The sequence below is a fragment of the Ischnura elegans genome, chromosome 9, assembly GCF_921293095.1.
Source record: "Ischnura elegans chromosome 9, ioIscEleg1.1, whole genome shotgun sequence".
NCBI lineage: Eukaryota > Metazoa > Arthropoda > Insecta > Odonata > Coenagrionidae > Ischnura > Ischnura elegans.
The window spans coordinates 43,943,309-45,096,741 of NC_060254.1; the positions used below are offsets into that span (position 1 = coordinate 43,943,309).

General features: G+C 37.6%; 9 protein-coding genes and 1 non-coding gene across 22 annotated transcripts; 3 read left to right on the plus strand and 7 right to left on the minus strand.

Annotated features, from left to right (window-relative positions):
- Window positions 1–32,197: 32,197 nt before the first annotated feature.
- On the plus strand, window positions 32,198–428,421 carry LOC124165654 (metabotropic glutamate receptor 1-like). Its single transcript, XM_046543129.1, has 15 exons — window positions 32,198–34,930; window positions 36,081–36,485; window positions 38,968–39,157; window positions 316,665–316,914; window positions 363,898–364,289; window positions 370,929–371,098; window positions 402,209–402,297; window positions 402,867–403,038; window positions 403,456–403,588; window positions 406,078–406,390; window positions 409,463–409,577; window positions 410,232–410,546; window positions 411,052–411,338; window positions 423,904–423,986; window positions 426,709–428,421. The coding sequence occupies exons 1-15, from the start codon at window positions 34,505–34,507 to the stop codon at window positions 427,146–427,148; spliced, it is 3,780 nt and encodes a 1,259-aa protein (XP_046399085.1). The 5' UTR covers window positions 32,198–34,504; the 3' UTR covers window positions 427,149–428,421.
- Window positions 428,422–435,522: 7,101 nt separating this feature from the next.
- On the minus strand, window positions 435,523–454,763 carry LOC124165453 (malonyl-CoA decarboxylase, mitochondrial-like). Its single transcript, XM_046542881.1, has 10 exons — window positions 454,313–454,763; window positions 454,085–454,225; window positions 453,844–453,984; window positions 453,593–453,748; window positions 446,915–447,116; window positions 442,734–442,837; window positions 442,488–442,632; window positions 441,655–441,879; window positions 439,800–439,905; window positions 435,523–439,191 (listed from the first exon to the last, which is right to left on the minus strand). The coding sequence occupies exons 1-10, from the start codon at window positions 454,571–454,573 to the stop codon at window positions 439,056–439,058; spliced, it is 1,617 nt and encodes a 538-aa protein (XP_046398837.1). The 5' UTR covers window positions 454,574–454,763; the 3' UTR covers window positions 435,523–439,055.
- Window positions 454,764–454,802: 39 nt separating this feature from the next.
- On the plus strand, window positions 454,803–570,480 carry LOC124165454. 6 transcript variants are annotated; one of them, XM_046542883.1, is made up of 23 exons: window positions 454,803–454,832; window positions 454,962–455,498; window positions 455,620–455,793; window positions 462,761–462,959; window positions 469,112–469,302; window positions 480,575–480,673; window positions 483,198–483,485; window positions 490,698–491,585; window positions 495,024–497,392; window positions 513,109–513,170; window positions 515,014–515,099; window positions 515,335–515,490; window positions 524,935–525,159; window positions 527,284–527,439; window positions 529,292–529,503; window positions 534,973–535,213; window positions 537,780–538,121; window positions 544,900–545,022; window positions 546,674–546,862; window positions 547,605–547,728; window positions 548,554–548,692; window positions 561,312–561,601; window positions 566,659–570,480. In XM_046542883.1, the coding sequence occupies exons 2-23, from the start codon at window positions 455,109–455,111 to the stop codon at window positions 566,754–566,756; spliced, it is 7,041 nt and encodes a 2,346-aa protein (XP_046398839.1). In that variant the 5' UTR covers window positions 454,803–454,832; window positions 454,962–455,108; the 3' UTR covers window positions 566,757–570,480. The 6 variants fall into 6 exon arrangements, with proteins under 6 accessions (XP_046398839.1, XP_046398838.1, XP_046398841.1 ...); XM_046542882.1 differs by having other exon boundaries at window positions 454,816–455,498; XM_046542885.1 differs by having other exon boundaries at window positions 454,816–455,498; window positions 561,312–561,589.
- Window positions 501,891–512,942, minus strand: LOC124165457 (E3 SUMO-protein ligase RanBP2-like). The gene is made up of 8 exons (XM_046542890.1): window positions 512,820–512,942; window positions 512,541–512,685; window positions 509,935–510,096; window positions 509,684–509,806; window positions 507,557–507,759; window positions 506,236–506,573; window positions 505,512–505,648; window positions 501,891–502,350 (listed from the first exon to the last, which is right to left on the minus strand). The coding sequence occupies exons 1-8, from the start codon at window positions 512,861–512,863 to the stop codon at window positions 502,192–502,194; spliced, it is 1,311 nt and encodes a 436-aa protein (XP_046398846.1). The 5' UTR covers window positions 512,864–512,942; the 3' UTR covers window positions 501,891–502,191.
- Window positions 556,831–558,912, minus strand: LOC124165456. Its single transcript, XM_046542889.1, has one exon. It carries the CDS (start codon window positions 558,538–558,540, stop codon window positions 557,002–557,004), a length of 1,539 nt encoding a protein of 512 aa, XP_046398845.1. The 5' UTR covers window positions 558,541–558,912; the 3' UTR covers window positions 556,831–557,001.
- A 2,681-nt stretch (window positions 570,481–573,161) lies between the features above and the next one.
- Window positions 573,162–586,154, minus strand: LOC124165764 (zinc finger protein 765-like). Of its 3 annotated transcripts, none has more exons than XM_046543256.1 (3): window positions 585,921–586,154; window positions 582,887–583,063; window positions 573,162–575,339 (listed from the first exon to the last, which is right to left on the minus strand). In XM_046543256.1, exons 1-3 carry the CDS (start codon window positions 586,044–586,046, stop codon window positions 573,528–573,530), a joined length of 2,115 nt encoding a protein of 704 aa, XP_046399212.1. In that variant the 5' UTR covers window positions 586,047–586,154; the 3' UTR covers window positions 573,162–573,527. The 3 variants fall into 3 exon arrangements, with proteins under 3 accessions (XP_046399212.1, XP_046399211.1, XP_046399210.1); XM_046543255.1 differs by lacking the exon at window positions 573,162–575,339 and adding an exon at window positions 578,813–580,844; XM_046543254.1 differs by lacking the exon at window positions 573,162–575,339 and adding an exon at window positions 578,813–580,847.
- A 965-nt stretch (window positions 586,155–587,119) lies between these two features.
- Window positions 587,120–617,170, plus strand: LOC124165262 (oocyte zinc finger protein XlCOF7.1-like). 6 transcript variants are annotated; one of them, XM_046542590.1, is made up of 6 exons: window positions 587,120–587,166; window positions 587,862–588,022; window positions 597,791–597,967; window positions 601,269–601,583; window positions 607,065–607,670; window positions 615,190–617,170. In XM_046542590.1, the coding sequence occupies exons 2-6, from the start codon at window positions 587,888–587,890 to the stop codon at window positions 617,098–617,100; spliced, it is 3,144 nt and encodes a 1,047-aa protein (XP_046398546.1). In that variant the 5' UTR covers window positions 587,120–587,166; window positions 587,862–587,887; the 3' UTR covers window positions 617,101–617,170. The 6 variants fall into 6 exon arrangements, with proteins under 6 accessions (XP_046398546.1, XP_046398543.1, XP_046398544.1 ...); XM_046542587.1 differs by lacking the exon at window positions 587,120–587,166 and adding an exon at window positions 587,173–587,779; XM_046542588.1 differs by lacking the exon at window positions 587,120–587,166 and adding an exon at window positions 587,173–587,759.
- A 26,506-nt stretch (window positions 617,171–643,676) lies between these two features.
- On the minus strand, window positions 643,677–689,031 carry LOC124165515. The gene is made up of 8 exons (XM_046542957.1): window positions 688,875–689,031; window positions 683,051–683,376; window positions 674,782–675,286; window positions 667,496–667,775; window positions 656,103–656,589; window positions 654,500–654,821; window positions 652,784–653,125; window positions 643,677–650,193 (listed from the first exon to the last, which is right to left on the minus strand). Exons 1-8 carry the CDS (start codon window positions 688,889–688,891, stop codon window positions 649,698–649,700), a joined length of 2,775 nt encoding a protein of 924 aa, XP_046398913.1. The 5' UTR covers window positions 688,892–689,031; the 3' UTR covers window positions 643,677–649,697.
- Window positions 675,520–675,592, minus strand: Trnad-guc. The gene has a single exon. It is a non-coding gene; the product is annotated as a tRNA-Asp (tRNA).
- A 147,059-nt stretch (window positions 689,032–836,090) lies between the features above and the next one.
- On the minus strand, window positions 836,091–960,314 carry LOC124164924. Its single transcript, XM_046542155.1, has 4 exons — window positions 960,291–960,314; window positions 952,092–952,371; window positions 944,742–944,884; window positions 836,091–836,246 (listed from the first exon to the last, which is right to left on the minus strand). Exons 1-4 carry the CDS (start codon window positions 960,312–960,314, stop codon window positions 836,091–836,093), a joined length of 603 nt encoding a protein of 200 aa, XP_046398111.1.
- Between the last annotated feature and the right edge of the window lie 193,119 nt (window positions 960,315–1,153,433).

Here is a 1,153,433-nt window from a genome sequence, read left to right on the forward strand (position 1 = left end):
TTTTTGTTCACACAGACACAAAGATTTGATTACATTGTGTTTGCGTCAATCATGAGTTAGTATTTCATTTGAACCATTGAAAATGTGTAATGAAGTTTCCAGGTGAATCTCTTTTCGTGCCAATGAATGTCGGAATTCGAATCTTCTTCAGAGCGTTCATTCGTTCTAAAGGTGTGTCTTGCAATACGAGCCATCCTCCTTTGTGTAGAATCCTTTGACCCGTTAAAGCCCGAAGATATAGTCTTCCACTTCAATTACTGTCCCACTTGATATTATTTGAGAACGAGACTTCATTTGTGAACAAAGTAGGCACTAAAATCTCGTTTCCTCTGAGGCCTTAACCACTAAAATCTTTGATGAATTACCGCTTTGCGTAATTTTCCTTTTCGTATTTACTCATGTTAGAACGCTAGAGTTCCGTCGTTATATTGTTACTCGTTCAGTTCAATTAATTTTAAAAGCTCAGTTTCCTCTTAGAATTAGAAAAGGCATTGTTCTATTTTTATTTTTTGATAGGGATTAAAGGCATAAAAAGTCCAAAAGTTAAATTGGGTCGATAATTTTGGGAAAGAAAGTGCACAAGTGTGCAGCAGTTATATTAAGGTTGAATTCGTATACGTAGTTGAATTTCTAGTGAATATTGGTGTAAAAATTTTAATTGGTATCAATTGAGTAGAATGGTAGAATGAATTGGTTTGTGTGTTTCACGGCCAATTTATTCCTGAAAATCCATGTTTTTAATGCCTAAATGATTGTAGTGTCTTGCTTTCCTCCTGGAAGATGTTCAAGAGTAGTTTTGGGAAGGTCGAAAGCGGAAGCGAGCTTCCTGTGAGCGAGAATCAAAAATATTATTTGTTTATGACCGTGTTAATGTCGTGATTTGATTTCGCTTCCTGAAAAGCAAAATTTTAAAGACAAGGTACGGGTATCAAGGGCTATGTTTTATCGTGTCTCCATCGAGCATTGAAAGGCATTACATAAAGTTTATGGTTAAGCTTGGATTTGCAAGTTCTGCTCTCTAGATGCAGGGAAGGTGTCGTTATGCTTATAATTCATTTCCAGAGACATTTATTTTTGAAGTTTTATTTCTTTCGTCGGGTTTGAATGAGAAATAATTTTTATTTAAGAAATTTACGGAGAGAGTTCACTTTTAATTTAAATATATCACTCTAATTTTATGCCTCTTGGTGGGAATAGACTTACTAGTAAGATGTTGGACTGTACAAACTATATTTTTCCATGGATACCTCAGACAATTTTCAAAATGTAAGGCATGCTTTCTCTGTACTCCGTATAAAAAGAACAAATGAGGCATTGACTTTAGTTTGTTGAGTCTAAATTCTCTATATCATGGCGAAAAATTAAAGGACAATCTATAAATCCATTCCGAAAACGCTTATTCTCTTTTTTATTCTATCAGTTATCAAAATAATGAATCCCATCATAACATGGGTATCGCTACCCTCTCCTTCTTTAAACTATTTAAGACTACCACGCTAAATCATCTCATGACTACAATCTTTTAGCGTGTGAAAAGATATTAAAAGTCAGGTCATAGGGCATGTTAAATCTCTTTTGCGCATAGGGGTGTGCAGATTCGCGAGCCAATTTTTTTCTCTTTCAGGAGCATGTGGTTCTCTTGCGAGTAAGCGATGATTGGACGATGCACAGGCCTCCGTTGAACCTCGCCAAATATTTTACGGCGACATATTTTACGAGAAGCGTAGGAAAGTGGAAGTGGTGGGTTTCTACTGGAATTTTAGGAAGAATTAAAACTCGTCTGATCAAGGTTTACGATTTTTCTGCTTTTAAATTTTTCGAACGTAAAGTAACCCTTACGGCATCAATTTCTGTGTGAAATTATTGCGGAGTAGTTTTACAAATGATTTCAGTTAGTAGACATCCATTGTATCCGCGGGCGGTCTGGCATCATTGGTGGGCCCTCGACTGGGGTCATGATGGGGCTCTCCTTGCCGGAGGATTCTGAGGACCTCCACAGGAAAATTATAGGAAAATGCATGCCCGAAATGGATTTTATTGGCTATATGCTACTCTGGCTCTTAAAAACTAGGTAAAAGTTTATTAAAAAAATAGAAATACCGTAAGAAAATATACAATGAAAAGTGAAAATTTCACAGCTTAAAAATTTAATAATTCACTATTGTTCCATTATCTATTTAGTTAATTTGTGCACTGAAATCTAAAAAACATAAAAAAAAAACCTTTTCGTATAACCCTTTTAAAAAAGCATCAGTTTCTCTTTTATCCAATGACACCTTAGTTATTTATTTTTCATATGATCTTTTTACACTGAGTATGTTGTAAATAAATCAACCAATGAAAACTTAGTATTTAATAATAGTAGAAAAACTTGTTCAAGTAATCTGAATCTCTTTTTAAATTGCCTTTCATAAACGCTTCTCGATTGACGCGAGCGTTGCAGGGGCCTCCGCCCTGCCGACCTGGCCAGACCACCCCTGATTGTACCCTTATTGAAGGAAAAAATTTTTATAACTTAAAATATTTTACTTTAGATTGGGCTCTGATCCTTTTCTCACTCATTCTCACCTACATGGGAGTTTTTTTGTGGATGCTGTCCCAACAGCCGCGAGTATGAATAACTATTATCATTCTTACCGTGTGTTCACTCGCATATTGAGCTGAAGATACAAAACCTCATTATTGACGCTTCAATGCATTTTGTATCAAATGTGATACATTACCCTAATTTCCGGTTATTCTTGAAGGGTACAATTCTGAAGGGCACTCGAACGCATGGTGTATCAGATATGATGCACCCCATCGTTTTACTACGTGGTTCTCGAAGCAGGCAGTAAGTGCCAAAGGTAATTAGCCTCTAATTATGCTGAAGGAAGTAAGGTCCACGCATGGGAAACGAGTAAGAGGAGTTATCCGAGAGATATCTACATTGTAATTAGTAAAGGTGCGGGCGCCAATGAGAAGTTTTCTATGAGTATGTGAAATGAAAACATTTTGTGGAAAATTTCCAAATCTGTGAAAAACATTCATTTAACGTAAAAGTTCTCTATAACTATAATGTGTAATCTGTGATTCGCGTGAAAATATTTCCTTAAAAATTAAAAGAATAGCAGAAAAAGTTATTAAAATGTAGTGATTGAAGTGTTTCTGGATATATAATATTTGATAATGATAGAAAACATTTTTGGCACGTTTTTGAAATTCATGGAGTTTAGGGTTAACATCGGAACAATTATGATTCTTACATTATTTATGGCGTTCTTTTTTTATAAGCTATCTTAGCACGAGTGATTCATGAGGATTTAACGCCATTTAGAATAATCATTGAGTGTCTTCCAGACATTTAAAATTTTATAACTAATTTTACTGCTCGTATCATAAATCAGACAAGAACTGTAGTTTAAAATAACAGTTTTTAATTTGATTAAGTACCGTTTAAAATTGCTTTGTTTTCAGAAACCCCATAGTCGACAATATTTTCCATTTTGGCTTTTTATTAGATTATGAATGTACAATTTTAAATACTTCGTTTGGTGCAGAAAATGGACAACTGCGATTATTACAAAGGCTAATAGAGCAGTGGCGTAACTAGGCATCTGCTTTGGGGGGGGGGGGGTGGAAGGGATAGCCCTCCACCCAGCCCCGGGAAAATTTTTGAAAAATGACATGCCTGGATATACATTTTACATGTTTTGGCACTAAAAATTTAACTTTAAGTAGACGCGGCTATTAAATTTCAAAACAAGACAATCGTTTAAAATAACTTTTTTATTTCTCTGAGGCTTTGGGGGGGATCTATCTCCATATCCCACCCCAAAGTTACGCCACTGGGACTGAGTATCAAATCACTCGTTTTGTGTCCAAACCCAGAAATTTTGGAATAAGTAAAAGTTTTCTTGATTTCCCTAAAATTTGCATATTGTTTGTGGTGAAATATTTGTAATAAACGATTCAATTATAAGTAAAGGTCACTTTAAAATATAGACAATAATATCTTCATTTCCGTCAGCTGTGCGAGTAAAGCATCACGTGTAGAATTAAACCGTAAGGAAAATGATAACATAACGCGGAGAAAAATGCCATAAATAACACCAATCAACTACATGCGCAGCAAATTGAACATGTATATGTCTCAAGATGATGCAAAATTTATTTATTAGGCCGCGAGTTATTCAGCCACACGCTGGTATTTGCGTGCCCATAGCAATGGAATCGTGGGTAACTCCGCTTACGGGAAGGGTTACTGTGCTTGCGCTCTTCATTCGTTACACAATATAATTGGGGTTGCTCTGACTAAATCGCCACTTCCGCTGGGATTTGAGTTCGAGCCCTGGGGAAGCCAATTCTCAAGCTAACACTCCCGCTCGATTCCGGACGTATCAGGGCTTAATATATTCATGAAAATCTTATAAATCAGAAGTGAATCATATTATCTTTGGGGTGATTATTCACTCACATTAGCCTTTAACTTAATCTTTGACGGATCGCTCAACTTTTGAAAGACTGGTCTAGGCTTATGCTGGCTCGAGCAATTGCAATTTAAGCAGTAATTAGTTTATCGTTAACTCTCTCCTTATCACTACCTTATCCCTGTTCTTTTTCTTTCCTGCCGCGGTGGTGATGGAGAAATATCTACGCTAGTCAAACCAGAGGTCGCGGGTTCTTATCCCGCCTGGGTTAGTTTACACCTCACTGGGCGCCCTATCTTTGTAACTGTTCTCTGATACGTTTACTTCATTGATCTCGTAAACAGTGAATACTTCTTTAGGACAAAATATTGGTCCCAACATCAAATCTTCTCGGGTGCTCCACCGGGTAATCTCCATGGCTGCCGACGTTTTGGGATACGAGTCTTACTCCATCCTAAGGGCTCATTCATCTCCCGATTAGAGGAAGGCAGCCATGGAGGATTTATCCGGCGGAGCACCCGAAAAGCCTTCACTAACGGCATCCGCCGGGAAAGCATCAGCCCTTTCATCTGCTCATAGCCAAGTCATGAATGGGCTCCTCGTGTGAAATTATAAACAGCTTGAAGTCAGTAGTGTAGGTTAATGTTGAGGCGAACTGGCTTAGAGGTAAATTAATGTATTAATAAGCGTATCTATTTACGTATATGAACGAATGGTTGCTTAGCCGTGAGGAGACAGTGACTATATATAAAATAGTCGACGACCATGTTCATACCAGTGTAATAAGCCGTCGTCTTATTTGACAGCCTGGTCGGGATTTTAGGATTTGTGCTGTCGAAATAAACCAGAAGTGGCCTTGTCTCTCATTTTTTTGAAATATTTATTTCTGTTTTCACTCTCTAGTGGCGAAAACGGAGAGAGAAAAAAGAAGTGGGTTTATAATGTATGTATTTTTTTTGAACGCCGTGAGTGTAGGGCCTTTCGCTCGACGTCCTGGAAGTTCAAAGACCGTCGAGTCGTGTTCTGCCTTCCTGCAACAACCACTGTCGTTGTCAGGAGCAGGGCCCTCTCACATTAAAAAGGTTTGAGAGCTTTACATGGCGAGCATTTGTACGTGACTGCTTCGGAGTTGGCGAGGAATAAGCATTGCTGGTCGGGCATATGTATATATATTTTTATTTACGAGATGCGAGATTTTCCACGAGGCATCGTACCTTTACCGTTTTTTATCACGGTGCAGGGGAAAACAAGGGATTCTGCGGCAAATACTGCGATGAGTGGTACGCCCGGAAATTTACAGTGAGTTTATATTATGTGTGTTCTACAAGCTAAAGTAGGCTTACATCGAGCATTTCACGTATCGTCCCGGCCTTTTCCCGCTTCTCCTATAATTTTACCGTTTAATTCAAAGCATAGCCTATTCGATTTCATGTATGTTCATTATCTACCTTCTTCCTCCGCCCTTCCCCGCTTACCTAGAATATCTTCCTCTGCTTTGGTTTTCAGCATCCCCTTCCCGCTTAGTACTCGCTCCATCCACACCTGTCCCCTCGGAGGTGAGGCGCACTGGCTAAGAGGTAAAGTGATGTATGAAGAGGGTTATGTGTTCACGTTTATCGTTGATGGGTCGCTCAGCCGTGACACAACCTGTACTATAAAATAATGCTGTGGAAAAGGGCCACCATCTTTTATTTAAATATAAAATAATCGATAACCATGTTCAGGCCAGTATTAGCCGTCGTATTATCTGATAACCTTGACGGGATTTTGGGATTTGTGCTTTTGAAATAAACCAGAAGTGGTTTGATGAGAAACAAGAAATGAAATGTCTCTCATTCTGAAAATTTTAAGGGATGTTTGCGCTGCCATGGTTCAGTAACAAAGGAGTTGTGACCCCATGTTTATGGACAAAAAATTCTTAAAATTGTCTCTCCTACCACCTGCTGAAGTATTGACGATTCTTCCTGAAACACCTGATAGATCAAGCTAGATCGCCGATCCCGAGTGCTTTTAAGTATTTTATCAGATTGTTTTTCAAATTTGGGTAACACTCAAGCGTTGAATATAAGGTACTCTGATGCACGGAAGTGTTGAGGCCTTATCCTTGCGGAGTTCCACTTTAAGTTAGGAAAAATAAAAACTTTGCTTTCTACAACTTGAATCTTTAATCGTCAACTAGTTTCAATACAGTATCATTTTCAATACTAGAGGTCTAGACCTGGACTATAGCTAGTCTTGAAAATTATACTTATAGTAGTATAGTGTTAGCAGCGTTTGAATTCGCGCTAGTATCACGGCGGAGGGATACGTCGGGCTGACGACGGATGTGGCGGAAGGAGCGCCGCTAGCGTGCGCGAGGAGAAGGTGAACTGACGACGAGCTAGCCTGTCCGGAGGAGGCATATTGTATGCGAGCCCTGGCCTGAGCACACGCATGGTCGTGTAGTACTTGCGCAAATAAATGTGTAAAGCCGAGAGTCTCGTGTCATTTTTAAAAGTTCTAACAATAGAGTAACCTATAACTTACGAAAAAATTATGTATATAATTACTTTTCCTAAGTTATAGTCTACTCTACTTATACTGTAATTTTCAAGGTGATAACTAATTTTTTCCGACAGCAATCCGTCACAAGAAAACATCGTTCGAGAGGGAGTCATGCGTTGTCTTTAAGTACCTACCTAGCATGCGTGATTAGCAGTAATGTTACAAGTAATCTTAGGAGTTATTCTCTAGTGAGGGAAAGAAAGAGGGGATTGTCAAACTCGACCTGGAGATTTCACTTGTGTCTCACGCCTCTCATCTCATCGCTTCCTCGGTCTGCATTCGCATTCCGAAAAGGACAATTTTCGTCAAAGGTACGTGCGGATGTGCCGGTGAGTGGCACTCCGATTTTTTCCGTCGCTTACACCACGTCTCCCCTTTTCACGGACAAACAGACTGGATGAATTGTGTGAAAAATGGCTCTTTTTGATCCTTCCCCAAGAGCTTAAATACTCCGTGAGCGCACGACATTAAAGGAGCGGACTGAGATCGGGGATTTTTATTCTGCCATCTCTCATGAAAATCGTACCGATGATATTTATCCTGTGTCTCGTAGTTTTGATGAGCTCAACGAGAAAAATCTCATATTGGCAAGTGATATTAAAACTGGGTGAAGAGCCCTCGGTATTTCGCTCCGCGGTACTCGTAATTTTCCCTCTCAGACTTTCGGTGCCTGCTCTTAAATCCTGCGAACATGAAAGTAAATAAAATGAAAGCTTAGTTAAATATTAATTAGCTCCATCAGCTCTTTCTCTCTCGCTGTGCGATGTAATAATGTGGATGCTTCGGAATAGTTGACGGAGACGTTTTGCTCGTGTATGAAAAATGTACATTTCATTTAAAAAACAGAGTACTTAAGAATTTTCCTGGTTAAGTCTTTTCTTTGTGATTTTACGTGTTATGTCACAGACAAGATGCGTTATTAACCTTGATGATAGAAGAATGCGAAACTTTTTTTCCCTCACTTTAATGTTCCGTTTGAATCTCACTTTAAAGAAAGTGTAGGAAATTACAGAAGTGTATGTTCTTCTGTCATAATTATTGCAAAATTCCACCAAATTGTACCTGACTGTATTTATTACGTTATTTATCTCCTGAAGTAATACATTAGTTGACACCGATGTCATTGCTCACAATCGAATTTTTGGATTCAATTTATTGTACTGTGATTATTTCGTTATGATATTGACATTATTGCTCCCTTGAAAAATTCCAATTTGATTTGTTCTGAGAAATGAGGTTATGCATAATTTTCAAACCTTGTCACTTTGCGTGTTTACTTATTTAAAAATGAAGTCACTGATGCCACTTTGTTCCATTTTTGGCCGAGCCTTACGTCATTGCGCAGTCTATTTGATCATCCACTTTCTCGGTACCATTATGTTGCTTCAGGATATCTTCCATGATAGCAAAATAAAAAAAGTGTACGACGGATTAAACATGCAAACAGTATTTCTTTTGAATCGAGTAGTCTCGTGGTTTAAACGTTTGCCCAATCTTTCGTCTAGGTGAGCGTTATGGGAATGGAAATTTGAGGAGGCGACCGTCAACTAATATCATTCGCCCAATAATAATAATAATAAATTCATTATTTGTTCTATGACTGAACTCCTTTGAAACATAGTATCAATTTACAAGGTGTGCATAACGGGAATAAGCCAACAAGAAAATCAGGAAACAAATAAGGGAAATTTTCAAAGGAATTTTTAATAGTTAACAATGGACATTAAGGTATTAACGTTATCATTCAGCAATATGAAAAAAATACTGAACGTACTGAAAAAGTACTGCTTCATCTAACTCAAAAATGATAATGAAACTTATAAATAAACAAATAAATGGATAATTCAGCCTATACCAACGTATAAAAACTCAGTAACTCAGTCAATTTATCAAAAATCAGTATCAGAGAGAGAAAGATGGAGAGAAGCCCGGCTCCGGGAATAGCTTGCTCTTAACGTAAGGTGCCAAGGGGACAATGGCTTAACGTTCCATCCGACGACCAGAGAGCTGAAGTGCCATCCACAAAGTATTCAGTCAGGGATCGAACTGTCATTGAAAAATCTTAGCCACTGCCTGTATTTGAACCCGGTTGTACTGGATGGGAAGCCAACATTCTAGCCGCCACATCAATCCGATCCTCTTCAGCTTTATTGTGGGCTTATGTACACGGAGGGTGGAAGGACCATGATCATTACACCGAAACTGTTTTACCCCTCGGCAATGCAATGCGTTTCATCTCCGTCCCACTCCAGCTTTCTTTCAAGGTTTCTTTTTGGAATATCAAGGCTCTCGTCTCCTTCAGGATTTAAAAGCAAAAAACTCATATACGAATTTTTATTCTTACGTTGGGCGGAAAAGCTCATTTTGAACAAGGTTTTGGATGTACTGTGTCCTTGGAAGTATTTTCTGTGAAAGAAATGCTAAAGAACCTGGATATAGGGAGAGAGTCGTTTCTGCAGTTTAAAAAGCTTTTTCTGAAATGGCGTCGTTCTGGATTTTCAGTGTAGTAAATGTGGATATGTTATGCTAAGTCATCACTTTCCTTCATCCCTTTCCAAATAGGATCGCTATTACATGGCAGTTTAAGCAGTAATTAAGTTTGTTGAGGCAATAATCGTTGGTTTCCGACAGCCCTAGTTGATAACTGCGTCTGCAGCATACTTAACAGTTAATCGATTCAGTTTCGTAAGTTTCCCATTATTCTAAGGAGATTATCGATACTGTTTTTCATATTTTTTTGAATTAAATGCACATTATACAATTTTGATGAGAAACATTTTCGTTAGGCCGTTTTTTTGTTGATGTGTTATAAAAAATTTATTTCTTATAATAGTAATCGACCAATTATTAATTAATTTTTAACCTACGTTGACTGTATTAGAAGTTTGCCCTTGAGACATGAGTTGTTTTGGAACCGTAATAACACATGTCCTATCACTTTATAATTATTCAAATTGGTCGAATTCTGGTTTACGTTCATATTAAAATGCTCTCTCATAGTTTTCTCGAGTATAACTTTTGCATTATTTACCCTCACCCCATTTTGCTGTTTTCCCCTAATTTTAGTTAATTTTTAAAGCACTTCGCTATTGCTATTCGAAATGTGACACACATGTCTTCATTTCAAAGTGAGACTTTCTTAATAGAATTCCAAATATTTTAATTTAAAGGATATCGTGATGTTTTTTTTAACTGATGGCAGTAGCAGTTACAGAGGAAGGAACGAGAGCTAATTACGTCCGACTTATTTAGTGCTTTAGTCTCTCCGCGACAGTTTACCTTTCTAAGCCGTAATCTTAATTTCTTGAGACGTTTGACACAAACCACAAAACCGTCGAAGTCGTTTCATGGGCTTAAGTCAGCGCCAAAGTTCGCCTCGCTCAATGAGAAAGTCAATTAAAATGCTGTTATTCTCTCATCAACTGATCGAATTCGTCGCGTCCTTGCGTCTCTTCTGGCGAACCCGTATCTATTCCCTGGTGTTATCTTTTCCATTGAGCTTTCCCTTAAATCGGATGTGTTGGATCTTGATTAAACTTTGATCCTTGTCGCACACCATCAGTATTCGTCTCTTTCCGGTTTTTGTTTTTTTTTTTCGTCGCGTTTGAGGGTAGAGAACCGCCAATATTTGAGTCGCATTGGAAAATATCGCCCTCAGGATGCTCTTCTAGTTTTCTACTGCACCCAGACTGTAAACATGAAAGCTCCTGTCTGCAACCCAGGCTTTTCTTCCAAAATTTCCTTCTTCTCCGCATCACGGTTTCATGTTTCATTGGTCGGAAAAATTACGTGTTTATTATAACATTTTTGTTTTTTTTATGCCCGAAGCGAATGTGGGTGATTTTACGGCACGGATTTTGAAAAATGAAGTCTCATTTCCGAAAATTCAGCATTAATGTTACTCGCTTGGGAACCAATATTATTACAATGCCTTTTAAATACAATAAGCAGCAATCTAAGAAGTATTGTTAAAAACTTAAATGCGCTGCTGTAATGATCACTTGTTATGACTAAGATTCCACATTTTAATAAACATTAAATTGTGTAAATATGACTGTAAATATGAAAGTGCTGCGTGAAACCCAGGATTTTCTTCCAAATATTACTTATATTCTGATATATTGTAGGTATTATATGTTCTTGCGTTTCGGTCGAGGTTTGTAAAGTTATGTGTTAATTGTGGCATTTTTTAGTGTTCCCCCCCCCCAAAAATTTCTGGTACCCCTCCCCCCCCAGAAATTCCTCGAACTTCCTCGAACTTCCTCCGAACTTATCCGCAGAACTTCTCCCGCCAAGAACTTTTCGCGCTAAGGTTTTTTCGCGCAAAGGATTTTTCGCGCAAAGGATTTTTCGCGCAAAAGGCCTGTAGCAAAATCCTGTCTCTGCAAAATCCCGTCTCTGGAAAATCCTGTCTCTGGAAAATCCTGTCTCTGAAAACCCTGCCTCTGGAAACTCAGCCTCTGGAATCAGCCTCTGAAACAGCCCCGAAACAACCCCGAACCAACCTACCTGCAATGCAAGACTTATATAGGACTACTGCGGAGAAATACTTACTCCTTGGCAAGCAAGGGGAAATCGGTGCTAAGGCTTTAGTATTGCACTTGGAGTGAGAAGTTTTACCATTGTCCTATCACAACTCTCTCTCCCTCCAATACCTCACCCCAGTATCTCCTTCCCCTCCATGTGTTCCAATGAATATCCCTCTGATTCAACTGATGTCTCCAACCCAGAAGTTGAGGGGAAAATTCTGGCTGGTATGCTGTTGTCTCAAAACCAGGGAATGGTGTTTTGCGGAGCGGCCGTTTCTGCAGGGGCAGTGACGCATCAGTGGGGCAGTAGTTGAATTCGCCTGGCTACCCCTCCACTCCCTGGAAGAATCCCTCCCCTCACATCCTGTCTTGTCCTGCATAGGCAAGCTCTCTTGTGCTCGTGGAGTCGTCGTTGACACATGTCTAGTGAGACATGGCAAATTTAGTGCAATTATTCTGCTGATTTTTAGCTGGTAATGTTTCCTTTGGCATCATGAATTACTATCATTGTTTTCTGTAATACTTCTGATTTTTTGAATACTCTACTTTGAATAGATATCGAACGGTAATAACTCGTAAATTATTTTTCGCTACCTTTTTCTTGTGAGCTGTTTTTCTTGTTTGTGGAGTCTTTCCCTGATCCAGCTTGAGACCGACGGTTGGAGTATTTCCCTTGTCTGGGCCTACGTGATAAATCGACCAGATTTTACGACGTAACGTCACATAATGATGAACTTTTTATTTATTATTTCCGAAGCGAATTTCGGTCGTTTTACTGCAGATCTGTTTAAATGAAGTGCGATTACCAGAAAAAAATCAATATACATGTGTATATAAATGTATATTGAGTTTTATAGAATGTAAAAATATGTATTAATATAAATAAAATACACTCTTGTAAATGTATCGTTGAATTGTTTCATTTAACTTTTTTTTCTGTTTCAAATGAGACTACAGGCTGAAACAATGAGCGTGTCACACATATATCCGTTGAAATTTCGTCAAGTGTAGATTAAAAAAATTTGAGACCAGGTAGCTTAAGTTTTCTTTCCTCCAAAAAATACGTTTAAACTCATATTCATTTATATTCATTTGATAAAAAATAATGTAACAATCTGTATAATGTTTCATCTGTTTCTTTTAGCCAAATACTATAGGTAATGACTTGGAGTCAAATTATTAGAGGAATCTTTCATCAAAATTTGAAGCGTTCATAACAATAAACTCGCTCGAACGGATTACAAGGCCTCGGAATTTTCGTTTATAGCTTTTTTCGAGTCTCGAATTGATTCCCAAATATAAGATTCACGACGGCTAACTTTTTTTTTGGGCTTCGCTGTTTCAATGTGGTTTCATCTTTACGGTCAGAAGGTCTTTAAAAGTATATCTTCTTTAAAAGTCATTCTGTTGGAAAGATCATCAACATTTCACTGCTATAACTGTGGTTTATTGGTTTTCAGAATCCGAATTTTTATGGGCAACGGCATACGCATTCTGATGGTGGTCGTGATTTACGCATCGGAAACATTAGGTCGATCTTAATGCTCTCGAAAGTGCTCTCGATGAAGCTATTTCCAAAAAAAATCGATAGTATTCTTGACGTTACGATTCATTGAAAGCGTTTTCCAACGGAGACGCAATCTCATATCGGAGTCTTCGGATTGAATTTTCAAGAGCGACATCTCTCAGTCATTTCAGATTCGGTTCTCATCCTTGATCTAGATTTTTAAAAATGTGTATTTCTGTCGCTGTCTTTGAAATTAAAATCCTTCGAGTTGATATCTCTAGGAGCTCAGTGATCAAAATTCTTCACGATTTCACCGACTGCATTCGATAAAATGTGTATTGCGTACTTCTCTTGGTTTAAAATGCTGTTCCATCTTTCCCGATCTTATCGTTTTGTGAGTGAATGTTTCTCCGTGACTCTAGTTTGGTATGGGTGGTTTGTGAACTAGTCAATAGGTATTTGTTGGCTCGAGAAGGGGACTGGAAGGGTCAGTATGTGACCGGTGGAGGTCAATTGCTAGAATTGTATATCTTAAAATTTTTTTCGAATGTTCTCAAATAGACCTGATGATGTTGCTACATAGGGAATAGAAGTGTTATTTTACCGTGCCATTGCATTTTTCTCTATGAATTCTCTCTACGCTGCATAATGATGGAGAAATTCTGGTATCAACTAGTGCAGTTCATCTCCGCCAAAATATGTGCTTTTCCTTTTCCAGCTGTTGACAATAATGTTCTTCTGAGGCTAACTTATCTCGGTAGCTCTATCGAACTTCAATTAATTGATTGGAGGGGTATTTATTCGTCTGAGTATTACGATGAAGTAGCTGGTGAAAAAACAGCATAGTCATAGCCGGCCGTCATCCCAATGAAGCCTGTTTCATGTTATTTTGAGTACTTCAACATGGGGACGATATGTGGACACCGAGGAGGAATGATCGAGGAGGATGGAGGAGGTTATAAATAGTCTGCTGGCGTTCAAGACCTGGCAGTGGGCGAGAATAGGGTTGGTGAAATGGAAAGAATAGAAATAGTGCTGGAGGGTGGGGAGATTCAGTATAATTTATTTAATCTTTTCGTGTTCATTATGTATTTGGGTGACATATCTACTCCTTACTTTATTTTTTTCAATACTAATGCGTTTGTAATTGTTTTTTGCTAACGTTACCATTTTTAATGGATTTAATATTGCTTTCAAATCTCAGTATTTACGTGTAATTTAGGCTTCGTACTACGTGTTTTTACGTCGTGTAATTTACGTCTGCTCGATTCTCTTTAAGATAGACCAAATTTTGTTCCACTATTTTAAAATAAGTGGGTTAATTGTGTGTTAATATTGTGTTTGTTATGTACCTTTACGTTATTGACGAGGTGAATATTAGGTATATTGCGTTAAAAGGTTTTTGGTGTATTGTCAAGAACTTGAATTAATTTTAAGTAATAACTATTCTAATTGATTCCGTGCTGAGTTTTCAAAATATTTTAACACTTTTGCATACATGCGTATAGAAATGTGTACTCCTCCCTCATAGTCCTTCAATGAATTCAGCGTATCTTCCTGTATGCACTTGCAGCAACCTAAATCGTCACGTTTGAATTATCTGGGACATTAAGCAGCTGAATGAAGGCGAATCGCTCGTGAGGTGGTAGAGTCATGCGTATAATTGCATTGCTTCGCAGCGTCCATGCTTTGTCCATTGAACATCGCTCAGAGTTCACGAAGTGGTTCGCTGGCCCGTTGGAATTGTTAATTATCCCCACCGGTCCCGTTTAAGTGTTAGGGTTCCCATGAAATGAGGATTCCTTGCAATCAAAGCGCTTTGTGTTGTGTGTCATGCTAAGTATCTGAATAGGGGAATTTCCTTCATCAAAGAAAACGAAAGGCATTGATCGCGATTCGTTACCCACCATTAGTGTATTCATAATGTTCAAATTATTTGGATTTAGAAATACCGGTTTTGACGAATGGCAAGGGTCAATTTTATCCTCATTTGAAAAAGGCCAGATTGGCGCCCATGCGATGCCCCTCCACGTGACGTCACAGGGACCTAGTTTCTATACGAGTAGATAGGAGTTTTACATCGTCCAAGGTTACCAATGCATGCATGAGGCACAGAGCTCAGGGAAACATGTCTTAATAATCACCTATTAAAACTGGCTAAGGTCGGAAAATTTTCCTCATTTGATAAGGTATTAATAATCCTTATTTAAGCCAAGCGCTACCAGCTAGCATGGTACTCTGGTACCTGCTAGCATCCTGCGTCGTATCAGCGCTCAGAGCCTCGCCCCAAGGTCACCTCACTTGCGGCAGCGGGAACCAGAACGACGTCACACGGGAGTTTTCCCGGCATTCATACTTACCCGTTGCGTTTTCGCGCGCTTGAAAATTTTTACTTTTTATTTAATCGCGATAATTAGATATCGTCATTTAAAAATCTAAATGCGTGAAATGCGTACTCCAGGAGTAATAATCTTTCGATTTAGGCAATAAAAAATAATAGGAAAACACCCTATTCTCCCCTTCCAATAGCTCGTGAGGCAATTTTATTCATCTAAAGTTACATACCAACCTGCAAGCCGCCTAAATAGGCGTGTGGCGGGGGGTGTTAGGACCCCAGCCGTTTACATACAAAAAGGAAATGTTCTAACGGAGTGCGCTTAGTATTTATTAACGTCTTTCATTGTCCAGGGGAAAAACTAATTTCTCTACACATCCTTTCAGTGAAATATTTCTCTTAATTTATTCTTCTAATAAGATGTTCTCCGTGCCCAGCGCGCAGCCTCAGAGTCCTTAGCGGCTCCCAGCCTAATTCGTTTTACATCTGTGTAACGCTTTCTGTACGCTCGTAGCAGTTCTTGACGAATCTCGCAGCCTTCCTTTGTATTCAATTAAGTCCACTTATGATATATTTCCGAATCAGATCCCATATGCTCGCTGCATATTCATGGTGTGGCCGGACAAGTGTGAAAAAGCACCTCTTTTTTATTCGAAAAATTTCCACACTACGCTTCACGTAAGTTATCCCCTCGCTGCGTCACTGCTTGATTCGAAATGTAGAGATGAAAGTTGTAATTTTTTTGTGAATTATTATTTTTGCTAGATGAAGGATAATAATTTCAGTTAGCTTTGCGGCATGTGCATCTAAGATGTTCTGTAGACTTACCAGTATAATGATTTAAATATTCCAAATTCATTGACTTTTTCAAATCGAAGAAAGTGACTTTTCCAGGTACTTTTGAACAGTTGACACTCGTTAAGGAGTGCAGTGTCAAATGTCAAATTGTGTCAAATTCGCGTCGAAACACGCTTTTTTTTCAAATTATCTCGAAAGAGCATGAAGAGATATTCACCCATCATCGGATAGCAATCCGGAGATGCGATATGACGCAACTCTCCTGCTGATTCTCTTATCAGTTAACAGGGTTTTTCAACACTAATGCCTCTGTGTATTCTATTTTCATCAATGACCAATAATAATGCTATACACAAGGTAAGTTAAAGTGAAAACTTGTGTACATACTGAACCGCGGTGAAAATTTCATTGCTTCCAACGTCAACAATCCTAAGATTGGTTTGACGCAGCTCTCCATTTCTCTCTCCTATCCGCTAATCTCTTCATAGCTACATATTTATTCTCTTTTACATCCTTTATAACCTGTCCGATATAACTCATTCGGGGCCATCCCTTGCCCTTTTTCCCTTCCACTTGTCCTTCAACGATTGTCTTCATCAGACCATCGTGCCTCAAAATGTGGCCAACTAAGTTGTCCCTTCTTCTGCTTAATGTTTTTAGGAGGCTTCTCTTTTCTCTTACTCTCCTTAGCACTTCATGGTTACTCACACGGTCAATCCATTTTATCTTCATCATTCTTCGGTAGCACCACATTTCGAATGCTTCCACCTAATTTCAAAAATCATTGTAGAATAACATGAATGAATGCATAAAAAATAGACTCCATTACATTTTTTGATGAGGCACGCATGGCTGGGTGACAGGCTGAATAAACCGGAGTGCATTAGTACTATATGATACCGGATTGAACTAGTACCTACTATATGACCTTCAAAACAATTAAATGCGTGATCATGCCCTTGTACGTATTTTTTTCATGGATAATTAATAGATTATGCAGCATTCTAAAAGGTACATTTTAATTAATGAAATTATTTCTTGGATAAGAAGTTATCGTGGTGCAATTCGGTGATAATTCTCACCATAATAAGTTGTGATAAAAAGAATACTTAAGTTTTGGGTCATCAAAATATGCATACAGGAATGAAACCAACATATCAAACTTTAAAGTATAATTGCATTATCAATGGACAACCAAAACGAAAAGGGTTTGAAATCGGTTGTTGTAGAGAAAAGATAGGTAGGTACGCATTTGCTGAGCGTTCGGCTCTTACAGCTTGGTACTCGCACAGGACACTAGTTTTCGACATTCTTTCAAGTGCTGCGCCTCCGCATAAATGTAGAGATTTCGTCGTCGTTCGTATGCGCTCAAGAGCACTGACGTGTTCTAATTTACGGTGACCTCAATGCTTTCGAATTCGGACCTCGTTAAGACAGAGATGTTGCAATGCAATGGAGATATGGAGGAGTAAACATTTCCGCATGACCTCTCCCGTACCATAGCAACGGGAGAAGGCCTACCCAACGAATAGTAACGTCAACTCAGGTGGTATAGCTACAAAAAGCGCTCGTCAACTGACTTACGCAACACATCTACAAAAGCCATACAGTAAGCATAGTGAAGATTCTCGAAACCGTAAAGTCTGTGTGTGCCACGAGATTATTTGACTCATATAAATGGGTTAAAAGAGATTAAAAAAATAAACTTTTTCCAAAAACTGCTTACTATATTTATAAGAAATGAGTGTAGAATAGCCTGATATGCCAGTAAGTAATGCACCCACGCTTTTTTTCCTAGTGATGAAAAGCTTATTTTGTTTTACTATACAGTATATTTTTTCCTGTTTTTTTTTTTGAAAAAGCGTGTACAATTTTAAAAATTTTTATTTTATACTTTGTAGTTAGAATATGAATGTGAATTTTAAATTGATTTTTTGATTCACTACCTGATGATGCCGCTGCGTCGCAACTAGCCGTACCTTCAAATAAATTGGTGGGATATAACTAAGTTTTTCATTTCATGAACGTTAAAATGAACTTACACAAAGCTCAGCCTGAGACAATTGAGATAAAATATTTTATTTAAAAATATTATAATTATATTTAATGAAAGTGAGGAAGGCTACCAAAAACTTCCTCATATACAGTGCGAAATAGATAGAAGCCTTAAATCGTGCAAGGCGCGTAACGTTAATTTGTAAACAGTATTTAAAAATGTAAGGACAACTCTCGAATTCGAAGGATTCGAAATGCAACCTTCTCCTTGATAGGCAGATGCGTTTATGTTATTTCTAGTTACACCTGCTTATTTGACGAGGAATTACCTATATAATTAATATTTATCCAGAAGCTGAGCGATAATTTCAACTGTAAATTTTAAAATCTCCACTCTTACTGCCCATGAAGACCAAGGAATAGTTTGAGATCGCATAGTCATTTGGTTCTAATCTTTACTTAAAATTTCAAGCCGATCCGATAGTGGGAAGTGGGTTACGAATAAATCGCAAGATTCCATCGATGAAACAAACAAAGGGACGAAGCAAGTTAAGAAAATGCATGCAGATGTTTTTGCCGCACTATCGGTTAGTTTCACAATTATTAGGAATCATGCTGACATCGGCTGTTGGATGACTGTAAACCTTGTACCATCAATTTACTCAGCTCAACTTTATTTTGTAAGAATTTACATGCTTTGTGGCATTTAATACAAAGCATGTAGTAAAGAAGGTGTATGCGAAATAATGCGGAACGCATGGCTAATGCTCCTCATTGTACAATAAACAAAGATTAACCCATTTAATTAAGATGTAAAATTGATCAGGAAAATTTTTGATGGAGGAAATCGAATATTATCTTCGGAATCAGCACTGAAAAGAACATGGGAATCATTTATGAAAACTTAACAACACACCTTTCGTGGGCTAGTTTAATTAATTTTCGGATCAAGTAAGGTTTTGCGAAGGCAGGCCCCAAAATACGGAAATTTTCTATATTTTATTCGCTACCTTTCCCTTTAAAGTACTGTGCGGTCGTCTGGCTACTCTGAGGGTTCAAATCTCCTTTCATATTTTTTTCCGTCCAATTGGTCACCCACGCGACTTTTGTCAAGGGTTGCGCTTCGTTTCACTCACTTAGCCGATGTTGTTTTATTGATTGTGGTTCGGATTTGATGGTTTGAACAGACGTCCTCTTCGTTAATCCCATAAATTTTCTGCTTCCCTTCCTTTTGTGCTTGCAATTGTGGAACGCTGCGCGAATCTATTCCTTTCTTTCAACTCGCAGGTGGTCTCTTTGTTGGTTTCCGAAGGTCAGTTGTTTTGAAAGCTAGCGAATTTCTCTTCGGGTCATGCGCTTGTGCAATCATTTAGTGCGCAGTTGGGGTTTGACGCTATCGTACGCTGGTATCATGAATCAAGTTAACATCCTCATATGCTGTACCCAATCAAATTAGAGTTTTCCTCATCGCCGTGCTCTTGCAAGCACAATTAACTTAGGCTCCTCTTTGGCCATTCCTATGAATTTTTTGGGGAAAAAAATAGGAAGGTGTTACTCTATTTTGTAAATGAAACTTGATGCATGAAATATATGGGGTAATAAATTTGTCATACTAACTTTATACGAAATAAAGCTGATTCTTATTCTACGTCAGTCAGCGGAAATAATCCTAGCTCTCTGCATACTATAATTAATAATAATTAAATAAAACTTATTATTTTAATATTTCTGTATTCCGTGCTCTAGTTTGTTCACTATTCTTCTGCAAGTAGCAGGGGTTCTATGTGTTCTAAGCTAGCGTGTTTTTCTTATCACTAAGGTTTTCAAAACACTAATTCACTTATCTCTCATATCTGTACTGCTTACAGATCATGAAATTGAATCGGAATGTGTAGGCTCTGCACCCATAATATGATCAAAGCATGGAAGTAGAATAGTAGAATTCCTTAGAATTAAAATAAAATCCATGTTAATGTAAGCAAGGTTGCAAGGCACAAGAAAAATTCATTAAGTGTGCTATGAAATTTTATTCGACTACTGTTTTGAATCTTGTCAGTACCACTTATTGCTTTATTTATTGAATTAATTGGTACCTTAAGTAAAGGTAATGAAATTTAGCTTTAGTCTTTGCAAAAATAAAGCTATATCCCTGGTTGTGAATATTCTCTTTTTGGCTTAAAAACTTTTTTTTCTACCATATTTAATTTTTCCGTCCTGGCCATTCATTCTACTATCCTTGGGAAAAGTAGAGATACCTTAGTTTGAAATATTTTATCTCGGTAACTATGAAATCAGTTGTACTGCAATAATTGGAAATGAAAGGGAATTTATTTACGCGTTTCCCCAATATCATCGTGTATTTCATATTTTTGTTAGCCTTGAAATTACTAAAATAGTGGAGTTTTCTTTGGCCAAAGTTTTTGTCGCTAATACAGATATCGTAAATTTCTTCTCGGGGAATCCATTTGTAAGAGTCCATTCCTTCGTTTTAAGAATTTTCATGTCAATACTTGTAATAATTCTTGATAAAATTGCATTCAAAATGGAGCCACTGTTTAACGAAATTCAACAATCGTACCTTTTGTAACACAAAGCGGGATAAAAATTTTTACTGTAAGGATGAATTCCTAATGATATTAGGAAAGCAATTACAATAAAAAAATTACCTTTCCCTTCCAGTTTATTTCAGAGCAACCGATTGAACAGTTACCATGATACAGCCCTAAATACTCGGGCACGTCGACTTTTTGAAAGGACAGTTATCACTTGCTCATAAAGTGTGTTAATTTGGAAGGACAAATAGATTTGTTTTTGAAAGTAACCATGAGTGCACAGCGGGATCTTGAAACAGTGGTGGATCTTGAAATTGCTACCAGTGCGATGCAGTGTAATAATTCAACAAAGAATGTGTTTCTACATGAGTTTCTCCCTCCGGGTAACATAAATACTAGTTTCCTGGAGGGGAGGTGGATTGGTGTGTTAGTAAATTGTCAGTGGGTAGCAATCAGCGGAAAACTCTGCCCCCTCTTCCATGATGAACGTAATTTGGAACATCCAATCATTTTGCCCGGATATAATAGTTTTCACACTCCATTTTTTCTGAGGGTCACATCAGCAACAGAAGATGGTTGAGAATAGGGTGGAAGGTGGAGATTTTTCCTTGTTTATTGTCTTAAGGTGCAATGGGTATTTATTGTTAAAAAAGTTATTTTACTCTTTTTTTCCAATTAGGTCATTGCACCATTTACATCTTTGCTGTTGACGTGTTTCAGTAAGATGTCTACAACAGCTTTTAATAAATGGCTGTTTTCGAACAAAGTTATTGTTTATCGTTGTTCGAGAAACCTAATTTATCCAAGAGCCTTAAGAGCTAAATTCTTAATATTTATCCATTTATAGATTTCCAGTCATGAGACCGTAACGTTCTCGTTTCAAGCAGTAATGTAACTAACTCAATGTGTAGTATTCTACCATTTATTTTAGAAATATATGGAGCATTTTGCGAATATCTCCTTACTTTCCATATTGAACTACCCTCTTAAGATCATTTTGAGGCGTTCTTTCTTTTATTCTGTGCATAAATCCTATTCTCTTCCTTTTTCTTCCCCGATCACCCCCATTAGAGCTCACTGTACTTTAACCCTCTGTCTCCTCTAGAATTTTCCTCTCCTATCTCACCATGTCCAACACTTCGTTGTCCCTCATCCCCTTCGTTCAATTTACCCTCAACATTATCCTCCTAATCTAAATCCTGAAACCCTTAAGACTCTTTTCTTCCTATATCCTATTATTCCTAGTTGCCATTAAACCCTCTTCTTCTGGAATTATTCATTTATCAACTTAAAACCAAGTTGGACAATTTCGGTTGTGGGCAATATAATGAGTGCCGTTTCACCAAAATTAGACATACGTGAAAATCGCACTTTCATTTTTTTTATCGTACTTTCAGTAACAGTTTATCGCATTTTGTATCGTCTATTTTTTTATTTTCATAATGAGGTAGATGACGATAAAATGTAGTGAAACACAGTGATATGACAAAATCTATATATATAAAAGAAAGTCGAAAATCGTGTTAGTTAGAACACTTATAACTCGAGAACGGCTGCACCGATTTCAATGAGATTTGGTTCTTTAGATTCGCCTCAGGCGGGGTTAACATATAGGCTATTAAAAAAAGGATAATTTCACAAAAAAATTCATCTCTTTCCTATGGACATGCTTTTAGGAGTTATAGTAACCCAACAATTGATAAGTCGGTCAAAACTACAAATTAAATAATTTGTTTTGTTTTTACCACTTTAATAACTGAATTTAGTAACAATATAACATTTTAATTACTTAATATATTCAAAATATTAATTAAATTGAAATTACATTTAAAAAATTTAATTCGAGCTAATTGTAAGCCCAGCCGTGGCCCAGCTCGAGTTGACACTTCACTACCGTGTTTGTAAACAAATCTCCAAGCAATTGTTTACAAACGTAATGTCCGTGTTCCTGTCGAGGAATCGAGTAGTTTTAACTCATTTCCTTGGAATGAATACAAATTGGTTTCAGCGAAAGGTGAGCTCATTAACAAAGAGTTCCAGAATATGATTGATCACCAAAAGAATCAAAGATGGTTGATTTAGCGAGCAAGAACGAAGATGTGGATGACTAAAACGAGGTAAATTCAAATAGTTCGTATTCTGCATGAATTCGAATCTTTTAAATGTGTAACAAACGAAGACGAAATCACCAACTATCTATCTGAATATTTTAAGTCCTTGGACGTACCTGGCTTACCAAGGCACGATTTACAGCAAAGTGTAATTTCTGTGTTCATGATCTTTCGAAGCCTAAACCAACCATAACTATCCAACGGAACGTGTTTGGTGATTAAAATAATTGCTAATGAATGTGATTCACGCAACTTTACTCAAAGGAAAATTCAAAGGTGAGGAAGTCCTTATTCCGTAGATTCCATGATCTCAACTCATATGCCCTTTTGAGCTTAAAAGTATTAAATTTCCAATTCGTGTTGCATTTGTGATAACGATTAAAAAATCGCATGGTCAGTCTTTCAGTTTTTGTGTTGTTTGTGCTCATGTACGAATGAAAACCCATGATTTTCTCATGGTCAATTTAACGTGCATGTTCACGAGTCGATAAACCATCCTCTGTATTTCTTCCTTCGCTTCAAGTGCGTAGCTAGGATAGGGGGTTTTGGGCGCAGCTAATACCACGGGTCTGTAGGGTATAGAAAACTCGCTAAGGTAAGCGGGAAGTGTGGGGGCACTTCCCTCAGACATTTTTTAAGATAAATGGTTCAAAATAGTGGGTTTTGCGACTGTGTGAATATTTAAATATGTTTTATTTGTTAGTCATCCGTCCCCCTAATATTAATGACAAAATCTTTCATAAAAAAATTCTCTAAGCTCTTGGGGGGGGGGGGGGAGTTTATCTCCCAAAACCTCCCCTCGCTGCGCCACTGCTTTGCTTCGCTATTTTTATCTAGATTCATTCGCTTCATCTTGCGCCTGATAACAAAACAAAAACTGTTGTTTATCAGAAGGTGCTTGACGCAAGATATTAAACCCGAATGTGTAGGGCTCACCGTGGTGCGTTTACGCATGCAGTACGTTTAAGCAGAGCATTTTTTCCAAACAGAGATACTGAAACTGGCGCGCCTTAGGTCATTTAATGCGAATGCTGCCTCATACGGGCTTTTTTTGCACGATATTGAGCATCGGTCAAGCGTCGGTCTGGGGTTGTGTCAACCTCCCCCCTGAATGGGCCAAGTGTATGCAACAGACTTGGACCTAAAAACATTTTTTTTACAGCTAATAACCAACCACAGCTAATAATAGCCAACAACTGAATGCGTATAATTTTTATTTCATGAACTGCTTTATTAAACCACAATGCCCAAAATTTCTTAACCTAAAATGTAAGAAAATTTGTTGAAAAAAATCCGCGTAAACGTGCTCCGATCCACCCTATGTAGATTCAATAAAGAAAATGTCTTTCTGACAAGCAATTTTGGTACTCATTTACGTAGTTTTATTGAATTTGTATCCTTATTTTATTATAATAAACATGATTAAAAACGATACAGCCGCTCTTGATTTATTAATGGTGTAAGTAAACTGTAAGTTCATTGATTGTTAGGCGGTACGAAGTTCGCCGGGTCAGCTAGTACAGTATATATTATAAATAAATATGTTGTAGAAAAATAATAAATTAAGGAATAAGACATATAGTGGTGGAAGTGTAGCTTGCCCGCGCCCACTCGTAGTTCGCGGCCACGTAGAGTCCCAGCCAACTAGCAGCTGGCCAGTCGCTCACATGCTTTAAGCGGCGAGTGTCGGCGGAGCATTTAAACTGCGCTCGGCACAAAATGTACGATTTTGCCGTAGGAAAGGCAAATTTGCGAAAAAAATATCATAAAAGTCCAGTCATCGCATCTATGTCGCATTTGTTTGCGCACATCGCATTTGCGATTCTCACACATCTCTAACCATAATCTATAATTTACCCTCTTTCCTTACAACTAAACGTTCTTGACCACATTGGTATAAATCATTGCGATATTTTCTACGGCATTAACTACTCTTGTTAAAAAACATTGATTACGGCAGAAACTCGTTAATTTATCCACGCTGCCAGATAAAGAGGATAATATAAGTAACAGAAGCAGGCGTTATGTAGTGGAACGACATTCTAAGTATTTTAAAAAATAACACTAAGATGGCAATATTCCACAGGTTTATTTTCCGTACGACGCGTTTCGACCGTTAGGTCATTATCAAGTACAATAATGAATGGTTGGTTTTGGGGTTGTATTTATATAGAACGGAAGGGTGACAGGTTAAGGGGAAGTTGGGGAAGGGTATGTGTCATTGGGTGGAGCGCTTCGGGAATGGTATGGCCAGGAGTGGGGAATGTCCAAAAAATAGTTGCTCATTCATTAGTGAAATGCCTCCTTCTTGCACAATTTCCAATTTCTCCAAAGTGTCCAATCTTCGTCGTACGGAAAATAAACCTGTGGAATATTGCCATCTTCGTGTTATTTTTTAAAATACAAAGAGGATAATGTCTCAATTAATGATTACGCTCTCTGCGGTGAATCGTTATCCATCACAGCGGAAGATTTGGTGAACTAAAAATATACCATGGCTATTTTTTATCAACTTCCTATCGGTCGCCAAATAAAAACCACAGTGAAAATCCAATTAAGCTACATTTGAACTTTATGCGCAGTATCTCTTGTGCAGCCAATGACCGCGTCATGTCACAATTGTTATTTCTGACCACACGGCGGGAACTTAAAAATGCCTATAACAACAGCGCACGCGATTTGTTTTGATTTATTAATGCTGAGGTTCGCAATGCTGCCGAAATTAGTGAACAAATGAGTAATGCTTACGGTGAGACGGCTTACGGCTTTCATGAATGTCAGAAACGTGGGGAAAACGGTTCAGAAACTTTGAAGCAGGATGCGCAGACGTTTAAGATGCAGGTGGTTAGGAAAAACTGCGAGAGTCGACTAATGATCTTGTTCAGCGTGTGGATCAGGTTATTCGAGGAGATTGTCGGCTCAAAATTTCTGCATTCATGATTCGGCTCCCTCTTATTTTCATTTCGCTACTCTTAGGAAACGCTGACTTAGAGGACAGCAATGAGCTGCATGTAAGCTGGTAACTGAGGGAAAAGTTGGCTACCTTCTATGAGTTAGGTATCGGAAAATTATTATCACGCTACGGCAAATGTCTAAGCCGGAACGGCGATTATGCAGAATAGGTGCTGGATGGTGTAGCTAAATGTAAAATAATTATTCACCGTGGTTTGAATTTTATGACCGAATGGACCTTGAAAAAAGAATAACCCTCCAAGGTTGGTTTTATTCGGGCCCTTTTTAGTGCTGGATTTTTCAAATCTCGTTCGATCGACTGAAAGACCAAAGATCAGATGCCTAGATCCGTTTTCATTCTTTTAAGAATCATACGCCAAGAGTGTCAAAAAGTATTATTTTATCTTTGAAAAATTTTCCTTTAATTACATGGTATAGTTTAATTCAATTTCGCATGCTTTTGAAAATTTATCAGGGCTTACTTAATAATTTTTGCGAACAATCTTTTTTCATCTTGCAATAATTGTGTCCAAAGATTTATTTTATGAACCATTTGGTATTAGGTTTGTAGTATTATTTTTGTTATATAACTTTATTTCTGAACCAAAAATTCATGAAGATGGGATATTAATTATAAATGCAAGTGGTTCGTGAGACAATTAAATAGAACTTATTTTTCCATTGGTACCTCGAAGTCATCAATGGGAAAAAAATCTTAAAATTGGTTCGACGCATCTACCTATATAATTCATTAGAAGCCGTTCACTTTATTTCCTTCTATCTGTCTATCGACGATTGTCTTCGTGTGGGCATCATTTCTCATGACGTGATCGAATAAGTTGTCTCTGTGTTTTTAATAGACTTTTCTTCTCTCCCACTCTTCTTAGTCCTTCTTCATTACTAACTCGGTCGATCCATTTTTTCTTCATCATTCTTCGGTACCCCCACATTTCGAATGCCTCCACTCTTTACTTCTTTGCTACTGTTAGCGTCGAAGCCTCGCTCTTGTACAGAAGCATGCTCCATTTGTAGCATATGATGAATTGATTCTTCTATGCTGGTATTCTCGGCTGTAATTATATTCTTCTTTTTGTTTAATGCCCTCACCACATGTGTATTTTGACTGACTATTACTTTCTTTCATCTTTCTCTCGTGCATCGCTGTTTAATCGGCTTCCTAGGAGATATTAAACCTTCATCTCTCGATGCTTTTGTTTTCTTTAATTTTGGCACCCTCTTTTTCTGGATATCATAAACTTATTTTTCTTTTTGTTTATTTTCATCTGATACCAGGCCATTTTCGTTTACTTATTTATCAGTCTTCTTCATATCATTCTACGCCTCGGTTATGATTGCTATGTCGTCAGCGAATCGCAGCATACTCGGTGGATAATTGATTAATTATATCACGAGTGAAAGATCTCTCTTATTTTTTGAGTAGGTGACCAATTCAAATTCTAATGTATTTACTTCACGTAACCAATCATTGCGTCTCGTATTCTATAGGGTTGTCAATCACACCAGGTTAGGCGCTATAAAAGAATTTTTTCCCTTAGGACTCCACCTTACCGCTTCCGCAAACAAACTGGATCAGTCAGAATTAGGAAAAGGCGACGTTATGTCTGCCGAGCGAACCAATTGCCAAAGTCGTATCCATGGGTTTTGAGTGAGCACTCTTTGAAGCATTTAATCTTCCTAATGGTCGCGCTAAAAAGCAAGTCAGTCGTTCCAATACTTTTCCCTCACGCGCTTGAATTTTGTAACGCTGTTGAGGGGAATATTAAGTTAAGAGAGACTCACGGGTAAGAGCGGAGAGATGGGCGTGGTGAATCTTTTTGTTGCAGTGACTGCAGTGACGCTAATCCCATCTGGGGCTTCTGGCATGTTTTGCATGGATGAATTGGTGGATGAAGGTGTTTTTTGAAAATCCGTCTGTGCCGTCAACCCAGGAATTCTGATCTACGTGAGTCGCTATATCGATTCCGTATGTACCTTTAAATTCGTCCAAGCATCATAATTCGCGTTTTGATCGATGTTGTTTTGTTTTTGAGTGGTATTCGAAGGGAAAATTATGTACCGGTGAACTTGATGTACGAAAAGACACTTGCATATATATCGCTATATCTGGAGGAATATATGAAGACCGAAGAATTATTTTTAGTGGACTAAATTATTAACTATTATAACCACTAAATATTAGCCATGGTTTGACTTCCATTATTATGTATTTTCTTCTTTCTACAAACTCATTTATAATTTTATGTCGTCTAGCAAAATTCTCTAAGATGAAAATTATTTGTGTTACTACGTTCATCAAACGGTAGGGTTATTATTTCCTTATTTAAAATTTTTGAAGAAATGCCTGAAACAATCTATGTAATGAGCTTTAAAAATTCCACCGCAGTTGCAAAAATAAAAGTTAAATAAACGTTTTCACTGCGCAGAAAAGAAACATGAACGAGATATTGAAGCATGTTTTAATGTCTTTTTGTCTCATTCATTTTTGCATTAGTGACCATGTACTATATTTAGCTATACTTACTACTATATTTAGCTGCGTTAGGTTTTTGAGAAGTGATTTTTATGATCCGAAAATTGGAGTATTTCTTGTGCCAAGTTGGTATAAAAATTAATTAGAGTAACAATGTAGTGATTATGATCTTGGAGTATAGGTCATGATAAATAAAATACACATTTCGCCAACGTTTCGGAGATTTATTCTCCTTCCTCAGGGCTCTTAATTATAATGAATGTTTACAAAGAAAATAAAGAAAATAAATTAATGAAGTGGTTACAAAAATTTTTGAATACAATTGTGCAGTACAAATTCATTGGTAAATTAAAAATTGTGAACAGAATTAAACAACATACCTGTGATAGAAAAGTTTCGTTACTAGGCTAATCATGGTTACTTATAAATATTGATTCATTTGTTAACAAATGGTATCTAAATTATACTATACTATACTGGTTTAGTATAATTTAGATACCATTTGTTAACAAATGAATCAATATTTATAAGTAACCATGATTAGCCTAGTAACGAAACTTTTCTATCACAGGTATGTTGTTTAATTCTGTTCACAATTTTTAATTTACCAATGAATTTGTACTGCACAATTGTATTCAAAATTTTTTGTAACCACTTCATTAATTTATTTTCTTTATTTTCTTTGTAAACATTCATTATAATTAAGAGCCCTGAGGAAGGAGAATAAATCTCCGAAACGTTGGCGAAATGTGTATTTTATTTATCATGACCTATACTCCAAGATCATAAACACTACATTGTTGTAATAATAAGGAAGGTCAGGAGAAGAAACTTTATTCATTAATTAGAGTACTAATCATACTGGTAGTTTAGCTTATTAACTTGTGTATTCCTTAATGCATGTTTCTGAAATTTCCCAGTGTTTTTGACAGCATGTTTAACAAGTCCTACCTTCACAGGAAAAATGCCTTCATAATTAGGATATTGATTAATCCCCTAGCTTTTGTGTCATGTGTAGTGTACATTTTGCGCAGTGCATGTCCGTGGAAGTAAATTTTAATCCTCTGGTGCATGTTGGTGATGGTTCACCCTCTGCAAACACCTCTGCAGGTGAATAAAAGGGTGTAGAACCAGAAAAACGTCGAATGAGAATTACTATACTTCGAGCCATCACGTTACTTATTATGTAGGGTTGATGGAGCAATAATGATTGATGTTAGGGTTTAATATAGCATGCTGCGCATGTCGGTGGTCGGGCTTGGCTTCTCATCGAAGGATCACGGGTTGAAATACTTCGGTTTTTCCCACGAATTTACTTACATTTTCACTCTATATATTGCTACATTGCACTTTTTTTTGTAGAATGTCATCTTTTCTATGTACTTTATTCCTTATAACTCCATGTACTGTGATGCGAGTATTGTTTTTATCCTTTACTCTTATTTAATTTTTTTAAAAGTATAATTATAATAGTCAATGCAAATCCTTGTAAGTATTAGTATCTATTAGTTTAATGACTAGTTTTTAGATGGATGAAGGGACTTCATAGTCTCAATCTCACCGTCATGTAGGCATTTAACTATTTTCCTCGATTTTCGCATAGCGAATATCGAGTGCTGCCTTGATTTCACTTATATTTTACAAATTTTGCTTGGGTTTTCGTAACAACAAACAACTTTCGTGTTTGAATGTTTGCTTGGGTTACATAAATCGGCAGAGCTTGTCGATTCTCGCGTAGTCTTGAAACTCAACCCTACTTTTGACTAACTCTAGATACTAATTATCTCTCCTCTTAAGTAATTGCACCGCAATGTGTAACGGGACGAATTGATCACTGCGGAGTAACACGTTACCATGTTTGACTTTCTTCGGCTTCCGGTTGACCACGGGAAGCGGGTTGACATGGTAAAAAAAAGAGAATGTGAAAAGTAAACAAATGGGCATCGATTGGAAGCTATGTCCACCTCTCGAAATGGACTTTTTTTCTAGAGATTAGATAAGCTCTCTGATGGAAGCGTGTTTTTTTTCGGGTGCCCGTTGGTTTTGGACGATCGGTCGAACACTTGCCAGAAGGAGGAAAGGCGACGATGGAACGAATATGATAAGGTCCCGCGTATAAATGAGTCTGCGAGGAAAATTCGGTTTGCATATGTCACCAGGGGTGTGAGTGTGTGTGGAGAAGCTGTTGGACGACTGGTTGGTTTTATGACTTTATTCCTCCCTTTGTATTTCGATATTCCAGGGCCCCATGCATGCTTGTACATAAGTCTCCCTCATATAACCCCTCTCACGAAATATGGAAAAGTACCGTTGTTTGAATGATTCAGGCGCAACTGTATGACCGCGGTATACAGCGACAAGCCGTCATATGTATAATTATTTCCATGCATAGTTAATGAGAGAATATAATGGTGTTTATCTCGTGAAGTTTTCTCGGAATACATCATTATATTACACCAACGTCTCTACGAACGATTCGCCCTTCGTCGTAAGGGAAAGTGAATTACTTTGAGTTAATAATAGGAGTTGAGATGTATCTATGGACGGTCACAACAATCAGGTTATTCCTTTTGCTATTGATTGGCCGGAAAGATTTTGGGTATTTGGATAACAAGGAGGATTTATGTTATAATTATTCTATTTAAAATGAGATTCCACGCCAGATTAATAACTCTTGTTTCGATTGAATTTAATTTTACTGAGACGAATCTCAATGGCCTCCTTATTAAGTTTTAACTTCTCCTTAACTCCTCCTTAACTATTTTATTTATGGTTTGAACTAAAATTTGTACATAATTGAAATGAGTTATGTTAATTTCATCAGTCATGATTCTTTTTTACAAATAAGCAGATGAATAGTTGCCATTTAACTAAAAATACTTTCTATTGTTGCCATTAAGATAATTAGAGAAAGTATTGTCAGCCATTTTTTTCAGTTAAAAAACTAATTAAATACGTCGAATTTGTGAGATAAATTTGAATTGGGATCTTCTATGTAATGTTGCAAGCAATTTTCCATAACAATTAATGATACAAAATCAGTATTGGTTTACATCAGCCTTATATTTTTCTCTGGACTGGATATACACTGATCTTGAAAAATCTGGAACTTTGATGGAAAAGTTGGAGGATTTTTTAAGCTTGATTTTTACTCAATATTTTAAATTTTATGCATTATGCTGCTTATTTGCATTATGTGGTGTTATATTCATTGGAAAAACTTTCGCCTGAGACAAATTGAAATATAAAAATTCTTAAATGGTCCATTTCGTAAAGAAGAGCAAAAGAAATTAAGTACCAATGAACTTCTTGTTTGGGTGAATTCCGTGTACATTATATCACTTTGAGTGACGTTTACCCTCTCGTTCTGGAGGCTTCTTCAGGGTGTAACGATTATCGAATTTTCGTGGTTATAGGGTTCTATTTTGTTTGGGGTCTAAATTTTGGAATGATTAACGGTCCCCATGTTTCGCTAAGCATCATTCCCTTGTTTTCAGCTCAAATTGTACCGTTGGTTTCGGACTTCAGCTGTCTTTTAGACCATATTTATTCTCACCACAAACATATGTTATTTTAATTAAATGGTCCGCGTAAGCTTAAGTCATAAATTACGTAATTAACACATAACTTAATAGAGTGGCGGATCCAGGATAGGGACAAAGGGGGGGCTACGTGGGGTTAAAAATTCCAACAGTTGTGGGGGTCGGAAAAAATTACCATTCTATCTGGTGTAAATTGGATATCCATGGGGGGCTATAGCCTCTTTAGCCCCCCCCCCCATAGATCCGCCACTGACTTAATAGCATGGTATGAAACATAGATAAATATGACCATATAATTAGTTGAGGGTAAAAAGAAGTATTCATTTTCTAAGATAGCTACATGTCCATTAATATTCATTGCTGTTCTCGAGGTAGCGTCAACAAGGGACGCATTACGGACTTAAGTGGCTCATCAGTGTCGTCTATTTCTTCGCAGGTGGTGAAATATCTTGGGGATATGGTTTCCTTGAGTCCGCAGGCGCTGTAGAATACACATTCTCCCTCTGGACTGGTGGAGGAAGCGGCCAGCGTTGGCACCGCACGGAGGGGTGCCGCGATGGAGGTTGCCACCTCTCCGCGCAACATCCCAAGAGACTCCACGTGACTTCCTTCCCCATGATTAGATGCAGGGTTACACTCCTTAACTCCAGAGAATCCTCAATGATTTAATCGCCCTCCACGCTGGGAGAGGGAAGAGGCTCCCGAGGTCCCTAGACAAAATACAGGTCTTCCTCCATGCTCAAATGTGTTTAGATGTGATGAATATTCATTTTGGCTCAAATAAGCTTTTTTTGGTGAAGGTCCAGTTTTCAATTTTATCTTAATCCCTTCCTGTGAAACATAAAAATCTTCTTTATAGTGAACGGAACACCACACTATACTGAATTTGTGTGTGATTATTTTTCTCCTATTTTAATGGTGATCTCCGTGGCCAAATACTTTTAAATGGAATATCTGATTTCAAGAAAAGCATTTAGTTCAAGCTCCGTCTGCGCTAGTTTTGTGTGAGGAGTTTCTTACTTATTAATGGTGGCTTAGCATTAATTGGATTTTTTTACGCGTCCCTATGACCTTATGAATGAGATCTTGAACAATTTTAAGTGTACATACAGGGAGATATGTTGTAGGTAATGATATGCTCTTAACGCAGAATTTTGGTGTGTTAAAATCAGTAGTCAATACTTTCGCCTTGGAGCCTTTCGATTCCGTGGTCATTTGACATTTATATTGCTCAATATGAAACCAGAATAACAAAACATAATTTCGTTGATATTGAGATTATAGTTTGGAGGTAGGAAGATGTTTACAGCCCAATAATTTCTACTCCATTGGAATTAGTTATTTTCGAGAGACCACGGGTTTTAAGTCACATGGTTAAGTTTTAAGTTGTATTTCTCTTATTCCCTATAGCGATTTGCTAGTGAAAGGAGAGAAAATTATTTTTTCATGGTATAAATAATGTGGAACAATTTTTGTGTAGCTGTATTCCAAACAATCTTCCAATCCCAGTGCAGGTTTTTAAATCTCTTAAAATGTCTCTTTTAGTAAAATCGCAAATTATTTCTATAAATTTCCCATTGTGAAAAATAGTAGGTGGCTATTGGCCCATTAGACCATGCTTTGAAGACATTTGGCATACTTCTAGTATGTACATAATCAGTCGGAAATTCGCCTTACATTCGTGGTGTCAGTAGATGTGGACCAATCAGAGCGAAAGCAAGTCTTCCTTCCTTTGTCCTGTCTCAGGGCAGGGTTTTCAGCAAATGCCATTAACACACTCTGAATAGTATCGTTGTGAATGAGTTGCTACTAAACCTCTCCTGGACTTGCGTGTGTGGGCACAATTATTTTATTCACATCTTCCGCTCTGTACCTGACCTGATGGTCTAGAATTTGTATCTGCGTTCCTCTTAGCCTATGAAGTGAACGAAAGTGCCTATTCTGTAAACACATACTACTGGATTGTCTTGAAATTGGTCTACCGTAGTCAATACATATGTGGAGTGATATTTTTGCCTGTTGTGTGCCATGAACTATTCACAACTTGGAATGAAGAGGCTGTTATTCCTTGTACCTTTCCTGGGGAGATAGGTGGACGAGAGAATAGGGCTTGCTTTATGTATTACTACAGTGACACGGGATATTCTTAGCGTTGCTCAACCAGGTGAAGGCAGACAGTTCGGTACAGATACAGTGGGTGGTGATGTATATGTTTCAATCGTGTGCTCCGAACTCTATTACGTGGAGCGAAGATGCAAGCGTTTCCTTTGCTGTTCCTCGCACCTAATATGTTGAAAAAAGTTAAATCTTACTTTGGGTGCAGCTGCTACTGAAATTCCGTGGCATCGCTCCGCCGGTTTCAGTACAATTATGCTGGCCAGAGAGAAGAAACAATTGCTGCTGTAGTGAACTTTTAACTCCATTTCAACCGTGAAATAAGGAGGCAGGGTTTTCTTGTGATATTATTTGTGCAATTAGTGGGCGAAAGGCTATTTCTCACTCTAGGTACAATTGGTACGGCATTTCCTTGGCATCGCACCACTGGGATCGGTGAAATTTTGTTGCCTACCTTTTGTAACCCGTATGCTGAGATTTCTTGACATCCCTCTGCCAGAACAGTACATCTCCGGTAGTTAGTGACGTTTTTTCTACACATAAGTACCGTGTTGTGTGAACTTCATTATACCGTGGAATGAAGAGACCTGTGATAGTTGTGGTTTTTATGCGGCGCCCAGAGCAATGACGCCGGATCGGCGAGGCGCCGGCGCCCTCACGCCCCTCATACGGGCGACCTTCTGGTTGCTGGCCCTCGCGAGCGTCGCCCGGGGGTACTTTTACGCGGACGGCGAGGCTTTCGGCGGAGGGGACTTCGGACTCCAGGAGGAAGTGGGGAAGGGTCGTCCCGGGGAGCCGGGAGCGGAACAAGGGCCTTCCGGAGTCCCCACCGTGATGCGGCCGCAGAGCTCGAGAAAGATCAGGCAGAACGTGCCGGCTGTCCTGCCCGGGGACTTCACAATCGGGGCGCTCTTCTCGGTTCACCATCAGCCGAACCAGAAGCAGGCGCCCAAGGGAGGACGGAGTCTGGCGGCTGGTGCGGGCGGCAGGCTCCAGTGCGGCGAGGTGAGGGAGCTGTACGGCATTCAGAGGGTGGAGGCGACTTTCATGGTGGGTATTCAATTTTATAACATTTGCAAAAACTTGCTTCGCCGTTTGTCATCTTGTCCGGGTCAAATCTTACAACTCAAATTCAACCAACTTTTCGAGTAGCTACTTAGCTGAAATTTTCAGGATAACTCATAACCAGATGGCAATGAAATATTCTAACACTTTAATTGTGATTTTAACTATATATCGATTATTATTCAGAATTCAAATTAAATTTGGATAATTTTACAAAAAAATGGCTACCAAAACCAATAGCGATGCTGCGATAATTTAAGGAAACGAGAATGATGTTGTCATAACAACAGATTTGTTGACATTGAAGTTCATTGAAAATTGATTGAACAAAAATTAACTTATAATCTTTTTAGTTCGCGATACAAACGTTACTTTTGTAAAACTTTATTTTTATTTTGTATTATTAATCTCATTTTTAGAATTATCCTTGTACTGTAATTGTAAGGATTGGTAAAAAGTGGGTGACGTCTCTACATTGAGCCACACATATCTATAGCGTCTCAATGGTGGCATGGTATTGTGTCACGTGGCTTGCGTGCTATTACCGGATTTCTTTATTATTGCTGTACATTTAGGAGCCACGAAAAATCATTAAAGTGAGGCTAAGTGACTTTTTATCGATGAGAATAAATATTGTAATATATCATAGGAGGACTCTGAAGCCAAGTGGTTCAGAAGTAATTTTTTTAATATCGGAGATTAGTGGAGATAATGTTTGGTGGGGTACGCAATATTGCTGTGTCAGTCTTACATATGAATAGGCTACAAGAATACTTCTTAAATACTCAATTAAAACCTCCCTCAATCGGTAAAATATATAAATAATAATTATGAAGATGAAAATTGCAACAATAATAACCTAAAAATGGTAATATTGCTCTATTTTATTTAAGAGAGAATTGGATTCTGGTTAAATTATAAAGGAGGAAAATTAAGGATCATGAAATGTGGATATTGCGGATTTTTTAATTGGAGGAAATGGAATGGGCCTCATTGTGAAATGAAGAGGGAATTCCATGCAGGGAGGGGAGACGGGCCGGGGTGATAGGGAAGATACTACAGGTTAACCTACCTTCACACATAAAAAAAACTGTAGAATCAAATCTTTCGTGTTGTTCTTTGCTCCGTTCCTCAGGCCCTGGAGGCCATCAATGCCGACCCCAACCTCCTACCCAACATCACCCTCGGCGTGGAGATCCGTGACTCGTGCTGGTACGCGCCCATCGCCTTGAGGCAGAGCATCGAATTCATCCGTGATGCCATCGCTGTTCAGGACTCGGATTCGGCCGCGCTGGTGGACGCCAAGGCGGCGATCGCAGCCGCAGCGGCCGCCACGCCACCGCCGCCTCCCCCGCGACACGACAAGGGAGGCAAGTCGAAGAGCAGCAGCGGCAGCAAGTGGTGGAAGCCGTGGGAGCGCGGTGGAAACGAGAAGAAAGACAAGGACGCAGCGGCTGCCGCCACTTGCAAGTCGGCGCGGTCGCAGAGGAAGCCGCTGATCGGAGTCGTGGGCCCCGGATCCAGTTCCGTCGCTCTCCAGGTTAGCTCTCAAACTTATAGCAGTCCTCTTTTTTAATTGATAAAGTTTTCTTGGGCTCCCAACTGGATGAGGACGCTCATTTCTCTAATAAGTCGAACCTCGAAACAATAGAGAAAATGGACGCTATCCCCGGACGGAAACCCAAGAATACCCTATTCAATGATCTCTGCATTCTATTCGGGTTTTAACCGCGTCCGTTGTGTTTTGGCGACCACAGTTTCGCTGGCATTGCAGTCAGCGTCTTCAGGTAGGAAAGACCTCAACCTTATCCTTCGACCTGAAGACGCTGACTGCAATGTCAGCCAAACTGTTGTCGCCAAAACACAACGGACGCGGTGAAAACCCGAATAGAATGCAGAGATCATCTAATAAACGCCGCGAAAATCTTCGAACATACAATACCCTATTCAGTCTATTCTCTGGGAAAGCGACACATCTTTCTCCATTCCCCTTTTTGTAATTCTCGTGGGCCGGCTACTATGGGTATGTTATGGAATTTGGATGCGGCGATCGACAGCTTAAATGATTTGCGCTATTAACGAAAAGTACCGAGGGGACCACGTCTCGGCTCGTTCGGACTACATAGATTTCACCTTCTCAGACGAATAAAATAGTCCGATCTTCACTAGTTTTCCATAACTTCTCTGGCCGCGATTGTCCGAAATAATCCCAGAAACCATTCGATCATAATCGTCAAGAGATACGCCCACAGTTATACACCATGGGTAAAAAAAAATCCCTACAAATGAAGTGGGGCGCCGTATCCGAGTGGTAGATTTCAGATTTACTCTTTTGATATGGGATTTTCCGAGGCCAGCCCCTTGAATACCAAAATTAGAGCACCGTAATGCCATTAACTCTTGAAAAACTGCTCCCATGCATCCACCGCTAAATGGAAAGCGTAAAGCATAAAAAATAAAATGTGAAGAACTGCCCCTTCAGTCTCCTATACTTATGTAGTGAGACATTATCTATTGTGATTATAGCGTATTATGTGTAGTGAAAAGTAAAGAAATACTCTTACGAGCATGCCCCGTAAACAAACGTCGAAAACTCGTTCTGGATTGGCTATAGTTGAGCAGGAGGGAGTGCTTAGGTTGATTCACCTTTTATACGTTTTGGTAAGTGGATTACATGAATTCAATAGGCCTACAGTTAAAATTCACGCAAGTTATCTACTCTTAAATTTTTATCGTCGCAGCAAGACGTAGGAATGACACATCATGAGAGAAGAAGTTGAAGTTTCAGTCACAGCGATTGCGGTGTCACTTCATTCCTTGAAAGCTTGACTTTGACTCTCTCGCATTTGTTATAAATGTCACCTACAATCTCCTATGGGGAATGAATGTTTATTGAAATCGCTAAAAAATGAGCATGAATTGATCCTTCATTTGAAAAGTTGTTTGCTTTGCAATTAGCGTAACACACCATGAACGAGCTGGGAGCGTCCCTGAGATAGGTAATGCGTTCAGAGTAGGAACTGTATGTTACGTAGAAAATAAATAAATAGTGCACGCAGCTTCAGGTGTAAGAACCTATGCAGGGAGATTATTCTGTATTTCAGAATCTTAGTTGAAATTTTATTTAATTCTCAGAATTAGCTAAATACGGCATATTGCTCAGAAGTTCAATAATTGGCCGTAATAAGTTAGTAACCGCTCACGTAAATGGCTCACTTCCTTGAGAACTGTCCATTTCCATCGTATCAATGCTGTTGTTAATTGTTGAATGATTTATTTAACGATTCATTTAAGACTCAACAGTTCTCTAAATCCGTTCATATCCATTCGGAAATGCAGAATAAGCAACGTGTAGGGATCTTCGCGATTCGCGTATATCCGCTTGTTACCCGCAGAATGGAGAACGAGCTTAATTTTTATTCGTATTCGTGGGATCTTCCATGCATTGGCGCCTTTTGACTCTAGTGTTGCGTGAGCAAAATGTCGCTTCCAGCTCAATAATCCTTTCATTACGAGACCAGCCTGACTCCGTGTCACGCAACGCTACGCAGTGGTTTTACTACGGCCTTATCGGAGAACGTCAATCGATAAGATTATCCCCTTTAACCCCATAGACATTTTTATGAAACTAATAGCATTAAAAAGTAGAATTAAACTGTTATATTTGACTTCTAAATCTTTTCTGGAAATTTCCTCTTTGCGATCAAAGGGAATGCCGATTTTCCAACTAATATACTTTCAAGCCTTTGTTATTCACACCATGATATGATAAAAGAATATTGTGGCGTAATTTGGTAACACTCATATCGGTCACATCAGTTACGATTGACATCAGTCGTGATTGACATGTTGGTGCCCAATGACCGACCATTCATAATGGTGAATTGTGATCAAGATTATTGAAACAACCGGCTTTGTCCATCGCTACGTATATTGAACGTCGCCTGCTGTGAAAGCCAAACATTGGCCACTTTACGCAACAATTTGACCCTTATGCGCGACGTATTGTTCGCTCTTTGCAGGTTCAAAACCTTCTGCAGCTCTTCCACATACCTCAAATCGGCTACAGCACTACCAGCCGGGACCTCAGCGACAAGTCGAGATTCGAATATTTTCTCCGTGTCGTTCCGTCGGACTACTTCCAGGCGCAACTTCTGGTGGACATCGTCAAATCCTTCAACTGGACCTACGTGTCGACTATCAACACCGATGGTGAGTCATTCTTTTTAAAAAATTTTCTCGCTCCGAACGTTGATTGATGTACTTAATTACTGTGATATCCCATATGAAAAATTGTAGCGCATAGTTGAATAGGATCCTCTACTTTTCCTACTGTACATCTATATTAACCTGCTACACCGCAAGCCGCCTCTAGAGATGTGAGTGGATGGTATCAAGACATCAGCCGTTTATAAATAATAATAATAATTTCGATTTTATTCAGCACACCACCATCGAAGTCGCCTCCATAAAGAAAGTGACAGAAAAGAGAACTCCTGGATATCAGTTTCTGCATCGCAAAGGACGAACTGTTGTGCCAACTGCTTTATTACCAATACTGATCCACACTGCTGCATTACAATCACTAACAATAGCAACTTGGCCTCGATCGACTAATAAATATAACATTATTACAATACACAACACGAACTACGATACTGTTGTTGTTAGGGAGTTGTAGGTGGGAGAATAGGGGGGATTGTTGAGGAGAGAGAGAGAGAGAAAAAAAGTGAAAGTTGCTAGAAATAAGGAGGCAAAAAGTTTGAGGGATTTGGAACAATTACAAAGATCTGACATTACACTACGAACCTATTAACTTACATTATGGAACCGAATATAGGGCTATACTACAACCCTATTCTACAATTAAGTTATACACACGCACACACATCTGTGCCCTGGATGGGAGAAAATCCACTCAGGCGGGATTCAAACCCGCGACCACTGGAATAGTAGGCAAGAAATTTGCCTAAGAAAAGAATTACAATATTTGCTTCCGGAGTTTCACCTAGAATTTATCATATTCCTTATTACTCGGGGGAAAAACGAATTCCTCTACCTATCCGTTCGACAAGTAACTCTCTTAACTCTTGGTTTCTGTCGACTTCGAAATATAATGACGTCCTTAGATAATGTTAACTGCTTTGCTCTGGAAGATATCTGTTCTTAATTGTTCAAGCAATCTAAGCCTAGCACGTATACTCCAGGCCTCTAGCGGAAGCCAGCCTAGTTTGTCAAAATCTGTGTAATGCCCTGTGCTCTCTCGCAGCAGTTTTTGACGAATCGTGCTGATTTCCGTTGCACCTACGAGGGCGTTTTTTTCAACCTCCGATCGCTCAGCAAAGGCAGGCGGGTGCAGTAGATACGGCTACTGCGGGTCCTCCGCAGTACTCGCTCAAGTAATTTCTAACCGTAAGTTGTTAGTCTAAGGTTATTAGCAATCTCATTACCTACACTGTCTCATTTGATTCTCCCGCCAAATGTGCACTGCGGAGCGACAGCCAGAAAACTCGCCGAATGGCTGCAGCATTGACAGATCTTGACCTTTATGTCAGGAGAATTTTTTCAACGCACTGAGGCTAGGGTGTGGAACAGAGTGAATAATTACGTCCATTCCCATTCAAAACAATAGAAGGGACATGCTGACTTCTGGAAGTGTTCTGATCCATGACAACGCCCGCCATCTCAGCATTGATGCAGCTCAACTGCTCCTTGAACAATTTCAATGGGACATTTTCGATCATTCGCCGTGCAATGCCGACTTAGTAACGTGTGGCTTCCATGTTTACGCTGAAATGAAGATGTGGTCCAGAGGGAAGCGTTTTCAAAAGGGCGATGAACTTCAGTACAAAGGCAGCATTCATTGGAAGTCATTGACGGCAGCATTCTATGAAGAGGGTGTAAATAAACGATACCTCCACTGCAAAGACGCTCTGCAATCGCCCACCGAATCAATCAAGAATAGCGTTTATGCTCCGGACACTGCCAGCTGAGCGGATTCGTATTGTTGGGCTACTAGATTTCGTATTCGTATCGTTGGACTACGGATTTTATTCGGTGGGCGATTGGTTGGCTGATTGGTGAGCGTTTTTGCATTGCAGGTATCATAAAGTTTGTCCACAGGCTCGACCAATTCATCAATCGCCGAGGTGATTATGTCGAAAGGACACCAAAAATGTGCTCAATATTTAACAAAAATAATTGTTAATTAATCACTTCGTCTTCTGTTCACGTCTGGGGGATGAAAAAAATAGCCCTCGAATTTTGTAAAGATGACGGATTGTTTTATTATAATTTTTGGGATAAATTCAATCGTTGCCTGCCCAATTTAGTGGAATTACGTCATGATAATGAAAAAATCAACGATAAGGGGCAAGTGAACGGCATGGGGGTTAACATGAGGGTTTTACCCTCCAGAATGACGCAATATGTATTTACCGATTGGGTTATATGATCGTAGTATGGAAAAAGTTTAAGTCAAATTTTCCTCCCGTTTTAATAATACTGGGACCAAAGTTGGCTATGAATCAGGTTCATGAAACATTATCATCATTTTTAAATGGGGGCATTCTATAAGTGGTCGGATGAAAACTTTGAAAAGAGTGATCATTTATTTTTGAAAGAGTGACCACGCATTTCCCGCTGCTGTGAGAATGACCCGGTGTTTTGAAGTGAAAATATTATTTTTGCTAGGGACTGAAAAGATTCGATTAGTAATTCACAGTTCAGATGCACTAAAACTTGAAATCAATTAACTAAATGATGAAAAGAGTATGGTTTGAAAATGCTTCTATGAGATACCCTAAAAATATAATTATTACTAAACAGCCAGAATTTCACATCCTGTAGGCTGGTATATATGCTGTTACTCCCTTTGATTATTTTTGGCTAACAGCTGTGAATTTTGGGTCCAGAGTAAAAGAAAGCTTCGCTTAATGAAATTGACGTTCAGTACGAGTAATACATATGAAGTTGTTTGCTCGTGTAGACTTTCTGTGGAAAATTTTAAAGTCAATATTGCTCACTTTATAATCATCATCAGTAGTCAACAATCCTAGGATTTGTTTGACGCAGCTCTCCATTTCTCTCTCCTAACCTCTAACCTTTTTATAGCGTCGTGTTTCTTCTCTTTTACATCCTTCATAACCTGTCCTATGTAACTCATTCGGGGCGGTCCATTACCCTTCTTTCCTTCCACCTGTCCTTCTACGATTGTCTTCACCAGGCCGTCGTGGCTCAAAATGTGGCCAACTAAGTTGTCCCGTCTTCTGCTTAAGGTTTTTAGGAGGCTTTTCTTTTCTCCCACTCTTCTTAGCACTTTCTCGTTACTTACACGGTCAATCCATTTTATCCTCATCATTCTTCGGTGGAACCACATGCTTCCACTCTTGATTCCTCTGCTGCTGTCAACGTCCAAGCCTCGCTTCCATAGAGAAACATACTCCATGTGTAGCATCTGATGAATTGTTTCCTTGCTTCTATGCTTGTATTCTCAGCTGTAAGAATATTCTTCTTTTTGTAGAAAGCCCTCTTCGCCTGCGCTATTCTTCTGACTATTTCTTTCTTGCTTCGTCCATCGTTGGTAATTCGGCTTCCCGTAAGTCAGAAAACTCTTTCATCTCTTCAAGCTTATGCTTTCCTAGTTTAATCTTCGTCTTAGCCTCCTCTCTTTTGCTTCAAACTAATGTCTTAGTCTTTTTTTGTTGATTTCCCTTTATTATAATAACAATCCTACGATAACTAACTTTACTTCTTTGCTCCACATTCCTACACCCAGGCTATCTGTAATTAAGCGCTCTCTTTTCCATAGGCTTTCCCTTTTAATAAATACTCTGCCCAGTGATATTGATCCGTTTGGTCTGACACTAAAAAATTTTACTCATCGGGCATTAGCATATTTATCGCATAAATGACTAGATAGCCGGATAAATGTTTGTTTTTCTTTTTTATTCTATTTAAATTTGTAATCAAATCATTATTATTTAATTATTTAATATTTGTTGTTATAAGTGCACTTTAAATTGGCAGTATTGCTGTATGTGTATCTCTTTATTAAAAAAAAAATTGGCTATGCATCAGGTTTACAAAGTAGGTATTAGTTAGAATTTTTAAGTTAGAGCATTCTACAAGTGGTCCTACGAAAACTTTGAAAAGACTGATTTATTTTAGAAAGGGTGACAACATATTTGTCGCTTCTGTGAGAGAGTTGCCCCGTGTTTTGAAAGGGCAAACTTTATTTTTCGCTGGGGACTGAAAAGATTCGATTAAAGCAAAGAGGACGCGTGCGAGAAGTTATTCCGCAGGTGGGTGTTAACGAGGAAGAGAAAGAGAGAGAAAGAGGCGTGAGTTTAATGGAATTTTAATTCAGGAATATATGCGCACCTCCCTTTTTTTCTCTTCTATCAGCAAAAAGGTCTTTAGTCCCTAATTGCTTTTTTTTCGCCCGCAAATTAGGTTCCGGGGAAGAAGCTTAATTGGAGTTTACGGAATTTTTCGCCGTATTAATTGAGTGCAATTTGTACCGAAGTCACGGGGACTGTACGGTTGCATGGAAGGGTGATAAAATTCAATTCCCTTAATTCATTTAAATGTTATAAAATTTACAATTCTTAACTTGGATTTTGCGAAAGTGGCATTGTTTTAGACTATTGATAAACTCAAACAAGTTAGCTTATTATGCAGCATAGTGAAAAATTGAAAACGGAAGAGTAAATAATAGTAAGGAAAAACCTTGGTCCTTTTCTGCCTTCAGCCATCTTCTTTATTTCGTTGTGTGGGCATGCACGATGGTTTACCATTTCTATTTGCCATCTTGGACCAAGCGAAAAAACAGTAAGTACTCAAATTTGGAACATAACGTTCTTGGTCTCCCCTAGTTAGCTAGAAATATGGAAAAAGCTTATGAATAGAAATGCTTATATTCATTATTTCTTAGGATAATTATTAAAATGAATTACTGATATCCCATGTGGGAAATTATTGGAAAATATTTTTTTAAACTGAAACCAAAATAATTTGGTTGCATAAAAATGATCCCACCTGTGCTCAAAACTGCAGGTAAACGTTCAAATTGAAAAATTTCAAGAGTCTGGGTACTGATAGCTAAGTAAAATGGGCTGCAATGTCATAAAGCCACAATTTACAAACATCTTTCCTTACACAAAACACCGGTCTAATGTATATGAAGAACTTAGTTATGAAAATGGTTAAGATCAACCCTCGGAATAAAGCAATTACAGCCTCAACCACCTGAGGTAATTTTACTTCTGAGTCTCCCAAAATAAAATCCGGTCCATTACCCCCACCACATCAACGTTTCCCATCCGCATTCGAAAGTTTATGGCAACTTTCCAGAGATTTCCGTTCCGCGCCAGGCATCTCATACGAAGGAGCCACCTTTTCGATCTGATACGCACGGGGGTATAACGACCCTTTTCGGCATTTCCTCACGTTTTCGTGGTCTCCGCAGCGGAGTGAAGGGAGGGAGAGGAAGAGCGTGCGAAACTGCGTGCGGTTATGGAAGGTGAAAGTAGGTAGGGGTGTGTATATATTAGGAATGAGTCGATTCCACTTTTTTTCGATTCCGATTCGATTCTTTCAAATCGATCGCCTATTCCATTGATTCTTATTCATACTAACAGGTGGGATGTTGCTTTGTAGCGGTAGCATTGCTGTCATTAAAATTAAACAATTGATTGGAATAAAATAACAAAGTGAATCTCCAAAAATTAAGTGGTCCAAAAAGTATATTTTTTAAACGAAAAATCATAGAAAAATCATTTTCACACAATTTGTGCATTGCGGGTGACTCCGTAAAAGTTATCACCGTGGCTAGTCCCGTTATACTTAAAAAAACATATTTTTTAAATAGCGAATCAGTATTTTAGTTATATAACCTCAGTTTCGATAAAATGATAAAAACTTTAACGGTTTCAGGCATTAATTGTTAACACAGTAATGCACAGTGCACAATGGATAAGAGGTGTAGCAGCCTTTATTTCCTAAGCTTATGGTCTATTTTCAAAATATTTATTTTCCAGGAATTGGAATCGACTTTAGGTGATCGATTCTCGATTCCGATTCCGCGCCCGAGAATCGGTGGAATCGAGAATTGACATTTGTAATCGTCTCATCCCTAGTATATATGTATAGGTAGGCAGGTTTGGGCGGTGGCAAGGGTTCCAGGGCGTGTTAGCGGTGACCGCAGGGTGCGTGTGGGGGGATTTATGGAGTGCCTGCGGGGATTCTCCCTTGTATCCTGGGCGGAAGACGTATCACGCCGAACGAAGGAGAAGTGTTCCTTCAGGAGAGGGAAGGAAGGAAGGAAGGATGAGATAGAACAAACCACTCCTTAAAGGGTTTCGTGTGTGCCTCAAGGGAAACGCAATCTCTCCCTAAAATTGTGGCGGCGGCGCTCTCTTTTACCTGCTGTTAACACAACTTGATACGCACTTTCCATCTCGTGCGGCTATGCGGTATCTGTAATCATCTCTTCAAAGGCGTCTCTACCCACGCGGAAGAAGAGTTGGTGATCGTGCAAGGTGGTATTGGGAAAAATGATGTTCGGCATATTGGCATGGATGCCTGCAGTGGCTTTTTGGAGTACAATCGCGTAAAAGTTTTGGGTCCAATGTAAATCTATATGCATTCGTTTTTTTTAACTCTCAATGATGTAAAAAACGAAGTATGTGAAATTTATTAATTTATAGGTTTTGGAATCGATTTATGTGAGTTGAAGTTAGAGAATAACATATTGCTCCCAAAGGACTTCTATGGTAAAACTAATTGATACATTCGATTTTTCACATGTAATCGATGGGTAAGCATTCGATTTTTTGAACATGCAATCGATGGGTAAAATTGCTATTTACCATTTTTATGTCTATTAACGATAGGATTCTTCAAGCGGGTTTCGATTTGATGGCAGAGACATTGTAGTATTTGTGGAATATTTCTAGTAGCTTTCAGTTTTCTAATATGTCAGAATGCCTCCTGATAAGCCCTGAAACAAATCTCTATCTAGAACACTACTCTATTCAGCAAGTTTGTTAAAAAAAAACTACAATTACTTCACGCTAATAATTGAACATAATAATTTACGGTACAAGATAAATCTATTGCCCAAAAATTTGTGATTTTCGGGTCCTGAAGTACCTCGTACCGCCACGGAAGGGTTAAAATCAATTAAGGGAATCGAAACTTAACGAAAGTCAGAACGAGTAAAATTTCAATGGTTTCGTTCTCAGGGGCGAAATGTAGAAACGAAACGAAATAGATTTAAACCCGGGGAGATAAATTTAGGGTTGAAACGAGATCGGAGTCAAAACTACTTTGGGTCCAAACTCAACTAAAAGTCTGGGACGAAAAGAAACGCAGATAATGTTTCGCACCGCAGAGATTACGTGCTTCACCTTCAGTTTAGTTTCGACCCACACATCGAGTACGAAGTATGTTTGAATGAAGTTGAGGGTCGTCCTACCGCCACTATATGTATGGGGCACTCATATTTTTACCACATACGGGAGAACGGTGAACGCAAACTGGCAATTCGATTTTTAAGCTCAATGTTTTTACCTCTGTACACGTATGTCAAACGTAACTATTCCCTCTTATACCCCTCCACTCAACTTTTAACTCGAAAGTTAACTATTAGCAGTTAATTTACGATTTAAATGCTAATTTACATGTTGTATTGAATAACTGGAACCTTCTGACAAGCCATATGGCTTAGAAGGACCAAGTTTGTATATGCAAATAAAGGCAATAAATTTAAAAAAAAATGAATTAATGTCGTTTCGTTCCCGGGAGTAAAGTTTCGCCTCGGGACGAAACTAAACCACTTGACTAAACTCCTTGGTGATTTTAATTTCGTGCGAGAACGAATCTAAACCTAGTCTTCGTATTTTTGTTTCCCTCCGGGTCGACACGAAACATTTTCGTTTCGTTTCACTTATCATCCCTGGTTAAAATAATGAAGGATTCAAATATTTTGACTAGAAGTTTGGAAGATTAACTGAATAAGCTTGGTCACATTGATTACTTTACGTTCAAGAAGGTGAAACGGGGATTGGTCATGGAAGAGAAGACAGTTTTCTTGAGTTTGGTAGTGGTGAGGCGAAGAAGCTCGGGTCAAGTCGGAATAGACGCGTCGTGCATGCTTATGATGCGGTCAGCCGCGAGAACCGTTTAGACTACGAGAGAATAGCGGTCGATGGTGAAAGTGCGCCGGGCTTGTCCATTCATGTGGCTCATTCATTCATTATCCCGTCTGCGGTTCCTCTGAATCGTCTAGCGAATATCCCTCTCAATTACGTGTGCTGCTTGTTGCTTGAACTCATCTGTTCACATTACTGAAGGGTCAGATGCGTTGAGTTTTTCTTTCTTCAGGGTAGCGTAAAATCTACGCCACGATTTCGTCACGAGACTGCTACTGTCCCTTCGTAAAATCAAGGTAAACTTTGCAAAACGAATGTGGAAACTTGAGACACACTTCGGAAAAAAGTGAAAATGATATGGAGTACCCGTGGTGAAACAATTTGGAACCAGCTCAGCAAGGAGGCAATTTGAAATCAGACTCCACAATAACTGCATGGTTTTCAAAATGACTACATTTACATGATCAAACCCCACACAGTCTCGCTAGAATCGCCGTATTTTATAGTTCAATAAAGATTCGGTCGATTCTTTAATGTAATACATCTTCGACAGTAAATGACGTAACATCATAGAAATCATGAAAATAATTTGATAAATTTTGTTTAAGTTTCTAAAAAGTTATTGCTGAAAACTTATGATTGAATATTTTGTCCTTGTAGGGATGTATTGAAACTACCTTTAGTCCCAGTTTTGCATTACTTCACAATTTTTGACGTTATGCCTCGAGAGAGTAGCTATCTCTTCATAATATCAACGTGAATTTTATTACCATTTTAGACTGTCCTGACTCTTAGGATAACTCTCCGGAAAAAATTATGCAGCAATGATGTTTAAAAAGTTTATGCAGTTTTTAAAGTCTCAATTTAAAAATTATTATTGACAAATTTTCCTCTAAAATTGTGTGATTAATATTGTTCTATTAATGATGCGACTTATTTGTTATTATTACCAACAACAACCTATCCGAAAATTATGTTTATTTTGCAGACTCGGCAGAACCTCGGGAGGTTATCCGCTTTTTTCCAGTACGTAGTCAAGAACGGCTATAGTGGCTGACAATCTGACATGCGCGACTCCAGAAATAACCCCTTAACCGTGCTGACTCCACGTAGCAGCGTTGCTACGAGAATATTTGTCTCGTTGCTATGGTCCATTTAGGCGTGTCTGATGCCTTTGTGGAGTCAACGCTCTGTGTACGTCACTTAATCCGTTTACAAACATGGCATTGTGAGGTTCTATGCTATACTCACACGTGTCTTGTTTCTCCTTTTGTGGCGCCATAATAAGGTCGTACGTAGTTCGAAGCAGGCGGTATTGTGTTAGCCATAAATGTTCCTTAGTGGTGCTTAATGGAATGGCATGTGAAACTGAGAATTGGGGTATATTCGGCGCCTATGGAATCTCGACGGAATTTGACTAGTACTCAATAATCGTAGCATAATTTGGAGTAAGTATTGTCAATTATTATGCTTAATGTAATGCTATTTGTTTAAAAAATATTTTTTGTTTTGAACTTACATTGCCCACCTCATTACCTTCCTACGACGACGTTAATACCTCGCGGTTTATATATTCTTTGAATTTAACGCATAAAATCTAGTAAAGATGCGTAATGCCAAAATGAAATCTCTTTTTTCAAAAATCACATCAGTAATGTCCCTGATAGGTTGTAAAATTAAAGTCGCGGATGCATGCTATGCTTTACTCAGCAGTTGGAATAATAATTACATTATTAGCGGCGTCGTCAAGGGAAAAGGGGTATTTATATTTTCACCCCGTCTCCGTAACCATAAAAATCATAAAAAATAAGATATTATGAATCCTGATAGTATGATGATATTATACAGTATAAAGTAGATAATACTATGTATTAAACTTTATAAATGCGTCGCGCGTTGGAGTAATGGACGAAAATGCTGCAGCGAAACAGCAATCGAATTATATGCATTTTTACTCCTACAAGATTCCCAAATATTATTGGGAGATGTGGGTATGGAGGAGTTTGGAGAAGGTGAAATGGAATTGAAATGAATATGGGAAGACAAATCCTAGGCCGATCCCTAAATACTCAATAAACAGGTAAGGAGCAGATAGAGAATACAGTAAATGGATAGAATGACGACTAGGGGATAAAAATCAATGTTTCATCATTTTTTAAGTATTCATTTTTAATGAAGCAATACGTTTTGCCGTTAACGTAACTGAAAACATGGAGAATTGTTATATTGCTTTATCAGTAGGATAATAGACCTTCGAGTCAAGGAGTAAACGAGCTGAACGGTGAATTTAAAGAGGAGTTTAAATACGGTAGGCGAACACTAAAGATAGGTCAAAGTGATTAGCCAAATGTTACATGTGTGACTATTGTAACTGGTTGATCACGAGCGAAGTTGGTGCTTCCAAATGAAAGCTTGTAGGCTCGTGGTGAAACTTAAAGACCTTAGTAATTGTTCCAAATCCTCTTTCTTTTTGTCTACTTATTTATAGCAACTTTCACTTTTTTCTCTCTCCTCAACAATTTTCTCCTACCTCAACAATTCTCTCCTCATATTCTCCCACCTACCACTCCCTTACAAAAACAGTATCAGTAATTAAATATCAAACGTTACTGTAGCTGTTTACGTAGTTCGTGTTGTGTATTGTTGTAATATTATTGTTATTAGTTGATGGTTGCGAAGTTGCTATTGTAAGTGATTGTAATACAGCAGAGTGGAGTAGTATTGGTAATAAAGCAGTTGACATAACAGTTCGTATTTTGCGATGCAGAAACTGATATCCAGGAGTTACTTGGCACTGCCAACTCGTTTATGTCACTTTCTTGATGGAGGCGACTTCGGTGGTGGTGTGCTGAATTACTGGAGTGGATGAGGAGGAGGCAGTGATGGGGTTGGGGAATGGAGGGCGTTCAGCCTCCCATGGGGACACTCATCTCATACCGCGCCAGGGTTTTGGGAATTGAGGGTCGCAGACGGAGAGTTGAGTTAGCTGGGATCAAGTTCGAGCGCCATCATCGCATGAGGCGTCTGGGGGATTCTCCGTGCCGGAAGCGTGGAAAATGTGATTTTTTTCCCGGAGAAAATTGAGGTATTTTCCATCTTCCCTCACAGCTCCTGTCTTTCCAATCTCTTGAACTCAGGCTGAGAAGTAAGAGACAGCGGTCCGTTACTGTGGTCCGGTCGCTTTTCCAAAAAATAATATTTTAGTTTATCGCATAGTTTTCATATGTTCATTTTTGTTACTGTACCGTGATTTTTTTAATGAAGTCTTTCTTTTCATGGCCAATGGTCAAAAGAGTTGAGCGCGTATTATTAGGGTGATTATACAATCAAAACGTTCCGTAATGCTATCCGGCTTTTAGTGATTTTGACTCCAATTCGGTCCAAAGTGAAGCGAAAATAATTTGGTTTCAATTGAACTGCATTTAGAGGTCATGTAACGGGTTCCAAATATGAAAAGTTTTGTTTATTCTGGAAATGAACGCACGTTTATTTTGATTTCAGGGGTATAATGCTTAGTTAGGTGGAAGATCCACTCTGAAGATGATTCAACAGTGTTTCAGCTTTCATAATATTAAAGGGATTAGCTGATTTGAGATAGTGTTTAAGACAGGATATTTTATGCTCTAAACTTCCATTTATTCGGCAATCATTACAGCATTTCAAGAAAATCCCCGAAATTTGGACCGCGGGTTATACGTTTTGTGTTGAAGCACAATGGTGTTAATTCGACGAATATCGAGAATTTATATCCTTCAGTTAATTAAAAAAAAATTAAACTAATTCAGTCCTTTATACCCTACAATTACTGTAAGTGGTTACTGTAGGCGCTGTGTTTTCATCGCAAAGATTCACCAAGTAACCGAATTTATTTATTTCCGACAACATATATTTTTTCACCTCTGACTTGGTGTTATCGAACCTTAAAAGTTTCTCGCAAGGGTCATTTCATCTCTTGAGCCAACATAATCAAGATTTAGGGTCATCATCCCTCCCACGATGAAATGGAGTGGTTCTCTCACACATGAAATTGAAATTCATTCACAGATTACGAACAGTGAAAGGGAAATTAGAGCTACGGCGAAAGAAAAAAACATCCTCATTCAGCCATTAGCTAATAATTTTGAAATAAAAATATGCGGAAATTACCGCCCACTTTAAATGGAATGAAAGGATAATGGCGGCTAATAAATGTCATGTAGCCCATGCCAAGACGACATTCAAGATGATAAGGCCGTTATTCTGATCCAAGAGCGTTAGAATGAATACTAAGTTGCCGGCTTATATGAGAACCGAGGTGTGTCGAAGTTTTAGGGAAGAGAGGAAGCTATGGAGAACCATCCGCCGGATAAGGGCCCGGTGGATTGTCATAAAACACAGTGGTCACGTGAGAAATGTAAATTGAAGGATTGGAAAAAAATTGAAAGAACAGTCCCTCAACTAAGACCAAGAGATGAAACGCGGGGCAGATAAAGAAGGGCACCAAGAAAAAAACCTTAGGGAACAATTTACCTAAGAGATAAATTGTTGGAAGTAGTACACAAGTCTTAGAATTGCAATACTGAGTATGAAGGTTTGAAGGAAAAAAAATGTCAGGGACTTCATGGAGCTAGCGAGGGAATGAGAGGAGTCAGGACCGCGAAATACAAATCTTAGAATTGTTATTATATGGATAAAGTATATTCTTTGAAAAGATAATTTCTTTAGTTATAAAACGCTTCTTCATTTTTTAGTGGACTTAGTGAAAGGAATCTCGTGTTGAAATGTACCAACTATTGCTACAATTTTTCAGCAATATTTTTTTGGGATAACTGGAGTTGCGGTGTAACCAGATCCTTCTTCAGTCCCCCACTGCTGTTACAAAGGAACATATGTTCAGCTTTTCTTACGTCATTCTTTGGCGACTTCAACACCGTGCTTAAACTGGACAAAGATTGAACTTGGTTTTCCCTTCCTCCTCACTTCTGTCTCTGCCGCCGTTCACGCTGCATTAGTAGTGGGTTGGCCGCGGCTGCTGCTTCCAGCCCACACGACTCTCCGATGCGCCGCGCTCCCGTCGCATGCGATGGATAGATTGCTTCAGAGGGCGTAGGAGACGGATTCATCAATCGGAGTGAATGGGGCTCGGCGGGGGTGGGGAGAGGGATTGGCGCATTCGATTGATGCGGTTTCGAAGCGCGCGATGGGACGAGCTGCCTGATTCATAGACGTCGATGCCGATAGAGGGCAGGGAAGTCGACACCAAGGAGGAGAAGGAGCAGTCCTGTAATGTTTGCCCTCACGATGGGTTCAAGAGACATCCATTCCTCCGATTTGGCCGATTTCTTCCTCGTCTCAGTGGAAATAAATTGCGCCGCCACGAAATCATGTTGTCGCATTCCGTCTGGGACTTCAGGCCGCTCGTTTTCGTTTGAAGATGATCGCTGGTGTTGAGAATTTTTTCCTCTGGCAGTCGCTATCACAGACGCAAAAGATCAAGAGTATGAGATGTGGGAACCATTAACTAATTAACGTTCTCTCAATACGTCTATTGTCTCATCGATATAATAGCTGTTAACCCTTTCAGGGAAGCGTGAAGAACTTGAAGAGTGACTATTTATTTTCACTCTGCAACGTAAATCTGTCACCACCAAATGTTGCCGATGATAAATTGGTGTCAAGGTTTCTTTTACAATAAAGACTCACAGTATTATGTGGCCAAAATACCATACACTTCTTCGAAAACGACATATTTAAAGACCGCACTCAAAAATTTTCTTATTTCTAACTAAAATTTTTTCACTTCAAATATCTGACTCACGGCACATCCTAATTAAAACTGAAAAAATTGTCGATTTAAAAGCCTGATTCGCAACACATCGGAAGACAATCAATTATAACTGCAAGCTTACTAAGTTACATTTCCAGGAGTTTTGGCTGTGATAATTATCACCTTATAACGTCCCAGTTGATCGATACATGTATGCTTACATTAATAATAATATCCTACGATTGGTATATTATAGCCTCCGATTTCTCCCTTTCTCATGATTGTTACCTTTTCCTTTGCCCTTCTTTAATTGCTCTTTGTGCTTACGTCTGGGTATTCCTCAGGTGACTTTTCCGTCCGAATTTTCCCTACATTTTATACCTCACGTAATCGCTATGTCTCTTGTTTGCGGCTTGTTGGCTCTCTGGCGCTATGTTATGCCACTTTTCCTTTCCTTCTCCTATTGTTCGATACACCACCATGTTTCTCATGCTATCCGCCCATTTTACTTTCAGAATTCAGCACCATTAATAATATTGTGATTTAAACAAATGCATAGGTATCCAAAACCCAAGCATAAATAATTTTTCCATCAACACAGGGCCTTTCCGTAGTCCTCATAGAGTATAAAGGAAAAGTTTGTTGTCTAGCCGTATCCATCGGATGGCGTCATAATTTCATCAGAAAAAGCGCCGAGTCCCTACGAGATGATTCGCAAACTGAAAAGGGAATTATTCACGGTGGGCACGGGAAGTGTCGTCAGTATACGACTATGATATGCAGTAAAGAAAGATTGACTGAAAAAAAGACAATTGACGTAAAGAGTCCGGCCCAAATTCCTGGTAACAATGTTGTAAACTTCGTAACTTAACTTCGCAACCTCGAACTTTGGTGGCCGTAGGAAAGTTACTGGGCTTCCACGTAAAATATTTGTAAAATATTTCATCACAAATTTTGATATTTCATAATTTGGTCAACTGTACGAAAGAGTTTGGTAAAAATTACTGAATAATTCAATACGATTCTGTGTTTGATAACTTTCATCGAAGTTATAGTTAATTTTATGAAGGTGATTGTTTGTTTGGTAAAAATTATCAAGCTAAACATTGTTATGCAAAGGTTTGATAGAATTTACTAAGTGTTTCGTAATCTATTCGAATCTGTCTTTCCTCTTTTATTTATGCCTATACACATTTGCAGTTGAAAGATTCTTAAACAGGTCTTACATGAGAGATAGATTGGCTTTTTTCCGTGTTAATTTCACAAATTTTATCGCTCTTTATCGTTCGCGGGACCATTTCGTTTGCATTTTCACGATATTTTGGGTGCGTAACCAATCAAGCAGTCTGGTGCGCTGCCTGTATTTCTTCTTCGCTATAATGATGGAATGTATCAGTTTTTGTTATAATTAGTCTTAAGTTACGGATATAGTCTGAATTATTTTCTGCAAATTTGCAATAAAGAGCAGGAGAGCTTGCATTTAGACCCGGATTGTTTAATGCAATTTTTAGTAGATATAGAATATAAGGAATACATTGAAATATTCATAAAAACTAAAATCAGTGAGCGCTTCGGTTGGAATTCCTCAGCCTCCCACAACTTAATCACTTCTTTTTTGATCCATGTCACAACTCTATTTCCTCCACTGATCACCGCAGGCCGCCCCCAAAATCTTATTAATGCGTTTCTTATCTCATCGCGAGATGGAAAGAAATCCCTCCATCCTATGTTTTTTTATTCAATATTTTTTTATGCCATTAAATTTTTTTCTTTCTTTTCCCTTCTCGTCCCCGAAAGACCCACGCGGCCGTGAAACGTGAGATAGCTAACGTCCGGTCGTAAACTTGGTGTTTCGTAAACGTATGCGTGCTTTTTATGGGGTCTTCAAAATCCCCTTGCATTACTCCCTCGCTCCAGAAAACGGGTCACCATGATACCGCGAGATTAAAGTTTCGCTGTTCGTGGGGACATAACAGATCAGTAGGAGTCACGACCTATTTAATGAATGCCGGTCCCAAAAGCTCCGAACTCAGCCGTTGCTTTTCGTAGTAACTTTGTATAAAAATAGGTATGCCTTAGAAAATTTCATAATGTTTAGAATTTAACTTACTCTTTCGCGTTGCAAAAAATTTAAGTATTAAAATGACATAGAATTTATCTCGATGAAATCCTTGTAGCATGTTTAAATTTTTTTAAAAAGAGTATAAAATTATGTAATAAATAAGGAATGGTAATTATTATAGCGTTGTCGTTTTTTGTTTTGATAAAATTGAACGATTGCTTACTTATTGGAACTTTTCCACGGCACGGGTATGAAATGAGTTATTGCTAAAATTGTTCTATACGGCAAAACGTGGTTGAATGAAAATAATAACTTATCTAGTTCTAACAGGATCGCCCAATTATTAGCATTTAATAATATAGACGAAAAGCATTTTAAACTACCCACGCCGCGGCCGTGGATACTCTGGCGGGACTTGAACCCACGAACTTCGGTTAGGATGGCGAGGATACCTTTACCGCCAACGAGGTCGGATTATGTTTCGACATATTGTAGGATCACGTTGCCATTATCAAAAGGATACAAAATTTTTAACAGCAATGTTTATTAATTGCATGTTATTTTTGTGTTCTTCTATTCGCTGTGGCAACCAAATGTAACTTTCTTATAAAATTATAACTTAAATAATAAAATGCACTAAAAAGTTAAATAAATAGCTTTTCCTTCCTCAGAGAATAATACGAAGTAGGTGAGTAGGTTTAGATATTAACATTGCATGACAATCCTTGCCTGTCGGGCTCTTTTACACTCATTACTAGTGAAATTAATGAGCACCCTTCTTTATTCTCCAAATAGTGAAAGGCTAATTTTTTACGTTTTTATGAAATTTATATTTTTTTCGGAAGAGCGTGTTTTAAAAATGTTGATTGTTTTATTTTCAAATCCATTTGTGGTTTCTTTCAGTCAACCACTGGATATTACAGTTTGTAGTTTTTGTCGACGAAGATAAATAGATCCCGGTTTTTGTTCCCCTTCATGGCCTTTCGCTTTTCTTGCCATATAGTCGTTCTTTCGATCGAAGAGACAAGAGGTTCCCTAAGCTACTTAGATGCGTTTATATATAATTATGGCTATATTATCAATGGGAGATACCGATCAATCAAAGTTTGCTTTTTGCCGTGCTTTCAATTTGATCGTCTGTTTTTTGCATCATCCCTTTTTGTATTCTCCGAAGTCAAATTAAGTTTCGCATTGGAAGATGCGAGGAAACTTTGAATAAGTTCAAACATCCTTTAATAGTTTATATGACTACATTTTTGCAGGATGAATTATGCGCGATATATTCCTGATTTTGAATTTGGCGACCTCGTGAGGTCAAAATTCCTTTTTACCAAGTTTTCCCGTAAGTTTGTCTCACAGCACCTTTGGCTCTGTGTATAGCGTAGGTTTAGATAAAAGGAACTGGAAGTGGAATTAGCACTGCGTGTAACATTTATTATATTTTACCCAACCTCTTGCATATGTATATGCCTGTCATGCATCCTTCATGAACCTTGACCAAGCCTCAAGGAAGAATTTATTTAAAAATCTAGCACAAATTTCACGTAATGCTTGCTAAAAAAGCTCGCATCTCATTAATAATTATCATAAAATCGCCGAAACTCCCAAAATTAACTCCGAATCGTGTCTTTCCAACAATCGTAATTTTAACTCCATCGGTAAAATAGGTACGGTACTTAGACATAACATATCGCTTAAGTACATAGCAGGCACTAAGCCAAGTAACTTACTTCGTGGATGATTAGGAGGTAGGTGGGTTGACTATACTGATATTTTGTTGTCAGTTCGCACGTATCGGAAAACCATAAATTTCAATAATGCAGCTATAGAGTTCATTTGAAGAATTCTATAAGTTAAATTTATGGTTCGTTACCATTAGGAATTATGAGAGGTAACTTATTTCGTCGAGGGTCAAGTAAATTGCAAGAACGGAAAAGGAATACCGTATGTGTAAGAGACGAAATACGTAGATGTGAAAAGATTAGCTTATAGGAGAATTGAGTGGAGAGCTGCGTCAAACCAACCTTAGCATTACACTGGACGACAAAAAATAATTTTTGCTCGAGCCCTGATACCATTCCTACTGATTCTTATGTAAAATGACCTCCTGAATCCGAATATGATATCCGTTTTCCTCCATCGCCCACCATTATCGGGGGGAAGCCCCCCCTCTAATTTTAATCACTTTTGCAATAATTTGGAGGAATGAAAAGGATTATATTAATATTTATTTTTCTTATTAGGTTTTTGAGAGGAGTAAAGTTCTAAAAAATGATAATTAATTGTAAGGATGTAAATTAAGGGGGATTAGTTTCCATTACTGATTTAAAAAACACATAAAAAATTATCAACCTTTTCTTTTTTCGCTAGTTTTTCACTTATTTTCTTCATATTTCAGCTCCCATTCCATCTTTCCCTACCCGAAATATCCCGGAATAATGGAAAAATATATCAACAGCTTATATAGGCAATAATAAAAATATTTAAGAACACGGCATAGAAAAAATAATGAAAATGTGTGCCAACAGTTCAGAAGGTACGCTACCACGCTGGCGCTCTCAATACCACCCGTGCATCAAGAAAGAGAACAATAACTATTGTGAAGAACGATGAATAACATAAATAATTTGGTATTTGAATTCCCTTAATACACTGAAGTAGAAGTTTCTCATAAAAAAGCAGCAGTAGGCCTAATATACACACCACATAAATTAATCATTTTAAAAGCGATTTTACACAATTTACGGAGACTGATTCCCTCCAAAACTACCTCTTTACCATTAATATTTTTTTTAAGAATTTCGCACCCCTCAAAACCCCTAGAAAATATTTAGAATGTAAGATAATCCTTTTAATTCCTCCAAATGACCGAAAATTCATAAAAATTGGAGGGGGGGGGGAGCTCCCCAGAAAATGGCGGGTGATGGGGAAAAACAGAGTTCATATTCGGATTTAAGAGGTCATTTTACATAGGAATCAGCAGGAATGGTGTCAGGGCCGATTTTCATGCCGATTTTCATCGTGTTATTGACGAGTAATGATAAAGAACTAAGATTTAGTTGTATATAGAAAAATGTAGTGCCCTAGGTGTAGTGGTCTTCTCAGAAGATGTATCGCGAGTATTTGGAACAATGGAAAAATTTCAGGAGGACTGGAGGCCCCAAATTCTGCTGCGTGATTGATGCGTAGCATGGAAAGCTCAATATTTCGAACCTTATTTGGCTAACTATTCGCGAAATTTGAAATGATATCGTATTTTTTCTGTCGACTTTAATTAAATGATTGAATAAATTACCTCCTTTATTCCGCATTTTAAGTAAATTTTTCTTATCGAATTGAGTAAAGTGCCTTATATTATGGTAATTACATGGCAGGTGGATACGGTAGTGAAGGATGTTTAAAAAGACTGGGAAGGAGGAAGAGAATTGCATTGAGAGGAGCAGAGGTAGGGTTTTAGAAAGGAATTCCTTTCAGCTTCTTCACTTTGCAGTGAATCAAAGAAGGAGCGAAAGGGGTAAGAAGAAAAGGAAGTGAATGTGTAGGTACTTCCGTGTTAGTAATCGGAGTTAAACTCCTTCCCTCTACTCTACGTACCTAAGAGGGGTCGAATGGAATGAAGCTTATAAAGGCCTGCCTTCATTAAGGAAATTACTTCTTGGGGCTCAAATTATTATTTCGAGATCGCAAAGGCGTCGCAAATCATGTCTTGGACGTGTTTTGTGCGCGGAATGAATAAGCCAAAATTCGAACTGGCATTAAGGTATTCGCTTTTCTAAGTGGCTTTCGCTCTTCCCTCTTACCCTAGGGTATTTAAGGGAATGGCAGGCATAACCATTTGAATTTGGAGCTGGTTCAGTGCGATATGAAGACGGCCAAATTTATTTCTTTTTCCATGATGAAAAATCCTATTTCGTTTGAAGAGCCCGTCAAATTTGAATTCATGGATCAGGCTGGTTGAATATTTTTCAATACATTTTATATCTTTTCTCAACTTTTCATTAAAAATTATCCGAAAATGAAAAAATGCTATCATAGGCTGGGTTCTATATACATTTTTCTACATTTTCAAACAAACCATGCCATGCCATCCAGTCTTGAAAATTTAAGTTGTGTTCATCTCATGCGCATTTACCATTAATGGCTAATGATTATGGAAGGAAATTAATTGTTGAAACTTCAATGGATGCGTAAGTTGCGCCCCTAAATCGAAGGCAATCGTTTCTATTCATAACAAGTTGGCCATACTGTACTGAAATCTTTTGTCGGCAGGGATATTTTACCAGCTTGAAAATCAGATACTTGACCACTTATTAATGCATTGATAGTAATCCGTTCAGAACACAGGGCTGGAAACTCTTAAGACTCTTGTTTACTTTCAAGGAAGTTGTTTAAGAATTGAACCCTACAACCATTTAAGAAATACCTTTTGCTGCTTCCAACTATGGAATCTGGTTTCAAAACAACAACAGGCTTTCCGCCTATACCAAGTCCGCCCATAACCATAAAACTTAATTCAAGCCTGTAAAATATTTACGTTGTGCTTCAAGTGAGCTCTAATTCTACATGAAATTTCATCCCTCCTCTGACTCACTGACGTGTTATGTGCTCTTAGCTTTCCTAAAATTTTAATTTTTACCTATCGAAAGCAACATAACTTCTCTTCGCATTATTAAAAAGTGTTAATAGTGGTATTACCGAGTGGAAATGCCCACATTTATTTGGAAACTTCCTTTAGTCTTAGGAATTAGTATATCCCGAGGAACGAGAGGAGGAGGAAGCAAATATAGTCCATCCCTTAAATGAATTTTTGATGAAACTATCTTTAAGGCATTTTAACCAGTGGCGCATAAAATGAGAGCAAGTCAACCCTCCCTTCCCCGAAATTTCAGTTTCAAAAACTCGGAATCAATTAGTTAACTCTCCAGTGAAATTTTTTATTTTATGAGCTTAAAAACACAATTTGAAAATAAAAAATTAACACCTGAAAGAAACGTGCTAGGCATATAGGACCTTGGAAAAATTTTCGCTTAGAGGCATTGTATACAATCAAGGCGCTGCGCAAAGTGATAAGCCGACCTCCCCAAAAAAAGAAAAAAACAATCTTAATCTATCCCTAGTCATAGAATATGATATTCCTAAGATGCGTTGTATTTTTTGGATATGAAAAACGTAAATGATTTATTTTAATCCCGCAATGTGCTATGTGTAGCTATTTTTACTGGTACTGACTAATTTACGATGCAATATCCTGTCTCAAGTTATATCCCTTTCACATCGAGTCTTTTGAAGCCTAGCTGTGTGGGATATTTTCAACTCGTCGAATTTAAATCGCTATTTCATTTTTGATGATGTTGAGCTATCATGAGTTGAGACTAAAGTCCTTTTTAAGTCAGTGAAACACTCGAGGCACCAGGAAGAGAGTGAATACGTTTTATGACTGCAATGTTCCTTTTTAGGATTGATTTCGAATTACGCAGCAAATTCGCAATAATTGTCATGAGAAAAAATACCTATACCGGGGATCGAACCACGGAATTTTGGATTTCTCTCTTTTTTCTCATGGCGATTAATGTGAATTTCACCGCCTTTCACGTGGTTGGTATGTAATATTCCAAATATATAGTACGTATGTAACAGATCGTATTTTATCACGTTCCACTCACACTTGTTTTTCCTTTCATACTCGTTCAAAACGGGATGAGCATCGTTCAAAAGGATGCGCGGGTCACCCGAATATTTCCATATTCGATGATAACCACAGGAGGGGCACATAACGTCGACGCAATCAAAAAGCGACGGCCGAACAATTGCTTTGTTTCTTTAATCCTTTCGTGTCCGTTGCGGCGCCCACTGGTTAGCCCACTTACCATTATGGCAAGTGTAGTTCATTGTTCAATTAACTATTGTGAGCGACTCTTTCCCTCAACTAGGTAATGAAAGAGAATTCTTATGACGTCATCAACTTATGAAAAGTAGGCGGCAACTTTCTTGTTGTCAAATTTTAGACATTAATGGCAATATTACTTTCGTAGGCTTCACGTCTACATACTACCCCGCAAACCGCCTCAATAGTCGCGTGGCGGGGGGTTTAAGGACGCCAGCTGTTGGCACATAAAAAGGAAATGCTCTAACGAAGTGACGCCTTGCATTAATAAAGTATTTTATTGTGTGAGGGAAAAACGAGTTCCCATGCCTATCCTTCGGGCATAATACCTCTCTTAATGTATCGTTTATGTCGGACCTGACAATGTTGTGGGGTTTCTCCATGATATTCTCCGTGTCGCTTTTAAAGGTATCCATTCTCAATTCCTCATGCACTTCCATTTGAAATTGACACCTGTGATCAGCATTTCGGAACCATTGGAGGTTAGGGATACCGGTGCCGGTAAGGGACCTGCCGACCTTTATAAAGGACATCTGTCTCAATGGTTTCTCAATCTAACTCATTGGTGGCTGACACAGTGTGCCATTAACCTTTGAGCTCTGGCCAATATATTTCTTCGCATAAATCTCGTATGCATGGCATGTTAGAGAGTTGCAGGTGTTGGTGGCCACCAATTTTAAAGTATATTCATTGTTCATTCGGAAACAATATCATACTGATTCACAATCATAATTTTTATTATGTCGTATCTCGGTTTATTAATATAAGTTTACTTGTGTCAATTTTTTTTTCGAAATTATTATTTCCCAAATTGATCCCCCAAAAAATAACGTCGCGTGGTGCATGAGAAATACTTACTTTTTTTTATTTTCTTTATGGCCACCACATTACAAGAATGCGTTTGTTATGCACTGCAGTTTCCTAAGCATCCCTGTCAATTGTAAGGATGCCGCAGCCGTCACAGGCGTCAATCGTCTATTCATAGCCGTATACTTTCTTTTTCTTCAGTTTTAAATATTCCTGATGCCTTTTTTATTCCAATTTCAAGCTTACCGTGCCCTTTTTCTGTTTGAGTTCATAATGGCAATCCAGCTTCCAATTGAGACTCTGGGTCGCTAGGGTAATCAGCGAATCACATCATGCCCTTCGCGAATATTCGAGAAGGGATGGATACCCCTTGGAAGTTTCAAAAACCCTTTTTCATTCGTTAAAAAGTCTTCTATTCCACGTTGGAAGATCCACTTTGGTGTCTTGAAACGAGTGATTCATCGATTTTGGATGCGATTTTCCCGTATGCCCGAACATTTTGGGTCTTCCTTCGCTTTGTATGTTCCTATTTTCCTCCATAATGTACACAAGAGCAAACTTATTCTAACAAGTGGTTTTCGTATGATGGGCTTAATTTTTGGTATTGATCCCTTCCATTTATTTTAAATAGGAATATTTGTCCAATTTAAAAATGAATTAAATAAATTGCATATATTAGATTGTTGATTCTAGCATACTTTTCTGCAGAATTACATGCCGATAATTTTGGAAGACATTTTTTGTCGTACGAAAATACGCTCAGTATCATGGTTTTATTTCTGAAGGTGATCCCTCCAACAGGAAATAGCCTCAAGGGTGACCTTATTCTTCAAAATTAGTTTTGTATTTTTGATATTTAAATGTTTAAATTGTTTCGGGAACAATAAATTCATTATTATAATTATTTTTTGGAGGAAGGAATCTATATTATTATTTTGAGAATTTGGCTTAGAAAAATTAACGCACAGGTTTTGACTTTCAATAAGTAGGTAGAATTTTAATATGCTATAAAGGAGGTGTTATAGCCAAGTGAGGAAGGCATTGTGCTACAAATTTAAGAGTGGGTTTGTATCTTATGTGGATCCTCCAGACTCCCCGAACAAGAATGTTTTTCTCCAAAAACGGAGAATATGAAAATATTTATTTTTCGATCCCTGGGTATCTTTCGCTATTTTTCATTTCGGCCTTCAATTACCGTTTCGATACACTTAGGACACTCCTATTTTAATGGGAGTGGCAAAACATCTTTCGTGGGATACACTTGTAGCTGTCAAATTGAACGAGTAATCCCAGATTATCACGCAGGAATGGACTCGCAGCCATTCAAGTCACATACAATAAGTACTTATCCCAACTGATGACTGGAAACTCCAATCTGCGGCATTGCTGTTAAAGAGGGTATTGGGATTTTGATTGAGATTTTTCGTTAAAGGCACGGGTAATATGTATTAATACATTTTAGGTAACGGATAATATTACGTTTAGACCTTTAACGCTAGAAGAACCGAGGTCGTATGGCTACCTAAAAGGAGCTCTACCCGTAAATTTGACGGGTTGTAATTATTTTAAGTATTTCTTGGTTTAAAAAAAATCAATTGATAACTTCATTAAATATAAATTTTTCATTTATTTGTCGATACAACTTTAACAATAATAATAAATTTAAAATGAACATCGGGCATGTGCGTTGCTCTTGCTTCCTCTGCCCTGACTAACGCACGCCTCTCGGTATGGCAGATATCCTGCTTATTCCCAACCAAATGTAATAAGGAATGTTGAATGCATAATTGTGCTAACTGAAACATCATAATGCCCACACTTAATTTTTTGTTTCAATTTCCTGAAAAAATCACGCGTTACCGTTGCAAATAAAATAAAACCGCTAAACTCGTAATTTTGACGGGTGTTGGTTTTTTTTAAGGCAGTCAGGTGGTGTAACTCAATTTCTTTCCCAACAAATAAGATTAAATTTTGACAGAATACGCACCATATAAAATAAATAAAAGTCGGTAAAAATGAGCACGACAAAAATAATTCTGGGCAACACGGTTAAGAAAGTAGAGGTTTCCCATAAAAATTACTGGTTAGGTCCTTCTAGTCTTAAGGTACGGTGATATGTCCTCAAAACCACATATCCGACTCTAAAATCTCTGCATTTCGAATCCTTTCCCCATAACCGCCATCTATCGTACCTTTCTCCGTCCCATCCCTTTCCCTTAGCTTTAAAGGGTTTAGAAAGGGAAAGCGTTTTGGGGGTGCAGTAGGGGCCTGGAGGGGAATGGAGAAGTCAGTTCCCGAGTTCGGTGTGACCGGAGAAGGAAGGAACTGAATGCTGGAATATTAAGGAAGCAGCGTGTGACGATAGGCTTCCGACCGCAGGACTTAATGCTGCGAGAGACTTTTGAAGGTTTTAGAATAGTTTCAGAGATGTGATTTCGCTCTCTCTTAACCGTAACTATTTTCAGTTTGAACTCAAGTTTCTGACTCCCCGATGAAGCCGCATGACCGCCAATACCACAGAAATTTTGGGATTAATTTTACTTGGAGCGATTGAAAATGTATTTTTGTTCGTCACGGCTCATTTATGTTCAAGTTTTTTTTATAAGTATTCTATTTGTACTTTTTTTGTAGATAGACTGTTTGTTTTTTTAATTTAATGAATGAAAAATCGTATCCGGATGGAGAGACTGCCTGACCGGCAATTCCACGATAATTTTGGGCTTAATTGTTCTTGGAGCAATTGGAAATTTATTTACATTCTTTACAGCTCCTTTGTATTCACCTTTATTTAATAGGTTTTCTATTTATATCACTTTGGTGTTAGACTGCTTGATATATGTTCTAATAAAAGAAAATATATTGCCGTTAGTATGGATAACACCTAATTTTTCTGTATTATCGGCGATACGCGCGCAGGCGAGGATTATTGCAGTGCAATGGTAGTTGACCAAGATTACAGGATTGATTATGTAAAACTATCATTCTAAAGAGTGACTTATAGGTGCTCAAATTTTCCCAATCTTAATTTCGGTGATTTTTGACAATAACCGCTGACAAGGCATTGTATTAAAACAAAAAAAAACTGATTCTAAATCGGTTCTTTGTCCTCTTATCCGCATTGAAAGGTATATCGATAGTTAAGTTCTAACAAAACTTATCTCAAATTCAGCCGTTTTTAGACAGGTATCTTAAACAAAGTGTAATAGCGTTAAAAAAATAAAATACAAGCAAAAAACAACTTTTGTTTGCAAATGAATGCTTCTTTTTTCCGTTTTATAAACTTTTGGTTTTTAATTTCACGGTACAAGCACAAAATATGAATCCTATTTTTGCTCCTCTGAAAATTGCTATTTTTGAGATACGTGTTGTTAGAACTTAGCCATCGATATATTCAAAATATCTTATGCAATATCTCCAGCACATATCCTCCGAGGCTTCATCGGGTATTTCGCGTAAAGGTTTTGTAACGCTTTCTATTCACTCATATATTTTGACGAAGAGCACATAGTTGTGGAACTTTACGGCTTTTATTGTTTATCGCAACCAATCAAGCAAGTAGAAAATATTTTATCTTTGCCGTAACGCCCGCAATCAACTTATAATGACAGGCATCCTCTATTGAGGAAGGTGTAGCCTGTGTGGTGACCCCATTTAAAAAATTTCGGCTGCACCGCCGATCCCAGGTGGCACCTTTGGGTCGCTTGCGCTGAAGCGTAATTTCGAATTTTGAATATTGAATAAGTATTCCAAAAATGTCCTCATTAAGCACGGTGGACGTTGACTTTTACATTAGGACTCTCATGGATCTGTCGACGAAGAATTAACTATTTTATAGCTCCGCCTCTCAACGAAAGCAATTTTGGTGTGGTGTTTTAAGTGCTTATCCAAATTGCTTTGTAGGCACAGTAGTAATGAACGTCATATATTCTAGTTTGTCTTTGAATATTTATCAAGCACGCTATATGATGGAAATAATAATTAGGTTTAACGGCAACAATAATCGTTGTTTTTACACAAAAATGGATATTACGCATTAGACTTCCTGTTTCATTCTTTCAAATCGGAACAATTTTCCGACTGCTTTTTTGTAATGAGCTCGAGCCGAAGGAGTAATCAACATTATTATTTCAAATTTACTTGCGTACCAGGAGAATTTGCTTCGTTGACCTTAAATATAACCAAGGTAATGCATATCTCTTGAATAACAGTTTCATGTACCCTCGATCAGTTAAAATTGTGTAGTAAATATTTTCTCTTCGTTTAAGTTTTCTGAAAAAAAATTCATGAAGGCTTTTGCAGTTCAGCACATTGGTTATAGAAGGCACAATAGTATCAGCCCCATTTGTGTTGTAGAAAATGTTATGAAATACAGAAAAGCGTATGCTATCTAGATATTTCCGTGCCATTTAAAAAAGGAGTTCACATATAATATTCAAACGCATGTTTTCGATATCAAGTCCAGTAAAATTATTATCGGATTTTAATAAATAGAATAATTTTAACATAAGATGGTTTTGTTATTTGCATTAATAGTTAATTTCTTGATTTCATGTCCTGCCTTACTGCGTTTCTCTTGGAGTTCCTTCATCGATTTTTTCTGTACGCTTGAATGGCATCAAGGTTAGCTGTCAATTTGTTATCCAGATATTTGTTCCATCAATACTGAGAATATTGAAGAATGATGGTGAACATCAGCGAATAAATGCCAGCGTGCGTCTTGACCCATTGATGTACGCCCTATAAGACGTGTCTTTCAGTGGTTTATTTTTAATCCAAAAATATTAGTGATGCTTTTTGGAAGATAACCAACTCGGAATGTCCCGCTATGTAATTTCCCTGTCACTATTCGTCACTGCTCCTTGATACTCCCGTTTATTTGCTAAGTATTCTTTATAGGCTGTCTTTGTGAATAGGCCGTTCAAAATTTATTTTAATAAATGAAAAATTGTATTCGAATGGAGAGACCGCATGACCGATAATGCCACAGAAATTTTGTGCTTAATTCCCCAAATGATTTATTTTACTTATATGGAGCGCTTTTCTGTACTGGAGTGATGTTGGACACTGGCAGCAGCTGTGGTTACAACAGTGGAAGCATTGAAAATGTGTTGCTATCGAAGCATGGTGGAGATAAAATGGACTGGCAGAGTAAATAATGGCGAAGTGCTAAGAAGAATAGGGGAAAAGAAAAACCTCCTAAAAACACTAAAAAGAATACATTATAACTTATTTGGCCACATGATGCAGCTTGATGGCCTGATGAAGACAATCGTCAAAAGTGGACAGGAAGGAGGGCAAGGGATGGCCCTAAAGGAGTAGTATAGAACAGGTTAATAAGGGTGTAAAAAAAGAAATACGTCACTGTGAAAATGTTAGCTAATAGGAGAGTGGAATGAGAAGTGCGTCAAACCATTTTTCGAAGTTATTACTTCTAATAATGATGGTAGAGGATCAGAGGTATGCTTATTATTTCGGGAGAATCTGAGACCATCGTCCCAAGAGATTGATGGGCATATTTGGTTCGGGGGTATCCAATCATAGTTGGTTATTTCAGTGTATAAAAGATTCGTCATGATTTTAAGAGCCGAGGCAGGATAAATGAGCCTTAGAAATAGTAACCGTCATTGTAAGTATTTAGAAGGTCAAAAACGAACTGACTTTCAATGGGTTAGACATTGATAACACATAGAAATAAACTGGATCGATAATACCGATAATCGATACTGGATGGATGGATATAATTTGCTGTCATCGGTAAAAATTATTCTTTGAGTTCTTGTTCATCCATTTGAATGATGCATATGCTTTCTATACAAACTGCAAACCTGTGGAGTCGTCTGAAAAGCATGTTCATCTGTATATTTGTAGTAAATTTCAAAATGTGTTATTTTTTTATACGTTAAATTCAACATGAAGTCGTTTTATTAGACCCGATGTCACAACTATGAAAAGAATTGGGTTGATGGAGGAATGGAAAATAAGATACGATGTATAAATGTGGTCGCAATCAAGCATTCTCTCATAATTATATAACATAAAATAGTTATGATCATATTATAGCTAGTTGGTGACGTCATTTTATTTTCGGATAATAAACTTCTTCAGAGACAACTGTTCATGGATGTCAGGGAATCTTTGAGAACAATGAAAAAATCACAAGAGGAATATGCACAAGGACCAGGAATAGCTGAGACGCGGGAACCCGCTCAGCAGGAGACGATTACGTCATGAGCTTATCTGCGAAAGGGCTATCTCCGCTGATATTTCGCAGTGAATAGCACGAGAAGTAGGCGTCGAATAGAAAAACGGAAAATACGGTCCTTCGAACTCGATCAAAATCGACAATAAAATAAAATTGGCGAACGTGACCATTTAGTGTGAAAATTTCTCCGAGAAGAAATATCTCCCCTGCCGTGAACATGTGACTTTCTTCCAACGTCAGTGGCTTACAATTAGTGACTCTAACATTGTTTTTAACATAAGATTTGGAAGGTACGGCGGTGAGCGTAAGTTTCTGCTAGCGACGACAATGTGTCTAGCATCTTTTTTCGTGCAGCTTTTCACGACCTGTCGTCTTAGTACCGGAGTCTTTAATGAAGCTGTCAAGGACAGTTAATCGTTTTTTGTTTCCCTGATTGCAAAACTGAACAGCATGATGGATGTTTTTGTTCGAATTACACGGTTGGTTGGAACGTTTATGATTATGGGAATTGGTCTGTTGCGGACACTCATGTTGGCTGAAAATGATAAGTGGGGTAGTAATCGTTTTGTAAGCTAAAGGGGGGTTTAAGGAATAATTTTCCCTGTGCCACCATTCAGTTGAATCTCGAATTATCATAAAAATTACACGAATCTTAATCGACAATCCGAATGCATGTATGATTGCGTTATTTTCCAAAGACAGGAAACAAAATTTTTCCAAAAGGGATATAAAAAGGAAGATAGTTAGATACCCTCTTATTGATGTGAGATAGTACAGGTTATTTCTTTAAATCAATCCCTAAGACAGATTATGGTATTTCTCCGGTAAGTGGCTGGCAAGTCCTTGCACATTAACTTAGTGGTTCAAATATTAGGGTTAAATGTTTCAACAATACCTGCCTAATGTCTTTTACCTACTCTTCTTTGGTTCTACGTCTTCAATCTCATTCGTAAAAATGAGATATATCGCAAGTGTTAGCTCATTGAATTTATTTTGTGTAGCATTGCGCCTTAAATGGTGAAACATTAATATTTTCGAGTGCATTTCAATTGCTATAGACGAATCAATTTATCGATGTTCTAATATTCATATCTTTTATTTAATTATTCGTGTATATATTTTTAGCCGTGAATACTACAAGAATGTGTCATGTATTATATTCATTATATTTCCTCCTTTTGTCAGCTAAGAACGGGTAAGTGTGGTGGCTAGAGTGCTATCTTCCCACCCCGTGGGCCCGGGTTTAAATCCAGGAGGAGGTTGAGTGCTCGCAGCACATCAACCGTGATAAGAGACATTTGGCCTTGGCCTTGGATATTTTGTGAAAAGGTCCAAAACATAAAGTCCTAACCGAAAAATTCAAGCGATGAAATCCAAATTCTGAAGAATCCAAAGTAACGAAATCCAAAGCTGGAAAAGTACAAAATTTATTTCCAAACCGAAAAAAACAAGCATCAAGTAAAGGTTCTGAAAAATCCAAATTAACGAAATCCAAAGCCGAAAAGGAAAAAAAAATATTTCCAACAACAATGAATAGGCACCATATTTTTTATTATTTATTTACCAAGCCCGTACTACTTCGGGTTTAGGGCAATGAGTTGGATGAGACACAGCAGTTCCTCCTCTGAGGACAAGAGCACTTCGACCTGTATTTACGGTAGTTAAACGTGCACCGCACTTATGACGGCATTTCCAGTACTTAAGTAGTACTCCCTTTGAGCACGATTCAGTGCACAAATAACCGTGTGGATTTGCAAATACTTTAGTACACTTTTCGTAATAATTTCTAGAGTTGACATTTTCATGCCACTTTTAAATAAACCAATATAATTTCCATTGAACTGACAAAGGTCAGTAATAAATTTTAAATTTAAATATTAAATAAACGGTTTCTAGGGTAATCATTGAATTTTGAGTGAAATTGGTTGCAAAATTCATATTATATGTATATGAGTGGGTTGGAAGCCAAGGGGTAAAAGTGATTTCTTTTTCCTACAGAACCTACAGTGTTAGGTACAGAAATTAGGTATAGAAAACAAACGAGATCGACTAGATATTTAGTAGTGCATTTGATTTTCCGATCGATGTCAGCACAGAACTGAGACAAACTCGTACCCTTTGGCAACCAATGTTTGTGCATTTCTTCTAACAATTACTTTCACCTAACACTGTTGAGAAAAAAATCACTGGTACCCCTTGGCTTCTCAACCCCTCATATAATTAAATTATTCCTAATATTTTTTGATTTATTAGACTTTGCACTATTTTGTTTTGGAACTTTTCGAACCCAACCGTTTGTAGCTATCGGTCTCATCGAAGTACCACACCATGCCCTTGTCTGGCAGGCTTTGTTATTTTTGTACCTCATCACCGGGCTCTGTGAGAGTAAGCTTAATCCATGTGCGTATAACGACGAAGCCATCTACAATCACACTGGATGATCAAATCCTAAATCACTCACATGTAATAGTGGTCGTCTTTTATTGGATCTCCGGATTCCTCTTTCTCAACTCTTCCCTCGTAAACCTTTCTCCTCGTTTTTTTATCACCACCTGGAGGTCGTATATTTTGTTCCCGCTTAGAGTGAAACCTTTTCTGAAGGGGTATTGCCTGGCGTCCACTCGCCTCTGTTCCATCCGGGTTACCTGCTTGGACAACGACGGTTTACTGTCGAGCTAGCTCTCGCTACTGCCAAAGAGAGTTGTGGATTCCATGGTTATATTTATGTTTTATTTTTAAGTTTGATCCCTCTAATCCCGCAAACTTCAATTACACAGGCCAACAAAAAAATTTTCTTTGAAAACTTTTTTATTTTAATAGCTGATCTTTATAGATTTTTTTGTGCCGAATCCAAACCTGGCATTAGTTTTTTTTTGTATTACCCATAGTTTCCAAGCAACATGTATTTAATATTTAGTCTAATACCCTTATACGGTATACAGGGAAAGCAATGAAACACTGTGTTACATCATAAAATTGTATGTATTTACTGTTTACTGCATCGTGATAAAATTGTTTGTATTTGTTACAGCGTGATAATACAGGGCTCACTTGTCAACTGGAATTGGTCTATATTTTCTTTCCCTTTGTTTCTTGAGGCTTCTTGTGTAGCTTTTTCTGCGATGAATCGCTTGCTGAACTTCTCGGTGAAGTACCAACAGTAATCCCCCATTATCTTCGTTCATTAGACCTACTTTTTCAATTTTATTAAACTATAAAAAAGCTGTTAAATTCTAAAAATATTGCTTGATTTCATAAATTTAACTGTAAAGTATGAATAAATGGTGGGTGATACAACTTTAAAACCATTATATTTGGATTTAGCAACTTTAAAAACATAAGAATAAGGTATTTTCAGTAAAAAAGTTTTTTCATTGTTTCCCTTTGTTCTTTGTAGCCCTGAACGTAAAGACCGCTGTCGTATCTGAGGTTTTCGGTTGTCTTTGTATATACAGGGTGTTTCAGGAGGAATCTGCAAGACGTCAGGAGTTAGTAGGAGTGATAATTTCAAGGAATTTTTGTTTTCAAATTCAATATTTGTTCACAAACATTGGGTGGCAACTCCCTAGTTACTCAGGTATGGCAACGCAAACATTTTTTTCGCAGTTAGCATGAAAATAGTTATTATTGGGTATCCAGCATTTTCGACATTTTATTTACATGTGAGGCATTCTGAGTGATTTAGGATTTTCAATTTCAAGGGAATTCAATGGGTGAGATTGCGAGATCGTATTGTTTTTGCTCGCTAAAACTTCTCATTTAATTTAGCTCAAAGATAATCTAATCGTACATTTTTCTCCAAATTTTACTATTTAATACCCTTAAAAATCCAGAGTATTAATTAAAATGCGGAAAAGGATGGATACCCAAGAAAAACCGTTTTCATGGTAACTCTTTATCTAACTCTTTATCTTCATGGTAAAATCTTTGCGTTGCCATTGGTCAGTAACTATGGAGTTGCGTATGGACAAATAAATCTTAAAATTGTCTCCCGTACCAACTTCTGAAGTGTTGAAGATTCCTCCTAAAATACCCAGTATTTGGCGTTCGTGATTAACTTCAACGCTAGCAAAATCCGCCGTTATTTCCCACGTTGAGTGATGGTACCTGATAGGTTATCCAAAATTTTCTGTTTGAATTCTCTCTATTTAGCATTCGGACCTGCCGTTGGCAAAAAATAAATTCCTCTGAAAAATCTGATGATTTTTCGGTTAATAGATTGGACGAAATATGCACTGGATAGTCGAATGAATGCACATATTCCCTCCCTCCATATAACTCGCTTAAATTTTTTATCAATAACTAGGGTGTTAGATTATGGACATCATTTATTAAAACACGCGGAGACAGTTTTATTAAAAATATGCAATTCTCACGCTTGCATTATTTTCAACGTTTTCCCAAGCCATGCCATGAGCAACGACATTTTTTATAAATTCTTTTCCCCTTAAATTTCTTACTGGGCATGATTTTTTCGCATTTTTCTGGCTTTCTCTTGCTTTAGATATCAATTTAACGTGAAATCGATGCTTATCTACTGTAGTAGGTATGTTGAACTGCAGAATTAATAAATAATTTTTTTCGAATGCATTGTATGAGAATCAGCTGTAATGTTTTTTTTTCACTATCTATTGGTAATGATAGCCACTAATGCTTAAAAGTTTAGGTGCATAAAAATATTTTCATGCTTTCATTTTTCTATCGCATTGCGTGTTAGCTGTTTCTGACAGTGGGCCTAAAATATCTAATCAATTAGTCAATCAACCAATTCATATATCCAGAATTTTCTGCGTGAGCTAAATATTTTAGGATTAACTACCACTGTCCCTAATATTTGTTACCTATAGCATGAGCTGCGATATTCCCTAGAAACTATAGGGGGATTTTCTCAGCTAAGCGGAATATGCGCTGAGAGAGCAACTTTTCAGATGTTATTTTTATAACAATTTGTCCAGATTAAGTCAGTGGTTGTTTTGTGATTCCTATGATTAATTGGATTTATTCCATGCAATTCTGTGCATTTAATTTCCCCCGGTGGGAAATTAAAACCTAGGTAGAGTGCTGCGTTCCACTTGCGGTGCTAAAGCTATCTTCACTGCAGGTAGCACGCTTACAAATAAATATCGAAAAGGGACACAGATAGATTAGTTACATTTTAATTTTTATTATTTATTCCCGCATTTTGAGCAGTAGCTTCAAAATGTGTATGCAATCTAACTGTTTACGTACTTAATGCAGAACACCATATTCGTGTTTTCTTACATTAATTTTCATGTGGAATGTCTGACCAGGAAATATTTTTCGTCGTCACTTATATTTCCTTTGCATCTTCCGAATTCTTTTAATGGATTGACATTTTAGGTATGAGTCAACAATTTCATTTCACCCAAATGAGTAAAATTTTCTCGAGGCTGAGGTGAGGCAGAATTCGGTATTTGGACGAGGCTGCAGACGGCTAAGGTTATTTGAGCCATGAAGGAAGGGTATGGAAGAATGGATGAAGAGAATCCGGCGTCGGCAATAGCTTGCTCTTAATGAAAGGCGCCAAGGGGACCACGGCTTAACGACCCATCCGACGGACGGAGTGTTGCGCTTGAAATGTCCTCTACACAACATTCTAGCAAGGATCGGGCAGTCTATGAAATATCTTTGCTACCGCAGAAATTTAAGCATTTTTTAAGCGAGACAATTTTAATAATTTTTGGTACTGTAAACATAGGGTGCAACTCCTTTGTTACTGATGCATAGTAACCCAAAAATTTGTGTCGGGTGCAATTTTCAGTTACCATTATTACGGTTTATCTAGGGTATTCAGCCATTTTGACATTTTATTCAATACTCTGGATTTTTAAAAACATTAAATAATTAAGGTTGGACGAAAATGTGCGATTATATTTGTCTGAAGCAATTCATATTCGAGATTAATTAAACGCGAGCTTTGAGCGACTATCAACAATATGATTACTCAGTATCACCCATTTAATATTTCACTTAACACTCAAATTTGTTATTCTGGATAACCTGAACGGTCAGACGAGTATGCGGTCGGGTGTTGTCATGCTTCGGACAAAAAATGCTATTTTAATTACCTGAAACAGTCAATCATTGAGCTTAATCAAACGAATTTTTTGAGCGAGTGTCTGCAGTACGAGTGCGCAATCTCACCCATTTTGAGATTAATTGTTTCAGAAAATTATAATAGCATATTTTCATCAAAACTTAATTATTTAATGTCCTTAAAAATTCAGTGTGCTAAATAAAATGCCGAAGAGGCTGGGTAGCCAAGAAAGCCGTTTCAATGGTAACTCAAAAGTGCATCCAAAAAATGTAATGCTCAGTAATTAAGGAGTTTCAACCCCTTTTTTATGACAAAACATTACTTAAAATATTCTTCCCTACCAACTCCTGACAGTGGCGTAGCCAGGATTTTGAAATGGAAGGTTTTACCGGAGATATCGGGGCCCATCAGGGGTGTACGGAAAACACCCCAGGGCAACGTGATTTTTAGGACTCAAAAACAGTAATTTTTTATACGAGTATACATTATTAGTTATTCGCTGAGGCCATCTTACGAATATTTTAAAGGCTCAGGTGTGGGGGAGGAATTGTAACCCGGAAACCCCACCCTCCGCGGCTACGCCACTGTCTCCTGAAGACGGTCGTAGTATTTAGTTTGAAATTTCCTCCACATAACATTCAGCGTAACATTCAAGCTGGGGTCGGGCAGTCTCTAAAAATTCTTTGCCATAGACGGGATTTGAACCCGAGCCCACGGGGTGGGAAGCCAATAATATAGCCACCACACCAACCCGATCCTCTGGTAGGAAGTTACCCACTAGATATTCGCATAGCCATGCTTACCAACCTGCCACGCGCATTCCGTAATTGCAACGTGACGAGCGAAGAGTTTCAGATGTGTTCCTGGTCTCGCATAATGGCTCTCGATCAATCAATATCCGTCCATATCGAGCGTGCTCCAAGCGGAAGAGAAATTCCCACAGGCCTTCCCCGGGCAGAAAAAAGCATTCGACTTAATGCAGACGTTTTTATGCGATGCCCATCACTCTCTCCATCACCCCCTCCCTCGCGTCCATTTCCAAATAACCCCCGCAGCTACACCAGATTTTTTTTGCCTTGCGTCTGGACCTGACAGTGCTCATCTTGAGGTGCCTCGAGCATTCGGGACTTGGCGCAGCAACACGTGTGCCGTGGACCGAGAGGCTTTTTGCAACGGTTAAAACGCTGGAACGTGAATTGCGCGAGTACTATCTACGTTTGAAATGGGCGCTGATCGTGGACTGGGCACTAAAAATGTTGCGTTCCACTCTTTCCAAAATTTTATCTTCAGGGAAGGGTAATGCTTTTGCAAAATTTGAGAGTATTTTATATTTTCAAAGATATCAGCTCCAACAGTCAAGTTTGTTTTTCTTATGTTTTACTACATATTAAGAAGCCTTTCGAAGTTTTCGATTTCTTTTTAAATCATTTTCAGGGGTAAATTGATGGGAAACATGGGGTACGGTATGTAAATATTATCCATATTCCTCATTAATAAACCCCTGACTATGATCTAAAAATATATTGAAACCTTGGAAACACTAATTTTATGTTATTTGACCTAACCCTCAAGAGAGAATAAAAATGGGTATTTATAACGCTGTGTTAAACTTGATTAAATTTTTGAAATAATTACATGGGGAAGATCATGTCTTAACTCAGTTACACTTGCTGATATCCAAAATATATATTTTAAAAACTGCTGCATGCGTACAGAAAGGGTTACACAAATGATAAGTGAATTAGGCTGGGAGCCGCTAGAAACTCGGAGGCTGCGCGGTAAGCTAATAGCTTGAGCAATTGAGAAAGAGATATCATTCAGAGTGACACAAAGCACATGAAAATAGTTCCCCTCTATATTCACAGGTCCGACAGCAGCGATAAATTAAGAGAGAGATATAGTGCCGATCGGAGGGGTACGGGAATTGAAAAATGTTTTATGTAAGCCTAAATTAACCGATGGATTAATGTTAATAATAAAAGGAAGACTATGGAACCATAATCTCTAAAATCTCCAGCTCAACTTTGTGGAAGTTCATTCTTTAAAATGAAAAGAAAACTATGTATTTATCCATCAATTTATTCTGATTAAGTACCACGAGAATGATTTTGTGGATAAATGCATAGTTTTATTTTTATTTGTTACTATGGAATCATTTAAACCCCACTTGCGGTGGAAAAACAGGCTCATTGATCGACAGTAGATGTATCATAACACACTGTTCGCGCCCATAACACTGATCGGATATAATCTCGAATTAAATCGCAGGAGAATGATAAACCACATCATTACCGAACAGAGAAAATTTAGAAGTCGAAAACAAAAAAAATGCAGAAATATGCGTTTTTATCAGAAGAAATAAGACAAGTATGCAACCAAAGTTTCGTTAAAATTGTGCTAATAGTTATTAAATCAGCCACCGGAGTAATTTCCGAGACCAATCTGAAATTGAAAGGGACGTAAGGCATCATAGCTCATAGCCATATTATATCGTTTTCATGCCGTATCATATTAAAATGCGAATTTAAAAATGATCCGTCCTATTATTCGCGTCACCACCTTCAAGAGTTTAAAGACGTTTCTAAAGAACGTTACGGCGCGGCGGGTGGATCGAAAGTCGAGGAGTCAGTATCGGATGAAAAGATTCAGGTAGAGGTTCTCCGGCTGCAGGGGGTGTTCGGGAAGGTAAAAAAAAAATTTCGGTGTGGCGGAAATAAGGCGTGGGCATAGGGACGACCTCTCATCCCATTTGGACCGCTCTCGCTGGCCGGCCACTCGAAGCGAGGGTAAAGAGGGGTTTTGACGGAGAGAAATTGGCCGAGAAGTAGGGGGAAAAGGATGGTAGCAGACGGAAAGGCAGTCTACGGATTGGGAAATTGCACGCAGAAAGGTGCATGGAGAATTCTCTTTCTGGTACCTCAGGCATGGGTTTCATTTCTAACCAGTAGAGGATAGAACAGAATACATTTAAATATATATTCTTTTCTTTCTCCAACTGGTATGAAGTTCTGCCCTGTGAGCGGGGAGTGTGGTAGTTGCTCGGTGGAGTGCTTTGCTGGTGATCGAAGGGTTCAAATCTTGGGTGGAGCCTTCTGACACCCATCGAAAGAAATATAAAAAATAACCCTTTCGCTGATAAGTTCATTTCGTCACTTGCTCTTCCCGAGCGGCTCACTGCTTCTCCTCTGCTAGTCGATCCCGCGCATCCGTCTCACGCGGTTCGTCGTCATTATCACTCTAATGATCGATTATTTTCGTCGAAGATCTGTCTAAACGAATTAATTAACCAGAACTTTGATGACATAACAAACTCATGAAAAATGGGCGGTAACTTTTGTATTTTTTTATTTGAAAGTTATGAGAAAATCGTTGAATGAATTTGAATCGTTGAGTTGAAAGTTATGAGAGAATCGTTGAACTCTTATCGGCCTTAACTTGAGAATACTTTTAACTTTTATCTTTCCCATTCATCCACCGGAACCTTCTCATTCAGTTCTAATTTCAGATCGGAGTGAACTCACCCATTTGACATGATTAGGTTGCCTTTTACATTAATATAGCCAAGGTGAAGGAAAAATTTGATTTTTATTGATAGTCCTAAAGAATTTCGAGATTTATGGAATAATTCACTTTTAGTCAAATATTGGGTCATTGTGAACCAAGTCACGCCAAGATAACATGTTGTGAACGGGAATTTAGCCTGAAATTTTTAGAAAGAAGATCTTTGTATTCTTAAGAGTGCTGGAGAATGAAGAATTAGCGTCAAATCGCGTCGTATCGAATGAAATATCTATGAAAATATACAAAGGTTTCATACCAGAATGTATTCAGCATGAATTTTCACCAATTAAAAGACGAATCGATCAATTTCATCGGGAATTTAGCCACTGGCAAATGGCTTCCTGAGTTCTCGCCCGGATCTTTTGAGGGCTTCATCCATTAAATCATGCGGTCTTGGGTCTCATATTCTTGCGACGCGTTTGAGAAAATGCTTCCAGACGCTCTGTGAAAAAAAATTCCCTGTGCGGCAATAGAAAGAGGACGTTGGGACACGGTTGGCTGAGGGGTCCCGAAAAAAATTCTGCATCCAAATCTTTATTAACATACCACCCGTGGAGCTGCTGTGTACCCACGTGGCGTGGGTTGTTTGGACACCGGACAGGGAAAAGGAGGAGCTCGGAAAAGAAAAAACAAAAGAATGTAGGCGAAAAGGGCCACGGAGTGACATTACGTTTTGCATTATAAAACGTACCTCTCCTTTGTTTGTCGTTGCCAAGGTTAGACAAATTGTATTTATTCTAACAAGCGCCGAAAACAGCGGGGTAAGGAAGGAGAGTAGAGATATAACAGGTCAAATATAATTAGTAAATAGGAGTTGAGTGAAATAATTCCCCCCAAGGAAGTACTCTTTAGTTTCATCATCATCACTGGTCATCAATCGCGAGATTTGTTTTGCGCTCAATTCTCCTATCTGCTAATCTTTTCACACATTCTTCTATTCCTACATATTAATTCTCTTTCACATTATTCTTTACCTTCTTCTGTTCCAAATATTATTTCAATCGAGGTCTTCCTTTTCCGTTCTTTCCATGTACTTGTTCCTCGAAGATATTCATTAATCCATCATGTCTCTCAAGTAGTGTATAACCTATGAGGTTGTTCCGCCTTCTTATCAAGGTTTTCACGAGGCTTCTTTTATCATTGGTCGATTCATTTGATCGTCATCATTTTTCTTTTGTACCGTATTTCTAAGGCCTTCTCCCTTGATTTCTTTTGATATCACGCATACTGTAATACACACGATAATCGCTCACATGTACGCACAGTGCATGCGATTACAAAATTGAGCGGACGCCAATTTTTCATGAAATTTACAGTTATTGAAAAGGCATTACATACTTTTAAAAACAATTAAAGGTGTGCGAAATATCATCATGCGCGAAATTACAAGGAAAAAAATAAGGCCAGCCTTTTTTATACAATGAACTTTATTTTACGTATGCGGTTTTATGCAACATTAAATTTCAACATAAAAAACATTATATCTAGATACAAGGCTGTACAATGTATAGTATGCGTATGTGATAGCATCTCTTTGTTTATGCCATGAATAAATGGAGTCTTTCCGTGGGTGTTCGGGTGCTTTTGGATTTCCGTATTTCACGAGATAAAATATTTCAAAACACGTACTGAAGATGCAAGTCCGATGGTTGGCCATTTGCAGTTTATCATTTCGCTTTCCGGAGACTTGGTCTCAAAAGTTCTCCATAAAAAGGCATCGAAAGTTAAAATTAAGTCGTTCCCAACTATTTATAATAACATAAAATTGGCCTCGTAGAAAATATTTTCTTTTATTTTTTACTGATAGTCATTGTCGTTTACTTGTACAAGGTGGGATGTGATCGTAATTATGCGAGTAACAAATTATTTAATTCAGGAATTATATGCTCTTTTTAATTTTTTTAAAGATTTCTGTTCAGTTCTTTTCCTAAATCAGCTATATTTGCAAGGAATGATCGATCTGAAATTAAATTAGACGGGTCACTTACGTTTTACGTATTCAAGTTGGTAGTAACTTATTGAAAAAAAACACCTTTTTTCTTAACGCACTGTGTAATGCTTTGATTATTAAATGGACTTTACATTTTCTATCAAGGGTTGTTTTAATCAGGTTCTCATAATTAATTTTGGCCCATGAATATATTTTATTCTTGTTTAGTGATACATTATGACCTGCTTATCATCGCTTATTCAATGAACTTTTGTTAAGCCTGATATTTGGTTTAGCTATATATCAACTTTGGAAAAAAGGGGATTTTTGCCTCTGACAGGGTGAATGCTGTGATATACAGTGAGGTCCGCATAATGTATGGCTAAGCCCATGGTGTCCCTTTCAGGCATGGAAAAGGTAGCGCTGTCAATTTTTTGTTGCACCGATCAGTTTCTCTAAGGTTACGAGAACGTGTATGATGTATGTGCGCCTAATATACGGCCGACTTAACTCGTATATGGGGACGTGAGAGTCAAATGGAGTGTAAAGTTCCGCGTATTTATTCAGTCTTCATTATACCTATATCTATAAGTATACGCGTATAATATTTTTCCCGAAGATAAGACCCCGTAATAAGTTGAACCGTCGCAGCTGCGTAATAAAGTAGAGGTTAACTCGTCAATATTTGCATTGTTACATTTATCTTGATTGTCGCACCGCAGCCTCATCTCAGTGCTGGATGATACCGTTATCTGTTATTAGTTTGAAATAAAAGTCAGGAGCACTATTTCAATATTATTTTAATGCGTTCGACGCGTTTGGGCTCATATAGTCATTATCAGGTACAAGGTAAAGCGACTGAGTGAGCCGAAACCCGTCGTTTGCATTAAAATAACAGCGTAAAAGTGCCTGAATTGGTTGAATTTGTTATGAGTTTACTGTGTGCCTGGCTTCCAAAGTTTTTCCAGGCCAAATACTCTGGCCAGTTCGATGTTAAGTCAATGGGTTTAATACACCACAGTACAATAGTGTCAATAAATGCTACTCCTCTTTCCTAATGTCACTCATTGTAGAATAACACTAAAACTGGAATATTTCATCATCAACCACGCCTGATTTTCAAAAGGAAGATAGAAAACAGCTCAGTATGTTCAAGCGCAGAATGTATAGAATATGATACAAGCGGCACTCAGCACTTGGAGACACTCTTAGATCAGGAAATGATAAAAAAACTAGATTTATCATATATGATACACTAGGATTGAAGAGGCAACGAATTAAATTCATTACATTTAGTTTTAACATCCCATTTTTGGAGCTAAATTTCTGTAATTATTACGGTGTAATGTCAAAAAATAGAAATACATAGAAAATAATTTACAAATAAAAATGTACGACAAAGGAACAGACACAACCACAATGTAGAACATACATAATGAATGTTCACAGTTGAAAAGGTCAATTAGTTTCGACCAGTAAGGAAATATTACGCACATTGTTTCAAGGAAATCATTCAACTCACTGTTATTTTTGTCCTACGATTGTGGCTTGGGTACAACTGTTTGAAGCATCCCTATGAGGTGAGTTTTATTTGTCTTAGTGTACATCCACTTCGGAGTGCATGTGCTTGTATTTTGGGAATAACGTGGGCGAAGAAGGATTGGGAGGGGGGAGCTCTGACCGAAAAAAAAGGTTTTCCTACAAACCCCCTACGGCGGGGCTCGAATTCATCGCGTAGGATTGAGTTCGGAATCTGAATCTTGAGAGAGGGTCAATTCGATATCTTGCTGCTTCATCCTTTCAATGCTCCCATCTCTTCAAATCTTATCTTCTCTGCTTGTCCGTGCCTCACTTCACTGTGCGCAGTTCGGTTCGACGAGTAAGGGTTATCGGATGGAGCCTAAGGAATCCCGTTGAAGTTGAAGCCGAGTAATGCGTGCCTTAAATTCTAAGAAAAGTACCCTTTGCCGTGAATGAATTTAAAGAAGGTTGCCGCGCTTTGTATGATTTTTTTGTATATAACTTCTCAAGTCCTGATAATGCACTGACTATGATTGTATATTATCTCCACGCTATTAAAAACTGACACTTTCCGATTGCACACCCGAATACAATTTTTTCGGAAAACTGTATAACATACCTACGCATTCACATGCACGAACAAAATAATTATAATATTATATTACGCTATTAGATTTGTAGGTTTTATATCATAAGTACTTGTTGCTTTAATCTTGGACGCTTTACGTGAGTACTTAGTAGGTTCAGTGATGGTTTTTCTGTCAGACGAAAAATATTTTTGTACCCAATTTATTATCCTGCAATGCTTCTATGCATAATATATAATTTTATAATTGAATATTTAACTACTGCGTACTCACCGTGGGTCGCACTATTTTAGTTTTTAAATGCGTGTATTGATAAGTTTTTTCATCGGCGTGATGAAAAACAAACCAACCTTCATAGCATTTGTCGATTAAGAGAAGGCCATTGATAACGTGGAATGGAATTCAATGCTTAGAATTTTGAAAGAAATCGGCGTACTCTACAATGATCGTAGAATTATTCATAGTTTGTATAAAAACCAAGTAGCTGTGATTAAATGTGGACCAAACGGTGCAGAAGCGAGAATAAGAAAAGGGGTGAGACAAGGTTGTGCGCTTTCCCCCTTAATTTTTAATGTTTACATAGAGAAAGCCATCAACGAAATCAAGCAGAAAGCTTCGGGTGTCAATATCCACGGAGAAAAAATTAATATGCTGCGATTTGCTGACGACATAGCAGTCATAGCCGAGACAGAGAAGGATTTGAAGAAGACGTTGACAAACATGGAAAGGATAATGGCCAGATATCAGCTGAAAATCAACAAAAAGAAGACTAAGATATTAGTTTGCAGCAAAAGAGAGGAGGCTAAAACAAACATCAACCTAGGACAGCATAAGCTTGAAGAGGTGAACGAGTTCTCTTGCCTGGGAAGCCGAATTACCAGCGATGGTCGGAGCAAGAAAGAAATACACAGTAGAATAGCGCACGCGAAGAGGTCTTTCTACAAAGAGAAGAATCTTCTTACAGCTGAAAATAACAGCATAGAAGTAAGGAAACAATTCATCAGATGCTACATATGGAGTATGTTTCTCTATGGAAGCGAGGCTTGGACGTTGACAGCAGCAGAGAAGTCAAGAGTGGAAGCATTCGAAATGTGGTGCTACCGAAGAATGATGAAGATAAAATGGATTGACCGTGTGAGTAACCATGAAGTGCTAAGGAGAGTAGGAGAAAAGAGAAGCCTCCTAAAAACATTAAGCAGAAGAAGGGACAACTTAGTTGGCCACATTTTGAGGCACGATGGTCTGATGAAGACAATCGTTGACGAACAAGTGGAAGGGAAAAAGGGCAAGGGACGGCCCCGAATGAGTTATATCGGACAGGTTATAAAGGATGTAAAAGAGAATAAATATGTGGCTATGAAGAGATTAGCGGATAGGAGAGAGAAATGGAGAGCTGCGTCAAACCAATCTTAGGATTGTTGACTAATGATGATGTGATGCAAAAGAGGAAAAAGGTACAATATGTTCTCCGGGAAGTAGGTTTTACCATCATATTGCACTTCAGTGTTATCCGAAACCCTATTTTATATATCCATATGTTTAAAAGCTTTCGTAATATAATTTTCGGCCTCCGAGATTATGAATATTTGCTGAATTCGGTTGGTCGATTGGCATCCTGTTGATTCTGTTAGTTCACAATCCCTGTATATCTGAGTTTAGATGAAATTTTTGAGTGGAAATGTGATAGGCACTGGTATATTTTGAATGCAGCTGAATTCATTAATTCCCGTAAGCCCTACTAATAACTAATTCTTGACTATATCTAGGGTAAATATAATCTTTTCCTAATGCAATTTTATCCCTCCTTGAAGTCATTTTTGCTGAGTTCTCAGGGCATGAAATATAAAGTGTAATTTTTGAATTGTCAACTAACCTGCGAGAATAGAGGACGAGTCGCTATGGCCTAATGGCGTGGTTGCCAAAATTACAATAGGGTAGTATCCGTCATCAAAGAAAACGAAAGGCATTGATTGCGATTCGTTACCCACCATTAGTGTATTCATAATATAAAAATTATTTCGTTTTAGAAATGCCGGTTTAGACTAATGGCAATGGTCCATTTTGATCCTCATTTGAAAAGAGCCAGATTGGCGCCCACGCGATGCCACTCCACGTGACGTCACAGGGACCTAGTTTCTATACAAGTAGATAGGAGTTTTACATCGTCTGAGGTTACCAATGTATGCCTGAGGCGCAGAGCTCAGGGAAACATGTCTTAATAATCACCTATTAAAACTGGCTAAGGTCGGAAAGTTTCCTTCGTTTTATAGGGGAATAATAATCCTTATTTAAGCCAAGCGCTACCAGCCAGCAGGGTACTCAGCTACCCGCTAGATGCCTGCGTCGTATCAGCGCTAAGCCTCGCCTCAAGGTCACCTCACAGGGCGGCAGCGGGAACCAGAAATACGTCACACGGAGAGATTTCCCGGCATTCATACTTACGCGTCGCGTTTTCGCGCGCTTGAAAATTTTCACTTTTCATTTAATCGCGAAAAATAGATATCGTCATTTAAAATTCTAAAAGCGTGAAATACGTACTCCAGGAGTAGTAATCTTTCCATTTAGGCAATAAAAAATAATAGGAAACCACCCTATTAGATGAGATCCGAGGATCCCGTGGTCAGCAGTTTCAATGCGGTAGGCCTTTATTGGTAATAATGCTTCGTATCCTATTTCTTTCGTTTTCAGTAATTTGATGGTGAGGATAATGGTTAAAGTTAAAAATTAGTCATCTTTCAATCATTTGACTTTGACCTTTCCATTTCAGTTCATAAAGTCCGAGTTATTTATACATATCGCGAGTATTTTTTATAAAACATGCGATGTATTACTAATTAAGAGCTTTCAATTTCTGCGTTACAATATTTTAATTTTTAAATAATTTTAATTTTTCATGATTTAATCATGATTTTTATTATGCTTCCTATTCCACTTGCGTCTTATATTCCATTATTTATTGCACATTCAATCCTTTAAACAATCCTTTAATTATTTAGTGCCAAAAATATTTTGCTCACTATCGCCGGATCTGACCGAATTAAGCTGTAAAATGAAGGTCATGAAATCAGTAAGAAATCGGTTTCCTAAAATTGCAGTAGCTGAATTTTTCCTCACTTCTTTAGAATATGAGGTGCCGCCAACGCATGAGGAGTAGAGTGTTCAGTGATGCAGGGATGTTGTTAAGTGCTGTAATATTTTTTATTTTCCATTTTTGTAAAATACATTTTCTCTATTTGTCATATGTGTCTTTTTGTATATATTGTTTTTTGAACCCAGCAATTGGGCAAAAGTTTCAATAAGAGAAAAAAAGTAGTAGGAATCGAATTAAAATTTGGAATTTGGGGTTTATTTTTTAATAAGTGATCGCCAGCCCTAAAGGATGTCGAAGGATGTCAAAATCTAAATCATTGTTCATACACATTTTTTGTATTACTGGTATTATGAGGAATTAAAATTATAATTATTGCTATTATTTTTAAATGCTGATAAATACCTTAAAGAGTTATATATTATCACTTTAAACTCTGTTATAGCCCAAATTATAAGCCCTTAAAAGTTGATTATTCTCACCATCCTCCATATTTCATGATTTCCCATCGTATCCCGTATTGCGGCCGATTTGGCAATTTGGGAGAATTAATTCATACGCCTTGACGACGTGTTCGATTCGCCCAAGAGTAGTTTCCTGATCTTGATTAATGATCGAGTTGTACTCAACGTGCGGTAGTCGTGTGTCTTGGCCACCCCTGGTCCTCTCGTAGTTTTGACAGCAGCGAGGAAGCGGTTCGCGCGGCGACCGCTGCTGTTACGTGATCCGCATTTTTCCATCCAAGACAACACGAATCCGTGATACGTGATTCGGGCGCTCCTTGGTTTTTGGCCACCGCGTGATCCGCCTTTGCTGTTAGAACATTAAGCCCCCAGGAGAAATGGGGTATTTCGGATTTCGTGAGGGAGGCGGGGTGATGACAAGTGGTCCGACAGCAAGTCGCGGATTCCCGTACTTCTAGCCTGCCAGGAGCCTGCGGCGCTGAGCTTTTACTACTCTCAAAGTAACTAAATATGAGTTCAACACTAGTCGTATCAAGTAAAAATTATATCTCGGTTGAAGCTGATAAAATTTGCTATAACATTTAAAAAAATATTATCCTAATTTTTGCCTATTTGAAATGATGAATTTTATTTACTTATTCCAGTACCACCGAAAACAACATCATAGGTATGTTACGTCGGGGCTTTTAACTTAACAATCAAACGTACACGAGCCTACCCAGACGGGACTCGAACCACCGAGGCCGGAAAAAAATGTTCCTATGCCAGGAATCGAACCCGGACCTCCAGAGTGAATACCAGACATCTTTTAGTCACATATGTTCCATAAATATTTCTAAAAATATGTAATAAATTCTATTAAATTGTAATTTATTACAAAATATTCAGGATGATGACTCCAATAGCCACAAGAGAAGACGTTTAAACCAGCAATTACCTCCAATATTGAAGAGAAAACGGCATATCGTAACTTGAACTTTGCCGCCATCTTGGATACCACCTTAAATATTTTACCTTTGCACAGTGATTTCATTGAAGTCCTTTCTCTTTAGCTTTGCCATTCTTGATAGACTGCGATGGACTAGCATCTATTATCATGAGCCTCTGTACAATAGCCATGGGATTAACTTGCATAGCGTAGTGCTCTGCAAAGTGGTCAGAAAATCCATAGGACCATAGTTTGATTTCTGGTCCAGGAAAAATTTTTCCCACGGCAATTCTTGTAAACTTCACCGCTGTTCACGCGGAAGGAAATAATACCTATTTCACATCTGGTCAAGAACTCGCGCAGGTAACAGAGACAATCGTATTCAGCGACTTAAGTAAGTTCAGAAATCATCTTCTCCATACTTGTTAAATGCTTCTTGCACGCAGTTTTTCCTGAACTACTCCCCTTTCACGACGCTTATCCAGTTGTGATATTTTCAACTTACAAATGACTATTAATCATCGTATATTGTCGTCGACTACATATGCCTTCCGCTTGCCGCGCCGTTCCGAAGTCATGGAAATTTTGAAAAGCCTTTGACGCAGTTCGGACGGTCAATAATGGAGCGCCGTGAGGATCAACAGGCGTCGTGCGGAAGTTCGATAATGGCGATCCTTTGTCGTCGCATCCTGGTGAAGGAAGAGTGCTGCTATAGAATGGAACGAGAGGGTGTGAAGGGCCAGTTGACTTCCGAGGGGGTATGTTGGGAGATGAGAGGACGATAGTAGGTGTCCCGCCGGAGTAGATGCGATCAAGAGAGATTCCTCACTCGTGCGCATGCGACCGAGATTAGAATATAAATTTCAAGATCGCGTGATGGACTTGAGTGGTCGACTGCGACGACGGCGTTTGTTTATATCCTATTTCTTTCGATATGAACTTTTGATTTTCAATATATTTTTAGTACTCACTAGATAGTATAGGTATCAGGTTATCGTTGAATCCTTATACCTTCTTCTACTTCTTTCCGTATGTAAATTAATGAAACACGTAAAAATTGTGTATTTTTAAATTCAGTATTCGAGAAAAATGAGAATTTGGCTTTGGGCTTTAAAAAAAGTTTTTATTGCATGAAAATTTGTTTGATAAAACTTTTTTATCGGAGTTTATTTAACAAAAACTATTTAATTAAATCCTGATTTATCTAATTCGTCAGAATGGAATCAAAAAAGAGATAATTTTTAAGTTTATCATTCGCTAAATTTGTCTCTTTCTAATAATTACACCTTAGTAGGGTGTTTCATAGTTGGCCTCGGCTCATGGTTGTAGCATAGGCAGCCATCTTGTTCGCTTTTGTATAATATTTATTATTCTAGGACTGATGTCCACTAAGAACAAAACAATTTACAAAGCATATATACATACTTCAATATATTTGCTCAATTACTCAGTGTGAGCAGTAATAGAGAAAAAGAAAAAAAAATATTATACAATATCCAATCAATGATACAAGTTTTATACAATGTATACAACGGTAAGACATACAATTTACAATCAAAATTACAGCGTGGCGGTAAGCAATAAGCTATAGACCTTTGACTTAAATAATTTCAGAGACCGAATTTCTTTCACATTTTTAGGCAACTCGTTCCAGAAATTTGACCCAACAACCTGGAAAGATTTCTGGAAAGAAGTTGTGCGATGGGCGGGATAATATATGAAATTTATATCTGATCTCGTGGTAATCGAAGTAGTTTGTTGCTTAATTTTAAATAGCGTATATAAGTAATCGGGCTGTTCGTGACGAAACAGTGAGTAGAGAAAAGCTGCTAGGAAACATTTCCGGCGTTTTTTAGTTTGAAGCCAACCAATATTTTTAAGGTAGGGTGAAATATGGGTATCTCTTCGGATGTTGAACACAAACCTTACGCAGGAGTTAAGAAGGCGTTGGAGTTTTAAATCTAGATCATCTGAGATATTGTTGTAAACCAAACAGCAGTAATCGCAATGCGGGAAAACAATGGAGGATATTAATAGTTTCCTCGTTTCGATAGGTAAGACCTCTTTATTTAATTTTAATAGATATAAAATTTGGTTTAATTTCTTAGAGATATCTTGAACATGATTTAACCAAGAGAGATTATTCGACATAGCTACTCCGAGATTTTTGACAGCGTTAGAGAAGGGAACTTTAACATTACTCACTTTGACATTTGGGATTAAATCAAGGTCTATTTTATTTATAAGTTTTGTGGAGCCTAAGATAATGGCTTTGGTTTTGGAACAGTTTAAAACTAGATAATTATTTACAACCCAGTTTGATATTGAGGCAATATCCTCATTCACTTTTTCAATAGTATTTTCAAGGTCATGAGGAAGACAATGTCGATAAATTTGCAAATCATCAGCATAAAGCATATATTTACAATACTTTAGGTTGTGAGGAAGATCAAGAAGATAAATGGAAAAAAGCAAAGGTCCCAATACAGAGCCTTGAGGAACACCGCAAGTTACATCATTCCATTTGGATATATTCCCACTAGAGTCTTTGACTGCTTGGCGGCGCCCAATGAGGTAATCGTGGAACCAATTTAGTACTGAGCAGGAAAAATTCAGGCACTTCATTTTTTGTAGAAGCTTAGGGTGGTTGACCCGGTCAAAAGCTTTGCTAAGATCAAATAGCACTAAAACAGTGACCATTTTATTATCGATTGCACCTCGTACATCATCAGTGACTTTTAAAAGAGCGGATTGATTACTGAAATCTTGACGAAAACCAGATTGAAATGGGTCAAATCTTTTATTCGCAGTCAGGTAATTTGTAGTTTGTTGATGCACAATTCGCTCGAGAACCTTAGATATTGCACATAAAATGGACATTGGACGGAAATCCGAAGGAGAAGTTGGTTTCTTAACTTTGTTGATCAGTCGAACTAAAGCAGTTTTCCAGCATGAGGGATATTTAGAGGAAGAGAGTGAGTAATTAAAAATATCAAGAATGACAGGTATGGTTAATGGTAATGATTTTTTAATAACATCAATGGGAATACCATCAGTACCTGTAGCATTGGATTTAGAAAAAGCAAGGAATTTCTGCAGAACTTCTTGGGTAGTGTTCAAAGAAAAAGTTGGAGTCACTGAATGGAACATGTGGGTCAGTTACTGAGGCATTACCCGACAATAATGAAGAAGCAGAGGTAAAATAATCGTTTAGTTGGTCTAGTGAGAGGTTTAATGGCAATGAATGCTGCTTATTGGAGATAAGTCCAAGCTGGCGTAGCTGCTTCCATACTTGATTTGGCTCATTAACATGGGATAAACGAGAAGAATAATAGCAACGCTTTGCCTTTACTATCAAAGTTTTAACTTTGTTCCTCATAGTTTTAAATTTATTTTGATAGTCAACATTCCCGGTGCGGAGAAAGGCTATCCTAAGACGATTTCTTTCCTTGATATTATTCCGAATATCGTTAGTAAACCATGGTGTTGGACGGGATTTGGGGTAGACGGTCTTTACAGTGGTTTGTGAATTTATGCTTGCCAGAAGGTTTGCGTTAAATCCAATTACGAGTCTGAAGATCAACAAGAAATTTTTCGGCGTCGAAGTTTTTAAAGTCACGAAAAGTGTACGGTTCAGGGGAAGGACGAAGGGTTTTGATTTTATAATGTATAAGAATGAGGTCATGAGAGGAAAGAAAAGGAACAGGGGACTGAGAGCTAAAGATAATTTTTTCGGAGTTATCTACGAAGCAAAGATCCAATAAAGTATGACTACTTGCAGTGTGATGGGTGGGATCGTAAGGAACCATGTAGAGATTATTACAGTAGGCTAGATTCATAAGGTAGCGACTATCATAGCTGTCAACACACATGTCAGAATTAAAGTCTCCCATAATAACAACTTTTTGAAAGTAGGGAGAAATCTTAGGAGATCGTTTTCAAAATTAGAAATGAACCCGATCTTGGGTGGTCGGTAAACAACACATAATAGTAAATTGGCAGAGTTGACGTCAGAAACACTAGCGATGAGGTATTCAGGCCTTGAGCAGTAGGCAGGAGGGGAGTGGGAAAGGAGAGTCACGGACAGATTTGAACGAACATATATTCCAACGCCACCACCTTTTTTCCCAATTCTATCATGCCTGATTAAGTGAAAACCAGATAGATTTACCATATCATCCGAAACATCAGGGTGAAGCCAAGTATCAGAGGGAGTCAGGCACAAATCCAATATTGGCGTTCCTTGGTCGTTGCGTCCCAGTAGGAAAAAGTCCTGAATGGAGGGACCAGTTGACCTCCGGGGTGAGAATACATGCGTAGAGCAGTGCAGCTGACTATCCCACAACTGTGGATTCCGCAGTGTGGAATGGTTCTGGGCATGCGGACAAGATCGAAGAATCTGTTAAAGGGATTAAACGCGGTATGAATTTCCATTTGTACTCGTTTTTTTTAATGTGGGAGATCCACCGCTAGTATCGCCTCTTTCGGGAATGGTGGTAAGATGAGGATCTGGAGGAGAAATATTTGTATGTGGTCGTGCATACTCGTAAAGGGTAATAGATTGAATTTGTCAAACGAATCATCCTTATTGGCTCGCGCGTCCAATATATGAGTTAATAAACTCTTGTATCAGTCAACTTAAACGTGTTATTAATTTAATTGCGAGCCTTATAAAACAATTTGTCAACCCGATGCAAAAATTTACTTCGAGATGTATTTCTTAAATGATCGAGGATTACGGCTACCATGCAAAGTAAATTTTTTGGAAGTAAATTTTTGTCTTTTTTTATCGATAAGAGATAAGTTAACTCCCACCACGTTCGGACTTATATTATTTTACAATTAAGAACATGGATTATATTCATGCTAATTTCGATAAAATTAATCTTCCTGTCTCTACCGAGAAATAGTATTTCCTCTTTAATTTCCTTTAAATAAAAATAAAACATTGTAAATACACGTATTTTCTTCCTCTAGCACCATTTTATTTAGATTAAGGAGCGAAAATTTAACAGTTTTTAAGTTAAAAAAATAAGCGCGTAACTCATTTGCCTAGTTCTACCCTTAAAAAATTGAATTAGGGAGAAAATTTACTACAGCAGTGAAGAGAACGACCCATTTTCATCGTGTTATACTGACCAATTGCAACAGGTTGTATGCGAATCAATAATATGTATCGCATACCACTCCTTTGCACGTAAACGTGTCATTCCGCAACCCATAGTCAAAGCGTATTTTTCTGGTTCACATTACTCTTGATCAATTTCATCTCACTTTTATTTTAAATTTGGTCGAGTGTGTCAAGTTGAAATAGGATTGCGGTATATGATAATCATAGAAAACATATGTTCAGAATATTTTGTACAATGTGTAGCCTTAATTTATGACATTCTTTCGCCCGTGGGTTACCGTGGGATTAGCTCGACCCTCACCTGCAAACTTACAGTTTGAATTAGTGTGTGAGTGAAATTATGATTTTCCTTTCGCAGTAATTCAGCGATTAAGGAGTATTTCGAAAAATTCACTCGCCTGTGGCTTAGCCTGGGGTGCTCCACTTGCTCCTTGTAACATTTTACATTTATGTTTAATTAATTCTGTCATTGATTTGAGTTTTATGTTGAATTTGATGTTTTTGTGTAATGAAGAAGGATCGAAGGTTGCCAACAAGTTATTGTAGGATGAGAGGGGATTGTTGAGAGGGAAGTCATTAGACAACGATATTGAAGGAAGGAGACGAGAAAGGAAATTGTATTTTTAAAGTAACAAAAAGGTTTTGGAAGAAACAATTGTGTAATGTTACAGCGTATAGCAAAAATTCACCGTATGGGGTTAACTGTGCTCGTTCATATATAAAAAAAAAGCCTTTGGGTTTAATCACTTGAGTGAGTGAAAATATGATTTTCCTTTCGCATGCAGCCGTCCGGGAGTCTGGTCCTCGTCCTCCCGCCTGCATAAATTCCTCTGGTTTCGGAAACTCTGTTTGGTCGGCAGACGTGCGGTGCGAGGGAGAAAAAATGTGACCCATATTCGAGGTTCCTCATGTATTCCCCATCTCCCAAAAGCATACGTCGGAACAAAGCAAGACATCAAGGCCCTTAGCGCCCTTGGGCGCGCTCCCAAACTCAAGTCATGCCCTTTCCCTTCACTGGTCTCGGAAGTATTCAAACGGCCAACGTTAGGTCTCAACATTCACGGTGGCGTCTCCCTAAGGGATTGTACTGCGACCTCTCCAACCCCTAGATAATTCATTTGATCCTCCATTCATGCCACGTCGCTATTGATTGTTCCTTCATCTTTCGGGCGCCGGTACAGCAAAATATTGCATCGACTTTATTTTATGCATTGATAATTGATATCCTCCTGAATTTTTCTCCTGATTTTTATCTGATGATTGCCGGCCTCGGTGCCGGGGTGAAGTCCTTGCCTGCTAATTCAGGGTTTGAGGGTTCGAACTTAGAATCCCGCGTGAGTGGACCTTCTCCTATCCAGGACATGAATGGATATGGTTGGTCCATTAACGTTGATTGAAAGTAAGGACTGAATAGTTCTAAATAAGGTTGATTCTGTTGAATGTTCGGAAGGATGTGCATTCATCTCATGTTGCGAGCAAATCTCATAAAACAGGAAATATGGTCGCCTGGTGGGTACTCTTAATGTATGACTGCGTTATTAATTATCAACCGAATTTAGGTTCAAATTATTGTAATCATATTTATTATTATTATATTTTTGGATTACATTTAAATGACTTATACGCATTATTCATCATCATCATTAACTAAAAATTCTGCAATTGGTTTGACGGTGCTCTAAAGTATGCTTGCCTTTTCATAGTGGCGTTACTTATTCTGTGTCGTCCCTTTCCCCTCTCTCCGTCTACCTTCGACGATTGTTTTCATCATGCCATTATGCCTCATGATGTGACTCACTAAGTTGTCCCGTATTCTGCATGATGTTGATTGGAGTAGCTGCAATCAACTTTATATAGGCAGACTTATCATTGAAGTTTTACGTTATAATCTTCTATATGTGTTTCATCGACTGACTACCACAAGAAATAGGCCTTCGGTGCTTAAATTCTTGAGATATTATTCGAATATTTTGTGAGCATGCTGTAGTTAATCCAAATACTTGTATCCTCAGCATGTGAAAATGTTTATGAGCAGAAGGATGATTTAGGTGTTTAGAGATTAGTCAATAGGAAACTTGAGTGGAGAGCTTCGTAAAATTAATCTTGGGATTAATGGCTATTGATGATGAGTTAATGAACCTGTAACTGGAGTCAAATGTCGTTATGGAGTTGGAAATGCCACTACGGTTGGCTAATATATGTGGAGAAAATATTAACGTAAAAATAAAAGGATTAGTTATTCATATTCTTGGTACCCCGATTCTGGTTTTCAGTCTCGATGAATACCGCCTATGATGGCAAACATATTCTCGATAACATACGCTACAAATACTTGTCTTGGATCGCGAAATCACAAATTTATCACTGAAGGTCAAAGGTCAATAGTTTGAAGGTCACGTTTGGTTGTTATGAGGCGTTGAGGATTATCACCAATAATATCTACTGGCAACAAATTCTTGACATAGATGGTCGTAAAGACCACGTGGAAACTAACGATAAGCTATCTCCGTAGAGTGCAAGACCACGTGGAAACAGATGAAAATTTAACTACGTACTGTGCAAAGCGACCATGCGGCACTCGCTAGGAGGAATGAAACCTTGAAATTAAAATCCTACTCCCTTGCGAGATAAATGGGATGAGGCAGGAGCTTTGACTTGCCAAAATCCGTCGGTGAAGAAAATGAATATTCACGGTTTTGAGAAACTCGGTGAATCGGCATTGCTCCCGGCTAACGGCAACACTGCTTGAGATTTTTCTTTTAGCATCTAACCTAAGATTAGTTTGACGCAGTGTTGCATTTAACTTCTTTCTCAGCTAAACTTTTCATATTCATGTATGTCCTTTGTTTTCTTATCTTTATTTACTTATTCAAGTTGACTGTATCATACAAAAACTTGCTCTATCTTTCCTCCCGTCCACTCGTACACAAATTACTACCATAATGCACAATCTGGTCTCAAAATGTAGTTTTTAAGTTGTGCCTTCCTCGACATAGATTTACCAGTAGGTTTCTTTTTTCATGTTTCTTAAATAAATAATCTCTATAGTCTCCACTTCATGTCTCTCAAATATCTATAGTAACTCTCTCCACCAGTGAAAACTATAATGAGGAAGGAAGGAAATAACTTGAATGTATGTACTCAATTTTAGTGTAACTCAATGGAGAGGAGAAGACCAACCCACTCTTAGTCTACTTAAATTTTCACCAAACCTTGGATTTATTGTTTAAAACAATGAAATGAACGAAATGAAAGCCACGAAAACAACCTTCTTTAGTTTGAGTGTTAACGTAGCTCTATCTTCTTAAATTATCATTTGAATTGGCTCTGGCCATTGCGAAATGGCTAATTTTAGACCTCACAAACGCTATGAGTGAAATGGTAGGCTATTACGTTATCTATTGTTTTACTGGTGTATTTTTAAGAGTTTATGGTCTAACTAGTGGTACTCTATTTACAGTGGTAATGGGAGTTTTATGTGGTTTTCGTTTCCATCCGCCTTACATATAGAAAACAAATCAAAAACAAAAGCAATATTTTTTAAATATGTCATTCTATGTTTTATTGTAGCTTATTTTGCATTAATTATTAATTAGATTAACGAGGTCATACCGAAAAGGAAGTAGATGCCTTTTTCAGGAAAATTTTGAAATATATCTCTATTTTTTTGGTACTTTTTCGGACGACAGGAAAATTCTGCAATGTCATGAAATTACATGTGATAACGGTAATTTTTCTTCAGTTATTCAGGGTACTTGTTTAGGCAGAGATAAAAATAGTAGAAATTCAAAAATATAACGTTATTTTGACAAACAAAACAATATAATTTCCGTTATAACATAGTAATCGCGGTTACATCTCATACTAGGGCCATTACAACACTGTTGTTTAAGTTATTACAAATGAAAAGCTGTAATCAAAGCCGAATCACGAGAACTGTATGAAACCTCTTAAAACATCTTACTTGAGGCAAATTAAGAATACGGTTATAGATAAAATGCAAAATTGAACTAAGTAATCGTGCATTCTACAGCGTGCAAGTGCAAAAATTACTTTTTCGAAAAATTCTTCACTGTCAGAAAATAGGGTTTGAACATTCTCATTTTTACGATAGCTGGTAATCCTTTGCCAATTTGTTTTTTAACTGCTTCGATAAGGTATTGTGTACTAGGGTCTTAAGGTGTTTGGGCTTTTATTTGAAACAATTTCGTTTGTTCCATTGTTAACACATTTATTTTGGAGAAAACGGTCTTCATACCCTTGATTGTCGAGGAAAAAAAGATTTGAGTGTTTATTTATACGAAGGTAACAGTCGCCGCCATCAATTTTGGTTTTTAACTTTGACGGAAGTCGGTAAGGATGGCGAAACAATTTTTTTAAATGATGTGCGAGAAAATTATGTATTTAAATTTGAGCAGTCACAACCGTTACCTCCGAAAATTTGAACTGCGTAATCTGTGACGTTGATAAACGAAGCGATGACGGTTTCGCTTGATTTTCATCGTCCTTGCACTTTCAAAGATGGTCCCCGAATACCACCTTAAATATTCGGTGCGATTGGGGTGTTATGCTAAGGTTTGACTTAAAATTCGGGATGCAAATGTACCTCACACTTTATCGCCTTATCCGTGTTGATACATACGAATATGCATGACGGACTTGGAACGAAGCGTCAAGACACGAGTGAGCGCCTGGCTAATATTCCCTCATTTTTTACTATTTTGTTTTGTTTTCTTTTTTTTCTGTTCCCATCCATCGATGGTGTATTTGAAGGATGAGTCAAGCGGAATTCGTGAAAGGGTTCCTGCCTCAGCCATCGTCGGCGATTGATTTTTCTCTTCGCTCTTCGATGTTGTTTTATTTTTTGCTTTTTTTTTGTATCCCTCCCTTCGGGGGGGGATATTCCTGGTCGGATTTCTCTTGTGTTGACGTCTCCCTTCTAGCCAGAGGGTCGGTCGGTCGCTCTCTCTCTCTTCGCCCGAATATAATGTGAGACGTTGGGAGTCGTAAGAGAGAGGAAATGAGCAAAAGGAATTGTCCCTTCAACCCTTTGCCTCCCTCGCATCTTTTTTCTCTCCCGCAGGCCAAAAATCATTCTGCGCCGCGAACGGCTCAATATATTGAATCACTCGGTTGTTCTTGCGGGGGCGCCAGTGGTGACCGTATCAAACTTTTTTACCGCCTTCAACGAAATTGTTGCGTTCAAACAACAATCTTTTGACAGATCGAAGGATTTCAGGGGTAATTTTCCTTGGTGGAAATAAAAAAACTTGCTTATTTCATTCAAAAATATTATTTATGATGCGTAGTTAAATTAGCGTTCTAATATTGTAAAACAGTCGAAATAATTGAATTCCCCAAAGAGATTTTTCCTCGCGGTTATTTGTTCCTTTGAGTAAATCCGCGAGGAGCGTTAGTGACGGTGTGCCTATTTTAATTTTTTAAATTAATTAGCCTTTTTAATAGTGTGAGTGGATCACTGGCGAAAGCGTTAACTTCATACACCTGAGTGATTGTGCGCTTGAAACCTATGTGGAAATTTGTCCCCTTGGCAAATCTGCAAGGTGAGTAAGTGGGCCTGCACATTTGTGTGTGTGCTCCTGTGTTATTAGTTTGAATTTGCTGTAATTCACCCCATTGACGTCGTTACTTACTCCCCAACGCTCTATCCTTCCCCTTCCTTTCCCCCTTCTTTTTTAGCTCAGTAAATAATACAGCCTTTGGGAATCCATTTCTTTATTTTAACCCTGCACAGGTTCTCATACTCAGTATAATTTTTTAATAGTAATTTCGATAGAAATATTTCACCAGACTGTTGTAGATAGATTCTCGGAGAGTTATTTTGTATTTTTGGGCCTATTTGGTAAGAAGGTTGCTACAACTCAGCATACACTTTTCAACTTTTTGCTCTTTTTGTTGGAGGGACCACTCAAAATGGAACATTGTTTGAAATAGATAAATTAGTGAATTTGTTTAGATTATTGTTGCTTGTGTATTTCCTGTGTATTGGGTGAAGAGCCGTGGATATTGATGAAAAAGTACATGGAATAAATTTAAGTGCAAGTGGTATGAAAAATGATATGCTCGGTAACCTCTCAAGGAGGGATTGATACTAAACATGGGTTATCCATTTAATCATCTCGTACAAAACGTAGATTGATAGAAGTTTGACATACTGGTTGTGCTCGAACAAACGAAGAATATCATAGGTATTTTAAGATTCGTCTTGTTTAATTTTATACATGAAGGAGGAACACAGTATTTAAGCCCTAATAAACATGCTTCAAAGGATATTACTAAATGTGTTGTGAACGCTGTAATTTTTTATGCGGCGACATAATTCATGAAATATCTCATTCAGAGCCAGAAATATCATTTGGTGTTCTTCAGTTACGTGTTTTTTTTTGTAGAAAGTTATATTCCTCTCTCCGAGTTACATGAACATGAGTTGAGTTCGGATATTGGATGAGTGATCTGGTTTACTGGTTATCAGCCTTTTGTTTTTATCGATTATAATCCTGCTTTGTTCTCAAGCGCGAAGGATATCGGATAAGCTCTGAATATTTCGTGCCTGTATCGAGGCATCAACTGCTTACGGGGATCGGTTTTCGATTACTTTATTTTGTGATTGAAAATTGTAATTTCAATGTTATTTTTCATCCCAATAATTTCCATGAAAGCAGCGTAATGCATGTTATATTATTCATGAACGCCAGCCTTTAAACCTGATTACCCTTTGTAGCGTGAAATAATCAATGTTTTTTAATCGTTATGCCTGATGATATTAGATGAGAAGATTCGTTTGTCGTCATCCTTAAATTTTATGTTGGTAATGAATGTGCTTATTATTCAGATTCAATTTCAATAATCGCATCTAGACAGCAACCAACATACTAGCCCCTCATCAAAAATTTGCCCTTTCATTAGGAGAGGGTATTGTTTGCCGTTATGTCAGTCATTGCCCTGAAAGTGCCTCGTAAATTATTGTGAGGGTATCATCGTCTTTGATATAACATATATACGAGATTGGATTGGATGATATGCAAAATCGTGTTCATATACTTTTAGATTGTTAAGAAATGGCTCTCTCCTTATGCTTTTCCATTTGAAAAAATGGCAAAAAATATATATTGAATTTATCTGCTGCAGTAGTGAAGATAGTAATGTTATTGTTTAAAACATATAATTTGTTTATTAAAGTTTTAAAGCAGCCTATCATAGTTAATTCTATCATTATTTTGATAAAGTAGATGGCTAAGAGTTCATATTGATTTCTCGTTGGTTTCCGCCGTTTATTAATGTAATTCGTGCACGTAAGTCAATTTGAAAAGTTCATTAAAAATATCTACTTTAGTAGCTGTAGAGTCGTATGGCATGTTCTCATCTAAATAATTTCCATCCCATTAGTAATCTATTACCTTCTCGTACGGCGTCGTATAGTGCGAAAAAAGTCGCAATCCACAACAGAATTTTCTCCTAAAAGCTAGGTTATAAGAAAATAGCAAATACCTTTGGTAATGAAGTCTCCATGTCTAAATCCGCATATTAATCTGACGGTATCGGAAGTGCTTGGTTAGGAACATTGAATTCAAAATTAATAACGACCTATTTGTAAGGTGCCGAGTCACCACCAAGATTGTTTCTGAAAAATCATATTTCATATACTTTTATAAATTATTTAAAAGCTGACTACTTTGAATTTTATTAGTAATTTTTAAAGACGTCAAAATCACAAAAATACCAAAAATAACTATTCTGACGACCTGGAGGAAAAAAATCAATTTTAAATGGTACATATATTGGTCTATAATACGGGTCTAACGATGATAATTTCTTTATTTTGGATTTAGTTTTTAATTGTTTTAAACAATTAGTAAAAAGGAGGTGTAAAATGATTTCACTAGACTTTTGAATAAATCACAAAATTGTTTCAACTTTCGAATTTTTGATACAACCATGACAAGGGCAATAAGACCAAAAATCTGCTATTTATGTTGTAATTACGACTGTGGCAAAATTTCTTAACCTCCAAATTGTTATGTTTCTATTGCATGTTCTTTGATGCATAAAAAATAATTTCATGAAGAAAGAGGCATTGTCTAAAATTTAAACAATCTTAAATTTACTAAAAACAGCATCATTGAAACATAGGCAATGGAAGAAGAGTTGCTCAATATCTACATTTAAAAATTGCCGAAGTTGAGTTTATTTTATGATTTTTTAAAGTTATAAGCTTTATAGTACGCTTATTATTAAATCAAAAGCTTTTTTCTTGATAATTTTTAAAATAATATCAGATCACTTCTCAATGAAGAATATTCATCAATCATACCCTATTATTATCCGAGCTATGGAAAATTTAAAATTGAATTTTTATCCCCATCCTGGTTTTTTCTGGCGATTTTTAGCAATGGCTTTGACTTCATGAAAAGTTAAATTAAATGACTGAAAGTGGCCAATTCGTAAATAAATTTTATCGGTCTAAAACATATTATTTTTTTAGAAGTGTTAACGATTTTACCACCCACTTCCTGCATGAATTTAAATGAATGGACCGTAGTTACTTTCGGAAGGTACAGATTTACCTTTATCTATCGGCTTTCTAGTTTATTTCCATGCCACTCATGTTTTTGCAATTTCACTCGGAGATACGGCTTTGAGGTTCAATTGCACGTTTGAGCACATTATTTGAAAGTTGATTCTCTTGATCACCAATGGTATTGGCTTCCGAAAACCAGTGTCTATTTTTGGGCGGTATAGGTCATGCTCTTGCGTCACGGCCGCATATCTGACTTCATTCTCAATTTCACCCACCTAATAATGCATTCCGTCCTCTTTTTCTCCATCCCTCTTCCCGCCTCCCTGGCCCTACTTCCTCTCCAGATACCAACGGATTCATACGACCGTGGAAGAATATGGGGGTTGCCAGACTCCTAAAATGTTCATCTTACGTCAGGGAACTTCTTCATTTTCCTGTTCGTGAACTGTAGTCCGCACGATACCTCTCTAGGTCCTACGGAAGTAGTAAATTAAGAGAAATATTTGGCCGAAAGGATACTAGCCCTGTCAAAATAGACATTGATCCTTGCGTAAATTCCCAACAAGCTGAAAATTTATAGGAACGCAAGGAATACCGCTCTTAAGAAATCCTGAAAAATCCCCATCGATCCCGTGCGTGCAAAAAACTATAGTCAAAGTCGAAGGCCACAAAAAGTGGGTTTTTTGCATTTTTTGGCTAAAGGGTTAGTTTTACGATAAAAATTGCTCCGGCCAAAATTGTAGATCAGGAAATTATGCACAAAATTGTCACCATACTTTTTTATCTAAGATTTACGATTTCTGAGGAGAAAACCATTCGAAAGTTAGCTGGAGTTCTCCAATAATGCTCGGAGAGCGCAGCAATATAGAATTACGGGGAATAAAGCTCCAACTAACTTTCGAATGACTTTTATTCAGAAATGGTAAAGCTTGGGGAAAAAGTATGGTGACAATTTTGCGTATAATTTCATGTTCTACAATTTTAGTCTGAACACTTTTTATCGTAAAACTAACCGCTTGGCCAAAAGATGCAAAAAAACCTATTTTTGTGACCTTTGACCTTGAATAAAATTTTTGGTTGATGGGGGCTTTTCAGGATTTCATTAGAGTGGTATCCCTTACGTTTTTGTTCATTTTCAGTTTGTTGGGAATTTATGTAAGGGTACACCTATTATTTTGGCTAATTTGACTGAGCCATACGTTTAGAAATCCTTTGTCCCCAACAATGAAGGACTTTAATAAATGTTTGGCGGAACTTCGTACGGCATTTCCTTTTTTATTTGTTAACGGCTGATATCCCAGCATCCTCCGCCACAATTCTATTAAGGCGGCTTGCGGGGTTGTAGGTAGAGGGTGTTCCAAAAAGAATATGCGTATTACAAATTATTGTTTTGTCCAAACTATCGATCGTTGCGCCTCGGTTGTTTCCACTCATGTTTTTTGTCATTTCACTAGGAGATACGGGTTTGAGGTTCAATCGCACGTTTGAGCACATTATTTGAATATGGATTCTCGTGATCACCAATGGTAATGGTCTCACGAAATAAACAAAACATGGCATTATATATTTTAGGAATATGATTTGAACTTACCAACGTGCTTCGCGCTCTTTAATTATTACGGACGGCAGTGTGTTGATCGCTAAAATTATCTTGTGCCCATTGTCTTATGGGTAATTTGTCATTGCTTACGTCACAGTATTTCGCCAAGAGAACGAAGTTACCCGAACTGAAGCGATAGGTGGGGCGAAAAGAACGATAATAATCGCGGAGAAAAGTTTCGCTTCGCTTCGAGTTGCCGTGGCGAAGCGAAGACCCTGGAGAAAGGAGAACGAGAATCACCGCCCTGGGCTCCACGGTCATCGGATTTGACACCCTGTGACGTCTTCCTGTGTTGTTTCGTTAAAGACACCACTTGTTATACACCACACTCACACTTTTCCGTAACACCACTCCCACAGAACCTGGAAGAGGTAAAAACCGGACCCATACTGCCATAACATCAGTCCCTAAAGGCCGTTTCACACGGGGCAAGGAATAGCGCAGGTTAGAGCTGCATTAATTTCTAAAACGGCGTGGAATTGCGCGAATGCATGAACGAAATTAGAACAGGGGCTATTTTGCCGTCTCGCATGTGTTCTAGCAATTCACCGCTTTACACGACGCAATTTTGATTGCGCCTTCGCACGTACCTCAGATTGCGCAATTCCGTGTACCGTGTAAAACGGCCTTAAGAACATGCTTGCCGCAGTATGGGAGGAATATGAGTATCTATGTGATGTTGCTCATGTCGTTGATTGAGGAAATATATTGAACATCTGTTACCTAAACTTTAGAGGTTCGTTAATATGTGTGTAAGGTTTCATATTCCTATGTCTTGAAGTTTAATAAATATATGCATTCGAAGTACGTATATTCTTTCTGAAACACCCTATTTCCAAATGAAAATGAACACATTCGAAAAGCTGTTGAATCTTCCAATAAATCAAATTCAACTAGTACAAGAACACATCAATTATTCGAATGAACAACGATATCGAGATGGATATTGGCAATGAAATGACATATTTGACGGAGACGAACGCCTTTGACGGTCTCTTATTGTACTTCCAAGCGGCGCTCGAATTTTGCTAAGTACAGTGTATATGATGTCATCCGAATTACAACGTTACTTGGGTGATACCGAATAACTTTCCTGGGCGTTTATTCCGGTTCTTTCGTCGCTAAGGGTTTGATAAAGCTTCAATTGGGTATCCCTTGGAACATAATACAGCATTCGTTCCCAATTTCACTTATTTATTCAATAACTTGAACTAGAAACCACAAATAAATACCGATAATATCACGCCGAATAGGGTGCTTCAGTCAGACTCGACACCATACTTCATATAAAGAAATCAATTGATGGAGTAAAATAATAAGCTACGACGAAACAATATTGTTCTTCATTCAGCCATTTTTTTATAATAATATAACCTTATTCCACTCACACGCAATTAAATTACAAGAGAAAACCCTTTAAGAATGTTGGAATATAAATGTACCCCTTGTGAAATCGTTTAGAGGCTACCATACACTGTTTATACAGGACTGGTGTTATCAATTCATGACAAAATAATTTATTTCGTTGAATACAGTGATTTTTTCTTATCGTTTGCATTCAGTTGTGATATTCCAGTAATTTACATGCACACAATACTAATAGACATGATAACTAACTTGCTTTTAGATTTCCTGATAAAAAATTAGGAACCGCGCAAGATAGCCCTCCACTTTCCATGAGTTGGTGACGTAATTTAGAGCTCAGGTTCATTAACTTGTTCAGGAGAACCGCTAATCCGAAGAAGGAATCGCACACATGGTTGTTACAACGGTAAACTACGTGAAACCTATTCGGAAACGGGTATCCATTGCGAGCCCGCGGAAATGCGCTCTAGAGGGCTGAGAACCGAGTCATGAACTTTTACGCCCGCGCCTCTCAAGAGGGTGAGGACAGAGGTAGTAAAAATGGAAAAGAGACGCCGCCGCGATGTGAGAGCGACGGTGCCTGTGGACAGGGTAAGGATAGGGAAGGAAGGTTGGGAATAGGAGAAAATCGACGCCGTCACGAAGGCGACGCGAGTTACCATTAGCGAAACCGAATTTACCGTTCCTTGAGAAATGGAAGAGAATTCTATAAAGAAGAACAATCCAGAGAATTTTCTCTAGATAAATGATATCTATGCGCGAAAGTGAAGGGTAGGTGGATAAGGACAGACATGTTTATCAGGAGTTTGTGACATCATCACCTTATATACGAAAGGGTTAATGACGTCATATATTTCGATTTGCTCGAGAAATAGGATCAAGAAACTGAAAAATACGGGTCTTTTTGTTTCTGAAAACTCAATCACAATTAAAAATATTCTAAAAATTGGTGAAATAGGCCATTCACTGTTATTTGTCCTTCATCATCATCACCGTTGAATTCTCCTATTAGCTATTCTTTTCGCACCTACACATTAATTCTCTTTTGCATCCTTCTTTACCTGTTCCATACATTTTTTGCGAGGTCTTCCTTTTCAGTTCTTGTCATCCATATGTCCCTGAACGATTATCTTTAGAAGAAAATTAAGTCTCAAGATATGGCCTATGAGGTTGTTCCGTCTTCATATGAAGGTTTTCATGAGACTTATCTTCTTTCCTACTCTTCTTAGGCCTTCCTCATCGCTAACTCTGTCGATTCGTTTGATCCTAATCATTCTTCTGTAGCACCACCTTTGGAAAGCCTCTACCCTTGATTTTTGCATTGCTGTCATAGTCCATTCCTCACTTCTTTAGAATCATATGAAAAAATCACCAAAGTCAACGTACTAACAAAGACACTTTCCGCTTTAGGTTTCTACCCTTGATTTCTCTGCTGCTGTTATATTCCATGCCTCACGTCCGTAGAAAAGCATGCTACAAATTTTTGAGTATGAAGTATTTGTCCTTACTCTAATTTTAATGCGTGGTCAATGTAGTATTCCAAGCGAGGAGGAGGCCATTTTATTTCCTTGAGCCTCCCGTCCATCTGCGCCATCAGTTTGTTCCCTTCGTGTGAACGAGAGCATGCTTGAAGGTGCCGTGCGCGATAGGCGGCGATGATGTCAGGAGAGATTTTGATTAATGGCCGCGGGTACGATGTGCGCTTTTGGTGATGTAAATGCTCGGAGATGCTGGTGCAGTCAGGGTCGTCATTTTGGGCTGTGAGAGGCTTTATAGACAAAATTTTAAGGGGTCTTTGGCTTTACACTTTCCTCTGTAGATAAATGGGCTTCCAATAAATAGTTCATACTTCTTTTCTCCCCGGATATGGAGATGTATCTTAATTAATGAATATTTATTGCGTGAGCGCATATTGCAACACTTACTGTGAGCTATTTTTTTATGAATGCTCCAGTGTAAAAGAAGGAGTTGATGAGTAGCCATTTTACTTAAACATTCAGTGCATATAACATTCTCTTTGTTTTTATTTAGATAATGTTATTTTAAGTTTCAGTTCGCCTTCCTTCAAAATAATCCTCTGACGCTTTCCTTTTTAGTATATTACATTTCATTTTAATTAGTTTTGATGCTTGAGAAATTGACAGATTTTCATTTTACTGTCTTTTTTTTACAAATTTTCGACTTTTAGTTCGATTCATGATTTGTTCAATAGATCACCACAATGTTCCACATGATTATCAGTCCTGGTGTATTTGCACGGAAAACAAATAAATATTTACGAGAAAAATTATTGTTATAATAACTTAGAGACAAAAGGTTACCTGCTGAGGTAGGCATCATAAAATATTTAACTAATTTTTCCTCCCTTAGTTATGAAGCATTTATGATGACAGATTTTCGATCGTGCTTTTTAAACTGAATTTACAATGTTTCATATTTTCAAAAAATTTCTCATCCCATGTAATGCATGCTCTTTCCGTGTTACTTCAGTTCTTCATCTCGATTTCTTGCTCAGGGAGTACTCGATATATCCAGGTGCATGTGGAGCGTAGCCCGTGGAAATATTCATGGACAGTACGAGTGCCCATCTGCTCGTAGGGCTGCACTAACATTATCATTTCTGCGGGAGAATATTGCTCGGCTTCTATTTCTTCCACTCTATCTTTCTATTTTTAGTGCATAGTGGCTTTTTTCTGAAATATAACTTGCGTCGCTTCAATTTCGTATATCTATCCTTTGGAAAAATGTAACTTTTTTATGTTTCGTTGCATGGTAATACTGAGTTTAGTCATGTAATGCGCCTTATGTCCTGCACTAGTGGTAATTTGGACTCCAGTTGCATCGAAGGCTCTTGTCATTTCGTACCTCTCAATTATTTGAATTGAATAAGGTAATTGAAAATAAACATGATGAAGGCCATTTTGTTTCATTCGCTACTCATATGAAAAATGAAATACACCCATCCCCAGATTTTTTTTGAAAGCCTTTAAGTCCTGCTATGATGAGATAGGTACAAATTATCGTTTTTCCTACACGATTACCATCCGCAGTTACGTATATGCCTTATAAGTCTTGATTGCATTAGTTAAAGGATAATATTTCCCATCTTCCCCTCCCCTGCCTGTACAGCATCCTTCCCTTAGTTTGCAATGTACGGTATTAAATTTTCTCCTCAATAACTACTCCTGTGTTGCCTTCTTCTCAATTTGAAGTATCTTGTCATATTCGGTTATTTTGAGTTCCTTCTCATTATTGCAGTTTTTGTCCTTTTTTTTTAGCTCTTTACTCAGATCTAGTGTTATTATTAAATATGAAATAATACATTTTAGCATGTTATTTGAATGCTTCAATTGCCCATGATACCTTCACCTCATCCTTGAAACTGAGGGAAGACGAAAGCGCATAAAATATCTGCAAAAGAAATCTACAAACTATTTCCGCGTTTCCTTGAAATTCGGTGTCTGATTATTCAAACCTCGAGAAAAAATAACTTTCTCATCGTTTTTTCGCTCTTGTCTGGGACATGAATATCCCTTTCTCATTCCTTGACCCTTCAGGTTATTGGCGGAGAGATGCGGAGGATACGAAATGGAACATCTTGCGAAAAGAAGCATATCGCTTGGAAAGTATGAATAAGCAGTGAAAAGGACCCTTCTTCCACTCCCTCTCTCTGACTCCGTGTTTTCTTTATTTCGCTTTTTTTCTTCTTTATGATCTCTATTTTCACCGGCGGTATGCATTTCGGAGATGGGATATGGAAAGAACACCCCGGAAAACACACAGTCGATAGCATATATATATTTCATTTATTTATATATATTTATTCCATCTGCCACCGAGAGTATTAATAATATCAAGAAACACAAAGACCTCGAAAAATATCCATCAGTGAAGGCAAAGATTTTTTTGGAAAACAAGTGAAAAACTTGATGTGACAGTAGAATCGTACGCTACGTTGACGAACAGATTTACTATCGTATATAAAGTTTCACCTGCATGGACACAATTTTAAGGGTTTCGATATTATCTTTTACTGGTTATGTATTAATAAACTCCATGACGTACATTTCACGTTGAATAGATTTTAATCCAAGACTAAATCTCCATATCCCAAGTTGGTACCTTTATTTCCTCATTGTTCTTCTATCGCGGACTTTTAGACCTTATGTCTTTTCTACATTGAAAGGTACTTAAGGCTAAACTTGGGGAATAAACATGCCCAGGGCTTATTTTATGTTAAATTAACGAAATAGTTGCCAAAATTATTCTCTCAAATACTCTTGGATTTCGCTTTTATAATTTGATGGAGAAAAAATTATAGCTTGATGATGTTATAAGATTACTCGATGTTATGTAAAGTATTCAATTCCCAGACAAGTCCATAAACGGAACAAATATTTTCTCCGAGAGTTACTTAATTAAGAATTGAAGGGTTTATAAATGACAAACAGTTGTTAACTCAAAATCTGATGTCAAAATGAGTACAAAGTCTATGCCTAAAAGTTATACCAATTAGTAGTAACGGGTATATTGGATTTAGCGATAGGATATGTTCCGTAATTTGTAGATTTTTAAAATGCAAATTGCATGAAGTGCTCCCTTCTTTGCCTGAATTGCCTTCTTACGAAATGCTTCTTATGAAATTCCTTATCTCAGATTTTTTCAAGGTAAGTTGTTGTTGCTCCTCTGATCTTCCTCAACTCAACGCGCACGCGACGCCGCAAATAATATTGAAACAAGTGGCCATCAGCTGTAATACGTACAAACCGTTGAAAATAAAGCGAATACTAGGTTTTTTAAACCATGTTCTTTTCCGTTTATTGAATGCAGTAATTTAATTTAGATACTCGGTAGCTACTTTGATTTTGCTTGTCTCAAGTGTTGTTTAAACGTCTGAGAAACGCGTACGTAAGTTCCATTGAAAGCGTATCTCTCTGGAGTAACAAACACCGTCCGAATAAAATAACGGGGTAAAGAAAACATCTCGGTTTTCTCAGAGAGGAAGCCTCATCTTTTTGGGCTCGCATAGGTATTCCACCCGGGTTGATTTCAAGTCGAAAGAAAAGAGAGAGAAAAGGACCACCGGTCGTCGGCAGTGGAGAACCTAAAACCCCAATACCTTTTGACCTCTTACCCTTCCGAGAATATTGCTGGGGAGTTTCGAGTGAAAAGAAAGGGATGGAAAAAAGGCAAGATTTTCAGAATTGGTCGGGGGAGGAGAAGAAAGATGAGATATGCACCTTTCAGGTTGGGTCAGGGGCAGCGTCCGAGTTGGAAAGATAGCCGTGGGAGTGCGTGCAAATCTAATTTGGCCGTCGAGAGTGAGAGGCAGTGGATGGATAGGAAGGAACGTTGGAAGGTCGAACAACAAAACCTAGTGAAGGTTAAGCCTGAATCTCACCATGATTTTTTTCCGTTCCTCAGAATGATAGCTGAAGTGACAGGTTTTCAAGGACCCAATGAATAAATCACTCAACCTATCATCGCTGCTATAAGCATTTGAAGCAAAAATTCAACAGTCAAATTATGCATCGCCGTCATGCGGATATATTTTCACTTAAATCCTATCACAAAACAGATAATTATATTCGTGTTCTAAAATAAGAGTCCTTAAAGTAGGTAACGGAAACACTTAAAAATTGAAGCAGTTCATGCACTGCAAGCTAAATTTGGGCTTCACCTTTACAACAACATTGAAAGACAATATTGAAGAATACTTACAATACATTCTGTAAACCAAGTTATCAACTGACGGAAATGGAACATTTACCTGGAAATTAAAGATAAATATATAAAAAAGGCGTCTTAAACCTGATTAACGCTATCATTTTTTCCGTCCCTCAGAATGATAGCTCCAGCTATAGATTTTCAAGGACCAAAAGTGTGATTGCTGAACCTATCATTTTCTGAGTCCCGCTTTTATTCCCACCGTCCCTTTTTCCATCGATTGTTCCTTCTAATTGCGTATTTACACCTGCCATTCAAATTCCGGAAAGTGGCGGATATAATCGATAGAAAAAGGGGCGGTTGTATTCAGTGGCGCAGCGAGGAGGGGCGGTTTGGGGCTAAGCACCCCCTCCCCCAGAGCACAGAGAAATTTTTAAGTTAAATCCAGTTTACTTAATTGGATTAATATTACTTATTTAACAGTGTAAGAGTTGATAGAATTAAAAAGGCGTAAAACTAGCCATTATGAATTACTTAAAATTTATCTGGGGGAGGGCCCCCGCACCTCGCGTTTACCCTGGCGGTTATTCCATACCCCTCAGGTTTAGTAGTATTAGTTGCGTCTAAAACCCCACAAGACTTAATTCCTAGCTGCGTCCGTGGTTAGAATGACCGTGTGATTCAGAAAATGATGGGTCTAACGATTACTCCTTTGGTCCCTGTCCAACTATCACTCGAGCTCTCGTTCTGAGGGACGGAAAAAATGATAGCGTGATTCAGCCTTATGCTTTTTTCAGATTGATGACGCCATGCGCTCCTGAATAGTAGGTCACCGCTTCTCAGCTATTCGCTTATATCTCATGTGGTTGTAAGCTATGGTTTACATTCTTGTGAGCGATTGCTTACCTCAATGAGCTTTTCTCCCTGAACGAATTAACCTGGAACGAACGAACGCTGAGACACGGTATTCCTCATAGCAATTTAATCCTCCGGGGAGGTCGGAATTTCCTATTTCCAATTCCGTAAAATCCGTGTTTGAAATACGGCGCGGGGACGCAGCCTCGCGATGAGGAATCCTTCCGTGAAGAAGTGACAACCGTTAGTGGGTTGGCATTACTTAACGGAGTCGTTGATTGGAAAATAATGTCTATGCCCTTAGGTTTGGGGAAATGCGTTATTCATGGCTAGGTCAAACAATAGAATGATTTTTCAAAGTCCTGCGACAATGTTTAAAGACGTTTGAGATCACGACCCAAGTATCCTAACAATATATGCTCTCTCTCTCATCAAGTTAGAGAATAGTCTTATGAAATTCTATGAGTCTTTCGTATTTCAAAATCTCCTTCCAATCATTGGTTACCAATTATTAACTTTATTGTTCAAGTTTTCAAATACAAAAGATAAGTGCAGTGAAATATGAGTCAAAAGCCTTATGACATTCACAGTAGCGTATTTATATTTAGAGAATCGAAAAGAGAATCAAAATAAAATACCAGTTTGGTATAAAACAATATTAAAAATCCAAATAAATAAAAATAATCATAGCATAAATCTGCATTCTGCTATTGTATTCAAATAAATCTAGCTTTATGTTAAATTAATAGTCTTAAGTTTCCTCTTCACGCAACCAGCACTTTACTTCGACAGCGCAAACAAATGCCAATCTAATTCATGCTGTCTGTGAACTGGCTCGTTAGGGTGAGTCTTGTACTCACCGATGCAGCATTTGGAAACTCGCCTTTGGCGCGAACAATGTACGTGAACGGGACAGATGCGATGATATCTCGATACGTATGTACGAACAAACATGAGAACAAATTAATATAATGGAGGAGGAGGGTGACTTTATTCGATTTCGTCTGTATTTCTTTCCGAACTGCATATAGCAGTACGATTTCGCTTAGATGGTGTAAGATGGATGATATCATTGCGACGGGTGGCAGTGTAGGAGAAGAGTAGGGTGCTGGGGGAAATTGGTTTTTTCCAGATGAAGATTGGAGTTCCCCTTCCCAGAAAGAATTGTGAAGGGCGCCTCTGATGTTGTGTTTCCTCGAGGAAAGAATGAGGAAGGGGATCTGTTTTGGGGTCCACTCCGGAGTAAATTGCGTTAAAGGGTGATAAGGATCCAGAGGCGAAGGACAGAACTGTTATTCTTCCTTCATTTCATTCGGGACGAGGACAATTTTTAAAAATGCGTATAACAAATGCTCGAGGGACTGGTTCTTGCTCATTTTCACTACCGGATTTCTTGTCACATGGTTGGATACGAGCAAGCCTAGCTCTTTAAAGCAAGAAGTCATTTTTTTACTCTTCTCGAGGAATAATTAGACTCATCCAAATGATAGAACAGGTTAAGCCATTACATAGAACCTGCTGCGGGTAGATTTTAGGATGAGAGAGTAAAAGAGAGGTGCTATATCGCGCTCGTCCAGCCATACCTTGAATATGCAGCAAGTGCATGTGATCCGGAGCAGAACGACTTAATCAGTGAACTTAATCAAGTACAAATACTGCGCGATTCATCAAAATATGCTACAGGCGTACAGAAAGCATTGCCCAGATGTTAAACTAATTATGCTGGCAGCCGCTAGAGACTCGGAGGCTGCGCGCTAGGCTAAGATCGTTTGAGCAATTGAGAAGATATATCTTTAAGAGCGACACGGAGAACATCATATTAGAACCAACCCCGAACCATAAAGTTTTTTTTTTATAAATGCCGGGTATGATGTCTTTAAAGTGTTTCCTTCTTATTTAGTGTCCTTATACCCCCATCACACACTTATTCAGGCAGCTTGCGGGGTTTGATGTTGTTGTTGCATTATTGTGTTCCACTAAGGTTTAACTACAATTTTGAGTTCGCACTCTACCTCAGTGGTTCAAATCTTAGGAACTAACTTCAGCTCAGCTAACTAGAGCTAGAGTAATTGTGGTTACATTGAGTGGTAAAATTTACAAAATTATGTATCTTACTTCAGAGAGCATATACAATTATATCCATTAATATGTCGGATAATTCTCTTAAATACGCTAACTCCAACTTTAGGCTGCTTTCTTTAATAACCGTCACCTAGACCTTATTTATTCATCTTAAGGATTGATGTATTACTAATTCTCTGATTCACACTTCAAATTTTTAAATTCTGTGTTAAAAGTCGTTTTACCTAGCTGGAATCCGATCCCAGGTCCTCCATGCCTTGTTATGCATCAATCGTCCAGTGAGATTGGTTTGTAAAGGTCTTAGAGCTTGCCCCGAACTTAGCCACAGGCGTGTCATAATCATAAATTCAGGGTAGAGAGGTCAGGTCCTTTCCCTGGGTCACCTCGCCCTTTCTTTGAAATTAATTTTTGAAAGTCCGTGGGTGTCATCCGGGTTTTGAACCGGGAATATTTAGATCAGTAGCCAATTTTACTGTCTGTTAATATACCGTGTCAATACCTGAGTGTCTATTTGTTAGGGAATGGGAAGATTCGGATTTTTATTCCTGCTTGAAAATGTTATCGAAGGTCACTGTTGTCATATTGTTATCTAGTCACTACTCATTTTCCATTTACGGCTTGGATATACAATTATGCATAATTACATGGATGCAATGTTCACATATACGGCTTGGTGACTTGAAATGAGGTTACTGCGTCCTTTATTTCTCCCACTTCTTTGACAGTTTTTATGTACTAATTGGTTTTCTCTTTTATTTCCAGGTAAGTGTTCCGTTTCCGTCAGTTGATAATTTGGTTTACGGAGTGTATTGTAAGTGTTAATTTTTTTTCAAACACGGTTTTAAATTGAAGCCCTCATAAGGGCTTCAGTGCATGAACTGCTATAGTTATTGAATGTTACTGAAACATAAAGTTACTAATTTGAGACCTCGAAAATAATGTTTTTATCTATGGCAGAATTTATGCTATTCAATACGCATGACGGCGATCAATAAATTTACGGTTGAATGTTTTCTGCAGAAGCGTAAAACATCAGAAATAAGCTATGAGAAGTTGAAATATATCATGGATTGTTATTACCTTCGTATGCAAGTTTGAAGGACTTATAAATATTAATTCCATATAATAAATAGCATAAAAAATATTTAATTTACCACTAAAATGAAATAAATAAATCTTAACACTAAATGTTAATTTTAATGTTTTACCACTAAATAAATGTTGAAAAAATACCACTTTGAAATATTTTTGGTGGCTATCAATTGCAAATTGCTATTTTTAGTCAGCTGCTTTTTTCAGACTAGGCGATAATGAACGCAATGTAAAACTCCTTTTTTTTAATGCGAAATTGTTACGATTTGATACCGATCTGAAATAATACGTTGTAATAAATGATATATTGTATTCGTTTTTAACGTTATAATGAATATTGATAATTTATGAATTTAGTGTGACGCATTTGATTGAATAATTTTTATATTATTTTTGACACCGAATTATTTGTTAACTTATTCCCCCAATATGTTTCATCTAATTTCCATAGCTATATGCAATATAATAACAAGGTCAGACAGTGTAACATGAAATATCTCTCTTAATTCACGTCATTCAATCTGAATATTCTGTGGTTTGATATCGAAATTAAATAATTGCCTTCACTACTAATGTTGCTAATAGAGATTACTTATGAATTTGCTGAGGAACCTATGATTTAATAATAACAGCCATATTTTATTATCTCCATAAAATGTCATTCCTTTGAACGAGAGCGTAAGAGGTAATTTACGGACCACGTAGCGGCGATCATAGCCAGAAAACTTTCTGAGTTAAATTCGTTCCATGCAAACGGTAACATTTGGCCCTCTGCTTTTTGATATTGATTTAAAATTTATATTCAGCAGATATTTACTATGCAAATTCGTCATTCGCCTTTCGTACGTAAGTAATGGATAAATTCAATTCAGCTGCATCGATGTACAATCCTCTTGGCTAATATCATTTCACGGGCGTTCTGGAAAGGACGACTTAATTATGTGGACACATATTGCTATTAGCATTTCATTATCGGTAAGTTTGTTACCCTCGCAGTTTCAATAGGCAGTTATAAGCTTATATTTTTTCAAACGTGAAATAAATGGATCTTAATTATGCTTCATCGCCGATTTAAATTTCGATGCCCTTAAAAAATTGTAAATGAGGTGCTTTATAGTCAATATTGTTTCATTGATAGGAGTTTTATAATTATTGAACAAATTTTTACTAGTGGCGTGGTAGCATACCTCAAAAAATGTATAAATTCCAAAGTATAAAATATAAAACGCTAAATAGAAAAATAGGAAGTAGTCCTCATGATTCAATTTTTTGATCTCGTCGTAAAATCTGAGAATTGATTGGGAATGGCTCCAATATTTCCTCGGTTTAAGTATTCCCGTCTTCTATTCCCCAGTGTAGGATAGAAAATTTTCTAGTATTTGGAAGCGGTATTAGATGCTCAATCTTCTTAGTCTATGGTACTTCTCTCCTTGAATTTAATGGTCCACAGCTCAGAATTTTAAAAATCTCTGTCACACTTGCCTTCCTTTTAAAATTTTCCCATTGGAAACCTTAAACCATCTGAGCGCTGAACTTACATCAGAAGTTTATCCGCCGAGCAAAAGTTTTATAATAGAATCCTTTAGTTTTGCCGCAGTTCTTCCCCATTATTCTCATTAAGAAATATGATACTCTTAAAGGTATGGTCCGATATATGGTCCCTAATCCTTGCTTAACATCACAATTGGATATTTGCATTCAATTTTTTCCGTATGCAACTTATCAGTATCCAGCGTGCATTTAATAATGTAGTGTACATTCGAGCTTAATATCTAGTTTTTAAATCGAAACATGTGTTTCCAATATCCTCGTGTTAGAATTTATTCCTTATATTGAAACAATTATACATATGGAATGTTTGGGAGCACAAATTCAATTATTTAAAAAAACATGAAAAAGTTTCTCTTTATTTTATAGTTTTACGGGTGCATTAATACTTCAGAATATCCATTTTTGCATGAATGCAATTTACTTGACAGGCAACCTTTATATGCCAGCCCGGTTACTTTTACAATAACGTTGACTCGATGCGGCTTAAAAATATTTATCTTGTCGTACTATCTGGGGAAATTTATATGCTGATATTATTACGATTTAGATGAAAACAAATAGCTTTTAGGCTTCCCATATTTTGCATTCCTACGGAGTTTTTACGTAATATCTGTAATGTCTAATTTGAGTGGAAAAAAAGAATAGGGAGCAAATTGTTGATGATTGTGTAATTTTGTTCTTAGGCGTTAGCACCTGTACTCTATAACTAATTGTTTCCCGGAATAATACTTTTTGTGAACTCTTGTTATTCATAGGTATATTTTAGAGAAATGGTACCGCCAGAGCTAATTCAAATTTTGATCTCTTATACTTCTTACGTATATATATTCATTCCATCGCATAACAGAACGTCCTTTTAATCGGATTAGACATTTAATGCATTTATATGATTCTAAAAATGGAATTGTTCGCTAATCGTCTTGTATCATCGTTCATTGCCCTGAATACCTCTTTTGAGACAGCATGTTTAGCGTATTAATTATTGTTATCCAGGCAATATGCATGGTTATCCAAAAGTGTCATCGCTCATCCTTTTAAGTGAACAGCAATTTGTTTTTATAGATCACAAAGCGAGCAATGGAAATTTCGGCTATGCAATTATAGGCATGTTATCTTCATCACGTCAATGTAATATTAGATTAAGTTTGTGCGTCGTCTCACTTGATTGCGTTTCAAAATTAAACCCTCGCTCAATATGTACACCGGTTTCACAGAGGTAATGCACTTAAAGTAGCAAAATTCTAAACTGCGATATCCATCGACCATAACTCTCCACAAAAAACGAAACCCAAAAATGAAATTCCTACATCACTAACGATTTGTAAATTCAAAACTTTTTTCATATATATCCTATGAATTTCTTTATATAACTCACCAAGGATGGGGTATCGTACTTAATATGTGAAAAAATCTCATCGGAATAGAAATGAGTGCTTTTGAACTCAATGGAAAACAATTATATACAATGGTAGAATATTAAAGTATACCGGGACTAGCCACGGTGATAAATTTTTACGGAGTCACCCGCAATGCACAAATAGTGCGAGAAATCCACAGAGGAAAAATCATTCGCCATGACCGGTATTCGAACCCGGATCCCTCGATTTCCGGCCGAGTGCTTTAGCCAGTTAAGCTACCGAGGTATCATATGCTCAGCAGTCCATACCACCTTGTCCGGTATAGTCCACAAATTTCCACAGGGGAGAATGACGCCTCGGTAGCTCGGACGGAGTAGACGTGTTTCGGAGCTATCTGTGAGTCAGCGACCGAGGTTTTTTTTTCCCGGCGATCGAGCCCTTGATCGCCGGGAACGTGGTTTTTGCGTTCCCGGTGGAGTGCTTTGCCTTTCGGTTGAAGGCAAAAGCTTTGTTTTTTGTGGGTTCGCACCCCTGTACCAGGGGTGTGCGGACAGTGTTTCGTGTCGGTGTACGCAGAGCGAGCCGTCACAATGCCAGTTGAGAAGAAGAACACTCTCCGTGTCAACATAGAGAGTGTGAGTGAGGCGCCATCAGTCCTTGAGGTCCACCAACTGCTCGGTGGAGACCTCGGGCTGAAGACAGAGGAAATATACGGAATCAGGCTGGGTCCGGCAAGGAAGTCGATCTTCGTTAAAGTGAAGCAAGAGGCTACCTTCGAAAGGATTATGGTGAAAGCGGGTGAAAAATTCCAGTTCCCGACCAAGGGCCCCCAAAGGTTCTCTTGGTGGTGCGAGTCTATATCCGAGAGATATACATACGTTAAAGTGTGTCAACTACCCTTCGAGGTGTCACGTGAGCAAGTGGAAGCTGCATTGTCCAAATATGGAAAAATATTCGCGTATGTGGAAAATAGGTGGGCCGGCGATGGGTTACACCAGGGCACTTTGACGGGCACTAGGACCGTTAAGATGTCCCTCACTGAAAATATACCAAGTGTCATTAGTATTGAAGGTGAACGCGCTGTCATTCATTACGACGGGCAAAAGTTAACGTGCTCAAGATGCGGGAGTGAAGATCATTTGAGGCTACAGTGCCCCAAAACGAAGGCGGGACCGTCATACGCTAATGCACTTAAAAATTCTGGGGGGGGGGGGAGAAGATGAGAACGACGAGGAGAGGATGGACATCCCAGTAGAAGACGGGGGGGTAGTACAAGTGGCGGAGGAGACGCCCAAATCGGTTGAAAGTGGGGGCAATGTTTCGCAAAATAACGGCGAAAGTGCTGTGAGTGCAACAGAGGGGGTGGAAGTGAAGAAAAAGGAGAAAAAGAGAAATAGGCAACGTAAGAAAAATATATCCAACGGCATAAACAACGACAGCAATGTGCTTGTTTCCTCAACCGAGACGGACACGGAAGAAGCAGTAGTGTTGGAGAGAAATGTTGTAGTGAAGGGGGGAAAACCCGATAGTAAAATTGTGGAAATCATAAGTGAAGGGGAGGGAGGAAATGTTTTAATGAATGCCTCAGGCACTGTGGTTTCGACCGAAATCATGGTTTTGAGGGAGGGAGGTTGTGATGACAATATGAAAGTGCTGGAAGAAGAAAAAACGTCCTCGGCCGTTGGGGGGGTGGGAGGGGAGGGAGTGTTTTCTTCCTTTCTTACACAACCAGGTCCAAGCAGGCTGTGGTCGCAGCGAGACGACGAGGAGATGGGCTCTAGTGATAACGCGGCCCTCACCCCCTCAGAGGATGACGAAACGAATAGAACTGCAGCCGCAGTCGCGAAAAAACTATTTGGGAAGGACCTCACACAGAAAAAGAAAAAGAAGTGGAATGACAGGCTTAGAAAACGAGGCATCAGAATCCAGGGTGGTGAGCACAAAAAGGAATAAAAAAATCGTCCAATTAAAAAAAATAAAAAATTATGGATAATAATTCCTCCAAAGTCTTTGTAAATCTAACGTTAATTAATTTAAATAGCTCTTGCTTTGCTTTGACTATAACTATGAATGTAAATTGTCAAATAACCCTTGCTTTGATAATCAGAGTTGTTTTATATGAACCATGCCGAGGGCCAGACTTTACTTTCATTCCTTACTTTATAAATTTGAACATTTTTTCTCTTGAATATTTTTCTTTAAATACCGAAGCTGTCATGCAAACGGTTTCTATTTGTTTCCCCAACATTAGAAAGAATTTTTTTCAAATACAACAATGAGTACCTCTCCAAGTAAACGAGAGATAACGGTGGCGTCACTGAATGTGGCCGGTATTACGAATAACTTAAAAATCAATGTTATTAAGAATTTTATGTACAATGATCTAAAAGCAGACGTCATCTTCATCCAAGAATACAAAGAATCGACTGCTTGGCAGAGCAAACATTACTGTATATTTGGCAATACTGATGGCTCCTCTCTAGGTACAGCAATTTTAACTAAAAAGTCTTTAGAGGTAACGAATGTGCGTCGTCATGCCTCCGGGAGGATAACTGCACTGCAAATCGGGGACACGCACTTTATTAACGTATATGCCCCTGCAGGAGGTGGGATGTGGAAGGACATGCGAGAGTTCCTGGCAAGCGAAATTCTGCCTTACGCATGCCTTTTCAAGGACAAGGCTATAATGGGGGGAGATTTCAACGCTATATATAGGAGGGAGGACAGCTCGGCAAACAATACGCAAATACGATACCCAATAAACAAGACATTTAAAATTCTAGTCAGCAATATGGACGCAATAGACACCGGTAAAAATACAGCTCAAAACAGATTACAATTTACCAGAATAGGTACACACTCGAAAACTAGAATCGACTACATATTTATATCAAAGAAACTAAAAAATGATTTAATTCAATATAGTACGACCCCTATTGCCATTTCAGATCACCACGCAATTCACATTAAAATTAAACTGGACCTTGTTACACAGAGGACATACAATAAGAAGGAACAAATTTGGCGCGTAAATACCAACTTACTAAAAGATGTAACATTCTGTAAAAAGGTTGAATATGAAATATTAAGGCTCTCAAACCACGCTCTTAGCGAAAAAGACATTTTAACCTGGTGGGAACAGATATTTAAAGCAGGTATTATAAAAAAACTTATAAAACTAACTAGTGATTATTATAGAGAGAAAAATGAAGGAATAGCATTTTATAGAGAGGTGCTTCAACAGCTGATAGATTCAAATTGCAGGACACCCAGTGTAAATTTCGAAATTAAAGAACTAAAAAAAGAAATTTACAGACGGGAGGTGGAAAAGCTTGCCCCGAGGGAATGGGAGAGAGGGTACGATACGAGTGAATCAGAAGCTCTGACTTTGGAACAAATACGGATATTAATCAAAAATGCGAGTGGAGGTGAAGTGGGAGGGCTAGTTGACTCCGAAAAGCGGCTCGAGGAGGCGACGAGCTTTTACAGTCGACTTTATAATCAGTACGGGGTATGGGAAGACGGAGATGGGCCGTCTATCCCCCCCCTCCCCAAGCTCAACCCCGAAAACACGAAGAGCTTCGAGGCAACGATCACAGTAAACGAAATAGACGATGTGAAGCTAAAGCTGAAAAAGGGAAAGGCTCCAGGGGAGGACGGTCTGCCTAATGAGTTCTATCTCACATTTTGGGAACAAATGAAACCTATTCTATGTGCAGTCTTTAACGCCATCTTAAAAAATGGGGAAATGTGTGAGCGGATGAAAAATGCATTAATCACACTGGTTCCCAAAAAGAGAAACGCGAAGCACCTTACTGAATTTCGGCCAATCTCTCTGTTAAATACAGACTATAAGATATTAGCCCATATTGTCGTCCAAAAAATGACCATGATAATGAATGGCGCAGGCCTAGAGAATCAGTTTGGAGTGGGAGAAGGGAAATCCTCAATTGACGCTTGTATTTTAATCCGGGACATTGTTCTAAGTAGCATGCCAGAAGAGGAAAACTCACTGTATATTTTAACTATTGACCTAGAAAAGGCTTTTGACAACATCAGAACAGAATGGATTTTTAAGATTATGAGAGAAAAACATTTTCCAGAAGGAATTATAAGCATGATTAAAACGCTTTATCATGAGATTACATCTCAAATTAAAATAGGAAACAAATTATCCGATCATTTTATGATTAAAAACTCAGTCCGGCAGGGGTGTCCGTTGTCTATGTTGCTGTTTTCTTTGGCAATGGAGCCACTTATAATAGACTTGAAACACAGCATCGGAATCAGGAGGTGTGGAAAAAGTTACGCATCCTGTATATATGCCGATGATATCACTGTCTTTGTAAAAAATAATTTAGAACTAGACAGAATAAGTGGAATAATGGGAAAATACACCTCAATAGGCATGAGAATTAACATGTCCAAATCCGCTCTCATCCATGTTAAAGGGATAGAGTTTTCTGATACAAAAGGTTGGAACAAAGTCGATGGCCAAAATATATTAGGGCTATGGTGGGAGAAAGACCTTGCCGCCACCATTAATAAAAATTGGGACATGGCAACCGCAAAAATTCGGAAAACCATATTTGGCTATGCGGAATACAACACGCAGATTACATCAAAAATAAAACTACTCAACGAAGTTCTATTCCCAAACCTATGGTATGTGGCTCACGTCTGGCCAATGCCTGAAAGAGTAAACGCTAGCGTTATAAAGATGACGAACAAATTTATTTGGAGCGGCTTCCTTCAAAAAGTTGCAAGGAAAAGGCTATACGCGCCCCCAAAACTGGGTGGTCTAAACCTAATCAACACAGCAATAAAGGCACGGATAATAGCTATTAAAAATATCGCTAAGATCTTACACGCAGATGATAACGAAAGAAAACGTTTATTGGTTAACTCCATGGAAAAAACAAGGGGGCTGAGGTACTTTAAGAAAATCGTGCACGAAGCAAATAATTTCGGGAACAAATATGCATTTAACAATACTCTGCAGTCCACTAAACAAATATACGAGCGCGTGCTAAAGGAGGAGCTGGAAGCGACTCCTTACACAAGGTCAAGCAGAACCTGGGAAAATTACTCCAGGCTGGGAAGTGGTGCGAGGGAGGCGGGCATAATGTTCAGCATATGTTCGGACTGCCTGGTGACTAATGCCATGAGAAAGAGACTAGGTCTACGAGCAGAGGACGAGTGTCCGGATTGTGGGAGGCATGACGACATACCGCACACTGTTCTTGGTTGTCAAGAAAAGCACGATGTATTTTGGCAAACGTTGAAAAACATATATAAAGAATTCGATGCTTTCGGCACGGGAAGAATTAACGATGAGGATCTATTAAAATTGAATTTCCAACTCTTCCCATGCACGAAGAAAAAGATTTTAACTGAACTTGTGGCTGCTTATGTTTTTAGCAAACACTATAGAGGAGACATCAGGTATAGTTTAATTGAAAAAGTGAGATTTCTAAACAAAACTGTAAATATTACAAAGGAACAGAAGGAGTGGTTGCAAAATGTTTTTTAATTAAAAAAAAAAGTAAGTGATCTCTGCTTTGGCTCATTTCTCTCTTTCTTTTTCTTATTATATAGTGCTGCCTATGTATATCTTCACTCTCTTTTTTATATAAATATTTATAAAAATGCATGTATAAAGGTGTGCCATATAACTATTCTAAATATTTGTATAACTGTAAGTGATTTTAAAGCATATTTAAAAAATATGTAAATATGTAAATTTTTATATATTGTACTGTGCCAAAGTAAGCAATAAATGCTTTTTAAACGTAGCTTAACTGGCTAAAGCACTCGGCCGGAAATCGAGGGATCCGGGTTCGAATCCCGGTCAAGGCGAATGATTTTTCCTCTGTGGATTTTTCGCACAATGGTAGAAGTTCTTAACTGCTAATCCGATGCAGCTTAACACTTTTCTCACTGCACTGTGGAAAGTGCAAGCTTCATACCATAAATCCCGTGAATATGTCACTGAGAAAGCTGTATATTTGAATTTAATCTCTACGCATTCAATCTCACTCAGTGGTTAAACCGAAAGGTTGAATTGAATAGGTGAGGTCAGAATTAACCTCAGTGATTCATGGTTTGGGTAGTTGAGGATGTAGCTCATCACAGACTAAGCTACATACGTGCTAATGTGACACAATCAGGGCAATTGTGTGGGGAAGTTCTTTTCGCAGGGCCTCCTCATTTCTATTTATGTTTCCATCTTAATTTTATGGTTGTCGGAAAGTTTCACTCGGAATTCGAACCCGGGATCCGAGGTTCAAATTCCGTATTAAATGATCGTAGTCCAAGCGCTTTACCCATAAGGCTAACGTGGCCCCCTCATTTGAAGCATCGGAGCTTAAATTAAGATGAAATTTATCTAAGCGCCGTAGTTTTTATGCATTTGAGAGCATACATATCTTTTGCTCACTCTGTCTTTTACGGTGGCGTATTACTCGCTTGCAGCTTATATTATTATTACAAAATAGGGTCCAACGGAATATCGTAGGTCCCATTCATGAGTCTATATTTAAATGTCCATGTTGTATAATCAGAAGTTGGCTAAATTTTGCCTGTATCTCAATTTTTTAAATTTTACCTGTATCTCCATTTTTAAAAAATCTTATCTCGTAATTTTCTCGGATCCAATTCCTTTTTGTTATACGAAGAGGAATATTTTAACAACGCTGTAAATTTCAGGATGGTATATTAAGGTTTAACGGTGTCAATACCACCAAAAAAGGCAAAATGGACCAATCGAGAAGGAAATGTGTGCTCTTTAAAAAAAAGTAATCCTATAGCAATCGCTAGGGAAAGGAAAACCACAGTAAGGTAGGCCTCAGATCACTAGCTTTGAAGAAAAGATGACGGTTTTTCAAGAAGAGATCTGCGTGAATTTCGAAAGGCTATCGGAAGGATGAGTGTACGGAGGCATCAAATCAATTTCGTTAATGTAGACTAATGATGCTGACCAAAGTTTATTCCCACTGCTATTTGCTTTGAATTTGAATCGTATCGTTATTGATTTCGTGAGAATAATTTTTATATTTAGTCTTCGTTAGCGAGGTTAAAGCAAACAGTAGAATAAATTGCTAATATATTTATGTCACAATGGAAAATGTTCTCCGAATTCATCGCATGCATGTAACTCAATGGAAGCATCATAACCAAAAGCCAAAAGCTCGTATTTTTCTAATTATTTCGGTGATATCCTATCTTCTATACAACTCTTAAAAACCAAATATCATTTTGAAAATTAATTAAGGACTTTATTTATATGTATGCCTACATCATTACTGTTATCATTTCCACTTCATTATAAAGTTGAATCCTGAAGGAGAATAACCGTAGGCTGCCTTTTATATATTTTTTATTATATTTGTGGGCCTGAGACTTTTATTTCTACTTCTTATTTAATATGAGAAGAAGGCAGTTTACAGATTTTTTAGGATGGAATTTTGGTCAAGTGGGGAAACGGATATTAAATATCCCTTCAATGAAATTCCTTTATTCATAAAATTTTAATATGCTAAGAGAGTTGATATTGAGAAATATATTTGGAGCTCCATTGTAAAATTTTGATTTAAAGAAATAATTGAGTTTTACTTTCGGGAAATACCACTTTCTTTCTTTATTAGTCATTAACACAATGGTGACTCTGCTTTGTTGTTTGACACCAATATTTCATGAGGAACTCACGAGTGTACCAAGGGATTGGATATTATCATGCGTAAACTTTGTTTCAATATCTTGATGATGAATAATTGAATTGCCGGAGTCAGGAAAACGCTAATGACAATGCATATTAGAAAAAAATGAATATATCCGAAAAAAGTTTTTCGATAGACTTAGGAATAATCTACTAACAATCTGTTAATGTTGGAATACTGGTTTAATCAGGAATATCATTATAAATAAAATAATGAAACAATACTGATGAGTGTTGTTGTGGAAGTCACGTTTGTAGACTAGATACTGAAATAATTACAACTTAAGGATAAATAGCTGTAGTTACTGCCAATACATGCTATATCTCAAACAACCCAAATAAGAGTCTTGAGTTGAGTTATTAAGTTATAAAATTAACTCAATAGTTAACCTAGCATGGGCGATGCATGGTGGGAATTTTTTAAACTTATACCTAAGTTTAAAAACTTCCTCTTTACCGTAAAAATTGAGCAAGTTGTTTATGTTTTGATTAATATGTGGTAATTTCCCCATGTTTTACTGTAATTTTTTAGTAAATATTGCCCTGTGAGATTAAAAATGATGATTGTTTTTTAAACTATTTTCGATGATAAGCGAATTTGGGCGATACAATGCAGAAATATTCCAAACCTCTATATCTACATTCGAAGTAAAATTTTTTTATAAATTTAAATCGTAGGAGAGAGGCGAGATATTTATTCATTTTCAGGTGTTAGGATCAGGTATAATGTGTCATTTTAATAATTAAGTGTTTACGTTCGCTACTTAAAATTCTTTCTCAAATGTTGATTGCACATCGCAGTGGACGGAGGATCGCGGCTAAGCCGTGTGTAGGGGTTTACTCTTTAGGGGGCGTAAAAAGTTTTTGTGGTTGTATCAAATGTGAGTGGAGGGTGTTAAAGTAGGATTAGGAACGAGTGGATTTAAAATCAGTAATGGCTTGAGAAAATGAGGGAAGGCGTCATTTCATTGCTCCGGTCTATGGAAGTAATCGTCTTTAAGCTTTAGATTTTTTATAGCCTCCTGCAGAGCTCGTCTCATTTACCTCAAGAAAACTTAATTGGCTCGCTTGAGTACTTATCACCACGATGCCGGTAATTTCGCAATAGCATGTGGTATCCACTGTAAGTTTATTGGTTGACTGTAGTCGTGAAACATCTTTTCGAAAAGTAGGCAAGCTATGAAGAGCGGTAGAAAATCCCAGCCTACGAATGAATGTTCTTATAATTTGTCTGTGTTCAGACGAAATTTTGACGCTGGCAAGGACACAACGCGAGAGTGATGTTTGGAATCTGAATGCTGAGGTCGTTTTCAGAAACTACACAGATAGCGTAGAAAAAGTGTCGCGGCTTTCTTCCCTACAGTCATCGGTTCAAGAGATAATCGCAAGTAAAGACTTGACTCATCCTCGAACTACCAATTATTTTCAGGAAGTGACGTAGCCGAGTGCGGTGAGGCGCGGGTCCCGTCAGCTTCGACACGGTCGCCTTGGGTTAGATTGCCCATGAAGCCAATTTTTATATTTGTTATAATTGAAAGAATCACTGTAACAACTCAACCCCATAGTTCTTACAATTCTTTAATACCGGAATTCTTATAATTCTATAATTGAGGCTTGAAGCCCGCACCTCAATTCTAACCTTGTGAAACATCGCATGTAGTGTATGTGTCTTTGATGGATAAGGTATCATTTAATTTCTTTATTATTTATACTGTCATACTTTTTCATTGAGTTCATGAGTTTTTGGTTGTTAAAAGCTTTGAAGCTATGATATAATGCGATAATTGCAGTAAAAAAATTTCAGAAAAGACCAAGACGAGAAGTATGATCGGAAATTATTGCTAGGAAGTGAATTTTCAGGAAAGCTAACTGGAACATAAGCTTGAACAATAAAATAGTAAAATACGAATTGTGTTGGTACCTAGGTAGATTGCTAGGAAATTGGGAGAACCAGGTTCGAATCCCTGTCAAGGAAGGTGTTTTCTAAAGTAGATTTTTTCCTTTGGCGTTTCAGGGTGTCCATTCTTATGTAATTCCTTGAAATACAGGGAATTTAATTGCACCCTTGAAAATGTATGTAATTTCCGGAAAAATGGCCAATTTATACAGAAAATTCAGCTATCATATTTAAGGAGTGAGCAGTTTTCTTTCCCTCTTTCTCTTGCATTTAAGTTATTATTCATTATTTGAGCATCCCATTCCGAGCACGTTAGCTATTCATTTCAGCGGTTCTCTCCAATGTTTCCGGGCAGGCTGAGTCGAAGTGGACTTCCGATGGCGTTTCGTAGCCTATGCTGGCTACACCTTCAGTTCAGTTCTGAGAGCCGATGGATGGGAATGGCACTATATATTTATCATCCTCACGGTATCCTACCAGTGGTGCGACCCGTCACCGTCAAGGACGTCGAGTTGACGTGCTTTTGCGAATAGGGTAGTTTCCTTCATCAAAGAAAACGAAAGGCATTGATTGCGATTAGTTACCCACCATTAGTGTATTCATAATATATTAATTATTTGGCTTTACAAATTCCAGTTTAGACGAATGGCAACGGTCATTTTAACCGCATTTGAAAAAGGCCAGATTGGCGCCCATGTGATTCCACTCCACGTGACGTCACAGGGACCTAGTTTCTACACGAGAGGATAGGAGTTTTACATCGCCTGAGATTACCAATGCATGCATGAGGCACAGAGCTCAGGGAAATATGTCTTGATAATCACCCATTAAAACTGCCTATGGTCGGAAAGTTTCCTTCGTTTGATAAGGTATTAGTAATCCAAGACAATTTAAGCCAAGCGCTGCCTGCTAGTAGGGTACTCTGCTACCTCCTAGCAGCCTGCATCTTAGCGGCGCACTCATCCTCGCCCCAAGGTCACCTCACTTTGCGGCAGCGGGAACCGGAATGACGTCACACGGGCTTTTCCCGGCATTCATACTTAGCCGTTACGTTTTCGCGCGCTTGAAAATTTTCACTTTTCATTTAATCGCGAAAAATAGATATCGTCGGATGAAAAGTTCTCGGGCTTTCCACCGGGTAGTAAAATCCTTCTTTGGCGGAGAAGGATTTTATTACCCGGTGGAAAGCCCGAGAACTTTTCATCCAACACCTACGCCGGGAAAACACCAGATTATAATAGATATCGCCATTTAAAAATCTAAAAGCGTGAAAAGCGTACTCAAGGAGTAATAATCTTTCGATTTTGGCAATAAAAAAATAATAGGAAACCACCCTATTAGTCTTTTCCAGCTAATGTTAAGCCTATGCCAATCATCTCTATTGAAATTTTCTGTTAGTTTTTCAATTTCAATAAAAATTGCAATTTAGATGATGGGCGTAGGCTTAACACAACGTAGACCATCGACAGTCGGACCTGAACTGAAGATGTGGTCTAGACTAGTTTCCTGTTTAGCTGTGTATGAATTATTGTTTTCACCTGTATATACGATTGTCTGTAATTTATGGATCGTAAAAAAATCTGTAAAAAGGGGAAAATGAGTGATCATTTGAACTTCAGGGAATTTCAGCTTGGTACCTGATTGTGAGTGACTGGGGAGCGTCGTAGTCTAACCCACGGAGTGCTTGGCATCTGGAAGAAGGTTCCAGGGAGAGGGGCAACCCCGAACCGTTTGAGTTTCTCATTCAGACGCCTGTAACTTAGTGTGGGGTGAGGTCTACCCGCACCTATCCAAACCAACCTTTAGGTCCTCACGCTGAATGAGTGATTTGAGCGATTGTCCACTGTTTGTATGTATTCTCACGTGCGCATGACCGTGTGCTTCAAAGCTATATTTGTCCATGAAGTGGTTTGGTAAGCTTCGTTGAAACGGTCAGTGGAAAAATTATCGTGCCGGCGGCGCTCTGAATTCAAGAGTAGATACTTTCGTTATTTCCGGGTTTAAATTTCGGGTGAAACTGTCCCAAATAAAAACCTACAAGTGCGAGGTAACTCAAGGAAAGGGACTGCCCTCCAAACCCTGTGTGTTTTTCATTCATACTCCCGTGGCTTAGTGTGAGGTGAACTCTACCCTCACCCGTCCGAACCAATCTTCAATTTCTAACCATGGGTGAGTGATCTGAGCGATTACCCACTGTTTGTATGTATGCTCACGTGCTTCAAAACTGTACTTGTTCATGCAGTGGTTCGGTAAGCGTTGTCATAACGGTCAGTGGAAAAGTTATTGTGCCGGCGACGCTCTGAATTCAAGAGTAGATACCCCCGTAGCACCGGCTTCTTCGCCTTTGATACGGCCTCGATCGGGACCCCGCCTCTTCATACCAAGCGGCTCTCGAACCCTTATGCCTCGCATGAATATATTTCTCCTTACCTTTCTCGATCTCACATCAACACCCGGTGCAAGAAAAGGGTTGGGGTTTCACGATGCTCTGTTTCCGTGTGCCCATACCCTTTCTTTTCGCAATCTTTTTCACTTATTCCGTCTGCCCTCTCCTCTCTTTTTTCATCCACATCCCTTTCAGAGGAGATGCGCATTTGACCTTTCATTTATTCCACCCTTTTCCCCTTCACCTTGCTCCTATTCACCCTTTGTTCTCCTCGCCACTTGTTTATTTATTTGATTTTCTTTCCTTCCTCTGTGGTGAAAGGTGGTGTCCTCCCCCTTCTTTCCTTCGCATCTTGCCCTTATGCTTCGATCCCAATCTTCAGCTTGTTTTTATTTCTTTTTATGTCTTGAACCTCTCTCTTGTGGGATTTCTTCATTCTGGATGGCCATTTTCTCATCTTTTCGGCTTTCTTTATGCGTTAAACAAAAGGTGTTTGTGTTTCTCCCCTCTTATCCTCCTTTTTACGTTCACACTCATATACACAGGAATGTTTCATTTTTTCTCCCTCTTTTAAAATCCGGTACATTGGGAAGGGAATTGCGTTAGCAAAGAAGGCCTTCATGAGCAGAAAGAAGCTTATGAGAGGATCGTTATGTAAGATTTTAAAGAAAATATCAGTGAAGAGTCTGACCTGGAGTGTAGCGCTTTACGGTGCGGAAACGTGAACACTCGGGAAGGAGGACGAGAGAAAAATTTAGGCGTTAGAGATGTGGGTGTGGAGAAGAATGGAGGGGGTGGACGGAGAGGAGGAGGAACGACGAAGTGCTGGACATGGTGGGTGAGGAGAGTTAGCTTCTTGGCGAGATATGGAGAAGGCAGGAGTTATAGAGGGACCGATAACTTATCTTGGAGAGGATGTTGAAAACAGTTTCAGTGGGAAGAATGTTCGGTGAACGAGGGAGGGGAAGGAAGAGATTAGGATTTTGAGACAGAATGAAAGGGAGTAGTCCTTATTATGAATTGAAGACGGAAGTACATGAAGGAAGGGAAGGCTGCCAGAATGCTTCCTAATTACTCCATCAAAACCTGCCTTCATCGGTTGAATACTTAAAAGAGAATACATAAAATCTTAATTTTTCTGAGATTTATTTTATTTTACTGTTAAGAAGCTTTATAAGTTTCGTTTTCGACTCTAGACAGGCACTTAGCCAATAAAATTTCTTCGGGGGGATCTTGGGTGGTATGCAAGCTGCCTGTACTGATATTTTGTTTTCAATTCGCAAGTTGGAAGATCATATATGGGTTACGCAAGCCAGGCCAGGTAGAAGCTTCAACACCATAATGAAAAAACACAAAAGATGCTGGAAAAATGGGGATTAAAAAAGAAATTCTCGCTAAACACTAGTTGAAAAATTATCATTCTTTCAAATTCCATCCAGAAATTCTCCACGTTTAAAATAAAGGCACGAGGCTAGATATTTTAAGAACAATTTAAAACTGTTCAACCAAATATGAAAATGCTCAACAATGAAGAAGTTTTTTTTTCATCCAATGGCATGTCTTCTAGATTCCGATACCGAAAACAAATGGTCAACGTCTTTCTCCGCCTTCTCTCCGACTCCAACTTTCACGAGATTTTTCGGCCAATCCCTCCATTTTGTGTTGATCATTTTTCCGCCTGCAATCCCTTCATAAACTCCTGATGATTCTATCCTCACTCGTTTTTCAGTTACTATTTCGGGTACTTCTCTCCCCTACCTCCTCCTTATTTCGCTACCTACTCTCAGCTCTCCAATGCTAATGAAATGCGTGCCTTTCTTTCTGCCTGCCCATTCTATTCTTCTCCGACCTTGGCCTTCCTGTTTCTCTGTTTTTTTTGTTGGGGTTTCTGCATCTACATCTACATAATACCCTGCGAGCCAACCGCAAGGTGTTTGAAAGAGTGACCAATCACCAGCATGCAGCATGCAAGAGGTCTCCCACATACTGTCATAAAAATTTGATCCATAATAACAAAAATTACGTGCTTTTTCATGCGAAGGGTAAACTTGCCCTTGTATGAACGTGCAATGAAGTTAGCAATTTCTATACTTAATATATGCAAAGTTAGGATGATGGAAAAATAGAAACATGCAAAAAACGCCTCAGCGAGTGAAGTCTAAGGTTTTTTTTTTTTGGATTTGATCCAATCAATGTTCATACATTGTTCCCTAATTCTTGCTAAGAAATGATTTATAGCTTGTATTTTTGGTGAAAAAAAATGTGTTAGCTTTAAAGACACCATATAGATTCAAATATCGGATTGATTTAACTGCTTAGGGTAGGCGATGTGTGTTGTATGAGGTAATAAAATAAATACCCACTTTTTTCCTGCTGATTACAAGAAGGCTACATAATACCCAGATGAGCTTGCTGAAGCCATTCCAGGTTTTAAAAAATCCGACTTAATTCCACAGATGAATTTAGAAAATGATGAGGAGCTCTGTCATTGTCTAACAAATTAATAAATTAGCGGTGGATATTCCTCTCGGTGTAAAAGTAAAATTGTCACTTTTCTGACTTTATTTGCGCAAATTAATGTCATCGCTGAAGAGGATAAATGCGCTGCATAATTATGTGACCATTTTTATTCAATAAATTGGATAACTTCCCGGATGTGTGGAGGAGAATTTTTTTTGGCATGAAGAGTTTTACCAATGAGCTCTCAGTAAAAGTATTTAGAAAAATGTTCTCACTAGAATACAAATTGTAAAACAGAAGAGTCCCGTCTTGGAGCTTGAAATAATACCACTCGCGGTGTTCAAAATGTGGTCACATCGTGACGATAATGCATTCAAAATGTCCGTATTTCTCGTCAATTTTCCCTCCTGAACTTAATTATTTAGAACCTACGCAATATTCAGCTCCCCTAGATTTTTTAAAATATAAAATAACTTTATTCCTTTTACATTCAAATATATTACATTAGAAAACACTTAAATAATTATGGAATATACAGGCATCCGAGTTGCCACATTACCTGGCAACATACTAAATAATATAGGCCCTAAGTATTTATATGACTGTCGATAAATTTCAGTCGTCGGCCTAGGTATATCAAAGTTTCTCCAAGATCTTATGTCATAAGTTATTGGTCTGGCCTTTTCACCACTACGGCTATAGAAAACTCTGAGGAATTTATAAATGAATAGATGCCTTAGTGGGAGGATATCTAATTTTTTGAAAAGAGGTAAAGGATTTTAGTTTGGCATCATTTCATTCAGGTTGATTTTATTAAACCTTGCCCGTTTTTTTTAATCCAAGGATACGAAATTGCAAGCTTTTTATACTGGAGTTATTGCCTGAAGTACCTCATGAGATGCGTAATCTTGTCGAAAGTGAGATGAATCTTTTAGTCGCTCTCTTTGTCGCCTGAGTGACCGTCATTAAAATTTCTTCGCCGGAGTCCTCTTTTTTTCGGTGTGAAAAATATTTATTGTCGTGCTATTGAATAAGGTTTCCACTTTTAAAATTATTTGTAGGAATATGGAAAAAAGAATTGCACATAAAATCACCGATCGTAGCTTGGGGGCTAATTTTTGATGCGGCACTTAAAATGCTATTCCAGAATTAAAGTAAAACTACGCATTAAACTTATGCAAATGATGCATGACGGATATTATATTTGAGTGTTGCATTTTTAATTTATTTTGTAAAGGTGTTATTGTATTTCAATTAGATTTCAACGGTCAGAAATGCAATAGAAATTTTCTATTCATTGGAATACTTTTCAGTGGCTTTTGAAGATTCACGTAGAAAAAATAGTACAGATTTTTTGAATAAGGAAACTTTTCTTCTTTTATAGAAACGTCTTCTCTGAATTTGAAATGCCCTGCAATCTATCTGACACCTTCAAAATGATTTTACTTTGAATAGCTTTATATTTTAACTTGTTATAAATGAATAAATTATGAGTTAAAAACGAAAGTAAACCGTCATGGTGTTTTACTGTTAATGAGTCATTCGCTTTAGTAATAATCATATTGTACTTAATAATATCTATAATACATACGACGTATGTTACTCTAGTTATTGCATACCAATAGTTCTGTAATAACTGGCGTTTGTACTAAGAGTTAAAACCCGGGTCAGATTAGTGATATTTAAATAAGGCAATAAGTTTTGAATTCCATACGTGAAATAAGAATATGCCAAAAATCAATGCCAAATAGTTTATGTGTTTTAGCGGGTGTTAAATCATAGAGAGAGGCTATAAATGTATTCATCGGCCTGTGCGATATTAGAAGTTCAATATTGGAATAATATAGTTTTACATATCGATAACTAGTAATTAGGATTACTAATTTGGACGATGGCTATCGTGATATCAGGCTTGGAAAAACTATTATGATAAAAAGCTCCTCCTGATAAAATACGCTTGTATCACATTATATTGGGTAATGCATTGTCATATTGGATATATATGATTTTTTATCGGATAATATGTCAATATATTTTATCGTGATATTTATAATGGTATTTACAGTGGGTATGCAATTTGTTTTTTTGTTCCCGGGCGATGTATCACGATTTTTATCGGGCAACCATATTCCGCCATTAGTCAGGACTCTTTATCAAATTCCCGATGTAGGTTATCGACTCTCGTGATATTTTCCGATATTTCTAGCGATAGCCTAGGCCTAAAGATAGAAATTGACGCACGTTTACAGTGAGAGATTTCGTGACATGAGCAGCGATTCCCTTATGCACACATTTATGCCCTCGCACTTCATCCTAACGGAATCCAGAATGAAGTCCACTGTGGTTATCTGGCTGGAAGGTCGAAAGGCCTGGGGGTCACTCGTGTCATTTTCGAGTGAATCTTTCCATTCAGTCACTCACGGCGCGTGACTGTTCTGATTAAAGGGTTACCCCGTTCGGTCAAAAGTATCCCCGCACTGCGGCTCTCATTGGGTACTCTACGCTTTCATTGTTTAGCGCACGTTTTACTTGGCAAAATTTGGAGGGATTCTTAGTTCTCTGAGCCGTTGATACAGAGGGATTAAGGTTGAGATAAAAATCTGTGGCCATGCAAGTGCTTGGCAAATAACGTTTATGAACTCAGCCCTTGTCATTAATATGCATAGACCTCGGCAACCCAAGAGAAATTGTTATTTTCGTTCCTGCTTATAGTCGGGTATCTATTATTGCTTTATTGGGTAGCTGTATATTGCTTGCTTTATCTATCATTATGTAGTATTATTTATTTAAATAACGGTGACCCCAAAGCTGATAATCTAAATCAATACTTCACACCGCCCTTATTTCCTTGTCTGATCTTAGCTTAAAATCCTGCAACAATCCTCCAAATAATTTATGAACTATCGATTACTAGCTAAACGCTGTGATTGTTTAAAAATTGATTTTTTTTCAATTACGGTGGATACAAATGTTTCATTTTCAGATAAAAATACTAAATACTTTTAGAAAAATAATTTCCGATATGATTAACGGTAAATTCTCTGCCTTGCGAATAGATGGAGACGCAAATAATCGTCATCGGTCCAAAATACTGTTTTATGTTAGAAACATTCCGCTCTATTTTCTTACCTGCTAGCCTTTTCATATTTTCATATCTCTTCTCCTTTCCACTCATTAATCGCTTGTTTGCATAAGACCGTGGGGATCAAAATTCCCCTGCACGACTAATTACCATCAGGTGTATGTAAGCCTCTGTTAAGAGGTCAGGAGGATTATAATATGTTTAGCTGCTTGATGTGTGATTATCCTTTGAATAATTGGCGGTAATATCGTCCTTTTAGGAATACATTGGCAAAAAATTTGTGAATATATTTTGTTTGTGTATTATTTCAATAGGTGGATGAGGAGCAACGAGAAAGCTTTGCGGTGATGAATTAGAGGAAACGGGCAATGCAAGAGCGTGCTAATAAAAAAAGGCCGACGGAAATATCAAAGAAGTATAAAGAAACGATTCCAAAAGTTTCAAGATTTTGAGATACCGTTTTTAATTTCGACCGTTCATTGCCGATGGTAGAAGGGGAGCCACTGTTCCTAAAGTCCGTTGAAGCGTTTACGAACTTTTTGAATCTCGCGTTTGCCATCTCTTTCTCCGACTTTCAAGCGATCCAGAAGTATCCTTGCCCCTCCAATTTCATCTCAAGCATCTGTTCATTTCGCTCTGGTAATTGTAATTGCGGTCATGTTTTATTTCCCGGCTATTCCATTAGTACCGGAGATGAGTGCGTTTAATTCTAACTTTCGTCGTAATTTTCACAGGATTCCCAGATTTGCCGGTGGCATTTTGACTCTTGGAAATCATGAAAAGATTGGCATTGCTAATTTCTCGAGTAAAAAGTTATGCTTACGACCGGTTTCCAAATTTTTCTCATCCATTTTGTATGAGAAATTGAATGAAATGACCATCAAGCTTCGCAATAAGAGTGGGTAATTAGGTTGCAACCTGAATATTGTGAGCATTTTGTAACCATGAATAATATCAATCATTAATTTAAGCATAAAAATTGAGGACCGTGGAAGCGAAGTCGTCCAAGTACAATTTTTATGATTTTGAAGATGAGTAGAGAATATGGTTGGTGGGGTAACAATATTGCTGTGGCAAAGGGAAACCAGTGAATTACTGGTAAGAAAAAATACAGAAATTCGGCGATTTACTTGTTACCCTTAGCCAGAACGGTATTATGAAACTTTCGAGCCATTACCTGCCCTTATATGCAAAAATTGTGAAAATTGTTCTTGTATCCTTGGCTTTTAGGTTCCTCAATTCTTTTTTGTAATTCAAAGGTTGATGTAAAATAAATTGAAATCGTACCATTTAAACATGTCAATAACTGATAATTTCCTATCCACAAATATTGTTACATAAAAAAGACTGCTACAGATCTGAAAACCCGGAATAACCTGAAAAAAATCGGGGAAGTTTCTGGTAAGAAATGGCAATAGGGTGGTTTCCTATTATTTTTTTATTGCCTAAATCGAAAGATTATTACTCCTGGAGTACGTATTTCACGCTTTTAGATTTTTAAATGACGATATCTATTTTTCGCGATTATATGAAAAGTGAAAATTTTCAAGCGCGCGAAAACGCGACGCTTAAGTATGAATGTCGGGAAGTCTCTCCGCGTGACGTATTTCTGGTTCCCCCTCCCGCCCTGCGAGGTGACCTTGAGGCGAGGCTTAGCGCTGATACGACGCAGGCTGCTAGCGGCTAGCCTAGTACCCTGCTGGCTGGTAGCGCTTGGCTTAAATAAGGATTATTAATAACTTATCAAACGAGGAAAACTTTCCGACCTTAGCCAGTTTTAATAAGTGATTGTTACTACATGTTTCCCTGCGCTCTGCGCCTCATGCATGCAACGGTAACCTCAGACGACGTATAACTCCTATCTTCTCGTATAGAAACTAGGTCCCTGTGACGTCACGTGGAGTGGCATCGCATGGGCGCCAATCTGGCCCTTTTCAAATGAGGATAAAAATGGACCATTGCCATTCGTCTAACCCGGTATTTCTAAAACAAAATAATTTGTATATTATGACTACACTAATGGTGGGTAACAATAATAGGTGGGTAACAATAATAATAATAAACAATAATAAGTGGGTAACAGTAATAGCAATCAATGCCTTTCGTTTTCTTTGATGAAGGAAACCACCCTATTTGTTCATTTTTCAGCAATATATCCTCCATTCTTAAAATTCCCTGATTTAAATTTAGTTTTTCCAATGATCGAAACGCGGGGTTAAACGATTTACTCGGTATTTACCATTTATCAGGGGAATTTCCAAACTGTGTACTTGGGCCTAAAAATCCTTGTCAAGATTTCCGACCACCTTATGAGTGTATATTTTATTTTGTTTTTTTCAGTCCTAATAAATCCAATTCGGGGTCCTTAATGCTTAGGGCCCTTGGGAATTCCCGGAAAATACTCCGAAGTGCCTTTACCATATCACCCGCAAACGCTCTAGATGCACGAAAAGTCGGCGTATTATTTCTAGAATCATCTTATTCTCCTAAGCCAACAAAAATTCACGAGGAGATAACTTTGATATCTTCATGAGTTCAAGCTCAGCGCGGATTCCGCGAATTCTCGATCTGGTGAAGAAGGAAAATGAGGCAATATTACTTCTTAAGAGTTATGCACTCAGTAGTATAATGTGTTATTTGGAGGAGATAATCGGCAGCTAAAATCGTTTGCGCCATGAGGGCAGGTTAGGGATAGAAGGGATATGAATGCTCTAAATAAAAGGCACCAAGGAGACCATGGCTTAACGTCCATTCCGACGGACTGAATGATGTGCTCGCAGTGTCATTCACACGAAAGTCGAGCAGGGATCGGGTGACATCTGAAAATTCTGTTTCACCGCCATAATTTGAACCTGGCCCCACTAGTTGTGAAGATGACAATACCAGGAGTTTGGACCGATGACGATTATATATCTCCTTCTACTCGTAAGAAAGATAATATACGTTTAGCGTTAAATTTATATGGAATTGTTGATTCTATTACTATTCGTTATTTATATTTTAAAATGAACAGTTTATTGTCCTCAAATTTGTAAAATAATCAATTTTTAAATTATTAGAGCGTTTGGCCAGTAGTAAATAATTCACAAATGATTTGGAGGATGATTAGAGGGTTTTAATCAAAGATCAGCGTTCTGAGAAGCAAGTAAGAGCGGTATGAAGTATTGATTTAAGTGACCAGATATAGGGAGACTTATTTTTAAAAAATACCATAACTGCAAAAATGGAATTAATTTTATACAACAACTGAATATAAATAAGTGATTATTAACCGCCATGTTAACCTAATCTCCTCACTCATGGCGCCGTATGTCCTCTTTTAGACCTTTTAGTCTGGCACGTATGGAGGGTTTATTTTCTGAGAGGGTTGCGCGAAAGACCTTTTACTCAGTGCTATTCTTCCAACGTCTCCAAAACGGCTTGGTTAAAATTTTGATGCTTTTGGGATGATACCCATCCCTATTTGAACCTCTCACCCTTCCGGAATTAATCATCAAATATTGCTCGCCAAAATCCATGGAAGGGTTCAGGGTCCTATTGGAAGTTCATCGTGTTGACTGGAAGCAAAAAAGTTTTCCCCTTTACCTACTTCAGTACGGGTTCCAATTATTTTTTAATTTCTTACCTCTGGTGAATTAAAAAAATGAAGAATCAAAGTTTTGTTTTTCGTTCTATTTTGGATCCTTTGAAAATGAAGTGAACCTCAGTCGATTTGTTACGTCAATCCTCGGTTGTACGCCGCGTTTATTATACGATCCAAGCTTTCGTGCTTTTTTTACCTTATTATTTTCCTCTGAGCTGCCAGTCTTTAAAAGGTTGAACTGAAGTTAGTTTCCCCCCCCCCCCCATGAACTTCTGTCCCTCTGTTTCCTGCATCATCAATTAATACATTAGACCAGAGATTATAATTTCTTCCATTCCCCCGACCTGCATGGAATTAATTTTAATTGGCGGCACTGAATTATAAGAAAATTATGAGTATTTCACGCCTTAGTTGGGAAGATTTTTATTTTTAAACTCAAGATAAACTATGAAAAATGATTGATTGAATATAATATCAACATTTTTAGCATCTGGGGGGCTCTCAAAACTTCAATGCATTGATAAATCACATATTCATATTCATGTTTCTCTCTCTCCCTCACTAAAGGAGAATCTACTCAGTCTTAAAATAAAATTCTGGCCGTCTACGTATTTTTCTTAGAATGACAACATAAATATAAATATGTGCTTTTTGCGTATTATAATTTTTTCAAATGTTTAAAAATAAGTACCTTGAATGGATGTGATCCCTTTTGTCTGAATCAGAATTAAATTTTTTTATAACGAAATAAATACCGCTTCTGTTAATTTTGATTAAAATCAAGACATAAATAACAGTATAACATTACAGTTTCCAATGAGTATCGTTAATGCTTAAATAATTTTAAGCTTCCATAAAGCTTTTCGTTTTTGTTACACCTATTTTATTATGATTTCGATTATGGTTTCAATGATTTTCGACTGTGTGATTCAGAGGCCCACTTGCCAGGGCGGGCAGGCGATTATTTTCCTTCCGGGCCTTTACCATATTCTCTGACCGTAGCGTGGAGCCTCTCCTGTTACCGAGTTTTCTAAGATTGGGTGTTTCAGCTCTTTGCCTCGAAAAAACCTTGAGCCCTTGGATTGTAATTGTGTGGAAAGAAGGCTGACTTTTTAGGTGATTAAAAATAAAATGATGTACATTTTTATGCAGAAATCTGGATAACCGAAAAAATTTCAGTTGTTAATTTTGAAAAAATTTTCAAAATTAACAACTGAAATCTTTTATTTAAGCAATTCAAACATGCTCATTTAAATGTTTTCGTCGTTATCATCAATAAATAAAATATCAACTTATCACAAAAATTTATTCTACTCCACCAACATGTTTTAGCAAAACAGATTCCCTGCGACCCATGAGTTGTGTGATTTTAAGTGCCATAATAGCATAAAATGTGATTTATAGAGATAAGTATATTAACTTTTCAACCAGAGGGGAGTTTCATCCGCCAGGCCCCCTGGGTTGGCTACCCCCACACGTCGTTCTGGCTACGCCCCTTGACCACGTTACCACTGGGGCCCTAGGGTAACTTCGCCCCTGATGTTATCACCATTTTTGTCCGTGAAGTTGCTACCAAAGAGGAAAACGGGCAAGTGGCATCGGAAATTTAGCATGCGCGAGCTGATACTTCACAAAATGCCCCTACGCCATTTGGTGTGAGTTTGTGAGGGCCATGATCCTCTGCCCCGGCGTGAGCCTGTAGATTAATCAAAGTCCTTTGGTGCCTCTTTTGGCCGGATGAGTGGAATAGCCAATGCGGGGATGGGATCACCCGCTGTTCTAACTAATTCCACTCGACGGTCTTAAGGCTCGGTGTCGGGAAAGAAGGCGTTGAAGAGCGGAAGGGAGGTATTTTCCGTTAAGGAGAGAAAGTGGGTATCTGATTGAGATACAAGCAATGGAATCTGGAATCTCTTTTCTTAATAAAAATCATAACTCTCTCTCGACCGGTCATTTTTGGTGACAAATTAATCGGTTAGCAATTTATTGGTGACAAAAATACATCTTATTACTAAGTTTTTCAAAATGAATATCGGGGTTTTAACGTATTCCAATATTTATGACACTAAGCCTACTCCTATAAGATCATGCATCAAATGAGTGACCCTAATAGTTTCACGTGAAAGCCTACAAGTGTTCAATGTGAGCACCATTTTTCATGCGGCACATTTAAAGGTGATATGCGAGTTCTTCCCAAACGTTGATTAACGTCTTTCGAATAATTGCTGCAAGCTCTTTTTAACTGTCTCTACAGTCCTGATAATGGTTGAGTGTAGTGATACATGTTGACTCCTTTGAATACATAATTATGCAGATAAGTGTAATAAATACTTCATATCCTGGCAAGAGCGAATCCAGGTTTTTTCTGGAGGGGGGGGGGGGGGCACAAGGGTCTGGCAGGTCTTGGAATAAATAATTATTACTTTATCGGGTATTACTTATTTATCTATTTTTAATCTCAAATATGAGGTCTTCTCATATTTTAGATTAAAAATAGCATAAAACAATTACTGTACGAAATATACTCATTATTTTAAATTGCAATTTATGAATATGAAATTAAATTATTGAGCCTCCGTTATACACAAGTCAAAATAAACATAATGATAACCGTATTAAGAAACTTTTATATTTTTGAAGCATATGGGGGGCACGTGCCCCTCCCCTAGATCCGTCTATGTATCCTGGATATAATGTATTTCCACATTGCATCAGCCTCCATCGTTTCTTTAATCAAAAAACTTAGATCAGAGAATAGAATGTGGTGAAAGTCTTGCTTTGAGTCGCTTAATAATATATCCAAGGTGCCTTTTCCATGTAGTTGAAGAATATATCGTAAGTTTTGAACCAGTAATTCTTCTAGAAAAATACTCCGTTAGATAGAGAATGGTCCTTCACATTGACTGCGTTCACCACTCATTTCTCTTCTTCGCCTGGTGCAACCGTTTGCTACTAGTAGTCGCCTAGCAACGTTTATCTTCATTCAAGATGCAAGGCAAAATATTTGTCCAAAACCCGCGGATAGGATCTCAACTGTTTCGTGTTGAGATTCAAACTTCATGAAGAGTTTAAACCCAGTCATGGGCTGCAGAAGTCTACACCTGCAAGCATAATTGACTGTTAGAACATGAAAATTTTCATAAGAGGAAGTTAATAAAGTCACAAATTACTTCATGCACTTTTTAAATAAATATTCAATAATGTTGAATTAGGAGTTAAAGATGTTTCTTGAGAAAGTAACCATCTTCTAGTAAAAAGCTTACATTTAGGTTCTCACTTTCAATAAGATGCGTATTCACGATAATAAACCACAGGAGAAAGGTAATTTTACTGTGGTATAATTATCTTGGATATTTGTATTGTTGAAAGTGAGAACTTAAATCCACTGTTGAAATAGCTATTTTTTAAACATTTGCCCTGACAAAATAAGAATTATTTATTCCAAGAGACAGCTAATCTCATTCATAATGTGTCCCTTATACGATCACCTAATTTGTCGCGACAAATATTCGTGCCGATAAGGGGAATAAACCCGCATATGTGGAAGTATATGTAACGAAATTATCGTTGGATACATGATCGAGGTGGTTTCCTGAGAAATAAAGCGAGTTTCCTGGAAGTAGAAAGAAGAATACGTGTTATGATTTAGCTGATTTTATCACTGGCTGAAAAAGGATTTTTTAATCAGGATTTTAATTGCCTTAAAATTGATTTTGAATGGAAAGTGAACAAAATCTGAGAAAACTTTTATTTTGATGCATATGATATCGTCTTCATTTCGTTAGCAGGTCAATATACCCAGAATATGACTTATTCCACGTCTACATGCTATTTCGCTAACCCATCAGTAATGCACCGGTCGTATCCTTGTAAACGAGTACAAAATATTTAATCACATGCGTATTCGCAGTTTTTGGTTGTGGCTTACATTTAATTATTAAATCATATTTTTGTGAGCAATGAGAAACCTGTTGTGATATATAATTTTATTTTTATTTTCAATATTTGTGAAATATTGGATTATAATGAATGAATATCTTTTTAAGCCACAGACATTTTCATTTTCCGTTAAAAATTTCTCTTTATGATGGTAAAAATTTGTTATACCATTAAGGTTGGTAAATATTTCTCCTTTTTTTTAGCCTTATTATTGTGTGAATGAATTGCTTTATTTCGTTTGTTCAGAGAATATGTGAACACCTTTTATAAATATGTATTAGTAAAAACAATTTCTCATAATGATTTCAGTCGCACTGATTTATGATTTAAAATTTTACCTTGACGTGATCTAGAACTTTGCTATTAATTTTTGGAATCCTTTAGTGTAGTTTTGGTGAAATATAACATTTTTCCTACGATTCTTAATTTGCCAACAGCGAAAAATCAATGCAAAAGTTTTTAAGCGTATTTGTTCACCCATGTAATATAGAGTACTGCTTCGAAAAAAGAACATGAACCTCATTGGTTTGACGGTGAGGACTCTTATACACGTTGCATGAATATCTGTGAATGAGTATAATAACTATTGAGAGTTCCCTAGTGGTCTCTTCAATTGGCCAGCGAATGTGACTGGTGCCATGGACTATGGTACTTGCAATTTAACACGCAATAATTTGGAAGGCGGAATATGTTTTAATGACAAGGTCCTTTCTGCTTGCTTTCCAACTGCAATTCAGCGCTGTAGTTTCTCTCCATAGTTTCCGGGTTTGCTGTGTCAAGTTGGTTTCAAGATGACTTTTTGTGGCCTATGCTGGCCGCATCTTCAGATCAGGTCTGAGAGCCGACAAATGGAAATGGTTCTCTATATTTATACCATCCTCAGGGTGAGCTATACCAGTGGTGCAACCAATCAACGGCGAGGACCCTGGTTTCAGCGTGCTGAGTGTTTTCCTATCGTATTTGGTCTATGACCATCATTTCTATTTCGCCATGGATGGATATTTGTCGGCACTCAGACCTGATCTGAAGATGTGGCCTGCATAGGTCACGAAATGTCATCTTGAAAACAACTTGACCCAGCTAACACGGTAACCATGGAAAGAACGACCGGGTCCTTGTGTAACAAATGGAAAAACGAATTTATTACGAATTTGCGGACAGCATAGCGGGGTTGCACGTTCCCGAAGAGGCAACTGTTGTAGAGAGTGTGCCCCAAATTTTCCTGAAATCCATTTTTCCCAGACAATTTTCAAAATCGTTGAGTGAACACAAATCTGCAGTTGATGTATCGCTTTGAGAACTTTCCGGATTCGGTTCTGAATCTCGGTTATTCGGTATTGCTCTCTCCCCGAATGCTCGAATAAGCATTTTTATTGAGTGCAATCCAATTTTATCCTTTAAATTCAATACTTATATGCGAAATATCGCCCTTTACCTTGCGCTTACGTTTATTTCATGAGATATGGCGGGGAACTCTGCGCTAAGCACTATATTCAACAAACACTGCCCTCAAGTGTCTGTGAATTGTAGCATTCTTTGGCAAAGGGCCCTCACCACTATTTTCCTGAGCTCTGCAGTGCTAACGTGGATGACCGCCGAAATTCATTTCTGGAACTTGTGGGACGGACTTTATATGGTATTTTATTCAATTGCTCACATCCAAAACTTCCCTTGAATCATCCACTGATGGATGAGCAACCATAAAAATAAGTTTTCTTGGCGATCAACCCTCATTTTGATGCCACGTTTTGTTACATGTCCAGTGTAAAATATTTATTATGTCACCAGTTAAGTAATTTAGATAAGTTCACGCAAACATTTTGCATGCCGTGGCTGGAAAACAAAGATTTAATTGGAGTGTCGTGACTTTCCTTCGTTTAACTGTTTTAAATAATGATTTTCCACAATTATGTTATCATTAAACTAATAGAATTTGAGCTTAATATTAAGGTATGCAGTATATTACCCAATATAGTGAAATGTGTATTTATAAGAATTAATGTACTTGTAAAAACCTGCAACATAAGGTTTTCTTCCAAATGAGGGGATGGCGTATATAAAGCTTGATCGTCGTAGGCATTTGGCTAATCCAGACCTTGAGGTTAATGCAATCGGAAAAATACATATGGCGTTAACTTAAGTACTAAGTATAAATATATTGAATAATATTTCACGCTAAACTAATCCCTTATTTTGTAATATTATGCCGAATATTTAATTCCGTAATTGTTTGCTAGCATCAGTTTGAGGGAAAGACCCCGTTCATACTTCCCGAGCCCATCCATCGATACAAACCCACCCTTTGCCCACCCTACAGTCCACGTGTTCTCCTCTGTTCCTCCTAACCGCAATCTCCCTTCGAATCCCTCAGCCTCCTTTTATATTTTTCGCCTCTCTTCCTTCAGAGAGCGTATCACTGGGGCGGCATCGTCACCCTGTCGTCCCCTTGGCGTTCGGCCAGTCCCGACGAATCGCCTTTCGTCACTCCGCTCCGCTGAGTGGGAGGCGAAGGGACGGTTTATGGCCAAAGCAATCAACGAGGCTACTGCAGGGGATTGAAAATGAGGGGGAAGGAAAGTTGTCGGATGGGAGATGTGGGAAAACGGGAAGATTCACGGCAAAAAAGACCGATCCCGAATTTGTGGTGTCATCTGTGTTCAAACTCTAAGTTTGGGATTTGATTTTGTTCCCTAAGGAATAGCGTCAAAATTCGTGCTCATGTCTCGGAATGGAGTGATAGTAACCATATTGCTCAGAATTTTTTCGTAAATATCTAATTAAATTTGAACTTAAGGCTCCCGTAGTGTAGGGATCATCTCCCTATTCCAATGTGGGATCTGAGTCAACTACTTTGTGTTAAAGGGGGATCTTATGATTCGAATCACCCATCCACCGAACATTTTGAACGATCCCTGATGATTTCTATAGGAACTCCGTATCCCAATATTTAATCCCCCTTCCGAGACGTGCCTAGTAATTTTTCTGTCGGATATTTTTGCCTTGGATCTGATTGTGGGCGATTTATAAGGAGGCTGGAATTTGAAGTTATAGATTTGCGTTAAACTTGTTCACCTAGGACAAAATCGAAACAATTTTATTTCCCCTACTGGACTTTTAGTTAACAAATACAATTTTAATTTTTACTCCTACGGAGCACGATGAAATATGCCTTATAATTGAATTATATACGAAAAAATCCATTAGTATGACAAAGGGCGTATAGTAAAATCACCGAGGTTCCCGAATTAATATGTTTGGTAGGTTGGAAATTACGAAAGAAATGTTGAATTCATCATTTGAAATGCGCCATGGGCAAGGAGTGAGTCAAATATGCATTTAAAAGGTCAAAAATGCACTGTTTTTACTTTTTAACTTTCATATCGACGAAACTAGATAGTCAAAACTTACATTTATATTCCACAATATTTAAATCTACCAATTATTTCACAACTTGAGAGAAAAAATTATTTGTGTGGGTTTAGTTATTTTTCCACTATAGATCATAATGGTAAACAGTACAATTACATTATCCCATCCGACCCAGGTTTCAGCAGCTCAGTGCGATTGTCTAGGTCTATCTTTCAAAGTTTTATTATGAAGATTAATAAATTTACAAAGTATCGCCTGAGGGAATTTATTATATGCTTAATGCTAGTTATTTTATTTTGTGTCACATAGCCGCGTTTGGGCTTCCTTAATGTTCTTCGCATCAGCCCAAGATCACTCTCAACGACTGTCTTCGGCCCTTCCCTTTCACTTCCCGCTGTCACCCTGTAACATCTCTCTTAACTACCGAGAGACCCAATCTCATCTTCCATCTATTTTCTCATTAGTGGATTCCCCAAAGTATTTGTTCTCACCCCAGCCTCGTCTCCGTTTGAAATCGATGTGAACCAGCGCTATGGGAACGCAGATGGGTCAATCAATTTAATCACTATTGCCTCGTTAAGATTCAATCATTATAACGATAAGTAACCCGTGTTATTACATGTCTAGCATATGGCAATTTTTTTATTTTACAACCTTTTTTTCTGTTTGTATTATTGCAAAATATCAGCTTGATTTTGGGTAACTACATATTGTTATAATTTGTAAAAACTCGTAAGTCCTCATCCTTACGAATTCTATTATCTTGAGAAACGTACCTACTTATGAATGTCTTTAACAACAGCAGCGATGGAATCTAGCTGGGAAAATATTATTAGTTCATGTTAATACGCGTTTACTGTAGAACACGCGTGAATTTCAACTTTTCCGACTATTATCTTTCGTTTCATTCTGCCGATTGTGTGTTGAGAATAAATCTTCATTTGCCTTATGTCTTCACGTAGATTTGTCAGTTGCTCCATAAAAAAATACTTAAACTTGATGTAATCCGTTGTACCACCATCCCTAATTTTCTACTTCTTAATATTTAAATTAATCTTAATGTGAGCGTTATCAGTGGTAGTTATAAATTACAGAATTCAAATTTTAGTTTCTTTATTTCGACTCTTACTGTTTAGAAATTTGATTAATTTGTGTATTCATTGTTCGTTATATATGAACGCTACTTTATATTAATCTCCTTTCCTAATTCTTTATATATTGGAATTTATCTCTGTTTAGTAATAAAAAAAGCCGTTCTCACTCGTTTTAATTCTAATTAATAGTAAATATTATTAGAACTCTATCTACTGGCTAAGATTAACTTTGTTTCTTAATGTCTCTCAAGTTATAATATTTTGCATTGAATATTCTTTAAGCACTCGAATATAGCTAGCCACCTTAGACTCTCCTCAGACCTTAATAAAAATTATGAATCAATGTAGTCTCTTCTAAGAATATTTTAGGATTTAAATATCATTCCATGAATATGGGAAGACTTTAATATTCTCTAGGATGACGACAGTTATCTGGTCTCAATTTAATCTGCATATTAAATCAAAAGTCGTTTTTATCTCTTTGCCATTCATTAGCGTTGGGCTTAAATCCTGTTGGAATTCACCCTTTGTATTTACATTCTCTCTCTAATCTCGCGGACGTCTCACATCTTTGTGACTAAAAATGGGTGTTATCCATGGAAGAATTTAAAAAGGGTATCTTTAAGGGGTATTAGGAATGATGAATTAAGAAAATATTTAATGAAGGGAATTTGTTATGCAAAGGTTCCTCGGCTAAGCTTCTTTTAGGGGTTTATTTTATCCCTCGAATCTCTCACATGAATTGTGAGAATTTTCATGTTTACAATTTTGAAATTATTCAGAATGACTAAAAAATTAAGAAAAACGGATATTTGCATCCGAATAACTTTTCACGGTCCCAAATGTTAATGAAGGGCTTGTATTCCGAGTCGGCTGAGCGGACGCTGTTATGGATTCAATTTTTTTTATTCTTGCCATTTATTTTATTTCCATTCCTGAAGAAATTAATCATTCATCTAACCCCTCAGTGATTCCTTGAGCCTAATTAATTGAATTATAAATTTATGCTGAATTTATTCCATTGCAACCCTGAGTCCATTGAAATAGTGTATTCTACTTTATATAAAAAAAAACGCTCTTATGCTGTTAATATCTCCCTTATTCAAAGATATTGTCATTAAACGATACCGTACGGTATTCAGGTAGCTCATGGGTATTTATTTACGCAGGAAAGATTCCAGTGTGTACCTATTAGTGAATCAAATGAGCTCATAGTTGGCTGGTATCGAAATGAGTTGCACAAAACCTCATGAAGGCTTATTTTTCATTCTAGGAAGCATTTATTTATTTATCCCTCCTCGCATGCTAATGGGGTCAAACATGTTATATGATGTAAAATTTGAACACATTCAGTGGCAAAATTTAAAATTACTGTCAATGTAGGAAACCAAATGTTTACATCATATAAAATACTTTCACTGTGGATATGCCCTACCATGTGTACTGTATCTGTTAGTTGTACGCTACTGACATAAGATTTCACGCTATCGGAAACGGTTTTATTCTTTTATAAAAATAATTAAGCATGAGTCATGTGATTATTTTTATCCATCCCTTTCGATGGAAAGCTTTAGCGATCGCTTGATGGATGATGGAAAAAATGACCGTTTCACGTGATTAATTTCTGGAATGGCTCGAGGGATGGAATTACAGGCCCGTGCTGTGCCTTCGGGACACCGGGACGTATTCCGGAGTCCCCTCCAGCTTGAAAATCTCTGGCGTCCTCTTGTTCCGAAACTGACAAATTTTACACTCAGAATATCAACATTGGGCAGTTAATTTGATTTCAAAGATGTCTCATTTCACTGCATAATAAAAACCGTCGAGAGTAAACAAAATAATAATTTAAATTAGTACAATTCAATCTAGTAAGATTCAATTCTATCTCAAGAGGGTAGGGATTAAAATGTCAAGGGGGATAGGGTTGGTGTGGTGACTAGAGTGTTGGCTTTCCACTCTGTGTACTCGGGTTCATATCTCGGCGGTGGCAGAGATTTTTCAGAGTTTTCCCGGTAGAATGTTGGATATTGAAATGGAGGATATTTGAAGTGCAACACTCCGTCCGTCGGATGGGACGTGAAGCCGTCTCCTTAGCGCCTTTCGTTAAAGGCCGTTTTACACGGTATACGGAATTGCGCAATCTGACGTACGTGCGAAGGCGCAATCAAAATTGCGTCGTGTAAAGCGGTGAATTGCTAGAACACATGCGAGAATGCGTGGATGCGAGACTGCAAAATAGCCCATGTTCTAATTTCGTTCATACATTCCGGCAATTCCACGCCATTTTAGAAATTAATGCAGCTCTAACCTGCGCAATTCCGTGCCCCGTGTAAAACAGCCTTAAGAGTAGGCTAATGCCGACGCCAGGATTCTCTCCACCCCTCCTCACCAACCCCTATTTCATGGCGCAAATGACCTATCGGTCGCCTCCTCAAAATACCATACCACCTTTAGCACCAACAAAAACAAATTAAAATTTCAAAATCTATTCATCATATTCCACACCCCAGGTGCTCTTTCGCCTGCATAGTGCTGGCGCCCTCTGGCCATGGCCGTCCACCGCCGTAGGAAAGGGTCCAGCTCGGGTCTGGATGGAAATCCCGTCCCTTATTCCATTATTCGGCATATCCCTTTCCCCGTCGCTGGCACAGTCCTTCAGCCAATCACAACGCACGGCCGCTAACAGCGACGTGTAACGTCACGATTTGGCCCTTAAGTGAATTACAGTTGTAAATACGGAAAGTGAAGGAATAATAGTAAATGAAAACCTATCGCTGGAGCTATCATTCTGAGGGACGGAAAAATGATCGTGTGATACAGGCTTTAGCTTGTTAATGCAGTACTGTTTATATTACTATCTATTTTTTAAGCTATTAATGGTAATTTAATAGCTAAATAATTTTGATCATCAAGTATTCGTTAATTTGGATATAAAAATATAAATTAATTAATTAGTTAGGCGAACTACCAGTGAAACATTGATTACTATCTTTCAAATCCGCAGCCAATGAGTTAAAAAAATTAGCTACAACTTTGTTGATGGGGAATAGAACGTTTACTAATAGCATGTAAGAATTCCCATATTAACTGACTCCATCATGCATAGTAACTTCTCCGTACTTCTCTCTGGTAAATATCTCAATCCTTCAGAACTCTATTTGGGCCTACTAGTCCACGATCCCAAACGCTTTCCTAAACCGAAGGACCTATATACGTGTGTTGGTCATCCCACAAAGAGCACTTTATCAGGTTCTGATAGATGGAATGTTTTGTCTTACATTATAAAAGTCGTGAAGAAATTGGACTCATGACCTCTGACATTTTCAATTTTCGTAAGTCCGTAATTTCAAAGTCCGTATTCCTAACTAATATCTCACGTTACCTCTAACGTAGTAGTTTACCGATGGTTTCATTTGACTCGCAGATTACATTGATGCCCTTTTTATGGTATTATTTTGAAAGAATTTAATTGCATTTTATGATTATCTTAGAGCATACTTTTTTACTTATATTTTTTAGTCATTGCCCTCTTTAATTTCGTTTTTTGATCAATTTTTAAATGCAAATTTAAGCCATGAGCAACTTGAATAAATTATATTCTTGATCCTATCATCAATATCTAACTTTAGAGACCGTAGTTTCGTAGTATTTAACGTAATGGCTCTTTAAGAAATAGCTTTAGAAATGTGATAAAATGTAATGATGGAAAGGATCCGATGCTGCGGATTCAAGCGCAGCAGATTATTCAAACAAGAGGTCACATGGGTGTATCCAATGCGCACTCAAAAGGTGTTTAGGTGGTGGAGGAATTGCCTTTAATCATGTAGTGACCATTCATCAAAGATAAAAGCATGAGGTTCTCGGTAGTTTTTGCCCTCAGTTAGACATCACAGACGTCCTAAGCTCCGTAATTCACGGTACACAACAAGGGTGCATTTTGCATTCCTGTACTGCCTGGGATGACCCTTGTGGAAACAAGGACACGGAAGGCCTCTAACCCTGTGCTTCGCTCTCTGAACCCTATGCGGTGTCCTCTCTGGCTTGACCAGCACTCACTTGAAGGCCCTTCCGGTTTGAAAGGCACGTGGGACTCTGTAATGTAGGTCGTGTTACAGCTGTCATGGAATGATTGAATTTTGGCACCTAAACATGTTAGTGTCAGTCAGCAAAAATTAGCTAATGCTTTTTTAACTGCTCGGCGGTGGATTTGAGCTAGTATGGATTTCATCGATGCCTCATATAAAAATTTTATTTTATAAATGAATGTATTCGCTATCTTGTTATCTGCTGTGTATATTTAATTATTACTAATGATTTTTTATCATTTAGGATCGACTTTAGTAGATTCAGATTTAGTTGATAATATCATTAGTAATGAACATTCTGTTTAGTTTTATAAAAATAGGAAGTACATTTAATTGAATGAAAATCAAATTTCTGTAGCGTACTCTGTGCACTTGAGAAATTGTACATACAAAAACTCTGGAATGGACAAAGTGGCTACACTGCAGAGCAAAGTGCAAAGTTAAAAATCTCAGAGATGGACAAATCCGTAAATATTTGGTGGATTAAACGCAAGGTTTAGTACAGGCTGATCAATTTTAACTGTTTTGTGTACAATATTTTTTGTGCACTTATTCTTACCGGAAAGAGTATCACTTGTTATTATGGTGGTATTGAAGCAAAGATGCAAGCAAACTATAGAGTTCTTACCGGAAAGAGTATCACTTAATCATTCTTATCATTTATTACTAATTTATTGTCATGGCACCAGCACTGTATCGCATAGAAATCCTGTTGCATTTTTTCCTTAGCCATTTCAAAAGATTTGCTGATTGAAACTAGCGCTATATCATCAGCATACATATATATTTTAGAATGATTAATATATTCTGGTATGTCGTTTACATATATACAGAAGAGTATTGGCCCTAATATAGAGCCTTGTGGCACACCAGAGGTGACAGATTTAATCGTGCTCTTATGTTCAAATAATTTTACAAGTAATTTCCTATTGGTGAGATAGCTTTCTAACCATGTAAGCGGTATTCCTCGTATTCCACATCGTTCCAGTTTTTTTAAAAGGATGTTGATATCGATAGTATCGAAAGCTTTAGTGAAGTCGATATATACAGCGAGAACGGACCAGTTCTTATTTAGGCTTTTCCGTACATCTTCACTGAAGTACTCCAGAAGCGATCGTGCACTTTTATTTCTTTGGTACCCATATTGATGTTTAGTGATAATGTTGAATTTTTCTATGAAGTTAATTAATTGTACCGCAAAATATCTTTCTATGACTTTATCCAAGGAGGGTAGAATAGAAATGGGACGATAATTGTTTGTGTCGTTTTTCTTTCCTTGTTTATATATCGGTCTGATTACCGCTAACTTTAAATCGTTATGTAATTTACCTTCAGTTATGCTTTTGTTTATCCAGTGGGTTGTTGCAGCAATGATGTCATGTTTACAACTGAGATCGATCATTCTTATATTATCGTGCCCTGGGCATTTATTTTTTGATTGCTGTAATATACTTTGGATATCAGCTGGAGTTGCTGGCAACAATAAAAAGGTAGATGGAATTATTTTTTTAGCACCAGGGTTGAGAATGTGTTGTGAGCATTGGGGCAGTATTTTTTGTATGTCATTAGTGAATTGAGATGCAAAGGATTCGCAGACATAGTTTAAATTAATATTCTTAAAATTTGATTTTATTTGCATATCAATGCTTTTCTTACTGGTGACACCCCTAAGGCTATTGATCAGTAGCCAAGTCTTCCTAATGTCGTCTTTGTTCCTTTCGAGATTAGAGCGAACATAAGAGATTTTAGATCGCCTTATCAAGGAAGTTACCTTATTTCTTTGGGTTCTGTAATTATTTCTGTGCACTTTGTTTGTTGTATTGGATTTGTATTTTTTGAATAGTGTGTCCCTTATCTGTATTTCTGAATAAATAGCATTATTCATCCACGGAAGTTTAAATGTATTATTACCGATATTTTCCCGTTGCCTGATTTTAGATAATGAATAAACATGATTTAACTTTTCGCACAGTTGCTGATAAATGCTGTCAGAATCATTGAGTGTAAGTAGTGTCGACCAGTTTATTCTGTTTATTAATTGTGTTACCCTCCGGTCGCAAAGATGAGTAGATTGTCCCATAACCTTATCTTCAGGTAAGCTCTTATCTGTGTGTATGAAAACACCAACAGGAAAGTGATCAGATATTTTTGTTTTGATAATGAAACCATCAAGTTTTGAGTGGAAACCTTTAACGTTAATGTGATCCAAGCATGAAGCTGTCACTTTACGTTTTTTTATTTCTATTCTAGTGCTTTTTGTGATACAAGCAGTGAGCCCATTGGATGCAAGTAAATTTTTGTATGCGTCCACATTAGTATCTTTTTTCGATTTTAGATTCAAATTAAAGTCACCAATCAATATTATCTGGTTTTCTGATCTACTTTCGAGGAAGGATTCCAGACTAATGAGGAAATCCTTCTTCTTACAATGTGGTGGTCTGTAAACACATACTAATAACACTGTGTTAGAATCATAAACCATTTTCAAGATCAATGACTCGCATTCGTCCAACTCGAAATCAACTACCGTTGCAGGCAAGACCTCCCTCAGAAAGACAATCATACCTCCACCCTTTCGTTCTTCCCTCAGTTTATGGAAAGAGTTGAAACCTAGTAGGTTGTAAGGACCCATTTCTGATGATTTTATATTGACCTCAGTCAACAAACATGCCAATACCTGACCCCTATTATTCAGCATATTGAGCAATACTTTTACTTCATCCCAACCTTTCTTCAATGACCTCACATTCAACGAACAAAAAATACAACCTTTAAACAAATTTACATTATTCAAGAAACCACCAGTGCTCTCATAGGATTTGCATTCAACATCACTAGCTATTGATGACAATGGGTCCATGATGCCAAAAGATCTTTCAATTTCAACAGCAAACAGATAGAACACTTAATGTGTCTTATAGTGTTAAATACTTAATGACAATAACAAAATCAGTAATAAGAAACGGGAATATAATCAATTGAAATATATATTATATCAATTTACATAGGTCATTTTCATTTTCCACTTTAATTATTCGGCTGGTTTCGTTTTTTTTGACAAGTATTCCACCATTTCTATACCAGACAAATTTGAAATCAAGTTCTTTAGCCCTAGTCCTAACTTGCCACATCAAGTTTTTGAGATAAGGAGTTAGACTTTCATTGATGTATATTTTTGCATTAGGGTACTTTTTCCTGTTCTCAGGGCTGTTCAAGGAGGTTCTGTTGATTAAAAGAGATTTCCTCACAACTTTGCTGTTAAACTCAACAACGATTTTTTGTAGCTTTGTTTTAGCCTTAGGAAGGACGAAAACCTCAGATATAGTTCTGCTATCAATTACAACGCCAACATCCTTGGCAACATCGATAACTTTAGCAGTCAGGAGCTCACTGCTATCACTATCACCCAAGGGAATACCCACAATTTCTAAGCGGTTTTCTAGCTGTTTTTGCTCCAACCGGTTAACCTTCTTTTGGAGATCACAAATAAGAGTGTCTTTCTGTTTAAGTTGTTCTTTTAGGTCACTGATAGTGTTATTCAGCTCACCCACAGTGTTCTTAAAAGCATTTATGGTACTCACAAACTCATCATAGCCGTGGCTGAGGAAGGTAAGACTCTTCTTAATTTGTAGTACATCCTCCCTCGTGAGAACAGCATCAGTGGAACAGCTCTCTCGTTGTTCCTCAGCTGGCTGAGCCTCTACGGATGCAGCTGGTGGATTTCTGCTTTGCTCATTTTGCTTTGAATTCTCAGCACAACGACAGGTAACACATCTCCAAGCCTCTTTTTTCTTCGAGGACATAGACCTATATGTCGACTCTCTGATGCCGGCACAGTTGAAGTGAATTCTTGACGAGCAGCCGTAACAATTGACGAACTCCTCGTCAACAATATCTTCTTCACACTTGTTGCACTTCATGAAGATTTCAAATTACTTTGTGAGTTCGTAAATAGTTAGTGTTTGTTGATTAGTGCTACGTGATACGTATTAATCACAATATGCAGACAACTTAAGGCACATGTATAGACGCTTTAGGCTACAGAGCTACACACGTCCGACCACCATGAATGCCGGATGATGAATGCAATCACGTTATATATAAAAAAAAAAATATTTGATACATATATTCCTGTAATGTTAATGTGTATTTATGTATGTACTCTTGCTTCCTAATAATTTTATAATATGTTTTTGGTAATAGTGGAAACATTATGAGATACACAATTTTAAAAGACAATGTACGACCACGAATAAAAAAAAACTAATAGGCACCTGCTGACAAGCCTTGAAAGGCTTAGCGGGACCTAGACTTTTTTTTCACATTGTATTTTCTTGTAAATGACATTTCATCTTTGATTAATGTTATAAGTTTTTGTAAAATTTCTAATCTCTGCAATAAATATTATTATTATTAAAAAAAAAAAAAAAAAAAAAAAAAAAAAAAAAAAAAACTTGTTATTATGGTGGTATTGAAGCAAAGATGCAAGCAAACTATAGAGTAATAATTTCTAGGGCACATGTAAGTCAGTTGGTCAAGTCGTGACCGAGATAGCGCTCTACTGCGTAGCTAACCCACTCGCTCACTCCGATGTATTTCATTTGAATGCGCGGGACACATTTCATGCTGGGCTGACGTCACAGGAAGTCACTAAGAGGTCCGAACGGTCTGCTTCGAGAGCTTTGCCTTGAAGATTGCTTTACTGCCCGTAATCTGGTGTGTTACAGTCACTGGGATTGTCCGCCCCGCAAATTGTCCCACATTTCCGCGTTACTTCCGGATGGGGGCAAGGGGGATAGGAAGAGAAGAGATGGGGCAATAAACCCCCTTGTCGCACGGCTGAGAGGGTGTCTAGTGGCACTCGATACGCGGCTACCCTTGAGGAAGGTCGGGGGCTTCGTTTCGACCAAGAGGAGATATGGTCACCCTATAAAAAAAACTCGGCTCGTCTCTTTCGTCGTGAAGAGGGTTTCTGTCCACTGTCCGTGTCATTGATCGTATCCTGGAGGCAATAATGGCCCCTTGGACTCCCGGAATAACCTTTCCTTTACGCCCATATACCCTCGTCTAATCTGCGCCTCTTCATTCGGGTGATTTTTCAGAATCTCGACATCTTAACGTTCCAAGTCTGGTCTTAGTCTTTCATTTTATACAGGTAAACATGGATTTATGTTAGGTGAAAAGTCATCTGTATGATTTGGTGCGGGATATAAAGAAATATACAAAAAAAATCATAGTAATTGCGAAAAAAGCCACATTGAAGGTTTTAAAATGTATCGAATATGCGGCCGAAATGTTTCATTTTATTCTAGAAGACCTAAACTACATATTTGTTTAATAATGGAAAAAATAGAGTTCAAGAGAAGGAAAATAAATACTCATTGGTATAATTGATGAAACGATAATGAGGTAGCGCTATAATTTTGCAATACCTTATATTAACATGCTGTGTATTCAGCGTGGAATAGATGGAAAGCATTTGAAGTAATTGTCAAAATGTTTAAAGAATGGGAAGAGATTAAAAAATAGAATTTAAAATAAGAATGTTTATATCGAGCCATGTATGCGTCGCGTTGTGATGATTAACGCACAGTACCCATGTATTCGTTACATATGGTTTAAACTCCGAAACCGTAAAACGGGAAAATAATTTTGAACAATTTTTTCCATTAATCGTAAGTTAAAGGAGAAAGAATTATATTATAAGTAATTTTTAAAAATTGGATACAAAAGGGTACCAGGATGATAGGCTACTCAATTTCTTTTCGTGTGACACTTGAGTTATTCTTCTAAATTTGTATTGGTTGTAAAATTCACGGCTAGGATGTACAATATAGCTTTGATCTGGAGTTCTACTGGGTTTCTAATCGTTGACACTTCGATCCGTAACCCACCCTACACACAAAGCCACCTAGCATTTCAAAGACCCTGACGGTTTGTAATCGTTGCTATGTGATTTATTTGCTATGTTTAAAAGTACTTTGCACCGATTTATACTTTATAATGAGGAAAGGTTGGGTTTGAATTTTGAATTGAAGAGAAGGTTACTGTGTGAAATACCTTATAAGGAAACTCATTATTATGATCTAGAGGAGGATAAATCTTATCGAAATCAATTCAAATACTGATTAAAGTCATCTATAATTACATAAAAAGATCGCATTAACCAATCGAAAGTAAAGAGCCGTGCGGATTTGTCGATTATTTTGGCCATCTAACTGTGATTTATTCTCTTTGCCGCACACATTTAAAATCCTTTAAGAATGATTAATTTGACGTTGTGAAGCAACAATAAACTCAACTCTCTGGAAGATTTCGAATGTTCTGGCAAGCGGTCAAATTAAAACTGAAATAATGTCCCCCCAGCCTTTGACGTCACAAGGTAATAATAAAAAGGCGGGAGAAAAATATTTTCATGGCGTGGAGACACGGCTCGCGTGTCCATTTAGGTGAAACGTGCGTGATGCGTGACCACTTTTTCTCGATGTGCTGGCGACACCGAGCCCATCGTGCCGGGAATCTCTCACCCCTTCCATTCTTTTTTACTCTCTCCTACTCTTCACCTTCACCCCTTCGGAGTCTCCACCCCTCTCTTTCATCATTAATGATGCCTGATATAAATTTTACCCATGATATAAATATTCACCCATGAAATAAATATTAATAAAGTAAATTGGTTGAAGAGTGAAAAAAAGAAGTACTCTTTTCTATTCTATTTTATACTTTCGAAGAATTACATGGGTGAATATTCGATTAATTAGTGCGTTCGCGAAGTTGTATTTCCAAACATTACATAGTCGGTACCCAACAGCAATATGCTTGTCTCGTGTTACATTCATTTACCTGTAGACCTTATTCTAGACTTTTAATATCAATTAAATTGATTATTAAATATATAATGCGCTAGATAATGAACTTCTATTTAAATAAGTATTTTCTACAAGTTGAAAACGATGTGTATTTTTCGAAATAAACGTAAAACAATTTGAAGTAGTATTCTGCAGAACAGATAAACTATCGCAAGTCTCAATAAATTCTACCATTTTCGCTTTTGAAGCGATACGCCTACAATTTCAAGGGATGTATTATATTCCGGTCATGATTATTCGCATGTTTCATAAAATTTAGGCGCTTATAGGAATTACTTTAACAACCAGCACTGATAAATTACATATTTCGGTGTATAGCACGTTTCGAGATGAACTAAATATTCGTTCAATGAATTCGTAGAAAAATGACTCCGAAAAATTCAATTCACTGGAATTTCGCAGCAGTCGACAAGTGCAATATCGCTCTTCATATTTAACCTCCGTATACTTTGCAATGTTGTCACTATCTCCGCAGCATAATGGCTGCTCGCTCTGTAGAAAACCGGATGTATGTTCTTTAAACTTAAATACTGGCGCTAACATATCGGTAACTACTTCTAAAAATATATATATATATTGGGCATCGATGTCTATTCTATGCTGTGCTAATTTTTCAACGATATATTTCGGTCCAAATTTGAGATAAAAAATGTTTTACAAGGGAAGGCCATCATTCTCCTATTAACACAATGTATTTCAAGGTGGAAATCCGTCATTTTCAAATCCATAAATCTTTTTTAAATGGCCGATGACATAGTAATATTTTTTCACTATTCGATAGAAAAAATAATGAGCAACAACATGTGTCAAAGTAAGGGGAGGTTTTCGGGCATGTTTGAAATGATGGTTCCTCCTTAAGTATAAGTCAGTGGGCTATGCCGTGATAGCACGCCTAGAGAGAGACTGGGTACTCGTGCCAGAGACCACCAATTTCCAATTCAACCGCCTCAGTGCCGCCTTAGTTGGCGCTTATGCACCCGAAGGCGTCCAATATGGCCAAGGCATAAAACGGAGGCAGTACGGTCCTGGACGGACGGTCGGCAGTGTGGCGGCCCTTGACTTGAATCTTTAGGACGCGGAATTCGTCGAATCTTGTATTATCTTAAAATACATTGTGGGCGTCCAACGTGAGGTGATTTAGGCGATTTTTGGAGCCCCTCTCCCCTCCTAGTGATCTTGAGATTTGGCTCGACATCCTCCACATTTCCATCTGATCTCACATGTAGTTTTTTAAAATGCGTATTTTCCGTGTAAGGGTCCCCGCGCACTGGCAACTTTAATCACCGGCAACTAAACAATTTACTCACCCAAGAGTTGCTCGCTACCGCGCACTGGCGATTAAATAGTTGCCCCTCAGCTCAGTTTACAATGGATCTCGTGAAAGCAAGTTGTGTTGTTGCGCTCATTTTGAGACAGCGAAAAAATAAGCAAAGGAACAAAAGGTTTTGGGTACAGTATTTGTCCTTGAGGACTATCCTCTTTTTAGAGGAATTTACATAAACTATACTGTACGTAAAATTGGTAGGAGAAGTTCATAGAACTTTCGTTTAATCTAAAATGTTGTTGCCTTTAATTCCAATTCATTTATCAAGTTTTTTAAAAATGATCACAAATTCAATCACCTAAATATAATAGATATCTCAATCAAATTAAATAAATCTGGTTTATATAGGTACCAGGAATGATCTTCAATAGCTTTAATCGTAAATTGGGCACTAGAGAAGCTGTGAAAATGGTGGAGTGGCTATTTAATATGGGACCAGATATCAGGGAAGAGATACATCCATCTAGTTATACATGGAAAGAAGACTAAACTATTGAAAAGAAACTATGTTGGATCGAGAAACACATGAGGAGGAAACTCAAGAAAATAAAATATGACGCGAGCTAGGAAGGATTGGGATGCAGTCAGTAGCGTAAATATGGGGGGTGAGGGGATAATTCCCCCCCAAACCATCAGAGAAAAAAAAGATATTTACAAAATAACCTAGTATTGAAATAAAATAACTTTATCTGCTTAAATATAAATTTTTAGCGCCAAAATGATGTGAAATGTATATCGAGGCATGCCATTTTTAAAAAATTTTCCCACCCCATGCCATCTCATCCCTCCCGCCCCCAAAGCATATTCCTAGTTATGTGTCTGGCTGCAGTACAGCATTCTTTGGATTGCCATCACGATTTCAATACTGTGGAATCTTTGGGTATACATATTGTTTTCTTAGTTTTGCTAATCCTCTGTTCAGAATCTCTAACTTATCTTTGACATGTAAGTACGATTCTTCTATTATATCCATGATAAATTTGAATGAATTTTACATTATTTCCGCCTTATATTAATTGTAATTTGCTTCGTTCAAACAACTTTCATTTTATAATGCTCACTAGTTTTAAAAAATGTGAAATTTATAAGAACCTGAAAAGAACCTGAACCAGAAAATAAAGAAGAACGTTAGGATTATATTTCAGCATTAAATTTTAAACGAAAAAAAGTGGTTCTATGGAGTAACCCACACCTGTGCAGATTAGCTCCAAATTCGCTGCAGGAACGATTGGCGCCGCCTCAGTCGAACTTAAGACTCGATTTTTAACATGGATTGCCGAATCTTTCCGTAAGGGTATATGACCGTTGGTTGTGAATTTGTGGCTTCCAAATACAATCCAGAGCTTGTTCAATAAATTTAAGTACCGCAAATAATCCCAAAAAGGTAATAGGGCCAGAGCAACATTTGCAGTAAAATTGAGAATTAGGAAGAAAGAACGGGAGGAAAAAAGTAAAAGAAATGGTGGCGTCGAGTGAAGGTGTAATGCACATACCGAAGCGGGAGGATACATCAACCTACCCAATGTGGTTTTTTTTAATAGGAATCCTATTTCAAACAGCAGAAATTATTGAAATAATTGAAGGTGACGACTTCAACGAAGAAAAAGAAATGAATCAAGATCAGAAACGTAGATGGAATGCAAGAAATTCCAAGGCCCAACATTATATAGTCTCTACAATAGAGATCCGTGGTCCACCATGTAATATGCTGTGAAGAAGTGGTAGCTGGATAACCAGAAAGAAGAAGTATAGGAAAGTGAAGAAAAGAATTTCGAAGAATCTCAAGAGTATGAAGAAAATGTAATGAAAGGAATCAAATGAAGGGAAGGTGTAACTATGTAAGTAAAACATTCTGAGGTAGTTGTTTATTTACATAATGCAAGTAAGTGAATTTGTAAATATATGGCTTCCAAATACAATCCAGAGCATGTTCAGTAATTAATATTACCGTAAGTAACCCCAAAACTTAAAAACTATGAGATCTTTGCAAAACGCGTCCAGCAAAACACTTTCCAAGATGCACTCCGAACAAGGGCCGTCAAGCAACTGAAAAGTTGCCAGTGCGCGGGGTTGGGTAAGCATCCACGCGATCTATTCCTGCCGGCAACAATTTAATCACCCTCAGAATAGGTCCGGACGCAATTATTTAGTTGCGGCAACTAAAAAATCGCCCGTGCGCGGGGCCGCAGTCAATTTCGTGTGTTTCATTTGAACTTCCACAAAGCAACTAAATAGTTGCTTTGAAAAAGTTGCCAGTGCGCGGGGGCCCTAAATACTTTAAAGTATGCTTCATTTCGTTGGAATTATAAAGAAAACAATATTTTCAATTATTTATATTTAAGATTGGTTAAAATAAGTATATATGATTACTAATTACGTGATCAATTCAACCCAGTTTTCTCAATTTTACACTGTTTCTTGCGGAAAAAAATTACGTGATACTTGCATGACCCCTCACGTAATTAATTGGATCCCCCAAATCACAATACAAGTTACCTGAGGATATTAAACCGTTTCCCTTCGTGATGGCAGCAGGTATAGCCCAATTGTCCGTAAACATTGTAAAATTAATAAAATCCTTAAGGAATAAAGACTACCCTTCGAGGACGCTGTGGCTTCTACGTAATATGTAGGCATTTTATTATCAAAACGCTGTGCAAATGGCAATTGTAAAGACGGGCAAACGACAGATCACGGCCACGGGGTAGCATCATTGTATTTCCAACTCATCCTCTCCCTCTCCCCTCCCTCGAAGGCGTCCGTTGTGAACTATTTATTTCCCGTCGTCTCCACCCCAAATATCGTCGTTTGCACGCACGGTCCAATGCGCCGCGTCAGTCCACGCCCTCTTGCGTGTCTTCCCTGAACCTACTTTCCCCCGCTTCCCCACCCCCTCTCTCTTTCTCCGGTGCGAATCCGAAGGAAGGTGACGGATCAACACGCGGAACGTCACTCTCTTTTGTTTTCGTTTTTATCGCATCGTGTCAGCACGAAATGAAAATGAGTATATTTACTTATTTTTCTTTTGATGATTCTGATGTGTTTCTTTGGGTACTCTGATGGTTTTTGCGGATAGAAGCGCTACTTTTTATTTCTTTATTATCACAATGCAATGGTGCGAATTGACTTAAGTCACGTGGTAGGATAACTTTTCATCAAAAGATGGCGCATGAATCGTATTGTAAATAAAATCGTAGGCAATGAAAATCATTGTGAAACGTGAAAAAAAATATCTCGCAAACATAAAAATTGCAGAAATGGTGTTCGCATGCGTCTAAGCATGCAAGCAAGCATCTCTTTTTGAATGCCTGAATGTTTGAAGGTTAGGGTTTGAACAACTCTACGAGTAACTCGTTGTACAATATAAACTGAAATCACAGATATAATAACTTATCTCTCTCACTGTTTGAGTATATGTTTTAACCTTTCGGTGTCATAATATTGATAGTGTGTTGGTTGAAAATGCTTGTATAACATTTGCAAATTTTAATTTTTCAAGGGTTCTAAACGATTGCCGTTTTATTGTAAGATTGTGTTAAAGGTCACGTTACTCCCGAAAATTTACCTCGGTATGTTTCGCATTTGAGAACTCCTCTTATATTTGAAGAATAGGGAAATGCTGATGAAATTCTATGCTATGCCCATTGAAAATATTAAGGTGATAACATTAGTAAAAGAAAGAGAAATTCTTCCCAAAATGGAAAAAATATATTTTTGATGGTAAGTTCTTAAACTGTGCATGACTAGACGGAGACGGAGGGAAAATAACAATTTGTTACAGGATTGGCGGGAAATTCTTTCAGAACTTTGAAAACAACACCGTCTCATTGCAATGGTATGCTACCTCCTCAACACGAATAAAATGCTTTCGGGGCTCCTACCGGGTGAGTTGTGCCATAACTGTCGAAGTTTCGATCAGCGACTCATTTATTGAAGAGTCGACGTAGAAACTCACCCGGTCGAAATTGCGAGAGAATTTCACTTGTTAACTTATTTTTATATTGTATTCTTTGTTACATAAAATCAGCAAAAATTAAATTAACTGTAGTTCTTTGTACTGTGTACTTTCATTATGTTATGATGTTAAGAATAAATTGAGTGTTATTGTTGAACGTGCGCCCCATATTTTTTTATTTTATATGAAGCAATTTATTTAGACACTCTGTCAGGCTCGTAGAAAATTTATTTTATTATTTTTAGTTCTCGATAAAAACGTTGTTTTTTATAAAAACATTATGCTGTAATATTATCATTTTTGAATTTTACTACACCTTACAATAAAGAAATTGTCGAAGGAGCCCATTCCTCCCTTACGTTGAGACTTCCTCACGTACCGTTCCGTCTGCGTTCAATTTCTGTTTCGCGGGTAGTCATATATACACAGACCTTTCCTCCTTGCAATCCATATCGATATCTTTTGGTCACTCAAATTGCCTTCGTCCGCCTCTCCTGCGACCTCTTCGGCCGTTTTCCCTAACTGGGTTATTTTCTAACAGATTGAGGTCATTATCCGCGCACTTTGACCCCCATTAGTTTGCGGAATCCCAGATGTTTCCTTTCAGGGTTTACGAGCCGACCGTTCGTCGTATCGGCCTACTTTCCTTTTGCTTCTTATCCTCCATTTCAATCTTTCGTTCTCCTTTTTGCATTCAAATTACTGAGAACTTATTTCCCTTAGAATAGGTTCTTAACTTTGATTCTAGGAGATGAATATTTCCTTAAAACATTTTCGTTACTACTCGTATTCGTTCTATACTATCGTTATCTATTCTTATATCGTTTAAATGAACCTGCGGTCACAGCAGTCTACCATTACGATGGAAAATATACATTTGTTGAATGTATACCGCGGTAAAAAATTGATCTTGGAATGGATTATTGTTCTCTTGGGTTCTATTTCAATCCTTGCATTCGAGTGTTAATGGTTATTGGAGTTTTCAGAAAGTGAAACAATCTTTTCTACTTAGGTGAAATGATCAATTCCTCTTTATTTCCCCGGGATAGATGTTTTAATTCTATAGTTGAGAAATATAAGTTTTTCGACGCCAGCGATGTATATATTTACTATTTTATGGGTCTATTTTTTATTTTTGGTTTATTTATGGGTATCATTTATTCTTGTTTTGGTTTTTATCTTTGTTGGGATGTAATGATTTTTGAATCCGCCATCAAAATTGTGATTGAAGAACTTATCCAGATATATTGCATCATATTAGGGTTTTGTAAGGGAGTTTGCTATTGGTGGCGATTTATATTTTTTTATATGTTTTTAATTTCATTGCATATTTGAAATACACTTTTTAAGTACAATTCGTTATTTGAAAAATATAATATAAAAATATCTGCTTAGCTAATATCTTAAATTGTAATTTATTTATGCATTTTACCATGTTATATTTTAAAATTTATATTGCGTTGCAATTCGGGGAATGAATACCTACCTAGTGACAAGATTTATAACTATAATGCCATTTTTATAGGTTACATGTGAGTGTTTTAACATTGATGAATAATGTATCATGTATTTAGAATGTAAAATTATATTTTTACCAGTAAGTAACTTCATTATTAATGACACTTTCGTAGCTTTCGGTTTATGTGTTCATTACTAGGGTATTTTTAGCATGATGGCTTGAAAATAAAAATATCGGCATCAACCATCTTTAAAAAAATGAGTCAGATATGAAATCGGAATGCGAGGACGTGTTCTTTCTCGCAGTCGTCTGCGGCTTCGTAACCTCATTATGAGAATCATTCCTTCAGCTCCGTGTATTCTCTTACTCTTGAGTGCATTACTCGCTGTGCATTGTCGTGATGGCGTCATTTCACGCTTCATATTTTTCCTTCTGCTCCCATCTTCCTCAAATGGCGCCACATTCTTTCTTTATTGTTGCTCTCCCAAGTTTCCTTTTTTTTCTGTACAGCTTGCGTCCGTTTCAGCCTCGTGCGAGGCCGTGTACTTAGCGGAGGGATCCGTCTTGAAACTACCGGAGAAACAGTTCTTCCCCACCCATCGCATTGACCGAGATGAGATGGTAGGGGTGCAAATTGGAGAATCACCATCAGTGCTTGCTCGGGGAAGTTTACGCACCGTGAACCCTTTTTAAAAAAAAGTGGTGGGAAAAAATCTTTCCCTGGTCCAAGGAAAACTTTTTTTTGTTGTCTACTGGTAGTTGGTTGTTTTTCCCGATTTGGCAGAGTAGTTTACACTCACGGCAGTAAATCGTTACTGCTGGTTAATAGGCCGCCATCAAGCGATCTCCATCTCATTGCTATTTTCTTTTCTCCCCACCGTAATGTGCTTCCAGCTTTTCTTCCCTCGTAAGGGACTGCATGAAAGGGGGAAAAGTTTTTTTCTCTTGGAATCCAGGGAGAAATATCGCTATCCTGGTGGTAATGGCGTTCTGCGCTGCCACTAGCAGGGATCTGCCTTTTATCCTTCATCGAGAGCATTCATACTAGACTGAGTAGGGAATGGGAATGGAATTGAATTTCCTCTTTTCGTTTTTGTTTATTATTAATTTTTACCTCTAATCTTATGTTCATTTCTAAGAACCTACTTCATGTAGCGCGAAAAATATTGAAATGAAAAGCCATAATTTATAGTTTTATTGTATTTTCTTGATCTCTATTTACCTAAACGATGGAAAAATTTGGATTTAAGATTTTTAAAGGCCTATACTCCAAGACACTGAATCAGTATAATTTTTTGTGGCATATTTACAGCAGTAGTGGCGCAGCAAGGAGGGGTTTTTGGGGATAACCCCCCCCCCCTCAGGGCTCAGCGAAATTTTTTAAGTTTAATCCATTTTACTTGAATGAATTGATATTACTAATAGATTAGTGTAAGGATTAATAAAATATCCCTCAGAAGGCCGTAAAACTCACCATTTTGAACCATTTATCTTAAACTTCCGCAACTTATTTATCTCGCACCTACCTCTTATCCTGGTGGGTATACCATATTGGTACCGTATTATACCATATTAGTATATATACCGATATTAGTTGCACCTGAACCCCCCCCCCCAGCCTTAATTCCTAGCGGCGCCCCTGTACAGCAGTGCATGGCCATGTATGTGTATGCATGATTTCGTTCGTGAAAGGGATAAAAACTAATGAAAACTGTATTTAAAACTTGTCATCACTGTTATCAGTTCGCAAGCTTCCCGATGGGATAGAAATGGATAGAGTTCTCAACACCCCAAAAACTCCTTGGAAACCGCTCCAAATATTGTGTAATACCATCTGTAAAAATAATATAGTGTTATATTTTTATATGAAATTATTTTACATTTCCCTGGTTTTGGGCGTATCAACAATAGATTGTTGCAAAATGAAACTGCTCGAATACGTGCAATATATTATTATCCGAATATTTGATGCCTATAATCGTTCCTGAATTTCAAAAGACATTTTTTATTTAACTGCAGATTTATATTGCCATGAAATTTGTGTTATATTTCACATCTTCAACCGTCCGAATTTTGTGTGCTTATTTTCCATAATTATAAAAAGCAATTTTAATTTCCACGCAGATATACTACTTTAAATAAGCTAGTGTTTTATTTCACATCTTAAACCGTAACTCTGAGCAAAAGTTTGTATCCTAATTTTTTAAATTGTTTTGCATAGACATCCGTAGGCTCGGTTAAAAAAAACTATTTCTGTTTCCCTTGTTTCTCCTTAATATATCAGCTTCTTTCTAACTTGAAATAACATTGCGTTTCCAAATTCGTACCTTTCAAATGTAGCACACTGAAACATGTGAGTTCGTATGTCCTCAAGGAGTAATATATCACCTTTTGGTGACGTACCAGTCTAACGTAGATAATTGGTGAATTCAGAGAAAGTTCTGAGAATATCAAAATTAGATATCATTGGTTGACCCGATAATCTTCCCACTCCATTGTAGTAACACATCTCTAGGGAGATATCCCTTCCCCTTTTCGAAAATCCCTTCCGCTACGAGACGAGAGATTTTAAAGAGAAAGGGAGACTCGATACGATGCCTCTTTCGGAAACTTTCCGATTGGAAGTCTTTGCCGCTTGAAAAAGAAAAAAGAATGAAGAAATAATTTAGAAGAAATGAGAGTAGGAGGGATTGTGGAGTTAGGGTTGGGCGGAAATGGAAGTATTTAGTCATTGGCTTATGTGTGGGAGTGAGTGGATTGGTCTCAACCCCGAATTTGGCGGGAAAGGTCGAGACAGAACTTAGGAGACAGTATGTACGAGGAGACATAGCAGGAAGAGATTTTTGAGGATTTTGGAAAATTGGGGAATCTTACCCCTTGAAGCGATCGTAAGCTTTTTTTTTTCTTTTTTAAAGGGGGAAGAAGGCTTATTTTCGTTGATGGCGAGGAAATTGCCGGAATTTCTTCAAGAATATTATCCTTCCCCGCACAGAGGCAGCCTCCTGGGAATGTGTTCATCTTCCCCTCTCAATTCTATAAGCGTAACTTCCTCTCAATCGGTCTTCTTTGGTGACGGGCTACTCGCGTGAAACTTTGGGTATCATCTTGAAATTTTGAGGGTAAGCTGAGGAGCCCATGTTAAGCAGCAAGCAGCCTGTATCTCAAATATTTAAAGAAAATTCTCTGGAAAATTTTTAGAGCTAAAAGTTAACATTTTTAAAATAATAGTACAAACAAACTTTTATAAGTCTTCTATATATGCCCAGAAAATTTCAAGATGATGCTGTCAAAATTAAACGTTGCCAAAACAGATCGGTTGCGCAGAGCGTATGCGTCCTATTAACGAAGGTCAGCTGTGACTCAAAATATATCTGCAATTCCAGACACTTATCTCTGTGTAGATTATGTGTTTTCGTATATGTCATGATTCACTACGTCGGTAAAAAGTAGGGGTAGTCGGTAGGTTGGTGCCGCACCAGCCAGATTGAATACTCTTGACTAGATTGCTTTGTCTCCATGGTAGGCAATGTTTGTCTATGTCCGTGAGAATTATGACTCAATTCCTGCTTATTACTTCATTTTGGCTTTAGTAGAGTTTGTTGAGGGTGACCCAAGGCTTCTTATCTCAGCTTTCGGGTTTTCCTCCGCGTTGAGATGTCCTTAGGTGACGACAGTTTCTCCAGCCATCCTGCTGGCGTCTTCAGGTCAGAAGTATGACTTCTGAGCTGAAGACATCTGACCTCAAGATCAGCCGCGATGAAGGAGAAATGCCGCGGAAACCTTAGATTTGACCTAAGGCTTCATTTGGTTTTCGAAGCCTGGACCTTGCGATCAATAGCTAACAGCCCTGACCGATAGGCCACACCACGCTGGTGTTGTGAAGCTGAAAGAGTAAGAAATGAGAAATTCTAAGACGAGGAAATGGGGAATGCTGGCGGGTCAAATCATCCAATTTGAGCATTATCGGCGAATAACTCGCCTTGAAGAATAGGGCGCAGGCCGGTGAACTTCCCAACCCGCCAACACTCTGAAGCGAACCTTCGCCTCAAATGGAGACTTCCTAGATGATGAACGCAGAACTTGGATCAGCTTTTCTCGTAAAAAGACACCCGAATGCTCAATCTCGCTCCTTCGAAAGATATGGAATCTTCGCACTTAATCTCCTCGTACGCTGAGGCATGCACGGATCGCGGTATGTGGTAGCATATGCCCAAAACTTTGGCTTGGTAAAGCTGGCTTGGTTTGCTTCTCTCGTGAAATCTGTGCGAAAGTTTTCCTCGAGGCTGGAAGCTACATTGTGGAAAAATTATGTTCTGATTTAAAGGGAAATTTGGACATTTGAGTTACTTTAATGGATAAAATGGATTTTCATTGCCCCAATATTAATCCTATTGGAATTGATCAGAATAGTCGTTGATTTTTTAAAAGATAATGTGATAAAAACATTTATGATTACATATTTAAAGACCTAGTTGCGTTATTGTTTTTTTATTTGAATCTGCTGTTCTTTCTCACCTCAATCGTTATATATTTCAGTATTTCCTGCTGTGTTGGCAATTTTTGCGCTATATTTATCGAGAAATCCTTCCTTCCTTCCATCCTTTCTTTAGTGTCCACTATTTAATAATAGAAGACTTTAACGTTGTAATTTGAATGTAAGTTGTAAAGTTGTAATTTGTTGTAATTTATTTAAGGTATCATTTCATTCGTAAACATTCATTGAACTTCATTGGATACGAATGTAAATTTGTTTTAGTGATCGACCGCTCCAAAATCTAACGAATGGATCGTGAAAACGCCCTCAAAGCCAGTAAAGCTAACTCATTTCATTTTATAATTAAAAAGTTACTTTTCTGATCTAAACCTTGTTATTCCGGCATCCATTTGACGATAATTTAGATGACGGAACCGAACTCAATAAATGAAGGACGGAACTCTATAAAGACGGCTACGGCTACGATCCGAAATTCCTTTGAATTGTAAAATAGTCTAATCTCTTCCTTCAGGCATTGTTTGCCAACCCCTGATACATTCATTCCTTTTGTTTGCATGGCAACGCGGTCCGGGAATATAATCAATCCAAGGTTTACGAGTCTTGCCTTTGTAAGGAGTGTCTTTTAGAAAGGTTTTTCTACCCTAGAAATGGGTTCTCTAATATTGGCGTTCAGTCTTCTGATGAAATTACTCCAAACGAGGGTTTTTTTCCTCCTTCCTCTCTCCAGCAATATTCTTCTTTGACACGTATCAGAGCGTGGCTAATAGGAGAGCAATGGTAATGTTTTCAATGGTGATGGGGCCCAACCTAACGATCCTAGGATGGAGGCCCCAGGAATTTATTACCTTCCTTCCGACGTGAAGGAAGTTATTTAGTGGAAACTAGATAAGTGTGCACGAGAGAGAGTAGAACGCAAGGATCCGACGTGAGTCTCCAGCAACTACTCGTGCGAGGCTAGTTGTTCCAGAGGAGAAGAAAGGAGAATATTCCTTTAGCAAGAGAGGTTTTTGAAAAGCGTTGAGTAGGAGGGAATTGCTCTGAATTTCTCCATTCTTTGGAAATAGCAAATATGAATCTCTTACCACGGATTAAATTCAGATATAAATTTGATATTATAACTCTTTGCGGTGGCTATGTGACATTTTCCTAAATATTTCTTACATTTTAGCATACATTTTTTGGTCTTTAGTAATTCATTAGAATTATTTTATTACGAAGATACTTGTTGAGTTTTGTGAGACAACATGGCTAAAGATTATAAGTAATATTCTTTTTGTCTGTAAATAAAAAGATGAAAGAAGATATTTTCTCGTTGCTAACAAATTTATGATGTCGAAGATCCAAAGACCAGACGCTCTGCTAATAGAAATCCACACTTTATTTTTTATTTAGAATTATCCTGAAAATTCCTTCATAAGGATTGGAAACGTTCTTGGAAATAATTGAAGGGAAGGAAAATTCTCAAAATTGTTCATCCTCAAAGGATAATAATTATGCATTTCTCACTATGGGTTACATTGAGCAAATGATTTCATATTTTGATCCTACACCAGAAATATACAAGTGATATTTTCCTAACTCTTGTCTTTTATTTCAGCACACATTTGTAATTGTATGATAATAAGTAATTAGTATTTATTCAATTGTTAGCATTGTTTTTTGTGGGAACTCATGGTAGGTTTATTAAGAACAAAGTTAGCAAAGATAAAAAAAATCTTCCTTTTGTTTGGAAGTGTAAACGTGGCATGTAAGTCATTTTATTTTTTTATAGTATTTTACCATTTCATTGTATTATTATTTGTGAGGGAGTATCTTGTCGTATGATAAGCAATTTATGAATGGTGGTAGCTCATGGCTAGTTGATATTTGTTTGTCACATTTTCATGGTTGTTGTCATTTTTTTATAAATTAATAATAATAGTGTTGGTAAAACTTCATAACCCTGATAGACATCCTTCAGCTAGCTCGCAAATTTTAATTATGTATATATAGGCCGCCATTACCCAAACAATTATTCATTGCAAAGTCGTTGAAATAGTAAAGAATAGAGATAGCGGCCTGGAAATAACTGTAGCCTCAACTTTCCAGAATTGTATTATGTAGGTATGCGTGTGGTATATATATCTTACGTATGCGATGCGTGAGAATAACCAGCAACTTTAGCTCATGAAACCACCTTTATGCGTAAGGTATTAATTTAATTTCCATTTCGGAAGTCAAATTTCAGGAAAATTAATTTTTTCTCAAATGATATCACATTATGAATCTCTAAATGATCTTTTGCAAGGAACTAATTCCCGTTAAAATCATACGCAGCCAAACATAGCAATCCATTTTACTCCTCCCCTTGAGAAATTGGTAGGTATATATAGAATATTCTCAGGCTTGACTTGATAGAAATACGATATACGAGCGTGCTGCGCCCGCTCCCAGCGGGATTCCCCCGCTCTTTTCAATGCAGGTCCACTGAGGGATAGGCGCGTTTCTAATTTTAAAATGTAGAAAAAAAAGGCAGGGTCTTATGTACAAATTTAATTGCAATGTTCATGTACAAATTGAGGTCAGAGGACCTCTTTAAACACAACATTGGAAGTAATTAAACGCACATGATGAGTCATACTTACGTATCAACCGGAGACTTGAATGTGGAATCAGCCGCATTTTGATAAAAGTTATTTAAAGAATGCGAGATAAGGTTGCAAATGAACAAATGTATCAGTTTGTGCGCCGTTAACGTCAGGAATATTTACCGGTTTTTGTTTTTTTTTTTGCTTTTTTTAATTATTTAAAAACCAATTTTAGGAAACAATAGCAATATTTAGGGAGTAAGATATGCCGTCGGACGTTCTCTGATAAATTCTGTGCATTTTGGTACCTCATTTGTAGAGTTTGGTTGCGTATAAGTTGAGAAAAAGGTATCTGTACAGTAGAAATAATATAGAAGATTCATGATAAACTATATGCCACAAATGGCAATTTTCACACTTTAATATGTTACTTTACTACCCACCATGGTCAACACTATGTCATTTTCAAGGTCAAAAAAACTTTGAAAAAGACATTGAATGTCGATACCACTGTGGGGATATGTGTTAAAGTTTTGAATTACCATTATTTATTTATAAATTATCTTGGTTGGTATTCTTTGATTTTGAAAACAGTGTTCTTATACCATCCATTTCATTCTCATGCGTCACGTCGCCGGCAATTCGATGCTCGCGACCTCCTAGGACTCTTTAAATATTTCCGAGGACGATTAAAGAATTTCGCTGAAATTGGGAGCGGCAGGAAAGAAGAGAAGGATATGTGGATAAAGCGAGGGTGGCGCGGTCGGATAATGGGACATTTAGTTTGCTCTGTGGGTTAGCCGAAGGAAAGAAGGGGTTGGGCGGGATCACACGCGAAGGAAGAGGAGCGGGGAGAAAAAAAGGTAACATGTCTGGGTGGGATTGAATTAGGGTAACGTGAGTAATAGGGGAAAGGAAAATGGGAAAGGGACTGCTCACGTGAGGGGATGGGAAGAAGATACGTCTTAAGGTGGAATGCTATTTCCACACGTGGCGGCACTCTACGTCGAGTGGGTCGGAATGAGAAATACGTACGCCGCGGGTGAATAAAATGCGTGCGGTGAAGATGCGATTACGAGGCTAAGAGGACACATGCCTCCCTCTGGACCGGTCCTGTTTTTTTCAGAAAGTTTGCTCTCACAAACCGCATTAGGCATGAGATTAAAATTGCATGAAAGCACGCAGACAGCTTGCATTTTTGTGTAATTGTTTCAATTTTTGAGGCTTTGGATTATAATTAGTCAATGTAAAACAATTTTAAGTTTGAAAAGTTACAGTTTTTTAAAACAAGCGAGCGCGAGGGTTACTGTATTATAATAATTACTGTAGAATATGGTGTAAAAATTCATTTAATGAATTGCTGCTCACCTGAGCGATTGAAAGCTTATTTTCATCTATCTTTAATTTAATTTAGTGTAAATAGTGTCATGTTATCGATTATTACCTTTAGTTGATATAATTTTTTATATTTTAAGCATGTGGAGGATTAGTTGATTTTTTCTACGGAAAGTTTTGATAAGTGTTCAGTTATATAATTGGTTGCAATGTTATCATGAGTTTGACCACAGCCGATCATCAACCTTGCATTTGGTCTCGCTATTCATTTCAACCAACTTCAAGGAAGTATCGAAAAGCAAGTATCCAAAGCATAGTCACTATTTGAGGAACAGCCAGCCATTATAACAGTATACATCCCGAAAATATTGCAACAAAGAAAAAATAATGAGTCAAAATTAAAACTGAATAAACCAAAATAAGAAAGGTATAATTATTCAACAAAATAATAGAAGAAACAATTAAAATAAAATTGGAATTTGTACGAGTACATAACTACGAATTTGTATATGCATAATGGGGCATCTATTAATTACATGAGGCGTTTAGGGGGTACTTATTTTTCCGCAAGAAACAGTGTAAAATGTGATTCTAGACAAAGGTCTTAGTAATCTTAAATACTAGTCTTAATTAATCTTAAATACATAAAATATAAAAAAATGTATTTTTTTAATAAATCCATAGCAATGAAGCATAAATTAACGTACCACACTGAAAATACGCATTTAAACAATCTCACTTGAAATTAGAGTGAGGTTCTCGCTAAATCTCACTGAAGGGAGAGGGGTCTTCAAAAATCATCATAATCACCTCGCGTAAATAATGGACGCCCCCAAATGTAATAATGGTGAATTGACGTTTTAATATGCATATATATCAAAACAACACATCACTGACTTTTGGTTAAAAGAATAGAGTGCATGCAGGGACTTGAGTGTGGTGCCAAAAATCTTTCCACGTCCAATTCATGGCAATGGTACGACACTCGCGTTGGCCACTGAGAGAATTGATAAAAACGAATGCTCCGGGCGCCCTGTTCTTTGTTCCTTTTACGTGAATTCTTCCGTATCTTGCGCAAACGATGGAGAGAGGTAGAGAAGGATCGGACCGTGAAACTTAAGTAAGGGTCTCCCGCATGAGTTTGCGTTCTTTCTCGGGGGAGGGATTAGCCAGAAGGGTATGGGCCAGCTCTGAAGGGGTAGGGTTAAATCGAATGCTTGTTTGTTTTTTACCTCAGGAAAAGCCAGTCTAAGTTTTCTATGCTTGGATGATTCACGTAATTGAACGTGCTTGAGCCCGCGCCGATCCGGAGTTTCATAGCGTCTTGAGTGGATAGCCACGGGCCATAGAAATTAGCTGTAACAATTCGCATTTATGTTTAGTATTACTATTAATAGCAGGGGTAAGTAGTATGTGGGGAAAAGAATTCAAAGCTGTTAAAAGGGAAGAGAACGAGGAGAAAACCAAAGAAAATGTTGAGTGATGAATTGTGTCGAGAATAATTGGAGAGAGAAGGGTTTGACCGATAGGTATTCCCAAGATCGAATAATAGCCCGGTCAAAATAGACATTTACCCTTGCATAATACCGTATGTGCAAAATATTTTATTCAAGGTGAAAGGTCACAGAAATGTTTTTTTTTGCATTTTTTGGGCAAACGGTTAGTTTTACGATAAAAAGTTTTGACCAAAATTGTAGATCAGGAAATTACCTACAAAACTGTCATGGCACTTGTTTCTCTTAGATTTACCATCTCTGAGAAAATGCCATTCGAAAGATAGCTGGGGCTGTCCAATAATGTTCGGAGAGCGCAACAATATAGTCATGCATATTACGGAGAATACGGCTCCAGCTAACTTTCGAATGGCTTTATCTCAGAAATTGTAAATCTTAGAGAAAAAAGTACCATGACAATTTTGTAGATAATTTCCTGATATACAATTTTAGTCACACAGTTTTTATCGTGTAACTAACCGTTTGGCCAAAAAATGCAAAATACCCATTTATTTGACCTTGAATAAAATTTTTTGCACACACGGGATCGAAGGGGACTTTTCAGGATTTCATTAGAGAGGTATTCCTAACGTTACTATACATTTTCAGCTTGTTTGGAATTTATGTGAGGGTAGCCCTATTTATTGAGCTAATTTGAGCGGGCTTTAACTAGTAGGCGACCATTTTGGAACAGCGACCCCGAAACGGAATTAGGCTGCAGAGAAAGTAGAAAAATTCAAATTCGGAACCGAAAATTTTAGCATAGAACTCGTTCACCAATTTTGTTTACCCCTGTGATAGTGACAGGCGTTAAAAAATAAAGATACACTTGCTTTTTTGTTATTCGATCCGATTCCCACTTCTCGATCTATTCGGGGAGAAGAATTGTTGGTCTTAACCCCGTCATAGATATGATGACGTACTCCATTGCAGCGTGTCATCGCTTCTTAGTTTCTCTTCCCTTCTTCACATCGGTCACTCTCACGTGGTTCTTTGATGGTGTTCACTCGCTTGTGAGGGATTCTTTCCTGCTCCTTCCTGTAAGAATTAATGAACCGCATCTTTAATGACGTCAACAACTAATGAAAAGTTGGCGACAACTTTCGCTTTTTTTAAATCATCAGCTAATAGCTGACCGAAGTAGATCATTTTCATCGTGAAAAGCAAATCTGCTATATCTGCATGTTAGCTGACTTTTGAATATTTTTTTTTAAGATTTACTTTTCTAGTACCAGTTTCCTCACTACTGTAGGACAAATCCTGTCAAGCTCCAAGAAATCCTTTTGGCACATGCGCGACAATTAGCTCATGTAAGGAAATGTACATACATGCTGAGTATATATGCGAGGGCGTGTGTGTGTGTTTTTTCTCTTATTTATTCCATGCCTTCATTTTTTGGAACTATGCGCATCGATTTTCTGCCTTCCTTTTATCCAGTCTCTTAACTAGCCCGCTACAGACTGCGGCCTTTGGGAATTTGTTTTATTCACTGAAAAAGATCTCGCTTTTTCGAATGCCTTTCCTTCGAACGCTTTATTGACTTCGCCATCTTCCCGACCCATTAGGGTTATCATGTAGACATGGAAACGAGACTTTAAACCCATTCAGTTGCACGATCCAAGCAAAAGTTTGGCCTTTCCTATTCTCCACTTGCCTTCTTTCCGTACTCTCCCTGGTCTAATCCGTTGCGCACAATTAACCCCAGAAAATATTGAATGGCGCGGAATGGAGCCTGAAAACAGAGAGCATGCTGGAGATTTGGTTGGGAAACGAAGGGCAGATGGGAAAAAAACCTCGAATGCGGCGAGATTTCAGCTAATTTCTCCAATCTTCCGCTCGGTGCTCATGGAGAGAAGGGAAAATAAAAATGGCGGTGAAGGTCATCGTGGGTTGGAAAGGGAAATTAAGTAGCGAAAGGAATGCGTTTTTACCGTGGAAATATGTTTCTGTCCAGCCTCTGAAATAGAATGTTGATATTAGTGATAATTCACGCTGACGAAAAGTTTAGCCTAATCCCGTTTTTAGAATAGGATAGAACGTAATTTTAAGCCGTGTTCCGACTCGTTAGGCATTAGGGAGCATGGATTTGTACGGCCAAATGTTTGGGTAGCCAACCCAAAAGTTAGCATGAGTAGGAACATCCTAACTCAGGTGTTGCCATCTGCTAGGCACGAAGTCAATGAAAAACATGAGAAATATTGAATTATTTGAACAAATTATGAACGAAACCCTTCACATTACGCATTCTATACAATATTTATGATGTTGACGTCCTCGTGCAATCGTGTGTCTCTTGCAGGTGATATAGAGTTTTGGATGCCGGAAAAGAGAATTTTTCTCATACTTCTAGTATTTTTAGTATTCTTCGATTTCCCTCCTCGTATGTTGGAGAGGGAATATTCTCAGGGATGAGAAGTTAAGTGTAAGCAACGTCATCTACGGTAGGAGAAAGGTATCCGCGACGGTTAATTCATACGAAATTATGATCCATATCTAACGAGATGGCGTAAGAAAATTTAGTTGATTATTTGTTTGCATTGAATATTTTTTGTTTCTTTCATTGATGAAGTAATTTTTAATTATTGTCATGGCCAATAATTCAGCGAAAAACTCATAATTGTTGACATCGTATATAATAATTTCTTTTTCCATTTTTGACCGGCTACGAGATCAATTTTTAATAGTTTTACTCTAGGTAATATAATCCGTCCAGTTATGTATTAATCGTTCATTTTTCTAGCATAGCTACGGAGAAAAAATCTATCAAAGTTTCTTTAAATATGCGAAGTTTATGTTCATTGCCTATTTCAAAAGATCATGGTAGCCAAAATAATGGCTACGTTAAATATAATATCATTTTTTGCATGCTCGAATTTACTGTATTTATTATTAGAAGAATATTTTATAGCCGGAGATTGCCACCGCCATAGCCAATAAAATAGAACACTTTGTTTTCAAATCGCGATGCTGCACTTAATGCTTACTACTATTACGGAAATAGCCTGTAATTTGAACGAAGATGACGGTAAAAATTTTCTGGGAAAAAATTCGGAATTTCGCATGACATTTTAAATGACGTGTCACCTTGATTTAATCAAGTGCACACATTTCGATGGATTTAGCATTGTCTTCTTTTTAGAGCCGATCGAGTAATGACTGATGGTATTCGTGACACTGATGCGAACTTTCCTCTCTTTCACCGTATTCCAGCTGCGATGACTGATGTGTACGTATAATGCTATCTCTTTACTGCATATTTTAGCGACGCATTTTTTTAACGGAGACGTATGATATCCGTTCTCGGGATTAATGTGGATTTCCCCACGCACCGTTAAAAAAAGTTACCTCTATGCACTCTGGAATAAAATAAAAAGGAATGCCACCATTTCCTGTAGCTTGCATCCAGAGTTCCCCGGTAGCAGTTTGTTGACATAAAATTTCATTTCCGCTACCTCGCTTGCGGATTTCTGTGCCTGCGGCTTGAAAGAATCGTAAAATAAATGTCACCCATTTATTCCCCTTTGCCTGCGACCATAAAAGTACTCGGAAATTGTGTATAATGCTGCTAGTGAATATTTTTACCTCACCGTGGATTGTTTTAGGCTGCATGATTGCACGTACTTCGACGTTTAAGTACTTTGCGGTAGATCTTGTACGTACTCAGAGGTACGTAAGAGAGTGATAGGTCGTTATTTCGCCGGTTCTCTAGGATAAATGGATTATTTGCTCGCGTTATTCTATCATTTAGAATGCGGTAAGCTGGTTTTTCGTACGGGAATACTTAGTCCTAAATGTTGTGGGAATAGTGGCAGAAATTTTATATTACTTAAGAATTTTTGTATTTGGAATTTAGTATTTAACTGTAAAATTTTGAGTATTTTGGGGGAAAAATGAGCGTGAGCAATTTTTTTGTGGAGGAAAAATGGCATTTTTTAAATTTATTACACCCGCATACTAATAAGTGTATTTGGCTCAATATATTTTATTTCATGTCATATTAAATATGGCGTTATCGGTCGTGAAAATTGTAAACGTGATAAAATAGTTTGTTTATAGTCCATAATGGAACATTTTGCTTTCTCGATGTAATTTAATAGTGATAATAATTCAACTAGGTAATCTTATAGTAGTCCTATTTTGACTGAATACGCATGTATTTCTATCATAGCTATCTTGTTTGATGATTATCTAATGAACTCTCATTTTTTCTTTTAACAGGTAAGTGTCCAGTTTTCTCCTTCCCGCTAAGGTAAAATATTTTCTCTCCATGTGGGTATGTAGACATTATTATAGAAAGTTAGCGTTCAAGGTCAACAACTTTTCTTATATCAGCTCTTCGTTGCTTTAAGTGCAAAGAATCTTACACCTTCTCACTAAGTATATTTTTATCGTCAAGAGAATTTTTACTTGCTTGTATTATATTATAACCGAATATTATGCCATCCTATGCACTTGAAGTTAAATATACCGTCTCAATTTCAACATTCAGTAGTGTTGTTCTCGTCTCATACGAAAGGAACGCGTATTGAAGAAGGTGCAGCCAATGTTTAGAAGTTGCCTTATTTTTGTTTTTCAAAATGAGAGCCAAAGAATGGAATTGCGAGTAAACGGGAATAATTATTATACTTTTTATCCCCCTATCACTACAGAAGCTGGTTGTAATGGAGTCTTTGAAGCCTTGAAGTGTTATACTAACGTGACCATTGCCTTTTTTCGCTTGGATTCCTTGCTAACAAATAATCTTTACATGCCTGATTTTCTATTTATCTACCTTCCAAAATGATTAATCTTCTCAGGTTACGGCAGGCAGATCATAAAAATCTTCCCCGTTCATAGTGATAATCCTTTCTAGTGAATCAGAGTGAATAACATCTGTATTTTTACCAGATTGTCCTGATATAATTCTGTGCCCTTTTAATATACGTGCACATTAGTCCTACTGTTATCAAGACACGTAAAAAAAAGTGCCGGAAAACTTTCGTGGGGGGAATTCGAGTGACTCACGTTTTTATCTGCACGCACTACCCCAGCCTGTAATGCATCTTTGTTCTAAATGGATGCGTGGACGCACTAATCCTGTTGATACAGAGACATTAAATATTACCGAGATTGCCGAAGGAACGGGAGGCATAAAAGAGCGTGCAGCTTGCCGGCTTTTACGCACTTCGACGCGAGATTTCCTGGAAGTTACTCCCCATTCTCTCTCCTCCGCGTTCTGGGAAAAAGTGAGATTCTCCCTGGGCCTAAAACCGCTTTCGCAGTCGTGTGAGCAAACACACTCCCTGGTTTTCATTCATACATTCATTCATCTACGACACACAACGTTTAAAGCGAAATGAGATGGGATCCCCTCACAGAATGTTTTATGGGAAGGGAGAAGGGCAGGTATATTCCCCCTTGGGGCGTTGAAGGCGGCGCGCGGGAGTCACAAGGGAGAGTTTCCCTGGAAATAGTTTGGTATCGCCAAACAGTGACCTACCTCTCGTGGCGCCAGACTCCTTTCACTTCATACTGGCATGCTTGCTCTCATTCCGCAATCTAAGGCCATGCAGATGGAAAGATCAAACGGGTGATGAGACAATAGATATCATATTTAATATTCATGCTTCTTGGAATGCACGTGATCGGTGATCCGCATACTAAAGTATATATATTTCTTTGGAGTTAAGTATATGGCATACCCACATGCCAATTCTCTTTCCTGATTATCAGAGAATTCTTTTGTTTAGAAAATAATTATATTATTGAGACAGTTGGTTATTTTAATGCATTCTGTTACTACTCCTCATAATTATTTTTTCACGTGTGTTTTCTTGTAACTGACTCTATTAAACGCGGCACTACTGTCATATTTAATATTCATGCTAACTGGTATGCTGGTAGTCAACATTTTTAGTATGTTCATACATGTGTTATTGAGCTAATTAGTATGACATTCTATAGGACCCCGGAAGTGTTGCTAGTGGAGCTTTTTTGCCGTTTAATTTAGGTAGCAGTTCAAAACACGGTTGAAGCATTCGGTGGCAGGGACGAATCCAGGATTTCTTTCTGGGGGGTCACAAAGCAAGGCCGTATCCAGGATTTTGTTCTGGAGGGGGGCACAAGGATACCTTGTAATACAAAACGAACGCAATGATAATGGGACCGTATTAAAAATCTTGCGTATTTTTTAAGGGTCTGGGGGGGACACGTGCCCCCGTGCACCCCCGCCCCCGAATCCGCCATGTTCGAACACCCATAAAAAACTCTCTGTATTTCACGTGACCATGGCAAATAACTAATCTTATGATTCTGATGTTGGCAAAAATCAAACGTCTGGGCCTTATTCCGGGCCAAAGATGAGCTCTGCGCTCGGCAACTTAAACCAAACTTCGGGTTGAATTATTGGGTGAGTGACGTGGTATGCTGCGAGCTATCTCTAAGAAGTCTGGCAAATAAGTTGGTGCTCTTTTCAGACCAAATTATGTGTAATGAGTTTAAAAAATTATTTATGGAGCTATGTGAATGAAGCAACTTTGGGACAACTCTGATTACAAGAACATAATCACATATGTTTGGCCATGATACTGACTGTACTATAAGCTGCGTTACTTCCAAAGCAACGAATTTAGCTCCTAAACTCCGAATATTTCTTCAAGCATACTCCCCTACTGGAGGGATCTGTGTAGATCGTTCACGTTTACAAAACAAACAAAAAACGACTGACTATTGAAGTGTGCGAAATTTTCAGAAAACGGTTTGACAGCTCCGAACAATGACTTGCTGCTCTCTCTTTTTTGCGAGTCCATTCTCCTCATATTCGACTGCTTATTTTCATCCCCCCCTTTGAAGTCATCCCGAGGGAAAGATTAAACGCGTGATGAGATAAAATATATGACATTCAAAATTCACTCTATTTGGTGTGCTTCTAATCCTCATAGGGGTAATATATCAACTCGTTAAAGGTTACCTTTCAATACTCGGAGTACAGGGAATTTATTAAAATTTTCCTTATAAAGTAATGTCTACTCTAAGAAGTGGTATTACTTATGCTGATAAATATTTTAGCTAAGGAGAAAGATGCCTTTAAAGTGTCTATGATTGGATAGAAATTATGATTAAATAACCAACTTCAGACTCTCTGCCTCTAAATTCGTTTTATATATATGTTACGCAATTAGGAGATATTATTTCTCATTTTGTCTGAGTACTTCTGTTTAGAGGCCGTCAGTGCGGAATCAGGTCCAAGAGCCTTTACCTATTGAAATATTAAATTTCAGCGTAATTATTTGTTTAAACTACAAGACAAATTTTCCTTCTCTTTATTTATGGAACAATTTTCTCTGCAGTGTTGTATTACGGTAATGTCGCTTTCGGCGCTAGTTTGTGCAGACTCAAATGCAATACCTTAAGCTGTATGGTTAATCAAATAAACCCAGAGACAAATTAAAGATTACGAATGTCGATATTAATCGTCGTAAACTTGTAAATTTTGTGACCATGGTGATGAATCAGTCAATATTCTCAAAGTGCTTTTCGTGATCTTTAAACTGTAAATTCTTTGACTCCTGATTTTAATTGAGGGAATGTATATCTGCGGAAAAAATGGAATGTAATAATTCAGTCAAGATGTTGAGATTTCAAGAGGCTTATATAAAAGAAATAAGACCTGCCGCCAACACACGAAGAATGATACACGAATATTATGAAGAGACGTAATGTTTTTTCTCTTTTCGTTCTTTGCATAAATTCCATTTCTGGACCATGTATTTTATGTGTCTCTTTTATATACTTTGTCCTTGTACTCCTGTAGTTAAGTGAAAAAAATGCATGCAGCACTGACTAATTTAAAATTTATTTGTGAATGAGAGAGTCGGAAAACCTTAAGCGAGGCGAATGACTCAAAGAGTGTCTTATCCCAAATCTTCGCGTATGCATATTTCATGTATTATTTGTATAGTGAAGAATTAAAATTATTATAAAAAATTCTTATTACGTCAATAATCGAAAATCAGGTCATGCAATCTATCGTCACCATTCAAGTTATCGACCGTAGTGATTCACAATAATCCTACCTTCCATGGCTCTGCAGTATTCTTCCGAACGTTTGCTGAGCCGAAAATCCTATTGTTATTGAATGGAAAGAAATTATCAAATTTAAATAAACACAATGAAAACAATGGTAACCGCCGTAGTCAACCAATAATATTCATAGTGTGGCCATTTTAATCCTCGTCTCACTCGCATACGCCAATGAGCGCTCCTTTATAAAATTCATCAGGGGATAAATGATCCGCTATTAGTATCATTAATGAATCTAGATATCATTCTCTATTTCAACGCGTCACAGCTAATTATTCAGAAAGTGCCTGCTTAAGACCCAGGATTTAAGGATTTATTATCGCTACGCTGCGCTGGTGCTTAATTTATCCACGGAGACTAGGAGCGATGCATTTCCGGGAAACGATCTCAGTTGGCACGTAATGAGTGATGAGGTGCTCCATTGCAAATAAATCATCCGACCTGGCACGGTGGACCAAGGTTTAGTATCCGAATATCCCCAGTATCCGTTGGGTCATAAATAAAATTGAGCGTCCACGTTGAATTATTTGGTGACCCTAGAGAATGTGATGAAATGGTTTCGATACTGAATTGTAGTATCTTCCTTCGGGTGAGTCAAAATTATAGTCTACATTGGCACATTTTGACGCAATTCTGGAATCTTTTTCTGTATTTTTTTCTGTCCTATAAATATTCTTGCTAACCCTTGAACTATTACACTTAAAGGGGTATAATCATTGAAAACGTTTTTATTTATTTTTAATTTAATAAGTGTCGAAAGATAAGTTTTCGTAAATAATTTAAAACTTAAACCCTACGCCACCCTGTGCTGAATGATGGAAAACTTAATTTAATTTTGGAAAAAAGTCTTAAATGAAAAGTGTTGGCGATATTTCACTAAAGACTTACTCTCTATCATTCATTCATTTATTTTTCGCTCATGTAATGTTTCATCCCTATCTTCCTGAATGCGAACGTGGCCCGTCGATAAATCATTGGAAATGCAGAGAATCGCAGTCCATTGGCCATGAGGCTCGTTGGCGGCCAGAAGTTTTTACGAAGATATTCTGATTTTGAAATATTCTTCCAATCACCGTATCCTAAAGTGCATCGTTGAAATCTGAAGCTCAAATTATACTCAAACCTCAAGTAAATGAAAATGTTCTACCCTGCTTCACTGTATACCTACCTTTCATGGTTCTTGTGCATTCTTCCGAACAGTTTGAGAGCTATCTCGAAGAGATAGTATTTACGGGTGGGTTTCGGAGATTAGTTCCATATTCCGTTGAAGAATCGTTCAATATGATGGTTCAATTATCGAGTTGTATGGAGAGTTGGAGTTACATCTCGTTTTTACGGAGCACAAATAAGAGAGTAGGCTTCACTTATTATAATTATTATCTATTTGAATCATGCAATATCTTTCGTCGGGGGACAAAAAGATACTTTCACTGAATATTTTTTAGTATCTATATTTATCCCTCATTTAACGTTTTCATTCCTATTGTTAATATAATCGATACGTATTTCATTTCCTAATAGCACGTAGAGTTATATTGCTGGTGACACGTTGCGTTGTGTAGGTGAAAACAAAATAGGCGAAATTTGGATTTTTAAAAAGCTCGCGCAAGATCAGCTCACGTTTTATGCCGAATCCATCGCAAAGATACGTTGAAGTATTGGGTAACAACATAATTCGCCATTTTTGACCCCTTCTCCCTCCCCCTCCCCACCCCCCAATGTAAGCAGAAATACGCATTAGCGGATCCCCAAAAATAGGAAAACTCCTTCCCCCTTCCTTCCCCCGGATACATAGATTCATTCGCTGCACGATTCATAAAAAGCTGATACGGGGGTGCTGTCAGCGTTGCCTAGATGCCAAGAGAATTAAGCTTTGAGCCGCTAGAGACTCGGAGGCTGCGCGCTAGGTTTTCATTGCTTGAGAAAAGATATTTTCAAGAGCGACACGGAGAACATTATATTAGAACCCCACTATATTTGCACGTCCAACAGAAGTAATCAATTAAGAGAGATATTTGCTGGGCGGATAGGTATGGGAAATCGTTTTTACCCGAAGCATGAAGTACTTTAATAAATACTAGTCGTAATTTAGTTTGAGCATTTGCATTATATGTAAACGGCTGGTGTCCTAACATGCCCCGTCACACTTCCATTGAGGCGGCTTATGAATATATATGTATATGTAGTTGATATCTTGCGCAATACTTGAACGCCCCCTATGTCGAACACTTTGCACAGCGATGGTCTTGCGTATTTCGAATATAATTATTACTTGCTGCAGGTCTACAAGGATTGCATGGAATAGAGAATTCCAGTAAGAGGACAATGAGTGAGGGCCCATTTGTTTGACCCTTTTCATCCCTCTTAATGACTTAACGCTAATGACTGAAACGATTGTTGACCCACCTTCAAACCATATGGAGCGTGGGATGGTGAGCAAACATGTTGTCTCAAGCCGAAAAGTAACCCTGCCTCATAAATTCGGTGTGGAAATAGCATCCTTTTATAATCTGATCCACGCACGGAACATTAGCCGAGAGAATTCAAATTCTGAGTATTTACTGTGGGAGTATGAATACTATCTTACTAACGTGTATGACACCCGAGGTTGAATACCTACATTAAAATGTATTTACAATAGAATATAGGTTCCAATGGGTTGATATCGATCAATACACCAGTAATATGTATGGGTCACTTTGTAGAAAATATATACGTGCCTTAGTTTTCTGTGGAGTATTTCCGTAAAAATTTTAAGTAATCATGGTTATCTGATTCTATTATTTTCATTTCATATGACGTCGTTTATAAATCTTTGGTTGATATCATTTTCTTGCGCCGCATCATGGGCCTAGAAAAATTCCAGTGATATATTTTTAATTTATCTGTCTTTAGTGTGATCCTTCAATATTTTTAGCTCTTTATGTCAGCAGGTAAATTTTATTTTCATCAAATTTTCACGCGCGTAGTTAAAAAATATTATTGATCCATAGAATACTGCTCTCCTTAGAGGAATAGAACTTTTTGTTATGAAATTTCGTCTTTTTATTATAAAGTGAGTATATTTACCACTATCGAAGCAAGTAGATGATTTACTATGATGTCCAGCCGTTCAAAATATATATCGGAAACATATTCAGCTCGTAGGCCGTGGGTAAAAAGACTATTAGAATAAATGAAGAAGAAAATTGAGTTGGAAAATGGTTTTCATCAGCTCTTTCTCGAGCTGAACTTCACTGCATTGTCATTCCCAAGGGTTTCCCACTTACCGTATCATTCCACTTCAGACTAACCCCGCTATTTTCCGTCGCCAAGCTCCTCGCCTTTCTTAAGTGGAGCCGTTGATCGTTTTCGCGGGGAATAAGGGGAGAGTCGGTGATGCCCTGCCAAACATACCCCGCCACTTTGAGCCAGATACCTTTTCCATTCTTCCCTCTCCCACTTCCCACCTAAGTTCATTATCTCATTAATCCCTTCCTTCTTCTCCCCCTTCCTCTTAATCCCTTAAGTTTTTGCAGTTTTTATTTTCTTTCTTCTTTTAATCATTAATCGACCCGCAAGAAGTCTTTCTCGAATGGAGACTACCACATCTCCACTTTACCTCTCCTTTCTCACCCAACGGTGGTACCTCTTTTGCCTTAAATAGGCCTCGCTAAGAGCCGATAAAGTGGCCACTTTCGTAATTTGTTTTACGTGTAACTATGGTGATCTCTCTCCCTACGTTATCATAAGAGGGTAAACGTGATATCGTTTCTTTCGAGTAGAAGTTCACGAACCTTTTGGGACTCTATCCTCTTTAACCATTCATTATAACCTCTTTATGTGGGAAGAGGTTTTCTTGATTAGCATCCACTCAATTTTTCATACCTAGTTCCATCATCGTTACCTTTCTACCGTGAATCCTTATAATATTCTTCTTTGGGCGTTTGCATCTGACTTTCAAGTCAGCTTTGGTAATGTCTCAGGATACTTGTATTATCTTCATTTGAAAATGCTTGCACCAGCCTAACTTTATATGCATTACATAGGTCTTCATCAAAGGATAGATTTTTTCCATGGACAGCCTTTAAAAAGAATCATTAAAGATTTTAACTTCCCGTTTTTATTCGTTAGTTGGGCTGGAAATTCATAGCTATGATCTCATTACGCTGCAGGTAACCGAAAACCATTTACGTTTTTCCAATACAGTATGAATAAGGAAAATAATTCCGTTCCCAATACGGCCGTTTTTATGCGCTTACTGAAACATTTCAATTATATAATCGAAAAAGTTCTTAACCCCCTATTTTTGATCCCAAATCTAATATTTATGTCTTATTAACTGGCAAATTTTTGATAAGAATTTCATCCCTTTTTTCAGCTTTGCTTTCAGTTAACACGTATATTTCGTATGTTTTGGTGTTTGATTGCGAACTCATGTTTTTTAGATATGATAAAAAATGTAATTTCTCCTTTATTTCACTACGCGGCTTAAAGACTAATGTTTTTCACGCGAGCAATGTACTTGCAAAAGAATAAACATTACCATGTCCTGGCTGTTGTAAATTCAACCCAAGTGGGTCTCGCAACCGCGATCGTTGGATTTACAAGTAGGGATTTCATTCCCACCACCATTGAGGCTCTCCGGTGAACTGCAGAGGAGTATAGTTTTTTCGATTCGAAGAAAAAGATATTTCTCTGCAGTAACTCAAAAGTGTTTCATTTGGAGGGGGTCCTCTATTTTGGGGACGTTCATGTTTTAGAGTGGAAGAGGTGCCACATAACCAAGGTAACAGTAACGCTATAGATTTCATAGGAAATATATTACTGAAAACGAATGAAGAAACGCTTCGGTGTTATTTTTTCTAGCTAACGCCAATTCATCAAATATGAGAGTTTATTCTTCCTAGTCTTTCAGTAACATGAACAGTGGATAATAGGAAGGTTTATTTGGTAGAAATTTGCGATTTTACCAATGATTTTTACATTTAAAATGATGAAAAGGGATTGAGTCATCATATTTTGGGGGTAAGGTTGAGGGAGAGGGCCTTACGAGGCTCCTTATCTTTTCGACCTCCGTCTCTACTCCGAAAATGGCCGGAACATCAGGTGTCGCGGCGGATCAAGTGTGGTCTTCTGCTGGCTTCCCAGAGTTTGTGGCGTACGTTGGCCGTCTAATGAACCTTGCGGTTTTCGCTGCGTCTTCCCCGTCTGCCGCTCGCGAACGAATCTAGGTCCCTCGGAAGAGGTGACGGTGGTCATGAAGTTTGCGCGGTGCTTGCCTCGACCCATCAGCGCTCGCCGCATTACCTCCTCGCAAGGTTTCCAGAATGGCGATCCACGTTCTATGAGAAAGGAATCACCTCTAGGACGTGATCTATGAGAGGTCCAATGTCGATGAGGTCAAATGTTAGCCGAAATTTTTTTGGAGCAAGAATGCCATTTGGAAAAAATGGAGATGTCTCCATTTATTATGCATGTGTTACCTACGTGCTCAGTGGGGCGAATCTGAAAAATCTATCATTTTTAGGGAAATATGGGTTATTGAACCAAATCTGGGCTAGGGGGGCTTAAGCCCCTTTTTGGGTAGCCAATTTACACAAGATAAAATGATAATGTAGTTAATTTGTCGAATATATACAGAAGAGAGAGAGAGAGAGAGAGAGAGAAAATTACAAAATATAAATTTCAGTGTTTATTTTAAAAACTTTATTCTTTGGAATTTAACAATGAGACAATAGTTGTTACAAGCCTAGAAATGCTCAACATTTTCGTAACCTCCCGGAACCCCACTACTGCTGGCAGTTTACCCCCAAGGGTCTCCAATTGGCCTACCTTCCCCTTTGGACTTTGTCCTGGATCCGCCATTGCATTACACTAAGCCGTGGAACTAAATCAAAATAAATATTACTACGACATAATCGATAAAATTTGCGTCCGTAAGAGCTCTAATTCGGCAAGATCTGTTGCGATGATAGTAAAATCAAGTTACCCGTGCATAATTAATTGTCTAAAAGTGTACCCTGAATGCTTTAGCCTTTTTCAATCTCACCAGCTCAATCCACCTATCTAATATTCTATCTAATATTGATCGAGGTAGAAGGCAAAATGCGATTTATTCGATGAATTGATCACGGTCGTCTGGTAATACCATACTCATAACGATACCACCGCTAAAATCTGTAATATATGACGATGAATCATATCACTTCTGTGTTAAATGTAAAGAGAATGCGCACCTTGTTTTTTGGTTTGGATACGTAGTCTTATATTTGTAAAATTTAAATGTTGGCTCTTGAACCATGGCTGAGTGGTTTTTAAAATTCTTTTTAGTTCGGATAGAAACAGAAGTTTCTAAATCAATATTTTAAATCGTTGTAATATTCAGTCAGTTTACGTAGTCGAAAATGCGGCGACCTCTCAAAATGCGGCGAAAAGTGGATATCTATATTCCGTGCGAACGATAAATAGTATAATGTTTGTACAATTATGTTTCAGGGTAGTACGAACTTTAGTGGTGAAAGGTGTGAAATATAAGATGGACTCAATTACTGAAAAATCGATTGAAATATTGGCTAGTTGATATTAATAACGAGGAGGTCTCTGCTTGTAATTAAAAATTGAATAAAGCTTCTCCAGTGACTAATTATTTTTTTTAATTACTGGGGGCACCTCGGGAAAGTTCGTTATAACTTATTGGCTACCTCCTACTTTTTTCTCGTATTTTCTTTTATAAAACTTTGCCTTTACGGCATGCTTCGTTTCAAAACCCCTTGGGCTGAAAAAGAATTGAAATTGTTTCGTGCAATTAAGATTTTCATTAATCAATCAACGTACCACCTTAGCAGATGCCCCACGTCCCTATTGTATTTCCCAGCCTCTGTTCAAAGGTCCTTTTCTCCAGAGCCTCACCCTCATTATTAACTTTCATTTTTTATCAAGATTTTTCTTTTTCTAATGGAGATTATTCCATCCCGTTTTTCTCAGGCTTCATCACAACTCACATTCCATACCACGCACTGCTGGGATCTACCTCTTCCCATGCTTGGAATCAGACAATCCCCAACTTTGTCATTCTCTTGTCTGCATTTTATATCTGAAACGATGGTTATTTTCAGAATATTTCACTGTACTCGAATTGCGCCCTTGTCTTCGGGAATAATTATATCTGCAGAAATGATATTTTCAAAACTCCCAAGCACCATCAAATGGGACAGATATATTTTCTGATTCACCATTTGTTTCTGTTTCTTTGTATTATGTACTTCCTGATTCTATGTTACCACCCGACATTATGGTCGACTTGTAACAATTTATGTAATAAAAATAATAATAATTTGATATTTACGATTTTTTAAAGAGCTATTTTTGATAGAAAATATAGATAGCTTTCGTGATCATAATTTTTTTACCTTTTCAAGTAAAAATGTGATGTGATTTTACGCAACGTGAATTTGTCGTAATTTGGTTATAAAAATCATTATAAATGTTTAAATGTACTATACTTTTCTCATTTAAGCAAGAGACTTGGGCCGCTAATGAAAGATAAAATTTTTAGATGAACCTATCAAGGCATGAATTCTTTCAAATAAAGGCGTGGTGTGTTATTTTTTCGAATGATATTCAGAAAATTAACCCTTTTATTTACTGAAATCGTGAAGGAAGGTTTGAAATATTTCGTTTGCATATCAAGTACAATGGCGGAAATATTTATTACTGCTTAATCACCCGGGTTGGCGCACCTCTGTCATTAAATCCTCGATCATAGCAATTATTTATACTATTAATTAATTAAGCTGTATTGTATACTATTAACTAAATGTAGCCCAAAGAAATTGGAGAATTCTTGAAAAGTTCTTCAAATTGGATAACCATTCAAGATTTAACGTAATGTGGTAGCAACCGCATCCAAGTTACCCTGTTCTTTCTGTGAACATTTCTTTGGTGACGTAATTTTAGCGATAGACTTCCGGAGTAAATTAATTTCTACTGTAAAAGGATATCAACTTCGGCCTCAGTATCCTGGGAACTTGACTCTTGGGAAATTTTATTTGCTCGAAATTGGATTCGCTCTAACTTTTTTCCTGTTCCGAATTCAACGTAGTAAAGCGGCCCATGAGAAGTGAAATTACCTTTCTCATCAGCAACCATTGCCTGAACAAACTGGGCCCTGCTACATAGGTAGGTAGGTACTTATCTCCTCTGAGATTTTAATTTCTCTGTCACCGATTTCGTTTGTGTGACTTGAAATGAAATGAAAGGCAGGAGGAATCCACAAATTCGTCACCCGCATTACCTTGAGTCCTTTCTTCAGAAGGGATTACGTATTCTCAAAAGATGTCTGATTGTTGAGAGGGCCCTTCTAGTTTTACGCATAAAAACTTATTTTTTTACGTTTGACTCTACTTATTAAGAAATCGGAGCTTCTCATTTTGAGACTGCGAGAAGACCGAAGAGAATATCCCGAGGCTGGGCGGATGGGCGAAATTCAAAGAGTCAGATTCACTTTAATTTGAATCCTTGAAGATGAGGAGTTCCAGAAACACGATTTAATGGAGGCTCTATTACGGAAATTAAATTGCCTCTTTAAATTATTTTTATGCGCCATTTGCCGTTTAATTATTTGCTGCGTTGAGGGAGGATGTGAATTAAAAATCTAAATTTTCTCTTGAAAAAGCTGTTGACAATTGTTTACGTCGAAGACGCTGGAGATGGTTCTGACCGACAATGAAAAACAATACAGAAATATTATTTTCAGCTGTCGAGAATTATCGACTGAATGAATAACTATGGGATGTAATCTATCCTATTATCCGGCCAAATGTAAAAAACGGGTGATATAAAGACATATCACCAAGAGAGATCTCGATATGGCACACGATTTAAATAGCCTTGTGAAAAAAAATTCACGTTGTAGTGTTTTATTTCGGATGATTTATCGATTAATTTTAGCGGGTGATAATTTTTATTTGATAATTTTTCACGACATTGTATTACCGAGATATTTTTTGTGATTTTTTAGTGGGTTTAGCATTTTGATTCTTGATATCAGGCGACAAATCATGAGTTCTATCGGGCAGTCATGTAGAACCAATGGTCAAGACTTAGAATTGGGTTTCAATTATATTTAAATGGAATGATTTGAATATTTTGATTATTATATCGCTGAGTCCAATTTTATGCGGTTTACAATGAACTGTAAGTAGGAAAGCAGGTACTGAAAAAATAATTTATTATTTCGAAGGGAAGCAGCGGATGAGGCCCCAAGCACTTTTATACTGGCTATATATAATAATCTCAAAATGGGTGAGATTATGCAATCGTATTATTGATACTCTCTAAAAGTTCTTGTTTCATCATCATCACTGGTCAACAATCCTAGGATTGGTTTGACGCAGCTCTCCACTCAGTTCTCCAATCAGCTAATCTTTTCACACCTACGTATTTCTTCTCTTTCACATCTCTCTTCACTTGTTCCATATATTTTGTTCGAGGTCTTCCTTTTCCATTCTTGCCTTCCACTTGTCCTTCAACGATTGTCTTCATCAGGCCATCATGTCTCAAGATGTGGCCTATAAGGTTGTTCCGTCTTCTTATTAAGGTTTTCATGATGCTTCTCTTCTCTCCTACTCTTCTTAGGACTTCCTCGTTACTAACTCGGTGGATCCATTTGATTTTCATCATTATTCTGTAGCACCACATTTCAAAGGCCTCTATCCTTGCTTTCCCCGCTGCGGTCATTGTCCATGCCTCACTTCCGTATAGGAGCATACTCCAGATGTAGGTTCTTATAAATTGTTTCTTTAGTTCTTGTTTATTTTGTTCAAATATTAAGTTAAACTGCAAAATGAATCAAAAAAATTTGTTCGCGTTGCCCTAGCTCATTAACCAAGGAGTTGCGACCCATGTAAATAGACACAAATGCTTAAAAAAAATTTTCCCTGTATAAAATCCTGGAGTATTGCCGATTCCACCTGAAATTACCTGTATACACGAAGAGTATGATTGAGCCCATTACCAATAGTGACTTATCTGGGTAAACTTCTCTCGGTATTTCCACCGCGTTAGCTAATACATTTATGCCGACGTTTCGAGCTCCGACTTGGGGCTCATCCTCAGGGCTACTGAATGTCGTTTCGAGGAAATCGGCCTTATAGTGGAGGTACTTGTTTTGTGTCGCTATGTCACAATGATTTTGGCGTATCAAACTAGATAAAGAATATGAAGTAAAGATACTTTGCACTTTTCCGAATAAATATTTATTTAAAAATGAGTCAACAGTTTCACTGCACTGCAGCACTATCACTGTGTACGTGTAGTTCTGGTGGTGCTGCAGTCCAGTGAAACATGTTGACTCATTTTTAAATAAATATTTATGTAGAAAGATGCAAAGTATCTTTACTTCATATCCTTCAGTGGTCTTGCACAAAGCATCAGCCTCCTTCATTCATTTCTTTGAACTACCTATAGTAAATTTACTAAATATATAATGTCACTTCCTTCAATGAAGCTATTTGTGTTTTTTGAAGTATATTCTATTTCTTTACATGACATTTTTATAGAATAATTTATATGGAATGTCTAAAAGTAATTAAAGCAATATCTATAAGTAATTAACCTATTTGTAGAAAACTGAAATCCAAGTTTGCCGTTTCTAAATTGCTCAACCTTAGCTGTAATAATCAACCCAATATGCTTTAAAAATTTATACTTTTGCGTTTTAAACTTCCTACTGGAAGATATTCCGCTCTAGTTTTTGTCAAAGTCATTGCGATTTTTCATAAAAATTCCTGAAAGCACTCCTTCTTTAGAATTGTTGGAATGTTCAATTTCTCTAGCATTCTTACTTTTGTTTTTTCTATTAAAATAAATTTGGCGTGTTTCGCATTTTCTTATATAATCTTTTTGTAAAAGTATGCGTGTAGAATCTCTTAGAGTAATTAAAGAAATACATAGAAATAATTTATCTATTTATACATAAATGAAATCCAAATGTGTCGTTGCTAAATTGGACAACCTTTTGACTCCCGCAGTCAGACTCTGTTTTGTTACTTTTTCTCTCTCCCTCTCTCGCGGTGCATACGATGCTCCTCTTTAATTACCAGGTCTCGTGATTACGCCGAGTCCCATTCTTCTCGAAGTGTTGACATTTGGGCTTGCTTTCTGAACGTGTGAGGGCTGTTAGAGGAGTTATTGCCGAAATTCCCGCGCCGAAATCTCTTCCCGGAGTCTCATTACGTCGGCTGCTATACCGGCGACTCATTTGCTGCCGAAACCATTCATTCATCATTTCGCTTATTAGCGTGTAGCACGGGAATCTCTCCGTCTTATCGTCTCCTGATTAACCGTGCGTTCTCTACTTCGATCTCCTTTCTCTCCGTTGCTTAATGAATGCCGCTTTGCACGCGCTTTTGTGAAGGGAAAACCGACGCGATCAGCCCGTCATCTGACGGCCATTATTCTGCCGCTTTGCCTTGTAGTAACAGGATCCTAGAAGCGTCTCCGAGCTATTATGCATCGTCGTTTTCGTGCTGTTTCGTTGGTGTTTATGTTTCTTGTATTCGCTTCTTTGTAATTAATCAAATTCCTAAACCAATCATTGAACTTGAGAAATGTGCAGTTCAAGTTTTGCTGTCGTAAACTTTTCCATTCCATCTTCGAAAAAGACTCAAGTTTGTATGATATAAGCACTAATAGCGCATGCGGTATGAATCGATATTTATCTCCGTCCTAGTGCAAAATTTATTGCCTAAATCTGAGATAATTTTGTAATTATCAGGTGTCCACCCAATCCTACAGTAATACAGAGGCTGCGCATAAGGTTTCCAAGGTAACCTTTTCAGTCTCATCAAGTATTTGGAAATTATCCATCTATATTTCCGTGCATAATTTGTAAACCATTGAACGTAAAGTGTGTTTTAAAATTTTGCGCCTTAGCACTTGTTCTTGGAAGCATTTCATACACTGGGATTTCTTGCTCTCGTTTTTGTCAAAGTCATCGTGTTCGTTCATAAAAACCACAAAAAATCCTTCTGGTGACTTATTTGGATCTAAAACGTCTATTTTGTTATAACTTGCGCCTTTTCCTGCAAAAAAAGCAAATGCTGTTGTTACAGGGGTCAACCGATCAAGTTTTGCCTAAAGAATTGAGGATAAATGCTATTAACTGTGAATATTCAGGCCTCACATAATTTGATTAAATCTTATGCATTATCTGACGTTTGAACTGGCGCTATTTTCACCCGAGGCTAACATAACTAGCTGATGGTTTACTAATCCAATAAGTGTTGTTTTGGAATTGGGCGTCATGGGGTAAAATCGTAAAAGGCTTGCCGAAACCTCAAAAAGGTATTTTTATCCACGAAATTGAGAATTCGCATGATCAATATAAAATATTTTTTGCATGCAGTACCCCTTGAAATTTTCCCCGTATTTTCACATTAACTTTAAGTTGGTTAAAATAAATATTATGATAAACACCCTCCTTAGATATTTTCAAAAATAGCTACTTTTAGATAGCTAATTAGCTGTCCAACTAATGCCCTAATTAGCTGATATTGTTTACATAATATTACTCGCTCGACCTCCTCGGCTCCTCTGAGTAAAACATTTCTTCTCTTTAACAATAACGTAGCCTCGCCAGATTATATATATAAGTACCCAAAACTTGCATTTAGAACTCTAACAAAATGAGAAAAACATATAAAGATACCCTAAGCTATAGCGTATCAAATAAAATACTCTAATGGGAAAGGTTGCCCTCTAAGGATGATTGTGCCGTTTACAATTTATATCACTCATTAAATGTTGTGAAATATTATTCTTCTTAGCGGTTGATGGTCGCTCTTCAAATTGGGTCCAGTGACTTAACAGTTTTTCTCGTTTATATAACGTTGTGAGGTGGTTATGGTTTTTTTAATGAGCATCCAACAGTTGTATTTATTAGAACTTAAAACAATAACTGATTTTTATGCCTTTTCAAAATTTCGGAACGCGAAGGTCATACACATACATTTTACGCCCGTTGCCTCTTTGTTTTATGCATGCGACTGAATTTCTTCATCTCCATTATTCATTGCCTTGGGCTCTTTATATTTATCATTTCTCATCATTAGCCACTTCTTCCGCCGCCGTCAATATTGATTCTCTACGTATCTTCTTTATTTTTTTACGTCCTGTTTTTGAAAGTATCCCATCCTTTCTCTCGCTAGATTGGCATGATGGAGCACTCTCTTTCAATCTTGTCAATTAACTGGAACATCTAGTCCGCATACCTTGGAGGGCCATTGATTTTTTTTTCAGTGTATCAGTTCTATTATCGCAGCGAGCATTTTCCAGAGCTCCCAATTTTTAACCCCTACATTTGCCTCTTATTGTTGTTGATTTTGTTTGTTACTCTCAAACAATAACATGAGAATATGATTCATGAATTATCCTACGGTTCGCCTTGTTATTTTTAACTTTTGAGTTAATTATCACACACGTATCGATGTAAATTACGAAAAATGGTATTGCTATTTTTTTATTCTATTCCCGACTCATTGTAAAAATCTTCTCCTTTTTCATTCTCTTTTCATGCCAAATTGCCATAGTTTCCATTTTCCTTTGCTGTAATTTTCCATTTCTCCTTCTACCCTAGATATCTTCGCCCTTATTTTTCAGTGCTAAAGCACCAGGCATATTAATTGCTTGAAAAATATTTCGTAGATGAGTGAAACGCTTAATTCGACCAAAATCGGGCTTCTGCTTATTCTATCAGGGTTCCAACTTAACCGTGAATACCTTAAAACCGTGAATAAGCCGTGAATTTCGTCTACCGTGAAAAAAACCTGGAAATAGTCGTGAATTTCGTCATAAAACCTTAAAAATCTCTCAAACTTATAGAAAAAGAACTACAATTGACACATCAAAAGAAAAAAAATATTTCAATATTGTTTCAAGGCCGAGCCGCATACAGAAACTGTCCACACATTTATCTCCTCACGTATATTCGAAGTGCAATTATTGGTGTCTTGTGCCATGACGACACATTGATCTTGAGCCTGTGATTGGAGGACCGGCAAACAGAGTGTTCATTGACCCTGGCGAAAAATCAAACACTTCTTTACTTCCCTACCTCACTCCTCCCTCCATTTTGCCACCCACAACCTTAAGCTTCACCTAAATTTTGATATCGATAGGTGACGTCATGAGAAATATCACCTTAATTGCTACGTTTGAATTCACGGCGCCTGTCCGTAGCCACCGAGAGACAAGGCCTGAGCAACCAGCCGTGACGTCACGACGAGAAGGGTTAGATTATTGCCACTCGTCGTTCGCTTGAACGATCGCAACTGGAGTGAGCGTAATTCTTTCTAATTAGATAGTCGAATTCCTTCGCATTTACCTTGCTACGTTAAAATATTTACCACAAATATTTCAGGTTTACTTTATTCAGCTCTTAACGTCCTTATATATTTACGATTGCAAACTAAACCACCGAAAGTAAGCAAACGCAATGCTCGAACTTCTTGTTCAATAACACATTTTTGCTGCGGGGAATTCTTTGAAAAGCAACAGTTTACTCCAAATATATGATAAATTATTCCACGAGACGTTAATTAATACGTTTTAAAATCCGATCGGAATTAAGTAGCTGGCAAAGGCTTTAACCAAAATTCTCAGTGTATCACTCCGGTAGCTTTAGACATCTCACTTACTTGGCGAGCTCCTCTCCGAAATTGATTATCTGGATACCATGGACCTGTTTAAAAATAAAGGTCATAGGGGAGTGGAGGTGATGCATAAATAAGGATGTCAACAGTTGCGTATTAACATGTTTATTATTATCATCAAAACTCGAGCGTAATTGTACACATCACAGAGGACATTCTCAAATGCGGCTGCACACATTTCCCTGGTACTTTTACTTTTAAGCAGAAGTTGAGAGATAGAGAGAGAGAGAGAAGAATTGCACTAAATATCTACATATCTGTGGAATAGTCAGGCTTGTTAACAGATTTCAAGGACAGTTGTTCGCCAATAAAGTAATAAAAGGGGTACTGTCTGGCATGACAGATTTTCAGTAATCAGAGGCAATGACTAAGGAGTCACTGCTATATCTACCAGAAGAGGCAGATCAAAACATTTGGGAGAAAGTCTCACCTAAGATTCCAACATTATAAACATTCTTGCGTAAGCTAAACTTCCCAAGTTTTTAAAAATTGGAACTTTTTCAAAATTAACACTAACATTGCGTGCCTAGTTTACCACAACAGAGAGCTAAATTCAAGGTATGGGGTTGAGGATAATGTGTTCGGAACAAGTATGCAGTCATGCTTATGAACCACTGTCCAAATATTTCACAAATCAAGAAACTGAACTTTTCTCCAAGATTCACTAAGCTTGAAATAACATTCTGTCGGTCGTATGTCTCCTTCACCGTAATGCTCTCCTCCACCGCCTCTTCCAATGCAGAAAATTCCTTCACCTTTCTTCATTTGCCTGGGCTCTCCCGTATGCTTGCCTGGGAAGACAGGTAGATGGGGTAATAGGGAAGTTAGGATGTCACAGCGTCTCAATCGTGACCATTTCAATGGTGCGGAAAGTAATCTCGCTGTCCTCTCATCATACTTCCCTAATTCACGAATTATGCCATGAGAAGCAAAATTCTCTTCACACACACCTGTAAAAGTAATGCAATTCACTATTTAGGTCTCAGTACAACAATCAAATTAAATATTTTACATATTTACGCTCATATAAAAAGTAATCCTTTACTTCCCATTACATGATATTTTGAATGACTATTAATTTATTTTAAAGCATTTTCAATTCTTTAGACTACTCTATTTTTCCATTCTACCCCTCATGCCTTTAATTTTTAACCTTGAGAAAACTGAGGCGTGTATAGGGACACCAATGACTACAATATTTATTACGGAGGCTTCCGCGGTGAGTTATTTGGTGATTGGTTTTCGGGTTCATCCAGCATTGACTCATATTTTGCGGACGACAGTTTCGGGCGCGTTCCAGCTCCCGTCTTCGGGTACAAATGATAATCAATGATAATGTCCAATCATTTGGAACCGAAGACTGGGGGTCTATTCTCTAACTCGAAGCGCGGTAGCTTTCTGGTGGAGAGATGCTTAATTAAGCTACTTGCTCCCACTTGTATTCTCTAACGCTGAAGCTCCGGCGAAGGGAGCTTGCAGAAGCTACCGGTAGCTTATTAGGCTCCTACCCTTATTCTCTATGGGCTGTGAAGCTACTTCCGTAGCTTCAAACTAGCAACCACGGTAGCTTCGCGAAGCGCGCCCTCGGGACCCCGCGCTTCAGCTAGCTACCATCAAAATACATAGGGAATTCATACGAACCGCCGTAAACCAAGTAGCGCATGTCGCTTATTTTTTGTTCTATCCCATCAGTATCTTTCTTGGCACGGCTAGCGATAGAGTGGTAAACAAATAAAGTGTTGACTAATTTTGTTGTTTTGCGTAATTATTTTCTTTAATGAGGTCGGGAATGCTGCGTAAATTATTTGAAGCCTTCAATTATTGTATTCTTAACTAAGTAGTGGGCATGAGTGACAAATTTCGTGACTAAACATATATGTTTCGGAGTGAACTATCGATCACGTTAACTAGTTGATTTCATTATTTGGAGAAGAAAAATGTTGCTTTCAATCATTATATTTCACGTGAAATCGTATTTTGCATGAAGTCATTACTAGTGAGAAGAAAAACCCCGAAAACAGTGATTATTATTGATGTTGCGAGAGAGTTGTAGTGACGGTACAAATTGATGCGTTGAAATCAATGCCAATGTATCCACTGCACAGAGATGGATGTCTTATTTTTGCAAGTGTTTATACATTTATGATTAACTTTACCGTGCAATATCAGTAACGAACTTTGTTGTGAAGTGATTGTGTGAAGAGAGTTTAGTGTTACATAGATGCAGATCGTAGAGAGGTGGATATTATTGTGTTATAATGCAATGTAAGGTGTTTCATGATAGTTATTAATAAATTTTTTGCTCTTCCCATGAATAAATGTGTTCATGATATCATTCTGATTTCATTTGTGTCTTTGGCCGTATATACGCGTTTAATTTCAGTGCCGGTAGTTAAGTTGGTGTATTATTAATTTAGCCGTCGTGAGAACGGCACGACAGTAGAGTTTTGTGTAAATATCGTTTGAAGCATATTGTGAGCCTAAAATGATTGCTTAGGCCAATCTGAGTGAAATGACGTAACTTTCAAACATAATTTTCTCCACCTTCCCATTAACTTTGTTGAAGATATTCCCGAAATAATATACACTTATCGTATGCATATCTTATTGCGATATTCTCTCGCAGTGCAAGAAGGAACAATCTCAGCAAAGAAACAGTTGGTCATCAAAATTTTTGTATCAAACATGCAAAAGCATGAGCGATGAGTGTAAAGTTCTCGGGAATTAGAACGACAATGTGATAGCATTGGTTTAATTTGTTGGTAGTTTACTAACATTTTCTCTTCATTATATTTACATGGCCTACATGATTATCAATCGTGACATAAACTGCTGCATCGATCGAAACTATTGAATTGATATAAAAGCCGCTTAGCCAAATATAATTATTTCTACGGATTTCTATTATTATTCGTATTTCTATTATTATGAAAGCTAAAGGCACTCAGCATTTCGTAATTTACAAAGCACATTAATTTCAACTAGAAGAAAAAGTCAGCCGAGAACGACTACATTATGATTTTCCCGCAGGTTACGAAATGAAACGAGTGATTTCATTGGTTCTAAAAGTATAAACTGAGTTCGCACGAAATATTTCTCATACCCCATATCCGGTCTGAGAAAGCTACCAGAAATTCTCGGTATGAATTAGCTACTCCCAGTTAGGGAATAGGGTTGGTAGCCAATTCTGGTAGCTAGTTCGAAGCTACCACGACGGGAGCTTCGAGTTAGAGAATAGACCCCCTGGAACGCGCCCGAAACTGCCGTCCTCAAAATATGAGACCACGCGGAATGAACCCGAAAAACAATCACCGACAAACATATTTGTTTAACTATGAATAATCGAGAATTATGGCTTACAGGAATTAATAAGAATTGATTCACCAAATAGGAGTCATGAATAAATAAAATTTGACGAATTGCCCAAATTGTTTTCTAGAAAGCAATAACTTTTCTCTCGCTGCGATCAATACAATAAGCCTTCCAATAAGAAAAGCTATTAATAAATGCTACACTAGCCGATTGGAGTTTTTATATTTTTTTAAATGATACCACGGCCGTGCTTCTTTTATTTATAATTAATTAAGTAAGTACTTGAATATTTGGCCAGCAAGACTAAATTTACACTCTTTGACTCCACCAAACAATAAAATTAAAATAATTTACACACTTCCAAGTACAGGAAATCTTGGACTGCTGTCAATTAAATTAAAAGAAATTCTAATTTTTTAAAGTAGTAAGTGAATGCCGCTATTCAACTCCTCATCTCTTTAATTATAACCCACAAGATTAATTGTAAATATTTATATTAAATCATGAAAATATTTCATTCACATCAAACGGTGGCATAAAAACAAAGATCTTGTATGCACTGGAGTAATTTCACTGTGCTACCTTTACTTATTACTATATTAAGAACCTTTCAGTAATAGCTTAAAGCAATATCAATCTGAATTAAATGATATACTTCGATCCACCGAATGGGATTCATGACTAAATTAAACATGCCGAATTACCTATTTAACAATGAATAACTTTTCCACCACTGCAATCATTACCAAAAGACTTCCAATAACTAAGGCAGGAACGTTTAATAAATGTTTAATCACTCAGGAGACTTTAAAAGTATCCATCGATTCATGCCCTTCAAATTTAAACTCGGCAATTTCATCGAAATAATAAGTAGGCATCTTTAACAAAACCAAAAATTCTTTTGGACACACTTTCATCAATACCTCTATAATTATACGATACGTACCTTATTGTTCTTTGTTGGCTCAAGTTCTTCTCTCATAATGGCACGAATGGATTTTTCTCAAACTTCTGGATCGCTCGGGAAATTGAAAACAGACACCTAGGGCCCCGTCTTGTAATTTCCTCGGCAGTCAGAAACACTGCGGTAGCTGGGCTAATTGCACAACTTTTTACACTTCAGTAGAACTTCAGTAACATCCACTGCTACCGTAGAACGAACCACTGCTAAAAACCTCTTTAATTTCTTCAAATTATAGTTTTATTTTCACGTCTCACTCATTCAAACGACTTCTGTTTATCTCTTCGACAATGCTACTATCCTTCCATCAACAACTCCCTAACAACATTTGTAACCCCACTCGTCCTGACGTCACCGACCTTCTCTGCTCGCTTGCGTAGGCCTTGTCTCTCGGTGGCTACGGCCTGTCGCGGTTGATAAATGTTTAGTCAACGTGCGGGCGGTGATTGTTGCGTCATCAATATTTCTGCCTAAAATGGCTTATCAACAGACCGTGAATTTGACGATATTTAGACCGTGAAAACCTGGAAAAAAACGTGAATTTTATAATTTAGTTAGTGTGGGAACCCTGTTTATGTACAGTCAAAGTTTTTAGAAGATTGATAAATATGGGAAGGACATCATATTCGCGTGCAGCAAAAGGTTAAAGAGAAGTAACTTACTCAAATTGAATCCTAGGATTACCAAACAGTTCTTGGGTTCGAGGCTTCCGGCCGATCACAAAATGTGGACTAGTGGCTGTCACAATGACCTCGGTGCCAGTAATAAACTTCTCCGCGATGTTCACATTCGTCCTTAGCATCGATTTCTTTTTTCTCCTAATGCCCCCAAAATGAAGAGGCTAAGAGTCATACTGTAATAGATGGAAAATTTAGTATTTCTAAAAGTTTTCCTAGAGTTTTAGACAGTTTTAGAGGGGGGTGATTCTAAGAATTTTTGTCGTATCGCGTCTCGTTCTCACCAAACATTTGTATGAATCAGTCAGTCTGTCATTCAGTGGTCGGAAGTGGCTTTTTTTTATGTACATAGCCGCTTGGATAATTAAGTGGTTGGCTGCGTCAACCAATCTTCTGATTGGTGGCTGTTGATGATGATGTGTATTTAGAGGAGCTGACCGGTATATTAAACTGCTTGCGCTAAGAGAGAAGGTTTTAAGAGATAGAATAGAGAGAAACCTAGTGTAAGCGTAAGCTTTCGTACTCATAACGAGTGGCGCCATGGGCTCCAAGGCTGGACCCCCCAATCGGCGGACGGTATGCTGAACTTGCCCTGCTCTCGGGAAACCGCTGAAAATCATTGTCACCTCGGGGACTAGAACCGGGCATACGTAAAACGAATCGGGCATAAGACTTAACACAAGCCTAGAAAGAACACCTTGGCTAAATATCAACGTGATTGAAGAGATCAACTCTCAAGTGACGCCAAGTTACGTTCAGTAAAGTTCTCTGTTCGGATCAGGTTTTATTTGGTGCCATAATGTAGTTTATAGTACTCATTCCAAACTACTGCACTGAACAATAAACGCGCAAGGATACAGAGTCAGGTATGTTACTAGTCACACCACCAAGCCATCTTCTTCTTGCGGAAATCTGGGAGATCTGGTTCCGAATCCTAATCAAATCCTAAGCCAAATGATTTTTTTCGCGGCGAATTTCATCCTTGGTTTTTATAGAATTAATCCCGTTGGACGGGCTCATTTGATCTCATATTACTTGTTTACAGCTGACGCTATTATATAGAAATTGTCCCCGCACGGTATGTTATTGAGGAGGTGGCCGACGGTGGAGAAAGACCACGTGTCGGCAATCTAAATCAAAGTTGTCAAGGGGACTACAGTTTAACGTCCCGTACGACGGACCGACTGTTGAGCACGAAATGTCCCCCAAATAAAATTCAAGTAGGGATCGGGCAGCCTTTTAAAAATTCTCTGCCACCGCCTGGATTTGAATCCGTGCCTAAGGGGTGTGAAGCCTGCACTCCAGCCACCTTATCAACCATATTCCCAAATTTTATATTCGTGCACAGAGTAGTCCCTTACTAAAATTTATCTGCATTTTTAAATTCATCGATTCTGAGACGCTCTTGTTGCACGTAATTACCGCTTGGGTGCTTGTGCTCTCCTATTATCTCCGTCCAAAATGTCTGAACTGAAGTAAATTTCCACGGTAATAGGTAACGGGATTTGAATCCGGTGCAATGAGTGTGAAGTCAGAACACTAACTACCACATCAACCCGATTCCGAATTTTTATTCGTGCTCAGATTATACCCTCATTGGCATTTCCCTGTACTTTAAAATTCATCGATTCTGATACGCTTTTATTGCACATCATTAACGCTTGGTTGCTTGTGCTCCCCTAATATATCCGTCCAAAATGACTGAACTGAAGGAAATACGTATCCACTCCGTTTCGTAGCGCTCACGGCTTCCTCCATTTCTGACCCAGTGAACCGTCTTTCTCTCCGGACAATGGACACCATTGTCCCTTGGCTACACTCCTCGACCCCTCATCTTAGAGCCACTGTCATCCGTCCTGTATTCTCGCTTCGTGCCTTCCTCACGTTTCCGATTTCATGAGGCGTGTCTCGTCCAACTCGTACTTAAGGGGTCTGTTCCCGGAAGATACATCTAGTTCCTACAGAGTGCCTACCCTATCACGCGTCAACCTGTTCTTAAACCTTACCGCACGCCTCGAAATCTCGAGGAGATTTCAAGTGGAAAGAAATCAAGCCCCTTTGACTTGAAAAATTGAAGAAATGGTAGTTAAAGACGAGTTGGAAACTTAGAAAATATCCACAAAACAATATTTAAATATTAAAAAAACAATTTGTGCCAATGGTTTCATGAGAGGGGGATCGGGTTGGTGTGGTGGCGAGAGTGTTGGCTTCCCACCCAGCGGGCTCGGGTTCAAATCCCGGCAGTGGCAGAGAATTTTCAGAGACTGCCCGATCCCTGCTTGAGTGTTGTGTGGAGAACATTTCAAGCGCAATACTCCGTCCGTCGGATGGGACGTTAAACCGTGGTCCCCTTGGCGCCTTTCGTTAAGAGCAGGCTAATGCCGACGCCGGGTCTCTCTCCACCCTTCCTTCCATACCCTACCCTCATGACGCAAATGACCTAAGCGGTCGGTCGCCTCCTCCAAATGCCATACCAAGGTTTCATGAGGGCATCTTCGGGTTTCTGGAAATGTCCTAGAGCGTTTTTGATGACACATTATTCGCACTGAACTTCTTTTATCGTCTTGAAATATTCAGAATACGTTTAAGGTGTAGACCCAATTCAACAATTTTGTTAATGTTTCTTATGAAAATTTTGATTTAAAAAAAATTAATGTGAAAATTAGCCTATACCTCGGCTATAGCCCCCTCTGTCCCTCCGCCTCCGAATTTCGGCGCACTATGTAGTTGTTGTTTTAGTGGATGCTTGTCTGAGTATCCCAACTCTTCGGAACGCCAAGTTTCATTCAATAATGCTGTCTTCATGTATCAGGTTTCATTCGTGGTCTCTACGTTGGCGATTACACATTATCTTGCCTCCCATTCACTTTTGTATATTTTTGGTATCTCTTGGAAGACAAATCTGGTAAGGAAAATTGAATCCGAGATTTGTATGGCGCATTTTTTGTTCTGTGCAGAAGGTAAATAAAAATAGTTATTTAGTATTTATTTTGTCTAAGTATGCCTTGTTTCCTCACACTCTATCATTTAAAATCATACAACTCTGACAAGCCATTGACATTATTCCTGCGCCACCTAAGCAGAAAAATCGGCATTAAAGAAAAAAATATGATTAAAAATATGGCATTAAAATCGCATGATCAACTTTCGTCGGCACTCCTTGTAAATGCCTCTATGTTTCCACCTAAAGGCTGTTTCGCCACCCTCACTTCCAAATGCCCTCCATAAGTCAACGAAGCACACCGTTTTAAAAGCCCAGCCCCTTTTAAAAGGTGAATATGGAGTGATGAACCAGCAAATGCTTTCGTAAAGGTTTCAATTTATGCCGATTTATCTTCTTTAAAGGTTTTATTATATCTTATCTTTCCCGTCTTGCATATATTTTTTGCACGATATTGAAATTTGAGCATCGTACCTGCAGAAAAATCTAAATGTTCCTTCTCTTCGCACCGAAATGGCTGTTTCCACCCACGCCTGCCACATAACCTCAAATTTTCCGCGAGTTGCTCCGCTTTAAGAGGGGTCGGCACTCCTGCTCCACCTCTAATGCATTTCATGTAAATTGCTTAAAACTCACGCAATCATCTTCAAATTTCAAGGTTATATGGCTCAGATCCTTCTACATTTATCATCTACCGTCTACCTGTATTTTAAATAAAAAAAATTTTCGTCATAATTTCCTTGGAGGCATTATGTTTGCATCTGAAGTAAAATGAATATTCAGAAGGAATTTATCTATTTAACCTAATAAAACCAAAATGATATTGAAAGCTTCACGTCACGTCAGAAGGAAACATCACGAAAAAGACTAAATACGATTGGTGGAGCGGTATTGATTAACCGCTCGATGCTATCTTGAAGATGTCAATTTATGCAAAGTTATCATCTGTAAAGTTTTGTGAACGGTCTTACTCTTCGTCATTAGATGGGTGACATCACATTTTCCCCGCCTTACGTATATTTTTTTAAACATGATATTGAAATTTGAGCCTTATACCGGAAGAAAAATGTCAATGCTGTTGCGAATAAGATTTAAATCGTTGTCATTACTTGGTCCTTATCGTATGTTTCTCGTCTTTAATTTTTTTTGCACGATATTGAATTCTGAGCATCGTACCAGAAGAAAAATCTAAGTGTCTCTTTTGTTCGTACCTAAATGGCAGTTTCGCCATCCAACGCCTTCCAAAATACCCTCACTCTGGTCCTTCACCAACTTTCTCCCTCTCCACCAAGCGGAGCACCCTTTATGTGGCCGTTTATTCCTCCGTTCCGAAGGGCGCCTTATTGCCTGCCTCTCTCTCCCACGCCTTCTCTCTTCGAGATGGGCTTCGCTTTTATATTCACTCTCGCAACAATGAATAAGCAAGCGACACCCTTCGTCCTCCCCCACCCCAACCTCTTCCGATACCACCTCTACTCCTTTGCCTTTATCTTTCCCCTCTTGCACCTGCTGCCCGTACACTAAACGTTTTTACCCTCACGGGTCATCCTTCCTTCGTCATTCCTCTCTTTCCATACCGTTTTTTCGCCATTAAAGTATTTTTTTGCGAACCATAATTTTGGTTTTTAAATAATTAAAAAAAAACAAAAACCGGTAAATAATATTGACGTTAACGGCGCACAAACTGATACATTTGTTCATTTGCAACAGTATCTCGCATTCTTTAAATAACTTTTATCAAAATGCGGCTGATTCCACATTCAAGTCTCATGTTGATATGTAAGTATGAGTCATCATGTGCGTTTAACAGACGATAGTGTAATTACTTCCAATGTTGTGTTTAAAGAGGTCCTCTGACCTCAATTTGTACTTGAACATTCCAATTAAATTTGTACATAAGACTCTGCCTTTTTTTCTACATTTTAAAATTAGAAACGCGTCTATCCCTCTATGGACCTGCATTGAAAAGAGCGGGGGAACCCCGCTGGGAGCGGGCGCATCACGCTCGTATTGGTTTTAAATACGTATTAAATGTACAGGATGTTTATGAAGGAATCTGCAGTACTTCAGTATGTAGTAGAGGAGACAGTTTTAAGCATTTTTCTCCGTGAACATGGGGTTGGAACTCCTTTGAGCTGTGGCAACGCCAGCATTATTTGGATGCACTTTGCAGTTACCATGAAAACGGTTTGTTTTGGGCATTCAGCCTTTTCGGCATTTAATTTTATTTTTGATTTTTAAGGATGTCAAATAACTAAGGTATGAAGAAAATGGGTGATTATAATTGTGTGGAACTATTAATTTCAAAATGGGTGAGATTGCGGAATCGTATTGTTGATACTCACTCAAAGCTGTCGATTAATTTAGTTCGTAGATTCTCTCAATCGCCTTTTAAAATTCAATGATGTATTCCACGTTAGCAGTGCTATCGCAATCAAAATGTGCTAAATTTAGGAATAATTATTTGTTTTGAACCACGTAGTCGCAGTGAAACCTTCTCAGCCGTTACACTACGTTTCAAGCGAGGTCCTTCAAAGCTCTTTCTCTTTTATTTTATATCCCATTTTTCTCAACTGGATCCACATTATAGCATAAGTGAATTTGGCTAAAAAACATCTAACAATAACTAATAACAGCTTCTTGAGCTCTGGAGAAAATACATTTTAATCAAGAGGGTGACCACGATTAAATGCATGTATGCATGGTATTTGCTGACAAAAATGTAAATTTGAGTTTGATTTGGTAACACTATCAAGGTAAAAAAATTAAATACCCTTTTACTCTGGTATTATCTCATTGCACACAAACTCCACTGCACAAACGCTAAACAATCGCCCACCGAATCAAATCCGCTTATCTAGGACCCCAACAATACGCAATCGCTTAGCTGGCAGTGGCGGAACTATTGCGGATTTGATTCGGTGGGCGATTGCTGAGCGCTTATGCAGTGGAGTTATCGATTAATTCCGTAATTTAACTTATCATGCGTTTAAAATATAAAAAAATGTAATATTTTTGATACAATGACCTGGATAAGCTTATATTTGAAAATATATTTATATATTTATCTGCGTTAAATTAAATGGATTATATCATTTTATAATGGCTCCCAAGTTTTCGCTGTCGTTCTGGATTCGTGGATCTCTCCATCTTCCGAGTTTTTGCCGCGTTGATTGTAAGAGGTTGACGACCGTTTTGATGGAATCCCACTAGGCGTTCTTAGGTTGAAGTTCCAATATCGGCATTTTGGCTGCCTTTTAAATTTTGACCTTTTAAAATTCAATGACGTAATTTAAGTTATAATGCTTAAGTTATAAAAAATAATTATCTGTAATATTGAAACGAAAATCTATAATAGATGTTAATGTAAAATATATTTGTGTACTTATTCTATTCAATTTACATTTTTTACTTTTAAAATTCAATGGTGTGCTCCACGTTAGTGGTGCTTTTACAATCAAAATACACAAAATGTAGAGATAATTATTTTTTTTGAATCACGTAGTCGCAGTTAAACTTTCTCAATAGCTGCATTGTTTCTTAAGCGAAGTCCTCCCAAGTACTTTCATTATTTTATAGCCCTTTTTCTCAACTGTGTCATTATTTTTTCCCCTCTCTTTTCTTCCATTCTCAGCTCCATCTTCCCTTTCCGCCACAGCCACACCGGTCTGCTCCCAAGGGGTCTCCCTTTATACTAAGCCATCTTTTATCCCTCCTCCCCAAAAGAGACACCCTTTCCTCTCTTTACTTTCTGCTTTCCTGCTCCATCTTACCCTTTTTTATGCACGTTCCCCTCGCCCTTTTCCATGCCCAGGTCATGGATTATATCACGAGGGGAATACTTGCGGTTCGTGGTATAGGGTGCGAGGGGTCACTTTCTCTAGTTTCCCTTTTTTTCCTTTTTTTCTATATGTGTCGTGCCGAGGGAAAGTGGTGTAAGACGAAAGGATCGTGGACCTTACGTGAGATCTCCCGTAATTCTTCTTCCCTTTTGAGAAGTGAGCAACAGGGAAAGAATTAGTCTGTGACTAAGGCGGCGGACTAATAAAAGCCATAAAAAGTTAAATTGCTCGCATCTTGAGGCCTAATTTCCACCCTCCAGAAACTTTTTCCCTTTCTTTATTTCGTCTAAGTGGACCTTTGGGAATTAAGTTTTTCACCCTAAGTATCCGTTAAAAAGTATATTAAATATTGTCTCTCTTTCTCTTTCCGAGTACCCATTATTGTGAGGCGAAGGCGAGGAAATTACTAAGAGCCTTCACCGCCATTAATCTTGTGGATGCAAAAGTCTATAAAAGTACACATATTGTGAGTGTTATTTCTCTAAGCCAAAGGAAAATTAATGAAGCGACCAGTGTGGTATGCCTCAAGAAATTGATGATTTCGTTGCTCTCAAAAATTTCCCTTTGAAGTATTTATACCCTAAAAAGCTTTCTTTACTCAATGGCGTACCTGTTAATACGATACGACCTCTAGAGTTGGCTGTGGTTGAAGATAACTCATGTCTCCTCAAAGCCCGTGTGAACCAATTGACTTAAGGTTACTAAGCAACTCTTTAAGGTTTGCCTTTTGTAGAAATCTTTGATAATTTCGTGTGAAATCTGGATTCTTATAGAGTTTTCGAGCACCCTAAAAACACTTAGAAATTAATATTCACCAAAACATACATTTTCTTATCCTATCTGAAATCCTTAAATGAATCTTAAACATATTATAAACTCGTTTTAGGTATAAGGGAAAGAGGGCGGAGAACACAACCCGTCACAGTAGTTAAGAAATTCATGCACCCAGCCTATTTTTTTCCGAAATCATAAAAGAATTCCTGCAAATAAGGAATTATGCTCTTAATGCACGATTAAGCTTAAAGTGAAGATGCCTGTGAATGAAATTATTTTTACCTGCTTGCAGGTATTATTTATTCATTTTATTCGGTGTATTGTAGAGGCTTTGGGCTGCATTTAAAAGCAATGAGGTATATAAAAGAGAATATTCTCGGGATAATTCTGCTCAGAGCTATTAGGTCACGTTCAAAGCGATGCCCTGTTTGTAAACTTTGAATGTCATGGCATACCACTTCACCTTGTATGCTGTACTCTCTGTTGAACAACCGAATGTTAATCCCTATATTTCAAGCTTTCTCTGAAATGTTAGTTCCCTCTAGTACACGAGAATAAAAACTCTCCTATTACTTTACGCAAGTCATATAGGTCTTTCATTTTCCGTATTAACAGAAGCACAAGTTAAAATTACAAAAAAACATCCCCATCTGCTTTTATATAATTCCTGAATATGAGTACAACAAGGCAAATAAATAGTGTTGTTGAAATCAAAATCCATTACACGAAAATGACGCTCTTGAAACAGGGAGGAGAGGCGTACATGAATAAGACGGTGTAGACGAAGTAGATAGTCGTTATTTATAGTCTTAATGAAAATTAAAAAATATTTTTTTTAAATACCAAAGATCTTATCTGGAATGTGGCGCTGTACGGTACAGGAACGTGTACGGTGAGGAAAATCGACGGGAAAAGACGCAGAGCGTTCTAGATGTGGGTTTGAAGGAAAATTGGGAAGTTAAAATGGACGCAGATGAAGGGGAACGAAGAATCCTAAGCATTATGAGCGACAGAGAAAACTTCTGAGGGAGGTACGGAGGCGACAAAAGATTTGGATGAAGAGAGTACTTAGCGGGGTGAGGATTCTTGAAGCCATATCATGAGGAAGAATGTTGGGTAAGCGAGCGAGAAAGTAGGGAAAGGAATTTATATGTTCAGCAAATGGAATAGGCCTTACTTGTAACTAAAGAAGGAATGTAGCGAGTGGAATCATAAACGGGGTGATTCGAAAAAAATCTCTCTGTTAACCTTCCTCAAGAGGTAGAATACTCAAATAATCATCAGCAAAATTTGTATTTTACTGTTCCTTTGGTATCGTACCATCATCGATATCTCGAAATGGTACTTCCGTACATGAAGATTCCATTGTGAGTCGAAGTCAGATCATATGCTCTGCGAGGCATGCGGGAATATAGACAGTGGAATAACTCGTCCGAATGAAAACAGTCGCCAGTCCTCTTGGGCTGAATATATCAATGTCATCTCTTCCTTTTCACTTTATTTTGAATAGCTCGGCGCTGATGTCCTCATATGTTTCGTCCAAAGGGCCTTTCTCCCCAGGGGCAGGGCATGATGTTTTCGGAGACAGAAGAAGGGAGCAGCTAGATTGATGGTTTCAGGGAATATATGCGATGTAGCCTCTTGGCATTGTACTTTGACAATAACTCATTTCACACAAGAACCCCCACACATCTGCCCACCCATTTAGCCTCAAAACGGTCATTATGACCACTAGTCCAGCTCGTTTAGTTAATTAGAACTGTAATTCAAAATCAATAAGTCGGTAGGAATAAGTAGGAATCTTATTTTCACATAAGTAATTAATAGTTTTGTAATTTACCTCGGCACCATATGGTTTAAATAAGCTTTGACGATTGAATCTGGAAGTAAATGTAGGCATATATAGGACGAGGAAAAGTGTTGAAGTATATCTTTTTTCCCGTGAGGAAAAGTATTAAATTCTGTAAGTTATTATCGTTTTAGGCAAGCTTTGGGACTTATCCTATCCCTTCTAAAAACTTGTGTGGTATATTTACGGAAAAGATGAGCGGATGGATAAGAACTAATGACATTAATCATTGAAATCCCTCCCTGCCAAAAAATTATGGCTTCTAAATTTTTTCAAATCGTGTTTTGTGATTGTGTACTTGTAAGGAACCATTGCTTTAAAAAAATGAGGATAATTAAATATGGCGAGCAACATTGCCTGGGTGATTTCAAATGGATTGACCCTTAGGTTAGACAAGTACCGCTGCTGCTAAGTAACAACTCGACGTAAACAAATGTAATACCTCTCGCTTTAGTCGTCAGATATGTCGCAAGATAGTGCATTTTGTTTCCTTTCGATCCGTTGAACGGTTTGCGTAGATTAAAATCAGTCCGGTCTTTTTCTTGATCACACCTTGTTTGCAACCGCCTTCTTCAAATTTAATGTCGTACCATGGTGACATCTCTCTTAATATTAAAGCAGGACGCTATTGGTACAAGTCTTCCGCACCAATCACAACGACACCTTTCTTATACCGTCCAGTTTCACTAACAATAAGTGACCAATTGTATTCTCATTACTTACCCAACGTCAATATTATTCAAGGCCTCTCCGTTCATGTAATTATGTCTATTTGTTCTATATCATTCGCATATACATTTTTATCTGTCATCTTCTATCAAAAGCAACTTTTTTCCCGTGTATTGCTATTCTTTGACTGTTTTTTATTTTAAGTAAAATTACTAGAATAAGTCACTTGCCACACATTGTGTCTGTGTTTGTAGCTTATGGTATGGCCATTTTGATTTCGCTATTGACTTCTTACGCATACTGCCTCCTAATTTTTCTCCTGCTTCTATATAAAATGAATTTCTCATGCTCATCCTTCAGTATATTATTAATTCGGCTACATTATCTTTACTAATTTTATTGCATAGCCTTCTTTCTTATTCCCGTTTAAATAGAGCATCTTTGTGAGATATGAGTAATGCACACTAAAATTCCTTTTACACTCAGAAATACACATTTCTCAAAATAACCACTAAAGACCCTGGTAGGTACATGAATAGGAATCATAAGTGTACTTTTGCAGAATGCATTCAATAAAGCTGCAACATGATGACATAATAACGACGTATTTCGTAAGTTAGTAGCAGCAACATAGCATAACTTCGCGAGCTATATAATTTTATGTGATGATATGAACACGCTATATTCGTTGATGAACCGCAATAAACTCCTGATTGGCTCATGAAGAGATATTGAGTTGTGGACCGTTTTACTATCGCACAGAACGTGGATGAGCCCAAGTATCATTACGTCTTCCATGTCGTACCACTTAATGCTGACTTGCCTTGCTCCATACGTACGATCCAAGTATATTCCCCTCAAAGCACCCTTACCTTGCGCTTTCTATCCTTTAAGGTATATGGATTTTATTTCTGCGCAGGTACTGACCTTTTTGACTCTTCGATTAGAAGCAATATTGCGCTGCGATTCGATGCACTCTCCTAGGATTTGCTTCTGGTGTCCTAATAAGGTATGGCGCCTTCCTCAGATGGTTATGATTATCATGATGTACGCTCCTAGAGTATGGTTCTGGAGTCTTGATAAGTTATGGAGAATCCCTTAGATGGTTATTAAAATCATTGGGTCCCACCTAGGCAAATACTCAAGTAATTACATACATTTAATGCGACTATGATAGATTTTATTTTCGATTGCTATTGTTATCATCCTCGTAACCTACAATAAAAAAATTATAATGACGTGTTAAAGGTATTCAAGCTGTGTAGTACAGCGTAATAATTTCCTGTTTACTAAATGGTAGGTTAATATTGGTTTAAATTTCATGAAATTGGCCTTTTTTTAGAAATAAAATTATCAGCATTTTGAAGGCTGGCAGTCGTCACATCTCCGAAGTTACTTTAATTAGAGTTTTTTTTACTTTAATGTTGTTTTCTTTGTTAGTTGATTCAATCGTTTCATTTGCTGCGTTGCCAGCACTTTAGGTTATAAGGTAAGAAAAGTCTCTTTCGAAATTATTTGGCGCTTTTTGATTGACCGCTCGAAATTATGGAACAAGTTTTCTTTATTTTGTTAGTTATTGTTGTCAATTGATTACATTTGTATCCTATCGCAGTTCTATGTTAGGTATTAAGCTTCAATGATTGAAAACGATTGAAATATTCTGCTAAAATCTTCAATTTATTTTTTCAATCTGGCATTCCTACCGAATAGTTAAACCAATTCTATACAGTGGTCAAGAGATTTCAGATGTGTTTAGTACATTTCATTGATCACTACTATTCAGCACACTTGTAAAAATTATTAATATTTACAGTAAATGACCAAAAATTTCTATACTATTAGCCACCTTTAAAGCGTTTTCATTTCTCCTGGATGAATGTCATTGATTGGACTCGCCGGATGATGCAGTCTCGTTACAGCCCGCGAGTGCGTGCCTCGCTGGACCATAACGACGGCCCCAGAGCACTGCAAATATCACTCCTGGGGTTCATGCGCCTTTCACGTCACGTAGTCGGCCAGTCCGACGTCGGTGGTTTCAATTGCTCCCGCCGGGAAGCGAGCCTGGGACACCCACAAAGGAAGCTCCCGCCACGTCACTAACGGGACCGAGGGAGGGGGTGTTCTCCAGTGAATGGAACAGCCCCAGCTGCGCGCAGCGATGCTCATTTTTTTTCCTTTGGCTATTTACCCTCGCGGGTAATAACAGGATATCACCCGTCTCTCTCCACCCTCGCTGGGCCCTCGAAAATTTTGCATTAAGGGGAGACTGGAGGACGCTATAAAAGATAAAATAAAATTATTTTCATCTCTCCTTGCCTCTTCTGCGCCTGCCTATCTCGTATCTCGCGAAACATAAACTCGTTATGAAAATAAATTTCGAGTGTCTCGTAAATTACTTTCCCTTCGGCCCAATTGTCCCGACTATATTCTCTTAGTTTTTTCCTTTCTTTTCCTCGCAGTTCTTACTTCATTTTCTTCATTCAGTCCATCATAAGCTCTTTAAGTTTTTGGCGTGCTTATCAACTTATTTTAAGGAGTAAAGTTACATCAAAGGAGGTAACAACGCAATTAAAAACAATACAATCTTTGCCCTTCTAATAAAAAATTGTTTTGCCATCATTTCATGGCTAGCGGTGTATAAAACGGCTTCATTGCCATTCCAGACACTCAAAAGCACGGCATGAAACAAGTAACTTAATCCATCAGCTCCCGGTGGTCTCATCTGAGATCACTTAAAAATTAACAGATTAATTGTCTGTCTGTATATTTCCATATCTAACCTCCGCGATATATCTTTGACGTATAGACTCTGATACCCATATGAGATTTTAAAGATTTTCGATATAAGTAAATAGATGTACAGAAATTCGTCTGAAATTGCTAATTTTAAAGTGATGCCATATGACATCATAGGGAGGTAATGGGTTGAAATGCATCAACGCACATGGGTGTTAATAATTGGTGAAAGTTGCACTAAAAATCACCATGGTGAAAGTTGCACTAAAAATCAATTTTTTCGTCATGTATGCTGATCTCACCACTTATTGGAAGATCTGGGTTATCCTTCCAGATGAAACAAATGATAATGGCATGATTTATCATTGGCGTGAAAAATTACATTGAGATTAAATGTGTTTTCGTGATTTTCTTCATCAACCTAGCTCCAAAATCTTTGAAAATGGTCGGAATTCAAGGCAAATACTCTGTCATTGTGCATTTTAAATGGTCGCTCTGAGAACAAAATGACCTTTAAGGTAGAGAGCTTGACTTGTTACCTTGGGTTCGGGTTCAGATCTCTTCTGGAACCATTAAATGAAATACAAGTGAGAGGTGGTACAGGCAAAACAATTGTCCCCCTTACCTTGATTTTAATTTACGAGGGTGATGCGCCCGCTCCCAGCGGGCTTCCCCCGCTCTTTTCAATGAAGGTCCACAGAGGGATAGGCGCGTTTCTTATTTTAAAATGTAGAAAAAAAGGCAGGGTCTTATGTACAAATTTAACTGGAATTTTCATGTACAAATTGAGGTCAGAGGACCTCTTCAAACACAACATTGGAAGTAATTACACAATCCTCTGTTAAACGCACATGATGACTCATACTTACGTATCAACAGGAGACTAGAATGTGGAATCAGCCGAATTTTGATAAAAGTTATTTAAAGAATGCGAGATATTGTTGCAAATGTATCAGTTTGTGCGCCGTTAACGTCAGGAATATTTACCGTTTTTTTATATTATTTAAAAACCCATTTTAGGAAACAATAGCAATATTTAGGAAGTAAGATATGCCGTCGCATGTTTTCTGATAAATTCTGTGCATTTTGGTACCTCATTTGTAGAGTTTGTTTGCGTATAAGTTGATAAAAAGGTATCTATACAGTAGAAATAATATAGAAAATACTCAACGTATACGTGCCTTACTCTGATGTGACCTTTACTGGGTCTCTGCGTGAGGGTAGAGTCTAGCCAAGATGAACAACCTTTTGATTGAAACCATGAGTGAGTGAGAGGATTAAATAATAATAATTGTTATTGCAATCTTTCATTCTCTTTTTATTCTTTTGAAACAGTAATCGTGATACTTAAAATATGCTCCTATCTATTTCGTTTTCTCTAGCACTCACATCTTTTCAAATTTTCCGTGGTCACCTGTGCGTTCCGATTTCGTCATTGTTTCCGCTTTCTTTCTTATCGTCCCAATATGAAAAGGTCATTTGACATTGTATTTGGCGACTTAACCGTTGACCCACTGTATTTACGGTTGTTATTGTGTTTTTCTGTCGCAAAGTTAACGGTGGTATATAAACTTTTATATCTAAGGCCAACTCAGCTCATAAAACATCATAAAGGCAATCGTAAATGTGGCGTAAAATTGTCTCAATTGGGTGGCTAAGGAATAGAATCGCCCTTTCCTTAGATGAATCAGCTTTATTGTCCATAGTTATTTTATGCTTTTTGACGGAAAGTAGTCAATGATTTGTGAACTGCTTTTCGCGTCACTTTAAACACGTACTATTAGTTAATTTTTTCTGTTTTAAAATTCTTGACCCATTTTCTTCGCTTTCATTTTACCTAATATGAAGTAAATATGAACATCTGTTCATGAAAAAAGTTGGTAATCACAATGGTATATTTATCGTTTTTTGGAGTAGTGCAGATGATCTCCAAGGGTTGTTATCTTTTGTGCTTGTCTTCTGGGTTTTCAACCGAGCTGTTTCGTTTTTGATAACATGCTCCGCGGGCATTTGTCCAGTTATTTTCAAGGATATCCCTTCCGTGAATGTGCCTAGAAAATTTCCGCGAATGTGTGGGGTATCCCAGGTACCTACCCCATTTATAATATGGTGGTTTCCGATTATTTTTTCATTGCCTGAATCGAAAGATTATTACTCTTGGATTACGCATTTCACGCTTTTAGCTTTTTAAATGACGACATCTATTTTTCGCGATTAAATGCAAAGTGAAAATTTTCAAGCGCGCGAAAACGCGACGGCTAAATATGAATTCTAGGAAAAGCCCGTGTGACGTCATTCTGGTTCCCTCTTCCATTGTGTGAGGTGACCTTGGGGCGAGGATATTGTGCGCCGCTGCGATGCTGGCTGCTAGAAGGTAGCAGAGTACCCTGCTAGCAGGTAGCGCTTGTCTTAAATAAGGATTATTAATACCTTATCAAACGAAGGAAACTTTCCGACCTTAGGCAGTTTTAATAGGTGATTATTAAGAGATGTTTCCCTGAGCCCTGTGCCTCATGCATGCATTGGTAATCTCAGACGATGTAAAACTCCTATCCTCTCCTGTAGAAACTAGGTCCCTGTGACGTCACATGGAGTGGAATCGCTTGGGCGCCAATCTGGCCTTTTTCAAATTAGGCTAAAATTGACCATTGCAATTCGTATAAACCGGTATTTCTAAAACCAAATAATTTGTATATTATGAATACACTAATGGTGGGTAACGAATCGCAATCAATGCCTTTCGTTTTCTTTGATGAAGGAAACTGCCCTATTCATAAATTATGTTTTGTATTTTAGTCCTTCCTGTGATTCAACGCCGAGGCTCCTTATAAATGGTATAATATCTTGTTTTGAATAACTTATGAATGCATTGTAGGCTTCATTTAGGTTTATGCATATATTTTGTGCGAAATGGCAAGAATCTTTCATATTTTGTTGCTGTAACTGCACATGGAGTAACTTGCTATGAAAAATCAAGTACAAAAGGTGCCATCATGTAGAATATTGGCGTTATTTAAGGTAAAATATAATAAAATATATTGAATTCAACTTTTATCCCTGCACTCATGTAAAAAACAAGTTTTTTTTTCCCTCCCGCCAACGTAGTACTCAGTAACCTCACCAGTAAAAATGGAAGTTTTCAAAAGCAACTTAAATGCAAATAAAATCATTCGCCGTCTAAATAACGAAAAGCTCAAATACAGAAAATATCAAAGTGACAAAATAAATAAACATTCAACATTAACATAATTTGGGGTAACTGAGTTATCCCGCTCTGTCACGGAAGGGATATTAAATGTGTACTCTGGTGCTTACAGTCATTCGTGAATTTTTCATGAAAAGAATTAGAACCTGGACTATTTCCAGGCTCGCAGTAATGCATTTGTTTATTATTTGTTGCTAATCATCACAACACACGATTCGACTTTTTCTGTGGCCCTGCCCGTGATTCGGAATGAACACAGAAACACAGAATTGCTCGTGTAAAATAGTCTTGACAGTCTCCGTTTACGTTTAACTATAAATCGAGTCATTACAGTCGGAAACTCCAACATTTTTTGAGAAGGTTTGAAAAAAATGAAGTACCTAACTTAAATTGTCTGCAGGAATCCATTAGCTATTTTTTCTGTACTTTAACCATTTATATCATTTTGGCTTGAAGTTGACACACAAATATTGTTTTATTTGAAATTTTCAGTTCTCTGACCCTATATTTATTAGGCATATCTAATGTGGATTCAGTTTAATTATCTCCTTTCCGCCTTTTTAGTTGACCATCCATAGGTAGCAACGTCACCGCATTGTTTCCTTCAGTCCTTGTTTCAATATCCAATTGTTTAAGTTTGAGTAACATCTCTGTCAGGAGCGGAGAATAAAGCATTTAGTAATCTGAGGTTTTTCAGAAGAGCTATCTTAAAACGCAGTCTAGAGAATTGCAGCATAAATATGACTTCGATATACTTAATATTTCCCTTGATCGTGAGAACCGTAACATTTCTTAACGAAATATTTTGGGTAAGAAGTGTTTTACCTCGGAAGACTTTATTACGTCGTAAGTTGTGACAATAACTTAAATGTGGATTTCTCTTGCTATTAAACTGGTTCGGCCATAGTTTCTCTTTAAATAAATAACGGAATACCATGGATAGGGGTGGTGCTTTTTAAAGGACGAATCATAATGTTTAAGGAAATATCTTATCTTTTGACAAACGAAGGCTGAGCCAAGCTATGTAATCTTCTGTGGATTTTTTGTGTGTAATAGCCTCCCGTAAGGCTTTTCGCTGGTACCCCTCCAGCCAGATGTCCTTGGAAGTTAATGGTATATTATTCTGAGTAATTCGATGTCGTTTGGATGGAAGCCAAAGGCCATCATAATTTGATGGCTCAACGAAGCGTAAAATGCTAGCTACTCTGCACTTCTGTTTTTAAGTCATCAAATCTTGACGAGATGTGCATTTTATCAATCATTATTTCGTATCATAGCCTCATAGCAACGTAATAGGCTAATTTTTTCTACTAAGGGACCTGCCTACAATTACTAAGATTAAGAATGAAAATGCATGTTGATACTTGGAAAATGTTATTTCATTCGGTTCTCATACGCATTTATTATTATGGAAGTGGTAACCGGCAACATAGAATTTTTATCTTCTTCCAAAGAAAAAACAGAAATAAGCATTATATATTTACTATGTGAATGGGATGAATAATGAATATTACTAAATGTAATAGATTTCTGAAAACTGTTTGGTGTATTGTACTATCTTCTTGCCGTATTTAAGTATTTTCTTTGAAGGTGAGGGATTTTTGAACGTATGAGTTACTTTTTAAGTGGGTAGGATAGGCTTCTCCGATATCGCAACGCGTAAACCGTAAAAGCTTCGACCCTTCCACTTACTCTTGAGGTAACTATCATTATCCAAAGATTACCTTTTTTAGATGCTGTGACCTATGGTTTTAAATGGCTCGGCCTAACTGTTGACCCTAGGATCTTTTCAGTTTTGTCTTTGTGTGGTTTTGCGGGCATTCTCCGGTCCCGTAATGAAAGTGGGTGACTGAGAATCCAAATTTTTAATTTTATCCTTTCTAAGCTTCCGAGGGCATTTCTCAAGGGACCTGTGGTTCGGTCTTGGATATTAAGGAATTATTTTCCCGTTTTTTGTTCTGACTTCAGACTTCTCGTCTTCGGACTTAGTTACTCTTCGAAAGCCCCGGAGTGGCAGTAGGCGGCATAGGATAGAAGTATTTTTTAGTTATTTCAAAGGACCGTCGTGAGTGCGGCTTCTCATATGATCAATTTCTTGCGAAAAAGTGTCCGACTTGAGATAAAAAAAACGCCGGGAAACTTCTAGCAATAGCCAAAGGAATAAAATTCTTAATGGCTTAGGTTTTTTTAAATTTATCTTATTACCCCGTGTCATTTGCAACTAAGGTTCATGCAATTGAAACTGAGAAGGAATTTCATAGTCACTGGTAAGCATCCCCAAGTTTGGTTTGACGCAGTTCTCCACTGAATTCTCCAAGTAGCTAATCGTTTCATACCTACGTATTTCTTCTCTTTCACATCCTTCTTTAACTGCTCTATGTATTTCAATCGAGGTCTTCCTTCTTTTCATCTACTTGTCTCTCGCCAGGCCATCATGCCTCAAGGTATATAGGTATAGGATACATAGGTATTTTTAAAATTCATCGTATAGGCCGTTTTACACGGGGCACGGAATTGCGCAGGTTAGAGCTGCATTATTTTCTAAAATGGCGAGAATGCATGAACAAAATTAGAACAGGGACTATTTTGCCATCCCACGTCCACGTATTCTCGCATGTGTTCTAGCAATTTACCGCTTTACACGACGCAATTTTGACCCCGCCTTCGTACACACGTCCGATTGTGCAAGCACGTGCCCCTTGTAAAACGGCCTTATCACTTATTGCTATTAGACCCTCTGGTTTTTATTTAACTTTTTAAAGTCACGCTCCTTCCCACAAAATATTTTTTGTATACCTGAATTCTTCCGAAACGTAACAGTTTCGCATAATATGTTTTTCGTTGAATTAATTACAAATGACGTCGTAATTTTATTTATCATTTACTTATAAGGCTTTGGTTCCTATTTTTAGACGCACTAACCCCATTCCGACCCAACCCGATGAAGCGTAAATTCTTCATGCAGCCCTCTTTTCCGTGATCACATTACAGCTTTTCGCTCATTCCTGCGCAGACGTAGGGTAACAAGTAAATCGGATTGTACCTCAGTTTTTCAGCCTTTTGATGTAGAGCTAGTTTTTGCTGTGGTGGAAGCTTTTTGAGTTTGTCTGAAAGTCGATGTGGAAGACGATTCAAGGGGATATGCCGAGAACGTATCTTTCCATTCAAGCTGAATGCGATGCCGACGGGAATTTCCGAGGGAAAAGATTTGGAACTTTTTTAAAGATCTCTCGGTACCATTCTTCCTGGGAGAGTAGTTTACCGCACCTCACGGGGTAAAACGACCTCATGACACGAACTTTTGATCTCGTTCCAAACCTTAGATCTTCTCGTAAAATTCTGTGCGAGGCCTAAGTAGTTACTTGATTCCACCGAGCTATGTTCCGGTCTTAGCAATCTATTCCGTGGGAATGTGCCCGGTATTTATTATTCATCGTTTCCCCGCAGGATTCAAGAGGGATCAAGAAGTAACTTCCAGAAGTCTTTAATCCTATTGGCTCAAAGCTTTGCGGAGGTAACCCCCAATGGTCCTATGGGAAATTTGAGATTGGGTTAGATGTTCGTATATATTTTTCCTTTAATCATCTTGTAGTAAATTGAAACCCGATGGAGATGTAGTCCAAATTACTTGCCAGTTATAACGTCATTTCTAATTTACTTTGATGAAATTAGTTTTTAGATGATACTTAGGACTCTTCAATGTAACCGTCAAACGGAACCTTCTGACAAGCCATAAGGCTTAGAAGGACCAAGTTTGTATCTGCTGATAAGGCAATCTATAATAATATAAAACAATGACAACAACTCATTGAGACTCTCTTGAATCACTATTACTGCAACTGCTTGATTATTTTAAATATCGTAACATTTTAAAATTTTGCATTATTTTATTGTTTAATTGTATACAGATATATGTTGTGTGTGTGTGTCATTGTATCCATTTCAAATTTCAAATATTATTATTAATCTTGTATTATTTTATTGTTTAATTGTATACAGATATATATATATTGTGTGTGTGTGTCATTGAAACAATTTCAAATAAATATATTTCATTATTATTTATAAAATGACAATATGATATTTTTCAGAAATTATTTTATAAATTGTGACAACTTAAAATTTTGTAATATTTTATATACTGTGACTATTTATTTGGTTGTATGTTAACGAATGACTTATATTTTATACGTATGGTAAACTATTATTTGAAAATGTTAACTATCAAATGTATTATTTTAAAAATTTATCCTTGTAATAAACCATTATCTCATTATGAATTCATTTAGGTTCATAGAATATCCGTGGTTGTTGAATACAAGAGTGGTGAGAATGGAATGTGAATATTTTAATAATATTCACCTATGTATTTATAATTAATTTGTTCTTTCCATATTCACGAATCATTTCTCATCCATATCCAATGATTTAATACATTTAAACAGATATGGTAGTAGAAGTGTTTGTTGCAACAGTGAATGTATCGGTTGGTCTCTCTCAATTACCAAACGAGGCTTGATATCTTTACCGATCTGGATATAAGCCCAAGGCTTTCGAATCTCTGCAAAAAAATTCGCCCGTGAATTCAGCTGCGCGTATGTCACCGAAAATTCCACTTGTGATGAAATACGCTATGTTGGGGAATAAGAGCAGAATCCATAACGAGATGATTGACGATGCCGGAAATGGAAGTCCAGATTTAGCAAAAAAATAAAATGCCAGCTGCGCGACGAACTCGCTTAGCTATGCACCCAATAAGGCCTGAATTCAGTCAATTATACATAGGCAGGAAGACTTGAATTTAGGGCAGGCGCACTTCACATACTTGTTTCTGAGCCAGCCGCGCGTATCAGTCGATTGGTATTCCCTTCGGTAATAAAATCCTCGAGCGTTGGTGTGACCAGCAGTGCCCTCTATTACCCATATTTGGGAGCAATGCCAGATTTTCAATTTAAATGGCGTTCAGCAAATTTGTGCTGTATCCTGTATTTTCGCTCACCTACTGTTACAACCCGGAGTTTATTTTTATTTTTAGTAGAGATCGACGTATGTCAGGCACACTTAGTGATTCAATCCGCTGGTTGGATTGCATAGGTGATGGTGGAGCCCAAACCCGACTACTCAGGCGTGTGCATTTTACACATTCAAGATGGATTGGGGTCAGTTCTTTTCCTTGAGTTACCTCGCACCTCAAGGATCTATTTCTGGGAGTTTCCCAAGGAATCCTCTGGATTTCAAACCTTGCTCTGGCTCATGGTGTGTTGAAAATACGGTAGACTAACTTAAGACACTGTTATGTAAATTTCATTCATTCCGCGGGTATTAATATTTTTTATCACCTTTTGTAATAATATTTCCCTCCAAGCAATTATAGTAGTGTATCCTCATGCTGGAACCGGGATTAAATCCGTGACTCATTGGCTATTCTCAGCTAATTTCCTCCATGTTATTTATTCAGGGTCTCTCCTTTCAGCAGATTTATACTGTAGAATTGTTTATAGCCTATCGAGCATCCACTTCACGAATATAACTGGTACATTCATTTATACCCTATTTTTATGAAAAATAATTCTCCTGTAATTTTAATTTACTCTGAGTGAAGCTGTTAGTATCATCGTTTTAGTTTTAACAACGGAGTCAGACGCGTAGAATATGACTTTCGCCCCTTCGCTGGCAAGAAAGCATGAGACGCAAGCATCCACAGTGACTGACAGCATTTGCATAATAGGAAATAATAACAATTCATAAAATCCTTTTTATTGCTATTTAATATACCGACCCACGTGTCGCCTAATCAGGTAGGACCAATTTTCAATTTTAACACTAGTAATAGCAGTAGAAAAATCTGAAGTTTTCCCGGCGTGCGGCGTTGTAAAATTGTTGTCGGCTTTTCAACCTTGTCAGGCTCTCCATTATTACTAACTTTTCAATGGCAGAATATTCCATCGTCCTCAGTGCAGGTTCAATGGCAATAGTTTTCGCATAGGTTTTTCCCGTTTTTTGCTATATTTTTTGCTTCGTGTTTCTTTCCTTCGGGTGGTGCTGTGAACATTACATCGATGAGTGTGATTAGAATTGCTTTCAACTGCTTCTCGCCAAATATATTCTGCATCATCGTCCAACCCTTAGGACGACAGGTAACTAGGTCTTCGAAACTTCGGCATTAATCGGCGGTCGGCGGAGAGCCTTATCTGATATCAAACCAGAAAACTATTTATCAGCTGATAGCCCTTATATAACCCTTATATACGGAAATTATGTAAGGGGAGTACAGTTGTGAAAGAAGGGGAGGGAATGGCTGGGTAGGAGGGTCCACCTTTGCCTTAAAAGTGACTACAAAGTAGGTGAAACTTGGGACGGTATATTAAATTGCATTATGTGTAACATACCTTATTTTAATTTATTTTACGTAAGTTCCACCCAGTTATGCCTGAAATCAATCAGTTTATGATATAGACTGTTAATTTAAAAAAAAGTTTTGAAACAGTACAATCGTGGATTTTCCTGTTTTTGGATTATTGAAATCTAATAATTTAGTAGAAAAATATTATTTCTTATTTCAACGGTACAAGTGACAATCTTTACACAGTGTAGTATCGCGGATACTTTCGAGAAAAAAGAACCAAAGTTTCCGCAAAGTCCGTAGAATGCGCCAATTTATTGAGTTTAATGTTTGAGTTATGTATTAGATGGTATTCGATTTGAATTATTTGTTTTTAATGTGTCTAAAAATAAAAAAATGAAGCGTGAATAGCCTGGAGAGTTAATCTGCGCCTTGAAAATGCCTATGGAGTGAATGAAAATGAGGTTGGTATATTATATTGCATTATGTGGAATGTACGGTTTTTTATTTTGTTTTAGTTAAGAATGAAGTAGGTACCACCATGTAACTCCAGAAAACAATCAGTTATGATAGAAACTGTTTTTTTTTTATTTACAAAAAAATATGAATATTAGTTTTAATCGTAGGTTTTCAGGTTTTTGAGCCAGTGAAATTTGATGAAAAATCACAGAAGTATTATTTATCATATTTACCGTTACAATTGGCAAACTGTTCACAGTATTACATCGTGGATACTTTCCGGAGAATCAAAAAACCGAAGAATTTTTCGATAAATCCGTCGAATTCGCAAAATTTTCCGGATTGTGTGTTTTATGTTATTTGATTTGGATTTATTTGTTTTTTTTTATTCGTGTGACCTTTAAAATAATTTTTTTGCGATAGTGATTTAGAAATAAGACCTTTAAGCATCGCCCTAACTCAGGCTTATGAAACGGGTCATATAATATGACCGAGAACTTGTTTTTCGTGCATAGGTTTCCGCGGCGTTGTTCATGGTGACTGCCAAGTTCCGGGTTCTCCAGCCGCGTCCTTCGTTTATTGTTGACTACAGTTTCGAAAGCCATCCTACTTTCGTCTTCAGGTCGAAGGTGAGAAGTGTTGATTTTTCGCCGCCTTATCCCTTTAAGGTTGAAGGGATATAGTTGTCCCATTTTTTTAAATTCTCTCAAAGTTAAGTGAGAAGGTGTATGATAGTAAGAAGTGGTTATATTGAAGAATAGGCCACTGGCCTATTCTTATTAATGTGTTTAATTATTAAATCTTTCATAATATCTTAATTGCATGTGTAGTATTGTGTATACTTTGTACCTCATTGACTATGTTGTATTTTACAAATAGCACGACTTTAGCTTTCACTCAGTAGGTTTTCACAGGTTTTTCACGCCCCCCTACTTGTGTGGGTGTTTTCCTGCAGTGGGTTTTTTCGCTGAAGGATACTACACCCTTATCCTCATTTTTTCCCACAAACAGAAATTTTTTTTTCCACAAAAATTTCACAAACAGTTGTTCATATTTTTTAACATTTCACAAATATTGTATATTGTATATCCTTTGCATTGCAAACGTTTGTCTACTATTTTTTAATATGTTTGCATTGACGCTATGGAGGGGTTAGGTGGAAGAGGGGACTTCTTAGTCTCAACCTCGCCCGAATAAAGTCACTTTATTATTATTATTGGCTTCATGTTTTAAATTCTTTTTGGAATATCCTTTAGATATTTTAGTTTCTACATTGTTAAAAACTTTCACTTAAAATGCTGTTTATGAAGTGGAAATTTGATAGTTTATAACAAAAATGAGAAGTTCAATTATAACAGGACCTTCGGTTTATCCTTCATGTGTACCAATCCTGTGGAGTTAATACGAAAAAAATCCGCATTTGTGCTTTAAATTTGACAAAATTAGTTTTTTTTATGTCATGGGACACATGTGTTAACCATAAGGGAGCGAGAAATGGTATTATTTCACGACCCAGACTGTATCTCAGAAACTATTAGAGATATCGCTTTCTTATATATTTTTGTAATATACGCATTAGTATTAGCCTAACAACGTATTTTGTTACATGCAATCTAAAGGCGGCAATCTTAATGGACCTTAAAGGGTTATACAGCACTGCCTGCCCTCCTCCTGTGCGCCGATTGGTCAGCACTCTCTTCAACTCGTTGCTGATTGGGTAGCCATTGTCCCTGTTAATATTTGGTGTTTTATGGAACTATGAACGGCAGTCAACTATAAACGACAGACGCGGCAGGAGAACCCGGAACTTGGCAGTTATCGAGAACTTGTTTTTGTAATGATTTTAGCCGTAGATGATGATTTGGTATTATTGACATTCTTTCGCGGATTTTGGTCTCAAATTATAATTAAATAAAAATTAATGAAAATCGAGTTCACAAAACGAAAATTGAATTATTGGTGTTCCGACGTACAACTTTACGGACGATATTTCAGGTACGATTTTATGGTCTTGGAATACTACTCTGCGGCTAGGAGCAGTTGATATCTGTTTGCTTCGCAATTCTTCCTTCGGTTGGTGGCGTGAATGTTGTATCATTTTGTGTGATCAGCATCACGTGCACGCCGCTTTTGTTCCAACATATCCTGTCCCCCCCTGAGCACTCTCCACTCGTCCTTCATTCTTCATATCTCTCTTCCAACTGACAGCGAAAACCGTTTTCGGTGGTTTCCCATGGTGCCGTTTCGAAGAGTCCTCTTTGGAGCGAGAAAAATAGCGTTCGTTTCCCTCAGCGATTGCTCGAATGATGGAGAACCCGCTTATTTATTGCATTCCCCTTTTTTTGTCACGCTCGTTTTCCGTGGAATGCCGGGGCGCTGTGAGGAATCCCTGTCGTACCTTTATTTCACTACCCCGCCCCCCCCCCTCTTGGAGATTCTTCTGGGCGAATGATGAATATTTCACCCTTGTGCGATATTGTCCCCTGGTTATTGAAAGTTTTCGGATGGGATGGATATGTTTTCTTCCGACTGAGTGATTTGTTTTCATATCGTTGGCGTTAGAGACTGCTTGGATGTAAATATATCATGCGTGCCGAGCTGGTGCAATTTGTTGAACGTGAACGGAAATGTAATAAATTGATTTTACCTATAAGATTATTATGAATTATGCAGTTACCTACTTTTAAAATGAGCCAACTATCATTGTTGTACAGGAGTTGAATATAGGTAAAGATATGGATTAAGAAAAAATTGCGAAACAAATGAGATATTTTTTATATTTACTGTTGCAATTGACTTGCAACTTGCAATTGAACTTTTCTCATGAGGAAAATAATTGATTTTACGTATGATTTTATGTATTATATAATTTTCTGCATTTAAAATTAGCCAAATATCATTAATTTACAAGAGTTGAATATATTTGGTAGGTGTGAGGGATAGCTTAAGAAATAATATAGCTAATGGTAATTATTTAGAAATAATTGTAAAAATAAGAATGTTTATAAACTGTAATTGTTTCTAAAAACCGTCCTTGAATAATTAGTTTGAAGTCATTATATATCCAAACGCACATGGTTTAATCAAAAGAAGACCTTAAGGACCAAAGTTGAATTAAGGTGGAAGTAAAATTTTCTTCCAAACAGTGATTGTTTTTTAATCTCCAGTGTCAGCGACTGCTTATTAGCTTTATCATTTGAAAATTTCCTTGGAGCTAAGACTGAGTTAGTAACTTCCTTGAGGAGTGGTGGAATCCTTGAACTAAGGCTAAGTAATGAACATAATTAAAACTCTGTCATACCGCTTGAAGAGTTTCGCACAAAATTAGACTCCACTATTCCCAGTTTTCCAACCAGAGATATTTTCTCAAGTAACGCTTGTAACCGCTTGTTATTCTATGAAGTTGCATAGAGCTGGAAGTACTGTGGTGCCAAATATACGTGACCTCTTTGTTGATGAGTTACTTGGTTCCAAACTTCAGCTACCTCGAATTGGATGGAGTTTAAACAATGAAAGAAACCCTAATTTTCTTTTTGTGGAGAGGAAAATAAACATTGTTTCAATTCGTAACACTAAAAAATAAGAAGCTTGACAGTGGCCTCAATTGAAAAAAGAAATGAAGCAATATATTTCACTTAAATTAGCTTATTAGCTTAAAAAATGAGGTATAACAACTGGATATAGCCACCAAGATGCCCTCCTTATATTTTTACAGAAATTGAACTTGAATCATTGAACTTGAATTATTATAATTGGCTATTAACACATCCATGAACAAGTATGCTCAAAATGCATTATTTCTTTTAGTTCATTTATATTTATGAATGCCCTAAGGACTCATAAAGTCGCACAACCTATAAAATTTGTTCATTTTAATAAGAGGAAGCGATGCTTTTTAAATGTTACGAGAATGACGCCTGTTTCACCCAACTATGTTTAAATAACCGCTTAGAGAAAAACTCAGTTTGCTAAGAGTTAGAGCATTTTAATAAGCGAAAGCGATGTTTTTTTAAATGGGACAAGAAATACGGCTGTTTCACCCATCCGTGAGTGCATATCCTCAAAATGGAAAAATATCAGAAACTTTACATGTTCATCTTTCTACATCAACGGAATACCTCGGAAGTCGCTTCAAAAGGTGTATTGTGGGAAGTGTTCCGACAACAGCAATATGTCTCTACTTGCGTTAAAAAGTAAGTAAGGCGTACATTCGTCGGATGATTTTACTACGGCATAGCATTTATTGATATCCTTTTCGTTCGAGGGAATTAAGAATCCCTATTCCTGTCTATTAGGCGTAATAACCTTCATCGTCTCTGTTAAACATACGTAATGTTCTAAGATAATGTAATCCGTACCGCTCTGACAGATATCTATTCTTAATTGCTCTAGCAGTCTGAGCGTAGCGCGTAGCTTCTTAGTGCTGTGCGGCTTCCGAACGGACTCGAGTCAATGTTGTGAACGGCTCCCTATTTCCTAATGAGGGGTATTTTTCCAGCCTTTGTATCAACTCACCAACCTGTCTGTTTGTCTGTTTGTTTGTCTGTTTGTCTGGTACAAATCTTGTAACTCAAATTTGACTCACTTCCTGTGAAGCAAAAACGCTGACATTTTGCACACTTCTTCATTTCCGATGACAATACATGAAAATATAACTTTTTCTCTCCAACCCCCCTTTAACCACCCCCCAGTCAACCTATAGCCCCCCAAAACATGTTTTTGATCTAAGAAGTTCCAAATGGTCGATTTTCGTGTTTTGCGACCACAGTAAAAGTTATCCACCATAAAATTTCCCATCTTTTGACACCCATAAAATCTCACCATATTCACCACAACTCAACATAACTTAACAAACATTGTAAATGTTTGAATATTGTTTTACCGTTACATAAAACGTACGGGGTGGCATTTTTAACATAGGGGGGTGGCATTTTTAACATAGGGGTAGGCATTTAAAAGCATAGGGGTGGCATTTTGAAACATAGGGGGCTTACCATTCACTGAAAATTTAATAAATATAGTGACTTTTTTAATACGTCACTTTTGGTTTTTCGGGGTCACTGAGTTTTTTTGCTTTGTGTCATATATAAACGTTGCTCATCCCCTGTAATCTAAATATAAAGGCTGGTTTTAAAAAAAATTTTTATAAGAGCTTATTTTTACTTTATTCAGTATTTTATATCTCCACCCTCGATTATGAAATATTTTCTGTTTGAAAATTAACTGATTCGGGGACAGGTTGAAGAATGAGCTCGTTCATTTATTTTATTTTACTGTCCATCGACTAAAGTTTGGAAAATAACTCACACAGTCAGTGATTCAACCCGTAGGCTACCTTGGATAGATGAGGGTAAAACTCATCAAAGACTTAGCTACAGGCTTGCGAATGACACTCGTGTAGGATAGGCGCGGGCAGTTCCTTTCTCTGTGCACTTCGAGGATTTCATTTGGTTGTGTCCGAACCTGCGCCTCTTCGTAGTTTTGAGCCGGAAACCCATCGATGAGCAGCTAAGTGCTCTACCTATTAGGCTACCATTCTCCCCCTTGGAAAGTTAAGAAACTCGTATTTTCCGTTTTTCGATCCGTCTCTAACTGTTAGAGGTATGCGCGAAGTGAAATTACCCTTTCGTGAATAAATTGATTGCCTCAGGAATTCATGACGTGCGGGTCGCCACTTATCAGATAGGTACAATTCGGCCTGGTGGAGATATTGTTAGTTGTTGACTACACTCTCATGAGCGACTTTTTCCCTTAATTTAGGGTTATCCATGCCCGAATTTACAGTTCAAAACTCTAATGAAGTTACCTACTGACGAAAAGTATGTGGCTGACTTTAGCGTATTTCTTTGGCGTGTTTCTTTATTTTCAAAATATTCAAGGATAGGAGATTGGAGAAGATGTTTTATTTATCTTATATTTTCCTTCCAATCAAACTTATATTTTCCTTCCACCAACCGATTACTACGAATGAGTTAAAAGAAGTGTATTAAATGAATGACCACATTAAATCAACACCTAAAGTTATCCGTCAATGAATTCCTGATTATATCTTCTTGTACGTACCATCCCGCAAGCAACCTCAATAGACGTGTGGCTAGGGATGCTAGGACACCAGCCGTTTACAAAAGGAAAAGAAGAGAGAAAAAAAATATAAGAAGATCTACGCACTGAGTCTCACCAAGAACCTACCAGAAAAAAGTATGTTCTAGGTGAGACTCAAGTGCCACCAAACTATAAGAGACTCCTAGCAAGATTGACATTGTGCAGGCATTACCGTTGTTGACTGTGATTATGGGCTATAGATGCGAAGTTTGCTTGAGCTACTAAGAACAGATATCTATCAGATCGAAACCTAGAACATGGAGTATCATCTTGAAACCTCGCTATGGTTCTAGGTCCTTTAAAAACTAGAAATTAAGACAGATATTTGGGCAAATGGATAGATTTAGGAATTCGTTTTTCCACCGTACTATAAGAGACTCCTAGTAAGGAGTGAAAAACGAATTCCTGCATCTATCCATTTTCCCAAATATCTGTCTTAATTTCTAGTTTTTATAGGACCTAGAACCATAGCGAGGTTTCAAGATGATATTCCATGTTCCAGGTTTTGCTCTGATAGATATCTGTTCTTAGTAGCTCAAGCAAACTTCGCGTAGCACTTATCCTCTGGGTGTCTTACAGGCTCTAAACCCAATAATTGTTACAGCTGTGAAGCACAAGCGCTGTGCAATACAACGATTACCTACCGTTGTTGACTGCGATTGCAGTCCATAATCACTATATTGCTATGAGACTCACATATCTCTCTCCCTTACTTCTCATCAAAGCTTTCCTTGAAATAATGTTACTGGTGTTCTAGCCCTTTGTAAACACCGATGCGAACCGTATGCCAGCGTTGTGTTGTGACAGCTATGGAGACAGTGGTATGAGGAGTAAGTCTTATTGGAGAAAGCACGTCATGCCAGCTGTATGCCTTCCAGTCTAGTATGATATACCTATCACTCAAGGTGCTGTGACGGAGAGGTTAATCATTGGATTGCTTTATGATTGTCGGTGTAGGCATAGGGTAAATCACAGATATGCATATGCAATCGCATAGTGTTTTGCTCAGTGACCCTGAAATAATTAAATATCCATTTCCGGATTTAGGAAATTACTTCACCATGTACTAATTTGATAGATGTATAAGAAAAGCTGTATAAATCAATTACTACATTACTATAGTTTTTGTCAGCGAGTTACATTACCGCTGATTACCCTTTGCCTATTAGTGTCTTGTTATGATGGGATATAGTTAACTTTGGTTTTGCTGTCATAGCATCTATTGATTGGATCATTGTGTCTCTCGACCTTGGTACACAAAAGAATGTGAATCGTGGTAAAGAAAAGCTGTGTAAAGGCATCTAAAACAATGACTTTTTCGTTAATTTTTTCCCAGATAACTGCATTATTGCCTTTGGGTTTTATTGTGTAGATTAGTTGAATATTCTTGAACTGGGGTATTACTATAGTAGTATCTGATAATTAGATTGTTGGTATTTTTAAACTGTGTTGCATAAAAGCGAATATTCCTTTGAAATCGCTATACTAATTTCAATACGTGGTAAAAAAAAACCGTGCACAGCGGACCTGCGTCAGAAGATTCCTGAATATATATTTCCTAATGCACTCTATGCTTTTCACTCACCTGCCTTCGCATTTCCTATGCCCACGCGCATTCTGCTGCTTTCCGTCGTGCGTCAGATCTTCTTTTCGTGGGACGGCTCTGGGTCCCTTGAGCCCTCGACAGCGAGAGCGCTAGTAAACTCTTTCGCGTTGCCCCTAGGGGAGGAGAAGGGACTCAAAAGCTGAGTGGGAGGGTTTATATATGTTTTTTTCCTCACATTTGCGGATATCACGTCTTGTTTCTGGAGCAAGGGGGGAAATGCTATCGCCGATTGAAAATCGTTGGAATGAAATCCGCAAATTACACCGCGTGGAAAAAAAGGAGAAAAAAACAAAAAAATATATATGGTTCATGCTCCTCTTTCGAATGGCGTGGTAATGATCTCGTTTGAACGTAAGTCCTCGTTTCTTTTTATACCATCATCATCATCGTGCTCACTTCAATTTTCCGTGCTTCGATAAAATTCAATGCGGAATCATATCATCCGTGGGAGCCTCTCCTGAAACTTTGATGGAATATGTGCCACGACTTTTTACCCCTGAGAGTAACCTTTGAATCGGAATCCCGATCATCATTTATTGACGATGATATAAGGACTTAGAAGTTTTTGCGCGTCGTTCACTGGAAATAAAGTTCCCGTGATAATTTTGAATTTTATTGATACTGTAAGTCATGCTACCATAATTCTCGGAGGTGAATAAAGTTATCTATTCTCTTCTCTAAAACATATTGGTGAATATACCTCGATTCAGTCATTTTTAGTAGCATAGAAACCTATACTTTTTTATTGAAGCTATTTCTCTCTCTTTCTTTTTTGAGTGTAGAACGGCCTCTGCAAAGCCATAGTGATTAATTTTTTTTCTAATTATATGCTTAAATACTAGCCAACCGATCGGCTGCGCCCACTTTAAGTAATTAATTTCTTTTTTCGTAAAAGAAAACTGGCTCTCCACTTTTCAGTACATGAGTGGTCTACAAAATCCTAGGAATAATCTTATATAATTAAGTAAGATAAATTCAAATAACTATTTTTGGAGTGTAAGTACTATCCAGAATAAGTTTTTTTTCAACATTTTGCTCTCTCTCCCTCCTAATTAAAACATGAATTTATTTTTCACCGAAATGTCTGTAGATAGGCCATGTAATGGTGACAGTTGTGATTGATATAATGCCTAAATGACATTTAGATACTTTAAAACTTTAGTGATTTTTTTCTAATTATATAAGCTATATTAATTATATTATACTAAGCTAGCCAACCGATCGGCTGCATCCACTTTACATAACGACCCCTGTTATAAGAATCTCAACTGATGGTATGGTATGGTATTTTGAGGAGGCGACCGACAGCTGAGGTCATTTGCGCCATGAGGGAAGGGTATGGAAGGAAGGGTGGAGAAAAACCCGGCGTCGGCATTAGCCTGCTCTTAACGATAGGCGCCAAAGGGACCGCGGCTTAACGTCCCATCCGACGGACGAAGTGCTGCGCTTGAAATGTCCTCCACACAACATTCAAGCAGGGATCGGGCAGTCTATGAAAATTCTCTGCCGCTGCCGGGATTGGAACCCGAGCCCACCGGGTGGGAAGCCAACACTCTAGCCACCACACCAACCCGATCCCCCAATCTCAACTGATTATGGCTGCTTTTGAAATCTATTCCTTTTGCGTCGGCATCCTAAACGGATAATAAGGTCCCATCATCTAGCGCTATGAATCTCGTTAAAATTATCATCGGAATCATGTTACCTAGATAGGCAAGTGACAATTTTTGCGGCTAAAGGCCAAACCTAAGTCCTCGACCAGCAGCCATGACAGCCCTTCTTGTTGCTGGGTACGCGAATATACACCCACCCCGACTACGGCGCCGGGGACATATAGGTTTGGCAGAATAAAACTAACAGCAGATGAAAAAATACAATTAAAATTAACGTGATGCCAGCGCAAAAAAAAATGCGCCGAGCAAAAGTTACCTCTCAAACTCTTCAGAATCTCGGCAATTGACGTCGAGATGGCTATACGGGGCAGCGAAATAATTAGTGGTCAATTACAAACCTATAAAAAAAGTATCGCTGACCGTGAACCAATTAATCAGCATTTTGAATACTAATTTTATTACTTGGTAACTAAATTTCGCCTATTGTACGGAATTTATTTGGAAAAAAAACTAAGGTGTTAAAATAATTCCACACTTAAAATTAGCAGTGCCGGTACCCACTTTCCTTAGCTTTTTTTGGAAGTTAATATTACTCTGTGTGTTTTTTTATTACAAGTCATGATTTATATTTAATCAAAAATTATTTTTTTGTTGCCAATGTATATATTAGAAATTTTGAGGTGCCAAAATTGATAAAAGTGTTATTTGATTATTTATGTCTTTCTTTGACCAGTGCCGGAACGCCGTTTGTACCGTATTTTTTTTGGTCCCACTTGATTGATAACAAACATCCTCTGATAGATACCTCTTCGAGAATGCTTACCGGTGAATATTTCCTGCGCGTTCCTGGGAAACCACTTGCTTTTTCTTTCCCTTTGAGATCTCATACGTATAAACGTTAAAGGCACGTCACCTCCGTACTTTTTCTGCGGTTGCTTAAAGTCTTATTACGTGTGCACTCCCGGGTTCCGTTTCCACCAGACAGAGAAACCGGGTGATGGCTAAGGCTGTGGTGAAAATATTTATAGCCCCCCCCTTTTAAAGAGAATGTCTTGCAAGCTCGAGTTTTCTCTTTGGAGCAAGTGAGGAGGGAGGTTGAGGGGGATTTTATTTTTTAAATCCCTGGAATCCTCCAGTGTGGAGAAGAGTCTTGAGTACTCCAGCGGAGAGGAGAGACTGTGGCGTATGCTCATGAAATGTGCGCGATTCTCTTCTCTCTATCTCTATCAGTCTCTCTCTCCCGAATTCTCGCCTTGCTTTTGTGCCCCGCACTGCTCTCGTGTAGTGTGTGTTGCGGGAAGAGCGACGCGACGGGAAAAAATGGTCGTATGCGTGGCGCACTTCTACTTTGTGAACCTACTTCCTGAGGCATTTGATGTGATTTTATTCGCCGCTTTGCTCATAGAGGGAGATACCGGTCCAAACCCTTTATTTCGCGTAAAGGGATAATAATAAAATAATAATTTCTATATTGCTTGCGAGTGCCCCCAATTACAAGCATAAGAAATTTACAGACAAGTAAACTAAGCACACTTACATCCACCCATGCCCTGGATATCCAGGTGGGAATCGTACCAGTGACCTTCGGTTTTTCAGGCGAAAACTTATCCCCGCTGCCTCCGATGCCGGATCATAGACTAACAAGAAAAATCCCTCAATTTGTCACCACTAGATCTCGTTTAAATGTAAAATCTCGTAAAACTAGGTGATGAGAAATGGATAACCATGAGGTGTAGTTTTTCTTTCAGCCACCAACTCTCAATACTTTTCGAGATAGTAATTCGTAATTAATAATTCATACTGCCAATAATAATTAATAATGATTAGTAATAATAACTTTATGAGTAATGCTACTCGCAGCACAACAATAGATCCTTTTACTCCGTTCCTATGACGAAGAGCACGGGCAGTTTTCCGGATTGCATATCTTTCGGAGTTTTTCTGGCGTTTTCCATCGCAAATATCTCGGACATTAATGCGCGTTGGTTGCTGAAACAAAAAATACACTTGATGGGTATCCATTCCTTCCTTATCACTTGGCAATATTTTAACGAGATCTGGTGGTGACATTTGATGGACTTCCTTTGTGAGACCCAAAATCACAGACGCAGGTATAATTCCGGTTTATCCTCCGCGACCTATTTCTCCGTGAAGACAGTTTCGCCGGCGTAGCAGCAGGCGTCTTCAGGTTTGAAGGTTTTTTTTCCGTAGTACATATGCCTTGATTTTGGCCACGTTCGTCGTGATTGGTCGATTTGAGGAAGTCTCTTTCAGGTGTTGGAAGAAGGGCGTAGGTACCCAGGATCAAAACTAGAGGGGGTCAAGCAGCGGTCGTTCAAGTTGTAGCACAGAAAATATCAAACTTTCAAGAAAATTATATCAGCGCTTTATTAGTTTTTAAATTATTTTCTCAAAAAATTATTTTAATTACGTGTTTTACACTAATATCAATTTTCTTTGATTTAAATAAATTTGTTGAAACCTTTCGTTTTGAACAAAATTTAATTTTACTTCTATGGGGGGGGGGGCTGCCCCCGCTGGTTGCGCCCATGCGTTGGAGAGCGAGCAGCTGTTGTCTCCGATGAAAGTAGCTGTTTTAGCTGTTTCGATAGCTTCTCCCATGAGTCGGGGATGATAATGCTTCTCTATAGCATTCAGTCTTAAATTTTCCAAGTTCAGATCGTGTGCTGGTGCTTCCCATACTTGCTCGAAACTGAGTAAAATCGTTTTTAGTTGAAGGAAGGGATCGGGTTGGTGTTGTGTATTAAGTAATGACGTTGTATAGAGTCACATTTTACACTGTTTCTCGCGGACAAAATTACGTGATACTCGCCAAGACCTCCTCTCTCCCCCACGTGAGAATGGGTGAGAATCTGCTTGAATCCCTAACCCCCTAAACATCTCACGAAATCAATGGATGCCCAGGGGTAGGGAAGGATGAACATAGAGAAACCCGACGTCAGACTGCTCTTAACGAAACACTCCAAAGGGGCCAATGCTTGACGTCCCGTTCGACAGACGGAATGCTCTCCTAGAAACGCAAAGCATTCAAGCAGGGATCGAATAGTCACCCCCGAGATTTCAACCCGGACACACTAGGTGGAAAGCCATTACTCAATCCACATCACCAATCCGATCCCCTTTCTTCAATTAAAAAACGATTTTACTCAGTTTCGAGCAAGTAAAGTCAAATTTCATTACTTTCGGGCATCATTTCATCCTTATACAGGCTTTCAAAAACTTCGTACATTTTCCGAACAAATCATTTGAATTACGAACTTTTATGAAGATATTTAGAAGTAAAAGTTGATTGGAAGGGGAACTTTGAAGATAAACTGCGTTCGTTGATTAGCCTAACCGTAGATGCCATTGATTCCATCACTTTTAGTGGATGTGTGATTCATGTTTCCCAGAATTACACATCCATGGCTGCGTGATGCCTGGAAGCGTGACCACGGATATGGGAAACGAGGTTTCCTGGGATTCATCAAACCTTGCGTCCAAATTCTACTAAGTTTTGCTTCGTAGAAAATATATAATGTTCTCAACGCTGAAAAGCGACGTTTAGCTCTTTACTTATTGGAACAGTTCCTTCGTACCACCCTCCAACCATACTCTATGAACATGGTTATCATGAAAGAATGGTACGGTTTCAGTAATTCATTGGAAGATAGTTGGGAAATTTCAATATTCACCTTGCGATTTTTTCTTGATGGGGTACATATAAAAAACTTGCGACCTAAACGACTTAATGGACAGGATTTGAGAAGCAATTAAAACCATTAACGAAGAAATGTTAACTAACGTTTGAGCAGAGGTTGAGTGTCCTTCGGGCATATGAAGTGTGCAACTGAGGGTGCACATATATTGAAACTTATTACGTAAAAAAACCGTCTGAGGCGGAGTACTGGAAAAAAACTGTAAGTCATTCTGTTTGTGTATAAACCGTGTTCAAAACCGCACCATTTTTTTATGATAACCTTGCGTGTTGAATACTTGCATATGCATCCGAGGTAAGGTACCTTTCGAGATTCTCCAGACCTTTAAAAGTGATGAGGAGCATTCCCGTTGGATGCGATAAAAATTAAGCGCTGGCTGAGTTGTTTCAGTGTCTATTAAGGTAGTTCTTTGGGCGGATGCTTAGTTTGGTATTCATATTATCACCATATTAAGTTAAGTTGATGGCGTTAAGAACTCCTTCACCACTCCTTTACAACTCCTCTACCTCGCGCATCGACCTAGCTTGGTTTGTTTTCGTTTACAATCTGTCTGTTACAATATATTAAAATTTCATGCGTGTGAGGCAAAAGGCAAACGTGTAAAAAATCAAAATAAGATAAAGAGCTTGGTAAAAAAGACGTGGTAATAATGAGCCCATCATTGCTGTCGCCATAAAATTTGCCAAAATAATCACACAATACCCACTGTACCTCCAGTATTAATATCTTCGACGCACAAGGCAAAATAATGAATGTTTTGGAGCAACTTGAGAAAGTGCAACGCTAGAGAAGCGAAGCAAAACTTAGTACCATGTCTCTCCTCATCCATTTTGCCTTACCAGCTCTAACATTTCAATCCTCCCCTTACCTCAAGCTACCTTTCTCCTCCTGGTATTATTTCCTTTGCTCAGTCTATACATTGTATATCTGTACGTAAATACAGAAGTGAGTGCGTTCTGAGGCGACTTATCTCTTTACAGTTGCGTCTGGCGTAAAATATCAGTAATGTGGTTCCTCCCCAGTCATCACTCACTTCCTCCAAAGTAGTTTATTTGAATGGCAGCATTTTTGTGTCCTTAGCACTCCCATAGTTTCTAGTCTGCCGTGTATGCTTATTCTGTGTGCTTGGCCTATGTCCGGAAAGCGAGCGCGTTTCTGATTAAGGGTAGGATGAATGCCGCTTACCTGGTGTGAGAATCACCCCTTGCCACACACCCTGGCGGTAGCTTGCATGTGACCTCGTAGATATGGATATGGATCACTCCCTTCAATCCCCTCCCCACTCTCACCCACAATGAAATATGTGGGAATGTTAAATTTACTCTTAGGCGAAAAATGAAACTATAGCTCTATTTTGTTTTCTTCTTAGTTTTGGTATGAAATGAACAACACCTACTTTTTTCAACGGATTTATCCACGATGAACTGGTACTAAATGTTTCGAGCCTCAATCTTCATGCATTAAATTTAATCCACCATGCAAAAACATAAGTCAACTGCCGCACGTTAGTTCTACTCGTTAGCAGCCTCCACTGGTATTCGACCGTACCTTATGATGATTAATTGGCATTAAAACACATCATGGGTTCAATGAAAACTGTGAATTAGTACAAATTAAAACTCCTCGCCCTTTACTTCATGAAGTTGCTCATATTTCAGATCAATTTATACAGTGTATCAGTTCCAGCAGTCCTCTTACTCGCTTTCCATACTCTGGATAGTACTTCAAACTTAAATGCATACGAGTGATACTAATTACCTGATCCCTTATACACGGTGCGCATGCGTCTGGCATGCCTTTTTATGCGACCTACATTAGTTATTAAGCAGCGAACCACCCTCTTCCATATCCCAGGAAACCAATTTCAGACGTGCACCGACAGCAATTGGTGGGAAGCAGTAGGCACTACATTTTTTTTCGCTGAAATCCAAGAGGCAAAATGGAAACCACCGCGTCAAAACAATAAGCGGTGGAGTAAAAGGCAGCGAGGCAGTTCCTTCCCTAGAGAGAGAGAAAGAATAGCTTCTCTCGCCCACGTGTGAAAAACAAAAGGAAATCATGGTGAAGTAAAAAAAAAAAACAACAAACAGTCGGAAAAGAGGGGAAATGAGGACTCGCATTTTTTTCACATGTACCGCATGTGAAAAACCTCTGAGGTAAAACACAAGAGAGAGAAAATGCCAGCACACACGTTCACTCTCCTAGGGCTCGCATTCAAAAAGCAAAGCGAATTATTGAGAGCTTTGTATGAGGGCGCCTTAAACGCTAAGCTCTCGCAGCATTGGCTCGGCGTCAGCGGAAATTCTCCTGTTTCAGGAGCGTAAAGATGTCCAGTGATGGCACTGGTGAGAATATTACTCGCAGTCCCGTAGCTTTTGAAAGCCACCACCGCTTGAAAATACCCAGCTCTGACGTCTAGCTTGGCATACATGATCGTGAATGCATTCTCTGCAGAAGTAAGTTTTTCATTCGCGTACGTTTGGATATGTCAAATACATCTGTATTACCTAGGGCAGTTAGAATAAAGGCAAATCCTACTTCGGCACTGAAGACAATACATCCCTTACGTTTGGGAGAGAGGGAGAGAGAGAGATGGGAAACATTTTATTTCGTAATTCTATCACGGAACATTGAACAAATATTTGTCACATATTGGGAGGCTACTCAGCCTCATATGAGCAATCTATAAATTTACAAGTGAATAATCTTCTGTATCTTGTACATATGCCGGTATTTAGCGGACTATTTTCCTAGTAATACAATATAGACAAGAAATGATAAAGTGATGAAAGTAAATCAACTAGAAGATTTATAAACTATTACAGAAATAAAACAATTGTAGCAATATGCCATTTGTACACTGCATTAAATTACATTGATTCCATGCAAATATATAAACCAATACAAATACATCATTTTGTGCGAATATATCGAACATTGCATTAAATTACATTTATTAAGGTAAGGCCACATCGTAGCGTGAACTTTGCTTGAGAAAAGGGTAGTTAAGTTGCTTTTGCCTAAATATTCGACTACTTTTGGGGCGCATTTCTCTGGATAAGGCATTCCATAATTTGCCGCCATTTACTACGGAGGAGCTATTGTAGGTACAAGTCCGGTGGATGGGTATTTGTTAGTTATCCTTTCGCCCTCTTGTAGCCCGTTCTTGAAAGCTCTCCTTGAAAAGAAATCGAGAGTATAGGTGAACTGGACGTGACGGCGATTTAATTGCGATAGAATTCATAGTATAATGGGTAGTCAGTAGATAAAGTAAAAATTGTTACTATATTTAATATTATTGATAATAAGAACAGGAAAAACTCGAGAATGTAGGAACCTCAGGTACTTATGAAAGGATTATGATCTAAAGTTCAATATTATTCAACTGTGTGCTGTGGAGTAAATAATTTACTCCGTGTTCCGATTTAAAGATTATCTATTGGCCAACATTTTACCATGTTGACCAATATTGTATTTCTTTTACTCTCTTGGCTTTCCGTTTTGATTGCACCAAAAACAGTATGAAATTATTAAAAAGAAAAAAAGTTAGCTTTTCATCTCTTAAGTAAAGCGTGGGTACTGATTGAGTCCATTAGAAATGAGTATAGAGCCTGATACGTGAGTAAGGATTGCCGCTCAATATTAATATCTAAGCCTAATCAACACCCACATTTTATACTCCTAGAGTTGAAAAGCTTTCCTTTTTAGTGCATTTAATGCTGTATTTGGTTAAAGCGTGTTATTTTAGTTTTTATTATATTTTTATTTTCTCCTTCTTAGTGGTGAGTCGTGTAATCCATTAAATCAGAGCGTTTAAAGAAATTTCCATCAAAAAATTTATACCTAACGCCATTTATTGGAAAATTTAAAACTATTTTCTGTATGGAAAATTAGTTTATAAATCAGAGCAGAATGTAACAAAATTTCAAATGTCTGATTATTGATTGTTTTATTGTCATCAGAAGCAGGATACTGTGCATAATTTCAAGCCGATCCGACAATAGAAAGTAACCTAAAAATAAATTGGAGAGCTAAGAAACAAATCAGCGTTAAGTAGTGACTTTAGTTGATTTTTAGATCCGTGGCATCTAACTCCAAAATTGTCTATCTGACTGAAAAGACAATGGTGCAAGTCTTAGTTAGCTATAGGACCGCCAGGTAGCAGCACATACTAGTAGTCTTCGGCGCAGTTCCAACGTCTTTGCGATTTATTATTTAATTGTTGAATAACATTGATTTTTTTACCTACACCAACATTTCTCCAATCCCAGTGGCGTAGCCAAGGGGGGGGGAGGGGTGGTGGGTTCCTTTTCCATTTGAGCCTTTAAAACAGAATCTTTCATCCAATTTTTGTACTTTATTTTCAGAAATACTGGTACAAAATTCCTGTTTTTGATTCCTAGAAATCATATTTTCACCATCAAAAATCCCAATATTTACCCCCAGGTTCCCTTTCCCCTGGGGTGTTTTCATACACCCCGGAAGGGCCCTGAAATCTCCGGTAACCCCCTCCCCCATTTCAAAATCCTAGATACGCTACTGTCTAAAACCTTCAATTATAAGATTTCATTGATAAAACATACGAAGAAAGTTAAGAATAAGCGGGTAAAAATTCCAGCGTTTCGGCTTCTTTGTGTGGAATTTTTGGCGGTCGCAGTGCGCGCGCACTTTGTTTGCTCCTGCCTTATTTATCTCCTTTCTCTCGCAATCACCGTTAACGTTAGCCACGTCAAGGCCGTGAGTGGAAGATGTGCTCTCTCTCGACTTCGCCCACTTGCATCCAAAAAGCTCTTTCCCGCATGGAATGGAGAAAAAAAAGGGTTGGAATGTACTACTTATTTTGCGGTTCTGATTACCGTCGGACTCCATGGAAAGGAAACAAGAATGTAAGAATGTCCTCTCGTGCGGATGCCTAACCTTCTTTTAACTAAGGGAAGCAATTAACTAAAGCGAAGGGAAATGTACCGGAAATGTATGCGCTCAGAATTAAGTAAGGCTTTTTTTTTAATTTCCCGACGGTGTGTTGGAAATGTTAGGACGATTCTCTTTCCAATGAAGATGTTGATTCGTCAAAACTGAAACTTTAATCCTGGCTGGGAAAAAAATTTCCACCCGTAGAATCCGGTGGCAGTGAAGCTCTATTTTACTACATTGAACTAAATGTTTTAAAAAAATTGTTGGACCCAGAAAAAGATAGAGGAAAATATTTTTCTGCGTAGGAAATATAAATAATTTTCAAGTATCATAAGTATATGTTGCCATAGTTTAAACGCTTTCAGATTCTGCATGGCAATACTGCAATTAAAGAGCACTCAAATTAGTTTTTTTGTGTTTCTCATCCGGTTGGTTTTGTGTTTAAATAAAACAGTTTTGTAATCTATTCTTTTGTTTTGAGTGCTTAATTGTTTTGCAACCTCTCCGCCGAAAACTTCTTTAGGGAGTTAATTACGTGTTCTCTTTGGTCAATCCCAAGTTCAAAATTAACCGTTGACTCTGGGGTAGGAGATTTACTAAGGGAAGCAGACTCTTTCGTCCGACCCTGTCGTGGGGAAGTAACTGGAGCATAGTATTGGCTAGTCCCTATATCTTGGCCACACTTTCGTGGATCTAAACCTTCACTTTATCCTTTCTCTCTTTTATATTTTTGCGGAAGAAATCGATACTGTCTCATGACTCTACGTCTGCATACCTACTAACCCTTAGGCCGCATCAATTATCAATCGTCTTAAATACGTATATTAAAATTGAGCGTGGATTAGCATGATACGTTTATTATTAATCTCGTTTTTTTAATAATACAATAACTTTTGTGCACATTTGTTTGTGTTGTACAGTTAGCCTTTGGTCTGTATTGAGCATGCATTGCTTATATCTAAACCTTAGAAACCAAACTTTATTCTCCGAGTGACGAAAAGCTCATTATTTTTCTTTTCAGTCAATCTTATATTATTTTTAGAAACAGAGTTTTTAAATTTTTTCATTATATTTTCTACATTTTAGTGGTGAATTATGCAATCCATTAAACCAGAGCAGTTGGAGAAATTTCTGCCGAGGAGGTGATTTATAGCTATCGTATCCATTGAGACAATTAAAAACAATTTTTGAACATGGAAATTTTGTTAACCAATTTGAAATAACTGCAGGAAAATTTAAAATTTCTGATTATTGAATATTGTATTGTCATCAGAAGCAAGCAGTTGTGCAAAATTTCAAGCCATCTAACTACATCTACGTGTCTTCTAGGTACCTTCTACCCCACAAGCCGCCACAATAGACGTTCGGCGCGGGTGCTAGGACACTAGCCGTTAAAAAATGCTGTGGATGGAACTAACATGAGAGCAACAGGCAAAGTGAAGTATTTGGGAGTTACCATAACTTCTAACCTGTCGTAGGGAACATACATAAGGAATATTTGCGGTAAAGCCCAAAAGGATTCGTCAAGCGTGTTGTGAGAAGATTTTCGGATGAGAAAGCAAAAGAACGATTCTATTTCGCACTCGTCCGACCACACCTTGAATATGCAGCAATCATATGGCATCCAGAGCAGAAAGACCCAATCCGTGAAACAAATTAAACTCAAAGTAAGGCTGCCCGGTTCGTCGAAAGCTGCTACGGGTGTACAGATAGCGTTACCGGATTTTAAGCGAATTAGGCTTGGAGCCGCTAGAGACTCGGAGGCTGGGCGCTAGGTTTATATATCATGAGCGATTGAGAATAGATATACATATTTAGGAGCGACATGGAGAACGTCATCTTAGAGCTCCATTGTATTTTCAGCTTCAACAAATACGTTAAATTAAGAGAGATATTTAACCGAACGATTAGATACGGGAATTCGTTTTTCCCCTGAACCATAAAGGACTTTAATAAATGCTGGCCGCAATCTTGTTTGAGCGTGTGCTTTTTATATGTAGACGGCTGGTGTCCTGTCACACTCCTTTTTAGGCTTCTTGCGGGTTAGTATGTAGGTGTAGAAATGAAAGAGCAGATGAGCGTGCTGGGTCCCATATAGTATACATTAAATTACTTTATTGTTTGCGGGGAAAATTAATTCCTTTACCGATCTGTTCGGCAAAATATCTTTCTTAATTTATCTTTTCTTCGGACCTATAAATATGGCGCGGTTCTGTGATAACGTTATCCGTGTCGCTATGAAAGATATTTGTTCTTAATTTCTCAAGCAATCTAAGCCTATCACGTAGATTCCGAATCTGTAACGGCTACCCGCCTTATTCGCGTAAAAGCTGTCTCTCGCTTTGTCGCTCGCCTACTCATCTTTTCTCATTCAATAAATTCTATTTTCCTCCGAAAATTCTTTCGACCAATTAGTCATGTGTTCGTCAAACCTATTTCATGTCTGCGTATACACCGTGCTGAATGAGAAGGAAAAATTAAAGCCGTGGATTCCCAAATAGCGCGAGTCCATTCAGCAAAGTTTCCACACTTTGTTTTGAATCCTCATTCTGTGCATCTTCAAAGATGCTAATGTCTTACTTCCACTTTTTTCCTTTCCGTGATTATCTTTTTATATTCTTTATACCAGGAAGGATAATGATGTTTACTGACGCACTGTAAATTCATAAATTTTTAAATAATTAAGTCACTAAAGCTTCGGCACTTATTGTATTGAGACCATTAACAATTGATGGACAAACCATGTTTCCTTCACGTTTTTGAACTCAACATTGCTGTTCATATGTCCATTCTCCATCATCACAAGCAACGTATTTTGTTCGTAGGCCTCGGACTACATACAACAGCGCCTATATTTCATTAAGTTGAGAATTGATTTTTTTTAGGTCTTCCTAATTAAGTCACCGAATTTTCAATAATGATTGCATTGTGATCATTGACTAGTGGAGGACAAGCAAAGATCCATTTACCCTTATGAATTCCACATCGATGACCAGGTATAAGAGCGTTTCTACGTAACTGTCATACTAGGGTTCAAAAATTCAATTTGAGGTAAATGGACCGTTCAAAGTCCTGACATGGTGTAAATATTCCAAATTTTAATAATCCGTACCTGTCTCTCCCCATACTCCAACCATTTTTTACTAAAACGCCGCGGAATTGAGCTCTCGTATCACAGGAGCAAATGATTCCGTTTACAGAGCCATTATATTACTGAAGATTTCGCAACTAAGATAAGATTTTTCTATGAAAATTTACAGTTAACCATTCTCCCCAATCATGACTGTGTCTTACCAATCCATTTCATCAATACTTGAAAGCCACATGGTCATGCAGAGGAATGTAACGCAACAGTGCGTCGTTTTGGTGTCAGTCAGTGACGCGTAGAAACGCTCATAACCTCTACATTATCGCTAGCAACGCATTTTATACGTAGGCCTCAGACTGCATATTATAGCGATAGCTCGATGGCTTTGATTGAGCTGGGCAAGGAACTAGTTCTTTGTGTCACGTCAATCGAATTTAAGGGCTTCGGCTTCTTGAGCCACGTGTGAGATTCGGAGGGCTCTGGAAGAAATGGTGGGTTCCAGGGAGAATAGGCGGTAGTCCGATGCCTGGGAAGGGGAAAGCAATCCTGGTGAAGGCGTGTCAAGAGAATAGGGTCCGTCCGGTTTCCGAGGTCAACTCTGCCCCTCCCTTAGCTTGTCTCGATTGACCCCTCCCTCTCGACCTGGACATCCTGACACGCCGACGGCACTGACCTTCGCTTGAGTTCCCCCGGAATTGTGTTTGCCTCGTGAGGAATGCAGGCGGCAGCACCAGGGACCGCTGTCATGTCCTTCTGATCGCTTTAGTCTTCATACTACCTCGTGTCACTTTTAGACTGATGCCAGGCACTTGTCGCGACCAAGAATGGGTATTTATCGTAAAAAAGGACATTTTACCATCTCCTTAATAATTTAATGAAAAAATTGCCCTAGGAACCATTGCTCTTGCTGTGCAAAAATTTGTACTCAAATATTTTTATAAAGGAAAATCATAGTGTTCAACTTGCTGATTCTACAAAATAGACTAATAAAATAATTTGCATCAAAGGCTCCATACATTTCAAAGATAACCTTACAAATACTGGTAATTATCAGTAGTAATCGCCGAACATTTTTCAAATCATCAAAACCATTCAAAAATCAGAGCAACTAATTCATTTATCAAACTCAAAGATTCTTAACTGTTGGCCACATCTTGACAATCATTTCCAACAACAAATTGAATGGAGCGCCACCTTTTCTATCTCTTGCGCACCACAAACTCCGCTGAGTAAGTGTCCAAGATCTCGCGCTTCGTTCCGCGCTGCTTCTTGCTGCGCCATTTTGCCTAGCCTTTGATTCACAAATGTAGGAAGGCACTCTTTTTACAGCGTTTGAATTCGACTGTGCGTCCGTAGTAGATCTTCATGTCGTTCGTTCAACTGATCAGGTGTTATAAGCAGGCCCGTGCTGGACCCAGCGGTGGACATTCTTACAGCGGTGGACAGCCATGGCCAGAGGGTGCCAGTGCTATGAAGGGGGAGAACTACCTTTGGGGTGTAGAATATAATACATTATTATTATTATAGTATTCTACCGATTAAGGTAGGTTTCCATGGAGTGTTCAAGAAGTGATCTGGAAGCCTCCCTTTCCTTCCAGCACTGCCTTCTTTAATTCACTGTAAGGCCTAATCCCTCTCAATCTATCTAAAATCCTATTCTTTTCCTTCCCCTCCCTCGTTTCCCCAACATTCTACCCTCCAACACCATTTTCAACATCCCCTCACCGCTAAGCACTAACTCCATCCATACCTTGTGTCTCCTCCGTATCTCATGTAAAGGCTGCCTCTCCTCACCCACCATGTCCAGCACTTCGTCGTTCCTTTTCCTCTCCGTCCATTTCACCCTCTCCATTCTTCTCCATACCCACATCTCGAATGCCTCCAATCTTCTCTCGTCTTCTTTCCTTTCGTGTCCACGTTTCCGCACCGTAGAGAGCTACACTCCAAATCAAACTCTTTTAACCTTTTCTTTTAACTCTTACATACGCGTAAGCCTTCCACCGCGACAAGGTTGTTGCCCAAGGGAAAGGATATAATAAATATATATTGAAATTTCTATCCTTACCCTCTGGAATTTGAATTGAATCTTGCTAGATTGAATTATATCAATTTAAATTATTATTTTGTTTACGCTAGACGGTGTTTATTATGCTGTTAAATGAGTCATCTTTGAATCAAATTACCTGTTCAACGTTGGTATTTTGACTGTAAAATTTGTCAGTTTCGGAGGGCGCCAAAGATTTTCAGGCTGGAGGTCGCACCGGGATACGTCCAGGTGTCCCGGCGGCTCAGCACGGACCTAGTTATAAGTTTGACGCATTGAAATGAAAGGTAGTCGCACGTTTCCACAATAATTCACATAAAATAATGAATTATCGTGGAAAAGTGCAAATACCTATCATTTCTAAAATCTTCATCTCTTGACCATTCTTATAGATTCGTTTCTCTGGTAGTAGTCCTTTTACCTACTGCAATTTCGTTGCCTCCTCTTCGTTTCTCAGCAAGTCAAAGATACTTCACCGTCGAATTTTACTACTAGCGTTATTTGTTTTTTGATCAAAAAACAATGAATTCCCAGGGACCCCGAATAGTTATGCTTAATAATTTTTACTTCAAAACTCTCTTCTTAAGAATCTTTTAAAACATGTGCGGCGACTACTGATAAGTACCCAAATGCATCAAACTGATTATACCTTGCTGTCAGGCATTTGCTGCTTTGACGTTGCTATCTTTTCGTTTTCCTTCCTGGTAGCGTACACACGTATATCGCATGCCCCTTTAAAATCTTCCCTCGGACCAAACGACCGAAGGAGAGCCTTGATCCTTATAATAGAATCACTCAATCCCTCACACCCTCCGCTAATGGATTTAGTCTCTCTCTCTCTCCGCGAGGAGCGGAGTTTTGTGATGTGGTGGATTGGTCGCGAGGTGGGATGTGGGAGATTGGACGCCGGGATGGATGTGCGGTCCGCGAATGACGGGGTACGGTGGTGCGCGGTTAAGGGGAATCCACTACTCATCGGTCCAAACATACGGAAGCTATTTTCAGAAGGGACGGTTGGTTTTGGTATGAGCGGTAGCCGTGAACGAATGAATGAATCGAGGGGACGCTTCACTCCCACTCGTATGTTTTTTTTTTGTTTTCGTGCCGTAAAACTTGTTGAAAACTTATCGGGCTATCATCTTGAAATTTTCAGGGTGAACGAGGCTGGTCCTGGTCAATATATTCCTGTATCTCAAATTTGAAAAGTTTCCGTGGCACGGAAAGTGTTCATTAATGAGGTAGGTTAAGGGTGATTCTTTCTGTGTTTATTATCAGGCAATAATTGTGAATGTTGATGAGTGTCTTGGAGTGTACGTCATTAACACTTCGTCAGTCGCGTCACATTTTGGTACGCTATTTGTCGCGTGGTGTATCACAGTCACCGTTTTGGAATGGTTAAACAAAATGGACAACAAATTTATGCGTAATAATGATGAACATAAGTTTAATTCTACTTATTTAGACTTTCATTACATTTTTCCATCGTTTCAGTGACTTGATCTCCCCCTAAAACGATGTTTTAACCTTCAAATTCTTCTTCTTGGCCACTTGCATGCTCTCAATAGTTGTTAATTTAAATTATGAACATATAATTAATCGTTGCGATATATATCACGAAGATATTAGCATGAAACATACTGTAGCTCAAGTTGTCGCCTGGCGTCTACCAGAATCAAAGAACTACAAAATATCAAAATCTATTCCATAAATGGAACAAAACATATAATCCTGTTAGTGCCTATTTCAGAATCATAAGATAATAAGGTACAAGGAAGGTGAGTTTTCTAACAATGGAAACACAATGTGAGCAAAGGAAATCAAATGGCTGGTAGACACCACGCGACAACTTGGAGGGTTAAGAATTGAATACAAAATTTTGGCCGACGTTTCGGTATATATTTATAACTTCATCAGAGCTTTCTTTGCTATGAATAAAGCCTATATCCAATGCCTACACTTCTAGACACTTATAAGCGTAGAAAATAATGGTCAAGTGAAAGAAAAAATATTGTGAACTAATATTTATCAAGGTCAACTTTTAACTAGATTATCTGTGTCCATTCATTTAGAGTTACAGTAACTTCTTAAATATATTTCGAACTCGCATTGTCAATAGTCATTACTTATGCTCGAGCTTGTCTGATATATTTAGCAATTCAATCATAAAACAGCAGTAGCAAAAATATTGCCCATTGGATCATATAATAACTTAATCCTCTTTGAGGTAGCCCAATGATATTTTTCAATTCGAATTTCACCTTTTCGCGGTCACTATATGATGGATCTTCAACAAAGAAGTTCCTAGCAGCCTCGATGCCGGATGTATCATGGCGAAAAAATCTCCTGAAAAGTTGACCTATGTTCACAGAACTTGGTGTTGCAAAATTGCAACGCTTGGAGCGATTGGATTTCAAATTCGAGAACCTCAAACCTGCACTAAATCCGTACACGGTAGTAAATGTGGTATTTGTTTAACAATCCGCATGAAAGACGGTGAACTTTACATTGACAGATACGATTCCCGGCCCAGGGGCATTTTTTTGCGTGGCATTCAATGTGGATCTAAAAGGCTAAGATCCCAATCAATTCGGATCTTAAAGGGCATATCTCTTATCTTAATACTAATAGTATTTTTAGCAGTAGATTTACGTAAAAAGCAACAAAAAAATTCACTCGATAATGGTATGCCGTTTGTTGGTGCTTACTGAAAACAATAGTGCAAGAACAATCCTTTTGTTCATTTCCTATTTTTGGCAACTCTATTTCCAATGAGCGCCAGTATGGGGTTGTTTACTTGGACCAAAATTCACGCCTTAGTTAGTCAGTTGGGATGGCAAATTTTGGATAAACGTTCATTTTTATTATTCTCAGAACATCAATTGTGAATTAATAAGGAAAAAGTACCCCAAGTTGCGAAGCAAATTTCATGACCCTGTTGTTGAAGCGGGTCAATGCACAATTCGCCTCCCTACCCCCGACGACAATAGGGCTTTATTGGTACCTACTGAAAACTATGTAAAAATTACTATCCTTATTTTCGTATGTCTCCCATCTTTGTTGTCCCGAGTCGCCAGGGTATTCTATTCCCTCCCATTTAGGCTCAATAACAGATCTTCGGGCTAGTCAGTATTTAATTATAAGAGGGTAATCCCAAAGTAAGGCCTCCAATTTTATTTAGAAATAGAAAAAATATTTATTTTCTATGATCTATACATCATTTTAAAGATTGATCATTTATCTATATTTCTAATAATCGCCATTTCGGTCAATGCGCTTTTATAAAAGCGGTGACAGTTTTTGTATGTCCATATCGTACCATCTTGCCGCCATGTTGAACGTCTTCTTTCACCTCTTCGTCGGAGCTGATTCGCCTTCCGGCCAAATTTTCTTCCAACTTAGGGAGCTGGTGAAAGTCGCTGGGGCCCAAGTCCGTACTAATGATTCATTTAATGCTCCATGTAAGCCCTGCTCATTTTACCTTAACCGGTAAAAATCTATCGTAACAATCAGCATTCCAAAATACGCCACAAATATGCAAATTGTTAGGAAAAGATTACTTTGCTCCCAAAGTTTAACCTGCGAGAATTCAAGTCGCTGCAGTGAAACGCTTCGAACCCATCAATAAATCTCATAACGAAAAGTCAATCCTTAGCACATCCCTTTAAGAATTAGGCAGTCATTTCTCCACCCTTGCGCACCACTGTCAAACTCCCCAATTAGTCCCCCCTCCCTCGGCCCTCCCTACTCCCACCGGCCTGCTGTTGCTTTGCCCTTAATTAAATGTCTCCTTCCTCTCCCTGCCGCTCGAACAGCGCGCGATTTGAAAGGGAAATCGATAAAAGAGCAGGGTGGTGAAAATTTGAGATAATAAGTGCGACATAGAAAATGAGCAAGTTTTTTTTTTAATTTTACCACCGAAAAACGAAGTTAATGTCATTTTCATGTAAATATTGAGGTACTCCTTCGTTTGAACAGCATCGAATATGAGTAAAAGTTGGCCCTTTAAACATGTTTTTCAGGAAATTGCATTCAAAGATAAAAATATTTAAACATACCCTTATGGCATTGTCTGTCTAAGCAGGAGATACATTTATTACCAACGGAGAAAAATGTCGTATTCACGAAAAGCTGATAAGGTAAGCTTCGATCACATACGAAGACAGATATGCCCCTTTTTAAGGGTATAATTATGAAAGTGTGTCTCTACCTTTAGATCAATAAGGTCACACTATTTACTGTTACACCTGAGAAGCCCATTTAAAAGGTGGCTAGAAAAACATTTATTGCTCAGGAAAGAAATCATAATGATAATATTCTAGTTTGCATATACATCGCTAATATCATTATGATACGATTCATCACAAGGTTTTCTGTCATTTGCTCTTAATACTACAAGCGCAACGATGCTCATGAAGCATCCACAGTCTACTGACCTTGGTTTTTTTTTCTTTACCTTTGAATCGGTAGTGTCGAAGTATCTTCGATAAGCCAGTCAGTCAGAACATCTTCGCTCATTTGTACTTAGTTAGAAATGTAATGGACTTAGAGATATGTTTGATTTCTTCGCTAATATCGACTTCGCTTCAGTTTATCTCGTTAAAAATGTTCCACGGATAGATTTAATGAATTTTCCAGTTTAAATATTAGCACTCGTGTAAAATTTTCTTCCTCCCCTCCTCAGCTCGGCATTCTTTTTCTAATGATCGCCAATTATATTTTTAATGTCTCGGTCCTCTATCAATGCGCTTTCCATGATTATGCCACCCTGGCGGGCTTCCTGACTTCCACGTGCCCACACTACGCTTGATGAGCTCCGAATTGGCTGCAAGGTAGCCCATCAATTTAATGGTGTGCTATGGATGTTTTTTTTACAAAATCCACTTTCCACAGATTTTAATTAGTTTTGGCTCCGGACAAGATTCCTTCCCAACTGATGTTGTGACGAATTTTATTTTGGAAATAATAATAAGAATAGGTATGTTAGATTCATGTTTCGCAATAATTTGGCGGCAGAGCCCATTATAATGACGCATCGCTTCTGCGAGACCAATATTATATTGCCAGGTCCTATTTGTTTAATACTAACTCTATCATGTTGACGTTTTCATCATACGTTCGTACAGAGTAGAGGATTTTCAGCATTTTCCTGAATCTTACATATGAAAATTTTGCCTCAGAATATTCTAGGAGGCATAATTTAAAAATTGTTGATATATGTAAATATTAAAAAAAATGTTGAACCATATACACCATGAAAATTTCAAAATGATAGAGTAAGTATCAAGCGAGTAATTGCCCAATGAAAAGGACAAACTACCACCTTTAGAGCTTGGGTGATGCGTCCTACAAGCTTACACTTAGGCCTTAAGTAAAAAAGTATGCTTCATCTTACTTTCTATCAACCAATACCTTGTGCCTTAACTGATTGGGTGACATTTTTACAACCTAATAATCAATTATAATTGTCAGGTAATAACACACCGAGTCACAATATATGACTTATGTGGGATTATATGGATTTTTCTCCGAAGGAACCGACTATTAAAGATCGGTCAGCACCGCACTAAGCCGTGACTAGCCTAAAAAATGACAGAGCGTTCGGGTCATATTTTCACATGCCTCCACAACTGATAAGGGCGTTCGAGAATACCAACCAGTTGCGCCTCACGAATCAGGATTTTCGATCCCACTAATCAATGACCGGGGGCAGGCGAGTCATCTGTTGCACACATACGGCACGAATAAATCGCCAGAAATCGTTACGGGAGCTGGATCAGTGCAGATTAATATCCACAGAAAAATAATAAAATGGATGGCGATTTTCAATGCTCAAGCATAGGCCGCTGGTGAAGTCGGCATCGTAACGTGCGCTGTGAGGAAATAAATAGAGAGGAGGGTGCGCATTGGAGTAGTATTTATATAAAAAACCGGTCAAACTTTTTTCATGATATGTTTCAATTGCACGCGAGTGGACAACCTTTGAGACCATCATTTGGTGGCTTTTTTCGAATAAAATATGTGAAAATATTTTTTCATATTAAGTGCAGCTTTATTCATATTCATAATTTTATTCACGCTCCTTTTTGTGTTTTTCTGTTCCAGAAGATGATGTACCGCAGCGAAGCCGGTTGCATAAAATTATAGTCGTGATATTAAAAAGTCTTCTTTTCTACTGGTGGAAATTTCACGAAGTCACACCGCAAACTTGACCCTTATCAATAATACTTATGTGCTAATATATTAACTTCTGGTGAAAACGGTCGTATTGGTCCGGAAAATTCTGAACTGATCAATGATTACTGAATTAGAAGTGTTGTCGATTCATCTTCCCGGGGAAAATGTCTTAGAATTTACTACGTACGTTCTGTATTGAAAATAAAGGCTTAAGGTTGAATTCACTGCGTCGTCATTTCACTTACTTTCCGTAAAAAATCACTTTTTTTGTTGACTAAGCTGGCTTCATTTTTATCCCTGCAAGAGAAATTATGGCTATTACAAGGTCCCGAATCACGTGAACCCATGAGCCCCTTGACTGGCTTGGCATATGTCTCTATTCTATTTACCCAAAGCATTTTGGGGGGAACATAGTGGCTTAGAAAGTGAAGCTGCCCCAAGCCCACCTTAGAGTTGAGTATTTAATTCTGTTTCGTAAGGATATTTCCCTTATTGCAATCAACAGGTTGCAGTAAATGTTATAATAAATATTTATTGCCATTTGTAAATTGCATGGACGAGGTTCAATTTGATTTTTGAAATATTTCTTTTCTATTTTCAGGTACGTGTCATCCATTTATCTTTCATTTGCTTCCTGAGGATATCTCCTGCTGTGGGCATGTGGTAAAAATCTGAGTGAGTAAATGAAAACTTTTGATTGCAGAGATACTTTTAGAGTGAAATGATTCGCCGATAGAATTGCTTTAATTTGTTTATTCTCATCCTAACGGTGTACTCAACTCTTTGGAATGTATTAAATTTTTTTCCTTTTGCACAATATATGTTTTTCCTACTCATAAATAAATTTTAAGTATTCCTTGAATGCAAACTGAAGGATCTCTTTTAATATTTATGTTTCTATATAATTCCCTTTACATATGCCCACGGAAAAGAAGCCTTGCTTTGATATTCCTACTGCCTCTGTTTGTCGCAAGATATAATCTTATAATTACACTTTTCCTAGTTAGATGAATAGTTGAGAAGCTGGTTGATGGCATATCGTGCAGAAACCGTGCTAGAAAAAAGTGACAGTGTAAAATAATTAAATCAAAGTTTTTTCCTCTTATGGTATTTCCCTACATTACTTCATTATACTTATTCATACACCCGTGCTCCTGACAAGTCAGAGAAGAATTCACCGATCCCACCATTGAAGTTGGCTCTATAATTATCTGGTTTTAGAAGTATGATGGCGCGGGGAAAGTTGACGGAGCGAGGTTTTAAGCTTTTGAAAAACCATCGAATTTTGTTTTGCATGATAAGGACCTTTTTAGTCGGAACAACTTGTCAGAATTGATTGATGTTTATCATACGCTCTGTGACGTGTTTGTTTGTTCAAGATTGTTGTGAAAAGCATCACTTTTTCTGTCTCCTGTTTGATTCGCGTTTCTCTGCGGGTGTTATTTTAGAGAATGCTAACACATGGCTGAGGGTTTAGGTGAAGAGAAAATGACAGTTCTTTGATGTGGTTGAGGTCAACGATGAGTTGAGTTTTAGCATCTGGGACTAATAGGGTTAGTTGGTTAGGTTTGTAGGCGCGAATGAAAAGTGTGTCTGGCTGGTTAAATAGTGTGATTAAGGGTGATTTCAGTGATAGTCATAAATATCGTTATCGATTTACCGCTATCGATTGCAAGTTGGAAAACTTTTATTTTCAGCCATATCCTTTTTTAAATGTTTCGTGAATATACATAGCTTTCAATTCGAAATACAGTGAAAAAGGTGTAATTTCGCACCCAAGAAATCCATGTTTCAGATCATAACGCATACGCGAATATTGCCGAAGCTCATATAATAATTTTTGTTCGCGAATAATAATTTGATAAACTCAAGGGTAAAAAGTTTTCCTTGTTCAAGAGAATCTGGAAATTAATGATTGCTATACGACCATATATTTTCTTCATATTTTACGTGAATTTAATATACGTCAAGGAGTTTATTTAAGTATTACCTTAAATAATATTTGTGATGGATTAAAACTTCAAGTACCTTACTGAAATCGAGCTCAAACTGTTCATCTCGTCGTTGAAAAGAGCATTATTATATATAAATGTTTCTTCTTTTCTCTGTAACTTCATGCCAAAAATATCGACTTAGGGACAGCCTAAGGTAAACAGGTAAAGCATATTATCAGCCTATTATCCCGAGGTACTGATAATAAATCAGTGCTCAAAAATGTGAAGGTGTCATCTGTTCAAATGTGAAAAACGAATTATGAACTAAGCCATCCAAGTTACAAATGTTATTCTTATTAATGGCTGTGCTTTGTGTGCAATTCTTTACGTCCGCATTAGTGTAGTTAAGAACGGATATCTGGATGGTTAATTATAAAGTATCTGCGTTTCTTCGCTCTTTTTGTCTAATTCAAATCTTTAAATAATATTAATTAATCTAATTACAAACTGAATGGTAAGTGCGATCAATCGAATCATAATATAGTCCCGGCAAACTTTTTTGCGATCAGGTACAAAGGTTATTGTACTGTTATAGGTAATGATATTACAGGTAGGTCAAAATCGCAGCGTGAGGAATAATAACGCATTAATAACTCCAATATTGAAAAATCTGTCTTTTTTTACATTTTGATCATATTTTAATTCTACTTGAAATCGCCTGAGACTAGGAAGCTCATTTTTGATTGGTTCATCAGTGGTTAGTATGACAAGTAATTTAAAATTCGTAACGTGAGTAATAATAGTATTTTAAAATCTCAATAGTAAAATACCGGTATTTTTCTTCATTATTGTTATATTAAAATTCTACTTTTATTTTCCGGAGAACTGGAATCTCATATTCAATGCTTCGTCAATGGGTAGTATTTCAGCGAATTTAAAAGTCATGACGTGAGTAATAATAGTGTATATAAAACTTCAATTGTGAAAAATCAGTCTTTTTTCTTCACGTGAATTATGTTCAAATTCTACTTAAAATCGTCTGAGACTTGGAAGCTAAACTTTAATTGCCTCGTCAATGGAGAGAAATGTTGTGCCTGATTTTTTCTCTCTTATTTAGTCTATTGAAAATTTAAGGGTAGGATTAGGGTGGGCAGAAAAAGGAACCAAAGTACGCGCGTATGAATATTATGAGCGCAGGACACTTGTTGCCTCTCTCATTAATCCAATTCCACTTTCCGTCTTGGCGGAACTCTCAAAGAAAAGGGTACCCTCACGAAACCCGCTACCAAACTCTCTCCTCAATTGAATATGTTCCGTTGGCAAAGCTCCTTCCAAACCACCAATTATTTCCCGCAGCTCTTACGAATAATAAACCAACCCTTCGCAAACCAAAGAAATTTTTGACTTTTCTCCAGTTTTTTTTTATTTTATGGCGAATATTTCCTAACAAGGTTTTTTCTTTTCAAAAGGTTTGGTCTTTTTTATAATATTCATTGTACATTATCCTTAGTATTGCAAGAAGGCAGAAGACGTTTGTTTTTTTTGTGCTGTGACTGACTCCTCAATTGAATCCTATATTGCACAAACCTCATAATCAACATTTGTTTTCTATTTTGACGTTTTAGAACATTATGAATCTACAATTTAAAATACAGAGTTTGGTGCAGAAACTACACCACTGCGGCAATTCTGAAGGCTTAAGACAGAGCATTAAATTATTCTTTTAGTGCATAAATCCTTAAATTACAGGAGTGGATAAAAATTCCTTAATTTCCTTAACATTTACAAGAAGTTTTTTATGCGGTTTCTGTATAAAGCTATTCAGTATTTAGCTTAGTAGGTAGGTAATTGTTTGCGCAGTTTGAAGCATTCTTAGTTCACTATAGCTACTGACGATGTTTGCCTGGGTTTGTTTCAAGGCTTCAGTTGGGGTTTGAACCCAAGACCAACGCTCCATTATCCCTTGCATCCTTTAGGAAAATCTAAGGTCCTTTTTCACATTATTAAAATCGTTGTAGAAATAATGCCTAATATACTCACTTTTTTAACGTGACTATTCGCATATAGCTAATTTTTTTCGGGGGGATACCGTAGAACAGCATATTAAATGATTCACAAAGATATCGTTGAGTCCACTTAATTTTACTTTCACCAGCTCTTCTTCACAGCAATTGCAATGAGAAAAAATTACCCTAACCGGGAATCGAATCACAGACCTCTGGCTTTCCGGGCCACTATAATATCCAGGTTCTTGAAACAATTTTTCTCAAGCATTTATTGTAAATGTCACCGCCGTTCACGCGGCAGGTTGTTAAACCACAATTTACCACCAAGCGTGGTGTTAAACGCTGGAATGGGGTTCACTTTTTGGCACTGGTTTCTTTGAAGCCCATATTCCCTCGCGTTGCCATTCTTGATGGACCGCAAGACTCAACACCTTGCACCTTTGAAACTCGGTAAAGTTGCCATGGGAATTAAAGTACCTGGATAGCGTAGTGGTCTGCGCTGTGGCCCGAAAAGGTCCGTGGTTCGATTCCCGGTCCAGGGGTATTTTTTCTCGTGACAATTGATGTGAATTTCAACGCCGCTCACGCGGCAGGTTTGAAATAAACCACATCTACTACATGTGTTTCAATTGGCTTGTTATCTCCAGGGGTTCCTGATGATGACTGCAAGCCAATCGAAACGCGTGTAGTAGATTTCGTGAAACTAAAATTATGTGCGATATCTTTCTGTACCATTCACGTAACTATTCTAGATGTTCATAAACTTCTCCTGGAAAAAAACGAAAATCCTCCGCGTCGCGTAAAATACAACAAAAGGCACTCTTAATGAGATAAGCGCGTCAAGGAAGCACCATTTTCTCACGTGGGTCGAAGGAAAGGGGAAATAGGTATGCTAATTCGCACGAGGGGAAGTCTTACTTCTGACGGGGGATGGATGGTGAAACACAAGCACTGACTCACACGCGGCTTTTGTTTCCCTTCGTTCTTTTCTGCCTCGGCGCCACGAGAGGGAATTATGGGCGAGGAAAAAAGATGTGAAAAAAATACACAAATGCGAGCAAGGAAGGAAGGAGGAGAAGGACATCTCAACAGCGTCCAAATATGAACAGGCAGCACCTCTGAGAGGCGGAGAGGTGAAGCAGTCAAGTAGAAAGAGTGGAGAAGACCTTCCTCCCTGCTGCCTTGGTGGAGAAATGAGTTTTTTTGGGGGTCCATTTATTCGTGAAGAACTGGGATGGGTTTGTCCACGGGAGATGGGAATTAAAATGGAACGATACACGAGGTGGAAGTGCCAATGGGTTGCCAGGGAAACAAAGGAGACGAGGTTTTTTTTTTACTACCGAAACTTTCTGGTCGTGAAATCAACACCAATCTCCATAGAATAAAAAAAACCTGTTTGAATGCTCATACATGGTAACCTAATGTAAACAGGAGGATACTCATTTGAATACATTCCGCCTGCATAGATTATATGGCATATTCTGGTGTTATTTTCCTGAAACCACAGTCTTCATTAAAAGTTTTTTGCAGAGTTACGTTATTGTTGTATCCATAGTTGGTGTAGGTGTGATTTTATACTACCACTATATCATGAAGGAAATACGGTAAATTTTAATCCCTACCGTCTAATTTCGGGTGAATCCCGTTAAATTATTAGAAAGCATTACTTCGATTTTGTATTGAAAAGTTTCGTAAAAATATTTTTCCCAGCGATTATTATTTACTATTAGTTTCTTTTCTTATGCACAATGTATTTGCAAGGAGAAGAGTCATTAGACCTTATTCATCAGTAGAACTGCAAACCTTTGACCACTATACAGCAGCAGCTTCTCCATTTGTCTCTTTCTCAAGCTACATATTTCAGCTCCTTTTCTCAATCCTGGTCTTTTTATATACATGCATCAAGTGCTTATATATTTATCTTCCTCGGTGGACTTTTCCTTCGATATTTCTCATATAACTTGTGTGCCTCATAGCAAGGTCTATCCTCCTAGTTCCTGAATGGCGCAAAGTTCTCCATAGTTATATTATTTCTCCTATTCTGCGTTGCTCATCTTCCTTTCTCACCTTATACGTCTAGTTAATATTTATCGCCTGCCATCAGTACCAGGTCTCGAAGGTTTTTTATGTCATCTTTTTTCCACTGGTCCATTGCCAATTCTCACGCGAATGTTCTCACATACTGTTTCCATGTTTTTAATACTCTGAGAGCAGAGTTGCTACTTTGACGTTGTGAATTCCGTCTTACCTCATGACTATGTGAAGACTCTGCGACTCTTAATGCTTGAAGTGCTTTTTTCATCCCGTATTATGCTACGCTGGGTTGCGGCTAATTTATGTAAAATTTCTGGGATTTTTTACTTCAACCTCTTATAATATGAAACGGGGAGTGAAAGAAGTGGCTGTCAAAAATAAAAATGCATTACCGACGGAGTTAAATAATTACTTCAAAATAACTAATAGCAACATTTAGGGGTGAAGAGGCGATGAAACGCTTGTCTGTGATTTTCATTTGAAAACGAATTTTCCATGAAATGCTGTCATTCGTTGAAAAAAAAAACTTATGCATGTTGGAACGCATAAAAATAGCCGTATCTTTTTCGCCTTATTTGTCTGTAGAGCGAATTTAGTTTCTTTCAAATATTCGCAAAAAAAAATCTGCGTTAGAGACTTTTCCCCCATTTTTTTCAGTTTCAGACCAGTGCTTGTCGGGTGCTCGCGGGGCGCAGTCACAGTCAGCTGATTGGCCCTTTATTCCTCAATGTCCCACATCCTCCTTGCGTCATCCTTAGCAAGAGTCGAAGGAATACTTTTCCAGAGCAGAGTGTCAGTTATTCCCTCAGCAAAGAGCCAAAACTTCTCTACTGTACTCATCTGCGTATTTGTATCATACGCTTTCATAAATTTACATCTTAGTAAATTCTCGTGATGATGGTCTTTTAGCTTGGATCACAAGCATAATTTATTTAAAAAAACTTTAAAATATTTCATTGCTTTGTATAGTTATAACAAATGAATTTTTATCTGGTAGCCGCTATTATATATGGATTAGTTTGCAAGGTATCATTGGTGAGTTGACAGAGGGTGGAACTTGTTCTGAGAGGGAAAATATTGCAGTGTCTTTCCTGGGCGGTGATTCTCGTTCTCCTTTCGCTCGAGTCTTCGCTTCGCCACGGAAACTCGAAGCGAAGCGAAAATTTTCTCCACGATTATTCTCGTTCTTTTCGCCCCGCCTATCGCTTCAGTTCGGGTAACTTCGTTCTTTTGGCGAAATACTGTAACGTAGGCAATGACGAATACTCATAAGTCAATGAGCACGAGATAATTTCAGCGGACTATCAAATTGCTACATTAAGTATTGTTATGCAATATTGCTTATTCATTAGTCTTTTTCCATAGTTGATCATAAAACCGATCTCATTGCTTTCATCTTTTTCGTGGATGTAAACGATGAGTCCAAAAGTCACTCCGGTGAAACTTATGGGTTAATATTTTCAATTTTAATCTAACCCAGGTGGCACAATTTTGCACAAGAGAGATATCTGTAACTTATGGTTTGTTTATGGTAGAAAACGATAAGCACCTTTTCGTAAGCTAATGAACTTACGTAAGGCAAGGATAAGATTTTAGGGAAGAATAATTAAGGAATACAGTCAAATATTCTCATATAAACATAATTTGCTGATTTTGGATGAACACCAAAGACGGCATAACAGCGTACTACACATGGACATAAATGTAAAGCCTAATAGTGAAATTGAGTGAGTCTTTATAAGAGCTGAACAACTGATGATAGATTTTCCTGTGCATAGAAAATATTTTGACAACTTCAAGTGACTTGCCTCTTGAGATGAAAACCATAATATGCGGATTGTTTTCTTGTGGTGGAGCGAAAAAGGAGCTACTATGGCAGGAATCGACCTCATAACATTGAGATTAGTAGATATCTGTGCTATCCACTACACCACTACTTCATTTACTAAAGATCATGCTCTTATATGAGATTACTTCGGTCAGCCTCTTTTTATTATTTCCGATGAAGTGTTCACGAGCATAACAACATGTTTTCTCAGGCAATCCAACAAATTTATGTGCTCAGAATAACAGCACTCCCAGATAACACAATACGCTTGCCAGACAAATGCTTCACGGTTCATTCAAATGCAAACCCACTTTTAAACCCATCTATTGAATTACGTAGAACGACAATAGGAGTAAAACAACACACAGGTTGTATTCCAAGCATTTGCATAACAATTAAACTAATTGGAATAAAAAAATATAACATAATAATGGTGTATATCTGCAATTAAATCACGGGGTCGTTCTTTCATCAATTCTTTCGCCAAGTCGCTAGAGCGACTTCACAGTCGTCGCTAGCGAAATTCGCTCTTGGCTAATGTTTACATTCGCTATAAGTTCGCCAGGAAGAACGAGAGTAACTTTTTCGTCACCAGAGAGACGAAGCGAAGTTTTTCTGGCGAAATAGCTAGCGAATAAAAATGAGAATACGAATCCAGTCACCGTTCGCCAATCTTTTTGACAAATCGCGTTGGCTATAGCTAGAAAGAACCAGAATCAGGCCCCTGGTTCCAAAAACTTTAATTAGCTATAAATTTCTCCGACATTAAATAAACGAGGGGATTTTGGAGAAATTCCGCAAATATATAATTAGTCAGGCTATAGATCAACCTGGATCCGTACAAACTGCTACCTATATTGATGGAAACTCTGAAATTACACTTCCTGCTGTACACAACCTTAGACACGCTGGAATTATACTTCCCACCTACCTATTTAAAATTATCAATTTTTTTACCCTATATGTCTCATTAAGTATTCCATAAATTGTTACAGCTTATAAAAGCTGTTAGTGAAAATTAGGGAAATCCACGGAAATAAAAGGCTCGAAAATATAATTGAGAAATACAGCAACAAACACAATTGTGGTATAAGGTAAAATTGCAGCCGTTTTATAATGCCTGATATAAGTCAGTTGCAATAAAACCGTAACCTTTAGCGGGACATTACTTTGATGATGACTGCAATAAAGTGGCAGTGTACTCATTAAACGCTGGTGGTCTGACACGTGGTGATTATGAGGTGGATGTCTTACAGTGGAAAGTGAATTTTCATCGCCTTTGTGGGGGTCCGCGCGTCGTTATTGTGTGCCGTGAGATTTCTGTGGGGAGAGGGCGACTGGGGAGCAGGCTGACCACACGGAACACAGAAATAATATCAACGGCGTTATCCCTGTACTCCTGTGTAGAATTAAAGTTTTTTCCCATTTAACTCGCTTCGAGTTTTCTTCTGTATTCAGTACGCCATTTACGTTGTATTTACCATCGTGTGCTCAAAATACAATTAATATCACAAAATGGATTCATTATAGGCATATATTAAAGGTGTTTTGTGTCTTAGTAAAACGTAAGGATTGAACTATCCATATTTCCTGTTGCGTTTTATCACTCTTTAGCCTCAATCGCGATTGTGTATTAACCATTGTATATATACCATTTCCAAACTATAAATTTGTTTTCACTTCTAAATAAAGTATTTCCACAAGTGTGTTATCCCCGTTTACAGTAGGTAGTTTAAAGGGACGTAAATTGACCTAGGATAGTAAGTACTTGTCATACTCGGTGATAGTAACCAGTGGTAAGGAAAATAGTTGTGTATATCGTGAATAATTACATGTATCGTAAAATTTATTTCACAACCGTCCAGCGGTTTATTTTATGCTTGAACAGATTTATAATTGATTTGTCCGCTTCCTAATATGTGAAGTTACGCAACGATAAGTTGCTGTATTGGGGGGTTTAGTTGGAGGTGTCTTTAGAAAATAAGGTAATGGGTTTAGTTGGAGGTGTCTTCAGAAAATAACGGTAATTTTAGTAAAGTGAAAGTAATATTTGTTTTTTCGTCTGCATAGGTACATTTTATAACCTTCAAAATAGTCTCCATTAGATTTTAATTGGATTAGATGTGAATAACTGTTTCTTTCGTCTTGTTCTCGTTTTCATCGCTTGTTTATATGCTGAGGCGTCCAGGGCGTTCGTCATTTTCAACGCTTTCAGGGCCAATCGGTCGCTCGCAGTCGAGACGGACGGTCGTGTCTACCGCTCTCCTCAGGCATAGAGTGTATAATGCCGAGCAACTGCTCTAAGTGTGGTCTCTCTGTTAAGCGCGGCGTAGGTATTTCCTGTGGTACATGCTCCGACTTATATCATCCGGCCTGCCAATCAGTCTACCAAGAAGATCTGAGGACTCTGGAGGACCTCCAGAAGGTTTGGAGTTGTCGGAAGTGCCAGGATATGATCCGGTCAACACGTGGTGATGATACTCCAATTAGGACCCTATCAACTGTAACACCTAACACACCAGAGATGTCAGCTCCGGAGCTCCGATCCCTGTTCGCAGTGATCAATGAGAAGCTGGATACTCTGATTGCAGACCAAACTGCACTCTCTCATAAAGTAAGTGAAAACAGTGACATGCTAAGTGGTCTTACAGTGAAGCTACATGCCATCGAGAAAGAATTATCAAATGTCACTGGTTTAGTAAACGAACTTCAAGAAAAAGTGTTTGACCTTGAGGTTAAGTTGAACAGAAACGAACAAGAGAGACTCAAAAATTCGGTAGAGATAAGAGGGGTGCCGCTGACCACTGACGAAGACCTCCAAAGTATTGTCCTAAAAATAAGTACTGCCCTTAATGTGAATATGTCAGCTGAGGATATAGATGGCGTGTTTCGGCCAAGGCCAAGACAAGCTAGCTCAATTAACTCTCGTCCACCTCCAATCATTGTTCGGTTTCTCAGACTGAATAAAAGGGACGAACTGATAACCAAACGTCGGGTTCGGAAAGAACTTAATGTTGATGATATTGGCCTAGCGTCTAATCTTCCTCTTCCCCAACAAACAATCTATATCGACGAGGCCCTCACCCCATTCAATAGAAAACTCTTCGCCATAGCTAGAGACCTCAAAAAGAAGGGAAAAGTGAAATTTGTGTGGGTGAGAAATGGAAATATCCTGGTTAGACAGTCGGAGGGAGCTCCCGTAGTAGTCATATCCACACAAAAAGACCTTGATCGTTTTTTATAGAGAACAGATTATTCCCTCTCACGGATCCTCCTGCAAGTGAAATCCACATGATCAGTCGTGAGCACAGGAGACTTGTGTTTGATCGCAATTCCCCTGTTATATTACCTAAAAATTCACACCCTCAGGTAGCAAAAACAACTTCCTCAGGTTTATTAAAATTGTCGCACGTTAACGCGCAGTCACTGCTCGCTCATTTCGAAGAATTTAAACTGTACTATCATACTAATGTTGTTCATGTAATCGGAGTGAGTGAGACGTGGCTAAAACCTTCGGTTACATCAAATGTGGTTTCACTTCCTGACTTTACGTTATACAGGAATGATAGAGAAACGAAACGTGGGGGAGGAGTTGGACTGTATATACATTCATCATTGAAATCAAAACGGGTTGGTCGCTCTACCAACTCCTGTGAGGTTATGCTAGAATATATCCTTGTTGAAATAATCAACAACCACAGTAAAATGCTGATTGGAGTGGTTTATAATCCACCAAAGTCCAATAACTTGTCTGACTTTGAAATTATGTTGGCCAGCAAGATCCCTATGTATGACAATGTGGTAATAATGGGAGACTTTAACATCGACATGTCGACCAGAAATGTACGCAGTGACATCCTTTTGAATATTATCGAGAGCAGCAATCTTAGTATTATCCCCCTGACGCCCACCTGTCACACAAAAACAACAAGTACCACCCTGGATCTAGTTCTTGTCGACGATCTCAAAAAAGTGTCGTCCTACGGACAATCACCTGACCCACCTCTCTCTTGTCACGATCAGGTATACATTAACTATAATATGAAAACCCCTATATTTGAGCCAAAATTAGTCACCTTCAGAGACTATAAATCATTTAATCAGGAAAATTTTTTTGAAGAACTGTCTAACATTAACTGGTGTATTATTGAGGAACTTGAAACAATCGACGAAAAAGTTGAGGCGCTTAACTCACTACTTCTAACTGCTTTCAATGCATATGTTCCTCTGAGGACAGTTCGTGTCACCCACCCTCCTACACCATGGTTTACTCTCGACATAAAGGCTAAAATAAAGAAAAGGAATGAATTAAGGGCTTTATACAGACGTTCCAAGAGTCCAACTATTTTTGTTGAATATAAAGAAATTCGAAATAGAGTCAAGGACATGGTTCGTAAAGCCAAAAGGGACTACTGTGAAAACGCCATAAGAAAACGTGCAGATTCAAGAACAATGTGGAAAACTGTTCGCAATCTCGGTGTGATATCATCAAAAAATAGAGCTCCTATAAATATAAACTTAGACATCCTCAACAATTATTACTCATCGGGAGACATTCGTCACGAAAACGTTACTTATGTTACTCCACCCATAGAGAATAACGCCCCGAATGGCCCTAAGAGAAACCAGTTCTATTTCTCTCACGTATCTATCTCCTCAGTTATGAAAGCATGTACAGCTATCACAACTAATGCTACAGGCTACGATGAACTAAATATTGTAATAATAAAGAATGCCCTCCCGGCTATTCTTCCTGCTCTTTTAAACATCTTTGATTCATCCCTCCAAACCGCACAATATCCCTGCATTTGGAAGCATTCTCTAATTCATCCAATCCCGAAGTGCTCTGAACCCTCTAATCCATCAGATTATAGACCAATAGGTATCCTATGTACTTTTGCCAAGATATATGAGCGTGTGGTCTACGAACAACTGAATAAATATATTATTGAAAATGATATACTAATTAATTACCAATCTGGCTTTCGAACTGGATTCAGCACTCTAACTGCCTTGTTAAATATCACCGAGGATATCAGAGGAGCAATGGACAGGCGCGAGGTCACAATACTGGTACTATTTGACCTATCTAAAGCCTTCGACATGGTAAACCACGAAATACTACTCTGTAAGCTTATTAAGTACAATCTCTCTTCGAGTACTGTAAAATGGTTTCGGTCTTACCTAAGCAACCGTACTCAATCAGTCATCGGAACAAACAACACCAGATCCAACTGGACGTATAACCGCAGAGGGGTAATTCAAGGTTCAGTCTTAAGCCCCCTGCTATTTTCCTTGTTTATAAATGACCTTCCTGAGGTTCTAATGCATTGTAAATACCATCTCTACGCGGATGACTTCCAGATTTATTGTCATACGGCAGTATCAGATCTATCTTCCACCATAACATTAATCAATAATGATATCCAAAGAATAGCTTCCTGGATGAGGAAAAACCAACTGCAACTCAATGAAAAAAAAACTAAAGCTATTATATTTGGTCCTAGACATCTTATTACTCAAATTGATGAATCCGCTCTTGGAAAAATTCAATTAGAAAATCGTGTAATACCGTACGAAGAAACAGTTAAAAACCTTGGTATAATATTTGATAAGGAACTCAAGTGGAAAAAACAAGTCCATGTCACAAAACAGAAATGTCTGAGCATACTACATCAATTGTATAGAACCAAGAACATAGTTCCGCCCAAAATTCGAACCACCTTGGTTCAGTCACTAATTTTTCCTCACCTTGACTACTGCTCCTCTCTGTTTACTAATCTCTGCGAAGAAAGTAACAACAAATTGCAAATAACAATGAACTCTTCAATGCGCTACATTTATGACCTAAAAAAATGGGATAGGATATCTGATACTTACGTTCGATTACGTTGGCTGAAACTAAAACAGCGTCGTTTATACCATGTGATCCTGCTTGCCTATAAAATTTTATCCACTCGTAATCCCGTTTACCTAGCTGCTAGATTTACCTGGAAAAAAGATCTACATGCAGTATCCACTAGGAATCACTCCGTAGATCTTCACATCCCTCAACATAGCACACTTCACGTAACTAAATCCTTCACAATAATCGCCTCTAGAGTATGGAACTCCCTACCATCCAAAATTAGAAATACTAAATCCATACATGCCTTCAAAACCCAGGTGTACGATATCTTAATAAATAACCCTAAAATGCTGTCTGTCTAAAACTGATTGAAGTAAAATTAGAACGGTGTTAAATCGAATGGCTCTAACATATGGTTGCAGAAAATTGAGTGTAAAATTATGTTAAATTTGAGTGTCATACTAAGTTGTTATTTACTTTTTTTGTTTTTTTTAATACTGTTTGTCTGACACTATTGTTATATTAAATTATCGCCTTGATTTCTTGCGATGGTTGGTCAGTTACTCCGCAGTATGATGTTTTCCCTTGTGTTGCTGTTGTTTTGCCGTATTGTCTGTGTGCTGTCGGCGGTTTACAACGATTAAATGTTTTGTATTTCTTTTCATTTTTTGTTTTTCCTTATGAATATGATGTCACCAAGGAGGGGAAACTAAAGTATCTCCATTTTGGAAACTGTTTCTCCTTTCGTTGGTATTGTTTTTGCCTAATTGTTTGTAAGTTGGCGGCTGTCCGCAACAAGTGTATCTTATGTTTTTCTTTTTATTTTTTTTATTTTCTTTTGGGAATGTAATATCATGCTTAACATGTGAAAGTTGTGCAATGGTTTTCTCATGGGCCACAGGCCCACGAAATAAACGAATTTATTATTATTATTATTATATTGGAAACGCTCTTACCACTCGCAAATTCTTTTGTTACTCATATCAGATTCACCATAGGCCCAAGTTAAAATTTCATGTACTTTGTTACAATTTATTTGCTGACCATTCTTTGCTTTTAAACCATTCTTGGATTCATTTCTTCTAATAAATGAAAATCGCCGACCTCATAAAAACACGTCTAACCTTGGCGGCCGCCGTAGGCAAAGTAATCATTGAACATAGAGGAAAAAATTCCCGAAAATATTTTCTGAACAAGCTTCGTTTTCCGTTTTCCTCTTATCATTGCCTGTGAGGCTTATAAGCGAATAAAGTTTACAAGCAATGTGAATAATTCTTTCATTATGTTTTCAAAGTCTCATTTTCAGTCGTGCTATTAGAGTGGACCGCAGCTCATTTTCATGTAACTGACATAATTGGACACGAAGGATTGCATTCATTTGGTGATGCTTCAATAGTCCGATGATGTTATATATATGCATATAAAGTTAGTCAAACCTTAAGAATCACGATGAAGTTAAAACATTGGCTATGTTTTAACTTCATCGTGATTCTTAAGGTTTGACTAACTTTATATGAGTTATTATTTAAGAAAAATGTATGCATTCTTTAAGTAATCTCCATTTTTTGGTAGTTTACACTAGTATCGCCGTCAGAACCTGTGCATAATACGGATTTTCAAATGCACTTCCGAGAAAATGTTGCTTGAAACGCCTTGTTTTTGGTTACGGCCAAGGAGATGCCACAATAGGAGAATATGTATATCGGTGTATATTGGTGTAATCATACCAATTTAAGCTTAGATAGTATATGCAGTTTAGCAAGAATAGGGCGGATATCCTGATTATAATTAGCCGTCGCTATCTCAAGTTCGCGAAGGAATTAGTGACTCTCGCTACGACTGTTGTATAATCCCGTAATATATAGTTATAGTAGTTAAAATATAGCCCTTATCATTGTTTCCGGCTCTTTCGTCGTCAGGTCTATCTCACGTTAGCTGTAGCTAACATACCTACTTACCTGTAGCTAAAGTCAGCTGGCCGTAGCAACTTACCTGTAGCTAAAGTCAGCTGGTAGTAAGCAACTATGCAAGATTAGTTGGCCATGTGAAGATTATTCAACTACCGTTGTCGCTGAATTCATTGTCAAAATCAGTTACTAGTGACCGCGAGTATCAATCGGAATAAATTCCCACAGTCACGACATAGCTCTGTACAAATTCGCATCGAATCGCATGGCTCGCTTTCGGTGCTAGATTGCGGCGGAAGATGTCGTTTTGGAGGTATTTCGGGACACGTGGCGAGAGAATAGTTTTCGCGCATAGCTTATTATTCAGGCGTCTATGGTGGCCTTTATTATTCCCTTCGAGCTGTCCTTCCGCGAAACTCCACCGTGCGGAAGCAAACAATGCCTTATAACGACCCGCCGGCTGTGGCTCATGCACGGAATTGCCTGCCATTCCTATTGTCACTCGTTGAGCGGAGAAGAATACGAAATTAGGTCCCTCTGGCATCGTTTCTGCCTTTGCAAGGCATCCTTAGTGCTCACTCATTAAATAGGCTTTTGCAGAAAATAAAACAATGCAAAAAATAATCACGAGTGAGTATTTTCTAAACACTTGAAAAGTTTTCCTCTGGGGAACATTCTTTCGCTCCCTAACTATCCTCATTAAAGTCGAAAGACTGCGAGTACAAATGCAAAGGAATTGCTTGCAAATTGATCCCATATTCTGTGCAGCGCTTGAGTTTCGTTTTGCGTATCCGAGAATGGAAGGGTTTTAATTGTTTTCCGCCTTAATTACGGATGATGTGGTAGTCTTGCGTTACTTTCCGTTGCTTGTGTTTGCTTTTGAAGTGAAAACTTATTTAGACGTAGTCAGGACCTTTCGAATAAGACCAAAAAAAATATGTTCGCGATAAGGGGAGAAGCCGTTACGTGATGCAAAAGAAACATCTAATAGATAAGCTGGAAACACGAACGCCTGTGCGTTTATGTACGAATAATTATTATCAGACCCTAATGATGATAATGGATCCGTGAAAGCTAGAGAAAATTCCTGAACAGTGGTTAATTTTTTCACGAAACAAATTTGAAAATAAATAAATTTTGGGGCGTTATCACACCATGATTATAACTTTTTACTCTCATGATAAAAGCACTGACCTCGATGAAGATTTTTTTCTTCTGTGGATTTTTTGAAATAATTTTTCCCCAAAATATTTTATTGTTTTTAGATCAGGAGGATTGCAATGCTCTTCTCGTTTTCGGAGATTTTTATTACTATAAACATTGATTTTTAACCACCATTCCCAATTTTTTACTTTTTTTCAACAGTTTATATTTTCTTAGCAATGGGCATCTATTTTCTGCTTAATTCATCTTATAATCATATTTAATTTTTTTAGTCAAAAGTACTGATATCTTTCTCATGTTTCAAATACATTTGAAAATATGTTATATAAAATTTTGAAATCAATGTAGGGAATGAACTGCTGGCCCATTTAAAATTTAATTTTGGAATAGGTAACCAGTACTCATTTGAGCTGAGTACATGTTTGAGCTGACCGACCCACCTTTATAAGCGAAGTTAACTATTAACTTCGTCCACAGGTTTTTCTTTCAATTTTTCTATTGCTCTTCTCTAATTTAATTTGGTATTCGTACGTTCGTAGGTTTCGGCTGTTTTGAAAGCACGTGAGATAATGGGGTCTCCGTGCCCTGGTCTGATTCTTTTCTGTTGCTTCAGTTACATAATTTTTAAATTGATAAAATGTTTGAATAGTAGACGAATGCAGAAAGAGCAGCTAAATAATTCGTTCGATTGTGTCAGTACATGAAAAGTTTCTTTTGGTATGTCCAGGGGCAAAGAGATACAATGGCTCGAGATATCTATCGCTCGCTGTTTTTCTAATGTTCATCGGTGTATGAAAACTTTTTTAACTGTGGCCAACATGCCTTATTCTAGCTTAATTTCGGACTCACATTTTTGAAAACGTTTACATCTTCATACTTGTACGTTTATTTGCCTGTTTAGATATGGAAATATTTTTTGTACTTAATACGATTAGGTATAGAAAGATTCTAGTCCAACAGCTACTCCGACATAATATTAAAAAGCGTAATTCTTCGAGGCAATAAACGTATTCCTCCAAATAATTCAGCAACATATTCAACGCCTTCCTCTGAAGACTTGTTTCAACGGTTAAAAAAATGATATTTCCTCGATTGTACTCAATTCTATATCCTCTTTATATAATTTGTTATTCGATAGGAAAAACTAAGTATAAAGGCATTTTTTTACTCGCAAGAATAACGGAAATGTTCTAAATTTTGAAATCAGAAGAATAATTTGATACCTAATTCCTTGCGTGAAGGTATCAACGAAATTATTTTCAGTGGCGTGAATGTGGAGATGCCGCTACTGTTTTTTACAGGTGTTGGCAGGAACTATAGTGTACTTCGTGTGTCTATGATGGGATAGTGAAACGGCCAAGGTTGTAAATCTAGGTCTTGGTATACTGGTCTCTGCAGATAAATATCCCGTTATGATTTATAGGTTGCCCCGAAAATGGTCGATTGGTAAATTGACGTGATCCTGGAACTCGGCCAGGGATGAAAAGCGATGTTCAGCTTTTACAATCGGTACCACCAGGGGTCAGGCGAAATGGCTCATACACCAGGTCAACAGGGTGTTTACCGTGATGGAAGAGAAATCTAAAAACTAGGCAAATTTGGAAGTGAAAAATTTGTGTCGGAACATCAAGTGGCATTGTTACGATGCGGTAAAAGCAATAAGAACGAATTTCCGTTCCGCAGTAAAGTCTTTACGCTTGCGCAATTAATGAGTGTACATCTTAAATAAATAGGAAAAGGTATAAAATATAATGATGTGCTCATTAAAGGTGCTGTTGTGGACTACATTAATTGGACGAAATTAATAAACATCTGCCCATGCAAACTGTATTTTTGTACATTATAGTTCCTATATCATTATCCTTAGAGTAATTATCTCTTATAGTAATATTTATTGAAAATCAGTAGCTTATAAACATATAAAAGCGAATTTATACTCTTATATTAGGTTGCCATTCCTGTTTGTTATTTATTTTTCCTAATGTATTGCATAATTGCATTGTGCGACTATTTTCGTTTTTCGTCGTATTTACCAAATTAATGGTGCTAGTCTCCTTTGTTCCCAATCCCGTTTGAATTTAATGCGTTCTTTGCTAAAGGTGAAACTTAATTAATATCAAACGGTCGAATTCTGGTATTATTTCATGGTTTTTCGTCATTTCAGGCTATTTACAAATTTAAAATGAAATAATAGAACGTATCCTACCCTCATTGTACCGCCAAACTTGTATTGGGAAAGAAAAAAATTTGTTTTTATGGTATCTCTCATAGTGGTGAGATACCAATAGGAATGCCATACCGTGGTAAATTTTGTCGCTTCACGCTATATAGCGTTATATAACAGGTTTATTTGTTATTTTTCCAACTTGTCGTTATCGGACCCAAATGTATGTGTTTTCTGCTAATTCTACTAAACCCCTTATAAATGTTAGGAAAGATTTTCGCTAGAGAAGAGTTTTCCTCATTTCAGGAGCAATAAAGCGTAACAATAGTTCTTCCTGATATCTTTGAACTTACTATTTCATATGTTGCACTTGGCCTTCTATACATCCTTAACTACTTCTCGTCATTTCTACTCATAAATTTCTGCTAGAATAAATTTTTATCCCAGTGTATATTAGGTATTTCTTTGAATCCTTCATTGATTCCCTTGCTAATTTATTTTTTTGACCTGATTCAAAGTTGCCAATGATCCCGTCGTCGCTACGTCCATGCCAAAATATTTCCGGGTGGAACTTTATCCCAGTTTTGGTCACAGTTGCCGATGAAAATATGGGGTGTCAATGATAGACTTCGTTTCTAGGACCAAAATTCCGTTGAGATGCGAAAAAATTGCAATGCTTCGCTACGTGTCTCACGTACCGAATCCGCCACCCATTTCTCCCGGAGGAGTTAGCTGCGAAATAAATATTTTTTGCTCACCGTAAGCCTAGGTTTCATTGTCGCTGGAAACGCGATAGTGAGCAAAAACTTCGGCTCTCCTGAGCACGTGACACGCAAGGCGGTTTCGCGTATACATGTATCAAAGGCAGAATCTTCCTGGTCATATTTTTTTTTCTCCTGCGTGTCATCCTGGAATTCTTCAGTTTTGTAGGAAGAATAAAAAAAATGATGCTGCTTAGAGTTACGAAGTCTTGAATAATCTAATATTGCATAAGATATAGTGCGCATGTGAGAAAATAGCGACTTACGGGCCAGGTGCAACCCGCTGCTGTTATTCGTGACCTGGAAAAGCCTCCAGAAAGGAAAACTTAACAGAAAAATTCAATATGTACGTGTATTTGAGTAAAACTATTCCATCGCTACCTTACTGGGTTTTTAGGAGTCTCCCTTCACCGAAATGAGTCATTTATAGTTGCAAATAGACCCAAGTTAACTGTATATAAACGCTGTTTTATTTACATCGGGCCAAAATTATTTCATCTACTGCCCGCCAGAATTAAAAAAATTAAAACCACAAATGTCATATTGAGACTTGCTAAAGACTGGCTCTTCTCGCAAGAAAAAGTTGAACATTTATTTTGATGTTATTTAGATAAAACTTAATGTATCATGTACTGCATTATTATGTTATTGGCATACATTTTGTTAATTGATGGTGGCTCATTTCTGGTCCTATGACCTTCGAGAACACCTAAAGCTCCTTCTCTTTTTGCATTGTATTAATATGTAAAAAACAAATGTAGGAGTAATAAATTATTATTATTATAAATCCATATAATAGCAATTTTGATAATTTGTGTATACGAGTATTACAAATAGGTTGTCGGATATCAAAACCAGTGAACAAATGAAAGTTGTAATGACGCGTGTTGCAGTCCCATCACAGTCGCTACTTTAGAGCGCTCGTCACTGATATCGATTTAAATTTTACAGTGAATTATTACTGCTGTTGTATTAAATGCATTTTTCTTTCTCGATGCAGTTTATCTCAGGTGGTCTCAACAGATTAGAATTCATAAAAAAGGCTATCGTCTATTGTCGGATTGGGTGTTTAATCGTCGTGGCACCTTTCGGGCTAAGGACGACGCCAGGTTTCTCATCTTCTTTCATTCCCTTCCCTAAAGTGCAAATGTCTTCAGTTGATGGTCGCCTCCTCTAAATACCAGACCATATCTAAACAAGATATTCTAAATATGTATACATTTTCGGATATGAACGGGGTCAGTGAAAGGTTTAGGTCTATGTAGTGAGGAAGAGTGTATGGACAGGAAGGGCAGACGGAAAATGGTCGGGATGAAATGGGATGAAACAATGACAAAGGGTTCGTATGGGAAAAAGGAGGGGCTGGGACGCCTCGCACGGAGCGAATTCTAATTCGGCGCCGCCGGAGTGAAGGGCTTTGGAGGGAAGGCCAGAGACGGGCTGGGGCAAACGAGCCAGAGGATGAAGTGGGGAGGAAAAGGAAAAAGGGGGGTGTGAAATAGAAAGGTCAGGGCAGTATTTCAAGTACAAGTATTTTAAATACTTATAAGATTTATATTCAGTAATTCAAGTACACGACCTGTAAGTATCTTGTATTTGGTATTTTAAATACAGATTTTTGGTATTTTTCCATACGAAAATAAAAAATACGCATGTAAAATACTTTTGAAGTAGCTCTGATAACACTTCCGTGACATCATGCTTAAGAGATTACTTCGAATTCGTTAAAATCGTTTTCTTCATGTTTGCAACCATCCATAACGTTGCAAGGCAATCAACATTTTTTAAAAGAGGTCTTTGTTTATATTTAAATGTATTTTGAAGTATAAAAGGTATTTAAAATACTATTTTGCCGTTTGTTTTTCAAATTCCCAGTCGAAGGCATTTTGTATTTTCCATTTGAAATACATTTACAGCGGAATTTTGTATTAAAAAATACATTTGGAGAGGAATTCTGTATTTAAAATAATCCTCGACCTGTATTTTGCCCAGCACTGGAAATAGAGAAGGAGGAGGACGGTGTAGTTTAACAAAATTGTGCGTTCTAAACGTAAACATCATCAGTAATTTTGGTTCCTACTTGCTACCCGGGGCTAAAAAATCTTAGCACAATTTTTCTCCCCCCCCCCCCCCCCCCCAGAGGAGGAGAGGAAGGGCAGATGGAAAATGGTCGGGATGAAATGGAATGAAACAATGACGAAGGCAAGAATATTACAAAAGAGGATCCTCAAGTCGGCCTCGAATAATGTTTTGTCACCCACCGCGCATTTAAATGGGTTTACGAAAGTAACTGCACACGTCGCTGGCGAACAAATTGATCCGAGTTTCACGGGGAAATAAGGCATAATTAGGGATATTATCCGAAATGTATACGCATTGATGATGTAATGTATCAAATTCGTTACTTTTCAATGCTATTCCTTACAATGACAAACATTATACTGCAAAATATTGGACGCCGCGGACATTTTTGAAAACCGATTAAAATACGACCGAAGTGGCAACAGAAATCAGACCTCTACGGGGTGGGATTGGACCTCCTCTATGCAGTCCCCTTGCACGAAGAGTTCGTGTGGGAAAAAAGAGGGGCGGGGTCGCCTCGCGCGGAGCGAATTCTAATTCGGCGCCGCCGGTGTGAAGGGCTTTGGAGGGGAGGGCGGGGACGGACTGAGGCAGGTAGATTGAGAGAGAGTGAAGTGGAGAGGTGAAGAATAAATAGGGGGATATGTAATAGATAGATAAGGGGCAGTAGAAGGAGGTAAGTATGAGGCCTGGGAACGAGGAAGACTGGCTTCAAATGAAGAATTTAAAGATTGCCCGAGGGTGTGTGTGAAAATGTGGGGGAGAAATTGGGGGCGTTGGGGTATTTCGACACTGAGTGCGGACTTTTCCTTGAAGGGGAGAGGAAGGATGAGTGAGGAGGCTACGTGGGGGGGGATCCCAGTGTATATATGTATGGAAAAAAGAGAGATGGGTGCGAGAGAATGGAATAGAAAAAAGCGCGGCCGGGAGCTGAAGAAGAGAATTAATATTTCAAGGCGTGGGGGTTGAGACTCCGGGCTATCGGAATACACCCCGGAGGTTGGGGGCGTCGAGAGATAAAGAGATACTGTGAGGTGGTACCTGTGTGTCACATTGGAAAGGGTTGAATGTGGAAAGGTGATGAGGTAGGGGTAGGGTTATGTAGGGGAGTTTTTTGGTTGCACGTGAAAGGGAAGGGAACTGCTTAGGTGGGGTCACACTGGAGTGATTCTCATGAGTATTTTTTCTTTCTCTGCCCCAAACAACCTCGCCTTGAGACATGCTGCGGGTATCGTCGTAAAGCTGAAGCAGTTTTTCCATCGCGGAAACGTTGAGACTTCTCCAAAATGACTGGGGTTTAAATAGTTAAGATAAAATAATAATTCACATCTTGAATTAATTGTAGGTTGTTCTACATCAATATTTTATTGACCAATTCTCTCGCCAAAATCGCTCTCACAATACAAAACTGAATGTTTCCATCATTAGGAGCAGAGATTTTTTTAAAACTAATATAGGCGAGAAAGTTCCACTTAGTTCTGAATTTATACCCTACTAAAACTAGAGGCTCAAATTTGGTTGAATTGTGTATTGTTTTCGGCCATGTATTAGTTTATAAAAAAATTCAAGCCCTGATAATTAAAAAATAAGTGGCAAATCGTTTGGAAAATCGTTATTTAATTTAAAAAAAAATATAGATTCCGACCCACTTTCAACTAAATTCCGATTCCAACCACTCGGTATTTCGAGATATTTTTTATTAAAAATGTCAAGAAAAACAAAAAAATGATGTTATTGATTATTACTATGGCTAATATTATTATAAAAGAAATGTTGGTGGTAATTAAAAGGTTTTAGGTTATCAGAGCAGGAGGTTAACGTAGTTCCTGTTTCCGTCGTAGCATATACTTATCACCGAGCATCATAATAGACGTAATGTGATCCTTGGCCTATTTCCTCAATCTTTTAATATTTTAATACCTTTATAATTTTTTTTCAATTTTGTTGAGCTGTCATGATTTGGTAGAGATATATCTCTTAGCTATGTTTTGTTTAGATTTTTTTCCTTTTAGCACTATGTCTGATCTATCGTTTTGAATTTTGTTTAGTCAGTAGTATATTTGTATGTATTATTGTTATTATTGATTTTTTTTACAAAACACGTACGATAGGACTATTTAGAGTTAATTTTGACTGTCTATGTAATTAATACAATCATTCGGTTGAGGAAAGTCAGTATATCATGAGGGGCAAAATACTTTTTTAAATGAGTGGGGTGGTACGTGTGTGGATCCTTCAAACTTTATACAATCTCAATTCCAACCGAATATCAATCAATGTATTATCATAATATTTCGAGATGTGTGAAGTTTGATGCAACGACCATGGTTCAGGTTGTAATGCCAATCGTTGGGCCAAGCAACTCAGTCCTGCAAACATCCTCATGAAAACCGATAATTAGTTTTGCGGGCACATCTTACTGAATTATCAAGAACGGACACAAGCGTATCCCATCTAAATGAACACCACTCCCCAAAATGTATGCCTTCTCTATTTGAATCGACACCCCACACCTTCGATTTTTTTTTCAGCCTCCGGCCTTGAGCGAAAGGCATCCGTAAACAATGTCATCGGCATGTGAGACAGAAAGCAGCGAATGGCCACTTGGCAAAAGAAAGTGCTCGCATACAGTCGCGGGGGTCATTGGCGGTTGAGGACGATGGGATAGCATGAGTACTACCGTGCGATGGTGGGAAGGTCTAGTGGGGATATCTGACGGTTGAATGTGACGCGAATTCATTGTGTGCTCGCCCGCCAGACGTGGTCACCCATGCGTGACTCGGCTTGATGATGTGAAAGGTCGAAAATTTCGCGCGAAAAGAGAAAGACTGAGTGAACGAGCGAAAGGGAGACTATTTTTGCGCGAAAAACCGGGTCATGAGATCATTAATTCAGAATGAATAACGATCCGGTGCGCTCAAGCGGTAAATTGGTGTAACTCTGTTGCATTTTTGAATGGGCCTTTTTGTCTTTTGGCTCTCAGGCCCTGGTCTTATAGCATAGCTCTCCTTCGACCCACTGAGGCAATACGCAAGGTATTAAAAAAAACATTTTATATGGTATAAGAGATGTTAATTAGGTGTTTTAAAATAAACTTCTTAAAGCTATAATTAATAGCCTGGCTACCAAGAAAAAAAATTTTGGTTTTCCTTTAATTTTACATTAGGTTGGATCAATGGGATGAAACCTCTTACCAGGTATTTTTAGGAGAGACGGATTATATTTTACTATTTCTAGACCCGTTTTTGAATGCGCATGTGACCATGTTAGCTTAATTTAGAGTTCACTTGATGACGGAGGACAACGCTCCTTCATGGCCATTCACGAACCAAGAGGACATCTAGCGGCCATCGATGCGGTAATGACTTCGACGTTGTGAGCACGATTATTACACAAGAGGATCCTCAAGTCGGCCTCTAAATGTGTTATCACCCACCGCGTATTTAAATGGGTTTACAGAAGTCGCTGCTCGCGTCGCTGACTGATAAAGTGATCCAAATTTCATTGGGGAATAAGGTATACAAGGGTGTAAACCGAAATTTACATTCGTTATGATGTGATTTGTCAAATTCATAACTCTTTAATGCTATTCCTCTTCTTTGCAAAGACCATACTGCCAAGTATGGGAAAAAGTGGATCGCATTGTACTCAACACCGCGCCACAGACATTTTTTAAACTGATCAAAATGCTACCGAAGTAGCAACAGAAATCATCCATCTATGGGATGGAATCGAACCCTCTCTATGCAGTCTCCTTGACTATGAGTACTAATTGAAATTCGATTCTCTTTATTTAACTCAGCAATGACCGCTAGATGTCTCTTCTGTTGGAATTAGTTCTTAAATTCTCATGTGGGATCGTTGCCAATCCTCATCAAGTGAACTTGAAATGAAGTCTATTTCATTACTGGTTCTTTCATAAAAAGCGCCCAGTACTTAACTCTATTAGACCTGTCGGGCATTTTTTTCTCACTAGTGATATAATATTTCGAAAGGTGCAGTGGCGTGTCGATTTCGATGTAATCGGATATGTATTTACATGTTTTTGTAATTTTCTGCATCATTTTAACCGTAGGAGGATGATGAATAGATTGCTTGAAATCTCAGATTCAATCATAGAAATACTGATTTGATATTAAAATTAATGCTCCTGTAGATGCATTCATTCTAATAAACCACCCTTAAATATAGTTTTTGTACTTTGTTAATGATATGGAGATAATTTTTCTTATTTATAAACATATTAATGGTTTATCTTATTGCTGTCTATTTCCTTTCATATTTTTGGCTGAACCTTACATTGAAATATTCTTTACTATCATGAAGTATTTATAACTTTAATAAAGATAGACTCTGTACTTTGACTTTGTAAAGAGCATCATTAAATATCAAAATCGATTTCTGTGGTAGTGTTATGATAATTAGGTAATATAAACCTCATTTTTGAAAGTCATACCACACAAGCCCAAGTAAATATTTTATAAATAAAATTAAAAGTTCTTATATTGTGAATGTTGTGATATTTTGAATAGGGAAATTCCAAAATGTCGACCCAATTCAAATTATATTGTTCCGGGTGACTCGGCAACCAGTACTCCGTGGAATAGTCTCAAGTCGTTTCCCGTGCCTGTGAAGTAAAATTACTGCCATTTGAAGTGACTTCTTCTCGTTAGTGACTCTCAAGAGCTGAAATTATTTGATCCTGTGAGGAGAATATTATAATCACTGAAGAGAAACAAGCGAGGAAAAAATGAGTGTTTTAAACTTTTCCTTATGAAACTTTGCTATAACCGTTAAACCTACGCTCCCATCTGGGAAGTTTAATTAAAATTTATTTTGAAACATTTGTATCTTTCAGTTTTCAAAGGTACTTCAAAATTTATCAAGGTAATGAGATGGCGAGGGGTATTTTTAAATTAGTTAGGAAAGTAAAATTTCCTTCTTAAATAAATAAAAATAGACGTCAACTACGTTGCATAGAAATTATAGTGGATGACGTTTCTATGAACAGGATGCAAAGAGATAGTGTTCCTCTCCTGAGGTAGTTAATTGGGTGGTGAAAGTACCATTCTAGCTGGTTAATTATGAAATTTTAGTGATTAAATACTCATGATATAACTAACCTATTGATGACGTTTGGGTTAATGCCCAGTGTAGGATATGTATTAATTAGCCTAACCGAATTCCTATTGTGGCTATCCTTCTCTGATTTTAGGCAGAATTCAATAAATAAATATTTTTAGTAGCCAAAAATTAAAGCTAATATAATTTCCTTACGAGTTTATAACAAAAATTACTCTCTTGAGTACCTATCACCAAATTCATTTTTTTGTTAAAAGACCTGGAAAATATTTTTCTAACGAAAATAGGGCGATATTGGAATCAAATAGCTAATTTAAAGATTCATAACTTAAATTATTGGTTTAAAATTCTGCCATTACACGTGAAATCTTTCTCTGGTGGAAAATTAAGACCTTTAACGGGAATTAAGCGTCTTTCTTAAAGTTAATTAGAACATTTTCAACAACCCTGTCGAAAAATAATGGCACATAATGTTTTTACGATAGTTTTTTTAAAATATTCTAAAATAGTATCAATAAAAATTTTGAAAATACTTACAGATAATTTAATTCCGAAAGTAAAACAATTTATTTATTTATCTGTATAAGATCAACACCCTGTGGTTTCATGTTAAAACAATTGATTATGCCAAATAAATCTGCCATTTTTTTACTTCGTTCCGAAAGAACCACCATATTAAGGCTATACAGGGCAGAAACACAAGGAATTTTCATTCATTATTAGACATCATTTACTTATCTGTATATTTATCATGCCGTGCAAGGAGTAAATTAAACACGCAAGAGGTTACGACCTGTTGGACCGAAAGTGGCTCTATGAGTGCAAATCCTTGCGCGAATAAAAATTGCAGCCCATACAGCGGGGAGAAGTGAGAATATAAAGCTGCGAAAGAGTGTGGAGTTCAGCATGATATTCACCGTCTGTATCATAAAGATGTGGCATTTTTGGTCCACGAGAGTGTTCCAATGTTTTACCTTCCCCTATCTAGAGTTAAAGACTCTGGTCATATTTGTTGCGATCTATTTCTGCTGAATCCTTTGCGAACCTTTAACTCACGTGTCCATGATGAAGTTCATTCTCCCCTCCCCTAACAAGTGCATGAACCTTCCCCTCCATCTTCATCCCCCTGCATGAAAAGGATGCTTCCTTCTTCTCGCCCCTACACCCTTTCATTTGCTCTTATTTTCATCCCTCTTTTGCTTTTCCCCTCCCAAGTTTGCCTGCCACCCACCCAAACTCACCTCACGTTTCATATCACTCCCACCCTCATGTACATGAGAGTTTAAAAAAAACAACACCCTCGCGTAATAGCCCCACCCGACGTTTCTTCTTCCGAGTGTTCTCCAGCTCCTCTGAGATTCTAGGGGACGTGGTTAAGGGGGATGAAAGAGGGAGAGCTGGCCGAGAGTAAACATGAGCTCTGGGAGAAGGAAAACGTTTTCGAATTTAAGAAGTGTCATTTCACAGTGCTTATACCGGTCAGGAAAGTCATAGAATTGACAGGAAAACTAAAACTGAATGCATGATTTCCAGCTTTCACTTCACTCATGTTAGTCTTGGTAATTTAGAAAAAAAGCATGGAAACTTTTAATTCGTTTATCCCAGACAGAATTCAGCCATAATTCTTATTGCTCTTCTGGCCATATTCCTCTCGTTTGGCACCACGCCTTATGCAACATGCTGTAAAATGAAAATAAAGGTACTAATACTTCATGAAATCATCTTACACACAATGCCTCCCCTGGGTGACCGGATTTTTAACAGTAACTATCACAGGCATGTGCAATATTATGCTTTCGGAAGAAATTGTGCTCAGCAGTGTCTATAATGGTGAGGAAAGTCATTTAAATGTGCTTATGGACAGAGAAAAAATTAGACTGATGCCTGTCGTCCTCTTGAAAATAATAACGGTTTAATATCCTATTTAATTTGAGTCTATTTCGAGCCTACGTCATGCTGGGCTTTTTCTAAAGTATATGGTAACGTTCGTCGCGAGGTTACTAAACCAATAGATTTCTGAGGCTCTTTAAGTATGTTCAGTGCCTCCTTGTAGTAGCCAACCTTACTATCTAATCATTCTTGTACTTTTTACTTTGGAATGATATTATTTTAATACTATCTTCAATACTTTCCATAACAAAATGTGCTATTTAATAACGTAATAACTCTCCTCCCAATAACTCTCCCCTCAGGATTTTGGTATATTTCAGTTCTATATGAGGTTTCTTTCTACGTTGATTTTCTCTCATGAAATATTTATAACGATGCGTTATTGATATAGAAGGATGAGGTATTGGGATTCTATGAGCTGAGTTTACATGAAGCAGTTTACTGTTCTCTTTTCCCTCGTCTTCTTCCATTGTATTTCTTTCTTTCCTCGTTGCTCCCTCTGCATTATTTTCCAAGTAATTGTCTCCTTCCGCTCTCCCTACGAGTGATTTGATTAAGGCCCTCCTCGAGTGCTCGGAAATTTCGAAATGGCGCGACGCTTTTTTCTCCTAAGGTCGTTCACTGGCGCCTGGTACGATTTGAAGTTATAAATAAGCACAGTGGTTGAAATGATGTCAACTTAATCCTGGAAATAAGTTTCTCCCTGGGTATTATTAGGCAAACTAAACTTTGTGGTTAGGCCATCTCCGGTTGTTATTATTTTTATTTGGAAGGTGTGATCTAAATTTTCACCAAGGCGCTCTCCGATCCGCTATCCTGTCTGCAAATCTTTTCATAATTACGTTAATCTTCTCTTTTATATCCATCCTATTTAACTCATTCGGGGCCGTCCTTGACCTATCCTCGCGTCTACTGGTCCTCCGGCGATTGTTTTCATGAGGCCAATATGCCGATCGATTTAGTTGTCCCGATTCCTACGAAGGTATTTTACAAGACTTCTCCTTTCTCCCACTCTTCTAAGGAATTCTTTAAAATTTAATGCAAATTAAATATATTAGCAATGGATTCCATTTTTAACAAATACAACTATTCACCGATCATTCGGACTGTCCACTGAAGACATGAGATCGCGGATTCTGCTAACATCTGTTCTTGAAGAAAAGATGCTCGCCTTCCACCGCGAGGCTTGTCTTCAATTGCTCCCCTCTGTATGGTAATGTCTTTAACCACATAAAAAACTGGGCTCTCATCAAAACACTATCTCCGTAGGCCTAGCGCAGTTTTTCAAATGCTTCCGTTGCACTAGTCTCATATCTGTAACATGCATCTACTTCTCTTTTTGTAACTACTGTTTCGCGAGCCGTTCCGTCATCTTTCAAGAAATACGAAATTATAATATGTATTTTTTAAATTTTAATTGTTGCAAGACTTTTAATGTACTTATTCGCAATTTTTTTGCAATCAGTGGTGGCAGAGATTGGTATACTCAGCTACACCCCTATTAAGGCGGCTTACGGCTTGCGTATGGAGGTATATACGATAGATATAGATCTGGGGCTTGATTTAACGATTCCATTCCAAAAAAGCAATACGAGCAGGAACCTCATTATGAAACTAGTTATTAATGTGGGCTCTTATTCAATGCTTACTGATTCAATCACTTAACGTCAAATGCTAAAACGGTTAATGGCTGCTTCACCCTCCATTATCATCGTGCCAGTCTGAGCAGCCATGAGCCCCGTTTCAATTCCCAAGAAATATCAACGTAGCAGTTGATAGAGTAATGCTGCCCCGGGCAAAATTGATGCTCCAACTCTAACCACACCCTTCCCGTATGAAACATAACCGGCAGGGCACTTAAGGGACTCCTGGTGCCAAAATATCAAAGCATACCCGTCGTGGTGACTGATTTGCATGGTAACCACAGCAAATTCGCCTGTTAGGGAAATTCAGATCTCGGCGTGCATTTCATCCTATGAGATTCGTAATTGCTTCCGCGAAGGATATTTAATCAACGACTGCTTACGCTTCATCACTTTGACGCTTCATTGGAAACCCGAGGATTAATACTTTTAGTCCCTAGGTTGATAGCTTCCGAAGCACAGGGTTATCATGAAAGAATGGTGCGGTTTATAGCATGGTTTAAATGAAAACAGAATTTCTTGCAGGCTAGGTTTTTTTATTTTTCGAATTTTTCGTCACGAGCATTTTTTACATAATTAATAACGTTCAATATGTGCGCCTAGTCGCTCGACAAGAGAAAACCCGGCGTCGACATTTTTATATAAATTGAAATTTATGCATGAGGTAGATTGAGAGCAGCGCTAAGCACAGTATCCTTTCGTCGAATAGTGCGTTGAACCTCAGCTCCATTAACCTCTTTCGTTGAGAGTTGGCTAATTCTGGAAGCGAACTTCAATTCTCTCTTCCCGTTTTCAAGCCTACCCATTTGACGTGCCTCCTGGCGTGAAGAGTCGATTTGTACGGCGTAGGCTTGGAATATGATGATAGAGTCAAGTCCAATGCCAATACTGGAATATGCCAAGGAGTAAGCCAATGAAGCGAAAGTGAACAGATTGCTCTCAATCCGAATTTCAGTTTATTTGTTTTAAAGTGCGGTTAGTCATAAAATAAATTGCAGTATTTAAGATAATACATTTAAACTGTCCAAATCATTAGTTTTTTTTATTAATGCTCTCGTCAAACTTGACATTATCTAGGTAAACGTTAGTTTTCCGTAACCACTCATGCAAAATGGAGCATATTACGATGTGCCTAAGAATAATGTGCTGAAAATGTAATATTTGACTGATTTATGAAATCAATTTTGCGCATGATAAATTTCCCAAAGAAAACTAGTAAAATTTAATTCGTAAATTATTGACTAGCACACATAACTAGCGGAGCGTGCATTTGATTATTAAATTCCCTGTGGGATAGCACTTGTGTGCGTGTCAAATCTAGGATGCAAATGCAAAAGTTGCCGTCCTCATTAAACTTCTAGGACATTTCCTAATTTATTGACGCACAACTCATTTTTATGATGTATTAGATATTTCTAGGTTGTCTTCACATGACCTTTCCGTAATTATGTCGATAAATGAATATAATGCTTCAATACTCAGGTTTACCGTACACCCCCTCATGCCATCTCTACATTTATAAGTCTTTATTTTGTTCACATCTCCATACCGACTCCATAGGTTATGCCTACTTCTCCACTTTTATGTTATAATTTATAGATAAATAGATTTTTTAATTGTTGAACTCTTGGTTGTTTAGTAATTCCCTTTTGATACACATCATGGAAATATTGAAAAGTTTTTAGGACGAAATTCGACTAAAAGGCAGAACATCTTCGGAATTTGTTTGATCCCTCTTTTATGATGGGCAGACGAATCCTTGGCTCGTATGGTATGGTATTTGGAGGAGGTGACCGACAGTTGAGGTCATTTCAGCCACAAGGGAAGGGTAAGTAAGTAAGTGTGGAGAGAAACCCGGCGTCGGCATTAGCCTGCTCTTAACGAAAGGCGCCAAGGGGACCACGGCTCAACGTCCCATCCGACGGACTGAGTGTTGCGCTTGAAATGTCCACCACACATCATTCAAAATAAAAATTCTCTCTATAAATTCTCTCTATAAAAATTATCTCTATAAATTCTATGGCACCACTGAGATTTGAACTCGAGCCCAGGGGTTGGAAAGTCAACACTATAGCTACCACACCAACCCATTCATGTCCTCGGTTCGTTCAGGTGGTATTTTCATCTCCGAGGCATAAATATGCTCTCGAATATTTCCACTCTGGGTTCTTCCTTTTCAACTTTTCTATCAATACTGTCTGTGCATTAAATTATCCTCAAAACTCTTGAAAAGTTGAGCACTTTTTTTAGGGATTAATTATTTTCCCATTTTTCCCATTTTTCCCAATTTTAAGGTGGCTCGTAGAATAATGTTTCCCCGAGATTAACGAATGAAGGTTGAAGTAGTCCCACATTTGAATTTTTATTTTAAGTTTTTGCTCAATATTTTGCAATTTTTCACCATAGAAAACATTTTGCTAACGCAAAATATAACTTGAGGATGTCTTCAATCCGTCAGTTGTAATAGAGAACCGAAAACGATTAGAGCTTTCGATCATTACTGCACTGGATTCCACCGTTGGAACTACCAATACTGTGCAATAAATCACCCACAAAACCTTTTTTTTAAGTTCATCGTTGTTTAAGAGAGTAATGTAACCCAATTTTTTTCGATTCCAGACCTTTCTCCTTGAATAATTTCGTCCCAGATATGGTTTAATGAAATTTTTATTAATTCCACATCTAAATCTTGTGTTATTTGATTTATTTTTTGCATTTATTCGATCTCGGAAAATGTTTTGAAATGCAAAACCCAACTTGAGGATTTTTCAAATCTGTCATTTGTGATAGAAACACGAAAAAGATTTCAGCTCTCAAATATTACTGCAATGGACTCCATATTTAGAACATGATTTGTGTGTGTTTTTTGTGCTTTTTTGGCACTGTTTTATCCCACCTTTTACGATTTCTCAGATGTCTCGAGAAGTATTTATGTTCCCGATACAAATCAATGACGTTTTTTGATCATTCTAAATATGAATCTGAATTAAATTGTTATTTTTTCTATTTTTTGCAATTATTCATTCTTGAAACATCTTTTAAAACGCAAAACACAACTTTAATTTGCAACACTATATTTAATCCGTCCGTTGTGATCGAAAACCGTAGGTAATTGATCTACGTCAGTGGAGAGGTATTGTGTCCATTTGATGCTGCATACAGTCACTTAAGCGAAGGTAATTCCCCTTGTCGAAGCAAGGGTCGATTTCCCCATGTGCCGCTGGGGCGTAACACTCATCCTCTCGACAACAGCCGACCGCTGCAACGCGCCCAGTGTTAATGGTTAGGGCTGGCCGATCCCCATTCTCTTGTCCCACGAGACATCTGTCGGTCAAGTGTAATCTCCTTGAAGCAGAAGCCAGCGGCATCCGTACGGTGTCAGAGGGTAAGGGTGCGTTGGACCCTAGGAATCTCAAACATGTGTATCTGGAATTGGGACTACAATAGTTCAGAACGTCTCACATTAACATCATCGCCACGGCAGGGTTGAGATTATTCTCTATGAAGACATTTTATGCATTCTGTGAGCCTTTTGAAATTTTGGAATCTAAGTGGAATGCGTTGCGGTACCATGGTAGCATCATTAGATTAGCTTTATTTTACAATGGTAACAAAGTAAACTTTTCGATTTGTAAAAAAAGACAGACTGTCCACACTTTTTGTGAATTTTTTGCATTCCCATTAATACTAGTATTTAAAATGAAAACTATATTTTTGAAACGGCACCGTTATATTCAGTACTAATTAGGAATAATCAGTTTTTCGATTAATCTTCGGAGCTCGTAGGGTCTACGCATTTGTTGATCAGAATGGATATTATTAAGCTCCTATAAATATTTTTTATTTTACGTAGGTATGAATACCTTGGTGCGGGTTCGTCAAATTTCCTTTAGATTCATACAAACGAAATGCCGCACAAAAGAGATACATACATGGGTGACATTAAATGAAGAGCATTTTACATTTATTTACGATGTAGAGGAAATTTGTTTGTATATTTTTAACACTTTGTTTGAATTTTCGTATTTCTAGATATTTAATGTTAGGTGGTAGTCAATTGTATTTATTGAGTCCTTGGTGTGCTATAATGTTCATTCTTTTAGCAGTGCAATGGCTGTGAAGAAGCAGGACCTGGTTCTAGCGTCGTGGCATTGCTTATCTAAAATTTCCTCGCATTAAATCATGTTTTATTAATGAGGGACGCTGATTTCATCTTATAAATCCACGGTACAGGCGGAATGTTTAGTAATGCATAATTTGGCTCAGTGGAAGGGCGTAGAAAGGAATGTTCCGTGATTTTTTAAATTATTTTTTGTATCAGAAATATTTGTTAATGTGATGCAAAGATCCCCGTTCAATAATTCTCGTGTTTATACCCAAATTATGTAGCAATATCTACACGTAAGTGAAACCTGAAGTGTTGGCTTTGGTTGCTTTGATGATGTGCAGAGAAAGTTGCTTGTTTCCAACTCCTCCGAATCGACTGACGGATTTCGTGGCTTCAGATGAATTTCGGCTGTGGCTGAAACCTGATTGTTTCCCAAAATTAAATTGCGTTGTGTGGCAGGAAATCAGCCAATAGTTAAAGCAAAATTCATATCCTTACCGTGTAATGTGATGAACGGATGAAGGCCTCGCTAATTGTGTGGCTTCATAAGAAGATGTCCACTAATTTCTTCATTTTTTCTAGCCCAACAATGTAGGTGTGTTATCTTTCGGCTTTGTACATTTCTGGCGTTATCTTCGCCCTCTGAAAGGCTATGCGATGATGACTTTTATCAAGCCAATTAAAGTATTATTCTGGATGAAAAGTATCTAATAGTGCCCAACTTCATTAACTGTGTGATTGTCCTGTAATTTCAAAAACGTATGATCCGATAATGCAATCAGGTGCATTTTAAACCCAGAGCTCCAAACGACAAATTGGATTTCATGAAGAATTGAGTTAGCCTGAGACGAAATATTGCAATGATTCCACGAAGGAAATATCGATTTTCTTTACTGGTATCCCTACAATTTTTACTCCACGGAATTTTATTGAAAGAACAAAGTATCTTCATGATGGTGCCTTTGCTGTTCAAGTGGTAGAATTTCTGGAGTAACTTCAGGAGATTTGGGTTTGAATCCTGGTCAAGGCAAATGGTTTTTCCTCTGTGGAATTTTCGCACTCAAAGTGCACTAATAAATGTGAATCCGTAAAGGTAAAACGTTGACTTACCTGTGGTTATTTTTCTTTCATAAAGACGAACTAGTATCAATAAGCTTCGTTACCGTTGGAGGTACCTCACTTCTTACGTTTTGTTTTACTGCTACGATTAGAGTAGCTGTAATCCTCACGCACGGGGTCGAGAAAATCTTTGATGTCGTAGTTAATTTCATGGTCTGCTTAATTGGCCCTAGGTAATCTTTTGGTACTCTGAAGTAGACAGAAAAAATTCAGCCAACTTAATGCTATTCGGAATTGTGGAGCTGAGGTGAAATAGAAACAAAAATTTGTTCCAAATTATATCGAATCAGGACCATCGCGATTCGTTTCCCCGAAGATTGCAATTATTCGAATTTCCCGAATTATTCCAACTATTCGGATAAATTTGACCAGCTTTCGAAATGCCAAGCTCGGAATTCATACCTGTATGCATGAAATCGATTTTTTTTGATCGATTCCAATTTTTCAAATGAGAATTTAAAAAATTCAAATGTTACTCGAAAATTACGCGAAAGGGTAATTTTCGGGAGCTATTGATTATATTTTATAGGCGCGATTAAAAGGGCTGACCGATTCCGCGATACTTGAAGATCCTGCTAAAATATTGACGCGACTTGACCGTAGACTCGCATATCCTCTCCCGCCGCCGTGTGTTATAGCGGGCGTGGAGCGGTCGGGAAACTGCGGACCCTATTTGCCAGGGTATCTCGTGAATCATGCACCGATCAGTCCTCTCCTCTCCACTCTGACTTTTAATCTTCTCTCGGGATACGCCCTTCGCCCTCATAAATGCTCAGCTCCGAACCGGAACCCTATTCCTCAAATGCTCCTCAGCCTAGCCGTCCCGTCACTTTTTTTCTCGTGGAAAATCCTTGGAAATTGGCTTTTTGGATGGAGAAAGGGAAAGTAAATTAGGAATTTTATCCTTAAATTTGTATTTTCTTGAAGCTAAATCCAAAGTGAGCTGTAGTCTCATCTATTCAAACCAACCTACGAATTGAATTACTCCATTACTTTGTATAAATACCTAAAGAAATAAGGAAGTAAAAGTAAAAGCTTGGGAGAATTGAGGCTACTGGATGTACTGCATAAAAAAGGAAACTTAGCCCGACATTTTCAAAAAAAGGAAGGAGGATTCTCAATGCAAAGGGTGTATGGAAGTGACGTACGTTAAGATTCGGATACTTCCTACCATACACAGGAGTGAGACAAAAGTTAGGGAGTTTGTTACCACGAAAAAACGAATCAAATTTGTTTAAAACAAAGAGCATGAAGGGAGAAAAACTCACTCTTGAAATTTTCTTCCCTCGGAATTAATTCTACACTGAATATCAGGAAAAACATCGCCAGCTATTTTCCTAGCCTCTTCTAACCTAGGGGACGACAAGAAGGGAAGCTAAAGGAATAGTTTGAAAAGGTTCAAGTACGTAGGACCTGTCAGTAGGCATGATACCATATGGTGAGTGTGAGGGTCTGTATTTGGATTTCATTCGCAAATTCTTTCAATTGGTTTATGAATGCAGAAAAATATTATCTAAAGTCCCCTGAAGCAATGTGCAGCCCAATCGATGAATCTCCACGAAATATGTTCGGTGTGCCGCTAAAGTATTTTTTCCCGTTTCCGAGATTCTCACTAAAAAAAAGAACGCGCTAACAAAGGCGTGTGCGATTTTGTGCATAGAAGTAAAATCGCTCGAGTTTCATTTGATTCATGCAATAAACCAGCTGCAATATGCCGCGGGGTTATATTCTGTTGTTCTATATCATTTTTTGTTGCTTAAAAATCCATAGTTGAAAAAATATACTTTATGAACTGAAAGCCGAAAAATACCGGCCGCAATGCACTAATGAAATATTATTTGGAAGTTAATAGCCAAGTAAAACTAAAATTTGCGGCAGTTACCTGAACAATTCTAGGCATAGTTTTGTGGTATGCCCTCCTGAAATAGTCAGTTAAGAGAAGAAAAGAAATTTTTCCTGAAACCCTCAGTATGTAGGATGAAGATGAAGTATATTTAAGTGTGTGTTCCTTTCCTCCACTCGTGCAATTTGTTTTAAACCATTTATATGCTGGTTTTCGCGGTAAGAAACTCTCTACATTCCGTTTTACTCCGTCCCATTTCTGTTTATGGTTGGATGTCCCAAAAACATTTCGCCCCCTATCCCGGGGGTACATTTTCAGGTCTTATCTTAAAGTTCTTCTTCATTTTTTCCTGATGAGAGCACCACACTCGGTAGACCTTCGCATTCCGTGGGTTTGCTTGTGAAGCGATGTGAGAATGTTTCTGGGTGTATGTTATTATACAATTCAAGTCCTTGGTAATATTGTCATCAATCTCATCATCAGGTATTAGAGATGTTTTGTAATTACGTGACACACTCTCGTTCATTAAAATCTGTAACAAATTATTGAATTATGAACTTGATTAGTCGAGACTCAGATGGTTTTTAAAAGCAGGAAAGAGTTCAATTTCAATTTTTTCACTTTTTCCTCAGAACGATTTACGCCTTTTCGGGGTCTACATAGTACATGTGAAATTATTATTCGAAAGTTTTCCGCTGCTCGGTAACGAAGGAGTTTCCTTCCCGTATGTATAGGGCGTATTTATCATAAATAGATTCCTCTTAACGCTCCTGAAAGCAAACGAGGACAGTTCAGTCATATTTGATTTTCATTTGCTATTTCCAGAAAATATAGCATTGAATTGGTGAATATGGTAGCACGAATACCAATTTCCTTCCTGACGCTTCAAGAGACCCCTTTGCAGAGGTTTGTCTTATTGTTCCCCGTAACCCTGAACGCAAAACACCTTTGCATCCTGTGGAATTGATTTGCCTTTTTTATTTGGAGATGCGAGAATTTTATCGGATGTAGTATGCTTATGTTGCTGCTACTCAACGTCAGCTCAGACTCACAACTTATGCCCAAGAATGGCGGACCTTTTGGCACCAACCGATGCAGTGGCGGATTCAGCATCAAATTTGGGGGAAGGTTATGACCTCGGACCGGGGAGTATGGAGTACCCCCTGTTCTCCTGAGTCAAAGTTAAAAAGAAAAATATTTTTAACAACATATGATATAGAAAATTTTTAGACATTTAAGGATACAAAATTTAATAAAATAATGGAAATTTTGATAAAATATGGGAGGCTCATGATCTCTGTGATCCACTCCCTTAATCAGCCTCTGAAAGGATGCACTGTATCCTGTTGCGCAAACTACCCGCCTTAGCCCTACCCGCTTGTATGGCGTTTGTGGTGAGCAATCGGAAGTTAACAAAAAGTTCCCTAGTAGTTCCTCAGATAACAGGTCATATATAGCCTAATATTATATCCCCAGTCTGTGAAGAATTAAGAGAATGACATGTTTTATAATTATTTTGAAAATTTCCTTCGTTCCTTATTGCAGTCACTTTAAGTCAACAAATTTCCTTTCTGAGAATCTGCTCGCCTGCCGTCCCATTCAAATGGGTACTCTTCTGGCAATGATGGTAGCAAGGTTCTACGAATTTCCTCATCCCCCACTCCTAGCGACACCCTAGCAGGATTTTTTTTTCCGCTGCCCCTTACACTCTTTCCCTCAACCAAAAACACATTCGCATCATGCGGATTTCTATTTGCTTTAGAAATGTGAAAAATGCTACTCTTGTTAGCTCAGGCACACAATTTATGCCCAAAATATGGCGTAGCATTTGGTATTGACGTAGGATGCGCAGTATCCTTCTGCATACACAACCTACCTGTCTTCTGTGTGGCCTTTTTGCTGAACGACCGGAGGTTGAAAAATTGCTACCATAGTATTTCCAGATAACATGCCATGAAGAGCCTTATTTTATATCCCCAGCCTATTAAGTACTGAGAGAAGGGAATATTTTATCACTATTAAAAAAAATAAAATTTTCACCTAACCTCTGTGCAGCCGCTTCAAGTCACCAGATTTCTGTCCTGAGAATATCCTCGCTTGCCATTGCAATTCGAATGGGTATTCTCTCCTGGCGATGATGGTAGGAAGGCCCTAACAAATTTCTCTCACCCCACTCCAAGAGACACCCTTGCAGAGGTTTTTTCCGCTCCTACTTACACTCTTTCCCCGAGAAAAATCCCCCATTTCTTCCTCTCCCCCCCCCCCCCACCCATCCCCCGCATGCTGCGGGATTCCGTGATTAAATAAAAGTCAAGGGCTTGAATGGCAGACGGAAGGAGAGAAAGAGAGGCGAAAAGGCTCGCCAAGTTCTTTTGTTCCCTCCACTCCTGGCCTTATGCCTTCCTCTTCCACTCCATCTCTTAATCCATTATTCACTTCGCTGGTTAACTGTGTAGCAGTGGAAGGAAACAAGAAACAAACTGCTCAAGAGGTGTGCTGAACTTCTTCTCCCGACATCTTATATATATACATTTTTTCTTTCCCTGGCCAGTCTCTCCTCCTCTCATTGGGAACTCTCAGAACTAATAATTAGGGCACTGCGCGAGTCAGGTTTTTTTTGTATTCACCTAGCACTTCTTCGGGTACTTTTTTTCTACTTCTTTTTACCTAAGCATCCTTCTTTTCTCGGGCTCGAGTTTGAGTCTCACGTTTTTCAGTTAATTTCTAGATGAGGAAAGCAGTTCCTGGGTTGGTGGATATGTACTGCCAAACCATGTAATTTTATTTTGTCCTCTTTTATTTTATATAGCCAGTGATATTTAAGCGTTGAGAAAAATCTCCACATTTTTGTACCCTTTTTGTTTGGGGACAATTGATGTGTGATAAGATTTTCTGCATGGGAGTAATTGAAGTCTGCAGGCTATTACAGATATAGTTTCAACCTCTTTTAAACCCCCTACCTCGCTGTCTATGGCCTTGATATAGGATTGCTTGTAGAAATCCCAACAGCAATGTACCAGCTTTACCGGATATTTTTCCCGCACATAAAATGTGTAAAAGGAAAAGATGTCACTGGTCAATCGATGAGTATTGGTAGGAGGTATGTTTTTATCATCTTTGCCTATTTTTCCAGCGAGTAATAAATAATCGTAGCATAAAACTCCTTATTTTGATAGTTTCTTAGGTATCGATCGTTATTTTTGGAAGGTATTAATAAAGTAATACAAACAAATATTTTGGGAAAGTTTTCATGTCCTTGATTCTCCTCCCTCGCTGGCTGCGGAATAAGTAAAAATGCCATCAGAAATTGCAACAAAATTGTTCGTACTCAAGCACTTTTACCAAAAGTGCGTAGATGCTTATGTTTTTCTTTACCTGGTGGGAAGAGGGAAATTTAGGATTTTTATCAGAAGAGGTGATTAGGGTCATTTTATTCCAAAGGATTCATTTCATTCTTGTCAAAATCCCAAAGATATTAATTCACAACTGTTCTCCCGGGAAAAATGTGTGTAATATACGATCAATGTTCGAAATTTACCTCGGCCTTGTTCCAAGCGCGTCTTCTATGCATGTTATCCAACGCTTTCATCGCTCACTTATGCGTGGGATGCTAAAAAAATACGATACTATGGAGGATTTATATCCTTCCTAGAAGAATTCTATCTCCGCGCGTATTTTTATCGTGGCCTTTTGCCTACTTTGGCTCCACATCTTTTTGTTGCCCCGGTAAAAGGCAAACATGGAAATAATACATTAGGCATTATCCTATCATTGGTTCGCTTCTATTACCGCATTTTTAACTGGACTGATTCATTAATTAATTCGCACTGGAAATCGGAGATAAGACTGCGAAATTGGAAATGAAAATTGTGTATTTATTCCATATTGGTTATTGATATCTTAGCAACATTTCTCTTTTTCAAGACTACGTATGAAATTTGTATCTTATGAAAATTTTTCTCAGCTTTAAAATTTTCATTCATGCAGGCATTTGTCATAAAGTTTTGCTCTATACACTCTATATGCTTGCTCTATGTATCATTTCAAAATTATGAAAATTTTTGAGCGGCCAACAATCCACGAAAAATTACAAAATTCCACGGTTGTAAAGGAATAGATTCGTCCTCATAACATCGTAGGTATGCTGGTGACGATAAGTAGGCAAAAACGTCAATTTTTTTCTCGGCGACTGGTCCATCCTCAACAGTTCCATTTCGTCTGCGTATCCCATTGTCGTGGAATCTCTTTCTCCCTCCTCCCTTTTCCCCTGTGATCCCATTTTCCCCATTTCCTTGGTTAAAATTGTTCACTTTTGGCTTGTCGCACATCATTCTCTTTGCCCTATCTCTCAAGGTAAGTATTTGAAGAGATTTCCTGTGGAGCAGAGCTTTTCTCTTGTGAGATTTCTCTCTACGACACGGCGCATCGCAACTGAAGCATTTTATTACCCATTCATTGCTACCACTGGTTCCTCCGTTGCGATGTATTGTCCTGTTAAGCCAGGGGATATTTTATTTCCCTTGTATTATCACGCAGTATTTATTTCTTTACCAAACAAAGAAAAGTACAGGTATGATTTTAAATGGCATACACGTGTGCGAAATTACTCAGAGAAAAAATGATTCGCTTTGGCATTTGAACCCAGATTCCACGATTTCCGGCGGAGAGCTTTAGCTAGTTCAGCTATAGAGTCGTCAATCCCCTCTGTGAAATAAAGTGTGGAAGAGTTTCGGGTTCGAATGCCGGTCAAGGCAAATGATTTTTCCTTACTGAAATTTCGCACATTTGTACATTGCGGGTGGCTCCGTAAAGTTATCACTGTGGATTTTCCTGGTTCTAGAATCTGGTATACAATAGGTTGAGTTTTCAATAAACGCTGGCATAAGCGCGGGATTGCCGGAAACGAACTATAATTTTTTTTGCATTAGAAAGCCCTAACAGGCACACTACCAAGTCGAAAATGCCGAAAAAAATATTATAATATTTCTCTTTCTAATTCAGTGCTGACTATTGAGTAGGTACTTTCATTCATTGTCAATATTTTCTTAGGAAATAACGAACTTATGCTCTCAAAACGAGACATATCCCATGTCAGTGATAATTCTGAGGAAAAACTGACCTCCAAGAAGTTATGTTTCGATATACCATCTTAGTTTCTGACCTCAAAAACAATTGCTAAACGTAATTGAGGAAAATGTCGGTTAGTTATAATTGCGTGAAAGCCGACTTATCATACATTGAGGAATATAAAGCTTCATTTTTGAATTCACGAAAGCACGTTTTCAGTTTTTGTGCTTACGTACCCACGAATTCAGTGAGAAAAGGTAGAAATACTGTGGTACAAAATTCATTTTTATAAAATATTATGTTTCTCGCGACCATTTTTGTAATCAAGTTTGATGTAATCAAATTTGTTTCTAACATTTTCTCTCATTCTCCTCCCTTTTAATGATAGCAGCGCTGCCGTCGGAGTTAGGTGGGTATTTAAAAAAAAACTAATCTCCATATTTATTTTTAAATCCTGGATAAAATGCTAGATACATTTCCAATCTTAATGAAAGTGTTATAATATTTCATTTCCATTTGCTTTTGAGCTGTGATGAAAATTTTAGCTTGATAGCTAATCGGATTGTGGGTTAAAGTTGAGTTGCATGATTTGACCTGGACTAGACGACAAACGACAAAGCGAGTCCATAAAAACGTTACAAAAACGTTGTAAAATGCATTCACACTGACTCTTCGCCGCGTAGCTAGCTTATTATGATTTGTCGAGGCGTTATCGCTTCCCCCCCTCACGATTTGGGAGGATTGTTGCGCCCCTTCCTGCCTTCCCCTACCTCCATCCACTCCCACTCCTTCCCCGCGACTACTCCCGCCATCTGTTCGTCGAGAACTCGAACGTCAACATCCTCACCACATGGTCTCCCGTTATCTCCCGTTGAGTGGTTCCAAGTGCTTATCACACAATCCGCAGATCGGAAAACTGACACCTAAATTGCTCCGGGGGTATCTTCGTGATACATCGCAGCCACCAGGCGTAATAACCAACCACCTCCATTGTTCCGCTGTGTTGACCGCATTTTGGGCTCCCTATGTAACAGCAGAAGCTATCAATTCGTACGAATCCTCTAGGGTATTTGCTTAACTTCCTGTGCGTTTGCATTTCTCGGGAGAAAGTTATTTTTAAGTGCGTAACGTATGTTTTTCCTTTTATTTCTTTTCTTTTATCCCTTGCGTCACAATAAAGAAATCAAGGGATATTGAAAACAGTACATAATTAAGGAAGGCTGGAGATGTTCATTGCGTTATACTACGGAATGGGATCACCTTACGTCGTCGAATGTTGTAATTGATGCAAACCTTATTTAATTAATTGAAATTTTGATCATAATTTATCAACCCCGACAATGTTTGTAATTCATATATTAGTAAATTACTTCTGATAAAATTTATGCGAGAACAAAATATAAGATTTGGGTTAGAAGCTGTAAGGACTTCATTATTTAGTAGACAAATGCCATAAAGGTAAAATAAAATAAAAATTATTGCCATTCAAAGATGAACAATCATTTGACCTTATCTGCATATTCTGCATATTCAATGCAGATATTCCCATGAGTCCAAAAAGACATTGCAATTCAAACTTTTGAGGTGTGTTATAACAAACTGAATCAAACCCTTTGGAGTGATAAAAGGATGGTAATTTACTATAACTTCATGTTATGAATGTTCTTTGTTATTAATTCTGTTTTTATGCTGTTCTCGAGGAGTTTCTAAAAACTTCGACTATGATCCTTTTTGTAAATCAAAGCATTTCAATGATTATCTGCATTTTAAATGACTTGATCAATAATTGTATGCATAAAACTAATTAGTTAGACAATATTGATTATGCATTTATATGCATTAAATAAACGGATTGTCATAGCAAGAAACATTATATCAAAGGTTGTTGTCGTCCTATTTGGGAATTAATAATTTGGAATAAGGGACTCATAATTAGGTTTCTACTATGAAGTCTTCATTAATAATTTTATTTTAACAAACAACATATAGGATAGTCATTTTTTCCTTATTCTCGCAATGGCTTCTCCAGGCTTTATCCTTAGATGTTAAATAGAATGACTTCGACTTTATTGCAATCATTGTCATTGTGATTAGATCATTCCATTTTTACAAGGTTCCTCCTGCATTTAGTATAGCAATCGTTTGTTATTCATGAACTCCGTTCGCAACAGCTTACTTAGTGTGACTTCACTTATTATAAACCGGACCTGTCAATACCAGATAAATCAAGGCCAATGAACAAGCAGCATGGCAATAATTAAGTCGCCTTTGGAGGACTGAGGATAGTTTTTCTGCCTCGCGACAAACAAAAATTCCTTGCTTGACATCTATTTCAAAATAAGTTCTAGGTTTTTTTTTAACTTCTATCTAAGACTATCTTCAGCCAAGTTACGGCATTTTAAGATGCTCTGAACCAATACCTGGTATTTTAGCTTTCATCTATGCACAGTCAAACCACGCTAAGCAAGATCTATGTAAAGGAGCTTTAATAAATCGCACTGAAAAAGGCTGGAAATTTTTTTAAATGACTGCAATAAAGGGCTTTAGAGTAATGCACAGTCTGTTATCCTGCGGGGAAATGCATCAAAAAAGGTAGCTAACTTATTCTCATTGGCCAAATATTTCGTGCATTGCATGGATTTCGAAAAAAAGGATAATTTTACTAGCTAACTCGACCAGACAAAAGAGATCGTGCCTTGAGCAAACCGAGTTTTTGAAAAAGAAACTAAAAATCAATACCTGGACTCAGTAACGATGTCGACTGTGGTTTCAAAATTACTGGCCAAAAGAGAAACAGATGGACCTATGAAAAGTTTGCCCTGCTTTTATACAGTCTCTAATTAAAAGCGCGTATTTTTCAACGAAAAAGACTTAAAATTTCAGTATCATTAACTTATTCGACAGTTTATCGCTAACTCCATAGATTTGTAGTTATTAGACAGAGTCTCAAACAAAGTTGATTATGTTGATGGCTTAGCAAATATAAAGCTATGCGTTGCAAAATTCTCATATCTCTTGGTTTAGGTCCGTAGTAGAAGAAATATTGTTCGTTTCTGCTAACTTGCTTTGAAAACTATATTTTTTACGCAACAAACGTTGTAATTATGGCCATCTCTTAATCAGTAGTTCAACCTGAAAGTATTTGTTGTTTGGGATTGGTAATGGTAAACCTTACCCAAGATTAGGCCACAGTCGTACGGTATCACACATACACGGTAGAAGGGGGCCAATTTCTTTACCTGGGACACCTTGCATGCCGAGGGGTTTCGTTCGAGGGTGTAATGTTAATATCTGCCAAAATAGAATTCTAAATTCTCAGTTACTCATTCGTTTTTACTTGTGGCTGAGAAAAAACTGTCGGAATTAGTAACTCAGAATTGAACTAAAGCAGAGGGTACACAACAAATATTAAAAGAAGAGATCATGCATGGATCTAATACGTGGTTGAAAATTGTTGGTCTCAATTATTTTACGTTCACGTGGTTCTGTTGTTCGAGCACGTTACCGTTAATTAATTTTTTCTGTATTTATGTGTATCCATTCGTTCAAGAATGTATAGGTTTACAACTAATTTTTGATGTAGATGTATATGGCATACATTTTTGCGCTACTTAATATTGATTATGTGCAACTTGTCTTCATGCACTTTAAAATGGTAAGTTAATGCAAAGGAACCAGGCAGATACAGCCAAGCAGTCGATCATAAAAATTCGCATACTCCATGCACCACTGTAAACATTTTTTAACATCTGTGTTGTGCTATATAGACTAGAAGTAAGAGGTCTAAAATGGGTCTGAGTGAAAAACTCTCTCTCATTAAGTTAATAGAAAGTCACTCTGGATGAAGTGTATAACCATTTCATTCGTTAGCTGAGTCCATTTATAACCGTTTGCAAGAAGCATTTTTCAAATCAACATGGGTTTCTTTTACTATACCTCTCATGAATCGTACTGAAAAAAATGCCATAAATTGATGGATAGATTATACGCGGGAACGTGAAGAAATATTGGCGGCATGAAATCTTCTACCCATCTACCTTCATATGAGTATAAAGGAAGATTTTTTCATATTCCTGTGTACATATTTTTTTCCTTTGATGTTACAATCAAGATTAATTAGATTAGCGACAGGAAATTATACTTTATTTCATTATTTGATGAGAGCTGCACGTTCATTTCATTTCAAGTGTGTATGGTTAGCATTGGAGAGAATTCTAATGCTTCATATGCGAGTAATTCATTGGCAAGGTAGACTTGAACGTAGAATCAATCACGATATCCATTTTTATAGCCTTTCATATACATCACTTTTGTGTTTGCTTTAAATTATTCATCGGTATTGAATTACCACAATTCATAACTCCAATCGTACATTGGCTTTTTAGAGTGCTTTTTATTATGCTAATCTCGTCTTACTTCGAATTTTCAACTTCCAATTCCACTAACACATCATACTCATTTATTGAAAAATCATCACGTTTGAATGTATTGTCCAGGTATGTATTCACTTCTGTTACATGCTACCATTTGACCTTGCGTTGGGAGGAATGCTTGAGCGATCGAGATAGAACTTAGAATTCATGGAGGACACACTCGAAACCAAATGATATATGCCAACCCTTTCCCTTGGTTGACATTTTTATAAGGGCCTTATGTAATTCTGTGACAAGACAGCAGCGACTGACGTAAATTTCGGTGACTGAATTTCGAGAAGCTCAGAAATAGTTCTAAGTAGACTTTTTGGTCCTTTTAGACGCTCGTGGTGGTAGGTGTTGGGTCTATACGGTCCATCAAGAATGGCATGATAACGGAATATGGACTTCAAAGAAGCCACTTCCAGAAGTGACCTCCAAATCCGAGTTAATAATGATCAAAGCGAAGTTTCTGACACTAGAGGGCCAAAATCTAAGGTTTGGAAAGGAGATTGAATGAATGAAAGTGTATTAATGCTCTGATTTTCCCGATGTAGAAAAATACAAACACACATAACAGCAATAATAATGCTAATAAAAATACACCTAAATAGCAATAAAATACACCTGGTACAATATTATTGGCAACAGAAAGAAAAAAGTGATGTTTAAGCATATGGGGTGAAAAAAGCTTTATAACCATATGGGGTTTTCGTTTTTTTTATGGTGTCCGTGAAGATTGCGATCAATATCATCAATAATTTATGTAATACCTTACTGGAAATATGCTCTCTCCAATTAATTTTGACGGAAATAAATTTTTAGAATATTGTTGTCTACGTCACATTTAGCATTCGGGAACCGTCCGGGTATATCATCAGAACCTTCCCTAACCAATTTCGCACGCAGTGTTGATTAAATATTGCATTGCTGCTGAAATTTGGCTCGTAATTTTTCATTAAATTCACCTGTCTGGACCGTATACTCATCGTTATATACTCCTCCAGACGAGCTATCAATTGCACGTCATGTAATTAAACTTGATCGGAATTTAGCGATTGTGGGTCTTCAATCCAATGCAGCTGGCCAACATCAATGTATTTTATAATCTAAAAGGCTCAATTTTCGACGCCATAGGTAAATTTTAATTAAAATAACGCCAGTGGCCAGCAGTTAATAATGGGTGTTTCAAAATTAATAGCGGGGTAATAACGCTTTATAATATTTATTACGTAGCTACAAATGATACATTAAGAGAAAAAGCTACTCCAACAGGTTTGTATGTTGACAACATGCGCCTGTACACAAATGTTTCCGCTTCCATCCGTCAGAAAGTGCTAATAGCAAAGATGGTGACAAATAAACAGAAAGCTTTTAGTGTTTTAGTATTTTAAAAACGGAATCTGTAGTTACAGTGGAACGTGCCTTCCGCGTTAATTTTGGTCATGATCCTGGAGGTGACAATAAAATTCGTGCCTCCACTACCAACTGACCTTTCCGTATTAAAATGAGGAAATAAACAGCTGTCTCAACTCAAGATACCCTAGTTAACGATTGGGATGTACTCATATATCGTCTTGACGGGTGCCATGTGATGAATGGTGCTCACATTGAACACTTGATGGATTTTATGTTAGATTGTTTGAGTTGATCTTTCATTTTATGTATGATTCGTGTATGTGAGTTTAGTTTAATGAATATTAGAAAGCGATAAAACCCGGCTATAAATTTTTAAACGCCCGGTACATATGGTCGTCTGAACACGATCACCTCTCCGCCCAAGGTGACACCATTATAGGAGGCCCAAGAACATGGTGGATAAGCGGTATATCCGTTGCTGTTTCGCACGAATTTTATTCGGCGGCGTCACTAGGCGGCAGTATTTCGTTCAGTGTGACCTTCGCCAATAATCTTTATGGAGGTGGTAGTTGTAGTGTTGTGGTTTTTTAGTTGACAATCGTCTCGCATGCGTTAAATGTGTGGTTTATATGATTTATTAGCTCAGTTTTGTATTATTTCCGTATAGTTCCTCGTTAAAAGAGGAAATCGATGGCCGGTAGCACCGCGAGTTGTGATTTTGAAACATGATATTAAGCGCGGAGTTACAACAATTCTAGCGGCGGTCTTGAGAATACTCTAATGTAATAATCGTGGCTCCGCCTATAATAGGGTAGTTTCCTTCATCAAAGAAAACGAAAGGCATTGATTGCGATTCGTTACCCACCATTAGTGTATTCATAATATACAAATTATTTGGTTTTAGAAATACCGGTTTAGACGAATGGCAAGTGTAAATTTTATCCTCATTTGAAAATGGCCAGATTGGCGCCCATGCGATGCCACTCCACGCGACGTCACAGGGACCTAGTTTCTATACGAATAGATAGGAGTTTTACATCGTCTGCGATTACCAATGCATGCATGAGGCACAGAGCTCAGGGAAATATGTATTAATAATCACACACTAAAAATACTTAAGTTCGGAAAATTTCCTTCGTTTGATAGGGGAATTATAATCCTTATTTAAGCCAAGCTCTACCTGCTGCCAGAGTTCTCAGCTTCCTGCTAGCTGCCTGCGTCGCATCAGCGCTCAAAGCCTCGCTTCAAGGTCACCTCACTTGTGGCAGCGGGGACAAGAACAACGTCACACGGATTTTTCCCGGCATTCATACTTAGCCGTCGCGTTTTCGCGTGCTTGAAAATTTTCACTTTCCATTTAATCGCGAAAAATAGATATCGTCATTTAAAAATCTAAAAAGCGTGAAATACGTACTCCAGGAGTAATAATCTTTCGATTTAGGCAATAATAAAATAATAGGAAACCACCCTATGGTGCTGCCACCATCGGCCAGTCGATGAATTTCGGACATTTCAGTTCTGTTGTGCAAACGTAGGTGAAAATATAATTAATTGATAGGGGATTAGAAATCGATCCATGAACATTCGGCCAAAGAAGAAATATTTTCAATGGCAAAGAATTGCATTCCACCGCGATAGACGTGACAGTAAAGAAATATACCTAATTCTCTCCATGCTTGATTTAAGTTTAATAAGTCATATAATATAGCCCTTAGTGTTTTTAGGGCGGGTCATGAATATTTTGTTTATTCGTATGAGGTAAATCCTTATATCATGAAATGTAAAAGCATTTATATCAAAGACAGAGAAGAGGCATGATTTCTGATGATGCAAGGGTGTCCTCCTAATCATACATGTTCTTTAGTGTTTTATATTAATCAAGTATGAAGTCAAAAAGTGTTTCTATTCATTTCTCTATATTCATTATATATGTTCATTCCCTGTCTTCGATGCAAATGTACAATGTGGTTACGTGCCGTCGAAACCTAGATGATAAATTATTGAATTTACGTGGAATTACAAAGGTTTTTAATGTCATTATGCTAAGTCGATTCCATGAATTCTCGCCCGAGACAACGATGGTAAATCCTTGATGTTTTCTCATATTAGAGTGTCTTTCTAACTACGCGTTCTGTAGTGTTCAACATGTCAATATGAATCCAAAAAAATTATTAATTTCTTTGTTTTTGGTTTTCATAATAATTTATTTTTACGTTATTTTTTTCGAGCTCATTCGATATATATATACATTCTTTGAATGAGACTTCTCCAGTGTGTAACAAATTTCGCTATTTTATCCGTCGAGGGAGTTAATCCTACCCTTGAGGCCTTTATATAAGAAAGTTTTTAATCCCGGTCTCGATTCCATGCTGCTGTAAATAAAGCCAAGGAAGCTTACAAGTTACAAACACGCCTAATCTTGATAAAGAGTTATTTGGGATTAAAGTTAGAATGTTGTTTTACGAAGTTTTCGGGTATAATTCGCTCTTGGCTACCCAATGTTATTCTCGTTGAATTAAGAAGAGACGCCATCGCTTCTTTTTTATTTTTTTTTATTAAAAACAATAATTTTTATTGACAAGAACGGCGCGGAGCGTTGGGTGGAGCGCCTGGTATTTCAGCTAAGGGCCATGTGTTTAAATATTGGGTGAAGTCTTCGTGAGCCCCTAATTATAAGAACTCCTCGAAAAATCTTCGGGTTGAATTGCTATGCAAGTGAGGGATAGAAAAGATTTTCACTACACATTGGTATGTTTTGGTATTTAGAGAAGGCGACCGAAAGCTGAGGTCATTTGCGCCATGAGAGTGGGGTAGGAAGGGAAGGGTGGAGAGACGCTGGCGTGCCGGGGCGTGTCGGTGTTAGCCTGCTCTTCACATACGGTCACAAATTAACGTCCCATCCGACGGATTGAGTGCTTTGCTGAAAGGACCTTCCACAATTTAGGAATTGGTTATTATGTAAATATCTCCTCCGCCATCGGGATTCGAATCCCAACCCACAGAATGGTAAGAAAATACTTTAATCACCATACTAACTTGATCCCCTTTTGTACTTTGCTTTAGACCATTTAATTCTTCCTTATTATACTGATCTCATTTGCAAGTGCAACCAATTTCATCCGTGACATGGGGATTAAATATCCAATCCGTCATTGGTTCAGCTTCAAGTATTTTTCCCTTGTTATTTCTTGTGGAATGTTGCGGAAAATTTTCATGCGTTGAAACTCCGTATGATGCGGGAGATATCCTCGGTGTGTATCCATTTGGTTTACTATAGTTAGAATGAATTAATACTACATATGATCTGAACACGGGTATATTTATTTATTGAATATTGCAATAAGATTTTTTGAAAAGCATTCCACTAGAGCGATAATTCTTAAAAAATTTCAAATAATCAGTTGGATTCGATATCAAATGCCTTTGGGGATGAACGATGAAGCCATTTTGACTACAGCTATGTCAGGAGTGAAAGAATGATAAAATAACCTTAAAGCTTAATATGACATGAAATTTATCTTTTATTTAATCGAATTTATTTCAAATTCCTTGGGCAATCGGAATTACACAAGCTCTACCGAAAGAAATTTTCTAGCTACGTGCATGTAGTGACCGATACGCGCCGTGGAGGCCATCATGTCGAACGCTAGCGTGCACCGCACGAAGAAAAGAATTCACTCGGACACCACCTACCGCCCTCGAACGTGAACTCGGGGCGCATATGCCTATCGTGGAATAATATTTCGACTGCCTTATTTTATTATCCAACAAAATGATCGTTGGATTTTTCTCCTCATAGACAAATCTGCCAATTTCGTTGGTAAATCAGGTAATGGTTTCGCTAGTGGTGGGCTCCGCTGTCCCCATGGCAACGCGGCTTTGTCCCTATCTTCTACCTTCCACCTATTCTCTCCCCGGATGCGTCGACGGGCTCCTAACGCGGCGGCGCGGCGCTTCCTATCTTTCTTCCTTCCCTTCCATTCCCCACCCCGTGTGAGAAGGCGAGTCAGTTTTTGGTACTATATCCCGGCCCTGGAGTATATGTTTTATCCTTCAAAAGGCTCCCCTTAGGCCCTCATGCATTCTCTTGCTGTAATCTTTATCCTCTCAACTTCCATTCCTTATTATCTCAGTATCATCTCTATTTCTTATATTCACCTTTTCTCCATATCTCTTTCTCTTATATCATTTGTTTATCCTTTTCCTTCAAGGGCTCACCTTTTTTCTCCACCCAGGGGTAATGCGTAGTGGGTTGGGCAAGAGGATTTCTTTGTCCATTGGAGAGATACGGTTAAAGGATTGGCTGCGAAGTTTTTCTCTTCCCTCGTTTGTAATCTCGATTGCCTAATCGCTGGCGGAGGTGCATTTCTCTAATTGCCTCATTTATCTTATTCACCTTTAGCTACTGTTTTATCTTGAATCGAGGAAGTTTTTAGCAGTACTTGTGCAGAGTACTATTTTGCGAGTTTTTACCTTCAGTGTTAATGCACGATAATGAGTTTACCTATTTATACCAATACGAGAATAATATAGTTCGTACGCTTTATCCGAATCTATGTGGTTCATTAAAGAGGATTTTAAATTATATCGTAAATATCCAAAACCAGAATAGAATAAATGTATGATTAGCCTTTGCAATGTAAAAAAATCTATCATGGCCTCGCCGAGCTTCCGCCTTTTACTTATGTTTTTGTGGTATAGACGCAGATTACATGTATGATGTGATAGCGTTCAAATAGGCTGCGCAGCAGCCAAATACGAAGGTCAACACTGACACCCCAATTTCAATATTAATGTGGGAAACTGAAAAAAAAACAGTAAATTAAATTGTTACTAATATCTTCTATTAAAATCATGTTATTTCTCCTTAGACGTTTAATGTGTGCGAAATTTCCAAATGAAATATTTGCGTTTCATCATCTCGGATTTAGCTTTTTATATCTTCCTCTCATTCACACAAGCCGGTGATAGTTCTTGCGTGCGTTTGCCCTGAGTGCATAATTTATTTTTAAGAGAAATTTCCTGTGATCATAAGAGTTATATTGCTCTATTATTTACCGTTTTTAATTCTTTGGCTAAGATAAAAGTATACCTTTGTTTAACGTGTAGTGTTCGGCCAAAATATTGCGTTTATTATCTTGCAATTTCTTTTTTTTTTTCAAGTGTTACTTCTCGTGTGTCGATGTAAGGAAATTACGGTCATTACTCAATCGAACTGTCGTAATTAAAAACAAGAGAACGGATATGAGGAGTGGAGAATTTCGGAAAATATTCTCCTAAATCGATGGCGAAATGTATCAAACAACTCGGTTTGTGCAAGACCAAACGTTAATTTTTCCTCAGAAAACGGCTCCGTGCAAGGGACAAAAATCCCAATTAATCAGGTCGCCATTTTTCAAGCTTTAAAGAACGCCTGGGTATGGTTTTTTCACCTTATCCTTCGAAAACGTGGAAGAAAAGGGCGATGTAAAAAAAATAAATGTTAACCGCTGGGAAGAGAATGGAAGTTAATGAAGGGGCAGGAGAAAAAGACACAGTTGGTAACATAATAAGACTGAGGTTGGAGGGGAGGGAACATTCATAAATTTGTCGCGTAATTGGAGAAATGGTAATGCGGGTTGAAAAATACGGAGAAAAGTTCGAGGAAGTGGTTGCGGTGAGCATGGTAAGAAGCTCAGTTTTGGAATACGGTTGAAAATTATTTTTTTGAGTGAGCTGTGCTTTCCTTCTTCGCTGACAATTCTTGCTTTGAAATTGATTTCAACAAGTGTAGCGTTTCTATAATCAGAGGTACCGGAACGCATGCCTACATATTTGATCCGTGCGATTATCATATTTAAGCCCCCATCCTTAAAACTTTTGATTTTTTTATCTTATATTTAAAGCTACAATGAAGAATCATATTTTACCACATATTTAAAAAAACGCTGAAATTGTTTACCCGACCCAATTTTCATTGAGCTGATTCTAGTATTGATTTTTATCGAGAGCCGCTCAGGCAACTTCGAATTTGAGCGAGATGTGTGAGAAGTTTGATGGTCGGATGATGTTAGCTTGGGAGCGATTATGAGAGGCGCGTAGTGTACACGATTTTTTTTTCAAATTCCCGGAGATATATACGGGGTTATGAAGGATGGGAAAAGGAAAGACTTGCCGTCAGGGGTGGGAGCGAATGGAAGATAGGTTATGGATGTTCACGGGGTTGCTGTCGAGAAGGAAGTTCCGCTGTTGAGATAAAGAGAGATTGGGGAGAAGATTGATTTATTCAATAAAGAACATGCTAGGCAGGTTGGAGTGTGGAGGGGGAATGTGGCTTGAAAATGTGAGCTTTTTTGTCGACTTTCGATATGTTCAAATGAAATAATGCAATCATATAAATAAATCCGTTATGATTGCGTGAATAAAATGTGTTTGTTGGTGACGTAAACAGTTCTCGGGTTTCCATCCGGGTTAGATCCTCCATCTCTGTCTTTGCCGACGTTTCGATAATGACTTATTCATCGTCATCAGGGTTGTTGATACCGGTTCTCGAGTGGCCAGGTTATGTAGTGCGTCTCTCAGGTGAGATCTGATCTTATTGGTGGATGCATTTTTGCTTTTTTTCTCCGCCTCAGAGTGGGTCACTAGCGTAAGTGAAAGGTACGTAAACATGAGTGGTGGTGTGATTGGGACCTTCGCGGAAGTTTGTTCCCTTGGCAAATCAGCTTAATGAGTGACTGATCTAGCACGTTTGTGTGCATTATTGTGTTTTCAGTTTACATTATTGTATTTCACCCCATTGGCATCCTTACTAACTTACCAAACCCCCCTTATCCTTCCACCTTCTTTCCCCCCTTTTGCGTCTAGTAAATATTACGGCCTTGAGGAATATATTTCTTTCAACTAATGTAATCGTGTATGTGCTAGAGAAATTACTGTAACATCGACTTTGGGAATACATTTTGAAGCCTACATGCTGTGATGAAGATTTTTTACGCATTATAATTTCTCTTCATGTTTACCATGTGTTCAATGCGGTATTGATCTCTTCCTTGTTCAATTTGTTTTATGTATATTGTGCTCTTTTTATTATTATTATTTTTGAGGTTCATTAATGATGGAATGGTAGGTAATGAAGTGATATATTTTTAGTTTATGGTAAACGTAGAACAGTGAGATAAAAAGTTATTATTATTTCGTATTTTTCACGAAGCCTCTTCCCGTCAGAAAATCCAGAAGCTATCGGTTTTGAATAAAATCATTTTTTCTTCCAATGCATAATATTTCATGAAATATGAGTTATTTATGTACATTACGGGTGTTTTAATATTGTTAAACTTTCAATTTATATTTATGTTTTCCCTGAATAATGCTAAAATTATGCAAAATATATGAAGAACTACACTCATCATTGCGCCATTAGGCATCGGAAGTTCATTAGGAGCTAGACACGTCAGTTCAGCACAAGGGGTTAATATTTTTAAGCCACCTGGGAGCCCACGGAGACTCGGACGCTACTTGCTAGGCTTAAATTGGTATTATCTTTTGCGCGACTCGGAGAAAATTGATTAAAAGCGCACTTTATTTTCAGGTCCAACAAAAACGATAAAATTAGAGAGATTGATATTTTTTCCGAACAGATAAGTATAGGATCTCCTCATTTACCCCGAACAATATTAACTTTAGTAACTTACTTTGATAAATCCCTGGCCTAACTTAAGACAGTCAAATCTCTCAAAACGCTGACCCAAATATTTTAGTACACTTAATTGGGTTAACAGCTGATGCTCCAGTACCTCTCTCAATGCTCATTAAGGCGGCTTGAGGTCCAATATCCGGTGAAGGCGGCAGTTTAGCCAGCAATCGGGCATAACCTTGAGGTATAAACTTCGTCTGATCCTGGCTGACGACATTAACTTTATCAGCCGTAACAGTTGTCTTTTCCTCACAGCCAACTCGGGAACACCCTAAAAACATGAAAATGTCAAACTTGTGTACTCAGTGGCAATAATTTACATTAGACTCTAGGGAAGACAGGTGAAGAATTTTTGGTTGTCCTAACTACGCAATCTGGAGCTAACTTATCGTAAAAAAATTTTATGTGAGCCAAAATTGCAGCCTTATCTTAATAAAAGTTAGCTGCAATATTCCGTTTGTTATATTGTTATATTGTTCCGTATATTAGTCCGTTTGCTTAGGCGTTAGTGAAAAGGCCACGTTGGTTTTTTTCTCTAAAAATGCAAGCTAGAGGCTGCGTATATCCTACACGGCTATGTAACGCACAGTACCAAAGTGCATTGTGTTGTGCATAGTAACACAGGCGACTGCCATGGGGCGTCAATGATGCTGGATCCGCCATAATTCTCTTTTTGATCGGGGAAATATAAATTTTGAAACTTCGATTTATCATCAATTTTTCTTATAGACTAGAAAAATATTTCTTAGTGATAAATCGTCGGTACACTATTGCCATTAATAGTAAATAATTTTTATTGATTTTTTATATTCAAATTGAATACAGGGTAACTTTTTTCTTTCCATTTTTCATGCTAAAATCTGTACGAAAAGCTTATAAAAATTGATCATGAAATTTAAAAATATATTATATAACATCTATGTGGTATTTTATATAAATGATGCCTATAAATGCCAATCCATTATGGCCTCGGCCGTATCAGATGTATGAAACAATGAATTTAACTTTCTGAAAAGTATGAAGGTAAAAAGTATTTTATTTATTTACTGTACCTGCGAATTGAAAGCCAATTACCATCTTAAGCAATCTGTATACCTTACAAGACTCCCAAATTGAAATTTCTTGCGATGTGCCTGTAGTGATAATTTCACGCCGCCATACGCCGCCGATTACGGAAATAGTTCGCAGTAATAAAGCGTCAGTATACTCTTTGCCATTCACAATAATATTTTTTCTTTTTTGTTCTTCAAATCTCCATATTGGTAACAGGGCAGCTTTCTTTCTTCCCATTCTTCGTGCCTATAAAACAAACTTTTAAATATTTATCACGGCAAATATATTTTATTCCATCTATATTGTGTTATGAAAATGAAATTCAATTTCAAACATAACAATCGGTATGATTATAAATAAGTTGGGTATACAAACCGTACCACATCTGCAAGCATCGTTTGCTTGAAAGACGATGGGCGATAGTATGAACAGTCTGTGGCGAGAAATGTGGTCCTTTTGGTGTGGGGTTGGCGTCGACGCCGCCGCTGCGGCGATGAAGTCCTTCCGTCTCCTCCGAAGAAATTCGATTAAAATCCGGCGTCTTCCCCTCTCCTCGCCTCAGCCTCCCTTGTAATCAAAAGCTTGACATCCTTTTTCCCTCAAGAACCGCGTCTCTTGTATAAACTCCGCACCCTCACCCGCTCTACACCACGGAGAAAAAAGTCCCTCCCGCAATCACCTCTTTACGCCCTCGTTCAAAAAGCTCCCCGCCAACACTTTACTCCCCCATTTCCCGCCCTTTATATAGCCGAAAAAAAACATTCACGTCGCTAATTCCTTCCGTTTTCTTTTCCTCGCTCACGCTGTTCTCTTGTCTCGTCTTCTTGAATTCTCTCTCCGCGAGTACACCCCACGAAAAGGTGCACCCATAAAAGCTGCTGTTTAACAGTGGTTTTTTGTCCTTTTTTACTTTTTTTGTTTCATTGGGGCAAATATTTTAGCAAATCCATTCACCGAAATTTTTGTGTGTGCCGATTGCGCTATCCGTCTCAAAAAAAAACAATATTTTCTTGGAATAGAACTCTTAAAATAATTATTATTGCCAGAGCTAAGTCTACGCTGGTCCACGGTCCTCCGCGAAAACAAACGGGACTCGGCCAATTCCGCCCCTCCTGATGCTGAGCTTCAACGGTCACTTCAAATATTCATTCAGTGGCCGTGAGAGTGGGTAACGAGTCGGGACCCGAAACGTCGGCACTCTTAGAAAATCTTACCCACGCGGAATCCCGAGAAAAATTTAAATATTCTTTTCGCCGGGAAAGCGTAAAAGCTATCATAATATTTTCTGCGTATTTTGAGTATTGTCAAAGCGGAAACGGAAAGGGTACTATTATTTATTGAAAGGACTGAAGAATGTCTAATTTTTTTTCGAGTTATATCGATACCCGCTCACTCCACCAGTACGCCCTGGATGAAGATGCATCCTTAACAGCCACAGTTAAACAGTGATTTTTTGTCGTAATTAAAAAAAAAACAGACGATATTTTTTTGACGGTAATATTATCCAAATACGCTCAAGGTAATTGTTATCGAACCATGGTTCATTTTTTCTTTTAAAATAGTAAATATATCTAGATGCTGTAGCAAGCGATATGCTTATCGCAGTGTCAACAAGCTAAACACGCGATCCTCCGTTAAAAAATTTTAATCAGTAGATATATGAAGGAATAAATTAAAGGAAGACTCCACAGATGTTTTTCTCTATTGCTGATATATTGCCTCTGTGTGTCACGACATGTGTTATCTATTTATGGTACATTTTTTCCGATAAAATATAAACTCCATCTAAATATGAAAGCATTCGTAGTTTATAGCAGCAATCATTGGCTAAAAGCGCTGTATACACCAAGAAATATTATCCTCTACATATTTTGAACATTCTCTACTCCGAAACAAAAAGAAAAATAACTTAGGAAAGTACAAAAGAAACATGCAATAGACTTTTATTTACCTTGCTCTAATGTTTTTCTCCTGAGGGACTAATTTAGAAAGTTTGTTAACTACTTATCTAATTTATTTATGGCTCATTTTTCCTGTGAAATGAGCTCTCAATCCAGCTCACGTAGTTAGAAGCAATAAAAACAAAATAGACATGTATTTTTCACCAGCGAAAATTTATTTCCTGGAAGTTTTACATATCTTCAATCTGCAAAATGAAAGGCAGCAGTGGCTAAAGATTGTTCCCTAAGTGACTCATTAAAGTAAGGAGTAAATATTAGACTCGACTAAAAACTATACATATCCTAGTTTCTGTTTACTTTTGGAAGCAGTTAAGCAACACCAACCAAATTACTATAGACCAATGATACATTCTTATCGGCAAAGGATGGGCTATTTGCTGTATTATTGAATTACACTAATGCAAAATAAATGGCTATAATTGTGTGCTGCTTGATTTTTGAATCAGAAAGAACTTTGTCAGTGTCTACCAGCTGTTTTTAGAGAAATTTTTACTTTCCGTTAATGTGCTTAGTCCCGTATTTGGCTATTATTTCATCTTCATTTTGTTTTTTAAATTGCTGAATGCTTTTATAATCACCTCTTTCATAAAATACCCGCCAAACCACTACCCATGTCCCCCGAAGTTGTACAAAATTGTATTGCTTTCGACTTTCTCGGTTAACAAGTTTCAACTTTTATATCCTTCCCACTGGAATGGATCTCAACGATTACTTTTTAGTGAGAAGTTTTTATGAGCATTACATCTATGTAGCCAAAGCCTGAATGACGTACCTTTTTGGAGACAAGCTTAGGGATGACGCCAATTACTGCCAGATTTATTTCACGTGTGAGTAAGTGTGAAGTTTTGTGAAAGTATATGATCTCCATTAATCGTGGAATGTCGCCCTTGGACGTAGAGATTACGTGTTAAATTATTGCAACGAAGGCCATTGTGTTGAGTATTTTTGTTTACTGTTACGTCTAATTCCTGCTTTGCTTTTGATATTTCTATATCTTTCAATCAAATATTGTATAAAACAAATTAAGCCTCGCTACCTCTCGGAGAAATCGTGTGCAAGTTACTCCGCATCTTTGGGAAATGGCATTAAGAGAAACTATTCCCATTTATATCTCTTAATATAACAGATGAGGAGGAAAGTCAGAGGTGAAAGAATCCACTCGTGGTAATTTGTATAGATCATCGAGTTGCAGTCATTTCGAATGGGTTCGCGCTGGAGAAATAAGTCTTGAGCAGTGACTAATCGCCGTGCAAAATTCAGGGAGAAGACAAAGAGGGAATTGCTGAGGAAATGAGCTTGGGAATTGAATTCTTCCTGAAGCAAAATGGTTTGGAAGGAAATTGGAAATAAAAAGTCCACCCCAATCATCTTTTATCTTCGATACTGGAAAGGAAGCGCTTAATAAATCGTCGTGAAAAATGTTTCTTGGCAGATATAATCGTTGCTCAGTTGGGTTTCACGGATATTTAGCGACGCTAAATAAGATATACATCTTACGTTGTAACTGAAGTATTTTCTGAGAAACTGTCAGAGTTTTTTGGCGCAAATAATCATTTATGGAGCTGATGTCGCATACCACCCAACTAAAAAAGTAAGTCAAGAGTCATTTTGGTGTTCCTTTAATGCTAAAAATCACCACCCGACATTTTGTTCAATTATTTAATTTTTTTTCGCTAATGCTGCAAAAAAGCTCAGATAATTCCATGGGCTTCTTTTAATCTGTATTTTCTAATTTACCGTTGTATTTTATTATTTTAACTCCTTACCTAATTCATAACTATCACGTTTTACTCTTAGGGATGTTTATTTGTCCTAATTTTTGTTATATTCCTGTAGAAATTGCATCTAGTTTATATCCTGTTTGAATTATATGGCATCTCTTTTATTGTTACCCACCTCATCACCTTAGTATTTAGATACCTCTATACATTCCTACGTTTAATCCATTACTTTTAAGCGCGATTCTTTTTTTCTGGGCTCCTCGGTATATTGTCAATCATTGTGATTTATCTTCATGGACGTTGAGCCCTGCTATACTGGCTTATGAAGCATTTCTCTCGCAAATGATCTCTAATAACCTTTATTTACTGCAGTGAGATACGCAGAGTATCATCGCAAAAAAACTGGGGCAAATCTATAGCGATTGATTACTGACGTAATGAAATGACAAGGGGAGAAGATGGGGTGAACTCATACGAGAGAGTTGACTGTGATCCCACTTGAGAGGCACACTTAACAGGAGTGGGGGAAAGATCATTAGCGTGGTATGTCCAGGAAACCAGTTACCCTGGGGGAGCACATCATTGATCATCCCCATAGTATGATGTGGGAGGAAGGAGAAAGCCCATTGTGCCCTGTAAACTTGGAACTTGGCGGAGACTGGGTATCACCTTAGGCCATATTGATCGAGTTTCAACCCGTCATCCTCGTAAGGAGATTTGACTTGCCCTTCTAGCTTCTCAACAATGGTGAAGTTGGGAGGGCTACCTTGGAATAGATAGTTTTCCCTACAAGCGATAAAATAACCTCCTTGGTGTTACATTACTTGGTGTTAGTAAAACTAATATGAAATAATTGTTTAAATGAATCATAAAACGATATCTACAGGTAAATACATTGAGAGTAATAATCTCTGCACACAGAGGTTACTAGCATTTAAATTGGTTGAGTTATTTATCCAAAATTTTATATCATCCGCTAAGATTATTCCCCTGTTTAGTAGTTCCTTTGTTGCTTTTCTTCCAATCTCTGATTACTCCTCGTACCCGAGTAGCCTGTCTCTGATTCTTAATAATCCATCATTTTCTTTCTCGTACTTCCTCGTGGACTTTTTCTTTCCCCATTCATTTATATAGCTCCCTCATCAAGTAGTATCCTTTGTCTCGTTTGCTTAATCTAAAACATATAATAATACTTCCCTAACAAAATACATTATAAACCTTTTCATGGTAAATCTCCATTTTTCTGTAGAATATTTTTTCTTTTTGATTAAAGAAAAAATTGCAATGTAGCTTCTGACCTCCTTTTCCAGTCCTGAATAATATCCGTCCCAAGATACTCACATCTTAAATAAATCTCCCCAGCCTTTTCTGTATTAATAAACCACATGCTAATTTTTATTAACTTTATTGAAGACCCAAGAAAAAGGAACGTTATGGAACCTAAGGAACTATCTGGGGAAAGTCAGAAATGGGAGGCTGCAGTATAAAAATCTAAGGACTATGAATGAATGGGAGATAAAGTGAAAGTTTCCACTGGTTTCCACTGTGTATTTTAAAAGTGGGTGACTTGCGTGTATCCAAATTATATCCAAAGCGGCGTATAAGTATGCTTTAGTGAACAAAAAATGTAAAGTGAACAAAGTTAGATATGTCAAGTGTAAAAAGATTTAAACAAACGAGAGAAAAACCTAATGATATTGAGTAAAGAGAACGACCTTGGTGAGTTCCGTTCTTTAAAACATACGCGGCTTATGTTTTTAACTGCAACTAATTTAATGCATCTTGTTTTGATTTTTTTACGTGTAGCTGCATTGAAACTTGCTTGGTGGAGACTGAATTCCACCTCAAGCCATATTGATCAAGTCTCTCCCTTCATCCCCGAGTGAGGAGATTTCGCCAAGATGCCGGGCCAACTTGCCCTTTACCTCTCCTCAACAATAACAAAGTTGAGACGACTACTATCCCTTAAAGCGAAAAAAGAAGCCAGGGGGTCTCGTGTGAAAGGGGTGACTCAAAGATGAATTGTCTTCAATTTCGGATGCCGCAGTACCGCGCCTACGGCGTTGCAAACGTTGCCTCCGGAGGAAGAGCGATGTAGAATGATTAATTACTCCTTTCTCGCGGCACCGACTTTGTTCTTATCTCCTCCCTCGCACCCCACTCCCAGCACCTTGAGCTTCCTACCCACTTCAACCTGGTGGGAGTCGCGAGAACTGACGCGAAGGAGAGTGTCGTGGAAGGAAGTCAACTCAACGACAAACAATGACACTGAGTGGCTCATATTCCTCTCTTCACTCCGGGTTCATGGCTTTTTTTGTCGGTGTTGTATCCAGCGCCCCGGAAGTTAAACAATGTGGGTCTCGCGTAGTCAAAAGGCATGGATGGCTTCGTGAATAATCTAGATACCTCAACTAAGTACTTCATGTATTTCGAAACCCAAGCTTCTTTGTCGTCAGTTGAGTGGAAATTGACGATAATCCTCCGTAAAACATCTCATTTTTTTCTTTATAATATAAAATTGTCAAGGTGAATAAAATTCCGCCTCGTTGAAGTTGATATTTGCTATGTGTTATTTGGAACAATAACTGTTGTTTCAGCAATGCCCCTCATTATGCATGGTGATAATCAGTCAGCGAGGTTTAAAAATCATATTTTTTTGATAAAGGAGTTATGCAATTTGAATGAAAAAAATGAAGGTTATGGTTACCAATAAAGTTCTGACAATTACTATTGTTAATTAACTTTTCTCCAAGATAAAATAAACATTCTTCTAATTTTTATCCTAATGCTTAATGTTTATAAAATATTTGTCATCGAAGCGCATAGATCATGGCTCCAGTATTTATTAACCTCTAATAGTTTTGCTCTGGATAACGTTTAGCATCGTGGAAAAATGCTCCTTGTCAATAGCACAAGCATGCATATAAATGCAATTGGGATGATCTCCATTCAGCATCGTTTATTTTATCACCTTATATTTTCTATCTATCCATGAAAAAACACTTTATCAAGTGTGTATCTACAGCCTCGATCCGAACTCTGCTGAGCTCCCGTAATTTAAAATAGCCAAGTTTTAGCGATTGGAAACTTTATTTGGTTCTTTTGAGACGAGGGAAAACATAAATGATCTCAATTCTTAAAAATAAGGTCGGACCTATCGACCACCAATTTAAAATTAAACTATAACTAAAAGAGATAGACTGGCGAATGGATTTTTAAATGGCATCGTTTTCCCCCGACCGATTATGGACTTAATTAAATGCTAGGTGCTACTTTGATCAATAATTTCCTCTTTTTATCCTTCCTCTTTTTTGATAATGTATTATTCCCTAGAAACCGCCGCTATATGGCTAAAGAAGCAAGTTGTTGGGGTTATCTGTAGATATAGTCCGGGCCCGGTATTGCTTAAACTTAGTGGCCTTAAGGGTAGTAAGTGTGTCAAAGCGGCTTGGCCCTTGCGCTGAAGAGTCCCTAAGTTATCTCATTTCTTTAGGGAATGCTCAATGTCCAGCTCTTTATTCTAGTTCAGTTTACTTATAATTAAAAATAGATTTTAGTAAAAAATATTTTACTTTCCTTCAACTAGTAAACTTTTGACTGATAGAATGAGGGCTCAAGGGGAGCCCTTCAGGGATACAACACACCGGGGCCGGGAACCAAGCCAGTGGCTTATACTCCCGATCACCCGGGGAGGGGGAGGAGAGGAAGATAAAAGGAAAGAGACGCCGCCGCGATAGGAGCCCGACGATGCGTCTGGGAGAGGAAAGGTGCGGAAGGAACGGGACGAGGGAAAAACACCCCAACGCTATAGAAGCGAAGAGGGCCCTACTAATTGGCGAAACCAGGCAAAGCCATTATTGTGCCAGCGATTTTAGAATAAAATTTTGACTATGCAAAGTTTACTCATAATTACTTTAATATTCATTCTTTTCAGAGAACTACGGTCAGAGCGGTATGCAGGCGTTCCGCGAGCTGGCGGAGCAGGCGGGCGTGATCTGCGTGGCTCGGGAGGCGTCCATTCTGAGCCACGCCGAGGACGCGGCCTTCGACGGCGTGCTTCGCAACCTCGCCGAGGACCCCGCCGCTAACGTGGTCGTTTGCTTCTGCGAAGGATTCACCGTTCGCGGACTCCTGGCCGCCTCACGCAGACTCAAGCTCACTCACAGATTCCTCTTCGTCGGAAGGTGGGTGTCATATCTTCAGAATGTTTGAGAATTGTATATTGTCGATTTTCATCCACAAAATCTATATTTAGCCTAAAATTAAAGTAAAATGCTAAATATTCTCTCAAGAACGCGCGTCCATATCCCAAACAGATACTTTCTAAGGAAAATGTTGGCTCGTGGTTTTCCGTGGCGTTCTGAATTTGTGGATTTCTTCCAAGTTTTCGCCGATTTAGTTTACAGAGGTTGAGGAATATTTCACGGGGATTTCACCAAGTGGAACGCCTTGTAAACCCCTGGCGAATTTGTCGTGAACCGTTGACAACCAACGCGGCAAAAACCCAGATGATGGAGATTACTTTTTAATAAAATCATAGTTTTCTAGAGTTCCTTGGAATGTCCAGCACATTGTGTACCTTTGAACAGTGGACTGGGATCGAAATAGGACAAAAATATTAAATGAGCTTTTTAGGGTTGGAACTTTGCAACAGAATTAAAACATAATTTATGTAAGTCAATTTGCATGTAAATTTGCCTTTACATATGACCTTACACATGCCTTAGATACAGGCATACAAACTTTGAAAAATATTCTACGGAAAGGCATTTTTGTTTTCTTGAAAAAATATTTTAATTATTAAGTACCTGCATACGCTATTGGAATAATTCAGTTGAATAAAAAAGTATATTCTAATTATTTTTCTTCGTAGATTATAGTGTAGGCATTTTAATCTGAGTTTGGATTCCCCTCTAGTTACATTATGGAGGACACTATACTCATGGGATTATTGACGCAAAATGGAACAAAATTAGCGTTTAAAAATTGAGTTGGATTAGTTTCATACTTAAAGATATAAAAATAAGTCATTCATGAACCTTTTTCGCCGAATCGAAATAACATTCGTTCACCGAATTTTCAATTGTCTGTTTAAGGATTCGCATACCTTGCCTATCTTGGTTAATTTTAGAATAACAGTACATATGAGTTGCAATTATCACTTACATTGTAAATTAAAGACTGTATATTGATTTGAGTAATGGCTCAAAAATTCGCTGTAGATACTACATAATGTTGTGTAGCCAATCATCAATCTTATCAGGTGTGAAGCCAATTTTACATTAGACTTTTAAGCAGGGATGGCAAGTGAAACGAAACGGAAATGTTTCGTTTCGACATGGAGGAAGACGAAAATACGAGGACTACGTTTAGTTTAGTTTCCGCACGAAATTAAAATCACGTAGGAGTTTAGTTTCGACCCGGGACGAAACTTTACTCCTGGGAGCGAAACTTAATTAATCGAAACTCCACTGCTCTTAGCTAAGTTTCGATCCCAGAAGTTGAGTGGAGGGGGATAAGAAGGACTAGTTTCGACCCATTATGTTTGACTAACGTTTGGAGAGTTTAAAGCATTTAGCTTAAAAATCGAATGGCCAGTTTGTGATCACCGTTCACTTGTGAGTGGTACAAATATGAATGCCCCATACATATAGTGGCGGTAGGCAGAACCTCTACTTCATTCAACCATACTTACAGTCCATCCGGCGAGAGTTGTCCGATGACGGTTCAAAAGGAAGGGCAGAAAACCCTGCGCCAGGACGATTTGCAGCCAATCGCTGTCCCCTAAACGCACCTTACACCCTCGTCTAGTCATACAACATTGTCACATGAGCATGAAGCACTGAGAACAGGCCCAAACCACCAAAAAAAAGCCCTTTCTGTGAATCGCGAAAACAAAGGATTCTTCCTTTGGATCCTTCACGCTCGTCGTCCCTTCTTGCTGCTTTCTTCACGGAACACATTTTTTTACATGTGGTGTGGGCGTTTCCCTTTCTTACCTGGCAACCTTGCCCCCTTACCCTTCTAGCTGTCAACGGACAACTCTCGGCGGCCGGACTGTAGTACTCGGTGTGTTGGTCGAAACTAAACTGTTCAAAGGTGAAGCACGTGGTCCATTATCTGCGTTTCGTTTTGAACCTGAGTTTACCTTCCCGGGTTTAAATACATTTCGTTTTGTTTCTACATTTCGCTCCCGGGTACGAAGCTATTGGAATTTTACTGGTTTTGACTTTCGTTTAGTTTCTAATGCCATCCCTGTTTATAAGTGCAGTCTCTGATTTACTATCTGAGGTCGTGTGAAAACTGAGTGAATGAACGAACAATTTATTAATGCTCTGAGAAACCCATAAGAGTAAAATATCCTATGTACAGAATACATTCTGCCCCAAAATGCAATAATTATGAAATAAGCATAACATAAATAAAAGTAATGATACGCAAAGGTTCGAACAAAAATCAAATCAAACCAGAGAAAGATGCTTACAGCTGAAAACAACATTGCCTCAGTTTTAAATTATCATACAATTTCCTCTTAAAATATTCAGGGGCGGAGGAGCATTTTTTTAAACTGAGCCCATAGATTTATTATGAATCGAAATTTTAAATTACTCTGCAAAGTGTTGGCATCGCCTGCCGCTGAAACCAGATCGCCAAATTCAATTATCTCCCTCCTCGGACGCTCCCACGTTAACTGATCACGAAACCGAATTGAAAGTGCTGTGTAAACCATCCTTAATGCTACTGGGAAGAGATTACTCATGCATGATTTATTTATAGGTCGGCAATCACTCGACTCCAAAACCACCCCCCTGTTGGAACCATTAATATTTCCGTTTCGGATATTGGCCCCTCGAGGCTGTTGGATGGGAGCAGTTGGTAGTTTGCAACTGATACGTGTGGGAGACGAGGGAGAAAGGGGAGGTCTACCAATGGTTGTCGACGTATCGGAATCGAATTGACCCTTTCGGTTAACTCGCCAGATTCGCTAACCTCGCGTTTTAATTTTTCTTTTTTTTTTTTCTTTTTGTTTATAATGGAACCTCGTTCGGATGCCTCGTTCAGTCAGACAGACCGACATTTATTTCTTTTGACGCGAACGCATCAATTTCTGCCGATGATGATGATGACGCCGATTGAGGTGCATCGAGAACGCAAACGAAGCGTGTTTCAATTTAGAGGAAAGAAAATTAGCGGCCGCGGAATCGCAAAATTTTCCGTGTACCGCCGACGCGCGCTCTGGTCTTTGTTCAAGTAATTGACGGTTTCGTTTGCCTTTGCCCCCCACTCGCCGTGTAAAGTGCCCAGCAATTTACAGTTAGACTCGCCACTCGGGACTAGCGTAGTTTTCGCACTCTATTTTTTTACGTTAAGTACTCTCCTACTAGTTCCTATGTAATTATTCGTTTTGATTGTGAGCTAACCTTTTGATATCTACCTAACTGAAAATTAGGTTGATTTTCAGCGGAAATGGAACATGATAACGAAACAACGGTTAGTTAGTAGCAATAGATTATTCTATGCAAAATTACGTCCGATACTTTGTGCGGTTATACTACATATGCATGCTACTCATTATTTATCCATCGTATAATATGCATAGGTAGGCTGGCCTTTGCCATAAAGCCACCGTTAATGTGTCCATCACTAAAAATAAATCGTTGGCTTTTGGCTATTATCACATGTGTCTTTTATACACTTTTGGTAGTTTTTTCATGAAAAAAAGTCTTTTTAACTTTGTCGGAAATGAGAGTGCGTTTATAATATTAAATGACGGCAATGTTTTTGTAGAAATAGATGCATTTAATGCAATACTTTATGGTATGGTAAGAGTAGCAGGTTCTTCGCTGTGATAGAAGTTTCTTTGGATATTCATGTCGGATTCGTTTGCCATTTATCTTTCCTTACTATGCTGCTTTTTATTCTCCACTGGATATCATATGTTAAACTTGGGTTGGTTCGTTTTGTCTGAAAATCACCTCCAATCAATCCATCAGTCACTACAAATGGAATATTTTATTTAATTATATGCACATCAATTACAGGCACAATGTCGGTGTCTAATGAAAAATGAGATTACTCTTCCAAGTTTGATTTTAGACAGTTTTTTTATAAATAGATCCAATTCGTAATTCAGCATTCAAAAACACCGATGATGTCATTCCTAGTCATTATATATTGCATCGGTACAATGGCTCAAAATTATCTGTCTCATCTTAAATGCTGCGTTAACTAGCGTCGCTAGAGAAGAAAAACAACGCAAGCCCTTTTATTGAGATTTCCCTTCCACAGAACTTTAGCAAATGGAAACACAGAAAGTTACAGGTTCTTTTCGGAATAACTTTAAACGTCTCTCTAAATTCCGAAGTTTATGCAGCGTTACTGCGACTCCGATTTTGACATTTAGCGACCACTTTAACTACGAAAATGCGATTACAATTTTAATGGAGCTCATTAATTTCTATTTTATATATTTTCTACCTTAGCTCTTGCTCTAGTCATAATGCAACTTTTTTTGTAGTTCAACACATCACTAAATATAGCCCGTTGTACCAACCGAAAGGGAATTAAAATGTTTTCGTAATAAAATGACACCCTAGGATTGCTTCGAGGGCATCTTTATAAAGACTATATCCTCCATAGAACACCAAGGCTTTTCTCTCTACTTCTATAGCATATGATGCCATTAAGGATTTTTTTCCAGTCAAAATAACAACTGCTACGCTTTCCATCGTCTCAGGAAGACAATTAATTGAGGATACCTATTGGTTAGCTCACAAAAGTCGGGGAATTTTTTAATGAAACGATTTCAACCGACGGTATTCACATTTGAGTGTGCTCACTAGTCCGGTCGTTGTCAATTCAAAAACTATGTTTTTCTCTATGAATTTTGTGTTTATTCCCAACTTATCGATGCAAAAAACTCCAAATATTCTAATAGACACAGTATTTCAACATCCTTTTTTCTAAATAAGCTTGTAAGTATCATAATAATAAAATATGATTACTAAGTAAATTTCAAATTTCTATAAAGACCTCTCCATGGGGCCGACTTGGCCCTCAACTTGTATTATTTTTCTCCTACAGGAATGATACAAATGTGCCTGTTAAAATATAATTACCTGACGTAATGTTGAATGTTCACATCGTTGTTTAGCAGCATATCACTTTTCTCTTTTATTATTGGTTCGCAAGAAGTTTTTTTTTTACTCGTTGATTTTGGAATATGCTCTATATTTTTTGTGAATTCAAGTAATTCTTGTCTTAACAGCCGACAAATCTGGTCTTAATTTGAGTGGATTCGTTCATCGTAACCTTCGGGGGAATTTTGTCGCATAGAGAAAGGACACGCCTATGATAATTTTATGACAATTATGGTGCTCCGATCGGACTAGCTTTCCACGGTCATATGCTGGCCGAAAGAGTTAGGGCGATGTGATTTTTTTCGTCACAATGTGTAATAATATTATTATTTGCTTATCATATCTACGCATATTTCAATATTATAAATATTTACTGATAAATATCTATTAACTAAGATACAAGTATGCATAAAAAATAAGAAGTCAAGACTAACATTGAAATCGGGTAACAAAAACTGGAAGACGTGAATGAATTCTGTTATTTAGGAAGCAGAAAAACAATTAATGGAAAAAGGTAAGAAATAAATTATCAATAGCATATCCCCGGCGGCGATATCATTCCTAAGAAAGAAATATCTTCTTACTACGACAACTTTAAACGTAGGAGTGAGGAAAAAAATTTATCAGAACTTACCTTCGGAGAATACTCATTTAAGGAAGTGAGGCATGGACAATCGTAGCTGTTGAGAAATCAATGGTAGAACTTTTGAAATGTGGTACTTTGGAAGAATGATGAGAATTAAATAGGCCCGCAGAATTAATAATAAAGACGTCCTGAGCAGGATAGATAAGAAGCCTCGTGAAAACGTTGATAAGAAACAACCTCATTAGACATATTTCGAAAAGTTATTCCCTGATGAAGATAATCGTCGAGAGACAAGTGGATGGCTAGAAAGGAAAAGAAAGACTTCGAATAAAATATATGGAGGAGGTAAAGAAGAATTTCAAAGAGACAAAATACAAAGAAATGAAGAGATTAGCTGGTAGTGAAATTGAGCGTAGTGTTCCGCCAAAATAATTTTAGAGTTGTTGATCAGTGAGAATGATGGTTAAATTTCTGCATTATATGAATAACAGAGTTTAAAAAAAACATATTAAATTGATCTTCTTAAAAATCAATTGAATACGAATATTATCCATTTAAACTCGTAGAATTGATGATTAAACACTGTTTATGTACTTTATCATCCATAAAGTAAAGTATCTGATGGAATTTGGGAGAGTTGTAAGCTTATCATTTGATTTAAATTATCTGCTAAGGAAATCCTTCAATATATCCTGATATAGAGCTCATTCTCTCGTTCTCTCCAAAATTCTCGAGGCGCAAACTCTACGGACGACATGAGCACAAATCTCACGCCATGCTGATGCATAATTCCTTCCTCAGCCATTTTCATCCATCCGTATATAGACCCATGCGCTGGCAAGCATTTTACTCACTTTCTGCCAATATTTAGAGCCAGTCCCATTGTGCAGCGGGGATGAAAACGCTGGTCCCTTAAGTCAATGTGCTCATGCATCCTTAAAAGTGGTGAATAAGACATTTGTGATGGAATTGGAAAACGCACAGGCTGAAGACGAGCTGCCGGGCGCGCAAGAATAAAACACTCGGAAAGGAAAGCACTTAGCAACGGGAGGATGGATCTTGAAGCGGCGACGAATAGCTTGGGATCCTTTCTCTTCCTCGCCTTCCTACTCGGGACTTATTAATAATCCGAGGCTTAAATTTTGCAACATGATTCCACTCAATACCACCCAAGCCTTCGTCTCCATACAGCTGTGTTCTTTCCTTGAACGAAGGGAAACTAGAGAATGTTGGCATAGGTTTTTATGCTCCAGGTTCCAAATGTACGATTTCATCTTTCCCAACCATTTCCAATTGTCTTTTCCTAGCAACTATCCTAAAACAGACGAGGAATGTTGAGAAATAACGTAAGGCTCTTAAGGGGTATGTGCTGGATTTAAATCTGCGATATAACTTTTCCCCTTAAGCTCCCGTCTTTGCTAAACAACTTCCTGCAAACGGAGTGTTATTTTTCTCTCTCTAACTGTCGTATTTTTTTAATTGTGTAGCTCGTCACTTCACTAATACGGAGGATATTTTTGAAATAATGGCTCGGGTATAGGTTTTTATGTGCCAGATTCCAAACCCACGATGTATCTTTCCCCTCCAAAATCTCCCATCTTTTCTTAGCATCTACCTTAACAGAGTACGACTTTTCCCTATAAGGAGTCAATATTTTTAATTGAGCAGCTCCTGCAGAGGTTTTTGTGCAAGGGATTTCGCGTCATATGAAAATACCATCGCCTCCTTTCACTTTAAGGCCTTTTTACCAATCTCCTCATTATGATAGTAAGAATTTCTAGTCTAGTTGCTGGAATTCCTCTCGGGTTTTCCTCCCAGGCAGTTTTGCCATAGCCGATGTTTCGATTCCTGAGTTGATCATCCTGAGGAAAATTCTTGCAAATATCCATATTGTCTTCCTAAAGTGATTCCCTAGGAACGGCGATATGTTTTCAGTGCATGGCTACCCAAATGTAATTTCTTTATTCAGCGTGCACGTGTAAGTTGACACACAAGCAAACAAACAAGCACGTACGATTTTCTTTTATGCTATATTATTCAAGTAAGAAAGTATTTATGAAGCGTTTCACTTCATTTTAAAGTCAAGTCATCGAAATATGAGCATATAAAGTACTGTGTAATGGAATATCGATTTTGCATTTCAATCAGCGAATATGATCGACGACGGAAAGAAAGGGGGAAAATTAACGTGATTAATCTGATAATAATTGGCCTGCAGGGCCTCAAGGAGGAGTTAGTTTGTACTTAAATCACTATTGTTTTCAAACTGAAGTTCATAATATCAATTTCTCATGGGAACGCTCCAAACGACTTAAAAGTTCTTGTGCGCGAAATATTGTTTAAAAAAATACGGAAATTGGCTCTCTGGAACAAATTCCAGGAACCTACGCATGGGTTTAAATGGCATGAAATATATTTCACGTAATATCTAGATCAATCATTGCCAAAATGTTTCTGCCACTTATTGAAGTTAGCACTAAAGTGGTTTGAAGATCCATTGAATTTTGGAGGATTTGAGCTATTCAACGTGAGCATTTATTCGCGTGTTAAAAGCCGAAAGACAATGATCAGTTAAATTTATCCTTTATATTTAATGCAGAGTTTGTTTTCACTACATCCTAATAGCCACGATATTTTCTTACATTCAAGTAAACAGTAATCGAAAAAAATACATTCCTATTAATGTTAGTATCGCTGAAGAGGGGTTATGTATTGGTCTAGAGCCGTCGCCTTAACTGTCAGAAATAGGAGTTATCATCATTTTTTATTTCTTTAGTTCCAGTGATAATGTAAGGAATTAAGTAATAGACGCAAGTGGACTCTTCACTCTTGAATCTTCACTCAACCTTCTCCTCACGATAGCACTCGCTTCCCACAATCTTCATCCGTAGCTGCAACCACCAGTTTTCCATCCGCCTACACACGCAAAGAGAAGCAGAGGTACCGTCATGCGAGATACGTCTGGAGCAGCCTGCACCCTAGTTTCTCACTAGGGCGCCATCGGGTAATCGCCGCTTTAAGTACTCCGGAGAGTGCGTTGTTTCAGCGTGGAGAGAAATAAATTCCGAAATAGTAGAAAAAGGAGAAATAACAATTTTACTCGGTTTGAACTCTTCGAGGTGAAATGGGTGGAGGAGTTGGCATTGATGGAAAAATTCGATTCGAAGATCGAAGACGATAGTGCATGCAATATGTTTAGGGGTATAGTTTAAAAAATATCGATTTATCGAATTATCGATATTTTCCAGGAACTTAAAGCAGCGAATACGGGAGCAGTTGTTGGCAAAACGAACCCCTACCGGGCACCACAAACGTGGCCACCCCTATGTATATTAAATGTGAGAATGCGAAAATTTTGATTTTTTGTAATAATAATATATTTATTTTTTATTTATTTAATGTGGCAAATCAATGATATAACGAAGTATGTAACATGGAAATAAATTGCACAGTATAACAACATTTTTGTAATGTGGCAGTTTAACATTTAATACGCTCTATTTAAATAATTTTACATTATGGTCCCGCTAACCTACTAAGATTGAAAGAACAGTGCATGTTGCGGGGAAAAAACGTGTCGTCTGGGCAGGCGCTTAGCCAGGAATTTAGGCCAGGAGGGTTTTAAGAGCAACTAATACTGGGGAGCATAGAATACGGGAGGCTCGGGTGCCCTCCGAAAAGTTTTAAGATAAATAGCTCAAAATGGGGAATTCTACTGTTTTTGTGGGATATATTAAGAATCCTTACACTTTTATATAATTAATATTTATCCAATTAAGTATAATGGATTGAATTTTAAAATTACCCTGAGAGGGGGGGTTTTATCCCCCTAACCCCCGCCTCGCTGGGCCACAGCGTCTGGGGTCCAAGTAATTTATCTTCCGAGTCAAAATCTCATCCTAATTATATAGGTGGAGAAAAAATGCACGCCGCTTGGAAAAATTCAAAGCCCCACGATTTTCCATTGTTTAAATTCGAGTTGTCCTTCTAAAGGTGACCTCATGCTCAATTTCTTGCCTACACTTGGTGAGGAGATTGGGAGGGTATTGGGATTTCATTTTTGCCATCAGTGGATATTATCGGCAAATAATCTAAAAAGAAGTGTTGGACCATGTAATCAATGGTTTGGACACACCAGCTGTCAATGAATACACAACTCTACATAATAATTTTTATAGATTTTTTTCCGTGTAGCTATGCAAAACTATGATCTTGTCTCAGATAATCAGCGGATGTGGTCCAGATAACTACTAGATAACATTGCAGAAAATCGTTGCGTCAAAACATAATGGGACGGAGCCATGATATGTATATGACAAAGTTGAGAGATAGCACTCAGTCGTCCAAATGTAGTTGTAAAAAATAGAGCAATTGGATTGATTTACTTAATATAAACCCTCATTCCAAGTTCCAGAAATTTGGTAAAAATATAATAGGAAAATAGAAAATTACATATGTCTATAGAGTGAAATAACAAAACCTTGGCATCAAGAAACATATATAATAGTTATGAAAATAACTTCATTCACAAGATTGGTGCTCAATAATCTATTACGCAGTTTAAAAGCATAAATATTGAAGAAAAACATTTATAAGTATGCAGAAAGCAATACTAATTCACACAAGGACAACAATACAAATATTTATCGGTGAAAAATTGTAGCAATGTACTTGCTACAATTTTTCACCGATAAATTTTTCACCTTGGTACAATTTGAGAATTAGTTCCACTGCATTAAAAGAAATTGTGATATTTTTGTACCGAAAGAAAGGTGAATTGCTTCAATATACGCACTTATATATCGTATTTATCACTGCATCGTGGAAAAATACTATCCCTGTATCTTTTCACAACTGACGAAAAGATATTAAAGAAGTATGATAAAAATTATGCTTGAAATGAAATTAAAAATATAATTGTTGTTTGAAGGGACAAATATAGAGATTTTGTGCCATATTTACCTGATTTTTTGCTGATGCATCTTCCGGCCCGGCATTTATTAGAGCTAAATACTGCTTATATTAACCCTTTCTAACCCACAGCTGCTTCTTGGAAAAAATAAATTACAAGACTTCTTATTTTAAATAAGCGAAAATATTCTACTCAATGATAATTATGTTGCAGCTACGTATTTTACCATTAAACTCTACAGCACAAAAGAACACGCAATTTAAATCTTCCCTGAACAGATCTGAAAATGAATACATTTTTGATGTTACTTAGACGCAACATTGGGTTAGAGTGGGTTAAGGATTTTTTACGCTATTCGCATATATTTTTCCCGGTTATGTATGCGTTTAAAAATACCGATGCATTCGCCATTCGATATTTTTGCCCGATGTGTGCAACACTATCGCAGATGATTCGTGGCGGAGAGCTCACCATACTCGCGGGAACGCCGCATTGCATTATGGGAAATGAAGTTTACGAGGCGTCTCGAACGATCCCGTGCGGCAGTGGATTCCTTGAGGATGACGAGGCGTAAACGCACCAGGCACGTCAGCGCTCTCGAGCCTCGCGGTGACACGGGAAATTAATCCTCGTTCCTCTGACGTAAAATAAAAATCAACCAGACCAGATGCCGAGGCGTCCAGATCGCGTAGAAATCGGATGTTTTTGGTGACGCAGGCAGTATTTATCGCTGTTGCAGCCTCGTTCGCAGAAAGAAAACTTTCCATATGTACCATAAGATGTTTACCACAGTATAAAACGCAATGCTATTGAGTAAGGCCAATGTAGCGCTATGTACTGATATTGAAGTACTTCTCCTTGTTTCAAACACATCCCGTTTTCTTTTGCATTCATGATTCTGGAATCTCAAGAAGCATCAAGTAGTGCATTGACATAAAATCTTCCTTGTAAATAAAAATGTTCGTATTGCTAAAGTTGATATGTAAATGAAGTAATTACGCTATGCCTATTTATATATATCCGTGTATGAATATTTTTTTATTTAAGTATCACTAGAAGTTTTTGGGCACGTATCTTGTTGGTGAAGTGATTTCTGGTTCTACTGTATCGTTTTTGATTCTTAAGTCTTCAATTTCAATTGATAGCGTTTTTACCTCTTTGTTTTCTCATTATAGTTTCACTAAAAAATAAGCTTTCACTGACAGCTTCTTTTTACCAACACCTATATCAGGTGAAATATTCCACCAATAACAGCTCAGAGCGCACCTGAAACCGATTTTATCGTTAACTGAAATTTATTTTTTAATAGTTTAGTTTCTATACGCATCGCTATTTTCTTCATCGTGGCCAATTAAGCCAATTAATTTTGCAAGGCCACATTAAGTCTTTTGATACTCAATCGTCGTGCTATGCAGTAGCCCGACAAAATAAATTTCCCCTCCTGTAACAAGTTAGGTCGTGACTTGGTCTTCAATAAGCCCTACTTGTACGTATCCTAATCAACCTTAGGTTTCATAATTGAGTGAAAGTGATCGTTTATTACGTATTCTACTTTTCTTTATCGATTTTATTACTTTTTCCTTGTTTTGCTATGGAAAAATACTTTCTTTCCCCCTGTTCATTTGTCCAGTACTATATTTTCCAACTGATTTTTACCTACAGTGTCTGAGCAGTTATCCTTTTTCTATATTTTTTATGATAGTGGTAAAAACTTATTCCAATTCATTATGTACAAATCTAAATTAATTATCCATAACTTCTCTCTAAAGCCGTAGGTTTAGTTTTCTGGCCTTATTCATTTAAATTTTAAATTACAGATTATGTTTCAAGCCTTTCTATCGTGAAGCTTCGTTATTTCATGCCTGTTTTCGGTAATATGAAGGACATTTTAGTTCATATCTACCATGAAAGATTGGTTGAATTTCTCTCTAATGCCTACTCAACGTCATAACGAGGTTCTCACAGTAGGTAGCATAGTTTTTCTAGGGTTTTCCGAATGACGAGAGGTAGTTGTGGCATCAAATTAATCAAGAACAAGAGCGCTTAATGCAGCTGCGCAATCATCAAAAGCTGAGGCAAACTTGGTGACGTTAACTTCAGAATGTTGTATGGAAATGGAAAATTAGCGAATGGAATACTTACCAAGAGATTTTTTAATGTGGCCCTAACTCAGACCCAAGATTGCAGTTTATTAAAGAAATCGGTAGATAGAAGGGAAGACAAGCGGCGAAGGCATAATTCTTCCTCTTTCTTTCATTTTCTCATAGCTTTATTGCGATATAATGCTTAAGTTGCCGCCCACTTTTCATGAGTTGATGACGTCATTAGAGTTTTCGCTCTTTATCTCCTTCAGAAAGGCTCTATCCATGTCAGAGAGAATCGTTCACAAGAATTTTAATAAAGTGAGCCATTTCATGCGGATGCGATTTGCCAGGGAGTAGCGGAGAAGCGGTGAGCGACTTGGGAAGAGTCAGTGACGTCATTAAATTTTCTGCGAAAGGGTTTAGCCCGTATCGGCAGTAAATCCTCCCAATTATATTTACTTAATAAGCTGTGGTACGAGGAGCGGTGCGCGAGGCACTTACTGTTTGTCAAATGTTTTCAGCGCGTCCGTCGTCAAATGGCGCCTCGGACTGCTCGGTGGAATTTAACCGAGGAAATGGAGCGAAAGCGGAGCAAACGCTGGAGCCCCCTCTGCACAAGTGTTGCTTATCTCCGGTGCCGTGGTGTTGTGACCTCCTCTTTTTTATTTTTTCTACCCTCAACCGCTGGAATCGACGGGTGCGCGGGTGTAGACAATTGAAGCGCGTTAGTTGAGGAGCGGGAGGTTACAATAGATTTTAAAGGGTATGTTCTTGTTTGCTGGCGAATTAATGGTTAATGTGTCGAGTGTGATGGAGATGGTCTGATACCGTGTGAGTGCTTTAATTGCGTGTAAACTGACTTTTTAAAAGGTTATTTGAACGTTTTTTTGGTGGTTACTTATTACCATCTAGTACAGAGGTTGCCAAAATGTGGCTGCATCAGGCCTCCTAGACAATTCCATGCAGGTTGCTTAGCCACTTTTACACTTTAATGCCCGGTTTATTGTACGAATGTCCTCAGGCCCTAACCTAGTTAACTCGCAGTTCCTGGCATTGCCGATTTACTACGGCTGGCGCTGGCGCGTCTAGAAAAATATAATAAGAAAGCAATCAACTGACGAATGGTCAGCGGTTCTCACTCAAAAACTTTTGAATTGAATCTAACCATTGTACAAAACCTTCTAGGGCAAGAAGGGGTCGTATGTATGGTATTATTCTTCAGTATTATCGCGTAGGTCCTTATTATTGAGGCTAAACGGGATATATGACCATAATTAATTTTCTGTGCTCGGAATTATATTCTTTGAATTTCAATGCTTATTGTGTCGTGGGTCACGAAAATATCTACTGTCACATTTTTGCTTAGTGGGCTTCGTATGCTTCGAAATATGCCACCGTTATGTTGGCAATTTAGCTGCAGTGCATAACTCGCATTACTTCAACATTTCAAAATGATTGGAATGTGAAAATAAGGAACAAGACAATTAAAACACTGAAATTCGTGGGAAATGGGCTAGAGGAAGCCGTGGTATAACTAAATGGCGTAAATCATTTGAAAATCGACATTCTTTTGTTCGTATAATGAGGACCCATGGTTCAGAAACTTTGACTGAAGCTGTAAATGTTAAAGATACCTTTTTAATGTTATGCTGGAAGACATTAAAAATATCATGGACAGAATATTTTACCATCGGAAGGGCTAAGAAGATTTGAGTAGGGACAAATGGTGCTAAATTCATTATTGGAAGATTTTACGCATTGATTAGCCACCCGAAAATTGATCATCCAGTGCCATAAGTTTAACCTTTTTTATCTTTCTGGTATTCCATGTCGTAAGATTTGTTTTCCATCTGGTGAACAGTGTGGAGATTTTTCTTGTACTTTGCACTCTAGATCTTGCATTGACATTCTATTATAGTTCTATAATAGTATATAGGTGAAGTACAAAATTGGGAACCTGAAAATAATGGTCGTCAAAAACTTCCTTTCCAATGCAGAAGTCAAATTGGTTGTGCAAAGTTAACTTTACGAGAAACATTTGACTTTCAATACAAGAGTATTGAATTAAGATCAGTTGCTGCTTGCAAAAATGTGTTTGGATACCTAGCCGTTAAGTCAAAGAAATTTTTATTTTATTTAATGCCTAAAAACTGACAGTTTTTAAATTTTATGCTAAATCACTTGTTGAACTTCGCCATTTAATACGCCTTTGTGTCCTTGATCTCTCACCATTTAATTCCTTGAGAAATCTCTTATCTGTAATCCATGTATAAATTACATATACTGCATAGAACATATTCATTGTGCAGGTATCATGTAGAAGTGAAATACTAGCTATTGTTATATCTCGACTTCATTTTCTCAATTGATTAAGTTCTCACTCTCTTTTTTTATGCGTGTCTATTATTTTGGTCGATTGCATTTCCGGTCTATGCGTCCTCTGTGTCCGTCTTATTCACCTTTTTTGCGTGAGTCTGGAACTTTCCTTTATCCCTGCGCGGTGCTGATTGTGCTGATAGAGGGGAATGCATTTTTGATAGACGGTGCGTGTGCGCTTTTATGAAAGGAAAGCCACGACACCCGTACTATGCTGATTTTGCTGAGAGTGGGAATTGCATTTTTGATTTGCCGGTGCGTTTGCACTCTTCAGAAAAGAATAGCGCACCAGTGGAAAGTTCTAGAACGCTAATCTAGGGGGGGGGGGGTGGTCGGATGCCGCGATGCCTTTAAAACTGCACGCATCATTCACTCGAGATCTTTTTCGTCAACAGTTGTAGTGCGCGTAGCGGGCGCCCGAAGGTCCGTGGAAGGGAAGCTCTACAATTGACCCGGAGAAGCCGAGGGAGGAGATCACTCTCGCGCAAGAATCAACAGAATCAAATACACTCCTTGCGGCAAACTCCGTATCTTTCATTTCTCACCGTTACTGTCCCTCCGAGAGGACCACCTCCGCACTCCGGAATCTCTCAGCGTCAGTCAAGATCCCTAGTCTAAGTCGCCCCTTGTCGAGCCGTCCACGAGAGGACATGACACTATTTATGTGATCTTTTCCTATTAAAAATTTCACCTAGCCATCGGAGTCCGCGTTTAATATTCGGTTTATGGTAAAATTTTCTATTAACTTATTTTCTGTGTTTAAAACTAGTAAGCATATTATTATATTTTGAAAGTTTTCGCCAAATTTTACCTGAGATGGTAGAGATCATTTTATCACCTTCATTTTAGAGTTGATTTAAAGTAAGCCCTGAGTAAGACAAGTTAAATTTTCTCTGTCTGTAAAGCTTATCTTTGTCTTTAAAACCAGTTTCTTTAGAAAATGATCTGCATTAAGATACAAGTTATGCAGTAAATTATTTAAATTAGAGCTTTTTTAATCCGCTGGTGTATTATTTTGATGAATATATTAATAGAACTGTCTTGAAGTGATATAAATTGATCCTTATCTCTCTTTGTTTTCTATTTTTTTACGGTTGGGTCAATTTGTATCCCTAGCAATTGTGAAAAAAATCGAAAGAACAATGTGCCCCATTTTGATCTCCAAGTGCAAGTTGCGATTGCATCGGTAATTAATTGAAGAAAATTTTTTTACCCTTTTTAAAAGGGTAAGAAATATGGATGGATGTGCCATTTGAAATTGCTCCTTCCCGCAAGCAGCTACAGGCCTAAGAATTAATTACCGCAAACTCACATCGCCTGCCCTGACATTTGCACATGTTAAGAAGCCCCGAACATCAATGAACGTCAAATGGCTTTGACCTCGTTCCTTCCTTCACGTCTAACGTTATGTCGGACGCCCTAATTACCTCGCTGATGGAATAAAATTAAGCGAAAAATGGAACTGCAGCGAAAGCTGCATTTATACTGTGTGTAGCACATCCATTGAGACACCTTTTTGAGTGCTATCATGAGTTTCTTCATTAAATAACCTACTTTTTTCAAACATATATTACGTTAATTAATCTCAAAGATCTATGAAAAACAGTGTTTTTGACTTCTTTGAAAACTATTGCATGACAAAAGTACTATCCTCGGATACTTCATCATTTTTATCTTTGCCAAAAATAATGCCGCACGTTAATTACCGTTGCTGTTATAGCTTAGCATTTCAGCATTTCCAATTTTTCCTAGCATTTTATGCAAATCTCTCAATTAATCTCTCAATCAAATTCTCAAATAACCATGCCTCTTATTCGAGTGACTCTGTCCTGAATAGCATTAAATGACCTATCCTATATGTTTCGCGCTGAGGAAGGCAAAACTAAGAGAATAAAAAGCCGGATTCAAAAATATATATAAAGTGGACTGTATTATAATTGGACTGTACATGTATACGTTACAAGAGGAACTGACGTTCAACAATGTGCACCAGCACCAGCTGACTGACAAAAGACCAATGAAAGAAAATACAAAACAATAACGAAAGGTAGTGAGCGCAATTTAAATGTCTTGGCGCCAACACTATATAATATTTCTCTGTGAAGCATATGATAGTCTTCAGTTGGAACGGATGAGATCATGCTTATCCCCTGATGTCTCTTGCTGGTAAATTATTTGGAGCGCTCTTTAAATGTCACTTTTTTAGCTTCACTACAAGTATTTAAAAGAAATCGATGGAAATATGACCTCCATAGTGTTGAGCTTGAATTTTCTCTTTAACTCTCATCAAATAAAGTAATTACTTTTATACATCCTCCAAAAATGTATGCACAACTTTTTGAGGTTTTAAAATTGCGTTTTTTCCGCTTTTAGTTTCCAGTGTCCATTAGCGTAAGTATTCATAATGTTCCAAAAAAATAAATATTTAGTCACATGTTCCATAATTTGAGCACTTCAAAATGTTCAAAATATATTATGCGAAATAACTCACTTTGTAATTTTACAAAAAGCTTTATTATTCCGACCCCGGGTTTCAGCTACTAGATATTCATTATTAAGGTCATACTAGTTAGTCATAATCCTTGATAATGACTACCAAGTAGTTAAAACTTAGGGTGGGAATAATAAAGTTTTGTGTACCATTACGAAGTGAGCTATTTCGCACTATGGATGTGCGGTTCTGACTAGTGAAGCCTGAACACTTGATATATGTTTAAAATATGTTTGCGGAAAAGTAAAAACTATCAATTATATATGTATGAGAGTGTTAACAAAGTCAAGCTAACGTGGTTGAAGGATATGATCAAAAGATGAACCTCATGGAATTTCAATTAGGTGTTGGAAAAAAAATTCTTTTATTGTTCAACCTATTGAATTCCACTCTCAGTTAGATGTGGACTCGTATCAATTACATTCTGTATTAGCTTGAGGACGATTAGCTGATAAATACATATTATGCAGTGAAATACCTTCCTATGTGCTTAACAGAAATATTCGTATTAAGGTTATATATTTTTAACACTATGCCTGCACGTTGCCCGATCGACCAATTTTCCCGCGTTCTTGAAGCGTGAGGGCCACTGAAGATCGTGTTCACGGCTTCTCCATCACTTATGTTGCCGTTTTTTCTCAACCTTCTAAGTTTTTTGATAGATTTCAGTCTTATTAAGCTCAAAAAGTCTCTTTTTTTGGTATATCCATGCATTTTTAACGGTTCGTAACATTACAATAATATTTACTGTTTTCTCGCTTCCTCAAACCGGTGAAAGCTAAGCAGGAAGGAGCAAAGGTGTAAGGTGTGTGTAAGACCCGCGGTGCGGGAGATGGAAAAATTGGGCTTAAAGCTCCATTTCTTGCACGGATTTCATTATTTCAAAAGAATAGTGTCAGAAACTCCGTTTCCTGAACATTTATTAATTAAATTTTTGCTTGAGTCGGATATAATCCGGCTGTGGCTGAGTTTGATGAAATCAATAACCTAATTAAAATTGTAATCTAGAATACTCCTCCAGCTCTGCTAGAATCTGAGCCTGGAACGTACGGAGTGGAAACCTAGTAATGTCTAATTTTTTCGTGGAAAACTTGTAAATGTCCTTCAGAGCCTTGAACAGTAGCAAGAACCTTGACTCTGAGCAAGGCCTTCGGTGGTGAACCCTCAAGCCGTCTGATTGGTTGACGGAGTATGCTACTATCGAACGGATGGAGACCGTAATTGGTCGGATCGTCCAACCCTCGTGCGCGGAGTGGAGAACATGCGGTCGGTGTGGTGAATTTGAATGATTAGGTCTAACGTACAGAGTGATAGCCTCTGTATTGATGAGAGCCCTGACGCGCATCGTTTTCTGAGAGCCCGCGGTTTGACCCACTCGCATTTTAAATTAGGTGCAATGACTTCCTCCTTTGACCGAACCGGATAGCATCACTTGCATTGGTCCACTCTGCTGGTACTTTTAACTTTAAAAATATACCCGGACGGGAATTTCTTACCAACATTACTTCCCTCGGACGCATGTCGCACTTAGAGGTCGTCATAAAACGGATTATGTGGAGATTCAAAATTCACATTACCATATGAGGACCATATATGACAAGGAAAACGAGGCAAGCTTTTATAATTTCGGAGGTAAGTGCAAATAATTGTTGGTTGGGTACACAATATTTTGTGGCAAAGGGATACAAGTTAATCACTGATAATTATGTATGTATAGATTAAATGATTCACTTTTATCCCTTTGCCTATAATATAATCCCACGCCCTTCTTGGTTTTATTTTTTGACCTTGGGGTAAGCGTGTACCTACCTTCCCGCCCCCATCCCTTTCCTCCCCCCTTGAGAGTTCGATGGATAGAGTCCACGAGGCTAGGTGCCATCCCTCAAAGGTTTCCTGCGGCAAAGCATTTTCTCTCTCTGCCTGCAATAAATGCAATATTGTGTACCATAAAATACAATATGTTTTACCTCAACAACCATTATATGAACTTATATCCAAAATTATAAGATTGAACTTGTACCTCTTGGCTCTTAGGGTCATAATGTAAAGTTTCCCTTAATACGAAGTGAACAGAAAACCATTTTTCCCGATTAAATGAAAACCTGCGGTAGCAAGGAGACCATATTTAAAGAGATTGTGCAACCCGCAACGCAATACCGCCGTTTTACGTTATTTCTCTTTATTATACTACTCTGAAAGTATTAATTTAAGCTTAACACGCAGTTATTACATTTAAAATTGTGAAAGTATTCAGAGAGATGAGTAGGTAACATGATTAGACCACAATTGCTCCCAAAATTTAAAAAAATTGGCAATATAGTGAATGCTACTTCTGAATAGGCTAAAACAGAAGTTTTCATATTCGGTTGGACTAAGAGCAGCCGTTAAACCCTTTCTTTCCTCTGATAGCCTTTGAGTAAGCCTTACAAATCCGTGCCTCTCCTCACAGCCATTTATAGCTTTTTATGTAATCCTGCCCTCGCTCGCTGATAAAATGTACGGGAGAATCGTTAGAGGTTTTGCCTATGAGCTGAAGAGTTACTTCGAATCGTCTGGTTATTTTATCACATGAATGCAATTGATACGTATGAAAGGGCAAATGAAATGTGCGTTTTTTGGCCCAGCTGGTAGCACAATCAAATATATCTGTGGACTAAGGCTGTATACTCCCCGAAATGAAGTCCTTTCAATATGTCGTTTCTATTCCCATAAGGGTGGTCATCAGTTTTTCAAAAAAATTCTTAGTTTTATTTTGTTAAAAATCCAGGACAAAACCCATGTGGACTATTCCCGCTTATTTTTTTCTTCTTATAAGGCCGTTTTTCCCATAGTATTTTAAGTTTTTATCCTTGTTTGTTTGTGTATGTTTTCTCAGCGAAAATATTGAATTTGTTCTGCCAGATTGGGAGATAGTTCTATCATATTCACAGTTTTAATTCCAAAATAAGCGTACCTACAACGTAAGTGATGGCAAAATTGGAGAGATCGGATTGAGAAGAATAAAATAAATGTGTTATAATGAGATCATGACCCTCAAGTATTCGAGAATTAATTTTGTAGGTTTAAAAAACTAATTTTGACCCATGAAGTTCCAAATTTACTTCGGTTCATATTCGTTTGTAAAGTGTCCCTCCTCAAGCGTTGATCCAGAATAACCATCAAAGCTAACGCTATGTCAGGGTCACGTTGCAGTCATTTTATATATTTAAGATAATGATGCCTGTACTGTGTTGATCAGCTCATCCCCTTTACCCCGGGAAAACTCATCTCCATGCTCTGGTCTGCTGGCCTCGCACCTCTTCAGTCGAATGGTGTTGGGAAAGCCTTCGCTCTGTGGAGCAGCGGGAAGGGGTCCGGCCAGAAGAAGGCCACCGTGGACAAGTGCTCTCGCCCGTCTGCGGACATCCAGTAGAGTACGTAGGAGGGTGGACCTTTGCACGTTTAAGAGTTTACGCCCCGACGCCCGGCTTTCTGTTTTCCAAGGGAACTGGAAATGGAGAGGTATGGGAGAGGGGAGTAGGTAAGATGGGTCGTCCGCGAGAAGCCCGGCTGGCAGTGTGAGGGTAATGTAATGGCGAGGGGACAGCGTGAACTAAAAAGATGAGAACCATGTTCTTTTCGTGGGAGAAGCTCACTCATTGTTTATTCTTCAGGTGGCATTTGGTTCAGGGGTCAATTATTATTGCCGGGGCAACTGCCAAGGACCTGCATCTATATATATGTAGGCGACAGTTGTACCACGGAACATTTTTTCAGTCTTTTTATATAAAGCGCAATATATTCACTGAATATTCAGTCTAATAGAAACAATTCAATCCATCAGGATTACTGAACATAAGTTTTAGGTTTTAGACTTGTACCTTTAGTACTGTACCTGTACTGTTTGTACCTGTAATGGGTCTAATTAAAACTTCTAAAACTGTTTTTTATTGTTCCTAGGTACATCATGTTCATGTACCTATCTTACATAGGAACACAAGTTATATTGGTGGGAACATTAATTAAAAACGTGTAAAATGGAAATTATATGATTTGTTAATTGAATTTGAAAGATATTAAAGTGTTACAAAAAGAAAATTAATGTAGCTTAGGGAAAAACTGAAGTTTAATATATAACTCCTTTCGACTGAAAGTAAACTTAGATTACACCCTTCAAAATTAATATCATTCCCTAAAGCCCAAATAAGTAATGAATGTAACTCAAAAAAGTAAATTTTACAATATTAGACCATAAATTACGGCTGACTATGAAAATCACAAGCATAGGAACATCTTCGTAGGTACATAATGGGCTTGTGTTCCTTGGTACAACAGGTATGCATTATTAATTTCGGCTGATTTTTCGCGTGATGCGTCGAGAAACCAATTTTCAAACCAATCGGTGCACTTTTATTTTGGCCAAATCGTGCAATTTCACTATTTTGTGAATTATTAACTCAGCAACGGAAAAAGGTTCGGTGTTGCGTAATAGTGTGTGACGAGAAGAGGCCGCAGGCGTTTTATGGAGGAGCCTGGGGGGGAGACCCCCCTTCGAGTGGAAACGAGTATATATAATATAATTCGTAGACTCCTATTTATATCTTATTGCTTGAAAGAGAATTTTTGGATATGTACAATAATTTCAGCCCCTTTTGTTAATGAAATTTATATTTGATCATCTAAGAAATCGAATGTATTTTAATTATCTGTATATGAAAGTGACCCAGCTAGTTTCATTGCTAAGGTCTCGAATGATGATTACAGTACCGCTGTTTATTAACAGTGCGGTAGTTATAATATTTTATTTTGCATTATTTGAAGACTTGGGAGTGGGAAATACGTCGTCCGCGAAGTGACGCGGAGGCAGCGAAACCGTGAACAAAAAGAAAGTGATAAATTTTCATTTATTGGGACGCTCTCTGATGGCATTTGGTTCAAGGGTAAATCAAGATTTCCGAGGAAACTAATATTTATATAATATTTTATTTTGCATTATTTGAAGACTAGGGAGTGGGAAATACGTCGTCCGCGAAATGACGCGGAGGCAGCGACACCATGAACAGAAAGAAAGTGGTACATTTTCATTTATTGGGACGCTCTCTGATGGCATTTGGTTCAAGGGTCAATCATGATTGCCGAGGAAAGGAAGTTTTGGATACGTTCCATCATTTCAGACGCAAAATTAGTAAAATTAACAAAGGAATTCCCTGCATTTTAATCCACTACATATCATAGTGACCATGTTAGTCTCTAAGCTAAGGCATCACTAGATGATAATGATAGAGCTGTTCATTATGACCCGCATTACTTGAAGGCTTGGGTGTAGGAATCGAAAGTGAAGAAGGGAGCGAGAGGCAAGGCGACATCGTGAGCAGAAAAGAAAAAAAGAAATGTTATTTTGTTGTGTGGATCCCAGTGTGAATTCATCAATTCTCAGCTGACATTTGGTTCAATGTGCACCCTAGAATCCCAGGACTACAAGAGCAATTTTATAATTTTGGAGGTGATTGTAGATAAAGGTTGATAGGGTTCACAATATTGCTGTTGCAAATGGATATAAGTGAATCACTGAAGCTATACATGTACGAGGTCCGCTTTTTCTCGACCTCGGATTGCTCAGCAAAAGCATCATACGAGCGACAGGCGGGTACTGCGCGCATAGGGCAACTGCGTTCTTCGCACTACAAGCTCTAGTAATTTCTGACCATAAGTTGTTATTTAAAGGTTGGTAGCAATGTCATTTATTACACTGCCTCAATCGATTCTTCCGCCAACTGTGCACTGCGGATCGACAGCTAGAAAACTCGCCGAATGCCTTCGGCATTGACATGTCTTGGCCTTCATGCCGAAAGAAGAGAATTTTTTAATGCACTGGCTAGAGTGTGAAATAGTGTGAAACATTACGTCCATTCCCATTCAAAACAAAAGAAGAGACATGCTGACTTCTGAAAATTGCTCTGATCCATGACAACGACCGTCATCTCAGAGCTGAGGTAGGTCAACTACTCCTTGAGAAATTTCAATAGGACATTTTCGATCCACCGTAAAATGCCTACCTAGTGCCCTGTGACTTCCATCTTTACGCTGAAATGAAGATGTGGCTTGGTAGGAAGCGTTTTAAAACGGGCGATGAGTTTCAGGACAAAGGAAAAATTCATTGGAAGTCATTGGCGGCAACATCCTATGAAGAAGGTATAGTAAAGATTGTCCACAGGCACCACCAATACCGGGAATCGCCGAGGCGATTATGTCCAAAGGACACCATAAGTGTGCTCAATATTTATAAATGAAATAAGTTTTAATCAATCATGTCATCTTCTATTTATGGCCTATCGGAGCTTGAAAAAAAAACGTCCCTCGTATATATTTACTTCTCAAGGGAAATATTTGGAAATGTTAAATCATTTCAGACGCGACTTGACAAAATGTACAATGAAGTCGACTGTATTTTAATCTTCTATCACTTGTTGTGACACAGCTAGTTTCCAAGCTTAGGCATCACCTGATGATAATAGTGTGATACTTTAAAAATTTTATTCTGTATTATTGGAAGAGTTGGAGAATTGCAAAGTTATATCGCCCGCGGCAAGTCCAGCAGGTCGTGAGAGTAGCGTTATGGGGATGTGACTAGGTGAGCTGAAAAGAAAAGTGTTATTGGTTCTTTTATTGGGAGGAGCTCACTCATTTTGTGTTACTATATTCAGGTGGAATTAGCATTATTTTATCCTCCTATCCATGTGGAATTTGAGTCAGAGGTAAATTATTATTATCATTGCCGTAGCAACTACCAAGGACCTTGTGAAGTATACTAAAATGCTTAGACTCGTTTTTGTAGACATTTTTTAATCTTATTGCGAGGGACAAGGAGGCTTTAAGTGTTTGAACGGGAAATTCAATCATTTTGGGCGCAACCTTGATGAAGTAATTAATACCAGGTACTTGGAGCATAAGACCCTCTTTCATCAGCTGCCTGTTAAAATTGTTGCGTTTCTCTACTCATGGAGTAAAAGATATAACTAAAGCTGTACGAATTTACGATCCACCGGTGTATAAGATTCAATTTCCAACTCTTTCGTGGAAAAAATCTGCAACTTAAATTAAATATGAAGGGGTCATATCACTAGTTCCATCATATCAACTTTAACATAGCGCGGAATAGTGCGAAATTCCGTTCTCTCTTTCATCAGAATTTATTCTGCTACCCAAAATTATGGATTTCATAAGTTCATGGTTGGACTTGCATATCTAAATTTTGGCTTGAAATTTGCAGTGTATCAGCGTTTTCAACTCTCCTAATGTTATTAATTAAAGGAAGCCCGTTCTAGTCGGTGATAATGTTTTTTGTATGGATAGGAACAATGGCTTTGCCTTCCTCTTTTAAGCATGTGCTAATTTCACATAAGAATAGCAACCTAAAGTTCTTTCTAATCCTAGTTCCTGGTATCTGTATATCCTAAGACTTCTGCAGAAACGTTATTGATCAAACGATAGCTTGTCCATCAAAGTCTGTGATGCGGTTGAGTTATTTATCTACCTCTTCTGGTCAGAATCGGGAGGTGAAAACTTAAAATTCTCTTTAATAGGCTCTTTCATTCACGAGTGGAGTTCCTCAAAGATAACTGGACTTATTTCCGCAAAGCAATGTAATTTTCCGTCCTCGGTTTCACCAGCACACAACTCTCCTATTCGAAAATGATGGATTCTTTTGGCTAACGTCCCAAGTGCGTACATTTTTGCTGTATTTACCTCTTCCGGTCAGAATCGGGTAGTGAAAACTGTTCATCGGCAGTCCCTCAATGTACCTAGAGATAGTTCCGCGAAGCAATGCAATTTTCCGTGCTCGGTTTCTCCAGCACAAACCTCTCCTATTCAAAAATACCTTATGGATTCATCTTTCTAGCGTCCCAAGTACGTGCATTTATGCCTTCTCGCCTGCAGCGAGTCAGCTCTCTTTGAACTCGCCTACTGTCCGTAATTTTAGGAAGGCAGGTTGGGTCAGTGTTGCTGTTGGAAGCGTGGAAAGGGGCAATGACGTTTCCTTACTCTTATAAAAATGTACACATGCCACCTAAAAGTGGGAACCTGAAGTTGTTTCTAATCCTCGTGCCAGATATGTTTACCCTAGGACTTTTTCAGAAACGTTATGAGTCATACGAGAGCATGTCCATCGTAATCGGTGATGCAGTTGAGTTATTTTTCAACCTCTTATGGTCAGAATCGGGTTGTAAAAACTTAAAACTCTGTTCTATTGGCAGTCTAGTAAAAGTGTTTAATGATACGTGGACATAGTTCCGCGTAGCAATGCAATTTTCCGTCCTCGTTTTCCACAGCACACAGCTCTCCTATTCGGATATAATGTATTCATCGTGCTAGCGTCCCAAGTACGTGCATTATGCCTTCTTGCCTGCTGCAAGTCAGCGTTTTGAACTCGCCTTCTGTCAGTAATTTTAGGAGGGCAGGTTGCTATTGTATGCGTGGGATAGGGAACAATGCCATTGCGGCACAACGCGGTAGGATGCGGGAAGTGTGGTAAGCGAATGGTCGGTTGCCTCGTTATATGTGCAAGGGTGGGAAGAGAGCCCTGCCCCAAAGTAAGTGAGAGGGCTTGCAAATGGGGTTGCGTGCGCATAATTGGAAAGGACGTGGAAACAGGTCCCTTGCGGCCGTGAAGAGTGAGTCAGAGATAAAGGAAGAGGGGAGGGGAGGAAAGTTTGTGCAACTTTAATTTAATTCCCACCACCATTCATTCTTGACGGCTTGAAAAATTATGATTTCCTTTTCACGGAATCCAAAGCGTTGATGATTGCATGAATATTGCATTTTTATTCTCTAATTAGAGCTAAAGTCTTTCTTTTTTTCAATCTGCGAAAATATTTATGGTGTAGGCAGATGGAAGTTTGACAGTATGTTTAAGAAAATCAAGCAGTTGTATTTTTTTATTACAAAAGGATTTTTTACGTTATCTAGTGATCTATCTACCTAATATTTTATAAAAACATTTATAGTAATATCTTTTTCAAATGTGATTTACTTCTAACGCTGGCGGTGTTTTTTATATTACAAAGATTCTTTTATTTTATCTAGTTTCAATTATCTACCTAGTATTTTTATGCAATATTTTCATAGTAATTTCATATTGGACTACGATTCGTTTATATTGCTAGCGGTGTGGCCCAGTGCGTTGAGGCGCGTATCCCGTTACTTTTGCCGCGGGAGTTCCGGGACCGCGTCCCGGTGGTGTTCATTTTTTGCCGGTTTCGGTGGTGGGGAGTAAATTTCTCGCCTGCCAAACTGAAGATCGCGGGTTCAAATCCCGCCTGGGTAGGTTTCCTATATTCAGGGCTGTGGTGCTTGTGTTGGTCCCAAGTTGATGTCTTTTATAATCCCTTTGATAAGGCCTAAAAATACGCTGTTTCGAGGCAGCGAAGATAAATAGAATAAATAAATATGATTAGTTCTATTATACTTAATTTGAGTACACTACAAATTTAAGTGGAGATTTGTAAGTGATTTCTATGCAATTGGATAGAAGTCTTGAAGTCTACCACCCGAGCACAGCGTTCGACTTGCTGAGCGTTGTCAGTTGTAGACGGACTAATGAAAATAATTAGAGGAAAGAATAATCAAAACTCAAGGTGTTGTGTTATTCCCGCGCATGCTATCTTAAAGCCAATGATAAAATAATCAAGATGATCTAATTTTCCCTACGCTCACATTTACCTAATTTCTATTTTCAGCTCTTTGTAATGAATTAGATATTGGTGGTCATTGATTTTTAAATTAATTAATTTTTCTCAACTCCATGGGAAATTTCCTCTCTATCGCTGCCAGATTTATTTTTTTACGTTTATTTCAGTCGATAGGGGTAATTTATATGGTCCTTTTTGAATTTGGAGCCATTTTTTTGTTTCTTGTGCTGACGAACATTTCAGTTATTTTGTATAAAGTAATTTTTAATTGGTAAGGTGATTGAAAAACTTATTGAAGTTCTTACTAGTCATCTCACAACTTTTACTTAGCACAGGATGTATTAAGTTGCCTTATGTTACCTCCTCACATTGAGATTTTAAAATCGTTTTCCTTTGTATTGGAAGGACAACAATCGAATATTATATTAATTTTAATGGATGGCATATAAACTTGCATGATCGCATTCGGACGAGGATATAGAAAGCTAAAATAATGGTTCTTAATTTTTCATTACGTGGTAGAAAAGTAAGACCATCTACCTAGGATTTTTTATGTTTTTTCTTGGCAAGCCGTCACTTTTTAAGTCAATGCCATGTTCCTTCTGAATTATAAAATTTCCCCCTGCAAGTATTTTGGGGCTTTCTCTCTCCCTTGGATTTTATTTTACGGAACAAGCAATTATCGATGCAAGGTTTTAACTTGCAATGATAAGTTAATTTTTTATTTCGATAGGGATAGTTAACTCCAACACATCTAATATGAAGTAATGCCGCAATACTTTAATTTAATTTTAGTTTATGGCTATTTTTCAGATATAAAGGTGATTAAATAATACTTTTTCAATTACGAAATTACTCAAATATTATTTTTTAATATTTGTTGGAGTCACCTATTTTTACGGAAATTATACTTTGTTTCTTTAGTCCTGACAACATAATTTTTGTCACCGATTTTTTCATACTGAAGCAGTTTTTCCTGATGTAACCTTCGTATTTCCACTTTTTCCTCCCATTATTTTAGTAACCTTATTTTTGCCATCATAATAGGATTGCGTAGACATGCATTTTTATTTTCTAGATTCAGGCATGCATTTCTGAATTTTTTTAAATTTACGTTGATTGTTCCGAGCCTTATACTAGGTTAACCCTGAAGGTTTGCATAATTTCTCAGGAGAGATGCAATGTCATTCCATTTATGCTGCATAAGGAGTAAGTCTCGTGCCTTTTGGCCTGAGCGTAGGAGCATGCAATGAGGGGACCGGCATTAAAAACTAAGGAGAGGCTACGTTGCCCTTTATACTCAGACAGGCGGACAGAGAGTATAATCCTTACTGAGTTGGTAGTCCACAGGGATTATGTCCTCCCTACGTATATTGTAAAGAAGATATGACGGAAAATATTGTGCATGCCTTAATGCCTTCTCTCTCGGAAGAACTTTGCGTCGCTAATCATTAATCGTTCTCTATCATTGTTGACGTTGTCTTTGTGCCTCTAGGAAAGCCCAAATACATTTTACTATTTTTTTATCTGTTGCGAAAAATGATTAGTTTTCGACGTCTGTGGTGACCCAAGTGGGAATTAGACTTTCTCAGAGAAACTCCGCCACTTCAGGATTCTAAATCTTAGATCTATGGACACTATCTACCTCAACAATCCAATACCTTCTACGAGGGCGGTTTTCTTTCAACCTCCGATCGCTCAGCAAAAACATCATACAAGCGACAGGTGAATACTGTATTGATAGGGCAACTGTACAATGTACAGTGTACATCCTTCGCACCACACGCTCAAGTCATTTCTGATCGTACGTTGTTATTTTAAGGTTAGTAGCAATCTCATTCACGTCACTGCCTCAATTAGTTTTCCCGCCAAGAGTACACTAATGAGCAAGGCCAGTAAACTCGCCGAAGCTGGCTTCAGCATTGGTATGTCTTGAGCTTTATGCCGAGATTTTTTTAAAGCCCTGTGGCAAGTGTGTGAAACATAACGTCCATTCACATTCAAAATAAAAAAGGAGACTTTCTGACTTCTGAAGAAGTATTCTTATCCATGACAACGCCCGTCATCTCAGCGCTGATGCAGCTGAACTGCTCCTTGAGCAATTTCAGTTGGACATTTTCGATCCACCGTACAATGCCGACTTAGTGCCGTGTGACTTCCATCTTTAATATGAAATGAAGATGTTGCTTGGAGGGAAGCGTTTTCAAACGGACGATGATCTTCAGGACAAAGGCGAAGTCATTGGTAGTATGAAGACGGTGTAGTAAAATTCGTCCACAGGCATGACCAATTCCTCAATCGCTAAGGTCATTATGACCAAAGGACACCACAAGTGTTCTAAATATTTAACAATGAAATATTTTGTATTCTATCACTTCATCATCTCTTTATGACCTATCTGAGGTTGAAAAAAATCCTCCCTCGTACTATAGTTACGTGTTTCATTTGGATCAGGCTTGCAGAACAATGAAATCAGGTGTCATGTCAATCATCTCGAATAAAAGATACAATGTCCGGCGTGATACGGTGTAAATCTTTGATATTCAGCTTAGTACAACATTATCAAGGATAATGGCACGAGTTACCGAAACCATGGTCGGTTTAAATAAAAGTGTGTGGAAACAGACAAGTGATTTTACTAAGCTCAGTCATCTCTCCTCAGAATCCTTTCCGGGCCCTCCCATGCCCAATTTAAGTAGTAATCAGTACTGTTATATAGTGTTTTTAGTGCTCTCATATCACGGGTTGTCTTCTGCTTTCGTTCACTTTATTTGTATTTTGAGTTTTTCCCATATTTTTTCTCAATGCAAGCTCCAATTTGCACATTAAGTGCTTAATTTAAGCGTAACATTTGTATTTCTCAACCGATTTGACAAGATAATGTACAAATTTTTTTATGAAAAATAATTTGACGAAGTACGTAATCATGCTCGTAAAAAATCATGAAAAGTTTAATCAATCTTTTGTTTTTCATTATTATTTTTATGTTAAAAAATACATCATGTTTTCGTCATTTAACAGTGGAACGATTTAGTTAAGAACTAATGAATTATTCTTACATGCAATTTACTCATATTTAGCAATAGAGTATTTTTCAATGCTGAGCCTTCTTTCTGCTTTGTTAATTTGGCCTAATATGAAATTTTCAGCCTCCTGATTTTCGTTACCTCTTGGCAGTGGTGAAACGCCAAAATTTCTTTTTAGACCGACGCAAGATACCTTTAAATCTCATGCAGCTTTGTAAAATTCCTTCATCATCCTCCTCAGCACTGTTGCCCCAACTTTTAGTCACAAATTTAAGACATAGGCAGAGGGCAAAACGTAATTTACCGCCGATCACCTGATGCAGTAGATACGTTACTCAGGGAAACAGGTGGTCCAACAATGTATCTCTAAGTATATGTACAGGGACGATTTTCGGATACTTTTCATAGTACAGAGATTGAATTTGCACAATCGGAGATCGCGTTGGAACAGATTCAGGCTTATGATATGCACAGGTTTAAGGTGAGTCTTATTGGCTGAATAAATAATATATGCGTTTGCTTTCATGCTATTTATTTCCATTGAAAATCAAATTCGCATAAAATTTTAATTTTACTCACAAAGAAGGAGAAGAATCAGATTGGAAGAAATTTTTTAAATAAGAATTGTATTTGCTCACTATATCATTTTTCCCATTATAATACTGAATATTGGGTTTCAATTTTGGCGAAAATTTTGATATTGCCCTGCCTCTTTGAAACCAGTTTTGAATATTTACTATGAAAAATTCACCTCTTGCTCGAGAACTACTTCTTGTGCAGAAAAAAACACGCTTTTACGAGTAAGTAAATGTATGAATGTTTTCTGTAGTGAAATGAGCATCAGATAAAAGAGTATGGTTTGAGCTGTGTTTACTGTCAAGCATTGAATTAATTAGTAATTAGCTGCACGCTTAGTTTAGCGGGGTCATCAGAAATGGAGAAATGCACTTATCATCTCGTTATTTAACTAGCTAAGGGTAGCCAGAGACGATGATATTTAAAACATTATTGTCATGTCAAAATAGGTTTGACTAGTTGATTAAATAAATTCACAATTTAATCTTGTAATGCAGCAGCCGTATTGATATAAGTAGTTAGTTAAAACTTGATGAGACATAAAGGTGTACCCTGGTTCATATGTTTCAATTTCACATTATGACTTTACGGTTTTTTCAGCTAAATCTTAGTTTTTCATTATAACTACTTAAGTTTCACTAGTATTAAAGAGTCGATTTTGTATTTTATGTGGTTAGCATAAATTTTGCACCCAGTATTTCTTTGCTCATTGGAATTTGTTTCTATGTTTACACTTTTAATTAATTTATGGCCTGCAATATTTAATCCTTTGCTTAAATATTTGTTTTCTACTCATTTATTCTTTTCTTGCACTTAACTATTCATCCATATTTTATATTACCTACTCTGCAATTGGTATTTTTACTTTAAAATATCTTCACAACGGTGCCATCGTGTACTTTTCAATGAATCCGTTGTTTCAGATGACTACTGGCTTAATGTGTGTTACTTTGAAATTTGAAGTGTGAAGCCATTGCTACCATTGAAAATTTTATTTCTCCTTTTGAATCCATTTTTGAAAGTTTTGGGGTACATGTGGATGTTTTAAGGAATTTCAACATACTTCTCTTTGAAAATTTGCTGTTAGTCAACTACGAGTTTAAATGACGTTGAATATTTGCTTGAAAAATGTAAAAAATATTCATAGTTAAGTATTCCGGAGCCCGGCTTCATTTCAATCGCTTGAATCCCCGAGTTTACGCCAGAAAATCCACTGCGGTATTCGATATTTGTTCGTGTTTTATTGAAATGCTCAGTGGATGAATCATTGATCAAAGAGGGATGTACTGCCTGATGGAGTTCAATCAGAGGCCTCAAAGAAGAATTTATTGATGCATCCTATTATTGTTCATTTTTATTTTCTCAAGAATATTGTATATTCTGCTTGGAGCAAATTACAAACTTTTTTATTTAATCCACGAATTGATTTGATGCCTATATTTTGTGGCGTTAGCCTCGGGTCTTCATCAAGAATGCATCAAACGTATGTGCATGAAAGGGTGCTTCTTCTCTTGTAAATCTATTTACGCAATATCCTCTCCAAATATATTGGGAAACGCAAACTGTTTAAGACTAAACCCGCCTATTTAAATGGATATACATGTATTTTTTTTTTAATGAAAACGTAAAATATAAATGGTGTTTCAGAAGGAATCTGCTATACTTCTGGAGGTGGTAGGAGAGGCAATTTGAAGCATTTTTAGTCCATAAACATGGAGTGGCAACTCTTTAGCTACTGAGCTATAGCAACGAAAACATTTTTCTTTGGTGCACTTTGCAATTACCATAAATGCGGTTTTTCTTGACTATCCAGCCTTTTCGGCATTTTATTTAATTCTCTGAATTTTTAGGGCATTACATAAATGAGGTTACATAAAGATTGCATTATTCTCTCCAAAACAAGCTTAATTTTACTAGAGCTTTGAGAAAGTATCAAACATACGATAACGCAATCTCACCCATTTTGAGATGAATCGTTTTAGATAATCATAATAATAAGCACCCAGATAAGTACACCTAAAAAATTGCTATAGCTCAGTATCTAAGGAGTTGCGACCCCCATGTACATGGGAGAAAATGTTTATCATTGTCTCCCCTACCACCTACTGAAGTATATCAGATTCCTCCTGCAAAACTTTGTAATTGTATGAATACATTTTTGACCTTGTCTCTCGTGATACATAGGGATTCCCTAGAGGTTTTATACTTGATTAGTTATTCTTGGAACCACATTCTCCGTGTGATAATAGGCGTTTTAATAATATTTAATTGCTACGTTAATATTTTGTGCATCTACTTTTGAGGCCATGTCTAGACAAAAATACTTCATCTATTGACTATATGGAAAAATGCCTCCTAAACCATGAAAACTATCGTGGTTAACTTAGTTCATTGGTTAATGCGCATAGGTGTTTTATAAAAGCATATTTTTTTTCGAAACAGAAGTTTTAACTCTTGAAACTTTCTAGATAAGAAATATCATCATTTAAAATTTGAGTTAGAGTTTTTCATGTGTAACAGTTATAACTTCTCCATCTCATTTTACACACTTAATTAAAACGATCCAAAGTGATGTGGTAGAGGTAAGGGTCAATATGTTCGAGTGCTTTCGTGAAATTTATAGTTCCTCTTGTGAGTGAATTTGGAACTATGTAAGTATATATAATGGGAAACATTGAATAAAATCGGATTGGCTGAGATAAATCCGATGTCTCTTTATGCTTTTCGACTTTCCATGGAGCAATAAAAACCGTGTTGAACAAATTGAAAAAAATATCTAATTGAAATTTTTGTAATTAACGTGGAAAATATAACCAAATATCCGGCACTCATGAGTGCTACTAGAAGAATAAATTATTACCCTTTTTATGTTGAGTATTTAATTGAAGAGACTTACTTTGAATTCCATTGTAATTAGTGAGCTTGAATTATTCATGTTTATTCATGAAGTTGGAGTAAGAGCTGTTTGCTCTTTTAAAGAAATGGTAAAAATGAATGGAGGAGTTTGGAAACGTAGATTTGGTATTTTACGCTAAAAAGCCATACTTAGGCTCATGTCAAGGTTCAATTATCTCCCTTGTAACAACGAAAGAACACTGGCAGCTTTCATCAGATTTCAAAGGTTAGTTGAATTTAACAGGGCCTCATCTTCCTCCATGTTATGCAAAACGTGTTTTCAGCGCTTTCAGTTACCAGGTCGTGTTTTACCCTTTGTCATTTCATGATCGTACTTTGAGAAAGGCCTGTCGCGGGTGATTATAATGAGTTACTGCGATTAATGTTTAACGGAATTTTTTTTTCGCCACTGAAAGAAGACACAGTGGAGTGTTAAGAAATTAGAGGACTTGGTTTTTTAAATGGTTTTGGCCTGGGTCACTGCTAATACACCGTATTTTGAGGTGGCTTGTGTTCATTCAGAGGGAGCTCTAACACCAGGGCTACCTCTCTTTCATCCCGCTCTCAATTTTTATCTGATTATTTGTTTTTTATCATATGCAAAAAACGGTTGATGGCTAAATTCGTAAAGGTTAACTTTTTGAAATACTTAGTCTCTACTGGAAATATCATGAATCAAAACCAGGCACAAATTGTGCGAAAAATCCACAGAGGAGAAGAAAACCATTCACCTTGTCCGCGAATAATTTTTTTCTCTGTGGATTTTTCGCACAATTTTTGCTCTGCGGGTGTCTCCGTAAAGTTATCATCGTGACTAGTCCCGATATACTTAAATCAGATGTAAATTGTTTATTCGATTCTCAAAAAACATTATTTCTAGTACTGAATTTTACTAAAGAATTCCAAGTTTAATCAAACAAAAATAGGCTAGGTCCAATCAGTCATCCTCATTTATTCAAATAACAGACATTGTAGCTTGCATTTACATTTATATTGTTACCTAGTTACCGGAATTGTTCTTAGTAAATGTTGTACCAACAGCTGGGACGTAACGAGACCAGTTTCACGTATTCTTCAAAAAATGTTTTAGTATTTTGTTCTTATATTAAAGATTTAACTTATTTACAAATTTAATAAATAAAGTCAATATAGTATGGGATATAATTGCATTCATATTTTATTTTCGAATTTGGTGACCTGTAAAAACTCATTTGACTTTGGTATTAATTGATATTAATTCGTTTTTAATCCGAGTTTTTTTTTTCATTTTACGTTTCTCATGAATAAGAATTCACTTCATTTTTCACTGAGTGACAAGTAATCCGACTGCTACCTAGTTTATCTCTAGTACGTCTGGTAACAACGTTCTACTGACTTCTAGTTATTCTTCCTCATGAATCAGGTAATATTTTCAACTATTCCTGATCTTCTGTATCGCAGGTTTTCTCCTTTTAGTGGTTTTTAAAGATTACCAATATTGTTGATGTACCACTAAATCAAAAAAAATCGAAAGGATGGCCACGTGAAACTATCAGTTAGTGTCTAGCAAATATAGCTAGTTTGTTTGCTGGAAGTTCTTTCCCTGAAATCGTTCAAATATACTTAAAAATCACTATACTTTTAGCGGCCTTATTTCAAAACAATACTTGATTGAAGAAACTCCGTTCCATAAACCGGACGAAACTCAACAATAGGAATTCATTTCTAGCACGAAAAATTATTTTCTCCTTGTGTACTTTTTACAATACTCATTCCTTAAAGATGCTACACAGCAATGTCGTGGTTATTAGATTATCAGTTTGCATGGTGTATGAGGAAGGATATCGCGTGAGTGAAGGACCTATAAAATATCTGTTGCTTCTCGCTGGCAGTGCATGTATGAGTAATATTTTCTACATTTTAGGGTCATAATTGTTTCAAGTCAATACGGCGGTTATCAAATATTTTTTTCATCTATATAAATTGGCTAAACGTATGATTTTTGTCCGAAATATTCATAAAATATCTGTATGCAGACAAAAACTAAGAATCAGCTTCTTTATTTTCTGGATGTAGTCAAATATAACAATCCAAGTAGACATTGTTTAAATTAACATTATCTAACCTTTAATAAAATAAAACGCCATTTCCGTAAAAATTAATTTTATGTTCATTTAATTTTATTTGGTGCTTAAGCTAGAAATTATATGGCAATTGTACAGTACGGAATAATTGTAACTCATTGTCAGTGAACAATGAGGTGAATTCTAATCCATGAGAAACGGTGTTTTTAAGAGAGAATGTATATCAATAAAGCAAGGATTACAATTTAGTAGCGAGTGATTAAAGACTTTTTAAGGCCATCGCGATAAAGAATGACCTTCATTCTTTTGTATCAAAGTGTGAATACAAGTGACCTGCTGCTATGACTGAATTTCTCTATTTATCTTATGTTCATAACACTCATTACTCTGTGTTTACTCCTACTCTTCCGCTCACGCGTAGGTCACTGAATCTGACGCTAATCATTCGCAAATATTTACAAATCGAACTGTTCGTTGGTACTATTTCAAAGCGCCATTCCCTGTCTCCCCGCAATTCAGAGCATTCTCATGATTTTTGGAACAAATATCCCGAGGGGATCCTTATTAATGTACGTCATCGCAGTACCATACTCATTGAAAATACCGTATCCTCTTCAATTATTATTGAAGCGGGTTGCGACTGCATAATGCGAAGCAAACACTTTGTTCGTAAATGTTATATTTTTAAGTTTTGATAATTTAATCTATATATATATTTGATTGAAATCTGTATCCTGCTATATGAGCCGACCTTGCCGCCATTTTCAATTAACTATAGTACTTTGACTTCAGATAAAGCACTAATCTGTGAATAACCTCAAAAAATAGTTTTGTAAGGGCGTTTAGTTTTATATTTTTCCTGAGAAAGCTAATCAATTTTATAAGTCTTATTATGAACTTCATTTTCTAATGCTCCATAATGTTAATGGTTGAATCTCAATTTTATTACTGCCTCATTGCCTTAATTTTAGAAATAAAATGAGTAAAACATTTTCACATAAGATTCCAAATTCTTTAAAAAAATTACTTGTTATCTTTATGAAATTATGAAATCATTTCAGGGTGGATGTGGTGGAAACGCGATATATATTCATGATAAAATGCAAATAACAAGTGGTAATTTCCACACTATATCCATGATAATATGTATATTTATCCAAGTTTGGATATTTCACGGATATACGTATGTAATTAATTACTCATTTGGAATATTAACCGTAACCAAGCCCAATTAATTCTTTTTGGTACTTTTCCCATCATTGCTGATGTATCCCATGCACTCCGGTTTTTCATGCAACCACTCAACTCCACGGCTGAACCCACTGCTTACTTGCACCTTGCTGGGCGAAAATTAGAACTCATCGCTTCCCTTTGCCATCCGGAAAAACCTGAATCTTCCCAGAATTAGCATTCGCCCAGAATTTTGCTCGCTTCGCCCTGTGCATAGGAATCCGGTTGGCTTCATCGTGGTGTACTACGACTCGCAATTACGTGAAAATTTAATTGGAAGCCTTGAGTTTAAGATTTCGAATTGGTTCGGGCGGAGAGAACTCGGAGGTATATTGGATAAATGCAAATGTCGCCCAGTTTCTGGGTTTCAAGTGTCTTATTAATGGAGGCGAGGTTCAAGAGTTTGAAAAATATACATAATAATATTCATTTAGTCATTATTCTCCGAATTTCACGGTTTCCGATCCCTTTCAACGTGAGATTAAAATGAATTCTTTGGTTTAACTCCGACCATATTTCGAGTGAAGGAGTGTTTTGCCCAAAAAACCGCTTTTGAAGTTTTTCGGTTCAAAATTTCATTTTTAATACTCGGCCTACTTCCAATTTGCATAATTAAAATTAAGTTCCCTCGTGCCTCCGTTTGGTTTTTAGTTAGAATTCTGGCAGTGTTTCGCGCCAAAAATATTCCCTACCGTACGGAGTTTGTAACGCCTCGCCTCTTACTGGTGCCCTTTCATATGTTAGAAATCCTAAACTTTTCGTTTATTTTGAACTTTCGTAATTCCCCGTTGGGCTTTCATTGTAGTTCAAGCATGGTTTTATGCTTTTAAAAAAATTCAAAGTGAGAATTTACTCATAAAAAGCCGAGTTATATATACTTAGTACACTTTACGTACGCTGTGAATGCTTTTTTCTCCAACTTTAAGTGAAATATCAGGAAAATATTTATGCCATAATTAAATAATAACTTTCTTTCTTGAGTAAGTGAAGAGTTCTCGGGATCGCCACCGGATCAGGAACTGCATAACTGCCGACGTTTCGATGCCCATCGTCCTAAGTCTCTTCACTAAGTCTATTCGCCGGCAAAGCACGAAATCTTTATTTTCTTTCTTGAGATTAGGAGCTTCATTCCCGCCGTCTGGAGCAGAATTTCTTCGGACGTTTTCAATTCCCATTCAACTTATTTGTAAAAAGTCGAGGTAATATGTCCTCCTTTCAATACCTCTCTTATCCTCACACCAACGTAAATGGGAAAAAATCGATTTCGATTAAAATCGAAAATCGAATTATAACAGTTTAAGATCGAGGAAATCGAGAGCGAGCCATGATCCTTAAGTGTCGATCCAAACTCGTGATATTTCAATTTCGATCTCGACCATTTTGTTTGATCTCAGCTGCCAACCACCGGCCTGTGATAGCGTCATCCGTCCAACATGAAATACTTTTCTCCAAGGCCGATAGTGGAAAGCTATGCCCTCAATTGTCAAGAAAGTATCTCAATAGTTGATCTTTCCTAAAACTTTATTAAAACCAAATGGTTCCAATCGGTGAATCCACAACTTGAATGCGCGTGCATTTCTAAATTTTTACGGCTAGTAATTCAAGAATATATTCTGAATAGAATTTTTCCACTGCTCAAATTTATATTTTGAGTGTTTTTCGAATGAATAATAAACAACTTTTATACAAAATGTTTTTAAGAACAGTCAATTTTATTCAATAAATAGATCTTTTGGTTCAAATTTCGATTTTTGTTCGAAAGTTGACCATTTAATTTCGATTAAACATTATCGATTGCTCGAAAAATCTATTTCGACCGACATTCTCCCATCAATTTACTAGCGTGACTTCAATAAAGAGAAAAATCGAAGGCAATCACGTAAAAAGAACGGTTTAAAAGCTTCCTATTTTCTCTCATTCACGGAATTTTCATACCAATAAATCATGTAATTCTCATTTCACCCCGAGAGCGAGCATATTGCTAATATCTGTGAAAATAGTGTGAACTTTAATTTTTATTTATGTGGTTTGCTAATTCTCTATTTTTGTCTCGCGATGAAATTGCAACGTGACCAACTCTACTGATATGTATTTAATAATATAATATTAATATAATAATACCTACTTAAGTACTATTAATACACTATTAAAATAATTTACTCTTTTGGAAAGTGTTGTGGAGTCGTATTCGGTCATATTTTTAAGTGTTTACAAGATCGCATCATTGGTTAGCTTTGGTGGAGCACATACCTTTCAACATCGTCCACACCCGTTTAGAGATCCGCTGTCCTCAGTCAGCGCCGAAACGAGCGTGTACAGAACCTTCTACATTTCCATCATTCACTTTTTTTACTGCTGCTCGGCGAGCGTGTTTGCTAGACTGCCAGTAAACAATGATGTTGATCAATAGGCATCGTCACCGCAGCACTCGTGTGTTAAAAACACGAATGAGCACGTTCAGAACTCTGTTGTAGCGACCACGCTGTTTTTCAAGGAGTTTAAATATCTGTCACTGAGGCAGCTGTGCTTCGTGCTTCATAATTTCCGTAGCCTCTCGGCTGAAGGTATTTTTTTCGACTGACAACCGGAATGCTGAACATATGGTTGTAGTTTTTTTTTATTTAGCACGCGTACTGAGCTACCCGCAGCGGGCATTGATGTTTTAATAATAAAAAATCTCACGCTTAGTTTAAATTGCATTGTATCTATGCCAGGAAAACTCTTTTCCGCTTAGATTTACGGTTGATAGTAGCTATTTTCTTCATTTTTCCTACGTTAATATTTCAATTCATCAAAAGTTTCTCGAAAAAATAAATTGAGAAGGTACGATACGCACAAGTTGATGAGTGAGAAGTAGAGTATAAACTTTATAGTGTAGAAAAAAAGCGTGATCTGTATCTAGGTAAAGTATTCATACACCATTCCATATTTCTTTCTTTTTTCCGCAGAGATTCAAATCCGTATTTTATTTGCCTGAGGGAGGGTGAAAATGAAACTTTGGGTGTTCTTAATTGTGCGTTCCAGTTTTGCCATTTTAACGAAACCTACCTATTGATTGTGAGCTGTATTTATACACTTTGGAATGTTTCCATACCCTTTTAGCCGACGCTATGGATACATGTCACGGGATGTTGGTTCCATAAATTTCGTAATGAATTTAAATGTCAAACGGCACTGCTTGGAAATGATGCAATCGGTTCCAAAGCTTTGCTTGGGCAGTTCTCCGATTCTGTTCAAAAAGGGATATCTTCAAGAGTTAGATAGTATTTTAATGATAAACGCAATCATTGATGTCGATGTTTCATATTATGTATAATTATTAATATTTATTTATTTATTTATTTATTTATCATGTTTGCTTGAAGCTACTCAAATTCAAGGAGTAATGTACTCTACCAGCAGTTTTTCAGTAAAAACCTTTAAGTTTTAACGTTAACGTTTCCCTAATGTAGTAGCCTAGAGTTTATTACCTTTTTTAAATGACTCGAGGCGACGCACAGTGGTCTGAAATCGGAAAAAGCTGGACAAAAGTCCAAAATTGCGTTTTTTGAGGTAGAGACTAAAAACTTGGCGTATATACTCACAAATAGTTGGTGATCACGGTATAATAAGTTATTTCTCCTATATCTAATCCGTTACTGAGATACAGGGGATCAAACATGACCAAATTTCCAAAAACACGCCCGATCTCGTTTTTCTCCGAAAAACTTCGGAGTTAAACTGCTGGTAGAGTTTTTGAAGGATTTTAATGCAGTAAAAAACGTTATATTCCAAAAATATGGTACTTTATCTACATTTTCCATTATTTTTTAACTTTTTGGTTAGTATTGGTGCAGTATAATGTCGCAAAATGGCGGACCCTTTTTTCTGGCCAAATTTGACATAAAGTAGACAATATCTTTAGTTTAAGAAAAAACATATCTCCAATTTTTCCTCAGAGTATTTAATAGACATCATTTAAGAGAATGGAGCAAAAATCTTTGAAAAAAGTTTGCCCCTTCATTAATGAACGCGATTTTTCGATCGCGCTGCACGTCCCGGCTCCGCGACACGGGGGCCTAGAGACTCGGGGACACCGTTGGATATTTCACTTTGTTTGGAACTTAATTATTTAAAATCGTAATTTTAAGCACACTATACAGTCTCTATTGACCCAAAATACTTAACTGAAGACATTACTAGAATATTGGATCGATATACTTGGTTACTGAACGCCGTAACTCTGGTAAACATGCTTTGGTTTCGAAACCTAACTGAATCATTACACTTTTTCTTTCACTACGGAAGCACATTAGGAACACCCTTTGGGTAGGATTTAAGTTTTCTCGCGAGGCTTGCCATGCACAGTAACCAGGAAAGGCTGCAGCCCGGATTCTTTCACTAATTCTTTCCCTTTTCACCCACGCCGAGGAGGAGCGTGCGAAAAGGGACATTTTATGATACCGCGCGGCCGTTGAGGGAATTTCCGAAGGGGTTTTTCCAAAGGGTTTTTTCCGCTCCCTTTCCTTTTTAACCATGCAATATTACCACGAGGAAGTTTTAGTAATGATGGGATTGAAATGGTTAAATAGATTTTTTTACCTTATTTTTTAATAAAATGGCGTATTATATATAAAGATGGAAATTATGAAATAGCATTTTTATTCTTCCATTGCATGTTTAACTATTGAACATCCCATCCAATGTAAATTATTTAGAGAATATACCTCAATTAATACTAAATCAAAAGACAGACCAATAAAAATATTTTTCAAATTTGATGAAGAAAAAGCAGGATATACACTCCTGAAGGGAATAATTTGAAATCATAATAAACATGTGTACAATGAAATAAGGAAAACATGCTAACTATAAATCTTACGAATGAAATAAAATTAATTTTAAACACCTAGGAATAAGAAAATGTACAATATTGATGTTGCCTAATACCACCCTGGGTGTTAGTAATTATGATTATTGTTTGAAACTTCAATCAATTCAATACTTCAGTCCTCCGAAGAATCTTGGTCATCACCACTATCTGACTCTTCTCCTTCACTTTCATCTAAATCTAGTAGTTCCCTCAATTCTTTATGCATTTTCCTTGATATTTTCTGTTTTACTGTTAGGGTTGATGAAATAAATGGATCCGACGTAATCAACAGTCTTTGAATGAGATCCTGATTAGTGGCCACTCTTGAGTGCTTTCTAGTGAACCTTTGACGAAATTTTCGGGAGTCCTTATTTCTAGCTTCCAATGCCTCTTCGGATAGTTGCCCTAGTGGGAGAATTGCCTCCTTCGCAATTTCTCCTCCATGCATCAGCACTTTATGGACCGTGGTTGGCATATAATACCATGGGTACAGGTCCACGTACAGTTCCGCTGTTCTCCGGCAGTAATCCGAGAATACTGCATGATTGAGACTAATTCCACTAGATATTGCCCTTAGAATTATTGAAAATTTTTTTATAAGGTCAATATTAACTCCTGTAATGAAAATATGAATAAATTCGCATTAACCACAATAGAATATTCGAAAAACATAAGAAATTGATATTTTTATCACAGTTCGTGCGTATAAACAAACGTAACTTCTCCTATGCGTGGCTATTACTCTGAAGTGATGTTCACTTAATACAATTACCTGTTATATCAGCGGCCAGCTCTGGAGAATCGAAAAAACGTCTTGCCGTATTGCCATCGTTGGTGTTTCCTGAGCCAGGCCTTGGCACATCCACAATTAGCCCCATCCTTTCTCTGAACGCCTTCTGAAGACTATTTTGTAAGATGCATTTCTGAAGGGGAAAGAAAAATACCCCTTTGGAAAAACCCCTTCGGAAATTCCCTCAACGGCCGCGCGGTATCATAAAATGTCCCTTTTCGCACGCTCCTCCTCGGCGTGGGTGAAAAGGGAAAGAATTAGTGAAAGAATCCGGGCTGCAGCCTTTCCTGGTTACTGTGCATGGCAAGCCTCGCGAGAAAACTTAAATCCTACCCAAAGGGTGTTCCTAATGTGCTTCCGTAGTGAAAGAAAAAGTGTAATGATTCAGTTAGGTTTCGAAACCAAAGCATGTTTACCAGAGTTACGGCGTTCAGTAACCAAGTATATCGATCCAATATTCTAGTAATGTCTTCAGTTAAGTATTTTGGGTCAATAGAGACTGTATAGTGTGCTTAAAATTACGATTTTAAATAATTAAGTTCCAAACAAAGTGAAATATCCAACGGTGTCCCCGAGTCTCTAGGCCCCCGTGTCGCGGAGCCGGGACGTGCAGCGCGATCGAAAAATCGCGTTCATTAATGAAGGGGCAAACTTTTTTCAAAGATTTTTGCTCCATTCTCTTAAATGATGTCTATTAAATACTCTGAGGAAAAATTGGAGATATGTTTTTTCTTAAACTAAAGATATTGTCTACTTTATGTCAAATTTGGCCAGAAAAAAGGGTCCGCCATTTTGCAACATTATACAGCACCAATACTAACCAAAAAGTTAAAAAATAATGGAAAATGTAGATAAAGTACCATATTTTTGGAATATAACGTTTTTTACTGCATTAAAATCCTTCAAAAACTCTACCAGCAGTTTAACTCCGAAGTTTTTCGGAGAAAAACGAGATCGGGCGTGTTTTTGGAAATTTGGTCATGTTTGATCCCCTGTATCTCAGTAACGGATTAGATATAGGAGAAATAACTTATTATACCGTGATCACCAACTATTTGTGAGTATATACGCCAAGTTTTTAGTCTCTACCTCAAAAAACGCAATTTTGGACTTTTGTCCAGCTTTTTCCGATTTCAGACCACTGTGCGACGTGAGAAAACCAGTAGAGTTTTACTATTCAAACTGTCGAAATTAAGGTAGTTTTTTTCTGTAGCCATGATTCCTTAATTCCACTGCATAATCCTTATTAACCTTTGAGAAGATATTGGCCGATTTGGAAAAATAATATCCGCATAATAAAAGCAGGTTGGCTAATTATCTTGAGTGTTAATACATTTTGCTCCGAGAACGATGTAGATATGCAAGAGAACCGTAGCGCCAAACAGTTCGCTCTTAAGGGGATATTTCGGCAACGTCAACGGGTTCTCTAAAACTCATGCGCACTATAAACGGATTTTTACCAGGATATTATTAGCAGTTCAGGTGTGTGTATGTAATTAATCATAAATCTCACAACAGAAACGTTAATCAATTTTTATATGGATCAGAGTGAACGATCCCATTGATATTAATTCCTTTTTACAATATTTGTTTTAAAATATCCATAATCGCGTGAAATGGGTAGATAGTTTTGAAGCATAAAGCTTTTGGAGTATATTCTCCAGACGCTGGAGGTTATCTCTGATTGTTAGTGATGAGAATATATACTTTACACAACGGCATTAATTAATGTCATATGAGCCACATAAATAGTACATCGTGGTACTTCTGGTTTTCGGAATGTTCTACTAACGAATAATGTATGGTTAAAATAATTTCCTGCCCTCTATACTAAAATCATACGAATTCAAGTGCTATCTAAAATATTTACTGAATGAATCCATTCCCGTCAAAGGTTTTTTTCCTAAAGAGTCAGAGACGAAATTATAACTTACCAGAAAATAGCTGTAATATTTAAGTATACCTTTTGTGGCTTCAAAAAGTATTTTATAGAACATTGACCACTTTTTCTTGCAATTTATAGGACACAAAATATTGGACACTGGGTAAAAAAAATATGTCATTAAATTTTGCGTCATGAGATCCCGAATGCCTCAATGCCCCTAAGTAATAATGCCGATAACAGCTATAAAAAAGTTTAGCATTTTAATTTGTATGACCTCAAAAATCATATTTAGGTATGAGTGCGTGCACAAAAAACAACTTAGATACAAATCAGTATTCTACGTCACTGCGCTAAATCATAGTCAAATTAATCGGCCTTGCGTTGATGAAATATCCTCTTGAGTAGCAAAGAGTAGAGGTCACACTGTTCACACCCTCTCCTCTCCTCGTCTAACAATAGAATCTCTCAGATCGTGTTAAACGACGTGCAGTGGCAAAGACTCTTTTCTGTTGCCGGGAGAGGAGTCACAGATGTGTCGCACCTCACGGCCCCGACCTCTCAGTCTCAGCAAACGGAATGAAAAGGTCGCATTAAAAGAAAACTTTGGAGATGAAAAAAAGGTTTTTTTATCCCACTGCCTGCTAGCTTCTCGTACTTGTGTGACACCTCGGCGCGGTGATGTATTTAAGTCGTGAATGATAAAAATAAACGTCGTCACACCAGGGTTGAGGGCAAAAAAGTTACATTTTTTCAGCGTTTAAGTCTCTCCCGTGGTCGCTGGTAATCCGCTTGCTAAACGTTGGGTGTTTCTGTAATCGCTAATTAATGGTTTTCCTCGTGTCTACCTGAATTTATGCCCCAGTGGATTCCGTAATTTATCCTGCTCCTCTACTCTTGTTATTTATATTTCCTCCCGACACTTTTTTTCGCTCATTTTTGCTGATGTAATGGCAAATTATTTCTCTACGCGAACGTCATCAACGCTCTGTGAAGACAACGTCCTTCATTAAATCGTATTATTCACGTATTTTCTCATGAATGTACGTATAAATGAATTGAACCTTCAACAACCCATGTGGTTAGGTATTCGCGTTTTTCAGACGAAAACCTGCCGTCTTTGTTGGTTCGCGAAGATGCGTTGGTGGGGTGGCTCAGTTTGCGTTATTAAGCGTTACCAGGTAGTAGTTTCTTCTCTTTCTCGAGAAATATGCACACTATTGACTTATAGTAATAGACTTATGATTTTCTCGGCTATTTTGCTGTATATTTGTGAAGAAAATTTGAAACGCCAATAAGGGATGAATTTTTTATTTAAATACGAAAACAAATACAGTCTCTTCCTTACGTAAATGCATTCACATACGGCAAGAAGTTAATTTTGGGAATTTTTGGGAAAATATATTCTTGACTTGTAATATGAAATTCGTCTACGACCCTTTTTTCTTGTCAATATAGAGTCTTAATTAAAAAAGAAGAACTTTGTGCTTTCACATTAATATTTATTCACAACCATGGTTTCAACGTTAGACGTCATCATCAGGTGAACTCTACAGAGGTCCATCACATCCTTTTATGGTAGGGAGGATGGTAATTAGGTTGAACGGATTGGTCAACAGAGAAGAGGGAGGGGAAAAAAACTTGGTCATATGGTATGAAAGAAGTTAGGGGGAATATGGTATGACCAAGTTTTTTTCCCCCTCCCTCTTCTCTGTTGACCAATCCGTTCAACCTAATTACCTTCCTCCCTATCCCTTCTAGCCTGGTATAAATGGATGTGATGGACCTCTGTAGAGTTTACCTAATGATGACGTCTAACGTTGAAACCATGGTCGTGAATAAATATTAATGTGAAAGCACAAAGTTCTTCTTTTTTAATTATGAATCGCTTTCACCAAGTTACGCCTCAGACAATCAATATAGAGTCTAGTGCGCAGAATGAAATTAATGCGGCATATCGTACAAAAACTCTTAAAAATGCCAATTCGAAGTTTAGAAGAAGAAACTAAGGTTTCAGTGTTTTTGGCTTGGGTTTTACGGTTTTGGCGTACTTAGTTCGCTACACTTCCCTTATCTTCTATATGACCCTCAGACTAATTCTTCCAATTTCCTAGATTTCATTCATGTGTTTTCTTTGTTTCAATAGACGAACCCATATTTTTTTATCCTTCCACATTTGTGCTTTTAAAAAATGTATGAGTTTTAATTTAACTCAATTTTCTCCCAGTTTCTCTCTCTCTCTCAAGCTTTTTTTCCGAGTATTTCATTTTCACCGAAAATTTCTATCTTGTTCCCATCAGAATTGTTTTCAGCGGCTGCAGAGAGTTCATTTTTTAGTCGTATGGCCTAGGTTTTTGATACTGGAAGCGATGTTCACAATTTATTTTGCATTCGGCATGAGTTCCGAAAGATAATCCAATTAATAACTGAGTGATTATTTGCCTCTGGTCCACGATTACCTTGGAACGAAGATGAAATAGTTAAATTTTCATGGGAAAATTTTCCCAATTTTCTCACCTCCAGGATTTTTTCTCCTTGGCGATTTATCAGAGCGCCTCTACTGTTTACATGATCGAAGTTTTTTATCTCCTTGCAGCGATGGCTGGGCCGATCGCAGCGACGTGGTGGAAGGCCTGGAGAGCGAGGCAGTGGGAAGCCTGTCCATTCGCATTCACTCTCCCTACGTGAAGAGGTTCGACGAGGTCTACTTCCAACTCAACCCGTTCACCAACGACCGCAACCCTTGGTTCAGGGAGTTCTGGGAGGAGCGCTTCAACTGCACCATGCCGCCGGGGCCGGAGAGGATTAGGAGATCGGCGGCCAGCCCGGCATTCGGCGACGAGAACGCCACCACCTCCGAGGGGACGGGCGAGGAACCATTCTTGTTCTTCGAGGAAGTGGCGTCACCGCTCGTGGGCAATGCGACGATGAGCCCTTCGATAGGGATCCCACCGCCCACGCAACCGCCGCGGAAAGCCAATTGCACCGGTATGTTCACATTTTATCCCGACTTACAGTAAGTCCTCAACTTCCATTCGCTTTAAATGATTCATTCTCCAACATCCGTTGAGTACAGTTATCCCCATCCAGCTCCGGGCTGTGCCGCACGTTCGAAAAATCGATCTTAATTTTGACGGTCACCATTCATTTCTACGTAACACGCTTGACAGGCTGTGTTTTACATGCGGTGTAAGTATCTCGTGGTAACTCGGTGTTCCTTTTTTATAATCCTACATAAACACAAAAATTCGACGAAAAACAGGGCTCGCCATTTTGTATCGTGTCGGTCCCAAATATAATAAATTACTCTTGAAAGTTCACGCGAATTCACATCTATAAACTGCTTAATAATATTGAAAAATTTCGTCACTAATGAACTAATATAATAGGTGTGCCATTAGTTTTAACATGCTGAATTTCGATAAAAAATTAATGCGGGCAAGTTTTGCGAAATTTGCTTAACTTTGAGGCTGTACGTATTTAGTTTAAAAACATAACCTATGAAAAACAGTGTGCGTCAAAACAGGCACTAATATATAGACAAATATTGCGCAAAATTTGAATTTCCATACTTAAAAAAACCATTTTGGAGGTTTTGTCCAGCTTTTTTTTAATTTGAGCCCAATGAGCGGCGTAGAGTACACACTAAGGGCCGAACGCGCGTGACAAATTCCATGCTGTGACGAATGTTTCCCATATTATCGCATTAATTGCATATTTTTCTCCGGATGCACGCGTTTGAAAACGTTTCTTAATTGAAAGCGTGACAAAATATGACTTCAAGAGTATCGTGAAGCTGATTACATTCTTCTTCGTCCACATTTTGTTCGTATATTGGTTATTTATCGATAATAGAAAGGATAATTGTCAGATGATGCTTACAAATTTTTAAGGTGGATACCCCCTGATATTTTTAAGTACATACTAATTTTAATAAATATGACTATGTATCAGGAGCATTCCGGGGTCATGTCCCCATACACCTTTGGATACACCCCTGGCGAAAATTAATGAGGAAAACATTTTTGGTTGTTATCTTTGCCTTTTCCTTGTCTTGACCTCTGTTTTTATCTTTAAAATACCTACTAAGCCGGTGAAACTCGGGCTTCTATGTCAAATTTCATATGTGGAACATACTATGTGTTTTTGTTCTATTTTTACGTAGTTTTCTCTCCTTTTTCGTCCTATCTTTTAAGTTCTTTAGATATGCCTTCCCATTCAGGGCGACATTGGTGGTAAAACCTTCCATGAAAATTAGAAGTCTTACTCCGGGATGAAATGATAATGGAAATTTGGTAATTGGAATGTTACGCCAAGTTATTGGACTGTGGAAGGGGAAGACAGGGTAAGTTGGCAGGAGTTCGATTACGATCGGAAGTCTTGGCTTGCCTGATTTTATGGGGCCTAGGTTGTAACTTGCCATCCTTTGTCTAAATGGATTTCGAATGTATCCGCTTTTGACTTCCACGTGTGAAATGTTTGCATAGGCGAGCTGTGGTAATCATTTGGACTGGGAGGGCTCTAATACTAATTGTCACTTGCTGAGTGCCGAGTTTAATTCATGAATTCCACGTGCAAATGCTGGTGGCAGTGCAATGAGAGATGCTGAGCACGTGAAATTAGCCTGTTAAGCATTGGTTGCATTGTAATGAGAGTAATATGTCCAAAACAAATTGGTAGAAGAGGAATATCGTTTCAAACAACTATTATGTTCCATTGTTAAAATCAATTCACCATAAAATGATTCGATATTGTTGTTTTATTAAAGAGGCCGTCCGAAATAACATTAGTTGGGATAGAGCCTGGGAAACCGGTAAAATTCATCAACATAGTGGCTAAAATACTCAAAATATCTTTATGAAATTGATTTTGGCATTATCTAGGATCCTTAGTCGGTTAAGTCAGTGTTAAAGAATGTGCTAACCACATGTTATCGTAACAGGATTTAAAAAAATCGCTAAATGATTTATTCCCCCACCAGTCTCTTTGTAATTTTTGCGCTAATGTTATGATAGTTATTTGATTTTTTCCGCTCCATTCGAATTGAAAACCTCTTAGTAAATTTTATTTGTCCTTGGGGAAAAAACTGGCTCCTAATTCTAAATGCGTAATAGCATATCCCCTCACATACAGAGCGTATTACGAAATAAACTCTACCATCAGCTATCAAATCGGTCTTCGGGGTAAAAACTGTCTGACTGTTTTTGTTATAGAGCAGTTCCTGATGTGTGAAGCTCTTACAATTTTGTCAATTTATCAAGAACGTCGTCTTATCGTCTTAGGTATCAGTTTCCATCTTAGAAGTTTAAAATAAAAATAGTAAGAAAGAAGTATTTTCCAGCGAATTTTCAGCATTTAGGACATGTTAAAATAGTTCTTGGAGTGTAAGTTAAAGTTGACCTACACTCCAAGAACTATTTTAACATGAATTAAACGAGGTCAAGATAAGGAAAAAAAAATAATTAGCATTTAGGACGTCATTATAGTTCCAGTACGTAACCGCGCATAGAGTCAATGGATCGCTCGCGGGAGTATAAACAGCAACGAACCAAGTGAGGCCAATACTCGAGGATCTAGTGACCCGCTTGAAAGAAATTCGTGACGTCATCTAGCTATCTGGGAAAGGGTTAAGGCCATCGATTTTCTCGACAAGTAGGTTACAGATCGAGAAATGAAAAATACAGTCCTCCTTATTTTTCAAATTACTACAATTGGCTAAATTTCTCAATTTGTGTGGTCGATAATATACGAGTCCATTACTTGCCTTAAATGGCAACCCATTTCAATTTTATCCTGAAGTTTTCTATCAAAATATTCAGACCGACACTCAAGTCTACCCCAAGTGTCGCTGGATACTAAAATTTCCAGCTGTATAACGTCTTCTTAGACGAGAAGCTTTTTTTTTTGTTTCCGAACTTCCTTAACCTACTCCCGGCGGTGGAAAATGCAAATAACTTCATTTACATTTCTTCTGAAAGCCATTCCTCTTCTCTAACCTCAAAGGTTCTTGCATTTTCATCGAAATGTTTCTTTGCTCCGCTTTAGGTCGGAGCACGTAATTTAAATCGAACTTTACCACTTTTTTGTGCGAGAGTCATGCATGCTATATTTAAGGGAGAAGTCATTTTGGACCGAATTTAGCTTTGCAAATGTCTATCACTAACAATTTTTAAATTCGGAAACTTCAATGTTCGTTTATTCTTCTTTGATCTTATCTGTATCAAGAGTCGCTCTCTATACGGTTGTATATCCCTGTATTTTCATGGTGAATGCAATCTTTAAGGTCAATTGGCATTAAATTTAAATCGGTTTCTTTAAATAGGTTTACGAAACGATAGCCTAAGTTTTAAAAAAAACTTTACAGATTGGTAATATTTAGAAAGACTCGTAATATGAAGAATTTTTAATGTGATTAAATGTTTTGCCTATTTCAGTGGTGGCCTTTATCGTGAATACGAGGTTATTGCGCTCCACTGCCGATGATGTATTCGATTAAAGCTTTATAAACTTGACGTATGATTTTAATAACTACAAGTTTCGTCCCTGTGTGACTAGTTGTTATTAAAATCATATGTGAAATTTGCAAACAATATTTAATATGAAGCAATTTCACCAAGTCACGCCTCAAACTGTCAATTTCTACAAAAGCTTTTATTAATTTTTCGATCTTATATTATAAATATATCTGAAAATGTATGCCTTTTTGTTGAAGTCGCTGTACGCTATGACACTAAAAATTATGTATCATGGCGTGGCTATAATACCTCTTCCCGTATTATCATATTTTTCAGCAACTAATTGACAAACAATTAGTATTTCCTGAGCACTGCCTTTACGTTTTCGCGAGTGGTAGCTCAATTGCGTAGATGCAAAATAAAAAGAGGCGTCTAGATCCAAGTTGTGTTTTTCGATTATATTTTTCCATGCCGCAGCTTCATATTTATTCCTAGTCATAATAGTTTTGCTTTAGTCTCTCTGACTTTGCCTAAATTTTTCTTTCTGTGAATTATTTTTGCTGATTCTGAAATATTTTAGATTTCTTATTAATGGAATATCTCGCAGTAAGGTTGAATTATTTTTAACTCGTTTTGTTCTGGCTTTAATTGACATCTTTGGCTTAGATCTATAGAGCATACATTTGGAAATAGAGTACACACAAAGGCTTGCATGATTCAATGTTTCAGTCACTTCAATTTTCCCTCGATACCCTATGGTCACGGGTGTTCGTCTAATGCCTCTCCATTATTCATGAGTTCGCAGATTTCCCGTCCTCAGCAACTTAGTGTGTAATCAGTTACATGCAAATGAGTCCCTTTGCGCCACTTACACGTGGTTACTGCATTCCCACTTTGGCTCTGGAGTGCGCAGTCCATATCATTCTGGTCATATTTTTGAGCTTATTTTAGCTTATTCGCTGTCTAAAGTTTAGCTCATTACGGATGATGCCTCTGGGTACTATAAATTTTGGCCTCAATGAAAAGTCAACAATGAATTTTCTCAGAAAAAATAATGACTTATATTCAGATATCAAGTTGATTAATAATAATGCATTAGCATAAATTAAGAGTGCGTCGATCCAAGTTTTGTTTGTATTACATTTTTCATGTCCGAATTTCATGTTTATGCAACCTTATAATACGTTTTACTTTATTGACTTGACTACCAATGAAGCCTCTCATGAATAGGATGAAATAATTGATGATTTTTTTATCTTTGTAGTTCCACAGTTGGTGTCTGTAGTTTAAATTTATGGAGACTAAATTTGGAAACGAAATGCATATACTTTTGATTGAGAAATCAAATATTAGCGGGAAAAATCATTTTTATGCGTTGAAATTGGAGTGGTTAAATATTTACATATTATTAGCAATAAATTTTTTATCAAAGTAGCTTAAATTCTCCAGACAAGGGCATGATATAAATTGTTTCCCAGGAATAGAGCTTGAAAATTATTTAATATCACCGTAAAACCGTAGCGATGGTATATTTTTTAAATGTCTCCGCAATAAATATCATTTAGATCATGCTTTTATATTACATTTTACTTTGGTGCATACATAGCTCTCAATTTGTCCGTACATTAGAATATTAGTTTTTGTGAATTTTTCATTTAGCTCGCAATTCCAGTAGGTGTTGCTCCATAGCCAGTGCAACCCCCGTTCTTTCTCGATTCTATATATACATTTCTTCTAATATTTGGAAATATATATTAAGCTTTGCACGAATTGTAACTTGCGTAATTTGTGAGTAAATACCTCTCTTTCGTTTTTATTGATTTTTGGAGATATATATGTCCCATTTTATATTACTTGATCTCATTTTCGATCCAAGTTTCATGTATCATACTATAATATCCGCTCCTCCATAAAAGCAGCATGATGTTGCAGTTTTGTACTGACGCATTTGGGATTGCGCTTCGAGTTTGCCATTTTCTTCTCTTTTAAGGGATTTCATAGCGAGGGGTCTCTATTTTTTCAATTTATCTTCTTTGAGAAAAAAGATGGCATCATTGTGAGTAGTTATGATGCGAAATGGAGATTTTTTTTCGTCTATCTATATTTCACCCGGCTAGGGTTGGTTCTCGTTTGAGTCACATTACGTATTGGAGCGTTGCCATGCCTCCGCTGTCATCTCCATGGGCGCCTTCATAATCAGGAAAAGGACGCATCATCTGTTGCGCCCATACAAAGCGCTAGCAGCCTGGCATCGCTCACTCCGCACTTGTTGATTGCTTCAATTCCTTACAACGGATAGATATTGGCGACGGAATGCTGAAGGACTTAGTGAGGAATTGGAAAATATGATGTCTGCTAATAAGGCTTCTTATCTCCACTATTTGCATTACATGTTATAGAAACGGTATTTGTGCTACAAAATCTTGTGAAAAAAGTCTTGCAAACAAACGTCTTTTGGAGTTTAGTGATCGTAGGAGACGATTTTCACCCTTACCTCTTTGAGTCGTTATCTGGTTAAATTAGCTGCTTACAATGTAAAGCATATGAGTAATAAAATGAGCCCCGAGGACAAATATAAATTAAGTGCAGAATCAATGAAATCTGCATAAATTATTTACCGGAGAAAATTCTTTCTATACTTTCGGCTCATTTCGTCTTCTCTTGTATATAATGAACAAATTTTGAATTATTTGGTCAGAGCATCTTTATATGCGTCAGTGAATGCTGTTCTTCTTTTGAATGCGGACGTTATGGAAAAATATCTGTTCATTACTTGTTATTGCCAATATTTGAGGGCAAAACGCGCTAATCTTTGAATCTCAACGAAGAATACTGTTATTTATAGTTATTTAATAGTTATCTATAAATTTGTTCTCTGATAGTATTTTACGCTTTAAGTCCTTTCCAATAACACTCAGTGGACGGTTTCTTTTTATATTTTCAACATCCATTCGCCATACCACTGATCACTATTTTTTAACAGCCTTATCAGCATGACATTCTTGAAAATCTAATTATTGGATATTAGAGAAGGGAAAAAAGCTTCTCTAAGTAGCTTAAAGTCACACCATCGATATTTGCGTGCATCTCAACGTCTGAGTGCAATTCTCTTCCGTCTCTTTCTGGTTTCACTCCTGCATCGCGGATCTTCACCCTTCAAACCGGCGGCCAGGGCAGGAACGGCTGAGCGACAAGTATCGCCAGGACCCGAAGCTGTCGTTCGTCATCAAGGCCATCTACGCGCTGGCGCACGGCCTCCACGGACTGCAGCAGGACGTCTGCGGACGCGGCTCTCGTGGCCTCTGCCCGCAGCTCTTCCCTTTCAACGGCTCCCTATTCAAGGTGAGGTGTAGGATAAAGTCAACTTTTTCTGGAGAGATATCGTGGTACAGCATATCAAATGATGATAATAATTATTTTAATACTGCAAAACATGCACAATCATTAGATCAACCCATTAATATTTCCCTCTGGGTTACCCCTATGAACGAAACCTGTAGGGGGGTAATCGAATACCGTGCAAATATTTATTGGAAAAAGAATGAAATATTACAGTGATATACATGGTGCAGATTTTTACAGCAGTAAGCATGCAGCAGACTTATTTTACACAATCATTTTACGAATTAACTCTACACGTTCATGTTGTAGAACAATTTCCTGTGCATTTTAAAATAAAATTTCAATACCATCATATTCAAATAACCATTTTTAATTTTTATTTGATAATAACATAATCGTTTTTCTTTTTATATTCATCCGGTGGTAGGTGAGAGATAAATGCATGAAACATCTCTGTAATGTGAAGCCTTGGGGTAAAATAACTAATGTTATGTCGAGGCTCCACTTATACTGCCTAAGCAGTGTATTACATAAGTTACCGCTCCGCAAGTCATTTTTAAAAAACACTCTGTAAACATATAAATACCTTAAGGGTAGAACATTTAATTTTCGAAAAAGTGGCAATGAACTAAGATATCGTACTTCCCATTTTAATTTATTTCACAGCTCCACTACACTTGTTTCGATAGGGTAGCTATCATCATATGGTACCAGTTACTAGGCACAGGTATTCGAACCGGTCAGTACCTGATTGCTTAAGTATATTTCACAGCTCTACTACACTTGTTTCGATAGGGTAGCTATCATCATATGGTACCAGTTACTAGGCACAGGTATTCGAACCGGTCAGTACCTGATTGCTTAAGTATATTTCACAGCTCTACTACACTTGTTTCGATAGGGTAGCTATCATCATATGGCACTATTTACTAGGCACAGGTACTCGAACCGGGCAGTACCTGATAGCTTTCCTATCGAAGCACGTGTTGTCGAGCTATGAAATAAAATGAATTGGGCAGTTCGATATCTTCGTTTATCATGTTATCATGTGAGAACCAGGGATGTGCGGTGCATAAAAATGCTCCGATTTTCCAATTTACCGATAATTTCTAAATACACCGATTTGCAGATATTTTCCGTTGTCCTCGGCCGCTGGTATTTTTTTCGGCAAACGATTGGAAGGTTTAGCATATGGTGGCACTTTTTTAAATTTGCATTCTACTTTTCCATTTACTTCTATATATCGATTATTCCTTTTTCTAACTGCTGCTCGGCGTGCGTGTTTTTACTAGACTGCCAATAAACAATGATGCTGATCAATAGGCATCGTCACCGGAGCACTCGTGTGTTGAAAACACGAATGATCACGTTCATAACTCTTGTTGTAGCGACCACGCTGTTTTTCAAGGAGTTTAAATATCTGTCACAAAGGCAGCTGTGCTTCGTGCTTCATAATTTCCGTAGTCCCTCGGCAGCAGGTTTTTTTATTGAAAACTGTAAGGCTGAACATATTTTGTACTTCTTTTATTTATCACGTGTCCTACCCGCAGCGGGCATTGATGTTGAAATAAAAAAATTCCACACTCCGTTTCAGCCGTATCGTATTAATGACGGCGAAACTCATTTCCGCTTGGATTCTCGGTTGGTAGTAGCTATCCTCACTTTTTTCATGTTAATATTTCAAATCATTACAATTTTGTAAAACAAATTCATGATTTATATTCTCAAATTGGCGAGTGAGAAGGTTATAAAGTTTTTGGCATCGAAAAATTGTGATTTGTAGCTAGTTAAGGTATATTCCATTTCCCTTTCTCTTCCCCGCTAAGGTTCAAATTCGTATTTCGTTTGATTGAGGAAGGGGAAAACCCCTGTGTGATCCTATTTTTGCATTGCTGTGTTTATTTCCATTTAAGCGAGTTCTAATTATTTTTTGCGGGCAATTATATCGAAAGGGGATCGGGTTGGTGTGATGGCTGGAATATTTGCTTCCCACCCTGAGGATCCGAGCTCGAATCCCGGCTGTGGTAGACACTTTTTCAGGTATTCGACGAAACGCTGGTAGATGAGGAGTTTCCATGTTGTACTTAAACGCACTCCACGTTTAACTTAAACCCTGAATTGGAAGGACAATGTAAAGGAGGGTGAAGCCTCTGTATTATCTAAAACTCCCTCTGTGGTTTACTCGTACCCTGAGGAAAAATTACTAGTTTTTCCGTTGCTTAGAAGAAAATAAAAAAAACCTTTACTATGTGAAAGGGCTGGAGTGATAGAGAATTGGCTTTTCACTCAGTGGGTCCGAGTTCAAACCTCATCAGTGGCAGAGAATTTTCAGTGACTTAGGTGTTTCCAGTTATTTTCTACAGATGTTTTCAACTGTGTGTTAAAATACGTCAGAAACTACTTAAAAAGACATAGTTTCGGCCGAAAAGTCTTGGACACGCCAATGAGCGGATGCACGTATCTGGTTTTTCACGGCTCAGAAAAGGTTTAGACGAGTTTTTGTGATGATACTAGGTATAAGATCTAACAAATGGCCTATGCGAAAAAGGCACTACAAGAATGATGTGTGAGTCTCCAGGGTTAGGGTAATCAAAAGATAATCGGATATAATTTTCCAACTGCATCATTCTATCCTAGAAGTACAGCCGTAATGTTACTAGAAGGAAAAATTAAAATCCTTCTTTTATTATTTAGAGCTAACAAATTGCCTAAGCGAAAATGCCATCGCAAGAATGATATGCGAGTATCCAGGGGTTGATATATCAAAAGATAATCGGGACTAGTTTCCCAATTGCGTCATTCTTCTCTATAAATACAGTCTTAATATTACGGGAAGGAAACTTAACAAAAGGAAATTATCATCCTTATTTTATTTTGTTCAAATGTTTTCAAATCTGTATATAAAATGTAAAAACAAGCTATTTCCCAGCCGAAAAGCCTTAGACATGCCCATTGGTGAATGTACCTCGTTTCGTTCGGCCGAGGAAATGATGGAACTTGCTTGGATGAGAAGACGGGGATTTGGTATAACATCCAGAGAATGACCTACATGAAAAAGACATCACTAGAAAGGCGCACCAGTCCATACAAGGGGTTAGAGGGACGAAATGAAGGCAGGGATTGTACAATATACACGGGCGATGCATCTACAGAAACGAGCGCAAGGGGTTTTTTTATGTTGGAGGCGCTGGACGCAGAGTCCCTCTGCCTCTATTGAGACATCGAGGTTTTGCGAAGGTACGGCAGCGACTGGACGAATCATCGTGAAAAAGATAGTACGGTAACGGTGATAGATAAACGTGTCTGGCGTCGTGACGTTCCCCATCGTACCCCTAGATGGAGCGCGCAACAGCCAACCCTTTTTCTGAGATGGGTCCTCCTGGAATGGCAGGGAGCTCAGCTCTTTCTCTCTGGAGCATTGATTGTCAATCTCAGAGCTCCCTCGCCTCTTTTATTTTCCTCGCGAAGTGTTCCCTCGTGTCAAGCACGTCACTGCAATGAATACCCACGGAGCCCATCTTGTCTTACCCGATGATATTCTACGATGTTTGTCGGATTGGGAAGGTACGCATGTTACCAGTTTCGGGTTACCATTCGCATACACCCCCATTCTATATTATGTATGTTTGGAAGTAAAAAAAAGAATTGACCTGTAAAAGAATGCTAAATATTTTAAATTGAAAATGTAATTCTTAGTTACGTAGGTAATTATCGTTTTTTTGATAACTTAAGTAATGTCAAATTTACATTAATTTTTTAAATGTATATTATAAGACACATTTTACGGATTTGGTTTGTAAAATTCATTAACTACACTACATGACGTGTATCGGTCATACTTCATCACCATCACACTTGAAAATGATGTTAAACCGTATAAACGCATTTTATGGTGTAGTAAGTAAGTTTTTAAGTGAAATCTGCGAAATCTCGTCCATATACGATCGAACGTGGCCTCACCACCCGCCCTGTAATTTCTCGTAAAATTGAAAAGATGGTAGTATTTAAGTTCGCTCTCCAATGAAAGTTTCTATTTCATCAGCTTAAAAAAATGATGAATATACCGCTAAGGCGCCGTATAGATTCGTGAGCCTCCCCAAAAAACAATGATCTTAATCAGCCTCTGTGCTCGTATAATTAAAAAAGAAAGCTTTCAGTCATTCAAACGTTGCGATCATCTGATCGCAACGTTTTTGATTGAATGGTTTTAAAGCCTATAATTCTTAGCGTCGAGGATGGAAATTGGTCGATGTCAGTCGATTATATCGTTTAGTATCCTTTTCATTGTTCTTGTACCAACGACTAAAAAACCACAACATGTTGACTGACCTGAGAGGAATTGTAGAGGGTTCCTTAGAGAATTAGGAACATTTTGTATCGGATATATGCGACCATTGATTATAATTCATCAACACTTTTTGCACGTACATGCGCAATGTTGCATAAATGTAACTCAAGGACTATAAATTAGCGGTAAAATTATCATAGCAACTGATTTTTTCTGGCTTTTAATTTCAGTCAAATGAAATAATTTATTTTTTAACTTGTTTATTACCTTGGTGTTTATATATGTATAATTAATCTTTGATACACGATAGTGGAGAACATTCTGGATAAAATTATGTTATTCTGAAGACAATCAGTCAGAAAGAGTTGCTTTAAAATAACTGTTAAAGAATTATATTGATTGAGTTCCTAGCTAGGGGCCTTTGACGAGAGGGATCCGCGATAGTTTGCAAGAACTTAATGTGTAAAAATGGGAGTTAACTAAGGTTAGATGAAAGTTTTCATCTTATTATGAGTTAAATACTAAAGAAGGTAAATGAGAGTGTAGTGTGGAGATATCCACGGAAACTTATGTCCTAAAATGTAAACATGCATTTTATGTGGAAATTGGATTGTAAAGTTTCTAGTAGGCCGAGAATATTACGCAGATTTAGGGAAAAGCAGTTTGAATACGACCGCAGAGGATAAAATACCCCGTGGTAATCAACTGTTCTTTGTGAGAAAAGCGCTCCTAATAAATATGATAGCATGGAGAATTACCAAAGTTGTTCGTCCGTGAAGTCCTCCTCCCAGCTTCTGCGTGGTCTGCTGAAATGCCTTTAACTGGCTCTAACGTTTGCAATTCTCTTGGTGCCCCATGTTGCGTCTCTGGAGTGGATGCGGTCAAAATGTTCGCTTGGATTAGCCACTGGGAAGAGACGGGCGAAGAGATCCCTGGTTCAGGGAGGGATATGAGGTTAGAGTGGGGGATTTGAGGATATGTCCGGCAGTGGGCTGAGAGATGTGTATGAGGCCATTCTTTGTTTAAAGAATGGGTATGAGAAGAGAGGCCTTAAGGAATGGTTGAGTGTTTTAGAAAGTTCCGCCATGGCTGTGCGATTTAAAATCAAGTTGTTATTCAATAAAAATTTAGCCTGTGATATCCTTCGATGCAAATATTTCAGGATAGGCTACAAAGTATGTAAATCAGTCCGAAAAATTTATCCTTCAAGTGTCACTTTTTCAAGTATTTGGGTCAACAGTGGCGTTAAATCTAACGTGAACTGACTTGAGATAATTATTATGTTTATAAGACGGAAATCAGTCGTTGCGGTTTGACTATATTTTATTTTTATCACGATTGTTGGGTTTTAAGGTACCCTATATCAGTATTTTTTCCAAACCTGCAGTTAATATCATTCATTAAGATGTAATATGCACTTTCCTTGCCATTAGAAAATAGTAGCCTAGAGATCGTATGAAGAATTTTGTAGTTTTGTATATTATATCCGGAAACGGTAGCGTGGAAAGCTCAACTATCGGAATGACACTCGGCACACGAGTATATGGAGGGTATTTAAAGTTTCGCAAAGGAGAAATTTCCTTCTTTTTGCTATAGAAACTCCTCCTAAAGACTAGGGATTAGAGTAACCAAATAATATTAACCCAGAATCAACCTTGATGTACTGCCAATGGTAAGTACTCCTCGCGAAATCTATGCCACGTAAAATAAGTGTCGAAGCCCCTAGCATGGTTAGGATATAAGATCTTTTAAAAGAAGAAATTGCATCTTCCATTCTCGCATCCTGAGGGCGGAAAACCTGTCAAATCAACTCAGGCTTTGGCCAATTCAATCTTAGGGCTCAATATGTTATGAGAATGACAGGAAAACGAAACAGTCAGTGTTGTGTCGCTTACATATCTGAGAAAATATTGAGCTAAAATTATCATCTTTAAGGTACTTAAAAGTGTTGACGTTTGGCTAATCTACATACCCTGAGAACCTTATGGAGAGCCAGGGCCGGATATAGATGAAAAGAGGTCCTAGACTTATGAGTCCCTTTCACCTCCCATTTTAAGTTTGTAGATTTCATAATAGATAATTAAATACATAATTACTGCGATATATATCAATATGTTAGGTGAAAAACGTTGTGAATGATTCTAACCGTCTAAAAATAATGGCACGGGTTAAGTGTAATCTAGATAGGTGTAATCTAGTATTTACATGCCAACAGACTTAATGAACCAAACGCATTGATGCTGACCGATATATTTTTTTATGTTTATTCAATTTTCATATGCGTGGAATTCGTTTTCGGGTCAGTGTTTTAGTGTTTACTGTTTTTGGAATAGTGTAATTTTAATTTTGCCTATAATTTGAACGTAGGCCCCATTTAATCTAAAGACCCTAGGCTGACACCTACTTAGTCTACAGGAAAATCTGGCCCTATTCATAGTACACTATTCGTGATGGAAAACGAAGTGTATAGCACTAATTGTAAGCGTACAAAACTTGAAGTTTTTGAGAGGTGATCGCGTGAATAAAACTATTTGAGCGTATAAGGTTTCCGTGATTTTTACGGTGGCCGTGAAGACTGCGATAGAAGCAATAAATATTATAAGGTATAGATTCCAATAAATATTCTCTCATAAATAAATTTTAACGACTAAAATTACGACTAAACAGTATTCGGTACGCGTGTACTTTTAATTTTGCTAAAAATTCAGATGTAGGCCCCTCTTTACCTTGAGACCCTAGGCTGAAACCTGATACATGTACTTTGAATGACTGACTTCACTTTAATATACTTTATGTACGTTTCCATTTTTTTCCTGAGTTTCATTTTCTAAAGTTGATTTGCTTTTTGATTTTTCAGTGTTGTGTGTTGAGTTGGCGCCTTGGTAACAGAAATAAAAATAAGGGATTGTTATGGAAGAAGCCATATCGGTGTCTAAGGGATAAAGGAAGATGAACTAGTGTCAAGTGATATTGAAGTATTTATTTTATATAGCCGCTTTGATACGTTAAGTCTAGTTAGCCCCCTGGAAAACCGATAACATCCTTGTAAGTTTGAAACAAGTATTGCGTCACGAAAAAGAGCGGTTCTAGAGGGAGTGATACGTCATCTTAATGCCCTTACCTCTTCGTTTCTCATTTTATTCATCCATTCGATCGTCATTGGCCTAAACGGCTTTTGAGTACGTAAATTTTTAGCGGGATCAACCGAGGAGTGGAAAGAACCCATCTTTTCGGATTTAAAAAAAAAACTGCTGATGACGCTGTCAGTCCCATAACCGGCTGATTTAAAAGCAGAACGATCAGGGTTGGTCGGGCTGCAGTGAAGAGGTCTTGAGACTGTTAAATTCCCTTTCACTGCATCGTCTTCCTTCGTTTAAGGCCGGATGCTTACTTAATCCCGCGGCGAAAACGTTTCGGTCGCGTTTTCCTCCATAATCTCCGTTCTATCCCCATCCACTTCCATCCTGTCACATTGGCTTGAACCTTTTCCATCCATTTCGGCAATATTTTCCTCGAAGATGTTCTCCTTCGCTCTCGGGAAAATTAAGTACGCATCCGAAATGTGGCAAAATTATAGCACCAGCCCCCATGACGAGTAATGGCCGTTGGATTACGGGTATTGGATTTTTTGGTCATACCGATATCCATCATCGAGTATCAGCTCCTTTCTCAATCTTAGGTACTTCAAAGTATTCCTTTACTGAAGGTTTACAATTTTTTTTCTTGAAATCATGTAATTTTAGGTCTTGCTGTAATCCAACATTTTTTTAAGTATGGTCAAACGCTCTCCCAACTTCTTGCGTCATGGAAAGATTACCCCGCGGGTCGAGTTCTACTATTGCGAGCAAAGGTTACTTCAGCCAATTTCTAAATCCAATACATAATAATGGCTGTTTGACCAATTATCTGGTTAATATTATTCGTTTTATGCTGCTTCGTTTACATACGTTTTATAAGTGCATGTTTTTGTTTGTTTGAATCTTGTCTTTTCCGTGATACTTTTTTTTGTGTAACATTGAGCTCTTCTGAATTATTGTGTCATGGAAGGCTATTCGGTTTTCTCGCAGGGTTAATAGTCGGGTCATATTATTACGGATATTATGTGACGACAATGCTGATACCCAATATTGATATTTTTCCCAGTTCTCTCGTACTTAATAGTAATCCTTTTATATGATAAATCTTTTTTATTCGTTTCATAAAAATCATAGAATATTACCCTCTGTCAAGATACATTTTTTGAAGCATGATCTATAATCCAATACTCTCCCGGCTCATTGTTTAATGATTTTTCGGGTTTCCTACCAGGTCAATGGTCGAGACTAGTAATCAGTAACATATTAGCACTGGGTATGGAACCAGGCTTGAATTTCAATGAATCTGCTAATAAAAAACAAGGAACCTGTGGGAAACCGGATAATGTTTCCAAGCGCGTAAGAATTCAATAGCCATGCAATATATTCTGGACCTGGTGATAGAATTTGCGAAGTTTTAAGGCCAGAAAAAAAATCCACAGTGTGTGTGTGCAGCATCAAATCGTCTGTCATTGAAACTTGGACCGTGGAACCTCTGATTCGTTGCATGATACTTATCCACTACACCACCGGAACGATTGTTACATAGGTAATCTCAATGTCGAATATATTCTCTGTGTCCACAGATGTCCCTACGAGAGTAAACTCCATTCCAGATGAGTCGTGGGCGAAGCATACTTCGCAGAATATGGGGAAGAATTCGTAGCGCGAAGTCAAAATGCGACTTTTATGATTATTTCCCCGGTATAAGGGGCATGTCGCTTTTAAAATTCCCGATTGTATGAGAGCACTACGAGGGAAATTTTTACTAATTAAGTAGGGTGTAAGAAACTAGTAATAACGTTATCGGCCGCTTGTATCGATACCTCCACTGCACAAGCGCTCAACAATCGCCCACCGAATCTAATCCACTCATCTAGGAGCCTAACAATACGAATACGCTCAGCTGGCAATAGCCGGAGCATAAACGCTCACCTCCAATGCTCCAAGCTTAGGAGGTGAGCGTTTATGCTCCGGCTATTGCCAGCTGATGGTATGCGTATCGTTGGGCTCCTAGATGAACGAATTTGATTCGGTGAGCGATTGTTGAGCGCTTGTGCACTGGAGGTATCGATATAGAGGCACATCTCCGATTGGTATCGGAAAAATCAGAATAGGCTCTAGTCAAAACATCAGTTTTTGCTGGCATGGCCCTCTGGTCTTTTGGATTTTATTCCTATTCCCATCAGAATTAACACTGTCCCTAAATTTACGGCAAAGAAATGAGTGAGGATAATATTTTCATTCATTTTCATGACATTTATGACGGTAATCCGATGTTATATGGCAGATGGATTCAGTTTAACTGCGCCTTTTCTCGGGGTTTTCGGCGGAAACGCTTCTTTCTCATGAAAATTGCTGACGGCGAAAGAAAAGGAAGTAGCCTCACCAATTTTATGGTACTAATAAGGCATAATACAGTTCAGTGGCAGATCCTGAAAAAGGGAGGAAATTTCCCACGCACTATTCCAAATCCAAAAGGAACAGTATTTCGCAAAAGAGGATGTATCACTCCCGATGGATCAGTCGAATATTTTTTTCACGACAGATTACTTTTTCAAAAGTTTCAAATATCATAATCTTGAAATTTTGTAGGCGTGTAGATGCGACCTTCGCCAACATTTTGCGGTAGCTATCACAAAATGGAAAACTGCTTCAGAGAAAATATCCTATTTATTCATAATTTTTTAAATTTGATATCAGGATAATTGAGTATTTCAATGTGAACGCTGTGTATTATAATCTATGGATGAGGGAAATTTTTTGTGGTGCTTAGGTTGTAAACAGATAAATTGTAAAGGGCATAGAAATAAAATTATACTAGGGTGAATGATACGTAAAAAATCGCATGTAGAAGACAGGAAGAGAAGGTTTTCCTAAAAAAAATCCTTTCCGCCGGGAAAGAACGAATTCAAAATATCCCATTCATACACGTTTTCTGTATCTCTCCATCTTTACCAATCTGGCTACAATTTTAAACTATCTAGAAACTAAGGTAAAGTACGCCAATTCAAAGCTTTCAATTTCAGAAGAGTTATTCCTGCCTTACCTTGGACCTTTGTCCTTACTGACTCTCTGGCAGCCTTATTTAATATAAGTTGGATATGCACCAAATGCATGCTATGTAAATTATTAAATGTATAATGAATTGATAAATTTACGTAAAAATAATTCTCTTCCTTAATCCTACGGAATATATATTAATATATATTTAAACCAAGTGACGTTGAGTTTTAGACAAGCTTTCTCTGAAGAAAAGAGTTTGGCTTGCCTCTGGGTGGCTAAGTCCCTATGGCTTGAAATTGCCTCAATTTTCTCGTAAAGTATGAAAAATACAGGCACAGAAGACAAATTTTGGATGCAGATTTTCTTCCACAAGTTGTATATTTTTTACAGGAAGTCATACCTATTCTTTGATTGATTTGGAATCAAAATATGAATTTCATATTTAACATTGACTTTTACTTTGAATTCAACAAATTGTTCGAATTTGAAATGCAAGGTAGTTGACAAGGTCGCATGTACTCTAAAATTTTCCACTTAATAATGAAAGATTTTTAAGTAGGTAGTACATCAATGTGAAAAACGATTGGCCGAGCGAAATGGATACGCCATCCAAAACAAATCATGTACAAAGCGCTTCAAAAGTTACGGTTCACATTTGACGAGCCACCACTCGTTCATGATGCGTGTCACATAAAATTTTCAAGAATGGTAATCTTCAATTAGCCACATTTTTTTATAGCAGATGCGGTGGTTCGAAAAAAAGGAGTAGGGAGTAGAAGGATTAGAAACACGGGGTAGGCTGCGTCCTGTCAATTAAGAGGGGAAACGAAGGTCTCTGCTGCGTACCTGCGCCATAATACGCCTTTCTCCTGCCACCTTTCTCATTCCCGTAGGCCCGTCGCGGTCCACCCGAATTTTTAACAGACTACCGCCTCGGCCTGTGCTGTCAGTCGTCCCCCTGGACAAACATCCTCAACAACATTTCAAACATCCTTAGCCCTGCGTGGGGTACAAAAGCAGTCGAATATATAGATACCCCATATGTACCGTCTTTGGGGCTACCATCGTCGATTATTCCAACAACCGGTGCTATCAATATGTGATAAAAATTTTCATTAGCTCATTTCGGCGATAATTTTTATTATCTTATTGTTTTGCATAAAATTTTAAGAATCCAGTTACAATATGCGCATAGAAAACTTACGTATATGATAACTAACTAGCTTTTAGAAACGCACAGAATTAACATGCACGCAAAATACCTTAAATTAAGAACATTTTATGTTACCTTTCTTTGTAAAAACTCCGCTTCCTCATGGCGCGTAAGCCACATTTTGCCAGCAGATGTGAATCCCCATATTTTCTCCCTCTTTTCCACATACGCTGATTACCCTAATGATTAGGGCCTAATCCCTTAAGCCCACAAGCTACTGCCGCAGGAAATGATTAGTTATAGATATGAATGGCAACTGTAAGGCATTATACATTAATTTGAAAGCATAACATGTATTACTTACGGCGTTCTTATAGCTTTATAACAACAGAAATCAGAAAATTGCCAGCAATGCTAATAATTTCTCAACGTGGTTTCTCTTAGGTATCGCTGGGTATCCTCGTAGATCTACTTCTGCATTCGGCCATTAGTTGGCGTCTCACTCACCTGGATTCTCGAGTAATAAATAAAATGTACTCAAAAGCTTTTTTTAGTAATCAATGGTCCGCGTAAGCTACGTGAATTCACCGACTAAATCCGGACTCCCGCACTGCAAGTGGAATGAAGGCACGTCTCACGATAATCCTGATCTTTCAATAGTGGCTTTTTGATCCTAAAACAGGGACGCAAATCGATGGATGGAGGCGATGCGTTAAGGGTTACACAAGAGGCCACAGTTTACACCACGTTATGTCCCTCTCCCTCTCTCACTCATTCCACCTCCAGGTTTATTCAACACGACGTGCAGAGCTGGGACCGGGCCGTATGGCTTGCACGGACGACTGCGCGAATACCAAAAGGGGGTAATTAATTGAAAGGGAAAGGATGCGGTGGATCGAAATCAGGAGGGCTGATTCCGAAGGTTCCTCTACGCATGGAGGCTACTTTCGTATCAGTACCAATGGATGGAAGCGTATTGATTAATTAAGCGAATGGATTGCCTCTTTAGGCTCATTTCCTTCTTCAACCACTCTACTAACACTCCACTAAATATTCATTAATAACCCACCGCGTATATTTATTAATTTTTGTATCAAATGTGTTCCTATTGTCAGTAGTGTATTTTTACCCTTACGGTATGTGAATTAGGATTGGTTATGTTTACCCATATCAATCATCATAATTTTGTTATGAATAATGCCTCATGAAAAAAGTAAAATAGGTATGGCGATGCAATAATGTCCATCGTGGGAATTTGCGTTGTTTTTCCTGTTATAGAAGTGAATGCATCAATAGTGTATTTTCTTACCCATACGGTATGTAACCTAGGATTGATTTTGTTAACCCATATCAATCGTCATTATTTTGTAATTAATTATGTCTGGAGAAAAAAATTGTGTGGTGGTGTGGTACTGTCTATTGTTAAAATTTACGATATTCTTTCCGCAATCGGATGGGTCGCCTTTTCAAAATTGTTATTTCTTTATTAACACACAACAAATGTTTAAGTTAATTGAAACTCGGCCAGAAATTCAAATCAATCCAGATGTTCCTAATTCGTCGTCCTACGTTATAAAAATGCGCGATTCTTTGCCCTAAAAACTGAAATAATTTCTTATATCTGATTTTTATTCAGTTCATTCTTACGCCAGAAAAGCAAAGTAGGTAATTTTTCCAATGGGATTGCCACATACTATCCTCTTAAAAATGATATAAGACCGTCGAAATGGGCTGGCGTGTATTAAACAGCGAGTAAAGTTGTAAAAAAATATACTTCCTGAATGAGTTTCTGTACCGTCAACTAGTAAAAGATTGATCTAATTACCGGCATTCCGTTAGTTTTTTTCTGAATAAGCTAAAAGCATTCGATTCTAAATTTTTTATTCATACAATACAATACACATTAACAGAGCCATAAAAGTAGGCGAAATACCATAGTAATATGTTATTAAAACAAAATTGGTAGCCCTTTGTTTAATCATCAAAAATAATGTGTATTTATTAATATTCTTTGTCAGTGGGGAAAAATGCCATTGCGATGCAATTTTGTCATCGGGGCAGTAATTACAGAAAATTTACATAAAAAACGCAAAAAAAGCTGGTAACCTTGGATAAACGCGCGTACCATACGTATTACGCGTGTATCATATTATCTTCTATGTTGCTATATACACAATTTTAATATACACTAATGAGATATTCGACAGCAAATTCATTCTACAAAACAAGAATTTTAATAGCATAAGGTCTTGTGTTCAATTCATGTTACCATCGGTTGAAAAATACTCATAGCAATTCAAAAAAATAAGTTAAACGGCGTGAGTAAATATTTGCACAGAAGTGTTTTAAGCTTCCTTATGTTGGGGGTATTTATAGTCTTAGCGATAATTATGATGTAAATATAACCGTATCGTTCACCACGGTTGCTACGGTTTCTTTTCATGGTCATTTGGTAATCCGTTATCGATGAGGTTGACCGTTTTTACCGTATCTATCCGCTCTTCACCAAATCCTTCGGTAGCCTATCTTTCTATCCGCTGTTAATTCGTAACACACAAAGCAATAATTCTACCACCACTTTCTTCTAGTGTTTACCCTACTTAAGCGAAACATCCTGAGTAAAAAGTATGTTATTTAGATGTAGATATCACATCTTCAGCACAAGATTGAGAGGTTAAAAGGGCTTTTTTGTTACACTCTGAAAGGGCTTGCGCGTAATGACCAGATTAACCGAGCCTCCCTTTCGACATCAAATAATATGTCATATGTTCGGAGACGTAATCACGGAGCTAATTCTTCCATTCCAGCCGTTCCTCTCGTTTGCAAATCCGAGGAACTTACGTCAGTAGCTATATTGCGAATCGGTTGAGGGGCGGTGTATTCATTTTCATAGTACCACGACGATTTCGATCGTCAATTCTTTTTAGTATAGAATGATCCTTAGTCTTCCTGTGATACTGACAGCCCATTAAATTCGCGAGTTGAAAATGTTCCGAAGTAATTCTTTTCATGACGCTGATCGATCAAAACATTTGAAGACAAAAAGCAAGAAAGGTGAGATTTGAGGTATAAAATATTATTTGATACGCAAAATAAGCGGGCGATAAATCATTTCCGGAAAATAGTGCCCACTTGAGGAACACAATTTTTCGGTTCAAAAAATATCCTATTCATTCATAATTTTTTAAATTTGATATCAGGATAATTGAGTATTTCAATGTGAACGCTGCGTATTATAATCAATGGATGCGGGAAATTTTTTGTGGTGCTTAGGTTGTAAACACATAAATTTTAAAGGGCATAAAAATAAAATTATACTAGGGTGAATGATACGTAAAAAAATAGCATGTAGAAGACAGGAAGAGAAGGTTTTCCTAAAAAAATCCTTTCCCCCGGGAAAGAACGAATGCAAAATATCCCATTCATACACATTTTCTGTATCTCTCCGTCTTTACCAATCTGGCTACAATTTTAAACTATCTAGAAACTAAGGTAAAGTACGCCAATTCAAAGCTTTCAATTTTAGAAGAGTTATTCTTGCCTTACCTTGGACCTTTGTCCTTAATGAGAATGTCTATGACAGTCTTATTTAATATAAGTTTTATATGCACCAAATGTATGCTATGTAAATTATTAATTGTATAATGAATTGCCAAATTTACGTAAAAATAATTCTCTTCCGTAATCCTACTGAATATATATTTAAACCAAATGACGCTGAGTTTTAGACAAGCTTTCACTGAAGAAAAGAGCTTGGCTTGCCTTTGGGTTGCAAAGTCCTTATGGCCTGAAATTGCCTTAATTTTATCATTGAGTATGAAAAATACAGGCACAGAAGACGAATTTTGGATGCAGATTTTCTTCCACAAATTGAATATATTTTTCAGGAAGTCATACCTATTCTTTGATTGATTCGAAATGAAAATATGAATTTCATATTAAACATTGACTTTTACCGTAATACCAGACAATTTCTTTTCAATTCAGAGAGATTGAAAATCAGCTAAATCCGAGGCTTCACTGTGAGGATTGGCTTGTCATTTTCCGTGCTGCTTCTTCCTCTGCAACCGAGGATGGAATAACTCTTTCATCAATGCCTGTATTTCGCGATATACGCGACTCCCATCCCAAACCGTCTGCTCCGGCCGTATCTCTTCGTGTCACATATTTCTGTTCCGACTGCCTTCCATTTTGTTCATGCTGGAACACAGGCCTTGCGGGTACCCAGATTGAATTAATTTCGTTTGCCTGTTATAATTTTTACTTTTTTTTGGGTGAATATATCTACGAATCCGGGTGTGCCCCATATTTTTTTATTGTTTTAAACATTTTTCAGTTAGGCATTTATAACTGGAATAGGTTGGTCGCCGGAGACGAATTACTTTTCGCGAAATAACGTCGCCGTTTTTCATTTCTCCGCGACATCCGTCACCGTCGTTACGTATTTATTCAAGTATTTACGTGATCGATTGGAGGGGATGTCTCGGCGGGGTTGATGAATGTAAGGTTGGATGTTTCGCTCCAAAATCTAACTTTCAAAACGTCTATGTCCGCACAGTGATTCGTATTGTTTGATGAAATACCTTCGGGTTTTTTCCGTTTTCTTTTGATATAAATTACAAAGGTTTGTGTCTTATTATTTCTTAATTTAGGTAGTTTCAAGCGAGTCAGTGTGCAGCTTATTGGGTTCATATGTTATTTTTAATTTTAAAATATATAATTTCGACATATTTTCATAATTAGGCTGTCGTTGATTAGGTAAGGACTGAGGAATTCCGCTTGTTTTTCTCTTTTACAAACTTATGAGACCCTAAATTTTTACGTAAATTGCTCGCGTAATGGATCGTTTTTTATTATTATAATTTATTTTATGCCCGTTACATAAAACCTATATTAGTGCATATAATTCGTAAGTATGACATGATAGGTACTTTAAAAATATCTATAAAAATTCAAATATTTCATCGGTTTCCTAATTGTCGTAAAACGTGTTTTTTTATTTTCTTTATTTTCTGAGGAAATATTTTTTCATTGTTTTTTTGTCCTTCATATTTTGTGTGTTTCCTCTAAAGTGGTATTTACAAATAGCTTTTGGATATTTTCTTCGAGAACTATTTTTTCCTCAACATAGATTTTTTAAAGTGAAAATTGTACCGACTAATTTAGGAATAGACTATTTAAATGTAACTGAACGCTTTGGTGATTGCCATATGCGTGGCAGTTGAGTAAGTATATAATTGGGATATATCTTGGAGCGACAACAAAAACCACCTTCGTCTTTAAGCGAAGACAATGAGGACATCATTCTCTTTTTATTTTGATCATAAATTGAACGACGGTCTTAATTAGGTCTTTGAAGCATTTGGTGGTTTTTGGCGATCTCTTAGTGCTTCATGTCGTTTTTAGGGCTTAGCCCATGTCAAATGGTTGGAGTTAATTTCATTCTTAGGGATATATACATTGACTATATGTCAGCGTATCGACTTTCTTGAGCTTTGGTTCTTGGCTCAGAGCCAAACATGGTATTGTAACGGGCTGACAAAAATCAGAGAGAAACTCTCGTCATGAGGGAATGGAATCTTGAGAGACATGGCAATATATGAGGGTGAAGCGTATTTATTTTAGTTTTACAAAATAAAAAACTAATCATACCGCAATAAACTGTTATATCTTCTTAAATTACTGTCTCTTTAACAAATTAAGCACGAGCCTTTCATTTAGTGGCACCGTGGTAGTTATTATTTATCTGAGCTCTCAACACAAAAGAGTAAATATTTCCTTCAGTTCCTCAAATTTTCATTTTCTTTCCGTTTGAGATCATTAATATCTATTAAAAGTTTAATGAAAGATAAATTAGTGCAATTTTGTGGGAGTCCGAAAATATTTTCGTTAAAAGAAGAAGTCCAAGTATTTTTAGTTTGTACACGGCGTTGAATGGCTGGAAAACTCCGTTGAGACTCATTTCGAACACCTATAAACATTACAGCATCTCAGTCAGTAGACAAACTTAATTTTTTTAAACTCACTGTCAGCATGAAATTTTAAAATGCCTTCCATGCGTATCAAATATTTGAATTTTTTTCCTCCATTTTTTAATAGCGTCTCTAAAAGTCACGCGTACCCATGTTCAACCCACACAAAACCATCGATTTTTAACCCTGTTGGTTGCTTTCATGGATTTATACAGGTTATTATCAGTATTCTCTTACGCGAATTGGTAGACGTTTGAGGTAAATACACAATATTTGCAGAAAAAATCCTTTTTAAGGGTATTATAACCCCGTTTGGAAATACATATCTTGAAATTAATTTTTTAAGTCACTCATCATGAATCATTAGATAAATTCAAATTCGTACGTACTTAGTTTGTCTCTGTTCATATTCTTAGTGCATAGATTATTGGTGTGTATTTACATATAGTTGAGTAAATTAATTAGGCCACCTAAAAGTGTATTAGTTCTTTACGGATCAGGTGAAAATTATCTGACATTACATTTTAATCGTTTTATACTCAAATCAAATTCTGCTGCCAGCTACTTTCCTCATGAAAGATATCAAGATTTTCGTTTTCTAAGTCTCGTAATAATTGTTCAGTAAGTAGTACTTAAGAACTCGTCGTATCATTTTAGTCTTGTATATTTATATCAAACTAATTTTGCTCTTGTAATTACATGGTCTAGGAAAAGGATATTTTAAGACGGTATGATATTCATAGTTTCCTTCTAATTTTCCAATTTGATTTTAGCTTTTGAAATTGTTTTGCAGCAACGAACGTCATTAAAAAACGAACGTCATTCACCGAAGATATTGCGATGAATAACGCTTCATGAGCACCAACCAAAAATACACAGTCGCAGGGATCAAAAGGACCCCTTTGGATGGGTCTGATGTTTACTTCATTTTTTCCTCTCGAGTGATGAATGAGAGGTATCTTGCATTTTCCCCACTCTCCAAGCTCATAGAGAGGAAACCAATCCACTCTCGGCGTGCTTACCTGTTCGAGAAGCGTTGCAATAGCGAGATAGGGTTAGCGGTCATCTCTGTGGACATCTCTGCCAGCCGGGGTCCACCGTGGATGAAGTGCAGCGTATCAACCGCGGGAAATCGTGAAGGGAGACTCGCTGGTTTCGACCGCATGTGTCTTTCAACGTGCCGCCGCGCCGAGTCGAGTCAGGCGTAGGTCTATGTGCCTGGCGCCCTCATTTTCCCAAACGTTGATATTTCGCTTGAATCTCATCTCCAGCTCCGTCGTGTTCCCCCTTTCACTTTAGGCTATATTTTCACTTCGTGGTTGACCGTTTCCGGTGCAAGTGTTTGCGATGAAACGAACTGGTTGAATGCTGGCTGACTTGAATAACGTATAATCTAGTGTATCGCACACACCTTGGGTTTTGGTAATTAAATATGGAACTGTAGAGGAAATAAATTGTATTACTCCGAACTCAACTTATCGCTATACGTATTGGACAACGCCTGGTAAATAAATGTGCTCCAAAAAACAAAATCTTTTACAAAACAAATAAAAAACAAAAAATACCACCGGCCATCGATGAAATAACCTTAGAAAATAACAACATTTTCAATTGTTCCCCAAAATTCGGGGAAGCCGTCCTCCAACCCTTCTTCCTGTTATCTTTCACTTTCCTGTATGACGAACATCTCGTTTATGACGCCACTAAAATAGAAAAATAGGTACGCGAGGTACAAGAGAAAATACGGTACGTTTTGCGATGCAAGCACTAGAGTATCCAAGAAGTCTCTACTAGGTTCTACACAAAGGAGATCCTGGTCTGTCTTGTTTTTCATGCTTACCATGCGTGACAATCACACTTTGGAATGTCACGCTCTCTTTTCCTTTGCAATCAGAACCAACTAAGCTACTAATATGCGCCGTCTCTGTGCTGTGTTTAAATCTTACATCTAGCATCGATTTTCCGTATCACCCACCATTTTACCTCCAAAGCCTATGCACTTACTTTTCTATGGATGTTTTTTTCTATATCCTTCAAGAAATTCCCTCAGAAGGTTGTTGCAACTCGATCTTTCTGGAATGACTTTCCTTGATTTATTGCTCCGCTACGTTTGCCATATATTTTCTGTATCATCACTGAAGCAACTTGCGATTCTCCTCTTAGGTATATGGTAGCCTATTGTGGCTTTTATCTTTCCTTATCTTCATGCTTGCACATTATTTTTTTTATTTTGTCCGTCCATTTCATCTCTATCATCCTTCTTCCATAACAGCATGATCAGCATTTTCAATAGCTCATTTTCCATAGGTGTACGAAGTCCAGCTTTCCAGACGGTTTTTTTTCTCATACTGCTGTTTCATTGTCTTCTGTCTTATTTTCTTGTAAACAATTGTCTTTGTGATCGATAATGCCAAAGTGGGTTATTTTTTTCGTATTTTGATGACTGCATTTGCTCCTCAGTACCAACAAGACAGGACTCATCGAGTTATGATGGTGGTGTTCATGTTATTTGACGTATGTTATTTATCTCATGGCAGAACCTGTATTTAGTAATAGCAGATGTTGTCTCAGCAAAACAGGTATTATTCGAACCGCCTTTGACCCCAAAATATTTTATATTTGTCCCCCTCTAAGTGAACATTGACATGTTGATTGCTGCATTTTCATTTAACGCGTTTTTTCTCCTGATGAATTTAATAAAATGCTTCGGTTTGGCGCAGCAAAATATTATTTGTTTTTGTGAAAGATTTAAAAAAAAGCTCGCGGTGCTTTTTATGGGATTAAATTGTTAAAAATTGTGGTTGATCACTTAAATACGTTAGCAATGCGGGTAAAATTTGGAAAAAGGTGTTAGTTGATGATTAAAGGAGTGTAATTTAATATCCAAACGCTTAATATACCGAATTAATGGGTGAATTATTGTAATTTGTTACGCAGCAAATATGGATTAATCGATTGCGGTACTCATATATAAGGAGTAATTGCTGCTACAAACATTAGCACCACTAGTGACCACTAGCCGAAGATAAAACCACTTTATGACCTATGGGCTCCATTATCTGTAAAGTTTATTCCTAATGAAAACTCTTTCTACATTCAATTTTTTCAATTTCAATCAAAAACATTATCATAAAATGAGATTCTTCCCTCTGAAAGTCCTAATCCTTGGTTATAATCATTTCTTGCGAACTAAAGTGACTATATTACGTCTTAATTTGGTTCTAAATAGTATCTAAGAAGGACTGAAGATAGAAAATATATCATAGGGTGAGATTCTTCTCTCTGAGCCTAATAGTTTATGATGATTCCACGCGCAAATGCAGCGGTCTCATCCATGGTTGTTTACCTTGCAGCTCTAACGGGTACACCAGTGTTTCCCCCTGAAACATCAGTTTCCTGGTGCTGAGTGAGAATTCCATTCGACCCTGGCGCGGTGAACTTAATTTGCCTTGCCTCTCGCACTCTCGCGTAATCATTTCTCACTTCCCCTCGCGCGGAACTTCATTCTCTCCCAATTTTCGTCCGCGGCTAAAGGTATTGAGGGCGGGAAGAAGAAAAGGGCCAAACTAGATATGACGAACGAAAATGGGATAAGCGACGTCATTTGGACAGGGATGAATGGAAGGGTAAGAGCGCATTGAAAGGATGTGCAGAGGCGACGAGAGATGCCAAAAGTGATTTTTGTCTTCCGCACATGCGGCCGATATTGAAGAAATAAACGCGTGACAATTAATGCAGAAAATATTACCAAGTTATAATTAGCAAAACATTTAAATTAAGCGCTTACCCAAACATTAGCTGCACAACTTAAGGGACGTTTATGGAGCAGTTTTAACGCGTATTCGACGCCATGCAACATTCTTTTAGAGAGGTTATAACAAACTTTTCACTTTTTTTGGACTTTAACTGCCAGGTTTATAAGTATTTTGCATTCTAAGCGCCCATGGAATATGTAGTACTATTAAATTTTATGCTTTTTGAGAAAAAATAATTAATACACAAACACTTCCATAAGAATAGAAATACAGTGTATTTGTACATATCGGTTATGGCACCGTATATGATCATATTTCACGCACAATTTTGTTCTAGACAAAAAGGTAAAATGTTGTCATCAAGTGAAGAACGACCCAAAAACAGCGGCTTCAACTCTCGCCAGAGGGGGGTTGGGGTTGGGAAATAGCATTAGCCCTCTTCTGTATTATCGTTATGCTCAAATTCCTCATTATTCCACTTTGTTGTTTAAACCTTACGCCATCGTCTTGAAATTTTCATGTCATTTTGAATAAACCTTGGTCAACTTTTTTACCTTTATCTTGAATACAAGAATTTCAACTCTACTAAATTACTGGGGTAAAATTATCATACTGTCATATGTTGACAAATAAAATCTGTTTCACGTCCTTTAAAGATCCTCTTCCCTTACTCAACCCTAAATTTTTGATACGCCGTCACCTTTTCCCACTTAAGATCCATTATCTCTTCGATATATTATGTCAGTATTTACCAACGATATATGAGGTATTAACTTGCTTACTACTTAATTAATTTACGATCGTAATTTCATTCTATTATTAATTTTGTGAAACTTTATTTTAGGCTAGGCACTTGGCAAATTGTATTAAATTATATTTTTGCAATGCTAAGTAACATATATTGTCTTAAAAAATGTATTTTAGAAAATGGCGTCCGTTTATCGTAATTTCCTTGGAGAAACACTGGGATAACGCAGTCGGTTGCTAAATGGCATTAGTATAGTTGTCTTGCTTAAATGAAAAAGTAGCCTGTAGCTTTCATATTTCATCTCATTCGTTTTATTACTGATAGTGTAATAGTTTTCAGTCAAAATTATCGAGCGTTACTCCTTCATTATTATTTATCTACGCGGAAATACTCTCACAACAATTACCAAACAGCTATTCGAAATCCTTACATTCCTTCACTGTATCCTCACGTCATTGTCCAACTGAAACTCGACCCTAATTCGATCAACTGGTCGGTTTGTTCCTTGTCAACCCCCGTAAAATATCCAACGGTCACCCGATGCTGCGCGAAAGGCAATGGATAACGCGCATGGTAAACCTTCCGGATCGCGGTCGTATTCCATGAGCTTGAGGAACGCACGAGTTTTGTTTCCCGGCCTAAATCATCTTCCTCGCGTATTGTTTTTTGTCCCGTCTTCTTCATTAAACAATTTTCATTCTCAATTTCCTCGTAGCCCTGCGCTATGCGTGACGGTTTAATTTTGAGCCAAAGAGGATTTACTCGGCGTTTCTTCACATCCCCCAGGGGAAACCAATTTCGTCCCTTTTAAATCTCTCTCCAGCATCTCCGCATATTACTCATCATACGCGCTCATCCACACTGAGGAAATTGCCATGTTGTAAGGTGGAGCAGGAGTGGGAAATTCGAGGTTCTCGTCACAATTAAGTTATGTCGCCCGCGAAAGTATGTACATTATATATGTATTTTAATGCATCATGTATGTATTTATATATTGAATTATTTATTCATGTGAAGGCTTTAAGTGTCAGTCAATAACTAAAATATTTAGTTTGAACTTACTATTTTCATTTTCCATGGCTTTTTTTCTATCGTCAAAGAATAAGTTAATAGGGGAAACGGTTGTGGACTAATAATTCTTATTAAAATTTTTAAGTTACTTTCTATACAACTGTATATAGCTTAATCAAATAGCTTTCTTAGGTAATTATAGTGACATGGGTTTTTATATGTAATACGAGATTAAATTGATCGCAATCTGAAATAAAACGAATGCTTATTATGCTCAAATTTCTCGTGAAAATATTTACATTGATAATTGATTTCATTTTATCTCATCCTTGCATATCAACATTTTTATTTAAATCAACCGCTCTCGCATGAGCCAACTTCTGCAACAAGACTTTACAGTCGTATTTCAAACCATATCTTTAGTTCAGCTCTTCCATAAATTTTGAAAAAAGGATTCCTTAAGAATACTAATTACAAATTTTGGCGGAATCGATAGTATAAAAAAATTTTATGATGAGAATGCAGATTCAGAGCTTTTAATACTGTAACAATTAGGTTCATTTATTTTAAAATATATTTCGTGAAACCATCCAAATTTACGTCATTAAGGGGCTTACAAACTTAAAAATACGGTCCATATAGGTACTCCAAAAGATTGCTGTTGGTGCCGTAATGCGAGCCTGTTACTTAACTGTCGCTCCTCTGATACAATTACGGGTAATTTTATTTTTCACGTAAAATATGGATGTATAAACATGGAGTTCAAATAACTAATAGAATTATACAACCTTAGCATCATTTTTTATTTCGGTTCTCTCATGTTCCAGGAAAAAGAATCAAATGAATCCTGCTGATGTTCCCTCGTGAACGGATGTATGTATTTATGTTTAAGTAAACACTAAAGTTCGCAGAGGAATTACTTCTGGCTACACAATGGGTATAGTTGGAGACTTACCTTAATTGCCTATATTACCGTTTTCTGCTCGCTGGCCTGGAAGAAATACTATAAAACGTAATTCTACTTATTTTTTTCCAGCGGAAGAATCTATAAAAGATTTACACGGTTTAGTTTATTTCTCCATTTACGTTGTGAATGTTATTTCAAGTTTATTACCGATGTGTATTTTACACCAAACATCAAATACTTGAGAGCAGAAATGGTGCTAAAATCTCTAGCAGCTGTTTCTTGCCGCGTTCAGTTTATTTTACAAAAATATCCCTTGAAGTCTGACAAAAGTTAGTGTGGTGACTTCCTCGGTAGAATCATAACAAAACTCGAATTACTAAGTTTGCTTCATTTATAAAAGAAGCACAAATTGGGAATTCGTGGGACACTTCGAGGGATTTATTTTTTGAATGCCAATGTAACTTTGTAAAAGTGGAATAAGATAATACTACTAATTAACAAATATCAGCCAAGTAAACGGGGTACATCTACTCTGTGACTCGCAGAAGAAAAAAATTATTAAGAAATATAAATTATTAAGGTGCAAAAAAGAAGCCCAAATTGGGAATTCGTGGGACATTTCAAGGGATTTATTTTTTGAATGCCAATGTAACTTTGTAAAAGTGGAATAAGATAATACTACTAATTAACAAATATCAGCCAAGTAAACGGGGTACACCTACTCTGTGACTCGCAGAAGAAAAAAATTATTTAGAAATATAAATTATAAAGGTGCAAAAAATTTCGATGAGCCTCACAGAGTCTCTAAATTATTTGCTTCAGGTGCAACGAAATACGCTGGACGCATGCTCTAATAAATACCCAACACTTAATCACTGAATTTATACTTAATATAATAACAAAATGAAACAACGAAATACCATGAACTATAGTTAATTACATTTTAATTGATGGCATGACATTCACGCACCCACCACATTGTATCAATGAAGATTAATTTTTCATCTATTCCTAAAATTCTAAAATGTTTAATCCTCTAAAAAAAACCTAAATTCAATGGCTAATAAACACCATCTAATTCCACTTAGAATTCTTGATTTTTCGCGAACGTATTGTTTGAAAAACTATTTACATGTGAATATAACTAGTAAAATTCAATGCAATGAGAAAACGTGAGTTAGATTATGGGACGTATCAATTAATCATTCTTTGATTATAATCAAAACACCAGGATGAATGAAGAAAGTAATGCTTTTCATATCAGTAAAAGTCGTCCGTGATTGTGATCTTCTGGGCAGAAAATCGCTTGAATTAGATTATGCTGAGCTCGAGAGCTGGGCGTTGGCCCGCATTAATGTTCGTACACCCTGCAGAAGGTGACGTAAACGACGCTGAAAAACAACTACTCAGCACTAACTGCATGCTCGCCTGATTACGCCCACGCCCTGATTTCTTGGAACTGACAACCCGTATGCTACGTTTGGGGACGAAAACCATGATGATCGCCCAATTTTGCAGTTTTTGGGGTCAGAAAACGTTTCAACGGATTGATTACACCGGCCGAGTAATGAGGTAGGAAGTATTCACCGTGCAATGATAGCGTGCCACGCAGATTCTCATCTCCGCGTAATTACCCGGGAACACGTCCATTCTCTAGGCGATCATTGAATCATGTTTCTCGTACCCTTGAAGCACGATGACTTATAAGGTCATTGTAATGCGGTCATTCACCATGAGCACTGCCAAGCTGACATTTCATTCATCGCACGTCCCATAGAAATTTTCTTGTGCCCTTGGGATCAAAACGGCTACTGCTGAGATAGAATTTTGTTGGCGATCGAGTTGGAATCTAAATTGCTTATCCTTTGCAATTTCAACAGTGACTTTACAATCTCCATTATGATTTTCTCCATTCTGGCTTTATTCTGGAATTGTAGAAACGCTGCGCATTGTCACAAGTTTTTAAAAAAAATCAAAAATTGTAAAAATTAAATGATATCATTGGCGTACTCTTATGTAAGAAAGATTGGTGCATTATAGTGACCTGGTATTACCTTTTTTCAGCAAAAAAAGTTCTAATCTCTAATATGCCGATTGTTATGTCTGATGTACAGTAATAGCGCATTTTTTTTCAGCTAACTCCTCTATTATTAAAACAAATCAAGAAATACCGTACCACCGATTAAACATTGATATGGGAAATTATTTCAATGGTGACTTTATGTAAAGATGGAAGCGTAATTATTTTCCCCTCTAACGGTTTGTACAGTTTTATTTCGGATTTTGTGTAAAGTTTAAGCATTGATAATATGTACTCATTTCAAACGTATGTGTCTCCCAAGTGAGTTATACCAGGTTTTATTCTCGAGTTAACATCAGCCGTGTACTGAAAATAAACCATGTTATCCTGACGATATTCTATAGGTAATATGAAACAGTTCAGTCATATATTTACATCTGACTTCCTTGAATATCATGAAAAACTTCTTCAATTTAATCTAAATCGAATGAATCTAGATTCTATCTTTCCGATAAATCTCCAATCTGGGCCAAGAATCAATTTAGAAGATGACATATATATTATATTATATCTGATTTTCCCTGGTTGGAAGGAATTCAAATACCCTTGAATGTCCACCAATGGCACAAGACATTATGAATGGTAGGTACCGACGGCGTAAATGACCAACCGGACTTGGAAATGATTTTCTCAATGAAACTGCTTGCGTTTGGATAATGCAATTGGAAGTGGTCCAAGGTGGTTACCCACAGTGGATTTGGCGTAGGTCTGGCAGTTGGGAGAAATAAGGCCCCTAGTGAATATCAGCCTCGAGAAACTCGTGTGACGTTCTTTGCGGTTAGAACGGTGCTATTTTTTTACAAACTGCTACATTATTGATAAAAGATTGTAATAAATAAATCTCTCCGTCTTGTGACGGTTAGTAAAACGAAAATGGCTACGTGCTTCAGACAGATTTGTTCAATTTGAAACGTGATAAGTTTGAATTTTTTATCTTTACAGCGAAGGCAGCTAAATATAATTTACACTTGCATGGCTCATTTTTCACTCATTATCTCATATGCATCACTCATTGTCTCTATAATGGTCTTCTGTAGTGTTTGAAAATGTAACTATGTAATTTTTTTAGTGGTAGAGTGCATTAATGTCATAATTGTTGCATATATTGAACCTAGTGTCCGAAGGACATCAAGTCCGAAGGTTCTTAAAATAAACATTTTTATTCACGTATTTTACAATGGACTAACTAGGCTTCAGCCTATAGCCTCAAGATCATGAGAGACGTGCACATTCAAATTGTTAGAAAATTTAAAATTATAGTGATCTAATAATAGTGAACACAATAACACTGAACCGAAAACAAGGAGAATTATGAACGCATGACTAATAACCAAACATTAAAATGATGTATTTTATGTGATTATTATGATTTATGATGTATTTCTAATGTAATTTACAAACTTAAAAATGCGAGTTGAAAGGCCCTCTCATCAAAATCCGACTCTGGCTATGAAACATGAAACTAATTTCGTCTTGGACATAAAATGGCAGCAAGCACTTTTTTCGGTTATTTTTCCCTCTTTGGTATCAGATAAAATAGTATGTGCCTACCACAAGTTTTCACTATTCAAGTAATGGATAAAAAATTCATTTGACTTGCGTATCGTTCTGTGGGAAGTCACGCTCCCAATGCCGATATTATAATATGCCTTTCAGTGGGCGGGGAAGTTACAATTTGTATGACGAATCACCATGGAGACGAAAGCAGTCACTCCAAGACTTGTTTATGGGAGCATTAATCATTTGATCGGCGCTCTATAACGGAGTACCTCGCTACCCCACGAAACGCACGGATCGCCGTGAATGTAGGCGACCGTGCATCACCCGATCCAAAATCATGAATGGCCTTGATGATTGATTTAAGTAATTTCCATAATCACCATTTCCTTTGGCTGCCCAGGTAATTAAATTAGTGGTGTTCGTCCGCCAGTAGAATCGAACTATTTTTTTCTATGTCTTGCTTGATCAATTGCATCGCTTCTTCCGCTAAATAGAGCTAATGTAATTGAGCAAAGATGAATTAACTTCTATGTTAGGTATCATAAAATGCACGCTAGCTTCTCATTGATGGGGAATAAACAAAGTAACGCTACTTGTTTGTAATAGGATTGCTTAATGGCTGTGAGCTTTCAGAAGTATGTTTCTCCGTATGAATGAGATTCATTTTATTTTCTCTGGATAGCTTGTTAATTTGTGAATCGTGAAACTACAACGGATGTTTTCTAGGTCCCTCTTAAGTTAACCTGCCCATATACCAGTCGGAATTGTGTCACGCGGTAATTTTATTCCTCTTATACTTCTTTGATAAAATTTCTCCTTTATGTCACCTTTCATATCTCTTTCAAGTTATCAGAATCTATGTTTTGAAGTCTACCTTCGAAGTCAGTTAAGTAGTTGAATATTACATGTGATTTCAAAGGTACGCTTATTGCCATATTCTAAATTTTCGAAGGCGGATGAAAGTTCATCTCATGTTTTTACGCATCATCATTTTATATTTACCCATTACTTAACCACCCATTCTGCCTACTTTGCTTTCTATACAACAACATTTTTTTTTATTAACATTTCTTTATCCATAATTTGCGAGATTTCTCATAATTTCGAGACCAGTTGCTTTGGAAATGTAACTTACTGGACTAATTATCTGGTTAGGTCTGCCAGGTAAGCAAATGAAAATCCGTCCCCGGCATGATATGTGATGTTTATTTTGCAAGTTATTGTTTCTGGCATCTTGAAACATCTAATTGAGTATACATTGCAATCGAATAAAAGAATTTCCAAGAATCATACTCCTAATGATACAAAGATGGGAAATAGGTATAGAAAAAGATTGGAATTGAAATGATAAAGAAGTGAGTAACATTTTGTAGGGTAAAAGGTTATGGAAAAGGAAATCGACTCAAGAATTCAATAAATCGCCCTCGCTCCTTCACTCCCCTAGGATATTTGGCTTAGGGAGCACATTTATACGTAGGTCTCAGATATTCACGCACCCCGATTTGATAAGATTTCTCTGACCCTAGGTATCATACTCGTGCAGTAAAAACGCCAAAAACAAATTATAAAAATCACAAATACGCTCAAGCGCACTCATTGCGGATATACTCTGAAGAACAAGTTTTTGCAGAGGTCTAAGATTTACGAAGATTTCTCTCATGACGGTGACTACACTCAAAGAGGGCGGTCTCGGTAAAATCCTTTATTCGACTGCTATACGGCTGTAGAAAATTCACAAATTGATGTATTGCAATGTTCATGGAAATGGCATTTGCATCGTTTCCCGAAGGAACTCTCCTTAAGTGATTCTCGTAGGAAAATCGTAGGATTTCTCTTCCTCACAGGGAAATCTTTCCTCTCTGTAGGGACAGTAAGACACCCGTTGTCTCCATGGCAGCGCGGGTTTGTCCCTATCCCGCACTTTCCTCTCCTATCCCTTCCCTGGAGGCGTCGTCGGGCTCTCATCGCAGTGGCGTCTCCTATCCTTTTTCTTTCCTCATTCCTTCTCCTCCTGGAACGCTTGGGTGTAAAAGTCTCGGACTTGGTTCCCGGCCTTCAGGTATGTACGCACTCCGGTTTGAGAAGATTTCTCTGACCCCAGTAATCACACTATTGAAGTAAAAACGCTAATAATAAATTAGAGAAGTCACGCTCAAGCGCACTCTTATATACTCTGGAGAACAAGTTTTTGTAGAGTTCTAAGGTTTGCGAAGATTTCTTTTATGCCTTTGCGGACCCATCCTGGGTAACCGTTTCCAATGTACCTGATTATAACCAGAGAACAAATTATTTCTGGGTGTTTTTTAAACCTTGGCTCCGGCCAAACTGCGCAGTTCCGGCCTCAAGGCCCGGCCCTGAGGCCGGGACGGAACGTGTATGGTAGGCCTAACGCCGCGCCGTCGTCTAGAAATTTTCAGAGCATTTTCATAAATCTCTAGTCAACATTTACATTTATCTCGTATATAATAATTTCAACTCCCGAAAATTACTGAGGTAACATTTTCGTATTTAGATTACCGTCATATGCTGAAATATTCTTCTGCTATATATCTTGAAAATTCAGTTTCAAATAAGCGATACTTAATGTAAAAAAGATCCTTTAAGCTTCTTTGTATCGGTTACATCAGTCGTAATTGTGTCTCGTGGTAATTGTCATTCTCTAATACTTCTTTGACAAAGTTTCTTCTTTTATTATTTACCTTACATTTTTCTTTCATATTTTCAGAATCTATGTTTTGAAGCCTATCTTCCAAGTTGGTTGAATAACGAGTGTGACTTTAAAGGTACTCCACCAGCGGTATTCGCAATTTTCACAGGCGGATGAAACTTCATCTCATCTTTTTATACATGATTTTTTTTATATTAACGAGTTAATTATCCATCAGCCTTTTTAACTTTTTATATTTGGAAGGTCAGCCGGTACGATTTTCACAAGGGAGATTCTTTTATCAAAATTATGATTATTTGATTGCATTCTAGAGGGAACGTCTTTGAGCGGTTCGAGTGATATATCGTATTTTTCGATAAATAATGCTTTCTTGGTCTCGTATTTTCGAAGCACCCTTGTCAATCATAAATAGATAAATATTATTTGATAGTCAGCGTTCTTAACGACAAATATTTTATTATAATTGCATGTGTACGGTGTATTTATTAAAATATATAAATAATGGTAATGGTCGAAGCGTTCGCGTGCTATTGAATCCTTCATTTAAAGATTGTTTCGTATTTTCGTGGAAGATTACAGGCCTTCTAAGATCTTAGAGTAGCATTTGTTCTATTAAGTACTTTGCAAGAATGTCTAGTTAGTGTAAATTGAATGCTATAAAACTGATTTAATCTCAAAATTTATGTGCAATATTTACAGGAGGTATGTTTGGCGTATACATTTCTAAAATAACTGCTGTAGCTTCTCTCTGTGCATTTAAATTTTGGTTATTAATTTCTTCTTGCTGAAATGCAATTGCAAGTGGTTCATGATGGTAGTTGGCTTTTTGTTTGTTTTCATTGGAAAAAGCTGTAGGTGTAAAATTTCATCGCCGAACCAAACTTATAGACATGAAAATACCACATGGTTTTATGTTCAATGTCGCTTAATATTGACTCTTTCTTTCAGAACTACTTGATGAACGTGACATTCGAGTACTGGGAGGGTGACTTATCAGAGAGCGTGGAATTTGACCGGAGAGGGGACCCGCCAGGAAGGTTGGTGTGTGCTCCTTCGTATTACTAGAGCTACCTTTTCCCTCTCTTTCACGATATGTGTTTTGTTCTAGTGGAAGCAATCAATTATTACTCAAATTTGTAGTTCTTGAGATGCCTATTACGGATGGAAAAGATATAATAACTTTTCGTCTCAGATTTTCAGATCATGGTGACCTCACGGCGAAACCGAAAACTTTTTAGTTTAGCATCTACCTACACAATTAATTTCACTTAACACCTAGTGTATACGCGTAAATTAATTCAGTATAACGAGTAAATAATTTTTTATCTCATCGTTAAAATTATTTTACTATACTTGAGTCCAATCTATCGTCCTATGCTCAATTTGTTTTCTTTTACTATTCGACAAAACTTTTTTGACCTTAAAAATCTTTCTCCTTAAAATGATCGAAGCGCTTGCAGTTCAGAAACGGGAAATAATTTAGTTAATGCCTCACTTATGATTTTTTTCTCCTATATAAATAACCTAGTTCCGCGTTTGGTAAATTCTTATCGGATACACCCTTGTTGACAATGTAAATTTTGAGGTTTTCTATCGTGTGTTTTAGGTACAACATCATGAACTTCCAACAACTTCCCAATGGTTCCTATGACTACATCCACGTTGGAGACTGGATCAATGGGTCGCTAAATTTGTGGGAAACGGTCAAGTTTGAGCCAAGATTGCCGCCTATCGTTAACTCCGTTTGCTCCAAGCCATGCCAGCCGGGATATTTCAAGGTATAACTGATGTTATGAAGTTGTTATGCAAGGAAGGCACCTTCAATTATTGTCTATGCATCATATTTTAATAGCCTTTTTTCTACCTTTAAAACAGTATGCGTACTAAATATTTGAGAATTTAAAAATTTTGCATTTGAAAATTGGCTTTTGAAATTACGGTGGCCATAATTCTTTTTTTCCAGAGAGAAATTTGTTTATTTCAATTTAAAAGATTCGGATTCAACTATGACCATGATTATTGGAAAATCTTTGTAAGCAATATTTTAAAACTTAATTACATAATCAGTGAAAAATTATTTGTCATTTACAGTTCGACATCAAAGCTAAATAAGCTATCAGCATAAATTTTTATTCAAAATTTGGTTAATTTTTCTGTCAATTAATGTTTACACCTGGAAATTCATTATTATTTAGAACTTCCAAAGTGGTGGACAAGAACAACGTTGCTGCTGGGTGTGCGTCCCATGTGATAAACACGAGATACTCTACGATGAAATCACCTGTGAAGCCTGTGCTCCTGGCTTTTGGCCGGATGCCAACAAAACAAGTGAGTTTACTGTTAATAATGTCCTGTTTTGAAATTTATCAAGCAAGAAAATAAGTATATTTATATACGAGAATCGAAAAGCCTTGCCCCTTTGAGATTTCTCGACACCGGTCGAGACTCCCGGGCAAGGCGAGAATTTCCGATGAATACCGCGATCAGACGATGATAGAGTTTACTAAGGTATCCCTTTAGACTTTTATGGATGTATTCACATTATAAAAGTATTTTATTTAATGATTTACTCTCTGCATCCAATTTTTTAAAGAGTGTGCACGATGCTAATAGAGTTCCTAACGAGAGATTTGGAAAAAAATTATTTCCTTTTCCTGAGCTCAATAATTAATATAAAATTTGAATCTTGGAGTGTAGGTATTTAAATTGAAATGTAAATTTTGCCGACGTTTCCGTTTATTAACAAACCATTATCAGGGCTTAAAATGAAATTGAGCATATAATTTTGATACATAGGCATGTTAAAGGGTTACATCAATGTTTTCTATTATGGTAATATAATGAAAAAGGAACATTCACCTGTAAATTAACAAAAAAAGAAGAGACCATTGTCTCATTCTATAGAATTTTATATATATTTTTGCAATGCTTATTTATGGTGACTAAGGTTCATGGTTACCAGTCAATTTTGATTAATTAAATAATAAAATATGCTTAAGTTATCAATGTCTATTTTATATTACCTATACCTGCTGGAGTGGTTTGTGGAGGGAACTTCAAGGGCACCGTCCGTGTGTCGGATGGACGTTATGCCGTGGTCCCTTTGGCGCCTTTCGTTTAGAGCAGGCTAATGCCGATTCCAGGTTTCTCTCCATCCATAGGCGGATTTAGAGGGGGGCCGTGACTCCCCCCCCCCCCCCAGACGCTTGAAAAATAGACAAGATTTTTAATACGGTTATCATTACGTTCGTTTTATTTTGTGCATTACAAAGCCTCAGTCATTTAATTTCATTTTAACAACTTTCATATCAAAATAAAGAAACTATTATCTATAGTAATTGTTGTATGTTGTTTTTAATCTCAAATATATATATATATATATATATATATATATATGAGAATACCTGTCAGACCCTTGTGCCCGCCCAGAAAAAAATCCTGGATCCGCCCCTGTCTCCATCCTCTCTCCCCTGCCATTCTCGATGGAGCAAATAGCCTGAGCTCTCGGTCGCCTCCTATTAAAACCATACCATACCTTCCTTTAATGGGAATGGGCAACTTGCGACATAATTTATGCCGCTGTGATCATTTCCAAATATCTTTGCGACTGGCCCAGTCATGAAAGCTCGGAATGCTTCGAGGGTCCGCGTCGTCGCGGCAGGAGGAGGGACCTACAAAAGTAGGGGTGTTGTATAGGAAGTGAGAGAGAGGCGGAGCTGCCATATTTGCTCAAAGGACTTTTTCAGTGCATGGAAAGGAAAGACTGTCTCAAAAACTCTCTTTCCACTTGACAATGTAGCTATCTTACTCACGAAACGTACATCACGGAGGTGTGAAAGCGACTGAATTTCCCGGAGTCTAGGCTCCGCCTATCGCATTTCGGTTGGTTTTCAGGAAGTCCCGTGCCCTCTATCCTCACCCCTCCCCCCCGAAAAACCTTAGGGCTGCCTCGCTGTCGCAAAGATTTCAGAAATAAATTTTAGTGAAATCGAATTTTTATTTTGTTTTGTTTTATTTTATTTACTCCCATCATCATCATCATCACTGGTCAACAATCCTAGGATTGGTTTGACGCAGCTCTCCACTCAGTTCTCCCATCAGCTAATCTTTTCAGACCTACGTATTTCTTCTCTTTCACATCTCTCTTTACTTGTTCCATATATTTAGTTCGAGGTCTTCCTGTTCCATTCTTGCCTTCCACTTGTCCTTCGACAATTGTCTTCATCAGGCCATCATGTCTCAAGATGTGGCCTATAAGGTTGTTCCGTCTTCTTATTAAGGTTTTCATGAGGATTCTCTTCTCTCCTACCCTTCTTAGGACTTCCTCGTTACTAACTCGGTCGATCCATTTGATTTTCATCATTCTTCTGTAGCACCACATTTCAAAGGCCTCTATCCTTGCTTTCTCCGCTGCGGTCATTGTCCATGCCTCACTTCCATATAGGAGCATACTCCAGATGTAGGTTCTTATAAATTGTTTCTTTACTTCCATATTTAAGTTTCCCGCTGTAAGCAGGTCTCTCTTTTGGTGGAATCAAGTAGTGGAATGCTCTCTTCGCCTGGGCTAGTTTTTTTTACTCCCATACCACCGCATAACGAACATATTGGCCATTTTATGTTGGGGTGTTCAACAAATTCAACAGTTACACGTGTACGAAATGCCATGCCCAGGATAGGGTAATCCTACCCAGACGGGACCTGCGGCCTCATGTTTGGCAGGCGAGGCCTTTAACCCGCCGCCACCATTTAAAATATTTTTCTTTTGGTAGGCCTATCACGCAATCTTCTAATTCGCTGTTTATTTCTAATCCTCATAGGGTGCGAGCAGATCCCGGTGGAGCGCGTTCGGTGGTCGGACCCCGCGGCAGCAGTGGCGCTCTCCTTCTCCGCCGCTGGCTTCATCTCGGCCGCGTTCTCGGCCGCCGTGTTCCTGCGTCACAACAACACGCCCGTCGTCAAGGCCTCTACCCGGGAGCTTAGCTACCTGATAGCGGGCGGCGCTTGCATCGGCCACGTGGCCGCCATCCCCCTCCTCGCCACTCCAACGCCTCTCTCCTGCGCCCTCGCGCGGACACTACCGGGACTATCGCTCGCCGTCATCTATGCCGCCCTCCTAACTAAGACGAATCGGTAAGATTGGTAATACTCGTGTAACCAGAGACGGGTGTAGAACCAAGAAAATGTAAATGGGCCAAGTTCAGTATGAAATCCATTACGGACGGGCGGTAAAGCCTGAATCACACGATCATTTTTTCCATTATGTTGGAGGGACAGAAACAGTAATGGCGGAAAAACTGACGGTTTTGTCCGCGATGGCTCGAGGGATGGTATATCCAACACTCGGCCCGACCCTTTTTCCGTAGATGATACCATAACTTGCATCGTCTTTCAGCCAATCAGAACGCATGGCCGTTAATTGCGATTGTAACGCTACGATTGGCTTTTAATTGAATAACACTTAAAGTGACGGAATAAGCTATGCAAAAGGGACAGTGGAAATAAACGTGTGATTCAGAAAATGATTGGTCGAGCCATCAATTCTTTAGTTCCTGAAAAGCTATCGCTGCAGCAACCTCTCTGAGGGAAAGAAATAATGATCGTGTGATTCAGGCTTAAGGCTCGGCTCGGCATGGCACGACACAGCAAAGCAACGGAACGGCTTCGTGTAAGCCATTGTTAACGCCCGGAACGGCACTCTTCGGCCGTCAATAACGTGAATAAGTTGTATCAGGTGCTCCCAACCAAAGACATAAATGGCCAGCCTATTAGGGAAGGAGCTCGTATATCAGCTGATTCATCCTCTGAGTCGCGATGAAAATGGCAGCATAGATTTGGGGTCAGGGACGGATTTAGAGAGAACAACAAAGAGTCATGAGCCCCCCTCCAAATTTACTCAATAGCTTTAATATTTATTATTCTAACCGTTTTTGTATCCTTGTAAAGGATTAAAGGGAGTGTATATGCAAATACCTGACTACAAGTCCCAAACGTTATAGAAGTTAGAGGTGCATTTCTCGTAGAGCTTAACACTCCCTACTGTCGGTATAAATGCCCCTCTCTCCCGGGGGTATTCCATACTTCCCGGACCCAGGTCATACTTAAAGATGACACTGAATCCGCCCCCTGTTTGGGGGGAAATATGAATAACTGAAATACCTATTTTCAGTCCTATTCTAGGTCTGGAAAGGCCTCTGAACTTCAATTAGAATTGCCATGGGGGAAAGGATAATCTTTCATTGACCAGGGGAAGGACTTATCTTCAATTTTTCCACTCATCTTCGCGTAAAAAATATGTATAAGAAGGGAGACGACAAATTTAACTTCAAATTCGCGGGGCAGGTATCTAATGGCCTATAACTAGAGTTGCCAAGAATAATTTTTTAGATTTACCGAGTGAGGACAATTTAAACATTACTTACTGCTGCTCTGTAAAGCTAGATTACTTGAAAAAGTACCATCAAGTCGCATATTTCTTTTTCAATTGTTTTTAGTTTGATCAACCATATTATTGTGATAATATTTGAATATTATTTATCTCTATGCGTACTTTCAGCTACGAAACCATCAATCATAGATTATTCTGTCGATGCTGTGGGATTGAAACTTATTTGAACTTTTAGTGCTTTGCTTATGCCCGATACCTCCGTATTGGATCTTCCTGTTGCCACGTGCGATATGTGCCATTTATCAAGATGGTTTTTGCTTATTTGCAAATATTCCGACGCGGCTCATTTTAAGCAATGAATCATTCAGGATTATTTTATCGTCTAAACTTCTTGAACTTCATTTTATTTTTTTTAATATTACCTCCAGTGAAAGGTAGCACTCGTGACCTATCAAGTGATAAATTTCCACTGAAAACGAAGCGTCTTTATGATTCCGATCCATGGCAGCGTGAAGGTTAAATTATATCCCGTTTGGAGCTAATGAGAATAAAGAAACGCTCGGGTGGCCCATAGAGGATCATCGCCCGTTCCTTATCATCTATTTAACCACAGCAAGAAGTTTAAGATTGCGAAACGAGTCGAGGGCGTTACCAGCAGGAGTGTAATCTTTTGAGCTGGTCATAATTTGTAACCAGGGTAACTAAACGTTCGCATAATGCACTTTTTTTAATCATGTGTTTTCTTATTATCCTTTAGAATGATTCTAATATGTAGCAAAATGCCGTTTTCTATCGATCAATTCAAGGAAAACGATAGATTTTTATAGTTTGTATATTTTGGTTGCACAACTGTCTCATGACCCACGGCAATGTCCAAGATGAAATGCCACATTACGGAAGCTTTTCTTTAGCTCTATTTTCTCTAAAAAAAACTTTCCTACTTGTATCGAATCAATCTAATGAAATGCATTCATCATTTTAACAGCAATTCTATGTCAATAACTGTTTTATTCAAGTAAGGTTAAATTAGAGTGTAAAATTTAGCATTGAATTAAGTATTAATCAATAAGTACTGCCTTCTAAAATTATTTTTTCTTCATAATTCTCTGTAATTAACTGTATATATGTAACTAATTCAAGATCTTTCTTTAATCTCTAATACGCTGAAAGTTAATAAACGCAAGGAATATAACCTATTTTTCCCTATCCTGTAAGTATAGTCACCCACATTGTTAATGTGGTTTGCAATTGCATATAATCCAGGAAACACAGCCACGTTCAATTTGTAGCCTTGCAAGCGTTGAGTTTCACTATTGCTTTCTTCGACATTAAATGAAATTGATTTTACGCTAGCTCTGTTCACATAAATGGTTAACAACAACCATTTCCTTCGCAATATTTCTCTTTTTTGTTTATTATTCTTCGTTTAATATCATTTGAAACATAATTCATAGTTACAGTATATTTTCAAATATTATTTAGTTTAACAAATGTTAAAATGTCACTCCAAATTCATCATAGTTAGTAGTCACATAGCACCCTGGCAGCTGCTTAAAATCGATGTCTTGGATACAATTTTCATTCTAATTATTTTACGACCCACAGATTCATAATATAACTATACCGTGAATATTATATACACCTAATAAATTGTGTACTGATTGTTTTAATATCTGTATTTTTACAGTTAGTATTTACTCATTAGTCTCTCTTTAAGTATATTAACCAGTAATTTCGCTGTATTTGCTCATATCTTGATTAATCAGAGCAACCATTTCAGTTAATAAACGTGGTTTAAGCAAACCTCTCCGATTTAGGATAGCGAGGATAATGGCGGCAGCATCGGCGACATACGTATCTGGGTCCGGTAGCGGAGGCAAACATATTCGCTTTCCAACGAGGAAACCACGTCTAATGTCCGCTGCAGCGCAGGTAAGTTTAAACATATTTTTATAACAAATCTATGCATGTAAAAAGTGACTTTGTACTCAATCATGCGCACGGATGCATTGAGCTTTGCACTAAGGGTGTAATTCGTCACAAATAAATCGTTTGGCTTAATCATAATTCGAACCCGGATCTATTAAGTGGCGAATTAGGGGAGGAAGTGCGCACCTCCAGTAATATATGGAAAAATTGAAAAATAGGCTTAAAGTTTTCTCTCCATTGATATTTTTGTATTTAATCGATTTAACAAACAATGTTTAAAAATATTTTATATTTTCCATAAAGTCACTGACTGGCCTGGTGTATGTAGGTGAATCTTTGATGAGTGGGAAACTATGAATGAAAGTAGCATAGGCAAAAGCATTATTCAGGAAAGTTCACCTCCATTAATCTAGATTGAGTTGATTTGTAGTTAGATTCTAAAAAACGAATGCAAACTCAACTTGAGGTTGAGATTTGAACCACCATGGTAGACTGAAGAATCAGGTTTGAGGCAGATTCTGGAGTACGGCCTTTCGACCCTGATATCACTCACAATTTCTTCAAATGTTGCGAGTTTTGTCTTAGATAAACGTTCTTTTTCGGTCATCATTCTATACCATATACAACTATCCCTTTTAATTCGCATTTTGTCCATAGGTGGCTATTACGAGCGCCCTGATCGGCGTAGAGGCGGGTGTGGCTGGCGCGATGCTGGCCTTAGAGCCTCCGGATGCGGCGCTCTTCTTCCCGGCGCCGGGCCGCGCCCGCCTCGCTTGCAACACGAGCGCCCTGGGTGTCGTGGTGCCACTCACCTTCGGCTTCACCCTACTCGCCCTCTGCACCGCGTACGCCGTCAAGACGAGAAACGTCCCGGAGAACTTTCGCGAGGCTAAGTTCATCGGGTTCGCCACCTACACCACGGCCGTCATCTGGGTAGCCTTCGTCCCAATCTACTTCGGATCCGACTCCAAGGTAAAACGAGTGTGTTTTTATTTGAATTTGCTTCGGATAATTGCTTGAAACGGCGGTATTTTGTGAAACCTTAAAGCAAAATCTAATAATTTTAAATAAAATATGATAGCCTCATTGCCCAATTCTTCTTTTAGATACCTTTTCTGAACTTCTAGGGGGAATTCTAGGGTTTTAGTGGAAATATTATTGAAATTTTTGAAAACCGCCTTCGAAAAATTGTTAATAATTGTAATTAGTGATTTAAAAACTTAATTAACTAGCATTTCTAACTAAACGTGTGACATGCTCATTAACGTGTTTTGTTTCTTAACTTTTTTACTAAATTTGTTGCTTCGGTTTATCAGCCCTAATATATCTTGATTTTTATGTATTTATTTGGGCTGAGAATCATTGGGTTATCGAGCTTAATTATATATGTACCTTTTTGTATATTTTTGGTGGACGAATACGTTCAAGGACCATAAATTTATATTCTATTCTATCAATGGCTCCTCTCCCTTTGCAGGTTATAACGATGTGTCTGTGCGTCACGCTGAGCGCCTCCGTCACCATGGGCTTCATCTTCGTGCCGAAGCTGTACGTGATCCTGTGGCGCCCTGAGCGGAATGACCGCGCCTACTTCACCACGGCCACGTCCATCCGATGCCACGTGGGCGGCTCTCGGCCCGCGCAGAAGTCTTCGGCGGCGGCCGCCGACTCGCACCGCAACGCCACCCAGCACACGAGGGCCATCGCCCCAACGCACTCGTCCAACAGCGCGCACAGCAAGAAAGACTCGCCCACGCCGCCACGGTCAGTAAATTTAATACTGCATGATTATTATTAAAGTTTTCTACGGATTATGGTATATAACCTATTTTATTTTAACATATTTTACTGTCGAAGCTCTCCGTTTATTAGGGCTGGTATTCTATATCTGTTACGCTAGAACCCCTGTATCTCAATCTTGTCAGTTTTAGTGTAGCCTCTGCAACGATCGATCGCTATATGGCAGCATGGACAGTCACCTAGCATTGTAAGCGTATGGAATTCGGCATAAAAGCGCGAAATTTCCTATTTATCATGGTTTTGGTTGGTTTGAATGGAATAATTATGAAGCATTCTGGCAGTAGCCCCTTCCTTCATTGGCTTCCCTTTTCAATACACGGTAAGGCCTACTCCCTTTCATTCTATCTAAACATCATATTCTCATCCTTCCACTTCGTCATATACCTAACATACTACCCTCTAACACTGTTTTCAACACCTTATCCCTTATAAGTATTCGCTACATCCATATTCTGTCTCCTTTGTATCTCATTAACAAGCTGCCTCTCATCACCTACCCTGTCTACCACTTCGTTATTCCTCCTTTCCGGCCACTTCACCCTCTCCATTCTTCTCCACAACCATATCTCAGTCTTTTCTCTCCCTATGGCTTATAAAAAGATGTTGACGTCACAAGTCCACCCCGACAGTGGCTTAGTAAGCACGACCCTCGCCACATGTGCCACAGTGTGGACTTTTGACGTCAACATCTTGTTCGGTAAAACCCATCCCGAAGTTCGCTCTGAGAAAATGTCTTGGTGGTGTAACTGGCTAACACGTCTGACCGGCAATCGGGATATCCGGGTTCGAATCCCAGCTAAGTCAAAAATGTTTTCACTTCAGATGTTTCTACCCTTAGAAAACATAATGGCCTTTGGTCTTCACCTTTTCAAAGTTAAAACACTATTCGGATACATATTTGGTAGTTCATATCGGCGTTATAAATGATCCCCAGATGTAACCGTAAATACGATATTATACAACTGTATTAAAAAATATGCATACAAATTTAAGAGAAATTACTCAATTAGTAAACTATTGTTAATTACTGCTTTTGATCCGAAATACCATCAGAAACAGTGGAAATGAGGGTAGCGAAAATTTATACGTATATATTATTCAATATGGATTTGATTTTTTTGGTACAGTGGGATCATCTTGATGAAAAAAATTCTATGATGATATTGTTAATAATTAGCAATGAAAGCCTCCACTTGCTCTTATTTTCGTGACCCACAAGACAATTCTATGGTAGTTAGATTCTACGGAAATAAAATACACGCCTTGATTTCAGTTAATCTGTATCCGCTGAGAAATAATGGCGTTTAAGATGCTTGACAGTATTTAGTCGCAAAAATATGGAAAAATTAACTACGAACGTATGTCCGTAATATTGCTGCTGCATATATTTCGTTGAAACACAAAAAACTCATTAGTGGTAAGTGCATGTTTCCTCTCTTTGATAGCCTTAAGGCCGGGGCCCTCTCTAGATAAAATGTGTTACATAATATCGGTGCACTAAGTTTTTTAGTAATGCCCAATCCATTCATTTATTCATACCTCTGGTAATAAATTACAACGATTAAATTGTGTATTTTTATACTAAGTTTTGAATTGATTTCCGAAGATAAACTAGTTTTTGTGAGTGATAATTAATTCAGCGGGATTTGGTCGCTGCTTTTGATGTGATAATTGAAACGCTTACGCATTTTTTTTCCGCAGAAATCTCGCGTTCAATGTTTCATTGAATTGCTGCGGGCCATTGTTTATAACTCTTTTAGCACAAACAATTGATCAAAAGACACGCTCGGGTTTTTTTTTCTCAAAAACTTCATAAAGATTCGTAGCTAGATTCGTCAGTAAAACTTCATTGTCTCCCTCGGTCATTAATTTTTCCCAGCCCGCAGGTCATTAGTGAACACGAATGTGTTTTTCCGGCTGAATTAAATTTCTTAGATTGAAAGATTCGTTTAACTTCACGGCTCAATTGTGTACGTGGAAAGAACCAGGTACACGGGAGTTGTATGTGACGGTACGAATTCTTTTTTTTTCTCTCTCTCCTAACTCTCGCTGCACATGTCGTTTTTTTCTCACAAAATAAGGGGTGAGGTAGTAAATGAGGCTAGGGACTGTGATCCTCATTATACGCGGGAAGAGGAAATACTGTACGTGTGCTGTCCGCATTTACTTGTCTCTGCGCGAGAAATATACCCACGAGTTCACCAGCGAATCGTTATACGAGCGAAGTTTAGATGAAAGGTAGGGAAGTGACGTGGCTTGGGTGTTCAGGTGGGACCCATATCCGTGTCGGTCTAATGCGTCTATTCAACAGAAAATTGAAACGATCATCGTCATCACTTTTCGCGTCTCTTCTTAAACTATTTGAGTCCTACATCTTAGAGATCACAACATAAATCGATCGTGCGAATAAATCACTCTATTAATTGTGATTATCCTTATCATTTTAAATTTCAACGACGAAAGATTATCATTTTTCTTGACCTGAACACGAACGTTCATCTAACTAATTCGTACTTATTCGGCCTCTTACCTCTGATAAGCCATTTCGGGAAGCTTTAGAGGCTTAACCCGTATCCAAGACTACTTTTCTTACATTAACCTGGCCTGGCTATGGAATTATAAACACAAAAAGAGCGTACATTTGTTCGCAACTCAAGGGAAATGTACGCAATTGCGCAAATGATGGCCATGAAGGAGCCAAAAGTCACGGTTTGCATTTAAACGCTTTCTAACCTATCCTCGTAATTACGAAGGGAAGTGGAAATTGCTGTAAATGCTTATAAATAAATTGTATTAAAATCTTGATACTTTTCCTTCCTCGTGAGTATTAAATATAACGGATATGAAATTTTTAATCGCAATGATCAACATGAAAGCAAATGCTATTCTCATAGTCAGTCAATCTGACCCATAGCGTAATTTATGTTTTTGCCATTTCAATCTTGGTCTTACGCTTAGAAACGAATTTTCTTACACTTATTTCCTATGAGCCTCGAAACTACATATTATGGGGTAACTCGACTTTTATTTAAAGGATGCACGTTCGAATATCTCTTATATTATCAAGTAGCTAAGAAGATAATTTCTTCAGCCGGGAGATACGGAAATTATTATAATTATTCGAAATCCATTTCACCATTGATACGTGGTTTTTTGCAGTAGTTGAAGGAATATCTCTGGTTCATAATAATTCAAGGTACAGCAAGTCAAGTTGCTACGAACTTAAATCTTAATCTCGAACTACTGGGGCTTAAATCGGTGACGATTCAGGGGATCCTGGTTTGATTACGTGGCAAGATAAATTATATTTTCTGCATAGATTTCTTATACTTTTATTGCATTTTTTGATCATTCGGTCAAGGTTTACTGCTCGCTATTCCACCTTTTGTTCTTAAAATATAATAATTTACGGCACCTTAATCGGTACGTTGCTGATTGGCAGATTTTTCAATATTTTTTATCTGCGCCGACAGAAGTGGAATCGCTCTCAACTACGCTTAAAGCCAGTATAATTTTATTTCTCGTTATTTTGATTCGCCCTCCATGCGTCGTAAAATTTATTACGAAATTATGTGCCGCTTCATGGTTTCGTGCATTCCTTTGATCCACCAATCATCACTATCTTTAGTGAAAAATTCATGAAACAAAGCCATAATTAAGCGTTTTCATCGAATAAAGTTTTTCATGCCCGTCCTCTGCTTTGTACATACATCAATCGCTAAGCGGCAATAACATAAATGAAAAAATCTTGTAGTTTATTTCATCCTCATATTCGGTATATTTTATCATGAGAATTAAGTAAGACTCTCTTCAAAAAAAAGCTTATAAAATTTCACTGAACTTTCTACTCCTTATTTTGAGTGACATTAAATATTATTGGCTCTGTTTTCGTCCAATATTCGATTCTATTTTGTTATTTGGCGTTTTTTGTGTATATAAGCATTTTTTCATTCATTTGATTTTATATTATATAAATGTGAATTTTAAGTTCCACCTGCATTTATAATGGCCGAGTCTTCAGATCAAAATTAATCCCATATTAAAAAGGTGATACTTCGAATCTTTTCGAAATGAAGGAGGTTCAATAACCGGCTTCCATTTTTGCGGCAAACTTCTTCCCCTTCCCTTGCGCAGAAAATCTGATGAAGAAGTCGAGCAAACATTTAGCAACTGCGTACGTTCGCGTTTTTTTATGTAAAAGGTCAACAATGTCCCGGAAATAACTGCGATCACGTTGCGAACTCTGCCTTATGTCACAATACTACATTTGTTCTGGCCCGACAAACAGTGCATCCCATGTTTTAGGTATGTCATCAATCCGGGGTACGTTCGAAGGAATTATTGGTATTGTGTTTGAATAACTTGGTGAAATCCATTGCACTGCCAGTTTAGCAGATTCGTAATTCCTTTTTTTTTTGGAAAAAAAGAGATAATGCCCACTGCTGTGTGATTCTTGTTCTTGTATTAATATTTGATCTTGTAAATTTCTATTCAAAATAAAATTCTTGGTGAAATCAAATGGACCGCCGGGGAAGTAGAGTTTTAAAACCTACCTATCGTGGGAATTAGAGAAAATTCATTTTGTTCCGAATCTGGTAAATCTGGGATCTGGTCTTGAAATCTGGTTAAAAAAAAGACTATGCTAACTGCTGTGTGATTCAAATTTTTTCGTATTAAAATACCTTTTTTCACATTTCAATACGAAATGTAATGATTTTTTAAAATTCCCACAACTTTCGTTCTGAACTCCCACCTACTTAGATTTCGTGGGCATCTACGCCTTTTTTCCTCTGTGACGATTAGTTTTTAACGGAGTTAGAGATTATATGCACTAAATAAAATAGATATCAGTGGATACTTCGTAATTTAGTGCACGCTCTATAAAGCCTTGCTAGTGTGGTTACCCGTAACCGTTGTATACGTAAATTCAAGATTCAAAGTATCTTTTTAATACCAAATAACCAGAATTGAAATATTTGTTCACTTTGCTCGAGATTGAATATCCGTGTTAGCCTATGACTTTCATATTTTTGTTACTCGCTCTCGCTCGCTGAGAGGGCTCTGCCCCCCTAACTCCCTCGGAAAATCCTACGGTATTATTTTGTCCCTCTGGCAGTTCTTACAATTTTTGTCTGCCGTTGTTCCACCTACTTAAATTAAATCGTAGGAATATCAAACAATTCTTGGCGTCCAGCCATTCTGACTGTTTCAAAGTGTGGACTAATAGCTGCCACAATGACTTTGATACCGTTAATAAGCTTCAACGCGATATTAAAATTCTACATTACCATCGATTTTTAACCCTAAAATTCCGCCAAAAAGTAGATCCATAGAGGCAGTTGGCAACTCTGTCAGAAATATAAAATAGAAAATTTAGTGTTTCAACATTTTTCCTAAGGGTTCCAAATGATCGTAGATGGCCATGAGAATAAAGATTCCACACTAATTTATTTAAATGAACACCCGGTTTCGATAATGTCACTACGTGTCGAAACCGGGTCGGTGTTCATTTAAATAAAATAGTGAGGAAGTTTACCTTTTGTTGTTTATTCTCATGGATATCAAACATTTCCACCAAATATCGACGGATACTGTAACTAATGATTGTAGATGGGGTATTTTTTGTCGTTTCTCTTCTTGTTCGCCCCAAACATTTGTATGTATCATTCATTGATTGATTGGAAGTAGGTTTTACAGTATAGTGTTCACAGCAAACGTTCAACTAGTTAGTAATCCTATCTTTTAAGGAGCAGTCTCAAAAATCTTCCCGTGTTATTTCAATTTTTTCATCCTATGCTCTAATGTTACTCGAAAGGAAAAGGAAAGGTTACAAGAAAATTCTCGGCGCCGTAAATCCAACGAAGTAACTTTTTTTCATTAGAGGCCAATAAAATGTAAACTATCCACTCTGTGCAAACAAAATTATATATGTAGACGAAGAAAGAAGACAAAATAGACTACTGAAAATTTCAAAATGATCCATCGGAATGGAAAAATTTTACATCACTTTTAAAACCACGAGCGCCGCTAAGGCGCAGCGAATCCATATGAGGGTTAAGTAAACACAGATTTTTAGTGGTTTTTAAGCATTAATCAATCACTTTTTACCAGGTTTTAGAACTATGTTGGCCGATAAAATGTTTAAAACTAAATGAAAAAAAAATTTAAAAATTGCAGTTAAATAAGTCGTGAGTAAAATTAGTATCTCCTACTATCCTTTAACGGTTTTTCCTCTTCGTCGCTCCCTCTGGGAAGAGCAATTTTAGCACCTTTCTTCCTTTCATCTTTTCCTAAGCTCTTGACCGCCACATGAGCAAGAAGGAAAGAGCCTCTATTCCACTGTCCTCTTATAATATCTCTCCTGAGATACACCCACACGCAGAGGCTGGCACTACCTTTTTTCGACCAGTTCAACCTCCTTCAAAAAGCGTGCCCTTCCTTTTTTGGGCAACCACCCATTCACCCTTGGGGAAGAAATTGCTTTGCTAGGTTACGGAAAAAAACCCTTCGCGTGAATCACTCGTCGGGAAGGGTAAGAAAAATCTCCTCAACCATCTTACGAGGACAGATGAGGGCACTGTGCTGACCACTGTGGATTTCACGGAGATATGCGCAAGTCATCCAGTAAGTCTATCAATGAGTAAATTTAGTGGATTTTCAGTCCTTTTATTCTAAAAAAATTTGCTTTGGCTTTGGTAAACAGTAGTCAGGCTAGAAAATTCAAGACTACAAAAGTGATCAAAAATGTCTTCGTGACAAACACGCTAATTCAGTTGAACAATATCACGAGAATATTTCAACGAGAATAATGGGAGAAGGTTGCTTATTCCTCATGGTTTACAATCACAGTTTGTTCTTTTTGATTTCTTTTCGACATAAAACCTTTCCAAAAGCTGAATTTGCTTGTAAGCGATATCAATGCATATACTTCACATTATGACAGAAGCTACAATATTAATAGCTTGAATCCATAACTGAAGTAAACGTTATTTTCCTATTCAGGAAAATAATCTGATGCTCATCATGAAGGAGATAAAAGAAGAAAAAAATTATGGCTTATTTGAGGGACTATCGTTATTTCGAAAATTTTCTTCTTGGAATTTTTACACTATTAAATTCGTTAACGTTTTTGAGTGGTTAAAGGGAAGCATAGTAAATGAAGTCCTTAATCCCAAAACTCGTCTCAAATGTTTGGAATATAATATTGAGGAGGATGTTTTACTTGAATTACAAAAGCAAAGCATTACCGATCTTTCCATTCATTATGGTTGCTTTAGAATCTGTGTGAGGTTTTGGAAGCAGTATTGGACTTGCATGCACATATTTTGCTGGAATCGAATCCAAATGTTTAATATTAAGAGCAGTCTAAGATACTGAAATGAATATGAAAGTTAAATCACCTATTTACGATTCATATGCGATATATATAAGGCAAATCAAGGAAGTAGTTAGAAACGGGGGAAGATTTTCTCCGGCATTACAGCGTCAGTTGCCATATACCATTTCTTCGTCCTAATTTCTAAGAGATTTCATCAAAAGCCCAATAAGCGATACTAAAACATCGGACATACATCAGGAAAAGAATTTTTTACGTCCCACCCTAATTCCAATTCAAAGTTAGAAGTGGTTAGAACAGTACGAAGTAGTTAGGCTAGTCAGTCGCAATGACTGGCATTCGCTCTTACAAGTTTACATATCACTGTAGCAACGTTAAAGTGAATTTCCTGGAAACTCACTCTCAGGAAAGTTAAAAATTTGGAGCTACTTCAACTATAACTCTGTTGGAGCATTATTATTATTTTAATTTCCCGCAGATTCATTTCGAAATTGATTTTTTTAGTTTGATTTTATATGCGTAGCAAATTTCATGAGTTATTTTCAGTTTTGTTTACATATGTTAAATGTATCTGACATAATTCTTAAATAATATGGCTCAGAGGAAGAGATTTTTTACGAGCGGTAACTTAGTTTAGTTCTTAAAGGACTAATTACAGAAATCGTAGAGGAAACGTAGTGAACGGGTTGAAATTAAGATGCCTCTAATGATGTCAATTTATTTATGAAAAATTGACTTATTTTGAAAGAGTAATGTAGATGAGATTAAACATTGTAAAAGAATTTGTCTACTTCCACACTTCTTTATTTTTACCCACCCAGGTTTCGGCACATGCTGACAATTTCCTTGAAAATGGCATTCTGTGTTCAATTCATTATGTTGTATATTACCGAATTACGCCGGAAAAGGTATCTTTTATAGCATAGATGAGGGTAAACCGAGGTTATAAAGAACTACAATGAAAGAAATTAATCCTTTAAACTGGTCTAACGTATTTTTTTATTTCTACCCTAAACTCTTGCTCATATAAACTCACCAAGAAGTTTTAAATAATATAAGTAGTACACCTGAAGCATGTTTATTTTATATAGATCTCATTCTTAATCTTTTTCCTCGCACAAGGATTTCCCATCACTTTTTTCTTATTAATTTTTCCGACCATGAGCGCTTGACTCCGTCCGTTCCAGTTTATATATTCAACAGAGCGTCTCCGAGATGTTGAGAGGAAGAGATTGCACGTGTGCCCGTGAGCAAGGAGAGGAAAATATGCATGTGGTAGCGTGAGCTCGTGCTATGTCCCCCAAGTTAAAAAAAGAAGATGGACGTATATGCGCCACGAAAGCGTCAAACGTATATTTTTCCTGGAACTTCATGTAGTGGAAAGGAGTCTTAATCCCTAGATGAAACGTAGCATCAGAATATGCGTATCCGATGGTCATAATGAACAAAATATTTACGGTAAAAATTCGGGTTTATGAAACTTCATGTTATAAAGAGATATATGATGGAGAAAGAAAATTTCTTGGATTACTTAAACAGAGCTACACTTGAATGGTTAAATCACGTACGAAAGTCATCTAAATAAGTACATTCACGTGTTTATTCCATGAAAAATCTATATGAAACAACATCACCCAACATTATTCAAATAGATTTTAATGATTATTTCCACTTTGGAATTATATTGCGCAACAAAGTAAAAAACTCCGAAACTAATGACAACGTGAAGTGTCGGATTCAACTTCATTCCTGTTGGTAAGGATCAGTGGCGTAACTATGGGAGGGAATAGATTACCTCCCCCGCAAAAACCTCAGAGAAATAAAAATAAATAATAATAAACTAACGTTATACACCCCAGGCCATCCCATTCCCCCCAAAGCATATTCTTAGTTACGCCACTGGTCAGGATACATAACATGTGCAAAGCTTTTAACAATGCCATTTATTTGGCAAAGTTAAATGTGTGACCATTTCACTTATATACTAGAACTTACTTTTCACGCAGTATACAGGTATGGGACCGCTGTAATCGCAGGTAACACATGCGTTTATTTTTTAATATCACATAAATATGCAAAATATTGATTATAACGCCGCGTTCAGCTGCCAATGGAATAAAGAGTATTCTATATTGGGGGCACAGCAATAATGATTGAAAAAGAAATAGCGAAAATAACCGTGTGGCCCTGAAAATTATTGCTCGAACTATCATCAAGATTTGTGATAAGTATCGTTCATAATGTTCTTCAGAGGGACAGTGAAACCGTTCGCGTGAGTCAATTTCAATGTTCCATGCTACTTTTCATTGGATTTCGGCTATTTATGTGCCAGGGACGAGTGTTTTCCCCAGTCATTATTCGTGATTCAATCTATATAGCCGTGGTAGATCATCTTCGACTGGTCGACATCATTACATGACTCTTCGATGAAACCTGGACTTGTAATAAATTGTGAAAATGAATTTAACAATTTTTATCTCTAAATTTAACTTTGAAAACCCAGAAAGTTTGAGCTGTGGCCGTATAATTTTGGAACAAGAATTTTCCGTCACGTAGTATTTACATATCAAATCGACCGCATGCATAATTATCATAAAAAAATTTGATGATGGCAGTTAGATGCAATAAAAAGTTGATTTGAAATGGGATAAAGTTCGGATTTTATGATAAGTGATAATTTTAGCTATATATAATGTAAATTTGTAATAATATCATTTTTTGACAAAGCCTCATCGTTGACTGAAGTTATTTGAGAATTTTACATGTTTTCCCTCGAGTTTAACAGTGAAATCCCACAAAGTCAAGCGTGTTACCATTTCATTTGTGAACTAGAATTCTCTTTTTCACACAGTGTCCAGGTATGTAACCAATGCAACCGCACGTACCACACACAGTTTTGATTTTTCAAAAAAATTTCACCATTCCTATAATGGGAGTGAGAGACCTCGAAACGTTGGTTTGAATAAAAAAAAGAAACTAAGATGAATTGCAGCTTTTAGAGGATTTAGAACGTCACCTCTTGTCCGGCCTTGCTTCGACCGCGTTCTCGCCCCGTCGTGATTATTTTGTTTTTTCATTTTTAATCACGCCATCTGAAAAGGAAGTACACCGGAAGGTGTCGACACGAGGAACCCGCGCTTTCCTGCACCCTGCTATATGCGACGCCCACGGACGGCAAGGCCAACCGTGCCCCAATCCCTCGGACTATACCCCCCCTCAACATCTCCCTCATAACTTCCGCTAGACCATCGTCATATTTTCGGTTCGTCGAAATTATTCCTCGGTCTCGTCCCTACGGCTTCCGTACCCCCTCTTCATTTACTCCCGTTTCAGTGACACGTCTTTTTTTTATTTTAATTCAGTACCGAGACAGCATCAGGAGGATTGAGAGATTTTTGTCCGTAACGGGGAGACTTGAATCACCGAAGGAATAGAGATGCTGCCCCCATCCTTCGCCCTGTGCCCTGTTTTCACTACGTTCTTTTGCGACTCAGAGTAATAGTAAAAGATAAAATTGACGTTTCTGCGCAGTAACCTTCGAGAATCCAACGCTAAAGAGTGTTATAATTTAAAAGAGAGATGGCAAGTTTTCCACAAATTTATTTAATAATGTACGACGCGTTTTGACCGTTAGGCCAAAGGAAAATGCACACATGCCATGCCAATTTTCAAGGAAAATGCACACATTTTAAGAAACAAAAAACATGCAAAACAACAAAACTTGTAAACAACAAAGTACGCATTGTACTTGGTAATAGCCTGACGGTTCAAAGGCGTCATGCGTGATAAATTCGTGGAAAAATTGCCATCTCTCTTTTACATTAAATTAGGATATCATTCCACTTCATCTCACCTGCCTCAGTTACTTTTATGCTAAAGAGTGTGTTAAGTGCTGGATTCAGCTTCCGTTTCAAGATCTACATTACCACATGATATTATTGCTATACATTAGTTGATATCGGCAGGGACGCAGCCAGGAATTAAGGCTGGAGGGGTTTAGGTGCACTAATACCGGGGTGTGAGGTGGTATGGAATACCCACTAGGATAAGCGATAGGTGCGAGATTATTAAATTGCGGAATTTAAAGATAAACGGTTCAAAATGGTGAGTTTTACGGCTTTCTGAGGGATATTTTATTAATCCTTATACTATTCTATTCTATTAGTAATATCAATTCAATTAAGTAAAATGGCTTAAACTTAAAAATTTCTCTGAGCTCTGGTGGGGGAGGGGTTTAACCCCCAAAACCCCCCCTTGCTGCGCCACTGGATATCGGTGCATACGGAATGGATGGATGAATCATTGCTATTGTTAAGCATGTAAAAGGAAGGCAGTTTTATTATTGTAGGAAGGAATTATAAAGAAATATTATTTTGTTTTGAAATAAAAGGTAGATGCACTTTTCCAAAATTATTTTATACGAACGACGCAACTACATTTCATTTCAATATTTCAAACTGCCGCTATACCACACCTAAATCGATTGGACTTATTATTTTTTCATTAAGAGGGAATCCAGCGTTGCTCATGAGAAATATTATACCTCTTTGCACATTAAATAAGGAATGATAAATTAAAAGTCCATTAGGTGAATGAAGATGTTAAAAATTTCGTGATCAATATGTTGTCAACTAATAAAACTTTTGGGTTAATCTTCCCCAATCTTGTAAATTCTTCCCCTCTGCCGGGGACCTCTTCAGAACATTAGTCCTGAAGAGGTCCCCGGCTGAGGTAACCACTTTTAAGCCACAGGACGTGGGATATCCCAAAATTTTAATTTATCAATTTCATCAGATGAAATTATTTGCCTAAGTAATCAATCGGAAATAAACTTTTGGTGTGCACCAATATTTTGTGAAATTTAGCGTTGCGGTGATTTTTTAAAAATAAATTATTCTCAAAATTTGAAGAAGCCATTTTGAATAGGTTCTCAACATTTCCATGAGGAAGTGATCTATGGTAAAATATCTACTGCTACTGCTCATAGTGACTCTTTCCAGAGAGTTTTCCTGCATATTAAAAATCCCACTCCTATAGCCCTGGAATGACGAGAAATATAAAAATGCTCTTACTCTGAAATGCGTGTTAGTAATTGCAATTCTTCTAGTGTAATTTTGCACATCCAACTTTCATTTAAACCGGTGATATTTTCCTTCATTAAATATTATTTTCTGATTTTATTCCTGGCTTTAGTGGTGAAATTCGCCGTACCACACCCTACTCCACCTTGCAGAAGTGCTCCGCTGGATCGGATTGCTTCGCAGCTGTTAATCAAGGTAAGCTTTGATTCACAATCGCTTTACAAAAGAAAAATTTCTGTATTATCTCCATATCCTCACAAGGGGAGATACCCATTGGTCATCATCAGGCGGCGTTCAAACTTCGCAGTGTGGGAGAAAATTAAATTTTAAGGTGTATGCGGTTTGTTGAAATAAAAGGTGGTTGTATTTTTCCTAAATTATTTATTGCCCACGACGCGTTGCAGCTCATAAAGCCATCATCTGGTACAAGTCTTTTGCATCAATTTCCACAAATATTTAATGCGTACGACACATTAAATAATTGAGGAAAGTGAAACTACCTTTTATTTCAATATGTCGAACTTCCTCTATATCACGCAGGAATCAGTTGAACTTGCGGTTTGCAGTAAGGTATATTTCCGGGTTTTATCAGTGTTGCCATCTTGATGGCGACGTTTCACCTAATTTGCTGTAGGCGTCCTCAGGCCAGGCTTAAGTGTTCAGACGAGGCTGAGGTGGCCTGTGGACGACTGCAGCGCAGTAGGTAAAACGTTGCCATCAAAATTACAGCGCGGTTGGAACCCGGAAATCCACACTACTGCGAACCTGAACGCCTTAAAAACCTACATCAGAAAGTTGTAAGTGGTTTGTTCTGGCGTCCAATGGGCCTTAGTTTCGAGATATTATCAGTAGAACTTACTGGTAAAACCCCTAGATTTTGTGCAACTCAAGATAAGACTATATGGCAATATAGCCACATGTGCGCTCTTCATCGAGCCTAGCAGCGGAAAAAGAATTTCCGTACCTGTGGATGGGGCTATATTGGCTTTATACATATGTATTGTGGTTTGTATAAATCAAGGCGATTTATTAGATCATTCTATTCATTGTATCTCGAAAACTAATGCCCACGGAACGCTTGAGCAGTACCACTTATCCCCTAATATTTCATTTGCTATCACACTGCGAAGATTTAACGTGAAGTGGAGGTGTCTCTTAGGTACCGCCACTTGTAAGTGGAAATGTCTCTCAATTTTCATGCTACAGAAATATTTGGTCTTACGTGTCGATTTCTAGTTAAAATGGTCAAGACAATCTACAAAAAGCAAGGGAAATATCATATTTATTTTTTCTAGTCAAATCTGAGTTAGAATTTATTCACGATTAATTCCATAACACATTTTCTAGCTGGGAAAAGTTTTCCTTACAATTCAAAGGAATAATTTCCCGATAACCACCAAAAACTCTCGTGATAATTGAACTGCTGGGAAAGTCTTCATCATTATCAAACAAAGAAGAAAGTATTCCACCGTAAATGAGAATTGGGTAAAAGGTTTCATTTCATCAAGGTTTTAGAAAGCAGCACTATCATTTCATCAATAGTTCTTAGGTATGCATATTTTTTTTAAATATATTAAAAGATACCTCACAGCCCTGAGGACGATGGCCGAGTCGGAGATCGAAACTTCGGCAGTTATGCAGTTCCTGACCCGGTGGCGATCCCGAGAACATTTTACAAAATAAAAAATACCTGTTCAGAAGGTTCGATCATGGATGATAAATCATCAATATTTAAAGCAAATTATCGATATCACGGTATTATCGAAGAAATAATGGTTCTGCCTGCCAATAAACTGATAAAATTAAACCTTTTTGCACCATTCTGCTCACATTCGGTGGTATTTTTTTTTCTTCGCTTGATATTGATGCAGCAGTGTAATGATCACGAGAGATTTTTGCAGTTATCGAAACATGAAGATGAAGTGGGTATATAAACATCTACCTGTTCAATTTATTATGCATCTGCCTCATAATCAGATTCTAATAAAAAAAACTATAGTTACATGTTGTTTACGACATATCATGTGTCAAACTATTTTTGTACCCAGAAATGGCATGTTTCATCCTGAAAGGTATGCTTTTTCTACTCACGCGCGAAATGCGCGTTGTTAGATCGCACGGCGCAATTAATAGAAACACCGTTACGTATATGGCGCTTCTTAAATAAAAATTCTAAGGTGAAAATGATATCAGCATCGGAACATGGTGCAATGGGGTCGCGTGACTACAAAGCGTTCAGGTAACGCAGGCTTCGTTACTCGTGTTCGTACTCGATAATGGTAAAATTGTCATATCCTTACGCGAGTAACTCGTAACTCATTACCCTTCCATGGAAGCACCATCGTCGCAGGGAAAGACTTGATTAACTAAATTTCATGGACATTCTAGTGAGGAGAAAAAGTGAAGAAACAAAGTTTTTACTATTATTATCATATAAGGAACACAGCGTCGATGTGAATATACAATTATAAAAGCGTTTTTCTTTCAGCATGATTTTCTATGTATTTGGTTGTCTCCGCCTGTACTCCGATCGATTTTAACAGCTAAGCATCATTTTCAAGACTCCCGATCCTCTGTAAATAACTCTAAATCGTTGAAATCGATGGGGGTACTTAAAAATCTATGTGGAAAGGAATAGCGTATCCAGGATTTTGAAGTGGGGGTTTACCGGAGACTTCGGGGCTCTTCCGGAGTTTATGGAAAACATCCCAGGGGAAAGGGGTTGTAAACCGGAAAACCTCCCCCCCCCCGTGGCTGCGTCTCTGATGGAAAGCGAAAAGTTATTTCATATGCCATGTTCAATAAATGCGAGAAGTCACCATTTGTTTTGAAAGACGCGAAACTCTTCGCTACCTCCATAAATGTAATCCCGAAATTTAACACAACCTTCCCCATTTGGATTTTTCCTCCGTTGTAGGTCGAGTGGAGCAGCGGACCCTATCGTGCCAAACAAGTGAAGAGCTCCTCGCGCAACTCCTGGAAGAGGTTAAGGCTCGGAACCGGCAGCGTTCCCGAGGAGACAGCCCCTTCTCGCCCCCGGAGGAGGAGGTCGAGGGCAACGACCACGAGGGCGACGTGGAGGACGGGGGCGGGAGCCCAGGGGACAGCAACGGGGGGCAGAGGGGCAAGCGGAGGCGGAAGAAGCGGGGAGACCGCCCCTCAGGGCAGTGGTCCGAACTGAGCCCCAAAGCACTGCTCTTGGTCATGCAGGACCCCACGGCGCACATAGTGGAGGAGAGCGCCAGTGACGGTGATGGTGGCGGAAGTGGAAAGCTCAAGCAGATCACCATTAGCCTCGGTGGAGGTCCGCCCCCTTCCCTCGTCGGGACATCGTGGAAGCAGGACAGCTCACTGTGAAACGTTAGCTTTTTGTTCTCGGCGCCGTCAAATGACACCAAAGAATATGCCAAAAAACTCAATGTTTTTCTTCCAGTCATTAATATATATATTATAGGTCAAAAACTTTTAATCGGGTTCAATATCCGGTCATAACAAGCAGGATTTAAGGATCCTGTCTCGTTCTTCACTGCCACCCCCATTATAGGTGTATTTGGGCATCATAGAGCAGTTTCCATTATATTATCAGTGCTGGGTACAATGCATTTAGTTACTGAACCTGTTTAATTACAAGTGGATTAATATGTTGCTCTGCTGGGTTTTGGATTTGCATATGGGCAATATCACTGAAGCATTGGCGCAGTCTAGCTATGTGGGAGTCAGGATTAATGTCAGCCTGTACTGCTTTCAGCATGTGATGGTGATCTTACTTATTTTATTTAGGACTGTGCTTCCCATTCAATAGTCTGTGGACCACATATCCATTTTTGGTTGCAGGCACATACAATTTGCCAATAGCTTATGATTGAATCAGATAAGGCCAATGTCTTCGGCTTTTAATTCTATATTTTTACTAAAATAACCGTTTCACTCAGTTCCCTCTGAATTTGGTCATGGAAAAGGCGCTGAAGAGTGATTAAGACTGCTATGAGATGTGATGAGGATAGGAGGTGATCATAAATGCATCAACCTCTAAACAAATCCCTGAATATTTTTCTGGCACCAACTTTTTCCTTGTCAAAAACTGTGTTGGATTCATTTGGGGGTAGTTGCCTTAATGGGTTTTAACTTCACTTAAATTGGTGCCCCTAAAACATTTTGGGTAGTTTTCAACCCCTTGACCTTCCGCCACCACTGACCTTGGCCTTGCATGATATATTGTATCATTATCATAATTTGACAACATTCTTAGGATTGGTTTAATACAGCTCTCCTTTTCATTGTGACATATGTATTCCCTTTGACATCCTTTATAATCTGTCCAATGTCCATTTGGGGCCATCCCTTGTTCTTCTTCTGTTCCACTTGTCCTTCTGCTACTGTTTTCATCAGGCCAGCCTGTCTCATAATGTGGTGAACTAATTTGTCCCATCTGCTCCTTAAGGCTATATTCTATACCTCCATCAATGAATCTTAAACCATATTGGGATCTGTGGGAGTTCCACTACAGGTGATTCCAGGGATCATAAGGGCTATGTTGGATGTTCCAGCCCTATGAGTGCAACCAATAGGGTGGTTTCCTTTTATTTTTTATTGCCTAAATCGGAAGATTATTACTCCTGGAGTACGAATTTCATGCTTTTAGATTTTTAAATGATGATATCTATTTTTCGCGATTAAATGAAAAGTGAAAATTTTCAAGCGCGCGAAAATGGGACGGCCCTAGTATGAATGCTGGGAAAACCCCAGTTGACGTCATTCTGGTTCCCGCTGTCGCTGTGTGAGGTGTCCTTGGGGGAGGGTATGTGCTTCGCTGCGATGCAGGCTGCTAGCAGGTAGCAGAGTACCCTGCTAACAGGTAGCGTATGGCTTAAATATGGATTATTAATACCTTATCAAACGAAGGAAACTTTCCAACTATAGGCAGTTTTAATAGGTGATTATTAAGGCATGTTTCCCTGAGCTCTGTGCCTCATCCATGCATTGGTAATCTCAGACGATGTAAAACTCTTATCTACTCGTATAGAAATGTCCCTGTGACGTCACGTGAAGTGGCATCAGATGGGCGCCAATCTGGTCTTTTTCAAATGCGGTTAAAATTGACCATTGCCATTCGTCTAAACTGGGATTTGTAAAACCACATTATTTGCATATTATGAATCCACTAATGGTGGGTAACGAATAGCAATCAATGCCTTTCGTTTTCTTTGATGAAGGAAACTACCCTGTTATGAGAAAATGGTGAATGTTAGGTGAACAGTGCTAATGCCACTAGAACACTGTTAGATGATGCCCAAATAAGCCTCATTCTTTCCCCTCTACTTGGAATGATTTCAAACTTTTCTTATTTCCATGTCTGTTGTTGGTGTCACTGTACAAAAAATGACTCAAACTGACATCAGCAGCAGGCAGATAGGCCAGCTCTCTTTACGACTCATGCTACTCTCTCATCCCACTTCCAAACAAGAAAAATGCTTAATGAGGAATCCCTATAGTGTGTGGAAAAACCTCTTAATCCTAGTCACTCAACCAGCTACAAATTCTTCAAAAATAAATCTTCTGCAACTACCTCTGTGTAAACTCATTCTGTGGAGACATCTTCAATTCACTGTAGTTACATTAAATGATACATTAAATACGTACACCTATTCAAATGTGTGATTGTACATGTTTTAAAACCTTAGTTAAATGTGCATGATTCTCAATGCTCGGTTTTTGCTTTAAAATTTCAACAATGTATGTACATAATTGTTTTCAAATGTATTCGTAACACCGTGATTCCCACTCCAGTCATATCTTTTTTATTGATTGTTTTAATAATTACCGTGGGACCCCATACAAATTTTATGTTAGGGTTTAATATAAACTGCTGATAATTGAGGGTACAATACATATTTCCAATATTTTTTAGTTCTGAAGAGGCCTTATTTGTATTTCAAATATCATGCAAAAGGATATATGGTTGGCTTATTTGGATACAAGGGTGAATCTAACTAGGATACCCTTCTCTAGTTTCCTTTCCTTTGCCATCCTTAATACTACTACGTACTCCAAAATCCCTCACCACTTTTTCCAACTTTCAGACTGCAGCAAGAAGCTATGGTGAGATTAAGGGGAGTTAAAAGTCCTTCCCCCTCCCCAAAATTGTGAGAGAAATTGTCTTCCATAAAACTTTTTGGGTGCTTATCGTGGTTATGTTTGGGTGGCCTTAACATATCTTGACTGATCACTTTTTTATGGAATTTGGCCGGCAAGGTTTTACTTACATCTATCTGCATCAGGTGATATGGTGGGGGAGAGAAGAACTGAGCTGCAGACATTGGCGTAGCCAGGGAGGTCCTGACCCCACCCCCATCCCCCCAAAATATAAAAAAACAATTATTTCCCTTCATAAAAGAAAAAAATTGAAAAATCATGAATTTACAAAATTTTTCTTCAACAAATGAAGTTTTTTTGATTATCAAATGTGTTAAAATTAATGTAAAACCCTCTACTTAGTACCATGTTTTTCAAAAATTTTCCCCCCTGGTTTTGGACCCCGCCCCCGAACGAAATTCCTTGCTATGTCACTGGCTGCAGATACTGAGAACCGTGGAAATTGGGGTCCCACTTTAATTTTTTTAAACAGCTGAGTGTTCCCAGATGCACGCATGTTCATTAGGTTGCCATAAGTCCTTGAAAATTAGTTTTGAAGGTTTGGAGAAGTGTATGGGGGAATGTGACGAAAGTCTCACTTTTTTATGATGAAGTTTTCAAACTGTTACTGCACAATAACTATTACAATGACTTTTTTCCAATGTTACTATAATTTGAATCTCTTGGTACATATATGCATATGTTTTTCCCAAAATGATGCTTCATTGTATATAGACTATAGTGCATGGGTCGTAACCAGCCCCCTCCAACCCTCATTATTAATGTTCGCAAATATAATAAGAGGAACCGAAGTATTTTCCAACCAAGGGGCTTAATTAATGTCTGACAATATTAATACGAAAATTTTCACACATAAATAATGCAATTCCATCAACTTATGAAAATCAGGTAAAAATCTAAGAGCTGTTGCTAATACTACTGACTTGATATCAGTGGTCCTACGCCTGATACATATTTACGTATATGACAGTCATCACTCCATTGTAGGCCTGTTAGTTCAGTGAGGTGGACTCCTGTTGCAAATCATTCATCAAATTCTGACTTCGGTCACATTTCCAAATACACTTCTCTTATAATATATGAAAGCTTAAGTGCATATATGTACACCATTATTGATAAGTTTTAATTAAAAATAACTCTCTCGCATCTTTGTCCCAATTTTATGGGAAAAAACTGTGGCAACCTTAATGGATCTTTACTTTCAGAGAAATCATAGTTGTCCTCCTGAATTATTTATTTTAGGTATGTGATTAAATAGAAATGCCATCATTCAATTGATTATTTTTGTCATTTCCTATTCGATACCTCCACTGTACAACTCTCTTTGCTACTACTATAAACTGCAAACTATTGCCCACCAAATCAAATCCGCTCATCTAGTAGCCCAACAATACGAATCCGCTCAGCTGGCAGTAGCCGGAGCACAAATGCTTTCCTCCAATTCTTCAAGCTTCAAAGGTAAAGTGTTTGTGCCCCAGCTACTGCCAGCTGAGTGCATTTGTATTGTTGGGCTCCTAGATGAGCAGATTTGATTTAGTGGGCGAATTTTGAGTGTTTGTGCAGTGGAGGTATTGGATTGTCCTGTACTTCAAAAAACTTACTTAAATGTTAAAATTAAGTTAAAGTGACAATTTCCAGGAATAAGTGATTATCTATGTGTAAAAGAAGCCCAAGATTTCTTCATGAACTATCAAAAAGTTATGGAAAAAATCCTCGTCATGAATAAAAATATACTATAAACCTAGAGGATGAGTGTTCAGTAGGAAATTGTGAGGAGAATGTTTTCCCAGCACACATAAATTATGATCTGTCATTGGTCTCTGTATCCGGAGAAAAACTGACTTTTTTAATTGTCAATACACATGAAAATTAATTTGATACCACAGTAGGGAGCAAAATTTAATGATTAACATTAAGGGTGAGAAGAGTCATAACTGAATAAAGAAATGCTGAATTTCATTTGAAGAGGAATTTATTTGTTAGTAGGAAATAAAATATTTTTCATCACCATTTGATTTGATTTTACTTACAAACCTGTTTTTTTAAGTTTCTTTTTTCGTTGAGTTCTTCCCCGAATGTATATCAGATGGGTCACACAATCATTTTTTTCATCCCTTTCGAGGGACAGCTCCAGTGATCACTATCGTGATGGTGGAAAAAATTACTGTTTCTGGAGATTATCCTCCATGATGGCTCAAGGGAAGGGAATCCTATCCCTTTTTCCATCATTCGGTGTGTCCCTTTTCCTTTTGCTGAAACCATTGTTGGTGTGTGCCATCCTTCAGCAGTCAGAATGCATGGCCACTAACAGTGATTATAATGCCACGCTTGGCTTTTAACCCATTTGTATCCATCTCCTGGGATTTAAATTGACCATCCAATTTAAATCAATCCATTTTCAGGTGAATAAAATCAACGAGTATGAAAAGTATTTCTAAGACGATTTACAAGAGAAAAAAATTTCTAAATAGATGGCAGCTGCTATCAGGTACACTATCTGGCCAAAAACTTACAAAAAAAAACTCGTAAGTTAGCAGGAGGATCAACTGATATATATATATCACAATGCATTCTGCATACTGGTATGCATATGGTGTTTGTGACCAGCTTCAGGCCGTGTACCAGTACGCTTGTGGATGCAAATGGGTTAATTGAATGACAGACAGTTGTAAATATGGAAAGTGACAAAATAAACTATGCAAAAAGGGATGGTGGGAATGCCCATGTGATTCAGAAAATGATAGGTCAAGCAATAACTCTTTTGCTCCTTGAAACCTATCACTGGAGCCAGTGGCGTAGCTATGAGGGGGGGGGGGGAGAGGGATGAGGGGAAAGATACCCCCCCTAAGCCTCAGAAATTTTTAAACTGTTTTATATTAATTTTTTCCTAGCTGTGATGAATTCCTGCAAAACTATGAGTAGAACCCAAATTTTATGTGCCAAAAAGGTGTAAAATGTAATTCCAGAAATGTCAGTTTTCAAAAAATTTCCCATTGCCAGGGAGGGTGTGGGTGGGGTCACCCCCCGGACCCCTCCATCCCCCCATAGCATATTCCTAGCTATGCCACTGACTGGAGCTATCTATTATTCTGAGGGATAGAAAAAAGGATTGTGATTTACTATTACATATGTTAAATAATCATGAATATGACAACTTCTGGCTTTATTTACTAACTTTTTTGAGTCCAACATACCAATGACAAGGTAACAAGCCACATCCATTAGCATGAGTGGCAACATCAACAAAATCCTGCGTCATCGTAAGCAAATTAAAAGAGTTGTTTCAAGCATATTCTGTTTATTTATATCCACTAATTTTAAATTACACATAAAATTTATGGAAGAAATTTATTCAACACATGCACCTTCCATTTTCATCGATTAAAAAAATAATTGTTACATCCATTTTACAAAGGACGAGTTGCATTTATGGAATAGTTCTTTTTACTTATTAACAAGTAACAATTTTAATTAACAACCTTAAGCTTTAATCAGTCATTGGCAGTACCCACAATGTTCAGTCTTTTCCATTTTTTAATATAACAGTCATGGTGATAAGCATACATTAGGTTCTAACAGCATTTCATGTAACACAACACGATTGGTTGATTACATCACAACCATTTACCTTTCTGGACAAGATAAAAAGATGCCTCAAAGAGGATATGTGCCCCAATCACATAAAATTAATAAAAGGTGACAAGGATAAAATAAATAGACAGTTTATCAAGTCAAGAAAAGGAGTAACATTTTGAAAGGTATACATCATAACAACTTTTGAAATATTTCATGGTAATGAGTGCACTGTGGCACCATTACATTTGTATTTGAAGTAAGTAGCAACAATATCAGCAACTGCATGCAAAAAAGTAAACCAATAAATTTTTTTCTTTAGTTTAAAAAGACATAGTTGACCTTTCTAATATGTACCAGAAAGTTGAAGGTGTGGTGTTCTAAGATTGCCATTACCATTCTTAGTTAGCTTTTCGTTTCAAGCAAAAAATGAATAAAACATCAAAAAAGTACATGTTTTCGTGACAAAATCCATTGATGTTTTGGAATTAATATTACAGACAATGATACTATTCGTAAAATTATTTTTGTAATTAGAATAAAGAACATTACTCATGATAAACAATCAGATATTCATATCAGCAATAGGCTGTTTTTTCACATGATATGGGCTGTTAACCCACTTGTTAAAAAACAGGGTTACATGATATTTTATGAGGGTTTTACATTTTTAGTAGAGAGATACATATTAAAGTAAAATGTATTCACTACTTGAAAAACTATTTCTCAAGTAAACTCTAGGGTGGAAAAATTGGGGAGATTCATCTTTTACCCATTTTTCCAAGCTGCTAAGAAGTCTTAATTAGTCTCATAAAATAAATCACTTAGAAAAAAATATTGCTATCATTTGAAAAATTTCCTCACTATATTAATAACTCATTGGGAGTTTTTGAATTTCTGATTAAGAATGAGATGCAAAAAATTATCCACAATTTGCCACTGGAACTGTAAGAAGTGGCAAGTTGAAAATACATCCTATGTCATTCCAATTGTAAAACCATTTAGAAATAAACTTTCCAGATTACATTTTCATTTGAGTTCATGATCAGAGTACATTGCTAAAATCTCACTTTCCATTGCTACTCCTCTGACACATCAAATAGTTAAATATTCCATCTCTTGGCAGGGATGGCAAGTGAAACAAAATGAAAATGTTCGACCTGGAGGGAAACAAAAATACGAGGCCTAGGTTTAGTTTCATTCCCACACAAAATTAAAATCACCAAGGAGTTTAGTTTCGACCTGGGTCGAAACTTCACTCCCAGGAATGAAATTAAACTAATCAAAACTTCGCTGCTCATATTTAAGTTTTGATCCCATAAGTTGAGTAGGGGGGATAAGAGGGAATAGTTTTGACGCACAACGTTTGATACACCTGTAGAGAGGTTAAAACATCGAGCATAAAATTGAATGGCCAGTTTGTGTTCACTGCTCTCCAGTTAGTGGTAAAAATATGAGTGCCCCATGCATCTAATGGAGGTAGACTGAACCTCTACTACATTCAATCATACTTTGTGATCAGTGTGTTGGTCAAAACTTAACTGTTCGAAGGTAAAGGACGTGGTCCCTCAGATGCAAAACATTATCTACGTTTCGTTTCATCCCAGAGTTTTAGTTTAGTTTCCACCTTTGGACTCCGATTTCATTTCGACCCTGAGTTTACCTCCCTGGGTTTAAATTCATTTCATTTTGTTTCTAAATTTCGCACCTGGGAACGAAACTATTCAAATTTTACTGGTTTTGACTTTCATTTAGTTTTTATTGCCATCCCTGTCTTTTGGGTGTGTTCATTATGATTCCAGGTCTTAAGCCTAGCACAATATAAACATAGTAATATTACTACTACATAATTTAGTATACTGATAAAATTATGAAAAAGGTTGACAATTTCAAAAGTCAACAGTGCTGAATATTTTAGTGTACCATAATTAAATCTCAGTAAATTACTGCAGAGCTTTCAATTTAACAAGTTAGAGAGAGGAAAAGACCACCATTATACAAATAATTGTAGAGAGTCATGAATAATATTTATGTGCAACCATGTAAAGTTACATCCATTTCACTTTTCCGAATGCTATGAACTAGCATAAACTATGTGCAATGTTTCAAAGAAAAAAATTTCAAAAAGTTTTTAACACCAAGGAAGCTATGATTAACATCATTTTTTTCTTGTTAACAGTTATAGCATAATTCACCTTAATGAAGTTACAAGGAAGTATTAAAAACCTTAGAAAATGAGCACTGCTTGGACCACCCAAAATTAGGGATATGCGAGTACTCGAAAATTCGACTTGTGTGCTTCGAGTAGTATTACGAATGTCGAGTCGAGTAGTTTCGGTTACGGAGCTGTTGAGGCTAGTAAGTTCAGAAATCTACTGACTGGAAGCATTATCGGGAAACTCATGAAATAATATTGTTTTTAAAGATGTTAAGTTGTCCTAGTCCCTTGGCCTCGGAGATTCAGCTGGTCATATACATAGCAGTCAACTACTAGAGTAGTCGACTTGGGTGCCAAATACCTTTTCATCAGCCGCGGCGGCCGACCATTTTCTGACCCCGCCGCATAATCGGAGTGGACAGCTGTACTGCTCATTATTCCTATTCGATACTTTTGTACCAACCCCCTACTTTCCTTACTCCAATGCTGAGAGAAACATATAAATTGTTAAGATTTCTATGGATAAAAAACTCTATGACTACATACTTCTGATGCTAATTTTTGATTATCCCTTTATTACATTTGGTTTCCTTCTTGAACTTACAAAAAAACGAGTAGCTATGGTCGATTAAACGAAAATTTCAAATCTTGCAACTTAGGAAAGAAAGTACTTGTCCAGTCACACAAGTGTGTTGTGAAAGACAATTTTCAGCAGGTAACACTGTAATATGGAAATGTCAAAACCTGCTCAAAATTGCTGTCTGAGTATGTAGAAAAATTGATTTTTTTGCATGAGAATTTGAAAGGATCATATATTACATGATTAATCAATGCATATTATATTTACTAAAATTGTGCTACTGCCTTTACTGAGGGCTCTTCTGAGTAGTTTGGATACATATAATAATTAAATTGACGACTTATAATTTAAGGATAAGTCATTTCAATTGTGCTTATGGAACTGTTAAAGACACATCAATTTTCATTCATCTCCTAGTTCTGACACGATTTCCATCGACGTTCCTCATTATCTTTTCCTTTTTACATCAAGCATTCAGAATAGAAAATTAGGGATGGGAAAAATGGAAATATGTTGGAGCATGCATTGCTGCATTGTCTGGTTCACAATTGCCATAATACTCAACTCGACTCAATACTCGCGAGTAGTTTTCAACTCGACTCGACATCAAAAAGTGCTACTCACACATCCCTACCCCAAATACAATTTGGTATTTACCATTAATGACATCCAAAGAGACATTAAATACCATTCTTATGAGTTCAACAACACATTAAATACCATATAAAAACATACCATAGGTTCTTAACTTTTAACACTCCCATCTTGAGGATGTGTTGCAATTTACAGCCTCATTAAATTTTAAAAACAATTCATTGAGCCAAGACAGCATACAGGATATGGCACAAATTGAGTCATTTAAAAAAAATTTTTAGGGAAATAATTTATAATTTACAATATGTATATCATAGGTTTATTGGAGGAATAATCATGCCATACTATTCAAACTTAGCCATAAATTCAAAAATATATTGCCTTAAAATAAGCTCTTTATATTTTTATTTAATCCTTGACTACCTTCGCAAAATTTCTTTGACACTGAAAGGATTAGCAAAACCCTTTGGTCAGAGACCCGTGCAGTAAGAGCTAGTTTTAGAAAAACAAACTTTTCAAGGGATATTCTCATTCTCATTTAACTTTGGTATCATCATATAGAGCATTGCATATAGGTAACACAGCTGAAAATTCAATCAACCCTTCAAATTTTTTATTTCGGGAAATAAAAAAATATCTATACATGTTCAACTGTGAATGATTCAATTTTCAAAAAGGCAAATCAAAAAGTAAACACCTTTCGTAATTATTTAAATATCTATCAAAAAATAAATATTCCCTATCAAATCATAAAGTGTCATCATTATTGAATATAAAGATGGAATTTATGTATTTGGCCAAAATATAATACATACATAACATAAGTTAACAATCTATTTGGGAATGACCTATCAATCGACATTAATAAATTCATGTATTAGATATGACAGTAAAACATCACATAGGTGTCATGATAAATATGTATAAGAATGCATACCTCAAAGTTGCTGTGAATCAAGAAATCACATGATATGGCACGAACAGATACAGTAGCAACTAGATTCAATATACAAATGTACAAGCCTGCTTATACATTTAGCACTGTTTTAAAAGAAATTCTTTAGCCATGAAATGAGAAATGAGGGCAATTTTTATGTAGGAAGAACTTAGATTCATTTTAGGTATATTACTTACCTGATTGGCTCCGTACGTAGTGGCTCAATAAATCAACTGAGTTATGTCAATTTTGAGTACGAGCTATCTAATCTCATTGTTTACAAAGTAATTGAAGAAACATTTCTTAAATAAAACTCCTCTGTACATAATTAACATCTTCATACTGAGAAGAGAAACCACATCATGTGTTATCTTATTATGTATCTTATAGAAATCTCCTTTTTTTGCCATAGTGTTATGTGAAGGGCAACACGTAGGAAGACAAGAAAGATAATTCACCTTCAAAATGATCAAGATATAATGAAATAAACAACCATAAGCTCCACCAGAGTAATACCACCAAGAATAGTCAATCAACAAATTATGTACAATCACCTATCTACAAAGGTTCTCATTGGTTAAAATTTTCTCTTTCGACTTTAAAATAACTAGGAAAATAATTAATACTTACAGGCTATCAACAATTATGTACACATGTTTAATCCCCCTTCATAGATGCTGGGCTTTTTGGCAGTGCAATTTTGCAGTACCTCATATAGGGCTGGAGTTGATTGCAGCGGAAGTATTAATTTCTATCAAAAATAATTCCTTCATGATAAAAACATCTTTTATCTAGATAACTTAAAAGAATAAACTATAATAAAAAAATAAATACTGCATGTCCATACTGAAAGGCTCAAGACCAAAATAATTTTACCATAGTACATACATTAGTGGTAAGGTAAAATTTACCATTACTCAAAGTAACCCATAAGCATTGCACATCCTTACTCAGGCCTAGTATCCTTCTATTGCAGCCCTTGCATGAGTTTTACAATTGGCAGGAGATGCTGGGTTAAAGTTGTGTGCAATTTTTCTGGCTCTTCCATCTCCAAATATACATTACAAAATTGGAGGGCATGGTGATACACAGTTGTAAGTAGTTTGAATAGCATGCCACTGCCAAGTAGTGATGCCATATAATGCTAACTTTAAAATTTGTATGATATTGGACAGAATTCCATGAAGGTAATACTTCAAACACATTCTAAAATTACAGACTAATTATTAATTTATTTGTTCTAAAATTATTCTCATGTTTTCATTTCTTCTAACTTTTTTGTTGTGGCGGTTTATTCATCAGATCAGACGCAAGTTTTGACAGATGGCGGATTTGGTCTGAGCATGCTATTGTTAAGTCTTCCAGATACATTCTACTGTGCTTTTCTGCATCATCCAAAAAGTACCTGCATAAGAAAACATTTAATTACCAGTAACACACACATCATTAGATGATCAAAGAAATACATAGATAATAAAAATGAAAAAAGCATTTTTATCTTTTTTCGCTGCAGTTTTTCCCTTCCGAGACCCTCCGAAAGTTTTATCAACTCCGAGCTTCTTCAGGGCTCTGCTACAAATATTTTATGCATACATGCTCCCCATGATTGGTTAGACCTATAGTAACTCCCAGATATTTGCCTTCATGTTAAATCTACAATATCCATGGGGATACCTAGATGTTCCATGCAAAAATGCAATGCCATGCATTTGATTGCTGTCTATGATGAGTGGATTTCCAATGCAAATTTTTCACTAATTATGCAATAGATGATGGCATTGTCAGCAATAAACATAATTTGCTGCTGATTTTGAAGCAGTTAGCTGATAATTCTTCCTTGATGAACAATTAATAAGTTTCCTGATCCAGAGTTCTTAACAGTTAGGATTCATTAGACATACATAGGTTCACATCGGATCTCTACATAGGTTCACATTAGAATTAAATTCATTTGATTAAGGGTTTAATTAGACAATGAAATTAAACACTTAAATATAAAAATTAAAACCTTACCTGTAGTTTACCATTATGCCAAATGAATTATTCAAGCCACGTGATGTCATGTCAGCCTTCCAATTCAATCTCCACATCATAGCTCCATTTCTAAGATGGAAATTTGCTATGGAAAAAGAATTCATTAATGTGTATCACATATTGTCAGTAATTGAAGTCTTGCAAAGTAACCCAACATTTCTACCCTTCTTGTTTCAGTAGGGGGTAAAGAATATATGTACATATTTATCTTTGATGAGTGTCGATTTCAAAATTTAATTTTAAAATATATGCTTTCAAATGGTGGCAATTACTTTGAAGTAATTGAGATTTTAGTGGCATGTCAGGTTAATTATTTGTCTTAACTGTCATTACACCTCTTTCCTAAGTATTACAGATCGTAATGACCACATGCGATTACTGTATTTTTGTTCAAATAGGAAGCGCTCAGTGATAGATCACCTAATTGCATTGCAGGAACAAGGAAGAAAGAATACCTTGAATCAGGAGAAGTTCTTTAATCGTATGATGATAAAATTTAATGAAGTAATCACAGCATACTCCCGATTTTCCGGGCTAATGACGGAGAAAGGCGGCACGAATAATCGGAGAACACGAATAATCAAAACTTTCACTTAAATTTCTTGTAATTCTCATCATACATGTACATCAATCAATCTACATATGTATTATTATCTAAGCACATTTTATATTATTTTAGATTGCTTTCCAGAAACATTAGCAGTTTTCTTCTCCCCACTGCAAATTTTTTATCGGCGATAACGTGAATGCACTTGTATCCTTACTGCTCTGTGTAATACCTGGTTTCTGAAAACTAAACATCCATGGCTGCGAGATCACAGATTCAGAAACGTAGTTTGCACGAATGCTTCAAAACCACAGCGTGACGTTGGAAACTACACTCTCAAGTACCACGTCGCATATTCGCTTCTTCCACATGTTGCCCGGGATGCAGATCCATAATCACCGAGCGCGATTGCACACCGCGATGCTTGGCAGACAGGAATACGGTACTGTATGTCCTGTGATGACTGGTGATGATCACCCCATCGCCCAGCAGTGGTTTTGGGAAACCAGACCTTAAGGAAAACTGTCTATGGAAGCAAGAGCCTGGCTATGACTCATTCTGTCTCTTCTTCCACTTCCCTCACTACCTTCGCTTCTAGTTCCCTTCCTCTCCTGCTTGACCTGCATTAGTCACACCATAAAAATGGCTGAGTGCGACGAAATCTCCGGTTCCTTTGGACCGTACGCGATTCAACCGCATGCGAGTCCACAGCAATAATTGCGCGTTTGCGATATGAAATATACATATAAAGATCGTAGATAACATTTTTCTTCAATTACGATTCGTTTACCATTGAAGAATCATCTAAAATTACTCAAGAAATTTTTCCTGCCGCTGATCCGCTAGATCAGGCATCCAAATGAACTTGAAGCATTCCTTTTCCGTAAGTAAATAAAATACTTCCATTTTACTAAGGGGATTCTAATGGAAATAATAGGCCCAGTGTAGTCTTGCATTAAAATGCAAACATCCTGCTGCTTTTGTGACCAATTTTATTTTTTTTACATAGATCGTGGAAAATGTGTGACTCGTGCACGGATAATCCGCAACACAAATAAGCCGCACCCGGATAATCGGGAGTCTGCTTTATAATCAATCTCTTGCGATGCAAGATTTACAACAAAGCTAATATATTATTATACACTTATTCTCATAGTCTAATATTTTAGATTGCTTCAAGGACTCATTGAGAGCTTTCTTCGCCTGGCCACAGATAATCAGTAATAATAAGAGAAATATGCAAAATTACATCCTATGGTCAATTTAACTTTTCACAATTCAACTTACCAACAGGATCAAGGGCAGCACCCCTTCTTTTTTCCAAATACAAGTAGCGAGTGCAGAGGCGCATTAATGGAGTTTCCAAAACCATGACAAATTTATGGTCTTGTGCCCAGGTATTGCTTCCAAGAAGAAGCCTGAAGTTGGTCCAAAACTCACCAAGATCTTCCGTTTTCAGCAATTTTTTTAAAGTAGTCATCTCATCACTTGTGAATAGATCAGTTTCTTCCTCTGTAAATAAAATAAAAACTTTGTTGAACAGAATTTTATACTTCATCAAATATTAGATTAAGTTCACTACAAAACTCCCTCCTATGTATAATAGCACCCTTGCATTTTATTTGAAGCCATACAGCTGCTACGATGTTCAAATGTCTTTGGGGATGCAAACAATACCTTTGTGTGTTAAAAGGGCCTGCTCCATATAAAATTCTTTGAAGTACAAAGATCTTGAATGAAAACCTCAATTGATTAATTTTAGAGAACCTCCCTTCCCTCCTCTTTCTTTTCTGGCTGGGCCATGAGAAAGTAAAGCCATACAGTAAACTCCCAACTATCTTGGCTGATGATGGGGAGAGGCAACACAAATAATGGGAAAATGTGATAATCCAAGGGTTTTTGCATTCAATTTCATTTTTTTTATAAAGATCAATCATGGAAAAACATCAAAGGAAGATGAAACTTGTGCATGGATAATAATTGGGAGTTTATTGTACAGGTAGCACGACATACTGATTGGCACATTCAACATTCTAAGCATTAAAAAGCAAAAATATGAATTATGAAATCAGTAGCTGTTCATGAGTAACAAAAATTATGGAAGATAGTTGCACATATACCATTTGTAAGGCCTTTCATTTTATCCATCAGCCATGGATGAAAGCGAGGAATTGGGGAAAGGCTTGAAAATTTCTTCATGTGCGGAAATTCTGCCTGGAGTTCTTTTACAACTCTTTTAATTAAGTAGGTTCCCAGTTCAATACCCTGGAATGATAAAGTAAGAATGATCAATTTTAAAGTAATTGGTGAAAGAGAAGAAGATGAATTTTTAAGAGATAATACGTATCACAAGAAAAAAAGAGAACCTGTAATCCTTTTTGGGTTGAAGTGATAGAGTAAAATATTGCTGCTTTAGTCTGGGCGAGATTCTCTGCTTGAGGCTGTACTCTCATCCCAGCAGATGCATCCACTGAAGATAAGCAAAATATAATGAAGCTAAACCTACTCAAACACGAACAAGATGATAAAGTAACCCTTCAGCTATATCTTTGAATTATGTCTTTGCTGATTATTTACTTTTTCTTAAAACCAATAACGATAAAAAGATATAAATTCCTATTACACATAACATATTGTTATTGATTAATATGAAATCATTAATATTTGCTGTAGAAATTTAATCATACAACAAATAATGAAATGTCATCACAAATTGATGAGACTAAAAATTAGAGGAGAGAACTTTGGAGCATTATTTTTCTTCATAAAATTCTTTCATCAGCGTAAAATATAGAGATCATGATTTTTTTAATGTTGAAATAGGTACTCTATTTTGCAATCAAACAGCCAGGTTACAAAATCCCAAATACCTAAATAGTTATGTAAGTTGGTAAACTGAATTCAATATCCCTAAAGACTAAATATTCTCTAAGGCCCATATTCAATATTCTCAAAGAGCATGCACTATAAACTGAAAAAATGATAACCCAAAATATCCCACAAGGCCTAATAGGAAGTCCAGATGTTTAGGAAATTGTCTCCACCAGATACTAGTGCAAGTTGCTAGGAAGGATAGGAGTGATACCAGGAATGCTAGTGGCACAATTATTTTCATAAACAAATGAAAACAAAATTTAAAAGCCATGGCTCTCCTTCCCATTAACCTAGAATGTCGAGAAAATCTGTCACAATATCATTTGTAAATGATGCTATATCTAAACTCTATGGTGAGTAGAGAGTTTCCAAAGAATTTCTGTGACCATCATGGTTAAGGCACATATTCAGGATAGGCATCTGATGATATCTCCTTGACTTTTTTCATAAATATTATTTCACTGCTGAACATCAAGCCAATGACCTGTACTCATACAAAAATTTTTCACTGGTGAACATCAAACCTATGACCTGTATTCATACATGACCCTTGCCCTTTTAATATCTCAATTCTTATTTATGACCTTTATGAAACTGCTCTTCCACGGTGAATCATAAAGTGTGCCTCACCATTCATATGATTTGGATGGAGTGGTATTTTATGGTGCCTCCTAATTTGCTCATGAACTCCCATGGAGCAGAATTTTGATATAATAATTCTATACGACCTTTTCAGTTTAAGAAAATAATTGTGTCATTAGAACCCTTGACATTACTCCACCAGTGTTACTACTTGTTACAAATATGTATATGCATATCCTTCTCAAAGAACCATCACCATTAATTAAGTACATATGTGTGTAGTACCAACCACTTCAAAAAGAAATATTTAAGGGTCACCAATACTAAGTGTGTAATTTGCATTTCAGATTTTTTAGATGAGTGACTCATTGAGCTTACCAAAAGCATTTGGGAGTGTGGAGCATTGTTATTTTTCTCCCACTGTAAATTTTTCTTCAGGACCCCTGAGGGGATCTATGGAGGGGTCGTAAACAACTTGACGTGAACACAGGCACAGCTGCTTTGATTTGAGGCACTTTGATGCAGGCCCACTTTGGTGTGGGACATGTTAGTTTGGGATACTTTAGGGCAAGAATGAGTGAATTTTTGGGTTCACGGTGAAATGCGTTTAAACTTTGCTGAAACTTGTTGAACTATATAAAGGTGGTATTTTTTGGTCATGCATTATATATGTGCATCTGATAACCAAAATAAAGACGTGTTCTCAGACGTCAGTTAGAAAAAAGGCACTTACCACAACATGGTCGTCCCAAAAAATTGGAATAAACCTCACCCAAATGAAAAATGACTGGATTAGATTAAAAGTATTACAATTCAGTTTCATCAAATCCACTAAAGCTCATTTGATATGCATTCAGAATTAAAAATCATTTGTAATGAAATATGGGATGGGATGTTAAGCTGTTGCCTTTCTTTAAGAACATATTAATACCGATGCTGGGTTTGTCTCCACCCTTCCCTCCCTAACCTTACCTCACCGTGTAAATAACCTTAGCTGTGGGTCACTTCCTCCAATTGCCATACCAATGACTCATGGCATACATTTCCAGCATATCTGAGAACTCTTGGAAAGCATCAGGTCATCACCCCACAAAGCACTTCAAATAGGATGGAAGACATTCTCTGTATACTTAAGGACAAGATACCAAATGGCATTAAAGAAGGCATTTACAGTCTGCCTTATTCATGAGGTAGCCCATACATTATAGAGACGTACAAAGCATTAAAATCACCCCAGCAAGGGCACACATTATCTGTGCATAAGAAAAGGTATATGATAAAAACAGGTCAAGTTCTCTGTCAATGGAGTCGACCAGACCAAAATATACTCTTTGAGGAAGTGTAAGTAATACAAAAAGAGCAATACAGCATCATCCATCAACATAGACAAGCACGAGCGGATCCAGGATTTTGTTCTGGGGGGGCACAAGGATACCTCATAATACAAAACAAACACAATGATAATGGGACTGTATTAAAAATCTTGCATATTTTTAAGGGTCTGGGGGGCACGTGCCCCTGTGTCCCCCCCCCCCCAGATCCGCAAGGCAATGCTGGGTTTATGTACTGGGTTTATGTTTTGCCGTCTCGCATCCACTCCTTCTCGCATGCGTTCTAGCTATTCACTGCTTTGCACGATGCAATTTTGATTGCGCCTTCGCACGTACGTCAGATTGCACAATTCCATGAACCGTGTAAAGCAGCCTTAAGAGCAAGCTTATTTGAACACTCCTTCCCTCATGGTGCAAATAACCTAAGCTATCTGCCACCTCCCACAAATGTACATATGCAGGCAAGATAAAGTTCAAGAGAATCACAGCTTTGATCGGAAGATGCCATAAGGATCACGCATGTGAATCAGGTTGGTGCAATGGCTAGAGTGCCGGCCTCACAGCCCATGGATCCCTCCCAGGGTTCGATCCCCAGGCAGCAACAGAGAATTTTTAAAGGTCACCCAATTCCTGCTTGAATCTTGAGTTGAGGACACTTCAAACACAACATTCAGTCTACCAGCCTAAGTGCCTTTTGTTAAAGGCCGTTTTACACTGGGCACGAAATTGTGCAGGTTAGAGCTGCATTTATTTATAAAATGGCATGGAATTGCGCGAATGCACGAACAGGGGCTATTTTGCTGTCTCGCATACGTTCTAGCAATTCACCACTTTAAACGACGCAATTTTGATTGCGCCTTTGCACGTACATCAGATTGTGCATTCCGTGTACCGTGTAAAACGGCCTTAAGAGCAGGCTTACTTGGACACTCCTTCCCTCATGGTGCAAATAACCTAAGCTATCTGCCACCTCCCACAAATACCATACCATACAAGGAACACTTGTGAAACTTTCATCAATCAAAGCTCTATACAGGGTGGAAGACCAAAATGAATGGCCTCAAAAAAAATAATTATTCAATCACTATCCACTGTCAAGAAATAATTTGTCTGACTCTGATATATGTTGCATATGAAGTGGAAAAGGAACAATGGAAAGTGTGAAACTATCAGTGTCAAATAAGCTGATGCTATACATAACCAACAAATTCTGGCCTAAAACCATTAGTGATTAGTGCCATATGTTCATGCTAAGTTTAAATGCATTTCAGATATACACATTACTCCACCCATTTCTGCAATGAAGTATCCCATAGTTAAGTGTCCCACCTTAATTGCCCTGCACCAAGGAGTACTTTACTAAGTGGGCTTTACCACAGTGCTCAAGCTAAGGCTCTTTTCCCCCTTAAAGACAGGGGCAAGGGTTGACTACTTCAAACTTACCCTCCTTCAGGCTGACTCTACCAAAGCTCCGTCAAACACTGGAATGAGTGGAGCTGTATACCTTTCTTAATACCATATATGACATTAATAAAAATAGCAAGCACCAAAAACAAGGTTGCTCATACAATCAAAATTAAAAGACAAAAGAAGGAACAGCCAAACTTAAATCAGAATCATAAAATTCCAGATCGTTAGTTGTCTGACTCAACCAGCAACCTGAGTTATCATGAAACTTTTAAGAGAGCAAACATTGAACACTAAAATATGTACTGCACACATCAATAACAATGAAAGACCAAAGAAAGAACCACCCAAACCTGACATGCGTGAAGTAGGAGCAGGAGTTACAAGAGTTCTTAGAGAGCTAGGTATGTCGTCAGTTAGAGCAGTATGAAGAACGACAATTGGTTCCTCTGGCATGCTACCATGAGTATACACAAAGCAACGACGATTAGGGCCCACTCGACGCTTCAACTCAGTCCAGTTATGCATAGGGTGCACAGCTTCATAATCAGATATCTGCATCACAAAAAAGTGAAAGAATTAGCATTGTGGACCATACTCAAAGAGGATGGATGCCATGCCAGAAAATCTACTTCCTGACCACTCACAGGCTTGGGTATTACCCTATTGGCACAAATTTTAACTGCATGAGTTATATGCTATTTATGCAGCAATATTTGACAAGAAAAATTACCCAGGACTAAAGGCATGCTTAGGTTTTCTACCCTGGAGTCAAAGAGTTCTTATGAGCACCCCTCAGTAATTTTAATCCCTAAGTTGAATGATTACCGAGCCAATTTCCCAATTATTATAAAATTAAAAAAACTAAAATGTACATTTTTCTCTGCAATTTTAGGTACTAGTTATAAGAAATCGATAAAATTAATTTCAATTTACACATTATATTTTATACAATTCTATTAAAAAAATATATTTTTTAGTCTGAACCAGAAGTGATGGAAAGTATTTGAAAATTTATTGATTAAATTGGGCTTTCTATGCTACTTTTGTGCTCCATGGAGATTATGTGTGAGTGCTATGGAACCCAATGCAGACATGCTTATGTCAAGGGCACTATTCTAAGTAGGCCATAATTCTTAACTTACTTGGAGGCCTTCTAATTCCATTGTTAATGGCATTAAATCCATAAGGGTTATCAGTTCTTATCTTCCAACTGTGCATATTATTAAAACATATGAGCAAACAATGAAATTATTTTCATTATTTTAAGTAAGGTCTAAAGTGTGTTTCTTTTGAGATAGCTAATAAAAATTTTGAATCCACTACCACAAAACTTAAGTACCTATGTAGGTGCTTTTGGATATCCACTACACTAACGCTAGTACATTGAGAATGGTATCCTTAATTTCTATGAAACAGTATTCTCTTGTCAATCCTTATTGATTTATTTCTTTGGAATATGATAAAGAGGCTCAAAAATATTTCCCAACCAGCCATGCCTTTATCTTGCCAATGGTATTAATACAGTAGAGTTGAGCATTGATCTGCAGCTATAGACACCCATTGGTGGTGCCATAGGAAAATAAAAAAGCAACCCTCCAATAATAATATAGAAATTATGTCCCACATAGTGACAATCATATCTGCCTATTTACAAATTATCCACCCTCTTTACCAATATGACACCAGCTATATTCCTGTTTATATACTTCCCTTTCATGCCTCTACAAAATCCTTCATTTACATTCACATGCATGATACACAATTTTTATGCGTATGTTACCTACATACATTCATAGACCTCTACAATACAAATACATGAGTACATTCCTTAGTATGTACCATACATATCTTCAATTTGCACTCATTATATGAAAGTTTCACAAAGTAAATAAATAGTTGTATAAATATTTGTCTACTAAACATTAAGATTATGCTACAGCAATCTCAACTTATCTAAGAGAATGTGCCAGCAGCTAAAGGGCTAAGAAGCAGGACAAAATAAAGCAGGTCAGAGCATTTCTACCAACATTACCAAAATGAAGTTAGAAGATAAACAATCCAAATATGTATTAAACATTGGAAAACAAAATAAAATAACATGCATTTTTACACCTAGTTAAGCTGGGATGAAGACATAGTATAAAAAATTACTAAGGAATCTCACATTGTTGCATGTGTTTTATTAAATTTTATAAGATACAGATCATATGCCTGCATCTCTAAGAAGCCGGCATATATTGATGAATATTTCTCATAAGTCTATCAAGTTAAGATTTCACTCCATATCAACAAATACAGCCCTATATCTGCTATCATCCTTAATATCTGGTGGCTAAGGAAAGTATTTTGTACCTGACAGCTAAGCTTCAAATAATAGCATCTTGAATCCCACTAATAATTGAAAATTAATTCATGATCTCAGAGGAAGGACAAGAAAATAAGTAAAAATGAAAAAGTCATACTTCTCCACACTGCTTTCTCCAGACATAAAATCACGAAAGTTGCCAATGAAAAAGTTCACTACACCCCTAAATCCCTTGACTTACTAACCAACTCTTCCAGTGGAAAGCAGAATAAGGAGATTGCTGTGTATCGTTATTTATTTTTTATTTTATTCCCAAACCTCTGAATACAGCTATCATAGGCCATTTCAAATCGGGGTATTCAACAAATTCAACAATGAAACGTACACGAACAACCATGCCCTGGATAAGGGAAACTTACCCCAGCAGGACTCGAACCCGCGACCTCATGTAAGGCAGGTGATGACTTACCCTTACCCCGCTGCCACCTAGGCCAGTGTTATGATTGGACTAAGAGAGTATGGGTGAAATGCAGATTTAAGGCTAATCCATATTTCAGAATTTTGTACAGAAAATGGACATAGGATCAGAATGGCCATTGTTTATGGAAGTCAATAGTAGCTATACTGTACCCCAGAGGTTCCCAGGTAACGGGTGGTATGCCTACCCCTTAGGGGTATGCACCAAACCAGTCCAGGGTATGCAAAAAAAAACCGTAATAGCGGATGCTTCATCTTTAAGGATTGCCATGAGAAAAAAATCCCTTAGACCGGGAATCGAACAATGAACTTTTGGCTTTCCGGGCCAATACGCAGACTACTACGCTATCCAGGTTGCTTATTTCCCATGGCAATTATACTGAGCCTCATGGTACTTGAGGTTGGGCCCTTGCAGTCCATCATCAAGGATGGCAACGTGAGGGAGAAAGGACTTCCCAGAAGCCACTACCGGTTGAGAGCCTCAAACCTGTTCTAAAGCAATGCAAAGTGAATATTGGGTTTGAGGCTCTCCACCACCTGTGGCTTCTTAGAGGTCCTTTCTCCCTCACGCTGCCATCCTTGATGGACCGCGAGGGCCGAACATCCAGTACTATGAGGCTCGGTACAATGCCATGCATAATGGTTTTTGCAGTAGCTATTAATTCAAAGACTGATAGTTTCCAGGTTCTGGTGAATATTTTCTCCTGCCACTTATTTTAAGTTTCATCATGGTTCATACGGCTGATTTTAATTTGGCACTTATCTTTCCTCATATTTAAATGATTGATTTTAGATGCTTAATCTATAGCCCTACAGTTGTATTACAACTGTCACTCAATGGGGGAACGTGAGAAGGGAGATGATGATTCTCTTTGAAGGCTCGTCTCTACACAATGAATTTCAGCAAAACTGGATCAGAAGGAAGCAAGAAATGAATTCAGCATTATGGTAATTCATGAATTCTTGGGAATGATTTCAAAATCCCATTCATTTTCAGTACATGAAGCCATTCATATTAAATGGAGTGAGATTAAGTTACTTTATTGCTGTCTAATGTAGCAAGGAAATTGTAAAATAAAAATTAAGGCATAGGATGTGAACTGTGGAGGGATCAAGTTCAAGATGATGCTCAAGGCCACAACAGAAGAAAGGTCATTGGGTGGATGAAATCAGGCTTCAAAAAGAACATACAAGTTTCAAGTCTCGTACTCATACTTCATAGACAGAATGAGATGAGATCAGCCATATGCTAAAATTTATTTTTTAAATTCAACCAAGGGACAGAGGAGGTTGTGCATGAGCCCTTTCAATACCTTAAATTTTTTTCTACCCACTTCATAATTTGTAAAGGAAACAAGAAACACTACTTTTAACAAAGTTCTTAGCACATTTACTTTAGCAGGACAAGTGGATCATCCCCAAATTGGCACAAATTAACTATTTTTCTACATTTTACAGTTGTTAATATTCAGCAAAATTGGAAGTTAGAGTAAAAAACTTTATGTCTACTGAGTGTGACCAAAAGTTAAAGAGTTACCCTCAAGAGTGTTACACACATCCTAAAATAGTTGGTGCCACTAAATGTGTGCACAAGATGGTCAACCATCGGCAACTCAACATGTCACTTTAGATTGGAGCTACCAATCAGAATTGCATAATTTTAATACCATGCATGCATAGTGGATGAACACATAACGTCACTTGCAAATGCTACTTCAGTATAGATTATGATTTTTTTTCAAAGTTGCAAACAAATAGGAATGAAGCCACAATAGGGTGGTTTCCTATTATTTTTTTATTGCCTAAATCGAAAGATTATTACTCCTGGAGTACGTATTTCACGCTTTTAGATTTTTAAATGACGATATCTATTTTTCGCGATCAAATGAAAAGTGAAAAATTTCAAGCGCGCGAAAACGCGACGGCTAAGTAGGAATGAAGGGAAAAAGTCTGTGCGACGCATTTCTGGTTCCCCCTCCTCCCTGGTAGGTGACCTTGATCGAGGCTCTGAGCGCTGATAGGACGCAGAATGCTAACGGGTAGCTGAGTACCTTCCTGTCTGGTAGCGCATGGCTTAAAAAAGGTTTATTAATACCTTATCAAGCGAAGAAAACTTTCCGACCTTAGCCAGTTTTAATAGGTGATTATTAAGACATGTTTCCCTGAGCTCTGTGCCTCATGCATGCATTGGTAGCCTCTGACGATGCATAACTCCTATCCTCTCGTGTAGAAACTAGGTCCCTGTGACGTCACGTGGAGTGGAATCGCATGGGCGCCAATCTGGCCTTTTTCAAATGAGGTTAAAATTTGACCCTTGCCATTTGTCTAAACCGGTATTTCAAAAACCAAATAATTTGTGTATTATGAATACATTAATGGTGGGTAACGAATCGCCATCAATGCCTTTTGTTTTCTTTGATGAAGGAAACTACCCTATTGTGGCACACCCAGGTGGTGACTGATTTCTCAGATGTGAGCAGTGCATTGGCCCAGTAGTAGGGTCATACGCATGGTGAGCTCTCAAGGCACTGTAGAACCTATAGTATATTCCCCTGATGCAGAGGGTCCAATCAAAGCCTGCCTCAAGTTCCTACCCTTGTCCTCCTCCTACCCATTGCTAGGTGACCATTGAATTCATTACCACTTCTTGACAGTAGCATGATGACAAACTTTGATGCATGATCCTCCACTGAGACATATCTGGGTTCAGAATGAAGTCTTCATTTTAAGCAGCTTACCAATCTGCTAGCCTTATCAGGGTAACATATTGTTGAACTGAGCAATTTCTCATATTTTTTTCATTTTAATTATGATTTTCTTATGTTTGTTTATTCCTGTTGTGTTTTACTCCTCCTTGTCTATTGCTTGGTTTTTGATGCATGTCTTCCGTAAAGTAAAGGCATTTCTTTCTGACTACAAGTTTATAAAAATTAGTCTTGTGTACATCTGCTCCCATACTCGTAAACTACAAAAATAATAACATACATTTCTTCTCTTTTACATCCTTAATAACCTGACGGAACCCTGCATGAGTTCCAAAAAGCTTAATCGTACTAACATCCATTGAACCAAACAAGCAGGGCAGACTGGGCTCAAGGCAAGACGAAGCTCACTCTAGATGATTGAGCCTCATCGCTAAAAAGCTTACCCTGCATCACAATTCTCTGAGCAATTCATCAGCCCTCCTCATAGCTTTTAGCCTCATTTGTTCTCATACCTCATTGCCGCACTTTTGTGGAGGTAGAGAAAATCCTTGCAAGCTAACCAAGAGGTCGTATGTTCAAATACTGCCTGGGTGGGCTTAAGCCGTCCTAGGCTTGGATGAATATGCACATCAACCAAGATAAATGTAAGGGAGAACGTCAGCATGATTATCATTACTTTTGTTATAGCCATCAAACCAATGGAAAAGCTTGGTTCTGGCTAAGCTTAAAATGGTTTACCAAGGGAATTATTGCCATCTTACATAATTTTTTTCAGAGCATTAACAATAACTAGGAATACATAATTGAAAGAGTGAATATGTCTAATGGACAGAGAAGAATTGCTTTATTTAATGGGCCTAGTGTTGCAGATAGAAGGGAAAGGGAGGGATGCAGTAAAAAAATTATGCACTACACAGTTCAATATAGGTCAACCCTCAAACCCAATCCTGCATTTGACTAACAAACATGAAAATAATGATTATAAATATTTACCCAGGAAAATTTCACCTGGATTAGGAATCAATCTGCATAAAAGGCAGCAGTGATCTTTTGCATACACACTGAAAAGTGCAAACGTTATAAATGTAATATAATATGATTCACTTTGACCTGAATTCAAACCAGATCCCCAAAATTATGTCAATAAAGCCACAAAATATCCTCTTCCTGCATGGATTTTTATCTTCATTGATTTACAACAGATCAGCAGGTTAAAAAAATTGAAATGCAATTATTTTAGAGATTTTGGTGCCTGTGTGCTTGCACTACCTGTATTATTATGCTTGTCAAAAACTTAAAGCTACAATACCGTTGAAGTTCAATGAAACTTCAAACGTTAAAGTGATATCATAAAAGGTTAATGGATGCACTTAATTTACTATCATGAAATTAGGACCGATCAGTTGGGAGGCTAAAACAGTTAACTAGCATGGGCTACACATGACTTCATTACAGTAATGCAAAGCATGCAAACATTGGGGCACAAGCTACTGTTTGGACTACAGAGACAGCAATTATTGGTGGGCCTAAGTGCCAATAACCTTCTGCAGCATGTCGCACGATGATGCCCAAGTGACTCTTTCCAGTGATAAAAAGCCGACAGAAAACCAGAGAGACAACATATCCCGTAGATTTTGGTTCAGCTGAACCAAATACGGATGCTCTGCATCATTTGGGTCAGAGTCTGCCAGTAGTTCCTTATGTGATATAAAAACAACTCATTACCTCAGTTGTATGAAATATATGAATGTTAAGGAAATATCACACACTAAACCTCACAGAATTAACAGACCAGCGTGTCAGTGCGTAGGTCCACCAAAAATTTCACTCCCTTATCCAGACGGCCAACATGTTGAAAGAGCCAATTGTAGTTGGGAGTTAGGGCCGTTTTAAGTTCATCTTCACACTTTAATAGTTGTTTTTCATTTTTATCCTGCGTATGTATAGCATTGTTTTAATGAAGACAAAGGAGTTTCAAATTAGTTACGGCATCTTTGAGTCATGGAGCAATGATTCATTTAAACATGAAATACCTTGGACTGGATGTAAGCATTGGCGTAATTCAGCACTTCCTCGTGATCAACTGAATAATTCCGAGCTAAAACTTTGATAAACATACGCTTATGATCAAGCAATAACCTCTTATAATCTTTCACCAAATCTTTAATCTTTACCTAAAGAATGGAAGCGTAGATTATTCATCATGCAACGTCGCTCATTCCATATGCGACTCATTAACTCTGAAGAGTAAGATTCATTACCTCTACTACCCAATTGCTGACATTTGCTCTTTTGAAAGACATGGCTTCTCTCAGAAATGTTTCCACCCTGACTTCATCTTCAACAGTGCTGCATGGCTCTACAATTTCCTCCTCCATTTCCACGTTTTCATCATCAACAACTTCATTTTCTGCTTCCTCTTCTCCTTCTTCCCCATCCTCTGGATCTTCCGAAATTGTCGTGATCCTACTTAACTGTCTCTCCATCTCCAACAAACTTCTGCGACCCTCCACATTCTCCATCCTTCAATGAATCCGCTTAAATGGTTATTTCAGGCACGGAAATTAGGATTTGACTTCTAAGCTAGTAGCTGAGGATGCTGCGGCGTATGCAAATTTTTCTAAACACGTCAATTGATGATCGTTATTTAATCATCTCGTTTTATATTAGGCATCGACAAGACACCTATGAAACACCCGAAACACCTATGAAATATTAGCTCTCAAATCCTTCATAAATGAAATGACTGTCGAAACGCGCTGCAGGGATGGATGTGTTGTGGTAATGGCTCGATAATATTTCTTTCGAAAGTATTTAGTATGCTTGATTGCTTCACGTTTTCTTCTTTGAAGAAACTCATTATATTTTTCGCATCTATAGAAAAAGGTTTGAAATATTCTTTATTTACAGCCTCTGCGGTCTAGGTTCTTGGGGATTAGAAGATGTTGCCAGTAACTCCCAAATTCGTTTGTTATACGGTTGAACTCTAATTTATTGCATTTTGGCTGCATTACTGAATTTATCAAGAGTTTCCTAGAATATTAATTAGTCAGCAATATGAAAAAAGTTCTGAAATTCGTGAAGGGGAAAAAGGACGATAGACAACGAGTGTCACCCAACACAGCCCTTTCGTCGTCAGAAAACCTACATAGTTATGAAATTGCTCTTGGCGATGGTATTGAAGCGTGCGAGGGTCAGAAATACTTCATAGACCTGAGTGGAAAAGATAAATCGGTAACCAAACTCCATAAAGCGGCATGGCAGGGGAATTTAGAAAAAGTAAAAGCTGTTATGAAAAAAGGTGATATTGACATTCCTGATAAGTTGAACAGGACCGCTTTACATTTAGCTGCAGCATGTGGACACAACAACGTAGTTCATTACTTACTCGTGAATAATGCCAGAACTGACATCAGAGACAACGAGGGGAAAATCCCCCTGCTGAAGGTGGGTGTTTTTTTTCAATTGCATATTCAGGCAGCATTATGATGTAAGACCAGGTCCCATTATTGCAAAAAAGGTCTCATAATTCCACACGTGAGCTATATATATCATTTTATCTTTTCAGGCTGTTGAGTGTGGACAAAAAGAATGCACCTTATCCATATTGGAGAGATCAGAGGACCACCATTCTGTGGATTTTGAAGGGAATTCAGCATTACATATTGCAGTCAAGAATTGTTATTATGAGATTTGTGTTTTGTTGTTGAAAAAGGGGGCCAATTTTGAGATGCCCAACAAGGTAGGTCAACATTGTCCAGTAAGTGGTTGAAATGAATGGGCATTTATTTCCATAGATTTTTTTCCTCAGCACTAATTAAGTCTTTAAACTTTTGTATCGTCGATTTTTTCTCCATGATTTCATCTTGGTTAATATGGCTTCTAACCTACAATGTCATCTTCTTTCGTCTAACTTTTTTTAGAAGGGTTAACATATGTCGAAGTCTGTTCCTCTTTTATAGTTCATAATGGGCATCATGAGTATGTTTGTATTCATGATTCTATCACATTTTTAAGTTACCGTTGTTTTTAATGTCTTGCAATGCAGTTTTTGATCTTATTTTGTAAAGCATGTTAATGGGGCATAATTTGGTATTCAGCATTTTCATAGATATTTCACAAGAAAATTTTAAATAGATGTAGTCTAGAATAAATCTTCTTAACATCTCATGGGAAGGGTGTGGCTATTTTACTATTATCATGACTTTCATAGTAGTGTTATTGTGATATAATGTCCAATTGGAGTTTCCTTTGCATGCATTGATGCTATAAGTATCATCATTTCATCTTCCTTTCAAATAGATCTTTTACAAATGTATGTTCCACATTTTATTTGTTCACGAGGAACTAGAAGTCATGAATCTCTACATGCACTAATCTCATGTGAATGGTTTATATTTATTGTTATGTGGCCAGATTTTGAATGGCGCCATACCTATTACTCATGACTTAATTCTATTCCAGTAGCCTTGACCTTTGCTGAGATTTTCATTGTGTATAATTAATGTATTTTGGTGTCCCACAGCTCCTGAGGAATTTATGGTAGCTAAAGCCAAAATTAAACAAAAAAAATCAATTTGAGATGGCTATAATGTCATCCTCTGCATTCATATTAATGCATCTAGTAGTAATTGTACTGATGACTCTATAGTTATAAATTCAGATCAGTGAAGCTGAAACCTTCCTTGTCACTGCCTAATCATGAAATTGTGGTGCAGGTGTAAAAGATAGTGTTCCTGTGTTCATTTGTATGCTATTCTTGATTGATCTTCTACCCATTATGATGATATGTTCAAAGTCAGGTTTATTTCTGTCCAGCTGGAAAAAAATTACCGTTTTCCTCTGAAATATCATTTTAATTTGTAGTGATGCCTTGGGAAGAGTAGTGGCTCAAAAGATATCAGGGTTTGTCTTGCATCCTTCATGGCATGGTAAAGGTCAAGGCCGTCATGGAAGATGTCTTAGTTTAGTGCCACACCCTAATCCAAAAATTTCTATGAGGGCTGCAGGTTATGGCCTTTTTTAAATAGGTATCATTTCATGAATTTATATATTTACTCGTATTTTATAGGAAACTATTTTGGTCAGGCTAGATAAAAAGATTACCTAGTTGCAAGTGCAAAAAGATTACCTACCAACAGGATGTGCTCATAGTGTTTCTGATTCCCTGCATAGCACCCTTGTTATGACAATAATCAGTGGGTTAGCTGTTTCTTTCATGGCTACTCTGTAATGAGATTGTCATAGAAATTAGTGGATGATAAACAATCATTTTTCTTTATGTATTTCCTAGCTTAAATGTTGTCTTGTGGACTGTAAATATTATTATCAAACCTCAAGACTAAGTTTGCCAATAATTCTTTGATAAATTCAAAGGAGAATCATTCAGTTCAATTCAGTTGAATATTTTAATACATAGCCCTCGTGAGAGTAAGTGTTGATTTCTCCAGGAAATGAACTGCTTTACAGAATGTTTTTTTGGAATAGTCCCCATGAGAAGTATTTTATTCCTTGTAGAATGGAACTTTTCACCATTGCCTTCATCTTTGCAAATTCTGCCCCACAAACTCATCTTAGGTTTTAATATTATATGGAATGTTTTTTCATAATTAAATGGCAGTAGTGATTAGTAAAATCATGTCATTCATACATGTAAGTAAAGCTAAACATTGTTGCTGTTTGTCTGACTAGGTTTTTGTGAATCACTCGTTGCCTTTAAGTGGCACCCAGTCTGATTGGCTCTACTGTTGCTTGGAAGGTCATGAGGGGGACATAGGGCAATGGCAGGTACAGGACCTTTAAGCCGACCACAACTGCCTCCAAGCATGCAGTACAGAGTGGAGTGTGTTACTTTAGTCCATGATAAAATATTTTATTTGTGGAAAATAGTTACTTGCATTTAAAAATTGTGCAATTTTTTTCATTAAGTTAGGTCACTATCTGTTTGCCCCTAGAAATGATCTTTTTTTTCCAAAAAAGCACATTAATTATGATTGTGTAGGAGCGTCTTCAGTGATTTCTCACAGTTAACAAGCAACCTAATTTTTTAGACTATCTATTATTATCCCCACAAGATGTTTTAAGGAGACTGGCTGATGCCAGGAGTCCTACTGAAATGGTTTTAATGAATTTAGCAATTGCGAGTTGTCAGGTAAAAGATTACCTCCCATTCACCTATTCTAACTCACTCCCTTGGATGAACCTGGCTCATGAGCCTACATGTTTGTGCTGATGAAAAGTTCATCCTCCACATAAGTAATAATTTTAAGCTTAGCTTAATGGAAGTTGTTTACAATCATAAATTAACTTCATATATTACACAGGCCTGCAAAAAAATATTTTTTGAAAATTGTTTGAAATTTGATAACTGATTTTGTATGTACTTTCCAGCGCTGATTTCAAAAATGCAATCCATTTTTCCCTATCACGTCAGGTTTTCTCACAAAGTACGGAGTATGTTTGCATATAGTAACAAACTGTAAGAAATTTTTCACATTTTTTCCAACGTTATAAAATTTTATTTTATTCATATATACTTACCATGTTATAAACTGCATTTATAGTACACTTCCAATTCTCTTAAAGCTCATAAGTCCATATAATAACGCTTTCGCTTTCTGCCGAAGCTTCTCTTACTGCTTGTCCGGCTGTGGACTCGTCGAGAATCATCTCTTTTTATCATCCAGCAGTAGTTCACTGTCATGTTGATGTTCCATCTTCCTTCATATATTCTTTCCATTTCTTTGATGTCTTGGCGAAATCTTTCGCCCTGCTCTTGGCTTACATCACCAAGGTTTGCAGGGAAGTAGTCAAGATGTGAGTTGAGAAAACGAACTTTAATGCTCATGTTACAGCCAAGCTTCTTAAAGTTGTCGAGCATATCTGCGACGATTGTCTTGTAATTTGGATCTCTTTTGTTTCCCAAGAAACTAGTAACAACTAATTTAAAAGATTTGATGCTGCCTGTCCTTTTCTTTCCATTTTGGCCACAAAGTTGGAATCTGTCATTAGTGTTCTAATGTCTGGTCCGACAAAGATGCTTTCCTTTACCCTTACCTCGGATAAACCAAGAAACTGTCCACAAAGATATCTGAAGCACTTCCCTTCTTTTGGCAATGCCTTAACAAATTGCTTCATCAGCCCCAACATAATGTGAAGTGGTGGAAGTAACACCTTTTTGGGATCATCAACATTCTTAATTTAACTTTAATCTCTCAAAATTATTAACCCCTGCCTTTTTCTCCAAGTGCCAAGCCTTTTTTATGCATTGTTTCTTTCTGTCTCTACTGTCATTCATCGAGAAAGTCTCCCATTCACAGAGAAAGCAAGGGAACTTTGTATAGCCATTTTGTTGACCAAGCAGCATTGAAATCACTTTTAAATCACCACAGTGTCCATTTGTGGTCTGAATAGCAGAGTTTGCTTAAAACCGCTTCAAAGTTTAGTTACATTCTTTTAAGTGAACCGAATGTCCAACTGGTATAGAAGCATACCTATTGCCATTGAGTAAAAGTACTGCTTTAAGGCTTCTTTTTGAAGAATCAATAAAAAGTATCTACTCATCATGAGCATATTCTATTTTGAAACGTGTCATAAGTCCAGGAACATCACTGCAAAACACCAGGTCATCTTCTTGAGAGAAGAAAGATACAAACTCTTTCTTCCTAAATCGATACCAAGAAAGAGATGTACCCGGAGCCAACATATGGTTATCTTTCAATTTAGATCCTAAAACCTCTGCTGATTCTTAAGAAAGGCCTACGTCTCTGACTAAATCGTTCAGTATCATCATGTATATCATCCAAAGAATCTGTAGGCAAGGGTATAAGTAGGTACTTCAGGTCCACGAGGAACAGGGCGAATGGCTAATTGAATGTTAGGGTAAGAAATATACTTTTTGTTTCTCAAATTGAAACCTCGTACGTCGCAATAACAAAAACAGCAGTCATCACTATGATTTTTGGGCTCCCTCCAAACTATTGGTATTCCAAAACGTAAGGACTGCCATTTACCTTGAAACTATTGCCTCAGTTCTTCAACACACACTGAACAAACTTTGTGAGTGGCCCAAGACTTATTTTGATCACCTAACTTCATACCAAAGTAGGTGAAATATAATTTTTTAACAAAATCGGAAACATTTCTTGGCTGCATTTTAACGGTATAGTTACCATAAATGTAGCAGAAGTGTGGCGAGTTTATACATCCTCTGGTAGCTATTGTGTGAGGCGCAATGAGTCAGCATGTGGAAGGGGGAGGGGGGCAAGGACAAATGCTGACATGAAAATACTGCTGGTTTCTCCTAATTACTCTTTGTTTTGCGTACATCTTATATAAAAACGGCCAAATAATAGTTTATGGAGATCCTAAAAACAGAAATTCAAACTCACTGGAGTGCTGATGTATGCATAAAAATATCGAAAAAAGCTAAAACTAGATCAGCAATTTGTGAAATAACTGTGCGTGATGGAACTTTTTCATTATTTTTCCCAAAATCAGCGTTGAAAACACTATAAAAATCACTTATTAAATTTGAAACAATTTTTATGTCGCAGACCTGTGTTATCCATCCTTTTGATTGTCCAAACTTATCTGACTTTCAACATAGTATCATGGTGATCATCATCATCCAGGCAACATTTTTTTCTAATGGCAATTTATATGCAAAGTCATAGATGGAAAGGATGGAATGAAGATGGGCTTGAATTGAAGGTTGGGTCAGTAAGCGGTGAATTGTGAAGGAAGAAATGTGAGTTGTCAATGTGAAGGACTTATGTCAATACCTCCACTGAATAAACACTCAACAATCGCCCACCGAATCAAATCTGCTCATCTAGATAGCCCTTATAGTACTAGATGAGCGGATTCTATTCAGTGGGCGATTGTTGAGCGTTTATGCAGTGGAGGTATCGATGTGGCAAGGTCTGTAAACACTTTTTGAAATGTCATTGGCCTGAATGTTTCTTTAAATGGTCATTTGTACCAGACCCATTCCACACTCCTCAAGATAAAGCTACCCCACCCCAAAACTGTCGACATCCTAATCCTAGCTGAGTAGCTAAAAGTAGGATTAGTCCTTCACATCTGTAAATGTCATTGCTTGCTTTAACACTCACATAGCCTTCATCACCAACCCAACACCATTCTGCCATTCCGATCTTCTATTTCATCTATAGTCTGGCCAAGAAAAATGTTGTTCAGATAATGACCCACAAATGTTTGGAAAGCAATTTTATTTAAAAAAATTAATTATGTGAATTTTAAGTAAAGTTATTTCATTATGACCTTTTCCTCCATATCTAGGTCAGACATTTTGTATTTTGATGACATTTCTGAAAAAGAGTGAGCTCCAAAATAGTCAAAATATGCTTTCGCCTCTGGAAATATTGCTGATTTGGTGTTACACTTATGTAAAGAAAATAGAGCTGAAAATAGAATGAGAGTTAATGAAATTCAGAGGTTTTAAGGCATCTGAAAACCCTCAACTGCTTACCAAACACTCGTTGCACTATAAGTATAAATGTATGACAGTGTCTCTGTATTGTCATCAAATTTTATGGCACACTTCTCCTCAAAAGGATAGCTAAAAGAGTATGGAGGCAGCTGCATCCGAGCACCTTCAGTTGCAGCCTTAGGGAGCTTACCTTTTGTTTAACCCTCTGATTTTCCTGGTATACTTTGCCATCCCATCCACTCAGAGATTTCTAATCCTTCAAATTGCATTTAGGAATAGTCCCAGGAGGACTCTAGGCCTGTCTTCAAAACTTCCAGCTTTTGCCCTCTTGAGAAAATCTTAGTTCTGGTATTGAAACGAAGACACAAAATATCAGTGGAAGTCATGTAGATTGTTTACATTTTACAATGCATCTGATTTTTCTGTATTGAAGTAAAAAAATTATGAAAATTTGTGACCTGGAACAATTTCTTTTTTCTTTTCACTTTTCATGAAATATATACGAAATTTTAATTTTACACCAAAATTATTGGAATGATTTAAGGAAAATATTTACTGCACAAGGAGGAGCATTTCTTACTTGTTGGCAATCTTTTCAAAAATTGGTGCGACCTCAACGGGCTTATGGACATCAGTAAAGAAAGAGTCGTATAATATCCACAAACAACAGAAATTCTCAATTCCATTGCTAAACTCTACCCATGCAAATCCCACATGGCAGGGTGAACCATACACCACGATCCTACTTTCAACTCGCCTCACCACCTTTCCTCTCTGTTGCATTTGCTTTCAAAACCATTGCCAATTGACGAAGCTCTTATGATAATTTTACATGGTTCCTGTTGGCTTGTCCGAAGTGCACTATTTTTTCATGCTGCCCACTTACCTTTCTGTAATACAGTTAATGCAAGCTTAGATAAGTGAGGTACTTATTCAAATTTTCTTTAAGTAGGTGTAAAAAGCTCTCAGAAAAGCCACCAGGTCAGAAATAGGCTGGAAATACCTTCAATCATGATTTCGGTTTTGCCTTTAGTGTGTAGAATTTCCATTAAGTTTTATTTTTGGAGGGGATTCACCTTCCTCATGTGTTGAAGTCTCTCTCAATGCCAATAACTCAGAAGTGTGACTAAATAGTTCTTGATGAGAATAAGTTTGATTAGGAATAGTTCTAATTAACTTGGAATACCTTAGCTTATGAATTTCTGTTCATGTTATGTATATTGCTTCTTTTGAATGGATATTTCAATTTTTTTAGGAAGGGGATACTCCGTTACACCTTGCTACTGGTGTGGAACAAGTTGACATTGTAGAATTGCTCCTTCGGTATGGAAGTGATGTTAATGTTGCCTCTGGTGATATGACTCCATTGATGATAGCTGCTCGACTTGGTAATGCGGAGCTTGTAAAACTATTTTTGGAATATGGTGCAGATGTTACTATGAAAGATTGTAATGGTAAGATGAATTGATTCTTTGGACAATGTGGTCAGCTTAGAGAATATTCTCTCTTATTCTTAATGTCATTAATATGAATTGCTTTTTTTAAGATCTCTCCTAGCTTTTCTTTATTTGTATTTTTAGAGTGTTAAAGTATGTACCAATCCTTCCTGTTCAAATATACATATTGAGTTAAATGTTAAGTTCTAACAATATTCTTAGGCCTTCTGGATATGTAATAATGGAGTGTGGAAGTACATAATGCTTTTATTCTTAGAGGGGTAAAAACTTTATATGAGATTTATGATGGTTAGATTCACTGTTGTGGTGATTGAGCGGAAGTTTATGTTGTTAGGTTGTTATGTTTTTGAATGATCAGAAATGACCCTAGCCAGTGGTAAATCAACAGTCACCACAAGATCCCTCAAAGGGCATAATATCCACAAAGAAAAAATGATTATGTTCGCATGCGTTCAAACAGGAATCCATATTGTATTTGAATGAATTATTTTTACTATTGGCTAATAAATCATTTGAAGCTCTCGGTTGGAATTTGAGGAATCCTGGCTTGAATTCTGGTCATTATAAATGATGTTTCCTCTGCAAAGTAGATGCGTTGCTGTTTTCAGGTACAGTTAGCCTTCGACATACAAACAAGATGTGTTCTCATGCTTGTTTGTAAGTTGAAAGCTGATGATACTTTTTAAAAACTGTGGCAGCAGAAATTATTTGCTTTAAACTGTAGTATTCATAGAATTATAGAATATTCACCACAAGTACTAAAAGTAATACGAGATTCACTAGCGGTCATCAGTTTCTCAAAGCTTTAGTAGTCCTACTTTATTATATTTTCTATTAAGTTTATCCCTTTCAACCAGCCGTATTGTCTTTTTTCGCTATGAATTATTCATTCAAAATGTAAGTTATTACAGTGAAACCGCATTGAGGTGAGTATGGGCTGTTGCGAGACCCCCTCCATTACGAGAGATAGCAGATGACCAATTACCCTAGACCTACAGCTACCCTAGATAGCAGATGACCAATTACCAGTCAATTGACCCTATGATTAGAACATTGGTGAAAAAATAGTTTTCATAAGGCCCTTTACGTGTCGGCACACACCCCATAGTGAGAGTTTCCATCGCCGGAAAACCTTCACCAAGACTCCCTAAACTCTGTAATAGGGAAGTGCACTAATTTTTTTTTATTGCTGAATTTGAAAGTTTAGCCTAAAAAAGAAACATTAGTATAGTCACTTTTATTTTCTGCATCTGGGGTATGCACTTTAAAACGTTTTGAAAGTCGGAAAATTTCATGTTGCGCTGAAACACAGTGCCTCCATCTTGATTGAGATGTGACGTCACAAGGCAGTAGTCACCAGTGGAGTATCGCTGTATTCCGTCGCCTTCTTTAGCGCGGCGAGAGTTTCCGGGAATCGGTGGAGTTAGCTTCCTAAAAATGTCGTCTAGTACCGAAAACATGAATTCAAAATAGAATTATAAATGATTTTTTGTTCCAAATTTCATCTCGACGTCGAAACAAAAGCCTGGAGAAGATATTCATCCCCGTTCCTTAAGCACAAGCTATACGGAATAAATGGTTCAAGGCTGCTCCTGACTCTTACCTATCGATGATATTCTGTTTTGAAGATCATTTGAAGGTATTGTAAGATCAAATTGATATTTATATTATTATAATTTACTTAATAGGTACCTCAGTCACATCAGAAAGTGTGTTGAGTCAAAATATAAAATCTTCCAAAAAAGCAAAATATAGCATATAAAGGTACACGGCAGGTCGCGCGGCGTAATTTGTACTCCACTGGTGACGGGTTCATCTTGCTGATCTAAAAAATTAGCTACAATACCTCGGACTTTGAAAACTCGCAATATAGGCAGTCAAAGTACATTGTAAGAATACACGAGACCATTATAGCCCAGAATGTACGTACAATGTCGAAATCCTTGGTTTTCAAAGATTGACGTATTTTATACGCCAGCGCGCCCGGTCCAGGGTTATCAACTTTTATTTCATCCTATTTGTTAGTTGAAATTATATTTCAGAATGGCTCTTTTAGCACAGCTACTGAGGTAAACTGGTACGTACTGAGTACAAGGTACTGAGGTATGTACTGAGTAAGTAAACTCCCTTTGGAGTAATGTGAATTACAAGTGTTCGAGATATATGGCATTTTATATTCGCTTTGTGTTCTTATTAATTATGTCTGTACGCATATTGTTGCTTGCCGCGAGCCTTTAATGGTATGTGCTCTTGCAAGAGTGGTTTTCATTTTTAATGTGGAAGTTGGTCAGTATAAGCAAAGAAAAAATTAACATTTTAGCGCACACCAACCCTTGTAGTCATCGTATCTCGGCGTTTGTAATGACACTGCTAAAATACCTAAACGCCATAATGACGATAAAAAAATTGTCTCATGTCAATGATTGCTGCAATTATAATTAATGATAAACTAGACGCCGTATGATCACAATGAAGGCAACAAAAAATAATGCCATGACGTAGACTTGAAACACGGTTCTTCGAGTATATATCTTTCCATTGACTCGTGCACTCTACCACTACCCCAACCGACCCATTGGGAATTTATTGATATTTTGGAGTTATATATATAACTTGTAAAAAGTAACGCATGAAAATTAATTAATTACAGCCTAACTAACCCCCTAATTGAAAAAGATGCAGCAAGGTACGTGGTCTCCCCTTGTTAGCCTTAACGTCTCGCATTTCTATGGAGCGTTGAACCTGTCCTCCTTATTCAAAAATTCAGTAACCATAAATACATCAAAGTTTGGTATACCATTTATAAATCGTTGGAATTTTCCTTCTCCCAACCAAGATTATCTTTTCTTGAACCCATCCTGGACAGCGAACCATTGCAACAACCAGCCAGCTCGGAAATAAGGCTAACATCCCATGATTCTAGTAGCGAAGGGCGAACGTTCCGGCCGGCGTGAATACATACGCAACGAATAAGTCTTGCAGCAAACGTCTGAAATAGGTTAATTAGTTTGACTCGGTTCTTACAAAAAAAGTTTTGGCATGATAAACGGCATTGTGCCAAAATATACCCAGCGAAAAATAAATGCCATCATGCATTTATTAAAGATTCAATGTGCTATTCGTACTACTCTTTCCAAACTTGAAGTTGACACGTAAATGAATATTAATATATTACGCAATGATGAAGTCGTTTACTCAAAAGAGAAGCAGCCACATATATAATCTGAAGATATTTTATGACAGCAAAAAACGGATACCCTCAAATTCTGTAATTTTTCTATGCAATAATAGTGGTAGAACTAAACGGTGTAGAAGCTGCCTTCTGCTACTGCCTTGTGACGTCACGGCCAATATTCAACATGGACACCCGTTTTCGCGGCCTTTGAATTTTTCCATATTTCAGACGGTCATCTCGAATAAAGTATTCACTATTAGGATTTAAACTGTGGTTTTACGACATTATGTTATTCTGAACTCTAATTTAAAAAATGTGTTTGGTGCATTTGAAACACTAGTGCACTTCCCTATTGCTGGCGATATGTTAAAAATTAAGTTAACATAGAGTGCTCAGTCTCAAATTCATGAGGTAAACTGTCGCTCAATAAATAAGTGGCTCATTTTGGAGAAAATATTGAGGCATTAGCATTCATGAATGCTTGATCTTCTTTTGTTCCTTGGGCGGTAGAAAGCAGTGGACAGCATACCCCCACGTCAGTGAGTTGCATGGATAGAGAGCATTTGGAGGTAGACACCATGGCCAAAAAACTCAGAACACGTCCAAGCAAGAAAATGAAAATAATAGAGCTTTATGAGAGTGCTATAATTGATTTATCTTCCTATTGGCTCTTCACAATTTAAGAAAACAAAGAGAAGATAAGGTCTGCCGTAATGCAAGAGGGCAAACCATTACGGCAATAGTGCCCGAAGAATGCAGAATATGAAGAGTGGGAAGGAGCTTTGTTTGGGTGGTTTTGCCCGCTTCAATCTGTGGAATAACTGAAAAAGAGGCTATGCTTAAGGCTAAAGCGGAGTATTTCAGATAAAAATTGAGAATTGAGAACTTCAAGTGTTTGGAAGGTTGGTTAAAATAATTTAAAGCACGAAAGCGTTATCTTTCTTCATAATTGCTGGTGATGTCTCAGACCCAAAGCCATGGAAGAAAGGACTCTGACGAAGCATTTCGAGCGTGATGTAATGCAGACAAAATGGAGCTCTTTTACAACGTACTTCCCAACAAACCCCTTGCAGTTCCGGTTGTTTTTTGTGATGATGCTTCTAATGAGGCAGGTAATGTGCTGTTAGCTATGGCATATGTGAAAACCTGATGCTACACTTTTAGTTCATCTACTTTAAAAAATAATGCATTCTTGTTCATGTTTCACAGTCATAATTGAGAATTTTAAATCAATAATTTCATACTTCTAAGTTTTGTAGGCCTTAGGGTCCATCAGATGCATATGCTATTTCATTTCTTTGCTGCATTTATTACCGATGCGTGTTATATTAGTCTCAGTCTCTTGCAGTTTGCTTTTGTTTTACTTAAATCACATTATCATAGTATCTGGATGCTATTATGCATGCATAGCAAACTTTTTACAGTAACTAATTTACTACATTGGATGAGAGAAAAAGTCTTCTGATGTAGGATCGTTCTACCACCTTCCACTGTTTTTGTCTGCAGAAACAAATGCAATATGTTATTTCACATAACTTCTGAGAAAACATACAGAACAATATACTTACACCAATCGAAGCATTTGTGGCATTAAATAACCGCGATACAGATTTATCAGTAATTGTTTGAATTTTCAGCTGAAAATACTAAAATGAAAGAATTATCATGCAAATGCACTTAATAGAAAATTGGCTTCGTCGGTTGTGCATTGAGATAATGATTGGCAAAGCAATGCTTTGCATGATTTTTATTTAGTACCAGTTTATAAATTGAATGACTAGTTTGTTATTTAGGTAAGGAAAATTAGTGATGCAAAAAACATCGCCTTTCATCTGGATTTATGCTTAAGTTTTTCTGATAGAAATGTCTCTGTTGCCACACCAATTGTATATTAGTGTTGACAATAGGTTCATTGGCTATTATTTGCTCCACCTCTGGTAAAGTGACGATTCGCTTGATTGAGTGTGTATTTGAGCTCTGTGGGGTCTCTGTTTATCGAGTTTGCTCAGTATTTTGAAATTGTCAGGGTATGCATAGAATGGACCTTTACAACAGTTTTCTGCATCTGAAATGTAAAAATTTTACTGAATGATAAAATATTGGAGTAAATTTTTCAGATTTGAGATTCTGGCACTCGTTGACAAATTTCTTACTCTATTTACCCTAAAGTTTCAAGAGGATAGTTTAAGTTTTAAATGAGTTATTTTTCTTGTAAAGCAACTGTTTGAGTGGAAACAGATTATATTAACTTGCCGATAAAAAGCCTTGATTTCAGAGGCTGCATTTTTTGGTTGTACTCTACCAGAATAACTGCAGTCTTAAGTTTTAATGGAAATTTTTGGCTGTCGTAATCACAGGGAACATTTTGTTGGTCCATAGATTTTTATTAACTGACTGACCTAGTTTTCGTTATGACCTATGTCATAATCAAGGTCATAAAATAAAGGGAAATGAGCTCTTTGGCCTCTATGGATTTACTGTTAATCAAGGACATAGTTTGTCAAAATCAGGATTGGCGTGTGAGAATCTGTGAACCACCCAAACTTTTTCTTGTTATTATGTTACCTGTTACACGGTTTTACAAAATATCACAATTTACACAAGTGGCATGACCATGGGGGGAAGAGGAATATAGAATCTCTGAACCTCCCTAGAAATGTAAAAATAAAAAAAAATATTCTTGTCAAATAATCCTACTTGTTTGAAATATGGTAATTAAATGTTTTACTTTTAAATTGGCTTATACAATTTATTCGAATTAATAGTTAATTTGCGGTATTACCAATTCTAACTGGTTTCTTTATTAAGCAAAGCAAATTATAGAGCAAAATTTTGTGTATTATTACCAAGTGTGGTGTTCTATTCAATCTCATCCATCCTCATCTGCTTAAGTCAACTCTTTGTTATGCCACATTTCCACCCTTAATTTACAATTTTTTTGCTGTGTGTTAATTGAATTTTATGCTTACCCTAGGCTGGACAGCTGAAGAGCACGCTCAAATGATGTCGAACCAGAATGTGATGGATATATTTCGATCAGATGATGAGTCACCCTCAAGATGCACGGAAAAGAGTGCCGAGATCAGGTCTGATGATGGTGTCGGCAAGCAATCGGCCAGCAAGAGTGCAGCGGAGAAAGGAGTGAAGGAGGCTGAGAAGGTGGAGGTGTGCCTCTTAACATTTCCCACCATTTTCATTGTGGAAATGCATGAATCATACATCTCGTGTAAACTCTTTGAATGTGAACATTTCTCGAAGCTCTGCTCTCTATCGCTGCGCATACCTTGAATGTGGATGTGGCACTTGTTCCGTAAGTGTGGGAACTTCTTCCCTTTGCAGATAATTTCATTGGGCATCGTTTGCTTCTTTTTGATAGTACCAGTGCATACCAGGTTTTCAGTTAGTCATTTTTGTGGTAATTCTTTAATTATTTCTTCTTTTGCATGTCAAATGTTATTAGGTTATTATATTAAAGTGCATATTTTCTTCCTGAGGAAAAATCATCACCCTCGGTGAGGACTGGTAAATGGATGTCTTGATTACTTAATTGATAATGGCACTGTATACAAATTAATGGGATCCTTATTAAATCTCAAAGGGTTATCACAACTTTTACTTTCATATGGTCACCATAAATAATAATGGATTGTGCCTCCATTGATCCTCATTACTTTCTCCTGTTCTGCATAGTTCCTCTTCAATGATGAAGTGTGTTTTTAATGAGCCAGTCAATACTGAAAGAAGTTGCTCAGGTTTCCAACAATGATACGTTTTGCATTTTTTAATAATGATACATTGAAGTGTTTTACATTTTCAACTGTGATCCTCACACTTTGTGGTCCTGGGAGATGATTTTTCCTCTCTAGACTTTAAGTAACTCATTAATTTTGTGGTTGACTTCATTAAGTTTCATTGCTGGTCAGTTAGCCATTATTTTCAATAACCAGGAGGCTAATAGTATCAAGCAGTAATGATTACTTAATTTTTAAAAACTATTTTATATTTATATAATTATGTAAGCTCATCATTAGCTTTTTTCAGTTGGCACTCTTTTTAGTCATAATTTTTAATGACACTGTGGGCTTGTATTGACTACACAGTAACATTTAATTTCTTCACTATTTTACCTGGCAAATCATAAACATGATTATGTATTAGCATTTCATATTAAGATAGCCAAATTGTATAAGTTTTTAATATTTTCTCAGTTCAGTAATTAAATAATTTTATCATTTACTTACTCTATTTCTAACATGATATTTGATACACGATTAGTTATTTTTTTATGTGATTTCAAGGGTTAGTGTACATTTTTTTCACATGGGATGATGGGATGTCCAGCATGCTCTTTGTTGACAGGAAATGATGCTGGCACCATTTGTGTAGCTGTTACCTATTGCTATAGTTTCAACTAAGTGCACTCATTTTTTATTATTATACCACTTTCCTCTCCTCCGTGAGGTTGATGTTATCTACTTCAGGGCTCAAGGCATTGCATAGGTGGTGCCTGGTAGGTACATAAATTGAAATTATATTTTTTACCCTGAAAAGCCTTTTACATTAAATTGGGCTCATATCATTTTAGTCAAGATACTAGGGATATAATAGTAAGTGAATATAGTTGTAACAGAATGTTCCGAATAATCAAGCACTGTTAAGAATAATGCTACTTAATTTAATTTTTTCCCTAGTGGTGATTTCAGGTGTAAGAGTTACTAAATTATACTGAGGAAATAACTGTTATAGCTATGGAAAATTGCTCCTAGTGTTTTAAAGTTTTCTCAATTTTGTTTTGAAAAACTTAATCTATATTAAAATATATTTAACACAATTGAGAACATCATTGTGACGAGGCTTTTTGGAGCTTTTACCTGCAATAATTGGCTTACGCCCATGAGTCTCTAACTGGCGAAGTCTTTTTGGCATTGATTGGGTGGACTGGAACTCCTAGAAAAACTGGTAGTACGCTAACACGGAGGGGAGGCAATCCAGCAAGCGATACAATAGCTCCTTGATTCACACCCCTACATACTTGTCTACTCATTAGGCTCCAGGTGGAATCATTCAGCTAGGCGATTGGTAGCCATAGATGGGAGGGAAATGGAAGGATGAGTTCTTGGAAGGAGAGAGATGATTGGAGTATTGTGGACTAATTCTCATTACAAAATGTAGAATATGGGTCGAAACATCATTCCCCTGGGCTCCCAAAAAAATGATGCATTCATCTGCAGGACTGCTCTTTAAGAGTTGAAATTGCTGGTAGACCGGGATTTTGCCAGTTTGACACCTAAGTTTTCTGGCCTAAAATGTGTTTTCCATAGCTTAATGTAGACAATTTTATGTGCATGTATGATTTATTGATTACATTTCAAATTGTACTTTATGAAAATATATACCGTATAAGCGTGTGTAAGAGGCACACACGTGTTAGAGGCGCACCCCTATTTTGAGCATCGGAGCTATGAAGAAAAAATTTTGCGGCATTTTTTTAACACTATCCCGCGGTGTTGCAGTCGTATGCCTGGAATTTCAACGGTTATCAAACTTTCCTCTTTCAATATTATTTGAAAGAAGAAATTTTGATAACTGCGGCGGTAATAGCGGCATAAGAGGGAGTAGAAAGAGTTCCGATCCTCTCTTCGCATACGACGTTGCTCTACGATGCTTGTCCTATTCACGAACAATTTTTTTTAAATGCTCTCGCAGGAGTATTGCAATAGAATTGCAGCCGTGGAAAATTTTAAGGCAAAACACGACAGGCACATAGCATGAACCTTCCCAAGAGCTTGTACAACAATCGGGGCAATCTCAGCGCCGTAGGATAATAACCACGTGGTAGATTTAACGGAACCACACTCGGCCCTCCATCAGCCAATGCCTCTGCCGTTTTTTTTTCCTTTCCGAGACCCTACAGGAAAATAGGAAAACATCAAGTTACAGGGGAACAATGGAAACATGTTTCACCCCTACCCCGTCTCACGAACTGACCTTGATCGATCTCCCAGTTTATGGAGGCCAAATGCTAGGTGAGTCATCTACTGAGCCCGAAGATATCTCGATAGCTTTCAATAATTGTATGACACGCACGAGGTTCAAAAAAGAAAGGGATCTAACGCGACGCATATCTGACAGAATTTAAGTTTTTTAAGCTCTAATTGTTTGACACAAAGATTTATAGTTACAATAAGGCTACTAATATTCAAAATAGTCCAAACAGGACAATTTCGGAAGAAACAAGCGTAGCATAAGCGCATTCAAACAAGACGAGACGGACTGGAAACTTTGGGCAACGCAAACTGCGTATATCACATTGCTGCGCCTTCGCCCCTTTGCTTTGAAGGCAACGACGTCACATGCAAGATCGGACGTGTTCTTCCCGTGCTCCTTCGCTCATAGCCTCGTAGCTTGAAATACGGAGGGGAGGGAGCGCACTCCTTCCCCTCCGTATTTCGTTGCTTGCTTCGAAGACGGAGGGATCGCGCTCCTTCCCCTGGACCTCTCCTTCCGCGCTCTTCACTTATAAGCATTTCTGATTTCTTCCATCCACAATTTAGTCCAACAATGAACACATTCGTTAGAATTTTTTAAAGCGCAGGTTTTGACACCAATATAATTTTCAGTTGCAATAATCCTCATAGTAGGGTCTGAAGATGATTTTTGGAAAATCAGGTCCTCAGCATAATGGAAATTACTCGGCAAGACAGATATTGACTATTAACCAGGTATGTCCTTCAAAAATATGTGTTTCTCTACATGTGATAACCGATTACTATATGCAGTATAAATGCCGCGGGACGCCCACTCGTGGCAGTAAATTTAGCGTGCCCTCCGGAGCGAAAAACCCTGCGCGATCTTCCATGTTTACCTCTGGGGTACCGACGTGACGGCACGATGCTTACAAGAAAAGCAAACAGGAGCATTTTAAAAATACGTCACTAAGGGAGAAACTCCCCTGCCTGCCGCTTGTTTTTGACCTAGGATCACAGATGACTGACTCACACTGAAAACCAAGGCCACTCAGTCCCCCTTAGACTTGCGACCGGGGGAGGGGAGGGGGGAAGATAAGAAGTTTGTGTAAGAGGCGCACCCTCATTTTCGGCTGCAATTTCTGGGAAAAAAGGTGCGCCTCTTACACGCGCTTATACGGTACTTATCTATATAAATCATTAAATTATGAAGAATACCTTGAGGTGCCATCTGAAACATTCATAAATTAAAAGTAAAATTTCTATTACTAAGCGGATGTCTTAAAATTAAGAATCTAAAATAATACATAAACAATATTATTGAAGTAATTTTGGGTGTTTTTAAAGCCATATCTTTCACAGTAATTGTGTAAGATTTACCTGGAATTTTACAAAATTTCCCGGGAAAACCTGGAATTATGCATGAAATTTTCTGCTTTGAATTCCATTGGCTGGACACCCTGTTTGCTCAAATTCCTACTGCTGAACTCTTGCAACTTAGTCTGGAAGGTAAGATTTTCTGCGAAGGGTAAATTGTCCTAGGTGTGTAAATTTCCAAGGAAAATTTTAAAACATCAAGCTAGTGAAGGGAAAGGAGTTGTGCCAAAATAGTAACCTGTAGACCTTTGAGTTGAAACAGTCGAACTTTGTACCAGCTACATTTATGGCTACTGCATCATTCCCTAATGGAAAGTAACATGCTTAATCCTAACTATCAACCACAAAGGATCCTCTTAACAGACGGAAACCTGAGAACACTTCATTAAGAAATGTGTGATGCTGATGGATGATGGAAAGATGGAGCCACAGAATTTTTTTTTGCCTATTACAAGTTGAGTTCAGTTCAATCAATTTTCCAATCCATAACTTTTAATACACACAACAGATTTAAGTTTACAGGCAGTGCATAACATTTCCTCACAGTCATTATTACAGTTTTTTGACCCATGGCTTTTTACAAAAATTTGGGGCCTCTATGGATAGTTATGAAATAGCAATTTCTCACTTGCTCTGCATTTCTATCCATATGTTGCTTAGGATTGGTGGGGGTAAAGCTCACCCCAAAATTAGCCATGGACATAAGGATTTCACAAGTTCAGGATAAAAGGGGGCCTGTTTCTTACCCTATGACTCCTCCCACTTTGGAGATATATTTGGGGGTTTTCCATGGCTCTTCAGTCAGTAGCCAGGCATTCTAGCCACTAAGCTAACATGCTCCCGAGCATTAAAACACAAACTTTCATATCGTATTTTGAGCATATATTATGTTGCAGATCACCATATTAATTTTTTATGCGTGTGTTTTTGATTGTTCTTATTGATACATCCAAGTACCCATTTTAAGTATTCATTTTAGACTTAATTGTGGCTCTAATTGTATCAATTTTTTTTTTCAGTGTGTATCTTTATATTTTTTAGTGTGTATCTTTATATTTTTCTAATTTATTATTCTTTTAATGATGCCTAGTTGTTGATGGTTTATTTTTTTATTTTCAGCTTTAATAGTATTCTTCATTTATTAATAATTAAATTGATTTTTGCATGCGGTTTTCAATTCATGTATTTTGTCCTAAAATAAATATTTTTTAAAGGATATTTTCTGTTATTTCTTTTCATTTTCATCCTCTTAACTGTATTGGAAAATTATGATACTCTCTCCATCATCACCATGTATCTGTGTGTCTCTTTAATGGTAGTGGTAAAAGTTTCTAAGACAATTATTTTAAGCCCTCAAATTTCAGTTGAAGATGGTATATTTCTTGCTAAGTCCCTTGCTGGTCATGGTTGGAAGAAATGCATTACACTTCAAAGTTTAAATTTGAGTGTATCTCAAGCTGATTTCTTCCACTCTGATTCTCAAAATAAGTTCTGATGAGCTGGTGTGTTTGGAATATTGGAAAAAATCCTCATGTGTAACTTACATGTCTTCAATCAGGCTTGGAAGTGCATATTTTGATATTTCTATCCAATCTTACACCGCGCAGTTAAAATTTGTCCAAAACCAGGAAAACTTAAGTTGACCTATTCTTCACCTTAGTCCACTACATATATTGTTATACTGACCATTATTCCAAACTAATTTGCATTGTCATAGCTTTCAATCATTCTAAGTTAAAGCTTTGGCTGAATTATGTTACTGTTGATGCTAGGCACACGTCATAAATCCTCATAGCTGTAATCATGGTGTATGGATATCACACTGAAGAAGGCTGAATTGACATAAACAGTTTTATTTTCTTATATATTGGGCAACAGATCAGTAAGCCTCTTGAATGCAAGTGCCCTGGTGGATGTTTTTTTGCGGTACATACCACACAATAATGCCATAATTGCAGTGATATGGAAATGTGTGCATCAGGGATGATTGTAAAAGAACAAATGGCAGAATGGACGAGGGAAAACATGCTGAGTAGTTGTGTCACCACTACAGTACAAAGTCAGATACTGCAGTGAGTAGACTAAACAGCAGGATCGTGCAGTCCTCTGTGTGGGTCAATGGTTGGTTTGTTGGGTCAAGGCTATGTTCCAGAGGCAGTGAGGGACATTGATGAGGAGGTGGTCTTGTAAACAGGATAATTTTGTCCCCTGGGGGGTTTGTGGTTGTTCAGCAAGCACTCTTCATTGGCAAGGAATTCTGCTTCAGTCCACATTCATCCACACCTCTTGGTCCTTAATTCACAGCTGGTATTTCTTCTCCTTGTGATGAAGGAACCCTAAGTGGCTGTCATAAAGGGTTTGCAGTGACTCTCCATATTTGTTGGTTCAGATGAAAAACATGGGGATGGCTTCCACCAAGCAGTGAATGCAAGGCAATTCACATCTTTAATTGCTGGCCAATATTGTTATTGTCTAAAATTACCAGGGTGACCTCTTTAACCAAAATGTCGGTACTCTAAGGGCTGTGTGAATTGCCACTACACTGCAAGCATTTATCACCATGTTGCTGTTCATTGCAGGTCATACATTGTGCACATTTATTGCTTGCAAGACTTTCCTGAAAAACTCAAAATATCCAATATTTTGGCACCAATTCTTTTATTGATTATAACCAGAATAATTTCCCTAATAGCTGCAGGTTCCCCCAATTTTTAGCATTTCTATGATATAAACATCACATTTGAAAAATCTATACCAAGGGAAGACTTGAAGCCACGACCTTCAAATTGGCAGACTAAGCATTTATGAGGAGTCTTGTGTAAAGAGCAGTTTTTCCTGTGGGGTGTGGTCTTGGTTGGACTTATATGGATTCAGCATACGATTGTTTCCCCTTGTGCCGTAACTCAACCCTGCTACCATGGGGGCCAGATTGATAAACATTCTAGATTTAAATCGTAATATTCTCCCGGTCTCATCATCCAAAGCTATGAACGAGCAGACATTTTCACTAAAAATCATGAGGGCTGTCAAGCCAATAGTTAGATTAGGGTGGAAATAGAGAAGGTACAGTGAGTGAATTGATCAGAATGGAATTCATCGGAAATGGAGAGTGGCTTATATGTACTTACTTTCATGCTTTCAGTTACAAGTTATTATGAAGTAGAGATACTAGAAAGTATTCGAGATCTCGAATAATTATTCTAAAGGTACAATCTCGAATACTTAGAATTTCGCGCCATACACTGTCGCACGCACGTTATTGGTAGTTGACTTGGAAAAATGTGAAGAACTCTAGTTGTTTAGTGCATGCAGCACTGTTTTAGGCAAGTTGACAAACTAAATCAAATTCGCGGATTAGAGCAAGAGTTTGACGTGGGGAACCGAAAATGATCGGGTGAAAAAATACAAAAATCCCCAGTTCCCCCCACCAGGAGAACTTCAGTGCCATGGGATAGTAACTACGTAGCACAATTCCCAAAATCCGCTACCCCCTCCAACCATCAGCCCTCGGTCCCTCCTCCGACGCTTTCCTCCTCTCCGATTTCAAACAAAAGGCCCCAGCTCGTGCAGGGTTCGTATTACGAAGACCATAAATCAAAAGCTTCAAAAGAAAATATCAAGTTACATGAGAATAATAGAATCGTGTTTCACCCTTCCCTCTTTCTCCCCCACTGACCTTCTTCTGCCTACCTGCTTCGAAGCTCCCAATTTCTGGAGGTCAACAGCTGCATGAGTCGTGTATTAGCCCAAAAGATGTCTAACAATGACTTTCGGCAATAGGGTAGTTTCCTTCATCAAAGAAAACGAAAGGCATTGATTGCAATTCGTTACCCACCATTAGTGTATTCATAATAAACAAATTATTTGGTTTTAGAAATACCGGTTTAGATGAATGGCAAGGGTTAATTTTATCCTCCTTTGAAAAAGGCCAGATTGGCGCCCATGCGATGCCACTCCACCTGACGTCACAGGGACCTAGTTTCTATATTAGTACACAGGAGTTTTACATCGTCTGAGATTGCCAATGCATGGATGAGGCACAGAGCTCAGGGAAACATGCCTTAATAATCATCTATTAAAACTGCCTATATACTCTGAAAGTTTTCTTCGTTTGATAAGGTATGAATAATCCTTATTTAAGCCAAGCGCTACAAGCTAGCATGGTTCTCTGCTACCTGCTAGCATCCTGTGTCGTATCAGCGCTCAGAGCCTCGCCCCAAGGTTACCTCACTTGCGGCAGCGGGAACCAGAACGACTTCACACTGAGTTTTCCCGGCATTCATACTAACCCGTCACGTTTTCGCACGCTTGAAAATTTTTACTTTTCATTTAATCGCGAAAAATTGATAACGTCATTACAAAATCTAAAAGCATGTAATACGTACTCCAGGAGTAATAATCTTTTGATGTAGGCAATAAAAAAATAATAGGAAACCACCCTATTGTTATTACACCTTTATTTGATTGAATAATTAGTAATGTACACGTAATTTAAATAAGAATAAGACCAAACACAACATGTTTCTGACTTCATTTAAGCATTTTACGCAAGGAAATAAATGTCAAAATATGAAGAAAACTTAGCATTCTGGTGAAACTCGATATCCTCGCAGCTGAGCTTCTCGGAAGTTGATGCGGTATTTTATTCCGAAAACATATATCAAGTTGCAATTTATGAGTTATGTTATAAATCTCTATTGTCCCAGTCACAGACGAAGGGACATTTTCTTAGGACATTTGGTTTCTCCCTGCTAGCTATTCGAATTCATCTGCTTATTTCGTGAGAACTTCCAAAGATGGACTGAAAATAATCGAAGAAGAAGAAAATCCGGCGGAGAAGCGCGTGTATTTTGCAAAACGCCTCGGATTGTCAGCTAGCACTTGACAGTAGGAGTGGGGTTAAAGCGAGCTACCTGTTGAAAATAAGAAGTTGGATGAAGCCGAGTATCAGATGAGCATGCCGCTGAAATGGCGTTTGGTAGATAAGAATGTATACATACATCAGACAGAAATCGTAGCACTGTAAATGCTGAGACGGCATTCAATCATTTTTTCGCGAGGTGGTGCGTCCCCTTAGGATATTTGAAAAAGATGTTAGTTGAATCAACTATATGCCCAAATATTTTCCATTAAATTAATTGTATTCCATTAATCAGCTAAATTCCTGTTCGAATCCTTCAAAGGAAATCACAATTACTCGCCAAAATCTTAGGTTTCCTGCTGCATAGGCAACCTAGGCAAACATTCCAGCATTCGTTTTTTTGTCCATCCCCTTAAAAATTATAGATTGATGTTCCACTGCATACCTTTTCATTTATACATTCATCAAGTGAAATAGAAGAAGAAACATACGTTTAATATGCTTTGCACAATTCTAGTATTCAAATAATATAGATAATAGCTATGTTTTAATATTCGAATTTGAGTTCGAGAAATCTGCTATTCGACCCATCTCTATTATAAAGTTTGATAAAAATTATTGCAAAGTGTAAATTTATCCAAAGCCAATTTATGAATTGCAATGAGACTTGAGTGGGGGCTCTGGTAAACAAGGCTGTAGCAAGAGGGGGAAGTCAGGATGCTAAAACCCCAGCCAAATGTTTAGGAGATACAGTTTTATTCCTCCTCCAAATGAATGCCCTCTGTTGATTTTTCGTGGCTAGTCCTTCATATAATCTTTTTTATAATTGACAGACTGCTGAAATATGGAAATGAACTCACTCTGTTGCTTTTTTGTGGATAGTCCCTTAGGGACTTTTGAAGTATTGCAGCAAAAGACTTCAGAGAGCTTACAGTTAGACCTCCGCTTTACAATCGACTTACAACAGATTCAGCCAGTGATGGATCCAGGATAGGGACTAGGATTTAACCTCACGGTAGTGAGGGTTCAGGAGATACGAAAATTTTGAGAATTTAGAGGCTTGTAACAACACTTCATGGTTGTCTTGGGGCTCTCCTCTCCTGTTCATATTCGACAACTGAATCAAATTACTGTTTTAGCTTGTGTAAATTGGATACCTTAGGGGAGGCTATAGCTCTCCTAGCCCTTCTCTGGATCTGTCCCTGGATTTAGCATATGATTGTTATCCCTCGTGCAATGTCGTCATGTATGTAATTCTACACCTTATTTGGTCACGAAATACATTTTATAACATAGCAACACTAGCTTGCGCTGATGCTCTTTAAACTGACCCAGAAAAAATGCCGATGAATAAAATTTGCTTTGTGGCCCGTCTACGGAATGGATTAATATTGTAAGGTTAGGATCTACTGCACTAGCCTTACCATGGAGGGGAATTTCAGGCCACCAGATTAACATTAATGATTAGCTGGTTGCGTAACCACAGGATATCTCCTCTCAAAGCCATCTTTAATTTCTATTGGAATATTTTCCCTTTGAAACTTCTCAGTATTTACTACCTAAAGTCATGGAATATTATATAATTTTCTTGCTAGATTATGAAATGAGTTATTATTAATACCAATATCTGCTGTCAGTGCTTTGGCTTTGGAGTGATTGCCTGAATTTACTTCATTGTTTTGCCTAAGAATCATGCTTTCAGTTACATGCAGGCATTATGTAGTTGTAGCTGTATTGTACTTGTCAAATGTGCCATTAATTACTGTAGTATGAATTTTAGAGGTTAGCTTAGAAAGTTTGTTTTTGTATGTATGTAATTTTTTTCAATCTCTCTCATCGTGTAATCATTTTCATCAATGTTCCATGCACACATAGCTCCAAATCATTGCACCTTTGGTATTTACGTACGCAATGCAAGATTAATCTATGTTTTTTCTTGATTATGGTTTTGAGATTTTATATTAAAATTGTGTATGAGTTCAATTTCATTGATATTTTAGCTACATCAATTTAAAAAATTGTATCCAACAATTGGTGGCTGTTACATTCATGTTATCAAAATTCTTAAATTTTCACTTCCAAGTGTGCACTGTAGAACTTTATATTAATGCATTCTGTGTTTAAAAATCATTTTTGTTCTAATCTTATTCAAACTAAAGCTGAAGAATGACTCTACATACTTGTGTTTATTGATTTGCATTAAGGCCTAGCATATATTTTTGTATTTGTACAGCAGGAATCTCCAGCTGTTCCTATGCCCAATGAAGGTGATGGTGACAATAGTGACACATGGAATGATAGTCAATCATCAGAAAGGCCTGTTAACCCAAAGGTTGGTTAATGATACTGTCTTGAGTAATATTATCAAGTGTTAATTTTTTTTTCAAATTCAGCTGTGAGGGATCGCTAATATTCTACTGATCTGACTACCTAAATATCTACTATGTCTCTGCATTCTTGAGTTGTTTCGATAGTTGTTCATGTTGTATTTGATGAAAATCTGTCCTTTCCCAGCAAGCACATTATTAGTCATTGAGATAAGGTGAGGAGAAGAAATAAGGAAGGCGCATATCAAGTAAGCTTGTTATGGGATTCTTAAGGCCAGGCCGACAAACATACAAAGTATGGAAAAATGGCTGCCAAACTTTGCGTAGATGCGTAGTTCATACGTTCGGTTCTTCCTAGTGTTTTTTTTTTCTTTCCGCCACAAGGATAAGTTACTTGTATGTATTACGCTTTATATCTTCACCAGCCAGTCGCTAACTGTTGTTAATTTTTTTCTATTTATGGGAAAATCTGTCCTTTGTTCAGTCAATCAGTTGTTAAGCTCTTATAAAGACTCGCTGAATTTCACCGGTAGACTTGAAATTCATGCTGGGATGAGCAGCGTAGCATGTGTAGTATGCTGCTCAGCCGACTTTGGCGCTCCAACAGAAGCAACTTATGTTGTCTGAGGATATCTGATGGCATTCTTTACCTATTCTTCCCTAAAGTCTTACCCTTGCCTCATATTAACCCCTTAGCTTGCGATAAGCTGCATATCAATTTTTTCCATAAGAAAGCCATAAGAAACGGATAACTCTCTTACTTTGTGCTATCTGGGTTGATGAATTGAATTTTTTAACCCCTGTAGTGCTGCAAGCCAATATATATCGGCTCCTGCGTAGTACATTATTTAATTTGCGATAACCTATTGCACTGATATATGTATTTTAGTTCAGTAAACATAAAAATATTTTGTTAATGTGAACCAGTTTTACCTTAATAATTAAAAACGCTCATGGATATGTGGGTAAACTTTTCTCGGGATTCCCACCGGGTTAATGTTTTAATATCGGCCAACGTTTCAAGTACCGTCTCGGCACTCATCAATATCAATATTCAGCCCTGAAGATGAGTGCCGAGACGGTACTTGAAACGTTGGCCGATATTAAAACATTAACCTGGTGGGAATCCCGAGAAAAGTTTACCCACATTATTCGCCGGGAAAGCATTAAATCATAGCTCATGGATATGTAATAGAATACTTTTTTATTGTTTTTTCCTAGTTGGTATATTTTATGGAAATACCCTCTGCATTTCTCACCGGTACCCCAGGAAGAGGGATAGGACTGAGAGGGTTAAATGAACTTGAGATATTTGCTCAAGTACAGTGAAGTCAATCTGGCATAGGATTCTCATGTTTTTGGTTTATCTGTGCTATTTCCTCCTTTCTTAACTGTATGAAAATATGTAATTTCATTTATTTCGAATTCGCAAATGCTGCATTTAGTTACTATTTCCTTTTTCTACGTTCTTTGGTATATAACATCTTTTTCTATGTTTTCTGGTTATTACATATTTACCGTATATGTCTGAATATAGTCCCCCCCTTTTTTCCAAAAATGCCCGTGGTAAAAGTTAAGGGGGGTTAAACTATATTCAAACCCATTTTTTAAATTTTTTTCCCGAAAATCAAGCCTCAAAATTAGGGGGGGGGGACTGTATTCAGAGGGGGACTATATGTGGGGGAATACGGTGTATTTTGTGTCTAATAATCTGTTCATTAGGAAGGATAATTAAGAGTCTTTGTAAGCTCTATGATATCCATTCCAGTACATGAGCGGGTATTAATTTCACCCTCTTAGGTATTGATTTGACTTGTCAGTCCATGGTGTAGATTTACTGAATCAAAAGTACCTGCAGTAGCAGCTTCATATTTTTCATTAAATTGACCATTCATTGGATTATCTGCCTATCCCTTTCCTAATCATTTTTCCCACCTGCCCCCCTATTTTTCCTTTCCTATCCTCCTCAATTCTATATTTCAAACCCTTTTTCTCTTTAAAGAATTGGATTTCTGAGGAATGCACTGAAAAAATGCTGATAAAGTATGATAGAAAAACCTTAATAAAAATCAGCTAAGCAAAATGATCATAAATGGGTTGCCTGACCCTTTTGATTATGTGTTGGGTTATCCTCTCTATATGGACTGGTAATGGAATTTACTTTATATATGTAAAATGTATATGGGCTTAAATAAAGTATAACTCAATTTTTTAAATGCCAAAATTGCTCGCAGCAACATAAAGAAACTGTTTAAGTGCCGACATCACCCTGAGAAACCTATTCTAAAACTTTTGTTTTAATAAAATAATGTTCCCAATGTTAATGCTTTCTCAAACAAGGACTGCTTAATTAAGAAGAGAATGTTTTCTGTAACTGGTCAAATTTTCAGAAATTTGATATGAATATGAATGGTTCCATAGATATTTTTGCTCTGATAATGTCTGCTCTGCATTAATCTGTACAATGGCCTGACAATTTTCTCATTAAATTTGGCAATTCTGTTTGATTTTATTGAAAATGACTTGCAGCTGGACAAGAATACTGTGAGAGCCATTTTGCAAGAGTCTGATGGGGAGGATGAGTGCAAATCGAGTCAGATGAACGAAGAAATGGAGCGGGGACAACCGGAGGGTGGTGACACAACGGACAACGCCATGGAAGCAGAGAGCAGCAGCCGAAGTGTGAGAGACAGGGTGGATCTGCAAGACTCCCCAAAATCCTGTCCGACTCCTCCACCTCTGAAGCCACCACGAAGTTGGGATTTCCTCCAGACTGGAGTAGTTGGAAGCCCTGGCAATTCATCCTCACAGCATCAGGTAAAAGAAATATCTTAACTACTTTTTATCTTTATATTGCCAAAGGCCTTTGTCGAGTATTAATTTTCAGTCTTTTTAAAATCATTTTGGCTGTCACTTCTGGGGGTACAATTCAATTCTTGGTGAATATTTCTCATGTTCAAAAAGTGTTTCATCGACTGTATGTTTGATTTCAAAACTCATTTCTACTTGTGGAGATAAGAGAAAAAGATAATTTAAAAAGATAACTTGAGAAAAAAATCATCGTCTCTGTGGATTTTTGCGCTATTTGTGATTGGGGGTGACTCCCCTGAAGTTATCACCGTGGCTAGTCGTGGTATACCTACTTAAATTTAAGAAGATAACCATTAAATTGATCAATGAAGACGTTTTGGTACTTGATTAGTTGGCCTAAAGGTTCCTGATATCCATTTTGGTGTACTTTGAATATATCTCCTCTTGTTGCCATAGACTTAACTAGAAAATATTCCTTTCATTGTCATCATTCTTGATCTTTCTCAATAGTGAAACAGGTTGTGAATAAAATTGAAATTCTGGTAAAGTTGCTAAATAATTACTTTTCATAGAATAGTACATGCGAAAGGGCAACAGAATGAGAAATAACTAGAGATGGGTCGATTATCATTTTTGTCGAATTTGAATATCAAGTACGAATACATACTTAAATTTTTTCCTAATATCTCACTCGAAAATCAAATACTACATAACTGAATACTGAATATGAATTTTTTCACCAATTAAGTACAAATGAAAATTAAAATTAAAAAAATTCTGAACACTTTGCTAGCCAATGTACCGTATATGTTTGAATATAGTCCCCCCTTTTTTTCCAAAACTGCCTGTGATAAAAGTTAAGGGGGGGACTATATTCAAAACCAATTTTTACATTTTTTCCCGAAACTCAAGCCTCAAAATTGGGGGGGGACTATATTCGGAGGAATACGGTACTTTAATACGGCTCCTAATTCCTGAAGCAACACTGTCTACCACGATTGCGTAAAACTTGCAGCCTTGGAGCTCCACAATTCTTTTGTTTTTTATTGTATGCATATTGAAGGTTTTATTATTACTAATGCTTTATTATGTTCATTGCAAACCTTAAATTAAATATAGAATTGAAAATTACTTTGAAATTAGATTATGTAAAACGTAAATTTCATCATGCTCAGGGAGTCGGGGAATAGGAACAACCAACTAGCGTGCATTTGAACGTAGGCATACATTCTTCTTGGTGTTGTTCTTGTGGAGTCATCGCCATTTTACATATTTTAGCTCTTACTTGATAAGTTTTTGTAAAAATATGATTAAAGAATTGAACCAACCAAATGTATAAACCTTCATGTAAGATCCAACCATTGTCAATGGATTTAAATTGAATCACGGGCGATCTGTGCTGTGTATTTGAAATTTAATAATTGATAACTTTGTGTCATCAAATACCAAATAGGTTAAAAAACTCATTATTCAAGGTATTCGGTTATTCGACTATTTGAACGTCCCATCACTAGAAATAAATTATCCAATCTCTGGTCGCAAGAGGAGATACATGGGTGTGACACTAACAAGAATACAGGACAACTCAAAAATAATTTTCATCTAATATACCATTTTATATACCATTGAAGCTAAATAAGCATGAGCCAAAGGGATCAGGTTTTTTGCTCCTTAAAAAGAGAATTATAACTTTTTTACCTTGTTTACCCTTTAAGGTACAGCAGTCCAATCAACCAGCCCATGGGGTATGTTCAATGAATGTCATGGGCTGTTATGTTAAATGATGAGATTTCTTCCAATCTCACCCTCCTGTCATGTTTCCTAATTTGTAAACAGCATAAATAATTTCATTTTTCAATCTTATTAGTATCAGGAGTACATATTTAAAAAAATACTAATATTTATTTGGCATTAAATATATTTCAGAGGGCAAATTTATAAGTTCCTTTAATAAACATTCTAGCACTTTTTGCTTACATTAGATGACAGGGTTAAATATTTTCTCCATTGATAGGCTGAAACCTAAATTTAATCATTAATGAATCGAAATAATTTTCAATAATCTCTTTTCACCCCGTGATAAGCTGTTACCTTATGTCCTCCTTTTTATATTCTGCTGAATTTGTTAGATTTCAATTTCTTAACTGGTCACAATAATTCCCCAGGAATCATTTTTTTTCCTAAAGATTTGGTTATGGGTTGTGTGAGGGGATAATCAATCTTGATTGCCTCCATACCAAATTTATTAGTAACAACTTCACTATGAAGTTACCATGGTCACCTTGTTTCAGTGAACAGTCATTGAAGTGATGACCGTCATGTGAGTGTGATATGGCACAGAGTGCAACATTTTGTTGTTTATGGACTGCATCGTAACTTTTGGAATGAAAAAGTATAGCTTCATGCTGTAGGATGTTGAATTTGTATTGCCAAGGGTGTATTATATTTTGTGCTGTATGTAGCCGGTAGAAAGTGCATCATGTATCGTTAGTTTCAAATGTTGCACTTTGTGCTGTGTGTGCCTGGTTGTGTGTTGTGATTGAACATGTGAACACTTAGTATAATCCTTTATTGATTCTTATTTATGTAGCATATAAGTTATTATGTGATAGTGAATATTTATGGAATTGTATTGTGTGTAGTATTAGAATTGTGGCTGCTTCTTGTCCGTCCAGTATTGCTCTCATCATAACGTGTGCTCATTCTTGTATTTTGAGAATCTGAAAATGAAACTGTGATAAAGTATTGGCTTTAACCAAACAGAGAGGGTCAATTGCTTTCTTATGTAGTCTACACTATGAAGTATTATCTTGGCTTTTCGGAAAGAAGCTTGTTTTGCTTTCAGGAAGTTTTTGCAGGATTCCCAGGACATTAGGAATCTGTTGAGAATATATTTGCTAATGTACTTTGGTATGACTTGATTTTTTGCCTCAGCCTCCTTGCATAAATGAAGTACTTATGCTGTAAATCCTTTTTATGTTCTTAAGTTTTAATTTGCTTGGGTATGCCTTGATATTGATGAAGAGGTAATTGATCCAGAAGATAGTTTTGGAAAATTATCTTTTTTCTCTCAGGGACATAGGCATCATCTTCCTTATTCGGAAGGAAAACGATTTTGCAAACTATGAATGAAAGTGACCCATCATTTACTCTTCTATTGAAACATGAGTTCTTATTTAATCTCACTTTCTCTTATTTAGTGGATGCACCTGAAGCTGATTGCAATAATCTGACTTTTTAAGTAAGCCATGTAATAAAAAAATAAAACTTAAAAAGCAATGTATGTATAAATAAGTATTTTATTTCAAAACTAATCATACAGTAAACTGATATTTGACAAATTATTAATATGAGTGCCATAATATATAAAAAAATGAAATTAATGAGTTCCCTTCAGCATTAAAATAAATAAATACCCTAACTGTATTATACTCAGTGCCTATTTTCTCTGTAATAACTTTCTATTAATCTGTACTAACAATTATTTCATACTTATTGATTTAGGAAAGAGATAAATAACATGATAATAACTTTATTTGCCTGTGGCAAAACCTTTATAGTTGGATATTTTGAAAAATTAATTAACAATCTCAAAGTTGAGTGTGCTCCCTGTATTTTTAAATTGTGAGCCAGGTGTAAAAAATTGTCCTGATAACTTTAAATAAATTTAGATGAGATTGTTTGCACACTACCGTAAATAAAATAAGATCTTTTTACTAGTTTTAACCTTCACTGGGCTACGTTAAGAGGTTTTTCTGCTGTTAGAAGAGTGCAAAAGTGTTTGATGTGAATTGTATTATTTTATGATTAGTATAAAATATCAGAAATTTCTCTAAATCTGTAGTTAAATATCTTTTGGGGTAGATATTGAGATAGTAGAACTGCATGTGATGGACATTTTAGTGAACTCTACCCTTCAAGTTTTAATTGTACTGGGTAATTTCAGTTTTATTTGAATGTCTAGCAGTTTTACTTGAAAAGTATACAAACAATTGTATTGTGTGACATAAGAAGTACCCTTAGTTATTGCAATAAATTTGGGATGTGCAAGCACCTGTTTTACACTCATGGATGTGGTGGTTATGGATGATCATAGTTGAAAATGAATCAAGTTTTGAGCAAATTTCCATATAAATTCACTGTACATATTCTAATTTGTTGTTTCCGAGTTGGGCAATTTTCAATTAGATCAAAAAAAGGACATCAATTGCCATGTGTATTCATTGTTTTCTATATTCAGGCAACAAGCATCACAAAACTTCCTACGGATCCATTCAAAGGGCAGTTTTCAGTTTTCTTGAAAAGTTGTACAGATTATGTAGCTGCTGAAGCAACTGGAATATTTGAATGAACTGAGAAATGGCAAAATCTTTTGACGTTATACTTTGTCTTTATTTTGGCTAAATTTTTGAGGCTTCTACTGGTTTTGGGTGTCCTTTCAACACAAAAAGCTGGGTGTCCATTTTATGTGTCTATGTAAAATATGCTAAAACTGAGCCCTTTAGAAAGTGCATTGGTCGATTTATTCAGAGTAGGGATTTGTAAACATTTTGCCAAGACATATCTGAAGAAAAATCAAAAATCAGCATGTAACACTTTTCAGTTTAGCTGATACTTTGAAATTGTGGCCAGAGCGCAACAGTTCATGCCAGGAGTACGCAACCCTCAAATCATGTTTCGAATGAGGAAGTAATTTCTCAAATTTTCCATATTTTTAGCCTCTGGTATTTATAGATCTTTCATCAATATAACATGCTTAATAAATGGAAAATTATAATCTTCACGATCTTTCTTTAACATTTTCCAGAAAAACACTCTTTAACCTAATGTCAACTGTTTTTTTAACTGGGAACATTATAGAAAATGTAAAAATAAAGCCTAAAAAAGGATTATTTTGCATCTCATGCACTTAAAAGTCTTTCTTTTTTTTTGAAGCTAGAGTTCGAGAAAGGAGGTCTAGCTAAAGTGGGCATCTTTTAAGCACCATGTAGCCTTTGGGAGTATTAAACAGTAATTTCCATTCAAACCAATTTTCCCTCCAAAAATTCAACCTCCACTTCCAAGTATCATGAAAATATGTTCATTGGGATCACACCTTACATTTTTAATCCTTTGTACCTATTGTTTGAATTCTGGAAATACATGGAAATTATATATTTATTTATCAACACTGATTTGTGAATGAAAAACTTTGTTGTTTCTACAATTTGGAACTTTATTTTCCTGACTAGTTTCGATACACTGTATCATATTCATAGGACTAGCAGTACAAGTAGCATCGTTGTGGGTTATATACCAAAAAGGGGGAAGAGTAGGAGGGGTGGGGAGGGGAAATGGGTGGAGAGTGGAAGTGAGGGAATATGGAAAGCCCGAGGAAGGGGGTGGGGGGAGAGGAAAGGGAAAGGAAGTGTACTTAGGGAAGGCGGCATGGGTTAGCGTCATGGGGATTTTTCGGGTGCAAAATTGGGATGTCCAGGAGGGGGGAGTGGAATGGGAAAAGGTGGTTATTAGTGATGGGCTCTTTCTTCTTGACTATTCTTAAAATTTCCAGTTGCTCCCTGATGTCCATTTGTAACCCTTTCTTCACACGGTGCAGCAACTCCGGGGTTTATTTTTCAACACTGTATAGCTTGTACTCAATGACAATCGATGCATTCGAATATATTTCTAGCTCTAATATTTTTAACATAAAATTCTAACTGGTAAAACTGTTTTCACCCGCATGATACCAATGATGAATGGCAAAAATGTGAATATCAAGCTAGTATCTCACTCAATGATCAAGATTTTCTTCAAATTCTCACTTATTCTGGCTAGATTAAAGAAAATCCCTGCTCTCACAGCTCTATTGAAAATATGTACATTCTTTTAACTACATATTGAAATGATTCACAGAATATTTCATTTCTTCTCCTTACTTACAGGATTGTGGTGGAGGCAGTATGAACTATGAATTACAATAATAAGGGCATGCATTTACGTGACACTTTTGACTTACATTGGTGCATTTACGAATATTGGTACAGTCATTGTGTGAACAGAATATAACCAGTTTTCCATCAAATTTAACATCATATATAATCTAATCATTATGTGAAAATGGAAGAAATTAAATTTTGGTTTGTCTTTGAACTTGATTCGACTTTGAAGGTGCTCTCATATCTCTAAAAGAAATACATATAGTCTTTTATTGTTATAGATATAATAACTGATTTCATTTTTGTAAATATTAGACTTGGTTAAGTTTTTATCAAAATAATTTTTTTAAATTTTTTATGTAGCTTCTCCTGCAGTATTTTAATAATTTGATGACTAATTCCAATGTAATAATGCAGGGGATTGGGAAATGGTAACATTAAGAACAATATTGCATCATAATTTTTAGTATGTGCTACATATTTTTAATAGTTTATTTTTTGGTTTCCAATCCTTTAGCTTGGTGATTATTGTGACAAAATATTAAAGTCTATTACACATCATTTAAATGTGTATGAATGTACTCCATTAATTTTTCAGTCATCTATCGCTCAAGTGGAGAAAATTTTTTATGTAATGAAAAGATATTTTTTTTAATAAATTAACTCTAATGAGTTTTATTTAGGGATTTTTCTTGTGGTCTTGATAATGTCAATTATTTGATTTGATTCTTTTAGTTCTTTGCCTTTTATTGGCATCAGTTTTATTGTCACCATATCCTAAATTATTTGTGGATACTTAGGGGTTTACATACAACCTTCCCAAAGAATAAGTATCTACATGTATATCTCTTGTAAAGGTAAAAATAACTAGTTTCTCAGCCACTAATCAGTGCATGTAATGAAGAAGTAATTAGTACTACGTGCCAGCTATCTGTGAGATAACAATGGAATTGCTTTTCTAAAACATACTCGATACATTTTGTGGCATTACGTGCATGATAGAAATATGAGAGTAAATTGGCAAGAAAACCTCTTAACTGTGTTCATATTGTGTTTTATAATCTATCAGCCAAATGGAAATGCATAGTGGCTTACATAATATTATTGTGGGTTATTTTGTAGCATCTTTTCATGGTATTGATAGTTTGGGTTTAAATAAGAAATTGTGTATGCTTAAATCACACCATGGATATTCCTTAAATCCCTTCTCTGCATTTTGGAATGTCATTTTCATTCTGGCTAATTTTGAGAAGCGTAACTGTCTCTGGTAATGTGATTTTTTTTTACTTTGAAATTCTAGAACAACAAACCTCGCCAACGAGGTCTGTTTACGCTCCCTGGTCGGGAAGGTAGCTCTGATGGGTCAAAAGCTGATAGCTTTGTGGAAGAGGTAATGAAAGTTTCAAGGAACAACTCGGCCAACTCTTCTTCGAGTGCAAACCCTTCTAATTGCTCATTTGGTGATGGCAAAGAAAATAATGGAATCGGAAACTGCTTGGAGAGAGATGATATTCCTAGCAAGGCTCATTACGAGTCTTCGCCGCAAGATCCATGGAAACGTCGAGGGAAAGCTGCTCGTGAAAGGAGTAAAGAGAAGTCTATGGAAAAAGAGAATATGGCCTCAGTCATACAAGAGAGAGATGAGACTAACCCTGATGATGTGGGTCTGGATACTGAGCCCTATAGCATGAAAGAACAAGAGGATGACCTTGTTGTTGTGTACAGTGATGTTAGTGATTGGGAAAGTAGTAGCGGAGGTGAAGGGAGTATAGGCAGTAGTGACGAAGTGGATCTTCCCATGGACAATTTGCCCATTCTGGTCCTGCCGGAGAATGATGGAGACTCGATAGCGTCAAATAAGGCTGAGTGTTCCCTAGGAAGGAGGCTCTCAGGTAAACTGGGAATCACTGAAGAAGAGGAAGATGATGAGTCATTGTCAGTTGCGGCTTTGAGCCCAGGGACATCTTCAGTTAGTGAGAGAAGGAACCGGTTCCTTCAGCGTTCTCATTCCATAGATCTTGGAGATGAGGAAGTGTCCACGGAAGACGAGACAGCCATGGAAAATGAGGAGGCTGATGATGTGAATGGCTTAAGAAAGAAGTCGGATGGAGGGGGGACTGAGCCATCGGAAACAGCCAGCCGAGAGATGACCACAGTTTTAGAAGTTGAGGGCCCAAGAAGGCTTGGAGTAAGTTGTCCCAAAGAGCATTTAATGGTTACTTGCTGTTTTTATTCATGAATGTGTTCATACTCTTCCCTAATATTTATTCCAGTATTGATGTGGAAGTTTCAGTTTTACACGTTGAACCTTTCCATTCGAATGCAGGTACCTTCCAAATCTAAATTTTTGAGCTCTCATTATTGTCAGCTGGCATTGATATCTGTAGGATATCAAACAGGCTTTGAGTTTTTGCTCGCAATTGAAAATGCCCATCATTATTACACCAGGTGGTGACACAAATAGGAAGATGAAACTTGTTAAATTCTCGGAAATTGACATGAAATTTTAAAAAATCCAACTTTAATCATAATTTGGTGGAAAATATTTTCTCAGTCATCAGAATTTGGACGAGAAGTTTCTGAGCACGTAGTTTTAATGAGCTGCATAAATATGTTAATTTTTGCATAGTTACTTACACAGATAAAATACATGAACACTCAGAAAGAAATTAACTGCAAAAAGTTATTTGATTTGAATAGTGTGTATATGTTTATCTGAGAATGTATGATGTTTGGAAATCAAGATATCCAGATCCAAAGCCCAGGAAATTAAATGATTTTTTTCAAAGCGAATTTCTTCTCTGGGTGCTTATATCTTAAAACAGTTTGTGGTCTGTCTTCTTTATTTTTCTTTTAAATCGTGGCTTGCTAGAAAATTCATGTCAAACCCTTTGGAGAGGCATTGAATTAATCGGTAGAGTAGGGTAAACAGTTGCAAAATGGGAACTGTATAGATTCACAGTTTTGGAGAACTAATTGCTCTGTAAGTTATGAAAATGTAAGAGAATTTTGAATTCATATTTTTGTCACCACAAGTCATTAAAATTGAAAATCATTCTTCGAGGAATTCTAGAATCATCACTGCAAGTAGTCTTGAAATGATGGTGTGCTATGTTTTGTAAATGAATACTTACAGAATAGGATCCTAATCAAAGCCCTCTCAGTCTTTGTTCTAATAAGATGCAAGAGGTCAAAAGCCATGGTTTCCAAGAACCTCAGATTTGTGGTTACATATTAAATAGTATAATCATGCATTCAGGATGATGCATTGAGCTGTTTTCCAAAAATGTGAAAACTTATGCAGTAATTGTCACCAGAGCAGAAAATATTTGAGACACTACAGTATGCAGTCTGCCGTCTCTCAGTAGTTGCTCATGATTGCAACCAATATGAGACATGAATCACTGAGCAAAGAAAATGATCATCACCATCTATGGAGCTTAGAAAGCATCAATACTTAACATCCACTTCGAAACTTGTATGAGATCATACTGTTGTGCAGCCATGGATACATGGTTCTTGGAAACCAGCTCTAACAGATCATTCGCTCAGATTTTTAGACTCAACTCTAGTTCTACATCAACAGGGCATGGGTTATTATGGTTGGTACTTCCCTCAACTTTGTCTTCCTTATATGGATTAAAAATGCCTGAAAATACATAAATGTCCAATGTTGCTTGAATTAATGGTATTGACATATTAGTCCTGATCATTAATTCGGCTTTATGTGTACTTGTTTATCACGACCAAATACTAAATTGTTTTCAACAATGCATGTTCTAAAATAGCACCTTAAGTTAATGAGCCACGCTTTTAATATGTATTTTTAATTTATCAACTGTAATGCCAAGCCTCTACCATATTTTTTGCAAGTTTGTATCTTCGATAATTCATGTATCTTTGTAAGGTAGACATTGCTGTAGTTGCTATTTCCGCTAATTTCTACAAATTTTGTGTGGTCCTTTAAGGTGGGGGCAGGATATGAGTAAATGCTGCTAATATTATTTCCTTCTGCTCATTGTGCTCATCGTATTGCTACTGCACCTTTTGCAATCTTTGATGCAATGTGTTTGATATGCTTTGAGTGTGTTGGTGCTAGATCACATATGTTTTGCAGTAAGAATATGTTGTTATGTATATTTAGTATGCTGCTGTATTATAATTATTGTTTACCCAAATGCGGCGAATTAAATTATTATTTTATAATTGTTATAAACTTTATATGGTAACAACCTTGGTAAAATTAACACAGGTTTTTTCACTTGTTTTAATCTGTCTGTTTTGGAAATAAAAATGTTTTCTGTTTGTCCGTTTTCAAAATATTTGGGAACATGTATTTTTAAGTGTTTTTATAACTTCACCGTAGTTTTAATATGTTTTATATCTTTAACCTATCTGGTTACATTAACTCTATGCGTATACCTATAGCACTACATATGGCACATTTTTAGTATTCTTTTTTAATTCTCTCTTGATGTATTGAGTTTCATATTAATTTTACCAAATAAAGTCTCAAAATAAGCATTACTATCATGGTTTTAGAAAAAAAAGTAATTGATTACCTATAATGGGCTATTTATTTAAAAATATTTTTGAATTTGGGTTAGCATTGACTAGTTTGTATGCATATTTATTATTAATATTCCACACTCAGTTTAGAATCTTTATATTTTTTAAATTTTGTATTTAAAATTACCTGCATGAATGACAAAATATAGTCGGGATACATTACTATGTATAAATATCTTTCCTCTGCCAAGAATAAGGAGTTGAAGTCCTTTTGTGGAAAATGGTGCCCAGTGGCTTTGGTTGTATTCTTTATTCTTTGTGATGTTTTGGTCTCATGATTTTTTATCAGATTCTAAGATTAAAAGTTGCTTGCCTTAAAAATTATTTTTTTTTTTACCCCATTGGGATTATTTAAATCCTGTGAGCTTAACTAAGACTTATACACTGATTTGTTATGTTACCAGATAAATTTGGACCAAGCATGTATTCCTGCTGTAGGACAAATGAAGATATTCAACGCACGGGAAAGTCAGCTTAAATTTATACCTAGATAATCTTTTCCTTGGTGTTTGAATATTCACTATGTATCTCAATTCAATGTGATGTAATCAACAGTTGATTTTTTAAATTCATAATCTAACTATCAATAAATGTTGTGGATTTTAAGCTAATAATGTAAATTTTAATTTTATCAATTATATTTTTCTGTCTACAGAATCTTAGCAACTTTAAGGCCAAATAATAGCTGCCATCTGTTCAATTAAGTGACATTGAAAAACTCATATTCAAGGGAATATTCATTGGTTACTTGAAATAATTTATAAGTCTTACTGAGACACTGAGAGTAGTTCTTAATGTATTGTTGAAGACATTTTGATGGAATCATAGGGGTAGTGATTTGTCATTGGGCTACTTATTGTGTTAAATCATGAATTTTGTGTGGTTCTGATTGAATCCCATAATTCAATTCTGATATTTTGACCTATTTTTTTTTATTTTTGGAAACTTAACTATTTTAGGAGTTATACTGGAAAATGCATTATGTACACCTCAATTGCAGCCCCATCATTTCTTGTATTGAATTTAATTTTCCACTTTTTAACGGTTCTTTCTGCAGAAGGGCATTCCCTCGATTGGGACCTTAGGGAGGGAGGATACCTTGCATGGCTATGAAGAGGTGTGGGAGTCGAATCCTCAATTGTGCCCACGCTCCTGTTCCCGAGGTTCCAGTAGTGAAGGGCCTCACTCCCCGTCAACCCCTCGCTCACCATTCCTAGAAGTTGGTTTTTCTGGCCAGAGAGCTTTTGGCAGGTCTAGAAGCTCTGTGGGTGACTCTGACCATAGGAGTGGTGATGAACAGCATTCAATCTCAAAGATGTCTCACCGTCGAAAAAGTGAGGATTGTGAAAGGAGGCATAAAGTGGTAGATAATAGCTACAAAGGTTGTGTACCTAAGGACTTACGGATGATTGTGAAGAGAACTAACCTTTCTGAGTCTGAGGGTGAATATCAGTCTGCTTCCACAGTGGACATTAGCTCAAATGAAATTAAAGGTGGTGCTGTCTATGAGAAAGACTCGGTTCAAAATGCTACGGTGAATGGGTCTGAAGAAATAGATGCTCAAGTTGGTTATCCACAACCTACGGCCAAAAGTGACATGGAGGTAGGCAGTTTCGATTCTGTTCCTAAGGCATATGAAAGAGATGATGTCAAAATGGAGGTTGAAGGAATGGACATCAAGGAAGAAGAAGGTGAGTTTGTTAGCAATGATGTAGTGTCTTCCAGAAATAATGTTGAATCTAACAACATCAAGGGAAATGAATGTTGTAATGGCCGCATCGAAACAGAAATGGAAGTGGACACTCATCCGAATGTGGTTTCCCATAAGGCAGTCTCGCAAAAGGATCCGCAGGTTAAGGTGTCTACCCGGTCTCCCCCGTTTGAGGATTCAGAGGGAGAAGATTCAGTCTTCCTGGATGATGATGACGATCACAAGAAAGCTGGTGCTCAAGGATTGGTTGGTCCATTAGGTTGGGGCGGAGTTGGATGGAGAGTGCAAGGGGCGTCTCCATGGAGGGGAGGTGCCAATAGGACCTTGGGACCCTTGCCCTCATCGCCACGCTCTCTTGGGGAGCCTGGCCTGGAACCCACCATTACTGTGCCTGAGATCACGAAAACAAAACCCTACATGTCAACAGCTCGATCGTTGCCTTCTCAACTCAGCCATTTGGCCACACAGAAAGAGAACCAGAATGTACTAAGCCCACCCTTATACTCTCCAGAGTCTGCATACAACTTCAAAGAAGCTCAAAATTTGTCTTCCACTAACTCCATGTCAAGGGAAGCTTCGCCTTTAATATTTTCTCAGCAGGAGAAACCTAGAAAAGATGGTCATGTTGGTGAAATGAGTTCTAGATCAAATAGCTTGGAAAAAACTACAAGCAAGTGTACCATACCTTTGTCTTTACCAAAGAATATCGAAAGGATGAATTTAGATGAAGATGTTGATGGTCCAGATAATTTAGAAGTCCCAGAGAAAGAGGACAAGAAGCATAAAATGGATGACAATCTCCTTTCTCCCCGAAGTAAGTATGGGGAAATGCTATCAGCCTCTGACCAACCTCCAAGGACTCCCAAAAGGAAGAAAACTCAAAGATCATCATCACTCCAGGCCAATCCACACCCAGAAACTCCAGACAGGAGTCCTAATCGAACAAATCCTGGTATTCTCAAGCGTGCCTGTTCAGTCGGAAAAACTATCGTCTCAGGGAAAATTCAGACTCAGCAAGGGAAGGATTTTGCTCTCCTTATTACAACAGAAAAAGATAGACCACAGAAACCCTCAGATATCAAAGTTATTGAGATACCAGCTGCCCCTGATGATACTTCCCCTCCAATTGTTGTCGCTCCGCAGGATGTTCGTGGGAGAGATGATGGCCGGAGGAGGGATAGAGGAAAAGGTAAACTGGACCGAACGAGGAGAGAGGATAGTGAATGCCGTGAGGATTCCAGAAGCAGAGTCAGTCCAGGGAAGCGATACGACAGGGTGGATTCTATTGATGGGAAGCTTAGAGACCTTCGGAGGTTTTCCAGTCATTCGAGGGATGAAAGTTTTTCTGCTTTTGACGTAGATAGGCCAGCCAAACGTGGTCCAAGGCGCCACAAATCCCTGACTAGTGAGACAAATCGTTCAAGTTCCCCATTGGTGAAGAGATCCTTGTCACTGAGTGGACAAGCAAGCATGGCAGCAGCATTGGGGAGGATTCCGCAAAGGGTAGTGCAGGTTGAGATCATGGCTCAGCAGCAGAGGCGGAGAAAACGGCGTCGAGCAGCTCTGCTCCATCCCTCGTTGGACAGATCGGAGGCTGTGGCGATGGGTGGCAGTACAGAGGAGGAAGAAGATCGGAGACGGTGGGAAGGGCAGCACCGACCACGAACTAAAGAAGGTGGTGGACCTCCATTGAGGACTTTGGAAAGGAGGCAGAGGTGAGTTTTGTTGTTCAATTTATATTTTATGTATCATTATTTCAATTTTCATGGGCACTTATATTCATGGTGGTAAAAACTTTTTGGCCCTCTTACCAATATTGAGGTATTCCTAAAATTTTCCAAATGTTGGTAGCCCTTTTAGCAATTGAATACTTATTAAATTATGAGTTGGAATAGAGTGAGTGATATGTATCCATGCTTGTAGACATCAAGAAATTGTTGAGGATGATGAGAGTTTGATAATATTATATTATTGAATTACGGAATACCTCAGTCGTAAGGCTCCTTGATTTTTTACAATGCAAATTTTTGCCATCTCATTATCTCTATCTGTTATTGAATGTAGTAGTAAAATAAGAAAGCAACCCAAAACCATGGCCAAAATTGCAAAAAAAAGCTCCACAAATGCTGAAAATTGTGATAAAGGTGCAAAACATATGCAGCCATAAATACACCCATGTCTCGTATAGCGCAAGGGATGCGTTCCTTGGGGTCTTTGCGCTATACGAATTTGCGTTATACGAGAGCGTTTTAACATAGGGAAGATAGGGATGCGTTCCTGGTAGCATAGGTCTTGGGTATTGAATTTCCTCTAAAACATCTATATTCCCATAAAAAGCCTTAGAAAACATTATTTCTATAAATATTTATAGTTAAAAACATCTTTAAAGATAGTATTCACGCATTCAAAGACTTTTATTCACGTTAAAAAAAATTCTTGCGTGCTTTCGAAATTCCGTCCTGTCGTGCGGGTGGGCTAACATCTGCTATCTCAGGGGATCGTAATGCGTTGCCGGCAGTTGATGATTTTTCAAACTAGTCTAAAAACAACTATTGTGTCACCCAGGCCCTTTTGTCGCTCATCGAAATGACAGGAAAATGCTACTTTAAATGCCATTTCATAGCTAGCGGAGTTTATGAATGATAAATCATTTTAATTTGAAGTCCTCCGAGTCATTAGCAGCTACGTGAAACAGTCTTTAAATGCCTTGAAACCTGACCCAGGTTTTCCTTCCTTGAAAATGAATGAACGAGAATGCATTCTTTTCCAAAAGAATATCGTCTCATCTACACTAAAAACTAGATGAGGGGGAAAGGAGCCACTTTCAATAACAGCTTGGAGTTAATCAGAAAATGTTGTGGTGGCTGCGCTATCAACACTTGCAGATTCACCAGCTGATATCGCCGCACTGAAAATACCTGCTTGCCGTTTAAATTCTGGAACCAACCGGAGCTTTCACTTAATGTCTTGGAGCGATTACCACTCTCGTCTTTTTGTACTGATTCACTATATGAACTTTCCGTGTGTGTAGACCGCTTGGTTGAAGCTGGTGCAGCTGAGGTCACTGATGTTTTAACTTCGTCTTTATTCAGAATAAGGCATCGTGAGTTTAAACTTCCGCGCAATATCGCTTTGACGCTCTCCATTTTCAAAGCAATTGACCTCTCTCAAGTCCTCTTCTAGGTTAATGGTTTTTCTTGATAAATTCTTGATCTTTCTACACGCATTCCTATTTTTTGCCATATTCTCTTGGTTTTTACCCTGTATGGCTCTATCTAAATCACCTTCTTCTGCTGAACTGTATTCCTGAGACGCAGAAGGGCTATGACTGCGGGGAGGGAACGAAGCCATTGTGTTTAAGACTCTATAGCGGACCCTTTTATGTGTTGATGCTATTCATGCGCAACTCGGTCACCGCTCCGTGAATACCGATGACCTTGAAGGCTTTAGCGTAGACTCTCTACCTGGAAGTCAATCCCCGGTAACCTACGACGGCAAAAATACGTCTCAAACCGTATTGCTGAAAAAAAAACTCATCTCCACTAGCCCCACGCTTAATTAACGATCTAAATTATTTATTATCATTCTGTTAAGGAGACGAGATAAATCTTCGGTAGGCCGGCTATCTAGACCCAATGACGAGTAATACTTTTGGCAATTGCGCAGCAATGAATTTCGATTAATATATAAACAAAAAAGAAGATTTGAGGCAAGAAATAATATTAATATGCGTAAATTGATAGAAATTTCGTGTGTACTTAGCGCAAGTTCACGTTTTATCACGAGAGCATTTAAGATTTTTGATTAGGCTACACTGCGTTGCAATGTTTCCCCGAGGGACGAATTTGCGCTATATCGAAATTGCGCTAATCGAAATTGCGCTATACGAGACATGGGTGTATTTGTATTCACAAAAATTAAGAACCCCCACTCATTAATATTAAACCCTCTCCATTCCGTATTCCCTCGACCAAGCTGCCAGCATCAGTCTGAAGGCTTTGGAACAACATTAACATTGATGTGGCAACGACCGAAAAAGTTTTTATCACTGTGATGTTATTTTAGCTGTATGCTCTGCTGAATAACCCCGTGGCAAATGTAGACAGTTTCCTGGAATGCTCTTTGAGTAATGTGGCATTGAGAAGCTTTGTATGCAACTTATGCTAGACAAAAAGTGTTTAGAACCTAATGGGCATTGGACAGAAAGGGTCCATAATGTTGTGGACAGTTCCCAGTTATTGAGAACAATTGTATAAGATCATCCCATTAAATGATATAATGATTCCATGTTTTGGTCAGTTATTTTTTAGTGATGACTCTTTTCAAATATTTGCCTTCCTGCATTCTTCCAGCAAAAGGATGCCCACTCTGGGAAAGTATGGTGATTTTTATGACGAGATTATTGAGTGTTATATCAGCATTCTGACTAATGGTGTATCAAAGGCTAATTTTTTCCAGATTGTGACGTTAATGTTTGTCTCTGAATTCTCTGTAAGTGTCTCTTCACCCAACCTCTAAGGCATTTACTAGAGATGAGTCTAATGGCAGATTTCTCAAATTGGAGTATCGAATGCGAATATTAAATCATAACTCAAATATTCGAATGTCTCAAATTTTGAATACCTCGAGTATAGAATTGCACGAGGCGTAGTAAATTTTATTCTTCTGTTTCACTTGTTGAATGTATAAAAAAGGTGGATCAATTACATTTTTAAAATCAACTTTTTTATTTTGAATAAATTCCCCACTTTGATTGTTGTTACTCTACATCAGCTATTTTCGGTTTCAATTTTCCTATGGTATGGGGGACTAGGGAGGACTGGGACACATTTTGGAATACAATTTTTTGTGAAAATATCAGTGGCCTAATTCAATTTTTGTTGCAATCCTTAATTGTCATGACCTTTCAAAATTCCTTAAAAAATTTCATGAGAAATAATAATGGCTGAATACTGTGAAAATTAGCATTTTCTGAACATATGACATTTGTTCCAGTCCTCCCTCATTCCGGGAGGAATGGGACACCAATGTAAATGTGCAAAAATGGTAAGAAAAAATAAATGATTGATTCAAAATACACAAATAGTAGATATGTATTGTAGTTATTTCTGATCATATTTATATGATTTATGGTTGTGGTAGTAAATGTAAACAAGGATTTAACTCTTTCAATGCCATTAAACGAAATTGGATATAACACTATTATCGGTAAATTTGATGGAGTTTGTCAACTTGCCTAAATGGTGCTGCATGGACTAGAGTCCTCTACTTGGTTTCCTAGTCAACTATGAACGACGTGTGTGATAAGTATCTACCGTATTTCTCTGAATATAGTCCCCCCCCTAATTTTGAAGCTTCGGTTTTGGGAAAATATTTTTGAAATGCGTAGGAATATAGTATTTACTTATACCATGGGCATTTTTTGAAAAATAGGGGGGACTACATGCATGTAAATACCGTATTTCATACCATAAGTTGGCACAAATTTTGTCCCCTTATAGGATGACTTTCATTGTGCATTGTTGGGTCCATATTAAAATAAAACTTACAGAATTTAATGTTTATTTGTCAAAATATCATGTTTTAGTTTAAAAAAATGTGGAATTTTGCACAAAATTCTGTGCTTAAAGAAAAAATTATTAAATTAGGAGGAGAAAAAGTTATTGGAGAAATTTAGTCAAATTTTGCTAACATTAATGTAGTAAATTTAAAGTTATGGTAAATAAAGCTACATATACATATATACTGGGCAGAACTTATTAGGTCAGAATTCAAATTGCCCTAGAAGTTTGTGAAACACATGCCATTAATGGTGCCGTTTATAGCTTTGGCCTTGACCATCATCGCCAAAGCTAGAAATAAATTTTGGTGGACTTTTAAGGGGAGTAAGGAGGGTACATTTTAAGGGGATTCATTTTGATTACAAGCTCTTGATAGGTACCATGTCTCCTGAACACCTTCGGGTTAGGGTCAAAACCCCAGACCCTCCTGCTCACTACGGCCTTGATTACCATCCTTACTGAGACTTATGGGTCAGTAAGAATTTGTATAGAGTTAAATTTTTTACTTTTAAGCATTTTAATTACAAACCAAGATCTATGAGAAGGAAAGAATTTTTCAGTATTCACTCTTTACTTTCCAAAAATAATTCTCTTGGCATCCTTGGAATATGTCTCATTAATTAGTAAGAACTCATTTCTTTTATCAAGTCAGTTAATGTAAATAAAAATTTTATTTCTTTAGCATAAGACTACTTGAGAAATTATAATAGGACATAAGAAAATGAAATAGATTTTTTTGTAAGTTCTTGCAGTACATAACCAATCAATACTCAACCAATGAATATGTAGTCAAGGTGGGACTCAAGGGCCCTAAGCAAATGAAATCTGTCCACTTTCTGATTGTACAATATCCTTATACTTGCTGGATTAGGTGAGAGGGGACGTGATAAGTCAACCCCAAACTCATGAAGGTGTGGGCCCCAACTAGTTTAGGGTTGACTTGTCATGCTACCCTAATGACAGCATTGCCTATCATTGCAATGACCCCTTTTTGTTTGCGATGTTTCTGTTCCATCACTCAGTTGGAAATACTTTTTGAATCCAATCACTCCACAGTTGGAAATAGTTGCATATTCTCGGGGACATCCAGATCTTGTGCCCAACTCCTCTATCTAGATTGGGATGAAGGATTTTTCAGATATAAAATTTATTTTGACTATTGAGTGAGCCTTGAAAAAAATAGTATTGCATTCATGGATTATTTTATAACCAGTTATTATTATTAATATTAACTATTTCTCATTCACTTAAAAATTAACCAATCTTATAGTACAGCATTATCCTGATTATCCAGGCTAATGATGGGGAGAGGTAGCGTGAATAATCTAAAAACACGAATAATCCAAACTCTCCCTAGAATATCTTATAATTTTCATAATTCATGTAAATCAAATGATTAAATATTATTTATGCAAATCATCTGTTATATTATATTGCCTTCCAGAATTATTAAGAGCTTTCTTTTTCCGACCGCGATCTTTTTAGCGGCAATAGAGTGATTGTACTCGAAATCCCTACTGCTCGGTGTCGTACCTTGTTACCGAAAACCATGCATCCGTGGCTGCAAGATCACAGATTCAGAGTAGCTGTTTCTACGAATGTTTCAAAACCACAGTGCAACGTTGGAAACTACACTGTCAGGCATCATGCCGGGTAGTCGCATCTCACACAAGTTGTCCAGGATGTGACTGCTGCGGGATGCAGATCCGTGATCACTGAGTGCGATCACATACTACAATGCTTGGAAAACGGAACTCCCGTGAAATTAACGGGCATGCAATCACGACATTGTGCAACAGCGGTTATAGGAAACCAGGACTTGGAGAATTATCTAGGCAGGCTAGTGCCCGACTATGACTCATGCTATCTCTACGTCCACTTCCCTCACTGTCTTCACTTCTACCATTCCCTATCTCTCCGGTTTGACCTTGACTCATCGCAGCATAAATATGCCGTAGTGCGACGAAATCTCTGGTTCCTTTGGACCGTATTCAACCACATGCGAGGCCACGGCAATAATTGCGAATGCGATATGAAATATGCACTTACAGATCATTAATAACATTTTTCCTAATTTATGATTGGTTAAACATACAAGAATCTTTAAAAATTAATCAAGAGTTTTTTTTACCGTCGCTGATCGTCATCAGCACCGCTAGAGCGGACGTCCAAGTAGACTTGAAACTTTCCTCGTCAGCAAGTAAAAAAAATAATTCCATTTTGCGAACGGAATTCTTATAGAAATAATAATTCCGGTATAGCCTAGCAATAAAATGCAAATTTCCTGGTGCTTTTGCATCATTTTATTTTATTTTTTAAGATCGCGGAAAACATTGAAAAAGTGTAAAACTCAGGCATGGATAAGCCGCAACATGGATAAACTGCAGCCGGATAATTAGGAGTGTGCTGTTTGTGAATCCTTTACTTCTCCCTGGGAGAGTAAAATGTATTCAACGTATGTATGTGGATAGTCTGAAAATTTCTTGGCATAATTAATCGTAGCGGGCGTGACTTGGTAGAAATCCATAATCGCAGGAGTAGAAGGATCAACAACTTTGCTATTTCCAAATAGTAATTTATTAACACCGACCATGGTTTCATTACAGAGTAACATTATCAAGGTGACCTTGATAATGTTAATCTGTATCGAAACCAGGTGACCTTGATAATGTTACTCTATAACGAAACCATGGTCGGTGATAATAAATTACTATGAGGAAATAGCAAAGTTGTTGATCCTGCTACTCCTTCTTGGCATAACTCACTAATGGCTGGATTACTATGTAATTTCTTTTTACTTTTGTTGTGCTACTATATACATACTTATTAGTACATATGTACTTACTAATAAGTATGTATAGCATGAAATTTTTAGCCATTAACCGATTGTTGCCTCATGGCTATGCCCTATCATGCTGAGTATCAGAAGCTCTGGGAGAAAAGTGTACCCTTTGTTGTCATCAAATTGGTTGGTTTCCTTTTTTTTTGCCTAAATCGAAATATTATTTCTATGGAGTACGTATTTCACACTTTTAGATTTTTAAATGACGATATCTAATTTTTGCAATTCAATGAGAAGTGAAATTTTCAAGCGTGCGAAAATGCAACAGCTAAGTGTGAATGCAGAGAAAAGCCTGTGTAACATCATTCTCGTCGTAGCTGCCACTGTGTGAGGACACCTTGGTGTGAGGCTATGAGCATGAGGTATGCAGGCCTCTAGCAGGTAGCTGAGTAGCTGAAATAAGCATTATCAATACCCTATCAAACGGAGGAAACTTTCCGGCCAAAGGCAATTTTAATAGGTGATTATTAGGAGATGTTTCCCTGAGCTCTGTGCCTCATGCATGCCTCATTAGTAATCTCAGATGATGTAAAACTTCTGACTACTCAGAGACACTTAACAGAGACAAAGGCTTCCAGTTAAGTAATACGTGGAAGTCAGTGATCAATCACTATAAATCACCCCAATTCAGGAAGGACCAATCAGGGCCCACTTGAACGGCCCTCATGTGTATAAATACCGGAGAAAAAACTTGGCTCAACATTAACCCCTGATGACGATGACGGACTTAGTCATGGAAACGTTGGTAACTACAACCCGATACGACACCCGGTGGGAAACCCGAGAAATTTTCCTTCTGACTACTCGTATAGCACCTAGGCCCATGTGACATCGCGTGGAGTGGCATCGCATGGCTGCCAAATCCAGCCTTTTTCAAATGAGGTTAAAATTGACCATTAACATATGTGTAAATCTAGGATTTCTAAAACTAAATAATTTGTGTATTATGAATCCACTAATGGAGGATAACGAATTGCAATCAATACCTATTGTTTTCTTTGATGAAGGAAACTACCCTATTGTCAGAAATATGCCACATCAAACCTGTATATTGTGCAAACAGAACAAATATATGGAATATCTGATGTGGAATTGTCAGTAGCTCCATAATATTCCCTATTTTGCTAAAAAAAATATGCGCTTCATGAATGAAATGATGTTTTACATTTTATTCCAATTGTTCGGCTAAATTGAAAATAGTGCATAATGTTTGTATGTTGCTGGCTGGCTAAATGTAGTTTTCACATGCCAGTGATTATTTTTGCTCTGAAATAGCCACCTTTTCATTAATTTTATAGACAGGATTCGACTAAAAGCAGAAATTTTGTATTTTGAAAAATAAAATGTGTAATTGTGTATAGGTATGTAATACAAATAGGTATTTCAAATATATTTTCCTTTCATAAGTTTGGTTATAAGTAATATACCAACCTTATCTAGTGTTTTAAATCCTCTGACAACTCTTCCAAATACCACGTGTGAGCCATCTAAAGCGTCTAGTTTCTTAAAAGTGATAATAAACTGTGAATTATTTGTATTGGGTCCCTTATTAGCCATTGAAAGCACTCCTGGAATAGGAAACATTTCATGATTGCAGTAGTATTCTTTTTGGTATCAGAACATGGAGCCATTATTAATTATCATAAAATACTCAGTTTAATGGTTCATATCGTCTTTAGAACTAGAATTTTTCTTATAAATCTATAAAATCTTTAACTAAAAATTTATATGAGCAAATAAAAAAAAAATTTGTACTTTTCTACCGTGCTCTATTTTCACAGTACTACTAGTTACGACACAGTGGTGTCATCTTCATATGTCAGAAGATAATGCCACAGCATGAATGAATATTTTTATTATGCTCAGGGTAAAACCTACGAAAGCAAAAAAAGAGAATACAGTAAAATGTTCTACTCTTAATAAATGACATTTTGACAAAAATATGTATGGGTTTATAAATTGGTGGAAAAGTACAAAATTTTTTCTTTTCATTTGCTCAAAATGAACTTCCACAAAGTTGAGCTGAAGGCAATAGTGATTTAGTAAAAATTTACACGTTTTCCTCAGCGATATAACTCATATGCATAGTGCCGGTAGAGCTAAAAAAAAGAGAATTTTGCCTATCCATTACTGTAGGAGTCAACTTAAGTCATACCCCGTTGACTATGTTTCAGTTTGAAGTTTTCATCTGGAAATACTGGCCCATATACGGAGTATCCTCCTATTCCGCTCTTTGAGATAATGTCTCCAGTTTGAAGGTAGTAGCCAGGTAAAATTCGATGCACCAAGCAGCCCTTGTAGTTTATATTCTTAACGTCTTTTAGTTTTTCATTGGATTTAAGAAAATATTTCCTCTCTTTTGCTGTCATTGTACTCTTAATATCATAACATAGGAATGCAAAATTTTCAGCCGTCACTGGTACAAAATCATAGTATAGTTCTACTACAATTCTTCCTAGGTAAAAATCTCCAGTTTTGAAGTCCAAGAAGCACCTAAAAAATTGAATTTTAGATTTATTATAATGGGTAAATTGTAGCAGAAAGGGCCAATTTCTTAAAATTGGCTCCCAAGCAGGTGTTGTCTAGTATTTTTTTTTCTCTGGCAAAGGAAAAGTCAAGGAATGAGTTGGCTTGGTTTTTCAGTAATCAGTTCCACTGTTTATTGGGCTTAAACCAAGACTCTGAACCAAAACCAGAAAGAAGTGGTATCTTAATACTTTTTGCGAAACCTACTTAAAACCCTTTTATTGTGTGCAATATTCTTTATAGGCAGGGGCGGATCCAGGACTTATTTCTGGGGATGGCACAAGCAAGGCTGTATCCAGGATTTTGCTCTGGGGGGGTGGGGGGGGGGGCACAAGGATACCTCGTAATGCAAAACGAATGCAATAATAATGGGACTTTATTAAAATCTACCATATTTTTTAAGGGTCTGGGGTGGGGGCACGTGCCCCCGTGCCCCCCCCCCCCTAGATCCGCCTATGTTTATAGGCTTTAAGTATAGTGATTTTATGGATACAGTCACTGGTGGGATAATTTGCTGTGGTATTTTAGGTAACTTTCATAATATGTACACATGAGTGTCGTGCTAGTTGATGAAAATTTAGCAATGAAAAGTAAAGGCTTAATTGAAAACCAAAGCCAAGAACCAGGACTGAAAACCTGAGTCTGGGACCAGAGAAGAATCAGATCTTACAAAATAAGGAGCCAAATAGTCCCTTCAACAATGCCAAGGCTTTTCTTTGTAGAAAAAAAGAATGCTTTACATGAAAGTAGGACATTAATGGAACATCAAATGATATTTAAGTGAAATATTTAAGTTTTCAAAAATTGAATATCTGATGATTTTTTAGGAAACTTTGAGGCATTTCCAGTATTCCAGTGGAGGAGTTTTAATCTTGTGATATGATGTTTAACAAATGCCCTACTTTATCTGCTACTCATGCTGGTTTTTTAAAGGACATGTACATATTTACCGCGGCCTTTTATCACTCATGTAGAACTTGGACCCTTTTTTGCGTGTAAGTTGGGTGTCCAGTCCTGTGATGGATAATGTCCTCTCTACTCCTGGACCAACTTGTGGCATTTCCCAGTATGGTGGATATTTGCACATATTTCTTCTTTGTTTCTCTTTACGCTTATAATCCTCTAGCATTTCACGCCGTGAGTAGATAGAGTTCTGGAAAGTTAGTAAGGTGTTGTTGTTAAAACATATAGGTGTGTTTTTTTGTTTTTTCTGTTCTTGGATCCACTAGTTCTTGAGCTTAGAACCGGAATTGGAACCAAAGTTAAAATGGTACAGATATACATAATTGCGTGAAACCAGTTTGGAAATTTTTCAGGAACATTAAATTCTTTAAATAGACTAGTGTTATGTAACCAATCACTTGTAAAATAAATTGATATATTCCCTATCAAAAATTTCTGATGTGACATTTTCAGATCTGGTTTACCAAGTGCCAGGACAATTGGGAACTTGTATTGAACTTTCCAAGTAGGCTTCCGCGGAGATTATGATGAATTCTGCTGGTTTTTCCGGGTATTCTTCCGCGTTTATCCATTTGTAGGACGATATTTCGCCAACGTTCCAGTTGGCTTCCTCAGGTCCACTGAAGTGTTGATGCAGAAATTTGTTCATCTTATATACACCCCGTTTGCCGCCTTTTTTCTCGAGGTGTGCCCTGATTGGTCAGGATCTTTGAAGACCCTTTTCCACGCGCTGGCGAGATTGTAGCCGTCTTCACGGTTGAAGTTCTTTGTCGTTTTGGCGATTTCAATTGCCTCCCTGATTATTCTCGGGTAGTAGCGGCCTTCTTTGTTCAGGAGAGAGGCGTTGTCAAAATCAATATTGTGTGTCGGTCCACTCCATTGGTGTTCCGCCACCGCTGACTGGGTGAAATGTCTATTTTTTACTGCCCTTCTGTGCTCTTGGACTCGGCATTTCAGTGCTCGTGATGTTTGGCCGATGTAGGACTCACCGCAGCTGCATTTAATTTGATATACTCCTCCACAGATGTCATTAGGGTGGTGGTCTTTCGTGTTGACGAGGATATTCGACATCTTGGTGACGCATTTGAATCTGGTCATGATGTTGTGTTTCTGGGTTAAATGCAGCTGCGGTGAGTCCTACATCGGCCAAACATCACGAGCACTGAAATGCCGAGTCCAAGAGCACAGAAGGGCAGTAAAAAATAGACATTTCACCCAGTCAGCGGTGGCGGAACACCAATGGAGTGGACCGACACACAATATTGATTTTGACAACGCCTCTCTCCTGAACAAAGAAGGCCGCTACTACCCGAGAATAATCAGGGAGGCAATTGAAATCGCCAAAACGACAAAGAACTTCAACCGTGAAGACGGCTACAATCTCGCCAGCGCGTGGAAAAGGGTCTTCAAAGATCCTGACCAATCAGGGCACACCTCGAGAAAAAAGGCGGCAAACGGGGTGTATATAAGATGAACAAATTTCTGCATCAACACTTCAGTGGACCTGAGGAAGCCAACTGGAACGTTGGCGAAATATCGTCCTACAAATGGATAAACGCGGAAGAATACCCGGAAAAACCAGCAGAATTGTATTGAACTTATTTGGGACTTGTGCCTATGGAACTAATAATGAACCAGTAGGGAAGCAAATTTGGAATGTATGAAGTATATGCAGCTGGTATGGAATCAGTTGGAAACTAGGTAGTATGTGACCATCTATGTATTGCATGGAACTGGGTATGGAACCAGTGAGAAATATATGGGACTGGTTTGGAATTAGATGGAAACTGAACAGGAGTGAATGGGACTGATAGGGAAACAGTACTAGGAACATTATAGTGTGTCAAGCACTGATCTCTTACTCTTTTGTTAAGAATTGTTTGAATTAAATATTATTCTTTGCTCAAGCTCCTGCAGGTTTTATTTTTAAAACAGTAAATATGAGCTATTTAACTAAATTTCTGTGTAATAAAGTGCGGTAATTAAAAAAAATCGTAATACATTACAAATACATCTTATGTTATTGAAAATTATAAGTCTGTCATAATTAATTTTTTGTTCAATGGGAAAGTGAAATTTTGACTTAGCTTCATTTGTTTCATTGAATACTTAACTGCTTCCAGAAGCTTTGTGCAGAAATCTATGTTTTCTTTCATTATGGCATTATTTGTAATCAATCTGATGTATCTGTTTCTAGATATTTCTGGCCGACTTGTATTCCAGCAGTCTACAGTTGCCTGGAGCAAAAATTTGAAACTTTCATTCATATTTATTTTTGTTAGCCCATCCATAAATATCAGTCCTGCATATTTAGTAGCAAGTAATGATTTTTATTTATTATTTTTATTGTAAAAAGGCATCTTACCTTGGAGCGGTGAATTCTATTAAGTCCTTGTAACAATTCTTTATTTCCTTGGTCAATTCGAACCTGCTCATTTATTTTTTTTTGAAACTTTTTGAAGTTAAGTGCTGAGTCAAGATCTATTTTAGGAGGTTTGTCATCTACCAAAGATTTAGCTGCCAATATCTGTACCCAATGGTTAAGAAAATGGATTTACAGTTTATTCTCAGTTTGCTTTACCATTAGAATTATATTTCCATCAGCCTTGTATAAACCTGATTCTATCCATTCCTCTTCTGGTTTTCCGCAAATGAAAAATGTAAATTTTTCAAATTCAATGCAGTGGCACATATTATCGTATTTCTCCGATTATAGTCCCCCTACCCTAATTTTGAGGCTTCAGTGTCGGGGAAAATTTTAAAAATGTGTTTGAATATAGTCCCCCCTTTACACCATGGGCATTTTTGGAAAAAAATGCGGGACTATATTCAGGTAAATGTGGTAATAGGGTAGTTTCCTTCATCAAAGAAAACGAAAGGCATTGATTGCGATTCGTTACCCACCATTAGTGTATTCGTAATATACAAATTATTTGGTTTTAGAAATACCGGTTTAGACGAATGGCAATGGTCAATTTTATCCTCATTTGAAAAAGGACAGATTGGTGGCCATGCGATGCCACTCCACATGACGTCACAGGGACCTAGTTTCTACACGAGTAGATAGGAGTTTTACATCGTCTGAGATTACCAATGCATGCATGAGGCACAGAGCTCAGGGAAACATGTCTTAATAATCACCTACTAAAATTACCTACGGTCGGAAAGTTTCCTTCTTTTGATAGGGTATTAATAATCCTTATTTAAGCCAAGCGCTACCTGCTAGCAGGGCGCTCTGCTACCTAGCATCTGCATCGTAGCGGCGCTCATATAGCCTCGTACCAAGGTGGCCTCACACGGCGGAAGCTGGAACCAGAATGACGTCACACGGGCTTTTCCCGGCATTCATACTTAGCCGTTGCATTTCTGCACACTTGAAAATTTTCACTTTTCATTTAATCGCCAAAAATAGGTATCGTCATTTAAAAATCTAAAAGCATGAAATACGTACTCCAGGAGTAATAATGTTTTGATTTAGGCAATAAAATAATAATAGGAAACCACCCTATTTTTAAAATGACCATATTTATTTTAATTTAAAATGTGAGTATACAATATAAATTTTGATTATTTCTTTTGCCTCACTCTTACCCCTCTCTCATAATTGCTTATTGTTATGATTAAATCAGTCTGTAATGGATCCAAATATTTTCAAGGCGCGGCCTAATGAGTGTGAAGTAACACCCCTCTTGAACTTTTTCATTGGGAAGCCTTTCCACAACACAGATGTATCTTAGTTTTGCCTCTGCTCCACGCTGCCTCACATACATATATGTTTTATGGGTTCTCCACAATAGGTATGGGGAGCATGGTAGCCTAGTGGGTAGTAGGCTTGGCTCCTTATTGAAAGGACCCAGGTACAAATCCCAGGCAAAACATTCAGACCCCCCCAAATAAAATCCTTGAAGTGTGAGGTGGTTCAGGATAAGGTACTGGCCCCTCTAACCTGAATGTATGACACATATTCACATGCCTGTGGCTTAGTCAGGGGTGAGCTTGACTCTCGCCTATCCAAACTGACCTTCAGGTTGAATTGGTGAGTGAGAGTGAGTAATTAAGATGATATCTTTCTAAGAGTATAAAGAAAAGGTTAGTGAAGAGTCTGGTCTGGTGTGTGCTCCTCTTTGCTGTGTAAATGTGGACATAAAGGAAAGGAGGTGAGAAAGAATTGAAAGTGTTTGAGATGTGGATGTCTTTGAGAATGGAGGTGAGATGGACAGAGAGGAAAAGAAATGATAGAAATGGTGAGCTGTATGGACGAGGAATAAAACCTTTTGAGGTTTGAGTGGCCACATGGATAGATAGAAGAGACTTCAATTTGGGAGTGGGATAGAACAGGTTGACTCACGGAGTGTTCTATGTAAACCTACCTGGATTACACTGGTAGGAGAACTTCAGTAATAATAACTTTGTCTTTTAAAGCATTGTTTATTAAATTTTGAGTTTTATTTATTTTCCTGCTAATCAACGATACACAAAATGACAATAGTAGACCTAGAACAATGAACAACCTTGAATAATAAACATCAACACAGAATTACCTTTCTTCAATGCTTAACAAAACTATGGTGTCATATTTGTTAGTATAGTCAGTTCTCTGCTGACAGTATTCTTTCCAGACCTCCCCCTTATTATGTATAATAGACTTTTGGGTAAATTTATTATTTTAAATTGGAAATGGTAAATGAATAAGGAGTTTTTTATTGAGAAGGGTATTACAGTGTAGCAAAAAGTATAAAAGAAGTGGATGAAAAAATTTATTGGAGTAATTCATTCCCACTCACATTGACCACATGTCTAGTTGGTACCAGAGTCGAGGACTTTGCCTCTGAATTTAGGAAGGATGGACTTGTATTCATGCAAAGACGTATGTTATTTTAGTATTATAGGAAACACTACTCCTTGGTAACTCACGTTTATGTTTTAATGAAAACGGGGAATGTTAAGTGATAATATAATATTGGTACTTACATTTTTACGATGACCCAAATAGGATTTTGAATCAAAAAGTAATGCTAATAATTTGCTTATTTGTGGTGAATAAGGCTGATATGATGCATAATGTTCATAAGAAATGCTACTATGCCTCTCAATGCTACCTAATGTCAAAGTATTCCTGAGTAAAAAAATATCCTATGCTTTAATAATTAGTCTGTTATATTTTATCTACCTTCCTACTATTACTCTGATGTGATGAGGCAGAGTAACAGGTAAGGAACTATTGAAATGAATCAGTGTGTGATTTCTTACCTTCTAATCAAGTTAAGTACAGGTAAAGGTCCTTGTTCCGTCATTTTATGGGTATTAATTTGGATTGAAATTCCAAATTAATACATTGATTTATCATTATCTTTGTTTACCAATTTATTCACATATTTGATTGCCTAGCAACATTTAAATGAATTGCATTTTGATTTTCAAGTGTTTTCAAGGCTTTCTTAGGATTAATTGCCAATTTTACATTATCTTATTATGATTGTAGACTTTGCATAGCCTCTAATTGCATTTATAATGGAATTCTTTTCTTTTTCTTTGAAAGGTTGGAGCAGTCAGATGATGAAGTGTGCCCATCCTCCAAAGAGAGTGACAACAGTATGGAAGGTAATCTTAATGGACCAAAATACATAAATATTTCCTCCCACTCTGTCTGGTGGTCTCCCAGGGGGCGTTGAATATTAACTTAGCATTCTTCAATACCGGCAAAGCATTTATGAGGTTTTCTAAGCACACAATAATTCCTCAAGGGATAGCCTCTGGTCAAGACATTGAAAGTCACTCAAAATTTTGAGTATTGACTCATTACTAATTTTTTTTTATTCTCAAACCACCGGATGCAGCTCTTATTGGCCATTTTACACGGGGGTGTTCAACAAATGTAACAAGTAAATGTACACAAACATCCATACCCTGAACCGGGGAAACCTACCCCCTATGAAAAAATTGTATAAAACTGTTTCAAATTTTTATACATTCTTATACATTGCCATGGCAATGTATAAAAATTTGAAACAGTTTTATACAATTTTTTCATAGGGGACACAGGCAGGACTCGAACCCGCGACCTCTTGTTTGGCAGGCGAGAACGTTACCCCGCTGCCACCGAGGCCAGCATTATCAAGGCTAATATATATAGGGAAGGTGAATTATAAAAATTATCCTTGATCATGGGTAAAAAATTTTAAATGCGAAACATTGGCTGCCTTTCAATTTTATTCACAATCCCAGGGGTGAGAAAATTTTATGGAGGTATTCGCTGGGAAAATTAAGTAATACGTTCTGAAACCTGTCAGCACACCATTAAGACAGGATATTAGCTAAATTATTTGCCCCTTAGATATTCGAAAAAGATTTTCCATGGGAATTAGGAAACTTGGATAGAGCAGCGGTCTGTGCAATGGCCCAGAAAGCTATTAATCATGTATTAAATGATTTTTTTATTTGTGTTTTGTTTTATTCCAGGTCTTGAGTAATTTTTTCCCTTAAATAAATGTGGCCAATGACTATTCCTATTGATACAGTAATCCACCTAGTGAGTTTTTATGTTCTTTGTTTCCTACATTCCAGAAAAGTTTGGCTGGGTTCTGTTCATGTCTGCCTCCTCCTATCACCTCCTGTCTCCCATTCCATTTTCTAAAACTCACAAAAATATTCAGGAAATTCTCAAAAGCTCTCTAGTGCCCATTCTTTCTCATTAAACCATCAGTGCTGCTGTTACATAATTTTTTAAAGTAGAGTAGCTTTTAATGTAAGTTTGTCTTTATTTGGCTATGTCTGCTTTTTTTATAAATCAGCACTCAAGTGGTGATAATTATAGTAAATTTGAACTTTTACAGAATATTTTTTGTAATTCCCTCAAGTTCATACTTCTATGTGTAAAATGTTTTTTTTAGCTAGGATTAATAATCTGAAAAGACATATGCATATCAATGGCTACCCCTATGAAAAAATTGTATAAAATTTTGAAACAGGTTTATACAATTTTTTTCATTGGGGTAAGTTCTCACAACACGAATCTCAAAAATAGCAACTTTTCAGGAGAGCAAAAAAAACGATTATTTTTTTCCAATTGGCGTTGGGGCCACCAAAGAATTGACGTCGCGAGATAGCCCATAAGATTTTATTCATCATTTGAGATATGTGTTGTTAGAACTTAGCCATCGACATGCTAATCTTAAGAATAGCTACTAATGGTGGTAATAATGTCACATTGATGGTGCCATGAGTCAAAAGACTTATGTAATTTCATGCGGACCTCCCTACACAACCAATTCTTATTGGTAGTCTGATATCATGGATAAACGTAGTTATTTGCCATTACATATGTACTTCTCCATTTAAAGAAGAATATTAACTCATTTAAGTTTGCTTTTACATTTACTCAACCATGCATATTTCTTCAGTATAATGACTGATCATCAAAATTTTTCAACTTTTTTATCTGTAGGATATAAGGTAGCTGCAAGTGAAGATGAAGGTAGTGAATCATCTTCTGAAGGATTAGATTCTCCTGCAAGGACACGAGCACTAATGGTAAGAAAAATTACTGTTTTCAAACTTAATTTTCCCCTGTCGTCATTGTTGAACTTTTATTGCATGGTAGTCTTTTTCTCTACTAACTAATTCCTATTTCATATATTCTGCTGTTTTACCCAAGTGTTGTTTTGTTCAGCTTTGTTTTATCAGAGCTTTGCAAGAAACAAATACACTGGCTTTACAAGTGTAAAGCTACGGTAGGCATATTTTTTTTATTTTATTTCCATTGTAGGCAAGAAGTAAAGAAGAGTTGGCCGATGGAAGTAAAAGGGAGAAAGATAGAATTTATAGTTCTCGTTCTGGGAAAGGTGTTCGGGGGCATCAGCGGGCTCCAATAGCAATGAGGGAGCAGTTAAGAGCTTCAGCTGAGGAACGTGGTCGTTTGGAGGTATCGTCACCCATTATAAAACACTTCTTGCCATACTGATATTATTATGATGTGGTGTATTTGTGTGAATACAGGTTTTTGTGTATATTTTAATTATGTACAACGCCTGGATATAATCTATAATAGTTTTGAAAAGTTTCATGAATTGCTACAAAAAATATAATCGGGAATGGGACTGAAATTATGAGCCTTTGGTTCTCTGGACTCCAATGCGAAACAGAAAATAAAATTTCCTCAAGAATAAGGGACCTTGGTAGCATATTTGTTTGCTATAGTAATTATGTAGACAACCTTATGGTTGTCACTTTGTGTAAGTATAGCACTGAAAAAATAGGCTATATTTTCACAATAATTTTATTAACTACAGTGGAACCTCGTTAAAGCGAGTACGGGCTATAGCGACACCCCCGCTATTACGAGAGATAGCCGATGCACCGTCGATTGACCCTATAATAAGCGTGTTAAAAAATTTGTTTTTACGAGACCCTTTCGGTGTTGGCTCTCGCCATAGCGAGGGTTTCACCGCCGGAAGACTTTCATGAAGACTCCTTAACCTCTGTAATTGCTAGCGATCTGTTAGAAATGAAGTTAATGGAGTGCTCAGTCTCAAATTTATGTGGTAAACTGTCGTTCGATAAATATAATGATTGACGAAACAATGCTTTGCATGATTTTTATTCAGTGCGGCGCTTATAAATTGTTTGATTAGTTAGTCGTTATTTGAGTAAGGAAATTTAGTGATGCAAAAAAACATCGCCTTTCGTCTGGATTTATGCTTACGTTTATCGGATAGATGTTTATCTGTCGCCGCACCACTCCTGTTCCTGTATATTTGTTCGCAACAGGTATATTGGCTATTATTTGCTCCACCTCCGGTAAAGCGACAATTCGCTTTAGCGAGTGTTTATTAGTGCACCGTGGGGTGTCGTTATATCGAGGTTGCACTGTAATTGATTTCAGCTCCTCAGAAGTGCGGAAAACAGTTTGGTCAAGAACATCTGTGGAAAACAACAAATTCTGTTATTTCAGTGCCTTAATAGAGTGGGTGTACAACATTATACAGTACAATTATAGGAAACCTGGTTGGCTAGTACTAAGACAAATGTCAACCATGTCAATCTTAATAGAAATGAGGCAGAGAGTACAGCCTACGACAAGCGTGAAAATAAGGGAGAACTTTCTGACAGGAGACATCCAATAAGTGTACAATTACAAAATCAGTTTAGCACACCATCACATGTAATAAAATGGAGGATGATTGTGTTCTTTGTAGGAGGGTCAGTGTGAAGAGACAGTTTGTCTTTTCTCCATTGGTAAGAGGGAGGAAATGAGAAAAATTAATAGCTTCAAGTTTCTCTTCATTCAAGTTTACTATATTCAATGTTGAAATATTATTTTTTAATGTAAATGTGACCTTTTTTTTAACGTTGCAGTATTTTGAGAAACAATCTTTATTACTGAAATGAATTGTCAAATACAGAAAAAATATCAGTCTGATGATGCTACAAAATAGTAAAATGTGTATTATGATAAAAGATGTTGAAAAGGAGGATACATCAATTATTTAAACTTTCATGGGCTGTGGGTTCTTTATGCATATTACAGAAAAGCCTCTATACAGCGAACCTCAATACAGTGAAAATTTAAGAAATCTCCCTCTTTCAAAGTCATTGGCCTCGTCCCAGACCCGTCCATTAGATCATTTAAGCCAAAATCCTCCTGTAATGAACCTCCCTACTTACGAAAACTCCCTGCGACAAAGTCTACCCTTGAGCTCAAAACATAGGAAGAGCCCCTATAGAATGAATTACTGAGAAAAAATGTTGTGTTTAGCATTTACAGGTTATTCTTTCCGTAATAAAGAGGGCAAAGAACCGCTGCGGAGGGTACTGCATCTTAACCATTGCGCACGGAGCTTCAAAGGGTTCATATCCAAGACCTACTGAGCGTATTGTGGTAATTAGACACTAGAAAATTTTTGCAGCATTTCTTATATGGAGCAAAATAACGTTGTTGATATTATTATCACATCTAGGAAGTCATGCATCATCTCTCATTTAGGGACAGTAAATTGGTTTTTGCTTATGATAGTACATATCACCCTAATGACAGCAAAGGAATCATCCATCTTTTCCCTTCAGCTTAGTTTCTTTATAAAAATAGTGTGCCCAGTCTTTAATTTATGAGATGAAATTGCCTATCCTCACTGCTTACTTTCTGGTCTTTGGGTGCAATTAAGGGTAAGCCTTCTGTGAGGTTGAAAACTCAGAACATATAAGCATTTTTAAACCTAGATTGATCATTCTTTCCTTTTTTACCATGACCAGTGTGGAATAAAATTTCCATAAGGTTCTGAAGAAGTCAAAGTTTTATGTTTATTTTTAGTGGTTATCATATTTTTTAAGATTACTATCTTTGGCCTTTTCTCAAAAAGCATGGGCTATTCTTCTAATTTTATTGTGCATATATGTGTGGTAGAAAAAGAAATAATTGATAAGTTATGGGCACAGGTCATTCAACTTTAATTTATTTCCACAAAGTTCTGGATCATTTTGCTCATTTATATCTATGTTTTATTTAATTTATTTCTTTTATAAACTAAACATTTGGCCTAATGATGTGTAACATGTGATTACTGGATAAATTGAAGCTTTTTTTAATGATTAGATAACCTGGATTGGACATGATATTTTATCTAACCTACTTGCCTTTATTCACACAAATACATCAATTATTCATCTTAATTCTCTTTTAATATTCTCTCTGGACATTATACTTTATGGATGCTAATGTCTGCATATCATTTTCATTACTCGGCATTGCATATTTAATTTAATTAATTGACATGTGGTTTTTACTCTTGATTGCATCAACAATCTCTTTTGCTTTCTAAGTTTCCTGATAAATTTATGATTTAAGAGAGTATTTCACCTTATTCTTCTGCATTATATTTTGATTACTGGCTGTAAATTGGAATATGTTTTCTCCTTTAGTATTTGGAATCAATGGGAGAATCTTGAGGTAACTTGTTGCAATGCTGCTTAGTATTAAAGGAGAAGTTAATTTTGTGCATTTTAGTATTGCCACGGTGTGCAGCAAAGAGTATATGAGTTGCATTTGTTATTCATAGCTGGATGCAGCATACTTGGATGTGTTAATAATAATATAGGGTCATAATTTTCCCTCTATAGTTAGTAGTGAATTCATAATGTTTATCGTAACTTGCCAGTTAATTTGTTTTTCTTTTTTGAAGTGTCAGTGCTGCAGAATTGTAGCTGTTCATCTCTTAATATGGGTATTTTTAACATTTTTAGTGCCTTTATAGTGTTACTTGCAACTTCCTTATAGTTAACCAGTTAGCTCTGAAGAAATCAGTAAAAATTATGTGATGAAAATGAAAGATGCCATTATTTCAATCAAATATAATTTATAAACATGGAAGAGCGTTCATTCAGAAATCCATTATTCTTATTTTGTTAAAATATGAATTTAGATGCTGATTATTTCTATGTTTAGTCATTACGATTCCTTTTATTTCAGTGTACTTGGAAGTGTTATTTTTTTATGAAAAGCGCTAGTTTGAGTGTAATTCCTATGGAAAATTTTTCTTTGATGCTTTTGGGAAATAGAGTTCTTTTATGAATTAGCACATGTGATATTCTGCTAGTCAAGCCCTCTCTTATTGAAGTAGATAGTCTCAAGTAAATAAATATTTTAGGACAAATGAACATGATTTCTGTTACATTTTAGCTTTGGATTTAACCCAGTCCGGAATGGATTTTTCTTTCAAGAATTTAATTCAAGTAATTAATTCTTTTATTTACTACATTACTGTTAGGTTATTCATAAATAAAAGAAGTATGTATAGTCATTGGAGATTATTTAATGACACTATGATTATCATTTATGTGAAGCTGGAAATAAATGTCAAGGAGGTATACATGCAATCAACCTTCTGGTCGGAACTGAGCTAATATAATTGAGTTTTTATAATGAAAGTTTCCTAGTATTTTTATTTGAAGTTTAAATAGACTTTATATTTTTAATTGCGAATAAATTTAATTTTATACTTTAGTACAAGTGAAAATTTTTCATTCCAATTGGATAGTGCATTAATTTGGCATTAAATTGCAGAACTATGAATTACCATGAAGGGAGGTATATTCTGCCTAAAATGGAGAAAAAAGACAAAAAGTAAAGAAAGATGAGGTATTTCGGTCAAAGCAAGCTAGGCTTGACTAGCCAGAACTAGTTATCTCATTTATATCAGTTCATAATTTAATGCATGAAATTTTAAAAAATAATTAAGATAATGATGATGACTATGTAAATGATACATGAAATATGTCAATGAATAGTATTTTTTCCAAAAAGTAAAGTAAATTTTTTCAAAAAGGTATTAGCCTGAAAATCCTTATCCTGATCATGTACCTTTCCGTATTTTTTCTTTTCCTCAATCTGACCTTATTTTTTAAACTAATTTTCTCAGAAACATGTGTACCCCATGACTTTGATTCCTTTGTAACTATGTTCAATTATGAATTATAAAAAATTGTATTGATTTCAAATTGCAGATAAAGTGAAAACTCTTGGGTCTAGCAGCAATGGTGATGCATTTCCCCTTTTTTCAGTACTGTAGTCAGGAATTCCATTGTTAGAACTGCATTTCCTGTGGATATATTCTTTTTAAACTTTCCCCCCACTGCCCAATTAGTTGCAATTATCATAGATTTCCCCCCTGCATTTGCATCACTTGAATTTCAGGAGAGTCATGAGCATGGCCTAGAAGAAGAAGATTTCAAGCATGTTCCCTCCTTATATACCCTTTAGTGTTATTAGCAAAAGCCATGCCCCTCTAATATTCATGTAAAGACAATGATGAGAAATGTGTTGATGGTGTGACTCACATCAGTGGTGATACTTACCTTCAGCTAATCAGTCATACCAATATTTCTTTGTGATGGTTCGATTAGTTGCATTTGTACTTAATTTTTTCTTACTACACTGTATTCATAGTAATAATAATAATAATAATAAATAATAAAAATACAAAATAGTTTCAAAATACTCAACCTCCATCCAAATACATACATCAAACTGCAAAAGGCTGTAATAATTTCAACCTGTCATATCACGAGAAAATTTCTCCACCCAATTCAACAGTAAAGAGTTGTCATGGTGAGAACCCGTGCTCTTAACACTAAAGCTACTCAGTGAAAACTGAAGAAAATTAAAGAACAAAATAATAATAATAATAATATTTTTATTTGTCCAAAGATCTGTATGTTGTACACAAAATACAAATACAAATATAGGACACATCAATTTATATCAATAAAAATTAAATTGGAATATATAGATAAAATGTTACAAATACAGAAAATCATTAACCGAATAAAATAGATTTTTTTTCAGAAACTTCAGAAGTTTCTTCTTAAAGACCAAGGTCTTACTCTCATTTTTAGCCTCTGGAGGCAACCCATTAAAAATCTTCAGGCCCATAGGTTTAGGACCTAGGGCTGTATTTTGAGTCCTGATAAAGTTTTGATGCAGGTCCTTACAAGTTCTAGTGTTGTGGCCGTGGTATAGGTCATTTGATGTGTACTGAAGAATGTTCTTTTTTACATGCATACTAATGACATAGATATATATGCATGAAAGTGGCAGGATACACAGTTTTTTTTAAAGTGGAAGACAAGGTGCATCATAGGGGGCATTGCACATCAGCCTTATAATGCGCTTCTGAATTTTGAAGATTTCAGTTGCATGGGGAGAGGAACCCCAAAACAGGATACTGAAAATAATGTGAGAATAAAATTCACTGTAGTAAATAGACAATGAGACATCATTATTTACGGTGTTCCTGATGCTTCTTATAAGAAAGCATGTTGAACTAAGCTTGTTGCGCAATTTACTGATGTGCTCGACCCATGTTATATTTTTGTTCAGGTTAACTCCTAGGAACTGTGAACTAGAAATTTGTGGGAGTTAGAACTAGAAAGTAGACTCATCGTTGAACTGGAGGATGAAAATGTTATTAAAAAACGTGAATATATACTTCATAGATATTGGTTGTTGGAGAAACTACTGTTTCCATGCAAAATATAGCATTTGATGACAACTGCCTTCCCAAAATTGCATTTAATGCACCATATCACCAGATATATCATACCTAGTGAGGGTATTGGAATATTTGGAGGTGCAATGTAAGAAATCACAACTACATATTATGCAGAAGAATAATTTTGAATTACAGCATCATACACCCTGCATACGTTGTGGTGGCATACATGATATAATTAATGCCAATAGCTGTTTTAGTTGATCAGTGAGATTGAGAACACAAGTTGCTTTTGATGATTGGTTTCCGGGTTAATTCCACGTCCACTCATTTTTGGTGGACGACAATTTCGGGCGCGTTCCAGCTCCCGTCTTCATGGTTTTTTGGACCCGAAGACGGGAGCTGAAATGTACCTGAAACTGTCGTCCACCAAAAATGAGTGGACGTGGAATTAACCCGGAAACCAATCATCAAGTTAATCAACGCAGAATCCTGTGTAACAAGTTGCTTTTGTTTGAAATAATATTCCTATTGTCTAATTGTTTGCATACTTAATGCAACTTTTGCTGTAAGTTGTTGATGTTTGAAATGACAAACAATTTTGCTCTTTGTGATGAAATTATTTTGCTATTTTCACCATAAATTTTTTGTGCAAAAATATCTCATGGAAATCATTGACTCACTGCATTCAGTAGAGCAAAGGAAATTTCATAAGGTGGTTAAGTTTCATATTTTTTAATAAAATATTATCTCTCAAATTTTGCAAGATGTCACTAGAAGGCTTTGGTATGGTATCAAACAATTCTGTGTCTGAGAAAGTACTTGATAAATAAATGTAATCTAATCCAATTTTTGTTGGAAATGCTGGAATTGGTACAATCATTGATTTGGTTGAGCCAGAATCTATTGGTGAAGCCTTCTCTGAATTTCTATCTGGTCAGGCTTTCAGTTACTCATGAAAGAAAATATGATACCCCTAATAATATCATTGGGGAACATACTGTGAGAAAACATCCATTTTGAGCATAAATAGGTATGTACAAGGGTGTATTGAAAAGTAAGGTCTCCTATTTTTTTAAGAATAGAAAATCTATTTATTCTCAACTTTGCATACATCATTGGAATGGCTGATTATTTAGCTATTTTTCAACATAATTGTGTTAATGATCAATTACTTTTCGCATCCTTGTAACCAGCTTTTTAATACTGGCTTCATACCACTCTCCCGCTGCGTTGCTTAGCCAACTGACAACTGCATCTTGCACTTACTTGTCTGACTTGAATTTCTGTCCCTCAACGGCCTTTTTGAAGGCAAGGAAAACGCGGTAGTCGCTCTAGGCAACTTTTAGGCTGTAAGGTCGATTATGTCACAGCCGAATCCATCGAGTAGGACTATCGTTTGATGACACATGTGGACGCGCTTTTTCTTGTGTTCATCGGTGAGCTGCTCAGGAACCCATCTGACACGGACACTTTTTTGTAACTTAGGACCTCCAACACAATATGCTGCCCGGATAAGTAGTCACGCTAGTCATTAAGATCTTACTTTATCTCATGAATGGTTATTCTCTGATTATTGTGCACCATCTCGTCCATTCAAACCACAGTGATTCCAGCAAATTCGGCCTCCCTGACTGCTGCTCATTGTAGACATTTTCCCATCCATCAGAAAACTCCCGGCACCATTTCCACATGTATTTGATGCCATTACATTTTTCACCATACACTTCCACTAACTGGTGACAAATTTCTATTGGAGAAACCTTTTTTGCATTCAAAAATCGAATCACGGAGCGTAATTTGCAGGCGAGCAAAGAGTACTCTCCATCCTAAATGACTGCTATGCAGGGACTCATCAGTCCAAGGACACGTGAGTGGTCCTACGCTTTGGCAAAGGAACCAAGGAATGCAGTGCAGTTGTCAAATTTTGCCTAGCGACTCGCGTATAGAAATGGAGTCATTGGAGACCTTACTTTTCAATTCACCCTCGTGTATGTCCATAGGTCATAATTTACTTATATTTAATTTAGCCTGAACATGTTTTTCACATTCTCATCACGTTATCAATGATAAATTCAGAAGCATAAATAATTTCTCTCACTAATAATGTTAAATTCTTTTTTAATTCAATTGTGTCCAATCTACGTTTGCGGTTGCACCACTGTGTGATGCATATAGGATCTGAGCTGGACAATTACTGTAATCTCCTTAAGCCCCTTAGCAATCTCAATAGTGAGGGAATGTGTCCCACTGCAAGATATCTGGGTTGCAATAAAAATTTTGGGAAACTGTTGCTGGTTGTTGAGCAATGGTCTAACGTTTTAATAACATTTTTCCTACAGTCAGTGTACAAAATGTATGAAAATGTTCCCGTACTATGAGGGTTAACGTCGGCAATACTATAAACTTAGTGTGTTCTCAATTAGAGAAAAATCTTCTACTTGGGGATAAGGTTGGTGTGACCATCTGTGTGTTAGTTTCCCATCCTATTGGCCCTAGTTCAAATTCCCATTATTCTCAGGCTGCTCCACCCTTGCTTGAATGCTGTGTGGATGGTACTTCCAGCACAGTGTTTCATCTGTCAGATAGGACATTAAGCTATGGTCGCCTTTTGTTAAGAGAATGTTAATACTGATTCCAGGTTTCTCTCCATCCTTTCTTCCTTGCTTCTATCCTAAGCTATTGGTCGCCCGCTCCAGATACCAACATCAATCTCCCATATTTCTCAAGGGCACTAATAATATTACCTATGCAACCCTCATAACTCATGTGCACTGAGAAGTTTCATAACAAGAAGGATGTACTACAATACATATTTGCTTTCAAAATTGCAATGTGCTAACTATTGTACATCTTATGAATAAACTTTACTCCTTCAAACATCCATCATTGATGAAATCAAGCTAATATATTTAAAGGAGTAGTAGTTAATCTTTGAAATTGAATATGCCAATCTTGCATTCAATGAGTTAGAAATTACATGATGGTGTCTGTGTCTATCTCATCCTAGTAGAAGTACTCATAAAATACTCTTCATGCCTCTGTAATAATAATAATAAGAATATTTTTTACTTTCCTTTTCTCTGTCATATCAGGTCAATTTTGTTGAAAGAATTTAGAGAGTAGGTAGAAATTTTTTGTCATATGAAGTTGCACACCACATTTTTCTATGCATATTTATATTTAGACTAAAATTAAATATTAGAAATTGTGTTATGCTTAATTTTTCATTGGAACTTCATTATTTAGCTATACATGTTGGAATTCCAGCTGATATATCAGCATCAAGTCACTTTTTATGCATTTTCAGCTAGCTGATTAATCAACCTATTAGTTTTAAGGGGATTAAGAGTGATATTTTCACTTTTTTGGAATGATGTTAGGGTGAGGCATGCCGCTTGGAAGAGCAGCTTCAAACGCTCACGTGGGAAGCAGAGGAGGCAAGAGAAGGAGAGCGTGCAGCTGCTGCTCTTGTGGCTGCCCTTGCGGCACGAGTGACCCGTCTCGAGGCTGACACAGCTCGGCTCGCAGAGGCTGGCTCTCGCGCAAAGTTGCGCATAGCGAATAGGGAACAGGAAGTGATGCATCTGAGGGAAGTTTGTATGAAGGTGAGTGTGGTTTTCTGCAACTTTGTTGGGTATTAACTGAGGAGAACATCTCAGATTTATCTTGATGGATGTTTTAGCCAGCTATTTTCAGCCTTCAAACTCCTAGTGCACCTGTACAGACACGAGGAAAAAACTTCTTGGTGCTTGGCATCCCATTACAGGCATACAAATACTATGGGGCCAGATTAAACATTAGTGGGCATGTAAATCTGATGGCTAAAGCTTAATCATTCAATGGTTTCTGGTTTAACTTGTGGAATATTGCCAAGATGATGGGAGTAATAATGGCTTTGTAATTTCCCAAGCAAGATTTATTCACCCAACCAGTTTCAACACTTACTGTGCCATCATCAAGGGTACAACTACAAAATTCTTTGTCGTGAGTATCACAATTTCGCGAGGGGGAGGGGTTAAATGAAAGAATAGATGGAGTGCAATTGAATGGTCATCTAAGGTGTGGGGTAAGGTGATTTAGCATGTGATGGTGTTGAGGAAAAATATATGCCTTTGGGTGTCAAGATTAACAAGAGGAAGGGGTATTGATGGTGGGTCATGGTGGAAAATGGGATTGGAAAGATATCGTTTCAAATCGAAAGAAAGCCATTAAAAACATAAGCATTGGGATACTTTTGGCTCTTCGCAAATTAAAACAATTAAAATTTTGTATGGAATTTTGTATGCAGAGATAATGAGCTGCTTATGTTGTATGGAATCCTTTAAAAATATTTGTATTCAGAAATTAATAGTCCCTCCAAAATCTAAAAATATGTTTGCAACCTTTTACTTCTCAAAACAGAGGTGAATGGGAAACATTTTTAATTAGTAGAATACATAGATATTTTTAAATTTTGTCTAGAAGATGAAATGATGTGCCATCTATCATGCAGTGTCATAAAAAAGTTATAGTAAGATAATTGCTATTTCATTTTTACCCTGAAAACCGGTTATAAAAAATTAGTATTAAACTTTCTCAATTAGGTGTGATGTACAGCACTCAAAAAAGTGTAGTGTTTACACAAGCAGGTTCCTGCTCACATCATAAAATAGAAAGGGGTCACTCAATCTCCCACTAAGGTTGATAGTGTGCAAGTTCATCCCAGTGAACTTTTTATAGAAGTATCATCAGTAGTAAAGTTCGTCTGTTACATAGTAAAGTTCTGAAAGGATACTTTTTATGGGAAATCTTTAAATGTCATAGTGATTTCATCCCTCCCCTTTCTGCAGGGTTGCAGTCTCTTCCGTCAGCAAAGAGTCTTGACCCACTAGCATATGATGGCTGATAATTAATTTTAGTCATAGTCGTTCTTTAAATATATTGATTCTTTGGGAATTAAAGAGCATAAATCTTTAAATCGATTACATATTTGTGTTTTATTAATTATTTTAAATGTTTGAACAAATTTATTGTTGCATTGTTTGCAATTTTAGGATAATCCACGTAACGTAATCAGAAAATTATTTAGAAAAAAATTACATGATATGGATGTAGAAGACAACTTTTTGTTGTTATAGAAATCAATCATTCGCATCAAACAAAAAAATGTATGTTTCAATTGGTTAAAATATGCTGATTCAATGAAAAATTTATCTTATCTATGTTGTTCATAAATTAAAATTAGATCCTGGGAAATTCTTTAAAAACTCGTTTGAAAATAATACTGAGATTCTCCGAATCCCTTGTGAGTTCCAGCTAAATTTGTAAAAATAATTGGCCCCAGGTATTTAATTTGACGGTATGGGCATATTCCAAAATGTCAAATTATTCTAAGCTCAGATGAGCCTGGCTAATATTTTTAAGTAAAATGCTATCCAATTGCCTATGATGAGGCATTTGATAAAAAAAAGTCTTATTCAAACTTTCTCAGTTGGGTTTTCTTGCCAATTCATTGGAAAGGAAAGTTACCATAATCGTGCATGAGTAAATGGTTAAAATTATGCACAAGTACATATTTTATTAGATGGAGTTATTAAGTATGCCAAGTTCTCTATTGGGATCATTTTTAGCTGTTGGGATCTTTCTTTCTTTCTTCTATTTAACATACTGACAAAATAAACGATAAGGTTTTACATTGGGATTCCCTCTTCACTTCTTTCATAATCACTTTCCTCTGTTCTGAATTTCAGTATGAGGAGCAGAAACAAAACTTGGCTGAAATTATAAGGTTGAAAAGCATTGAAAGAGAAAATCTGGAGAGGAAACTTGCTGATAAGGACAAAGAAGAAAAATCCATGAAGGTTGAGAGTAAATCAACAGCATCCGAAGAACTGGAAGCTCGTTTGGTAAACTACTTTAAATGTATCAAAGCTGCTTGCACCAGAATAATTTGCTGGGATAGAATATGTACATCATATTTTACTTTTGAATGATCATATTTAAATGTAGTATGGCTGCATACTGAGCATGAACTCCAATTATTCATATTTATGGGTCAAGATGATGAAAAAGTATTGCTATTATCCTTCGGCTCGTGTAATATATATTGTGTTGTCTCCAGTATTTATACTGAGGTAAAGGTTGCAGTTTTCAACTCCCTCATTATATCTCTAGTGAAATGTATATTATTCTCTGTCCTCAGCAAAAATGCAAATCTTAATTAATGTAATACTACAGTAGAGTCCACTTATAGCTAAGTCTCACTTTTAACAAAGTGGAAGCCATTATTGGTCAGAAAAGGCCTTTTTGCCCAGTAAAAAAACCCACTTTTAAGGTGATGAAGGCATTGTGAAAGAAGTCCTGCTTATAACAAAGTTGGTCTTGTGGCAAGATATATTTTATATTATCGATCTCCTCTAAGCTGTCATATAACATTATGTCAATGCCTTGTGTCAATTTGCTACATTCAAGTTCTCAGATTGGTATGTCAACCACAGATAATTATTTTGACATCTGAAATATAATGACCTGAACCTTTGCATTTTGAATGAGGAGTATCTTCTCTCAGAAATAATGGGGTGAGAGAAAGATTTCATGCATCGCTAATTCCTGTAAGCAGAGATTAGCATCAATAGGTTACTAATTAACTATTTGAAAAGGCCTTTGGGATGAGTAGTAGATGTTCTCATGATTTCTCATGTTACTTCAGCAATGTTTTATGTCTGATGACAACAGTTTTGCTGGAAATCCAGCCCTCATATTCAGGTTAAAATTGGAGATTCATGCAAAATGGGCCTGTATATATGTGCCAAAGTGGTGGAACTGAAAAACAACCACTACTACCACCACTTCGGCTTTCACATACAGGCTCATTTGTCATGAAACTCCATTTCTGACCTGAAGGTGCCACTGAAAACTGTCGCCATCAGATCTGAAACCAAGTGGGGACCTGGAATTCATTGGAGCAACAAATTGATTATTTTATTTAATTATATGTATATAAGGCTGAGTCATTATGCATTTGCAAGATTTCAATATCCCCTTTTCAAATTTGGACACGGCTTAAACAGTATTTCAACAGAACCCTTGACGAAGCAGAAAGGCAAACTCATCTCTCCAATGGGTGGCCTAATCTTGACAATATCTCTGATGCACATTCTGAAGTACATATATTGAAAATTTTGAGTGAAAACAGGCGAATTTCATGAATGTACAAATATGAGATGAGATAATAACCCTTTCCCTGTTTACTACCGTGACTGATCAAAAGATAGTTGAATTAGTATGCTCATTTTAGCATCTCTGGTGAGGAATACCTTAGTAGTTGGCAGAGGCAGCAGGTTCTTGATGGAGAAAGGTAGCAGTTTTCATGATTGATTTGAATGGTTGATCTTTTTGTTAAGGCTTTCTGACATTTTTTTTCCTTTTCTGTGAAAACTTAAATAATAATTGTCATGATATTACTGCAGTAAGCTTTGCTTGAAGTTCAATTCAAATTTCACTAGTGCAGGCCCACATATGATGAAGTAAACTTGTAGCCCCCTCATCTTCATTATGAATGAGCTCCACTGTATTTGTATCTGTGAAAGTAATAAAAGGTGAATGTTATGAGGACATGGTTTCCTTACTTTTCTACCTCATTATAAGATTTGATTTAAAGGGAGAGATGCTGAGTTAGAAGAGGGAGGCAAATATATTTTGTTACATAATTCCCTTTAATTACAGTTCTATGTTACAATTAGATTTTATTTCCTGCAGAATTTCTTAGAACAAGAGCGTCAGCGATTGGAAGGACGGAATTCACGGCTCGAAGGAGAACTGGAACATTTGCGTGATGAATTAGAAGAAGTGCGCAAAGGAATGTGGCAAGGAGTTTCATCGGCTAAAGCAGAAGCGGAGGTGAAATTTGAAGCAAGTATTGCCAAAGATTTGCAGAAACTGCAGCAAGAAGTGCAGAAGTGGAAGGAAATGTAAGTTGTTTAAAATTTGTTAAGAACTTATCTGTGCCTTACTTTCTTTTGAGCCTAGTGAGTGGAGTGCTTGCCTTCTGAATGAAGATTCCTGTTTTCAAATGCTAGGTTATTACTTCAGGCTTCTCAAGCAAAATTTGCTAACTGTGAGGTGACATAGTGGAAAGAACTGTACCCTGACTCTGAATGTCCACTAATCATGCAACTGTGACTTAGCTTGGAGTGAGCTCTATCTAAGCTTGCCTATCCAAGCAAACTTCTTGGTTGAAACAGCAAATGAGGTGGTCTGCTTTTTCACTGTGAAGTCTATAATCCAGTGCTCTGATTATTTTTAAAATTGGAGGTTTATCATGACTTTTGTAAATATGTAATGCCACCCATTAGGGTGAAACTTAAGGTGATTAAGTGCCAAAGTTGGTGAAGTATGAGTATAATTGCTTGACTCGCCTGCCAACTTTTCTTCTTAGTTTAGACCGTACCCTTTAGACCATAAGACTCTCAGCTCCCTCTCAGTTCTCCTTGCCGAAATAATTGCTCCAAAGTGTTTATAAGTGATAAATTGATAGTTGGTTAAGTTTACATTAGATGGTCATTGTTGTGCTCCATTTTAGTTGTCTTTATTACCAAGGCCTTAGTCAATTAACCTCTTCAAAGGTGATAATTCAACTATATCTAATCACTTTCCAAGATGGCCGACATGTCGACAACTTCCTGTGGCTCTTGCTCCAATAATTTCGACGCAAACAGTATTATTATCACTTGCGATTACGGTTGCATGTCTCAATATCACTTACAGTGTACGTCTCTAAATTCAGCCATTGCAAATACGCTGAAAAAGAACCGTGAAGTCGTATACCGGTGCGTAAATTGCACAGCATTAACTTCCCGCCACTATCGCGAGCTTATGAGTTCAGTTGAAAACATTGTGTCGACACATACTAAATTTCATGCCGCCCTTGAAAGTTTGCAATCTACGATCGTGACAAATAACGAAGTGATATCACGACAATCAGCAGAAATTGCTTCGCTACGGCAACAGTTTGGAAATCTCCAGGCCAATGGCATCACCGAAACATCCACTTCGACATCTCCAGTCGTCATTTCCACGGAGCCGGGGATCACCACGCATGAAGTAAACAGTCCCGGCGTCCATCCACCGCAGTCGCATCCACCGCAGAAACTGCAGTCCTCCAACTTTAAAATGATTAGAAGGGACTACAGTGGAAAACTCCAAAACAAATCAGTGCAATTTTTGGATACTTGCACGTCGTCAGCCAAAACAAACCCACGGCCCAGCGATTCCAATCCTGCACATCTTCAAAAACCAAAGAGTAGTAACGATACGCCTGCAACCCCTGGCGATGATTCCGACGAGGGTTTCAGGGAAGTCAGAAGCCGCAAACGAAAAAACACACGGATCATCGGCACGTGTCCCGCCTCAGAAATTTCGTTACGCCCTGCGAACTTAACTTCGTATCTTTATGTTGGACGTCTTCACCACGACACCACTGCCGAGGAGATAGTCACTCACCTTCGTAATCGCCTCAAAATCGATCTTGCAGCTGACCGCCTTACATGCGAGAGAATCGTTGGGAAAAGCGTCCATGCCGCCTTTAAAATCGGCATCGCTCCTTCAAGACGGAAGGATGTCCTAAATCGCGCCCACTGGCCTGAAGGTGCTGTGGCAACCATCTTTCACTTTCCCAAAAACACCACTGACCCCCCGACCTCTATGTGACTAGAAGATCTGGCAACAAACGACCATCCCCAACAAGTGAAGTGCTCTTCCCAGTCCCCAAAACGCTCTACCTTTGACCTTAACATCATCTATCTCAACATTCAGTGTTTGCGACAGAAAGGCTTCCTGATAGATCTGCTCATGCAGGAGCACGACAGTGATATTCTTCTTCTAGCTGAACACTGGCTTACAAACGATGAAATATCTACCTTTAATATTAGTGGTTACAATCTTACCTCATCCTTCTGCCGTCAAAGAATGAAGTGTGGTGGTGTGTCTGTTTATAGTAAACCTTACATAGGCCTAAAAAGCTTAAAATTCAATAAATCTGTTGAATCTGTGTTAGAGTGCGCAGTGTCCATCCTAGAAGTGAATTCACAAAAATGCATTATTTGTGTGATATATCGTTCACCAAATGGTGAAGTTCGTGACTTCTTAGACCTTTTCTCAGAAACTGTTAATTTCCTCATCTCTAAAAACACAGATGGCATCATAATTTTTGGTGATTTTAATATTGATCTATCAAGCAACTCCCCTCATAAGTCATCCTTTCTCAATGTGTTATCATCCTTTGGTTTAAATGTCATGAATAGTGAACCAACCCGGTTAACCTCCCACTCCGAAACCCTCATTGACCTGATAATTAGCAATCTCCCTAAGTTGTGTTTCTCCTGTACTACTTTTGATTCCCTTATGTCTGACCATCTTGCAATTAATGTCAACATAAAAATCAAAACCCACACCCCACCTCGTCTTGTACCTATGTCTCAGCGAGCTTTCTCAGACTCTGCTATGGAAAAATTCCTTCATGATCTATCTCTAGAAAATTGGGAAGAGATATACTCAAGTCTGGATTTGAACTCAAAACTTAGTGCCTTTCTTAACATTTTTCATATCTATTTCAATGCAGCTTTTCCACTAAATGTGAAAAAAAGCAGAATCTTCCCTCAAAAGGAAAAGATATATTCTGAGAATGTTCTTAAAAGAGCCGCTAATGTACGCAACCTTTACTCCCTGATAAAAAGCGGTAAAAATGAATTGATTCCCAGTTACAAAGTAGCCAGGAAAGACCTTAAATCTATGGTATACAATGAACGTAGGATTAAAATTGATACATACATAAAAAACTCAAACAACATTATAAAGGCTTCATGGAAAGTGATCAAAGATAATACAAAATCCTCCTGTGGAACCCTGACCCCCTCCCCGATCTTCTTTAATGGCACTCCTTGCTCTGATCCATCAATCACTGCAGATAGCTTCAATAAACAATTCTGTTACTCACCCTCAACCCTGAATTCCACAATTGATTTCAAAGTAGTCAACCCCGAGCAGAGTATTTTTCTCTTCCCAAGCACGCAAACTGAAATTATTCACATTATTCACTCCTTCAAAAATAGTTGGTCAGCAGGTACTGATGGTATACCCATGCCTATAATTAAGCATGTTGCCAAAGTCATTGCTGGTCCCCTTTCTGACATATTTAATACCTCCATATGCTCTGGAGTCTTCCCAGACCTTTTTAAATATGCTTCAATTACCCCAATTCATAAGAAGGGCCCTCTAAATGACTCGGCAAACTACAGACCTATATCTGTACTGTCTGCCTTCTCAAAGATATTCGAAAAACTCTTTTACCATCGTGTAATGAGTTATCTCAAAACCTTTAAAATACTGAAAAATGCCCAACACGGTTTCTGTAAATCCAAATCCACAAGTACAGCCATCTTTCAGTTATTAAACCAACTATGCACAGCTTTTCAGGAACGCAAATTAGCAGCTGGTGTTTTCTTTGATCTAAGCAAAGCCTTTGATCGAATTAATCATGAAATTCTCCTCTCTAAACTGCAGTCAGTGGGCATCTTGGGGAAAGCTCTCTCCTGGTTGTCATCATACCTAACTGACCGTCAGCAATTTGTCAAATATACCTCCAGAACAGCAAAAAGCATTACAGTAGTTAAGTCAAATCCCCTTACTGTGAAAGCAGGAGTACCACAGGGTTCTATACTAGGGCCATTGCTATTCCTAATTTTCATTAATGACTTGCCAGACAAACCCCTCCTCCAAAATGCCATTCTATATGCAGATGACACCTCAATCATTTCAAGTGAGGTAAATAGGAGCGACCTAGTTAATACCACACAAAGCAGTATCAACAGCATGTCAGAATGGTGTCATGATAACGCCCTTCAAGTCAACATTGACAAAACAGTTTTTCTTCAGTTCCATGGCAACCGGTCTCCATGTACCTCAAGTATGATCTTAAATGTTGGTCCTCATGTGATTTCCCGGGCACATTCAACAAAATTATTAGGTGTTATCCTCACTGACAACCTTGACTGGTCATCACATATTGATTATATAATGAATAAACTATCCATTGGCATATTTATTATAAGAAAGCTGGCTGAAGTAACTACCATTGATACTCTGAAGATGATATATTATGCCAAAATATATCCTCACCTAACTTATGGCATCATCTTTTGGGGTAATGCTAGCTGCTGCAACAAAGTTTTCTCTATGCAGAAACGTGCAGTGAAAGCCATGGCCAGAGTTTCTATGCGAGCACCTGGCTTACCTCTTTACAATGATCTGAAAATACTAACATTCCCATCACTGTACATACTCAACTGTGCCTCTTTTGTTAAGAATAACCCTGAATACTTTCCAAAAAATAGTTCTCTCCATAATCACGCTACCAGAACCACCAATGACATTCACCTCAAAGACTACCATAGCACTTTCTGCCAAAAAGGACCCCTTTTCTCCCTATCAAAAATATACAACAGGCTACCGTATGATATTAAATGTCTTCCACCTACACCATTCAAGAATGCTTTGAAGAAATATTTAATAGAAAATAACTATTATAGCCTGAAGGATTTTATGTTGGGCTCGGAGTAATCTTTGCCCATCAACCACTAAAATTTTAACTTTTTTTCTTTTATCTGTAAAAATTGTAAATGTTATATCACTTCATTTATTTGTAACTATTACTTTAATTATTTACTTTATTTTGACGACTTCCAATGTCACCGGAACATGTGATCTCAAGGAACAATAAAAAAATTATTATTATTATTATATTATTATTATTATAAGTATGCACAGTTTCACCTCTCTGAAGTCTTTACCTACCATTGTGTCAATTGCTCATTTATCATACTCACTTTCTTTTCCCCACTTTTTCAAATGCTGGCCAAAAAAAGCTTATATGGGCATACCATAAGGGTATATGTCACATAGGACATACATGTGCTGAGTGATTAGTTTATATAACCCCAATACAATAAGGTGATCTCCCATTTAAAGCAATTACATTTTTCAATCCTTTCAACTTCATTGTTTTATATTCTACTTTATCAAATTTGAATTCCAAAGTCTCAAGAAGAGGTAAAATTCTCAAGTGTGTTTGTGTCGGAGCCTCACAATATTGTCCAATTGTTTTGACGATATTTCAAGCATCAATTTAGCAAGTGCTTTGTATGCTCCAGCAACAATATGTATATTTAATAGCACATGAACAATGAATGCTTTCTTGTAATCAAGCTGTCTTGTCTTGTTAAAAGTTAAAATTTTGTCATGAATGTCTCTATTGGTACAAATATACTGTGTAACTTCAGTCATATATACTTATTATTTATAACAAAAATTTAGTAAATATTTTTCATGTAAAACTTTCAGTCATATATTTTTTGTCTCCTAAAATAGTTTTTCATTTTTTTCAGGTATGAGTATTCTAAAAAGGTTGGTGATGAAGAGGTGAAAGTCCCTCATGACGAAGAAATATGTGATGAGGGTCATTTAGAAAAGCCCGAAGAAGAGCTCCTTGTAGTGGAGAAAAAAGATGAAGAAATCCAAGTAAATACATATGCAGAACTTGAAGCAATGGCAGCCGCTGCAGATGCTCGACGACCTCCTCTTGCAAGGGGTAAAAGCTTACCCTCTCAAACTCGGGCCTTACTTAGGGTAAGCTCCTTGTAAATGTTGTTGTAGTAAAATATTTTTTTACGTAGAGTTTCTGTGTATTTTTTATGGAAACCATATTGAATTCTTTGATAATGTATTCAGGCAGTCCCTAGGTTATGGACAAAATAGACCCCTGAAAGTGTCCATAAGTTGTAATTCTACATTAAATGGATTTTATGGAATAATGCAAACATAACGGTCATAACTATGTACATTTGCACTAGCAAGATTACCTAGCTTTTACATGTTATTTAATTTTCCTTTTTCATAATGCAGACAACTATTGCTGTCCACAAGTTTTCCTTCTCTTTAGGAAGATGTCTTTTCTTTGGACTCATACAAATTTTTAGCAGTTGAATAAATATTAATAATGTATCTGTATGAGGAACCTCAGTTGCCCATACTGAAATCTATGGCCCAGGGGGTACATACCTTTGCTAATTTTTAAAAAGTTTTATTCTTCCTCAAGGAAGACTTATGGAAAAGTGTGGATGATGGCGGATCAATTGAAGAGAAATTAGTTTATTATTTTGTTCACCTCTACAATTATAAAGAGTAAAATTTCGAATTTGGGATTGAGTAATGGGGTTCTGGTCAGATAAAAATATCACTTGTTAATCAAAGCAGTCAGATACCCAGCTCTAAAATCCTCCAAGTGGGAGATGCCCAATGGAAAGGCAATGTACACCCCTTCCCCTAATGTGCGAATTTCATATGCCTGTGGCAAAGTCTGTGCCCTCACTTATGCAAGTCAACTGACAGGTTGAGTCACGTATGCCCTTTTTACAGACTCTTAGCTGCTGGACAGGAGGGGGCTAGTAGCCAATCAGAGGCACTGTCCCCACCACCTCACTATTCTACACCATACCCCTCCCTATTCCTCTATATGCAGCCAACCAGCATTGCCAGTCTGTGAAAGTAAGGGCCGTATTCTCAGTCCCTGTAGGGCCAACCAACCCTGGACACATCACCAGCCCCTACGTAAACTGATCTTGCCCTACATACGCCACATCAACCCCTACATATGGCTGTTTTTGGAACTAAACGGGCCCTACTTGATGTAGGGTACCTGATAATACTACCCTAATAATACTACCACATTATACCCATCAAATGAAATAAATGTTTAAAATAACTGATGTCAATATAGCAGTATACGTGCACCTTGTTTCTGTGAATATATATTAATATTTTCATGTTTGGCACTTGGTATGCTTCTGAGAAACCGATACTTCTTTAGCGTACAACCATAGAAAATGTATTTTCATGGTGCTATTTGCCACATAATAAATTTAACTACAGAAGGTAAAGTGAATTACAAACCTTGATGATGAAATGTAAGTTCCAGCATCAATTATAATAATTGCCCTGTACTTATCACTATCACTTGTACAGACCGCTTTTAAAGTAATTTAAAGACAATATGGTTCTACTTTTGGCTCTATATGACAGTATTAGTCATTAATGTACTGACACAACCTGGCAGACAACACCGATTGTTTATTTACCTTGAGTTGTTGCCCTAACAATATGCCCAAAAATTATCGGACGTCTTTCTTAGTTTCATACTTAGGTCCCATTACGCAACCAGAGTCAAAAATTGGGGATGTGCCATCATCTACCTCATCTCAGAGAACTTGACGACAGAATCATCCTCCACCACTTATGAAGGGTCAACTGAGAAACGCATTTAGGGGCTCTTGTTACGGAGGGACGGATATGTAGGGTCACTTAAGAATACGGCCCTAAATGTATGCTCCCACAAACAAACAATCTGTGAATTCCACAGATTATGTTTGGCAACGCTGTGGGCTGGAGATAAATGTTGAATGCACAGTAATCAGAGAGAGGCCGAGTTCTCCTCCACACTTTCTCATGTCACTCTTCTGTGGCTAGAAGAGTTAAAGAGATACAAGCGCATTCAAGGTCACTTACCTTGACTTGAAAAAAATGGTATAGTGAATTGAAGCCATAATGATGCTTAAATGAAAGAATTAAACATCAGCTGAAATTTAACAAAAGGTGTTGGTTCTCATTTAACATTGATTCCACAACTCAATCCAGAATAAATTTTTAAAAGTGATCAAAAGCATCTGCACATGATTAATCATCATCATCATCATCACTGGTCAACAATCCTAGGATTGGTTTGACGCAGCTCTCCACTCAGTTTTCCTATCAGCTAATCTTTTCACACCTACGTATTTCTTCTCTTTCACATCCTTTTTTACTAGTTCCATATATTTTGCTCGAGGTCTTCCTTTTCCTTTCTTGCCTTCCACTTGTCCCTCGACGATTGTCATCATCAGGCCATCATGTCTCAAGATGTGGCCAATAAGGTTGTTCCGTCTTCTTGTTAAGGTTTTCATGAGGCTTCTCTTCTCTCCTACTCTTCTTAGGACTTCCTCGTTACTAACTCGGTTGATCCATTTGATTGACATGATTAATATTATGGATAATTGGCTATCATACCCTCTAAGATTCCTTTAGCTTAGTTACGAACCCTTATGCTGCTGATTTTGGTGGTGGCGACAATTAAGTCATATTTTACTCCATCTTTTTTCAGGATGCTGCCACGAACACGGCTCCACCCCCAATTCCTGAGAGTGCTCAAGTTGTGGCAGCTGCCAAAGCAAAAGAGTTGGAGATCACCAAAGAACTGATAAGGGAGAGAGAAAAGAGCCGAAAGAATGCTCACCTCATTAAAAAACTCAGAGCTGAGGTTCAGGCTACAAAGAAGACTGTTGAAGATGCAGCTAGGATGGCAGCAGAAGCAAAAGAAGAGGAAATGAGAAAGAAAATAGCTGAGTTGCAGGAGAGAAATGAAATGGGGACGTATAGTGAAGAATTTGGTCAGATTCCTATTATTACCACTACAAGTGAAGATGTTACAGAGCTCAGGAAACAGGTATGTATACTTTTTTGTTCTGTTCATGTGAAATTACACTTCCAAGATAAGTCTTCAGCCTCAAAATTTCCACGAATTGGTTATATATAGAGAGGAATAAAATTAATTTTGTGCATTCCACATTTTATATTTATTAGCACCAACCATGGTTTTGATATCATGTCATTACATTGTTATACATATTATTATTTATTATCAAGGTATTAGTATCAAAACTATGGTTTTATTAAATAAACATTTGGTGTGGAAGGTTCAATGTGAATTTTATTTCTTTAGATTGTGGTCGAAGGCAAATTTAGGAGGGTTACAAGGGTCATGACACCCTCCATTTTATACAAATTTGTAATTTTTTATTGGTTTAATTTTTTGTAGGCTACAAATCCCAAATGTGAGACAAGTTTGAGTTGTATATATCATAGGGCATAGCACTCCTTATATGTAGTAAAAACTCCCTACAGTAAAGGGAGGGTATTCCATATTCCATACCGGACCCAGGTCATGGTGCAAATTTGATGCTGAATCCATCCCTAGTTGTGGTTCCACAAGTTAAGCCATGAAAACCTTTCATATAGGGCTACATGCATTGTTCCAAAGAAAAGGTTAAACATTATGATTTAAGTTGAGGTAAAGGATTTCATTAGAGATGAGTCGATTCCACTTTTTTTTTATTCCGATTCCAATTCCGATTCCTTCAAATCGATTCCCGATTCTCGATTCCGATTCCATCGATTCTTGTTCATTCTAACATGTGGGATTTTGATTTATCTGTAGCATTGCTGTCATTAAAATTTAATAATTGAATGGAATAAAATAACTAGGGATGGACGGATCCAGGATTTTTGGAACCAGATCTTTCGAATTGGATATTTTCGAATCCAAATGCATTTTCAAATTCCTGCCATTAAACAAAGTCATTATTCACGTTTATTCTGGGTACATACAATTAATGGAATGCTTTTTAGATTTTCGTACACATTTAAATATTTTTATAAATTAAAAATATTTTTTATAGGCTTTCAAGTTATTTTTTTAAAACATCTTTACATGCTCTGGCCCCAAACTGTTACGCTTGGGTTTGGAAATGAAAATAGGAAAAATCTTAGGATGAACCACTGACCAGTGGCATGGCAAGAGGACCCCCCAAAATATAAAAACACATTTACTTTCCTTCATAAAAGGAAACAAAATATTTACAAATCATGAATTTACAAAAATGAAAAATGAAAAAATGAATCTTTGAAAAATGAAGTTTTTTTTCTATTATGAAGGGTGTTAAAATTAGTTTGAAACCCTCTCCTTTGTACCCTGTTGTTTAAAAATTTTCCCCCCTGGTTTTGGACCACCCCTCAACAAAATTCCTGGCTACCCCCTGCCATCGACTGAATTCAAATTTTCCTCACGCACGTTTCGCCCGAATTTTATTTTCTCATTGCATACCGATTTGTGTTTTACCCGAAAATGCTTCAGTATGGTGAGGTGGATTTAGCACATCCTCGCGATAATTTATGCCACAGTGCACGCACACGGCATTCATTGGTTCTCCTTATCTCAATGGAAATGTTTATACTAGTGATGGGTCGGTTCGATTCCTCGATTCTTCGATTCCTCGATACTCGACCAAGAACCGGAATCGAAAACGAGTACTTGCCAAGGTGAAAAATCGATTCCGATTCCAGTAGTACTTCAAACAACAAAATATACGACCGCATTTCCAACAGTCATTTGAATTTTCGTGCCACGTAATCGTAATAACAAAACACTTATCTTCCAGGGATGTGTGAGTACTCGAAAATTCAAATCAATCGAGTAGTTGGTACTCAAGCGTTTCGAGCAGCATTACAAATGTCGAGTCGAGTAGGTAGTTAAGGTTACAGAGCTTTCGAGGCTAGTAGGTCCAGCAATCTGCCGACAGGAAGTGCTATCATGAAACTCATGTGGTAATACAGTTTTTAAAGCCGATAAGTCTTTCTAATGCCTTGGCCTGGTAGATTCAGCTTGCTGTATACTCTATAGTTGTCGAAGTGGGTGCCGAATACCTTTACGCCAGCCGCTGCGGCCGATCGTCTTCTGACCCGGCAGACACCGGTCCAAAATTGGAAAAAGCTGGTATAAAGTCCAAAATGACCTTTTTGGGAGTAGAGACTTGAAACTTAGCGTAAATACTCAAAAATCATTACCAGATATAGATTTATATGCCATTTTACTTAAATACGAGCCTTTAGTGATGATACAGTGGCCCAAACATGACCAACTTTTCAAAACCATGTGCGATCTCGTTAATCCTCGAAATTTTTTAAATTTATCCAGGTGGTGTTGCGTTGGTATGAGTTTTATGGAATAAAAAACGCAATATTCCTTTGATCTGGTGCTTTGCCTATACTTTCAATGACTTTTGAAGATTTTGGATCTCATTTGTCTGGTTTTACAACGCAAAATGGCCAACCCGTTTTTCACGTGAAATTTGACATGAAGTAGACATTATCTTTCGTTTACGTAAAATATAACTCGGAAAATTTGGTCACAATATAAAGTAGAGATTTATAAAGATTACTAATTAGAAATCTTGGAAAAAAAGTTTGTTACGAAGGAAATAAGAGCGATTTTTCAATCGCGCGTCAAGGCTGAGCTACACGCCGCGGAACTCTAAGGCTCGGTAACAGGCCGATTTTTCAAGTTTTTTAAAACATAAGTCTTGAAAATCATCATTTAAAGCATGGATAATCGTCTTAATTGACTTCAAACACTAAACTGAGGATGTTAAAAAGGATTATGTATAGATCGACTAGAACATTTAGCGCATTACTCGAGTGAAAATACTTAGGATTGGATATTTTTCGGATCCATCCCACGCATAAGAAATATGCCTCAGGTATTGAAGTAAAGTGAAGAGATTAAGTCAGCATGCTTTAGAGAGAGAAAAATGAACTGTTTCCGTGAAAGGCAACAACCGATACCCTTTTTCCCTTTCCACATTCGCCGAGGTGAGTCGTGCAGAAGGGTAGTTTTCACACCACAAGGCTCTTTTAGCCTTTTTTATTACTGCGTCCGACCGATGTGATATTCATTTGTAGCGTTTAGTTTCTTTCTTGAAGGGAAAAAAGGAAGAGATTTTTAGGTTGATTAAATGACGTGAGAAGTATAGAATTTTTTTGGCTGTACAAAATAAAGATTAGTTCTTTAGTTCGTTCGCTTCGTCCACTTGAATTCCATGAAGATTCAAGATCCAAAAAAATCGTTGATATAATTTTTAATAAAAATTCCAGTCTCCGAAATCTTGCAATTTTGGTAGGAAAGTACTTGCCCAGTCACACAAGTGTGTAGCAAAAGGTAATTTTCTGCAGGCAGTAATAATGTAACATGGAGACGTCAAAACCTGCTGGCTGAGCATGTATAATAATTGGTTTTTCTGCTTGAGAATTTGAAAGGGCCAAATATTACATGATTTATATACGTTGTATGCAATCTTTATTACAGCTATGAGAATTTCTGTACTCAGGGCTCTCCCTTGTAGTTTGGATACATATATATGGTCAACATATTATGAGTGCCAATATTCTAAAGTAATACCTATCATGTAACACCACCATGTTGAAATTTAGCTATTATATTTTAATTACATAGTGATGATATGAAAGATGCTTTTGTCAACTGACTCTTTCACAGAGTAATATTTTTAAAAGTGGTTTTCTTATTGCCTGGAATTAAGTGATATTTTTCTTGGAGCCTATGGCATCAGAATCGATGGAATTGGTATCGGTAGAATCGGAATCGAAATGTCAGAATCGGAATAGGGATTGGAATCGATAAAATTTTGGAATCAACCCATCACTAGTTTATACACAATGAAAGACATTTTTATCGGTGTATCATTAAATTAAATTGCAACTGCACAATCAGCAACACAATTAACAGTATTTAAAATGGCATTAACGTCACGTGCGACGAGGTGCTCAACCGCTCAGCATGAGGAAGGGGTGGGCAGCAGAAGCGCGTAAAGGAGAGGTGGAGAGGAAGGAGCGCGCTCCCTCCGTATTTCAAGGAACAAGGCTACAAATGAGGGTTCAAGTCAGATCTTGCTTCAGTGACGTCGTTGCCTTCAAAGCGAAGTTGGGCGCGCTATGTGATGTATGTAGTTGGCGTTTCCAATCCGTCTCTAATTGTTTGAGGGGTTAATGCTGCGCTTGTTTCTTTGAAAATTGTGCTATTTGGACAATGTTGCATATCAGTAAAGTCTAATTGTAGAATTGTAGATAGAAAACTGAGTGGCAATCAATTAGAGCTGGAAAATAAACTGTAATATCGTCAGGAATGCGTCTCGTTTGGTCTAATTCTTTTTTAAATCTCTTGCATTTCATTTAATTGTAGAAGCTATCGAGATATCTTCGGGCCCAGAAAGTCACTCTCCCGGCATTTGTCGTCTAGTAACGGAGAACTGAAGCAGTTAGGCCAAAAGAGGTCAGTTGGTGAGACGAGGTAGAGATTAAACACGCTTCAGTTGTTTTCTTGTGATTTGATAATTTCCTTAGAAGACAATGGTTTATGGCATGTGTGATTTCGGAAACGAAAAAAAAACAAAAGAAGTACGAGCTGATGGACGGCCGAGGGTGGTTTTCTGAAATCTGCGACGTAGTTACTTTTGACGTGGTTATTATCCTACGGCGCTGAGATTTCCCCGATGATTGTTCAATCTCTTGGGAAGAGTCACACTATGTGCCAGTTGTATTTTTTCCTTTTTTATTTTCTGGCTGAAAATCCTGGCCACGGCTGAAATTCTACTCGTAACCTCTGCGAGAGCTTTCAAACAAAACGGTTCATGAATAGGACAAGAATCGCATGCGACGGCGCATTCGAAGAGAGAATCGGAACTCTTTCCACCATTATGGGGTGTTGCATTCACTGAAGCTATTATTTAAAATTTCGGATCCAGATCCGATGTCTTCTGCGACTTTGGATCCAATGAAGGGCAATATCCGCGGGTATTAGGATCCGAGGTATCCGGTCCGACCGTCCCTAAAAATAACAATAGCCGCGGTGGCTACATTCTCGTTTGGCCGCGGTGGCTAAACAATAATGTAGCCTCCATGGCGTCCATACATACCAGAGCAGCCTGGCGGGTGCGCGGTGGCGGCCGAACGCAACCTGTCGAGTCCGTCCGGAGGCTGCGGCGGCTTATGCGAAGCAAGTATCAACTTCCTCAAGGGTTGCATTGATGAAACTGGGCTATACAAACGCGAATGTGTCTATTTTTTTAATTATTTACGCAGACGCGCGTTAGTCTAAAAAAGTTACTTATATAAAAAAAACCGCTCTCAGCGCGTATTTATAAGAAACTTATTTTCACAGGAAAACTCGCTCTCTGCACGTTTTTATTTTCATCAGACTTCAAATAACATTAAAAAATAAAAACTTATCTATCGATATATTATACTTTAAAATTGGTGGTCCAGATGAATTCTCCGAATGTGATTCATAATCGCAATAATTTGATTTGCCATGTCCAGCGGTTAATAAAAGAACGAAAAACGCATGCAATGCTTCCCGAACCCGTGGTTGCCAATTTTTTTTCTCTGAGAGTTGCTCATAAACACGAGGCATTTCAGGGTTCGTCGGTTTGTCGCTCTTGCCGACATTTTCATGTTTCCGAGGCCTCTTAGGCATGTTCGTCGCAGCACCTGCGTGCCAGGCGTATTCTCCACGCGGGCAAGGCTGACACCGCGGCCGCTTAGGTGTGTGGCAGCCTTTATGCCCCAAACTTATAGTCTATGCTCATAACATATATCTTCCTGGAATCGATGGAATCGGAATCGACTTTAAGCGATCGATTCTCGATTCCGTGCCCAAGAATCGGTGGAATCGAGAATCGACAATCGACATTTGGAATCGACTCATCCCTAGATTTCATAATGAAGGATGTGGATAGTTTTGCTTGGAGTAGCTTGTTGTATGTATTTCACAAAATTTGACCCTTGTAAAAGATGAATTTTACTTTGCTAATCCCCTTTGCTCTCCATCCCACTAGACCAGAAATTGCCAATGCCTTCATCTTATCCATTGTCCCTTAGTACTTAGTGTTCCCCCCCCCCCACAAAAAAAAACACACCCACTCCCTTTTCATTATGTCAGAACTCATCTCCTTTGTAAGGACTCATTGACAACAGCTGAAATCAATACAACTAGCCTTCCCCTTACTTATATTGAACCATGGCTACCTTCCTCCCAACTGCTGTTGCCTCCACCTAACCCTGAACTTCCATATCACATGAAACCATGCTCCATCCCTTACCTGAATAAAGTGCACACAACTAATTTTTTGTAACCAGGGTTGCTTTAAAAAACTAGAAATTTACCAAGTTTTTAGTGATTATTATACATTTCCATAAGTTCTATTTTGATACCTTAAAGTTGAATGCAATGTTTTTATCGTTTTGGCTTTTATTATTAGGCTCAATTCAAGGTGCAGTTGTTTTGCAGCAATACTTTTTCTCTGGTGCAATTTGCATTATCTTATCATCAATTTCCAGTATTTGTGTTAATTTTTTGCATTCTCTTTTCATGTCATCCTCCTGCATTAGAATGATAGACTGATGTCCACCTTTTTTAACTTTTTATTTCACTGAACATTGGTGGGACATTAGCTCAGAAGGAAATCATTCTAAGATTCATATAGAGAGGGTATACCCCAAAAAATTTAAAATACATAGTTGTCATGGGAAAAAAGTCACTTTTGCCAGAAAGTGATAAAAATTAGAGTTTCACAATATTCATTCATTTTTTGCAGGTTAGTGATTTAGAAGCCTTGCTTAGGAATGAGAGATCATCAAGAGAAAGTTTACAGAATCAAATAGGAAAATTAATGGAAGATCTTCAGTCTATGTCAATTGCAAATTGCAAACTCAAAGAGGTAAGTGTGTTTATTACCATCTCTCTTTCTCATCAGTTAAGTTCTTAAAATTAAACTTTCACTCTAGGGTATTTTAAGTTTTCTCATTTCTATTAATATTTTTCTGCAAGAATATAGTATGTATGATTTATTTTAGATTTACGTGTGCTATTTCTTTGCTTGCATTAAAGATTAATTTTTCCTTGGAACATAAATGGAAAATGGGATTTTTCTTACCATTGAAATTGAATTATTTGGTTCTACAATCATGTACACTATGAAATGCTCTTTTATACACTATGTACTTTTATACACTATGAAATGCTCAATTGCAATCAGCATGTTTTCATCTACAATTGTAGTGATTTTTCAACACAAGAACAAGTAATAATATCCTTAATTATGTGTAGTATTTCATTATTGCCATATCATTATCAAAATTCATTTATAATCTTGGAGTTCTAAGTATAGGAATCTCTAGGTTTGTCTCAATTAAGGATGGGTTGGCTCGATTGTTCATTTATTGGTTCCACTGGTCCTTGAATGTAAAACCAAAATCAAAACAGTATATTAGATGAGTGCCGAAGAAATTTGTGCAAAATCCAGTTTGATTACTTTTCTTGAGCATAATTAAAATTGCTTGCCATAAATTGAGTGATGTTATAGAACTGATCACTTGTAACATAACTTGATGAATTATTTTAGGCAGTATTAATAATAATAACATAAAATCATCAATGAAAATGAAACATTTCATTAAGAACTGGATCCGATGCCAAGAACTGAACAGGAATTGAACTGATGATATAGTGGGACCAACCCATCCTTAGGCCATTTTTACGCATACCAGCATTGCCAGTGCTGAAGTAGATATATAATATTTAAACAGTGCGAAAAATCCACAGAGGAAAAAGCATTCGCCTTGACCGGGATTCGAACCCGGATCCCTCGATTTCCGGCTGAGTGCTTTAGCCAGTTAAGCTATCGAGGCGTCATTCTCCCCTGTGGAAATTTGTGGACTATACCAGACAAGGTGGTATGGACTGCTGAGCATATGATGCGACTAGCAGTCCAGGTCGTGTGCATGGCGCCACAGCTGGAGAGCAAAGCCCGAACTTTGAACACTAGAGGTGTTCGCTCTGGACTTGGACACTAGGAAAAATCATTCGCTGTGGCGCCATGCGCACGACCTGGACTGCTAGTCGCATCATATGCTCAGCAGTCCATACCACCTTGTCCGGTAGAGTCCTCAAATTTCCATAGGGGAGAATGACGCCTCGATAGCTTAACAGGCTAAAGCACTCGGCCGGAAATTGAGGGATCCGGGTTCGAATCCCGGTCAAGGCGAATGATTTTTCCTCTGTGGATTTTTCGCACTATTTGTGCATTGCGGGTGACTCCGTAAAAAGTTATCACCGTGGCTAGTCCCGGTATACTTAAATAAATAAAATATTTAAACACTTAATATATGACGACCAAAATCAATTTAGCTACTGGCATCCACAATTACCTTGAAAATGGTCACCATCATTGCCAGTGCTGGAACTGTGATAATGGCGTTAGCATTGCTGGTATGTGTTAAAACGTCCTCAGTCTCAATCATTGTCTGACGAACTTAGGATTAAGCAAAATTAAAAGATCCGGGAACTGAACAAACTACTTCTGATTTTAGGAAAAGAATAATATAGAGCAAGAGCTCAGTTCTGCATTGGTGCGGCTAGAAGCAGAAGAGGATGGATGGAGGAGAGAAGTAGAGCGACTCGGTCGTGCTCACCAGGGTGAAATGGAGCGTGCAAGGGCAGATGCTCGAACAGAACTGAATGCACGCCTTTCTCAGCTCAACCAATTTCTTCAGCAGCAGGTATGCCATTGGCATAATACAAGCCTATGCATAGTGAAAAAAATTGACTGAATTTCACATTGTTGAACTGTATAAATATAGTTCACCTCACTTAAATTTATGAGTGTTTTACTTTGGGAATGACACCAAAATTGCTTGTTGAACCCTGTGGCCATGTAATTTTTGTGGCCACACACTTGACACCGGAGTATGGTGGGTGGCCTAGTTCCAGGCTGTACTATTATTAGCCATTATAACAACAAGCGCTCATTGTGGCCATCCCATCAACTGCTCGAAGAAATGCTTATCACAGCATATTCTCTGCTTCCCTGAATAGAGAAGTCAATCGAGGGTTTTTTAGGGACTTAAAGATCATCTAGATATACACTATTGGCCACCTGGAATAAATATTTGGTTAGGAATGGGAGAGTCCCAGTTTCGGTTCCCTTGATTTTCAAAGCCTTCAAACCCCACCCCCAAAATCCCCAACAAAATTCTCATGGTGCAAGGTGGCTTAGGGAAAGAACTGACATTCCTACCCTAAAAATTTTACTATCACCTATCCACACCAATTTTCATGTTCAGGAAGTACTAAGTGAGTGAAGGACTTAAGTTGGGTGGTTAAATGGAACATTTTCATGTTTATGCATTTACACAGTAACTTGTATGTGTTTGTGTATATTGTGTAACAAAACCTTTGCAGTTTGTTTGTGTAAAAATTTTGTTCATGCAAAAGAAAATGTCATGAATCTTCTCTTTTTAGGCTCAAGAACAGAAACGGCTTGAAAACCAAAGACTTACTTCCGAGGCTCAACTTATGCATGAATTTGATGAAACTAAGAGGAAGTTACTTGGTGAAATTGCAACATTGCAGGCTGCTCTCCAAGGTAAAGTTTTGAGGCTAGCATTTCCTCATAGATATTTCTTTCATCCTTTATCATCTCCTTTAAGAATTGCATGATGTCTGATATTTTCAAATAATTTTTACTTAATGTACAATGCTAGGAAAATTTTTAGATAGCCCCCAGGAATGGGCTTGTATCAAGTTCCATCACCTTCCCGTGGTCTATCCCTACTTTTATGGGTTGTTATTAGTTGTGTTAATTTTGTAAATATTTTTTTCTAAATTATCATAAATTTTAAATTGATGAATGAAGGCAATGGTTGGTGTAACTGACAAGCATTAAACATTGTAAATGAAACCAACTTTATACAATAAAAAAATGTCCTATAAGTGTACTGCCAAGTGAATTAAGTTTTAAGTTCAGGTTGTATTGCAGGTGGTGTGTTTCACTCTTTGGGTTGCATGGGTTGCACTTTTCTGGAGATTTTATGGGATTTCCTAGTTCTACGTGGATCAGTTGATCAATTTTTCATCTCTTTTCAGTGCAGTTGATATGACATGGCAATAAATCAATCAAAATGATTATTATCTTTTGTAGATTGATTATTTTTGTTAGTTATGTTGTATCTTTCTTTTTTACTTTTCTCTTGTTTTTTTAGAGGTAATAAAAGAGACATTTTGACTAATTATGTAGTTAAGATAAAGCATGAAGATTGCTTGATCTATGTGAGAGCAATTTTGACGACACCGCCAAGTAATAGAGAAAACTGTGTTAAGTGAATTCATGTTAATTGATGGATACCTGTATTGTTAAATGCATTACATTTAAGGAAATTTGTGGTGATAACTAAAACCAGTGCTTTTACAGTTAAAGGTGAAGAGGAGAGGGAATTGAGGCAGAAATGTGATAGACTGGTAAGGGAGAATGATCGTCGTGAAGAACAGCGTCGCAAGCGCTTGGTTGAGAGGGCTTACAGTGTCAACTTTCCACCATCAGATCCACTTTAGTAAGTTAATCAGCAATATTTTTGCTCATGACATTTTTTATTTCTGAAGAGAACATTAAAACTCCTATCAGGAAGTGTTTATTAGCATGCTTACATAGCAACAATAGAAATCAATATTTTACTCCAGTGTTGCTAGTAAGTAGTGTTTCTTTTCTAAAAATTAATAATAATTGGCATTTCTAGTTTCTGTAATAGATATTTATTTACTATAGATATTAGTTGTAGCATTTTTGGTTAAGAGCTTTCCCACCCCTATTAGTGGACTTGACCCTCCTGTAAAAGTAAACATCTCAGATATATGCAGAAATGGCACAAAATAGAGGATAATAGTGAATTTTCTCTCTTCTTTAATTTTATCACTCAAAGTGTACAAATATCGATTTTTTTTGGGGAGGTACCGTAAGTTGGGTCGAGTTCGGACGATTGCGCAGGCTCGTACTTACATTGTGTTTTCTTCCGAAAGTCACATTGTTATACAGTGAAATCATGTCTCCTAGACTAAGAATGATACAATGTAGCATATTGCGTATAAATGCAGCGGATCTGTTGCTCTTTGCCATAGTCAAACCCAATAGTTAGCGGTGCAACAGTTTGGAGGAACTTCGCATCGCTGAAAAGAAACTACTTTGCTCTTTGGTAAGTGCTTCTGATTTTCATGAGATTAATTACCTTTTTAAGGTGCATAGCTTCACATAGCATACAAAAAATTTCATTTGAATATCATGAATATTGTATTTACTAGAACGCATAATTCGATTTCATGCAACTTGCGGGCAAGATGGTGAGAAACTACGTAAGGGTGATTGGAGGCCGGCGCTTGCGCATGCATGATGAGTGACAACTGGCTATTGAGGCTTTAAAATGTGGATGTATGATGCTACGCACTGTGTGCAAAGAATTTGGAGTCCCAAAGTCAATAGTCCACGATAGACTCAAGGGAAATCACCCGAAAAATTCTGTGGGACAAACGGTGCTATCTACCGAAGAAGAGGACCAGCTAAACCAAGAGATTCTGAAATGCACAGAATGGGGGATTCCTTTACTGTCCCATTGACCTCCAGTTTGTGGTAAAGGAGTATTTAAATGGGATGGGACAGCATGGAAAAAGTTTAAAGATAACTGCCCGGGAATAGAATGGGTGTGGGGTTTCATGGCGAGATGGATAGAACTTGCAGTGCGACTTGGTGAAAACAAAAAAGGGTCCGTGCATCTGTGACTAGAGAAGTGCTTTTGCAATATTTTAAAAATTTGGAAGTGGTTTTGGACAATGTTCCTCCAGAAAACATCGTTAATTACAACGAAATGAATTTTAGTGGATCCTGGAAAATCTCATGTGATTGTTAGGAAGGGAGAGAAACACCCATCAGTCATCAAGGACACTAACAAAACAAGTGTTTCTGTGATGATCACAGCATCAGCAGGCGGAGAATTGCTTCCACCGTACACAGTGTACAAAGATGTACACTTATATCCCACGTGGGTAGAAGGTGGCATTGAGGGAGCAAGATTTAACCAAAATAGCTGCTGATGGTTTGACATTGCATCCTTCAAAGACTGATTCTCTACAACGTGCGTGCCATTTTTCAAAAACAGGATGGGGCCAAAAGTTTTGATAGTACTTTGAGTGACTCTAGTTTAGGTAAATGTATTATTTTGTTAATTTTACTGCTGAATGTTAGCGCAGACACATACAGTCTTTCGTTTTATAATGTAGCTAATTAGATGATCTGTTAAAGCCTGTTCACATGATACATTAACGGGTACGAATTAATATCTGTTAGCATGAACGATTTTTGTCGACCAGAATAGGTGAACCAAATTACATCAGGTCCTATTTTCTTTACATGCATTCGCACAAGTTGGGTGGTTACACAATGCATTTTCATGTTCATTCACCCGTTCATATATTTAGACATTAACTCTTACAGGTTAATGTACTGTTTAAACAGGCCTATAAGTGTAAAAATTACCATTCTGGCTAAGCATAGATATTGAACATAAGAACTTCTTTTGCTGTTAAAAACTGAGATATGTTACTGTTTAATTGTTAATCGGAACCAAAAGCTGGGACTGGGAACCAAAGCTAAGAATCAAACCGGAAATAAGAGGAATTGACCCCTCTGTAAAAAATAATCAAATTTTTACCTCAGTGTAGTAATAATAATAGTACAGTGGAACCTCGATCTGTCGTTTTTCAGGGGGATGGATGAAAAAAACGATGAATGCGGGAAAACGATCGATGCGGGAACGTTTGTCCGGGTTGCCTATGTCCTAGGATCCGCTGGATTTTTGCGAATTATGATATTCATTAATGGATTCAAACGAGATTTTAGCTGATTACAGGAATATTATTACTTTATCGAAACACTTAGGTCATATTGTTGATTCGACTTATCTCTCTTTCTAATATCCTAAAGGAACAAGCCGCCTTGCTAAAAAATTTTACGTACGTATTTACGCACGTATTTACGAGAGAAATGTGCGTGTTATGCCTCAAACAACTGATTTCGCCGTCGCAGTGATTGGTTATGAGATGGATCAAGAAGGCCAAAAATAGTTTATTATTTGAAATTTTCCTTTCTAGCAATTAAATTTTTAATATGATTGAGGCATTGTGGCGTTAATCGTCAGCAGCACGCCCACCTGATCCTCGGCTTCATCCCACTTCTTGTTTTCACCAGGGATCTCGCTCTACCCCCACCCCTGCCGTCATGTGCTACCGGACATACCGAGGCGTTCTGCAATATTTACGTATTTCTAGCCCGGATTCTTTTCTTCATCATCAATTATTTTCAGTCCATCTTTTAAAGTTCTCACTTGTGTCTTCGGAAGGGCCATGGTCTGAAGACGAATAACAATAAAAGTAATGAAAATGAAACCGGACTCCATTGAACCCACACGGAAAACACTCGCTAGTTTTAAGTCAATCCACCCCGGAAAGTACGGAACCACTCGTACGAGGTGAAGTTCGGCACTAATGCTATCGCGTACGGCGTAGGTAGAGCTTACTGCAGAGGGTGAAGCATGACTATATGACTGCGCAATGAAATTTTTTATCCTATCGAGAAGGCAACTTACCCACTCATTTCTAACAATAAGTAGCGCAGCTCTAGATGAGATGAATTCAGATTGCTAGTAGGGAGAAACAAAATATCCTGAGAAGATATCGCTTCGTTAGCACCTCAGACAAGTGAGACTTGTAGCATAACTCGTAAATTGTAACCAGACGTTTTCGAAAAAATTCTGCATCAACTGCCGTGAAGCTCACTATCAGCTGCAAGGATATCGATATTCGCCAGAAATCACCATCGTATTATTCCAACTATTTCCTTGCTTAAAATGGTTAAATAACATTAGAAATACGTCGTGTTTGGTGTCATTCTTTTTTGAATTACGTACACATCAATAATATCTCAATCTAATAAAAGTAGAGATGTGCGAATAGTATCCGCGAATACTCGAATACTAGAAAGTATTTGATATTCGAGGTTTCGAATAGTTATGCGAAAAGTACCGCCTCGAATACCTCGAATACTTTGAATTTCGCGTCATACACTGTCGCACGCACGTCGTTGGTAGTTGACTCGGAAAAATGTAGAGAACTGTTGTCATTTAGTGGTCGCAGTGCCGTTTTACGCAAGTTGACGAATTACATCAAATTCGTGGATTTTAGCGGTGAAAAGAGTTCGACGAGGGGAACCGAAAATAGTCGGGTGAAAAAATCCGAAAAGCCCCGATTCCCCCCACCAGGAGAACCTCAGTGCCGTGGGATAGCATCCTTAGGGCATTTCCCACGATCCGCTATCCCCCTCCATTCAGCACTCGCCTCACCCACTCTGAGGCTTTCCTCTTCTCCGAAATCAAACAAAAGGTCCCAGCTCGCGCAGGGATCGCATTATGAAGACCCCTGCTTCGAAAAAAATATCGATTTACGAGAACAAAAAAAACGTGTTTCACGCCCTCCCCCCTTTTCTCACCCACTGACCTTTTTCTGGCTACCTGCTTCGAAGTTCCCCATTTCTGTAGGTCAACTGCTGTGTGAGTACCGTGGGATACTTACATTAGCGCATTTCCCAAGATCCGGTATCCCTCTCCACTCAGCACTAGCCCCCCCTCTGAGGCTTTCCTCTTCTTCGAAATAAAAAAAGGTCACAGCTCGCGCAGGGATCATATTACGAAGACCTTAGCTTCGAAAAAATACCAAGTTACACGAGAACAATAGAAACGTGTTTCCCGCCCTCCCTTTTCTCCCCCACTGACCTTTTTTTTCCCTACCAGCTTCGAAGTTCCCCATTTCTGTTGAGGTCAACCGCTGCATGAGTCATCTATTAGCACTAAAGGTGTCTAAGAATGACTTTCGTCAATTGATGTTACACCTTTATTGAATTGAAATATTAGTAATGTGCGCGTAATTTCAAAAAGAATAAGACCAAACGCGACATATTTCTGAGTTTATTTAAGCATTTTACGCAAAGAAATAAATGTCAAAATACGACGGAGACTTAGCATTCTGGCGAAACTCAATATCCTCGCAACTGAGCTTCTCGGAAGTTGATGCGGTATTTTTTTCGAAAACATATATCAAGTTACAATTTATGAGTTATGCTATAAATCTCTATTGTCACAGTCAAAGGGATATTTTCTCAGGATATTGGGTTTTTCCCCGCTAGAAATTCAAATTCATCTGCTTATCTCGTGAGAACTTCCAAAGATGGACTGAAAATAATTGAAGAAAATCCGGTGGAGAAGCACCTGTATTTTGCAAAACGCCTCAGATTGTCAGCTAGCACTTGGCAGCAGGAGTGGGGGTAAAGCGATGTTAGTTGAATTAATTATATGCCCAATTGTTTCCATAAAATTAAAATATTCATTAATCAGCTAAATTCCTGTTCGAATCCTTTGAAGTAAATCAAAATTACTCCCCAAAATCTTGTGTTGCCTGCTGCATAGGCAACCGAGTCAAACATTCCAGCATTCATAATTTAGTATTCGAGGTATTCGAAATTCGAGGTATTCGAATATTCGATCGATGATTTAATATTCGAATTCGATATTCGAATTCGAGAAATCTGCTATTCGACCCATCTCTAAATAAAAGTATAATACCAATTGCCGAAATTCATTTTTACACACCTTTTGGGCTAATCGGTGATTCATGCAGCAGTTGACCTCCAGAGGTGGGGATCTTTGAAGCGAGTCAGCTAAAAAAAAGTCAGCGGTCGAGAAAGGAGGAGGCGTGAAAAAGGTTTCTTTTGTTCTTGGGAAACTTGATATTTTCTTTCGAAGCTAAGGTCGTCGTAATACGATCCCTGCTCGAGCTGGGACCTTTTTTTATTTCGGAGAAGAAGAAAGCTTCAACCGGGGGGAGGCGAGTGCTGAATGGTGGGGGATACCGGATCTTGGGAAATGCACTAATGTAACTATCCCACGGCACTCTGCTTCTCCCCATCGCATTTCAATCTCCTGGGGAAGATTCAAACTATGTGTCTGTTGTTATTAGCCATAAATAACACATTGTAAACACTTCGTCTCATTTTTATCAAACGATCAATGCGGGAAAACGATGAATGTGGGAACGATAAATCGGGGTTCCACTGTAATAAAAGTTAATAATAATATGATAAATAAAAATAATAAAATGAATTTTTTATTTGTCCAGAGATGCAGTGGCTACTAGGTTACTGTGATGAAGGAAATGCCAGGTTAAAGAAATTAAATACATACATACAGGATAGAAACTAAATACATACATGCAGTGAATGTAGGACACATGTCAAACATTGTTAAAAAATTCATCATGTGGGTAAAACATTTTTGATTTCAAATACCCTATCAAATTATTCTTAGTATGAAGCAGCTACTCTTTTTTGAGCCTTAAGCTTTGCTGGCAGTTTATTGTAGAGTTGAAGGCCCATACAATTTGTCAAGTGGCTGATCACTCTGTTTGATAGAATAATGGTGACTATCACAGTTCTTATCGTGCTAGATTTCTTTTTGTAGCTAGTGAGTTGAGTGCTGTCCTGCATTCACAGTATGTATTTAGTTTGTATCCTGTATACGCTGTATTTTATTTCTTTAACCTGCTACATATAGTCCAGGAAATGAAGCTCATAAAAGTGAAAAACCTTGTAATTTTTTCAAACTGAATCGATTTGCACCAAAATTTGGGATTAGACTAATTATACCCCCTACTTCAAAATCTATATTATGCCGAAGGGCGCTTTTTATTTTTTAGGGGTGAAAACTACCCCTAAAAGCTGGAACTTAAAAAATTATTTTTTAAAGCTAAATACGTGTCAACTTTAGTTTAAATTATATGTATAATTATTTTTGTATGTTTGGAAAATAATTTTAAGGTGTTTCAACCCATAATAATCAACCCTTATTGGGGGTTAATGTAAAAAAGAATTTTCAAACTGAATCGATTTGCATAACAACTTGTGTTTATACTGATCATACCTCCTATAAAAATGTTTTTCAAACCGAATCGATTTGCATACATAGTTGGGATTAGACTAATCATACCCCCTTCTTCAAAATCTATATTATGCCGAAGGGCGCCTTTTATTTTTTAGGGGTAAAAACTACCCCTAAAAGCTGAAACTTAAAATATTATATTTTAAAGCTAAATACGGGTAAAATTTAGTTTAAATTATTTGTATAATTATTTTTTTTGTTTGGAAAATAATTTTAAGGCGTTTCAACCCATAATAATCAACCCTTATTGGGGGTTAATGTAAAAAAAAATATTTACCCTAAAAATAAAAATTATTTATCACATTGTATCTTCTTATTCACTTTCTAACTCCTTTTATTATGTATTCACTTTTTTCTCTCATGATTTTAATCACAGCACAGAAAAGATATAACAATAGGATAAACAGAAAAACTTCGTCATGGTAACATAAACAAATAAATGTACATTTATGTAGACATTACATGAAACACAATCAAACGGAGACTGTATGGCTTCCAGTCTTCCCACCACATGCATGCTCACAGGTCACTGTAAGCGAGAGCACACATACTCACATATGTGTATGTATTGTGATAGATCACGGGTCTATACAATAATATCGTGGAAGTTCTGCGGCGCGCGTTCGCGATAAAGGTATCTAAATACTGGGGATGGATTGACCTCAGTGCAGAGCACAGCACAAGATAGAAACGACCTCTTACAAAATGATCGGGTTTACACATTTATTTGCAAAAATTGACCGTACAAAAAAACAAAAATCAGAGAAATACCCTTTCCTAGTTCTAATGAGGGATGAATGATTTGCTTTTGTGATGAAACATAAATGAAAAATAAATGAATCAAAAGACGAAGAACACTACCCCACCAAAATTACTTAATTCTAATACAAAAAATAATAGGATGAATGGATGAATGATGAATTTACAAATGCCAAAGAATGTACAGGCTCCTCGTCCAGTTCTGCGAAATGTCCAGCACTATCGCTTTGAATATGCAAACCTCGTGGACGGGAGATTAGTGATACAACTTTTCTCTTTGAATGTTGAAAAAGCTTGGCAAAGGGTTGCGTGATATCGTTCCACAAATCACTAATTTCGAGTGAACAGCACTCGGGGTCTCTTCTTGAGGAATTATGTTGGATCGAGCAGGGAGAGTGGATAATGCACTATCCGGGGAGATGGGTCTGAGTATTTTACCGCGTCAATGGTGTGGTTCTCTGTCGAATCACCGTCTCGGCTGGTTGAGCCCAACAGGCTACTCTCCGCCTGCGGCTTCGAAGCACAGCGGGTGGTTCCCACGTTGAGTCGTGAACTCCGACTGACTCCTTATCTCCCGTTGACTCTCGTTCTCTGGTGCGCTGGCCTTATCTCGGCTTGGAAGGTCTCTCTGCTTCCGCGCACTTCCAAACACAAATGTCCTCCCGTCTCCTCGTGAACACCCGTTATATAGCGGCGTTCACGTGACATAACAAAAAAAATGACACTCGAAAAACCCTTGTACTTGATGGGGACGCCGCTCTAACAGTGCTGTGCCCGCTAAATTTAAATGAGCGATGGCTCACACCTGGAATTGGCCGCGATGAAATCATTGAAAAAAACGACGGTGCTAGTCGTACCGTCACATCGCCCCCCAGCACGAACGAATTTTTCCTTTTTCTTGCTGGGTGAAAGATGAATGCAAGAAAAATGAAAAATGAGTTCGAGCTTATGCACGAAAAAAAAAAATCAAGAAACAATTTACTTTAGTGATTCCTTATCCCCTATAAGGAACCAAGGAAAATGCATTATAAATGCCTAATTCGGATCCATCCTCCCTTGACAACAAGTAAGCATTAGGACCAACCTTCTTCCCATCTGTCTCGGCTGGGGACTGGAGGTGAGTCACACAGCCGACGCGAGTTTAACGCGAAGTCTTGACCTTCTACTCGAGGTGCGCCTGGAGGAGGCGGACTGGGGGATTTCTCCTTGTGTCGCTCCTTCCCAACCTTGCGTCCTCGCTCAAACGTGACGGAATTTATACGATAACCCTTATCAGCTGCTCGCGGCCTCGTATTTTCGGAACCTTGCAATGCACCTGGATGGAACGAATTTTGAGTAGCCAGCGTGCCTGTCTGATAAGACTGGTCATACAATCCTAGTAATACAATCAGTCGTTCAACCGTTAAATGATCAATTGACTTTAACATATTCTGAATCTGAATGGAAAACTGTCTAATTAGGACCTGAATAATTTCTTCTTCACTCATCGGTGGGGAACACAATCGCGCTTGCGCTACTTTTTCAATCGCAAACTGTTTCATCGTGTTCGACTTTCCCCTCACATACCTGTCTGTAATGATTTGCATGCGGAAATTATACTGGGTGTCAGTGTCCCAAAAGTTAGCCAAAAATTTTTCCTTAAATTCCGCAAGTGTTGACGGAACTGGCCATAGCGAGTTACTCCATATCTTGGCATCACCGCTCAACATTTGAAAAAACACTTGTGGTTGCAACGCCTCTGGCACAGAGACTATGGAAAAATAATTATTAACTTCCTTTAGGAAGGCAATAGGGTGCTCGTTGCTAAGGGCAGAAAAGGTGGGTTTTGTGAGAGAGTGGGTTGATACGGCCGCTGATTGCGTGGTCGTGCCCCTATCTTTTAAAGCGGTCACTTCAGACTCAAGGGAGTTGATTCTAACGTCGCAGTGTACTTTCACTTCCTTCTGCGTCGCGATCACTGCATCGTAAGCCTGTTCCAACGCACTGGTGCGAACCTTTACATCGCCAATCTCCGCACTTACCATTCCTCTACATTCTTCGCGAACGGCCCTTCCTATCGTTTTTACACCGTCTGCACACCGAGTTTCTACCTCATTAATTTTCCTTTTTACTTGGGAAATCTCCTGCGAAAAACCTTCGTTCCACCTATTCATCTCAGCTTTGATTTCCAGAAACATGGCTTCATTACTTTCCTTACTCTCACGTATCTCCTGTCGCATGGTATCATTACATTTATCAATACCCTTTTTCATCTCTTGACGCGTGATTTCATGACTCTCATTACATTTATCAATACCTTTTTTTACCTCCTGACTCATGAGTGCCTTACTCTCTCTTATTTCCTGTCGCATTGAATGCATTAAGGAAAGGAGGGTATTAAGCGGGTCTTCGCGGGACTCCGTTTGACTGACATTGAGACTACCGGGTTCGCCGGGTTGCACGGATAAAGATCCAACCTCCTTCCTTTCGGGGGTCTCTAACACCATACCCGCTAGTCCGAGCGCCAACCCATCGGTATCTGAATGAACGCTCTGGTCGTCCGTATCGACCTCGTCATCCTTTTTCTCCCGATACTGTCTAAACGCTGCCATCTGATCCTCCTTGTCTGCCATTATTTAAATTTAACTTGCAAAACCCAATGATACGGAATCTGAAAATTTTGATTCGACGTAACCCTTTTGACAAAATGAATCGCGTATTCATACGAAATATGACCGCGCGTTCATGGACGTCAATTGCGACCATTGGTCATTAAATTCAATCTCAAAAAAGTGGTGCTGACTGAAGGTCACTTTCAACTGAAAGGAATTTTCCATGCCAGTACGAACTATTCGAGCGGCCCCGCACGTTGGTGCGCCAATTGTGATAGATCACGGGTCTATACAATAATATCGTGGAAGTTCTGCGGCGCGCGTTCGCGATAAAGGTATCTAAATACTGGGGATGGATTGACCTCAGTGCAGAGCACAGCACAAGATAGAAACGACCTCTTACAAAATGATCGGGTTTACACATTTATTTGCAAAAATTGACCGTACAAAAAAACAAAAATCAGAGAAATACCCTTTCCTAGTTCTAATGAGGGATGAATGATTTGCTTTTGTGATGAAACATAAATGAAAAATAAATGAATCAAAAGACGAAGAACACTACCCCACCAAAATTACTTAATTCTAATACAAAAAATAATAGGATGAATGGATGAATGATGAATTTACAAATGCCAAAGAATGTACAGGCTCCTCGTCCAGTTCTGCGAAATGTCCAGCACTATCGCTTTGAATATGCAAACCTCGTGGACGGGAGATTAGTGATACAACTTTTCTCTTTGAATGTTGAAAAAGCTTGGCAAAGGGTTGCGTGATATCGTTCCACAAATCACTAATTTCGAGTGAACAGCACTCGGGGTCTCTTCTTGAGGAATTATGTTGGATCGAGCAGGGAGAGTGGATAATGCACTATCCGGGGAGATGGGTCTGAGTATTTTACCGCGTCAATGGTGTGGTTCTCTGTCGAATCACCGTCTCGGCTGGTTGAGCCCAACAGGCTACTCTCCGCCTGCGGCTTCGAAGCACAGCGGGTGGTTCCCACGTTGAGTCGTGAACTCCGACTGACTCCTTATCTCCCGTTGACTCTCGTTCTCTGGTGCGCTGGCCTTATCTCGGCTTGGAAGGTCTCTCTGCTTCCGCGCACTTCCAAACACAAATGTCCTCCCGTCTCCTCGTGAACACCCGTTATATAGCGGCGTTCACGTGACATAACAAAAAAAATGACACTCGAAAAACCCTTGTACTTGATGGGGACGCCGCTCTAACAGTGCTGTGCCCGCTAAATTTAAATGAGCGATGGCTCACACCTGGAATTGGCCGCGATGAAATCATTGAAAAAAACGACGGTGCTAGTCGTACCGTCACATCATATATACATCTTATGGGTATGTGTGTTTATTTTGTAGCAAATTTGAGTGTATCGTTAGCTTCTAACGTAAAGTACACAAAGTATATGCTGATTATGAGGAATATTATGCTCTGAATTGTGGATTTCGAATTTTTCGAAAATAAATTTGATAGGTATTTCAAACATAGCTCCTTTATTTTTTATGATAGAAAGTTCATTTAAATTGTATTTTGTAGGGTTTTTACTGACTACAAGGTCATGTGAATTAAATTTTTTTCGGGTCATTTATTTTTAAAGGGGAGGGATTTAAGGGTTTAAATAAGGTGGAGCTCCCTTGGAAATAGAGGTTTTAATTATCAATATCTCACCAAATATTTATTGTTTAGAAAATTAAAACACACCAAAATATTTGAAAGTAAAGAAGCTACAATTTATTACTCCTGCATTTTTTTCATATCCCCAGTTTTTTTTGAGTTATTTTGAAAAAAAGAGCATTTTTAACGAAATTGTAGAAAATGAATTTTCACTTTTTCATCCATTTTTTTCAAAATTTAGAGCTATAAATTAAAACAACTTCTAGGATCAATTAACAATACTTAAATAAAGAGAAATACTGAAGGGCATTGATCAATTTTGTCTATTGTGGTAATAAGGAGTTGTTTTCACTGATTTTTTCGTACAAAAAAGTAGGGACTGATCTTATTTTTAATCATAACTCGCTCAAATTTCATGATAAAAAATATTTTTTTCTCATTTTAAGAAAGTTTTTTAAAAACACTTTTAAACAGATCACATACTTTTCCTCAAAAATTACATTTTTCCCGCTATTTGGCATTGAATCTTTCAAATTTAGCATATGACAAACAATAGATAACCATCAACAAGTTGTAGCTCGGTCCGAATTGGTCATAAAGGAAATATAAAATAAGATTGTTTTAAAATTTTTTACAAGCTACAGTTTTGTAATTCACAATTTTCTAATAAAATTAATACTTTTCAAGTTATTTGCCTATAATCGATTGAAATCGTTGATTTTTTCGTGAAAAAACTGTTACTTTCAATCGCAAATAACTCGAAAAATATTAATTTTACGCAAAAAATGGAAAGAACATTTATTCTTAAAATTTATTTTTCTATCGATTCCTGTAGTCAAAATATAATTAATATTTTCCACCCCCGAGATGGGGTGGAAACCACCCCCAGGGTAAAAGCGCCCGTCGGCATGATATAGATTTTGATTCTTGGTATATTCCCTACTTATTGTGAAAATTTCAAGAAAATCGATTCAGTTTGAAAAAATTGCGAGCCAAAATGCTTCATTTCCTGGACTAATATTTCAAGTGAGTTGAAATTAGTTTTTAAAATACAAATCCCAACTCTAACTGACCTTGAATACACCTGAACCATTGAGGTATAGTGAGGACTCAATATTGAGTCTGGTCCCAGTATTTTTCCTTAAGTGTCTTCTCTCTCTTCTTCACTCTAGTGATGTGAATCGAGAAAAGCCCGCTGGCCCCTCCGTGTCCTTTGCACGGAATACAATAGGAGGGGAGGGGCTCCCCTCTCCCCCATCCCCACTCCAAGCCAAATCTCACATAATACCAGCCCCCCCTGCATTCTTGGAGCGAAGCAGCAAGGTTGGAATGACGTCCAGCCTGTCTCTCCCCAAACCTCCTCCCGTCGTCTTCCTGTCACCACCTCCCCCAGGAAGAGATGCCATGAGGAGAGAGCTTGACAGGAGCATTCGGAAGCATGGAAGAACAGGTGATTTATACAGTAAGAAATGAAGGAATACCTACATACTTGAGTCTTCTGAGTAGCTTTGAGAAAGCAGTTGATCTTCACTTGTTGAAATTATGGCAATTTGCAGCTATGACCTTATTCGCCTGGCTTGTATAAAAAAAGTAGGCTATCGCTTTCTCAGGATGGGTTCTGAACTGCTTTTTGGCAAGGAAGTAGTGCACTGTTGTTGCTGAAAGCTGCATTGTGGAGAGGCTAATGCATTCAAGTTTTCATGGGTATTTTAAGGATTAAAAAAATCATTAATATTGTTAGCTGGTGGATTAATGGAAAAATTTTTGAAATTTAGAAATAGTCTTGGTAGATTATTTGTTGTAGAAATGAATGTTCATTTATTTTTACCATCATTTTTTTTTATTTGGTAAATTTGGGTCTGGTATGAGTTTGTCTATTTTTGAAAGAATTTTTGATGCCACTGCACTGTTGAAAATTTTCTGCTACTGACTGACTTGAAGTAGTCAGTTCAGTAGCTCTTTTGATAAGAGGTGGTGGAACAATGTTAGGTATATAAATGAGCATTTCTTTTGCATACTTGTCGGATTTATTCTTCTTAAGAGTGGCATGGATCCAGGCGAATCACTTTTACCCATTAAGGTGAGGCTCCGAAATGATGAAATGGGACTTCAAATTTTTCTCAACTTGAAGTAAGGTATATTTATTATATTTTGCACAAATTTACTAAAAATGTAAAAAAAAATTATCACAGACTTTGCTAATTTGCTGATAAGACTTCAAGAAAAAAGTCAGAATTTGGGAAATTGAAAATTTACAAGGCTCCTTCCTAATTTCTACTAAGTTAATCAATTAGAACTTCTACATGAAATATGAAGTTAATGGAAAAATGAGATGTATCCTAATACTTTACATATATTGGGGATTTGAATATTAGTTATCATTTTTTAGAAAACTGTTTTTCTGGATTCATTATTTGTAAGTAATCAAAAAGTACAGTTTGTCTTTCATCAGCTCATTTTCTTTAGTTTTTCTATTGCCTTTTTTATAAACATGGTAAAATGAATGACTGGAATCAATGGGCACTATGTATTAGTTTCTGCTAATGTTCTTCTTGGATAAGGGTAAGCTATTGTAATAGAAGCTTGTTCGTTCATGCCATATTATGTAATGTAGTTTATCTTGTCAAAAATTCTGCTTGTAGATTACTAAAGCTTTTATCAAACATTCCATCCATGGCAAGTCAGGCATGTGTAATCATTACCTAAAGGCCAGGCTATTGTGAAAAGGGGGGGGTTACAAGCATCCAGACCACTTATCCCCAACAATATTTTCTAGCAATGGCCCTGCCCCAAATGAAAGAGCTTGGTACTTGTTCCTTCCACAAATTTAAATGTGGTAGTCACATAAGAAAGTGCCTTCCAATCCGTTGTAAAGATAATTAATACTGTTGAAATCTTAATTCACCATGCCACTGATTAAAGTACCTAATTAAGTCTTTTCTACTCAGAGCACAAAATATTAATGAAAATTTTCAAGTTGGGCTAATTTTCCATTTTATTCATTTATATATTTATTAATCTCAGTACCAAATATACCTACAGTAGAAAATAAAGCAATTTTTAACATTGTGTATGGATTAAGGAAATATTTCTCAGGAAACTTCTATCTCAAATCTAAGATGTATGTAGTACATATTTCTAGTTTACATTGTATTGGTTTATCTGTAGACTTCAATCAAATTATTGTAGTGTACATATACTGTGATCAATTTTTTTGGTTGTAGTCGTATGCCATATTTTTTAAAATAGATACAGTATTTATTTGTTGCATTGGTAGTTGCTTATTTACAGTAGAAGATTGTTAATCCAAAAACTAGACTAATAAGTATGCATCTAAGGGAAGGTATCCTTAACTTTCTATTCTAGTTTTCTTGTCAGCTACAAAGGGATTCCTTTTGAATTTTCATATTTTTCCATTCTCGTGTATTTTACCTTGAGAATGTGATTTAACCATAATTTTTTCTGTTAGAAGTTATCAATTTGTCTTCTGAGCGGTAATTCTGTATGTATAAACTTGCTTGTCATTCTCTTGTAATGATAAATAGTAGCAGATAAATGGAGAATGTACTCCTGTAATGGAGTATGTGCTCTCGGGCTTACAACTGAATGATAGAGTCCACTATGTCCTCTGGAAACAAGGAACCCTCAGCCATCAGCACCAGTTCCACTAAAACTATGTATACGGACTTCCAAAAATTAACTAAGACTGTAGACCACTAAGGCTAATAGTGAGCATCAATAGGTGACCTACTAACTACCTCGTGAAATATCTGACCAGAGTCCTGATACTGTTCATGGGCTGCTGTAAACACAATATCAGGAATGCTTCAAAATTTGTCAAAATTCTGAAGAAAATCCACACCGAAAAAAATGAGCATGATGCGGGGAACTTTTTCATGGAGGATTTCAAATAAAAGGCCTCGAACACAGCCCCTCTTAATCCAAAACATTTTTACTTTTACAAGGATAACACCCTCATCATTCAGCCTCTTAGAAACGAAACAATCCACTAAGTCCTGCTCCATATGAACAGCTCCACCCCGGCATAACCTTTATGATGGAAGTAGAAGACAACTGCTGGCTCCTATTTTTGGAATTCTTAGTGCATTGACTGCCACTTAGGTCACTGTGTCCATTGTAAGTGATCTCACATGCATTTCTACTTGCACTGTCGCAGTCACCGCCACTCTGCCAAATGATGGGGTGTGATAACCACGCTCTTTTATGGAGCAATAACCACCTTGGATAAGGACAACATGGGCCCAGAACTCGACCACCCGAAGAAGATTTCAGAGCCAAACATCTATAATGACCACTTTGTAAAGAATGCCCTCAAGAGGACTTTCCAACCACCTGACCTGAAGTCCAAGGAAGTAGTTTACCAAACGAGCTTCCAGTTCTTCAGATGCTGTTGATTTACTCTCGACCCTCATGGATTTTTCTTCTTTGTCCTTATCAGCAAGTTTCCTTTCCAGATTTTCTATTTCAATGCTTTTCAACCTTATAATTTCAGCCAAGTTTTGTTTCTGCTCCTTATACTTAAATTCAGAACAGAGGAAAGTGATTATGAAAGAATTGAAGAGGGAATCCCAATGTAAAATCTTTTCGTTTATTTTGTCAGTACGTTAAATAGAAGAAAGAAAGAAAGATTATCCCAACAGCAAAAAATGATCACAATAGAGAACTTGGCATACTTAATAACTCCAGCTAAGAAAATATGTACTTGTACTTAATTTTAACCATTTACTAGAGGTCCGTAAAAAATGCGAGTTGCGTTATCGCGAAATAACGCAAAATCTGTAAACAACTACGAAATTTTGTGTTTTCTGCAATTTTAGGTGAATTAGCGAAAAAATCGCAACTATTATAATGAGTCATAAACTATTAATGCATAAGCCTTCATTGTTTAATGCTACTGACGTTCATTTGCTCTATCTCATTACGATTCAAGGTCAATTGGCTTGTTAAGCCTCTGGCTACGCCACTGGTAACTATGTACCCAGCACTCAGTTTGAAAACACCATCGTGAGTGGTTGTGTTTTGCTGTTGAACTGGTTTTTTTTATTGTGGTTCCAGCTTTAAATATCGAACGAAGGAAAGGAATTTTAAATTCCAAAAGCTAGTGATGCCGCTCGTACCAGGGCAAGTGAATTCAGCTCAGAAGGATTTAATGTGAATTGCTGCATAAATTTTGCGATAAAAGATTTGAATTTGAAAGAAGTGACACGTTGTTAAAGCACATCAGTAGCCATGCACCTAAACATGTGAAAGAAAGGGGACCCAGAAAATGACAGTTATCATTTGAACATACAGTCACTCAGTCAAAGAAAGCGAAGGAGGAGATTGTTGTTGCTACTGCTGAAGCATTTTTAAAGGCTTTATTTAGTGTAGAGAAACTTGACAATCCAATAATTCTGGAATGGCTCTCGAAGGAAGCACATATGAGGTAGTGGGGATTTGCCACTTGCCGATCATATTCGGCAAAAGTATTTACTTGAACCATTCATGTATGTAACTAGAACCAATATAGCTTGAACCATTTCCTTCATTTAGTTTTATCATAAATTTTGTACAATCGAAATTGTGTTAAATGTTATGTAAAATGCTTAATAAAAGTATTCATGAAACGTGTACCATAAAATAAACGCCTGTAAACGTGGAAAAATTGTGGCATTATAATAACACCACCAAGATTTTCCATAACACCAAAATCACATGGTTTTAAAACGAATTGTAGCAAAAAATAAAACCTCTATCCATAAGGCACCTTTCAAGTTCCGTAGCCAATTCATACGAGTGAAGGACCCCATCTGGCTCTAAAGATAGGGAGTCTACCATGCACCCTGTGGATGCAGGGAAAGTATACGTTGGGGAAATGGACTGCACCATTGTGACTCAACTGAAGGTAAATTACCATCACCTACATCTAGTTCAACGTAGTACATAGAGTCGGCCATCATGGAGCTCGGGATGACCTGCAAAGAAGACATTCACATCGACACAACGGAAACACAATGCCAAAACTCAAGGTTTTGGAACAGGATTTTTAAGGAGGCAATCAAAATCTGATTGGAGGAGTGGCATTTCAACAGACACTCGATTCCAGCCGAGTAACCCTTGGCGACCAGTACTGAATGCCATTTACAATTAGAAAGAGTACTCAAGGAAAATTCCAGCCAACGAGAAGACACCAAGGCTAAGAAATTATCTTAAATACTGGACAACCCCATGGCACCAGCATCATTCCCTGTAGTCGAGGAACTTGATGTAACTCAAAATTTTGGACATAGTGGACTCTCTGAACAACTAATGCATTGTTAATTTCCTCCTTGAAAGTGATCGCAACACTAGAATTGTTGAAAATTCTGAACGCTCCTTGTCCTCTATGTTCCTGATTATCAATCTTCTACCATGTATGATAATGAATTTTTGAAGATATGTGTATTTTATGCCTCTTTTACATGTATGATTATTTTTCATTTCATGTGATATGATGCACCTGACTTCTTTTGCTTTCAGAATCACTTGATCTTGAACACCTTCGAGCTATGGCACCCGAGAAGCCGTCCACTGATGAAAGATTGGAAATTCTTAGGAAGAAATATTTCCTGCCATAAGACTTAATGAGAGGGAAAAAAAACGCAATCAGTTTCATTCAGTACCGAGAGTCTTGAGTTATTTTTTTTTTTAATTGGACAAACTTACTTCATGTATCGCATGCAAGTGAGCCCCTTTGAAATAGTTGTTATTTTTATAGGCTCTCGTGAAGTTTTAGATGCATTTACAATCATGTTTAAAGTGTCAGGGAAAGCATGACAGGGTGCTGCATTTCATTTTCTTTTTGTCAGCTAAGAATAGGAATTTATCATGCTGTTTACCTTCACATGGTAACATTTTAAAACTTCAAGTTGAAAACCTTTATCCAGACTGAATATCTTGTCCATTTCATTTTCATGTAAATATGAAAAGTATTGTAGTGTTTCTTTTAGCATGGATTAGGTTAAACACAGCAGGACTAAACATTTTTTGAGATGTTATCACATTCAGTCCTGGTCGAAAGATATTTTCCCGGGCTTTTTTTTCCCTTTGTGGGCTGCCCTGCTATTGCTAGTTGACTATCATCTCCTGTTTTGCTTTAATGTGTTGAATCTTGAGGAGGTTGGACAGTCTGGAAATTTTTTACCACAGATCTTATCCTGGTCATTCTTAAAATTCTTATTTTCCTAGGGAGAATATGTTTTAAGAATTCCAAAATTTCCAGCTTTCTAATATTTTGTGGGCTCTTTTGATAATTTTGGCTTCATTCTGTGCTAGATAACTTCTGCATGTGATTATTCAAAAGCTATTAATCTTCATTGAATCATTCTCAGTTCCAGATGAAGATTTATAAAGGTGAAACCTTGTTAGCCCAATGAAATTTAAATGTTTTCGAGGCCAACTGTAGACATTACTTGGTGCTTCTATTTGCCAAACAAATCATGATTGTAGGAGTCTTATGCAAATCATTCTTGTCTCCATAGGTAAATTATCTTTTCATACTGAAGCTTCCCTTAGTTATATTGCATTGTACAAATAATCATTCCCATTTATCTGTGTATGTGTGTGTGTGTGGGAATAATTTAAAACTGCCATTTTCATTCCTCTGGTGAATTCATGATTGTTTTCAAATTTAATTTATTTTTATTGCCCTTACCAGGTTATTAAGATGTGATAGTCAGTATCACAGTGATAGTATACCTTCAAAGAACTTCATTACATCTAAGTGTCATATGTTTGCTGAACTGATCTTACAATTTAATGTCTTCCAAAATATTTCACATAATCAGTATTATGTGCCATGTATGTTAACTATTAATTTATCACTTATAAGATTTAAAGATTGTAGTCATTAGCTCAAAATACTGTTAGCAAGGTTTCACTGTAATTGGCAGTATTCTGCATTTCTCTTTTGCTGGATGTTGTGAGAAAGGTTATATTCTTGCTGTGCTGTTAAATTCGCATATTTTGCAATGCTATAATTTTAAATATTTACCTTTGTGCATAAGACTTAAAAGTTAAGTGGGAAATCGATTTTTTCTCCTTGAAAATGGGTGTTTCGACATGTGAATATTCCATCTTGTTATATATAACCAGATTGGAAGTGCTCAAATACAACTAACCTTTGAAAATTTGCTCCTCCTCGAAGTAAAAGGGGGACATATGTATCTAGTCTGTGTAACAAAGCGCTCCGCCACAGTGGAATATGATGCATCAATCTGCAATTCAGGGCAAAGCTCTCTGATGGTTGTGTTATTTTTGCCTTTGAACAATCCAGCAATATGAAAGTTGTCACCTGATGAGCAGATCTTGAAGCATCCTTTAACTGTGGCCTGTGGCTTAATCCAGCAGTATACCATTGACTCAATACCACTGAGTCAAAAAATTATCTGCAATCATTTTTAACCATATAGTGTCTAAAAGAACTTAAATTTGGCCTTTGCATTCCTTTGGCCAAGCCCTAGATATGATCCCTGCCCATCAAATTTATTTGATGTTTTGAGAGATGGGTTATAGCACTGAATTATCATCCTGTAAAAAATCCCATGCATTTCTCCTCCTTGTGAATGTTTCCTCTGGGCACCAGATTTTCTTGTTTTAAGTAGCATCATTCTCTCTCTATGTTTAATAGCTTTCATTCATCCTCTGTAATGTATCACTAATTGAAGCATATAACGTATCACGAAAATTTAGATGAAATACTGCTGTAAGTTCCTTTCTCCGCAGTTATTACTTTAGATCAACATTATGCTCCACCTTTAGCTGTGCATTCCTGTTTAAAACTATGGTTACACTTTTGATTGGCCTCCAGGTACACATTAATGAGCCTTACGTTCAGAGGGAGTAAATATATGAAGGGATATCCATTTGCTTTTTTAACCACTGCCTGGGTATCTGGGGTGAGTGGCAAGGTTGTTGGTGAGGTAGATTGTACAATGTGTCGTAACTACTTTGTCCTGGACTGCATAGTCACATTTGGTCTTATTTCAGTGAGGTGTAATGAAATAAAAGTCCTATAAAAAACCATCGTTCTGTGTCTGGCCATGAACTCTTGAAAGGTATCCATCATTCGAAGGGACTCAATGCCTCAGATTTACTAATCCATTTTGTAGAAGGAGAAAAAATTTCTAACCAATCCAGTAACTTCATTTCAAACCTAACTTTGTGCTCTAGATACATCTGCAGAAACCTGTGGACATTGGTAGGCCTAATTTGTTGCTCATTTGCATACCTCTAATATTTCATTTACATTTGAGTTAGGGAGTGTTTGCTGATTAATTGGAAGTTGTTATCGTGAATCTTGGTCTAATGCTTTGTTAGGACTCTCTAGAATTCCCATTGTAAATAAATAAGTTAGAGGCCATGGCAGAAGTAACAAAATACTCCTAATTTTATTGTGTGAAGAGTGCTGAGAAAGGTGGATTTGCAAGGAAACATTTGACTTCATGCTTATGGAGGCTAAGGGGAAATTGGGAAGTACTGAATTTTATTTGATGCCTTTTTGAGCATGTATTCTCCAGTGTCTTTTAATATTTTTTTCAATCATATTTGGGAATTATGGTTAGCATGTAGTGTCTTCATTAATTCTCTAAAAATAAAACTTTGTGTCATTTCTGGACTAAAGCAGTGCCATTAAGATTTACCTCAGTGCAGTATTATGGCCAAAAGGTGTCGTTGAACTAACAAATGATGCATTGTTAAGTTTTTATTTGGTGTATGTTAACTCCAGGATTTATTTTTGGCTCACTCTTTGAAGACATGGGGTGTGGATTGTGATAAGATGCATCTTACCAAGTATTTATATTTTAGTTAATTTTTTTGCATCTGAAAAATTCATTCCGATTGTTTATTTGCTGTTCATTTTCATTTGGTCATTGGAACAAATGGAAGTGTTTTTTGAAGATCACATTTGTGCTTGTATTTTATGATATTCAAATTATATTTATAAGTATTTTTATTTGCAAAATGTCGTTGTAATGAATTTGCAGAGATTAGTAGTAATATAATTTGTTTTGATTTCACAAATCTAGTCAAGTATTAAATTAGTGATGACAAATTTTTAAAACAATTATTTCCATTGAATTGGAAAACATTGGAATATTGCCTGAGTTGACACCAAGTCCTTCAGTATTGGCATTTTTATTGATTAAAAGATATATTCCTGAATACTTAGAGTTGAATGTTTAATCAATGATCTCACAATGTATTGTTTTGTTGATGTTGTTGTTGTTGTTTAAAAATCTTTGTATTATCTGTACATTGAATGAGACTATGATTGAATAAACTATATGTGAGCAACTGAAACATTTTTGTTTTGTATACCTAATTTTTATGTCCATTTTAATACCTTTTTTCATTAAAAGTTGGAATGTGCATCAATGCTGTTTCTTCTGGAATATATAGGCCTATGAAACTCATATGACCTAGAATATTTTATTTTCTTAGGTTGGCCATGAGGACAGCTGAACTACTTTTAACCAACTGGGGTGAAGTTCTTGGAGCTCTTACTCCTGCATGGAAGTGAGAAAAAATGATCAAGTTTGATATGAATTGGAAAAATACATCTTTCAGGTTTCCTATCTAATTGGTTCATGTTGCTAGGGTAACAACACAACTGAGACAACTATGTGTAAACCATCTTCGTCTTCAATGTATTTAAGGCCCTGTAGTGAGAACGAGCTAAGGTCTATTCTAGCTAAGGTGGGAACGAAAACGTCTGCCGACGTAGATAGAGTTACAGGCAATATTATTAAATACTGTGAGGATGCCATAATTATCCCTTTGCTATTGCTTGTCAATCAGTCCTTAGCTGAAGGCACGTATCCAGAAGCTATAAAAACACCAAAGGTTGTCCCAGTTTTTAAGAAAAAAGGTGATCGAAGTAACATTAAGAATTACAGACCTATAATACCCCAATTTGGAAAAATATTTGAATATGTGTTCTGTAGAAGACTAACTGATTACCTGGAGAGAGTCAGTTTGTTGTCAACTCACCAGTATATGGCTTTCGAAAAGGGAAGTCTACTGAACAAGCATTGTTTAATGCCATTGAGTACATTATGGATGAAATTAACAAAAAATGTAAGGTGATGGGAATATTTTTTGACTTAAGTAAAGCCTTTGACACTGTAAATCACACTAAATTACTTCTTAAATGCAATACTCTTGGGGTCAGAGGCTTATCACTACAGTGGCTTAAGTCGTATCTTGCCGAACGACAACAGAGGGTGGTATATCAAAAAGATGGCCAAATATTCCTTTCTTCTTCACTTGAAGTGACCATAGGGGTACCTCAAGGCTCTGTCCTGGGCCCTATATTATTTCTACTGTATGTCAATGAATTACCCAAAACGATAATGATGAATGTTGACTCTATAAGTGCATAATGTACGCTGATGATATCAGTATTTTAATGTCTGAGAAAAATCTGGCTAATTTATTTGATTCAGGTAAATTGGTAAAACGTCAAATGTCAAGCTGGTGTGACTGCAATGATTTAATGTTGAACATACAAAAGTCACAAATCACTAAATTTCAATTTTTAAATAATGAACTGGATGTCAATGACTTAGCCTCCAATTTTGCTGACCTCAATGTCGTAAACAGTGTTAAATTCCTTGGGGTGCATGTTGATTCCGTGCTAAAGTGGGATGTGCATACCACTAATCTATGTAAAAACTGAATTCTGTAATTTATTTTGTATCTATTTTGAAACACACTATTAGTTTAGAAATTTTAAAAACCCTTTATTACGGACTATTTTACCCAGGTATATCTTATGGAATAGTCTTGTGGGGATCAACAATGTATTTATATAGTGTTTTTGTCATCCAAAAAAAGTTTGTAAGAACAATCTGTAAAGTACACTATAGAGCTCACTGCAGACCACTGTTTCTGAGATTAAATCTATTAACAGTACCTTCTATTTATGTTCATCACTCTGTAATTTATGTTAAAAAGCACATATCAGATTTTGTAAAGAATAATGAAATCCATTCCTACGACACTAGGCTAAAATATGATATGCATATGATGTCATCCTGCTCCACTACACATCTAAGGAGTCCAAGAAACATGTGCATAAAACTTTATAACAAATTACCAGCCGATATAAAACAAGAGGACAGATACAATGTGTTTAAGAGAAAGTTATTTAACTTCCTTGTCACGAGGTGTTTTTACAGTGTGAAAGAATATCTTATGTGATTTTGTGATTTCCTCACTCTTTTCTTTTGACGTGTTCTATACACTTACTCTATACTATTATTTTGTACAGTGTCTTTTGGACTAATAAATTATTCTATTCTATTAACAGTTTTGCCAGCATTGCGGTCAGATACTACAGGCAGAGGTCTATGAGTAGGGACAGAAGCAAGACACCATTCACCAAGGTATGTATTAGAGATATTTAGAGATACTAACTTGTATATATCTTATCTTTTTATTTAGCTGCCTACTTAAATTTGATGAAAATTTCTGAAGTGCTAATAAACAGCGGCTGTTCTGTATGTAGTTGAAACTGTAACAAAATTTGGATGACTCAAGAGTAAGACACATCACTGGAGTGCCTATATATGGGTGGGCGTAACACAGCATGAAGCACTTAGACCTGAAGATGCCTGCTAGAATGCAGGAAAAACTGTTGTCTCGACCACAAAGTCAACAAGGTAAAACTCATAAAATACAGCAATCAAGTTAAGTTATTGCGAATGAGGTCTAAAGCCTGAATCACCCAATACTTGGCAGTACAAAAGATGTACGGAAGCTTGTAGCAAGTCCCATAATGGTGCGATTCAGCTAGCATACTGAAAATAAGGAATGCAATCCTATACCTGTTGATACCTCTAAATCCAAGGCGATATCCAAAGCATTGAGAATCAGATTATGTAATTACACAATACTGGTAAATTGATACCCATCAAAACATTTATTGAAAAAAGATATTGAAGTGACCAAGGAGCAAGTATAGAAAAATCACTGAGGAATGAAACTAAAATTTTTATTTCCATTATTTTAAAAACAATTTTTAGCTATTTGGTTGACAATAGAAGTGATAGACAATTTTTTACCAACACATGTCATTAATACAAGTAAATATTCAATTTTTGGAATGATTAACGTTATGGTGAATACAGACGTGTACTCATCCTCATTAGTAAATAAGAAAATTTTTATGATATCAAAAGTATCACACAAAGTTCTATGTCTCTAAAATCTCACTTCACAAAATGGTGACAGCCAATGATGAAAAATGGCAATTTTGCCATCGCACAGAAAGGAAATGCATATGACGTAAGCTACACTGGTAGGCCATGCCAAAGCTAACAAACTAAGCTACTAACACCCTTTCATCAAGAAACCATGTGGATACATTTCATATGCCTGTTCAGTGTTGATTTCACCTTGAAATATTTGGAGCATTTAGTGCACTTGAAAGGTTTCTCATCTGAATGTGTAGTATAATGTTTTTGGAGAGTAGCTTTGACAACAAATCGTTTGCCACAGATCCCACATTCATACGGACGAATATTCAAATGGACAGATCTAATATGGATATTTCTATCAGAGCTCATCCAAAAGTGTTTAGGACACATGGGACAGGCAAATTTCTTCTCACCAGAATGAAATATACTATGGTTGTGAAGATTAGTTTTGGTGGTGAAGTGTTTTCCACAAAGTTTGCATGGGAATAAAATGGCCTTCAGTTGACATACTCTCAAATGTGTAATGAAATGCTTTTTCATTGTGTATGATTTTTTGCATTTTGAGCAAGAATAAGCCTTGTCCGCTTTTGTATGCACTAATGAATGGTGCAGGCCAATGTCATTCATTGAAGTGAACCCATTGAAGCAAAGGTTACAAATGAATGAATTTTTGACACCGTGAATTTCTGTCATATGCTTCTTTAAGACAACTCTATATGGAAAACATTCCTCACAGACTGTGCAGTAGAACTTCTTGCCTTCTGGATGCATTAGGGAGTGCTGTTCCAACTCCTCACAGTTGGTGAACAATCTGTGGCACACATTACATTTCTGAGGATTCATACACAGGTGGCACTTCACTATGTGATTTCTCAAGTCTGGTTTGGTAGTGTAAGGTTTCTCACAGTAATTACACAAGTACGTCTTAAATTCTAAAGTAATTTTAGTATCCTTAGAGAATTGGAGCAATTTCATAACAGCAAATTTGGAGGTACCATTTCCTCCCTCTGCAGTCATCAGAGACTTTTCCCTACAATTTTTATTCATGGCTATAGTTAATAATTTAGGAGAATTTCTTTCCACTTTTTTGGTGCCAGAGCTGAAACTTTCATTGCCACTATCAGCAAGATATGAAGTATCCTTTAATGTAATCGGAGTCAAGAAATCCTTACTTTCAAGAACCTTTCCACATTTATTAAAAGAACTTAGGTTCGCATTCCGTAGAACCGATTCATGATGAAACATGTTTCCTGGGTTGGAATCAACATCTCTGATGTTTGCCATAGTTTTATTTTCAGGACACCTTAAATTCACTGCATTCAGTCCCCCATCTATTTTTTGCTTCCCATCCCGTTTCTTGGTATGAATCATGTTTGGAGAACTCGCTGAGCACTTAGATGCTACTTTATTTTTAATTTCATTCTCTTTGTTCACTGCACATAGCTCTCCATGTTGCATTCTATGAAAACTTGGAACTGCAGGCTTTTCATTAAGATCCCCACTGTTGTTTATGTCTTCTGCCAGTGAGCTATGAGGTTTGCACTTGAAGTCATGCTTATTTATATGCTGCACAAGATGTTTCTTTGTCTTAAACACCTTCCTGCATCTACTACAACAGATGTTTGGATTGAATAGAGGCTGATCAAAGGTCTCCATTGGCTGAAAGTTTATCCTGTCTTCCCCCCTAATATCTCCATTTATCCAGTGCCAACCCAACTTTACCCTTCCTCTGCACCATTGTGTATGGGCATTTAATTCTTGAGGGTTCAAGAATTCACATCCGCATTCTGGGCACCAGCAGAACTTCACCACTGATTCATCAACAGATTCCTCAGTTTTATTACAATCCATGGAACTTGTGGGAGGTCTGATAGCAGAAGAATCTTTATCTGCAGGTCTTCCTTTGATTGTCATCTCCAAAGTGTTGAGAGCAAATTGCTCAATTGGCCTCTGGTCCCTCTGTATAGATCACAAATGAAATTACGCAGATTATAAAAGCTATTTAAGAAAGTTGATTATTGTTATTACAACAGAAGAATATCTATATGCAATTGACTTGTTCAGGACTTTGTTTACAGTTTTGCCACTCTACCAAGTGCAAGAAATTGATAGTCTGTTGGTGGATGAGATATTAAAATTTTGAAAATGGACAGACAATAAACATCCTATGTCCATTTCACAAAAAAATTTCCTAACTATCCGAGAAGTTTTTTATAATATTTAATATTCAGGTGCAGGAAAAATATTACCAATCTTTCTCTATGCTGAATACAAAGGAACTCACAAATATGCATACATGTAATGAAGTGCAATCTTATTAGTAACTAAGGAATAATTTTTCTATTAGAATTAAATTAAAAAAGAAGAACTTTGTGCTTTCACATTAATATTTATTCACGACCATGGTTTCAACGTTAGACGTCATCATCAGGTGAACTCTACAGAGGTCCATCACATCCTTTTATACCAGGTTAGGAGGTTTTCTATCAGACTCAAGATCCTAGTCTGTGTGCCAGGCTGCATGATTTCACACTTTCAGTTCTGATCAAATTGTAATACCTGTCAAAAAGGATCAATACGTATCAAATATGGATGGTCGGATCGGATACCTCGGATCCAAATATCCGCGGATATTGCCGTTCATCAGATACAAAAGTTGCAGAAGACATCGGATCTGGATCCGAAGTTTTAAATAATAGCTTCAGTGAATGCAACACCCTATAAGGGTGGAAAGAGTTCCGATTCTCTCTTCGAATGTGCTGTCGCATGTGATTCTTGTCCAACTCATGAACCGTTTTGTTTGAAAGCTCTCGCAGAGTTTACGTTGGAGAATTTTAGCCATGGAAAATAAAAAAGGTAAAATATGACTGGCACATAATGTGACTCTTCCCAAGAGATTGAACAATCATCGAGGGAAAATCAGCGTCGTAGGATAATACATAACTAGGTCAAAAGTAACTACGTCGCAGATTTCAGAAAACCACCCTCGGCCGTCCATCAGCCCGTGCCTGCTGTTTTTTTTTGTTTCCGAAATCACACAGACCATAAATCATTGTCTTTCTAAGGAAAATATAAAATTTCATGAGAACAATTTAAGCATAAAATAAAGTAAATTACTTTGTTCTATTTCACACGTTATTTTAAATAGCACGACCCGGGTTTCTGCATCTTATGCTATCATCAGGTCTTCAAAATAAAGTGTGGAATAGAACAAAGTAATTTATTTTATTTTATGATGAAGCAGTTCCACAAAGTAATGCCTGAGACCCTAACTTAATTTAAGCGTGTTTCATTCCTATCCCGTCTCACCAACTGACCTTTTTTGGCCTACCCACTCCAATTCTCTGTTTCTAGACGACAAATGCTAAGTGAGTGACTTTCTGGGCCCAAAGATGTCTCAATAGCTTCGACAATTAGATGACATGCACGAGATTTAAAAAAGAATTAGACAAAATGCGACGCATTCCTGATGATATATCCATTTATTTTTCAGCTTTAATTGATTGCCAATAAGTTTTCTGTTTAAAATTATACTATACTAATATGCAAAATTGTCCAAACAGCACAATTTCCAAAGAAATAAGCGTATTAACCCTCAAACAAGTAGAGACAGATTGGAAATGCCAACTGCATATATCACGTAGCACGCCCGGCTTCGCTTTGAAGGCAACGATGTCACTGAAGCAAGATCTGACTTGTTCGTCCTTGACTCCCTCATTTGTAGCCTCGTTGCTTGAAATACAGAGGAAGTGCACTCCTTCCCCCCACCTCTCCTTCACGCACTTCTGCTGTCCAACCCTTCCCCATGCTGAGTGGTCGAGCACCTTGTCGCACGTGACGTTAATGCTGTTTTAAATAATGTTAATTGTGTTGCTGATTGCGCAGTTGCAATTTAATTTAATGATATACTGATAAAAATGTCTTTCATTGCATAGAAACAATTCTATTGAGATAAGGAGAACCAATGTATGCCATGTGCATGCACTGTGGCGTGAAATTATCGCGAAGAAGTGCTAAATCCACCTCACCATACTGAAGCATTTTTGGGTGAAACACAAGTCGGTATGCAATGAGAAAGGTGAAGGAATTCAGGAAACATGCCTGAGAAAAATTTGAATTCAGTCGATGGCAGTGGGGTAGCCAGGAATTTTGTTAGGGGGGTCCAAAACCTGGGGGGAAAATTTTTAAACAACAGGGTACAAAGTAGAGGGTTTCATACTAATTTTAACACCCATCATAATAGAAAAAACTTCATTTTTCAAAGAAATCTATTGTTAATTCATGATTTTTTAGTATTTTTTTTCCTTTCATGAAGGAAAGTAATTGTGTTTTTATATTTCGGGGGATACGGACCCCCCAGATTTCCTCTTCTCAATACGTCACTGGTCAGTGGTTTATCCGAAGATTTTTCCTATTTTCATTTCCAAACCCAAGCGTAACAATTTAGGTCATAAGCATGTAAAGATGTTTTAAAAAAAACAGCTTGAAAACCTATAAAAATGATTTTTAACCTATAAAAATATTAAAATGTGTATGAAAATCTAAAAAGCATTCCTTTGATTTTATGTACCCAGAATAAACTAGAATAATTACTTCGTTTAATTGCAGGAATTCGAAAATGCATTATAGGATCTCAAAATATTCGATCCGAAAATCAAGGATCCAATCCGAATCCGAAAAGAATCCTGGATCCGTCAATCCCTAGTATCAAATACATTTACCAATTTTTTTTCCTAATAGTTACACACTTTCCCTGTGGTGTGACCCACCACCACCATTGGGCAAGGTCCATCCTTTGCCAACCTTGCCATTGGGTATTTTCAGCTCAATTAACGATTTGTTGTATTTTACCTGATCACGTCCCTCGCAAGTCCACCAAAATGTCACTACTCTCTCCCTTTCTTACACTTTCCAAAAAAAATTGATACATAGTTTTTTAATGAAATGGGTGCATAATTTTCTGATAAAGCAGGGCTTGAATACCAAAGAAAAAAATTAGTTCACTCGAAGTTCGCTCTGACAAAATGGCTTGGAGGTGTAACTGGCTAACACACCTGACCGGCAATCGGGAGATCTGGGTTCGAATCCCGACTAAGTCAAATATTTTTTCATGGCAAACTTCATCCTTTGGTGTGTTTTTTAAGAAAAAAATGTTAAGAAAATGAAAATGAATGGACTATCGTCTCCTTCCAGCTATTATCTCAGGCTTTCCCTCCATTAAAATAGAAAATCAAAGTTCTTATGGTATTGCTATCAGTTTACTCACTGATTAATTTACTTAACATTTATCATTTGGACGAGAAAAATACACTCTTGGAAGTAATTCATCAACTTTTAAAATATAAAATTTTAGTGAATGGCTAACAAGTGGAATTGTAGGTGTAAGAGTATTTCCAAGTGAAAGATGGAACATATGGAGAAAAAATAAGTAATATCATGCGATCAATATTTTAATGTCTAAAATCTTAATGATACAGATGCATAGTTATTTCTTGAAACATAACACAATAATTCAATTTCCTTCAATGACAAGTGAAGGGTTAAGAATAATCATAACAAATGTGTATTGGATGAAGTAAGACTATGAATACGAAGGAGATGCAATTTGAGGTAATCTTGTGCCTTAAATGACTTTGGGCATTTAGGACAATTAAATGGTTTTTCATCTGAATGTATTATGTAGTGTCTATTGAGGTGATTCTTCACACTAAACCTTTTGTTGCAAATTCCACACTCAAAGGGCTTAATTTTTAAATGGGCATTTCTTATGTGGGAATTCCTGTGACCACTGAGTAAAAATAATTTAGTACACAGAGGGCATGCAAATCTCTTCTTCTTTGAATGCACTAGAGTATGGTTGGCGAGATTTGTTGCACTGGTTTGACTCTTGCCACAAATATTGCATTTGAACAAAACTGCTTTTAACTGACACACCTTCACATGATTATTAAAATAATTCCTGTCTGTGTAACATCTATTGCAGTTACTGCATTTGAAAGGCTTATCAAAGTCAGTGTGTACCAAGGAATGGTGCAAGCCATGATCGTTCTTTGAAGTGAAGCCATTGTAGCAGAGGTTGCAAATAAATGGTGTTTTCACGCCATGCATTCCCACAATATGTTTCCTTAGGTCTACCCTAGAGGCGAAACATTCCTCACAAACTGTGCAATAGAACTTCTTATTTTTGGGATGTAAACGGATGTGCTCTTCTAACTCTTCATCATTTGTAAATAATCTGTGGCACACATGGCATTTCTGAGGATTCAAACAAAGGTGACATTTAACTATGTGATTTCTCAAATCTGGTTTGGTAGAGTAAGGTTTATCACAATAATTACAAATGTAAACTGCATTGACAGAGCAGGAAAGCATTTCCTCCATTAAATTACAAGACCTTTTCAACTGAACATCTTTTGTGCAATGATTTGCATTACTCCAACCAACAGTAGTTGGAGAATTAAGGCCACCATTAGCTTCATTTTCTTGGAGTCCAAACAACCTACTGACAGTATTTACGTAAACACCCTCTGTTTTCAAACGATTGAATTTTTTTTCACTTCTATTGTTTGAGAGATACTCACTCTCTTGAATCATTCCATGAGCTAGGAAACCCACATTTGAATTCCCATCAATAGTTTTCTCACTTAAATCATGGCTTAAAGATGGGTCCTGAATTTTAGAGATTGCATTCTCTTCTATATAACTGCACACGAATTTGTGGTGCTGCATTATATTTTTGACTTTATCATCATTCCAAGCAGCTACTTCTATTCCTTTCGCTCTTTGCTTTTCATTGCCCCTTACAAATTCCCTCTCCCCTGAAGTCTCTTCATGCTGCTTCATCAAGCCACAATCAAGGTCTTGCATTTCTTCATATACTTCACAGGACTTATTTTTTCCCTCAATCCCACAGGGGTTATTTTCACTACAGAGGAGCTTTGTTTCATTCTCACGGTCAATAGTCTCTGGAAAATCCACAGAAACTTGGATGCTCTTTGATTTGCACTTAAAATTATGCTTGTTTATGTGGCGTATAAGGCGCTCCTTTGTCTTGAAAACCCTTCTGCAACTCCCACAGCATTTATTTGGGTCAAACAACAGCTGTTTCATGCTAGATTTGGAATTTATAGTCACTACTTCCTCTTCTTCGAAATTGTCATCCACAGAATCCGGAACAAATGTCTCCACTCCCCTACACCACAGGCTGTGAGCCTTCAACTCTTTGTGGCTCAAAAACTCATTTCCGCACTCTTGACACCTGCAGAATTCCACAACTGTATGTGTTCTATCTTCCTCTGACTCTTCCAAAAAACTACTCAAAACAGGATTGCTAAAAGATGTCCCAAGGAGTCCTATTCCAAACTGCTCCTTGGCAGTGCTGTCAAATTTAGTCGCCATGCTATTCTTGGTGTTTTCTTTTCCAGTTCTATTTTTTCCAACTTTTTTACACTTTAGTCCATCTACCTGCTTTAAGGAAAATAGAAAATCAAAAAGCCACCAAAGTGAGAATTTTTTTTACAGGAATAAGCTTAGTTACATTTTACTTTTACATAATTTTCGAAAAAGTTTTAGCCTATTCTAAGATGGAATAGACAAAAATATATATTTCAGATACATGGTATGTTTTACATGAACATAAAATGTTCTTAAGTGCAAAATTATTAGCAAAAAACTTAAACAATTAATTTAATCAACTAATATATGTCAGAAATTCAAAATTTTTTATGAAATACTATTCTCTTTTACGGAAGAAGAATACATAACTTCCTAGAATTTTGCCATGTTTGGTGAGACTTTGAGGCAGTAATTAGTCCAAATACATAATTTTAACTAAATGATCACGATTTAAAAGGAATATTTACCAAGAGAAATACTTAGACACTTTATGTGAGAAATATCCTTCATTTCAGTTTTGCAGGAATACTTTATAAATGTGCTGAATATGCTCAAACTAAAGTCAACATTAAGTCTTGAACCTTGTCTATAAACATGCCTTGAATTCAGGATATGATGTAGATGTGTAAGTTTTTAGAATACTTAGATAGGGTTCTCTGGTTCCAGAAAAAAACTCCCCATTTCTACCTCTTCAATCTGACTCTACCTGACAACTACAATAGGCTGTATATTTTTTTAAATCTAACCAAAAATAACATAATTTAACATGAAGATATTTGACAGTCGAAACATGAAATAGGTAACTGAATACCCATACATCATATAAGCCTTTATCCTAAACTGCCATAGAGTTTTTTTTTGGGTGGTTTATGTCCATCCACAAATTTTGATCAAAATGTGACAACATGTTACAACATACTTATGAATGGTGATGGAATGATTTATCCTCGATAGCATAATTTAAAAGATACATATCTGAGTTCTCATGTTTCATAATAAACAGATGTTTAATAGAAATCTGTTACCTACGAGAAAATCATTTTTGATAAATCTTCTTGAAAATATAAGAGAAATGGCAGTCAAAAACATAAAAAAAAAGCCAAAATTGTTGGTGACGTCTCACAACATCATATTTTACAGAAACATTTGATGGGCGATACCTGAAGATACCATAAGATTAAAAAAAAAGGTGATTGAAATATGAAGGCAGTTTTTTTCACCCTCTATTTCTATATTTCCACGCCATATTTAGTAGATAAATGGAACAATTAAAATTATTTCATTACAAAAACTTAAGCACGCTTCCCTGCTAGCACAGATTTAGCCTTATGCCAAAATAGATGGATAGTATACATACATATATGTATGTGACGAGACGAAACCTATCTAGATTAAGAGATAAAGTATGAAGAGTCCAAGCTGTGAGTTTTGATGAGTTTTGTGGTTGTACTAAGAAGTTCTCATTTGGTAGGAGAATCGATTGAGGCAGTGTTACTATGAAGCTGCTTCTCAGCAAAACTGACAATTTAAGCTCGAAAATGGAAGTGTGTGTGGTATGAGAGACCCACCCAACTGTCCACGCTACCCTCTTGTCACATTGGGTAGTGTGTAATCTGGTAGCATGCGACAAATCGCACACCATAAACCCACTAAAGTTTATGCTGTACGGTTACAGGCAGAAAAAACTGCATGCATAGAACGTTAAAATAAATAGTCCTCAAGGAATACATATTATTAAGTAAGGAATTCTGTGGTTACCGTTAAGCATATGTAATTATATAATTTAAGAAAAATCACACGTTAAGATGACCAATTGCCTAATTTGAAAATCGTGAGTTCATGCATGGGTGGAAGTAGCTGATGAGGACATACTACTGACTTGAATTCAAAGGTCATTTAAGTATAGATTACTCTATGAGAGAAACTAAAACGTGCCATAGTTGTTAAAAAGATGATAAGAGTAGTATGGAAAGAAAAGAGAAGTAGAACCCAATAAAAATGAAAAATATGAAGGAAAAATAAATATGTAAGTACTTAAATTTTACAAAGGTGTTCGCTGGTACATGCAGAAGAATTCTTTCAAGAACGATTGAAAATATAATCATACATACCTCTTTCCTTTTGAAACCCAGGGATTGGGCAGTGATTGCTCCATCCATACTGACAGAAAACATGCCATCCGCAACTAATTTGCTTCTCATGCATCGAGCCTTGAAACAATGAAACTCTTGAAGGTGATACATGCATGACTGGCAAATCATCCATGGGAACACTTTCAACTGGATTACCTTTAAGAAGAGAATTTGTTAATAATTTGAGATAATCAACCAGTTAAGGTACTGTGGGTCAAAATAGTTTCGTAACAAAAAGAGTGGCATCACTCTTGCTGTCATTATCTCATGTGGTACATTATTTCTATATCTTCTTGCAACCACATAATGTTAACATTTACGCATGTGAATAACACATGGTGAACTAGTTCGTGGACTTCCTTTGTAAAATATGAGATCATTTGTTAGCCACCAAAATACTCTCTCCAGCTCACTTACGGTCATTAACTTTTTCATAACTTATAGTAATTTTTTTACTGTTTTCCTTTAATTGGTGGACTAAAGAGATCACCATTAATAGTATACAACATTACAGTGATTAAGTTTTGATCTTCAAAGTGCGGCCAAAGAATAACATTCAGCAATGGAGAAAATCAAAAATTGCCCACACATATATGTACATATGGGGTACCACTCTATTCCTTGGGAAACACATTTGACCCATAGTAGATACATGCATGTGACGTACTGCAGACACCGATTTTAACATTCATTTCCTTTTTTGCATTTAAACTTGTTTTCATTTCTATGGATTGGCATAAGACCTACTATTCTTCCATCCTCATTCCCCATTTACTCAACATCCTTCCCTTTAACAGTGTTCTGCTCTCAACCCTCGGTGAGAGCTCCATCCATATTCTGTTTCCTCTTTCAATATCCTCTCCTCACCCATCAATTCTATCACTTCCTTGTTCCTCTGCCTACCTCCACTTCTCCATATTCACACCTGCAATACTTCTAGCTCATTCTGATCTTCATTGACTACTCCACACATCAGGATCTTAGTTACCTTTTAAAAATGTTAAATTTGCTTTTTTACTCTTAAATTGACATAAACTCAAAGAAACATTTAGAGCTTTCCCATCAAATAGACTGGGTGAAGAGTTCTTGCGATCGGCAACAAGTCAGAAGCTACAGCATCGCAACATCGGTAGTAATGCAGTTTCTGACCCAGTATAGCAAACCCCAGTGCTCTTCACCTTGACAAACTTCTTTTCGATTCGTAAATTTCCCCTATGACAACAATGATCTCTTCTTGATAGAATCTTTACTTTCATGTACATTTTTCTAATATGCTATACAAATACAGAGTTAAATTCTTCCACTTTCTCAAGTTTGTGGTCATCCACAGTTATGACAAAAACACATTCTTCGCCCTAAACCCTCTTAATGCTATCCTTCTTCCTGGGGTACTGGCTAGAAATGCGGAGGGTATTTTTATAAAATGTAGCAACTAGGAAAAAAACAATATACATAAGCTATATCCATCAGCATTTTTTTATTATTGAGGATAAACTGGTTAATATGGGAAAAATATTTTCATGTTTACTGAAACAAAATATATCAATGTATTAAGTTATAGCAAATTAAATAATGTAGGTTTGTAGACGTTTGCAGTGTTAATCAGATGATCTCTGCATTCTCTTCGGGTTTTCACCGTGTCCGATGGTTTTTGGCGACAACAGTTTCCCTGACATTGCAGTCAGCGTCTTCAGGTCTTCGCTGACTGCAATGTCAGCGAAACTTGTCGCCAAAAGCCAATGGACACGTTGAAAACCTGAAGAGAATGCAGAGATCAATTAAATAATGCATAACGTAAGTTGAGCCGATTTCATTGTTTACCCAGGCTTTATCGTAGCCCTGCTTACAAGCCTTGAGCTAAAATGATGATCATCAGCAAATCTCACTGATTTCAACCAAAATCTCTTTACTTCCGTTCATCTAACTTCGTTTTCACTAACCAAGAACATCAAATTGGTGGGATCCAGATTGCTTAAAAAGAAGACTTTAATTAAGACTGATTGTAAATGTCTTACTTCGTTGGAATAATTCAATTTTTAAGTACATACATATTACACAAAGGGTTTTTTCACATTCATGTTTGCATATTCATGCATTTATTCTTCACTTTAATAGTGCTGGACCACACTTATGATGAGTGAAAATAATAATTTGAGAAAGCAATTACTCATGCATGCCCTCATATTTCCAAATTCCAATGTCATAGAGGCTATTTATTGAACCTTTCAATTGTAATTAAATATTGTCTACAAGTGCAAAAAATCCACTGCACATACATACAATCATAAATTGTGCATAGTGGGTGGAACCGTAAAGTTATCACCGTGGCTAGTCCCGGCATACTTTAATTATCTATAAGTATGCTTAAAAAATCACAGAATGGCATACTTATGAAGCAGCTACAGAGAAGGCTATCTGGGAAATAGGGAAAGCACTAGAAATATAATGGTTCCTTGCCATTAATAATTAATTACTATTCAGCTAGCCATATTGAACTAAATGATTATCAAGAAGGGGCTATACATTATGAAGGCTCTTCCATCTCTATCACCCTTTCAAGACACACAGCATAGCCCAGCAGGGCCACACAAGTGAAAGAATTTAGGGTTAAAATTGACTTGAATTATCCTATTTAATAGATGATCTAAACATGAGTGAAAAAACTTATGATGAAGATGGCTTGAAATTTCTGGTAATGAATATCTTCAAATTTCATACCTAGTTTCTATTCTCAGTAAATTTCAGGAGTTTTAAAAATTAGCTTTAAATTAATATTTTACATGTTATTATTATTTATATTAAATATTAATTTTAAATCATATAACTAATAATAACATATAACTAACTTATGTGAGTGAAAGGAAAATAGGGACAGCACTCTAGGTATAACATGCAACACTTGGAATTAATAAAAAAAACTATTGCCCGCATAGAAATGCGCATTGTATGTGTACGCTATCAAACACAGATATCAGAGCAAAAGCGCACTATAAGGGTAAAAGTAACATCTTACTGTCAGATGGAGCAAGTCTTGAATTAAGTCAATTACTGCAGTTCCATCCTCGATGAAACTATCAAAAATATCCTGGAGACCTCTTCCACTGAACAAGCAAAGTCTACAAAATTGTCCAGTTTCCATTCTTCTGATGTATACGACCACACCTCTCGCTTAAAATGTGAACACCATATAGTAAACAATATCGTGAACATTACCACATTACGAACACGCGCCTAGCAGATACGGCGATACCGCGATACGGCCAGCGCTAGTGATGGGTCGATCATGAACGATTCGATCAAAAAGATTGAATCACTAGGTGAATCAAATGACTCATGATTCATTTCGTTAAACAAGTCGATCATCAATCATCAATCACTCGGACTTCCGGTTTCATATCAATCATCTCGGTTTCCGGTTTGATTCAAAATTTGGAACGACCGATGCTTAATCTCTTTTCGTCAGGGCAGAAATAGTTGTGATAAAATTAAATACTATGTTATGAAGAACTGAATACTTGTGTAATCTCTTTCTTAAATGTTTTCCAGCAGTTATCAGTATTAATAACACCAATACACGTAAAAGGAAAATATTAAGATGACTCCTGTAGGAGAACGTTAAGAAGTAGAAGTTAAAGCTGGTTATATTTTATTGTGCCGTTCATAAAATTATCCTGCAGATCAGATTCATGCATAGTGTGTGGTGTATTTTGTGTTATATTTTGATCAACTATAGTTAGAAATTATTTTATTAGTGTTAAGAAACTGTGGCAGTTTCGCCTTCCCAAATATTTTCATGACACTGCTTCCTTCATTTTTGAAATCTAATTTACTCATCAAGGAATTCACAATTAAAATAGTATATGAAATGATAATATGGATAGCAATCAGCGTTACCAATGCTCTTCGCAGATGAGGCAGTATTTATTCGATTATTCAAAGTGATTTATTACATCCATTGATTGAGTCTTTTCGATCTTGATTCCTTTTGAGTCTTTTCGATCATGATTCCTTTTGAGTCTTTTCAATCATGACTCCTTTGAGTCTTTTCGATCATATAGTGATTGAATCTTGATTTGAGTCTTTTCGATCATAGTGATTGAATCTTGATTTGAGTCTTTTCGATCATAGTGATTGAATCAATTGATTGAATCACTTATGTGACTCGAGTCAAAATGATTGAATCACTAAAATGATCGACTTCGCCCATCACTAGCCAGCGCTGCTCCAACATATAGAAAGAAGACAAGCGTATATGTAAAGTGCGTTTCAGTGTGTTTTCAAATCGGAACTAAAAACTCTAACGCGTTATTTATTGCGTTTCACGTTTGTACTGAAGATCGTAGAGTTTATGTTTACAGTTTTTATACTAAAGATGTTCCAAAATAACTGTTAATATTTCATTCACGCGCTTATACACGTACTGAAATCTGCTTGCAATTTTGTACCAAAAAATTGCAGTTTCAGATCTGACAATGAGTAGACACCTACTCGCAAGATAAATTCAAAGTAATTGATATTACCTGGTTCATTAAGTTTTTCTGAGGTTTCGCGCGAAATTAAAGGTGAAGTAATTGTTAATTTTATAGTGCCCAGTAAAAAATTAATGCATCTTATGCAAGAGTATCATAACATAAAAGGCTCAAGTCCGTAGAGAAGTTGACATTCGTAAATTAAGGAATAGAATGTTGATTTCATTTCATAGAACTAATTAGAATCGAAATCTAAACGGGTGAACGAAAGTGAACGACAATTCAATGATGTGAGCAAGAACTCTAGAAGGTGTAAGGTTCTTCGGCGCTACCACGTGAATGCGTGTATTTAGTTTAAAGGAAATTGTATCCTAGTGATCCTGGTATATACTACCGTTGGGCCGTGAGGACTTGGTTCAAAATTCTGAGATAAAATTTGTCATTGTATGTATTTATTAAGCATTCCATATTTTTCAAAATTACAGGGGTAAATTGATGAAACTGTCACAGAATGGAATCTTTGCGGTCGTGCAATTTCTGCAGATTGTGTTTGTGCACCGGCAGAGATCTTATAGATGTTTTTGATCCAAGCAATCGTACAAGCACCACAGCAATTGATTTAATCCAGGAGTTTTTACAGTTTAAGGTAAGTGCCAAATAAGGTGTTAACGATAACGTTTTTATGAACTGAAACATCATCTAGATTGTTTCTCAAGATACCTACAGTTGGTAGTTCCGTGGGCATTGCCTCATATATTGGTCAATTGAATAATATTCGTTGATCGACTATCATTTTTAAATTGAGTATTTGATGCCGAGGAATACCATGCGTGTCCATGTTTTAGATTCTCCGTAATCCTTTCCACTATCCAGAGTGTTACCCCATATGCCAGTACTGCTGAAGTACTACGTGCTAAATGCTTCCCCTCCATGCTCTCCCTGCAGGTGGGTTGAAGACTTTGAAATTCTCCTATCAGGACATACGAATTGAAAAGCAAACACGAAGAATTGTCATCCAATAAAGCTTCTTTGAGGGCTATCAGCTGTAAGCACTGCCCCTAACCCTGAATCACACAGTTATTACATTTTCCATCTTTTTGAGGAATAGTATAAGCAATGGATTTTTAGGACTCAGGAAAAATATGTTTGTCAAAGTTATGATTTTTAGGATTACAGTAAACTGGATTTCACCATTCTATGTATTTCCCTTCATTTTTGCTGTCCATACGTAATGTTTACATCTCTCATTTTATTTAAAGGAGAATGTATATGGTAATCATGAAATTGATAATATAAAATGAAATTCCAAAAAACACATCCTTCACAAATATCATGGCTACAAATTGAATGTTTTTAGTTAAATGTTGTATGTTGAGATGATAAAAAATTCATTTACCTACATATGTTGAAATGTGGAGATGAAATGAATAATTTCTTGGGTCTATGAGCATGCATACTAGGCTATACACTTAAAGTGTGTTCATAAGTATGGCTAGTGAATTGAATTTTCCAAACGTTTTGGCCAATATTCCTGACTTTTTCACATACGAGGAAATTCAATGTATTATACAGATCAGCAGGCATACTGAATAATGACATGATTAGGTAATTAGTAGAAGTCCGTGAAAGTAATTTTATTTTTTGCTAAAATTCGTTTTAAAACTATGTATTGGGCCATTCCACCGTTACGTACGGGACATTTGTACTAATTTTTACAGCTTTAAAATATTATTTCTGCTCCTAATATTTTTTGTGTTTCATTGAAACAACTATAAATTGTTAGGTGTAGACCTAAGCTATTTTTCAAGCTACAGTTTTGGCTTTCGCATTTTGTTGCAACTGTTGCAAGAAAAAATAAGTGCCTGTTACGTACGGGACAAGCTGGGTCAACCACTTGTTTGGCTCATGTTATGAAAAATGATATTCCAGCTCAATTAGAATTTTCATAATGCTGTGCTATTTTTTTTCATATACCTTAAAAAGGATGCTTCAAGTAAATATGTTTAACATTATTAACAAAAATTTTTCAACTAAGTTACAATTTTTTTACCTTTTGTTACGTACGGGACAAGGGTGTTACGTACGGGACATTGTACACTTCAGGTTAAAAGTTATTGAAAACAGGCAGAGTTAACATGGTCAAAAACACATTTATCAGAAAAGGTTGTTAAGCCAATTACAATATAAGAAGATCATATGCTTATAAGCATTATTTTCTAGATCAATTATCTTGTATTTGCTTAGCTTAATTTTAATACAATTAAGGTATAAAAAAATTGTACAGCTACTTTAATCTTGTTACCATGGTATTATACAAAAAAAACAAGGAGAAAGATACTAGAGTTCATATTTTAAGATCTTTAAGGTTAAATTTTCCATCGTCTTTTTTTGTTCAACAATATAGGAGGAGAAATAGCTATAATCAACTCCGTCTCTCTATTGTATACAATACAATCGGGCAGCATTGGCATTTATAATGTTCTGGGGACTGGTGGGTACCATCAGGGGCACAGCTAGGAATTAAGGCTAGAGGAGGTTTTAGGGGCGACTAATAGTGGGGATCTGGGGGGTATGGAATACCTGCCAGGGCAAGCAGGAGGTACGGGGACCCTCCCCCATAAATTTTTTAAGATAAATGGTTCAAAATGGGGAGTTTTACAGCTTTCTGAGGGATATGTTATTAATCCTTACACTTTTCTATAAGTAATATTAATCCAATTAACTAATTTAGATTTGGGGGTGTTTATCCCCCAAACACCCCCCCCCCCTCGCTGCGCCACTGGGTACCATGACTGTAACTTACAGTTGCTTCTCTGAGACAATTTCTGTGATTTTGCCTCAAAATAAATTGCCATTATATTGCACTAGAACCCACTGACCTCTGAATTCTGTCTTCACTTCAACAAACAGGTCTAAATTCTTGAGTTGAGAAAAGTTGATATCTTTAAAATGTTTCTGTCCCGAAAAACTTTCATTCGTATTGCATATCACGTGAAAGCTAAGGATATCTGGTGCTGCTTGAACATTGTCAAGGCTTTACTTTGATGATGGTATCATTTATATAATCTTCTCCAGCATAATATGCCTTGAACAAACAAATATTGAACAACAATACAATGAAACTTGTCTTTGAACAAACTACTGAAGATTCTTATGCAAAATCCTTGGCAGATTGAATAGAGCATCATTTTCATCCTCACTACTCTTAACATTCAGTCAGTTCTCTAAAATTGCATTCAGGAGAACTGATGTGAGCTTGATATTTTAGCTTAAGTTTGCCTGCTTTTCACTGTCATTTTTTCCCTTTCATACTTTTTCTTTGTCGGTAATATTTTCTCTCCGCTTTTTTCTTAATTAATTTATCCTCTTACTTTTTTTTTAAGAACCCATCATGATCACTTGCATTTAGTTTACTACGCATTTTCTTTACTCTAGCAGCAGCAGTTGCCTAAGGTTTTTCCACCACCATTTAAATTCTGAAAAAGCATTAAATTTCTTATCTTCAAAGTTTCAGGCATTACTCAGTGGTGCTTATGTAAACTTACTTAAATAAAAATACTTCATGTAGTCCACATTGATTATTTTCTGACCTTGATTCCCTCGTAGTAATCAGTCACAAAAATAACATATGCTATAATCACTCACGCACTGAAACATGTATTACGTGTTGGCTAAAGGCGACTGTAAATTCTAGTATCACCAAACATCTAATCGAGAACAACTATCCCAGTGATTTCACATCTGAGATCTACCACACACTGAGACAAAAGAAATTAAGTCCCCACTTTTTGTCATGAAGAACCGGAGATTATTGAGGTAACAAAATCAAATGAAACGCAGGAATTAAACAGTCATGTTTTACCATTTCATTCACCTTACTTTTTCTAACCTTCTCTACCCGCCCTCTATGCACCTAAAATTTTACTTGTTCTTCTGTTTATTACAATGCATACTTTCAACCACAGCACCTACTCCTCTGCCACTTTGTCATTTCATGACATAAACGTAATACCTGGCCCTTCTATTAACCGATGCCAAACTCCCCAACCCTGAGTGCCCAGAGCTCAATTTTAAATTTAAATTACCGTAGGCCTAGACTTTTCTGGCCTAAATGTAAATAATGCTTCATTTTATGTTTTAGAATTAAATATTATCAAAATTTAGTAATGATATGACATAGTGAATTCATTTTTATGTATATTGCATATTATGTTGTGTAGTGTCCCGTACGTAACGTTACGTACGGGACAGAAAGAAATTGAACATTAGGGTATGTTTAAATTTAATTATTTTTTCACAACATCATAATCATTTAGTTTGACACAAAATCTGTTTAGAAAATTGTATTTTGAGTAGCTGTTTGTCAAGAAACTTAGTGAAAAAATAAATTTATCTATTTTATGTTACGTACGGGACAAAGAAACAATCTATTTTAAAACACTGTATTTTACCATTATATTATCGCAAAATTAATATAATTTAGTGATAGAAACTCTTATACTGTACTATATTTTGATATTATAATTACCAAGACAAATAAAAGTAGCATTTAGTCAAGCATTGATATGGCAACACAACCTATGAAAATGGCAATTTTTGAACAGCTGATGAAGAGACGACTTTGAACCTAGGTTACCTACATATTAAAACATATTTGACTAAAATTCTTAGTAAATACTCATAATATAACCGTATGAGAAGACAATCATGATATAATAAGTTAAATATAAAAAAATATTTTTATTTCCAAAAGTTACCTATTTTCATGGAATGGCCCTATTTCAGAGTTATAGAAAATCTTAGTAGTGTTATTATAATGTTACAATTTTTGCTCATTTCTGGGCATTTTATTATTTCTTGGCCCATGTTTTGTGAACACTTTTATTAAACATTTTGCACAGCATTTAATAAAAATTCAGTTGTGCGAGATTTCTGCCTAAACCAAATGAAGGAATTGGTTCAAGTTTGTTAATATCATAGGGTGAGGAAGGAAAGGGGTACCGTGAACTTTTCTCTTTAATAATTGTCCTTGAGGAAGACTATAACAAAAATTGATCAAAGGTTACTGAAATTTGTTTTTAATTTGATTGTATGAATTTAGACCAATGTGAAGAGAAAAATGCTTTTCAGTGGAGTCTGTCATTTCAAACAAAAGATTTCTTGGGTTAAATCTGCAAAACAAGCTAAAAACCGAAGTTAGACCATCATCAATGGAGCGATTCGACTTGTTTGAAGACATCCATAGAGGCCTATGGGTATTTGAAAGCACGGAGCCGTGTCTTGGATGAAAAGTTGGCTCATCTGAAAGCGTATTTCCACTCTTCTGCCGCGTTAATTTTCTTTCATCATTCATTAATTCAAAATATCAAATTCTTCATGAGACCAGATGTGTTATTGTAGATATTTCCGATAACTTTAGGATTGATAAATGTGAATCGAAGGGAGAGGCTGTTAAAAGTTAACGCCAAATTCCAGCGGAGTCATCACGGCAGTGCATGATGTTATGCGAATGCAATATGTTCATGACAAAACAAGACAATTGATATTTGAATCTTGATGAGAGTGAATGAACATCAGCAGCATTAAACAATGAAGGCTAAGGCTTTAATTGATTATGACTCATTACTTGTGATTTTTTTCTAATTCACGTAAAATTCGCGAAAAAAGCAAAATTTCGTTTTATTTATCGTTTTCAGGTCTCACTAATTTCATGGATCTCTAGTTATTAGCAGCCTTCTCTGAATAGAAATGTAGAAATATTTTAATTGAAATTAGATTTATGTAATAATAGAATTTTTTTTAACCGAGCCAGTTTTAATGTCATAATTATAGGTCAGCAATCCCAGGATAGGACTGTTACAGCCATCCACTCAACTTACCTATCTGCTTATCTTTTTGTAGATATGCATGTATCTTTTCATTTTCATCCCTGATTAAATCCCCCTCAGAACTCACTGGAGAATTTCCTTTTTCATTGTCTATCCTTGATGATAATGGGTAATTACACCATTTAGTGATATATAATAGCATTTTTCTTAAAGATAAAAATGCTGTGCAAAGAGGGCTTACATGTAATGTGCATGCAAACCTCAATGGTCTCTTGAGGATGATGCACATCATATGTAAGCATTGATACCTGATGGTTTTAAAGTGAATTTAGTGAAACTATGCTTACAAGGAGAGGTCGCCAAAGTGATGTTCGGGATCTGAATGACGATGTTATTTTCTGAAACTATATAGGTAAGGTAGAAAAAGTGTCACGGCTTTCTTCCACATAGGCCCGGGTTCGAGAGATATTCGCATGTAAAGATTCCGCGCACCATGACTTCCTTCGACTACTCTCCCTCGTACAGCAAGTGGCGTTAATAAAAACAATAACAATAGAATGGCGAAAAGACCTCTCACACACTATATCTTTTTATCGACTGGCCCTCGAGGAACTTATCCACCTCAACGTGAAACCAAACAATTTTTACCAACAAGTCCGTACATTAAAACAGACCATCTTCAAATTTGAAACCATCCGCTATGCCCCAAGCGAATGGCAAAAAGAAATAGATCCCGATATCTGGGGTCCTATTACAATTTCGGAACTAAAACGCAGTTTCGCATGCGACGGAAAAATTCCTTCAACAAATAATACAAAAAATGTTTTACAGGAGGCCACGACTCACTACGCGTCTATCTTCTCCCAATACTCTCCGTGGAGAGAGAGGAACTGCCCCCCCCTCCCCCCTCTCCCCCACCTTTCAGCTGATGAGCACGACGCGCTAGTCGAGAACATAGGTGAAGACGAGCTTGATGCCGTGTTGCCATCCCTCCATAAAGGCAAGGCTCCGGGCTCGGATGGCCTGCCCTACGAACTGTACATCGCTTATTGGGATGTGCTGAAACCCATTCTTGTACGCGTATTCAATCGTATCTTAAGCAATGGCTCACTGACTCCAAGTCAACGAGCTGGAGTGATCTCCATCTTACCAAAGAAAAATAGACTTACAACATTTGATGATTTTCGGCCGATTGCACTTTTAAACTCAGATTATAAAATTTTCGCTCATGTTTTTAGAATGAGACTATTCAATGTTTCCCCAAAGATTTTAGACAAATCCCAATATGCCGTTTCAAAATCCAAAAATATTCTTGATGCATCATTCCTAATCAGAAACATTATCCTCACCACCCCTCAGTCCCCAGACCCATTCTTCAGCATTTTAGCTATAGACTTCATTAAAGCCTTTGATCTCATACGCCCAGAATACATTTTTCAAATATTACATTCCATGAACTTCCCCACTAAATTCATAAAACATCTATCTATCCTCTACAAAGATACTAGCGCGTGCGTGAAGATCGGCGGAAGGATGTCGGACCCCTTTCCTGTCGCAAACTCCGTGCGGCAGGGGTGTCCGCTCTCGATGCTACTCTTTGCGTACGCGATGGATCCAGTCATCTGTGCCATGCGCGTAGCGGGCGTCGGCATGAATCTTTACGGCATGCGCCACACCGGTGTGCTGTATGCCGACGATCTTACTCTTTTCATCAGCAATCCTCAACACTTAAAAACTGCACATGATATCATCAAAACATTTGAACCAGTAGGCCTACGGACAAATCAAAAAAAGTCACAGATTCTTCTAATTAAAGGTAATTCCCTGGACACCAACAATCCTTGGCGCGTTGCCACCCCACCCGTAAATTCTGGTGGGACAAAAATCCACATATATCAATAGACCGGAGCTGGGGGGAGGTTATCCGGCATATGCGTGGGATGACAGCAAGACACGCTTCGGCGTCCCTCCCGCTGACAGTGCGAGTCCGCATACTCGAGCAACTTGTGCTACCCAAGCTGTGGTTTGTGGCACATGTGTGGCCCCTTCCCCCCAAATACAATGCAGAAATAATAAGGATCACAAATAGCTTCATTTGGCACTGGAAACCGATCAAAATAGCCCGACCCGTCCTATATCTACCACCCCTTAAAGGTGGCTTAAAACTAACAAACACACAGATAAAATCCAACATAATATACACTAAATTACAGACCAAGATACTATTAGACGCCACACCTCAGGAAAAACAATTAACTATAGCCGCAATAGACACTCACAATCATGCACTCCAAAGGGCCGCCAAGGAAACCAAAACAATCATCAGCCTAATGAGGGAGGGAGAACAGTTCCAGCCTAAAAAGATATATCTGAGGGCCATAGAGGAAAGCGCTCCTCCGACCATCAAGGCCAGTACACAGTCCCTTAAAAACTGGGCATCTGGCTGGAATAAATGGGGAGCCAGGCAACTAAGTGCCTCTTATGAAATCCTTCATGGAATAACGGCTACGCTAGAGAGGAAGTTTCAAATAGGAATTGTTAAAGACCCGAATTGCCCGAAATGTAAACGGCCGGACGATTTAATCCACCACATTTTAGGATGCACAGCAACATCTCCCCATTGGAAAAAAATCCAAAATATCTTCCAAATCTGGAACACTTTTGGTGGTGATGTCGTCCCGGACCAGCACTTACTTAGCCTAAATTTCCGCTTCTTCCCCTCCTTCAAGTCTAACATCATATCTTCCCTTGTTTCGAAATTTGTTGAACTGAGACTCTCAGGTGGTGCGGTGGGACCCGGTCTTATCGCATATACCCGCAAAATGGACTTCACTGGAGCCCCACCGACCCTGCAGCACTGGGTAATCAGAAAGCTGGAAGAGACGGCCGCTTAGAAGAAAAGGAAAAACAAGGGAAAATATATATATTTATAGAAAGAAATGTCACAAACTTCCCCCTTACTGTTTATCACTTCAATTTTACTTTATTTTTATTTATTTTTTGATTGTTTATAATAATATTTATTAAAGGTTACTCATTTCAATTCACTGCCAAAAGGGGGAATTACTGAAACATTGTAAGGAACAATATGTACCTGAGAACTACCTTGGAAAAAAAAAACTGGAAATAAAATGATTTGAAACTAGCCTAGTGGGTTAAGGCGCGAGGACGAGACAGTTGATGTATACGTTCGGGGTTCGAGTCCCAGTTGAGTCAAAATTTTAATATTAGTTTACGAATTTTAAATAGTACTCAGAATGGTTTCCATTTCCACCCGCGCTATGTCTTTGGCGGGTAAGATGTATCGCCAGAGTGAGGTGTTGGATTTAATTGCTCTACGCACCTCCTTCCTTTCCTGTGTCTCTCCGGTCCTAGAATACTGCAGCCAAATCTGGTCTACGGCCCCACCTTCTTTATGAAAGCTCCCAGAAAGCCCTTTGAATTTTTTCCTTTCTATTGTCCGCTACCGCCACTTGCCTTTTCGTAACTTCTCCCTCAATAAGATTAGATCCTCTCTTGGCATTGCTACTTTAGTTGATCGCCGTATCCTCAATGACCGGAGACTTTTCTTGAATATCATTAATTGCAAATACAGATCATCTGACCTTCTTTCTTTTTTCCGCTTCGCGTTCCTTCGTGCACGACGAGATCGAGTGGCCTATTTCATATTTTCACCCCCCGCCTTTCTGTCTCCAAACGTTCTTTTCTATTCAGACTTCCTCCTTCCATTAACTCCTATGCCGAATGCGTTCCAAATTTGATCCTTTTTTTCATACCTCTTACATCTTGCTCCATCACTATCGTAATTTGTCTATGTAAGAGGTATGAAAAAAAGGATCAAATTTGGAACGCATTCGGCATAGGAGTTAATGGAAGGAGGAAGTCTGAATAGAAAAGAACGTTTGGAGACAGAAAGGCGGGGGGTGAAAATATGAAATAGGCCACTCGATCTCGTCGTGCACGAAGGAACGCGAAGCGGAAAAAAGAAAGAAGGTCAGATGATCTGTATTTGCAATTAATGATATTCAAGAAAAGTCTCCGGTCATTGAGGATACGGCGATCAACTAAAGTAGCAATGCCAAGAGAGGATCTAATCTTATTGAGGGAGAAGTTACGAAAAGGCAAGTGGCGGTAGCGGACAATAGAAAGGAAAAAATTCAAAGGGCTTTCTGGGAGCTTTCATAAAGAAGGTGGGGCCGTAGACCAGATTTGGCTGCAGTATTCTAGGACCGGAGAGACACAGGAAAGGAAGGAGGTGCGTAGAGCAATTAAATCCAACACCTCACTCTGGCGATACATCTTACCCGCTACGCCACTTGCTGTACGAGGGAGAGTAGTCGAAGGAAGTCATGGTGCGCGGAATCTTTACATGCGAATATCTCTCGAACCCGGGCCTATGTGGAAGAAAGCCGTGACACTTTTTCTACCTTACCTATATTCTTTCAGGAAATAACATCGTCATTCAGATCCCGAACATCACTTTGGCGACCTCTCCTTGTTAGTATATTATAACTAGCATCCCACCTATTGTTTGTAAAGTTGTTTAAAATTTTCTCTCTAACCATACTCTTTCTCTCAATCTGAAGGTGATTAAGGAGAGTACACTGCAGTGGATGGTCTGCCAATCGTGCATGTGTTGTCTGCAAGAATTTCACCGCTTTAAAGCTCGGTGCATTCGAAGCAAGTTAGTTTTGAGTGGAATGCTTGGGCTGGAGGGAACATGTGCCATCTTTGCACCTTCCCCGAATCACCAGTTGAAAGAGGTATGAATTCATCACTATAGTATGCTTTGTTCTCTCTGTACTTCAATCTAAAGGTTGACTTGGATTGATGAAGCTGTCACTTGCCTCAAATTAAACCACAGGCACACGAAAATTTATGTTTACAAATTAAGTGAAGGAGAGCAAGTTACCTTACCTTTGCCATCCTACAATACAGATGACAAGCACCGCATTAATTGATAAACTCATCATTAACATGTATTGTCGGTATAGAGCTTAGTGTAATACATTCTAATGGAGTGGAAAGCCCAAGTGGATAGTCAAAGTAAATTGATTATCAATCCATAATCATTTTTTATCATTCATTCAAACAGGTATTAACTTTTAGGTGTTAATATATCCTGTAAATAGACCTTAAGATCCCTGGTCTGAGATTATCCTCATCCACTCCCCTCTCTTTCTGGCCTGTTCCTGCCATCATATAGATCTTCCACGTAAGCCTTACACCTACTCTGAACCTCATCTTGCACTGTTAGCATGCTTCCTCTTTGAGTCTTAATTGCTTATTTGGCTTGCCCTCTCTTGGCAATTGCCTTCAATAGCATGTTCTCATCATCTATGGACCAGCATGAATATGTGGTGCAAATTGTTTGTTCAGATTGAATTATTTTGGAAATTCCCTTTGACCTATGTAGTTCTAGCCTATGTAGTTGTAGCGTTTTTCTTTGTCAACATGTACAAAACATGCTTCCAAGGATGTCATAAATCACATTGTATGCTATGCTGGAAGACAATTACCAAAAGCAGCACAATTACCGTATAAGCACACGTAAGAGCCGCACATGTTTAAGAGACGCACTCCTATTTTTAGCATTGAAGATAAAGAAAAAACAATTTGCAGCATTTTTTTATCCTATCATGCGGTGTTGCAGACATATGCCTAGACTTGCGACAGTTATCAAAATTTCCTCTTTCAATAATAATAATTTACTTGGCATTTTTTCAGCAAAATTTAAACAATATGTATGGTGCTTAGATATATGTTGGTATTCACTTGTAGTCTTAACCTTATGATGCTTAGTAGGGATGGTTGGATTGGATACCTCGGATACAAATATGCATGGATAATGCCTTTCACCTTACACTCCGGATTCAAATTCATCGAAGAAATTTAATCTGAATCCGAAATTTTAAATCAATGCTTTCGTGGATGCAGCGCCCCTATAGAGGGAGTAGAAAGAGTTCAGATCCTCTCTTTGCATATGCCGTTGCTCTACGATGCTTGTCCTACTCACGAACAATTTTGTTTAAAAGCTCTTGTAGGAGTATTGCAATAGAAATGCAGCCGTGTAAACTTTTAAGGTAAAACACGACAGGCACATAGCATGAACCTTCCCAAGAGATTTAACAACAATTGGGGGAATCTCAGCACCGTAGGATAATAACCACATCGTAGATTTCATGGAACCACACTTGGCCCTCCATCAGCCATTGCCTCTGCCATTTTTTTTCTTTCCAAGGCCCCACAGACCATAAATCACTTCCTCAAAGGAAATATCAAACCCCATCTCACCAACTTACCTTTTTCTGTCTACCAATTCAGTTCTCCCAGTTTCTGGAGGCCAAATGCTAGGTGAGTCACCTACTGAGCTCGAAGATATCTCGATAGCTTTCAGCAAATATATGATTGTATGACATGCACGAGGTTAAAAAAAGAATGAGACCTAACACAATGCATATCTGACAGCAGTTAAGGTTTTTAAGCTCTAATTTATTGACCCAAAGATTTATAGTCACAACAAGGCTACTAATTTAGTCCAAACAGGACCAGTTCAGAGGAAACAAGCATAGCATGAGCACATTCAAACAAAATAAGACGGACTGGAAACTTCAAGCAATGCAGACTGCGTATATCACATTGCTGCACCTTCGCCCCTTCGCTTTGAAGGCAACGATGTCACATACAAAATCGGTTGTGTTTGTCCCTTACTCCTTTGCTCGTAGCTTCGTTGCTTGAAAGATGGAGGGAGTGCACTCCTTCCCCTCGACCTCTACTTCAGCACTCTTCATGTATAAGCATTTCCAATTTCTTCTATCCACCATTTATTCCAACAATGTAAACACTTTTCGAATTTTTTTATACCACAGGTTTTGACACAAATTTAATTTACAGTTGCAATAATCCTCATAATAATGTCTGAAGATGATTTTTGAAAAATAAGGTCCTTAGCGTAATGGAAATCACTTGGCAAAGCAGATGTTGATTTTTAACCAGGTATTGTCCTTCAAAACTACGCGTTTCTCTACGTTTGATATGCGATTACTATTTGCAGTATATATGCTGCAGGATGCCCACTCGTAGCAAAAATTTTAGCATGCCCTCCGAAGCGAAAAACCCCATGCGATCTTTTACGCGTTCACCTCTGAGGTACCGACATGACGGCATGATGTTTATGAGTAAGAAAAACAAACAGAAGCATTTTAAAAATACGTCTTGCCTGCCGCTTGTTGTTTACCTAGCGTTTCAGATGACTGACTCACGCTGAAAACCAAGGCCTCTCAATTCTCCTTGGACTTACGACCGGTGAAGGGGAGGGGGGAAGATAAGAAGTTTGTGTAAGAGAGGCAACCCCATTTTCGGCTGCAATTTCTGGGATAAAAGTTGCACCTCTTACACGCACTAATACGGTAATCATCTGTAGAAGACATAAAAGAGATCACTGAAGGAAGAAACGATTAGTTATAATTACTGCTGGCTCTGACCAACCATGCTTAAGTTGCGCATTTAAATCAAGAATTTAACTGTTGCATCAATTTCTTTAAACACTGGAAGCTCATGAATCAGGAGTGAGAATAATGATTATGGCATGTAGCAATAATTGTATTAAAATGATGGATGGGCAGTGCACTGCCAAAAGGCCTATGATCGACATGTAAAAAAATGTGTATACAGCGAGTCCAAGAGGTCCTTCCCATGGTATGTGCTAAGTATAATGTGGTCTATCTCTTCAAAACTGTGCATAGTTACCTTGAAAGTAAACGGGGTTCACCGATTTTGTCGGTGACAGTATCAGTGGGGTGGAAATGTTACAGCCAGCTTTAGCCTGTTATACTCAAAGAAAAACTAAAGAATCATTTTAATTCTCAGGTATTATCATCCTTCTTCTTAGGAATGAATGTAATTTCAAAGAAGTAAGTTTTATTATAAACTTGCTAAGGCAATTGATTGAGAGCAGGTTTATTTTTCAATTTTTAAAATTCTAGCTTTTTCCTTCTCTGGCGAGTGAGTATCCAGCGTCCCCACAATTAAGATTTAATGAAAGCATCATGTTTTATCACCCAGGTGGAAAGATTGACTCTTGCGGAAGCTAATTACAAGCAGATGGGACAAAGGCTTCCTGAAAATAGCTTGATGACTGAAGATGAAGTTGGAATTCAGAATAATTTGTGTGAAATCCACGAGTCATCACCTTCTGCTTTTGCAGTGGATGCAAGTGTAGAAGAAGCCTCAGACTGTGAAGTGGATACAGTTGTGGATTTCTGTTGGTGTCCTGATTGCGGGGTAGAGTTCTTGAACCATCTGGAGTTGAAGGCCCATTTGGAGTGGTGCAGAGGAAGAGGGCAGCCATTTTGGTCCTCTTTGGATGAAGATAACAAGGTAGATGAGATGGTGGTTGATGAATCCAGTCAAGGTAACATACTGCCTCTCTTTGACCCAAACATCTGCTGTGGGAGGTGCAAGAAGGTGTTCAAGACAAAGGATCATCTAATACGTCACATTAACAAGCATGATTTCAAGTGTAAACCAATGATGTCAAAGAAGTCCTGTTATGAGGCAGAAGTTGCAGGTATTAGAGATGAGGATCATAAGCCTTCTGAGACAATTGATCATAGCTTAAGTCATGAGGAAAGAACTGCTCTTCAAAATGGAATGAAGGTTAAGTACAAGCCTAGGGTAAAGGAAAAGCCAAAGAGTTTTAATGAGCAGACGAAAGTAAAATATTGTATTGAGAAGCAAAACAGTATGGGATTGATGGAACATTCTTACAATGCGAAGAGTTCAGGTGGAAATGAGAATGAAAATGAGTCTGTGTTTAGATTGCCTGATGAAGTTTCTCTGCTGGTATGCCAGAAAGCTTCCTCACAATTCACCCCACCAATGAATACTTCATTTGAGATTTCTAAACTAAATTGTGATACATGTGGCTCACAATTTGATAACAAAGATCTGATGAATCTTCATCTAATTAGCTGCTCCGTTGACTTCAATGATGATATGAATGGAAGTTTTGACATGACTCAGGGGAAAAAATCTGTGGATACTACTAATAGAATTATCAAACCTAAAAAAACTGAATTAATGTCATTCCCAATGGTAGGAGGAAATGCTAGTCGAGAAAGCCATGATTCCAAAGATATGAATAATGTGTCATTCAAAATGGTGATGAATGAAAGTTTGCTCAGTGCTGGGGAGTTAGTATCATACGATTGCGATTACTGCTCTAAGCCGTACACAAACAAACAAGATTTGAGAAATCACATAGTGAAGTGCCATTTATCTATGAATCCTCAGAAATGTAATGTTTGCCATAAGCTGTTCACAGCTTCTGAAGAATTGGAAGAGCATTCACTCATGCATCCAAAAGGCAAGAAATTCTACTGCACAATTTGTGAAGAAAGTTTTTCCTTTCGACGAAGATTGAAATATCATATATGTGAAACTCATGGAGTGAATTCATCTTATATTTGCACACTTTGCTTTAATGGGTTTGCCTCTAAGAGTGATCTTGGTTTGCACCAATCTTTATTGCACTCCGTGTCTGAGAAACCTTTCAAGTGCACTAAATGTGGGAAATATTACTCTACCAAGTTCACCCTCCGCGCGCATGTAAGGTTTTGTCAGTTCAAATCTTCATCCCACAAGTGTTATATTTGTGGCAAGGAATTTGCATCTAAATCAAATCTTACTGATCATATTTTGGTTCATTCAAAAGAGAGAAACTTTCCTTGCCCAATATGCCCAAAGCGGTTTACAGTTTCCGGTGTAAGAAATACCCATGTAAGAATGGTTCATTTGAAACATAAGCCATTTGAGTGTGGTGTCTGCAACAAACGATTTACTACTAATGGGGATCTCAATAAACACTATGTCACACATTCAGATGATAGACCTTACAGCTGTCCTTATTGTTCAAAGTCCTACAAGGCAAAACGTCTTCTTAGTATGCATATGATCAATAGGCATGTGTCTACCTGATGAAGGTTTATGTTTTATCTTTTGTGTGTAAAATTTCCAATGCTTCAATAAATCAATGTTTTTCCATACTCAATGAACATATCTCATTAGTTAACACATTCAGTGTGGAGCACGTCAATTGTCGTGGTCCCATCCAAGCCGAGATACAGAGTCCGTCAATTGGCAAGCTCTGTTGGTCGGTCTGGAAGCCCTTTCTCCGCCTTCATATGTGACTAATATCCAGTTCTGAGTCTTCCAATCGTGTGCATGGCCTTCAGCAAGCTTCCCTCTATTGAACCTTACACGCCGTTTGTAAAAAGCACTATTTGAATGCAAGTTATTGCTTGAAAACCTCCCTCTATTTTTCTATCTTATTTTAACGGCCGATTTTGACGACTTTAATGAAAATTGAGCCCGTATTGAATGTGTTAATTTCCTAATGGAACCTATGAAAAAAAAAGTGCAAAAAATTGTGCGTCTATTTTGTTCCCTATGAATGATAACAACCTGTGTATGTTGGCAGTTTTAATACATAACTGGAAAGTTGAAACCTAATAAGCTTTTTGGGGACAATGCAATAGTGAACAATAAGAATTGGATGGCTGCACAAAACTTGTTTTATTATGAAGTATGAAAACTGCATTATGATATTGCTTCTAATTTTAAGTGGTACTGTTGCCAAAAAATATGTATCTATTCTTTTCTATCCCAATGGGCTAGATACCTTAGCTGAGTTTCATTTGAAATAAAGAGTTTTTTAGTTGTAATAAAAAATATTCCTTGAAAGATTTTTTAATGGAGTGATTAGCACAAAATCATTTACTCTAATTGAAAATCAATGAAATAGATCACTCACATTTTTCAATATTTGATTAGATGGGTGGCCATACGTAAAGTAAATAGCTAATGCTTACTTTTATAAAACAGTGGAACAGTGCTTTGTGAAATACCTATCAGATTAGATATTTGTCCTAGTGTGCAAAATTGAACTCAAGCTAATGTATTGGATAATAATTGTTCCTTTATCAGGTATCTGATTACAGAGTCCAGACACTGCCAGAGGTCATGAAATGTGCCCAGGATAATTCGAGTGAAATGAAAATTTACTGCTTTCTACATTAGTTTTTAAACATTTGGCTCATAGCAGGGACTGAAGACTTATTGCAAGATATTTTTCAATATTTTTCCTTTGGTCCAATTAAAAAAAATAGCTTTGGGTTACTTTTAGGTTTTAGTACTGGAGAAAGTGATGTTTGGACCAATAGCTACCATTGTGCTTTAATCAATGCCTATTATGCTTTAAATTTCGTAAATATAAAGTAAAACCTTTCCTTATTTAGGGATGGCATGCAACTAACGCTTTGATAATGCAGTGTAGATGATATTACAGAGTTTATTTTTATTTATTTATCTCAATAACCCCCAAAAACAGCACAATGCGGCCTTTACATCGGGAAGCCTATCCAGGCGGAACTGGAACGTGCGACCTTCGGTATGGTAGGCGAGGACCTATCCCCACCGCCACCAAGGCCGACAGTATGTTTTTGATTGCCAAAATATAACTAGCGATTGTGTTTTCTACTCTCTCCTGCTGTATTTGGACAAAATTTACCACACAGCCGATTGTGCTGCTCTGCCTCTGCGGATTGAATGCTCGGCATTCAATCCATTAAGTATTCAACCCAACTACTTATGTAGTAGCCAATATATTTATGTAGTAGCCAATGATTATTTGGGTTTTCTAAGTGAGGAAGCTAATTATATCTGCTCTTGAAGGTGAATATGTATGTTTTTTGTATTGCTCTAAGGGCAATTTACAGTTTGGGGAGGGAATGTACTCCCTCATCCATGTAGCAGAATTTTTTGGGCAGATTTAGGGGTGACGTGGGTAGGGTTTTTGGCACTACATTTTCTCTGGGACATTTGGTTGCAGTGTTCAGTAAAGAGTACATTGTGTTCAATAATTCTGCTTATACCATATCGATACCTCCACTGCATAAACGCTCAACAATCGCCCACCAAATCAGATATGCTCATCTAGATAGCCCTGATAGCACTAGCTGAGTGGATTTGATTCAGTGGGTGATTCTTGAGTGTTTATGCAGAGGAGATATTGATATAAGCACGTGTAAGAGCTGCACATGTGTAAGAGACGCACTCCTATTTTGAGCATCGAAGCTAAAGAAAAAAATGCGGCATTTTTTTATACTATAGTGCGGTGTTTCAGACGTATGCCTGGACTTTCGACAGCTATCAAAATTTCCTCTTTCAATACTAAAATTTTACGCAGCATTTTTTTAAGCTAAATTTACATGATATGTATGGCACTTGGAGATATGTAGGTATTCACTTGTAGTCTTAACCTTATGATGCTTACTAGGGATGGTCAGATCGGATACCTCGGATCCAAATATCTTCAGATAATGCGCTTCACCTTATACTCCAGGTCGGAATATCTTCAGATAATTAATGGTTATCGGATGTTTTGAAGTTTGTTGTGTAGCCAGTATAAGTTCCTCACTACATTTAAAATGAAAAAAGATGGTGAAAACCGTTCAGTTGACTGTAGTAATAGGTTTGTTATACTAAATCTCTTGTAATTATTTCAGTTATGTATCCAGTTACTATTCTAAGCCCAATATTGCCATTGACATTGGTATCTCTCTTATACTCTCTTACTTAGCATAGGAATATCAAAGTTGGTATAAAAAATATCGCTATGTAAACATTTACCTCTTTGCTGATATTTACTGAGGAAATATTTTTAAAATCCTCTCCCTACCTCAAAGAATATTTTTACATATTGCACAAGTAACAGAATTATGTGAAAGGAGCCATCTTTTGGACAGATAAATGACGTTTTTAGTTTCACCTTTGAATCATGCCTTTTCTACAGTATAGCAGTACATAGGTTACAATGAATAGTCAGAAATAAGCTTGCTGAAATATTATTTCAGTGCAGTACTCTTACATAGTATCTCTGCCATTGTATTACCACAGCATTTGCGAATGAGAGTGGGGTGTGAAAGCTGCGTGACTTAAGATATAATTTTTCCAGAAAGAAAAAGGAAGAACTATAGAAAAGTGGACGTCTTGAAACCTGAATTAAGATTGTAAAAGTAACCTTGTATTTATTTTCAAATTAGATGCAGGATCACTAGAGAGTAAGAAACATTGCCAAGGTTTCTTGTCAACGAAATACATATCAGTTTGCTGAAGGGGTTACATAATGCATTTGGTTCTTCTGATTTAATATTTACCTATTACAAAGGAACCACTGACTAGTCTGGGAAACATTAAATTTGTCATAGACAGTGGGGTAGCTAGGAATTTTGTCCAAAACCAGGGATGAAATTTTTGAAAAACGGGTTACTTAATAGAGGGTATTAAACTAATTTTAACTCTTTTCAAAAGAAATCTTTTGTAAATCCATGATTTTCCAATATTTTGTTTTCTTTAATGAAGGTAAGTATGTAATTGGGTTTTCATATTTCGGCGCCCCTCCCTCCCTCCTCTCTATGGCACTGGTCTTTCAATTCATTTCACAACAGAGTTGAATCTTGGGAATTCCAGGGTGATTCTAGAAGCATTTATTTATAGGAAAGAATTGTTGTACTTAAATGTGTGAAGCTTTTTAATGCTACAGATGATGCATGCGTATTCAAGAGATATAGCAAGTAAATGAGGAGCATGCTTACAGTTACGTTTATGTTTATAGAACTAGTGACTACTTCCGTGGTAAATTTGATATATTAACGGTGCTGTGTGAGGTGTAGAAAAACATAAAAAAGAGTGCCTCTACTGATTACAGATATATTTGATTAAAGCATTTATAAAAATGATGATTTTTTTATCATTTACTTCCTGCTGAAACTGATCGACTCAATTATTTTATCAATGCAGGTAGAAAAACTGAAGTTCGAAGAAGATAAAATGAAACTTTTGGGTCCTAGCCATCCTGAGATTAGGTTGATAAGTGAAGGTGAAGTTGGAACTCTTCCCAATGATGGTCGCAAGATCGTTGAATCATTATCCTATGATTCCAATAATGTAGAAGGTGCCACCGACAGTGAAGTGGAGTCAGTGGTAGAATTCTGTTGGTGTCCTGATTGCGGGGTAGAGTTCTTGAACCATCTGGAGTTGAAGGCCCATTTGGAGTGGTGCAGAGGAAGAGGACAGCCATTTTGGTCCTCTTTGGATGAAGATAACAAGATAGAAGAGATGGTGGTTGATGAATCCAGCCAAGGGAACATACTACCACTCTTTGACCCAAACATCTGCTGTGGGAGGTGCAAGAAGGTGTTTAAGACAAAGGATCATCTAATACGTCACATTAATAAGCATGATTTCAAGTGTCAACCAAAGGTGTCAAAGAAGTCCCCTTTTGAGGCAGAAGTTGTAGGTATTGGAGATGAGGATCCTAAGCCTTCTGAGACAATTCATCATAGCTTAAGTCATGAGGAAAGAACTGCTCTTCAAAATGGAATGAAGATTGAGTGCAAACCTAAGGTAAGGAAAAAGCCAAAGAGCTTTAATGAGCAGATGAAAGTAAAATATTCTATGGGGAAGCAAAGACGTGGGGTATTAATGGAACATGTTTGTAATAAAAAAAGTACTTATGTAAAGCAGAATGCAAATGAGCCTTTATTGAGGTTGCCTTATAAAGATCCTCTCCATGTACCACAGAAAATCCCCTCTAACATAACTTCACCATTAAGTGCTTCATTTTTGTCTGGAAATATGAATTGTGATAGATGTAGCATGGAATTTGCAAACAAGGATGTGATGAATGCACATTTATTCAGTTGTCCTGCGGACAATAATGATAATTTTGGTCGGATTCAGCTGAAAAAGTCAGCAGGTACATTATGTAGGGCCCAAAAGCATCATCTAATTGCTGAAATGAAGTTTGGATCAATTAAGAGTGTAAAAAGTGCCAGTGCAGAAGGTTATGATGCTAAAGAAGTGTATGATGTATCATCCGAAATGGTTTTGAATGAAAGTTTGCTCAGTGCTGGGGAGTTTGTATCATACAATTGCGATTACTGCACAAAACCACACACAACCAAACTAGATTTGAGAAATCACATTGTAAAGTGTCATTTGTCAGTGAATCCTCAAAAGTGTAATGTTTGCCATAAGCTGTTCACAACTTGTGAAGAATTGGAAGAACATTCAGTCATGCATCCAAAAGGCAAGAAATTCTACTGCACAATTTGTGAAGAAAGTTTTTCCTCTCAGAAAGGATTGAAAGGGCATATGAAGGGAAACCACGGAGGTAATAAATCATACATTTGTAACCTTTGCTTTAATGGTTTTTCATCAATGAGTGATATTGGCATGCACCATACTCTGGTACATTCTGAGTCTGAGAAACCTTTTAAATGTACTAAGTGTGGGAAACGTTACGTAAACATGGGTAATTTCAAAATACATGTAAGGGTTTGTCAGTTGAAGACCTTATCATACCAGTGCCATATTTGTGGCAGTTATCAGATGACTAGTTCTAATCTTAACAATCATTTAATACATCATACAGGAGAGAAAAATTTCCCATGCTCCATGTGCCCCCTACGGTTCTCACGTAGTGGTCATAGAAATATGCATGTAAGAAGGAGACATTTGAAATTTCGTCCACATGTATGTGGCATCTGCCACAAACAATTTTCTACTAAAGGAGATGTAAATATGCATTATATCTCACATTCAAATTATAGACCTCACAGCTGTACCAAATGTTCAAAAACATTCAAGAGAAAATATTCTCTCAGACTCCATATGCTTCGAATTCATGTTTCAACTTAATGATTTTGAAATTAAATTTCTTGATTCGCTTGATAAACAATGTTTTATTTGTGTTGTATGTTAATCATGAATTATCTCTCCCTAGAGAACCAGTGTTTGCAGATTATGTCCTTGTTCAGTCACTCTTCATATGTTCCTATTATATGAATTCCAGTCTGTAAATTACAATGTAGAAGTGAAATTCCATGTAATTTTTGTCTAATTATTTAATCCCTTTATGAAGAGAAGCCTGAAGTACAGTAGAATTTGGTCGTGCAGCTGCCAATTCAGAAATTGAAACTTAGTAACTAGAGATGGGTCGAATAGCAGATTTCTCGAACTCGAATGTCGAATTCGAATAGTAAATCATTGCTCGAATATTCGAGTACCTCGAATTTCGAATTACCTCGAATACTAGAGTTGCCCAAAGAATATTAAACGTATGTTTCTTCTTCTATTTCCCTTGATGAATGTATAAATAAAAAGGTATCCAGTGTCGATCTCGATCTGTCATTTTTCAAGGGGATGGACGAAAAAAACGATGAATGCGGGAATGTTAGACTAAGTTGCCTATGCATCAGGAAACTCATGATTTTGGCAAGTAATTGTGATTTCCTTTAAAGGATTCAAACAGGAATTTAGCTGATTGATGGAATATTTTAATTTTATGGAAACAATTTGGACATATAGTTGATTCAACTAACATCTCTTTCAAATATTCTAAGGGGAAACACCACCTCGCGAAAAATGATTGTATGCAGTCTCGGCATTTACACTGCTACGATGGATTTATGCCTGATGTATACATTCTTATCTACCAAACGCCATTTCAGCGGCACGCCCATCTGATACTCGGCTTCATCCAACTTCTTATTTTCAGCAGGTAGCTCGCTATACCCCCTCTCCTACTGTCAAGTGCTAGCGGACAATCGGAGGTATTTTGCAAAATACATGTGCTTCTCCACTGGATTTTCTTCAATTATTTTCAGTCCATCTTTGGAAGTTCTCACGAGATAAGAAGATGAATTCGAATTGCTATCAGGGAGAAACCAAATATCCTGAGAAAATATCCCTTTGTCTGTGACTGTGACAAGAGGCATTTATAGCACGACTCATAAGTTGTAACTTGATATATGTTTTTGGAAAAAAATACCACATCAACTTCCGAGAAGCTCTGCTGCTCATATTGAGTCTCGCCAGAATGCTAATTCTCCGTCGTATTTTGACATTTATTGCCTCGTGTAAAATGCTTAAATAAAGTCAGAAATGCGCCGTGTTTGATCTTATTCTGTTTTAAATTACGTGCACATTACTAATTTTTCAATCCAATAAAGGTGTAATATCAATTGCTGAAAGTCATTTTTAAACATCTTTTGGGCTAGTAGATGACTTATGCAGCAGTTGACCTCCAGAAATGGGGAAGTTTGAAGCAGGTAGGCAGAAAAAGGTCAGTGGGGGAGAAAGAAGGAAGGGTGAAACACGATTCTATTAGTCTCCTGTAACTTGATATTTTCAATTGAAGCTTTTAATTTATGGTCTTCATAATACAAACCCTGCGCGAGCTGGGGCCTTTTGTTTGATTTCGGATAGGAGGAAAGCGTTGGAGGCGGGGCCGAGGGCTGATGGATGGATATTCAGATTTTTTTCACACGATCAATTTTGGTTCCCCACGTCAAACTCTTTTCACTGCTCTAATCTGCGAATTTGATGTAGTTCGTCAACTTGCCTAAAACGGCGCTGCATGCACTAAAAGACTAGAGTTCTCTACATTTTTCGGAGTCAACTACCAACGAAGTGCGTGTGACAGTGTATGACGTGAAATTCAAAGTATTCGAGGTATTCAAAGATAGTACCTTAAGCATAATTATTTGAGATCTCGTCTTTGCACATCTTTAGTTTTCATATTTCGTCCTCCCCACCCCACACCTCTCCCTAGCTACGGCACTGGTCTTAGAGTATTAAGTCAATTCATTTCATAACAGAGTAGAATAATGGGAATTCCAGGGTGATTCCAGAAGCATGTATTTATAGGAAAGAACCATTGTACTTAAAGGTGTGATGCTTGTTAATGCTACAGATTATGCATGAGCATTCAAGAGACATAGCAATGAACTAAGAACTAGTGACTAATTTCCTGGTAAATTTGATATATTAACGGTGCTATGTGAGGTGTGAAAAAGCATCAAAAAGAGTGCCTCTACTGAGTAAAGAGAGATTTGATTGAAGTATTTATAAAAATGATCCTTTTTTATCATTTACTCTCCTCTAAAACTGATTGACTGAATTATCTTATTAATCATGCAGGTAGAGAAACTGAAGTTTGAAGAAGATAAAATGAAACTTTTGGACCTTAGCCATCCTGAGGCTAGGTGGATGAGTGAAGACGAAGTTGGAGATCTCCGCAATGATTGTCACAAAATCAATGAATCATCATTCTATGATTCTGATCATTTAGAAGGTGCCAAAGACAGTGAATTGGATTCAGTGGTGGAATTCTGTTGGTGTCCTGACTGTGGGGTTGAGTTCTTGAGCCATCGGGAGTTGAAGGCCCATGTAGATTGGTGCAGAGGAAGAGGACAGCCATTTTGGTCCTCTTTGGATGAAGATAACAAGATAGAAGAGATTGTGGTTGATGAATCCAGCCAAGGGAACATACTGCCACTCTTTGACCCAAACATCTGCTGTGGGAGGTGCAAGAAGGTGTTCAAGACAAAGAATCGTCTAATACGTCACATTAATAAGCATGATTTCAAGTGTCAACCAAAGGTGTCAAAGAAATCCCCTTTTGGGGCAGAAGTTGATATTATTGGGGATGAGGATCATAAACCTTCTGAGCCAATTGATCATAGCTTAACCAAAGAGGATAGAACTGCACATCAGAATGGAATGAAGGATAAGTGCAACTCTGGTGTAAGAAATACGCATGAGAGTATAAGTGCGCAGACGAAAGGAAAATATTGTATGGGGAAGCAAAGACGTGTGGTATTAATGGAACATGATTGTAATAAAAAGAGTTCTTATGTAAAGCAGAATGCAAATGAGCCTTTATTGAGGTTGCCTGATGAAGATCCTCTACTTGTACCCCAGAATATCCCCTCTAACATAACTTCACCATTCAATTCCGCATTGGTGATTTCTAAAATGAATTGTAATTGGTGTGGCTTGCAGTTCAAAGGCGAAAAACTGTTAAAAATGCATTTAATCAGCTGCTCTGTCAATTTCAAGGATGATATCAAGGAAAGTTTTGATCAGAAACTGGGGAATGCATTTGCAAAAGCGATGAATTCTGCCCAAGAGCATAATTTTGTTACTGAAATGAAGTCTGGATCAATTATGGGTGTAAAAAATGATTCTGAAGATGAGAATCTTGTGTCATCCAGTATTGTTTTGAATCAAAGTTTGCTTTTTGCTGGAGACATAGTGTCATACATTTGTGATTACTGTGCGAAACCACATACCAACAAACTAGATTTGAGAAATCACATAGTTAAGTGCCATTTGTCAATGAATCCTCAGAAATGTAGTGTTTGCCATAGATTCTTCACAAATGGTGATGAGTTGGAAGAACATTTACTCATGCATCTAAAGGGCCTGAAATTCTACTGCACAATTTGTGAAGAAAGTTTTTGCTCTCAGCAAGTATTAAAAGAGCACATGCAAGGAACCCATGCAGTGAATAGGCCACACATGTGCAACCTTTGCTTTAATGGGTTTTCATCGAAAAGTGATGTTAGCATGCACCAATCTCTTGTACACTCTGAGTCTGAGAAACCTTTTAAATGTACTAAGTGTGGGAAATGTTACACAAACAGTGGTAATTTCAGTGTGCATGTAAGGGTTTGTCAGTTGAAGACTTTATCATACCAGTGTCATATTTGTGGCAAATATCAGACATCTAAAGCAAATTTATTGAATCATATTACATATCATGTAGGAGAGAGAAATTTTCCCTGTCACATGTGCCCAAAACGGTTTTTACTCAGTGGTCATAGGAGTGTCCATGTACGCATGGTTCATTTAAAAGTTAAACCATTTGAGTGTGGCGTCTGCGGGAAACGATTTTGTGCTAATGGCGATCTGAAGAAGCATTATGTCTCGCATTCGAATGATAGACCTTATGGCTGTCCTGAATGCTCTAAGACCTTTAAGGCAAAACATAATCTGAATCTGCACATGCGCAACATCCATGCTTCAACACGATGACATATACAACTCTTCATCTCATAGAAAGAGCCAATCTTGTGCTCTGTCATCACTGTGAAGGTATTGATCTAGAGATCAATCTATCAAGAGATCTATGATACCATAAAACAAGTATCATGTAGCTAATTGATCTCATATTATCTCTGCTTTCCATTTTGTAGTTGTGATATCTGTGTGCAGATGGCTACATATAACAATTGATAAATTCATGTTAAGGTTGTACATTCTTGTAAACTATTTCAAAGTGAGATATTCACAGTGAAAGTCATTTAATACATCATACAAGAGAGAAAAATTTTCCATGCTCCATGTTCCCCATAAAGTTCTCATGGAGTGGTCGAAGAAAAATGCATGTACATATGAATGATTCATTTGAAACTTTGTCCACATGTATTTGGCATCTGCAACAAACAATTTTCTACAAAAGGAGGTGTAAAGATGCATTATATCTCACATTGAAATGATAGACCTTACAGCTGTGCCAAATGTTCAAATATGTATGTTAAAGAGAAAAAATTCTCTCAAAAGCAATATGCTAAAAAGTCATGTCTCAACTCAATGAAGTTCTTTATTCCCTTGAGAAAAAATGCACTAGTCGTGTTGTGTTTTAATCATGAATTATCTCTCCTTAGAGAATCAATATTTTCAGATTATGCCCTTGCTCAGTCACTCTTCATATGAATTCCAGTCTGCTAATTACAATGTAGGAGTAAAATCCCATACATTTTTTTTGTATAATTATTTAATCCCTCATTAAAGTGAAGCCTGTGGTAGTTCAGTTTACCACATCTGTGGTTATTTTCAAGGTTACTGATGCCAGATGTGTGATGCATTCACCGTGGTAAAATAATCATTGTAGCATTTGATAAAAATTAAAGTGTGTGAAATTCCTGATTTATCTTTTATATCTTTGTAGCCATGGATTAATAGCCTTTACTTGATTGATTTTGCTTCACATTTAAATCTTATATCAAATGTGGACATAGATTCTTAAGGCTGTTCTGAGATTGATCACCAACTTCAGGTTTCAAAGTGTCTAATGGAATCTTCCCTTCAATTGCTTTGACAATGGCTTACATAGCATTAAACATAGTCCCAGTGGGTGCTTCCAGTCATATTCCATATTATTTTTAACCGTCTGTCCAGTAGGTTTCCCTCTATGAACCACTGCCACCCTAATAAATTGATTAATAGATTTGTATAGCCCCGTATGACTATTAACCCTAAAGATGCCTATGACGTTTACATAATTGAACCACTGGGATTCCAAGATTAGCAGGTGAAGACATTCATGCCTCCCACAGGGTCAATACATACTTCAAATGTATCTTTCATATTGCTACCACAGCATTTTCAATTCAAAAATGGGCTATTAAAGATGCACAACTCAAAATATAATTCTACTAGAAGGACGCAGGAAGAACCATACAGTAGTGGCCATCATAAAACGTTTATTTAGATTGCAAAAATAACCTTGTATTTGAAATTAGTCAAAAGTTTAATGGATAGTTTATCTTCCTCAATGAAATTTTGCTGTCAGCTGAGTGACTAAGAGTGGGTTTGTTCCTTGGGCTCTGTATTCTGCGACCTATCAAAAAGGAATTCATTTGTGTAATAATGCACTGCTGACTGCTCTGACAAAAATGAAATTTGTCTATCTGTTTAAGTCGATTCATATTACACATAGCAGAAATCTTGGAAATTCCAGGGTGATTCCAGAAGAATTTTGTCGTCTGAAAGAACCATTGTACCTAAATGTGTGATGCCTTTTAATGCTTTAGATTATGAATATGTACTCAAGAGACATTGTTGGTATTTGAAGGGCATGCTCAGAGCTGGATTACGTTTATAGAAATATTGACTGATTTTCTGCTAAATTTGATTGTCTTAATGGTGGAATATGGGGTATAACAAGGCATCGGAAAGAGATGCTTCTACTTGGAAAAGAAATATTTGATTGAAAATTAGATGAAGTGCTGTTTTTTTAATCATTTGCTAGTTGCTGAAATTGATTGATCCCATTATTTTTTTAATTGAGCAGGTGGAAAAACTGAGGTTTGCAGAGGATAAAATCAAGCTATTGAGTTCAAGTCATCATGAGACAAAGTGGGTGTGTGAAGGTGAAATTGGCACTTCTCTCAATAATTATAATAACCATGAATCAAAACTGTATGATACTGACCATGTAGAAGGTTCCACAGACAGTGAAGTGGATACTGTGGTGGAATTCTGTTGGTGTTCTGAATGTGGGGTTGAGTTCTTGAACCATTTGGAGTTGAAGGCCCATTTTGAGTGGTGCAGAGGAAGAGGACAGTCATCTCGGTCATCTTTGGTTGAAGATAACAAGGTAGAAGAGATGCTGGTTGACGAATCCAGCCAAGGTAACATACTGCCACTCTTTGACCCAAACATCTGCTGTGGGAGATGCAAGAGGGTGTTTAAGACAAAGAATCGTCTAATACGTCACATTAACAAACATGATTTCAAGTGTCAACCAAAGGTGTCAAAGAAGTGCCCTTATGAGGCAGAAGTTGTAGGAATTGGAGATGAGGATCATAAGCCTTCTGAGACAATTGATCATAGCTTAACTCATGAGGATAGAACTGCACATCAAAATGGAATGAAGATTAAGTGCAAACCTAGTTTAAGGAAAAAGCCTAAGAGTTTTAATGAGCAGACAAAAGTAAAATATTCTATGGGGAAGCAAAGACGTGTGGTATTAATGGAACATGATTGTAATAAAAAGAGTTCTTATGTAAAGCAGAATGCAAATGAGCCTTTATTGAGGTTGCCTTATGAAGATCCTCTCCATGTACTACAGAAAATCCCCTCTAACATAACTTCACCATTCAATACTTCATTTTTGACTTCTAATATGATTTGTGATAAATGTGGCTGGCAATTCAAGAGCAAGGAATTGTTAAATCTGCATCTAATCAGCTGCTCTGTTGACTTCAATGTTGATGTCAAAGAAAGTTTTGATCAGAAACTAGGGAATAAATTTGCAGAAGCGATGAATTTTGCCCAAGATAATCATTTCAAAGCTGAAATGAAGTCTGGATCAATTATGAGTGTAAAAAATGCTTGTCAAGAAGGTTATGATTCTAAAGATGTGAATCCTGTGTCATCCTATATGGTTATGAATCAAAGTTTGTTTGTTGCTGGAGGCGAAGTGTCATGCATTTGCGATTACTGCACTAAACCACATAGCAACAAACTTGATTTGAGAAATCATATAGTTAAGTGCCATTTGTCAATAAATCCTCTTAAGTGTAATGTTTGCCATAGATTCTTCACAAATGATGATGAATTGGAAGAGCATTCACTCATGCATCCAAAAGGCAAGAAATTCTACTGCACAGTTTGTGAAGAATGTTTTTGCTCTCGACTAAAATTGAAAAAGCATATATGTGAAACTCATGGAGTGAATTCATCATATGTTTGTACGCTTTGCTTTAATGGGTTTGCTTCAAAGAGCGATCTTGGTGTGCATCAATCTTTGTTTCACATAGAGTCTGAGAAACCCTTCAATTGCCATAAATGTGGGAAATATTACTCTAACAAGGTTACCTTCAGTGTGCATGTAAGTTTTTGTCAGCTCAAATCTTCTTTATACCAGTGTCATATTTGTGGCAAGAATCAGACAAGTAAATCAAATCTCACTAATCATCTTTTGGTTCATTCAAAAGAGAGAAACTTTCCATGTCCAATGTGCCCAAAGCGGTTTACAGTTTCCAGTGTAAGAAATACCCATGTAAGAATGGTTCATTTGAAACATAAGCCATTTGAATGTGGTGTCTGTAACAAATGTTTTACTACTAAAGGGGATCTCAAAGTGCATTACGTTGTACACTCGGATGACAGACCATACAGTTGTCCTCAATGCACGAAGGCGTACAAATCAAAACGTTTTCTTAAATTACATATGTTCAACAACCATGTCTCTATGTGATGTATTTTTTGTTTATATTTTGTCTCTTAAATTTCTGTTAACTTTAATAAAACAATACTCTTCAGTACAACTTCAGAAGTTCAATAGAAATAGAAATAGAAATTTTATTCACCTGCTAGGTCTTACATGATGTAGACATAGGCTTTGTCATATTATATCTACTCCTAAACTACAGAGATTCAATGTTCATATTCCGTAGGATTTCAAATTTTCACGTTGGCAAATACAAACATGCAAAATTGCAATTACAATAGTATACAATTTATAAGTAGGTTTTGTGAATGATAATATTTGCAAGTTTTTACTACCTAATTTACAATTTTACAACATTTTACAAATTACAATTCCTTTTGGGTTTTTAGAAAAAAAGAGAATTCATCAACTGTATAAAAAACTTCACTGAGTAATAAGGTTTTTACTTTCCTTTTAAATTGCCCTAGGGATGTGATATTCCTGATACTCTGGGGTAGAATGTTGTACAGTTTTTTTTCCATTATGGTACGGACCATCACTGCATAGTTTTGTATTTCTAATTAAGACATGTAGTTTGACTCTCGTTAGTCTAGTTCTAGTTAAGACACAATGTTAGCCTTAGGTTCTTTACAATCAGTGATGAGTTCGATGAGCACTCTCTGAGGTGTCCGTAAGTCAAGAAATTCTTCTGCTGTAAGACACGAGTTGAGTGGTAGGGTCCTTGGACAGGGGTAGGGAACATTATAAGTTATATGTAACTAGTGATGAGCGATATATCGCTAACTGTGATTGAATCACCGTTACTGAAAAGTAGCAGTCTGTCGGTGATTCAATATTCGAAATCACTGTGATCGCTGATTCAATCACTTGAGTCGGTGAAGATAGCTCTGGCTGCTACCAAGTGATATGCGATACATCGCTACCTGTGATTGAAGAGAAGTAGCCGATCACTGCCGGTGTCTAAATCACCAAATACTCGGAATCACTGCGACTGTGAATACGGTGATGTTAGCTTCAGCAGCTACCATGATGCTACCAATAGTAATATAAGGATGTCTTATCCATCTTTTATGATAAATAAGACATTCTGTGCGAAATATACAGCTAAAGCTTTGAATTATGATGGTTTGATTATAAACATGTATAAAGGCCTGTTTACACGATACATTTACACGTACGAGTTAATGTACGTTTGCGTGAATGATTTTTGTGGACCGGAACGGAACATGTACGAATGCATGAACCAAATTAGAACAGGTTCTATTTTCTGTGCATGCATTCGCACAAGTTGGGTGGTTACACGGTGCATTTTGGCGTTCATTCTCGCGTTCATACATTTAGACATTAACCCGTACGTGTTAATGTGCCGTGTAAACAGGCCTTAAAAAATGATTGCCCTTAATCAATTCTTTTACCACATCAAATTTACTTAATTATTGTAATATAACCTCGGAATCAGAGCTATTCCCTCAAAAAAATATTTTGCCTAATTTTACAATTTTCAAAAAGTTTATTCGTTCCATTTGAGGAGAGCTAATTCGTTGGAATTGGACAAAGTAGCAGGAATAGCAGCGCCACAAATCACCGATGACTTTAAATAGTGATTCACCTTGGTGATCGCCATCACAGTTCAGAATCACAGATGAGAGATTACTGATGAGTAGCAGTCACAGGTAACAAAGTGATCCGAAAATCACAGTTCCGCTCATCACTAGTTATAACTACAGATGAGTCGATTCTCGATTCCACCGACTCTCGGGCACGGAAACGGAATCGAGAATCAATTGCCTAAAGTCAATTCTGATTCCATCGATTCCTGGAAGATAAATGTTTTGAGCATAGACTATAAGCTTGGGGCATAAAGGCCGCCACATACCTAAGCGGCCGCAGTGTCAGCCTTGCCCGCGCGGATAATACGCTCTGCACGCGGGAGCTGCGACGAATATACCTAAGCGGCCTCGGAAACATGAAAATGTTGGCAAGAGCGACAAACCGACGAACCCTGAAATGGCGTGTGTTCATGAGCAACTCTCAGAGAAAAAAATTGGAAACAGCGGGATCGGGAAGCAATGCATGTGTTTTTCGTTCTTTTAGTAACCGCTGGTCACGGCAAATCAAATTATTGCCATTATGAATCACCATTTGAGAATTCATCTGGACCACCAATTTTAACGTATAATAGGTCGAAATATATATATTTTATTTTAGAATAATATTTGAAGTCTGATGATAATAAAAACGTGCAGAGAGCAAGTTTTCCTGTGAAAAAAATTTCTTATAAAGACACACAGAGAGCAGGTTTTTTTGTATAGCTTTTTTCATAGACTAACACTCATCTGCATCAATAATAAAAATTTAGACACATTCGCATTTGTACAGCCCAGTTTCATCAATGCAACCCTTGAGAAAGTTGGTACTTGCTTGGCATAAGCCACCGCGGCCTGCGGGCGGACTCGACAGGTTGCGTTCGGCCGCCACCGCGCACCCGCCAGACTGCTCTGGTATGTATGGACGCAATGAATGGTACATTATTGTTTAGCCACCGCGGCCAAACGACAATTTAGCCACCGCGGCTATTGTTATTTTATTCCATTCAATTCTTAAATTTTAATGACAGCAATGCTACAGATAAATCAGTATCCCACCTGATAAATCAGTATCCTGAAGGAATAAGAATCGAGAATCAGGAATCGATTTGAAGGAATCCGAATTGGGACCGGAATCGAAAAAAAGTGGAATCGACTCATCCCTAGTTATAACACAAACCAGTCGGATGGTTTTCTGTTTCTTTTTTATTGCCTAAATTGAAAGATTATTACTCTTGGACTACATATTTCATGCTTTTAGATTTTTAAATGATGATATGTATTTTTCGCGATTAAATGAAAAGTGAAAATTTTCAAGCGCGCGAAAATGCGACGGCTAAGTATGAATGCTGTGAAAAACCTGTGTGATGTCTTTCTGGTTCCGGCTGCTGTGAGAGGCCACCTTGGTGTGAGGCTATGAGCGCCGATTCGATGCAGGCTGCTAGCAGGTAATGCTTGGCTTAAATAAGGATTATTAATACCCTATCAAACGACCCAACCATAGGCAATTTTAATAGGTCCCAGACGGCACAGGAAGTTTTCGTACCTAAATACGAGGGTGGACAATCAAGATACAAAAATCGCGCTTAGGAAGTTACTTAGAAGGTTTTGTTTCTTTATTTCCTTTAATGACGAAAAAAGATGCAAGAGGACTGGCAAATTCATATGCATCGATAAAATTGTATCTCATCGATAAAACTGTATTCGGTCTGGGACTATTTTCTTTCGCGGGTGGTGCCATCGTGCCCTATCCTCCTAGAAAGATCACAAGCCGTTGGAGATCGCGTCGTTTACGTCACGTCTCACTACATTTCAGGGATTTTTGTGGTTAAGTTAGTGAAGAATAGAGTGTCTGGTAATGTGGAAGTTTCCCTTATTCTTTAATTTCATTCACTGGGCTTCAGAAACGTGTTTGTGAGATATTTTTGTTAGAAATGCCTTTCGTGTGTGTATTGTCGGGATGTAATGGAAACTCCGGGACATATGGTTCAAGTTTTTAGCTCTCCAAAAGATCCTGAGTTGAAGAAGAAGTGCATTTGGGCAATAAGAAGAAAACATTTCACCCCTACGAAAAACTGTGAGGTATGTACTCTACCTCGCTGTAATTATTTGGATGTAATTTTAAGTCAGAAGTGGCTATTCAGTACTAAAAATGGTGATTCAAAATATTGTAGCAGCAATTCTTTTGAAAATTCTTGCATTTTAGTTGTCTTTTTTGTATTAATTCATTCGGTAAACGTGTGGTTAAAGGAGAAACTAGGAATAAGCTGCCAAGTTTATAGGATCGAATATTGCTTCTTAGCTTGCCCTATGGTGTATTACACGTCGGCTTTCATCATTTCAAATTATCTTATGCTATAGTTTAAAACAATAAAAATATCAGGCATACAAATATTTACTATATTTACGAGCCTAGTAATTTGATTTCTCATGCAGAAATACCAAAAATTGGAAATGATTTGACCTAATAAGTTACATGGTATTTTATTATTTATTAATTTTAGGTGTGTGAGCTTCACATTGCACCATTGTGATATCAGAAAGTAATCTGTGGCCTTGGACGAGAAGACGAGGAGAAAATTCTTGCTGAATGGAAGGTGCCCAGATTGGAGGAAGGTACCATTGCTTCACTGTTACCTGTCGCCAAGAAGACAGACATTGTGGCAGAAGTGACATATTTGTGGATGTGGATTTGATTTGTGCAAGTTGGTGCAGTGATAGTGGACGTTCATCGGAGAAAGTATTGACGATAGTTTGTATGTATCGACCAGTCCTCTTTTAAATAATTTTCTATTCGAAAGAGAATAAGAGTAATTGTTTCGCTAAATTAGATGTGGGATAGAAGAGAAAATTGGAAATATTATTGTGGTTGACAATAGAAAATACATAATATATGTATTGTATTTCTGTGGGTTTTTTCTTTCCTGCCTCTTTAAAATTTCTTGCGGTGGTGACTTCATGCAAAGTAAGTATAAAATCGGAGGTGTGATCTAAGAGATAACATGTTTTATTTTACAAGTGTTTATGCTGGTGATTTGGCAGGACTTTCATATTTTTAATAGGTTGATACATTTACTGCAGTTACCTAGGGACTTTTACTCATACCAAATAATTTTTCAAATACTTTAGCGCCTGATATGGGTAAGTTTTAGTAGCTGAGACTGAACTATACGTTAATTTTTGCTTGCATTTTGATGAATTCGATCATACTAATAGCAGATGTGTCAGCAATCCTGTTTCATCGGCAATTTTTATTTAAAAATCTTATTTCGTCAGGCTTTAGGGTAAGCTTTTTAATGCTCGTGGGCTATGTGATGTCTTATTTAGTGTCAAAATTAATAAGAATTTACTCTCATTAACATCTCAAGGTTTCCAAGTAAGTACGAGCCACTTAACAATGCTGGATGCTGGTGGTGCGTGAATTAGCCGTGAGAATCTCATTTTTCGCAGAGTTATTTAAGTGGCCGAGTAAGTTTTGTAAGTTCTCAATGGGTAAATAATACTATATCATGAATTCTAATTACCATGAAAAACTCACAACCGACAAAAACTTTGTCGGTCGTGAGTCTTTCATGGTAATTAGAATTCATGATATGGTGTTATTTACCTATTGAGAACTTACAATTCATTCGTATCAAGGTTCTCGCTACGGTCGGTAGTTATCGATTGTGTTGCGTTCGATACATTTTTCGATCGTGCGAGTTACGATATAACTAATTTCGACCTAATCGATTGAGATTAGCCTGAGTGCCGTGTTCCTGCGCGCTATGTATCCAATCGTACGTGCTTAGTAGCGGACATTCACATGCTGCGTACGCGCTTCGTCGACAGGCCGCGAATGGTATGTATCCATTGACGAAAAGCGACGGAGCGGCACAGTATCCCCTTAGTCAATGGGTACTATGTACATACGAATTAGATACGGAGGGTTCTGTGCCGTCTGGGGTGATTATTAAGAGATGTTTCCCTGAGATTTGTGCCTCATGCATGCATTGGTAATCTCAGACGATGTAAAACTCCTATCCTCTCGTGTAGAAACTATAGGTCCCTGTGACGTCATGTGGAGTGGCATCGCATGGGGTCAAATGAGGTTTATATTAACCATTAACATTCGTCTAAACTGGGATTTCTAAAACCAAATATGTAATTTGTACATTATGAATACACTAATGGTGGTTAACGAATCTTAATCAATGCCTTTTGTTTTCTTTGATGAAGGAAACTACCCTATTGCTTTCCATAGCAGGCACTATTTTATATTCTACACATTATGTGTTAATTATCACTTGGTAAGACATTCACTGATGCTTCTGTGGTGTTGTCCCCCTTGTCTCACTCACATTCCGGAAGAGATCTCTTTCCCCATTGGCTTTCACACCTCACATACTCAGGTCCAAAGTTCTGATTCCCATACTTGGGCATGTAAGCACTCAAGGCAGCCAGCAGAAAGTGTGTGTGTGGGGATGTTTAGGTTTGCTTTGTGCGTCGGTAAGAAGTAAGAGTGTCAGGCAAGGGACATTTCGGCCACCTCTTACACTGCACAATTAGTGAAGAAAGTTGTTTAAACATTCTGTTCACAATTCTCTCAGCAAAAATTGAAAAAGCACATACAGGGAGCTCATGCAGTGGGTAAGCTACACATGTGCAAACTTTGCTAAAATACCTAGATTTGCATTGAAGAGCGATGTTTCCATGCACCATTATCTTGAGCCGATGTCCCACGGTCAAATTTGCGTCAAAATATTTTGATCAAAATTTTTGTCCAAAAATTTTGATGCAAATATTTTGATACAACTGGACTGGGGGTGTCCCACGATGCATCTCATTTTGATCAAAAACAAACGAAAGACGATATTTATGTAAACAACTAGGAAACTTGTGGAGGTGGAGGATTCTTTCTTTTTAAGCAGGCGAAATTGTTTGAACAGGCCTCTTGAACATTAAAGATGCGAACAAAAGAAAACAGAAGGAATGCTGAACTTGGCCTTGGCTGGAAAAGGGGTATGAAAGCGTTGGAATAAGCATTCTAAACATGTTGGAGAAGGAGTTGGTCGCCGATGTTCCCGTTTATTATCGATAATAATTGACGACAAGTCAGGATATTTTCATGTCCCTTATCAGCAAGGTTGAGGGCAGAATAAAACGCCAGGATACAAACGTGAGGCAGTTTATTCCCGCGAGGAAAATGTTATTAATAAATGATGGACATTGTGGTTGAGGAGATGTTATGAATAGTGCTGTAAGCGTGCATTTAAATCACATTTTTCTCTCCTAATCTAGCAGTTTCTAAAATAAGGTCCTTATTCTATAATCATAGTAATAGAAACGGGCAGCTGTAGTGTTTCACAGGTACAATCGTCAGTTCATAGTCATTTCTCCAGCTGCTCGCTCGCATTGTATGCCTTCCATAAAGCGTAACATTCGGCCTCGATACCTTAAGTAAATCTTTTATTATTTCCAAAACATCCCTCCTGGTATTGCGATTCTAAAGATCGCTTCCTTTCTATTTAAGATCAACTGATTATTACGGATTTCCTAGTTGAGAGCTTCCATCGCCTATCACTAAGACAAATTTTTGCTCATATTTACCTTTAGGGCCACACCAGGCGATGAAATAGACGATCACGAACGTATATATATATATATATTTGAAATAATGTTTTGTGAATTCACTTCGTGGTATGGTGATATTATAAATTTAAAACTAAACCTTTTAGTATTCCATACAATACTAATGAAAAAACTCAACCGGTTTCGATCTTTTCAGTTCCTTATCTAGAGGTTTACGATTAAGATAACGACCTGAAAAGGTGGAAACCGGTTGGGTTTTTAATGCATACTGTGTGGAATACAACAAAGTTTATTTTTCATAATTATTAATTAAAATACTCATGCAGACGATAAATAAGTTTAACGTATTTGGCCTGTGTGTCAGCGCTTGGCGATGCTTTTTTGTCAAAGGCCCCGTGATTGGTTGGTTTCATCCAATTGGATGAAAATTTAGAACCTGTCCTATCCATTTGTACAAATCGGTGATTTGTACAAACGATAGGACCAAAAGCCAGTTGGACAAAATTTTGACCGTGGGACAGGGTGCGCGTCAGTTGCATCAAATTTTGATCAAAATATTTTGACGCAAATTTGACCGTGGGACATCGGCTTTGTACACTCTTTAGGAAACACTTCAATTGCACTTCAGGGATGGGAAGTCTTGTACATGAAAGATCACTTTCAATGTGCATGCAAGGGTTTGCCAGTTGAAGACTTAATCAATACCAGTAATCATAGCCTTAAATAATACCAGTGGCAATTATCAAATGTCTAATGCAAATTTATTGAATTAAATTACTGCATTTGACGGCATATAGGGCGCACTTTTTTTCCTAAATTTGGTCTCAAAAAAGTTACCTGCATGTTATATGTGAAGGACACAGGTTAACTTTCAAGATTGAATGCTATTTTTAGCCCGGATAAAGGTATACACACATAACTTTTTGTACATCTGTCATAATTATTTCAGGTTGAACTTAATTTTTTCCAACAAAAATATAGCTCTGAAGAGAGAATTGGGATGGTTTCCTGTCGAAAGACGAAACTAGTAGCACTCGAACAAGATACGACACATTATTCGGAGAAGGTGATACTAGCAATGACTGAAATAGTAGTGATGATGATATTCTCGTTATCAATGATGATGATGATAGTGGAAAGGATTTTTATGGTTTTGAAAGTGATTAAAGTCTAATTTCATCATAGGTAACGTTTTCCTTGAATCTGTGTTTTTTTGTTTCTGCTTTATTTTGTATTATGTTTGATTGGTTGCCATTCATTCATTTATTCACTATTGAAATTTACATATCATGTTCAACATAGCTTGCCATTTGTTAATTTTCTTTAATAAAATTATGTTTGGTAATTGCATGTAATGATTGTTTATTTGGCTTTTATGAAACGTAAGAACTAAAAGAAGCCACATTTTAAGTTATTGTGGTTCCGCGCTGTCGCACAGACTATTAAAACTTTTTTTCCTTGTGTGTGAGCTTCTGAATAAGGGTGCGTTTTCTATGCCGTCAAATAAGGTACATCTCCTATAGGAGAGAGAAATTTCCCTTGTCATTAGGTTATGAGTGTCCATGTACAAATGGTTCGTTTGAGAAATTATTTGATTGTGGTGTCTGTGGGAAATGCTTTAGTGCTAATGGTGATCTGAAGAAGCATTATGTCTCACATTTGAGTGATTGACCTTCCCGTCTATCCGGAATGCTCTATGGCCTTTGAAGCTAAATGTAATCTTAAAATAGGTACTCATCGATAACATTCATATCTCAGCTTGGAGACATTTGCAACTAAAGGTTTTGTCTTGAAAATCTGTAGCAAATCAATTTATCACTTCATATTTCATCTTACCAAAAGAGCCAATCTTGTGCTCTGTTATCACTATTAAGGTGTCAATGCAGAGATCATTCTATCAAAAGATCAATATTATCAGAACAAAAGCATCATTGCTCGTGTTTTGGTGTTGTTGATCTCATATTATCTTTGCATTCCATTTCATTTTTATTATTCCTGTATGCAGATCTAACAATTGATTAATTAATGTTAATGCTCTACATTCTAATAAACCATCTCAAAGTGAATCTTAGTTATAAGTTATTTCACCCAGTGAATTACGAATTATTACTTTCATACAAGTGCAACTTTAGCTGCATGTTTCTAACTTTTTAAAAACTTATTTCTTCTTCAGTATCATGGAATAAGTAAAATTTTTGGATATTTAACCCAGTTTTTTTATTGCCTAAATCTTTCAATTTAGGCAATAAAAAAATTATGGAAAACCATGACCCTATTGCTTCCATTCTACTAGTTGGTTTTTCCGAAAATATGCCCTCTTAAGCGGTTGGCTTGCTCATTTCCAGCCGAGCATCAGCCTCCCTTCAGAATTCATTGCCAAAGTTTGTGACGAGAGACATTCAAAAATAGAGGGGCATAATGAAGCAGATAAAATAATTAATTCGTATTAGAGTTTTTACTCAAAAAGAGTTCTTATTTTTTGAAGGAGACGAGAAATTAAAAATTTTGCTTGCGGCATTCATTCGAAGAGCGTTTTTTATCAGTATTTTCAGTGGAATGAGTGCCCCAGAGGGAAAAGTAGGTTTTTGAAGCTGAATTATATTTGGTTAAAACAACCAATAACATATCCTGCATCTGTGCTAAAATATCTTCGAGTTTGTAAGCAATTATTTATTGATAATCCTCAGAGTGTTAAAACCTTTTCAAGGAATCCCGGAAGACCTGATTACCAGCTTCTCAGTCATTTTGAGAGCTGAATGCACTGGAATTCAAGTAAATGGTACGGTTTTCTGAGCTTTATGTCTAAAAATAGCTAAGTTGTGCGTAAACCTTCATCTATGCTAACATAAGCCGCCAACTATTTTCAAAGTTTTCAGTGGGAATTGTGAAACATGCCATTCTTCCTATTGGACAGCTTTTCAAAGAGGTGTTGGAAGCCTGGCCCAAGAAGAAAAGAAGATATCGCGAAAAACAAACTAGAAAAGTGTCTAGGATTGCCACAAACCATGACTTCAATAGGCTCCTGCTTACATCAGATCCTTTTATTTCTTGTTCTGCGGGGGCAGGGCCGGACTGGGACCTCTAAAAGGGCGCTGCCTTCAACTTAAGAAAGGGCGCAGTCCGAGGGTAGGGCTGTGGGATATTGCTTTGAAATTTAAAAAGTAAATTTTGAAAAAATAGGGTATATTTTTGCAATGGTTTCAAAAAAGTTATTTAACTATTAAGCCTGAATCACACGGTCATTTTTTTTCGTCGCGAAAGTGATCACTATCGCGAGCACTGCGCAAAATGATCGTCGGCGGCAATTGTTTTTCGCGATGGCGATCGCGATGTGGATTCCCATCGCTATTTTCCATCACTCGTCCGGTCGCTTTTTCCGTCGCTAAAACCGTCACTAAAACCCCATATCAGCCAATCAGATAGCATGACCGTATGGTGTGATTGCAGCGCCACGTTTGACAAATGTGGGAACGGCATAAATAAACAAACACGCTATATAATTTCGTAATGAGCATGTAATGAGGGTCCTATGACAACGAGCTGTGATATTGGAAATGATGCGAAAAGCGACGGAGGGAGTGACCGTGTGATTCAGAAAAATGATCACAAGAGCGATTGCTTTTCGCGACGGGAAAAGTGATCTCGATAGTGATTACTTTCGCGACGAAAAAAAATGATCGTGTGATTCAGGCTTTACAACGCGTATGCGATAGAAGGTACGCTAATTTAACAAGCGAATACTCCAAATGATCATGTGTAATTGGCTTCTCCTTAACATGGATATATTCTAAATATTTTATATTTTAATATTTTCAAAGATATTCATTATTAATATTACAAATTACATTACAGCCACTATTTACAATGTTTGAATAATGGAAATGATAAAACTTGTAAGTAAAATTAAGGCTATAAATGGGTTTTATTTATGTATACATTTATGCAATCCAAATTGTACATGAAACAAGAGACGTATTCATCTGTTTTATGAAATAAAACTAATACAAAATTAAACATATCTTTGTATAAATACAAAACAGCCTCTGAAAACTGAAGTTATCACTAATTATTGTGAAGGCCACTTTTTTGGAGCCCACTTTAATTATCAGAAGGAAAGTAGGCGCTTAATTTCCTTGCTTCGGAAACAGAGTTCATCTATAATTTTTTCATTGCTTATCTTTGTGACTAATTCTCGTTCCGACTGCATCAAGAGGAGAGCTTCCAAATTCTCATTGCTCATGGATGAACGAATTCTCGATTTTATGAGCTTGAGCTTTGAAAATGCACGTTCGCAGCTCACTTGGGTCATCGGTATTGTTAAAAGGAACTTGTAAGCCTTATGGAGTTGCGGATACATTAATGAGTACATATTGTACTGATAAAGTATCTTGTATGCACATTTAATACAGGAGTGGCATTTGTTGTTGCTTTAAAACCAAATTATTTCTTCATCTTCATTTTCTGATTTAGAACTTAAATTCACGTCAATGTCACTGGAGTCCTTCTGAAAGTGATCTTGTAAATTCATATTAAAGATTGGCCATTGCTCAATAAATGATTCCAGTTCTTCCTGGAGCTTGCCTTTGTCAATGTTGGGGATCACATAGCATATTTTTTCCTACGCATGTTCTGGTATTCCATTTGTTCTTAACTCAGAGAATCTTACAGGATCAAAGCATGAAAAATCTTGATAAACCCGAAAAACCTTGCTTCCATACTGGCGTTAATTTGGTCAACAACCACATAAAACACATAAACTTTAAAACTCTCTTCACTGCTGAATGGAGTTTCTACGACCTCATCACTTGTTTCATCTGGCATTTTTTTCCGTTTTTTCTGTCTTCTGGCTGGCAATTCACTCTCTATGCTGATGTTGTTGGAATATTGATCCAAAATTGGATTTTCTTCGATTTTATTAATCAGACTTTTTGACATAAACTTGACAAAGTTTTTTGCAGCATGGACAATGCCTGAAAACTCTTCTCTTACTCTCTTAAGACTGCCTTGAGCTGATGAAATCAAATTCCAAGCCTGTGCATAATCTAAATTTTTTGTTTGAAGATAGTCCGACAAAGGCGTTGTTGATTTGAAAATAATCAAGAACATCATAGCAGTTAGGATTGTTTCAAACGACAAAAACTTTTGAAGAAGACTGTTTGCTTCATTTCTTGTCTTGGAACTGAATTCTTGGGTATTTGCCACGATAGAAAGAGAAATGATCAACTCTATGTACACAGTTTTAGGTTGTTTTCCTTCATCTTCCGCCAATTTCATCCAGTTATGGAAATAGCCAAAGATCTTGGAAGTGGCGTCACTCTTTGATCTCCATCTAGTTGCGCCAATAGCACCCAACCTATAACTTGGATGTTGCTCCAAATAAATATCTAGTCTCTTGTGAGATTCCCTTACAAACACTTGAGTTTGCTGCAGTAAACCAAAAAACGAAATCGACGCCGTCACAACTTGTGATGTGTCTACCATGAAAATGATGTTACTTCAAAAAATTTAATGTTATTGCATTTATGCTCTTTGAGCGACCTCTAAATGTTAAACAATTGAGCTGAAATTTTTAGGATATCCATTCTGCACCCCAGAGCATATTTTAAGAGGTAGAAATTAAAAATCAGAGAAAATATAAAAAAATAGGCAACACCCTACCGAGCAATCCCTAATAGCCGCTGGAAAAACTCGAAGAACAATCGCCTCTCGTTTGGCGCCATGTCGCCTGCATCATAGGTCTGCATTCAGCGCCGCCACAGCTGTCAACGTTGTCTCGTAACGCGCAAACCTTAGCAATGGCGCAGCGTGTCATTGCAATCATAGCATGTCGCTGTCGTCTTAGTTACTGTTTATCAGTATAAGTTGTTTTTGTATACAAGTGTTGCGTTTTTAATTGACTGGAGCACCTTTTAGAAAAGACGTACTTGCGCCTTGCGGGCGCAGGAACGCATTTTTCTAAGGGCGCACCCTTAGACCACGTTGGTCTAAGGGCGCACCGGCCCACGGGCCGATGGGCCGGCGGGCCAGTCCGGGCCTGTGCGGGGGTTCTCCTTAAAGTAAAAAAAAACACCAATGGAAATGAAAAATCTTCTGGTGTAAGAAGAAAATATTTTGGAATTCGAGGAGTCTTCATCTTCTGACTCAGAAAGGAATTAAAGTGACACGTCTCAGTTTTTCAGCAATTAGTGATTAAAATATTTCTGAATGGTATTTTATAATAATATTATTCTTCAATGACCAAAATTTCAAGTTTAAAAACTAATATCAATTTTAATCATCATTAACTTATGCACATATATTTGATAGCTTTAACGCAGTTAACAGTACAAGAAATTCTATCTTTCCCAAGATGATCCCGCTGCATAATTCCTACTTGCCCCGGAAGTTATGCTTCCCGCGTTACTTTTTTAATTGCTAAAGGCCACCTAAACAATATTGTGGGCTACAACGGCCTAAATAGTTTCATTGCATCTTTGTAATACACAAATCGCATAAAGTTTCATTAAATTATCAACACTTAAGACTAGAGCGAGCTTTGGCCGGCTTATTTTGATTTCAGCCCACTGTGCGTCTCTTCGCGTGCGCTTTGGCGTAAAATCCCCAGAGCCAGCCGTCGTATTTTGTGGGTGTTCGAACAATTTTTATACGAGTCATTAAAATACTTTCACTTTCACCATGCTAAAATACGAGATTGATCTCGGGAGAAATCAAATTTGCTATTAAAATAATTTATAACATTTGTTCAAACTAAAAATGTAATTAACAAGAAAGTGTTTCCACAAAATATCGTGTAATAGGGTGGTTTCCTATTATTTTTTTATTGCCTAAATCGAAAGATTATTACTCCTGGAGTAAGTATTTCACGCTTTTAGATTTTTAAATGACGATATCTATTTTTCACGATTAAATGAAAAGTGAAAATTTTCAAGTGCGCGAAAACGCGACGGGTAAGTATAAATGCCGGGAAAACTCCCGTGTGACATCGTTCTGGTTCCCGCTGCCGCAAGTGAGGTGACCTTGGGGCGAGTCTTTGAGCGCTGATACGACGCAGGATGCTAGCAGGTAGCAAAGTACCCTGCTAGCTGGTAGCGCTAGGCTTAAATAAGAATTATTAGCACCTTATTAAACGAGGAAAACTTTCCGACCTTAGCCAGTTTTAATAGGTGATTATTAAGACATGTTTCCCTGAGCTCTGTGCCTCATGCATGCATTGGTAACCTCAGACGATGTAAGACTCCTATCCTCTCGTGTAGAAACTAGGTCCCTGCGACGTCACGTGGAGTGGCATCGCATGGGCGCCAATCTGGCCTTTTTCAAATGAGGATAAAATTGACCCTTGCCATTCGTCAAAACCGGTATTTCTAAAACCAAATAATTTGTATATTATGAATACACTAATGGTGGGTAACGAATCGCAATCAATGCCTTTCGTTTTTTTTGGTGAAGGAAACTACCCTATTCGGAAATATTGTAGGCCTTAAGGTGCGGTGCTAAATATTGTAGGTCGCACCTTAAGCTGATCACCGAACAATTGGTGCTGGAGCAGCATCAGGTCTTCCATGATCATTCGCCAAGAGCTATAATACGAATGGGTCAGCGAAGTTGAGGGGTTAGTGGAAATGAACGCAGCAGGGATTAAATATATTGTCGTTGCTGATTGGCCATGCAATTGGCCACCACTAGGGAGCATCACCACCCCCTACCGCTTCAGCGAGACCGACAGGATTTGAAATTACCTTGTCAACGGCTTTTGTAACGCAGTGGAGGAGTCACCGCTTGTGTCGCCTCTAGCGGAGGTTGAAGGGTTTTTTTGGAGCTGGAGGATAAGGGTAAATCTGTTGGATGGGGACGTGAGGAAGTTCCTTTCGTTAACAGGTTACATGAGAGAAATAGGAAGTAGATATCTTTCGGAGCATCACATTTCCTCTGACCCCTTCCCATGTTACCCTTTTCGGGAGGCTGCATGATAGTATTTGTCACTGGTGTCACCTAGTGGGCTCCAGGATTATTGCATTTAATGTTGTGCATCGATTGATATGCAAGATTGATTACATGCACATAATGTGAAAAAGAATTAGTCCAAAGACGACGCATTTCTGACCGTATTAAAAGAAGTTAGGCGAATACATTAGAAATCCGTCGCTTTCAGTTCCTTTAGGTTTTTAATCATTCCTAAAGTTGAAACTCAAAAGTGATGGTAGACGATGATGTATTTAGTAGTGTTTTTCCTGCGCTTTGGTAACCAATGTCCCTCAGCTCCGGAAGAATTATGCTTCGCTGAACATATAGCATTAGTTGATAAACAAACAAGTGACTCTAGTTTGTTAATAGTGTTAGGGAGTAGTGACGGCATAAACGACTCTTTTTGTGGAGCTGCCTCACCGCTCATAGCACACTCCTGAGAGCCCCTCGCACAGTGCGACTCAGCAAAGCGCTTCTGGGTTGAGGGGAGGGAGAAGAGGGGAGTGGAAGAAAGGGAAGAGGGGAAGGTGGTGAGTGGGAATTTCTGAACGAACCTTTAAAATGCAGTTTCCTAGATCACAACTTGAAAAATTGATTTCAGTAGAGATGACTGCATTAAAAAAATTCTGTTGTAACAAAATATTCTCTTCGAAACTACATGGTCATGTTAACAATTCATAATTAATATCCTCGATTAATCTTAGCTGTTTGTGTTAGATAAAATTTTGTCTCGTATTATTTGCATAAATTTGCCGTTGACGAAAACTTTGACTTGAGCATATTCAAACCTTTTTCTTTCACGATACATAGGCCATGCCGGAGAGAGAATTACAATAAGGGTCATATGAGATTCTGTAGAGCAATACCCAGATAATGAATCAGGATAATCTTTCAAGCGACAAGAAAAGGTGAGCATTTGGCTACCCGCAAAACGTGCGATGAGCCTCACATGGAAAATGTTTGTGGAAGGAGTCTTGTGCGCATGAAGTCCGACTTCCAGCGCTCACGACTCCAACCCGCACATTGTGCGCGGAGGGAGTCGTGAGCGCCGGGAGTCTCGACTTCGCCTCGCACAATTCCAGCGCACATTGTGCGCGGAGTATTATTCTATTATGTAGTATGCTGGCATTAATATGAAGAGGAAGTTCCAATATACGTGGTCGTGTACGTTAAAAATATACATTTTCAGGGACTGTACTTCAAGACAAGACAACAAATTCATGCACAAAATTATAATAGAGATATCGTTAAAAATTTTAAGTAGTCTCCAAATCATGCTCCTCCAGCATCAACACATTTCTTTAGGCTAGTCGTCTTCGCTTTTTACGCTGAGTCAAAGCAAATTTTGCGTAGAATTTGTTTTTGAATAGGAGTGAATATGTTTTAATTTTTCCGTAAATGTTTGTATCAATTATAAGATTCCAAAGTTATCATAAATCAAAATACATCCAGGAGTGCAGTAGCTAATCAGGAACAGATTGTATTGTGTCGGAGGAATAGTAACGCTTAAAACCCGTTACATACACGAATAATTTTGGTAAACTCCTTACATCCATTGTCCACGTGGACAGATTACTAAAATGCCAACACAATTCGCTACATAGGTGTTAAAATTATTACAAACACTTTTTTGAGTTTTTTTTCATATTTATCTAATATAACTATGAGGAAACCCAGAAATAGTTTTTTTTTAATCTACATTATTTCATTCGTCAATGTGCAGTAAAAGTATCAGGCATAAAAAATCCTTGGCAATGATAACGATATAATTCAGAAAATATATGCTAGGATGAATATTTGGAAAAATTCGTTATTGTGAAAAATTGTTTATATTTTTCTGTTAAATATTATCTCAAAGTTATAATCTCTAGCTATACTAACTGGAAATCAAAATTTACACAACATTGTTATATTTGATTAGAATGTTGGAGTATTTTGGGTTACAAAAAGCTATGGCTATCGAAAGTCTCAGATTAAATTTCCAAAGGAGGTAACATGAGGTAGGTTGTGATAATTAGTTACATATGAAACGAATTGTCGATAACAGGATGCATATCAATTCATTAAGGAAAGATATGTAGCATTAGGCCCCTAGTAGCCGATGCAACCAGTCGCACCACCGAGCCTTCCACCGGTGGCACGTCTGGCTGCTTGGGTTTACTCCGCCCCAGGTCACCGGTAGCGCCACCAATATCAGTTCTAAAATTTACCCAGCACACAGCAGTAGTTAAAATGGTTTGAGGACGTACTATTGCTAGCTCTTCTCATAAAGAAGAGTAGGCGAAGAGAAGGCGAATAAATTATCCCTTAGGAAGCTGTAAAACTCACTATTTTGAACCATTCATCTTCAAATTCCGCAATTTATTAATCTCGCACCTACCGCTTATCCTGGTGGGTATTCCATACCCCCACACACCCCGGTATTAGTTGCACCTAAACCCCCCAGCCTTAATTCCTAGCTGCACCCCTGTCTAGACTTACCAAAGGGCTTTATTACACACTACGCGATGATATTGTGCATCTTAAATCATTATTTGAATTATATTTAAATTTAATAATTAAAGAATTTAAATTAATGTTGAACATTTTCAACCAATAGGGAAGTGCACTAGTGTTTCAAATGCACCAAACACATTTTTTAAATTAGAGTTCAGAATAACATAATGTCGTAAAACCACAGTTTAAATCCTAATAGTGAATACTTGATTCGAGATGACCGTCTGAAATATAGAAAAATTCAAAGGCCGCGAAAACGGGTGTCCATGTTGAATATTGGCCGTGACGTCACAAGGCAGTAGCAGAAGGCAGCTTCTACACCGTTTAGTTCTACCACTATTATTGCATAGAAAAATTACAGAATTTGAGGGTATCCGTTTTTTGCTGTCATAAAATATCTTCAGATTATATATGTGGCTGCTTCTCTTTTGAGTAAACGACTTCATCATTGCGTAATATATTAATATTCATTTACGTGTCAACTTCAAGTTTGGAAAGAGTAGTACGAATAGCACATTGAATCTTTAATAAATGCATGATGGCATTTATTTTTCGCTGGGTATATATTTTGGCACAATGCCGTTTATCATGCCAAAACTTTTTTTGTAAGAACCGAGTCAAACTAATAAACCTATTTCAGGCGTTTGCTGCAAGACTTATTCGTTGCGTATGTATTCACGCCGGCCGGAACGTTCGCCCTTCGCAACTAGAATCATGGGATGTTAGCCTTATTTCCGTGCTGGCTGGTTGTTGCAATGGTTTGCTGTCCAGGATGGGTTCAAGAAAAGATAATCTTGGATGGGAGAAGGAAAATTCCAACGATTTATAAATGGTATACCAAACTTTGATGTATTTATGGTTACTGAATTTTTGAATAAGGAGAACAGGTTCAACGCTCCAATGCTCGTTCAATGCGAGACGTTAAGGCTAACAAGGGGAGACCGCGTACCTTGCTGCATCTTTTTCAATTAGGGCGTTGGTTAGGCTGTAATTAATTAATTTTCATGCGTTACTTTTTACAAGTTATATATAAAAATCCAAAATATCCACCAATACCCAATAGGTCGGTTGGGGTAGTGGTAGCGTGCACGAGTCACATACAAGATGTTAGCCGTAGGAACGTGGTTCAAGCCTACGTCAAAGCATTATTTTTTGTTGCCTTCATTGTGATCATACGGCGTCTAGTTTATCATTAATTATAATTGCAGCAATCATTGACATGAGAAAATTTTTTTATCGTCATTATGGCGTTTAGGTATTTTAGCAGTGTCATTACAAACGCCGAGATACGATGACTGCAAGGGTTGGTGTGCGCTAAAATGTTAATTTTTTCTTTGCTTATACTGACCAACTTCCACATTAAAAATGAAAACCACTCTTGCAAGAGCACATACCATTAAAGGCTCGCGGCAAGCAACAATATGCGTACAGGCATAATTAATAAGAACACAAAGCGAATATAAAATGCCATATATCTCGAACACTTGTAATTCACATTACTCCAAAGGGAGTTTACTTACTCAGTACATACCTCAGTACCTTGTACTCAGTACCTACCAGTTTACCTCAGTAGCATTGCTAAAAGAACCATTCTGAAATATAATTTCAACTAACAAATATGATGAAATAAAAGTTGATAACCCTGGACCGGGCGCGCTGGCGTATAAAATACGTCAATCTTTGAAAACCAAGGATTTCAGCATTGTACGTACATTCTGGGCTATAATGGTCTCGTGTATTCTTACAATGTACTTTGACTGCCTATATTGCGAGTTTTCAAAGTTCGAGGTATTGTAGCTAATTTTTTAGATCAGCAAGATGAACCCGTCACCAGTGGAGTACAAATTACGCCGCGCGACCTGCCGTGTACCTTTATATCTGTATCACCTATAAATGTACTAATTTCAACAAATAAAGATTAACTTTAACAAAAATCGTTTGTTATCATATATGCACATATCATGGGCAAAGTACGCATTTTGCCCGGTCGTGTAAAAAAACAGTCGCGCCATAATTCTTTAACCAAACTACTTTCAGTTTATAAATTACGTAGGTCTACGCGGAAGATGCTATATTTTGACTCAACACACTTTCTGATGTGACTGAGGTACCTATTAAGTAAATTATTATAATATAAATATCAATTTGATCTTACAATACCTTCAAACGATCTTGAAAACGGAATATCATCGATAGGTAAGAGTCAGGAGCAGCCTTGAACCATTTATTCCGTATAGCTTGTGCTTAAGGCACGGGAATGAATATCTTCTCCAGGCTTTTGTTTCGACGTCGAGATGAAATTTGGAACAAAAAATCATTTATAATTCTATTTTGAATTCATGTTTTCGGTACTAGACGACATTTTTAGGAAGCAAACTCCACCGATTCCCGGAAACTCTCGCCGCGCTAAAGAAGGCGACGGAATACAGCGATACTCCACTGGTGACTACTGCCTTGTGACGTCACATCTCAATCAAGATGGAGGCACTGTGTTTCAGCGCAACATGAAATTTTCCGACTTTCAAAACGTTTTAAAGTGCATACCCCAGATGCAGAAAATAAAAGTGACTATACTAATGTTTCTTTTTTAGGCTAAACTTTCAAATTCAGCAATAAAAAAAAATTAGTGCACTTCCCTATTTTATAATAATACAGCATTTTACCATAACTTGGCTGTTTTTTAAACTTAATTCTACTTTTACAAATAGTCATCAAATAAACATCAGTAGTGTTAATTCAATGACGTTGTTCAATTAGAATAATCTCATTTATTAACACAATGAAATATTCTAGTGACACCTGAGTTTTTTAAATAAAATATTTGTTTGATTACACGTGAGAATAAAATTCTTGAATCTTTCAAACTTTACACTTAACAACGCGTTTAACCGTTTCGTTAGGATGTCGGCTACTTCATTTTCTGAGAGACAAAACTGTAAATCAAATAATCCTTCCGAATACTCCGTTCTTTATGAATTATATAAGGGAGTATTCGGAAAAAACTATTTTCTAAATTCGACTAAATTCGAAGACTTATAAATTGTACCTCACCTCAAAGTGTTTTGTTCTCCTACTCATCTGACCACAGTGGTGTAACTATGGGGGAGGGGGGTTAGGGGATGTATCCCGCCCCCAAAGCCTCATAGAAATCGAAAAATTATTTAAAAATCCTGTCTGGATTTGATACATAACAACTGTCTCTGCTTAAAGTTAAATTATAAGTGCAAAAGTGGTGTAAAATGCATTTTCTGGCATGTTATTTTTCAAAATTTCCTGAACTCCCCGTTTTCTGAGGGGTTAGCCCCCAACTATCCCCCTCATCCCCCAAAACCCCTTAAATCCCCCCAAAGGCCCCCTCATCCTCATCATCATCATCGTCACTGGTCAACAATCCTAGGATTGGTTTGACGCAGCTCTCCACTCAGTTCTCCTATCAGCTAATCTTTTCACACCTACGTATTTCTTCTCTTTCACATCTCTCTTTACTTGTTCCATATATTTTGTTCGAGGTCTTCCTTTTCCATTCTTGCCTTCCACTTGTCCTTCGACGATTGTCTTCATCAGGCCATCATGTCTCAAGATGTGGCCTATAAGGTTGTTCCGTCTTCTTATTAAGGTTTTCATGTGGCTTCTCTTCTCTCCTACCCTTCTTAGGACTTCCTCGTTATTAACTCGGTCGATCCATTTGATTTTCATCATTCTTCTGTAGCACCACATCCCCCACCCAAAACCCCCTCATCCCTCCAAAGCTTATCTCTAGTTACGCCTCTGTTTGACCAGATTGTATCATTTTTATTGTACTCTGATTGTCTATATTCAAATTTACAAATACTGATTTGCCTGTCAACTCCCCAATTAAAGCCTTAGCATTTTTTATTTCTTGACAGCGCTCAGATGCTGCAATAAAGTCTCCCTCAGTTGAGGATAGTGCCACAACGCTTTGTTTGTATGAGCACCACAGGATTGGCGCACCACCGAACAGAATTATATATCCTGTTGTACTTTTTCTTTCAGACAGATCTCCTGCAAAGTCGAATCACTATGTGCTTACAGCTTTATTTGCTCTCCCATTTCTGTTGAGCGGAAATGTATTCCCAACCCTTGTGTTCCTTGTAGATATCTCATCGTCCTCTTCAAATTCTCTATATCTTCTTTGACAGGTTTTCCCATGAATCTGCTCTCAAAATTAACCAAAATGCAGGGTCGGGTCTAGATTTACATGATGTATTGTATCATCTATAAATGGTATGGTATGGTATTTGGAGGAGGCGACCGACAGCTTAGGTCATTTGCCCCATGAGGAAAGGGTAGGTAAGGAAGGGTGGAGAGAAACCTGGCGTCGGCATTAGCCTGCTCTTAACGAAAGGCGCCTAGGGGACCTCGGCTTTACGTCCCATCCGACGGACGGAGTATTGCGCTTGAAATGTTCTCCACACAACACTCAAGCAGGGATCGGGCAGTCTCCGAAAATTCTCTGCCACCGCCGGGATTTGAACCCGATCCCACGGGATGGGAAGCAAACACTCTAGCCACCACACCAATCCATCTATAAATGATATGAAGTGTCTTTTACAATCGCGAGTCTCAGCCTCAAATGGATCGCAAACATCAGTATGAACTATCTGCAAAATTCTATTTGCTCTCATTCTTTCAGTTTTAAATGTAATCTGGTTTGTTTATTAGCATTCACGTAAACGGAACAAAAATTATTGCCATTTGAGCTTGCATTTTCTTTAGGTTCACCATATCATAGTCATGACATTTTTTTAAAGCTTTTAAAATGTAAATGACCCATTTTTTGTGCCATTCCATGTCTAAATTAACTGCCTGAGTTAACATGGCTTCCGTTTCGTTTAGATCAACTACAAACTATCCATTTGAACCTTTCTTTCCTTCTATTACTTTAACACTATCCTTTGAAACTATAACATTTCCATCATTTTCTATGATTTCAGAAACTGACATTAAATTATTAGATAATTCAGGTACACACAACACCTCTTTTAGTTTACATTTACTCATTTCTAAACTTCCTACTCCTGTCACTAACATACTCGCATCTTATTTGCTCTAAAAAGGGCATTTTCTTAGCCGGCTATTAGTGCCGTATGTTATGTCAGGAGGTGTCCTCGTAAATGGTATCATTAGAATTTGTTTACATTTTTTCCTCGCCTTCTGCTGTTTTCGTTGTTGTTGACTGACCATTGAACGGCTGATTTATCGTACCTCCCCCCAACGGCTGGCTAGTCGTAGTGCTCCCCCTCCGCTTATCTCCTTTTTGCTGAGCACCACGCCATCCGATGGCGAACAGAGCATTGGGAAGGAGGGTGAGTAGTTGTATACCAACAGCAACAGCTCAAGTTAAGTGGGGCAACTTACAGGGATACCTCCTCAAATATTATTCTCGCCGTGGAGATAAAACCTCAAATATTACCGAATTTTGCCATTGGGACGTCATATTTGCTCTGAAAAGGGCATTTTCGTAGCCGGCTATTAGTGTCGTATGCCATGTCAGGAGGTGTCTTTGTAAATGGTATCATTCGAATTTGTTTACATATTTTCCTCGCCTTCTGCTGTTTTCGTTGTTGTTGACTGACCATTGAACGGCTGATTTATTGTTACTCCTCCCAGCGGCTGGATAGTCGTAATGCACCCCCACCGCTTATCTCCTTTTCGCTGAGCACCACGCCAGTCGATGGCGAACAGAGCATTGGGAATGGGGGTGGGTAGTCGTATGCCAACAGCAGCAGTTCAAGTTAAGTGGGGCAACTTACAGGGATACCTCCTCAAATATTATTCTCGCCGTGTAGATAAAACCTCAAATATTACCGAATTTTGCCCTAGGGACGTCATATTTGCTCTGAAAAGGGCATTTTCGAAGCCGGGTATTAGTGCCGTATTTTATGTCAGGAGGTATCTTCGTAAATGGTATCATTAGACTTTGTTTACGTTTTTCCTCGCCTTCTGCTGTTTTCGTTGTTGTTGACAGACCGTTGAACGACTGATTTATCGTACCTCCCTCCAATGGCTGGCTAGTCGTAATGCTCCCCCTCCGCTTATCTCTTTTTCGCTGAGCACCACGCCAGCCAATGGCGAACAGAGCATTGGGACGGAGGATGAGTAGTCGTATACCAAAAGCAACAGTTCGAGTTAAGTGGGGCAACTTACAGAGATACCTCCTCAAATATTATTCTTGCTGTGGAGATACAACCTCAAATATTACCGAATTTTGCCCTAGGGACGTCATATTTGCTCCTAAAGGGTCATTTTCGAAGCCGGGTATTAGAGTCATATGTTATGCCTGGATGTTACTTTGTAAACTGTTTCATTATTAGAATTTGTTTACGTTTTTGAGTCGCCTTCTGCAGATTTCAGTCTTACCCAGTGAGAAATGGGTGGTGGAATCCACGTTGAGTGGTGGATATTTGGTGGTGGTGGATATTGAGTGGTTGGACCCACGTGGAATCCACGTTGATTTCAAGTGGATTTGTGGTGATTATCATAAAATGTTAAACAGAATTTCTAATTTGTGGAACTTAACTCTCTGGTGACATTGCGTCATTTATCATCCTGAAACCACGCTAGTTATGTGAAAATGTATCGCACATTCTATTTTTATATAATTCGTGGAAAGGCAGCCATGAGAGCACATGAAAAATCGTAGACACATATATAGAAGGTTTAGATATAGAGTGGTTGAGGTTTTAATGGTTTTAGGACAGCACCTACTGCTGTTTTAATTTTTCCACCAAATTTCCACGTGGGTTCCACGTTGATTCCACGACCAAAAACACGTGGTATCCACGTTAATTCTCCACGTGGGGTCCACGTGGATTCCACCACCCATTTCTCACTGGGTATTGACTATCTAGTTAACCGTTGTCATCTCTTAAGCTACCCCTCACGCTTTACTTTCCTTTGCTTGATACCGCACCAGCCAATGGTGAGCACAGTTTAATAAAATGTGGTGGGTAGTCGCTCGCCAACAACAAGAATTTAAGTGAAGCGGGGAAACATACAGGGATACCTTTTTACTTGTTTTTCTCGCCGTGGAGGTACAAGCCGCAAATCTCACCGATTCTCTAGCACCCCAAATATACCATAAAGAAGGCATCTCCGAAGCCGGCTCTGAGTGTTGTATGATATATAAGGAGATTTTCTCGTAAAAGGTGATATTGCCACTGCTGCATGGATTATTACAGCAGTATTTGATCCTTTCATTTCAAATATGACTATATGGTGTTGGTTTCAGAAAAAAATTCTGTTGCCACATTTTTATTTGCATTTTATGTAAAACTGGAGGTTTAATTTGAAGCTATTTTCACAGCAGTAAATCAATGAAGTGGCTACTTTTTAAAGTGTTTGTGAAGGGTTAAACATGTTTCCATTGCCACGCAATACTCTTACCTAGATGCTGATTTTAAGTTACTTAGATGCTCATTGTCTGCTCTCCTCTGCTTTCTGTGTTGATGTGCACACCTTTGAAATCGAGGAAAAAATCTACCTAATATGTTCAGGCTTTACTTTGTAAAGATAAAAGAATAAATTTTGAAAGGTTCACTAATATATTTAAATGGGACCAAAGGCCACTTATATAATTAAAAAACACCCGATGCTGGATAAATCAGCAAGCATAAGGTGCTTTTTTAAATTTATCTTTCAATATTTATTCTTTTCTTTTCCCAAAAAATATCAATTGCCAAAAAAGGATTTTCATCAAGAAAGACAATATCCTTCAGCTTCAGGAAAAACAGCTTCCTTACGGTCTTATTTACTGGGGCGAAGAACACTGTGCTGCAAGCCTTAAGGAAACCTACTTGGAGCGTTGCGATGAAGTCTTTCTGAGCTTCGGGGAGCTTGTGAGCTCTATGCAACTAGACTCCCAAATGACCAAATGTCGCATGTTGAAATGCCCACCATCTTTTGCTGATATTCAACGACATTTTGAGTGCCAGGAGCATGGGGTCCCTGCTCCACCATAAACGCCATTGCTAGGAAGCGATAGCATTGGCTGCTCAGCAATTGCCACCATATTCAAGTCACTACAACATGCTCTCTTTCGATTCCATTTTTTTTAAGCCTATAATTTTCAGCCTGTCACATTAACAATGAACATACCTTTACTCATTTTTGGGAACTGGTACGCACCAAATAACTGATTCTGAGGATTAATAGATGGCTTTATTTGGGCAAGGTTGAGACTAAAAAAAATCCATTCATGAGGAAGGGGATGAGGAAGTGCAAAATCCACCTCACCACTAGTTAAGGATCTACAAGTGAAACACAAGTGGGTATGGGGTGAGAAAGAGATGAAATTTGAGGGAAGCGTGAGTGAGGAAAATTTTAATTCAGTCAATTTCTCCGAAGAGAGAAGCCTACTTTCATTTCTAAATGGAAGCATGACAACGGATATTCCTAATGATGTTGGGTATCCACTAAGTCCAATGCTTTTGTCATTAAAAAATTTGTCAGTGTCATCCTCAGTTTTTAAATGCAACAAAAAGAAGTTTTGGCATGTGCAGCCGACTTTAATCCTATTGATGCCAAAAAAAGTTCAGTTCATCAGATAGTTTTTATGTCATTATGATTCACCAAGCTGATTGCTGACATGATATTTATTGGTGGCCTCCCCCACTCCACTGTGAGAGGGCCTCCTGTACCTCTAGCTTATTATGTGGTACCATTTAGATTCTGAAGATACCTAAATCTGGAAGAAATTGGAATACATGGTTATGTACTTATTTTTATAGCATGCATTTAAATATGCATTTGGATCCAAAAATATTTTAAGATCAGACACCTGAAATCAATGGTTTGATCCAGATCAGGATCTAAAAAAAATTCTGGACCCGTCCATCCTTACAAAGAACATATCACTCATAAATATTTTGTAGGTAGGTAACCTATGGTCAAATAATGGACCTTAGGGATTAGCCAAGGCACAAAAACGATAAAAAAATGACATTTATCTAAAATGAAACACTCATCATCTGTAATAATTAATATATTAATTTCATAATATTTTACAAGTGCTGTGGACAGACTAGTAACAGAAAATGGCAGTGTGTGATGTGGGTATTCACTTTGGCATATCAATGTTTTTGTACACTATGTCTTCTATTTCATTTTGATCTAAGTATCCTTAATACAGCCCGATGAGAGTCTTCATTTCCACAAGCATCCTCATTTTCAACCACACAAAATGCTCTCCTGAAATCTATGAACATTAAAACATAATGTCACTCACAGTTTTATATTTCCCATTTTACTTGAACCTATGAAAGAGGGCTTTCAATTATTGATAGTCCTCCGTTGAGCATTGAGATTTTCAACTTACACCGAACACAATCCTCTTGCGGGTCTTTATGAGAATTCCTCACCTTTTAGGAATGCAAATACTGAGGCTACCAAGGGTCTAATCAAAGTATAGTTATGCCATCATGGTTAAAATACGTAAAATGCCCAAATGAAATGGCATGAAGATAACCACAAAAGATTTCATTTTAAAAGTCCAGACATGTGTAAGTATTTGTCGTTAGTTCACTAAGAGCAGTTAGATTTGAGAAGATCCAAAGGTTCATAATAGGTACACAAATGAAATGTCTCCACTTGGAAATCATAGTATTTTCAGTCCTAAATTATTCGCAGACCTGAAGAAGATGTAAACAGTCTTCCTAGTTTATTCCATCACATTCCACGCATTCATGGAAACTAAATCAAAGTATCTCCTGCTGATTGCAACCACAAAGAATACTCTGATTGGCCCAAATTGATTTTGTTGTTGTAGGCCTATGTTGTAAAAGTTTCTTCCACTCACACATAGTTTTTCATACACATTCTGAAAAAACATGATAAACTAAAGCTCTTTGTCTTTGCAATCAGATATTGACATGCATCACTACAAACTAATGAGTGACAGCTTTGAAACTTGGCACCAGTTTGGGAAGAAACTGCGGCTATTTTGTGAACTTTCTTCATTTCACCAAAATAAAAAAAGTTTTTTTTTCCATTGCAAGCAGGATTACCACAATCCATCACAATTAGTGGTACTATATCACCAGCACTTCATTTTGTGTAAATTCTTGTAACAGCACAGAATGCACATAGGTATGTACAAATGCAACAGCATTCCTTTCAGTTTGAATGGTTGTTTTGGTAAAGTAAAGAAATGAGGAACAAAAATTAATGCACAATTAAGTCAATCATGATAATTCATCGCCAATTTTTTTCAAGGCAACATAATAGCTACATAATGGGCATGTTATCACATATGTGTATGAAACCTTGCCCCTGGACCCAAATATGGTCTCCAAGAGGATTAACAGATAGATTTAACAAAATAAGAAAAATCCATGTTTAGCATGATGAGGGGTATTTTTAAAAATATATTAAAATAGTAAAATTTAATGGGTACAAAGTTGGGTCTCATATTTAAAGCAATTGAATTATAGTGATTTTCAAGAACTTACTAAATATTTTAGATCCTGGCTAACTTCATTTACCTACCTAGAGACCCCATGATAGTCTGGTTACGCCAATGATCCAAGGATAAATACCTATGTAAAATGGTAATCCTGAATGCAATTCATCGTTACAAAAAACATCACAATATAAATAATACTGGAGATATTGGTCACGAAAGAAATATCTTTCTATTTCTCATTGACACCTCAGCAATCATAACTACAAAGCCTGCTAAATACGACAATTACCATGGATGAAATATCAACAGGGAATCAAATGCACATTAACAGTTCCTTTGAAAATTATACACATCAATAAATGCACCACAAAGATCATGTTACAATAATCATGATGAAACTTAAAAATGATTTTAAATTACTTCTGTAAAATAATGTGAAAACAATACCCGGCAAATTTCATAAAAACCATAAACAGGGATGTGGAAAAGTAGTTTTTAAACATGTTAGTAAGGGGGGTCATATTTTGTGTGGATGTAATGTCATTAAAATTTCGTTGAATTTTCATGAAATTTATCTATTGAAATTAAAGAAGAAATGTCTCTGGTTCATAAGAAACAAATATGTAACAAATGTTCCTCTAGAAGCTCATTAATTTTAGATTGGTCTCAACAGTTTATTCAAAAGGATAAAAATATTACTGACAGTAAATTGTTGGTAAGTATATTAATAAAAGGGCTGTTTCATTCGCTTTGGGTTCTTTACCAATATTTTTAACTTTTTTCATGTCATTCTTAATAAGTACAAACTAAACTATTTGGCACCATCAACAGTGGAACTGTAATTTTAAACATTAATTGAAACAATGATTCAGCCCATCAGTCATAGATACATAACCAGAATCAACATTTTCATTTAATATAGCTCTCCATAACTTTTGGTAAATATATAACATTCACTTTTCAAATCACACTTGTAATAACTTGGCTTAAATGAGAACTCAGGGCATTGGTATTTCATATATTCTTCTCAAAGTCATTAGTTGCACCCAAAAGATCAAAATTACCATGCAAACCAAAATTTTCATTCATTCAACCGCAACAGCTGGCACACAAATTTTGGATCTTCTAGGAAAATGTCAGGATGTAAAGAATTGTCATTAAATTGAGCAGGACTATAGTCAGTGAAAATCTGTATGAAGCATTTTAGCAACGCATTTGAGCTAAGTCTCCCACTCTTCTTTTGGATTTAAACGCTAAGATGTATTAAACATCAGGTAAGAAACATGATAGAAACTAAATTGATTTCCATCCCTAATTCGTTAGCTTATCTTTATCATGATTTTTTTTACCACGTATGAGAAATTTAAAAAATGCAGTGCGTTTGGTTAGTTCATGTGCAGAAAATATAATGACTTTGCTGTTGTCAATACCACCAATATCTCTGTAGTGTAATTAATTGTATTCATATTTTATTTAATACACTATCAACATACATATCCCTCTAAAGTCATTTAAAACTAACTGTGAATAATTTTCTCATATTAATTCTCAACTATAGTTTTATATAATCTCTTTCTACCAGCATAGTGTTTTTCGAAGACTCCTTTAACATTTCCAACTACAACCAGCTTAATTGGTAGAGAAATAAAAAAAGACGTCCTCATATTTTATCTGATTCTCTCATAAAAACATTTTTAAGCATTTCACAGAATTGAAATGCTAACTATTCCAGTTTGTCCCTCAACCACACTTGCTAATTTTGTTTCCTCGTAAGAAAACTTTCACTCCTTGCATACACAGGACAATTTATGAAATACACAAAACTAACTTTCAGTTCTGTCGAGTTAAGTTGCAGCTTTACAAACCACCAACAGGGAAACCATGTAGTAACACTCAAACACACACAATAAAAGGTAGATTATTGATTCTTTTAACCTCTTCATAGAATTGACACATCATCGGGGACAAAGTCACAATGAGCAACCGATCCATGGATCACAATTGAAGGTTTTGACCATGCTTTGTTAAAAATACATTTAGCACCTTTCATGAATAGGTATCAGTAATATTTTGATTATTCTTCTAAAATTGGCACCACAGCAGAAAGGAAAACATGGCTAAAACTTGAAATTTGGCAATATTTACCCTCTTCCTGAAATATAAAAATTGCTACTTAACGTAGCAATTTTTGTCCACCTTCCAGCAAAGGAAATGCATCATTTGATGGCAGCCATAGTTTTTGGAGCGAATTAATTCACTGTTGCACATGTAGGAATAATGAATTAGGAATAGATTTTATATCACCCAAAAAGCTCACTCCAAGAACAATTGATAATGGCAGCATAGATCCTAGCATCACTTAAACCATTCTTCATAGATTTTTTGCCCAGACTATGTCCATTGTGTCCCCATAAAGTGATGTAGACTCAAATTTTAGGAAATGATGATGTAGATGATATAAATGAGCCTTTGGCAAGAGGTTTAGTTGAAAACAATTCACCTGAAGAGAGTAGAAATTATATGTTAAAGATGTCAACTTCCATAATCTTGGTGTACTTGTGTGTGAGTGTGTTGTTAGGATAGGATTTTTGAGCAAACGATTTGGGATGTGTCAACATTCCTGCCATCCCATTTTCTTTATTTCATCGATAGATCTGGGAGGGAGTTGGGTGGAGAGAGTTATGGCTACATTCATAGTCATTGTCCAGTGGTTATACAGCCCCTAGGACATACCTTGCATAAAAAATGAATGTTATATTAATTCTGCAGCTCTTATGGGAGCAATTACATCCATGAAATTTGACAATCACTATGTGCTATATAATAACAAACTAAAATGTTTAGTCTTGTTCGACAAAGTTAAATAACTATTGAAGGTGGGTTATTTCGACCCAGAATTTTATTTAAAATAATGACCAATTCATTTTTGAATTAAAATCATAGGGTTGGAAATAAGTATGCACTTTTGAAATAAAGTGAGATTACTAAATATAGGTAAAAGTTTAAGTAAGTTTAAGTTTAAAAGTAGAAGTAAACAGAAACATTCATTTTGAATGCAAGAGGCCAACTTACTCATTTTTTTGGCTTATTATTTCGGCAATGACTTTGAAGGCAACCCTTAAGCCCATATCACGCTACACTTGACCAAACACAAGATGGAGGACACTGGCTATGGTGAGAGCTTTCCAGTACCATGAGGGATGTAATCAGCGAGTTGTCTTATGAGCATAACATGTTGCTATTGTTCTTACTGAGCAAGTTTGATCTGTGATTGATGCAGTGATAGTTTGCAGCTAGCTTCCAGCTGGAAGTTGAAGCCATCAAATATTCACATAAGTTTTCAACAACCACTGAGAAACATTCATTTTATTCTCTTCTTTAGACAAAAACATAGAATAATATTCCACTTTCTGGCCAGAAAAACCGAAAGCGATGCAAAACTCTCCAGCTGTTCCTGATAAAAATAAGCTCCTCCACATCATGGCCACGATGGCCAACATCCCAATGATGGAAATCTTAGCAACATTAGGAAAATGTGGTGGTAGGGCTACCCTTCCTGGGTTTTGAGGATGGGCACTACCTTGCACTCTTAGAGAATAATCAGAGGGTGAATGTTGTGTGAGCTTAGAAGTGCTCCATGACTTTGAAATGAGAGTTATACCACCCCTCCCTCACACTATATTGAGTGCAGGGCAAGGCTAATTGGAGGTCAACTAACCTTCATGGAGTTTAGCCTCCTCCTTTCCCATTTTACCTACCCACTGCAGAGGGAATCATTTTTATAAGAATGCTCCAATCACATTGCATTATGTCATTAAAACGGAGAGTAAGTTCAAATGCTTGGGTCTTGTGCTGGATCTAACATTGCGTGACATAGGCTTTGAGGTGGCCTCTCATGCACTTTCAAACATGACAAGCATGCTTAGCCAATATTTTTGTACAAATATTGAATCCAATCTCTGCATCAAAAATTAGAACATAGAATCTTTCAAAGTTTTGCCATTCCAGATTAGTGAAAGTACATAAAAATAAAAATAAGCTAATGAGCTTAGCTGAGAGCTAGTGAAATGAGTTTGAAATATCATATATTATCCATCAAAAATGAGTAACGTAATGGAAAAGGAACAAAGAAAATTCACCATCAGACCAGTACAAGAAGATAAGAGATATGTTGGTGAACTATTTTCCAGTTACACACCAATAGAGTGTATGATCTGGTGTGAAACCCCAGGTGAATTAGCCAATGCTGACCAGTGGGAAAGCATGAAACCTACCATCGCATATAAAGATATATTCATAGCAGAGACCAGATTCATTGTACAAGCCACTTGATGATCAACTGAATTTGAATCATGCAAGATTTGGCAAGCCCAAGTGACGTTGCTTGTCAAGTTTGGAGTAATATGCACGTCCACCTTTAAAGAGGAAGATTGATCGACACCCATCTCGTACGGAATAAAAAATCCCAAAGGTTGGCAAGCCCTATCCCTTCAACATGTATATATATACTTTGCGTATATATATGTTTTTCAGACGGTGGTCTCCCTGTCAACGTGGATGTACTCGACAGACTGGGAGGCGTGGCGTCAGGAGGGTGCTCCGATCAGGAGCTCTTCCGTGGGCGCCCTCCGCCTCCTCCCACCGCCCATACCCTTCTTCTCGAGGCCACCTCCCTTCCTCCTCCGACGCCGCCTCCACAGCAGCAAACACGGGAGGGCCGATGCGCAGGCCGTGCCGGCCGTCAGGATGACCGCTAGCAACAGAACGACGGCCAGAGCGGCCGGGGCCCCTATTGAAGCGGGCAGGGAGTGGGGCAGGAGTGAGAGCAGGGCCCCGAGGAAGGGGTGGTCTCTCTTGAGCTCCTGGAGGGCCCTGTCGGGGCACTCGGCCTCGTCCCGGGCACTAGGGCAATTGCGTACGCCGTCGCACCACAGCTCGGGGGCGATGCAGGCGTCCAGCTCGGGGCAGCGGTAGCGTCCGCAGCCGCCACCTTGAGCATCCACCCCTCCCTCCTGACGCTGGTATTGGCGGTGCTGCTGATGGAGGTTCTCGAAGCTGGTGTTGTGCGAGGGGTCATCATACCTATGGAAGGAAAAAGGGGCGCATAAGTTTAACTCTTTAGCCAGTCAATCTATTAGCAAGAGAGGTATGAGCAAAGAATGCCAATCTACAGGCCATATGTATTTACCTTCCTGTTGTATGGTACAGTCAACTCCCACTTTATGATGGTTTTAACAATGGTTTTGGCATAAAGTCTAAGCTGATTTTGAGCATACAAGTCAAAATTGTGACAATTTTACTAAAATTTTATATTGTATACAATTGTATTTTTTAATAATGAAAGTAAAAAGAATTTAATATGAATTGGCAGTGTCATGTAAATTGAATGGATTGGTGCTGATGCTCTTCAAAATGATTCCTAGTTTGTAAATAATTTTGATTTCTCATATGATTAAAGCTTTTGCTAGGGAAGATCTTGCAAAATACAGCTCACACTCTTTATTCATGATGTTCTCAAATCAGGTGAATCAAAAAGACAGGTTGATGCTTTATCTCTTTATTTTAAGAAGCCAATTGACATGGTACCTCACCAAAAACTTTTGTACAAATTACAGTCCCTTGGTCAAACAAAAAAATAGTAAACAGGATATGACTTTCTGAGTGATCTTCAGCAAGGAGTAGTTTTCGACAAAATTAACAACAAGGAAGTATTATCTGCCCTTTTTTCTTTGTATACATCAATGACCTCTGCAGTAGTAACCTCTGACCTCAGCAGGGATGCTGACTTACAAAAGTATTGGGGGGGCCCAAACCGGGGATCTTGCCACAGGAAAGTTTATAAGTAATGAGTTTTAAGTTTTTTAAGCATTTTAGAAGAGTCATATGATCAAAATTAGAACCCTGATAACTCGAATCTCGATATCTAGACACTCCGGGGAAAATCAACAGGCCTGACACATTTTTTCCTCACAAGCATAACAAATTTTTGAGGGGGCTCGGGCCCCCTCAAGCCCCATGGAGTCGGCGCCGCTGGACCTCGGCAGATTATATTTTACTATGTATTTGCTAAAGTTGGTGTCATCTTTTGCAAAATTAGAAAACATTCTTGACTTTATCATTTTTTTGAATTGAAATTGAAATTTTTATCATCAGATCTAAGCATCATTCATATGCTGAGCCAAGAATGGGGTCTAAAATTTAACTTGAGCAAATTACACAAATTTTACGGGGATTAGGCTGGGAGCTGCTAGAAACTCAGAGACTACATGCTAGGTTTCGATTGCTTGAACAATTAAGAGTATTTTATTAAGAGTTTTTTATACTTTGATATAATCTTAAGATTTTATACATCTTGATAACTGCCCTAACATTTACATATGTTATGTGCAATAAATAATAATCATGAGATGCATTGTAGTTCAAGAGGTAGCACACCTGGTGCAAATTTTGGTGATCCACATTCAAATCCCAGTCACGGCAAAAAGTCATTCCTCCATGGAATTTTCCCACTTGAAGCATACCTGGTAACTTGGTAAAAATATGCCTCTGGCTAGTCCATGATTGTTACTTTAATAATTCCTTAATTAATAGTTAAGCAAGCTAAACGATCATGTGCTTGTAACTTATGATGATACTGTGTCAAAACCATAAAATATAAATTAATGAGTAAATAATAAACCAATGATGAAGTATGATCCGGTTGTTTCCCAGTGAATGATGTCTTGTAGTTGAACTTGGGCTGCACACTGGTTGAAAGTCTCCAGTGATGCCAATGGTCGAAAACTGAGTCGGATTTTCATCTTCAGCTGGGGAGTGATGTGATGTGAACGCAAAAGGAATTTCAGGCTTGGTTAATTGAAAAAATCCACTGTGGCCGAGCACAGCATAACAAACAATTAAACCATTCCTTGGGACAAGGCTAGAATTTTGTGCCACAATAACTATTACTGGGAAAGACTCACAAAGGAAGCCATCAATATCAGGCCGGAAAAGAAAAAAATCAACCTAGATAACAACTATGACTAACTACTGCCTGAAGGCTAATTTTGAGGTTGATCAATGAGGGAAGAGAAAAGAAAAAGGTAGGAAAATCGGACCAATAATTAGCCACCTGACATTCACCCTCGGTGTATATATTCTGGCCACATTTCTATTCACGTCACTTGCTCTAAAGAAGAAAACTGACTCAAAGGTTTTCGAAACGTTGGCATCAATGGAGGCTTTCACCCAGTGGACAGCCTGAGTTCAACTACAAAACATATATTTTAGTAAGTAAATCATGCGGTATTTTACAATGTCCTTACTTTTCAATCATTAACCTTTCTAATGCTATCCTTCTTTCCGGGGTACAGTCGAAAAATGCAGAGGGTATTTTAATTAAATGTAGCAAATAGGAAAAATAAACATTTCATAGTTAATTTTTTAGATATCTTTAAGCGGTTTTTTTAATTAATGAGATTAAATTGGACAAAAATCACAACATATTTATACGTTTACTGATATAAAAGTTTTTTTATATCAATGTCCTCAAATTTAACAACAATAACGTAAAAGCTGGTATATCGGCGTGCCTCACTTTTCAGCCGAGCGGCAAAAGCCGATATATTGGCGCACCGCACTAAAAGGGTTAATCATTCAAGGATTTCCGTTGCGTGAATGAGGAGCGACTCACCTGAGTAGCAGGAGTGGTGAGGATCTGGGCCTGGATATCTGGAGGTAGCTGAAGGCATGTCGGGATGTCTCCTTGATGACGGGGCGCAGGAGCAGCGTGGGAGGTGGGGGAGGAGGAGGAGGGTCGAGCAGATAGTGGCGACGCATGAGCACCAGCTTGAGGAAGCGGGCTGAGGCGGGGGGGTAGGGGGTGGTGTAGGGCATTGTGGTGGTTGTCGTGGGCATCAGGGTGCTGGGAGTGAGCAGTGGGTGCGACGGCGTCGTCAGGAACCAGTCCTCGCTGAAGATGTGAATGGCAGCATGGCGCGTGTTTGGGGCCGTTGGGCAGATGACACGAAGTAACCTAAAAAGAAAACGTGGAGATTTTAGTATTAAAAGAATTATTGATAGTGTTAGTTACTACTATCGGCTCAAAAAAAGGTGGAATGCTGATCTATAAGCATCTATATAAAATCTTACCGAAGCTCCGAAGGGTTGTGTCATATATCATTTTACTCATTTTGTATTTGACTACAGCTATACATCATTAAACATTGTTTAAACGTAAACGTTTAGCTTCTACAGTCGAAAAAGTGAAGGAAACTATAGGGAGAAATAGAAGGCTTCAGAATACCAATCTAAGGCCCCTTGCACACACACCGATTTTGGACGGCCGGTAAAATATTGGCTGTCCACATTGCATTAGTGAACAATGGGAGGGCATGAGAGCTTGTGCACACACCGATCACGTGCCAGCACCGGCAAAATGTCAGTTAGTTGCTGGCCATTGTCACTGTGGATCACCGGCACTGGCTCAAAAACATAGTAACTTATCGCTTGACCCATAAAAATCCAGCATGTGTGCAAGCATTGCTTTGCTGGTAAAATATTAGCTGATATTTTACCGGCCATCCTAAATTGGTATGGGTGCAAGGGGCCTAAGGAATATAGTAAAATTTTTACATGAAAATTAACTTCAATGTATCATGTAATTATAATGATTTAGACTTTTTTCTTTTTATTCAAAGTTTATGTTCAGCTTCAGGTTTACAAAAAACTAATGGAGGAATAGTGTAATGGACTTCTAATGCTAATACTAGTAGCTGTAAAATTTTATCAGGTAATTTATTTTGAATTAGGAAGTTATCAGAAACTCATGTAGATTCTCATTTTGGTTGCATTTTGCTGTCTTTGTTTTCATCTCCTTTTTTATCCATATTTCTATTACAAATTTTTGATATATTTTTCTCGTTTTGTATACGTGTTTGATACAATATTTGGTGAGAAGGCTGCTTGGGGCATTGCATACCTGCCAGGGACTTTCCTAAGCGGGAGTTGCGTAGGCCTTCCGCCAAAAAAAAATGAAGATAAATGGTACAAAATGGTGATTTTTACGGCTTTCTGGGGGATATTTTATTAATCCTCACACTTTCTATAAGTAATATTAATCCAATTAAGTAAAATAGATTTAACTTAAAAATATAATTGAGCTCTGGGGGGGGGGTTTATCCCCCAAAACCCCCCTCTCGCTGCGCCACTGGAGCTAACTGCATGTGCGATGATGCCTCAGCAAGTCTTGCTTGAGCCGTAATGTGCAACGATCAGTCTGTGTGGTAATGCTTTGTTTTGGAAGATTAAACAACTTAAACCGAGATTCCCAGCTTTTACCTTGCAGCTCTCAACCCAACCCATATACTGAATTGCAATACATGAATAGTAAGGTAAGGAGAAGGTTCACCTTGGGGGCTGTCCTGTGTAGACCAGCAGCCGGTTTTTGGTTGGACACCTGCCGATGTTGGAGGAGGCAGTGGATGCCGTTGTTCCTCCAGGTTGGGGCTGCGATGCGGTGGTCATTGCTGGAGGAGGTGGAGGCCTCAGCGGCATGAATGTGCCCCACGTCATCATAAAGAGGCTCCTCTGGGACTGAGCCTCCAGCAACCATGGGAACGAGTCACACGGCTCATTTTTCTTCCTCCGTGGGGGCAAGTCGATTTCTCCCCCAGAACCTTTGAGACGGTGCTTGTCTGGACAAGCGTTAGATGAGGAAGACCCACCACCACCTTAAATACATAATACATAAATATGTTTAGAGATGAATTTTTATTACAAGTTTTAATGTTGAGCTCAAAATATTATGCCCAGAATATCAGAATTTAATATCAAAATATCAATGTCAAATAACATCTCAAAATGCTTGATGAAGATAATGTTCCAATTTTTTTAGCTTATGAATGATTTCCTTCCATAATTCTATCCATTCAGACCATTCAAACTGAAATCAGTCTGATTGGCTTAGCTCAGCATGATCCGAATGGAGAAGATCGATGTGTGTGCTTCCTGATCTTTTGGTTCCCAGTACAAACAAAAGCTAATTGATATCACTTGCAACATTCACCTGAGGTTCTTGTTGAAAGTTTTGAGGGTTTTTATTCAATCTTGGCAAAGAAGTAATCTAAGAGAAATTAAATTGAAGGGAACTGTATTGAATACATCTGAGGGAAGAATACAGATCAAAATATTTAATGGAAGGGAAAGAAGAGGAGGAATAAGGAGCAATCATGGAAAACAATTTTGGAAAATGTCCGCAAAATTTCAGTCCCTGTTGGTAAACTTGGTGATCTGAATTGGCTCCCATACACCTTCAGACTGATCTCATTTCATTGGTAAATGCAGGGATTGATAAGTAGTTAGGAGAAGTAAAATTTCCAGATTTATGTAACCCACGATGCGTAAATTTAATGGTAATATAGCCCTATTCACATCTAGGTAAGGAGACCCTACTCCTTTAACTGGCTCGGGGAAGAGCACAGGAGTTATAATACCGTTATATTCACGTAAGGGTTGCGGGTTGCATGTTTATAGGATATAATTTCTTTTGATAATATTTACCTCAAAAACTAAGGTCGAATGGACAATAGTGTACAAACACATTTTACTATTGTATACGATCATGCAAAGTTTGAATTCGATCTGTGGGGCACTTGGATACCTTCTTTTATGAGATACAAGTAATAACAGTTTGGGATGGCACCACAGTGTAGGCGTTTAAAATCATGTTTAAGTAGGAAATATATTTACTGTTCATCAGTTGATGAGGTTGATCAGAAAATTTTTGTATTTATTCATTAATTAGAATTTAAAAAAGTTGATTTAAATGAATAAATAAAATAATACCGTTAAGACTCATCATGGAGGAAAATTTGTTGACTAGAGACTGAAAGATTCTCAATTAAAGGATTTCAACAGAAAACATTGTTGCAAACACATACTTTATCTCAATTCATATTAATAAGTGTCATAAGTTGAGTTGTGAAGTTCAAATAAAAAACTCAATGATAAACCTTTGGATGGCACGGTGTTGTACGAAGCATGGAAGGAGAAGTGGTTGAAGTCCTCCCACTGCGCCATCTTCGACACGAGGAAGTGCAGCTCGAGCACGTGGGTGGTGGACGTGATGGTTATGGGCCCGATGGAGTAGTCCTTCTCCTCCGGCTGGGGATCATCCTTGCGACCTCCCTTGGACTCTGGCGAGGATGGCGTGGTGATGGGCGTGGAGGGCGTGGTGGGAGTGGCGGGCGTCGAGGCGGTGGAGGAGGCAGGGGCGTAGTCTGATCCGGGCGTGGAGAGGTTGGAGCAGAAGCAGGCGAAGGGCAGCCGGGTGTCGTCCCACGGCACCTCCCACACCCTCAGCTCCGTGAGTCGGGGCGCGGGAGGCTGGAACTGGGCGAGCGGGTGCACGGGAGGTGGGGGAGCGTAGAGGCACGAGGGAAGGCCGGTGTGAGGGTCCGAGCCCGTGATGCAAGGTGCCGTGGGGATCGAAGGCCCGTCCTGCGAGGGAGGAAGACGATCATTATAAGGTGGGTAAACATTATCTGAAACATTCGGATGAGAAAGTAAAAGAAAGGCGCTATTTAATAATAATAATTATTTATTACTCCTACATTTAGTTTTTACATCTTTATGCAAGAAAAACAAGAGAAGGAGCTTTAGGTGGTCTCCGAGGTCATAGGACCAGAATTGAGCCACCATCAAATAACAAAATGTATGCCAATAAACATAAAATGCAGTAAATGATACATGAGTGTTTTAGATAAATAACATCAAAATAAATTTTCAACTATTTTTTGAGAGAAGAGTCAGTCTTTAGCAAGTCTTAGCATTACATTTGAGGTTTTATTTTTTTAAATTCCAGCGGGCAGTAAATTAAATATCTTTGGCCCCATATAAAGAAAACAGCGTTTATATAAAGTTAACTTGGGTCTGTTTGCTACTATAAATGACTCAGTCCTTAAATTATATTTATTACATTATATTTCACACTCGTCCGACCGCACCTTGAATATGCAGGGATCCGGTGCAGAAAGACTTAATCCGCCAACTGAACGAAATACAAAGGAAGGCTGCGCGGTTCGTCAAAAACCGCTACGGGCGTACAGACAGCGTTACCCAGATACCCGTAGAGACTCGGAGGCTGCGCGCCAGGCTTAGATTGCTTGAACAATTGAGAATGGATATCTTTAAGAGCGACACGGAGAACATAATATTAGAACCCCACTATATTTCCAGGTCCGACAGATGCGATAAATTAAGAGAGATGTTTCGCCGAACGGATTGATATGGGAATTCGTTTTTCCCCCGAACCATGGAGGATTTTAATAAAAGCTAGTCGTAATTTCCTTGGAGCACTTCCTTTTATTTGTAAACGGCTGGTGTCCTAACACCTCCTGCCTCACGCCTTTTGGGCAGCTTTCGGGGTATTACGTAGATGTAGATATCTATTTATATCAAATTCTCAAGTGAGTCTGTCTGCGTCGAACGTAAAATTCGCGGCGACCCCTGCCCCGCACCCGCGATGGCGATTGTCAAGAGCGGCAGGAAGCGAATTCGTGGATTGTGGAGTCGAAGTGGTCCGCTCGCATTGAATGCAAAAAAAATATGCCGTCCGCTGACCGAAGATGGAGCGACGCTTGGGCGACGGTCGTTCACCACATCACAGCGGCAGGAAGCAGGGATGGCAAGTGAAACGAAACGAAAGTCAAAACCAGTAAAATTTCAACAGCTTCGTTCCCGGGAGCGGAATGTAGAAACGAAACGGATTTAAATCTGGGGAGCTAAAATCAGGGTCACGAAATCGGAATCAAAACTACTTCGGGTCGAAACTAAATTAAAACTCTGAAACAAAACGAAACGCTGATGTTTCGCACCAGAGGGACCACGTGCTTTACTTTCAGACAGTTTCGCTTCGACCCACACACCGAATACGAAGTATGGCTGAATGAAGTAGATGTTCGGCCTACCGCGATTAGATAGACCGGTGAGCACAAACTGGTATTCGATTTTTAAGCTCAATGTTTTAACCTCTCTACACGTATGTAAAAATGGGTAGAAACTATTCCCTTTTTTACCCCTCCACTAAACTTCTGGGATCGAAACTTAACTATAAGCAGCGGAGTTTCTATTAATTAAGTTTCGTTCCCGGGACTAAAGTTTCGTCCCCGGGACTAAAGTTTCGTCCCGGGTCGAAACTTAACTCCTTGGTGACTTTAATTTCGTGCGGGAACGAAAACTAAACTTAGGCCTTGTATTTTTGTATCGCTCCAGGTCGAAACGAAACATTTTCGTTTCGTTTCACTTGCCATCCGTGGCTGAAAGGTTATTCATGGCTGGAGTCGAAGCGGTCCGGTGGCATTGATTTCGAACAAAAAAATCTCGCTCGCAAGTGCACGTCGTGAGACTTGTGAATCTGCGATCGTATGACACGGTGCATGCTTTCGAAAATACAACGCGTAATTTGCGTTTTACGGGGAATCTCTGCTAGCAGATTTTATCGTTTTCAAAAGTATGTAGACACCCACGAGCCCCACTTAACTGATGTGGTAGGGTCGGTAAAAACTTGGAAGGTTGGCACTTGAGGTAGCCTGCATCCCTCACCAGTACGCCAGCAATAGCCGACGAGGACGGACGCGGGGGCGACCGGGCTAGCGAGACAGGAGTCAAACTACAGGCTCAAATGCCCTAGCGAATAGAATGCTCTGAGGAAACTCACGTCCACGCACAGGTGGGGCCGAGGGAGTGCTTTCTCGCGAGCTCCGTGGCGAGGATTTCCTCTATTCAGATTCATATTTGGACTCACCGTGAACACGGAATGTGTATGTGGCCCCGTAGCTGAGTAGGATTAATTCACGCGTATTTGATGCACTGAAGTTAGGGGGGGTATTCGAAACTGAGCCAATTGTATTTAATTTTGAAAGGTCAATTGATAACATCAACATAATAGATATAGTTTACTCGATAAAAAAATTAACACCGAATTTTTTCAGCGACTAATTTTTTAACATAAATGACTCAATCTGCCTTAACACATTTATTTCAAAGCAAGTTTATTCAAAGGGTGTAAATAAGCAGGGAAACTGGCATAGGCTGTACTTTATCCTTGCTGCTGTCAAATTTCCGTTGAAGAAATGGATGATATCCATTCGGTCATAGATTTATAATTATTTATTGTTGTCTGATCGGTGCGGTCTGGTCAGGTTGGTTGGTCGGCTATCTCCTAGGTCCCCGAGGTTATAGGGCCCCCACAACGCTCGCGTCTATCTCGAAGTGTATATGAAAGGTGTAATAAAGAAACTCAGATTACTTGAACCAAATTATTTTTAACAATTATACAATTCTAAGCTCTGATTATTTGATTTATTTACAGCTAAATAAGCATACAAAGTTTGTAAAAAAATTAATGAAATAAAGGTTTTAGAAGATAAAAGAGAACCTAATGCTTTTTGAAAGGATTATACGAAAGTTATTTTGGAGGGCTTTTAGATTTCAGTGCGGCTTTAAGGTACAAATATATACTAAAGAACCATCACACCTATCTAAATTTTTAAGCCATGTAATTTTCATTTTTCTTAGTACTTTTATTTACGAAATTTCTACCATTAAATAACTTTAATCTACATTTTAAGAGCCAGAATAGCGTCAAAATCCATTTCTGGGCATGAAATTTCCCAAGGCCCCAGCCGAGGTCACACAATCACCCCAGGCCGCTCCTTCGTCCGTTTTTAAGGGTAAAAGATTTCATGTACCAATTTACTTCCACTTAATCCTTGGAGATATTTGTATTTCGCACTCCTATTGGAAGCAAAGAGTTGGTGTTTTTACTTACATAACTTCCTACACTGGTGAACAAATATTTTGTCCTGGAGACGTCGTTGGATGATGTTAGACGTATTTTTTGCTCATTCGGAATCTGGGCTAAGATTATTTCCATCACGTCTGGTTTCATTGGGACAGCTGAATGTATGTTTTTTTCTTTTACATAAGTAGTAATTTATTTCATTAATATATTATAATAGCATGAACAGGTAAAAATAATAATTTCCTCTCATAACATGTTGTCCTACGATGGCATGCCTTCCTATCCCAACAAAATATATAATTAAACCTGCAGTAACCTATCATTTTTTCGATGCAATGCATAATCAGCTTCTACTCCATATAAGTATGTGACTGTAGGCGCGTAAAGACGTGTGTTTTTCATCTGCAGGTGGTTTGAGAATTTTGTTGCTCGCAGGAAATGTCAGCTTATTACATTGTAATCGTTGTGAATCGTCTTAGCTTTCATCGTGGGGTAAATCCATTTCAAATCACCGAGGTAATGTTGCTCAGTATTTTTAAATATCCTGAATTTTTTATCATTGGTTTCCTTCAAGTAGACAATCACAAAACACCATTTGAAAACAATTTACAAGACATACTTTTTTTGGCAGACATTTTTAAAAGGGCGAATGGGCCTAAACAGAGCGTGAACTACCACGATGACTTTTGTTACGTGTGCGATGAAATTACTTACAAGGCTAAGAGGAGGAATATTACCTTTTTGAGACAGTGTTTTAGACTTTATTTTGACTGCCCGTTGGGTGACCTGGATACAATATTGGAGTCTTCTGTGATATGTAGCAGGTGTGAAAGGCTTCTCACTGGTTGGACTGATGGAATACGTCATATGAATTGTTCCGTCCTCATGATTCGGCGGGAAGCTAAGGATCATATTTCTGACTACTATTTTTATGAAACAGAAATTAAAGGAATAACACCGAAGTCAAAACACAGTAAAAGATCCAAAAAACCTATATTCAGCCCCACACTTGAAAATATTACCAGTGGTGGAACCACACAAAACTAAAATTAGCGAATATTCACAAAGTATGTGAGAATGATGGATTCGAAAATTCGAAAGACCCAATTTTCGGACCAAACATACCTGATAGACCTCATTTTATGACGCAGGAGGATTTAAGTGATCTATTGCGCAATTTAAATTTGTCTAAAAAGCAGAGTGAAGTCTTAGAATCACAGTTGAAGGGTTGGATTTTGCTAAATCGAAATACAAAAAATTCACAACTATGCATTCTCATGAAAACAATCTTAATTTTTGCAATGATGTTCTCTCTGTTATGGATACTCTTAGTTTTGAATACAACACAGATAAATAGGTTCATTGATTCCTTTAACGTCAGTTTAAAGGCTATTTTCTAACATAATGGAATTGAACTCCCCTCGAAAGTATTAGCTCATAGAACTGACATGAAAGACTCTTACCAGAATATGCAGTAAACTTTTCACTCCCGTAAAGTTATCACCGTGGCTAGTCCCGGTATACTTAAAAAAAACTTTTCTCTACGCAAAATTTGTGGAAAATTAAAAGTAGCTGCATTTTTACTAGGCATACAGTTGGACAACACGAAATATTACTGCTTCTTCTGCGATTGGGATAGCAGAGACAGAAAAATCATTACTTGAGAAAAGATTGGGTATAGCGTAAGCACTCGTTCCTGTATTCTAAAATGTCCCTTTCAACTTTTTTACGATCCTAAAAATATTATTTTGCCACCTCTAAGTATTAAATTAGGGGTTTTTAAAAATTGTGCAAAAATGGTGTAGGTTTTACTTATTTGAAACAAATGTACTAAATCTCAGTGAAAACAGATAATAGAAGGATTTTTTATTGGACCACAGATTTTTTTAGGAAGCGCTGAAGAATTCGGAATTTTGACATCAAGAGTTCAACAAAAAAAGCGCGTGGAAGGCATTCAAAAATGCATTTGAAGGTTTTCTAGGAAAGAGAATGGCTAAATATCATCACGATCTGGTGGTTAATGTAATTAAATTGCACAAAAAATGGATGCTCTACGTATTCAAAACAAATCACTTCATCGGCTCACACATGGACTTTTTTCCTACAAACCTTGGCGCCGCTAGTGATCAACACGATTGGTGTTTCCACCAGAATATTTTACTAATGCACGAACGGCACCAAGAAAAGTTCAGCAACATTTTATCAGATTAGTGGTGGACAGGGGCGCCGACTTATAAAAAATATTGGGGGGGCCCATATCGGAGGTCTTGCCCCGGGAAGAGGTTAAATTCAAAGTGTGTCGCAGCACCGAAACACTACCATGATTCACACCACTTGATCTAGTTAACCCGCTTAACCTTATAATTATTTGTTTTAACACACATTGTTGAATTTATTTTAAAAGGTAACTATCGTCAAACATGGGAAATAAAAATAACAAATATATTTATGTGATTTCACAAAGCATAATATAACTTAATTATTTTCTTGAATTATTGAGGGGGCTCCGCCCCCCCAAACGAATCTTTGAGGGGGCTTGGGCCCCCTCAGGCCCCATGGAGTCGGCGCCACTGGTGGTGGACACTGAAAAGGGATTCGTCAGAAGCTAAATATGCGAGAAAATTCCGAGTAAGTACAATTTTTTCCCATTATTTTAACTAGCAATTTATTTAGCTAAACTCCCCTGAATCCGATTGTCCTAAAAAAAACTAAACGTGATAGAAAACATCTGGGCCCAGATTCGGAATCAGCCCGAAAAATACCAGAGGATCGCTCAAAAATATGGCAACAACAGAAATAAATATTTTTTGGTTGATCAGTGTTATCGATTGAGTTGCAAACATCATGCTCGAGGATATCATTCTGATTTCAACGAGTGTATCTGGATATTTATTGAGTATTGTCCATAATATGAGTAGAGATATTTATCAATGGAAATTTTGACAGTAGCAAGGACAAATTACAACCTCTGCCACTTCCCCTGCTTATTTACACCCTTTGAATAAACTTGCTTTGAAATAAATGTGTTAAGGCAGATTGAGTCATTTATGTTAAAAAATTAGTCGCTGAAAAAATTCGGTGTTAATTTTTTTATCGAGTAAACTATATCTATTATGTTGATGTTATCAATTGACCTTTCAAAAAAAATACAATTGGCTCAGTTTCGAATACCCCCCCTAACTTCAGTGCATCAAATACGCGTGAATTAATCCTACTCAGCTACGGGGCCACATACACATTCCGTGTTCACGGTGAGTCCAAATATGAATCTGAATAGAGGAAATCCTCGCCACGGAGCTCGCGAGAAAGCACTCCCTCGGCCCCACCTGTGCGTGGACGTGAGTTTCCTCAGAGCATTCTATTCGCTAGGGCATTTGAGCCTGTAGTTTGACTCCTGTCTCGCTAGCCCGGTCGCCCCCGCGTCCGTCCCCGTCGGCTAATGCAGGCGTACTGGTGAGGGATGCAGGCTACCTCATGTGCCAACCTTCCAAGTTTTTACCGACCCTACCACATCAGTTAAGTGGGGCTCGTGGGTGTCTACATACTTTTGAAAACGATAGTACATGTATTACATGGTATTATATCATAGAAAAAAATCCTCCATACTTTGCATTCTGAACAACCAAGACTGTATATTTTTCATAATTACGATATTATTTTTTGCTTTCAGACATGAATCAGGTAATAAGTTGTACACTTTTGGGCCTGTAAACAAGAAACAACGTTTATACAACGTAAGATTAGGCCTTGGTAAAGTAATACGTGATCTTCGTAGGTGGTTAAAACGAACCAAAAACAGCCCGCCCATAAAACGGGAGGCAAACAGAGGCAAGTCACGCCTTGTCCTGTCTCCCCAGAGCAGCGGTTCTCCTTTGCAAAACTCTAGCCACCAGCAACAGGTGCAACACTATGGCAGGCAGCAGCGCTACAACGATAGACGACAAGGAAACGACCGGTAGCGCAACATAGTCAACCTGGCTGCGGAACGGACAGATTGGCACTGTTAGTCTACAATTATTCCATATATTTTATCGGCTTGATAACCTGTTCTCTGCCAAATCGAACTCTCAGGGTAAATTTCATGAACTTTTTTCCATGATGGAAATAAAAAAGATTGAAAATTTCGATTATGAATTTTAATTGTCACACAAACCGGATTTGCGTTCAGTTTTTGGTGTTATTTTCCTTCGTAATTCTTTCGTAGACAAAGGGTTTGAAAACTCAGACTTGAAACCGTTAGTTATTAAGAGAATAAGGTAAATGAAAGGGAATGGTACGTTGCGACGAGAAAAAAATCTCCCTCATTCAAAAATTCTCTAATATGTTTGAAATAAAGAAATCGAAAGTCCGCCCAATTTTCATGAGTTGGTGACGTCAGTAGAGTTCTTGTCAGATCAGTTAATTGAGTACCGTTCATTGAGGTAAAAATTGCATATTAGAGTTACAAAGGAACGAGCCAAATATTTTTAACCGAATAATAAATGGCAGACGCACAATTACAATTGCTATTACATTTTTAACGATAATTTCTGCCGTGGAGGTTAAGTAACGTTATGTAGGGGAATGGGAAAGTAATGCTAAAGTGTCCTGCTCAGCATTTTTATAATTGTGGATTACAATCGTTAGTAATGGAGTTTGAAAAATAAACCCTTATTTTTCCCATTTTTCGTACCCTTACTTACTTCTTGAGCTATAAATAGTGTCATGATTCATTTGCGATTGATTCAACAAGAAGTTCGGTCTGAAAAAGAATTAAAAATGTTGCATGGAGGAAATAAAAACCATACCGCGGAGAAAAATATCAAAGCGTACGCTTCCGGTGAAGTTCACGCTAGCATGTCAAAACTTGGATATCAATATTTCACGGGAGTAGATGACTTCAAGTGTTTTACCATGCAATACTCTTGAGAAATTCACGTATATCCGTCACTTGCATGGATAAAAATAGAAGTACGCAAGTACTTGGAGTAGAAAAGCACCATTCAGAGTAACTGAGAGAAAAACGGGACGAGCTTCATAAATCAAGTCGCATGCCACCGTTCATATTTCAAAAGTTCCATTTGACTTGTCGCCTTCAGTTATCTTTTGTGCGATCTAATATTTCCCAGCTTAGAGGTGGAATTCTCTTCTCATTGTTCTTCCATTACGATGGAGCGTGTTCCCGCTTTGGCATATTCCCAGGTGGATTAGTTATTGTGCTTGTGAAGTGAGGCTGCAGAGTGGTATAAAATTCAAAACAACGTCATAGTGAGAGATTGTGTCGAGACATGTGTGCTTGAATTCACCAACAGATTTCATACGAGATTTACCTCACGTAATGAACTATTAAAGAAATGATCATAAGAAACACACTTGATAAGCAGCGACAAAAAAACTATTTATGCTAGAAATAGGTATCCTAAAAAAGATCCTGTGGGGGTAAAATCAACCAAGGAACCTTCTTTTAGAGAAGGTTAAAAATAAAGTTCATCAGAAAATTCGTAACAAAAATGTAAATCGCTTCGAAATTTATAAAATTCCGCCTCGCAAAATGTATCACTTTACAATTAACAAACGTGAAAATATTCACAGAAATAATTATTGCATCAAGGGCGTACCCAGGATCAAAACTTGGGGTGGGGGGGAAAATCATGGATGTTCAAGTTGTAGGTAAGATTTAAGTATGGAAAAGGTGAATGAAATCAACTTTTTAAGGAAACTGTGACAGATCTTTATTAGTTTTTTAAATTACTTGCTTGAAAAAATATTATTTTTTTAAAAGGACATTTGCGATTTTTGCTTCTAAGGGGGTGAGGGGCAGCTACCCCCTCCTGCCCCTCACTGGGTACGCCCATGGTTTGCATTTCAATTTTCGGCATGAAAAAACCGACAAAAAGTGCTAAAATTTGCCAGAGTGACGTATCAGCCCTGTAAGGAAATAAAAGATTTTCAAATGTCAGCGACAAATAAAATTTATAACTGGAAACATGAAGTAAGCAGGACCATCAGCGCTACTTTGAATTTCTCAGCAATGAAAAACAGACGATAAAGATGAAAATACAGTTCTAAGTGTAAGTTGACTCATTAATTAATGACCAATAATTTCTTTAAAGTTTTAATTTTCTCGCCTCATGCCTCTGATACTCTGTTGAAAAATTTCGCGATTTAAAGGAAATATACCGACTTTTACATCCAATTGTTTTTGACACAAACTTTGAGAAACTCATCTCCATCACAATAAAAAACAATTCACTCATTAAGAAAGAATTGTTAAAATCAGTTGAATTAGTAGTCATAATGCTAAACAACAAATCAAACTGACATCACAAGAAATGAATACAGGTAAATTTATAAAGGTAGCATATAATTTTGAAGATTTTAACGCGAGGTAGCACGCGTTTTGCGTGTTACGCGATAGCACGCGGAGCGAGAAAACGACCGGCGCGCCGCGGCGGGTATTATGCAGGTATACATGGATCAGTAAATAACGCAGCGGTCATGTACATAATACTTTTTTCAAAATAAATATTTTATGTGCATAAAACCTGGTTTTTGACGTATGAAACAACTATCTATAAATATTAACGAGAATTTATTAACACCTATAAAGTAACGAGAATTTTCAATTTTTAAATATTTTTTTTACTCAGTCATTCTGGACAGTGGATTCGTGAACCCAGGGCGGGCCCGCATGGAGCACACTCTTGAGGGCCGGAAACCAAGTCTGAGACTTATGCGCCCTTACCATCTTGAGAGGGGAAGGAAAAAGATAGGAGGTATCGCCGCGATGAAAGCACGACGACACCTCCACGGAAAGGATGGGGAAGGTAGGGCGGGACAGGAATAACCTCGCCGCCACAGAAGCGACAAGAGCCCACTATTAGCGAAACCATACTTTAATGTTTCTAGAGAAAAAAGATTTTCCTACGATTTTCGATTTAGATAGTCACGAGCGTGCTGCGCCCGCTCCCAGCGGGCTCCCCCGCTCTTTTGAATGCAGGTCCACAGAGGGATAGGCGCGTTACTAATTTTAAAATGTAGAAAAAAAGGCAGGGTCTTATGTACAAATTTAATTGGAATGTTCATGTATAAATTGAGGTCAGAGGACCTCTTTAAACACAACATTGGAAGTAATTACACTATCCTCTGTTAAACGCACATGATGACTCATACTTACGTATCAACAGGAGACTCGAATGTGGAATCAGCCGCATTTAGATAAAAGTTATTTAAAAAATGTGAGATATTGTTGCAAATGAACAAATGTATCAGTTTGTGCGCCGTTAACTTCAGGAATATTTACCGTTTTTTTTTCAATCAATGATTTCTTAACTTTCCTAGTTTTCCAATTTCTAAAAAAAAATTCCAAATTGACATCACACCATGCAGGTTTATTATATACTCCACATTAAAAAATTCCCCTAAATATTTTACGCGCACTCAGGATAAACTGTTTAAAATTCGTTGATCTTTCTGTTTAAATTTGTAGAGTTTGGTTGCGTATAAGTTCAGAAAAAGGTATCTATACAGTAGAAATAATATAGAAGATTATGGGCAGAAATGGGTTTTTGCAGATGAATGGTCGAATGAAGGGTGAACTTTCTGGGTTGGTTGGTGACTTACCTCGCCTCGTCCCCCACCGCCGAACGTGGCGTTGTGCATTGTGAGTCTGATGCGCTGCCCTGGGCGGGCCTCGATCCGGTAGACGCAGGAGAGGGTCTCGGCGCCCCCGCGGCCGTACAGGAAGACGTTCTTGGGCGAGGGAAGTTGTCCGGAGGAGCGGAGGCGAAGCAGACGGTGGCAGCCGCTCCCGGGGCCCTTGGGGCCACTGTCCTTCTCGCCTTTTGGGATCCACGCCCCAGACAGGAAGGCCCCGGGAAAGAGGGGGGAGCTCCCGTAGCCACTGAGAAAAAAAAAGAGTGTCACAAATGACAGAGACTCTATGGAACATAAGCTCAATTTTTTGAAACGGCGAGAAAAAAAATACTATGTGTAGCACAAAGTATCAAAATTTATTTTATTGAGCATTCTGTGTTAGTAATATTGTAAAAAAATATATATTGTGAATGAAATCGAAAGAATTCGTGAAAATTCTAAACAAACATAGTATATATTACTATATTTTGCTATGTATGTTTGCATGGATATTTTTTATGATTTCTTAACTTTCTTAGTTTTCCAATTTTTTAAAACTTCCAAATTGACATTATACCATGCAGGTTTATTATATACTCCACATTAAAAAATACCCCTAAATATTTTACGCGCACTCAGGATAAACTGTTTAAAATTCGTTGATCTTTCGCTGGCTCCTAGAGAAATTTAGGTACCTATTTATGTCCCAGTTAAATCCGAAAATATCAGTGAAATCAAGCGACGCGTTGAACTTGATCACACAGTATTTGAACCCGAGGATTGGTTTGATACTTGAAGGCAGAGGTCAACCCAGACTACAGGCAAAAGAAACAAGCCACGTGTACGACTAACACACATTCAGGATGAGAGCATCAGCTGGTTTTCCTAGGAACCTCAAAATGTAAAGAGTTTTGCTTGAACTTATCAAATAAAAATCCTCTGCTGACACAAAAAATCCCCTAAGTGCGAAGTAGCCTTGGGGCCTGGCCTCCCTACTCTGAATATACGATACCCTTAAACTCAAGTACCTGTGGCTTGGTCCGGGGTGAACTCTACCCTTACTATACAAACTGTCCTTCGGGTTGGTTCACTGTACAGTAACAATAAACAGCTGCATATCACACGCAAAAAAGCTAGTCGTAAGCTATACATATCGTGTGATTAGTTGTAATTCTGTGACGGCACTTTGTCAAAGACTTAAATACCTATACGTCGCGTTCCAGCGGAAAATCTTATCGTAAAACTAGCTAGAAAAGTAAAATACGCATCTCTTCACGGTGATGAACCCATAAAGGGACTTCTCGTTGGTTACTTCTTTGAATGCTTTACGGCGAGGAAATCTAGCGTATAGTGGAGAAGTTTAGAAGCAGGGATGGGATGAAAAATCGTAGAATGGGGAGCGATGGCTTTTGACATCTAGGTGAGGGCATGCGAACGTAGACAGCGGAAGATATCTTTCCGCCGCATATCCGTGAAAAGCCCCCGGGAATTGTGCAGGCGCCGGATGTTTGGATGATGCCTGACGCCCTATCGTTTTGGATACAGGTTGCGCGAGAAATTGCGCAAGTGTTGCATCTGGCACGAATGCGTTGCATGGAAGCGAGAGAGAGAGAGAAGTCAATACTTCCTCATTCCACGGTAAAAAAACAAGAAATATATATGGACTGAGATGGCTGATATATTGGGATATTTCATTATTTATTTTTCTCTCTCTCTTTTTATTCGAGTTTCTCTTTAGGTTTCAATGTGATTATTCAGTGAAAATTTTGTCAAGCTTTCGTAGAAAAAAAAGAAATTTTACTGCTAAAAAAGAGTTGAAGCTAAAAAAATATTGATCATCACTTAACTAAATAAAGTTAAGGAAGTGTGGCTTTAATTTATTAGAAATAACATAATAAATATTATTAAATTCTCTCAACTTAAAAATGTAAAAAGATCTTCTATAAAGTATTTACGTATCTTAATTGTAAATAAATTATAACTTCAACAAATTTTTCGTGCGAGAATAAACTTTATTAAATTTAATTTGCTTCTTAAGTTCGCAAAAACGCTGATAATTTACATACACCAATTGAAAACCAAATGGAAAACTAAGTATGTACTTTTGAGTGATTTTGCTGTTGAAGTATGTTTTAAGAAGAAAAGATACCCACGAACAGACTCTTGCTTATATTTGGCTTCTAGATTTCTATTACTCTACGCCCTACACTTTAGACTTATGTCGATATTTTAATTCAATACGTAATAAGTTACTGACATTGGCTATCATTTCCGAATCTACAAGATAAATCCCGATGAAAAATATCCATTAAAGGTGATCGAGAACAATAAGTGAAAAATCTCTGAAATTCATCTTGACATGCTCTATTAAAATATTTCAATTACTAGTGAGACGGCATTTTATTTGGATTTCTATAGGGAAAGAGGGAAAAACTCTAGTACAAACAGAAGTGTGGAAAAAACACATATTTGTATCTCGGTTATGAAAGAGGGGAAATCGTTTTTCAAAATGTCATCCTACATTTTCAAAGCTAGTATTTCACCCGTCTTAAAACTATAGAGAATGATTTTCCTCCGAGGCATATCTCCTTTGAGCTCTAAGAACTTGGAAAGGTCAGAGGGCGGACCAAAGAAAAACCTGGCATGCATCTTTCAAATCCTTTGCATTTGACGAATCTCATTCTCTCGGGCGAAAATATTACACTGGGACGATTTTTATCCCTCCGCAAATGCAACTTGCAGTAGACAAGACACTTGTCAGGTAGCATACTGCACAGGATTAAATATTCATTCTAAATTACTTTTGTGCTACGAAGTCAAGGGAGTTTAATACCTAACCTGTTCTGTAAGATTAACCTAGAAACGTCTCGCAGGATTTTTATAGGTTCGAAGTAAAAGATGTACGTAAAAAATGCAACATTTTGTATTCTACGTTTCAAACTTAATATTTCAAGCCCTTTATTATAGATGGGGGCCTTTACGAAAAAATTGACTACTGTTCCAGACTTGAGAATAAAATGTCAAAAATACTATTTATCCAATATTCACCAAACTACTATTCAAACACTTAATATTCACCAAACTATTATTCAAAAACTTACTCAAATAAAATATTTTGTGGTCAAATTGAACTAAATTCATTCACTTAAAATTAACTGAATGGATTCGATGAAGAAAATTCTCTTCCACGATTAACCGACTCAATGAAAAGCCGACTTTTAAATTGACATAGCAGTGAATCCAGCAATGATTTTTGTAGGGTTACCTGCGGCCATAAGAAGAAACACAATTAGTACCATTTTTCTGTGAAGACCCACCCAAAAAAATTCTGTTTCAGGGTTAGATTGAGGAGAGTTGGACAAATACTGGCTAAGAAAGAGGATCGTTGTTTTGGAAAACAGAATTACATCATAAACTTAATTAGCAGCCAATAACCCTACGATTGGTTTAACGCAGCTCTTTACTCAATTATTATATCAGGTAATACCCGTAAATACAAGATTTCACTTTTTCCCGGCGTATGATGGCGGTGAATTCTTCTCGGGTTTCCATCCGGGTGAGCTCCATCTCCATCGCTGCCGACGTTTCGATAGAATCCTTTTCTATCGTCATCAGGGCTGATGATGCCAGTAGGAAAGTGCCAGGTTTATATATCCTCGGTCGTTATGTTGGGTCGTTCTGATTGGCGGAGAAAGAGTGCGCTTTTCCCGCCACTTTCAAAATCGGGTTCCATGCCTTACTTAAGTTGAAACCCTCGTCTCTGTTGAAGTTTTTCTTGGAGAGTCGTATTTCAATTGCCTCCTTGGTGAGACGATCCCAGTAGCCGCTGGAGTGGCAGAGCATTTTGGTGTTTTCCCAGCGAATCGCGTGGTCGAGATTGATGGCGTGCTCCGCAACCGCCGATTTCGATGGTTGGCACAGCCGGAGATGACGCTTATGCTCTTTGATTCGGGTCTCGATCGTTCTTCCCGTTTCACCGATATACTCCTCACCACACTCGCATGGTATGCTGTAGACACCAGGCAATTTCAGTCCTGCAGGGTCTTTGGCACGGACTAAGACTTGTCTTAGTTTTTTGTGAGGCAGATGCACTGTCCGTATGTTGTGTTTATGAAGAATGCGCGAAATCTTGCCGGATACCGTAGAGACGTACGGCAGGTATGCGTTGGCCACCGGTTTCCGCTCTTCTTCATGTGTCTTCCTTTTTCCTTCAAAGGCCCTTTTCAGGGCCATGGAGATTTCTCTCGAGCTATAACCATTTCCACGGAATGTCTTCTTCAGATGTCCGAGTTCTGCAGGAAGGCTACTGGGATCGTCTCACCAAGGAGGCAATTGAAATACGACTCTCCAAGAAAAACTTCAACAGAGACGAGGGTTTCAACTTAAGTAAGGCATGGAACCCGATTTTGAAAGTGGCGGGAAAAGCGCACTCTTTCTCCGCCAATCAGAACGACCCAACATAACGACCGAGGATATATAAACCTGGCACTTTCCTACTGGCATCATCAGCCCTGATGACGATAGAAAAGGATTCTATCGAAACGTCGGCAGCGATGGAGATGGAGCTCACCCGGATGGAAACCCGAGAAGAATTCACCACCCGTAAATACAATTTGATTGATAAAGAAATTTAGAATAGATAAATGTCAGAGTATCACGGAAAACATCATAATAGAATCTCATTAGGTTCGACAGAAATGATAATTTAGGAAAAATCTTGCGAACAAACGGATAGGGTTAGGAATCCGTTCTTCCTTCGAACTATACATGCTACGTGGAACTCCGTTCATGCATCTCCATTATTTTCTATATTTTTTAACTGCTGATATACCAACATTCCCCGCCTAAAACCTAATGAGGTGTAAAGTAGAAAATTATTTCTTTTCACATCAACCACATCTGCTTCATGTATATCATCAAAGTCCTTCCTTTCCCGTTCTTTCCTTCCAATTGTTCTTCGAAGGCTATATTCATCAAATCATCATGCCTCATGATGAGGGTGATTAGGTTTAGGGTATATTCTGCTGCAAAAATATTTAATGTCAAGTGTTTGTATGTAGAACGGAATTATTTTTGTGTTTCCCCGTGTCAATGGTAAGGATGGTGAACGGTTTTTCACCTTGGTTTTAAACATAGGCGATCCTTGATACTAATCTCGCCTATGTTTCACATGGTGGAAAAAAATGTGTCACGAAATTTTAATCCTGGATAGCTGATACCAGTAGCAAGGGGGCGACAAAACTGCGATATATCGTATGGAAAACCTCTTTTGTTTTGATTTTTCCGGAGCCCCAGTGGTCCAACGGCCTACCCAACATAGAGGCGCTGGTGTAGCCTGTTTTTCTGAGCAGTAACGAACTGGGGGCTGCCATATTGAATCTCGCTGTAAACAAACGTGATATTGAGGCTTATTGATAGTCATTAGTGTTAACTGCAGACTTTTTTTATTGCTTACAGTGTCCCTTACGATTTTGGAATGTGCTCGATGAAGGATACGAGTCTCAATGATCTTGGTTATTGCTAAATTGCGTGGGTATGAAATGTATTTGGTGATGAAAGTGTGAGTATATCTGTTTCCTTCATTATTCCATTTTGATTTCAACCTGTGATTAGCTAACCTTTTCTCATGTTTTCAAAATTTTATGGTGTCTTGTATTCCTTATATTTCAATATGTTTTTCATTGTACTTACAGTTTTTCTAGTGTTCAAACTACTCATTTATCGCTAGTGCTATTCTTAGGTTTGTTTAATGCTAATCATTTTGTTGGTTATGTATGTAATTTGCTATTTCAACTCTGTCCTTTCAACTGTTTAATTGTCATTAATTGAGCATTATTCATTAAGTGTTCTACGATGTTTACATTTCTTAAAACTTTAATCTCTTTCCCTTTGAAGTAAGAACTTAATTTCTACTACATTGGTATAAAATATTCTTCACTTTTCTTGTTTTCTACTTTTGGGATACTTTCTTTCGTATAAGTGATGGATATTAACTTACAAGAACCTTTCATTTTAAGACTCCTCTGCCGACATATGCTATCTTAATGGGTACTCGTCATGAACTACTTCCTACGAAATAATGTCCTTCTCCTTTCATAATTAAATAATTATCTTCCATGAAATGATATTCAAAATTGCATGCTTATTTCTAGTGAAGTAATGTTATGGTCTATGGTTTCAGGATTAGCATTATTTTCCCTGTCCCAGAGGTGTTGCAAGATACATCTACCTCAAGGAATACTGGGTCACCCTCTTTGTCTGTAACTGTGGAGTGTTTACTTAAGTAATGGAATCTTTCTCCTATTACGCAAAGGCTGCTATCTCATGTTGTAATTGATATTTGTTGCTTGTGCATCTCATGTGCTTGTAGAATTGTTAACTTCCACAGATTTCATCTCTAGTATGTCATATTGAAATTGTTATTGTTGTATTTCTTTTACCAGTTATTGTATCAATAAATACCAATGTCCACTGAAGTAAGTTTCCGAGATCATTATTCTTACCAACCACCAGATCGCCAGTTGACTTTGTACATGAATCTTGTATTATGGTTACTAGTTAAGTAACCTGGGGAAGTTCATCAGAAAGATTTTCCTACATTCATTGCTTTTAAGTTTCTCGCAATCGCAGTAGCATTATTAAGCCTGAATAGCACGCCCTATCGTGACGCGTAAAAGAACAGGCGCCGAGATGTCCATTCAAATTTCGCGGCAGCCTTGGACCACTGGCATAGATGGCACTGATGTATCAAAACCTATACGCATTATCCTTATGGGTATGTCGCCCCCTTGCCAGTAGGATCCAAAATTACAGATGACGTTTCGGGCGAAAATGCACCACTTTTTAATTATTGTGACTTACAATTAGCCTGAAGCGCTCCGATTTGCCCTGTTGAGTTAGGCAAGGCCAGACGTTTTAAGTAATAAAGAAGTAAAAAATTAAGATAAAATTAAAATGATGACAAAAACACAGGCCCTAAGGTCGTAAAGTTCTTCATAAACGTCACGATCTTCGGCATCCAAAGCTTTCCAGGTCATGAGTTTTCCAGAGTAACCAGCAGCAGGGAAAACTCGCGACAAATTGGAGCGCTTGACTCAACGTTTCTGTTTTTTAAATATGATACGTTTTATACCTAAATATCATTCGTAATTTCGGTTCCTATTGGCATCAGCTAACCAAGATTTAAATTTTGTGTGGCAATTTTTCTCCACGCTGTTTATCTGATTGTGGGATATTTCCGACTTATTGCTTGTCAAATAGTAAAAATAACTCACCGTTCACCGGGCCCGGGTGCCGTCTGTTGGCGGCGACCGGTGGCTCCTTTCCCGGGTCCCGTCTCCTTCGTTCCATCACCGCCCACGTACTCCATTGCCTCGCCCGGCAGTCGTGTGTCCACGAACTCGTATCGAAGGCGGAAGGAGGCGGGGCTCAGAGCGGTCGCGATCCGCGTGAGCCTCGAGATGGCTAGCGTGGAACCGGACGAAACGTAGGACTCCGTCTTCGTGTCGCAGGGCCTCGTCAGCCGGGTGGAGTTCCTCAGAGAGGCGTGGGCGCAGAGACGGAGGGGCGGGGCGGCCACCGGGGGCAGCTGGGGGGCGGAGGGTTGCTGGGGGGCTTGAGGGAGCATGCCGCCCCCACCACCGCCTCCGCCGCCCCCAACGCCTCCGCGGCCGCCGTAATTGATGGTGCCGTAGTGACGGGACGAGGCAGAGGAGGAAGAAGACCCAGCGCCTCCAGTCGAGGACCTCACGTTACCGTAGGTTCCACTCCCAGGGTCCGCTGTTGGAAAACAAATGGGATAATTAGCCATAGCCTGATAACCTAACATAGTAACCATTTATGATTCAATGGTTCACGGATCAACGGTTCATCTCAGCGGTTTAAATTGACTGAAACTCTAATGGTCCGCAGTTGGAAAACAAGTTCGATAATTAGTAATAACGTTATCACCTAACATAGTAACTTGATAGAATTGAATACACCAAAGGATGAAGTTCGCCTTTAAAATAATTTGACTTAGCCGGGATTCGAACCCGGATCTCACGATTGACGGTCAGGCGTGTTAACCAGTTACACCACCAAGCCATTTCCTCAGAGCGAACATCGGGATGGGTTTTAGCGAACAAGATGTTGACGTCACAAGTCCACACTGTGGCACATTTGACGAGGGTCGTGCTTACTTAGCCACAATCTCCTGATTTTTTTCCTTTGGTGTATTTAACTTTGCACCCGTACGCGTGACTGCGTACAAAGTCACTTGTTCCTGCAGTGCTTTGATAGAATTGGTAAGGAGGCTTCCGCGGTGATTAAATTGATAATTATTTTTCGCATTGATGCCGCGTTGACTCATTTTTGTAGTTTGGTTCACTCACAGTTTCGGGCGCATTCCAGGTCATATTCGGGTCCAAGTATAAAAAACTTATATTTTGTACATAAATATTCAATGAGTCAACTAGGCACTAACCCGATAAACAATTATGAATAGTAACCTCATTGCTATGACAGTTTATGGTTCAACGGTTGATCTAAGCGGTTTAAATTGAAATTCCCAAGGCCCGCTGATAGAAAACAAATGCGATAATTGGGCATAGCCTTATGACCTAACATAGTAACAGGAGTGCCCCGATAGTTGTGGCTGTTTATTGTTGAACGGTTTATCTCAACGGTTTAAACTGACTGAAACCCATTCACTCACGCTAATGACTTTTTTTTAAACTCGCTTTGTTGTTTGTTATCTTGTCCGGGTAAAATCTTGCAACTCAAAATAAACCCACTTAACGATTAACTATCAAGATGACATTTTCAGAATAATTCAGAGCCACATGAAAGTCCAATATTCTAACACTTTTATTATGATTTTTACCGTATCTCGATTGTAAATCATACTTTAAAATTAAATATGGAGATTAGGTCAAGAAATGGCCACCAAAATCCGATGGCGGCACTGCGATCATTCAAAGGAAAGAGAATGATAGTCTTAACAACAAATTTGTTTGCATTTAAATTCATTGAAAAATTTAATGAACAAAAATATACTTTTATTGTTTTATGTCAACGATAAAAACATTGTTTTTTTACAAAAAATGTTTTTTTGTACCTACCTATTTACCTTTTCCTTGACCTCAATTTCTAAGGTTGATTAGTTTCTTGAAGTGAGGATCTTTCAGGATTAAATGCAAAATGCATGGCCAACGCTTCGGTATAATTTTATGCCCTCATCAGGTTCTTTTTTCAATGGTACACGGGGTACAAAATGACCCAATTTCAATCTGCTAGGTCTGTTGTAATAATACATGGTTCCATAACACAATTTACTACACATCACTGACAACTTGTGAAATATTTCCACTGTGCAAAAAATGGGTACTATTTTTTAAGGTTTACTTACAAGTTTTAACTGATAACACTTGGATTTCATATATATTTCAGGATGTAAACATGTTATGTAGCCCGAGTCGTTCCTATTAACATTCGTAAGCGAATCTCACTCCGTGTTATTCTTTTGCTCTCTTTATCAAGCATCGAGCATAGTTTCGATAACAAGCGATATCCTCAGGAACATCTACACTGTCACGTCTCCTCCACATAAAGTGAGGAGGTAGTACAAAGTATTGTGAAACATTTTCGAGACGTAAGTCGCTCGTGTGATATTCATTCATATATTTTACATGAAATTGAAAAGGGTTGAAACTAGACTTTACGGAACAATTTGAAATCATAATTAGTCCTTCTGATTCTTAATAATGTAAAGATGAAATGTTTATCTCTTACTCAATCTTCCTTCAAATTCAGCAATGCACAAGGCTACCAAAAGTTTAACGCCTTATATGCTTTCAAGGAAGCAAAATACTACTTAAAGATAAAATTTGCTGATGATGTTTCAATAGCTCTGCAATGAAGTTTTTTTTGTATTACATCGAAGCTAATCGAACTAGGAAATAAAAACAAAAGCAGTCGTGTATCCGTGCTCGGAAGCCACGAGAAAAATTGAGTTGCGTAAAATGCAAATGCAGTATCTAACGCTCTGCTTACGATACCTCGCGAAAGCCATTTGCATTCAGAGCTGTTCAGCGACTCATGCGTGGCCGTATAAATTACTTCGGGTCGCACAGCATTTGCAAATAGATGCTATGGGGATGGATTTCGTGTCATGAAAAAATGTATAGCGTTCCCAAGAGTTTAGGGGGTAAAATATTGCTTATCGGCGAATCAGCGGACTAAAACAAAAACCAACCAAACGTTCAATATTAAAGGCATTTCCAAGTGCCTGCACCACATTCTAAAGCCATGGATTGTGGCGGGTATCCAAAAGCTCTATTTTTCATGTCTGCACCCATCAAATCGCATGTCTGTTTCCAGCACAAAAACTCGCTTCGTGTTTTATGTGGCAGCTTCCATTTGAATTTCATTTCAAAGAGAGATTTTTCATCAGTATAAAGCCATGACAAATATTTGGCATCATAAATTTGAAAAATAAGACATTCATTACTCAAAGAGCAAGCACAGTATATATTCTAACGGCTCTCTCCTCTTGAAGATTACACTCTATGTAACGAACTTCCTTTAAAGCGAATTATATCATTCCTTTCGGATTCGAAGACAACTTTTCATTTAAAAAACGATATATCCCGCTATAAATATCTATTTAACAATTCACAATATATTTTTAATGTATTATATTCAAATAAAATACCTTGGACACTTATCAGTCCCAAAATCAGTTTGAGTCACGGAATTTTACCTATTATGACTGTTCAAGGTGGATTGAAGAGTTACGAGAAAAATAGCCGTAGTAGAAACACGACATTTTAATTAAAAGTTTTAAGTTTAAACTTTTAGTTAAGATGGTAATATTGAGCATAAAATTACTTATTAGATTAAAAGAATAATTCATAATCAAAGAGGCTTCCAAATAAGCGCCATTGGCTGTCCGATAAAAGTCAGTGAAGAAGATTATTCCTCATGAGTGTTAAAGGCTTTTGTTAATTTAGCATGGATTTGAAAAGATAAAAACCTAAGGGAAGGAATTCTAATGTATGGAGGTATGTAAAATATTTTCGGACACTGTTTTGAGAGCACGACTATTTTTACCATGTGAAGTGGCACACATTTTCTGCGCATATACGTTATCGCTTTATAGGGAATAAATCAGAGATTAGTGTCAGCGTAGCTGAATAATAGTAAGGCCATATAAAAGAAAGCGTATGTACTCTAGCAAAGAGCCGAGTGGAACCATTTGGATTGCATACTTCATCTTTGCAGTAATAAATTATGGGGTCACGTCTTTTAGTAGGAGAGTAATAACATTTGTTTTCGTATCATGGCAAAGTTCCAATGCATTTCGACAGATGCTATTGAGTTATAGCTCTTCGAAGTTTAGTACGGCCTTTTCTTTTTACCAATAATTCGGTAGTTAAGGGAGACCTTTCCTGTTGCTGACTCACATGTGTACAATCAATCATGCAAATGATGTAAAATACACACCTTATGATTCGATTTTGATTTTTTTACTACAGAAACTCTCTTAGGAAAGCAAATATACCAGAATTATTTCCTTTTGGGCCTCATTCAGTCATTGAAAATGTAATTTACAATATCATTTATTACTTTCTATTGAAACACATTAGGATTTCGTGCTTATAGGAGAGCTACCAAGGCATATTTTATCGCTTAATAACCAAGGTATACATTTATAAGTTTTCCATCAGCTCTTAGCTTAAATATAATATGATTTATTTCGAACTTCCATTACTCAACTGCACCATTTCCAACGTACGGTTATCTCAGTTTGGGGTGATAACTCATAGACATGGAAAAAATATTAGCCTCTGACACCAGAGTTCCGGGGTGATGTTCGGAACAACTACCTCAATAGTGAAAAAAACGGCATATCTCTTTGCATGTTAGTACAAGGTTATCATAATGAGAGATGGGAAATTTTCAAAAGTGCCAATAATTAAGTTAGTTTTCGAGTTCACTTGAATACGAAAGACAACGATCTCATATGACAATTTACGTACCATACATATCCAATTTCCAATAGTACCCACAGTGCCGAAGTTAGTCTCGATAAATTTGATTATTTGCGTCAAAGGTATTAGATAGAGGAAACCCCAGCCCGTCTCGTAGAAGTTTGATTCATGTTTCCACTTAGCGCGCATTTTAATCGGTTTAAACAAATATTCGTGGCGCACAATGGCCTGGATCCGGAAAAAGAGGATAAAAATAATTTTTTTGACTTTCATGAAACTCGCTTTGACTATCTAAGTTATCTAGTAACATGTCTGTGGTATCACACTTTATGCTTACATTTTTATGGAAATTTTTTTAACTTGGATGTAGTGCGTCAATATAGCGCTTTTTCCAACGGAAACGTGTTTTTTTCCGTTTTCTCGAAAATGACATATTTTACTTTTATTTTTGGCTTTGCGTTTCCAACCTTATCGGCAAACTAACTTTGTAACATAATAATATAGCCTATCATAAAATGTAGATAAGTATCAACATTTTAATGATGATTGCTGTAGGAGTAATTTAAGACGAATCATTTTTGTTCACAAAAAATTGCGTAAATGTTGAGCTATAAAAAAACGACGACTTGCGCAGATATGCACAGTAGCGACAAGAAAGTATAGAATTATGAAGATATTAGTGAATACATCAGCTACAATTTTTTGTAAGTGAGCGAGTAACAACAATTTATGTGACGTGTTGATGAGTGTAGAGAGGTCCAATAATTTTCAATATTGTAATAAACTATTTCCACTCACAAGAAATAGCATTGAAAAGTCGCGAATGCGATAAATTACATCATCAAGAGTGTAAATTTCGGTTAAAAAGCTATCATTAAAGTTTATTTTGCAATGAAATAGGGATCACTCTTCCCGTCAGACACGCGTGAACTGTTTCTTGAGAACCAATTTAAGCACAGGTGAGTCACAGCAAATTCAGTGATCGACAGGAGAATCCTCTATTGTAATGTTTGTGATAGGCGCTCTTTTGGGAACGCTCTTATAGTCTATTCACTTTGTCTGCGGTTGAGCTTTCGTGAGAGCCCGGACACTCTCGGATGGCTTCGCTGATAGGGGAGGGGTAGTACCGAGGGAGAGAGGAGGAGCGAACATAGTGTTGCCAAATGTACATTGCCGCCCTACTTTGTCACTGACAACGTGTGAGTCATCGGTGGTCACAGGTATTTTGGCCTTTGGCGCCGAGACAATATACCAACTCATTTGGAAGGCATTGGGGATAATCCTTTTACAGAAGCCCATGACATTGTCAGCTACCGCGCTGAATGAGGCACCGTTGGTGGAGGGAAAGTTACAAGGAGAACGCGTGAGATTTGGCAACACTGCTCCACGAGCAGATTCACGATGTTCACTCGGCGGAGGTCTGAGAGCGACTCACTGAGGCCACGCCTACTGTTTGCTAATTGGCAAAGGCGAAGTCACATGTCGAGAAACTTTCCCTTTCCTCATCTCCACTTGCTTTGGTCACACCAGCTCACCCGCAAAGATAAAATGAACAGAGTATAGTACAGTAAACCATAGCGGGTGAGGACCCAGGGGTGGTTCCTTAGAGAGTACAACACTCGAGGGGCGGAAACCGAATACCTTAACTTATACGGCGAGTCATCCTCGGGAGGGGTGAGGATAGAAAGGAACGAAAGGAAGGAAGTGCCGTCGCGATAGGGAGCCCGCCCACAACTTCGGGGAGAGGATAGGCTTGGAAGGGGATTGGGAAATCCCACGCCGTCATTAGGGCGACGTGGGCCACTACTTGCGAAACTATAATTTGATGTATCTAAGGAAGGGGCAGATTTTTCCATGGAGAAGGAAAATCTTTCAATTTTTTGCAGAACACTGTTGGTACAATGAATTCATAGTCAACTTAAGGCTGGAAGGCGATATTTGGTGGAACTTGGTGACAGGAAACATAATGAAGATAAACTTTTGTATGTTCCACAGGAGTTTTAATAACCGACCCAGGTTTCGACAGTACTTTATGTCATTATCAAGGTGAATATACAAAAATTTGCGAACTTATATATACCTTAGGGAGGGGGGAAGGGGGTTAAGACAGGGAGGAGGTGGTGATGGGAAGGGGAAGAGCTAACGAGGAAATAGGTTCCTCAAGGTCAGTTGGTTTACTTGCTGAGTCCAGGAGAACTGATAATAAAGGAGAGGAGTGGGAGGGGTACAAAAGGTCGTTTACCGTCCGTACATTTTTGTTGCGACATGCTCTTAAAATTTCTAACAGCTCAAAAAAGTCCAACTTTTTACTTTTACAAAGATTGTGGAGAACCTTGACATTGAAATCACTGCTATGGTTGCAGTCTAACAAATGTTTAGCAAAATTAGAGGTTGAATCGCCTCTTACCCAACACTTCATGTGTTCATTTGCCCTAGTTTTTATGGCACGTCCGGTCTGACCAATATATACAGAATTACAATCAGACATATTGCAATACAATTTATATACACCACTTTGGTCCTTGTCAACAAATTTTGGCTTTGAATTAATTAAAAAATTCATAGTCAACGCTTTGATTCTTCCTTAAAACTTAAAAACTTTTGGGCAATTTCGCCACGTAAATTTTCGGGTGGCCCCCACGTTTCCCGACCGATGCTGGTCGCTTTCTCAAGGGAATCTGATGAAGCAAGAATTTTTATTTAAATATGTAGGTATCCGTGTTGCAGGTGGAGATATTGGAACGGAAGATTGGAGGATTAAGTTGTTTGGAGTTTTTCCAGATTACGGGTTGCAAAGTACACCTTAATTTAAGGCCAATGTCCCTGTCAAAATTTTTCTCCTTTTTTGTTATTTAATATCTTCTCTGATGTGTCTCTGTTCATAACCTTTCAATTTGGCAACAATTTTTGTTTCTTTAAGGTCAATTGTGTGGCACTGCGTTGCGTGTTTGGCTAACGCAGACTTAGTTCACTGCTCCAGTAGAATTGCCCGCCGGTGTTCTTCTACACGTGTTCTAACTGCTTGTTTCGTCAATGTAGTTCTAGTATCGGTCGGGAAACTTTTTGGCCACCCGAAAATTAACGCGGTGACAAAGCCCAAAAGTGTTTAGCCCATTATAACCCAATGTAACTTCTAAGTAACATCATAAATGTATAAATTTTCAGATCAATACTGGAAAGATTTGAAATACGTGTTCTTTTGCTGCCACAATAATTATGATTGAATAGAAAAATTTTCATATTAAAAAAAAAGAGGTCTTGAAATTTAGAAAGATTTCGTGCTTTCCCGACGAATAGACTTAGTGAAGAGTTCTCGGTATCCCCACCGGGTCAGGAACTGCATAACTGCCGACGTTTCGTTGCCCGACTCGGCCATCGTCCTCAGCACTCAGACACTCACAGCCCTGAGGACTATGACCGAGTCGGGCATGGAAACGTCGGCAGTTATGAAGTTCCTGACCCGGTGGCGATCCCGAGAACTCTTCACTCTTGAAATTTAATATCCCCCAAGAGCAGCTCTGGGATGGGAAAGGTCAACTATCAAAACGCTTGGGTTGAGTTCGGAACTGACCGTATGCAGCCTCAGATTGCAGTCCAGAGCCGATCCCGCTTCCCCTTGACTGTCCGCCGGGCCCCGTCCTCACGGTGCCGTAGGTGTGGCTTCCATCGCCGGCGGACGATGACCTCAGCTGCGCCAGGGAGTCTCCGTACGACAGTTGCGAGCTCATGGGGTAGGAGGAGGCCATGGAGGAGGAGGACTGGGATGAGGAGGAGCCGGAGGAGGACGGTGTGGAGGGGGCGGGTCGACCGGAGCAGTGCTCCTGGATGAGCCGAGATCCGTCCCACAACTGGAGGCGGGTCGTACACTCGATTAGGCTGTCCACGTCGCTACCTTTCCTGAAAAGCAAGATCAGAGAAAAATTGAAAAATGCAGTGTGAAGAAATATTGTCACGAAATTTTAACCTTGTACAATAAAGGTGGAGTAAGTGCACCCAATGACTCGGCACCTTTCTTCCCATTTCACATTCCCCCTGCCCCATTTCTTGCTTGTCCATACCGCTTTATCAGCTCTTCCCCCAACCCTTCTACCAACTTGCCGAGGAATTGCGAGTGCCTACGCAGCAGCAAAACGCAACGTCCTCTCCTAGCCGCCTATGCATGAGGCGACTAGGAGTTGACGAATGAGGAATGGCTAACTGGGAGTCACGTGGTGACGCCGAGCGGCTGCGAAGCGCGCTCAGGAACGAGTGGAGGAGTCTGGGTGCGGAGAGTGTACTGAATGGTCGAATAAAGCGAGAGTCTTTTAACCTTGTGTTGGCGTCTTAATTGGTTCCCTGATGACCCCTCGACGGACCCTGCTGATCTAGCGACTTACAGTGGTGACAAGAAAGTATAGTAAAACTCCAATTATCAGGATCAATTGGGACCGTGACCCATTCGGATAATAAAAAATTTGGATGGTTGGATTTTTTCCCCAAAAATTGGGGCATTTGAAAGAAAAGAATCCATTTTTGGTACTGAGTCCATTGTTAATTAATTGTATATTAAAAGAGAACATTTTTGCAGATTATAATAACACAACAGCGCAACGACACTTGAACAGTGTCGCAGTATAAGATCAATGACACACTGACTGACTCAATCAGGACAAAGAGGTTATGTGTCGTAAGGGGAAAGGAAGAAATTAGCCAATAATAGAACAGCACTAAAAATAAGAGACAGTAACTCACCACACCCCGCTCAGCGCTTATACTAAGGCAGAACCGTTATTTTGCGAATCTCATTAGTTTTCGGTTTTAAATCGGCGATTCGGATGGTTGGAGTTTGGATAATTAGAGTTCTACTCTACATTATATTAAAGGCGTTAGTGAATAAATCCGCTGTAAGTTTAAAATAATAGACTTATCATATTATCTACACGAAATTTGAATTGCAGTTTTCCGCTTATTTGAATTCATTCTTCATTTACTAAGCACTCGTTTTCATGCTTAAACGACGACGACGGCGATCCTCAATTTTCACCGGGTCATATACCCGTGGATGGTCCAGTTGCCGGTATGTACACCACCTCTTCAGCGGCGATGATTGTACGCAAAGTGCGTACGCGGGACAATATTGACAATACAAGTGTTAAGAGACCAGTTTAACCTTTCCAGTTTTAGTGAAGGAGTTTTTATGCTATTATGTTGAGTGTGTGCTGTACTTTGTGCCATGAATTTATTTTACAGCCATAAGTAAATTTAATTAAATTTTAAAAGCGATATTTTGATTGTACAGGCTGGAGATAAATAGTATCACTAAATTAAATCCTGGAGAGATGATTCCAGTAGGAACAAAAATTAATAATTATGTTTAGGTCGAAAAAGCACCATTTTTCAACTATAGCAGCCTTAAGCCAAGCGCTCCGATTGGCCGCGAGTTCGCTCTACTGGCGCATGCTCCGATCGACTCTTCAATTCGAATGATTTGCCTGCCGGATATTTCAATGTGTCCAAGGCATCCGGATACAGGGAAAACTTGCGTTCAATCGGACCGCTTGCCTCAACGTTTCTGTGGTTAAAAAATGGTGCGTTTTCGACGTAAAAATCTAACTTAGTAACTTTAGTTCCCACTGGCATCAATCGTTAACAGAAATTTAAGGCTCAAATTCTACATAATACCATGGAAAAGAAAGCTTAATAAATGAAAATAGTGTTTTAAAAAATCGTAAAACTGATACTGAAAATATTATATAAGATATATGAAAAGTCAATTAAATGAACAGGGTAATGTGGTAGATGGATTGAGTTAAGAGACTTAAACAAAAGTGAAACATCCAAATCTAAAGTAATTTTGTAAACCATGTTAATGCTGTGAAACTGAAGAACAAATTTATTATTTAACAGAGAGTAAATTCATGGGCTTAAAAATAAAAATGGTCGATGATTTTTATGGCTAAGTAGATTAAATGATGCCCATTACCAACAAGGGAGCGTTATAATTTTTTTTTCAGTTTCTAGCAATTGGATTAGTTTAGAACAGCTCAGCAATGAGAAAATATAATATTTTTTTCAGCTTTGTTTGGCTTTTTAAATTCTCGAGATCTCACAAGCGTTGGGACTTGGCATTTATTTTTACCGAAAGTTAATTAAAAACTTTGAAATCAATAAACCAACGCTAATTGAGCCTCCCACACCACCATTCCGAACGAATTCAGAGCAATCATTCAATTAATCAAGAAAAAATTCTATATGATAAAGTCTTTTATTCTGATACGAATCACAAGCAGGCGTGATGGCAAAATTCATCGCAAATAATTGTCTTAGTCAAATATAGAACACGGCATATTTTCAGGTTTTTTTTAAATGAAGAGAATTATTTAAATTATAATTTCAAGAAGGAAATGATTATAGATTAAAAAATGAAAATGAGATTTGTGGGTAATATGATACCACATGATACTGCACACATGAGGGTTTCAGGATGCAAAGAGTGGTACACTATTCAATAATTTGAAAAATGAATTTAAAAGTTTCAATCGTCAGGAGAGGTCAACGGGAAATAAGGGCTATGGATTTGTTGATAATTAATTGTTCCAAGTGCAAAGCAAAGTAAACGCTTGCGAGATCTCGAGAATTTAAAAAGCCAAACAGCTGAAAAAATATACATTTTAATTGCATAATCATTGGATGAAAGAGATGTTAATTATTATCAAAATGACTGCGAAGTATTTAAGACGAATGTAATTTTTACTACTAAAAATTTTAAATACACACTGCCAAAATGTTTAACCATCATTGGATGAAAATCATTGGAATGGATCATCATTGGATGGTAGAGATTTAATTTATAATGATTATTAAAATGACTACAAAATATTTGAAATGAATGTAATTTTTCTTTAATTTTTAATTAAAAAGGTTGAATACATACTGCCAAGATGTTAAACCGCGTAACTACTGAGAAGTCAATCATGGTTTAGCGGAGCCATACTGTAAATGTATTTGATTTAATGAAAATTAAAGGAAAAGGATTTTTCTTCGAGCCAACAATTAGTAATAAATAGTAGTTAATAAAATTTTCTGGGGAATATGCACCAAGTAATTGGGCTTATTGATGTTATTTTTTTAGCGGCTATGTATTCCACCGTTTTCAGGGCACAAAACGAAATTTTTTAAAGTCATTAGTTAGATGTCGCTGTTTTGCCTCTTTTTTTAAATTGAGTTCAAAGTGGGATCGCATATTTAAATAAAAGCCGGTAGCACTTTTCCGCTTGGAAAAGTGCAAAGTGCTACAAGTACAACTTCCACTACATTAAGCCTCAGTCGGATGAACTTTTTTGGATAGTATAATTGAAGGAAAGATATGTTTATTTATAATGGATATCGAAATGCCTGTAAAATATTTAAAATGAATGCAATTATTACTACTAAAAAGGTTAGACACGCACTGTCAACATACTAAACCAGGCTCCTACTGATGAACCAATCACGGTTTACCGTTACTACACTGAAAATGTATTCGATGTAATAAAAAGCGGATGAGGACATTTCTCCGAGTCAAGAAACAATACTTATAAAGTTTACTGGAGGATTTGCACCAGGCAATTGGGTTTATTAATACTAACGTTTCAGTGGCTAAGTCTTCCACCGTCTTCAGGGCACAAAATGATATTATTTTAAACTCGTAAGTTGGATGTTTCGTCTCTTTTTCTTAATTGAATTTGAGGTGGAATAGTATACGATCCATCAGGAAAGTAAAAGATCATGTATAACAATTAGTAGCATTTAACAAATTGAAACAAATAGACCATTGTGATACATGTATATACCCTTTACGATCGCCACACTTTAAGGTCGGCTGGGAACGGTGCCTAACTCTGCGAACGTAACATTGGATCAGCGATGGGCAACGACCCATAATTCCACCGCGTATTACTATTTCACGCCTACCTTTCCCACATTGCGGTACTTTAATTGCCATTAGCGATTCCGCGGAAGAGCCACGAGGGCTCGAATAACTCTGTTGCCCCTTCACTCCTCCAAGCTACTTTCTTTCCGAATCCTTTATTTAACACCTCGCTCTCTTAGAAGCTGCGTTAAGGATTTATCTCTTCCCTGCGCGGAGAGGGTACCCTTCACCCTGCAACCACCCTGACCTTCCCATGCACCTCCCCCTATCTACCGCAAACCCGAATCACACAACCATTTTTCATGCAACAGATGAACTTAATTCTTCAGAAGGACCGCTATGATCATGGAATATTGAGTGATAATCATGGCCGAATTTTCCTATAGGCTAACTACGCCTCAGCCTAAGGCCTCTAGATCAACAGGAGCCTACATGGAAATCGTTAGCAAAATTAAAACTAGGTGAGCACACACAAAGCTATACAGAAGCTATTTTAGAAAATTACAATCATATCACGGATGCACTCCATTATTTACAATCAGATAATGATTTAACATTTTTATGTAAATTACGGTAATGATGTATTTCATTATCTCTAATTTAATTTGTAAACTTAAAAATGGGAGGTGAAAGGGCCACATGAGTGTAATAGCCAAGGGCCTCTTTACATCTGAATCCAGCCCTCGTGATAATTGTTAAAATATGTAAGCATATGGATGGAATTAAACCCCTACAAATTATTTGCTAAATACTCCAAAATCTACGTTATTTTCTTTATCTGAAACATTATAGTTAATTCGTAACAGCAACAGTGATATGCCTATTTTTGGATTTAGCTAATAAATAAGGTTTCGAATGAACAAATTGGAGGAACGAACGATAGAATGCTTTCGTTTATCACTTTGGATACTGGTCATAGAGAAAGACTCAAATTACAGTATGTATGATGAAGGATAGCATAAATATTGAACGGCAGATATTGTCGTAGTTTGAAAAAAAAACTTCAGTGCCATTTTTTTGCAGAATCAATTTTACCAATATATAAAATGTCAAGGTAACGTGAATGAAAATTTGTGGTCTGAAGAGTTATCCTCCTTCAGATGTACTTTGTATAAAACATTCTTTATGAAAAATTTCTAAGTAATAACCAAGAGAATTGTGATTTTTGTTCCCCAATTTTATAAGATCTAGATGATAGTGCCTAACTCATTTTTCTTTATAAATGCGTGGTAACATTCCAATTAAAAATAAGAAAAGATGCCCACTCGACAACATATTCAAAAGCTTGGTTATGTTTGTGAGGACGGTTTTAATAAAAGTTCCCCCTTAACTAACATCGGAAGCAATAAAATAGCAAGCTTTTTATAGTATTATTCCTCGCACGTGCACAACTCAAATGCCGCCTGAAGAGGTGGGAGTACATATCTCCCACCTCTTTAACCTGCCGCCCAACCCCTCCTCCCCACCCTCGGCTGCATCGTTTATGAGCGCCTCCACTACTGACCTTGACCCCTGCGGCATGATGAAGCGCGGGGTGGGTCGGGGGCTGTAGGAGAGGAAGTAAATCCACACGATGTCTCCGTCCCTCCCGGCGAACTTGTACGTGCACGTGGTGTTGGGGGGGAGGCTGTGCCGGGGACTGCGGACGTAGCCGTGCCTCCCGCCGCCCCCGGGGCCCACTCTGCCCCCGACCGTGCCCGTGTGGACCCGGCCTCCGGCCCCGCGCCCCACGGGGCCCCCTTCCCACTCCCAAGGCGAGGCGCTCACGATGAACTCGCACCTGAAGAAGAAACAAAAGAAAGACGATTAAGAACGGCTGGTAACTTTATTTTCTGAAGTGTACACACAAGTGTGAAACTTTGTCACTCAGTGGCTTAATGATTATACCCTAAGGTTAATTTGGATAGGAGTGTGTCAACACTTTCAGGGTATTGGGGCTCAGTGACTTTACCCCAAGGTTATGTAATGCCTGTTTTTTTCTCCGGCGAACAATAGTACTGAAGATTTCTCGGGTCACGTACCGGTAGGGTCCTCTATATCTCCTTACGATGTATCGATGTTCTGTGATTTTTCATCAAGTTTCACTAGCCCAAAAACCAGAAAATCTCAATCGTCCAAGGATGATGTGTGAGTTGCACATCGAAACGTCTGAAAGAGATATGGAGGACCTTACACGGTGTGAGACCCGTGAAATTTCTATACCCTAAGGTTAGTTTGGATAAGGGAGTGTAAAGCTCACCCTAGATTTAACCACAGGCGTGTACTGGAGCCAATTCCTTTATCTAGGTCATGCCGCACTTCGAGGATTTTACTCGGGGGTGTGCGAGGGTATCAACCGGGACATAAACCCAGGTCCTTTCGATCAGCAGCCATGCTCTTTACCCACAAGGCTACCAGGCTCCCACAATCTGCACACCTCCACAATATTCAAAATCCAAGTTTCACACAATCGAATTACATTGTCATGCAACAATTACATTTTTACGCAATACAGTGGGCGGGTGCAAATTTACTCAATATTAATATTCGCCAATGAAAAAAAAATCATTAGGCTTTACCGGAATTCGATCCCGGTTCTCTCGATTGTCGGCCAGATTTGCTACTAGGTTGTGTAATTCGATACCTCCACTGCACAAACGCTCTACAATCGCCAATCGAATGAAATCCGCTCATCTAGTACTACTAGGGCTACTAGATGAGCGGATTTGATTCGGTGGGTGATTGTTGAGCGTTTGTGCAGTGGATGTATCGAATTGGTAGCATATCTGACCTTAACACGGAAAATCTGGGTTTGTTGGCATCTCAGCTAAGCCAAATGATTTTTTCATGGGCAATTTCTCTCTAGGTGTAAAGGTTTTTACCGGGATGGGGATGAAAGAGAAGTAAGATGAAGTAGAAAAGGTTTAGTGTTAAAGGAAGCGCTAAAGAAGGATACACTAGAGAAGGATACGTTAAGATGCCAAGTACGCGTAAATTTTTTTCTATGAACATCCTAAAGCAGTGAAAATCATGGTTCAGTAAGAGCTAAATTAAAATAAACCCATTATAACCCAATACTGATTCTATGTATCATCAAAAATGCATAACATTTCTGCTCTATTTAGGAGTGATTTAAACTACGTGTCCTGTTGTTTCGTAAAGTTTAGGTAAAGTATGTAGATGTCACAAAAATTATTATTGAGTAAAGTATTTTCAAATTGAGAAGTCTTAAAATTTAATTTCTCCAAGAAGCAGCTCTGTACAAAAAAGGGTTAAATGCTTCTTTTACTGGCTGGCCTTAAGAATGAATTATGGGATAGAATTTTGAAAGGACACGGCCGAAAACTACACACCCAAGGGCATCCGAAAGTCTTGACGCCGGCCCCTGGTGGGTGGCTCCCAGTAATTTATTTTTCAGATGTAATGTACAAAAAAAATCCTTCAAGACAATAAGGTTTACGTAAACATTTTATCTCGTGATGAGGAAGGTCGCAAGGGCATGCTTCTCTTTTTCTTAGCTCCGACGTTCTAATGACAACTCTTCATATTCCCTAAGGGAGGTCGCATGCTGTGATAATAAGTTGGCGTGGGTGGGTTTTCCCTTTTCATACTTTTGTTCTCTCTTTCTCTTAATTCTCCAGGGGCAAAGCCTTTGGCGCAAAGTTACAGCGCACGAAGACAAATCCGGCCACTCTCATATAGCAAGAAGTTGATGATAGTTTTAAAGCCAGAGAAATGTAATGAAAACTTTGTCTATTCCTCTCAGCTTTCTTCGATACAAGTTTTTTTTTAATGGATATGACTTTATGATATGATTTTATGGATGACTTTATTGGATATAAGATGGAAATTTTTTTTTAAAACCATCCTACGGCTAAGGTATGATAATTGAGCAATTGGACAAACGTTGACCAATATGAAAACTCTATATGCGTGTATGTTTCGGGAAGATTTTTCATTCGCTAGATTATTTCGTACACCTTTTTACCCGTTAATACCAAAGAACATTTTAGAAGAAATTATTAAATGATGTATTTTTAATTGCAATAAGGTTGAAAATATAAGCGGATGACACAGATAATTTAAGCTTTTATCCAAAGGCGAAGAAAAGACTTCCAAATTAAAGTTTTAAAATACTATATTCTGCGAGTGTTCACGTAAATACGCATGAAGGTAATTAATTTCAAACGTGCGCCGTTCCTTACTCTAAATGTGAGAATTTCGCAAACCTGTGGCTTAGCCTGAGGAAAGCTCTACGCTCACTAATCCACACCAACCTTCGGGTTCAATGAGTTAAACTGATTTTGTGTGACTTTTTCCTCCAGTCACCCCTTTTCACCGTAAAATATGTAAAATCTACCATTACGAGAGAAAACATAAGTCACGCACGAAGATAAAATTTTAAATCGATCCGGATATAAAATGTTAAAGAAGTATCGGGAGCGTCATGGCCTAATGGGTGCAGCAACTGGCCGCTGACCGGAAAGAACCGGGTTAAAATCACGAGCGAACCCTTGGGATACACCATTAAAAAATCCTCGAGATGCTAGGAGTCCCACAGAAAGGTGTATCATCAACTTCCCCTTCCAACTATGAATATGTTAATTAAGTCTGTGACTCATTCCGGGGTGAATTTTACACTTTACCATCCAAACCAGAGAGTGATGTAGGTAAAATCGTAAGGCAAAGTCAGCGAATAATATACACAGGGTGTTTATAAATTAATATCGGGGTTTTAAAGATTAATAATGTTTATTACGTTACAATTACAGTTATAGATGATATGTCAAATGAAAGAGCAACTCAAACAGTTTTTTTTTTTTTTTAGCAACAATGCACATGTGTGTGAAATGTTTCCGCCGCGATCCGCTAGAAAGCGGTAGTAGCAAAGATGGCGGCTAGTGAACAGAAAGCGTTTTGTGTTTTACAGTTTGCAAAGACTGAATCTGTAGTTACTATGCCACGTGTGTCGCACAGTAACCCCAGATCCGCACATTATGAGTGTTTACATGTTTACTGAGGTGAAAAGTCGATTCATCACGGAAGACAACATGATACAGAAAATCATCATCGTCATGAAACAACATTTCCATAGTGAAGTTGGCAGGTAATACGTGGTCTGTAGGCTTTTGAGCCTGTAATAACTGTAAAAGGTGAGGACGTAGTTGTAAGTGTTTCCTTAAAACTTTCCAAACAGTCGACACAGGGATTTCTTAATCACAACTAGCCTTCCGGACTGATTTCTTTGGGCTACGAGTGAACGACTCTCTCACTCGCTCAACAGTCTCTTCGCTAACTCTTGGTCGTCCCGCGCTCTTCCCTTTACAAAGGCAGCCTGTATCTTGAAACTGATGATACCATCTACGGATATTATTGTCACTTAGAGGATCGAAACCGAATTTAATGCGGAACGCACGTTCCACATATTCAGTCTTTGCAAACTGTAAAACACAAAACGCTTTCTGTTCACTAGTCGCCATTTTTGTCTACTACCGCTTTCTAGCGGATTGCGGCGGAAAAATTTAACACACATGTGCATTGCTTCTAAAAAACAAAACTATTTGAGTTGCTCTTTCGTTTGACGCATAATTTATAACTGTAAGTTTAATGTAATAAATATTATAAAGCTTTAAAACCCCGATATTCATTTATAAACACCCTGTATTTTCGTCATTCTCGTCGTAACTACAGATAAAGATTTTTCTCCAGCTGCTAACCTAAGTCTTCGAATTTCCGGAGAATTTAATTGATATAAGCCGGGGTCTTTCTACTCTATAAAAAGGTCTTACTTTTCATTGTATTTGTTCGGCATTACAACTTTAGGTTAAAAGGTGTAAGAGGAGAAAAATATGCTCTTTCAGAATTCCGCATTATCCACGGGCTTTGACTATTTTATCTTAAAGATCTATGCTATATCACAACCAGTTGAGAGAATTTACGATTAAAAAGGGTAAAAATTGAAAATTTGCACATTTCTTTACTTATGTGGACAATAATAGCTTCATAATTGATTTAACGAATTTTTGACCTAGAGGTCTAGAGACTTTAACGTAACCTTAGCGGTAAGTTAACAAGATACTTAACTTGGACATCTAAACACCTCCTTACTTAAACGTATGGATAGACAACACGGCCTTATTGAAAGTTTGCTCAACATGATGGGAGGAATCGATAAAGCTAAAATCAAAGATACCTAGCTGTATTCCTATCCCAAAGGAATGGTATCTGCTACTCTAGGAATACATTTCTATAAAACTATATCACTGCAACCGCTCACTTTGGGACATAAATAAATATTAGAACAAATATGCTTCAATGCTCATTTTTCAATCACTGAGCATAAAAGAAATAAAAGCGTGATAAAACATTTCTGATATAGGAACGTCCTCATTACCAAGTGGAGAGCGAAATATGTGTATCTTCGTCATTTTGATATCCCTTTGTCCTTTCAAAAAACAAATTTACATATATATCCCTTTACCGTTCCCATCCGTTTAATTCTAGAAAAAAAAACAATCTTTGTGAGCGACAGGCGTGATCAAATATTCCGGGTAAAGGTATAGATTTTTATAAAATATATAATATAAATATTTTTATATTGACGCATAACCGCTGAGAGAGATGTATAAAAATGAACGCGGCAGATCCACACGCGAAAACAATCTCTTTCTCTCGCATATGTTTATACATACATATAAAACGCGGTTTCGCGGCATTATAAGTCCACGAATCCGCTTGTTTGCTTAAAACATCCCGCCCAGCTCACTTCAAAGCGCCGCGTATGGGCAGGAATCAATTTTATTCTGAATAAGTGATGGAGGAAGAGGCAGTAGCATTTCAACGATGGGAGACAGTGAAAAAAACTGGAAAGGAATTTTGATGTGACTAGAACATTCTTCTGGATAATGTTCATTTGACCTTGCCCTAAACTTAAGACTCCCACATAATGGGATTTCTTAAATACTTTCAAATGTATCTGAAAATTACTTTATTACAGAATGCAAAAATAAATATTAAAATAAAAAAATTTAAAATGAATATTCATTGGAGTGGCATCAAATATCACAGCTTTTTCAATTAAAGTACGCATATTTTATACTTTTATTTCATATTTCAAAAGGCATATAGACCACTACATTAGGTACCTACTTCCACATCTCTTTCAAGATAGAAACTCTCCCATTTATTAGACATTAGCTACAAAGGTTGCAATTCATTCCGAAAGAATCCTTTGTCTCCACAGGATTCAATATTGAAATTAATTGCGACCAGATGATCCACCAAGCCATAATTGGTCGAATATTTTTGGGGGATATGTATGAAGCGTTTGATATCATAGACTCATAAGAAAATATATCTCTCCCGCTCCTACGGCCTTTTTGGTGACGAATTACCTATTTCAAAAGTTGGCTATCATCTAGAAATGTCCGTGAATGTTTGAATGCATTAGTTGCCACAGTTCCTAGAGATCAGTGCATTGAGGAAAATCTTGGGGGAGATTCAGGGAAAACTCAGGGAAACAAAAAATATTCTAGGAAACGTGGTGTACGGTTAAGTGCTGTAAATTGATTACTCAAATCTCCGAGAAATAGGTGAATAAAGCTTTTAAAAATTTCAGATGGAATACCAGGAAATGGAAAATTTTATGTGCTCTAGGACCTCACAATTTGCTAGTGATTTTATCGCGTGATATAGATAAAGATTTTGTTGAGAGATTTGGTGAAATTGCGTTAAATTGGCCGTGAGTCTTAAAAAATCGGAATACCTATTTATTTAAAAAATGCAGTTCCTTCCTCATTACTGAAGCTTGTCTTAACGTTGCTAGAAATACTGGAAAAATTCCTTTTATTAATTACATAACACCCATATGAATAATGCAAGTTTTGGTGTAAACCCTCAGCTGAAAAAAAATTGATTTCGAAATCAGCCAAAACAGAGGGAACTTAATAATTTGCAAAAAAAAAATCCTGATATTTAACATAATGAAAGAACTTGCCCATACTTTTTTCAACCTTTTTTTTATCAACACTGGCTACGACACGCTGTGCTATCCAAGAGAGAATGACATCACGAGCCGAAATCTGGGTCGATAGAAATAAATAAGCGTGGAAATAGACTTCGTATGCTTAGCTTTCGTTATGCTAAATATCAAAGATTTCCACCGGACTACGTCGTAAACTGTATCTTTTAATCCTGATATAAATGTAAGAGCGGTTTTTAAAGTACGATAGTCCACGCTTTCGCTGGTTTCTGGAAAATATCTCGACGAGCTCACTTCAAAGCGCCGCGTATGTGCAGGAATCAAATTTCATTCTGAATAGGAGGGACGGGAGGGGAGGAAGGAAGACTTCGACGATGGGAGATTGTGATAAAAAACTGGAAAGGAATGTTCCAAGTATGGAGGGATAAAAGGAAGAGAAGGAATGGAATGAGGACGGAGAGAATAAGAGGAAGTGATGAAAAAAAAATATTTCGGATGTTGAGCGCGTGATGAGCGCCATACACTCTGCATTCACGCTCGCTTCCATAATATCCACCCCCTCTCCATATTGCCGTATCCTTGGTGACGCATACTCCCGATTTCAATATGAAAATCTATTCACGAAAATATCATGCATGTAAATTTTTTCGAACATGTGCATCTGCCTTCTGTTACGCCTTCGCATTTGAGAGGTCGGGATAATGCCGAGCGCGTCATTTTATAGCGGCGTCTCCATACTACAATTGAGTGTTTTGTCGGAATGAAACTTCATGCTCAATTTGCAGAAAATTACTGGAATAGATTAATAGGTTTATTTTTTAAGAGAAATAATATTATAAATTAATCTATTAGCCGTGGGTGAAGACCAAGCGGATCGCATAGACCATAAAGTTATGGAAATATACTACAATGTACTTGCATGCTATGTGAGAGAACTAAATTTTGGAATTGTAAAATTGAATTAAATATTGTTTTCAATAATTTTAATCCATCCATTTTCGTACTCAATATATTCATTGCAAATTATTAAATTAAAAAATATAGCCCAACTTTGAATTTCCGTGCTATGGCTGAAAGTTTATCGTAAATTACACTTAATTTTAACAATTCTGCATAGATTGCTCACCATTAAGCTAAAATAAAATATCAGTCTAGAAGCTTAATGGCGCACTTAAGCTGATAAAACCACTAAAATAATGCCTATATAAGATTAAACTGATCTACTAAAGGCTCAAAGTTTGCAGTGGAGTATGAACATTCGAAAAGAAGACTTTGAGACCTGGTGCTTCTGAAGATCAACAAGAACAGTGATCCATGAAGAAGAACAGTGATCCATGGGATCCTTTCTCCTCCTATGCTTTCGCATACTTCTACGTTTATCAACTTGTCCGTCCATTTGATCTTCAGAAGCACCAGGTCTCGAAGTCTTCTATTCTGATATTTTTTCCACTGGTCCAAGTTTCCTAACCATCTATGGCCACTACCCACACGAACATTTTCACGCCTTCAAGTCTTTTCGTTACAATTCATTTTTATTTTCAGTATTGCAGCTGACTCTTATTTTCATAAGACCAGAGCGCTACAGTATTTGGGAACAGCTCGTACATTTTGAGGAGGAAAAGAGGGAAACTTGCATGCATGAGCGGATACACCCAAAGGTGATGTGGAAGAAGAGGATGAATGATAAAAATGGGAGAGAAAATGCACAAATTTCATTGGGCCAATAAAGTCATTTCAAAGTACTCCCCGGAGAGTTTTACCCTTGATTACGCACGCACGGAAAAATTTCGCGACGGAATCGAAAAAAAGGTACATTAATACGTTAACACTCGGATAATGACGTTCGTGTGAAAGGGAAAATTATATAACGTCATGAAACGTAGAAAAAACACGCCCTGTAATAAACACGTATGTATTATTTTCGGAATAAGGAGCGGAACGTAAAAGGCAGGCTCAGGCAATTACGAATGCAAATCTGCTTATTTTGATTACCAGGCGAACGGACGTGTAGCACACGCGTTCCAACATGCAAATCAAATTATTTTCCGGCGGAATAAATTAGCATCTTTAATGTTCCCTACATTCACATGGACATATTATCCTCTATCTATCTCTGTCCCGTCTTTCTATCTCTCTCTTTCAAAAAAGAGGGAACAAACGTAATTTCACTCTGATGCAATGAAGAGGTGTCGTGCAAAAAATATCATGTCCGGGCAAAGAGTCCATATTCGTGGCCAGCAAACGGAGCCGTGAAAATCTAAATGAAAAAAATGGATAGGATTTGAAGACGAAGTATGAAAGAAAAGGTATGATACAAGGCATTTAGGGAAAACCGACAGTTTAGCTTGTGTGCGTCACGAAGGAAGGTTGAAGGAGAAAGTATTATGAAAATCCCGGCGATGGTGATATTATACTCTTCGCAGAAATCGTAAAGGGACACGAATTAAGACAACGGTCAGATTTTCTTTTTTCGCGATGAATTACTGACATAAATCTCTCACTATCATTTTTAAAGTGTCAATATTTGCCCGCATCTCAAATTTGAAAATATAACCTCATTTGCAACAGTTTAAACTTCAAAATATATAAAAAGAAAGTGACAAAGGCGGAAAACTTACTGCCCCGTAAATACCTCATGCTTCAGTTTGTTATGAGTAATTGGTTGCAAAAAAACAAAATATGGTGGAGGAAAGGAGTGTCACGTCTTCTTCATTTCTACTCTCATGAAAGTAGTATTAGTGTGGCTTCAATACAACAACTAAGTAGGGATTAGAATTCATCAAAGAAATTCCCCTATATAGTTGTGAAGAATGGCTAAGTAAGTAAAGTAAGAACAAATACTTTGATGCATTTGCATTTACTGATAAATTTTACCCAGAAAACCTATGCCACGTTACCTAAGGAGATGATCTATCAAATTGATGTATCTATGAGTAATTAATTTTTACGTTCGAATACTCAATGCGTTCGCCCAACTTTAAAACTCTGTAGCTACATATTTTATCTCAATTTCCTTTCCCCAAACTTCGGCTATTCAAATTCATCCTTCGCAAACACGAATACGTTATGAAAATTGTGAATAGACATATAGTATTTTTTGAGCTGGTTGATTCCTGATTCCAAGGTCATATAAAGATGTTGACAGATAATAATTAAATGAATATTTTCAGTAGGAGCGTAACATTATGAATACAGGTTATCCACAGTTCTTTTTATAAAAGTTCCCACTTGTCTACAAATCAATCGTAATTTATATAGTGAGAGTATTTCAGAGCTCTAGATTCTAAATCAAATGGAAGCTTTTAACTGATTAATAGATGACTGATTTTTAAGTCATCAGAAATACTATCGATCAAAGATATATGTTGATCGATATCTTTTGCATTGAAAAGTGAAACAAATTTCTCTCTGCATAAGGATAAACTATGTCGAAAATATCAAGGGGTTTGTTACCGGCCATTATGTACAACTAAAACCTATCAACTCATCTGTAAATATTATTTATAAAGCGTAGCTCGGGAAGTACCAATATCATTCGACTAAAATTTTTGGAAGTAGCGTCTTGCATCACCACATTTTTATTCTTCGATCCACTTAAACACCACGGGGATTCAATTCATATATTGCATGGATTTTGCACCACTCCGATCAAAGGTTTAAGCCATCCAATTATTTTCCCACAAAATCAATTTTCCTCACCATATGACCCACGCTCCATCAAAAATTGTTGGTGACGAAGTTTTTTTAAAAGTAGAAATCGATGGAATGCTCCATGTTCCTAAATTAGTCAGAGGAGGAAATGAAATACTGGTGGTTTATGTGGCTTGTCTCAACCTCTAGGAATGTTTTCAGCGTTAAAGTACAAAGGAAAGCTGCGCGAGTTGTCAATAACTGCCACGGCGCACAGAAAGCGTTGCTCAGATATTAAGCGAATTAGGCTGGGAGCAGCTGGAGATTTGGAAGCTGCACGCTAGTCTTATACTGCTTGAGCAATTGAGAATAGATATCTTTAAGAGCAACACGGAGGACATCATATTTGAACCCCACTAAATTTCCAGGTCCGACAGAAATGATAAAATAAGAGAAATATTTTGCGGAACGGATGGATGTGGGAATTCGGGTTTCCCCCTAACATTAATTTCTTTAATAAATACTAATCGTAATTTAGTCCGAGAATTTGGTCTTTATGTTTAAACGGCTGGTGTGACGTGCCTTTTTAAGGCCGGGACACAATGAATGCTAACGTGAGACGCGAGCCGTTAACGGGAATCGGTAAAAATATGGCGGAAGGGAAAGCTTATGGAAGGGACACAACCACCGTTTACGGAGAGTACGTAAACGCGAGAGATGGGCAACTTTCATCTCTTCCCATGTCCCGTACACGGAAAGCCAATCACAGCGATACAGCATTGTTGGCGCCCTGTGCTGAATATAGCAGTTGTTGTTGTCGTGCAACGTGAGCTGAAGAGAAGTCAGTTAAGGTAAGCCAAAACTTTTAATTTACGTGCATACTATCCTCGTCGATTTCGAACATTCTTCATAACTCTTCCTACACACAAACGAAAAGACTGAAGTCCACAAACAAAACCACTGCGCGGGCGTTAGTCAATTTTCTTTCCGGCCAGGGGAACGACAATTGTGACCGCACGGTGGCGTTCCCCGTCTCACGTTCTCCCGTATCCCGTATACCGTCTCACGTTAGCGTTGATTGTGTCCCAGCCTTTAGGCGGCTTGCAGTGTAGAACGTATATGTTACTCGCTAGAATATGTATTAGCGGAAGATTCGGGCACATGCCTGAAGCGTGGCATCATTGTTGGTAAAGTGCTGTTTAAAGTTGCCGGCATAATTTTGTGGACACAGCGATATAGTAAATTCAGTTTGAACTTTCTAATTACGTTTTCCTGATAACGTAAACGTTGGTACCAGAATGACATGGGATGAGAATAAAAGACATCTGTCAAAGGTGGGAAAAGGTAAATAAAAACAGGTAGTCAAAGCTCAAAATATATGGTTTTCCACACATTTTCAGATGTTTACACGGTCCATTTATGGATTTCATCATGAAGACGAATTTGATGCACATAAATTGAAAAATCGGTGATTTTTGCGACAACTCTCATTAATGAAAATCCCCAATACGCTCTTATTTGGGTGTACTGATTTTATTTTACTTTTTACATACTGGCATTCGACCTCAATTAGTTCAGGAATTTGGTTCGGGGAGGGGGGAGGAGGGTAAGGCGTCCAAACTAAGGGGGAAATTGAAAAAGAACAGGGTACTAAGTAGAGGGTTTTAATCTAATTTTAACACTTTCCAAATCGAAAAAGGCCACTTTTCAAAGAAATCTTTTGTAAATTCATGATTTTAAAATATTTTGTTTTCCTTTACGAAACAATGGAATTGCGTTTTTATATTTCGGGGCTGGGGTGTCCGGAACCCGCGGACCTCTCCTCTCGCTACTCCACTGATTCTAACATTAGATACATTCCCCATTTCACACATAATTTTTTTACATTTCACATCAAATAAAATATTGATTGAACGATACATAAATTCATTGTTGTTACTATGTATTAAAAATCGATGCGTAACATTTAAATGGAGAGGTTTTCTTTCATGAGCAAACTAGTTTGAATCAATTTTCGCATAAATTTGGTTGCTCCTACGGTGAAAATATTAGTAACTGATCGACCTTCCCTTTTGTCGTCTAACGTAATACAACTGATAACGTAAACGTTGATACCAGAATGACATGGGATAAGAATAAAAGACATCTGTCAATGGTGGTAAAAGGTAAATAAAAACGTGTAGTCAAAGCTCACAATGGGGACATAGGACACACTGCATAGGTAAGAGTGAATGAGGTTACGCCGGTTAAACCTTATCAATGCCTTAACGCATGGCCTGGTGCATTAAATTACCCACCTATACCGTCTCCACGCCGATACGATACTGAATTTAGATTTGGACAACGTGGAAACTGAAGCGTGGCCATAATTGGTCCGCCGGATTAGGCACTCCGCAGCTAGTGACCGGAAGCCCCGTCCACCAGGTCCTTCAATCAGGCTTTCAGATTTATGGATTGGTCGAGGGAGGCGATATGACAAATCCACGCGAAGGGAGATCGCGAGCTGAAAGGTGACGTTCCCCTCATTGAGGCGACCAATTTTGCAGCGGTCGCTGTAATCAAGCCGCACATTCTCATCGAAGCAAATGGCGACGTGCACCATTGACCGATATGCTGGGGGAAACGTCAATAGCGATTTGTCATTTGGACCGCATCCTCACATTCGACAAATGCTCCCTAGTTTAATCAGTACATTTGACTGAGGCCGATCCATGATTCTGTCCGAATTTTCCTGGAAACTGTTCATTTCTAAGAATGTCAACTGTTTCCAGATTCTGGCAATTTATATCGCTTAAGTATGGTAAACAATAGAATAACACTTTGTAATGTTCACTCATGATGCGTAATGGACATAATACGGCAGGGATGCCAACTTACAAAAAATATTAGGGGGGGGCAAACCGGGGATCTTGCTCCGGGAAATTTTATAAGTAGTGAGTTTTAAGTTTTTTAAGCATTTCAGAATAGTCATATGATCAACATTAGAACCCTGATAACTCATATCTGGATATCCGGGGAAAATCGACAAGCCTGACACATTTTTTCCTCACACCCATAACGAATTTTTGAGGGGGCTCGGGTCCCCTCTGGCCCCATGGGGTCGGCCAAGTATATTTCAATTCAATTAATATTAAAGTTCAATTAATGGTTTTTATTGATGTCGATCTATGGATATGCCCAAATTTCCTCAATAGATTATTTTACAGAATGGCAACTGTTGCCAATTTGTTCTCAAAAAGTCTTTATTGCTATATCATGGAAAATTAAATAGTCAAAATATACATGAATTTATACTTAGTAGATGGATCGTTTTGATGCATAAATTAAGCATGTGGGTAGTAAAATATAAGGCAGCCGAAACGCCAAGTAAACTCGAGTCAATTTTTTTATTGTATTAATCGGGAAAAAGTTGAATCATACGTTTTAATGAAGATTTCTCCGTACATGGTTAAAGGGTTTACAAATGCCAACATTTCTGTGGCTAAGTCTGCCACCATCATCACGGTCAGGTGACAAAACCTTTGGCTCAACAAGGATCAAAAATCTCGTTTTCCAGATTACTAAGGTGAAACTATGGATTTACAATTGAGTGTTACTCATTAAATATCGCGACTAAAAATTACCGAGTACATTTATTTTTAATATTCGAAATTCAATAGTGAAAAGGTTTCACTTAAGCAAGCCTTAATTTATCATCACTGTCGCGATAGCAGTCTAGTAGGCATTAGCATTAACATTAGGTACTAGACATTAATACAAATTCCCTTTATTTAAATATATGGTATAAACGGATACTTGACCATGATTCTGTTTAAATTTTCAAGGAAATAGTTCATTTTGAATGGATCTTTTGCCGGTAAAATATGAAAAGATAACATGGTATAAGAAGTTAGGGTTAAAATATTTTTGCTACACATCTTCACATTTGAAAAATACTTGTTCAATTAGGTTTTTGGATCAATGCTTTGATGCCCATGATTTTTTACAATTTCCCCGAAAATGATTTTTAAAGCAGGCAACAATCGTCAGATTATGTGAAATTATTATCGTTGAAGTAGTCTATGTTTGCTTATGGTATGTATAATACTTCGCATGTATTGTATTTCATATTAGTTATGTGAGATGCATAATTTCGTGTAATTTTCAATGAAAGCTTGTCATGCATAATTTTTATATTTCTCACCAGCTCTAATTGCTATGAAAGAATTTTAATTCCTATGGAAAATGAACCTATGAGAAAAAATTAATGTTCATTTTATTCAAATCTTTGCACTTTTTATGTGGAGACTGGATTAAAATCTCTTCCATTTTCACTTTCATGGTAATTTTTTAATAGAGTTCAAACAATTATCAGGGGCATAAACCATAAAATTTCGGAGCAATTCTGTAATTCACGGTTTTATGGTGCCATAAACGGTTTCCACTGATGATTTTTCCTGTATTTCTAGCCGAAATTTCATCGAAAAAAAAACATCAACGGAAATAGTTTCCTCAATTCAGAACACACTTGTTTCCTCATTTTGAGGCGTATGACATGCATCAGTTGATGGGTATTGACCGGTATGACCCGGGACATAAAAGGCAAAAACAGCTTCCTCCAAAAATAAAAAAAATATATAATTCACCCTTTTCTTTTTAACCTCGTACGAAACAAGTGCACGACAAATTAAAACAAACGAATTTGCATGACGCGGTAGCGCTCCTCCTGCAATATCACTCCTAGATGCTGATAGTTCACTAATCATTCAATAATCAATATTCATTTTATTTTAACATGAACTATTTTCTTTAAATTGTAAAAGTTAACTCATATTACCAAAAATTCGTCAAATAATACCTTAAAAAGGTGAAACCACATGTAATAAAGATTTTCTATGGTTTTCAATATATACATTTAGTTTTTTTTGAGACCTAATTTTTTTCTAACCTACTGCAAAATCAGCAAAAATGCTGCGGCACTTTTTGCATAATACCTAGAAAATGTTTTGGTACTCAAAGGGTTAAGCTCAAGGGTGAATTATAGGCAATAATAATGGCACATATTTTTCTAACCTTAATTATTTAATGTCTTTAAAAATCCAGTGTCTAAAATAAAATGTCGATAAGGCTGGATACCCAATAAAAGCTGTTTTCATGGTATCTGTGAAGTGCAATAAAAAATATTTGCGTTTCCATAGCTCAGTAATTAAGGAGTTGTGACCTCATATTAATGCTCAAAAATGCATACATTTGTCTCCCGTACCACCTCCTGAGGTATTTCAGATTCCTCTGTCAATTCAATCCGTTGAAATCGGGATGCACCACATACACAAAGTTATGAGGATAACGCGAGTATTTCCATTTCTAATGGCATCGACAGGAAAGGTTATGGCGACGATGCAAACAACAACATATGGCCAAGGAATTGCTTTGTTTCTTAAATATTACTTACCGGTTGCAGTGTCTTGAGATGGGCGCACCCACCTCGGTAATATTAAACTTTATTGTGGGGTTTTCTAAATTATTATTTTCCTAAAAAACATTGCCCAAAACATAAGGCGAGCTATTTAAGGAAAAGTGCGCGTTTCATCATGGTTCATGCATACGTGGTACGCATACGGTACTACCCTATTCTGTAATCTATTACCCATAATTTATCCTTATTCTATACTTACCACCCCATCTATCTCGGATGGTATGGAGAGTATACTTCACCTACTCTATTCTACGTCGTATTCTGGTAGAATAGATCACGAGAGAAAGAATAAAGAAATAGACGGCAGAACAGAGAGATTTAAAATGTCGTTCTTTAGTAGGAGTATTAGGGATAGTATCAGGGGTGCCGACTTACAAAAAATATTGGGGGGGGGGGGCAAATCGGGGATCTTGCCCTGGGAAATTTTATAAGTAGTGAATTTTAAGTTTTTTAAGCATTTTAGATGAGTCATACACGGAAAAAAAAGTTTAGTTAGAACAATCGAATTCTGATGAAATTTATCAAACTTTTGGGTTCATATGGCACATTAAAAAATTCAGTAATTATTACCAAACTAGTTTGATAAATTCTATCAAACTGATTTGGTAATTGTTACCGAAATGGCTACAGCAGTTAGATAAAAACTATCAAAATCGAAAGGGTAATAAAATCGACGTAGCGTGCACATGTGAAAGATTTTCAACCCAGAAAACACTATTATGATTGAAAATAATAAAATTAGGAGTTTGGCGGAAGTTTCTGCAAAAAAAATACAAAAAAAAGTGGAAAAATAACAAGCCTGCATGAAGCATTGAACGTGGGCCCTCCGCGTGGTAACAACGGACTCTAACAACTAGTCTAAATCGGTTGTCATAATAATTGCTAACTTAAACGCTATAATATATTATTATTGTAGCTATTTAACCTTTGTTTTGAAATGTGAATAAGGTGTGACTACAGTTTCGCTTTGTATGCTTATGAGGAATACTTGATGCACACAATTGCATTAAGTAGTTACTCCATATGAATATCTAGTGCAGATGCGCAAGAAAACTTTATTTGCAGGCTTATTACATCGATGTAGAGATGGCTTTAACGTGTTGGGTGATATCCTTAGCATGGATTGGGTCTAGTATCACGGCTTTTATCACATGTTATTAAACATGATCGCGAATGATTATACCTCAGGAATACCTCTAATTAAAGTTTTAATGTGTCGAAATACACAAACATCTCCTTACAGCTTTAATATCTATGATAATATGCGATTCAATCAATGTCTTTGATTCATACCAGCTAACGGGTAGTATTGCAATTTAAAGCAGGAAAAAACAGAAAAATGAACGTAAACAAAATTAAAACGTTATCGCCATCACAAATAATGAAAACAAAATCATTTCTACCAACTTATCTTTTATGTAAGGCCTGTTTAAGAATCTTTCAACTGCAAATGTGCATTGGTATAAACATAAGAGGAACGATAGACCGTTCGATAGATTACGAAACACTTGGTGAATTCTATCAAACAAAATTTGCATAGCAATGTAGAGTTTGATAATTTTTACCAAACAAGCAATCACCTTCGTAAAATTAATCATAACTTCGATAAAAGTTATCAACCTCAGAATCGTATTGAATTAATTCGGTTATTTTTACGAAACTCTTCCGTACAATTGACCAAATTATGCGATACCAAAATGTTTGATGAAATATATCAAGAGCTCACGCTAGCGTTTGGTAAAATAAATCAAGTGCTTAATAATTTGCATCAAAGTTTAAGTATATTTAACAAAAATACTCCCTATCACGCCAGTTCGATAGTTTTAATCAAATCTTTTTTTTCCGTGTATGATCAACATTAGAACCCTGATAACTCAAATCTCGATATCTGCACATTCCGGGGAAAATCGACAAGCCTGACACATTTTTTCCTCACACCAATAACGAATTTTTGAGGGGGCCCGGGCCCCCTCAGGCCCCATGGAGTCGGCGCCACTGGATAGTAGCCATTGTGTAGGATTATATCATCAATCTAATTAATCGCTGCACTTCCAGAACCACCAAATGCATGTTCTTTTATGCATTTTTCCTTTTCTGGTTTAGGTTTGTTGGTCCTTTTTTACCTTTTCATCATTTAGCTAGTTTTATTAAGCGGTATGGATATTTATCCATATGATAAATTGTATTTTTTGCACGGTTGTAGTGAACTTTCAGGGAGTAATGCGTGACCGGTGAGAGCTCACACCGCCTGTTGGAATGTGTTAAGGCTAATTTTTTCGACTACTACGAACACGTAGCGTGTTGTATGCTACATTTTGGTTATTATTCACCCCATGCCAAACACCATTTAGGTTGCTCGCACGGTATTATGTAGATGTAGGACCATCTTTGATGAAGGCAACCACCTATTTTGCTTTCCATTCAACTCTTGTACACTCATCCTTTTACCCTAAACTGTTAAATACCTCCAAACGCGAATCCTGAATCGTATTCCATCAGGGTCACGGTGTAAATGCAGATGACGGCAATGCTTCACAGCTTCGAGCGCTCGCCACCCACTTCCGCTGGCGCCACTGGGACATCGATCCTGTGTATGTGTGTGTATGCATTTAGGTTTACGCATTTCGTGACCGGTGGCCCGGGCGCACTCTCTCCGAAGCGAAACGAAATAAAATGACACTCTACCATAACGGGGACGGCGAAAAGTGAATTCTCGTGTTCCAAGTTGCTCTCTGAAGCCACTCCTGAGCCTTCTCTCGCGGTATAAAGACAGAATCGTCGACCAAGTCGTCAAAATCCACAAACGCCTCACCAAATTTTTTTGGGCCAACCCTTGTTTTTTTTTGTGTGCTTGACGACGAGTTGTTTACGAAAGAAAAAAGTAACGAAATGTATTTTCGAATGGTGAAACCGCTTTCACATGGAGAATGGGGCGTCAAAAGCATTTTTTAGTCACTGTACAAATTCGCGACGCAAAAATAGCGATCAGGCAATTGCTTCTCAACGAAGCCACCTTGGATTTTGTGTAGGTAATGAAATTGATGTGCATTTAAATTTATTCGAATGAAAAAAAACATAGTCGTGTTCACGAATATACAAGCGTTTCCTATCGCACCTGATAGATTGCGAAATAAGGTGGATTTTTCTTGAGTACATTACACAATACATGTTCCATTTGAAAAGAAATATTTTTAGAAGGAAAATCGTAAGCGAATTAGACACGGTAGTATTATGGATAGTATACGGGGCCACGTGACACACCCCAAACACTTAAAAAATAGAAAAGTTTTTTAATGCGGTTATCATTACGTTCATTTTGTTCTGTGAATTATAGAGCCTGAATCGTTAAAATCATGTTAATAACTTTTATATTAAAGTGAAGACAGTATTTCGTACGATTATTGTTTTAAATCTTTTCTTAATCTTAAATATGAGGAGACCGCTTACCTGTCAGACCCTTGACCCCCCCAGAGAAAATCCTGGATCCTCCCTTGGTCTATATCATTAAACACGAAGCGGTAGAAGGAGTGGGAGAAAGTGTAAAGGGCATGGTAAAAGGTCAGAGAAATTTGAGGAAGTAAAGACTGATATTGATTTTGATGAGACGGGCTAGGAGTAAAGGGGAGTCATCAGTAAAAATCGTTGAAATGCATAGTCAGTGATCACATTGAGTCTCTCGGCTACAATTACATATAAGGATATTGACGATAAATTACAGTATCATTTACTACTTTTTTATTTTTGTTTTCAAAAGTTCAATTGGTTTGAACAATTTGACATTTAAAACATTAAAGGGGATCGGATTGCTAGAGCGCTGGCTTCCCAACCTGTGCGCCCGAGTCCAAATCCCGGCGGTTGCGAAGACTTTTCCGTGATATCCCGATCCCTGCTTGAGTCCTTTTTCTTCAATTTTTAGAGAATCATTAGAACAGCTATGCTGATCTTGCGTAATGACATAGGCTTATCATTTATATTGTGATATAAATAATAGAGGTTATTATTATTTTTGTCTAGGGAAGAAAAGGTTGATGTGGTGGCCTAGAGTTTTGGATTTCTGAGTATTTGGTACGGATTCAAATCCCGGCAGAGATTTGATATGAACTGCCGGTTCCCTACTTTAATGCCTTGTGGAGTGCACTTCAAGTACAGCACTCTGTCTTTCGGATTGAACATCAAGAACAGGCTAATGCCGGCGCCAGGTTTTTCTTCATTCTTCCTTCCCTACCCTTCCCTTATGGCGTTATGAACACAGTGAAAAGGTATACAGTCTTTTTATAAGCTGATTTCAAGGCGATATTGTATTTTAGCAAGCAAGCTGAAAGACAATAATTGGAAATTTTTGGAAGGAATTTACAATTATGAAGAATCATTTCTCTACAGTTCTTAATGGAAGTTTTTTTTTCTAATTAATAAATGATTGAGTTTAACTAAAAACTTCGGTCATCAGAAATTCTATCAATCAAAAATCGATGTTTTTCATCTTGAAATGTGAAGCAAATTTCCCTCTGCATTCTGGATGTATTATATCGAAAATATCGAGCGGTACGTTACCGATACTAAAATATATGAATTCCTAAGTAAATGTTATATTATTTTTAAAACAAGACTCGGGAAATGTAATCGCCATTCCACTAATATTTTAGGAAGTAAAATTCCGTCCGTCCGTTGAATTGAACGGCAAGCTGTAGTGTCTTTCGTTTAGAGCAGGCTAATGCCGACGCCGGGTTTCTCTCCACCATTCCTTCCTTCCTGCCTTTCCGTGACCTCAACTGTCGGTCGCCTCCAACATATACAATAGTTTAAGCTCTTCATTTCCATCAAGGTACGCATTATCCTCTCTTGCTATTGCCCATGGGATTACTCAGAGATCAGAAAAATATCGGGTACCAAGAGTTTTAAATCATGCGCCAAAATCATTTGAGCGAACATTATTTTCCAAGGAAACAAAATAATAAAAGCAGAATAAATAAAAAATAGAAATTTCAATCGATTTTTACGAAATCGATGGCACGCATTTTAATTCTAAGCGCTTTTTCTCTTTGCTCATTAATTCCATCCACGAATTCAAGGAGTCCTCTATTTAAACTTTGCCCCGGAGGTTTTTACTTTCCACCCTTCCCCCTTCTACGACATTCAAACTACTCCCCAAGGGAGGAACCGTTAAAAAAAGCGATTAGGGAAGCAATCTGGATCGCCCTTGATATTTCAAAAACCTGGGAAGAAAGGAGAAAAAATTGCGATAAAATACGTTAGGTACTATCAAGCGTAAGGAACGGTGATTAGGTATTCCCGTCGGGGACCGAATCAAACTCTGTTATCATCTGAACCGTGCATCCTTCTCTACCCATCATCTTCGCTTGCTCCACTTCCTTATTTTTTTCCCATCTATGACCGTTCCTTCCCATTTACTCATTTATTACGAGGAGAGAAGAGAAGCCTCATGAAAACCTTAATAAGAAGACGGAACAACCTTATTGGCCACATCTTGAGACATGATGGCCTGATGAAGACAATCGTCGAAGGACAAGTGGAAGGCAAGAATGGAAAAGGAAGACCTCGGACAAAATATATGGAACAAGTAAAGAGAGATTGGAAAGAGAAGAATTACGTAGGTGTGAAAAGATTAGCTGATAGGAGAACTGAGTGGAGAGCTGCGTCAAACCAATCCTAGGATTGTTGACCAGTGATGATGATTACGATATAACAAAAAATGGGTGTTGAGTTTTTGTGCACAGATATGTGCGTGAAAATGTACATTTGTTCCACTGTAACAGCATAATAGCCACTCTGTTTGTAATTTAAGAAATTGCGTTTCAGATTTAAGGGTAGATAAAGTGTTTTGGCCATAATATCATGAAAGCTTAAAGACAAGAGAGGTATCTTGTATCACTGTTTTTCACGCCATTTCTATAAGGGAGTGCAATGAATTCAGGGACTCCGTAAATAAGTCTGTAAATGAAATGTACATAGCACAGGTTGAAATCCACTGTGGCACCTCAACAGCTGAACCAATGTCGTTTTGAAAACGTCGGCTCGAAAAAATAAAGCCTAAATTTCTTTACACATTATAATTTCCTCTTACTCGTCCACTTTACACGGACCTCTCTGTAAATTGAGTAATTCTGCGGTTCAAGTTCCAGAGTCGTAATACCGGCTTTAAGATTTATCAGGAAAGATGACCGCATCATGATCTAAACAATTAAATTCCTGAAGTAGTTGAAAACTCCACGCTTATTTTGATAATAAATGAATGAATACCAGCAACTAGTTTTTCTTTCTCGAGATACACCTTTGATGAATTCAATCACGAAATATTTTTTTTAGCCTAACTCTAATCGTTAAAGAAGGTGAGCTTTCAACATACCATTGTACTGGCGTTCTTTCAAAGTGCGGTCCCTCGACACCGATACATCACCAGCACCAGAGGATTTCTTCACTTAAGCAAAATAAAATTCGATGCATGACTTTAAATGCGCCAACGCGAAACTAAATCGAAAAGGATATTATTTGAAATTATACTCTGACTTCAAAATACGTTTTTATAGTCACTTAGGATGACTAATAAAGCATTGTAGATTTTAAAAATACCATTTTCAATCATAATTTATGCTTGACTTCGAAGTACTAACGTAGGAAGTGCTAAAATCCTTCTTTTATTGAACAAGTACAAGAAATAGGAGGAATATTTTCAGCATGTTCAAGGCGTTGTGTGCATTCCAGAAGGGAGAAAGACGTCTCCGTAGGTTCCACTCGAAATTTTAATTAAAGCTGAGCATGTATAACTCGATACTTTAAAAAAATTAATAATAAGCTTTGGTTATGCGTAAAGATTGCCATGAGCAAATGCAATAAATTTAAATGAAGGAATATTTTTACTCAATGAATTTTATAGGGAGAAGTAATCAAGATTGAAAGCATATTGAGTATCTCTTGAATCCCTAAACTACCGTTTCCTTCCAACTTCTTTATTCCTTCTGCCAAGGCGTCTCTTTCCAAGCATGTTCTGAATTTTTAATTCCCTCGATTTTACTAAGTTTCCGCTGTCGTCCCCTCTAACACACAATAATAGGCGGTTATGATGTCTACCATACAGGATTTTTTTTAATTTCTGACAAAAACTTATAATTGATGCGGTATTTACTCCATACAAAAATTAAATCAGGTATTTGATTTATTAGTACGGGAATTCAGTAAACTTAAGTAAAAATTCAGTATTCAGCGCCTAAAAAGTTTTGTGTAGGATTTATTTTGATATATGCACTCAAAAACCTCCTTAATTAACGTAGTTATATGTCTCAAATTTTAAAGAATCTTTTACCAGATGTACCTACATCCACTTTCATGTTACAACTTTTTTCTCGGACGCTCGCCGGCTGAACTCATCACTGTTGTAAAAGTTTTATGCTTGATTCTGGGAACATATTTTTTTGAAAGATTATTTTTTAAATAGATTATTGGCATATGACTGACCTAATGCGTTTAAAAAATTATTAATTTACTTAATTTTTTATTTTATTTATATTCATATTCCCGAACACAGCACTATTTGGCCTTCACATTGATAGGCTACAACAAATAATAATGGACGACTACAATTATCTATGCCATGGTCAGAGATAACCTACCCAGGCGGTATTCGAACTCACGATATGCCGTTTGGAAAGAGAGGACGGTACCCCTCCGCCACCTAGGCCGGCAAACTAAAGTAAAAAACTAAATTTTTCAACTACAGTATCCATGTTAAATCGGATTGTTGGCATAGCAAATTTAAAATTACCCTATCGCCAAATGTAACAGGGTTTATGTGCACCAGATATGTTATCAAAATGAAATACGGAGAAGGGCTCAAGGTTTAGAGCAACTCTTTCCATTTATTTGGGTGCTCAAAGCGCCGTTTACTCCCTAACACTCCCTTCCTTTCGGCATCTCTTTCTCCAAGCACCATCCTCTGAATCTCTCCACTTCCCGCCATTTGCCCTCGCTTCCATTGTCCGTCCGCACTAGCGCCTCCCCGCCTCAACTACCACCACCCGGAGTGGTCGAATGGGGCGGCCTCCCGCCATTTACCCACCACTCTCCCGACTCCCTTTATTTGGTCAAATGCGCCACATCCTCACTTAATGGGAGCGGGTAGAGGGGAGGAGATTTGGGGGATGGAGAGAGAGAAAAGACGTTAAAGGGGGTGGCAGACCGAGAGTAGCCGTTAAGGCAGCTAACGGACGGGGCGACCTTCCAATGGAAGGTGTTGATGGACAGCCCTTTTCCCGGCAGCGCCAAAAAGGAGTTCAGGCCTCGCGCAATCTAAAAGGACAGCGCAGCAAGGAAGGGAGGGTGTTGGAGAGGTAGGGGGTCACTGGGTTCCGTCGAAACCGGGTAGCCGAGACACAATGGCGAGGAAAGGCGGCAATTGATATAAAAAAAGCACTGCGCTGGCCTAGATTTCTTTTCTGTTAGGTAAGGACAGAAATGAAGTCGGAGGTACAGCGGGATTTGTGTCCAATTAAATCCATTACCTACCGCACCGCGAACCGAATTTTTTCCCTAGAATTGAAAAAAAAATAAAAGGAATACAATTTAATACCAAGAGTATGTTATCCAGTTTTAAAATTAAATTGGAAAATAAGTTTGACCAGCAGGAAAATTTAACGAACTCAGCGCTCGGAAAAATTAGGAAATGGTCGCAGAAAGTTATTTTATTACATTTCAGGATCATTTTATCTTTTTTAGTACGTAATTAGAATAAATTTATATTTTATGGAAGGAAAGGAGATATTAAAAAAAGCCTCAATAAAACGGTACTACGACAAGTGGTAAACTTAAGAACTTTGGATTCTTTAACGATGACAAGGGGTTGAGTTTGGTATTCTACCATTATTTCATAAATTCAAGGCATTTTAAAATGAAGCTTTTCTCACAAGCAAAATTAAGGCATGTTGTCTGTTCTATATATGTACAACAAACGCGCAAACATTTCCGGAGCTTTTGTGTGAATTGAGAGGAAGATATTTATTATTTATATTTTTCAGCCCTTATACTGTTTCTATTGTATTTTTAGACTAAAAAATAAGTTACTAAATAGATTTTATTCGCGAATTGAGGAATATATAATTAAAAAATGGATAAACCAAGAATTTCAGCAGGTCCATTTGAATATATATTCGTCGTTTGTTCAAACATTAGGTTCTCGAACAGAGTATTGATGCAATTTACATAAAATTATTTGATGCAAAGCAAAATTCATTACTTGGGCCAACTTGCTTCAGCTCCAGTCCATAAATAGGAAGGATCAGGTTTACATCAGTTGGTACCGCCATGACGATAGAGCTGCCTCTTTCCTGAAGATCACTCAGTCAGTAACTTAATCCCTAGCGACGCGGTGGTCGAATTAGATTTTCTCAAGATATAGAGCTAAAAGGGTTATCCCATGAAATGAAATAGCAGTTTGAAATGAATTATTTCCGTCGTGTAAAGGCTAGCAGTCTAGATGATAACCTACAGAATCAGGAGATGAAATATAATGCAAAAAACGTATGCCCAAACATACATTTGCGCACCTGCACATTTGATGGTTCATCCATATTTATGATAGGGAATGGCCGATGCAATGTGTTTTACAACATTTTTTGAAGGATTTTTAAATAGGCTAAACAACGGGACCATAAATCGAAAATTAATCTACACAAGAACGCCTCCTCCTAAGGGACGCTTTTTTGAAAAAAATGTATAGGCATCAACATCAACAATGCTACGAAATGAACTTTAAAAATAAGGTATCAAAAATTAGAATGATGAAAGATATTTCCAAACCAGCCTAAATTACTCGAGGAAAATTTGTAGCAGACGGATTGGAAACCTAACCCGATGAAACTAATCAATACTGATCCCTTCCATAGAAGTGGAATGAACAACCGAATGGAATTTCTAAAAACATCAGGACAAATAAATTCCCCTAAAAAATGAAATGCTGAAAGTACCAAAAATCGATATGAGGTGGATTGAAAACATTTTACAAATACGACCAAATTAGGGGGAAAGGGAACATGGAAAATGAATCGGAAAAGAGACATACTTGAGGGTAAAACCTTGGTAAACTGGTGGTAAAATTTGGAATATATAATAGATAATAGGGTGGTTTCCTATTATTTTTTTATTGCCTAAATGGAAAGATTATTACTCCTGGAGTACGTTTTTCACGGTTTTAGATTTTTAAATGACGATATATATTTTTCGCGATTAAATGAAAAGTGAAAATTTTCAAGCGCGCGAAAACGCAAGGCGTAAGTATGAATGCCGGGAAATCTCTACGTACGACGTATTTCTGGTTCCCGCTGCCGCCCTGTGAGGTGACCTTGAGGCGAGACTTAGCGCTGATACGACGCAGGCTGCTAGCGAGTAGCTGAGTACCCTGCTGGCTGGTAGCGCTTGGCTTAAATAAGGATAATTAATACCTTATCAAACGAAGAAAACTTTCCGACCCTAGCCAGTTTTAATAAGTGATTATTGAGACATGTTTCCCTGAGCTCTGCGCCTCATGCATGCATTGGTAACCTCAGACGATGTATAACTTCTATCTTCTCCTATAGAAACTAGGTCCCTGTGACGTCACGTGGAGTGGCATCGCATGGGCGCCAATCTGGCCCTTTTCAAATGAGGATAAAAACGGACCATTGCCATTCGTCTAAACCGGTATTTCTAAAACGAAATAATATGTATGTTATGAATACACTAATGGTGGGTAACGAATCGCAATCAATGCCTTTCGTTTTCTTTGATGAAGGAAACTACCCTATTACGGCGAGTTTATTACTTAGATGTCTCACAGATATTTAAAAAAGGTCTTAAATGTCATTTGAGTTGATATCGCCATGTCGGATGGCGAAGGGTGTCATACGTTATATTCGTGTAAACAATCCCACCGAAGAAGATATGATTCGCATAAATATCTATAGAAGTATAGAAGATATGATTCGCATAAATATCTTCGTAAAAAAGCCGTTATAGTCTGAGAAGTAAAGCAAATTTGGAATCGAGATGTCCAGAAAGAATCTGCAAAGTCTATAAGAGAAAAACGCTACGCGCTTCCAAATAAAAACAGATAAAAATGGAGGCATTTTAGAAACGATATTCCAAGAATATTTTGCGCGAATGTGGGAAATAGTTGACACACAACCAATGCTTAATGCTTTCAGAAATAGAAAAATTATGTAAAAATATTTTGGGTGAAAATAGAAAATCCCTGTGTGGAATGCACAGGGTCACCATTCAGGGCATCGAAAAATTTACTGTTCGGGAAATTTTTCGTAAGGAAGGCCTTAGTGGCACAAATTTTCATTTTTTGAACAATTCCATTATTATTAAAGGAATGTGGGGAGTTGGGAATATAAACATACCCACGAGATATTGGGACTAGAAGTTATTTCAGGCATCCCAAAGTAAGAACAGGCATTTTTAAATGTTTTTTATTAACAAATCAGAGTATGATAGTGATTTTTTGTGGATATTCTGAACTTTAAGCAAGGTAAATGAATCTACTTTGGACGATACATTCAGATTTTTAAGTATACTGGTCGATTTCATATGCGTAATTTTCAAAGGGAAAGCTAACTACTCATAAAGTCGAAAGCGTGGTAACTACAAAGATGAATCATTTGACTTATTATTTTATTTATTTACTCCCTTACCATAGGGACTCAAACCCACAGACTCTTGTGTGGGAGGCAAGGACTTTAACACACCGCCACCGAGGAAGGCTAATCATTTAACAATCTTATGGGCATTTCACTGCACAGTATTGGAAGTAAGTATTTATTTTAATTAAAAATATATATGATACAATTGCACACAAAAACATAGCAATCTTAACAAAAAACTTTCCACAAAACTTTTGTGTAAATTTTAAAATGAGAAAAATGAAGTAAGTAGGTAATGCAATTCCATTACTTAGAAATTATTGACCATAAATGTTATCAATGTAAGTCCTATATTAAAAAATAAATACCTAAAGCATATAGTAGAATGAGATAGGAGTAAATATTTTGGGCACAAAATGTGCACTATTTCTGCCAGCGTTAACGATGTGAACGAGTCCGTATACGATACCGGAGGATTGAAAATGGGAGCATAGAGCGTAGGCAACGTGGGTTAGCTCCACAGCGAGACGGAAACTCGAAGCGGCGGAATGTGGTCTTTTGTGACCAGGGCCGTGATGTGATTTGACCCACACATGCGACTGCCAAAATCGCTTTTTATCTCCACTCGCGACCATGCGAGACCTCCCGACTCTGCCTCGTCCTCTTCCCGCCGAAATTTCGCCTGGCGGGATATCGTGCGCCCTTTGTTTTTCCTGTCGAAAGCGTTTTTGGGAGGGAGAGGGGTGCTCAGGCTTTTAAAAGTCAAATGGGGCAGTGGTGGAGGCGGGTAGCGATCGCTGCGTCGAATGGGGCATGTCGTCACGGCAGCTGATTGCGGGGCTTCACTTTTGTCGCGCACGTCGCCGACCAATTCGGGGATGAGGAGGGTGACGCGACCACGACCCCACCCTTTCACATGGCTGTCCTTCACAGCACCCTACCCGCGATCATCCATTCCACCCCCTTCAAGATCGTAGGATTCTGCCGCCCTGGACAGATGCCAAATATGTTGACCCATCAGAAATATGGGTACAATTATCAAGATAAAATTTTCTATATCCAGAAAAATAATAATTTTCAACAAGCTATCAGGCAAGAAACTTTGGCATCTTAAAATTTTCTGATAAAACGTAAAGAGCTCACAGAAAGTCTAAATTGACTGACCCGAGTAATTACTCTTAGGCTTAGAGAATATCTAACAAAAATTTTAATCCTGAATTACTTTAGAAATTTTGTCAGTAAGGTCAACTAGGCTGGAAAGATAATGTTCATGCAAAATGGATTACCTCATTAAATATGAAAAAAAAGAAATCAGCATCACTAAAAATTTCTAAATACATCAAAAACATTGCATTACAAACTTCTTTTGGTTTTAAAATATTTCGGATGATAGTTTAGAAACAAAAAAACTATACTTTTGTGAAAAGATGAATATATTTTCGTGGATGAAATATTTAGCTAAAAATAGGTAGGGAATGAATGAAATTGAAGGTAAAATTATTTTTTAATGCATACAATTATCATGGAAATGAGTAACAGAGAAAAAAAAATCATTTCACATGTTATTGTTATGCATTTTTCACTTATTAAAAAAAATCATTGAACGATAGGAATTTGACCACCCTAACAAAGCACTACCCAGGGCGGTATAACCGCCTTTGATCCCCACACTCCAGTGCTCTGCCTATTCTCTTCCTCCCCTTCGAGTCTTTGGGCACGTAATCAGACGAGACAGAAAAGGAGGCTCGGTTCCAGCGTGGGCGTTGCAATTTACACAACGTTACGAGGTGATTCGAAAGGGTGCATTTGAGAATGCGGCATGGAGGGAGTAATACTTTAACTCTCTCTCTTTCGCCCAAAATAGAGAATAAAAGTTGACGGTTCTGACTCGTCACGGAAATGGCAAGCGGAACAATTAAGGGCGAATATTCGAAGTTAATTGCCAGCCTCATTGATGGCGGGGTAGAGTCCACGAATGCTAAACAAGAGATCGTGGGTTCGAGACTCGCCTATCCGGGCCATAGATGCTCATTTACATTTAATTATTTACTTGTCGTAAAGCCCCGATGTAAAAGGCCAATAAAGTACTGATTTCGGTTATATGATTAAAAAAAACCAGATGATTTTTTCTTTACTTCGTGTACAATTGTACATTCGATCATTCAGGATCATCTTAGTAATTCGGACTTAATGTGGTTTTGTTATACCTTCATAATTAAGGTAATCGCCAAATTGTAATATATCATTTATTTATTCTTCATCATCATCTATGGTAATGTCCTTATTTCGGTTTGACACATCTCTCCACTCAATCATCCAATCAGCTTATCTTGTTACACCGACATAAGTTTTTGATTTTTCATTATTCATCATCTGCCCAACGAATCTCGTCCGCGGCCATCCTCTGCCGTTCATCTCTTCCACCTGTCATTCAACGATAACTTTCATTAGGCATTCGTGTCAAATGATGTGGAAAATAAAATTGTTTTGTCTTCCACCCCAGGTTTTCAATAGACTTATTTTCTCTCCTATCCGTCTTAGAACTTCCGCATTACTCACAAGATCTATCAATATGATCTTCATCATTCTTTGACATCGAATTCCAAAAGTTTACGACCTTGATATCTTAGCTTCTGTTATCATCCATGTCTCACTAATATCAAGGAACACGCGCAAAATGTAAGCTCTAATTAAATTGAGCTTAGTACAACGCTTGTATTCGTGTTTTCCGAACCTAATCCAATATAATTTCAGTTATTAAAGTTATACCTAGTCCACTACACCCTTGAAATCTGTCGCCAAGCACAAAACCCATCCCGTCCTGATTTTTATGATAACTTTCAGTCAACTTAAATTCACGGTCTAGTCTTCTTAGACACTTCTCTAGCAATTATTTTTCTCTAGAAACCTAAGGAAAAGTCTATAAAATAAATTAAAAATTATTCATAGGCAATTTTAATTTATGTAAGAGTAGAATGGAAATAATAAAAACCATATCATATGAAAATGAATGTCGTCAGAAATGAATTATAGTTTGGCAATTCCATTAATTGTGAAGATATTAATCTATATCAACTCATTATCACTGATCTTCTATTAATACACAATTGAAATGTTCAAAAGACCTTGAATCAGAAATTGTTAAATGTTAATTGTAAAACCACACTCTATATTTTATTTCGTGTGAATAGATAAAATTGGTGGAAGTTAATCACCCATGTTCCCTCTTTAAACTCCAAATTACGGATGAAGGGATATTTTAGAGAAATTACCCCAAATAACAGAAGAGTGGGAAAGAATAGAAAATTTTCAGTAATTACCGGCTGAAAAATTCACTCGTAATCCGGATTACTGCCACTCTTTAATCACAGGGAACATTCAACAGATGAAAATTCTATCTTAATGGCCATTCTCAGTTCTGAAAAAGTCTATTACTATCCATTTTGCTCCCGAATACCATTATCCATTCATAATAAAATTGACGAATGCTTCGGCTTAGCCTATTAACATTCCATTTCAATCACACACCCTCATGAAAACGCGGATAGAAATGGTAGAATGTAGGTAATTCAATAAGGATGAGAGAATATTTTTTCCAGGTTCCACTGTTGTAAGATAAAATAAGTCTCGTTACTACACTTTTTACGCGAAATGAAATTCCATTCATCAGATTATTATCATTAGAAAGTTCGGAACTAGATTACCTAAAACTCTTCGCCATAAAAAATTGAACATCATTATGATGAGGCACTTCGTTGAAGAGCATAAAGAAACCCTTCGAAAGTTCAAAGATAACAATTTTTACATCCCGTTGGAAAAAAATATAACCTTTACCTTTTTACGACGGTGCGTATCAGGAAATGTGCAGGTATTGACGAGAAATCGATTACGCTACCCTTCCGCGCGTACGATTTTCAAATTAAGTCGAGCTTTATCGTACCGTACCGTCACCGCCTTCTGCCATTACGTCACGGTAGGGTGGAAAAAATAACAACATCTTTCGTTGAGGGATGATAAATTCAATCAAAAACTGAAAATAGAACACCGAATAAGGACCACCTATTCTACTTAATATATTATGACCAAAATCCTGTAAAAAATATGTACCTACCCATATTTATATAATAATACTTACAGGACCCACTCAGAAAATTTCCTCAAAACTGCTCTGTACATGTACAGTATCTTTAAGGATTCCACTGATCTTCGAAAAAAAAACGCTTAGCCCTATTATACAGAATTCAACCAAAATATGGCTAGGGTAAATTATGAGATAAATACTTCTCCAAAATAACCACGGAATATAAGACCTACTTTCAAAAGTGTTGCATCATTTCACGACGTATTTATGTAATAATAGTCACGGGGCCCACCCATTAAATTCTCTTGAATATTTTACGTAGATGTACAGAATCTTTAAGGATTCCTCCGAACTTCGAAAAAATCATGTCGCTGTATACGGGGTTCAACAAAAAATATGACTAGAAAACGTTATGACATAGATAATTTTGTAAAATAACTACGAAACTTTAGACCTATCTTCAAAAGTGTTGAATAATTTCATTACATATTTTTGGGATGGCATTTTAAAAGATTCTAAATAAATAGCCTCAGACTGTACACTTGTGGCTTAGATTTGCTTAAGGGTATGTGCTGCAGAGCTAGAATGACTTATACACAGTGCGCAAAAATACGGTACCGGATAACTATGGAAATAATTGATTTTTGAACTCTCCTTGAAACATCATTTTCTCCTATATTTATAATTTCCAAGATCTATTGTATTTCTCTACAAAAAGTGAATGATTGACCAATTTTGAGCGATTTATTTCATTTAATTACACTGTACATTGGCTAAAGAAATCTCTGTTTTTGTATGTATTGTAATATATTACAATAATAATTAATTAGTTTTGCTATTACTATGCATCTTATAAAAATAGGTACTCAAGAGAATTACATCATATCTTTTTGAATGGGTGTTAGGAATTGCCTCTAACCCTCAGGGAACTAATGTGGTGGTTTCCCCCTGCCTTCCACATAACAGAGCAACAATTGTTATAGTTAATATTACCACGCCTACTATGATATGAGTGTCGATATTCCGACGAATGCTGGTGTCCACCTTCATTCATATGTTTTTCGTCATTCCACTCCTTGTTTTTTACTGATAGAAGAATTCAGTAGATAAATGCGTCAAATCAATCTTCAAATTGACGACTCAAAATGATGAGCCATTTACTAAATTAATAAAGATAGTACTAAATTACTCGTAAGTAGCTACGGAAGATTTATGGAGAAACGTTATCATACAAAGTATTTATAATATAATCTGTATTTATAATGTAATTGGCATGTATAATATACCTAGTAATATTTTCTAGCGATGTGCCGAATGATAAAACGAAATAAAATGTTCCTGTAAAATATAGATAAAATATTTTCCAAACTTCTACGTAACTAATTGGAATCTCGCAAAGAAATTTCCTCTTTTGAGTTCTTTCAGCAGAATTTTCAGTTGTCGGACATTAGGATAAGGATTTTTGATCATTTAATAAGTTATCAATACATTATTTTTATTAGAACTTTACTGCTAAATATTATTCGGTTGATAAATTTTAAATTGTTTTGTATAGAGGAAAATATTTATCTGAAAAGGTCTCTAATGATATCGTTTTTTAATTCAAAATAAGCAATTCAGGTTCGAAAAATAATTTTTATACTAACAGTATTAATAGTGAAAGGATACATTAAGCATATAGTCGATTTTGAACAGCAAATATAGTGAAATATATCATATTATATTATAGACTTCAAAGTGTGATGGTGATTTCGAAGGATTTTAGCTAAATGAAATGTTCACGGCACAACGGTAGGGTCACGCGTCTACGGATATGCGTCTCCGTTTATGCATCATTAATCCTACCCTAACAGACACCAAAGGTTACCAAGAAAATTCAAACTCCTAAAATGTAACAGGGGCGGAAACTGTCGTCGTGCAATAGCAGAGGACGAGTTGAGTAAGCCCACGAGCTACGCGTAATGAACACGTTTATCCCGGTACACCACAGGGCTTGCTCGGTCCTGTCTTTCAAATGAGCCAACGGCGTTTCTGCTTGCAGAATCATATATAGTACACCACAAGAGACTTGAGACTTTGAAACTGTTCTCTGACTGCGCTTGTTGACTAAGTCCATTTTGCGCGGGCATTATTCCAGCATCCGTGTTGCTATTTTACTTGAAGCACTAGGGAATATCAAGGCAGTTTGTAGGAAAATTATATAACATTGTCGCTCAAAGATTGTTTACTTCCCTATTATTGAGGAATAAAATTTGTAATTTTTCAATTATTGCGGGTGAATGGTAGAGCATGTTAAAGAAATAGTATCCTAACACGGTTTATCGCAGTTAATGACTATTTATTTATTTATTCATTAATTTATTTCCATACCACCGAATTCAGCACGTTTTGGCCTTTTCACATAGGGGTGTTCAACAAATTTAACTATTAAATTTTCACGAACAACCATGCTCTGGATAGGGAGAACCTACGCAGGTGGTACTCGAACCCGCAACCTCTAATTTGGCCGGCAAGGACTTTACCCCGCCGCCACCGAGGCCGGTGAATAGAGTTATACATTCATCTGAATATTATTTTTAAGACTATGTCATTAACTATTTTAGATTGAATATACGTTTTGGTAACTGTTTTTCCTTGCCTCCACAAATATGGACAACATAGGACTGGAATGGAGGATTTATCTACATCAAAGAAAGATTTTTTCGTCGACAATAAAGGTCCGAATGTAAGGATTGGAATTATGATTTACATGGTTAAAAATACAATGCAGGCCTAGTGTTCAGTCTAGTCCATGGAAAACTTTGATAATATTGTCGCTTTTAGATTATTTGCATCTCTATTTAATACTCATTTTCGCCATGATTTTCCCAGGGCATGCAATTCTTTATTTTTCAATCCGATTTTTTTCTCTGGTTGAAATTTTTATAGTAAGTTATTTATACAGTAGAATAAATGCTAGAAAAGAGTCGCTTTTTCTATAATTTTTCTTTATTATGTTGATACAAATCACCAATACAGATGGCATTGATTTTTTTCATCGAATTTGAAGCTTAAGTGAGCAATGAATATTACGCCTTGATTTACATTTTTAACCCTATCAATCTTAATGTAATTGTTAAATATGGACCTGTATTCTGACGAAAAAATCTTACCTTGATGCAGACAAATCTCTATCCCCGGCCTAGTTTGTCCGGTTACGTTGATACATGGGAAAATTGTTACCAATGCGTATTGTTAGTCTGAAATGGATAACAATAAACTATAATTTATGCAGTCCTTGACTGCGTTGGTTCTTTATAAGCACAAATTTTCAATAAAATTGAGCAAACAATTCAGCATTAAAAGTTAGACATTAAGAACAGCAAATAATTAATAGCAATTTCATGAATAGTTAGGACTAATTTACAGGGACTAGGACTAGGATTAATTATTTATTAAAAGTTCATCAATATTGTCATAGCAGTAGTTAGATATGACCGCATAAAACATATCAATATTGGATCGAGCAGGCATTTTTGTCTGGTTTCGTCAATGGGAATGATAGCTTTTACTATAGCGAAGTAGAAAGTGAAGTCCACAAGTGGATTGAGTTCATGAATAGATGAATAGATCAGAGAAGGATGTTTAAACCCATTTCTGAAAGATAGTTTGGTCACCGATGAATCTTTATGTAAGCAAGGAAAAACAAAAATAGATGGATTGTTGAGGAACATGACACAGATTTCATGATATGATTGATGTAAAGTATAATGAAATTCAGAAAGTGCAGAAACCAGACTGTTTTTTGTTTCAGATCTATGAGAAAATATTGGGAAGGACACGTTAATTGGTTTCCGAAATTAAGAGCGTAAAAATAATTTAAAAAAATATTAAATGGTCCATGACGGAAATAAATAAATATACCCTCCCACTTCCCCCAGTTATTGACGCCTCATAAAATAGAAAATGCAAACTCATCAATTAGCTCAAAAATCACAATATTTTTGCTCAAGCTGTTGTTGAACGCTCCTTTTTTTATTTGAACGCTCTGTATCTCCTTTACTCCCATGTTTTTCCAAGCTAAGGTTGATATTAACTCGGCCAGTAACCAGACATGGAATTTAAAAATAAACTGCTTGAAAAAATATTGATTAGACTTCAATAATTGAATGCCATAAAAATTTTGACAGCAAGTAATTTTTGAATACACTTGTACCGAGTTAGAATTCCGTAGAATAATACAAGTGGTATTGCAGGTAAAAATAATTCAATGATTTTCGACGGATGGAGTAATTAAAACAATTTAGTTTTGCAGAACAATGCAGTCGAAATTGAATGCCTGAGAAACGCAAATGGATCGATGAATTTTGATATTTTTTCTGGAAAATGGCTTGCGTTGCGAGAGCCCTTGCGTCCGATATTTCTTCGCGTTTTATTTATTTTTGAACGTGATTTCGACATTTATTTTTCTTTAAGCTAGTCCAATAGAACATTTCGTTTTGAGTATTTTAAATATTTTGTTCGCTGCAGTCTATATCACTGGATCAATACATTTACCACTACGAATGACACAATAATTATAAATGCTTTTGCAATGCTATTTTATTATGGTTCCACAAGATTAATTTACATGCCATTCGTTACTTTATCAAAATGCGTTTTCCAATGGCAAAACGGTCTCTCATGATCCACTAATGGGAAATCCAGACATAAATCTGTGTTGATGTTGATTCAGAATGATATAGAAACCATTTATGGATTTCATTATTTGAAAATATAATCGGCAGAACAATGCATTGATGAGGTCGGATGATGAGCCAAGTTTTTGTGTAAGTAATGCTGGAATATTTTGCATTAGTATGAATATGCCGCTGTAAGGCGAGCATGAAGATAATAAATTACCCTTCACGTTATATTTAAAAGGTCGTTATTGTAACCTATGCTTTACCTATACAGAAATGTATAATTCCACAACAACACAAGATTTAAGCCCGTTGACAAAACCCTAAAATGAATTAATATTACTAAAGCTGTTGCTGAAAGAGTAATAAACCATATTTTGCACGTGTCGTTCCCAGTTTGGAAGAGTGATGGTGATACCAAACAATAAAGACTAAATGAAAGGTTTAAAATACATGTAATAATTTTATTAATCACAGTCATGAATGAATAGCCATCTGTAGATCACAATAATTTCTAGCATAAAATGCGCATTTTTAGATGGCCTTGCACATGGGATCATAGGTCACTTGTTTTTTAAAATAGCTAATTGTGATGGCTTTCAAAATAAAGAGACCGGCATTAATTTGATTTTCAATCTGTAGTCTGCCTGCCCACCTATTTGAGATGGAGATTCGTCATTATTAACCCTTTCGCAATAATTCATGTATCACTTGTATCACTAACTTGGAGGAATGTGAAAATGGAGACCAGACTTTTGAAGCTCTCCCTGAAGTAGATACCTGAGTATTCACCAAGGATGAGAAAAATTCATGCATATCCATTTTTAGTAATGGGAGAGGAAGAAAATAGGATTTAAAGATAGAAATAAATGAAATAGGCCTCATCATGAAGGGAAGATCCGAGTTGGGTGAGGGGCAGGCCGGAACGATTAGCAAAATATAAACCCACATTTACCGGAAGAATATATTTCAATACTATAACTGGTGTATGCTCATCTCTTTGCAGCGGTATAAATGTAGAAATGACATGTTTACGTAATAGTGCCTAAACTCTTTACTCCATTTTCTATTGATAGATGAAGCTTCGGAGGCACTGGTAAAAGAGATAGGGAGGTTAGGGAAACGCCTGGACGCCTTCATCTTCTCACAAATCTCTTTAAACCCTCCCCAAGGTCTAACTTCAGCCCCTTTGACGACATCAAGAGCTCTGTATCCCTCCCATCGGAGCCCTTACCCTCAGCACCGTCAACAAATATCCTGTTGAAGAAATGGCTGCATCCTTGAAGAAGACCTGACACGCGCCAACCCTCAGATCAGTCGCACTGTTCGTAACTACGCCTACATTTTGTCCTATTCATTTTCCACGCATCATTTACTACAAATTCGCGCCTTACATGGGTTAATTATGCGTTATAATTGAACACGTTAAAGGCATTGATAGAGTAATTGTACGGCAAGAGTCCTTTCCGGCGGTGGAACGTAACTAGAGAAAAATGTCAATGAAAACAGAACACATAATATAGCAGGACACTTAAGCAATTTGGAAAAAAATTAATAATATTAAATTACTATCAAGTTCATTGAAATTCAAACGATGAGGAATCTTGAATGATTTTTGTTTCAGACCGATCAGCGGAGATCCTGATATCTATCGTATTCTTTGAAAATACGCCTCATTTTGTCCTAGTTAATCATGCAACGAAGTTTTTTTGTAAAAATGATCTAGCTAATGTATGATATGCAAGTATGAAAGAACGTTAATGCCAAGACCAAATATCATATGGTATGCAATGGGGGCGACCAACAGCTGAGGTTATTTACGCCACGGACGGGTTGGGGAGGAAGGGTGGAGGGAAACCCGGCAACGTCATTAGCCTGTTCTCCACGAAAGACGTCAAGGTAACCACGATGTGACGCGCCATCCGAAGGCCGAAAATCTGTACTAGAAGTGCCCTCCACAAAGCCGTCAAGTAGGGAGCAGGCAGTCCATAAAAAATCTCTGCCGGGATTTGAATTCGTACCAACTGGTAGGAAAGCCACTAAATCAACCTTATCCCCCGAGACCAAATGTATCAACCTCTATTATTTTATCTTAATATAAATGATGAGACTCTAAAAGATAATTAGACAGGATCAGTATAGCTGTTGTAATGAATGGAAACTGCTGTTTACACATCAGATTCAAGTAGAGAAAATATATAAATGATACAGTTAAGTGAATAGAGATTTATTTGAAAATATAATTCTCTGAATTTCGTTGGTTGACAGCTTTTATTTATTAGATTGTAACGCTTAGGAAAAGAGAATTATATTTATATAAAAATTGGCGAGGAGTAAAGAAGTTCCTTTGTTATTTTAGGCTTACTAATGATATTTAAACTTGCAAATAAAATGTGCACATTTAATTAATATAGAATTAAAATTTTCGTTGTCCCTAGTTGCATTCATTCTACATAATTTCTACATTAGAGCTCTCATATGCAAATACTATCCTCACCGATTTGGTACCGTGAAGGAAAACGACTGTTATTTATGAGGACATGAAACGCGCTGATGCACAAAGCAATCAAGACTGAATGCTCTCAGAAAGAAAAAAAAGTGCTCTTTAGATCTCTAGTCACTCAAAAATATCTTACTGTAAAAATACCTGTGATACATAATGCATAAGGTTGGAGGCTTTATCAACTTCACGGTCAAATATATTAATAGGAGCCCAAAAATCATTTAAAACTCACATTTCGATAAATCCTAAGGGAAAGGGACATATTGTTAATCCATTTGATGGCAAAGGAGGGTATCGTTCAATTACAACATAGATCAATTTTCACTAAATATACTCCCCATTCACATGCAGGATGAGTAGGATGAGTTTATTCCAAATCAGGAGGATGAATATGTCCTGAAATGCGTCGAATCGACTCCAATGTGCAATTTATAGCGAGTTTTATATTCTGTAATTGAGAGAAACGAGGTTCTGTTAACCTAACAGGCAGTTCCCTGTGAAGACATGAAAGTCGGTTTTAAATTGCCATACAAGGTTAAGGGTATTCCACGTAATCTGTAACATTCTTCGAAACAGGAAATTTTAATGACGGAATTAAGTTCGAATGGATTGCCCATTAAAGCAATGTTATACAAATTTCATTAGAGCTCATTAAGTTGACTCACTACCTCTCATTAGATGGAGTAAATGGAGTAATTTTATTCTGATTTCTTTTACCTTCTACACTTCTTTTTTACCTTTTTATTTTTGTTATCCGCTTTTTAGACTAAATCATCAATATTTTTCCTGTATTCTATAATATTTCCCAAGAGAGGTTTAGAAGATAAAAGTATTGGAAAGGCTCATTTTTACGCATTCTACGAAACGTTTTTGTCTCCCTAACTTGAGTGTAGGTTATATAAAAATATTCTGCATCAAGTGACACATATATATGTTTATTGGTTCCACTACTTATCATAACTGGAACTAAATCAGAAAGGCTTAATGTAATTCAAGAAGGAACATTTTGACTATCGTTAATTCATTCCGATTAATAATTATGGCAATTGCGATACAATTTGAACTTATTTTACTCTGAACAGCAAGACCCGTGTTAAAGCTATTCTTCCTTAGGGTGAACTATTGGAAAAATGATACAAAGCAGTAATTTCACGACAGATTATTATCTTCCAGAGGAGAAACGTAACTTATTCTTAGCTCCAAATATTATCTTTCATTTCCTCCATATATTTCTATAGAAAAGGCGGAAGGTAAACAATATGGGGAAAAATTATGACAATTGTTTAAATGTGACTATCAAAACATCATCAGTTATTCTTAGCCGGAAAATGCAGTTGGAATGAATGCAACTAGATAAGTATTGATGAAAATTGCGTGCACACAAGAAGTAAATAAAATTGAGAAGCCTACTACTCATAGCAAATAAAACTGCAAACAGGATTCTGATTGAAGTAAAAAAAGGTTTCGGATAAAATATAACAGTGAAAGACTGACGGAAGAAAAAAATGTAGCATAGCTGCGGTAACAGTGGACTCGTGAACTGAAGCGAACCAAGTGTACTGCACTTGTCTGGGGGGGGGGGGATATTTTTTCTCGCTCTTTTTATTGAATTGTAGTGCTCGTACTATTTTCTAAAGCATCTCTAATTCTAAACGAAAACAATGTAGTAGAAAACGGCGCAAGCGGTTGGAAGGTACATAAAAAAATCCAACAATGACGCGTGAAAAAGCTTACTGAGGAGTACAGTGAAACAAAGAAGACTGCTGTTTAGAGGAAAATACACATACTTATTCACTTTTCCTGTTCTTTCTTTTCTTTACAGAAAAAACAGGATGGACTTTTCTTTTATTTTCCCCTTTCAATTTCATACAATTTAAGATAGTATGTTCAATCGGCTGCGAGGCCTAAAACCCTTTACAAGTGTCGAAAAAATAATGATAAGCTTAAAAAATATATCTAGACGGCTCAATAGTTATTTGTGCTAAAATTCTATTTACAGTGAGGAGATAAAATATAATCAGCTCATTATATTATTATTGTATCCGTTAACTTCCAAACATATTCAAATATACCGACCATTCCCTATTATAGAGTTACGAGTGGTTAAATTCGAAATAGGTCAAAAATGGTTTAAAATGAAAAAAATCGATTCATTAGAAAAGGAAAAATCTTATTACACACATTAATTTGAAATAATTTTTGGATACTAAATGTGGTACTAAAATATTTATTGTATTTTATTCTTTTTTATGAATACTATACCCACGGCATACTTTTATAACCCCTGGGAGATATAAAATATCCCTTGAAGTTATTCGTGTTTACCCAAAATATTAAGACGATTGCACATGAAGCAGTTTAAAACTTGATTTTTATGAGGGAACCTCAAAGATATGATCCATACTTATCAAAAACCTTGGAAAAATATCTGAAAGCATGCAGGATAAACATTTCTTGGACGGAGGTGCATAAAATATTTCGTGTTGTTGATGTATCTTTGTTGACGATTCATCGCTATTTATGTTATCATTTAAAGGGAAGCGCAACATTTTTTGAGCCTAAGTGTTGAAGAAAGATAAAGTTTTCAGGCGTTAAAAATTAATATAACAATGTTTTCCTAGTTTTACTCTCAAAAGAGATCATTTTCAAAAGCACATCGGTAAGAGTTATCACAAATAAAACGCAATAGACGTGATGCGAGATATGATAGAGTCGTCAGCAAATAAACGCATTTCAACATCGGTTACTTATACATCAGAGCTAATTTCATCAAGAGTTCCTTTCTGCTTACGATCACTCAGAAAATAAAAGATACAATTTCCTACTGTTTCGTTTCCTACAGTCCGCAAGACTGTAATTGGTATAAAAACGTTAGTTGTGATGTACCGTGTCAAAGACTTTCTTTAAATATTTCAAATTATTACCACCGTATTATTCTGAAAAAATATGGACCATTTATTTCTGCATCTGATATGCAGAAATATCAGACCTCCACGCCTTCGGAGGAACACTGAACAAAATAGTAGGTAGGATTTAAGGATCATCAAAGCAAATGGGTTGGGTGAGAAAAAGTAAAGGTGGGAAGGAAGTTAATGCAACTCGTTGAGGACACTGCTAAAGTTATAGCGTCGTTTGGAAATAGACCTTTTTTTAGAGGAAAAGATACGAAAAAATACTTTTTTTATTTCACTATAAAAAATTCAGGTGTGAAAGTCTTTCCCCTTGATTGATTCCTCTCGTAAAATAAGTGTATATGTATGCACAAGGATGTGAATCCTTCCTTTCCTTTTGCTTGTGGAGAGGGGGGATGAAAAATATATTCGCGCCGATTATGAGCTTCGCTCAGGTAGGATTTTTGGCGAAATTAATATCGCCCACGTGATGTTCCGTTTATCGAGTAGGATTAACCAAGAGGGAATTCCCCTCCACCCCTCTCCACGTCTCCCTTGTTTTTCGCCTTCCATCACCGGGGATACATCCCAGAAAAGCTATCCCTCTAAAGGCCTTGATGACGCAATAAAGATTGCAGAACTTTCCGCGAAGCGCATCATATTTACCTAAGGATCCACCGGTAGAAATAGCTTCCATCTTCATAAATCGACAGGTAATCCGTCAAGGCTTTCGCTACTTTGAGGTGTGAGCTCTGAAGCAATGAAAACACCTCAATCCTAAAACAACATTTTAAATACATAGGTACTATATGGAGGGCTGAGAAACATATTGGTGTAAGTCAAATTTCGTTGTTTTTGAGAAATATATGACAATCGACTCCAAAATAATCCATTGTCCTATAAATATAATGGTGAAACTCATACTTACAATTGGAACCGCCAGGTGGTAGCACATACGGCTGCATAGCTCCTGCCTTCAGCATAGTTCCAACTTCTTTGCGAATTTATCATCTAACTCGCTATGCTCGCTGGGGGGGCTCTGCCCCCCCCTAGGCCCCCCCGAAAAAGGCCTCCGGCCTGTTATGCTCACTGTGGGAGGTCTTACACTTTTTGTTTGCTACTTGTTACTTAAGGATCGTTTGCTTTTAAACTGGCTAGCTTAGGTATAAGCGATATTTCCACTTTCACGTAAAACGAGCGCATGGTACGTAGGCTACAATATGAATGTAAATATTTATAAAGAGACGTTTTTCTGACGGGCTAAAAAAGTAAAATAAATTTCTATGAGTTTCTCTAACTTATTCAATTCAAATACAAAAAACGTTGAGACCACGTTCCACTGTAACACCCAATGCATACGTAATATCATAACATAACGACTTTACGAATTACAATTAAAAACACGTTTATTAATTATTTTCCACAAAACTCAACCAAATTCTTGATATACGAATAAGATGTAACAGCTGTTACCCTTCGTAAGCGAATTGCGTCGGGACAGAATATCAATATCTAGAACTAATGCGCCTTAGCATGAATTGGGGCTAGTATGACGAATTTTATCGAAATATTATTTATCGTGATCGCGAATGATTTCACTTCAGAAATACCTCTATTCATTGTTTTAATGAATCGGGATACACAAATATCTCAGCTGTAATATCGCAATGCGCAATAAATCTGGCGAGTAACGGATCCCAACCTTTGGTGTACAAGACATTGGGAATGTCAAGATTTCGATAATTTTCACAGTTGAATAACTTAGTCACTCAAGGAAACGTGATTTTCGCAAGACAAATAATTGAATAAGAAATACTTTTATTTGCACTTATCTTCCATATTGTATTATTCACTGCCTATTCACTCCTGCAGCTCACGGATAACATTGTACATTAAAAAGGATATTAACGGAAAAAAGAACGTGAACAAAAATAAAAAGTTATCACCATCACAAAAAATGAAAATAAAATCATTTTTACCTACCTATATTATGTAAGACTTGTTCAAAAGTCTTTCTACTACAATCGTGTATCGCCAACAAGATACGAACTATAGTCAACAGCACGAATCATATTTCTAAAAAGGCATTTAGTGCACTTGTTAACTTTGAAATTCATAACCACCACACTTTCGATGTAATATACCAAAAACAACAACTAATTTCCTACCTTATATTTTTCCGCTTTTCATTTGAATGCGCTTTGATTTAAACAGATCTTTGCTCTTGCGGAAAGAAGACGCAAAGAAATCACTTCAAATATTACTTTCTTAATTTCCTTCATTATATTTATCAGTTTTTCGTTTTAATTCCTTTATCTTCTTTCCCAATTTAGCTCCTCTTGTTCGCATAAACAAATATGTTGCTATGATTGTTCATTTGTATGACTGCCGCGCCGCCATTGGAATTTGGTGGCCATTTTTTGAACTAATCCCCATACTCAATTTTAGATGAATAGACAGATAAATAATTGTAAATTTAGTGTTTTCATAATTTTTCCTGGGGTTTCAGACAATTTTAGAAAGGGTCTTCATTAGACTTTTTGCCGTATCTCGTCTCGTTCTCCCTAAACATTTGTATAGGTGAGTGAATGAATGAGTGGTCGTTAGGGGATTTTATTATATATAGATTACTGAAAACCTTTGATTTTTTTATTTGCACCAATCTGTTTCCAAGTCCTCCATATAAATATTGTAATAACATTTAATAATGGTCTCCATATGGTTCAGAGTAGTCAGGCAACAATAGAATATAGGCTAATTTTGCAAATTGTGAGTGACAAATATTAATTATGTCTTTTGATAGTGGCAAAGACAAAAGAAAGGCTGGGTTAGGTAATTTTAATTTCGACATCCTATGGTACTTCATATTTAAAGTAAATATTACATAGAAAACTAAGGAAGTATGATAGTACTAGTAGATGGAGAGGTCGTACTGCGATAGCGCTAAGCGTCAGACGATAAACAGCTTGAGCAATATAATTTTTCCAAAATCCCCGGAGGACAGTTTCCCTGCGTGCTCCCATCTATCGATCCTGCCAATTGAATATTCGCGAGGTGAAGCTGTGCCAAATATTCCACCATGTCTCCCTGAAAACAGTAATTGACGTTTAAATTCTAAAGGGAGACTCAAATACCGTAATCGTTATCTCTCAAAGCAAACTATCACATGATAGAGTTTTTTAGCGATCGAAGAAGTCTGCAGAAATCGCTACTGCTAATTTGCGAAATAAAAAAAATATCTTCCTGATATGGACATGAAGATGTATAGAGAAGGTGAGAAGAAAACGAAGAGGCAAGTGCTAGACATAGCAGGTGAGTATAGGAAGGTTCAAGGGCAGATACGCAGGAATTAGATAGTTTTTAATCCCTTCTAACCCAGTGTTGCTTTCGAGCAACATGAAATAACGCGATTTACAACCGTGTGCACTGTGCAATGTCAACTGTATTAAAAATAAATATGAACTTCTGGTCATTTTAAGTTGTAAAATGGAATGGTGAAATATTATGCTGCTGTTGATACCTATGATTGACCTGAAAATATTTATATTTTCTAAATGAGAAATCTTCAAGTTTGATTTTCCCAGAAATTATGATTAGCTATAAAGGGTTTAGGAGCGGTTAGTAACCGGGAAAGTTTGCAGAAAACTGTGCGAGGGGGAAGCATTTTTTTATCAAGAAGGAATTCATTAAAATAATGTAATGAACTGGGCATTTTTGCGAATTGAGAAGGGAAGTTCAATTTGGGAAGAGGACCGGCAGGGCAAATGCACATAATGTACCATGTAAACCTACTTTCTACGGATGTATTTAATTTGAATATTTCAGATAGTTTGAGGAATACATGCCTCATATTACTGTATCCGCAGCACCATCAATTGCTTATCTAATAACTTGTGATTTGAGGGTAACATTTTCTCGATATCCCCACCGGGTTAAAAACTCCATTTGTGCCAACGTTTTGAACTCCGACTCGGAGCTCATTCTCAAGGATGCTGAATTTCGTTTTTTTTTTAATAAACGAATTTTTTCTTCATATTAATAAAAACAAATACATTCAGCATCCCTGAGGATAAGTCCCAAGTCGGAACTCGAAACGCGGGCCAAAACAGGGGTTTGTAACCTGGTGGAATCCCGATAAAAGTTTACCCACATAATTTTCCGGGAAAGCATCAAATCTTATTTAAAATTTGATTTTCTCAACCGTTTAAATGAAATAGAAAATGTGTTGAGTTTCTAAAGCCTGAGTGACACGATCGGCATTTTTTTCGTTCCTCTTAGTGCTCGCTCGAACGATCGCTTTTCGGGACCGGAGATGTGATTACTTGATCGCTCTTTTCATCACTGCTTCCGTTACTTTTCTACGTTCTCATCAAGAGGACTGCATACAGGAGGCCCAATTCCATCCCATAGAAGGCTGATTTCTGTTTCCACTCCGGTTGCATTTTAATCGGTTTTCCAAAATGTCTGCGGCGCGGTGATGAGTGAAATTCGATCAACTTTTTTACCCAATATTTTGATTTATAATCTTTGTTATACCAATAGCATTGGAAAGTAATGGATTTGATAGATCATATCATCGTGTGTGTAAATTTCGATTAGCACCCCTAATTACACCTTATCTTCTCGTGAAACTCGGATGAATTTGTCCGTCAGCGATACGAGTGGCGACTATTGTAAACCCATTTAAAATCACGGTGGGTGACAACACATTTAGAGGCCGACTTGGGGATCCTCTTTTTAAATATTCGCATTTCTCACAACCAGTAGTTCATATTTACCTATGTCGTTCCCACGATTGCCAAACGTTGCGCTGCAATTGCTCTATACGGCCTTGCGTTCTGATTGGATGATATTTGGTCTCAGCGAAGGAAAAAAAGAAGAGCTTGGAGACGAAAAAAGGTGATGGGAATCCTCATCACAGGAGCCGCCGAAAAAAACAATCGCGCGAGACGATTATTTCCGAATGATCACTAGAACGATCGCTGGAGTGAGCACTCGAAAGTGACGAAAGAAATGATCGCGTGATTCAGGCTGAACAGGCGGACTAAGGAAGTGTCTAAGAAATTCGATCCAATTTTGATTCAAGCAGAGGCATTTTCCAAGCATAGAAGGATGGGCCCCGCGGGGAATCCTATCTTGGAAGCAGTGAACGGGTGCCCCAGAGCTTACTTCACATGGGCGGAAGTTTACCCTGGCTTCGGCGTTCGGCTCGAAAGATACAGTGCACGTCTCACTGGACGGGCAAACAATCATAAACGGACGTTGTGTGTGCATGAAAGAAAGGGAAGCCTTCACTATTACCTTGTATGTGTAAAATTCACACGCCAGCAGCTTAGTTTGCGGATAGCTCTGATATCACGTATAAAATGCAATCCTTGATGTTTATCAATTAATGAGATTTTGCGTCATGTTTTTACTGGAAACGATGAAACGTTAAAGTCGACAAATATTTTATGAATTTTTTTAAATTGGTAAGGCGGAAGTATATGTAGCAGAGCCATAAAGGAACTAGATTTCGTCAAACATGTTGTGGGAAAGTTTACAGTAAAAAAAGGTGAAAAAAGAGACACTATAGTGTTTTATCTATCCAAAAACACCGCCAAATAGGAAAGAAAATCTTGATATGAAAAGATATTGACGGAATAATTGCTTGAAGTCAGGTTCGCTGTTTTAATCATTGGAATTATAAAGATCCTCATCTTACCTCGCAAGGAACCTCAATGGACATGTGGCAGGGGGTGTTATGACGCCAGCGGCTAACAAAAAAAAGAAGAAAGGATATGCGCGTACTGAGTTCTACTTAGAAATTATTGAAGTAATTTATTTTGACAGAAAAATTAATTCATGTAGCTTTCTGTCCGGATATCTCACTTAATCTCTCATTTATGTATCTTCATTTATTGACCTAGAGATGCAATGAGGTTTTAAGATAGTATTTTCCATGAAAGACATCTTCTCTTTTGAAGGAGATCTGTTTGTAACTGCTTATGCTAAAGCTTCGTCAGAAACTGCTTTGATCGAACAGAAAGCGTTAGACAGCTTTTACAAGAATTAGACTGAGAGCTGCAAGAGACTTGGAGGATAAGTGCTAGACTTAGATTGCTGGAGCGGTTGAGATTAACTTACTTTCAGAGAGACAAGAAGAAGATCCTCATAGAACCTCATCATACCTCTATGTCCGGCAGAAAAGATAAATTATTATAGATATTTTGTTGATAGGTATAGGGATTCCTACTTCAAAAAAATATTGATGGGACTCAAAATGCGCATCTCATTATCTTTTTTTCATCTGTTTTTTAAAACTATTGTTGTCCCAACGCACTCCATAGGCATGTGGCGGGGGGCCTCACGCATATTGTGGCGGCTTGCCGTGTAACATTTAGATTCAGATCTGTTGAATTCCAACGATGAAAACAGTATACCTGACATAAAGCATTTAAGTCTGCCTCTACTTTTTTATAGCATGTAGATTTCGATAAAGAAACACTAGCAGGAGGAAATAATTCTATCCATCTCTAATGCTGACATGCTTGATTTCATTCTCCACTCCCTTTCTCCCAAGGCACACTGCAAGTAAAAACTTACATCACACTTTTCAACTCCTCACGCACCACGTTTTCAGTTAGCAAATCTCCCATCTTCAACCCCAAAGGTTTAACCCTCGCCCTTCTTTCCATCCGTTGATTCTCTCGGCCCCCAAGGCAGCAGTCAGTTGACGAGGGAAAGAGAAGAGAAGGTAGCGGCTCCTTCACCATAGCATGGAGAGTAGGAGGGTCCGTACATACGGGAGAGAAAGGCCGCGTTGGGTTGAGGGTGGGAGCCCCGTCCGAGAAGAAGGGGTCTGGGGACATCTTTGGCCCCGAGGCGGTAAGCTTGCGTGACGGGAAACTCTTGCGTCTTTCTTGTCGGATGAGAGGCATCCCACGTCATACCTGTTATTAGAGATCGCATCGGATAGCGCGTGCCGAGTGGGGGGACCTTGTGTGCCCGAAACTCTTTCCCTCCCCATACGGTGTCGCAAAGACGATGCAGAAATACTTTATGGGTCCTCTCCGTCCTTCATTGAACCATATGCTCTTGCTCGATAGGCAGCATAACATCAAAAAAACAATGGTTTTGTTTGTATATTAATAATTTGCTTCATGATTGTTGTAAATTAGTTTTTAATTTCTTGATATTGTAAAGAACCTGTTTAAAATATACTGATGCCTCGAAATTAAAAATTTTACGTCCTTTCTTCAATATTTTAGGCATGGAATGCAACTGCCTAACGCAGCATAGCATCAAAACAACAATAGTTTTCCAAGTATATTAACAGTTTCCTTTATGATTGTCGTAAATTAGTTTTTTTATTTCTTAATATTGTAACGAATCTGTTTAAAATATATTAATGACTCAAAATTAAAATTTTAAGGTTTTTCCTCAATATTTTAGGCATATAATGCAACTGTCTAACGCAAAATATTTGTTTTACGCTCTTCACCCGAAGCCAATCCTATTTTGACTCATTCATAAAAATTTGTTTACACATCGTGTGGTAATGTGCAGAATTGCACTTTGAAAATGTTTCCAGTATCAACATTTAACGATATAGAAAGCTCGAAAATGAGGAAGTAAAATTAAAACTCCCGGAAACCATTAAATATTGAACTACAAAGTGAGGTGATGAATGCGTAGTATGTAAATGTTTTAATGTAATAATACTATGGTTTATGAGCATTAGTTATTTAAGTTTTTTTCTTGTTCCTGTACTGAACCTATGATTTGAAAAATACTGTTTTTTAGTAAGAAATTAAGTGAAAACTTTATATTTTCGGCGGCCTATCTAGCTGTTTCTTTTAACTCCCCCATCGTTAAGAGAATTTTATAAAACGGCAAATCTAACACTGGTTGTTTGCCACAGCGGTGCATATATTGCACCTTATGTTAATTATATTTTAAAATTATTTGTAGTTTAATTTAAATTTAATTATTGTAATATGAAATCAATATATCTATTTGTACCTCGAGGCATAGCCATTTAATTGATTATGTACAGTCGGATTCGAAAAGTATTGCAACGACTGAAGCCGCGCCACTTTCACCGCAGTTTGGAAACTGAGTTTCGGTATTTCCTATCGTAAGTACCAGTGGGAGGGAAATTTGAACAACATTCCCACCTCCCGCAATATTTTTATTGCAACATTATTTAAGGGAAATGTATGCAGGATATGTGCAATGCTTAATACCACATAAATTGTGCAGCTCATGCTATATAATAAATCCACCCACAGAACTTCAATTTGCATTCTATCGTAAATTATCTAATCCGTCGAAGTATATTTTTTTTACAATTAACGCTGAGTTTTTCGATGAGAGATAGCAAACATAACATACATATAAAGTATTAGCTGCAATATCACAGCAAATAATGCCACTGCGTGTTAAAATTCAGTTTGATTTGGTGACACCAGAAGACTGGTCCCTTCCCTTGAATTACTTAGATCGTAATGAAACACCATTCGAATCAGTGAGGGAGTTGGCCTTGTGGCAAGGCATGAAATTTAATACGGCAGAAATATGACTTCGCGAGTTCAAATATTTCCGGAATAATTTTTTTCAGATACGTAGCTTGGTAGCAGGTAACATATTTTTCTTGCCAATTTAACGCATATTAACCACTGCTGTCGATATAAAATTTTGAATAGCGTAAATTTATTTTTTTGTTTTCCGCGGATATCGTTATTCGTTTATATCGAAATCTCAATACACAAATAATATGGAAAATATTTCAATCAGGCATTCTTCTCCATCAAGTCCTTTTTCGTTTTATCCGAATGTTCTATCGTATTCAATAATATGTAGACACTCACGAGACCCACTTAAATGATGGGGCCGGATCGGTGAAAACTTGAAAGGTTGGCACATGAAGAAGCCTGCATCCTTTGCCTTCACGGCACCGAGAGCAGACGAGGACGGACGCGGACACGACTGAGCTACCGGTCCTGGAGTCAAATTCCAGGAGCAAAGGGCCCATCGAAATTAAGATTAGCGGATGGAATGCGATGAGGTAATTCACGTATATATTTAATGATTCACAAATCTGGAAAGAAAATGTTGCATCTTGGTACTGGCGACGCCTTAAAAATATCAAAACTTTGAACTGAATGAAATGTTATAGATTAAAAATATACAGAGCCCGCCTGGAAAGTAGACACAAATTTGATTCGGCTGGATCTATGGTAGTATATGGGTTGATATTGCCTATTTTCACGCAACTGAAGATCATACATTCCATTATAACAGCTATATATTTCGTTTGCATATGGGAAATAAGTTAAATAAAATCATAAAAATGTATCCATATTGAAAAATTGAGTGCCAGATAATAGGTCTCCTCAATAAACTTATCGCGAATAGTCGCCACAATTGAAGACATTTCGGGGAAGAGGCTAATGCCTACCTCTTGCTACATGCCTGGCTTCAAGGAAAACATTATTGATTGATAAAACAGAGGCGATCAGTAGGAAATTAAAAAAGCGTCATTATGAGTGAAACTGAAATAATTACGGGTATATTGTACAATAAATCGCGTAGTTTCAGGGATTCTTTCCCGAGCACTCAGCTCCGCTGCATAGCTAGGAAGCTCACGGCCAACTAAATCAATACTAGTTGGGACCAAAGACAAGGTCAAACTGAAGGCTCTGGGACTTCCTTTCACTTCGTTAACGGTCATGAGCTCGCATACACTTCGTTATGGAGCGCTGTCTGCGTGACGAAATGAAGCTCAGCAGCTGATTTGAAGTTTAATAGTACACTTAGTAATAGTATCCCATTCTAATATATATATTTACGAGCATAGGAAAAACCGATGAGGAACAATTCAATTATGATGAGTTTTAGTAATCAGTGCACCTAAACATACATACTACCCCGCTAGCCATCTCCATACGAGTGTTGGGACACCAGCCGTTTACAGATAAAAAGGAAATTCTTTAATGCAATAACGCCAAGTATTTGTTGAACTCTTTTATTGTTTGGGAGAAAAACTACTTCCCATATCTATCCGTTCGGCAAAATGTCTCTTAATTTATTGTTTTAGTCGGTCTTGGAAATTAAGTGGGTTTCTGATATTCTCCCTATCGCACTTAAAGATATCCATTCTCATTCGCTCAAGCAATATAAGCTTGATACGACCCCTCCGAGTATCTATCGGCTCGAAGCCTAATTTGTTTAGCATATCTGTAACGCTTTATGTAAGCCCGAAGAAGTTTTTGACGAATCGCGCATCTTTTCTGTGTATTTTATTAAGTTCTCGACTTAAGTCTTTCTGCGCCGAATCCCATACGGTCACTGCATGTTCAAGGTGTGGCCAAACGAGTGTTAAATATCACCTCTCTTTTAATTATTTAATCCGGGGTGGCTAAGCTAAGTTGTAACGAATGAGGCCAACAGAACTTCTTAAAAATATTCTATACTAAATAGTACTTCTCGATTTCTCTACAAAAATTATTTACACACTTGCTTAGTAATGCACGTCAAATACTCGATACATGAACATGTTGCAGGTAAGTCGAATTGAGCCAGGTCAAGGCATGAGGTGGAATCGCTTTTGCTACCGAGCTATGGGAACACAAATATTGTCATTAGTGAAGAAAACGACCATCAATTTTACATATTAAGGGTAAGTAATCCTATATCAAAAAAATCTTGTGCTTTACTTGCTATCAGTAATATTTATATTAAACTGGTGATAAATTGGCACTTTCAAGTATGGAAGGGTTTGAAGGACAAAAAAGAGGAAACCTAGCTCGAATAAGCGCGAATGAGGTGGTAGGAATTCTGACAAAAAGTTGAAATGCCACAAATAATGAGAAAAAGGTTAGCAAATCTTGTTTTCTAATTAATCCAATTTTCAACATTTAAGTTAGTGCCACCGACTGTTTTGCTGACTTCAAGCTATAATGCATGAAACATTTTGTACTTCAAGAGATGCTTAGATGCTCGTTTCGAGTCTCGACTACATTCTACCGGCCTCTTCTTAGCATAATTTGTTCCCTAAAACGAATGAATGAGCGAACAAATTCGAGCGACTTCATTTCGCAGTACGAGTTTTTCCAGCCAAAAAATACTGGCCTCTCCTAACAATTTATATTTCTCTTCTAATTATAGTTCTAGGATTTAGGCTGAAAATTGCATGATTATTAGCAAATAATTTTTGAATGTGGTATTTAAAATATTTTTCCATAGTTGAGTACATCCACCAAAGTTAAAAAAGGCAAAATAATGGTACAGTAAATACGGGTGTTGGAATAATTTTTCGAGCTACTTTCCCGGATTACAGCGCCACTCTCATGCAAATAAAATTTTAATTTATCTTATGCATTTATTCGGTGTTTAGTTAAATGTATTACTTCATTAAATGAAATTAAAAATGTTAAATCACTACAGCTTCCTTTTTGTAGTCATCATTAACGTATAAACATAATTATATACATGTTTTGTTTAAGTCTTGTAAATAGCCTTTCAGTTATTGACATTTTTTTATGTGCTTCGACAAGTATCGTCATAATAACCAATGTGTAAAAAGATGGGAATATAGGCACAGCAGTAGGTAAATCATTTTACCTCCATTACATATATGGAAATATTAATTTTCTCCTTCCTTTGACATAGGTGGAGACCCGTTTGCAAAGTCATTACTATTTCAGCCATCATTACTCCGTCTTTGAGTGCAAATTGTACAACCGGGAGCAGGCGATCAGCTCAAAGTACAAGGGTATAAAGCGCACTCCAAACTCTGATCTCCTTGTAAAGTCTTCAATAATGTAGCGAGTTCGGGGACAATGAAGCAACGGCGCTTCGCATCCATATTTCTTTTGTTTGTGCCGTGTGCGCGCGCCAACCGACAAGATACTCTTTAGCAAAGGGGGGAGGTGTAGGAAGAGGCATTCCACTCTCTGCCTGAATTCAAGCACCGTCAATTGTCCGTTTGCATTGTCTTAAAAGGCCTTCTCTCTCTCTCTCTCTATCTTCCTCCACTTCGTTTATACCTTTGGATATCCCGGGGACTTATTCCTTTGCAGCGCGAACCCTCGTGACCCCAAAAAAAACTTCAAGCGGGGTAAGAATTCCCCTCTTACTGCCTCTCGAGGAGTCCCCCCACCTGCCCTAAACGTACACACTTGAGCTCTCACGTCAGCCGCCGACAACGCCCAGCCCTTCAAAAACCCCCCTTTTCCCCTCACGTGACGCACTTGAACTCACGCGTGCTACAGTTTCTAAGACTAATAAAGACGCTTTCGAGCCTCTACAGTTAACCGGAACTTCCATTTTAAGAGGCGGCGTACCTCCTGATGAAACGTTTCGGGCTTGCTCGGCGGATGGCTCGGGTAAATTGACGTTAAGGCATATCGATATGTCTTTCAGAGAGAGTCCTTGAAGTATGGACTCGTTTCAGGCTTGACGTGGCGGAAATGCGGTATATTCATGATAAAATATAAACAAAAAATGATAATATCCACACTCTATTATATAACTCCACTACTTTCCTTATATGAAAGTTCAATTGTAAATGATTAAGAGTGTCGAAACCACGGTCTGTGGTGGAGTAATATATTAAAGTGTGGTAATTACAATTTGTTGTTTATATTTTATCATGGACGTCATTGAAGTGCCTGAAACTGCTTAAAATGCTAATTGTAATGGCTTAATGAGCCATTTTTGAGTAACAGTGTTTTGAGAAAGGGAATCCTGTCTGATCATTAAGAAATATGAAAGGTAAAAATACTTTTAGTTCGCGAGTAAAAATGCTAGGAATCGAAAGATTAAGATTTTGTGAGGCATTTGAAAACATCATAGTCGATGCATACCAGGTTTCTTCATAAATACTACAGTTTCTCGAGTACTACAGTTTCTAAGACCAACAAAGATGTTTTCGAGCCTCTCAGCAAATCGGAACTTCCATTTAAGAGGAGGCAACCCCCTGATGAACATTTCAGGCTTTCTCGACGGATGGCTTGGGTAAACAGACGTAAAAGGGTATTGATACATCTTGGAGAGCGTCATTGAAGTGCTTGAAAATGGTAATAAATACTAATGGCTTTGTTATCTTAATACTCCAGTTGTGAGTAAATTCTTTATTAATAGTTACTTCTCGGTGAAAAATATTGTAATATTAATTCTGCTCTACTCCAGGTAGTGCTATAAATCGAACGTCAAAAGTTTTACATCAAATAAAATGATTTTGGGCTAGCATTGCTAAATCATTTGCTCGGTATGCTCTGAGCTGAGTTTCTGAGCATCTTTATTACAACTAACTACTCAAATAAATAAATTTTTAAAATCAATATTTCCTCTCCGAAATGAATCAGTTCACCGAAAGAACATCAAATTCATCTTCATCCAATTCAATTTCAATACATGCCTTTGCTCTCTTTTTTCACGCCCCTACCATGCACTGCACATTCTACCCTCCCTCATCCTACCACCTTGACTTCCTCAAGATTCTCCCCACCCTTAATACTACTTACCAAACCAGCTTCCCTCACCCTCTCCCATTCCGCACCCCCACCCCTCCAACCTCTCCAAGTCCCAGCCACTTCGGATCTCGAAAACAATCCCCCAGCGAGTCGGTCCATTGTCACCGAACTACGAGACTTAAGCCACTCAGCAGAGAGAATGGAAGACCGACCCGCCCCCTCACCGTCACTACGTCTAGAATGACTCACCCGCGCAGCCCACCCACCCCCACGAAGCTTGGACCTTTCTTCACCGGTCCTCGCCTCGCCTCCTCCCGGGGGCCTGCACCCCTCCACCCCCAGTGACCTTCTTGGGACTGTGCCATCCCTTCCACGACGTTTTAACTCTACCTCCAGCCCTCTTCGCCGTCTTTGTCTGACAAATGCCACCTCCTCCTCCTCCTCATCCGCGGCCCCCCGTTTAACTACATCCCTCTCTCGTTCGTGTCTCCAAAATCTCCTTTACCCGTCATTCCTCACGCTACTTGCCCCCCCAGCCGATTTTCTCGGAATTGCTAATCGCATTCAGTATAACGACTCGCTTAAGCCGCCATGTTTTCCCCGTATTTAACGATGAGAGGCATTATAACTACCTAATAACGATAAATGAATAAGATAGATGGCAATTTTCCACAAATTTAATAACTGAACAAAGTACGACGCGTTTCGACCGTCAGGTCATTCTCAAGTACAAGTTGTACTTTAAAACTGGGATGGCAACAGTAAATAAACGAAAGTAAAAATCAGTAAAAATTTCAATAGTTTCGTTCCCGGGAGTGAAATGTAAAAACGGAACTAAAAGGATTTAAACCCGGGGAACGAAAGGAAATTGGAGCCAAAACTACTTCGGATCGAAACTAAACTAAAAGTCTGGGTTTAAACGAAACGTAGATGTTTCGCATCGGAGGGACCACGTGCTTGACCTTCGGACAGTTTAGTTTCGACCCACATTGAATGAAGTAGAGGTTCGGCCTACCGTCATTAGAAGCATGGGGCACTCATATTTTTACCACTAACAGAAGAACGCTGAACGGAAACTGGCCATTCGATTTTGAAGCTCAATGTTTTAGTTTCTCTACGTCCAACGTTATGGGTCGAAACTATTCCCTCTTATCTCCCTCCACTCAACTTCTGGGATCGAAACTTAACTATGAGCAGCGGAGTTTCGATTAATTTAGTTTCGTTCCCGGGAGTAAACTTTTGTCTCGGGTCGAAACTAGACGTCTTGGTGACTTTAATTCCGTGCGGGAGCGAAGCTAAACGTTATTTTTGTTTACCTTCGGTTGGAAACGAAACATTTTCGTTTCGTTTCGCTTGCCATCCCTGGTTGAAAATGACCTACTTGTACTTGAGAATGATCTGACGGTCGAAATGCGTCATGCTTTGTTAAATAAATTTGTGAAAAATTGCCATCTCTCTTATTCAGGATGTCATTCCACTATATCTCGCATGCCTCAGCAACTTTTAGCTAATCATGACTCCTGAGATAGATGTATTTATTGTTTATGGCTATTTAACATGATGAAAAGTACTTGCCTCAACAAGATGAAAAGTGCTAGGTGAATGCCTTGCCTTGAAAATGAATTTTATGTGCCGTAATCTGGGTGGGTTGAAATAAATAAGAGTGGAAATAGAAAAGTGCTTTTCATTATGTTGAATAACAAAGATTTACACCAAATTACGCCGGAAACTGTATTTATTATATTGGGCAATTTTTCCTGTTTATTTCTTCTAATTGAAATTATATTGCGATAAGCTCGTTAAATATTTTTGCATCGATTACGACCGAATGCAATCGGCCTCTCTTGGCTTAAGATCCTAGATTATCCCGGTGTTTCAGGTGCAGAATGGATTTTCGGTTTCTCCACCGTGTAATTGGCGGCTCGTCTCTCGAAGTTTCGAACAGCGACTTATTCTTCATACCCAGTGGAAAGATGAAGAACAAGTCGTCGAAAAATCGGGAGACATGCAGCTAATTACCCGTCCTAGAACCCGATTATCCTTTCTTCACTCTCATGGCTCGTAGCTGTTTTACTCTTCTGAGCGACTTTTTCCCTCAATGAGTGATTCTCCGTGAGCGAGTAAAAACACTGGAACAGTTTAAGACGCCATCATACCATTAAAATTAGGGCGTAAACTTTGATATTTTTGTTTTGAGCCTTTGGGAGAATGGCTTAATGACGAAGGTTTCTTTTCCCCGAGACTTATCTCTAACGTTGACTGAATTATTTTATTGAATTGCAAAGTCGGGTATCAAGGCCTCATTGATGTGCTCAGAAAAAAAATAGGAAATGATATACTGCATACAATAATACGTGAACTTCTACTTTTCAAATTAACGGATACCACCAGGAATGTGTACATCTATCTTATTAACTCTCAATCAACACCTTCGCTTTATAGTTTTCAAACTTTATGCTTCACGACCCCTTATTATATATATATATATTTTTTAAATCACGAGATGTGGGTCAATTGTAAATATTATTTAATTTTTTCCAAACTTTGCCAACGTTTCGGACATTTATTTGTCCATCCTCAGGGCTATAAAAATGATAATTTATGATACAAAATTAGTTACATACAGGCAATTTTACAGTTGTTATACATTAAAAAACATGGAAATACATATTCAAAATTTACCTTTAAGTCTGATGTTGTTTTTATTTATTTACAATTTGGTTGCTTGGATTTCTTTCTTTGTTGGTTATGTCATTTATTAAATTATGATAAATTTTGCTAAGGTAAGTAATGTCTGTTCTTTTATTGCAGCTTTTTTTATTTCTGGATATGTGGTACATTTCTTGGAATAATCTTTTTGATAAAACTGGTTCTGTATCTAAAATTTTGGCCTCTTCGAAACGAAATGAGTGACTGTTTGTAATTGCATGATCTGCTAATGCACAAATTTGAATTTTGGTCTTAATTGATGTTTTATGTTGTGAGATCCTATTTTTTAAATATTGACATGTTTGGCCTATATAATTTTTATCACAGTCTTTACATGGAATTGAATAAATGATATTGCTTCTAAGCTGCATAGGGGTATTTGACTTAAGTTTAGAATATATGAGTTTATGTTGGGTTTTATAGTTTTTATGTGCTATTTTAAAATTTGTTTTTTTGAATACTTTGGTAATTTGTTCTGATAATCCATTTATATAAATCATTCCTCGATATTGGTCTGTATTTGTGTTTGATATATTTGTTGTAGTTATTGTATTGTGAGTCTGTGAAGATGATTTTTTATTTGAATACAGTATGTTATTGATTAATTTTTTTGGAAAGTGGTTTTTTTCTAAAATATTACCAATTATTTTCAAATTTTTTTTATGGAAAATCTTATCACTTAAACTGAGTGCTCTAAATTTGAGTGCCATGGCCGTATTTATTTTGTGCTTTAGAGGGTGGTGGGAAAGAAAATTTAGATATCTATCTGCTTTATGCGGTTTCCTGTACCAATCTATTAATATGGAACCATCAGAGTTTCTTTTAGTGATCATATCCAGAAAAGGAAGTTCATTATTTTTTTCTTTTTCTATTACAAATTGCAATTTGGGATGGAAATCATTGAAATGTTGTAAAATAGTGTTATCTTGTATATTATTTGGTATTGCTAAATATAGGTCATCAGCAATACCAAATAATATACAAGATAACACTATTTTACAACATTTCAATGATTTCCATCCCAAATTGCAATTTGTAATAGAAAAAGAAAAAAATAATGAACTTCCTTTTCTGGATATGATCACTAAAAGAAACTCTGATGGTTCCATATTAATAGATTGGTACAGGAAACCGCATAAAGCAGATAGATATCTAAATTTTCTTTCCCACCACCCTCTAAAGCACAAAATAAATACGGCCATGGCACTCAAATTTAGAGCACTCAGTTTAAGTGATAAGATTTTCCATAAAAAAAATTTGAAAATAATTGGTAATATTTTAGAAAAAAACCACTTTCCAAAAAAATTAATCAATAACATACTGTATTCAAATAAAAAATCATCTTCACAGACTCACAATACAATAACTACAACAAATATATCAAACACAAATACAGACCAATATCGAGGAATGATTTATATAAATGGATTATCAGAACAAATTACCAAAGTATTCAAAAAAACAAATTTTAAAATAGCACATAAAAACTATAAAACCCAACATAAACTCATATATTCTAAACTTAAGTCAAATACCCCTATGCAGCTTAGAAGCAATATCATTTATTCAATTCCATGTAAAGACTGTGATAAAAATTATATAGGCCAAACATGTCAATATTTAAAAAATAGGATCTCACAACATAAAACATCAATTAAGACCAAAATTCAAATTTGTGCATTAGCAGATCATGCAATTACAAACAGTCACTCATTTCGTTTCGAAGAGGCCAAAATTTTAGATACAGAACCAGTTTTATCAAAAAGATTATTCCAAGAAATGTACCACATATCCAGAAATAAAAAAAGCTGCAATAAAAGAACAGACATTACTTACCTTAGCAAAATTTATCATAATTTAATAAATGACATAACCAACAAAGAAAGAAATCCAAGCAACCAAATTGTAAATAAATAAAAACAACATCAGACTTAAAGGTAAATTTTGAATATGTATTTCCATGTTTTTTAATGTATAACAACTGTAAAATTGCCTGTATGTAACTAATTTTGTATCATAAATTATCATTTTTATAGCCCTGAGGATGGACAAATAAATGCCCGAAACGTTGGCAAAGTTTGGAAAAAATTAAATAATATTTACAATTGACCCACATCTCGTGATTTAAAAAATATATATATTTATAGTTTTCTGTTTTTGGTCTATCGATATCCGTCGTTTTTGGTATAATCGAATCTCACTTTTATATTTCCGAGTCTTCTTTCCCTTCATGCGGCTTGCATTCGAAGTCTATTTACCACGGGGTGCTAACGAAGGCGTACTCGTTCACTTATGTTAGTGATTCAGCCCTTATAGATTGGTATGGATCGGTGAGCGTCTAGCTCGACCCGGACTAAGCCACAAGCTAGCGGGTCCATACATTCCGGGGCCAGTTCCTTTCCTTGGGCCATTTCGTACTTCGAGGTTTTAAGGTGTGGCTTCCAAAGGCTTCACCCCGGATTTGAACCCCTCGTCCCTTTGGCCAGTTATCTAGCGATCAACTCACTGGGCTACTACTCTCTCCCCGAATTTCGTAAAAATATTCGTTTTAAATGCAATATTTTAAATTTTATCAAAATATGACTGGAAAGATTTCCACCTTTACTCTTCAATTTGATTAAATGATTCCCTGAGGAAATGTTTCTCTTCGTCGAACGACTCGACGGATGAGTATCATCGGCGAAATTTTCCTAGATGTTCATCAGAGTGGGGAAGTCACAGCTTGCCCTAAAAGGCACTCCAACGTTTAAGGAGTCATGGCTTGGATATTCTGTGTGTGACATTAACGCATTTACTTGGAACCGATTACAAAAATGCGTAAAGTGACTGCAATGAAACCCTTGAGCACTAGTAAATCTGGGAGTGTCCACGGCACTTAAGGTCGCCGTGACGTGAGTACTGCGTGCAAATAACCGCGATCGATTCGTTTAATATGAGAAAAATTGTGGAAAAAATTATTTGCATAGCCATGGTGGGATTACTACTAAGTGCTCCAGATCATTCTACACATAATGAAGAAACTTTGGATTTTGGAGTGCCTCCAGCATTAAACTTTTCATTAATTCCGTGTTACTCTTTTGGAATTTCACTCAGCAGTACTCTTTACACGAGCTTTGGATCGAGTTGATTTTAACCCCAAATGGAGACTCTGAAATCCTCAGGATTGAAAAATGAACAGAGATATAAACATGGGGAGTTGACACATGGGAAGTTAGCAGCATCTATAATGTGTACCTATATGAAGTTCTGAATATCTAATATTACGCAAAGAATATTTTAAAAATACCTATCTCTCTAAAGTCTACAGTTTAAAAGCTGTAGTCCATCGAGAGCCACAATCACACGGCTATCGTGAAATTCTATATCGGCGCATGAAAAAGAATTTTGAGGAAATTATAATAAGCGTAAAACAGACAGACGTCTGCAAATGAGATGTTTCAATCCTTTCTCGATTATAAAACAGAGCTGATATAAATTCCAGTATTTAACACAAAAATGCAATAAATATTTAAAACTATACTCGTAAAAAAGCCCAGAGGCCCCGAACAGACCAAAAGGAATTTTAAAAAAATCAGAGGAAATGAAAACTCTCTAGCTTGCTAGTTTAAATTTCTATTGCAAAATATTTTAAACTATAGGTTCTCAATTTTGTCCTTAACAGCAGCAATTTATCCCAAGATTACACTTATTTTCTAGGAAGTTGATTGATATAACGTTTGCGTCATAGCCACGACATTTCACCATTGATGAGTTGTTTAGCTCATGAAATAATATCACATTTCACTTAGGCGACAACCTTCCCGAGTCGGAGAAGTTTATGAGTTCCAATGACACTCATAGCGGTATTGGCGGGGATGATTCTCAATGCTACCGCTAGGGGCACCCATATCAAATATATCATAGGCCACAACCGCTGACGAAAGAGAATCCACCTGATGGTGTAGCGTAAAAACTATGCTGGAATGGACGTGGGAAACGCTACCAACTCTCTCTTCACTGAAAATATATAAAATATAATGTCCCTAAGTTTTTTAGGAGATGAAGAGTTTGGATGGAGCGAGTACTAACTAATTATAGGAGAGGTTGTTAAACGCCGTGCTATAGGAAAGAATCCTAAGCAGTCAGGGAACGTGGAGGAATAGAATAGGATTTACTGATGTAAGAAAAGAGAATGTGTCTTACTTGGAATTGAAGAGGGAGGTTCAATTAGGGAATGAGAGACAGAGAGGCGGGACTGCAATATGATCCACGGAAACGTACCTAAACCCGTAGAATACCTTTAATAATAAAATAATACGAGCCCCAATGACCACTCCCTTCTATAGAAGGAGAGCCATGAACATCACATTGCTTCTCATTCTTTTCTCTCCCGTTGAGTTGACTGTTTGGCTAGCTTTGTACCCATATATATCAACGAGGAAGTTCTTGGAAGCTTGCGTCAGCGGAATTTTAAGAGGAAAAGAAAGGAAGCTTTATTAAAAATAAGGGGATGGATTGTCACAAATGTTGACGGAGGAATAATAAAGATAACAGAGAAGACATTAATATGACATGGAACACGATTCTGCGAGGTTAATGAACTTCAACTTGGATGGCAAAAAAGAAACGAGAGTCAGAAGTCAGGGAGAGACAGAGGTGGATGTGATTTTCGCGAATATTGGAAAAAGTCAGGCATCGTGCGAGTGAGAAAATGAATGACAGATTTAAAGGGAGAACTAAGCAAGCTAAAAGGCCAAGTGTACATTCGAAGACTTTAGCGTGTTTCCTTCTTCATTGTAACGTAACTTAATTATGTTGTCCCGGACGTAACGTCATGAAATTTACATATCATTATAAAAAAATGCGTAAAACTTTGTTTCTCCACATTGATTTATTATAATACGGCCAAGGTTTCAGTAAGAATTTTCACAATCAAGAATACTGGTAACAGAATACATCAGTCGAAAACCCATCCTGAAGATCGCTCCGACAAGATTGCTTAGTGGTGTGACGCCTAACCGTAAAGCGGGTCATCCAGGTTCCAGTTAAGCCAAATACTTTTCATAGCGAATTTCATCCTTGATGTATATAACTTTCGACCCGTGCTCGTGACTCTCTAACTCATTTTAAAGCACTGCATGAAACATGTGATTAGTCACTCGCGTGATGAGAACTGACAGCTCCCTAAAATACTGAATTATTAAAGCATGTAGTTATATAATTCATGCACGATATAAAATGAAAGATTTTAAGGTAATTCACCTAAAACACAAAAAATGACTGCAATTAATTCAATATGCACTTTGCAACCAGATATCAGCAGAGCAAACGTAAAGCAATAATTAAATTTATTTTAAATTTTCGATTTGCATTAAAAATGTTGGTAGTGTACTTAAATTATATCAATTTCGCTCATTTTAACAAAATTAACATGGATGATGGATAAGTACTAATTTTTATAAGCGAAAATAAATATTTACCTTTAAAAGTCATGACACATGACATAAATAATTCAATTAGTTTGGATTCGTTCAAGCCATAAAAAATACGAATAATGAGGTACACGCACCATAAAAATTAAAAAAGGCATAATTTGCCGTCTGAACATTACACATTCTTAATTTTTTAAAAACAAACAAAAAATGTCACTTTAGCGTCAGATTAAAAAGATTCCTCATTTTAAAATATTGGCAAAACAGCATATTATTACTTTCTGGTATTGTGAACCGCTGAAAATTTTGAGCAACATTGAACACAATTATCCCAGTGATAATGATTACATTAGACCCTTAACATTTTCCATTAATGACAACATTCCCACCGTAGCATATCCCGATATATCCAGGGACATTGATGAAGCTTTGTTTCGTTAATTACTCCCGGAATAACACGTGAATGGCGATAAATTTTCCTAAAACACTTGCGGAGCTTTCAAAGACGTGGCAATTAAAACTAAGAGAGACTTAACTCTCCCTGAGTTACAGCTACGCGACGGAGGACATTATGTGCTATGTCGGGAGTAAGTATTCTTGGAGAACTTTAAGGGGATTTAAACTTAGCCTCATCAAAACCTGGGTAGCGTAAGGTAGTAACATCTTAGAAACTATTTAACAACATTAGAAGATGTGTTCGCATAAAATTATCTCCAGTAGTATGGGAACAGTCCCTCCGTCATCACCACGGTATTCTGTGCGAAGCGCATCCGTAAAAACTACACTATTTATGCACTATTTCAAAATACATTAGATACAAATAGTTATAAAAATTCTTCTTTAGAGTCATAACGTTAGAGTTGATTTACAATTTGCTGTTAATCATGATCGATCCAAGCATGGGCTCTTAACAAAATTATCGAATTGTGAGCTTTAAAAATGAACCATAGGTTCTTTTAACAAGTTGATTCAATAAACGTTGCGTTCACCGTTCAAAAAATGATTGGTTGATGATAATTAGCAGAATACTTACGCAACGCTATGCTGGGAAAATATCCTCCACATGTTGTTTATTCAGCAACATAATTTATTTGATGTTGATCACATTCCTTCAACGTAAAATGTTTCAAGCGATACGCTTTTATAAACTGAACGCCATGATCATTAATGTGCCACATGCATGCATTTCCATTTATTATAAGTAAATCCCAAATTAAGGTCTTAGCGGTATAGTGATATTTATCGGCTTCAGAAGAAAACGAAATAGTAAATATTTGATCTTGTAGACAGGAGTAATACTAAAAAGCGGAATGAAAAATGAAAAAGCAGGAGCAATTTCCACTTATTAATACTACCGGTTTCGCTTTTCAGCATCGTCAGGTACTTTTATGAATCAGTACCTGACGATGCTGAAAAGCGAAACCGGTAGTATTAATAATTGTAAAATTGTGGAAATTGCTCCTGCTTTTTCATTTTTCATTATGTCACGTTTCCACTCCATCTCGCCTGAAACCTCAGACTATATTACTAAAAAGCGGAAATCGCGTGATCCATCCTCTCTTCATTTCGATAATGGAAGAATGCTGATTGGGTTGAGTAGCGGTTAGGTCACTTTGTTCCCATTTTACTTTTCCACTTTAATTTAAAACTCACGCTGGCTGAAAATATCAACCGACGAATTCAAGACTTTTTTCAGTCTTTATTTTGCAATTGTTTGCTAGTAGCCATGATAATATCGGCATGAATGCAATTTCACCCTAAAAATAAAAATAGTCTTGTTACTCCATTGGAAGACGCACATTGCGAGTTTTAGTTTTTACGGTCACAGGAAATATTTAAATAGACAAATTTGGGTTATTTATGGGTTGATGATATTTTTGTCGCATGTTGCCTCCGCTTAGTTTCAGAGATCAAGGCTAAGGTTGAAAGCTATGAAAAAATTTTTTAAAGGAGGTAAACGGGAAGTCTCAAGTGCAATAGAGCTAATAAGACGGAAAATTGCTCTTGAATATATTTCAGCTTTAATTAGGCACTAGCAATCTCACGCACTATCAAAATCATGCTAACTCAGACGTCAAAAACTTGAAATTTTGCCCGTAGATTGAGACTCTTCCTGGTATTGTTAGCATAATTCCCCGGGAAATATATGTCTTCTTAATAAGCTTTCCTTATACTGGTTTATAAAAAACTGCGCAAAATCATCCTTCAATACGTTACAGGATGATAAAAATTCTATGAACTGTTAAATTCAACCTACACAATCTGGCACTTATCCAACATTTTTCTCTTTTGGTAGGGACAGTGCATTTGTAGGGGGAGGATTTGGTTGTGTTAGTATCATAGCATTGGGTGAGAGATGGAGTGAGAATAATGACAATTTTATTTTTATTGTATTAAAATGTGACGTTTGAGAACGAGTATAACACTGTACATTAGAAATGTTAAGATGACTGCATATACCCATTGTTTTTGATTGCCTATAACGACATAGCCGGACTTTGGAAATCATCTGATTCTAGTCTTGGCATCAGTTTTTGGCTACTGCGTAACTCCACTTAATGTCGACAGTTCTTGTACATTTAGCATCTCCTTAGTTTTGCGAACTCATAGGCAAATCTCTCCTAGTTTGAAGAGAAAAAGATGTCCTTAATCCACTGTACCATGCAAACCGAAGTTCACTTACGCACCATCATGCAGAAGAAAGATGATTAAAGGATTTTGTTGGAAATTGTATGGATTTGGGAAACACTTCGTATATTTCTATATGGAATATTCCACGGCAAAGTGAAAAAAATACAAGTCACCAGCTAGTTTTATATATTAAATTAATGAAATTCTTGGTAAGATACAATGAGTAATAATAATGCAAAATAACATTAATTTCTTATAAAACGTTTTTATCGTGAACTAAGAATACTACAAATAAAATTTTGCTTAATTAATTTTTCAATGAACTTTGATGTAAACAAAGTTGTTGTTAGGACTCTATCATTCTCGTTTCTTTAAATGATCGCAGCGCCACCATCAGATTTTGGTGACCATTTTTTGAACTTATTTCCATATTTATTTTTAATTTCTAAACAACAATCGAAATGCACTTAAAATCACAAAAAGAGTGTTATAAAGTTGCTGTCATCTGATTATGAGTGGCCCTGAAAACTTCATCTTGATAGCTAGTTGGAAAGTGGATTAAAATTGAGTTGCAAGATTCGACCCGGACAAGATGACAAACGACAAAGCGAGTTTATAAAAATGTGATAAAATTTACTTAAAATGAGTTTTTGCCAATCGCGAAAGAAAATGTTTACCAAACGTCGAAAAATTGAACACGATGAGGATTGCTAGAAATCCTGCGCACCATTAAATTCATCCAGCGTGAAATTGCCGAGTGGTGGTGCAAAATCTGGCACTCAGCCATCGGCAGTCTCTTGTTTGACCCGGGGGGAGTGTCGAGGAACAAACGACTTCGTTTTCGCCTTCGGATGAGAGGTCAGGAGGTTCTCCTTGATTGATTGATTGAATGATTGATTAATAAAGGTATTTTTTGCGTCCTGCCCGCGGCGAGAGAGAGGGCAAGCTCATTAGGGAGGATTCACGTAGTGAGATGAAGTGCGTGGCGGGAGAAGAATGCCCCGCAAAAAAAAAGAGGCAGAAAAAAGTAAAGGCGCGGGGCAGAAGAGGTGAAAGCAGATTGACGGCGGTTATCCAGACTGACAAGCAAGGGTACTCATAAAAAGGAAGTGAACGTAATCGAAAGTCTGAAAATTATTCACTAAAATTTCCCCTGATGGCATCCTCACACCACATTGGGTGGGAAAGCAGCAATTATAATGATAGAGGTGCAGCTTGGCTTCCGGGTTTTACTCAACGTCGATTTATTTTCGTATGACACTTTCCCAGGCATTGCAGGAGGCAGGTTTGATGGCGCCTGCTTAATTTCAACTCCATTTTCAACTTGAAGACAACTGCTGCAACGTTGGTGAAACCCGTGTGAAGATGAATCGACGCGGAGGACAACCCGGAAGCCAAGCTGCGCCTACTTCATCACTCTGCGGAAGCCTCCATCAGCATCTAATCACAGAGGCCGGGCTCTTGTGCAGTCGGTGGCGGCGGGGTAAAGTCCTCGACAGCCAAACCGAAGGTCGCGGGTTCGAGTCCCGCCTGGGTAAGTTACCCTTATCCAGGGCATGGGCGTGTGTGAATGTTCTTCATTGTTAATTGTTAATTCCCCATTGTAAAGGCCGTAAATGTGCTGTTTATGGGGTAGTGGAAATAAATAAATAACTCATGTCTACAGATCTGCAGGTACTTGACAAAGGCTCATAGCCCTGCCTTCTGAAATAGCATTAGGAAAGAGGTGATCTACAAAACCTTTTGCCATGGGAATTTAGTAAATAGAATTTGGATTTTTAGAGTGCCAAAGAAGTCTCTTTGTCACACGCTGATTAACGTCACACTAATAGAGACTAGCAAACTATGTGTTGCATAATTCTTCGCTACAACTTTCGCGGGTACTCGTCGTGTTAAATAAAAACTTTTGGGCTAAGCCGCTGCGTCAATTTTCGGGTGGCCCCAACGTTTCCCGACCGATGCTGTTAGATTTCTCAAGGAAACATTTACAGATTCTTTCTCAAGGGATAATTACATATTTCCTTGAGGAAGCGACGAGCATCGGTCGGGAAACGTTGGGGCTACCCAAAAATTGACGCGGCGACGTAGCCTAAAAGTTTTTATTTCATGTGTATTGCATGCTCATAACTGAGATGATTGACGTCCATCGCTAAGGTAAATGCGAGTAAAAAACAAAATTTGAGTAAATCTAATAAGGCTCTCTAAACTATCTATACGTTGAGAAAAAAAGTAGTTTTTCCTATGTTACCTTGATACAGAAGCTAACTTATAAAGAAGTCGTGTAATTTGTCAGCTAGGCACGGTACTTTGGTGGCTGAAAATTGCTTAATCTCATACGAGATTTCGTGAGACAATTAATAAGATAATGCATGGATACTGTTTGAAACTCATACGCGTTACTGCGTTAAATTTATTCCGTTGCGACGAGATCTAGGAATGATATACCACAAGAACTGAAGGTGAAATTTCAACTAAAGGGATTTTGGCGCCACTCCATTTATTTGGGACGCTTTTTTGATCCATTGCACGGTCTCGTGCGTTCGCACCCTGGGGCACGAGCGGAAGCATTCAACTCCGCACGTAGGGAAGCAATCTCCGTTGCCTCCAGATGAGCAAATACACGTGGCCGCACCCGAACAATAATAATCCTCGCGACGGCGTGAGGAGACGACGGGTGAAAAAGAAACATTTCTTCATGCGGTTAGAGGAGAAGTACTTCATGAAGCGGGTGATATCAGAGTGCACTCCGCTTCAGACAGTGTTGCCTCCCCTGAAAGACTTCCTTCCTTTCTTTGTCAGAGATCCCTCTCTTCCGAGGAAACAAGGCGTCTCCTTCTCAGACAGTGAGGAACACGAGCGCGGTCATCAACCGCTGTATCACGCAAACTGAAGTTCACGGGCGCAACTTCTGGTTGCAGCACGCTGGCTAGAGGATTTCACGGGAATAAGTCATCATCATCTGTCAACAATCCTAAGATTGGTTTGACGCAGCTCTCCATTTCTCTCTCCTATTCACTAATCTTTTCATAGCTACATATTTCTTCTCTTTTACATCTGTTATAACCTGTCCTATATAAATCATTCGGGGCCGTCCCTTGCCCTTTTTCCCTTCCACTAGTCCTTCAACGATTGTCTTCATCAGACCATCGTGCCTCAAAATGTGGCCAACTAAGTTGTCCCTTCTTCTGCATAAGGTTTTTAGGAGGTTTCTCTTTTCTCCCACTCTTCTTAGCACTTTCTTTCACTTTCCTCGTTACTCACACGGTCAATCCATTTTATCTTCATCATTCTTCGGTAGCACCACATTTCGAATGCTTACGGGAATAAGTATGTTTCACAAAATATCTCAGGGGAAATCACCTGCTAATTACATAAGTTTTATGCATGCAATCACAACTCATATTTTAAGGAGAAAATAAATTCTAGCATAGGAATCAAATTGCTATTATATCATAATAACCAAATTTTGCTTCTAACTTATCAAAAATGTATACATAATCAGATCCATTCAGGAAAGATTTAAACTACGTGTTATCTCGTGCTGTAAAGTTAGATGGCGAAATATGTAGCTGTCACAATAATTATGAATTAGTACAAAAATCACATTTTTAAAATGAGAAGTCTTGAAATTTAATTTCTCCCGGAAACAGCTCTTGGTTAGATAGAGTTAACAATAAACCATCAGCTAGTGTAGTGACAAAAACTCAATGAATGGATTTCAACCCATAGCGTTAACGAGAATAGCAATAAAAAAAAACGGTGACAGAGAAATGACTGTAGAACGAAAACAATATTCTTCTAGATAAGATACGGTCAGTAAAAGACATAATTATGGTTCCCAAAATACAATAAAAATTACAGATTGAAAATTACGAAAGAAGATATCCAAATATCTTATATCTGTTATGTCTGACGCCTCAGACCATTACTAAATAATCTGTCTTTCAAGGAAGGCATGTGGTTCTTGTGTGGGGCTGATTGCTACTAGATAATAAGGTTTGATAGGTCATTCTAATTTAGAGGGATGAATGGAAGGAAAGGGACTCAAAAAGTAATGCAAAGTTTTGAATGATGACTTAAGAATGATAGTTCCATGCCATGTGAAGGGGAATCATAGGTAATAAGGCACGCAATTGACTTAATGACTTAATTCGCAGAAGGGAGAAAATTCAGAAGCTTTCCCAATTTCAAAACCAGTGTGCGGGCATCATATAGCTATAATTATTTGTAGCTATAGCTTATTGTGATGCTTTGGAAGAAATTTAACTCAAAGTACTTCGAAATCATTGAGGGCTTCTTTTTCAAATACTTAAAGACTTATCGTATGTCCACCCAAAAAGGATATAAATCAGATTAGAATCATAAAAAATAATTAATTTTTTCACAGGAGCCGAGTAAAGAAAATGAGTTTGTTTTAAGTAATTTTTAACTGAAATAGGTATTGCCTATTTCCCACGGCACACTAATAATATTCCAGGAAAAGAAACTTCACTATAAATATATATCAGTTGCTATCTGGGAGTAATGTCATGCGAAAAGCTATTGGGTATGAATTATACTATAAAAATCTTGGGAGAGTGCTTATGAAGAGAATTTAACGAGTGAATTGGGTGGATGATTTATTTATCGATAAAAGATCATTAAAATAGACATTATCAATCCTGCATTGTCGTAACAATTTAAAAATATGGCCTGCGGCTATGAAAGGGTTCTCAACTCCTAAAATTTATTCTTTTATTTCGAAATAACTTGGTATACATACGTTCCTCAGCACATGTTTTCGACGAAAGACAAATTGAACGAGATTCACTGACCGCATATTTCATTGAGACTACTGGAGGCACGGTTGGGTCGGTGTCGACACATATTTAACTCGTGAGTGGTTCCCGTGTAGCAGCGGTAATCAATACATTGGAAACGGAGGGGCACGCTGTGTGCTAGAAATCCGCAAGACAATGGAAAGTAAACATGAGCCAAATTACATGAGGAGCCGGATACATTCACCGCGACTACCTCGCGCTTAAAACAAAGCACTCACGCGGTTCGACAAGACACAGCGTTACCAAACCACTTCAGCCCTCCCTCGAGGAAAGAATAAACCTCTATAACTATGACCTGAGTACCTATTTGCTTACTTCTGTCTAGGTGTACCTAGCTCGTTTCTTTCCCCTCACGTCCTCTCGACTCTACACGTTCTCTCTCAGTTACTTAAGTCTTAGGCGCCGGGCGGAACGTCAGCTGCCCTCCTCTGTCAACATTCTGGGTCCATTGTGCAAACGAGAAATAATCCATGAGCGTCATCCTGGTGCCCTCTGACTTCTATATCCACACCTTTAAACGCAAAACCCCTTTATTCAAGGAATAATCGCAGTCTAGCCAGACAAAGCGTATCCTCATAGAGTCACCCGCAAGTGCAACTTGAGCAACTTTGAATTTATTTACTAAACTCATACTAAATATGTTACAAAGGGCGTAAAACAATACATGGGAAGATAACTGAAAGACAAGTGGAGAGATTAATACCGTAAATATGTACTTGGATTAATGATCTATTATGATTAAGACGGAAGTATATTTATGTGAAGTAAGATTTGATGCTATCCAAGCGAATAATGTGGATCACTATCACGTTTCTCGGGATTCCCATTGAGTTAAAGAAACTATTTTAGCCGAAGTTTCAAGTTCCGACACGGAGCTCATCATCAGGGCTTCTGAAGACTTCAGAAACCCCAAGCAAGAAGCTAGTGAAGTTTCTTCATCTTCAGAAGCCCTGAGCGTGAGTCCCGAGTCAGAGCGAAATTTCGGCTAAAATGAAGTATTTAACCCGGATGGAATCCCGAGAAACGTTTACCCACAGTAAACTTATGTCTTTTAAACACCTTTCATATTATTATGGAGGCTTCCGTGGGCTGGTGCGGTAGGTGCATCTAGTTTCCCGGGATACTTCGCCTCTATTAATCTTCGTGACGACAGTTTTCCCGGCGTTGTAGTTTCATTAAATCAAAAGAACTATTCTAGACTTAACCCAAAAAATAGAAATAAGGCAGACCTGAAGTCAAGAAACTCAAACGCTTCAAACTTGATGGTGCCTGCTGAAAATTCGGCTATACCTACTGTCGTCTTGAAGATGAATCTCCGCGGAGAACAACCCAAGTAGACACGGAAACCTAGTCGCGCCCCTTTCATCTTATATCAAACACGCTGTAGTTCCTTCGCAAGATTTTGATTTACGGTAAATTAATTTGTAATATCAAGATATCAAAGTAAAGTTTGTCTGTCAAGGTTTCGTGGATGAATGTCTAATACGGATATCCCTTCTTTTATTAATAAAGCGACCTGGGTTTTCATGAATAATCACCATCAGGAGAAATCGTTTAGCTATTTATATGTAGCCTTTGTTATGTTACGAAAGAAGAATTAAATTTAGCAATAATCATCCTGTCTTCCATTACGTAACCAAGGTTTAATAATAACATAAATACCTAATAAATATAAGCCTGATGAGAATGATTATTCATCTAAACACAGGTCACTTTATGCAAAAATTAAGTATGATACAAGTAGGTAATAGATATTCGTTCAAGAAATCGAATAACACATAGTTAAAGGTGAGTTAGCGAATGTTGTCTGAGTATTTTAATGCTGTAAATTTCCTTCTAGAAGATATTTCTCACCTTTACCTGAGCAAGCCTACATTCAACCGCCATCCATGAATTCTCTTCTCTCCGACTGGGTGATGCATCCGGCCCACCCCTAACGCGGCAAGGGGGGGTGGTAGACCCGTATCTCCTACACCCCCTTGGGCCTCTAACCCCCACTGACGACCCATCGCGTCGTTTCCAGTTGATAAGTCCACTCCCCCCCCCCCCCCCGGATCCTCGAGCATCGGAGTAGCGGCAGAGAGGAGGAGCCGACGAAGATGGGGTCAGAGGGGGTTGAAGAGGGATCTGGCGCCGTTAAGGGCGAGGAGGTGGCTAATTACCGATTAAACTCCGAGGGGTCGAAGTGCCGGCAGGAAGCAGTGAGTACAATGCGGCCGATATGATAGCGCAACACACCCCTGCCGCAGTTCTCCTCTCCACCTAATATCCCTTCATTATTTATGCCATTCAATGTCAAGACGGTGACAAAATTTACATCGGACAAACACCCCAGTAGTGAAAAGATAGAATTAGCCAACATAAGTCCGCAATGAAATTAATTGAACACACTCTTAGTCTTGCTGATAATGCAAAATCTGACGTAGTACACAGCTTTGAATTCGAGTCAGCCAAAATTATAGACCGTGGCCGAAATTTAAAGGATAAATTTAAGAAATGATTCAAATATTTATACAACCCAACTCTTACAATAAGAATACTGGCATAAATAATAACTGGCAGATGAATACGATTAGTTGAATAAAGTACTTAGAAAAAGTTAAAATTATTTACTCATGTTGCTATCAATTCTTGTTTTTAAATGTTACCAATTGCGTTTCTTCTTTAAAAGGTGTGAATCGTTTTTTAATGATAATTATTTTATAAATAAAAAAAAATGAATCCGTGTCATCACCGAAGTGTTTAAATGTTCACCTACCAAAATTAAACGGTGTTTTTCCTTGAAATTTAATTTTCCTCATTTATGCATTTATTTCTGGAATATTTTTCCAGTTATACTACAATTTTTAAGGCCTCTTGTTATTTAAGGTTTAATGCGGAAATGGTTGAGCTTTAGCCCTGATGATGAAAGTAAAGATTCCGAATATTTGGCAAACAAAAAATAATTGTATCAACAAACCTCAATAAAACCTCCTAACAATCGAAAAGAAAATGTTCGAGAATTACGAAAAGCAATCAAACCCCTACCTAATATCCCTACAATGAACAGAACTCCATTGTAGGACATAAGAAATGGTGAATTAAAGAACTGATTTATTTAAAAAATTATGTAATTTTACTAAATAATGTAAAACTCACGCTTATTGATAGTTAATAGTTAGTAAGTACGTATCAGCTGATAACAAACGATTATGAGCTAAAGCATAGGTATCTAATTGAAGGTAGGTTATCGGCAACACAAAATGTAGTGGTTCCTCCTCACTGGTACCATGAAGCTACCAATACATTTTGGGTGTAATCCTTAAAGATTTTAACCTAAGAAGTGACAATACACAGGGAGGTATTTCAGGGGAATGTATCCAACTAAATATATTAGCTTCCAACCAAGGATTAATCCGACATACCATCGTTTTAATGGTAAGAAATGATGTAATATTTAAAACCACTGAATGAATATAGATGCATCCGCAAAATGATAAAAAATAGCTTGATTGACTCATTTGAATTCATTTCCTGAAATGAAGTTTCAGAAAATTACGCACGAAAGGTGCATTTCCGGCAAAAATCGGTAGAAATATTTGATATTTAACATATTGAAACGTACTTATTTATTTCCGCACTTATTCATTCCAACCTACCCAGGTTTCGGCACTTAATGCCATTTGGAAAGTATTTTTCGGCGTATAATGCCATTCTTTGAAAATGGCAATGTGTGCCGGAACCTGGGTCGGTTGGAATGAATACGATTTTTTTAAATCGGGGTTTCGTAGGTTTTTCACGCATCCCCTCTTGTGTGGGCGTTTTTCTGCTGTGGGTGTTTTGCTGAAGGATACTACTCCCTTATCCTCATGTTTTTTCCCTACCATTGAAATATTTTTTTTCCTAAATTTCCATAAATACTTGTTTCTACTGCTTGATATTTCAATAATAGTTTGTATTGTAGATGTATATTTTTGCATTGCAAATGCTTATTTACCGTGTTATATATATGATTGCATTGATGGTAACGAGGGGTTAGGTGTAAGAGGGACTTTTTAGTCTCAACCTTGCCCGAATAAAGGCATCAATGTATACTATTATTATTATTTAAAATAAGTGTGGAAATAGAAAAGTACTTTTCGCTATATTAAATTTCGCATGCGTCTATTAGTATAGTTGAGGTGTAATTTTAAGTCCTGGAGCCGTTAAAAATGCTTCAATGCTTACGGATGAAGAGCCACACTTGTTATTCATTACTGGAGAGAGATCGATTAATTATCAGATTTACGACAATGCCCAAATCTTGAGTGACCCAAACCCTTGGAATCTACAGCGGGCGGAGGAGGCACGGGAATCAGATGGTCTGGTAGCGAGGTTTTGGAGGAGGTGGAGAAACTTGGTGTGAGAGGAGGCGATTATATCCACACACACACTGCCAGCACACCGCCAAGAGCCAGCCACGGTTACGACTTCGATACATCGAGGGCGCGAGAGTATGGGGGCATTTGACGACGGGAGGCGGCATTCGATATGAGGGGAGATTGGCGTCAGCGGTGGAGGTGGCCGGTATGAGCGCTTAGGATGATTATGGGACGGCACTTCGATAAACGGCGTCGAGGGTCTACAAACCCTAAGGGATAATGACGTATCGGAAAAGAGATACGATGCTACACGAGCGAAAGAGAATAACGTTGCGGAAAAGCTGCTCGTAACGAGTCGCTTTTTGGAAACAGCGTTCGTCGCCGTGTGACTCAAAATTTAGGATGCAGGCTAATACTTCTAGGTGGCGTAAACCATCCAAATTAGTGAGATTGGATGCTGATAGTTATAGATAGCAATGGATTCTCTTGCATGATGGAAATTTTATAAGATTTGTTTTTGACGGGAAGAGATAAGGAAAGAAAATATGAAATAATATCTATAGAAGTAATTGGTGCTCTAAAGAATTACCCATAAATGCTTGTAAATGTATTCTTCGCCATCATTCAACGTAGCGTGATATATATTTTATGCTACTTATATGTTGCATATAATTAGCTAGATTTATGTTAACCACATAGAATTGTATAGTTTTTATCTCATCGGTTATGTTTACGGAGTGAAACAGAACCTAGAAATATGTTTTCCTTGGGAAATATATCTTAGGTAAAATCATTCAATGGGAATATTTTTAAGCGCAAATGCGGAATAATTTCTTTGTGAGTATAAACAAGAGCTGCTATCGTATTCATTGAAGATATCATCCTCGCTGAACTCTCAAACACTGCAACTAAAATCTTTAGTGGCTGTAATTGAATCAGTAAATCTGACTATAACTTTTAAGTAATAAGGTTACGAACCTAATGCAATAACTAGAAATAGTAAGATAAAAAATAAGAGGAACATAATTGTGTTTATGTATAAATATCAGAGGATATTTAGCATGAAATCTCCGATTTTTAGATCATTAATGAGATGAGTAGGCAAGTGAAAGAGGTTAGGGGGGATCACATTGTTTATCAAAACCTAACTGAAATTCCGAGGTTACATAATGCATGCTAAGACACCTTTTCCCTCCTATTAATGACTTTTTAGGGTAAAAATTAGGCTAAAATTACGAGATAAATAATATTTTTTTTACCTAACAATAAATCTAATACCTAGAAAACAAATTTCTATGAAAGTAAGGATCCTATTGACTTTTCTTCCTCTCCAAACTGCGAGTTAATAACGTTGCTTGATGATGATGAAGAGCTATTCATTACTCAGACTTATAGCGAACATCCAATTACAAAACCTGAAATTTCCCATTATGGGCCATTGTTTGGAATTGGTGCTCAAGCAAATCGGTCGCAAAAACGCAGTAAAAGGAAATAAAATTGGAATGGCATTTAGAGTCACTCACACTAGATGGGACTTGCTGTAGCCTTAATGATCAACAGAAAGGGCATTTGATTACATTTTACGGTCAGCCAGAAACAAAGACGTAATATAAATAATTGCCCGGAGCATATTGCTGCGGTTTCTATTTTTCCACTTTGTAGAATCGCCCTGTTTTCCAACTCAACTTTTTGCGTGAACCATAAGCCAGTGAGTATTTTAAAGACATAACTATTTTGTTTACTGTTACCGGGAATATTATATTAACTGGTTGTTTCCATGAATATGAATGCAATTGATAATGCAAAAAATCGCCGTTAAATATTGAAATGGGACTTTACCTCTCATTTATTACAGGATGGGACCAAAAAAAAAAAATAAAATTTTTTGAATAATGAATACTTGAAGCACTGTTTTAAGTCCTCATTTGGTAAAATTTAGTTGAGTTAAATAGAAACCTTGAGCAACTGGGAGTAAATTCCCTTATTGAATGCAGCAAAATCACTTATAATCGTAATTGACCATCATGCGTTCCGCTATCAGCCTCGTGGGCATGGAAACCCTATAGCATAACTCCAACAGCATTCAATCACCCTTAATGTCCAGTTCGCTTAGTGCCAATTCGGGAGTGCGCCCCAACTGAACTTCAATAAAGTACCCCCCAATCGAAAACATAGCCATTTTAATTTAGTACGTCCTAACGTAGGAATGCTATGCTCTTAGATTGATTACAAAATACATAATGCGCTTTGAGCTGAGGAGAAATTTCGATTCTCAATATGCCTAACTAATGAAAAGATGGGTAATTAACTAAAGGCAGCAAAGAATCGCCATTTGTCGAATTATTATTGCAACTGAAATGAATTTATTTTTTAATTTAGGTAAGCCTAGCTACTAAGAGCAAAATCTAGTAACTCGGTTTTGCAGCATCGGCAACTCGAAAACTCTAATATGTATTGAGGGGTATATGGAAATAAAATTGCTTAGAGACTACAGTAATCAGCTTATAAATAAAAATGGACTTTCAAAGAGGATGAAAGTCGGTGAAGCGCCAAGAAAAGGGAAGATTATGAATGGTTACTAGCATAACGAAATGATACGCATTCAGTATGATACGCTCTAAATGGAATAAAAATTATATTCTGCTAATAAATTAGAAGAGTGCATCACTCCCTCTCGACTGAAAGTATTATTTCTCGTTGCATTAATCTTTTTAAAACTAATGCTATATACTTAAAAATTTCAGTGTTCACAGTGTATGATACATGTCCTAAAAAAATTTCTGATTATCTTATTTCTGATTCTTTATGCTCTGATTATCAATAAGGTTTCTAAGTATAGTCAGCTGAGCGCCTGGATCATTTTGCGCCTCAAATATTTTGTATGTGCATCTGGACTACTCAAACTTATTTTTTTTGGCATGCATAGCGCTGTCTTAATGGACATGCGTTTTGCTAAGAGACACAAAATTAGGCATGCATTCATCTCAATTATGTTCTTAAAAGAGTACCTTATCGGCATCAATTCAAACTTTACTAATCAACGCTCATGATTACTGAAGCTGTAAAATTAGGAACGATCAAGTATTTCTGCAACAGAAATAATTATAAATATAACTGTTGTAGTGGCATGCAGACAACTCCGGTTTAAGCAAAAAGATTGCAATCAAATGAATCAAAAATAAAAAAATATGTAATGGGACACAAAAGCTTGCAAAATGTCGCAATATTTCGGAAAAAATATAGGTTATTCTCCGTTTCTCAAATAGGATTAACACAAGAATGAAGTGGGAAATGTGATAATATGAGTTTGGCTATTATCTTGTTTATTAATATCACGATGAAATAAATTGCAAGATAAAAGATTAAAGATTTATTGACAAATATTCAGACCATCTGCATAATTACAAAAATTATTTAAAATGGTAGAATTTGGAAAATTCAGTGGAATAAATGCGTTGAATTCCCTTACTCATTAAAAATTCAGGGAAACGTAATACATCCCTCCAAATATTTGTCCTGATTACTTCTGCGACGGTTTCAAATACCAAGAACTAGTGCAAAGCTTTTGATATCCCTTTTCTCAATGATATGAGAACTCAACACGAGAGAGCCTTCAACACGGTACCCTAACTACTCGTGCCGTGCAATCCTCTTTGTGCATTTATTCACACCGAAGTCTGCTCAAACGCGGCATAAAGAGAAGAAACTTGGTCCTCATCACGTTCTCACGCCGCATAGCTGCTCCGTAATATTGTTCCCCAGAACTAGGATTCTAGTTTGCGTGGAAAACAGGGCAGATAGAGACGTTTAGAGGCTGAATACCATGTTCAGTGTAAACTCGGCTTTGTTAAGCCACAAAACGCCGCCGCATCGTGAGTTTTCGAATTATTAAGCGCCTCTTTCTCGAAACTCAATTATTACAATGATAGGAGTTACGATGTCTGGACGGCAAAAGCAATTACGAAAACATCAAAAGTGGATTAGAAACGTAAACAACTAAAAATTCAGCGAAAGGTTTAAGTACCTACTGTGTTTTATAGATATATCTTCCTGCCACCTTCACAATGTCTCTTTTTACCCACCTATTTAGAGTAGGTGATGAAGGGTGTAAAAAAGTAAAAATTGTGTAAGTATTTAAAGATTAGCTGAGGCGAGATTCTGATTGGATATACTTCCTCCATTGCAGGCATGGAAGAGATTACCCGGTGGAGAACCCGAGCATCCTTCATTTCCAATCTTCGAATTGCTCATTGATGATGATTTATCGATAATTAGGGCTATTTTCAATGGACCTACTTTTCAGCATATAATCTTGAAAACATAAATATTCAAATGAATTTAATATGCTACTTTTAAACTAGATATGTTCAATATATGAAATATTGTTATAGTATATTTATGAAATATTGTATTAGTATTTATATGAATTTTTAGTTTCTAGCATGTATATCATTCTGCAATATGCCGCATGGCATGTGTATGCGTAGAACCCTATGACAAGGCATGTGGCTAAGCTAAGTGTATGCTGAGTGCAATAAATAGAAATAGGCAACAGTTAGTGCGTTTGAATGCGGAAGTGAGGCATGGACAATGACAGCAGCGGAGAAAACAAGGGTTTGAAAATTTGGTGCTTCGAAATATGGAGCTACAGAAGAATTATGAACCGACCGAGTTAGTAATGAGGAAATCCTAAGAAAGCAGGGGAGAAGAGAAGCCCCATGAAAACCGTAATAAGAAGGCAGAACAGCCATATTCACCACATCTTGAGATCTGTAATGTATTATGATACATTTCCCTTCAATCTGATGAAAAATGAATGCAATTAATCTCACTCTTATATGTTTGGTTTTATAACGGAATTTTCATAAGATGGATTTACTGTGTTCGTGCAAATCAGCAGAACGAAGATTATGGCAACGATGGACCTTTTGGGGAACTTGTTTGGCTTTGGATTTGGAAAGGAGAGAAATTCTCCAACTTTCACCGTTTGCCCAACCTCATAGGGATTGGAGAGGATGAAATCGCACCAGAGTCAAGATCCGGGTCCACTCTCTGAAATCTCAACCCCGCGATACTCACGTAAAAAATTTTAATTATGTACTCCATTGCACTTGAGAAATTTGCAAGAAAATGGGTCAAATGCCCTGTACGATAGCCAGAGATTCTAAATACAGTAGGTTCCGGTTACTTGGGACATATCGGGACTTGTGCACTTTGCCCCAATTAAGCGGCTGCCCCAATTAGGGGAACTCTCTTGTATATGGGCATTTAAAACTTTGAAATGGTAGAAAGAAGACTAAAGAATGTTAGTAATGCAACATAAGTTTATTAAAATATTAATTTGATTAATAAATCAGCGAGTTTAGTTTATTTATTATGATTTTTAAGAATTATAAGAATTTAGTTAAAAATATTTTTCATAGCCTCGGGCGACGTTGAATGAACGTCTTTTACTAAGTCCTAACCTCTTGCGGATAGTATAACAAGAGATTTCAAAATAGGGCAAAAAAGGAACATTTGTGAAAAATAATAGTAAATCAAAGGAGGAAAATATGAAAAATAGTATTCTGAAAACAAAAAAAAATTAATTTATTCGCGAGTATAGAGTCTATGCCGCCGATTCATGGCACAATAAAGCGGTATGCTGTCCCAATTTAGCGGAGAATACTCTGGGATATTCCTCTATTGGGATCTGTTCTTCAAGATCTGCCCCAATTAAGCGGTTGCCCCAAGTAACCAGTGGACCCATTAAACGGAATTTACTGTATATCGTGCGGAGGAACGTTGTCGGAATATGGTAAGTTGGCAAAGGGAAATAGGGATTAATTAATAATGTGAATTAATAGAGAAATATGGTGAGAGATAAATAATAAGTTTAATTTACATTTAGGATGACCATGTCCTGCTAGTCTCGTGACAAAACCGTGCTGGGTCAGGATGTTTTAGCCGACCTTTCACCCATCTCCCCCGCCTCTAGTTATCCTCGAGGCCCATCCCAAAACGCGCCAACCTTTCACCTCGGAGGGTCAGACGAAGAACAATCGAGAAGAATAAGAATGCCTCGAGGGGCAGACGGGGTGAATTGCAGAGGTCACGGAAGAGGGTGGGGTGGAGGAGGAAAGACGAGCGAAATTGAAGAAGAAAGAGTTGTTTTATTGAAGAAGCGATGCGAGGTGAAGGGACGGTAGAAACGAGGAAAACAGCGAATAACCATTTGCACAATGGGGAAGGGATTGTCGACGGAGATATTAGAAAAGCCGCGGCTTTTCCACTGAAGATTGTCTTCCAGGTGTTTTTTACGATGGCTTTCAATCTCGACTCGCTATTAAATTTTTTAACGACGGATCTGGTGGATTTTCTGGGCAAATGAGTTGTTAGGTCCCCCAAAACTTTCACCGTTTCTTATGCTAACTTATCATCCAGGCTTGTGAAGTGATTTGCTACTAAGTGAAGTCACCCAAAAAGAATAATCATTTTGAAATCCAATGAATGCATGTTGAATCAATAAACCTTGTAAATATTTCAAATTAATAATTTTAATAACGACCAGTGTCATCGCTGTGCGACACCTGACCATGTCACACAGCTACGAATCTGGCAGATACAAAAATTATTATGTGAAATCTAAAAGGTTTTTTTTAATTAGAATGAAGAAATTTCACGAATTAACGCCTCAAATATCCATGTGACAATGAATTTAATTGGAAATATCTTCATTTGGTCCATACAGGCCCGCTCAAGGTTACCTCTCTAGTCTAGAGCAACTATATTTTGTTCAAACATCTCCGTGAAGCGTCAGTATTATAAGTTGCACGATTATTGCAGGAATGGTATATTTCATAACAAATTTTAAGATTTTATCACGAACGTGATTTATAAATACTTCAAGAGAAATGTGATATTAAATTATTGAGGGGGTTACAGAAATCCTACGCTTATTGGTGATTGTCTCTCAGGTGGTCTTGCGAGGTCTTTCAATCTCACGGCGCAGTTAAATTTTTAATCGTCGGATAAGGTGGGATATTTGAGGGACCAAATAGATAATTATCTTATTATAATAGTCCCCTTATATCTTTCTCTTGCTTTATGTTTTTATCCAGACTTTTGAAGCAAATAGTTGCAGTTAAATGTCATTCTTGAGCTTCTCGCTTAATTAATTATATCATAAATTGTGCGTTTTTCCGCTAAAAAGATAAATAAAATCCATGAATTATTATTGAGATGCCTCTTATTGGGCCAAATAATTGTTTTTATGCAACGTGCAATTTCAGAAACTCCCCCTTAAAAATTCTGAAAATTTCTCTCGGAAACTACTAACATTTCCATACGAACGAAAAATTATAAATTGTTTCCTAAATATATTCTATCAATTATGGCTAGTTTGGTAAACATATTTTGCTTTACATAATTGCTGTAATTGTAATGTCTTTGTCAGTTGTTTCTGAAAAAAACCGAATCATTACGGCATTGAAATATCTTGGAAGAATAAATAAAAAAAACGACTAAAATCCTGCCCACTATTGTAAACGAAACATATCTATCATATTATATTATGTAGGAATCATATAATAAATATGGCATCCCATATGCCATTTCGAATTGAAGGCGGATGCTAAACCAGCTTATATTCATCAAAATGTAATTTTAACGCCAAAATAGCTTTCGAAATCCCTTTTTGGTGTCCAAAATGTTTTCATAAAAGCTTTAAATTTTGATAATAACTTATTGTTAGTTCAATGTAGTGAAATCATACCGGTATTTTGTCCATTAAATATTAACCGCTATCATTTCATTTTTTCTGTTTACTGAGTCTCAAGGGACTGAATTTCACTCTGGTTCTGAAAGTATTTCTGTAAGTTCATTATGTATCTTTTTCTTTTTCTTATTATATTGGGGTGAGCGGTTTTGGAATGCGTTAATTTCGTTCCAATGTGCCAAGTAAAAAACGCCAACCCCACCCTGAAATGCATTCAATTTATTTATTTTTAAATTGTGTGGTTCGCTATTTAATGAAAGCGCTGAGCGGAAATCTGTAACGCTGCTTAATTACACGAAACTTCATTTTTTGTATCAGGTTTTGCGAATAGGATTTAAATTGTTTAACGGCACTTTTTTATTCGGCACGCAATAAGCAAACTTTTTTGCGTAAAGGTTAATTGTTTTTTTAAATGAAGTCTACTATCACACAAGCGTATATATTTGTCACATTTATTTAGCTTTATTCCACGAAGCGAAGTTATCGCTAAATTTTTAAATAACTTTTTCATAGAAAATTCGTGGTATTTCGTGAAAATATTTAATTCTGAAAATTCCTTTGAAAAGTATCAATTTAAATGAAACCACATTCAAAAAAATATATTTTTAATTAGTGTCAATTTTTATTACTCTAACATGTTTTTTTCTTGGGGGATCTTTTTCTTCGTCAGGGATTTAGCTTTTAAGGATACAACTTTTTATAATATAATATCCCTTCCCTTCAATTGTATACCACACAGCTTGTGATTCATTTTTTGAGTTTAATAAAATTGGGATATTTATTTCAATAGCCTACGTTACATATGTGATCATGAAACGGGGCCAGTTATTTAGAGAACTAGGACTATTTAAGCGTTATAATGTCAATTTTTAGCAGTAATTAATTCAGTTGTCTTCATATTTATTTAATAAGACATGGAGTAAGCTCAATTCCAGTATTGCTTCCGAAAAAAACTAAATGATGTACTTTCGTAATGTCCTATGTACTAAGTTTTGCATGAATAAGCTGTTTTAATAACAAAATAAAAGGGACAGGTAAGGAAGAATGTGGAAGAGAAGAGATACGTAGGTCTGAAAAAATAAGCTGATGGGAGAATTCTGTGGAGAGCAGCGTCAAACAAATATTAGGATCTTGACCAGTGATGATGAAGAGGTGGATGATTCCTTTCTAGCATTGCTTTCGAAAAAAATAAACCGTGGACTCTCGTTATGCCCCAATTCCTTTATTTTGAAGTAATAAGTTGTTTAATGTTTAGGATGTAGTGACGTTCCTAAATGCGGAGTGAACAGGAGATGGCAATGGAGCGAGATGGTGGAGATATGTCCCCCGTACCTCTGTCCACTGCCGCAGAGGAAGTCGAAATATAACATCCATTCACTGATGTAACTCTAGAATCGAACTCACATGGTTATCTCCGGACAAAACAGGTTCAACAAAGAGAAGTAATATACGTCTTTGACATGAAAACTTACCATGTTATATGCTATTTTCATTGATTTCAGTGGACTAACGGTGAAAGTAATTTATTTTTATAAGAGCAAGAATTTATGATTGCCTGCGTGTAGTTGTGCAATGTGAGCTAAAACGTAAAAATTACGGTTACCATGAGAAAGAGTTGCAAAATCGTGGCATAAGATTTTAACCGGGATAAAAATAAAACTGAGTGGGGATATGAACAACCAATTTTCTGAGTTATTACGAAATTAATGCTGCTTAATAAAGTTTAGATCAGTACGTTGAAAGAAAAGCATGCGGAAATCATCGCCAAGGGCTGGAAAAAGTGTTTATTTACAAATGAGACATTTTTTATATCAAAATACATGGCAAACTAATCTTCTGAGCGATTAGAAAATAAATGATGCTAAGTGAAGCCCAAATAAGTGAGCTGGGCGAAAAGGATGTGACAATCAACGCAATGTGCTAGAAAAAGTACCAATTATTTTTTCGAAATGTAAGCTTTCAATCGTCCCAGTTATCGTGCATGACGTGCATATCGTGCATCAAGAATGGTGACTACCATAGAAATCGTATAGGTATGAAGTTTATGTAACCAATGTCCATTGGCGATCATTTCCAATCCTCAAATAGGCACTTAATCATTATATTCAGTTTTAGTGATGAATAAACCTACAAATTTAAACTCAATGAACCGCCCAATCTGTGTTACCAAACATTCATTTTTTACGTTGAAGGAAAAATTTATCTATCTGAATTGCTAATGAAAGCTTCGTTAAAGAAACTACGTAAGTATAGAATTTACTCAGAATATTAAAGCCAAGGAAAAAATCCGCGAATAACAGGATTTGAAATATGGGAAGTAGGAAGGATAGGGGAAATCTCCTTCCCTCCACACTTCTCAGCACTGCCGCAGGGGTGCTTGCTATTGCGACTTGGTTCACGGAAGGGGGAGGGTGGTGTGAGGTGAGAAAAAGGGGTTACCCCTCTGAAAGCCGAGCCCTTGTCCTCAAAAGCGTCCTCTCCCGAACGTATTATTTTATTCATTCTCTTACCACGCGCTCCATCTACGTCGACTTCCATAGAGCCCTCTCGATCTAACCCATCCCCTCGCTAGCTGTATATATGTGCCGAGGGCCTCTCCACTGCACTACACTCGGATGACACATCCCCTCATTTCCCTCACTTTGCTCCGACATCCGTCCTCTCTTCCCTCTCATTTTTGCAGAGATCTGGTCGGCGTGACACGACGTATCTCTCTCCATTTCCGACAAGAGGCGAAGGGTCAACGTTTGCACCCAACCCGCTGTGTGTCACTTCCCCAAAGTGATATTCCAATCCGTGCTCGGGACTTGAGTCGAGAGTGCAATGTATCCGTCGCATTGGGAAATTCAAAATGCTCGTCCGTCCTTACCCGACGCGAATCTTGTTTTTTTATCTTCTTCTCTGTCAGAGCGACCCTTTTCTCCTAATCGGTGGCGTTGGTCCGAGGTCCAATTCCTTCTTTTTTTTTAAACTTTTTTGTATTAGAATGGGGATGTTCCGTCACATTCGAAATTACAATTCATCGAAGAATATGATGGATAAAAGGAAAAGATAATTTCATCATCTTCACTGGCACGCAATGCTTATATTAGTCGGACGCAGCTATCGACTGAATTCTTTTGTCAGTTTATATTTTTACACCTAAAAATTTATTCTTTTACACATCCTCTTCACCATATAATTTTTGTTTTTTTCCCGGCGAACAATTGCAGTGAAGTTTTCTCGGGTTTCGCACCGGGTCAGGTCCTCCATTTCTCCTTCCAATGTTTCGATGGACAACTCGCCCATCGTCATCAGGGATTCAGGAATCCAATACCAAATCCTCAAAGCCTCGGGGTATATATACAGAATTCTGTGGGTGAGGGCGGTTCAGCGTCTCCTGATTGGCTGCCAGTCTCCTCGTATTTTTAAGAGGTGGTCCCATATATGGCTTAAATTATAGCCACAGTCTATGCTGATATTATTGCAGTTTTTTCGAATCTGAATGCATTCTTTTACTACGCGGTCCCAGTACCCATGAGATCGACATAGAAGCTTCGCTTCTTCCCAGTGAATCATATGGTTCTCGAGGATGCTGTGCTTCTTCACCAGTTCCATAATATTTAGTCTAGGTCTTTGATTTTAATTCTTGCGATCCAAATGCCATCGACGATAGCCTCCATTAGGTCATCATACCTCAAGGAAAGACGGTTTAACCGTTTCTAACCCAGAGCTGCTTCTAGGAGAAATCAAATATCAAGATTTTTCATAATGAAAACTCGAAAATTTCGCGCTCATTCATAATTAGCGTGGCAACTAAATATTTAGTTATCATGTTTTACAGCATAAAATAATGCATAGTTTAGATATTTCCTCAATAGAGCAGAAATTTTACACATTTTTGACGTTGCTTAGAAGCAACAATGGGTTATAATGGGTGAAATTGTCCCACCGTCTTATTAGGGATTATTTTGGGCTTCACTTCTCTCCAACCCTCATAAGGACTTTCTCCCTGCTCACCCGCTCGATTTTCATCAATCTTCTACCACATATAGATGGCTCACCGCGAAAAAGATCTCGCCTTCTAGCCATTCTCTCGTATGTTTAAATTTATTAATTTAAGTTAAAGAGTATTAATTAAAATAAGTTTAATTCATTAGAATTCTGTTTCTTTTACTCGTTCAGAAAGAATCTTTCATCAACGCGAGGAAACGCGGAATATTGTAAATAACATCAGCCAAACAGCGTGAGGCTTTTTAGCGGGGTTAAGGAGTAGCAGGGAAGCAGTTATCCGCTCAGCAGAAGCTTGTGACATCATCAACTCATCTGCGAAAGGGTGAAGGCCGTTGCTGTAATAGCCCGAGAAGTAGACAAAGGATCGAGGAACGGAAAAATGAGACTCTTTTAGTCATTTAACTATGAGTTCTTTAGCCCACCGTTCAATGAGGATACAATATGATTTATATGGCGCTTTCTCATTGAAATAAGTATGCACAAGTGATGAAGATCACTCTCAAAGATCTCAGTGGACCCCCAATAAAATATGTATTCTTCACTTCTTCGGTCGCAGCCTTCGGTTGAGAAGTCGGCCACGCCATCACCGAATTTAGCATGCTATCGCGCAGTTTTTAAGGTAGGCTCATATAATCTAATTAATCCACTAACCAAAACTTGTTGAAGAAGAAGCTATTTGTTTGCCGCCGGAATTCTCTTGAGACTTAATATGCTCAAAGTGCTCCTGACATGATGACCTGATGAAGACTCTAAATAAGGGACAAATAGATGGCAAAATCAGAAAAGGAAGACGTAGAAAAAATACACGAACAGGTAAAGAAGAATGAGAAAGAACAGAGAGGGTGCGTGCGAAAAGATTGGCTGCTAGAACCATTGAGAGGAGAACTACGTCAATCCAATACTAGCATTTTGAATAAAAGGTAGTCGCACTTTTCCACAAGTATTTAATGCATAGCCAGTTAAGTGCTGTAGCCAGTTAAGCCACTTTACCAACACACCACTTACTGATGGACTACTTTGTCCGGTATAGCCCACAAATTTCCACAGGGAAGAATGACGCCTCGGTAGCTTACATGGCTAAATACTCGGTCGGAAATCGAGGGATCCTGGTTCGATTCCCGGCCAAGGCGAAGGATTTTTTCTCCGTGGATTTTTCGCATAATTTGGTGCATTGCGGGTGACTCCGTTATCCGGCTAAAGTTATCACCGTGGCTAGTCTCGGTATACTTATATTAGCATTAAGTAAGCTGGAAGACTTCGAACAAAATGTATGGAACAGGTGAAGAAGGATGTGAAAGAGAAGAAATACGCAGTTCTGGAAAAATTAGCTGATAGGGAATTTTAGAGGAGAGCTGCATCAAACCGAACATAGGATTGTTGACCAGTGACGGTGACGACAAAAAAACATATATTCCTAATTTCTCAGTCAAACTAACTCTATATCTTCATTTTGCACTCTTTCCAATGATTTTAAGGGTGCTATGTACACAACCTTCGTGCCAGGATATTCCCTGAACACTGTAAAAATTGCTATTTCGGCAGCAACTGCCTTTCCAGAGCCAGTTGGAGCACCAAGCAACACATTTACATCAGTATGATAAAGGCAGTGAAAAATTTGAGTTTTCACTGGATTGAAATGGGAATATTTATGCAAAGAAGCCAACTTTTCTTTCCCGAGTGCTTTCACAGGAAAAGGCTGAAGCGATAGCAAGTCAGTGGACGGAGGACGAGTTTCTGGTGGAATTAAATTTAGGAATGTTAAAGACACATAAACTTAAGAACCAAACCAATGGTCACTGATGGCTGATGAGAGAATTCAGTTGAGAGCTTCTTCAAACCAATCTTAGGGTTGTTGACCAGAAGTGATGGTGATGAAAAGATACAGGTGAGGATAATGATTGGAAAGAGCGGACGAAAAGAGTAAAAGAATGGGAGGAAGAAGGTGGCAGTGAAAGAGAAGGGTTTTTGGGCAGAGAGGTGGGAGTCGAGAGAATAAAATCTCCGACACCTCCAATAAACGGCACCGAGGGAAAAAGACTCAGGTGGATTCAATTAGTACCCTTTTTCCCTCTTTCCACATCTCCCGCTCCGCACAGCATAAAAGGGATTAAGCCACATGTTAACAACGGCATAAAACTACCTCCCTCCACCCCATTTACAAAAGCCCCCCATTCCTCCCTCCCATCTCCACGTATTTTTTTTTTGCTCCGCGCTTTAATGCACACTAAATCCGATTGGCAACGAGGGAACGATTGCTTGTCATTCGTTTTAAAACTCTTCTTTCTCACACGTTCCCAGCTGAGTACTCGCCAATGAGGCTAAGTAACTAACGGTTCAACATGGTCAGAGTCAGTTCATTACTCTAAAAGCGTTAAAAAAACATCATAATCACCCCGTGGAGGCTCGATTTAATTTACGAGCGGAGAGAACGAAGAGCATACGCTGACTCTGTTTAACGGAGGAAAAAGAGTTGTTCACATCTGTCGAAATTTACGGATTAAAATTTTATTTCCACTGTTTGTTTATCATTTACTGCATACAAGGTAATTATGGTTGGAAGAGAAACTAATTATCATGACGAGAGAGACAAAAAACATCTAAAAAAATAAGTTATCAATTACTCTATAAACGAGTTTGATAGTCCGTTTTGGTTCGCATTTGATGGCAGGGAATGGAAGTACTGTAATTACTAATTGGTAAACTATTTGTTTTGAGATTTAAAAAGAAAAAGAAGTTGAGTTAAATGTAAGACTGTAAAAAGCAATCTTCCGTATGCCTCACATAAAAAAATCGAAGGTTGCCACCCTCTTTTTATGAGTTGGTGGCGTCATTGAATGGTGAGATCTCCGGTTCCTCAACCCATTCCCGCGCATCGTATCTGTATGGCTACTTCATAACATTTTGAATATATGAGGCTCTTAAAAAAATCCGTAATCCTTTTTGTTGTCGAACAGTCACAAAAATGGTGTTGAAGCTTGCAATAAATTTAGCCCACTTATTAGTTCATTTTTGAAGCCGATCGAAATAAGCCTGACACTGTCGGAAAGAGACGGGCAAGAAACGTAAATTCAATATGGATTCCTACTGTTTGTAAATTGCATACAAGAGTCATATCAGTAAACAGGAAACGGCATTGTATAGATTATTTTAACTTTCTTTCATCAAAAAATATTAGGGATGGACCGATTCCAGAAATTTCCGATATCGATTCCGATACCAGTTCTCCTCCCCCCGATACCATAAAGATACCGACACTACTCCATTCAACACATTATGCAAACTCAGAATTTCACCAGGAGCACTTTAAGCTGGCTCGGCCAACTAAGAAACCAGATTATAGAAAGAACCATTACTACATAGGCAAAACACTTAATTCACTGAAAAAGTTTTAGTAATAACGTAATTTCATTATTCAGCAGGTCAAGTGATGCAGAACTCGTCAACGAAACTGTACTCAAAGCAAAAATACAAGATAAATGGCAATTGTATACATCAACATCTTGGTTGATTGGCCTTATTGGCGGTAAAAATCTGAAATTTGAAAATATTGGAGAAGCACTGTCTTGACTGCCTATACCGATGCTACATCTACCACAATTATTGGCCGATACTTTATATCGGTATCGAAATTGGTACATCACTTAAAATAATATGCTTGCCAAGAAGATTTAATTCTCTTTATCAGGATCACTTGTGTAAATTGAACATCATTAGATTCTGACTTAGTAACCACTCATTGTGGCTACATGGTAACGGGCCATTCCCAAGAAATTTCAGAACGTTTCCTGAGCGAAAATGGATTGAATCGTTCATGGAGAACCGCTCAATCAGGTAAAGATTCGTTTTCAAAGGTCTAAAAGCAAAGACGCGGTGACTCACTCGGAAAGAGTAGGTACGTGATACTAAATAAACGTATCCGCGAAAGCGTCTAATGTGTCGACGTTTCGCCGCGAATAGCTCGAGAATTGAGCAACGGATAGAAAAATGAATAAACACAAGTCTCTTTCCTTTTGAAACTCATCATCACCATTGGCAATTTATAATACGAACACGGTGGCCTTTAGGCATTTCAGAAATTTAAAAACTAATAATAAGACAATAGTAAATACCAGAACCTACGGCCTACTTCCTTTACATTCACTTTTCCAGTCTTTTCATAGATATGATGGTAATCTTAATAAGGGGGCACTTCGATCGTACACCTAGCGCTCTATCAACTACACTCAAGGGTTTTTTATACTTATAAACCTTGGAAGGGTATTTACCCTAAATTATCCAAGTCATTTCCCCCTGGAGGGGTATTTATCCTAACTGTGGAGTGTCTGAGCACAAGCCCCCACTCACCTATTTTGGCGGCTTCCTCGGTACCATGGGTAAATTCCGCTCCCCGCATAAATGTGTCCCACAAAAAAAGCCCTGCTAGAATGAAAAGATGAAACAGATTTCTAACAATGAAATTTGAAGGGGTATTTATACTTATATACCTTGGAAGGGTATTTACCCTGGATAGTTCATCATCTTGTGGTGTTCTGCCCGTCGGCAGGACCCTTGCGCCAACGCTGTCTTCATTCCTTCCTGTCTCCGGCCATTTCTTTGAAGTCTCTATATTTTCCTATTTTTAAGTTGCCAATAAACTACGGCCTTCTACTTCCCCTTCTGATCCCTTTCACCGTTCCCTCCAAGGCTACCTTTAAAATGCCATTCCCTCTCATTAAATGTCCCAGCCAGTTACCCTTGCTTTCATTTATTTTATCCATCAACGTTCTTTTCTCATCTATCCTATTTAACACTGGCTCATTACTAACTCGATCAGTCCACCGTATTCCCTCCACCTTCCTCCAAACCCACATCTCAAACGCCCCAATGTCCCTGTCTCTCTTCCCCATCGTCCAAGTCTCAGATCCATGCATAAACACACTCCACCCATAGCACAATCTCTTCCTGAATTTTAATTCCAGTCCCTTGTTACACAACACTCTTTTCTTCTTCTTAAAAACTTCTTTCGCCCTTACAATACTTCTTTTTATTTCTCCTATACTTTTCCAGTCTTCTGCTATCAAAGTTCCCAGGTAGCTGTAGGTTCACACATTCTCTATTTAATCCTGGATGGGTATTTACCCTAAACTATCAGAGTCATTTCCCCCGGGAGGGGTATTTATCCTAACTCTGGAGTGTCTGAACATAAGCCCTCACTCGTCTATTTTGGCGGCTTCCTCGGTACCATGTAGATTTCTGAAGAGCCTTCCTCCCACCACCTCCAAATGCCTCCGCGCCACGCTTGACGAATTAAAAATTTAACCGCCCCTCCCCATCCACCTCTAACCCTTCGCGCTCTTTGCATCCCTGGAACGGTCCTCTCTTTAGTCATCAGTTTCCCACCTTCTCGCCCGTCCGCTCTCCGCCTCTCCCTACGTGAATAAAACTTTTTCTCTCCCTCCTCCCTCGTCCATTCCGCCGGCCGGACGCCACCTACCTCTCCAACTCTTCTCTGGACGACCCGAATAAAACGAAAAAAAAAACCTAGCAAATACGAAAAAAAGCATGGTATCCTTCTATCTCCTGACAACCGTGTCACTTCTAAACTGCGTCTCAATCCACTCTCCCAGTTTTAGGCGAGGACGCTAAAATTTGCACACACATTTCTTTTTTCTGCCTCTGTGAATCTCTCTCTTTCAGCTTGAGGACCTTCACAAGGAGAAAATCACGTTACCTCATCCTTTTCCTTGCATCACCGTTCTTTTGGATCAACTCCGCACACATTGCGACGCAATTATTTTCTTTGTAATGTTTAAACATTTTCACCGTCAGTTTTATTAAGAAAAAAATCAAAATGGTAAACATGCCGTTCTCAAAGCTGATATTATAATAGATTCAACAGTGTAAGACGAGATGCTGTGTAAATAGTTACGAGGGTAAATAAAGAAAGAAGATAGACCTTGTAAAATCTTTTCTTTATCAATTCTTGATGAAATAAGATGAATTAGATAAAAAATATGTTATAAATTGTACCTTTTTGGCTATAGAAGTGTGCAAAGGGAACAAAGCACAAAATAATACGTGAAAAGCGTATTGCTGGTAGAGATTTGACCATGAAACTCTAGTAAATAATGGATGTATTTGTGGACATGAACCTTGTATATGCCATTGCAAGATTAATTGCGGATGGATTTTCAACGTATTTACGTAGCCCATTGCTGCTTAAACTGACTTTCCTATATAAATATCTTTACCAGGCCACCTATTTTATCGCATACTAGATACTACCACCCTCAATGCAATAGAAATATTGAAGACGACCTTATTTTACCATCACAAAATTACTAGTTTGCTATTAAATAGCTACTTGTACCAAGGTATCACACATTACACCACCTGGAAAACTTATTTACCCACACGATGAGAAACTCTGTCTGTCCTAAGTTGAACTAAGGCATCCAAGCAAAAGGCGATAAACATTAAAAAAATCCAAATAGAGAAGTTAGAACCTTTTTCAAAAAACAGGATAGCCTGAATTGTGTCTCAATCTACTTCCTGTTTTAATCAAGGACACTAAAATTTGCACAAATTTCTTTCTTTCTCTGTGACTCTCTAAGGTTTAGAATACTTTCCTCCGCAAGGAAAAAAATCACGTTACCTCGTCCTTTTCCTTTCATCAGCGTCCTTACAGATCAACACCACACTTAAGGCGTTGTTATTAATTTCTTGTAATTTTCAAACTAGTTCACCCGCTCTTGTTAATATAAAAAATACTTTATCATAATGGATACTTAGCCACTCTCAAAGCGAAGTATGCATGATGAATTTTACTGAGTGGTTTTATAACCGTTTTTTTTTTGTTCAGAGAGCATGAAGAGGAAAATAGTGAATACAAAAATGGAATTTTAAAGTATAAAAAGGTACATGCATGGCTGAAAAAATCACGCTAATTTTAATAAATGCTTTGACTGGAATGAACTATAGATAGGTTTTGCATATTCTCCAGTACTAGATGAGTTTGTATTCGGATTCAAACGTAGTTAGTGATGATTACCCAAACCTCCGGTTTAAGGTCCAAATCGTTCGAAGGTCACTTATTTTTTAGCTACCTGGTTCACCTTTATTGCGATTACAATAATAAATTCCGTATGATTCCATAAATAGAAAGTTACTTAATAGAAGTCTCCAAATAGATACGCGGTACACAATGAAGTAAATTTTGTCTCAGCAAACTAATTAAACTACATTATGTGAATCACTACACATCTAGTCTCCAACCCAGGTGCGGCTTCAGTAATGGACCCTACAATTAGCACTAATTTATTTCTCTGTCTCTCCTTCTGCCTCAAAATATTTTCTAAAAAGATAAAATCACGATATCTCGTCCTTTTCCCAGCCTCATCGTCCTTTCTTTATCAAATCAGTATGCATAGTGACATTTCTATATCTTGGTTATGTTGATATTGTAAGTTTTCTCTTGTTAGTTTAAAAACCTTTATTTGACGGGGGTCATATATTATATTGAAATACGCATAGCTCTAAATGTCTAATATAAGGAAAATAAAGGGGAAAAATAATTATTTCTCTGAGAAAACATGAACCTTGTTATAATGTAGTACATGAAAGTTAAGACAGGAATGCGTATCTCAAGGGTAAAAGAATCATTATGGGAAGAAAATGTCAACGTCAACTAATGTGAATGACGTCAACTAATGATTACGTACTCTCTTTTATTAAAGCATGTAATTCGTCTATTTTATCTCACAGATTCAGAAAGATATTGAAGTTTCATAATTTCAATTCATAAACTATCAATCAATGTTAGTGAACAGTATTTTTAAACATTCTATTGACAAGGATATTGTGACAGAATGCCAATATATTAAGCGCTAATAAGCACAAATATTTCGCTTATTTTCTTCGATGAGAACAATGAAAAGTTTTGCCCAATTTAATGTTTTCTATATTAAAAGTACAGATACAATAATAATGTTGCTAAATAATATGGCGACCTTGATGATTTGGTGACTAAATACTATGACCCTCGCTATGATAAAATGAAACGCTTACATGCTTAACAAAGACTATTAATTATCAACTAAAAATTTAAATTACAGCGTCAAAACTGGAATTTTTAAATGAAATGCATCGCTATCCATGTGATTTGTCCCGTTGCTTTAGCGTTACAATAATTTGACGGCACCTAAAGCGTGGGTGTTTTTTTCGAAAGAGAATATATTGATAGGATTAATTGAACCAACGATGATAACGATTGCGTAGTTATGGTACGCACGTTTCATGTGAGACGATAATTAAATTATACACGGGTGACGGAACACAAATTGTTTCCAGAGTGACTTTAATAATAAATCAAATCAATTACGCCGTTCCTATTCTGAGAACATACTAACTAAATGCTTTAAATTCCAAATAGAGGGTGATTTCAGGACTATTTTATTCCAAGCTCTATGTCTTACTGCGCTACTGAGATAAAAGCAGAGTGTCAACTGTAGGGTTTTAATGTCCTTCCCTGCCCTTTCGGCAATAATATACGCGGCGAATTAAGAGTTTTCCGTGTGCTTTAGTGGCCGTAAAAGTCTAAATTGAAAGAAAGAACATTCGGGAACAAGGGATAAAGAGTTAAAATGACTCCGAAGCCTTAGGCCACGAAGAATTTCGAAACAGCGGCCGCGGGTCCAAGAGCAAATGAGTTTTGAGTGTGCAGTTAGGGACATTTATGTAATTACTGCTGCAGCTAGAGAAAAATGTCCCTGGAATATGATTTAAGACGCAAAGCTACCTCAACAGTTAATTGTTTTCGGCCTCTGAATAACTATACTTTGAAACTCTCCACGTTTGCAAGAGACATGCAGTAAAATGTCTGTTAATTATGTTTACCATGATTAATACTCGGATTATCAATCTAATTACTCAAGTAAGAGTCTTATCATTTATCCCACCATGAATTTGAAGCCGAGGATTATTACCCTAAATCTTCAGAATTAGCGGCGGAATTACATAAGTGAGGTAATCAACTCTGGGATTCTAACAGAATTAAATAGAAAATAAAAACTTACTTTGTCCGTATGACATATAGTAGCATTGATTTCCCAATAATTAGCGTTTTTATCGCTAAATACCGATTTATTTTACTCAAAAGAGAGAGGTTTAAAAGTTAACTATATTAATTACAGGTATTCTATTTGAGAGATCATACCATAAATTTTTTATCGTTTTATTTCTACACAACAGAAATACAATGCGAAATGTTTCCTCCGTTCACCAAACTTAAGTTGTAAGAATAATGGAAGAAGGTTGCCAGCCCTACCAAATGTATGATAATCAGCCCAGCAAGACGGAGCATTTGCAAATGGTTGGTGATATAAACTCTTGAGCACCTAATGACTCGAGCAGTATCTTTAGAACCCGATGCACTGTGAGCACTGCCGTCCTTAATAGGACAATACTTCTAGGTGGTATCTAGAAGAGCAAGACTCAGAATGGAGATCATTAATAAAGGATTTAAACGCCTGGAGTGAAATGCTCACGACACAGGATTTCACTCATTCTTCTCACTCTGGTAAATTTGCAAGATGAACAAATGTTTCAGACGGCAAGCCCTAATTTCGTCTAGAGATAAATTAGAGATTACGCAAAAAGCCTGAATGTCGACAGAAACATTAAACAACCCTTATCACTGATTACTAATTGCATGGTGAGGTTTTTCATGGTTTTCGCAAAGTATTTTCTCGTTAATAGAGATCTTAAGAATGAGAATATCTACGGTGAGTTATTTTATAAATTCCGAAAACTACCTCAGAGGTTTTTGGGAAATAGTTATGATTTAAATTCTATCTATAACTCGAGATGACTGTCCTGAGATAAAACTATGGAGCGTATAAAAATACCACTCTTTTCGTAAGCAGCCACATGTTCATTTTGATAAGATATATCACTTCCATTGGGAAGAAATTAAGCATTTTTATTAACCACGTACCTATTTTTATTTTTAACGATTAAAATTTTGTGGATATCTACTATAAGAAATTACCATTAAATAACAGAGACAATATTAAAGCAATGAAGTTAACAGTGTAAAATATAACTCGCAGCTGAAGATGTTGTTGCAGCAAATAAGTGGGTCATCACAAATTTTTACGCATAATGACAATGACAAAGTGTAAGAGATTAAATTTCCTGACGAAAGAAATTCTCATTGAAAACTTTTCTACTTTAAACTTCATCGAATATGCTCAAGCTGTTTGGTTCAATCATCGTGTGATTTCTAATACTTATATCTAGGAATAAAATAGATAAATCTATCAGCAACTATTTGGTTTGCAAGGAACACTTCACTCCCTTTCCAAATTATGTTTGCGTTGTCGTCAATGTCATCACCTTTTGAAGGAGACGTTTTGCTCTTATAATAATATATATTGATGTTTTGTAATAACGAGTCGCATTTCCCTACTCTTTAATTGAAGATTTATTTCAATCATGCTACCTACTGGCAATAAAATTATTTTACATAGTCTTCGCGCAACTCCTGTCATTTTTTATAAAGCATCCATTAAAACACAATGTACCGCTGCAATGATAAACCAAGAGCTCTTTTTTGGCCATTAAAATCCATAATTATGACTTTCTCAGAGTATTAGAAACTTATTTATAGGCGCTACGCACGTGAAATGGTCGTTAAAACAACTACTGTGGGGGAAGTCATCCCGAAATTAAAATCTAGATGATTCCATGAATTCTGACTGAAACGGCGATGAGCCAAAAAGTTTGTTTTTTTCGTGCACCCATTTCTGGGAACCTTGAAAATTAGTGCTCGGAAAAACAAAATTCTTAAGAAGTTCTGAATTAAAAAAAAAACATTTTTTGGAAGCAATCTCGGATTATTCACCTATTCTTTATCACCCGCTTTTGAGGGGTAAAAACTGCCCATAGTAAAAAATCATTAGTTATGACCTGAAATCGAACAAAGAACCGTCAGTTTTGCATCAAATAATTTCCTCGACCCCATTCATGCAATTTTCTCGATGATTCAGCAATAAGATTGGTCTGGACAGCCTAGGTCAGAGCTCACCTCGGGCTAAGCCACAGAGGTGTTAATTTGACGCATTCCGCGTGGAGTGCTCCGTGTCTTTCTTTAGGCCATAATTTTCAACCATAATTTTTATTTGTGGGTGTATAAAGGTTTCTCCCGGTATTTCCACCCATTGACTGGAAGCCTGATTGGTATCACCTCAACACGCAAACGGCAATTTTCTAACCGACATCTTGTATACGGACAGTTCGTAATTACGACAACTCGTAATCACGACAATTCGTAACCAGACAATTCGTAACTGACAATTTTGTAAACGCGACAGTTTTCATAAAGGCGTTCCGTAAGTGGGGGTGATGTAATCAACTAAATAAGAGTATGAGAAATATTGAAATTCAAACTACCAAGAGTGCAAAATAGCTTGAGAATTTCTTCCATGTGTCTTCCATCTTCTGAAAACTTTTTCGATAGGGTTTTAACTTTACGTTTTACTGAAACGTTTGTTTAAGATGTTTTCGGCTTTTACGAATTGATGTGGATTCGCCCGATCAATACCCGTACAGAGAGTGGTCGGAGTAATTTTACAGTTGCTTAAATTTTAATTCGATTACACATGTGGAAAATTAATATTTTAATGTTTTTTCAAGGAAAAAGTAAAATATGAAAGGGTACTATATTTGTAAAGGAAAAGGTATTTTTAAAGAGAGATTAAAGTAAAATTGGGTCGGATAGTCATAAATAGAGTACCGAGAATGTTTGAGGTAGGCAACCGAGAAATGAGGTCATATACGACTCGAGCACCGGTAAATAGGTTCGTATTTAAACTGGCCGTTGGTATTACTTATTTATGAATGCTCAAAGGGGAGTCTCAGGTCCTCTGGCGTTGGAGTACATGTTGATTAAATTCGTTGAAGTTACCCCTTTTGTGTTAGCTTGGGCTTTGACCTCCACGAAAGACACTGCCTGCAAACGGTCTCTTTGTGGGCCCTTCAAGGCGTCTTGTGAGCACGGATACTGTTAATAAACATCTCGTTATTCGGAGTTTCAGGAAAAAAGATTAAAACCTCGGTAGTTTAACTACTTGAAACAAAATTATGGTTAAAATGCATGGTTTTCGGAAAGAAGTAGTGGTTAAGATATTTTGTATGGGACATTTCACAATTTTCCGTTGAATTTATAGCTATGCGACGCATTTTGTTGTATGCTAAAATATTAGCTGTTAAACTCTATTTTTATATTAATAAGCAACAAAACGCGTTGGAATCCAATAAATTAAATGGAAAATTATGAATTTCCTCATTTAAACAACATACTTATGGCATAGAGCCTGAATTCCAGTATTTGGGTTAAGTTTTAAAAGTTATTTTTATAAGCGAGAAGCGAAAGGGTTCCTCAATTATCAGAATAGGTAATAAAACTAGGAGCAATATGAAACAAGATGGTGTTTGACGTAAATTTGTGGAATTTATAAACCACGTTCAAGCATAAATACAAAAACACGGAAAAGGTAGCAAAGGTAGGAAAATGCACAATGTTCGTTCTCGTTAGTTTAACATGAGAAAGACATAGTACAAGTCTTCTAGAATGTCTTTTCTATGCCATCAAATCTAGAGATGTCCTCTCGATCGCGAGTTTTGGACGCAAAAGCTAAATTAAACGAGATACAATAAATTAAATTAGAAAATTGTGAATTGTCTCAGTTATATAGAAAAATTATGATACAAGGCGTTAATTCAAGTACTCGGATCAAGTTATTACAGTGATTTTTAAGTGACAAGCGAAAGAGGTCCTTTAATTTGAGCTGACAAAACTGAAAGCAATATTAAATAAGATGCGGTATCTGGCGTAACTTTGCGGCATTTATGATGTTGAACCAGCAAGAAAAAACTCGTTGAAAGGAATGGTTTATATTTTCTTTCTCGTCAATTCGACATAAATAAGTTATGTCTTTTCTTTCCCACGAAAACTGGAGAGGTACTCTAGGTCCGAAGGTTTTTGGACACAAAAACGAAATTAATGAAGCGCGAAGGAGTGTTATGCGCATGGCAATCACCAAAAAATCCTCTAAGTTCAACGTACAGCATCCTACCGGATTAACATGAGCCTAGCCGAGGGCTGATGCGAGGATGAGGAAGAGGTAATTCGACCCGGAGAGGAGGCCTTTTAATCGACCAGGATTTTACCCTCCTTCCTTTATGACGCATCCTCGTCGATCCCTTAACGAGATTACTCGAGGATACCCTCTAACGAAGTGGAAAGATTAAAGCCAAGTCCTTCCTTCTTCCGCGACTTCCAATGCATCCTACCCACGCGGGATTCCCCGGCGACGAAATTGAGTGACCATCGGCGTGATGATGCTTCTAAGCGGTGAGAACACCCGTGTCTCAAGCCTTAATCCTCGTCTCATCTCCTTCTATCTTCAACTTATTTCTTCATCCTCTTTCACTCACAAGGGTCCATAGAAAATACGTGAATTTAAGTCATGGTAAAAGGAGGTAAGTTTTGGAGAAGAATTACACGTAGTAATCACATACATTTGTTATTATTCTACTCTTGTCACCGTACTTTATCGACTGATGGCCACAAAAACTAGGTGTTCATTGCATTATTCCTGAAACTGCAGTTGAAAATCAGCATTTTTATGCTTTTATAGTGATACTTGTCAATACCGAGAAAAATGCCGATTACTTCTTTTATGTATTTGTCATTATGACGAAAATATGACGTCAGTTTGGTTACACCATAAGAATTATGATAAAAATAGAATGTAACCATGTAACCGCATTTAGTTTTCAGAGCTTAAAAAATGAATGGCGTAGCTTATATCAAAGCACGCTAACTATATGAATACTGCACTGCGATCGGATGAAAAATTTAAAGTGCTAACTTAAAATTATAAGGATTAAATTATAAAATTAAAGAACTTTCGGAACAGTTCTAATGTTTTTTTATAAACTTTTATGGCCGTCTTTTATGACGACAATTCTTGGTTTTCATGATATATGAGTATGTTATAATTAGGGATGAGTCGATTCCACTTTTTTTCGATTCCGATTCCAATTTCGATTCCTTCAAATCGATTCCCGATTCTCGATTCCGATTCCATCGATTCTTGTTCATTCTAACTGGTGGGATTTTGATTTATCTGTAGCATCGCTGTCATTAAAATTTAAGAATTGAATGGAATAAAATAACTAGGGATGGACAGATCCAGGATTTTTGGAGCGAGATCTTTCGAATCGGATATTTTCGAATCCAAATGCATTTTCAAATTCCTGCCATTAAACAAAGTCATTATTCGTTTATTGTGGGTACATACAATCAATGGAATGCTTCTTAGATTTTCATTCACATTCTAATATTTTTATAAATTAAAAATTATTTTATGGGCTTTCAAGTTGTTTTTAAAAAACATTTTCACATACTCAGGGCCTAAACTGTTACGCTTGGGTTTGGAAATGAAAATAGAAAAAATCTTAGGATGAACCACTGACCAGTGGCGTAGCGAGAGGAATATAAATATAAAAAACACAATTACTTTCCTTCATAAAAGGAAACAAAATATTTAAAAATCATGAATTTACAAAAATGAAAAAAATGACTCTTTGAAAAATGAAGTTTTTCTATTATGAAGGGCGTTAAAATTAGTTTGAAACCCTCTCCTTTGTACCCTGTTGTTTAAAAATTTTCCCCTGGTTTTGGATCCCCCCTTAACAAAATTCCTGGGTACCCCCCTGCCATCGACTGAATTCCAATTTTCCTCATGCACGTTTCCCCCGAATTTTACTTTCTCATCACTTACGGACTTGTGTTTCATCCGAAAATGCTTCAGTATGGTGAGGTCATTGGTTCTCCTTATCTCAGGGGAAATGTTTACACGCAATACATTTTTATCGGCGTATCATTAAATTGAATTGCAACTGTGCAATTAGTAACACAATTAACAGTATTTAAAACGGCATTAACGTCATGTGTGACGAGGTGCTCAACCGCTTAGCATGAGGAAGAAGTGGGCAGCAGAAGCACGTAAAGGAGAGGTGGAGGGGTGGCGTAGCCAGGAATTTCATTCGGGGGGGATTCAAAACCAGGGGGGAAATTTAAAAAAAAAACCGGGCGCTAAATAATGGGTTTTAAACTAATTTTAACACTTTTTATGATCGAAAAACTTAATTTGCTAAAGAAAAATTTTGTAAATTCCTGATTTTTCAATAATTTGTTTTCTTTTGTGAAGGACAATAACTGTGTTTTTATATTTCGGGGGGTGAGGTCCGGACCATCCCCATGGCTACGCCACTGGGAAGGAGCACGTGAAGGAGAGGTGGAGAGGAAGGAGCCCGCTCCCTCCGTATTTCAAACAACAAGGCTACAAATGAGGGAGTCGGACGAAGAAATCAGATCTTACTTCAGTGACGTCGTTGCCTTCAAAGCGAAGCCGGGCACGCTACGTGATATATGTAGTTGGCGTTTCCAATCCGTCTCTAGTTGTTTAAGGGGTTAATGCTGCGCTTGTTTCTTTGAAAATTATGCTGTTTGGACAATCAGTAAAGTGTAATTGTAGAATTGCAGATAGAAAACTGAGTGGCAATCAATTAGAGCTGAAAAACAAACAGAAATATCGTCAGGAATGCGTCTCGTTTGGTCTAATTCTTTTTTAAATCCCGTGCATATCATCTAATTGTCGAGGCTATCAAGATATCTTCGGGCCCAAAAAGTCACTCTTCTAGCATCTGTCGTCTAGAAACAGAATTGAAGCAGGTAGGCCAAAAAAGGTCAGTTGGTGAGGCGAGCTAGGGATGAAACACGCTTCAATAGTTTTCATGTGATTTGATATTTTCCTTAGAAGACAATGATTTTTGGTCCGTGTGATTTCGGATACAAAAAAAAAACAACAGAGGCACGGGCTGGTGGACGGCCGAAGGTGGTTTTCTGAAATCTGCGACGTAGTTACTTTTGACGTGGTTATTATCCTACGGCGCTGAAATTCCTCCGATGATTGTTCAATCTCTTGGGAAAAGTCACACTATGTGCCAGTCGTATTTTGCCTTTTTTATTTTCTGGCTGAAAATCCTAGCCACGGCTGAAATTCTTCTCGCAACCTCTGCGAGAGCTTTCAAACAAAACGGTTCATGAGTAGGACAAGAATCGCATGCGACGACGCATTCGAAGAGAGAATCGGAACTCTTTCCACCCTGATGGGGCGTTGCATTCACTGAATCTATTATTTAAAATTTCGGATCCAGATCCGATGTCTTCCGCGACTTTGGATCCGATGTATCCGATGAAGGGCAATATCCGCGGATATTTGGATCCGAGGTTTCCGATCCGACCATCCCTAAAAATAACAATAGCCGCGGTGGCTACATTCTCGTTTGGCCGCGGTGGCTAAACAAGAATGTAGCGTTCATTGCGTCCATACACACTAGAGCAGCCTGGCGGGTGCGCGGTGGCGGCCGAACGCAACCTGTCGAGTCCGCCCGGAGGCCGCGGCGGCTTATGCCAAGCAAGTATCAACTTCCTCAAGGGTTGCATTGATGACACTGGGCTATACAAACGCGAATATGTCTAATTTTTTTATTATTGACGCAGACGCGTGTTAGTCTAAAAAAGTTACGTATACAAAAAAACCCGCTCTCAGCGCGTATTTATAAGAAAATTTTTTCACAGGAAAACTCGCTCTCTGCACGTTTTTATTATCAGCAGACTTCAAATATCATTCGAAAATTAAAAAATATATATTTCGATCTATTATACTTTAAAATTGGTGGTCGAGATGAATTCTCCGAATGTGATTCATAATCGCAATACTTTGATTTGCCATGTCCAGCGGCTAATAAAAGAACGGAAAGCGCATGCATTGCTTCCCGATCCCGAGGTTTCCAATTTTTTTTTCTCTTAGAGTTGCTCATGATCACGCGCCATTTCAGGGTTCGTCGGTTTGTCGCTCTTGCCGACTTTTTCATGTTTCCGAGGCCGCTTAGGTATGTTAGTCGCAGCACCCGCGTGACGGGCGTATCCTCCGCGCGGGCAAGGCTGACACCGCGGCCGCTTAGATGTGTGGCAGCCTTTGTGCCCCAAACTTATAGTCTATGCTCAAAACATTTATCTTCCTGGAATCGATGGAATCGGAATCGACTTTAGGCGATCGATTCTCGATTCCGATTCCGTGCCCGAGAATCGGTGGAATCGAGAATCGACATTTGGAATCGACTCATCCCTAGTTATAATCGCGCTTTTGCAAATACGTAAGACAACGGTGAACTAATTATAGGGTAGCCACGATCAATGAAAGCTTTAAATAATTTTTAATGGCACACCATAATATTTTAACGTATTATATTCTTAAGGAAAGCCACTGCATACCATGGCCATTACCTCGTGTATCATTCATGAAAAAAATTTAGACAAAGGCCTAGATTTTTCCATATTTTCCTCATTTCTGGGGTAGGCAATTCCCTACTGCCCACGTCTAATATGCTCAGCTGATACTCGCGTATCTATCCCTGTTCAACGTGATTTCATGCAAATTTTTGTCCTAGAAAAGAATAATAACTCTTCTACGATATGTTATACGAGTAAAGTAAGACATGGAGGAGAATAATGAAGAAGCCTATAGGCTGGACAGATATGACATAGCGGAACATCATGTTCCGCTGTGTCATATCTGTCCTTACTTCCTTTACCTTACCTACCTACATCCATCGACGAACCTATCGTTACGGTACAACCCTTCCCAGATAGTTTCAAGGGACGCGTTGCTCAGGGTAGCGAGATCTCACAGAAAATAAAATGGAAGAAAGAAAAGACACGGGGTGATATCACAAGAGGGGTTGGTTAAACAAAAAACTCTTTTCAGGTCAAACCTTGGGACGGAGGGTACGTGGAATGCCAAGCTAGCTTTGTAATAGCCGCCGGTCAATTCGGGTCAGAGAAATGAAAAAAAATCCAGGTCCGTCACATTCCAAGTTTATTTTATTTTTTTTTCGAATTTTTTTATGCAGTTTCACTTCACCCTTGCTCTCCAGCTACACGTACGTACCTCATTCCTCCCCGCGGTCGTTACACTCTCGCACTGCTAATGAGGTCGACTCATGTTTGCATGTTTCCTCTCTTTACCACCGCTACAAATCCGAGTTTCCACCCTTTACGCCAGAGAGCGACCCGACACCACGATTGGACGGTTTCGCCGGACAGACATCTTCCTCGGATATGCAGCTCCCTCCCTCCTTCTGTTTTCTCATTTCGGACGCCACAACCATTCAATCTCCTCCGCACACACCTCTACCTCTCTTCATACACTCTTCCCTATTTCATTCCTTACTCCTAACCAACGCTACTATGACCGAAAACCATTAAACAAAATTAATATTTAAATCCAAGAATTTTTATAGATTTTAGCCGATTATAATGCAATGCCCAATATTCACTCGGGCCACATGATTTCAGTTTTTTTTTTTTACTTTTTCGACGGTTTTTACCCGTTATTTTATCGATTTTGTTGTCTCTTTTCAAAGAAAATATAAAAATGGCTCCAAAAAGATTAAGTAAATCCCGCATTTGAGGATACAATTAATGTAAATAGACCCCAAAGGGATTAAAAGAGTTTACAACCATCGCCAACATGCACAAGAATGTTCTTTGTGTCCTCTATCTATGACGTAATTTATTTAGTGACGTCACAACGCTTACCACCGTCGACCATCGCTTTAACGATGCTCCCCTTTTACCTAAGTTAGGGTTTTTACAGTAAATATGCTCATTTCCTAAGTCCTGCTTTATTTATTCAGGAAGGAAGGCTCCAATAATTCAGGCTCTGATAGACAATGGGCCAATCACAGGTTACCTAAGCCGGCATCTGCCTATATAAATTCTGGAAAATTCCATGACACTAAATTCAGCCCTGAGGTCAATGGACGACTTGGCCATCAAAACGTCGCCAATATGAAAGAGTATGAACTGCCTAAAATAACATGCCATTTAACTTTAAGAAGTTTATAGTTACCTATAACGGTACAGTTAAGGCATTTATCAGTAATGTAACATTTGACTGTACAATACCATTAATTACAAAAAAAAATATCTGAAACGGTGGAAATTAACCTCGATGGACCTCAAAAATGAATGCATTTTCTTTAAATTCCGTTTTACAATAATCTCATTTGGTTTGTATCGATAAAATTAGGAAAGAAAATTTAACCAACAAAGTTTTATTTTTATATAAATACTCTAAGCAGCATAGAGAGAAGTCGTACATTCAACAATTCCCACAAAATCCTGAGACTAAGATAGAAACTAAATGTTGAATTTCAATGAGCGTTTGTCACGAAATAGGTACTTATTTGAAAAATGTTATGTTTCACGAAAAGAGTATGACATTAAAGTTATTTTCGTTCAATTTTCAACAAAATATGGTCGATTAAGTCGATTTGGGTAAACCAAGGGCTTTAAATCTTACGATGAACCAAACTAAAAAGCTTACTGCTCAATTCAGTGTCAGAACTCTATGACCTCTCTATGATACGACGCGACACTTTATCTTGAGACTACGAGAGACTGGTTCTAAAACAAGGAAGTTATAATTATCCACGTCTCAGTGGTGCACAAAAGAATAAAAAGACCGTCTAAATTCAAGCGGAAGCATAAAAATAACTTTATTCTGTGGACGTCTTTAAGAATGAAGAGCGGAAAAAACTTTAAATCTCTCAAAAGCTGCAAAATGAACACTGGCTGTTAATAAGAGAAAATATCTTGAGGCAGCACTGTGTTATATTCCAGGGGCTTCTTCCATCATGGTATATCTTCCTCATTCTGACGAAATTACGGGATTCACACTAAAGAAACTTCGCTCCTTATGGTGATGCATTGTTACAACACAGTGCTGTGGATGAAGCGAGGCCTCATTAGATTAAGTGGGCATAAAAATATCTTGGGGATGAATGATTATTCAGAGAATAGTGCTGTGTTTCTTTTTTCTACCATGGACTTGAAAAAATGGGAGATTATGCACAGACACAAGTTGGTGTGAGGGTAATCACGTCGCGTCGTGGCCGAGCAAATTAGATACTAGGACAACGGGACAAAATTTAAGTTTGTGAAAATTCCACTCTAAACCTTTTTATTTGTTCTTAATGTGAAGTCGGGAAAAAAAGATAATACAGAATAGATAAAATAAAAATGTGGAAGCGTGGTAATTTACTGCTGCCAGGATATGGGGGCCAATTCCTTTCCCTTGGCCACTAAGAGGATTTCGCTTTAGAAGTACTAAGGATTCACCCGGGATTAGAAACCGGGACCCTTATATCCGCATTCAAGAGATCTATCAACTAGGCTACTACACTCCCCCTTCCGTTGACTGTGCAAGTCCAAAATTGCAAAACAAATGTTTTCGGAAGGGACAACAATAATGAATATTAAAGCTAATCAAAATCAAACGGACGTACGAAATGCGTATATTCCATTTTAAATCCAGTTGAGACATTCCTAGTAAAATTTTGGCAATGCTAGTTTATTCCTCAAACTTCAGCGAAAAATTGCAATTTATATGAATCGCGATACAATATATATTCAGTTTGGCCAACCATCAGAATGGTTGTGGAGGTTAATTACAACTTAAGGAGGCATAAGAGCGTCATTCATACAGTTTTTCAAAAAACGATAATTATAATTTGATCGGTATTGGTGAAGGTCATTCAGTGCTCTAATGTTGGATATAGAAATTAAAGAAGTCTCAGGAAGCGGAACCTTTTCCTTTTTCCTTCCCCTAAGCCTTCTGGGATATTACAAGAGATTCAGATGATTTTAAACTTTCACTGCAAAAATAACATTTGGCAGTCAATTTCCAGGTTGAGAACTCACATACGTCCGGTTTGGAAACTAGACCACAGACCATAGAAAGCCACAAGCTGGATAGTAGTCCATCCTGAAATCATCCATCAATGAAAGCATAGATCTTCTCTCTTATATAAGTTTCCTTTCATTCCCCACTTTTGTAGAGTTAAATCATTTATTGATAGCCACTGGCGTTTCATTTTTTTAAAAATCCCTTTTTTGATCTAAAATTTGGTTTATCTCATCCAGACATACTAAGCGAGCCCCGAGCATATCTGTCCCCGAGCGTATTCACTTCTAAATCCTATGCAAAAAGAATCACAGAAAATGGAAAGTCATTGGCCTTCAGCATATTGAGCCAATCATAAATTAAATTATAACGACGATGGGAAGAATTAATATGCATGACCATCATCATCATTAGCTGGTTTTCTGCACTTCGCTGGCAGTTGCCAAACACCAAAGTCATCTCCACCTCACTCTGTCTAAGGCCTCCCCTTTAGTTCCCCTGTTGCTTCTTCCTAACATCACCGCGTCTGTCTGTCTGACCATATATCGCTCATAAATTAATGCAAGCAGATACAGCGATTTCCCTGCGTGATGAAAAGAAATCCCGGGAAGTCAACGGAGATTTGCTTAAATAACTTCAGGTTATTTAAATGGCATAGCATCGCACAGATTCTAAAATTATTCTATTTACATGAGAACTGGTAATTACAGCATCCGTATAATAAATAGAGTAGAGAAATGAAACGGAAACTATGAAAAAGGAGAAGAAATTCGATTAGGTCGAGAGACAGTATCGGACAAGAAAACCCAAAGACTGAGTTGGTAGGAAGGGCAGCTAGTAACAGGTGGGGGAATACTGAATGCGATATGCTATGGAGAATATGATGAAGTAGGCCTAGCAGGGATAGAAGTATGTACTGCTAAAAAGTATGGGAGTCGGCCGTACTTGGATACCCCGGATGAGTCTGAGCTTGTCTTAAACTTCTCCCGTACACGGTTAATAGCAGCTAGCATTCGATTGCATTCAATGTAGCGAAATCTGAAAAAAAAACATCGAGAAGAAAACGGATTGTGTTAGACTCACTTGTCATCCCGGGCGTAGTCGGTCGAGTCGGAGTCTACGAAGATGACGTCCACGCTGAGGTCGAATCCTCGTAGAGGCGAAGGTGGGAAGTAGGAGTATGAAGACTGCTGCTGGGAGCCGGCCTGCTGTTGTCCAGAAGGCATCCCTTGCTGTGGGAGCGGGGAGGGATGGGCCATGGGGGTATTGGCTAGGTGAGGGGGCGGTGGCCCCAAGGGGGCGGGCAGGGGCGAGGAGTGGAAGGCCACGAGCATGTGGGGCCCCCTGGCGGTGACGCGGGGCAGAGAGTCGCCCCCGCAGGCCCTCAACAAGACGGGGTCGTCGGTGGACGGGCCATCGTAGAAGATCAGCCAATCGCGGTCGCCCCCGCCACAGTCGGAGCCTTCCAATAGGCGGACGCCGCTGGACGTGACGCCAACGCCTCCCTGCGGAAGGAAAGAAAAGATTCATCAACAAATTTTATTTTATTATAATTTTGTTTATTAATAATTTCATATTATTTCATTTTTATTGCATTTTGTAACGATTTCCAAGTTTTTTCACATACTTTTATTCATAATATATGCAAAATTGTTACTATGATGAGTTATAGAAGAGCTACTTTTGTTTAAATCTTACTTGAAGAATGTACTACCGAGTAATTCAAATCAAAAATTTCAAAATCAAAATCTTCTTTCAAATAATAATGATAACCCATACAAAAGATTATCAGAGGTGTTTAATTTCACTGTTTTTCTATAAATTTGGGGTGTAATTTTTGGGTAGCGAAATAAATATATATTATTACATAGAGCAATGGGCACATCAATGGGGATTATTTACACGGGGCCACATTCAATTCTTCAGAAGCTTGTTTCATGATACTACTGTCCATTTTTAATCAGGTTTCTAAAATTGCCCTCAGCGAGGTGCCGAAAGCTGAGGCATCCCTTTATTATCTTTATTTGCAACAGTATTAGCACTCACGAGAGATAGTAATAAGAAGTTGTAAATTGAATCAATTATATCATCAAAAATATAAATTTCGTTTAACAGCAACAGTTTTGGTTAATTTATTCATGAAATTCTGCCTAAGCGGCGCAGTATTACCATATAAATACCAAAGCTAGGCACGTTCGGTAATTGGAGAGGGGACTGACACAAAATAATTATTAATAATTTGCGCTAAATGAGAAAGGTAGGAAGGAAAGGGTGCAGGGAAACCAGGCGTCGGAATTGCCTACTCTGATCGAAAGACGTCAAAGTGACCACGTATAAACGCCCTATCCGACGGAGAAAGCGTTGAGGTTGGAGTGCCCTCCTACAGTGGCGCCGACTCCATGGGGCCTGAGGGGGCCCGAGCCCCCTCAAAGATTCGTTTGGGGGGGCGGAGCCCCCTCAATAATTCAAGAAATAATTAAGTTATATTATGCTTTGTGAAACCACAAAAATATATTGTTAATTTTTATTTCCCATGTTTGACGATAGTTACCTTTTAAAATAAATTCAACAATGTGTTAAAATAAATAATTATAATGTTAAGCAGAGTAACTGAATCAAGTGGTGTGAATCATGATAGTGTTTCGGTGCTGCGACACACTTTGAATTTAACCTCTTCTCGGGGCAAGACCACCGATATGGGCCCCCCCAATATTTTTCATTAGTCGGCGCCCCTGGCCCTCCACATAACACATACGCAAGGATCTGGTGAACATTGAAAATTCTCGGCATTTGAACCCAAGCCCACGGGGTGTGAAGCCAACGCATTGACCACCGCACCTACCCGATACCTCTCAAACCTCCACCATAAAAATTTATGTGTATATAGAGCAGTCCCTGGTCTGCATTAAAAGCATTTCGCAATTGACAATTATTGCTCATTGAGCAATGCTCAATATTTTCTTTGATGAAACTATTATACATATTTAAGCTATTTGCCAATCTTGGAAAAAGTCTCCTCAGTAGTCATATTTTCGAGATGATATCTTAATATTTGAACAAGATATGTGTCACGAAATACAAACGAATAAACAGATGGAGGGAATATCCATGATTAAAATACAAATGGTAATTTCCACACTATTTAATTTAACACTAAACGACCGACCATGGTTTCGACAATTTTTGTCATTTTCAAGGTCATCTTTGTGTCATTCTTGAAAATGACACAAAGTGTCGAAACCATGGTCGGTCGTTAAGCGTTGAATTAAATAGTGTGGAAATTACCATTTATGTTTCAATCATAGATATAGCATTATCCCACAAAATTAAGCCTGAAACGATTTTATAAGATTGAGGGAAAATTTTCTTAGATTTGAATTGCACATCTGAACTATTTGCAAATATTGAAAATAGTCTCCTCTATAATCCCCAAAATTTTCAAGTATATTGAACAACTCATCAACTAGACATCCGTTACGGACAATAAAGAAATAAATAGATTGAATAGGAGTTACGCGTACTATTAAAAATGCTGTTCAAATATCCGCCAGGGACTTACCGTCGGGGGATGTGGCAGGTGATGCGGCGGGTAGTGGCCGCCCTCTCCGCCGGGATCAGCATCCGCGTACGCCGCGCTCCACGGGTCCCACGTGCTGGAGTTCATCCTCTGGGGGCCTCCCATGCCGTAACCACCGCCTCCGCCCCCTCTACGGCCCCCGCCTGCCCCCGGGGGCGGCGGTGGCGGCATCCCGCCCAGTTCCTCCCCCGGCCTCCGCATCATGAGCAACCGGAAGAGTGGGTCGTTCGGATTGGGGGGTGGTGGGGGTTGGAAGTGCGACGTGTAGATCGGGGGCATTGGGGGCAGCGGAGGCGGGGAGGGGGCGCCCCTCCGGAGCCGGACCCGGCCGTCCCCCTGCCCCACGGAGATCATGGCGTGCTTGCAGGTGGGCACTGTGCGCTGCCGGATACTCATGTAGCATGTAACGTTGCGGGGGTAGACGCCGGGGTAGTTGGGGGACTGGAGGCGGCACACGCCACCGCCAGCGCCCGGGAGATCCCCGCCGCCGACCCCTCCACCCCCGCCAACGCCCCCGCCGCCACCTCCGGGATCCGATGAGGAATCACCGGCTAAAAAGAGAGAAAGAGAAGGGAAAAATAAATTGTTGTTGGATGAATGAAATGTTGTATGAAATTTTATATTAGAGCTATTTAGTAATCTTGGAAAAAGTCTCCTAAGTACTCGAAAACCTTCGAGATGATATTTTAATTTTTAACAAGATATGCGTGACGAAAAATAAACAAATGAACAGACTGAGAGGAAATTCTCTTAAATTTTAAATTGTACATCTGAACTATACCTCTATAATCCCAATAATTTTCAAATATATTAAATAATTCTTCAACTAGTTATGCGTCACGGTCGATGAACAAATAAAGAGATTGAGTGACGGTAATTGTAGTCTCTCAATTTCTTTATTTTTAAACTTTTGTGTTTAATTAAAAGATAAAAATCTATCAACAATCTATGCAGTCTAATAACCTGCATGATAAGCAAAACAATGGGGCGAGATCAATTTAAAAATGAAATAAAAAATAGGAAATACCATTTACTACGTTCAGTTACTTTTCCTTCGAACCTTATAATTTTAAATAGCTTGAGGAAATCTATTATTTTCATTATATACCCTTTATTTTGTTGAAGGAAATTTAATAAAATGGGTATTGCCGAAACAAGAGAAAGAAAAAAATGTTATTGCAATGAATGTAGAATACAGGATACTCTCCAAGCTATCTCCAAGCTGTGCTGTCAAATATTCCTGAAGGATCCCCAAAACAATGGAACTACATTGAGGACGCTGCTGTTTTCTCCGTAAAAACGTGATTTTCTTGCAACTTCGGGCGCATTTTGTTAACAAAAGTTTCCGCAGGGAAGCTACGGGAAGAGAGCGGTCCATTTATTTATTCACGATATTTACCACATAATACAATCGCGGGCATTCTCATTGAATAGCAATGGATTATATAACTCACATTATCACGAATATAATTTTCAGTTAACATCCGTAATTATAGCTTATTCACCTTGATATTGCTGACTTTAATACACGCTCATTTAAGCCCAATTGGGGAATAACATGCTGTAATATCGTGGCAGAGACGTTCAAAACCTTTAATCTGACATACTTGCTCGACTATGCAACATCTGTGGGTGTGGAGAAAGAAGACGAGAGAAATTCAAAGAAAAAATCCGTGTTATCCGACACCAATCCAATATTACATATATCAATTCGGTTATTTAAATCACACGTAGTCTAAGCACATTACCTATACCGTCCTGAATTTTATGATAATGTTCAGTTTGCTTAAATTCAAGGTCTGCGGGATCGAGTCTTCTCAGTCACTCATCTAGAAATAAATTTTCTATCGAAACCTAAGAATAGGTGTACAAAATAGACGGTCATTCGTAGGTTCTTTCTCCGTAAAATTCGTACCACTATTCCGTTCAATGACGCGAGTGGCGACTTTTTTTTGAAGACATTTATGTGCACTATGGCCGACAATGCATCTAGAGCTCGACTGGAGTATCTATATGGTGAAACTCGTGCTAATAGTTTTCGAAACAGTGAAGTGATATTAGCGTTGCCAATCATGAGAAGGTCATACCAAAACGAAATTCGCCGATTTAAACGATCTATGGAGGATGATATAAAAGCATTGGACCAAGAGACCATTTCATCCATTCGCAGCCGGCAAATTAAGAAAGAGGAGGTTGTAAGTTAGCTTCGTGATTATACAAGGTCAGTAATGGCGTCATTAATTTTCCAGTAAATTAAGAAATTTAGTTCAAAACGAGCACCGGTAAATATTATCATTTACTAGGACGAGTTACTGTTTCTCCAAACGTCACACTTTTGATTTCCTGAATTAAATCTAATTTTTCCCATTAATTGCACATTTTTTAAACCTTAACAATGGTCTCTGAGTGACCTCTCAGTATTTGAATTGGTGAGAGTAGAGCACACTTCGTACCAAACCATAGATAATTGTTGAAGTTACTGGACGAGATCCTGGGCTACCCTGCATATTGTATTTTTGTGTGGAATGTCCTAATGCTTCATCCCGCACGCGTCAGTATCCTAACGCAAATAGAAACTCACTTCCCTTAACTGTATGAATGGCATTTCCTATTAAAATATGAATCATATTTAATTAAAATAATGAAGAGATAGGTGGTGAAGTACTTTAGCGCATCTGAAGCTAAGACCAGTCCTATGAAATTATAAACAGAAATTTGATTATGGCCTAATAGTGTAAATACTTCGTGATTTTTAAGCGGTCGATTCCTAAGCATATATATAGTAATTTTCATGATAATTGAAAAGCATTTTTTCTAGTTAAAAGTAGACTCTTACTTCTAGCTTCCAGAAATTTACCATAAGCTTGACCACAATTATTACACTAGCCCAGAAATTATTTTCTGCATAATGCAGCCCTATATTTAATGAAAGACACAACAGACTAAAAAAAGTCTTAATCATTATTTTCACACGCTAGTTCAACCATGGGTGCAAATTTATAGAATATTATGTAATTAAGGTGGCCTAAATACTGAAAAAATAACACAGAAAATAGTTTCTAATTATCAGTAACAACATAGCATTAAATAGCATTTTGCAAACATTATGCGTTCACAGTATTAATATTTATTTCATGGGATCTAAAAAATGATGATCGGAATTATGTTTTTGAAATTCAATCTACCGTCATGTTTCAAAGCGGCGTACAAAGGTTACACAATTAGTTCGGTAAATGGATTTCAACGAAAAATGTTCACAAATCGTTAGATATTTTCCAATCATACCCAATTTGGACCCTATGCAAATAGTCAGTCCGGCATTTCAAAGCCCACTCGGGTGGACAATGAATAAACGAAAACCATCATCATTAACGATAGGCAGAAAAATCATTTTGAAAGCGGGCAGATGGTATGGAAATATAAAACGGAAGTGACAAATTTTCACAGTCAAGTGATAACATGTCATCAATTTGGTGATTAATACATGTCAAATGTCGATTTTTGAGCTGAGTTGGATTCAACGGTATTCGTTTCTGCACGGGAAAAAAATATTTTTAGCAGATGTATTACCTCAGCGTCATTCATACATGCTACTCATTAATTATCGAAATCAAAACATCCTGATTCAATTTAATCTCCATAACGTGACGGGTGAGCGTTACATTCGGCTATAATTACGTTGCCTTCTTCAAATACCACAGAGCTGCTCTGATCCCTCCATTTCATTTTCAAATCCATGAACAATATTCTGCCAAAATAAAAAATTTAATTCATATTATTTCACATTTTTATCACCTGAGATTTTTTTCATTTCCAACCATTTAAGAGCTAATTATTTCCCGAAGAAATTGTTTTCCATGGAACTTTACAGCTATAAAAATAGAAATTCAAACAAATATTCAATATTCATCCTTCTACAAGCTTTGAATCGTACTGTTTAGCATAATATGCATGAGGTTGAGTAGTTAACAGACACAAAAATTAAAAACAAGTTTTTAAAACCATTCTTGCTATCAAAGAAGAGGCCTTTACACTATGTTTTACGTTATACGAATAGTTTTAGCATTTCAATAAAAATATATTTTTTTCTGTTTTCATTATGTTGACGCACAGAATTTATAATGAACACTTCTTGCGAGTAGGAAAAAATTATGAGTTACATTAAAATGATCCCGTGGGGTTGTACATACGATTTCTCCGGAAACATTCGTCATATTCCGTCGATTGCTAACATAAAACTAAACCTGCCTCATCGGGTATCTCTCAAACGGTCAAACTTCCAGTTGGCCATACGTTATACGGTTATACTGTTGAATTTATCTCTCTGTTGGGTCATATGGGTTGGGCTTTTATTGCGTGAATTGCTTTAACTTTTTATCCAAGAAATGGCGCTAATTAATAATGCCGTTTTTTTCAACTCTCTTCATAGTAAAAAAAAATACGGGACCATGACATTTTCTGGCATATCCTCTTATTCCACGAATCTTTCAATCCATCTAAAGTTATCTATAATCACTTTTCGGGAGATTTGTATGCTCGAATTGGCACCATTTGGATGTAAATTGTGAATTATGAAATGTTTGAATACGATCTTCCATTCGAGAAAATGAACAACCATTTACTATGAAACCCCTCTCAGAAAAAATAATGATCTCCGAAATCACCGAGTATAACGCCCCTTACCGCACACGCAAAACCTTTGGTTATTGTGCGCATATCTCTTTATATGTAAAGTGTAACGCGCCCTTATAAATATTACGCAAGACGCCCGTAGAACCTAGAATAGTGATTTTTAAAGTTTTAGAAACTCTTAAATTAACATTTTTGAATGAAACAATAAAATCCTCAGAAGATACGTAAGGGGATGCTTAAAGATATTTCTCTTTCCACTTCATATATCTTTGAATAATGTGTGTCAAATGACTTTTGAAAACATAACCACATGTTACGCCAGCGTGATGCTTGAGACTTCAGGGCATATATAAATTCGCGTCGTGCCGTGACGTAGTAAGTGGTACATTTTTTTATGTCCCGTTCAGCGAATTCAGCAAATTCCGCCGATCGCTGAGAAAAACTCAACCTGCCTCACGACGCACAAGAGGAAGGCAGCGGTCTGATCTGGAGCGGATCGCTCTTATTCCTACGTTTTTCCCAACGCCCGCCTGCCCGCCATGAAAAATCACACGTCTGCGCGAGGTCGAGAGAGTGGGGGAAAAAAGAGGCGGACGGATTGACGGGTGGCGATGTTTTTTTGTTTCGTTTTCATTTTTCTCCCGAGAGAGGGGGACACCATTCGGATCGCGGCGACGTGCCCCACTCAACTATCGTCGGCGTCGCCGGCCACATCAAACTCCACGGGTCACGTGACGCGATACGTGTGAGTGAGCGCGCATATAACCGCAGGGCAAAGGCGTGCGGGCTACGCGCGGTAGACGTCGTCGACCTCCCGAGCTTCGAAATCTGGCGAGTGCATCCGCATGGCTGCGTCGGTCGCGACCCGCAGTTAATCACGTGGTCAAAGGCCTTAAGCCCATCAAATAAATACTTGAAGTTTTTTTTCCTCCCCTCTCTCTGACTCTGGAAATACCACAATATGTTCAACTGATTCAGGCGTGATTAAGCGGAATTTCGACAAGTTGAAATGAAAGGTAGTTGCTCTTTTCCTCAATAATTTAATACCCAGGATGCGTTTCGGCTCACAAAGCCATCATAAAGTACAAGACCAGATGGGGACAAGACAAGAACAGTACAAAACCAGTCTTGTACCAGAAGATGGCTCTGTGATCCGAAACGCGTTTTACGCATCAGCTTATTGAGAAAAAGCGCAACTACCATTCATTGTCGAATGAAAAATTAGGTTATCATCCAATGACACAATCAGGAATCGATCGATAAGCCTAAAACACTGCTGCAATGCATGACCTTGACACAACAGTATTATTACAGGATAGCTATGTTCAAAATGTTGTTGTTGCAGAGATAAATGCTTCAAATCGCTTTATAGGAAAAGTTAATTACTGAAAGAAATTTTTATGCTACTTTTAGAGTTACTGAGTTACTTAAAGATAATTCATATTCATCTCTTGTTCAAACAAATTCATCTACTGTTTGTAAAGTGCAACTTTATGAGAAGAAGAGATGTGTATATTTTGCGTTTAACGGTACTGTATTCCTAATTTAAATTTTTTGGACAAACTATATTTTTATCGTAAGTGCTTAATTCATCAGTGTACTGGGCGCAGATTGGTAGCATTGAATTGTATGCAGGTCAACATGCGTAGTTATTCTATGAGAAGAGTTTGCCTTTTGTAAGTCAGCGGCCTATTTCGAACAGTTTTTCTTACATAAATTAAAATATTAAAATCATTGCGTTTTCATGTTCTCCTTCTCTTCAAGTGGTGTGTCATCTACGACACTTGTGACTTCAAAATGATTCTAAGTAGTCTCGTGGGAATTATCTCATTTTTCTACCTGCTAAGCTCCTTGATCCTTTACTTTCAACACACAGCAGCTATGAGTATTGCATAAAATTAGGATAAAAAAAATCGTAATTTTGAGGCAGAATAGTGTCTCTCCAGATTGAGTACCACGAAACGAAATGAAGGAAGCAATATAAATATTGAAAATGACATGATATCTGATAAAATAGTAGTTTTCGTTTCTTGAACCCGGCTTCCTACCCGGAACCTTGAATTTTCCAGTTAATAAACCTGAAGTTAATGTTTCCCAAATTTTCATGGCTGTAATAGCAAACAAAATCGCAAAATTTCCCCATAGATAAGTGTAGAATGCGATAGCTTAGTTTTACATGACTGCCCAAAAATCATTGGTGCAGTATTTTTACTCGCAAGTACTTTTTTGAATATCTACATTAAAATAAGCCCTTAATGTAGGTTTTTCTGTTATTACTGTACTGATTTGCAGTAGGAAATAATGCACAAATATCTGGGAAATTAAATTAACGAAATAACCAACACGTAAAATATATTGCTAAAGAGTACCAGCAATTCAGTTCTTCGACGGTTTTTTTATATTTGTTGGATTAAAAGCCTAATTTTTCTCTGTTGATAGAATAAGTTCGTAAATGATCATTCGTATTTTTGATGCATTATTTAATCCATTGCTTTCAATAATTTGAGTGTTAATTGTTCATATAAAGAATCAGGAGGTACATAGGCAAATGAATTTGATTGATGAATAAATATTACAGCCTAATTGCAGGTTTTCAAATGACTATGAACGAACATAATATTAAAAGGCAGCGCAAGAAACCGTTTCCTCAATTAATGAATCCCCAAGATGCATCTCTAAAAACTCACCAACCAGCTCAAGCCGAAGGAATTCAAGTATCTATTTTTTCAGTTATCAACGGAGAGCTCCGCAGTGAGGTTTTACGCGACATTTGTAGGGCGTGCCTAATGTGCGAAAATTTCGGTATTGGTGTCAACGCCAGCTCATCCGGCGGGTTAACACGCTGGGAGCTCTAAGTCTTCGGGGGAGAACTTATTAGGGCAGACACTGAAGGATGGGAGACAACGAAGAGAGGAGATATAAGGGTGCGGCGTGCAGTTGGATGCCGCGCCACGCGGAGCTGGAAGATACGGAAGTATGGAGTTCTAAAGCATCATCCGCTGAAAACTCTGTGAATGTTGCTGCAGTACTGCGCTAATCCCAAAGCTTGCGCTCAAAGCTTGGCAGATAAATTGTGTTTGATGCATTTCATTTTGCAAACCTTTTGCAGCCATATAATAAAGTAATACGTAATTATCTCCAAATGGAGGATATAATTAATTTACTCTTACGATATGCCACATGCTATGTGAATTCCGTACGTTCAATGGCAACATACCGCCAAATATATATGTTAGGGAAATACATTCGATTTTCACCACGTAAATGGCTTTATGCTATAATATTTTATGTTATTATGTAACAAGAGGTTCTAATAGGGCACACTTTCTATTCATTTAAGGTGCGTTTGCTGAGCTACATTTTTTAAACGCATGGTAAAAGGTAACATGTAATTTACTACGGAATGAAAATATAATTAATGAAATTCAGTAATACATAACGAAACGTGCCGCTTTTAGCAAACAGTTAAGACAAATGTGTGGGTGAACACTTATACGTGGCGAAACGTCGTCATAAAAACATAAAATTGAGTATTATTTAAAACAAGGATGCGATAAATTCTGCAGTGTGGAGCTCTGCAATAGAACTCGCTGAAAACGTAGCTGAAGTAGCTTCTTTTACACTCCTACTGATTCACTGCTAGTTACTGGGTAGGTTAAGGGTCAGGTTAAGGGTTTAGGGTTAAATGTTATAAGAATCCAAGAATGTTTTCGTCATATATGCACTTAATATTTAATATATTGCATCTGTGAACGTTTATCTTGTATTTAAAGATATATAAAATGCGATACACGATTGGTTGTTTATTTATCACACGAATTTACTTAGAATAAAACTCAGTTTTTGAGCGAAGAATATGTATTAAATATAGCGTCAGTAGTTCATCAAATTACTTAGTAGTGGCTGTAAAGCGATACCGAGTTTATCCCGTTATTTGTGCAGGAGCCTACATTATGAAAGATACACGTGATTTAGTTGAAATTAAATGATTTTGATGAGCATATGTGATTTTATTATTTCATTTTGTAGCCATTCCACCATACGAAAATTAAAAATCAATATTTGAAGTCGAAGATAATACAATCATAAATATATAAAAAAAACTCCAGGGTTTTTGGGGGATACATTTATATTCATATTTATAGCCATAGTTTTCCCCTAAACTGTAGCGTAATAGAAATAAAAGAATAGCACAAATATAATATGGAATTATCATAAATATCTTCAATTTTTAGCTTCGGTCTCGAATCCCTATTCATTGCCCGAAGTAGAGGGCATACATTCTTTTCGCAGTGACACTACACGTCAAAGAGGTGCTTTCTGCCGTGCTAAAACCTATATATTTTATATGCGTGCCCTATGTTCACAGAGATTCTCTAATCGGAACAAATTGATATAATTCAATACAATAACGTTAAAATCAGGGGGAGTGTTTTGATGATGTTTTGGAAATCTGTGTGCTCCTGCAGAAAAAGCGCTACGTGCACTGTAGTTCCAAGAAAGAGGTTCGGCTTATCTGGCTGGAAAAACGTCCTCATTAAAGTCATAATCCTCAACAAATCTGCATGTTTTGGTTTAAAATTCTAGTCGTTCGAAAACTAAGGTATTTCATCGGTGAAATGGGGATTTAATAAAATGATAGCCTGAAAAAGATGCGAGTTTAAATTTTAAATTGATTCGTGGAATGACACCAGAACATCCTTAATGAGAGAAGTTGAGGGCGGTGTTTTTTCCTAACTCGGGAGGCGTCGCTGCAGTAGGAAAAGCGTTTGATGGGAGAAAAAGGAGGTAAGTGTGCCGTGAAGGAGGCATGTGCGAGCACTGGATAAGCACTCGGTGCTTCGGGAACGTACCCACCTACCTGCCTTCAAAATTAAAACAAAAGAGCCTCGTTTAGAAAGAATTCCCCGACGATTTGTTCACATTACGGAGGCAAATGGAAAGGCAAAAGCTCAAGAAGAGAGAATGTCACGAGGTTTTCAAGGTCTGGGACGTTTCGATGCTTTTTAACTCGAGGAAAAAACAAGAGGATGCTGTGTCAAAAAACAGATGTTGAAACACCGGGTTGTTAAGAGATATTATTTCAAATCAACGTGATTAGTAGGGGAGATACGTTTTTTTATAGCACTATGTCAGCGATATTTGGCACATGCATCGTAATGCATTACCAAAGTTAATTTTTAAATAAAATCAAAGGATTTCTTCTCTGTGTAATTCAATAAAAGTACTCGAATCTGAATCGAATGATGTATCTCAGTTCTTTTCTCCTTTTTACTGGCTTTTCTCGTAATATGTAGGTTTTATAAATAGAATTTAGAGATTTTATGATATTTTTTTCCAACGTAATTCTCTTATTGGCCTTTTGGTTACCATTACCGCTTTTATCCAACATTTCTCCAAAGTTATTTGCTGTGGTTTCTCTCTTTACGAACTCATTTTCCAGTGGTATATCTAGTATATATGCAGGAAGTTTAAATAAAATTAAAGACGTTTCTCGGTACATGATTCAATAAAAATACTCGTATCTGAATTGTACGCGCATCGCAATCGTAGTCGATATCATTATTGAATTATAATACTAATCTGACAAAATTCATCCCTTTTGTGAACCAACTTCGGTGTAATTTTCACCGATATCGACTACGATAAAAGCAATGATTCACTTACATTCTGGAGTAGTGAAACATAGAGTTGCTATGCAATGAAGGTTGTTTACGACTGTCGTCGTTTTCCTGCCTTTTATATTTCTCTGCCTTAACACTCTTCTTCTCTCATTCCTCTTGTTTCCATTGCTCTCTGTATTCCCTGTATTCCATCCTCTCTTAGGCTTCCTTTTTTTCTTTTTCTGGAGGTCTCAATTAACCAAAAACCAACTCAGGTAACCAATTTTTGCTTTGATCATACACAGCAGCTCCGCCATCCATCCTATTAACATGGCCAAACTAGAGAAGTCGCTTCCTTTCTACGTCATTGACGAGCTCAACATGATAAAAGAGGAAGTAATATTTTCAATGCATCATAATTATTATTGTATCAATATTAGGTTTATCAAGTCTACTTTTTCTGAAGCGCCTTCTTCTGTTATCTTTCTCAGTCGTCATTAACCTACTTGTCTTTCTTCCCTAAATGTCCCATACCTCTGCTCCGTATTTTGTCGTACTTTTTACCATCTTTGTCACTTACTCTTACGTTTGTCTCTCGTCTCCTGATGCTTTGGTCTCTACAATTTAGATATTTTGTGATAGTACTTCCCTTCATTGTTACCTATGTCATTAATTTCTAGACTACTATTTCCGCTTTTATTCACTATCAATCCTTAATACTTTGCTGTGGTTACATTCTAGCCGCTCTTGTTTTCTATAGGTAGATCTGATATTTCATCAATTCTACTAGCTAAAAAATTCCATCTTGTTTTTGTTCATACTGAGCCTGTACTGCTCGAATGCATTCTTAAGTTTCCTAACCATGTAGTTCAGCTGATCCGCATATTCTGAAACCAAAATTCTGTTACCTGCAAAGCATAGCGAATATGAAATATTTTCTCCCATTCGTAGTCCTCAATCAGCTACATTTCCGTTGAAACCCTTCTCGGTTTCAATCAAGATGTATCATAAAAAGTATGGGAGCTAAACCAATTTCTTGTCTTTTAAGATAATAGTTTTTCGAAAGTTGGACATTAAAAAAAAAATAACAAAAAAAAATCCGATCAAGAAGCTAGCCAATCGGAATGATAATCGTTCGGAATCATTCCGATCAGTATAAATACATCTTCCCTAACGGGATTAGTTCACATGAAATGCTCACCTTTCCCGAACACGGACGACGGCGACCTCCTCCGATGGCAATCCTCGAAGTTTCTGCTGCAATACGTTCCGGGCACCACAGCACCCCGGTCATACGGGAAGGGCGCCGCAGCGGAGCCGGGGGAATAGGGGGAGGGCAGCGCCGGGCCGTAGCGGAGCACGGCCGCTCGCCTCGGCAGGAAGCGATAGCGCATCTTGAGCGAGAACCCTTGGCTGGGCCGGTAGAGCCTCACGGAGGCCGTGAGAGTGGCCGTCTCGCTGAAGTAGACGGAGGGGGCGGAGGGGGGCGGCGGGGGCTGGTGGCGCTGCGATTGGGCCTGCTGCTGGGCCGCCGTGGGGCCGTTGGAGGTGGAGGCGACGCCACCGCACCACGAGCCGCCCGTGAAGGGGCGGCCGAGCTCCGAGAGCTGCAGGTGGCCGTCGGGACATCGGTCGATGGCAGAGGAGGGCGTCGGGTCGTAGCGGCCGACTTGGAACGAGTCGAAGATGATCTGCAATGGGAAAAAAAGAGAGGTCGAATTGAAGTAGGTCATATATTATTGGTTACTTATAAAAAACAGTAACGGGCGTGCTTTGGAGGAAATCCTTCATCGTTTGATTTGAAGGCATAAAATCTTTTAAAATCGTTTCAGGCTTGACTTGATGGAAATTCGATACATCCATGATAAAATACAAATGGTAATTTCCACAACTTAATTCAAAACTACCAACCATGGTTTCACCATATTATGTCATTTTCAAGTTTCATTATGTTGTTGTAATTTTTGACATAATGGATTGAAACCATGTTTGGTAGCTAAGATTTTAATTACAATGAGGGAATTACCATTTGCTTTAAGTATACCGGGACTAGCCACGGTGATAACTTTTACGGGAGTCACCCGCAATACACAAATTGTGCAAAAAATCCAAAGGGAAAAAATCATTCGCCTTGGCCAGGTGACTCCCGTAAAAGTTATCACAGTGGCTAGTCCCGGTATACTTAAATCAGTCAGAAGCGACCGCCTCTATGTGGTCAAAGTTCGGGCTTTGCCCTCCGGCTGTGGCGCTGTGCGCACGATTCGGACTGCTCGTGGCATCATATGCTCAGCAGTCCATACCACCTTGTCCGATATAGTCCTCAAATTTCCACAGGGGAGATTGACGCCTCGGTAGCTTAACTGGCTAAAGCACTCGACCGGAAAGCGTGGGATCCCGGTCAAGGTGAATGATTTTTTTCCCTGTGGATTTTTCGCACAATTGCCATTTGTGTTTCTATCACGAATAAAAAATGTTGCTTGGACTTAAAAAAATTTACGCTATAACGAAACCATGGTCCGGCAAAATAAATCACCATGAGGAGAAAGCAAAGTTTATTCATTCAAAACCAACTAATGGTTACTCATTTAAAAAGCTTTAATTAAGGAGAGTTTGGATAAAATTCAAGGAAATACTTTATTATCATTCGCGGAGTAGCCATTAGCGGAGTAGGAGTCACCTGAATGTACACTATAAGAGTGAAAGTTCCACAGAGAAAAAAATTGAAGCATAATCTTACGATTGTATCCCTTTACCGTTTTGTCCCTGGAATCATAGAAGACTTACACTTCGTTTAGGTTTTCTAGTACCTGGACCAGCAGAAATTTGTACACAACCATGTCCTGAGTCTTGAAAAACCATTCAGGCGGGACTCAAACCCAAGCCCTCAGGATAAGCAGGCGAAGATTTTACCTGGTCGCCACCGGGGTTAGCATTCTATCATTTTCCAATCAATACAAATTATTTTTATTTTAACTGGTCCATTTCTTTATTACCTTATTGAAATATTTCACTTATTTTGGCTTAGTTGATTCTAATCTGGGCTTCCTTATTTATCGGTATTAACTTGTTCAGGTGAATTAGAAGTGAAAATACCTACCTTTTCCTCCAATTAATGTTACACAAAGGTCTCTTTCAACTAGCGACTGGACGTGTATATTTTTTTCATTCAAGAAAATTGTTCAAGAACAGCTCCGAAATTGTCGATTTCTGCATTTGCAAACAATGGACGTGGGCATATTTCATATTGAAGTTAGTAATACTAACTATAAAGTTAATAATAATTACCAGCACCGTCAAAAACGATGATCAAACGCGATACTGGGTCATAAATGAGATTGGGGATGCATTTTGAGAAGGTAAAATAGAGGTGAAACGCTACTTGGGCGCAAGGTCCATTGCTTTCAATCAAATTCAAGCTGCGCCGCCACATGAGCAATAACTCAGTTTTGCATAGAGGCGGTTAATTGATGTTCACTTCGAAAGACATGAGGCTAATTTTAACGCTGCCTGATGAAAATGCATCAGGAAAACAGTACAAACGTAGTCATAGCCATTTTGACCGAATTAATGAATTGCCCATCTAGATGTTGTAGCATTGACTGCAAAAATACCTGCGTGTAACCGACTGGACAGAGAGGAGGGCATACAGCGACATGTCGTGCATTTGTTAGTTGAAGGGTTCAGTCTTCCTTATAAGTTAATTTATAGCAGTATCGCCGGCTATTCAATCTCTTAATGTACATCTTGAATGGCGTGTTTTTACGATGTGGTGGAGATTATTAACACTATATAAAGGAAACGTTGCATACCATTTATTAGAACAAAAAGCGTTTCGTTGTTACAAAAACATTCTCATACTTTTATACAGAATTTGGGCACTCTTCAACATGCACAATGAGAATGCTGATGCAACAGCGGAAGCCGTCGCACTCAAATAAATTCCATAGAAAGAATTCAATATTTCATTTAAATAATGCCAAATAAATGTTCAATTAAAGCTCTTACGCAGCTCAGACAAATGCAATATGAAGTTTCATCGTGAAATTAAGAAAGATAATCTCCGAGCAAAATGCGTTCCCTCATTATATTCTATTTTATTCCTAACCGTTTCATTACAATGACTTCATTCTTGAGATTACCACTTTTTCTCTTTTAATATTTAAATGCGTATTCCAGAAGGCTTTTGGCACTTTCTTCAAAATATCCGCTACGAAATAACTCAGGAAACAATTTGATAAGATGGTTTGTTCAACTCTATATCCTCTCCATGAATACCAGTCTATATTTTCCTGCTCTTTTGTATGAAGATAATTTCCTGAATATTTTACCCCAGAGGAAATTAAAGGGTTACCGTATTTTTCCTGTACGTTAGTCGACAGTGGAAATTGCCTTTATACAGATTTTGGGCACTCTTCAGCGTGCAACATGAAATTTTAAAGCTTATGGATTAGTTTTAAAATTCTCAAGGAGATTCGATCTTAAGACTCCAAAAGAAAATTCTATGCATTTTACCCGGTGAATTTGTAAACGATATTTGAAATTCTCAAAATCCACTGAAGAATAAATCTCAAACAAACCAGCACTTATGCATTCCTAATGACTCTTGATCCATGAGTGCAAACATCGTTCAGTTTGACCCAAAAAAGAGGGGTATCGAAATCCAATTTGAACTCCAATTTCATCAGCTCATAGCCCGGAAAATTACTAAATCACTAGTAATCTATGCTAATGGAAAATAAATTGAAGAAAATTTTTATAAAAATATTCCAGTTATTAGCCAATTAAGTTTTGGCCGGCAGTTACGGAAATTATTTCATTTCAAGACATTCAAGGGGGCAAAAAAAAAACTGCGTTGCAAAATAATATTGCCCAGCCTTGATACTAGCCATATTGGATAGTGGAAAGCATACACTCCACGATCAAATAAAACACAGGTTAAATTAGAAATTAATTAAAGAATTTAACGAAGAAAGGATAATAAAATCGAATGAAATTAAAATTTTCCCGTGGTCGATTCAATAAAAGGAGAGAAAGAGTATATTAGTTAAGTAGATTAATATGTAACAATGTTGGATATCCATGGATATGGTGATTTCAATCCCCCTATCTGGTAAAATACTTGTAGGTAATATTTGTTTAATGGCGAGGAGAAACATATTTTATGAAAGAGTTTGAAACAGTAAAACATAAACATGCATTGAATTCATAATAAACATTTTAATATATCGGTCAAATTTGACTGGTAATCAGTCATACGTACAATTTAAAAATTACGGCACGGAACAAAATGGAAATCGTGGCATGAAAAAGGGAAGTAAAGGAGGCATTAAAAATATAAACATTTCCATAAAATAAAAACTGAAGCTATAGCAAATCGAGGATAAATCTGTTTGATTGCATTTATGATTACAGATAAAATTTGGGCCACATAGGATGAGAGGATAATGTCGGAATTTTCCCAAAGCAGAATCTTAACTGTTGGCCCAATGAAATTCATACTGCGGCTAAAAAGTCCTTTAATATATCAACAGGTATATTGAAATTGATATGAATTATTGTCGGGAGGAAATCACTTGTGACGGTATCTCCAATTCTATTATAGAGGCACGCAATGGGATGCCACAAAACGTTAGCGTATTTATATATTCCCTTTCTGCCCATTAATTCAATCATTTTGATTCATCTGATGGCATGCAGTGCAAATTAATGGCCCGCAACATTTCCATAAAATATCAATTATTATAAATAACGTGCAAAAAGTTTATCCTCCACGTGACCCCCGGCCGAAATTGCCAAGGCACGACGAAATTGCATTCTAACCCACAATACGTTTGACTGTCACATTCAAAATCATCTCTCAACTCCGTTATGCAAAGGAATTTATTATTTTTTTGCCAATGAAAAAAAAATGATGAAATGCCATTGCCATATTTTTCTCGAGACCACAAAAAAATAACGAAAGTCATTTTTCGGAATAACAGGATAGTATTTTTTTTTTATTTTCCCCGATTTCCATTGCTCGTTTGCAGAAAAAAAAAATTATGACGATGCCGAAATATTTCGTATATTTTTTTCACGAGAAGAACGCGGAGCAATCTCGGAGAGATAGAAAAAAAATCGTCGTCATTCGATGGAAAAGGCGATCAACAGCGTGATTCATGCATCGTCATCATCAGTATACGGGAGCCGAACAAACGGGGTGCATGGCAATGGGTGGGACTGGGTGCAGGAGGATTGTGCGTGTATATATACCTCCCTTTCTCCTCTCTGCCATGCCCTACGTTGTATCCCCTTTGCTCTTCCTCTCTCGCAGCGAAATAATGGAGGCCATGAATGGGGAGACAGGGGAAGGCAAAAGTTGGGCGAGGAAAAAGCAGAGGGAGGTAGCGACAGGAAGGCAGTCATTCCGACAAGCGCCCATTGTCATCTCATCGGCTATAGTCGTCCGCGTGAAACGTAAATATTATGCGGAACATGAAATTCGCAGTGAGCCCTCGCTCAGGCTCATATGTATCTCTCTGTCTCTCTTTTCACTCCGCACCGCTCTTTATGACTCCATCACAATCGGCTCCATTTTGGATAAAAAAAAACCTCTTGAATTGAAACTCATTAGTCACGGCATATCAAGTCATATCATTATGAGCGTAACGAGTACAATTTGTCTGTTAAAGTAGTTGATTTCATTTTACGTTCATCAGAAGAAACTGCAGGGAAAATATAATTTTTATCAATTCTAACAATTTTAAAACAAGTATGATAAATGCAAAGCTAATAATTTCCATTTCCATGAGCAATTATTGCGATTACGAACGATTTTGAAATATTAATAACCCCCACATTCCTATTGTTATAAATTAAACTGAGGTCATTGTCACAATCGATCAGTGATCAACTTTTTTTTACTTTTCACATTGATTGTTAATACATTATTTTAAGATCAGATCACCAAGTATCTATTGAATATCCGATTTTGAAACACATTCCAAGCTGTTTTAACTTTATTCTTTGGTAAGCTCAGCCTTTGATCATATGTTTTCAATACATACATGGAGCCGATATTCGATGAAATGGTTAAAGGAGTTTCGAGCAATTATTCAAGTCAAAATAATCACGAAAATATCAAAATGTATTGAAGGAATATGTAAGCCATGACTCACCACCAAATTTCAGCTTAGGGTTTCAGCTTAACGCTGAATATATTTGCCAAAATCAATGTATTTTCTAAAAGAATGATACCCTAGAAGTATTGCAGCAATGTAACTAGATATTGCAGTATATAAACTTTTTAATTATTCAATTGTAACGTTCATCGTCATAATTTCGAATGAAAAATGGCTATCCCGAGGTCGAGGAGTATATATTATTGCAGTCAAATAAACGTAAGCTAGCAGAAAATTTCAAATTAGTAATGAAGAAAACACGAAATAAAATACCCTATAGTTCAGAATGTGCAATTGTATTTTTGGGAGCAAAATAATATACAGTAACTATGTATATCACTGTATCAAAAACTCTTACTAACTTTACAATGGCCACAATTCAATGCACTTGTGGAAATTGAATATATTAATAGAATGACTCATTAATATCTCAATGAATTATGAAAATGCATGAATAATAGATAAACGACAGATAAATTCCTTTCATAAAGTGTGAATGTAATGCTAAACTGCCATATTATAAAACATGTTGCTAGAGTGTGACAATTATTTCAATGTTACTCACTTTGTCATAATCATTAATTTACTGTGTTAAGTAAATAAAGCAATAATCTTGAAAAAAAAAGACCAGCAGTCATTCGAGGCTTCCACTAATTTTCCACATAAATTAAGTGTACGGGCTTAGTTAAGGTAATACATTCATCCTTTTGATGAAATGAAATCCTTTTAATTCTATAAAAACTTATTCAATGTAAGAACTCTTTGTTGATACCACATAAAATCTCCTCTAAGGCTTCAGAAGCTTTGCATAGTTCTTAGGGATAATATCTCTAAAGTGATCCTTATTTAACAGCTAGTCTGCGGCGCTTAATGAACCTGGAGCGGTCATGTGCTAAATTGAACATAAGCTCTCACAGTTAATCAGAAAATAGGTACACCGACAGTCTGCAATGAACGATTCTTCTTCGTGAAGGGAAATAAATCTCCATCATCCCCTCTAATACCCATTGAAAAAAAATCCGCTACCTCTCTTTACTCCTCCCTTCAGTCTCCATGGAGACGGAGGTTGTCGGGAGACCCGAATGACGCGCCTCCGTGGTCGACGTCATCAAATTAATTAGACGAATTCCCTCCTCGTAGTCTTACTCCAAAGGGCACTAAAGCGCGCTGACAAAATAGGCATTCAAACCAAATACAAGGACGCATCTAGCCCTCCACGTGTGATCGCATTAGCATCACTCACTCAACCCACTGGGTGCCTACTGAGTATTGAATGGCTGAGGATATATAATGATATCATACTCAGTATCATGCCGTTCGTACCAGAAGTACATACATTATAAATATATTACTGTCCTTTCAATTGGATAGAATAATTTGAGGAAATTCAGTTTTAACTTTTAAAGCGAATTTTAGAAGCTATTACAGCATCAAACTTAAACACAGTCGGCCAATGATTGATTTTATACAGCTCATCACTCGATTGCCCAAAGAGCCTTTCATTTTCAGGTACTCTAGTCATTGAAACTTAAATTCCACATCTGCCCGCTATAAATCACGTAAATGATAGCAATAAAAATATAAATCACAAAAAAATTAAAATGTGCTAATAATTGATTTGAAATTGATTGAAAAGCTACGATTAGTCTCTCAATTTATAAGTACGTTTTATGCATAAAACTCAACTCCCTCCCTGTAAAAAATTTAAGATGTTCTTTAAAAAAGTGTTGTTTTTATAAAATAAATTATCATTATAGATTAAACCTATCAAAAAATAATGTAGCAGCGGAAAATGATTGACTGAAGTAGATAAAGAGGAATAGTATTGGTTTCAAGCAAAAATTTAAATATTCAATGAATAAATTTTATAGCAAGACATTGTAAAAGTCTTTTCAGATTGTTTAAGATATCTCTTACATTTGATCCAGGGGTGGATCCAGTATTTTTTCTGGCGGTGGGGGCAAGGGTCTGACAAGCAAACGATCTTCTCATACTTGAGATTAAAAACGGGGTACATCAATTTCTGTACAAAATATTCTCTTTATTTGACATAAAAGCTATTAATATAATATTAAATAATTGATGAACGAAATTGATGATGAACGCTTAATAAGTACAAAAAAAAATTTGTGTACTTATTAAGCGTCTGGGGGGAGGGCACGCACCACCGTGCCTCCCCAAAATGCGCCTATGATTTAATGTATTTGCCAAATCCAGATAGTGACGAAGAGAGACAGAAAAGGAAAAAATAGTAAATATTTTTAGTGTTTTTCTTCCGCAGCACCTAAAAATGAAATTTAATTTCAGCTAACCATACACCCCTGCTGATCCTGGGACTTACTTTACACAATGAAAAATCGATTTGAAATTTTTGGAAATGGATGATGCGTTTGCATTCTCCCATTACCTTTTGAATATTGATATTGAGGGTTTCTGTCCTTGTATTAACTATCTTACTCAACATGGTTTCGAGTTAGATCGAGGATTGGTTTAGAGGTTTGTGTATTTGAGCTCTGATCTCATAGATTGCCGAAGGAACGAATAAGAAATTTGTCGTTGGAAATAAATAGAATACCTAAGGTCATTCCTTTACAACAGTTCAAAATATATAAATATATTTAACGGTAAACTCAAAAAGAGAAAATGTGTAGGGCCGGTATAATGTGATAGGAAAATCACGGCTCTGCGGTTATGATACTTAATATAACATGTGTTAAGCAATGTTTAAATGCTTTGGAAGGCAAATATTCATATCCAAAAATTGAGTAAATTTTCATGACCATATGCATGTATATTCTCTTTACACTGAATATATATTTATAAACATGAGGTCCAAGATGAAACTTGCGACTAAAATATTTTATGAATCCGATCTGAATAGCATCACGACGCCGTTTGCTTAAGAAATGCATTCAATGACGAAATTAAGTCAACATAAATTAGAAATGTTTACTTTTAGGCATAAAGAAGTATACTGTTAATCTCTCTTAACTGAAAAAAATATCTGATTTTCTTAGAGCAAACAAGCGGGGAGTGGCACTGATTTTTTTAAATGCGTCAGGTGCTGGCAGAGATTCGCGGAAAAAGATTCTTTTCTGAAATATTTACGCGAGCACTGAAAATAAAAAAAGGAATCAAAATATGCGCAAAAAAATGGAAACGAAAGAAAAACAAGGACGAAACGGCGAGGGAAGATGTGAATAAAGAGAAAGGAAAGATACGTACGAGAAGAAGGAACAGAGGATAGGAAAAGAGATTAAGGAATAAAAAATCAGACCGAGGACCACCTCTTCAATTTTTCTTTTTATCCCGTGGGTGCTTGTTCAAGCTTTTTTCATCCTTTCTTTCTCTCTCTTCCCTTTCTCTGTACACGCCTCAGTGGATCGGCTATTTTTTCTCATCCCAAAACACGGGACCAGTTCAACCTTTTTCCTCTACAAGGAAAATGGGAAAGGCGAGAAGGAGATAAGACCACGGGTGGTAAAAAAACGTTTGAAGTCATGAGTTCAGTCATATTTTATAAGAACTCTTCCCGCTTAAAGAGCGTGGGTGAGGGAGGGTATGGGTACACCGAGGAAAATGCTTAACGGAAGGAGGCGAGAGAAATGATAGTCACTGAAGTACGAAGAGATAGACAGTTAACTAAACCTCGTGATACATGTGATTACAATTAGGGAAAAATGATTACAATGTAAGGAAACGTGGTGAGTCAGTGAGTGGACCACAAGGCTATTGATAGATCGTTATTTGGTTCAATTCTTGGCCTAACCCTTCGAGCATCCATAACAAAAACGCTAGAAGTGCAAGATAGCGCACGGTAAAGAATTTACCAAGAACGTGTAATATGAGGAATTGAAGCGCTTATAGCTTAATCATGGGTGAGCTCTACCCTAACCGAGCTGTACTACCCTTTCGATAGAAGCACTGAGTGAGAGCGTGAATTTGATGGTTTTTGATAAAATAAAACGAATTTCACCTCATTTTCAAAATTGAATCAAATAACACTGTAAATATTGGTTTTTTGAAACACCAAAAAATAAAATTATGTATTAGCGCCTATCCATGTTCAGGGGAACAAAAATTTGAGAATCTCAAGCCTCAAGATAATTATCAGGGATAGAACGAATAATTTATGAATTTTATATAACGGATAATTACGGCATTAACATCCATATAAGACTCATCAGGAAAAATCATTTTGAAAAGATCAATTTTATCAATAATTTTTTCCCAAGATCTTAATCATTTCCAAGATCAAGAATTCACTTACATGAGCAAAAACATTGGCACAAATATCGCTCTATGGACCATACCTTGGACCATACACAGGACCATAGCCTTGAGAAATGAAAGTAAGAAATACACGATTTGCTACGAATCAAGTTTTGCATGGCACAATACGTCACAATATACCCGTAATTGATTTAAAATGATTGATATCACGATTAAAACATATATAATTGATGAGAGTAATTTCAGGAGACTCGCATCTACCAAATAACTCGGTGAATATTTTACAGTGTATTTATTGGTATCAAAAGTGATTTGATTAAAATTATTGACATTTAAAAAACGGATATGTTTTCCGGAATTCACTCCTGCCTGGACAAAAAGTGAGAAACTGAGGCAACCTCGACAGCATAAGTTGCACGTGGAAAAAGGTGAAAGAAAACGGAGAAGAAAAATTATTCGCGCTGCTAGCGGAAAGGGGCGTAAAAAGTGAAATGCGGGAGGAAAAGTGAGCCCGTGAGCTGTGACAAGTGGTGGTGAGCAAGGAAGATTGCGCGGATGTTTAGAGAGAAAACATGCGCCGGGTCGGAATAGGAAGAAGAAGCTCAGGGACTCAAGAGGAAGAGGCGGAAACGAGCATGAGTACGAAAGAGATAAGGAGAACTTTTCCGGATTATAACCATTCCTAAAATTAATCAAACCAGTTTTAATAACATTAATTGCGATAAAAACGTAAGGATAAGGTCACTAAAGAATAGATAAAAGAAAAGAGTTTCACTAGTTTTATATGGATCCATTATTTTTTCAAAGAGTTGTAACAAAAGCAAGGACATAATTGATATTAGTGAATTCTCCTCAAAACTTGGACTATATTTATTTACATGATAAGAAAAAAGGTTGCTGATTCATACGGAGGGTCTGAGTAAATATAAAAAAAATACATGAAAATTATGAATTATCATGTGAAATAACCATTCAACAAGTAATATTTTCTGAAATATAATTACTATCGTTTATATACTTGTTCAATGTTTCATTCTTCCTTGTTGCACATCATACGTTGCAATCATAAGATGTAAGCATTTTGCACTAAGTTAAGTACAATGAGGGCTTTCAAGCTCCGTTTCTCCAAATGGGCTGCTCTTCGAGCATATAGAGAAGGGATACCTTCATTTTAAAATACTTAATTATATTTGATCCACGCTTGTAAATGAAAAAGACATTATAATGGAATATATGCATATATTTGAAAAACAAAACAGCAAAAGAAAGCTAGTTTATTTGTTGCAGATAAAATTTAATCTTTTTTGAGGAAAAATGTAGGAAGCGTTCAAGAAAAAAGTACTAAATGGAAACGAGAGGAGAAAATATCGGTGAAGATAGTAAAAAGATAACGGAAGATGGTTCGTGACACTTGTGAAGATGAGGAGGCGTCATGAAGTAACTTTTTGGGTGGAAAGTGAATACGTGAGCACAGTGTCGTAGCCAGGATTTTGTAACGGGAGGGTTTACCAGAGATGCTGAGGCCCTTCCGGGGTGCATGGAGAAAACACCAGTGAAAAACCGGGGCCGGGGGGTTCTCCCCCAAAAAAATTAGGGACTTTTGATGCTGAGAACATGATTTTCAGGAGTCAAAAACAGTAATTTAGCATGAGTACATATTTATTAAAATAAATTATATAAATTGTGTATAGCAAAATCTTTAAAGGCTCAAGGGGCTGGTTGTAACCATGGTAACCCCCTCTACCCCGTGATAGCTGTGATAAAAAGCTGGATGAAGAGAGGAAACATGCGAAGGGAAATGAAAAAAAACCACTCTCGATCTCAAGAAGAAGGGGGAGGAAAAGAAAACCAAATCAAGAATCACGAAACAAGCTTTTCCAGGAACTATCACTGTTTACTATTTTCTCGGGTCTGCCACTGGGTAATAAAATTGAAGAGAGCCAATGTTTCGGTATTCGACTCGTCGCCCTTTCTTAAGGCAAAAAGTGTCAATATGAAATGGCCAAATTGGTATTGTGGGTGGAAAAGATAAAGTTACAATTAACTTAGTTTAATATATAATAGCACTTGACGACGATGGTCCTTTTTTGCGCAAATATTGACCAAAATAAAAAGAAAACTTGACACCAACTTTCTATAAGTGTAAGTAAAATTGGAGATTGCATTATTTCCACTGACAATGAGTTCTATTTTGACACTACACGTTTCGTTGCTAAAAACAACGCTATTAAGAATTGCGTATTGTTTGTAGCAACGAAACGCGTATTGTCAAAATAAAATTCAGTGGAAATATTGCACTATCCAATTTTACTTATATTCAGAACTTTCTCCACATCGTGCCTAACATCATTCAAGACCAACTTTCTAGCTTCAAACAGAATATGCTTTCCATTGTTTCTTTCCTTGGTCTTCACCCAATAACTATTTTTTAATTCACACTCTCGGCTGTGACTTCATGGAATCGACTTAATTAATATAATGAAATGTAAAAACTCTGCATTCCCACGCAAATTTAATACTGTACGACCTAGGTTTTAGCGTGGCACACCATCATTACCACGAGGGCCGTTTAATAAGTAGTGCAACATATTCTTTTTACGGCCAATTTTGGTTGAAAAAACTTGGCATTCATTGTGGAACATTTTCAAACATTCTCGCTTCATCTCGTATGGTTGCATTACTTCCGCTATACGAAGCTTTTAAAATGTCGTATATAATGGAGGTGCGTTACAAACAACGTGATTGAGTTTCTTTTAGAGAAAAACCAGGGTATCTCACATATTCATATACGCTTGCATCATGTGCATGGGCAGCGGGGGGCAGAAGATGGCACCTACCCCCCCTAGAAACAATATGAAATTTAGTTCTAATTCTAGTTCTAAAATTTTTGAACAAATTTTCTTTTAATCCTTGAAAAGTGATAGTAGTATTAAACATGTTTTTAAAATAAAAATATTTTTTTTCGGAGCAAATAGTTTAAAAAAACCAATAGTATAATATAATAATAATATAAAATATATATAACAAAAAAAATATATAATTTTTTTGAAATTTTGGTTTCATATCTTTTCTCTGCTACAACGTGTACGACCACTTGCCCCCCTCTAATTTTGATCCTGGGTACGCCCTTGAGCATGTCTACAGTGATTTAGCAGTGGACTAAAGCACAGTAAGTCGTAGGGAAACGCATTTTTCATCATCGCCGCTGCGGGGATGATGGAGACATTATTGATGTAGTACGAAGTTGGATCCGACATCGACCAGTGAAATGGTACCGTCCTGGCACACAGGCCCTCCCTTCAAGGTAGCATCAACTCGTACAAATGAATGGAGATTACGCTGAAAAATAGCACTGTGCAGCTAAAATATTGGGGAATAACATTGTCGGCCGTATTCATAGTTTCCTTAGTAAGCTACTAACGCCCAAGTAGCGTTCTAAGTAGTAGCATACTAGCAAAATGGTATTCATAGATCGTTAGTAAGGGCTACTAAGCCTAGTATGCTACTATCTTAGTAGCCGGTTCTTAGTCGCCCTTCGCCCTTGTTTAAGGGAGCTACTAAATATGGCGGACCGTTGTGGATGATCGAACTCCGGTTTTATTTGTATACTGTTATAGAGTTTTTACGCATTTGTGTCAAAATGGAATACGAGAATCCATTCTTCAAGTAAGGCAGGCAACGTATGTAGTGCAATTGTTGGCAGGAATTGAAAGTTTTTCGTAGCTGCGAGGAAGCTACGACTTGCAGTGAACTTGTGCCTCTAGTGTTAGTGAACACAATTTGTACATTCAATGCGCCCCTAAGTGAATTGATTGCATATAGACGATGAAGCAAAGAGTGAAGCGACAAGTGAAGTGATTTGTGAGTGTATGAGCTTCGACAAAATTATTTATTCCTTTCATACTGGTTTAACCATTTCGATCAAAGGTATCTACTAGCTGTTGCGAAGGGGATATGTTTCATATTTGAAGCAGTTGTTCTTTAGGGATACAGCAAACGCTTATAAATTTTCATTCGTTTGTACGCTTATAATTTGTGTTTGATTATATTACTTATTCTAGTCACTTTATCGTGAGCTTTCGGCAGTGTTTACATTTCGCGTAGTTCGTTGCGCTGTTGTTTTTGTTTTGGTTACGTTGGTTACGGTACGAGTGATAGTGGAGAGTGAGATTGGAAGTTTGTTGATGTTACAAATTCTGGTTAAAAAATTTGTTTCAGCCTATTTATTTCATTGTCTACGTAATGGTAATTTTGAATAACATCAACTGATTCTAAATAATTAGTGATGGGTGGGATGTGAGATGTGAAGAATTCGGGGATGGTACGGTATTATCGATTCCTCATTTTTCCACCGATCTCCACCAAATTTAGGATTTATGACTTATTTAACATTATAAACAATCTTAGGCATGGAAAAAAGCTGTAGCATAACTATTTAATTATGATAAATATGGTACATATCTTGATTAGGAAGTGGTTACTTTTACGAGGAGGCAGCCATCTTGTTTGACGAAAGACGATCGAAAACAAATTATAGTAGTAGGTAATGGCAGGGAATGAGAGGGAAATTTGGATATTTTAATCAGCGGTGAACAAGGTAACGGGCCTGTGGAGTGAAACAGGGGTGCTGGGGTGGGACGGTACTCAGGCGGGGATGAGCAATTATGAGGGGAAATCTTCCGGTGCAGGCCACTCCTACGAAAAGTCATTCTGGAAACCATTGATGAAACGATTTCCCGTTCCTTTTAGTACAACCCGTCCTACCCAACCCGCCCGGGCGATCTTACGTTTGGGTACTCCTGCGAAAAAACATTATCGAAACCATTGATAAAACGATTTCCCGTTCCTTTTAGTACAACCCGTCCTACCCAACCCGCCCGGGCGATCTTACGTTTGGGTACTCCTGCGAAAAAACATTATCGAAACCATTGATGAAACGATTTCCCGTTCCTTTTAGTACAACCCGCCCGGGCGATCTCACGTTTGGGTACTCCTGTGAAAAAACATTATCGAAACCATTGCTGAACTCCATCGTTCTAAGTTCAATCAACGTTTGAAAAGCCTCGCCGATCGTCTTTTGTCAAACAAGATGGCTGCCTCCTCGTAAAAGTAACCACTTCCTAATCAAGATATGTACCATATTTATCATAATTAAATAGTTATGCTACAGCTTTTTTCCATGCCTAAGATTGTTTATAATGTTAAATAAGTCATAAATCCTAAATTTGGTGAAGATCGGTGGAAAAATGAGGAATCGATAATACCGTACCATAGCCAAGAATTCTTTCGAACGTCAACGAGTGCAAATTCTTTTGGTGTGTGCAGAGTGATTGGAAAACTGATTATCATTGTTTACTAGAGTTACGTTATAGTGTTTTAAATTAAGTGTGAGTCAAGCTTTTCATTGAACCAGTTGATTCAGAATGTACGGATTATAAGTGTCATAGGTATTATTTTACAAGAGGTAAGACAGCTCGTGAAATGTGAAGTGAAATGTTGTGTGTGTTGTAGTGCTATTTGTGATATGATCAGCAATAAATAAGTAAAACAAGTTACGTTAATTATGATTTGTTTTTTTACATTAACCACCTCTAGTAAACTATATGCCGTATATTTCCGCACGCTGTCAATATTTGAAATATTTAAATGTAGCGAAGCAGATTGTTGTTTCCTTGACTAACATTTTAGGAGTTGCAAACATATGTTACTAATTGCTCGCACGTAGGTGTTTGTAACGTAATAAATGTGTATCATTCACACATTTATCTCAACGTTATTTTCTTAACGATTCATTTCTGCATTGCAAAAGTTTTCGTTTCTACTCCGACATTGAGGTGTATTTCTGCTTTCCGAATACATATATGTATAGTACTGACGTTGCTAGTTATGTTTTTCCATACTAATCACGCATACACTAATGGAAACAAATATCAGAAGTGCAAACAATACGCAATGTATATGATCAATAAATATACGGCCGTTTGTAAAGCAATAACTGCATCTCAAACATACAAATGCTTCGGTATTACTCATAAATCTACCCTTTCCCAAAGGTATTGCATAATGTTTGCGTACAGCAATAAAAAAATATGTCTGAGATGCGATATCACATCGAATTATCCATTATGAAGTAAAAATTTCAATGCATTTTGCTGAATCAATTTCTTTTGTTTGATAGTGTTACGAATTTTCCGCGCCGCGGAGGAGTCAGATGCAGTGTTGTCAAGCGTAGCCTAGCGGGTTGAACCCAAATCGCTACCGAGTATCGGCTGCCGAGCTGGCTAGTAGCATACTAAGTTAGTAGCTCTTATTAGCTCACGTAATACAATCCATGAATACCATATCTTAGTAGGCGACTAAAAGGTCTTAGTAGCCGACTAAGTTAGTCGCCCTACTAGCGTGTTTTAGCGGAAATCTATGAATACGGCCGTGTGTGTTTAAATGCTGAATAAAACAACCCGTTTCAGAAAAAATGCGTTGTATTACTAATTGACCTTCCAAGTAGATCTCTTTTTTAATGAATGTTAAAACCTAAATTCACCAAAGGATGAAGTTAACCATTAAAACACATTTGACGTAGTCATAGGAACTTCATCCTTTGGTGTACTTAACTCTACACCCGTGCGCGTAACTCCGTACAAAGTCATTTGTTCCTGCAGTCCTCTTTATAAACCAGTTAAGTGCATAAATAAAAAATATATCAAATACGTAAAATTCAATTATTTGAGCACAGACATAGGCACAAAGGTAGCTCACAAAGGCAAGAAGCTAGGCACAGATCTGGTGATGATGACGTATCATGTTAAAACCTAGGTCGTATTAATGACTGTATTAAATTAATTCGGAAATACTGGAGTATTTAGATTTCATTAGAATAATGTTTTCCCAGCCGACAAAATCGAGTCACTTTAATTTTAAACAGATAGTATTTAGTTTTAAATATAGCAGTCGAGGCAACTGTGGAAGGAGAAAAGAGAAGAGGAAGGCTGAAGACGACGGATGCGGTGAGGTTAGGAAGAAGCTAAAGGGGAGGACTTGGACAGAGAGAAGTGGAGACGATGAAACGAGACGATGGAGACGAGAGAAACACTTCGGCGTTTCGGACGTGCCAGTGAAGGGTAGAAAATCAGATGATGACATTGAATAAGTTCAATTCAACGGAACGGCGTTAAGATCCATATTTTAAAATAAAAGAATAAATCGTATCGTCCCTGCTTCGCTTCGCTATTTTAATTTAGCTTCATTCGCTTTATCTTGCGCCTGATAACAAAACAAAAACTGTTGTTTATCAGAAGGCGCTTGACGCAAGACATTAAACCCGAATGTGTAGGGCACACCGTGGTGCGTTTACGCATGCAGCACGTTTACGCAGTGCATTTTTTCCAAACAGAGATACCATAACTGGCGCGCCTAAAGTCATTTGATACGAATGCTGCTTCATAGGGGCTTTTCTTACACTATTTTGAGCATCAGTCAAGCGTCGGTCTAGCGTTGCGTTAACCTGTTCCGTGAACGAGCCAAATTTACGCTACGGACTTAGACCTAAAAACATTTTTTTACGGTTAATAACACAAATAGCCAACCACTGAATGCGTATAATTTTTATTTCATCAATATTTTCTCATTTAATTTATAATAAATCAAATATGATTAAAACGACACAGCCGCTCTTTATTTATAAATGGTGCAACTAAACTATAAGTTCATTGAATGTTAGGCGGTACGAAGTTCGCCGGGTCAGCTAGTTTTAAAATAAAAGAATAAATCGTATCGTCAGTGATGAAAAAATTGTGGCGGCAGGGTTAACCGTAACTGCAACCTGAGAAGGCGTTTCATGGGATTTACTCCAGTTAAGACGAACAATGAGGGATAAAGGTACGGTTCAATCTTCCATAATCCAGACTTTCCTCGAGGGGTGAGACCGCAGGAAAAAAACACGTAATGAACAGAGGGGGTGTGGATTGGGATCAGGGAAGATGAATGAACTGAGGGGACTTGGGTGGCAGAGCTACAGGGACTGGAAGGGTGGTGATTAAGCGGAAGGGAAGCCAAGAAGGACATCTGAAGGTCAAAAGGAAAGCTTTGGGGCGGGGATTGTGACGAAACCCGTGGGAATCGATAAAGAATCAGGTAAAAATTGAAAAAAAAACACCAAAATCATTTATTTATTATATCGTTTTGCCTCTAATGATTCTGAGGCTTAAAATGAAGGGAGGAAGTTAAAACCACCCTGGTGATTGATACTGTGACAAGTTTACTCCCTGTTAGGTTGGTACGTTTGGTTCATATTTTAATTTTTTGAAGAGATTTGGAGGATACTTATTGGAATGAATTGAAGCCAGCATAGTCACTGAAGAATGTTGTTGAATGAAAGCTGAAAAATAAATGTTGCCACCAGTTCAATTCTTTTTTGAATAAGTTATTTTCAAAATATCACTGAGAACTTCAGGCTTGACTTTGTGAAACCTCTCTATATTGGAAATAAAGGAGTAAAACTTTTATACTATTATAGTGAACCTGACAAATTCTTTTCTTACTAAGCTCTTTCGAATCGATAAAGAATTATGCAAAAATAAAAAAATCCCAGAATCATTTATTCATCATGTCTTTTCGTCTCTAATGATCCTGCGGCCAAAAACGGGGGTGAAGAATTGGAGACCACCCTAATGACTGATACTGTGACAAGTTTTCTCCCTATTAGATTGGTACGTTGAAATAATATTTTTTTCAACCTTAATCATATTTTAACTTCTTGAGGGGATTCGGAGGAGAGTTAGAGGACCTGAAGTCAACAAGTTACTGAAGAACGTTGTTGAATGAATGTTGCCACCATTTCTTTTCTGTATAGTATAAATTATTTTCATACTAAGCTCTTGGTAATCGATAAAGAATCACATGAATAATTAAAAAAATCCCAGAATCATTTATTCATTATGTCTTTTCGCCTCTAACGTTTCTGCTGCTAAAAAGGAGGGTGGGGAATTTTTGACCACCCCAATGATTAATACTCTGAAAAGTTTTCTCAAGGCAAGTAATAGGTTGGCATGTTGAAATGAATTTTTTTTCAATGTTGTTCATAATTTTAACCTTCTAGAGGAGATTCAGAGGAGACTTAGTGGGGTAAATTGAAGCCAACGAGGTTACTCAAGAATATTGTAAATGAATGTTGAAGAATAAATGTAGCCACTATTTCATATATCTTTTGTATAAATTACTTTTACGCAAAACGCAAGAATATCAAATTTCCACAATAGGAAGATTATCGAGAATCAGTCACTGATGACAAAACTGGTGGACTATTCCTTAGCTACTAAGAAATTAAACAAGTACGTTTTAGAAAGATAACTTCCTTCTCTATGTGCCCAAGAAAAAAATGAAATTGAGAAATTACCAAAAATCACAAAAAAAGAAACGAATAATGAAATAAAAAATCACCAAAATGATTGATGCTAAGACGTTTAGTTTTCAGCCCATTTCGTAAATTCATAAAAAACTTCCGACTACACTGATGAATGTAAAACTTTGTCTGGTAGGATTGTTTGACCATTGAATTAAAATTAGAATAGCTTTCTGTCTTCCTCTTCAGGATTTCACTTCGCGAAGTATTCATTTAAATTTTTTTAAATATCATTTGATATGTACTCCCATTGCAAGGAATACAAGGAATGGCGACTCTAGAAAACGCTTCGAAATATGTGTGACTGCGTACTACGAGGTCAGTTTTTTTAAACCTCCGATGGGTCATGAACAGAAGACGAAGTGATTGATTAAAAATTATTTCATTGATAAATGTTGAGCACACCTGTGGTATCCTTTCGACATAATCGCCTCGGCTATTGAGGAATTGGTCGTGACTGTGAAAAGCTTTACTATGCCTCCTTCATAGAATGTTGCCGCCTATGAATTCCTACGATTTTTGTCTTTGCCCTGGAGCTCATCGCCCGTTTTAAAAAAGCTTCCCTACAAGCCACTTCTTCATTTCAGCATAAAGATGGATGTCACACGCCACTATGTCCACATTTCATGATGGGTGATCGATAATGTCCCATTGAAATCGCTGAAGGAGCAGTTGGGCGGCATCAGCGCTGAGATGACGGTCGTTGTCATAAATCAGAAAATTTCCATAAGTCAGAATATCTCTTCTTTTGTTTTGAATGGGAATGGACGTAATGCTTTACACTATTTCACACTCTAGCCACAGAGCATTAAAAAAATTCTCTTTTTTCGGCATAAAGGTCAAGACATGTCAATGCTGAAGCCATCGGGAGAGATTTCTGGCTGTCTCTCCGTAGTGCATATTTGACTGGAGGATCAATTGAGGCAGTGTAGTTAATGAGACTGCTACTAACCTTAAAGCAACAACTTACGGTCAGAAATGACTTGAGTGTGTGGTAAGGAGGACACGCAATTGCCCTACATGCGCAGTACCCGACTGTCTATTTTATGGTGTTTTTGATGAGAGATCGGATGATGAAAAAAAAACGCCCTCGTATATTGTAAAAATTAGGAATTTGAAGTAGTGATTAGTACATGTGTTCTCCTTGTTGGTCATTGCGAACAAAATATGGAAACGAGAAATTAAGAATCATCCCAATGATTGAAATAAGTCGCTATCTGTTTGCTGCCTTATTGATTTAGAGAATTGTGTACCAATTCGCTTTCTCAGAACTATTAGCGTTTTTGCAGGACTTATTCCCGACTTCTTCCGGCAATAACTTTTTATTATGATTTATAAGTTTTCATTCTATTCGGTTTTGTATGGATTGATTGTAGTGATTTTTACCCAAAGTGTTTGAAAAAAAATTGTCCAAATGAGACGATTAATTTGTAATTAAAATCTCTCTTTCTTAAAATATTGTACTTTTTAAATTAATCCGTAGAAAAAATTTGAAATAAACACTGCCTCGATGATTGATGCTATTTTGATTAATTTCCATTCTATTGTCGTAAGCACGTTCATAAAACAGTCGAATATTCATCTAAAGTTAATGTGAAATACATTGACTCAAATTTTCATGATAAACTGAAAATTTATTCCAAGCTATCAAGCTAGCAAAATGCATGCCTCGTGAACAGCTCGATTTTGAATATCTTGTTCATCTTTGTTTCTCCCTTATCATTTTGCAGAGAACAGTAAATATCTGACTGTTGCAGATTCTTTATCCTTGGTTTTGCTAATAAATATTTATAGATAAAAATACATGGTTCCGAGACTTGTAAAATTAATTAAACCACCAGCATAAATTCACAAGAATATTTTATTTTCCTTCACTTTTGCTCCAGCAATGATCAAATGCATTCTGGGAAATAGAAATGGAGGAATAGAACCCTAATGGCTCGTACGTCATTGGTATTCGTCGTAAATTATTTACGAAAAAATAGTAATGGGCCCATTTGTACGCCATTTCCTATTCATGGCCTAGGTTTCCGGGAAGTAGGCAAATTTATGCCTCTGCCATCCAAGCAAAATAAATGTTTCCTGCTTCGTCCCGCTTCTCATTCTCTATTCACCTTTAGTTCTCCTCCATCATTTTCTAAGTGGAAATGAATCTCTACACTTGACTTTATGTGTGCGTAATATAGATCCATTGATCCTATTATAAAAAGTATCTTAAAATCAAGACTTAATTGCTGCATTTTCACATAACTTATGTACCTATATAGCAAATGCAAAGAGTTCACTTGATTTTTTTACTACGTAAATCAAATAGATGGAGTAAAAAGGGCAAGATCGATGGATAACCATTCAAATCTATTGAGGGTGGTAAGGTTATTTTGTAAATTTCGGTTGGATACTGCAAAACCTTTTTTTCCTGGTTTACTTTGATATCTCAGAGACTTTTTCTTCTTTGATTCATTGCCTTGTGAATCATGTTTAGAGCGAATGGACAGAGGGCGTTATCTATTCGCTGATCCAGCAAAACTGCTCCTTGAGCAATTTCAATGGGGCATTTTCGATCACCCGCCGTACCATGCCGACATAGTGTCTCGCGATTTCCACCTTTACACTGAAGTGAAGATGTGGCAAGGAAGGAAGCGACTTCAAATGGGCGACGAGCTACAGGACAAAGGCAACATTCACGGAAGGTCATTGGCGGCAACATCCTACGAAGAACATAAAATAAAACTAGTCCACAGACGCGACCGATTCCTCAATCGCCGAGGCGATTATTTCGAAAGGACATCACCAGTGTGTTCAATATTTACCTATGAAATAATTTTTAAACAACCATTTCGTCTTCTGTTCATGGCCCATCGGAGCTTGAAAAAAAAACGGCCGTCGTATTTGAATACACCGATAATGAATGTTTTAAAACTTATATTCGGCACGCTCTTGAAATTTTGAGCTTGAAAGAAAGATACTCATCTACTGCGTCAAGAATGAACAGCACTCAAAAGAAGCTCATGGAAGAATAAAATAAAATAACTTTGTTTTATTCCACACTTTATTTTAAATAGCACGACTAGGGTTTCAACATCTAGTGTTATCATCTCATCTAGTGTTATCACACCTGATGATAACACTAGATGTTGAAACCCGTGTCGTGCTATTTAAAATAAAGTGTGGAATAAAACAAAGTTATTTTATTTTATTCTATAATGAAGCAATTCCACAAAATAACGCCTGAGACCGTGTCTTATAAGAACATGGAAGGATGAAAATACTCTTTCGTATTCCAAATGAAATGCATCCAATGAAACAATGAAAACAATGTACAATACCAACAGTACTAATAATTTTGAGTTATTGTTTTCGAAGGAGCAAGAATATAAAATAAGCTAAGAGAGTAAAATTTTGATGAGCGCATGAAATAAATACATTTTCTGCTATGAAAATCAAATAATAAATTGATTGCAGAAAATATCTTTTGTGCTTTAGACCTGACCACGTGACGCAACTTTGTGTATTATGTAACTTGTGCGAAGAATATGCTTTTAATGTCCATAAAAGAGAATGGATATATTTAAAAAATATTATTTTTGCAATTAGACGAAGACGAAGAAGACGTCTTAAAATTAAATTAAATGTTACAGTTTCAAGCTTGGTAGTTCATAAAAGCATTCCACTAGTGTACTACGGATTTTCTGTGAGCATAATCGCTGTTCAATTTAAATGCCTTATACACATCTTCTAATGCACATGAGATGAATTTTTAAAAATCATGACTATTTAGCTAGTGCATTTTAAGTACATGTAAAGAGATTTTTGCATTTGTCTATTTTTATCGATAGATTTCAAATCATTAACACATCATTATTGCCTGTTCCTCGTGGCTTAAAACTGTGGCTTATGGGATATATGGGAAGATGGGATATATATCACCCAATTACTAAAAATAAAGCAGATATTTTATATTAGAGTACAAGATATCTTAGATCCAATTAAATTACCCTGAACTTAGCAAAACAAAATATTTTTACGAAAAAATATGAACGTTAATTTTTATACTTACAAAAATTATTTTCACTTATTGTTAGACGCAAACGAAATTATTTTAAGGAATGGCTTTTGAATGATTAATTACAGCCTTGTCAGTTAGCATTCCCAAAAATATTATTCATAATTTTCGCTTCGTCACCAGAAAAATTTGCCACAACATACCTTACAACGGAGTAATCTTTGCGCATTTATTATGTAAATAGCCTTCAATTTTTTCAGTTCACCCTTACATTGGACATGATATAGTATACACATGCTCTTCAAATGATATCTAGAGGTCAATAGCCATGCAATAAAATCGAAATCATTTGTTCAATTATCATAAAACTACCCGTACTGTATATTTGTCTTCACATTTTTTGCGTCTTTCCCTTTGTAAAAAAATATTTTTTTACCTCTCGCGTCTAAACAGTTAAATTGTACGCAGGTCCAGCGTTTCTTTCATTCTAACCATACCACCCTTGCGCCTCTTTCTATATCCTCTCCTTCTGTAGCGAGCTAATCCTGTTTTTCCCCTGACCTCTTCCCACCCTCCTCTCACACCTCGCTCTCTGAAGTCTCTTGGGACGTTGATTTTTTGGGATGCACCGGAGCATAAAAAGAAATCAAGAGAACCAACACCAGCCTCCACCTTTTCTCTCCTCTCATCATGTTTGCCTTTCCTCTTCATTGCCCTTTGCTCTGCTATGCTCCCTTATTCTTTCTCTCTTACCGCCACTTCCCTCAGACTTTACTCCATCTCCTTCAAGTAAGAATGTGATGTCTACTGTGGTGCAAAAATGCGAGCACTTTTACCATTTCGTTTGTTGTTCCAGACCGTATCTCGCATTTACTGTTAATAATTGAATGAAAGTTTTGTGTTATCATGTGAAACACCCATTTAATAATTAATATTGCCTGAAATACAACTTTAAGGCAGTTAAGATGATTAGCTTCCCAGATAACATATCTCTAGAAAACATACTAAATTATACAATGAGGAGGAATGTATTATCTTTTTATATATTAGATTTATTTTATTCTCCGGAAACAAAAAGATAAATTCACTTGAATATGCTTTCGGCTGGATATAAAATTTTCAATGGAGGGCAAGTTCTTCCTAACACCATTTTCGTATCCTGTTAATAAATAGTACAATATAAACTACCAGTTTGAGTTTTCCAAAGCAAAATGAGTATTCTTTTACTGCCCGCCTTCCGGTTTTTACATTCGGTTTAAGCCAGTGCCTATCTCCCTACCAACTGCTTACTGCCGGATTCTCCCGGAGTAAATCCCTCGGGATCTAAGAATCCCCTTGTCTGACCCCATTCGACTCCGCCTCTGCCTCTAATTCGCCCTTTTCTGAGGTTTGGAACTGATTAATATTCACTCCTATATGCTCTCGGCTTAATCCATTGACCGTGCGACTACTCTTCGCTGCCTCATAAGTAGTCTCTATCTAGAAAGCCGAAAAATAGGCGTATAGTGGGGGACGTTTGGGCACCACTCGTTTACATATAAAACTCATATCGATGGCTAAGTTTTAACGAGGCGTATCTCAAAATTTGGCCGGTCTGAGTTAATACTGCAAATACTGCTAATAAAAAATAAAATTGAAGCAAAAAACAACTCTCCCTCCCTATAAATTAATTCATTATGCAGAGAATTGGCCGTTAAATACACAGAAACGCTAACTTTTTTATACTTTAACGGCTAGGTATATGCATTGAAAAGAAAATGGTTCAGCAACAGTGATTTTAAGTAAATCTTCAAGGCACTCTCTGCGATGCTATACTTCATTTTTCTACGCGGTGCTGCTGTGACGCTGATTATATACTATCATTGTCACAAGAATATCTATAATGACAGCCTATCTCATCTATTTGATCAAAACCAGGTTAGGAACCCTAACCCCACCCCCCACCTAACGACTTAGTGTGACACACCGCACCGCCTTTCCTAGCCTTCCTCTTCCTGGGTTTTCCCCCCCACCTTTCCTCGCTCTAACTCAACCACCCCCTCTTGTCCAGCACCCGCCCCCATGTATCCCAGGGTATTTAGGACCGTCATTTCCTGTATATGCACCTGATGATGTCGCGCAGCGATGAAACTGGTCGTGTTAATAAAATTAATGTGAAATTTACAAAGTTTTTTCATTCTAATAAAATAATTTGGGAATGAATTTCGGATACTGTACAGAAGTAGCAAACAATAGAGTAACCATAGCAATTGAATAGCGTCCGCATTTACAGACGCCATACTTGGAAATATTAACCTTTAGTGGTCAATCGAAATGAATATAGGCTTTATTGTCATCTAAATAATTGTTATCGATTTTTCATAGCAATATTTCCACAATGATGGAATGTATCAGGTAAAAAAATAACGGGATCAGAACAGAATAATGAGATTGGGGAAATACTGATCAAAGGTAAGGTATTAATGAAACCAGTTTACTCATACATACTTGGATGCATGATTAGATCCAACATCATCGGGATGAAATTTTATGAAGCATATTGACGCAGATGTCGGTTGTTATTACAGTATAAAGTAACTGGCATGTTTTATGACTGTAAAAAAACATGCATGCTGCCAATTACGAAGAGCAATAAAAGGTAGAACCAGCTGTGCAATTTAGCGAATGAATCAAAATAAAAAAGGACAAAGAATTTCCACTACTTGTCAAAAGATTTAATGCGTGCTCGCATTTGAATTACAAATAGACTTGTAGTGATGATTTTGAGAGTTTCATTTGTGCGTATTATTATGCATGAGATAAAAATAATCCAGCAATTTTACGTCCCACGTTAAATAGTTCTAACTCTTATTTTACGGGTTAAATGAAAAAATGTATCTATATAATCAAAAAAAGCAGTTATATGGATTCTCAACCCTTTTTATACGAAATAATTTACGTGATCAATCCAATTTTTTGTGGCATTAACTGTAAAAAAGACAAGAAAATATAAGTTAAAAATGAAACGCTTTAAACAGATTATCAATATGTTCCACGAAAATGAAATACAAAATATTAAAAACTATAAATATAGAGTGTTCGAAACACAAAATTTTGTGAGTGCGTCATCCCTGAATAGTTTAGCAGGTGTATCTCTTTGAGATCAATGCATGGCGCTAAAAATGGTTAGTTTAATTATTAAAGTCAAATTTGATTACACTGATAAATACACCAAAAATTCAATCAATATCAAACAATTATACATAGAGATTCAGTTCTAGCTCACCAAAATGTTTCTAAAATTTCTGAGAATTTCATAATATTTCATGTTAAGTAATTGACATTATGAACTAGGTAAATCTTTATTTTGTTGCTATAAAACGGCGATGAGTAAGGAGACGCAAAAGGAGGCTAAATTTGGATCAATTGACAGATAATACTATGTGCACTGAAAAAGTTAATTCTAAGTGACCGAATGACATGCAGCCAAAAACAATTGCAATAATTAGGATTCAAAGTATCATCACTAATATTATAATCATGAACAGAAAGCGTATATACTCATAAATACAGTCAAAATTGATATTACCATACTATCTGTATTGAAAACGGTTGGTAATTCTGACAACATTTGATGTATTTCTTGAATAAAATGCGATCCCTTTGACTTAAATCAGCACATCCTTGAGGCTATTTTATAATTAAGAAAATCTAATATAGCGCAAAATCTTGTATACGACCTAATATAGCGAAAAATATGCGACAAAACTACGGCTTCAATAAAATGATAGTGCTACGATCAGAGTTCAGGAAATTTAATTAAATTATCGGTATTTAGATGGTTGAAAATGGTAAAAATAAGATAGGAATGAAATTAACCGTTATTTTAAACTTTTTTTTTTTAAATTGGTTGGCAGCAATGAGTAAAACCTTTTTTTAATTCCGTATTATTTTGGAATATGAAGATATGTTACCTCTGCGAGTTATAAAAATCCAGAGAGTTTCACTCAATCAGGGAATATGTTGAATATCTTTTAATGCCGTTGTACATCCTGGTCCAGAAGAAATGAAGATTGGGAAAATTTGAATATATTTGATTAAGAGAACCATTGACGGATCCAAGAAGATTTTGAAGTGTTTCAAGTGTTGTGAGCTTGAAGACTGTCAGATGCGATACATTTAAGAAAAAGAGAATACTAATGGAATATTCATCTCAAATTTCAACGGTGAAGGGAAATATACGAGAGTTGAGAATGAATGAGATGCATCAAAATGATAGGATCACAATAGGATTGGGTTGTATTAATAGAATCACGAATTAATCATTCTTCATATAGCGGAATAATTACCCCAAAAAATCAAATCACATTCCTGTTTGTGCGCCAGATTAGCCAACACGGCATGAATGAAATTTAAAAAGTATAGACCGCATATGTCATATACCACAAGCGGATGAAGCACAGGGTAAAAAAAAGTTCTAACAACTACATGAAATGGATTAAAATAAAACGAAGATACCATCATCAAATGAAACGATTTAAAGCAAATTAATATAATGAATAAAATCATCTGTGATACTGATCAAATTAGGCAGAATAAAAAACGATATTCAGTAATGTCCGCATTCCATTTGCACTGCAAATTAATTTGAAGAAATCATTTGCATTGCCATTTTGATTGACGAAGAAAGGATACCATGATGAATTTAATAAATGAATTATAACTTGTTACTGATCATGCAAATTAATTATTTTTCAATGAATGGCTTCATGTATATACGTATGAAATCGTTCCAGGATTGACGTGGTGGAAGTGCAATATACCCATGATACAATAAAAAAAAACAAATGGTATTTTCCAAACTTTCATTTGTAACTCCGCTACCACATGTGATTGAGTTGAGTTGGAAGGTAGGTTGAGTGGGAAGTAGAGTTTTATGTTAAAGAGTGGAAATTGCCGTGTTTTGTTTATATTTCACCATGAATTCGTGTATCTAGTTCTCAGTGAAATGGCTCCTCGATTAAAATGAGACTTCTGTGCAACCGTAGTATAACCATGGGTGGGGCTGAGGAGATCGATTCATATTTTTGTGTGCGTGCGTGAAAACTTGCCACCGATGAAGAAGTTAAGGAGGAAAGATTGCTGGTGACGTATTCTTCTCACTCTCAATGGTGAAGGGCAAAGAGACACACGAGCAGAGAGAGTGAAACAGGCCTGGAACAAGTTTCGAGCGAAAGGCAAGAAGTTTTTTTTTCAAACTTCATGTTGTTAGTGGAAAGGAAAGAATATTTTTTTTAATTTATTTTTTATCATGAAAACTTTTTAGAACTCGTTAAACTTCAAATAGAATTGAAAGAACACAAGGGATATAATAATAATAAAAAATGTCCAAGATGCTTTCGGTTGGCGAAGTTTTAATTACGGCAAGAAAACGTTATTTCGAAGATGAAATTGCCCTCGGTAAGGAAAGAAACGTCTGCGTAATTTTTTAAGCGGGAAAATAATTCGACAAGTAATGATAATCCTTAAAGAAATGATAAACTCCTTTCAAGATATAGAAGCTAGAAGCATTTACGAAAATATTAACATAATCGCCGCACTTTACTGTAGCATTTTGTACTTCAAAGCTACCTGCACATATCGATCGCCGTATCCTAGCCGTATCAAGCTCAAATTTTACATACACAATTTTTCGGACTAGAAATTGAAGATACGCCTGTATGGTATGATTTTTAAGATACTAATTTTTGGCTAGCAGCGGTCAATATGAGTTGTTATTCATATGTCCGTCGTAAAAGTTTGCTAGAGATATAAACATTATTTAGGCAAAAATCTCCTCAGAGAATCGCTTAAAAAGAAAGCTGTTATCTAATGTTAACGAAATTACTGTTTAAATTAATGCTGATTTCGCATTTGAAATTGAAAAAGTAGGTGTACCTCTTACGCAGCAAAGAAATACTAAATTGAATTTAGCTCAAAATAGGAGAAAGTATTCACCCTTGATTTAAATACAGCTCATAAAATCTTCACAAAAGAGAAAAAACCGGTTACATGTGAATACAAAAGTAAAGGTTGAATTCGTAGCTATAACTGCTTACTTGTGCTACAAAAGACTAAAAACAAAAATATTTCACGTTTCCTTTTGTGGACATTAAAACTTGATTGATGTGGGGAAAATATGTTAATCATTTCAGCTAAAAATCAAAAATAACTAAAAAGGGAAAACTCATATGATGAAAATAACAATATTACATAATAAAGGTAATATAATCAAATAGCGCAAGCAAAGCAAGCAAAATATATTAAGCAAAATTATAATAAGTTGCACAATTAATGATGGAAAAAAGAACATACAGGATTTCTAATCAGCTGTCTCCCAACATAGTTCCAACTAATTCACTTCAGTAATGTTGGAATTGCCCTTCCTTAAAGTTGCCCGTATTGTAGAAGTTTCCAGCATATTGCATTTTTTAGCACGTCAAACTGAGAAACATTTTAGACAACCACTGATCATTCCCTGGTAATGCTGCCTACTCTGCAGTTGTTACACTTGTAAAACAAAGGGCTCAGACGAATGGAACAAGATAAAATTAGAAGAAGAATTCAACCGAAATCACACACAATGCAAACACCGAACAAGTTGATTCCGAGTTCCTTCCCCCTGGGATCGGGGTAGGCGATAGCTGTGGACAAAATCCCAGGAGGAAACAGACGTGGAACCGTGAGTGAGGATGCAAGGGTTTGAGGCACAAGGGTTGAGGGGAAGGGGAATCGAATTAAAAAGGGCCCGAGAAATCCACAGAGCACGTGCACACGAGGTAATACGAAAGTGGAGGAGATACCCCTACACGATAGAAGGGCCTGGGAATAGATAGGAAGGGATAGGAGAGGGGCAAAATAGAATAAAAAAATAAATAAATGGATAAATAAATAAAGAGAGGGAGAGAGAGCGAGAGAGGAAGATATGTGCCTTGCATGAGGACCAAAGGGAATTTTCCCTGTTTCGGCAGATAGAGAGTCGAAAGGGCTGGATAAGCAATGGGAGGGTGAAGCTACCGCATTCCGGGGAATAGACGAATGGAGGAGGGACCTAGACAGAGTAGGAGAGATAGAGAGAGAAAGGCAGAAATCTCGCGGGGAAATAGCGTTTCGGACGCGCGACCCGGGTATCCCGGGCCTTGACTTGGTGATGGAGTAGACGGTTCCCTATTGGGAGCGAAGAAGACGATCCTAGTAGCCTGACTCAGTCGCCAGGCCATTCTTACCATTCCAGCGCTAAAGAGGGTGACTAGCATTTCGTACAGTTCCCCATTCACAATCCTCTTCTCCAACTGATAGTTGCTACTAACTCAGCAAAGAGTAGATAGTTTATTTAATATTATTGTATAAAGTTTTTTTTATTGATTCATGGTATTCCATTGGGTTCATTGTAAAACTATTGTAAAATACCTGTGTAATTATATATGTTTGTACTATCCTCTTAAAAAAATTAGCAATCGTAAATTCTGGGATGATAGACTTCTTCAACTGATAGCGGAATGGTTAATAACTCTGCAAAGTGTAGATAATTTATTTAATATTATTGTATGAAGTTTTTTTATTGATTTATGGTATTCCATTAGGTTCATTGTAAAACTATTGTAAAATACCTGTGTAATTATATATGTTTGTAATATCCTCTTAAAAAAACTTAGCAATTGTAAATTCTGGAATGGTAGCCTTCTCCAACTGATAGCGGAATGGTTAATAACTCTGCAAAGTATAGATAATTTATTTAATACAATTGTGCGAAGTTTTTTTCATATATTAAAGTAAAGATACGTCGAAGTACAATTTAATAGCAAACCATAATAATAGGTACATGCATATTTTAAGTATCAATGCAGTTGTTAAAATGGCTGCAAATTTATATCCTATAGTAATTCGTGACTCGGATAAGGAAATCACAAACCATTTGACTAAGGGTATGTTTTCCATTGCCGCTTCGACGTATCGCGTCTTTTTTTCCCCTCGCCTTAACCAACAAGAATTTTTCATTCCATTTGGCCGTTCTCCCTGCTTGGGCTGAGACTCACACTCCCTCACTCTCGACCGCCTGCTACTTTTCTTCCTTTCAAGATATCATTACCCTCAAGCGTGTTTTCTTATCCTTGTCTCCCGACCATCTTCCTCCGGAATAACCCTCACTCCTTAACCCCCGCCCCGGTTTTATTTATTTTATATTACCCTTCCCTCCATTTCAACCCTTACTCTTCTCTCTGCACCTGAAATAATCGCCTTTATTTCATTTCTACCATTCTTTTCCTTTCCGAGACATACGCAAGTGCTGCGCACTCAGGGCCGTCTGTTACACTAAAACAGGGGTCTTTAACCTTTTTTAATATTAGGGCCACAATGCTTCACGTCACTTTACCACCACATAAAAAAAATAAATAACGAATTCAAAGTTCAATCAATTAATGTAAAATTTGTCATAGTTTATTTTTGAAGAATGTGTCGATATATATTTTATATTGTGTGGCGCGATACAATATTTTCATTAGCCTCTACGGGCCACAAGAAATCAGCCGGCGGGCCGGGCCGGGGGTTGAAGACCCTTGCACTAATGCTTGAAAACTTTCACTACGTGTGTGCTACCTGGCATAAATTTACTCAAATTAAGGATTGGATAATGTTTCACTTGACCATAGAGGGTATACGTCAGTAAATAAAATTGCTATATCGAAAATAATGCTGATTAGTAAATTACTACATTCTTCAACCCGCAGGTCGGTCTCCCATAGCCATTTGGATTGAGTAATTATCTATTAATACGAAATTAGGAGTGCCTCGACGATAAATTGGGATGAATAATTATGGATTCGATTCATAATTTTTATGAAGTATCATCCCAGTTAATTATCTCTCGATATTACAAAATAAAAATTAGACGCAATTAATACTGTAATATGGCTTCCCGAAATCAGAAAGTCAGTAACCAGGGCAAACGAGAATTTATTTCTATCCCTATAACTCATTGGCTCTTCCTCTCAGCAAATCATTGCAAGTATCACTAAAAACTATTCAATTATATTTATTTGAAGAAATTATAACGATTTTGTAATTTTTTTCAAAGTGAAAGGAAAAATGTTTACATCTCTACCAGATTAGACAAAAATTATAGAAACTCGCAGGAAATTAATAAAAAAAAACGTTCCTTATAATAGTAAAATACCCTTTGAAATCATAAAACTATATGCATACTCAATTACTTGTACTTATCAAATAGAATAAATTCTGGCGCCGACTGATAATGTTTTAGATGCTTAAACGCCGACGGTTCCAGTGTAAATTTAATGACTATGGAAGATATTCGTTCACGATTTTCTGCAGAAATCCGTTTAATCTTAGCAGAAGGGTATGCGATGATTATTTAAAAAAATAAGGGCAGAGCATTATTCTTCAAAAATCGGGTGTCACAAATGTCACCAGTTTTCGAAAAGATCGTCTTAGCATTCATCAGAACCGGGCCATCTAACTTCTGGAAGGCATTGAAGGTACATGAAAGAATGTGGTAGACTCGTGAGTTTTCCGTTAAAATAGCACTGTCTTTAAGAATATTTTTAAAAACTATATATTAACCTTGGCGCCTAAAATGTGAGGTAATTACCATAGAATGTACTCATCCGACATTTTTCTCTCTGGCTAGTTTGGGATCCTCGCCAGATGTCTTCCATCAGAGTCACCGGTGATTGTTTTCGGAACTGAGGGCGAGCGTATTATGCTTCCGAAAGCAGTCTACGTCACTGTCACGCTTTTATTCATGACTAACTATCCCAGGCCACTTCACTTGACACTCTAAATGGAATCAGGAAGCAGAAAACGCCGCCCTTGAGCGTTCCTTTCGAGAAAAACTCTTCCGCATTACGAGTAGAGGCCCCTCCTTCACGGACTGCTTGCGCTGAGAAAGCGTAATTTAATTTCAGCATAAATAACCATTCATGAGTTTCCGAGGACTGTGGAAACCTTTCCCGTTCTCATTACTCCGTGGCAAACTAAGGTTCTTCAGCCCACTGCCGCGGCCTCGCAAATCCTCTCAGGATTTTCTCTCATACCCTTTTGCCTTTCAATTCTACCACCTGCCCTCTGTATTCCATTCCGTCTTCCTCATTCTTGGCGGGATATTCATCTTAAAAATCAAGGAACGTATTTTTATTTTGCCGTTTTCCAAAATATTATATGCACATTAAAATGCAACCTTTATAGCCGCATGCCCAGTCAAAGCTTGCTATGTTCGTACCTACAAGGTAACCAACGAAATTCCGTTTCATCTTCATTATTTTCAATAGGTTAACCGTCATAAAGAGCAAGGTCGGCCTTTTTTTTTGGTGAATTAGAAAATTAGAACCACCGACGGCCATTTAACTTCTGGAACGCATTGAATGAACAATCAAAATACAATCTCTATCGCCACACACGCTGATTTGTTCGCAATGTAACTAAAAAAAATGCTTAAGTAGTCCAATTATTAGTTCGAAGTAGCTCTCCAATCAAACCTCCTAGGAGCTAAAATTTTAATTTTTACATTTATTGACATTTGAGAACTTTTTTCTTATAATTTCTTGAAATTTTCATTCATAAATCATTAGAGAACTTTCTTAGCCGTAATTTACCTCCCAGTTTCATTGGACGACGGTGTACATGGGGCCAGGAAAACACATAGCTATTATAGAAATGGAATGAAATCAGGAAAAAAAACAATCAAGCAATCAAGCAAGAAACTATGAAAGACAAAGATTGGCTTTAAATGTGAAATATTAATTTTTTTCAGATAAGAGTCACGCATGAAAATTCGCTCAAACAAAGCAAAAGCTTGGCTCGTGACTGAACTCTACGTGCTCTTCGCCAAGTGAAACTGGGTGACGTTGTGTACTTGCTGTTTACAAGTAAGAAACATAAACAGGTGCATGAAGCAGCTGCGTCAATTTGGAAGAAACATCCATCCCGGAGAATCGGTATCCCTGAGCTCGTGGCCTCTTCAGCAAATGTCCACAAATCCCAAAAGATACTGGCTTCATGTCAACCTGTTTTGATTGATATTTATAGTGATAATTCTACACATCATCGACCTCAAGGAAGTCAAAATCCTCGCCAAAGTTAAAGGTTTTAAACAGAGACTCGTCAGAGAAGCCATTGAAATATCCAAAGAAGATAAGAATAATTTCAACAGAGACACCGGCATTAAAATTAGCCGTACTTGGCAACCCGTAATAAGAAGAAACAAGCAGCAACCCACTCCCTCAACCTCCGGCTCCCCTCCCTCCACCTCCTGACACAGACACCTATATAAAAGATCTTAAATTCCCATCTCTCCATAATCCCTTGAAAAAGCGACCAGCATCGGTCGGGAAACGTTGGGGCCACCCAAAGCATTGACGCGGCGACATAGCCCAAAAGTTTTTAATCATAATTTATAGTGATGTCAGTATATTATAGGTGGATGATTAACCTAGACTGACGGCAAATAACCATCGCAAAGTTATCGAATTTCCTCACTATCCGTTTCTTAGAGACATAGAGTCAGCAAAAACCGTGGTATACGTGGCTACAATTAGCACCGAATTCACCTAAGAGATTGAATTGCCAAAAACACTTAAATCGATCAGTATAAATTTAGATAAAGGTTAAAAACATCAGCTTACTTTGTAGACATGTACATAACAGTGACTCTACGGTGTTTATATAGGACGTCTTATATATGCTTTTCTCGGCAAAAAAAAATTAAACAGCTCTTTTTATGTTTAAAAGAACAAAATTAAAACGCACATTTTTATAAAAATGAATTTTAGGCAACTGATACAGAAGTTTAGTTGCGTTTATATATATAAGTTTTTATTTAGCAAGTTATGGGTTACCAAAGTTGGTCTATTGCTCGAACTCCCTCAAAAATGGTAGTAATTAGTTCAAAACTTGGTAAATATGTGTAATATATCGAATTTTGCCGCGTGGACGGCGGTGAAATATACACGAATTGCAATGAGCCAAAATTCCCCTGTACCTTGAATCGAACCACAGACATTTTGGCTTTCCGTTTCGATTCCCGTTCCAGGGGAATTTTCGTCTCATGGCAATTCATGCATACTAGATAATTATATTTGAATCTGCTTTTCCCAAACTTAAGTTAACCATAAACAACGCTAGCCGAACGAGGAAAATTAGAATGTAATTTGGTGATACACGTCTCCATACATCATTAATTAATTTTAACCAAATCCGAGTTCACGTAATGTTTACTCGTATAATAAGTTGGATCAGTAGTTAATGTACGACCACTTTCCTGGTTTTTCCTCAATTACGCTATCACCGGTTACTAACAGCCATTGTCATTCAGTCTTTCTTCAGCCCACCACCCGTTTCAAATTCTTCCCCACCTACAATGCTCCTATTACCCATTCCCCCAATAAGCTCATCCCGTAACACATCTCGACGTCTCCGCGCATTTCTCCCGTCTTCTGTTTTCCCGAAGACACTGAATGTGTTCTTTGTTTTTTTCCTTTCATATTCTACACTCCCCCAGGCCAACCGCAAGGAAGATCCAATTTTATTCTTCTTGCCATCAATTTCGGCGCTAGTCCTCGGAAATGGAATCTTTGTGTCTTTTTTTTTTCTTCGCGGAAAAGAACCTGCTTTGGACGACAAAGGACTCGTTCCAGTCCTTTTCATTAATTGAAGAAAATTTTCTCTCCCGTTACCGGTTAATACTCAAACGACAAAGAGGGGGGGTTACGTTGGAGTAGTTCTTTTGAGCCGTGACGAAAGTAAATAGAAAAGAAGGCGTACCAGAGGTACACCGCGGCTAATTCGAGGGGGAAAGAGAAGATAAGTAATGAGGAAAGGCCACAAGAATCACATCCCAAATTACCCATGAATAATTCCGCGGAATTACAAGTAGCCTCTGGCAAGAAGAAATTACCGTAGCGTACAGCTTTATGATTAGCCCTCGTTTTCGAATTCCAAGTGGAACAAATAAGAACGCCTGAGGCGTGACCGGGTCAAAATCATTGATGCTGACAGTGGCGGATACAGATGGGGGGCGCGGGGGGCGCGCGCCCCTCCCTTGCGGGTCCGGCCGTATTGGCAAACATGGCAGAACCACGATTGTGACTTTTTTATATAATAAGATGGCATTGTCTTATATATGTGTATAATTACATTAATTAAAATTTTATTTTACTCTGCCTGTGACTTGATTATTTTTTATTGCGATATCGCGATAAAAAGTAAAGGCAACTCAATATATCTTTTGCGCCCCCCCCTTGAGTGTTTTCTGTATCCGCCCCTGGATGCTGATGGTGAGTAAAAGCCAGGATTCCCCTGCAACAGCTATTCAACAGGCATTTTTCTTTCCTAGCACAATAGTGCGCAAGGTGTTATTATATTTATTGATTTAGGGAAAGAGTAGCGCAGATAGAAGCTATATCTTAATCAGAGTAAACCTACGGACACACTTCATTGGCAAAACATAGTCTTCAGCATCATAATGTTGCTATGGAATGATTGGGTAATTATTTCATGAATCGAATGATTAACATTCATCATACACAGTATTATTCACTATTAAATAGAGTATAAGATTTACTCTCTCCTGCAACCTCCCTTTACACTTAAACATTTTTAAAAACGTTTCAGTGTAAGTTTTTTTTGTTGGACTGGCAACCCCTTGTTGCTTATCTTTATATGCTGTTTTACCTTTAACCAAAACATTTACAATTTTTATGCAACAAGCACCCATTTTTCTTTGAATCAGAAGATGTTGTTGTATTATCTAATCCTCGGAATCCTGGAGTGAATTCTTTACTTAAATACTGTTATTTTGCCAGTTTATTAATTTTTCTTATTTTAAACGATGAAATAAAAGAAAAAAAGAGAACTTCAAGTGGCTCAGATACCTTTGTCTGTAACCAATTTCGGTTTAATAAGAGCATGGCATTTGTTTGACGGCTTGAATTGCAGAGAACTCTTAAGAAATAACGGAAGGTAAAACTCGAACCAGTTATATACGCTTTCTGAACGCCGAATTTAATTCGTTTTAGCGTGTACAATATAGTGTTATATATAATTATTATATTTATCTACTTACGTGCATTTTCATGGTAAATAAAAATGATATCTTTCTCACCCAAACACGTGCCGCCTGCGAACACCCGTCATTTCTCATTATAATTTCGCTGATGCCCTACAAACCGTCCATGCCTATCAATGCTTTTAAATATTTATTAAAGGCGTAATATATTCCATTTTACTGCTATTCAAGGTGAAATAGCGTAAATTTCTATTTTGTGTTTTTTGATTAATACCCTAACATGCATTAATTAGACCAGAACGTGCAGATAACGTGCTGTGTGCACAAAATGTTTTAATATGACTTCAGCATCAATAAAATACCTAAGCCAAAATTGCACACACGCGAAACTAGTAGTTCAGTTATGGAACGTCAATATGTATGGAGGAGCGAAAAAACAAACTCGTATTCCATTTGAAATGTTGTTAAATATGCAATGCTTCCTCGTTTATTAAATAATTAACTCCAAGAATTCCGGCTACACGCACGTTGTTTCCTATCCTTCAAAATCAGATTCATAAATATTTTGTAGCACGAAGTTTTACACGTCAACTCTTTATTGTTCCAAGAATAAAAATAATCGCTTTTTATTTGGGCCAATCCATGTAATAAAAATTGATATTTCACTATTTGCAGAGTTAACGATAGAAGATATCGATTTATTTTAACTGACAATAACTTCAAATAAAGCAAAAATTACCACACTATTCTTATTGGAATGCTGATGAAGATTCGGTTAATAAATACTAGGTGGTATTTATTTTTATTCATAATATATAGCAATCGGTTCTGGATATAAATTAAGGATAAACATGATGTACTTCGCACTTTGTCCTAATTCCTGACTTTTTAAAATGCACCCTTTTATATAAAGTATTATCTCAGTAAATAACCGTAGGTATTACTAGGAATCCCATAAATTAAAATTCCAATTGAAGGGATTCAAAATTCATACCAAGAAATAGTCTTAGGCACATACAATCAAGCAAAGAGAAATAATTCAAAGTTATTCCACGAATATAATGACAGGATATTTTAAAAAGAAACTTCCTTTTGTCAAAAACCATAAATTGTAAGGAATATAACATATAACTTCAAGGATTTACTCCATTTGATATTCTAAAATAAAAGTTTGAGGGCCATAATTGGAATTACAAAACAAGCTCAAATCTCTCAGCACCAACGAACAGACTATGGAATTTACTTGGCATGCGTACAAAACAAGCATTCCGAGAGTTTTTTTCACAGTAAAAGTATTCTCATCCTTCACTTATTCCAGAGACATTGCATCACTAGAGCAAAGGAATATTTGCACTGAATGGAAAACGCAGACTACTCAAAAGCTTCTCGTGAGTGATTTCTGTATTAAGAACGCTTCTTAAACCGCAGAATTGCACATCTTACTTCCCAGATGTTCTCTGAGCATCGATTTCGAATTTCATGAGATGAGGAGAGCTTCAGCTCTCGTCAATTCCTCTCAAGGAAACCAACTTGGCCCGATTGAGCGAAGAAAAAATATTTGCATGATATTGATTTCGATTTATCCTCGGGGAACGAACACTTGACTATTCCAGTCATGATTTTGGGATTATTTTTCGATTGGGAACGTTTTAGTTTTTACGAGTTCTCTTACATGATGCACGATGTTATATTTTACCCCTAGTCTACGTCTATTAACTACGCAAAACCCATTTGATAAACAACAATCTCTTTCTGCCGGTATCTGCTGTGTGTATGTTGTTTATCAAATGGGTTTTACGTAGTTACTAGACGTATTTTGTATTCCCCTGGGGTAAAACATAACATCTGATAAGTATTCAGTCTCACTGTCCAGTCAATCACCGATGCCCAGTCATACATTCCAGGGGAAAAAGTCACAACATGTTGACTCAGTGGAGAGTAGCTATAAGTATTCATTAAAATGACATCCGTTTAACACTGATTTTTGCTTTAAGAGGGGGCCGCCCCCCCCAAAAGCAAAAATCGCATATGTCTTTTTAAGGAAAATAATATTTTTTCAAGTAAATAATTTAAAAAACGAATGAAGAGCTGTTACAGTTTCCTTAAAAGGTTGATTTCATTCACCTTTACCATGCTTAAATTTTACCTACAACTTGAACAAGCATTGGTTGCCCCCCCTAGTTTTGATCCTGAGTTTAATTAAAAACTTTAACAATTAATGTGAGTACGTATCAATGCTGATTGCTTTAAGTCCAGCACTTCTTTTAAAGAAGAATGGAGTGGTTCGAAACGTGATTTGCGCTTCTAAGAGGGAGAAAACTTCATTCTAGAGCAAGGGGTACCTATTTCTCGAAAGGAAGAGGCATAAAATTTAACGGAATTATGCCACCAATGCTTCTGAGATTCTTTGCTCAAGTTTAAAATTTATTGCTAAATCAAGGAGGAGGTTATGCATTTTCGAATGCTTATGTAAAATGATAATGTTTTGCTAAATTTCACGAAACGTTTGATTCTATCGACCAGTTTAGACGTTCACGGTGCCATTTTCAAGAACATACAGAAGTTTCGTGTTGAAGAAAAATTGATTGGTGTGAAACATATGCATATCACTTTGCGAGAAAGTACGTCTCATTGGGAAAAGATGAAACGTTGTAAAAAATGTAAAAAATTCTCTTGAAGAGAAACTATAGACTATTTATAAAAAATTAATGACACTTAAATTGCCACTGGTGATATATTAATAATGAAATGATCTGTGAAAATCAATTTGCTGGTTTTAGAAGGAGATTGGATGTTTGAATAGAAATGTAGGTGTGAAGCGATCTTCTTGATCGTGTTGGATGCAAGCTAAAATTCTTCTCGTTGTAAATTTATTAGTTCAAGGAAAATTGAGTGGTGTGACAGATATGCCTGCCACTTTGCGAGAAAGGACGTTTCATTGGGAATTCGATTTTAAGTTTCTTGAATTCAACTTGACACAAAATCTAATGGTCTAAAATGGAATTAAATGCAAGCGTAAATTCTTCCCGATGTACTTTTTTCATTCAACGACAATTGAGTGTTATGGCACCTGATTTACAGTGCGCAGTGAAGTACGAACGAGGTTTGATTGGGATGAGAGCTGCGAGATGAGTTGAAGCTCGTGGGATGAGGAATGTTCAGCACGATTTGTAAGGAAGGCGGGGGAGGATCTCGTGCGGAGACGGCTGAATTAGGAGTTAACCTTCACAGGGTTTGCGACGGGTTTTTCAGACGAGAAAGAGGAAGAGAGGGTTTGACGGGATTATCAGAGGAAATGGGAAATTCTGGGAAGGAATAATTTTGAGCGGGGAGAACGGAGGTAGGGTACTAAAGGTAGGGGAGGGGATGGAAAAGAAGTGGGGGGTGGTGAGGCTATCCGATTGGCTGACGCGTCGAAGAGTAATTATTAAGTGGTGTAGGATGAGGTTGAGGGAGAATTGGGACAGGGGGGATTTAAGAGGAATGGAATGGGGATTAATTCTCGCTCTGCGTGCTAAAGACACGGCGCGGAGCAATTTTGCACCGGGGAGATTTTAATAAAACAAGGGAGGAAAATGGGGGTGAGGGGGATTTATCATCGTGAAGTGGTTAATACCGGCACGTTTGCTCTTAGTATTGCGGTCGACACAGATTCTCCAGAGCCTGGATCAATCGCATGCGGCCAGTCCTTGTGGCGGAATAATGGATAGTAGGCCGAAAACAATGGAGACGACGCGAAACGACGCTGGATGCATGCGTCCAAGTGAAGCGGAGGATAAATAGACGATTTATATTTTAAAGATTATCTGTAAATACTACGAAGGAAGCATTATATCGCACTTATTAACCAGATTCACAAGTCTAGATACACTGAGGAATAATGTATTGAAGCAGGGAATAAAGAGAGGTTATTGAAGTTGTTGCGAGTTTCCCACCGGATGAAGTTCTACATCTCTGCCGACGTTTCGATGGTCGTGTGGTCCATCGTCATCAGGGACAGGGCTTGACGGGTATCAGGGACAGCCCTGATGAAGATGGACGATACGACCATCGAAACGTCGGTAGAGATGGAGAACCTCATCCGGTGGGAAACCCGCAACAACTTAAACATCATCATACGCGGGGAAAACCTCAGATCTTTCTACAAAGAGAGGTTATCTACGTAAACGGCGCAATAAAAATACAATGAGGGAAACCACCTTCTCTACAATTTTAGATACCTTACATAATGAATTACTTTTATTACTGTATAGAAAACTGGTTTTTTTACCACTCGTAAAACTAATTAGTTAGCTTCATGATTACTTGGAAAACAATAAATTTGCGACAATTTTAAATAATGGAAAAAATCGACTTCATACATTATCTTATTTTATTACTGAGCAGAGGGCCACCTCACAGTTCGAGAAATTTATGATTTGGTGTGACAAAAGGCCGGGGAATTTTTTTTGCAAGAATTTTAATCAGCTTTTAATTGTTGGGCAAATGTCATTCACACCGATTGTCTAGAGCCTGGATCTATGAGAAGCGGTGGAATAACCGATAGTAAAACGAAAACATAGGAGGCGACGCGAAATGACACCGGATGCATGGGTCGAAGTGGAGTGGGAGATAAAGAGATACGCTTTATAGTTAAACGACGATCTGAAAATATTACGAAGGAAAAATTATATCGTATATATAACCTGCTTTAAAAGTCCCGAGGTGCAGAAAGGTGTTGAAGCAAGGAATAAAGAGGTTTTCTACTTAAACAGTGAGATAAAAATATTTCGGAGTATGAAACATATTTTGTTAGGAATTCAAAACTGCTTTTAAATGTTGGGCCATTACACTTAAAAATGTATTTTGCCACAGGTTGTAAAGTTAATGATAATTGAATATTACTAATTGTATCGGAAGAGTAAATTAATTTAGTAAAATTCTATCACGTGAAGGGTTATTGATTGCATTACATAGAGATTAACTATTATTTGAGAATGGATAATGGATTATATTGTGATGAATTGTTAAATGATACTATTTTTAATAAGTTCCTATATTCTGGCAATAAATTTGGCTTCATATGTCATCATTAATTTTTCTAAGCGATTAAAATACGAACGTCGTAATTTCTGTAGAAGGAAAAGAGACGCTTTATAGTTTCACGACGATTTGAAAACAGTGCGTAGGAAACATATCGTACATATTATTCTGCTTTAAAAGTTTGGATACTTGGAGGCATGGATAGGTTTTGAAATAGGTTGTATACGTAAACAGCGAGATAAAAATATATTGGAGGGACCATCATATTTTGCAGGAATTTTAACCTCCTTTAAATAGTTGGGCAAAAAGTAATTAACTCAGATTCTCCACATCTTGGATCAATCACAAGCGGCCAGTCCTTGCGGTGAAAATATCGTATTCTTAAAGCAGATCGAAAACAATGGAGATGACGCAAAACGACACTGAATGCATGCGTCGAAGTGAAGTGGGAGATTAAGGACGAACTGAAAATATTGCGAAGGAAACATTTTTTTGGGTCATGTTAATCTGCTTTAAAAGTCTGGATACTTTGAGGTATTGAAGTACGGACTATTGAGCGGTTTTCTACGTAAACGAGGAGATAAAAATATCATGGAGGAAACATCATATTGTGCTGGAATTTTAACCCGCTTTCAAGTATAAGGCAAAAGGTAATTCTGCTAAAGATTGTAATGTTAAACATAATTGAATATTACTAATCGTACTATTGGAGCTAACAGTTTTTACCTTTTGAAGTGTATTTAACTGTATAAAATTGTTACATAAAATCTTTCCTACCAAGTTGACATAACTTTAGCATTTTTACAGTAGCAATGAAGGCATGAAAAACTTTCACTGCAAATATACACCTCGATAAAACTGTTACCATAAAAAAATGATACAAGTTTTTCAAGTAAAAAGAACTTGTCAGCCCTAAGGATAAAATGAAAAATTGACTATAAGACGTTAGGAGGCAAAACTTAGGTAAACGTACTTTCACATGGCTGGCATATAACCAAATTGAAATTATAAAGCACCAACTTACAGCGTAAAAAAAACTTAATGAAAATATTGGATAGAAATTGTATTCATATGAGTTAAGGATAAAAAATTTACTGAAAAGTGCAATAAAATGTAACAGACCATAGATTTCCAAGTGAAACATTTAATGCATAGATTTTCAACATTTTTCAGAAAACTAATGAACTCCCTAGACGTTTTAAACATTTTTATCGTACCAAGTTTGAACTTTCAAGTTAAAACTTACCATGTGGAGCAATATTAAATTAATATCCGAGAAAGAGTAGCTACTCATCTGATACAGTTTTCGTTCTCCCGCCAACAGTATCATCGAATTGATTGTTTTTTTACAAGACATCCATCATGTATCATCAGCTGGCATCATTAAAAATACTCACACCCCAAGATCATTTGCACCCTTATGCGGCCAAATGTCTCCTATTTTCCCGAACAATTTTTTAAAACTTTCTAATTAAGGTATGAAAAAAATCTTTCCAAATATTTCAGACAAGGATAAATGCCGGAAAAAGTTCACGTATTGTCTGGAAACTAAAAAGAAGGGACGAGTATATCAGAGAAATCATTTTAAAAACGCGTAATAGACATGATTTTAAAGAATATTTACAACACTGACGCTGAAAAAATAACATCGTTTGAGGTTTCATGATTTAAATCAGATAAAAATCCTCACTCATATATTTTATTTGAATTAAAATTCTGTACCGAGTTCACGAATTTGGCCTCGTTTTTATGTATCCAGCAAAACCAAACTTGAATTGATTTATCTTCCAAATGATCTCTACCGCACGAGTTTGGAACGATTTTAAAAATTACACTTTAAGAACATGTGCACCCTGCTAGATACAAATCACTGTTCCTTACCCAACGTCTTACATTCCTTTTAAATTGAATTATGGAATTTATCACCACGAGCATCCCACGCAAAGTAAAGGATGCTGCTGACTCGAGCTCAAAGTTTTGACTAGCCATTGATAAGATTCGACGTTCGGAGAAGATAAGCCCCATCCTGGAGGATATCTTCCCCTGAGCTTGAGGGCACATGCTGCCGTAGAACGGAAAATAAAACCAAGACCGCTTCCTCCCGCCCTGGTTACATTTCTTTTCCTTTCATTTCTGTTTTAAAATTTAATTTCCGACCGGGGAGGAGACGTCGCGAGGTAATCCACGAGTTCTTCCAGATTTGTTTGGGGGGTACCTAAATTCAAGCCTTGCCTTAGGGGGTAAAGGTGGGAGGGGAAGGTGGTAGGGAGTTGAAGGGAAGGGTAAAAGCAACGGTTGGAGCCAGCTGAAAACTTCCGCCCTCACTCGCGGATAGCCCGTCGTACTGAGGCGTATGAAACGAACGCAATCGGGCGGCCTTCTCTACTTGCTATATGTGCCTCCCTGCCTCCTCTCTCTTTGCAAACGAGCCCCGATTCTGCTCCTACCAATCTAGTTTCCCAGACACTCACACACACACACGCCTTCTCTCAGAGGCAGACAGAATCATCCGGCTCGTCCTCATTCCTTGCTACTCTGTCGGCGAAAATCCCCACCCCCCCTCCAAGAGCTACGTATCCTCTCTTTACACCCTCTTCCTCTATCCCATCCTTCCTCAACGTGGTAGACCCCAAGCCTCTTCACTATAGCTTTGGTGTTTTTGATACTATATACGTTAACTCTTTAGATATCCTTAGTAGAAATAATATGTTACACTTTAATACTTATGTTAGTAGATAATGATTTTCATTATTCTCAATAATAGATTTATAGAAAAAGTATTGAATAAGTACTGCAATGTTCAATCGATTCTGGCGCGATATAGTGGAAGGTTGACGCACTGAAATAGGTGTATTTGCAATTTTCCATTATAATTTAATGCGTACGCTTTAGCTCCACTATAACTTTTGTGTTTTTGATACTTTATACGTTAAATGTTAAAATATCCATAGGAGAAATAATATGCTCGGAATTATTTTCACTATTCTCAAACATGTATTTAAGAAAAAAATATGACGAAAGAACTGCTGCGTAGTTCGACATAGTGAAATAAAAGGTAAGTAGTTGCACTTTTAAACAATAATTTAATGCGCACGACGCATTGCGGCTCACATAACCATCATTTGGTATAACGACAGATGATGGTTCTTGAACTATATGGTGGGTTTTTGAGCCGAAGTACAGGTTGTTTTAAGAGGAATCTGCAATACCATAGGAGTTGGTAGGGGAAAAAATTTTAAGCGACTTTTGTCCTTAAACATGGGGTTGCAGCTCCGTATTTACGGAGCCATGGTAACCCAATAATTTTTTAAAATACATTTTGCGGTTAAAATGTTTTTTCTTGGGTATTCAATCTTTTTGACATATTCTTTAATACTCTGGAATTTTAAGGATATAATTTAATAATTTAACAAATAATTGAGGCTGGACAAAAGTGTGTGATTATAATCGACTGAATCAAAAACACCTGTGTACGTTAACTTTTTAAATATCCTTAGAAATAATGCCCTGAATATTGTTTTCATTATCATGAAAAAATATAGTTTTGGGAAAAATGATGACATTAGCACTACTATCAACCATTTTTGAGTGCACTGTTGCGTGGTGAACTCAAACTCCTGGTTTCGATCCTCCATCAATAATACCCACGAAAACTGATGGAGGCAGTCGAAATATCTAAGAGGAATTTAAATTTTAACAGGATCACACTCAAGAAATCATGTGGAAAATATAAATTTACTAAAATAGCAGTGTGAAAAGCGTTAATTGGTACATTTTTTATTTAAATTTTCTATACACAAGTTGATTTTAATTTTTTTAATGCAAGACATCATTTGTCGGTTCTCTAACGACTCGAATGGATAACAAGGGATAAATCTCATTCAGTCTCCTGAGGTTTCCATCATGAGGAACGAAACGTAGATTAACTTCAGTTTACTAGGCAGAGTTACGGCCGATAGAATGCATTTGACGCTGAAAAAATTCTAACAACAAAAATAATAATAGATGTTTGCACAATTCCGCTAGGAAATACATTTCGCGCGTCACAATGTTTCACCGCGCAGTAGCATCATGAGTTCGAAATTGAAATTTTTACCGAAATAGCCCAAGAATATTAGTCACTATATTAAATTTCATATCACAAAATATACGCAGTACATACATCCGCCAACAAAAGATAGAAAATTAATACAGAGAAATCCCGCCTCTTTTGAAACGAGCTTTCATTCCCCTCCAACTGGTCTAGTTTCTCAGGCAACACACTCGCAACCGAGTCATCCTGTTCGTCCTCATTTCTGGCTACAATCTCGACGTAAACTTGCCCTTCTTTCCATATCCTCCCTCTTCTTTCTCTGCTCCATATTTCTTTAACTTTGTACTTCCCCACAATTTTTAGCAAAATATTTAATTTTAAATTCATATTTTTTACATTTTATGCAACTTAAGCGTAAGGTACGCGATCAAAATTATTTTTAATCATCCGAAATCATCCTTCAGGTCAAATAATTATATATGCATCGCTCCTTTGGTTAGCACGATTTTTATAGCCCAGGATGAGAGCACTTGAAGTGAAGTATTCATTCCGTCGGGCGTTAAGCCATGGCGCCTTACGCAGGAAGAAGACTAATATCGACGCCGGATTTCTCTCTTGTCAATTGACTAAGGGGGCACATATTTGAAATATATTAATTAGACAATAAACTCTTTGAGATGAAAACTTCGAAAAAAATAACAAACAGGAAGTGACTCATTTTTTATTCTAACCATGTTCAAAATCGTACCTTTCCGCATTCCGCACTCTTTCATGATAACCCAGTATAAAGCTGTAACCCGGGATAGCCCCGAGGTGCGCGGACAAAAAATGCTATTTATGCGTAGATGCAGTCGATAAAATTTTATTTCAGTCGAAATTAATAATAGGAGCGTATTTATCCATTAAATATTGATAAGATAAATCACAATTTTCACAGATACCGGAAAAAGATCTCGAAAACTACCAGCGCTCAAACATTTATTCTCGCGAACACCTTTCCAAAGTTTCGATTTTCGGCCACCAGGTGCCAGAAATTTTGTTTGGATTCTCGAATAGAAATAGTCAAAGAATTAATCCTGGATTTGAACCCCATACCATTCGATCAGTAGGAAAATCGTCGGTAGAACACTCTACTGCACTTGTGCGACTTCGGGTATGAACCGCTACAGTCGCTTCAGCCAACCCCAGCTCTCCAACCACAGGTTTTCTGCCTCATAAAGCCATCTCCTCGGGCCGACCTACTTCCTCGACACGCGGAGAGCAGGAAGGCTGCTGGTTGGCAATGGCGGTTACCTCGTTGTCGTTTTACTTGTTAGTCGCTCCGATCCCCGTCGCGTAGCCATTTCTCAAATTGATCTCCGTCCAAGTTTCCGACGGATGAGGGAAGAGCTGAAGAGGAAGGAAAAGCCCCCGAGGCTTCTGCGGGCATCGCCGACGTAAGATGGGCATCTGGGGCGGCAAACTCGCCCGACTAAGAGTTTTCCAAAGAAGTTAAGAGGCCGCATCAGTCGCGCACTACCGGTCGGATTTCCTGACATATTACGTGATTAAAACTCGCGATATTATCTTGACATTTTCAGGTTATCTAGGGTAGACCTGGACCTCGTGGAAGTTGTATCTCAGTCTTAAAGATTAATATTTAAGATTTAAAGTTTTTCTCTGATGTAGAACGGTTAAATAAAAACGTTATCATTAAGTTTTCACGAGTAATAAATTTCTAAATCACTAATAATACGATCGTCGAACGGGAGGCCCAAGAGGGTATTTCTCATACAAAAGGACTTTAAATTTGATTATTATTCAGCACGATGAAACGAACTAAGTTTTCCACAGCTAGTTTTTATACCCCATGAAAAATATGATTTTTGGTGAATATTTCGTCTAAAAGCTGAGGAATATGATCTTTTGGACTTACGGGGGAGTTTCACTGACAGCACTGCCCCCATTGAGCGCTCACTTACGCTTATATTACTAATTTCTTCTCCGAGTTACAGTGATATTAGCATAAATTGTGTATTACTCTGTAAATTGACAGAAAAAATTCTCTTTCCTCTTCGGAGTACTTGTGAGAGAAACAAAAAAGTCAAAAATTAACTAGAGACATAATTTCTGAGAGCAATTCTTTTAATGCGAATAAGTTATGAATCAAAATAGCATTGAAGTTACCTATTCAGCAAAACTCAGCCATGGCAACAATATCGTGACGCACTCGTAAAAGCAACCAATCAGCTCCGATAACAAAAATTGCACGCTACGTACGATGGTATTCGTCTGATGTAAAAAGGACCAACCACTTTTCTTCAACCCATTTGATTGGTAGATAATACAGGTTTCAGTGTACTTTAGCTTAAATTGGGGGGATAAAATAATCATTTAAGCGCCACGGAATGAAAAATCAATGGGTATATTCCAACTGCTTGATTGGAAAATTATAGCAATGAAGGAAGAGCTCATAAAAAATTGAAAATGTTTTTGGGCACGATGAAAAATATCTGACTTCAACGAAGCGAAGGTAATGCTCAACATATTTCGTGTGCGCGGCGGGATGAAAATTTACAGGCTGGTCTGGTGCCGAGCCAAAATTTTCCTGGAGGAAAATCACGTATAGACCTGGGAGAATGGCAACATCTAGCCTGCTCGTGGCGTAAAAATGGATAGTCGTCACGCGTGGAGGGTATGAGGGAAGAGAGATCGGGACTACACACGGAAGTTCCTTGGCAACGCTCTATAGACTCGTGACTCTGGCAGGGCTTAGTTGCCGCGCCCAAAGAAATATCCAATCCTCAACATAAACCTAGATTATGATGCATAAATAACGTATGCATGAAATTCACTATTTTCAACAAATTTTATAACACCGTCTATCCTCCCTAAACCTATAAATGTTTAGATTTTCCGGATTGGGGGCGTATGGTAATAGAAAAAATCTAAGTTCTTTGACAAAACTTTTACAGCTGAGAAGCAGCTGAGAAGTCAATATTGGAAGCATTAAAATGGTTCCGCTCAGTGACAGTTGTGGCGTGAGTGTGTCAACATACCAAAGTATCTTTCTGTAAGAAGGGGGAGCATCCTGTAGCATCCACGGGCTCCTAGGAGACCCGTGGATGCTACAGGAAACTGACCAAAATAAAATGGGTAGAAAGATCAGGTAATGAGGAGGTGCTAAGAAGAGTGGGAGAGAAGATGTCTGATAAAAATCCTAAAGGGAAGATGGGACAACTTTCTTGATACAATATGAGGCATAATGGCCTGGTGAAAACAATTGAAGAAGGAATTATGTAGGGGATGAAGGGTCAAGGACGGACCAGAATCAAATCATAAGATACTTTATTAAGTATTTAAAAGAGGAGAAATACGTCCCTATGAAAAGGATAGCAGATAGGATAGCTAAATGGAGAGCTGCGTCAAACCAACTTTAGGATTATTTACTTATGATGACGAAGATAATCAATTTCCACTACGCCTCAATTTTTCTTAATTTTCTATGGAAATTAGCTAAAATTGAAACTCCAGATTTGATGTTCTCAATTTGTGCTGTAAATATGTATGATATTGAGTATAATTTAAAACTATACACTAAGTGCATGCCCAATTTAATTTGGGATCCGGAGGACTATTTTAAAAATTTTCTGGCAAATGTATTTTGCATAACAATTCTTCCAAATTTTCGTGAGTTTGGTCTTTTTTACCAATTCAAAAATGCAACAATTACTACATCATGCGCATTTTCTGTTCCTCCATCCTACCATCTCCCATAACAGCCACAGTCTCGGCTCCAACCCCATCGCCAACGAAGAAATCTCCATTCGACCAAATCCTTTCCTTTTTTACCTCTCCACCCCCACAATTCGAAATAGTTTCTTGATTGCTTTATCCTCAGATTGAATCAATTCAAAACCAGATAATTATTGACTGAAATTGTATACATATACTTAATGAAATTATTTCATAAAATTTCTTCGCAGAATGTAAAAACCATCAACGCCTAAATCTTACATCGTATTTTTAATACATTTCCATTAAAAGGATAAATGTATAACTACCGCACTAATATTAATTTATTTTCTATAAATTTTTCACAGAATTTAAAAATGAATTTGCAGCCTATAATGTAGTTTAATCTGAGAAAATGTTTTGTATTTTGTAAATATTACTTTAAGGCATGCATTTTACTGTGTGGTAAAAAAGAAACTGTCAAAAAGCTTTGAGGTTCGTTCAAAGGAAAAACAATGCATAATTAAAAGAAAATTGGGCACAAGTTAGGTGTTTTTACGGAAAATAAGATAAACTAAAAAGTAAGGCAAAATATGTATTTGTAGAAATTTTATGCCAAGACTTTGTATCGAGTTATGACCTAGAATTTGGTGAATATGAAGTAATTGAGGATTAAGGTGTAAAGAATTTGGTGATTTCCCAGCGAAAATTTATGATATCCCGAGAAGACTTCATCAGCTATGGATATATAATTTTAAAATTGTATACCAAATGCATGCCAAATTCAATTTGAGATCCAAGCGACTTGATTTCCAATTTTCTGGAAAATTTTGTACATGGATGTCATGCATTTGGAAAAAAATTGAATACAATTACATTGTATTTGGTCTTTTTTTTTTTTACCACAACTGAGTCACCACCAGCCAGTCTATGCCCTATTCCTGCTCCTTTACCGTATCATCCCCCAACACCGTCACAACCTCAAACCCAAACAAATCTATTCCTAAATCTCTCTACCACCCTCTTTACCTTAAAGAGCTTCTGCACTGTCCTCACCTTGAAACCCTTCAAAGCCAGATAAATGCTGACTGAAAATGTATATTATCTGATAAATTTATTTTCTATAAATTTTACCCTGACTGTTTAAAATGCAATTTGAGCATAAAATGTAGTTTAGTCTGAGAATATACTTGTGTATTTTCTGAATAGTAGTTTAAGGCATGTATTCTCTTGTGTTTTGATAAAACTAAAATAACTGTTAACAGTGTCTGAGATACTAACATTTTTTCACTCTAACGCATACTGGGTAATAATAAAGAGTAAACAAAGATATATTTGGGCCAATTCAAGTGTTACATAAGAAATAGCCAAACTGAAACTTAGGCAAAATATGAATGTGTACGGATTTGTGCAAAAATATGTTTGGAAGTAACACGGTATAACACGGTACACCAAGTGCAATGAAAATTCAATTTGAGACCCAAGGAACTATATTTCCAATTTTCTAGAACATGAATTTTCCTATACAATTCCAACGGATCCCATTATATTCGGTCATTTTTTTCCAAACCTGAGATACCGCCAGCTAGTCTATCATACCCTATTTCAGTTTCTACACCCAATCATTCCCAACACCGCCACAACCTAAATTCTGTCTCAGGCCCCACCAAAATCTCCACCCAACCAAATCTCCTCCCTATTAATCTCTCCCTCCCTCTTGACCCGATAGAATTTCTTCAACAAACTGTCCTCACATTTCATCGCAACAATACATAAAGCGATACTTAAATGTATATTATCTGATGTATAACTTTTCTACAAATTTTTACGCATCATGGAAAAAATGCTATTGCAGCCTAAAAATTGGTGCAGTCTGAGAATATTTTTTTTTGTGAATATTACTTAAAGGCATGTATTTTCTTGTATCCTGAAAAAAATAACTTAATCATTTTTTAGATTATTTCCAATGCACAGTAAGTATAGCAATGCATAAATAAAGACAAATTGGGCCAAATTAAAGTGATCTATGGAAAATTAGTTAAACTGAAACTTGCGTCACACTGTATATTTGAACAAATTAGCGCAAAAATACATATGGAAGGATAATTTAACGACTTTACAGCAAGGGTACGAAAAATTCAATTTGATTTCCATTCCTCTACACAATGAATTTTGCGATGCTATTCCTGCGGATTCCATTGTATTCGGTCATTTTTATTCCAAAACTGAGACACCACCAACCAGTCTATCATACCGCATTTCTGTTTCTGCACCCTATCGTCCCCCAACACCGCCACAACCTCAACTCCGCCTCAGACGCCCACCGAAATCTCCATCCCACCAAATCTCTTCCCTATTTCTTTTCTCGCATCCTTGCGACCCCGTGTGGCAGCCTCCTCCTTCCTCCCAACGCCTCCTCGCGGAACACACATCCAACTACCCTCACGGCGTCGACCGAAAAACCCCACCCTCCTTGCCTCCCCCTATTCCGCACTTGTCAGCCCGCGCGGAGCCCCTTGCGTGGCAGGAATGGATAAGTGGAGCAAAATGTATTATTCAGGCGACAGGTGAGATGTTGGGGAACGAATTGCATCGGTATGGGAGGCGAGATATGGATTGTGGCGAAGCGAGCGGAGGCCTGAGACTGAGGACGGAGGCTGAAGGCGAAGTAGGAGTCATGGGACCGGAGATGGGAGATGCTAGATGATGAGGCCTCGAGGAGAGTAGAAGGAGACGTGGAGAGGTACGAAAAAAGGTGGACTAGTTGGGAGGAATATTCGTAATGAGGACTCTATGGAAGAGAGGCCATTATTAGGCGACATGAATTAACCTGAGACCTTACCGTAAGCACACACAAAGATGAAGAATATGACTGTTTCACGGTGAATGACTTGAATGTATTTTAGACCACAATGTAAGTTATAACATTCAAAATTCCTGCTCTCTAGATTTTTTGCATGTAAAAACCATAGACTTGAGATTTGTGTCGTGGGAAAAAAACATTTCATTGGTAATTAATTTAAACCCATGTTACGACAGGTAGCCAGTTGCGGATGGTATTCAAATTTACGATTACCCATGAAAATATGGATGTTGGATGTTCATCATCAGCCCTAAAGGTATTGGTTAAATATCCCAACGAAACGATGGCCTACAACATGCAGACCAAAACTCGGTTGTAAACCCGAGGAGAATTCATTCCACCCACGAAAACGATGTGAGAAAAACACATCTTATACACTTTATGGAACAAACAACGACCCAGTTTTCCGTGGGTAGTCGTAATTTTCATAGAATAATTGCTAAAGAAATGTTTTTCTTCCATTATCATCAGAGAAAAATTCCACCAGATATATCTCAAGTCAATTGCTTCTACATACAAAAATGTTAAAAAGGAATGTCCATAATGAGGACTCTATGGATGATAGGCCATTATAAGGTGACATAAATTAACCGGAGACTTTACCGCAATCGCACACAAAAATGATGGAAGAAAAACATGCCTTATACACTTTCTGGAACAGGCCCAGGTGTCCATGGGTAATCGTAATTTTCACTCAAATCCGCAACCGGGTGCCCGTCAAAAAATTGGTTTAGAATATTTAATAAAGAATATTATTCTACATAAGAATATAATTACTATAGAATAATCCCATCATAATCATAGTAAAACTCCACCAGACATATCTCAAGTCAATTGTTTTTTCAAACAAAAAAGTTCGAAAGCAAAGAAGTTTAAATGTTACAGCTTCCATTCTGGGGTGTTAGTGGGTTTTTGAGCCAGGTTTTGTTTAGATGAGATTAATAATGCGATTAAAGTAAAGTTAACTTTTAGAGTAAAGTTAACTTTCTCCCTCGCGTTGCCATCCTTGATGGACCGCGAGGGCCTAACACCTAGTACCATGAGCCTCGGTATAATTGCCATGAGAATTAAAGAACCTGGATAGCGTAGTGGTCTGCGCAGTGGACCGGAAAGCCAAACGTCCGTGGTTCGATTCCCGGTCCAGGGGTATTTTTTCTCATGGCAATTCTTGTATATTAACTTTTCTAATTTAATTCATCAAGCGTTATAGGTTAATGAATGAGAACAGTTAAAAGGGGCCTTTGTATTAGTTTTACATAAATATCCTCAGATTCGTTTTTTACCATAAAATGGATAAGAAACTCTTTAATCTACTCAATTTAATACTACCATGAAATAATGTCAATAATACAAATACTAAGATTAAGTGGACTGGCCTGAAAAGAATGCCATGAAAATTGCCCTGTAAATAGAAATTAGTCAGAGATATCTTACTCTATTCCTACCGATACTCCTTTTAAAATATGCTCATCTTCCCTTAGTTTAACATCAGGTTTCTTATTTATTTTGCTAATCTATCAGAGCGTGTACGTTTTGAATCTCCAGAGATAGTGCGATAACGACCTTTATTCCATCCCTGCAATAGTTATTAAAGGTCTCTTAAGCACGCTGGCATTGGAAATAAAACCCATTATGCTGTAAGAATTATAAGCAAATGTCAAGTAAAGAACCATATCTATAAGAATAATCGCGTAAAGTAAAACGTATAACTTTTATCATTCAGCAGGAGGAAGTAAGTCTCGAAGATGCTTACAATTTACCTGTTCAGTCATTATAATAACTAAGGATTCCATTAATGGAACCTCGATAAGTGAAAAATTTGAATCTTTGGATTACCCTGAGTGAAATTCCACAGGAAATAAATAAAAACTTTCCGTGGAGCATTTCAAAGTGAATAAATCTAAAAATACCTGAATATCGGAGTGACGACTAAAACAGCAAATCGATCTTTGAATATTACCAACCGGTACGTACGTAAATACTTCTTAAACACAACCGCAGAACATCCTGTTTCGTCCGAATAGCTTTCGGCGTAATTTAACTGCCTTTCGTTACAATAATACGAGATCGAATTAGCAAAATCCACATGATTTTAAAAATGTCGAAACGGTTCTGGCTGCAGTGGCTTAGTCATTTAATCCAAATTTTTGCTTTGGGTAGGTGAGAGTCCAGCTATCTCTACACTAAGCCTTAGGGGTGAGAATTTCGCACACTTTGAGTACGTTGGAGTGGGGAAGTCCCTTTCATAGGACCACCTCAAACCTCGAAGTTTTTAATTGAATGTTATTTGAAGGATTCTCCTGTGTTTTGATTTTACAAAAGTCAAACATCGATCGGTATTGATAAAAAAATGTGCACTGCACACGGCTTCATATTAAGAGGGAAGAACTGACCACGTACAACCATAGACTGAACTATAGTGGCGCCCGACGGTTGGTCTACAGGGATACTACAGCGTTTCATTACGAAAATTCATAGACCTACACAATGTCCTCACCCGACGGATAATCATTTGAAGTTAATTACTCCTCTATTCTAAATACCATCAAGTTGGATCCCACGAGCGGGTGCCCGGACAAACTTAATTTCCCCACAGAAAACAGTAACAATTCCATCGTGGGAATCATAACAGCCGATTTCCTGGGAAATTCAAGGAAAACAAGACGCTTCTCTCAGTGAGGGGAAAAAATATGAATTTTGAATCGAATGTAACCCAGAAAAAGAGAAGCCTCTCCACATCCACTCTGTACTTTTTTTATGCGAAGAAAATAGGGAAACGATATTTTTTTATCCCACATTTTAATAGATCTTCCACAGCTTTCCATACATTCTCAATCCATCCACTACTGGAGAGGAGTGGGTAAAAACGGAATTACAAACAAACAATAGTCTACAAATTTTTATTTTTCGAAAGGTCCTCGCTCGCTGAGGCGAGAATTTAAGTGGATGAAGCGAAAAAGGGGATTGAATGTGAAAGCTCAACAATCAAATTCAACGGAACTTCATCATAGAGTGCTTCCTATCCTCTTCTTTCGACTTCTGTCATTCTTCAATTCTTCACTTACTCTTCATGAGTAACGTTCTTCAATACTCAATTCGTTTCCACTTCTATGAATTATAAAAATATGATGACAAATTTAATAGTCAATATCACATGCTCTTCATGAGTAACGCTCTTCAGTACTCTTCTTATCTATTTGTGTGAAGCTTCTATCTTATTTATTTTTGTGAAGCATAAAAATATGGTGAAGGAATTAAGGGCTAAGATTTATACAAAATTAAAAGTCAATAACATGAGTGTAATGACGGCAATAATGATGCCAATCAGTAGCGAAGCCAACAGATAGACGTTGCGTATATTGAGCTTTAGATTTATACTGTAGGAACATAGTAAATGCCAAAAATAGGAAAATGAGATGCAAAATCAAGGCGAGGACTAAGTACCTTCATTAATATTCCATTAAATGGGCTACACTGAGGTATCTTTTCGCACTAACTGGGAAATGCCTAACCTCCAATGCGAAAGGTATGCGGATGGATCAATAAGAAAAGCATCAGCGAAAACCTAAGTGACATTATGTAGGCTATGCATAATTTCCATTAGGACTTGACTACTGTAGCATCAATTTAAATTCGGCAAATACAAGTCAAGGCAAACCTTTGCTTAGTGGAAATAAGTGACGTCATTGTAGCAACATATCAGTGTGAAAGCATAACAATCGAATTCAACGGGAAACTTAATCACATAATGCTTCCTATCCTCTTCTATCGACATCCGTCATTCTTCAATACTTCACTAACTCTTCTTGAGTAACGTTCTTCAATACTCAATTCCTTTCCACTTTTATGAAGCATAAAAATATGATGAAGCAGTTTAGGGTTAAAGTTTATACACATTTAAAGTCAGACACCAATGTTGTGGATGTAACAATGTTTACATTGTAACATTGAGTTTGTGATTAAAACTTCAGGAAAATAGCAAAGGTGATAAATGGGAAAAATGAGACGCGATTTCGAAACGAGTAATAAGTACCTTCATTTACACTTCATTAGAAGGGATATCATGAGTCATCTACATATACATCTACATAATACCCTGAAAGCTACCTCTAGGGTGTTTGCCAGAGGGTTATCGAGCACCAACACGCAGCATGCAAGAGGACCGCCACATCAATATGATTAGGATTAACTGAAATATGTTTAACCTCCAATACAAAGAGTTAAAAAAAAAGAAACGTGACAACTAGAAAAGCACTATGGAATAGCTTGGCTATTCGTAAGTTTCATTAGGACTTGACGACTATAGTGGCAATTCATATTCGGCAAAGACAAGCCAAGGCAAAGTATTCGCCTCGTGAAAATAGATGATAAATAAATAAAAAATATCTTCGTAGGAAAATACCACTGTTTTTATCTAAAGTTTAGGATAAGCCGCAATTATTCCTCTGATTTAGCATCCTGGAGTAGGCAAAAGTGACAAAACCTAGGTCTTTATGCCACATGAAACAGCTCAAAGTTATTTCATGATGGCTAAGAACATTTTTAGAAAGAATGTTTTGAAAATAGTGCTTGACTACATGAAAAATATAAACACTTTCTAGGTAAAAATACTTTTTTGGCTTCTGTGGTAAAAATAGCTTCAAAGCCTTGATTATAGGTAGCAGTTTATTTAATTTTTAGATTTATCTAAAACACTCATGTATCATTTACTGCATTTTATGTTTATTGGCATACATTTTGTTATTTGATGGTGGCTCAACTCTGGTCCTATGACCTTGGAGACCACCTAAAGCTCCTTCTCTTGTTTTTCTTTTGTATAAAGATGTAAAAACAAAATGTAGGAGTAATAAATTATTATTATTATTTTCAAAACTAGTAAACACAGCTTTAGTTTTTATCCCTTGCTTCTACATATTTTTGAAGATCTAACAAATTCAATCTTATTCTTTTTCTCTTCGTCAATCCTTCTACTTGGCTTGCACAGCTTTCTCAAAAACCAGCGGTTCAATCGCCCCTTCATGAGCACCCATCTCTTCCCTTAGCGCCTTTCACCTCTTCCTCATTGCCGTCCTATCTTTCTCGGCTGCTTTTAACCCCACGGAAATGGCGAGCATAAATTCACCCACCCTCCCTCCTTATCCGCTACATCCCCTTGCTACTTTCCGAAAGGCAGTCGATTTTCCTCATCCGCTTCCTCGCATAACACACAATGCAATACATGGTAATACCCTTAAAGAAAAACCAAGTAAACTAAAAATATGGGGGAAAATATGGAGAGGAAAATAATATGAAAGACGGAACACATGGCCTCCATACGGAAGCCATTCAGCATTTACATCTTCGCAGTGAAGACTATCACCAAAATGAAGAAATACTATTTTATAAAAGGAACACTATTCATAGATTAAATGCTGAACTTAATTATACTGCATTGGCATTGCCATTCAGTAAAGTAGGTTTACTGGGTAGGTAGTATTTACGCAGACACATTAAAAATTAAAAAAAAAATTTAATCCCAAAATGCAGAGTGCCAACCTAGCTGCTCCAAATCTTGGTCTATGAAGTGATGGGTGGAGAATTAGTGGATCAAGGCTTTGATTATTCAACGAGAGTATAAACCAATAAGTACATATTTTAATTCCACTGACTTGACCCTCTGCGATGGTTTAATTGCCTCTAAGTGCACTATCCTTTTTCAAATTACACAATTATGCGTCGGGTGTGGCGCTAGCTCTTGAAATGTCAGGTGATAATTTTCCTAATAGGCATTCAACTATTTAATCCAGTTCTCTCTTTGTAATTTTTGTATGGTTTGTGTCATCTTTTATGTAGGAATGCATGATCGGTGAGAGCTCACACCGTCATCTGGTATGTGTAGTGGGCATGTGTTACGGATTTTTTTCCTTGATTACTACGAAGACAAAGCGTATTAAGTTCAACCAATTCAGGCGTGATATAGTGGAAGTTCAACATATTGAATTTAAAGGTAGTTGAATTTTTCAACCATAATTTAATGCGTACGACGCGTTTCGGCTTACAGACCCATCATCTGGTGCAAGACATTGTAGTTCGTGAGAAAATCATATTTATATCTTTGAGGAAGGGATGGGGAGGATTGCCTTGCCTGAAAACTTGCCAAATTCTCCGCCATCCCTTCCTCAAGGATATAAATGTGCTCTTCTCACGTAATACTAAGTCTTGTACCAGATGATGGCTCTGTGAGCCGAAACGAGTATTTCGTAATAAATTATCTTTGAAAAGTACAACTACCTTTCATTTCAATAAGTAGCGTATTGCATGCTACATGTAAGTGTATCCTCTGCCTCCTTTGAAGTGGTTCGCAGTGTATTATGTAGGTTATTGTGTAACAACTCTTACCGCGGTGTTAGGGTTCGCGCATTCCCATTATACAATTCAAATAAACTACCCCATTTGACAGAGTTTGACCCATCATCCTCCGTGCGACAATCACACACTTGATAGAACTGAATAGTATATTCGTCTCACGGAAGCGACTCAGAACGATGGCCCCCCTCCTACACGGGGAAAGGACAATAAGCTCCTTTGACTCCGCTTTCAATCAGCCCCGGCCACTCTTTCACGTGTCGCCGAACATTTCCCGATCCACTTCAATACGAAGTCACCACACACTCGTCTTCCTTCTTTGTCGACCGCTACTGGCGAGAAAATTGGGCCGCGTTGGTCGAATGTGATAAATCTACGGGCGGACGAGATGATCGGTTACAAGGGGGGGGGCAACTGCTCCTGTCATCCTTCTCCTTCCAAAGAGCACGCTATTCCGCCCACCTCCTAAATAAAAAAGGCCCCTCTTCCCAATTCACTCTTTTTTGTCTTCATTCACTCTTGTACATACTTTGTGAAACGACTTGGGATCTACTATTTTCAGTCAAGTCAATCTTCTGCTTTTCGCTGCCATTTCCCAATGGGCAGTGTTGGTAAAAAATGCATTTTCAATAAAAAGGTACAGTTTTTGGCGTAACTCGGAGGCAATCTTTGATATTTAACGTAGTGAAAGCACTGCCCTATTTCTTCTTCATTTCTAACGACCAAGATTTCGGTATTTTCAATAAAAGATACTGTTTTCGGCATAATTCAGTGGAAATCTATGATATTTAACGTAATGAAATCACTTGTCTATTTCCACAATTATTTATTTCTATGTCTTGTCCCATGTTTCGGCACAAAATGTCATTTTCAAAGTATTGAAACCTTGGTACCCTGGTACATAAATGGTACCTTGAAAATGGCATTATGTGCTAAACCCTTGGTCGGTAGAAATAAAGAAGTGTAATACGTTTCAGAAGCATTAAAAGTATGAGAAGTATTGCAGGAATTTATCAACACCTCGGGAACGAATCTAAATTTTATGATTGAATGAAATAAATTCTATATTAACAAAAGTTTTTACTAAATATAACTCTGGCATTCCTTTAGTGCACTAGTAGACTTACTGTATAGATTTGTAAGTCCCATGCATTATCCAAAAGAAGTAATAGGTAATTAGAATAGAATAGACAAGTGATATCATCATGCTAAATATTTTCCATACTTTGTATTTACGATACATTTGCATGTTGCCTTTTGCATTTTAAATGCAATTTCTGAAAATATTTAGTATGCTGTAACTATAAATCGGATGTTCCTGTTGGGGAAATGTATGGCTGCTGATGAAAGGGTTCCGGGTTCGCATCCCGGTGAAAGCTTAGGATTAACCCAATAATGCCTTCTAAAAAAATAACCTTCTACTCGTCATTCGTCGTTGGCGCTCCAAATAAGTGACAAATGTGGCTTCTTCCCAATTTGTTCTTTTTTGTCTACAGTTACCCTTGTAATTTGCTACACGACATGGGATCTCCTGGAAAAGTCTATTCTCTGCTCTTTGTTGCCTTTTCCCATTGGAAAAACAAATGTAATGGAAAAATGAAAATTAAAAGCAAATGTATTGTCAATAAAAGATATTTTATGGCGCAATTTGGTGGAAATCTTTGATATTTCACGTAATGAAAGCATTTGTTTATTTCCAGACTTTTTTATTCCTACCGAACCAGGTTTCGGCACGGAATGCAATTTTTAAGGCAAAGAAACCTTGGTATTTAGGTACTTTGGCACGTTAATGGTACAATGATAATGGCATTATGTTATGGTGCCAAGGTACCTAGATACCAAGGTTTCATTGCCTTAAAAATGGCATTATGTGCCGAAACCTGGGTCTGTAGAAATTAAAATGTGGGGGAAAAGACTAGTGCCTTCATTATGTTAAATATTTTCAACACTTCGCAGTTTCGATACGTTTGCATATTACCTTTTACATTCAAAATACGATTTCTGAAAGTACTTATTAGCTTGCTACCATAACTAGGGTGTAAGTAAATATTAAACGTATGGCTGCTGATTGTATGTTCCGGGGTATTTACCCCAGAGAAGCTTTAGATCACCCCAACAATACCTTCTCAACAAAATCACCTCATGCTCGTCATTATTCATTTGCAATTTAGCCGCTTTTGTCGAATTTTGGTTGAATGTTAGCTGAATAAATCTATATCCAGATCATCTACATCTACATAATACCCCGCAAGCCGCCTAAAAGGCGTGTGGCAGGGGGTGTTAGGACACTAGCCGTTTACAGCTATTAAAAAAAAAAAAAAAAAGAAGTGCTCTAACGAGGTTGGGACAAGCGTTTATTAAAGTCCTTTATTGTTCGGGGGAAAAACGAATTCTTATATCTATCCGTTCGGCTAAAAATCTCTCTTAATTTATCGCTTCTGTCGGACCTGGAAATATAGTGTGGCTCTAAGATTATGTTCTCTGTGTCGCTCTTAAATATATCCATTCTCAATTGCTCAAGCAATCTAAGCCTAGCGCGCAGCCTCCGAGTCTCCAACGGCTCCCAGCCTAATTCGCTTAACATCTGGGTAACACTGTCTGTACGCCCGTAGCGGTTTTTGACGAAACGCGCAGCCTTCCTTTGTATCTCATATAGTCAGTTACAAGGGGTAACGGCCCCTGTCATACTCCTCTTTCCAAAGAACACGCGATTTCGCCCCTAAATAGAAGGTCGTCTTTGCCCATTCGATTCTTTTTTGCCTCGAATCACTCAGGGAACTTTGCTACACGACGAAGGCGGCTCTCTTCTCTGGATAATTCTATCCCCTACTATTTGCTCAAGCAACGCTATTGCTAAAGAGGGACAGTATTGAAATGAAGCATAGATTTGTAATAAGCAATTTCAACACGTTTGCATCCGTAATTTACGATGTATGAAAGAATTTTGTTACTATATTACATTTTAAAAGGATTTCTGTTATGCGAAGCTATTTTAAAATCAAAATAAACAATTTGAATTTTGTGCATGATTCTGTATTTTAAAACTAAATAGACTAGGCAGGGATCTTGAAGATAAGCAGAGACAGGCAGAGGAGAAGATAACTGAGCAGTATTCGAGGATTGGGAGAACGCAGCCAGTGAATATAGCTTTCATGGCAATACGGACTGTGATAGCAGTGAATCTAAAAATAAGTCCAGCAAATGACATGGAATTCGTATTTAACGCCTGTGGCTAAGTCTGGGTTCAACTCCACCCTGACACATCCCAATCGAACTTCTGGTTGACTCGGTATGTGAGAAAAATATGCGAAATACAATGGAACGAATTTTGCCCATCTCAGCCCATAGAACCAACTATTCTTCTTTCACTGTCCCTTCACCCCTCTACTCATCGTGCCCTATTTCTTGCTCCCACTCTTTCCATTCCCCCCTTCCCAGGGTGGACCCAACGAGAGAAAAAAAGAGGGGGGGGGGGGGGGTAGTGGGGTCTGCTACTTCATCACGGATGCTGCCACGTCTCACTCAATAATTCACTCCGGCCTCAACCTTCAACCTTTCCTCCTCTACTACACCCTCCCTCTCATCCCGTTCCCCAAAAAACCTTCTCCATCTTCTTCTCCTCTTTTTTTTCGATTCCTCCCGTTCTCTATGCAAGTAACTTCATGCAGGAAGATATATATTATTTCCTGGTAGAAATAAGTACCTCTGTAAACATAATGCTACCCAAGAAGCAGTTCAATGGCCACCTGATGTGATGATAAAATTTGTGTATAAATACTAAGGAATAAAATGGCGAGAATTGCATGAATTTTCAAGGATCGTTCAATTTTTTTAAAAATTATTTTTGATTATGATGTAATTAATATAATTTCCACAAGGAAAATTAGTTATAAATTTTGGCAATGAATTATTTAACAGCTCTAGTTTAAAAGAACACCGGATTTATCAGAAAACAGTAAAATAAAATAATAAGAAAGGGTGAAATAACACGCTATTTCATAAAGCAATAATAAATGCGCTAAAAAGCAAAAAAGAAGCTCCTCATCATAACGAGAATAATGCAAGAGTACTAACTAGGTTTAGATACTGATATTACGTAGCAATCCTTGCATATCAGACTCATATCTAATAATGATATTTATTTAAATAATTTTTAATCTATTTATTTAATGGAAATTTGCAATGCGGAATAATGAAGCAAACCCCAGTGGAATGTTCTGTCACAGAATAACCTCTCTGAGGCTCCAAGAGTTAGAAAAAAATGCGCAGCCATTTATTGGATACCTAATGGATAAATGAAGTGCAAAAGGCTAATTATACTCCATAAGAAACATGCAGCACGTGATATTATGCCGAGCTAACTATAGGTTCTTCTATTTACCCAGCTACATGATGATATTTATAAACAGAGATTAATTTGTACCTGGTAATAAAACAATAATAGCTAACAAGAAAGAAAAAATGTTTTCATTAGATGAGATGAAATACATGATCCTTTGAAGTGAAATTGCCATTACAAAAAGGGATCCATTTTACTATATTGACGGTTATGAAGGCAAGGAGAGAGTGGGTTATTAATTTCATTCGATATAGTGTATAGATGATTAGTAATGTCTGCTTTTATTGTACGATTGAATGGGATAAGAAGTACTGGCTAAATCTACAGATATATACTCCAAACAATCTGCCTGGAAAAAAATTAGAAAAGGATACATATGTTTTCAATCGTTTCATGTATTCGATGTTATCAAATGAAGGTTATCCAGCGAAATTTGCAAGGTACAAAGCATATTCCAAGATGATAGAATGATTCCTTTAAATATTTTGCGAAACTTCCCCACCTTCGGGGCAAAATTTACTTTCCAACACTCTCCGTCTAATGCCATCCACTTTCTGGCCTTACTCAAGGGTTGCCATAATTTCCTTTCTTAACCTCACTGTCTCATTCAGCCATTTCCATACCTAAATATTGTTTCACTTCGTCAAAACGGTTAAAACTCATATCTCCTATCTCATCATGCGCCTCCGCTTATATTACCGACCCCCAACACATCTAAGAATGACGCCTCAGTAGCTTAACTAGCTTAAACACTCGACAGGAAATTCGGGGACCCGGGTTCGAATCCTGGTCAAGGCGAGTTTTTTTTTTCTCCGTGGATTTTTCGCACAATTTATGCATTGTGGGTGACTGTAAAAGTCATCACCGTGGATAGTCCCGGTGTACTTATAACTACCTGTAGATCACTTTTAATAGTTCAGAATCGATCCATGCCTAAAAATAGAGGAAATAGAAATTCAAACAAATGCACCCTGTGCGGATGCCTATACTATGGAGAAAAGTTAATATTACAACGATGTCAATCAAACAATGATGTATACAAAAAGAATGATCACAGTATTAAGTAACAGAGACCATTCCACATTATATATTCCTATTTGCTTCGTTATTTTTGTTAATTTATATCGAAAAATCTATTTCAAACTTAAGCTAATTTTCTTTCCATGTGATATTTTCTATGTGATAATGGTTAGGTTATCGTTTTATTAAAAAGTCTTTTACATTTATCAGGTATTCTTTCTCATTAGGAGATGGTTTTAAGTGTTGGTATCGTGATGAATTTTGCAGAAAAAGCTAGAGTATAGGCCAATATATAATACTAGGGTTCATGATTTTATTTGTATTTTTGATGACTTTTGCACCCATTAGCTTATATTTTCCATCACGGTAGCCATTTATTAAAAGTTTCACTACATTTACACAAGTATTCACTCTGATAATGATGTATAGTTTAGCCAAAAAAGACATAATATAAGGTAATAGTACGGAAAATGCATTTCATAAAAATATTTCAATTTTCATCATTACAAAATTTTTTCACGGTAGCCAATATTTTGTTCCCATGTACCTCCTAGCGGGTAAGCTAGTTATTATAAAGATTTCCGAAATGTTGATTTTCACAGACGATAATTAGTGGTGTTAGTACCATTGCAATAGAAGTACCCAAATGTTTAAGGACTTCATGTCTCATTCTTAGACTAATCATCACTCGAAACAATGTCACTATCTCCATCATCAATTTATTTACATGTTTTGTCTCTAAAAAGAACATTAGAAGATTAGCGTTATTTTGTTTGAAATTTATATTGCTAGAATTGTTTGCAATAAACCCTCTCATAATTGCGACTGGTGAAATAAAATGTAATGGGTTAAAGGTAATAATGAGAACGGTATGCTCAGTATTTACGTTCGTGGCTTCAGGGTAAAAAAGTTAAGTAAACCTTGAGAAGCATCCTACGAAGTAAAAATAAAATCGTTCTCATGCCCGGTTTCCTTCCATAAAAAGCTGGAAATTGGAGGGTGGAAATGGCGTCTTGATATTCGAGAAAGCGAGATGAAATTTTCAGCCCGTTTTAAAAATTAAACGAGGTATTTGCATGCTAATGAAGGAAAGGGGAAGATTGTGGCTCGTCGAAAATTGCGAAAAATAATAATAAGTCTGTTATGCGTAGGTATATGCCTTAAATCCCATAGTCTGATATCTTTCTCGTGGCGTTCTACACTTGTGAGGCGTGTTTTTACCTTACATTTGTGAGGGACTTGAGGATAAATTATCTAGTAATTTCAAGAAGTAGCAACCATACCTGGAAAGATCGGCACTTTACCGGCGAAACATCGGCTCTTGTTCGAAGCGTTCCACCAACATCTCCACTCGACCGCACCACCGTTACTAGGCAAAAAGCGAGAGATATTTCATGCCTATACCGCAAGAGCAAAAGGAATTCCAGAGCCAATCTCTCCCGTTTGGAACTGATCCGGTGACTCGGTAAAGGAGAAATCGTGCGACTAAAATTTGGCATTCAAGCGTGCCCGGATTCGTCGTCGCTGCTGTCGATTCCAACTCATGCGACAATCTAATTACTTTTCGCTCGGCAACCCCGCTATTGTCCGCTCGTGGTCCCGGGAACCAGCAGTTCGGCCTCGCGCTTCATAATTCGTCTCTCCACGCGTTAATTCCTTGATTTTACCCCCTCTCATCTCCGCTTCCTGCTTGATATCCATCACACCACCCTTCCTAACGGCCTACTACAACAGTGAGGAGTAAATCATACAGATACCTTATTTTTAACCTATTATAACCCAATTTTGCTTCTAAGTAATAAAAATGTATATATTTTCAGCTCTATTCAGGAAAGATTTAAACTACACGTTCTTTTGTGCTGTTATGTTTAATGGCAACATTTTTAGCTGCCAAAATAATTAAGATTAAGTGGAAAATGTTCACATTTTTAAAATGAGAAGTCTTGACATTTAATTTCTTCCAGAAGCAGCTCTGTACTAGAAAGGGTTAATAGAATACATAAAAAGGAGGAGAGATCAAGGAACAGTAATTGTGAAATGAAATTAGGCTGACAAATTAGAAAAAAAGAGTAGCGAATTCCGTTTTCCCTGTAAAATGCTTAAATTTTCGTAGAAATTCATTTTAAACTTTTTAGCTAGCATGAAATTTTTCATTTCAGCACGCACGTTGCTATTATGTAACATCGATACCTACACTGCAAAAACGCTCAACAATTGCCTACTGAATCAAATACGCTCATCTAAGAGATCAAAATCCGCTCAGCTGCCAGTAGCCAGGGCACAAACGCTCACCTCCGAAGCTTGGAGAGTAGGAAGTGAGCGGTTATGCTCCGGCTTCTGCCAGCTGAGCGGATTCGTATTGCTGGTATCCTAGATGAGCGGATTTGATTCGGTGGGCGGTTTTTGAGCGTTTGTGCGGTGGAGATATCCACATGCTTTTATCAATAATGACTTATTTTTCAAAATAAAATGGATTTGGATGAGACCATTTAGGAATTTGTAAAATAAGGAATAATTAAGGAACAACTCAGTTTTTCTATTCTGAAATGATTATGTGCCATTGAACAATGAAATTATTATCTTTCACTGTTATTGAGAGTTTTCAGACGAATGAATGTTTTTCTATCAATCTCTCTCCCCTCGCAACTCTTCGGAGTCACAACTTTAAACTGTAACTATAACGTGGCCTTGATCCTAGATACTGATACATCACAACGTACACAAATAAATTATTCATAATATTTCACTTTATTATTTATCAATTTCGTTTCATTTCCTCTATTTAACAGCATAAAATAATAGGAGGAGTGCTGAAAATTGTCATAAATTTTAGTCCTAAATTGTATGAAAAATCCACAGAGGAAAAAAAATCATTCGCCTTGACCGGGATTCCGTCCCCCGGTTAAGGTGAATGATTTTTTCTCTGTGGATTTTTCGCACAATTGCGGGTGAACCCGTAAAGTTATCACCGTGGCTAGTCCCGGTATACATAGACCCTTTAGGCCTAAAGGTTTTGAGGAGGATAAAACGCTCATTAAATATCAAAAGGTAACTGGAAAATAACATACAAATTCCCATATTGCAAAAAAATATTAAGGGACGTCATAGCATATTACAAATAGTTATCTTAGCGTATTATTTCTGGGTAAGTAGGACGCTGAAGCTCTATCTGAAGTCAAATTGCATTAGTTTAGTGAAAATGCTGCTATGATTGACTCATAAACCCAGAATTAAAAGAAAGTTGAACATTCATTTCGTGAGTGCTTCATAAAATTTTTACAGCAGTTTTCACACGAAGGAGACCTCATATTAGAGTGATATTAGCTAAAACAATTCAGATATCAATAGATGGTAAATATTCCAATAAACATAAGGGTAAAATAAACGTATGTTTTGTACCTCACAGCTTTAGGGGAAACTTTGAAAATTAAGAAAATAAAAAGATCATGAAGAATATGATTTTTCGACCGATCCTCCCACAACCCACAGTGAGGCAATATGAACTTCTTTCTTAAGTTTCCTTCCCTCTAACCCTATCGTGACATGCGCTCATATTACTCGGCTTGAAAACCCTAAAACCGACCCACCTTCTGTGGCCATTTCCACAAGCCGTCTCCATCCTTCCATAGCGGGGCTTATCTTCTTCTCCTGCCGTCGGAATTGGCTTTTGCTTTTGGGAAACGCCGCTGTGGCATGGCAAACAGAAACGTCAATCACAAAAGATTCATCTTATTTATTCGCAAAAACCAAATCCCTTTGGAATTCTCCTTCCCCAGCTTGTCTCGCATATGTCGCTGTTATGATGTCTTCTGTGCTTCCTACAGCGCTTCAGACCCTGCCGCTTGACCTGGGTGAATTAGAGGGAGGATTTCTGCCATGGGTATTCCGCTGACTCTATTTAAATTATAATTATTAAAACTAAGGAGGTGAGGCAGAACGGGTGAGTGACAGAGGGACAGGCTCCCGAGATGATAAACCTGCGCACAAGGAAAAGTTGACAGACAAAAGAAGGTGGGGAGGCGTGGGGGTATGATAGAGGCCGATGACAGAAGCGGGAAAATCAAGTGTAGATAGATCCCTCCAAAATGTGGTGCTGTGCAAGAATGATGAGGCTCGAATGGACCGACCCAATTAGTAATGAGTAAGTCATAAGAAGAGCAGGAGAGAAGCCTCATAAAAGCCTTAATAGGAAGACCAAACAAAGTTATAGCACATATCTTGAGACATGATGGCTTGATTAAGACAATCGTCGAGTGTCAGGTAGATGGCGAGAACGAAAAAGAAAGATCTCGAAATAAATATTATATGTAACAGGTAAAGAAGGATGTTAAAAAGAAGTTATAGGTAGGTGTGAGCTGATAGGAGAATCTAGTGGAGAGCTGTGTCAAACCAATCCTGGAACTGTTGACAGTGATGATGATGAATTAAAACTCCTCTCCTCCTAAAAAAATAAAAGCCTCCGCAAATTCCCCTGCAGTGTTATACAATAATCCATATGAAAACAGTAAATGTCATTCTGATCAAAAATTGAAAATACGCTACGCTAATAATTAATGTACTTAAGAGAACATAACGGTCGGTAGCTCGGCTGCAGTGGGTCGAGGTCGGGCTTCAAATTCTGGTCAACCAAGACCTACACCCCAAGAAATATTTTAACATGTATTAAACGAGGTCAAGATAAGGAGGAAAAAAATAATTTATTAAATTGTAAATTCAAATCCTGACATAAATGCAGTACGCACTCTCTATGAGATGACCGCGTCATCTACAAAGTCTAACCCCGGGGTACTTCCCGTAATCTCCATCTGATGGGATTATGTACCTTAAAGTTTAGTAAAACAATGTCGATAAAATCAACATCGAGTTAGGTATTATTGTAATTCGTCAATATTATACAATAATACACCGACGTTTCCTCGAGGGAAAGTAAAAAAAGTCAATTTTTTCGTAGAAAACAGATAAAAATAAACATAATACGCAGTTGTTCCTACTCGAAGGGTCAAGTTTAAATTATACACGTTAAATAATTTTACCGCGCAAAGCTGCTTACTTTGACCTAAGATTTATGGTTTTAGCTCCTAAATAAATTTGTTTTATCGATTGCACAAGTATTACATTGGTCTGTTGGATATATTGGAACGCCTTTGTCTCACCATCGAATTGTGGCTTCTCACTACTGACCCACGGTTTCCGACAGCTTACATTACCCCCCACTCCCTTTGTGATGACCGCCGCGCCATCTACAACGTCGCATCTCGGGGCTTCTTCCCTCAAATTTCCACCGAACGCCACCCGTTCTGAACGGATGACGGACCCTGGTGGACAAAGGGATTTCAGGGCATTCAGGCATCCTTCCATTTGAATCCGCCTCTCTCATCCTGCACCACCTCATTCCTCTATCATACCCCCACGCCTCCCCACCTTCTTTTGTCTGTCAACTTTTCCGTGTGCGCAGGTTTATCATCTCGGGAGCCTGTCCCTCTATCACTCGCCCGGCCGGTATAGTAAAGGTTTAAGCGACAGCATTGTGGCGACGTCGCAGAGCTAGGGGATAATGCTCACGGCTCCCTCCCTCTCTCTACGGACACATGGATCGTGAATGCATGATGGGGAGTGCTTGAGCAGAGGAAAGGTCACCGCCGATATGTGGGACACCGCAGGGAGGTTCTCGGTTCGAGTACGCCTTTGAATGGGATGATTAGATTTGTCGTTAGTATTGGTGCGAGTCAAAGCTCGAAGTTAAATCAATCCATCAGAAGTCGGCAGATTTATTATTTTTCATTGGAAACAAAATAGTTTTCCCGTGTTGATGGTATGAAAATAACATCCGATCGGAAATGATCTTACATATTATAAAAGCATGTGAGGTTACTTAGGACATACAGAGTTATTTTTAACCATTCATGGATAGCAGTTTTTTTACTCAAGTATAAATTACCTTTTCCACATCCCAATGAAGAGATAGCATCGCATAGCAATCGCATAGCGTAGCAATCGCATAGCGAGCACACTCATACCCTTTAATGGATACCATATTTCTTTTTCATGATTGCATAATCGTTAAAACAGCTCAACTAATTTCTGGGCTTTTCAGGCCAGTAATAATAGTACGATATGCAGAAACGGGTATTGAATACGGAGTTATAGTTTTTATCCTTAATAAATGCGCAGTACTCTTGTCGAAATAAAATAATCGCTGGCGACAGCGTTTGGGTGTATACTTTTCTGTGAGCGACGTGCTCCAGCATTCATTCCAATGGTCACTACGGCGCTGGTCACTGGCCTTTAAAAATTGGAGTTCCAAGGGTCAATAAATGCAAAAATTAAATATTATTATTATTTTACAGGAAATTCCAATAATTATTAGAAATAATTATTCTTAATAAGGATAATTATTCTTCCAGTTACTGAGTATGTTGTCGAAGTATTAGCGGGCTTGTATTCATAACACTCTGTGGCGTGGAAACTCATCGAAATATGTCAGATTAAATATTGTAAAGGAGAAAAATCAATAAGTACTTTATCCAAAGGACATTGGCTACATTCGGAGGAAATTAATATTTCGCCAGAGTTGCTATTCATCTTAAGAGCATTTAAAATGAACGTATTTCGAATATTTAATGCCGAACATTTCATATTTTTCCACTTAATGAAGAGATGAGATCCAATGATTAAAATTGTCCCACATTTCATTAAACAACAATGAAACAATGAGATGTAGCAAAAAAGTAAATAAGATATTTCAATTAAGGCACATGCATTTCAGTTTTGCTGAAAATATTTTAAATACGTTTTATCATTCGTATATTATTCTATTTTTGTAATATCGTTCATGCCTACTGTCGCAATTTCTTCCATTTAAAAGATTTTATCGAAGTCGTAGAAGAACGTTAAATATTCAAATCATGGGTGAACTTAAGTATTTTATTTGTATACATTTCAAGGAATAAATATCTGCTGTACAATTATATAGATGTCAATCAGTTTTAGTCAATTAATATTATGATTATTAACACCTCTATAATCAGGATATATCTCAAATATATATCTATAAATTATATGTTTTCAATGTACGGATGAAAATTTAAAACATAGCATTTCTTTCTAGCTAACTCAGCCTTTCCCAATACCATTTCTAATATGTGATTTTATATAGGAGATATTTTATATAGGCCTTAATATGGGTGAGAGAGACTACGTCAATAATTTCGCAAGGTACGCCGTCTATGTCTACGCCGAAATGAGTTTCATTGTTAAAAAATACTGTGCTTATTGATTTTAATTCAATTCTAAACCCCTACATGTATTCGCGACCCTCTTGGGGGATGGAGTGCCTGGTCGTTCACTCGGTTATCTGGATAGTCGTGAGAAAGTAGCCTTCAGGACCGATTTTTTTAACAATAGTCCTGATATAGTTTAATAATTATTATAAAAAACGTGGATATTCATCGATAGAAAGATTTTACAGAAAATAGTGTGGATAATTATGTATATCCACGAAAAATACCAATATAACCTTACCCACGCTGTTAAAGGAACAAAATCACATACAAATGTTCAACGAAAGAGCGATGGGAAAAAATTGATGGTCACAGAATACAAAATGAGTGTAAGCATTGTATACACCGACTTCATTCTATTCTATTTTACACACCGCTAAAAACCTTACACTGATGTTAGAAAATCAATCTTGCTGTGATACTGAACTGAGTATTAGCATAATATTATACTCGACGTAATATTTAGCGTTGAAATTCGATATGAAAAGTATTAACAGTTTCATTTTAGCAGAAGTACTATTAATTTCTCTATTAAACAGATTAAAATTCCCCCAAAATTTTTGAGAGATACCGTCTTTTTGTACCCCTCCAATACGTAATCCCCATCCAAGTTAACCTACCGAAAAAAATACTAAATATTGCTATACTTTCAAGGTTTTATGCAAAAAGTTGACTATGAATCATTTTTTGAAAATTATTCTCGTACGCCTGACAAATGTCCGAACAGTAAGTCTCTCCAGTGTTATCTACGTGAGATGAATAACTTTTGACCGCCGCAAGGTGGGATTGTATCCTAAGGGGATACCGCTCAGCTTCCTCTCCAACCGCAGCGTTAATTCTTGAGTAAGTTGCCATGCGAAACTCTCTCGCCGAAATGAGTGTATGGCGTGGTCGCACTGCTATCTCCCCCAATTGCAACAAGCAGCGTTAGGCTTTGGACGAGTAGCTCTATAGATTGAAATTCCGTGCCGCGAACCGAGCATTCGAGCTACTCCGTACCCCGTAGGGAATGCGACCAAAGGCGATATGAATCCACTCCGGGTAATTGATGCCAGTAACGCGAGTGCATTGAAACTCAATCAGTATCATTCTGAGATTATCTGACACATTTATGAGCATACTTGCATGCATAGTCGCTCCAATGCCGAAACTAAGAATTTGAAAAATTTAACATTCTAGTGATGCGAAACTTAACCTCGGTATTATGTGAGATAGATGAAAAAATGGACTAAAATGATTCATGGTGTTCATGGCGAAACAAAAACCCAGTGCAGTTCCACAAACTTTTAATTGTTGTCGACTAGTTTTGACGGCTATAGCGTCATTATCAAGACAAACAGAAGGAGCAATTACAATGTCGAGCCTTATACAGGGTGTCCCATTTATCTTGACCACCCAAAATAACTTTTTGTCCAGATGGAAATTCAAAAATGTGTCAAGCAAATGTTCATAAGCCGTCAGGGGGACATTAATCAGCATGACTGCCTTCCTTGTAGCTTTGCTATCAAAGATATGGACAGCGGTATGTCTTTTTTAAATGGCACCCTATATTTTTCATTAATTACTGGTGGAGTAGTTCCAATACCCGCGTACCTGCACTAAGTGCTATTGAGTCAGTCATTTTTTATAACGCTGTGTTCATGTCAATGGTCCACTGTGCTATATTTTTGAATAAGTCTTTAGGAGAGGAAATGAATTGCCGAATAAAAAATAAAGGGTACCATTTAAAAAAGGCATACCGCTGTTCATATCTTTGTAAATAACAAAGCAACAAGGAAGGCAATCATGCTAATTAATGTCCCCCTGACGGTTGATGGACATTTTCTTGACATATTTTTTAATTTACATCTGGACAAAAAGGTTATTTCGGGTGGTCAAGATAAATGGGACACCCTGTATATCCGATAACATTATAAGGAGAAGACCGGATGAGGGAAGGGGGGGTAGGTTTTGAAGGAGGGTTCAAAACATAAAAGTATAAAAGCTGGAGAGGGAGAGGTGGGTAGAAAGTCAGGTGATGATGAAGTTAATGTGGGGAGGGGAGGGAGGGTTGGCAAGGAAGAAGTCAGATTTTAAAACAGTCGACAAGAAACGGGAACACTTGAATTCAGTCACGTCTTTTAAAATTGTGGTATTAGGTGCAAGAGTGCACTTAGTGATCTCGAGAATTTCTAAAACATCCAGTTTAACACTTTTGTCGAATGCATGCAAAAATTTAATGTTAAAATCACACTAATGGCCGGATTCGATAAGATACTTGGATAAATGTGACTTGAATGGCGCACAGATTGAATTTCGAGCAGAATACGTGATCTACGCACGCGTCTCAAGGTATAATATTATCCCCGAGGTACAATTTAGCAGAAAAATTCGACCTAAAATATATTTAAGAACTTGAACTTAGCATAAGAGCTATAAATATTTTATGGAAGATTTAAATTCTCTTCATGGTTAAGAATCTAAGTAATTAATGACGAGGGAAAATATACGCCAATGCTTTAAAAACGTATCATAATCCCTGAAAATTTGAAACATTTTAATCAACACCTAATGCTCGTTCCAACTACATGAACGGTGAGAGGCAACTTGCATTGTCTTCATATTATTCACTCGTCTTCCCCTTTCCGACACCAACACCAAACAATGCTCGGGGAAGAGGAGCGTTCCAATGCTCTCATGAAATTCAAAATGAGGCCTTTTCCTTGAGACCTCAATATAAATGCCTCCTCGAGTCTTGAAGGACCTTTTTGGTCTCCCCGTCTTTTCACAAACAAGTATCAGAGAAAGAGAGAGAGAGAGGGGAATTGTTGCTTAGGAATCAAAGCTCTCCACGTATCTCTACTGTTTGCCTCAAACTGACCCCTTCCCCCGGCTACCCCTCTTTCAACCCCTCATAACACCGCCCACACTGTATTCTCTCCTACCCTGTCTCTCCCTTTGTGCTTTGGGCCCCTGGAAACCTTTAACCCTTCTCCTACTGACGTGTCCTCCCCGCTTTGCTGCAGGTTAGGGTGAGGACATTCCCTCTATACTCTTTCCCTTCTCTCTCCTGGCTACCACCCTTTAGCTCTTCTACCTCCCCAGCTGCCTTTCGCGCCGTGTTTTCCTGAAGCTTTCCAACGTTTCCCCGGGGGGTAAACAACCTACCTACCTCCCTGTCTCACTCACCCCTTTCCTTTTTCGTCCCTACTCCCACTCTACATACTTGGGCTTCCTTCTTCGACGTCTTCGTCTCACCTTTCCCTTGTTTTAATCATCCGCCCATCTGCTTTCTCTCTGTCGTTTCTTCAGTTTCTTCCTTCCTTTGCGTATTGGACGTCAAAACAATTGAGGCGCGACAAGAGGCATTTCGACACAAAAAATGAAACTTCATAGCGTTCTCTGCATTTCAAAGTAGTTACCATTAGCAAGAGAATGGAGTTAACTGTGCTTTTGGGAGAACTTTAGATTCCTCTTTTATCATGACTCATCCCTCCAAATGTTTGTACGTAGATTGCACAACTTGTAGCACTTTCATGTTATGGTAACGGTTAGAAATAATTAGAGAGTTTGAATAAATGTAGACATGGCTGTTTCATGTGGCAATTAATAACATCCCGCAGTGCTTCCGTTGCAATGCATCACCATAGAGTTAAATATAGGGAACAAATATCATTTTAAATCGGTAAGCAAGATGTTAAGGCAGCTTTCTTTTTATTCCCTACCCATTACCTATATTTTTCATTTTATTTTAGAGTATGAAGTTATCACAGGTTCCCACAGTTACGATCATTTTACTTTATATTTGAACAACACATATAAAAACACCCATGCCCAGGTGGGACACGAACCCATGATCATCGATTTGGACTTTTATAATAATCTGAAAGAGACAAAAACCAATTCATCTTTTAATTAAAATACGTTGGACTTTATCTAAACGCAAACTTTTCTCTTAAAACCTGCTATGGGTTTAACATCTGTTTTAACGTCATCAGGTAGTGAATTCCATCTGAGGAAAATGGACTCTATGAGCGATCTATGATACATCTCTGTGCGATGATTTATTGCAGAATGTTGTTGTATATTTCTTTTCAAGACAAAATTTGTTGAACAAATAAGGCGGATATTCAGAGTTAAAAATTTAAAATGCTGTAATATATTACTATCATGCCTATATTTCGACCGCTCTGCCATTGACTATCCTGAACTTATCTCCACTTTAAACTTTATACTTTAAAGTTGCAAGTAGACTCACTCGCACGCATTCGCTACTCCATAAGCCCATTCCCAGATTTTCCTGTACCAAACGTTCCCTCTTCATCCGCCTCTCTTCCCTCATAAATTCTCTTCCTGAGCACAATGATCAGTTCTCACTTCCTAGCTACACTATTATCAACTAGGCTCTTTCCTATCTGAACGGAATTTATTAAGGTCATTACAATTACCTTTAATTAAGTGTTATTTATATAAATTCATTATTTTTGTATGTATTTATATTTTTTATGCTTGTTACTAACAACCTGCCTTGTCGCCTATCGTTGCTGTCTGTTGTGAGAATCATGGTCCAATCGCAAGAATCAGGGGCAAATTGCGAGAAATGGTCACAGGAATTTGGGGAACATGTAATTAAATGTGGAATGCCAGTGTCTGGCTCTCCTTTGCTATGGTTTTGCAAAGGAGAATCACTGCATTGGAGAGGCAGGACTCAACTGTGGCTTGCCACAGTTTGTCTCCCGTTTTGTGGGCAGGCTGTTTTTGGTCCGTTTCTGCGCGGTTTTTGCCCGCAAAGTTACGCAATGTCTAGCTACAGCGCTGGTAGCTAGTCAAAATTTGCGCGCATAGATTCCACGTCAGACGCACCAAACCTCATCCCTGTAGCACTTGATACCACTGAGATAGACCCAATAGTGTTACTTATATATATATATAAAGGAACTTCTTCTTGCCCTAGGGTGGGCACACAATAATAACTTAGAGATTGATAGAAAAACGAGATATAAAATAAAAGTGGGGAACTTACGGACCTTTCCCCGTAAGTTCCCCACTTTTATTTTATTTCTCGTTTTTCTATCAATCTCCAAGTTTTTATTGTGTGCCCACCCTAGGGCAAGAAGATGTTCCTTTATATTATCCATAATGCTCGAGTGAGTTTATTTCTATATATATATGTAGCTAGGCGGTCTAGATATTGTGCCACTGTAAACTGGCAAGTAAGCTGTATGTGTGAAATTCACTAAATAAATAAATAAAATATATTAGGGTAAAATAGACTCGTCCTTCGCCTGATTTTAGCCACAGCGTGTCGAAATGCGTGTGAAATTTCGGCTCAGCTCAAGGAAATATTTTCCCGTCTCCCTTTCTCTCTACCACTCTATTGATGAGAGATCCTTCCCATTTCACTCGAAAGCATTCGCCTCCCTTTCTCCCCACTTTCTCTCTCTTCCTCTTCCGATCGCCTCCCTTTTGTCCCGACCTTATCGAAATGAAATTCCAATCAATCCAGAGGCAAACTCCAAAACCCGTCCGTACGTCCGTTCGTCCATCAGAGTCAGGGAACGAAAACCCTTTCTCCCTATCGCATCCTTCCTATCTCTCCTTTCCAAAAAGGGATGCTCCTCCTGTGGCGGTCCATCGACTCATCCCAAAACCCCGCACCGATCCGATCAGGCTCGCTAGGCACTTGAATTGTTTCCGATGATCCCCCTGCGAGTAGCATATTAATTACGGCGACGGAGTGAAGTTAATCATAGCGGAGGCACAGTGAAAATTTTCCGAAACTGCATGCGTCGAAGCTGAATGATATACTGAGGTGCTTTAACTCAATTCATTTTTTAATAAAAAAAAATGTTGTACTTAAAAAAAAAACCAAGTACTTTTTCATGAATTTAGATTAAGATTGTGCTACTTTTAACGCCTTTGATATAGGTTGTTTCGCTTAGATTGCTTTTCCATAAATTTTATTAAAATTATGAATGTGTGTTTAATCGAGGGCGGTCTCCTATCTCCATCCCGGAAATTCAGCAGTGAACTCAATTTTCGTAAACAAATGCATTAGCAGACAGGGCTCTTTCAAATGAATGGAGCCAATTCATAAGTTTTAAAACACCACCAAAAGTTGCGATGGTGTTCTAATTTCATAAACATGGATCTACGTAGTTTCCACCAAATAAAAGCTATTTTTACACATGGAATAGGTCTCTCAATTTCTCTCGTCACCTTCCTCGCAAGCGAAATTTATTAATCATAATATGATATCACGAAATATACAATGTGATTCTATCTGGTTTTCCAATTGCTTCGATTAAAAATTAGTTTACTCCTTGGAGTGTGACATAACCTCATCCTTTTCAATATGAAAAAAGTTTGATCCCCAACTCATTTCTGGAAATTATAATAAAACAGACAGAACCATTAAGTGTCAAACGAATCCCAACACAGTGTTTTGAAACAGTGTAGTAAAATTAGGTATGTTGGAAACGTACATGCGTTGGAAACGTATGTACGTTGGAAAATATACGCACGTTGTACGGGTGGAAAGTTGGTGCTGAATGTTAGATACTTTGAAACGACATAGGCGAATGATATTTCTATCTCATTTGATGCAATCATAATAAGATCTCTAAATTTCTTACTTCCCCTTTATCTAAAATGAAAAGTTAAACATGGTAGACGAGAGCGGATACTTATCACTACCATGAAAATTAGCATTTTTAAACCATGGAATCTTTTTATACCTAATGACAAGGAAAAATCGCTAAATGAACAGGTCTTGTGTCTGAAGTCACTCGTTCTCGAGCATAAAAAAAGCTAAAGCGTGAACTTATTTATATGGAAGCTATTGTAAAGCTAGATAAAATCTTTTAAAAACAACTAAGGCATATTCTTAATAATTAAAACACCTGCTTGTTTTAGGTGAGATTTCGTGGAACTATCCATCATGAACGCAATGAAATACCACTCGCAGGTTTGCCTTAAAAACTCGACGAGACGACAAACTGCGATTGTTACGTTATTGTCAAGTTTTCTAGATTCTTGATCGTTTATACTTGGGATTAATATGACAATCGCAACGCGTCTTGGTGAGGCAGTTTTGGAGGGGAACCTGCAAAGGATATTTATTTATGTAAGATTTAGCACTTTCCCGGCGAACAACATGTAAAAACTCTTCTCGGGATACCGCGCGGGTAAAATTATATGAGAGCGCCGACGTTTCGGGTACCGACTCGCTACCCATTCTCACGGCTACTCAAGAATGGGTAGTAAGACGGTACCCGAAACGTCGGCGCTCTCATATAATCTTACCCGCACGGTATCCCGAGAAGAGTTTTTACAGATATTTATTTAATTTAACGAAGCGCCGAAAGTTGAGATAGTGGTGTAAAATATAAGCAGTTGCAGAGATTTTCCACACAATTTTATTCGCTCAATTGGTTTCAACGTTTTCACGTCATTAACAAGAGCTGTCTGAATTCTGCATATTATCCTAAGTATCTTATTACAATGAATTTCCACAAAGTGAACTCGCCAAAAATCGATCTGATTGAGATAGTGTTTTTTCTCTCACGATGTTTCCACCAAACTTGATTTTATGCTTGTACAAGATCTCTCAATTTCTCTCATCCTCTCCACTCTTTAGCGACAAAGATCTTCAATCCCTTCCCTTCCATTTCCCTCGCTAGCGAGATACACGGTATCTCCTGGTCGGAGAGGCAGCCAGAGCCTAGCGCCAGAACCCTCTCTCTGCGTGCGAAATTACACTACTCAAGACGCTGAATAAATCATTCGGCGAGGAACGTATTTCTTAAGGAAGTCGCACTAAGTCTTAAGGCACAAGAAGGGAGAAAAGGCGGTTTTGCAAGGGGAGGTAGTGAAGAGGAGAAGGAAAGAAGCTTTCTAGTCGCACACTTAACCAACTAGCAGGAGGGAAGAAACGGAAAGAGCTCCCTCTATCCTCCCTCGCCTAAACTCTCCTCGCCGTGAGGAAGTAACCACATTATCGTTCGGAGGAGACCGGGGTGGAGTCGATAACAAAGCCTCAAAGTCAGGAGGAGACCTTCCATTTGCTCACTACTCCCGTTCTCATACCTACTGCTACTTAGATAAAGCCACTTTCTTTTACGTCCGTACCTACTACGTACACCATCCTTCCACGGGACACAAAAATAAACCCTCCTTACCCTCTAGTCTCACCCCCTTTCTTTTGCCGCTACATTCACCGCTACTTCTCCCTCAAACTCCCTCAAAACTCCGTGCCTTTCTTATTCCCCGGGTCGTCGAAACCACTCGCTATTTTCTAGGGAGCTGAACTACATAAAGTTTCCTGGCGAAGTGTTTTGGGAAACAGGGAAGGGAAGGAGGGGGAAAAATAAAAGTTTTCGTGCTCGCGAAAGTGGATCCGTGAAATATAATGGGGAGAATGGGATATGAGGGAGGGATTGGAAAGGGAGGTGTGTGTAGCTCGGAGAAAGGAAACAGAACAGGTTACATGTTACAAGGGGTGGTGAGAGAGGGAAAGGGGTGGTGTGGCCGCGTCAACAGTTTGAGAGAATCGTTCCAAAGATAAGGTCGCGTTTTAGGGGAATGGTATTCGAAAAAGACTTGTTCGATGGGTAAGGGGGCATCCGTTAATTACGCGTGGCATTTAGGGGGGGGGGGGTGAAGGGGTCAAGCTGTTTCTCACCTAATCTCACGTGGGAGAGAGAGGCTCCTGACAAGTATCACGTAATTTTTTTCCGCTGGAAACAGTGTAAAACGTGATTATGGACTACAATGTTATTGATTTTAAATACTAGTCTTAATTAATCTCAAATAAAAATAATTAAAGCCATCGTTTTTTTATAAATCCAACGCAATGAAACATATATTAACGTATTTACACTGAAAATACGCATTTTGAACAATCTGACTGGAGATTAGAGGCAGGTGGTCGAACCAAAGTTCACGATATCTCAGTAAGGGGGGTTCAAAATTCTCCAAAATAACCTCATTCAATTAATGGACACTCCTTAATATTTCCAGTCATATTTAAATTTCTTGGATTTCATTGGATTCCCTATGAAGGGCGTAGATTATTTTCTCTCAACGGTTGAATGTCAACAAAATCTGAATGCTTAATTGATGATCGTTGATCAATGATAATCATATTTTCGAGGGTTTATTGAAGTGGATAGTTCACTGTATGAGATCAAACGGTGAGAGATGGTAAATTGCACAAAAAAAGAGGGTCGATTTCCAACTTTTTTTTTTAAATAAACGACTTTATAAACGAACTTATTTTTCTTAAAATAAACGAAATAATCGGTGGTAGATGGTCACCTAATTTCCGATTTTCAATCGATTGTTAATTGTGATTCCATTTATGTAGGTAACTAATTTTATAAGCCTTTATGCATAATTAAAAGACCATAATGTTCTAAAATGGTTGATTAACTATAAATTATCGATGCACGGTTATGAATCGATCATCGTAAAATGGTGGACTAACGACAATTTCGTGACCCGCATAGAATGAAGCTGCAAAAATAAACCTTGAAGAATAAAAGCCGCAATTGCAAGACTAAGACTAAGCTTCTAATTAGACACCGTTTCCAAGCATAGTAGCTATAATATAAAAAAAAGGAGCGGCTTACCATGATATAAGTTTCATGAAATAAGTTCACGCTTACGTACAGAGTGTAAGGTGGAAAAATGCATCGGCCTCAGGGTATATCTAGATACTTTTCTTCCTCAAATACAAGAAACACCCGCTAATTACAAAAAAATTGCGGCAATGAGATGAGAATTGCTACTTATACTTTGATTATTTTGAATAACAGAAATGGAATTTCAATAAAATTCCTATCCACATTGGTCAAGTAAATTAAACGAGAGTACTGGGAATGCCAGTCGAAAAAAGTTTTTTGGTTTTTATGCCGAGGGCCACTCCAACATCTTAGCAATCCTGGATATAGAATACCTTTTCGGTAAAGTTATCCAGGGAGAAAAAAATGTAATGAAAGGGAAGCGCAAACAGAAATTCATAATATCTACATCTACATAATACCCTGCGAGCCACCTCTAGTGTGTTTGGCAGAGGGTGATCAATCACCAGCATGCAGCATGCAATTGGACTCCCACATGTACACCACACCGTCCAAAAAACGTCACGAATGCTAACAAATTATACTACTATATGAATTGTAATGCATATTATATACATACATAATAGAATTCGAACACAATTGTGCCTTTCCGTCGTTTATCATAAAATTCTACGACCTATCTCTGTAGTTACGCCTTCATCAGGTATTATATTAAAAGGAAGTCCATTGAACCACGGTATATATATGCATGAGAGAGGGGAAGGGGATGAGAGGGATGAGCGGGGCGTCGACCTAAGGTGGTGGGTCAAGTGGTGGTGCTTTAGGATTCGGGATAGGGTGAGTTAGATCGTTGTGGGATGGGTTTTGGATTGATAACAGGGATGAATATACAGGAAGCTCATGTCATTGAAAAAATAAATACCTTAGCACGTAGTCCTATATCTTTCTATCTTCTAATGCGTTGATTTTAATTCCTGTTGGAATCTAATGTAGTGCGTCGAGTTGAAAGAAACAGCTGTGACCTTTATCTAGAATGTGTATTACGAAGCTTGAATTTAGGACATAACAGTGGAAATACAAAGTTGTGCTATTATTTTAATAATTATAGACTTCACCTCGTAACATGACGTTCATCCGTTAGTAAAATTGTGGAGAGCAGTGTTACCTTCAATTAATGCAAACCGCTCATCTCTAATTGCAAAATAAAGGCTAAACATACTAATATGTGCCTAGATCCTTCATTAAAACTGACCTATTTTTCCATCCACACCGTTCTCATACTGCATTGCAACGCCCGATTATTTTTCATACAGCTGATTTCTTTGTGGTTTTGTCAAAATTTGCGGTATTTTGTTTTAATGTTTTACACATATTTTTAAGATGCAAGTTCTTTTGGGTGCGAATTTATTGTTATCAAAGAAGATATTTAATGAATAATTTTGGGAAATAACATGAGATATTATGACGCTGTTCTAGAGCTGCTTTTCAGGATATAATCTGCAACAAGTCAGAGTCAATTCTTATTTAATACTTTGCATAAGTTAAAGAGCGAATGAAGTGAGAGGAGCATGACGCTAATGCATCTTCAACAGATAAGAAGCTTTTAGATCACAATACCTCTAGCTAGCGAATAGGAAACTGAAATGTGCTACTTGAATACCCTCGAGGGTCAAATGACGACGGTATTAAACGCCTGAGCTATACGTTCGTAACGTAGGTACCGGATAAATACGCCTCGCTTCACGAACGCTACATCGTCTGAGCTAAGCGCATCCATTTAGGCCTTAAAAAATTACTGCAAAGGTCGACCTCAGGGGAAAAGAATAGGGGCTGCATTGTCACTGAGTTAATAGTCTAGGATGAAAAAGGGAAGTTAATCATTATTTCGCACCAATACGCTCGCAATAGTGTGTCACGTTCAAAATAAACCAGGAAGTCAAAAAAAAAGTTCCCTAATAGAGAACAAAATCGGCGATCCAACGCTTCTCAAGCAATTAAGGAAGTTTAATTTTTTTAAAAGAGCAGTTCTTTAGAAAAGAAATTTAAAAATTTCCTCAGTAAATTGCCTATCTGATGAAAAGAATAGAGAATATTTCAAGAACTTAAATTTGAATGTATCAAATTAAAATAAAAGTTACGTTAATGCGCTAAAATGACATGGATCGCCATTATCTTATGTATTAATCATACCATGTAATGGAATGCAATGTTGCATCGAATTTTTTGCTTTCGCATATAGAAGTAGCTTGTGCACACAGGCGAAACGTTTATCTCAGTAACGGTTTACATTATTTAGAGGTAGAGAGATAAATACAGTTCTTGCCTTTTTGAAGAAATTTTTTTTATCAATGAGTTTCCCTGGATTCAATCCTAGCAAATTAGAATTTTAAAAAAATTATCCCATCATTTTCTAAGTATGTTTCAAAATTGAAATTAGTAACAGAAAAGGGTCACCCAAAGTAATAAACTTTGAGTCGAAGGGCGGAGAAGGAAAGATTCAAGAGGAACCTGGCATTGCTCTTGAGACGCACTGTAGACCACGGTTCAGCTTCCAAACCGAAGGGCAACATGCTTAACTTACACAGTACATGACGTCCAACTCTAAAAGTAATCTGGTATCCTCTGAAAACTATGCGCATCTTCCAGACCCTAAGGAGTGACCCAATGGAAGGAAAGTCAACATTACAGAAGCTGATCAAATTCAACTACCTCATTTTGTTTTAGTAGACAACAGGAAAAAATATACTAGCTCACAAGTTTTTCTATTAAACATGATCTTTATAAAGGCAACTCACAGGTAAATATGGCAAATAATGGATGTTACACGATAACACAATTCAAATTAAACTCAGGAGAACTATTTTCCGAAATAATAATGCACTATCAATCTATACAAACTTATCAATGAAGTATTGAAAACGGGTTTAAATTAATGTCCGTAATTATATATTCATCGTGCTTGTGTTTCATTATAATTTGGCCCATTCGAAACAACTAGACTTGCCATACTTCACGTTCAACTCATCGATTTAGTCTTTCAAATTTTCCTCCTACCTAACCTGCTCAGGTAAAATATACTCTGGTTATATTCTGTTGTTTGATACCTATAAGATGACGGTCATTCGTCGCAATTCATTTCGGTAATACCATATGACTCGAAGGTCTGCCTCAATCCGAAAATATGCTTCGATAGTTAAAAGTTTATCTCACCTCATTCTACGCCACAGGCATGTAAACCCTACGCATTCTTGGTATGAGACCACGACTTTTTCCTGGACTATCTCATGTGGTTTTCACTGCAAGTGTCCGATGACTTCACTCACTACCCGATGGCTAGGCTACCATGCACTTAAGATTTCCTAATTACGTAAATTATTTTAATTTGTCTATCATGGTGCGGTTTCATCGAGTAACGCTGGGGGCAGTGTTCCAAATGTAAAAAAAATTCTTTTCCCAAGTTTCAATAAAAAATCCGTGTTTTCATCAGTTGAACTTCAAACTAAATAATACCATAATATAAATCCCAGTTAAGCCTTGAGAACCAAATCCATCCTTTGCAACGTCACTTGCGTTCGATGCGATGGAATCCATAGAAAGAGAACCCGGGAGATACTACTGCGAACGAGGCCACCGACCTGCCGCGTCAGTGGGCGCCCTCACCGCGGTCTTTTTAAGTGCGTTAACTTCCCGGCTCCGACGTGGGAGCGAGTGTGCCGGGTGGAAAGAAGAAGAGGTTCCTCCCCTCCCCCAAGAGGTAAGGGGATCCGCGCCAGGCAGCGGGGGAGTCTCCGGAAAGGAGGTCGGTGGGCCCTCGGAATCGTAAACCGAGAAGGATATTGATGGGAAACATGCGATGGGTGGAGAAAGGAATTCTCTGAAACTCCTCCCTGAAAGTGTTTGTTTTCCCTCCGTCCGTCCAATGCAGCCGAACGAAGGAAGAGAAGACAGAGGGGGGGAGGGGTGAGGGGGATGGGAAAGAAGAAAACAGTTCCCCTCCTTTTGTCTATCCTTATTCCTCTCTAACTATCTCTTTCATTGGCTGATACCCTTTTTTCTAATCTCGTCACAAAAATGCCTACCTGATAACTAGGATATAGGATTTCAGGAACCTCGATAGCGTAGTGGTTTGCCAAGTGGCCCAAAAGCTGAAGGTCCGCGATTCGATTCCCGGTCCAACGGACTTTTTTCTCATGGTATGTATCTTTCAATTATGCTCGCAAATTTGGAATCTGCTAGGAGAACGTAACTTTTTTAAGCCATTATAACCCTATGCTGTTTCTCAGTGGCACCAGAAATGGCTATATTTTCAGCTACATTCAGGAAAGATATAAACTATATGTTCTCTTGCGCTGTAACGTTTAACGGCGAAATATGTAGCTGACACAATATTATGATTATTATAACTATGATATTTATTGATTAGAAACTTTTCGCATTTTTCAAAAGAGAAGTGTTGAAATTAAATTTCTTCCATAGGCAGTTGTGGGTTGGAAAGGGTTCATTTACCCTCGGAATTAAAAATTATAATTTTATCATTCTTTCATTATTGTATTTTTACAAATAGATAGAGAAAATACTGAAAAAGTCGCCTTTGCTATATTTCCACCCCCATTTACGCACAAGAAGTGTGCTTTAGTTGAACATACTATGGGTTTTTCTAGTACAGGTAGGTATGCTATTTGGAGGAAGCGACCAATTGCAGAGGTCATTTGCGATATGCAAGAGGGGAAAGGTAGGAAGGGCGGAGAGAAAAACAGAGTCGGCATCATCCTGAAAATTATCTACCATCGCCGGGATTTGAACCCACGCCGACTGTCTACAATGTCTTTCTAATTCGTTCCCAAAGGTGGAAGACGGAGTACGTACGAGGTGTGTTTAAAAAATATCGCGACTTTTGTGTTTTTTCAAAAATTATTTATTTATTCATGAATATCTATTTTGTCCCCTTCAAAGTAATCCCCATGAGATATTATACACTTGTGCCAACGGTTTTTCCAATCTTCGAAGCACTTCAAAAAATCATTTTTTTTATCTTGTTCAGCTCCTCCTTCGATGCCGTCTTTATCTCGTCAATCGTAGCGTAACGTCGTCCTTTCATGGGTCTCTTCAGTTTAGGGAACAAGAAAAAGTCACAGGGGGCCAGATCTGGGGAATACGGTGGCTGCGGCATCATTAGTGTGTTGTTTTTGGCCAAAAAGTCGCGCACAAGCAACGATGTGTGAGCAGGGGCGTTATCGTGGTGCAAAAGCCAATTTTTGTTCTTCCACAAATCCGGGCGTTTCTGGCGGATTGCTTCGCGCAAATTGCGCATAACTTGCAGGTAATATTCCTTATTGACCGTTCTACCCTGTGGCAAGAACTCATGATGCACCACGCCCCTGCAATCGAAGAAAACTGTCTGCAAAACTTTCACATTCGACCGAACTTGGCGCGCTTTTTTCGGTCTTGGTTCGTGCGGCAGCTTCCATTGAGATGATTGAGCTTTGGTTTCCACGTCATAACCATAAACCCACGATTCGTCACCAGTTATGACCCTCTGCAGCAAATTTGGGTCGTCGCGGACCCAAACCCAACCCAACCCAACCCGACCCGTCTCATGCCCAAATCATTGATAAAAATCGAATGGCACGAGCCAATCGATATGTTTAGGTCCTCAGCAACTTCATTAACGGTGATTCGACGATTGGCCAATACCATTTTCTCCACTTCATTAATTTTTTCGTCTGTTGTTGAAGTGCTCGGGCGTCCGGCACGCTCTTCGTCGTTCACATCTTCTCGGCCTTCTGAGAACATTTTGTACCACCGATAAACGTTGCTTCGGTCCAAGGTAGCTTCTCCGTATGCCACAGTCAACATTCGGAATGCATCCGCGCACTTAATTTCGTTTTTCACACAAAATTTGATACAGGTTCTTTGATCCATGGTAAAAATCGATGACGATCCAAAACACGTGCAAGCAAAGCAGCTGTCAACAATTAAGTAAACATTCAAAATGGCCGAGCTTGTCGGCATAAGTGACAGACATGAGTACCAACATAACGCCACAAAAAAATCGAAATTCGATTATACGTAACCCGCGAAAAATTCAAAATTCGCGATACTTTTTGAACACACCTCGTACATTATTTTAACCTACTCTCATAATAAAAAAAATACATTTAGCATTTATTCATTATTACAGGTTTACAAATAGATAACAAAGAAAATACTAAAAACATTCGTTCTTGTAAAACTCCCCCTATCATGTAAGCACAAGAAGTTGTGTTAGGGTAAATCATCGAATATTAGATTTGAATCTTAGAATTTAGGTTTTAAAATTGAAATAAAAGCTTTTCCGACGTTTCGGTTTATATGAAACCCAATATAAGGGCTTAAAATAAAAATGGAAAATAAAACAAAAAACATATAGTTAAAAATCCATCTGCTTCCAATTGTTCTCTTTCCCTCCCTTTTGTAAGAACAATACAGTTTTCTACCAATTATTTCAGTATCCTATCGCTCTTCCTCTCTCTTTCTCTCCCGCGTATGCCCTCAAGCGTCTAAGGTGCAGTTTGGAGCGATACCGTGAACGAAAACTAACAAACAAACAAACGTCTCCGGGAGCTCAGATAAGAGTCCTTTTCCGCGGGAAATTTTCCCCACCCCAGTCGAAGTTTTTGAGTTCTTTTTTTCCTCTCTTACCCGCGAAAGAGATCCTTCAGAAGGGGCCGACTGGCAACTTGATGGGAGATGAAATTGATAACACTGGTTAAAAGTCATTAATGGATGGTTCGATAGATTGACTTATTTCTCAATCGAACTGATTTCTCGTCGTATCAACAAAAATGCAAACTTGCTATAAGAGGGGAAACTCTTCGAAAATTTTTTTTCCCAAAAAGTTTGCATTGGCGTTTCATCTCAAGGATGCTGTTCGAGCAAGCGTGGAAAATGGATACCTCACAAATTATATTGGCATGGCTGCATTCCTAAACAAGAAGACAGCAATGGAATAATAAAATCACTACGATATTCTGACGCAATTATAATTAACATTAACGTAAATCATGATTTTGGAGAACTTCGTTCTCCAATTCCATAAGATTTGAATGAGGCTTAACTGTGTGAAACATTTTCATCATTAAAAATAAAATAAAAGAATAAACTTTGTAAGATTCACTAATATATAAAAAAAAACAGGAACTGTTTTTATTACATATTTACAACTTCACACCTGAATTTAGCAGTATAACTGAACTCATACCTGAAGAATTAACTATCATATGAAGCTCGAGTTGTGCCTCTTTAGATATCAGTGAACCTTACAAATTTTATCCTTTTATTTTCCATGAATTTAATAAAATTGTACTGATGACTGCAGCCATCCAGCAAGAACTGGGCTATTGTCCTCAGATCAATCAATTTTTTGATAAATAGTAGCTATTTATAACAAGCATTTTATCTGATATCTGAAAATAGACCGGTGCTCTGCAGATTTAGTAAAAATACGTTTACATGAATCTGGTCAAAATTTATTAGAATTACAAATGAGTTAACATTTCCTTGATAATTCCGCTCTTCGGAGAAAGCTAAAACTTGGCAAGAAGCAAGAAGTATCAGCCACCAGAGAAAGTTGAGCTTTACTCCTCATATGAAAAAAAACCTTCTGTGAGGAGGAAAAAAAACTTGAGAACCAGCCTTGCGTGAAACACCAAACTTCCGAAGCATTCCAACGAAAAAGTTGCCTATGATCTGCGAAAATTCTCTCGAGTGGTATTCAGAAACCCCTAAACAGGCAATAAGCAGCACACAAAAGTTACGGAATGGCGAACAGGGTACCCTCAGGGAAAGGGAAAGAAGAATTTCTTACATATTTTATTGTTAGCAGCGAAGAGTGGGAGAAAAGAGAAGGGAGTACATGGGAATAAGATACCTACGGTCTGGAACGAAAGCGAGGATTTCGCGTATGAAAAGCGCTTGAAAATACGGTGTCTCGGAAGAAAGGAGGAATTTCGATTAAGGAAGTAATTATTTAATATTCCAGCGGGTATATTTTTTATTTTCCATTTTTTATATTGTAAGTCAAACAACAATTACATCATAATAACATAAATTCGTATTATCTTTGGGCTTCCGAGGGCTTTCAAATCAACCAAAGATTTACGGAGCAAAGGAGTTAAGACATCTAAATGGATAATTTTACATGAATTCCCTTCCAATTGTATTTATTCGAGTGAGAGCAACACTAAATAGTTTTTCTCCGCTGTATTTCCTGAAATTCCACATTTTGAATGGGTTCTCAATGGGTTATTTGTCTAAGCATGCGTAAAATATTTATGACAGAAATTTGTATATAGTTATAGCAAAAATGATAAAATGTTCGTTATGCCTAAAGTGCCATGGGTAAAATAAAACATATGATCGTCCATGGACTACTTTTTATAATGTTCAGCTAATGAAATGCAAATGAAATCAAATCATGGAAGTTACATGAAAAATGTAACATCATGACATATACACTATAACATATGTTACATTAAGCAATAAAAGTAAAAAAATCGGTATTGTCTCAACGCTAATTTTTCTTCATAAACTTAATGGATGCTGCCTGTGATACAAAGAATTTTCTTATGACGTAGGTGAAAAGTATTGGTTTTTGGTTTTGTATCGCGCAGTAAGAAACTGTCGCGAACGCGAACAAAAAAGTTAGGTGTTCGCCGAATAGTTGATCAATTTCGGTGTCCGTAGTTAAAAATGATTTTTGTGTGCTTTTTGCTAATATAAAAGTGTCTAATCTGGTTTGAAAGTTCAAAATACCCAAATAAAATCTGCCCTGAGGATGCCTTTTGAAATATAAGAGAAGCGCCATATCCTTAAAGATCTAATTTGGTTATGAAAAACAGAAAACCATTCATAATGTATATAAAAACTATTCAGGACATATTCAATTGATGGAAATCACGCAAATACCATTGGATACTTAGCTAGCTTGGATAAATGATGATAACCCAATATCCAGATTAGCGCACCTAAATCCCTTAAGTCCTGCCTAAATTTGACTCAAAATATAAATTAAATCATCAATACATTTGCATTATAATGTTAAAAACGAGCAATATGTAATTCCTTAAGCGATAGTGATATCAGCTTAATCAAAAGGTGTGAAAAAACATGGTAATGCGGGGAGTTGCATGCCCAACAATGAGTTCAGCATTGAGCCCAATGAGTAAAAGATCAACTTCCAAAAAATGAACACACGCAAACGTATAATTCCTAGCCCATATAATTCTTCAAAAATAAAAGCTCACAAAACTGGCGGAAGAGAAAATTTGGAGTGACAATGCATACTTTGCCAAGTGCAAAGACAGAGTTTTCCACTTTGAAAGTTGAAAAAGTTTCACGTAGGAATCGGGGTCTAGAAACCACGGAATGGACAAAATGCCATGATGTGAAGCGAGACGGCTTTATTCACATTAGCCATTCAAGGCGGAATGATATTTGATTGCTTCACGCGGAAGACCTCACGGCCCCACAGCTCAAATGTTATTCAGAGGAAAAGGTCAACCGATTCTGTCCCGCCAGCCAGTTCGCCTTTTCGAAACCCCATGTGGTTTTTACACTGAACAAAGAAAAGCTTGTTCGGTGTTGGTAGAAATAATCTGTGCAATTACGAGTGCAAGCATATTTTCTTTCCCATTTACTTTTAAGAATGAGCAAGTGAGGGTTTGGTAGAGAATCCATGATTAATAAAAATTGACCAACAGATTCAAATAGTAGGACTTATTTCTGAGCTAACATTACTTTTAAAGCACCCGTTTTCGTAATAACCTACCCGAAAATATTTTCACCATTAATGAGAAAAACTTATGCATTGGATTATATACCTGCTTTTTATTCCAGAATTCAAACAGCCAATAAGTAGCAGATATGAGAAACTAGTTTTTAACAGTCATTATCAAGAAATGAGGCGAAATGAAGTATTTTATCGTAAAAGTATTTGCTCTGAGTCGATTGGATTGAGATCAAGGGCGTAAGAATAATGAGGACAGGAAACTTGCATTCAAAGGCAGAGTACAACGGCTAAAACAATAGTAACAAACTGGCCTGAATTTCAGTCGGTAAATCAAAAAATTCCCAGCAATGGCTGTAAGGAGATAATTCCTCTGAAAATCGGATCCGTTAACCTCTAGGTTCTATTCGCGTACAAGCATAAAATCTGAACACATATGATGAGTGGCAACAAGACAAACTTAATGATGGACCCTCGCTTCGTCAGTTGTAAATAAACAAATTGAACGGAACGGATTTTGAACCATACGACTGCATCCATTCTGTGGGATAAGCGGGGTCTTAGTTTTGGTGAAAATTGCTGCTGCCAAAATTCCCTGCGTTCAGACGTTTAGCAAAACCACGGAGGCCCTTATTCAGTCTGTGCGGTTAAGAATGAGACGAGCAGAACAGCCACGAAAATGCAATGATTTATGAACCTTGAAGAGTGAGATATTTCTTGCCTACCGCTACGCGGAGCAAATATCGACCTTTTAGGAAGCTTCTTATGGAAAGATGTAGGGAGGGAGGGTGCGAGATAGATAGATTCAAGATATATGAAATAAATGTTTTCTGAGGATTCAGCATTATCAGATCCAACTATGAATGTGAGCCGGATAAAAAGCAAGTAGATGTGGCATTAATAAATGAATATAGGCTAGAACCGTTGGGTACGACCTATACGAAAAATCAACCAACATGTGGGTAACTATGGCTGCATAATTTAAAAGGGATAAGCATTATTTTCCATTTGACGTTATTTTTATGTTTTTATCCTAAAAATACTTCAAATTAATCACAGATTCTCTTTTAAGAGGTTTCCTCTAAAATTTTGAAGCCTTAACAACATCCTGTGTCCAGAAAGGAAAAAAATCATATAGGCAGGCTACCGGCACTGATGATATCTTGCCTTCCAATTAATTCGCTTTTTGAAATAGAAGAAAAATATTTTTTACGCGATGAATAACGGGGTATCCTCGATATAGAATCAACTATGACCTATAAATATGTGAATATTTACCACTAAATACTAGCAACCTCCTAATTTCATAAATTTCATAAACATATCGTTCGAGATTAAGGCGATTTTACCAGTTAGGATATGCCTTTTCAAATGTTAACGGATTTATTACTTTGGTAAAAAGTGTTTCAACCACAAGAGATCATTTTCTGTGGAAGAAAACGAAGTCGATTTTGCCATTGGTGGACTTCAACCTCCACAAAGTTGAGCCGAAAACCATTGAACGCATCATGTCCATGTACTTGAACCCTATAATTTTACTGAGAGAGAAAATGTAAAAAGGTATCTGTAGAGCCATTTAATGTGATTCCTTAAGGAAAAGAACTGAATCATAGTATCTAGATATCACAAAACACTTCTTGGCTGCATATTTTACATGATATTGAGTATCATCGCATAAGGTATAAACTTACTAGATCAGTATGTTGTGATATTGACTACAATAGATGAATGTTCAACAGGCGTAATTATATGTCATGTTATACGAGAATCAAGCTCCAGCTATTGCAATTTCAGTCATCAAGTCCATAAAAAGGGATATGAAACACAAAAAAACAAGGTTTATCCCGTTTTTTACTTCTACTAGAAAAAAAGTGTTCTCACTGCTTATTACCAGATTTTACAAGCTCAAATTAAGTATATGACCGAACCGTAGCGTGTAAATGAATTATTTTGTGAAATTAATTAATATTCCGCGGAATATAACGGAATATACAAATCAGGAATAAATTTCCTTGACGAGAGGAAAGAGCAAAATTTCATGTCTACTCATTAAATAGAAAATATGTGACGATTTTAAAAATGTTCACAAAACTGGGCAGTAAAATGTCTAAAAAGAAAAAAAACCTTGAACCTTTTGAGTTCATAAATTTCGAGACGAGTTGAAAAAATATTAATAATGAGTTCCGAATTAATGAGTAAAATTACATCGCACGACAAAAATTGGCAGCTAAGATAATCTCAATTTTTGGAATGTAAACGAAGGCATTATTTAATGATGCACGGTGCTATAAATAATGCATTTAATATTAAATTTTCTTCTCCCTAATTATGCAAATATGAATGATAAAAAAAAATTTGACAGAGCGTAACTTAATGAGATGACATACGCAACGTTGTCATAAAAGGGTTCCTATTTCAATCCATCATTTTGAAATGGCTAAATATTTTTTGCTGGCCTTCAATATCCATAAAACCCGTTCGTTGGAATTTTGAACTTCATACTAACAGGCTAAATTTTCGCAAGATTAAATAATGTACGTTTATGGTACATGGAGCTCGATGCAGAACAAAGGACCAGAATATTGTCACTTAATTCATTGAGGAGGTAAAAAGCTAGACTTACAGCATTAATGACTGCTGAAACACGGTATCATTAAATAAGCCGTAACAAAAATAAGCTATCGAACTGATGTTATCTCACGCGCTCCTTATACCTACCCATGAAGCAGTTTTCATTTTCTATAGCGAATACAATAATGGTGACATATATAGTAGACACAACGAATTTACTAGTAAAAGCGTCACACCTGTCAAATAGTCTTGATTTTTACCGTTTAAAAATCTCAGAAGTTTTTTTGAATTTCAGTCTTAATTACGAGTGGAAAATACTTGTTCATATTACTGAAATAATGAAATTTGGTCGGTTGAATGCATATTTAAAATACTTTTGATAAAAACCGTTTCCAGCACTAAGCTGTATAGAAGTAAAGCATCGACACACAGCTTAGCAACGGCACAGAACAGATCCCAGATAGGGCTTAAAGATCATGAGGAGAGGGACCAATTTGATATGTAGTCGTACTGAGACGATGCAGTGAAAACAATGGAGACTATAGTGACGCGTCCATTCTTTTGAACATCAAAGCGTACTAATGAGCGAAGAGACAGATTGGAAAAACCTACTCACCATAGCGGAATTATGTGAGACTGCTGGATAGCATTATTCTATGGATAAATGGGTTATTCATAGCACATAATAAAAACGTTTCACATCCTATGTTGCGCGTCCATCATTAACTATTGCGCAATATTCGAACTACTCAATTCCATGACAATGCGCTCATGGACGAAGCTTCAATTGTTACAGATTCCATTGGTTAGAAAAAGGCTACAGCTTGTATTCATTCCGTCTTCTGATCGGACGGTTGACGTGAAATATGATTACGTAAGAACTGTAATGGGGGGGAATACTAACTGAAAACTCCACAGTGGAAAATCTAGACACAGGTATTTCCTTATGGACACAGGGAACAAAGGGAAGGGCTTGGAAGTATCTGAGTTTTTCCCATCGAAGGTCTGCATGTTGTAGGGCGACGCTTAGTTGGGAGACTTTCCCAGCATCTTCAGAGCTAATGATTTTCCTGTTATCAGTCCAGAATATGTTGGGAACATCTCCCAACGAAACGTCAGGGTACAACATGCAAACCCTAACCCGGTTAGAAACCCGAGAAGAATGCATTCAAGGGAAGGGCTAGTTTGAGAATTGAAGAAATTGAGTGCTTGAATGTACTAATCTCAAGATTCCAGAAAGAGGTGCACATAGAACTACCTGTGTAACTGACCTCTTAGATAAACTCGGATGGGACTAAATAGACTAAACCTTTTAGATAAATTCAAGAGCAGTGTCTTTTATAACGAAGTTAGCCACATCTTACGGACGCCAGCATACTACGGAAGATCAGATCATATAAATAAAATAAGAGAGATAGATTGTAGAACAGACAGATTCAGAATGTCTTTTTTTCCACGATCAATAAGAGATTATAACGGCAGCGAGAACTCATAAATAAAATGCATGACTTGTAGTGTAGCCTACTAGCCTAAGTAAAACAATGCATGTTTCTTAATTTTATTATTATTTCTAACAGCATATGTTAGCATAATTTGTTAGTATACGTAACGTTTTTTGGACCATGTGGTGTGCATGTGGGAGTCCAATTGCATGCTGCATGCTGGTGATTGATCATCCCCCGCCAAACACCCTAGAGGTGGCTCGCAGGGTATTATTTAGATGTAGATGTAGAAGAAGAAAATCATAGAACTGAAGACATGAGGGGCACAGTAAATTAATCCTACGATATCAATTTGTGAGAATGAATTTGAGAGTCATTCCTATCTGCACCATCTTCGCAGAAGATTGAAACCATCCAATCTATTTCAATCCTCATAGTTCCAACTATCTTCTCTCAGACCTTCTCCTCATAGAAAAACCGTCCAATGCCACTTACCCAAACCCATCTCCACCATCCCATCTTGCCTATTTCCGGTCCATTCCCCCAAGATCCCGCAGTAACCCCAATGCCTCGACCTCCCTCATGCTGACGTGGTTCTCCTCATAACGGAGCCACCAGCTCATTCTTCTTCATCGCTCCGCTTCCCATTCGTCCCTCGGCGCATTTCCGATTTATAATTCTCGGCTCTTAACTATCCCGCCATTCCATTTACCCCTCTCGACCTCTCTCTCTCTCCCTCCCTCGTTCAACAAGTCAAACCTCGTTCCAAAACCCACATTTCGTAAGCTACGAGAACCTCAGTCCCTGACAAGGAACGTCGGAGAAACTGAGAGGAACGTTATAGAGGATAAGAGTGGTATAATGAAGTGCTCCAAAAGCCGTAAATTTTTGCACCTGTCCTTGAAATGTGGTCGTACTGAGCTAATACAGGGAGTGCAACTATCGTAACGCGTTCACTATTTTGAACATCAAATCGTACTGATGAGGCAAAAGATATGTTGTGATCACTTCAACCCTGTGTTGCTGTGAAGTTTTACTTCCCTGTTGAAAAGCACACGTAATTCTCTTGCCTTTATATATATCTTGACCTGATCTTTTGAGCTTATTCTCCTGGAACATTTTTTCCAGCGCGACTGTCCTTGAGTGTGTGTATGTTAAGAGTAATTAAGGTCAAGGCATGGAAGAAGGTCAAGGCATGCCGAATGAGAGGCTGTGTTTGGTTCCTGCGGTTTTTTGCTCCATCCCTGCAAACTAATACAGAAGGGGATGGTATTGGTGCGGTGGCTAGAATAATGGCTTCCCACTACGTGAATTATCAGATGCCTACCGATTCCTGCTTAAATACTGAGGGGAGAATATTTCAAGCCGTCCATCGGAAGGGACATTAAGCCGTGGTCCCCTGGTGGCTTTCGTTAAGAGCAGAATTATGCCGACGAAGGTATCTCTCCACCCTTCCTTCCATATCCGTCACTCATGACGAAAAAGACCTCAGCTGTCATTCATCTCCCCCATAACCCATACAATACCATAATAGTATAACCCGGTCGGAGTATAACGGACAAGTATAATAGTGCTTTTATATCACCTCAATTTACCATTTTTTCAAGGCCACATAGCTCAGATCCTCATATTCATTCATTATAGAAGATTCTGAGACCAGAAGCTGAAGAAGGATGGAGAAGTAAGGACAGACAGCATTTGAAACGTTTCGGCTGGTCTAAAAATAGTAAAAGAAAGGGTACAGAAAATTGGGAAAATATCCGGATAATATTATCCACTAAGCAATGATTTTATCCACCATCGTAGCTACTAATCTAAAGATTGGTTTTACGCTGCTCTCCACTCCATTTCCCAATAGGCTAATCTTTTAAAACCTAAATATGTAATTCTCATTCACATGCTTCATTATCTGCTCATCTGTGGTCTACCTACACCGTCCTTCCCTTATACTTGTCTTTGTCTTGATGCGGCGGATTGAAGTGTCTCGTCTTCTGCACGAGATTCTCAAAAGACTTCTCTCCAATTTCTCTTAGAACCTCAGATTAATTCTAACCATCCTTACCTTTGGTCTTCATCATTCTTCCATGGCACCAAATATTTTCAAATACTAATTAACAAAATCAAAAAATAATCATTTTAACACCAAACTATATTAAAATACCAAAGCATATAAAACGCCGTACTGTCGCAGACGAGAACATTAGAATAAGGGAGAACCTCGTGTTAAAAAATCCATGTAAAAGTAATTTTTGATAGCTTTCATCTTTTTCAAAGAATAGTTAAAAAAATTAACTTGTGAGTCCATTCGAACGGATTCGAATATTTATGTAATATATTCTCATGACACATCTCGGCAGACACGGTTTAAATTCGAGTCCATAAGATTCTTCAACCAACAGTAGGATGACTCTCCTTTACGATGAGGATGGAAACGGGACCTTTTCGAGGCCACTTCGCGTGTCTCGTCTTCTACTCCTCAAAATACTTCTTTTACCTCTTATTCTTATCACAAATTCTGCAATAATTATACGATTCATTTGGTCTCCACACCGAATCATTCTTCTATAACACCAAATTTAGAAATACCAATAGTTAACATTTAAAAAATTAAATAATTTTTTAATCACTGAAGTTTAATAATATACCAAAACACAAAAAATAAGCATTCGTTGTTAATAAAACAATTAATAAACGTTGGATTAAGGAAGAAGTCATGTGAAATATTAATAAATTAGAGCTTTCTTTTTTTCAAAAGATTAGTTTTTAGTTTTTTTTTTAAATTTCGCTTGCCGCTCCATATTAAACCACTCGTATATTTACGTCACGAGATAGTTATGGAGATACGTTATAAATTCGAGTCCACATGATTCCTTTACCAACAGTAGGATGGCTCCCTTTCACGGTGAAAATGGAAACGGGGCCTTTCACCGTGCCGCCTTGCACGGCGTGGTATTGCCTTGAGGAAGGAGTCAGCTAGCTCCCCTGGCTGGACTACTTGAGAAGGCGTCTCCACCTCGCGATGCTGCACCATCCGAGCCCGAAAATATTATCTTTCCCACTCCTCCGTTACCCCTTCACACATATTCACCTCTAAAATTCTCCTTTACACCCCTGATCACCTGCTCATTAGTGGTCTACCCCTGCTGTCATTCCCTAGCATTTGTATTTAAAGATAATAATCTTTAGAACACCGTGTCTCGTGATGCGGCCAATTGAAGTGTCCCGTCTTCCACTGAAGTTTCTCAAAATACTTCCTTTCTCTCCTATTCTCCTTTGCACTTCCGCCTAACTCACAATATCTATCCATTTGGTCTTCATTATTATTCTGTTATATCAAACATTTTAACATAGATATTAATAATTAAAAAAATTAATTTTTCCAACACCAAATTTTATTAAAATATCAAAAACATAAAAAACTCTAAATTCATCTAGAGGGTAACATTGGAATTAAGAAAAAAGTGAAAAATTCTTTTAAATCAATTAATGATAGCTTTCATCTTTTTCAAAGATTGCGTCTTCATAATTTTTAACTCAACTTTTGGGGTAATACGAACCAACTCAAATATTTACGCAATAAATTCTCACGAGACAGCTCTGCAGATACGGTTTGAATTCAAGTCTACAAGATTCTTGCCTTGCACGCCGAGGTATTGCCTCGAGGAAGGAGTCAACTAGCTCCCCTGGCCGGACTGCTTGAGCACCCGTATCCGCCCAACGATGCTGCACTATCCGACCCCGAAAAATATCCTCTTTCCCACTCCTCCGTTACCCCTTCAAACACATTCAACTCTCAAAGCCTTCCACTAGTACCAGGCCGACCTCCAGACTCCTCTCTGCGTCTCCTCCTAGGGTTTCCGGTTCGCCTGCTTCGGCTTCCACTGAGTGAGAGATTTCCGAGCTAGTGAATTCCCCTCGACTGCCAAGGCGAAATCCCCGTCAAGACGACGACGATGGAAATGCAGCGAATTAGAGATTCACTCCTCACCAAATGCGCTGCAGTCAAGACTACTCATCCCTCCCATTTCACAGAGAATCCCAAAGAATCACCCACCCTCCGCATATATTCCTGCATAATTCCCCCTCCACCGCGCCTAATGCGGGAAGAGCCAGCGTAACAGTCGGCTAATGCGAGGTCATGCTCGTCATCTAATCCACATCGCTACGTAAATTCCACTTTTTATATAGTTTAAATGGACTTAATGAATCTACACGGTCAAAATTTAAGCTGTAAGTTCAATATTTCAAATAAAGAGTACGCAGCCGCATAAATGAAAAGTGATACCTGAATAATACCGTTATAGATTCATAATATAGCTCTGTGCTTTGGTGTAAAACAGCTATTCCTATTTCCGGAACACTCCAAACACATTTATTTCCTTAAGAATGTTTACACAGTAACATTAAAGTCGTTTTCAATCACACCATTTTCCAAATCTCTCCTTTTTGATATCTCTTCTCTCAATTAATACCGTTGCTAAGGATCACGATGATTCCGCTGCTACAACATCACTAAAAAAGCTACTCTGTAGATACGAAATTATGCTGATAATCACCACGAACATGGATTTCCGTGTTGTGGTAAAGCTTAACTATCATTATCATTAATGCATAACGATTGGATGTGTCTTGTGGTGTCTGGTGACAAGAATTTGGGTTCAAGCCAACCATTCTGATAGCTGGCCAATGCGTTGACTTTGGATTTAGAGGAGTAACAGCGTCAGCCGGACTACCTAAGCCCCAAGTCTGTTAGAGATGTAAACGTACCCACCTCATTAGATAATTGATGACTAGACGACGTTGGTAATGCAGCGATTTTGAGTTACTTTCCTTACCAAATGCGCTGCAGTCAAGACTACTCATACCTCCTCATATCTTCCTGCATAATTTTCCCTCTACCATACCTAATGCGGGGAAGGTCTACCAAAAATTTGGCTATTACCAATGGCTTCATGCCTACGTAAACGAGCCTCTATATTACGCCAATCAAATGGATTTACCTGCCGTTCATTTCTCTTGCTTCTACCGAACCTCCCTTTTGGCAACCACAATGCAAATACATCTCTTTTTGGGATTTCTATGCAGTTTACTGCAACTCTCATTGAAAGATTCCCCAACCTAATATTTAAAAGTACAATTCAACCTCAAGAGAATACAATATTAATTGATTTGAGAGGAAGTTTATTTAAAAAACGACTTCTCAGTAAGGACATGGACAAACTTAGTCAAGATGACAATGAAAATGCCAAATGGTAATTAGTCACTCCTTACCAAATGCACAGCAGGCAAGACTACTTTTGCCTCCCATTCTTCTGATACCCAAAAACCCACCTATATATGCCTGCATATGTCCCCCAAAACCACACTTTTTGCGGGATAATCCTACGTCACAGTTGGTACCTCTTCTGACTTACTGCAGTCTTTTCTCCCGATCTCATGACATTCCTTTACCTCCGCATTGTTCTTCTTCCGTGCATAATCCACCATCTTTCTCGGGAAAAATGTCCTTAAATTATTCATGGCGTTTCGTTTCCCACGTAATTTTTGTATCTGATAATACGGCCAATCATCGGGTACTTCTTTGTAGTATTATACGGCGAAAAACTCTTTCATATTCTTTTACTTTGAGCAACTTCTCATTTCTCACCCCATCCATCCATTTACCATCCAGCGTTCTCAACAATCTCCGGCTCTCAAACGATTCTATTCTTATTTCTTACATTTTGAATATAGCCCATGTTTTTGACCCTCGAGAGAGCCAAACAAAGAGAAGACAGACTGGGATTATCAAATCAAATGATAGATTCAAAAATAAAGTTTGTTTCATTCCACAGACTGTATTTTTAATAAGCTCTGTCAGTTTCGACCTTTTCAGGTCATTATAAAACAAATCCTTGCACTTCTGGATGACAACGCTGTACTCGGCACTAACATGCGGAGGACGTACGATACATTTCGTAATAAGAGTTTAATTTCCTGATTTTACAAATCGAGGGCAACTCAACTACGTAGGGGGGTAATGTGGCAACCGTATGTGATGCCATCGTATTTGGTATTGTTGTCAAGGAGGCCGGGATGCTTATTTGTTTACGTATCTAATTAAGAGACTGGATTTTAATAGGGCCTTGCTTATGAAGCACCAATAAATAATTAAGTGGGTGTCCCTAAGTACCCTATGCAGATTGAATAAATAAAATATGCTTCTAACAAGACTTAGCAATGTTTCTTTCGTAGTTTCATTGAAATGTTTTCTCAAAATATTATGATAAATCAATAATCATTAAAATAAGTACAGCCTCTCTTGATGTATAAATAGTGTAAATTAACTGTTCATTGATAATTAGGCGATACGACGTTCGCCGGGTCAGCTACTTAATTATATAAACGTGGAGATTTATTCATCAACATATCGGAATGATTTAGGGGGAACAGAACCTCTGTTAAGAACAGAATGCTCTCTTACTCTTCATGATGGTTTGAAAATGTCGAAACCGGTATACTTTTTAATCAATACTGTGCAGAAGGTAACAAAGCTCATATTTGAATCTATTGCACTAAGATATAATTACCTTGACGAACTCAATAGCTTATTTCCTTTTCCGATTAATCCATTCCTCTGATTTTCATCTCCGAATCACCACCTCAGTTCGCCAATGAATCCTTCCACTCAGTCTCGTCTAGAATATCCGACCCATCTCCGTCTCAAACCTCACTTCTTACCTACAGGGAAGACGCTGCTTTAGCAGTGCTGTTCGCCGAACACCAGGGTAAACGTAGCAATGAGAATCTAGCCAACTCCTCCGCCAAACCTCTCCACTCGACCTGCACTCCGTCATTTCGCCTGATTTGCTAAGCAATACTTCCAGCTCCCACCGACAGATGGCTCTACCCTCTCTCTTTGGAGGGGTGGGGGTTGGGCTCTTCCAGGAGTAAGCACTCCTCCGCGCTTGTCTGCATAAGGAGCGGCTAAATGTTTTCTCAGGGGACCAATCAATCCGCGGATATACGGTTTGCCTTCCACTCAAGCAAACATTCGCCTCTCCTCGGGCCTGGCAATTATTTTTCAATTATAGTCCTTGATACTTCGCCGTAAGGGAGGGAAGGGGTCTGGTGAAGATTAATCGTCCAAATTACCCCATCTAATTTTGCATGCTCACAACATCAAATTAAATTTTTAGGTAGGTAATGATTTCAAACTTTGAAGTGCATACACGAATTTAATAGTGAGCGGTAAAAGAATTTGCATGAGAGTTTTAAATGGCTTGTAAAAATATGATAGAGAAGTGATTAAAAAATCATACTCTTTCAGCTGAGAACACTTCAAATGAGAGATGATGTGACATCTTACAATACCGGCCTAAATTCGACATATTATCGGAGTCTATTATAGAGAATGATCTGAACGGAGGGAAGGGGTCTTGTCAAGATTAATCGTCCAAATTACCCTATCTAATTTTGAATGCTTACAACATCAAATTAAATTCTAAGGTAGGTAGTGATTTCAAACGTTGTAGCACCTAAATTCATAAATTTAGAAGTGAGCAGTAAAAGTAATCGAATGACAGTTTTGAATGGCTTGTAAAATCAAGATAGAGGTGTGAAGAAAAGTTATACTCTATCAATATAAAATGAAAAATGATGAGACACTTTACTACACCGGCTGGGACTCGACATATTATCGGAGTCTATTATAGAGAAAGATCTGAATGATAAACGGAGTTGCAAATTTTGAAATTTGATTCACATTTTACAATGTGCAGACCACTTAGAGGAACTTGTCCTTGCTATGGAATTAGGCTCCTGACCTTTGTATCTAATATCAAACATTAAAAATGATCAAGTTATGTTAAGCTGCACTCAAGTTTTTTTTTGAATGACACGAGCATATTCAATGAAGGACTACATGAAAAACTACCTTTTATTGATTTTTATTTTGAAGTGAGTGCTTTTATTGATTTTTATTTTGAAGTGAGATTTTTAATTATCGAGTGAATTTTCAGTTGTTTAAATGCTATTTCCTTTATTATTCCCAAAGAAATACGAATAAAAAACTAATAATACTGTCGTGGATTACCATTTAAAAACACATGGAGCAAGTCTAGCCTATCAGAAGAAAATTGGCCACTTAAAAGAGTCCGTAGATGAAAGAACATATTCTATCACTTAGATTTTAGTCCTCAACCCTCATTTCTGTTTTTAGTCCGGTTAATTACTGCTGTGGCCGATAGCTTTAAAAATAAAAATAAATGTTTTTATTGGAGATTGGGTGGAAGTAGGAGGGTGTAATTTCGCTAATATTGTAAAATCGTATCCGGCTCGATTTTGTGGAAGTTCTTTATATCCATGATAAAAAGAATAACACAATGGTAATTTCCACACTTTTAATGTCAACTCAGCGACCGACCATGGTTTCAACACATAAATGACACCTACGTGTTGAAACCATGGTCGGTCGTTGAGTTGACACTAAAAGTGTGGAAATTACCATTGCGTTATTCTTTTTATCATTCGCTAATAATATCATTCTAAACTTAGCGTTTAAAAATAATAGTGAAATTTGAGGTCAGCATTTGACTCAATAAGTAGAAAGTAAGAAAATTGATCGAGAGACTTCATCCCATTGGTAGATCTATTTTGCCTTCCTTATCGGCCTCTTTATACTTTCCTGCTTCGATTGAGTCATCGGTAAGATTAATTAGCCTCTCTCTCTGAGATTGTGTATTTCTACTCTTGGATTAAGAGCACCGATGGTGACAAAGGAACCATTCTGCTCCAGTAAAATGCGGAAGATCTCGAGACTTCCAAGTTGGTGCAAAGGAACAAGAGTTCGTTTTCCTTTACGGAAAACCTTGGAGAAATAGCAAGAAAAGAGAGGAAAAAGAGGCCGTAGAAATGGGAAGGAGACTCCACTTCCCTTGATAAGTCTTATACCGCATTTCAAGCCACAAAAATAGCAAGAGGGTGACCGCTTTAAAAACTAATAGTTTTTTTTTATCATTGAAGCGGAAGGACGCCATTTTATTAAATTCTCATCCAAAGTTTACGTTCATGAACTGAATTTTAGTTTTAGGTCAGGGGGATTGACTTTGTGAGTAAAAGGTAATTAGTACATTACAAGAGGGCGACCGCTTCAAAGAATATCAGTTTTTTAATGTAGAGAAGCTGAAGGACGCATTAATGTTAATGCAGAGAGACGCCATTTCGCCAAAATTCTCATCCAATGTTTACGTTCACCATCAACATTTTAATTTTAGGTCAGCGGAGTTGACTTATTGAGTAAAAAGCTATACAGAAAAAATTCCAATAAAATTAATGGAATCACTCGCTAGGTCGGGTCATTGCATGTTTTCATTAATACCATTGTATTAATCTTGCATGGCTTTGCTATGGGAATGACTAACCGATTCTGCCATCTTATGAATGTGCGCGTATATTTTGTTATTAACAATTAATGGGCAAAAAAAACTCCCTGCAGGTAGACATATCTCATTTTTTGGCTGCCATGTCAGCGGCAAAGTATGACATAGAAATTCAACCGCTCAAAAATCGTCAACTGCTTCGTTTTATTTATATGCTTCGAACGCGTTTCTTACAAGATTAATTAGTCTCCCTCAAGGACTGGGTGTTTCCACCCTTGGCTGGCGACAAAGGAACCATTCTCCTCGAGCAAAAGGCTGAGAATCACGAGCAACTCCACCAGAATGGAAACGGGAGAGCGTTTTCATTTCGGGGGAAGAGCTTGGAGGGACTAGAAAGAAAAGGGAAGGAAGGGAAAACAGTTCTCGGAATGGGTAGTAGAAGAGGGAGAGGACGCGAGAGCCAGATTAAGTGAAATCAAGGGATCAGAAAAGGATCGCTATAATTGCGTTGGCGAGAGAATGAGAGATAGGTCTTCGGAGGGGTTGGGACGGGGTGGGGGCAACGCATAAAGACTGGAGGAGGAGGAGTTGTGTGTGTGGAGGGACGTGTTCTTCTTCGGGGGTAAGAATGGCAGGCCAGTCTCAGGGCCTGAACTTGAAGATTGAGAATAATGGTGGTGGAGGAAGGGCGACCATAAGGAAAATAGTGCGTAAGAGAGGGAGAATGCTTTAGGTTGGGTAGATGATGGGAGTTAGAGATTAAGGCGGAGGTGATGGAGTTGGGGAAAACAGACACAGAGAACAGAATGTGTATAAGTAGGGTAGAAGAGTAAGATCAAGAATTATTTTAGACTGCCGGAGTATCTTCTGGTCTCTCATTAAATTCACCTAAGTAGGACAACTTACAACAAGGAGTAAGTCAAGCTTTACACAATACAAAATAATGAATACATAAATGACAATTATCATAGGATTTTATGAATTTAAATCTTTGAATTTGATAAAACCGACCGATTTACTATTTTAGGCTAACTTAAAGCACCTAAACTTGTGAATTTACGGACCTAGAGCGGCAAAATTGAGTGAAAGTGGGCAAAACGAATGTTTTTGCTGGCTACGCAGAGTTTAAAATATTCCCAAAAGAATAAACTTCATCAGACTTGATCACTAATGTGTCGGAGTCTGAACTAGGGGATTGAGAACGTATAAAGGCTGAAGGAGTTTGGTGTGTGTAGGGACGTGTTCTTCTTCGGGGGTAAGAAAGGCAGACCAGTCTCGGATTCTGAACTTGGAGATTGAGAATAATGGTGGCGAAGGAAGGGTGGCCATGAGGAAAATAGTGCGTGAGAGAGAAAATGCTTAGGGTTGGGTAGATGATGGGGGTAAGAGATTAAGGCGAGAGTGATAGAGTTCAAGAAAACGGAATATAATGAGAACAGAAATAGAACAGGATAGAGGAAGAGAACAGAATGTGTATAAAAGAGAATGGATAGAGAAAGAGAATATAATGGGTAGATCAAAAATGGCTCCAGACTGCCGGAGTTTCCTCGAAGCAAGAACAACTAAAATCATGTCTCAAAACATTCAAAGTAATAAATACATAGAGGAAAGTTTTTAAATATTTCATTGATTTAAATCGTGAAAACCGACTGATATTACTTTTCTAGAGTAGCTTACAGCACCAAAAATAGTAAATTAACGGACCAATAGCGGCAAAATCGAGGGGAAGTCGGGAAAATGAATGTTTTTGTAGGCTACGCAGGGTTAAAAAAATGTCCAAAAGGATAAACTTCATCAGAATTGATCACTAATACGTCGGAGTCTGAGGTTGGAGATTGAGAATAATTGCGTCGAAGTAAGGGCGGCCATAAGGAAAACAGCGCGTAAGGGAAGAGAATTTTTTAGGTTGGGTAGGTGATGGGAGCAAAAGATTAAGGCGGTAGTGATGGAGCAGAGGAAAAAATTGGCTATAAGTGGGATATAAGAAGACACATGCACGAAGGAAGAGACTAAGAAGAAAATTACTGAAGTAATTAGAGAAAGTAATGAGCTGACTCACACTGAGAAAAGGTCAATGCCGGATTCTCACATTGCTTAGTGGATGTTGGGTGATATTTTCATAGCTTTCTGTGTCAAATTTTATGGGGTGTATCAGCCACATCCCTAAAGTTCCATCAGCATAAGTATCGGATGAGCTGAAAACTAAGTGCGAGATCTGAACATATTGCGGCCGCTAAAATTGATCCAGAATCTTGGTAATAGTTTTAATTGTCATTTTAGATGATAATTTCAAGGAAGAAAATAGCCTTTTGCTCTCAATATCACAATACCACTTAAAAATGGGGTCGTTGCCTAAGAAATTAGTTCATTAAATTTGGAAGGTAAGATAGGTCATGACGGCTCATTATCAGCTCAAAAGAAGGCGATAGTTATAATTTTTTGCAGAAATTTCTTTAACACCTCTGGTTTTATCGATTACACGATTCACAAGAACTCATAAAATGAAAATAAAATTAAAAAGGAATTCCTACATTCATTGGAACATTCCTAAGGAATTCTCCATTCCTAAGGGATTAATTGAGTCAAGAAACCTTTTTTATACTACCATCATATATACACCAATGTTGCGAAGCCCTTCACCAATGTTGCAGGCCCAATGTTGCGATGGACGGTAAAAACGCCAAATTCAAAACGTCAAAGTATGCCAATGAAAGAAATCACGAATGTTTTCAGGCAGCTAGTCTCGTTTGCTCCCTCATCAAATTCGGCGGTTAAGAACATCTATAGTTAAGCCTCGAGCTATAAAAAAGACTAACTTAGTGAATAATTTTTACGAATGGGATTAATTTTACATTTTACTTTTGTACGGAAATTTTAGCTACCGAAAGTTAAAATTTCTGGATAAGCAGAACAATTGAATGGGATGAGGGAAAATGAGTGTTTTTGTTGATATATGAAGCTTAAAAAAAAGTCCAAAAGGGTACATTTATACAGAATTGAACTTTCAGTCGAATAAATTTCATTTGCGATAAGATATTTGAGGAAACTAAGAGAATACGAGCCGTGTGCTCCTAAAGGCACAAAACAACCGGTCTTCTTCGAATTAAAAAGGTAATATTACAACTGTGAACAGATATTTACACATGAACTGCGTTTAGGCACCCAAGAGATGTCACAGAACGAAAATCCGGATTTATTGAATGCGATAACTTCGGTCCTCTTATTTGATTCTTATTTGCTCTCATTGCCGCAGAGGAATCTTCATTTTAAGCCCAAGTCTTAAAGAAAGGAACAGTTCTTACTACCTCTTCTCCATTTAGACTGTCTGAGGGTTTTCCCGTGATTCTACTCCCGATAACTTTTTCCCCGCGTCGGCAAAGTTTATCAATTTTGCGTCACTCTCCCAGGAATTTTATTGCTCCAAAGATCGGCTGTCTCCACCGAAGGACTTTTCGGCTTTTACAAGCAACGCCTGTATTATTAGTAGGGCTTTCCAGTAAACCCTTGGAGCACAAAAAAGGGATCCCCCAGAATAAGATTGACGATCCCAAGAGGAGAAAGAGATGGCTGCCATTAAAACTGTTGACTGACAAACTCAAGATTTTTATGTCTACTACCTTTAAGTGAGGGTCGGTTAAGTTATTATTATTCAGAGTCACCAAAAATGTAATATCTGGATGATTGACCTTTTAGAGCAAGTGTTTCGAGTTCGTTTGGAATATGGGTACATTATTAAACCTTATCTTTTAGTACTTAAACTGGTACCGAAATTGAATTGCTCCTCACTCTGTTTTTATGACTCAATCATTCAAGCAGTCAAAGTAATAATGGTCAAAGTTTACTTGAATTATGTGTCTACAGCAATATCAGGAAATGCCGCATGTGTTTGAAAAACCTACGGATATTTTTATGCCAGTTTGCGAAACAGATCAGCTCATCGTTAGAAAAATGCTTTGGGTATATAACTATTAATTTCATATCAAAAAGTTAAACAGCAACTCCTCTTCTGAGACCCCTTTTTTGTGCTCCAAGGGTTTACTAGAAAACCGCGATAATAATAAAGACGTTGCTTGTAACTGAGATTAGCGTGAAAAGAATGAAAAATGTCAACCTGGCTGATATTGTCGCAGATATTATGAGGTTAGACTCTCAAGGCAAATAACTCTATCCCCCTGTGCAACCTATTCTCCCCGATGAATATATGCTTGCCTTGTCTTTTGATACAAACTAAATAAAATGAATGCAAGCATATCCATTTCTATCTTTCCTTGAATTTATCCAAAAATCATTTCCATTCACCAGCAAACACGAGAATTATTCTATCATATTCTCAAAAGAACATTTAATTAGTGTTCACACACTAAACATTGTAACTGATGTAATCCAGGCAAAAGTACTTCGGCAACCGATTTCTGTGGCTTGATTCTCTCGCGTTTCCTCATCTGAAACGTTAAGGCACAGCTTAAAGACGTGACGTTTAATTAATTGATATGCAAGGGGAACAACAGCTCTACGGATTCGAATCCGAGAAATGGCTCGGTTTCAGCGGGTGAATTTCTAGAATTTCAAAGCACATTCATCATTTGAAAGATGTTGCAGAATATCCGAATGGATATTCACGGCTGGGTGAACGGCTGAATAAAGTAAGCGCCAGCAGTTGCGTTCGGCAATATTTCTCTTGTAGGTATGCAGCGCAAATTTCCAACCGGGAACTGTTTCATTATCCCTCCGAGCAATGTTGTTAAAATGGGAGTAAATTTGATCTTGCGAGCTCATTAAGGCCCCCTTTTAGCAATACCAGAATGAAACGTTGCCTAATCCGTTTTCCACTACATCTAAGCCCGGGATTCGAGTCAACTTTAATCATTTTGAGCGATCTGTCACCACAAGCTGTTAATTGCTTTTGACGTCGCTGAACGCGCCTTGTAGTATCCATTTTCCAAGGTATCTAACATACTGCGCTTCAACTCCTTTATCTCAATTTTTTAAACGGCAGGGTAGACTTTAAAAGTAATTTGACAGCCTTATGAGATCCAATTGATATCTATTTGTCCTCTCTAGCACCAGTTACTTACATCCTCGTTTTCTCTGCTGCCTACGTCAATCATGTCTCGCTGCCATTAATTATTATTACAGTATTCTACCGATTAAGGTAGGTTTCCATGGAGTACTAAAGAAATGAACTGGGAGCCTCCCTTTCCTTCCAACGCTACCTTCTTCAATTCACTGTAAGGCCTACTCCCTTTCAATCTATCTAAAAATCCTATTCTTTTCCTTCCCCTCCCTCGTTTCCCTAACATTCTACCCTCTAACACCATTTTCAACATCCCCTCCCCGCTAAGTACTCCTTCCATCCATACATTCTGTCTCCTCCGTACCTCATCCTCGCTGCCATAGGAAAGAATTATTCAGAAAGAAGTTTTGAATAATTTTTTCCTTACTCCTAGGTTTAACTTTCCTATGGTAGGAGGATTCTCCTTTTTGCGGAATACTCTTCGCCTGAGCTAACTACCCACAAAAAAATAGATTCCCTCCTATCCAAAATGTCAATAGTACGCTTTGCGTTCCTTGAATACCCTTGGAAAGGAGAGTGCACATACGAGGCCGCATTTCATCCCATTAAAAGGCGGATTTCTGTTTCCAATTTCTGTAGCTTTTAAATAGGTTTAAAAAATGTCCGCAATGTGGTTATGAGAGCAGTATAATCCACCTTTTCCAATATTTTGCAGTTCAGTATTAGAAATTTCCAGAATTAACGTTGAAAAGCTATGTGTTAGATAAATAACACCATCAAATATATAAATTCTGATCGACAGCCCTAATATAACTTACTCCTTTGTGAAACTGGGGATCGGGTTGGTTCGGAGACAAGAGGGTTGACTTCCTACCCCGTGGGCTCGGGATCCAATCCCGGTAATGGCAGAGAATTTTCAGAGACTACCCTTTCCCTGCTTGAATAATGTGTGGAGGACATTTAAAGCGCAACAATCCATCCGTTGGATGGGAAGTTAATCCGTGGTCCCCTTGGTGCCTTTCGTTCAGAGCCGGCTAATGCCGACCACGGGTCTCACCCTTCCTTACCCAATCTTCCCTCATGGCTGAAATGACCTCAGCTGTCGGTCGCCTCCTCCAAATACCATACCATTCTCGGATTGAAATTGGGATCACTTTGCCCATCAGAGACGCGAGTGGCGACGTTTGTAAACTTATTTAAATGCGCGATGGGTGACAACACATCTGAAAGCCGACTTGAGGGATCCTTGTAATATTCGCGAACCTTGGCTTCAAAATCGTGCCGACAAAGCACTTGAACGGGTGGGAAGACAAAGTTTTCACAAATGTTTCAAGGCGGCGCGGCCGTCCATACGCCTTGATTTCTTAACTCTCCCAGGAGTCACACATGTTCAGCCCGATAAATCGTTACGCCCTGGCAAGACGATTTAATATCGCCCCATTTTCTAAATCCCTCCGTCCTTGACAATGATTGATCCACCACGCAAGATAAGAACGTCTCGAAGAAGACGCCATCTGTAGCCGATCCTAGGGAATCAGGCCACCTCTGCACATTTGCCACGGAAGAGAAGCTCTTCCAAAATAAAGATAAAGATAGCAGTGAGACAAACGGTTCAAAGTGACTCGTATCCTTCAAGTTGGCCGCAGAGTTACAAAAATGAAACTCAAGAATATTTCAGTTTTATCGCGTTCATTTTATTTTTTCACGGTATTTTGCAATGAGTCTTTTCGTATTCTGAACTCTTTAATTCCGCTTTGCTTTGGTTCCACCAAAAACAATAAACACACACACTATCGATCAAATAATTGACAGAAATCGATACGCTGTACACAAAATTTACTTGAACAGCATTAGAGTTACTTCAAAATACACTTGAAACATGTCAGCCATAATTCATGAACTGAAGCACTCAAAATATATCACTGCAGTAGAACGATGAAGATTGAATGAGTCTATGAAGCGTGTCATAAATAAGTGCTATGACGAGAGGAAGAAAAGAGAAATTTCTGGGGGCTTATTCTGAGTTTAAAGTGAAAACAACCACATTCGGAGAGTCGTTGGACCTTTAAACGAATCGGTCAAAGATTCAATCATCGCTCGTGGCGGCAATGATTGCCAAACAATGCCCATTTCTGACCACAGTATATTGTCATCCGAATTTGAGCCAAAAGTCGAAAATACAGAATTAACCCCTTTGACTCCGAAAGATTCACTAATACTTCTTGTGTTTTTTTTCTAGGTTTTAGGGGATTCCCGAAGCTGAAACCATCCCCTTATGCTACCACGAACTTATTCCGTTCTGTTCCAATCAGCTAACGGCACAGTTTTACCCTCTTATCCTCCATAACCTTTCGATTCAACCCGCTGACTCCCTTTTCCTCCCCTAAAAGAATAAGGCAGCACTCCAACCGCTTAAACTTTCCTCAAACACCCCCGGCCTTGCACATCTCAAACACTTTTTCATTCCACAAGTCATTTATGCTCCCTTTTTCTCCCCCGAAAAACACGTCCTCTTTTGCCGCTACACGTGGCGCCTCCATACGCCAGCGTGGAAGTGGAGCGCAGCTCTCTCCCATCTGACACGCCACTGCGCATGCCCAGTCCTCCCCCGACCCACACGCGAAGAAAGATTCTTCATCTTGCGAATCTTCCCCGAACATCACTCAAGAATAACGATACCAGACGGCCAGAAAATCCCGGATGTGCCCTCCGACTCAAACTTTTGTGCGGCTTCCGGGAGAGATTTTTAAAGACCTAAAGTCCAACATTTTAAGAAATAAAAGCGTTTACTAGCACGCATACCCTAACACAGGGGCCTTCAACCTTTTTAAATACAAGGGCAAAAAATCGATTTCACATCGCCCGGGGGGCCACAATGCTCCACGTCGCTTTACTATCACATCAATAGAATTAAAAAAAACATAATTCCAAAGTGCAATAATCTTTGCTGGTGAAAAAATTCAATCACTCAATGCGACATTGTTTATTTTTTACGAGTGTTTCGATGCTTGGTTTTATTCTTGTAGTTGCGATAAATATATTCTTTAGCCTCCAGGGGCCGCATGCGGTGGGTTGAAGACCCTTGCCCTAGCACATTCAAAATGTCCTTCATAATTCAACAATTTTTCGAGCTATTAGAGTATATTTTACAATACGATTGATGCCTTGCGAATTAATTGCGAAAGATCACTATGTATTGACAGTTGATGATTTTTGTTCTTATGTCTGTGCTGGGGTTTTCATACTATTTATATGAGAGGGTGAGAAGGGAAGGGGTACAAGTGATATTTTTCTCAACAGAGTTAGGTAAAGTTAATTGTTAGTAGAAATACACAAAAACATGGTTGTCATGAGATACGATTGAGTTTCTGTTCTGTGCTGATATAAAGAGGATATTCAAATGCACTACTAAATATCTAATTGATCTGGCTCGTTTTATATACCTAATTTCTCTAGCTAACACTGCATAGAAAAAAGAAATCACTTGAACCCCTCGGCTTCTCACCCACTCATTTGAAATAAATGGTTTGCGAAGTCACTTCGTGGAATGGTGGAATGAAAGATTGAAAAATAAAGTTTGTTATATTTCCACACAGTATTTATTCAATAGCGCTGCCGATTTTGACCTTTTCAGGTCATTATCAAAAGGCAAAAAACTGCGTGGAATGTAACAACGATTATTTTTTAAACTTTCATACCTTTGTTTTCTCATATTCCATAAATATATCTTCATTTATTCATTTTCACCATATCTGTTCTCCGTTTCGCATGCATTACATACACTGTTATTAGGCAAGCTGTAATCTTCCGTAAGAATCATCTTCGCGATAGTCGTTTGGATTTGGAGGGCAATGATAAGTACCCACTTCATCGAATCATCGGCAGAAATGGAATGCCTAACCCGATGGGAAGCCCGTGAGACATTCCTCATGCCTCAAATTAGCAGCGTGCGTAAAATCTCAGGTTCATCAATATTTAAATTTTTTAATGTTATTCCTGGATATATTTTGTTTTTTTATCGTCAATATAATTTAGATTCCGTGTATCAAATACTCTGAAGTAAATCGGAATTCTGCGATTTCGTTATTCGGAACGGAAAAACGATCTCAGCATAGTTTTCACTCACTAAAGCTTTGCATCAGAATCCATTAGTTTCGGCTTTCATATTCTGCGAATCAATAAATTTTCCTCAAAGCAATTCTTGTGATTTCCATCCCTGATATTTTTGGTATACTTTTCGGTGTTTGGCTGATAAACGGTGTGATAGAATTTCGTTTGTTATGGGCATGGAATACAAAAACATTTACCCTGTATCATTCAATTCATCAAACAAAACTGCAAGGATAAAAAATTCTCAATGAATTAACAACATCTTACTATAGCCTATTAGGATATTAATTCCTACCATTTTCAGAACCTGCATTAAAATATAATATTTCCATAATAAATTAAAGTAATTTTATTCCTCAGAAACGTCAAACACATTTTAGACATCATTGAAAGATAAAGATAAGAATACAATGCTTAGGTTAGTATTTGTTTAGAAAATTTATCTAATGAAAGAATTAATTCAATGAAAAGTATAGAATTTATCGAATTAAATAAATAAAATATCAATTATTCTCATGAAATAATTACTTTGGATTCCACGCAGTACAATAATTTATACAGCTTAAGTTCCTATTACTTTCTATAGCTGGGATTAGCTCTCTGCAAACAGTTAACATTGCTGGATGATAATTTCCGTGAGAAGCTTTTCCCTTAAAACCTTACAACTTGTCCTTAAGCGATGAGGGAAAAAGATAAGGTGAGACTTTATGAGGGTGGTAATTTTCTTATCAAGATTTATCTTATTCTTTGGCTTAAAGGGGAGGGAATAACTTCCTTCCTGACTAATCCGATAAGTTACACCCAGATTCCAGAGGAAGGAAGTGTTTAAGCAAGTGAAAGGAGACGATTGGGAAACGGTCGATGAGAATGAATTTGACAATCACCAGTCCGGATGAAAAGCACTCCTCTTATGCATTTTTACCCGTTACCACATAGCTGCATATTATATTTATGAAAATGGGAGGTAATAAAAAAATAACTAGGATATACTCTGGAAATAGTTTCAATGGTATTAAGTGTGTAGGCTCGAAGATTTTCGTGGCGTTGATCAGATGATCTCTGCATTGTCTTCGGTTTTCATAGCGTCCGTTGGGGTTTGGCGACAACAGTTTCGACCTGAAGACGCTGACTGCAATGTCAGCGAAACTGTTGTCGCCAAAACACAACGGACGCACAGTGGTCCCAATCGCTAATCTAGCGGGACAAAGTCAGTTTTGCAACTTTTAAAAATAAAGTCGCCGTAAGTGTAGCGATATCCGCAATTAAATGCTTCATCATGATTGGCAACTTTTACAACGTTTATACAAGTTATAACAATGTTATGCTGCTGCAAAGTAACGCGTTGAGATTGCTTAACCTCCGCCTACACCCAGACGGTGGCTGACTCGCTAGCATTAACACGTACCTGCTAGATAGCAATAACGCAAGGAACGACAATGTTTAAAGGGATCTTATAGCCATCGGTATATAGCATTATTTAGAGTGATTTTTCTTTAAATATAATTGCTTTCAAATACTAAATTTCAAATGGCAATCTCTCAGTCTTTAAAACCTCGTTTTTTTATCGACTTCAATTGTTTAAATTGACTTATAAAAAATATATGCCGAGGTAGGATTGCGAAACCTTCAAATACATGTGGAAACGTCCTTATAGTTATAGATATTTTTTTTACATTTTGCGCCTACTTGCGCTTTTTGACAATAATGCCCTTTTTGTTCAATGAAGTTAACAAACGAGAGCCGTTGAGACGCGGGCCTGGGGGAATTTCCGTCCGGACGCGGTGAAAACCCGAAGAGAATGCAGAGATATTAAGTGTGGTTTGAGTAATTATTGGCTAATTTGGAACACAATTTTGATGGTGTGGTATTTGGAGGAAGCGACCGAGAGCAAAGGTCATATGCACTAAGGGAGAAGGGTATGGAAGAAATGGTGGATAAAAACCCGGCATCGACTAGGCATGCTCATAACTAGAGATGCGTGAAAATCGCAAATGCAATACATGCAATATAGATGCGATGTGCGCAAATAAATGCGACATAGATGCGATGACTGGACTTTCATGGTATTTTTACGCAAATTTGCCTTTTCGACGGCAAAATTCGTACGTTTTGTGCCGAGCGCAGTTTAAATGCTCCGCCGACACTCACCGCATAAAGGATGTCAGCGACTGGCCAGCTGCTAGTTGGCTGGGACTCTACGTGGCCGCGAACTACAAGTGTGCGCGGGCAAGCTACACCTCCGCCACTATATGTCCTATTCCTTAATTTATTATTGTTCTATCATAATTGATATATGACTGCAAACTATTTAAAAAGATAAATAATCTCGCAGACTGTAATATGCTACAGGATGCCGTAAAAAAGACCACAGAGTGGTGAATTCTCTGGAGGCTGCAATTGAACTTTAAAAAGTGCACCACAAAGACAATATCTGCGAAGAAAACTCCTATCCTTTTTGATTATGCAATTAACTCCTTGCCTCTTAATCGTGTGTCGTCCATGAAAGATCTTGGAATTATTGTGGACCAAAAACTTCTGTTCTCTGAACACATTCATGCGATCAAATCTAAAGCCATGTCACTCTTAGGACTACTCTACCGGTTCACGGATATCTCCAGTACTAAGGCACTCCAATCCTACTTCTCAACCATAGTTCTTCCGGTGATCAACTATTGCTCCCCAATTTGGTCAATGTCTGCTCCCACTAATCTTGCAATCCTTAACAGTGCTACAACTTTTTTTGCAAAAATTGTAAAATTTAGAAACCAAAATCTCCGCGAGTCACCTACTAGTGCAGTTTTATCCTCTTTATCCGTCCCTAGTCTATCCCTTCTCCGACTTCAATCAGGCATCAAATTCATTTATAATACCCTTAACTCCCACTTTGACAGTCCTGACATTGTTTCCTTCCTCAGCATTAGAGTACCTTCCCGCCACACCCGATCTACTTCTTTACTCCACATTCCTATACCCAGGCTATCTGTAATTAAGCGCTCACTTTTCCATAGGCTTTCCTTTTTAATAAATACTGTACCCCGTGATATTGATCCGTTTGGTCTGACACTTAAAAATTTTACTCATTGGGCATTAACATATTTATCGCATAAATGACTAGATAGCCGGATAAATGTTTGTTTTTCTTTTTTATTCTATTAAAATTTGTAACAAATAATTATTATTTAATTATTAAGTATTTTTTGTTATAAGTGCACTTTAAATTGGCAGTATTGCTGTATGTGTACCTCTTTATTAAAATAAAAATAAATAAATAATTATTTAAAATATTCTGTATTTTGTCATATAACTGTGTTTCACTAACATTTCTTCGTCATCTACCTCATTATGAACATAAAAAATAGACGCTAAAAATGCGATAAACTGTTATTGAAAGTGCGATAAAATAAAAATGAAAGTGCGATTCTCACTTATCTCTACTCATAACGAATGGCTCCATGGGGACCACGGCTTAATGTCGTATCCTACGGACGGATTGCTGCACTTGAAGTACCGTCCACAAGCATGGATCAGGTAGCCTCTGAAAAATCTCTGCCACCGCCTGTATCTGAACCCGGACCAACTTTGTGAGAGGCAAGCACTCTATCCACCACACCAAAGTGATCAACCTTCAAACTTTTGATTAAGATGATGAGTTGAAAAAGGATAATCCATTATCTTTTTACACATGAACTTATTGAATAGACATTTTTATCGCGTTATGGAAATAATAAACCTCACACCTCTTCGAATTCCTTTCAAAATCTTTATGTGCCCATATCACACCGTCAATAATTCACAGTGTCCGGCGATATCTGGTGGAAATGTTTTATATCCATGAGAATAAACCAAAATGGTAACCTTCCACACAATTTTATTTACTAAAGTACCGACCCGGTTTCGACACGTGGTGTAGACACATCGTAATCAAAAGTTACCTTGATAATGACAGTACGTGTCGAAACCGGGTCGCTACTTTAGTAAATAAAATTGTGTGGAAGGTCACCATTTTAGTTTATTCTCATGGACACACCGTCAACATTGATACATTGCACGAAGATGAGAAAATAGGCGTACAGATATTTTATATGCCACAAATATAAGAACTAAAATCATAAAATTTCATTTAAAAATGATTTGTTGGAGTTAATTCACGAAACCTCGATCTTCTTGTAACACATACTCGGACAACTCGAATAAAATCAAGATTTTACATTGTTGGCACATGCGAACTAGTAAACGCTTGACTAATTTGGATCAGATTTTTGATTTAAATGATGAGTTGAAATGGGAAAATCCATTGAAATTCATCGTTTTACCCACGAAGATATTGAATAGACATTATCGCATAAAGAAAATAATGTACCTCAAATTGATTCAAATTCCTCCGAAAATCTTTATTTGCCCATCACATCCCGTCAACATTGATACATGGAACGAAGAAGAGGCGAAAACATTTTGACATAAATTTTCACGATTGCCCAGTCCTACTTATCTCAGTCTGCGCTCTGCAATCAGAGCCACGCAGAGGACATTATCGACATTGTGGAAGTGTACACGGGAATTCCACCGGGTCAGGTTCTCCAGCTCCATCTCGGCCGACGTGTCGATGGGCGAGTTGTCCATCGTCTTCAGGGCATGTCGAGTCTTGAAAATCGTCCTTATATATGGATGACGGCGGTATCAACCGGGGCAGGTGTCAATATATAAGGAGCCGTCATCCATATACAAGGAGGACGATTTCAAGACTCGACATGCCCTGAAGACGATGAACAACTCGCTGATCGAAATTTCGGCCGAGATAGGGAACCTGACCCGGTGGAAATCCAGTGTAACCTTCCACAATTCTATACGCTGGGAAAGCCTACGGACATTATCAACAACCGATTTAAATACGTCCTATGTGACAACAAAAATCAAACTCTCACGAGAAGGACTGTGGAATTGTCTCAGACGGCCGAGCATTGATTCCTATCCTCCGGACATCGGAGAGGAAAAATGGATGAGAGTCTGAGTGCGAGGAAGATTGGGAGAAAGACGTGTTGAAGGGACCCTCACGTCGCCGGGCGTGTTTGGGATCGGAGCGAAGGGAATTGGGGATGTGTTTGCACGCGAGGAGGAGCTCCCGAGCGGAGTGAGGGAGTTGAAGTGGGGAGGGAACCTTTCGCGTACAATGGCTTAGAATAAAAGGTTGCCTCCCTCTCCGCCGAGTGCTCTCTCCCTCTGTGTTTACGCTCCTTTTTCGCGATCTCTCATTCTGCCCTCTACTCCCACGCCCCCTACCTCCAAGTCCTCCTCTGAAAGCCTCCTCTTCTTACCATCTTTCCTACCACTGCCGGCCTCGGTGGCGCCGGGGTAAGGTCCCCGACTGCTAACCTAGAGGTCGCGGGTTCGGATCCCGCCTGGGTGTGGCATGCGTAGCAAGGTTTTCGGGTTGACCTCGGGTTCGGGTTGGGTGTTTGATGCAGGCTTTTGCCCGTCTTATATAGGCCTTGGTTTGGGCTAGGTGCGTTCTGATTGGTCGTTTGAGCAAGAGTCTCTTCCAGGTGTTTGAGAGCGAATAGCTGTCCTCCCTGTTGAAAGTGGATGTTTTCACTATTTCGATAGCCTCTCGAATGAGTCGGGGAAAGTAATGCTTTTCTCTAGCGATGATTTTTGCACTTTCAAAGTCCACATTGTGTGTTGGTCCTTCCCATACGTGCTCGGCGATGGCGGACCTTGGTTTGGATAATGGCGGAAATTCGCTTGTGAAATAAAAACGACTTTATTATTATTATTACTTTTCACTTCCCCCTCAGAAGGAGCATATACTGGGTGGAGATAACTTGTATCCCGGAATTTTTAGCCCAAGATAGTTGCCACAAGTTGAAACAAAAATTACCAATGATATTTAGGTAAAAAACGCACCGTTTTTAAACTACACCAACTTTGAGCTGAATCATTCCTGAGAACCTTGCATCTTAACTTCTCTATTCAGCGGTAATCTCCTTCACCGACCACTTTTCTTCAACCTGTTCGGTCGAGGTTCAGTTCAGAATTCAGCAGGCTCTTCAGTGGTATTGATGACGGTGGGCGACATGGCCATCAAATCGTCAGCAGGGTTTTAGAATGTGACCCGTTGGAAAACCCGAGCATCATATTATACCCGAGCATAGCCTTGACGCTTGAGACAATTTTCATCTATGCAGGGTGGAGAAAACTCTATCACGAAATTTTCACCGTGGACAGCCGTCACCAGTAGGGACCAAATTTAATGATGATGTTTAGGTCGAAAACGCACCATTCTTAAACTACAGGAACTTCAAGCGCTCCTATTATTTTTTAAAAGAGCAATAATTCACGAAGAAATAACGATAAAGCGAAAGTAAGAAATTCATGGTTAAATAAAAAACACAGTACTGTTCCACAACCTTATAATTTTGCAGTCTACTAGTTTCAACGTTACAACGTCATAATGACGTTGTAACGTTGAAACTAGTAGACTGCAAAATTATAAGGTTGTGGAACAGTACTGTGTTTTTTATTTAACCATGAATATCTCATCGTTCCACCAAGTAACGCCTAAATCTGTTGATTATATTCGAAAGTAAGAAGACTCTTGACACAAATGCTCTTTTAGTTTCGATGACTTTCCGTTTTAGCAGTATAAACATAGCGATATTTCACCAAAAGTGAAAGCAATTTTTTTAAACCAATCCATATCCTTTCTTGGTGATTGTTATTGACAAACACCAGGCTTCTCATGATCCTACATATTCATGAATATGTGCGTGGTAAATTTTTTTTTCTCCTCTCGTTCGGCCGCAAGTTTGCTCTGTTGCCGGATTTCCTGGAGAAAGGCAAAGGAAAAGTAAGGCAAAGCATAAGTCGAACAATTCTAAGTCATGAGTTGTCCACAGCGACGGGCAAAACTCGCTACCAATCAGTGCGTTTGACTCAAACTTTTGTAGTTTAAAAATGATGCGTTTTCGACCTAAACATCACAGAAATTTTAATTCCTACTGGCATCAGCTATCCAGGGCTAAAATTTTGGGACACAAATTTTCTCCACCCTGTATAGAGACAGAATGGGGACATTTCGATCTGTTGCGTGTATATCCACATGAGATATTAACGTTTCCCATCCGATATTAACAGTTTTACTTTCCAAACTGCGCGTCTCTCTATCCAAAATACTGAATTAATAAGTAACTTCGTTTGCCGCGACGCGAAAGCGAGCAAATGTACTCAAAGAGAGGAATTCGTTATGAAAAAATAAATTTTCTTCCCCGAGATGGGTAAATTTCAGCCTTGGTGTTACTAACTGATGTTTCTACCCTATTCCCATCCATTGCCCTCACCCGCATCGTATCCTATCCTCATTCAACCTTCTTGCCTTTCCCACCTCAATACTAGCCTCGAGTTGGAATAGTCTGGTAGCCGGAGAGGCAGGGGATGGGTTGCTGGCGGGGAGCAAGAAAATTGATTCCGCTGCCTCTGGCCAAGCAGAGACCGAACACAAACAGACTCAGCCTTCTCTCCTTCTGTCTCCGGGAACATTGGCCTCTCTTTTTATCTGTATCCCTCCTCCTCCTGCCCACCAGGTGCTGCATTCTTTTCCTACCTTTCTTCTCCAATCTACACCTGACTTTCTGCTCTTCGAGAGTTTTGTTTCTCCTCTATATTTTGTTCAAGCCTTTTGTTTGCAGACGTTCAATAGACTGCTATTTTGAGAAAAGAATTTGCTTATCAAGATGTTATGCTGTAAAATTTACAAAGTTACATTGTGAATGACCAGTACCAATGATTTTTTTCCATTAAACCAAAATCTTCTTAAAAAAACACGGAAAAATTACATATTTTTTCGGTATGGAATTGCATTTGTAGTTCAAAACAAGAATAATATAATATATAAAGCGCTTTTCCGAAAGATTTGCCATTATCATTTATATTTGAAGTGATTAATTTTTTAAAGTTATTAATAAAGTGAGTTTAACTGACAGTTTAAATGTCAATGCCTGAGTCTTTTTATACCCTCATCAATATTATATTTGCCATTAAAAACTATTATTCTATCATAGACTAAGATAAACATAAGAAAGGTTAGAACAGGGATAGTTACGAAAGCAGTACTTGAAAGAAGACGACGGCGTACAGAGAAAACGGAAATGTATGGCATTCAACCAACCAACGTTTGGCAAGTCTCTGTGATTAACTATGAAATTTACCTTAAAATAATTGAATAATACGTTAAATGAATTAAAATTTTCATGAGGATATTTTTTGTCGAATTATTCCATCAAAAAAACTTAAAATTTTGAAATTTCAAATCGTCTTTCATGGCTGAATTTTCAATACTGATATTTCATCAATAGATATATGCGAGCGCATAAACCATTAAGAAATTTTGAAAATTATTTTTGAAACCTCTTTTAGGCATCGTTGTGGTCCGGAACATCGATATTTCCTCAAAAACTGTTTAAAAACAAATGTAGACTGTTAATCGTACAGTCAACTGACGATGTGAAATGGCACTTATGTTCATCCATCTACTATCGACCCTTTCCAGAAGACGCTTGTGTCAACATCTTCGTGGATATGTGCACAACTAAAGACATTCTTTTCTCCCCGCCTCTTACGGCAAACACACCTACTTTTCCGCCAGCTTTTTTTCAAACCGATGGCATTTATTTACACACGCGTTTTTGAAATCTCTTTCTCCACGTTCCTTCTGACGGCTTAGTCACAGAAAGGATTGGTTTTCTCGAGGACAAGAGTAAAGGCACGACAGTCAAAAATAGACATTACAATGCTAAACAGTGACTTAGGAGTGTTGATGAACAATGAAACTGTAGATAATTAATTGACAAAAAGGTTCATACTGGCTTAAATATCCGTGTGCTAATATCATCAACCAAAATAAAACAAAATCTAGTATGGTACGGAAAATAACGCTTAAAGTGATTAAAAATGACACCCAGCAACGATATCGCGCTGATGTCTATGAGTGAAATTATTCATCGTGACACTGAAATCATAAACATTTCAATTGTTATTTAACGTCATGGGTGTACATATAAATTTTGTATTGTATTATGAATTATTTTATAGGCCAATACGATTGAAATAACCTGTTTTAGAACCCGAAAAGAATTCCTCAACTGCATAAAATTGTTTTTTGACACATACATGTTGGGAAATAAAGGCAAACATCCTTAATAAAATTATGCAAAGAGGATTTGAAAGTACTTTTTGTAATAAAGGTTAAAAATATCATATTTATTGGCTTTATATCGCAAAAGGACATATTAAAACAAAGTGATTAATAAAGTAAGTTTAACTGACAGTCTAAATGTCAATGCCTGAGTCGTTTTATACCCTCATCAATGTCCCTCAAACAATTGTATTTCAAATCGATAAAGCATTATTCTTAAAAAACAGTGATACTCAGGCCATATTGTTTTAGAATTACAATATCGATGATTCAACAACATTGATATCCAACGGTTTGAGCACTTTCGGTAATTATGAAAATAAATTCAAACTACCCTTTTTCGTATCAATAATTAGGTATCATTTGAATATTAAAATCTATAAATAACGAGGATTCTTTCGCAACGCCTCTAAATCACATGGGTTCACATGGATCGATGACGTCAGCAAGTGTAATTTTTTCTTTGTAGATTCCCACTCGGATCAGATATCTACAGCTTCGTGGATATACGCACATCAAAAAGCTTTTCTCTCAGCTTCTTTTGACAAACAGACTTTATTTTCCTCCTTTGCTGCACAAAACAATGGTATTTATTTACCGAAGAGTTTTACATTTCCTTTTTTAAGCTCATCCAACCGCCTTTGTCACGAAATAGATTGGCTTTCTTGTAAGAGAGGACAAAGGCGGATAAGTAATACAATACGCGTCGCGGATCTGAGCCACGACCACAAAATATGGAAAAAAAGTGAAACTTGCCGTAGTAGTCTAACTCACATCAGACCCTCATCGTCAAACTCTCTCTATTTTGCGTATTGTATCATCATCCTTGGCTTCAATATACTTTACGATTATTAGGTCAAAAAGCGTGTCGCGCAAAAAGTGTGTACCGATATATCTTGGATGTCATAGTCAGTCTTGTAAATCCTCTTAGAATTGATGTAATTGAAAGTAAATGAATCATTCCCGCTCAACTTGTACTAAAAACTTTTTTTCGGGGAGCAAAACATTAAAAAATATTTTTTTCAGGGAGTATAACATTTTTGAAATTTTTTCGAGGAGTATAACATGAAAAAATTTAATTTCTTATCACTAATATTTTAAAGGCATATAGGAAAGATTATATTCTTCATCAGACCGCACATTGGACCTGAAAGTTTTACAAGCATAGGTTAAATTTTGATGTGCTGGGATAGTATGCTGACAAAGGTCTCAGTTACCTCAGTCTGCGCAAAAATCACCACGTATCAATGACTAAGTCAAGCCTATTCAGGCGTGATATAATGAAAGTCTAAGTGTATTGAATTGAAAGTTAGTTGGACTTTTACACAAGGTCAGCGAAGATCTTATACCAGATGATGGTACAAGGTCTGGTACAAGATCTTGTACCAGATGATGGCTCTATGAGCCGGAACGCGTCGAACGCATTAAGTAAATGAGGAAAAGTAGAATTACCTGCATTTCAATGTATCACAGATTCACCAATATTGGCAGTCAAGCATTGACGACAGTTATTGGCGATCTCTGACAATTCCGAAACGGAACATGCTACCCCTACCTACTCCTGGACATACGCGCCTCGACAAGTTCCTTAACTCTGGGACCCTGCAATAAACACCTTTTCTTTTCCCCTCGCTTCTTCTCCCAAACCGATAGAATTTATTTACACACGCGTTTTACAAATTTCCCTTTTCAACCAACTCCCCCGGCCAGCTTTGTCGGAAAACAAATTGGTTGAGTGATTGATTTGGATAAGGCAAAAGCGAAGGTTCTGAAAAATCTTTGGTGGCTACGACGACGATGCTCTGGCGGGAAATGAGGCTAAAACCAATATGGAGGGGGAGCGAAAAGGTTTATCGTTGAATTGGTCCGCGACGGGAGTTTAATGGGGCCAAAAGCAAGCCGTGGGGGGAGTGTTTGGAAGAGGTCTCCGGCGCGATGTTTGAGATTTCAGGGTAGCTTGGATAGAAGAGGCGGATGTTTCTCGAATGTTTGAGTATCTTTCCATTAATCACCAGTTTGAGGAGGAGCTTTAACCGAATCGGTTAGATGGCGCTCCCCTCTTTGACCCTTTGAAAGTGAACGGAAGTGCGAGTAAACACGGGATGACGTCTACAACAAAACATCGAGTTTCTTCTTCCCAATCCCTTTCATAGATTTGAGAAAATTTTGGCATTCCCGTTCAAACAAGGTAAACATAGTTAAAATATAATTAAAGGCTCCGTAGCTTCCGCAGGTTAGCTTTTTCTGTTTTCACTCTCCAATTTTGCTAAAGTGCTTCTTATTTCGCTCAAACTACAAATACCTACTTATTGAGCGAAAAATGGGCGAAAATTGAAAACATGGAACAGATATTTAAATTTGAAATATTAAGCCACACTCGTGATGTATTGTATTTTTTACCCCACAGCAGAAAGTCTAGCATTCTCATAAACAACACAAAAGACAAATGACTGAAGAGATCAAGGAATAAATTGAATCCTATTTCTCACAGCGTAGAAAAAATTACTAATTACTAAATTTCAATCCCATTGTGTCTCATTCCATACCTCAGAACATACAATACGAGAAATATTAACACTTTAAGGACTGTGGACGTAGTGGCACACAAAGAAATGCTTCCTAATAGGAAAAATAGTTAGTGAACTAAAGAGTATTAAAAAAAATTAGCACTATTTTTTCAATTTGGAAAAGAATATACAAGAATTGCCATGAGAAAAAATTCCCCTGAACCCGGAATCGAACCACGGACCTTTAGCCGGGCCACTGCGCAGACCACTACGCTATCCAGGTTCTTCAATTCTCATGGCAATTATGGAAGTAAAAAAAATAACAAACGAATTGGAAAAGAATACTTTTTGAAATGCAAAATCTATATAATTATAATTGAGTCGCAAAGTTGTTATTTATGTTACTTCAACCCAATAATAAAAAAGTTTATATTAAATAAAAAGTAAAAAAGTTCGTAAGGAACGATTGTGTATCTGTCTCATCAAGACAGAGTTTAAGCCTACGGCCCGATTAAATCTACAAGCAATTTACTCCTTCGATTGCTGTGGGTTAATACAATTTGTTGACCTTCGATACCGATCGATTTTAATTACAATCCGAGCTCAAATAATTAAACCACGGGTACGTCCGACTTTTCGAGATATACAAGGCAATGAATTATTCATCAGTATGAATGGTAATGGAATATCTCATAGATTTAAACCTTACTCCCGACTTAACGCATTTATTAGCTGCAAGGATTGTAATGACATAGGTAACCGACTATTTTTTTGCCAGAATAAAGTCAAACTGTTACTCATAATTTAAGATAAGGCAGCCATTATATACCTTTCAATATGTATAAAATTCGCTTAATAAAATTTATACTATTTATGAAACGCGCATATTGCTCCCACTAAGTCACCAAAGGGTTTACATTTAGCATGTCTGTAAGTACAATAGCTCTCTAAGCTGCAGATAATTTTTAAATATTAAAGTTAATTGACAGTTAAAAAGTATGCCTCAGAGCACCTCAGATGATACTAAGTATATTGGCTGAATGTTTATGAGGTTTAAAATAATAGAGATAACGAAAAGGCATTAGTGCAGTAGTGGTGAAGAGTGAGTGGAGTGTAACACAAGGTCCTTTTTGAAAAATGTCTATGTGGATGGAAATTCGATATTTCATATCAAACGACTTTAGATTTATACATTCATATTTGAGTGTATTTTTATTAGATTACAAAATATTCAATTTCCCTTTACATGCCGTGTTTCATGAGTAGAGGATGAGATTCTAATTTACAAATTGTAACATCCGACAAAATCAATCAGTATGTATCAGTATGTAATAACTCAGCATCAATATTATGGCCTCATAATTTAAAAATAAACTACTACGAAGAATGAACTACATCAATGAAGATATATAACTTAACTCTCAACGTATATTTAGAGGGAGATCTAAAAAATATGATTCTTAATGCCTGAATCACAATTTTAAATCTTAAAAGTACATCTTAATGGTCAGATATAGATAGAAATAATTCAATTTAATATTATGTAATTTTTACACTTATAACAATTACGTCATTTCTTGAGACGAATCAAAACTGAGACATGCCAACGTGTTCGAGTGTATCAAGATATGAACCCTTATAAGAAAGCATTTGTAAATAATTTAACTAATGCTGGATACATTTAACACACCTTGGACTGGAACTACAGCTAACGTAAGGAAACGGTAAAGTTTCTCTGTAAAACCTTTACTTTAAATAAAATAAATAAATTAAATTTCATTCCACTTCATTACCAGGTAAGCCAGGTCTTACAGGTATTACGTACATATACATATTTTGAATTATTTTAAAGACAATTTTTTTTCCTTATCTTGACCACGTTTAATTCATGTTAAAATAGTACTTGTAGTGTAGGTCAACGTATGTTATGCAAAAAATGTTTTAGCCAACGTTTCTGTTTATTTTAAACTATCATCAGGGCTTAACTTTGTACATATTTATTGATATTATGTTACTAAGGTATTACTAATAATAATACTATTAAGGTAATACCTTAGAAACATAATATCAATAAATGTGTACAGATTTAAGCCCTGATGATAGTTTAAGATAAACAGAAACGTTGGCTAAAACTTTTTTGCATGACAGACGTTGACCTACACTCCAAGAACTATTTTAACATATCTTAAAGACTACTCTCTAGGAAAGAAAAACGTTAATTGGTAAAAAAACCCATATCTGAAATTAAAAAAAAAACATAGTAGGAAAAGCTAAATCCATCTCTTTAGTAAAATCCATTGGGAGCGATTCAGCAATTTGTTTGGGAGAACGCAGAACATATTTATCCTACTAAAGCGCAATTTCCAGTTCCAGGGAACACAACCAATATGCACAAAATAGTAAGATAATTTAAACGAAGCGGGAAAGTGAGAAGGAAGGAAAAGGACACAGAATTTTTTCTCCCTACTCCTTAAGGTAGAGGAGAGGGGAAATTGTTTTCCCAATCAGGTATTTTTCGCTTCTTCCCACTCGCTGTATATCACGATCCTGCCAAAGAAGTCCGTCTATTTTTCTCGGGAAAAATTTCACGCCAACAAATAAAAAAATCAACCGCAAAAATCGCCCACGATAAAAAAATTGCACGAATCTTCCCCACACCAATCTTTAACTTCCGCGTATAGATTTTCCCTTTCTCCAGTTTGCCCCCCGTGCAATAGAAATACCCGGATTCTTCCCCTACCATTCCCCTTCCCCAACCTCCCTGTCCCTTCACCACCACAGACACCAGTGACAGCCGCGGGACCACCACTATTTCATGCCCCTACCTATTGGGGGATCAGAGAGAAAAAAATTGGACTAGCGAACATAAATCTTGCGAGTAAAAAATCTCCGACATTACTCTTTTATTCACCCCACACCATCCAGCTAATCATTCAGGTTCTATTTTTAGAGATCTTTCAAAATATAACCTTCCGTTCGGTCCTTTACGATACCGCGTCTTTCACCGGATGTAGCTGCTGATACTCCTGCACCTTCCTGCATCCTATCCGTATATAACCATTCCCCTTTGATACTTCAACATTTGAGAGTATTAATGTTGGCGCTAATCCAATAGCTAAAGTAGGGAAATCAATGAAGTAAAATAAATCAGTATTCGGATGAAAGGAGGTCAACCTCTATTGATAAACTGATCGCGTTAGAGTGGTGGTAAAAAATGATTCGCATACTTAAATAGTCAACAGATGTTGGAAGATTCTGAAATATTTTGTCGTAAAAAGTGATTCAAGAACTATTATTACCGCATAATGAACGTAATTTCAATCATAGACATGCCCTAATTTGCAAGGATATAGAAAACAAAGTAATTCCCAAACTAAAAAATCGTAGGAATAGAAGAAAGAAAAAAACAGCTATTTCCCCATGATAATTTACCGACCATGTGACCGACCATGGTTTCGTTATATCGTGATTGTCAATGTGTCACCACCTTGACAATGTTATTGTATTTCAGTGATTGCAAATATTGAAAGACCTAGTAGGTTTAATTGGTTGAGACATGTAATTGGGACCGGAGAGATCGAATCCCGGTACATTCAAACTTTTAATTTTTCTTGCATCTTAATAGCCTGGTTATTATACATTGTCAGAGGCATCCCAATGTATAATGGTATTTATTGCATTAGTCACTACTAAGAATATCTTCTTTCATTGCGTAAATAATGGAGATGATATGCACTGAAAGAAAGGTGAAGAAAAAATATCGGTCACTCTTACAATTTATTGAGTACATACCTACAGTTCTGTTTTTGCAAAACTTCGAGACTGATTTTCATTCAACCTCACAGATGGCAATCTCAACAATTACCTCAGGGGCGACTACATTTCACTATGTTACAATTCTTAAATTCTAGTGATATCACGGGATAATAGGTGAAATAAACTATGTACCTTTTCTATAGCGTCTTTATAAACTAGCTTTGTTTTTTGTCATCTAGTCCGGGTAAAATCTGGCAACTCAATTTTAAAGCTTTTTCCGATTAGCTGACAGTTTAAAGATAACTCAGAACCATATAACAATGCAAGAATCTAACACGTTTTCTCTGATTTAACTGTATCTTGATTGTCATTCAGCAATTAAAAATAAGTATGGAAATTAGTCCAAAAATAGCCACGTTGTTTTTTAGTAAACCTTTTTTTTCATTTTGTCTTATTTTAAGCTGATTTCCTTCTTTGTTGTAAACACATTGTTTACTTAGCTTATTTCGAGACTTATATAGCATTAGCACTTTTTTTTACTATGCCTCGACCAAGTTTTTGATGCAAAAAAAGAGAGAGCCCAATTTCGGAAGCAAAAGGGACCGTGTTTGTGATATGGATGGGAAGAATTGAATTATGCAGGCCATTTCGACATTACGATAAAAGCGGAACGAATTCCCGCTGGGATATATGCCAAAAGGGTGCCCACCCTTTTCCACACACTACCCCCAAAAAACACCCCTCCGAAAATTTTTTCCTCCCCTCATTCACCGTACACATCCGAATGGACGCGAGGGCGGTAAATAATAAAATGTGATAAATTTTCCGGTCGGTGGGTCAGGTAACGGTTTATTCAATCAGGACAGGATATATGCATTTTTTTCTCTGCCGCCAGCATCAATACTTCCATTTGGAAAGGGTTGAATCAGATTCATCAGAGGCGGCTATGGATACGAGCATCAAACTGCCATAAAAGTTCTCGAAATGATGATATGTATTTTTTTTTAACTTTGCATAATTAGTGCTTTCAGGTATATCTCCTGTCGCGATATTCGGAAAACTCGCACCGTTGCGATTACGCGTGGGAAAAAGTTTACAATGGGCATGCTTGGCGATCAAATTGGTTGGGCTATGAACCGTAAATGAGGGATTGGTGGATGGACAAGTATTAACTCTTTCCCTGTGCGATAATCAAAAGTCTACGGCTCGATATCAGCTGTACCTTCTCATGATAGAATTTCTGAAAGCGGACGTGGTAGCTAAATATCCCGTCAGCTGATCAGGGCTTCACTTAGAGATAGAGAATTAAACCTATACATGTTTAGAGAATCTTTACTATTATTCATGGTGAAATAAAAACACAGTACTATTCCACAACCTTATATTTTTGGAGTCTACTAGTTTCGACGTTTACACCGACATTATCAAGACGGTGTAAACGTCGAAACTAATATAAGGTTGTGGAATAGTACTGTGTTTTTATTTCACCATGAATATCTCATCGTTCCACCGAGTAACGCCTAAATCTGTTGATTTTATTCGCAATGCTTTACTATTATGATTAAAAACTTTTGGGCTATGTCGCCGCGTCAATTCTTGTTGGCCCCAACGTTTCCCGACCGATGCTGGTCGCTTCTTCAAGGGATTATGAAGAGTTGGGAATTAAAGATCCTTTATATAGGTATCTGCGTCAGGTGGTGGGGGGATCAGGAGGTTGGGGGAGTGGGTTGCTACTTATTTTTTCTTATTACGGGTTGCCAAGTACGGCTAATTTTAATGCCGGTGTCTCTGTTGAAATTATTTTTATTATTCCAAAGAAGATAAGAATAATTTCAACAGAGACACCGGCATTAAAATAAGCCGTACTTGGCAACCCGTAATAAGAAAAAACAAGCAGCAACCCACTCCCCCAACCATCGGATCCCCTCCCCCCACCACCTGACGCAGATGCCTATATAAAAGATCTTTAATTCCCAACTCTTCATAATCCCTGGAAAAAGCGACCAGCATCGGTCGGGAAACGTTGGGGCCACACAAGAATTGACACAGCGACATAGCCCAAAAGTTTTTAATCATAATGACGAGCACCCGCGAAAGTTTTAACGAAGAATCTTTGCCATATTTAAGGTGTCGGTGGCATGATACTAATGCCCAAACACAGCTCACAGTGGAAGACATTATCTGAACGACCTCTATATTAAAATACATTGGTAGGTTTATCAGTGCTACGTTATGAAGCAAACGAGTTTAAATATACGTTATGGAGTAAATTTTCATTATAATTATAAGTATTTTACAACGTATAATTTGTAATCAAGAATCCTCCAAAAAGTAGAACATACCGAGCTTCCAATTTTCAATTCAAGAATCATTCTTTTCAACATAGAATTGTGGTGTAAGAACTGATCATTCATGATAGTGGCTGTGAAAAATATCGATGAGTCCAAATACTTTTGTGTAACGCGATACAGCCGTGCCTAAACGATAAAACGAAAACGCTTATGACTTAGCTACTGGTTTAAATGTACATTTAAGGATTTTTCATTTTTTATTCGTTGCAAAACTTTTTTTATCCACTTCCAAATATCCACAATATCTTATATGTCTTACCAGGGGTTATTACATAGGAAATTCACTTTGTGGAGGTGCACTTCAGAGCATACGTCGCAAGAAGTTCACATAGTTTGAATCTACAGCTACCCACTAACCCTCTGCCCTCTTTTCGTCTTTCGAGAAGGTTATAATATCTTGTGTTATTCAAGCCCCGTTCACAATAATTTGGCGTAATTTGATTTATTTAGACCCAAAGACATAAATACTAGATTCCGCAAATTACAGCTCAGATTGTGCATCAAAAGAGGACATATTTAGGTAAACATGCTTTCATGTTTAACAAACAAAGTAAAAAAAACAATTCTTATTACTGCTCAAATAATTTTTTTTAGTTCCTATAACGGAGGAGCAAACATTCCGATAATTTTATGTTTACCTTAAATACTATCATTCTTCCAACGTTATGAGAAATAAAAGCTATTTAAAATTGTAAGTGCTCAAGTTTAGAGAAAGTACTGCTTATTGACGAGTGCGATAACATAAAGAGACGAGACGTAGCCACTGCAGGGGTCTGGCGTGTTATTTTATCTCACAGTCCTCGTAAACGCAGGGACCAAGGAACGAAAGGAGCCGGAAGAACACCATAGGCCGACCGAGGGCCGGGTCCAAGACCTTTGTGGAGATTCCCACCTGCCTGCCCTGGCTAAACTCCTGAACGTTAATTCATTACTGCCCAGAAAATTGTCTGAAATTCCGATTCGAACCCATCTCTTTAAGGAAGTGAGATTAGGTACACCAGCTTAAAAAATAAACTAATATATGGATTATAGATGGAGAAGATATTTTCTCAGACGAAGCGAAACGTATCCTTCGTTTACCGTCGTACTATGGTAGACGTGATCATGAGAAGAAAACTAAAGAAATAGACTGCAAAACAGAGAGATTTAAAATGTCATTTTTCCCTCGTACTATTGATGATAGCAATGTTGTCTCAATAAATAGGAATAAAGACGTCACTCCTTGGGATGACTCATTGTATGTGATTTATTTCATAAGTTCTAACCTTGCAAATATTTTCTATATGAATTGCTAACCAATGGCAAGTTTTGCCTCATGAATATGCTAGTATATTTTTCTAATATGCGTAATATTTATACGACCGTGCGTTGTGCATGTGGCGGTCCTCGTGCATGCTGCATGTTGGTTATTGGTCACCCCCTGCCAAATATCCTAGTGGTGGCTCGCACTGTATTATGTAGATTAGGTCAAAAAACATTCAGCAGCACATTTGTAGAGATTTGAAAACAAAAAAAGTCTAGTTTTCAACAAGGGCCTTACATGATAGGTCGCAGAAATACGGCTACGTTTAAAACAAGGAATATGGCACGAAGAAAGACCATTCTCGCATATGCGATGTGCCATCTTAAATCTGGCTGAAATTGAGGGCCTGGAAACTGACACAAGGATGGAGGGCGTGGTCTTCACTTACCTGTACGATGTCGCCGTGACCGCGTCCCGTGGCTGTGAATGTGAGATGGCAGAGGAAGGGAAGTCGCTCATCGCTGTTCCTTGGTCGCTCCACCGACAGCTCGTACGTCACGCTCTCCTCGCCGTAATACGTCCGGTTGCAGACTGCGGGAGCAGCCATCGTCAACACAGGCCGCGGGAAGGTCACCAAGGAGTGAAGACAAGAAGAAATGAACTTTTTTTTATGCATATAGAGAGTGTTTTCACGTTCAATTTCAAGGATATCTAGCACAATAATAAAATGGAAAATACTGGTTAATTTCTGCTTGAGGCTTTCGCATCGCCGGATTGCAGTTCTCCCCATGGTTTTTCTGGTTAGCTGCGTCGAAATTATTTTCAAGATGACGTTTTGTGGCTTATGCCGGCCACATTTTCGGATCAGAGCTGATTTCAATCGGTAGGTCACGAAATGTCATCTCGAAAGCAACTTCGACGGAGCTAACCCGAAAAACCATGGAGAGAATTATTGGCAATTTTCCGCTATAATTTTAATTTCCGGTTTCAATACATGTTGTACAGACTTCAAGATAGTGCAAATAAAATGGATTCATTCTGATTTTTAAATAAAAAGTTAAAGTCTTACAGTAAATGAAAAAGAGAGATGGCTCTTTTTCATTAACTCGAGAAGTCACTCCACTAGATCTCGCCTGTCTCTGTCACTTAAATTCCAACAGACTCATTCGAGGCCTTTTTTAATAGGCTCCCCGTCAACAGAAGTTTTAATGTACCATGAACGACATACAGCGCAAAGGATTGAAAAAAAGAGATCGGGGAAAAACTCAAGTAAGTGGAATGAAATTCTCAGGAGAAACAGAAGGGAAGACGAGAAAGGACCGAGTGAAAAATAAAGAAATGATAAAGAAAAAACAATTTGAAAGTGCAAATGATGAAGTGGGAAAGGTAAGACTCAAAGGTCTAGCCGGTTAAGATGGTGAAAAGTGCCCCCCGATGTTTTGAAAAATAAAAAATATACACTTAAAGTGCATCAAAAACTATGTGTTTCCTCAAAGTTTCAGACCTTAACAATGGATAATAACCCCAAAAAAACTGAAACACGATTTTTAGTTTTTTGACTATATCTCCAGTTTTTATTTTTGTAAAATCGTTGTCTTGATTTAAAAATGTAAATACAATTACGTTCTACCACCCTGATTTTTTTCAAAATTTTTAGACCGAAAACTAAACTTTTATATAAGACGTATTGATGTTTATATGAATGAAATTACGGCCGTGAAACAGAATGGAAACCTGTGAGTCTCTTAAATATTTAAAGGCCTGATAATTTTCTGGCATCTGGACTGCTTAAATTTACACAATTTAAATTAAGTTCCTTACTTTAAATTACTTCCTTAAATTCAGTTAACGTAAAACAATTCAATGTCGGAGGAAAAGATATACAAACTAAGTACCTCAAAGTCATTTGCTTAAAACTCTAATTCCGATGAAAATATTGAACAAATGACAATAATTACAACGCGTTGATTTAGTATTCAAATCAATGCTGGGTCGATGGTATTTCAGGAACGAAATTTGAAAGGCACGTTTCTCGAATATAAACCCAATTGATTGCATGATCATTGACTCTTAATTGGTCAGGTCGGGCCGTACGGAATTTTTTAAATAAAATAACGCCGTTCGAAATTGGACTATTTTCTAGTCTATTATTTCTTGTAATTCTACCGCTTAGTAAAGAAGAAATTTCGAAGCGTTGCTTTTTTCACTGCATGCGATGTTTTCACCCGACGCGACCGTGAGCGTATCAGATTTTTTCCGCCTTTGACCCGACGCTTTATTCTATTTTAGTCTCATATTAGACTGTTTTATACAGCATGCTGATTCCTTCAAATATTTTACGGCTCAATACATTTACCTCTTTTTATAAAATGCATGTTTCTGTACTAGTTCTCTGCATAAATATTGATACCGTTTTCTATGCATCGGCCATAGTTTATGTTATGTTTATTCAGTATCTATCTGCAAATTTAACAATAAAATGTGTAAACCTTAATCAAACAACTTACGCAGTGCGTAGCAGTAAAATGACACCAATATATTGGCAAAAATGTTTTTTGAAAATCGCAATAAACTAACTCGGGTCACAATGACCCAACGTGAACAACTACGTAAGTTTTGGGGTGCGATCAATTAAGGGTTAAATCTTTATGTCTACATTCAATTGATTGGTTGCTAATTAAAATGACTTGGTAATGACAGGGTTAACAAATACAATTATCTTTTTCACACACTGGTTAAAAATATTTTGTAGGTTACCCTAAAAATTAGTTTGACTAATTAGACACGCGCAGCTACAATTTAGAGTAAACTCGTTTACTTGCAGGCTATTTTATTTAAATTTACTGCTATCGAAGTAATTATTTATCCATTAGCGTGCGATTAAAACAAACGATAGTAAATAAAAAAAGGCGAAGTAGATGTTTCGAAATGAAAGATTTGTAGGCTGTCAATGAAGTTCCCATTAAACACAAGAAATAAGCTTTTTAATTAATGCTAAAACAAGAATTTGATTTCCGAGAACGAGCATAGATAACAATCGACGGTTTTTAGGGTGATATAGAGTGATAAAATAAAAAATACTCAGAAAACGAAAAATGAATTTTTTTCCTACCCTTTAATAATAATTTGTTCCGTGTAAAACTAAAAAACAACATAGTGTTCCCTACTAGCTTAGAATTGTCTGCATTTGAAATTAAAATCCAGATATTTTTTTATAATGCAAATAAACTATACTTTTCTTTCTCTCCAGACCCTGTATTATACTATACTCTTTCCTAAAAATATGGAAATAAATATTACGTTAGAAACTTTGTTGAAGTAATAAATTATGGAAAGATGAAAATAGATTGATAAAGTAAATGCCAAGTACTTATATGATTTTATAAATTTCCCTGTTCCGGGGGAAAATGAATATTACGACACCGAAAACCTCAGTCTCGATAGTAAATACAAATAAAGATAAAGGAAATTTAAAATTATATAATTAGGTGAGGATAATATGCAGTGGAACATGTTGCTCAAATAAATGAATATTGCAGATTACATTCCAATGTGGCTCCCAAGGTAACGATAACTAATAAATAATATTATATTGAACATAGGTAACACTCTTTCCCAATCTCATTTTCTATATTAGCATCCTCTACTCTCAGCTGTAGCTATAATAAAGCCATATACAATTTCAAAAGGGTAAAAATTTCTCTCCTTATGCATTAAACCGTATTTATTCTCGGATACCGTACACCGCGGGAATTTTATCTTCGCCAGCATAAATAATACATTCATCGCAGGTAAAGTATAGGTAATATATAGGTAGGCTATACCGTCGACAAATAATATTTTAATTTGTTCTCCCTAAATCAACACGTTTTACATTCTCTACCTATCCTTTCAACACTTAATCGGTATCCTTTCCTGCAATCGGGATGTCACCACTTTCAAAACTGAATAAGCATATTTTCTTGTTTTCCCTTTATCGCTAAATTTCGACTATTTAAGTTAAACCTCCGCAACACGAAGATACAGGAGGGGTTTGCACACCAAAATAAAACTTCACTGACCTTGATTTATCGCCAAGAAGCGTGCACCCATATGCGTGGCCGCGCTGGCCCACCCAACATTTCTTAATTCGGGGAATGAAAGGTGTTTGAACAGCTTTACGCACCGATTGTCATGCCCAGATTAATGTTTGTGTCAACACTCTCTCGGCCCATATTTCAGCAGCGCAGAATTTCATTTGCACGGAGAATGTCTTTCGGTGCATTACCAAACGAGCACTAAAATATTTACATATCCCTTGGATGAAATTCAACTACAATCGAGCCAAGACCATATTTTTCAATTGAGCTTTAGTCTCGGGAAATATCTCATGAAGCCAATGGACTCACTTAAGAGGAGAGAGGCGAGAAGACTTGATCACACGCCATTTTCATAATTGAAGTGGTATAGAGGTTTGAATACGATCTCATAGTTAAGTACCTATTGTGCCAAAAGGTACTATGTAAATTATTTTACTTCTGTAACATTTCGAAATCGTAAGGAAATTATTTAATGCCTTGTATTCTCCAGAGGTTTTAATTTATTCTTCAATTTTGCTTCTTAGACACTTTCACTCAGGTCTTATAAAAATGAAGTGCTATTTGGAATGAAAATTCGTACGCACCATTGATTTCTACTAATTTCTACGCTTTGGTAAACCAATTAATCTACCTTAAGCCCAAAATGACATCGTTTTTTTTTTGGTATTGAAATTAAAGTGGAGAAATAAATTTATCTTACATTTTCTTCCAAAGCATTACGATAAAATTGAAAATACTGTAGCGTAACAGCGCACTTAAGTCTACTTTTCATATAAATTTCAACGAAAAAGTAATTCTGTGATACTGGGCGCTCACAATGGGAACCGGAAATGGATTTTACAAGTTTGTTTTACATCGAAACCACCAGTGAATCAACTAAATATAGCGAGTGCACATAAATCATAAATGTGATGGGCATTCGACAGAGGATAAATTCAAAGCTGTGAAACAAGTCAATCAATTTTTCTTTTTTTGAAGGAATTCTGGAAACATGGCATGAAATGCTATTATTGTATCCCACCATAAAATTTCAACCATGGTTGCTCCCAATGGATATGTTACCCGAATAAAAACTTTCACTTTTCCATTCTCCACTTAAGCAAGCAGGAAGTTAGCCAGACAAATGACCAGGAAAATGAGATAAAGTCGAGACTTCCACGATGAGAGCGCTCTTTTGATCAAAACTGCCGAGGAAAAAATGGCAGCTTTTTCCCGAAAATCCCATCACAGCCTACATTTGCGCCTCTGAATTTTTAATGGTGCTCAAAAATGAAGCACTGCATAAAAGATAGGCCCAAATGACTCTAACGCTGCAGTACTTTACATTTGCTTGAAAAAGCCAAGGATAGGATGAGTGTAACTGATAGGTTTCAGCAGGATATTAGTTTTTAACAAATTTTTACCTCTTTGTCATTTTGATATCGACTAAATCCAAAAGATTACTACGAGTATTCACAAAGCCTTACGTTATTCCTATCGAATCATTTCATTCCTGAAATAATGCATTAAATAAAAGAGATGCTATGAAAAAGGACCCCTTACCAAATGCTGCATGCTTAACAGAATCAAAGAAGCGAAGCGTTTGAATGTTTATTTTTTTTAGAAAACATGCATGCAGTGCTCAACTTTCAATGTCGTTAAAAATTCATAAAAATTACGTAAGAGTAGTCGCTTAAATATTTACGACATCACTATAGGCACGTAAAATTTACAAATCCTCTCAATGCCCAGTAATTATTCCACATGAAATCCATGTCCGAGGTTTTATGTATTTTGTCAGGCAACATTTCCACCAGGAAAATAACATTCAAATTACTCTTTTGACAATTAAGATGTGGTGAATGTAGCGTTAAAAATCATCTACAATTACACCTTACTGACGATTCGTAGTCACTATGGAACTAATGATTTTTAGAAAAAGAGTAATTCCTAGCCCAAAAATTGAGTGAAAAAGACTAAGTTATGATTTATTCAAGTCATACCTAAAGTATTGATGATAAACCTACCATTGGATGATCATCTCATCAAATGATCTCTGCATTTCTTCCGGGTTTCCTTCCACGTCAGCTTGTTTGTCTACAAATAAATCAAAGATCTGCAGAGATCAAACCATCGCCGCGGAAACCTACGTTCTAATCTTATCAAATGTTTACACATTCGAAAGGATGGAACTTTTGTTTCACGTTGATTTATCGGAGCAGATGACTCGTTTCCATTCTTGTTTATCCCTTCTTTTGTTGAGTAGGAAAACTCTGAAGCTGGATTTTATTTCTTGGGTAACATGCCTTATACTACCTTATACCTTTAAAAAACCCACGCGGATGAGAATCTGTCTGAAATACCAACCTCCTCCAAGGCAGGCCGAAATTCGATACGGCAAAATGCACTATAACTAGTAGCATTAATACCAATTGCAACGCAACCTACGTCATCTCTTTAGAAACGTATGCCGATAATACTTTCTTTAGAATATGTACAAAGGGGTAGAAGTCACGGAAATTCGACTCTCTGAACGGATACATATGATAAAGAGATAGGTCTAATGCAAACATAGCAATGAGGGATTTGTAACATCACATATCACATAGATACCACTATTAGGAAAAAGTGAGGAAAGGTCCCTGGATGGCGATTAAGCATAGGTATAGATAGCGCAATTAGGAATAGATACCTTTCAGAGCGACACGAAGAACATCTTCTAAGAACCTCGCCTTATTTATAGGCCCTATGGAAACGATAAATTAAGAGAAGATATTATAATGTCTGTTCAACGCGAACCGTAGAATGATACAGCCGTTAGCTTGTACCAGAGGAGGATGATATTTCTGGTTTGCTTGAAGTCTGATCTTGTTCCGAAGATAACCAGCACTTTCATCCACCTATAGATAAAGCTAATGGCTGTATCATCCTACGGTTAGCGTTGACCAGACATTATAATACCGTCCTTAAGATAGCTATTTTGTAGAACGGATAGGTATAGGAAGTAGTTTTTCCCTCGAAGAACAATAAATGCTAGTTGGGACTTATTACGGGCATCTCATTTCTCTTATTTAATTTTTGTAAACGGCTGGTATACTAACACCCCCCGCCACACGCCTATTGAGTTAGCTTGTGGAGTAATGTACATATGGCTTTAGACGCATGTCGAATATTTCAAGACTACGGACACATAACTCACAAGAGAATTGTTTCAAGACGCAATATCACAATGTTTTAGTCTCTTTTCCAATCATAATATCGTTTTAATAACTTGGCGTGAGTCATTTAGGATAGTTTTCCATAGCCTGGCTGGCAGAGAGTCATAAACAAAAACGTACAATAATTAACTACATTATATCCATTGATAGATAAATCTCGCCTTCATTATCTCAACAGGGAACATTCATAATATTGTTACATATAGGAGGGTGAGAAGCCGAGGAGTACAAGTGGTTTTTTTCCAAGCAAAAAAAGAATAGAAATCGATAGAATAAATGCACAAAAACTTGGTGGGCGTGGGATATGAGTAACTGTGGTGACATCTAGTGGAAAATCAAATGCACCGCAAAATATCTACTTGATCTCGTTTGTTGTATAGATAATTTCTGTACGTAACTCCGTTTAGAAAAAAATATCCCTTGTACCCCAAGGCATCTAACGCTCTCATATGTAGATGATATCGAAATAACGTGCGTTTTGATTGGCCCACTGCCCTAAATTCTTCATCAATGTGATCTCACCTGTGCAGTATGGTGGTTCGTCCGAGCCGTCCCCGCAGTTGTCCCGGCCGTCGCAGAAGGCATCCGGGCGGACGCACTTGCCGCTCGCGCACGCGAATTCGGATATCCGACAGGGACCGACACCCCACGCGGCCGCGAGGCCTCCGCCGCCGCCGCCAGACCAGCCCCCTCCTCCCCCACCTCCGCCCCCGAACGCCAGCAGAACGTAGGAGAGCGCCACGACCCACGTCAACGCGCCCGAATGGTCCAACATGGCGAAGCAGCCTTTCTCCAGTCTAATCTGCAAATACAAGAGAGAAAAAATTGGTTATTTCAATTTCAAAATAGAAATAGTGATGTAAACGAATGTTTTTAGGTAATTTATTCCGAAAAATAATAAATTTTGACAGATTTATACTTTTATTTGGTACTGTATAAAAAAATAACGATTTCCTATCCAATTACAAATTTTCAAGACAATTTTTTATCCAGCCATCACCTAAGGAATTTTAAATTATTATAATTTCTCAGATGTCGTCAAGGAAGTTGAAATTACAATCTAATTACAAAAGAATTCGTAGAGACTATTCGACCAAAAATGTTTATAAATGATATGAAGATGTTTGTAAATGTGGTTTGGCTTTATTTCGCGGAGCAGCGTGTTCACTTGTTGCTTACGCCTCGGAGGCATTTTTGGCTTCAAGTTAAAATGATCAAAAACTGTACTGTATCTCTTATGAGTCCAGGAAAATAGTAGACTCATCGTAGCTTTACTCAAGGAAAATTGTCGATAGCATCTTCGGCCTTTTAGCTACGTACGCTGACTCAATCAATTCGTTTTAATGAAAATATTTTGTGAATCAACTAGTAATGATTATGCAACGGCAGTGTTCAAATAAAGTAAAATGAGTTCCCGTAATCTCTCACGGGAAAGCTGAGGGGTCGATTAAATTAAAATGTTGCCTAGAACAAAGACAAGGAATTAAATCAATATTTTCCAGCTAAATTCCCTTTGAAGGCAGCAACGAGCAATTCTATCCGCCCGTTGCGGCAAAAGCTTATGAAAACCGATTATACGATGACGACAGCAGGATCTTTAAAGCAAAGTGTCACTCATCGCTTTTTCTTCGTAGAAGTGAACGCGAACATTTTTGCGAAACTCGTGCTGTATAATGAGCTAGTTTCCAGGCAACCTGAGTAGCACGTCAAACACGTCTAATTTCTGCGTCCCGACGTTGGAGACAGCCTTTCACCCCACTTGCTTCTGTACTCCAATTCGCTTCGATCCTGCGCGGCAATTTGGCATTCCTTTCCAAACAACAGTTGCCTCTGTTTCCACCTCACTCCCCTGTCATCACCTGCTTCCAACGGTGAGCTCTCAACCTCGCTTCTCCCAGCAGCTCGAACCGTAATCAAAAGGAATTCCGTTCGGTGCAAATACATTTCAAGAGAATTCCGTGTGTGGAGAATCGATGCGTCACCCTGAGCAATCCAAATTTCTTCGCCCTTTGATATTTTTTTCACAAGCTTCTAAATTTTTTTTTTTACATAGAATCGCCCTTTTTTCTTTTACAAATTTTTTCAATCAACTGAACTAATGCTATCAGATTCTTGATAAAATAAAAATTACCGGCAATTTTCCAAAAAAAGGTTAATCTCACAAACGGTTATAACGCTTTGATATTATTCTATCATCTTCATTTCATAATACCATCACCTTCACTATCAGTCAGCAACAGGCCCTTTCTGGACCCCTTCTTAGGGTAGTGGACGCCCATGGCCAGAGGGCGTCTGCACTATGTAGGCGGAGGACTACCATAATGATCCAGAATGAATTATATTAATTTAAATTATTGTTTTGTTTACTCAATATGGTGTTAATTATGCTGTTTAATGATATATCATTGAAATCAAGTTAACAGCTCAATGTTGCCATACTGAGCGTAACATGTTGTATGCTGAGTGTCGTCATTTGTCAATTTCGGAACAGGAGGACGCCAAAGATTTCCAGGCTGAAGGGCGCAGAGGGATAGGGCCGGTGTCCCTGCGGCCCAGCATGTCAGCAATCGTGAAATTGGTTCGATGCAACTATCCACCCCTCTCTTCCATGTGCTAACCTTTTCACATTCACGTAATTACTCTCCTCAACATATTTAATAACCTTTCCTGCGCAAGTCTACTCTGAAGCAATTACTCTGCAACTGGGTGAAATTTTGTCACCGCATTGTCGATACTCTCTCAAAGCTACCGTTGAATAAAGCTCAAAAATTATTGGTTTCTAACAATTACAATCACTTTCGTCCATCCATAATTATTCAATTCCCTTAAAAATGCATAGTAAAATGTCGAAAAAAGTGGGATGCCAAGAAGAATCGTTTTTATGGTACCTGAAAAGTGCATCCAAAAAGTGTTTGCGTTGCCGTAGCTCAGTATCTTAGGAGATGCGACCCCATGTTTACGCACAAAAATTGCTTAAAATTATCTCCCCTACCACCTCCTGAAGCATTGCAGATTCCTCCTGAAACACTAATTATAATAATTTCACTCATAAAGAGGCTACATTAAGTTGATTCAAGTTTTCAACCTGAAGGCTGATTTGGGTAGGTGGGGGTGGAGTGCATGCACAGCCGTGCCGGCCTCGGTTACGGCGGGGTGAAGTCCTCGCCTGCCAAACAGGAGGTTGCGGGTTCGAGTCCCTCCTGGGTAAGTTATCTCTGTCCCGGGCATGGTTGTCTCTGTAAGTTAAAACTGTTAATATATTAATAATCCCGATGTAAAAGACCGTGTAGAGCTGTTTTTGTTGGTATAAAAAATAAATAAATAAAAATATAAATACACTCTATGCAAGGGGGCCTGTATACCCTGAGGTGCCTTGTTCAGGGATCTTTGTTGGGGGAGTGCGAAAGCATTTGGACCCGAAACCTTCCGGTTAAAAGAAATAATAGCAGAAAAGAAATAGATAAATCGGAGCACGGTAGAAGAACATCACTCCTAGGAATAAAAATTACGCGAGTGGTTGTGCTTAGCAAGGCTTGATATGGAGCAGATAGTTTATCGTGTGACATTCGTTACGTTACACTTACGTTACGTTTACGTTACGTTTACGGGGAGAGAATATCAACCCCTTCTTCCCGTGTAAAACGCTTTAAAATACACTTAAATTTCTCATTTTGGAGCCTAAATTTTCATTTTGATATAAAAAAAAACAAATGAAATTTAAGAATTTTAGACAATTGAGGATACAGCAACTATCAAACAATTAAATTCTATCATTAAATATTAAAAATCGACATCAAAAATTAAAAACTTTCGTGGGAGATCATGATCCCTCTAAATTCGCCACATAGGTATGATCCGATCCGACTCCTCTTGCAGCCATGAGGGTTGGAAATTAATGCGCTTTTTAATTAAATGTTCCATTTATCATGCTCGGCTGATAAAGAAATCGTGGGCGATTACTTGAAAAATTACACCCACATGTGGCTGGAGGCAGTATCTTTCACGAAACGAATTGAATTTAGTAAACTTGCATTTCGACTTTAGTACATTTTTTACACTAATATTTTTATTTGATTTTACACGAGTGTGAGACAATATTTATTTATTTTTATTTTTATTTATTTATTTTACACACCACCGAAAACAGCACTATTCGGCCTTTACATCGGGGTTGATAACATTAACAATCACAAACATCCATGCCCTGGGAAAGGGTAACTTACCCAGGCGGGACTCGAACGCGCGACCTTTGGTTTGGCAGGCGAGGACTTTACCCCTCCGCAACCGAGGCCGGCGATATCGCGATATCATGATATTATGCTGATAAGTGATTAGCATTACTTAACTCTGAGTAAAAGCTTTTCATAAATTCTATAATCTCTCATTTTACGCATCTCAACAAATTCCAATCGTAATTTCAATGCTGCGGTAGTTTTTTTTTAATAATTAGTACTTGATGAGCGCCTTGATGACTGTAACTGGAAGTACGTCCGGTAAAAACAACTTTACTTTGTGATTAAGCATACCTAAGTCTTCTTTCACACAGTGGCTCTCTCTCTCACGCGATTACCGGAAGGTAACCCGACGAATAACAACGAGGACATTAGGTACAAATGTGCACGTGGGATCCTCTTTGGTGATAAAGCTTTAAGCCGCTCCCTGGGTGTTTGCCGGAGGAGAGAATGGTGAGTATGCACTCAACGCTCCATTACCATTTGCATGCAAAAAAATTACGTACTCAAAGGTAAAGAAAGGCGCATTTATGCGTTGAAAATCCACCCCGAAAGGAGAATAGTCAGAGAGATCAACCTCATACTTTGAGGTCTTAAGTCCAATAATATGGTATTTATTTTCTAGATGAGCTCTAACTCCTAGGGTATTAACATAGGTAGGTAATAAATTTCTTTCGTACGACCAATTAATTAGTTGGGTGATAAACTGCAACGAATGTTCTTCATCTAAATGCGGCCATTACTATTAATATTCGAGAGAATTCAAGGGCTAATTCTGATGGGCAGTAAAAGCTGAAAGGAGTTGAAGCATAAAAACCCCATCTGAATAACAGCTTTAGCTAGAGATGTTTATGCATAATCCGTCATCAATGAAGAGATCCAAAGTTTAAAAGAATAATTGTTAATTACTAATACAGAAGGTTGCTTCAGATTTCATTTGATGGAATTATGACGTATTTTAAATTTTAAAATTACTGGTAATTTTACAAAAATACATAATTTTCTTCACACGACCGATTTCAATACCTTTTTTAACTGACAATTATACAAATGTATTAAATCGGTCAGGTCAATAAAATTAAAGCATTTGAGGAAAATTGTAAATAAGTTTTAATTTACATTAATATCATTTGAAATGTTAGTATCCATAATTTTTTATTATGATATCTATTTTGATGTTTTTGTAATGATGAATACTTTTCTGCGCAAAAACCTGCCTTAATGCTTAGATAATCTTGTTTGTGTGAGCTGCCATGTGTATCGGACGGGCACCCCACTAAACAAGTGCTATTATGGGGTGTATAATTTCATTCTACTATCGCTGATGTTTATTGTATGCGATGAAATATAAATGAATGAAATATATAAATAAAGTACATTATTACGTGACATCACTTGACTGGATGCTTTCCCTTGTGATATTTCTTTTCTTTTCGATCATAACGTATGCTCTTATGTACCAGTTTATTTCAAGTATATTAAATCAACAGAACATATTAATACAAGTTATTCCTTTGGCTAACCCCACACGATTCCTTTTTTTGTAAATAACATCATATCAAATATTATTCGCTGATGCAAAATGATTCTCATTTTATAAATGCTTGAAAATACTTATACATGAAATAAATTTACTTGCAACAGAAAATTATCAAATTTCCTTCGATATTCATTGAGTATAGAATTTATAATTTTAAATAAAAAATATAATAACTTTTCACAATTGCTAACTACAACCTACTGCTTCATCCTGAAGGTTCATTTAGATAGGTTACGGTGGTGCTCCAACTGATCTATGCCTTTGGGAATTAATTTTTAACACTCATCCAGGATAATAGAGTCTATCCATTAGTAGATCATATCCTACTTAAAGGGTCTTTACTTAACTACCAAATTTTCAACTGGATATCTGTACGAGACATCCTTATCCGCCACTTTGATACCCCATTTTAAGCCCTATTCCACTACTACGATACTTTACTGTGAAATGTTAGCAATAGGAATACCAAACTTCTTAACGCAAAGCTGTCTGTTTGCCACGTCAGTCGTCTACCGAAGGGAGCTATAGCGAGTGCCCGTGTATTGAATTGGAGTGCAGTTTAGCAGGAAAGCGATAATTGCAGAGTGAATCAAAGCCATTGAAGAAAGAGCTAGACACATTTTTAAGAGATTTAATATTTCCTTGCCTCGAGCAAAAACTCATGTGCATGGGTAGTTGAATGTGCCGACAAGGAAATATATCCCCGAACAGATATTGATTTGAGTAGTCAACAATATGCATAGGCCTCATTGGGCTTGCTTTTATTCACACACTTGATGGCAGTTCCTTTCACCATTTAACAATTTTCCCAACCGTTATTCCAATAGCGTGACTAACTCCTGCAAATTGAGCGGCAAATTTGGCGTATTTTTGTTTTAAACAAACACGAGAATGACTGAAAGAGGAAGATTTTCCTTCGTTTGCAGTTTTTCTCTTACTTTAATACACAGAATTCTAATGCTGATTGAGTGAACGACCCCTCAGGGCAATTTCATAATGTTGGACGTGGCATTTGTACGAATATACTCACTGTTTTGCACATATTCAAGTAATATTCTGCATAAATTTTATCTTTTGATCTATTTCATCAAATATTACTTCTTTCCTTCTTCGCTTTCACTGCTGTTCAATCTCCGAAAACCTTGTCCTCACATGCGGCGGAATGGTTATAATGCGTTGCATGGCGCCATGGAGCAGGTACTTCACGGATGGGCGCGGTACACCCTCCGAAGGGTCGCTAATCCAGCACCCTTTCCTCAACGAGCTCACCCTCGCTGGCCTCTCTCTTCGACCCTCCGAGCGGGTGGCCTCCCTCCCCAAAAGTGACCGCTCTGACTGCATTTTGAAGATCTATCAATCAGTCCGATCATCAAAAATGATTGTTTGCATTACACTCCTGCCAATCATGCAATCAAGCACGTCTAAAAACGTGGCTACGCATCACCGGAAAAAAGGAAATTTTAGCAAAGTTAACAAAATCGTTACTTTTCATCGCAGAAACACGGTTCAAAGACGTACTTGATTGCTTGATTGGCAGGAGTGCGTTGCAAACAATCATTTTGTGAAGATCGGATTGATTGATAGGTTTTCTGAATGCAGTCAGATCGGTCACTTTTGGGGAGGGAGGACCCCCGCTCGGAGGGTCGAAGAGAGGGGCCAGCGAGGGTGAGCTCGTCGAGGACAGAGTTCCGGATTAGCGACCTTTTGGAGTTCTTCGGCGAAAGTGCTTAGCGCATGGCAGGGAGGAAGGAAAAGTACGTTCACAGCAGCCTGCCGTGCGAACGTACCAGTTACGGTCACAGCAGTGAAAAGGTTAAGATCTCTAATATCTACAAAATTTTAAACTCCATCTTCATTTGCTAAAATAAAAATTAAATTTCATTGGCGTTGTACGTAGAGCCCATTAATTTCACTTGTGCTTTGCCTACGTAGTTTTATCACTAGATCTCTGCGAATTTTGTTGATAAATAAAAACAAAAATCAGAGATACATATCAGGCTATTTTCTCTATTACGAGATCTATGATGGTTCGAGTTGTTGTGGTAGCTATAGTGCTGGCTTACCGCCCTTACAGTTCCAGAGACTTTCCGTCACCTAATTGGAAGGTTTGTTGATGGCACCTTAAGTACTGCACTCCGTCCGTCGGATGGGACGCTAAAACATGGCCCCTTGCCAGCTTTCTGAGCAGGCCAATGCCGACTCCAGGTTTTCTCATTCCTTCCCTCTCGACGGAAATGATCTAAACCGTCGGTAACCTCTCCCAAGTACCTATCTATTTCAGATCACTAAGGTGAAGGTAGGTTTGCATGGAGCGTCAGGTAATTATTCTAGCCGTCCCGCCTCCCATCATGGACGTTCGAGGTCAGTTTACAGTTAGGTATATTCCCTTTCATACTACCTATAAATTGAATTCCATTCCCACCTTAACCCCGCCTGCCCGTTCTTCAAGATTATTTAAATGTTACGAGTATATCTTCATTAGGTTTACCGGAAAACACACTCTTTATTCATTAATTGTTACCGGATGGTCCAATTGTTCTGGGAGTCTGCGACGGGATTCTCGTACCAAAAGATCCTTATATATTTTCACTGGCTAAGTATTTCATTATGTTAAGGCTATTCCATGAAGTTACGCCACAGACAACGAATTGTAGGTATTTTCATCTTCAAAAATTATTTTTTACACATTTACACATCAGACGTAGAATTTTCGGTGTCGGACAAGGTCTTTGCTATGGGCCTTCACCATTCATTCCTCCATACACCGTCTGTCGTAACTGTGGTTTGCAAGCACGCGCTCTCCTGTTGTGAGCAAACGTACCGATGCACACTTTCCTCCGCAGCAGCGGCGTAACGGGCACAAATTTCCCCGGGTCCCAACGTACCAATTTGCGCACGAATCCGAAAGGGACCACTTCGCGGAGACCGTTCCTCCCCGGGCGCCCGTACCTCCATTTGCATGTCAATGGTCATCCCCGCTGACGGCGAATGTGTACAATGCTAGTTGGCTCGTGAGGAAGGCGGGAAAAGAGGGTGCAGATGCTGGAGAGTATCTCTGGCCGGTGGCCTCTCTGATGGCGGGCCAGGGGCGTCAAGTATCGTGCTCCGAATTATTCGATATTTCGAATAATCTTGCACGCAGGATGCGATATTCAATTTATTTAATTTATTATCACGGGAATTTCTGGCTCATGAGATATTTTACAGCAAAATTTAAATTCAGGAAAAAACAGGTTCAAAATCCACGACAGCAAGGCTCAATAAGTGCAAATACAAAGTAAAAAGAAAAAAAAACGAAGGAAAGAAAAAACCTACACGCACTTGCATCCCGAATGCGGATACTCGGATATCAAGGCGAAAAAAATTTTCACACATGAAATACATTAGAAATGTCCCCACTACTCGTTCAAACAATATGTTCAAGGCAGACAGCAAAACGCAACACTGGTAGAAAAACACATCAAAGCTATATCAAAAATACGAAAAATATATTCACCTCCTCACGTGGATTAATTACTACTCTATTCAATACTCTTTTCAATGGATGTCCACGTAGATCAATGGTTTATCGATCTTTCTTGATATGATAGACGGAAAATTTTCCGCAAAATGAAAATCAAAGATACGTAATAGACTTTTTGTAATAGGAGACCTATGGTGGTTCGGATTGGTGTGGCAGCTATAACTGCTTCCTAACCTGTTAGATCGGGTTCAATTCCCAGATATTTTCAGAGATAGTCCGATAACTACTTGATTGCCCTTTGGAGGGCATCTAAAGAGCAGAATATAATTTTCGATATTTGATGGCCAGTCAATATTCGATTGTTAGTCAGCAGTCAACGAATTTAATTCGACTGGTAATGCTTATTCAATCAACTTATGTCGACGGTCGACGTGCAAGCAATTTATTTCCTATTCCTTTATAGTTAAGAGCTCAGGGATGTCTTAATAATGTCCTATTAAAACTGCCTAAGGTCGGAAAGTTTTCTTCGTTTGATATGGTATTCCTTACATACATCCTTATTTAAGCCAAGCGCTACCTGCTAACAGGGTACTCTGATACCTGCTAGCAGCCTGCACCGTATCAGCGCTCAAAGCCTCGCCCCAAGGTCACCTCACACGGCGACAGCGGGAACCAGAATGACGTCAAACGGCGTGTTCCCAGCATTCATACTTAGCCGTCGCGTTTTCGCGCGCTTGAAAATTTTCACTTTTCATTCAATCGCGAAAAATAGATATCGTCATTAAAAAATCTAAAAGCGTGAAATACGTAGGTACTACAGGAGTTATAATCTTTCGATTCAGGCAATAAAAAGATAAAAGGAAACCACCCTATTATGACCACAAGAAACATTATAGTCACATTGCCACCGACATATGGAGAGCGATAATGGTAACATCGTCATATTTGAAAGAAATATAAAATTTTATGTTTTGATTAACGGCATGGAAAATAATTTTATCGTCGTTGACCGCACAGTGGCTCGTCCTGAGAATATGATCACATAACCATTCCCATGATTACGCAAAAAATAGTAGGTAATGAGTATTTGGCCATTACCCAAATCGCTTCCACAGAAGCCTATTAGTGGCTTAAAAAAAGTAGGTATCACACACTTGACCTGAATTTCCCAATTATTTTTGTGCACTATGACCGTCGATTGGTCAACCGCAGAAGCTACCTCAATCCCTTAATATGCTCTTTTTTAAAATGATTATTTCAATCCATTCCCTTTCTGAGTGACTCATGAAAACCATTGAAAAGAGGAATGTAAAATATTACATTTTAGGGGCAGGCATATCAATGACATGATCGTTCCAATAGTCCTATTGAAATTTAAAAAAAGAACGCATTTCATGTATGCATCATTGGTTTCAACATTTCAATGAACTTATATTTCTAATGAATAATTTGTGATTCGTAAATGGAATACAATAACGTGTCGAAGCTAAGGAGAAAAAAATATCATTCGGGTCGTAAGCCGGTGGTGATATCGCACTCAGAAGGCATTCATTACGTGGCATACAACTAAATAACCTGAGCAACAACCAGAGAACGTTCATTTAACGTTCATGAGTGAAATATTCATTATAATCTCTTCATAGATCGTTTTCAGTCCACAACTTATCATTAATTCTCCCCCTGGTGGAAATTTGAATAAATTAATTCAGGAATATTCTAATATAACATCCAAGATTATTTACAAAATAATAAGAAAAATGGTAAAAAAAAGCAATTCCTGGATATGGCGATATTCCTGAAACTACATTTGAAACTTAAGATATAGAAAAAATATCACATTTACAACTAATTGAAATACATTAAATAATTAAAATAAATTGGTTCTTATGTTAATCATTACATAAAGGCATAGGCTCAACGGGTACACGCTCAACGATCATTGAAAAATGTACGAAATATTATTTGCACTTATTTATAATTTAAACTGGACGTTCACTCTACTGTGTGTAAAAAAAGCAAGACACCTGAGTTTGAGGACCTCTATCGTCTAAACGAGGTATCAATTTCAATGTATGAACTACGTACTTGTATTACTTACATTCTACGGCACACATCCGCACCAATCAATTTTCAATTGATCCATTGGTTTCGAAATTTGGAAAGATTTGCGCAGTTTACAACAAATCCGTCAAATTTCGTGGTGTAAACAATTTCTTTTCTTTCAATAATAGATCTGGATGTCTTATACCAAAATTCCAAGATATTGGGACGAAAACTACAGGAATGCCAAGCGATCAAAGTTGAGCAACTCCATTCTACGCGAAAAAAACGGGTACATTTTTTTTGGAAAAACTTAAATACAGGAAATACTATGGTGCGGAATATTGTTAAGCAAATGGTTCAATTTAGCAATAAATTCTCTTTCGTATGCTTTTTGTTGCATTGAAATTGATTTCCTCGTCTTGCTTTTTTTTAAGACAGTAGGTCGTTCACGAGTAATCGTTAATCGTTTGGAATACTTCAGTTCACTGACAGGCCTTTTTCCAAAGCAACGCGTTCGATCTAAAAAACGCGTAACTGATATAAGTCTAAAGTAAGGTCAAAGTAGAACATTATGAAAATGGCGTACACGTGTTGGCGAAATATATTCCTTCATTCATTTCTCTGGCTGGAACAGACAGTTTTGAGCCGTATCACCATTTCATTTCCCTTGGGCACCTCCGAGAATTAAACTGGGTGGTATACAAAGGCTCCACCCAAGATCTGAACCCAGGACTCCTAAATCAGCAGCGAAGTGGTCTACCCACACGTCTCACACGCTCCAAAATGTGTTGTAAAGGACACTTCTCTATGAAAAATACCTTCCTTAGTTTCTCCTGCCGCCTAAAATGATAGAAAATGCGTACTATAGGCCGCATGCAGAAATATCTAAGCATGCACTACTACCGATTATTCGTTTAAATCGAACACAGGGTTAGAGACTTCGATAAAGACATGGATTGCTACCATGCACTTCCGCACAATTAGACCTGTCAGCCGACAGTTTTGAGATAGGCGCATTGCCTGATAGTAGCAAACCGATGTGACTTGTGAAGGTTACCTCAGGCCAATATACATGTCAGTCACAAGCGGAGATCCCTTAGCAGTGACAGCAGTGAGCTCGATGATGCAAGATACGCTTATCACATCTCTTGTGGTTGAGTTGCTTGTCATTAACACGACTGCTGAGCCTGAAGCGTGATTCCAAGCGTAAGCCAATTGCCCTATCATCATAGATTCGGTTCCCCTGGGTAAAAGCCAGTAGCTATAGGTTCAGATATAATTACGGCAACGGTAGAGGAGCCAAAGTGATTACGCTTCATACCGTGAGAGAAGTGTGTTGATCTCCCAGTTATCATTCTTTCCGAATCAGATTGTCTAATCTGTTAATTTTGCCTGCATGCAAATCTAATGCAAGATCAGAATTGTGCTAACTTATGCTGGAATATAAGGATAACCACTGGTATTAATTCTAATTAACCGGACCATTTAAATAAATACTTCGCAATAAATAATTTTCACAATATGAAAAAGTTAGCTATTCACAAGATTCGGTATATCGGTTGGAATACAACCCAGAAAAATATGAATTGTGTAGCAGAAATCAGTTAACTCAAATAATAGTCAGTATAGTATTGAGTGTTCATATCTTATTTAGTCTGAAACGCTAATGTTATTTGAAATACTATGAAGAGTAGGAGAAATTAAATAAATATAATGCAAAAACGAAAAAAAAAGGAAATAATGCCAAATCAATAGCAGTTTTTGGGCGCATTTGGTTAGCTGCAGATAGGAATGTTACGCCTAAGCCTCGAGAGCATAGAAAGTCAAAAACGCAAATAACCTAATATCGAGATTCCCAACCTGTTATTTCATGAGGAAATTGATACTAAAACTATTCATAACAGTGTTTCAACTCTTTTATGTGACGCAACGTTACATTGTTGTAATAATTTTAACTGGAACAAAGTAACGTAATAAAGTGCTACCCCATTTTATTTCAAATAAACAAAAATATTCATCTTCTATTTCTCACCAATTTCTATAGAAGCAGTAACATCGCCCTTGCACTCACTCGTAACTTTAAAAATTCATTTTCTAAAAAGATAACTCCATCATTATCGTCATGATGAGTCAGCAGTCAGAAGATTTGTTTTACGCAGATCTCAACTTAATTCTTCTATTTTTCCCCATCATTGAACACTGACACTAACAGTTCCTCTGTTTTAGATCTTTCATCACCTGTAGCTAATCCTAGGAATCTCTTCGCCGTTCTCACCTTCCACTAGGTCCTCAATGATTAATTATTTTCACAGGCCACCGTGCATTATCGTGTGGCCAATTAATATATATCGTTTTCTACTCGAGGTTTTCTAGAGACTACACTCTTCTCCTAGTATTCTTAGACCTACCACATTGCCAACACTATCATTACATTTGATACATCACAACAAATAGACTTCTTCCAATCTTGAATTTTCCGTGACTGTTGTTGTTAATGCCTCAATAACATTAAGAGGTATGCCTCAAATGTGAGTCAGGATCAAGTTAAGATACGAGTATACCCCAAAAAGATTAAAAATTCTCCTTTTGTGCTCACATAACTAAATAAAGTACTGCATTTTATTCTCATTTCGACTCTACAAATAGTGGGACATTTCCCGTTACCTTGCTTTCACCTCGTGGTCAAATATTTCCCTTGAAAGTCATATAAACGCTGAACGAATGAGAAGTCTCGGAAATGAGGTCTCATAACTCCAAGTCAACATAATTCAGTCAAAGATTTCAATTACCACAGTCCAAACCTTTGCAAAGAAATGAGGGAAAGAATGTTACCTTGTAACTCAAACCTTAAGCAGAGGGAGGGGAGGGCGATGGACCAAATTAAATACTGACGTCTTGGTACTGAGAAAGGTATGTACCAGCTCCTCAAATTAAAAAGTTGAAATACATTCTGGTGTCGGTCATAGACATAACCATGGTTTGCAGGATTAAAAATTTAGAGGAATGTGTAAAATTCCGATAAGGTGTTTAATTTTTTTTAGTTTCTCTACAAATGTGTATCAGGCAATGCATGTGTGACATAGAAACTTAAGACATAAAATTACTATTTTTAGCATTACCTGGTCGAAAACTATAATTTTGCTCATTTGGAGAAAAAATTATTTTCACGGCTTCATATCATAGGCAAGAATTGACATCATTGATGATGAAGCAAAATACCTTTGCACATGGTATTCTGAAAGATGTATGTCAAATGCAATGGAAGTTAGAAAAAACAGATATTGAAATTACATTATCCATGATAAAAGTCATATTTTTAGTAGAAATTAAAGGAAAAATTAATGTAATGTAAATGGAAAATACCATCTACACCCATTTAGAAGCATTATTTATCATTGTGCCCTCATGTATTTGTAGTTTCATGTCCGTCCAATGGATTGAAACTGATGTAGTTGTATACGAAATGGCATTCCTAAGATAGGTATAAAAATCGAAAGCCATATACACATTGCTAGAAAAAGTATTTAAGGAAACAAACACGGATCCTAATTCAGGATAAAGGGAACCTTCAGCCATTTGAAATAAAAGAAGTATTTCAATACTTCAGGGAATTGCCTAACGCTAGTGCGCCAAATGACATAGTTTCTAGGTCCTTATTGTCATCTATTAGAGAAATTTATACTATCGCGGAAATGGAGAATTTCAGCCACTACAACGAGTGAGTTAGGAATACGATTCTCCTGATTTAAAAGGACCAATTCTTGCTCAGTTTAATGAGCCTTGAAACGTAGTAAATTATCTAATTAATTACTCTATCACTCAATCAGCAATCATTAAATGGGATTCCTGATCATGAATCGTACATTTGTTTAGTGTTGTCATCGTAACTGCATGGAGAAAATGAATATGCCGGCAAATCAATTCTAGTACTATAACAGATAACCGTACTGATACATCAACTTCTTTCAGTCTCCAGCACGTAATTGCAAGTTCGCCTGCTTCCAATCCATTTCTAATCATACTTCAAAGTCATAAAATGCAGGGTCATCATGAAAGAATTTGCGGTGAAAGAAAGAAAGAAGGGTGCGAAATGAAAGAAAGGTGCGGTATTGAGCATGGCTTTAAATGAATACAGAATTACTTAGCCCATATGATTTTTAAAATTTGTCGTCTGAAGGAGTGTTTTTGCATAATTAATAAATTTCAATATGTGCGCTCTTAGTTGCTCGACTATTGTCCAAAAAAACTCAACTTCTCTCCAAACATTAGTTTACATTTCTTCGCTAACGGCTGTCATTGCTTCATTAATCCTGATCATTAATTGGCTTAGATAACTATTTTTTTGTATGAAAAACGATTTGATGTAGCCTACAAGAAAATATCGCAAGGTGTGAGATTTGATATCTTCTTACGAATAACTGAAACTGAACACTTCTTCAATGGTAGCCCTGGGTATTTACCGAAACTTTTCCATAGTCTTCTCGATATTTTCATATTTTAGAGACGGCTAATGCCAAGAAGGTACGTGAAGGCGTCACCTAATTCCCCTACTCCTTATCACATCCACACTATCTGACCTTCTGTACTGGTTCCTGAGATCCCTGTTTTTCAGTTTTCTCCGTACCCCTCCTACAAATGTTGACTCATACATATTTCTCAATATTTTATTTTCAAAAATATTTTTCATTAAAAAAAACAGTAAAAATATCTCTAGTTTATTTTAATAACTTCATTTCTAACTGTCATTTCAACATGACGAAGTCATTTTTCGCATCTGGCATTTTGAGTTGCCAAACATCATATAAATAATAATATTTATCTGTACCATAGATTGCTTTTAGTCATCATATATCCTTCTCGACCTTCACGAAAACTTCCTAACCCCTCAGTTCTGCTCTCCATTTCCAATCCAGTCCCTTAGCGTGGAGGAGGAAAGTGACGCAAACCTCTCAACTATTCATGGAATTCCTGCTTACCAACCCTTCTCTCTCTCTCTCTCCCAAGCCTCTTACTCTTCTTGAATCCTCAATTCTCATCGCCTCATACCCTCGACTTTCTTAACCCTCGTTCATAGAAGTGACCATGACCCCCCCTAGTTTCCTCTCAGCAGATCATCTGATAAATAATTTTTTCTTCAGGCAAATCGTCACCATTACAGTACTACCTCTGTAATCCGGTACTTCACTTCTCCGGCCCTGCCAGTAATCCAGAGTTTTTATAAGGCAACTACCAAGCGAGAGGCTCGGGATTTCGAATAGTCTACTTCGCAAAGTATCCTAGTCCGGTACCAGAAAGTATAGAGATTAGGGCTTATTAAAAGGGGAGACATGCACGAACAGTTGTTCCAAGGCGGAAACGGAGGGGGAGAGTAGCTATTGCAGTTTTTATTTACCTTAGCACTTATGCTGCGTGTATGTACTAATATCGTGTGTGTCACACTATACATACATTATACATACACACATTGTGTATTTAAGTATACGAAAGGCCCTGCTTCTGCCGCTTCATTGCACCCAGTGAACCGGTGTTTTCGGTAATCAGGAAGTGCTCTGGTCCGATACCTGCCGAATTACTATTAGAGAAGAATGTATTTGCTGCAAATAAGATTAATTAAAGTCATTTGACAAAATTGTTGAGTAGATTTTTCTCGGAAATTCCTCCGATTGTTGGTTCCCAGGCTTTCAATGAATGTAAGTTCGACCCGTCCGGTCAACAATTCAAGCTGCAGTTGCAGTCCAGGGGGATATCCTGTATTTCAGAATGAAAACTACCACACTTAGGAGAGATGTTGAGACTTCAATTGAATCGTTCAATGAGTCATTCTTTGCCCGATGTTATAACGATATTGCGATGAAAATCAACAGTTTTCGTGGAAGAATGCCTTAAAGTGAGCTGTCACTTGCGCGTGGAGGCGGTTACTAAATTGAACTTCTAAAAAATAAGCCTGCATACGGCTAAGTTTGTAACGTCCTCCAGTTACCAGTTACACTAATAAGCCATTCCTGCTTTAAAAACGTCCATCGTGGAATAGCGACGAAGTAGGCTTTTTCTCTCGTATAGTAGCTTATGATAGGCACGAATCCGACTCCTGTGCCTCAGCGTGGACTTTAGCCGTTATAATGTGGACTTCTAATGTTAATACTTTGTTCTTTAAAACCACTTTGAGATTTGCGGTGCAAAGAGTTGCATACCTGGTGCTTGGTGGCACACCTGGCCGGCAAAAGGAAGATCCAGATTCAAATCCGGTAAAGCCGAATGATTTTTTTCATTTCGAATTTCATCCTTAACGTTTCATTCAGTGAATCTGGATTTTGAGATACCCCAATTTCCTTCTTTAAAACGAAGGATCTTGCGGAACCAGGAATAGAATACTGACAGGGAACGAGGAAGAGGTGGAGACGGACGGAAACGAAGGAAAAATTAAGCGAGGGAGACGGAGCACACTGGATGACTTGAGACGCATAACCGGCTAACGACATGCCATGCCGTGAGCGCTCGTGCATTAAAAAACAGCCATAAAAAAACAAATCATAAAAAAGGCGACAAAAGGAGACAGAGGGGAGATTCTCATAGAATATGCAATTAAGTAATTTGCCTTTAAGCGTGAATTTCCCTAACAATGGAAGCGGTTGTAACTGAGAATCTGCTATGTGAGCCGAGGTTACTGCGTTCTGCAAAATGCTTTCTTGACCCATAAATACTGTTTTAAATATCATGAATAATATAAATGGCAATCAGGTATCTAAAGCGTGTCTAAAATACATTTTGTAATACGTTTGGAATGGGGTATTTATTTAAATTGAATAACGACCGCGTCACTTGCTTGAGCATCATTTTCTTTCCCCCATTCTTTTCGTTAGATAATAATGTAGACACTTGATAAGAACTAACTTCGTAAATATTCAAATTTTTACCTCAGTGTTGCCGGAGAAAAATATTTTCGTATTCGAGAAACTGGCAGATGTGGACTAATAAGATCCACTCAATGTATACATGAAAAATTGAAGACGAATGCTTACGTTTCTCTTAAATTCTTATAATTTACCGGGAATTGGTGCTAAAAAGAATGATAGGGATCCGATGGATGGCCAGAGTGACGCACGAAGAAATGCACCAAAACACTGTAGAATAAATTCCACTGGATCACCACAGAGAAGAAAAGAATACAAAGGTTTGCTGATGCCATAAGGAAGGATGTAGAAAATATAATTGAGGGGAAAACAATGTAAATTACCCCAAGCAAGATAAAGAGACATGTACTTGGACAAATTGAAGAACGATAGGGAGAAAAAGAGTCGGGTTGTTTAGTGTAAAGGGCATTTGAGTATTCGTCGAAGGGTCTTGAATCTTATCCCGGATTAAGCCATCGGATACCCCCAAACAAAATCATCGATGTGTGAGGTAGCTCAGGGGAAACTAGAATCCCAACCCAATATTGCCTGTGAGGAAGTTACACTCAATAGGTTGTTTAGGAGTCGAATCAATGTGCGAGAACGTAAGTGAGGGAATAAAGAAAATGTCTTGTGATGGAAAAGAGATTTATAGGAGTAAATCTATTCTATCACTGCATTACAATGTTGGCGAGGCCTACCTCATGAGAAACTGGCAGCAAATTTTAGGAAAAGGAATAAAGATTACTATCATTGCGGACATCGTTACGTTTGTACATGAAAATAATTGCGTGATTCAAGCGTCGGTTATTATCTAAATCTACATCTAGGTACTACATTGCAATCCGCCTCAATAGGAGTGAGACGTAAAAATGTGGGAAGTTATGTATAAAATAACTAGTACGAAAAAAAGAAAAAGGCTTAGGTGCGCGAAGTGATGGATGGATAGAGTTAAATCTAGCATGTTATTTGAATCCCTTTTTATTCGGGAGGAAAATGGATTTCTATACCTATCCGTTACAAAAATATATATCGATCATTAGATCGTTTCTATGAAACCAAAAAATAACGCTAGTTTTCTATGAGATTTAGACAATATCAAGGGAGAAGTCTATGCATGACGGCATGACGAGGAAACGTGGTAAAGAGCAATAGGAAATAGTTATTCTCGTATTCTCCTCTTCCCCTGTAGGTATTGAATATTTCTTTACTGTGCTGTAAAAACATGTTTTTCTTGTGAGTGCTCGCTATGATTTATTTAGAATCTAAAAAAATATATAACCGAATTGAAAAAAAAAAAAAATGATATCTGTAACTGAGAAAAACACTATAAGTAATTTCTTTCCTTTGCTCTTACAGGTTATACTTGACAATTAATGACAATAAACATTCAAAAATTAAACACCCATGTGTATCGATAGAAAGAATAAGAAAAAAAACTATTGCACATACAGTCGCACGAGGAAGAGCCAGTAATTTGCGCAAATGTTCCTTCCTTTCCTTTAATATTTTACACGAATCCGTTCTTATGGAGGTTTTCATGCTCATTCCTTTCGACTCCCTGGTTATACCAGGGAGCGGAAGAAAACCATAGTGGGGAATGGAAGTGTTAGGTACTCCATGCTAAGGCAGAAAGGCGAGGAAAAGAGGGAATACGCGATTAAAAATAAACAGAGCGAAGAATAAAAACATAAACAAAACTGAAAAGTGCGCGTGTAGGGAGACTCGTTCCTACCACGGCGGCCATTTTACCGTGACTGAGTCTCTTCGACTTCCCATGGCCACGCAGCTGTCGAGGCACAGTTGACGCACTTGATGTTCAGGTCCTCGTTCGGTTTCACCTCTGTCGTTTTATTTTTTGAGCCGTCGCGTTTTCATTACACAAGTACAGAGGGAGTGAAAATTGCTGTGCTCCCTGAAAGCGTCCAGAGAGTTCAGGCATTCGCGGATTAATTCCGAACGAATGAAATAGGCGCGGGGAGCAGGTGTTGTGCACGTCGACAATGAGAGCGTAAACCACGGGGTAAACTATTGATCGCAATTAAGGACGCGATTATGCTCCCGCAATATTTATCCCCGCTCTCGTTTATTATTTTTAATATTGAAAATTATCATCCGAAGGTGTTATTGCAGGGTTTCGTGGATGGTTGAATATTTGTGATAGGATGGGTATAAGTTCACGAGTGGAATGCGCTAAAGTGTTAGCATTTGGTATTGGATTCCTGAGTACGCAAGCCAGAAACGAATTAATGTAATAACAGAATTTAAATAAATATACTGAAATTTATGCCTTTTCCCATAAATGCTCCGACGGTATTTAGGTAATAAACATCGTTGAAGGATTTGTATAGAAATATGTTGAATTACTCAAGAATAGACCCTTAATTAACTTCACAATACATAGAATGAAATTTAAAAGCCAAACACACATACTTTATTTCTATATCAATCATCCATCAAATATATTATTATCTAAAAACTGATGATTATAAAAGAAAATGGAATGGCTTTCGACATTCACTAGAATTCAGTTCAATTCTCATGTCATTCAATTCTCTCTCTGAGCCTTGAAGACGATGGCCGAGTTGGACTTCGAAACGTTGGCAGCATTCCAGCTCCTGACTGGGTGGCAGTTCTAAGATCTTTTAACAGCCTATTCGCTGGGAAAGCACCCAAATCTCCTTCACTAACTCATATGTTAGGTATTTGTAAAATGAACACCGCTATCATTGAAATCAACTTTTACTATGTAACAACGATGTTTTTGAATATTTTTCTTCCTCATTTCTTGTACCTACTTTTTTATAAAATGTTGAAGGGAATGATTTTTTCCATGTAAAATTTACCGCGCAATTTTTTGCATTGCTGGTGATTCCTTAAAATTATCACATTGGCTAGTCCCCTCATACTTAAATTAATCAAGAGAAAACATCTCTAGTGTTCAGAGTTCGTGCCCTACTCTCCGGCTGTGGCGCTGTGCGCACGACTTGGACTACTAGTCGCATAATATGCTCAGCAGTCCAGACTATCTTGTCCAGTAAAATCCAAAATTTTCCAAATAGGGAACGGACGCCTAGGTAACTGACAAAAACACTCCACCGCAAGATCCGAGTTCGAATCCCAGCCAAGGTGAATGATTTTTTTTCTCTGTAAAATTTTCACCGAATTGGAAGTGAAAATAAGAAGTGCGAGGCAAGAAATAGGATTCTTAACAGGAATTACTTAACTAATTGGGGTAGCACCCTGATGTTATCCGAAAAATGTATGCAGGCGTTGTGTGGTAGGGATATTTGAGTAGAATCATAGCGTTCACATAACTATTTATGAGTAGAAGATAGGTGAAGGGAACGCAAATAGGAAGAAAGCACGGTGAAAAGAAAAGAAACCTTGGAGTGGGGCAAAGAAATGCGGGGTAAGTGAGAACTCTCGAAATTGGACCTTAAAATATTCAAAACGGAAGGCCACCTGGGGAGAGTGCCATTTCATAAAAAATTCAAGTTATAACATGAAAATGGAATGAAACACATATTCTCACTTTTCAAGTGGTAAATAAACTAAGGAAATCGCGGGAAGTCAAGTAATTCAAAAGAAAAAAAAATGCATAAAAATCCGTGGAATCTTCTTATTACTTTGCTACCCCGTGGACTCCATTCTGTCACAATCAATGGCTAGCGTAAGATTCAGTCTACTTTTGATGATTAATTACAGCAATCATTTGTTTTTTACAGTGAAATTATCATTTAAGCTTCTTACATCTAATCATAATCGGGGTTTACTTCAAGCAATATTTAGCCAGAACTCTGATCTATCGATTAAAATTAAATATTTACGAGTAAAAATTTGTGAAGCCGTTGACAAATTGTGAAAATAGTAAATTGTAACATTTAAACATTTGAGAACGGTTTTATTATACTTGGACGGATTTACCTGTATAGGTATAATAATTGCTGTACACGTAAAAACCTTCAAAATACAATCCTGCATTAGAGGACCATTTCAAATAAGTATTGTTCATGTGGGTCCAGAATGTACTCTGCAATCATAGTAGCTGGGATTAATAAGAACTTGGGAAGAAAATAAAGAAGGGGAAACGGTGGCAGAGAGGAAGAAACGGAGGGAATTCGAGGGGAAAGGGGAAACTCTTCAAATTACCCCTTAAAATATTCAAACACCTCCCGGGGAACGTGTCAGTTGGGAGAGGAAAAATTAATAAAATGAAAACTCACAACCGTCCATACTCATGATGACGCCCGTATAGCGGAGGGGTAAGAAAATCTTGAAATTGAGGCGAGGAGAGGTTTTTTTCAAAGGGATTTTAAAAAATGAAGGTAAAAACAAAAAGACAAATAGTACAAACGAAGCGTGAAAAACTAGATTTCATTTCGTAAGAACGAATAAGTGAGGCATGTCAATGGTTAAAGATGGAAACAATAAGTATGCGAGGTAAAATTAAAACCTCCCATATTTATTTATTTGAATCATTTTTCACATATAGCCATGACAACATTTTTAAGAACAAAGTAATAAAAACATTACACGAGAAAAAATACGATAACAATATAAAAATAAACGACAAATAAATCAGAGCAGAGATGAAAACATACAATTAGATGAGAGATGTGACAAATATTGCGCGCTGACACTATTGCACGATAAGCAAAAAGAATCCATGAAGGAAGGGAATGAGTTTAAAAGTTAGGAGAGGCGACATAAAGGTGAGCGCTTGGTTAGGGAGGTCCTGGGAATGGGCAGATGGAGTAAAATGAAAAAGGGTAGATATTGAAAGTGCTGAAAGTAATCTCGACCAAACCCCTCACACAGGTTAATTGGAGTAAATTTTGAAAACAGAAATAGAATTTTGGAGAAAGAATACTGCATTAATGGAATACAGCCATAGATTACGGAATCTGAGGTGAAATTGGCATGGAAAGATGATAAGAAAATATTACTCACGTACACGGGATTACTATTAATATTACGTACTATACCAGTCTAAAAGACTTTGTTTGAATAAACTGTTACATATATGTTGGTCTAGTCAGGCTTGAGCTTTTGCTTTCCCATTATTCTCAACTCAATAAAGATGCATGCATTCAAATAATGGAATGACAAAGAATTACGATAGATAATTTTTGTTGCATAATATTCCATGGCATATCAATTATTACTTAAACACTCAAATACTCAATGTTCTATTGTTGTCTATGTCTAACAAGGGAAGGTACCCATATTTCACCATCAACTGTCTTTAAAACTTCTCAATGTGATCGAAATCGGAATTTTAAGGGATATGTCTTTTCGCTCATGCGTCAAATGGGACTCAATACTTCAAAATGTCTGAATTTGTGCCAAACAAGACACAACAATCATCATCACTGGCCAACAATCCTAAGATTGGTTTGATACAGCTCTCCTCTCAATGCTCTGATCAGCCAATTTTTTTCACACCTACGTTTTTTTCTCTTTCACATCCTTTTTTATCTTATCCCTATATTTTGTTCGAGGTTTTCCTTTCCCGTTCTTGCCTTCCACTTGTCCCTCTTCGATTGTCCTCATCAGGTCATCATGTCTCAACATGTAGCCTATGAAGTTGTTCCGTTTTCTTATTAAGGTTTTCATGAGGCTTCTCTTCTCTCCTACTCTTCTTAAGACTTCCTCATTACTTACTCGGTCGATCCATTTGATCTTCATTATTCTTCTGAAGCACCATATTTCGAAGATCTTTGCTTTCTCCTGCACTATCTTTGTCCTTGCCTCACTTCCATATACGAGCATACTAGAAATGTAGGTTCTTAAAAATTCTCTGAATTGGTGGAATGCTCTCTTTTCTTGGGCTCTCTTCTCTTGCTCCTCTCGTTACAAGTGATCCTGCTTCCCAAATAACAGAATTAATATACCTCCACCAGTGTTTACTTCCCTATGAGCTAATGCTAATCTTGGCTTCTTCTCTTCTGCTGCATACTAATACCTTGGTTTACTTCGCATTTATTCTCAGTTAATATTTATGTACTGCAATGTAATGGATATATAGAGCCTCCAATGACATCTTGGTCGAGCCTAGCAGAGGAAGACGAGTCTCCGTAATTGCGATAAGGAAACATTGGCATTATATTACAGAGTTTTTAATAATGAATAAATAATAAATGAATATTACAGCGTTGTTGTCGAGCAGCAAATGTCTTGCAAAATTTACAACGTAAATATCGCATCCATGATGGCAAACACGAACGACTAATACTGCCATCGAATCTTGCAACAAGGAAGGCTAGATACGGAGAAAGAAAGGTGATTGACAAAGAAGGGTCAGAAGAAAGAAAAACAGAAAAGGGATTTCTCCCCGGCCATCTAAATAATTCAAACTCGCCTCCATACTCATCCTTCCCTTTCTTCCTTACTCGACCTTTCGTCCATGCCTTTTTTCTCATCTACGACCTTACCTTCGCCATCAACTCTTAGAAAATAAGATTTCATGTCTATCTTGAAATATGGCCTTAAATTTTATTTTTGAACATTGAAAACTCCATCCAAACACCTCAATTACTTATTAGAAGCAATTCAAATAAAGTCATGAGGATATGGATGATGTAATTATAGTTATTGATCCCAGCGTTTCTTGCCAATATCTGAAAGTATCAATTAATTGAAATCCATTAAATGAGTACACATATATTCAACGATGCATCTCCCTGGTAATAGATTTTGTGCTAACAAAGAGATTTTCGTTGCTATAATACTTAAAATAATATGAACATTTCACATAAATTGAGCACTGTGAGTGCCAGATATACCTCAATCCACTATGTATAGCAGCGCATATGCTATCGCAATTGAAATGTTCATTAATTCACATCAAAATAAGTCCACGCTGGAACAGTGATCCCACAACCAGTAATTTCATAAAAGCAGAAATGGCTTAGTGTTGAGATAACGAATCTTACCATTATTTTGTCATTCCACACGAGTTTAAAAGGTGTTCATATTTTGACCAGCATCAAAATTTTGTGGAATTATTACTTAAAAATATGTACACTTTTTCGACAACTAACATTTTTATATAATGCGCATTTACAACAATATTAAGGCACATTTTTTACGAAAATAACTTTGATCAGCAGAAAACTTGGAAAATGAATGGTACTAAATGATTACAAATCATATAGCAAAAGAATGGCGCATTTTATACCTTACGTTGACATACTTACGTTGTTTTTTTATTTAATATATTATGTTGCTTTTTACCACATTTTGTTTCCAAAAATACAGTCATCTGGCGTAACTTGTATGGTAAAAATAAGTTTCCCCAGTCATTTTAGCCTTTCTATCTCTTACCCGAGCGCTGGTTGGCCGTTTGTCACAGATTTTCGGGATCTACAAAGGGAAACCAAAGCCTTTCAACACCTGTCACCCATATTCTGATTTAGGATATCCCATGTTTTTCGGGATTCTAACCCTCACTAAATCATATTGCCAAACAATATCTGGAAAATTCAATGGCAGAGGCTCCAATAAGGAGAAATACTTTGATTTTCCTGCGAATTATTAAAGTGGATCTTCACATGCTTGGCGATCGCTACCATGTTTTCCTACAAATTCATTTATAACACAACGAATTTCGAGTTAGGAACTCTCTTTCGCGTCTTTTTACGTAGGATGTCGACATCCAATGCAGTCGTTCCAGGAATGAGCTTCTTCTGGTCAGAAATAAAAATACACTATGATGATGAAGAAAGATGCCCTTCAATTTAAACCAGAAATAATGCGAATGCAGAAGATCTAATTTATTCAATGGGAGTACTATTCAACAAAAAAGATATAATCAGATGTTCATGTAAGGTATAAAAATTTTCGGCGCATTAAATAGTAACAAGTGGTGAAGTTGGCATTCACAAGTACTGCTTGAGTATTACCATGAAAACTGAATTCTGATGAATAAGACTCCAGTAGCTGACACACGGTTGAATACATCCGTATTTAAATTTCATTCACGAAGGGATCATCATATTGGGATTTCTTGGAAAACAATAAATTTTGAATAGAAGGAAGTGATTGAAGTGCACCGCCATTAATATGCAACATAAATATGAGATCAAATATCGTTTCAGGATACTAATTATGCAATAATATCTCAGTACAAACGCAGAAAGACGATTACCACTTAGAAGATGAAAAATAATTAAAATGTTTCCCTGAATCAGAAAATATTTCATAAATGATATTCAATTTCTGAGTATGAGCCTCACGGAATATTGTGGCAGAGAATAAGTATTCGTGGGTGTTCGCAAACACGGGATCATAAATAGGAGTGATGAATAAAATTTGCACAGGAGTTCATATTTAGAGACTATTTGGATTCGGAAGATTCATTAATTAAATTAGGATAATAAAGATTTCTGCATATTACATAATTATTATGCCCAAATGTGGATAAGATGTATTTCAAAGGGAAGAGCAAAAAATAGTCGATGAAATCAAATTTTACAAGAAATATTTGAAAATTATATTGATCATTTGGAGAGATGTACATATTCACTGACCAAATCGTTTGGGAATTGCGATGGATTAAATCTTGTTTTGCAGGTGATACTAATTATTACGATCCACTTGATTTTCATCATTGGTTCTCTTCATTTTTCCCATGACAATTGAATATTACATCCAAATTCCACAAATAATTTTCTCGTACTCACTCGCAACTCTCATTCTACTTTAAGAGTCCTGATCAAGAGATATGCCAAAACGTTGGCTTGCAGACTTTAGTAAAAGGAGATTGTTTCCATAAATAATGTAGGAACTCACGTAAAAAAGACAAACTTAAATTTCCGAAGGAAATAAAGTTTTTTAATCATAAGGATTTTTAAATGAAAGAATTAATCAGCACATACAATAAGAGTAAATTGCATATCACTGATTGACAAGTAAACACATTCAAAATATTGTGTCAGTACTTTCCTGTGAGATAAAATCGGTAATATCCGACCATTAACCAAACTTAAGAAATTAAAGTAATTCGTGCTATTTTGAATAGTTATTTTAAAATATTTCCATCCATAAGAAACTTTAATATTTAACCTAAGATGAAAACGTAGTAAAATTATGCTAACGGAAGCGCTTTAGATATATTTGATTCGATGAGTAGAATCTCAAATAGAAATAATGCTATCATATTCATTGTTAAATAAATTAATATTGAAAACTGGTTGGTGTGCTATAAAATCGCCCAGTAGACTGGAAAAAGTGTTTTCCTTCCATACTATCAGGAAACTTGTGCTCAATAAGGTAAGTACTTTATAGCAAGAAATATTGACATCTTGAAAAATTTCCTTATTTATTGAAATGTTTGACACCTCCTAAAAACTTAAAAGTTGCATAACTGGGCTAGTCGTATTTAGTAGGTGAGCTAATATTACCTTCGTTGATATTCCATCAAAGAAGGAAGACAGCAATTGCCTTAAAATTGTTGAACGTTCAGTGATACCGGTATTATGATGGACGCGACGTATATATTTATAGAATATTTATATATATTTATTTATATTTAGAGAATATTTCACTTATGTGCTGCTGTAGAAGTACCATTCCATTTGGTCGGAAATAATCAGATAACTTGAGGAAGGGACCGAGGAATGATTCTTCGAATGCACTGTCAATAAATGGCTTCAAACCAAGATGATGAAAACTTGGATTGAGTTCGATCGTCCCTTACATGACCAAGATTGCTTTTGGTCACGTAGTTAACGCGAAGCTAGTCACGCAATTATCATTCGAGTAATCAATTGGTCGTGGTAAAAAATATTACCTCACTGAAAGGCTCTCACTTACAAAGTAAATAATCCAAAACTCTAGTGACGTCACTGTGTTATGTAAAACGAGCGGAAAATCTCATGTTTCTTACGTCACTCCCACGACAAAATGTCTGCTTAGGGAATTTATTTCTCAATTTCTCTCTTCCATCCACCAAATTATATAAAACAAATACGATTCGGGCCTAACTGAACGACCCATGTCAGTATATGTTGTCTTCTCAAAAATTCAAGGCCTCTCTAGCTTGATACCACGGATTTATTGAAACAAATTATTTTTATAATGTTCAGAATAACTCTTTTACATAGTGTCCTTCACGGAAAGAAACAAAACACCGATTTCCAGAAAGTACCTACACCATTATCCCTGGAATATAGGAATTCAAATGATCCCGTGGAATAAGTACAGACAGAATTCAAAGCTTCTCCTGTTTGATATCACGGCTTTATTGAAAGATATACCTCATAAATCGTACAGAATGAACCTTTAACATAACACCCTTCAAGAGAAAAAGCAAAACAGCGATTTCCAAAAAGTACCACAAGAGACAGAGAAGTACCTAGAACATAGGGATGCAAATGACCCTATAGAATGTAGACAGAATTGAAAACCTCTCCGGTTTGATATCACGGTTTTATTGAAACATATGCCGATTACATCGTACAGAATGAGTCTTTAACATAACGTTCTTCAAGCGAAGAAACAAAACAGCGATTTCAAAAAAAATACCACAAGTATTAACCCTGGAACATAGGGATACAAATGACCCTATATAAAGCAGACAATTCAAAACCTTTCCGGTTTGATATCACGGTTTTATTGAAACATATATCCCTTATATCGTACAGAAAGAGTCTTTAACATAACGTTCTTCAAGCGAAGAAAAAAAACAGGGATTTCCAGAAAGTACCACAAGCATTATCCCCGAAACATTGGGATAAAAATGACCCCGTGGAATAGAGACGGCATCCGAATTGGTCCATTCTTGCCGCGGAACATCCTAGAGAGGATGAGCGGTTTAACGCTCTATCAAGAGCGCGCGGTGTTTCGCCGTAAAGTGCTCTCAACGCCTTGTGCTCTCTCGAACGAGGATCAGATTAACGGAGAAAAATGCACCGCTCCAGGGATTAGGACTCGAGTTGCAGAGACGCGGGGAAGTTAGTGCACTTCGCCGCAACACCAATCCAGATACGCGGAAAGTTTCCCGGGGGGCAGGCAAAGTGCTCTACGGAGGCGATACGCCGTGAGACCTAGGGGTGCTTGCTATCCTGCCGTGGAAGAGCTGAGGTCACTTAACGAATTACTTAGAAGGGAATACATACCGGAAGGTAAAAAGGGGCGGCTCAGGTGGGTATCAACATCGGCGTTTCAGCGGAAGCCGCCTCAATGGGAAGCGTATCACGACGTGTCTCCTCGTTAGACATGCAATACTCTTCTCCGGTGAAAGAGTAAACGATATCCGCTTACCCGGGTCTCTACGATAGCGCATAAAAGCTGTTAAGAATAGGATACAAGGCCACGTCATGGAACTAGGACGTTAGTTCACCATGAAAGCAACTCACATGGAGTACCGCTTAAGTTGCGGACAGAATAGATTCAAACAATGGGTACATATACTATCCTCTGAGTCAGATATTGGAACTTATCGCTTTTAAAACGTTCATAAGTATCAATAGACGTGCCATCATTATTAAGAAGATGCATTTTTGGGGATTCAAATTCTAGTCTAAGCTAATAAAGCATGATGTTCGTAACAAAATATAAACCAGCTCAAACCTCATATTCCAGTTAGTGAGGAAGTATTGTAATACTTTATCCTTTTTGCAATTAATATGGTGCTTCACAATACTGTAAAATAAAATCAAATTCTTACATGTATTACCGTCATATAATAAGGGAATATTTAAAAAAAAGTTTAAGCTACCTCGAGATTTGTAAGATATTCGGTATGAGCAGGTAGCAACAAGAAAGATTGAATTTATTTATCCATACAGTAATGATTGTATATTTTACGATAAAAAAATTAATTTTCAAAACGTATAACTCGTTCACTCTCCTTGTCCCACCTCACGTATTGCATGGATTGACTCCCTGCCACATATGGTTCGTCAATAAGCTATGTTAGAGTAGAGGCATTCATTATGTCAGAGCATGCTAAGAAAATTGCAAAGGTTATTTTGACAAATTCAGTACACAGAATGTAAAGCTATTAAATACTAGACAAAATTTACAGCAATCGTTCAGCCAATCACCTACAATATAAGCAAGGCGCTCTCATTACAAATAATTCATAAACCAGATGAAAATCCGTCACTAACAACATATTCATGACAACGTTCATAGCGAAAAATAAATATTTAAAGGCATTAATAAAGTTTTTACCTACTGTTAAAAATGCAGAGCGTTTATAATTATAATGATGACTAATAAGTACATAATTAATAATTACGTAAAAAAAATTTCTGTGCCATAAACACAAGAAAAGTCCTGAAATCTTTACGATTTACTTGATCGAATCAAGCTAATGTTTCTAAATACCAGGAGACCTCTTATTTCATGTTTTTTTTAATCGTAACAATTTTAAGTTATTTCACAACTTAAATCATAAAGAAATTGCCCCGGTGACGACTTAGGCCGCATATTTTGAGCAATCAGCCAGGGTAAACGAGTAAAAATCAATGTCATTGAGGGAATTTGCATCCATTTCAACGTAACAAACGAAAAAAAGAAGTAACCAATTGACGATCATACGCTGGTACTTCATAAAGCGTTCACGAGAATAAAGAGCTCATTACTGAACAGTTTTGTTCACGTTGAGTATTGGCTCGGTGCTTAATTAAAGGGTTCAAGCCGGCGGAAGGGTAGCTACACATGCGTGCCGCAAACAACTCCGGTGAAGAGAAGAGAATATAGAATGCAGATAAACACAATTGTTCACAAATGCCCACGCGAGTAGTTAATTAGTCAACGGTGGCTGTTCACAAATTCAGACAAGCCCAATACGTGACATGATTTGCCCCTCTGTGTCCCTACGCACCTAAGCAACATAATCGCGAGGCCAATAATTTCCATGTTCCCCGCATTCTATACGCTCGGAAGCAATATACGCGCTCCTGTGAAAATTACTGAAGTGGCCATTACACGCAGTGGACGGGAAAGCACTCTCCTAAATGAACACAAAAGACAAAACATGGTCACTAAATCAGGATAGCGGGTATAAAATATTTCTAATCGTATATACAGCAACGTTGAAAAATTAATGAAAGGGACGCGCAGGTCTCTTTTTGAAGCTGGCCAACCGGCGCCTCCTCTGAAAATAAGCCTCCGTCTTTTTGTTCATTTGTTTTTATTTTTTAAATATTTTTTCTTCAAACTTTGCTTATTTGATATCATTTGATGCTTGCGTACATCCCTTGACATCTTAATTGACCCATTCCTTTCATCCTCACCCGTGGAGCGCGTGTTTGAAACAGAGAGAGAGAAAAAAAAGGAACGAGCGTTTTTATTTTTTTAATTTGCTCACCCAAACTCATCAGCATAAAGTTATCTCGGCGAGTGGGGGTATTGGGTGTTTGTTCTACCGGCTAGCCTCGTCCAGGGCAGTGTACCTGCCTCCGGTACGAGGATATATGCATATGTACATATAAGAGCCTCAAAGGGATATTTAAACGTTCAAGGGAATGTAAAACACCCCCTCCTTACCTCTCTCTCCCCCTCCCAACTCAATTCGCTCACCAACCTATCCCTACTCTGCGTTCTCGGTAACACGCCCGGCTCTCCACCCAACGCGCAAGCGAGACATATTGACCTCTCGCTAGCGGACAGTTGGAGTGGGGGAGGAAAGCGCGAGGTGAGAAAAAATATTTTATTTTCGAAGTCGCATGCATACACATATTTTAGCGCGTGTCGCTCGAACATGTGCAAGGGTGGACAACACGAATAAATTTAATATTTTTTTATTTTGTAGGGATCCGTCCTCGTGTGAATATTTTTTTCTTTTATATTTGCGCTGCAAAAAAATATACTTTTATTCTCTTCCCACACTCGATGCATGTTTTTTTTTACATTTTATACGTGGGTATAATCCTCTCACGGGTCGTTTAATGGATACATTTCCCGTAGACGGATAATCTACCTGCTATGGCTCCCTGTCGATGAAATGTTGCTGTCATTCTCCACGGCACTCTTGCTATGTCATCCCACTCTCCAACATGCGCACATCACGGTATGATTCGTCAGTATAGGGGTGGTCACCGCACGGATGACTCGCTAATATTCAGCCAAACAAATTTTTAGCATCAAAATATTTGTTTACAGTGTAAAATCATATTTATCCACTACCCTTATCCCTTACATGAAAATTTACTAATTGCTGGCATGATTATTGTTAATGCGGGGGCAATATAACAGAATTCTATCCCAAAAGTATATAAAATCCGTTTAACAAGTTATCTGCAAACGCATTTCATCAAACATAGCAAATGAAACAGCTTTGTACTTTCCACCCAGATATTATTTGCACCTCGATCGATTTCAACGAGTATGCGTCAATAGTGCTTGCCTATAGGCTACGCAATACCAGGAACAAATTTCCTTTATATCTGTTTTCCTAATTTCTCCGTGCAAGTCGATTGTTTCCTAAGTGCTCACAGGTCAAAGAGTATTAAGTTATAATTTTCCCTACTAAATTAAGCTGAAAGCTGAAACGATAAATATGTATCTGTAAACTTCGGTTTCTGTTAAATTGGCAATAAAAGCTGCATAAACTTCGTTTCACAGTATCCTCAATCATAATATTACATCATCAGCAGTGTCACAAAAGACTGCTTTAAGGGCTCAATTTTTTGTTCCTATTCCTTTGGGGTGTTTGGTATTCGAACACGGTGTACAAAAACGTAAGAAGCATTCCCTTTGAGTACCTCAATTTTATACGCTTATGCCGGGGTGAGGACAGATAGGTACCCTTTGCGTGGCTGACTATTTGTACCATTATCAAAGTAGATAAAATGCAAGGTAAATGAGTAGCATAGGATCTATGTAAAACGATTTCATTCCTCATAAAAAAGATTTTATATTGAAATAGTATTCTTGCACCAGCATTAAATCAAGTTCCGGCCAATTTCAATGTTTCAAAGAATGTGTGGACAATATAGTTTTTAAGCCATAATCTTTTAGATCGATGTCGGTTAAATTGTTTATTATGTTGATTAGCTGAACGCATTTTTTCAATGTTACCAATCGGAAAAAAGCCAACCTGTAACTCTTACACCTGCAATGGTCAGAAAAAATACTTTGTGTAACCTGAAGTTCTTAGCTTAGGAAGCATATTGGCACTTATTAAACAAGGAAAGCAGGAAAAATAGTGCCTAAGCGTGCATATTTTTTTCGTTGAAGCCAGTATATACATGAAAGTAACTGAGGCAGGCGAGATGTAGCGGAATGACATCCTGATTTAATGAAAAACAGAGATGTCAATTTTCAATTGTTCTTGAGATTGACCGGACTTTTTTAAAATGAATTTGTGAAAAATTAGCATCTCTCTTTTTCGTTAAATCCAGTACATAAAATCTACGTTTTGTATCTCTTGCAATGTTAAAAAAGCCAACTTGTAACTCTTATACCTTCAATGGTTTACTAATTTACTTCGTGGAACCTGGAGTTATTAGCTTAACATTTTGAGTCCGAGCGTCATCTACAGCGCACTCTGCCCAGATGCATTTTCGGATGTGGTCAAAGTTAAAATTTTTACCTTCGCGCTGAAAGTGTTAATAAGCACATTGACTCTTTTTAATCGAGGAAAAATTGCGCCTTGGCACGCATATTTTATTTCGTTGTAGCCAGCATACATTAAACCTACGTTTTGCAACTCTCTTAGTGGTCCTTTTTCTTCCCGACATTTCCCGCTTGCGGAGCGGGAGTGAAAGGACCGGAGACGCGGCAGACGGACGGCCCGCCGACCACTCGACAACCGTTGCCCGAGCAGACAAATTTGTTTGGCCGTCCGCACGGCGTGCAAATAGAGAGGCGGGGGAGAGAGAGGTTACCGGGGTCGGGGTGCGGTGTGGTGGCGGCAGGTCGCGGTGGATTTGGCGCGGAAGGGCGCGGTGGACGGCGGGAAAATGGAGATAGAGGGAGGGAGAGAGAGAGAGATACGGTGGAGGGTGGGGCTGGGAAGGCAGGAAAGCGCAATGGCAGGTGTGCACGAGTTTCCATATTGCCACGAATTGGATGCTTGGAAGCGCATCGGACACTATATTAATCTCATACTCCTCAAGTTTTGCATATTTTGAATCTTTCACGGCGTGTACATCTAAGTGAGTCAATTGTATTTAATATAGCATACTAAATGCATTTCATCATTATCATTTCAGGGGACGCGTTTTCGTAAGCGCCGACAACTTAGTTAATTTTATTCCGAGTTCACCTAGTTAGCCATCACATCTGACCTGATGCCGATGCACAAGTCGATCATCAAAACGTAGGCGATGAATAATTTGACTTGGCGTAAGGCCCGAGAAGATTTTCATGTCTCAATGTTCATATTGTTCTTACCTAACTTGGTTAATTTATATCCACAGTTAAAATTATTGCATTTTCCGAAGCGCCAATAATCAAGTTAACATGATTAGGAGTTCAGTTGAAAAAAATGAATTCCCCGAGGCAGTCCCAGGCGAAAAAGAGGGGGTAGGAAAGGGAAGGACTGTGCATTGGGAAGGTAATAAGGACCAGGGGCGCAGCTAGGAGTAAAGGCTAGGGGGGTTTCAGGCGCAACTAATGCTGGGGTGCTCGGGGTATTGCATACCCGCCAGGGTTAGCGGGAGGTGCGGAGGCCTTCCGCCGGAAAAAATTTAAGATAAATGGTTCAAAATGGTGATTTTTACGGCCTTTTGAGGGATATTTTATTAATCCTCACACTATTCTGTAAGCAATATTAATCCAATTAAGTAAAATAGATTTAATTTAAAAATTTCTGTGAGCTCGGGGGGGGGGGGGGGGATATCCCCCAAAACCCCCTTCTCGCTGCCCCACTGATAAGGACGTCAATGTATTGAAATACAAAATAATTCAAGATTAAAAAAAAAACACAAGAACACACACACATGCATAAACGATCACTCACTTACGTAGCAGATTTGCAAAGGGGACAAATTTCCGCTCAAAATTTCAAGCACACGCACACTCAGGCTTCCGAAGTTTACACTTACGCCAGTGACCCACTCACACTAATAAATGAGGCAAAATCCAAAAAAAGCAAAATTAAATTAAAAACATGCACTCCCTCACACACGCTCCCCACGGACTTCCTCTACAGAACAAACTGGTCATCAACAGCATAACCTTCATTTATTTATACCATTACGAGTTCACTTGATGACGAAGTAGTACGATATCATTTGACGATTATAAAATACCTCGCTCTTGGGAGACATAGTAGTCATCGCCGAGTCAGGATCAGCATCCGATATCCAATAGTATCCAAAGTACCGACTCATAACTCATGATGACCGCTAGATGACTTTTATGTTGGAGGTAGTTCGTTAATTTTTGTCCTAAAAACTTCAAAAAACTCCCCAAGTCTAAAATATGGAAATGATAGAACCTAGTAAAGTAATAGCGTATTCTGGTCGTTGAGACAGTGGAAATTACTCTCGAGCTCTCCACCGAGTCAAAATATCTATTGCCGATGCTTTGATGCTCGAGTCGGGCATTGTCATTAGGACAGATTTTACCTAAAGGTCTTCTAAGTGTAATTGTACTCTGCGAAGAACCGGAAAAGTATTCCTTCTGATTGTTCGCCGGCAAAGCACGCGATCCTATTGAGTAGCCAGTTTCGGCTCTATTGTGTTGTATTTTTCTACGACGGGAGTAGTAAAAACTTTGTGATATTCAACAAAATTATATTAGCCAGACCCCTTTCTTAATGGTACTAACTGCACCATTGTCAAGGATAACTTGATAAAAAACAGTCTCTATTTGCCTGCCTCACTTTTCATTGAGTTTAACCTTCCAGTGTGAGACTACACCCCTGATAAAGCGCAGTAAGCATATGAATATTGATTCTCGGGATGACAGCCAGGTAAGTTCAAAATTTAACGCATCGATGGGCTGTTCTGTCATCATTAGCAAACATGGCCAACCGTCTATACACAGGATGTTATACGATGTTATGTAAATATAAAATGCACGTCCGTTATTGCCTCCATAATAATTCACTCATTCTATTTGCCGGAAATTAACAAAGTCCTAACCGTAGTGGGATCACTTTATTTATTCCTGGCAACGTCTCCTAGCAAATTTAACCGACGGAATCTCAGAACTTAGTGTTTTATAAGTATGTTTTTAATGCATAAGCTATTGATACACACTTTTACGGAGACAAATCAAAAATCTCCAATTACAGTTTTAATGAAAAATAATAGATGTTTAAAAGTAAGTGGATTAGTTCACAAAATAAAGTAAATATCCCATATTTTCACTTGTTTCCTAAGCGTTATAAAGGGGTTTTTCTGTTTAGCACATGGATATCACGAATGTTCTTAATTGTAAGTTCTGAAAGCGATACGTTACAGCGAGTTAAACGATATTTCAAAGTACATGACTATAGGGGTGTTAATATTTGGATCACACGATCTATCAAAACTTTAACAGCCAAAAATAAATGTACAGATAGTGAAATATAACACTTTCCGTTGCAAAATACAGAGCGAAACAGTCGTTGCTTTGAGGAAGTATAAACAGAAAGAGCATTCAGTAAAGGATTGGAATCAAAATTTTTAAGGGTATCACTGTCAAAGCTGATAATGGTGCAATGATTTTATAGCATAAAGAATCAGTCAAGTAAAGCTCGCAAAGGAATCACGAAAAATAGATTCTGATGAAATTCAATTGAGATATTTGATCGTGTAGTAGCTGAACGAGATGGATGGAGACGCTTTGTTTACTTCATTAAGGTAACCTTTGTGAACAACTAAAAGTTACTGAACAAAAAACATTTCATCCCTGATAAGAGCTCCTTTATACATCAATATTATCTGAATTGAAACTGATCTTCGAAAACTCGATTTTTGACTTAAAATTCCTACCTTATCGACCTCTGTCTTAACTTCACTTGTGCCCGCGCGATATTGGTATCGTAAGTTAGCTCTCATTATAATTTTGAAAAATTTGGATTACATGCCTTAAATTAAAGTCAGTCCATTCCCTAAATACAGCCCTAATGATATTTTCCATTTATGCGATGAAAACGCTGATGTTTTCGTTCGATAGTAATGCAGCTCTAAAAAATTATAGTTTCTCTTTAATTCTTTGAGTCCACTAATTGACTTAAGCTGGAAACGAAAAACGTACTATCGATAAAGCCTATTGAAGATGACATCTCGCAAGAGGAAGAATTACTGCTCGATATTGGTAGCAAAAGAACTTGGAGTGGAACAAAAATTAGGGTGAATACACTGTCATGTGTTAACTACGAGAGAAAACTAATGATCAAGGGAAGATAATATAAGTATATAACCTATTAATCACTTACCACATACGATTAATTCTAAAATATTAATAATACCAAATATATTATATCTTTTTGATCTCAGCCAATCAAATTCCAAAACCACACATTTCCAACGAATCCCTCATAAATTATAGTATTAATAAGTAAGAAACCTGAGGATACTTTAAAGGCCGTTCCTGCAAAAGTCTGTGGTCCCTGAAGCCCGTTCGATAACTTGTGGTATAAATTATGTAATAATGTATTAACATCTCAGAGTATAGGTCTTTACACTAAATAAATAAATCATTAAAGTTATGAAAAGAAATCGCCGTTTGAATCCTTGTCTTTCGATGATAATTAATTATTTACTCATATATTTATACAGTAAGTAGACCTATATTCCGAGACGTTAATACTTCATTAAATGCAGAAAAGTTTCTCGGGTTTTTCACCGGATAAATGGCTCTATGTCTCCCGAAGTTTCAAAGAACGACTTGCTCTTAATATCCAGGGGGTCTTCTACTTCTAGAATTTAAACCAATCGATTTCTTTTTTCTTTTTCTTGACCTCCATTATTTATTGTTGCGTAAGATGATCTTAGATACTCTTGTCGTATCTAGTGTAGAAAGAATTATCGGGTTTTCCACCGGGGAAATGGATTTTCTGGATCCCCTGAGGATGAATAGAAAGTCGTCGAAACGTCGTGAGACATGGAGCAAATTACCGTTAGGAAAACCCGAGAATTCTTTCTCCAATTAACACACCGTAAGAATCTGAGATCTTGCAAAACATTAAATAGTTGCGGTAAAGAAAAAGAAAGAAGAAATCGAATTGGCTAAATTATGTTGATATCAAAATCTTACTATTGCGGATTGAAATCAAAATGATAATGCGTATTCTCATTTTCGCCAGAGCTAGAGTTCATTCCGGTGCACTTAGACCGAACTTAGTAAACCCATTCGGAGATGAAGGATAGAGCAAACGCTTTTAACACCCATCCTACGAACTGGAAGGCTAAGTTTAGGAGAGCCAAGAACCACCTATACAGCATTCCATCTCCCACATAAGCCTAAGCGATGATAAATATAGAAAAATGGTGATAAGCTATGAAGAGGCTATTTCAATGAGTCAATCGCAATATTAAGCTAAGAATATTGGTACATTTGGTGACGCCAACAAAGGTTAAGTGAACACAATCCCATGATGGAATATTTTTTTTCAGATATTACTTTCAAAAGTCACCGAACTCCAAAGCTTGATGACAGAGCATGAGTAATAAATTGCTCAAATACTTACTTCTTCAGCTGTAATAAAAGAAACAAAATATTAGGACCGCGAAAGGAACTTGCAGAAACTTATATGAATCATCTTCAGATAGAGACGGCAATATTAAGAATGGGGAAAACTCAGCTGATGATACGCTTTGTAGCTTCTGCTTTAAGTCTTATAATTGAACGAATTCGTCCAAGTTTAGACACTGGATTAAGTGCATGAAGTGTATTTGTTAGTACCATGAGCTGTGTGCAGATGCTAAGAGGCTACAATAATTTACTAGTGGTAAATGTACTTAATTATTTTGGTAAATTTGTTCTACATGTTCAGATTTGGTGATGTATGTCTATTTTTTAAGTTATGTTTGACTCTAAGAAGGTGTCGTCGAAATATATCCAGACTGCACTACTATTGATGCAAAATTTCAAAATTTTATGGAATAAAGCTAAAGAAAACTAAAATTATAAACGTTATGTCACTGGTCCGATTCAGCCTCTCATCTGGTCCGATTCCCTCTTCGTCGTGCGAATAGTGCCATGCAGTCCCTTGAAGAAATTGCTCCTGGAGCGTTCTATTCAGAGCAAAAACGCTGAAAATTGCGTTTTCAACTGGAAAAACATCAAATCCTTAGCTGATAATGCTTTCGGAATGTAACTGTTTACACAAACGACGAAATCGACGATTTTCCTTTTTGTGGCCCGATTCACCCCCCTTTACCCAAATTACTCACAATAATCAATATTACACATCAATCCATCATATTTTATATCAAAGTCATATTATTTTAGAAAGAAGTCAAGATGATAGATTCTTAAGATCCTTATTTTTTGGGTTTACCCGTGTCACAAATTAAAATTCCAACAGTTTCGTCCCCGCTGCTGGAGACTTCATCAGGATGAATATAAAGATATCATCCGGAATGTCAAAGAAAAAGACCTGTTAGAAACCGAAGGTGTATATAAAATCAACTGCCAGACATGCGGTAAAGTGTATGTGGGCGAGACGGGCAGAACCATACGGACAAGAATGAAGGAGCATGTTGCCGCCATTCGACTGGGGCACACCGAAAAATCAGCCGTCGCAGAACACGCCGCAACAGGACATGACATCGAGGCTACCAGCGTAGAAGTCTTCGCGAAAGAAAGACACTTCAAAACCAGAATAATAAGGGAGACCCTTGAGATAAGAAAACACCGGGATAATTTCAACAGAGACCAAGGAGAACACATCAGCACATCCTGGCTTCCAGTAATCGCCAAATCATTCTCGAAAGCCCCAAACCTAACCTCCACCCTTCTCCCACCCCAACCTTCCTGAGAATATATATTCACGCGCACGAGGAAAAAGTGTCATCGGCCTGATGAAGTCTCCAGCAGCGGGGACGAAGCTGTTGGAATTTTAATTTGTGACACGGGTAAACCCAAAAAATAAGGATCTTAATACCATGGACCGTGAAAGTTTTAACCAATTGATGATAGATTCTCATTTTCATCCGAGCTCAAGTGCATTCTGGTGCACTTAAACCTAACCTAGTAAACCCATTCGCAGCTGAAGGATGGAGCAAACACTTCCAACACCCATCCCACGAACGGGAAGACTAAGTTTTGTGAGAGCCAAGTACCAATCTCGTGCATAAATCTAGGTGGTGTGCGAGGAAGGGGGAAGCAGGCAACGCGGCGTTGCGACTAGATGGAGGCGCAAAGATGGGTATCATCCCCTCGCATTGATTTCGTTTCCCATTACGGAATGAAGCGCGACGAGAAATTAGGCGATGGAGGGACGGAGGTGGGAATGGAGGAGGAAACGCGCCGTGAACCGCTTCATTTCATGCACACATGCTAACTCAGCCAAGTCTCTTGCGCTCACCTCCTCTCACTCCAAAGCGGCTCGTTCACGGAGAGATATGGTGGATTGAGGAGAGCCAAGGACTGAGCATTACGGAATTATTGAGTAAGGACAACTGTAGTGGGCCTAAAACGCTGATTTTATTAAACTGATTCTTAGGCAGCGTAGAGCCCAGCTACAGCCTACCATATAGGAGGTCACGGATTCAAGTCCCTCCTGGATAGATTCCCCCTATCCAGGACATGGATATGTATGGTTGTCAATTCTTATTTGCTGTTGAAACCTCCGATGTAAAGGCCTCATTGTACCATTTTCGGGGGAAATTGAGCTTAATAAATATCCATACGTGTAGCTACAATCCAAACTAGCGAACTACGGTAGCTTTTAATGACTGGAAGTAATATCTTTGGTAACTATATGAACCTAAAATGCTTTAAGGAAAAATAATTTTTTCATCTTAAGTGTCAGTTGCCATAGCAAATGATGAAGGATAGGTACATATCGACACCTCCACTGCATAAGAGCTCAACAATCGCCCACCGAATCAAATCCGCTCATCTCGTACTTTAAGGGCTATCTCGATGAGCGGATTTGATTTGGTGGGCGATTGTTGAGCGTTTATGCATCGGAGGTATCGATATGTTTTAATGGAAATACGTTGCTATATTTTGGTAATCTTTCAGGTAGCTTAGCTGCCCGTGGTTCTCAGGTACTATTTTTGTATTGGAAATAAAAAGAATAAAACTTTGTAAGGTTCACATGTGTGTTTAAATAGGCTCGACTCGGGTTTCGTAACATAGTTACATCTTCAGGTGACTGATATTACCTGCCTAGCTACAGCTTACCATACAAAAGGTCGCGAGGCATGTAATATCATTCACCTGAAGATGTCAAAGCACTGCAGGGACAAGTGACTTTGTACGCAGTCACGCGCACGGGTGCATCGGCGCGCACGGGTTCACCCCGACAGTGGCTTAGTAAGCACGACCCTCGCCACATGTGCCACAGTCTGGACTTGTGACGTCAACATCTTGTTTGGTAAAAGCCACCCCGAAGTTCGCTCTGAAAAAATGTCTTGGTGGTGTACCTGGCTAACACACCTGACCGGCAATCGGGAGATCCGGGTTCGAATCCCGGCTAAATAAAACATTTTTTCATGGCGAGCCTCATCAGTTGGTGTATTTACCCGATGATGTGTCTACGTTACGAAACCCGGGCCGTGCCTATTTAAATGCGCAAGTGAACCTTACATAGTTTTATTCTTTTTATTTCCAATATGGAGAGGTTTCATAAAGTCATGCCTGAAGTTATCGGCCGGCCTCGGTGGCGGTGGGGTATAGTCCTCGCCTGCCAATCTGTAGGTCGCGGGTTCGAATCCCTCCTGGGTAGGTGGTCCCTACCCAGGGTATGGCTGTTTTTGATATTCTATTGTTACTGTTGAAACACCCGTTGTAAAGGCCGTTATGAGCTGTTTACGGGGAAGTGGGAAATATATAAATATATAAATCAGTTATAAACTACATCTACATCTACTCAATACCCTGCGAGCCACCTCTAGGGTGTTTGGCAGGGGGTGATCAATCACCAGCATGCAGAATGCATTTGGACTCCCACATGCACACCACACCGTCCAAGAAACGTCCCGTATAATAACAAACTATACTACTATATGCAGTTAAAAATAGAATATAGAATAGAAATTCAGAAACATGCATAAAGTTCTACATAGGTTAGTAGGCTACACTACAAGTCATGCAATCTATTTACGCCTTCTATTGCTGCCGTTATAATCTCTTATTGATCGTGGAAAAAATGACATTCGGAATCTGCCTGTTCTGCAATCTATCTCTCTTATTTTATTTATATGATCTGATCTTCCGTAGTACGTTGGCGTCCGCAAGATATGGTTAACTTCGTCAGAAAAGACACTGCTCTTGAATTTATCTAAAAGGTTTAGTCTATTTTTCAATCTACGGTCCGACAGAGATTCCCATCCGAGTTTATCTAAGAGGTCAGTTACACTAACAAGACTATCGTAACGACCTTTCACATACCTGGCAGCTCTTCTTTGCACGCGTTCTAACTCTGTTATTAAGCCTTTTTCATGAGGGTCCCAAACACTGGCAGCGTATTCCAAATGTGGTCTAACGAGGGAAAAGTAGCTAATTTCTCTCACGTTGTCGTCGCACTTTCCTAATATTCTTTTAACAAAACCCATTTTACGGTTAGCTTGACCGGTTATTTCTCGAATATGTTTATTCCACGATAGATCATTATTGAGTCTAACCCCTAGATATTTCACAGATTCAACTGCCTTTAACTGCGTGCCCCGAATGACATAGTTACGCTGTAGGGAGCAGTTCTTCTTCCAGAAATTCATTACGACGCATTTTTTTCAAATTTAATTCTAACTGCCAAGCATCGCACCAAGCTTGGATAGCAGCAAGGTCATTCGTTAGTTCATCTATATCTTTGCTGGAACGGATTTCTCTGTAAACTACAGCGTCGTCTGCAAATAATCGTAACTTACTCTGCACTACTTCACCAATGTCGTTTATATAAAGAAGGAATAGGAGTGGGCCAATGACACTACCCTGAGGAACGCCAGAAGTCACTCTAACCTCATTGGAGACTGCACCGTCTAATACTACTCTTTGGACGCGGTCGCTCAAAAATTCTCTAATCCAGGAAATGACATTTTCGTCTAGACCATAAGATTTCAGTTTTATTATTAACTTTCCGTGGGGTACTTTATCAAATGCCTTTTTGAAATCAAGAAAAATCGCGTCTACTGGAATGTTGTCTTCCCCGGAGACTAAAATATCGTGGGCGAAAAGCGCTAACTGAGTTTCGCACGATCTGCTTTTCCTGAATCCATGTTGAGTTCCCATTAATAAGTTTTGCGCGTCTAGGTGTTTCATTACCGAGCTGACTACGATGTGTTCAAGGACTTTGCAAGAGATGGACGTTAAAGATATCAAACTATTTTTGTAGTTTTGATTTTCCGTGGCACGAATACCTGAACTAAAGACTGAATGATTATTGTAAGAAAATGATTCAAGCAACGATTCTTTTCATGCACTCATGTATACTCTGCCAAATCTCCTGCTCTCACCTCTCATCACCTCACTCCTAGCGGATCGTGCTATGAGACGTACGGCGGATTGAGGAGAGCAAGGACTGAAAATTAAGGAAATATTTGGTAAGGAAAACTGGAGGGGACCAAAACGCTGATAAAATCACATCATGCATCTAGCAACACGTTAAATTAGCGAGCTATGATAGCTCTAAATGTCTGTGAAGGTTATATGGTATGGTATTTGGAGGAGGCGACCGACAACTAAGAGCATTTGCGCGATTATGGGAGGGTATAGAAGGAATTTTGGAGAGAAATTTGGTGTCGAAATTAGCCTGCTATTAATGAAAGGGGCCAAGAGGACCAAATATCAGAGGTAAAAATACGAATTATCATTGTAAGGTAAATATTGAAACGAATTTTTCTTGTCAACAAAGATGATTGTTGAAGAGGCTGATAATGAGTAAAGGATCTATATAAGTAAACCTTACGAAACCTTAACTATAAAACTTAACTAACTGGCTTGATCGCGAGTTGAGATACTCGCTAAGCAATTCTTGGAAACGTGTGCTGAAGAAATGCAGAAGCCGAGATGCCAGCCGAGAAGAAAGACTATAGTGAAGGTAATAGGTATACTATAATCCTTAAGCCATTGAAAAAATATCAGAATTTATTCAAAAGTGAAATAGAAATATCAAATTTCAATTTTAATAGTGATTTGTTAAGAAAGTGTTTCGCGAGAAAATGTCTTCAGAAATGAAATAAAATGCTGTTTGAGCATCTTTTCCCCTTGTTTTTTTTAGCCAGACCTGTGTAATTTTATGTTAAAATGAACCATGCTTTAACCTCGATAGAATTTTTGTTAGTAATCTCCATCTATAGGCGTTTGACTTAATGGAAATTTGATGCTGCATTGGCTGATAATAAATAAACTAATAACATTAATCAAAAGAGATATAGTTTCAATTAGGTTTCTCTACATGTAATTGAAAATCTCTACAAAATTGAAAAAAGGGAATAATTTTCCGAATCACTATATGAATTTTGAAAAACAAATTACAGATAAAAACGTTTACAGTTTAGTTTTATCAATACCAAATGAATTCCCTGACTCCTTCCCCAAATTTCCCTGACTCTTCCAGATATTCTCGGCTTGCGTGATTAGATACATACAATAGCTATCATTTAGAATACTCTGTCAATAATTATTTAGAATGCGCTGCCAGTGCCTCATGAAAAAGGCTTAATAACAGAGCTAGAACGCGTGCAAATAAGAGGTGGCAAGTGCGTGAAAATTCTTTACTATAGTCTTGTCAGTGTAACTGGCCCCCTAGATAAACTCGGATGGGAATCACTAACAGGCCGTAGATTGAAAAATAAACTAAACCTTTTAGATAGATTCCAGAGCAGTGTCTTTTATAACAAAGTTAGCCATATCTTACGAACGCCAACATACTACGGAAGATCAGATCATTTAAATAAAATAAGAGAGATAGACTGTAGAACAGACAGATTCAGAATGTTTTTTTCCACGATCAATAAGATATTATAACGGCAGCGTTAGAATTCACAAAAAGATTAGATGAATTGTATCGTAGCCTACTGACTTATGTATAACTTAATGCATGCTTCTGAATTTTATTATTATTTCTAACAACATGTGGTAGTATAATTTGTTAGCATACGTGACGTTTTTTGGACCGTGTGGAGTGCATGAGGGAGTCCAATTGCATGCTGGTGATTGATCACCCCCTGCCAAACACCCTAGAGGTGGCTAGCAGGGTTTTATGTAGATGTAGTCCTACTATGTTAACCCTTTTACTGCCAGCCCATTTCAGGTGGGGTGTACGTATACTGCCAAGGTTATTTTCCGGAATTAGCAACATTTCAGATTTAAAAATTTTTCAGCAACTTACTTTTATTTAACTCGTCTAGATTTTTTATCCCAATTATTAAGATATATTTATGTCTTATTACCATAGATAGATTATGGGGGTTTACATAAATTACAGCCGTTGAAAAGGCCACAATAACGAAAAAAAAGTGAAATAATTCGGGCCCCTGGCAGTTTTCGCTCAACCTGCTAGGGCCAATACATCGGCCCAGTGGCAGTAAAAGGGTTAACGTACTCTGGGCTGGCACAACTAATTTTCAACCGAATGACTTCCAAACCACAAGAATATAACTGTGAACCCTCGTTTCGCCCACCATGCGTATCCTCATTCTGCGGGGAAGTGAGGGCGCGGATAGAGGGAGGAGGGAAAGGGGCGTTGCAGGGGGATGTAGAGGCTCTTGGCGGGAGGGACGGGCGGAGGTGGTTGGTTGTGAGTCGGGGAGGAACGCAGAGAGAGAGGGGGCGGAGACCCGAGGAGGGAACGGAATGCATTAGCGGGGCAACTTGCTAATGGAGTTCCCAACAGGGAATCCTGAGGAGATGGTGGGAGGGGAGGGGAGGTAGAGAGGATGTTCGGGGTAGGCAATTGGAAGCGGAGGCTTGGGAGGTCTGGGCGGAAGTGAAGCAAAAGGAAAGAGAGGGAGAGAGATGAAGCATCAAGCGAGGTGTAAAAGAAGGAAAGGCGGCCACTAACGAGGATAGGGGTCTACTAGGCGGTGGAAGGGATATTTCCATCAGAATCGATGCGAAATGTTGCATTTGGATTCACAGAAAAATTGTGCAGTTTGGATGCAAACAGCAGTGGTAATTGTACACAATATTTTATTCACTCAACCGGTTTCAAAGTTCCTAGATCATTTTCAAGAGACAGTTCTTGATAATGACGAGTAAACTTTGATACCTGCTGAGTGAATAAAATAGGGTAGAATATTACTCTAGCTGCATATTATTACGATGTATTTCCACAAAGTGAACTCATCAACAATCGATCTGGTGGATATGGAATAGGTTTTGGAGGAGACGACAGACTTGCTGGGATATAGGAAAACTAAAAGTATTGGTTCATACCATTGAACAAAAAAGACATCCGATTCGAATTTCATCTTTATGAATGTTACTTCTCTTTAATTTAGTCATACTTAAAACAGTATTCTGTTAGAGTTTGAAAAAGTAAAAGAAAGAAGGCAGCCACTAACGAGGATAGGGGTCTAGGTGGAAGGAAAGGGTTTTTTAGAGCAATATTCTCATCGGAATCGATAGCGAATGGCAAATTTTGGCGAAATATCGCATTTTGATTCACGGAAAAATGGTGTGGTCCGGTATAGGTTTTGGACGAGGCAACACAAAGACAGATAGACTGGTGAAATTTATATACTCGTGGCCTAGAGTGGGGCGAGCCCTAGTGTTACCTATCCAAACCACCCTCAAGATTAAATCACACTGCGGAATGAACCCTGAGTCTACATAAAGTGTTTTAGGTAACGTATTGCTTGTTTGTTATTGAGGTATTTGAGGGCGTATTCCTTGCGGTCATAAGCACCAAAGGGTAGGGTGGAGAGAAACCCAGCTTGGGTATTAGCCTGCTATTGAAGAAAGACGCCATGATTTAACGTCCTTTATTACTCACGGAACGCAGAACGTTTGACGACGGATTCGCCTAATTTCAGAAAATATTGTAATGTCATTTCTGACATTTAATACATTCTGGAATGAAATAAAAATGAACTAGAAATGACAAAAAAACTAAAAAGAGGAAACTAATGGAATTTATAATTCAATTAAAAGATATCGAATTCTTTATTTCATCTTTACACTCTGCTCAAATTTTTGATGAAGTCATATCAAAAGTATATATTCTGCAAGAGTTCGGAGAAGTAAAAAAAGGAAGGTAACCAATGACGAAGATTGGGGTCTAGGTGTGAGGGGGAGGGGTTTTACGAGCGATATTCCCATCGAAATCGGTAGAAATGTGCGATGTTGGCCAAATATCGCGCTTGGATTAACGGTAAAATTGTGTGGTAAAGTATAGGTTTTCAACGAGGCGACAGACAGTTCGTAGTTTTTATGAAGATGCTTGCAACGGCTGGTTGAAGTAATGTAAGTCAATTAAGATGCAGGTCCATTTTGTCAAATTAAGAATTATTTTCTCCAAAACAGCCTTATATATGCTTGTACAGGAACAGCCATAAAAGATAGCACTTAGGTGAAACGGTTTTACATTTGAATATTTGAAATTTCTGAAAAGGAAAAGCAATAAGTTAAGAGATCCACCACAAATAAAACTCCATGTAGACTTAAAAAAACTCTATACACAGCCGAAGTATATAGTTCAATATAAGTAATCGTATATAAAGATAAAAGTTGCATTAACCAAACCAACGGCAAGATATCTTCACCTTTCACATTAACTTTGCGGAAACGGTGCTGGGCTATTGATAGGGAACTAGCACGTTACCCTGAAAGTGCGAAATTCACATAACCATGGTATAGTGTGTACCATCATCTTCATCACTGATGAACGATCCAAAAATTGGCTTGCTACAGCTCTCTACTCAATTCTCCCATCTCCTAACCTATTCAAATCTACTGTGTAGCGAGCTCTATTCTCAACTATCCAAATCACCCTCAGCATTAAAGCATTGAGTGAACCAGATGTAGCACTCATCGGAAATAACCGTTGTGTACATATTTTTTTGGTAAGGTATTACTGGTATGGTATTTTGAGGTATTTGATGTTGTATTATTTCAGACGTTAAAAAAACTGACGGAAAATCAAAATGTTAGAAAAAATAAGGAGAAAAATATTTAATCTACAGGCTCGAAAAAGTTGCCTGAAACAAAAATAACTGGCTTAAATGTCTTGAATGGAAATTCTCGGAAATATCCATAGATCCATGATAAAAACACAAATGTTAATTTCCAAACTATTTAATTTGACACTCAACGACCGACCATGGTTTCAACACCTTTGCGTCATTTTCTAGGCTAGTGTCAGTTTCAAATGACACAAAGTGTTGAACCCATGGTCGGTCATTGAGTGTTAAATTAAATAGTGTGGAAATTAACATTTGTATTTTTATCATGGATATAGCAAACTTCCACAAAATCAAGCCTGAAACGATTTTATAAATAATCAAAGACATAAAAACAACTATGCTTCATCAATAGCATATAGTCAAGATTGGCTAGATTGCGCAATCGTATTGCTGATTCTTGGTAAAATCTCTATTTTAATTCAGCTCAAAAATTAATTGTTTTAGACAATTACATTCGCACATTTTTGTCCAACCATGATTATTCAATGTCATAAAAATCCAGAGAATTAAATAATACGTCGAATAAGTTGGATACCCGAGAAAAACAGTTTTCATAGTAACAGCGATATGTACTCAAAAAAAGCCTGCGTTGCCATAGTTCAGTAACTAAGGAGATGTGACCCAATATTTGTGGACGAAAAAGTGCATCCCCTACCACCACCCGAAGTATTGAAAATTCCTCCTGAAATACCCTTTACAGAAGGTTTTTGTTATACTTTTCAAAATTTGAGCTCGTTTGCATGTTGTAATATTCGAAACTAATTCAGCTTTCGCTTCTATAAAAAAAATTACAGCCAAGGCACGACCTCATTTCGTTAGCGTTAGAGGGGAGTGATAACAGGGGTGAATCAGTAGAGAAGAATAACACGTACGCGAGTTGACACCCGATCGTTAATGGGATAAAAATAGACCGTTAGGGATGATGAAGGGGATGATAGACGAGGAGGTAGGGGAAAGGGAAAGGATAAGGAGAGGATGATAGGGGGGGTAATAGAGGGGAGAGGGAAGGAGGGATGCCGAGGGGAGGTCACGAGGGAAGCTGAGCGGCGGAGAAGACCAGCGGAACCTCGGAGAGAGAGAATTTGCTCGAGGAATCCGTGTGAACATAAAGATACCAAATGAGAATTAATAGATGAGGTTAGTCAAGAACGTAGCTATTCATCAACATTATGCCGTGGAAAAAAAATTTAGAATAAATAAGAAAATAAATTAGAAGGAAATGAACGCCACAAATACATATTTTCTAACAGTCTTGCCTTAATATTTTGAAAAATGGTTTAGGAAAGAGGTTTACGATATATGCACCGCGAGTGCCCATCTTGTTAGACGACAGTTTCGCCGGCATTGCAGTTAGTTTCTTCGTGTCGATGAGGTGGAGATACGTGGCTTGGACTGTCTTTCACTCACATCCGTCAGAGTCAGGTGTCTTCCATTGGTCCATATGGGAGGCAGGAGACTTCTCATTGGCCAGTCATCCCTGGCGTTTTCCTTTTCTTTTTCTCCCAAGATTGCTGGAACACTCTTTTCCATGAGTAAGATAGTTAGTATCCATCTTCCATGTTGAAGGTTTTCGTGGATTTAAAAACACCTATCACTTCCCTATTGATACGTGTATCGTATGTCTTCTCCTTGGCAATTACTTTTGCGTCGTCATAGTCAATACTGTTAATGGAACTACTTCCTACAGGTGATCTCAGCTATTGCTGAGAGGTGCGGTTGCTGGTTTATAGTGTCTCTTAGGTGTCCTTGGGGCTGTATCTCTAGGGCTCTGCATATTTGCTCGAAGCATGCACTGCCACAGCTGCAGTTAAATTTGGTTACCCCGAAATTGATTTTATACGAGAACTCTATCCTTTGCTTTGCATAGATGGCTGGCGGTCTTAAGTAACATAATAAAATCTTGTCACAATAACATGTTATGAGAGCAGTTGAGCGATCTCTTCGCTTTCTCACGCAATACATGGAAGAAATGTGAATGCCGTAGACTCCTTAGCATTGTTAGGTGCAGGATTTCGGTCCTATTTAGGGCTTCGTCATTTTTTCTAGATATCCTGTAAGCCACTCCTCTGAGACGTATTCCTCGCCTATCGTGGTAATGTTGCGGGTAGTATACTTGAGTAATGAAAAGGAAATAGCTCTCTCACCTGAATTCGTGCAATTCACATACCCGTGGTTTCGTGGGGAGCGAGCTCAATAATCACCTATCGAAATCACCCTTCGGATTGAATCACCGAGATCATCCAGCCGCAGCCTTCTACGGAATCAACTTAAGTTCATGCAATGCTTTTTTTCGCAACATATCGCGTTATTATTTGCGGGTGTATTACTTAAGGAATTAAGAAAACTTACACGTAATCGGATGATATTTAAAACTTTTAAAAGAAGAGAAGACATTTTTATTGCCTCAGTACAGCGATTTGAGGATTTGGGAAAGATTATTTTAGGAATCAGTTTAAAAAAATCAAGATTGAATTATTGGAGACGGATAATGTAGAACATGGAAAGCGGACGATTTAATAAAAGGAAGAGAAAGTTATACGATAGAGAGAGCTCTAATGTGCTTGCGGAAACCAAATCTGATGGATTGACAACTACAGAAGAAAAGGATAATAGCCGGCTAAAACCGGCGCCATTATCTTATAATATTCAGGTTGTATTAGATAACCACAATCAAGACATATACGCGAACAGAGAAACTACGAGAAAACACTGCGGGAAAATAATAAAATTTTATAAAAAGGCGAATTTGATAAGGAGCTTCAGTCGTTATCCTGAAAATTTCAAGATGAAAACTTCAGTTTTTTTAATTAATACGCAAATTAAAATTAAGCACGGTTACATCAAAATACGATGAACGAAAATGGATTAGTCTCATTATAATAGGACGTATTATTCCCTCTCGACCATTCTTCGATAGACAATATTTACCTGTTTAAAACTATGCTATCAACATATTTTACACTTTTACTTCACTTATATTACAATTTTATTTATTATTTACTGACGAATGACATGGATCTGCTATGTATGCCTTGAGATTTTTAAGGCAACAGATCAAAAGTAACGGGCAAATTGGCGAGGGTATGGAACGCGGTAGCACGAAAGGGGACAATGAAAAAGATATATCAGGAACCCAAGGAGAATTGTGTCCAGGAATTGGTTGACATCTATACTGTTTCGGAAGAATGAGTTAGAATTAAAACGGAGATAATGAAGGCGAAAGGGAAGTGGATTGGATGCGTAGATAATAAGATGATAGAGGGATAAATAAACCATGGATGACCGAGGAAACGGCAGGAAATGCAGAAATTAAGTAATTGCAAATGACGTAGACGCAGAACAGAGTAAGGACATGTAGAGTTATGTGTATTGTATATAATGTTATTTTTAAATTCCACATTAAAGCTAATTAAAAATATAAATAAAATTTAGATGAGTCTCCTGTTCATTCTCTGAAAACTTCAAGACGATAGCTCAAATATTAAGCTCGAAAATAACTCACTCGACAAGACCGTTCAATTGGGAGCGATGCGTTTTCTAAAGCCACCTTTCACGGTAGAATGCCTCCGTCAGTGTACGTATGAGGTCACCTGTGCTGGCGTGCAATGTGGATAATCCCTCGCACGGGTGTACACGTGCCTTTTCCTTCCTCTTCACTCTTGAAATTTTTATCGGATTTACTCAAAAGTTCCTGAGCGAAAGAGAGTTCTGCCACCGGTGGAGGCTCTCCATTCTGTAAAGGTCGCAAGAGGAACGTCATTCCGCCACGGTTTTCAGTAGCACGCGACTCGGCCTGTCACGGCTTAGCGACTCGAGCGGCGCTGCTGAACGAGTTTATTCTATGAAAAAAGTACTCTCGCGGAAAAGTTTACATTCTCATTAATTCGCGCTTCTCTTCTATAAAACGAAGACCATACATGTGTAACCTGATGCTTGCATCACGAACGTATTTACATATCTATGAAAACATCCATGAGAAGAGTACACTTTATTTTCCACCTGGCTAGGAAAAATGTTTACATAACAGAGCAAATATGAGTAGGAATATCGAGGCAGTGGATAAGATTATTCATGAAATTAAGGCAGTAGTAAGCTTACTTTTTCTATTTCCAGATTCAAGGTTCTCTCCCAGGTACCCTGTAAACCTCTGTAAACAGTTTTTAACCAGCGATCTGTTATTCCATCTACCCGAGCCTTTAAAAAACAAGGTCAATTTTTTTTAAAGCAAACACTAGTAGGGAACGAGGTCATGTATTCTAAGTGCATTGCGTTACTTTTTAAAGGTTAAGAGGAATTTTTTCGCGTAAAGCAATTGCAGTTCAAACTGGGCACGTAATGAATTTTAAATTGTGTTGCGTGAATTTTAGTGAGGATTTTCATGGATTGCCACAGCAAATGCCGCATATTGTTCCGAAATGCTCCTCCAACAAGAGTCTATAAATCCTGAGCAGTAACATTTTCTCGATTTTCTTATTTCATTTGAAGATGTTTACAAGAGGAACGAGATAATATTACGCTGACATAATAAAAAAGTACTTTTAGTAATTCGGTGGGATAAAACGTAGCTATTAAACTAGCAGAATATTCTATATGTATAAAGGCGAGACTCCAGCATAATAGGTGGGCTGATGAAAGAAATGACATGTTATTTAAGGCGGAAAATATTTTTCAGGTGCTTGTGCTCACAACATTATGCTACATCAATGAAAACAAAATTCAGAAATAAAAATTTTGCTTAAATTCATAGAGAATTTTTAAAATTCACGAAATTTGCAAGCAGCTATTACAATGTGTAAGTTTCAAATCGTCGGCAGTAATGCCCCCTCCTTGACCCGATGGCGATCCCGAGAACTCTTCACGCAGTCTGTTTTCCGGGAAAGCACCAAATCTTCCTGTAAGGTCGTTTTCACTCATAAAGTTTTTTTTTTCAAATGTTCCACTGCATGCGAAGGAATCAATTAGTTCCTTTCACATGTTGAACGGTACTGCACCAGTAAAGCGCGACGGCTCCAGTGTGTAGATCACATGATGAACTCGGCAAGTCGGAAATGCATTGCCGGAAACGCGCTCGTTCGCAGTGCTTTTAAGTGCACGCTTTCACATGTAACGCAAACTTCTCCGGTGCTGAAGAAGATGCTCTATATTAAGATACGATCTCTCTTATACCACGTCCAAAATCAAACAAGCTTCTGGCATAGGTGCTTGCTTGTGCTGTGTGCTAAATGCTTGTGTGTGTGTAAAAATGGCCTACGACCGGCGCAAGTTCCGGCGTAGTAAACGACTCCGCTATTTCAATGCGTATGAAAACGGCCATGCAATGAAAATGCCGCAAATACATGCCATATATGCTTATGTCAACGGTAGAACTTGGATCCATATAATATCCAACTGAGAGAGATTCTTTTCAGGAAGACTTCTAATTCAGGAAATTCCATAATGCTATCGACTTGATCCGCGCCATGGCGGTGGAGTGATGACTCTTTGCCTGAGAATCTTGGGGCGAGGAAAAAAGGAAGATTATGTGCTGTGCAAGGTCGAGAAAAAGAAATTTTCAAAGGAAAAGGCAGGTAAGAGTTGATGAAAGAATGAATTCCGCCAAAGAAATCAAGCTGACTATGTCTTACGATTAGGAATATTTTCAAACCATTCAAATACATGCTGGAGTTACGAGATATCATTCCTCAAGAAATTCTATGCTGTAGACACGCATATTTGAATTTTAATTGGCCATCCTTAAATTTCTAATTTAATTTATCAGCATTTTACAGCAATTTAAAAAATAAAAAAATGAAATTCTATCACGCGAGGAGATTAATATCGGTTACAGAAGAATATGAATCGGTTTTCAGCATAGAAGATGATACCTTATCAAATTGATAGAATACGAGGTATAAAATCGAAAAGAAAAGGGATGATGTGACGAATCGAGGATAAGAGGATTTTCAAGGATGGGGAGGAGTATATAGGGACGAATGGAGAAATAAATGAGGATACATGAGGGAAGAGGAGGAAGAGAAAAGAAAGAAGAGCAGAGGCAAATGGCGGAGGAAAGATAGAGGAACATGTAACGTGACTGTAAGAAGGGCCAATTTTCTATTTTTCCTACTATACGCACCAAATTACCAGTCATTTCGCCAAGACATTTGGATGGTTAATTCCTAGAACAAGTAGTTCGAATTATCTGTTACTGCCCAAAGCACTTTACAGAAAAAGTAACTTTGTACGCAGTCACGTGCACAGATGTAAAGGTACTATATGTACCAAGGATGCAATTCTATGTTAAAAAATCATTTAGCTTAGCCTGGATTCAAAGCCTAATCTCACGATTATCAGTTAGGTGCATTAAAGTACCAGTTACACCACTGAATTATCGTCTTCCTCGGCAAATCTCAGACTGGGTTAACAGAACAATTGGTAATCAGGAGACCCGGGTTCGAATTCATACTGAGTCAAATTATTTTTTCACATCGAATTTCAACCCTGGTGTATATATCTGATACTGCACGAAAATTAAAATAAAATATCGCCTTAAAATGGCTACGTGAAGGAATTTTACATGCACAATTTGCATTGATAATTGATAACGTGCAAGCATCGTATCATTTACCGTGGACTTATACAGGGGAAAAAATTGCTGACACTCGAAAGAAAAATGGTTTCCACCATTAGAGATTGGCTCGTTAGGGGAAGAAAAACAGGAAGTTAGTACGTGGTCATGGATAAGAATATTGCCAAGTATGACGCCAAGAAAAGATAATGAAAGGAAGACGAAATGCAGAAGAAGAGAGGATTAAAATTGAAATGATTTGATTGGGTATTTCTACACTATGAAAGGTTTAAAAACATCTGATCTTTTATATAAAACTTAATTGCATTTACTCCAAAAATGATACCAAATATAACACTAGAATTATTGAGAGAATATAAAAATTTTAGTGCGGCCCTCAAAAATAGAGTTTCATTTCATTCGGGAGAGGAGGACGTTACCACCTTCTGCTACTTAAGTAAGGAAAGACGTGGATGAGGAATAAAAGGCAGAGGATGGGATATGCGATGTTGAGGATAAGAAAAATTCAAAGGGTGGGTCGAGCAAGGCACTATGGAAGGAAAAGGAAATGAGGACAGGAGATAGAAGGGGAGGAAGAGGAAAGGGATTAAAGATGAACGTTGGAAGAAGGGGAATGGATAACTCGAACACACGAGGTATACACGTATGATTATTAAGTGCATATATTTTCTGCTTCTTGTATGATGATATGCGCAAAAAAAAACTTACTATTCCACCTGATTTATTTCGCTTCATTATGATTTGTAAGGAGCGCCTCATACGGTTTTTATCTGTATGAAGCCTGAAGTTGATTTTATTTTGTATCATTGTACGATTGCATTGTGTTTTTAAAACACTTTATTAAAAAATTTAATATCCTATGCCGTGGTCGTCACACCATAGATTTAACTTTTCGAAGTATCTGAAATTGCACATAAAAATTAGGGCTGCAGTTGTTATCTCTCAGTATGAAATGTGACTAGCAAGACAAGCAAAACTGATGGTTCATGCTTTGTTGAACTAGAATATCTACCGTAGAATTTAAACTGCCTTAAAGCATGGAAGACGAGGGCTGCGTTAACCTTATCTGCCAGAAAAAGGGAGAAAGAAGCTGGGGAAGGAAACAGAGAGGATGGTGGGTGAGAGAGGATAAGAAAATTGCCAAGAATGGGCCAAAGCAGAAAGGAAAGAGGAAATTAGAATACGTGAGTGAAGGAAGGAAAGCAGAGTCAATGAATGAAAAGAGAGTGATCCATGGCAATAAATGCAATTCTAAATGTACTGTACGCATTGAGAATAAATAACCTGCCAGAGTAGCTCCACTGAAAGTAGAATTCCTCATGGATAGCTAATGCCGACAGCCAAATGTTGATATAGTATTAAGGAAGGATAACCACGAGACATAATAAGGAAAATTTGTAGAAAGTAAAGGAAAATTAAGAATCAAACATTTTCAAATTAAACATCGCGTAATATCCTCCAAAATTCTTATGAAAACTCATTTCCATTGTTTGTGTTCTCAAATCTTTGCCGCTAAGGCGTTTGTATTTATTTTAGGTATTAAAATTGTGTTATGCCAGTAGTGAAAATATGTCAAGTGTATCATATGAATGTATATGACGGAGTGAGTCAATAATTGCAACAAAAAGACCAAGATTAACTCCATACAAACGTTGCTTTCCCTTCATAGGGCCAAAGGCATTTAATCTACTGCTCCCTGAAAAAATTAAAGTATCAAATAAAATGTTATAGATTGGAATAGACTGACTTTTTTGTCCAAAAAATACGAACAATTATTTTGTCACTATTTGATTGTAACAATGCTTACTACAGTTACTGTGTTTATTTTTGTGGCATACATTTCTGTTACTTGCTAATGGCTCAATACTGGTCTTATGACCTTCGAGCCCACACCTAAAGCTCTCTAAAGCTTTCTCCTTCATCATTACCGGTTTTTACATTAAATATTTTGGTAATAAACAAATATAAGACACGGTCTCAGGCGTTATTTTGTGGAATTGCTTCATTATAGAATGTAATAAAATAACTTTGTTTTATTATACATTGATATTTATATATCAGGTTATGACCTGATGATAGCACTAGATGCTGAAACCCGGGTCGTGCTATTTAAAATAAAGTGTGGAATAAAACAAAGTTATTTTATCTTATTCTATAATAAATAAATAATTATTATTATACCAATTCTGCTTAAGGGACATACAAGATAAAGGGCAATTAATAATTGGCCAAGTCATTGGTCTAATATACTGAGGATCAGTGGTTTACGAATCTAGTTTCTTAAAAAAGGAAGTACAAAACAGGAAAAATGGATGATGGGCGAGGTCGAGGACAAGACGAATGCAGAGGGAGAGGCGAAGCAGAGAGGAAAGAGGAATTAAGGATACGTGCAAGAGGGAAAGAGGAGAGCAGAGGAGCGTGGGAGGGCGGGTGCGGTCATGAGTGGTTGGGGGATTGCCTTGATGCATTTTTCATCCGCTGCTTTCCTCTCTCTTTCGCCGGAGAGCACGCACCACCACCGCGGGGGTTGAAGGAGAGCAAGGGCGGAGCGCCGGAATTTAAGGGCTCGGCTCGGGAGGCAAGGGCACATCTACATGAATCGCCGTTGCTTTTTGGGATTCACGTCGCGCGTCTTCACTGTCTCGGGATATAGTTTTACCGGCAATACAGGCGCCGCTGTAAGAATTACAAGAATAATTCGGTAGAAAGTAGGGCAAGATAAGAAACGACGGAAAAAAAAATTCATTATTCGGCTATTATCTAAAAATTGTTGAAACAATTAAACCCCCAAAGGCCGTACTCTTGAAACAAGATGAAGAAAATGCCCGTGATATTGAAAAATTATGTAATTTTGTAATCATTCTAGCCAACTCGTTCCCAAAGCCGCGCCAAACAAGATTACGGCCTTGGGGAATTTAATTCTTTCAACTGTTAGACGGACTTAGAGCGTTCATTCTTTTATATTCTTTGATAAGTTTAAAATGAAATACTGCGAATGCTTTTCTCAAGAGTTCAAGTAGTCATTGAAGTTTCGGCTCACTAACCCGTTCAGAGAGACCCGAAACATAATGATTAAAAAATCACAGAGTTATGAGAGGTCACACTTTTCGCGATCTTAGTTATAGGTTCTGATGTGTGGGTCTTGAATCAAATCCTGTGTGAAGCCATCGGAAAACCCCTATGTAAAAATTCTTTAAGAACGAGGTGGCCCAGGGAAATGAAGTGGTCTCGCTACCCTTTATGAGTGAAATTGACACGCTGGCGGCCAATTTAGGATATTCTATTCCCTCATCTACCCAAATCACACTTCGCGTGACTTCACTGATCTTAAGAAGATGACAACGACGCGGAGTGTACACGAAGCACGCAGTCGGTACCGTTAGTCGTAGGTATGCAATTCTACATTTATTTATTCTCTAAATAAGGTTATTATAATTAAAAAGTTTTCAATATAAGGTATATAGTATATTTTATGCATATAATTATGTGTTTATATAAGAAAGATAGTTATCCTTGTGTAAATATTTGAAATGCCATATTATAATAATGAATGCAATCGGTAAGATAACAAATAACTGAATGCAACGAAATAAATTTACTTCTCATGTATGTTAGCACCAGACTTGTTCAAAAAGTGTAAGATAGTAGCCCCATAACTATTCATTAAGGGGTACCTATATATTCCATAATTATTTAAGTGTTTTCTAATGTAATATATTTGGATGTAAATGGAATAAAGTTATTTTATTATATTATAATTATCAAACTGCTTTTATGAATGAGCCATTTGATAAAATAATATAACAATAAGGGTCCTTTGGACCCAGTTTTAATTTCATGATTCTCCAAGAATCAGTGAATTTGATGGGTCAACGAATGACTTCCACATTCTCTGAAAAATTTGTGTCATATGGAATGGTGCCTAGCCAATCGATATCACGAGCACGGGCGGGCGGTTTGCCTGAACCCGCATGCATAATTGTTGTCCAAAAAAAATGAAGACACGCGGATTAAATCCCGAAAAAAACGGCGCTCCAAGTGGCACTTTCCGTCTTTACCTCGCATCAGTCGAATGACCTGAGGAGGCTGTCAGCAACCTCGGTAAAATTGTCGCACAGGACAATCAATGCACGCGGGACAAATCACGAAAGCAAAGGTGCTTCACCCACAGTATATCATCCCGCAAAAGCTTACACAGGGTACCTATTTCAACATTTACACAGTACCGCAATAACCACGAAAGGAATAATAATGGTATGAAAGAAGTATATCCAATGGATAAAGTAGGGGAAATTTGCTTGACAGTAAAGGCATAAATGAATTTATAATAACGAATAATATATCAAACCTGCTTTAGTGGCATCCGGGATAAAGAACATAAAAAAGAAACCGAGAATCGTTGGCCTTTTTTGGACGTTAGTATGATTTTACGATCAAGAGCTAACTATTTTAAAACAATATAGGTAGTATCGTTCAATTTAAAGACCAGAGGCAAAAAATATATAAAATATTCCCAGGTTTCAATTAAATTTATACCTCAGAAGTTTAAAGTTACTTTGCTAAAACTTTGTAACGAAGTTTAAAATGTAATTTCAAGGATCTTTCAATGCATTCAAGAGAGAGACTCTGGCTTTAGTGAGCAAAGTGTAGTTTCAACACTAATTAAGGATCTATTTTTTCACTGTCATTCCATTGTATGAAAGTATCGCATAGATATGAAAGATGAATTAAATAAAATTGAGGATATACTAGTAACAAAACATTGCTTAAAGTCAAAATGTCCAGTATTGACAGCATTTTCATGATTTAGACTGATATTATGTGAAGAATTGGATTATAAATCACTCACTTTGGTATACAGCGTCATTTTAATTGCCGATTTACAAACTGTTACAGGTAAAATTCGGTAAATGTCTGTATCCCAAGACGTTCATGTAAGAGATGAATTCTGAGAAAAATTGTTTAAGAATACGCTGCTTTATCTTAAGATCTATTTTGAGCACATTGAAAGCATTTACAACGCACAGGAGAACTATACAATGCTCCAGTGCGGATCATGTGTCAGATTGCCAAACATTTTTAATAATATCGTTATCGACATAACAAAAGATGGTTTAACAGACATTCGGCATATCATCGAGAGGGATTAGTTTGAGATGAGCCTGCTTTGAAACGTATGAAAAACCGATGCGAAGAAAAAAGCAATTAACTTTCAGCAATATGGGAGTAGCGTATTACTTCGACATTTTCACCATACACACGAAAGGCACTTCAAAGGAGTTATTATAGCATATCTGCCACTTCTTTACTTTGACCTTACATTTCATGTCCTGTTAAAAATGGTAACGCTCAGAAAACGCAAACTTATTGTGGTCCTCCTGATGTACACCTAGCGTACAGAAAGAGTTCAGCATGATATTTACTACTGCATGCGAAGCGTGCAAATACGATGCACGAAGTGTGCAGCCGGTACTGGTAGCCGTGGGCATGTATTTCCATGTTTATTGATCTATAAATAAGCAATTAATGAAACCCTTTTTTATGAATGAGCCATTTGATAAAATAATATAACTACTTGACAAAGTGTTAACGTCTTGATTCTCCGAGAGCATTTCGAGGGTTAACGAATTATTTTAACATTCTCTGAAATATTTGCTGTCAAATAAAATTGCACCCGGCCAAACGGCATCGCTAGCAGGCGCGGGCGATGTGCCTGCAGCCGGGGGCCAAGTAAGATTCAGGAAGGGGAGAAGGGTAAGAAGGCTAGAGGCCTGCGAGCTGTGTACAGCCCCGGCTCGGCTCGCAGGGAGAACTTCCGCGATATAAAAGAAGGTAAGAATAAAAAAAAGAAGAACGATTCTGTTAAAGAAGAAGGCGAAGCAGGGAAGGAGGAGGAGGAAGTTCCCACTTCTCCACGCCCCCTACTCCCAAGCCAACCATTTCCCGGCGTCCCCGCTGCACACTTCAGGGCGCTGCTGCTGCTCGCGTAAGAAAAAAATGAAGGCTGCGACGGGAAAACTGTTTTTTCGCGTGACGCGATGCTTCTCCCACGGCGATGGATGAGGCAGAAGCGTGTAAAATATAAGCGCTGATTTCAGTAGTGAAAAAATTCCTCCTATTTTTTCATGAAAAAGATAAATTCCAAAATAAAAACGTTGATGGAAGAAGAGGTGGAGGATATGGGAAGGAGTTGTATGGGCTCGCGATAATGAGCCATATAATCATTTTCTATCGTACCAGGGTCGACAGGGGTGTTGGATGATTGAATGCTGCTCCCGGGGTGGCCATTTTTAGAGAAAACTTTCTAGACACGAAGGGCTGAAGGGAATAGAATACTGAGGAAAGCAATTAAGAGCCCAGACCGTCTGGAGTATTGAAGCTAGAGCTATAGTAAGGGTCAAACACTTCACTAAAATCATTTATTTTGTCTATTTCCATTTGATTTATAGTATAAGTTCTCAATACAACCCACAAGGAATCTTAACTTCCACCATATAAGTAACTAACACAAATGACGATGCATAACATACTCCATAAAGTTGTGAAATATGCATGAAAATTAGAAAATAACTTCAACAAAATACTAAAAGCCAGGTGAACGGCGAGATAAATATATATGGGAATTTTATTTCAGACGTTTCAAGTAAGAGGCACGTGCATAATGTAAAACTAAGAGTTATACTTTCCTTTTCGGAAAACATAGGCGAAAGAACCTTTCATTTGGTCTCTTTAAAATTACTCTTACTCCTGTGGCCATTCGAAACCTAGAAGGTCTTTCGCCTCACCAACTAGGCGCCTGCACATTCTACAGTCGCCTGCTATATCCAGCTCGGCTCCCATCATTCTCACATCCTTCTTCACTTCATCGCCCCCCCAAAAAAAAATAAAAATAATAAAAGAATAAAATTCTTTAAAATTAATATTTTCATATTTTCACGAAAAAACAGGAATTTGATCTTCTCAAACTTTTGAAGCCTTCCGTTTCACAAATAAACTGGATACATTTTAAAAGAGGGCACATCATTTTTACCCGCTGTTTGTAAGTAAATTGATGACTTAGAATTAACGCAATTGATCATTATTTTACAATACTACATGTGAATGCCTAAAAGGAACAACAATTGCAAGAGAATACTGAGATTGAAAAGAGAATATACTTATATATCATGACAAACTTACTACGTTTTCAGTAGCTCATTACTTGCCTCCGGCTGAAATAACAGACATACTTAAAAGGCATTAATGCTTTCTTAGATGGGAATGATAAAAAAATTAAATTTTTTTTGCCGGCAAAGGTCAAAGATCTTGCCAAAGCCAATGTATTTAAACATGTTAAAACTGACCTTAAGAGCAAACGATAGTAAGCTGCCACCATCTTTAAAGAAAAAAGAGCACCTACGACAAAATTGCAAATTTACGCAAGGATTTTTTTAAAGAGACTTTCAAGTTTGTTGATCCGAAGGATGTTTTAATGATATCTTCGCTTTTATCTTTCAAAGCAGAAACGGGGTTAGTGGCACCACGCAGCCAGCATTGACAATAGCCAATGGTCACCATTCATTCTAAAGCCAAGTTCGCACATAACTTGATTAAGAACTAGGACTACAGGGCCACGAGATACAGACGGAATCAAACATTGTTACGAGAAGGACCTACGGCATTACTTGTGTGATGTGGGGATTATATCGGCATATTGCCTGCAGCAGGATCGTGAATATGTACAAATAAGTGAAGATCGTAGAGGGCTGTTGAAAAATCGAGTGATTGGTCGACAGCTACTTGCGACTATGGGAACCTAATAGGTAGTCTAGTAAGTTCATAAAAAACAATGGATATATATGGAGTAACAAGCATTACTCCTTACTAGCCAGAATGCTGTTACTACAACGGCTTCTAGTGTTTCAATTTTATTTCAACGCCACCTTGTACTTACTAGATCAAATATCATGAAAACATGATAACATGATCTTTCATGCGCGGCTCCTACGAGTCTCGTGGTTTACGTAAACTGTTCGTCGGTCACCCAGTGTCATCTCATGATCCTGAGTCACCTTTTGAAGCCGACATAAAGGGAATCCGAGGGTATCCAGCTCAACTGCCTATGACTTGAGTCCAAATTTAAGTACTTTCGTATTTTTTCACTTTTAGTTTCCGGCCGGAGTAAACTCCGGAAATTGAGCTTCAATTATGATTTATGAATCATTAAAAGTTTTTTCCGCAGCGAGAAAACAACAGGAAGCGGTCTCGTATTAGCAATCTCCCAGGGGAAGCGAAAGTGATAACAAATTGAAAGGGACGCTTTACAACGGTTTTATAATGAGAATGGGGTCTCATTTTTAGTTATTTGGAGTAAACCCTCGAAGGGGAACTTTAAATGTTAATAAAGGTGTTCAAAAATTCACATCTGAAATGGATTCAAATATGAAACAGTGAAAAAACTTTTTTCGCAAAATTAGGCTACCATCATGTAATTCTACACTCCGGAATTAAAAGAATGGTACTCAAAATTTCGTATCAGCAACATTTTTGGTGCAAATAATATGCATTGCTAATATTGATAACACATATGTAATTAAATTGAGCATGTATGGAAAACGAATTTTTGAATCAGAATATATATTTAAACCTACAACATATATAAATATGCACACACCGAGCAGATGGATACAAGTAATGTAGAATCAAATATACACCTACATCTTTCACCCAATGGATTTTAATTTGAGGGAGAGTTGCCTATATAGAGCCGGCTCCTAATGTGTACCAACTAGGTGAAACGGAAGGATGTTGAATATTGAGATTTCTGCGGTGTGCACCGTCAACTAGGTAGTACAAGACGCCAAAATAGCAGTCCCCAGCTTAGTGCGTTAGAAAACGGTCTGTGTGTGAGAGAGTAAAATATTTTGCAGTTTTAAAGCATTTTTCTCTACGTAGCAAAGGCAATAACAATAATTAGCAAAGTGGAAACAAACTGTATTTCTTATTACCTGACAATACATATGTATACCTCAAATTTCACGAAAATATGATTCTGTAAATCTTATGGTTAGTTTGGAAGGTATTAATGAAGAAAAAATGGAGTTGCCTATAATGTACCACTAGCAGTTTCCTATATTGTACCGGTACAATTTAGGACACCGTAGCGCTATTCAATAATGATTTATCTGTTTTTTACATGCCAAGATAATTTTAGCTTTTGGGCTATTGTTAATTTTCTTCATTAATAATTTGCTATTTATCGTGAATAACTGATTTACATATATACGGAAAATATGGAAAATAGAGCGTAGACGACCTACATTTAGCCGTAGCAGCATATTTAAATGTGGATATCTCCAATTCATAAGATAAAAGCAGGAGTAGCTAATACTAGAACTCCATGACCGGGACAAGGTGCCTGTGAATTGACGAGCAGTCAATATAAGGAAAAACTCAGATTAGTGAAGGAAGGGTAGGCCAAACATACAAAATTACTAGTAAATAAGAAATGTTTTGGTGACACAGCAGTGAAACCAAAAATGAAATCAAGAGATAAAGCTGCGAGAGAATGATATTGTGAACTGTGTGAGGAAGATAAAATGGAAAAGATGGTAAGGTGTTTGGTATTCCAAATACGGATTCATTCTAAAAGCGTGTAGGTGGAAAAAGAAGTGAAAAAGTTTTTATATAATGTCTATAAATAAATGCATTCACTAGCAAGGTACGGTAAAATGCTTATGCTAATAATAATGATCTGAACAGCAGTGGATTGATTTAGCTTCGGCCACATAATTGATTAGAGCAAATGTTGGTCCAATTTAGGAAACCAGTGGTACAAATAAGGAAACTGGCCTCCTAATTTGTACCACTTGCAGATATTTATAAAATCAGAAATATTTTCCTTTTGAGGATGTAATTTTGATAATTTTTCAATAGAACTCTAAGCATCACATCACACTGAACAAGATGAAATGGTATTAATCACCACGTAAATTATTATTTGAGCTACATGAAATAAAATGTAAAAAGTGGTACAATACAGGCAAGTCTCCCCTACCATGTCACAGATTCTGCGTATGTCATTTGTGTGCGATTTAGCAAAAAAACCGTTGGTGATACGATGTTTTTCGAAATTTAGGAGGTCGAAATAAATAATGAACAACTACATTTTCGAAATATATTTTTGCGACCTTGCTACTTGTCATAATTACAAAATATTCAAAGAATACTTTCCCCATGATTCTCTCTCGTAGCATTACTTTATAAGCGTAATTGTAAAGCATATCAAATCTATTCCCCACCGTATTCCTCATCTCAGCTGTAGGCACTTCGATTCGGAAAATGGGCCAATACGATTAAAATATAAATAAATTATACATGCTGGAAAATCTATAGGGTATCGTTATTGAATAGGAATAAGACATAAAATATTTCATAAGATATAGTATTCAGGATGGTGTATTCATGACTCAAAAGGCATCAGCCCAAATATAATTTGAAATGCATAGTAATACGCCCTTGGAGTGCGTAGTGACGTCATCGAAAGTTCAATTCTTCATCGAGCATACCGCTCTTTTGCATTAAAAAGAATTTCCCGGCATGATTTTAAAATTTATGTGCCAAAAGGTAAAAACTCAAAATAAGGTGCATAAACTATGCAATAAAACGACGAGTAAATCAGATCTTAGCAAACGCTACCAAGAGAAATTTTGATCCGATGAGAATCCCAGAAACTTTTTGCATTTAAAGCGGAGGTGTTACTCACGAAATCTTTGCACATCTATTTTGAGTGAAAGTGTATCACTCGCGTGGAACTGCTCACCCGGTACTCACCTGAAAAAATTGAAATAAATAAAATTAGTATCGTTATATATTAGATTAAATTTGGAAATTAAAATAGTAAGGTTATACATCCAATATTTTGGCTATTAAAAGTGTGACAAATGTTTTCACTAATATAGTTAAGTGAAGAGCCCCTCATCCTTGTAATATGTCCGCTGATACTGTTTTGCACACTCTCTCTATATCTAATATTCCAAATTTAATCCTAAAACCTGATTTAAAACTGATACTAAACACTTTCTAATACTAAACTACATTCTAAACTCTTCCATAGACTGTCCCGATCTCGTCTCCAATCTAAATTTTAAAGTTTCACGCAGACCCACTCGAACGCATTCGCTCCTCCATGTGCCCATTCCCAGATTGTCACTAACCAAACGCTCCATCCTCACCCGCCTCTCTCTTCCCTCATAAATTTCCTTCCAGATCACATTGACCCGTTCTCCTTTCCAAACCACTCCTTTACAAACCACGCTCTTTCCTACCTTAATAAAAACTTTTAAGGTCAATAAGTTGACTTCAATGTATTGTTATTTATTTAAATTTATTATGTTTGATTGTGTTTGTGTTTTTTATGTTTGTTATACTGTGCCACTATAAAATGGCAAAGTATGCTGTGTGTGGACAATTTGATAAATAAATAAATAAATTAGACGTCAGCCACAGGGATCAGGTCACTAGCTCCAAAGTGTGTTTATTGAAAGCTCTACAACACAGTGATATCAAACATGAATGTGTACAAATCTTTAGTGCCATGGAATCGATACTAACTAGTGGGACCTAGGAACATTTTATTCAAATGTGTTTCTTAGAAGAATGTTTATAATTATATTTTTTATTCTCCACTCCCCTTTCTTATCACATGGACACTTTCTACATCAATCTTAGTATTATATATTTTAATGTTACTCCATTTTTGACATTAAAGCCACCGATATATTCTGGGCTCATAAAGTATAATTACCTCATGAATTGGGTACTGATACAGAATCTGATATGGCTGACAGTTTGTGCTTCAGTTTATCAGTATCGACTTTTTCTAATATTTATTTCATTTTATGGAATTTTTAAAATAAAAAAGCAACATCTTTTCACTTTATAGATCCCAAATAAATAAATTAAATTTGAGCGACATAAATCCCAACAGTCGTATAGCATATACACAAGGATCTATAAAATCGGTCGGCTCTCAAGAAGAATTGGTTTTGCTAGAACATCGTTTGTACGATTTCGTAAAATTATTGTCGGTGCATAAATCCATCCGGATGTTTTACAGCGTGTCAATCTCGCCTCTTGTCCCCCCTTTTCTGTACCTGAAGAACATGATGCGGGCTTCAGAGGGAGGTAACAGTGTTGGCTCCAAATCGAACGGCTGGAGATTCTCCCATCACCGAAAACACATCTCCATATCGACGGCTGCCCCTCCTCCCACAACCTTCCAACGCACCTGCAGTTGTCACACTTGCGGTTCTAACCAGCTGCTCCCCGAGTTTCGGCAGACCAAATGCACTGACATAAGTGCTTGAGGGGCAGAGAAATACCATGGATGAGGGAGGTCCGTAGCATGAACGTCCAAAATCCAAACGTTGCTATCGGCGTTTACCTCTGCCTACACATGGGTGGACATGCGGAATGAACAGAGTGGCCTTTTGAATTGCATGGATGAAGTCGATTGTCGACGATTTTTCTTTGTGAAAATTCATTGTCATAAAATGGGAAAGAGAGAGCTGTTGAAAATGACGTGTAAACGTAGAAATCTGTTGAGGTAGTAAATGAGCGTGGAAAATTGCTACGGGTATTTATTTATTTATTCATATAAGTATTTTTAAGTTTATTTATTAAAATATTTTTTTACATAAAGCCGTGACGACAATATATAGCGAAAAGTTTAAATAATGACATAAATTAGACACACTACAAAAACTAACACAGAATTAATCAGTAGAGAAAGGAAAACATTTAATATGTAGATAGATGGGACAAAACTTTTTCGGTGAATTTCTTGCATGGTATGTAAAATCGATGGAAGGAGGGAGCGAGTTTAGAAGGGAGGAGAGGCGATATATAGGTGAGCGTTTCGTCAGGGAGATTCTGGGAATAGGCAGATGGAGTAGGGAGTGCGAGCGGGAGGAACGAGTCGGTATTCTAATACTGATTTTTTCTTATTTAATTAATTTGTGTGTTATTGCATGAATTATTCGCGTTGGGACTGCCTCGTTTTCTCTACTTGGCAAGTGATTCATACGCTGACTGGTTTCAACATCTGGACGCAAGCTTTGGTTCATATGCGCGTATTGAAACCAAATTTTGCCGCAATTACCCAAAAATAGCTTTTGCATGCTGTGACCTAGGATATTTATGCGTATTTACTGCTTTTTGCTGGATCAAATTCTGGACGGAATTTTTTTTTAACTTATGTTTGAATTTTAGCGTAGCAGCAAGCGTACTTGCTAAGCAGCATTAGAAACATGATAGCGACATTTACTCCAGAGTAGGATTACATGGGACGAAATTTGGTATGGCTTAAGTGGCCTACAGTAATGCATGCATGCGTCACTCATTGTAAGCGCACTATTCATTGATTAATCTTTAAGAGCAGGTTACCTCAGTCAATACGTGAGTGGAAATAGATCGAGAGATCTATTAGTAATGAACCTCACTGTCGCGTTGAGAGCCCTGCCTTTCTCCATTCTAGGAAACATTCCTATTTCGGCCGATTGAAATTTACTTTCAAGTGCAAAATTAATTTAAAAATTCATTGTTTCGGAAGTGACTTCATGGAATCGACTTGACATCATGACATGCAAAAATCTTCATATGGAGTTAAAAAGTTATTTGCATTCCATTGCGCAAGTAATTTGTCAGTAAAAAAACAAAAAAAAACCGTCTCGGCAGGTGTGATTTATCCTATGAAGACATTTTTTCGACTCTAGTTTCTTAGGAAATGAAGAAAGCATCATTAGGATGGTTTGGTAACATGGCTATTGTAACAGTAGGAGTGTTGGATCAAGGGAAAGACTAGGCATTCCTGAACTTGGATAGGGTTAGGGGACAAACGTGTCTCTGGAGGTTTGGGTTATTATTTTTTTATGGGCGCAGGTGTTGAATCCCAACCCCTCCGCACCAGACCGCCGTTCCCATCCGAAAAAAACAGACACGCGCCGCATGGCGCAAATCGTCGCATATCCGGCCCACACACTCACACACCTTGCACCACCAGCGCCGCTTGCGGGCGAACGGTGTCGGAAGCGGGAAATAATAATAACTAAAATATAAAAAAAAGACGAGAGTGACGCGAGATATATAAAAAAACGTAGGATGGAAGCAAGCACTCGGGGTAAAAATATTTTTCCCACATTGAAGAGAAACGGGTGATAGAGGAGGAGGATGAGGTTTAGGTAAAGCGAAAAGCGTGGATGCACAGTGAGCCCGGCAAAAGTTTGGGAGGAGTAAAGAAAATAATAAAAAGCCCAGGAGAGTGTGGAGATAATGGGATGGGCCGAGACCTTTCGGCAAATAATCGACTGTTCTTTTTTTTTGTTCCCCTCCCATTTTCTCTTGCTTTTTATTATCATTTCACCAGTGGGAGAGAGGGTGAAAAAAAGCCATCTCTCTTTTTTTTTCGGAGGGACAAGGGTGTTTCTCTTCCGCCGAGAGATGTGTAGGACTGCGTCCTCTACCGCAAGCCGCGGAATTGCATTCGACTGTGACCACGTGTGTGAACTCCGCATTTGAGCGTCGGTTCGCGCTGAGGTCCCGGTGGGGGTTTAATGCCTGGCCTCGGCTTTCGAGGCCGTACAACAGGTCAGGGCCGGAACTGGAAGAATATTACAACTCACCACACCCGTTTACCACTATCCTAGTCGCAGGATGATTGACTAAATCATTCCGACCCATTTTATTAAAATTGATTGCACCCTCGATGAGTTTCTAATGTGATTGCATTTGTTTACACTACACGAAATATGGAGATGATAAAGTCGAATAACATGAAAATGAAAAGGAGACTTCGTTGCTTTCCACAGATTTATTTCGCCCGTACGACATGTTTCGACCATAGAGGTCATTATCAAGTCGAATAACATCTTAAAAAGGGAAAATGCGTCTAAAACTTGATCTATTATTAATGCACTGATTTCAGATTAGATCATATCATTCCAAAGATTAAGGTAATACATGTGATAAAAATCATTAAAGAGTGGAATTAAATATTTAATTAGATAGAAAAATTAACCCAAAACTTATGCGGCATAAATTCAAAATGTCTGTCTTCAGATCAATGCTTCAATATTATTACCATCCGGCGAAAAAAATAATGTTAGGCGTAGTGAACGTACTGCAGCACTTCTATAGAAACATAGCGTGGAATTAAAATTCAAAGCTTAGAACAAAATTTCCTTTTGCATAGGAAGTCCATAGAATAATCATTTGCCCTTTAATTTTCCATATTCTTTAATACGGAGACAAGAGTCATGAATCTATGAAATTTAATGAAATGAACCCTTGTTGAACTCCTTTTGCCATTACGTTCAATTTTAAAGTTTAAATTCAACACATTTTTTGGGTAAGGCGCTGGAAGACCATCTAGCAGCGGCTTTCGAACAAATAAAGCAGGTCAGGGCTGGAACAAGGCGTAATTATGGACTAATCCTATAACTTTACTATAGCACGAGTCACACAGTGAGTACCAAAATCATTCTGGCCCTTTGCATTTAAGTTAATTGCACCCAATGCTAAAATCTAACAGAATTATATAACTCGATAAAATTCGATGTATTAACTGATTAACGTTGCCGTCATATGAGTCACTGGATTTCAACATAGAATTCCAACTAATGGTATTGAAACTAATTTCACCAGGGTGATTTTCTTTGCGGATTAGATCGTATGTATAAGATTGAAGTGATTAGTAAGGGAACGTCAGCGTAATAAGCGATTACGTGCAAATTTCCATTAAAAGTTTCAAAATACACTATTGCAACATAATTTTAGATGTGATTTGCAAATTTAAATGAGACTAAATTGCACCAAGGATAGTGTAAATATTTGACTCGATTTTAAGGCACGTATTTCTACTGATCGATTTCGACCGTCTCTCAGCGTCAGCTTCAATCAGTGCCAATAGTGACATAGGGGGTCGTGAAAATCTATTAATTGAAAACTGTACTTTAGGTTTTCGTGAGCCTTGAGAAGAAAATCTCCCAAGAGCAAGAATAGTATCTAAATTATAATTGGAACTAGCGTTGTATTATTTTATTTATATGACACACATACTAAAAATGGTATTTTTTTCATCCCAAATTTTCATGCCTCTTTAAGAATGTCGAAGGCTCATATATTGAAAGAAAAAAGTTCGGTAACAGCTTAAAGCCATTATAATGCATTTGCACGGCGCGGCGGCTTGTATGTAGTCCCTCGTGGGCCCATCCACATTGCATCAGCTTCCGTGGCTGTAGAACGGGCCAGAGACGACTTGGTGTGCATAGCTTGTGAACTCCCTCCATATCACATTGAATGAGTCGCAATATGACTGCTAAAATCATCATAAAGCTTTGAAATGGAATAAAGTACACCCTCATTGGTGTCCTTTCCGGATTAGATTTAATTATTCCCACAAAACGCGATATTAATTGAAATTAAAACATTTGAGATCATGAAAAAAGAGCAATTGCCGGAAAAAAATTTAACTTAATTAGCGACGAATTCTGATGTAATGCTTTAAACAAGTATGAGAAATGCAGTTCACTATGACTGAGAGTAACTACTGAATTTGCTTATTTAGATTGAGGTGTCACTTTGAAAATTTCCTGGTACCTTATATTGGCTCCGGTAAATATTTATCTATGAATAATCAAAGATGAAACGTTTTCCTTAGTATTTTCCCTTCTTTCGTTCTGAGTATACAATAAAAATTTCTGGCAGCTACAAAAACGGATTATATTAATCATTGGCGTATAAATTATTTTAACGTACCCAAATTCATGCGGATATTGAAAACAGACACCTCGGGAATTTGAGATGCTGAGAGTACCACCATCTCAGTTAATAACATTTACCGAAAACTTATCGCACCATACCACATTAGTACTATCATAAAATAATAAATTAAAGGCTGAAATCCTCGACCAACGAGGAGACATAGGGGACCTTTGACCCCGGACAGCGAAATAAGTATTATTCTTTAAAAGTAAAACCTCTCGATGGGTTTCACATTTGCTCATAATGCTACTCCAAATGATTACTAGCAGTGGTTGAAACTAGTCGCTTCATTTTAAAAGCCGGTATATCATTATACATAATCACTGTCGCGCAAATTATTTTAATACCACCGTAGTTCATTCGGAAATTGAAGACCAATATCTCGGAATTTTGAGATTTTGATAGCATTACCATCGCAGGCAAAAACAATTACTGTACACTTAACGTATTTTACCAAATTATAGCCATTTTAAGCTTATTTAAAAAGAAATGGCTGAATTGGTGAAGGAGGAGACATCGTGTACTTTTGACCCCTGATAATGAAAAAAGCACACGACTCCGCAGAAGTGGGAATGGCTCGATGGGTTTCCAAAATGCCTAAAATCATGACTCCTAATAATTACCAGCAATGGTTGAATCTGGTCGTTTCATATTGAGGGCCGTTATATTTAAATGAAATCACAGTCACCCAAATTATTTTAATTCGATCAACATTCATACAAAAATTGAAGGCAGAAATCTCGGGATTTTAGAAATACCTAAGAGTACCATCATCTTAAATAATAGCAATTACCGTGAACGTAATCCACCGCACCATATTTACACAAGTTTAAGATTATTTAATAAAATAATTGGCTGAAATCTATGATGAACGAAGAGACTTTGTTGACTTTTGATCCCTGACAATGAAAAAAGTACATCAATCCGCAGAAGTTATAACGGCTCAATCAGGTTTTCACAAATACCTAAAATTATGACGTCAATGATTGCCAGCAATGGTTGAAACCGGTCGTTTCATTTTAAATGCCGACTGAACCAACAAAATAAATGTTTTTATTGAAAAATGAAGTAACATTTGGCATAGTCAACCAGAAAACCGCACAAAGTTCTGGGTATATGGAGGGAATCGTTTCACATTAACTCTATAGCCACCGGGCAATGGCTGTGGTTGCGGCAATAATGCCCGAGCACTCATTTGCACTCATATCCTCCTCACTCTGTGTATTCATCAAAATCCACTTTCCCCGTACGCAGTGCCCCTGAAAACGACTTCAAAATCCATCTCGCCCCTCCATTTCATTTCACCATCCCATCCTTTCAGTCCAATAAACCCGCCCTCCCACCCAACCTCTCTTTATTTTTCCCACGTGACCCCACCTTTAACCCCTCACACAAGCGCCCTCAATGCCCTGTCCAATGCCGGGGCAGAAAAATTTAATTGGCCCGACTAATCGCAATTTCTTTCGCGTTTAAAAAAAAGAGTAATTACTTAAAACGCTGGAAGCTTCGAGGAATTAAAAGAAAAAAAAATCTTCTCTCGGGCCAATTTGATCTGCCGTGGAGGTGAAACCAGGGAAAAAAATGCTCTTCCCCCATGCATTTTATTATTTTCTTTAAAGTGCGTCGAATTTCATTAACCTGAAATATGAATGAAATTATTTTTTCTCCCGTGTGCACCGTTAGCCATTAGAAATATGGCCTCTGGTCGGAGAATAATGAAATTAGGGCGACGTGCCGCGTTTGATTTACGTGGTACTATTACGGAATATCATTGATCTTGCTCCTAGGGTGGATTAAAATAATAGATTGAAATAGCTGATTTCACTATCCGTAATGGGTGGAAGAATATTGAGCGATCAATCGACCGCAATTTTCCAGAGTCAAAGTAACGATACTGAAGACAGCACGAGGAAAAACAGCTGAAATTGATTCAAGCGTAAGCGTAAGATATAGATACTCAAATTTTTTGGATAGTAAAATACATTAAATTGCACCATATTCATAGTATTAGGAATAGTGACACTGAAACAATTGGAGTGAATTTATTGTTTAGCAAGATTGGGAAGCGGTATAATTTGATACGACATTTTATAGCGTGATTATATCGTTACCGCAGATTTTTACACCAAGGTCTCATATTTTTAATTATAAAAGCATTATAGGTTACATGCTTTATTAATTTACGAAAATCTCACTAAACATTTAGCATGCGTTTAGCTTTTAAATTGTTATCTCGCTAAGTCTAGTAACACATTAAGTAAATGATAATCAGCATTTGAATATCCCCGCCAACTCAAAAAGTCATGTTCTCTTTCACTGAATTCTCTACCCAGTCTGACCAGCGTATGCCAAACCACAACAATAATTGGTGTGGAAATTATCTTTAAGTATTACAGTGTAAAAATTTGCCTGATAATTCTCATAGAAATGATAGAGGAAAGAGTGAGAGGGATTGGAGAGTAAATTACTACCTTAAAAGTGATTGAGTTCGATTCAGCTGGGAGATGAATATGAAGAATGGGACGGCAGGGATGAATAAGAGTAGGCAGCGGGGATATTATGGAGTAGAGGACAGATAAGGGAGGCCATGGCGAGGATTTGTGGCCAGGGAAAGGAAAGAAAGGGAGGATTTGGACGAGGAGAGCGAGAAAAATTGGGGTTAGCGGGTTAAGTCTGGTTCGAGGCATAAAGGGCACGAGAGAGAATGGGGTTTAAAGAAGAGAAAAAGATGAGAGAGGGGTTGAAAGACCTCAGTCTTCCCCTCCCTTGGGATTTGGGAATATCCCAATGCGCCGCCCACATATCTGTTCAATCGGTCCGATTTGATTTCGCCGATATTCTTCCCTCTCTCAGCCCAAGTAGTAGGAGTAGTAGTGAAAGATTTGGGTTTTTTTAGGAGCGTCGACAACTAGCAAGGGAAGGTAGGAAAGAGAGTTTATGTGTATCCTGGGTTTCCCCATCAGAGCAAATACAAACACAGACAACAATTTATACTGAAACAACAAAAATAAAAATACGCCTGCCGGAATTCTGTTTGGGACAAAAAGCAAAAAAATAAACCGAAGCAAAAATTGGCTATTGTAATATAGATATAATTATAGATAATTTTCAATTTTCCATTCCAGAAAAATGTATTGGGACACTGTGAAAAGTTAAGTGTTAAATCAAATACTTTTGAAATCCTATGTCAAGATGACTAATAGTTCTTCGTTAAAACTTTTGCGGGTGCTCGTCATTATGATTAAAAATTTTTGGGCTATGTCGCCGCGTCAATGCTTTGGGTGGCCCCAACGTTTCCCGACCCGACCGATGCTGGTCCCTTTTTTTTTTTAATTATCCCTTGAAAAAGCGACCAGCATCGGTCGGGAAACGTTGGGGCCACCCAAAGCATTGACGCGGCGACATAGCCCAAAAGTTTTTAATCATAATGACTAATAGTGTTCAGAAAAAGTTATGAATATGTGTGCTAATTCAAATATATAATGTACGAAATAAGGAAAAGTAAGGTAAGCAGGTGTCACGATCGGGTCCAGTTCAAACTTCGCAGTGTTCTAGAAAATGAAATTTTAAGAGTAAAGTATCACTCTTAAGTTTTGCTCAAATGTTTATTGAGCCCTACTTGTATAGATGTAATCATACTAGTAAGCACGTTATGTATAAACCTCTTTCGCGCTCTTACTCGAGAATGGGAACGGTGGAGAAGTTTCCGCAAATATGGATGAGGCTTTATTGCCATCATTTATCACTCGGCGAAGTTTGAATCCGATCTGACGGTGACACGTGGTTGGGTCACAAAATATACCACGTAAGATCACGTTCTTCTTAGGTGATCGTTATTTTAAAAGTAAATACTACATAGGATTTATAAAATTTGCATCCACGATAAAAAAAACAAATTTTGGAAGCATTACAAATACCTTTTCATTTTATTCTATCTAAAAGGCTACTTCGTTTAAAGAAAGATGTGACACGGCTGAGTTACTCGTAATTAGGTTGAACTATTTCTGTAGTGAAATGGGTATGATTGGGTCAAATCTCACAGTAACTTCTCAGCCGCGAGCAATGACATAATCTTTATCACTTTTTATCGGGATAACGACTCATGAGATAGGTTTTATAGCACGCAATTCACTTAGCTAGTACCTCAGTAATACTCAATGATACGTAAGTCTTTGATCAAAGGATAAATGCACAATACCACTTCTCAGTATAGTGCAAGAGTATTACTGAAATATTTTCGATATCTACGATAACAGTCTCGCCGGCGCTCCAATAAGCGTCTCCAGGTGATTTTCCCTAGGTTCAAAGACGTGATTCGTTCCAAAAATGTGATTTTCAATAGGTTTTAGTTGTGTTTCACATATGGGTGTTTTTCTCTGATTGATTCGTGAATTTTCTCAATATGGTGTTGGAACATAGGTATTTTTAGTACTTAATGTGACATTGGTCGCGTTCAGCCAATACCACTGTTCAGTGACCGGTCATCTTCCAACTCTCAGTGGTTTTACGAGTACGGTAAAAAAAAACTTCGGCATGTTGACTGACCGGCGAGAACCCACGAAACGCTTAGCCGAAAATTTTCACCGGTTTATGTTGGTTGAACGCAACCATTGACACCATCATAACATCGCTTTTTATTAATTGACCACAATGAAAGTAAGTATGAATCTCATGCTGTAATTTATCTCTAATTTAGCAGTCTATCAATAGTTGACAATATAGAGAAAAATGGCTTCCGCTTTACTTCAACTGATACAAAATTCTATTGTTAATTTTCGACTTTTTCAATCGCCATCGATAATCGCCCAAGGAATCAATCAATTTCTGTAGCTTGATGACGCAAACAACTTATCGAACGGTCCTACCTTTCAACCCTGCAAACAGTCTCCGAGTGTCCAACTTTGTCCTTCATTCATCCTTTCCGTCCACGCTCCGGACTGCCTTTTCGTCGAGGGGAAAGAGGCAAGAGGGGAGGAGGCTTTTTATTTCTTTTCCTTGCAGTGGGATGGGGTTTATATCCTGGGATTGGGGTGCTATTGGTTGAAATGGCAGAGTATTTCCTCTTCAGGAGGAGAGGCACATCTCCGACGGAGAACGGGAGACATTTATTTCTCAGTCATTATTTTTTTCCCTCTTCGTCACTCGCCCTTTCCTCAGCAAAGTAACCTTTTGAAGCCATCCATGGCTATCGGACCTTTCTTCCTGTCACATCTCATTCAATTTGGATTGTATGGACGTCAAAAAATAAGAACGCTGAATGAGAATCATCACTTAACCGTTATTAATAGTGATATTAACACACCCTTGTCACTTCAAACGAATACCTTCCTTGAATGGTGAAACAGCGTTTCTCACTCTCCTACCAGCGACATACAAACTTATTACAGAATTCTGGAATCACTCATTGATTGCTCGAAATGGCCCTCTCTCACTAAATTCAGGGTATTTTAAATGCGCGATATTACTTCAGAAGTCTCTCTTAATGATATCGTACGTCAAATACATCGCTCGATCGATTGCTAACATGGTCCAAAACTAATGTTTTTGTCAGATACTGGGGATATATGGGGTTTCCAATCTTAATGACCTCTTACTAAGGTGTCATGTATATTTTTAAATTGTAAAAAAGCTTAATTTCTCTCCTTTTAGTTAGTTAGATAGTTTCTCAATGGCGCTCACCAAATCGCATCCATACTTTATAATTGTTTGGATTATGTTTGCAACACGCTACATGATACATTCGTACTTACGATGCTTTTCTATGCACATGAATGTGATAGTGAGATTCGTTGGAGTTAAGGATGCCGACTTACAAAAAATATTGGGGGGGGAGGGCACAAACCGGGAACTTGCCCCGGGAAATTTTATAAACAGTGAGTTTTAAGTTTTTTTTAAGCATTTTAGAAGAGTCATATGATCAACATTAGAACCCTGATAACTCGAATCTCGATTTTAAGACACTCCGGGGAAAATCGAAGGGCCTGAAACATTTTTTCCTCACACCCATAACGAATTTTTAAGGGGGCTAGGGCCCCCTCAGGCCCCATGGAGTCGGCGCAACTGGTTGGAGTTGATGAACTAGAAAGAACGATACAAAAAATGAACATTCATTGCCATTGCAAGCACATGTGCATAGCATATTATCCACAAGTGTTAAGCTAAGATAAAGGAAAATTCATAAAATGAGATCAGAATTCATTGTCTTAGATAAAAAAATGAGAAACAATTATCAGAATTATGAAATGAAACCAAGGGAGTGTCAAAAGTAACACCTTGAACTGCATTATTTAATTATTATCGATTTAAGAGGTTTTAGCAATCATTATATGCACAAGATATGCACGCAAGAGCAGAAAAAAATCTGTACCTACATATCTACCAATACTAGAGATAGTCAATCAAAAAGGACTGATATAATGAATGGGTGAGATCGCTATGAAAGAGTTCCAGCTATAAAGCAGAGGAATTTGCTAATGATGACCGGATTAGAAATCTGGAAACGGAATGAAACGAGTGAGCTATTTTGGACTTTAAGTCTCTTACTGATATAAAGATGAAAAGGTCTGAAGTTTGATTGAATATCTTTGATGAGCAGAACTCCTTTCTAAAGTCTGTCTGAAACCATATAAGTCGTTCAATGAAAAGCTCGCCAGCTTAAGTATTATTAAAGTCTCAAAGCGGAAATTTGGGAAAAAAACCTCACTGGTAGGTAGCGAGTAAGAAATTACTGAAAAATGAAAATTCCACATTCCACTTCTACTTTCAATCGCAATGGAGTAGCTCTGGCTGAAACCCTATCTAAATTCCATCTCATTACAAATTTCTTCTGAGGTTAATTTCCAATGATATGACTTCTCAATAATGTGAATTTTAGTGCCATTATCTCAAGTTTGTTGTCATTTTTGAAAGAAATTTGTACACCTTAATTAGCAAGGATATAAATTATTTTGATTCCGTTTTCTCTAGAGACAGGCAATTCTCGATAGCCTATATACCACTGAAAGACGTACTTAATCAATGGGATATGAGGGTCGTTTACGAGAACATGACTTTGTAAAAACGAGTGAATAAAAATGAAGAACGTGATAATGATCGTCCTCTTGTCCTTTTATTGAGACTTGAATAAGCGTAGGCACAACTTGCCGCTAAGCAATAATTTCCCTTGTGTAAACACTCGAATAAAGTCAAATAAAAATGTATGAGGCTACTTTTGGGGCCTCGGATTCCCAAAACAATATATCAAGAATGCAAATGCCTTTTAATTTAATTTACAATTAACTTAATCGAAGGATTTATCCTCTATGCTTCGTTTCCTTCGCTAGAAATTAAATCTTCCTCTTAGGAGTAAGCGCAAGAACAATTTTGGTTATTTCACTAACTTAAATTATTGCTCATTTGTATTTTCAAACTGCTTCGCGGGCAAGACAACATAAATATCATTCTGCCAGGAAAAAATTGAGACTTAACATCAATCATCCTTTTTCCACTGCTTGTTCAGGTTATCAAGGTAACACGAAGACGACCATAATTGTACGCAATAATATCAGAACAGGATCATTGTTTCTTGAATCGTTTTTGGAATTTTCCCTTGATGCAGTAAATCAGCGCATCGTTTTCACTTTTTCATCAGAGGACCTTTTGTCTGCCTGATAAATAATGCGAAGCGGAACTCGATCGAAGGTATACACGTGAATTGGTTCAGACGCCGCCCCGCGAAAAGTGAAGCCTCAATCCGAGGGACATGGCCTTGAATGAAACTAGCGGAGCGGAGTCAACAGGAATGCGTAGCGATGGCCGTTCGAGCAAACAAAGCGACCTTCGATTTTTCTCTCAACCTCCCACGCAGAATGTCGCATTGCTGGCCAAGGATTTTCTAGTTGGTGAGCATTCTGTAGGATGATATAGCCCGTGAATTACGTTTAGGTAAGAGATGAGGAGTATAAAATGAATAAACAGATATTTTTAAGGCCAATTCATCCTAACTTCAGGTACGAATAAGGTAATTTTTCTATTGATACATCGTGTTCATTAATTCATTCTGGCAGAAGTGTGATGATTATTCTATTATTATAATATTTTGAAGATGACAAATAAAGCCTCATACTTTGTTAGTCTTTAGGATCAAATACAGTCTAACCTTGGCAAGTGATAGTACAAGGTCCAACATTTTTATCTCGTTAACTGATGTTTCTCATTTACCCTGTTTCTCTCCACAAATGTTCCGGAATGACCTAAATCACTTATACAGGCACAAATAAGGAAAGTAGAGAGAGGAGAGAGTAGAGAATCCGCAATTATCTCTAACTTAAATAAATTATTATGCATATAATTATCCATAAACTTTAAATTATTTACTATGTTTATTTATGAAATCTGATAGTCTTTTTAGATTCTTTGGTGGTATTTACTATTAATATGTTTTTTCGATCCCATAAATCTATCAAAAATAGATTTTTTCCTTTTTGAAACAACTCTAAAGCACCACGTCTCGATTCACCGGATTCGATGATGCAACAATGTAAACTTCTGAAATTTTCTTAGAAAAAAATTCGCTGTCGCTCTTTCTCTTTAAACTTCCGTAAAAGTGTGTTTTTAGGAATTGATAGGTTGGTTAATTTCGTGAAGAACGTTTTCTCTTCTAGTCAACGTTGGCTAAAATGTATACAAATCTAAAGTTTGAGGGTGACATGGGTTTCCCGTCATTTCGTATTGAGTAGGACAACATACACATAGATCTATCACTACATCACTATGTGTTTGCATAGATCGGTGATGCCTAAATTTTTCTCATTTTAACTTTCATCATGTTTCCAGAGGTCAACTTTAACGCGATATATATCGCAGCAATGTGACTCTGACAGGATAGAAATCGGGAGTATAGAAAATGCCATGGTAGACACTGACATATTTATTTTTTTATTGTGAAGTAGTAAACCATGTTTTAAAAAATAATGGAGAAGCTGGAAAGTACCATAAAACACCTATACCTCTTTACGTCTCTTTCACAACGTATTGGTGCGTTACGTATCGTTAGGTAAAATATATGCCGAAATCAAGGCAACAATTGGAGCATCTCATAAATCTATTGAGTAGGACAGCGTACATATATTTCCTCATATGAAGTCGGCCAAAAAATCTCTCACTTATAGATGTTCCTAGTTTCCCGCTTATAGAGGCTTTTAAAGGTAAAAATGATGGACCTGGCAATGTTTCTCTTTTATAGAGGTTTCTCACATCCATTTATCGCATATTGAAGTTTGACTGCAAAGCTCCTTTTATATTTTATTTTATTGACAATGTCCATGTGTTGCAAATTGCCTATTTACAGTGGCCGAATAACAGAACAAAACTATGTCGAATTACAGTCCACAAGGGGAGAAAAAAACCACATTATTTTTAAGAAATATTATTTTCACTTCATATAATTAAACAATAGATGAAGTAAAATGTTGCACTTCTAGGCTATTAGTGTTTTCATGTTTTGCTTAACCAAGTCTTAGTGAAAACGCACCCCAAAATGTAGCAGCGTGTAAGTCGATAGTTAACTTAGCAAAAGGTATGTTCGTTAAAGCATTTTCAAGCAATTGGTTCACCAAATGTAATCTAACTTAATGGAAATGTCATTGTAAATCTTTAAAACATTTAGAATATATTGGGAAATGCAATAAGGCAGCGCATCGTTTTCACTTTTATGTAACAAGATTTTTTGTCAAGTAAAAACACTCCTTCGACACACCACCGTGTAATGCATAGTGTAACCAAGGTATCTGTATGTAATGAGCAGTGGCTCAATAGCAAAACAAAACTAAGTTCACTTTTAGTCGTTCTTCGACGATAACTTTAGGCTACATTTTGTCCTTGATTTCGGCAGATATTTTACCTAACGATACGTTACACACCAGTACACTGCAATCACAAGGACGTGAAAGAGACGTAAAGAGGTATGGATGTTTTATGGTACTCTCCAGCTTCTCCATTATGTTTTAAAACATGGCTAACTGCTTCAAAAAGAAATTAACATATCGGTTGCTATCATGGCATTTTCTATACTGCCGATTTTCATCCGGTCAAAGTCACATTGTTGCGTTATGTATCGCGTTAAACTTGACCTCTGGAAATGATGAAAGTTATCATAAGAAAAATTAAGTCATCACCGATCTATGAAAACACCACCAAAATATCCAATTGCCACAGGCCATAAGAATTATAATTAGAGCTATCAATACTATATTTTCCAACTTTCAATTAAGTTTAGGAGGCAAATTTGGGTTGAAAATTGAATAATATTCAACTTACAGCGAATTCCTGAAAATTAAAATTTAATTAAGCATCAATTTCCCACTTCAATAGGTAATGCTTTTCACATTCGATTACACTTATGATCGACGTGGAAAAAGAGGCGTTCGAAAAGGATCCATGCAGTAAAAGAAGGGAGGTAATCAAGCAATGAGTCTGCCTGTCAATCCTTCTCACGCCTAATCCGCGATGTTAGAGAAGAATGTGCGCGGTACTCGGTGTATGTGCGTGCCTGTAGCGCGCGGATGTTATGATGAAAAAGACAGGAAAACATATCGTGGCGTGTGGCGAATGCAGCCGCGACTCGCAGTAGGGAGGGATATTCAAGGCCTTGTCGGAGGAAGTCTATAACAGTCCATTCACGGCGTCACATCGCGTTGATCCACGCATAAAAGCCGGAGCTCAACAGAACGAATTCCCACCCCGGATATTGACTCCTTTGCTATCGAGAACATTTGATTCATGCCAATAATTTCCTTCCCTTATTTTGCGACTAAATCGTATTAGGTTAAGGATTTTTCCGATATCAAAATAATAAAAGTGTGTGGGATTCACGTTTATCTAGTCCCCTGGAAATGTGATGAATATTTTCATAAATGGACAAAATGTAGGCACCACTAATCTATAAACACACCAACCAAATATTCAATTGGCTCGTACCAAGAGCATTATAGTTATAATTATGAAGATAATATTTTTCACGCTTTAATTAAGTTTAAACAAATTCCCAATGAATAATGTTTTGACGATAAATTTCGGGTAACTTTTTTCTTTGATACTCTCTACCATCTAAATTATTTTTTAAAGCATGGCTAAATACCTCCTATTAAAAAAATAAACTTTTCAGTTGCTTTCATGTAATTTCGTATTCGATTTTGGTCCGGTGGGGATGATGGAGGAAATATTATGGTTGCACCAAAAGAGATTTTCATGATGCCTACATAAAACTATCCTTTTTTATTAAAACGTAAGGAATAACAAAAATACTTTCAAACTCGCTATGGAAATGTACATTTTTAAATGAGTTCCGACTCTAATAATATTTTGCTGGTAATTTTTTAGTTCCTATTGTAGTTTACGATACATTCAATTTCAAATTTCAAAATTTACGAGGCAAGGTATTCATCTGAATAAAAAAATTAACGTATGAGGGAAAGGAGGGTAAGAGTACGCGTTAAGTTTTCTAGCAGATGACAGTACCGCATATATTTCGTATAATAAGACTCCTTAAAATAAGAAGTTAAGTGTACTTACGCAGGTTGGATAATTTTTACCTCATATCAGAGTAGAGCACTGTTCATTAGCTAGCTGATGAAATGAGCTCCAGAGTTGTGTGCGCATATTGGTTTTATCTAGATGTTATTTTATAAAACATTGCTAAGGCTATCCCGAGAGGCTAAGAGTACCCAGCCTTGGATACTTTTACAGGCACAGCGTACTCTAACCCTCACATCAGTCATATTCGTTAATATTAATGATTTTGCAATTATTGATTTAATAATTTATTTTAGTAGCGTTTAACATTTAATTTACTGAATACAATAAAAAAGCCATTTACAAGTTCTTTAAATGCTATTTCTTAGTAATGCAAAACTATATAAATAATTATATTTTCAATCAAGTGATTTATTTTTAGTATCAATTTTATTTGCAACATCTTCACGATTAAAAAAAAAATTATTGAATAAAAAGAAAGAGAAAAGGCAGAAAGGAGATAGCAAAAGCTGAAAGAATGGTAAAAAAAAGTCAAAAAGAAAACCCCGAAAGAATAAATAGTCATATGAAGGCAAAAGCAAAACTGATATTCGACTCCAACAATCCTCAGCCATCTACGACCGCTGACAAGTGATTTAGCATACCCCTTGAAGAAGAAGAAACTGTATGCCTAGGATGTGGACAATCAATCAATAATTACTGGAAATAAGTCTGGACTTCGTAAGGAATGGCGGCATGAAGCCTACTCAGCATATTTTGGCAACGGACCTTTCATTTTTGATCATTGTCTAGTAATTTCTGGTGCGTACTCTCAGCCGCCATGGAGCCTAAGAGTAAGGAAATGACTTATTTTATTATTTTTGTGTAACAAGAAAATCTTTTTACATAAAACTCAAATATCCGGCTACCAAACTTTGTGTAGCTGGTATAACATAACTGAAGAGGGAATTAACGAAGTTTTGGGTTGATATTTATATTTAATCACAAGATATAACCCATGATTCACTAGGTGCGTACTCTTGCCCTCCTTTACCATGCTATAATTGTCATATGCACATCATGCTACGAATTTTTAACACAAAGAAAACATTGAAAGCAGTGGATTGACATTTGAATGCAAGCTACTGAAGCAAAAAACACGACAACGAAGAAGTTTGAAAGGCAATAAAAATGTTAATAGTTGCCTTCATACTAACATGTAAATACGTACCATATGACATTTTACTCGAGACAACAGTTAGAAATCAATTCCCTTTTTATTATCAGCGTTCATAAATAGGTACTGTACATAGGTATACTGTATGCAAAAGGTACATGCTAAAGTACGGCAACGAAATATTTTCGATACATATTACGAAAAATTATTTACTTAGGCTAGGCAACAAATTAATACGAACCAATGCAACAATATGCTATGAATATGACAGTGAGGGTTAGCCAAGGAATGTGAAATGTTTTTGTTAAAACTTTGGTTTTCAGCTTCTCTAAGGAAATAATAGGGTGAACACTTTCCTCCTTCTTATGGCCTCATTCACATACATCCAAGCAGTGCATTACAAAAAGTTCTTCACTGAAATGCATGAAGTTCCCCTTAACCGTTTCCTCGAACCAGCAGACATAAGCATGCATAGAAATTGGTTCATTGCAATTATTATACGGAGAAATTCCCTATTAATTTTCTTTAGTGAATTAAAATCAAGTTTCATGGGAGAGTAAGTTTTACCACACTTATTCTAGGAGGTATTACATAGATTTATCTGCTTGCAAATTTAATTGAACAGAAAATCCGATCATTATTTAAACTGAATAAGCTGTAATTAGGATCTAATAACTCCTCTCTCTATAATGCTACCCAGATTAGCTAGGAAATACATTCGAAGTCCCCCATGTTTTTGCTGTCTTTACAAATATTAATCCTTCTCTCAGTAGGGAGGTATGCTCTTTCGTCATAGGAATGCCGCGCTAAAGCCTTTCGATAACTGCTTCATCGTCGGAAAAAGGCTGAGTTCAGCATGCGTGGGCATCAGTGTATTCATCTCTCTAGAATATCCCGCGGTTCTCATCATCGTTCCCGCTGTTATTGCGGGCTCTCCGAGCCGTCATTTTCATCTCATCACCCACTCAGAGCTTTCACCACACCGCACGCAACTTTACTTCCTCTATCCCCGCTACTGTGGGAATTATAACACACCACAGACACATCTTCGCCTTCTAAATCAACTCCTTTTTCCATTCAGGTCTTTTAATTTCAGAAAGTACTAACGTTTTTGGTAGTTCAAGCCTTCAGAAATGCGTTCCTGATGAGAGTAATGCCCTTATATGGAATATATTTGACGCTATAGATTTTCACGATATTTGCAACATTGCACATTGACCTTACCTTTTATCGTGAAAAGACTTCTCTAGGTTTTATAATAAATGTGTAGGCTTGTGCTAGCAATCCCGGGGAATGAATAAAGAATTACCCATCAGAAGTACTTTAGGAATGAGAAAGATATTCTTAGAAGGCTAATGATCGGGTTGGTGTGGTGGCTAGAGTGTTGGCTTCCCACCCGGCGGGCTCGGGTTCAAATCCCGGTAGTGGCAGAGAATTTTCAGAGACTGCCCGATCCCTGGTTGAATGTTGTGCGGAGGACATTTCAAGCGCAACACTCCGTCCGTCGGTCCGGCCGTTAAGCCGTGGCCCCCTTGGCGCCTTTCGTTAAGAGCAGGCTAACGCCGACGCCGGGTTTCTCTCCACCCTTCCTTCCACACCCTTTCCTCATGGCGCAAATGACCTCAGCTGTCGGTCGCCTCCTCCAAATACTATCTTAGAAGGCTATTATTGTCACCACAGACTATATTATAAAGATGATACATACCGCTAATGAATATGAAAGATGATAAATAATAAATTTACGAAAATGAAAATAATTTTTAACCAATCAAAATGTAAGGGTATCATTGGTAACAGAATAATTTAAGATTAAATGTTGTTTCATAGCCGATAATCGCAATCACTGGTGCATAATCTCGAAAAACATTTGGGTCGTCCCTGTAAGGCTATTGATGGAATAAGCCAAAGCTTTTTCAAATGCGATTCCGTAGGGTAAATATTGTGCAATGAACCGGAGGTTTTTGTCCTTTTTTGTAATGGCTACATCGAAAAATCATTCAAATTTGCAACTTTGCCTTTGCAAAACCTTACTTGAACAACTCTATTGCCTAGTGTGGAAAAATATAATGTTTTAGTCATAACCCCATGTAATCTCCTACTAATTGTATTAGATGAACACTATCACATATACTATGAAAAGATATGCATTATATCAAATAAAATGTCATTTTGCCTGATAAAAATCGTAAAAATTTATAAGAACGCTTGGAAACTATTTCTCAACTTCATAATCTAGTATAGCCAGTAAAAGAAAAAGTATTTTATTTGCAAATTTCCATTTCCTCCCACATTTTCCCCTCTTACATCGTAGCTATTTGAAGGAAGAGGCTAGCAAAGTGGTTGACATTACTGGCCTGTCTTGAGCAAACATAGTGTCTTGATACTTCTGCTTTCTCATCATACGCTCGGATTTTCAATATAAACATTACTTTAAGATTCACAGATTGAAAACACAATGATATGTTCCTCAGTTCCGATTCTGGAATCAATTATGTGTATGAAAGCAAATTAGAGAAGGACGTTATCTTCATTATGGTGATTAAAAAAACATCTCTATTCTGATATTTTGAGAAATCTAATATTTTTCTCCACACTCATAATTTCAAAAAAATATAAAATACTAGTCAATACGAGCCAGATACTAGTTAATGTCACAGTCATTTGAAAAAATTACAAAATAAATATTATTGGACTAATTTAAAATTATCTCTATTGCAAACCATAGTCTTTTTTCTAGAGGAATGAATTCTCATTTGACTAAGAAGGTTTAGTGATGCATTTATTTGCCAAAGTCGGAAACATATTATCAAAGAATCTTTTGTTTTTGGCGCATTTTTAGCTATTGAAGTACTACGCAGAGATTCTATGCGTTCGTGGGCGTTATGCAAAAGCGGACCGAGACTGGGAACCCGCTTCAACGATTGCATACTGTTCAAGTGCTCCTCGGGACCAGTAATGAACAGCTTAAGTAACTAAGCTGTGGTTGAGCATGCAAGTGACTAAGGAAGGGAGCTCCACAGAGAACGACAACGTCTAACATTTTTCCATTCCAAGGCTATTTTCCCCCCTTAAACCACTAATTACATGTTCCTTTCTCATTTCACTTAACATGATTTTAACTCATTCAATCCATCATTCGTTTAGTTCTTTTTCCTTCACACCTCAATTAATACATTCTATCTTCTACCTAGTATTATGTTAAACAAGAGTTTCTATTGAAAATAACACTGATTTAATTTTGATTCAGAACAATTAATGTAAAAATTTTGGAGTCATAACCAACAAAAATAATTTTAGAAATATGTTTATTGAGGCATTGAATTTCCATTCATCGTTTACACGCAAATCTGAAAAATCACTAGATACATTTCTCTCAAATCATATATTTGGAGCCAAAGATCCCCATCAGTTCAAAAAAGGAGCAGCTAATGAATGAAATACTGTTTTGCTGAAGATTTCAAATCCCATTACAGTGACTGCTTTTAAATCCACATGTTGATGCCAACCTTTGCACGAAACTAAAACATCAAATACGAGTTACAAAACGATGAAAAGATTTGAAGAAATCATCTTCAAAAAGCGGAAAAGCGGTTTTCCACAGAAAACCTGACTCTGGGAAACGATCTTACGACGCGCAAATTGAAAGAGAAGTGCCTCACATACGGAAATATATGTGTTACTTCATTCCAAGCAAAATCACGGGCATTCCCAACACGCAAAAAAATGACTTTGGAGAAAATATTTGCTGCCTCTTTGACTTCAAAACTCCTCATCCCACGGCCTGCTTTCCCCTGAAAACTTATTCCAACTCATATTCGTTTCCCTGCATAAGCTGTTTCGACAAATTTTCTTGCCAATATCTGGCCATGGCGGTTTTCCTCTTGGTTCGCGAGCGGAAGAATTGCTTTTCGGAATCACGGCGTCACCTCGGGGGACTAAACGTAGACGTATCCTCCTCCCCTTCCATAGGTCGTGCTATCCTCCACTATCAATCCCGCGCAGTGGGGGAAAAAGCAATTCTAGCAGCCTCTTATGACACTGCTCCTTTGCGAAACATTCATTCAGCCCGGAAACATCCTTGGTATTCTTTCCGATGCTCACGTTGCGAGAGATTGCGAGTGTACGATGCAGATGTTTGGCCGGGCAGAAGCTGAATCCGAAAAATTCCTCGAGCAATTTCTTTCCCCTGAAAAATTGCTCAAACTTTTTTGCTTTACTATTCATCTGTGTGTCCGGAGAAAGAAAAAAAATACAAAATGAAGATCTGGAAGAGACAGATGAATTAGATGAGTAAATAAAGTATAATTGTTGACACCGCTGTAAGAAAAAAAATCGTCGGAAACTTTTCTGCCCCCAAACGAGTCGGCTTCATTTTTACTTATAAGTTTTAGTAACTCACAGAACTTTTTTCAGAATTCAGCCATCGCCATTCCATCTGTGAACCGATGCACAGTGGGCGGAAATCGGAAAAAGCCGGACAAAATTACAAAATGGCTTTTTTTGAATTATAAACTTGAAACTTCGCAGGTATACCAAAAAATAATTGAAATTTATTGATATGTACTTCATTTGACATAGATCCTACCCGTTACTGAGATACAGAGGCTCAAACGTGAGCAAATTTCCTTATAAACGCCCGTCTTCAATTTTCTCTGAAAATCTTCCAAAGTAAGTGAATGGTGAAGTTATGGGTGGATTCTTGCCGAATAAAAAACCACATAATCTGTTAGCATGGTATTTTTTCTTTAATTTTCCGTAATCTTAAAGAATACAGCTCATAAATTCTTACCGTGCAGTTACAAAATGGCGGATACTGTTTTTCGACGAAGTTTTACATTTAGGTAGAGTTTCAAATAGGTTTTCGGCAAGGTCGCGCAGAGTAACTTATATGAGAGCATTGTTTGAAAATTTCTTGAGGTCTTTATGCAGTTTTCTTTGAAATAAGTTTGCGTCGCCGGAAATTACATTGATTTTTCGATCGCGCGGCAGGGTTCTTCTCCGCGCGTCGGGAGTTGGATTAGCCGCGCCGCGGTAAGGTTATTGAAGCTGTATGGGTTTTAACGCTCAACATTCACCGTTTTTATGTTTTGCTTCAAGACACCGATTCTCAAATGGTCTATGGTGAAGACAGTGGAGGTTTTTCATGCGATGTACTTGCACGTATCATCGAAGTTCATTTCGTTATCTTTGGATACGATCGAAGACCATGCTTCTATTAAAAGCGTTCAAACCTCGACAAAGTGAGTTGTTTTCCTGGGACTCATACAAAAAGACCTACCAGAAAGATACCAGCTGAGACCCTTATACCTTCTTCAATCACCGATCCCTGACCCTCAGGATTCTAATTTCGAAAACGGTCGTTTTATGACACCCTGGACGGAGCCCTGGCCGTCTTAACGGAGGTATTTCCATGGGAACTTCTAGCTTTTTTAAAATGTGCATCATACCCTCAGTTCTACTTTGACATACAGATTACCATGTCTTTACACGTTTACCATACGTTCCTCCCCGTGTACGCATAACGTGGATAACCATAGGTTCGACAAATTTATTATTTCTAAATTTTACATAGGCTCCATCCGCCATTCCATAGAAAATGCCACCTCACATTATTACATGACTTGATATCTACAAAATAATATTGGAATTGGTAAAAAAATCATTCACTCGGTAAAAAATATTTGCTCCATTATTTATCTCGGAGGCTGAATTTAAGACAAGGCCCTGATGCTCTGAAATTTCTCAATGACTTCCTGACAAAACGCATCCTATGGCCATACCTTAAGAAATGGGTAGAGAGTTCTCGAAATAATGAATGATTTTTGTGTCGATACAAAAGTTGGCTCGCTGACTCTATAACATTTCCAGAATTTATTATGCATCACTTTCCCGATACTTCAACGACAGCCGGTTTAGTATTGTATTTTTGTAAAAATCTATTCCTCTCAAATTGATTGACTCAATAAAATTCCCCCTGTAGCTTCATGCTTCAAAATTCATATTATATTTGCCAGGCATTCCAGGGCGGCCAAAAAAAATGTCGCACCTAATGTGTCAGATCACGCAGAAGAAAATTCAAACTTTAAAAACTACTGCTACTACTGCTGAGCTTGCTCTCGCGGCATCTGTGAGTTTGAGAGAGAGGGGAGACACTGCAGCAGCTCACCTAATTGCAGAAATAACAACTACGACCCCTACTCGGGCTAAGAGAGTTCTTTCAAAGTGGAGGACGAGTGAAAAGGTCCACCCTGAGATGACAGTGGAACAGGCACTGTCAGTGATGATTGCCTCTGATTTGACCAAGCGTCAACATCGGTCTTTTCGTAGGACAGCTCTGAGCCATGGACACGAATTGTATCCCAGTTATGATAGAATAGCGATAGCAAAAAAAGGCAGCTTATAACGAAGGAATTAAAATAACTGAGACCATGTGCGAAGTAAACCTTCAAGCACCACTGAACCACACCATATTGGGAACAATAGCCTGCTTAGCCACCACTTCCACCTCTCAAGAATTAAAATGTGTGGTGAACTACAGATTAATCTCTAAGTACGGTTTTGATGGAAGTTCGGGCCACTCTCAATATAAGCAAATGTGGCAACAAGTGGATGCTTCAGATAAATTCCTAGTCATGAGTTCCCTTGTATCTCTTAGTTTGATTAAAAAGCAGCAGGTAAAAAAGGCGCTACAGGTAACGACTGAAGTTTCCACTTTCTCTTGGTTAATTACATTTATCTCTAAACTTTTGATAAAGAATTTAAATTGCATCGGAGGCACTTCTCACATATAGGCTCTACAATTTTAGATGACACTATCTGGGAAAATCCACTGCCGACGTCGATACGATTTCGTCATCCCATCCGCTTTAGGTGAAAAAAAGAGACAAAAGAAGTTACAAAATCAGAAAGACATTACCTATATCGAAAGACAGGTGGATGGCCTTAATGATTTCAACTCTGGATTTTACACGATCAAGTTCTGTTTACTACTGACTACTTACTACTGTTTACTACTTACTAATCAACGGAAAAGTAATGCTTACATTGCTTACCTTATTTTCCAAATTTTTTCTTAATCTTAAAACCCATATAATTTATTATCCTACAGGGAAGTATAGTCATTTCGAAATTAGAAAAACGATAGTTTTTAGTTTGCAACACACTGAAGGACAGCTGAATCATGGGGTTCTAAATCTGCGGTGCAATAGCGTCGGGTCTTCATCGTATCTGCTTCAACAACTTTCTAGTGCTTACTGTAGGTGCAGAACATGAGATTGTCACGCGATCCATAATTTTCGACCATAAAATTTTGATTATTTAGTTGCCATCAGTAATCTATGTTCATGATTAGTAATTTTAAGTCACTGAACACTGCATTATTAGCCATCTTCTTGAACATTATTCTCTTCATCTCAAGAGTAAACAATTAGATTTAATGACGCTTTTTGCAGTTCGTTATTTGTTCAATTTGCCGACTTGGGTGGCGGCGGGGTAAAATGCTCGCCTGTCAAAGAAGTGTCGGGTTCGAGTCCCGCATGGGTAAGTTTCCTTTATCAAGCGCAACGTTGTCGCAGAATAATTTATTCACGCCATTTATGTCAATATTGATCCGTCGGTACGTATGAATAAAGTATGAATTTTGTAACGTAAAGCTAAATGTGGAATAGTATTTATTCAATAAATTTGAAAGAAATAAATTTTTACAAAAATACCAACTCCCGTATGAGTATTGAGAAAGTAATGCAAAGCATATTCCGGAAATGTTATGGATTCAGCGAGCCAATTTTTGAAGCGACACAAAAATCGTTCATTTTTTCGTTCCCATGGAAATACCTCCGTTAAGACGGCCAGGGCTCCGTCCAGGGTGTCATAAAACGACCGTTTTCGAAATTAGAATCCTGAGGGTCAGGGATCGGTGATTGAAGAAGGTATAAGGGTCTCAGCTGGTATCTTTCTGGTAGGTCTTTTTGTATGAGTCCCAGGAAAACAACTCACTTTGTCGAGGTTTGAACGCTTTTAATAGAAGCATGGTCTTCGATCGTATCCAAAGATAACGAAATGAACTTCGATGATACGTGCAAGTACATCGCATGAAAAACCTCCACTGTCTTCACCATAGACCATTTGAGAATCGGTGTCTTGAAGCAAAACATAAAAACGGTGAATGTTGAGCGTTAAAACCCATACAGCTTCAATAACCTTACCGCGGCGCGGCTAATCCAACTCCCGACGCGCGGAGAAGAACCCTGCCGCGCGATCGAAAAATCAATGTAATTTCCGGCGACGCAAACTTATTTCAAAGAAAACTGCATAAAGACCTCAAGAAATCTTCAAACAATGCTCTCATATAAGTTACTCTGCGCGACCTTGCCGAAAACCTATTTGAAACTCTACCTAAATGTAAAACTTCGTCGAAAAACAGTATCCGCCATTTTGTAACTGCACGGTAAGAATTTATGAGGTGTATTCTTTAAGATTACGGAAAATTAAAGAAAAAATACCATGCTAACAGATTATGTGGTTTTTTATTCGGCAAGAATCCACCCATAACTTCACCATTCACTTACTTTGGAAGATTTTCAGAGAAAATTGAAGACGGGCGTTTATAAGGAAATTTGCTCACGTTTGAGCCTCTGTATCTCAGTAACGGGTAGGATCTATGTCAAATGAAGTACATATCAATAAATTTCAATTATTTTTTGGTATACCTGCGAAGTTTCAAGTTTATAATTCAAAAAAAGCCATTTTGTAATTTTGTCCGGCTTTTTCCGATTTCCGCCCACTGTGCGATGGTAGCAGATCAAGTCTAATTAAAAATATTATTTTTGCCTTCCTTCCTTACCATCTGAAAGTGATACAACGTAATCCAATAAGGGATGGATAATGGATTAGTAAGGAGTACAAATAACATTTAAAAAGTAAAGCTGCTAAACAAATGCTAATTTAAAAATTTGGAATGAAATTTTATATTAAAAGACACCACAGCGTCCGATTCCGATTTTTTCCATCAGACTTAACGAATTTCAATTACATAAATTACTTTAAATAAAGTGTATTGTGATAACTTTGTAATGTGATTGGACTATAGCTCTGTCTTTGAGCCATTTTTTAAAGTGTAAATTTATCACTCACTCAGTAATGCATCCCTAGGGTTGTTTTGGATACCTGAGATTATAAGTCATCCCAAAGAAAGACATAGGTGTGTGATATTATACATTTCGAGTTGGTGTGCCATATTTCTTCGGTGAATCAACTCGTGCTTCGAAGATTTTCGTTGGATAATGTAAAGATACAGGTAAAAGGCCCTTCCCGGGAGTAGAACTCGGAGCCATTTGATTATTATCCCAACTCTGAGCTATACTCTCTTTCATTAATTGGTATATCTCCGAAATTAAAAAAAATAGGTTAGAGATGGCCAAAAATAGCAATATAAAATCTCCTCAGCGGTGCATAGTTTTGAAATATTTTTTTCCTAAGTCCTCATTCGAATAACGGATATAGGTTATGAAATCCGGAGGCAAGCTCTCAATCGGTATTGCAATCACAAAATTTGGCAAGCACTCCTCGCAAACATTAATTTTGTGATACGTATTAGAAAGGATATCTTCTAAATGGCCGTTTATTACGCAATTCAGCAGATGAACTGGACCAGATTAAGCAGTTCGTCAATGACCCGTATTAATCCGCATTCATTTCCGTATTGAAGAGTACATGCCATTTTTCAGGAAGAGATAACTACAATAAATCCATTCATTCACAAATCCTACACGTGATAGGAAAATACGTTACGAAACTAGTAAGTTAGTATTAAATCAAACACGAACATCTGCGTGGTGATCTACCGCTAGGGATCAGAAAATTTACTCACAGTATCGGCATTCAAAGACTCATTTGTAAAAATATGCCAATACATAGGTAAAAAAGTACCTGATCTTGATTTTTACACTATTTTTTTCAACTGACTCTAGCAGACCCTCGAGCTGCAGGCAACGTGCATGTACATGCATGCGCAATAGTCCCTTCATCGCTTTCTGAGGTCCATATTATTCAGTCAACCACATACCTAATTCCCCTTATTATCTTTTTTATGATCCAGTGGCTTAACTTGCAATTTTTAAATATGAACGTAAATATTAGGTGCTGAGTATCGAATCTAGATATTATTTTTATTATATAGTATTCAACCGATCAAGGTAGGTTTCCATGGAGTACTAAAGAAGCTATCTGGGAGACTATCTTTACTTCCAGCACTGGCTTCTTCAATTCACTGTAAGGCCTACTCCCTTTCAATCTATCTAAAAATCCCATTCTTTTCCTTCTCCTCCCTCGTTTCCCTAACATTTTACCCTCTAACACCATTTTCAACATCCCCTCCCCGCTAAGTACTCCTCCCATCCATACCTTCTGTCTCCTCCGTATATAATCTAAAAGCTGTCTCTCCTCGCCAACCATATGCAGCACTTCGTCGTTCCTTTTCCTCTCCGTTAATTTCACCCTCTCCATTCTTCTCCATACCCGCATCTCGAATGCCCCCAATCTTCTCTCGTCTTCTTTCCTCAGTGACCACGTTCCCGCACCGTAGAGAGCTACACTCCAGATCAAACTCTTCACTAACCATTTCTTAAAACTCTTATATTACGAACCTCTCAGAAGCTCCTTCCTGTTCATGAACGCCTCCTTTGCAAGTGCAATTCGCATCCTGATGTCCTTACTACTGTTATCCGTTTTCCTCTGACGTGCTGACCAAATAGTTGAATTGCTTTACCTGCTCAAGCTTCTCCCCACCTACTTTTATCTTGAGTCTCACATTCCTCACTCGCAATGCTTTACAAAACCGCATTACCTTGGCCATATTGTGATTAATCTGCATCCCATAATCCTCGCACCGCTTGTCTAACGCATCCACTAGAGACTGCAGTCCCCTCGCTGACTGGCTAATCAGCGCCTGATCATCCGCGAACCTTACCGATTTAAACATCATTGCTCCTACTTTCACTCCAGCTTCCAACTCGTCCCACGCTTCTCTTACCATCCCCTCAGCGTATACGTTAAAAAGCAGCGGCGATAGAGGACAGCCTTGCCTCACACCTCGGCCAATGCTAGCCCACCCAAATTCTCCGTCCGCTACCCTCACTTGCGCAGTCTGGGCCATATACAGATTACGAATTAGTCGTCTATCCCTCCAATCTACACCTATTTCCTTGAGGTTATCCATTACCTTTACCCAGTTCACCCTTTCAAACGCTTTTTCAAAATCCATGAAACAGGCATATGCGTCCTGGTCATCAGGTTCCTCTCCACGAGGGACCTCATCATTGCAATGGAATCACGAGTTGACTTTCCTTTTCTTAAAGCAAATTGATCTTCGCCCAAATGCTCGTTTGCCCTCGCCTCCATTCGTCTGTTCAATATCCTTAGTATCACTTTCGCCGCATGTGATATTAGCCTGATAGTCATATAATCTCCGCATTCCACAGCTTTCGTCTTTTTCGGTTGCGGAATTAAAACCGTCTTCACGAAATCCTCTGGCCAAAATCTCTCCTCATAGATCCTGCGTACTAAATCGAAAAACCTTTTCTTACTATTCTTCCCTAGATTCTTCAGAAGCTCACACAGGATATTGTCCACGCCAACTGCTTTCCTAGCCTTCTTATCACGAAGTGCTCTCTCTATTTCCGAATCTAATATCCCCGGCCCAAGATTATCCTCCTCCACTGCACTTTCCTCCTCTAAAGTCAATCTCTTCGGCCTGTCTCTTCCATTATACAGATCCTCCACGTATTCCTCCCATGCACTGTGTACCTCTTCTCGCTCGGTTGGCATCCTCCCATCAAGCCTTAATTTTAGACTTGGCTTGTTCTCTCTTGCCACCCGATAGCGACTTAACTTTGGCGTACAACGCGCCTACTTCTCCATCCTTCTGGAGCTTATCCATTTCCTCACACAGTCTTTTCCACCAAGCCTCCCTTGCCCTCGTATTTTCACGCCGTAATAGATTATTTTGTTCCCTAAAAATTCTTTTGCCCTGCTCTGTATTCAAGTTATTCCACTTCCTTCTCTCCTCCATTTCTTTTAGCATTGCCTCCGTAATCCAAGGCTTCTTTATCCTTCTGCTGTCAACGTAACCAATTGACTTCTCCGCCGCTTTGACGATTTCCGTTTTAATGTTATCCCACCCTTCCCCTACAGTCTGTGTACTTCCAATCTCCCGGATACCATTCTCCACCAGATCCTGATATTCTCTTCTCATAGTCCTCTTCAGCGCTTCTACATTACGTTTCCTCGCCTTCCTGGCTGTCATAAATCTTTTGAATCTTACGTTGCATTTCATGAGCACAAGGCTGTGGTCTGAATCCGCATCCGCTGCCGGGAAGCTGCGTGAGTTTTTCACATTATTCCTAAACTTCTGTCTTACCATAATGTAGCCTATCTGAAATCTCCCCACATCCCCTGGACTTTTCAATGTGTACCTTCGCCTTTATGATGATTGAACCACGTTTTTGTGATGAATAATTTGTTTCTCCTGCAGAATTCTGCTGCTTTCTCTCCCATATCGTTCCGAATTCCTAATCCAAAATCTCCTATTTCGTGTCCATCCCTCCCTTCCCCGACTGAGGCGTTCCAGTCCCCCATCACTACCAGATTTTTCTTACCCGGGGTATCTCTAATTATTTCCTCGAGCTGTTCATACACCTCATCTACTTCTTCCTCCCTATGATTGATAGTGGGCATGTAAACTTGAACCACAACAAGGTTGGTGGGCCGCGCCTCAATTTCTACCACCAGAATCCCATCGCTTACCTGGTCTATACCTACCACACGCTTACCCATCTTCCCGTTTAATACAAAAGCTACTCCTCGTAGGCTTTCCTCCCCACCACTATATATAACCCTATAACCACCACTCCAATAGTCCCCTCCATCCCTCCACCTCACCTCACATAATCCTAAGATATCTATCCTCCCTTATCTATTTCCCTTTTGATATTTTCAAACTTCCCGCCCTCATCATTGTCCTCACATTCTACGTCCTGCATTTATAGCCGACTTCCTCTTTTCCATCTTCTTTGCCTTATTTTCTTCTTTATTCATTGCTGCTGCTCCTGGTGATGATGATGAGTCTAAGATGATAAGCAAGTGAATCTAGATATGGGGTCGGACAAAAAAATTCGATTTTTATTTGAATTTTGAGAGTACGCTGATGCTATCTAATGATTAGCTATTGAGTTTTTATCGTTATGTTATGCAAAACTTAGCAGATGAACCTCAGGTTATAGGAAGCGATATTCATTCCAAAGCAAAGTGGATAGTTCCCCATAGCATGAACTATGAACTAGGAATATAATTTCTCATGATTATAACCTGTTACATTACTTCTGCAATGTGAGACAGAAAACATTCAAAACCCCGTAAAACGTGTAGCTTAACCAACTTCTATAAATTTCCAAAAAAATTTTTTCGTATACTGTACAGCGACGTGAGATGTGGTTTGAGTGGGCATTTTTTCTCTTTGATGTGGCACACTAAGAAATAAAAAAATAAATAAAGGAAATACATCTAAGTTGAAAAAATACGTAGTGTCGATGCATCCACAGGATAACTGAAATTCCAATACTTTCCATGTTACGAAAAAAATCAACCTTTAGGATAATGCGTTCTTTTTCGTAGCAACTGCAAAGTAAGAATCGTGAGAACTAGGTATGTACTTCCTTGTGCGTCTAACCTATCACACAGCACCTTTAATGCGAGGGCACACAGCATTCACAATCGTGTGAAAACGTCGTTTCCCTAAGTCAACTAATTCGTTCGCAGACCCCTTGTCGATCGACCCATATATATAATTCAACCCCACGCTATTCCTCCGCATGCCTTCAATTCTATTCATCGCAGGAAACGCTTTCCTTGCCTTCTCGTATTCACACACGCTGCCTCTGCCACTTATCTGAAGAAAAAGAAAAAAACTACATGAGAAATAGAAAAAAACCCTCTCTTCTTTCCTCCCTGCGTGAAACCGTACCGTAAACCCCAATATATCCCGTTCCTTACACAGCTCTCCGCGTTCCTCGCAAGACGGTAGAGGTGAGAGGAGGTAAAAGAAAAAAAAATACGTCCCCACCCTACCCACCTAAACTCTTCAACTCCGCACACAGAGCCTAACGCGGAAGGTTGTGCGATTTCCCAATTCCCTCCGCCGAAATTGGAACCGATTCTAAGGTCCCGACCTCATCTCTTACGATCGAAAGAGTGCGGCGTTCCCATCTCCTCTCCACCATATTCACTCCTCCTCCCTCCATCTTTTTCCCTCTCCTATCCTCTCTCCCAGATTCCACAAGGGAAGGTATTTAACGCGGGATTCCGCACAAGAGATTTTTTTCAAATACAGGTTTTGCTGTGGGGACGAAAAAAGTTCATCAAATTCTAAAAGATCATGAATTTTAAATGTACACCGAACTCGCTGATTTGACGAATCGATAATTATGACTGTGGAACACATAAGGTTTTATAAATGTAATGACGATCCGTGCAATATATTTAGAAATAAAAATATAGTAAGGTGTAAGTTTCGCAGGAATTGGCAGGATTTATTTTTTTATATTAAATTTTGAATAATTGTTAACATTGTAAGCCGCGAGCTGCTGCAAATGTAATTATGATACACATCTGATTTAAAATTGAGATGATCAGAGTAACACTCCCAGATAAGAAAGTATTCTTATTCGCCAATTTCTCACATTATAGATAAGCTGATTTAAGGTACCGTTTCATCCAATTTTCATTGGCTTAAAAGAATTGTGGCAGTCAAACTTAAATATTTCATTTTCGTTAATTATCTTCTCTTCTTGACCACTACGGACCACCAACCTGGACATTATCCACCTTAGCATTCACTTGTCAAGCTTCAATTTATATCGTCCTTGAAGATAAAAGTATGAGCCCTGCATAGCATTTTGGATGCATCCCTCTCATGTACCCCAACCACGTCTATGCGTCTGCCGTTTCATACTGTTAATAAAAAAAATATATCCATAAAACGTGAATTAGGTTATCAAGCTGATCTTAATGACTTGTCGCTAAACATGCTATTTATCAAGGAAAATGCGCAAAATATGTAATTTTCAATAATATTCAATGGGTTATTTTGAATAACTATATCCATGACCTAACTCAGGTGCAATAAATATTTAAGAAATGCTGTTTATGAGATGGTAGTATTAATATTTCTGATGAAGGGCAAAATAATGCCGACAAACCTCTCCACCGAAATTAAAAAAATTAGGTAATACTAGCGAGCGTGACTTGGTGGAAATCATTTATCGTAGGAGTTGAAGGGATCAAAACTTTGCATTTTCCATATGGTGATTAATTCTGCCCAACCATTGTTTTGTTACAGCGTATACCTCGCCTTATAGGCATAAAATTACCTGGCCCAAACCATGAAAATGTTGCGAAAAATAAATCACGAAGTGGAAAAAGCAAATTATTACTCCTTCAATTCCTACGATTGAAACATTAATTTGAAGCATTAAAAATGATGGGATTATTATTTAAATCAGTATTTCCAGTTGTCACCACGCAAATCAACCGAATAGGAGCACCTACATGCTTTTCATCGAAAAGCCAACCTTATCCAAGTCGATAGTAGTAAATGTTTCATTTTCATTGAGTTAGTTTCCTCTTTTTGCGACCAGACCACCCGCATGCAACCTAGGACCACCAGCCTGAAAACTATCCACAACACCATTCCCTGGGCAATCCTCACTTTGTGTGTCGTCCGTGCAGAAAAAAAAGCATGAACCTTGCATTACCTCCCGGATATATCCCTCTCATCCACCGCAACCCTACCCCTAGAGCGTTACCCTGCCGCCCCTTAATGACTATTCCCTCCGGATGCAGTTATGCCGGCCACAGGGAGTGCATCCTATTCCCTCCCGGGCGCGGACTAAAATGCAAAATATCGCCCGAACACCCACACGCTCGTTCGCGACCGCTAGCACACATGCTTTCCGATGCCACTGGTGAACGCAGCAGTTTTCGGTTCCGTTCCGAAATGGCTTTTCATAGTCCGGGGTATTTCGAACCAGTCCAAATTACATGTTGTCCGAGCAAAAGTCATCGAATTTTGTGCGTCAACACTCTATCGTGAGGTTTTCTTCACGTCCTCTCCTTCCTAAGGGTAAAAAAAAACTATTTATTATCTCGTCTCACTGTCAATTTCGGAAAAAAAAGATTTTAGCATGATTAGAGAAGTAACAGGTGCCAATATAATTGGTAATTTTCCCTTCATTGTCTAGAATTAAAAATGTAAATTAAGTGTAGGCAGGAGGAATGAATAAATAATTAAGCCTCGAATTTTTCTCCAGACGTAGATAGGAAATCTCTTGATAAACAGACATTAATATTAAACAGTCATTTAGAGTAATTTGTGGATGAGTGTCAATACAATTAAGCACTGTGCCATTTTACCTATAATATCCGAGAAACTCGTAAATTAAAAGCACTTCCAGCGCACGTAAACCGATTATAAGTACAACGGAAGAAGAAAATCATCAAATAGTGATGTGGACATGACAGAATCGTTCAATACCACGAAAAATCTTTCAATCAATAGGCGACTTACTCTTCATGGCCGCTGGTAAGCAAAGCAGTATTTGGTTCCGTTCCGAAATGAATTTTCGTAGTCCACGGTATTCCACACCAGTTCAAATAGCATAATATCGGAGTAAAAGTCACCGAACTTCGTGAATCAACACTCTATCCCGAGTTTTCCTACTTAATTTCTCCTCACTGAGGCCAATAAATTAATTATTTTCTCACCTCACAGTCATTTTTGAAAAAGTATGTTTCAGGATGATTATTCCATCTCGGAATCGTAGGATATACCAGCAATTCAACAAATCTCCCGGTAACTATTTTCCCTAAACCTAAGTGGTACCAATATCACGGGTACTTCTACATCTATTGTCTAGAATCAAAAATATGCCTGCAGGCAAGTGATATGAATAAAGCGCCTTTGCATTAAATTTATATAAAAGGTTTCTTGAGACGAGCCTCTGGACAAGTTAATAGAAAGTAAACAATCGTGTGTAGTAATAAATAAGAGTCAATGATATTGAACACATTGCTTTGATCCCTTCATAAGTTAAAGACATTTCCAGTGTAGAGAAACCGGTTATAAGTATAAAGGAAGATGAAAACATGAACAGTGATGTGGACACGACAGAATCGTTCTATGCCACGAAAAATCATCCAGTCAATTGGTGACACATAAATCTTCATGACATCTGGTGAACGCAGCAGTTCTCCGTTCCGTTCCGAAATGGCTTTTCATAGACCATGGTATTTCACACCAGTTTGAATTACATCCTGTCCGAGCAAAAGTCATCAAAATTTGTGCATCGACACGCTATCTTGAGGTTTTTACATGCTATCTCCTACCTAAGGCTGTTAAAATATTTATTTTTACGTATTTCTCGCACCTTCTTCCTTCACACCAGTTCGAATGACAGGATAATCCAACAAAAGTAATCGAAATTGGTGCGTCGACAATATTTGTAGATGATTACTACACTATCGTGAGGTTTTCTACATGATCTCTCTTCTCTAATGTTAAAGAACTATTTTTTTCTCGTTTCATTGTATTTTTGGAAAGCAATTCTGTTTTAGAATGAGTAAATCGCGTAGGCATCGTAGTGTATACCGAAAATTCAACAGATCTCTCTGTAACAGTCTCCCCATAATGTAAATAGTACCAGTATGACTGGTACTCTTCCCTCCATTGACTATAATTAAAAACGTAAATGTACGCATGTGATATGATTTAAGCACATGCCCTCGAATTTCTTCTACAGACTAAGAGGAAAAAGTTCTGGACAAGTGTAAATAACAAACAAAAAAACATGCATAGTAATTTGTGAATGAGTGTCAATAAAATTAAACACTGAGCCATTTCCCTAATGTATCCGAAATAGTCATATCTTAAAGACACATACGCAGAAACTGGCGAAATGTACAAAGAAAGATAAAAACCATAAAATAGTTATGTGGACACACCGAATCGTATTTTACAAAAAATCATGCAATAAATTGACGATATACAAGTGCCCTTCGTCAACGCCGCCAAACAAAGCTGTTTCTAGTTCCGTTTCATAATGGCTTTCCACAGTCCACGGAATTTGACACAACTTCGATTTGCATAAGGCCCGAGCGAAAGTCATCCAAATCTGTACATCAAGAATAAATCCTGAGGCTATCTACGTGATATTTGTCCTACGTGAAAAATAACTTCTTTCCTCGGATATTGCAGGCATATTCGAAAGTAGTATGTTTTAGGATGAGTAGGGAGTGTATGCATTGCATTGCAATTTTATTTATAAAATGTCAAAACCTCGATAGTAATATATGATATGGATAAATAGAACCAATCCTTTTCGCAGTCCCCTCATAATCAATGTAACTTGGAACTTTACTTTGGATTACGATAGGTATGCTTTATTGAAATGATGAACAACAATATGAGGATGATTATCAATCAAAATAAACAATTTGCGATGAAGGCTGTAATATAGGGACCATAAATAGATGCATTTTCAATGCAAACGTAGCGTTCCATATTTTAAAATGCAATCCAAATTTGTGACCAACGTTGCCTCGTGCTCACACTTGCTCATTCCGCTGTTGCTCACAGCAGTTCTCCGTTCCGTTTGAAAATGGCTTTTCATAGTCATTCAGTATTTCACACCAGCTCCAATTATACGAGGCCATGGAAAGTCATCGGAACCTGTGCATCAACAACGGTACACTGAATGTCATCTGCAAGTAGACAATCCCCAGCAGACTAATTTACTTTCCCATCTATTACATTAGCAAGAGGAAAATACGGAACTATTATTTTATTTCCGTTTAATAGTTCTTTCTTATCAAAAACCCTGCACAGTTACTTTCTTTAAAAATTTTAACTGAAGTGTGTGTGAGAGTTTTGATATATAAAAAAATTGAACTCTAAAATGCTTTTAATCCTTCAAGACGTATGTACAAAAATGGAGTTTATGGACGGAGATGACAATAGAAATCAAACTTATTATCTTTAAAATATCATTAACAGAAGGCATTTGTTGAGTTATTTTTATCTTCCACCATAATCAATCCCAAAAATACATTTAAATTTTGCTTTTGGAAATACATAAAAAGATAGGTATTTCAAAGTGTAAAGTGTCGGATAATTTAATTCCAATTCAAGATTTTTTTCCGCCGTGCTACCTTATGCCGTAGTTCCGATTTTAGGATGTTAGTATTGTTTCTCCTAATTCAGAAATACGCCGATTTTCTGAGTGCTATGAGATATAATGCAACATGTTACAATAGATGAAGTCTGAATATTGTGAAAATTCTGTGAACACGAAACTTTTGCTATGATAATTCAATTATATTCATTATGCAATCGTATGGAATAGTGTTAAAATATGTAGGAAAATATCTGGCTATCCACGAAGGAAACACGGTTTTTGGTACCGTGTCTTAGGGTGTGTGGAAATTTCACTTAAAAAATTAACCGTCTATAAGGAAAAGTAAGGGTCCATACCACAAATATGCATTTGTTCCCTGGCTCACTCTATAATTCTAATAATACGCACAAAAATGAATTACCCATGAATTATTATGCATATCTGATTGTGTCCCATATTTAAGGCTTAAATTCTCTAGTAAAAAACTAGTCTTTAAGAAATGGTGACGATATTTATACATATATACATCAGAGAGGTTAGTTTTTGTCTTTCTAGATGCCAGAAATAATAATATAGGAGATTGAATCTATGAATGTTATGCTAAGGCTAAAATTCTTCGCTAAAAATAATATGAATACATTGATGACCACATTTAAACGTTGATGAATAAAGGAGGTTTACTTTATGCTTTATTCCAGCCATGCCATGACGCTATGCCATATTCCAGCGTAACCGCTCCTCCAATAAAAGTTCATCCGGGAATACAGGCTCAAACAAAGATTGACAATCACCCATATCCGCGCAAAAATCACCAGCAGCGTCAGGGTCTCTTCAAAAACCTCGTCCAAGCGCTCCTCTCCCCCACCCAAGGGCTTCGCAATAGACTCCAAGCGCGAGCTGCTAATTAAATTCACCTCAATATGAGAAAATTCCACTTTCGGAGCGTTCTCAATTAAAAAATAATTATAAAAAATGAAAAAAAAAATGATCCCAACGATTTGTTGGGTCAGTATGTTTCGTTGGAATTTCAATTTGAAAGGAAGCAGTCGTTTTCCGAGGTTGGTGCTCCCAAAAAGGCGGTGGTGTTATTTCGTTTTTTCTTTTTTTTTTGGATAAAATTCTGGGAAGGTTCACGGTAAAAAAAAAGACGACACGGTGAGCTCGGTGCTTTGCGGAGCAAAATAGAATACTGACGCATAAAAGGTGCAGGAAATCAGAATTCCCTTCACAAATATCAAATCAATGGACAAATTCACGGCGTGCCATTTTTATCTGAAAATGACTGATCTCGCAATGACGTTACGAAAATTAAGTGTGCTTTAGTGGAATTGTATCTTTTTCTCATCCTTCGAATCTTATGAAACTGGCAAGCACACAAGGTTGGATTTACGAGTAAGAATGAATTTAATTATCTCTAATGAGCTATTCAGAATAAAAAATATTTAAAGATATTTGTGAAAATAATTAAAATAGAGGAAAACTTTAAATAAGTAGATAAACTATTAAAAAATATGTAAAGAAGAAATAAGGGCTTCTGATTCAACATATATATTTTTACTTAAACGAATTTAACTAATTGGTGACAGCCAAACGACTCATTATCGTTGTAAAAAACAAGTTACAAGTTACTTTGTAAAAGTCGAACAGGTAACTATGTAAAAGTAAGATAGTTTACTAGTAGAAAAGTAGAACTTAGATACCTCAATCTTGGATTTAAAAGAATTAATTTTTCGAATTTTTAGCTACTAAACTAACTCAAGTCTCATCAAAAATTGCTATAGGGCGATAAGGATACGAAAATAAGCATGTAAAATTTGAGGAGCCTCGTAAATTAAATTATATCACTAAAAAATATTCGATCCACGTGAAATTAATTAACACGTTTTCCTACTGGAAGTATGCGACATAATAAAAATGATAGGGCACCAAATTTCAGAAAATAATTCTATTATAGAAACGCGTAAATATGGGATAAATAATTAATTACAAATAGTGTGCTATTGATGATGCTATTCTTTAGAAATACGTCGATTGTAAACGTAGAATTCAATGCAAAAAATATGTATTGCTGTAGACAAATGATTGAGAACACCATAAGCCTAAAGAGAGTTATTGAGGGTAAAATAGGAATGATATAGGATTGCAGTACCTCTGGTCACAAATTCAATTGTTGTTCAATAGTTTAATCTACCTATTACTCCATGCTAGAGAAGGGAAAATTCCAACGAATTCCAATACCTCTATTATAATCAAATGAAAATTATACTTAACACCTATTCCTCGCATCAAAGGTCGGTTGTTCAGAAATAACACCAAAGTATTGAAAATGCCCAGCACTGGGGTACAGATATAAAATACAAAACTAATCACGGAGGTGTTAAAAATCACATAGGTTAACACGTTTTGTGTGCGTATTGGAAGCCCGTAGTATTTTAAAACTCACCTTAAAACGTGACAACATACACGGAGCAATAGTGAGAATTTAAGCATCGGTACTCTCAACTTTAATTTGCCTGATGGTCACGCTTTCAACGGATCGGGGTGAAAAGAAATCAACACGACAGTGGAAGTTCGCATTTACGCGAGATATACGAACGGACATATATATCATATGCTACAATCCGAAGAGGAGCGAACGAGAGTCTCTAATTGGAAGCGCTCCGCGAAGGAATAAAAAAAAGGAAGAAGGCTACACCGCGCGCTTCGAAAGAAGAGTGAGAGAGATAGCGTTGGTACACGGGATTAGGAAAAGCATTGAGACCGCTATACAGTTGACGCGAATTCATCACCGAAGCGAGATGCATTTGACACTGCGGTTGCGACTCCATCCCCGATATCACCCCTCCCCGGTCCGATCTAGGCGACACACACGCGCGCTTCGCATCGCATCAGCTGCTCGTCGGAATAAATGCATATTACTCCACAGACGGGACACCAAAAGCGAATCGCCCCGCGACAGTCATCGTCCCATCATCTCTCTGCGATTGCCTAACACGTGACCTCCCCCTTTCCCACAACCCAGCGCGCGAGGTTGACTCGGCGATGTGAACAGGTCATATTCTTCCACAGCCCGAGTCAGACTGGCTAATATGAATTATTATGACCCATGCATCAAATTCGAACCCAAATTTAGCTACTTGTCTATTATATAATGTGCATTATTACGTTCGTAAATTTGCTCATTTTAGTCTCTATTTAAATAATACGAAACGAAATTAAAAATTATAAAATAACGTCGTAAACAGAAATACTAGTAGATATACTACAAAAGAAGACAATCAATAATGATAATTTTGATTAATTATTATTATAAGTTATTAAAAATGTCTGTTTGCATCCGCGATCAGATTTCTATCCAATAATTATACATCAGATCCCTAATGCTTTTCTTCTCCATTACTTAAAACTTAAATGCTGCTTTTCTGACATCGTACATAAATTTAGACCATTGGTATTTACAACGAAAGAAATTATTGACAGTAATCGAAATCCTAAGCAATAGAAGAACCAAACGAAAAAATTATGGGGAGATCATATGGTGGATGGGTGGGGGCTATCACTACAAGGGTCAAATATGTTGATTCTAATTCTCACATTTGTTAAACATATAAGTGGAATGGTTATATAATGAGAGAATTGAGGGAGTGAGTAGCCAAAGGGTATTAGTGATTTTTTGTTCCAACAAAGTTAATTACAGAAAACAGCCAAAGACAACAAAAAAGATAAAAAATATATATAATATTTTGTAGTGCATTTTATTTTCCACTCAATGTCAGCTCATAACAGAGACTCCCTCTTATCTCTTGGCCACCAGGTTTCAGGTTTCTAAAAAAAATCACTTCTACCCCTTGGCTTCTATCCTCCTCAATTGAGATACAGACAGGGAAAAGCGATCAAGGCAAATAAAATAGCAGAGGGAAGCGATTATTTGCAAATGTGAACTACTTTATTATTTATGAATTTCTCGTGGCTTCCGTGAAACTCACTGTGGTTATTAGTTTCCGCGAATCGCATGTATCGAATCGTAAATTAAGTGCCGACCGCCGGGCCGATAGGAAATGAAAAATGAATGAGAAATCAAACCCGAATTATGAATGCCCCAAGAGTTGATTGATTACACGAAACATATCAATAAATCATTGTTCCAGTGACTACTAATTGATAGGAATTCGCAGTTAAGCATAAAAACCGTATACATTTCCTATTGCTGTTCACTTACCAAAGCAATGATTTCCGGGTAAATTTAATTCATCATCGCTATGGCAACCGGAAATAATAATAATGGTACACGAAAAAGCTCAGAAATATATGACAGTAGATAAATCTTTGATGAGATTATCTTTTAATTTTTCTTTAACATTTTCACCACGGCCGATATTAGTAAATTATTGTCCACTAATTATAGTTAACATAATTTCCAATTTAAATAATAAAGTTCGTAATATGCAAAAACCTATGACAAGAGGAAAAAATCTAACGATTTTAGGATATAGGGAATGGGTAAAGGGGACAAAATTCACATACTCTGAACATTATTCATTGATGAATGGCTATTTAAATCCTCTAAAACTGGTTGGCACGCAAGCAAAACAGACGTCATGTATCGTTCTTATAATTAAATATTATTTAGCAAAAGTTTAAAGTAAGTACTTGTCCGTAGATATATAATGCACTCATAAGATTCAAGCATGAAGATAATAATTGTTTAAAATATTAATAAAAAAGATGCATAATATATTCCGTCAATAATATTTGAAAGTAATGAAATTATTATAAAGTAGAAGATTTTTCAAGAGATAAAAAATTACTTTTATCCTTCAAAAATGATATCAAAATGTAGCGACTTTCAAAGTATCCATCAGAGATTTCATACGTTAGTTTACGAACGGTAAATCATTCACGGATAATTGATAAGAAAAACAACTTGACAGTTAATAACTCGGATTTAAATTACAAATCCCAAACAGAATGTAGCTTATTTATTTCAATTCAAGCACGTAAAACTGTTATGCAGCTTGCCTTTTTAAAAAACTGAAAAATGGTTGAAAAATTCTAAGTGCATACTCTCTATCATCTTAAAAAAATGACTTTGAGTTGACAAAATATTATTAGTAAAATTTGGTAACAAGGCAACAAGCGACAGGTATCAGTTATTTTTTATTGTTAGGGGAAATGGATAAATCTAAACATTTTTGAAGCACAAAAGATATAACTAGTGGTTGAAAATTGAGCTAGTTTCAGTAACAGTGAAGATTTCTCGTCTCCCACATCAGGTAAGGCCCTCCATACTTCCTTCCGGTACTTCAATATGCAGCTCGCCCATCATCCTCAGGGATTAAGTATTTCGAATTAGATTTTTCGATTGGTTTAGATTCCCGGAGTACGATGGGCGACGAAATGGGGAAGTTGGGGTTGCACATTGAAATGTCGGAAGAGATATTCTAACCCGTTGTTAAACCCGAGAAATATTCACTGCCATTGTTCGCCGGGAAAAAACAGACATTACATGGTTTTAATTATACCATTTCAAGCAGCGATAAATATCCTAACAATATCCAGACCACATTTTCGGCGTTAACATACGAGGGGGTGAGAAGCCATGGGGTACAAGTGATTTTTTTTTCTCAACAGAGTTAGGTTAAGTTAATTGTTAGAAGAAATACACAAAAATTGGTTGCCAAGGGATACGAGTGAATCTCAGTTCTGTGCTCACATCGAGCGGAAAATCAAATAAACTTTATCAAATATCTAATTCATTACTTTGTTTTCTATACCTAATTTCTGTTCCTAACTCTGTAAAGTACAAAAATATCACTTGTACCCCTTCGCTTCCAAACCACTCATGTGCCATCCGTGCAATACCTATGTAAATCCAATTAATGTTGCATGAATATCTGTAATAAATAGCCAAATGACCCGCCTAACAACGTCGCAGCCATGTCCAGCAGTGGACATCGAGGTCCATATTACAGCATCACTTAGATGTCTTCACAGCATCTAATAAGGAGACAATGTGTGTGCTGATAAAGGTTTTTGGTGATCCCAATCATATAAACAAAATATTTGTGCCATTCAATTCCATACAGAGCATATGCTAGCTATGGATACTGCTTGAAATAATAATTTTTTTAATACCATAGATATAACACCTTAGATATCTATGTATATTTCCCCCTGACGAACACCCTGGAGGTGGCATTCAGGGTATGTTGTAGATGTAATATTATTTTTACAACTCGTTGCGGTTGTCACCATTAGGATATCTATGAAACGCTGTCAAAATATCCATTGTGGAATAACAACGCTTTTTGGATATATCAACCTTATTAAGATATCCCACGGATATCGTCAGCTGCTTGGGATGTAATGCAATAATTCTCGAGTACAGGGTAGAAATAGTCGCAGACATGACAGTTGGTTGCGGAAAAGTAGTTTCAACCGTAGGGAATTAAAGTTAGGAGTGGGCCACATTTAGGTCACGTACACATATATTCACGTGCTTGATACGCGTGGGGAATACTGGATTGAATCGGAACTTCAAGGTGGAACCGAGGGACGGAGTAGAAAAGGATCCTTCCGGAGAGCTTTGGTGGTTTCCGGAAGGAGGATGGTGTGTCGGGTGCCACTGTCGGGGTTTGCCGCGGCGTAAGCCTCATGAGATCGCGCCCTGAGTGGAGAGTAGCGTTGATGCTCAATGCTCGGCGTTTAAATGCAAATACGCATGCATGAAACGGTGACAGGGCTAAAAAGCAACGGGGGAATTGACAAGTGTAGAAATAGGTATACATACGCCTCAGTATGCTCATACATTACCTCACTAGTGTCCTACCCTATTACATTAAAATATCACGGTTATTTTTGTTGCAAATAAAATTAGTTCCATCATTTTTTAGTCCCAAAAACATGGGAAATGACATTTTCTCCCTAAAATTCAGACTTTTTTCTATGTGGATATTTAGCAATGAAACCCCATTAGGCGATATATAGTGTTACCTTTGGAACCAAATTATGGGATTCAAAGGTCAAAATAATGAAATCTCACGTAAAACCAAATTTATAACCTTATCATGATGTGCATGCCAAAGTACATCGGAATGGCTCAAATTTAAAGTGCTTAAAATGAGAAATAAAAAATGGTTATTAGGACGTTCGTGTGTAAATATTTAAATAGCAAAATTTCAGACCTCATTCCGGAAACTCTGCTGTGGAACGTAGCCTTGAAACCAGTAAAAACTGGCGGATTGTGATTTGTAAAAAAAAAAATAAAATTCGGCGGTGAGCATACAATTTTAATTTTTTTTCAATGTCACACATTTGGAAGGGTTCCTGAAATTAACGAAGTACACAGAGTAAGATATATTCCTGTATCTTTTTTTAAAGATTATTTTGCATTAAACCCGCATGCACGTCAAATTGAGATGAAAAATGTCAGTCGTAGATGCCAAACTATACTCCCACCGAGCTCAAAGAAATTTCACCTTGACATGGCGTGGAGCGATCACTCATATGTCACAATAATCTAAGTACAGCTTCATTGAATTATGCAGGAACGATTTCAAAAGAATTTCCATGACTTCCATTCCGCATGAAGGAGAGAGTTGAATAGCGAACAAAACAAAATATATGTACACCGATGGATGGGTTAAATTCGAATGGAGTAGGAAACAAAGAGTTACGTCACCAAACGGCCTCAAAGGATGAAAAATGCCAATCTTAGATGTCCAACTACACGCCCACCGAGCGCAAAGAAATGCCAGTGTTACATGGCGTGAAGCGATCACTCATATCTCTCAATAATTAGTACACCAAATCATTGAATTATGAATGAAAGATTTCGAAATAAATACCTTGACAACCATTCAGCATGCATCGGAGGGTTGAATAATCATCAGAACAATAAACGATGTATATCCAAATAGAAGGATTAGCTAGTTATGCAGGGGTGGTGAAACCAAAGATTTGAGCCACCGAACGGCCTCAGTTCTTTGAATGCGATTCAAACACCTCCTAACTCAGGCCGCGTGCATATTCACGGCTTCATTCCAGACCCACACTGTTTCGGCGGCCGTTGAGGGCTCAAATGACCGCAGACAGTTGCGGCGGCGTGGCCTGGGTTTCCGGGTCGTAATCGGTATTCCGTCGATAGTAACTACCGACTGTGTTTGAATGGGACAAATAGAGCCTCGACCAGATATTTCACGTCCCCTTATCCCCCGGGACGCGAAGCAAAACAATCCAAACGAACGAATGAAGGGAATTTGCGGCAATTAGAGTTTGGTGACGTGACACGTAGCGCATTGGATGGGTTAAAAAATTTCAGCGTGTGATTACAAAGATGAGCAATTAAATTGACATTAAAAATATTACCTTTACCGCTAATAATTCTCGTAAAAATTAAATGCTATCTTTATTTTTGAGACCGTTTGTAGAAATACATTTTCCAATAGCAAGCAAGTACATCGATTAAATCGTTTATTACCGATACCCAGTAACCGAAATATGTTTCGATTTTGACGTTTTAGAAAATAAAAAAAGTCAAATACATCGTTTGGGCAGAAAATACAGGACTGGGACTACCTTAGTAAATTGCAAAGAAAAAGTACTACATTTTTATAGACGTTAGTTTTATGTAAATTAAGTTTCTCTTCATTTTCCTAGAATTTAAAAAGTGATGGCTTTGGAGTTTCGAAAATAAATGAGTGAATTTAAATTGAGTAGGACTTAAATTTCTTCATTCTAGTGCGTTTCTAAAGCACTCGAAACGAACCCTTTAAAATCAATGGATATCTCTTTTACATTAATACTCACTTTTTACCAACCCGTCATTCCCGGGAATATTGAAAAATTCGGGCTTTCCAGAAAATATAGGCACCAATCTTAATCAAAACTTTAATTCACGTACAACGCGATGACAGTGAAGTTTAATCAGTCTGCACCTGATACAATCAGTATACTCGCAAAATAGTCTTGACAATATTTAAGGAAGAGATATATTCAATTCATATTGTGACTTGGCCAATTAATGCCGAGACATTATCTCTATTATGTGACGTAGTAGTAGTAGTGTTTCTTTTATAGGGTGCGTCGGCGGCTAAGGCCATTTTGCACCACTCACTGACTGGAATTGATAAAGGGGATTAGGCCCGTTCTGAAATTAACGTGTCAATAATTTACAAGAGGTATCATTTATATTTTATTGAAAAGTCGAGTTGAGTGTAGGAATGCTATCAGTCGGGAAATGTTTTCGGGAGTGTCTTCTAGTACCTCAGCTAGGTTATCTCCGAGCTTGTGATTCACCCGTGCAGTCCGATATCTTGCACAGTCCGTCAGGATATGTCGCACTGTTAGTTGACAATCACAATTTAAGCATTGGGGCTGTATTCTCTCTTCGGTGAAGAGATATGAATGGGTTAATAAGCAGTGGCCAATTCTTAAGCGTGCTAAAACCACTTCTTCCCTGAGGACATTTCTTATAGAGGTCTGCCACGCAGTTATTACGGGCTTAATTTCCCGAAGTTTGTTATTACGGATTTCAAGCCATTGCGTCTTCCAATTTTGTATAATTATACCCCTCATGGCATTTCTTAAATCTTCCGCTGGCATTAATTGAAAATCTGTATCCGGAGACCTGACATTAGTTATAAAATCTTCAAGATTCATGCGATCAATTGAAATTATACACCAAATCTGCATTGGCTGACGGATCAAATGAAATTGAGTGATAGAGGGAAGATTTCAGAACAAGAAAACACTGAATATGCTGTTATTTGTAACCTGCCGCGCGAATGGAGTGGAATTTACATGAGGAAAAATAAGTATGATCTAAATAGAAGGTTATCATATCAATCATAATAAATTGTAAAATTTAAAGCGAGAGATAAAGATTCATGAAGATTATTTTGAATTACTGCAAAATTCAGTCTCAGTTGGGTATTCGTCAGCAGGCGTTTATTCTTCCTTCCTTAAAAGATTAAGATTTTGAACCGAAAATCATTCCTACGGTACCCGTACGGCTCATTTGTAGCCTAATTTATTCCTAGACTTTTTTATTCCCACACATTGAAAGAAACCCTTAGATTCAGCCAGCATAGAAACATTTATCAATTTCCTACACCAACGAGTTTAAGTCAAATAGAGACAAGACTGGAAATGAAACCATTAAACAAACTTTCCGAGCCGATTCCCGATCCAAGGCCATGCAGAATCGACGAAAACCTAGTTTCCATTCGGCTTAATTTTAATTTCACAATGTTTCCGCGAGAGCCCACTGATGAGGTTTGACGGGAGACGGAAAATTGAAAAAAAATGACGGCCGCGACGTATGGCGATGCAGGGCCGTGAGGAAGGAAGGGATTCGACGAGTAATAAAAAAAATAGGGAAACCGGATGAAAAAAATAAATATATATGAGGTTCATTCGCTCCTGAGGAAATGAGTGGAGTGCAACGTCCTCCAGGCATCCCCAAGCCACTCACTTCAAGAGCGAAGTGAGAGAGAGAGAAAAAAATCGATAAAAATGTGAAAAAAGGCCCCACGTTGAGATACCCAGACTCTTCGGAAAAGGAGAATGTGAAAATCTTTCGCTGGGGAAGCAAACGATTAAGGTAGCGTAGAGGAGAGCGCAAGGAGGAAGAATTAGAGAAGGTCTTGAAGTACAGCCATAAGAAGAGTGGATGGATTGAGCTAGAATCGAGTATTTTAAATTCCATGGAGTTTCTAGATTTTCAGAGACAGTCCTCATATTGGAATAACAAAGTCCAACAAAAAAATGTTTTTTGAAAACTTTTTATTTATTTTAATAGCTGACCTTTATAGAATTTGATGTGACGAATCCTTAGTTGTTTTGTATTACCTATAGTTTCCAAGCAATATGTATTTAATATTTAGTCTAATACCCCTATACGGTATACAGGGAAATCAATGAAACACTGTGTTACATCATAAAATTGTTCGTATTTACTGTTCACTACATCGCGATAAAATTGTTTGTATTTACTACAGCATAGTCGAAAAAATAAGATAAAAATATTTAAAAGCCAAATAATGCATAATGCCAGATTTTAGGTAAAATTCTTCAGACTGAAAAAACTTACAACTTTGAACAAAGTAATCAATTATTGCAAATGCTCTGTTATTTTTCACCTTTACCAATCACGTATAATGGATAGCCAAATTTTATCGTATTATGCAAGAAAAAAGTCATTTCTCAAAATTTCGTTCAGTACAATGGACAGTATGATATTAGGGCGCCTCTGTATGAATGAGCCACTATTACGTTAATTTCACCAAATAATATGATGATTAAATTGAATAGCTGATAAATTTTACTTACTCATATTGATAGCAGAACGGTATGGTTCTTCAAAGAGTCAAGATTCGCTTACCTGCAACAGAAAGTACATATACACAAATGAGAATACGTCGATAAAGATATGGCTGAACATTATGGTTTTAGCGGACACCGAAACAGCATTGTTTAGATGAAAATTATTGAAACTCAGTTAATTATTATTAGTATTTAGTTAATTGATTTTTACATGAGGTAGAACAAAAAAACAGATTAATCAATACACAACTACTCAAAACACTGCATGAAACAAGTAATTTTATACGCAGTCACGCTCACGTTTGCAAAGTTATGTACAATAAGGATGATACTCATCATGAAAAAATCATTTAGCATGGCCGGAATTCAAAACCAGGTGTGTGTGCTTGTTATGTGTGTAACTGATGGCATACCTAACCGGAGATCGGAAGATCTGGGTTCGAATTCCGGGCAAGCCAAGTGTTTTGTTTTAATGGTGAATTTTATTCATGGTATTCATATATTAAACTGCAACGTCATAGGAAATCGACACCAGCGCAAAAATACATAAAGAGAATTATAAGTAATATTTATGAATATGAAAACAGCTAAATATAGTAGCAAAGGAGGAGGGCGTAGCAGGAGAATGGAAAATTCATTGTAGTAATTGAGGATCCTTTTTGATTTTTGAATTTAAAGCTAATATGATTCAATAAATGCACTACATAAACTTTCACTAAAAAATTCAATAAGCATAGTCAAATAATACAATTTGTAGCCTGAGAGTGCCAGTTAAAACTCAAATATTGAGAGTCTTCGCACTATACTATTTAGGATAACGGCTCCCTGACTGCTCTTGACATCATTTAAAGCATCTCTGATATTGAGTATAACACGTGTCTCCAAACGTTTTTCCTTATGTAGGAGAATACGAACATAAAGAGGGAAATGAGTGATAGAATTAAATTCGAGGGATTGGTAGGGACGAAAGCCAGGGGGAAGCCATTTGAAGAATCACCGTATATGATAGAAATATATATGGCTGGTATTTTGAAAATGATGAAAAATTGTGAGAAACTTAGGTGCGAAAAAAAGGAGTCTCCACATTAGTCCATATTAACTTGGTGATTTGAATTGAAAATAGAAATTTATCGTAAAGAAAAGAAAAAATAATTGTAAAATAAACAGGAAAAATCAACATTGATGCTATTTAATAAGCTGAAAGCTCGAAAAATGCTCCGCTATTGACCGTTATCCTCAGAAAAGGATTCTATCGAAACGTCGGCAGCGATGGAGATGGAGCTCACCCGGATGGAAACCCGAGAAGAATTCACCGCCATCATACGCCGGGAAAAAGTGAAATCTTACATGAAATTGTGAAAATTATAAAAAACAAAGATTGAAACAACGTTTTCCACATCATAACGCCAAGTAACGGTCAATAGCGGAGCATTTTTCGAGAACGAGGAGGGAGTAATCTGTTTATGGAAACTAAAAAAAAAAAAAACTACGGAAACCAGTAAAAAATATACTGCACGGGATATGAATTTTCTGATAATTGACGTGCCTACATATTAAACAGTATCTAAATTAGATCATATCAAGCTCTCTTGAAACGAGAAGAGAATCGATCGCTGCGGTCGTGGCAATATGAAAATCCTTAAACATAGGAAAAATCAACATTGATGCTATTTCATAAGCTCTCACGGGAAGAGAATTAAAAAAGGGAAAAAGCGACGGAAATTGGGGAGATAGGGGCGATAGAAAAAGATAGATAGAGGCGGAAACTACGCGGGGAGGAAGGTATGGCAGGAGATTGGGTGATTGCCCAGAGTGATGGGGCGAGAGAGGAGGTTGGATAAGGGTTTCAGAAGCTGGTTAATGGATTTTCACGGGGATGGGAAAACGCGGGGAGGGTAGAGAGTCGCAAGACGGGAAGGTAGGTCCTTAGCCGTGCGGCAGGCCATCCCAAAGCCAAGGCAGTAATGGTTCGACGGAGGGTCTCGGATAGTACGGGCGCTTGGTAGGAGAGAGAGAGGGCGGAGGATACTGTTGACGTAGGGCAGTATAGAAGGGCTTTGGAGTCCTTGGTAAAGGTAAGGGTTGACCCCCCTGTAGGGTTTGCGCTGCCGATGGATTAGGTTGAGGTGACGGGCACACATGTTGAGCCGGTTTATCGAGATCGAGTTTACCTAGGCCATTATTTACGGAAAATTTATATCCACGACAATGTTTTTGGGCTTTTAGAAAACTGCGAGTCTCCATTTATAGAATTCCATTGCAAAGTACGACTAGATTTATAATTCTTACGTTTCGATTAAGCAGGGAGAGAGCACAAGGTCTAATCTAGAAAAAAAGTTATGCACTTGGAGGACCATGATTATTCAAAAAACTATTTCAAACTCCTATTTTTGTCATCAAAATAGTATTTCCTTCACTTATGCCATACTAAGATGGAAAAAATCAAATTAATGCCATGAATTGTGGAAGCGCGATAACTATTGTTTTCAAATTGACTAGTATCTTCAATATGCTATAACTGACATTATGTCATCAAAATGATCTATTTTGAAAACATTTATTGCACAGTATTCTTTAAACACTAGACCTATCACAGATAAATGTTGTCCTTAATATAAATCAATATCTAAAACACACTTCATCGTGATTAATATAACGTGTGATGGCTGTATAAAATTTTATTCACAATAACATTCTATGCAATGTTGAAACATAAGAATACAATTAGAATACAACACCTGATTGTGCTGGATAACGGAGGTTAAAGGAAACGAAAAGGATACATTTAGAATTCTCGGGAAAATTCTAAATACTTCGTTTTCAGCCCAGCGTTGAATCAAAATAAATATTCCCCACTTACAAGGAACAATTTCAACCTCTAAGGTAGATTATTTGGGACCAATTTACTCTCTACAGAACTCCAAAGAATTTTCTCCATGAAAAACTCCAAAAACAGAAAATTTCTCCAAAGCTTTAGTTATTTTGGATAGTATTTCCATGAAAAACCTTTTTGAAACAAAGTATTTTATGCTTAGAAGAGAAAAACGGATACGCACGCAGGGAAGTGGATGGGGGAATGCAATTTATGCGGGCGGAGAATCGATTGCCGGAACGGGGAAATGAAGATGATGATACGCTCGGGGTATGCCGTTTATCGGAATGCGCGCGAGGCTGTGAAGTCGTTAATATTTTTGGATTGATCGATAATTCGATTCGATAGATTGCTTTGAATGGAGCGTTAGAAGGGGTGGGAGGATCAACTTTATCCATTTGAGGAAGAAATTGGAGAGATAGGCGGTCGAGTAATGGTTGGGGTGGCGAGGAAGACGCTGTTTAGCTGGGACGCAGACGAGAGAGGGACCGGAAAACAAACAGATGGAGGAGAGCCAGACTGTTTGTCGCCTCCGTAGAATTGTCTGTGCTAATCCCAAACAACTTCCAATTTGAAGGTAAGAAGACAAAATAGTCAAATCCAGACAGGAAATCGTGAATTCTAGAAGTAATATCCGCATTGATATGTGTTCTCAGCTATGCTCCGTGCCACCACGGAATATACAATGAAAATTGATAGTGTAGATTCCATACTGATCCTTTGATATTTAATTGAAAATGGAGTTGCGCACTATTTTCATTGGATAGCAGATGGTGTATTTCATGGATGTGATTACAATCAGAACTAACGTGAAAAGTACATTCACTTCGGTTTTCAATAGAAATGTGCAAATCATCATTTTGAGGATTTGGTACCTAGCTGAACCTTGATAATGACATTGTATTCTATTTACCATCAGTAATAATCCCAAATGCTTGTAACTGTTTGTTACCTCCGGAGTATGCGTCTTCGCTAATCATCATATGCGCTAATGCCAAATAACTTCCAATATGAAGATTATGAGACAAAAAAGTCTTATCCAAAGGGCAATCGTGAATTGAAAAAGTAATACCCGCAATGATATGTTTCGCAGCTCTGCTACATGCAACCACGAAAGAGATAATAAAAATTAAAAGTGGGCATTCCATACTGATTCTTTAAAAACCCATTAAAATGGTATCTTTCGCAAACTTGGTTGGTTGGTTGGTAGAAGTTATATTGTACTAAAAATTTTACTTTTAGATATATCGTGAAAAGTACACTCACTCCGGATTTCTATATTTCCGGTCTATACCAGGAGAAATGAGGTAACAAAGACTTTGGGATTGCGAAAGTTAATTTTTAATCTTCTTATAAACGATCAAAAATAAAATTTCGGCATAATATTTTTAGAGTTGGATTAAATCAGTTTTACAAGCTTCTCATGGATATGAGAAAACATCGCAATAAGTAAATTGATTTATAATTTATCATTTAGCCACGATTTCAAATTAAATGAATAGTTTTCGTGACATTCTCCATCCTGTATTCTAGTATTGAAAGTAGTATAATATTAATAAGAACATCGTAAATCCACTAAAACAATTGGGGGCAAGCTCGTATCGTACTTTTGAATGGCAGAAGACCAAATAAATAGCTAGAACAAAAAATTCCATATTTCATATCTTAAATGCAACTACCAAACATCGTGATGAAAGTTGAATTTATGAAGAAAATATAAACTTCTCAAATAGACAACAGAAAAAAGCACAACACATTCCTATCCATTGATGAATTACAACGAAAATAGTCCATTAGCATCTCCTTGAATTGATTTTAACTACATTAAGTAAAATCAACTAAAACTTGCATAATTATTTCACTGAATCCGTATTGAAACTGGAAAAATTATCCATCTAAATACTTTTTTATTTTAATGTTGAAGGTAAATGCTGGTATGATGATTTACTATTTGATTTGATAAGATTACAAAAAAATAGTTGCCAAAAAATGAATGGGACGTAAATGAAGAACTTAATACAAGACATTGGTTTTTTAAGTAAAAGGTGTTTCTACTAACCCCCGATCATGTTACTGGCTCAGAGAAAAATCAACTTTGAAGATTTTACTGAAATAAAATGCGAAAATTTACAATCTTAGTTATCTACCATTTAAACAAAATATGAGAGTACTAAATTTCACAGCACAAAACAACTGGCATGCAGGTTACGATTTAATAATGCGTGAAATACATGTTTTGTTTGTGTTCCTTAGAAGCAGAATTGGGATGAAAATGGATGCCAAAAAAATTGACGACTGGATTAAAACAATGTAAGATCTTAGATAGGCATGATTAAATTGAAAAAAAGTACCTGCAGATAAATTGAAATGAATAGAGTAAGGAAAAAGATAAAATGGGAGACTGAAAGAAGAGGTCAGATGAAAAATGAGAAGGAGAAGAATTCCAGCGCGGAACGGGACGTACGCCAAGTGCCCTCGCCTTATCGCGGTTGAATTTGCAAGATGCGAAACATTGAAGTGGCTGAAAACAGCGAGTGATATGGCGCTTTGGAATGCTCACGGTCGCCCTTCACTGCATACCCTTAACTCCCTTTCTCTCACAATCCACCAGAGCCACCTCAGAGTCTCTTCAGCACCCTCACCACATGCGTGTGCACACATCGGCGGCCACGCGCTGAGAATGTCACCGCGGAGTGTACATGCCCATGATGTGCTCTGCGAGTGTATCTCACCAGAGCGCTTAAATCCTTTGAACTTGAAAACAGTCGACGCTCACTCATCTGCCATTCGGTTTAACTCCGCGGGATGACCACAAAAAAGAAAAAAAAACAAGCACTCAACAGTTCGTGAACTCAACTTACGCGTGCGAAGAATTGCTGTGTCATTTGAATGTTTTGAATGGTATGGAGAAGGAGTAGGAAAGCAAGCGAGCGAAAATTGCCCGCATAACGAGTTCATATTCTCTTCGTAAACGCAAAACTGAGTCCTCTCCTTTGGTGGATAAGCACAGAAAACAATCTCTATATTAGCATCACGACGCAATGACAAATTTTGCTACTTTAACTACAGCCACTTAAAGCAACTTCCTAGCTACTTGACCGAATATGAATTGAAACTTGAAAAATGAAGAAATTAAAAAAAAAACTATAAACGTTCAAGCTATTCATACAGTGAGTTGTATTTAGTAATGACGTTTTGGTATTTAAACTTACTGGTATATACTTTTATTATTAATTTACTGGTAATTTACTGGCTCTGCTGATATATATTGAATAGGGGTTTGATTCATATTTTGGGTGCAAAAATATGAATAACATGCAAATGAATACGGAAATGTTGGATACGAAACGAGAACTGAGGGAAAATGCAATGCTAAATTAACTAGATAACTTGGAGATGGGAGAAAACAGAGTTTTGATATTAAATATTTCTTTAATTAGGATTAAGTATGCACTGATACTGAAATTTTTACTATAAAATTTGAATAATACGGTAAGATGTACCTAATATTAAACTTCGGTGATGACAAATGAGTCAGTTGTGGTATTTATTGAATCAATTAAATTTATTATCAACAGTATAAAAATAAAGGTGAAATTTAATCACGATACATACAATTTTTCCTACGAATACTGAGCCGTGTTTCTTGCAAAACTATGAGTTCTGCGAGTTTCTATTTTGTTTCATTCAAAATCCATTTTCATTATTTACTACTTCCTTATAACATTGAGGTAGAAATGTAAATTTTACCAAATACGAGGGACCCTCATTGAAGAAATTTCATCTTTTCAATTTCATTGCTTGTATAAAAATGAAACTTTGCTAGCATGCAAAATTAACAGTCGACGATTGGTGGACGATACGAGTAACGTGCTCATATAAAAACGGAATGATAAAGTATGAGAAATGACCACCCAAAATATTTCAACATAAGAGTTCATTTTACATATTCAGAGCGTGATAAAAATGCGTTCGTTAATCTTTCGTTCACTATCGTGCAAGGTAAACCGAATGGAAAGGATTTCAGGCTCTCGGTCACTGGATAGGACTGCGGTAGAGATGGTGACGGACTGGAGATTTGACCCGAGAAGGGTCTCGCAGTACCCGACTGCCTCTGGGTCAAACGAGTGAGTGAGGCACGGCACCAAAGGTAGAAATAAAGAAATAAAGCTGGCAATGATTTTTATTTAGAAGGGAATTTATTTTATTTTGCTCCAGCGAGTCAGTGTTTTCGCAAAACGGTGTGGACGAGGTCACCTGAGCTAGTAAGAAAAAGGTGGGCAAAAAGAATATAGGGATGAAATACGGATATATGGACTCAGGTCAAAGAAGCACGGGGAAGTGGAAGTATTCGGAATGAGAGGAGATACAAATCAAAAGAAAACAACGAAATTTATTTTATTCGTATAGCCTGTAAGAACTTGACAAGGATAGGAAAAATGAAATTAAAGTTTTTATGTTGCCCTATTTGTGAATTTCAACTACAAAGCAATAAAAAATTATTTTTCATATATTTAAAAGATAGAATTACGGAATTTTGCGTACTAAGTCCTATTCCGATAGGAAAACTGCAAGTAAATTACTAAAATTTTAATTAAATCTTTGTGCAATTTTACACCAGATTTTCTCACAAATATCTCCAATTATCCGCTGATTAAAAGCAAGTAAACCATACACACTACTAATACAAATATCTATCCTGCATTTTCGTAGTTTCATTGTAGCATTGATGTAGATTCATGTTGATTTAACATTGAGAAGCCGATGTTTTTACTATTGAAGCAAAAATAAAATTCGCAAGAGTAATTTGGGAGTAAAGAGAACAAATCCCTCCATCGTAAATACTAAATTCTCCTGAGAATCTTCTAACTCAGAAAAAATTCAAAAGTGGAATAATGATGGAAATTACTGGTCGCAATGACATTCTGTTAAATTCCCTTCATTTTAAAATCTTTCTGAAAAAGAGGAGTAGGTAAAAACTGAAGACAGAATGTTGAGAAAATATAAGAAAGAGAAAGGAGGAAAAAAATGTCCACAAAAGCTGCTGAAGAGGCTAAATAGCGGGATGGCGTATGAATGGTGATTCGCGAAAGTATGCGTTGACGAGAACAATACGTACGCTTAACCACGGAGCTTCACTGTGAGCACGAAGAAGAAAGAGAAAGAGTTGATGTGAGATAAGAGCACAAAGAGGATAGAAAACAAAGGATTTGGAAGAGCAGCAAAAATAAGTGCACATAACTGATTTTAAGCAGGCAATCATACTTAACACTTTATACTATATGCTGTCTTAATATGAAAACATGATTTTTTGGAAGCAATTACGGCTAAAACAGCGGCGAAAAAATTGTTGCAAAATGCAACACAGGCATAACAAAGGGTAACTACGAATATGATTGTGGTAGCTAATTCATAAAAAAATAGTTCTATTTTCTTAATTTTATGGAAATAATACTAATAACAGGGGAACATATTGATTCCTCTCAATCACTGAGTCTCTAAGCGCGGTAGTTAGGGTCAAGGTGAAGTAGAGTATGGTAGTTAGAATCCTTTTTTGGTACGGGTTCAACTCCCGGTGGTGACATAGATTTATCAAAGACTGTCCCATCCTTCATGGAGTATATAGTAGTTTTATAAATGTGTTGCAATTTAGGTGACTAAAGCAGTCTAGAGTACAAGTTTGAGTCGCAGTATATTGTCCCTTAGCGGCTTAGTGATTCAGATTGAATATTGTTTTTCAGTCATATATATCATTTAAAATGACTAATGAAAATATAGGTGGAATGAGTCTCCATTATGATAGTTTATACGTTTTTCTAAAACGAGATTTTAAAATTTGCCAAATGTCTTTCTTATTCCCATTTTCAGGAAAAATTAATAATAATAGTAGTTAATTATTATTAATATTACTAAGAAAGACTAAAGGGCATAAACAACACCCTCGCGTGCATGAAGCAAGATGGCGGCGGGGGTCGCGGGTTCGAGTCCCGCCAGGGTAGGTTTCCCCGGCCCAGGGCATGGTTGTTTGTGGTTGTTTACTTGTTACATTTGTTGAACACCTCGGTGTAAAATGGCCAATAAGAGCTGTATCCTGTGGTTGAAGGCTAAAATAAAATAAATAAAATATGCAAAGAGTGGGTTTTGGGGATCGTAGAAGGTAGGAACTGGACGGGATCAGACGTTGAGTGAAACAAGGATGGGAGAGAAAAGAAATTTTATGCGGTACCGAAGAGGAATATTCTAGAGAGACCAGAGAGTCCTAAAGGGTTCGGAGGAGGGAAAGAGAATCGTGGGAAAGGCGGAAGGACGACGTGAGTTTAAGTCGGGTGAAAGGTCGTATACGGTGGAATGCGAGCGAGGAAAAAAAATTGAATGCATGGTAAAAAAAAACGTGCTTGACGGTACGAATGTCGAACATTTTTGCTCCGAGGCGCGATAGAAGCGAAAGGTGTTAGGTTTAGGCATTTTTTTATGGTAAGGGAGCACGGGAGATGGGGGTCTAGGAAGGGGCTGAGGAAGCTGGATGTTTTGCGGCCCGTGAGATGGGGCGGTTGAATAACCTGGAAAGATATATTCAAGCGACGTTATGTCATCCGAAAGGTCTCCAGGGAAACGCGTTTTTTAGCGCGCGAAATAAAAAAAACACAGAAGGGGAATGCGGTCATTCTCGAGGATGTTGGTCGGAAAAACAGCATTTATATTCGTTTCCGCATTAAGGCAGTTAATAATCAAATCATGTCATGTGAATTAGAAGCATAGTGAAAATATATCACCGTGGATGGGGAAAGATTGTTAATACTACTATTCATACAATATTGAGTTCATTTGGCATACGTATACAATTGTAATGGAGTGGACACTTTTCTTTGATATTGATACAATAATGCAAAATAGACAAGAAGATAAATGAATTTATATTTGGAAATTAAAATTTGGTACACCCTTAATTTCGAAGACGTAAAGTTATCGGCCCAAAAACAGTTGTTTATATTATGACGCGGAACTTAAAAAACCTCATTGCTAGTTTTCGGAGGGAAATAAGAATAAAAATGATGAAAGTATCTCGGATTAAAAAGAGCCATCGACCTGGCTATTTATAAACTCAAATGCTTTACTAAATCACTTTTGACTTCTGTTAACAAAACTAGCCAAGTTTTATCAAGGCCATTTCACAATGTAGGGATGTACAACGCTGTTGTCCTTCCTTAAATATTGCAAAGGACTTATGATCAATTCAGCAGTAGTTTTGAATGCTGACGACAGGGAAAGGAATATTTTGTTTTTACCTCCAGCTGAAAACAGAATAAATTATAAAAGAACACATTCAAGTTGACGATCAGTAAGGCTCAACGTTGAAGCCACCATTCACCACCATTGCATCCGTCATCTCGTATCCTGTTAGGTTGCCTACGAACGCACTCTTCTGTTTTCAAAGTTGCATATGTTCGAGGTTACGATGGGCCGAAAATGCAGGAACTTGGATTTTTCCGGAAATAACCATTCAAGTAAGCATGTGATATTTTTATGAGAGAATATTATTTATTATTATCATAGATTAACATATTTTATCAGAGTAGGTTCTTGCATAACGGCCATTGGTGAATGTATATAAAATAATCAACAAAAATACTTTTAACGGTAAGAGCTGTCAATTTACCTGTAAAATTTACATATTGTATTCGTTGTAAGTAAAATTTTTTTTTATTATTTGACAATAAAGCACTTGAAATAAGAACAAAGTGAGCTTATCAATCATTTACATATGCAGTTATTAGCGATTCACTACCATAAGCGATGCATTCCCAAACGCATATGACGCAATTAAATATTGCAGTGTGCACAAATATATATTTTTGTTACGCCCTTAATGTTGCTAAGATTGTCTCTACTAATATGATCAGTTGATTCTACTCAGATACTACTCTTTTTAAAGAAGGTTAAAAAGTAATTAAATCTAAATGGTCGAACGCATTTGCTGATATATCTTAACCAAAAGGATGTATTAAGATTAAAAATTGGTATCAGAGCAAACTCAACGAAAACACATCTGCGTATGACTTAGAGTTGAACGGGTGCTAGTAAATTCTAGTGGGTGCTAGTAAAATAAAAAATAGTAGTCCATTTTTAATATCAAATTGTGTTTTTTTCCCTGAAATAGACTATTTTCTCCCAACATAACCAAATTTGCACAAAGATTAAGAAAAGACTTCGCTGTTTCACAAAATAAAATTTATTTGCCAAATTTATCTGGCAAATAAATTTTATTTTGTGAAACAGCGATGTCTTTTCTTAACCTTTGTGCATCATGAAGGAGTTTCACCATGTTACGCCGATCACCATCGCATTTATAATCAAATTTAGTTCCTCCGCGGAAAACATAAGAATAAAGCATTGTTATGCTTGCATGTTTATTTAAATACGCACGACCCGGGTGGCATTACATAGTCATATATACAGGTGAATCTTCACGTGAATAGGTAGCTATGCTGTGAAAACCGGGTCGCGTCTATACAAATACACTAGTGCACCTAACTAAATTTTATTTTTTATTATCCAAAGTGGAAATGTTTCAGACAGTTAAGTCTGGTTTCTCTATTTTGTTTGGCAACCTCGATCGTTTTTTATGCCCATTCCATTATCCTTCTCACCCAGTTAAGATAAAAAATTTCCCTGACCAAGACGCATATCAAACTGCCCTCTACGCCGACGTGAAATTTACTTCACCCATCAGCGTTTCTCATCCTGTTTTTCCTTACCACCCCGAGTCCACGGCCCCTTCAACCGACTTCCCTCAGGAGTTTCCTGATTCTTAGCGGTCCTGCCGGATACATATCCTTTATTTCATCCCGCTGAGTTTTGCTGGATATGGAAGAGAAATTGACATTTGAAAACTTTTCCCTTCCATCCATCCATCCACCATTTTACATTATTATCCTACCAAGTCACATAAGGTTGGCCACACAGACGGAAAAATAGAAGTCCCGACTTATTGTACAGTATTGTATTGTATTATACAGTATACAAGAATTTTCATTTTTTCTCCGCTATTTTGCAACGAATTCCGATCGCTTCCAGTATACCTAAATAAGGACGAAAATTTGCATAGCAGGAAGAGGTAAATTGAAAAAAGTATTCACTTAGAATTTTGAAGGTTTAATGCCGAGTGTTCTAGAATAATAAATCAGTTATTCATCAATGCACATATTGGTGACAAATGTTGTAAGCGCGAAGCGCCATATACTGCAGGAATTATAACTTTAGTGGATTATCAGTATGTTTGCCGCGCAAAATCTTCCAGGTGATTAAAAATTACTTCATGTTTGACATAAGTGTCTACTAAATTAAGTTCAGGAAAGAGTCTATCTAAAGTATCTATACATTCCCGGTTCACTAGAAAACGCTTTCGTGGCATCGGGAGAAAATATTCAACCTCGCCCTGAATATTTTTCCGGCATCTTCTTTCCTCATGAGTATTCCCCGTTTTTCCGGACATTTTGAGAGGATGATCACCACGTCACATCCACCGAACCCCTACCTATCCGTAGAAATACGCCCATTCCTCTATAGCTTCCGAACGCTTTACCCTTCCCGAGGCGCCCGAAGCCACATCCATCTTGGCGTAATCTTTCATCAAGATGCCGCGTCGACCCAGCGCTTTGCATCATTTAACAAGGCCCCTCCGTCAAATGGGGCAGGAAATGGCGAGGGGAATGCGGCGAGAAAACTTTGACTGCTCTCTTACGAGGGATTGCAGGCAATAAAAAATGGGGACACGTGGGTGCTCTCAAGCGCAACGAAACTTTTTCCGGGGAGGGAAGGACGCTCTTTATTGTCATGCCCGATAACAACACGCCACGGATGACGTCGGATTTTTTTTCTGTTACGGCAATCAAACCAAATTTAACCTTAAATTTTTCTCAAATAACATTCCTAAAAATTCTATTCAGTTAAAAGCTTATTTTAATCTTCAAGTCTAAATTCTTCACTCAGCTTTCGCGGTTCGTGGTTGATAAAATAAAATAAAACTTTTTAGAATCTAACCGCGGTACAGGTTCTCTCCGGACGTTTTGCGACCCCTACTAGTCGCTTGTTCAGGGTGGTTGAAGTGACCATCAGATCGAAATATTTTAGTTTTATTTTATTTCCCCACTTATATTTATTTATTTATTACTGATGATTTAACGTCATCAAACCTTAAAAATGACGTTATTGTAAATTAAAAACTAAATAACGTATTACATTGGTGTGATTGATAAACAAATAGCCAGTGGATGTTAGAAATGTGAAGAAAAATCACCGTTTAAGATTTGATCAGAATATTATCCACCGCAAACAACCGGTTTTAGATCCTATTACTTGAATCTTAAAATAGAAGTTACACTTTTTATTAAAAAAAATACAATGTTACACAACCTGTAATCACCCTTTCTGCAAAGAAATTCATAAATTATAGGAATTACAGCACCCAGGAGCATGGCTGAGTCACTTTGTACTCGATAAATATTTCTACTAGTATGAATGATGTGATATGTAAATTATTAAAATAAACGTTTGTGTTTCACTTGTATGATAAAATAAACTATCCTATAAACAAATAAAATAATCCTGTCCAAAAAACTGCAACTAGTTACTAATAACTCAAATTTCAAAAAGGCACGTGACATAGAAGTCACTTTGTCCATAGGGAGCACTCTATAAAAATTAAAGGATCAAAGGCTAAATTCTTTGTTAGATCATCTCTCCATCATTTTTTACTAAAAATACTTTATTAGAGCAAATAGCCAATTTTTAACGTTCAAAAAGCTAAAATATTTTACCATAAGGGGAAATAAAGAGGAATTCCTGTGAATAGCATCCTCCTTGTTAATTCAAAGCAAGTGCACGTGTGACTATGGTAAGCAGTGAAAAGTCCACTAGCTTTTGCTTAACTCTATGATCGACCGCATATGTGAGGTACAAATGTAAATAGGAGCTCTAAGAGGCTACATTGTCCGACTAATGGTGAGATACATTCAGAGGACTAGTGGCTAGCTACAAATTTACAACTTGATGATCACATTTTAGAAGCGTTGAAAGAGATATCAATAAAATAAATGGCAATCAGTCATTATTATCGAAGTATATCAATTTTATAACGTGATTCGTACCCATTTTTTCTACTTCTCTCTCAAATTTTGAGTTATATTTAAGTGGTTTAGTGCTTTTAATGTAGATCGAGGTGGATCGCGCCAAGATGTCGTATTCCTATCCAAAAATGGCTGAATACCATGCATTATAATTTCAATGCACATAGACTAGAAAACAATTCGATATCACTCGAATGTAATGGTACTGCAGAACCTAACATCACTAACTTATAGACAAAAACAGCTGATTAAAAATAAGTAAGTACATTACCTATGAAATTATTTAATATATTGTAACACTACGAGAAAAATTATGAAATAAATTCTTTCGCTCAGATAAAAAATACGATACTGCTCATTTTTTATAATTATTGTATTTTTTAAATATTCAAACGTATACATTTTCTTTCCATTTCAACAATAGTATGAAGGCGAGTCGATAAATAAGTCACAAAACTGAACTGAGGCCAAAATAATCATAGTAACTTTCTAACATTTATTTATCTTTTCCAAATATTCACCCTGTACATTCAGGCACTTCTTCCATCTCATTACATGTCTTTGAAAGATGTCTAGCAGCAAAAAAGTCCTTTTGTGGCTATTGCAGCCCACGTGAAACCTCATATATTACAAGATCATTTGTCCCAAAATGACGGTCACCGTGATGTTTTTAGGGGCCTAAACAGATGAGAGACCTACAGCACGCGCTATGCCATCAATCATCACACGCTGGTCATTACGGATAAGTTCATCCGCACGCTGTAAAATGGTTGCAGTTGCCACCTCTGCAGGATGACCTGGATGCTTCTCATCTCTGATGCTTTTCCTTCCTTAAACTTCTAGACCCAATTGAACTTAGCTTACCGTTAGAAAGAGTTTTCACCATAGACGGGACGCATGCTGCAATAGACTTCCTTCGTGGACAGTCCTTTGGCCCACAAAAATCCCACAACCCATCCCATGTTATTCTTGTTTAATGTCATACAATACATGTGCAATCGAGAATTGAGAGTCTCTGCATGACTGATTGCCTGCGATATCGTTCGATAAGGATAAAAATGCTGCCGTCTGGTGGCAAAAGATGCGCACGTAATTTCAAAGGGTATAAGGCACTCACACGTTTACGACTTATTTATTGACTCACCGTCGTATTAACCCTTAAAAACAGGCGCAAGCACTCATAAAGAAAACAAAAAAAGGGAATCTTCTTTCACTTATAACTACTGTTATCAGAACACCACTGGTTAATTAATGGTAAAGCCATATTTTTAGTCTTCCCAACGCGTTGAAATAATATGGTAGAGCGGAGAATAGAATGCTGGTAGCCCTGCCTGAAAGGCACGCAGCAAGTCTGCTCGCAAGTTCATGAAGTGAATAGATTACCCAGGAAAGGCGAAATGCGGTTCAGGGAGATGTTAAGAGGGTCAAAGAAATAGAAATGGGTTGTGAGAAAATTTCCACGATTATGGAATCAACTTATTATAAATCATTATGCAATGCCACTTAAGAATATTTATTGCACTGCCCTAGCCCATTTCTCTTGCCCCTAACCTAGCTACATAAACATATATAAATCAACTAGGCATTCTTGGCAACAGTATAAAAGATGACGGCAGCACTTATGGTCGCCACATAGAAGGTTTGGACATTTAATGGAGAGAACATAGCCACCGAATCGATTGGACGGGAGACCATGCTAAGATTACGCCGCAGGCTCTTGGAAATACCCTCATTCTCTCTAGCTGAGAATTTGGACATATTTTTTCAGACCGGAGCCCGTTTTCATATCCCTTATTTCTTTCCCCTCTCGACCTTTCCGCGCATCTAGCCGGCTTACACCCGAAAATCCTCGCTGTTTCTTCTTCCGCCTCCACATTTTTTTCCTTCTCTCTCTCGCCGTCTACCCTACCCACAATGCATCACTCATGCCTCGCGTCCCAGCGTATCCGCCATTCTGCCTCTCCTCCCTCGCCTGCCTTCCATGTTCGAGATCACCCTTTATGCGAAGGCTTCGCGCCCTACAACGCATCCTACCCTTATCGTCTCCTGCCCAACCATCATATCCCTCCACCCACCGTGTGCTTCCTATTTTTCATCCAATCTGCCAACTTTCTTGCCAGCCTTCTCCGTCTCTCCTTTTCCATTCCCTCCACCACCATTTCACCACCCTCATTCCCCGGGAAGTTCGCTTCCTGATCATCCTCGCAATGATCGGTTTCTGCTAGTGAGGTCATGAAGTGAATAAATTACCAAAGAAAGGTAAAATATGGTTAACAGTGATTTTAACAGGATCATTAATGTGGAAAAGAGTGCTTAAAGGACCTCCACCTTTATGAAATCAATTAATTGGAGCTCTTTATGCAATTTCGCATACAATCTCAGTCCCGCACTTAGTTACATAAACATAAACAAATCAACGACGTATCCAGAAATCTAAACGTATCCATTTTCTTTCTTCAAAAATAGCAATTGACCATTTAAAAACAGCCGTAAAAATTACAAGCCGTAATAATGGTAAATCCATACTTAAGTCCTCAGAACGCACGTTTAAATAATATAGAGCAGAAAATGCATGGTGGTAAATTTCACATTGGGTTAAGCCAAATATCTGGGAGCTACGACAACTTCAGTCCTATTATGGTGAGCACATGTAAGAAAATTCTACGAGGGAACGATGGAGAAGCTAGTGTTTGTCAAGCATGACGTGGCAAGGTTTGTTGAAGTCATATGTTTTATATTCAGGATTTTGAATTCATATCTTAAGTTCTACACATGTATAAGTATCGTCAAAGCTATATTGTAAATAATTATAATAAAAATATTGACGGCATTTATACATTATCATTGTGTTAACAGGCCATATTATAATGGTCTAGAACAATTAAAATATAACAAGTTTTTAATTTTAACCCAACCGAATGCCTTTCTCATGAAAAAGCCGGGACGCCGCGCGAGAGGAACCTGTAAATGTTTAAATATAAAAATATCCGTTGATGGTTTGCCTCTATATTTTAATCTTGGGATCATAAGGAGAATAGGTTTAAATTATAAATGAAAAATTTAGGTCAATTCTAACATGTAGCATTTGAAAAACGTTAATTAACATTTTTTAAGCTTTTAAATATTATAACAATAATAAAAGGCCTATAAACAATATTTCACTTATTAATTGTCTTATTTAGTGTTTTATCTTTAAAATAAAGCATAAACCATAGCTCTGCGACTACTAGCTGAAGAATTATCAGGAATTATATGCTTGGCAAAAATGAGTAAAAATTATAATGCACATAAAAATCGCAACTTCTTTCGCAGACAGGTCATGGTATTATTTATTGAGGTAGGTAAAGGCACATACAGAATTTATCATTAAAAAATTGAGCCACTAAGAGTAAAATGTTTGCTGATTTGAAGTAAACTTCATAATTGCCTTTTCTACCCTCCATGCTATCGACGAATTTTATAGAATGACGAAAAAAAATATCACATAGAATTCATAATTTTCCTACACTGCCATGAATATTTCCAAATTTAATCTTCGTGTGAGAGATTGAGAATCGTGGTTTGAAACTTCAAGATATTTTTGACAAAAAAAAACTCGAATCCTCGCAAGGATTCCCATGTGCTGAGAATAAATGTCACACGAGGGAAAAACCATAAATTACGTGAGGCGTTTAGGGCAGAGGAGGAGGTCAAGCCGATTCTCACCTAATCTCATGTGGGGAGAGGGAGAGCCCTTGCAAGTATCACGTAATTTTTCCGCAGGGAACAGTGTAAAATTGAATACTTTGCTCTCTTAAATACTACTACTTAAATGCTAGCGCAATAAGCCCAGATTTCTATCAGTGCGATTCGGAGAACATTATTTCGAAATTATGTCGACAGGTCGGGCGGAAACTAAATAAGAGAAGTACTTTGCCGAACGGGTAGCAGTTTATCCCCCGAAGAATACGGGACTCGAGAATAATTCTACACGGGAATCGGTGTTCAAAATCTCAAATTCGAACCTAATTTTCTCTTTAGTATGTTCACCTTTCCTTTTTCGTTATGTTTTCTGTTGCCACATAATTAAAGCGGTGAAAACAGAGAAAAAATTAGGTTTACCTGTAGCCTTAAAAATGGACCCGACAGACTTGAGGAAAATCAAATTTTTTAGAGAAATATTTGCATGAATGCAATGATAAACAAATACATTTGAAGGTAAAAGGAAATCATAAAATTATATACATAGATAGGGTCGAGAAAAGCTACGGTAATCAAATACAGAGGATGTTCCTAAAACTATTGACTTTATAATATATAGAAATTCAATAGAAGTTTTATTTCGGGGCTGCGTTTGCAATACGGAAACTTTTAGTTCAATTTTAATATTTTTAGCCAATATGTTTTCCTGATCCAGTAAAAAAAATGGAAAAACTTATTCCCATAACCGTGAGCATGTATTCAATTAAAACCCCATCTTGAAAAAAGAGGAACTCAGAGTAACTTGACGTGTATATTTTCCTGCTCCCCAAATGCTCCCCTAAAATTGAATCCAAAAAGAAATGGTGTTACGCAGCCTTTCATTTTGTCCAAAGAATCGATATATGAACTTAGAAAAACCAATTAACTTCGTGAATATTTTTCCGACGGCTAAACTCGGATGAAATACGGGGGACCAATTGAATCGAAATCAATTTCACGGAGCAAAGCAATCCAGGAAGGCTCACAAAATACTGACTCCCCGATTCAATCACGAATTGCGGTTAAATATGAACACCGATGCAAAATACACCAAAATTTTCATGCAAGCATTAAAAGTCAAAGAGCTTCAGATCTTTCGTATCCACAGATATGTATTCGCGTGAGAAACTGGGTCAGGAAAATATTTTTTCAAAATGCTTTTAATTGAAGATATTATCCAGCGGCTACGCTTAAATTTTGCATTTAAAAGAAGAATAATCTTCATTATAATCTTTTTTAACAAGTACTTTACCAAAGCTTGCACGGCATTGAAACTGGAGTACTAAGAGAAAAGGCTAGAAATATATATCAGGTTCTTTATCAAAAATTTTAAACATCATATTTTCTTTCCTCTTTAACCTAGTTGAGCCTAAAATGACCATGAAAATAGCTTTAACGTAATGGGATGAATAAAAATGTTTGAAAAGCTTTCAGCAAGAAACATTTCATTATTGAATTGACGGTTGAGCAACACTAGAGTCTTAATATCATTGTAACTAATACATTTATGATATATCATATCTACTTCTACAAACAACGGTATGGCACTACATTAAGACTTTGCAATTAAGGAAAGGATTAAGAAAATGAGGTGAAAGAGTAATTGCAGAAGTATTGGTTACATATTTTAATCCACTTGTTAGTAACGTCAACCACACAAGCTTATTCTGAAAAGTCCGGTTATGGCACCACATGATGTTAGTTCACGTAATTGAGGTTAGTAATTTAAGATAAAAATAGCAATTAACGTCAGAAGTATTTATTAGTTTTTCTGTATAAATATTCAATAAACTTAAAAAAATTAGAATATTTCCAAAAAAAGTAAATTCTAAGGTACCTAAGGTTTTAACAATAATCAAGATCAAAATTAAATGATACACTCTTTTAGGGTAATAGATCATAATGACCTTCCACGATATTAGAGAATATCGATAACTTAAAATGAAGGAAATGGTAATTCACTGAAATTGTTTCCAATCGGTATTACCCACTAGTACGAGCATTTTACCGTAGATAATGCGATTAGTTTCATCAATTTTCTATTTGAACCAGCAATTTTTATCCAAATTCCCAGTAAATATGAAAATTATAAATTTATCACTTTGGACTGGGTGTGCCTTGAACTCCAAAAGTAGTAAAACATATGGTAATAACATATAATAAAACGACGGTTAAAATGAATGCAATTGGAAAACAACACACGGAACAAAAAAAGAATGACGCAAAAAGATACGAGTTGCTTTTCGGAGAAATTGCGGTTATTATGAATGATTGGTAAGTATTATATCATTCCCATTCGTATTCGAAATCACACAAAAATTAACAATATGAATTCATTTTCGGTAGAATTAATGAAAAACTGAAGACGGTATAATAATATTTCACACTTTTATTGCACAAAATGTGCCATAAAAACTATTATTTAAATCAGGGACTCTTCGGATCGGCAGAGTAATCATGAATTTCAGTGATACAATGTATTTTCTGCGTACCTATCGATTTTGAGCTTTGATAGACATCGATTGTACCGGATTTTACGTACTCTTGCTACCGAATCGCATGCACGACTAGCTCCAAACACTCGGAGATCATTTTGGCGTGACAGAGAATTGAGCATGGTGGGATGAAATTTTCCCTCGTCGTACACGAAAAACACACTAATGTCAACGCTTCCGGTGGAATAAAATCAAACCACAGGAAACACGTTGTAAGCACGATTCCATGTTCATGCAAAATGAACTGTTTTTTTTTCGATTCCCTATTCAATGGATTGTTACGGACAAGAAAGTTCCATTTTCCTCATCGCAAGGCATTTGAAGGATTACCACAATTATGTAACTAAAACATATTTTATCAAAAAAGTTATCACCAACTATGCACAAGTTTTTCCATATAAGCCAAAACTCAAATGACAACAATGGTCCTTGACCGTTTTGCGCGGTTGCAATTACTGTTTTTGGTCTTTCAGAACAGAACAAGGTGCATAATTTCACTTTACCAGTTGATAAAGTTTTGAAATCATAAAAGTTTAGGCGCAACGTGAAAAAGTCACAGTTTAAAAGATTATTCACAGTTTAATTAAAAGACCTCCGTCACTAAGAAATATGCGCAAACTAATTAATAACATTGACTACAGAACGCTTACCTGTTATCGCCAGTTCAATCGAAAGCGCTATAATTTTGATTCAGTTGTGAATTCAATGGCGATCATATGTTATTGAAACTAAGCTTAAACAATTATTTAATGTCTTATGAAATTTACATATAACCTTAAAAAGTTTCGAAACAACGAATATTACAACTGTAGTACTAGACATCTTTTATATCTGTAGTACTAGGCATCTTTTATTACAAGTTAATAAACAATAGATTAGTTACGCATTGGAATAAAAATATCCATAATAATAGGCTATACCTTATCTTACCAAAACATTTGAGCAATATCACCGCATGGATTATTTTAGCTTCATGAAGGGCGTCCATTACGTGAGGTAATTTTGGCGATTTTTAGGTCCTCCCTCTCCCATTAGTGAAAGTGAGATTTGGCTCGACGTGTTCCCTCTAATCTCACTTGAGATAGTTCAAAATGTAATTTTTTAGTGTTAATGAGTTATTCTACGCTTCAATAGATTGGATTTCTTTGGAAAATTATGTTATTTTAATTTAAGATTAGTAAAGACTTTCATTTAAGATTATTAATATCGTAGTCCAGAATCAAATTTTACGCTGTTTCTTGCGGAAAAAATATGTGATACTTGCCTGGACCCACGTGAGAATGGGTAAAAATGTACTTGACCCCCCCTTTCTTGTGGGGGCGTTTTCCTGCTGTGGGTTTTTTTGCTGAAGGACACTACACCCTTATCATCATGTTTTTTTCCCACAAACAGAAATCTTTTTTATACAACATTTAACATATTGTTGTTTATATTTTTGACATTTCACAAAAAGTGTATGTTGTATATCCTTAGTATTGTAAACGTTTGTCTACCATTTTGAAAATATTTGTTTGAATTGACGCTATCGAGGGGTTAGGTGGAAGAGGGGACGTCTTAATCTCAACCTCGCCCGAATAAAGGCATTTTATTATTATTATTAAACGATTCACGTAATTTAATTAATGGATACCCGCTAAGCACAAGATGATTCTTTAAAAAGAAATATCTGACCACATCATAAGGCATGATAACATGTTAAAAATAAACGAACAGGTGGACTGGAAGAAGGACATCGGATAGCAAAGAATCAGTAGGACTGGACTATTTGATAAGGGTGTATAAGAAATGATAAACCTCACTACGAAAAGGCCTGCAGATCTGAAAGCGGAATGGAGTGCTGCGTAAAACCAATTCTAAGATTGATGCTTCTGATGATGATGATGATAATCATTAATGTTTTAAAGCCCGCTAATTACCATGACATTATCATTAAATAGCAACATCTATGTGCATATCTTTTTGTCAAAATATTTTTGATTTAGACAGTCAAGAAAGAATATCAATTTACGCATGAACCATAAATATATGGAAATTTTGACTCCATACTAGCCTGTACTCTTCATTAATCCACTCCAGCGAGGCGAGAAATAGGCTCCTTGGGAGTTCTCCTCATGAGGTGAGTAATTAAGAATTCAAATTTCAGCATGTTAAAACTCGTTCAGCGATAATTAATTGGACATTCCTTGCCCTTAATCCTCAAGAGAACCTCAATTTTTGGGTAATTTACATGAAGATGAACTAATAGACATATCAAATTCGAAGAATCAAACGAGATGGAGTGGAATTGATTCATAATGAAACACTGACTTGCAATTTTCCACAAAAATAAAATTTAATTCGACTCGAGTTTCGATGTTACTACATCATTTTCACCTTGAAAATGATGCAGTAACATCGAAACTCGAGTCGAATTAAATTTTTTCTTTTTGTGGAAAATTGCAAGTCAGTGTTTCATTAACTAATAGACACTTTGTCATGTGTTACAGAACAGTCTTCACGAACTCACCACAATAAGGTACCTATGACGCTTCATCAGTTTTACAGCCTATAACCCAACGGACTTTACATTGCACATGAGTGACAGAATGAAATAAAAGCTACTTAATTTTAGCAAATATTAATGTCACAGTTATTGCAAGCAGCATGATCATTTTAATTTCCCTATTCAGGAGATAAAAATTAAAGAGGCTATGACAACATACTCTTGGCTACCTCCCACCGCCGCGACAATAGCTATCTAACTTTAAATTCCGCAGCAGTAGGTAAAAAGTGTGAATTCATCCACCAATTCATTCTAAAGAAAAGCAAAGAAGTGTATTTCGAAGTAAGATATCTGGACATTAACCAGACCATATTTCAAGGCAATGATTTCCACTAGAAAAGTTTTTGACTATGGAATAATGTAGCTTCCAAACTATACCTATCTATCATCATCTAGTGAGATACGAAAGCTTTAAAAAGGCTTGACAGTTCATAATGACAGTGACACGCAAATTGAATCTCTGTTTATAACGTTGGATGAAACTGAAGCAGTCATTTACGATTTATTTGCATTCGGTACGACTAAATATTCATTTTACCTTGTGATTGGAAATTACGGGTGAGCATTAATCATTTATCTCAACTGCGATAAAAAAATAAAAAAATGATGACAATGTTATTAAGTTTAATGTTTTTTGAGCATAAATTCAACGTTGGTTGCTCTGAACAATTACCGTTTTTAATGTAGTACGTAGATGGCAAATAAAATTCAGATAATAAAGAATTCTGCTTCAAGAAATATTTGGGAATCGACCAAATTTTATAGTACAAAAAGTATTTACACCGCATTTCGATTTACGGTGAGAAAATTCAGTTATTGTGAAACTATCTTTGAAAGCAAACTCTTTCCTGGTGTCTTAAGAGGCTACAGTATAGCTTTAGCCAAGACGACATAATTATATCTTGGGCATTTAGTGAATTCAAAGGGATCAAATATCATTGCCTTCAATTTGGATTTATTGAATAAGCCACATTGATATCCGTTAATCTAAGCGTTATATTCACGCGTCAATAGATATAAAGAATGTATCGAAAGTTGGCAAATAATTTTTCATGACATTCTTAATCCGAGGCGTTAATAAAATTATTTAGGAAAATGAATCTGGTTCATTTCTAAACGTTACTGGCCTGCGAGGATCACTTCCAGAAATTTTTTACATTTCTTGAACAATGGAAAAGAGGTTTCCATGGAAGGCAGGCAGAGCACAAATTTGCTATTCATGGTCAAAAATTTGAACGAACATTTGGTAGTTATAAAATATTACCTTGACAAAAAGGCAACCACATAGGACGGTTTATATTTCTGCGGCCACATTCAGAGAGGTGGAATGATAAAAAAATATGGACGAGTGCGGGAGAATAAATTCTGAATGGAGTCACAATCAACGGAGCGGACAACACCAGGAGCCGCATTGATCCCCGATGATCTAAGTGTGATGTTCACGGGTCAACAGATACGGGTTGGTTCGCTTGGAAAGTAGGGATGGAGGGATATGGGAGGTTGACGGAGGTGGCGTGGAGCAGGAAAGCATACCGCTCAATTCCGAGAGGGAGGAAGAGACAGGTTTGAGATGGGGGTTTGAAAAAATATAACTTGAGAAAACATGCATTTTTGACTATTTTATAAATAATTCTTCCAAAATTTTTCCCAATGGTAGAGAAAACAAAAAAAAAAACAAAAAAAACGAATGAGAGATTGTATGGTATTTTGAGGACACGACCGGCAGCAAACGTCCAAACTTACATCTACGATTGCAGAAATTTTGTTGGGGGAGGGGAGAATTTTTGTTGACTCTCGGTATTAATAAAAAAATTCTGAAATTTTGACCTTAGCTGCGAGTCACCTCCTCTAAATACCATACAATCTTTGGTCCGTTCTTTTAAGAATTCTCCACTTTTGAGAAGAATATCGGAAATATTATTTTAGAAATAAACGTAGATACAAGTTTTCTCACGGCTTAGCATCCCATCCGGCAAACGCAATGTTGCGCTTGAAATATATGCTACAAAACATTCAAGCAGGGATTCATCAGTCTCTGATAATTCTCTGCCACCCTCGGGATTTGAACCCGAGTCTTGGGAATGCAGCACTCTACCCCCCACACTAACCCGATCCCCAAGGATGATAGAAGTTCGACCGTTTAAGGATTGGAGTTCTCATCAAATCAAACTTTGATGAATACGTACTCACCTTTTCAATAATTAATTTCCTGAAATTTGGTGGAGGTAGTTCAATTCCTGGGTTATTTTATAACAAATTCTCAAGTTTAACAAACCAGAATGGTATATTTGTAAACGTTGAATGTGGAGAATACAGTTTTCATTTCTAAATGTGAATAGAACTTTCATCTTAAAAAATTGGAACTATCAGCAACTTGCCTTGCCAACTTGAATAATTTTTTTTCTTCAATAATAGTTTTTTCTTAAAAACGCAGTAAAATTGCTAAATTCCACAACACGCTCGACCGAGTTTTCGTGCAAATTATTGATCAACTTGTGATCAACTCAAGAGCAACTACAGTTGATGGAACATTCATGCCACACAAACCTAGCGGTGGAATCGCATTATCCCAATGACGACGAACCATCACGTATTGCTCAACAAATATGTCGCTCCCTCCACGCCCACTCCGTGAGAAGAAAGGGAATCACATAACTCCGATGTGCTTTGGCTGCGTCGCGTCGTGCCTAGTGCACCACCTTTTGCACCACGTGAAATAACGTTCGTATGTGTAACATTATTCGATTTAACCGAGTTAAGAGTCTGGAGCACGTGCCCATGGTTCGAGAAGTTGGATATTCGGAGGGCAAAGAGGAAGCAAAGAGGTGACGTCACATTCCGCAACACGCCTTGGTGCATAAATCAGACGCAATCGTCTTGCAAATCCTTACTCAAGCAACATTTCTATTTTATCTCTTTTCTCAATATTTACTACCTTTTAGTGCGTACATTAAATTCTTCACACAAGCTAAAACGTATTCCTAGTTTACGTAAAATCACTGGCTACATTATGGTGTCGACAATTTTTTTAAGGAATATAATGTCTGTGTGCTACTATTCAAACGTATCACTTTTAAGCACATTATATTCCATTTTCCATTATACGAAATCTACCTAGTAAATGCCTATAAATACATAGTAAATGAAAAATAAATTTAGAAATGCCAAGTAAACTTTTGTAATTGATGATTTGTGTGAATAACCCCAACTTCTTTTTTCTATGGTCTATTTATATATGAAACGTGGGCACATATCATATAATACAGCGTTTATCAAACATTATATATCATTATAAGGTTTATCAAGTAACAATACGAACTACCATAACTATACCAATATCATTTTTAACAATATTTATGCGATATGTTAAAAGTAATAATGTTCATTATAATTGACAGAAATATTTAAAACGACACGTAGTTTATATGATGCATGCATGGTTGAAATGAACCTGCTTTCTTCAAATACGTAAATAAATGTGAACGGTGAATCAGAGAGGACAGAGCCAAAAATACAGAGTGGTGGTTATAAACGATATGAAAATGAAGGCCCTTTATTCAAAGCGTTCCTCTTATTACAACAATGAGAGTGGTTCTTGGGATTTGCATACATGTAAATGCATTGACATCAAATTATATTTTGCTTTAAAAAAACACAGTAAAAAAATAAGAAGCATGAATTCGCTTGTGTTTCATCTGACCTTGTCCACCCATCTCTAGTTCCATTGACTCGGCGAGCCGGAGGCTCAGCAGAAGCTAAAATAACATAGGACGCATTCCCATCAAAAGAATGGACAGCAAAACGAAGAAAAGATGAGGTTGTAAAAATATTATGGCAAGGTCACATGCAGTTAGAGCGGAACGCGGGTAAATAACGATGGCATGCTTATACGAGCGCCCGTGACGGGCGATACAGCCGTCTCACCGACGACATCTTAGGACATTTTCATAGCAATGTGACCCGAAAGGATGAACCGACAGCAGTCGTATCCCTTACCATTTCCTTCCTCTCGCATCAGCACAGTAAAAAGATTCCTGGTCATAGTATAATCGACATACGCCGGCTTTCCACGTTTAAGTTTATAGCCTACTCCGCACTAGAGTAAGGCTAAAAAGGAGTAAGGCTATCTGAGGCGGCTGAAGCACAGCCGTTTTATTCCATAGATACGGAGCCCGAAAAACCGAATGGGGGAAGAAAAATGTTTTTCTTTTTATTAAGAGTGCAGATTCTTCAGGTACAATGTGATTCTTCAGCTACTCGGTGTGAAAACAGTGCTTGCTCTTTGATTCTCTATGAGAAATCCATAAGGAGTAAAGGTATCACCTACATATTTTAGCTTTAAAGTTATTTTTATTACCTATACATTATCCACATTTACCTTCAACCCGGATCATATTGAATTTGAGTTATTCAGTATACTCGATAATCCTGCTAATATAGTCACTGAGTGAATCGCAATAATTTTCTTTCTTTTGCGATCGCCATGCGCTACGCTTAAAATTACGTAAATATGACTTTTCTTTATTATATTGACCATCAAACCCATAAGATGTTCTAATTAATGGACCTTTTGTTCAAGAAATGCCAATAAAATTAAATTTGAACAAATTTAACTATTAGACCAAAAATTGTAGAATCTTCCTCCTTCGGTCATTGACCTTGCACTACTGCCCGAACCCCAAGTCGGGGGTGAGTTCTTTCCTCACCTATCCAGACCAGCCTTCGGCTAGAATCAATGCGTGAGTGAGGACGGTCATACCCGACCAAGGTTTTCTGTAGCCTACTGAAATGGCATAAGATCTTATTCCTTCATAAAAATAATGAAAGAGTGATCTTTAGGACGCAAATGAAATTGAATAACAGTATTATGTTAATACAACCGCTTATGCAGGGTAACGGCGGATGTTGTAGCTAGAATATTAACTGATCGTCAAACATACTTAGGAGTAAAACACACAATTAAATACATAAAAAACGTAATGCTTTTGCGTATTCAGAGCTATAAATATCAAAATATACATGCCGTAGTACCATGCGCAAGGAAATTTATTATTATCATGATTGAGTAATAACGTAAGGCCATTTTACACTGGGGGCATGCAATAACTGCAATTATTTCTTATTATGGCGTACTAGTGTACGACCGAAATTAGAGAGAGCTATTTTACCACCTCATGTCCATGCATTCTCGCTTGCGTTCTAGCAATTCAACGCTTTACACGAAGCGATTTTGACTGCGCCTCCCTGCACTCGTCAGATTATGCAATACGTGACCCCTGTAAAACGGCCTTTACGGTGGCACCAAGACTACCTTTCAATAGGGTACACAATCTGGAACAAAACAGCGGTTTGCACTCCATTTCCGCGGTAAATGATGTGATTAGGGTACACCCAGCCGAATATACCCGCCACTTTCTGAATAATCCACAGACTAGATTAGACCATTTAGCTAGCTCACAAAATCGCTCTTAAAATGAAAATAAATGTTAAAAAAATGAAAACCTCCTATCTCCAATTGACCTTTACATTTTTATTAGCCTTGAAACATCCTTGATTATCCTAAAATCACTCCTATATACTCAAACCAACGAGTGACACAAGTTTATCGATGACGTATTTTTTGTGTACATACCTATGGGAAAGGATTCACTCTAATGGTCTGATTGACGTAAAAATCATAATTATTCGGATAATAAGCGAAATATGGATGTGTTCAGATTGGCTAAGAAGCTTTGTATTTCATTAATTATTTAACCATGAAAAATATTTATTTCCATTCTTTTTATGGTTCGAGGTACACTTTTTAACATTTCGAATTTCGAAAAAAAATGCGTTTGAGTACATGCGCATGTAGCCTTTTGAAGATTCTAGGAGCGGTTGAGATATTTTTTAGTTAGTTCTACCACGTCCGTCCACTACTTGGGACAGTGTTTACTAAGCCTGCCAGCTAGTTTCATCAGGCTCACGGACACCGACGCAGATTCTGTCCTCCCTTAAACACAATCCAATTTAGCGACTTTACTTGTGGAACTTTTGCGCTGTTTCATTGGTTGGAAAGACTCAAGAGCACTGAAAATCTAACTGAAACACATGAAAGTGGTATTAAATAGAAAACTCAGCCACTTGACGGAAGTGGAACACTATTGCAGTCGTCCTGCGCGCAACATTTATTTAGGCAACGCCAAATTCTTCAATTACGACGACCTCGGAATAATAAGGAAACCAGTCAAAAAGCAATATCTAATCATATAAACAGAAATGACGGATACCCAATCTTCAGCGACTTAAAACGGGTCCTCCGTGGCCTGAACCGGTCACAAAGTCCCTGGACCAAACTGACCATCAATTAACCCATCATTCCCCAGACTGTATTCAGGGGTTTTAACTTCGGTTTTTTCGAATTTTCCGATATATTTTGGCCTAATTAAGATGAAATTTTGGAAAAAAATATTTTCATCACATTGTATGATTTTCATAATGCTGCGCATAAGAAACGCTGGGAAAACATCGGAAAATTAATACAAAAAAAGTAATATTTAAAACCAAGGTTACATCTTTTATTTTTTATCTTGATTGGTACACCCGACATCTTCGCCGGGAGTTATCAGTATTCCCTCGGAGAAAATGCCCCATTCTGCCTTAGCGGACATGCTGGGGTATGACATTTTGCCTGGGGTGACTCGTGTGAGCGCACCGATTTTTATGCCAAACGCCATCAGTCATAAAAATACAATTATGTAAATGAAAATGTTGGTGAAAATGACAAAATTAGAACTAGAGATACTTTTAAAAAGTTAGTAAATCGAAGAAAAAATTATTCTGAAGTAGAAATTTGTTCTGAGAATTAGGATTCAATAATGTTACGGTTACGCAACGCTAGGGATTAATTGGTTAAGGAAGGACAGAATCTGTAACGACACTTCAGTGGACCTGGAGACGCCAGATGAAACGATGACAACGCATATGGTCCAAAGTAATGAGTCAGATGTTACGTCAGATGCGTTTCTAAGGAGGGAACTATGGTTACGATACAAAGAAGGACACAAACTGAGGCTATTTTTGATGAATTTAACAGTTTCCTGATATAATGCTTCTCGGGTCCTTATGTTTTCTTTTCTCGCTAATTTGATGTCTACTTGATGATTTTTGGCGTAACGTTGGCCTTCATGCCGATTTTTAAAAGGTAGAATACCCGAGGAAAATCGACGTAAAAGCAAACATTGCCGACATGCTTAAAAAATGGGACAGGATATTCGGCAGATGAACCTTGACGACGTAAACAGCTCATCCCAATCCAAGGTTATTACTTTAATATTCCACATTTCCCAGTTCCACTAATAAAGGCTGCTGTCAGAAAAAAATCTCCAAGACCCTTTCACATCTTCCCTCATCCCTCCCCTTCTCTCATCTTCCCTCCCTCTCAATCATCCCTTCCACTCATAATTCTCGTCAGCGTTCTTTTCCTCATTCTATATTTTTCCGCGCAAAAGCATTTCACCCACTCTTCCTCCTCCTCTCTGTCAATTATTTCCTCTTTCATATTCTCCCTCTCCCTCCCTTTTTTCTTCCCCCGCATTCCACCCTTTCATCTTTCCACTCTAGAGCATATCCTCTTTCTTTCTTCCTTCCCCATTCCTTTCCCGGCACTACTCCTCCTCCATCTTTGACGACGTCACACGCGACGGTGGCGACTCTCGGTGGCTCCCGAGGGAACTAACTCTCCCATGTCAATGTAGTAGAGTGCCTCCATCACTACTACTTCTCTCCACTCTTATTCCTCTTGCCTCTTCCTTGTTGTTTTTTTTGTGTGCTGCGTGCATCGTCACCAGCGGCGGAAAACAAGGAAGGGGAGGAGGGAAGGCGAGGCAATGAAGGATGAGTCTCGTGTGGAGAGGAAGGGTCCTCCCGACTCCTGGCTGCATTCATTTCTTTCGTTTTTTTCTTATTTTTATTCTCAGCCGTCCGCAAATATAGAGCTCCTTCTTCCCATCGCCATATGCATGCCCAATGACGTGGCACTCTCACTCCAGCGGAGTCTGTGAGCGAGCAAGCTTGCTGCTGGTCGGAGTGTCGAATTGGTATTTGAAGGAAGGGAAGGGCTTATTTTGGAAGAGGATGCAGAAAAAGGCTTTAAGGGGTGTCAACAGCATACAGCGGCTTTCCCTTAGTATTTGCAAAATTTATTCTATCATCTTCCATTTTTAATTGGATCGAGGTGTTATACCATCAGATTTTACGTGAAAATCTTTATCTGGGCTTTTAATAAATTTATAAATTAATGCCACGAATTTTTCCCTGTTTATTTTATCACATCGCATGGGTCTGTATGAATTGTAAAAATTATATCACGAATAAAAAGGCAATATTTGGTCGGCAGGGAACATATTTCGTGAAAGTTATTCGGTAGAAACACATGGTAAAAAGATATCTAGCGCGTATTGCAGCTATCAAAGCATGACTATGTTACGGAAACCACAATAAACGTACCGTTCTTTCATAAAAATTCTTACGAACGCATAAATTAGCCTTACTATAGTGCAAAATTCACTATAACTGCCATAAATATTGCTGCTGGTTGGTGTGGTTGATTGGCTTGTGAAGGGAGGAAGGAGTTTATCTTGAAAAAAAGATGAAGAAAAGGGATTTTCAGGAATCCAACGAAATCTTGCGGCATTACTCCAGGATATTATGAATTATTTGGGTAATATCATAATTTTACCGGGTCAAGAAGAAAATCCATCAAATACAGTCACAGGCGAGCTTCCAACTCCAAACTTGCTGTTTTTGTCACGAAACGTATTTTGGAAGTATTTTGGTCATTTTGAATTTATTAATGTTCAAATATTTTACTGAATCGAGATTTGAGAATTTTATTTGCCGAACAGGGGTTATATTTTGTATCTTTATTGCTCATTCCCTTTTCACGAGATACATTGACACACGAAAAATGCATAAAAAAGAATATAGACACCCCCAAGGATGGATATGATGGAAATAAACAATATTTAACTGGCTGGTGAAGCGAACGAGTTACATATGTTTGCAAAAATACATTCAGAAAGAGAAAATGGCCCATCAATGAAAATTTTTGTACATAAAAATCTATTCAGGTGATAGGAAGCTCATTCGCTTAGTCTGGTGTGAGATATGTAAAACAACTTGTAATTTCCACCAAAATATTTTTAACGGTACGACGCGTTTCGACGCTGAGGCGTCATTCTCGAGTACTCAGCGTCGAATCACGTCGTATTATTAAAAAAACTAGTGTAAAAGCTACAACGGCTGTTTTTATTTATTCACTTGAATTCACTGGCCATTTCTTATAACAGTAGAAAGGAAATATGGGAGAATATTGGCGGCAGGGTGAAGTCTTGTTCTGATAGTTTTCAATACATCATGCATCGCGCAATGGTTTTATAGCGCATATTTGGCGATAAATTTCAGCTACCAGCCTTTTATTTTCAGTCAAACACCGTTATTCACAGTCAACGGGTCAATTATGATCCGTGTCAAACATAATAACTACAAATATGACCCAACTATAAATTTTACATCACACACTTTTATACACAGACTGACAGCACTATGTCATCGCCTAATTTATTAACTTCTGTACTAACTAAGTACTGGTTAATTCACATGCCATAATTTGCTTCTTTATTATCTAGCTATTTGAAATTAAAGGGTGAAGTTCGTAAACGGTATAATTCACCACTTTAAGGCCTCTAAAAATGACAGCAAGTGTTATACTCTGCGGGAGTCACACCAGGGAGGTGTCACGCAAAGCTTGCTAAGAAACTTGGGCAGCCTTTTAAAAAGACCTGAAACTACGTAATATCCTTCGTTGAGTTCAAAATGCAAAAATCACTCTAATTTTACCATGTATATGCTGATTTCGCCTACTATTTTATCTATTGTGTATACTATGAGATTACTCATACTTTCTTTCTAAAGCAGCTAGCCATTCCTTTAATCTTGGAGATATTCCGAAATGCTAGGGGAATGAGCCATAAAAATGCCCATATTGAAGTCAATGAAATTAAGCTGCTCCTGAGAGCTTTGTTAAATCTTAAGGCAACCTCGAGGAATACTTTTAATAAAGATTTGCAACAAGAAAAATCGCAAAAACCGTTTCATCAAGATTTCTCTCATGCATCATAGAAATGCAAGAAATAATTATTTAATGCGCTCTCCATTACGTATTCAAATTACGTTAACATTCATACTCTTGACTAAGTATAAAATATCGGCAACCCGATATTACAGCAAAAAAACACCACGACCATTCTTTCACTAAAAATTACCAAATCGCGGACACCATAGACTTTCATACCTCTCACCCACTCAAGTAATTGTGGTGTAGAACAATAGATACATCTTTCCAGAAATTTGAATAAAATATTGATAAAGATCTTAAACTATTATGAACATGAAGAGGCGAAGGAAAGTATTTCACGAATCTCTTGGTAGAATCACAAGTAAGAAAAAACCTTACGAAAGTATTGTTTTCTTATTTTAACTTTTCTGAAATATCACTCTATGCACGCCATATTGTTGCCCAATAACGTTTCTGCTATTATTCTTGTGGTTAAGTTTGGTGATATGAACTCATAAAATTGTCTTGAGATTAATTCATACTTTAAGAAGCACTTCAATCCTAATTACTTTCACATAAACATTTTTATAGCTTATTCCTTTCACATTTCTGAGGTTCTCCATCAAAGTAACCGAATGACAAGTAGCCCAAAACAAAAATCCCACTGGAAACAGAGCAGATGAAAGAAGTAAAAATGGACACGATCGGACAAAATTGATGCGTAACCCAAGATTCAAAACATAAAACTTAATACATACGACGTTTATGGCTCCTCTTCCCGTAACATCTGGTGAACTGCCAATTCCGCCCATTTGGAAGAGGCTATTTCCTATCCGTTACTGAACATAGTTACTGAAAGCACGTTACAACTAATTAATACCACTCATTTACTCCGCAGGAGGAACTACTTTACTTGCGTAGGTGGTCTCCAGGAATTCTGAGACTATCGATCTATGTTCAAATTTGTTGCAACATGACAATACGGAAACAAGACCTTGGTATATATTAGACAAAAAATTCTCGGAATGGACATTGGTATAGTCATCTATCATGCTAATGAAAACTAACATATGCTTCAAATTGATATAATTTGCCCACTGTCACTAAAATGTTTTCAATATTAGTGCATCTGTTCTCGATGAAACAAAAAGATACTTCATAAGAACTATGAAATCAGAGGGGACATGAAACAGCTACAGTTTTAATAATTTTTGAGCTTATTTAAATAGTTATCATGCTGCATTATTTTGCAGTTACAACTATACAGACAAAGATTTATAGCCAAAGAGACGAAAATTCATTTTCTTAACATTTATAACCGATGATATACTGGAGAAACGATTTCAGTTGTATCATAGATAACATATTTTTTCCCGCGATTAACTATTGTACGGCTAACTTACGACTATACATACATTTAAACATTTGCAGAAAAATCTATACTTGGCATTTAATACCACATACAAATAACCCCGATTAAAAAGTTCAATCAAGAACTAGAAGTGATGATGATTCGGAAGATACACAAATTGAAAATAAAGCGAACATCACTCGTGAGGACAATCGAAACCCATTCTTGATACAAACCATGATACAGATATCGGCTTCGTCAATAGGACAGCCTAACTTGCATTTTCTAGTAATATTTACGCAACAAAAATCGCGCCAAATGTTTTCAATTTTGAAAATAATTGCACAAAATTACGCTTAAATTTATATATATTATCAGTCGTAGTTGTCCAAGCTACAAAATGAACCCATAAATAAATACCCTTTCGCGCAAAATGATCGAGGTAAGTAACAAAAAAATTCTTAAACTTTAAATACGAAATGGAAAAGCTCTTTAGCCACCAAATGTGTCCATTTTTGAGTTCTTAACCCTTTCGCTGATGTGAACGTACCTGGTACGTTCGCACGTCAGGCAGCTGTGAACGTACTTTTACATCCTCCCTACCATACACTCAGCGCTTTCGCCGCATTGGACGTATAGGTTTCCGGAGGGTGGGTCGCAGCGAAAATAATAGGTAACCGGCGGCAGATAGCTAAATTGGCTAACCATTGAATAATTGAGGGGAAAAAATCATTACATATAAAAAGTTTAGACGCATTTTTCAAACACATGCAAAATTCTATGAACTCATTCATTCAGATTTTGCGACCAATTACATAACTGACTTAGGTTACAGAAAGTAGTTATAGATCTTAAAATTTCGTCTAGTTATCGTAAAAAGAAGTCGGCCAAATGGAATGAATTCAGGCCGAGAACTGAGGAAAAGCGGATCGGAATAAAAACCGGGTGAGGAGGTCGAGAACGATGAAAAAAAAGATAAAAGTTATTGAATGGCTACAGTTTCTACTTGGGTATACATACATATATATTTGGAGAGAGGCAGGGGAGAACAGAGAAGAAAATGATTTTCATTGAAAAAAAAAGGCTTGCGGAAAATTTCTCCTCAGTGGAATTGATTCAAGATATTCCTGTTTACTCAGGAAATGATACAGCCGTTTGCAAAGGTTTCGGAGAGTACGGTAAAACGCTGAATTATTAATTTTCATGCAATATTTATCGGAGTTTGATTAAAAATAGCCTCAGATCTCCAAAAAGCGAGGGTATCCATTTATTCCGGTTCTGTAATCGTGAGATAAGGAAGCGGGCCATAAAGGTCCATTTTTCGAAAATGGATAAGAAATGGGAGGGGAGAAAGGAAAGTTGCAAATGTATGGGATAGTTGGTATGGGGATGTGGAGGTAGAGAAAGAAAGTTACATGAGTATAAAGGAATCGAGGGACAAACACCACTCAGATATTGATATCAAGGGAATATTAAGGTTCTAACCCGGGGCGGAAAAATCCCTTTCGTTGATCTTTTAACAGAGGGCACTAAAAAGATCTAACGAATCAGAGAAAAATAAATGGAAAACATTAATTCAAAGTTAAAGCGTTGAATGCTCTCCAATAAATTCCATTCCTTATCATTATCTCTTTCGTTTACCATAAAAAAATAAATTGAAATAATTGCAGCTGTCCTCAATTTTCTCTCCATAATAATACCATACGACAGGTTGGAGGGTGTCAAAATTACCATCTGCCTATCACTCTTATTCACGCCATGGGGTTCAAATACGTGATAAAAAATGAGGTTTGCGGCAAAAGAAGTCAGAAGCAATCATACGCAATTGAGTATAGGTTCACTTAACCAATTTTGCAATCAGTGTTTACTAATGATTACAATTGCGACATTACGACAGATTACAATTGAAGCATAATCATCAAAACGCTTAAGTATCGCTTCCACTTACTCACTCAATGATTCAACACGAACCAATGCGTAGTTAGGGTGGAGCTTACCCCGGATTAAGTAACAAGTGAGCGAAGTTCAACCATTTACGGTAAATGTGAATTTCACAATTGGGGGCAATCCCTTTCCCTACACCACCTCGCTCTAAGGGTTTTTTATTTGACAAAAAGATTTCACATGAAACCGGAGCATCTCATAAAAGGAACCTTGTGCTCAACAAACTAGGACTTCATGCTTTACACATGGAAGGTGGTCCTCAATGGCAAACTGTTAGTGAAAACCAGGAAAACGCTAATGTGGGCCAGGACAACATGAGTCATCGAATTCAGATTCTATAATATACTATTGGAGTGTACAAGGAAAAAAGTTATAAGACAAGGTGGCATCTATATAATAAAAAGGCATGGAAGAATACGAAAATAAGGGACAAAAAAGACGAGAGTGATTTTGAAAGGAATACGGGGGAGAGGTCTGACGTATTTTTGAATGGGAAGGGGAAAAGAAGAGAGGTACCCGGGAAGAGAAAGGAATTCTCTGGTGGGGAAGGAGAGAACTGAAAAAGAGTTGGTGGCGTGTTGGGGGAAGCGAGGGATGGGAAAAGGTTGAGCGATGCTGAAAAGAAGACAAGAAGGCGATGGATGCTCGTTGGGGATCTTATTTCACGGGGATAACGAGGCAGCGAGGGTGGGAGGCTGGCTACACGATGGGAGGCTCCATGGAAACTGGGACTATAGGAGTGACGCCTCACTTCTCGGAATGATTTCCCTCTCTCCGAGAGAAAAAGACTCACTCAAGTGCCCAGGGCCTCTCTCTTTGTCTGAACGGGGCGCGATAAGGCCAATTAATGGTGCGAGAGATAAATAATGAAAAATTGACGACATTAATTACCTTAGTTTTCCGCGCTCAACTCGAACGAGCTTGGAGGTGGTGGAGTTGGGTCGGGTGTATAACGGTGACGATCAAGTGTAAGGGTGTAAGGCCTGTCGAGTAACAGTGTCACATTGAGGCATTATGGAGAGTGGGTAGGCGAAGCCGGGATGGATCTACAACGTCGTTCATTCTGACTCATGGTACCCATAAACGCTCGGTACTGGCTGTACGTTTGGAGAATACCGCCAGTGAAAATAAGGTTAACAGAGTAAGAAACGAAATTGCAGCCACTAATGCAGCAATTAATTCGAATGCTGAAACAAAATTTTACGACTTTCAACTGTATTGGGTGAACAGTAGTGAACGCACGAAATGGCTTCAGGCTTGACGTGGTGGAAATACGATAAATCTATGATAAAATGTAAACAAAAATGATCATTTCCACACTTAAATATACTACTCAACAACCAACCATGGTTTCGACGCACTATGTTACTTTCAAGGCCTTGAAAATGACAAGTCTTTACCTTCCCTACCCGTTAAATATTAGGGTGTGGATATTAAAATTTACTGTCAAAATTTAATCATGGAAAAGTGTGACGGTTGTGGTGAGGTAACACCAGCATTTCCTCTCTTCAACGAAAGAAAACCAATTAATAATGCTATAACGACGGATGAAAGTTTGAAAACCTTGACTCGTGTTGCGACTCGAGCACTTTGAATTTTCAGTGTAGGGAATCCTCAAGCGCAAATATTTACGCCGGATGCTAGAAAGGGAGCATGAATTTATAGTATCACCGTCGTTCTGATGGATAAAACTCCCGAGCGCAATGCATTTGCAGGTAATCGCCTGTGGAAGGAATGCCTAAAACGGAAAATACGATACAAAAACAAAGGTTACCGCAATTTGTGCCGGGAAAAATATATTTTACAACTTTATTCAGTAGTATTACAGAAAAAATATTGCTGGTTAAACAAATCTGGTGAGCAACAACCTTGAAGACAATAAATAGCGAAATGAAATAATATGTTCCAACAGGAATGCCTGGAATGACTTATCCAAAACAGTTCTGAGATAAATAATTAAGAGTACAAGTTGAATAATGGGCAAACAAATTAATACCAGAAAGGAATGGTGAGAGACAAATAAGATCTCCTAGACTGAGAGTATTCACAAAGAATATAAGTATGTAATGATAAAGGGATAAATGGATTAATAAGGAGAGATATGATCAAAAACACTACAGCAAAATGACTGAAAAATTCATTTCTTTAATGCATCATGCAAAATTTATCGTCAACTCCCTCCTCCTTCAGTATAGTGAAAACCTGAGTCCATGAATTTTACAATATATTAGATTTTGGAAGGGTTGAGGAGCTGCACAATGTTAAGGTATTTTAAAAATAGGTGTGCATCGTTTCTACATACAAGGCTTGAAAACAATTATTAGATTACCGAGGTAAAAGAATAACATTCATGTATTTGTGATGTAAAAAGATTTCATAGGATAAAAAATAAATGGGTTATAACCGACGGAATTAAAAGGAAATTTCTCCTTTCCACAACAATAATATTTAGCCCTAACTGCAACGTCGTAGCTGATTTGAAAAATATAAAATGTTAAAAAGTTTTACAAATTTTTTACATTATTTATTCATTCACATAATGGAGAACAATTCCATTAAACTTTTTTTTAACTTTCAGTCGATCACTATCCTCTTACAAAATAAATTCAGATCTAGCCATAATAAAAATTACAATTAATAAGCTAGCAAAAAAAGATAAAAACTTACAAATTTATAAAAATCAGTATGCTAAATTGTATTGCCTAATATTTTTGCTAGAGTCGAAAATAGGGTCTTTAGTCCAAAAAGAGTCTTTTTGTTCACATATTTACATAAAATTCTATTGTAACACCTACCGGTAGAATTTAAAAATAAAATTCCTTGTTAAACGCACTGAAAATAAATTAAAGTAAGGTAATATTGCAACATATTGTCTACATATTCAGAGAGTCCAGCGAGCCTTTAGCACCTGAAAATTTTACTTTCTTTGGATATTCCTTTGCTCCTTTAATCCCCTCAATAATTGTTGCGGAAGCTAAAAAAAATGGAAATTCCCCTATCCTCTTCCACCGGAATGCACCCGGCTGAGGGAAGGCACGAGGTTGGAATGCAACAAAAGATAACCCGCGAACGAGGTAAATTAAAGGCACGTCTCCGTAATTAAAGCTAAGCCAAAAAGGTTGGCCGTCGAGGAGAGAGTGGAAGAAACAAGGGGTTAGCTCTGGTCGTTATATTTGAAGGAATCGTAGAAGAGCATGAAGAGGAGAAGAATAAGTCGGAGAGTAAGCGGGGAGAGAAGGACGGAACGGAAAGGTAAAAAGTAATTAAGGTGAATATTGCCTTTGCAGAAAAAGAGAGGGTGGAGAAGGCAGGGACATAGAAAGGGAGGAAAGGAAACAGGAGAAGGGGTGATTATGGGTGTTTGGAGTGAAAGGGGAAAGATTGAGGTGAAAGGACTGAGAAAAATGATTGGGTGATGTTTGTACAGGGGAAAGAGAGAGAGGGTACGAGTGTTTGAATGTGCTTACGTGGGTGAGAACTCAGAACGCACGGCGTGGACCCTTGACGTGGAGGAAATACGAGAGAGATAAGGAATGATCATTGTAGCTGAACGAGGAAAGTAGGGAGGGAAAGAACTTAAGGGTACAACGGTGAAAGAAAAGAAAGCATAGCTAAGTAAAAGAAAAGGGGAGATGATTATTCAAAAAATACCAGAAACAAGCATTATTGACAGTAATTTATTTTACAAATGAAAATACAAAAATCGAAGAAATTTGCATCTCAGATTTCATATAAAATGAAAAACAAAAAATGATAAATACAAAGTAAATTGCAATTTTCGTTATAAAAAAATTATAAAATTTTGATATTCGTATGATGTTGCAATTTGTGCAATCATTTCAAGTAATATGATTATTATTATTTATTTTCCCTTTCTTGACCTTATTAAATATATACTATGGTATTTCCTGGAGTATAGGTCATTTATACAAAAGTTAGCAGCCAACGTTTCGATTTATTTTCTTAAATCATCTTCAGGGCTATGTTAGAAAAAGTGTGAAACAATATAAAATACAGAGAATAAGACGATACACAATATTTATGCATAAAGAAGGAACAATTGTTTTTTTTATATAATACAATATAATTTAAAGAAATATGTATATATAAACATATATATAAGAACAGAATGGAATATGCAAAAAATTTTGACATACCACTAAACTTTGAACACATTTATTTATGTTTTGTTTCTAAGGTATTGCCACAGCCTAGGTTACCATTAATTTTCATGTATTAAATAAAAATAAATTTTGCTGAGGTTATCGATGTCTGTTTTTTTATTACAACAATTTTTTGTTTTTGAAATATAAACCATTTCCTTGAAAAGTCTTTTTTTCCATATAACTTCATGATCTAAAATTTCGGCGTTCTCAAAATCAAAACTATGTCCATTGCTTATGCTATGGCTAGCAAGAGCACAAAGAGTTATACCACCTTTTACTGTTGATTTATGTTGTGAAATTCTGTTTTTTAAATATTGTGATGTTTGTCCTATATAACAAGTGTCACAATCGAGGCAAGAAATTTTATATATTATATTACTGTTTAGATTTTTAGGGGTTTCAGATTTTATCTTTGTGTATAGGAGCTTGTTTAGAGTGTTATGATTTTTGTGTGCAATTTTATAATTTATTTTTTTGAATACCTTCGTAATTTGTTCAGATAATTTACCAATATAGATGATTCCACGGTATGGGGATGTTGTATTTGTTGAATCATTTTTGTTTAGTGAATTTTGAGTACGTGAAAATCTAGTGTTGTTTTTGTGAAGTATAGAATGAACAAGTTTCTTTGGAAAATGGTTTTTCTTTAGAATATCCTCAATTATTTTTAGTTTTTTTTCGTGAAATATATTATCGCTCAAATTCAGAGCTCTTAATTTTAGCGCAAGTGCTACATTTACTTTATGTTTAAGAGGGTGATGTGATTGGAAATTTAGAAATCTGTCCGATTTGTGTGGTTTCTTCCACCAGTCTACTTGAATGGATCCATCGTGATTTCTAATAGTTAGCATATCAAGAAATGGTAGAGTATTATTTTTTCATATTCTATTGTAAATTGCAATTTAGGGTGGAAACTATTTAAACAATTTAAAATGGTATCTTCCTTGATGCCATTGGGAAGTGCTAAATATAAGTCATCAACAAACTTGTAAATGAAAGGAATTATGAAAGGAAACTATATTCCAGGAAATACTATATTATATATTCAAGTAATATGTGTAAAAATTATTGATTTTAAGTTTCCTTTTCAAACAAACATCACATTTCAATGGCAACGGACACATATGCACCATTTATTAATTTTTTAGTTAACTGGATTGTTGGGGTGAGTTTTGATATTTTTTCTTTGCTAAGTTTTTCCTTTTACTCATTATACTCATTTTTTATAATTTATGGAAACGAAGGCCAATACTATTTTCCCCGCTTTTTAATGCCATTGCGACGTTTTATAATAATTATGAAAATTACCTCAAATGGCCATTATTGTCTTTTTCAAATACTTTATTTCATTTTCAATTTTGTTACATCCCAATCTATTACCTTTGAATATAATTTGAATTTTACCAAAAAAGAAAACTGGACACATAGGCCAAAAAAAATCACAAATTTTTCTTGTGTCTCTAATTTCAAACTTTAAAACCGTTATTTTAAATTTTTGATACAGTCAACAATTATTGCAAGGCTTCAATGTGCATGCTTTGAAATTTTAATTACGATAGCGTGAGAGAACGCATACGATATAACCAGCCTATAGGTATTGGTGCGTATTCTTATAATAAATATCAGCTTGGTGGAATCATTTGGGAAAGCACGGAAGCAAAGAATGCTTGAGAAGCACCCGTAATACAGGAGTCAGACCTTTTTGGAGTACAAGAGAAACTACTCAGACGAATTGCAGGAAGAGAATAGCGCACACAATCATTGAACGAGTATCAATCTCTCATCTCAATGGAATGGGAGTTTTTGCAGCCGAATCTGCAATATTGGAATTTGGAATGCGCATTTTAAGGTCAAAGGTGAAAAATAAAAGAGCCAACGACGGGGGGCTGAAAGGAAAATCGATGAGAAATTAAAGGGAAGGGTGGAAGATCCGATTCGGAAGCGGTTTCAGTGGAAGTTAATAAGGGCGGTAAGGGCTGAAAGGAAGCGAAAAACGTTCGATAAAGGAAAGACCACTTCGTCAGGGATTTACCCACGTTCTTCGCAGCCCCCATTCTTCCCGCACAGAAAAGAATGAGAAGAATCTGGAGGGGTTTTACACAATTGAAAGCTGGATTTGTGAAAAAAATAAGAAATAATTTCATGCATATTTCCTTAAGCTGAATTATTTCCTCAAGGATATCCTCAGATGAAACCTTCTGGGGATGAATTTAGGAAGGTGGCGCCAAATAATTTTTTTACAAGAGGGGAATTTTATTCGAGATTGAATTCGAATATTGTCGCAAAAATAGGAGCCAATGATAACAAACGAGATTACGATGGAAGAAACTGTGAATAAGTGAAGGTTTTAGATTAAAATAAGAAGCAAAATATGAACAGAAAAAAGTTTCTGGTAGGAAATAATTGAGGCAATCCTTTTCAATTAGTGCTGTTTAAAAAGGGAAAATGAACACACCAACTCACAATTTATCCAACAATTAATGGCCAGCAAAAAATCTAATTGAATTTTTAGATAACCATTCCTGTAGGTCCAAAAAGAGTACTATTTGCCACTTAAATTTCTTAACAGCGAGGTCAATGGACATTTCACGCGTGAAAAGGAATCTTACTGATGAAATAAAAACGGAAAAGGAATAAATTGTAAAAGATGACTCATACTTCAAATAATAACATTATTATATGGCCGATAGCGGTAAATTTTCACAAATCTATCACAAGGGACACATTTTTTGACTAAGAATGACCGTCAATGATTATTTTCTAGCATATACTTTTGAATGCAAATGAAAGTTATTTAGCATCGAAAATCGATGCATGTCATTCGAAAAATTCTATAAAAAACAAGCCAACATTTCCATCCTCAGGTTCTCGTAGGCTAAAAACCCTCAAAGAATACACCATGCCTTCAAGAGGGTACGTCATAAATTATCACACATCATTCAAAAAACCGAATCGCCAAATACAAGCCCAAATTATCACTCGAGAAATTAAATGCCAATATATGAACCCGAGTTTTATACACTCCTGAGAAGACGGGACAACTCAGCTCGCCACATTATGAGACCTGATTATCTGGTGAAAAAAATCGTGGTAGGTTAAGTGGAAGGGAAGAAGGGTAAGACCTTGAACTAATTACATCAAACAGGCTATAAAGGATGTAAAAGAGACAAAATACTAATTTAAAGTATACCGGGACTAGCCACGGTGATAACTTATACGGGAGTCACCCGCAATGCACAATGGTGCGAAAGATTCACAGAGAAAAAAATCATTCGCCTTGACCGGGATCCCTGTATCCCGGGATACCGTTCATCCCGGTCAAGGCGCATGATTTTTTCTCTGTGAATCTTTCACACGAGATGGAATACGCCGCTATGAAAAGGCTAGCGGATAGGAGAGGGGAATGGAGAGGTGCGTGAAACCAATCTTAGGATTATTGACTAATGATGATGTTGAAATAGCTGCAGGGAAAGAAGATGAAGAGCTGCACCCATATAAATGCTCAAGTAATCATTCAAGTATCTTATTCAAGTAATCATTGAAGTATCCTTGTCATAGTTGAGCACCCAAGCAACAATGGGAAGTTATTTTTGGCACGCCCTTCCTGCTAAGGCGGCGAGTGCGTTGAAAGATTTCCTGGGCGGCAGGGAGCGGTGGTAGGAGATGATATAGGGGAAAGTTTAGGAGTTGGAGATAAAGCTGCGGGTAGGAAAGACTGCAAGAAAAAAATAAAAAAACCGAGCCGGAGAGAAGAAAAAGAAAGTTGGCCCCGCAGACTTGGCGTTGGAAAAATTGGAGGTTTTAGTATGGGACTGATGAAGCGAAAGGATGAGGGTTAAGATCGGTGGGAGTAGGTGGGGTTGGAGGGGAGTGGGGAAGAACACCCAGCTTTCAAGAGTGCGTAGGTGGGCAGTTTGAGCATGGAGCCCAGGGAAGAGGGAAAAGGAAAGTAGTGAAGGGCTAACGAAACGAAAGCAGAGCCTGCATCGGTGAACATCTGCAGAGAGCGATGCGAAAGGAATGTACTGTTGATTCTTTTGATTTGTCATTGCTGCGCATTGAATTTATAATATTTCCACCTTGAAAAATCTAATCTGCTCGTGATTTTGTAGATATACAGATGTTCCGCTCCAACGGTCGTCTTAAGCGCAGCAAAACTCGCGTATAACGAATTTCAGGGGACTATCTTTTTATTTTGTTGCAAAAGAGATTTATTTATGCCCTAAAGAAAGGATTTTGCCCTATGCATCACAGGATTTTCCGCAAATATATCGTAAATCGTCTATATTTAAGCAAAAAATCCATACCAATTACCTATCATCCCACCCTTTCTATCAAACGGCTGTAATGGGAAGGATTTTAAGATATGTGGTAATGGCCAAACGTGAAAACAGATGATGAATAGGTGAGGAACGGTCAAGTAGCAAAGGTAGCCGTAATTTCTTTATAAAAGAGGAAATAATCCCCAAGGGACTAAAGAATAGTTCGCACTAGCGAATATTTCGTATCATCCAAACATGATACATGCGGATAAATTAAAATTGGCAATCATAGGAAAGGTCCAAGGGAGCCGTAACTCACCTCTTTAGAGAAGGAATTTTTTTACATGCGTGATCGTTATAAGCAAGTTTTGCTACAATCCTTTTCAATATTTTGGGAATGCATTCGTCAAACGGAATACTCCATGGCCACATGGCTGCACAGGGAGTTAACGGTGTCAACCGGATTAGAAAATGATAAAATCTCCAGGAAAACCATAGTTTTGAACGAAGGAAAGTTAAAATCATCTTTTCAATGTCCTTCGTTTTTTACTTCTGTCATAATTGCATCTTTTTTTTACAGATAGTAGGCGTCCATATTGAAATTACAATTTGCACCCGTCCCTTTCAGCAAGTGGGATTATTTCTAACAGCTTCAAAAATAAGCTGATATACGGAATAGGTTGACTAAATCTTAACAGAATATTTGAGAAAATTGGAATAGAAAATAGAGCACCGTTTTTCATGGAGTCACATTTGTCCAGCATGGTCGGGTGTTACTATATACCTACGGTGGGTGGAAATGGGTTAAGATACACCAATCCATGCATAAATCCATCATAAGTAGGGACTGAAATAAAGTAACATGGACATATATAGAATAATATAGTAATTTTCCTGCATACTATTCTAGTAAGGGTAGAGTACTAGGATGCAGATCAAGGGGTCCGCGTTCAGGTGCCGGGTGAATCTTTCGGATATCTCCAATATAAAGTCTAGAAAGACGAGATGAACAAGGGAAAGGCGCCCTACCCTGAATGTGTGAAATTTACACACGTGAGGCTTGGTTTGATGTGAGGTCTACCCTCGACTATCTAAACCAGCCTTAAGATTGATCACTGAGTGAGTGATGCTGGTGAATTCTTCACAAGTTCTCCACAGAGTGATCGATGAGGCTGCAGCCGACGCGACGTTTCGACGCCCTACTCTGGTATCGAACTCATTCACTACCGGGTTGAGCGGAGCCAGGATAATCTATCCTCAGTTTCAGTTCGGAGAGTGGTTGATTCCAATTAATGCTTTCATTTTCAATTGGAACAGTTTCCAAGGGCTGGTGGGTGCATGTACCTACTGTGGATCAATTTTTCCCTCATTTCTTCACCTCATTTACCCAGTCGATAAACCGTGGAGACTTTATGAGCATTAATAAATGTTGCGATGCTTGCGTAATTTGTGCTTCTCAATGCACTCCACCGAATTTCGTCGAAAAACATGGACCGCAATAAGTTTTTCAGAAAACTTCAATAAAAATTCATAAACACCCACAGCTTTTGATGGCAATGATGGTCAAAAAAATGCAGACTAATTCAAACAAAGAATTATTCCCTGAGTTGGGAATTAACGAAAAATCACATGTAAAAAACAGGACACCTAACCCATTACCTATCGATTTCACGTATGATGCTCAAACCGCAGAATTTATTGGAATACCATTGACCAAAGTGTCCTTGCATATGACTGACAAAATAAATTTAATGGTAGGTTTGGTTATAAAATGATTGACATAGTAAATATGCTTGTAGGCTGAAATGCATGAAACTGCCTGTTTTGTGAAATAAACTTTATAGCCATAGAAATTTTAAGCAAGTATTTAAATAAATAAGAGATAGAAGATTCTGACCTTATTTAAATCGGCTTCCCCTTTAGTTGTGGTGGACCGGTTTCAAACATCCAACTCTCGAACTCACCTAAAAAGGTAGAGAACAATATTAGTACTTAAATGATATGTTATAAACTTAGTAGGTAAAACACGGTAGAGTACTAGCACTAAACAGTGGGCAATGTATACATAGTGTGTGTCTGTATAACATGAAACAAGACTGAAAATGCAATAATTTGCTATTTACATGCCATTTCATCATGATGGCATTAAGAAAAGAGTCATGTATAATCTGATGAGGCAAGCATTAAAATGGAGAAAATTAATGCTATCCTGCGACCATTACTTCAAACCTTGCCTGATTAATAATAGGGATTGTTGAAACTAGCTTAGTCCGAGCACACAAAGGAGATGAATCCCATGTCAAAAATTGCGAGAATTTTTACCCTATCACACTCATGATACGATTACTCTATTTGAGTAACCAGGAACTCTTAGAAATTATCACACAGTAATTCAATGTTTCATCAGTGTTGCAACTGGCTTTTACAGAGCGCAGAGGCGTGAAAAACCCCAGAGAAAGTGGCCTCAGAAACATGTTATTACACGGTGGAGGACCTGGGAAACGAAAATTTCCCTTACAGAAACCACTACTTTGGAAAGAATGAGATGTGATTCAGGTGAGCTTAAAGAGTGGCGTCTTAAGGGATAAAAATACGGGGATCCGAACGGGTGAAGTGTGTAGCAGGGCCTGGGTCGCAAGAAAAGGGGAATGGTATGCCCGTATTTTCACCATCTAAAGAAGGTGGCAAAGAGAGAAGGACCCTCATTCCACTTCGCATTTCCTTTTATTCTAATGCTCGGGGAAAAAGGAAGAAGAAAAAAAGACGAACGATTTGTGTTGTTTGAAAGGCTTTCTTCTCACACCCAATGGAATCTTTGAAACGCTTTGTTAGATCATGGGTTTTTATCATTTTTTTTCTTTCCTCCACCGATTTTTACTTTTTTTGTTCCAAGAGTGTAAGAATGTTTGCCGAAGACGATAAATCAATGCCTTTTTCTCCCGTAAAGGGCAGGAGATGGAACTGAATTGGCAGAAGGAAAGATAGAGAGATATTTCTCAGACTAAGAGGACGTCTTTCTCAAGGAAAACGTGTAAATGGTGTCATGGGAACTGAGATTTATCTAAGGCTACTCTGGGGTCGCGGAAAATTTTGTTTTCGAATAGACATGGAAGGCCTCACTCGGTACTTTTGCGGTGATATTTTGACTGTCGTCGGTAGCGCGGTCTATTCGACAGACGAATGATCAAAAGCAATTTCCTTCAATTTCATAAGTTACGTTAGATTAAAAAGAATTTACACGCTTGGAATTAAGTGGAAAAACACACGTTAATGAGCATATGAAATAAACGTTTCTTCTAATAAAAAAAAAACTTAAAACTGTGAGCCTATTATAATGAGAAAATTTTTAATGACTCAAACTGTGACCAATAAGGTAGTTTTTCAAGGAATAACGATGATTCAACTGTTTTTCATTGACATTGTTTAATATTTCATTAAAGGTAGAAGAATTTAGACGGAAAGTATTTTAATGTATTGAAGAGGTGATTTTTATTTCAATACAGTCATTCAATACGATTTATTTGAATAAAAAGGCATCCAGATATGGCCAAACGGTTTTAAAGCTTCTTAGATGATGATTATTTTCGGTTGGCAAAAGAGATTTGGAAAGAGAAATAAAATAAAAAAAACCTTGGAAATACTTGGATGACATGGGGTATATCCCATCTCGTATAAAAGTAGAATCCCCAGAAAGAAATAACTACGATTGGAGAGGCTCAAACCAGTTTACGAGCGGAAAATGGAAGAAGAGATTCCAAGGAGAAAAAAATCAGAGCGCACATCTTTTGGGCGATTGGAAATAATTGAAGCAAAATTCCCTCCTTTACTCAGAATGGCTCGACTTTATTGACAAAAAATCCCCTTTGGAGGGTATTTCCTTGATCATTCTGTCTGCTAAATGTACGGAAAGGAATGTTTCTGAGGATTAACGCCGAGGAAGTGCTTATCGAAGCTGAATCAGCACTGAACTGAAGTATGTCAGCTTATCAGCAATATGTAGGAACAAAAGTGGAGTTTGAGGAAATAAGAAGCGATTGTTATTGTTAAAAAAAACGTTTTTTCCTCACCCTATACTTTTTCATACTCAACATTTTACTTACTCAGAATACACAGTTTGCATTTTTTGTGACCTATGAGGACTTCCTTGCTACATATTTTCTGATAATACGAAATGTACCCCATAAAATGTAATTGAAAGTTATCTAAAGAGGATCAGTAGCGCATAATGTTAGTATAATGAATCCAAGACAACCCATGTTTCATGGATTAATAACGGAAAAACATTGTGACCTCTTGACAATCGGCACCCTAGAGATAAAACGCTGAGGTATAAACATAGGCATGAACTACGGACTTCAGCAACACTCCTCATCATCAACACCGGTCTACAACCCTAACATTAATGTAACCCAGATCTATCCATTTCTTCAATTAGATGATCTATTTACCCTCAGGTAATTTATAAAAATTTGCAGCCCCTCGATTTCCCGTTGTATAATATATTTGCACAGATCTTACTTCACTTTGCAATTCACAATGCCGTAGGCTACGGCACAAATTGTAGTGTAAACTTGTGTTCAAAGTGGACCTAAAAACTCCACCATTTGTAGCAAACTGCCTTAAGTAGGGAACGGTACCATTTTCATACATACTTAACATGATCAAAAGTGGGATTGCTAATCGGAACATGAACATAACTATTTTTACGTAATTTTATACGAATAAATAATTGAATGCAATAACTGTAAGCATAAAGGATTATGTGCACAAATAATATTCGGATACCCTAAGCTATCATCTAAAACTCTTCTCTCTTTTATAATTTGAAAAAAAAAATTCCAAGACATATTACTTTATAAAGGACTTTTTCATTAATTTTTAGGAGTTTAAAAATTGGGTACACACGTATTTTTCGTTTTTTATTACAAATCCGAATTCTACTTCTCGACCTATTCGTGATTGAAAATCAATGGCCATACTCTTTTTTTGATGACATGATGAGTCATGATCTCTTGCTGATAGCGTCTTTCCTTCTCAGCCACTCCTCGCTTTTGGGCATCCTCCTTTCGTGGTTTGTTCCACTTAACATAACTACTGGTGATTCCTTTCTCTCAATGGAGGGTTCTTTAAAATATAGTTAATATGCCGGAACTGTATTATTGTCACCAACTTATAAATGATGAGCGAAAATGTTCCCTTTTTTATTTTAAACTTACGAAAGAATGGCTGATTGAATGTTTATTTCTCCGTGACTTATCTTTCCCTCCCTACTACTAAATTTCATTAATGAATTGCAAATTTGAAGCTAGTGAACGACCCCAATGAAAACCTGTAGACATTTTTTACTTAGCTTACTTCGCTTTTCAATTCTCTTTGCCGTTGGCTATGCCACAAAGTATGGTATATATGAGGGAAAATGCAAACATACCTAGGCGAAGTTTAACTATTCACAACAATTTTTACGCACGAAAATAGCAAACCTATCGCAGCAAGTTAGGGAATATGTCACTAATCAACATGCAAAACAGCCGCTGGACCGAAATGAGTGGATGAGGAATAAGTAAATAAGTTACTGCTGAGAGGATGAAAATATCTTTTTTCGGGAATTGTCGTAAAAACAACGTTTGAAGGGATAATGGGTCAATTACACCATTAGGACAGCATAAGATTATTTAATTTAATGCACTCACAATGACTCACACATAATCATACACCTTCGGTTAAAATAAGCAATTATTTACAACGTAAGCCTCTTACACGTAACTTACATAGAGTTCAATTTGATAGAAAAGTTTACTTCAGGAATTCTTTGGAGCCATTGAGCTGCTTCAGGGAGAGATGAATGAAACCATATCAGCGATATGTTACATGATTTACACAACCTATTTCATCAATTAATATGCGTTAGAAAGTAGGGTAGCGATGGGGGGAGGTCCGGACCTCCCACGAAATATAAACTCAGTAACTTTGCTTCATAATAGAAAACAAAAAATTGAAAAATATTTAATTAACAAAATATTTCTTTGATAAATGACATTTTTTCGATTATTAAAGGTGTTCAAATTAGTTAAAAACCCTTTACTTAGTCCTCTGCTTTTCCAAAATTTTCCTCTCTGGTTTTGGGCCCCCCGAACGAAATTCCTGTGTACGCCACTGGCGTTAGAGCTATACATGAATTGCCATGAGAAAAAATTCCCCTGGATCGGGAATCGAACTACGGCCCTTTGGCTTTCCGGGTCATTGTGAATACCCTTACGTTCCATGTACCTGAATTCCCATGGCGATTGTACCGGGACTCATGGTATTAGACGTTAGACCTGTACAGTGTACACCCGTCAGAAACATAGGTATCTTGTCGCTGTTAACATAACAATCCTATTTTTTTTGGGAAGTGTCGCAATAAAAAGGATTGGTGGGAAAATGGATCAAGTGCACCGTCAGGGCAGTAAGCGGTGCGAGCTGGATTGATGCGATTATTATAACCTTTTCAACAAGGCGGAGAAATGTTTCCGCTGTGGGGCATAATGGACCGAGGTGCCGGGGAGGTTTAATGCAATCGCGTTGGCCTCAGCCACTCTTATCGCCCCTGATAACCCGTCGAGGAGGAGAGAGGGTTGGAGGACCCCCACCCACACCATCTTCTCCGCCGCCTTGCCGCAGGAATATATCCAGGCCTCTTTGGTGTCTCATCTTCTTATGGGTGGGGGAGGCATGGGAGAGAGCCCTTTGCTTCCCGCTCGGGGCAAGGTTATCTGATATTGATCCATGAGCCTCTCTTATCCTGGAGAGAGGGGTAGCACAGGGATGGGATTGGGCAGAGGAATGGGTGGAGGAGACCGACTTGTTTTGATGAGATAGTGGTGAATTGAAACAAGGTTGGTTTGCAGGCTCAAAAGACTCGTTTATCAAATGTGCCTTCGTCATGATAGGGAAATTTTGATCTGAAAACGCACGCAAAAACGTATCAAAATATTAACACACTAAGTGATTCAGTGCGAGGGTAGGTTTTGGTAGTTGAGGGTAGAGCTCGCCCCAGGCTTCACCACAGGTGGGTGAATTTCACACAATTAAGGTACCTATATGCAATACTTTCCTGGAGCACTTCGCGCAAGCGAAATAATTTGGAAGCACACGCAAAAACGCACCAAGATATTCACACACTAAGTGATTCAGTGCGAGGGTTGGTTTTGATTGGTGAGGGTAGGGCTCACCCCACATTTAGCCACTGGTGGGTGAATTTCTCGCAATTAAGGTATAAGTGATCCTTACCTGGGCCACTTCGCATCATCATAATATGGGGATTTAATTTGAAAACCCTGTGCAAAAAGCGTACCAAAATATTCATACACCAAGTGATTCAATCCGAAGGTTGGTTTGGGTAGGTGAGGCTACAGCTCGCCATAGGTGGTTAAATGTTACACTTTTTAGGTGCATGGAATCCTTTCCTATGCCGCTACGCAAGTCACGTCGTGGCTTTGTATTGGGAAGTGTCCGAAGCGCGGCGTTTGATCTCGGCACCGACATATCGGTAGTCCTAGCGCTCTACCCGTTAGGACACCATCCTTATCACCAAAGTACCAAATTATCAAATGCTCTGCAGTCACTGAAGCACTAAAGTAGAATGAGGAACGATAAATACTCCAAAAAAGAGTGTGCTATTTCGCTGTACAATGCGAAAGTTTCAGTCTGTATTGAGATTTGATGCCAAGGCTATCAAGTCAAGGCACATCATTTGTGTATACTTTGCACCTCATTGATTATGTTGTATTTTACAAATTACACGAATTTAGCTTTAACTCAGTAGGTTTTCGCAGGTTTTTCGCGCCCCCCTTCTTGTGTGGGCGTTTTCCTGCAGTGGGTTTTTTCACTGAAGGATACTACACCCTTATCCTCATATTTTTTCCCACAAACAGAAATCTTTTTTCCACAAAATTTTCACATACAGTTGTTCATATTTTTGACATTTCACAAATATTGTATATTATATAACCTTTGTATTGTAAACGTTTGTCTATTATTTTTAATATGTTTGCATTGACGCTATCGAGGGGTTAGGTGGAGGAGGGGACTTCTTAGTCTCAACCTCGCTCGAATAAAGGCATTTTATTATTATTATTATTATCATCATTTTACTCGTTCCGCCGCACCAAATGATGGGTCCTCCCTCTCAACACTAACGGTTTGTTCTCCGCCAGGCAGCGACTCTTCCGGGTTTCCTTCCGCGTTTATCCATTTTACTGGACAATATTTCGCCAACTTTCCAGTTCTCTAATGAATAAAGAAGGCCGCTATTACCCATGGATCATCAGGGAGACAATTGAAATCGCCATAATTCCCAAGAACTTCAACCGTGAAGACGGCTACACTCTCTCCAGCGCATGGAAACGGGTCTTTAAGATCTCGACCAATCAGGGCACACCTCAACAAAATAGGCGCCAAACAGGGTGTATATAAAGATAACCAAATTTCTGCATCGACACTCCAGTGGACCTGAAAAAGCCAACTGGAACGCTGGCGAAATATTGTCCAGTGAAATGGATAAACGCGGAAGGAAGCCCGGAAGAATCGCTGCCTACCGTCATAATCTCCGCGGAAGCCTACTTGGGAAGGTTTGTTGCGCGATGCGCTAGGGCGATTCAGTGGCATTGCCAACTGCGAGTCCTATCTAGAAACGTTTCGGCTCCTGGGTGGTAAGATTTTTGTCTCCGGGACTGTTCAACATTATCTTTCCTTTTCTGGTCCTATCAGTATCTATAACTTGCTGCCGTAAATGGAGAAACATAATCTGCATATCGACGGCTAAGTTCGAAATTATCAAAATTTTATATCATTAAAAAAAATATCAAAATGTGGCCGGTCTGAAGTAGTCGGTACTGCTAATGCTGTTTATAAAAAATAAAATTCAAGCAAGAAACAGCTCTTTTTTTTAAAAGTTGTATGCTTCTTTTTCAGCTTTATGTATTTTCGGTTTATAATTTCAATTAAAATTATATACAATTAAAAAAATAAATCGTTTTTTTGCTCTCCTGAAAAATTGCTATTTTTGAGATACGTGTTGGTAGAACTTAGCCATCGATATAAGCTCTTGGTGCAATGACTCCTTACCTTAATGCTTGAATTATCAACGGTAGGTTGACCTCTCTTACCTTTTAGAATGCTCTTTTCTCCAAACCATGACGCAGGAAATACTAATTAGAAAAAAATCGTCGGTATTAACAATGATTTCGTAGAATTTTACGACATTACGCAAACTAAATGGTTCTCTCATTTTGACTTGGAGTATGTATGAAGTGAAATATAGTCAAAAAGGAAATTGATAGAAGTGCTTATGCAGTACCCATATTGCAGAGACTCCTCTGAATACTGATTGATGGTAATGGGCAGCGTGAAAACGTTTACTTTAAAATACCGGAGGCTAGGCGATGACCCTGGTGCCCAGAGTTCAGCCAAAAAAAAAGAAAAACATTTCGTCCGGGAAAAGGTGTTTTGAGAGGAAGGGACGCGTGAAAAGCTCGGTTGGAGTCGTAAAAACAGGGAAAGAGATTCCAAAGGTGGCAAGGAAGAAAAGGAAAAGGTGGTAAAGAAGGTGAGAAGGTGAAACTGAGCGATATTCGATATCTTCTATTCCAATACGATGCCAGCACCCGATACAGCTATAATCGCGAAACAACGTTGGAACGTATGTGAAGTCGTAATTTCCTTGGCATATTATCTGGAGGATGCTGGATATAGGTTTCAATACATATTTCCTTCGTAATAAAAATTGATTTCAACTCTTCTTATTCACAAAGTTTAATCTTATCAGGAAAACTAAGCCATTAAATTATGGTTATTTGATGACCGATAACTTCGGACGGAATCGACGGAAAATTCAGTAAACCGTGGGAAATAAACATATGAAGGGCCACTGAGTATTGAAAACAATTATTATTTAAAGCTCTCATTTCATTGCAGAGAATGGTAAATACTTAAAAGCAGGAAACGAGGGCCGACCAAGTGGGCTATAGATGAAAGTATAAGATTTAACATAAAAATGCTGAAATTATGAATCCAGATTGCATTTGGGCGAGAAAATTAGAAGGGTATTATTGAATAATTTAAAACCTAGACTAATGAGAAAACTTACGGGAAAAATATAGGTATTAACCCATTCGCATCTTAACTTTACATGGAAATTTCTCAGCTAAATTCCTTTTATAGTTTTTCAAGGGTTTTCATTTACCTATTATTTTATAGAATATGAAATTTAGTGTCAAGATGCATAGAATTTTTATGGGATAATTTTAGTTGTTTTTTTCGCACGTGATATTTAGTTTTAAGATAATATCCATTCGATAAACAATTTTCAAATGCAACAACAACAATGACGTTACCGGCAGTTCGCCGGCTCTTTACCATAAGGAAAATTGTATCAAACTGGTGAATCGCCGTCTATTTACCCGAACGGGTTAACCCTTTCCGGTCCAGTGAGTCCAAATGGAATCACGTCGCTTTCCTGCTTCGAGCATCAATTCAAATCCCCCGCGGACTCTATTTAGCGTTAGCGGCCGTAGTACATAGTGCCACCACCAGGTTTTATGACTCGCCGTTCAAGAATAAATACGATCTTCAGCTATTGATGAAGATTGCTGCACATGTGCTTGTGAGTATTCTTCGGAGTTCATCGGCGGAGTTTTACATGAATGAAAAACGGAGGTAAGTGCAGTATTTTGACCATAAAAATTAAGAGCTCTTTCGACATTGTTTGACATTGATTATAAGAGATTTTAAGCTTCTGCGAGAGGAAATGTCTTTGTAATTTTATAAAATATAACATGATTCCATTTGGAATCAGTGGCCCAGATGTATGTGTTAAGTTTGACCAAGTTTGCAAAGCATCATTTTACTGAAAGTAAGCTCATTAGTTGAGATCCAACGAAATAGTTGGTATTTTAAATACGAATTAGAATTGACGGAACGTGTTAATTGAATATCTCATGAACGGAATTGTCTAATTGTTTTTTCAGTGTATTTATGTTTAGTAAAGCCACAGGGATTTTGGAAAATAGATTTTATTTTCACCGAATCATTTCCATTTCAGACGATGGCGACATCATTGACGACTAAGGAAATAGTGTACATTTTAGAAGGTGACATCTCTGATATTGACATCTCAGATGATGAAGACATCTCAGAGGAAAACCCGGATTGGCTTTTGAATAGAGAAGCAGTCGGACCTGACGAAGTACGTATATTCACGGGATTTCGTACGTCAAGTATTCAGCTTTAGCTGAATAACTCCTAGACTTGGCCTCCAATGGTTCCATATTTGTAAGAAAATGAAAAAGTTTATTTTTTTCGTTTTTCTTAAGGAAATATTTTACGGAAGACTTTTTTTTAAATATACAAGATTCAGGTCTTAAGTCACTATGACCCACGTTTGAAGTTAAAAAAATGACAAAGGTTATTTTATTTTATAGAGAGGCCCAAAAATATACATAAAGTGAGTAAAATAATAACCTAGTGACCCACAAAAAAAGACTTGACGTCCAATCTTGAATGTATGACGGTATTGAAAGGTGATACTACTTGACCTTAAGCGACCCAGATACAGGCAAAAGTGTCTTATCTTTATCAATCGCAATCGCGATATCCCTAAAGATACCAAATTGAATACTGGTATTCTCCATTCAATTACAAAATAAATCTTTATTGATGCATCAGCTGAACAAAATGTCCACATGGCGATAGTAAATATGTGACTGACAAAGACGTATGATGAAAGTGAAAAAGCATGCATTGAATGGATCTCGTCATCAGCACCATACTCTACTACATTTACTGCTGACACTGGTTTAAATTTCATTGAGAGTATCTGCATCACAGGTGGCGTCACAAATGTATGAATTATTTTCATATGTTTTCAAAATGCTATACGATATAAATTTTGGAAAACAGCAATTTCGAAATTCAAATTCACTCAGGGTGACATTAAGCCCACAACATTTAGCACTGAGATGTGTTGTCTCAATATATGAAAAGCATACAACACTTAATTCATCAAATATATTTATTTCTAAATCAAGATTTTCACGCGTCAAAATTTTTGGAGTGGCATAAAATTACTCGAATAAATAAATATCTTTATACATATAATGATTTAATAAGAGACAGAAAAATAATCAACATACTGCCTTAATTATTCTCTGAACATTGCAACAGTTGAGTTGAATATGCTTGCCTCATAAGAGACCATAACATTTTACAGAACTCTAACTAAAATGAGGAATTAGGAGATGTGCCGGCACAATTTAAATGTAACCTTTACGATGGATCCTCAGTAAAAGACTTGGCCTGTGAAATTCAAAACCAAAGTCAGCGTTCCGCACCCTAATTGGAGTTCAAATTCCATTTGATTCTCATTATAAAAAATGCAGGTTCAGCACAAGATTAAGCTGCTGTTTTTACAATGACAAACTGATACAAGTCCGAGATATCCGCAAAGGGGACCTTACAAGGAAATATTTCCTTGCTATGTTGTCTTAGAAGCTAAAAAATGTGTCTGACTAAGAACCTACTAGATAAAAAGACTCTATGGAATGTGAGGAAAGAGAGTATTGAATGAAAGCGATGACTGAGGAATTGGAGTGCCTTCGTAAAAACGAAAAATTTCCACGTTAGGTTCGTTCGAACATATTTTTGGGGGTAGTATACAGTAAGAGTGTACAGTAAGAGTGTAACAATGTGTTTTAAAGGTGCCCAAGTCAGTTTTGCTGTTTTTAAATCCATATTGTCGATTTTTATTACCAGCGAGGGTCACAATGGGGTCAGAGGTCATAGAGGTATGTTTTGAAATAATAGGAAAACTAATGTCCCCAACCAAAGGTTTTGAAGAGTGACGAAGTGAGAGGCTTAGTACACATATCCACTGTCTTTTCCGACAAACCTACCTTGCCCTCTTAGTTTCACGCCGTTGTTGATTATTTATTTCCCTAGAATTCCTTTTGCCCGACTCTGTGTCCACATTATTCCAGTAATTCTCTCTACAGAAAAGGTCCTCAGGAGGTCAAATACCACATAGGATTTTCTCTTTAACTACGCTGAAGTCCCATTAGTTTTAAAGATTAGTAAGCGAATAGAAATACCCGTTTATCCTCCTTTTCATTTACTAGGCCTTCATTGGTAACGCTCAAGTTAATGGTTGTGATTTTCTCCCATGAAAGTCCTAAAAATAGGTTAATTAAGTAGTTAAAAAAAATTCCCAGTTCGACTGTAAAGACCGCAGTTCCCCTGTCCCTCGTTATGCAAGCATTACCGGCAGCAATTTTATCAGGACCTCACGTCACATTCAAACTTGCAAATTGGTTCGGTATGTCTCTGCTTTGATGAGATTGTTTAACACCCAACAATATCATCAAAGCAGAGACATGCAGTTGTGGCTTCGTCTTGGCATCTCCATTAAGATGCATTTGCCGCTGCGCATTATTGTCCGCGCAGCGTGTACTGGACAATTCTAGGTGTGCGTTATAACGAACTTTAAACATTTTAAACTTGAAGCCCTAGAAAGTGTAATGGTGCAAGAGATTCAAGAAGAAAATCATGCCATCCGAAACCATTTCTGCAATTGGATGGTTGACTAGCACAATGAAAAATTCATGTTCACATTTCAGTTTATTATCCTATTAATTTTGTCGTTTTATGATATCTCTCTTTAATCGTCAAATTTTTATCACATTGCTTTGAATAAAAGCTGGATTCATTTCAATCATCCATTTCTTTTATGTTTTACATTATGGTTTCTAACATAGCCAATATCTTTTTTAACGGAGTTTTTTCTTTAACTTTGGCAAATCACAAAATGTGTAGAGAAATAAATAATCGACTGCGGCGTGAAAATAAAAGGACATGGGAGGCCTGTTGGAAAAGAATGCGAGGGAATGGAAAGTTTTCGAAAGGGACCTTTGACCCCCATCGTGACCTTCGGAGGTCAAAATATCAACAATACGGATCTACGAACAGCCTAACCGACTTTGGCACCCTTCAAAACCTATGGTTTGACCCCTTGGTTTTTATGATTGCCCGACTTTTAACTCTATGACCTTTGACCCCCGTGGTGACCCTCGGAGGTCAATTAGTGAATAATACGGGTATTTGGACAATACCAATGACTTGGGCACCCTACAAAACCCATGGATCGACACCTTTGTTGGTATGCTATTCCTTTTGCCACCCTTATGACCTTGACGGTGACCTTACTGGGTCAACGGTTGAATATTCGTAAATAAAAGTGTTATTTTCGGGTTTCTCGTGTCCGAAAACCTAAGAATTGACATATTGGTCAATGAAATTCACACTTTAGTCTATCTCGATTTTTTTAACATTGAAACCCCATAAGGCAAATTCAAATTTTTTGTTTGGACCCACTTTGTGAGGCCAAAAGGTCAAAATTGTAAAATTTTGCTTACACTCAACAAAACGTAGGACCTTTCCCCATAAGTGTGCCAATTTTCATGAATATTGCTCCATGCAAAGTTACTAAAATTACAGGTCAAAAATGACACACGACCCTTGGGACAGTCTGTATAGCGATCGATATACGAAGGATTGGGAAGAACAATCCGAAATAGAGGCAAAGATGGTAAAACGAAGAAAGAGATAAAAAAGAACGAGGAGAGTACGGTTTGAGAGAGGGATTGGAAGAAACGAGTGCGAATTAGGCTGACTTAAGAAGAGTAGAAAAAGGGGTAATTGGATGAACTGGTTGGGATGAAGAGGGAGATAGTGGAGGGTAGACTACGAGGGCTTGGATCGGAGTGAAGGATAGGACCTGTTAATATAACGATACATAAGAAAAGGCTGTAGAAACGCATCGTAGGTATCCATATAGTTAACAAAATGATACAAGATCATGAAAATTTATATTAATATAGAGTGAGCATAAATTATTGCCTTGATCACAAAAATATACCACAGAATAACCGTTCGACATTATTACTTTTTTCTGGGGCTTAATCATGTATGTAGTCTTCACCATGTCAGTCGCTGACGTCGACGAAATTAAGGCTAGGATACAAGCTGCCGTGGGTACTGTGAGAGAACGCATGTAGCCAAACACCTGGCGGAAAATGGAATACCGCTTCGACATTATCCGAGTTACTAAGGGGCCACATATTGAAGTTTACTAACGTAAGCGGTCCTAAAAAAAACTAGTAACTCTGACCTATGTAACACCATAAAGCAGTGGCGGATCGATAAGGGGGGAACGAAGGGGCTATAGACACCTCCCCTTGGATACACACTAGATAGAATGGTAATTTTTTTCGGACCCCCAATCCTGCTGGGAGGTTAAATCCCCCGTTGTCACTACCCTGGATCCACCGTTGGCATCAAGTGTAAATTATTATGTAAACAGATTTTTCTGTAATAAATTTTTATAATCAGCGCAAGACTTTATGCTAACCTGCATAATATTATGGACCTGAGGACCCGAATGGGATACTACTTAATGTAATCAACGATTATGAGGCATATTCATAAAATAAGGGCCGTTTGATTATATTTAATATTGGCGATTCAGAACAGAATAATAATAATAATTTTATTTGTCAAAAAGATCATATATTACAGTGAGCCACAGAATATAGATATAGGACACGTCATGGAAGTTAAGTGAATCATAAAAATGTAACATACTGAACAGTAGATGTAACACTAAACAATTGAACACAATATATCAATAAGTGACATTCACATACATTTATACATATTTTTAGGGATCAATATAGAACTCTTGGATGCTGTAGTAAGATTTGTTTACAAGATATCTTTTTAGGTCAGCTTTAAATCTGTTCATTGAGGAGATGCTCCTAAGTTTGGGGGGGAGTGAATTATATATTTTTGAGCCTATAGCTATGGGGCTTGTGTAGGAAAGTTTCCGTCTGTGGAGGGTTATGTGGATGGATGTATGTGATCTAGTTTGGTGATTATGTATATCCTGATTTAGCTTTAGTCTATGAAGGTTGAGTTTAACTAGTACATATAGTTTAAGTAAATAGAGACAAGGAAGCGTGAGAATTCCCAGCTTAACAAACAGTGGTCTACATGATTCTCTTCTAGGTATACCCAAAATGGTTCTGAGTGCCCTCTTCTGCAGGAGAAACGTTTTGTTTAGGAGAGTAATGGTTGACCCCCAGAATTCAATGGCATAATTAACTATACTTAAGAAGTTACAGTGATACAGGGTCATTAGTCCTTTATGGGATAGTGAGTTGGTAAGTAATCTCAGACTAATATTGAGCAGAGATCGTATACGCTGGATATCTATATATATAAAAGAAATTCGAAAATCGTGTTAGTTAGAACACTTATAACTCGAGAACGGCTGCACCGATTTCAATGAGATTTGGTTCTTTGGATTCGTCACAGGCGGGGTTAACATATAGGCCATTAAAAAAAGGATAATTGCACCAAAAAAATTCATCTCTTTCCTATGGACATGCATTTAGGAGTTATAGTAACACAACAATTGATAAGTCGGTCAAAACTACAAATTAAATAATTAGTTTTGTTTTTACCACTTTAATAACTGAATTTAGTAACAATATAACATTTTAATTACTAAATATATTCAAAATAGTAATTAAATTGAAATTACATTTTTAAAATTTAATTCGAGCTGATTGTAAGCCCAGCCGTGGCCCAGCTCGAGTTGACACTTCACTACCGTGTTTGTAAACAAATCTCCAAGCAATTGTTGACAAACGGTAATGTCCGTGTTCCTGTCGAGGAATCGAGTAGTTTGCTCATCAACAAAGACTTCCAGAATATGATTGATCACCAAAAGAATCAAAGATGGTTGATTTAGCGAGCAAGAACGAAGATGTGGATGACTAAAACGAGGTAAATTGAAATAGTTCGTACTCTGCATGGATTCGAATCTTTTAAATGTGTAACAAACGAAGACGAAATCACCAACTATCTATCTGAATATTTTAAGTCCTTGGACGTACCTGGCTTACCAAGGCACGATTTACAGAAAAATGTAGTTTCTGTGCTCATGATGTTTCGAAGCCTAAACCAACCATAACTATCCAACGGAACGTGTTTGATCATTAAAAAAATTGGTGATGAATGTGATTCACGCAACTTTACTCAAAGGAAAATTCAAAGGTTAGGAAGTCCTCATTCCGTAGATTCCATGATCTCAACTCATATGCCCTTTTGAGCTAAAACGTATTCAATTTACAATTCGTGTTGCATTCGTGATAACGATTAAAAAATCGCATGGTCATTCTTTCAGTTTTTGTGTTGTTTGTGCTCATGTGCTAATGAAAACCCATGATTTTCTCATGGTCAATTTAGCGTGCTATTTTCACGAGTCGATAAACCATCCTCTGTATTTCATCCTTCGCTTCAAGTGCGTAGCTAGGATAGGGGGTTTTGGGCGCAGCTAATACCACGGGTCTGTAGGGTATAGAAAACTCGCTAAGGTAAGCGGGAAGTGTGGGGGCACTTCCCTCAGACATTTTTTGAGATAAATGGTTCAAAATAGTGGGTTTTGCGGCTGTGTGAATAGTTAAATATGTTTTGTTTGTTAGTCATCCGTCCCCCTAATATTAATAACAAAATCTTTCATAAAAAATTCTCTAAGCTCTTGGGGGGAGGGGGGGGGGTTATCCCCCAAAACCTCCCCTCGCTGCGTCACTGCTTTGCTTCGCTATATTTATTTAGCTTCATCCGCTTCATCTTGCGCCTGATAACAAAACAAAAACTGTTGTTTCTCAGAAGGTGCTTGACGCAAGATATTAAACCCGAATGTGTAGGGCTCACCGTGGTGCGTTTACGCATGCAGAACGTTTACGCAGTGCATTTTTTCCAAACAGAGATACTAAAACTGGCGCGCCTTAAGTCATTTAATGCGAATGCTGCTTCATAGGGGCTTTTCTTGCACGATTTTGAGCATCAGTCAAGCGTCGGTCAGGGGTCGTGTCAACCTGCCCCCTGAATGGGCCAAGTGTTTGCAACAGACTTGGGCCTAAAAACATTTTTTTACAGCTAATAACGCAAATAGCCAACAACTGAATGCGTATAATTTTTATTTCATGAACTGCTTTATTAAACCACAATGCCCAAAATTTCTTAAGCTAAAACGTAAGAAAATTTGTTGAAAAAATCCGCGTAAACGTGCTCCGATTCACCCTATCTAGATTCAATAAAGAAAATGTCTTTCTGAAAAGCAATTTTGGTTCTCATTTACGTAGTTTTATTGAATTTGTACCCTTATTTTATTATAATAAATTAAACATGATTAAAAACGATAAGCCGCTCTTGATTTATAAATGGTGTAAGTAAACTGTAAGTTCATTGATTGTTAGGCGGTACGAAGTTCGCCGGGTCAGCTAGTTTACTTTAAAGAGGAAACATATAGACTAATTTTCACATTCCTGATCCATCAGTCCCTAACTGTCTTTCAGAAAACACCCTGATATGATGCATATGATGTGTGCCCCTCATATTGGTGAACAACCCGAATGAAAAATATATCATCCACTTTGAATTATCCGTTCGATACTGCCTGCTAAGCAAGCTACTGCTGATGCTGGAATAACCCTGACTGCAATGCATATATCTAACCTATTTGAAGTGAATTCTTCGCTATTAATGGAAATACAAAGCATTTACAATGCATTTAAATGGAATCTTATTACTAACGAAGGACACTACAGTAAAATACACTTTTTGACGTAAAACTCCATTTAAACCTACGTTGTCCTGAAACTTTCAGTACTTACACATATAGTCGACATGGGTTTGCTAGCCTATTTATCAAGTGTGAAAGAAAGCCTGAGTAATTGCTTAAGCTAAAGTTTCAGAAAAGCGTTACTTGGTATTCTAGAAAAAATACAAGATGATAACGTTAAGTTTTGAACTATAGAAATAGCATGAAAAAAGATTCGTCTAGCGGAAGTGTTGCTTCCTCCGTGTGAAAAATATTATTTTCCTTTGTTTTATCTCATTTAATAACAATTCAATTTCAATGCAGTGCAAAATGCGTCAAAAACATATTTTTATGTAATAGAGAAAAAATCAAAACTTCTTCTAGGGAAAAACTTATTATTTTTCTGGGAATATTATTTCTTTGACTCGGTGGCAACCCTGATAGCATATGGGAGGGCGTGGGAGGGTGTGTTATAGGCGGAGAGTGGGGGATTAGTTCGATGGCTAGAGGGGGAAAGGAACCCGGGGTGTGGGGCAACGATCTGCTCAGAATTTGAAAAGAGGGAAATGGGTGCATTGCGGTACATTAACGAGGGAGTAGACCCCGCGATTGGGGAAATAAAAAGCCACGTAGAACAACAGGCTATCTTTCATCACTGGAAATATTACCACCAAACCCTCGAGAAATTCTCTTCACGCGCACGTCAAATTAGAGTCGGGGTACAGATGTGAATCAGATGTCGGGCTGATTGCACTGCGGAGGCATAATTAAATACCCGACCAGGAAGAAAAAGAATTCGAAGACGCGGAGGCACAGATAATAATTGAATTTCGGTCAAATTGATCGTGATTTTCTGTCGTGAAAAGATAAACAGTCGATTTTGAAACAAGTTTCGTGGTGATGAACGGTTATCAAATTGCAATTAGATGAAAAAGCAATTACAGATTCAAATTTTGGCATTTAAACTGGTCAAGTCCAAACTTACACTTTGCTATGCTTCTTGATGGGTGTCGAAATGTATAAATATAAAACCGAAAATATTCTGTGATATTTGATGAAGGATAAATTTCCAACACATAATATAATGTGTGAAATCAAACTGAAGAGAAATTTGCAGGCATAATCGGAAGACAGTACAGCAAATAATTCACTTTTTTTTTACAAGTTGTATGCGGAAAAAAGTTCATTCCTATAAATTGTCTTGATTGATGCACATATTGATCACCATACGATTCTAATATATCTTAACGGAAGCAATTTTTAATGGGGTAAGAGCCATTCCAACAATTTAGAATGAAGAAAATTGAAAGGCTAAGAATGAAATTATTTCCTAATGAGAAGATGAAAGTAATAAATTACAGACATTGTAGTAAATTCTTAATTTTTTGCCTAAAATGTTTTATTTACGCATAAAAGTTCAATCTTACGAAGTGAAATGGTTGACGTAAATATGATGGAACGATTCTAACTCATGTAACGGGAGCATTTATTGAGGTAAGTGATATTCCACCAATTACGAATGAAGAAAATATAGTGACTTGAAAGGAGAGAAATATAATTTTTCCTTAAATTCATTCTAAATAACAAAAATATTGAATTAAAAATGTATAAGTTAACGAAAATTTTTAGAAATTTCCTACCCATCAATTGTTTGGTTCAATCAAGCTAAAGAGAAAATAACAGGTCAGCCTTCTTTTGAGAGAGCGTTTCATGCGAACCTCTTGCGTGCGTTTCGAGAAAAAAACCGTCAAAAGTCATTCTGAGTTCCCTGTATTCCGTGATGAAAATTGAAGTATTTTCTCACCTGATTCTCCATACCCTTCACAAATATTGAAAGCCTTACGAATGATGTCTTTGCAAAGGCTACTTTAACTTGACTGATTTGTAAGGTATTATTGCTCCCGAAATAATTTTGCTGTAAGCCACTATCAGCTGAAATGACTGTTGTCCATGAACTAATAGGATTACTAATTTTTAATTAAGTTTTCAATGAATTAAAAACTAAATATACGTGTATTAGTTATTATGGCCATAAATATGACATTAAAAATTATTTTTATCTTTGATTTATTTCATTTTCATGTGGAATTTAATTAAGATATACCTTTTCATTGAAAGGGATTATAATTTTTTTCGAAATTGGAATCACATCAAGTTTTTTTCAATCCGAGAATGTTAAAAGGCCTCCTTTCTCAATAGAAATGATAAAAAGGCACAGGTTTTAAAAAGGTACAAACGAAAAAATCAATTAAAAGCGAAATCAATGAAATATCAATAAAAAGCGAAAAAAGGTACAATCAGATAATGTGGCTTAATTGATGTACATATTTAATTGCGATCCGAATACATTTCACCGGAATCATAACGTGCATTGAGGTAAGTGGCATTGAAGAAAATACAAATTACAAGTGAAGAAAATAGAGTGACTTGATAGGAGAGGAATGAACGATGAATGAAAGGAGATCAAGTTTAAGGGGATGGATTGGAAGGGATATAAGAGAGGATGGAGAACAATATATGTATATAACCTGGAAAACGCATGAGAAGGGTTCGGATTTGGTGCGAGTCGTGAGATAGTACTAAGAATGGTGAATAGGAGGGCGGAAGGCGGGAGGGAGGACTACAGCGCGGGCCCAAGTTGGATGATTGAAGGCGGAGACATGCTGAGGAAGTGTGGGGGAGGCATAAGGGAAGGGAATGGATGATGGATGGATTGATCGAGAGAAAACTACGAAAGGGAATTGAAGAACCGTGCCTCGGTAACCACACCGCCGCGGAAGGAGGCGGAAAGAATGCACAGGAGGGATATATGTATAAAAAAAGAGAATGTGAAGTAGGCGAAAAATAAAGAAAAATGCCTTTTTATTGGTCGCGACTGGAGTTTTTAAAAAGCCTTCTTCCCCCCCACTTTCCTTCATTTTAACAAGAGGGAACGGGAGGAATATTTTCGAGAATGGAGATGAAATATTGCGGAAAAAATGCGGTGGGTGTTGGGAGAAGACTTGCGAGGAGTAATTCAGATTTATTAAACTGTCTGGGAGAGCAGCGGTGACTCTCCTGAAGGGGGTGTGAGGATTACATGAGGGGAGGGAAAATAGGACGTTTCAGTGTGAGAGGGAGGGGTGAATTAAGCAAGAGAAAAAAATGGGGAAAACTTGCGAGCGATTTCTAGGACAGTAGTAAATGAAAACTGAGTATAAAAAATGACTCAATCATGAAGCAATCGATCAGAACAACACCGTTTTTGTGACTCGATTGAAAAATACATTTTATAGAATAGTTAGTAAGGTATGTGTGGACTGCCAAAGTGCGGAAAACTGTGATACACGTGCTTTATCACACGATCGTGTGTGCTGTGGGGCCTCTCACGTTAGAATGTAATATTTTTATGATATTTTGCTGATTACTTGATTTCGGAAATTCTCATTCTTTATGTAATTTCATACTCCGATGCAAGAACGCTGCCAACTACATATGTTTTTAAAAAATTAGAGCTATATAATTTTTTTATAATATCGTATATTATAAGCTATAGCATCGTTTTTCATTTCAGGTTCAAGTATAAAAATCAGATGAAGACTTACCAACAATATAAAGTAGCACAGCTAAATCAGGTCATACATTCGATCAAGTTTCACATGAAAATTTGAGTTTCGATGCCATATTTATCGCTCATCAAGGAGAGTGATTTTTTTTCGAATAATTTGGTAATATTATTTCTCCATGACAATTAAAAAGATTTTGCCAACTACATAAAACTAGTTAAAAGTGAGCAAACTATTTATAGCAATGAAGAGTAAACTAGTAGCAATGTCGCTACTCGTTTTTAGAATTTAAAGAGATTCTGTGAAGAGTAAAGTAATTCGGTATAAGAGATGTATGAAGGGTATTTTAAGAGACAGAAAATGAAATTTAAGTCATGCCGGTCTCGGTGGCGGCGGGGTAAAGTCCTCGCCTGCCAAACCGAGGCCTTCATTGCTAATCGTTAATTCCCCATTGTAGAGGCCGTAAATGTGATGTTAATGGGGTAATGGAAATAAATAAATAAATGAATTTAAATATATAATGTTCTAAATTATATTGAATCACGGAATTTAAAAGATAATAATTCGCTTGAATACACATTCTTCAACCAATAAAAATAAATCCGTTACATTTAACGACACGAAAATGCCTCCATCTTCTTATCTTATGGAAGTGAAGCATTAAAAAAAATGTTAATGCAGCATTGTAAAATGAACAATTGTGCATTTGTTAAGAGACACACTACTGATATTTTACTCCTATTTCTGAAATTAGTGCTAACAAGAATGCATTTGAATCGAAAGATAAGGCGACGAAAAAGAGACAGGGCAAGCTATTCATCTTAATAAGAGTCAGGCTGGGCGAGTTACTGAGAGAATAGAAGGAGTGAATGAATCAAAGACATACGGTATTCGACCTATTCTGAATCTGGAATCCGGGGAAGTGTTTGAGCTCCATGATAAAACATGAAAAGACAGGTTTTGACCTATTACACCTCAAATTAACTGCTAACGCAGAATGAATAGAAAAGCCGATTAAGGCAATCGAAGGTCTTCACATCTCTTTGAGAGAGATATTTTTCTCTAACTTCTAGTCAGCGAGCCGGAAAGGTCTCTAAGGGGTAACTGATCGTAATAACGGACACAATGGTCTCTCGTCGAGAAGGCTGTCACGGACACAAGGACACCCGCTGATATGCCAAAGCAGAGGGACTAGGTTCCTTTGGTTTCCTTGCGTTGCGTTCGCTTGATACTGGATAAACGATGTGACAGGCTCTCTTGGCGTTTACCGCAGCCCTCCTTTTGGCTCACTGTGGCTGGCAGGTTTCGTTCTCTTCTCATTTGGCTAAGATATACTCAGATTCAAAACATGAAATCAAATATTGCGCGTTTATGTCAAGGTTTGGGCAAGGAAAATAAGTATAAAATGGCAAAGGTGAAATTTTATACGCAGAAATAACTAATATTATTTTTATATTTAAGTACCCTAAAATTAAAGGATAAAATATTTATTGCAATTCAATGATACGTACTCGTTATAAAAAGTTATAACCATTATGAAAAACGAATATTACAAAAAGATAGGCCTGAAATTATTTTATACAAAAATATTTATAAGGAAAAATACAAAATTTGCGTTACAGAAGAATTAGTGTTAAATAGTGGCAGGTATAAAGCAGCTGCTATTAAAATAAAACAGCTATCAACATAAAGATTATCAGTATAAGATGAGTAAAAATTTAATGGTTTAATATGAGTTCAGCTAAGCGAGTGTGCCTTAAAGCATTTTTGGATTGAAAGAGGCTTGATAAGATTCCAATTTAGAAATATAATACCTTAGAATCATTTCCAATGGACTTAATTACTATAAAGTCCTCATAACAATGAAACTCATCAGAGATAAAAATTATTTTTACTGTCATATGGTCATTACAACTAACACCCAGATTAGGTGTTTCATTCATTGAAAAATTAATATAAAATTAGTAATCTTACTGGTTTTCATTGATAGACAAAATATTTGCTAGTAGTGGCTAAGAATTCGGTAAACATTTTTATAGAGCCACAGTACCTTACAAATCTGTCAAAAATAAAAGTAAGAATTTTTTTTCAAAGACCTTGTTCGTAGCACTGTTTCTGAATTTTTGTGACGGGTAGAAAGAATCGGGTGAGAAAATGTTCAAATACTCATCACGATATTAAGGGGAGACTGAATGACTTTCGGCTGTTCATTTCTCCAAAGGCACGAAAGAGGTTCACAAGAAACCCGCTTTCAAAATAAGGTAGGTGGTCAAGGAAGAGAGACGGTGGAAAAAGGAGCAGAAGACAAAGAGACTCTGGCGGTCGTGGACTTGGGGGATGGGGGAGAGGAAAAGACATTGTGGCATTTGGGGGTGCACTCCTGGGTCAGATAAACACTGGAGAGCGGAGACTGGGAGCGGGAGGTCGAAGACAGGGGACAAAACTTTTTCGGTGGCACTATCGGAACGTCGAAAAAAGAAAAAAAAGAGACGTTTAGAGCGAGTGAAAAGAGGGTTTGGAAAGAAAAACGTGGAAGAGGCAACGAACAAAAAGGAAGGCGGAAAGGAAGGAGCGAGAACAAGGAAAGGAAGATTATGCGTGCGAGATGGAGTGAAATAAAAAGGACAGAAACCAAACCGATTAAGAGACCAAAGACGAGGGATAATTACGACTCTCGATTACCCTTCATACAGGTAATGCTTTTTAGTTCATTCTCAGCCCTTTGTTGAAAACGGTGACATTTTTTCCAAGACCTCTTCCACATCCAGTTTGAAACGCTGTCCAAATAAGCATGGAAATTTTAACAGAAAAAGTTTTTCTCTTTACAGCTGGGTGAAATTATTTTTGAGAATGGATTCAATTGATAAAAGGCGAAAAAACTGACAAAAATAGGTGAGTTATAACTTAAAATTCGGGGATGAAATGGTTGAGTAACTAGGAAGGTGATCAGGCAGATTGCACCTGATATCGCTCTTCTGGTGAACAGTCTCACTCTATTTCTTTCAAATGTAGGTTTCATATAGTCTCTTCTACTCAATGAAATTAGTAACGATATTCATACAGGAAAAAATTTAACGAACCTTTGACAAAATTGGTTTAAGGTCATAAAAAAAGCGATTTTGAAATTTCATAGTTCGAAATATGCCAAATGACATCTGTAGCCGTAAAAGAAAATAAATATATATTTTACCCCTAATAGCATGATGAGGTGAAACTGAGGGAATGCTTGAATGCGTATATGCTTCATTTGAGGCGTTTTGGGGTCAATGTTTCAAAAATTTCATTTTTAGAATCTAGACCACGTGTTATATGGGGAAACAAATTTTAAGACCGATGTGAGCAATTTAAATTAGGCCAAATCATGCAATTTCTCAATTTTGTGAATTATTATATCAACAACGGAGTGAGATACAGATGTATAGAGTAGAGAGTGACCAGAAAAGGCCTTTGCAGGGAAATTTCGGGCGAGTTGACGTCTTAATGCCGCCATTCTTTGGTGGTACTAGCAAAAAGTGTCAATATAAAATTACAAAATTTGTAGCACTTAATGAAATATGAAATTACTTTTTTAGATATCAATATCCATATTTTTAGATATCGCCTTTGCTCCCTGCTCAATTCATTACCAGACAATATTGACCCGTTTTTTCTGCCCTTAAACTCATTTATCAAACTTGCCATGTCCCATTCCTCGGCTAATAAATAAACCTCCCTCTCCACTTCCCTTTCCTTGTGCCTTCTATTTTGTTCTTTGCTATCTTATGCCACTGCTCTCTGTTCAATTTTTTTTTTAAATTTTATGTTTGTTACTGCGTCACTATAAATTGGCAAAAATGCTGTATATGAGCAACTCCTTAAATAAATCAAAATTATAATATATATTGTTTTTTAAGTAAAAGGAATTATTTGTTGTTTCTAATATTCTAATACATTAGATAAAGGACAAAACAAAATGTACTAACTTATTATGACTATAAATCTGTTCTACTTTCGAACCAATTTATCGGTTCGTGGCACTTTTCGCCGGTGGAGTTAAAGGCGATATATCGGCTCGTGGCACAATTATTATGATTCATCGGAATTCAAAATAATTTCTCCTTGCGCGTATGACACAATGCCCAAGGCGGGCTCGCGCGGTTTCACTCCTGAGGGCAGGGTCTGTAAGTCCGAGGTTTTTCACCCGTACACCTAGGGAGTGGGAGGACAGTGGAAGAAAAAAGGGTAGAAGACGCCGCCGTGATGAGAGCCCTATGACGCCTCCAGGGAAAGGATAGGGATGGAAGGAGTGGAATAGGGAACATCATGCCGTCATCAGGGCGACGTGAGCCACTATTAGCGAAACCATAATTTAATATGTTTACAGAAAGGAAAGATTTTCCTTCGGAGATGAAAAAATCCTACGATTTTCCGAAGATATGACGGAATTCATGGTGCTTGGAGAGTTAACATTGCCATTTATTTGCCTGCCTGGGTTCATCTCCTTCCGCGCTTACTCCGCCTATCCTTTAACGCCGCCTGGCATGGGGCGCTCTCTCATCCAGGGATCCGGGCTTTCCGTCCGAAAGAACCGGGAAGATTTTTTGCATGCGGTCGGTGCCCTTGGTCCTTTTCAACAGATGGAGTGGCGGGTGACAGCGCACTTCGCAGGAAAGCGCTCCTTGTGTCCACGCGGACACGGTAAAGGATGCGGTTTCAGCCTCGATCCCATTCACGTAGGCGTAGTAATGGACCGTGGATTAATTCAGGGGAGCGAGGTTTGCGCTAGGTTTCTGAAGGGGAAAGATTGCCCGGGACACGTGGACAAAGGATATTACTTCAGGAAATTTCCGAGATGGCATAAAAGATGCCCATACGCGGGCATGTAACCTGAGGGAAGGTGGCGAGGCGTTGGGGGCTGCAGTCCTCCCCGAAATGTTATCCCTGGTCGCGACTACCCGCGATAAATCTGTTGAGGAGACGACTAACTAACCCAAGGATATCTATCCTCAGATTCTCCATATTTATATAACTTAATGACATGAAATTTGCACATATCGCATATAAAAAGAAAAAATTCACTATATTTCACAAATTTAGTTTCAGGGACAACTTTTTTAGACGCAGCGGCATCATATTCAGGTACTAAATGAAAAAATCACTAAGATGAAATAAACTAGCGGTTTAAAGTATCCTCACTGCCGTATTGATCAACACTTTTTTCCCTCAAAAGTCACTAGATAAAGGGAGTGACTTCAGGAAATTTTCGAGGTTGTAGACATGATAACCGTCCAAGCCCTACTCACTATCTGAACTTTTTCTGTTGTATCTAACTTTTATTTTATGAAGAAGAGCCCCATCAAGTAAATTACCCTCAGTCCTATTAAAAAAATCAAAATTTCCAAAGTTTCGTAAGAAAATTTAAATACAAAAAGCGCAAGTTGTGTTTCGGAATTAAAATAATTCGCGAAAAAACCTGGAGCAAAAACATGTCCATCTGTTTTCCTCTAATGGCGTTTAATTGTCAAAAGAGTGATTCGAGGCGACTAAGCAGTGGATTCAACACGATTAGGTCAATGTTTTCCAAAAAAACATACGATACCGTTGATTAGTTTGGGATCTCTTTAGGAATATTTTGGGATTCAAAATGTTGTCCGTAACCTTCTTTATTTCATTTCCTCCTTCAAATTTGGAAAGAGATGGCCGAAGAAAATTCGCATTGAAATTCCAAATATGGGATTCCTAAATCTCTAACCGTGTATTTGGTTAATGATGGACTTATGCATTCAAATACCCTATTTTTCGCACGATTTAAACTAACTTAAGCAATTATTTTTGCAAAATACTTGTAAAGTAATCAATTGACACTCGACAAACGACAAGAGTACATAGCAAATGTAAATATCATCTTTTAAGAAGCCTTCCCGAATCACACACGAAATTGGATGAAGTTTATAAAGAAGCTACATTGAAATTCATAATTCGAAATATGCCATCATGTCAACCGTATCATGTCGTAAAATAACTCAAAATAATTAGTAAATATTATCCATCTATGCATAAAAAATATTTATATACATCCCGACGTTAAATATCTCAGGAACATTGTCCCATACTTTTTAGTAATTTAGTACTTACACCTATGAGAATTTCTCAAGATCTTTATGAGGAAGAACCATTAATGAAATTTGATACTAGAACTTATAAGTGTTAGAGGTCGAGAAAGGTGCCTCAACACACTCCCCCAACATATATTTAGTTCGATAAATTGAAGACCCCAAGCACGTACACCGCACATGAACGCCTTGAACGCTATCACCGATTCCCGATCGCCCAGCTATCCACATCCGCAAGGGGCTGGTAATGAAGCCATCTTACGTGTGTATATATGTATCTCGCGGAAACTCTAAGCCATCCGCAAAGCAGGTTAAATGCGGCTCCACTATCCAGCCATTTAACTCCGTCTTAAGCGTGGGCGCGACCAACCGATCCAGTACCGCGCGCTCTAATATTCCCCAGGCCGGGAGAGAAATTGGGAGCAAGTGGGTGGAATAGCCGTGATGGGTTGGAGGGGGGTGGGAAGGGCAAGGGGTCTCGTTCGGATCTGCATTAACGGTCGCGGAGAGGCCCAAAAGGTTCACCCCAAATCGAGTTTGAGGCTCCCGCTCAATCACAATGCTTTTACTCCCCTGCCTCTCCACTCTTTCACCCAGTTACCGCCTTCCCTCCGACGTATCCGTGCGATCCCAGTGGAAGCGACCTGGATCCATCTTCACCGCAGAGAACACCACTTCCTAAGTTTCGCAATACCTCCACACTTCGTTCCTGTACTTGAATGCAACAACCCACGAATCGAAAACAATTATTTCCTCCATTTTAATCACGTTTGATGCTCCTGCTAGGCCTTGGTGGTAGCAGAGTATGTTCTTTGCCTATCAAACTCGAAGACACTTGTTCAAAACCTGTTATAGCCCAATGTAAAAGCCGCAAAGTGCTTTTTTGAGTAATCGGAAATAAAAAAAATAAAATTCCCCGAATTCATGAGATAATTACTTGCCGCAGATTAAGAAGGGAACAAGAAAGAGGAATTTTGGGGAAATGTCTTATCTTGGGGAAAAAAATGAAGGCCTTCAGTAAACCAATCTTAAGGTACTATCACTTCCTATTCTTCCTTCCTCCCATACTTGCCTTTCACAACATCCTCATACTCATCGGTTTTTTCATTGATTTTTTAAAATAATTTTATGCCAATGGACTCGTTCATGCAGAAGCGAAATCGCAATTCATGAACTAGATTCGGTAGGTGGTGGAGAAAGAAGGAAAAGCCTCCTCATCCACCCAATTTATTTTTATTTTAAAATAAAAGAAACGTTATGGTTAGTTTCGGCTCATTTATTCAAACAGAGAAAACCTATCAGCTGGGGAGAACTACCTCACATCATCAACTAATCCGCAGAAATTTTAAGACCTTCGATTTTTTCCAGCAAATGGCTTGAAAACCAGGCTAGTGGTAAAAATAAAAATAAACGGCCACGGATAAATTTATTTTTTTAATTTAAGTACGCAAACGTGCAGTATCCTGAATATAATTATTTTTTTCCTTATCTTGACCTCGTTTAATTCATGTTAAAATATTTCTTGGAGTGTAGGTCAACGTATGTTATGCAAAAAAAGTTATAGCCAACGTTTCTATTTATTTTAAACCATTATAAGGTTTATTTAAAACCATACATACAAAGTTAAGCCCTGATGATGGTATAAAATAAACATAAACGTGGGCTATAACTTTTTTGCACAACATACGTTGACCTACACTCCAAGAAATATTGTAACCTGAATGTAGATTGAGAAATAGAAGGACCTAGAAAGGTACATTCAGGAAAAAATTAAACATTTGCCGATATCCATTAGTCATGGGTTCAAAAACCGAGTGCAGTCCTAGGATGCTCCTACAAAAAAAAATCAGCATGGCCTTGAGGAAGGACCTGCTCCTGCCTTGAATGTGTGAAGTTCATACGCCGGTGGCTTAGTTTAGAATGAGCTCCACCCTCACATCTCATGACCAACTTTGGGTTGAATCACAGAGTGAGTAGGTTCTTTCCTATTTTAGTCCACCCCTTCTTACCCTCCATTAACTGACGCCTTTTACCAGTCGACCTGAATTGATCTAAACCACACCCGACGCTGCTTCCCCTTCAGCGCACAGGATATTTTACCCGAATAGGATAGAAGTTCGTTCTTTTCCTGAGGTTTCTACCCCCTCCCAATCATCGCAGCTTCCCATCAGACTGCAGATCATCTCCTGCTTTGCCTCAGCGAGAAAATCTTCTGCCCCCAAGTTTCACACATCTTTTCTCGTCCGATACGTTCATCTCCTTGCCTCCCTTTGCCTAGCTTCATCTCATGAATGCATCGGTGCAAGCATAATTTATTTATTTTCTCAATCTTCTCGCTACACTGAATATATTTTCACTGATCGCAGATATCATAAAGATACACAACATGGATATACAACTTACCTACGCATTTTTTCTACGTACATGCTGACTACCCTCAAAATATCTCTCAAGAATGCATCGGTGCAGGAATGACTGTTTCATTTTCTCAATATTTTTGCAGCACTGATTTTATTCTCACTAAATGTACGTATTGTACCGATACACCACGCAAATATACAACTTACCAACAATTTTTCAATGGAACTTGACCTACAATTATATTGGAACCTCATCTAACATTTTCAGCGTGTATGCTGGCTACTCTCCAAATATCATCTCTGAACTTTCATAATAAACTTGATCAAAATAATTACGTACACAAAAAAATTCTTCAGCTGATCTCTCTTTGATCTTATTAGCTAAAACACTGCTGCATCAAGGACGCTGTGTGTGAATGGATAATTTTTATAGTCCTCGTGCTCTTGGACAACATTCTAGGCTTGTTTTTGCTTTCAAATGGAGAGCAAAAAATTGTATACATGTTGGAAGAAAACGAAATTGGAGAATGCACAAAGGTTAAGAAAAAACTTAGCTGTTTCACAAAATTTTTGTTTATGTTTTATTTTTGTTTTATGTTTTATTTTGTGAAACAGCTAAGTCTTTTCTTAACCTTAGTGCATCATGAAGGAGTTTCACCATGTTACGCCAACCACCATCGAAATTGGAGAAATTGAAAGGTAAAAAAGAGAATCGGAGGTCTATTTGTGTGTTAGATTATAGAAAATCATGGGTGGGGTGGATCTCATGGCCCTGTTATTGTATTCTCACTTTATGGAAAGATAAAGCCATAACAATTTGTGTATGAAGTTATTTAGGAGACTATTGAATGCCGCAGTCCTAAATTCATACGTTATTCACAGGGAAAGCATGCAAAAAAAGTTGGCCTTTTAATAATTTCGCGTGCAGCTGGTCAAGAGAATATTTTTGAAATATGAGACTTCATACGAACAGTTTCTGCAAGGCTGTAAACCATAGATAACTTATAACCAAGACTCACAGAAAGACATTTCCTATGGAAAATTCTTGCAGCTAGCAAGAAATCAATGCACCAAAGTTTGTGCCAAGCATAGGAAAAGAAGAAACAGCGTGTAGGTAGTGGTGTGCAGTGGACTTATGCTTGCATAACTTCGAACCACATCACATATAGCAGAATTAGTAAGGTAAAATCATGTGAATATTTTGATATTGATATTTGAAACAACAGAATGTAAGTCTCTGAAAGAAATAATTCGGTAATAATAATCACATAAAAGGGTGACGTCATGAATTTTCATGTAGGCGAAACGGGTAATCCTATCGAAAATTTCCAATCGTTTTTGATATGTATTACCGTATTTCATTGAACTATATCATGGAATCGTTTTAAATTAATGCATGGCATGCTTGAGACCTCGATTGTTAATGGAAACAAAATTTAAAATTTTGAAAACTGAAAATTTATCATTGTGTTCAGAAAACGGGATGCATAAAACAATAAATATTTATCCAAATTGTTTAAAAAATTAAAATATGTTAAAAAATTATTTTAAGTTACAATTTTATAAAGTTTACAAAAATTTTCAACAAAACTGCTTCTGTATCATGAAAGTTATAAATTATTGAATGAGGCATGCCAAAAAGGCGAATTCATTGAAATCTCATCCGGCCGCTGGGATGGGATTTAATTAAATATCCACCGCGCTTAAGGGGCTAGATGCTGACTTTATTTCCTGCAGTAATAACTTTGGAAAATATATCCAGCAAAAATTAGACTTCTTTCGTCGTTTTGGTAAAGTGCATTGCCACGGGGTGATTTTCGTCTTTTTGGTTCATTTTGATTTAAAGTAATAATATAAAAACTTTCTTAAATGAAAATTTTATAAAATTTTTTACAAATAGCGTACGCGACTGCGATATTCGTGTCCTATTTTAAGCCTCAGAAATTAAAATCTTTCTTTCGGCAATTTTAAAAATCAAGGAATGGGTAAAATTTAATTTTAAAAAGCTATTAAAAAGCTATGCAAACATTTTGTTCTCTCTATAATAAATAAAATGTAATACACCATTCAAATATTTTTCCGTGACGAGATGACGTAGACGACCGTTCCGCCGTGCCGACGACCATTAGTTTTTCACATGTTATTCTTCACTCCTTCATCCGTACAAGTTAAACACGTTTAGGTTCAAACAATTTGTAATGATTCACTGTTGTAGTCGAATAAACATGAGTGGAGCGATGCATGATGCGACCTTATGGAGCTTCGGCCGAATTTTGAAAAAAATGCTTACATTTCAGCATTCTACCTTTATTCGGGCCGATCCTAATGGGTATTACAACAATATTACATAGAGAAGTTATTTTTCTAAATAAAGGCATTTTTAGTTTACTTTATCGCTAGCACTACATAAAAGTTATGCAAATAGCCTCAAATCGCCTCTATGAACGCATAAAAATTATTTTCTAAGTCCTAAAATTTACAAGGAACCCGAAATAATTTTTAAGGTCGCACTAATATTGCTGAGGAGATCATCATCGCACATAGGAGAAAATGACTCGATATTTTTTCTACTAGGTAGGTTTGTGAAAGATATATACTTTAAAAAAATCCTATTGATACATGGGATAAATATCTCTTACCCACTACCCACACATGAAATGTTTATTCGCAGTAAAGATAACCATTGAAGAGATAGAAAATAAAAATAAAATCGTCGCAATCATGTTTTATCCTCGATGCAATGGGTGGAAAAATGCATGAAAGGGAATCATTCGGTAAAATAACAGCAACTGGCTATTCAATTGGATATTTTTCCTCTTTGAAACACTTATATAAATGGTGATCCAACGTATACAAATATTTGATGAACGAAAGGTACACAAGCTCTACAATGTCAGCCGATGATTTTGATAGTTCGTTTAATTTTTTCAAGAAAGCAGAGAATCATGATACGAAATAGCAGGAAATTACATAATCAAAAAGAGGAGTTACCGCTAGTATTTTTATTTATCATGGAAATTTAATACTATAAATGCATGAGTTTTATCTATCTGGAATGACTCAATATAGGACAAAATCTCCCTATGCTCCTATCGCAAAATTTTTTTTGTGCTCCATTGGGGATGGAAATTGCTCAATAGAAAATTTCACCTCTGCAACTTACACAAATAAATTGAGTCCTATACATTCCTGATTATAAAAATTAGAACAGTGTTTTCATTTCATCACTTAAATTATTAATACTTACATCCAAAAGAACAACTGCGATATTTTACCATACAAACATATCCAAACACTCATTTTTGGAGATAAAAATAGTATAATAGGAGACAGTAAATATCATAACCCAAAAGATATCAATTATGCCATTTGATTGCACCACTTTATTGGTATTTAAATGTTATTTTTTGGTATAGACAAAAATTTAAGGTCAAGGAGCAAATTATGGTCCTTATAAGCAATTAACCTTCTTTCAGTGAGTAGATGAGTGCAGAAATGATGTTCCGCATTAGATGTGGAAACGAAAAGGCAAAGAGGAAATTTATGGATTACAATCGGGTTTCTCACCCAATAATAATTTCTTCGGTTAAATATTGATTAAAAAAAGAGTTGGAGATTTCACATACATAACTTTAATCTCAATATTCTGGTTAATATGGGTAGGGTAATGAGTAGATATCAACTGAAAATAAGCACGAAGAAAACCAATATCTTAGTATGCAGCAGAAGAGAAGAAGTCAAGACCAACATTAAAATAGGGAGGCAAAAACTGATAGAGGTGGATGAATTCTGTTATTTGGGAAGCAAGATAACTAGTGACGGGAGAAGCAAGAAAGAAATTATCAGCAGAATAGCCCAGGCGAAGAGAGCATTCCACCAAAAGAGAGACCTGCTTACAGCGGGAAACTTAAATATGGAAGTAAAGAAACAATTTATAAGAACCTACATCTGGAGTATGCTCCTATACGGAAGTGAGGCATGGACAATGACCGCAGTGGAGAAAGCAAGGATAGATGCCTTTGAAATGTGGGGCTGCAGGAACGAGGAAGTCCTAAGATGGGTAGGAGAGAAGAGAAGCCTCATGAAAACCTATATTAAAAGACGGAACAACCTTGTAGGCCACATCTTGCTACATGATGGCCTGATGAAGACAATCGTCGAAGGACAAGTGGAAGGCAAGAATGGGAAAGGAAGACCCCGAACAAAATATATGGAACAATTAAAGAGAGATGTGAAAGAGAAGAAATACGTAGGTGTGAAAAGATTAGCTGATAGGAGAACTGAGTGGAGAGCTGCGTCAAACCAATCCTAGGATTGTTGACCAGTGATGATGATGATGAACTTTAATCTCGACCAGTCATCATATAGGTACACTAAGCTAGTACAGGTTGGAGGTTGGTCAAAGTTGAGGAACCTATGCCTGCTGACTCAATGTATATTGTAAGGTAATGTTTTCCTATATATTTACCTGACGATGTCGCAGTGCGGCGAAATTAAATTCATCCATGCGAAATTTACAAAGTTTTTTCGATTCGACTTGGAGCAATTCACAGGAAGTGACGCCTAAAAATATCCATTTTTCGGCTCAAGTTTCGACAAAATACTCTCAGAGAAAAGTAATGTCCTTGGGCCTTCTCCCTGCACGCTTAGAGCTTTATTCTGAATGAAGGTAACACTACACCCGGGATTTGACGGATATAATACGCCGGAATAAGGCATGGCAAATATTACATGTTGTAAATACCACTGCCATGAAGACGATTGAGGTATTCTGTCGAAACGTTGACCGCAATATTCTTTCTCGCTTTAAATTCCGAATTTGTGAATGCGTACACAGAGAAAGGACTAAATCTTACTCAGTGCTAAAAAAAGTTTGAAAAATACAAGTACCAGAATAATTAAATGATTTTCATGATGATAAAGTCCATCAATTTTTCGGTGAAATTTGCTAAGTCCAAGACTGAAGTGTAAGGGAGAGGGGAAAAATAGAGATGACATTGACGTGGAGAAAGGATTAAATCCTACGAGGTGCTGACTTTTTGAGAAATACAAGTACCAGAATATAAAAAAGATTTTCATAATGCTAAATTCACTGGATTTCACGGCGTCGCTGGTATAAATCGAAGACTGAAGGTAAGAGAGAAGGTAATAGGAAAAATAAAAATGAAGTTAAGAAAGGACTACATATTACGCATTGCTGAAGAGTTTGAGAAAAACAAGCACCTGAAAATATATCGGATTCTAATAATGCTTTAAGTGAATTATGCGGTGTAACTTGCTTAAGTTGAAAACTGAAGAGTAAGATAGAGGGTTAAAGGAGAGATGAGGATGAAAGCGCGCTAATTTACCCCCAGAATTGAAATCCAAGCACTCTGGGGCTCTCAAGGGCTTAAGAGACGCCGGCCCACACCGGGGTCCACGTGGGGGAAATATAGTGGGCCAAAGGGGTGGGAAAAGGGGAGAAATGGTTTTCGGTGCGGTGGAGCAAAAGGATAGGTTTAGAGGGTTGAAAGGCCGTAACGAAGGGGGCAATATAAAACCGCTATCGACTCCCATTAATGACTGCGCTATTAGTAATCTGGCCCTCAATATATTCGATACTCTGCGCTACAGCCACAAATCACTTGAAAGTCCATTAAAGCAGACAGGGTAGTGAAGTTGATGTACTACTCCCTGTAACGTCCGCGTCCTTTGATGATGTTTGATGTTAAAGATGATGTTCATTAGTAAGAACTATATTTTGAAAAAAATCACTCAACAGCTGAAGATAAGTTAATACGATGCAATTCATATTAAAAATGTTTATATGTGTTATCTTTTAAGGGTTGAAAGTTAGTTTTTTTATGCATAATTAACAATGTCCGGCGAAATCTTGTGGAAATGTTTGATCTCCATGAGAATAAACTAAAATGGTAAACTTCCACAAAATTTTATTCATTTAAGTACCGACCCGGTTTCGATATTAACCTTGATAATGACACTACGTGTCGAAACCGGGTCGGTACTAAAATAAATAAAATTATGCGGAGGTTTTCCATTTTAGTTTATTCTCTTAGTTTTTTAAGTGGTCGTCAAGTAATCCATAAGGAAAAAGGAAAATTATAGTATAAAAAACAGTGGAAAAAATTAATTTGTTGGACAAAAAAGTTAGGATACACCCTAAAATATCTGAGTAAACATAAATTCAAAATTTATTTCATAATGCCTCAAATGCAGCAACGTAAATCGGATATCAAATTTAATATGGAGGCCAAAACGTAACGTGCTGGAACGTAAGTCAAATTTCAGTCAAAGAATATGGTACAACAGGGTAAGAGAGATCTTAGCATTCCAAGTAAGTTCAATTTTTCTACATTAATGAAGATGAAATTGATAAAAATTATACGAAAATAAGTTACCTAAGCCGGAAGGGAATAACGTGACATACGATTATTAGTCCAATGTTGTAGCCAATTCGCTATTTGGATAACTATTTAATAGTTATCAAACCCAAGCAATGCTCCTTATTCACTCAAGAAAAACGCTTGGCCACTTCGATGTCAAATTTTATCTAATTTTTATTGGTTTTCGCGCTCTGCCTTAATTCTTAAACCTAATGTAATACCTCCATAGCAAAAATCCCTATCCAAATGCATTTAGTGACACTAATTCGTAAGGCTGCTTTTGGGATACATTATGATATTAAAAATATTTTCCATGCATACATGTCATTACTGAAATACATGAAATATTTTTAATACAAAAAATGATGAAAAGTTTATGGGAGTTTTTCTTGCGGTAAAAATTGTATCACTAGTCAGTCGAGCATTGGTTTTCCGGGGCAATTTAAATTCAATCAAGCGAATACGAGGTATACAAGTATAATTCGTTTGATCAGCGCTCATTAAAAATAATCATGAAGATATAATACTTCCAGTGTAAAATACTTAAGCAGTTAAGTCAGCTGATATTTCATTTAAAAATCTTTATATTATGCTAATTAATTAGAAAAAAATTAGATTTTAACAATAAACTTAAAATTAAGAGTCATCTTTCAAGTAATCTTCAGTGATTGTGATCAACTAAGATTTATGGCAAGGTTTTACTACCTACCACATTAGCTTAGGTTAGAGAGGAATGGGAGCACAACTATATGAAAGACAATAATTAAAAGGGAATGAAAATCGTTATAACTTACCTCTTACCATGTTACCTGAGAGGCTAGAAAAGGAAAAAGCACTGAAAGTCGATGGCAAAGAGACGAAAAGTTTCGGAGGATTTAGAGCCATGAAATAAGTTTCTACTCGAGTTAAAAAGGGTTGAAAGGAGGAGGAGGAGGAGGAAAAAGAAACAGAAAGGCAAAGAGACTTTTGTCTGTTTAACACGGCCTTCCGACGTTCCTTGGAGGGGGTGCACTTAATCTTCTCGGTTTGCTGCCCGCGCATGCATAAAATCGCTGGAAATCGCGGACACGTTATTGAAGAAGCAAATGGAATCCTACTCAGTGCTCCGCGGAACGGTGTCAAGGATCCACGAGCAAGAATTTGGATTGGTGTGGTCGAGGAAAGAAAAGAAAATGGAATGGAGAGAGGGGATGATTCACTGCTCGGAAGAATCTAGGATGTGTGCTCTATTGCAAAAATCGTCCCTTTAAATTGCGATTGCCTTATTTTGATGAAGCGCGCTCGTTGGAGGGAAAAAACGCAAACCCATCGCTTATCGAGGAGCAGAAAAAGAAACCCCGAAAGGGAAAGAACACGGATGACAGGGTTAATGGAGCCCCTCGATTATTGCTTGGATATTGATTCAGTAAGGGGCTACGGTAAAGGGGGTAACAGGGTTAGTAGAGAGCGTAGAAAAACGTAGGAGGCGAAGGAAAACAGGATATAAGAGATCGACTGTGGAGAAAGGAGATCGAGAACCTGATATTGCTACAAGATGAAAGTAACGAGTAAGGAAATGGTATCCTGAAAAAAAACGGAGATAAAAAAATTGAGAGCTTAGCACATAAGGAAGATGGATTCACGAAAATACGTGCTTGATTGAACGAAAAGCTGATTTCTAGTGGTAAGAGATATGCTGTTACCAGAGACGACGGTTTCAAAAATGAATATTGTCCTACTCTTGAAAAAGAAAAAGACAAATAGTGATGATTAATGCAAAAAAAAGAGACTAAGGCAATATATATAAATAATATAAATTTAATAAATAAATAATATAATAAATAACTAAGGCAATAATATAAATTTCTTTTATTTTAAGAAGGTAAAATTTCTTTTATTTTGAGAAGATAAAATTTCGTCACAAACGCTATCTGTGGCACATTCTGTATTTAATTTAAATCTATTAGAGTAAAAACTATATATAATTATATGTGATAATATAAGAAACAAAATTTTCAGGATTCATTTCCAAATTATCTTATTGCCATAGGTGCCAGGAATTGCATGATTATAATAAATAGGTATTTATAACTGTAATGGAATTCTTTAAAGTGACGCCTTAAATCGTTAGATTATATTCAACTAAAGCTTTGAAAATTTATTTTGACTCGTGAAGTAGAAGATAGTGTATTATAATAAATAATGAATGCAACAGTGTAATATCTATAAAAAAAAACAAATCGAATATGTGAATAAAATTTACTTTCTGGGGCCGATTCGATAATGACAAGAATATGATGAATAACGTCTTGGAGTTGCAATGCGGGTACCATAGGTAGGGTACCAATGTGGGTAGATACTAAGATAATACTATCAAGTTAATGACTCCTGTACCATTATTCCTTCTATGATCACCGCAGTGATAGGACGGCCTTCGGTTAGGACACAAGAAATAAAAACAACCTAAACGATCTGAACAGTCTTCTGGTGAAGTTGGTTTTTCACTCGGAAGAAATCGCATAGAGCATTGAAACATCACGTCGCCTATCCAGCTCTCTTTCCGGACACACCTATCGAGAACTCTAAGTAAAAACTTATAACGAGAATGTTGAAAGCTAAATATATGATGGACTCCTACAAAGCTAAAAAACGTAGCTATTTAATAATATAGGTATATATGTTATTACATGACCGATGAAAAGCCAAGGGTAATTTCAGACAACTTGCTTGGTGAGCTTCATCAAGAATAAGCTCTGAAAATGATCTTTTTTCATATCAGGGTTACAAAATGCGGTAACCAAAACACTCAATATTTCCCCCTGCATAAATAATCATTACCATAGCCATAGGCTTTTCCGAGGAGGGAGCATTAAAAAACTGTCCAGAATAACTGGTATCCCGCGAACATTTTTGATTTCCTTCTGAAGGCTAGCACTAATGGTGAGAATTCTCAGAGAACACCGGACTGTGGGAAACGCAGGGCTTAGAATGAGTTTGACCCTTACGCAAGAGGTGGAACATTGGAGATTGAAGAGGAAGAAGAAAGTGAAGGAGAATGATGAATGAGGGGAAAAAATGAGAGAGAGAGAGAATGAAACACCAAGGTAAGGCATGGGGGATGGGGAAAAAAACTCGGAATTTGGCGAGAACACGCCGGCCGCTCGGAAAATCTTCCGTTGAGTCAGCATTTTGAAAATAACCGAGGAATGGCCACTGCTTTCGTTCTTAGATCGCGGGGACCGTTTCATAAATTTAAAAAGAGAATAGATGAGGTCATCCTAAGTGGACACCGTTCCACGGAAACATGATTACTTGATGTTATAAATCATTCTTAATGGCACTACCTATTTCGCTTTTTTCATGATAAAAGAATGCATTTATTCCATTTTCTAAAGTATTTTGTATTCTATTTATTTTATTTCCGTGGCAGCTGTTTTTGAACAAGAGAGAAAAACTTAATTTTTTTCTTTTGGCATATCAAAACCCAGTATTGCATTGTGGAGTTATTAAAAACGGCAAATTTTTATGCTCGCGTTCACAGTGAGAATATGACCAAAGGTTTTATACCAGGTTTGCCTTTTCTATGACTCTAGCACCTTAAAATAAAAAAAAATAATTCTTCTAAAGAACTTTAACCCTGAATACGAAGAATAAGTCGCTCGTAGAAACGCCAAACATAACTATTCTAACGATTTCCCAAATTCAATGAATGCTCTGTTCAACGTGAAACATATTGGCAAAATATATACCATAAGGGAAAAGACAATATCAAGCAGCAAGACTTTGCCAATAGCGTGAGGAAAATACTGGCCAGACTTTAGAGAGACTGGCCGAAAGCAATACTAACGCGTGACATCTCTTTCTTGTGATTTTATTTTTAAAAAACTCACGAAATTTTTCACTGGTCGAATTAGAAAAGAAATCAAAATGAATCTCCCCCTTTACCCACGCCTCAGAAGAGGAGGCGGGCGGAAATAATTACGATGTCGGCGGGCATTGCGGCGGCGACTCCCGCCAAGTGATTGTGGTCGAGCGGCGGACAAGCCCAGCAGGCAGCGGTGTCCATCCGCGCTACTCTCAGACACCATTTTTCTCCGCGAACGGCTAAGAGAATTTGACGAAAAAAAAAAACACGAGCGACAGCCCGCACGCGAGCATAATCCTCTGAGGGAATTCCTCGGGGCGATAACAGTTGCCGAGTTTCTCCCCTCTCGGCGATATTCCTTGTCCGAAAATCGAACGCAGAGGGAGGAATAACCGCGGTGCACGACGAAAAAGAGAACGGAAAAAAAGTATAATTCTTTTATCGCACGAGCGGTGTGTCGCCTTTAACTCTGAAATCGCATTGAAGACTCTTGTCACTTCTGTCTCTCAACACCGTTTTGACGTGATTCAGCAGACGACGTTGACTGTGGGACGGATGTTTATGGATCGACGCGATTATTTTTAGATGCGTTCTGCACAGTGAATCTTCCGCATGCAATGAGTTTTTGGATCTGCAGAGGAATTCAGAAAAAAATTATAAATCCTCATGTTTTTCGCTCACAACTGTTAAAGGGATGAAGTTCTCCCCGATGAAAATTTTCATGTATTTCACTTTGAAGGGGCAAGTGATTTTTTAAAAAGAATAAAATTATTTATTTCAGTTCGCATTTTCTCGGAACGGGGAAACTTATCTCAAGGAGTAGAACTTTGAGCTGGCTTTTTTGACGCTTCATTTTTCTTCCGTGTATATCCTCATTCATATATTTTGAGTATTATATGAAATGACTTCACTCTCCTGAGGGCATCGTTAGCTTTCCGCCATTTCTTATAGGAGAGCCATTATTAAAAAGCTAAGCTATAGAAATATTATCGTGGAATGTTGCTCTTGTGAATCTGATAAATTTACACTTTCACACTCTTAATTCATGAAAATACCAGTATGTTTATATTACCATTCTGTAAGATGAAGGCACAGTTCTTCCTACATTTTTATGGTTGAGGCAAGTCTAGTTACTAAATTATTTATGGGCACTCTGTCATTTTAAGTAACGATAAAAGGTACTTTTGAAAGCATGGACAACGAAGCGCGGAGCAACTAAATTCCTAACGAGTGTAATAAAGTACATCTTCCAGCAATTGCAAAGAAGGTTAGTTGGTAAATGGTAATGGATAAGAACTGTTTTATTTCATTTTAAATTGAGTAGTTTTCATTAAATTCCTGCGTTGTAGTATTATTCTGTATCACAAGGTACATTTAGTGCTTTTGCTTGTGATTTTGAGTGAGTCAATTGATATTGTAGGTTTTTT

What these genes read in the sequence shown, in the direction of transcription:
- LOC124165515 (XM_046542957.1), bottom strand. An exon ending in GCAATCTGAGGCTGCATACG is followed by an intron (nt 675,287 to 683,050) that starts GTCAGTTCCGAA and finishes GTTTTCCAACAG; the next exon opens with CGGACCCTGGGAGTGGAACC. An exon ending in TCACCACTCCTGCTACTCAG is followed by an intron (nt 650,194 to 652,783) that starts GTGAGTCGCTCC and finishes TTCCTTCCATAG; the next exon opens with GTATGATGACCCCTCGCACA.
- LOC124165453 (XM_046542881.1), bottom strand. Translation starts at nt 454,573, where the DNA reads ATGGAGAATGTGGAGGGTCGCAGAAGTTTGTTGGAGATGGAGAGACAG. An exon ending in TCAGCAATTGGGTAGTAGAG is followed by an intron (nt 454,226 to 454,312) that starts GTAATGAATCTT and finishes TCCATTCTTTAG; the next exon opens with GTAAAGATTAAAGATTTGGT. An exon ending in CAACCCAAAAAGGATTACAG is followed by an intron (nt 442,633 to 442,733) that starts GTTCTCTTTTTT and finishes TTATCATTCCAG; the next exon opens with GGTATTGAACTGGGAACCTA.
- LOC124165764 (XM_046543254.1), bottom strand. Translation starts at nt 586,046, where the DNA reads ATGGAAACTGGACAATTTTGTAGACTTTGCTTGTTCAGTGGAAGAGGT. An exon ending in AAGACTTGCTCCATCTGACA is followed by an intron (nt 583,064 to 585,920) that starts GTAAGATGTTAC and finishes CTCTTCTTAAAG; the next exon opens with GTAATCCAGTTGAAAGTGTT. An exon ending in TGGGTTTCAAAAGGAAAGAG is followed by an intron (nt 580,848 to 582,886) that starts GTATGTATGATT and finishes TTTTCCTTAAAG; the next exon opens with CAGGTAGATGGACTAAAGTG.
- LOC124165457 (XM_046542890.1), bottom strand. Translation starts at nt 512,863, where the DNA reads ATGACGGAACAAGGACCTTTACCTGTACTTAACTTGATTAGAAG. An exon ending in GTACTTAACTTGATTAGAAG is followed by an intron (nt 512,686 to 512,819) that starts GTAAGAAATCAC and finishes TTTTTTACTCAG; the next exon opens with GAATACTTTGACATTAGGTA. An exon ending in ATTTGGGTCATCGTAAAAAT is followed by an intron (nt 510,097 to 512,540) that starts GTAAGTACCAAT and finishes CATTGGGTACAG; the next exon opens with ATATTGGCAGCTAAATCTTT.
- LOC124165454 (XM_046542883.1), top strand. Translation starts at nt 455,109, where the DNA reads ATGAAAAAAGTTCTGAAATTCGTGAAGGGGAAAAAGGACGATAGACAA. An exon ending in CAAGGACACGAGCACTAATG is followed by an intron (nt 515,100 to 515,334) that starts GTAAGAAAAATT and finishes TTTCCATTGTAG; the next exon opens with GCAAGAAGTAAAGAAGAGTT. An exon ending in TGAGGGAAGTTTGTATGAAG is followed by an intron (nt 525,160 to 527,283) that starts GTGAGTGTGGTT and finishes TCTGAATTTCAG; the next exon opens with TATGAGGAGCAGAAACAAAA.
- LOC124165262 (XM_046542590.1), top strand. Translation starts at nt 587,888, where the DNA reads ATGGAATCTTTGCGGTCGTGCAATTTCTGCAGATTGTGTTTGTGCACC. An exon ending in CGAATCACCAGTTGAAAGAG is followed by an intron (nt 597,968 to 601,268) that starts GTATGAATTCAT and finishes TTTATCACCCAG; the next exon opens with GTGGAAAGATTGACTCTTGC. An exon ending in AGATTGAGTGCAAACCTAAG is followed by an intron (nt 607,671 to 615,189) that starts GTAAGGAAAAAG and finishes TTAATTGAGCAG; the next exon opens with GTGGAAAAACTGAGGTTTGC.
- LOC124165654 (XM_046543129.1), top strand. Translation starts at nt 34,505, where the DNA reads ATGACGCCGGATCGGCGAGGCGCCGGCGCCCTCACGCCCCTCATACGG. An exon ending in GTCGACTATCAACACCGATG is followed by an intron (nt 39,158 to 316,664) that starts GTGAGTCATTCT and finishes CATTCTTTTCAG; the next exon opens with AGAACTACGGTCAGAGCGGT. An exon ending in AGATTCCTCTTCGTCGGAAG is followed by an intron (nt 316,915 to 363,897) that starts GTGGGTGTCATA and finishes ATCTCCTTGCAG; the next exon opens with CGATGGCTGGGCCGATCGCA.
- LOC124164924 (XM_046542155.1), bottom strand. Translation starts at nt 960,314, where the DNA reads ATGACCATTGACATGCAAATGGAG. An exon ending in CCATTGACATGCAAATGGAG is followed by an intron (nt 952,372 to 960,290) that starts GTACGGGCGCCC and finishes TTGTATTTGCAG; the next exon opens with ATTAGACTGGAGAAAGGCTG. An exon ending in GTCACGGCGACATCGTACAG is followed by an intron (nt 836,247 to 944,741) that starts GTAAGTGAAGAC and finishes TCGGCTTTCTAG; the next exon opens with ATAGAGACTACTTATGAGGC.
- LOC124165456 (XM_046542889.1), bottom strand. Translation starts at nt 558,540, where the DNA reads ATGGCAGACAAGGAGGATCAGATGGCAGCGTTTAGACAGTATCGGGAG.